This window comes from Halichoerus grypus, chromosome 4 (genome assembly GCF_964656455.1).
Source record: "Halichoerus grypus chromosome 4, mHalGry1.hap1.1, whole genome shotgun sequence".
Taxonomy (NCBI): Eukaryota; Metazoa; Chordata; class Mammalia; order Carnivora; family Phocidae; genus Halichoerus; species Halichoerus grypus.
Window position 1 is genome coordinate 188,685,350 of NC_135715.1, and position 1,153,433 is coordinate 189,838,782.

Here is a 1,153,433-nt window from a genome sequence, read left to right on the forward strand (position 1 = left end):
CTTAATCTGAACTGTAAAATGAGAAAGATAATCTGCACCTCCCAAAGTCGCAGGGTTGGTATGAGGTGTGTGAAGTACTCTTAGTCTTGAAAGCGCAATTTAAATATTACATATGATTACGAGAGCGGTGGACAGGAAGCTTTGCTGGCCCCACAGCCCGCCGACGGCCCGACCAGGATGGGGTATCAGAACAGAACAGAAATCTTGTTGGCCTAGCTCACAACTTTGAAGTTAGGCTGAGGGCGCCGGCCAATAATTGTAAGGAAAAGGGTTGTTTGCTCCGGTAATATTTCCGGCTATAGAAGCTGAAGGATGTGAGGGCCCCTCTGGGGACCCATGAGCCTGGAGGACTGAACAGGGAGGCAGCAGGAACAGAGGGAAGAAAATGGGGAAAGGGAAGGTGGAGAGGCACAGCACAGACGGGGGGGAGGGGCGGCTGGGGGGCTGAGGCTGTCACTGCCTGGGGGTCTGGGGGTCGGCGGGGTTGGCGGGCCCTGAGCCTGGCAGAGGCCCAGCCCCCACTCTCAACCCCTCCACGAGTGCCCGGGGTCAGCTTGCAGTCAGGTTTCTTTCTCGTAATGTACTAAGACTCCATGCCTCTCCAGATTTAGATCACAACCGGAGGGTCCCAGGTGAAAACTGAGAAGCCCAGCTGCCCTGGTTGCCGCCGAGGGAACACAGGGGTCAAACCACTCACTAGGGCCTCCAGATCCCAAGTCCCTAGCAGCTCCCTGACACAGAAGGCAGGGAACAGTGAGGATCAGGGACACCACTGGGTGGAGCCTTGAAGTCCTTGCAGAAACTGCTCTCAAGGACTCTTGAGAAGGACAGAAGGGAGAATATGAGGCCAGGGAACATTGGGGAGCAGGGTTGTGAGGGAGGGTCTCAGGAGATGGGGGAGCTGGGGAGTGGAGGAGCACTTTATCAGGAGTCCCTTTCCCTGACCACTTGCCCTCCAGCCCAAGCAGGCAGGCCCAATGGTCTCCTCCCGGCCTCCCAACCAAGAGGAGACCCTGCAGGAGGCACCATCTATAAAGCCCTTGGAGGAACATAATACTGGCCCTTCTGGCCTGCGGCCAATGCTCTGAAAACAACTCTGTGGGTGTTGAATTCCTTGAACTTTGAGTAGGAGAAATGACTCTTCTTAGTTTGAGAATGTTGCCCAAGGCCTGGAGTCGAGACTGTCATTTCAGAATAAAAGCTCCAATGGCATCTTTCAAAATTCATCTACTCACTTCTGCATATTCTTACCTTAAAAAGGAATAAAAACAAAAAACAAAAACCCAGTTTAAAAATGGGCAAATGTCTTGAGTCAACCTTTCTCCAAAGCACATGGAAAGATACTGAACATCCCCAACCTTTAGGGAAATGCAAATCAAAACCACAATGAGAAGCCACCTCATACCCATCAGGAAGGCCACTGTCAAAGACAAGCATAAAATAACACATATTGGCGAGGATGTGGAGACATTGGAATCCCTGTGCACTGTCAGTGGGAATGTAAAATGGTGCCACCACTGCCAAAAACGATATGATGTCTCCTTAAAGAATTAAAGAGAGAATTTCTATATGATCCAGCGACCCCACTTCTGGGCATTTGCCCAAAAGAATGGAAAGCGGAGTCTCCAAGAGATATTTGCACACCTGTGTTCACAACAGCACTATTCACAATAAGCAAAAGGTAGGAGCAACCCAAGCGTCCACTGACAATGAATGGATAATGTAGTATATGCATAGGATGGAATGTTATTCCATCTTAAAAAGGAAGGAAACCCCATCCCATGCTGGATGACCCTTGAAGACATTATGGAAAGTGAAATAAGCTTGTCACACAAAGACAAATTCTGTATGATGTCGCTATATGAGGGACCTAGAGGAGTGGCATTCAGAGAGGCAGGAAGTAGAGTAGTGGTTGCAGGGGCTGGAGGACAGGGAATGGAGCATTGTTGCTTAATGGGGATGGAGTTTCAGTTTGGAGGAGATGAAGTGTTCTGGAGATGTTGTGCAACACCGTGAATCTACTCAACACCTTTGAATTGGACACTTAAAAATGCTCAAGATGGTGCATTTAATGTTATGTATATTTTATTGTAATTACAATTCTTTAAATAATAATGAAAAAAAAGCCAAAGTCTAACCATCATATAAAGATAAAGGCACAGGGCGCCTGGGTGGCTCAGTCGGTTGAGCGACTGCCTTCGGCTCAGGTCATGATCCCGGAGTCCTGGGATCGAGCCCCACATCGGGCTCCCGGCTCGGCGGGGAGCCTGCTTCTCCCTCTGACCCTCCCCCCTCTCATGCTGTTTCTCTCTCGCTCGCTCTCTAATAAATAAATAAATAAAATCTTTAAAAAAAAAAAAAAAAGATAAAGGCACAATGATTTACAGTAAAAGAAAATACAGGTCATCAACACTGGTCCTATTTAATAAAGAAGGAAATGTAGAAACATGAAAGGCTAAGTGGTGCCTAATGATGAAGAAGAGAGGGAATAAATGTGAACCAAAGCAGGAAAAGAAGGGGGAGAAAAACAGACCACAGAGAGTTTCTTTGTTAGCTTTTGAAAGATCAAAATATTGTACGCTGGATAGTCGTTCCTACAAACGATGCAAGTGGTCACGCGCAACGTTGATGTTACCAACTACTCTGCGCTTTTGTGGTCCCCCATGCTTTTTCTGGTCACGTCTACCAAAGTAAATAAGATGATTCACATCTCTTTCCCCACTATGGTGTCATCGCATCCAAACAGGGGTCACCTCTGTTTCCCTCAGTGTGATATCCACAGATTGTCCAGCAATGAGAGGCAACTCAATAAATACTTTGTTGACTGACTGATTGATTATTTGATTGATTGAATGCATGCCTGCATGAATGAATACAGAAATTGCATTGACATGCCCTTCTCGGGAGTGTAAATCGGTGTTATGTTTTAGAAGTACAATTTAGCAAAATCTCTAAGCACTTCTAAAGCACATACCCTTTGACTCAGATATTCTCCTCTCAGAAATGTATCCTGTCGATAAAGCCCCACAAGTGTGGGAAGATGCCAACATGAATGTCTGCTGCAGCACTAATTGCAACTGAAAAAGTCTGAAAACCATGTGTTTAAGTAAATTAGTCACATGCATTCATCTGACGGGATACTATGTAGTAATTGTTTAAATATATCTTCATGTAACATATTCAAAATCTAGTTTCAATTTTAAAAGGTAGATTGTTAAAGAATATACCCAGGATAATCCTGATGGTGATCTTTTTATCCAGGCTTTTACTTAAAGAGAAGCTCTGTAAGGAAAACTGTCTCAGGAATAGAACTGTATTTAAGACAGAGAGAGTGACTTCTTTTCAAGATCTGCCCTTCGATGCTCTGATTTATTTTATACCATAAAAGGTATTAATTTTAAAATGTGAAAACTAATATAAAACCATCCTCTAGCCTAAACATTAAATCGTAGAGATATACCAACTGAAAGTCAGGATGCCGTACATCCTCTCAATATGCCATGCTCGCTCAAAGGTTCTCCGTAAGCAAGAAGCCACTTTAGTGTTGTCCGAATGCCAGGCTGGCCAGACAATGAAAACCAAGCCTTTTGATAGGGGCCGTCAGCCCTCCGAGGTCGCATCAATGACATGTTATAGGAAGGGTTTAAAGTCTTCGTTTTATTTTATTTTTTCTGTGTTGCTTTTATTCGATGAAAAGGCTAATTTCAAATCTACATTAAGCTAAGCAGAATCCAAAGTCTTAGCGAAGGAGGCCTGGTGGTCTTGTTCATAAAAACACGGCTACTGTCCTTTGGCCTTAAAACTTCGGGAAGGGCCCCTCAAACAGCTTCATGTTTGTGTTTCAGGGACAGAACAGAGGACTGGACCCTGGCGTCAGCTGTCAGATGTTCTTCGGCTACGGGAGTATCGAGTCCCCGTGGAAGGTCCTTCTTTGGTAAGGAGATGACTGGAACGAATTCTCCACCTCCTGGCTTTGGCTTAGGTCTCACATTGTCAGCAGCATCTCCATGCTTAGGTCCTGCCGCCCGCTATCTACATCACCTTCATAGCCGGTTTCCTCCTCAGGCTCCCAGAGAGCCTTCCTTACCATCACGGGGACCCCCAGGGACCTCCAGGAAGCAGCCTCCCTTCGGTGGTCAGAGCTGCTTCCCCAGAAGGATGCCACCTGCCGATGGTCCTGCTGCTGGTACGGTTCATGGTCTCCGAAGTTCTTATTCGACCAGTAGGATCCGTGCGAGCTGTGTCTTCAGGCTTGGCCCACCTTCCTTCTGAAATTACCTGCAGCCCTTTCCTGAACTGAGAGGAGAGTCTCGGTGTGGGCATGAAGGCTTTTTCTTCCTATCCTGTCTTTCACGTCTGGCCAGCAGCAACCTAAGAATTATCAGTAGATCGCCTCTGAAATAATAGACTGTTTGGCATTTCAAGGGTATCTGCTGGTTCTTGGTTTCTCATTTTCAAGCTAGTTAGTCTTTATCATCCTCAAGCAAAAAGTTCACACTCCTGGGCGGTGCACGACTTAGAATCCCCCTCTCGACACTTCCAGAATTCCTGTTCTAGAACCCGGAGGCTGTGTGTATGTGTGTGTAAATACTAAAAGTCGCTCCACGATTCTCCTCTGCTCCCTTTTCTGCTACCACCTCCTTGCCTTTTCTCAAGTCTTCATTTTATTGTAGATGATGTCTTGTTTGGGGGGAGGTCTTGGAGGTCAGAAATAGGATAACCCTTGAATTTTAAAGTACGTGAATTCCTCAGGATAGTCTCAGCTACGCTTCAGTAACAAATAAACCCTCAGTAAAGGTTGATTTCACCCAATGCAGGTTGGCTTCCTTCGGTGGCTTCCCAGGTGGTCACGGCTGGGGAAGAGACAGAAGTGGCAAATCTAGAGGGATGTTCTTAATGCCGGGCTTGCAGGTGGCTCCCGTAACTTTGGCCCACATCCCGCAAGCTGGAACCCAGCCCCAACCTAACTTCAAGGGAGACCGGCAAAGGCAGAGAAGAGGAATGTGGGGCAGTCACTGATAGTCACAGCCCGGGCACCTGAATGTGTACTGTGAAGGTCCCTGGGAAGAAAAAAGGGAAGGTCCCCTTTCCCCTTGTATGAGACAACGAGATGAGTGGCTTGTTCAGCATCACAGAGAAGCCAAAGGGCAGGGTGTGAGGGCTGATTAAGCATGTACCAGGCACCAAAGTGCTCTGTGCCAGGGACTCGACCTCTGTGACCTTGAGTCTCACAAGTGTTAGTGTTTCTCCCATTTGACAGGTGAGGAAGCACGCTCAGAAGTGGGCCGCTCCTCCAGATCAGAGGGTGCCCAGGAAAGAGCTGTCGGGAGAGCCCAGGTCTCCAGACCCTGGGTCTGAGTGCTATCTGCCACTCTGAGCGGCCAGCCCCCACCCCCGGTCACCTCGAGTCTTCCAGCTCCCTGCAGATCCTTCAGGTCTCTCTTCCTCTGCCATAACCCACCCTGGAAGCCACAGAAGTAACTGGCTGCCCAACCTGCAACCAGCTCAGCACCCCCACGCCCTCCATTTCTGACCCCGTCCCAGTAGGGACCCATGCAACTTCGGCCCTACCAGGGGAAGGGGGCGGCGCTGTTGTCACTCTCCCAGGAGACCTCTCCCCCACCCCTTCAGCACCCTGGTTTCCTCATCCAAACTCAAGTTCCCTGCTGGGTCTTGGGCCCGTGTCTGAGTCCCATCTGGTCTCAGGGCCTGAAAACCTATAAAGATTTGCTGATCTACTCCCCACCAGCCCCCTATGGCCAAGCCTTGGACTCCCTGGCCCCACACTCCAACCTCCGGCTCCAAGGGCGACATCTTACCTCCTCAGATGGCCTCACAGGAGAGCACGGTTCCCGATCCCTTGTGGGTGTGGTCTATGCCTCATAACCTTCTGAGCCCAGGGTTCCAGTAATCCAGCCCTAGGCACGTCCAGAAGCAGTCAATTGTCTCCCTTCTCCTCCTTCTGTCTTACTGACTAGGTATCCCACCCGACTCCTGACTCCGACATCAATCCACCATGGGAAATGCAGACCAACTTTGGATATTGTCAGCAGTTCTGAGGTCTCAATTCCCACTGTATCCCACCCCTAGCTAGAGCCCTGCACCCCCAGTGTCTCCATTGTATGTCTACTTTTCCAAGTGTTGCCTATAAAATAATCCTTATTGCAATGTAAGGATTTATAAATTGCTAGGGAAGCAAAGCACGTTTTTTAAGGACACAGAGCTGAGTGGGAAAAATAGCGATGTGGTTGCAGGAGGGGCTGGAGCCCTGAGCCCTGTCCCCTTCCTTCTGCTGGGACTACCCATCCCTACGTTGTCCATCTGCAGGGCCCCCTGCGAGCATCCAGGTTCAGAGATCATGACCCTGGGAGGCTGACCAGAGGCAGGCTAAAGAAGTCTGGGTGGGGAGGAAGACCCTGAGGACCCGGGAGTGCACTTCATTCCTGGTGTTAAAAAGGATGCTTTTAATCCAAAATTTACCAAGATTAAGTCTAACATATACCTGATTTGGAAGTGAGGCTTTCCACCTCAGCCTGTCACTCGTCTTTGAATGGAGTTGAGGCCAACATGGGAGCTCTTGGGGGCGCCATTTTGAACTCTCTTGAGTGGGATACAGAGATGGGCCTTCTGCAGCAGAGGAAAGCCTGATGCATAAACCAAGGGAAGGAGAAACCAGAGTCCTTGGGAGTGGTCTCCTAGAGGGCCCCGTCAAGCTCCAGGGCCTGATTCCCTTCCACCCTGAAACCAGCAGCCTCCAGGCCTTGGGTTCATAGAGGCCCCTATGCCTTTAAGTGAATGTCCTTTGTTGCTTAAGCAGCTCATGTGACTTTCTGGGTTCTGCAGCCAAAATTCCTCCGTAATACAAGGTATAATTGAGAAAGACCAGCATTGATCAATTAGCAATCAGAATTTCCCATCAATACTCTCAAGAACTTTTATAGAATGCATCTAAATTGTGAGCAAATTAATTTGGCAGCCAGGCAGCAGATCTTTATTTTCCTTGAAATTATTTACTATTCTGACCAAGCTTTCTCAGAATTAGCACATTATTAAATTAAATCTATTTTGTTTATTGTACACAAGCCACCATAGGCCGACTGCACAAGATAGGTGGCTATTTTTACGGTAATTGCCTTTAACTTCTTGGCATTCTGAATTTCTTGCAGAATGTGCCAGTCTTTCTTGGCCCCGGGTGGCCAAGGCTCCAGTTGCCTAAATTTCAAAACTGGTTTTTGTTTTGTTTGTTTTTTCAACCACAATAGGAACATGTATACCTGATCGCTTGTCCAAAATGTAACAGGAAGGAGGAAATTGGCTAAAAAGAAATTCAGTGAATTCTGCTTGTGTTTGTGTGGGCATGCGCAGTGCCCCTCCACACACATCTATCCCATCCCTGCTGTCTGCCAGGCCCTGTGCCAGCTGCCGGGTACTCAGAGACAAATGGGACAGTGTCTCAGCCCTCCAGGAGCCTCACAGGGTCATCAGGAAGACATACAGGTAGCCGGGAACCATGATCCAAAAAGAGCACAGTCTTCGGGCACTCAGAGAACAGAGTGAGGCAACATGCCAGGTTGATCCAGGAAAACCACAGAGAAGTGTGGGCGTGGAGGGGCAGGGCCCTGATGGTGGACTGGATGGCCTGCCACGCAGGAATGGGAAGAGCACTCCAGGAAGGAGAGAAAGACGAATGGAAGCATGGTGTTGAAAAGGCACTTGTAGGCCTTGAGAAACTGCTAGTAGGCCAGTTCCCTGAATGAACCAGACCCGATCCATGCCCTGTAAGTACAGGAAGTAGAAATACCCTTTGATCTTTATTTCTTCCTTACCTCTTCCTTTTTTGTTTTTGTTTTGTTTAATAACAGATATATATGTATATTTCACATGCCATACAATTCACCTATTCAGTGATTTTAAGTGCATGCACGATGTCGTGCAACCATCTCCACCATCTGATTTTAAAATATTCCATCACCCAAAAAAGACATTCTGTGCCCAGCAGTCCCTTCCCCTCCCCCAACCCCTGGAAGCATTAATCTGGTTCCTGTCTCTATAGCTTTACCTATATTGGACATTTCATGTAAATGGAATAACGCAACGGGGGATCTTCTGTGACTAACTTGTTTCACTGAGCATCACATTTTCCAAGGTTACCCAGGCAGCAGCACGGATCAGCACTTCATTCTCTTTTACCGCCAAATAACATTCCACATTTCGTGTAACCATTGATGGACACTTAGTTTATTTTCACTTTTTGGCTACTATGAATTCAACTTCTGTGAACATTCACATACAAGTTGTGTGTGGACGTATGTTTTTATTTCTCTTGAGTACCTACGGAGGAGTGGAATTGCTGGGTCCCATGGTAACTCTTTAACGTTTTTTGTTTCTGTTTTTGTTTTTTTTAAGATTTTATTTATTTATTTGACAGAGAGAGACACAGCGAGAGAGGGAATACAAGCAGGGGGAGTGGGAGAGGGAGAAGCAGGCCTCCCGCGGAGCAGAGAGCCCGATGCGGGGCTCGATCCCAGGACCCCGGGATCATGACCCGAGCCGAAGGCAGACGCTTAACGACTGAGCCACCAGAACCCCCAGACTACTTTCCAAGGTAGATGCACTATTTCACATTCCTACCAGCAGTGTATGCAGGTTCTAATCTCTCTGTATATTTGCTAACACTTATTATTTTTTATGTTTTTGATCAAAGCCATCCTAGTAGGTGTGACATCTTACCACATTGTGGTTTTGGTTTTTGTATTTCCCTAATGACTAAAGATAGTGAATATCTTTTCATGTACTCTTTCTTTCTTTTTTAAACTTCTTTCTTAAAGCTCAATAAATGCCTGACTTCTTGGCTTAAGAAGTGATGTGAAGGAGCCAAGGGACATCACTTTGGATCGGGTAGGTAAAGGGTTGCTGGACCCAGAAAGAGCACAGATATCGGTCACCACTACCAAGCTGGGTAAAGACCCACTGCACAGTGTGAAGGGGGGAAGCTCTGAGAACCCATTAATCTATTTAATTCCTGGTATCAAAGAGGCTGTTTTCATCTGAGATTTACCATGATTAAATATAGTTGAATCTGTACAATGTGTTGGAAGGCTCTTTAATATACGAAGAAAAAAAAAAAACAGAGAAATCAGACAAACCTAAGTTTTATTCCCTATTGTGTGGCTTTGGGCAATTTACATAATCTCTGTAAGGCTCAACTTCCTCGTCTCTAATATGGGAAAACAAATACCTAATTCATAGGCTTATTGTGAAACCTAAAAAATATACTAAGAGAAACCTATCACTCGATGGTCAATGAATTTCGGGTTCTTTCTCTTCCTTCTAATACTTGACTGGGGACGGCTTTGCGATAGCACATTGTCATGAATTTCATGTTAATGTTTCACAACAACAATAAAATGCCCCTGGATATAGGAAAGGACTTTCCCACTGCACTGGATTGGTTGTTCCGCAAAGGCCGAGACCTAGGGCCTGACGCAATCAGTAAACACGGCTGTGCCCCCACCAGCCCCCCAGCCTGGTTCTCCACAGCTGAGCAAGCTCAGAGAAGGATCTGATTATATCCTCCCCTCACCTTAAAGACCTCAAAATCTTAGCGTGGTTTGGATGGACTTGACAAGGTGGTTTGGATGGTACGGGGAATACGTGCTGTGTGCTTCATCAACAGATTCCTGGAAGGCTGAGTTTTCTGGGAAGGTCGTGGAGAAGCTGTTCCTGGAGCCAAGGGTGGGAAAAGGAGGAAGAACTGGATGGTTAAAGAGGAGGCCTCTTCTTTCCCTCCAAAGGAAACTGATACGTGAGCCAGGCCTAGGCTGGCAAAGTCTCTGGGGGTTGGGAGGAAGTGAGCAAAACTTTGGTTGAGCAGAATTCACATGGAATGAAGCAGGAAATCTGGCAGTGAGAAATAGCCTCTCCGAATTCCTACTCTTCTACCATATATGGCTCTGGTTGTTTAAGTGTGATTGTCAGAGCTCTCCCACATGGCTATCTCACAGTTTGTGTGACTGTTCTCATCCATAGTCAACTCATGGACAAATGGAAAGAACATTGTCTTGCCGGGACCATCGCCCCCCCTCCCAGATCCCCACGGAGCTGGTCGTGGAGACAGTGCCTGCCAATTCCCATTACCAGGCCAGGGGAGGCTCCCTGCTGGGATCTGTCCCTTCCGTTCCACTCAGCTCCTCTCTGGCAGCCCCCTGGGTTGGGTATTCCTGACTTTTCTGGCCACTGGCTTTCAAGGCAACAGTCTAATGATGTCTATCTTTTGAGGAAATATGTGTATGCAAGTCTATATATTTATACTATATATACACAAAATATATGTTATGGACTGAATGTTTGTGTCCCCCTCCCGAATTCATATACTGAAGCCCTACCCTCTAGTGGGATGGTGTTTGGAGAAGGCGTCTGTAGGAGGCCAGAAGGGTAGGGGAGCCCCCATGATGCAATGACAGAACCAGAGTTCTGGATCTCTCCCCACTTCTACATAGGGAAGAGGTCTCATGAACACACAGTGAGATGGCAGCTACCCAGAATCTAAGAGAAGAGCCTTCGGATTGAAACCCACCTTGCCAGCAACTTGACCTTGGACTTCTAGCCTCCAGAACCAAAAGAAGTAAATTTCTCTTGTCTTAAGCTGCCCTGTCTGTGGTATTCCATTATGGCGGCCCAGGGTAAGACAACATATATACAAATACGTCTACTTCTGGGCAAAGCTCTTGAAGTACCCCATTGCAGTTGTGCAAAAGCACCTGTTTCTCTCTTTATAGTTTATGGGCTTTTAAAGCAACAGCTCATTTTCTTCAGGTGTTTTCTAAGAACCCCATGTACCTCACAGTAAAGACATCTCCTGAGACCATGGCACTCAGTGAGGGGATTTCACATGATCAGGACAGCTCCCTGCTTCTGGAACCCTCGAGATCTCCTAAGTTACTAAAGAACACAGATGCCTTATAACATTTTTTGAAGCTCATACTCTGGGAAGCCTTGTGCTTGTCCTTATTCCCGTGTAAGAATACATCGACATTTAATATATTTCGTCTTACCGTTTTTCAACTTCAGACTAACATCCAAAACACTATGTTGATTTTATAGTTTGGGACATGAATTTTTCCAAATAGCATACTTTTGGTGAGTGTCTTTAAAAAAAAAAAAAAATGTTTCCCTGGTGAGTCTGTTTGCAGCCCAGCAGGTCTGAGGAATGTGGAGCTGGAGACCAGCTTAGCTCACCCCTTGTGGAGAAAATTGGAACATCAGGTGGGAGAGAGGCATGGTGGAACCAGGTGTCCTCTGAGAAGCTATATATTGATGCAAAATATTTTCCCACAGGCATTGCATATCATTTGAGTGTGAATGATATTATTTGCCCACATTGAACATATCTTCTCTTTGGCTCCATTTTAATAACAAGCTACTTCATCGGGCCACTGTCGAGTTTACGTGTTGTTTTTCCGAGGCACAGTTGCTTTGGGGACGCGTGCTTATATGTGAGAAATGCCTTGTCGAACCTCAGCAGAAACGTCTTTGGCCTAATTGCTCACACCTTAGGAGATTTTCGTAAGTGTCCTCACTAACTATGTTGTGGGAGAACTGGAAAAATTGTATAATTAACCGCGCTGATGGCTTGAGAGGTTGAGAATGCCGAGGGGCAGGTCAAACCTTCATTTGCACCTATGCGCTGTGCCCAGACAATTCCAGCAGCGCCCACCTGACCTGAGCCACGGCCGAGCCTCTGCCAACTCTGCGGAGCCCCGGAAACCTATGCCTTCTTCCTCGCTGTTCTGCCTTGGAAGCAGAGAAGACTGGAAATCACAGACTCAAAGTGCCTGCCAGGAAAGGGACCTCCGGGGTCACTCATCCAACCCTTTTATGGATGAGGATATTGAATCGCAGAGATGTGAAAGGACCTGTCAAGGTCATTCACCAAGTCAGAGGCTGAACGCAGGCTGCCTCCTATTCTCTCCATGTCCAGGCCCTTCCCGCACCTCAGGTGGCCTCGTGGTGGCCTGCCTTGCCCCTTTCGCGAGTGCACAGAAGAGGGCACGAAGCTCCATTGAGCCTGTGCTCTTAGTCACCTAATAAAATGGGAAGACTCAGCCACCACCATGGCCCTTCCTTATTTCCATGCATCCTGTTCCTGGTGGTGATTTAACACCTCCTCCCTCCCCCTGCTCTACCCAACACCCACACCCACCTCTCCAGCAAGGCATTGTTGTACAAATTTGAGCTGTTTTCCCAATACGAAGGCAAGTTTCAGAATAAGAGGTGCAGCTATATTTAAAAAAAAAAAAAAAAAAGAGTGGTTTCAGTGCACCCAGAAGAGTGGGAGCTAACACAGACTCGTGATTCTTGTGGACGATCGTGGTGTCGGTCTTGAGGGAGATTTCGAAAGAGAACAATCCAGTGTGAGACAAAAGGACATTTCACCTTGACCTTCCCGTTCTATTGAACAACTACTCAGGTAGCACCTGCCGCGTGCAGCTCCCTGGTGGGGTCGGGAAACAAGAGATAAAGAGGTAAAATCTCTGGCCTCAGAGAGCATATAGTTTTGAGCAGGAAGAAAGCATGTACCCAAATACAACGTGTTTGTTAATGGGCGGCAGGAAGTATTCTCCTACAAGACCAGCAGCAGAGCCTGTGTTCTGTCTGCAGGGTGGAAAGCAGGACGAGGCCCCGAGGCCCCAAACACACAGAATCCACAGGCCCAGGCCTGCCTGCGTGCCGCGCCCCCCACCCAACACTCCGTGGCTGTTGTTTGGGTATAACTTGGGACTCTCCTTTGGGGTCAGATTCAGGGACTCTGGGATGTCCTGAAGCCTTTACATAGGAAGCTCTAAATTCCATGAAGGGGGGCTCTGAAGGAGGATCTGGAGCTTACGTTAGATCACCTGCATTAGGTTCAGATGCTCCAAGTCTAAATAAACAGCAGGAGGAGATGGGCACCTCACAGAGGCCTGGGTGGGATGCTTGAAGGAGGAAGGGAGCTCTGAGCAGAGGAGGAGTCCGAGAGGCTCTTCCTGTCCTGCTCCTGAGGGGCAGGAGGCCAGAAGGGAGCCCAGAGGCCCACCAGCTCACCTGGCTCACAGCGCTCTTTCCAGCCATCCAGTCTGTCCCCACCCGAGGCATCCAGGCCACATTGAGACAGGCCTCCAGTGCCCTCCTTCTGTTCACAGATTCCATCCTGACTCACACATAAAACATGATTTATTATTACTTAGGACAATGCACTCTGATATTTTCTCTAACCTGTTTCATTGTATTAAAATGCAGATCACCCCAGGGTCCTGGGATGCAGCCTGCTCACTGGGGAGTCTGCTTCTCCGTCTCCCTCTCCCCCAGCTCATGCTCACTCTCTCTCTCTCTCAAATAAATAAATAAAATCTTAAAAAAAAAAAAAAAAAGATCTTAGATTGTGGCTGGGAAGGTGGTTGTGTGGATAATGCACTTACCAAATCCATCAAATTGTGCAGTAGAGAATAGACGCATTATACTGTACATAAATTGGGCTTAAAGTTGCTTTAAAAAAAATAGCTAAAATTAATCACTACACTCAGCTGAGGGTCACGTGGATTATGTCCTGATAAGAACATTTTAAGAAGAAAACGAAACTGCTGCCCCCCAAATAAGAATCTTGATAATCCACATGTACGCAGGCCTGGTAGAAATTTCTAACACCCTAGCAGCCAGGAGAATGAATCTCAGCACACGCTAGTAACACGTCAGCTTTAGTTGGTAAGCTGTGGAAACCTCATTAGTAAGAGCGTGCAGTCATAAATAAAATATGAGTCCTTGGATGTGGGTTCCTTAGCCCACGAGACACAAACAGTAACTTGCCTGTGGGGACCCAGCCGAGGTCCACCAGTTGGACCTGCTCAACATCAAGGTTCACAAAGCACATTTGAGAATCACTGCAGTACCCACACCTCCTGCCCATCAGGAACATGAGGATGGCGTTTCAGGCCACTCACACATCTGGCCGCGTCTGTCAGGCATGACAAACCTTGGTCTCTCCCTGTGCCTCACCTGTCTCCCACCCAGCAGAACGAGCAGACGGTTCACTGTGAGCTCTCTCCTTGCACCTCCAGTCCGTCCCGGGCCGTGATGCCCATTACCTGGCTGTGAGCTCCCCTGGGCAACCTGACAGGTACCCAACTTCTGTCTCGTGGAAGGCTGTCTGCTCTGCCCCACGTGCTCCATGGCCAAGGGACCAGCTCTCCAGCAGGACATTCTCTCCCCAGCAGGCTCCATCCTGCCATCACTCCCCGGACAGGTGCAGCCCGGCCATCAGACAACCACAGCAGGCCTCTGGCGCTGTCTTCTCTGTCTGCACATAACAACCCTGGGTCACTATGAAGGCTGGTGTGGGTTTCCCAAGTCCATAAAACCAGAGCATGTGGAGAACCAGGCATTTCTGTACCCAGAAATCCCCTTACCTTTGGGGACACTCAGCAGAAATGGAGGGCCACACCCCCCAAGTCTAAATCCTGGCAAGTTATACATTAAGCTGCATTTACAGTCTGGCCTCCTCCCTTGCCCCCCAGAACCTTCAGCTTACTCCCCCAGAATCAGTCTTGTGAGCTAGAAGCTAACCCAGCCCTAAGTCAGAGCATGGATCAGCTGCGCCAAGCCCAGGACTCCCAGGTGTTGACTGGCCTGGTCAGCTCCCTCAGGACCCCTCATGGCAGGTGCCTCCTCTAGCATCTCTGGGTTTCCTGGCAGTTGGGGGAGGGGAGAACACAGCTGTCAGGGAGCCCAGCCTGCCTAGACTCCATTTTAGGGGGTAGGGGGGAGTCAGTTTGGAACAAAAGCAGCTCCACTTCCTCTGTCTGGTGCCAAGGGCAGGATGTGTAGAGGGGAGAAGCTGTCAGGGCTGGAGAAGGCGGCTACCGCACCGGAAGTCTCCTGCAAAAGCAGAGAAGATGGACCTTCCCTGGTGACTCTGATGCTCAGAAGGAAGCGCTCACCCCAGAGGGTAGGAGGGAAACAGGGCAACAGGAGGATGCTTGCAGATGCCACAAGGCTGAGGGCTCTGTCCTTCGTGGTGGGGGCCGGCTTACCTGCGGGGCAAGTACATCTGGTCAGCGTCGCGGGACTGGAGCAAGATCAGGAGGCCAGCTGAGGTTGGTCCACGGGAATGTGCAGAGCTAATGTGAGTCACCTTCCTCCAGCTCTGTGTAACCTCCCAGATGCAGGAGGTGAAGCAGACAGGATGAGGATCAGCCCACAGTTGGATTCTGCCTCCGGGACCATGCACCTGACTCACACCAACTTGTTTGATTAGGTGAATTTCACCTGTGTGTGGTTCCTGTCTCACCATTGAAGGTGTGTGCTCCCTGAGCAAGGGCACCATGTCTTATACTTCTTTATCAATCCGAAAGTAATTTTCACAAGGACATAAATAAAGCAATGGTTTCTATTGTTGTTGTTGTTGTCATTGTTAGGTAGGTTCTATGTGTTGCTTTCAATATTGGCATGAACCAACCTCTCCCTCTGCCCAAGGCAGGGCTTGAACTCACAACCCCCAGATCAAGACCTGAGCTGAGATCAAGAGTCGGACGCTTAACCAACTAAGCCACCCAGGCACCCCTGAACTAACTCTCTTAAAAAGAAAAAACACATAGCTCTGAAAGACTTCAATGGAAATTATGATTTTGATGCACTTGAAAGCAAAGCATTTGATTTTTTCTAAATTATATTTATTTATTTTAGAGAAACCAGGGGAGGGGCAGAGCAAGAAGGAGAAAGAATCTCAAGTAGACTCTGTGCTGAGAGCAGAGCCCAACACGAGGCTTGATCCCAGAACACTGAGATCACGACCTGAGCCGAAATCCAGAGTCGGCCACAGAACGGACAGCACCACCCAGTCCCCCAAAAGCAATGCATTTTAAAACAGTGAATGCAGAGAGGGTGACCAATCATGTGTCGCTCCCTGATGCAGGGACCCCATCTGTTCCGGGTAAGAAAGTAGACCCTGGGCAGAAAGGGAAGACAGAATGGGCACGTGCCCAGCTGGACCTCGCCGGAGTGGCCACGTCCTGGCCAGAGCAGAAGCAGACACGCGGGTGGCTAGCCATGGGAGAGGAGACGGCTTAGCATGCAGAGAGAAAAGCCATTCCAAGAGTTTGCCTAAAGGAAAGCAGTAAGAAGCCTCCAGGACACATGTGGCACGTGACATCAGGGGGATGTCAAGGGGCGACAAGTGCCCAGGGTCTCAGGTGGGATGCTTCAAAGCCAGGGGTGTGCTCCCACGACCAAGTGGGACTGAGCAGGAAGGAGAATTTCCCCTGATTCTGGAATCTAAAAACACCCAGCCTCTAGTTCAAATGGTGCCTGGACAACAGCCCTCAGTCTCCATGAAGATGGAGAATATGGAAACTCAGAGCGACTTCCAAATGACAATATGAGCTATTGCAGGGATCTGGGAAGAGTTGGCACTAGTCATCAGGCAAGTGAAAGAGATTAGGAAGAGCATCCCCAGGCTCCAGCTGAACAGGCCCCGCTTTGCTCATGAGATACAGACTGGCCCTAGTTTCCACCCCCAGGCTCAGATTTAGGTGTTTCAACCAGAGAACTGGCCGGCTTCCCCTCCACCCATTAGGTATAATGTCCTGGGAAAGACAAAGAACTGATTCCACTGGGCCACATCCTGCCAGAGCAGGTGACCAATAAATCTATGAAAATACTCTCAACCCCTGTAGTAATCACACCGATTCAAATGGAATGAATAATGAGGTCATCTTTTGCCTATTAAACTTGTAAATCCTTTAGAATAATACTACTTACTGTTAGGAAGGGTGCCAAGAAATAGACACTCATGACTATTTCTAAGAATGCAAATTGATTCACCATTCTGAAATCATTGAAGTACTGAAAAATTAAAAATAAGGACATATGTTTATCTGTCAAGCATGTCCTCTTCTGGGCAACCATTTCTCCTCTGGGGAATTTCTGCGTGGCGTCAAGTCAAGGAGCCATTTGTCCTCACTCCCAAGGATAGTACGAGACGCAAGCCAGTAAGCAAAGCCTCCCTTGGGATTTTTCCCAGGGCTCTCAGGAAACACACGACGCATACACAGCCTCAGGGCACACACAAGACTAAATACTCTCCAGACATGGGAAGGGAGGAGTAGGAACTGTGAACATCAGCGAGAGAAAAGCTCAACATGCAATGCTGAATGAAAATTAAGAAATGCAAGTTTTAAAGCACACAAGGTAATATATGTTTCCCCAAATTACATAAATGTGTAAAGAAAGGTCTAGAAAATAGATCAGAAGGACACACACACATAAATTACTCAAAAGTAGGATCTGTGAAGGAGCGGTGGAATGAAATTTGGGATGGGATGAAGAAGGAAATAAAATAACACAAAATTTTTCTAATGGATTAGTGAAGACAGAGTGCCCTGAGCTGGAGACCAGGAGCAATCCAATTCTGTGCACCTAAGATGTAAAACAAGCAAGAAAATGATGAGCATACACAGCCAGAAATAGCTTTGAGAGACTAGAAGCTACTTACTTATTCAGGAATTAAGACCTATCAAATAAATTATGGTACATCCATATGATAAAATGATATGCAGCCATTAAAAAGTACACAGCTCTGTGATATTATGATATCTAAGAGGTATGTGCTTGGTCTACATCCAGCTCCTGGCACAAAACACCTAAAACCCTTGAAATTTCCTCTTAGGAGAGCAGTAAAAATGTCTTTTATTATGTTAATGAGGTGGCTTTGGCGAGCACCTAGGATGGGGGCTGGTTGCCAGGGGAACCAACCTTGTGATTAGAGGCTTGGAACATTTAATACCCCCCTCCCCACTCCTGGGAGGAAAGAGGGCTTGAGATTGAGTTCAATCACCAAGAGCCAATGATTTAATCAATCAATCGTGCCTGCGTAATGAAGCCTCCCCAGAACCGTAAAGGACTGGGTTAGGAGAGCTTCCAGGTCGGGGAACTCACAGAGATACAGGGAGAATGGTGCACTCAGAGAGCATAGAGACTCCTGTTCACCTTGCCCTGGGCATCTCTTCCATCTGGCTGTTCCCGAGTTATATCCTTTTATAATAAACCAGTAAGCTAGTAAGTGAGATGCTTCCCTGAGTTCTGTGAGCTGCTCTAGCAAATTCATTTCTCCCTGTAGCCAGTCCATCAGAAGCACAAGTAACAACTTGGACTCATGACTGGCATCTGAAGAGGGGTGGGGAGGCGGGCAGTCTTATGGGACCGAGCCATTAACCTGTGAGATCTGAGATCTGAAGCTATCTCCAGGTGAATAGTGTCGGAATTGAGTTAAACTGAAGGACACCCAGCTGGTGTCAGAGAGTTGCTTGGGTATGTGGAGGAAAAAAATCCACACACTGGAATTGGAATCAGTATCGTAGTTGCAGAAATAAGTTAATTGATAAAGAAGGTTATTCATTATGCATTGATTAGTAAAAAAGCAGATTATAAAATAGTACATATGATTGATTCATATATACATAAAATAGAGAACATTCCAGAAGAATGCATAGCAAATAGGAACACCTGGGTGGCTCAGTCAGTTAAGCGGCCAACTCTTGATTTTGGGGGCAGGTCATGACCTCAGGCTTGTGAGATCGAGCCCCACAGCAGTCTCCACGCTGAGCATTCTCTCCCTCTCCCTCCACCCCGCCCCCTGCTCGTGTGCACTCCCTCTCTCTAAAATAAATGAATAAATCTTTTAAAAAAATGTATAGTGAATCATTAAATGTTGTTACCATTGAGATAACAAGTACTTTTCCCACTTTTTTTCCTGGTTTATGTGTGTCTTCTGATAGTTCAGCCGTGAACATATATTTCTCATACGATAAAGAAATACAAAATTTCCAAAAGGAGCTTTTATTCAGTAGGAAATGATGTGCTAACGTGCCAACTCTCAAATGTGACTCCTCTACACCCCTTTAGCATATTTTAGTGATTGCAAGTGTCAGACTATTTATATGCCGTTATAGCATATCAACTCCTAGATGTGTTGATTTCTGGAGGAAAAAGAGATCAGCACCTTGAGATAGAGCGTGAATGACCTGCAGGTGTTTCCCCCGATGAAGGAAGAGCCTAAATATAGAAAATTCAACTGTGAGAATGAATTCGCACTGTTCCGTGATGTGAACGTAAGCAGGTTTTCTTCCTGTGCTGTTCTTCAAGCCCTCTGCCTGTGCGGTGGAGCTGTTTGGGTGGATGTCAGGACATAAGGTAGTTTTCCATTCTGTACGCCACTCGCCGCCTGCTTCTGGGTCATTTGTCACCCGTATGCCCACACCATCCTGTTGGAAGGGGCCCAAGGCAAAGACCACGGTGGTTAAGGGCACAAAAGCTGAACTTCGCCAAGAACAACACTCACGCCACTCCGACTTCACAGGATGGGACTCCATCCAAGGAGGCGGGCTCTCTCCCAAGGAAGCAGCCTCTCTCCCCTGGTAGAGAAAGCAACTGGGAAAAGTTGAACTTGCCCAGGACCCGCTAAGACTTTCCTGGAGCTTATAAAAATAACTTCCAAAGTTAGAAGGGACATTACTTCAACTGTATGTCCTACTCCCAACTGAAAATCAAACCACAACCCAGAACATAATTTCCACCATGACTTTGAAGTGCTTCCTTGTACATTCATGACCTTTTTGCAGGTTTCAATGTTTATAGGGGAAATAATTGTGTAATTGTAAAAAAAAAAAAAAAAGGCTTCAGTTTACCCCTAAATAGTCCACCGTCATTTAATTAAGAATTCTCATTTTCCAACACAAGGGGAGCTGTTCTAAACTTGCTTTAAACCCTGTTGGCTAAGTTAGGCAGGATTTGGAGGCCCCAGGTGTCCCTATAAAGAATTGGGAGCTAATCTGGGGAAGGGAAGAGGGAGAGAGAAGATTGTACACCTGGCACTAACATGCTAAATGGCAGGGAGTGTGGCCTTTCAGAGGATGGGTATGATTCCATCCTACACCGAAGTCATCCAACATCAAAAATAGGTCACAAAAAACACATGTGGCATGAAATATATATGAAGGAGTGTGGTGTACACTGGATGTCTCATTTGGCTAAAAGCAGAGCCTCTGAAAATGCAATTTTAACGACAAGTTCACTGCTAAGAAGGTAGCTAAGCTGTAGGAAGAACTGACATGCTAATTATAGGCTAAGCAACAAAGAAGAGCTAATGAGTGGCCATACTGGAACCTGGGAAACAGGCCATCTTGATGTTCATGATCGCCAAGAAGGGGGCTTTGTGCAAAGCCAGGTCCGTGGCTAATCTCAGCTCAAGAGCTGTGATAAGGACAAGGTCCCTAAAAGAGGAATACATCCCTGCAAATAAGTGAGGGGCTTCAGAGTTTTTCTTAATGTTGACCAGGACATCTCCAGGTGAGCGAACAACTCCTTCCTCTCCTCCTTTGCATCTCTGCTCAATGTCACCTCCCAGTGCAGCTTCTTCTGACCACCCCAAACCTCGCACCCTCCCGACCTGGCACTCCTGTCCCTACTTTACTTTTCTCCATGACACCTGTTGCCTGACATACCCATGTCTTACTTATTTGTTTTCTGTCTCCCCAGCAGAGTGTTCGTTCCATGAGGGCAGGGACTGACATTTCCCCAGTGCCTCCATTTGAGTGCACATGGTGGGCACTCAATAAATAGTTACTTAATTGTTAGATTAGTTAATTGATGAATTAATCCTATTCATATTATTCTGCTTTTTAGTGGAGCCATTTGTCACGTCCTTCATCTCTAGATTAGATCTTCCTTTTTTTTTCCTAGATTATAGCTTCTTAAGGGCAGAGACCCTAAGGGAAACATTTGGATTCCCTAACTACTTAGCAAATTGATGAATGAATGAATGAAAGAAAGAAGAAAGAAAGAAAGAAAGAAAGAAAGAAAGAAAGAAAGAAAGAAAGAAAGAAAGAAGAAAGAAAGAAAGAAAGAAAGAAGAAAGAAAGAAAGAAAGAAAGAAACCAACAAAGGAACAAACCATCTGGGGCCCAAAGGGCAAATGACACATTAGAAGAAGAGGGGGAACCATTAGGAAGCCTACGAATGGAGGCTTGGAATTTCTTCTTGTGGCAGAACTCAATAAACTTGTGTTTATACTACTTGTAAGGGCATTGGCCCAGGTAGAAATTTATTTTTTTATTCAATACAATTCAGAGTTTTTCAAACCGAATGGGAATTTTTTTTTTTAAGATTTTATTTATTTAGGGACGCCTGGGTGGCTCAGTCGGTTAAGCGTCTGCCTTCGGCTCAGGTCGTGATCCCAGGGTGCTGGGATCGAGTCCCACATCGGGCTCCCTGCTCCGCAGGGAGCCTGCTTCTCCCTCTGCCTCTGTCTCTCTCTCTCTCTCTCTCTGTCTCTCATGAATAAATAAATAAAATCTTTAAAAAAAAAAAAAAAGATTTTATTTATTTATTTGACAGAGAAAGACAGAGAGAGGGAACACAAGCAGGGGGAGTGAGAGGGGGAGAAGCAGGCTTCCCACGGAGCAGGGAGCCCAATGTGGGGCTCGATCCCAGGACCCCAGGATCATGACCTGAGCCAAAAGCAGATGCTTAACGACTGAGCCACCCAGGAGCCCCCGATTGGGAATTTTTAAAGAAAATTCTTCCTAGAGTCGAATAAGTTTGGAAAATTCTTCATGTAATAATGTTAAACAAACTTCTTTATGGCAAAACTTATATGTAGATGCTTTTAAAATGCTACTATTTGTTCTGAATGAATCACCAATAGTCACAATTTTTTCCCCAGTTTGTTGTTGTTGTCTTACTACTGGGCACTCTGCCCATGGAATAGCCATGAATACCCCCCAGTGTTCCACGAAACAGTGTTTGGGAAATGTCATTTCAGTGTGAAGGTCAGAAATGAGCACCAGCATCTCTTTTCCCCACGGCCTTATTGATGGGAAACCCCAATGTCAACTCTTCTGTTTGCAGAAGAACTGATGTGCAAAAGTAAAGACAGAAAGACCCAGAAGAGCTGAGCGTGACCTCTGAGTTGGCCAGGTGGTCAGGAAGGATCCAGCACTATTTTTAAATAGTAATAATAGTACACTTTTTAAAAGTCTATAGGTGTCAAGGTAAGGAAAAATGAGGAGGGTAGAGAAAGCTTGGGCCCCGGGAGGGAGAAAGAAACCTCTGTTTCCTTTGAGGGCAGAGCATGTGTCATGTGTTGGGGAATCCCACTCTCTCTCCCCCTCTCGCTCGCTCTTTTTCAGGCTCAAGCCACAGCTAAGGTGGAGAACAAGCTCCGTGCCCAGCGGACCCGGGCCACGCTTCACGCCTCGTGGTGCCAGCCCTCGGAGCCCCCCCAAATCACCTCCAACACTGTGGCTTCCGGGGCGTGGCTGGCCGAGCCCTGAGTTACAAAATGGTGGCAAAAGGGCAAAAAGAAGGTCTTTCCTTCCAACTTGTCATTAAACAAGCAAACACGAAGGTTCAACGTCATGGGCGCCTTTTCTAATTTCCATGAAGGAAGTTTGTTTGCAGAAAGCTACTGAGCTGCCGGCACATGGGATGAGGCTGGAGCTGCCACCGGCCTCTTCCCTGAAGGGTTTGAAACATCAGAGTCTGTCACTTCTATTCCTGTTGGCAAAGGAGACTTGGCTGGGTTGTTCTATCAAAAGCTTTCATCAAAATAGCACATTCACATTACATAAGCACATGTATGTTATATTTGAGAGAGAGAGACGTTGAAGTTTGGGGGGAAATGTAAAGCACAACGCTTGCTGTATCCTGGTGACAAGTCTAAACCCCCGCAGGTGGGGAGGGCTGCTCACAGGCATCCCCCCACCCAGACGCCAAAGCCCTCTGCGGGGTCAGAGAGTGTTTCTCGGTGTTGCTGTTTCTATCCGCAGTGATAGGCTTTCTGGGGGAGGTGAGCTCAGAGGGAGTCTCTCCTCTGTCCTGGCCTTTTCCCAGTGAGGACTGCAGATTCCTTAGTTGTACTTTTGAGCCCAGGTTGGGGAGGCCTGTGCTGGGTTGTCCTCTTTCATCCTCAAACTCTGGCAGGCCTTGGGTCCCTGGGTCCCTAGGGGTGCAGCCTTCTGCGTGATCTGGCCTATTTTCTCCCTGAGATTTCTTTTTCTTTTTTTAAAAGATTTTATTTATTTGTTTGCCAGAGAGAGAGACAGAGAGAACACAAGCAGGGGGAGTGGCAGGCAGAGGGAGAAACAGGCTCCCCGCTGAGCAGGGAGCCCAATGTGAGGCTCCATCCCAGGACCCTGAGATCGTGACCTGAGCCAAAGGCAGAGGCTCAACCAACTGAGCCACCCCGCCCCACCCAGAGATTTCTTCTGTTCTGAGTCCAGGAGGGCTTCTTGACCCTCTTCCCAGACGTCGAGGGCTTTCTTCTCCTGTTCCCTTCCTCCAGATACAGTGGGTCTTGAATTGTGCCCCGGGGAGCAACAAGGTTTGCTACCCCTACCCAAGCAGCCTGAGGCTCCTGTTTCCCGAGTGAGCAGGTCCTGGGTGGGCCTCTGGGTGCTCCTGTAGAGGAAGCTGCTGCTCTCCCAGGCCCAGCCGTCAGGAAGGTTTTGCCCTACCCCTCCCCACCCGTCTTTCCTGTGCGCCATGCATCGCTGAGGTCCATGGAGCAGAGCCAGGAGTGGGTGCCAACGCCCCTGGTGTCTGCCGCTCCCCGGGGTTCTGTGCTCTCAGAAGTGCCCACATTCAGCCTCGGCAGTTAGTTACTCGGGTGGAATCTTCTGGCTGCTTCTGTGCTGGCCCCATCTGTCTCACGCGCTGTGCCCCAGATAAGCTGGGGCCACCAGAGTCCCCCCCAGATTTCAGGCCAGTGGCTGTCTCTCTTGCTCTTAGGGTGCAGCGCTGTTCTCTCCACCTTCCTGCATCCTAAGCAGAATCGGGAGTCCCCCCACCTTCGTCTGCAAAGAATAAAAGTGGTTTATAGGATTAAGTTTATTTTGAGTTTATTTTGTTTTGGTTTGGTTTTGATAAATGTAACAACATTCAGGGGTTGAGTGGTTTATTCTGTATGATACTTTTACGTACATCAAACAAAACCCAGGACTTTCCGAGCTGTGTTTTACAATTTACAATAGGCATTCTTTTGGGTGCATGACCTAATGATCGTCACAGTAACCCGAGACTCGCGCGTGGTCCCTGGACCCACACGCCTGTGAGCAGCGGAGCTAAGGCGTTAACCCAGCTCTCGGGGCCAAATCTATGATTATTTTCTCTATGACATGCTTATCCTTGTAACAGTCTTGAGTTATACAAAGCCAGATGCTATTGTTCTTATGTCATTTTAATTAAAAAGAAGCTTAGGTTTTCAAGAAATTAGGGTCCTTGCTCAAAGAACAGAACTGAGCCTTTCAGCGCAAGGCTGGCTCTTGAACCCCACTCTTCAATCAATAATGATGTGCTGTGTGCCCTGCGTCAGGTGTCCTATCAGATTCAGGACTAGTAGTCACGAGACCCAGCCTTGGATCAGGCACAGGCTGCACTCTTTCATTGCCATCCCATTTAATTCTTAAGACATGCCATGAGATAGAGACCATTATATCCATTTAAAACATAATTTGGGGGGGACCTGGGTGGCTCAGTCGGTTATATTGGCTCAGCCAACTCTTGGTTTTCAGCTCAGGTCATGATCTCAGGGTCATGGGATCAAACCCTGCATCGGGCTCTGTGCTTGGCGTGGAGTCTGCTTGGGATTAAAAACAAATAAAATATATTTTTTAAAAATCATAATTTTGTAGTTTTTTAAATTTCTAAAGTAGTACTCATGGTTTTGTTTCTTAGAATCAAACTTTTTTTTTTAAGATTTTATTTATTTATTTGAGGGAGAACAAGAGAGCACCAGCAGGAAGAGGTGCAACAGGACAGGGAGAAGCAGACTCCCTGCTGAGTGGGGAGCCTGTCACTGGGCTCGATCCCAGGATCCTGAGATCCTGACCTGAGCCGAAGGCCAACGCTTAACCGACTGACCCATCTAGGCACCCCATAAAATCAAACTTTACAGAAGTATATGAAGTGAAAAATAAGGCTTCCATCCTCCATCCCAACACTTATGCTCCATAAGTAACCACAAGTAGGCTGTGTGTCTCATACAGGTTTCTTACCCATCCTTGTAGTTAATGCCTGTTCATACAGAAGCAGACCCCTACATGATACATTTATAATATATACTTTTTTCTATCTATGTGGGCTGACACTATTTGCCACTTGATTTTTTGCACCAAATACATGTATGTACTATGTATTTATATATAGTATACACATCTATAGAGAGAGAGATATATATCTGTATCTATAGATATATACATGTATCTTAAACATCTTTCCTTATCAGTAGATAAATAAGCATCTATGTTAATATTCCAAGCAACTGTTCAGTATTGCATTGAATGGCTATTCTAAAATTTATTTAGCCAGTTCCCTAATTGTTAGCTATGCAAGTTATGTCTCGATGTTGTGATTATATGCAGTGCTGCAATAAATTAGCTTTGTGTTTTGCAGCCAAGATAATTAATCTCTATCTCAATATTCTCATCTGTATAATGGAAATAAAAATAGTACCTCCCAACAGGCTGTGTGAGAATAAAATGAGATCATAATATAAAGCACTGAGAAGAGCATCTGGCATGTTGCAAATGCTCAGCAATTGTTGAATATTATTATTATTATAAATTTCTGTGTTCTTTTGCAAGAATAAACAATACATCTCTGTAAGTAAAATTCATGTGTAAAAGAGCACAGACATTTAGAGTTTTGAGAAACATAGCCAAAATACCTTCCTACAATTTACTCTAAACGTGTTCAACCTCACTCATAAATAATTGCAAGTCAAAGCAACAATGCAGTTCCATTTCTTACCCACCTAATTACCAAAGACTGAATAGTTGGAAGGTAACCGGCGCTGGTGAGCATTTGGGGGAAGGTATTCTCAGACTGACTGGAATCATATTGAAGAGGCTTTCTTGCTAATTTTGTCAGGCACTCTTGGAATATCTGCAGTTGTTTTTTTTGTTTTTGTTTTTTAATAATTATACAAAGTCTAGTTTGGCCTTCAATGACCCAGAAGCTGAGGGCTTATGGGTAGTGTCCCTCTGGTGAGAAAGCCCCTCCAGGTGCCACGAGTCTACTTCTGGTCCCAGGTGGTTCCCAGTAAGAGGCTCTTGCTGTATATCAGCTCCTTTAAGTCATGGGGTTAGTTCTCCAGCTGCTCGTAGGTCCATGTGCAGCAACCCAAAGGGATAGAACAAATGACACAGCAGGAGGATGGGGACCCTTCATTTAGAGTCTCTGGGGTCAGTGGTCAAGAGACTAAGCAGACTCCTGCCTCCACCACCTACCATCGTATGAGCTGAAGAAAGTTACTTGACCTCTCTCAACCTCTCTCTCCTCAATAAAGAATGCCAATATCAGCTCCTATCTCCAGGGCTGGTATTTCCATGGCCACTGGCATAAGGAAGGCCATAAAATGCTGAACCGCTCCTGTTCCAGTGGGTGAATAGCCACTGTCCTCATCAATTTGCCTGAACTCTGCATGTCAGCTCTTCCTGCCCATCCCCCCAGGCTCTCCCCCATTCTCCCACAACTAAGGGGTTCATGCCTGGCACATCAGTGGCCCTCCCTGCTTTATCACTGCAGCTGAGTCCATTTTTGATCGACCATCGCTCGTGCCCTCACAAAGTTGAATAATTTCAACGGCACTCTTGCCCATCTCCTGGAGTCACTGGGGATGTTTGGGGTGATGCACAGGAATCACCTGGCACCCAGTACACGCTAACCATCAGTAATAACTTATGATTGTAATTGACACTAAGCTATCAGTGTAGAATGGAGATAAGCAATCCTACAGCAGGGTCACCCTCAGTCTTCTCCCTGTCTCTAGCTTCTGTGGGGAAGGGATTTTTATTTGCGGTGCCTTGCAGAGAAGAACAAAGGAAGCCAAAGAGTAGAAGGTGGTCCCCATAACGTGGGACTAGCAAAGAGAGAGAGATGGGAGACAGAGGCAGAAAAGCCTTGCTGGCCAAAAGTCTGGGAGGGGCTGGTTTGGGAATGAGAGTGGAATGTGGGAGAAAGCCATAGTTTTACTTGAGGGGGCCAGCCAGAGGCTGACTCAGCTGAAGCCCATGAGCCTACGCTTTGGGGTCATTGGTTTGCAGGGCTCCTTCCAAGACCCTGGGAGGGGCCAAGTGATATGTTGACATGGTCATATGTTTTTTGAAAACTTTGCAAAAGCAAGATGTTTTAACCACAGTTACTTATGATCTCTCTCTGTCTCTTTCTCTCCTTCCCCTCTGTCACCTTCTCCTCCTGTCAGTGGTGTTAGAGCGAAAGTGCCTTTGATAATTTAGTTGGGGTTTAGTGGATATATTTATCTGGTTTGTGGTTACTTTTGTGCAGAATTATGGTAATTCTAGCCATCCCAGCATGGGAATGGCTGCCAGGAATAATCCTATCATCCTCTCTGTGACTCCCCTGTTGTACCACCCTGGTGGCCACTTCTCTACGTGAAGGTAATCCTTTGGTTCCCAGCATCACAAGGATGTATATAAAGGAGCAACACTACGTTTAAAATAAGAAGCAAGAGCTAGACTGAAATCTCCTTCCAACATTATGTATATAAAATTATAAGCTGAGAATTCAGTTCTCATGGATGCCTTGCTAACATGGGAGCCCTCTCCCTCCCATCAGGGGTATATCTACCCAGATATATATTTTATGAACCCCAACTCCTGGATCCTGTTTTCGTGTATCTGATGTATCATGTCCTTAGAAAGTCTGATGGTTTTAGGTGAAATGGCAATGCAGAGTTGCTGCCCACACAGCAAAATGCCCTAAGTAAACAAGGTTCTCACTGAAAGCAGTACTTTTCTATAAGTTAGCATTTGTGGGACAAGAGCAGCTCAATTACAAAATTATGTGCAATCAAAAATCAATTGCACTTTCTTTACTCTTTATAAACACTCATTTTTGTGCCTAATTTTATATTCATAATTTTGTATTCTTCTTCTTAATGAGGCCCTCCAAAATCGTATAAGCTGCAGGCTCCACAAAATCTGGATCTGCCCCTGCCTGAACTCATGGGGAGAGAAAATGTTTTCCTTTTGGATGCATTGAGTTCATTTCAGATGTAAAATAAAGTTGTGAAAGTAGGATACCCTGCTTCCAGCTCCTGTTAACACAACCATAGTTGAATCAAGAACAGGAAATGAACCAAACTGTATACCTTAGGAGAATCTCACTGATTTTTCCTCTAATACCTCTTTTCTGGTCCAAGGTCCCATCTGGGATTCCACACTGCATTTAGCTGTTGGTTCCAGCTGGTCTCTCCAGTCTATTAATTATGACACTTCCCTTGATCATTTTGGTTAAGTTGGTGTCTGTTGGGTTTCTCCATCATAAATTTAGTAACTTCCCTTTCTTGGTAGTGGATAAGAATCTTGTGGGAGATGCTTTGAGACTCTGCAGACCCTACTTCTCAAACTTTCTCCCTCTAACCTTAGTGTCAGGGATCTTGTCTGCAAAAATTATTACTGAGGTGTTTGCTTAATGGTTATTCTTTATTTCCTTCTTTTTTGTCTTTATTTAGCAATTGAAATTCTATTTTGAGGAAAAGCTGTCTCTTCTCCCCCATTTACTTACTTATTATTCAATTATTTATGTATACCAGTATGAGAAAATGGTGGCTTTTTATTTTATTCTATATGTTAAAATTCAATACTATCATCACTTATTTTGTTGCTCAAACATTTCAGCTTTGGCCCCTCAGGGTTCCTGTAGGTCGACTCCTATGTTCTTTTGACAGGCTCTCATCTTTTCTTGAGTATTTCCTTACTTTTTGGCACCACAAGATGTTCTAGGCTCACCTTGTATTTTCCTTCCCCGGCACTGGGATCAACCACTTCCTTCTGGTTCCTTTTATTGGAGACCAAGATATGGGCAGCAGTTGTGCCCATTGTTACTGGGGTGTCACTGCTTCCAGGCTCTCTCAGAGGACAGAGCTAAGGAATATATGAAAAGACAGCCTCCTGAATGAGAGAAGATATTTGCAAAGGACATATTGGATAAGGGGTTAGTATCCAGCATATATAAAGAACTGATACAACTCAACATCCAAAAACTAAATAATCCAACTAAAAAATGGGCCAGAAGACATGAACAGACTTTCTCTAAAGAAGACATCCAGATGGCCAACAGACACATGAACAGATGCTCATCATCACTTATCATCAGGGAAATGCAAATCAAAACTATAGTCAGCTATCACCTCACACCTGTCAGAATGGCTAAAATCAAAAACACAAGAAACAACAGGTGTTCACAAGGATGCAGAGACAGGGGACCCCTCGTGCATTGTTGGTAGGAATACAAACCAGTGCAGCCACTGTGGAAAACAGTGTTCACTCAAAAAGTGAAAAATAGAACTACTCTATGATTCAGCAATCACACTACTGGGTATTTACCCAAAGAATAAAAGGGATACATGCAGCCCAATGTATACAGCAGAATTATTTATAATAGCCAAGATATGGAAGCAGCCAAACGTCCATTGATTGATGAATGGATAAAGAAGATGTGGTACACACACACACACACAATGGAATATTACTCAGCCATAAAAAGAATGAAATTTTGCCATTTGCAATGACATGGATGGAGCTGGAAGAATATAATGCTAAGCAAAATAAGTCAGTCAGAGAAAGACAAATATCATATGATTTCACTCATATGTGGAATTTAAGAAACAGAACAAACAAGCAAAGGGAAAAAATAAGAGAGAGAGAGAGACAAATCAAGAAACAGACTCTTAACTATAGAGAAAAAACTGATGGTTACCAGAGGGGAGAGGGGAGAGGGGTGGGGGGAAGGGGGGAAACAGGTGATGGGGATGAAGGAGGGCACCTGTTGTGATGAGCACCGGGTGTTGTATGGGAGTGTTGAATCACTATATCGTACACCTGAAACTAATATAACACTATATGTTAACTAACTGGAATTAAAATAAAAACTTTTTAAAAATTTATGTAAATATAGTAACACATGTGTATATCCATATCTGTATTTCTCTATCTCTGTCTACCTATCTCTAGAAAATAATTAGCTTCTACTAATACCTCTGATCCCAAGGTAAATACATGGGAGAGGCAAACCAGTGTCCCAAAAATGACAGCAAAACCAATCCTCTGGAAACCCCCAGTCCATCCTCTAGCCGTGGGGTCTCATAGATACTTCTCAGGGGTACACACTATTTGAGGTCCCCCCCATAGTGCCATAATTTAAAGCAGATATAAGGGTTCACCTTCCAATGGGAATAGGTAAATCACCTTTGTCCTTCATAAAACCGAGGACACAAAATAAAATTAAAATGACTTAATTCCTATTGTCAGTTCTCCAAATGTTATGACTGGCAAACATTCAGATAAATTAAGATGCTTGTATTCTGCTGATTTTATCTTTAAAATTATGCTTTGTTGACATTGGAGCTCTACCAGTCCTCAGCAAGTCATTGCATTTCAGGTAAAAGAGCTGCATGTAATCTGAGGTAACACTTCAGTAAGGGGTGACTGACATCGCAGGGTTCCGGGGCTCACGTGGCGTGATGCCCGCCATATCATGCAAGCTGCCGCCAGACTCATCGGCGAGGACCCCAACGTAGTGCTGATACTCCCAAAGGCAGTCAAGTCCTCCTCATGAATAATCTAATAGGAATAGCATGTAGGAGCTTGTCCCTTGCTGCACTGGTTTCCACAAGAGGAATTTCCCCTAAACACTCTGGTTCCTTGTCCTGCCTCCTACTTTTCCCAAGGGAGCTGGGGTCCGAGAGCAGATCGGGAGGTCAGGAAAAGAGAATAGGCATGCACAGCCGGCCCATCCTACTCCTGACAGCAAAGAGGAGATGCACCGGTCTGCTCCTCCCAGCCCCAAGGACTCCAAGGCCACAGTCACGTATGTGGAGGGTTATGGCTCCTCGTCTCTGCCTGTGGTTGAGCAGGGAGGTCTCTCAGCCTGGTGCTGTTCCGCAGCCTAAGCCATGATCTGGTCCAGGAGTACCTTTTGGATTGCAAGAGACGCAGGTCAGTTGAGGCTGTAGTGAGGACAGGCCTTGCAGATTTTGAATATTAACAGTTTTGAGCATCCCAGGGAGATTTGATCTTAGTGAGTCACTGCAGCTTTGGGCAGTTCTGTTTTTCAAAAGGAAGGACGGCAGGCCCTGACCTTGACCAAGCACAAGCTACCCACACCTTAGCAAATGCTCCCAGCCTTAGCCAACTCAGGTGGGTGGTAGGAGGTCACAGAGCCCAGGCCTCAGCAAAGGCAGGTGCGTCTGGGACTGAGTAGGTGCATTAGCCAAACATGAGCTGTGTGGGCGGCTCTGGGGTGTCAGCTGCTACAGCTTGACCTTGAGCTATGCGGACGCAGCTGACATTTACACATGCATGCCAATATCACAGGTGAGGCGAAGGCTTGACCTTGACCTTGACTTTGGCAGGCAGAACATTTTCTTCTTTTAAACTGGGAGGCAGCTGAGTTCTGCAGGGAGTTAGATCTAGCTTTTATGCGGGTGACAAGCCGGGGGAGATGGGCAGCAAGAGACTGGCCACCCGATTCCATCCTGTAAGCACGGCTGAGGAGGCAGCTGGAGGGACGAAGCTTTAATCATGTGGTTCCCCACAGGGCCCCATGTTGGCTCTAGACATGTTCACTACAAAAGCCCCACTCCTGGCTTTAGACTTCAAGGACCCGAGCAGACTCACCTGCATGAGGTGGTGGATTTTTAGTAAAAACAAATAAAAAGAAATAGGAGTCTCTCATGAAACAGAAGCTGTCATTTTGGGTTAAGGTAGAGAAGCCTGTCAGGGAAACTGTTGCAAACCCAAAAGCTAGAAACGCCAGCGCCTCAAAGAATCACATTTGCTCGGAAAATCAAGGAGAAATCAGAGTGACATTAAAAAAGAAAAAAAAGCTTTAGGCTTATAGTCAGAACAGTAGCCCTGGAAAAATAAAAATAAAATAAGGCAGCCTGGGAGGATTAAACCGGAGAGAGAGCTTTCTTTAAGAGGCAGGAGAAAGAGCAGGATTTTAGCAGACATCCAAAGCTGTATTGAAGGAATAAGTATTGAGATCTAAGGCCAGGAGAGACAGATATAAACAGGAAAGATCTAACTGCTCTCACAAGGAAATAGTGATCTTGGTTGCTCACAGATCAGAAACAGTGATGGAGTCCAGTGAAATCTGGCAGATCTGCCCTCTCGGGAGCTATGCCAGGCCGGCCTCCTGGAGGAGGTAAGGAAGAAGATACTTAGAGCATCAGAGTCAATGGTAAAAGCAACTGGGAAACCAGCATGAGTGGTCAGACAGACATTCCAGGTGGTTAGAGAAAATCTGAACAGATCCGAGAGACGGTCACTCAGACCAGTGTGGAACCCTCAAGGCGGCCTCCTCGGGTGCATTTCAGGGTGACATGGTTAATGGGGTCCCAGTGTGTCTTACCCTGTGAAGACAAGGTTCAGGAACAAGGACGCCAAGATGCCCTGAGCCAGGAGGACAGCGAAGGTCGAGTCCAGGCCTGGCTGAGATACTTGTCTGATGGCAGAATGATCTGGCTCAGGAAGGGAGTTGTAAGGAGACGGGCAGTGGGGGTTTGCCACAGACCTACAACAATTTGTTTTCTTTTGTCCTTTTTCTTACTCTGACAGCCTCATAAGTCTGTATGGAGGAATACTTCTGAAAAACAAAAGCCACAAGGAAAGAGAAGAAGAAAAGGCACTCAGACTAGGCAACAGTCCTAACCCAGCACCTGTGAGCCAAGGAGAGGGAGCCATTTGGCAAGTGGTTGAAGCTGCTGGAAACTCAAGGGGCCTCCGAAGAGTGGGACAGCAGAGGGACACCCAGGCCACCCGGCGCTTCACCATCAGGTCCTGGAAAGGGAGCACTCCCAGTGGAGAAACTCAGAGCATGAGCTCAAGCTACCAACCCAGAGGTTTCCTCATGCGGAATGGGGTAAGCATCCAACAAGACTGGGACTGGGTCGCAGACTACAAAGGTCGAAGCTCTACAAGAAGGCATGTGTGCAGGTGGATTCTCCCCAGATGAGATGAACACAGCACTTATGTAACAATAATGTCTCGATGGCATATTTCTTCCGAGTTTAAAACTCAGAGGTCAAGGACTGAGCCAATCGACACAGCCTGATGGGCACCTGTTGGGGGGGCGGTGAAAGCAAGATTGCTTCCATCCACAACATTTGTTCACATGCTTGGGTCTCAGCAAGGCTGGGCAGTGGGTGTGACATGGGTGTTCCGTTATTCCTGTCCTCTTAGCTCTTGGATTATTTAAAAGAGGCACACATGAGAGACCCGGGCAACCTCCTGCCTGTTGGAATCACCTGAGCAGCCCCGAGAAAGCACTGAGGCCTGGATCTCACGACCCAGAGGTGCTGAATGACCACGTGTGGGAGCTGTACATACTCTCCGGGTTATAGTGAGACACCCAGAATACAGAATATCACCTTATTTGGAAATTGGGTTTTTGTAGATGTCATTAGTTAAAAATCATCAGGTGTGCCCTAAATCCAATGACAGTGTCCTTCTAAGAGACGGAGTTGGACACACAGAGCCCAGAGAAGTTGATGTGAAGGCAGAGGCAGGGATGAGATGCAAAGGCGGGTCTACAAGTCAACGAACGCCAAGGATTTCCAGCAACCACCAGGAACTAGGAGGGGCGTGGGAAGGTTTCTCCCTCAAAATTTTCAGAAGGAACCAACCCTGAAGACATCTTGATTTTGAACATCTAGCGTCAAACACCGTGAGAGAATAGATTTCTGTAGTTTCAAGTCCCTCGATTTGTGGCACTCTGTTACGGTAGCCCCAGGAAGATAATGCACCAGTTAGTTGACTGTCTCACGTCCCCACGTGGCCATGTTGGCAACCCCTGCCCTTTCCAATAGAAGAGAGCCCAATTGCATGAAGAACCCTCCGTCCGCTGCACATCCCATCAAGAATGTGTCTGGCTGGGCCAGAGAGGAATTAGAAACGGGAGCTTGATTTCTGGTCTTTAACTTCTTTGACTTGTAACTCACAAGGGAAAAAAAAAAAAAAGTAATTTCAAATTTTATTCCTTCGGATTCCCACCTCTTTGAAGTTTCACTTGCAAGAGGACCTAATCTTCTCATTTTATTTTATCCCCAGAAACTTCTTAACGAAGACAAGGTTGTACTCACATATGAGGAATCTTATTACTGCCTCAATTTTTGGAGAATCTTTAGGATGTCACTTGGTCATATAGCAGAAGCTCTGACAGGCGACATCAAACAGCATGGCTGGGTATGATGCGAAAGGGAACCGGAAGACGGAGTGAGTGTGCGGCCTTGGGGAGAACAGAGACCTCGAGCTGGTTTAACTCATGCAGCGTTCCCACTGATTTCTGAGCTATTTGGGAGCAGAGCATACTGCGCTCCGAGTTCCTAAGACAATCCATTAAAGAGCAGAGCCTGGTTGCAGGGAGCAGGATGCAGGCCTGCCCTGATACACTGCTGGTCTCCTCCTCAGAGATATGGGGCCTGGATGACCACTGTCCCAGCAGATAAGTCCTGTGGGTAATAAAGATATAAGCTGGGAGGACGGAAGCCACCTCTCTGGCCCTTCAAGAAGGGGTTTCCCCAGAACACTCCAGGCTTCCTGCCCCACCCCCTCGCCAGTACAGCCAGCTTTCTGTGGCCTTCATTGCTGGGTCTGTGCCCCTGAGAGTCTGTCTTTCCTTCTCTCTCCCTACCCAGACCTGTGCAAAGTGTATCGACTAGGCATGGGCTTGCTCTCTCCCTCTGCAGCCTGTGCCGAGTCTCACCTGCAGGCAGGACACTAGCAGGCCATATCTTGAACCTGGCCTTGTCATAATAAAGGTGACATTAAGGTCTCTGCCCGCTGATTGTCTTAGTTTACCATTAGTCAGAAATCAGAAGGGTGGGGACTGCCATTTGCTGACCCTGAAAGCAAAGGCCACTGGCCCTTACCGAGGCCTGGCCCCATGCCGGGCTCTATGCTGAACCCTACAGGAATATTACAACATTGCCGTATGGAGTTTTCACTACTGCTCTCAAAGGAAGGCAATCTATCATCCCATTTCATAGATGAGTACACTGAAGCACAGATAGGCTGGGTATGATTGCACAGACCAGGAGTGGAAGAGCTGAGATCTGAAGCCAAGCAGTCTGATCCCCAAACCCTAAAGTTAATGATAGAAAAGCAAACCTGGATAGTACCAAAACCTTTTCTGGCAATATATATCATATATTATATATTATATGGTACATGTATATAAAATACACATGGGTGTATAAATAATACATATGGATATAATAATTTGGGTATGATACTTATGAACATATATATACACACACTCACATATGAGCTTGTGAGTATATATATGAGCATATGCAGGAATACATACTTTTTTGATACTTATATATAGTAAATATGCGTATCCAGCAATTTCTCTTACAAGAATTTATTCTAAGAAAGAGTCAAAGAGCTGTATAAACATATATGTATAAAGCAGCTTCTCTGTAATGACAAAATGGAAACAATTTGAATATCCAAAATAAAAGTTGATTAATTAAATATATTATAATAGAGTCATGCAGGGGCACCTGGTAACCCAGTCAATTAAGTGTCTGACTCTTGATTTTGGCTCAGGTCATGATCTCGGGGTTGTGAGACCGGGCTCCCAGCACAGTGCAGTCTGCTTGAGATTCTCTCCCTCTGCCTCTGCCCCTTCCCCTGCTCATGCTTGTGCTCTCTCTCTCTCTCTCTAAAAAAATAAATAAATAAAATCTTTTAAAAAATAGAGTCATGCAACACTGGAAGGATATTTGAAAGGCATACAAATAGCACAAACGGAAGTCTCAGCAATAGCAGTAAGATTTGGAACGGGGGAAGAAGACCAAAGAGTGACCAGGACCTAGCAGGGCTGATACCTGAAGCAGGCAGTGCGAGCTGAGAACCAAGAAGCAGAGTCCCCAGAAGGTCTAGGAGCTGGGGCACCAAGTACATCCAGTAGTGGGGTGGGTGGGCGTGGTATAGAGCTACACCAAGGAGATGAATGCCCCTTCCCCTGCAAGGCCTGGAAGTGGACCCTCCCCAGGGACTGAGGCAGATGGCCTCTAGACTGGCCACCCCAGGCTTCCTCGGGGGCAGGGCCACCTCAGAAGACAGGAAGGCTAAGGTGCTTGCGTTCTGGATGCTGACACCCTGGGCCCCCTCCTCTAACAGCTCCCGGGCATGGGCTACCGGACCTCGACTTCAGGCAGGATGCTAGCAGCATCTCCTCTGGAAAAGGCCTAAAGATTTCAAAATCAACAATTTCCCATGAAACATCCAATCTTTGGAAGAGTTTGGCCAGGTGGGAAGATTGTGATCCAGTTGTGCAAATGGAGCAAAGAGGTGACCCTGGAGGGCAAGCCCGTAGCCTGTGTGTGTCCCTCTTGGGTGGCCACCAGGATTGGCCAGCTTGAGGTTCCCAAACTGAACACACTGAGAGCCAGATGGAAGAGGCAGGACCGACAGAATGTTCCATAAACACGGGTGGAAATTACACCCTATCTGGGGACACAGCCCAGAGTCATGCTGCCAGGGAACAAAGATAAGAGCAAAGCCGTTGGTCTGTTAGCGTAGGAAACAGCATGGGTTTTGGTGACAAAACCCCAGAATGACAGTGACCAGAATTCAGAACAAACGTGGCAAGGATGTGCGTTCACAGGGAAATTCATTTCAGATCTCAGAAGGAGCCAAATACACCCACGGTCCCAGTACTGTCATTCAATTAGCCCAAAGACCAGTGGTTAGAAAGAATTGGCAATTTGTGGATAAGAAGTGAAAATAGATCTTACTAGTTCCATTACCAACTGTGGCCTTCTGCATTTGTTCTTCATGTGTCAGTTTGGGGTTTTTGTGACCAAACAAAGAATACTCATTACAACTATCAGTCTGCCATTAGAGGACCAGAACGCTCTTCAAGAGCGCTGGGGATGATGTAGTTATGCACGGGCTAGCTGGGTATGACCAGGAAAGCTGGATGAGCCACACCTAGCACCAGAGATCGTCCTCATTGTGCCCACAGTAAATATTCAGAGAGTGGAAGCCAGGGTTAAAGGGTGCTGAGGGTTGGATTATGGCCGCCCCCCACCACCACCACAAAAGATAGGTTGAAGTCCTCACCCTTGGGTACCTGTGAATGTGACTTTATTTGGAAATAGGGTCTTCACAGATATAATTAAGATGTAAGTTAGGTTGAGGTCAGACTGGAGTAGGGTAGATCCTTTATCCAGTATGACTGGTGTCCTTACAAGAAGAGGACAAGAGGCACAGAGACGTACACAGGGAGAAGGTCGTGTGTGTATAGAGGCAGGGAGGGGAGGGATACATCCACAAACCAAGCAACACCAAGAATTGTTGGCAGAGCTAGAGAGGGGCATGGAAGCTTTGACCTTTGAGCCTCCAGGAGGGAACAACCCCGCTGACACCTTTGATTTGGGACTTCTGGCCTCCCTACTGTGAGAGAAAGAATTTCAATTGTCTTACGCCACCCAGTTTGTGGTGCTTCATCTCAGCAGCCCAAGAAAACCAACACAAAAGGGCTCAGAGGTGCACCCTGGACTAGGATCGGAACCCACATCTCCTGCTGCTCTTCCCCACACCTGCCTCTACTCATTTGGGAGCTCATTATCAGTACTCCTCAGGGGGCATGAGGAAGACAAAACAACTGTTCCCCCGGAGAGAGGGGATGCTGAAACATACAAATGTGGAAATGGAGCCAGGCTCAGGCGGTCCAGCACGGACAAAGTGAGCAGTCCGCCTCCCGTTATAGATTTGTATTCCTGGTAGTTCAATACAAGCCTAAAAGCCCTCCAACCTGATTTTCAAAATTCAATACTGGCAGAGAGGAAAATAAGCCTTTGTTTTTCGTTTGTGAGGACAATGTCTCTGTTCGCAAGCAAGAGAGGAAAACGAACACGGAATGTGAAACCAGATGATACCTCTTTCCCGAAGCCCTTTTTTCTGCCTCTCAACTGTGCTCCACAGTTTTTCAATAAAGGACAATTAGATCCATGATGGCTGCATGGTCCCTGCATAGCCACAGGTCTGTGGAATTTGTGCGCGGTGGAGAGCAAATTGGTCTTCTTTAAATTCTTACTAATTAGATACCTCTTATCTGAATGCAGCATCATTTCTGCCTGTTCCCACGGGGAGGCCCTATAGTGGCAGCAAGCTCGGCGGCGGGTCTGCCGCTTGCACCTGTACTCCGAGCTTGGCGCCCACGCAGCTGCACCTGCCAGCCAGGTAGGGCTCCTGCCGGGGGGAGCTGGGGCGCACAGCGTGAAGTCAGCTTCGGCCAGAGAGGGTACAGGCCTGTCCAACGGCACCCAAACCCAAAAGAACGGCACAGTGGATTGTAGTACCTGCCAACTTTTTAAATTTCTCTTTTTGCTCCCCTAACTGTTGTCCTTGTACTTTTGTTCTATAGGATCTGGAGGAGCTCTGAGAAGAGAGCTAGGACACGTTAAAAGGAAGAGAGGGAGAAGGGAAGGGAAATCAGGGAAGATCCCAAAGCAGTGGAAGGAGGTGTTCACATGCCATCATAAATGATTTGTTTCTTCTCTGTTGTCTTAGAATTTCAGGGAAGGTCCCATTCCTGAGGGCAATTGTAACCTCAGGTTCTAAGGTAGACCTTCAAGACATAGGCCCATGGGACTTATCCTGAGTTGACCACGTAGGCTCTGCTCCTCAAACCCGATACCATGAGCAGGCTCTCCAGTCAAAGACTAGAGTGTATTGGAGGTAATTGTGGGAATAGAGAACAGTCGAACTGTGGGGGTGGGGGAGTGCTAACCCCCAACCTCAAAAAGCTCCAAGAGAATCTTCCTTACAGTGCTGCTGCCTGTGTCTTTCTCCCACCTGGATGGGGTCTGAGCTGCAGAAACTCATGGCCATCCTGCTGCCCTGGGCTGGAGTTTAGATGGCTGGGCTTGGGAGAACTGTAACCTGCTCCCCACGGGAGGTCCCTGATGTGGGGTGCTGACTGGAATACCTATAATGACAGGTCTAGGAGAGAGGCTACCATACAGTTGCACAGACCCCCAACATTTGGGGTTGTACAAATCCATCAGTTTGCTCTGGGCCAAGTGGATGCTGAAAAGGTAACCTGATAGCTTGGGAACCCACCCAAGAAGGTAGGCTTTGAGGTCATGGGGACCTCAGCAGTAAGAGGCTATGGGGTGGACCCCTGGGCAGGAAGTCACCCAGAGCACAGGCCCTCGAAAGAGCTGATGCCTTGGGTGCAACAAGAGAGCCAGCATTCAGACACTTGGTCATGACCAAGAGCTTTGGCAGAGGCTCAAGATGGGTGAGGAATGACTGCTGTTGGGGTGGGAGGGCCCACAGATGTAGAGCTGACAATGCGGAAGCTAACCCTCCACCCATCACCATTTGCCTTGAGCTGGCTTCCCATGAAAACTTGGGACTATCTGTGTATGCACTTGCGTGTACCTATGCACACGCACTCTAGTTCTTAAAATGGCACATCAATCCTTTAACTCTTTTGCTATGTTCTCCACCATCACTGTTAGTGTAGCTTTTAGATGTTAAATATTAAGGTGAAAAAAGATGGAAATGGGATATAAAAGTGTGGGAAATACCAAGGAATCAATTGCCATCTGCTGTGCTAAGGCTGGGGAATAGACGCTTCTGCTGAGTGATCCTACTGCTCTGAGATACGGTAATGAGAGAAGCTCTCCGAAAGTTCTTTGCAGATATAGAAGTTCAGCATAATCAGTGAAGCCAAGCAGAGTGTCCAAAAATAGACTCCATTGCCCACAGGAATCCAGCATAATGGTGACATTTCAAATCAAGGGGAAAAGGTAGGTTCAGTAGATGATATTGGGACAACTGGTTGGCCATTTAGGGGGTATTAACACCAAAGTAAAATCAAGATATATGGTTTGTAAGACAGAAGCCACTAGCCATGTGTGGCTATTTAAATCTAAATTAAAATTAGGGGTGCCTGGGTGGCTCAGTAGGTTAAGCGTCTGACTCTTGATTTTGGCTCAGGTCATGATCTCAGGGTCCTGGGATCAGGCCCCGTGTCGGGCTCGGGGCTCAGCGGGGCATCTGCTTGAGATTCTCTCCTTCTCCCTCTGCACCTTCCCCTGCCCGCAAGCGCTCGCGCGTGCGCTCTCTCTCTAAAATAAATAAATAAACAAATATTTTTAAAAATTGAATAAAATAGGCCTCATTTATTCAATCACATTAGCCACATTTCAAGTGGTGAAGAACCACATGTGGCAAGTGACCACCGGACTGGACAGCACAGTATTTGTCATCGCAGAAAGTTCTGTTGAACAAAGCTGTCTAGATGGTTCAAATGTTTAAATGTTATGTCTTACCTTATTAAAGCACTAGAAGAAAAATAAATATAAATTTTAAAATATTGGAATGAAGGAGGGTCTCAAAATGGTTCAAAAACATGGACACCAGATAAAAATGGTTCAACTCAGTAAGTAAAGATTTAACATTTTCTCTGTGTGAAAAATAACCTAAGTTTCACACAGTGAAAAACCAGGGGAAGATTTATAACCCATAAGCAGATAAAGAGCTAATATCCTTAATAAAATCATAAGAAAAATGCCAACAAAAAAACGTGCCAGGGGCCGGGCATGTCACAGAACCAAAGATATAAATGGCCAAAGAATATATGAAAAGATGCTTAACCTCACTCATGGTTAAGGAAATGCAAATTAAATAATGATGATACCATCTGTTGTTAAATAATGGAAGAGTCCACTTTATAACTATCATTGATAAAAAATGTAAAAGTTTGCAAAACCATAAGATAACACCTCCCACCTGTTGGAATGGCTAAAATAAAAACACAAGAAATAACAGGTGTTGGCGAGGATGTGGAGGAAAAGGAACCTTAGTGCACTGTTGGGGAGAATGCACACTGGTGTAGCCACTCTGGAAAACAGTATGGAGGATCCTCAAAAAATTAAAAACAGAACTACACTACAATCCAGCAATTCCACTTCTGAGACTATCCCCAAGGAAACGGAAACACTACCTTGGAAAGATAGCTGCACCCCCGTGTTCCTTGCAGAATTATTTACAATAGCCAAGATGACAAAACAACCTAAGTGTCCCCTGATGGATGAGTGGGTAAAGAAGCTATGATGTTATTCAGCCATGAAAAACAAGGAAATCCAGCCATTTGTGACAACACGGATGGACCTCGAGGGCAGTGTGCTAAATGAGATAAGTCAGACAGAGAAAGACAAATATTGTATGATCTCACTCATATGTGGAATCTGAAACAACAATAACAACCAGACTCATGGAAAAAGAGGTCATATTTGTGGTTACCGGGGTCGGGGAGGGAAGAAGGGAGCAACTGAAAGAAGGTGGTCCAAAGAGGCAAACTTCCAGATACAAGATAAAGGAGCACTAGGGATGTAATGCGCACCACGATGATATCGGCCAGAGATGCTGTACCATAGACAGGACAGCTGCGGAGAGAGTAGGTCCTCAGAGCTCTCATCACAAAGAGAACCTTTTTTCTTTCCTTCTTTTTGTTTTCTTTCTTTTTATGGTTATCTTTATGAGATGAGGCATGGTAACTAAACGTACTGGGGCAATCATTTCACAATATATGTAATTCAAACCACTATGCTGTGCACATTAGACTTTATACAGCAATGTGCATTAATTACATCTCAGTAGAAATAAAAAAATATTTTTTTAAAGTTTGCATGTAACATGAGCTAGACTGTGGAATTTCTGGTGGGTTCATACATGGTCCGTAGAAGAATAAACTAGAACAACCTCTTGGGAGGCAGTTTGTCAGCAGAAATCTAAATTTCAAATGCGCGCTACCTTTGGACCAGTATTTCCATCATTAAGAATTTACCCTGCAAATAAACTTGGAAATGTGTACAAAGGTATGTTCATAAGACGGTCACTCGCAGTGCTTTTTGTTACAGCAAAACAAAATCTGAATGTCTATTAAATGGTCTATTTCAATAAATCATGCTACAGTCGTATAGCGAGATAGCATGCACCCATTAAAAATATATGTGCTGATAAGTTAAGATCCCCGAGATAATAATTAAGTGAAAAATGTAAGCCAAGAACAGTGCATGGTGTGATCCTAACTTGGTTTTGTTCTGTTTTCAGATATACAAAATATACATACAGATTCTGCATACACGCAAATACACGTGGACACAAGGGGACCCAAGAGCCTGCTCATAAATGCTCCCAAAGACTAGGGGCGCCTGGGTGGCTCAGTCGTTAAGCGTCTGCCTTCGGCTCAGGTCGTGATCCCAGGACCCTGGGATCGAGCCCCGCATCGGGCTCCCTGCTCGGCGGGAGGCCTGCTTCTCCCTCTCCCTCTCCCCCTGCTTGTGTTCCCTCTCTCGCTGTGTCTCTCTCTGCCAAATAAATAAATAAAATCTTTAAAAAAAAAAAAAGTGCTCCCAAAGACTAGAACTGGGGTGGGGGAGGGGCATAGCTTTATTTTTATTTTTTTCTCTTTAGACCTTTTTGTGCTTTGGAGTTTTTTACCTTATGCATTCATTTGTTTATATTAGAAAGGATTTAGTTTCAAAAAATGCTAAAGGCACTGCATACATGGAAAACAGCCATCACTTCTTACCTAAATTTAATTCCCAAAGGGTGGTATCCCCCCAGGTAATGTAGACAAAGGGACCCAGGCGAGTTTGGAGACGCTGAGCTCAAACTGCCGCGCATGCGCCGTACGTGGGAGCTGCAGCTGTCAGTCACCACGGAAGCAGAAGGACGCGGTTCCCGATGTCTCCGTGCCAGCATGCCAGGCCAGGTGTCACCTAACTCCAGCTACCGGATACCCGGTGAGAGGATCCAGCTCTGACTCAGAGAAGGATCTGGTTCCAGGGAATTTTGTCTTCAAGAGCAAGTCATGTGACAACCCAGTAAGAGACCCCGCCGGCCCGTGGAAAGCCGTGGGAAATGGAAGTTGGTCCTGGCTCCCGGCTTCGCGGAGGATTTTCTATGCACCAGAGGTGAACCCGGGGGCCAGGTTATTGCAAAGGCGCAGAGCAGGCTGTTGGGGACGGCTGTGACAGCTCACACTGCCGCGGTGGAGGACGCGGTTCGGGGACAAGCGGGTGTTCTCTATCATCCCACAGCGCCCCTGGGACTGAAGCTCGGGAGGCCTCGCGTGGGTCTGGAAACGCAGCCTGGACGGGACAGGCTGGCGGCAGGCACTGCTGGGGACGTCGGCTGACAAGTAGAAGCCTTGTTTTGTTCTCTGGAGAAACAATGGAGCTTCCATGACGCGGGGCAGTGTTTAAATGTCTCACATTCTCTAACATCCCACCACCCTGGGTTCACGCCTTTTATTTGGACATATTCTCTTCCTATCTTCCTTCCCTTGGATACATATTTTTCACATTTCTAATTAACACATACCCCCCAAAAATAACATTTTGCCATTTTATTTTATTTTTTAAAGATTTTATTTATTTATTTGAGAGAGAGGGAGAGCGAGCGAGAGAGAGCACGAGCAGGGGGAGGGGCAGAAGGAGAGGGACAAGCAGACTCCCCACAGAGCAGAAAGCCCAACACCGGGCTCCATCCCAGGACCCAGGACCCATGAGATCATGACCTGAGCTGTAGGCAGACGCTTAACTGACTGAGCCACCCAGACGCCCCACATTTTGCCACTTTAAACCATGTAATATTAAATGCATAGCACTCCTACTTACAGTTTCAATGGACTATAAGTCCATTATTTCACCAAGCTGACACCCTGTTCCTGTTCCTGTTTTGGGTGGTTGCACGTTGCCGGATACTTCTTATTTGGTAATCTGAAAGATGGTACTCCAGTGAGCATCTTCACCGTATCCAGTGTTTTCCTCCTATCAAATTACTTCCTAAATATACTCAGGACTGAAATCACAAGACAAAAGACATAAACATTTTTGCAACGTGTCGTCACATTGCTTTCCAGATGGGTTATAATGGTATTAGGTGATGGGACAAGGATGGAACCACAAAGCCAGGAAGGCCTTAGCGATCCTAGTCAGCCAGGCTGCTATAACAAAATACCGCAGGTGGGTGGCTAACGAAAATGGAAATTGATTTCTGCCAGTTCTGGAGGCTGGAAGTCTGAGATCAGGGTGGCAGCGTGGTTGAGTTCCGGTGAGAGCTGTCTTGTTGGCTCATAGACGGCCACCTTCTTGCTGTGTCCTCACCTGGCGAAGAGAGAGAAAGAGAAATCTCCCTCTTCTTATTAGGTCACCAGTCCTATTGCAGGAGGACCTCATCCTTATGAACTCATTTAACCTTAATTACCTTCTAAAAACCCGAACTCCAAATACAGTCACCCTGGAGGTTAGGGCTTCAACATACGAATTTAGGGGGAACCCAACTCTATCCACAGGAGTAGCTTTACCACTAGGGAAGCTGCTGGACCATCTGAGCCCAGCTCCAACCAGAGATACATGATCACACCAGCCGCTTTTCTCTGGAGAAACGCTAGAGTGTGGTGTGTGGAAGGGGAATGTGAGCCCTGACCTTACGAGAGTCTGGGGTAAAGTCAACAAAACAGGGGAGTGGGGAAGGCTTTCCAATATTCATATTGAAACCTGGAAAGTCATTCCATCTGGTTTGTTTATAATCTATGATAATCATTGACTATGAGCTCAGCTTTGGTGAATTAGGAATGAGGCTATTACATTCTGGACCTGAACCAGCCGGCAACCACCTGCTCTCAGGTTCTTCCACTGCCAATCTTTGGGGACCCTACTTTGACCGGATACCACCACCAGGACCTTCCCAGCTTCCCTGGCATCCTGGGGTAGCTTCATGAAGACAGGTTTATTTGCTTTAGAGGATCTCTAAAAACATTTGTGGACTCCGGACATCTCCAGTGCCTCGGAAACAGGTGGTGCATGAGCTCAGGCTGAGGTCAAAAAGTAAGCATCACGAAGATGAATCCACACTGCATTGGCTTCCCCAAGCCCGTCCCCATCCTCTCCCAACATCCCACACAGGAGGGCCTGTTCCTTTCAAGGTAAAGTAGAGAAGCTTGCCTGCAAATGTGCCATTTGCCATATCTTGTCCTCTGCTGGACCTTTGATACACCCTGGGCAGTCAGCACTGGACAGCCCCATGTGGATCAACGCTTTGGCCATAAGGATTTTTCTGGAAAGGACATGTGCCTCCAAGACCAGAACTGGTGGCTGAGGCTACAGAGCAGACATGGCAGGACTAGGCACCCCTACTCTTACCCTACCACACCCCATGCCTGGGGGAGAACCCTCAAGTGTTGCCACCCACTTCCCCACCCAGACTCATCGCTCCTTCCATCCAAAATAAAAACTCCATATCTGGGTCCAACACACGTGCAAGTAATGTAGATTTTACTGATTTTCCATGGAAAGAAAAGAATGCCATATCTTTTTTTAAAAAAATCACGTCATATAATACAATTTAACGAGACTTCCCTATTAGTCCCGTTGTTTCTCTCTTTAGGTTTTTGACCAGAGTGTCCATCACTGGACCTCTCCCCATCTCCCCATCTCTTCCCACAGAACCTCAAAAAATTACCTTCTATCGTCTGAGGCTTTTCAACTCCATTCTCGTGCAAACATTTACTCTCTCTCTTCAAAACAAACAACCCTATCATTTGCCAGAACTCGACCAGATTCTGCTCCTCAAGCCAGTCCCTGCGGCTTCAGCTCATTTTGGCCATTAAGGCCAAGGTCAAAGGCCGGTTCAGGTGCTACAGCGTAATAAGGTAATGAAGCTGGGAGAAAGGAAAAGGGAAATCTGGCCCAACCTTGGGTCCAGAGACACTGAAGCTGATGCAAAGTGTAAGGTACCTCAAGTCCACTAGAGCAGACACTTGAAATGAGTGAGGTAGCCACGACACAGCATTTACTTACCTTTGACCACCCGGACAGCTCTGGGAAGGAAGTGACTATTTTGTTTATTACAGTGTCCCAAATCCTTGGCCCACTGCCTCCCACAGAGTGGGTGCTCAATAAACATTTGTTGACTGGCTGATTGGCCCCATTTGTGCTACCCCAACCGAGCCTATGAATGTGTATATCCCAAAAAATAAAATAAAATTGCAGAGGGCATATTTAACCTAGGCTCAGTTAGACACACGTTGAGTTTGAGAATATAATTGTTGTTAATTACACATGTGTACATTAAATTAGTAACTGCTGTTTCTAATAAGATTGTGGGTAAAGTCAGTTCCCGGGACACCTATGTGGCTCAGATGGTTTAAGCGTCTGCCTTTGGCACAGGTCATGATCTCAGGGTCCTGGGATAGAGCCCTACCTCGGGCTCCCAGCTCAGCAGGGGAGTCTGCTTGTCCCTCTGCCTCTGCCCCTCCCCCTACTTGTGCTCTCTCTTTCTCTCTTATGAATAAATAAAATCTTTTTTAAAAATGTCAGTTCCCAGAAACAGTATGCTAATATCATATGTGGTAGGTATTTTAGTTGCTCCATTTTGCAGATGAGGGAACCAAGTCCTGAAGATGACGGTGAGTTCACCCGAGTCACACAGCAAAGAGCGGCAGAGCCAGAACTTGAACAAAGGACTGACCTATGCAAGCTTCTGGTTGTGGTTGCTTTCGTGGTTCTCCAGGGAGCACGCTGGACCAGACATTTTGTCCTACGGCTGCCTCTGCCATTGACCTTTGGGTGACTGGAGGCTAGCTTTAAGCCACTGTTTCCTCATCCATAAATAAGAACCATCTGGAGGTGCTGTGCCCAGGTCTGTCCTGCTGAAATCACGAGCACGAGACTGGTGGTGCTGATTACCACTTCCAGGAAAGGCAGTTTGGCCGAAAGCGAGCCAGGCTGGCATCCGGTCTGCTAGTGAGGTGGAGGCGGGTGACCGGCCCTGGGCCCGCATTGCTGCCAGAAGTCAAGGACCATAAAGTTCTACCCCAGCTCTGGTGGGGGTGGGGGAGGGGGAGGGGGGAGAATTGGCTAGAATGCCCACCTCATCCCAATTAGGACATTTTACCCTATAAACCTGGGAATGAGTTGGTGCTTTTAATAACCAGGCTGGTGGCTGAGGATATTGACCCAAGCAGGACCTCTGGAGTCCCAGAGAAATGTCCTCTGAGGAAATTCATTTCTAAGAATCTTCTAGAAGCTGCTTTGGTTTTCAAAAATACCATGACTTTCCTAAAACAGAGCTGTGGTCTAAAATATTTTAGAGAGACATTTAATGGCGAGGATTAGAACAGCAACAACAAAAATGTTCCCACTAACAGCCATGTGCGTTGTAAAGCACCCCCCACCCCATCCCCACACCATGCTGGTTAACCAGAGATTTTTGGTGAACAGGTGCACTACAGCCCAGTAATTCCACATGAGATGGGCAGACAAGCCCAGTGGCTTCCCCTGGAATCTGTGGAAAGTGAAGTATCTCATGCCTTTCCCGAGCCTACTAAATCAGAACCTGGGATTTTAGGCTCCAGGTGATCTGTGAGCACGTGAAAGTCTGTGAAGCGCTGGCCTTCAGGTCCTCTGGTCCATCCCAGGTTTTTCAAGTTGGCAAACAGAAGCGCAGGTGAGGAAGTCATTTACTCTGGTGACAGGAAGTTGGTGGCTCTGTTCGGGGAGCCCCCCACCCCTCACTCCTGGTTGAGGCAGGATCGCTGTTGCTTCCTGTGCCCCAGCACCTCCTCCCCGGTTGTGAGACTGTCTTCCCCTTCCTGGAGCCCCAGAGATGGATGGAGGTGGGACCAACGGAGTGCCTCCTAGAGTAGCAGACTGAAAGGGACCAAAACATCCCTGCTAACGAACCAAGGTGGGGATTCCCAGAATCCTCACCCAGTGTGTGAAGAGGGGTGTGGAGAACATGGTGGTGCCTTTCCCTTCGCCCTAGGTTCACTGCCCAAACACACAGAAGGATCTTCCCTGTGGGAACCCAAGGGATTTCTGTGATCCCAGGAGTGTGTTAGTTTGAAATGTCAGGTAACTGAGGCTCCAGAAAATAGTCCTTAATCAGTGGATTGGTGAACAGGTATCCCAGCTTCCTCACCCTTTGGGGTGACCCCTATGCAGTCTCCTCGAGGATCCTGGGGTACTGAACCCCAGTTGCCTATCACAACATCCTTCGTAGGAGCACACTCTACCCTGGCTTCCTCCCGTTCCCCATCTCACTTCCTAGCACCCCCTCCGGGGCTTCCTGGGATCACCTCTCAGATCAACTCCTTGCACTCAAATCCTCATCTCAAGGTCTGCTCCTAAAGGAGTCCAACTGGACTGCAGTGAGAAGCCCAAGGACAGTCGGACAGTTGCCACACTGCTTTCTATGGAGGGTGATTTCCAGGGCCTTCCAGAGCTGAATTTTTTGCTGAATAAGTGATGCAGGTTTGGGGCAGAGCTGAACAGCCGTGGAGAATGGAAACAGGGCTGGCTCACGATATCCCCATGGCACCTTTTTCTTTATCCTCCTGAGTAGCCCAGCTTTGCATCTACATACATTAACTATTTAGTGAATGTTGGTTTGGATGGATGCCAAGGCCACCCATCAAGCTCCATCTAGCTTTTCGTGATGCTCTTGGTCATAACTGCCTCAAAGACCTGGTTGATACAACATAACTAGTGAAATTTAGAAATGAGCTGCCGAAATTTGCTGTATACTGTTAGCATATTCATGAAACTCCTATGTGCTCAATCCCACAGCATCAAGAGGAAAACTCTGCACTTACCTTGCTACCCCTTCCTTATGTATCCATAGGTCTCCCCACGGGGATAGCTAAAACTCCAAGGGAGTGCAGATTAATGACTCCCTGACTTCCATTCCAGACCCTTCCTGTGATTTCCTGTGCTATGTTACCTTTAGAGGTTTACTTTAAGGCAACATCTTCTGGAGACCCCTCTAAAACCAGGCAGAACCCTCCAAAAGTAACGTAGGGTTCAACAAACCCTTTCTGCAGAGGGCTTGAGAGTAAATAGTTTAGGCTTTTCGGGCCGTATGGTCTCTGCCATAGCTACTCAACCCTGGAGTGTGAAAGCAGCCATAGAGACCATGCGAATGAATGGATATGGATGTGTTCTAATAAAACTTTATTCAGACACTGAAATTTAAATTTATATAACTTCTGCATATTACGAAATTGTCTTCTTTTGACTTTTTAAAAACCATTAACACGTAACCATGATTCTTATCTTATAGGCCCTATAGAAACAGGCCGTGGCTGGGGTCTTGTCTGCAGGCTATAGTTTGCAGACCCACAGCCTAGTGCTCTGTCAGCCCCTCTCTGCTGTCGGTGGGGGGAATGGTGGAAGGAGAGTAGAATCTGAGGGTGCTGTCAAAAAGAAAAGCAAAGGGGAGTGTTCTTCACCAATTCCATTCTGCCCATGTTATCCCTTTGCTCTCTCCTTCCATGATGAGCAAAGCAAAAATGCCCCAAGCAGATAACGCCCACAGATGATAATGAAGAAGTGTCACCAGCCTAGAAAATATTTAAATACTTAGAAAGCATTTTGATGCCCTGTGATGGTGCTTCTTAAACTTTCCCCAAAAGTAAATCTGGTGGAGAACCTCATATATTAAAATAAAGTGGAGCTTTTATGTAGAGGGAACCAGAATTGGGGAGGAGGGGAGGTGGAATAACCCAGCGTACTCAGACCTCTGCCTGTGGGCTTCCTTGGAGGTTCCAAGGAACCCAGTTTGACAACTGCTGTTCTCTGAAAAGGCGGAAGGGAGTTCAAACAAATGTCTGCTGTTCTTTTCCAAAGGCAGTCCTATGATCTTGGGAGATATGTGGAAAGTTCGCTGGCGTGCTGCACCCCAGGTATGCCCTGGATCCCAGCCAGGCACGTGCCGTCGCCCCCCCTTGCAGTGCACGCTCATACTCTGGGCAACGTGACAGAGGGCACACAGTGACACAGCAGGAAGGAATCCTTGCAGCCAGCGTGCTGAGCTGGGTGGGTCGCAGCTTAGCAAAGCAGCAGCTCCCACTCCCCAACATGCCCAGTGAGATGAGAGAGCAAGGTTAGGGCAAGAAAATGCCCTTTGATTTCACAGGAAGCAGCACAATAACCGTGCCCCTCGATCCAGAGAGGTTTTGTAATGGGCTCGTCTTCCCTACTGCAGAAAATGTCTCTGTGATCATGCTGATGGAAACTCTGCTGTGTTTTTTTTAATCAGGAGAGACGCTGTGGTTAGGAAGGAAGGCGCACGTGCTCACACTCAGAAAACAGAAAATCGGTCTTTAATTCTGGGTGAGTCACCATCCCCCGACCCAGCCCACAAGGTCTGAGAAGGTTAAATGAGATAACATCCAAAGGTGCCAAGTACTTAGTGGCGATTCGATAAATATTTAAAGGGAACCTATATTTGGAAACCAAGGGAAAATCGAAGAACAGAAAAGCAATCCTTTTTTGGTCGATGTCGTTTTACTTGCATTCAGAGGGTACGCCGAGAGGAACGGATTACCCAATGTATGAGATCCTCAAGTTTAACAAAAGCCCCAAAGACATTGTAGCAGGTAATCTATCAAACAAAAAGCATGAAAATGCTTTCAAAAACTTTACACGAGGAGTGTGATGAGACAGATACAATTGGTAAACATTATAGAAACCGTCCTTTTAGCTGCCTCAGTAGATCCATTCTAAATCATTACATGGTTTTCACATGATCGGGGAGACGATTATATAATTTCAAAAGTGCCTGTAAACTACTCATTTGCATCTGATTTCTCAGTGTCTCATTTGTTCATCAGCCAAAGCCATGTGTATAAAACCGGCTATTTAATCTGTGCACAGAATGTGTACAAGCAAATTAATCTTCCGTTTTATGAGAGAAAAATTCATACACTCAGAATTATCATGCGTTCTGCACTTGATACACCGAGGAGATGCTTTACACAGTTGTGTGAGCGTGTGTCTCCATAAATACCCACTTTAAAAACCGATGCAAATCTAAAGTCAGGGTGCAAAGGATAGATGCATTTTCACACCCCCAGTAGCTGACATGAACACAGACCAGTGTTTTCGTGGCACGAGGAAGATGGCTTGAGGGCGTTGCTAGGAGAATAAGGCATCTTTGCCTTTTACATTCCTTTGGGAAAAGGAAAGAAATCACAGCAGCTGGGGCCATGGAACCCGTCCAGGACAACTGTCGTGTGGCTGTATGGCCATCAGGGAAGGGGCAGGGGCATTTCTACTGAGCAGTGGATTTCTGCCCTGAGGCTGGCACCCCTCTCTGCTCCAGGCTCTCTGATGCCATAAGCCTGCTGTATCTGCAGCCTTGTTGATCCCCACCCCTGTGTGGGGCTAGGACCTGGGGGCTTTCCCAGGCTCACTGCTGCTCCTGGGTCTGCTTCTAACAAGCAGTGCAGGTTGGGGAAGCGACTTCACCCATGGGGCCTTTCTCATGTGTGCGTGAAAGGGACTCTGAGGTCCCTGCACAGCTTGATTATGTGACACTCTCAGCCTGCAGCCTTCCAATTATTTCTCTCGCGACCACTGGAAAGCAGGCTCGAGTTTTGATTCGACATGCTGTTACAAGGACTTGGCTTGTCCAGCAATCCCACTTCTGGATTAATACACCCAAAGGAAATGAAGGCGGTGGTCTCCGGGAGATGTTCGTGCACCCATATTTGTAGCATCATTATTCGCAACAATCAAAGGATGGAAGCAAGCCAAGTGTCCGCCAAGGGATGAATGGATAAACAAATGTGATCTAAACAGGCATTTTATATATATATGTATATATATATATATGCATGCATACAAAACGGAATGTTCCTTAGCCTTACAAAGGAAGGAAATTCTGCCACGCGCTGCCACATGGGTAGACTTGGAGGACATCATGCTCGGTGAAATTAGCCAGACACAGAAAGGCATATACTGCATGATCCCACTTAGAGGAGTCAAATTCGTACAGACGGAAAGTAGAGCAGTGGTCGCCGGGGGCTGGGGGAGGGGAATGGGCAGTGTTGTTTAGTGGGTATGTTATTGCAGTTTGCAAGATGAGAAAGTTCTGCAGATTGGATGCACAACTATGTGATTAGACTTAACATCACTGAACTATACACAGAAATGGTTAAGACTGTAAGTTTTTTGTTACTTTTTTCTTTTTGCCACAATTTAAAAACAATAAAATAAAGGGGTGCCTGGGTGGCTCAGTCGGTTAAGCGATCAACTCTTGATTTCAGCTCGGGTCATGATCTCAGGGTCGCCCTGTGTCAGGCTCCACATTGAGCATGGAGCCTGTTTGGGAATCTCTCTGTCTCTCTCCCTCTGTCCCTCCCCACCCACCCAGTCTCAAAAAATAAAATAAAGTAAAGTAAAATAAAATAAAATAAAGTAAAATAAAGTAAGGAAAATAAAGTAAAATAAAATCAAACAAAGTAAAGTAAAATAAAATAAAGTAAATAAAATAAAAACAATGAAATAAAGGACTTGCCTGAGAAGACTTAACCCTCTGCCAAGGCTGGACACCCTGGCTTGCCTGCTCTGCCCTGTCCTGAAAACAGGAGGAGGGGAGTTCCGTGAACTTGGATAGGAAAGCACCAACATCCCTAATTTCACTAAGCTCTAAGTGAAATGTCCTATCACCTTCTGTCATGAACGTAAACAAAAAATCACAGAAGAATTAGCAGTATCTGAGACTTTGCCGCCAAGGGGAATCAGATATTTTCTATCACATTCAAATAATACAAATATCTTAAAATATTGTTTAGGTTTATCAGTAATCCAAAGTTACAGTAGTTGGTAGACTGGCTGCTTTATCTTGTTAATTAATATGTTTATAAAGAAGCACATATGTTCCTATAAACTTAAATATCTTGATAACTGTATGTCAATATATCTGGTTCTTTCATAAGTTTATGTATGTTACTGAAAGAATTTAAAAACATCAAATTAAATTTTAGATGAACGTGAAGAAAGCCGACAATGCTTGAGTTTTCCCCAGAGAGGTTGGCTTTTTATTGGTCTGTCACTATTTATGTGTTGATGTTGATACATCCTAGGAACATCCCATGATTATCTCAGTGAAATATGCAAAGCCGTGTCTGTTTCCACGAATTTTCAGCTAAGAGGTCAGCAGAAAAAAGACCCCAGAGATGTCCGTGTCCCAATGCCTGGCGCCTGTGAAAACTGTGTCAGGTGACAGAAGGGATTTTGCAGGTGTGACTAAATTAAGGATCCTGAGCTGGGGAGATTATCCTGGATCACCCCAGTGGGCCAAATGTAACCACACAGTCCTTAGAAGAGGGATGAAGGAGAGTCAGAGGGAGGTTAGAAGATGCTCCACAGTGCTGGCTTTGAAGAGGGAGGAAGGGGCCATGAGCCAAGGAAGGCAGGAGGCCTCTTGCAACTGGAAAAGGCAAAGAAACAGATTCTCCCCTGGAGCATCCAGAGGGAACACAGCCCTGCCGACACCTGGATTTTAGCCAGTGATGCCTATTACAGAGTACTGTCTTTCGGAACTGTAAGATGATAAATGGGTGCTGTTTTACACCACCAAGCTTGCGATAATTTCTTACAGCAGCTATGGGAAGCTGATACAACACGGGGACTCCAGGATAGTTATACTTAGCAAAGACACCCAGGTGGAAGGCAGGGTGGGCATTTTGCTTACATGCTTGTCCTCTGAGAAATGCTACTTATTCTCTGCCTTTACTCAATAACAAAAGTTCACAGAATAATCATTACCCTGAAAGAGTACTCACCCCCACTACCTGTGATACACCAACATTCTGTTCTATCTTATTCTTCTTTGATAGAATTGATTTCTCAACCTATTGAAGAATCATGACCCATAGAAATCATCTCTGAGTGACAATTACTCCTTAATTTAGGAAGATATAGTGATGGACTTTTTTGGCCCCCTTGGTCTTTATCCAAAGAGGTAAAGCGAGTACCATAAAGTATCATGGCAGGGAGCAAATTCCTTTCTGGCAATTCAAGATGGCTGAGGAGAGGAGCAATGGCCCCCAAGACAAGGGAGGGTCCTGAGGAAAAGGTCAAGGGTGAGGGTCTCCCAATGGCTGTGACCAAGGAACTTTTGAGAAAAGTAATGTCCAGCATGCAATTTTAATTTGCCCCATCACCTTGAACTCTGATTTACTCCTGCCCCATGTCTGTTATCCCTAAAGGTTTCTAAGAGCCCTTAACAACCATACCCTTATTTTAGTGACACAGGAGGGATAAAACTTGGATTTCAAGTAGGAACTATTTGCATTTTCAGTGGGATCTTGAAAATCTAGATAAAATCCATGTATCATTCATTAAATTAATTTTAAGGCTATCCATTACATGTGAAAATCTTTTTTAAATGACCTTAAGTGAAGTAATACTGCTGCTCATTCTATTTACTTTTCATAAGAGGAAGATACTCTTCTAAAGCTCTTCTTTAAAAATAATTTCATGTGGTGCCTATGTGGCTCAGTGGTTAAGCATCTGCCTTTGGCTCAGGTCATGATCCCAGACTCCTGGGATCGAGCCCGGCATCGGGCTCCCTGCTCGGTGAGCCTGCTTCTCCCTCTCTGCTGCTCCCCTGCCGCTCCCCCTGCTTGTGCTCCCTCTCTCTCTCTCTGTCAAATAAATGAATAAAAAATCTTTTAAAAAATAAAAATAATTTCATTTATTTATTAAGTAGGCTCCATGCCCAGAGTGGGGCTCAAACTCATGATCCCAAGATAAAGAGTCGCGTGCTCTACTGACTGAGCCAGCCAGGAGCCCCAAAGAAGATATTCTTCTAACCCTATGAATAACCACTCACTGACCTAAATGTGTCAGTGTAAGAGAAATAAAGGCATGAGTCTTTAAAAGCAATGTTCATCTGGGGGCACCTGGATGGCTCAGTCAGTTGGGTGTCCAACTCTTCAGCTCAGGTCATGATCTCAGAGTAGTGGGATCAAGCCCTGCATTGGGCTCTGTACTTAGTGGGGAGTCAGCTGGAGTTTCTCTCTCCCTCTCCCTCTGCCCCCTCAATCTCTCTCTTTCTCTCTCTAAGATAAATAAATACATCTTAAAAAAAACAAAAGTCGTGTTCATCTATTTTGTTTTCCATCACCTTGGCTTGGGAGCTATGAGGTCCTGTGGTAGGATTCTGAATGTGTTAGTGGCAGGTGACTTACCACGTTACACAAATCTCATGAGTTCCCAAAAGATACCTGGCACTGAGTGGTGTGGGTGGGTGCAAGGCTGATTCTAACAACCCAGGATTTCTTTTGAAAGCTCTTCTGGTTACTCATAGGTGTAGGTTCAAATGCAACTGCTATTACACAGTGATAATGCCAAATATTAAACATTAGATATTGCATATCTGTGGCAGAGTTTATTAATGTGTTATAGGCAGAATAATGAACCCCCTCACCAAAGATGTCCATGTCCTAATGCCAGGACCCTGTGGGTATGTTACCTAATATGTGAGAGAGGTATGAAGACTGCAGGTGGAATTAAGGTTACAAATAAGATGACCTTGAAATGGGGAAATCATCCTGGATTATCCAAGTGGGATCAATAGAATCACAAGTGTTCCAAAAAGCAAGAGAAAGCAGCAAAGGAGGGGGTCAGGGTGATGTGATGAGAGAAAAATTCAGCTCACCGTTGCTGGCTGTGAAGCAGATGGAGGAAGGGGCCACAAGCCAGGGAGTGCAGGCAGCCTAGAGAGGCTGGAAAGGCAAGGAAACAATCCCACACAGATCCTATGGACATGAACGCAGCCACTGACGCCTTGGTTTTAGTCTGGTGAGACCCATGGCAGGCTTTGGACCTACAGAACAGGAAGATAGCACATTTGTGTTGTTTAAGCTCCTAAGTTGCGGAGCAATAGAAAGCTAATAATGCTGCTTTGGAGGATGAGTCATGGCCATTGGATAAGGGCTGCCTGGAGCGGATAAGCAGAACCAGTGGGGGAACTGGACTCTCCCTCAAGGGGTCCTTTGTTCAGGGCAAAGGCTCAATGAATGATGAGCCAAGAAACAAAAATGTCTTTTACATGTACTCTCACATACATGCCACGATTCTCAGACACTTTCATAGGCCACAGGGATTGTCTCTCTATCAGTATCTATTACTACAGTACAAATTACTCCAAAATGTAGTGTCTTGAAATGGCAATCATCATTTATTATCTTTCCGAGTTTCTGTGAGTCAGGGATTCAGACAAGGCACAGAGGGGACAGGTTTTCTCACTGAACCATATCTGGGGAAGGAAGCTGGGGAGGAAGGAAGACTTGAAGGGGGGAGCCAGAATCATTTGAAGGATCTTTTATTCACATGTGGCCTCTCCATGTGGCTTAGGCTTCCTCCCAACATGGTGGCCAAGGGCAAGTGGAAGGAATGGGAAGAGGGCTGAAGAGGAAGAAAAGACAAGCAGAAGTGGTCTTGCTTTATATGACACACCCTCAGACATCCTGCTTCACTAATTTTGCTGTTTCGAGGGTTGGGAAGTTGCACATAGAGAAAACGGGGATGCCGTCCATCTATGCTTCCCTTAGAGAACTGGAGTAAAACAGATTTGGATTCCATCACTTATAATAGCTATGTGAACTTTGGGAAAGTTGTGTTTTAGGTGTTATAATCTATTTTCTACAGATAAGGAAACCAAGGCTTAAAGATATCCTTCCTCCATTGACAAAGCATCTGACACACATCTCATTTCATGGTAATGACCACCTGTGACATGTTACTGCTTTCTTCCTGGGGCCAAAGACTGAACAACGAACACTATCTCAGCAGAATGGCTTGGTTGCTTGACCAAGGATGGCATGATAGACTAGAGTAGGAATTGCGAGTGGGCAGCACTCCCTTCCCCTTACTCTGGGCTCAGTTTTGTGACTTCCTTTGACCACAAGGATGTCCGCAGGTGTGGAGTGCAGATGCTTGAAATACACTTGCCCACTGGGGCTAGTTCTCTTGAGCTTCCACCATCACTGAGAGATGTACTTGCCTGGTCTAGCCCACAGTGCCAGGTGGAGAATGAGAGCTACGTGGGGTAAAGGTGAACGGCCATGGAGAGCCCAGCCAAGATCAGCCAAGGGCCCATACTGCAAACACTGTGGGTATGTTCTGGTCTGCATCCCAGAGTCATTTCCAGAGGGGAAAATCTACCCAGGGACAAAAGTAAGATGAGGAAATTTAATCTTGGCACTTTCCGAATTCCCCTCCTTCTGGTCCCCACTCTCTCTCCTACCCCTATGTGACTCTTCCCCACCTCCACCAGGAACCCAAAGCCTTTAGGAGACACTGATTCTCCAAAACTACCTACTGCCCTCTGCAGATGACCCCATGAAATGAACTGACTTCTGTCATATTACAGGCTATGCACATGTCAAACAAAAATCTCAGAGCTCTTTCACCATGTATGTAATCTAATGAAATCAAATCAAGCTCAGGCAAATGGATAGAGCACACAAAAAATCCAAAGACACATAATGCTTCATGAATTTTCTTTTTTTTTTTTAAGATTTATTTATTTGAGAGAATGAGAGAGAGAGAGAGAGAGAGGAAGCATGTGAACAGGAGCAGAGGGAGAGGGAGATAAGCAGACTCCCCACTGAGTGGGGAGCCTGACGCAGGGCTCAATCCCACGACCCTGAGATGATGACCTGAGCTGAAACCAAAAGTCTGATGCTTAACTGACTGAGCCACCCAGGCGCCCTTGTTTCATGAATTTTCTACAACACTTCTTCGAGATAATTTAGGTAAAATAGCTATGTAGCTATGTATAAGGGCAATTCTGTAGGTTTGGGAGGTGGGGAGCATTTTGATGTTTAAGGTTATGACTATAAAATTATTCCTACAGACCACATAATTCACACTGCCATGCTTTGGGAGAACATGTATATCTACGTCTAGTCACTAGCAGAACTGCCCCTAATTCACATTTTAATTAAACATTATCAGAATTATTCACCCAACTCTAACTCAGCCACTGAATATGTTTGTGTGTGAACGCTGTGTCTGTGTATGTGTATGTGGGGGGGTGGTCTTCATGGCTGCCTTCATCCATAGCTAGCCTCACTTACTCTCTGTTCATGATCTCAGACTTGGATTCAGATATTGAACCCTAAAAGCAGTGCCTCTTCTACAGATAGTCCCCTGGAATGAAAGCTCATGAAAGGCAGGTATCATCTTTTTCATCTTTGTGTTCCGAGAACGTAGCACCCTGCCCAGGATATAGTAGGTAAACAAAAAAAGATTTGTTGAATGAATAAATGAGAGAATGAATGAATGAATGAATGAATAGGACGGTCTTTAGACCTTTCCTTGATACTTCTGGTCACAAGAGAAATTCACTATTTTGAGGGCCAGCTTGCTCTCACTGAAATCCTTGGAAGGACTATCATATCAAAAATGGCCTGAATTTCTGGCTATATTCACGTAAGATGAATCTAAAGTAACCTTCTGGGGAGTGCCACTGGGTCTCATGTTGCTAGAAAAACTAACTTTCATTTCAATGCAGCTAACATTTATTGAATACCTACTATGTGCATGGTGTGGCAAGAAAAAAGTCTTACCATTTGAGAGATGTTTGTTCATTTATTAATTTATTGAATATTTATTGCCCCTGCAATGACCAAGCACCATAGAGAAGAAAGATGGTCCTGTTTTCATGGAAATTATAATTTAATTGGGAAGCCATTCATTTGACAAGCATTTATTGGTTATCTACTGTGTCAGGAACTTCTTATAGGTGCTGCGGGTAGAATAGGGAACAAAACAGACAAAAATCCTGGCCTTTGTGGAGTTTATATTCTAGCGGGGGACACAGACGATACCAAGATAAACAAGTAAAGTATGTATTGTCTTAGAGAGAAATGCTAAAAAAAAAAACAAAACAAAGCAAGTGTATTATTTTCCTATTGCTGCTAGAACAAATTAGCAGGAACTTAAGTGGTATAAACACAAATTTATTATCTTATAGTTCTGGAGGTTACAAGTCAGAAATAGGTCAATAAGGCTGTGTTCTTTCTGGAACCCCTAGAAGAAGATCCATTTTCTTGGTCTTTCTAGCTTCTAGAGGCCACCTACATTCCTTGGCTCATGGCTCTTTCCTCCATCTTCAAAGCCAGCAGTGCATCGCAATTTCCGACTTCTCTCTCTCTCTCTGTCTGACCCCCCATCTGTCCTCCCATCTCCTTCTCTGACACTGACCCCCTTGCCTCCTTCTTATGAGGACACTTGTGATTACACTGGACGCACACAGATGGCGCAGGAACATTTCCTCATCTGACTATCCTTAAGTTGATTACATCACGAAAGCCCTTTGTCATGTAAGGGAACATATTTACAGATTTTAGGGGTTAGGATGTGGGCACCTTCATCTTGTGCCACAACAAGGAAGTGAGACATGAGATATTGGTGAAGAGGGATGCCATTTTATTATTATTATTATTATTATTTTTTTTTTTTTTTAGAGAGAGAGAGAGAGGGAGAGCACACATGCACACGCAGGAGCAGGGGCTGGGGGGGAGGGGCAGAGGGAGAGGGAGAGAGAGAATCTTAAGCAGGCTCCACACCCAGTGCAGAGCCCACTTGGGGCTCGATCTCATGACCCTGAGATCATGACCTGAGCCAAAATCAAGAGTCAAATGCTTAACTGACTGAGCCACCCAGGCACCCCAGAGGGGTGACATCTTAGTTAGGGTATGCGCATGGTTGCTGGGGAAGCACATTCCTGACAGAGGAAGCACCAAGTGGAACACCGGGGGCGGGGGGGTGGTGGTGTGTGCCTGGCGTATTTAAGTGACATCATGGGGGCCCACAGGGTGGCTAAAGAGGAGAAACCATCTTTCATTTGTCTCTCATCCTGCACATCTGTGGGCAGAGACATGGACTGTCTTTGCTCTGAACCATCTTTTTTTTTTAAGATTTATTTATTTATTTTAGAGAGAGAGCAAGATTGTCCAAGCTCAGGCCCGTGAGTGGGGGGAGGGGCAGAGGGAGAAGGAGAGAGAGAATCCCCAGGAGACTCCCCACCGAGCGTGGAGCCTGACATGGGACCCGATCCCGATCCCAGGACCCCGAGATCACGACCTGAGCCGAAATCAAGAGCCAGTCACCTAACCGATTGAGCCATGCAGGTGCCCCACTCTGAACCCTCTCTTTAAGACCCTTTGGAGGGCAAACATCCTAGGGAGATGGAGATAGTGTTTCCTGTTCACAGTTAAGGGCAGATATGCTTACTGTCCATGATAATTACGACAGGGTTTCCTTCCTGAGAGAACCCTTCCCATATAAAAGGTTGGGGTTCTCTAAGCTCAGGGTTCCTCTCCTGTTAGGAAACTCACTATGTGTGCACCCGGACTTCATGGCCCTGTGGGAACGGGGGCTCGGTGAACTGGTGCATGAAAATGCTGATACTCTACCTACTGCTATTGCTGTGAATAATACAGTCCTTTGTTTCTGACCCAGGAGTCTCATGTCTTCTGGCAGCATCCATGAACCTGCAGCAGACTAGCTTGTTAGCTTACAGGTAGGGGGAATGCTCAGACCCTGAACTGGTGCCTCTGCGGCTTCAGAGGCCAGAGTAGGGAGCTAGATTTTACTCTGAGTGGGATGTGAGTCCCAGGAGGGTTTTGAGCAGGGGTGTCACATGACTTAACTTAGGTTTTATAAAGGTTCACCAAAGCTGCCTTATTGAGAATAGACTATAAGGGCACAAGGTAAGAAGCAAGGAGATCAATGGCTAGGTCAATCACCTAGCAATAACCCAGAGGCAAGATGATCAGGACTCTGTAGTGGTGGCAGAGTGGTGGTGAGTAGTGGGATTCTGGATCTTTTGGAGGGGGAGATGACACTATTCGGTGTATGAGATGAGAGGCATCAAGTTGTTAGCCTGAACAGACAGAAGCCAGAAGTTGCCCATAACTGGGATGGAGATGATCCAGGGGGAGCAGGGGGAGGGGATAGCAAGAGTTCAGCTTGAGATGTTGGATTTAAATTGCCAGGGGGCATCCAACAGATGTTGAGGCAGTTGGATATACATTCATTATTCAGGGGTGAGGTCTGGGTTGGAGATACAAATTTGAGGTTCATTAACCTGTATATGATATTCAAAGCCTAAAGACAGAGATCACTGCATATAGAAAAGAGAAGAGAGGAGGCCCAAGAATGCACACACCCCACCCCCGGCCTTCCACATTTAAGAGTTTAGGGAAGTAAGCAGGAATCACAAAAGGGACTGAGAAGCCAGGAAGATAGTAGGAAAGCCTGATGAGCACGTTATCCCAGCATCCAGGAGAAGAAGGGGTTTCCAGGAGAGGGAGTGACCAATGCCTGCTGATAGGTTAAGTAAAATGAGGTCACAGGCCAGCATCTCAGTTATTATAGTTACTTACAATAAGTGTAAAGCAAGAGGCATATCACAGATGGAGCAATGAACTCTAAGTGTGTCAAGAACCCTGCTGGGACTTAGGGATGGGGAGGGGGGGCATGAGCAAAGGCTCAGAATGCTGAAGATGGTCGGCCCATTCGTCTGGGGGGAATTGTGAGCCCAGAGAGGGTAATTCAGCAAGGCTGGATATCAGGGTGCGATATGCAGGCTGCAGGTGAACCCGGTGAAGACTCGGCTGGCTTTGCTCAGGCATGCCTAGGCGCGGACTTCTGTTTCCAAAAGACCACTCGGATGTGTGGGGGCAGGGACTCGGCCAGCGCGCGCAAACCAGGCCCTGTGGGGCCGCCGATTGGCCCTGGTGTACCGAACATCTGCAACAATCCCTTTGCTTCGAACCTGCGGAGAGAGCCCTCTGCGCGCTGAGGCCGCTGCTGCAGTGCGGTCCAGCTCCGCGGGGCCCGGGGGCTGAGCTGACGCTGGGGGTTGACAGGCAAGGGGCTGGGAACACACTCGGAGCTGGCGGCGTATGACCCGTATGATCCATACCTCAACCTTTTTATTTTAAAGGGAAAGGGTGCCTAGGAAGCCTCCGTGGTATTTCAACGCCCCTCGTATCCCCGTCTAAACTTCAGTTCACTCGTGGAGTGTGAACTCCACGCCCCCAAAGACTAAGGAGGCTTTTCCCCTTCGCGAAGAAATTTCATTTACGAGGAAGCACTCATGTCACTTTCGGAAGAGGCGAAAAGTTAAAAAATGCGGGTTAGGGGAAGCCGACCAAGTACGGTCGTGGGACACTGGCGAGTCGCAGAGCCTCCTGGAGCCAGCCGCTTGGAAACAAACAAAAACGCGGGGGGAGGGTCGCTCCCCGCCTCCCGGTCCCGAGGCGTGGGGGTACCGGGGCAGCGCAGGGGCCCGCGGGGAGGGCTGCGCGGGATGCGAGATCGTCCCGCGCCCTCGGCCCCCCCGCCCCAGCCGTGCGCCCCCTCCCCGCGGTCTCGGCGGGGCGGGACGCGACGCGGCGCGGACTACAAGTCCCAGGAAGCCCAGAGGCGGGCGCGGGGCGGAGCCTGGCGCAATTCCCCGGGATCCGGCGCGCTGGGAAGCGCCGCGGAGGACGCAGCGGCGGCGGCCGGAGGGCGGCGAGCGCGCGGGCGGGAGGGGCGCGGGCGGAGGCGGGGCCGACGTGGGCCGGAGCCCTGCGTGCCAGGGAGGGGGCCGGCCGGGCAGGCGGCGGGCGGCGCTCGGAGCGGGCTCCGCGGCTTGTGCGGCGCCTGCGGCTCGGTCCCGGCTCGGCGGGCGGCGCACGGCAGGCGCGGCGCGGGGGCCCCGGCGCGCCGGGCGGCGCAGCACGCAGCGCGCGGACCCACGCCGCGGCCGGGCGCTCGGAGCGGCGCGGCCACTGCCCGAGGGCCGGCCCTCGGCCCCGGCGCTCGGAGCGCGGCGGCTGCCTGGCTTTAATGGCTGCTCAGCGGGGCAGCGCCTAGGGGTGGAAGGCGGCTGAGGCGCAGGAAGGCGCCCGAGCGAGCCTCCTCCGGGGCCGGCCGCGCCCGCCGCGGCGCGCTCCATGGGGGCCCGCTGACCCGGGGCGCCGGGGCCCGCTCGCTCGCCGGCCGCGCGTCCCGGCCATGAACTGAGTCCGCGGGCCGGCCCCGCGCCTGCTCCGCCCGCTCCTTTCTTCTCGCGCCTCCTCCGCCCGCCGCCGGCGGGCCCGGCTCCCCGGGGGTTGCGGCGCCCCGGGCTCGGCGGCCCGCGGGCCCCGGGGCGCGGGGCGGCGGCGGCGGCGGGGGGCGCGCGGCTCCGGGCGCGGCGCCTGCACCATGAACTACCAGCAGCAGCTGGCCAACTCGGCTGCCATCCGGGCCGAGATCCAGCGCTTCGAGTCGGTCCACCCCAACATCTACTCCATCTACGAGCTGCTGGAGCGCGTGGAGGAGCCGGTGCTGCAGAACCAGATCCGGGAGCACGTCATCGCCATCGAAGGTGAGGGCCGGGCCGCCGCGGGGCTTCTGGAAAGCGCGGGGGAGCGGGCGCCCCCGGCGCGGCGGGGCACGCGCGCGTGTGTGCGTGCGTGTGTACACACGCGCCGGGCCGTGGCACGCGGCTGCCCCGCGGAGGGAGCTTTGCGGTGCTTCATGTCCTGCAAGGCCGGGCGACGGCGGAGGGGGAGGCCGAGGGTGCCGCAAGCTCTGCCGGGGAAGATGGGCCGGCAGCGTTAATTTGATAATGGGCAGTGGAGTCTCTCCTGTGTGAAGGTGGCTCGATGCTGCCGCGTTCCGGGCCGTCCTAGTGACCCGGCCCAGCCGATGCCCGGGGGCAGCTGGAGGGGTTGGTGCCACCGGACCCGTGACAGGTTACCAGGCCAGGCGTCTTGCTAGATGTTGACAGACGTTTTGGGAAGTGCAGCTGCTGGGCTGGGGGCTCAGGCCAGCGTGTTTAGGCGGGGCAGGGCCGCCCCCTTCGTGTCTTTGCCCAATTCAGGGGGCCCGGTGGAGGCAGCTTCATTGAGCCCATGCAGACAGCCAGCCCGGGCTGCAGGCTGTGTCGTGTCCTCGTGCCTGTCCACCTGCCTCTGTGCAAAGGCTAGTAGTCTCCGTAGGGTGTTTTCTACCAAAAGTCTTGGGCCAAATTAGAAGCAGAGCCGGGAGGACAGGGGATTCCTCAGCCTCAGGGTCTCACTTTCACAGGCCCAGAGGCCCCCTGCCCTTTCAGCTTGTCCAGCGAGGCTGTGAGCCTGCAGGAGAGGTGCTGCAGAGTTCTGCCTCTCTCGGGCCTGTGGTCCCTTGGGATTATGAGTGGCTCTTATTTCTCTGCTAGTGGGTTTCTGGATTGTCTCCTTGGTCTGTCCCTTTGGCCCCACCAAGATCTGGGGGACAAGGTGGGATGTCAGTGTGGAGTGTGGAGTTCTACCCCTGCCACACTCAAATCAGCAGTTTTTCCTCTCTGTTGCCAGAGGTGGTACAAGGCCTGCAGGGTGGGCCATGGTACAGACTGTCCTAACCAAAGCCACTGGGGCCGCTGTTGAGGAACACTGAGAATGTTCCAAGGCCTGGCAGGAGTTTGTCCAAAAGCCTGGGTACAGGCAGTCACCCAGCTCCCCTCCATCTGTGACGGCATCGGCCACAGGAAGGCTTTGCTTTGGCACCACGCAGTCTGAACTACTAACCCCAAAGCGTCTTGGTTTGACACTTGGCCAGTTAGATGGGGAAGGTGGATGTTGTGGTGCTGATCCTCTTGGCATTTGTCAGTCCCATGGACTTGAACCACGTCCCGGCCAGGCTGCCGATTGGCCACCTGCATCCATAGGGGACTTGCTGATTCCCTGGGAGGGTCTGAGCAGTGCTCCAGCCTGTGTGGGACCTGGCTGTCAGAGCACCTGGCCACCTTGTTGGCAATTTAAGATGCTTCCAGATTCCTTGAGAGCTAGAGTCCCCGTGTACTTCCGACAGGACTTGTGGGAGGCCATGGGACCTGCGCGCATCTGCTGATGGCTGGGTGACGTTGCATGAAGGTTCCTCCAGAGCCTGAGCGCTGGCTTTGTTGTGGTCAACGTGAAAGGGGCACTGTGCCTGTTTCCCTTGTCTCTTTGCTGTTCTCTGGCTGTATCCACAGAAGTCTGATGAAACACTTTGAAAGCTAGTGGCAAGTATTGAATGCACCTGGCCAAGAGCACCTCTAGCTGAGTATGATTCATGACGCCTCGTTTTCATTTCTCATTCGGGAAGCCCAGCTCTGGGGTCTCGAGCACTTCAGCAAAGCAATCTGACTTTCTAGCAAGAGGATGTGGTTACATTTTTTTTTTCTTTTTTTTTTCTCTCTTAAAAAAAATATTATGTGGTTCCTAGATGATGGTTTTTGGTAGCTTGATGTCTGCCTTTACCATGTGACAAGTTAAGCCCTTTCTTGGCTGGAATCCTTGTCATTTTTAATAAGACTCAGAATCAGTGAATGAATCCTATTTGGGGCTTTGATGATGCTATTATTTTTCTGTTAGAAAAAGGAATGTCTGTGTTGTGTTTGGCTGTTAATGAACCATTCAGATACGTTTCTGTTCTTTGCTCTACTGTGGCAATGATACCACCTTTCATTTGTATAGAACTTTAGCAGAAATACTCTTGTGTTCATCATGTCATTGTGTGGCTGTACCAACCCCGTGAGAATGTGGGCCAGCTTCATTATCTTCCTTTTGTAAAGGATGGCAGTTCAGGGAGGGATAATGACCTCCTGAACATTTGACTGAGGTCATGCAGAGTCTGGTCTGAACCAGAGGATTGTTTGAATGGAAAGCCTAGGTCTGTACCTCCCAAAGCACCTTACACTGCCCCTTCTAATGAAAGGTAAATTCATTTGTGATAATGAAATGTCTTCTCCCTCTGTGCCAACTTTAAGATATTGGCTGGGATTTATGTCTATACTGTTGATGTTTTGGAAATTGAGAGGATTGCTCAGTTGTGTCAGGGTGACATTTTTGCTATGAAAAGAACACTGTGCAGAAACAATTTTGTGTAACTGTGCCGCATGTGGGTTATTCACTCATATGGAAACCAAGAGCGTGGCCGTGGGGTACAGAGACTGCAGTCGTTGTTCGGAGCTGTAAGTGAGCACGTGCCCGGAGCATTATAGTAACTCAGACATACACAGGTCTGCCCCGCTCGAGCACCTTGCAGGTCAGGATGACACAGCAGCCAAATATAAGTCTGAATTTTAAAATAGAACCATTTCCAATCAGGAAAGCCTGTGCACATCATAGCAGATAGTTTAAAAATCATTTGTCCCACCAAACAGAGAACAGTTTGCATTTCAGAGGCTATCCAGCTAGGCCTCCCCCTGCTTCTGTGGGTACATATATAAAGTTGGATTCATATTTACAAAGTTTGTTGATTAGCATATTGTCAGCACTTTTCAATGTTACAAAAAATTTTGGAGATACAATTTCTTATGTTGGCATAATAACCCAGAACTTGGCTGTGCTATAATTTATTTAAAATTTTCCTATTTTTTTGGTGTTTTCAAGAATTTTTACTGTTGGCATGAGGAGTGGCCTTGTCAAAGGATGTTTGGCTTACATCCTTTCAAAGCTCATTTCAGAGTGATTCTAAGTGGGTCTGGATTGGAAAATCTCTTAGTGATGGGCTGAACTGTGTATAAGAGTGGGTATGTGGACCCTGTTTGCAGGCCTGGGAAGTGTGATTTTCTTTTTGTTTTAAAATATTAACTCATAAAAAGTATTTTTTTCAAATTTTTATTTCAGACTTTGAGAGATTTATTTTTTCTCCTAAGTCTCTGGATTTTAAGGAAGCGTTGCTGGTGGTTTTCAGATTTACCTGGTTAGATTTCTGGGGTATCCCACAGGGGTGTGGCATGCTCTGAAACGTAGCTGTGTAGCATGGATGTTCTCCATACCCAGACACGAGTCTGGGATCCGCTGCTTCCAGTGTGGACAACTTGTCTGGGTTTCCCCCTTTGGTTCTCTTTTAAAAAGTCTGTCTGGGGTTGATGGGTCTGAGGTAAATGAGTCAGCTGCCTTTCTTGTTAAATAAAGCTTGTTTTTCTCTTAGGGATAATGCCTCTGTTTGCAAATTGCACGTTGTAATTCAGCTTGCTGGCAGCAGAACTGGTGGTGGGAATAACAGGGCAGTGGGTTCATTCGCTGGGGCAGTGGTTGAGCCCCCAGCCAGCTTTCATGCCTCCACCCTCACCAGGTGGCAGATTAGGGGAACCAGGCTCCCCACTGGCCCCACTGGTGGTTTGTGTGGCTTCCTCTGGAGAGGCACGAGAGCCCTTTCCTTAGCCGGAAGGGTCTGCCTGGCGCCTCTGGAAAGGGCACTTTGACAGGGGATTCTAGGGCTGGGCCCCTGCAGTGGGGGACCTGGAAGGTGGGGTAAGGGGCCACCTGGTCCCATGATCCAGCTGCATTGCTGAGCATCTGTGTACAGCAGAGTGCTAAGTGCTTTCCCTGCGTTGTCTCAGTTCATCCTGCAGTGATCCCATGACATAGACGTCACCTCTGAGGTCCCGAAAGTGTAGGAGACTTGCCCAAGAGAGTTGACCTGGGTTGGCCTGACCTCAGCGCTGGCTCTGTAGCTCCTAGTGAGACAGAGTGGAGCTCCTGGTTATTCATGGCTTCCACAGGCTGTATGTGCCACCACCCCAAGCATGGGTTGCCTTTACCCAAGATGAGAAGGGTTTGAGAATGATGCAGGTAACTGGGAGTATTATGTTCTCTCTGAAGTTGCTTACCATGGCAAAACTTGTAAGAGTTGGTTTTCATACAGGAAATTATTGAATCTGGTTGTTGCATGTGTACCTGTCTAGGGAACAAATACCTTCTTCCTGCCATGGAGGAGCATAATTTTTCTTTGCCATTAGCGACTGAATTCCTAATATTTAAGGTTTAGTCAAAGGGTGCAGGTATGGGGCCTTTTAGTTATTGATATAAATGTTGCAGTTTCTTCCTTAAAAATAATTCCCAGTTGACTGTTCCTTGCTTCCAGGTTAAATTTCATACCTTCCCAGCCTCCAGCTCCCCCACAATCCAGATGTCCCATCCGGCCCGGCTGATGGCACTGTCTTCCCCTACCTCTCCCAGGCAGAATTATGGCCTGCCTGCTCTGTGTCCTTCAGCTCATCTCTAGCCTGAAGGACTGAGAGCTTTCTGAGGGCAGAAATAAGGTCCTGTCCATTTTTTTTGTCCTCAGGGACTCAGTGTTACGTCTGGCCCTTGGAGGATGCCCAGGAATTGTTTGTTGACTGGCTCACTTGACAGAGGGGCTAACATTTTCTCTAGAGTTTGAGTCTTCTTGCTCCTCATTGGTAATATAAATAGTGTTTATCCTCTGGCAGAAGCTGAGGGCATTTTGAAACTTGTCACAAGAGTGCAGATGTTAGGGCTGGGCACCTTTTGGATCTGATGGGTTTTAGCTCGGGTAGATACTAAACACCATGTGATGTTTGGGGTGGAAATGAAATTTCTTTAGCTTGTGTAGGGGAAGGGGAGGAGGATCTGCTTGCTGAATCCTAGAACCTTTTGCAGCCAGGCTGTCTGCAAAATGAGGGCGTTTCTTTGTGACGGGTGTGAGTGAATTTCTGATGTAGGTGACTGACGTGATGTATCTTCAATGTAGCATTGAGATCTGTGGTTCTCAGAGTTAACGTGCAATCAGATTACATGGAGGAAAGCAGACTGCTGGTCCCCAGCCCCCGAGTTTCTAGTTCTTTAGGTCTGGAGTGGGGCCCAAGAATGTGCTTTTTGAACGAGTTTCCAGAGGCTGCCAATGCTGCTGGTCCAGGGACCGCACTTTGAGAAGGGTTGCTGTGGGTGGAGGAGCTCCATCGGGAAGGGCATCTTTGGGCCCGCTCTCGGGCTCGCATTCTTCCACGCAGGTGACAGGTAAGGGCTGGCTGCCGGGGGGTTGCTTCGGGCCACACAGCTTAAACATTGTGGAGGAGGGATTTAAATCCAGGTTCGAATGGGTTCACATCTGTGTTCACTTTACGTCCACAATGCCGAGTGCCCCGTGAGGGAAGTGGTCAGATGAGGGGTGGACATGATCAAAGGGATCCTGTAGGGAGTTAAGACCAGCTTTAAGTCCCAGTCTGTTGTTCTGTGCACTTTCCTTCCAGTCTTTTGGAGATTGTTGATATTTCATGGAGTCTCCCGTGTCTTTAGAAGGGGTTCTTCAGTATTCACTTGATATGATCATTTGTCAGATGATAATGTTTTGTTATCACTGGCGTGGAGCTAAAAAAGCATTTGAGTGAAGGAGGCGAACTGTGTGTTATTAGCAGCCTGGGAGGGCTGACAGGGAGCCTGAAGTAAGTGACTCAGAAGGGAGAAGCAGCTCGAGCAGCTGCAGGAACCTTCACAACAAAACCTGTGGCCCTGTTACTACCACCTCTGTGTTTGTTTTGTTTTTTTTTTTTTTTGGTCCAAACCAGACTTTTTATTTGGTTAAGACTAAAATCCCTTAGTTTGCATCCTTTCTTTTTTCCTGTGTACCCTGCAGGTGTTTATAGTTTGTGAGTCTCGCTCTGGCTCGTTTTAACTACTGATTTGGTCTTGTCTCATGTTTCTTAACATTCAAACAAACCTGTGCGCCCCCGCACCCCCTCTTCTCAACACTGCAGATCCTTTGAGTCCTTTGCTTAAGTGATTGAGTTTGGCAAAGCGGATCAGACTTAGTTATTTTTAAAATCCAGGGTTCGGGGTTCTGATCTGGTGCTTAACTACATAATTCCTTCCCTTTGTTAAGTACCTCTCTCTGAGGAGCAGAATGCACTCTACAGATGTTAATCTGCAGTCTCTGCAGCATCTGTTATTTCTGTTCAGGGGATGAGGGCCAGGCTTTGTATGTGCCGCCGTGGGCCCCCTTCTTCCAGGAGTTCTGTGCTTCTGAGGGGCTGAGAGGGATTTTGGGTTCTTGCCTTATGGTGTGGGAAGCCCGCACGCAGGGCTGCGAGTGGAGTTACTTTCTCAAGATGCAGTGATGACCCATCCAGGGGCAGGGTAGTTTGGGTCCAATCCATCCAACCTCCCTGTGCTCCTGCTCACAACTGCCCAACGCCTGAAAGGGGGTGTCTTGGTTGCCTCTGGGGGTTGTGAGGGAAGGAGAGCAGTACCACTCCCGCCAGAAGAGGTTGTTAATGGACCCTTTGAGTAACCAGCCAAATAGTTTTATCTGTGTGCGAGGCCGGAACATTTTCCATAAAGGGCAGGCTAAATATAAGCTGGAGGGTGGGGACCCGGGCCCAGGAGGGGGCTGTCATCCCTCAGATATTGTTTCTTCCACTGGTAATCAGAACTTGCCACCGGCCCGGAACAGGTGGCCACCCTGAGCTGCCTGGGAACAGATTGGTGTTTTTGTTTAACCAGGGCCTCATTTGCAAATTTCACACTTCTCCCGCTGTTTGGTGGGGATTGTCTTTTTTTGGGCTGCAGTGTTGGAGTATTTGTACAGTGTTTCTACACAAGCAACTGTCTCATCTTTAAAGCTGCTCATGCCGTCTGCTTGTCATTAGCATCGTGGTTTAGAAGCAGCTTTTTATTTTTTATTTTTTAAGGGTGGGAAACACTTTTCGTGGTTCTGGGAGAAGAATTCAAATAATTACCGGCCATGTTCACAAACGATTTATGTTTGGTCTTAGAAATGTCAACATTCGACAGGCTCTCGCAAACAGAACCATGTTGATTTCCAGCTCACCGAAGCTACGGTTACCATGTTCCCAGATAATAGTCTTCAGGGGAGATGAGCATCTTTAGGAAGTCAGTTTAGTTTAAGTTCGAAGAGTTTTGGTTGACAGGGGACAACAGTATCGAGGAAAAGAAGAAGTTAGAATTTTTTTTTTTAATCAACACCTTCGACAAAACAAGACCCACCTTAGGTTCCTGGCAGAGTTTTTACTTCTTAAGTACGAGGCCAGAAGCGTGCTCTCTGCATGAGGGCGGGTGGTGGCCTTCAGCAAGATTTGGTATTGCAGGTGAGCTAATTACTTGCTGGTTTCGGTAATGAAAATTGATTTGGAGAGAGCTGATGGCCCTGAGATTCAGCTGTTTGTGTTTCCAATTGTCATTTTCTGTGAGGGGAGAGTTGGCATATTTTCCAGGGAGGGCACTTTCCCGAAGCCTGCCTACCCACCCTTTGTGGTTGTTTTTAAGGATCTGGGGTGCTGCTGTGAGCCGCGATTCCCTCTCTGTTCTAACACGGCTGCTGGTAGTGCGGGCTGGTGAACCTGATTTCAGACAAACAAGAGCATTGTTTCAATTTTGGGTCAACAATCACGTCTGGGTCTCTGATTGTCCATGGGTTATTATTTCGAGTTTGGGATTGCTGGGATTGCGACCACTTCAAACTCCCGAATTTTTTTTGAGCTCTTTTTTCACCTAGAGCATAAATACAGAAAGATGCCGAAGTCATTAGGGAGGAGGTTTTCACAGACCGAGGACCTGTGTGTAACCAGCATTCAGATCAAGAAACAAGGTGATTGGCACAGCCAGGACCTGTCTGGGGTCTGGGTTGTGTGTAGTTAGAGGATGTTGCCTCTGTTTATTTGTGTGTTCTACCATTGATGGGCGTTTGCATGGTTTCCTGTTTTCGGCCGCTACGAACAGCGCCGCTGAGCACATTCTCATACCTGTCTTTTGGTTCCTGTCAGGTGCCTGGGCGTGGAGAGCTGTGTGGTGTTACCTGTGTGGATACAACCAATCATGAAACCAGTCTATCTGGTGGGTGGGCAGCCCCTATCTGGAGAGACCTTTCATTGCTGTTCAAGGTTCAGTTCATGTGGCTTAGGGACTGCCTTCCTCCTTTGATTTTAATTCTCTGCATTGTTTGTTCATAAATATTTAAGTGGCTAATTTCTGGCACTGTCTTAGACTTAAGGATTTTTCGGTGGACTGTTAAATCCTTGTTAGTTGAATAATTACAGCTCTGTAAAGGGAGCTGTGTGAGTGAAATCCTTCACCGGGAAGTACTTCTCTTTAAAACGTGGATGGCACAGTTCCCCTGAGGCTGGAACGGGCCCCTTTGGGCTCTTCCTGGCTCTTGGCAAATCAGTAATCAGTTGGGGTACTCTTTCCAGAGGATCCCAGCCCGGTCCAGAATCCATCTCACCACCCCCATCCTGGGTGTTAGATAACCTTTGGATCTGTGTTGGCATTTGAAAGGAAACTCATTTTCCACTCTGGGCCTAAGCTGTTCTGTGGTCTTATAGTTACATATTAGCACTTCTCAGTTTCTGTTGTCTGTAGCAATTATGTGCAGGACAGGAAAGAAAAAAAAGCTAAGTGTTGCCAACTCTGTTACTCTCAAGGGGTTATTCTCTTTGTTCCTTCTCTTGTGTCCTGGAGCTGCCCATCCTCCTCCACAAAGGCCACCCTGACTGAGGCCAAACCTGGGAGATCATAAGGATGGAAGGGTGTGTGCGTGTGTGAGATCTTCTCCAGTGGCTTCACACAAGCAAATGTTTATTTTGAGGGATGGGGGTGGGAGGGCTGTGTTTATCTTCCCTGCTTAGCATGGGAAGTGGCTAGTGTGAGAATCAATAGGCAAGGTTTTATTGAGCACCTACAATGGGGGTGAAAGGCAGTTTTTAAATCTGGGGTGGGGGAGGGTAGGCAGATGTGTGGGACCTGAGTCCTTCTCCCAGCACACTTCAGATCTAGCTCAGGAGGCCACAGGAATACAAACTGAGATAACCCGCCACAGTAGTTCGAGGCCATGTGGGAGAGCGATGGCTGCCTTGCAGGGAGTGGGATTAACCCCACTTGGAAGCTCGGTAGGAATCAGGCAGTGGAGGGCTTTCCGGCTGGTGGGTAACGGGACTGACACACCTGGACTGAATCCTCAGCCTACAGAGAACCAAGGAGTCCTGGGTGATGGAAAAGAGCCTTGCAGGCCCCAGAGAGCAGGTCAGGAGCACCTTTATTGGGGAGTGGGAGACTATTGAGTATGGATTTCTGTTTGGGGAGGGGAGCACCGTGATGCTCAGCTGTGGCCCTGCGAGCTAGAGGGAGTGTTGGTGGCTGCAGTAGTGGGGACGGGCAGGGAGGGCTCAAAACTGGGAACCACATCCAGGCTGTTATGGGGGAAGGTGGGAACACAGAGACAGGCCCCACGGGATGGTCAGGGAGGTGCAGGCCTGCAGTGGCCTGGGAGCCTTAGGTTGGAGGGAGGGGGTTGAGAGACTGAGGTTTGATCCTCGGAACACAAGAGTGGGGCCTTGTTGAAGGGATTCCATCTATAGATGTCCTGAGGTGGGGCGGGGGGGGGGGGGGGTTGCTTGGCCATGCATGACAGTTCCCTGGGATTTGTGGAAGAGGGCCCCGTCCCTGTGGGGTTGGTTTGCATATGTCTGTGGAACAGGCCCAGAGGCAGGCATCTGGAACGTATTGTGGCCTCTTCCTCCCCTGCAGACTTTCAGTGGGTGTCTGCGGTGTCCAGACACGAGTCTCTCGGGAGTATGGCTGGTGTGCATCTCTGTCCACAGGGGAGCTTACGTGGCTGAGCTGTTGCTCACAGACCCTGGCCTGTGGTGGCCCCTGAGGTCCTGCTTGGCTAACCAGGGAGTCTCCTGGCCAGCTGTGCCTTTTTCAGAGCAGTGTAGAGTGCATACTCTATGATACTTGATTGATGTGTCCATCTATAGGTACATCTGAGTTTATATCTTTACATCCGTATCTCTACCCAAGCCTGTGGCTGTGTCTGTCTGTTAGATGTGTATAATTTCCACCCAATGGCTTGAATCTACAGATTTGTAGAGCCAGGTGCCAGGAGTACAGAGGTGAATGGGCCATTTGCCATGTGTAAACAGGACAGGTGTGTGCTGTGGGCCAGGGAGGTAGTGAGGGTGCTGTGAAGAGGCCCGGGGGCTCCTGGAGGATGCCTTGTTTGAGCCCCAGAAGGCGGGAAGCTAATGACATGGGGGGGGCTGTTGTTGACAGGGCACCCTCATCTTCTATCAGGAGGCCTTGGAAAACTCTCATTTTGGCCCAAAGAAATCTCACCATTTTCACGCAAAAAAGTCAGCTTCCATTTTTTCATTTAGAAAATTTCAGTTTTATTGAGGTTTCTCAATCTGTTTGCCTTTCTGGTCATTTCATGCTGGGGAATAAAGTTACTTATCTCTTTTTGTCCACAGTCTAAATCTACAGGCTTTTTTTTTTTTTTTCTTCCCCTGCTTCAGAGTCCCCAAACCCTATGCTCTTTCCCTAAATTCCCAGCTGGCCAGGAGAATCTTGAGTGGAGCTAAAATCATGGGCAGGTGGTGTGGTTTGTGCTTCTCTCTCCAAGGCCCCGAGGCCCCGAGGCCCCGAGGCCCCAAGGCCCTGCCTGGACGCCGAGGGATGCCTGGAGGTGCTCGGTGGGCGGCTTTTCCTGAAGGTGCTTCAGAATTCCAGAGTTCCACATAAGAGCCTGTGTTCTTCTAGAATTCCACCTCATTCTGATGGGATGCAGGTTGCTGTGCACTCAGATTGCCTGCTTAGAGATGAAAGAATCAGAGAGTGGTAGAGTCTTACTCGTCTGCAGAGATCGGGCACCCCTCCTCTTGCTGGTATTAACATTGGGGTGCTTTGTGTTGAGCAGAGTGTGGTAAGAGGCAACTGCTCATCCGAGTGGACAGAGCCCTCACCCACCTGCGGGGTCTCAGGCACCCCCCATCCTGGGTCTGCTTAGGGAGGGGGGATATGCCACTAGTCTAGGGCCTGGGATTCATACGAACAAGGCATTTTGTGGGTAACTGACGAAATCTGCACATTAACTGCAACTTGCGGAGGCTTTCTTTTCCTCAGCATCTTGTGATGAAAATTTTCAAACACACAGAAGAGTTGAAAGAATGTTTAGAGGGAACTGTTCTGTTCCCTTTGCCTTGCTTCTCTAACTTGTTAGTGCTGTGTATCTCCCTATCCAGCCAGAGGATTGTTATCTAGCTTTTTCTCTAGATAGCAGTTTTCCAAGGCTCGTCCAATTTTGGCTTGGAATCCAAAGGATTTCTGGAAACGGTGCCAGTCAGGGTGTTAGGGTGTCAGGTTCGAGGTGCGGCGCCAGCGGGGGGAGGGGGGCGAGGTGCTGACTGTGGGTCGAATGTGAGGGAATCTCATTTTGCTCGGGAGTTGGTTTAATTTGGGCTTTGGAAGGACAGCTTTTTGTTGTGTTAATGTTGATTCAGTTCAGATGTGAACCCAAAAGGAAACTTTGACTTGAACTCTGACTTGAATTCCCCATTTCAGTGTGTGTGTTTGGGAGGGCAACCCCTCTTTGGGCCTCAGTGGTTTTGGGGGTGGGGTGGCACAGAGGACTTTGGTTTTAGGAGTAGCCAATGTGTTGATATGGAAGACAGGCATTTTCTTGTTTAATAAGTTACTTGTGATCACTTCATGGAAGGAGAATGATGTCATGGAGGATCACAGCCGCGGTGACTCTGTGGCCTATAGAGGACAGACACCTCTTGCCTGGGGATCCAAGACAGGCTCCTGCCTCAGTGACTTGGCATGGAATTCTTGGGACACACATGTCCCTTTGGGCCTTCAGTTTAGAATCTGTGGGATTGAACTTTGATCTCAAGACTCCTCCTGTCTCTGAAGTGACTGTTATTGCCCCATCCATTGCTCCTCATTCCCCAAAATGACCAAGTCTGGTGGAGGGGGAGGTGGGGATGGAAGCGTGGGGAGGAGATGGTCAGATGAGGCCAGACTGCCCTAGGGCCTTGTGTTGAATTGTTTCCTCCCCCAACAAACTCAGTGAAATCTCGCTCAGTAGAGCGATATCCAGTAAAGGGAAGGAAACATATTGTGTGTGTGTAACCCATGTGGTACGTAGAAAAACTAGCACTGACGCAGGTACATCTGCTGAAGGCTTCCTTCTAACACCTGAGCGTGGGCAGGGGCGTGCGGAAGAACCTGGTCGACGATAATCCCCACGCTCTGCAGTACTCTGGTCCCCAGACTTAGAACCTGGTGGACGATAATCCCCACGCTCTGCAGTACTCTGGTCCCCAGACTTAGAACCTGGTGGACGATAATCCCAGCGCTCTGCAGTACTCTGGTCCCCAGACTTAGAACCTGGTGGACGATAATCCCAGCGCTCTGCAGTACTCTGGTCCCCAGACTTAGAACCTGGTGGACGATAATCCCCACGCTCTGCAGTACTCTGGTCCCCAGACTTAGAACCTGGTGGACGATAATCCCCACGCTCTGCAGTACTCTGGTCCCCAGACTTAGAACCTGGTGGACGATAATCCCCACGCTCTGCAGTACTCTGGTCCCCAGACTTAGAACCTGGTCGACGATAATCCCCACGCTCTGCAGTACTCTGGTCCCCAGACTTAGAACCTGGTCGACGATAATCCCCACGCTCTGCAGTACTCTGATCCCCAGACTTAGAACCTGGTGGACGATAATCCCCACGCTCTGCAGTACTCTGGTCCCCAGACTTAGAACCTGGTCGACGATAATCCCCACGCTCTGCAGTACTCTGGTCCCCAGACTTAGAACCTGGTCGACGATAATCCCCACGCTCTGCAGTACTCTGGTCCCCAGACTTAGAACCTGGTGGACGATAATCCCCACGCTCTGCAGTACTCTGGTCCCCAGACTTAGAACCTGGTGGACGATAATCCCAGCGCTCTGCAGTACTCTGGTCCCCAGACTTAGAACCTGGTGGACGATAATCCCAGCGCTCTGCAGTACTCTGGTCCCCAGACTTAGAACCTGGTGGACGATAATCCCAGCGCTCTGCAGTACTCTGGTCCCCAGACTTAGAACCTGGTGGACGATAATCCCAGCGCTCTGCAGTACTCTGGTCCCCAGACTTAGAACCTGGTCGACGATAATCCCAGCGCTCTGCAGTACTCTGGTCCCCAGACTTAGAACCTGGTCGACGATAATCCCAGCGCTCTGCAGTACTCTGGTCCCCAGACTTAGAACCTGGTCGACGATAATCCCAGCGCTCTGCAGTACTCTGGTCCCCAGACTTAGAACCTGGTCGACGATAATCCCCGCGCTCTGCAGTACTCTGGTCCCCAGACTTAGAACCTGGTGGACGATAATCCCCGCGCTCTGCAGTACTCTGGTCCCCAGACTTAGAACCTGGTGGACGATAATCCCCGCGCTCTGCAGTACTCTGGTCCCCAGACTTAGAACCTGGTGGACGATAATCCCCGCGCTCTGCAGCACTCTGGTCCCCAGACTTAGAACCTGGTGGACGATAATCCCCGCGCTCTGCAGCACTCTGGTCCCCAGACTTAGAACCTGGTGGACGATAATCCCCGCGCTCTGCAGCACTCTGGTCCCCAGACTTAGAACCTGGTGGACGATAATCCCCGCGCTCTGCAGCACTCTGGTCCCCAGACTTAGAACCTGGTGGACGATAATCCCCACGCTCTGCAGCACTCTGGTCCCCAGACTTAGAACCTGGTGGACGATAATCCCAGCGCTCTGCAGTACTCTGGTCCCCAGACTTAGAACCTGGTGGACGATAATCCCAACGCTCTGCAGTACTCTGGTCCCCAGACTTAGAACCTGGTGGACGATAATCCCCACGCTCTGCAGCACTCTGGTCCCCAGACTTAGAACCTGGTGGACGATAATCCCCACGCTCTGCAGCACTCTGGTCCCCAGACTTAGAACCTGGTGGACGATAATCCCCACGCTCTGCAGCACTCTGGTCCCCAGACTTAGAACCTGGTGGACGATAATCCCCACGCTCTGCAGCACTCTGGTCCCCAGACTTAGAACCTGGTGGACGATAATCCCAGCGCTCTGCAGTACTCTGGTCCCCAGACTTAGAACCTGGTGGACGATAATCCCCACGCTCTGCAGTACTCTGGTCCCCAGACTTAGAACCTGGTGGACGATAATCCCCACGCTCTGCAGCACTCTGGTCCCCAGACTTAGAACCTGGTGGACGATAATCCCCACGCTCTGCAGTACTCTGGTCCCCAGACTTAGAACCTGGTGGACGATAATCCCCACGCTCTGCAGCACTCTGGTCCCCAGACAGAGACAGTAAGAAGCAGGTGTGCCACTGTCTGACCTGGTGATGGTGTGTCATTGTCACCGTGATGGGCATGTGTTAAAAGCTGCTGGTGTGATGAACACGCCTGTTATGTGTATGACTTATACGGCTGGTTTTAAGGCAGATCCTAGAAGTCTAATTAAGCTCTCAATCACCTCCCTGGCTCATGAGTTTGAGGGAGCTGCCTCCAGAATTGGAGTCATCCTGACCCTGAATGGGGGAGCTGAATTATAGTGTGATTCCTGTCTCTGCAGTGTTAATTGCAGTGTTAATTATAGAACCTGATTAGCCCCAAATTCCTGTTCTCCAGACTGGGCCCAAATGGGGCATGTCTTCTGGGTTGTTCTTGAGCCAGCAGTGACCTTACAGTGGGCCGGTGGAGTCCCCAGCCTCCTCCTCATCTGCCCCCTGTAGTGCTCTCCACATCCTGCCTGGAGCTGGCCCTCCGACCAGGCGGCCTGGGGTGGGTGGATACTGAGTCAGCAGATTCCTTCCCGGATCCTCTCTCGAAGTCTTCACCACGCAGAGTCAGCTCCGGGTGGGCCTTGCTTCTGCCGGCCAGTCGGACTCTCCTCTCCCATTCCCGTGACTTCCAGCATCTTCGCTCATGGTCCTGCCTTTGTTTCTATGCCAGATTTCGGTTTCAATGGGCCTGTGTGTCCAAAATCTCTAGCCAGAGCTCGGGCTTTAATTTCCCTTTTGTCACAGTCCTGTCTTCAGCACGAGCAGGCTTTGAGCTAGGGGGAATTTATGGCAGAATGTGTCTCGGTTGTCACCTCTTTGTCACTCAGCGAGGGGTTGAGTTTCTGAAGAAAAGGTTGGTGGCTCAAGTGCCCCTCCCTTTCTCCCCACTCCTTCCTTTCTCACAGTGTGGGAAAGCTTAGCTTTTGAACATGTCATCTGCGGTGGGACAGGGGTACTTTGGTTCTTCCAGCTCAGTTTATGATCTCCAGCCTCGTTCATGTGTTATCATGGTGGAAGGCATTTCCAGAAGACTTGCCGGTACATTTCATCTGGTCATTTCCATAACAGGCATCCCAAATTCTCCTTCCAGCTTGGCACCCTCCGAGTATTGCAAGACCTCTTGTTTCTGAGGCCTTATCTTAAATGCCACTGCTCAGGGATCCAGGGCCGTCTGCCTCGCTGGACTCCCCATCCATCCTTCCCTCTCCTCCCTCTGTCTCTGGTGTGTGTGTCCGTGGATGCATGAGGGTGTTTATCCCCTGTTTTATCCTGACAGCAGCCCGGCAGCCTTGGCAGTGGCTTGTTCACAGGAAGGGTGGGTGGTGGGGACACGCGTGGACCGTCTGCATGGGGGTCTACACCTTCTCACGCCGGAGAACAGTTCCTCACCCTGCTGCAACCACCTGTTGATTCTGAAAACAGTCCCTGCCTAAGAATTCTGTAGGAAGATACCATGTAAGAGCTAATTGCAGAGAACTTTTCCAGAATCTTGTGTTTGGAAGATCCATTTTCCATGGTTACTGTTACCTTGGCTCTTGTTACATAACTCCTGTTAGATACTGGGGGGTTTTTGGAGCTTGGGTTCTAATATTTGAAAAACATGACTTAAACTACGGTGACTATGATATTGTCTTTTTGGGGCTTTCTGGACATAAAAACAGGACTTGTAATCAGAAACCTGAGTTTATTTGACCACGAGTTTCTTTGTTGGTTTGAAAATATGCCTCTGGGGACACTCCTGATGAGCTGTCAGAGGCTGTGTCCACAGGAGCAGGGCCGCCGAGCCTTGGGGCCACTAACGCAAGCCTAGCGCTTATGTCTGTTTTCCCTGAGCCAAGTCTGTGCTGGTCATTCTCCCTGCACACTCCGCGGAGATGGGGAGGAAGGGCTGGTGGGCGAGGGGCTGAAGGGACAGCACGTTAGACCAAGACCCCAGCCATCTGCTTATGGAGTTGACTAGAGTACGTCTTCCTGATGGTTTCTCTATGAGCATTGTGATCCCAGGCGAGACTCTAGCCTCCCCCCGAGCTTGAGGGAAGCTGGAGCTGGAACAGCCACTTGCTGCTTCTTTCTCTCTAAAGCCCCAGGCTCCCAGGTCACTTGGGCTGGGCCAATGCCTAGCTGAGCCCTTCCTGCTCTTTCTCTGGGAAATTAGTTGGCGATCACTGTGGCCTTTTTCCATGCTGAACTTCTGTACCTGGAAAGCCCCAGATGGAGCAGCTGCTGGGAATCTGTCCGGCTGGTTGGGAGCACCCCTGCGTGCTGGGCCCAGCACCGCTGCCCACTGGCCGGAGCCCCCGCGCCCTACCCCCAAGCTGCTCCACCCAGACCTTAGCTAGGAGCTTGTTTTGAGGAAGAGAAGACAGAAAGAGCTACCTGAGGTCGCTATGCGCTGTGCAGGCCTCCGGGAAGAGGCTGGTGCAGGGGTGTCCCCACGGGCCTGGGGAGCAGCTCTGCTCCAGCAGTCGGGCAGGCCCCGGGTTTGCCTTGTAAATGACACCATTCGTTGCCTGGAGGCGCCTCTGACAGCTGCGCCTGCTCCGGATTCCAGAAATTTCTATGAGACATTTCATGAACACCCTCCCCCCCAGTTTCTTCCCCTCTCTTCACCTGGTACAACCCATGACAGCCCAGCTGTTCACTGAGTGTGTGCCTGCATTTGTGCCCCTTTATCAGGTTCCCCCCAGGACAGAGATGGTAGAACCCTCATTTTACAGGTCAGGAGCTGGAGTTTAAAGCCTTCCCTGAATCTCCCTGCACCCTGGAGCTGGCTAAGGTAGCATTCAGACTCAGGAGTCACGGTCATGAGGTTTGAATAAAACAGAAAGGAAGCCTCTCAGATCAGACCAAGGTCTGCAGAGGCACTGGGGCCTCCCCCCTTGTCTGCACCCCTCCTGCAGGTTCCAGTTTGTGATTGGAAGCTCATACGCCCAGTGTTTTATTTATCACTGAAGTTATAAACAAAATAAAAGCTGCTGGATCACGTTGACTCCGTTGCTGAGGTGTGGTGATGCTGGGATGCTGAGTGGCGGTTTGGGTTGCACGAGGAGGAGACACGGCAGGCTGGCTGCTTGCAGTGACAGGTTCGTGGTCTGGGACAGGGACAACTTCCAGATGGCGTGCCATTGAAAATTCACCCAAGTCCAGGGGCGCCTGGGTGGCTCATTCGGTGAAGCGTCTGCCTTTGGCTCAGGTCATGATCTTGGGGTCATGGGATCAAGCCCCGCATCAGGCTCTCTGTGGCGAGTCTGCTTCTCGCTCTCCGTTTGTGATCTCTCTCACTTTGGTGTTTCTCAAATAAATAAAATATTAAAAAAAAAAAAAAATTCACCCAAGTCCAGAAAATCTGCAGCACCTTTGGTTGGAAGTATAGCTCTTAATTTGAAGCCACACGAATTATGTGACATTTTAATAATGGAGATGCTAGCAAGCAGTTAATTTTTAACACGTATAAATAGAAGTTACTTTTCCTTGGGGCTATAATTAGCATAATAGGGAGAAATTGATACCCTGGGAATCAAAGGAATTCGCCCGGGGTCACACAAAGTGAGGTGGCTGAGCCGGCATGTTGGAATCCAGGGCACTGTCCTGGTGCTGCGTTAATGGGAGAGCGTGGCCAGTTTTCCATTTGGGAAGCTCGGCACAGGGTTTGCTTTTCACCACAGGTGTGGGTCGGATGGGTCTGCTGGCACCATCCCTCTTTCCCACTGGGGCCTGGGCTGGAGAACGGCGCTGACTCACCCGGGTTGAGCAGTGGTTGACTTTCCAGGATGGGGTTCTCTGATTCCCGTCCAGGGCTCTGTCCACAGCATTCCTGCCATGGGCATTCGGTGATGGTCTGGATTCTTACTCTGTTCTGGGCCTGACTCTCGTCCTGTGCAGGGAGCTGACCACAGGGAGCTGACCACAGCACCCTGCCTGGGGCTGCAGGCTCAGTGAGGGGTGATTGGGAAGGCTATGCCCCCCCTTTCCTCCCTGGCATTGTCTCGGTGGGGGGATTTGGGCAGCACTGCTTCCTGAGAGTTCCCACCCACACGGTCCTCACGGGCTTAGCAAGACCCGTACCCTCATGTGATGGAGCGTTGTGGGCAGTTACTGGAAAATTGCCAGAAAATTGCTGGTGGGGCACCTGGGTGGCTCAGTCAGTTAAGTATCCCACTCTTGACTTCGGCTCAAGTCATGATCTCAGGGTTGTGAGATCGAGCCCCGAACCAGGCTCTCTGCTCAGCAGGGAGTCAGTCTGCTCCTGTTTCTCTCTCCCTCTGCCCCTCCCCCTGTGCACGTGCGTGCGTGCGCGTGTGTTCTCTGTCTGTGTCTTACTTTCTCATATAAATCTTTTTAAAAAATTGCTGGTGAACTTTACAGTAGAGCCCTTTCTGTACACATTTGACTCATCAGTTTCAGAGTTAAGATTTATGTAAGAGACACTGCACATATCGAAAGTTTACAATTTGATGAGTTTTGACAGAGACACCCACAAAACCACAATCGAGATATTGAACATGCCTATCTCCCCACATATTTCCCTGTGCCCCTTCATGACCCAGCCCTCCTGCCCCCATCTGCTTGCACTGATGTGCTTTCTGTCACTGTGGGTTAGTTTGTGTTTTCAATTTAATAGAAATGAAATCGCGTAGCAACAGACCCCTTCTTTGTCTAGCTTCATCCACTCACTGTGGTGATTTTGAGGTTCGTTCAGCTTATCGGGTGTATCGGTAGCGTGTTCTTTTTCATTGCCAACTAGTATCCTATTATGTGGATTTACCACAGTTTATCCTGTTGATGGATACTGATCGCCTTGTTCACGGGTTTGGTTTTTACAAATAAAGCCGCTGTGAACATCCGGGTGTGGTTCTTCATATGGCCACATGCTCTCAGTGTCTCTTGGCAAATACCTAGGAGTGAAGTGCCCGGGAGATGTGGTGGGTATTTATCTCACTTTTAAAGAACTGCGCAACTTTTCCAAATCAGTCGTTTGATTTTTTGCTCCTGTCAGCGGTGTGAGAGTCTCCACTTCGGGCTCAGGCTCAGCAGGCTCCTGGTGGTGACTGCTTGGGGTGGCACTTGTCCTTCAGAAAGAGGACGTGGGGGCGCCTGGGTGGCTCAGTCGGTTAAGCGTCTGCCTTCGGCTCAGGTCATGATCCCAGGGTCCTGGGATCGAGTCCTGCATTGGGCTCCCTGCTCAGCGGGGAGTCGGCTTCTCCCTGTGCCCCTCCCCCCGCTTGTGCTCTCTCTCTCTCTGTCTCTCTCTCTCGCGCGTGCTCTCTCTCAAATAAATAAATCTTTTAAAAAAGAGGATGTGGTCTGTGTCTCATGGGCTGTGAGGTGTCTTGTACTAATGGGGGGTGTGGGGGGAGGCCGAGGTAGGGGTAGAGGTGGAGCGGGAACCAGGTGAATACGCCCAAGGGAGAGGAGCTGTGATCACACGCATCCGTGTTTGTAAAAATCAGACCCATTTGGGTGCTGTTACGAGATTAAAAACTAAAACTGTCTGGGTAAGGTCCACGAGGTGCCTCTCAGGTGCCTCCGCAGCAGGCACGAGGGGCAGGCATTGAAATGCGGCGGGCAGAAGGGGTCAGGTCTCCGTCCTCTGCATCGCTTCGTTAACCCCCTGGCCTCAGTTTCTCTGCCTGTAACTCCAAGTGTTTGGCCCAGATCAGTGGTTTTTAATGGGGGGAGGGGGCAGTTTTGCAGTGTTTGGGGAAATTTTTAATTGTCACAGCTTTGGCCTCTCGTGGGTGGTGACGGGGGATGCTGCCCAGCATCCCCGCCCGCTACACCTCTGCGGTTCTTCCCAGCTTCTGATCTGCATGCAGAGCCCTGTGCTGACCAAGGCTTACCCGGCACATGCCTTTTTCAGGTGGCAGCCGCAGGTTTGTGTACCTATGTGCTCACCGGGATCTCACCGGGATCGATGACTTCTCCATGAGGAAAGCTGACAGGGGAGGGGGAGGTAAGGGGCTGCCTGAGCCTCTCTTGGCTCCTTCTCCCCAGAGTTTTCTAGGAAACCGACTCCCCGTGGGGATGTGACTTTCTCTCCCATCCCGCCTCCAACTGCTGGAGTAGGCAGATTCCTCCCCGCTTTTTATGACTAACTGCCTGGCAGCCTGAGCTCAGGACAGTCTTAACGAACCTCTTTGATTATTAACCTTTGCTTGGCTCAGGGAAATTGCTCACTTGTTCTCTGGCCAAGAGTAAACCTGGAAACTTTTATTTGTAATTCTTTTTGACAACTCTACATTCTGGAGAGTTTAGTTCCTTTACTTACAGGATGGGGAGAAGACCCTGTGTAATTTCGTCAAAGCGTGGATTTTGCTCCTACGGAGTTTTATGGAAGTGCTCATGGTGGGGTTCAGTGTGTGTGTGGGGGGATGATGGCGTGTCCACATCACTTCCTGTCCTGATGCCACATCAACAAAATGCTGGAGAGCCAGCTTTTATCTTGGTTGGGAGTTTGGGGTGTCCGTTTTTTTAGCTCATACCAAGGATGAGAAGTGGTTTCCTTGACATAGCAATAAGAAAATAATCCATGCATGTCTTTCCGCGTTCCTGCCTTGCTTTCCCCAGTAAGACATGCCGTGGTGCACGCTGCAGGACAGATGTATACTGCAGGACTGGACACATACGCTGGCCTCACTGAGGTCCTGTCATGCTCAGCGGCTCCCATGTCCCCTGAGAGCTGCAAACTTCCGTGCCAGCCAGAGAGCCTGCCCTTTGCCTCCCTTGCCAGGAAATGAACATACGTGAGTGAAAACGTTAGGAAATGGTTTTGGATGTTCTAAGAAAAACGTGCTGTCCTGTTAGTAGGAGTGAGGGGTCCTGGCTGGTATGGGTCCTTCTGCTGAGCTGTGAAACGCTTGTTGGCAGCGGTGGAGTTGGGCACTCCTGGTCCTGCTCGGGGATGTTCACGTCGGCTTTCGTCACTTCTCTTCAAATCTAGTTTGCAGTTTATTGGGCCTGTCGATGCTTTTCCAGTTCCGATGTGGCTTCACTACTAGCATTTTCTCGACACCAGACAGAGCTCATGCAGTTTGCGAGTACGTGGGCTGCAGTTTTCTCCCTCCCCGTGTTCACGTCATTGCGTCCAAGGGGGGGACCGCTGTGCCGCCCCGTGCTGGCCCGTAAGCCCCCGCCTTGCCATCTCCACCCGCACACACGTGCCTCCGGGGGTCCGGGGGCAGTCGTCAGGCCTTTCTTAGTGAAAAAGCCGAAAGGTCCCATAGCATACAGCCCCGCACGTTCAACCTTCTAGAGAACAGTGAGCTCTTCCAACTAAATAATGATCTTACAGCCTTTCCAGGTTTAGTGGTGTGATCACCCCTAGGATCCTATCGAGATGTTTTATGCTCAGTCCGACGGGTTGTGCACTTCCCCTGCATCGTGGATGTGTGTGCGTGTGTGTGATAGGCGTGTGTCTATATTTTCGTGATTAAGCACAGGCCCTCCCATCAAGTCTCCCCTCGGTGCGTGCCAGCTTGCCTGTGCATATGTGCTCGGACGTCCGAGGATGTTGATGTGGTAATTCGCGTTTGACAGCCTGGCTCACCCGTAAGTGGATTCCAGAACAAACCTGGCCAGGCCTTGCCCTGCTTAAAAGCCTCTAATGGCTCAGCAGGCTTTCGAAGGAAGTCGAAATTCCTTGACCTCACCCATAACCCTGCTGGGAACAAATCATGGGGTAAATCAAGAGAAAGGAGTTACTTTGTTTAGCACCCAGGGCCCTTTGCCACGGGCCTGCCTGATCTTGCCCCTCAGCAGTTCCCTGGGGGCCATCTCGTCCACCTCACACTCCTGGCGGTCCACGTCCTGCCTCCAGGCATGCTGCTCTTCTAACCCGACTGATCCCTGCACCCCTCAGGTCAAGTGCCACTGCTCCCCCGAGGTCATTCAGAAGCCCCTGACACCCGTGCCCGGCGAGTAGCCTGTGCACTTTGTCTGATTGTGGGATCTCCTTCCCCAGCGTGGGCTCAGAGAGCTCTGGGACTGTGGTCATTGGGACTGGACCTGTGGTCACCCAGGGTCTGCTGGGTGGTGGGAGCTCCATGGAGCCTGACCGCCTGCCAGCAGAAGGACCTCAAAGGCCTTGTCCCTTGGCCGAGTCCATGGGTAGCAACAGGTGCATGCCCCATGTGTGATGCACGTATTCCAGTACCCAGACATCCCAGAGAAGAGGCCCACCATCGTAGTAATGAGTGGGTGAGGCGGTGCTTCCTGGAATTTGAGGTCGCCATGGCTGCCATTTTGAGAATTGCCTTCAGAATTTAGGGCACTAAAAAAAAAAGTTCTTAAATTTAGGCAGTCTTTGCCCTAAGCAGATAGTCTTTGCTTTTTAGAACAGAATTTGCTTACTCTTTAAGCTGGGGAGCATGATAAGTTGGTCCGTTTGGGTCCTTGGTTGAAAACATCAGAATCCCATTCTAGGTCATGCAGGCAGATGTGGAATTTACCAGAAGGATGTGGGGGCGAGTCACCGTGGGAGGCCAGCCCGAGAGCCAGCCCTGGGGCTGGACTGAGCCAGGTCCACTGGTGAGGTGCAGGAAGCAGGCACAAGTCCCGTGTCTTTGAGACCCCGCATTTTTCTCCTCGGCCACCCCCTGGGCCTCCTGCTCCCGGAGAGCGTCAGCCACCTCTTGGCCGCCTTGACTGACGGCCCCTCCGGAATGGTAGTAGAGAGGAGGGGCAGGCCCACGACGGCCCGTGCAGAAGCCGTCTCCAAAAGCTGGGAGAGTGGGCCCGGGCTGTCCTGTCCGCCGTGAGATACGAGTCCCGAGCCTGTTCGTGCCTCTGCTGCAGGCTGCCACTTCCTTGTCATTCTGTTGAGCTGTACACTGTGGTTTTAAAAGAGAATGTGATGGGTTCATTGGTAACTTTTGACACAGATACTAGTCTTGAAGAGGTATAAACCTCACAGGCAAACTTACCAGCGGCTTCAGACATTTTGAGTGGCTCCTTGCACACATAAAGGACAGACGCTAAACCTGCAGGGAACTGGGAGGAAACGCGGTGGACCGCGCCGCCTGGTAAGCCTCAGTGGACATGAGGTGCTTTTTAGAGTGGACACGGCGTCCCTAGGGCCTGCTGGATGTGGGGAGACGTTGCTGGGCTGCGTGTGGGCTCCGTGGACCAGGGGTCCTGTGGCCTGTGACAGGTGGTGGGGCAGACCGTGTGGTCCCCACGGGTGCACACTTGGCCGCGCCTCCCTCCTCTCCTCCTCCCTGCTTCGCTGTTGTGGCCTCCTGTCTTCCCGTGCCACGGGGGCACCCCATTTCTGTGCATGCCGGGCAGTCCCGAATGCCCTGTGGAAGGAAGGCCTTTCCTGAGTGCTGGTCTCTGCTCCCTGAACAAAACAGAGGCTGTGCCCTTTCCAGCTGTCAAACTCAGAAGTCTTTTGTTTGAACCTTCCTTACGGCATTTTCTGCTTCCCTGTCTTCTGACTCCCGCTGGAGAAGCAGTATGTCGAAGGGGGAGTCTCTGAGGGAAGTCTGATGCGGCTGCTTTCTCACTGTGCGCCTTGGGGAGGCCTTCTCATTTCTGAGCCTCTGTCTTCCTGCTGTCCTCAGAGGATGTGAGTGTAAGTGCTTGGCACCCAAGGCATGTGGTCCCTGCTGCGGCTCTTCCTGACTGGCCCTCATCCACCTGGCCTCCGGTCGCACCTGGAGACACTCGGGCAGATGTCTGTCTAGTGGACGTGCATTTGTTTGGCTCCCCCAAGAGACGTAAGGTCATCTCCACATTACGGGGGTCCGCAGTGTGGATGCTCAGCTTGAGGGAGGACGCTGAGTAGGGCTGTCCACCAGCTGGGTCCCTGTGGTGGGATTCACCCTCTGTAGCGTGACTGACCCCAAGTCAGCCGTGCGAATGCTGTTGGTGGTACTTGCAGGCAGACACATCCAGGATCCTGCAGGGCAAGATCTGATTGGCTGGGGATGCTGTGGGGTATGGCACGGGCTTGGTGTCTGGATCAGCCTGCGGGGCTGTCCTGTTATACAGATGGGCAGGCTTGAGCAACAGACATCGATTGTCTCAGTTCTGGAGGCTGGAAGTCTGAGATCAAGGTGGCAGCTGGTTTGGTTTCTCCTGAGGTCTCTCTCCTTGGCTTGTGGATGGACACCTTCTCCCTGTGTCCTCATGTGGCCTTTCCTGTGTGTGTACATCCCTGGTGATTGCTCTTAGGAGGACACTAGTCCTATTGGATGAGAGCCCCACACTTAACGACCCTTATGACCTTGTTTAACCTTGGTTGCCTTCTTGAAGGCCCTTCTAGCAGGTACAGCCCATTGTTGGTTTGGGCTTCAACACAGGAATTGGGGGGGGTGGGGGGGATGGTTAGTCCATAACAGTGTCCTTCCCTGCCCCTGCCTTCCCTGGGTCACATGGTGACACAGCCTGACCGGTGCTTCATTATTCATGCGGATCGGGGCTGGGACTGCAGGCTGTGTCCGATCCTGCCCGCGTGACTGGGTCGTTCGGACATGGACTTCCAAAGTGAATGGAACCAGGGAACAGCGATTTCTGGACCCAAACCAAACTATTTACTTTCCATCTTTACTGTAATTTCTTCTTATGATATCTTTATTTCTTTTGTAATGTCTTTATTAATTGTATTTATCTGACGTCCGTATTTTCCCATATTTATTATAATCTTATTTTAATTGAAGTTGTAGAGATTTCATTTTTACTGGGAAAACGTAAGAGCCATTAGGGTATTATGTTATGAAAATTTGAAAGAATGTGTGTTTAGATCAGAGCAGTGTTTTAAAAATATAAGACAGATTGTGAAAAAATTATGAAATTTGGTTAAAATTTGGCTTAAAAATGGAGGCCTCTGGGGCGAGGCCTCATGTCAGGGTGCCTCTCACTACTGTCACAGGACCGGAACTGCCCCCTCTGGGCGGGGAGCCGCCGTGGGCTCAGCCAGGCCTCAGCTCCGGTGCCGAGTGCTGATCTGACCCTGTGGCCCTGGACCTCCCGTCTGGCCCAGAAACAGTATCCAGACGCAGAGGGAAGGGTTGACCATCTTCCTCTCGCCTAGAGACCACTGCCCTGACACATTGTTTCCCACGTTCAGTTTCTTCTGTGGCTGTGTTATGTAATCCAGGCAGGAACGGTGGAAAGGTTTGCGCCGGTTATCAGTTGATTGAATGAATCCAATCTCGCGTCTCCACAGCTTTGTGCAGACGGCGTTGACTCTTCATCTGCTGACGGTGATCTTTGAATGCTTTTACAAAAGGGCTTTTGATCATGAACTTTAAAGATGACAGAAATAAAATCGGCTATCAGCCCAAATCCCATACCCCTTCAGTTACGTTCTGAAGACCCCTTGTGAGTCTGCCCTGCCCCCACTGGCTCCCTGGAATTGACTTTGATCTCCGAGTCCTGACACTGAAGCAAGGGTGGTAGGTGCCGGTCAGCCTGTGTCCGCCGTCCCCACGGTTGACCTTTGGGAGGGACGCCGAGCTTCTAGAACGTCTCAGGCTGGTGTTTTCTGCTGTTGTGCAAAGACAAGAAGAGCACATAAGGTTTTGAGTGTTGAGTAGGAAAACAACCTTCAGCCCACACCAAACCAAGAAAAAAGATGTGATTATTCAGTTTTTAAATCCTCAAAATAATAATACTTCAGTCCTGACGGGTAATGGCAAAGCCAGCGGTAACCATAACCCTTAGGTTAATTTTGTTTCCGAGCCGGTGACTGTGACAGCCCTTCGTTGTGCATGCTGCTCCTGCAGCTGACGGGTCCTCTGCCCTGGGCCTTGTCCGGGCCGTGGCAACACGGGGCCCCACCTTGTTCAAGGCGGCGGGATTGTGAGAGCCAAAAACCTTGACATGTTTGAAACCGGCACTGTTAATGAGTGCAATTTGCAGATTATGTGACATGAATCATGTTAATCAGCTTATATTTATTAATTGGTTTAATCCTCACAGCAACTCGAAGACAGATATAATTGCCAATTTATAGATGTGGAACCTTGAGACCAAGGGTATTGAATGATAATTCACCCCCCATCCCGAAGGTATAAGGATATGCATAGAAAATATAGAATTATGTGTATATATATGTGTGTATGTGTTGTGTGTGTGAGTGAGGGTAGAAGAAAGTCTAAGTTGAACTTTCTGAGGTTTTATTTATTTATTCACTTATTTATTTATTTTAAGTAAACTCCATGCTGGGGCTTGACTCATGACCCTGAGATCAAGACCTGAGCTGAAATCAAGAGTCGGACGCTTAACCGACTGAGCTACTCAGGTACTTAGGAAAAAATTCAAACACATGAAGAATGTGTAGAATACTATAATGACCTCCCAGATACCATCAGTGAGCTTCAGTAATTATCAGCCCACGGCTGGTGTTATCTCTGTGTACTCTGCCACCGATTAATGTTATTTTCAAGCAAGTCCAAGACACCATGTCATTTCACCCGTAAATATTTCAGTACCTGTCTCTAAAGATGAGAACTTAAAACACACACACACACACAAACACGTGCGCGCCCGTGTGCATATATGACCACATTACCATTATCACACTTAACAAAGTAACAGTTCCTGGGGCGCCTGGGTGGCTCAGTCGGGTAAGCATCCGACTCTTGGTTTCTGCTCAGGTCATGATCTCAGGGTCCTGGGATTGAGCCCCGCATCGGGCTCTGTGCTCAGTGGGGAGTCTGCTTGTCTCCCTCTTCCCCCCCACCAAATAAATAAATAAATCTACAAAAAAAATTTAATAGTTCCTTAATATCACCAAATACTGCATTCATGTCCAGTTGGAAATTGGAGTACCATAATTTTTGTCCTTCACCTTGTTTGAATCAGGATCCATTAAATGTCTAGACAGTGCAACTGGGCTGATCCTTCTAGGTCTCTTAATGCGTCGGTCCCGCGGCCGTCTTTCCTTTCTTCCCGTGTGATATGTTTGCAAAGCTGGATTGTGTGTCTTGTGGTGTTTCCTTAGTCTGAATTTTTTTTTTTTTAACTGCATCCCCTTGGAGTTACTTACATGCTCCCTTGCTTTCTCTGTTTCCCCATAAATTGGTGGTTTTGGGGGCTTGTTTTGGTTCCTCTTCTGGTTTGCTTGGTAGACTATTTCCTGGATGGTGGCTGGGCTTCATCAGGAGGGACAGACCTTGATGGTAGCAGCCGCTGGTGGTCACGGCCTGGATCCAGTTATGCTTAGAGGTTGCAGAATGGTGAGTTTGTGATTCTGTCATTCATTGTTTGCTTGTTGGGAAGCTCTGAGGAAGAAAACCTTTCTTCACGCTGGTCTAGTCTTTGCCCACCTCTGGGGCATTTCAAGTGAAGGGAGCAGTTTCCTCTAAGCTGGATGTATCAGTGCTGAGGACAAGACCCTGTGGTGGATGCACCTTGCTGGAGCCGGGCCTGGGAGAGGTGGCCCAGGTCCCACTCAAGGATGGGAGCTGTCTGCTGAGCTCCCCTCCCCCATCTCTAGTCCTCCTGTGAAGCCAGTTTTGAGAAGTGTTTCGTGCCATCCATGGACATCACAGCAAGTGTTTATCTAGTTGCAGAGCCGGCTGGGCTGGGTGTCCGCAGGGAAGGAGCTACCGTGCGTGTAGACGCGGGGACGTGGTTTGCATGCCCTGCTGGCCACTGCGTCACCTCAGCAAATTGTGGGATCGGGTTCTGCTTCCCTATCTGTCCAGCGGGGGTGATGCCCCCCGTTTGCTCTGCGTTGTGTGGTGAGTGTTGAGGGGTGAAAAGCGCTGCCAGGGGTACCACCTCCGAGCACAGGGCTTGGCACAGCACACACGCCGTGTCATCTGTGCTTCTGCTTAGCGTTGTTACCGCGGTCGTCCTGGGGGCACCCTTGTCACGTGACATCTGGCTGAACTTGGGTCCCTGCAGTGCGTGCGGCAGACCCTGTGAGCGGTGCCCACAGACACTGGTCTGAATACAGGTTCTGCCTGGAACCAGTGGGCCCTGGGGTGGGGTGGGGGCTGGCCCGGGCCCCAGACGTCCTGCCTGGCTGTCGGGTTCGACAGTGTGTGAGGAGGCTGCGATGGTGTGTGTTGTGGGCGTGAAGTACACATTCGGAGGAGGCTCCGGCCCGGTGGAAAGTTTTGAGCCTTCTGGCTGAGAATCTAGACAGGAGGATGTGGGTGGACAGTTTCTCAAAACCTCTTCTAGAAGCCAGTGCCACTGTGGTTCTAACCAGGTCCCAGGGAACGTGTCCTCCCCTTGCCCCCCTCCGTTCCCAGAGGCCCCTCCCAAGGGCCTGGTTGGCAGCACACACCTCACTTTCCCGTAAATGTTCTCGGCACACAAAGTAGGAAAACAGAAGGTTGTAACTGGAGAGGCTCCTAACAGGTCCTCCTCCCTGAGCACAGGAGGCGACGTGCATCAGAGGGAACAGGACAGCGGGCTGCACGTTGCCCTTCCCTTTACTAGGACCCCACACAATGGGAGGGAGGCATTCTGTAAGGATCAGGCGTCCTCTGGGTCCATTCCTGGATACTGCTGCTAACGAGGTATTAAATTCTAGATAAACTGATGCTGCGTACAGATTCTAGGTATAGTGTCTCTGTTGCAAAGTAGGATTTTTCATTAAAAAATAAAAGCTTTAAAATGCGTCTTGCATTTCTCCTGAGTCTGCAGAATGTGAATATCACCTTAAAATGTCAGGGTTAAATTTCTTAAGGTGAGTAGATGGGGTGGGCTTGAAATTGAGCAGAGAAAAATTGAGATTGATCCCTTACATTTACTTTCCCCTCTTTTTGGTAGGTAATTGTTTCATGTTAAATTTGTATTTTATGTCCGTGCCTCCTTTGAAGCTTGAGATATTGATGTGATCCTAAGCAGACGTCTCCATAACAAGATGGAGAGGACTGGGTTATGAAGTGAGTAGACTGAGAACTGATATCCAGATGGCTATTTTTCAAAGGCAGGGCCACTCAGCCAGATGAATCCAGACACATTTGGGTTCTTGTGGTTGATGCAAACCTGGGGACCAGCTATGATGAGCGTCCCCAGATGAGCCCTATGGGAAGGTGTTTGGTATAGCACAGATGCCCTGGCTTGCCCCCTGCTAGGGCAGGCTTGGGCATGGTTGTTGCCTTTGCTGATAATCCATCTCTGTTTACTTGGAGACAGTGAATTAGATTTTTATTTTTTCAGCAAGAAAATCATTTGAAAATACAGAACATTCCTCTTGTAATCCTGTTACACAAAATGGTTTACATCTAAAAAAGCCTCTTGTGGATAAGTGAGGGTAACAAGGAATGAATTATTGGAAAGAAAAAAAACCCTAAAAATAAAATAAAAAAAAAAACAAGCAGTAGGACCTTTTTGAGATTGTTGTGCATAAATTAAAATTAGAAGCAGGTGCAGATGTGGGTGTGGACAGTAGGAATGATGTGGGAAAGGCCATCACCATCCTGAGGTTGGAAATTTGAGGCACATGTTGCTTCTCTGGGTTGAGAATAGTTTTGATGCGTAATGAGCCTAAAACTTAAAAGAACACTGTTTTTTCCTCTCAAATAGTAGGTGAAAGTGGGTGAGTTCTTGTAGTGTTTGTCCAAAAAATTATGCAGGCAGACTTCTGTTGATGGGATGAGACAGTGGCGGTGCCACGGTGGCCGGCTCCTTTTGGGGGGCATCTCTCTGCAGACTTTTGGGGTGGGGGTGGTCTACTCTTGTTTTCTTCCCAGATTGGAAGTACCGTCAAACTTGGAGTCTTCCTGAGACTGTACCCGGTGAAAGTGAAACAGTGTTTGTTCCGTGTCAACTTTGTATTTTGTTCAGCATGCCACAGTGATGGGTAGGAATGGGCCGCGGCTGAAAGGGTGCACTGTCCCTGTGAAGCGGGACTTGGGGGGCAGCGTGTGGCCACAGCAGGAGGACTCGGCTGGCCTAGCAGGCCACTGGCCAGGCAGCAGTCCCAGCGTGGACGTGCGGTTTGTGTGTCCAAGTGGACCTCAGTGAAGACATTATTAAGTGGGAAAATGCCTGAAAAATAGCCATCCTGTTATTTTTAAACAGACTATTACTTTAAACATTTATGATTTGTGTTCATTGTAGGATTATTCAAAGTAGAAACAGAAAAAAAAAAAAGCCCCAAATCTAGCATTTCAAGATGCAGCGTATAGGTTTTGCGTTTGTCGTTTTGGGTGTAGTTTGCTTGCTTCCAGTCACATCTTCGGACTGAGGCTCTTAGGATGTTTTCAGGCGTGGCGGTCCTTCTGGAGCATCTTCACCAAATTGCTTCTGTCATCCTTTCAAGCACGTGGATATTTCATAGTTGGCCACTTTGTTGCACGTTTAAGTTCCTTCTGGCATTCCACTATCCTGAACAATACATTATAGGATGTTTTCATAATAATTGCATTGAGTACTTCTTTGTGATGTCCTAGATGGGTAATTGTTCTGCCAAAATTTTCTTCCATAAAAATAATGTTGCATTGACTCCAGAAAGTTTGTACCAGTTTACCCTCCAGTGAGGAGGATGCCCTCCCCGCTCCGCCCACCAGGCACTGGGTTGAGAGGGAGGTGGTGGCTGCTGGGGGAGTTAGTCCTTCCATCCGCCACCGCACACTCAGGTTCCCTTCTCCTGCCTCTTCCTCCCCCTCCCACCCGAGCCTTCAGTTTCTTAGGTTTCATAAGAATATTGATTATGAGGGGCTCCTGGGTGGTTCAGTTGGTTAGGTGTCCGACTCTTGGTTTCTGCTCAGGCCATGATCTCATGGTCGTGGGATGGAGCCCCGGTGTTAGGCTCTGTGCCCAGCGTGGAGTCTGCTTCAGATTCTCTCTCCTTCCTCCTCCCCCTGCTCATGCTCGTACGTGTGCGCACGCTCTCTCTCAAATAAATAAATGAATAAAATCTTAAAAAAAAGAATATTGATTATGGACTTGTGGCTGATTTCAGGTTTGGCATTTGAGAGTGAGGTAGGGCCGTGCCCAAAGCTCTGGGGCAAGTAGAACCAGGTGTGTGGGGTTGCAGAGGAGAGGTGGCCGAGATGGTCAGCGGAAGAAGGTGGGCTTCTCCACAGATTCGGTCTAGCCGGCTTCCTTCATGCGGGAGTTTTGGAAGAATGAGCGTCTCCACCCTTTTCTGGTGACCTTGGGTGTGTGCAGCATCCTTGGCTGTGATTAGTGCTTCCCATCTGTTTGGCTGTTGGTTACTTGATTGTCCTACTGTATTTTTCTCTTTCCTTCCTTGTCTGCAGGGCAGATTTTTGCTGAGGGCTGCGAAACACCTAGTTCTCTTGCCCAGGAGTCTTAACTCTGTGTGGGGAGCGGCTGCAAGCCACCCCTCTGCCTCCTGGTAAGCTTTCTAGCTGCACTGCCAGGAAGCCCCTGTGTCGCCTTGTCATAGTTAGGACACTGATGCTCTATATTGTGGGAAGTGCTTGTTTTAAGTCCTCTCCAGGGAGCTGGTATTTCTGTAGTGCGCACCAGAGGTTACTCTGTGCTGATGGTTATAGTAGCTGCAATTAGTGGGCATCTCCTGGGTGCCAGGAGTTCCGGATGTTGGCCACCTCTTCTAATAATCCACACAACCTATGTTATCATGTCATTGTAGGGATTAAGAAACTCAGAGACTATGAACCTCATGTGGGGTCCTCCAGGTGGGGGATGGAGAAACCAGGTTTGGTGTCCAGGCTGCCTGACCCCAGAGCCCGTGGGTGGAGACTGAACTGGCAAGAGCTGCAGATGGTCTGTGTCAGGTGTCCTTGGGGCGAGGGGGAAAGGTGCACAGCCAGCCTTCGACCGGACAGCTCCAGGGAGTTCGTACAGAAGCCAGAGGGCTCGGGCCGGAGGAGTTCAGCGCCCTTCCTGCAGAGCCTGAGACCGGGGGCGAATAGCGGGCATCTGCATCCAGCGTGTTTTCATTCCTGTGTTCATCTGTCCCCAACTGGGTGGATCCCCTAAGCACGTTGTAAGGTGCCCACGTGTGCACGAGAGCCTTTGGGACCATCATGTGTTTCAGCCCCGCAGCCTGACCTGTGAGTGAGGGCTGTTGGCAGCATGAGGAGCAGGAGGTGGAGCCGTGGAGGAGAGAAGGAAGCAGGGCAGGCGGCGCTCCGCCCGGGCCTGCCCGCCCTCCTGAGCCCTTGGGGCAGGGCTCGCGCGGCGTCTGGGCAGAGGCTGTGTGCGCCTCCCTGGGTGATGGGGCCAGGTCGAGGATACTTGTCTTCCAGGGCTTGGAGAGTTGAGGTGAGGCGTATTAGGTCCTTGCTGAGTCTGAAGTCTCAGTGTGGCTTTGGGATCCTAGGGCTGGGGAGGCAAGCATCGGCACCCAAGCTTGGAGAAGGTCCGGGGCAGCCCCCACCGCCCCGCCTGTCCTGTGTGTGCAGACATGGGTCACGGAAGCTGACAGAGCTGGAAATCTGAAGTTTCTGTTGAAGAAAGGGCGCTAAATGGATGTATTATAAAGTACCCGTGACCACGGTGCCGCATGGGGCCCACAAGAGGCAGTTCCATAAAATTCGGGCCCAATTATTGCCAGGTTACTGAACCGAGTGAATGCTGCCAGTCCCTGGTCTTGGCATGTCAGCGTCCCTTAGTGAGGGTGTCCGTGCACTGTTGGCTTGGCTCCTGCCAAATGAAATATGCCGTTAGGTTGTGCTTTTACTTCCTGTAGCGAGTAATTACATGGGCGTGCACAGGGTCCCTGTGACCTTGGTATCAGTTCCCTGTTGCTGCTGTACCAAATCACCCCCAGCCTGGTGGCACACATTTATTCTCTTACAGTTCTGGAGGACACGTGTCCTAAAGTTAAGGTGTTGGCAGGGCTGTGCTCCTTCTGGAGGCGCCACGGGAGAGCCCCCCGCCCACTGCCTTTCCCTGCCTTCTCGGGCACGTGGCCCGTCCTCCGGCCTCGAGGGCAGCAGGGTGGCTTCTTCCAGTCTCTCTGTGACCTCTGCTTCCATCCACACGTCACCTCTCTCCCCTGCTTCCCTCATGGTTACCTTGGGCCCATCTGGACACTCTAGAACAAGATCCTTAAATTAATCTGCGGGGCTCCCTTTGTCATGTAACAGTCAGGGCACCTGGGGATTTGGATGTGCACATCTTTGGGTGGGGGGGCATTTTTCTGCCGGTCACAACAGTCCCCTTACTCTGTTTCTGAAGTTCCTGCGGGCGATTCTTCCACCTGCAGAGTCGGGGGCATACCTGTTGTTACTGGGGCTCAGCTGTCCACTCAGGCTGGGGCGGGGGGCCCTGCTGAGTATCGGGCTATTTGGCGCCTTCTGCTAACTTACACTATGGTTTAGAGACTAAAAATTGGAAAATGAGGAGCGGGGTCATGATTTGGAGCATTTGGCGTAGGCTGGCCACGGGCAGCACCCAGCACCGCAGATCCAGACGTGTGGGGACGCTGAGTTTGGAATGCCAGCTTATTCTCCTGGTCCAGACTGATGCCTGCGGGCATCCTTCACGGCCGGGCTCCCCTGCCCCTGTGCAGCCAGCCTCGCCCCTGCTCCCCGCCACTGAGGAGGCTTGCTTGCTCTCCCCTGTGCAGCGCTCCCAGCTGCCAACTGCTCTTGTCCCCTCCTGCTCGCTGCTGGGGACACAACTTGCCTTTTGGCCCTGGTGCCGCCTGTCCTTACCCCCCGCCCACTCTTCGTGAATCCCATGACTTGTGACTGACCCTCTCCCATGTGACCTTTCACTGTCTGCCTGGAAATGCTGTAATGACTTGTGCCTTGTTCATGTAGTGCCCCTCGAGGGACGAGGGGATTGGGAGACTGTGGTTCTCTGTCCAGCTCTGCCCCTACACTGCAAGCAGGAGCCCCAGCCCTGCGGGGTGGGTGCCCCCACTGGCCTGGACACCTGCCAGATGCCTGTTTAGGCTTTAGACTTTTAAACAGGACAAAGAGAAGACAGGAGAAAAAGAGTTGACCCCAAAAAGTTAGAGTTTGTAGGGAATAAATTCTACTCTTGTTCTGGGTACTAACCTATTACCTGCTTAATATAGAAAATGTGGAACTCTGTGAAGAAGGGGAAAAATCACCTGTAATTATTCTGTCTGCAGGCAACCATGGTTACTTGTTGGGGGGGGTCTGTTTTTCCCACCTTTCTGTTCTGTGAGGGTTCACGTGTGTCACATGCTCAATGGTGTGTCCATTTTTTTGCTACTTCATCTTTGTCACAGTGACGTTTTCTCATGCTCACCTTTTCATCCAGGTTGTTTCTTATAGCTGTGTGTGATATTTAATCATGGTTGGATTGGAATGGCTCATCCCAAACTAAATTTCTTTTTAGAACTTTTTGAGTGCTTCAAATAAAAACAAATTGAGAGAAATTAATGTTTTAAAACAGGTAAGAAGAAAACCAAATACCCCTACCTCAGTGGACCTCTGGTGTCTTATCCTGTGCGGTGTGGCCTGCGTGCTGTGCCCCCCCCCCCCCCGGGTGCGGGTAAGCGGTAGCTGTGGGCTCCTTCCACTCGGCAGCTCTTGTAAGTTGGCAAACACATGGTTTGCTCTCTTTAGTTTGTGTCCTCAGTGCTTCTGACTGGGCATGATGGTGTTTGAAGCAAACAAAAACATGATTTGCTTTGCTGCTGATCTTAGAAAGGGAAAAATCTCCCCAAAACCATGTGTGGTGCCAGTCTGGTAAGAGTGAAGGGCTGCAAAGCAAACCACAACCAGGTTCATGAGCATTAGCGATATATAGGATTATGGGCTCTGCTGTAGAGGTTTTGTTCCAAAAAAGTTTTTTTTTCCGTCTACTGGTAGTCCATTAAAAAATCAAAAATGGTCAAGTTCATTAAAAACCACAGTCAGCCATCTTGTGATGAAAGAGGTTTTGACTTTTTTCTTTTTTAGAATTAATGAAGATCCAGATGTTTGTGGTAGGCAGGAAATCAAGTGGATTTTATAGGAAATTATGTAAGGAAGCTTAATGACTAATTTTTTCTGGATTAGACAAGTGTAGAATGGTCTTAGGGAAATGTGTACATCCATTACTTGTTAGTTTACTATATGATAATTAAAATTGCATAGAAGCATGTCAGATAATTAGAAACTGGGTGGCATTTAGTGCTAAGGATCAAAACAAAGATTTTGCTTGGAATGTTGAGCAAAATTACACTCTGGCTCAGATTAAACACATGGCAAGCATCCTATTCCAATTTTTAAAATCATCAGCCAAGCTTTATTATATTTTTTGGGTCTTTGTTCTTTTGTCCTTTGCTCTAATGAAAAGGAATGCTGGGAAAATGGCATTGGGAGGCCAGTGCAAAATCTGTTGGGGTTTTTCTTCTGGGTGGGAACTCTCAGAGTTCCCATCTGCTCCTTCCCCCCTCGGCCACTCCTCTGCTCCTGGTTGGGCTGATGTTTTTGTCTCCATAACCCAAGTTTACCTTTTTGGATAAATGTTTGAAACTTAATCAAATCAGAAGTTTATTTATACACATACATCCATGTATGAATTGTTACTCAGGTTCATCGTAATATATGCGCACTACAGAGTGCTTCCTTCTATCTCAGCGACACTCCGTGCCTGTTTCCTGGTCCAGTGACACTGGGACAGTGGTCGTGCCTCCTGAGAGCTGTGTTGGGAAGTATCAGCACGGTAATCCCTGGAAAACCTTCATAGATAAATGCCCGGAAAGGGTGGCAGCTCTCTCTCATTGTTGGGGCATTTGCTTTCAACCTCATTCTGCCCTGTTTAGGGTTCCTTGGTTGAGTTATCAATCACTACAAAATAGTGCAGAGAAACCCAGGCAAGTAACAGTGGGAAGCAAACGCCAGCCTTAAGGGAGGAACCCAGGGATGCTTTTTTCCTGCAAATGCCTTCCATCTGATTCCCCAACCTCCTCCCCTGGAATTCTGCTGGTGTGTCTGCAGATGGAGAAGGACCCACCACCTGGTGAACACCCCCACCTCCCGGAGCTGAGCCTCCTGCTGCCATGCCTGGGTCCCTGCAGGAGCACCCCACGGAGGGGGTGGGCGGCGGTGACCCCGGTGCTGCTCCCTGTCGCCAGAGCATGCTTGCCAACTTTCAGGGAGAAGTGCAGTCAGGAAGAGGCGGGACCATGTGTGAGTGGAGGTCCCAGGCCCCTGGCCCCCTCTAGGCAGTCACTGCAAGTGCATTCAGAGCTCCACAGCCTTCCGTGTGTGGCCCAGCCGCAGAGCAGCCTTGGGGACGGCCCGTGCAAAGGCTGCCCCCTCTGAGGCTTGAATGTCTGCAGCCTTCAGCAAAACTTGGTCTGCCTGATTAGTGTAGATTGTGTGCATCCTGAGCTCTGAGCTCTGACGGTCCAAGTGTGAGGCCAGCATGGTGGGATGATGTTGCCCTTGCATGCTCCCGCAGGCCGTGGTCCGCTTTCCAGAACTTTCTGAGTGGGGGTACTTGTGTTTGGAGCTCAGGGCCCTGTCTGTCTGTTTGGCTGGCCTTCAGAGCCCTCCAGGGTCTGGCCACAGAGGCCTTTCTGGCTTGTTGTGTAGGACTTAGGCCTTTGCTTCTAACCCTGTTACTTGCTTGTCCCTGAAAGTGGTTCATCTTTTAGAGCTTATATTGCTAAATTGCATTGCATTTCCCCTTGCTCCTAATGGTTTTTTTCATCAAGAACAAAAAATTTCCATTTCCATTAGTGGAAGTCCTAATAATCTTTGAAGGACAGATCAATGGATCTAAATGTACGATTTTCCATGAAAAATGTCTCCCTTTAGCTTCCCGTGGGGGTTGGTATCTGCCTTCTTTGTGGCCCTCTCTCATTACAGCACGATCACATGGAGCTCTGTGTGTGCGCGCGCACGCTCGTGCAGGTGCAGTGTATGTTCAGGTATGGGCATGTTTGTGCATAGGTGTGTGTGTGAATGTGCACGCATGTGGGCATGTTTGTGCATAGGCGTGTGCATGTGTGAATGTGCACACACACGGGCATGGGTGTGTGGGTGCGTTTCCTGCAGGTCCTGGCGCTGTGTGTGGTCCTCTTTGTGCCCCTGCACTGTGTAGCTTGGTGCTTAAGCTCGGCACCCATGAACAGTGTGGGCAGCGCTCCATCTGGGAGGAGAGCCTCACCCGGGTTTCACGCATAAATATTTTTTTTTAAGATTGGTTTATTTATTTTAGAGCATGCGCACGAGGTGGAGGAGTGGCAGAGAGAAAGGGAGGAAGAATCCCAAGCAGACTCCCCGCTGAACACGGAACCTGATGCAGGGCTCCATCTCCCTGAGATCATGACCTGAGCCGAAATCAAGAGAGTCCAACACTTAACCAACTGCGCCACCCAGGTGCCCCCACACAGACATATTTTTAACTGTGTGCCTGGTTTAGACAGTGTGTCAGCTTTTCTTAGGTTTTAGTGACTTTGTTTTCCTCCCTTGTTGCCCTTCCCCCCAACCTCCAAATAGCGCCTTGCTTCTCTGACAGGTGGGCAGGTGTGGGAGTCCGAATAGTTCCTTTGTGTTTTCATTTATTCACTCACTCCCTCACAGTTTAGCAGGTCCCTGCTGCCAGGCACTGGGGGTTCAGCCATGAAGGGGACAGGTACAAACTGGCATTCCTGGAGCCAGTCCCGTTTGGCGAGGCGAAGAGATAGACGAAAGACTGAACTGAGTACAGTATATGGTATAATTTACCGGATAAGGAATGGAACACAGTGGGGAATAGTGGAGGAGTGTATGTGTGCAGGTGGGAGGCGTGAGGATGCAGTGGAGTCCCGGAAGGAGGCATGGCTGAGAGAGCACGTGTGACCATGGACCTGGAAGAAGGGAGCGAGGAAGGATGGAGACCTCCGGCGGGGGTGGTGGGAGCTCTGGGCAGAGCCCTGAGGAGGAGGGGCCTTGAGGCATTTTAGGACCATTGTAGGAGCCAGGGAGGGAGCTGTACATGTTCTGAGGAGCAGTGTGTGTGGATCAAGAGGCCCCTGTAGGGCGAGTGAGCAGCAGGCAGCGGGCGGGTGGCCTTCCGTGGCGCTTGGGTGGCTGCAGGTGTGGCAGTGCAGTTACAGCCACGGCCCCTTGCTGGTTCCGCACCCCCCCCCCCCCACGACCGACAGGAGCAGTCTTAGGGACTTGCAGCTCTCTGAATGAAAACCGTCACTTTGATTCTAATGATCACTTTTAAGATGACTGTTGCTGAACTTGTAGGAGCGTTCAAGTTCAGGTGATTGAATTCTGAATCCTGTCCAGTCGTTATCTCAGCAGTCGGGATACCTTGGCTGCGGGTCATGGATGTTTTAAGGCCCGAGTCACTGAGTGATCTGGGGGGGCTCTCCTGCCCTCCTGTTTTTTTGGCACAGCATCAAGTCAGCCACATTTTAAACTTTGTCCCTCTGTCATCAGTAAAGCTGTCATGCTTTTTCCTAAAGACCAGGCTTGAAGCCTTTCTTCTAATGTTTTATACCAGCCGCACTAAGTGGCTTCATGTCAGCTCTCCATTCATATTTTCTGCAGCAGCTAATGGGCCTGGTGTGCTCATAATTGTTGCACATTCAAAATGCATGCTCAGTCTCCGCTTATGCCTTGCTTTTCAGCAAATTCAGAGAACAAGTGTAAGGTGTAATCCATATTGTCACGTTGTTGGAAAGAAAATAGGGTTAGAGGCTTATTTGGAGGCTTGGAGCGTTTTTGGTGGTGCAGATGGGTGTTACTGACATACAAAGTAAAATCTCGAGTTCCCGAGGCAGGGGCAAGATCAGTTTTCGGCTGAGGTGTACTGCTTCAGTGGTGATATTGTTGAAGAAAAAGGTGCATCTTATATGGTTAGCATTATTTGGTCCCAGAGTCCGTTGGATTATATTCCGATTGTTGAGGATGTGCTCCCCCCCCCCCCCCAGGAGGACGCCTCAGCCATTGTGTGTGTGAGCGCTTACACGCACCGTGTGCAGAGGATGGGGGTGCTCCTGAGCCCAGGGGCTGTGTTCTCTGGAACCTTCTCTGTGCACAGGTTTCATATGCCTTGTTGCCTCCTTGTCGGATGCATGGAGCAGGTTATCTATCACTGGAGGCTCCTCCACGGCAGGGGCCATCCCCACCTTTGGGTCCACCCTGAGCCATCTCAGGGCCTTCGTCCTCCTCTTAGGGCTCCCCTTCCCACCTTCTCCTCAGAGTTCCCTCCTCAAGAGTTCCCTCCTCGGATGCCTTTTCCTTTTTGTGAGGACATTTTTGAAGTGTGTCCTCCAGCGTAGGATTTAGTATTCTGGAGGAGGGCCTGCCTGGAATACGTGGGGAAGAATTGGATTACCCCAGGAAAAAAATAAGAGGGAAGATGTATTTTAAATTTATTTATTAATTTAATTAATTGCTTTTAAAATTTTATTTGAGAGAGAGAGAATGCGTGTGCGCAAGAACGAGGTGGGGAGGGGCAGAGGGAGAGGAAGAAGCAGACTCCCCAGTGAGCACAGAGCCCAACGTCGGGCTCAATCCCAGGACCCTGAGATCCTGACCTGAGCTGAAATCAAGAGTCAGACGCTTAACCGACTGAGCCACCCAGGCGCCCCTTTTAAATTTATTATTAGTTGGTTATAGCATTTTAAGGCCACTAAAATAAGTGGAAAACTATTACTATTACTTTATTATAGCACTTTAAACCATTTTTTTCCTGGTGGAAGGCAGAAAGAAAACCTTGTGTTGTCTCATCGTCCACTTTTTGAAGTGCAAGTTTTAAATCGTTTATTTTTTGTTCGTAGCAAAGCATCATCTGTGTTTTTACATACAAAGTTCCGGACGCTGTAAGAGAGCGCAGCAAACCGGTGCGTGCACCTGCTTTCCGTGATCGACAGTGGTGATCTCCGTGGGTCTGGAAGGACGCCTGCAGCATTGCAGCCCTTGGTGTGCACCCATCCGACTGCATCTAGGAGCTTACTCTGTGTGCACCTTCTCCTGGGATCAGGAGTGTTCCCTTCTGTGGCTGAAATTGATGATGCATTGAATTGTCAATGTGTAGGAGATGACATGAGGGGCACAGAGCAGGAACAGTGCTTTGGAAGCTTCTTTAGCTGTGCCAGGAGCTGATTTTAAGGGATTTTTACATTTAACCCCATGCTAACTCTTGAGATGTGGGGATGGGAGATGGATTTTGTCCCTCCCTGGGGCTACTTGTCGAGGGGCTCCTGGCCCAATTAGAATAAAAGACGCTGGTCTCTCCTGCCTCCCGTTCTTGGTCCTTTTTAGGGTGCCATGCTGCCATGAGTAGTTATTCTCATGTTACACCTACTTTTGTAGGTTTTCTCTCTACCCTCCTTCCCACGTTTTCCCCTGTCTCGTGGGAGGGAGGAGACCTGGATGTGAGGTGGCAAGGGTCGCTGCGGCAGCCCCCAGGGGCCCGCGCTGGGGGGCAGAGGCGGTGGAGATAGGTCTCATCTTCACTTCTCCCTGAAGACACTCCTCATTCGTTTCTGAGGAGAGAAACTTAAAAGATGCTAGAGTGAGAGATTGCGTGGGGCCTTTGCGGGCAAATGTGTTAGTTTGGGGGCCCGTGTTGGGGCAAGGAGAGATGGTGGATGTGGAAGGAGAATGAAGAGCCACTAGGGGAACGTAGATTTCCTTTCACCAGGGTTTTGGGCGTCGGGAACTTAGCCCCTTTTCAGTCTGGGGCAAGGAAGCAGCTAGTGCCTACATCTGGGGATCCGCCTCGGATCTCCTGGGTCTCCATTCAGGCTGACAGGCCCCGGGGTGGGTCCTGCTTCCTCCCACAGCATCCTCGGGAGCCGGGTGGGCAGGGCGACTGGCACCTGCGGTGGGGGGGGGGGGGCACTCTGGTTCTCGTTGTAGTTCTTCTCTACATCTGTGTTGAGGAGGAAGTGTTATTTTTATTAAATAAGATCAAAAAGAAAAGAGCCTGGTTATCAGGAAAGCAAATGATGTGTTTAAAGACACCAGAAAGCCTCTGTTTACTCTCCTGGGTGCACTCGCTTTGGAGGGGAAGAGGAGACGGGAGAAAATCTCTACAAAATCTTCTTACAGTGTCTAAGAGAGTAGACAATGAGCAAATCTGCGATGAATTAAAATGGGATGCAGAGACCATTATAAATGGATTAAAAATACAAGAGGAATTGGAGCTGCCCATAGAGACAGGGCATTTATATCCTCCTCGTCCCAGGACTGGGACAACAAGTGAGGAGACGACTCCTGGTGGCCGCATAAACCTCATGGAGAAGTACAAGACTTCTGATATTTCGGGGGCATGGAATAAAAAAGTTGCAGACCTAGAGGGATGTTTGCAGCCTTTTTTTTTTTTTTTTAAACCCAGCATGATTCTTTATGTGATCATTCTTTATGTGATCATTTAACCCAGCATGATTCTTGAACAAAGTCTAGATGGACGCAGGTTTGAAGAAACATTTATTTAAGTAAAAGTAATTTATGCTGATGGGTTTTTGTTGTTTTTTGTTTTTAAGGAGTATAAATACCAAAAGTAATTATAGTTAATTTTCTTTGGGGTATTCTGGAAATTTTTTCATCCTATGTAAGCATGTATCTCTAACTCCAACAGCTGAGCACAGTTGTTGTAGCAGTGACTGTGGGACAGGGTCCTGCATTGGGTTAGTCTAGACTGACCTCATGCAAACATGAATGAACACAAAGTATGTCCGCTTGAGGGCTGATAACATGGACGCCTGCAGTCCCATCCAATTGAAGAAACACACAGCCCCTTCTCCATTGACTGATCGTCCTCCCTCCTCCCCCAGTAACTGCTGCCCTCAGTATTCTCTTCATTGTTTCCTCTCATTCATTATAGTGTTACCATTTAATAGATATGTCCTAAAATAGCACATTACTTGGTGTTGCCTGTTCTTGTAGGCTTTCCATAAATGTGATTTATGTGTGTGTGATGCCCTGACTTGCTTTTTTTTTGGCTAACCATTATGTTTGTTCCCGAGTCGCGGTAGGACGGGCTGCTGTGGTTCCTTCAATCCGGCTCGGTCGTATAGTAGTCCATTTTGTGCATTAAACAGCATGACCGCCGCCGTGGCTCGTTCTTACTCTCTAATGGATGCACCGTTTTTTTTTCCTGCTGACGCGGGATGCTCTGCGGCATTTTAAATGGATAAAGGACCCAGATTGTGAACGATCATTCTGTCCCGGGGAGGGGTTCACTGTTCTCTGTGTAGCAGGGTGACTGCTCTTCAGGCTTCAACTGTTGGCGAGCTCTGCGTCTTTCACATTCATACATAACGAGTCTGCAGAGCAGGACCCGGGGAGTGGAGTGCAGTTCAAACAGTGGGGCCCTGTGGGCTGCTTGTCAGGGATCCTGAGGTCAGCTGTTTGAAGCCAGAGCGAGGGGACCCATCCTGAGCACAAGGGCCAGTGCCAGGCCTGGGTCGCGGCCTTGGCCTTCAGGGAGCCTTCCTTGTGTGGACACGTGGAGCAGAAGTGAGTCCGTAGATGAAAAGGAAGCAATCCATTGCAGCTCATTTCCTCCTGCGGTTTCAGGCAGCTTCTCTGTCAGATCAGAAGAGACTATCAGTCCCCAGCCTCCACCACTGAAAAGTAAAATCTCGTCCTGTTTCACTGTTGAAAACAATCATACAACGCCAGGAAAGACCCAGATCCTTAAATCCCCCTCCCCTACCTGATACTAACACATGAGTTCAATGTGTCCTTGCAAATTGTTAGAAATGATTATAAAAACATGTATGTTTTACATGAGATGATCTTAAAAAGAAAGTTGATTTTCTTTCAGGCTTTTAAAAATAACAGTTTGATGTATTTGCCTTATCTGCCTATGTCTGTAAATATGTATTTGATTTGTTTTACTGAACCATTGGAGGAGGCTTTGGGACACTTCAGCACCAGATACTGCCACCTGTGTGTCCTGAAAAATGAGGAAATAATTCTCCGTAACTGCTGGCCAGGGAACATTAAGCCGGTACCACCCTCTACTTTGCTGGCTGTATTTACAGCTCCCACTTGTCCCACGAATGGCCCTAGTGGCCTTTTTGAAAGTCTCTGAATTTTATTTTTACCTCTGGGAGCTGGACCACCAGAATAGGGGGCACCAAATTGCAGTTGGGATTTTGTCCTTCAGTTTTGGGATTTGGAGCTGTTCGCCTCTTGGCTGAGGGCTGGCTTTTCTTTGGGACCTGATGGGTAAGTGGAGGCACTGTCATTCTCTGAGCATTGTCTGGCCCCTTCCCACGTGGAGTAAGCCAGTGGCAGGTCCTGGGGACAGTCTGGGCCCTGAGGAGGAGGGCTGGCTGTCACCACAGCTGAAGGGGCTCAGTGTCGCCCGCAGGTTCTGAGTGGGGAGGTGACTGAGCCGGGGTAATTACAGTGTAGCCATTCTGTAGGATATAAGGTATCTGCTTCATTGCTATTAAGTTTCCACTCTTGCAGAGCATGCTCAGTAGGAGATTGTTTAATCAGCCGGGCATTTTGGCCCACATTCCCTGTCCCTTTGCATCCCTTTGAATCTTAACCAGGGAATGAAGGGCCCTCAGAGTGTCTATGTGAGAAGCTGGAGGAAGATTGTTGGACTGAGCTTCAGGACAGGGGCTGTGGCTGCCTGGGGTCGTTTTCGGGGCCTCACCCAGGCCTGGAGCTGTGCCCTGGGGTCTGACAGCTTGAAGGCAAGAGCAGCTCTGTCCCTCAGGGATCTTTGTGCCTGATGGAGGTGAAGCCACACCCTGTCAGCGGGAAGCTTCTCCAGGGCTGGCCTGGCCCTGGGCTGCCTTCCTGTTGGTTTCCCTTTAAAGTTTACCCTTTGTTCTGTCCTTCAAGTCTGAAGTGCCTCCCTGGCTTTGCCTCCCCTGGGAGGCTTCCTGGAGCATCCCTGCTTGGAAAGTCATTTTTCCTGCTTTAGAAACCAAGTATCTCTCTTAACTACCAGCCAGCTCCAGAGGGTGCAGACCATGTTACAACCGAAGGCCCGGAACATGGCCACCCTGGGGGAAGGCAGGGCCAGTCTCTGCTCCAGGACGGGTCTGGGTGCATCCCCACTCCTGACGCACCTCCTCCCTTGGATATTCCCTCCCCCACCCCCTCGCCCCCAGGGACGTGGCTTCCTCATGGGTAGGGTCCCTTGGTACAATTTGACATCTTGTTTCCAAACAGATTGAGCAAGAGAAGATAGGGACTCCTTTTTCTGTATCTTTTTTCTAGGAGTTTCTTGAGCGCTTTTCAGTGGGATGGATGCTCCTGGGAAGAGAAAGAACTCTCCTGTGAAGGCAGAAAGTATTTTTCTGATGAGATCCTATTAGGCTCCTCTGGTTCCTTTTCCAGGTCCTGTTAATTCATTTTCCTGCTCGACACCCCTGGCAGAGTAATCGCAGATGTGACCTCGGCCGGGAGCACCTGCAGTGAGCTCAGGCTTTCCCTCCTTTGTGGGAGCAGCGGGGGGACCTGGGTGGTGCGGGGGAGGAGCCGCTCTGAGCCCTCATCTGTGCTAGCAGGTGCACTTTGGGATAGCCAGTGGTGGTGTGTGCCCTCCGAGCAACACGGGCTCAGGAAGAACATCACAGGATGGATGTAAGATGACATCCACCCAGGGCTTGGCATCTACTGTTGCCTGCCGCCAGGGATGCGACAGTTGGTACATCTGCCTTCTGGCTCTGGTTATGGCCCGCCCTTGTGTGCTGGCTGTCCTGTTGCTTCCCTTCCCCCGTTCAAGGAAGAGTGAATGCAAACTGACTGGGGGTGTCTTTTTATGAGGCTTCCCCTTGAGTGTGCTCAGTGCTTCCTGAACATTTGACCTTGAATGGCCATCTGCATGAGTGATGACTGATTGCTCAGATGTGGGTTCTGCTGGTTCCAGGAACGTGATGGGAGTGAGGGGCAGACGTCTGCAGGTCAGCTGTCCGTGCGGTGGCCCATCAGGCACGGTAGCAGGACGGAGTGAGGCCGGCAGAGGGACATAGGAAGCTGCAGTTCGCTTTTGTGAAGAATGGAACCCGAGGGAGGTTTGTGCTACCCAGCAGTGCTTACCAGGTCCTGGGTTCTACAGGAACTGTTTCCCCTCTAGGTGGATCTGTGTGTAGTTTGTATTATGGAAGCTTAGAAGGAACGGCTGCTCTTTGGGGCTTGACCAGCCTGCAGGGGAGAGAAATAGGATCCTTCCCAGAGTCATTGTGGCTGGAACTAGGCTTTTGTTCACTGGAAGTCAAGCTCTCAAAGCGTGAAGGCAGAACACGTGAGCCCTTTCCCTGTGAGTTATGTCCTGTTGGCCACCAGGGTGGGACGGTGTGTGCCTGGCCCGGTGAAGGTGGGGGGCCCGCTGAACCCCACCCCCATTAAGATGCCTAGAGCTCCTTATCACATGAAGCCCTCGCGTGCCGTAACTGTCAAACTTGAATTTCCAGTTGATTAAACGGGAAAATCTGTCTTCCTATTGGAAGGTCGACTTTAGAAACCTTCCGTGTCAGGTTTCAGAATTGCTCTGTTTCCTGTGGGTGAGACTGGTCCAGCCAGGATCACGTTACCTTTTTCTCGCCCTATATTCTGTGGATGGAAGTTCTTCATAGTTTAGTTTTTAAATTTTGGCTTGAGTTAAACTGTATTCTAATGAGACAAGCAGTCATTTCAACATACGGACGTATCTTTTGCATCCTATGGAGTCGAATCAGACCATTTCCTCTCTTCCCTGGGTCGTTGCCATTTTGTTGTGTAGATCACAGTCTGTTAGGGGGATTAGGATTCTGTGCTCTCAGCAATGTGGGCACTCCCAAAGCTGACCCCAGTGACCCACCGGGTTCTAAGGGCTCATTGATAACAGTGCTGTTGGTTAAGGTCATTTTGACTCTCTCTTCCTTCCCATGTCGAGAATAGTGTACGTGTTCAAGAACGGCATCAGTGAACACAGCTTCATTCAACCACACAGCGAGTCTGAGCGTTTTGCTTTTGTGAGGAAGGGACGATGGTCGCAAGGCCGTGAGGTTCAGGAGAAACACTGCCTCCGTCCTGGTGACAGTGCTGCAGGGCCAGCGCAGGAAATCTGAGTGAGAGGTTTATTTAGAGGAAACTGGAGACAGAGTTGAAACCTGTCTGGGTCTCTTGCAATGCAGATAATGAAGCAGGGGCAATAGGAGATGGGGTTTTCTGCTCTCGGCACCTGGTCAGATTTAGTCAGACCCAGGCACTGTGTCCTGAAGCCAATTACTGCTGGAGACGGTGGGGTGTTGGGCTGTCGCGAGGGTGCGTCACCGTCGGTAGCTGCAGTTCGTCCCCTCCAACTGTCCTTGCGGATTCTGCTTGGGGAAAGCTCCAGGCCCGCCTGGGATGCTGGCCCTGATGGCTCCTGCAGTAATTCGCTCTTCTGCTGGCCCTGCTGGACGTAGCTCTAGGATGGACAGAGCTGAGCTGTTCCTGCTCTGCTGGTGTTGAAAGCGCTGTGGCCGGGGACGAACCCCGTTACCTGCCAAAGCACCGAGCATTGGTTGGCACTTGCCGCCTCCTTGTTGGACACAGAGCATGGGAGAGGTAGGGCTTCTGCTGCAGGTGGGGCAGGCAGGGCCCGGGAGACACCTCCTGACCCTGGAGGACAGGGTGGGCTACAGACGGCAGGTGTCCACCTGTCGGCAGAGCAGGTCCCCTGCTTGAAGCTGCTGGTAACCCCTTTATACCGGGCCTTCTCAGTGGGGGTGCGCATCCGTTCTTGAGAGGGAAAAATCCCACTGCTGCAAGGGTTTGTGGCCCTCAGAGGCCACAGGACACCAACAGGTGTGCAGTGTATCTCTGCTGCCAAAGTTTCACAGGGGAGATGATCAGAGGAATTCTGAAAAGGCTTTTTAGGTTGGGTAATTATGAGAAACAGGTTTAGAAACACTGCTTTATACTAAGTGGGGTTCTTACCTCCAGGCCTTTGTTCCTGGGGTCCTGTCTGCCTGGATGTCCATCCCCCACCCCAGGGTCTTGGCCGGACCCGCCTCATTCTTGAAGATTCAGCACAGGCTTCAGTTTCTCTAGGTGGTGATTTCCACACTGGGCTGTAACAGTCTGTCTGTGACAGAGGGGTCAGAGGGCAGAAATCCGGGGATGTGAGGACAGCTGTTTCCCATACCTCAGTTGACTTCTTGCCATCTTGTGTGAGTGTTGCTCTGAGCCAAGCTTGGGGCTGCAGGGAACGCTGAGGCTGAGTGCCCAGCAGGCCCCATGCCCAGCCTGATGAGAGCCATCCTGCTTCTTTGGGCCTCGATTATCCTGTGAAATGGAAATGAGAAGCTTAAAAATCTTTTTTTAGGGTCAGAGGGGACAAGCAAAGTGGAGGCTGCAGTCTGGAAGTAGCCTCGTTTTCAGTTAGCCAGGTCAAACTCCTGGTGATGCCTGGCATCCTATCAGGAGAAGGAATAATGGTTCCAGAAGCATGCCTGGGATCTGCGCATCTGTCCCCGATCTCTGTCGGGAAACAGGGCTGGGGTCCTTCCAAGATGACTTTGGTTTCTGTCCAAGACTCGGGTTATTTAGCAGCTGATGGCGATGATGGGGTGGGAGTTTATGGGGAGATTGGAGGGCGATCCTTGGGGGGGAGGTGGGTGGTGGTGACAGTGACGGTTTGTCCTCCCCCCACCGGTCCCTGGCCCCCACCCCGCGAGAGGGCCCTCATGGGGACCCGAACGGCACCCTGCTGGCTGGAGACCTCTTCAGTGTGCTCCCCCTTGCCCAGAAGCTGGCTTCACCGGGTGCTCTTCAGCATCTTTGACAGAATGAGAAGGTTTTATTCAGATGCTGCTGTGAATCTTGAAACAGATTAAAGAAGGTTATGGAAAATCCTGCCAGTAGAAGGAAACCAAGCAGTTTTCGGAAGCAGAGTGGGAAGGTGGGCCCTCTGGACTCGTCAGCTCGTGGTCCACATGCCGCTGCCACGTTAGCCGGGAGGCTGTGTGGAGGCGAACCCCTGAAGGAAAAAGGACACCTCATCTCTAGGAGCCTTTCGCTGTCTCACAGAAACCATCCATTTTTGGGATTGTGGTGTAAGATGACACCATGGAGGGGTGTTCTCTACCCTCTGGCGGAGAACAGAGAAGTGAGAGAAGCAACAGGCTTGGGAGTCAGACCCTACGTTGTCAGCCCCAGGGAGCTAGCTTAGCCATTTGGTTCCCGCTGCCAAAGTTCCGTACTTCCGCTTGTGATTCTAGAAGACTTTAGAACTCTGAGCAAATCTTTGCCACATATCTGTTTTTTTCCTTCCCCAGTACTTGAATAAAACTCCAGAGAGTTAAATGCTGCTTTTATTGACTTCTTGAATGTTTTCCCAAACTCTTGGAAGCTCAAGAGAATGAGCTTGGACTCACTGTGAGCCTCCTAGTCCTGGTTCTGTGAATGTGGCTTTGCTGCTGGGAGCATGTATAACACAGGAAGAGAAAAGAGTCCCTTTCTTCCAGCATTTTCCGTCAGCCACCCTAGGAAAACTAAATACAGATGAGTGAGACCACAGACTTATGAGGCCAGATTATCAGCCTGGCACAAGCAGAATCCGTGGGTGCTGTGAAATCCATTAACACAAGATTAGCGAACCCCAGGAGCACATCCGATTGAAGGTGAGTGGGCTTTCGGTGTTCTTGTCTGCTGGGGTTCCCTTTGTCTGCGTTAGTATGATTTCTGGGTCCTGCCCCGCCCCCACCCCCCTTTGCTGGCTGTGTCTAGTGTGCCTGAGATTCAACACGGGGCTCGTTTGAAGCGATGCCATGGAGAATGTGTATCTTCCGTGTTCCATTTGGACAGGAGTCTGTTTCTCCTAGGAAATATTCAAAACCCTTTGATGCCAACCTCCCAGATAACCTCAGCTTGTGTGAGTCCTTTCAACCGTGGGAATGGACTTGTTTCACATGGTTCCTGTGAGAAGCTGAATTTGGTGGGTGTGGGGGTAAGCTTGGGAGTGGAGGCAACAGGCAGGCAGATGCTGTGTCCGTGCATCAAAAAGAAAAGACCCAGTAAAATTCTCCGCTGATCTGTAACAGCCTGTTCTTGAAACTGATATGGGAATGCATACACACCAGCAACAGGTATGATGAATACCTGTTAGCCAGGCCTTGGGGGAAGTTACCTCTTGTTGCCATTTTTGTCCAAATGTCATGAGAAATAGTTCTGTCCATTTCAGTGCAAGACAGAGTGATTGCTATAAGGTTCCTGCTAATTCTGGAGCAGAGAGCGAGGCCCAGTGCTCTGGGCACCGATGCGGTACTCAAGACAACCGACTTCTGTTTCCCTGGTAATCGTGGTGGCCTTGCCCTGGGTCTGGAGGTGCTCACCTGCTCCACATCCATGTTCCAGTCATGAGATTCCGGTGGTGAAACCCTGCAAGGTGGTGCTTAGTGGGCTCGTCTCCTCGACTTGATTTCTCTCCCCTCTCCCGCAACTTACTTCCAGAAACACTGGGGTCTACGGAAGTGCAGAAGCTCCTCGGTTTGTAGCAAAGCCTGGTTTGTTCAGCTGGGAGGCTGGTTCTGGGCTTTATGCATATGAAAGTACACATATTTCACTCCCAGATTTTCCATGTGTTTGATTAGGGGTGCTCCACACCTGGGGTCAGCAAACTCCCTTAGGCCAAATCCAGCCCACCGCCCCTGTTTTTGTAAATACAGGTTTATGGAAACAGCCACACCCTTGTGTTTGTGCATTGCTTCTGGCAGCCTTTGCATCTGGCCCCCCTGCAGAAGTGCCTTGACCCCTGCCCTAGAGAGAAACTGTGGAGCTTGCAGTTCAGCTGTGACGCACTGCCTTCCGGGGCTTGGGCAGAAAGAGAGAACAGCCTCTAGGCATGTGGCTCTCACTCAGGTGACTGAGTATTGCACGGCTTCCCTGTTCCTCTGGCATTGTGTACCTCACGGTTCTTGGAGGAAGGGATGCTAAAGAAATGAAGTTCTCCAGACCTTTTGTATTTAAGGAATGGGGTCTGGCATTGGCTCCTGTAGGCAGTCAAGTGGGGAGGGCTGGAGAAGACCAAGACAGTTGGGAAAAATCAGTGAGTGCAGCCCGTCGGGAGGTCCATTTGCCACCCACCTCCGTCTGGAAGGACAGTGTCCAGGTTTGCAGACTGCACAAACCTCAGGCTCGAGAACAGCCCTCGCTCCAGCCACTTGTTTGGAGAGCTGCTGTAGAGGTTTAGAGGAGATGCAGGGTATTCACCAGCCTGCACGAAATGCTCCGCATTCAGCCTCTATTTTTAGCTCTGCCAGCCTGTCTAGCTTTCCCCATACAAGTTGAGTTTGTCTGTTAATTTTCTGCATTCCTTGTGGGCAGCTTTTGTTGTCTTTAAATTATTATTTTTTTAAAGCCCTTTTCCACCATCTAATTTTTAAAAAAGAGCCTAATACTCTTTACGTTCTAGCATCTGGTGAATCATATCAACAGTATTGATATTTCTTTTTTTTTTAAGATTTTATTTATTTGACAGAGAGACAGCGAGAGAGGGAACACAAGCAGGGGGCGTGGTAGAGGGAGAAGCAGGCTTCCCGCCGAGCAGGGAGCCCGATGTGGGGCTCGGTCCCAGGGCCCTGGGACCATGACCTGAGCCAAAGACAGACGCTTAACGACTGAGCCACCCAGGCGCCCCAACAGTATTGATATTTCTGAGCACTCCTGTGAATCTATTTTATGAGTGCCCCGAGCAGTTCGTTCTATACAGAAGCCTCATTTAAGCCACTCAGAATTGTTAAATTTCAGAAACAAGGTAGCAAATATGGACAGCACCCTAGTAGCAGCTCACCGTGTGATTGGAAGACCCCCATCCCCTGGGAGCCTGTTGGGCAAGCAGGATGTGTGCCCGAGTTGTAAGTGCCTTTGGATCCCCATGTGACTGATGGACACATTAGGGTTGAGAAGCTCCGGGCTGCCCCATCAATCCCTCCTCCTCCTGCTTTGTACATGGTTCCCCCTGAGTGGAGGGAGTCAGGAAATGAAGCGGTAGCGGCTCCATCCTCGCTGGTCCCTGGTGCGGCACCACCTGTGCTAGAAGGCAAGCGTTCCAGGCTGGCTCTGTGAGACGGGGGACCTTTGTGGGCCTGGGAACAGCAGCTCATTCTCTGCTTGCGGCCGAGACCTGCCCTTCTGCTGAGCTGCCTCAGCAGAGGGATTCCTGACCGCCTCCTGGGCTGCCACCAGCTCCAGGGGGGAGCGCCACCCACCCAGGAAAGCCTCTTGTCGAGCCTGGACGTGTGCTCGGGCCACTTCTTGGAGCCTCTGCAGAGAGTGCTCTGTCCATACCTTTATGGTACATTTGTAGCAAGCTTAGTCCTCAGAGTCACCTGGGTGTGGTGGCACTTGCCACTTGTTACCTCTTGTTAGCCAGCTTCTGGGCTCTTGTACTGTAGGCAGTGCTTGCTTGGGGTTTCCCTGTGCCGGGCTGGGCTCTGACAGTCCCCTAGCCCCCACTTGCCACGTCAGAGGGAGGGGTCCAGACAGCTGGAGTGAACGGGAAGGCCAGCGTTGCCTGGTGCAGGGCGACGAGAGGCTGTGGGTTTCTCAGGTGACCAGAGCTGACCCGTTCGGGCCTCCATGATGCAGGAGGATTGGTCCTCGGCTGTTGTGGACCCTCGTGGACTCAGCTCCCTCTTTCACGATCTGCTGTGTGTGAAATGACGAATGTCCTGTATGTGTCCTCATGGCATCGGTGAATTTTTAGGGGCATCTGGTGGGCTTGGTGCTTTAGTGACCTAGTACATGACCACAGCTGAGTAGATGTGGGAACAGAACTATGGATTTTCGGGAGTGCTGGCTGGGAGTGGGCAGGCAGGGCCTGGGCAGGGAGGGCCAGCATCGCACCCGCAGGCCCGCACGCTTCCAGCCCGGGCCTGTGGCCGGCCTTGCGAGTGGATGGTTGGCCCAAGGCTCTTAGTCCTCACAGTGTTCCAGACAGCCCTGCTCAGTCAAGCCTTCTTGTTCTGCGTTCCTGCCTGAAGCCAGAGTCTCCTATGTGGTTCTCTCCCTGCTTTTCCCTTTGAGCCCTTTGTAAAACTGAAATCCTTTGCTGCCGGCGGCTTCTCACCAGTCATTCATCCTGCAGAGGTCAGCGGAGAGGGCGAAGGGGCTTCTCAGTTCATGATCGGGCTCTGCCTCTTGATCCCAGATGCCACTGACTGGGAGCTGCTGGGAATGCTGGTCTCCCCCCCCCACCCGGCTCGGGAAGCCAGCTTGCTGAGTGCTGCAGGCTCCCGTGTGAGAGCTGAGGATGGGCATGTTGGCCTCGGTGGTGCTGAGGGCTTGGCAGGACTCCTACCATCTTCTGTCCTGCCCCTGAGAGGTGGGAGCTGTACACAGGATGCTGGAATGGGAGGGAGATCCTCGATCCTTCTTGTGGATCTAAAGAGTGAGCTCTTCGAGTCTGCTGATAAAACAGCTTTTCCTAAAACTGAGTGTATGTCAGAGGAAAGTGGCAGGCTTGGTGGGACCAGACACGGCCGCTGGTGCTCCAACCACGGGGCAGGCACCATTGCGCCCCAGCGGCCACCCTCAGTGCAGGTGAGACCATCTGGGAAAGATCGGGCCCTGTGCTCGCCACTCTCTCTCAGGAGCCCTGTTTGCTTCTTTTCCTACCTCCTTCTGGGAATGAAATTTCCAGGCCTCCCATCTCCCCAGTTGATTCGGAGCAGGTGAAGGGAGAGGAGCTAGAAAGCTTCTCAGGCCTCTTTGTGAGGCTGATTTTCTTGCCTAGGCACAGTCTTGGCATTTGCCAAGGATTTCTGAGTGGGGCACCTCTATAGAAAGGACAAACCCTGAGAGTTTTCTCGGGTTTGGGGGGGGCGCCTCACGTCTGCTCTTCCCTTGACCAGTAGGTCCTGGAGGGAACAGGGAGGGTCCTCTGAGCAGGACTTGCAGAGGTATCGTGCACCCCAGCACTTGGGGTAACGCAGAAAGCGGGGTGGCTGCCACCCTTCCTCCAGCCGTGGGTGCGTGCTTTGGGGAGGGAGGAGGAGCTCTCGTGCGCGGTTTCTCTTGGTTTATTCTACCGGCTTCTAAAAAGGTACAGGAAGTCTGCAAAGCTTCTTGGAGAATGTAGTATGGAGGTATGGCATAAATGGTTTAAATCTGGCCCCTGATACCCACTTGAGCAGGACTTTGGAGACGTGTGGCAGGGATGAGTTTGAGTACCGTCTGCGTGGCTGTTAACCTACCCTCTGGCCACATGGATCTGGAAGGCTCCGCTTAGATCACTTTAAGTTCTGCATGCTGCTGGCACTGAGAAACAGTTACTGCGGGGAGAAGAGAGAAGCTGGAGCCAAGAAATTTATCAAGGGACATTTTATAACTGGAAATAGTTTAGGAAACCAGGCTTGGAACGCTTCCCTGGTGTACTTATAATGCAAATGGGATTTCATTGTGTGTTTAATGCTTGCTGTTGTCGGAGGCCCTAAGACCAACGGAGTCGCCTGGTCAAGTAGAGCCATTGGTTCTTTGGAGACGGTGCAGAACCCTGGGGAATGGACTTTCCGGAAAGTGTGGAATGCTTCCATCGCTCCTCCATTCAGTTAGTCCTTCACTGTCCAGAGATGGCAGAGGAGCGGCCCGCATTTCCCGGGCAGTGGGGATGTGGGGTGGGAGCGCTCCTGCGTCTGCAGGGATCACCTGCCGGAGGTCTGGAGACAGGTGTGGCTGAGGTAGGCAGAGCTGCTGTGGATGCAGAGAGGCTCGGGCCCTGAGACGGGGGCAGAGGAGACAGGAGGGTTCGTGGAGGTGGGGGCAGTGGAGAGAGCAGTGTCTGCAGCCCAGGAAGCGGAGCTGCAGGAGCACGGCTGTAGAATGCGGTGCCTGAAGTGATAGGCCATGAGCCAGCTTCTGGCTCTGCCGGGCAAGGAGGGCCTTTCTGTGGATCAGGGAGTACAGAGTGGCAGGGCCCACTTTGGTCCTGAGTGTGCACATGCACACACACAGTTTATATGGGTGTGAGTGTGACATCCCCCCAGACGTGTCGTTTCTCTGAGCCTCAGTTACATTCTGTCAGCAGGTAGCATTAATACTTGTCTCACAGCGTTGCTAGGATTAGTTAGGAAGAACAGGTTCTAGAACGCTGGTACACGGTTAAGTACTTCATAGAGGATTCATAGATCTACTTCATAGATGATTACGGCTGTTGCAGTCACCACCACCGCCATCGTTGTTGTCGTCATCTTCGGTTTTAAAAGGACTGGCTGAGCCTTGGTGTGTGAGCACATCTCCCTGCTCTGTTTGGCGGGACGGGTGGCAGTGGGATCTGTGTGTGAAATGGAGCCTGGTCCCTAGAGATGCCGGCTAACGGTTTATGTCTGGAACCACAGTAGAACTCACCTCCCAGGGCTTTGGATTTGGAGTCCCCAAAGGGCAAGACCCCCAGCAGGTGTGCGTGGGGACTGCAGGTGGAGGAGCCATCCAGGGCACCTGTAAGCGTGTTTGATGTTCCTACGGGGATCTCCCTGTGCTCTGCAGTAGAAGCACCCTGAAACTGTCTCACCTGAGGTCACTTGATGTGAGAAGGAAGCTCAGCTTAGGGATCAGAGAGCTACCATCCATCCCGTAGTGTAACCCCACTTGCCCTGGGGGCCTGTTACTGGGTGGACAAAAAGGCTTTTTTTCTCTTGAGTCACCTCTGGCCAGGAATTCAGGGAAGCTTATTGGTAGTGAACATTCAGTCCAGTCCAGTCCTGCAGGAGACCTGCAGAGGGGCTCCAGGGAAAGTGATTTAAAAAAGTAGAAAGGTATATTAGAAGGTAGGCTTTGGGGAGGAGGAGGAGGGAGCCCATAAGACACTACATTAATCTGGCAGGTAATTAGGAACCCTGATCTTGAGCATCTCGTTTTAATTAGCATGGGTCTGCTTGTGTGTTTATGCCAAAGCAGAGTGTGGCCTGCTTAGAGGCTCCTCATGATTTGTTTGGGTTTCTTATGTGGGAAGTCTGCTTGCGACTGGGGCTCTTGATTACATCCCCTGGGGTGGGAGAGGGGCACTGTTTCGGGGGTGCCCAGAGAGCGCGTGGACCTTCCTGGTAAGAGAAGCAAACCAGGAGGACCAGGCTGCCCTGTCATAGCCCGATAACCAGAAGCTAACCTGGGCCTCCACTCCCCGTGCCTCTCAGGAGACCACCGGGGAGGCCTCCAGCTTCGGGGAGGGAGGAAAGAACGTTCTGTTGACACGCCTGTGGTTGGAGGTTCCCAGGGCCTCATAAAAGTCTCGATGCCATTTGGAACCATTTTTGGAGTTTGCCAAACAAACTTTCTTTCCAGCCAATAAAATTGTAGGGAGGCCCGGGGAGGTGGTTTCCCATGGTGTGAGCACTTGGTTTCTTAGCATTTTGGAACCTTGGGGCAGCCCTGGGAGAGCCCTGGGCCCTGGTGCCCCTAGACAGAGCTTCCAGGGCTGTGTGATTCTTTTCTCAGATGGATCATTTCCTTAGGAATCTGGGTTAATGAGGAAAGTATGTTTCCTTAAAGGAGCCGGGGGCTTGCCTGCTCTGTAATGTCACTCTTCCGTCTGTCCCGTCCCTCTCTGATGCATACTGCCTGCCGTCCTGCTCCGTGGGCCTCCCCACAGGCGTGTTGGGTCTGCTCAGCCGAGAATCATCGGTGACACAGCCCCGAGGATTCGGCTTGCTGTCCACTTGTGCCCATCAGTCTGCATTTCCAGTCTCTGAGTAAAAGCAGTCCCCACTTGAGTGTCTGAAGCCTGGCCACACGCTTGGGGAGATGCTCGTGGTGTCCTGGGTCCGCCCAGCGGGTGTGCGCCTGTCAGGGCCGGACGGGGGCTGGAGGGCTTGCCTCTGCAAGCGAGGGAGGTTCATGCAGCGTGCCCGCCGTCCCCTGCACCCGCAGCTAGACCGAAGGTGGGATAGTCGTGTTCAGAGGCCGGGCTATGCACAAGCAGGTCTGTCCTGGGGTCTTTTCATCAGATTGCTTTTGGCAAGATAGGAGGAAGCGACCCAAATGTGTGAACTTCTGCTTCGATCTTGGCAGCCTCGCTCCTGAGTGCAGCCACAGTTGGCTGAAGTGCTGGGGGAAGAGAACTGGGGGTCCCCAGCTATCTGAGTATCTGAGGTTAAAAGCCACTTGGCAGGTGGCACGGCGGTTGTCTGAGGCTGTGGCCAGGGGCCGACGCCACTGCAGTTTCGGTCAGGACACCGGATTGGTCGGATGATTGCTGGCCGTTGAGTATTTGGGCACTACCCTGTGGATGTACCACATGGGTGAGGCCACGGAGACTGAAAAGCAGACCTCCCAGGCCTGCCTGCCTCTGTTCTCCAGTTTGGTTGTGGGCAAAGTGGGAGCTGCTGCTGGGAGAGGGAGAGGGAGGAGCTGTGAGGGAGAGTGCGTGAGGGCCTGCAGCTTCGCCCCGAGAGGAGAGACGGGACTGAGACTGCGGTGTGCATGGTGAGGGGAGCCCGCCCCGGGGCCGCACCTGTCCCCTGCTGTTGGCTGGCAGAGGTGCTGCCCGTTCCTCAGAGCCGCCGACTGTGAGGTTGGTGTCGCGAGGAGCTCCTGTGATGTCCACGGTCCCTTTGTCCTTTGCCTTCTGCATTTGAGGACTCAGCTGTTGCTCCAGGGGCCCCAGATGAGATGGGAGGGGTGCTGCCGCCACAGCCCAAGCCAGGCGGGGCCCAGCCACTCACACCTGGGCCTTGCGGGATGGGCCGTGGCTCAGGTGGCAACCCCAGGCCCTCCTGTGGATGGGTGCATGGGAGTCTGGGGTGACATAACTCCAGGAAGGGCTTTAGTAGAGAGGCCACGACGCCAAAACCTGCGCCTTTTCCCTGCGCAGACTGCCCCTGGGTGCCTGGGCCCTGAGTGACCCCTGCCTGGGGAGGGAGGAGTGTAGAGCCTTCTCCACAGTTCAGTGGGAGGGGGCTTTGTTTTTAATGCTGCTGTGTCCCCTCCCTCCATGTGTGCAGATGTATGTTTAAATAAACTAATACATATAAATTAATACGACCAAAGTACACTAATTGACCCAACTGCCTTAGAAAGTGCAGTAAGCTGAATATTATCATTTTCTCTGCCAGGCCACAAGACCATGACTCTAGAAACCGATTTTGGTCGTGCCATTGAGCCGTGGCTAGGCCTAGAAGTGAAAGTGAGACCGGCCTCACTGTGTACTTGCCCCGTGCGGATGTGCGCTTACCCCCGTGTGAGTGTGTTTCCGGAAGTTTGTTTTAGCTAAATTCCTGATACAAGCTTGTGTGGTTCTCTGCTTTCCCACTGGGAATGTAGAAGTCAGATTTGAACCGAGGTGTGTATTAGTTTGGGTCCGATGACCCTGAGCAGTCAGCAGGCTCTGCATGGCCGCCGGCTTTCTGGAGAAGAGACGTGGAGGCATGAAGGGGGCGGTCCTGGGTTTCCCAGCTGCCAGGGCCCTGGTGGGAAGGACGCCCTGCCAGCCGGTCTGCTTCCTGCTGGCTTTCAGCGCGGAGCCCATCGGGCGCGGTGCCCAGGGGTGCCTGGCCGGGAGTGGGGCCTGTGAGAGGCCCGTGGTACCTGAGCCGCCTGCCACGGGGCCCCCCAGGCCCCCCAGGCCCCCCAGGCCCCGACTCCTTCCTTGCGGTTCACAAACGCCTTTTCCTCTGGGAAGTGTCCTTCAACGTGGTGATTTTCTTGTAGGGCTGCAAAGCCTCCTGCGGCGAGGCCCGTGATGGAGCTGCTAGAGCTCCTTTGATTCGGTGAAAGGAATGGAATCTGATCTCATTCCAGAGACTCTGGCTTTGGAGAACTAATGAAAGTGAGAACCAACAAGTGATGGAGATGGTGGTGGGGTCCGTGAACCCTTGTCGGCCTTTTCTCCGTGCCGGGAGCGCTAGGGGCTCCACCTGAAGGGGCCCACGACTCCCCCACGCCGGAATGTTCCCTGCTGTCCAGAGGAAGAAACCGAGGCGCAGAGGCTTCTCAGACTCACCCAGGACCACAGTTCAGTTAGGGAGGCTGCAGGGCACAGTGCCAGCCGGTCCCCAGAGCAGCTCCGAGGCCTGCGCTGGCCTGAGTGCGCCACCGTGTGCGTGCGTGTTGGGGCTGGGGTGTGGACCTGCTCGCTTCTGCTCCGTCTCAGAGCGCTTGTGGGTTGCAGTTAACCGTCGATGCCGTGGTGAGATTTGAGGTCTGCATCAGGGCTTCCGTGGGCTCTCCCTCGTGTGAGTGAGCTTTCAGTTGTGAGCAGGTGAGCTCACCTGTCCGTAAGGTGATGGACGGGGCTCTGCTGTGGAGGCTGACCTGCCGGGCCGAGTCCCCACATCACCCGTCTGTCTGTCCGTGGGCTCAGTGCTCATGAGCCTGTAAGTGGGAGGAGAACGGGGCACAGCAGCTGCCTGGTGGAGGGACGGGGCCTTCCCTGCACACATAGGGTGTGGCTCTGTCTGTGGAGGGCATGCAGGAAATGTGCACAGTTGTGGTTGGTTATTCAGGTCCCTGGAGGCCATGGGGCCTGTGTCTGTGTCTGTGTGTGTGTGTGAGCCTGTGTGTGCGTGTGAGTCTGTGTGTGTGAGCCTGTGTGTGCGCGTGCGTCTGTGTGTGAGCCTGTGTGTGCGCGTGAGTCTGTGTGTGTGAGTCTGTGTGTGAGCCTGTGTGTGCGCGTGAGTCTGTGTGCGCGTGAGTCTGTGTGTGTGAGCCTGTGTGCGCGAGTCTGTGAGTCTGTGTGTGAACCTGTGTGTGCGCGTGAGTCTGTGTGTGTGAGCCTGTGTGTGTGCGTGAGCCTGTGTGTGAGCCTGTGTGTGCACGTGAGTCTGTGTGTGTGAGCCTGTGTGTGTATGTGTCTGTGTGTGTGCGTGAGTCTGTGTGTGTGAGCCTTTGTGTGCGCGTGAGTCTGTGTGTGAGCCTGTGTGTGCGCGTGAGTCTGTGTGTGTGAGCCTGTGTGTGTGTGAGAGCGCCTGTATGAGCGTGAACCTGTGTGTGTGTGTGAGAGCCCGGGTGTGCGTGTGGAGCGATGCCCCCAGGAGGTGAACACCCCCCCCCCCCCCCGCTGTCACCTCCTCTCAGTGGGAAGCACAGCACTTTTGTACAGGGGCTCTTTCAGACACACGTTGCCTTATTCCCCCATTTCATGACTTCTTTCTGATTTAATTCTGTGTTGTCTTCATTGCATATCTGTATCGAATGACTTCAGCCACTACTTTTCTCCTTATTTTAAACCACTTTTTCTCCCGGGAAATCCTTTCTATTACCTCTTCCTTGTTAACCACGAAAGCATGTCTGCCGTTTGTCTCTGACAGGTTTTTGTTCTCTGTGGGCCTCTGTGTGTCTCTGCCTCAGTTTCCCTCTCCTGGTACTTCCAATGCATGTGACGGATTCTAGGAATGAAGTATGCCCCGGAAAATCATACGTGTTGAAATCCAGCCTCTCAAGCCTTTGAAACTACTTGGAGCCTTCTAGAATGTTCTCATGTCTCCATCAACTTCCTTTCTCTTTCTGCTCTAACCCAGCTACCCTTCAGCCTTTGCCTCGAGGAGAAATAAGAGCACCCCGGAGATTCCAGCCCACTTTCCCTCACACTGAGTTCCAGGAAGTCTCAGCTGGTTTTCCCACAGGAACAATGTGATGAAGGGATCAGGGCTGCATTCCTCATAGAGGACACAGCCTTGGAAGGTTTGATTGGAAAGATGCAACAACTTTGAACCGCTGTAATTTATAATAATACAGTTACACTCTCGGCCATAAATACACTGTTACAAATTGATTTCTTGAGGAGCCCCAAGGTGCTGTGGGTAGAAGTCGAGCGTGTATACAGATGGGCTCCGGGAAATCATTACCGTAGCCTCAGATGGGTCTGTTTGTAATTAGAAAAAAGTTTATTACACATTTCATTGAGGTTTCTCATAATTATTTGCCAGCTTAGAATTCGCGAGAATATGATTATGGGGGTGTTGTGAGTGTCCTAAGACCATCTGAAAGGTGTCCAGGGAAGGTGAGCACTAGTGTCTTATTTTGCATCTTGATGTGCTTCTCTGAGGCCAGCAAATGCGGGCCTTGCAGTGAGCCTGACCTTGGACCACTGTGCGCGTGCTTGCCTTGTGCTGGGGGCTTGCTGAGGATGGTGGGAGTGCCTCTCATTCTAAGTACTACCCTCTGAGAAGATTTTAAATCAGGTTTTCATTATAAGAGTAATGTGGACTCACTGCAGAGAAAACTAGGTAACAGAAGATGGAACAGTGAAGGATAGCCCTCATCTCGACCCCCAGAGAGAACCAATGTGATGTTTCTTGAAGATTGTTCCACAAATTTTCTGTGCCCATGGAATTCAATATATAATTTTTTTAAAATAACAGTTTTATTGAAATATAATTTGCATACCGTAAAATTGGGCCCTTTAAAGTGTACACTTCAGCAGTTGTTAGTATATTCATAAGGTTGTGTATATTCACAGAGAGTTTCAACACCACTATCTAATTCCAGATCATTTTGTCACCCCAAAGAGAGCTCTGTACCCATTAGGAGACACTCTCAATTTCTCCCTCCTCCCAGGCCCTGGCAACCTTTAATTTAATTTCTGTCTCTGTGGATTTGCTTATTCTGGACATTTTGTATAAATAGAATAATAGAACATGTGGTCTTTTGTGGCTGGCTTCTTTCACTTAGCAACATGCTTTCAAGGTTCATCCATGGTAGAGCATGTGTTAGTCCCTTTTTAAGACCGAATTCACGTACAGAGAGAGAGAGTGGGGGAGAAGGGTGGGGGGAGTTCACATTTGTTAAAACATTCATTCATGGGTGGACGCTGGGTTGTTTCCACATTTTGACTGTTGTGAATCCGTTCTCACGTAGAAGGGTTCACATTTCTCTACATCCTTGCTAATACTTGTTTTTTATCTGTCTTTTTGATTATAGCTGTCTTAGTAGGGGTGAAGTGGTATCTCATTGTGGGTTTGATTTTCATTTCCCTAATGCTGAGTGGTGTTGAGCATTTTTTATGTATTTAGTGGCCATTTGCCTGTTCAGATCTTTTGCCCATATTTTAATTGGGCTATTTGTCTTTTTATTGAGTTGTAAGTTCTTTGTATATTCTGGATTACAAGACCCTTAGAAGACAATATGATTTGCAAATATATTCTCCCATTCCAGGCTTTTCTTCTCATCATGGTGTACAAAAGTGTTTAAGGAAGTCCAGTTTACCAATTTTTTATTTGGTTGTGCGGGCTTTGGTGTCCTGTTTAAGAAATCACTGCCCAATCTAAGGTCATGAAGATTTACTCTTATGTTTTCTTGTAAGCCTCTCCTGGTTACACTTAGGTCTTCAATCTGTTTGAGTTAGTTTTTGTGTATGGTGTGAGATGTAGGGGTAATTCTTCACGTTTTCTCTTCCCAGTGTGTTTGGACGTCCCTCCACATCGGTGTGTTCAGATCTCTTTCTTTCTCGAGGGACCTGTGTCGTTCCCTGTGTGGCTGTGCCGTCCCTTGTTTACCTAGACTTCTGTTCAGTGCTGCTCCGCTAGGCATCCTCCCCGTTTTCCCCAGTTGTAAGCAGTGCTATAGGGACCGTCCTTGAGCATAGGTTGAAATGCATTTTTATTTCTTTATTATTTTTTTAAAAAGATTTATTCATTAGAGCACAGTGGGGAGGGGCAGGGGGAGAGGGAGAGAGAGAATCCCAAGCAGATTCCCAACTGAGCTTGGAGACCCATGTGGGGCTTGATCCCACGACCCCAAGATTACGACCCGAGCCAAAACCAAGAGTCGGACGCTTAACCGACTGCGCCACCCAGGCGCCCCTGAAATGCATTTTTAAACATAAGGGTTCATCGACCTCACTTTTCACTATTGTGGTAGGCAAAATAATGACCTCCAAAGATGTCCATGCCCTAATCCCCAGAACCTGGGATTATGTTACATCATATGGCACAAGGGACTTTGTAGGTGTGATTATGGTTAAGAACCTTGAGTTGGGGGGTTATCCTGGATTATCTCGTGGGTCCAGTATCATCACAAGGGTCCTTAAATGTAGAAGAGGAGAATCTGAGAGAGAGAGACATAACTTCGGAAGAACGACCACGGATGTGATGCTGCTGGCTTTGATGCTGAAGAAGGGGCTACGAGCCAAAGAGTACGTGTGGCCTCTAAAAGCTGTTGGAAAAGGCAAGGAGTGGATTGTCCCCTGGAGCCTTCAGAAGGGAATGCAGCCCCTCCACACCCACGTCGGACTTCTGACCTCCAGAACCGTAAGATCGTAAGTTGTTGTTTAAGCCACTGAGTTTAGGAGCATTTGGAAATGAACACACCTGGCTTTTCAGGTGCTTTAGACTTCAGGTGTTACATTCTCTACGAGAGCAGGCGATGCTCCTGGGAGTGTCAGGTCGCTGCTAGGCACTCTGCCCTCTGTCCAAATCCTCGTGTTCTGTTGAGAGGTCATTACAAACGGCTGACCACACTGTCCGTGCAGACCGGGGCTTGAGTGTCCATGGAAGTGCACGTGCTGCTGCCTTGACGTCTGGGCCACATGGAGGAGGCCTGCGGGAGGGAAGGTGGCGCGCTGGTTAAGAGCGTGCTGAGACCGGAGCCGCAGTCCGCCTGCGTCTGTGTTTAGAGCCATCGCCTTGTGGTGGATTTGTTGGTCTTGCCGTGGGGCCGCCTCCGCGAGTCTGTTTTCTTTGCGTGAGCGTAGAATTTCAGCCTCATCGTGGGCCACAGGGGCCTCAGTGGGCTGGCCGTGGACCCAGCCACTGTGTCCAGTGCTGTGTGTCCTGAATTCTAAACCACCAATAAACGAGTAACCTTTAGAAACCGTGCAGTTGGAGGGCTGCCCGGGTTCGTGGGGGAGGACGGGGAGGGTTTACAGAGCCCTTCTGCTGCTTTGGGGGCCGGGGGGGGGGGGCGGTGGCACCTAGAGAGTTTCCCTAACATGTTGGAATTTTCCTGAGTCCCTCCCAGTTGGTTCAGGTGTGTAACCAGGGGCCTCCTTTACCTGTGCTTCCTCTGGCTGCTAACCTGGGGTGGGGGGTAATGCTGGGGGCCTGCCCGGCCCCACTCTGGTGATGGGCCGACCTCGTCATGGCCCCAGGCCAGTCTTCTTGAGGCCCCAGCCATCTGCCTCTGTGGTGGGGATGTTGAGAGGATTAAGTAGCTAATTCAGTATTTGGAAAAAATATCTGAGTTTAAATAGAGGCTCATTAGATACCTTTTTCGGATTAGAACCGTAATTGACTTAGTGTTTAAGGCAGAAACGAAGGCCTTTGATTTAAAAACTGTTGACAGATTTGAGCCTAAGCTGCTTCTGTTTGCAGAGGAAAGCCACCGACTTCCAGTCAGGTTGAAACATAACTTCCTTTATGCCCTCCTGAGTTTGACTTTGGTCGTGTTTTGTAAAACACAGCTTTTAATTTTAGCTCACGTTTATGGCTCTTCCACGGGCTAGCTTGAGGGGTTTTCTTTCCCAAACTAGCTAATACCGGGACATTGTAGAAATGGGTGGACACACAGAACTCTCACCGAAAGATGAGAAATATTTAGGCTTAGAGATGGCGTGTGTGTGGTATTACGTTTTTGCACGTAAAAGAGGATCTCGAGTGACCTTGAGGGGAATGGGTGGCTGACTTTTAAGGCCGTTCCCCATGAGTGAAAGTGATTCCTTTATTCATCTGTTACATTAGGCATCATTGGAACAATTCTTTTATTTTCTCCTACCATAATAAGCAAGCAGTGTAGTCAGATCATAACACATTATGGCCTATAATCGAGTGATTATAGTGTACGAGGGTATTTTTTGCTGCTGTGGGGTTGAGAAATGAAGAAGAGATGCTAGGGCTTTTGTTATACTGCTTATCACTAATGGGTGTGGGGGGGATGGGTTGAGGCTGCCTCTTTTTGTGCATTCTGGAGCAGAGCGTGTTGTTCCTGCTGCGCCCCCCCATTTCCTCATCTGGGCTTCCAGCCATACCCCACCCTTAAACCCCGAAGTCCACCCTGCAGCTCCCAGCAATCTGCCTTCCCTCCATGCGCCTGGAGCTTTCCAGAGGCCTTCTCATTGTCAGACCCAGGGGCTTTCAGTCCCTTTTTCCTTAAAATCCTCCTCCCCTTAGCTTCGGTTGTGAAAATCCTCAGTCCTTAACTAAGAGCAAGGCCTCTGGAGCCAGACTGCTTGGATTCTCATCCTGGCTCTGCTTCTTTGCAGCCAGCTGACCTTGGGCAAGTCAGGATACACTGCGTCCCCATCTGTAAAATGGGCACGGCAGCAGTGCGTGCACTTCCCTCCTGGGGTTGCCGTGGAGATACATAAGTGCATGCGGGTGAGGGCCCGGCACACATCTCCAGTGTACTTGCGAGCTTTGCAGGCCGAGGGGCCTCCTACCAGCCCTCTGCTACGTGCCCTTGGCTGCCAGGCCTTGCCCAGCTCTAGAGCCACTCGTCCCAGTACCGCAGGATGGCCATGTTCTGTCCCTTTCCTTCCGTGTCCGGGCGTGTTGCCACTCCTGACATACTCTCGTGAATCTGCCTTGGTGCCCGCAGCGTTGGGGCTGTGGCTTCGGCCCACACTTGCCTTAACTCCCACCCCGGCGACTGCAGTGCCCCCCGCCCCCACGCCCAGCTTCCTGAGCCCTGCTAATCAGCCCCGATCTCTTCTGCATGGCCGCAAACTAAGATGCACCGGCTCCTTCTGTGGAGGAAATTGGTACATTAATTGGATCCAGGGTCTTCGACAAACACTGCTCTATTTTTACAATTGGACAGGAAGTTGTAGTTTTAGGACTGTCTGTATACGTTAGAACCCTGGGGACTTGGAGTGTTATAGTAAAATTATCCTATTCTTGGTACGGTGGTTTTTTTTTTTTTTCTTCCTGGGTAAATTCTAGGAATTTGTCATATTCTCTTCATTCTAATTAACTTTGCCGTGGGCTGGGAAGGGGCCCTGCACGAGAGAGAGAAGGAAGCTAGCGTTGAATGAGCTTCTGCTATGTGTTCGGCACGGTGCCAGCTGCTGCAACATGTCCTTTGACTTACTCCCTATTACAGCCCCTGGGGAAGAGGCGGTGGTGTCCCTCCACAGGTCAGGAAACTGAGGCTGCGGCCGGTTGGGAAGCTTAGGTCCCGTGGCCAGAAAGAAGCTGGGGGATCGGTAGGAGTCTCTGGTTTCCAAACCTACGCCTCTTCACGAGAGAGAATGTGTGTTGCTGCTGGTCTCTGGGGAATGGGGTGGATGATGGGGTCGGAAATGATCTCCGGAGAAGTCACTAGGTCTTCCTCTTGGCAATTACCTTTCATCCTGCATGCTTTTTTCAGCCCACACAACCTTTTAAAATCTATTTATGATCTTGACCCTGGCCTGTATTCATTGAATCTCAAAGTGGTCCAGCTGCTAATGACCAAGATGTGACATCATATGATGCTTTCCTTGGACGGGTGAATCGGGTTTCAGTTACGGCCTTGAGCCTTGCTTTTGAGCAGTCATACTCTGGGGGATGCTGTTACTATTACTGAGCATTATTTTCCACAGAAATTGATCTTGTCTGACGTACAGTAGGCCAGGGAGGCCTCCTGGTGCCTCCGGTGGGGGGAGGATTTTAATCCATTTGCTCAGGCCCAGTACCTGAGACCAGCTTTCTGCAAATTCTGGGGAAGTGTTGGTACTTTTGAGAATGCCTTCAAGTGCCACTCCTAAACTTCAGGTTCTTGCATTGTTCACGCATGTAACATGTTGAGGGCCTGCTTGCTGTGAGCAGCCTCAAGAGCAGGTGTCCGCCCGGGTCCTCACCCTGAGCCCGGCATCAGCCCCCTGCCAGCATTTTAAACCCGGGTGGAGGAGCCCTGCTGAGCTTTGTGGGGTTTGGTTGAAGGGAATTAAGGGGATCCTTTTAAAAGGTTCCTGTGTTTATCCCTCTTCCACGGTGTTGTGTGTGCAGCCACAGAGCTCCTGCGTGCCCAGTACTCGGGGGTGTGCCCGCGGAAGGCGGTTCTTCGAAGGAACTAACCAGGCAGTCGTGTATTTGAATATTATTACGAAGGCACACTTTTCTTAGTTATTTCTGATGAAAATGTTCTTAAAAGGCCATTGGGAGCTATAAATACCAAAGCTTTTCATGTTACTGCTATTTATAAACTTTCAAAGGATGTTCTATGACTGAACTATTTAATGCAGTGTTTTTTTATTAAAATTTTCAAACACGGAGAAATGGAAGGGATTTTACAGCGAGTGCTTGTCTACCTACTACGTGGATTCTGCAGCGAACCCCTACTGTGCTGGCTTTCACACTGTGTGTGTGTCGTGCCCTCCCCCCAACCCTCCAGTGTCGTTTCATTTTTTTGGATGCATTTCAGAGCCATTCGTAGACTTCAGTGCAGATCCCTCAAGCACGGTGGCGAGCATATCATCTGTTACGAACCTGAGCTCAGTACTGGTTGCCAGTGTTTTCTTTTGAGAGAAGCCATTTGTAAATGATGAAATGCAGAGATGGTGCGTGTGCCATTCGGCGAGTGTTGACAACCTTTTTATTGCAGGAAATAGAGGGCGGGGTTGTCAGTCGTGGCGCTGGGCACCTCATCCCCACGTCTCATGTTGAGGTTGTTGCCCGGCTGGCAGCCTCGCTCTGCACCTGAGTCGTGTGTCTGCAGGGTGGGGGTCTTCGGCCAGCAGACACCCTGGGGCCTGTCGAGACCAGGTTTGCAAAGATGCTGCCCACCACCTGCTTGCCAGCCAGTACCGTAGTGTGGGACTGTTAAACTATCTAAACTCTCACCCGGAGACCCAGGGGAGGGTGGGGAGGAGGGAGCCACAGGCCAGAGCTGAGAAATTTCTGGAAGGTACTTCGGTGCCCGTGTACTCGCTGGTATTCAGGGGGTAGATGCCCTCTGGGAGCTCGTCCCGAGCTCTTTTGGGGGATGGGGTGGATGACCTCGCCGGTGCCGTTCCTTCTCTGGTGCTCGGACCTCATGGTGATGGCTCGTCCTGAGAAGGTCGCCTGCAGGCCCCACGTTGTCCGGTTGAGGCCCGTGTGGCGTTCGTCCTGAGTGGGGCTTTGTCGAGTGCGAGGGCAGGGTGGTGGCGACAGATCCACGGGCAGCCCACGTTTCTGGAATCCGAGCTGGCGTGCTGGTGCCGTGCTGAGCACTCACCCCATTCTCCCGGTCAGTGGACACAAGAACCCACTGGGGAGGCGCTCTCCCTGTTGAGAAGGAGGCCGAGGCTCGCTGGCAAGGTTAAGGGGTGTCCCAAAGCCACTAGCACTTGGCAGGTGATGGGCGCCAGTGAGCATGTGCTGGGTGAGTGTTGATCCAGAGCTGTGGTTCAGACGCAGGAAAGAGACTTCCCGTGTGCGTGTCTGGGGGGAGGATGTGGGTCATCCCCGTCACTGAGGAGACCGTGGGAGGAAGACCCTTGTGCGTGCATTTCCTATGGCTGCTGTAACTGGTCATGGCGCACGGTGACTTAAAACCACGCACGTTTATTCTTTAGGAGTCTTGAGGTCAGAAGTCCTTAAATGTGTCCTCAAGGCTGCATTCCTTCTAGAGGGGGTTGCAACCTCCTCTAAGGGGGTTGCTGTTTCCTTGTCTTTTCCAGGAAGCTCCAGGTCCCCTTCCTCCATTTTCAGAGCCAGCTGTGTCGCATCTTCTAGTCTGTCTTTGTGCCTCTGCCCCATGGTCACCCTGCCCTTTCTTTGACCCGGACTCTCCTGCTCCTCTTGAGTAGGGACCCTGGTGATAACTTTGGGCCCACCTGGATAACCCAGATTGAGTTGAAGATACTTAATCATACCTGCAAAGTCCCTTTGCCATGGGAGGCGACATACCCACGGGTTCCGGGGACTCGGAGGTGGATATCTCTGGGGCCTCTTATTCAGTGCACCTCGCACTGTGAGAAAGGCCCTCAGAGCACTAGACACGACCACTTTTGGATGACCTGGGGCCAGGCAGCTCTTTATGTAAGCTACACAGTGGCCTTCCAAAGTAGGCTTGTTATTCAGCTTTACGGGTAGGGAAACTGAGGCTCGACTATTGGGGCCCACATGCAGTAAGGACAAAATGGAAAGAGAACCTGGTGTCTCAGGCTTCCGGACCCAGGGTTCTGCCTCCCCCTCCCCCCCCCCCATAAGAACAGTCTGGGAGCAAGCCTTGTGCACAGACTCAGGTGATTCAGAGAAGGGAGGGCACGGGAGGGTTGGACCTGTGTAGCAAGTGTGTGCTGTGCCCACCCTCCCACCTGGCCGAGGCTCTGCCCAGGTAGTTGGTCACAGAAGATGCTGGTCTTCTCTTGGAGCTGGTTCAGAGACTGATTCGTGCACAGCATATACTACTTGGGCTGCCTATGTCTGGAATTCCCATTGCTAATCAGTACCCCCAAATGGACACTATCATCTTTTAGACTGGTGCCTCCTTAATCAAATAAGTATAAATTTAAGGTACTTATAGAATTAAATATTAAAACCAGAACTGTGTAACTCGGAAAAATGGTGTGCCTGGCCCACGATTAAAGATATGTAGAGAACCGGTCCTCTTTCCTTTCTCCTCTTTCAGTCCTTTGTCCCTGTCCTTCCTTGTCTCCATGTCTTTGAAATGTTTGCTTTTTGAAGAGAAAGCCGATGGGGAACTACTTTTCATTTTGTCCAGAACGAGTCTGCAGACTTCCTTCCATTGAGCCTTTGCTTTATTGCTGGGCTGAGCCTGAGTAGAAAGGTTTGTGGTATTTGTGTTCTTCCTGGAGCTGTTTCTTCCAGTGTTCGTCCTGGGGGGGGTTATTGGTGCTGTTCGTCCAGTGCTCGTCCTTGGTGGGGGGGGGGGGTGATCAGTGCTGTTTGTCCAGTGTTCGTCCTTGGGGGGTGATCAGTGCTGTTTGTCCAGTGTTCGTCCTGGGGGGATGATCGGTGCTGTGCGTCCAGTGTTCGTCCTTGGGGGGGTGATCGGTGCTGTTTGTCCAGTGTTCGTCCTTGGGGGGGTGATCGGTGCTGTTTGTCCAGTGTTCGTCCTGGGGGGGTGATCGGTGCTGTGCGTCCAGTGTTTGTCCTTGGGGGGGTGATCGGTGCTGTTTGTCCAGTGTTCGTCCTGGGGGGGTGATCGGTGCTGTGCGTCCAGTGTTCGTCCTTGGGGGGGGGGGTGATCGGTGCTGTTTGTCCAGTGTTCGTCCTTGGGGGGGTGATCGGTGCTGTTTGTCCAGTGTTCGTCCTGGGGGGGTGATCGGTGCTGTGTGTCCAGTGTTCGTCCTTGGGGGGGTGATCGGTGCTGTTTGTCCAGTGTTCGTCCTGGGGGGGTGATCGGTGCTGTGCGTCCAGTGTGCGTCCTGGGGGAGTGATCGGTGCTGTTCGTACATTGTTTGTCCTGGGGGAGTGATCGGTGCTGTTCGTCCTGGTGGAGAAGGTGCATTGGTCTCCCAACAGGCAGCTGTCCTGCGTATCAGCCCTGTCCCCATTTGAAAGCCATCTGTGTGTGGGGCCTGGGTGGGGATGGGACGTTTCTTCCAAGGCAGAGGAGCTTCATAAAGGCTGGTCTTCCTCTTCCTGGCCAAGAGGAATGTCAAAGTCAGACCTTCCTCTTAAGAGTGTCTGAGAAAGCCCCTTCCTAAGAAGGATGAAGTCTTACACACAAACTTAGGGGTCCTTTTTGTGTAAGAAGCACATTGTATGTCAGCATACCCTATCATTCCTACTTTGCAAAGATTTAGAGAAAGAAGTGACTCACTAACTGAAAATTCTTTTGATTATTTTCTAGGTGAGTTTGGTGGTGGTTTTATGGCCCTTGATTATCAAGTGCTGATCTTGGTCATTATTTTAGACACTAGTTTTCAAAGCTAATTTTGTTAGGGTATCCCGTGATTCTTTTAAGTTCAGAGATTGTTTAGATTCCAGCTTCACGGAACCTCGGATTCTTCTTCTGTAAAGTGGGGATAAGGGCAACACTCTGATAACATTTTTATCAGGATTAAGTGTGATGATGCATGTAGATGATTAGGATAGTACCTGGCAAAGCAGCATTACTCAGGAAATCTTATGTGTCTTACTATTTACGGTAAAATATTTTAAAATATGTCTCTATATTAACTAGCCCTGCATGCTCCAGTGTGGTAGCCACTAGCCACATGGAACTATCTAAATATGAATTAAATGAGAAATTCAGTTCCTCAGTGGCACTGGCCACATTTTTACTGTCCCATGGCCAAGTGTTGCTGGTGGCTACCATGTTGGACCGTGCGGATAAGGAACACAGCCACATTGCAGTGCTCTGCTGACCAGTGTTAGTCTGAGGTTAAAGTATTAGCCACCTGAACTTTCTTTGTTTATAAGGCAATTTCCTGGGCTCTTATCCAGTATTTATTTTACTTGGAAAACTCTTTTTATGTCACAGGGAAGTTGTGAATTTTTGTTCTAAAGAGCTTTTTTAGAAGATAGAAGGATGGATTGGCTTCAAGAGGCCAACAGGGCCGTAGGGTGGTGTCAGCATTTGGTAAAGGAAAAGTGACCTCCCCTCGAGGCCTGATGGCCCAGAGGTCCATGGTCTACTCTCTGATCTAACACTGGTGTGGGCTCAGCCTGTTTGCATTTGAACTTCACTGCACTTTGTTCGACAGCTGCAGTGAGAAGGCATTAACCACATAGCATCCCTGAGAACCGCTGGGGTCAGGAGTGGGGGGAGGTCGCCCTTGGATGCTTCTCCGCTTTCCCTGTGGGTCCAGGTTCTGCCTTCTCCTCCTGGTGTCACCTGGCCCTTCTTCACAGCTGCCGCAGCCGAGTATATGCTGTATGACTCAGCTTCTCATAGTCACATAATTCTGGGAGCAGCATTTGGAACATCATCTATACATTGCTTTGGCTTAGCATCACCAGGTGTGTGACCCCTGACAGTACTGTCCTGCAGCACCCGTGGGGATGGTGACCCGGAGGCCTCCCCTGCAGGTGTCTGGGTCTCCATCCACCTGTGTGGCCGTGTGAACCCAGGACCTGGGTCCTGCTTGCTGCAAGCAGGCTGGGGTAGTTCTCCAGGAGACTGGGGCAATGCCCGTCAGCTAGGTTCTCCTGCACACCCCTTCCTGCCCTCCGGACATCCCTCCCTGCTTTGCACCGTTCGCCCCGCAGTCCCCAACACCCCAGCACGCGCTGCTGCGTTCTGTCCCATGGGTGCCTCCTGCCCTCTTCTCTGCACCTCACCACAGCCCGGATCTCATCTCTCGGGGGGGAATAGCGACCTCCTTCCCCACCCCCTTAGCCAGAGGTCACCTCTCAGCGTTTGAAATGCTATGTGGCTTCCTCTCCAGAGCCAGACCGTCGTCACGTGTATCAGGTCCTTGGCGTCAGCCATGCTAACAAGGACCTACTGTGTGCTGAATATGTGCTAGAGGCCAGGGCCTCAGGAATGCACAAGACCAAGGCCTGGCCCTGCAGGGGCTCCCAGACTGGGTGTTGAGAGCTGTGAGCAGACGTTCTGCCTGACCTCCTTTTGGAACAGGAACAGATACGTGCGAATAAATAAGAAACCACGTGCTGGCGGCTGTTAGACTTTGCCTTCCCCTCCTCCCGTCCTGAAGGTTGTCTTGCGCATACTTACTTATTAAACCTTTCTTTTTCTTTTTTTAAAAGTAATTTGTCTTCATCAAGTCTTCCTAAAACATTCAACTTAATTTTCATAGGAAAAAACTTTCTTACTTAAATTCTTACTAAATCAATCTGTGTAATGTTTAATCAAATGATGTAATTATACTTCCTCTTATTAAAACTTGCATTGAATCGATGTGCATAATATTTAATTAAGTGATGTAATTACAGTTACAAGTACAGTGGGGATAAGGAGGTTTGGAAACAACAGTGAGGCTCTTGAGGACCACAGTCTCCACTGGTGGGTGCGGAAGGGTGTGGGCAGCCCAGCCACCAGTCCTTGGCGTGGGTGGACTTGGCAGGGGTTTTAGGAGGAAAGGGCCCCAGTGAATCTGGAGAGTCAGGTTGGCATGGTTGGTCAAGATCGCTGTTGACACATGGAATGTGAATTTCTGAGAGCCAGTTCTCCCCATGCCTCATTGCTGGGATGGGCCAGTTCAGAGGCTGGAGGCTGGGCTCCAGACAGGGTCATCTGGCCGGTAGGCACTCTGTTCAGCTTCCTCCCGCTAATGGCACAGCCTCTCCTTTTAGCTCGACCCTTCCTGTGTTGGCCAGGAGCCTCTAGCTTCACCAAGCCCCAGCTGTTTGTTGGCTCCTCATGAAGACAGGGCCCGAGTATCTTGGGGTCCTGCGCACTGATTTGCATGTGGCGCTGGGCCTGGCCTCAGAGGTCTGCCGTCTGCAGGGACGTCACTTACAAGTTGCAGTCTGCTTAGTGGCACTCAGTCCCAGTTGGGTTCAGTATTCGCATGAATGCACTCTCAGACCTAAAGAATTCAGGGCTGGTTGGACTCTTTCCGGTTCTTCTTAAACATGACTGCTGAGTCTACTGTTCGGGTAGTCATTCTCAAAACACCTCTTTAATCTCCACCCCCTGCCGTGGGCATTACAATCTTCTAAACAGAAAGGCCAAACCTGTTCCTTTACCTTAATGGAATGACATAAATGGACAGATTTAATTGTATGTGTTGTGCAGTTTTGTTTTGTTTTTTGCTTTGCTAAACACATTAAACTGTTTCACAAAATGTAATTAAGTTAAGATGCATTATCTGATAGAAATTACAGCCACCTATAAAGAATCGTTTATGACAGTGTAGTTTCTTGCTCATAGTTGAAATCAGATTATACCTTCAGATCTCTTTAGACACTTCCCACCACTGAAGACTTTGGTTTTCTGGATTTGAAAGTTCTCATCAGACTCTTCAGAAAGTGAAGAATTCTCCTTTTAGGTCTGTTTTGGCATGACAGTTGCCACATAGCCCGTGCACGTGGCTTGAGTAGGGGAAGGTCTTCTGCTTTCTGAAGAGATGTGTCCAAGCAGTGGAGAGCCAAGTCAACCAGGAGGGAAGGATCAACAAGAAGGAATGAAGTGAAATCAAACAAGATCAGATGACTCATTTTGAATGTTTTCTGAGATCTTTGGTTTAGGATCTGAACCTCTGATAAGTGCTACCGTAGAGAATGAAGAGCTGGTTGGATTCAGTGCTTTTTCGCCTGCTCAGGAGTTGAATAAAATGTAGCTTGGTGTAATTGTTCCCTAAACTGGTGTGACATGCAGTGCTCGCTGGTGATTTGTGTTTGTGTTTTAATGCATATTAGAAAGAAATCAAAAGCTTAAGTTCATGAGTGATTAGTACTTAGGATAGATCTCAGGTGTGAAAGATTTAAAGTTCCTGAAAGAGTAAGTGCATAACAGATGGAACTTGATGGTGGCAAGAACCACGAAGGTGGGAGATGATGCTTGAGGTTTGGGAGGCAGATCCAAGGAAGCATAGTCAAGGCTGAGCCTTTTAAGGACCAACTTGATGATAAATGATTCAAGTCCACCTCATTGTCCCTGTCACCTCTCTGGTTTGGCAATTGGAATTTCCAAGGTTTTCTTGGAAGTGTTGAGTTGATGGTGTCTTTGTTGGGTTCGTGAAGCACCCCCTCCCTGTAGGATGGGCTGCTTGTCAGGAGAACCGACTATGACAGGAGGGTTGGAACTTGCAGTCCCCTCCACCCCCACCTCTTGAGAGGAGGGAGGGACTTGGAGGTTGGGTCAGTCGCCAGTGGCCAGTGATTTAATCAGTCATGCTTAGGTAATGAACCCTCCATAACATCCCAATAGTGCGGCGGTTCAGAGAGCTTCTAGGCTTGTGAATATATATACACACTAACAGGGTGACGCACTCCCCCCTCAACTCCACTGGGACAGAAGCTCCTATGCTCCAGACCCTCCAGGACCTTGCCTTGTGTGTCTGTCGTCTGGCTGTTATGTGTATCCTTTGTCACATCCTTTGATAAACTGGTGAACATAAGTGTTTCTCTCAGTTCTGTGAGCCACTCTAGCAAATTAATCAAACCTGAGGAGGGGGTGGTGGGAACCTCTGATCTATAGCTGGTTGGTCAGAAGCACAGGTGACAGCATGGGCTCACTGCTGGTGTCTTGAATGTGTGTGGTGTGTGTGTGTGTGTGATTGTGCGTGCATGCATGGTTGTATGTGTGCATCTGCGTGTGGTGTGTGTGTGTGTGATTGGTGTGTGCATGGTTGTGTGTGTGTGATTGTGCATGCATGCATGGTTGTGTGTATGTGTGCATCTGTGTGTGGTGTGTGTGTGTGATTGTGGTGTGTGCATGGTTATGTGTGATTGTGCATGCATGGTTGTATGTGTGCATCTGTGTGGTATGTGTGTGATTGTGTGGTGTGTGCATGGTTTGTGTGTGATTGTGCGTGCATGGTTGTGTGTGTGCATCTGCGTGTGGGGTGTGTGTGTGATTGGTGTGTGCATGGTTGTGTGTGATTGTGCATGCATGGTTGTATGTGTGCATCTGTGTGTGGTATGTGTGTGATTGTGTGGTGTGTGCATGGTTTGTGTGTGATTGTGCGTGCATGGTTGTGTGTGTGCATCTGTGTGTGGGGTGTGTGTGTGATTGGTGTGTGCATGGTTGTGTGTGATTGTGCATGCATGGTTGTATGTGTGCATCTGCGTGTGGTGTGTGTGTGATTGGTGTGTGCATGGTTGTGTGTGTGTGATTGTGCGTGCATGCATGGTTGTGTGTATGCGTGCATCTGTGTGTGGGGTGTGTGTGTGATTGTGTGGTGTGTGCCTGGTTGTGTGTGTGTGATGGTGCATGCATGGTTGTATGTGTGCATCTGCGTGTGGTGTGTGTGTGTGATTGTGGTGTGTGCATGGTTGTGTGTGATTGTGCATGCATGGTTGTGTGTGGGCATCTGCGTGTGGGGTGTGTGTGTGATTGTGTGGTGTGTGCATGGTTTTGTGTGTGTGCACCGCACACACACAGTCAGGCAGGCTTGGGGGGACTGAGCCCTTAACTTGGGATCTGATACTGTCTCCAGGGTAGATATGTCAGAATTGAGTTAAACTGTAGATACCCAGCTGGTGTCACAGAGAATTGCTTGGTGTGGGGAAAAACCTCCACGTTTGGTGACCAGAAGTGTCAGAATTGAAGTGTCCTCCTCTGTGAAGCTAAAGGAGACACACAGGGAATAAAGGCATAGTAGGGAAAATCTGCGTTATTTCCTACACAGGAGGGGAAAAAAATTCCTTTAGAGGACACCCACATAAGTGACCCTTCTGTCCCACCCTCCGCCGCACATACACACCACTCAGGCCCGAAGGTCCCGCTGTCTCGGCCCGTCCTGGGGGATCCCCACTGGCACATGCGCTCCAGGTGTCCCCGTGGGGCTGGGCTGTCCCTCAGCCTCTCCCTCTGGTTGGTCCTGCTTCCTGCCCTCCTTCCACCAGCCCCCATCTCCCATCCCTGGCCTGAATGCCGGCCTCCACTTCCACATCTCCCCCAAGGAAAGAATATATTATTGTCAAATTTGGGACTTTCTTGAGGTCACTTAACACAGCTGTCCAGTGGAAATAGAATGTGAGCCACATGAGCCCTTTAAAATTCTCCAGTAGCCACATAAAAATGTAAAAGAAACTGGTGAAGTTAATTTTATCAATACATTCTGTTTCATCCCACATACCTGTGGTGTGTGTTACCCTGTTGCTCTGAGATTATATGGAATTCAGTAAGGACGTGTTGAGCTTCTGGAACACGGGGTGTATGGCTTGCTCACCGCACCTCCGTCCCGGTTTGGACCAGCCAGCTGCAGATGCTCGGAAGCCGCCTGTGGCCGGTGGCCTCCGTGTTGAACAGCGTGGCCTTGGCGTTTTGATTGAGGGCTAGTTCTCGTGACGCTCTGCCCAGAGCCTTTGTCGGAGGACACGCTGCCCGTAGCTGAGCGTCAGCAGACTCCTGGGCTAGTGGGGACGTCAGTAGCTCCCACATCGCTTGCTGGGCTCAGTGGTGGCCCTGAGTCCTTGCCGCCCAGAGCGTGGCTGCAGGGCTGGTGGGCAGGCAGGCAGTTTGCCACCCCCTTGCCCCCACCCCCAGTGGTTTTTGCGTGGCCCGTTAACTTGGCGCATTCTGAACATTCACCGAGCAGGGAGTCTGTGCCGCCACGCTGTGATGGCTCGGCTGACTGGGCCAGGAACAAAAAGCGCATTCAGCACAGACTTGTCGGCTGCCTCCTCCAGGAGGGAGAGTAGGTTGGCTATTCCTGAAATGTAATCCCTCTTTCAGCCCTGCACAAAAGCCTCATGTCTGCGGGCTTGGGACCTGATAGATTGCCTTTGTACTGATTGAAAAAACCCCAACCCAGGCCTGGTGTGAATAGGGCTGTTTAGGGGGGGCTCCTGTGGCAGAGGAGGGGGCAGGTAGCATCTGCAGGGGCACCTGGCGTGCACCTGAGGCCGTCCCAGCTGCTGCCGTCGTGGGGGCTTCAGGCTGGTCCTCCCTGTTGTCTGGACTGGAGCTCCAGGAGCGCCAGCACGAGGACGCCTGGGTCCTGGGACCCACCTCCGTCTGCATCCCGTAACCCGCAGACGCTGGGGCCTCCTGGTGTCCTTGTGAGAAGCCACTGATGGGACTGAGACCTTTAAAAGGACAGTGAGCACACAACACGTGAAGGTACTTAATGCCACTGATCTGTACACTTAGAAATGGTTAGAATGGTAAACTTCATGTCGTGTATATTTTTGCCTCAGTTTAAAAGAGGATAGTCCTGTATTTTTAAAAGTATTTGTGTTAAGGCGCAGTTGGTTTTCAGCGTTTAGCGTCAGAATTACACGTCAGTCGTATATTTGTGTCTGTGTCTCTAACGGTATTTCTGCGGTGCCTCCATATGCAGGTACCGACGTGTAATTTATTTGTTTCCTTTGATAGTCAAAGTATTAGAAGGGTTTTATTATTCCTGGCCGAAGTTAAAAGGTATTCAGTTTAAAAATGTTGGAAAGAAAATCAGGAAGCAAAATTACCACCACGAAACAGCTTTCCTCCTTTCTGTCGCAGTGATGTGCTTCTGTTCCCTGCTTGTTCACTGTAATGAAGCTTCAGTGTGGGGGAATGCTGTGTCAGTGTGCCCAGTGAGGACCTCAGAAATGAAGGGTGTCCTCTGTTACCAGCAGCTGGCTAAGGGTGAGCCGGCCTCTGGTTTCTCCATGCGAGAAGCATCTGAAGGTCTTACTGTGAGGTCACACAAGGAGCATTTTGGGGCAGTCAGGCCACGGTCCTGAAGCAGCCATTGTCCGTACTTGGAGGTTTGCTTCTGGGCTGGTGCTTCCTGGTGAGCTGACCTTTCACCCCAGCGCCCCGTGGCCGCAGACCTCTTCCTGTGAAAAGCCATCTTCGGGCACAGCGCTCCTGGGACTCGGTCCGGCTCAGGGCAGCCTCCCAGCAGGTGGACTGGCCCTTCTGTTGTCGCTATTTTGTAAATGAAGGCGGGATGGAGGCAGAATTCACATAACATAAAATTTGCCTTTTTAAAGTGAGTGCTTCAGGGGCAGTTTGTACGTCCGGAGTGCTGTGCACCCACCACCTCTGTCTCGTTCCAGAGCAACTCTAGCTCCCCCCCGCCCAAAAAAAAAACCTCTGCACCTGTTAGCCATTAGCTGTCACCCCACCCCCTCCCCCAGCCCCTGGCAACCGCCGGTCCGCGCTCTGTCTCTGTGGCTTTTTCTGGACGTTTCGTAGGAACGGCATCCTACAGCACGTGGACGTTTGGGTCTGTCTTCTTTCAGTCAGCGTGATGTTTCTGAGGTTCCTCCACGTCGTAGCGTGGGTCGGGACTCTGTTCCTTTGTATGGCTGAATACTAACGCCATCCTATGCCCGCACGTGCTCTGTCCCCGATCTGCTGCTGGACGTCTGCGTTGTTTCCGCCTTTGGCTATTCGGAATCGTGTTGCTGTGAACGTGCACGTGTGTATGTACTCGCGTTACATGTTTTCATCTCTTTTGGGTGTATACGTAAGAGCTGAGTCATTGGCCCTATGTAAGTCTACGTTTAACTCTTTGAGGAGCCACCAAACTTTTCCCCATTTTTTTTTTTTTTTTTAAACAATAGACTATAGAAATCCGGGCCACTTGCCTGCTGTAGGGTTGAGCTGTTTCCTTATTTTGTTTTGTCTCTGTGTTGGTGCCCCCGGAGATGACAGATGTACTTTCTCACTCTCCGGGTGTCGTCTGGAAGCAGGTGAACCCAGGGGTCATGGGGTGATGTATGGAAGTGTCAGATCACTATCTTGAACACCTGAAACCAGTGTAACACTTATGTGAACTGTGCTGCAACTGAAATGGAAAAAACTGAACCCCAGGGTCCTTCACTCTTAGAATACGTGACATTTGTTTTGTAAAGAGCAGGACTTGTGTGGCCAAGTGTCCGGGCGTCCTCGAGTATGAGCATCATTGGGTGGGTCGTTCATCGAGGATTGCTTTGTTAATTGATAGCTTCCTTTTCTCTTTGGCTTCTCTGGCCTCTACTGTTCTGCCAGTGGTCCTTCAGTAAGTGCCATCAGTGCTAGTAGTGAATAAAACCAAACAGCTCACCTGTGGGGGACAAGGAAAAAAATCAGGAGAGAACCTTTGACTCAGCCTCCGTGGGCGAGGTGATGTCTCTCTTTCTGAGCAGTGGGTCCTTTGCTCTGGGTGGGAGAACATAGCCCCACGTGGTTCCAGCGAACAACCCTACCAACTGTTGTGTTCACACATGTGCCTTTCCGGGTCACACAGCACTTTTGCATATATGTGACTTTATCTGATCCTGACAGTAACCCTGTGAGGTATGGAATGAGGTTTTATCATCAAGAAACTAGTGCTTAGTGAGATTGGGACTCTGAGTGCACACAGGTGCTGAGATGTAAAGCTTATGCTTTGACCGCAGATTTACACGGAATTTGATCACAAAGTAGGGAGATTGTCCATGTTTTTAATGGATTGAGTGTGAATTTCAGTTCACATTATTCAGAAATACATTAATGGTCATAGGTACGTTTGGAGGAGGGACCTAAGAAGATCCCACAGAAATGGGAGTCCATTTTTACTAAATATGTATTTTCTTTTCTAGAAACTCGACGTTAAAAGCAATGGCTGTGTTCAGGTCTGTCACACACTGTCTGAATTTCTGCTTGTGGGGTCAGCTCACCATTTTGTGTGTACCCCCAAAACAAAGCCGATGCCCCACTTTGTTTGCTTGGAGAGCGCCTCGAGATTGCAGGCTGCAGCCCCGTGCACACCGAGGGTGGTCGACACCAGAACTGTTTGGAAGAGTCTGTTAAATCCTGAGCTCATCAGATTGCAGCTCGCGCTGGGGGTATATTCGGACAGGTTCTGAGGACAGATTAGATGTGGGGCTGGAGCGAGGGGAGGCTTGCGATCTTAGCTAATCTAACCTGCTAGTCACACACCTGTCGGGCAAGTGGTGGCTGAAGAGAAACACCTGGAAAACAGTAAATGTAAGCATTTTAGCAGGCGCTGGGCTCAGTATGAGTCAGCGTATGGTGTGGGTGTGCTCCTGCAGACATCCCGCAAGTTGGGGCGGGGTGAGCCCTCAGGCCACCTTTACTACGGGCATGTTACGTGGAGGAGAGACAGACGTTCACTGCACTCAGCACTGACCAGGCCACCAGCACGCTGACCTCTGCAAACTCGCGTCAAGAAGGGTGCAAGCAGGCCCCAGATGTCAGGTTTAGCCGAGGGGCCCCGTGGGTGTGGTCCCGGCAGGGAGAGGAGATGGTGAGCCTGGAGCAGAGGCTGTGCTGGGGGACAGGGACCGCCCCAAGCATGAGGAGCGTCCTGTGGGGGAGGCGGGGGAGGGTCGCCGCTGTGTGGCTCCGGGTTGGGAGCCGCCAGGAGGCGTGCACATGATGTGCAGAGGCCGGTGCCAGGGCTGGACCCAGAGGGTGCTGCGCACAGGCCCACAGCCCCTTCAGGCCAAGGCCTCTTGGTGCGAATCCGAGTGCCATCCGTCCCGGCTTCACTGCCGTTAGGATTTGTGTTGTTAGTGTGAGGACTCTCGTGCTTTGAAGATTTCGGTTTTGATATGTGAACAAAACAGACCATGAGGAGATGAGATCGGCTTGTCCTGTCCTCCCCATCCCCAGTAGGAGGTGGTGGGGGGCGCTTGGCCAGAGGCACAGGCGTCCGGTGGCTTCCTGGGCACGTGCTCCGTTGGCGTGTAGTTCACGTACGGCGCACGGTGTCACCGCGTGCGGCTTGGAGAACTCCCACAAAGGAGCTCACGAATGTCTTACTTGTGATCAGATCAAGATGAGAACGACCAGGGCGGCGGGGCGGGGGGACAGGCCTGGGTAAACAGACACACTTAACTCGGTTGAGCTCCGTCATTAGTTAATTATCATGCGGTTTAATGAGCAAATGCTCACCAAATTCTTTGGTGAATGGATGGATGAGTCAGTGGCTTGAATTGAATAATTTCTGAGCAGTTTGTAGGGAGAAGGTTCTACCCAAATAGAAACCTGGCGGTAATAATAGAATCACGTTTTTTGCTTGTTAAGTGGGCAGACACCTCTTACCTCCTCGTTATGTGCAGAGTGATCTACGAGGCACCAGCAGGTGGAAAAGGAGGGAAGTGTTTCCAGTCAAAGGAGGAGCGAGTCTTGCCCCTTGAGGCGGATGCAGCCAGCAGCAGCCGGAGGGGGAGAAAGTGACGACGGCAGCTTTCTTTCCGTGCTGCGTCTTTCTTGGAATGGTCCGAGGTGTAAACACCGTTGAGGTTCTGAGCTCACCACTGCCCGGCATTCTTCAAAGGACTGGAAGGGTGTCGTTTCCTTTTCTGGCAGCACTGACTCGCCCAAGAGGGTGTCACCGCAGAGGAGAGGGGGCTGGAGGCTGCAGGTGGGGAGGGAACCCGCCCGAGGCCTCTGTGGCCAGAGGGGAGCCGGCCATCCACACCAGCTCCTCCTGCCCCCCCCCCTGCAGTTGCCCAGCATCCGGAGCCCAGCCTCCTGCTTGGGGGATTTTATTCGGCCCTGCTGAATGAAAATTATTATGCGGGGTGGGGGGTAGTGCTCAGAATTCATTGTGGATGAAATACGGAATGAAGGGAAGACCTAGGATTTCCTTCCCTGCTAGCACTTCGTACAGTTGAGGCCCCTGCACCCCACCCTTGATGTAAGGCAGTCCCACCACCCTTCACCCCGCTTCTTCCCCATCCCTGATGCTGACAAGCAGGAACCTCCGCCCCAGGAGAACCCGTGGCTCACCGCTGCCGACGCTCCTGCTCATGCCCGGCCTCCGACACTCGACCCCTCCGGGGAGTGAAAACCCAGTAAAAATAGTCATTGGCTTTGAGTAGAGCTGCTAACAGTCCTGCAGCGGCCAGGTCATTAAGTTGTACCCTGTTCATTCAAACACCTGAATTCCTTCTTGGGAAAATTTCCGGATTTCCTTAAATTCACAGAGTGACATAAGGTGTTATTTTTCTGTTTCTTTCTTAATCCACATTTCCTCGGAGATTATTAGTGTAAATTATAGATTAAGCACACCGTGTCATTACTAAGTAGAGTTTATTGACAGGCTCTGTGAATGTAGCTGGGCTCCCTGTACAGAGCACACTGGGGATTGTTATTACTAATGGGACCCTCGAAAGAATCTTCCAGCAGGAGGGTCCTACGTGGCCTGTTTTCCTAGCTTATTTCAGAATTTTAGCTAGCCCCTAGGTAATCAGCAGTTTGGATTTCTTGCTGTTCTTCATTGAAATTGGCTGTGTTTTCTTTACCTTGAATGTATTTGTCTCAGTTTGTTAGGTTTGCTGTAACAAAAATACCATACTGGGCGGCTCACGGTTCTGGAGGCTGAGAGGAAGGCCCTGGCAGGCGTGGGGTCTGGTGAGGGTCTGCTTCCTGGCTCACGACGACTGCTTTCTCGAAGTGCCCTCACATGGCAGAAGGGCCGGGAGCTATCTGGGGTGTCTGATCCGTTCACTAGGGCTCCCCACGTGGGACCTGATCGTCCCCATGCAGGCCCCACCTCCTAACAGCATTGCCTTGGGGGTTTGGTTTCAACGTAGGAGTTTTGTGGGGACACATTCAGTCCACAGTAATATCTCTGCCAGATTTTCCAAGGGCCCCTTTCTGCAAGAGGCCTGGGAAATGCCCTTTACCAGCCCCTCTTGAGTCCAGCCCTCAAGGCCTCTGAGAGGCTGGTGGACATGCTGAAACTTGGAGAGACATCTTTCTTTAAATGGCTGAGTTTCGAATTTTCACTCCAGCTGAAGTTTTCAGATATAACTCCTGGCTCTTCACAGGGAAGAGGACCAGGCCAGCTGACAGTGTCATGTTCCCTTTGGGAAAACTGTCTTTATATTTCGTATTTTTCTGGAGTGAAGATGATGGGAGGAAGGGATGGTCGTCTTGGCGTTTGTGCTGCCCCATATGGCCAGGAAGCAGAGCTTGGCACGCTCCCGACGAGCGGACACTGAATTCTGGGGAGTCCAGGCGAAGAAAGAGGTGTGGCCTTAGGGAGATGGTGGGGGGTGGGGATTAGGAAGTGTCTTTTCTTTCTTTCTCTCTAACGTGCCATCCTCTCCCAAGTTTTTAAGGTTTGAATTTTTAAAACTAGTTATTTTAATTTTTCTTACTATAAAAACATAAATAGAAAGCAACCATAATCTCTCTGCACAGAGAGCTATATTATTAACCCTCTGGTGTTCATCCTTTACACTTTGTTGAATGCGGCATCTCCTAGGGTCTGGCACTTCCTGAGCATTTGCATGTCCTAGCCATGAGGAAGGAGCCCCAAGTCCCTGGTGGGCGGGTTGGGTGCTGAAGCCGGTGATGAAGGACCGTGGGAAAGACGGGCAGGAGGCTGCTGGTGGAAAGACAAGACTGGTGAGCAAGGAGAGGAGCGTTAGCAAAGCTGAGCCTGGCCAGGAAGCCAAAAGTGAATTTGGAAAACACATTTTATCTGTTGTTTGGGTATGAGATGCAAAGGGGGCAGACCCCCCTGCACGGGCCCTCAAGGGCGATGGAGGCAGCAGAGCCTCCCCGCCCAAGGGCTGTCGTGTCCGCTTGGGCCCACTGGGAGGCTGTGTTGGAGAGGCGACAGGGCCTGAGGGAGGCTTCCCCAGAGGTCACCGTCACCAGCCACGCTCCTCTTCCATCCCCAGCCACAGCCTGTCCAGGGGACTCCTTTCTGGTAGGATCAGACATTTTTTCTACAATTCCGCAAACAGAGATTGAAAGAATTGATTCCGTGATGGAGCTGAGTAGGAAATAGCATGTCATCCTGGCTGTGGACATGTCCTAAAGGCTGCCGGGTCTGGGCTCAGAGAGTCCGTCTTTTTCTTAGTAGATGTGGTTCCAGAGGAGCAGTACGCCCCATGGCCACGGCCACGGATGTGGCAGCAAGGCGGAGGTGGGAGTAAATGGAACATCTCTAGTCCCGAGGAGCCCACACCAGGTCGGACAGGGAGCTGTGTCCAGGGAGGGTTGTTGAGGTGGCCGGGAGCTGTGCGTGTTTTCCTGCCCTGCAGCAAAGGAGCAAACCTTCAGCCTGCACAGCTCTGACCGCTGGGATGTGGCATTTAATCTGCACACGGCACTCCTGAAGATAAGGACATAAACCGTAGCTTCTAGAATGAGCACGATGGTAGAGGGGCCTTGAAACCACTTCACGAAGTGTAGGGACCTTTGCTTTGGAGAAGACCCTGTCTTCCAGTGGTTTTGGAGGGCTGGGCTCCAGAAGAGGCTGGTTCTAGGCTGATAGTTTCAGAATATGGACCGTGGTGTGTTCATGGCTGGTGGCGCAGGGCTCTCCAGAAGGAATCCATGCAAGGCCCTCCCCCCTGTTGGGTGCGAGTGAGTCCCAGCAGGCTTGTAGTTTACAGGTGTTTCATATGCCCGGGAGGGATGCTGAACACTGGTCGTCACTGCAGAGCTGAGTCAAGGGCATGTGAGCCCTTGGCACCTTTCCGGGGTCCGTCGAGAAGGCTGAATTTGGCTGAGGTTGTTCAGGGAGGTAGTGGCTAGAAAGCCATGGCCTCTCAGGGCTGAAGGTACTGGGTGGGCTGTTTTCCTGGACAAGAGGAGACCAGCTGGGAAATAGAAGGGGGTATAACTCCTGCATGCTCCCGGGGTTACTGGGATCCCAGGAAGGCACGTGGTGACTCGGTATAAGGAGAGGCAGGCTGTGCATGCCAGTCAGTGATGATCAGATGAACATGTCTGGGGACTGGGAGGGTGGCCGGGAGGGTGGTCTCCAGGGCCACTGAGCTTCTAGAACGAGCTTCAGGCGCATCTTTACCGGGCCAGGTGTGTGATGGCCGGGAGGCAGTGGGGTGCAAGTTGTGGGTCTGTAGTTCTGTGCTGATGGCAGCCACCCTCAACCCGTGGGTGACCTGGGGTTACCTGTGGCTCCCGAGCACCATCCAGGCCAGCTGTGCTCATAGAGCCTTCCAGAAGACTCTTTTGTGCAGCTGATGGAAGCAATGGGTGGGTGAACGTGGGCTTCCTTGTACAGGGATGGATGGTGTTCCCTATAAGTTCCTCCAAAGACAGAGGCCCTGATACGAGACTGTCCACCCTGAGAGAAACAGCTAGATTTCAAAATCTGTTTCAGTTTTAGAATGAAGTAGAGTAAGATTATTAAACTTCCCTGGGGGCAGGGGGAGAAGTTAGGTTTGTTTTTGATCACATTTTTCCTTCTTGGTTTACATTTTAAATGTTTCTTATGAACTTTGCTAAGAAATATTTTGGAGATTTGTACTGTCTAAGCAAACAGTGTCTCACAAATTTATTTATAACATTTTTCTGTACATATAGACATATGCTTAAATATATATACCCGACGTTTTGGCTTTGAGGTTTTCAAAATAGACGAACGCTACAGTTATGTAAGGAGAAGCGTGAGCCACTATCTAGGTCAATTTATATCATAGATACATGTGTTATGTTAATTATAATTTTATTTTAATTGTAGGTTCACGTGCAGTAAGAAATATTTTTAGGCAATATACAGGAAGTGGAGATTTGGAGATTGAGATACTTAAATGCAATCTGGTATATTTTTAGTTCTCAAATGGGCTTTTAATATCTGAGCTTCCTACTGGAGAGACAGGATAGCAAACATTTCCATAGTCTTTAAGATGCTGCCCCCGTCTGGTGATTAAACTTACTCTGATACTTGGCTGTTCTCAGAAAAATTGCATTCCGATTTTTTTCCTATTTAAATGTTATTTTTATGATTAAACCTGAAAGAAAAAACTGGAATCAGCCATGGTCTCTCTTCCTCTGTCCCTCTTCTGCAATATGAGACCCAGGAATAACTTTTTGGTCTTTCTACTGTCCCGACTTCTAAAATGATTATATTTTCCTATCTAGTGTGCATACTTCTTCCTTTAGCTGACACATGGAGCACCTCTATGGGCCAGCACCATCATCGGCATCTCATGAGATACAGCACTTTTGTTTTTGTAAAGAATTGGGAATCTGGCGTGTAGTTTTCCCGATCATTATTTTTTATGATATAAACACAATTATAAGAGCATTAAAATAATTTTAATTTTTTTTTTAAGATTTATTCATTTGAGAGAGAGAGAGAGAGACAGAGCACACAAGCAGGGGAAGAGGGAGAAGGAGAAGCAGGCTCCCTGCTGAGCCGGCCCGGGGCGACGTGAGGCTCGATCCCAGGACCTGGAGATCATGACCTGAGCCGAAGGCAGACGCCCAACCATCTGAGCTACCCAGGTGCCCCCATTAAAATAATTTCAAAGAAATTTTGTCTCTATCCAGAGGAGGTGGCAGGAAGCAGGACCCTGGCTTTTGAGCACTGAGGAGGAGGAAGAGGCACATCTTTTGCCTGAGGCTCCTGGGGAGTGGGGACGGCCCCCATGAAATGGGTGTGGAGTCCAGAGAAGCCCACTCGGATTTTCCCAGAAAAGGAGTCTCAGAGAGTGAGGGGCAGCCTTGAAGAAGTGCCTGGAAGAGGGGCAAAAGGGCAGCCCAGCACCCAGGGGAAGTGGGAAGTGGATGGGAAACCAGGGATTTCTGCGGCGATGGGGTGGGGGGGGTGGTCGGCTAGCATGGTGATATTAACCCGTGGCGCCCAGTGTCCAATGCGAATGCCAAAGTACATTCTCAGAACATATTATCAAAGTCTAGAATTCATCTTGCTCTTACACACGGGACCACTGTTGCCTTAATTTGCCTGCTCATATGGTTTCAGTTTTGTTATATAAGTATAGCACTCCAAACTGTGCTGTCATTTATAACTAAGTAAAGCAATGCTATGTGGATTTGTCAGTGCTGATTGTTTTAAAACTTAAGCCTGGACTTTTTTGGGACTCATTTTCAGAAGCCACCAGTAGATGGAGGGAGTGAGACATGTAAACAGGAGAGAGCCCGTCCTGCTTGGGAACAGTGTAAATCCTTCGCTGAATGGTGCTCTGTTGTGGATATCGGATATTGTAGAGAGAGATTTGTAGCTGATGATTTATGTGAAATTAACAAAAACTAGCCGTTGACAGCAACGTGAGGTGGCAAAGTCTATTTTGGAAGGTTTCTGGTGTTTTTTTGAAAATTAAGAAAAATCTGTACCTTTATTTGCTTTGCTAAGAACCATTTAAGAGTAAATCAACATAAGCTAGGGCAGGTTATTAAAATATTATGCAGAAGCACAAGGTCAAAATGTTTTCTTTTCAGAAGGAAGCAATGGCATGCTGCTTTGCATACATTGTACACTGGGGTCAGGCATTTCTCAGGCTTATGAGGTTGTGTTCTGGGAAGTGGTTGTGTGAGTGCAGTGGTTTGCCCGGATGGGCGCTGTGCTCTCGACAGGGGAGTGATGCCACGCTTCCTTGGAAATTACCGACAAGCACAGCCTTTACTCTCATCTCAAATCAAGTATGAGTAGCACACAGCTATGCATGAACCCTGTAAGCGCCTCCACTCTATAGGGGATTGAACAGGAAGTCAGAGCTCAGGATAGGTGCTCAAATGAGAGGCAGCCTTGGGGAGGGGGTTCAGATGGCTGTGGGGCTTTGGAATCTTGAAGTAGACCCTTTTGTGAGTCCCAGGAGAGGGTCTGTGTCTCTGGAAGCCAGGGACCTAGGAAGGGGCATATCAGGGTATACTGCTATTTTAGATGGGATTGTATAAGTAGATGTTAATTGTTAAGTTGATATTTGGAATCACAGTATTTTAGATCTCGGGGGAACCTTGGGGACCGGCTCCACCTCTTCTCTCCCCATCCCAGTCCTAGAGAGAGGAAAACCAGTGTTGTCTGCTCAGGTTAGTGCTGTGCACTGAATTGGATCCCCCAGATTCGTATGTCGGAGCCCTAACCCCCACCACAATGTCATTAGGTCATGAGGTTGGAGCCCATGTGATGGGAGCGGTGCCCAGCTAAGAAGAGGTTATCAGAGGCCTTGCTCTGTCCCTGTCCCTCTCTCCTCCACACGAAGACCCAGCAGGAGGGTGCCGTCTGCAAGCCACAAAGCAGCTCCCCCCAGGGACAGAAGGGGCAGCACCTTGGTCTTGGCCTCCCAGCCTCCAGAACCGTGAGACATGAATTTCTGTTGTCGAGGCCACCCCATCTGTGGGATTTTGTCACAGTGGTTCGAGCTGAGTAGCACATCAGATGGAGGGAACCAGGAGGGAAAAGAATCAGGGTTGTAGACTCCAGGGCCAGAGGTCTTCCATTTGGAATGATGCTCCTCCCGATACCAGGCCTCAAGGCCAAGGCCCACCGCCAGCCCAGCAGTGGGGTGTAGCATGGCTGTGTATCCTAGGACTGCCTACCCTCCTGGAACGCACGCGGCTCCCAGAGATGAGGGTGAGGCTCACTTCCTCCGTGGGCCTGTGGGGCACTTTGTCCAGGGTGGTGACCCCGGCACCACCCCGTGAAGAGTCCACACGCAAGGAAGCCTCCCGCCATGCACCCTGACCACCCAGCAGGCCCTCCTTGGATGACTGCTCTTCTGGCCTTCCCTCCTTTCCTCCTTGTGGGGTGATGACTCTGTCTCCTGGGACGAGAGCCCCAGACCCCAGAATAGTCGGTTTTGAGCACTGCTTCAGCACTGCACCAAGTAAGGAAAACTTGCCAAGGAAAGGTTCCCGTGCTGCTTGCCCCACCATGGGCTGGTACTGTTGTGTTATGGTTACCTAATGCAGTGTGCAAAATGAGATCTTACCTTCTTACACTCATCACTCTTGGATAATCCAACTACAAATTCAGAATGACTAAACTAAACATAATAACCAAAGGAACCACTTTAATTTAAATGTGACAGATGATGTGCTTTTGCTGCAACTAAGCCAGCCTCTGGGTGTGACATGCAGTAGTCAGTGGGGGGCCCGGGCTCTGTGTGTGGGGTGTCTTAGTTCCCCAGATGCCTCTACTGCACTCACAACACAGTTTTTAGTTCTTTAAGATATTTTTTTTTTAAATATTTTATTTATTTATTTGACAGAGAGAGACACAGCGAGAGAGAGAAAACACAACAGGGGAGTGGGAGAGGGAGAAGCAGGCTTCCCGCTGAGCAGGGAGCCTGATGCGGGGCTCGATCGCAGGACCCTGGGACCATGACCTGAGCCAAAGGCAGACGCTTAACGACTGAGCCACCTGGGCACCCCAGTTCTTTAAGATATTTAATGCAAATGAAAATGCACATAACCCCTGAAGGTGTCTAAAGCTGAGTCTGCTGCGGGCCTTTAAGGCCACCCCGTTCAGGTGCTTCTCAGGGAGTATCGATCAGTCTTCACTTCCCATGCGTTGCCCATTAAGATCAAGGCACCATGTTTAAAAAAAGTAGAGTTGTACGAAACTCAGATTGGGCAGGGACCTTGCTTTTGAGCAGAGAGAACCTCATACAGGTGAATCCATCAACCAAAGATATCAGAGGCATGCCCCTGGTAATTCAGTCAGAGGCCCAGGCAGATAGTGGGGGCTTTGGGAGGGTGTCACCATTGCAGACATGAGATCGGGAGCCCTCTGCCTCCCCCAGAATTATGTGATACTTAAGGCAGGTGGGTCTGGTGGTCCAGGGTGGATGGGAGAGACTTATCAGAGGACCCTCAGTGTCCCTAGAGAGTTATTCCTCACTTGTGAGCCCCAAATGCCTGGGGAGAGATGAGTGATTTGGTTATTTCTCATTTGTGAGCAGAGGGATGAACCAGGGCCCCATTCTCTTCTCACTTGCTGTGGGCACCAGATTAAGTGCCTTTATTTTAAAAGCACGTGAAAAATGAATTCTTGGTTCACTGATCCAAATATTTGGGGCTGTGGATGGGCTCAGCTGCTTTATTGGCTGGTGCAGTGAGCCGGGAGTCTGTCTTCCTTTTGTTGATAGTTCCCCGTGTGGTAGTATACACAGATGAGCTCATTGTTTTCCTCTCAGCAGGTAAAAATGCATTTACTTAGATGCCTCTGGATACTTGTCCTAAATCCATTTAAAATTCTTCCTCTGTTTTTATTTGTGGAAAACTTACTTGAAGCCAAAACGGAAACTTCTAGCTGCTTCTAGAAGACATCCTGGTTTACTGCAGCTGATCCCTTCCTCATATGCTGACAGAGCCTGTGCAGGTGTATATTTTTAGCCACCAAGGGTGTGTGGGCTGGAGTAAGTTACTCTGAGTGGTGTGTGTGTCTGGTGTGTGTGTGTGTGTGTGTGTGTGTGTGTGTGTTTCTTCCTGTCCCAATTTTGTAGTTGGTGCAGCCACTATGGAAACCAGTGTGGAGGTTCCTCAAAAAATTAAAAAACAGAACTACCATATGATCCAGCAATCCCACTTCTGGGTGTATACCTAAAGGAAATGAAAACAGGATCCCTATGTTCACTTCAGCATTATTCATAGTATTCAACATACGGAAACAACCTGAATGTCCATGGACAGATGAATGGATAAAGGAAATGGGGCATATATATACACACAATGGAATATTATTCAGCCATAAAAAAATAAGGAAGTTCTGCCTTATGTGAAAATTATGGATGGACTTTGAGAGCATTGTGCTAAGTGAAATAAGTCAGAGAGAGACAAATACTGATCTCACTTATGTGTGGAATCAAAAACCGGACTTGTAGTAAAAGAAAAGAAAGTGGTGGTTGCTGGTGTTTGGGGGGCGGGGATGGGGAGATGTGGATCAAAGGATACAGGCATTCAGTTATTAGATGAGTAAGTTCTGGGGATCTAATGTGCAGCATGGTGACTATAATTAACAGCACTCTATTGTATACTTGAAAGTTGCTAAGAGTGTAGATCTGAAATGTTCTCAGCACAAAAAAGGTAATCGTGAGGGAGTGAAGGTGTTAACTAAGCCCATGATGGGAGTCATTTCTCAGTGTATATGTGTGTCCGATCATCAGGTTGTAAACCGTAAACTTTTGTTACGTGTCAGTTATATCTCAGTGAAGCTGGAATAAAGGGAGAAACCTGAGGGTTACTTGTGGACCTCACTCCTACATTGCTCCCTTTAATGACCCCACTGTTCGGCTTGGGCCAGAACGCATAGGAGCTCTTCCTCTGCGTGGAAAGGGACCAATCTTGAGGATATTCCCGAGAGAGAGCACCTGGCCGGTGACTGGCAGAGCCTGTCCACTCACACCTGCTTGGGCTCAGGCTGGGAAGATGCATGGGGATCGAGGGCAAGGCAGTGCCCGTACCCAGGACATGGAGGCTGCGGAGGCCACGGTGGGCTGTGACAGGACGGTCATTCTGTGTAGCTGACTCAAGGAGGCTTCCGTGTCCAGGCGGAGGTTAAACTGTCCTTTGAAAATAGGACAGTTTTCTTTAAGGACTAATAGGGATTAGGTGCAAATTGCAGCTGCAATAAACCCTTGTAACCCAAATATAAACAGCCTTCAGGGAGCTCCTCGACCCTTTGTAGTTATTCATTCACCAAATGTGGAGTCAAGTCCCTGTCCCACGTGCAAAAAGTGGTGAGAATGGGACTGTTCTGTAGCTCATTTGGCAGCAGAGCCAGCCCAGAGGACCTAATACGATGGCTGGTTTGTGGTTTCCCTGTATCCCCTCTGAGGTGAACATCGCCATGCTTCCCTGTGCAACCAGCAATGTGCCTGACTCCAGGGGCTGCACTGAGTCACCTTTCTCCAGTCTTAATGCGGCTCAGCTTGTGGTGGTCAGCAGAGGCATCAGCTGAGTGTGCCCCGGCCTGAACCCCGAGGCCCATGCCTCCTGCCTCACGAGCCCCACCTGCCCTACCTGCCCCACCTGCCCTGCCACACCTGCCCCGGCCCCGCCCCTCCTGCCCCGGCCCCGCCCCTCCTGCCCGGCCCCGCCTCTCCCTGACTCAGCCCCGCCCCACCTGCCCCGTCTCAGCCTTTCCCATCTCAGCTGGCAATCACTGCATTTTTCCAGTTAGGCCCCAAACCTAACACCCAGTCATCCTTAGAGAAAATTGGCTGTTTCTCCAGTGTGCCGACCTCAGGGCTTTTGCTCCAGCTGTGACCTCTGCCTGGAGTGCCCTTCCTCTGTGGTTTTCACTTCCTTCCAGCGCTTACTTGGCCCAGCCACCTGGTTCAGCATTGTGACGAGTCTTCCTCCCCCACCACCTTTTCTTCTCTCCTTTCCCAAGCAGTAATCAACATTGAACATGCTTCATTATTACGTTTGTTTTTGAGCTGTCCTCTGCTGCAGGACTGTACGCTCCTGAGGACGGGGGTCTTTGTCTCTCTGGGCCCCTAGGTGTACCAAGCCCTGCTTCATGGGGCTCAGTGTGAATGTGCTGGATAACTCACCGTGTAAATATCAAGCACTTCGGGTGCTTGGGTTGGTATATGAGTCATAGATCGAATGCTTCCGAACTGTCTTCGTGGTATACACCGGTTTTTCTCAGATACCGCCTCTCGTGTATGAAAAACACGTTCGATTCTTTAAGTATGAAACTTTAAGTGTTTTCTTTTAAAGAAGTAAAGAAGTATCTTTTCCTCCCCACAGCGTCTCTGCATGCGTGTGAAGTATTTTCCCCGTATCTGCAAAGTCCTGCTTATAGATGCTGTGGCCGTGAAGGATTTCACGGGGGATTTGAGCACTAGGATTCTTGCTAGGTAGTGAATCAGTTTAGTTTAATCCCATTTTGTTACAAAGAGACACGTTGGGCTGGTTTCCCATCCCCTAGTGAGATGCGGTAGTTTGGCACCCCTGTGTGCCGGGGGGGCGTGTGCACGCAGGTGTGTGCGTGCACACACACACATCCATCCGTGGGAAGACTTACTCTGGTTTCTTCAGGCATTCATGAAATCAAGGCCCCCTTCCAATGCTTGTTCCCCATCTTGATTTTTCCGTTGCTTTTGGAAAGTTTACTATTAGTAGATCCCTCATCTAAAAATTTAGATTACAAAACTTGTGTGGCAGGTGGGTCTTGTTAAAAGCTCTATAGCCATGCATTTCATTTGCTCACTTTTTTTCTCTTAAGATACGTAGAATCATTACCCTCAGAATTGAGGCGATCTCCAACGGTATAATTTGGCATCTGTAATAGAATTAAAAAATATTTTTGTTCAGATTTGCCATTCCTTCCCTAGTTGTATGTATAAAAGGAATATTGCTTGTGACTTTATTCTTTATGCCATTTTTTTTGGTGTCAGGCTGCACATTTGTATTTCCTCTGGCAAATAATATTTAAAACTATGGTAACAAACTTAACAGGCAGGGCTAACATCGAGTGCTTTCCGTGTTCTATGCTATGCCTACGTCTTATCGGGGGCGTCTGGGTGGCTCAGCCCGTTGAGCTTCTGCCTTCAGGTCATGATCCCAGGGTCCTGGGATCCAGCCCCAAGTCGGGCTCCCTGCTCAGTGGGGAGTTCGCTTCTCCCTCTGCCCCTCCCCCTGCTCGTGCGCTCTCCCTCTCTCTTTCTGTCAAATAAATAAATGAAATCTTTTTAAACATCTCAGTGTTATCACCACCCCCGTTTTACAGGTGCGGATGGCCAGGCTCTGGGGCTCTGCACCTGTGCCCGGGCTGGACAGTTCGTACGCGATGGCACTGACTTTCTCCACACGTGGTCTTATCCTAGAATCTGCTCTTAACCTTTTTAGATGCATCATGTAGCACTACATCGTTTAGCGTCCTATCATTTTTATCAGTATCAGCTATTTTCTCCTTGCCGTGTTGTGAAACATGGACACCTAAGAAGTAAAACAGGACACCCCAGGGGAGAACGTAAGGGAAGCCGCCTTTAAGAAATGGAAGCACATTTACAGAAATTTCAAAATTTTAGTCTCTATATCAGAAATTGGGTCTCTGAAGACATTGCTTTCCAAAAATGGCCAGCTCTGCCTGGTCGGCACATTTTTGTTGTGCAACATTCCTTCCCAACCAGCAATTAGTTGATGACTCTAGAATTTCTGCCATGGATCGGAAGAGTGTAACAGAAGCAGTGCACACCCTCTGTGTCCCGAGTTGCCATGGTAACGGGCACGCACGTCTTCCTCCTGCAGCTCCGGCTCCGGGTTGGCCCATTGGGAGCTCCGGTTGCTTGAACACTGCAGACACAAAGATGGGTTCACCTCCTCCAATTAGATTTTTTTTCTTCTACTTTTGAGAATTTTCTAGACATTAATAAGCATGTGTTTTATGATGAAAACAAAACAAGCAAATATGTTTATATGTCTGCAGAGACTTCTTTGGACGCTAGTAAATATTGATGAGTGATCATAAAGATCAACTGGGGCCAGTTGCTTACGTGCTGTCTGTCAGGCTTGGCGTTACTGTCCACATGTGTTTACCGCTGCTCTGCCCGTGGCTTTTTTCAGCCTCTTGGTGAGTCTGGTGCTGGAGGCAAGAGAGAGCAGGCTGCCGTTTTCCACCACGGCCCAGGCGGGAGGCTAAGAACTTGGTATTGTGTCAGTTTTCAATGAAAGCAAAATTGGTCTGCCCAAATGAACACGATTCACCCCTGTCCATCCTCTTCGGGATTTGGGGAGTGACTCTCAATACACAGTTCAGACACCAGGACCTGGTTTGATTAAGCCATCAGTGGGGTTCAGCTTCCCAATGCCTAGTGTTGCATCCAGAGTGAGCTGTTTAAAAAAAGAAAAGGTAATGGGGCGTCACTGTGACCCCTGCGTATCACCAAAGGAGCCGCGCAAACAGTCTTCAGGGAAAAATGGCAGAAGCAGTCGTCAGTGCCATGGAGCTTGAACGTGAGGAGCAGCACTTCTGACCATAGGTGATCACTGTTTACAGATCTGTTTCACACACATGATCTCATTTGCCCACTGAGGCTGGGAGGAAGGAAGAGTGGGTATGAAATCCTGTTTACATCCTGTGGATGAGAAAATGGGTCAGGTGGGTGAGGGGCTTTCCCAGGTCCCCAAGTCGCAGAGTTGGCACCAGGTGAGCTCCCATGGCTCCAAGCCCAGAACCATCTCTCCCCGGCCCCCGGGCTGTCCCCAAACCATGCAGGGGAGGGTCCTAGGTGGGGGACATGGGAGACTTTATGGAAGACCAGTGTGTGATGAAGCTGGTCGACACTTGGCTTCCGGTTATTCCTGCAGATCCCAGACGCTGTGCTTCATCAGCTCCCGCTCACTCACGCCGTGCGGCAATTGCACCAAGGTTGTGTGCGGTCTCCCTTCAGCGCTCCCGCAGGAATAATACACAGCGCCCAGGGCAGGAGGAGGGCCTGCTGGGCATTGGGGGACTTGCTGGGAGCCCACAGGCCAGGGAGGATGAGGATGACTCAGGGCCCCTCTCAGCCTTTACTCCCCCTGCCACCCGAAGGGCTGGACTCGGGGGCCTCCTTCAGCCAGCACACCGTTGGCGGTCGATTTGGGCCCCCCCCGAACTCTGAAGATCCAGCTCCAGGGCGTCTTCCTGGAGATGGGGAGCAGCAGGGAGAGGAGACGGCTGTGCTGCTGGAGGTTTGGGGCCTCTGTGCTGGGAACATTCTTTGAGGTTTTATTAGCATTTGAAGAGTTTTAATATCTGGATGTCGTGTCCCACCAAGATAATTACTGATCTTTTGAAAATATATTCGACCAAAAGCACACCCACATCTTCTCAGCCTGACGTAGAAATGTGTTGTGTGAATGCCTGCAGGGGAGCTGAGAAGAGCTGGCTGGGCCTGTACTCTGAGGGACGCCCTGGCCTACAGGGTGGGCGGCTGGGGTCGGGGCTGGACTCCTGCACCTGGACTGTGTAGCTCTTAGTTTGCTCGCTTGTACTTTTTTTTTTTTAAGATTTATTTATTTTAGAGAGTGTGAGCATGGGGGGAGGGGGAGGGAGATGGAGAGAGAATCCCAAGCAGACTCCTAGCTGAGTGTGGAGCCTGACTCAGGGCTTGATCTCAGGACCCTGAGATCATGACCTGAGCTGAAATCAAGAGTCGGCCACTTAACCGACTGCGCCACCCAAGTACCCCTGCTCGCTTGTACTTTTGACGTCACAGCTGCCTTCTCTGGAACATCCCCTTGTTGAGCCCCAGTGATGCTCTTCTGCCTGGCGCACCTCTGGGTTCCTTCTCATTGTCGTAGGGGAGCCGTGCTGGAGACCTTCGGCATTAGAGCTGGCTGGCAGTATTCTGTAAAATTCCATGGTGTGTGTTTTTTCCCCTTGTTAATCTGGCTCTGGAAACAGAGCTGCTGCTAATCAGAGTTCCCAGCTGAGAGGGCCTGGCAAGGCTTGCGCTGGGTGTGGTCCTCAGAAGGTGGAGCTGTCCCAGGCCGGGGCCCCAGGGATGCTCAGGGAGGAGGTGGCCAGGCCCTGGGTCCGCAAGCGTAAGTAGCTGCCGCCGCAGCAGGCTCTCCCGACCCGCCCAGTGCGGCTGGGCCTCCCGCTGCCCTCCCCCAGGGTGGCCTGCCCTGCCCTCTGATCAGTGGGAAGGACGTGGGGGGCCACCATGCTCAGAGAGGTTACATGGTTAGATGGCTCCTCCAAGGTCACAGACCAAGAGCAATTTTCCATGAGCTATAAATGACAGGACACCTTGAAGTCAGTCTGTTGGAGGTCTGGAGGAAGCCAGGGACATGATTGAAGGTGACGCTAGGATGTAAGGGAAGGTTTGATCTGGCAGAACCTGCTCTGGGGCATCCAGCCTCTTGGCTTTCTCTTTACTTTCCAGGTAACTTCGGCTAGTCACGTAGTGTACTAGTAGTAGTAGTAATATAATAGTAGTAGTAGTAATAGTAGTAATATAATGGTAGAAATAGAAGAATAGCTTCAGGAGGCCCCAGAGACAGGAAGTAGTGCTTACACTGGGCACAGAAGTAATCCTGCACAGAGCTTGGTCGTTTTGAAGGATGCTTATTACAGAAGGCTTGATGGTTTCTTGTCCTTCTTTCTTGTCTTATTTTTGTTGGTTTTCTTTCTTGATGTGGGGGTGTCGGTGGGGGATTTGAAGCCAAGACTTACCACGCCTGTGTGCATGACTGGGGTGCGTAGGCTTGGAATATGGATCAGGTGTAATCAGAGAATCCCTGTGTTCTCTGAATGGGGGTCCAAGGCTCATTGGGTCGCCTCACTGATGAGCAGGGGATTGAGCCCGTGGTAAAGAGCAGCCGTATAGACATTACACCGAGACTAAAAGATACAATCTTGAGTTCCTGCTAAAATCGTGATTGGTGTGAAGGTTTTCATTTTTTATGTATTTGAGAAAGAGAGCATGAGCACGAGAGGGAGAAGTAGACTCCCTGCTGAGCGGGGAGCGCGACTCGGGGCTTAATCCCAGGACCCTGAGATCATGACCTGAGCCGAAGGCAGACGCCTAACCAACTGAGCCACCCTGGCGCCCCTGTCTTTGTTTCCTTAAAGAGCATTCATCAGGGGCGCCTGGTGGCTCAGTCAGCTGTCTGCCTTCGGCTCAGGTCATGATCCTGGGGTCCTGGGATCGAGCCGCATGTTGGGCTCCCTGCTCAGGGTGGAGTTTGCTTCTCCCTCTCCTGCTCCCCCTGCTTGTGCTCTCTGTCAAATAAATAACATCTTTAAAAAAAAATAAAGAGCACTCATCAATTATAAATGTGATTTGAATTTCATACCTTTATAGGAGTTTTCACATAAATACGTGTACATAGTAGACAAAGAAATGCTTCCCTCTTCTGTCCCAGCTTTTGAACACGCTGTCGCTGTTCTGTAACATGTTGGTGTGTTTGTGGGTACGTCATTCAGGGGCTGGGACCGCATCTTAGGCCCGCTGGTCAGAAACCCCAGCATGGGGGGGCTCCCTTGCCCTCGTCAGTGTTGATGTTGATAATTATGTAAAATTATTCTGGTCTGCAGCCTGCCGACTCACTGGAGAACCATCAGACATGCTTGACTTTCTAATTATAATCATAATCCGAAGGTAATTTCAGGATTTTGTTTCCCAAATTGCTTATTGTTTCCTACTTCCCCTTGGCATAGCGAAGCCCCTCGTGGGCTGCTGGAGTGTGGGCGTTGGGCGGGTGTGCTGTGCTGGGAGGGAGGGTCGGGAGAATTTAATCCCAGCACTCGCTTCTCATCTCCGTGGGACTTCAGCATGCTTGTTAATTGTTTGCACCTTTCTCTGCTCTCGGAGCTGGTGCCTCTGGATGGTAGCCTGTTTAAAGTGGGGCCCAGATGCACCTTCTCACATGCAACGCATGTGCATAATCAAAGGGCCAGGGCCGCAGTAAATAATTCATGTCAGCTGGGGCTCTTGCCTCTAGTAATGAGATCTCAGGGGCAATGCCTTGAGTGCCCAGACCCCTCCAGATGATCTATGAATTGGTCTTTGCCTTTGTGCTTATTCAAACTGACAAATACACACTTAATAGCTAATCACATTCAGGTGCTAAGGGAAAAGAGCATGACTCTGTGTGGGCTTCCCTCTGACTCTTGAGAACCTGCTAAGCGGTGGAACTCGTGTAGGAAGAGTTGTGGGCTCCAGTGGACAGAATTTGGGAGTTCTCAGCGGCCGTATCCAGGGGCACTTGGCAGTGTGGCGGGCTGGCCGGGGGGGCCCCGTCACTCTCCCTGGATGCACACCCAACAGTGCATAGCCACTGCTTCCTTAAGCTCGTCCTGCCAGTCAGCTCTGTGCTCCTGTGGACGTATAAACCCATGTCTCTGGATTCCAATTTCTGCCTCCTTGCGAGACTGTTAGCTCAGGGCTCCGTGTGTCTTTCATCTTCCCAATGTTCCGCTTCTCTCTGTGTGGCTAGGGGTGGTGTTCTTGTTGGGTGGTTCTGTGGAGCTGACCCTGTTTCCCAAGGTGAGGTGAGCAAATAAACGAAGTTGTATTGAAATAGCTTAATGTTTACTCTTTATGTGAGAGTGTGAGGCAGACAGCCTCAGGAATACAAGGGCCCTAGTAATTTGGCAACTTAAAATGGGTCCTGCCTTGTAGTCTAAACTTGTTTCCATTCAATGCGAATGTTGGAAGTCCTGTCCCCCAAACCTTTCTGCTTCCTTTAAGGAGAAGTGTTACATCTATTTGACTAGAAACTGGGGATTCAGAAACTAACATCACCATGTTCCTCTGAAGGAGAAAAAAGGCTAGGGAAAGAATTTTTAGCTAAACCTTAAAGCGTTCTTGCCCATGGATGTTCCCTTTTCTCCTGCTCTCCCTTAAAAACCGCTAGACTAAGGAAAAGGAAAAATGAATACATCATAGGTGAAGGGAGCCGCTTTATTGCTTCTTACTGCAGGTGATCTCCCGATAAATTAAAAGAAGTATTTAAAATAAACTGGCAATCATTTAAAAATATTCCTTTGTGAATGTGCCTAATTGGCACAGCCCTCCCCATAGGACGGGCGCTCCTCGGGCAGTGGTGAGAGAGGCTGTAATTAACCGCGAATTAGCATATCGCAGCGCTGTGTGGCGGCGGGGGTCCTTGCCCATCTGCTGTGTCGGGGAGCTGAGGTGACAACTGGCCAGCAGTGGGCTGCAAGAGCTCTTTGTCATTTAGGACGTATGGATGAATCAAAATCTGTGTTACGATTCTCTTCCTATGTTAAAAAAAATTTACGTGTAGATATATACCCAAGCATATACATATGTGTGTTCTGGCCAGATGATTGTGAAAGCCCCTGAATTTTCTTTGTTGATGTCTGTGCGTTTATTAGCTCATCAGATGTTTATCGCACCCCTGCAGATGTACTAGTGGGCACCCTGTGGGTGCTGGGGAGCAAGCAGACGAGGTCTTGGGCCTTGGGGTCCTTGGAGTCTAGAAGGGAAGGCAGCGTTGGCCACAGTCACCCCAGTAACTATAAAATTAACAGTGTGGTCAGTGTTGCTCAGATGGAAGGTGTCTAGTGTGGGGTTTGTGTGCCAGAAGTGGGATCAGGATGGGCTTCTGCAGAGAAGGGAGACCTTAGTGAGCAGCTGCTCTTCTCTGAGGTCCTAGTGGGAGGAGGAGTGTGTGTCATCCCAAAGGGGGCAGTGTGTGCAAAGGCCCTGTGGTTGGGGGGGCGGGGTGTGTTTGAGACCATGGAAGGAGGTGGTTGCATCTGCCCTGGGGATAGAGAATACAAGAAGCATGGAGTGTGGGGGTTAGGGACTTTGTTCCTTATAAAGCCTGTGAGCAGGGAGAAGTCATTGATACCGAAGGCTTTCTGGTGTAAGGTCTTCCATCAGCTTCCCCTTGGGAGCGCTGAGGGTCCCTGTAGGAGCCTGGGCCTCCCCACCCAACCCCTGTGCAACCTGGCATAGGATTTGGGACGTGCCAGGCACAGGGGCAGACTCAAGCATCCACGTGGTCGGGGAGGAGGCTGGATCTGCTGCCTTAGTACTCACCACGAGTTCTTTTGTGCAAAATACAACAAAACATTGGGTACCATGAGGTGCTATCTTTTTTCCATTTTCTCTGCCTCTTAGGAATAAATTTGATTTTGTGGCTGTTCATTGTTTAGCTGAGATGTTTTCTCTACTTAGACTAGCACATGCCACATGTGATATTCTTACAACACATTCAGTTCCCTCGGCCTCTGTAATCCTAGGGCCAGCTTCCAAACACCCAAGGCCAAGTCAGTGTCTGCCTGTGGGTGGTGTGCGCAAATAAAGAATTCTGTGCGAGATGAGTGGTTTTCTGTGGGTTGTTTGTCTAGTAAAATGCAAATGATCGTAGCGTCTTGTATGAAGGTGATGAGAAGGTGACACGGAGCTTCTGCTGCTCCGTTTGGTCAGCGGCAGGTGTGGTCCCTCCACAGTGCGGCCGTGGGGAGTGGCGTCCGGGCTTAGTTTGTGCAGGGCCATGTGACTGGGAGAGAACCGGTCTCCACAGGGCATTGGACGACAGCATCCGCTCTCTTTCCACTCTGCCTTGTACTGTCTTTTAGCCGACCCCACTGAGGAGCCTGCCAGGATTGTTAAAATTGGAATGATCTAAAATGACCTAAAATTGGAGGGATCCCATTCTTTACTCACAGCCCGAGATATTTTTTCAAAGGATTATCTCTCTAGTGTTTCTAGGCAGAGAATTTATTACATTTTTCCTAAATTTATCCATAAACATGGATCAGATGTACATTTGGCATGACTCTCTTCCCTGAGCCATTGTGGCCCTATTTTTTATGCCAAGAGAAAGTATTTTAGGACAGCAGGGTCAGCTGTGCTGTGGTCTCCTGACTTCACAGAGGAACTATGCATTCTGCCTCTCTGGGGGAGCCAGGTTATTGTGAAACTAGGTCAAATTATTGTTTTTCTCTTTTTGCCTATTGTTATTCCAAAGACAGAATCCTTTCCTCAAAAACAAATCTTGAAAGTCCGATATTCTTGGGATGGCCATCAAAGGCAGAAAATAAAAGTAGTTTGCCTTGACAGCATCTGAGCAACTGAATGACCTCTGAACACGACGGACACTTTAACCAAAATTAAAAGGCAAATAAGAAACAAAATATTTACAACATATGGCAAAGGATTGTTTTTTGTATGTAAAGAGTTCTTATAAAGCAATAAGAAAAAGAAATTCTCCAATGAAAGGAATGGGCACAGATTCATCAAAAGAAATAAAGGGGCAAATAGTATGTAAGTATACTTAGCTCTACTAAGGAACATTTAAAATGATGAGGTGATTTTTTTTTTTTTTTAAACCTAGTGCAGTAGAATATTAAAACAGGGAAAGACCCTGTGTTGGCAAAGGCATGTGGACATGGGTCCCTGTCTGGACTGGTTCAGTTGCGATGACCAACACCACAGGCTGGGTGGTTTGAAAACAACGGAAATTCAAATCTCATGGTTGTGGAGACTGGAAGCTGAGATCATGGTACCAGTGTGGTCCGGTGAAGGCCGTCTCCCAGGTAGCGGACTTCTCGCTGTGTCTCACATGGCAGAAGGAGGTTAAGGGGGTGCTCTTTGACCTGTCTTAGAAGGGTATTCATCCTGTTCATCGTCTCCGAAAGGCCCCACCTCCTAAGAACACAATTTTGGGGACACCCATTCAGGCTATAGCATTCCCCTTTCTCATTAGTGGAAGGAATGTAAATTGGGATAGTCCCTTTTATATGACATTTGACACAGTGTAATAAAAGTCTTAAAAATGTATGTAGCCTTTGACCTAGCAGGTTCCACTTTTGCCTGCCACCCCTTAACCCTGGATTAATTCAACCCATTAAGTAAAACACATGTGTTCAGTGTATCCCGGACCGCATCAGCTTAGGGCCTCCAGCCTCACGTGGGGTCTCATCCTGCCCAGCTGTGGTCAGTGTGACATCACTCTGTGCCCAGCATGGAGACCTTTAATAAATGTGTTTGCTCCGAACAGATTTGTAAGATTAACAGTAAAGAAAAAGAAGATTTTTTTAATATACCGTTTAAAAAAACCACTTTGCAATTTAACAAAAGCTTGGGAAAGATGCCCTTTTTGTTGCATCTTTGAAGTGAGGGGGGATATATTGTGTAATTTTTAAATGCCATTAACCTCCCTAGAGATGCTTGTAAAATGAACAAATGTGAATGTTTAATTTTTTTTTTTTAACTTCGAATGAATTAAAAAGTCAAAGTCACACAAGTTCTCCAGGGATTGGGCAGGGCTCACATTTTATGAATTTGCAGTGCAGAAGGGAAACCCTGGCTTTCATTTTTTGGCATGCTGAAGTGGCCTTACCAGGGGATTATGAGTTTAATTTTAAGGATTAATTATAATGTGGGGAAAAAAATATTCCTAAAACCCAGAACAGATATATGTGAATAAATGAGCAAGGGCAATCAAATAGTGATTTTTATAAACGAGGTTCACATGTCCAGAGAATTAGATTTTGTTCTGTGCAAAGCACAGAGAGTTACTCTTTGTACGATTTTGAGACGCTGGAGTCTCAGAGGAGGGTAGGATGGTGGTTGAAATAATGAATTCCGAATCTGCGGCGCTCTGCTTGCTGCTGCTCCAGTCATGATCTCCGGTCTGTGACGTGGCTAAAGGTTTTGGCTGGAAACACATTTTACCTTCAGGGGGTTTGCTTATTTTTTAAACTCTCCCAAATCAGATTTCTTTTATTATCTAAGTGAAGACAGCGGCTGCTTTTAGGATATGCATGAACTTCCTTTCGGATTGAAGCCTCAGTCTCTGGAGGGGGTGTGGGCTGGGGGTGGGGGGAGGGAGTCCGGGTCCCTGGGTTAAGTAGCATTTCATGGAGCGTCAACCGCATGGGACTTGTCTAATTTTGAGAAAACCAGCATTCGGAGGGCTCACATTTTTGATTGCACATAAGCATTTTGACGGGTTGTATAAATTCAGTCTTCAGGATGCCTGCAATTTTTGACCCCCCCCTTTTTTTTTTTTTTGCTGTGACTGCAGTTTTGATTTGTAAACCCATTCTATGTATTAGTAACTGTGGCTTTTGACTGTGTTCTGGTTGGGACCCAGAACTCCAAATTCATGGGATGCTGATGATTTCTTTGTCATCATGACTGAACCACAGGGGCTGAAAATTTTCAGTAGGTTTTTGTGGGTGATTTTCCAGAGCAGTGGCTTTTGTGCCCCGCTCCCCCGCCCCCATACTGTGCGGAGCCAATACATTGTTATTGGGCACCTGGTCTGTTCTTATAATTTATGCCCTGATCTGTCCAGTTTAATTGGCTTCCTGAAGCTCCTTTCCTTTTTTAACTTTGAATTTCCTATAGATCCATTTTACATTGCTGCAAAAATTTTGGGGCACGATTCAGACACAAATTAACAAGCTTCAAGGTAAGGATTTGTGGAGTAAAAGGGCTTCAATTATTTTTTTCTTTGTTTTCATTAATAAGATCCATCATTAAACTTGTATTTAGACAATGTACCATAAATGTTTAAAATTGGAAGACTTAATTTTAATAGTGTCTTTTTTTTTTTAAAGATTTATTTATTTATTTATTTGACAGAGAGAGACACAGCGTGAGAGGGAACACAAGCAGGGGGAGTGGGAGAGGGAGAAGCAGGCTTCCCGCCGAGCAGGGAGCCCGATGCGGGGCTCGATCCCAGGACCCTGGGACCATGACCTGAGCCGAAGGCAGGCGCTTAATGACTGAGGCACCCAGGCGCCCAATAGTGTCTATTAATTGCTATTAAGCTCTAGATGGTAATATGTAAATTTTATCGAACTATGGTTAAATGGCATGTATAATCTCATTTAATATTCACCAAAACAAAAACAAAAAACAAAACCTGGGGGAGTAAATATGGTAGAAAAATGGCCCCCAAGGATATCCACATCCTAATCCTGAATCCTGCGAATATGTGACCTTACATGGTAAAAAGGACTTTGCAGGTGTGATTAAATTAAGGCCCTTTGGATAGGAGATTAGCCTGGGTTAGCCAGGTGGGCCCAGTGTCATCACAAGGGTCTTTGTAAGATGGAGGCCTGAGCGTCAGAATCTCAGGAGGAGACGTGGGGCAGAAGCTGGGCTCAGTGGTGGAGCCAGGACCCAAGGAGCAGGGCTTCTTCCCTAGAAGCTGGAAAAGACAAGGAAACGGCTTCTCCCCCGAACTCCAGAAAGAACACAGTCCTGCGGATACCTTGATTTTAGGCACAACTGATTTTGGATGTGAGATAGGAAATCTATGTTGTTGTAAGCTACTAGCTGGTGGTGACATGTTACAGCAGGGACGGGAGAGTGATGCCGTCTGCACAGGGACTTGTCCCCAGGCATCCTGCTCAGTGTCCCCTTAGCCCATGTCGGTGGTCAGTGTTCAGACGCGGGCGAGTCCCCCTACTCTACCACACCCTGTGCGGCTGTCCAGGATGTGTGCCCTGAGTGCTGGCTTCGGTTTTCCTGAGCCTGGGTGCCTGCTGGGCCCCTCTGATACGGCCTGGCTGCCTTTGGTGACACATGTCCAGGAGAACCATGTTGTGCTTGCCCTCCCTGGGGGTGCTGTCTTCTTGCGCCTCTGCAGCACCTGCCCGTGGCTGCCTGGAGACCTCCTTCATCCCATCTGAAGCCCTGCCATGCCTCATGCCCAGATCCCTCACCTTCTGGGAACCCACTCTCGGAGTCCTGGCCCTGGGCAGCAGCGTTGTCCCCGTGGGTCATTGCTACAGTCTTCTGGCCACTGATCTGCCCTCCCTGACATTTGGCTTCACACAGCAGCTGGGGGGGCCTCAGAACCCAAGTCGGGGTGTGATTGCCCCTGAACAGAACCTCCTCCTGGCTTCAAGGCGCCCACACAGCCCTCTGGCTCCCTGCCCCCACCCCAGCCCTCTGGCTCTCTTCCCCCCAGCCCCTCTGGCTCCCCTGCCCCCCACCCCCAGCCCCTCTGGCTCCCCTGCCTCCCACCCCCACCCCCTCTGGCTCCCCTGCCCTCCCCGCCACCCCCAGCCCCTCTGGCTCCCCTGCCCTCCCCGCCACCCCCAGCCCCTCTGACTCCCCTGCCCCCCCAGTCCCTCTGGCTCCCCTGCCCCCCCCCACCCCCAGTCCCTCTGGCTCCCCTGCCCCCCACCCCCAGTCCCTCTGGCTCCCCTGCACCCCCCCAACCCCAGCCCCTCTGGCTCTCCTGCGCCCCCCACCCCCAGCCCCTCTGGCTCCCCTGCCCCCCACCCCCAGTCCCTCTGGCTCCCCTGCACCCCCCCAACCCCAGCCCCTCTGGCTCCCCTGCACCCCCCCACCCCCAGCCCCTCTGGCTCCCCTGCCCCCCACCCCACCTGCTGGTCTTGGCCTTGCTGGTGATCTTGCTGTTTCTTCAACATGCCAGAGTCACTCTTCTGCCCCTTAGTGTTGTGTGCTGTTACTTCTTCCTGGACAACCTCCACCCAATATCCTCAGGATTTAGCCCCCCCCCCCCACCTTTTTCAGCCTTCATTCAGGTGTCACTCATGGCCAGCCATCCCCGCCACAGCCCATCCCCCTCACCTGGCTCATGTCTCCATGGAGCTTAGCATCAGACGCATGCTGCTTCTTGCCCTCTCTGCCCACTGCATGGAGTCTGAGATCCGCCAGGGCTGCCCAGTGCTGCGGCCCCACCCCCGGGTGAGGGGCCAGCCCCTAGCAGGTGTTTCATCCATGTTTGTTAGGTGTGCAGGTGAACGAATCTTGCATTTGCTCCACTTTCGTCTCAGTGGTGGTAGATGATTCTTGAACCGTAGCTCTTTGACCTTCACTGATGACAAGTTGTTGGTACCCCCTCCTCACTGATGGAGAGGTGATGAGGTCTGGGGGTCATTGTGAGTTCTGGAGCCTAGGGGCCCCATTTGAATCTCAGCTGTATTCCCTGATTGGCTGAATGACTTTGGAAAGTTGCTTAATTTCTTTGTGCCTCAGTTTGTTCCTCTGTCAATAAAACAGGCAGTTCTAGTCCTTCCTTCTCGGATGGGGTGGGGGGTTCAGTGTCACGACCACAACATAGAGCAGTACCAGGTACGCAGTGAGGGAAGACCATTATTGCAGTCTTTCTTGTTATCCTTACTTTGGGTGCCCCAGATTCTTACATCTGCATCCGGGGATCCCATCCAACTCCTTAGGGATCCATCATGTCTCTGGTGTGGTTTCCCTGGAAACCAGGGAAGGCCCCCTGCCCTTTGTGCCTTTCAAGGCTTCTCTGACTTCATGCCTGTGACCCCTCTGGTCTCTCTGATGGGAGGACGGGTCATTCCCTGTGTCCGTGTTTGGAATTGGCGTGTTTGCTCTTTGCCATGGGCTTGTATCCCAAGTGTTTGAAGATGGGAGCTGTTCCTTTTGAGATGCTCCCCAGTGTAGTAGGAGGGAGCACGGTTGTGACCCCCAGGGACAGTGGGCTTCACGTGGGTGTAGAGGGTGCTGCGCAGCAGCCCTAGGAATGGTGGTCTGCTCTGTGGACTTCCTGGTGCCTCTTACAGACTCTGCCCCTTTTCTTGCAGCAGATGAAGCAGAATTTAAACTACACATCCTGGGGATGCCTGGGTGGCTCAGTTGGTTAAGTGTCTGCCTTCGGCTCAGGTCATGATCCCAGGGTCCTGGGATCGAGCCCCGCATCGGGCTCCCTGCTCAGCGGGGAGTCTTCTTCTCCCTCTCCCACTCCCCCTGCTCGTGTGCACTCTCTCTCTCTCTCTTTTGCTCTCACTCTCTCTCAAATAAATAAAATCTTAAAAAAATAAACTACACCTCCTGTCGAGTGTTCAGCCTACTGCTGTCCAACGTTAAATCCTCTTTACCGCTGTAGAATGCCTTCACCTTCCCCTGGTGTGTGGTGAATACGTCACACAGAGACAGCCGTCCAAAATGTTTAGACAATCTTGGTTGTTTTTTTTTTTTTTTTTTTGCTGCACAAAATAAGATTTAGTAAAAGATCTCAGGTTAATAGCTGATGTTTCTCTTCCTGCTCTTCCCAGCCTTGAGAAAGGAACTTTCTGGAATGGTCGGTGTCTGCCGGCCACCCTGGCTCTCCTGCTGGCTTTCTGGAGAGTCGGCTGTGGTTTAGACTGCCAGCAGGTTCTGGCGTGAGCTAATAGAGGATCTCTTGTACTTCCGGCCAGTCAGTGGCCCCAGCATCCTCCTCCTCCAGGGCCCTCTTAGCTCCGTGAGACGGGCACTCTCCTCACATCTGTGGGCCCACACGCGCCGTGTTCCTGGACTCGTGCCACAAAGCCCGGTGAGCGTGATCTAAAGACAGTTGTTGGAGAGGACAGTGTTGGTCCTTGCTCTGCTTTCTATGACTGAATCTGGTAGTCTAGTCACTCCGATTCATGGACTTGCCAAAGTCCACTTTGATCCCTTGGTCGATGTCACTGGGAGCCCCTGGCCAGGACAGAAGCAAGCCACTCACATAGGTCTTATGAGTCATTTGGACCATAATGTTTATTGAGCACTTACATGTGCCAGCCTCTGTTCTTAGCATGCCATCCTTTACCCCAGCCCCTGCTGTATGGTGAGCTTTCAGGAAATGCACATATCTCTTGCACATACACACGCTGGTCAGTCCTTACAGTAAGTAAACTGTGATGCTTCTAGTCTGTTCTGCCGGTCAGGGGATATAGGACCTGGGAGGGCATAGGTCTTGGTTGCCTGGGACCCATGCTCCGGCTCCCCCCCCACCCCGACCTGCACCCTGGAGGGACGTGAGGGGGGAATAGGGAGTGAACAGTGATGCTCTCGGTTATGTGAGTGTATTCTAGGGTTGCGCTCATTTTCCTGTTGATTGCCTTGCGCTCTCCAGGCCTCCACAGCTCTGATGTTTTTACGTCCGTGGGCCTCTCCTCTCCTTTGGAACTTCCAATAGAGCTGCAGAAACAGTGTGTCCAAACTGACGGACTGCTCGGGATGGATGCACGTTCTGTGGGCTGCGCACAACCTAGAAATCTATGGGTGGCAGCCTCTGGAGCAAGATTTGCTTTGCCTCGTGCCAACTTATGTAAACATTAGCAAAACATGTTTTGGGGACAGAAAATGAGCTAATTTGGAAATGGTGGATTATTAGACTCCATTTGTTCTGCACATGGCGACATTGAAAGTTGCTGTTTCAGGGTTTCAGGGTGTGGTGAGCTGTCCTGGGTCAAGACCTTTGTCTTAGCCCCTTGCTCAGTGCCCTTTGTGCTCCCATCCATGTGCTGCCGGCTTCCACACCGGTGTGTGCGGGCTCCCTGCGAACGGAAGGCTAGGATGTGGTGTGGTAGGACTATGAACTTGCACTTCTGGATGCCTCCCAACGACACATTGGGGATGTATTTTTTGACTTTGGCTCTTTCCCCCGCCACCCCAACACCTTAAGACATTTTATCTGAATGAATGACACATTTCTGCTTTCTGACACCCTAGGTCATTCTTTCCTGTGCCAGATTTTCTTTCTTTTTTTTTTTTTTTTTGAATATTGTAGTGTTTCTCAATATTTATGGAACACTTAGTATTTGTAATATGACAAAAGGTCATATTTAATAAGATATAGTACCCAAGAGGAAAATTTTGTTTCCGTTTTAAAGATGATTCCAGTGCAAGCTGTCTCATGGATAAGTTAGATCACACCAAGTGTGTCCATAGCGGGGCCTCGGGGGGACTCTCTCACCACTGATTAGTAACAGAAGAGCACCGAAATATGGCCAGCCCCCCTCTGCACTAGTCGCCAAGCGTCAGCTCTGCGCCTGTGTCCCAAGTGACACTTCGCCGAAAGGAAACTTTTTAACTGTTGAGAGAGCCTTATGTTGTAGTTTTGGAAAGTGTTAAATGAGGGGTGCTTGGGTGGCTTAGTGGGTTAACTGTCTGCCTTCGGCTCAGGTCATGATCCCAGGGTCCTGGGATCGAGCCCCACCTGGGGCTCCCTGCTCTGCGGGGAGGCTGCTTCTCCCTCTCCCTCTGCTGTTGTTCCCCCTGCTTGTGCTCTCTCTCTCTCTGTTAAGTAAATAAATAAAATCTTAAAAAAAAAAAAAAGAAACCTCCCTTTAAAAAAGTTAACACAATTTTATTTTACATATTTAAAAACACTTCCTTGCTGTGTATGTGTGTGCTGTGAAGTGTGTGTGCGTGCACCTGTTAGACTTGTAAGTGCTTGTGTGGGTGTGTTGAGAGTTGCCGAGGGGGACCCACATGCTGCCCAGGGAATCAGGCTGTAGCCCCCCAGACCGTTGTGGGTGTATTTGATGGGAGGGCTCTGAGAGTTGCCCCAGGCGTTGGGTTGAGAGTTGGGGTGCCGCTCTCTTCCTCCATCACCTTGAGATCTCTGAGTCTAGCAGGAAACCACGCAGACCTGGGCTGCCTGTCAGGATACCATCCAGACAACTCAGACCTCAGGCTCTGGGACGGATGTCTGTCTTGCATCAGGGAGCACACAGTGTGATGACCTGTGTGCCGTGGTGGTGGAGAGCCGGGCCGGGGCAGCTGGAGGAAAATCGCAGGGGTCCCGTGCGCCTGGGGTCAGGGCTGCCTCTGCGTTTCTGGGAGAAAGCTGCATTCTTACCTGTGGGGGGATTGGTAGGCCCGATTGTCCAAAAAGAGAGACAAAACTGTGCTTTGAAAAGGCACTGTTATTAACCCAATAGCATAGCAATATTTTTGCAATTCCAAGTCACAAGATTTTAATTCATTAAAAATGTCAACTGGTAAGGGAATTATGAATTGACAACATAAATCAGGGCAAGTGAGTGTTCAGACCGCCTTCACACAACTTTCCAAACACACCGTTGGCTGTGATGTATTATTCCAGAAAGTGTGATCCGAAAGATGGAACGGTCATGTTTAGTTTCAGCTGGGACTTTCCGTTGTGATCATGGTTTAATCTGGTGTATAATGAAGATGAAAATAAAATAACTTAGGACACCGTCACACTGTTGGTAGGCGTAGGCATCGGCCGGTCTGTCTGGAAGGCCCTGTGACAGCCTGTGACCAGTGTTTCAGAAATGTTCACACATTTGATCCAGAAACTCTGCGTGGAGAAAGGTGCTAAAGCAAAGTAGAATATTAGCCGAGATAGTTGTCAGCAGAATGCATAGGTGTCTGTTGCTGCGTATTATAAGAGTGAAAATTTGGGAGAATGCGTGTGGCCAGGTTTCTTCCTTCGTTGTGCGGTGGGCGGAGATCACGGAGTACACCGTGCGCACGCTCCCTTGTAGGTTTGTTTGGCGGCTCAGTGGGGAGGCCCGGGTTGGGCCTGTGGAGTTGTGCCTGGCACTTGGTGAGTGCATGACATGGGGTTGATGCCATCATTTTTTTTTTTTAATTTCATTTATTTTATTTGAGAGAGACAGCGAGCGTGTGTGCTCGGGGAGGGACAGAGGGAGAGGAAGAGAGAATCTCAAGCAGACTCCCCGCTGAGCACAGAACCTGATGTGGGGCTGATCTCACAACCCTGAGACCATGACCTGAGCTGAAACCAAGAGTCGGACACCGACTGAGCCACCCAGGTGCCCCAATGCCATCATTTTTTAAAAGCACGTTGTATATATAGAAATCCAGAAGGACATACACCAGAATGTGAGTGGTAGTGATGGTAGGTTTTATGGGTCTTTTTTTCCTTTTTGATTTTTTTTAATCAAATACATATTCTTTTCCTCAATAAGCACATATTATTTATATAAATGAAGTTACTTAAAAAGTAATTTGAGGGGCGCCTGCCTGGCTCATTTGGTGGAGCATGCAACTCTTGATCTGAGGGTCATGAGTTCGAGCCCCATGTGAGGCGTAGAGTTTACTCAAAAGAAGTAGCTTGAGTGATACAATTTCCTTTCAAGGGGGCAAAGGATGGTTGAGGCAGCAAGTTCCAGTGTAGCGGTCCACGAGCACTGGACAGGACCGGATGGTGACTGTTTCAGGCTTCTCGGCTCTGTCCCGTCCCATGTAGCCTCTTAGCTGCTGTCATAGCACCAAATATGTAGACACATGGGTGTGACTGTGTCTCAGTGAAGCTTTATTTACAAAAACACTTGGGGGCTGGGATTTGGCCCGGGGGCCCGAGTTTTTGACCTGTGTTCTAATGTGTTCTAATAGATTTAATATTTGAACTCCGGCAAGGCTGGGTCAAACCACTCTGTAGATGTATTGGGCTTATTTTCATTGTTCTCATAAAGCTAAACTTCAGACTGTGTACGTTGAAAAGGAATAATGTGCGCTGTTATTTAATTTAACACTGTAGAACCCTTTTTGAGGAAAGTACCCTTTCTTCTAAGGGGAACAGTCTTTCTTGTGATGTGTGTGCAGTGGCCACGGGGCTGTGTGGGGTTCGTAGGCTGGGTGTGCCGATCTCGGTGGTCTTGGTTGCTCAACATCATGGGACAGAGTCCAGTTCTGCTGGTCATTGGGGGCGGCAGCAGCACCCTCTGATAATTCCGGGATGGTCACAGTGGGATGCTCTCTCTCTGATTGAGGCTTGTGTGAGATGACCCCATATTGGGGCTCACGTTTATTGCTGAGCATGGATTTTATTTTATTTTTGCAATTTTTCTCAGTGGTTTGAATGGTTTTTTTTTATTGTTTTTTTTTAAATTCTGGCCAAAGGGAGATGAGGATGAGGTCAGAACTAGAAACATATACCTTGGAATCTCCTGAAGTGGAGGAGGAAGAGGGTCACTGGTAGTGAACTTGGAAAAGGGATGGCATGCTTGCTGGAGAAGGAGGAGGAGGTGAGCCAGGTAGGTACCTCATGTCCTTGACTGGCTCAGGACAGTGGCCCAGTGCCCCACTCACTTTCGGGTGAGTCCCCTCCCAGGTGGGGCTGGGTCTCCTGGGAGGGGAGGGGAGCGCAAGACCCTTGTGAGTGAGTAAGGACCCGGACTGTGCTGAGTGAGTTCTTTGGGGCAGATGGAGGAAAACACCCCGGGAGGAACACTGGACATGTATTCATGTATTCAGGGGCCTGGGCAGCAGCCCCAGGGGCCGGGGGGGGGGTGAGGCACAGAAAGAAGGAGTGCTATGCATGGACTCCTGGATGGGCCTGCAGGTGGACGGGCCCAGCAGCTTTCAAGGGCAGGGCATCCGAGGGAAGAAGGGAAGGAGGTGCAGGAGGATGGGCTCAAGTGAGGTGCAGTATGACCTGACTTGGGGTGCTAGGAGGACAAGGCCAGTTCGGATGCTGTGGCCACGGCCAGACTGTCTAGACCAGGAGGAGGAGGATGGGACAGGCACGCAGGAGGAGTGTCTCCAGGCATGGGGACCAAGTGTCCAGCGAGGTGACCGTTACTGATAATGGACATGAGGAACTTTCTGGAAGGCAGAGAATGACCATCCCTTGGAGGATTGTAACGACACTCCGTTGATCAAGGTATCATCTTCTGAAGCAGATGTTCGCCATTTCATCACTTTGTATGGAATATTTCATTGCATTTTTTTGCCCCATGAGGGTCTTAATATATTAATGTAAAACTTTAAAATAGAGAACTGTAGAAGGGTTTTGTGCCAAATAAAACATACTGAAAGAAAAATTATTTTTTTGAAAACTCAGTCCTGTCATACATCCTTGTTAATATTTTGGTGAAATTTCTCCTAGACATTTTTCTCTACATTATTATTATTTTTTTTTAGAGGTGTTTGAGAGAGGGTTCTGGAGCCCGACAGCATGTCTTTTGCACGTCACGGTGCCATCCAGCAAACCCATCCTCTCCGTAGTCTGTCTGTGATAGAGAATGCGTGGGATGCACTGTACTTCAGTCTCCAGTCACTGTTGGCGAGGCTTCAGGCTCTCCAGCGGCATGGGGGGGCACGTTTGTCCTTCATCCCCACGCGACCACCTTCCCTGGCCGCCGCCATGGCAACGCTCTGCCCCGCCGCCTCCATCGCCTTCCTCCTCCTGATGATTTGAACCGCGGCCCGGGTGCCGCCCCAGCTCGGAGCCGGGTCTGCATAATGTATGAACCCGAGTGACAGCCAGCGCACAGCCTGATCAAAACAAAGAGCCCGCCTCTGAGAGATGGGCAGATTGTGGAAACATATTGTGAACACATTCTCTGCTAACTGAGAATCGTGTCATAAAACGCGTCTCTGGCCTGTCAAAAAATATTTCGACAGGGCCTCCAGTCTCGCTCCTTCATATGCAAATGTGCCGGCGGTGCCTGGCTGGGGGGCCACGCGGGAGGAGCAAGCCACAGAAGGGGCGACCCACGTCGCCAGGGTTCATCGCTCCTGCAGACAAACACGCTGAAACCCTCTGAGTGTTTTCCCTCTCATGTGTAAACCGCTAACTTGATTCCAATGCTGTCAGATCCCCGGGCTACAAAGGGATTCCCTGGAGGTTTGAAGGGAAAGGCCACGCATGGAGCCTGGCATGAGGAGGGATGGTGGATCGGCCAGGCTGTGGGAAATAATCAAAACTGACGCTGGGTGAAGGGGGAGCCGGGGTGGGGGGCTGCCCCCCCTCCCGGGGAACTGTTGGTCAAGAGGGGGCCTGTGCCCCCCAGGAGCAAGTCATGGGTCCTGGTTGTTCCTGCTGTGGCTGGCGTGCCCTGCCTGCCGAAGGCCCGTAGGCTCACGGAGCACCCTTCCTGGGGGGACGAGTCTCCCCCATGCCTCTTCCCAGGAGGGCCAGTAGTCCCTGGGCTTACCATAAACCCTCCAGGGCCAGCCTCCCTGGGCTGGCGTCTGCAGGAGCCTGGCGAGGTGGCTCAACCTCTCTCCCTTGGTGTCCTCCGCTGGAGAAGGGGGGAGCGATATCTATGAAACACGGTCATCATGCAAACTCAGGGGCGCATGGGCAGCTTAGACATGCAGGTGGCAGACGGGAAATGCTGATGAGGCGCAGGTTGTTGTCCGGACCGGTCCTCAGCTGGGTTGTCCAGAATAAGCCTCTTGCTGGTAGGCTTTTCCCACAATCGCATATCTCTTGAATTTCTTCTTTCGGTTCTGGTAATACTTAATCCGTGCCTGACTTTGCATGGGCGCATTGCGCCATGCCAGCCCCGTGCACGGACAGGGTCACCATTGCTGTAGGATTCCACTTCACCTCCGCCTCCTTAGGAGTTTTAACCACAGCAGCAGTAATTATAGACCCCGGGTGTGGTTCTGCGGAAAACAATAGAGAGCCCAGCCTTGGGAAGGCCCCCAGGGCATCCGTCTGCAGGGTCTCTGTCCCACCAGCAGCAGCGCCTTCCCGGCTTCTCACGGGAACCGGAGCCCAGACATGGGCCATCAGAAAGTTCGGTCTTGTGTCAAAACTGAGTGTCTCAGGCTGTGAACTCGTCCCATCCCTAAGCAGTCCCGCCACCTTGTGCTGTGGCCAGCTGTGTCCGAGACACGGCGGGTCGTCAGAGGAAGGCTGAACCTTCCGGGGGGTGCGGGGCATCTTTCTGGTATGTTTGCAAATGTCGGCAAGCCCTTCCTCAGTGCTCCCATTCAGAGTGAGGCTTTCCTCTCCAATTTCCGCACACTCCCAGTTTTAGTTGTGCAACTGAAACCAAGAATGCTGGTTTTTATGTGCGTCAAAATAGTATCTTCTCGTAGTGTTGGCATTGTCTGAATTGTCAGTGGTGGTGGTCCAGCTGTATGATCTCAGACCCGTGTGGATTTTCTGTGGCGCTTCCTCAGCTCGGGGACCAACTCACCCTCAGAAGTGTGAACGTTTCTTCTCTGACAGGGAACCTTGTGCGACCTTCTGCCCCAGGACCTGATGGTCAAGAGGCACCTGAGGTGTAAGTAACAGGTGTCCTGAGTTTGAGGCTTGACCTTGTAGCCCGACTGTATGGCGGGAGGTGAGTTGTTAAACTTTTCTGAGCCTCTGCCTCCTTGTCTGTAAAAGGAACGACAATACCTACCCAAATACCTACCCAAAGTGATTTCAGGAAAGAAGTGATACACTTCTGTGAACACACTGTGCTCACCAGCAAGCTGCCTGAAAATGCAGATAGTATTCCTTCCATTTCTCCTTTTCTCTGCCTCGTGGGATTTGCCTTTCGTCATGTTTGGTTATAGACCCGCCTGGAAAAACAGGTTGCCCTGAGTATTTGATAGTCCTCAGGGATGTAAGGTGGATTAATTCTTCCATCCATCATTCAGAAAATTCCAGTTTCTGAGATTATTTAAAATGATTTGGCAACAGTGGGTTAAGGCTCTGAGAAACAAGAAGATTTAAGAAGGGATGCATTTTGATTTTAGTTTTGGAAAGAATCAACTAGATCAGTGGCTTTTTTAGTCTAAGTGACAGCGTTGTCTGTGGGTGGGGCCTTCTCCAGAACTCCGCTGGAACTGGAGCCACCACCGGGGGATGTGGACTTGTGTGACGCGGGGACAGTTGAAGAACGTCCTCCTGGGTAGGACAGTTTTTTTCCTTTCTGTGCTTTAAAATCTCTTACAGAGAACAGGATTCTGAAGAGTAAGATTGGTCCTGAAATTTCCATCCACCTCAGCTATGGTTTTCTTTCCTTCAGTGAATGAACCTTCTGGGCGTCTTTCTAGGACTTCGGCCTCATGCAGAGAACAGGGTGCCCTGTGCTTTTGGCAGTGACTACTAAAAGCTAAACACACCCCTCACCGAGTTGCTGTGGGACCGCTGGACTCAGAGAAGGAAGAGGAAGGGAAAGCTCCTTGATTGTGGACGTGGTCATGGCTGTGGGAAGGGCAGTGGACGTCCTGTCGTGAGCCCTCTGGGTAAATGTCAGGGACATAAGAGGACTTGTCCAGAATCAAGAGGCGTGTTCAAATCTTCCCCTTCTGGAGGCCCAGGCACCCACTCCTCTAGCCTCCGGGACCCTCCATGTCAGAATCCCAGCACTCTGCTGGCTTAGCGGTGAGTCAGCCTCCCCGAATCCCTGTAGCACTCCTTGCTGTGGGCTGAGTTGTGTCCCTGCAGAATCCGTATGTTGAAGTCCTGACCCCACTGCCTCAAAATGTGATCTTATTTGGAAGAGGCTTCGTTGCAGATGTTGTTAGTTAAGATGAGGTCATACTGGAGTAGGGTGGGTCCTAATCCAGTATGACTGGAGTTCTTACAAAAAGGGGAGATTTGGAGACAGGCATGCCCACAGGGAGAACACCATGTGAAGATGAAGGAGAGGAACCCCAGAGATGGCCAGCAGGCCACCAGAGTCTCCCTCACAGCCTCAGAAGGAACCGACCCTGCCCACACCTTGGTCTGGGACTTCCGGGCTCCAGGACTCCTAGCCCGTAAATTTCTATTGCTTAGGCTCCCAGTCTGGGGCTTACACACAGCCGCCCCGGGGAACTAAAGCACCACCTGACTTACTGTGTGGTTCAGCTTGTGTTATATGGCCGTCGTCCTTGATCTCCGTTTCTTTATCTGTACACTGAGGGTTAGACCTGCCTGATAGGGTTGTACGGTTCCCAGCACCTCCTGGTGTCTCAGAATGTAATTACTTTTATTTGAACGAGGTGCTCTGGGCCGGAAGGCAGCATTTCCAGACCTTCCCAGACGGGAAGGTGAAGTAGGACTGTGTCCTAGAGGTGTGGCCAGGAAGGTTGTGTGGCCAGGAAGGTTGTGTCACACCCTGGCCATGTGGCCTGGCTGTGTCCCTCTTGTTTCCCTGGGCCGGGTGTCCTTGGCTATAGAATAGGAAGTTAGGCTAGATGACCATATTTAGCCCCAAGATGTTACGACCTTGGCAGGTGAGTTTGACACTGTCATGGTTGTAGCTCTGGGAGTGGGAGCCCCTGGAGGTGCCTGTCTTAGTCTGATCTGGTGCCCGGCACATGGTACGTGTTCCATAAACATTGGCTCAAACCGTGAAGAAAATTGGAGTGTGCTTCCAGAAAAAATAGTGAAGAACCTCAAGATAAACATCAGAATGATGTGGGAAAATGCTAATGTCACTTCATTAAATTGAAAACAAGTTACAAAATAGTAGGTTAATTATTATCTCAATTTGGTTACAAAAATTAAATTAAAAATAATTGTGCATACACAGATAAAAGATTGAAAAGAAAAACAGCACAGTGTTAATAGTAGCTATCAGTGAGTGGGGAGATCGCAAGTCATTGGCTTTGCTTTCCAGGATTGGGGGAAGAATAACCTTGTGATCATCTGTGTCTTGGAGTTGTTTATCCTGGCTCCCCTGCAGAGTGCAGGCTGGGGGCAAGGAGAGACCGGAAAGGGGCGACCAGCCAGGAAGCTCGTAATATTCCAAGAGAGGGATGACACTGGCCTAAAATGGGGTTTCTTCAACTTTGGCACGGTAGACATTTTGAGCTGGACAGTTCTTTGTTGGAGGGGTCTGTCCTGTGTCTCATGGGATGTGTAACAGCATCCCTGTCCTCTGGACTTGTTAGATGCCAGGAGGAAGCCCTCCTCAGTGGTGACAACCAAAAACGTCTCTAGGCCGTCCAGTCCAGTGTCCCCTATGGGGCAGAATGGCTTGTTAGGAAACTATTGTCCTAAGAACAACGGTGGAGATGAAGGAAGGGGGCCAATTCGGAGTGATTCGAGAGGGAGGTTCGAGGAACAGTACCTTCCCTCCTGGCCTGGGGCCATAGTGGTTGGTGGGATTTGGCATCGTAGGAGCTGCAGGCCTGGAGGGAGTGAGGCTCGGGGCTGGATGGATGACCGCGGGTGGCTCTTAGGTGTGGGAGGGTCCGGGTTGTGTTCTGCTTTGGCCATGCCATTGTTGAGTGTGAAGTGCCTGTGGGGGTGGCTGAGTGGGGTTGTTCTTGACGGCTGTTTGGCCAGGGGCCCTCCAAAGCTCAGATCCGAGCAGGAGCATTCTGAGGTTATCTAGGGATGGAGAGCAAGCCTTGGGGGTGGGTGAACGCATCCAGGAGGATTGTGTAGCATGAGAAGTGGGCCTGTGATCGAGCCCCGGGGAATCCCAGTGTTTCCAGGGTGGGCGGGGGAGGAGGAGGCTGAGGAGGGAATTTGTTTCCACGGCTGGCCCTGTTGCTCAGCGACCCAGTGGCGGTGAGGGTGAGGCCCCAGGGCAGATGTGGAGGCGTGGTGGGATGACCTTCTGTGCGGCCGGATGTTCCCTTCCCCCTCTCACCGTCCACTCAGTGCTCCCCGGCCTTCAGTGCTTAAGCTGTGTGTTTGTCTGGGCAGCTGGGAGGTGTGTTTCGTTTGAGGAGGATTCACAGAGAATCTCTCTCACTTTCAGAGAATGGCAGAGCTTGGCCTTTTGTACAGCCGTGTTTGTCAAACCAAAAATAGTGTGTTCTGCCCCATGTTGCTGCGCCATTTGTTGCTGCTGCTCAGCTGTGGAAAAAAGATAACAAACATTTTAGGCACAGGTTAAACTGTTCTAGAACTTTCTTTTTGGATTATTTGTCAGGTGTTGAAATATTCAGGACCTGGTAATGTTGTCAGAAATAGACCGTTTCCCTTTTGGGAAATCGGCATCTTTGTAGCTATGATTGGTCCCTTACGAGGTTCAGGGACCTAAGTTTGCTCAAAAAGCACTTACGGTTTTCCTTGACGTGAGGGTCTCCTCGGGTTTTTGGTGTCCCCGTGGGAGGTGGCTATCAGCCTCCAGGGCCACCTACTTCCAGTTCCCCATTCATAGGCACTTCACCTCTTCCCTCCTGAGGTGCTCCAGCACCATCACTCACCGGTGCCGTCAGCCCCTGCCCGAGGTGGCCGATTGTGGACAGCCATGCCGCTCAGGGATCGGCTGTTCTCTGCTGGATTCCCAGGTGACACATGGATGCTGTGCTGTGTGAGCCCGAGATGACTGTCACATTTCCTGCCCTCTGTTTGGTTCAAGCTGGCCCATCTCCCAGGCTTCTGACTGGTTTACTGTGCCGTTAAGAGAGAAAAATGGTGGTTAATGGGCATTATGGCCCCAGGCCAGAAGGGAAGGTGGTGTTCCTCCCTCAGAAGTTCAAGGGTCAAGAGAGGCTGGTCCTACACAGGCAGAAGGATTATCTTCCAGAAAAGGAATGCACCATGTGCGTTACCTTCCAGATCACGAGTCTCCATCTCAGAACCGAAAAGCAAAGAAATCCTAAAACTCCAAAGTACCATATTCCCCACCGGTGGACTGGCAGGCCCAGCCTAATTAGAGGCCAGTAAGGAGTCGCGCTTCCAGGTCGTCTGCTGGCTGTTCCAGTCCGTAAACAGTGCGGGTCTGTAATTAAGCTGTCTAACTGGGGAGGACTGCAGAGGAAGCGGGGAGCCGGCAGGCGCTCGTACCTGCCACTCACTGTCTCTGTCCCCCGTCACCTTTGGAGAATGGCTTGGGGGCAGATTCTAAAGACCTTGGCAGGCAAGCCCTTTGAACTTCCCTTTGGGCAGCTTGCCTGAGAGGGTGAGGCAGGAGGCAGATTCCTTCCTTTCCGCTGGAAGGAGAACTGGCGGGAAGTTTGGCGCATTGGGAGACGGGAGAGAGGAGTCCTGGTCTATTCGGCTGGGGGTCGAGGCAGGTGGTGAAGCTGCGCTGTCTGCTTCTGCGTGTTCTCGGGTCTAATCACACGGTCTCGAGCCTGGCATTTGTGTAATGACCAGGCTGATGCTTGCGCCCACAATAGTGCTTTTTTCCCTCTGGGAGTTTAATTCGGGTTATGATTGGAGGGCATTTCCCATAAATCACCCAAAGCACATGTCCTTGCCCACCAGCCAATTACAGAAATGCAGTCGGGCAGACCTACACATTACCTGAAACAATGTATAATGGCACTTTTGAACTTTAAAAAAATACTCTCTAATCTTACCGTCAAACGCAGACAAATCAAACTACACACAAGTATGTGTATGTCCCCAAAATGTGGATTTTTTTTTTTGATGTGTCCTGGTTGTATTTTAGGGAAACTTATAATTAGAAAAGAAGCACTGTGTGTGTGCGTGCGTGTGCGTGTGTGTGCGTGCGTGTGCGTGCACAGAATGCCTTCCTTTTCATTCCAGGGCAGCAGTGCAAGCAGCACTGGGGTGAATGTCAGAAAGCTGGAGGTGCTGAGCTGCCCATGTCAGTGTGTCTCTGGGTGCGTCGTGGGGCTCCTCTCCCCCCACAGGGCTGCCTGCCGGGGAGCGTCCCTCAGAGAACTGCTTGTCCTCTGTCTGTCCAGAGGCTTCACTTTTCTCTCTCAGCCTTTGAGTGACCTTGTCTTCTATGTGTAAGAAATACACATTTTATTTCACAGACAGTGTTACTGCTACAATGTTACCACAGTGTAGGAAGTAATCAGTAAAGAAGACCCCCCCCCCCCAGTCTGAGTTCACCAGTCTCACAGTTTACCTGTGTTCCTTTTTTCCTTTCCCCACGTCCTACTCTGACCTTGATCTGGGTGCAGAGATGACCTCACGTAACGCTGTTCAGAAACGGTGGCTGGCACGTTCCGTAGGGTCACTTAGCCCTCAGGCCCAGCATGTCCGTGGTGGCCCAGGGTCCTCTCAGCCATGCTTCTGCCTCTCAGAGCATCCTGTCCGCTGTGCGCATCTCCCCGCCCAGCTCAGCCGCCCCAGCACCGGGCCTCCCGTTCCAGGATCTGCTGGCCGCTTGCTGCAGTGGGGTCTCTCTCAACTGTGCATCTCTTTCTTCACTGAGGTTCGGGGCATTTGGTGGGGAGGATTTACAACGAAACGTGGCTGGGGCCTTTCCGCACGCACCCTCCTGGGGCTGTGACCATTGGCATCGAGTGGAAGAGACTTCTCCTGACCAGGGAGGGAAAGCCTGGCTTCGAGATCGTGAGGGCCTTCTGCGTTTATCTGGAGGGACCGTCCCCGGGGTTCTCCAGGAGAGCCTTCGCACACAGCAGAGGCATCCATGTGGGGATTCGGGCCTTGGTTTTTCCAGGACTGCGGTGCACGGTCGTGCTTGAACTTGCCCTCCCCACCCTCCCTGTGTCCCAGCAGCTGTCGGCAAAGGCATCCACAGGGACCAGCTGTCCCACCGGTGAGGGCAGGAGCACCCTGGCCTCTGCTCGGCTGATTCACTGGGAGGTGAATCATTGCTGCTCCAGCAGCCAAGGTCCTTTTGCTTCAGAAATCACACAGCGGTGGAGGGCTGTGTTTATGAGGAAGCACAGACGTAATTCTTGCTTTTAGAAGGAAGAAAATGTGAGTCGAGGATCAGTTTGGCTTTGCAGCAGATTCCCTCAGGAGGGCTAGGGAATGATCTTAGTAACCATCTTCTTCCTGTGCCTTCCAGCTGCAGGGGGGTGGAACTGAGGCCCAGGGAGAGGGTACCTGTGAATACATGGGTTCTTGGAAAGTATAGAGGACCTTCACGATTTTCTCTGAATTGTCTTTTAATTCAGGAAGAGTGATCATAGTGACATGGAAGAAACGGAAGAAACTAACTCTCTGTGTGACATAAGGGAAATTTACCTGTTTGGTGTTACTGAGTAAGACCCAAAACATCTTCACTGGGGAAGCACTGGGAATTGACCTCCTCCATCTGCAGGGGCCCTGGGAGATCAGATTATCTTGCGGATCTGTCTGAGAGCAATCCTATTTCCCTGACTTTGGATAGGAAGCCAGAAACTGAGAAGCACACCGTTGAAGCATATCTTAGACATAGACTTTGGCAAACACGGCTTCTCTTCCCCATTATACTGTCTCTTCAGTAAGGTCCCCCCGGATCCAAGCCAGCATGCTCATTTTGCTCTTCTGCACCCTGTGATCATCCCCTGAGGGAGAGCCAGTCATCTAATCAAAGTGAGCAGATGACAGAGCCCCGGGTGTCCCAGGGTGCTCTGCCCTGGTTTTGTGCCTGAGTTAGAGGAGGTTTGGAAAGGGCAGGGAGGCGGCTCCCCCCGGCCACGACGTGGGGGTGCTGGGCTGCAGAGCAGGGTTCACGTTCTGGAAATGGGGAGCTTGTTAAGCCTTGCAGAGTCAGCCTTGCAGGTGTCATGGGGCTCTTTGAGCTGCTTCCACTGCAGGTGGTTGGGGAGTACTGGATGGAATCCTCAGAGGCAAGATGAGAGGCTGGGAGAAGAAATCCTGGAGCACAGTTAGATTTCTTCCAGATGAGATAATACCGAGGAGGAGTGGAAGGAGGATACAGCACGCAGCCAGTGCGTTCTCTTTCCCTCTTCACAGTCATGTGGCATGTTCACTGACACGCGTGTGTCCCTGGGGACTTCTCCTGCTCATTCGTTGTCCATGTTTGTCTCTCGGACATGCTGATGCTTACACAGGCGTTTCCAAGGAGTCTACACCCTGCAGCCACGGAGGAGCGTCCCCGTTTATCGGAGAGTAGCTCATGATCATTCTCAGCTCGGGAATAAACGGTCCACTCGCAGAGCCTGAATCCCCGGAGCTGGAGATCAACTGTAGTCTTTCCACTGGGAGGGAATCATTCAGTCGTCTGTGTTGAGTAAGCACGAGGCAAAGCTGAGTCAGACACCCAGTGCACAAGGCGATCTTGGAGAAGAGGCTGGCTGAAGGGGCTCTGGGATTTGACCCATGACCTGAAATGCAGCACGGCGGACTGTGGTGGCGAGGACCTGCCACGAGGTGTTGAATCCATCGGTACACCGGGACCCGTCGATTGAGATTTCTGATTGATTGACTTACATGGAGATGTTTTTTTGATAGTGTGTCCTCATTCTGTCTTTGCAGGGGGACTTTTGCAGTGCACACTGACGTGTAGTGGGGCACCGCTGATCGGGGGCCAGGGCTCCCAATATTAGACGTGTGCACTGCCACGAGGCCCACACGATAGCATTAAGGGCGAAATACCGTGAGCTGTGCATAAAATAAGAGCTGGGCTCACAAAACTGTGCCGAGGTGCTCACCGAGATGGGTTCAGCCAACATAAGAGCAGGTGAGGGGAGCAAGTTTGTCCTGTCCTGGGAAGTCAGCCCGGCTTTGGTGTCCAGACGGTGAAAGTCACCCAGCAGCACAAAGGGTGGTGGCTTGTTTGCGTTTTGAGGCGCCAGCTAATGGTTTGGTCACAACTGCATGCAAATGAATTCTGTAATTATCATCTTGACAACCCATCGCGGTCGGCCTGCCATTCAAGTATTTAAGTGACTTGCTGAGCAGGGAGAAGATACTACCTGAGGGTACCTGAGTGACGGGAATGTCTCTGCTCTGATGGGAGGCCTCTGAACCTGCTTTATGGAGCTTTTCAGTTGAGGAATCACATTGTAGTGGTCTACAGAAGAAATCCTCGTGTTAACAGAGTGGAATCTTACATCTGGAATGAAGTCCTGCCATGGTTTCGTCTGATCTCATCACTGTTTTATGGTCCAGGACCTGGCAGCATGGTGCTGGGCTGCTGACATCCCTCCCCTACCCCCATCATGGACCACACAGCCACACAGTCCCCCCATCCCCCTCAGTCTGGATGAGAGCAGATTGTTGCTGTTTCAGAAGAACTAAATCCCCCCCATGTGATCAAAAAAGGTCAGGGGTACCAGGGTGACCGAGATTGACACAGATAACCTCTTATCTTGAGGACAACCCCTCCCATGTCGTTCTTCGAAAGCCCCACACAGACGTGGGCCAGTATCGGGAAGGCTTTGGCTGTGTGTCCATGGTATCTGCCACTTCCATCTATTTCTGTCTTCGTGCAACTTCTGGGACCCCCCAGCCACCCGGCCCTCCGCCTTCTCTGCTGGCCCCATCCCAGGGTGGTGATCTTCAGATTCTTTTCTTTCCTTTTGCCCTGTTTTTGTTTAGGGTGGGTCCTGAAACTGTGCTGGTGTGTCCCCCATCCCCGCATCAGGGCCAGGGATGGGCTGTCGGGGGGCCGGCCCAAGTCCCCTTCACAGGCAGGGCCCGGGAAGAGTCTGTGGAGGACGGTTTCAAACCTGCCTGAATTGAAGTGCCATCAGTGAGACTCTGAAAGCTTGTTCCTCCCTAGGAAAGAGGGTTTTCTGTTTGCATTGTGAGCTCAGCCACAGCCTGAGAAACGCACCCTTCCCTCACCCCAGGCTGCAGCTGAAGTCAGGGAGGGACGCGCTGGCCTGTGCCCGCAGCCCTCCTCAGAACACCCTCCCCTCCTCCTTCATGTTTTCCATCTCTTCCATCAGGAGCCGGGGTTTTGGAGTCGGTCTGACCTGAGCTCAGATTTCTGTCCCCTCCCCTCCCGCTCTGCTGTGTGACTTGAGTGACTCCTTCCAAGCCTCTAGCCTGTTGTCTGAAGAAGTTGGGGGTGGTGCTACCTGCTCTAGAAGTTGCCGGGGACCAAGTGCTGGTGGTGTAACAGGCACCCGGCCTGTGCCCGTGGTGCCCCGAGCACCTGAGCTGTGTCGGCTTTCTGGGCACTACTGTCGGTCCCCACCGTAGACCAGGCCAGTACAGTAGCTCCTCTGATGGGATCTTGGAGGACACAGGACAGGGTGACTTTTGTGGGAGTCCTGAAAGGGGGTAGTGAGACATTTTAAGAAGGTTTATTTAAAATCTCTGTGTTAGATGTGTATTGGAATTTAGTTGTTTTGTTGTTTAGGGAGATGGGCGGAGGGCTCCCTGGAGGAGGTGGCCCCCTACCCCCGGAGGAGGTAAGTGTGGTCACTGGGCAGCGAGCTCATGGAGGACTTGGTGGGGCAGAGGGGAACGTCAGTTTTTCCTAAACCAGAGAGTGAATCTAGCAGAGAGGTTTTGTTTTTCTATGACAAACTAAGTCTCTGTGACCTTTTGGGTGCAGTTCTGTCTCTGCTTCCAAAGATTTTAATTTTTCCATTATTCCATCCTTGACTTTGTAACATTTTAAAAGCCTCTCACACTTTTATATGTCTTTTTAAAATGTGTTACTTTAACGATCCTTTCAATGTGTACCATTCTTCCAAAAATGAGGGAAATGAGGGAGGGTGGGGAAAAAGAACATTTGGCTTTTTACTAAATCAGTCATTTTAAAACATTTGAGTCAGTTGTTTATCTAAAATGTAATCTGTTACATCTGAAATGTCAGAAAAGATATCAACACTCTGTGCCCTAGAGTGGTGCTTTGCACACTTGTGTAGAGATGTGTAAGAGGTATCTGGAGGCTTCTTGAAGCAGATTCCTGGGTCCTGCCCTCAGAGATTCTGATTCAGGGAGTCTGCGATGGGGCCTGAGACTCTGTGTTTCTTTTTTTAAAAATTTTTAAATTATTTTTTAAAGATTTATTTATTTGAGAAAAAGAGCACCTGTGCACAAGAGTGGGGGGAGGGGCAGAGGGAGAAAATCTTCAAGCAGACTCCTTGCTGAGCTCAGAGTCCGTTGCGGGGCTCGATCTTAAGGACCCTGAGATCATGACCTGAGCCAAAACCAACAGCCAGACACTCAACTGACTGAGCCATCCAGGTGCCCCGAGACTCTGCATTTCTAACACCCATTCCATGTACTCTGCAGATGCTACCTGTCCGGGGACCACATGCCAAGGAACACTGCCTAGAAGTTCCATGATTTCAAAGGGTACTACGTAATGCATCATGTGTCACTCATTTAGGGATCTGGGATGTGCCTAAGCATCATGGGTTGATGAAAAGGAAATCAATTAGAAATACTTCAGCTCTTCCATTAGATCATGGGCTAGCTTCTCTTATTTATTCTGGAGTGCCTCTTATATCAAAGTAGTGGCTTTTTAATTTCGAGCTTGGGTTAATTTATGGAGTTTCTGAAGCAACAGAATTCAGTAAATCAAGTTGGATGACCATGGTGGTAGGCAATCAGAAAAATGTCTTTTTGATTGGAGCATCATCTTTGGCTGAAGAAGATGAAAATATGCATGGATCAGACCTTGGGGGAATGAAGACATTGGGAGGGAGTCCCTTGCTGCTCGGGGAGCTGGGTGGGTTTGTGGGTTCACTCATTCACTCATCCCCCCTCCCTCCCCTACTCCTCCTCTTTCCCCATGTCCCATTGCCCCACCTGTCCATCCGTCTCTTCATCCATCCATCATCCATCCATCCATCCATCCATCATATGTTAGTTCTCCGTGGCAGCTCTAGGCACTGGGGGTACGGCAGAGGAGGAAGAACATAAACTCTGCATGCTCATGCTGAGGCATGCAGCGGTGCCTTCTGAGGTCCTGGGGGTTCTTGCACATGCACTCGCCCTCTACCCTCCCACCCTGCTGCTCTGAGGAACACCTGGCAAATAGCACACAGAAAACTCCATGTGAGAACAAGTGCCAATTTTTAAAGTAGAAGAAAGTGTGGTTTCTGCAAATTACAAATCTGTGATCTTAGCTTCAGCTGCATCTAAAAGTCTAGAAACACTTTATTCTAGCATGTGCCCCAGCCAACACAAGATGGAAACCACTGGATGGGTAATGCCAACGGGAGAGAGATTTGCTGCTTCTGAGAAACTGTGACCCGGATCTTCACATCAGCAATATTCTTAAAATTCTTTATTTTTGATGGACTCTGATCCCCATTTTGAACAAGTTAAGGAAAACATATTTGCAGTGAATGTTACAAATGGAATGGACAAAAACCCAGCTACTCTGAGATGTCATTATTTGAGCAAACAAGTGAACATTAAAGCCACTGATGACAGTGACATGGAAACACCCATTTCTCTGGCCTGATTGTGGGGGTGGGGTGGGCTGTTACCGGAAGAAGCTGGTGGGCTGGTGGGCAGGGATGCAGGGGTGGAGTGGGCTGTTACCAGAAGAAGCTTGTGTGCTGGTGGGCAGGGATGCAGGGGTGGGGTGGGCTGTTACCAGAAGAAGCTTGTGTGCTGGTGGGCAGGGATGCAGGGGTGGGGTGGGCTGTTACCAGAAGAAGCTTGTGTGCTGGTGGGCAGGGATGCAGGGGTGGGCAGGGATGCAGGGGTGGGCAGCATTGAAACCCTCCCCCCCAATAATGGAGTTGAAATCATTTACCCTTCCTAGAAAGCAGTTTGGAAATGTTGAATCGATGAAAGTTTCCTACACTGTGACCTGGGAATTATGCTTCTAGGAATCTAAGCTAAAGAAATAGAGATTTTCACAGTGACTGATGGGTCGGTTTATATTTTTACCCTGTCTTGTTCCAGAAAGGATATAAAACAGTCTACAGGAACGGGCGGGTATTTAAAGGCAAGACACCATCTCTGAAAATGTCTTCTTTTGATGAAAATTAGTCTTATATCACACTAAGTGTCTTCTAGTATGAAATGCTTAAGGTTTAGGGCACCCTGTTTGTTTTTTGAACTTGATTTTTTTAATGGTTATTTAATTGGGAAAGAACTACAGAATGATGCTAACCTAGTACACCATACTAAAGGGGGTTGGCTGATCTTCAATTTACAACATGCCTTGACTGGGTAAGAGACTCGCTGACCCGTTTTCCAGATAGCAGAGGAAAGGGTCTTGGTGAGTTCCCTGATTGACATGCTTCAAGCTCGCTCCCCTGGGAGCAGCCCACCTGACCCCTGTGGCTGGGCCCTGCTTCCATGTTTATCAAGGACACCAGCCGGGTCATCTGGTCACTCTCCAGCCTCTGTCTACCACAGGCTGAGGTTCTGCCCTCCCAGCCTGAGGCCCTCCCCTGAGTCCCTGAGACTCCCTGTCTCCTACACTCACCCAACCTCAAGGAACTGTCCTAAGTAAGTGAGCTGGGCATGTGTCTGTGGGTTGACAACACCCATCACACCTGAAGAGAACAGCGCTCTAGTGGGGGTTAACGGGGGGTGCGCATGGCAATGCCAGAGATCCCCAGTGTCATTTCATAGACCTCACTGAATGTCAGGGAACGAGTAAGAGCAGGAAAGATCCCAGTTCCTCCACCCATGACAAGTGTGGGATGGCAGCAGAGCCCCGAGAAGGAACAGAGCCTGGCTTTGGAGGCGGCTCACCTGGCTGCACATCCCTCACTGTCCACTTACTAGCTCTCTGGCCCTGGGCAAGTCCTTGACCTCTCAACACCCTTTCCTCCTCTGCAAAAAGGAAATTGGACCCGGCTGCTGTGTGGGTCACCTCTTGCTTTGTTACTTAAGGAAAAGGGGTGTAGATTCACTGGTTTCTTCTACATGATCTGTTCCAACTTTACATGTTGTTGGATGGATTCAGTAGTAAAGGGGAAACTCCAAGAAGGATTTTAAAGGTGGTCATGGTGAGCAGACCACAGAGAGAGCTTTTTAAATCGTTTATATTGTGTTCAGAGCATAAACAGAATTGTTGAAAGGCCAGCCTAGATCCAAGTTTAAAAATTAAAAATAACCTTTCTTTTAAAAAACAATGCAAGTCAACTTTCTTTTTTTAATTTTTATTGTGGAGCCTGGTGCAGGGCTTGAACTCACAACCCCTGAGATCAAGACCTGAGCTGAGACCAAGAGTCGGACGCTTAACTGACTTAGCCACCCTGGTGCCCCAACAATACAAGTCAAATTTAGAAAATACAGAGAAAGAACCAGAAGAAAAGTCTTAACAGTTCCTGGGAGGAGATTAGAATCCATATTCTCTAGCTGCATATTTCAATCTGGACTGCGAGGAGGGCTTTTATTCACAACGTATATTTAATGTCATGTGGGTCTTCTTCTACTTCCTCTTCCTTCTCCTCTCCCCCTCCTCCCCCTTCCCTCCTCCCTCCCCCTCCCCCTCCTTCTTCTTCCCTGAGCCTCTGTGTGTAGCATGTGAAATGGTTGACAGGAGCCCCAATTGATTCTTCTCTGCCCAATAATGTGTTCATTGCGGTGGCATTTCCTGGACAGCTGGGGTTGATAACTGTGTAGCTACAATGGTTTAAGATGAAGGAAACAGATTTTCCAATTGAATATTTTAATACATGACGGATTGAAAAGGGACACCATAAGCCACATCACGTACATTGCTGATGGTGTGATGAGAAGAAAGATTTTAATAGGTACGTCACTGTCCCACTGTGGAGACCGGAGTAAAAAGTGGTTCAGCCAACTGAAGGTCATCCTCAGACCTCCATGTGTGGGTTTAGCAGAGAGGCAGTGATCTCAGGACAGTGACACATGACAAGTGACATGAGCTGGATATTGGTAGCCAGTTGTGCCCCCGGGCCAGTCCTGAAGGTGATGTGCTCTCGTCTTAACCCCCAGAGCTTTCTGAGGACCTTCCCTTCTCTTTCCTTCCCACAGGACAGTGCTTGATGGTAATTGCCTCTGAAAAGTCTCCATCATGGGTCTCTGCTGTATTTTCATGGAGGCAAATGGTCTCAAGAAAATTAGAATAAAAATATTCAACATATTCTATCAGAATCTCTGAGCTGCTTCTCATGGCTATATCGGGAGCAAGTTTAAACATTTATAAGGAGTAAGCAGTGCATTTTTCAGTCCTTATGTTGTGTCTTTGTCACTGTGATTTGCATTTATATAGGAAGCCCAGCAAACTTGGAAAGAAAATGACTTTCTGATTGAATCATATAATTTCAAACAAAGCTATTTCATGAATAAGGAATATTAATTACTGTACCCAGAGTGATCCCCAGTTTTTTGGTTTTTTGGTTTTTTTTAGTTCTGTGTTAGCAGAAACATTTGTGCATTCCATACAAGGTCAGCATAGATTTAAAAGCAGACATACGCTTTGAAAATTTATTCATGCTGGAATCTCGAACATGGAATTAATTAAGTATACAGAAGCTGGAAGATAGAAGGGTCACTGCCTCCATTTTTGTTCTGTACAGCACTTTATTCCACTGGGAGGTCATACTTGGCTGTCATGTGTGGTATATGCTTTCTTCATGGTGTGTGTTAATAACCTGAGTAGGTGGAGGCCACGACGGATATAAAACCGGAAAGTGACGTGTCCTGAATTTGTTTCTAGGAATGGTAATCCTAACGATGCCCAGGGATCTCTTCAGGAGTCTTGGCATTGTATCTCCTCCCAGCCTTGATGGCCTCACTTCTCTGTTATATTTGTCCTTATCCCTTTATTTCACCACTATTATACTCCCCACCCCCAGTTTCTAAAGTGAAAGCTGATGGAGATAATGGAACAGTCCTGAGTGCTTTTATCTGATCAACTAGTAACAACTAAAATGTTTCTCAGGCGGGGGTGGGGTGTGTGTGTGTGTGTTATGAGTCTGGCCCCCAGCGGAGCAGCTACATTTGAGAATCACAGAGCAGGTGGTTCTTGGGTTGCTTTCCTGGTCTCCTTGGAGCAGGATTCCTTACTTTGTGGGGAAGTAATCTACAGTATCGTGTGTGTGTGTGTGTGTGTGTGTGTGTGTATACACATGTGGATATACATATGTTTGTGAGTATGTGATACATCTCAAAAAGTATGGTTTATTCATCCTTGAGTTTGTTCAGTGGAGATTTCCAAGCTCCTTTTTTTCTACCCCAGTGAGGCTCAGCCCTGCCTGCTGTGGAGGGGCCAGGGCTGGAGGGGGGGACAGTGACACTCTGTTGGGAAAAGATCCTGGTCTTTGATCTGGAGATTTAAGGAAGAAGGTGGGGCCCATGCAGAGTGAGGCTAGGTGGTTGGTGCTTAGATACTTCCACTAAGTGGCCCGCAGGGCTGCACAAACTTAGCTGGGCAAGTGAAGAAAGCATCCCGTCCCAGGAAGGCGGGTGCCTGGCATGTCTTTTCCTTCCCTGCCAGGGTGTAGGAGTCGTTCTTTAAGACCCCAGCATGACCCCAGCAGTCCCTGTTCCCACTGGCCTCGGGGGGTGCTCCTGATGATGATTGTTAATGAGGATACCACGCAGGAGGGAATATTGCTTTCATTTATCTTGGTGTCTTATTACTACCATGGAAACGGATATTCAGGCCTGAAGAAGATACGCTTTCTTTGTGGGGCAGTTATCATATCCTCGTTTCTAGAGCTACATTAAAAAAAAAAAACACCAAAAACCAACTGTTTCAAGCCTGAAATCTTGATTTATATATGTTAATAATGCGGTTTAACATAAGGGCACAAAGGAAACAGGAGCATTGGGTTCAGCTTTGTGCTAGGGCGCTTTAGTTGACATGCTGGCCACACATATGGATGATGGTTTAATAGTCGAGCAAGACACACCTGGTTTTAGGTGAATCCGGTAAAGTATTCCAGTGAAAGGGAGAAACCCAAACTAATCCCAGCTCACACGTGTGCGGTTAATTCCTGGTTTCTGCGAGAGGGTGGTAGGGAGACAAGCCGAGGGGTCCCTGCTTCTTTCAGTCGGAGGGGGCCGTACTTTGTCATCATCATCCTTGAGGGAGAGCTGGTCTCCCAGTCCTGAGCTTCTCACCGACTGGTAACTGTTCTTCCGGTTGGGGCGCTGGGGAGCCCGGGAGCTGAGCTGCACTTGCAAGGCCTGTTGATGATGGGGTTGCTTTGAGATTTTACTGGAAAAAAATGCCTTTTGTAAATCCACATGTGACTGACCAAATGCTCCCCTTACTTTAAGAATTGCTATTTGCTAATCACGATGGTGCTGTCATGAGGTGAATGGTGTTCTCTCAGAATTCATATGCCGGAGCCCTAATCCCCTCCCCCGCAGTATGTCAGAATATGACTTTTTGGAGACAGGGTCTTTAAAGAAGTCATTAAGTTTAAATGAAGTCACTAGGACAGACCCTAATCTAGTGTGACTGGTGTCCTTATAAGAGGACATTAGGACACAGGCATGGAGGCACCACCATGTGAAGACACAGGGGGGAGACACCATCTACAAGCCAGAGAGAGAGGCCTCAGAAGAAATCAGCTCTGCTGACACCTTGATTCCAGACTTCTATCCCCTAGAACTTTGAGAAAATAAATTCCTGTTGCTTAAACCCCTCCAGTCTGTGAGACTTTGTTACGGAGCCAGAGCAGACTATGAACTTTGAAATGTTTGTCTTGATAGTCAAGGTCATTAAAACCTTGGTGGCCAATGAAATATTTATGGAAACTTTTCCTTTACACTTCTACCCCCTTTTGTAAACCATTCTTGCTTGTTTGTGCACACCTTGTCTATTAGCAGAACGTCTTTTGGTACTAGAAAGGACAAGGTTTTGCTTTAGAAATAATGCTGCTGAGGCTACATGTGGAGGTACTGAGTTGACAAACCTCGGAAGGTCTGCATGTCTTCTGAGAAATGCTCAGTTTTCCAAGCGCCCAGGCCTTTGGACTGATCTAATTATATCCAGAATGTGTCTGATGGTAAGAATTTATGGCTTATTTATAAGTGAGTATTTCCTCTTTAGGGAAGAGAGGTAGACAATTGGCAGACTTCCCTGCAATCTTCCAGGGTCAGGGTCAAGGGCAGGAAGGGGAGGGGTGAGAGGGCACTGGGGGCACTGGGGGCACTGGGTGGGGAGCCCGGAGAAGGCTTGCAGGCAGAGATGGGCCCAGCAGATGGATGGGCAGTGGGTGTAGCGATTTTGGGCCACGCTGGTGTTCCTGCCAGCCAGGGCTGCCCTGGAGTCTCGGCAGGGGGAGCAGAAGCCAGCTTAAAGCTGGGGGTGGGGGTTGAGGGGTTAGCTGAGGGTCTAACTCATCTTTCCAGGAACTCTGGAAGGACAGCAGATGGTAGGATTTGGGGATAATAATAACCTCAGGACTGGTACCTGTCCTTGAGATCCAAATAAAAAAGGAGCCTGTTTTACCCCGGTGTGCCTTGATCTTTCAGTGCCCTGTCCCTCATAAGTAGGGCGAGGGGCGCGTGTGTGTGTGTGTGTGTGTGTGTGTGTGTGTGTGTGTGTGTATTTTAACCACCATTTCTGCCTGCCTGTTCCCAAAGCGTTTTACACTTTGCTCTCCTTTCCCTTCCCCTCTTCTCTCCCTCCCTCTCCACCCCCACCTCTCAAGCTGAGCGGAAGGAGGGAAGGACTTGCTCCACTTTCCCAGCAAAGCTCTTTGACAGTTTTATACGTGGCCCTCTGCCTTTGTGGCCTCCCTCTGCATATCCGGAGACCTGGCTGGGCTCTCCTTAGAGGCAGGCCCCCTGTGGGTGCTGCAGCCTGGGGGGGGGGGGAGCTGGTGGAGTTGGTGCTTTTCTGAGAGTCTCTGGGCAGTGCTGGGCTCCCATCTAGCTCCACCCCTTACCCTGAGATCCAGGGCCCTTTTCTACCGGTCTGTGACGAAAACTTCCTATATCTATAAAAGAGGTATAAGGATAATACCTATCTCATAGGAGCATGGGAGGAATAAACTGAATTAACCGAATTAGTATCTCTGAAGTGCCTCCAGCTGAGCCTGGCCTAGGCCAGGGTTGGAAAGGGGAGCTGAGGGTTGGTCTGGCTGGGGCTTGAGGCCCATTGAGGGGGGGCCTGGGCTGCAGAGGGAGGGTCAGGGTGAGTAGGCTCCTGGGGAGTCTAGGCAGAAGTGCTAGAAGGTCTGGGTTCATGGTGGGGCTGCTGATGGCCTGGTGCCTTTTAAGCCCAGGCCAACCCTACACAGTATGCGGTAGCCCCACACAGCTTGGCTTTTTCGGGGCCTGCGAATCCTCAGTCAGTGTAAAATACTTCTTTTCTATCTCGCCCGTAAGCCAGTAGGTGAGCTTGAAGGTGTGCTGCGTGCCCGCTTGCGAAGCGTGGCCACTGCTGTACGTGGTTTCCCAGGAGTGAGGCTGCCTCTGGCCAGGCTGGCCAAGTGCGGGCCCAGGCGACCCGCGTGGTGCAGGATGTGTGAACAGCCGGAGGCAGGCCCCAGGTTTAGCCCCTTGCCTTGGCATTCAGTGGCATCCTGTGAATGCTGGAACGTTCTAGAGCAGTGGTGTGCGGCGGTGGGGAGTCTCGATAGCTTGCTTGGGTAAATGGTCATCTCAGGTGTTACATTTCCTTGCATACGAACTCCTGATTTCCTGGAGCATACTTCTGGAGAAAAAGTCCTTTTGTGCCAACATCCTGTTGCCCAGTGCCACTTTCTCCTGCCCAGAAACGTCCAGTACCAGCTATCGCTTGTCTGGAAATTCTCCAGGAGTCGGTACCGTGGGGTGGCATTTGCGCACACAAATGCAGTCGTCCTTGCAGGTGGCTTCCCAGAGTGCATGCCCTGCGCAGGGTCGCACCGCGGCTCCTCATAGCTTCCCTGAACCTGCCATGTGAAGCATGAAAGCCAGGGTTTTGAGAACTTCTAAAAGTTTGAGCTGCCAAGGGCCAGGCCATTAGATCTTTGCATTAACTCTGGGTTAGGCCCATTATTGTCCTTCTTTTAAATAGTTTTAGGTTATTTCAAGTGTTCTGGTTCTTTTTTTTTCTTTTAAAGGTTTTTATTTATTTATGTGAGAGAGAGAGAGGGAGCTCACATGAAGGGGGAGGGACAGAGGGAGAGGGACAGGCAGACTCCTCGCGGAGCCAGGAGCCCGATGTGGGCTCGATCCCAGGACCCCGGGATCATGACCTGGGCCGAAGGCAGACTTAACCGCTTAACTGACTGAGCCGCCCAGGCGCCCCTCAAGTGTTCTGGTTCTTAATGAGTATCTCAGCACCTGGATCAATGGCATGCATTTCCTTCTGGGTTGGTAAAGGCCCAGTGCCCTGCAGGTAGCCCTTGCCAGCTGAATCTTGGCCAGCCCGCTGACCACCCCCGTCCTGGGATGGCTGCAGCTTCTGCATAGTCCGCTCATCCCAGGCTAGAGGGGTGGGCAGGGACAGAGCCCTCCTTGGAGGGCTTCCTCGAGGCTCCAGACCCCTCCCTTCTGACCAACCACTGCTTCCCTAGGCAGTCACACTCGGCAAACTCCCCACCCCCAAACGTGGCTTCAAGTCCACCGAAGGAGGGGGCACTCTCTCGCAGAGGCGGCCCCCCAAGATCAGCTGCAGTGGAGGATTTTTGTGGCCAGGGGGAGAAGTGAATCACCCTCCTCTCCAAGCCTTTCCCTAACCGCTGGAGACTTCGGAGATAAACCTCTGGGGCGGTGGGTGCTGCTGTGTGGCGTAGCAGTGTAAACAGGGGCGTCAGCTGACCTCTGCTGTTACTTGCAACACGAGCGAGGAGAATTAATCCTGAATCAGCTGCCTGGGTTGGTAAAGTTCGCCACCAGGCAGCATTTATTAAGCAGAACACTGATGATAAGGCCTGGGGTTGAGGGGTAAAGATGCTGGTCCTCTGTCAAGGATCCTGGTCTTCTGGGGGAGCTGGTTATATAAAGGGCAGATGCCAGGTCAGAGCAGGGGGACGGATACTGAGAAGGGGTGGCCCAGGCCCCAACCATGAGTAGGACTTTACTGATCCTGCCAGCCCCAGCAGGAGGCACCAGGGTATGGTGCCGTCAGGACTGGACAGGAGTTGGCTGTGTTGGAGCGAAGGATTGTGGGAGGCAGTAGGCGGCACACATTGTCCTAAGCACTGGGACACATGCTTCCTATACATCATCACATTTGATTGTCACGTCTACCCTCTCATCACCGCCTTGCTGCCAGGTGAAACTGGCTGAGACTCAAGGTCACTTTCCCCAAGTCACACAGGGTTCGCATCATTCTGGCCTCAGAGCGCAGCTCCTTAGCTCCTCTGCACCGCATGGGTGGCTAGGGGCCGTCCGGGGCCTGGTGCGCCAGTTAAGGAGTGGGCATTCTGTTCTGTGGGTGACAGGGAGTCTCTGAGCCGAATTGTGGCCTACAGCTTCCATCATGGCAGAGAGGCTGGCTGGCCGCTAGCTCTGGGAATCCAGTGAAGGATGAAGAGGATGGAATATAAAGGGAGGAAGGAGAGTGCACTCTTCAGGAGGCGGCAGAGGGCACACAGGGAGGAGAGGCTTTTGTTTCTGTTTTTTATTAAGTGGGAGATAATTGAGTATTTTCCATGCTGGCTGAAGGACAGCAGATGATTGTGATTGATGGTCCAGGGTCCATTTGCCAGCTCTGAGTGGGAGAGGCGAGTATGGCCGGGAGGCCCAGAGTGCAGCAGCTCTGGGGGGTGGTGCCCCCATGTCTTCAGGGCAGGCTGCAGGCTTGGAGGGTTGGGATGGGAGTGTGGGGGACCAGCGCTGCAGGGAGGGCCTGTGGGGTGCCAGCCCCAGCCCCCAGCTGTGTGAGCATCTGCAGTGGGGCCTCGGCATGTAGACTCAGTGCTCCCACACTTGAACACCGGTCCAGTGGGCTGGAGTTTGGATGGAGCCACCTTTGGGGCAGGCCCAGGTGGGGGTCTCAGAAGCATCAGGGGCCAGCAGAGCAGTAGGCGGCGTAGACACGGGGTGTGCCTTGGCCTTTGCTGGAGAGAGAAGGGCCTGCAGATTGGAAAGGACGGGATGTGTTAAGCGAGCCTCCTGACAGCAGGAGTGGACGTTCTAGAAAGAGGACAGCTGTTGTGGAGGGTTGCGGCCTAGGAGGGGACAGTTAGAGGCTAAGATGGTGGGGTGTCACGGTCCGGGGTAATTCAAGGGCGTGACCTTGGGAGGAGGCCCCAGGAACTAGTGAAGGGAAAGACCACCTGCATGCAGGAGACAGTGTGGCCTGGCTCTCCACATGGATGCTGCACCCCTAGGCACCTCCTTCGGGGTGTCTGTGAGGCAGTGACAGGAAGAAAGGGGCCCCGGGGCGTGGCACGTACATCCCCATTCTGTGCATCCACGCACTGCCAAGCCATTTGGCCGTGTCTTAGATGGCTCTAGGACTTTGTAGTTTGGAGTCTTGGGGCTGCCTTTGATCCACTGACCCTCGTGTCTGTAGCTGGGTGATCAGGGGCCACGAACCTCCTTTTCCGGATTTGATGAGTTTTGTGTTGCTACCTACCCGGCCGCATCGCCGTCTTCAGCAACGCTCCTAGGAACAGAGATGATGCTGGGGCCCTACACATTGTTTGACCGTGGGCAGTGTTATTTCTCATCCCTCCCCGTTCCCTTGTGGAAGATTCTGGAGCAGGTGGTGATGTTTTCAAGGCGGGGCGCCTAGCACAACGTGCATCCTGGCGCGGGGAGGCGGCTCGGGAGCTGCCCTGGCTCTCTGGCCCCCACCCCGGTGTCTTCTGGCCGCAGGGCCGCTCACCCCTGCTCCCTGCAGGCAGGTTGCTGATGAGCCGTGCGTGGCAAGCAGGTGAGAAGACACGGACGTTTTATTTCATCTTATTGTGTCAGAACCGGTCCCCGTGACCCACTTCTCATCTTTCTCAGGAGCTCTTATGCAAATTGTAACTAGCAAAGGGGCGGCTGCGGTTACCAGCCGCCTGTGGTGTGTTTATCCTCCGCCTGGGGACTGCGGAGCTGGTGACACGTTGGCTAATAAAGGCAGGAGGGTGGTCACGTGGCTCCCACCGCTGACTGGGGGGAGTGTGTCTGGGCTTTGAACAGGCATCTTAGTCATGTTGTTTTCCACCTTTAGAGAGAGAGAGATTATCAAAGCTTCAGGTCCCCTGGGCACAGAGGAAAGATTTCCAGATATCTCAGCAGCCAGATCCCAAATGGGATGCAAGAGTGAAACTCTGCCAAAATAGGCTTTTTCTTGAGCTTTCTAATGGTATGGACAGAAATTCTCAGGGCATTATTATTTGTGGCCGGGATTTTTTATTTTTGTAGAAGTCCTGGGCTTCACAAATCTTTGGAGGGGGGTGTCCGTGCATCTAAAGACAAACTTGGTAAACATCCGGAAATTGTCAGACGTGCTGAGGTGGCTGTTCTGTGACGGCTCCTGGTATTTGTTTCTACTCTAGGAGGCTATTCTGGGCGGAGTCCGTATCAGATGGTTCTCTGTGTTTTGGTTGTAAGGTTGTAACCTCATCTGGAACTATTTGGTTGTAAGATTTGGATGCTCGTGCAGATGTTGTCATTAGAAGAATCTCTTCCGGGGAAGGAGAGATTTTCCTGCAGAGGAAAACGCTCCCAGACAGGCCTGGTCCTGTGTGCCCTCCAAGACTGGGAAGATTAGGTAATCGGCCGGAATGTCTTGGTTTTTCTCCACACAAATTCCAGAGCTTCTTTGCAGCTGTCCAAGGGACAGGTGCACAGTTGTGTGTTACCCTTGATTAAATCCTTCTGATTCCTCAGCTGCGTCTCCCCAGAGCACTGAAGGCTGCAGAGGAAAGTGGAGCATCTCCAGGGGAGCTCTGGCCTCGGCCAGCGCCCAGCACCTCAAGAGTGACCATCGGTGGCCGAGGCTGTGTTGTCCCACAGACCACAAAGTGTGGTGCTTGCATTTGTTTCTACAAAGTGACACTTAATACATCTGGTTTTCATTTTACTTGAAGTCATCTTTGCCTGGCATTTAGCAAGAAAGACCACCAAGAAATGTCTGACCTTTTCCTTTGGTTGGGAGTGAGAAGCTATTCACAAGGGACTCTTATTGGCATGTTTTTAAAAATCAAGATTTTTTCTCCTTGGCCTATATAAGTGGACATGAGTTTTCAGCTTGGTTTTACATGCTCCCTGTTGGCTCACGGTACCAGAGTGTGTGGAGGAATCTCTCCCCTGTTCCCCATGGAGTAGACATCGTTATCTGAAAAATGGGTTGGATTAAGGTTTCTTCGAGGCCTGGTTGTGGTAATATAACCGAGTTCCCATTCTCCGAAGATGCAGTCTGTGTGGAACACCAGGCTGACCTAGTGCAGAGGGAACAAGGGAGGGGACAGTGTCTTAAGGCAGCTCCAGCCCTGCACACACGTCCCGGCAGGGGCTCCTGGTGGGCGCTCCCCGGAGGGCCAGCCAGTGAGCTCACCTGAGATCACAAGTGCTCAGGTGCTCTGTGGAGACCCGATCAGTGCTGGCCTGTCTCCCCTGCACCGGCCTCACGGCCCAAAGTCTTCAACCACCATGCTTAGGATATTTGATGATGAAAACCAACACAGCATTGTTTTGGATTTTAAATACTTAACATTGGCAAAACTGAGTTTTTTTTTTTCCCTTTCCGGCATTTTATTTTATTTTTATTTATTTTAAAGATTTTATTTATTTATTTGACAGAGACACAGCAAGAGAGGGAACACAAGCAGGGGGAGTGGGAGAGGGAGAAGCAGGCTTCCCGTGGAGCAGGGAGCCCAATGCGGGGCTCGATCCCAGGACCCTGGGACCATGACCTGAGCCGAAGGCAGACGCTTAACGACTAAGCCACCCAGGCGCCCCCCCCCCCACCTTTCCAGCATTTTAATCATGTCCATGATACTTACTTATTTAAACTAATTGTAACTGATGACTTGTCTTTCACAGAATGAGGACTGGTAGTGGCCTCATCTGGAACTATTGTTCTTCTCCCAATTTTGGGAAGGATTACTGGAAATAATCGCTTCTTTTTTTATAGAGGCACCATATAGAGCTTTTTAATATTATATGCAGAGGCAGGAGAGGATGGTTGCATCAATAAAATAATAAAATGAGAAGTTGCAAGGACGTAGGAGCCACTCCTTTTTTCATGTGAGCCTGCCTTGCCTGGTTCTCTGCCCGTGACATTTTGCTCCCCAGGAGACATGTGGCAATATTTGCACACATTTTTGGTGGGGTATTCTGTCACCAGTAGGGAAAGGCCAGGGATGCTGCTCAACATCCTCTAATATGCAGGGCGGACGGACCCTCAGCAAAGGAGGACCCAGCCCAGAGTGTCCGTGGTGCTGAGCTTGGCCACCCTGCCGGGACGAATGCCAGAGACCACCTCCTTCTTGGAGCCTTTAAAAAAAATCTTTCAGCTAGAAATAATCATTTTCTGCCTTCTTACCTGCCTCCTTCCTCTCCCATGTAACACTTTCTGCTGGATGGTGGTTATTTAGGACACTTGTCAGGCCCCTCACCTCCCAGCTCCCCCATCCCTGAGCAGAGCGCTCTGGGTAGAGTCAGGGTGCGCCGCACTGCTGTCTACCTGCTGGAGAGCAGAAAATGGACGAGCAGGTGGGCGTCTTGGTGTCCTCTTGGAGGCCGCCAGCTGCCAGGGCCCCCGCTTCTGATGTGCCTCACATCGTGCTCGGCAGGCATTCGTGCTGCAGCCCCACGCAGGTGTGCTCGCAAGCGTCCACATCTTGTCCTGCTCCGCTGTCATCCAGAATCGGCGAGGGCTGCCCAGAGAAGCCCTTTGTTTGCGGGACACTGAGCTGGACTTGGGGCACCGTGGGCCAGGAGTGGGGGCGCGTTCTCTCACGCCGCCTCCACCCCCCAACCCCCCGCCACTTCCCACAGAGGTGCCCGGCTCTTGGCCTCCTTGTGCAAAACTGCCTGATTCTCTGATCGACAGATGCCTTCAGATGGGACATGGACTGAAAAAACCCTTTCCTTCATGTAAAGTCTCACCAAATTTGGTTTTGATAAGTAGTTGCTGACCTCTTCTTCTGGCTCCTTCTGTCTGGGGCCCGCTGATGTTGCCCATTGAGAGGACACTGTGGGGCATCCTGTTAAAATTGAAGAGGATGGAGCCCAGGTGCTGCCGTAGGATGTCCGTGTGCTCATACACGGGGGACCGTGAAAGGTTCTGTTGGCAGTGGTGGCATTACTGTTGGTCCTTGAGGAAAAATGTAGGTAGAACCGACCTCAGGTGCTCAGAGGACCTCCTTCTTCCTGCTGGGTCAGAAATGCCCTGGCCTTAGGGACCCAGTGCACTGGTCCCTCTGTGACTCGTCAAGTCCTTCTCTCTTTCCTGGCTCCTCTTTTAACTTTCAGCTTATAAAATGAGGGAAATGGGGCCCCTAATGAGTTCAGCCCAGGCAGGGCTGATCGCAGAGTCGTCGGTCTGCAGAAGCTGAGCATTGTAGTAGGTCTTAGATCAGAAAGCATTCCTCCCGTGGTGATCGGACTGGAGTCTCATGCCAAAAGAAAGGTACAACAGGAAAGTGTTGGTTTAGCACAAATGCCTTTCTTCTTGCTTCTTTCTGTATCTTTCAGTCAACCTGCTGCCAGAAAATAGTCTTTAAAGTGCCCCATGAACTGGGGGAGGTGCTTTGTTGCCCCTGGGGTGGGCGTGCAGAGCCTGGGCAGGGTCAGTGGTTGGTCCGCTGCAGTGGCCCACACACGCGGTTCTGCTAAGATACTGTAAATGTGATCACTGGCCGGCAAGTTCTGTTACTTGAAAAGTCAGCTTGCGTAGCAGATGGCTCTGCTGACTATCAGAGATGTCCTTTAAATAAGGCTTATCAGTTCTAGTAACACTGGAGAAATAATATTCTCATGGAGGATGTTTAATTTATAGATGGCTAGGAATGGCCCAGGACAGGGAAGTCTTGGGAGGGTGGCCAGATGATCCCCTAAACCCAGAATGGGTGAGGAAAGCCAGCTGCAGGAGGCAATGGAATGGGGGGGCATAGGTAGGGCTGGCCCCCATTCCTGGATCCCTTTGCAGTCCTTCCCTGTCGGGCGCTGGAGCCCCTGCAGTGTTGAGCCTTTGCCTGCCTCCCTGCTACTTGGTTTTGATGGAGCAGTGAGATCAACCACAGGCTTTTTTTTTTTTAATAAGCCAAAATGGTGATATATTTGAAGGCACAGAAAAATTTAAGAAATGATTGTGTAGAGGAGTCAGTTTCAAAAGCAGCAGAAAAAGCATAGTGCCACCTGAACATATATAGTATGATTGCTTCTATTTTTAAAAGGCAGGTCTAGCTGCATAAAGGGGATTTAGATTTTGGAGGGACAAGATCTGTCTAAGCCTCTGATTCTTTGCATTGGAAGAGCCCATGTATCCAGGGCAGTGGGGAGAGGTGACTCTCCCTGTCTTTCAGCCTAGACTGTCAGGCCTGGCGTGGAATCATTGTGATTGGTGTGGAAAAGAAATGCGTTCCTGGGAGGGGAAAGCACTGAGGGGTAGTGAACCTCTCTGCTGTGGCTGGAAGAGGTTCCCTCATTCAACACAGGCTGAGATTCGGAGTCATCTAAGGTGGATCAAATGGAATCTTCTACTCTGCAGACTGCATCCTCCCACAGCCAAGTGCAAACCCTGGGCTGGATTCTAGACAACCCAACCGGCGGGAGTGGGAACAGGCCTGCAGTTCAAGATTGGAGCCCTGAAGGAATGCAATGTTACTTTTTACCTTTGGCTCATATAACAAGCAAGATCTATGTCTTAATTGTGGGCTAACTAATTTCATAGTAAAAGTCATCTCAATATTTGAAGGTTGCCTTGGTCTTAAAAAGTGAGAGTGGATCCCAGGCTAAGCTACGAACCCTGGGTTCTGATCCCACCATGGCCCGAAGCAGAGAGGTCCCTGCCACTCCTCGTGGCCGAGTTCCATTGTCTGCACTTAAAGCCAGCTTGACTTTTCTGTCCACACAGCTGCAGCGATGAAACCGTAGATCCCACCCAGTGCTACTGGGGCTCACCCTGTAGACAGACAGACAGACAGACAGACGACAGGGCGCTGCTCTGTCTCCCATCCTCTCAACCTCCCTCCTGGTCTTTATGTAAAATCTCATGGCCTTGAAAACACCATTGTTTCACAACTTTGTGAGTTCTTTGAGGACAGAGACTCTGCCTTCTCACCGAGTCCTGTGCAGTAGGTGTCCAAAATATATTTGAAGAATAAATGAACAAATAGAAAAGTGAATGAGTAAATGGAAACTTGCTAGATGTTGTTATCATTAACATTTGATTAGTGCCAGGCTCAATAGTATTCACACACGTCTCTCTCTTCACGGTCATCAAAGCAAATGCTGATGCTTACGAAGACAAAAAACGCCACTGTGGCATGGGGATGGGCACAGGTAATGTGACCCCAGGCTCAGCTCTCAGCACTGAGCTGTGTAGCCTTGGGGAAAGCACCCACCCTCTCTGAGCCCTTGGCATCCACATAAACTGATGGGCTCTAGGAACCTCATTCTGATAGCTGATGACTGTCCGTCTCCCACTCTGGAAGTTGCTGGTTCTTGGGTCTTATCCAAGAGGGCTTTTTATCCAAACTGAAGGTAAGACTGATCTGTCCTGGGGTTCCCTAACTTTCCACTTGAGGACATGTTAGAGACACTGCTCTGGAACCCTTGAGTGCCAGGAGTAGGTGGACAGAGCTTCGATGGCCCTGTGATTGAGGCAGTCACGTCCAGGCGCAGCCACTGGGGGTCGTCAAATGCGTTTTAAACTTTTTTTTTTTAAATGGACTTTATTTTTTAGAGCAGTTGTAGGTGAACAGCAATATTGAGCAGAAGGTGTGGAGGGTTCTGCTCTGCCTCCTGCCCCTACACACGCGTGGCCTCTTCCACTACCCACATTCCCTCCGGAGTGGTACCTTTGTTGTGATCGATGAGCTGATGCGGGCATATTGTTATCACCCAGCGTCCATAGTTCCCCTTAGGGTTCACTCTTGGTGTTGTGCATTCTTTGTGTTTGGGCAAACGTATAATGACACATGTCCACCATTATGGTGCCATATAGAATGTTTTCCCTGCTCTAAAAATCCTCTGCTCTAAAGTATCTTCTTAAAAAGAAATGGAATCACCTAGCAAGCTTTCTGATCTATCTCATTAAACCTGAATATTTAATTTCCCTCCAAAGTAAAATCCAGATTTCCTAAGCCACAACCTCCTTCATAAGAGACCACGCCATTCATCTTTGTATCCCCTTCTGTGCCGTGAACATGATATTTGGTGAAAGGAGGGGAAAGCAGGACTTGGAAACAGTCATGGAATCCCAGAATGATGCTTTGCTGTCAGCACCTTCCCTCAGAACAGCTTCTCACGCATCTTTGGCAGTTCCAGGCCTAGAGAAGCCTGTGTAAGCATCCAGCTTGATCAGTGGACACTTTATGACATTTTCCTATGGAAACTTGTAAGCCAGCAAACGGAAACCCCTATGTTCAGTACATCATCAAGAACTAATAGATTGATCATAAAAAATAGATCAACTACGTGAGAATATTGTGCTGCATCAGGTCATATCAAGAACCAGGATCTAGACATCCAAGAGAGGCAGCAGGTGGGGGAAATTTGATGGAAGAGAAACTCAGCATGCAATATTTAGCACTTACACAGAATGCTTGGCACATGGTGTCTTAGCTATTTCAGTTCTCTGCTCAGAGTTTGGGTCCGATTTTCTCCATCCCTACCTTCCAGGTGTAAAATCTAAGATGGAAATGGAAGGCTTGGACAGGCAAGTCTTCTTTCCTCCTGCTCTGAACCGCTGTGTTCTCCTGCCTGTTACTGTCAGGGGCCTTTTCCTACACCTAGGGAAAATACTCCCCAAATGGTATTTTAGGAGTGAAACTGCATGGTACCTTTGCCGAAGGGCAGTGGTGTGAGCAGCACATCACAGGGAAGCTACCACCCTCGCCTCTCCCTTGCTGTCTCCATCTTGGTGTGCACTTTTTCCTCCCAAGTGTAGTAACAAGTACACTTGTGAGGGGGTAACAAGTACCTGAGATACCTTGCTTTCTAAAGAAGTCATTGTTTGAGTTGCATCCTCTTCAGAGCTCCAAATAAACAGGTGAGAGATGGCCCATATTTGGTTTTGCAGGCCAGGCCCCGGAGTGTAGGGGTAGTGTAGGAGTAGGGTTCAGGCGAGCTGCCAGGCCGGCCCCCCCGGAGGCTCCGGTCCGCGCGGCGGCGATCCAGCCCGGCACTTCTGCCTGCCCACCGGGCCGCGCTCCCGCCGCCTCCGCCGCGCTCCCGGGACTCGGCCGCCGGGCTGGGCGCGCGGCCTGCGGTCGCTGCACGTCGGCCCCCTCCCGCCCCGCCCCGGCGCGCATTTCCATTTTAAACCGCCGCCCGCCCGCCCCTCGGCCGCTGCCGGCGCGGCTGCCCGCGAGTCCCAGCTCAGGGAGTGGCGGAGGCTGCGGAGCTGCCGAACTGTGCAGAAAAGGCCTGAAGATGCGAGCCGGCCCCGCGCCGTAGACAATGAAGCCGCGGGCGCCTCCGCCCGCCCCGGGCCCCGCGCGCTGCGGCCGCACCTGCCGGCGAGACCGTCCCCGCGCCTGACCGCCGGCTCGCCCGCCGCTCCGCCCACCCGCCCCGCCGGCCCATGGCTCGGCGCCCCGGGCCCGGACCCCCGCATTCGGGCCGCGCGGCGCACGGGCCGGCGGGCACCAGGGGTGTCGTCCCCGCAGCCTGAGCTCAGCCTTCCCGGCCACCGGGGGGCGTGGGCCCACTCCGGGCGTGCTCGTTCTCCCGTCTCGCCCCGCGACCGCGCGTCCCGGCCCGCGGCGCGCTGGATGCAGCGGGGCCCCGGCGGACGGCGCGGCGGCGGCGGCCGTGGCCCCGGGCGACATGTACCTGCTGGACGGCAGCAGCGAGCCCGCGTCTCCGCCCGCGGACGCGATGCCGCGCGGGACGCCCCCCAGGAAGACGGTCTACCGCATCTCCGTAACCATGGTCAGGAAGGACCAGCTGGCCGCGCCGGGCCCCGACCCACGCCCGGCTCTGAGGCCGCGGCCCGCGCGCTCCCCTGATGCGCCCGGGCGGCTGGTGGAGGAGGCCGAGGAGGAGGCGGCCGGCGCTGAGGACCCCGAGGGCCGCCGGCCGCGCGCCTGGGACTTCCGCACCTTCCGCACCCGCAGCACCGGGCAGCTGGAGCTCGGGCGGCTCCGGCCTTGCGCACGCGGCCTCGAGCCCGCGGACTTGGCCGGCAGCGCCCCGGCCGTGGAGGAGGGGCCCGGCTCGCCCGCGCCCGGCAGCCCCGACGTGGAGGGGGTCCGGGCCGCGCCCCTGCGGCGGAGCCTCAGTTTCAGGCACTGGAGCGGGCCCGAGGCATCGCGGAGTCGGACCCTGGGCCGCGGGAGACGCCACAGCAGCTCCGGGAGCCTGGCCTGGGCGCCGGGTGGCGAGGCCTCGGCGGACTCCGGGACCGCGGTGGAGCCCGCGGCGCCAGCGCAGCCCGCCTCGGAGAAGCGCAACACCCTGGATGTGGGCGAGGTGCTCAGCAAGAACGAAGCGCTCTCGGACCTGGAGCGCTGGGAGCGCAGCAAGAGCAAGAACCGCACGCTGGACAACAGCGACCTGCAGCGGCTGGAGCGCGCGCGGGCGGCGGCCGCGGGCCCCGGCGCCGCTTCGGAGCACCGGCTGCTGCGCTTCTTCAGCGGCATCTTCGCGCGCAGGGATGGCGCGCCCGGCGGCGGTCCCTCTCCCCGGAGCGGCGGCGCCTCGCGGCCCCGCGGCTACTTCAGCAGCCTGCGGCGGGCCCCCGCGGACGCGCACTCGTCCAGCGCGGAGAGCATCGACGGGTCCCCGCGCAGAGGTGGGCAGCGCGGCCAGGGAGGTGAGGGCAGTGGTGGGAGCTGGCCTGGTTCCGCAGCGGCCTGCTTGGCAGAGTACGCTGGGATTGGGGAGTAATCAAGGGACCTGCGTTCCCCGAGCCACCAGCCGGCAGGTGGTCACGCCGGGTGTGAACTCGCGTACTGCGGGTTTTCCCCAGTAACACCGCTGCGGTCGGGAAGTGTGTGGCTGCCCCTGCCTCCAGTGTGTCTGGTGGTGCCATTCGGAATCTGCTCAGCCGCTGTGAGCCTGTCTGGGGAGAGAGCACCTTGCCGAGCGGCGCCGCCTTCTTCTCCAGCAGAGCCGTGCGCTCGCCGCCCCGCTGTGCGCTCGCACACTGGGATGCCTGTGGGCTGCCTGGGACCTGGCCCTGAAGCTGGCGCACGGGTGGTGCTGCCTGGCCAGGAGCAGCAGCGTTCATCTTGCTTAATTGCTTCCTCCGCCTCCCAAGCCTGGCCTCCCTGTAGGTGCTGCCATGTGTGAGCGCTGTGGTGTGGCGTCCCTGATTTAGCCCCTCTCACCTATTGCGTTCCTGCTAAAGATGCTTCATCCCAGTGGTCAGGGAGACAGGCCTCTCCCCACGGCCTCTGGAATCTTAGCAGGAGAGCAAGTCTGGGAGGGCATTCTGTTTGCTAGTGATGTATTCTCCCGTACGGGAAGGAAAATCACAACCCCGCAGCCTGTTCTGAAACTTCACTTCCCTGTTGTCTTGCGCCCTCCAACAGGGACCTCACAGGGAAGGTTTTGGAGGCAGATGTGACAATATTGTCTTGCAAGAACTAGGTAATCTGGTGGTGTTTGGAGGTCAGACTCCTCCAGAAGTTGCAAAACACAGATCCCCTTCTTTCCCCATGTGGGGTCATCACCCTAAAGGGAAGGGGGGTGGGTGAGCGGAGGGGCTGGATTGTTACACCCTGCTCGTGTTGGGGGTGGAGGGGATGGATAAAGATTCTGTCCCCATGCACTTCACCACCGAGAAATCATTAGTAACATCCCTTGTTCTGATTCCCAAACCCTGCTGCTGGTAGAGATGAGGGTAGTTGAGGCCCTGCAGTGTGGGCTTTTAATTAGAGATTGTCAACTGGTAACTTACCCCCCTCCCCCCCCCCCAGAGTACCCAGAATATTCCTCCCTAGTGGACTTCCCAGGTCAGCTGACTGCCTAGGGTGTCTATGCAAACAGCCAGGGCAAAGACATCACCGTGCTCGCCTAAGTATTTTTTTTTTTAAAGCAATTTTTTTTTTTTTTAAGATTTTATTTATTTGCGAGAGAGAGAATGAGAGAGAGCATGAGAGGGAGGAGGGTCAGAGGGAGAAGCAGACTCCCTGCCGAGCAGGGAGCCCGATGCGGGACTCGATCCCGGGACTCCAGGATCATGACCTGAGCCGAAGGCAGTCGCTTAACCAACTGAGCCACCCAGGCGCCCTCACCTAAGTATTTTTTTTTTTTTTTTTTTTTTTAAGATTTTATTTATTTATTTGACAGAGAGAGAGATAGCGAGAGCAGGAACACAAGCAGGGGGAGTGGGAGAGGGAGAAGCAGGCTTCCCGCCGAGCAGGGAGCCCGATGTGGGACTCGATCCCAGGACCCTGGGATCATGACCTGAGCCGAAGGCAGACGCTTAACGACTGAGCCACTCAGGCGCCCCCTCACCTAAGTATTTTTAAGGGAAACTGAAGATCAGTGATGTCATGTCGTAACATGCTTCTAATGATCCTCAGAATGTGGTAGAGAATATTTGAAGTTAAGCACTTGAATATGCGGTAAAGATCGGAATTTTCTTTTTATCGGTGAGGTTGTGATACAAAGTTACCTGTTGCCAGCCTTGTGTTAGTTGAACTTGCACATCTCGTGGCTAACCTGACCCGGAATGTTCTAGAAGGGACTGTGATTGACTCCAGCCATTATCCCATCCCTTCCTGCACGCTCTTAAGGTACTAAAAAATGATGTGAGTTATTTTGTTCAAGTTGGTTGGTGTAAAGTTGCTCTTGTCCTTACTTGCGTTCAGTGGAGGTTCAAATCCGCAGGGTTCAGTTCTACCAATAATAGCAGGCTTGACTCTTTGTTCTCCTGGATTTGCTGAAAATAGTGATTAGCCGCCTGGGTTCCAGACAAGTACCCATGGTTGGCGGGGAGGGGAGTAGAAATGCACACACACGATTTAGAATGAACGCGTTTCATCGTGGTCTCTATCGATACAAGTTCAAAGTATTGGGGTTTGGGTATTGGTGATCCGGTCAGATGGATTGATGCATTTGGAAAGCAGAGGTGTAAAGCGTGTTGGAATTTTTCCCTCTAGGATAGTGTAAGATTATAACAATAATAATTACAGTAACGCTTGGTTTGTTTGTTTCTCAGGGTGGAATTACTTTGGTCTGAGATGTAACACTAGCTAGCATTGTGGGTTGTGTGGAAGAACGGAGTATGAATGAGCTAGGTTACAGCACACACAGCCCGAATTCCAGGATCTCACTTGACTCTGAAGTTCGAGGTAATCACAGAAAAAGCCACAGTCCTCACCTGCCTTTGGCTAAAAGGCCTGGAGCAGTGTCTCTGTTCTCTAGGTTTGGTAAGGTCAGTAGCTCTTCTGGTCATGGTGCAGCCCCTTTATTATGCTGTTCTACTTTCTACATGTTTGCTTCCTCTGATGTAAATTGCTCAGAGTTAGGTGCTACTTAAATGAAGTTTTGAGTTTAAGGTAAAATGCTCTGATGTAACATTCCGATGCAGTGGAACCCAGGCTCCGTTTCCCTGTAAGTGTCCGTAGCGCGCAGGTCCACAAAGCCTTGCCCAAACCATGGGGCCAGGGAGGTCTGCAAGACTTAGAAAATTTGGATTTTAGGAAGGTAAAATGCTGTGTATTACAGGACACTGTATAGTGGGGGCAGCGTCCTGCATTCAGACACCGATAATGTGCAGCGGAGCCTGAGATAGTCCCATTCAGTGTGATAAGTATGTTTTGCCATTTAGAGTCTGCTAAGCATTTGTGAATAAAGCTTCCATCTTCAGTCCTTTATGGATTTCAGAACTACGGACAAATGCAGTATACATCATGAACAGCATCTCTAGCTTTCTTTAAATCTTGGGCCACAATGTATTAAAATTCGAAGTTCTTTCAAGTATAAAGGAAATTAGAGGACCCTTGTCATCGGGGCAGGTTTTCCTTTCATTAGACTCTTTCAGCTATTAAGTTGTCAGTTGGCTCTGGGAAAATAACTTTAAAAGACAAAGTAAGTATTATATTAGGTCATTTACTTAGCTTCTTAGGATTACATGCTTGGTCTTAGACAAGGTACCTAGACTAGGGAAGGAAGATGGTTAGTCTTTTGAAGTACACACAGGCTCACACATCACGTGCGTATGGTTTTCTTGTCTTAAAGCATTAGGATGAAAGGATCGGAGCACCTCCTTTTGTGGGATGGTTCTCTTGTGCTTTTTAATCCCTATTAGGCTTTTTCTCTTCCTCCGACTGTTACACCCTTGCCTCCCAGAGACCCATGGCCGATTTCTCTCTCTTAGGTTCATAACCATCAGGAGCCCCAGAAGGTTTCAGAGCGGCCCTGTGTCAGATCAAGGGCAGGTTCCTATGACTTGATATCCCTACCCCCCGACCCCCCACCAGGGCAGAGTCTGTTGACACAAGTATAATTTAATGCAAAAAAAGATCGAATAACAAGTGATGAGTTGCATTGCAGGGCGTCCCTTCCTGGCGCATGCTCTCTGTGTCCCCCGCTGCTGCCGGCCAGCCCTCCCTGGAGCCAGCTGCAGGCAGTGCTCACGCAGGGCTGCAGGTGTCTTTGGGGTGTTCTCTTGCTGTCCGTGAGGATTGATGACAGCAGTAAAGTGATTCATGGATAGCCCTGACTTAGCTTAGCTCTTCAGATTAGTAATTTACAACTGATTTTTGACAGCACGTTTTTTGAGTGGCTTTGTTCTTTAATTTCTGATTTCCTTGATTTGTATCACTCCACTTGTGCAGCTAGATAGACTGTTTTATAGTTAAAAAAAAAAACAAAAATCTTCAGTGGAGAAAGAGAGGAAGCGGTAATTAAATGAAATAAAATTACTGAAATAACTTGGTACATTTTTTTTTTTAACTTGATTTGTTGCTGAAAAGGACATACATGGTTTTAAAGAAACAGTATAATTCAGAGTTTCTCATTTGAAACGTTTTAAACTAATTATGTACTCCATATTTGGGAAATCACATGGCTTTTTATAAATGACTCTAGATAGTAATTTAGGAGAACCTTCATTGTTTTTGTTATAAGGTCGAATTGCTTTCCTGGAGAACAGAGCAGCCCACTCTGATCCAGGCAGGGCTGCCCCCACGAAGGTCAGCCAGGGACGCTCTAGGCAGGCGCTGGAGGCTTGGACGGTGTCTTGCTGCATTAACTTTCTCAACGTGGAGCCCCGTGTGTCAGCATACCCACCTGTGAGCACCGGAATATCACGCTGCCAAAGGAACATTCAAAAGTACATCTGCCAAAGAGGTTTAACAGTTCAACTCAGTTGGCCCATTGCAGCAAAATCTGGTTGGTTATACAGTTAACACATACCTTTTGTTTGGAAGCGTAAGACTCAACTATAAAGCACTGGTAGTACTTAACCCTTTTTTTAGTTGTCTTGTTTTTCTGTAGCATGGACAGATATTTATTGAGTTTCTGTGGTGTGTTCTGAGCAGGAGCTAGAGCGAAGCAAGGCATCGTTCCTGTCTTTGGAGGCCCAGTAGTCTTTTGGGGGATGGAGAAGTTCTATGGAATCACAGCTTCATGGGATACTTAGGGGAAGCAGGACTGTATTTCTCTGCACAACATACCTCCGTTAGAGCACTGCTAATCCCAGTGTGTAATAATAACCTCGTTTACATACTTGCCACTTCTCCCTCCTGGGCATGAAGCCTGTGTTATTCCTCTTCATACTACAGAGTTTAGAGTACTGTGCTTGGCTCTTGCACTTTTAATAAATGTTTGTGGGAGGAATTAATGAGAGGACTGGGGGACACAAAAAAGGGAGCAAATGTCCTTGAGCAGGAGAAGGAGTTAATGAGGGCCTCACAGAGGGATAAAATGATTTGGGTCTTGCAGGATCACTAGGAGTTTAACAACAGGAAAAGAGAAGATTCTCCACCAGAAGGTTGGTTGGGATTTCTGTAGTTAACATCTGAGAAGTCATCCTGTTCCTCAAATCTGTATGATTAGCACCAACATCAAGCCTAAGAAAGGATATTACAGCTTCCACAATGAGTTGTTTTGTTTTGTTTTTAGTATAAATTTGTTTTTGATAGGAAATCTCCTTTAGGCTGTTATTTTTCTCTGCAATGATTCAAACAATCATTAATTTAAAATGATGTCACAGTGAGTAAAATAATGAAGAAAAGTAAAGGTTTTATTTATTAAGGACAGTGATTGAGAGAAAGTATGTAGAGCTACAGTTCTGTCCCCAGGTGATGAACAGAATTGGGATTAAGGTCAACAGATTAGCAAAAAGAAGGGAGATTATTGTCTTTGTATCATTTCGAGCAAAGGACCATCTGCCCGCCATAGTTTTGCTCTGGGTTTTGTTCAGCTCAAATCTGAGTCAGCTGTGGTGTGGATGTTTACGTGTTTGTGGGTGACGGCCCTCGAAATTCTGTTTCTCGTTAGGTTTTTCAGTTGACAGAGGCATTCACATCTGTTCTCTTTTCTCCCGTTAAGTAAGAATTAATGTAGATGCCTCTATAATTAAATATGTTAGTCCCTGTCCATTCATTTGGTTGGTGTTCTCGTAATCTCTTGTTATTTCCATTTTCATAGTTGCTTTTCCATCCTAACATCACCAGTGGATCGAAAGACTCAGAGCTTATGGAGAAATCAGCTTTCCTGGGTTGGAAAGTGGACACTGTTGCTCACTCATTCTGTACCAGGCCGCCCCAGTGGGAGGCTTGTGAAGGGATCCTTTGGCTTGTCCTTATCTAACAAATGCAGATAATTTTAAGAGGTGCATTTCAGTTGGCAGGAGTGAAAGGGAAAGTGAGGGTCACTTTCCTACACAGTCCTTTGTTGGGGATTGTACGGAGTGCTGAATCTATTTCTGGTGTGATAGTAGGTCCAAGACTTTGCATGACGCAGTGAGCCAGGCGTTTCCGGGAGCACGCAGGACTGCTCCCTTTATTCAGTGGATTGTCTTTGAGTGGGACCAGCGGGACACACATTCACTTGAGTGGATGCCCACTTGTTTGAGGTGGTCGTCAAAGGGAGTCTTGTGCTCTCTCTGTGCCTGTCATTGCCCGGGCTGCTTTCAGAGGTCCTGCTGACCCACTCCAGAGAGGGGAGTCCATGGACAATGCCGCCAGCCTTGCTGGGGCAGCTCGCATTCTCTCCAGTTCCTACCCCCATCAGAATCGCTCAGACGCCACTTCTTCAGTTGATGGGGGTGGGGAACGGCGGGTATTTATCCAGTTTGTACCTTCCTGCTCACTTAGCAAGGGCTTTAAAACAACCCAGCACCAGTCGGTCTGTGAAGTATGTGAAACAGGATTCTGGACTTAGGGATGCTTACCTGTGACTTGCTTTCCTGCAGCTTACATCCCGCTACCTTAGAAACGGGCACAGTTCCTGTGGTGTGGGAGTCCCAGAGCAAGGCTGCTTCTGTCTCCTTCCACACCATGCAGCCAGCTCTTCGATAGCTCCCAGGTACTTGGAGCCTATTCTTCTGATTCGTTTAGTTCCCAAACTAGAATCCCCACCTTGTGAGAGTCTGATCTCTCTTGCATTCAAGAGTGGGTGCCAAATCGGCTTTCTTGATCTGGTTCATGGAAGATTCTGGGAGCCAAGTTCATTGAAGACACCGGAGATTTTTAGTTTGAAAGAGAAGCCCGGGAGTGTGGAGACTTGTCTGCCAGTATTTGAGAAGCAGACATAAGAAGGGCCCAGCAGTTAGCACCGATGAGGGAAACTCCCAGGGAAAGGGATTTTGCCTCAAAAGTAGGCAGTCACTTCTCAGAAGCCCACACACTGTGGAACAGGCTGCCTTCTTATGTGGAAAGTTCCCATCACTGGAGGTGTCCAAACCCAGGCCAGTCAGGGAATGTTGGAAGGGGTGCTGTGTTTGTTGTCTGGGGGCTTAGAATTGATGGTCTTAAAGCCTCCTCTCAGTTTTTGTTTTTTTTTTTTTTAAAGATTTTATTTATTTGACAGAGAGAGAGATAGCGAGAGCAGGAACACAAGCAGGGGGAGTGGGAGAGGGAGAAGCAGGCTTCCCGCCGAGCAGGGAGCCCGATGTGGAACTCGATCCTGGGACCCTGGGATCATGACCTGAGCCGAAGGCAGACGCTTAACGACTGAGCCACCCAGGCGCCCCAGCCTCCTCCCAGTTTTAAGGTCAAGAGTTCCCTTCAGGATCTAGGATTTTGATGATTTTGTACCTGGTGTTCTCTCAGAAAGTGGCTTTCTCCCAAACTCAAAGGGAGATTTGTCTGTATTTTCTTTGTCCTCTTGCCTGGCCCCCACCTGGCCCCCAATGTGGCTCCCGCTTTGTTCTGCTGGCTCATCAAGTCAGGGTAGGAGTTCTGCCTGCCAGCCAGAAATAGTCGGCTCCCCCCCTACTCCACTGTCTCCCCAACAGCTGCCCCCACACCCCTCTCCAGCTAGTGCTCCCCGGGCTTGTGTTTTTCGGCCCACTGGGTCCCTGAGGTACGGATGCCATTTGTCCCCTTGGCTCCAGGGTGGTGGGGGATGCCTGAGCATGACGTCACGGCGTTTCCTTCTTGCTCGCTTCCTCTTGGTGACCTGACTCAGGTGTGTGAGTGATACCATGATGGGTGGCAGGAAGGAATGTTCTACGTACCGTGGGAGATTTTAAGTTGCCGTGTGGAGAAGGCAGTGTTGAGTCGGTGGGGTAGGTTTCATCTTGGCGGCAACACTCAGGCTCGCCCGTGCCCCGACACGGCACGTAACTGCCCTGAGCTCTGTCTGCCTCATGCGTTTAAGTAAGGGGTTCACTACCCACCTGGCTGGTTCTCAGGAAGGCCAGAGGTGAGTGGGAAAGCACGCACTAAGCCATGCAGCTCAACGGCGTTGGCCTTGCTTTAGTTATTGTCTCTGAGAAGTTCTGCAGAAGATCCAGGGATAGAGAATACCAAATACGTGGATATGCTTGGATTTATGTGTGCTGTGAGATGTGCATTTGCCCAGGTGGGGTGAATTCCCTCCCCACGCTATGGCAAGTATAAGTCAACCTTGTGGTTTGTTTTCAGCATGTCACCCTGTATTTCTCACAATCTGCAGTTTTAACTGCTGCTTTTTAAATTACTGACCATTGTACCTTCAAATTATAAGCCGGGAGAGCAGTCCTCTTTTGTCTTTGGCATCATCTCCTCCCGCCCCTCGCCCCCTTCTTTATTCATGTCACTAGAAGATTAGCTGTTCTTTGCAGCATATGAATTCATGTCATTCCTGATCCACGCCAAGATGTGTTGATTTCAGAAAGCTGTTCCTAGCAGTGCCTTCCCTTATCCTGCTCCTGCTTCCTCCTGGAGGGCCGGCAGCTGGAGAGCATCAGCTGCAGAGCAGAGGACCCCGCGTCCCTGAAGGAAGAAACCCCCTTCCCACGTTAGTGACTGATCGTTCTCTTGGCGGTGACTTGCAGCCTTCACAGTAGTAAGCACTGGTATGAAGTATTTATCAAGTGTGTTCGGTGAAGTATTTTGTAATAAAGATCATTTGGAGCATTCCACATTATCCTATAATGTTTATGTTTTCTAATATAGTGACCCAGGTGGTGTCATTGGACCCGTCTTACTCTCAAGCCAACGTTCTGACTCTCTTTTTATGGATAGATCGTCCCTGGGCTTAATGATGGGGCAAGGTGCTGATAAAGCCATTGTAAGTTGGGAACATCCTAAGTCGAAAATGCAGTTGATAGACTAACTTACTGAGCATTACGGCTTAGCCTAGCCCACCTTCAGTGTGCTCAGAACACTTCCATTAGGCTGCAGTGGGCAGAATTATCTGACACAAAGTCCGATTTGTGATAAAGTGCAGTCTCCTGCAATGTGTTGAACACCGTACTGAGAGTAACAGACACAATGTCTGTGGACACAGAACGGTTGTGTGTATCTTGACCCCGTGATCGCTGGCTGCCTGGGAGCCGCCGCTGGCCTGCATCCGAAAGGGCCTTGGACCACACGTTGACAGCAAGCACCGTCTCTACTGAACGCATTCGTTTTCGCAGCCTCGTGCATCGGGGACCGTCCGTTCGGCGCTACTGCTTTGGATAAAAGTGCCAAGCTTGACCGTTCGCTCTAATATAAAACACGCTTATCACTAGTGCCCACGAGAAACCCTAGTGAGAGGCCCTTTGGGTTGAAACATAAGAGATGAGAGCATAGGGAGCGGACTCCGTGGCTGGGCTTCCTTGTAGGGACCCCCACCCTTTAAGACTGAGGAGTGGTAAAGAGATACATGCATAAGATTGAGAACATCTGTGTTGTCAGTGGCCCGGGGCTCAAGTTTTAAGAAACTGGGCAGCTTTGGGCAAGAGTTAGGGCTTTGATGTGGCTGTGGGGGAAGCGTCGGGCCTGAGCCCGGGTGGTGGTGGGATGGAGCGGGGGTCTGAGTGTGAATGCCAGTGTGCAGAAGCATCAAGGGTCCGGGACCGCTCTGGAAGCTGCATCTTAGGAGGTGCTCTTGGGCCTGTTCATGGGGACCAGTCTTGGGTAATGATGGATGCCCCCATGCCTGTTTACTGGCCTCAATGGGCCGGGGCAAGGGGACCCAGGTGGCCTTTTCACGTCCTCGGAGAGGCACTGAGGACACAAGTCTGGCCTCCCTGAGGACTTGTCTTTATGTGGCAGCAGGTGGCCATGCATTCGGACTGGTTCTGATGCTCGCAGTGTGGCTTCTGATAGCAGGCTGGCACTTCTTGTCCTCACCTCATCAGGAGTGTTTGTTCTGACGGTTCTTCTGCGGAGGGTCCTCTTAAGGTGTCGCCAGGAAAAGCATGGGCCAGTGGGAAGAGAGTCTGCGGGCCCCCAGAGGCTCCTTCTCCATCACCCTGGGCACACTGCCCATCTGCACGCTGGGCTGGCTCGGGGCCATGGCGCCAGGTGAGGTGACCAGCGCCCTTGGCTGCGGTTCGGGACTCGGTGGCCACACACTTACCCTTACCTTCTCCTCTCAGCTGCTCGGTCCGCTGCCTGCCTGAGAGTTTCTGCTCCTTTCACACTCAGCACAACCGTTGCACGGTTCTCCCTGCAGGTGGAGAGCACACACTGGAAGGGAGCTTTTTCCAATCCAGTGCTGTGGTCCTGAGCTCCTTTCTGCCACATTGCAGTTGACTGCCTCGTCCGCCCCCTTCCCCCGGGACAGCCAGACACACGGACACACAGACACAGCCACTCGGGAAGGCGTTCGTCTTTTTACAGGCCCGTTCAAGTTTGAAGGCTTCGCCTACCCATTCTTAAACTAGGATCTCAGAGTTTATGACACGAGTGAGCGTCAAGGGGCGCCTGGGTGGCTCAGTCGGTGAGCGTCCGACTCGGTGTCGGCTCAGGTCGTGACCTCAGGGTCATGAGATCGAGCCCGTGTCGGCCTCTGTGCTCAGCACGGAGTCTGCTTGAGACTCTCCCTCCCTCTGACCCTTCCTGCCACACACCCCCCAAAATAAATAAATCTTTTTTTTTTTTTTAAGTGGGCGTCAAATGCAACAGAACCTAAAAACCTGAGGCAGTTAAGCTAATGTCGTATGTGCCGCCAGCTGTGAGCAGAGCTTACGGAACGCCGCGCCCGGCACTGCTGGGTTGTTGAGTTTTGAGAGCAGAGGATCAGCAGAGGAGCAGGTCCAGAACGAGAGGACTGGGGAGTTTCCTCTTCTCTGCACACACGTGAGTCGAGGCCTGCAGAGAGTCTGACTTGGTTTGTGCGTGTTAACACTGCAGTAGTGTGACGCACGGAGGTTTCGAGTCTGCCGTGCTGCCCCTTTGGGAAGAGCACTTATACCTAAGTGTTTTACGGTATTTTATTTACAGTGTTTTACAGTATTTACGGTATTTACAGTGCTCACTTGGGGGGGGTGGTTTCGACACAAGTACTTGCAAATTCTGGGTCACAGGAAGGCATTTTGAATAACCGTGTTCCTGTTTACACCCTCACCCCCACCCCTGGGCTCCACGAGATCCTGATGGATCCCGAAGGCCTCGTAACTTCACGCTCGTCCCCTTGACGTGCAGGTCAGAGGCCAGGCAAGCACGGCTGACAGGATCCCCTGTCCAGAGCCTGCAGGAGCCCTCGCTCTGCAGTGAGCCTGATTCTCAGCGGAAGAACCTGTTTGCTGTCAACCCGCATTCCCAAGGCAGTTAATGTTCCACATTGCAGGAGATTTTTGTGGCATTTCCTTTTCCTTCAAGTCTTTTTTTTTTTTTTTAAGATTTTATTTATTTATCTGACAGAGAGAGACACAGCGAGAGAGGGAACACAAGCAGGGGGAGAGGGAGAGGGAGAAGCAGGCTTCCCACGGAGCAGGGAGCCCGATGCGGGGCTCGATCCCAGGACCCTGGGATCATGACTTGAGCCGAAGGCAGACACTTAAAGACTGAGCCACCCAGGCGCCCCTTTTCCTTCAAGTCTTAAGGTAGATACTGATCCTGCGGCAGGAGATGAAATCCTGTTTCCATCAGGCAGCAGTTCGGCTTAGCATTCCTGGGTGGTGTCCGTAACGGGTACCTTTCGTGCTCCGGACCTGCATCCCTGTAACTCCCTCCCTGTGCCGGGCTTGAAGCCCGACCCTCGTTTGGAGTATGTGTACCTCGGGGTGACAGTGTGACTTGGGTCGAGAATGCCACGTAAATCCCAGAAGGGTCATTCTTCTTGGACCCTTAGGCTCTGTAGGCGGTCGAGCTGCCTGCGTGTTAGGTGTCCGTTCCTGGGCGTGTCCCTTGGAGTCTGGGGTCCTGCGTGTGTGTTTGTGAAGCATGTTCCTGTCCTGGGAGTCAGCGAGGGTCCCATCAGCTCAGCCCCTCAGCTTCAGACACACTTCTGGAACTTTCTGCCTCCCCCGGGTCTTCAGTGTGCGCTGCAGGCCAGGCTGCTTTCAGGAACCTCTCATCCTGCCTGGTCAGACCCCAGGCGCCCCGGGCTCCATTGTCGAGCTCCAGTGTCAGGTGGGGCCGGGGGACGGACATTCTCCCCTTTGTGGACGTGTGTGTCGTGTCCGTGTGCCGGCTTGTGCCCCCGTGACTAGCACAGGGCGGTGCTGTCACTGAAAGGCAAACTGTCCTTTATCCAGGGTGCCAGGCAGCGTGTCGCGGTGTTGGGCGGTGCGGGGGATGACCTCCGGATTGCTGCGCCGACAGCTCGGGGGGCAGAGCCTGGACGCGGCGGGGCCTCGGTCCTGTCCCTGCCCTGCGGTCTGGCGCACCGTAGCCACACCCTCTGCGGGCTGGGTGCGGTTGTCCTTGAGTCCAGCAACCACCCTGCAAGTGGCGTATTGTCCCACAGGTCAGGAGGGCGAGTCGGTTGTCTGTAGAGCGGTGAACAGATCAGCCCCCTGCTCAGCCTTCAGATGCCAGCCCTGCTGACCCCCCGCCCCCCACACTCCTCTTCATTCCCTGTCACCCCCCGTGGCCCTGGGGCCAGAGTGACGCTCGGAAAGAGTGAGCCACCGTGCGCTGAGTGCACACCCGTCAGGCGGCACCACGCGAACTTGCCGCCCTGCGTGGGCTCTCCGCGTCTCTGACACGGTATCGACGCCTCGGCTCCTGTGCGGAAACGAGCAGACTGCGGTGTGTCTCCAGGACCTCTGCGTTCGGGACCTCAGAGAGGGGCAGGCACAGAGGCCGTGCGGGAAATGGGGGTGTGTTTGTAAGCCACGGGGGGTCCGGCGTGGGGGCGCTGGCCTTGTCCTGTGCGGGTTCCGGAGCGCTCAGGGCTGTTTCGCCGCTGCCCTCCCCACCTTCGATCGTCGTTTCAGGCCAGTAATTTCTGATGTTGGCAGGCCGCGATAGGGGACCTCCCCAACACGCCCCCTCCATCTCAAACCCAGTGAAAGATTGGCCACATTTCCACGGTCCCGCGATTTGTGCTCTTCAGAGCAGTCCTGGGCGAGCGTGGGCTGGCGGTAGGTTCTCCCACGTGGCGGCAGGCTGGGCCCCGCTGTCCGAGCCGGTGGGCTGTGGGCTCGCGCATCGCCCTCCCTGCCGGGCCGTCATCAGAGCTGAGACGTCAGGCTGGATACTTGCTTTCTGGACTGTTATTGAGCACTTAAGGACATGAAGTGGTACTTACGATGTTTTGGTTTTTAAAAATTTTTATTAAAGTAGGGTTGACACACAGTGTCGTGTTAGTTTCAGGCGTACAGCATAGTGGTTGGAGAAGTCTCTACGTTACTCCGAACTCACCACGACGAGGGTCGTTACCGTGTCACCGTAGGACATTCTCACACCATCACTGAGCATACTGTGTATGCTGTACTTTCCATCCCGGTGGCTTACTTTGTACCTAGAAGTTTGTACTTCTTAATCCCCTTCACTTGGTCCACCCCACTACCTCCCTCCCCTCTGGCAACCACCAGTTCTCTGTACTGGGGAGTCTGTTTTTGTTTTTTGTTTGTTTTTTAAAGATTTTATTTGAGGAAGCAAGCGAGCGTGTGCACATGGGTGGGGAGGAGCAGAAGGAGAGGGAGAGAGAGAATCGCAGCGCGGAGCCCAACACAGGGCTGGATCTCATGACCCTGAGATCATTTCCTGAGCCGAAATCAAGAGTCGGACACTCAACCGACTGAGCCACCAGGCATCCGTTTGTTTTGTGTTTTTTTTTTAGATTCCACACGTAAGTGAAGTCATATGGTATTTGTCTTTCTATGATTTGTTTAACATAATAGTTCCTGGGTCCATCCATATTGTGGCAGATAGCAGCATCTCATTCTTTTTTATGGTTGGGTAATATTCGTGTGTGTGTGTGTGTGTGTGTGTGTGTGTGAGAGAGAGAGAGTATACGTACATCACATATGTATGGACTCGGGTTGCATCCATGTCTTGGCTATTGTAAACATAGGGGTGCATGTGCCCTTTTAAATTAGTGTTTTCATTTTCTTTGGGGAAATAAATACCCAGTAGTGGAATTACTGGATCATACGGTATTTCTGTTTTTAATTTTTTAGGACCTTCACATTGTTTCCACAGTGGCTGCACCAATTTGCATTCCCATCAGTGCATGAAGGTTGCTTTTTCTCCACATGCTCGCCAACACTTGTTGTTTCTTGTGTTGTTGATTCTAGCTATTCTGACAGTTGTGAGATGATACTTCATTGTGGCTTTGATTTGCATTTCGGGATGAGTGATGTCAAGCATCTTTTCATGTGTCGGTCATTTCTGTATGTCTTCTTTGTAGAAATACTTATTCAGGTCCTCTGCCCATTTTTAATCAGATTATTTGTTTTTCTGGTGTTGAGTAGTATAAGTTCTTTGTATATTCTGGATACTAACCCCTTATTGGATATGTTATTTGCAAATACCTTCTCCCTTTCAGTAGGTTGCCTTTTTGTTATGTTGATGGTTTCCTTCCCTGTGCAAAGCTTTCTACGTTCGTGTAGTCCCAATAGTTTATTTTTGCTTTTGTTTCCCTTGCCTGAGGAGACATATCCATAAATACCTTGCTAAGGTCAATGTCCAAGAGATTACTGCCTGTGTTTTCTTTTAAGATTTTTATGGTTTCAGGTCTCGCATTTAGGTCTTTAATCCATTTTGAGTTTATTTTTGTGTGTGGTGTAAGAAAGTGGTCTGGTTTCGTTCTTTTGCATGTAGCTGTCCAGTTTTCCCAGCTCCATTTATTGAAGAGACTGTCTTTTCTTCACTGTATAATCATGTCTTTGTGTCGTATATTAATTGACTATGTAAGCTAGGGTTTATTTCTGGGCTTTTCTGTTTTGTTCCATTGATCTGTGTGTCTACTTTTGTGCCAGTACATACCGTTTTGATTATTGTAGCTTTGTAGTACACCTTGGACTTGAGGATTGTGATATCTCTAGCTTTGTTCTTCTTTCTCAAGATTGCTTTGGCTATTCGGGATGTTTTGCTGTTCCATATAAATTTTAGAGTTATTGTTCTATTTCTGTGAAAAATACTATTGGTATTTTGATAGGATTGCATTAAATCTATAGATTGCTTTGGTGGTATGGACATTTTAACAATATTGATTTCTTCCAATCCATGAGCATGGAATATCTTTTCATTTACTTGTTTCGTCTTCAGTTTCTTTCATCAGTGTCTTACAGATTTCAGAGTACAGATCTTTCATCTCCTTGGTGAATTTATTTTTAGGTAGTTGGTGTACAGTGTTTCTCAAAATGCTTCTTCTGCTTGTTTTCCTTGGACTAATTTTATGTGACGGTGGATGGATCTCATGCCTGCATGTGTTTGCTGGGTATGATGTGACTGTCTGTGTGGGTGACTGGAGACCCCTCGATCTCCCTCCTCACTGGCTTCGGGCAGTACTGACACCATGTGTTTGCTGGGTATGATGTGACTGTCCGTGTGTGGGTGACTGGAGACCCCTCGGTCTCCCTCCTCACTGGCTTCGGGCAGTACTGACACACGTGCATTCTCCCGTTACTCATGGGCCTCTAGGTGCTTCTGTTACCTCGTCCTTGGCTGAGGAGGCATCTTGCTGCCTGACCCACACCTGGGGCCAACGCAGTGGCTTCACTTTTCATGCTCAGGGACTTCAATACATATTTCTAAAACAAACAGCTTGGAAAGTTAAAGCTAGAAGGGACCTTGACCCTCCCACTTCCCAGTCTTAATCCCTACCCTTTTGAAGGTAAAAGCAGCACCTGGCTTTTTAAAGGCCCCGTCCAGGTGGGCTCCTGAGGCTGCAGGCAGGTGCAGGAGGGGGCCTGTCCCGCATGCCCTCACGTCCTTCCCTCTCGGCCTGCAGGCTTGTTTTGTTCCAGAGGCAGAGCCCAAAGCATTTGATATTACACTCTTGGGACATTTAGGCGCAGACTTAGTGGAAAATAAAAGTGATAACCAAGAAGCAAAGTGTGGTGTATTCTTAGCCCCAGACTGAAGCCCTTCCCTTCAGTCCAGTAGTGAGATTGGTTTTGAGAAGTCCAAAACGATGGCTTTATTTTGAGAGTTCTAAATTCAGCCACGTAAACACTTCTGAGTCTGAGCCCGAGGGTTTGGCATGGAGTCTCGGCTGCTACTTTAAATATGCCAGAAGCCTTCCTGGAAATCACTTGCTGCTGGTTTTCCTCTGATTAGGCTGTGAGCTTGGGATCTCAGAGGGCTCAGATTCGAGAGCTAGAGCACTGGGGTGGAAGGTGTTTACTAGAAGATTCTCTCCCCCTGGGTCCTATTCCTCAGGCCAGGCAGGGTCCAGGCAAGTGCTCCCCTTTCTGGGGGGGCCCAAGCTGTGGGGTGCTCTGCTGCCCTGGGGGAAAGTCCAGTGTCTGGGCAGCTGGGTGTTGCTGCTGCTCATCCTGGGAGGGGACGGGTGGGCCTTTTCAAAGGCTGCGCTGGCCCGTGACAGACTCCTAGGCAGGGATTTCCACCCATTTCCATTGTAGGAAACAAAAGTAAATTGAACACATCTTGAAAATCTGCTTATGACCTCAAGTTAAAGATCATCATTAGAGATGTGTGAGCATCCTGTTGAGGCATCGAGGAGTCTGTGGCCAGCTTTGGTTCACCTCTCTGTCCTCCCTCCCCACCACAGAGCAACACTGGGTCTAAAATGGCCAGATCACCACGGTCAGTTGTGGGCAGGTGCTACATGGTGGATGCCCAGGGAAGACTCAGGAACAGTTACCTGTTGCTTTGGGTTCCCCTGTGCAGAGGTCCCTTCCTTCCCCTTCTCTGAGTGGCCTCCATGGGGCCTCTTCCCCGCCCTGCCCCTCATTCACCCATGGGGATGAAGCACTCACCAAGTTTGGGGACAGTGGCTGATGACCTCCAGGAGGCTTGAGGCAAGGTGAGGATGCAAAAATAAATTTCCTCATACAAACAAGCCTGCAGCGTATCGGGAAACTTCTCAGAGACTTGAACGCCATCCTGATAGCTAGTTGCAAGATAAACCAAATTACCCAAAACCATAAAGCTTTGTTCAGAGGATGTAAATCAGTTAAACAGAATGAGTTCAGACACCAAATGTGCATATTGGGTTTGATTTTGCATATCTATCCAAGGGGCTTCGTATTCTAAGCCAAAAACTGAGGGGGCCTCCTTGGCAGGCTGCATGGGAAGCAGCCCGTGCATGGCCAGTGACCATCGTGGGTAGGTGTAGACACCCCAGGTAGGTTCCCCTCACCCCCAGCCCTGTGCCTCTAACCTCTCCCCGTATCAGAGCTTGGTGTCCACCTTCCCTCTGCTCCATCAGCTGGACACCTGGCCTTGTCTTGCATCTGGTCCCTCAGTGCACCCCACCCCTTGGTTCTGGGAGAGCTGATCTCCTCCTACCCCTTCCCCTCCCCTGCCCCCCACTCTCTCCCCCTCCACTCCTCTCCCCTCTGCTTTCCTCCTTCCATGCTTCCACCGCCTGCGTCCGCAGGAGCAGCCCGCCCTCTACAGCCAGGTCTCGCACATCAACCGGAATGTGTGGCTTACGTCATCGTCCCGCCTTAGAGCCACCAGCTGACTTCCACTGTCACCATGACAAAACTTAAACTCTACTCCAACAACGTAATGTCCAGCCACGCTTCCTCCTGTTCCCCTCCACTCCCCTCCTCACCGCCCTCCTCCCTGTGCCAGCCTGCAGATGCCCAGCACCTTGGAAAAGCCTTTCCGCCTAGCCCTCCCCTGGCCAACCTCTCCCGAGTAGCCTTTACCAAGGTCTCTTGTGTTCCTGCCTAGCATCCTCATGGTCTGTCCTTACAGATCTCTTTGTGGGCTTGTTGGTCATCTAGTCTAGACTGATGCTCCCCGAGGGTGGCATCAGGTTGGAGCTGGTCTTGGGTATCTCACTAATTCTTGTCATGGGGCCTGGCTGCGGAATCCCGGGTGAATGAATGAGTCAGTAAGTGGGTAGTACGTGCCGCGGGTGGCTCCCTCAGGAAGTCGGCAGGGTGCTGTGAACCGGGGAGGCGCAGTTACCTGTGTCAGACTCAGAGCCTCCCCTTGTGGTGTGAGAACCACCCCGGTGGGAGCTATGTGTATATCCTGCAGCATTTCCCACCGGGTGTAGCCCTCGTGCGAGGTCAGCTCCTCCGGAGGCAAGCTCTGGAAGGGGAGCGGCATGCAGGACATTGCCTGAGGCCTGCTCTCGGGAGGAGGGTGGCGGGTGCAGCCACCAGAGGGGTTCAGGCACCTTGAGGAGGTGGGCAGAGTGGGACTCTCGACTGGGACCGTTCTCAGAGTTGTCCTGTGTTAGGTAAGGGCACTGGGCCTTTATACCCATGACCAATCTGTGTGCCCTTCAGGGGTCATGTCCTTGGGCTACACCACTCTCTTCACTCCTGGGCAGTCACTGGAGGGGTCTCAGCGTGGAGTGGTCAGCCGCCAGCATTCCACAGCCAGGCGCTGAGGGCAGGAGGGAAGGACAGGGCTGCGCCCATGTGGTCATGTGAGATATTGCTGAAAACTCCTTGAAAGCTCATTAGAAGTAGTACTTGCTGTCCTGCCGAGCTGATGATCAATTTTAGTTAGCTTTTTTTTTTTTTTTTTTAAGATTTTTATTTATTTGAGAGTGAGCAAGAGACGGAACATGAACGGGGGGGTAGGGGCAGAGGGAGAAGCAGAGTCCCCGCTGAGCAGGGAGCCTGACGTGGGGCCCGACCCCAGGACCCTGAGATCATGACCTGAGCTGAAGGCAGACACTTAAGCGACTGAGCCACCCAGGCGCCCCTTAATTAGCTTTTCTACTCACATGTAGAAAATCATCTGTTTACCAGAAATATTCTTCGTTCCTCTACAGTAAGAGCAGGTCCTGTGAGTTGCTCCCTAGCAGGTGGTAATTAATGGCTTTTCCATTTGGAAAACATGAGAGTGTGGATGTCCACTAATTTTGTAAAAACATTTCATGAACATTTCATAAAAGGTAAAAGAGATCAGATCGCTGTCTGATACTGGAGTATAGGTAACTGTCCATTGAGCTTTAGGGTTAGTAGTGTAAAGAATAAGGAATACAAAGATTAGGAAGCCCGTTTCTTTGCACCTGCTTGGTTCCTGGTTTGATTAGATAGCAGACACACGTCAGACGTAGGGTACGTTACTAGGAGTGAGTCGGCACCAGGAAGTGTGGGGACTCAGGTTCCTTCTTCCCAATTCAACCTGGTTTCACCTGCATGGTGTTAATGGATGCCCAGCAGAGCCTCCTGATGCAGTGTTTCCTGAAGCAGCAGTGAGCTGTGCCAGGTGGACAGAGAGCATTGATGGTGGGGGAGGGCGAAGCAGCGCCCTGAGGGTTGGGGAATAGATATATTAAAAGAGCTCATGTCTATTATTTTACTATTAAATGGACCTTGTAACTTAATAACCAGGTAAGAATCTCTGACATTCATAGTCTGAGGACTAAGAATCACAGAAACAACAGGGACCTTCTCGTTGTGTTTCCTTCTTAATTATGCTTTGTGATGCCTGGACACCGAGGCTGACCTTTAAAGCCTCCACGGTTTGCCTCCTTGATCACCACGAGGATGAGGCATCTGACACTGTAGTTCTCAGACGCATACAAAGGAGCTACTCCAGAGAAAGTATTACTGCCTTTTCTTATTACAGAAATAATACGTGCCCTCAGCAGAGAATTAAAATAAGTGTGTGAACTCATTGAGAGAGATAAAGACAACCCCCCCCCCCGACATCCTGCCCCTCAGAGAAGCCCCCACTGTAAGATCAGTTGGGTATGACTCCAGACAGCCTTGTTTGCAGTTGTTTGTATGCCGTCGAGCTCGTTAAGGACCTGGTGTACTTCCATGGGCTCAGGTGACGTGTTCTGCAACCCAGTTTTTATGCTCAGTGTGTTATACTTAATCTATCGTGGAACTTTTCCATGCACAGCCGGGTTTGGTCCCGGGCATAGTAGTTACTGGGGGCCTCCGTGCCATCAGAGCAGTGACCGGTGAGCTGAGCAGGGCACCGGGTCGGGTGCACTGGGGGCACCGTGCTGGGGGACAGAGCTAAGAGATGGGCCGTGAGTCGAGCAGGTGGCATAGGACCATGTGAGAACCAAACCCAGGGAACAAAGCAGATGAGCAGGATAGCCACTGTCCTTCCCAGGGGGCTTCCTGAGGAGACTCGTAGATGCCACGTGGCATTGTCAGGCCGAGATGCTGCTGCTGCCTGTGACCATCGCCAGCCCCTCCGTGTGGACCTCGTGCTCCTGTCGCTTTCTGCTGAGAACAGGAGGGTTGAGAAGGAGCATGCCCGGGGCCGAGGACTGGCAGTGCGGTGGTGGGCACTCCCCTGACGGTGGGTAGGGAGTTGGCACACTTATTTTGTTTTCCAGTTTGTAGTTCTGGCCCACAGCCCATAATGACCCTGAACATCAGTGGCAGAGGGGGACCCAGGAGTCCCACGGGGTCGGGGAGTGCCCAGTGGGCATTAAGCATGACGAGGGAGGTGACCCTCCAGCTTCCGTGCTCTGCGGCTGCCAGCGTAGTCCTGGAGGAGAGGCCGGGACCGAGCCTGCGGAGAGGAGAGATGGACCCATGTTTGAGGGCCGGCCGGCCCAGCCCCCCGCTGCCGGGACCCTGGTGCCACTGGCCGGGGCGGTACCTGCATCCTGTACCGCAGCCACAGAGTGAGCTGTGGCACCGGGACCTCACTGCCCGTTCCGTGTACGTGGGCTGCAGATGGATTCTGCGTGGGGGGAGGAGTCGTTCAAGCTAACCCTCGAGATGAGCCCTGTCCCCACCCTACAAGGAGATAACCCCCCCCCTTTTTTTTCAGTTTGTTTTGACTTGGTTTTATCGACATTAAGTCGAGGGTTATTTTAGCTGAAGGCCATAATGAGGCCACGTGAAAGATGGGGTCTCTGAAGCCTCCCTGGGGGTCCGCGTGGGCCCATGTCGGTGAGAGGAGTTGGGGACTGGCCCCAAGAGCTCATGGCTGTGCGTCTGCGTGGAAGGCTGTTCCTGGAAGAGAAGACTCCAGGATGTGACAGCCAGAAGGGCCCTCGACGACGGGACTGAAGCCAAGGAACCGAAATGACTTGCTGAAATTGCCCTGCTGTTGGGTGCAGAGCATCCCCTCCAGCTCAGCTGTCCGTGTGTCAGGGAGGCCGTCCCTACGGAGCTCCTGCAGAAGTGATAGATACTTGAAGTGGGATGTATTTTTTTTTTCCTGAAAGTTTTGTGACCCCTTTGAATTCCCACTGGTTAAATGGGATCCCCAAACACTTGGTTGGGGACTCCTCGCATCCCCAGAGGGAGTGACGTTTCTCTGCAGGCGATGGTGACAGACAGAGCGGCCTCTTTGTGCCTTTCTCCCTGCACTGGGGCACGGGGAACCCCGGCCCCCCGCTATGCTGCCGCCAGTCCCCTGGCCGGTGACGTCTGATGGCTTGTCCTCTATCATCCTCTGGATTCATTGTCCTCCATCATCAAGCCATCCCTTATCATAAATATCATTTGCACCATGAATTTAAAAATGTTACTGTGTACAATTCTTTATAGAATTCAGACTACGTGGCCGGCTTATCTCCAGCCCAGGCCTGACAGATTCTGCATACGAATTGTGAATCTTGGGGTCTATCCTCCTGTTTTCTTCAGCATTTGATTTAACCAGGAGAAGCTTTGCTTATTTCAGCTCTGTCTTAACTTCCACCAACACATGGTTGTTGCTGACCTCCAGCATCTAAGCTGCGCAGTGGAAATTCTCCTTTAATACTTGGGTCCATGCAAACCTCCGTAAGGCAAACAGCTGTAAACTATCTCAGAAAACGGCTGTGAATTTAACTTACCAATTCTGGTTTCTCTCGTAATTTCTGACTCCTACTACCTTTTCATAAAATGTCCTTATTTCAACATCTTCCCTTTCAAGGACCCAGCAGTTTCATTTTAGGTGTTAAAATGTTTTAAAGAATCCTTAAAAGGTCTGTTCACAGTTTTAAGTCTTGTAAAATCTGAGATCCTGACTGGTCTGAGAGACAAGGTTCTGCTGCTTCTTAGAAGTGCCAGGAGCCCCTGCAGGAGACCGTGTGTCCTTGGCCACGCCGACTGGTGTGTTTGCGGTGGCCTGGGTGTCTCTAGGGTCACTGTGTCAGGGACGCTTCATGCTGCAACCCTGTGCAGTGGGCATCATTACTCTTTCTGAACTCTCAATCACACCAGCCATACACCTAAAGTTGTTAACCTTTCCACATTACAGAAGCTGTTCCCTGAGGCCCACCCAGGCACCAGTCCTCCTGAAGTCCAGTTTGGAGCCTCCTCTGTGCTGAGACCCTGGGGCGGCAGGGCCCTGGCCGTAGAGAGGAGTTGGAGGGAGGCCTGTCCCTGCGGCTGGTCTGGGGGCTTTGCGGTGGGTGTTGGCAGCCTGGACCCCTGTGGGCATCCGACAGGCTCTGACCGCCGGCTTGTGCGGGAACAAAAGGAGGAAAGAGGTCTGGTTAGGCAGTGTGTCCCAGAGAGCCCCACACTCAGACTGGAGCTCTCCTTGCCCCACAGTTTTACTGCCTGGGATGGGGACAGGCTGAGTCCAGCTGGTTGGGGGCCTAGGGCGAGGGAGACCGCCTGTAGACTTGGGTAGTGTCTTTGGTTTGGGGTTGTCTAGGTGTAGAAAGCCTGAAATAGAAGATAAGGTTTTGGGTGGCAGCAGCTGGTTTAGCTGGGGAGATTGGGGCTGGCTTTCCATAACATTTCGGCTTGCCACCCTGATAGATACTTGAAGTTGGATGTGTATTTTTTTTTTTCCTGAAAGTTTTGTGACCCCTTTGAATTCCCACTGGTTAAATGGGATCCCCAAACCTTTGATTGAGTCTTTCCCTCTCTCTAAAACCCCTGGAGCATTTCATGGCCAGAATTTACTCTTTACAGCTGTGAAATATGCTCTGAAAGGTGAACAACCACGTCCAGATTGCATTCTGCTGCCATAAGGGTTAGCATAATTCAAAACCCAACTCTGGAAGCAGTTGCTGCTTTCTGGATGGTGCTTTGACCACCTGGAGGGAATGCCCTTCTTTCTCCACAGACAGGGCAGTGGACAAGGCCTCATGAGGACTGCTTGTCCTGTAAGCATCTCGCTCCCAGCGGTGGTGTCTAAACTTGCCCCCATGCCCTGTCGGGGTTTGGGAGTTAAAACTGGACGTAAGACCCTGGTGAAGTAAGCAAACACAGGGGGTGATGTTTTTCCAGAAGAGGCAAGAGAGCAGCCGCAAGTATTTCGGGGGCCTGCGCCCAGGCGGTTCTTCTGGGGACCCCAGTGTTGAGACAAGGCTTGGGGACAGACCTGTTCTGTGTATGTGGCAATCTTGTGTTCTGTGTCTCAGGTTAACAAGACCTCAGGGCCCAAAGCTGCCCCAGAAAGATATCTGTTCTGGTTCATAAATAAACTGTCGGAAGCGGCATCAGCAGGGAAATGCGTGTCCTTCTGAAGGAAGCACAGGTCTTCAAAGGCCCAGACCTGCACCAGAGAGCCCTTCCCAGCTGGCTCTCCTGTTTTCCTTGAGGCTCTAGGTGGGCATCTCTTCTTATTTGAAGAAGGAGAGGAGACTTCTTCCTCTCCTTTCTCGTCCCCAGATCCTCACACCCTCTCCTTTTCTTACCCTCGGACACCAGTCTTCCGAGCTGGTGTTTACACTCTGGCCAGCGCAGTGGTGTTCTCAGGGTTTGGGAACAAGGTACGCTGTCAAGCTCTCAGGAACACTGTTGAGGACAGTGTAGGGAAGGGAGTCATCATTCTCTGGAGTTAAAACCTTGGAAATTCCCCAGAGTTCATCTGGGCAGGCAGCATTTTGCCTTGGGGGCTCCTTAGGGGAGAGAAGAAAGGGTCCAACTCACCGCGAATAGCACCGCGAAGGGTTCTGGGTCACATCGGGGCTCATCAGGGGGACATGCTGGGGGTTGCATTGCTGGTGTGAGTCTGGTGGTGGGATTAGGGCATCTTGGTGGCCCTGCTTGTCACCCCTCATTGGGAGGGGCTTCTGAATGGGGACTGTGGGGGATGGGGTGGAACTGTTTTGTGTGTGGATCTTTGAGGCCACTGAAAAGCAACCTGAACTTCCAGGGAACCCTGACATGAATCTGGTATCCCAATGATTTATGCTTTATTCCATTTACTATAGAGATCCAAAGATTTCCAAATGAGAAATGAAATCATGCTATGGCGGATGGTGCCAGTGAGCTTCTCTTAAGTCCTCCTTTTTCGAGTCATCAACGTATTAACCAGTTTTCAGTGTGGCTCTTTCCTGCTGCGTTGAAATGGATTTCTTTATTTTATTAAGGACGTGCATTTCCCTTCTCGGCACAGAAATGAGGCCACAGTGGGAACCAGGGTCCTCACCAGTGCTCCTGTTCCGTGTGGATGTGCTTGCTTTTTTCCCATTGTTTCAGTTTATGTTTTGGGATTATGCATGCTTTAAAGGAAAAATAAATGCTCCTTCACTTTTCTCTTGCTAAAAAGAATAGTTTTTATTTTTTTAATAAAATCTTTGTGAAATATAAGGTTTTTTAAATAAGCATCTCAGTCCCTGAGATAATGCATTGTTTTAAAATTTTCACCTGCAATTTCAGATTCCTTTTTTTTTTTTTTTTACTCTTGTGTATAATTTCACGAGTTTTGCTTGGAACCTATATTGGTGGTCACTGGAGCCAAATGGGATCGCAGAGGGGAGAAGAGACCATAAAGTCGTTCTAATTGTGGCCGCATGCTGTGCTTCTGGTTGGTAATTTGGAGGAAGAAATCAGAGTCCATAGCTCTGCTGGGGATTGAGCCCACCAGCCAAAGGATGGCGAGTTTAATGTAGTGAGAGATGAGGGAGTGAGATGCTGCTGCCTAATGAGATCGCTGATGAGCCTCTAGCTGCCGGCTCTGAGCCCCAAGGAAGGACTCAGGGCCAGAGAGGAATTGGAGCCTCAGTGGAAGCTGGTCTGGCCTCCTGGGTCCTTGGGTAGCCAGATTCTCATGGGCTGGGGAGGTGGGGATCTGGGAGGTGGGGCTTTGCTGCGGTTCAAGTCCCTTGGAAGAGCTCTTCTTGCTCTCTTCCTTTGACTGGAGGTATTTTCAGGATTTTAGAATTCTGCAGCATTCCTGACCTATGTTAGTAATCATGCCATGTGGCTATGATTTTTGCCTTTGCATTCTCATGTGCTATAGGTTGAACCATAGGAAATTGCCATTTTTCAACCACCTTTGACCTACAAAACAGTGGTTACACCTGGTTCAACATAATATAAGTTGGGCTGGGATTGAAACCAACCAACGGTACCATTTAGCTGGTTTTACTCACTTGAGACTTAGGGGTTGCTCTACGGTGTGAGCTGTGGGGTGATTGCCTGGCTGGTGCTTCTTTTGTAACCGGCTCATGCCGCTTCAGGCTCCCTGTGGCTCACCGTCACAGGTAGCGTGTGTCCACCCCAGAAATGGGGCGTCTGAAGCCGTGTCCTTTATCACACCCCCAGAAGCCGCTGGGGGGCTTCTGCTGTAGGTATAGTCAGGCAGAGGCTCCATCAGGGCTTCAGGTCCTTGTGGACCCCATAGGAGGGAACTACTCCATTTTACCGGTGAGGACACCGAGGGTCGGACTCAGAAAGTCACCCAAGGTCGAGGCCACCGCCAACCAGGACTCCTGGCTCCGAGGCCCTGGCAGAGTTCCCTCTGCCGCGGGGCCCTGCACATCAGGGCGGCAGGCCAGGTGGGGGAAGCGGGGCCCCCCTCCCCCAGAGTTGGAATTCTGCTGACAACACCTGCTGAGCAAATTCTGAAAAGCTGGAGAACTAGAGTAACTGGGTGTAAAGAGCTCCTGTGGGGAGCTTGTTGGAAGTGCAGATTCTGAAGTGCTTTCTAAACGGACGTGTATTGGTGCCATGCAATGTTACGTTACCTTCAGGTGACGTTGGACAGACAAACGCCTGGACGGCTGTGCACCTTGCTCGGCACTTCCAGGATCGGTGTGGCCCCGCTCTCTCCCCAGACAGCGTTATTACAGTGCCGTTGACTGTTCCCTCAGCTGTACTTTCCATCCCCGTGACGTGTGTACTTTATTCCTGGAAGTCTGTACGGCTTCACCCCCTTCACCTGTCCCACCCTCCCCCCACTGCCATCCCCTCTGCCGTCCACCGGTCTCTTCTCTCTATTTATGATTCTTGTTTCTGTTTTTTGTTTTTGATTTTTTTTTTTTAGAGTCCACATATAAGTGAAATAATACGATATTTGTCTTTCTGACTTACTTGGTTTAGCATAATATTTTCCAGGTCCATCCATGTTGTTGCAAATGGCAATATCTATCTCATTCTTTTCTATGGTTATTAATATTCCATTGTGTATGCACCACATCTTCTTTATCCATTCACCTGTCTGCGGACACTTGGGTTGCGTCCCTGTCTTGGCCCTTGTAAATAATGCCACAGTAACCATGGGGATGCATGTGTCCTTTTGAATTAGTGTTTTCGTTTTCTTTGCGGAAATAATCCAGTAGTGGAATTACTGGATCATATGGTATTTTTATTTTTAATTTTTCGAGGAACCTTCATAGTGTTTTCCAGAGTGGCTGCATCAGTTTGCATTCCTACGAGCGGTGCACAAAGGTTTCCCTTTCTCCACATCCTCGCCAACTTGTATTTCTTGATCCTGAAGTTCTTGTTAGGATGAGTCTGGGCTGAGGGGTCTGAGGCAAAGTGGGGTGGGGAGTAGACTTTGAGGAACTCAGAAAGTAAAGAGGGAGGGATTTAAAATCTGCCACTGTGGATGTGACCTCTGCACCCTAAGGCCCGGAGCCGTGAGAACCTAGCCACCGACTGCTGTGGTGTTTACGGAGCCCGGGGCTTGGTGCGCGCTCTGGAGATCGCCTTCAGTGTTATGCGTTCAATCACAAAACACGAGTGCAACCCTCTCTTTTGTCTTCCCTGTGTGCTTCATTCAGTACGTATGTACAGGGTGGTTATTACTCGTTAAATAGACAGTGCTAAAGTCACATGTACTCTGGGCAGTTTTCTTTCTTTCTTTTTTTTTTAAAATTACTGAACTCATTTGTCTCCAAACCAAATTAGTTGTGATGGAAAAATTGCATTGTTTGCCTGCATGGCAAAGAAATTTAATTGCATTGTGTAAAGAAGACATGTGCTTGTACTCATAATTTCTGTGCTCCTGAGAAGTCATTCCCACTGGTGTTCGGGGCAGGAGGATATCTGTGTCAGTGGGAGGGGTGGGGGGGGGGGCAGGAGGACCAGGAGAAAATAAAACACATCTCTTTTTAACTTTAACCTCCCCCACCAGATATGCTAATAAGATTATCCTTACTTATTTTAATTGAGATTTACTGTTCTGCCAGTAGATTCCCATGTTTATTCTTACAGAGTGCTCATTTTTAGCATGAAGGAAGTCACTCTCCAGCTTGATGCTTTTTTGATGTCAAAGTGTAACTGCTTGGTGTAGGTGCGGCAGAAATGGGACATAACGAAGAGGTCCTCTCACTGGTCGATCTTACCCCAGCGTTGCTGGTTGTTGCTGGAACCAAGAGGTTAATGGGGTCTGTGGCCATCTTCACTCATGCCCTGCATTTATATTAACTCGGAGGTGTCGGAGGAAAATGCTGTGAAGGACAAGGTGTATTTTCAGCTAGTTTGCAAAATTCTGTCAGTTTCAAGACTTGAATTTCTGCCTTTGATACATCAAGTCAAGAGTGTGGAAGAGTCGGTGCTGGAATGGTACAGAATACAACAGCAGAAAGGCAGAAACGGGTTTTCTGACGTCTAATAAGGAATTCCTGTGCTTCTGTGTGTTTGCTGGGCCTGTCTTCACGTGCGATCCTACCACTAGGAGGTAGATGATCGGTGTGCCCCCACCTACCCGTCTGTGCCCCATCATGCCTCTGCTTCTGCTCTTTGGCGCAAGGGGGGGGCGGGGGGGGGAGGTTGGTTCCAAAGAGGAACATTTCTGACCTTTCAGGCTGGAGCATATATTTTGTATGTCATATAATGAGGGCCTTATTTCCTGGTTACATTTGTGGTTTGCATATGAATATTTTTGAGGGCAAACCTAGAGCCAAGTTCCTCAATTAGTGTTAGTAGCAAGCGGAGAATGAAGGGAATTAGGAGTCAGGATGAATTTCAAGACAATCCGGGCAAGGGAAACAGTACCATTCTTCTTGGAGTAAAAATAAAATTAAACAAATTGATAGCTTTGTTTTTGGTTTTTGTTTTTTTCTTGTTTCTTCCTGTGCTTCCTGACCCTGATGCTCTTAGGTCCGTTTTCCTACCTGTCAGCATCAGTGGGTATTTGCATTCCTTGGGGTCCAGAGTCTTGCCTCAGTGTGTGACTGGAGGTGGCCCTGGAAGGGAAGGTTCTGGAAAGACAGCCTCCCTGCCCCTTTGCTTTCCTCTAGTGCTTTTCTTAGAAAAGCAGCTTGTACTCTGGGGAGAGGAGCTTTTCTCTGAAGTTGAGTTTTCTGTAGCTGTGTCTCCTTTAAAAGATTTGAGATGCTGGGGGGGAAGGGAGGGGTGGGCAAGCGCTGAAGATGCTTTCCTGAGACCCGCCGAGGGTTCCGAGGGTTCCGGTCTGCGTGCGTCCTCTGGAGAGGGTCCGTCCTGTCTGTTTCAGAGCCGAGTGGGATGCGTGCCGTCGTGCTATAATACAGGGGTGCAGTCAGGGACATCAAAGCAGGCTGGTATTGGGGCCAGAAGAGCGGGACAGCTCAGAATGGGAGGCTCCTTTCTCTGCCGTGTGGATGGAGGCTCTTATTTACATTTCCACGTTGTCTGAGCTGGACTTGGACTCAGCCTGCAGATCAGCAGACCGGCAGGCCGGCCCTGCACCTCAGCAGGAGGAAGCCAGATTGACACAGGTCCAGGGGCACCTCTGGCCTCTGCGCGTGTCCCTTAAAGGAGGGGGGCCTCCCTGGAGGAGGGGGAGGCAGGGGGCTTTCTCCTCGGTGTTTGTGTAATCCCCACATTCCTCCGCACCGACAGCAGAGCAGGTTCAGAGCTGGGAAGTCCGGAGTCCCACTCGCCCGTCAGAAGGACGAGTAGGAGTTCAGGGGGTGCTGAGTCGAGCTGACTGCAGCACCACGGGCACCGGGCCCCCCGACCCCCACGAGGGCGCGACCAGATCGCAGGCACCCGGGCAGCGCCGGGACCGGCAGTCTCTGTGCTCCAGCCTTGAAGCCACTGTCCACGGACGTGCGACGTGTGTGGACGTGCTGACCGTTCAGTGACCCCTTTACTCAGGAGTGCGGGAGACCAAACGGGAGTAAAACACGGTAGTATCCATATGCCCATGTCTCAAGCCGCCTCCCCCAACTTGGGAAAACAGTCTGGACACAGACCCACTTACTTTTTATTTCATTGCCTGTTTAAAGAAGACTATTAAAACTGATGACAGTTGATTTTAAAAAATATAGGTTAGGGGCGCCTGGGTGGCTCAGTCGGTTAAGCGTCTGCCTTCGGTTCAGGTCATGATCCCAGGGTCCTGGGATTGAGCCCCAGGTCGGGCTTCCTGCCCAGCGGGGAGCCTGCTTCTCCCTCTCCCTCTGCCTGCCACTCCCCCTGCTTGTGCTCACTCGCTCTCTCTCTGACAAGTAAATAAATAAAATCTTTAAAAAAAAATACAGGTAGGCCAAAACCCAGAAAACCTGCTAAAGACACCCCTAAATTGACCACCCAGATATTTTGAATTTTTCTTGTGGGTGCTAATTCCCTGCGCCTCGGGGACTGCGCCTGCGGAGTGTGGCTGTGGGAACTCTCCACGAGGCATCGGGATCGCCATGTGTACACCTGTGCGTACAGAGCATGTTCACATCCTCTGGGTTGTTGGACTTTCCCGATGCAGGGTTAAGTTCGGGAGGAACCCTGCTGGCATCCACATTTCGTTATTTAGAACTTTCTTGAGCGCTAAAACTGTGGACCCATAGCACTTTTTGGGGATTTGCTGTGTTTTCCTTCAACTTCACATATTGTGGTTATCCATTCGGAATAATGAGGGCCGAGAATTTCTGTTTAATTGATACATTGTTTCCCCCGGTGTTCAGTAACTTTGGTTTTCTGCCTCTTCATGTAACTACGCCCGGCCTCCTCAGGGCCCCACCCCTGTGAATCTGCTTTAACCTCCCCGATAGGGCTGCATCTTCTAACTGCCTTCAGAGTTCTGTCCCAGAGAAGCTGATAGTTTGGGTTTTTCACTCCTGATGAAAGTTCCTTATTACTTCATGGTCCCTCAATCTTGGAGTTCTTGGGAGATTTTCTTCCTAATACCATGATTTAAATTTAAGTAATGTAATTGGAACTGGTACCTTGTTAATGGTAAGAAATGATTACATGTCTTCTTTTTCTCAGCTGTGTTGGGATTACCCATGGCACCACGCGGCCGGGGCCTTGCTGCCCCACGGTGACCACAGCCGAGGGAGCCTCATTGTTGCTGACAGGCTAAGAGCAGTCAGTCGGTGGTGACCACTGTTTGAGTTTAAAACCAAATTCCATAGCATTTAAGCCAGTGCATGAGAATGCGTTTTCTTTTCTTTTTTTTTTTAAAGATTTATTTATTGGGGGGGGGAGCAGAGGGGCAAAGAGAAAGGGAGAGAGAAAACCTCAAGCAGACTCCACGCTGAGCTGGGAGCCCGATGTGGGGCTCAGTCCCAGAACCCTGAGATCATGACCTGAGCTGAAAACCAAGAGTTAGACGCTTAACTGACTGAGCCACCCAGGCACTGTGAGAAGGCTTTTTTTTTTTTTTTTTAATTTTTAAAAGAATTTTTTGTTTATTTTGAAAGAGAGCACAAGCAGGGGTAGGGTCAGAGGGAGAGGGAGAAGCAGACTCCCCGCTGAGCAGGGAGCGTGATATGGGGGCTTGATCCAGGACCCCAGGTTCATGACCTGAGCATTTTCTTAATAATATTCTATCTAAGGGGGGGAATTGAGTGGGGCACAGAATGGTCTCTTCTGAAAATGAGACACATCTTGTGACTTTTGGTGCTAGCTGGTTTGAGAACACATATCCACATGTGCACGCACGTGCACAGACACACACATTCCCAGGTGTGTGCCCCCGAAGTACGTTCATCCTTCCAGTGGAGCTGCCCTGGGAACTTAAAGGAAATAGGGCAGCTGGCCTGGCCTTGGGCTGCTCGCCCTGAGATGGACCGGCTCCCCCAGGTAGAGGCGGCAGCCTCCAGTCCTCAGGAAGTTCTCAACAGAGGAGAAGGATCTAGGCGCATGCTGGGATGTCCATCTCTGCAAATCTGTGGTTATTTTTCATTGATCCTTGTCTTAGGCAGCATTATGTTCTGACCAGTGATGCAAGTTTTTAAAATAAATGTTTCTTTTTATGGAAGATGATTTTTTTTGATCAGTGAAGCATTTATTCATTTAATCTCATTGCCACAAACACAAACATGCCGTTGGAGTGAGGATGTATTTGCAAGTAAAGAGGTGCCACACGCGTGTTCCAGTGTTTATATATAGCCATGTATCTTTGTTTAATGGGCCCTGCTTAATTTCTAAAGAATATTTAATATTAGTTGTGAGAAACATAATTGTCGGTGGTGGGTGTTTAAGAATCAGTGCGTTCATGAATTGAGCTCATTTTAATTCTTTACTCTCTGTTTTATTGTTATGGTTCATATTAAAAACTGTATTATGTGATTTTTTTTTTTAAATATTTTATTTATTTGGCAGAGAGAGACACAGTGAGAGAGGGAACACAAGCAGGGGGAGTGGGAGAGGGAGAAGCAGGCTTCCCACCGAGCAGGGAGCCCGATGTGGGGCTCGATCCCAGGACCCTGGGATCATGACCTGAGCCGAAGGCAGACGCTTAACGACTGAGCCACCCAGGCGCCCCTGTATTATGTGATTTTTTACATCCCAGATGGAGTAAAGTTTAGAAGGTTCCAAGAGGTAACAAGGGAAGGAGAGTCACCTCATTGCTCTTGTCCCTAAGCCACCTGGTTCCCAAGCCTTAAGTCAGGAACTCGACTGGAAACCTGCTCAGCCTGGAGAGGCCCGTATGTGTATTTTGTCCCTGCAGGGCCCCCTACACACACGTGCCCCACTGACCAGAGCTTGGGGACGTTGTGTTTCCGTGTGTTGAGGCTTCAGGTGATTTTTCGGCTGCTTGGTATTCCATCACGTGGATCTGTCTAAATCTAGCAAACCCACGTCGGGTTGGTTACGCACACAGCCACAGGGTGACTTCTGGGACATTCTGGAGTGTCCAGTTCATGGTGGGAGCGTCATGGTGACTGGCTTTCCTGGATCACTGGGGTCACCCTGCAGATTCTATAAGGCCACATTCCCATTTTTTTCAGGAGAGCCGTTGGTGACAGAAAATCAGTGTTTTGCAACTTAACTAGCAGTGCTGTTCACTCAGAAGGGTGTTCGTTACCGTTTGCGCCGTGCCTCCCGGGGGTCCGGCTCTGTGCTCATAGTGTCCTTGTCTGTCTGTCTGCAGGAGATGCCTTGTCTGGGGCACACTAGGCTGCTTGGCTCACCGAAGAGTGGGTGCACCCTGATAGCCCCCAGGGTGCTTGCGTCAGTGGGGGGTAGAAGCTGCCCTTGGTCTTTGCTTTCACGAACGTCTTCCTTCCTGAGTTCCTGCTGACACCCCTCTGCCCGCCCACTCTGCCTGTTGGCCAGCCCTTCCCCCCCAGAGCCCAGCGTCTCTGACGTTCAACACCAGTCCCTTTTCTAGCTAAGGTTTCGAGGTGACCGGACGTGTCTGTATCGGCTTGTGTCTACCCAGCCGCTAACGGCCTGCTGTCTTCTCCCAGCCCCCTGACCCGTCCTTTGCTGAGCACCAGAATCCTCTGTGATGGGCTGTCCCACCTCCCGCGCACCTCTGCAGGGCCCCGGAGTCTGGTTTGTTCGCTGGCCGCCTACCTCATTTTTGTGTCTCCGTGGATCGTGTTCGCCTTGCTTCCTTCAGACACGTTTCTTGTCCTTCTGTGCGATAGCCCCAGTGGAACTGCACGGTTACGCCCTTTGCTTCCATTCCTGCACCCATGGTATTAGAATATCATGTATGTATTTGAAAATGATGGGTGTTCCTTGACTTTTAGGTATTTTGTGAATCACTTTACTTCTTCTTGGACGTAACGTGGAGTGATGAAATTTCGGAATTTGTGGAAAATAGAAAGGGAATCCCATTTGGAATGAAAGGGGTTTGCCCTTGGCTGGTTGTGGTGGGAACAGGCTGCCACCTTTTTGTGAGCTCAACTCCGTCTGTTCATAAGTGCGCACAGTACGGGTGGTGTTGTGGGGTCTCCCTGATAAGGGGTGAGTGGGAGGTGTGGGGAATCAGGCCGTTGGGTCATCTGTATTGGGTGGGCCCACCTGACCCACACACATGAGGTGAGGGGCAGAGACGACCAGCCGGTGGGGGGGGGGGGGCACCATGAGCTTGCTGGCCGGGGGGGCTGGGCTCTGCAGAGGGCCTCACAGTGGCTGGGCATCCCCTCCCCCTCCCCCGGCCTTTTTGACAGGCCTTACAGTTCTGACTGCATCTTCAGTGTAGCATATGTTTGTGAGCATCAGAACTCCACAATATCTCCTAAACCATAAATGGCTGTTGTATTGTGAACATTTGGATTTTCAAAATTCAGTCATTCTCTCCATGACTTTGTTGGTGGGATTTCAGATGAGACTCTCTTTATGACAAACTAAAAGACCAGAAGTTGACTGATGGCTACAGGGGTCAGTTCCCGGGAAGCCAGGGGCCTCCTTGATCTTCCCGCCTGCGAGTGTGTGTGATTACAAGGGTCTTAACTCACCCCCTGGACAGTGTGGGCCTGTGGGGTTCAGATGGGGACGTTTGAGGTGGAGAAGAGCTAAGTTCCGGAGGCCCCTTGGGGTTGTTGAAGCGTACATCCTAGTTTAGGAGACAGACACAGACTTGGGATAGGAATGGGGGGGGAGGAGCGTGAGTCTTCGTGAGGTGGGTCTTCACCATCCTTGGTGTTTCTCTCGTTTGGGAAGTGTCACGCTGGGGGCATTTTGACTGCACTGAAGTGGATTGTGGCATCTAACCTTGCTTTATGTCCTGTTTTACAGATGCCTTTGTGAATAGCCAGGAATGGACGTTAAGTCGATCTGTCCCAGAGCTCAAAGTGGTGAGTGGTTCTTCTGGCCTCTGTGGTTGTGGTTCCTCACCTGCAGGAAGTGGGCCTCTGTAAGGGGCGGGAGGTGGCCTGCGAGCGCGCCCAGGCCTGCATCCGATGGGGCTGGCTGTCTCTGGGGCCCCGACGAGGGGCACACTTCCAGGCCTGCATCCGATGGGGCTGGCTGTCTCTGGGGCCCCAATGAGGGGCACACTTCCAGGCCTGCATCCGATGGGGCTGGCTGTCTCTGGGGCCCCGACGAGGGGCACACACCCAGGCCTGCATCCGATGGGGCCTGGCTGTCTCTGGGGCCCTGACGAGGGACACACTTCTGGGTGTGTCCCTGGGAAGGACCAGGCGTAGCTGGCAGTTGGAGACTGGAGTCCTGAGTGTGCCTGGGCAGCCACATCAGCCAGCCTGCCGGAGTGGCCCTTTGCATGCCGGGCAGGGTCCATCCGCCATTGTCTCTCTCGTGTCCGTGTGTGTGTGTGAGAGAGAGACGGAGTCACACACACGTGCACAGATGTGGCTTGGTTTATCCTTTGCCAGGATGTCATGGAAGGTTTCTGTGATGAGCTGTCAAGCTTTGGAATTCATCATTTAAAAAATGTGACTGGTGACTTACCGTGGTACAAAGTAATAACATAAAAGAAGATTTTGTTTTAATTAAAAAGTCTAAATATTCTTCCAGTGAGATTATTTAAAGCTTCAAATTGCCTTATATAAAAAACGACTTGGGTCTATTGCAACCACACCCTTGAACACCTCTCCACTGCAAGTTCTCTGCCTTAGGGTAGAAGGAAGGGACCAGTATGACTTTTAAATAATCATGTTCTTTGTCATGATATAAGTGGCATTTGGGAGAAGCGTGTGTGTATTTACATGCATATGTATGTATACATATACATATGCATGTGTATATGTGTATATTTGCGTGATGTGTGTACTTACATGTATATGTGTACATCTGTGTATGCGTGTTCGGTGTGTATATATGTGGACATGTATATATTTATATGCAAAAATGTATATTTGTGTGAGATGTGTATGTTTACATGTATACGAGTGTGTATATATTTATATGCGTATTTGTGGTGTGTGCATATATGTACATGTATGTGTGTGTACATTTATATGCATAAGTGGGTGTATATTTGTGGTGTGTGTATTTACATATGTATGTATATATATGCATGTGTATATGTGTGTGTGCATATGTGTATGTACGGCGTGTGTATTTGTATGTGTATGGCATATGTACATATATGTATACCTGTGTATTTGTGCGTGCTGTGTGTGTATGCATGTGTGTACGTATATATGTTTGTGTGTACTTGTGCTTGTGTATACATATATACATTTGTGTGTGTATGCTTGTGCGATGTGTGCGTACATGTGTGTGCTTGCGTGTACATATGTGTCTACGTGTGTATACTTGTGGCATGTGTATACATGCATGTGCGCATGTGTGGTGTGTGCACGTGTGTATACATGTGTGTGATGTGCACGTACGTGTGTGTGCTTGCGTGTACATATGTGTCTACACGTGTATACTTGTGGCATGTGTATACGTGCATGTGCGCGTGTGGTGTGTGCACGTGTGTGTATGCTTGTGTGTGATGTGCGCGTACGTGTGTGTGCGTGTACATACGTGTCTACACTTGTATACTTGTGACATGTGTATACATGCGTGTGCGTGTGTGTGGTGTGCGCACATGTGTGTATCTTGTGTGTGATGTGTGCATACGTGTGTGCGCTTGCGTGTACATACGTGTCTACACGTGTATACTTGTGGCGTGTGTATACATGCATGTGCGCGTGTGTGGTGTGTGCACGTGTGATGTGTGTACATGTGTGTGCTTGCATGTACATACGTGTCTACACGTGTATACTTGTGGCGTGTGTATACATGCATATGCGCGCGTGTGGTGTGTGCACATGTATGTATACATGTTTGTACACGTGTGCTATGTGTGTACATACGCGTGTGCATATGTGTGTATGCTTGTGTGTGGCGTGTGTGTGTGTTTTGAACTGCTCCAGTGGTGAGCCCTGACTGTAGGATGCAGGCAGGCCATCCTGGTTTTGTGCCCCCAGTGCCATGTGGCTTGGACACGGGCCTGCTCTGGTCTCCCCCAGCCCCTCGTGTATACCTGTGCATATATGGCCTTTCCCCTGCGTGTGGCCTTTCTTCCGAGGTCCGTGTTGCTGTTAGCCGCTCCAGCCTGTCTGCCAGTAGCCCCCCCCACCCCAGGGCCCTTGGACACCCCCTGGCCCCAGCAGCAGTGGGGCTTTGTGGGTGACCCAGGGCAGGGGCAGGACCCTTCAGATTTCTTGCCTCTGAGGTGAGGAGATGGAGCTACAAGGAACGTCCAGACGTTGAAGAGAATGTATGTGACTTTGGTTACCAGAAAAACATGTTTTAAACCTAAGAAATAAAGGATGACGTGGGAAGGGACACTGGGATCTGCAGGTGTGGTCCTCAGGCCCTCCTGTCCCGTCTGACATGCCCGTCCCGCCGGCCATCGCCGGCCGTCCTCGTCGGGGCCCATCCTTCCCGTTTCTCCTCGCCCTTCCCGCCAGAGCCGTGACCTTTCTCTGCGGCATTGCCGCAGGGTTCTCTCCTCGTGGGAGGACGGGGTCTGTCCGTCCCGCGGCCCTTCCCGAAGCCGGGGTCTGCACGACTGGCCTCGAGACAGCTGCCTGTTTCTCGGGTTTTGTGACCGCCGTGCCTGGCTCAGGATTGATCCTGCCGGGCGGGCGCCTTCAGGAAATGCCTGTCGAATGAATGCTGCAGAGTTGGCAACTCTGTTACTAGGAGCTTTTCGGGAAGATTTACCAGTTGCAGACATGGCCTCAAGCTCATGAAACCGCCAAAGCGCCTTCTCTCTGCGGTCGGAGCCCAGCAGCGGGAGCGCTATTGTGATGAGGCTGCGGGCCACGGCCTCTGTGCAGGGCAGGGTGTGAGTGCGTCACCCAGGAACCTCACTTCTGCCTGCCCGCCGCCCATGAGCCACGTCCTGTTGTTGCCCCGTTTCAAGAGGAGGACGCGCCCTCAGCGTCCTGGGGACTCCCCCGCGAGCGGCGGTCAGCCCGCGGAGCCGGGATTTGAACCTGGGCTGGGCGCTCCCGCGTCAGCACTGCCCGCTGAGCTTCCTGCCTGGGGGCCCTCCTGTGTCTTGCTGCCCAGGCCGCTAGCTGCTGGCCCCACGTGGCCGCCGCCGAGCGCTTGGAGGGTGGCCAGTGCGACCGAGGAGCCAAATTTAAATTTTCATTTAAGTTTAATGAACTGAACTTGAACAAGCCCCAGGAGGCCACGGGTCCCCTTTTGACGGTATTACAGTCTGACTGTGATGGTTGAGTATCCGATCCTCTGATTTAGACCTGATTTTGGTAGTTTGTTAGGGGTTCTGCTAGAGCCCACACGTTCATACCAGCCCATGATTGGGATGCTCACTACTAAAAACTGGTTTTATGCTGCTATTTCAAAAGCGTGTAATTTCCTGGAGTGAATGCTCAGAGGTGTGCGAAGGAGGTGATTCCATTAATAGGCAGCATGGATTTGTGTTCCCAAAACGTAACTGTCTTGAGGTTTGTGCACATGTGCTGAAGGGTCGGCCCCATCCCATGGATGAGGAAACGTGGTTCTGCAGTCGAGCGGAGGAAGTTCTGTATGTCCCGCCCCTGACCTGCATGTGGGACGGCCGGCTCTGCTTGGCTCTGGTCAGGGCGCTCCCTCCTCCTCCCCCCCGCCCCGCCGCGTGGGAGGGCAGGCGGCTCATCCTCCCTGGCCACCCCAGCGGGTTCCCCTTCTGCACCGAGGACTTCTCAGTCTCTGCAGAAAGTGCTCCTTTGTTCAGAGCAGCCTCTGTGCTCTCATTGTTTGACACACCACCCCCGAGACAGGTGGCCCCTTAGGTCAGCGCCTTCGGAACCCCTGACTGGCACGATGCAGCAAGTACATGACATAATCGCAAGCCTCAAGTGGACTCTTTATGTGATATTTTGCAACAAATCTTCTGGAATCTGTCAGAGGAGAAATTTCAGCGTTTGCTTTCTTTCACGAGTGGTGGTGCCATGCCTTAGGTTTTCCGAAGTTGTGGCGAGACAATCAGTGACCAGTGGCTCTTGGATCGGGACGCTGCTCACGGGCAGCAGGCGTGCAGGGCTGGTATGTGGGCAGACAGAGGAGACCCCCCCTCTACATCCTGCCCGTAGGGGGAGCCTCTGGTCACAGCCCATCTGGGGGTTTTCCCTGAATTCGCAACTGGGATTTTTCCTGACAGCCTTGACTTCCTTTTCAGCAGACGGCACGTTTCGCAGGTAAGTGGTGAGGTGTGGACAACAGAGAAATCTGTCTAAAAGGAGAGGGCACTCTTTTCCCCCGTGTGACCAGAGGACATGAGCAGGGGCCCTGAGGGTTCGCGGCCCACCCAGAGGACGGGGCCCGCCCATGGTGTCAGTGACTGCCTCTGGCCACCAGACGTAGGCGGGCCTGTGTGCGATTTTCCGGACCCACTCCTGTGTGTCTCTCCACGAAGCCTGTAGACGGTGATCGGGCTGGGTCCATGCTCTCCTTTTTACACCCAGTAGCTCTCATGGATTCCAGTGGAGCTTTATGGCCTCAGGAGCGTTTCCGTCCCTCATTTTATTCCTCCTTATAGCGGGCTGTTAGTTCCTGCCAGTGTTGCAGATTAGCATAAGGTCCATGGGGCGTGACTATACGAAGGTCTGTGAAATGGCCATTTAAACCGTAGCACATGCCTCCCCCCACCGCCCCCAAGACTGACTGATTTTCTCCTCCCGAAGGGTCAGCTCATTCTTTGCAGAGCACCGGTGTGTAAGGAAGGAATGACTGCCACACACAGAAGGCGCAGACTGAGCAGTGTTTGATTCTGAGCATTTTCCTCCTCAGGAAAGAGAAACTCTAATCTTAATTAAAAATTTAATTCTGTGGCATACTGGTTTGGATTTTCTCAGCATGAAGCTGACAAACAGCAGGTACCCTTGAGCAAAAGAATAATTAATAGGTAGAAATTCTCAGATTATGGAGGCCCCGGGTAAAAAGAAGACATGAGTCACATCGGGAGGGGAAACATCTTTATTGAGGATCTGCCCACATCACCTGGCTTTGTGCCCCTGTTTGTACTCGTGCTGGATCATTCACTCGTTGGCTCGTTTATGGGGCCAGTACTGGTGGGAGGCTGCCCAGGCTGGGGTGACGCTGGGACCCAGAAACAAGGTGACCCAGACCCTGCCCTTTGGGAATCGTCAGCATCGCCAATCAGACCCGTATAGCGATGCTGGTAAAATAAAGGTCATGGGACAACGTCATGAGGAGGGCATGGAGGGGGCTTTGAGGAGAGGTGCCCAGTTGAGGCTGTGCATCAGGAAGGCTTCTCAGAGGAGGTGACATCTGAACTGCTTGCTGACCAGGGAGCAGGAATAGTATTTCAGGAAGTGATTGATGAGGAAAGGTCCAGGTGTCTGGAGAGAGACAGCAAGGCCTATCAGGATGAGGCAGTTTCCAGGAATCTCTCTGGTACTCTAGGGGTGAAGAGGGAGCCCGTAGGCAGAGAGACCAGCTAACATCTGCCCCGTGATCCAGTGGACAGCAGGCCTGCCCCAGCGTGACGGGGAAGGTGCTCCTGAGTGCAGGGGCTCCATGACTGGGAAGGGTGAGAATCTGAGATGGCTTCCACGTTTCTGGTTTGAGAGGCCGGGTGGAGTGTGGCCATAGAGATGGATGAACAAACTGGGGAGAGTGGTGAGGTCTGGGGGTGCTGGGGTTTGAGTACCAGCATGGATGGTGTGGGGTGCCTGCAGAGAACTTATATAGTTCTCCTGGTGGGGGGTTGGAGAATGAGATTTGGGATCAGTAGCTTACTGGGGGTTGGAGGGATGTGGCCAGGCACACCGGGGGCATGGGAGTCGAGGATCTAGAAGAAACTAGGAGATCTGGAAGGAGCCCATGTGGGCTGAGAGGAAGTTGGAGGAGGAAGCCCAGGGCGGAAAGTTTGAAGAAAACGCGGCTCATCTACAGCTTCTGGTGATGGGCTGGGTCAGGAGCAAGAGAAAGGCTAGTGCTTTGAGAAATGTAGTCCTTGCTGACCTCAGGGGCAGCGTCCTTGTAGCTCTTGGACCAAATCTTGAGATTGTAAGGGTGGAGCGCGGGACCAGGAGAGCGAGCATGGCCGAGAGCCTGGCTCTGGTAGGAGGGGACCTGCGTCCTGAGGCAGAGCTCTTGTTTTGTTTTTCTTAAAGAATTGATGTGGGCATTCTTAAATGCAGAGAGGAGAGTTCTGGTGGGGAAGGGAAAGGTAAAAATATGGGGGGGGGGTCCTTGATGGGCAAGCTGCAAGAGGTCTCAGGAAGAAGGCCACTGTCGGTGTGTGCTCAGACGGCGTTCACGCTCTCGGAGCCCGCGAGACCGATAAGAACGGGAGGTGGAAAGTGAGAGCTTAGGAGCTCCTTTGACTTCAGGAGGAGAATTTAACAAGCCAGGTTTGGGCCTTCCAGCCGATGCTTGGGTATGATCATGCTTCGCCTTACCGTACAAGTTAACCTCTCTGTTTGCAGGTTGACGAGTAGAGTGATGTAATGATAATGAACAGTCGTCCGATTGTGTGTTTCAGGGGATCGTGGGTAACTTGGCCAGCGGCAAGTCGGCCCTGGTGCATCGGTACCTGACCGGCACGTACGTCCAGGAGGAGTCTCCCGAAGGTATGCGGGCTGGCAGGCGGTCTCAAGCTCGAGAGCATTTAGTTTATTAAGTTTTTCTGTAGCATATTCTAAATCATGATGATGATGCATCACATTTCAAGAAAGTAAAATACCAAGCAGTAAAAATCCTTAGGTATGTCATTTCTTCCATAGTATTTTTAGCTAACTGATCATATTTACTTTGGCATTTAGAACAGTAGAGTAGAGCCTTGGAATGCTGTTGAATTTATTTCTTATGTAGTAGTCCTGGCGTTTCAAATGTCAATCCAGTGTCACCCCCTTTAAATATTACTCGGACATTTCTCTGATCTGGATATCGAGTTTATCCATAACTTGTATGTACTGTTACCTGGTCACGGATCGGAGCCTCTCAGATGACCACCACCACATGTTTTGAGTATGTTTCCCCGTATATTCTATTATAAACACATAAGAATCATTTTGCATGAGAGTAAGAGATTTCTTTTGCCATTAGGCTTTTGCTTCAGTTAACATATTCATATTTTATTTTTTGCTTTAAGTGAAATTACGGTAACAGCAGGAAGCCATGCAATCCCTGTGTCTTTAATCAATGTAGAGTTCACAGGCGGCTTTCTGAATGATATTTTCTCTCCGTATAACCTTTTAAAATCCAATTCTGAGACACTGAATTTCTGGTTCCTTCTTTCTCTTACTGGCTGTTCCATTCTTTGCAGATATGGATGCAGGTAACTATACGTTTTCTTCATGGCAGCGCTTGTCTTGTTTGAAGAGAGAGGACAGGCTCAACTTCGCACTGTAGTGTTCCCTTCCTCCTTGTTCCGTGTGCCATCGATTCTGTTTCATTTTATCCTTTTATTTAAGTTACACATTTCACCCTGTTCTGTCCCTTAGCTGTGTCCTTAGCAGTAGTCCTGAGTAGCTTCTCATGTTCCCTGTAACACCTGTTCTAGTATTTAACTCTTGTCCTGGAGACTGTGTAACCATTCAGAAGGGTACGGAAGGCTGGCGTTCTGGGGCTCTCTGGGGGCTCTGCCATCATTCTGCAGAGTTTTGCAACCCTGTCATCAAAACCTCGTGGTGGTCACCTCAGGGAAAGGCCCGCTTCTTCGTTATCCACGTGGAGCTGAGGGCGTAGGGAGATCAGACTCGGAGGCTCCTAGCTGGGAATCGAAGAGAAGCCCACAGCTGTCCAATGGAGAATGAACACAGATGCTGGGAAGGGCACGATCTGGAGAGGGGTGGGGGGAGAGCAGGTTCTGGGTCTTTCTGACTTCCTCCCTGGGATCTGTGCCTGGGCTGTGCTGCTGTTGCGTTTGTTCCTTGGTGTCTGAGCGTGGATTTTAGCCATAGGCGTTTTGATTCCACTGAGGGAGCCGGGCCTGGAGCTTTTTTCTTGGCCTTTCTGCATCTTTGTTGGGGTTAGGTATCGTTGATGACACCAGATGCTGAGGGGTGGGCTAACCTGACTTGACACGATCACCTCTTCGAGTGAATCTGCCCACACTCTCCCTACATGCCCCGATTCCGTCCAGGGGTCGCCAGTGATAACGGTCTGGGCCCCTGGTTTTGCTGCCAGTGCTCCGGCTTCTCCCGAGTTTGGTTCAGTGTCCAGTGCGGTCAGTGCGAGAGCCCCTGAGTCATGGACACCTGTCCCTTCCCCATGTAGTGCTGTTTTGTCATTACTGGGGCTTTTGCTGTTTTCCCATGTCCTATTTTTGGTCTATTCCATCACATTTGGGGTTTCTTTGCAAGGGACCCTTATATTTTGATGAGCATGAAGGCATTTTTCTCTAATGTTCATATTTCAGGTAAAAATTATACTCAGTGGGGTGACTTAAACTGTGGTCTCTAATGAACCCCCTTCTTTGATTGTTTAACACATTTTACTCTACTGAAATTTCATGGCATTGCATACAGTTTTAAAAATACCCTATAGGGTAGAAGCATGCATGAGTACACCAAAGGACATCCCTTTCCTCATCTGCAAAGTCTCATCCCGCACAGTGGGGCTTGTGCCCAAGGTGTCCTGGATCAGGGGAAAGACTCCATGATCTTTTCTCTCGACTTCCAGGGACTCAGGCCGCCCACCTGTCCTCTCACGTGTGACTCAGGTCAAGGGTGGAGCCCCCAGGTGCTCCTGAGTGGACGTGCTTCAGGGCCTCTGGCTGCAGAATGAACCGTGGGCAGGTGCTGCCGCATGCCTGGAAACCCCATAGCCCCCCTGAATCTTTGTTTCCCAGGGGCTGTCTGCTTGTGCCTTTCTGGAACCAGGCAGGTGGCCACATCCTTGCCTCATAGGGAGGCCGGGGAACTGACTGCCACTTCCTGTCCCCTGGCCTGGGCGAGTCTCATAGCAGCAGGAGAATCAGGTTGTTTCAGCAAGGCCATGATTGAGGAAAGCCTCGATTTCTCACTGTCCACACTGGAGTTCTTTCTGGAACTGGAATTCTGCCAGGGAGCCTGTAGCTGGAAAGTGATCTTGGTTGTTGTCGAACGTGTTAATAACGTCGACTGATTACATGTGCTTACTTCATTGAGAAGCTTTCCATTCAGGCTGTTCTGGAGTTGGAATGTACCGAAACATTGCCCAGGTTTGCGGAGAGCGTCGGAGCCATGGAATCCCGTCCCATGCGTGCAGGCGGCCGATGAAGCCGATCATAGCTCAGCCCCACCCGCGACTACTCGCAGAGACGGAGGGTCAGGTTAGGGGGCAGCGAGCTGATGACGGGCGTCTGCAGCGCCGTGCTGGGGGAGTGCACATCCAGTGAGCTGTGGGGCTCTCCGCTTGTAACTCGTCCTCCTTTCCTCCTACACCTGCTGGAGAGACCGGCTGCCCCCAGCTGCACGTGGCAGTGACTTCAGGCTCCAGCTTGCTGCTGCTGGTGGCCGTGAGATCGGCCAGTGCACACGGTTTGCTGGAGCTCTCCTGCCCTCACAGAGTTGTTCCTTGATTTCCTTAACGTGTAAATGTCCCTTAGCGCCACTCTGACCTGCTGCGGGATCTTCATGTTGCTGGCCGTTTACGGTGGGGAAGGCCTTCTGTTTTCAGGAGAGTTCTCTCTGTCGGAAACTGGCGCGGGATGATCCGGACTTTTGCCGGAATGTACTTTTCATCAGATGGATTGTAGCTGGGTCTCCGAGGAGAACAGCTGTGGTGTTTGAACCGGGTGATACGTTCTCACGGATTTTCTTATAGCACAGAGAGTTGACAAACACGATTTCAGTAGTTTTAAAGATGCAGTTTAAATGAGGGATTGATTTCAATATTATGTGTGTTTTTTAATGAATAAATTAGCAATGCAAAAGTGGGTAACTCAGCGGGGAACCAGTGATCCCATCAAAGTCATCCAGGGAGTGAAATTTTTGTGCAGGCAAATATCCATTTCGTCGTGTGCATGCATGTGTGCGTGTCTGAGTCCTAGGGTCATCATAACAAATGGCCGCAAACTGCGTGGCTTCACTCCCCAGAGCCTTACTGTCCCCGTGCTGGAGACCCGAAGTCCGAGATGACGGTGTTGACGGGTTGGTTCTTCCTGGAGGCTCTGAGCACGGGTCTGTCCCGAGCCTCTGTCCCCATGCAGTGTTCTTCCAGGGGCTTCGTTTCCGTGTCCAGATCGCACTCTTCTCAGGGGGATGGCAGGCCCTGGACTTAGGGCCCACCCTGCTCTTGTCTGGCCTCATGTTCGTCACGTCTGCGAAGACCCTTTGTCCACATGAGGTCACGTCACGGGTATTAGGGGCTGGGACTCAAACATCTGTGTCACGGGAGGGAACCCCCCCACCAGCGACCCTCCGTGTGTTTCGCACACGTGGTGTTCCAGTGGGAGCTGCACGGAGCACGGTTGTCCTGTTCGCTGTGGGGGCAGGAGGGGCATGAGCTGCCCCCGCTCTCCCTGGAGGTGCTCACTGCTGGTGTCCGGGAGCTTCACACAGAGGAGCTTGTCTGTGACTTTCACACCTCTGATGGGGATTTCATAGCTGTCACTCACTCCGCGTAAAGAGAAGCAGGTGAAAATGATTCCTTTGTGATCTGTACCCTGTTGATGGCGCTAACTAGAATTGTGAATGGTATTTCAGGCATGTAATCTGAGCGTCCACCTCATGTGCGTGCTTAATATCCACTGTGCACCGCACCTTCCCCACCACAGACCCCACGGGACTGCCACTCGGGTTTTCACTCTCTCCCCTCAAAATTAAGAAAAAGAGAAAGGAAAGGAGACTCGGCTGTTTAGTGTCCGTGGGAACTTGACGGACACCTGCCCCGAGCCGCTGTACCCCTCGAGGACTGGGAGGTTGTGGATTGTGGTGTCCTCGAGGGACTTTGAGCTTTAGAAACGGGGCCATTGCTCTGACACCTTGTCTCTGTGACATCCCCGCGTTATTCCTCTTCTCTCTTCTGCCGTGGGCCCAGCTGAACTGTGCGGACAGTTCGTGCGGAAGGATCTGGAGCCTGCAGAAGCTCCCACCCAGGAGCTGCCATGTTGGTGGTGCAGGACACGGGCTCTCCAAGACGAGACTCAGCTGTCCTGTGGATCGAGTGGAAGATTTTAAGGTCGGTAGAGACAAGCTTAAGAATGTCCATGGACCCTCCCTCCTGTGATTATAAAATTAACTGCTCTTAGCTACTTTTTCATGGAACCGTGGGAACCAAAACAGGGTGGAAGGTGCCAGGGTGCCCAGGTCCCGGCTGCCACTGCCCCGTGTGGCTGGAGAGTTCTGTGGCCGCTGCTCCTGGCAGGAGCGGTGCCCGCTGTCCCCCCCGCCCCCCCAGCCCGTTCTTGCCCTCAGCGCTCTGCCAGCAGCCGTTTCCCAGCAGATGTGTCTGTCTCAGGGCAGGAGATACGTTCTCAGGAGCACAGGGATCTGAAATATTTTTTTAATGAATGTTTGCTTAGTTGCTTAGAAACAAACCATGTGGTAAACACTTAGCCATATTTTCTGGGACACATGAAATGCATTTAAGCTGTCAGCCCCTGAAACCCTTTCCAAATCAAATAAACTTAAAAAAATTTTTGTAAGCTACCACTGCTCAACAGATGTTTGGGCTTATTTCTAAACACGTCCTCTTGTGTTGTTTAAAGTCCCAATGAAAAAAATCTGTAAACTCTAATAAAAATTGAGTAGTTTTGAAATCCAGCCATTTAAATGTTTTAACATAATTTTGCCATGTTACTTGTAACTGAGTGATTATGAGTACATGATAATTTTTTAATGAGGATTATCTGTAAACCTTGAGATTACGAGCAGCCTGCTGGTAGGTTGGTTTAATAGATCAGGCACAAGGCAGGTCTTTTTCACATTCTCGAATCATTCCAAACCCGCCTCTGGCCATGGAAATACCACTGACCTCTCGCTTTCTTCCACCTGCTCTTAACTCTGTCCCCTCACACGGAAGCCATGCTGAGGGCCAGGTGATGTTGTCCAGAATAGAAGAGGGATCCTGAAATTATCCCTAGAGCCACAAAGAAACCATAAAAGAGAAGCACGTTCTGCTTTGTTTTGAACAAGAAGAAGAAGGCTGTAAAATGAGAATGAGGAGGTCGTCATGTTTTTGGCACTGACCGCGCTGGCAGGACAGAATGTGTTTTCGAGCTGGTCGTTTGGAACTCAGAACACATCTTCCCATGTTGTTACAATTAAGTCGACAAGAAGTGGAGTGCATCCTGAGAGTCGGGCACCTTCCAGAGAGGAGAAGAGCCTTCTGTTGAGATAACTCTAATGCAAGGCATTGCACCTGGCTGAAGGAGACTCTGTGAGCACTCAGGAGGGCCTGATGGCTTCTGCTGGGAAGAGCTCCAGCTTCCCCCTGCAGCCCACGAGTGCTCACTTAGGCCACGTGATGCGGAGCCCCCAGATAGCACGGTGCACGCTGTTGACACAGCTGGTGCTTTCCCGAGACCTCTCAGGACATCACATGTTGCTACAAAACCATTTCTTTACTAGGAAAAAGGAGATGAGCATCCAGAAAGTTTCACCTTTGCAATTACAGATCATTTTTTCCTAGTGAAATCTTAATACCAAAGGTGTTTTTTAGAGCTTTAAATGCATGACCTCTGTATTGCAGATGAAAAAGTAGTCATTGGATCCCTCAAAGCTGAGCCCCCCCTGGGGTGAAAGCTCCCACCCTGGTCCGTTGCTACGTCTGTCCCTGCCTCTGGCCTTGATTCTGCCATCTTGCTGGCAGCTGGCTCCCTTCCCAGGCAGTCTGAATGGCAGCAGAACTGTCCACCACTGGCCCAGGCAGCGGCGTGCTCTGATCTGGAAACCACAGGGTGCGCAGTCATTGTATCAGCCTAGACCCTACATGGTCACCTTTAAGGAGCTTGCATAGAAGAGCAGGGATTTATTAACTCGTGTACTGGGAGCAGCTAAGGGGACGGATTTCGCTCTAGAAAACCCTACTGATCCATGTAAGGTCATGAGGAATGGTCTGTCCCACTTCTTGCCCCGGTGGGCTTCGTGCTCAGCTAGATCTCCCCAGTTGGTGGCAGGCATTTCATTGGTGGCCTCATGACCGTGTGATCCTTAGTGTTCCCAGGAGATGGGGAGGAGAGTTGGCTGTTTGTCTCAGTAGCTCCAGCAGAAGATCTGACACCCCTCTGGTTGCCTGGCTGGAGTCCCATGCTCTTCTGTATGGTCACCAACGGGGGCTCATAATGCAGAGCTCTTCTCTGACTCACAGATCTGCTGTCCGGCTTTGCGCCATGAGGACCTGCCCTGGCAGGTGCCCTGGGCACTGTTTGAACTCACCTCGTGCTACCGCTGCCAAATCTGACTTCTCCGGGCCCACTTTGGCCGTGGACCTCAGGCTTTTCAGGCATTTTCTCCTGCTTGATTTTCAAGGGCAGCAAACTTTGGAGTGTTTACGCATTTGTTTGGATCTTAAGGTATCAGCCCACAAAGCTGTTTTTCTGCATCCCCCTCCCCACTGTTGTCTTAACTCGGCACCCCTCCCTCCCCCTCAGTCTGTTTTACTGGTCCTAGGAAGTGGGAGACATCAGATGCTTGTGACCATGCCTTCGCTGAGGTGGTCTGACCACCGGGTTGAGAGGTTTTCTGTGGAAGGGAGCACAGAAAAGGAGAAATACTGAGCTGAGGCCAGCCTTGGGGTGAAGGGAGGGTGAGGGGCACGCTATGTCTGGTGCAGAGAGGAGGCTGCGGGGGTTAGGAGAAGCTCCCTGTGTGGCTGTGGGTCAGGGTGGAGAGACTGACAGTCCAGAGGAGGCTGGGTATTAGTTTGAATGGATGGAGCTCACATTTCAGTTATGGCTGATGAGAGATGGAGCGGTCGACATTGTCTGAAGAAAATGTTACATCCCGTGAGACCATGCTCGCTTGACCTTAGAACTCCCAAGTGCGAGCTCCCCTTTAGGGTCATGGCCAGCTCCAAGGACCAGGACATGGTGACGAGGGAGGTAAAAGTTAGCGGCAGTGAAGTAGGCCAAGTGCCAAACTACGTGGGAGAATCTGGGTAAAGTGAGAGTGTCCTTGCACGCCCCTCCAGGTCTTGTGACCATGCAGGAGTCTGGTGCCTTCAGCCGGAGGGCAGGGCATCTGCAGGAATCAGCCACACACGGTGAGGAGGATGGCCCGATTGTGTGTGCACGCATGTAGCGCTACCAGTGATCTACTGCAGGTGACAGTTTCATATGGTCCAAATGAATTCTTTGATGACTGAGCCAGGCCAGAAGTGGAAACCAGAGTCAGCTTCAGTGTCATGTTTTGTACATCCTGGGCGGCTTCCTGGAGGCAGCGTGTTGGGAGACTCTGAGGCAGGATCTAGTGCCGGCGTGATGAGTGGGCAGCAGCTGCCCTGGGTCTGAAGGCGGCTTACGTTCTGTTCACGCAAACCCCGAGGAGCAGTGTGCGTGGCTGGCATTTGTTACCCTTTCCCGAGCCCCATTTTTTCAAAACTGTTTTGCTTATTTTAAAAAATATCATCAGAGACAAAAGAAGAAAACAGCACTTGCTCTTTGAGGGCCACTCCAGTAGTAGATGGAGTGGAGCTGGGGACTTGGTGCACAGACCGTCCTGCAGTACTCTTGCCTCTGTGCTCCAGGGGGCGGGGAGCGGGTTCAGGCCGAGTGAAGAGAGGAGGCTTGGCGCCTGGACCAGCGTGGGGGTTTGGGGAAGAACTGTCCAGACCCAAGTGCCTGGTAACCGCATAGCCTGGCAGGGGGTCAGGCCGGTTGCTCTGTGCGTCTTCCCTTGCAGCCCAGGGAAGAAAGAGGCCCCCCTGGGCAGGGAGGATGGCTAATGTAGACACGTAATGGGAGTCGGCGGTCTGGCCTCTGACAGGCCATTACGGGAGCCTGGCTTTGGAGAGGGATGTGGGGACAAGGGGGAGGAGTCCTCGGACAACCTCTGGAGGTTGGAACGGATTCCATCCCGATGGAAGGAACTGCAGGAACCTGTTGACCTCTGAGCCCTCTGCAGCCCCGTCAGGAGTGCTGGCTGCGCGTCAGTTCTGAGAAGCACCGGCCGCAGGGTGTGTTTGTGCTGTCCGGGCCCTGTGCCCTGGTGTGCTGTCCAGCTTGGGCAGGCACCCGCTGTGCGCCAGGGACCAATGTGAGCTGATCTTATTCCAGAATGTTCCAGATGCAGGAGCTTCCTGGGCCTTGTGCAGGGCCAGGTTCAGCTGGAGAGGCAGTGACCGCCCCCGCCGCAAGGACACCCCAGTGCTTGGCAGGTTCAGTGCTCTCCAGCTCACACTCCGCACTAGCCTCAGGTGTTCTCACAGACCAGAGCTCCCGCCAGGATGGGGACACAGGCCTGGAGACAAAACCTGGATCCCTTCCATTAAAACAAATACACTGTTTCCATAAGACTGGAACAGTTACAGCGAGTCTCCAGAGAGAAGGTGGAAAACAGCCATCTGAACCGAGCGTGCAGGCATCCGCATGAGAAATGTCGAAGGGGAGACAGGCTCCGGCCACGCTCGCCCCGCCTGGGCTGGGACTGCCCATGAGCCGGAAGGGGCACTGCATTTTTAAACGTTTGTAAAAATAAATAAACCAACAAACAGCAACCCAGCAGAAGAGAATATGGCCCACAATGCCTAAACTATTTATTATCTGGCCCTTTAGTGACAATTTGCAGACCTCTATGCTCAGTGTTGTAGAAACATCAGCTTGTTAAAATATGTAGGATTTCTCGGTTTCTCCGTAGGGTTGGATCTAACTAACAGTGAGCAGCCTTTTTTAATTTCTCGAAGCATATACCTGCTTATATTCAGGGAATAGTGAGTGGGTAGTTATTTTATTATTTTATTATTATTATTTTTTTGAGAGTGTGAGTGAGAGTGAGTTGGGGCAGAGAAGCAGAGGGAGAGAGAGAATCTCAAGCACACTCCATGCTCAGCGTGGAGCCCGACGTGGGGCTCGATCCCATGACCCCGAGATCGTGACCTAGGCTCAACTCAAGAGTTGGATGCTTAACCCAACTGAGCTACCCAGGTGCCCCGTGAGTGAGCAATGGTGAAAGCCGTTACTTTTCCATATTTGATTCTAGGATTGTGTATTTAAAAATAGAGTTTATGCGACAGGTTATTTTTTTAATGGAAAGTTATTTTCATATGGATCACACTAGTGGAGAACTAAGAGACCATTTGCCAGCGTGCTAGTAGCCGAATAACCCAGCATCCAGCTTCCGTTTGGTGCTTGCTGACGCACTCTTGCTCCCCCCTGCTCTGACGCTCTGGCCCTCAACACCAGTGCTAGGCCACACGGAGTGTCAATGGTCAAGGAAGCCTTGTTTCAATATTCTGGGTGAGGAGCTAGGTTCTTGCGCCCCAATTTGCAAAACTCTTTGTAAGTTTACCTTTTCTTTGATGCTTAAAATAAATGTGCAGAATATTAAAAATAAAACAACTATAAGTATATTTCCCCCCAAAGAAACAAATGTCTAAGACTAAATGCATTAAGTTCACCACACAAGCTATTTCAGGGACGTCAGTAGATGCTGGAATGTTCAAGTACAACCACAGTGGTGGGCTTTGGAACATTTTCAATAAACAGTTTACTATTCGGTCATAAATCAGATTTTACTGAGCGGGGGCCATCATTATGTAGGACTGTTTTCTGTAGAATGCACATTCAGGACCGCACTCCCCCAACCCCCCGCCCCACCTACTCAGTGGGTTCTGGGGGCAGGGTCTGCACCTGCTCATGGACCCCCCGGGGCAAGACTCACACCCAGCAACACTCTTGCCTGTTGCTGTAAGAACCGAACAGTGTCACTGGAGTGCAGATCAGATCCATTCTGTCCCTTTGCTCGTGTGGAGCTTAGGAACAACGTCAGGCTTACGCAAGCATGGAGAAGCTGGTAGCGGAGACTTGGAGAATCTATTCTGTGGAGCAGTTTAAGAAGCACTGTTGAAGACTTGCTATTTCATGAGCTGTTTTGACTTGTTCTCCTGGATCTTCCAGAATGTGTGGAATTAGGACCAAGTATTAGGCAAAGTCCTGCTGTCCGGTTGTGTCCTGGGTGCACTCCTGTGTCACTGCGTTTGCAGGTTGAGACTCGCCAAGTGTGAGTTTGCATTTGGAAATCGCTAAGTCGTCATTGTGACGTCGGAACTACTAGCTGATTTCTGCCAGGCGCTTGTGACGTGTAAGGACTCGACGGGGAGCTGACGTGGGCTGGCCTCCTGTCCCCTCACCTTGCCCACTTGAGTCAGGTGCTCTGATTACCTGAGTTTTCACATGAGGAAATGAAGGCACCAGGAGGAACGGGCACCACTCGAGGTGTGAGCCCAGGGTTGACCTTGGCAGGTGTGAGCCTGGGGTTGACCTTGGCGGGCGGCGTCGTGTCTCTTCCCCTTCGCTGCTGCCTGGAAGTACCACCACCCAGCATCACAACTTGACAGACCATCAGCTGGGCTCCGGGCACTTGGAAGGACCTTGGGCCACCATGCAGCCTCAGGGCTGGGCTCTGCCGTCCACTGCAGGGGGCTTGACCCCTGGAACAGCTGCCAAGTTATTGGGGAAAATACTGAGTTCTGTGGAGGAGTGTAAGTGAGCTTTGGGGCTTTGGGTTCTAGCTTCCCAAAACAGCATTGCAGGAAGATCCCGAGCGTGTGGAACCAGGGCAGACCCAGCAGGTCTGGGGGCTGGAGGAAGCTTTGGCTCATGATCCCAGAGGTGGGCCTCCCTGTGAGAGGCCTGGGTGGTCAGCATGACACCTGCAGCGTGAGGCGAGGGCAGGCAGGTGGGAAGCCGTTCGCAAGCAGAGGTCTCTTTCCAGACGGCGTTCCCCTTATTTCAGGGTGGAGCCCTGGACACCTTTGGGCTCTACGGCCTCCCAGCCTGCCTTCTGGAGTTGATGATAATGCAGAGCATATGTTATTCTTTGCGGTAGCTGAGCTTCTACAGCTCTAATTACAGACAACTTTTGGGGGGATAATAGTATTTGACAGCAATTTTAGATAGTGTTTTTTTGGGGGGTGGGGGAAACTCATAAAACTTAATGAGAGTGATATTGGGTCTGTCACTGATGTTGAAAATTGGAGATTGGCCTTGATAAACCAAACTACACACCTGCACAGAGTTGCTGTGTTTATTTTAGTCTTAAAAAGAGATGATTTGGAGGAGAGAACTCTCAATAGGTTTTATGTATTAAACTACTGGTTTGCATATTCCTCAAAGCTCTTGGAAGCTAAGATGTGAAGAAATAGTCACTGTTGAGCAACAAACCACTTCCTCCGACGTTTCGTTTTCCAGCTTCTGTCTGAGCAGCAATACCGTCCGGCCATCACGGTGCTCTCCACAGGTCATACTTGCTGCTCCGGACAGGAGGCCGTGAAGCCCTTCTTGGGGACACAAAGGGCCTGAGGCTCTCGGGTTCCAGTGGTATGGCCACCTTTCCGTCCACCTGGTTTGGGTTTTGTTGGCTTGATGTCAAGAAAGCCTGAGCTGCACGAGTGACCCTTTAAAAAAAATATGTATCAACCTGTTTGCTATTTCAAGGTACCCGGCCACTAAATAGATCCACAAGTATGGACGTAAAAAGAAAGGCTGGACTTTCATAATGCCTGTGTTAAATTAATGAAAGCAGCTGCTCTCCTCCCGTGGAATTGTTCAGATAGGGCCCCCCGAGTCATGGTAAGCACTAAACGCACCATGACACATCCCCGAGTCAGTGGGGGAACTAGTTACTGCTCCACTGACTGACATCACACAGAAAGCTGTCGCCACACGCGTGCCCGGCTTGTCGGCCGTGAGAATATGGGACACGTCCCATAGCAAGGTGCTTGTCTGGATAGATTTCAGGTGCAGACACTTGCAGGACAAGGATTTTAAAAGGCCAGGTTCAAAGCTGCCACTCTGATAACATTCCAGAAGGTGGGTTTCTGCGTTTATGTAGGAGTTTACCCGACACGGCCAAATCCACGCGTTCTTGGTCTCATTCGGTGCATCACGTACTCGGTTCATTGTTAACTATGACTCGCTTCCAAAACCAGTTACCCGTATTTTAAAATGCTTAAATCAACCATTTTTAAAAATTTTTAAAAAATTAACGTATAATGTATTATTTGTTTCAGGGGTACAGGTCTGTGATTCATCAGTCTTACACAAAAATCAACCATTTTTAAAAGTCTTGAAGCCTCTCTGGAGAAAAGTTCTTTCGAGTAGCTTCGAAACCCTGCTGCTTGATAAGAAACCCCACCTTTGCTGGCAGGAGCAGTTTCCACCAGCGCCTCTGTTTTCTCTTCTTTAAAGTGATGTTAAGAATCTGTGTCATTTTTCCTGGAACATCGTGTGGTCTTTTGATCTGCAGATCTCTCTTTATTTCTGGAAAATTCCTTTGTATTTTATCTCTCAAGAGTCTTGTAGTTCTTTTGGGGGAGTTTGTTGTCAGCGACCCCATTTACCCTTCTGTCAGGTTGGTCTGTCATCCTGTCCGATAACTTCTGCCTCGGGTTTATCTCCATCTTTCTAATCTCACCAGCTGTTTATTTCAAGCTGTCCCTCTGTGTCAGACTCTCAGCTTGGAGCACTGTCTCTTCTGTACCTTGTTTTACAAATTTTACTCATTTGTTCCAAAATGTCGCTTTGGTTCTCCTTTCTAGGGGTTTCCACTTCATCTCCTATTTGAGATTCTCATCCCTGGCATTCTTGTTGTTTGGAGAGCCTGTTCTTAAATTGCGTTAGAAAGGGAAGCGATTGTAAGGGATTTCCGTGCTTTTTGAGTTTTGTTTTCTTCTCTGTTGGCTCCTGTGTTTTGCATGCTCCTTTCCTCCTTCCTGTCTCCCTCCCTGCCTCCTCCTGTAGCTTCGGTGCATGGTGTCCTTACCATTTCTCCATACCGTACCTCCTCTTTGGGCATCTACCCACACCTTGTCTCTGCCGAGACTGGGGCTGTCCTGACTCTGCTCTGGGGTCCCTGCAGGGTCAGCCACCAACATTGGCTGGGGCCACCGAGAACGCTCCTCTCGCTCGTCCCAAGTCAGGTACGGGGTGTGGAGCACCCCCTGCCATCTGGTTTCCTGTGGTAGGTGATAACCCCAGTCTTGAGTATCCTGGAGCAGAGGGCTGGACCGCTCTGCTTGCATTGCCGTTCTCCAGACCTCAGTCATGCATGCAGATCCCCTGCGGGGAAGTGCTTGGGCCACAGGACCTGAGGCTGGATGTTATTTTCCTGGAGACTTACAATATAAATGCATCATCATGCCCTACCCATCCCTCTCCTCCGCCCTCTGAGGGAACCGCCCCCAAACCACAGGGATCTGCTCTTTGTCACAGGCTGGGCTCTGCTTTTCCTGTGACTTTACAAATGTCCAAGTATGGGGTTCCCTTCACTTATGGGGGGTTGGAATACATATTGTCATTCCCCAGCCCCCCCCCGACCCCCACATTCTGGCATTTTCTTTGCCTCCAGAGGGTCGAGGATAAGTCCTGCCTCTCTACCATTTTCCATTTTTCCCTCTGCCCTTTGGGGGCTGTTAACCCCAGGGGTGGGGGGTGCGATTAGGGGCCCTGCCCAGTCTTGGGTCTTCTTCTTATCCAAAGGCCACTGTTTTTGAGGTTTTAGTCTGTGAAGCTTCACCCCTTTTCTCAGCGGACGATGAATTTTCTTTCTCCTGCTGTTTACTTCCCCCCTTTGTTTTATTAGGAATAAAGGAAAGGAAATTCAATTATAGTGAAGTTCAAATCTGCCATCTTAACCTGGAACTTTGACTTCTCTCTCTATCTTCCTTTGTTATTTTACTTAGATCTGGGTGAAGTGAACTCATTAGGGACCACAGGCTGCCCGAGGAAATAACATATTGAACCTTCATCTTACCCGAGTCGTAAGCCTGAGTGCTTCACCTGTGGAAGCACTTAGTGGTCACTGCACATTAATCCTCACTGCTGGTACATTTTTATAGTCGTTACTGTTTTGGTTTTTTTTTTTTTTTAAACAATGTAAGTTTAAAAAAAAAAATTGGCAGAGGAAATGAAATCTGACTCTGTTAAGTTTTGTAAACTAATACATTACCGATGAGACTTTTTTCCCAGTGAAAAAATAATATGTGGTCCAAAATTCCTTTTAAATGTCACAATACAAAACTTCTCCAAAACCTCCTTATTAATAAGTTACTGACTTCGGTATTTTCGTCAGATTTAAAAGGGCAAAATTCAAAAGTTTCTGCCACATTCACGATTAATTTTTTTATATTTTCCTAGGGAGAAATGAATTCATAGTCTTTTTCAGTGTATCCCTCTCATTCCACTTGTCTTAAATAATTAGGAAACAACATTTACAGATATTCTGTTTTATCTTGGGGCTGTATGGAGAAGAACATTTTAGGCAAATGTTAAAAAGGTCTTCATGGCCAAGAATGTCTGCGTAGGGAGTGTAGGAGACCCAGTCCCTGATGTACGTCGTCGCTGAGCCACGGCTCTTGATCGCTGACGGGTCCCGAGGCCAGCTTGCCCCCACGGGAAGCAATGAGCCCAGCCACAGCTTCATCAGATGCTAGGACGATGCCCCTCCCCTCTTATGGAAAAGGGAAATAATATGCTGTACAAATGCAAATTGAAACTCACAAATAATTTTCATCCTTTGCCAAAGCATGAAAAAGTAAAGATGAAAATCCACAGTTTAAAAAAAAAAAAAAAAAAGGAAACGTGATAAGCAGGTTTCTTTTCTTTTTAGTGATGATTTTGGAGCTGTGAGCAGAGCAAGGAAGAGGCCGGCCCCCTGTGTTCTCGATCGGCCCCATGGGTGCTGGGAACTTCCATGAAGGCTGCGAGGCTCATTTGTGGATAGGGCGGTGTCATTTGGCCCTGTCCCAGCAGAATCCCGTGCCAGAGAGAGGAGGACAGGGTTCTGTGGGCACATCTGGGTTTGGGTCTCCTTCCTGCGGCGTGCTGGCATGGGGAGTCTCGGTCAGCATCTGACCTTCCTTTCCTCCCCAGGAGATGGGGATGTCGGTAACGATGTTCGCTTCACCAGGTGTCCTGAGCAACAGCAGAGAGCATGTGGGAAGGAAAACGCTTTGTGGACTCTCGAGTGTTCTAGGTCTCTGTTACTAGCATCACTTTCTCTTGCTCAGAGAACTGTTAACGATACATTAATAGCTTTCGGTCCAATTAGCCGAAGTGATAGAAACAGAAATGTCAAACATCTGTTCCTCCCAGTGTTCACTCCCAAGAAAGCTTTTTTTTTTTTTTTTTTTTTTTTTAAGATTTTATTTATTTGCGAGAGAGAGAATGAGAGACAGAGAGCATGAGAGGAAGGAGGGTCAGAGGGAGAAGCAGACTCCCCGCCGAGCAGGGAGCCCGATGTGGGACTCGATCCCGGGACTCCAGGATCATGACCTGAGCCGAAGGCAGTCGCTTAACCAACTGAGCCACCCAGGCGCCCAAGAAAGCTTTTTTTAATAGGAAAATGCACTGTGCTCTTTTTTCCCCCTTAAAGCAGAATGACAACACAGATGAGCGCTTACACCTCTGTGTGGGGCTCGCCCTCCACGGAGGAGCGAGCCCACTGACTGTGAGCTAAATATGAGAAGGAACCCAGTTGTTTTACTTACCCCAGCATCCCAAATTTAAACTGGTTCCCAGGAATGAGGCCAGGACTCAGGAGAGTAACCTCGAAACCTTTAGAGTGTTTTATTACGGTTGGATGGTAAGAGATGTTCTCAAGTCTTTCTGAAAGATGTTTGGAAACCAGAAGCCCGTGTCCCTCCTGGTGTGCTGTTCCAGCACCTGCACGGCAGCGTCCCTGTTCTCGGTGGGAGCATCCAGGTTCGCCTCTCACCCGTTTTTGGGAGAAACGAAGACCTTGACTCCCTTCAGAATGAAAGTTCAAGGGCACACAAAGGTCAACAGGGAAGTTTTCTGGGAAGCCTGAAAACTTGCCTTTGGGTGAACCAGAAATTGCACGTGAGGCTGAGTTTAGGCAAGTGGGGCAGCCCATCTGTCTGTTCTCTGAATGCTGGGTGTGGTGCTCTTTCCCTCTGCTGGCCTCACCGCATCTTTGGAAGGAATCGACGTAAGGAAAGAGGGACATCTGTTTTCCGTTCCCACAGGGATGTCATCCCAGGTTCGGGGCCCTGGTGCTGGGGTCGAGCCAGCGGGCCAGCAGCCACGTGTGGGCTCCGTGGCCCCAGGGTCTGCACACCCCTGCTTGCCGTGCCCACCGCACACTTGTACACAGGTGTGTTGGGCCAACCCATGCGGACTGTTTCCAAGATGAGGTCAGGTTTGGGGACACTCTAGAAGTAAAATCATCCCAGAAGTAATTTAATATTATGTAATAATATTTGGCTGAGAATGTTGAACGCCATTCACGTAACAGGTTTACAGTGTTGGCCATGGGGAAGGCTGGGCATTGCGTGTTAGGAACACAAAGCTGGGCAGAATAGAGCTGCAGGAAAATAATTGGAAATTGGATTATAAAATCGGCATCAAAAAACCCTACATGAAAAGTGCAGTTGGATGCAGAGTTTGGTGGTGTCCTCTTAAATTTAAGGTAGGCAAAGATCTAATGCTTGGGATGGGCCAGGGTGTTTGCATTGAAGTAACAAGAGCTATGGCCCCCACTGAAGCCAGAGCAGCTCAGTTCCTCACAGGCTTTCCTCCCGAGGCTCTCCCCTTTGTGTTTCTCAACTGTAGAAAACGAGTTTTAAAGTCTTATTTTATTTCCGTGCCAGACCACGTTTCTCCCAGTACCCGGTGGCCACATTCCAGGGGAGCCTGACAGCGGTCAGTAGGAGTTTATTTATATATAACATTTATTAATCATGTTCTTTCTTCTCACACCCTGGGTACTTCAGCACCTGGCTGAATTTTATCTAATTATTAAATATTTGGGCTCACGGCAAATGCATAAGAGTATTTAATTTTTTTCCTGATGTATGTATAGTACCGGAAAAATCACGTAAGCCAATTACAGGTGTCCAGTATTTGTAATTTTAAGATATTGAAAAGACATGCTAATTATATACCTTCAGGGGAAACGTAAAGTGATTTTAGAATTGGGAGGGACCTTTAGAGGTGGAAGAAAGGATCACCCCTCCTTTTAGAGGTGATGTAAATTAGGTGAGTCCTTTGCTGAGGTTACAAAGCTGGAGATTGTAAAGGAACAAAAAGAGAGGTCCTTGCAAACCTTTCTTGACTTGAATACTGTGATTGAACTATCTGCAAGCATAACTTGATAACAAGACTCCACAAACACACTTGAAAAGAAGAAAATGAAAGAAGGGATGTGAAATTCATCCAGCAAGGTCTGTGGGTAGGACATGCAAGGAGGAGGTGCTCAGCTCCAAGCCATTCCGTTCCTGGAGAGCTGGGTACTGACCCCTGCCCACCAGGCTCTTGCTCCCCAGGGAGGGAGAAGTCGGGGAGGGATGCTGGTAGTTTGGGAACTCAGGTGGCCCCAGGGACAGGTTCCGCTGCTCACGTCCTGCTTGGAGGCCACCCAGACTGGTGACAGGTGTGTGTGGCCGTTGTGCCCTCAGATGCTAGTGCATCAGGGAGCTGCTGGGGGTGCAAGGCCAGGCAGTGGGGAGGCAGGGTCCCGGGGCGACGAAGAAGAGCGTGGGCTCAGGGTAGGAACTGTGGTGTGGTGTGGATCCTGCAGATTGTGGACTGCTGTGGGGGCAGGCCTGCGGCCGAGGGCAAGTGTGAGGCAGGCAGGAAACTCCTGGATGATTTCAACAAGTACAGACAGTCGGGATGGAGAGAATAAAGGGGGTTTTGAAATGTTCTAGGGATAACCTAGGTGGGGGGGGAGAGAGAGAGAGAGAGAGAGAGAGAGACTGTGTGTGTGTGTGTGTGTGTGTGTGTGTGTGTGTGTGTGTGTGTGTGAGCGAGCTCACTCTAGGAGGATCATGAGAACAGAAACTAGGTACCAAAGGTTGTTAGTTTGCTCCGGCCACCAACTGGGGGCGCTCCAAACAACCCAGATTGATTCTCCCACCATTCTGGAGGCCAGAAGTCCAAGGTCTTCAAGGTGTCGGTAGGGTTGATACCCCTGAACCTGTGAGGGAGGATCTGTTCCAGGCCTGTCTCTGGGCTTCTTGTGGTTTGGGGGCATCTTTGGTGTTTCTTGGCTTATAAAGCTCCTGCATTCATCTTCACCAAAATTTCCCTAAGGACTCCAGTCACTGGGTAAGGGGCCCGTCCTACCCTAGTATGAGCTCATGTTAACTAATCACATCTGCAATGAATTTATTTGCACATAAGATCCTATTCTGATGTACTGGGTGTTAGGATATGAATTTGGGGTGGGGGGACACAGCTCCACCCATAACAGAGGTAATGGTGGGACACTGCATGAAATTAACGTTGCTCTTTTAGGATGTGATAATTAGCAACCTAACAGATTGAGGGACGCTTAGTGATTATTGGGGTTTTTAAAATACCTGCTGGAACAGCAAGGCTTCCGTGCCCTCTTGAAGGCCCCAGAGCTCAGCCCTTACCTCAGTTTCTCCTGAGCACAGGCAGGACTGTGTTACTGAAAGGACATCTGCGAGGTGCTGCCTAGACCAGTCCCTGCCACCGGAGGGCCCAGCTGATGTGACACATGAACTGCCTTGAAATCCTTTCACTTGGAGCACAAGTATTTTCCTGTGATGTGAGAGCTTTAAATTCTGCATCAGATCTGCTCCCGACAGACTTGATCTGAAGTGCTCTGCTCCCTTGGGCTGCTCTGTAGTGGCCGTCATCCTCGTTCAGGTGCCAAGATCAACCCACCAGGAATCAGAGGGAAGATTTGTGAGCTTGTACGCAAATTCCTGTGGCTTTTCCCTTGTCCCCCTCAGTGTGACCCGTCAGATCTCTACAAACAAGATGTGAAGGAAAAGGTTTTTCCCAAAGTATAGATTTCCCATCTAACATTGTTATTTCATGAAAGGTTGAATTCGATTCTTTCTCACCAAGAGATAGCAGGTTCCCAGCACCTCTTCTTTTTTTAAAGGTTTTAAAAAATACAGAAATGATCCTGATTACTCTTGCAACTGTTGTACATTTTTTCTTTTGTAAGTTAGGTTTATTAAATGTTAAGTGTATCTTTTATAAAAGCAAGTGATAACTCTTGGCAGAAATTTTGAATAACACTAATAATCCTTGCCAGTGGTGCTGCCCTTCAGGTGGAATGGGGGCCAAATTTTACAGCTGGGGACACTGAGGTAGAGAGGGGTGAATAAGGACGGCGATGTCCCAGCGGTGGCGTGTGGTGGCCCCGGGATCCGCACAGAGAGCCGGCCCGGCGGCGTCGGCGTCTTGTGGCTGCGTCCCACTGGGGGCGCGGGGGCTCTGCTGGTGCCCGGGGTTTCCAGCTCATTTTATAATCACGGCAGCCCAGCGGGAAAAGGATGCTGTGCTTTTCTACCTACACGGAGTCTGTGGTTCGGGGACCAGGAGTCATCTGCCAGTCTTTCTACAAGCGCAGGAAGTGGGCCCAGCTTGTCTGGATCCAGCGAGCAAACACGCCGTCACCTTCCCCCATCTGACCATCCTCTGTGCTCTGCCCACGGTCTTCGGGGCTGGCCGTGCAGGGGAGCAGAATGAGCGTTTATCTGTTTGTTTGAATGTTGGAAAGTTGTCTTCAGTTTTTGTTATTGAGCAGACTTAACGTGTGTTTTGCGGGCCCAGGAAGGAGAGGAGAGCGTGTGTGCAGACGCGGGCCCGCTTTGAAAGGTTAGTCCGCCGGCTGGCCAGCCGCAGGGCACCTGGCAGCCGCCCATCCGGAGGGGACAGGGTGGCCCCGGGAGGCAGAGGGCGCACATGCAGCCTCTGGGGCCAGCGTGGTTCTCCAGGGCGCGGTCATCCGGGGTTTAGGGAGTGTTTCTGGAAGGCGTCTGTGCCGAGGACTGAGAATGAGAGCAGGTGCTGATGCGTTCTTCTCTCAAAAACAATTCAGAATCCTGGTGAGGGTTAGCTGGAGTGGACTCAGAGCCCAGAATCTCGAAGGGTGCTTTGTCTTTGGAGATGCGGAGGGACGCGGAAGCGGACGTCCTTCCTGTGTCTGGGAGAGGCCTGGCAGTGTGGTCCGGGGCGCCACGAGGAGACGCACGGGACAGTTGCGTGTCCCTCCCCAGCTGGGCGTGTGCGGGGCTGAGATGAGAAGGGCCAGATCCCCCTTCCGACAAATGCACGCGCGCGCGCACGGCGCCCCGGCAGGGTCCCTGGTGGTTTCTCGCTAACACAGCGTGCTCTCTAACCCCGTCGCCAGCCAGCTGCCCTGCTCTGTCTCGACCTGTGCGGAGAAGCCATCCCGTAGTTCTGTCTAACACGTGTGTGGTAGTTCAGCATCCCCCCGTACTCGTGCCCCGCGAATACGGAGACACCATTCCCATGATGTTCTGTGTTTTCCTTTCAAAAACTGGGTTTCTCTTGAGGAGAATACAGGTTCTCAGCTCTTGAATTTATCAAAATGTTGTAGACTCGGCACCTGTGGAACATGAAAAATTCGTTTCAGTTTTGCGAACCCAACAAGAGAATGATCATTTCAGTGCTGTGTTTCTGAACTCTGCCTCAACGTGTTCCCAGTGAGAGAGAATTCCTGAATTTACAAACAAAGCCTACGTTAAAATTCTTCCATTCTCAGCCATGGGTGACCCTGGCATTGCCTGGGAGGCTGTGGACTCTAACCAGAAGTGAACACGGGTCCTTAAAGACAAATACTTAAAATCTGAGTTCAGTACTTTTAAAATCCAGTGGTTGCTGGTCCTAAATATTGAGAGTTGCCTCCAGGGCGACAGCCGAGGGTGTATTTTTCCACAAGCGAAGCCCACGTCTGTTTGCCCTCGTTACACCCCGTCTTTCCTCCGTAACAGGATGTTTTGTGTGTGGCAGGTGGCCGATTCAAGAAAGAGATTGTTGTTGATGGACAGAGCTACCTGCTGCTGATTAGAGATGAAGGGGGCCCCCCAGAGGCGCAGGTGAGTACTACAAGCAAAAAACGGTAAGCAGCCTCTCACCTTGGCTCCCTTGTTCAAGTTCTGGTTCAACAGGTGGCTCTAGAAATCAGTCAGGTGTGTGCAAGAAAGGTGACTAGAGGCCCCACGAACATGTTTTCTCTAATAAACTAATTCTGTTGCTCCTTCACATAAAATCCAAGGGGGAAGTTAGGTCTCCGTGGCTGGTTTTCACGTTTTTAAGATGGAAAGAACAACAGAACTTGCGCTGGTTTGTCGACTGTTGATGTGACATCTGGAAATGTCCACAGTCCTCTCCCGTTCCCTGTAAGCAGTTTATTCCCTAGAGCAGTGGGATGATTTAGAAAGTTGCTGGTCTGAAGTCTGGAAATCTGATGGGGGCCACCATGCCGGGCTTCGTGGCGTGGTCAACCCCTACTGAAAACCAATGTGTGGCATAGTGTGGTTTCTTTGGAAGTTCCCTGAAGGCTGGGCATCCTGGAAATAAAAAAGCTTAGGTGTGGAAAATCTTTCTTTAGTTTACTTAATCTCCAGTTTATTATTTTACTTATGTCATAATTTACTAGCCAAGCACATATTACGTGGGTGAACACCTGCCCTGTGAGAGTCCGCTCATGTCATCCTCCAGAAGACCCTGGGGAGGATGCTCTTAGGAGTCCTGTCTTCACGGAGGACACTGATGCCATGACATCTTGCCCAAGGTTGGACGTGGTGGAGGGGCACAGACCCAGGTGCTTTGCCTGCCGATGGCACCAACCCGGGGATAGAACCAGGGCCCCCTCAGAGATCTCTGTCTTGGCCTCTGGCCGAGAGAACGTGTTTACTCAGTTCACTGAGGACCAGTCCTTTATTCTAGCTGTACTTTGTTCAGGAGCCTTACTTAGCCCAGAAGCGTACCCTAGTTAAAGATTTCTTCTGTGGGCGGGGATATCAGCACGGAGCCTTTCAAAATTATGGACAGGATTTTGTACAAAATTAGGCAGAGCATGCTTGAATATTCATGGGGGGGAACCTTGTTTTCAAGTTACCCTTCTCAGGCATGTGGAAGCCTGGTCTTTTCATTGTTCCAGAATATTTCATGTTACTCACCTAAGATAATAGCTTCACGAACAAGATCGTAAGACTTCTTTGTGGCTACTATGTCCTCTTAGCTTTGTGTAAAAAGTGCCAATTAACTGGCTTTTTTGTGTGTGGCCGTTGGTGGGAGCAGCCATTGGGATGGGTAGGGCTGCTTACTGAGCGCTCACCACCTGCTAGGTGCTGGGGCAGCCAGAACCCACCCATGGGAGAGTGGGGTGCGGCTTGCTTTTCCTCTGCATGGGGGTTCACACAGCCTTCCTCCGGTCCCGGAGGACCACGATCGCTCTCCGGGTGCTCATGCGCATGGGCAAGCTTCACCGCACTTCTTGGAAGAGAACGGGAAAACAGACCTCAAGGTAGAGAAAGGGGAAAGGAGATGCCGCTGTCGGCCTGGGTCCTGAGCCCTTTGCAGGGGCATCAGGCCTGTCCGGGGATTCATTCTTAACAAGATCTTGATCTCATTTAATTCTACTGTTATCCTTGGGACTTCACGTTTATTTAAATTTTATCACGTAGAATTTTCACTTACAACTGAATCACTTTTCCGTCACATGTGAAGTCAGAGCTTAACCTACAAAAAATTCCCCCAAATATATCTGAGCTGATGCCTAGGCTGGTAAAAACTTACCTAGGAACAGTGGCTTCTCGCAGAAAGTAAACAGGATTATTATTATTTTTCATTTTCATGTGGAAAGAGGAGGGTCTTTGGTGACGGATTGACCTGCTCTCGATTCTGCTGCCACAACCACGTGTGAGTCTGGGAGGCTGCTGAGCTTCCGGGGCCTTCTGTTCACTAGGCTCCAACCTTACAAGTGGTTATAAGTATTGAATGAGATAGTACGTGCCTGGCAATAGTAACTTGCCCCAAAGTAGATATGATGGAGGGTTCACCTGGATGCAGGTAAAACAAGAATAAAATGGCAAGAGTCAGGTTGTTGTGGGATTTTAATGTTTTTCCCTGATTTTTGCTCATTTTCTTAATTAGCTTTGTGTATTTCTCTAACCATAAGTAATCCTACCTCAGAGGGGGCTTTAAGAATTCACTGGCAGGGGCGCCTGGCTGGCTCACTTGTTGGAACACATGACTCTTCACACAGCCTTCCTCCGGTCCCGGAGGACCACGATCGCTCTCCGGGTGCTCATGCGCATGGGCAAGCTTCACCGCACTTCTTGGAAGTGAGTTCGAGCCCCACGTTGGGTGTAGAGATTACTTAAAAAAAAAAAAAAAAATTCAGTGGCAGCTGATCTTTCCGGTAGAAAGACCTCTTCTTGTGAGAAGGAGTGGGCCACAGCCTGGGTGGAGGATTTCTGAGAGACCGCAGGAGCCCAGAGAGGAGTCGCCCTATCTCAGAGGAGTCCAGCCAGGCTCCTGGGGGTACTGTGGAAGGGAGTTAGTGTGAAACAGAAAGCTCCAGGGTCACTGTCAGCACCTGTCTTCCGATTTGGGGAGGCTCCTCTGCGAGGCTGGGTTTGCTTTGTGTTTGTACGACTGTGGCTGGCTGGATCGGGGCAGAGGGCAGACGTTCCCATGGGAAAGCATGTGTGGATTGTGCTCCTAGGAGCCTGGGGTGGCCTGAGTGGGAAGGGGGTGAAGGTCCCATTCCAGGTATGTTACGAGGAGGATATGCTGCAGCCACGTGTTATGGCCGAAGTCAGGCACCCATCGGACTTGGCCTGAGCAAGGGGTCACGCGTCCTGTGCTCACGAAGACGCTGTCCCCACCCTTCCTCCCAACAGACAGCCTTGTCACTCAGCTCCTTCTTCTCTCTGCCCTCTTTTCTCCCTAGTTTGCCATGTGGGTGGACGCTGTGATATTTGTCTTCAGCTTAGAGGATGAGATAAGCTTCCAGACCGTTTACCACTACTACAGTCGGATGGCCAACTATCGGAACACGAGCGAGATCCCTCTGGTTCTGGTGGGGACCCAGGGTGAGTGCCGTCCCCGTGCAGCTTGGGTGTGAAGGACCCCACGGTTGAGCAGTAAGTGGACTCAGGGCCCATAGTTGTGGCCTGGAGGAATTTGAAAACGGTGTAAAGAAGAAATAATTTCTTCCTGAAGGCTTTTTCCAGTGAGAATCCAGGAAACTGAATTTGTCCCATTTCCTGATTTGATTCTGTGGAGAAATCACTCGGTCAGCACCCTCAGAAGAAAACCCTCCCCAAGTGCTCTCGAGAAAAATTCTATTTTCTTTTCCGGTAGTAGGATCTCTTAATTCTTTCGGTTATGTCAAATAGTTTATAAGCAATTTAAGAGGTTGTCGATTTTAACTTTTAGTACATCTTTAAAATCCTGCTGATTTCTTATACACAGCAGAGTTTTGTTTTATTTTGCTCTGTTATGTGTTACGATCTCTGTGTAATTTTTACCTAGCAGGTACCTCAGAGTCTGGAATTACCCTGTAAGAGCGCATTTCTTGTTTTTTGCTAGGCCACTTAAAACTTGGCCTCTTGCAAAGTGACATCCCTGATGTGTCCTTGTTCTCCGTCAGATCCACGGATGCGCTGGAGTCCACCATCTGGGTGTTAAGGCCATGTAGAATGTTTTCAAAAACCAGATGCAGGTTAACTTTAAAACTGCCTTGTCAGCAGTATGGGTAACTTAATAATCATGTCAGGAAAAACTGGATTATGCCTTCCTTTTGTTGTTGTTCGTACGCCGTATTTGTTAATTCCTTGAGAACGTCCACATCTGGTCTGCCTTTCCGTGCCCTGATGGGAGACTTTTCTCAACGAGAAACTGGCTGTGTTGAGGCAGGAACGGTCAGCTGTGCGCGTGGTCCCGGGTCCAGTGCGCGGAGAGTGCGCGCAGGCGGAGAAGCGCTGCCCTGCATGGGGCGGGTGGGTCTCGTGAGAGCAGAGGTAGCATGGGATCAACTGGAAGCATCATCTCCGTGTGCTGGATATAAAATGTTAGAGTCGGGTTCTCGTGCGGAGCACCCCCACCCTCTTTTAGGGAACGTGTAATGGCCGGTGGTCTCAGAACTGAAGCCTGGAGAGCGGCAGGTGAATTCCACCTACAACTCCATGGGAAAGAGGTTCTTTATGCCCAGGGCGCCCTCTAGTGGCCGCCGGGAAACAAGGGCGCGCCAGCGTGAAGCCCTTGGTTCTTGTTCTAATACACAGAACTGGCATGTTTCTGTTGGCATCCTGAAAATTCTGTGTTTTCTGGTGGGTGGCAGGATCTACAGCAGATCTGCCTAGAGCTGCCCTGAAGCTGGAGCGAGTCCTTTCCAGCAAGCACCTCTCCCTGCGGGCCAGCCCAGGGCATTTCTGAGCAAAGTCAGAGACTGAGTGCGGGCGTCCCCTCGCACGCTCTGTGGGTTCAGGGCTTTGTATTTCAGGCTCAGAACGCCTTTCCTCTGTGGACTCACTGCTAGGACGCAGGGACTTCTCAGTCTAGGCCAGAAGGCTCTGTGTGATCCACTGGTGTCGTCTTACACAGCCGTGGTTTGGGTAGTAGAGAGTGGGGTGTCTGGTCCCGGTGTTGGGGCTGCGCAGGCCCAGCATCAGGGCATCCTGGCCCGTGACCTGGACTGCCACCTCCCCGGGCTCTGGCCGGGGTTCCCTGGAGGAGCACCGTGGGCACGTAAATGTAACCTCAGCGGTTGCTTCTGTTATATTGGCTGTATCTCGACACACAGCTTTACTGAGGGCCTGGTTGGGGTGCAGAAGCGCGCCTCTCTGTTCCCTCCTTGGTGATGAGCGTGGCTGTCCGTGTCCCACCGCGGCTGCAAGAAGGCAGAGCCGAGCCTCTCCCAGGTTGGCTCACGTGTCTGTAGAGGACGCCTGTGGAAGGCTCCGTAGAGACTCCGGGGAAGCCCTGATGTGGTCCCCGAGTGGAAGAACTTGCCCTTTTTAATCCTGCTGGTCTTCTGAGCATTTTTCTGGAGAGCCCACAGGCGAGGGAGCACCTGAGCCAGGGAGCCCGGGTGGAGGACAGATGCCCGCAGTGTCCTCACGTTCGTTTGTGGGACTTTGTCCATCGTCAGCACAGCCCCATCCCAAATGAACAGGGCCTGACTGTTACCAAGCAGGGACGTTCCTCACCTGAGGGGTCCTCTTGGTCCTTAATCAGACCTCTCATTTCCAGAGTGCCCTAGAAGCCCCTGTGGCAGGAGGGTAGAGTGAGTGTGGGCTTCTGGAAGGTTCCACTCCTAGGTACTTGTTCGCTGCTTGCAGCCTTGCTCTGTGAAGCCTGTGTGTTGTGCTTTTGCACGGGCTTCGTGGGGTGTTGGGGGTAAGAGGTGGGTCAGGTTACAGATGAGGGACTCTGAGCTTTCCCCTACCCCAGGTGTTTGGGGTCGGTGGCCTCATCCAAGGGTGGGAGGAGTGTCTCTGCGAGAATGCGTGTTCTCTCCGGGTGTAGTCAGGGAGCTGTGCGAGGGTCCGTAAGTGGACAGGACACTTCTGAATGAGGTAGTTACATAATGTTCGTTAAGCTGGTTCTGTTTTAAAGGCTTGCAGATGACATCGATTTGAGGGAGGGGCACAAGCTGTGAACAGGTGCAGAGTTACAGGTGGAATGAGAGACCAGGCTGGTGTAGCCCCAACTGACGCGTGGTGCAGGTACAACGTGGCCAGAGCGGAGACGCGTCGCTGCACCTGGGAAGTCAGGATGGGACAGCATGGGGTGGGCCTCCCGCTGAGGAAGGGGGCCTGTGGGACTTTTGGGGACCCCAGGTCAGGTTAAGCTGGATTGACACTACGGCATGTGTTTACACCAGAGCATTGAAAAATTACAGATTTCAACCTTTTTTCCTACCGTTTTCTTAAAAGATGTTTGCACCTTTAAAAAATACTTCTTTTCCTTAAGTGTTGTGAAATCCAAGTCAAATTTTTAGTCTGGAAGACAAGAAGACAGGACAAGATGTTCTTTGAAGAAACCCCTCTAAGGGGCCTTCCCAGGGAATGTTCTAGAACATCTGTTGAGGTGGCACAAGCCATTGTCGGAGAAAGAGGCCTGAATCGGAGTTAATCTTGATTTCTTTATGGGAAACTGCCAGGTCAGGCTTGTTCCATGAGCTAAAAATAAAACAGGAAGCAAGAGAAAGAGGGGGTAAAAATGAATAAATTATTCCCTCAAGATGCCACTTTTTTATACTTACAAAATTAAATGTCACGTGCACTTCCTGAGCCCCAGAATAAGCACAGTTTGAAAGGTTGTTGCTATCTCTGGGATTTCTGTTGTTCTGGTGCTCTTCCTTTGACTAGTGGGGAAAACCCTCTCGGTGGGTTTTTGTTTCAAGAGCAGTTGGCGTTTTCCGTGGCACAGGAGCCTCAAGCCCGCGGAGAAAACTTCCGTGTAGAAAAAAGTCCCCAAAAAGTGCCTGTTGTCTCACACCTCGCTCCTAACATCTTGGCCTTTCTCTGTTGGCATGTGCGGGACACGGGAACGCATGGTGGGGTGGGGTAGAGGCATGTTGGACACTGAGCCAAAGAAGGCTGGTTTTTCTTTGTTCAGGGGACTGGTGGCAGGTGCCCCACATCTGTTTTGTTGCTCAAACGTCCTCATCTGTATACAGACCCTGCGGGAAGTGGGTGCGCCCAGGACTGGTTCCGTTAAGACCTAAGGTGGTTCGCACCCCAGCCTGCCTCAGTCTACCGTAAACACACCAGGTGCTTGGCTGCCCCCCTGCCCCAGGTGCTCTCCCCCCAGGTAGTGGCTGGTTGGCCTTTCCCTCCTTCCTGCGGGTGGGGCTGCCCTGAGAATCCACACTGAGCACACGGACCGTCGAACATCCTGCCCTGCCTGACGTGGTCTCGTGGCCACACAACGTTCATCGCTGTTCCACGTCTCTGTCTTGTTCTCCGCCTCCCTCCCCGGCCACCCTCATAGCCCCTCCATGAGGGAGCCAAGTTTTGTCTGTTTTGTCCACTGGGGCAACCCTGTGCCCGGAACAGGACCAGACACCTGAGGGCAGCTCTGTGGACACGGACTGAACAGGTGTATGGCTGCACCTGGGGAGTAATGCTGCTAGAACGCAGTGAGCAGAGTGCTTTGTGCACCAGACGTCACCTGCACACAGTGAGCATGGCTGTTTTTTTCTCCTTTTTAAAGTGTTCTCTTCTGGAGCCACATTTAACTCTTAACCCCTTTCTGGGCATCCTTTATTTCCGTTTCAGAAGCAGCATCCTGTGAAACACATTTTTACAAATGGAGACTGTCCTAAATGACTGAGATTATTACTTGGAGGGTAAACTAGGTTTTAAAAACTCCAGGTTCTTAAACACATGACATGCCCGGGAGCAGGGCGCAGGTTTTGAGCTACTTGGAGGCTTGAAGTGGCGGGACGTCAGCAGGGCTGCTTATGGTCACCGTGTGCTGTCTGTTCCAGATGCCATAAGTTCCACTAACCCACGGGTCATCGACGACGCCAGGGCGCGGAAGCTCTCCAGCGACCTGAAGCGGTGTACCTACTACGAGACGTGCGCCACCTACGGGCTGAACGTGGAGCGGGTCTTTCAGGACGGTAAGCGCTCCCCGCCGCGCATCCACGTGCCCTTCCGCGGCGCAGGGCCCGCCCGGCGTGAATCCGAGTGCCCCCCTCATGCAGGGGGGCGCTCAGCTGCGTGCGTGTTCAGAAGACTCAGCAGTCCGCTGGGAATCCTGTGTGGTGTGCCTGTGACGTGACCCGTGCACACGGTGTGGCACTGCCCAGCTTAGCTTCTGCACGTGCGGGGTCCCACCTACACATCTCTTCTCCACCGTAGCTGCTCATTCTTAATTCAAGCCCGTCTCTAAAAACAGCCTCAATATTCGCTCTTAGGCTTTGGAGAGAATAAACCAAAAGAGGAAAGAGAGTCAAGTTTGGGCCCCCCCGAAAAAAAAAAAAAAACCCAATCCCACATTAAGACTTATGGCTGAGAGCCAACACCACGACTTAAGAATTGTTTCTTTGTTGCTGAATTCATTAGTGATCACCCGCCCCTGGAACAGCCGGAACAGCCATGCACCAGACAGGAAACCCTCCTGGAGAAGCGCAGGGCTCCACGGGGCAGAGACAGTCACGTCCGTGATCGTGATGCCAAGAGTCGGGCTGGGAAGCGGGAGGGGGATGGGCGAAGGCGTGGGGGAGGTGGTGGGAGGGAGGGGTGGTCTTGGGTCCGGAGGGGTCAGGAAAGTCTGGGAGAAAGCGACTCCCCTAGCCTGAAGGGCATTGCTCCCCGCGGAGGGTCCCAATGTCCGCGGGGAGTTGTGGGGAGTAACTCCCAGGCCGCCCCCCACCTGGCTGACCTCCGCGGCGGCAGAGCAGACCGCCTGAGCCGCCCGTCATCCCGGCCTTGCTGGGCCCCAACCCTGACGAAGACGTGTTCCTACCAGTGCAAGTAGTAATTGCTCACCTGCGTTTGGGACCTCCCCACACCGGACAGTGTATGCTCTTCTTAAATGTCCAGATGAATTTTCAGATGGAATTGGAAGAATTCCACACTTTGACTATTTTTATGACATTTCATAGATTGGGTCCCTTTCCAAACTTCGCATTTTCTTCCCTTTTCTGTACGAGCCGGTTCCATTCTCAGCTTGCGGCCTCCTTCCCTGCCCTTCCTGCTTCTCAGCCCGTGTGTCCTGCAGAGGCCTTTGTGCTCTGGGTCCTCACCGCCTCCCCGGTGCCTGTTCTGACGCAGAGGCATCCTGCTGAGGGACAGCTCGGGGGCCCTTCTTCCCGCCCCTGCCCCCCCGCCCCGGCCATCCCCATCCCTGCTGGAGCCCATCATGGCCTGTGTACGCCCGTGCTTACGGCACCTCGAATGTTTGCCTGTGAAGAGCTGCGCACGGAGGCGCGTGGGGCTCCTGGAGGGCGCCCAGCGGGGCAGGCAGCCCAGACCCTGTGGGGCTGTTACAGATGAAGGTCCCCAGGCTTGGGTGCACGGGCCATGTCTGGCCAACCACCTGTTCCTGTGTTTTCTCGGGCGCACGGGCGGGCTGCTCTTGTTACCACCACAGAGTTCAGTGGTTGATGTGGAAACGTGATGGCCCCGCCAGGCCTGAAACAGCCCCTCCCTGGCCCTTTGCGGCGGCTTTGCCGGCCCCTGGTGGAGATTTTCGGAATTTCATCCTGTGGATGAGCTTATCCTCCACAATTGCTTTACATGTGCATTTATCGAAAATGTGAACTTTCCATAAATGAGCTCATACATAATCGTAAGAGTTGGTTGACACTAGGGGAAGCCCAGATACTGTGCTTCCCTGCCCTGCATCCAGAGCGCACGGCGGTCAGCGCTGGCTCCGGCGCTGGAAGCACTTTGTTGTCTGCAGGCCGGAGCGCTAGCAAGGGGAGGACCGGAAGGGCTTTTCCAAACAGCGTTACTTTATGCTCTTAGAGGGTTTCCATTGCTGTGATTTAACAAAACACATGACGCTCGTACCGTGAGTTTTCACAGGTTTAGGAGATTTCCAATACATGTTGTTACTTCTTATTTTAGAAATAATGCATTGCCATTAAATATTTGAATTGTACAAAGTCAGAAAAGGAAATAATACCCACGATACTACAGTTTTTGTGACTATTGTGATTTTGTCCTTGAAATATTTCTATTTATATGAAGATAAGATTTAAAAATAAGATGAGGGTTTACTCTGCATATTTGGTAGGAGGATTATAGGGTATGTCTTTTTGTTAAGTCGTGAACTCTGTAATTGTTAGTGTTAAAAATAGTTGCTGACCGAGTGGGGACTGTGCTCAGTATTTAGAAATTGTGAACAGTCACGATCCATTTTAATCCTTAAGGGGAAAAAAAAACCCTCACAAGGTTTAGCGTTAAAGAAATCAAGGCTCAGAAAAATTAAGCTTGACCAGAGGTATCTGGATGGGATGCCTGTCCTGGGACGAGGAGCCCAGAGCTTTAACCATTCTGTCATTAAAGCCACAGTGATGTGGGTCCTGCCCGGTCCCCTGGGGGAGGCTGGATGGAGGGCGCACTCGGCAGGCTCTCCACCCACTCACAGACTCACGTCATTCAGATTTCTCTTTCAACTTTCTGGCTTCCTTTACGCCTTAGGACTTGCCTTTATTTATGTGCTTTTCATATCTTTGCATTGTAGAAAGAGAAAGAGCGGGTAGTTTCTATGTAACATTTAACATACCCCTGAAAGAAGGAAACAGGCCTGGTTCTCACACCAGCCAGACCTCCCTAGCACCTGTCTCTGCCCCCCAGGCTTTCTGGTCGACTGGCTCCCCGGTTGATTTTTTAAGATACCAGGGACTGTAGTCTTTGCTTCTTTAACTTGGAGTTCTTAGTATCCTGAAACTGAAGACAGATTGCAGAATTAATGGAGAAATAGAATGTCTGTCTACTTTTCTCTCCAGGGTGTAGTTCTCACATGGCTCTTGGAAAGTAATCCAGGATGGAGGGTCTCCGTCAGCATCAGGGGTGTCCCCCGAGGCAGGGAGGCAGTGGATGCCCTCATCTGAGAAGCAGCGTTGCTCATGCCAAGCCTCTGGTTCGGGGTCGAGAAGAGGGGCTAGTACGGGGAGGGCCCCCGTCTTGGCGAGGTGGAGGGCCAGCGCCCAGAGACGGAAGCTTGCACCTTCCCCGAGGGTGGAGGACAGGTGTGAAGGACCAGGCTGCCTTCTGTCACCTGCTCGCAGTGGTCCGGGATCATCGTTGATCCTGCTCCTGATGAGTTTGTGTGGCTTGTGGAGCAGAATGTCTGGCCTCCACGAAGGGGGTCAGTAAATAAGATTCACCTTCTAAGAAATCACATACTCCCTGGTTCTACTGCATCTGGGCTGCCGGGACTGACATGGGCATGGTTACCTGTCTGTCTGTCTGGATTCCCAGAAGAGCCCTGCAGGGAGCTCAGGGCCCCACAGGCTGGACCAGGGGATTGAGGCAGCCCGGGCTGCGCATGGCCCACCACCCCGTGTCTCTCCGTCTGTCCAGTTCTGTGCAGCTCTGGTCGCCGCCAGCCATGTCTGCGAGATTAACTTCGGGCTTTTGTAGTTTTAATGTTATAACGGTAATGTCTGTGTTTGGCATGAAATTTTTCAAAAGTCCCTGGTCATTTGTTCTCTCGGCCTGGATTCATGAAGATACAGGATTACAGAAAAATAAAGTTCACTCTCTGCAGACACTGTTTCTCTGGTGCTGTGATTTCTATTCAAGAGAAGTTTCTCTCACTCTGTAAAGGAACCAACTGCGTGGAAGAAGTCCTTGCATTGAGCACATCTTTCCTGACATTTTCGTTGAGTCTCTGTGTAGGGAAAGGAGGGTAGTGTTGGTGATGGGATTTTTTTGACCTAGATATTCAGGGACAACCTAAAAGGATTATAACTTAGTGACAGAATTAAATCCCTCTCCTAGAAGACGAAGCCGTGCTGAAAGGTAGTGAACAGCCGTGTGTGTAAGTGGTTGAAGGACCCCTTGGACCGTTCTTGTGCGCCATCTTGGGACTCTGCCTCCTCATGTTCATGAGGGAGCATTTGGGATTTTAGTTCCCTGAAGCTGGATTTTGGAAATGATGAATTCTCCCTTTCCAATCATTTTTAGATTTCTAACTCTACATTGAATGTCCTTGCTTACAGCTTGTTTTGTTTGGATGACAGGGATTGTATAATGGATGTATGATGAGCATAGCGATTTGCGTCAGAGTGTAGTTCTCTTTTTCAAACTAAGCATGATGTAGAATCAGTTTTTTGTTTGTTTTGACATTTTGTGAAGTAGAGCCAATAGATCCCCTAAGTTTTTTGGGGGTATATTTTGTAATTTTTAGATTATGGTATCTGACTGGTGTGTGATATTTTAAAGATCTCTGATATATAAAGAGAAGTGGTTTCCCTTTCATATGGAATGAGTAAAACCTGATGGTGGTACAAGATATTTAATTTTCCCTTATCCAGGCTACTTTATGCCCTTTTCCTTTCTCCTTCCCTCCCTCTCCTAAAATGAGCTGATAGAGATTTGTCTGTGTTGTAGAACAGTGTTGTTTTGTATATGGGTCGTTCCTGTTACGCATCCTGATGCCACCTGTTTTGTATACAGAATTTTTTTTTTTTTTTTTTTTAGATTTTATTTATTTATTTGACAGAGAGAGACACAGCGAGAGAGGGAACACAAGCAGGGGGAATGGGAGAGGGAGAAGCAGGCTTCCTGCCGAGCAGGGAGCCCGATGTGGGGCTCGATCCCAGGACCCTGGGACCATGACCTGAGCCGAAGGCAGGCGCTTAACGACTGAGCCACCCAGGCGCCCCTTGTATACAGAATTTAATATTCTTGCACATATCTTCTAAACTGTAGTCACTTGTTAAATCCCAACTGAAAGCATCCTATTAGACATTAATGCATACTTCCCTGTGAAGCTTTAACCTCCTACCTTCTTAAGCTTGTCTTCGTAGGACAGTAGGAAAACCCATATGCACAACATTTTGCTCTGACAATAACTGTTTAGACCTGGTCAAGATCCCTATAAGCCAAGATCTAGGTAATTACAAATTACCATCTGTCTGCTTGACCCTCCCCAAGACTGCTGGGTTTTGTCACTGTGTTGTCGCCCAGAGTAACTGGATAGTCCAGTGATCTCACACAGAAGACCGCTCACTCTAGGATAGATGTTCTACGTTACTTATGTGAGAAAGAGACCATTCAGTTTGAGGTGCATGTGCCCTTTGGACGGCAGCCTCAGAAGGGTTCTGGGCGCTGGGGGCTGGCGCTCGGGCTTCCTGTGATCACACACTTCATGCAGTGTCCTGTGGACGGGCGTCCCTCTGACGGCATGGGCCCGTCGGCCTCCCGGCACAGTCACGCCAGCTCTTTACATGCGTGCTGTGTAGTTCACATTCTGGAAAGCACCTGCATAGAAGCTGTCCCCTAGTTGTCCCCCCACCCCCTGCCTGCGGATGGCTCACCCGCGAGTGGACGCCCTGTACGTCAGGGCTGAGCCAGGAGAGGCTGCTTGACTGGCCCAGGGGTTTGCGGTAAGTCGGGGAGCCTCGGTTTGCCTTCTGTCCTCTGCTTCCAAAGACTGATATCCTGATGTACAAAGAATCCCATTTCACATTAAATTCTGCAGCTGCTTGGTCCTAATTACGGGAGTGTCCAGCACAAGAGTAGCTGTATTAATGAGCCCGGTTTGTATGACCTAATTGCATGTGTTAGAGCATCAGTAAGTGGGAGCAGGCCAGGGGTTTTGTTCCTGAGTGCTGCATCATCCTGTGCCGTTTTGTTTTGCTCACACCGCCGTCTTTTGTTTGTGCTGTTAAAGGATGTGTCAGGCCTCTTCCATTACCTTCTTGGAACCCGCTTAATTTTCATTGTTGGGGTGGCCTATTTTATTATTTGTTTTGTTGTTGCTCTTTTTATTGTGTCAGGGGGTAGACTGGAGTCCCTTTCTTTTTGTGTTAATTCTTTTTCCAAAGGAGTTCTTTCAAAAATGATATCTTCCGGGCGCCTGGGTGGCTCAGTTGGTTAAGCGACTGCCTTCGGCTCAGGTCATGATCCTGGAGTCCCTGGATCGAGTCCCGCATCGGGCTCCCCGCTCAGTGGGGAGTCTGCTTCTCCCTATGACCCTCACCCCTCTCATGTGCTCTCTCTCTCTCATTCTCTCTGTCTCAAATAAAAAAAAAAAAAAAAAAATGATATCTTCCATGATGAAAAGCAAGCCATATATATGTGTACATTGGGCGTTTCGTGTGTGTGTGTGTGTGTGTGTGTGTGTATAGAGAGAGAGGGAGAGAGAGAGAAAAGGCCAACGGAGTCATGCAGTGTTTGCTAATTTCTATTTTTTTATCGTTTGTAGTAACTAATATTTATGTCACAGTTTAAGGGTTTCTAATGTAAGATAGTGGAACTGAATAGGCCCTCTTTACAGCTGGTGTCCGGCCCGCGTGTCCTTTCTGCCCGTGGTTTTCTCGGGGCATCTGTGCCCGTGTCCCCACGCCCCTGCCCTTGGCGCACTCTCACTGCCCCCTCCTCATTGCATTGAAACGTTGTACATTCAAGGTTTCATGGGACAGAGGGGTAGTTTATGTTATGACGGGGCAAATGGAAACTTTACTGTGCTTAAGTTATACTTTATTCAGGGGGGTTAATATTTTATTTTTTTAATTTTATTTATTTATTTCACAGAGAGAGAGACACAGTGAGAGAGGGAACACAAGCAGGGGGAGTGGGAGAGGGAGAAGCAGGCTTCCCGCGGAGCAGAGAACCCCATGCGGGACTTGATCCCCGGGATCAGGACCTGAGCCGAAGGCAGACACCTAACGACTGAGCCACCCAGGCGCCCCGGGGGTTAATATTTTAAAACCTTCTAAGAATAAGGATGACATGAGCCAGTTGCCAGGAGGAGCAAGACAGAGGGCAGAAGGAGGAGAAAGACAGAGAGAAGGAGAAGGAGGGGCAGAAGGAGGAGAAAGACAGAGAAGGAAAACACCCTTCACGCTCCGAGGGTAGTGGGTTGAGTCCTGTAACACGGGCGTGGCCCCGGTTTGGCGGCCGTCTGCTGTCCTCGTTAAACACCAGCGTTCAGGGGCTGTCGCTGCTTGGCAGCTTCTAACGTGGTCGAGTCCCATGGAAATTAGAATCCGCACGTTGCCTCCAAAAGGACCACGCCTCTCATTAAATTGAAAAGCTACCTATCAGGTGTTGACATTAAGTAGACTTAGGGTCGAGCCTGTGGGTGGGGAGGGAGTGTGTACAGTGAGCAAGAAGGCCTGGGTCTGGGCGGGTTTCCTGTGTGCTGTAGGCTGGTTTGTGTGTGGATGGGAAAGTGCATGAATGATGGACATCGTTTATTTTTATAAAACATGATATTGTCCGTACCCTTTGTATGTGCATCTTTAAATTCAGCTTATTTCTTAACCAGAGAAACTTTCTCTGTGAACAGGGTTAAATCACAAAATGAAATAATGAATTAATACCAAAGTTACAGTATCATTGCCCGTACGGCACAGACAAGTATGAACACAACTGGCGGTAATAAGACCTATTTTCAGAGGCCAAAAAAACAAAACCAAAACGAAAAGAAAAAAAAAAACAACTTTTGAAATTAGTATTTTTAGAAAAAAAGTTTGAGTTACAAGCGTCTTATAGACGAGCCAGACCTCTGGCAGCTGACCTGCAGCCGAGTGTCTTCACGCACATTTGACAAATGGGGAGCGTGTTACGGTGGGACTAACGGCCAGGCTGTAAGTGAACATTGTCAGGATTCATTTGAGAATTTGTTGAAAGTGATGACCCTGGAATAATCCGAGTGTTTTAAGGTATTATTATGAATTGGACACAAGTATGAAATCAGCTTGTTTCTTGTTTGAAGTCTCTTTGTCTAGAAATTTCCCCTTTTGAGAGTTTCTCTCTCATCCATTGAGCTGTTCAGTGGACCCAGAGGCTGGACGTTTATAGAGGGACTAACTCTTTTGGATATCATTTGATTTGCTTACAGTCCCCTGTCCAGCGTGAAAGCGTTGAGGTAGGGGGAGTATCTCCATGGTGGGTGTGGTTCACACTGCAGCTCCAGGCCGTAACAACTCGGAATCAAGTGTGAGACTCGGTAATTCTTACACTAGTTTCTGGTGGGGTAGAGAGGACCGTGACGTTTTTCACTCTTTCCAGAGTAACATCCGAAGAAATCATCTTAAAATCTTGATACCAAGGTGCTGTTATTACAAACAACAGGAGACCGTGAATAGTCTTCTGTTTCATGGTTCTGTAGACTGTTGTCAGTAGGGGCTGTGATTGTCTCTGGCAGTTTCTTACCCCAAGTCGGGAATGTTTCCTGCTGCGTTTCCCTTAGGGCCGCCTTGGGCGGGCACCACGGCTCATGTGTGCCCATAGATGCTGCTTTAACCCCCGCCCTGCCAACGCGAGATCAGTAAACACACTGTTAGTAAGTGTGCTCTATTCTGATGTTCGTGTTAAGACTCCGATCTGCTCACAGAATTAATTTTATCAATGACACAGGAGACGGTTGTGTTCATACTTGTCCGTGCTGTGGCCTCGTACATCGTAGCTGGGGCCTGCCCCAGGATCCTGTTAATGACTTGAGCCAGCTTGAATTAGCTTGATGTATCATTAATGCATACAAATGGCTTTTATTTTTGTTCATAATCTATTCATAATGCCACGCCATTCTGCTCTCCCTAATGTTTTTAAAATGATTAAACGATGATGTACTTTTTGACCTACTTAACCCTCCGCAGCCTCTGATCAACACAATATGAAGATATCACTTAAATAGGAAAGTCAGAAATGTTACACTTCATGGCTGGTGTTTCCAACTTACTTTGAAGTCTTTTGTTTATAACATTTTCCCCTTGGAGAATACAGACATAGCAGATTCTTAGTGGCCTCCCTTCACCGAGGAACTGTCCGCCAATGATGGGGGTTAGCAGCACCAGTAAGTTCGGTTCATGAAAGAGAAGGAAGAGTAATCCTCCAAGGAGGGAAGTTGTGAAGGTTCTTGACACCAGAAAGCATAGCTTTACCCTGTGGATGCTGATGTTTGTGCACGCTACTCAGCAGTGGGGGGCTGACCAGGAGTGTATGGGGGTCCAGGCCGGAGCAGACGCTGGGCTTCCCCGAAGGCAGGCTCTGGGATCCCACGTCGGCTTGTGGGTAGTTAGTGCAGAGTCACCGGAAATTCTGTGAAGAGAAAATGACACCCAAACAGCTGGGCAGATCTTCCCTGATTTAGGGAGAAAGCAGCTATGAAGGGTGGATTGCACACTTGTTTGTCTAAAGAAAAAGAGACTGTAGAAACTTTGATGACTAAATTGGATTGTGTGAGATTTGCTAAAGAAATTTTTTTTAAAGATTTATTTATTTGAGAGAGAGAGTGTGCGTGGGGTTGGGAAGGGCAGAGAGAGAGGGAGAGAGAATCCCAAGCAGAGTCCCCGCTGAGTGGAACTGATGCAGGGCTCAGTCTCATGTCCCTGAGATCACAACCTGAGCCGAAACCAGGAGTCGGACACTTAACCGACTGAGCCACCCAGGCGCCCCTAAGGAGATGATTTTTGAAGGATGTGAAATATGGAGATAAAAACCACCCATCACACCACCCCCAGTGGCTGTTACCGTTAAGGTGTGGGGGGTGTGGCTGTCTGCATGCCCGTGTGTTTGGAAAAAGCAGATTTTCGGGCCTTATGACATGGTAAAATCTGCTTTTTTCACATCAATACTTTCTCTACAATGTATTTTCTCATTTTTGCATTGCATTCCATTGAGTGACTAGAAATACTTTTTTGGCCCAATCCACTATTAGACATTGAGGGGTCCCCCCAGTTATGTGCTTTAGGATCAGTGCCTGAGTGGATGGCTCTTTACCTGAATCTTTGTCTCCATCCTTCATCATTTATTTAGGATTAACTTTCATCACGTAGAAGTAGAAAATAATCATAATTTTTAAATTTGTCTCAAATATTACTATCGATATGTTAATGTGAAAATAAGCTCACCTTCGCAGTCAGGCGTTTTGTTAGGAGATGGCGGTCGGTCCCTTGGGCGGGCAAAGGTCTGGCGTGTTGGTGACACACGGGAGCCGGTGGGCCCTGCTGCTCTTGCCGATGTGGCCTCGGTGTTTCTGGTAGGTTCTCTACACCTGGAGTACCCCAGCTCCCCAGAGGGCAGATGGCCCAGGGAGACTGTCCCCAGTTCCGTGTGTAGCCGTGACCTCAGAGTGGGGTTTCCTCGCACTTCATCCGTCCCTTCTGTGACGCGCGGTGCTACCAGCTCGCTCCTTGTGTCGCCTTAGAGACGGGCACCTGGAGTGGGTGGGAAGCGGCTCCTGGCGTTTGGACCTCCCTGAGCTTTATGTCGTGTCAGTGCTCCGGAAATGTTGAAAGCCACGGATTTCATTTTAAAACCCGGTAATGAGTGAAAATGCTCCTTTAAGTTGGAATTATTTTCAGTAAAATTAAGCTACGTCACCCACCACCGAGGGGCTTGGGGTTAAACGTGACCCTATTTGGCGTGTGAATTATTTCCAATGAGCTGTGTGCTAAACGCTCACCTGCGCACATGTCTTCTGCACCTGGCGGAATATGTGGGTATTAGAACGTTGGCTCTCTGACCGGGTGTCTGAGATTCGGCGGAAATACCGAGGAAAGGAAACGTTTGCTTTCAAGCGCTTGATTTTGTAATTTAGCGAGAAGCCACTAGGGGGCATCACAGGAGCGCGCGAGGAGGATTCTGGCCGGCATATTTTCTTCCTTTTGCTCACTACGGAGAATACAGACATAATAAAACTAACACAGTGGTTTAAGAGATCATTTAGACCTGTAATAAGATACACTCCATAAAGCGTGTGAAGTGACTGGATCAGCAGTACAAGAACACAGAAGCAAAGTTTCATTCTTTGGGATGGGGAGGAGGACAAAATAAAGATGAAATGATATATTCTGTGGTTAAAGGGACTTAGGTCCCTTCTTGCTTTTTGCTTTGTGTGTATCTTTAGAGACGATTCAAAGAAAAATTGACAAAAGATACGCTTTTTTTAAACTACTGTATAGTAATAAACAGACTTATTATTTAGTCCATCATACGCTTTTCATAGAACTCACCAAGAGTTTTGCTGGCCTAATGGCAGCCCGGGTGTCTCGCCTTAGGGTGTGCATCCGTGGTCCGACGCGGGGCTGAGCAGGTGGCCATGCAGGGCTGGGGTGGGGCCTTTGCCATCAGCCTCTTTGCCCGGCTCTCACCTCTCCCTGCGGGGGCACTGCGGGTTCTTCATGCAGCCTGGTATTGATGAGGAGGTCAGTGGCAGAACCAGGCTGATACTCCCGGGCAGAGGGAAGGGAGTCGATCAGTTTTGGGAACTGTAGTATTCTTCTTACAGAGGCGAGCCTTGGTTCTGGAAGTGCTGAGCTGTGGAGTGGTGTGATCCCTGAAGGAGTGGAGGCCCCTTCAGAGGGCTTGCACCTGCTGCCTCTCTGGGCGCCCAGCAGTGGGCTGGGGACACAGAGAAAGAAGAGTCTTGTTGTTTGAGTTTTGGGGTTTTTCCGCCCTCCTCCATTCTCCTCAGGTTGTGGCTTTTCCTGCTGTTTTCCATTTACTTTTTTGCTTTTACCCTTTATTTTCTCCCACTGCATAAATTCCAGTAGAAATTATAGCATCTCAGATCATGGCTTTTTTTTAAAAGATTTTAAGTAATTTCTACACCCAACGCGGGTCTCACACTTAAAGCCCCGAGATCGAGAGTCGCATGGTCCACGGACTGAGCCTCCGATCATGACATTTTCAGTTTCTTGATGTGGACAGCGGGACTTACTACACTTGTGGTGCCTCAGATGAGAAACCTATCAAATCACAATCTTCTCTACAGGTAGTATCTTTCATCAGGTTCCTTACAAACGGAGTGTTCAGAGTCTACAAGGAAGTAACGTCTAATCTGGAGAGCGGTACACTTTTCAGCCCCCAGAATAGTGTCAACATGGCCAGGACACTGTGAGCAACAGAAGTGAGGGACGCGGGGCGGTTTCCTCAGTGAAGGGCAGCGTCCGCTGTGGGGGCGGCTGTCGCAGACTAGTCTGTGAGCGCCAAGGAAGGGTGTTTGACCAGCCCCTGAGGATGAGAACGTTGGGGGGGCACGTAGGTGGAGCACTGGCCCGGGGTCTGGATGCTTCAGCTGCGCTCGGTGAAGTCTGCATTCAGCCATCTGCCGGGCACTGCGGGGCTGCTCAGGACCCGCGGGAAGGGAGCACAGCTCCGAAGCGAGGCACTTGCCCACCGCTCCGGAGGACCCTGATTCACCAGAGCTGCGGGGTGGATTTTTTTTTTTTTTTTTTTTTTTTTTTTTTTACAGAACAAGGAAAGCCTGCAGCTGCCGTCCGGTTTGAAAACCATTGAACTCCTCAATATGTCCCCGATCATAGACCTCAGCAGATACCCTCACGAATCCAGTCATTCAGAAGTGTGAGGGGAAATGCCCGGGAAATCCGAACTTGCTGGCGCTGGGTCTGTTGCTGGGCGTTCCTGTCCCCCAGGCTCCTTGGGCCGCTTTGGCTGGTGCCTTAGGGTTGCCGTTAGGGGGATAGTGGCGGGCTCCACGCCTTTGTTTGTGCTCTTTCTCCTGGACAGGCTCTGTCCCGAAACGGTGATTAAAGAAATGCAGGCAGGTAGTTCTTCCAGCTCACGTGACTGTATAGCATGAAAACAGTGAGGAAGCCCTTGTAATCAAGTGATACGCAAAGGAAATCTTTCAGCGTAATACACAAGGAACGGAACTGCTGTAAAATCCGATGGCTCACGTAAGGAGGGACAGTTGAAAACCCCAATCAAATCAGTATGGACAGCTCCATGTGCCACTGCTCCCCTGGTCAGGTAACAGTGTGGAAGCCCAAGCAGAAGGTCCTTGGTGGCTTCCCGAACTGGTCAGGGACCGAGGCGGGGAGGTAGCTTCGTTCCTGCTTGGTGAGTCGGCCCTGGGAGGCAGGAGGGCATTGCCCTCAGCCGCTGAAAGAGCATCACATCCTTTGCATGGATTTTGCTTTTCAGAGTTATGTTTCATGTCTATTTCTGTTAAAATACACATTGATGTGTATTTTGTATGTTATCTGTTTACGTGTACTTAAAGGTGTTCAGTTTTTCTCATGAGAATAACACTTGTTTATAAAAATACAGAAAACTAGGGGCGCCTGGGTGGCACAGTGGGTTAAGCATCTGACTCTTGATTTCGGCTCAGGTCGTGATCTCAGGGTCCTGAGATGGAGCCCCGCATCGGGCTCTGGGCGCTCAGTGGGGAGTCTGCTCGGGATTCTCTCTCCCTCTGCCCAACCTCCACGCGCACACACACGCGCGTGCTCTCTTTTTTCTTTAAAATAAATAAATAAAATCTTTAAAAAAAAAATACAGAAAACTATAAAGGAGTCAATTAAAATCAACTGTGATCCCGCCGCCTAGTAATAAACGTTTTATTGAATGCCTGTTGAGTCGACTTTTAATACTTTCAAAACAAAATTGGGACTTTATTCTATGTCCTTTTAAATAGCCTGCTAAAAAAGATCTAAGAATAGTTACTGTGTTATTTCATTTCTTCTAAAGCCTGCGTTTTTATGACCTCACAGCATTCCTTTCAGAAACTTGCACATACCAGCATGGATTTACCAATCCCGGAGTCAGAAGGCTGGTCTTGAGACTCACCTTCCCCAGATCCGTTCCGTACATAATTCGTGAGTGCCTACTGAGTTGCGGCACAGATGCCCACTTCCTGCATAGAACATTTTAGATTCGTACCTTTTAGGTTGGGTGTGGTCACCTGTTACCTTCTCGGGCCCGCCCAGAGCCCCTGGTGCACTGGGACGCACGCCTGGGCGTCCGCCGCTCCCCGCTGTGTGCACGGGCCACCTCTGCTGCGTCCGTGGTCACCATGAACTTGGGGCTACAAGCTGGCTCCAGGTAGACTTTGCCACCAGGAGTCACTGGCCTGAAGACCTTGGGGGTCTGCGTCGTTGGTGAAGATTTCTCATGGGAAATAAAGAATTGGTATCATTAAATATGTATATTAGACAAAAATTACAAAGGACCAAAAATTACAAACCGCCCCCACCCCCTTTTCTGGCAAATGAACAAAACTAGGCCAGATTCTATAAAGATCCATTTCTAAATTTCATGTGTTCATTTGATCAAATATAAAGTCCTCTGAAATACCAGATTTAAATATAAAATTGAGGCTTAAATTGAAGGGCAAGTCTTAATCATTTCAGAATTTTATGAAAACTACTTAGAAAAGGTAGATGCGGTTTAAAAAAAAAAGAAAAGAATGGCTTTGGTGGGTCAGTGAGTGCAAGGATATTAGTGTTTAAGTAACAGATTCCAAAGCTCGGGAGTGTCCGAGCCGAGGCTTGAGGTGGTGTTTTGGGCTGACCTGGCTCCCAGAAACCGGGTGAGGCAAGCACTAGATTCTCCCCTCGAGCGTCTGGAGCGAGCACAGCCCTGCCAGCACCTCAGTTTCGGCCAGCGATACGGATCTGGGCTCGGCCCCCAGACCCGGGCGAGAAGGTCTCCTGCAGCCCGTGGGACCTTGCTCGAGCAGCCCCCAGAAGCTACTACAGATGGAAAGAGGCAGGTGACTTGGGAAGGAAGGGATGAAAGCTCGGGGGGAGAAACGCATCTCAGCCGTCCCCGAGGTGTGGCTGCAGAAGCCGATCGATGGGCCTGAGGAGCCACGTGGCTGCCCTGGGCTTGGGAGCTGACCCCCACTGCACCTGTGCACACTTGGAGCAGGGCCATCGCCAGGAGCCCACGGGCTGGCCACGTGACTGCAGCCCACGTGTCTGCAGTCTCAGGACCAAACGAGCAGCTTTCCAGGGCGGGATGAGGGAGAAGCTGCTCTCTACCTGGGGGAGCGGATGGCTGTGTGCTCACTGACAGCAGGGAGGTGGGGGAGAGCCCGCATCCCCTCCCAGCCCGGGGAGCTCAGGCCAGGGACACGGGCGGCCCAGCCGCTGGCTGTTTTCCGCAGTCGTGGTATCATCTGGGTCCGTCACCCCTCGTGCGACCAGGGGTCTCCGTGGCTCCTGCCTCCCACTCCTCACCCCACCCCACCCTCCCATCTTGCCATCCTCATCAGTGACCTCTCTCCCTGAATTCGGTCCCTGTGCTACTTTCCCCTGGTGGCCTGGACTCACAGGCACCCTTTCATCCTGACTTCTGACCCCCCACGCTTGTTTTTGTTTCATAACTCAGGGTGCCTTCTGTTCCTGGGTTTCTACCGTGTGCAGCCTTTCAGTGATGCCCTTCACTGAGACCTGGTCCAGGCCTACATGTGGCCTTCTGCAGTGTCTCCAGACGGGATCCAGATCCATGGCAGTGACGCGGGAGATGCAGTTCAGGGGCAAGAAACCGCGAGGTTTCTGTCATGCAGTGGTGAGAAATGGGGGGTTAGGCTGAGCCCCGCAGCAGGTGTTTGCTGAGCGCTGTGTGTCCATCAGCCTGCTTGCCACGTGATACTGGACTCCTGTCCAGTGCCCGGGTCTACAGGGCACTGACCCTCACTGACCCGCGGGAGTGGAGACCGGCCCTGCGCTGCCCATCCGCCTCGCCAGCGCCTAGCAGCTGGGCCTCTGCACCCGCTAGCCTTTTCAGAACAGAAAAAGCATGTTCAGAGTAGCGCGGCTGGTGTGGTATGCTTTGTGGGCCATTAGGAAAATATTCGCGTATGAGTCCAGGAGTCAGAACACGTTCTCATTTTAGCTTTACTGTATTTTGTATTTTATCATCTGGCCTTTCTTGTTTCAAAATCGGCACTGTGGAAGACGAAACCCGTATCCAAGGTGTCCAAGACAAACCACGAAGCTCAGGTGGAATTAACTGTGCTGTTGAGGAGGTAGTTGGAGTAAATGAACATCCCAAGGCCCAGATGTTTCTTGTAACTTTGCTAACGACAAGATGAGCTAAGTCGTCGCTAATGACGTGACTCACTGAGAAGCTTCCATTTCTCTTGACGAGCCTCCTATTTGATTCTGTAAAGACCGCTGTTACGGAGTAGCTGCCTGCCCGTGGGCACATGAAGTCAGCGGACGTGGGATCGAAATCTCGTGTCTTGCTGAGTTGGTTGCTGAGAAAGCATCGCTCCTGGGTGTCTGTGGATAAAGGCGGGGGCAGCCGGCAGAGCTGGGCTCCATCATTATCTTCGAGTGTGACGGGTCAGCAGCTCACTTCCTCAGTTTGCCCACCAGTGAAATGGGTACACTTCCTTCTAGGGATGCCCTTAATAACCAAAATACAGCTGTCCCTTGCTTCAAGGACTTGGAAAGAAAATACCTGCCTGTTATAAAGTACGGGAAAGCTTGGGAAGGTGGCGTGATTCTGAGCAGAAGTGTGTCCATCAGAAGATTCATGCACTCGGCATAGACTGAGGGAAGAGTCGAGAGCAGACGGGCAGAGGCCGTCCTCGGTCAGCTCCGCACCTGTCCAGATGTAGGACAAACCAACTTTTCCCCCTGTGTTCCGGAAGCAGGTTAACTCGGTATCTACTCTAACCTGACTCATTCAGAAGGGTTCCCCAGGACCTGTGAAGTGGATGGTGAATCGCATTCCCCCCAGTACCGTTCACTGAGATGGCCGGGTACTAATTGAATACTGACGTTGGTGTCCTTTCTTGTATCTGCCCCTAAAAAAAAAAAAAAAAAAGTCTGGAAAATATTACCAAAATTCATCAGAGGTTTTTTTCCCCTGCTTGAAGATAAATACTTATCTCACCTGCTGGTCAGTTCCACCAAGCTTTTTCTGGGGCCCTTAGCAAAAATAAGCAGCATCGACAGACTAATTAGTTACTAGTTAGTACTCGAGCAAAAGCTGAATTCCTTAGTCTGGCTCACGCTGATAGACGACCTTGCAATTAAATATCCAGGTCTGTGAACTCATTGTATTAAATCTTGAGGAGAAAATTCAAATAATAGCTTTTCTCTGGATACTATGCACATTCCCCTGACCCCCCAGAATATGGCATATGTCTAATAAGGAACCCACATCTGGTAAATCCACAGAACGGAAAGGCAGCCATTCTGAGAGTCTGTGGTGTATCCCGTCCCCCCCGGAGGAGAGCACAGGGGTGCTTACGGAGATGGGGCCGGTTCGGTCCAGTGTGAGTGGTGCCACGGACAGGGGGCAGCGTGTGCAGGCTGGGCGCCCCCCCGTCACTCCAGTGCCCCCGCCTGGTCCGCGCAGACGTGGGCACGACAAGTAGGCCAGTGGGAACATACAAACCAAAACCCAGAGCCTTCCAGTGCCTGAGAATCGCTGGTGGTAAAGCGATCAAGGATTGAGAAATGAAGCATTTAAAATGGAAATAATGCCAGTACTCTGAAGTCGAGCCCGCTTTAAATGCAGTAATTAAAATAGTTGCTAGGCTGCTTCCCATTACCTCCACTACAGCAGGCCGCCTTTATCTTTATGGCGGAGCTTTGATTCCAGTCAGAGCTTTCGAATGAACTTACGTTGGTGTTCTCAGTGAAGTTGCACCGTAGAAAACAGATGTAGTTCGAAAATAATTACAACCGTTTTTCATCCTGTGCAAGAGAATCAAGATGCATGAGATGTGTGCACCGCGGGAGGGAAATCCGGGGGGTGACGGAGCGGTGGGACATTCCTGACGCGTCCCTTCCTCAGGTCTCCCGGCCGGTCCCTGGGCCCCAGGAGGGAGGCCGCCAGCGCCCCGAGGAGGCCGCGGTTCATGGGCCACAGCGTCAGTCTGGGAAGATTCAGAGCTTCCGAGAGCCAGATTGGTTTTTTCATGGAAAGGATTCCTTTTGTTAAAATTCTCGGAAAGATGGAGGGGAGGTTCGGGTAGTTTTATTGAGAGAAGAATAAAGACTGTTCTCTAGAAGCCGTGGGTGTAATGACGTTCTTTCCATTGGAAGAAGAAAAGCAGCATCTTCAGGACGAGCTGAGTCCTCACAGGAATTCGGGAGGGCTGCGCCACCACCTGGGTTTCTCGACTCTCCGAGAGGCAGGCGCTTCCGAGGTCCCGAGCAGCGGGGCTTCCTCACCCTCCTCCCCGAGAGCAAGAGTTCAGTGCAGCCGCTTCGGCTGGATCTCGAACCCACTGGCTGCACGTGACGCGTCCGGTTTTCCCTGGGGACCTGGGACTATGGACGAGCCATGGTACACTCGTGTGATCGATCAAGAAATTAGTCTCCTGGAAGTATCTCAAAGATAGAAAAATGTTGGAAATGAATTTTAGGAACTTGGGACGTAATTTTTTTCAAGGAGATGCCGTCTGTCCTTAGTGTCATGCAGACATACAGCTCCCTTTGAAGACAGCGTATTGATTCTTAGGCATTTAAGTTTCCCGGTGCCTGGATTGCTGCGTGTGTCTGCCAGCTCTGGTCCGTAAAAGCTTCTCCTACAGTGTTTTCTAAGTTTCTTGGAAAAGTATGAACATGGGGCGTTGGACCCCTCAGGAGACTGGGTTTCATTTTGTTTTGTTTTGAGGACACTAGACTCGAGATCCTCTTTAGAGCTGATTGTACTTTAATGAGCTCTACCAGCGCGGGAGGTGGATCTGTTTCAAAGTCTTGGTCACACCGTCTGGCACACGGTGACTTCTCCATAAATACGGTTCGGTGAAGAAGAGGAATAACAGGGGGGCTGGTTTGTAAACCCGGTGGCGGCGGTGGTCTTGCCTCCGGCCCCCCTTCTGAATCCAGGCAGGCGATCCTACTCCCAGTCTCTCTGTGGCCCAGATTAGAGCTCAGATAATGACTCCTGCTCAGGGGCCTTGGCGACTTCCTGGCGCCTCCCGCAGTGGTCTCCACGCTCGGTTGGGCCTGTGAGCCGCTCTCCAGGAGGGTTTCCTAAGTCGAAGGCTGGTACGCAGGGTTGATGGCACTGAGGGCCGGGGTTCCCGACTGCAGCAGCTTGCACCCCCGAGAGCTTCGTGCACTTGCCTCGCGGCTCCGTATGGACCGTGGAGCACCCCACCCCCAGAGACAGTCCAGTGGGAGCAAGGCTGGGGGCCCTTCCTGTCCCGTCCCTCGTCTGCACAGCTGTGCTCCTGGCACACTGAGCCGCCTTCTAGGTAAGCTCCCGGAGCGTGCCTTACTCTGAGTTCTCACGCCCTTTGTCATACGCGCGCCCGCGCTCTGGGGAGGAGAGCCTGCACCCTGCAGAGAAACGAGCAAGTAAAGACAGATTTCCTGAGCTGCTCATACTGGAGAGGGCAGATGGGGAACACACCGGAAAAACAGTTGTGAGAGCTCTGCCCACGGTTGAGCCCTCACCCCCCTCCTCCTCCTCAGCAGATACCCTTGCTCCCATCCTTGGGGACACACAGAAGCCGCTGTTCCAGGCGGGAAGCTCCCCCGTCTCCCCCTCCAGCTCCACTGTGCCCTGTGCTGGTGGTGCCCCAGACGCCGGCTCAGAACCGACCGAACCGTGGCTGTTCCACCAAGGGTCACCTCGCGTGCCCGAGCTGCTCCCGAGCGCAGGTGCGGACACGCAGACCCTTCCCGAGGGTTGCCAACAGCATAGCGGCCGTGTAGACACACGTCCTTATGTTGAGAAGGTACATGTTGGAATATTTAGGGCCGACAGAAATGACGTCTGTGACTTAGTTTGTTCAGTTAACAAATATGGCAAAATATTTGCGTTTGTCGGATGGCGATGGTGGGCTTGTAGCTTAGCTGTTCATTTGTATTATTACATTTCACCGTATGCTTGAAAGTGTTCCTCACATGATGGGGGCTTGGGGGTGGGGCTTTCCGTGACCCCTCTTGGCTCTGTCCTGGGCTTCTGTCCTCTTCCCCCTCTGACCCAGCCAGCATCGCGTGGGTGTGTAACTGGGGCTTCGGGTCTGTGTCAGCTGAGCTTGAGACCGACTCATCCCCTGTCTACTTGGCGTCTCATGGACGTCTTGGAGGCACTTCTGGCTCAGCACGTGCCCCTTCCCTCTTGGGGTCCCTGTGCATCTACCCCGATACTCAGACAGCTGGGACACGTTCTGACTCTCCTCTCTGCCTTCCTCCCCGTGTCCACTGGTCATCAGGGTGTGTTGGCTTAACTGCATGGCCATCTGGTCACATGGCTCGTATGGCCGCCGCCGGTTCCCTGGCCCCATCCACCCCCCCCACCAGGGTTCCTGCCACTTTGTACACTTTGCAGGTGTCCCTCCCCCAGTCCTCCCAGTGTGGCCAGAGGGGTTTTTTAAATTCGTGTGTAATCAGAGGCGCCTCCTCATGTCTTTTCGGATTCCCCGCTGTGCTGGGCGTGGAGACCCCAGTCTGAGTGGAGTCTGCATCTGGGCTCCTCTTCTCCCCTGGGGCCCTTGCTTTCCCTCAGCTCCAGTGCCACCTTTTCAGGAAATGTCTCTTTCCTCCCGTGTTCAGTTTTTAGCTGGGAACCCCGAACACAGGCTGGCCTGCCCACTGCCCACCTTGCTGCCTTGGACCGGGGTGAGGTGCAGTGTCCTCAGTAAACGCAGGTGACAGCAGGGCACCTGCTGTGAATTAGTTACGGCACAACACCTCGAGCAGATCCTGACAACAGAATTAGGGGCTCAGCAGGCTTAGTGATGATCATGATCTGAGTGGCGTCCCCACGGGAGCGGGGACCGTGTCCAGACTCGAATCCATGTCCCCAGCCCCACACCGTCTCCCGTGGCACCATGGTCCTTCTCATGTGGCATATACAGATAAGGAAACTGAGTCATGGGATGGCTTGGTCTGTCTCCAGCGGTCCAGGTCACCAGTTGCAGAGCTGAGATGAGGACCGAGGTTCTGGACACCCATGTCCCTCACTGTCGCACTCACCACCTTTGTTAGGGGATCAGTAAATTCAAGAATCCGAATGGAGTCATTAGCAAAGAGTCCTCAGGAACTTGGTAAATTGTCGCAGGAAAACTTGGGAGAGGAAATCCTTACAGAAACATTGAGGAACCGGGTTTTTTAAATAACGGCTTTACTGAAGTGTGATTCACCTGCCGGTAGAGTTACCTGTCAGAGTTGGGTTTTTGTTTTTGGCTTGGCTTTTTGCCACAGCTTCTCTGGGGGTGTTTGTAATCTGAAAACAGTTTGTGATTAATACAGTTTACTTTTTGTGCTACATGAGGTAAATATCTCTCGTCCTAGCTTGTTCCCCTGAAGCTCTTTAAATAGCATTATCGGCTGCCCTGGACCGTGTCAAAACTCTCCCAGGCTGCTCGCGGGGCCGCTAGATGGCAGCAGCGGCCCGGCCAGAGCGCCCACCGGGGGCTTCTTTCAGGGGAGGTAATCAACCTAGCAGCCTTGCAGGCTGAAGGTGGGGAGTTAATGTGCCACATCAATTTTAATTTGAAAGATACAATTAATTAGATAAGGCATAAAGTGGATGTGATAGGAAGCTGGAAGCTCAGGGCAGACGCGTGGTCAGCTACCAGAGTGCTGACCTCTCGCTCTGCTTTGCATCCCGGGCAAACCCCTCACCAAGTCTGCTCTGAATGTACAGTTCATAAAGTTTCCACCTTTATAGAGAAATATTTACGTAGTCCGTATTTCATTAAAGGATTGGACTACGCAGTCTCATTAGGGAAAACTTGCTAAGACTGTTCCCATGAGGCTCAGAATAAAGGTGTTGAAAGAAGGTAGCAGGTGCTTCTGGGGTGACGCCCCTCCCAACCCCCACGCCTGCCGTCTCATGATACAGTTGTGCTCGATTTTACTTCAAGAAGATAGTTTGTTTTTTTTTAAACAGCTTTCAAAGTAAGTTGAAGAATTTAGGTCTACAAAAATTAATAGCTACAGGTAACCGCAAAAGATGTTATTGGCAGATGCAGCAAAAAATACATTTCCACAGAAAATTGGATTTTGCACATAAAACTTAGTAATACTAATAGAGATAGGTTATTACCAGTTTTAAGCCAAATAAGCAAACTCAAAGAGATCCGCTGTCAGTGTGAATCTCAGTGGTTTTTTTTATGTTTTTGGGAAGTGTAAATCAGCTTTAGTGTAGCAGGACCATGGATTTGCTCAAATCATCCCTACCCCTTCTGACGGTGGGTAGAGTTGCTCGCGCCGAATAATTTACAGTCCTGTGGTAAGGTATGTTTATGTTTAAGCTGTGCAATGGGGTAGCTAATGAGAAAGATAAGAAATTTATAGTCCTTGGTGATTGATAGGATTCCTGTCTCGGCATTAATTGAAATCTGAGGGATCACAGCTGTGGGCTTTTAAGTTAGGGGGAAAAATTACTTCAAGTAAAGGAGAACTTTTAGATGTGCTTCCGAACATTTTAAAGATAATGTTCCTGCTGACAGTATGGTTGGTGGTAGAAACAGTTGCTTCTTGCCAGGGCGTGGGTAATTACACAGAGAAAATTACGGCATTTCCTTTGTGACCTCCCTATGGTAGGTGGTTATAAGTGTGGAAAAAAAAAATTAAATACTGTGGAGTTTTTTAAATGGCTTTAAAATTTTACATGTATAATAATAAAATTCTCTATGGCTAACTCTTTGCTAGATATTCTCTGAAACATTTAAGATGGTAGGGAAAAAAAAAAAAGCCCATACTAATAATGGTAGAGGCAAGTCTGTGCTATTAGTCATTGCCTTAAAATTTCTTCTGATTGTATTAAATCTGGGGATGTCCAAAGTAATCTCATAGAGCTTTCCCTGCCTGCCACTTTTAAATGCACCATTCTTGTTTAAGCTCAGTCTTGTGAAAATGTCTAAATTTTCCCATTAAGTGCTTAAAAAGTAATAAAACTAAAGTCATTAGCCTTCACTCATCAGAGCTGTATCAGGAGAAATATTCTTTGGTGCAATAAATCTGACCAAGGGTTCGACATTCATATCCCTTGGATTCATTCCCTGGAAATGGCCGTTTGAAGGTAAATTGCTTAAGTAGGGCAGTTTAAATTTTTAATACAATCTTATTGTAACTGTTAGCAAATGATTAAAGTGCAAAGGGGCCTTATATGTTCTGTAAGATTTATAATAAACGCTCTATGATGCCTTTTCTGGGCTGAGTTATAGATGTTATGACAGCTAAATGCTTATAAAGGCCAGAAAGTCTCAAATGCAGAGTTGAGTTTTTATAGGAGACTAAATCATGCTTTCCGAATGCAGACATCTTCCCAGTGGACACTTGTTAGTCCCTGCGTTAATGGTTTTCAGGCACCTACCAGCTCTCTTAGGACAGGTAGCACCCAGAGCTCCTTGGGACCCCCCGCATAGCCAACGGCAGCAGCTTCGGAAAATACAAAACCAGCAAATTACTGTTCCCATCACCAGGTTGCTCGTGGGATGTAAAATAATCTTCTCATCAGACATCTCTTTCTCTGATGGAATGCCTTTAATTTATGACGCATTCTGGCCTTCCTTTTGTACGATCAGGGAGGCCCCAAGGTACCTGTTGTGAATCATGGCCACGGCCATGTTCTCCTTACTTTTTAGACCCAGGGATACAATGAGATTTGATGTTTGAAGGCACGAGACTGGACAGCAGGACTGGCTCTTCCCCGAGGGCCCAGCCGCCGCCCAGGAGAGCCCCGGGGTGGTGGGCAGACACCAGGTCAAGGTGCAGAGTGGTGAGAGCGTCCTCTTCTGTTTCATAAGCGCTTGAATCAAAGCCGCTGTTGGGTGCATCTGTATTTGAAGGACAGCTTTAGCTCCCGTACACTCTGTTTTCCCTCCTCTTTTTGGTGTGTTTTTGCACGTCAAAAGAGAAATCTGTTTTAAAGACAAAGACAAATACTAATATCTTTTCTCATTTACATTCTACCTTTTTGGGAGAAAGATACTAAATACCCAGATTTTCATGTGTTATTTAACGTATTAAATTTCCTGGGCTGAAATTTGTCTTTTACTTAGATGTCTCATTCACAGGTGTGTTTTGAGTGTCTGCGGTGAAGAGAGAACATTCCCTTTAAATTAATTTCCTTAATTCCTGAGATAGATGTTAATGATTTGAGTTATTAACTAGCACACATTTGAGTTCTTTTTATCTATCCATGTTGATAAACATGGTTTTCTTCCCCTTAAAATGAATTCCCGAAAGCTTCACTCGAAAAGCTTGCCTGTAAACATATTTCTTGTTATTAGATAAAAATGCCTTGTGTAGCAGGATCAGTGGAAGAACTTCAGACCCCAGGGAGAGAATCTACCTTCTTTAATAAAAGTCACAGTCACTTCCTTTCTCTTTAAATGGTGTGGAAGCCGCAGTATTGCAGATTTAACTTTCATAGTTTTTCGACCCTAAGATAAAGCTGGTGATAGGCTGGGGCTCAGGCGTGTCTTTCACGTGCGGCCTTCAGAGTGGGATCTGTACCTCCCGCAGCAGCAGAACAGGGTCGGGTGGGAGCTGACCGTCTGTGAGCCGGGAGTGCCGTCGCTCGTGTGAGCTGTTAGCCTCTTAAACTGTTGGGATACAGATGATAACTTTTTGTGACCTGCTGGTGGCTGTCTGAGAACTCAGTCTGTGATTCTCTGACTTGTCTTCCAACGTGTCCAACGTGTCCAACGTGGGTTTTTCTGACGCCATTTTCCTTGGTGAGTTTGAACCATGATGTCATCCAGGACAGCACTCCTGAGCTGTTAGTGAAAGATGATGGGTTCTGAGGGTGGGCTAACACTGTACTTTTGAGTAAAGGAAAATAAAGGGGTGTTGAAGTTATGATCCAAAGGGTCATTTTATAACCTTTTATCTACAGCATATACCCCAGGTCAAACAAATTTAGAAATAGATTTGCTTTTCTAAAAATATGGGTGCTTAGTCCCTTTCTCATCCCTGGCAGGACCAGAGAAGTTGACTGATAATTAGGTGTCATGTTCACCATCACCCATCTTCTCTAGGAACCTGTGAGGAAGCCAGTGTTTCACTGGGATGAGAAAAAGACGTGGTAATGCCCCTCCCCTAGGACTCTAGTATCATGGTGTGCCAGTGATGAAGTTAGTTTGCAAACTTGTGATTGTGGACGTATCTACAAGACATGACTCTGAGTGAAGAGCCACCAAGTGGAGGATTCCATTTACGTCAAGTTCTGTAAAAGGCAAAACTAACTGATGACCAAAAAACCCAGAAGGGTGGATTTGGGGAAGAGTGAAGGACTGTTTGAGGTGGGGGGCACAAGGGAACTCCCCTGGGGGCTGGAGACTTCTGAATCTTCATGCTGATATGCGTTCCGTGACTTGTCAAAACTCCCAGTGGAACGGTACAGCTAAGATTTTTGCATTTTATGGTATGTACATTTAATCTCAAAAAGAACCTTGAACAGTTAATGAGTTAATTATGCGCATGCTGAAATGCATCGGGTGAAGGGAACTGATGTCTGCAGCGGATTAGAAATGCATCAAAAAATAAGACGGATGGGTCAACGGATGGGTATGTGATAAAGCGGTTCTCACAGCAACATGCTACAGTTAGGGAACCTAGGTGGTGTGTCAGTGGGCACTCATTCTTGCAATTTTTTGTGCAGGTTTAAAAATTTTCATTATAAAAATTTAGAAGGAAAAATCAAAACAGTTGTTCCATTTAAAATATTATTGTAGGTATTTTAAATTAAAATGGGTCCAGAGCAACTAAATCTCACGTGAACTGCTTTCCCACTCCCAGGTGGAGGGGTGCACTATTATTGTGAGCTCTAATTTTTTTTTAAGATGAGGGTTTCTGGAATTAAAATGCATGCACAATTCTTTTAGGAATTTCCATAATTCATAGAAACTGGCGGTAACAGATCGGGAGAGCTTGACTTCCCCACCGTCAGTAAATCACAGCAGATTACAAATTCAAAATCAATCCGTATTCTCCGCTGGACTCTAATTAACACTTAAACATTATTAGTCACAAACGTGAAATCTTGATCGGCGATGACCTCCGGTATTCTAAATGTAAATAAAATTAGATTTAGATTCTTTTTAATTACCTGAGGTGCGGTGAGTAATTACAATGGCAATTGATAAACTTAATTTCTTGTTAAAGAAAAAAAAAACTTACCGAAAGTTTCTCTACATGATATACTTAACTCTTCAGTAACCATAGTCTATGGAAAAGAATTCTTCAGAGTTCTGTGTTAATGAAATAGAATTATTACATCGTTTCTTTACTCGGGCCCTCAAGTGCATGTAACTGCAATGCCTCACATCGCCCTAATAATCACAAAAAGCAAGACTTGCCCAGAGGAATCTTGCATGTTTGAAAGGGTGGGTTTCTGGGTGGTGGTGCGGGTTATATAATAATAATTGATGGGCGGCGGGGAGAGCGTTACAATGACTTAATGCACGGAGCCCCGTTGAAGACCGAGTGGAAATCTGTTTTGTCATGTCATCCTTCTTCCTAATTGCATCACACTACATTGTATAATTCAGCCTGTGTGTCACTGTCACTTGCTGGAAGGCCTCTCACGCTGGGGCCACCACCGCTGGCTCATTACTAACGGAGCCGGGGGACAGGAATAATTTTCTCCGGTTCCAACCAAGACATCTTCTCTCCCACTTTAAGAGGGAAATGTCTTTTTTATGGAGATTGTTGTAAGGATAATTATTTCTGGAAATAGGAAAACAGCTTCAGTTGTGATAGATAAGTCCATTTTTCTCGAAAGTTACAGGATCTCTGAAGGAGAATGTGCTTGTGGCAAATGGGGAGATTAGACACATTTCTAAGCTCCTTTTTTCCTTAAACGTGTATCTTCAAATAGGAAGCAAATTAGGCCCGATGAATTGGGCTAAACCAATATTAATCAAAGTCTGTTAACTTTTAAAAACAAGGAAACCCAGTGATGGCACCTCACTGTATCCATGCCCGGTGCCCTGGTTTTAGGACCTGACAGCTCACCCATCTTCTTATTTTGGGCCCTTTCTGTCTGTTCCTCGCTGATCCTCATCTCATCCTGCTTTAAATTTTTGTGCAATTTCTTTGGCCTGAATAACTTAGCATAATCAGTTTTGTGCGTCTGTCATTTTTTTTGAGGTACCTTCCCCATTTGCATGTTTGAAGATCATTCCGTCAGTTCTGTTTGTGGGATTGTGTGTCCTGTGGGGTCCTCGCGCTCTGCACACTTGCCCCGAGCGTGTCTGTCTGCCCCCCCCCCCCCCCCCCCCGCCCATGAGCTGGGTTCATACGTTCCATGGCCCAGGATTTCACCTTCTAAGCAAGAACGGACGTACACGGTGAGTCCGCAGGCAAGGCAGGAAGGGCGCAGAGCCTCGTCAGGCACAGGGAAGAATCCCAGGATGAGCTTTCACCTTCAGGGGGTGTCAGAGACATTTCTGCTCTGGAATCATCAACTTTCTCCGCAAGACAGCTTGATGAATTGAGAAGAAGTGACAGGCTCATTTTTCCCTTCTTTGTTTAAGCCATTTATCTTTCAGATCCTGCCTGCCATCTAAGTTGTATTGCCAATTTATTGGGATATTCACGTGCCTCATCTTGAAAGACACTGATTTGCATCCAACTTGAGAATAAGTGAGGGAGAAAGTTAATCATCTCTTGGCCTTTTGAACGGATGTGCACGGGGTTTAATTGTAGCATTTGGAACGTTCGCTACTCAGGGTCTGTGTTCAGCTCCATGTTAACCTGGGTCTTGGTGGGAGTATCCTAGTGACCCAGTCCGGAAAGTGTCCCTCTTTGCAAGGTCTTTAATTTACGCTTTCTGCACATCTTTCTCCATTTCAGATTAACCTAACCCACATTAGCTACTTTCTAGCTCTGCCGACTTAATGATTATTTATTCAATTAAGTGAAATAATCACACTGGATGCTACATGGACACTGAGTGAAATGCTGCCTGGTCTTGTCATCATACGGCAGCCTATTAAGACGAGAGCGGAGCGCTCTGATTTCTGAGCTGGCAAGCTCCTGAAGGAGACGTCCTCTATACGTAGGTCCAGGGGACCAGCCGGCATCCCAGCCCCTGTCCAGGTCTCCACACCGGCCAAAGGGACCAGCTCCTATCACCTAGCATATCACTCCCCCCGGCTTGCCTGTGCTCAGAGCTGAGCGCAGGCCCCACGCCGGACTCGAGTTCCTTGGAAGGTGTGTGCGTGTGCTGCTCACTGCCCACCCCACGGGCATGACACTTCTCGTGTTTTATGTATCCCTGGACATCTTTTCCAAGTGCTTCCTGCTTTTACGGATTCTTCAGTGTTCCCGCGAGATTTGTAATTTTTCAGTATTTCCCTTTTGAGAATTATCCCGACTTTGTTTCCACCATAAACATATGGCTTCCTTTAAAATAAACACGTGCCTTCCTTTAAAGCTATTCACGCTCCCACAGCTGGTCACGGACCTGCCACACCGGTACCCAGAACATCTTGCTGGATTCTGTGACGAGGAGTGAGGGGCTCGGGGGTTCTAGGCCAGTGAGCACTGCTTCCTGACCCCCTAGTCAAACGTCATGGGAAGTTGCCTGAATTGTCTCCTCCATGGGATGCCCTGACAGAGGGCAGAAGCTGTGCTGGGACAGCAGCTTCTCGCGATCTCCCCCTGCCCAGCGGCTTGCCTGGCGCACACCAGCCACTCCATGACATCAGGAAAGAATAAGCAGGGAGTGAGCAGGGATGCCATGAAGCTGGTGAGGACACCTTCCCAACACACAGAAGGTAAAAGCGGCCAACCCCACATAGTGGACACAGAATGAGCAGCGCTCAGGCATGACCAGGAGTGTTCGGGGCCCTTGGTGTCCATGCCGCACCCTCTCGTGGGTTTTATCCCAGCCTCACCTGTGTGGGGGGGCAGAGCTGGGATGCCTCCTTCCTCCCCTCTGTTCCCTCCGGAGAGGCCCCACTCAGGTCCTTGGTGCCCATTCCTGTTTGGAGAGCCAGGGGGCCCTTAAGCAGCACGGCAGGCACAAGTATACTGTGGGTGGTTGGAGCTTTCAGGAGCCCGAGCCTGGCCCAGCCTGGTGCCCTGCTCTTCTCCGGGCATGCACCGAGCTTCACATTTCCACCAGAGGCTGGGTGTGCTGGTGTGTGCTCTAGACCTCCTGTCCTGGACAGCCAGCCAGAGACAGAAGAGGTCCTTCCAGCTGGAGAGGGACTTGGATGAATACACCTCATGTCCCCGAGCATAGTGCAGACCTGGAGGAGATTTAAACTGGGGAAGTGCGCAGAGGGGAGGACCAGCCAGGAGCCTGCACAGTAAGGAGGGATGACATGGTGAAGGTCTCGGACAGGGTGCTGGTGGGGCCTGTCAGCTGCAGAGAACATGGCTGTGAGTGTGGAGCTGGGGGAAGACCAGACGGCACGTGGCGAGGAGAGGGCAGAGCGGCTGGAGGATCCCCCAGAAGGTCTAGGACTGACCATCCTGTCCTCTTGGCGCATGGGGCAGACCAGAGCCTGAGATGCAGTCCTGCGGGGGACGCCAGGCCGTGCCATTTGCAATGCCTTCCTTTCCTCCTAGGGGAGAGATGCTGGTTGAAGCAGATTTGAGCCCCAGCAGCCCTGTGCTCAGACTGGCTGTGGGCAGCACCAGCTGAAGGACACTTGACAGTATGGTGTTGGGATATGTAGACCCTTACTTTTCAGAGACGTGAATGTTTGCCATTCTGTGGACCTGGGGACCTTGTGTCCTCCGGAGCCTAGAACCCAGCAAGCGGTCAGCATTGTGGTTCCCGCCACCCACTAGCCCAGTGTCCTCTGCGACTGTGGGACCCACATTCTCATTGGCGGCTGCTCTTGGGACTCGACTTTAGGGGGCAACTGTGTTGTGACGAGACGCCTGAAAGAAAGGTGTGCTTTTCCTGTGGGAGGATTTGACAGCCCCCCTTGGCCACAGATAATAACTTTATGTGAAAATTAGGTGTGTGTATAAAAAACATCAAATTGACCATATTTATTTCAGCGTGGGTTTCTCTAAATTTTATGTTCTTTCACTTTATGTGAAATGGGAAACCCAGCTGCTTTGGACATGGTAGAAACTTCCCCTCATTCTGAAATTAATGTCAGCAGCCATGACTTTGCTCCGTCCTGAAGGTAACTGTTTATTACAGTCGGCATTTAAATCCCCCGATTAATAGGAGCAATTAAACAATAGCTTCATTTCCAGCAAATTAACAACCCTAATAGGTAATTGCGACATAAATGAAGATAAATTTGTTTTAATACAACGAGATAAAAAGAATACAGACAAGAACTGAGCTCAGATTAAGAATTCAGACTTCATTAGTTCATGGAAAACTTGAGAGCGTCCCCAGAAGAGACGAAAGTGAGCTTGGGTTTTTAACCAGGACCTGTTTTGGATTTGAGGTGTGGTTTGTTTGTTTTTTTTAAAATATAATAGAAATATTGTCATGGTTTGTGCTTAGGTACATGTAAGGTAAGTCATCAAAGGATCTCCCCGCGCCCCCCACCCCCAACCCGCTCTCCTGAGGACTCACTTGATTCTTGTCCAAAGCCTGTCAGGTTTTCACTGACGAAACAGAAAGCAGATGCATAGAACATTGCCTTTGTACCCACCTCTAAGTTATCTTTATGACTTGTTCAGTTACAGTGCAGCCATCCTTTTTTTTTATTAATATTTGTCATAATTAGGAAACTGTTCTGGTGGTTTATGGTTTATGGTGGTTTATGGAAACGAGCAGGCCTGTTTATAGAACGATAAATGTAGCGTTGGTGTGAACAGTGGGATTGGGATGGGACACGTCCACTTTGGAGAGCAATGGGGTGAGGTCACAGCTGGTGGCAGAGAAGGTGAGAGCCTCACTAGATCCGGGATCAGGAGCTTCTCCTTGTGGGTCACGCATGCTGCCGGGAAGACTAAGGTAGCTGGAGAACAGGAACAGGGTCCAGGCTGTCTTTCTCAAGAGGATCAACATACTCAGGTTTTGGGAACCGCACTTGAACACTTGACTAGTTCAAGTGTCCACATTTGCTTGGAACGTTTTTAAACTGTGGAGGTTTATCTAAATCCCCTCACTCAGGTTCAGTCACTTTAGAAGAATGCCTTCTGGTCACTTTGAATCGGACAGTGATGCATGGTCAGCCTAGAATTCTACCCTGTGGAATATTCGTCAGGTACGAAGGCAGGGCAGCAGCAGTTCTAGAGATGAGTCTCAGAAGGTCATGCGCTTCTCCAAGCCGTGAGCCAGGCCACGGGGGCTCTCGTACAGCCCCCGCCACGCTCTCTCCCCGTCCAGAGGGAGAGGACCTGCAGCTCTCATGCCACACCAGGTGTCCTTCCGAAGCCTGGGTCTTGTCACACCAGTCCCTGAGTAGTTTTGCTGGCCCCTATTGCCTCAAGGATCAAGCCCACGCTGGCCACCCCTCTTTGCATACGAGATCCTTAAAAATGTGTTTCCAGTTGCCCTTTTAAGCTGCCTCTCCCACTGCCTTGTCTCATAACCTCCCCCGTCCGCACTGCAGATTCATCTGGTCACTCGTGTGCCCAGCTGGCCAGGACTTGCTGAGTGTCAGGCCCACGTCGGTCCCAGGAAGGTAAATAAAGCTTGGTATCTAGCATTTCCAGAATGGCTTGGAGCTCCCTGGAATTGACCCATCATCTTAGAAGATGAGCAAACTGTATTTTCCAGTCGGCAGGGTCCCCACAGGTGTGTGGGACATGGTAGACCCTCTGGTTCACTAACGCCATCAAGCGCCAGACGACCCGAGAGACCTTTCTGAGCGCACCTCTCCTCACTGCCCTCCTCTCTCTCCCTCTCTCTTTTTTATTTTACTTGTTTTTCTGGCATAGCTCCCTCTCTACTCAAAACTGAGATAATATGAGAACAAATCTAAGAGGTGGGGTAGGGGTTCCAGCAGTGCCGAATGCGCCTCCATTCACACCAGCTCACCGAGCTGCTCACCGTGAGGAGAGTGCCACCTCGGATTTCTTTTCATTCCTCACGAAGTCACAAATTCAGAACTACATAGATAATTTGGTAATTAATTTCTTCTTAATTAATAAGATAGTTTAATGATCACTGAACTGTAATTTAAAACTGAGTTGAGACGTTAGAAGATCTTTTATTTGTTACTGGAAGATTTACAACCCCTGGTGGCTTCCGTTATTTATGGGATTTCTCCCCGTAGTTGCAGTGGAAGGGCCGTCCTGTGAGAGGCGCCCGGCCGGTACCTTCGGGGGCAGCCAGAGACAGGTGACCGGGCCACGGCCTCCTCCTCAGTCCGTGCTTTTAAGATACTTCCGTGGAGTAAAATTAGAGGCTCATGCTAGTTGGTTTTTACAAGTGGGTCTGCTGTAAACATGTTCAGTACTATTTTATTAGATTTATTCATACTTAAATTCCCGTCTCTCTCGCTTACTCAGACTGGGCTTTCCATCCTTTCATCTCCCTCCCCCCTGCCCCGTTATCGGCCTCAGCCTGCTGCATACAGCTTCCCGCAGCAGCTAAAGAATCATCTTCCTCAAATTTGGCTCCGTTTACACCAAACGTCCACTTGGCATCTAATTGCGGCTCTTCAGTGTCAGATCAGTGTGCTTTCAGAGCGCCGTCCTTGGCTTCTCCCCGCTCCCTGCCAGTCCTCTGCCCCCCAGCGCAGCCTGAGTGTGCAGGGCTCAGCCCAGAGCCCCACTGACTCCAGAAGAGGCTGTGCTGAGGTAGAGGAAGTTGACCGTGAAAAGGACGTAATAACGTGGAATATTGAATAGCAAAACATGGCAGAATCCGTCGGCTAGTTACCTCTCTTGCACTGTGCGGTGAGTTGGGGTGAGGGGAGCTGAAGGGCCAGGCCACCTCGGAGCCTGGTCACCCAGGACCCGTCAGGGCGTCTGAGCTAATCGGGAGTGAAGGAGGGACTGGGGAGGAGGGCGGCCCAGGGAGCAGTTGAGCAGTTCCATCGGTGGCCCAGCGATCTCCGGTGGAAACATTGGAGCCCCTGGTGTGGGGTGAAGAGGATCCCGCTGCTGGGGTGGGAGCTCGGTGACCAGGTCCTCCTCCCCTCCTCTTCCCCTGCTTCTGTCCCTGTCTTTGCTGCCTCCCAGATGCCACATCTGAAGTTCTTGTTAATTGATTAATTCAAGCAGATCATTTAAACCAGAGAAGATACTTCACTGATTAAATTTACTAACATTTATTGGACTCTGCCAAAAATGTCATCATCCTTAATGAAACACAAAAGCTTAATTTTGGATGTTGCAGAAGCCGGGTGGTGCCGTGTAAACAGAACTCAAAGGCAGCCGCTGGCCCCCGGCGTCTTTGTGCAGGAGAGCGGGAGGCCAGGCCCGCTGGGGCTGGGGGTACTTGTTACATGGTTGCCCACTGAGTGATTCCAGTTCGCCAGGTGCTGGGGATCCAGAGCCGCAGCCCTTCACCACGGCCCCGACGCGTGCGTGTGCGTGCGTGTGCCCCTGCATGCGCAGCGGTGTCCCGGCCCGGCGTGGGGAGACTCCGAGGTAGCCGCACCGGCACCTGAGGGTCTGGGGGTGCGGGGCCTCCGCTGAGGATCTGGACTGTGAGGGGAGGTGGTATCCGGGTGTGGCTTCTGAGAAGGGATGGGAGGAGGAGGGGGCGTGCTCTGGACGGCGGTGACAGCGCGCTCCGGGCTTCCGGGCGACAGCGCCTCCTGACGTCTGTGGCGAGCTGTGTGTGGCCTGGCCGTGGGCCTGGGGAGGCAGCAGCGTTGGGTTTGGAAGGGATCCTTGTCCTCCCTGGGGATCTGAACCGACTAAGAAATAAGACGAGACGCTTGGGCCCCTGGAAGATCAAATTACTGCTTTCTGTTGGTAAAGCTGTACTGGAAAATAAAGCTTATCTGGGCTTCCTTCTGGGGAAACCAGAGTCAGAGGGGCTTGCCACCAGGTTCCAGGCAGCGCAGGAGTCCCCCACTCCTCCCCTGAGCTCCGAGCACACTGGCCCCCAGATTGCAGGGTTGAGAAGGGACAGCCTGTTGCCGGATGGAAGTCCCTTCTCCCTGTGGGGTCCCCAGTGGGGTCTGGCACCTTTGCAGGGGGGGCTTGTAAAGAGGCAGGAGTGTTCGGGCAGTGGGAGTCTCTCTTTGTGGAAGGAAATAATAGGAGTGGACGGTCCATGTCGCTACGGAATTTCAGGTGCATTGTCTGCCGGCAGCTGCTGAGCTGTAAGCAGAACAGAGCCATGGTAAGATTGGCCTGCAGTGGACTGGGTTTTGGGGGCTGCGGTGAACGGGATTGCTTTGAAGCTGTTTCAGTAACCAGCCATGGAAGAATGAGGTCTTGGACCAAGGCAGTGGCCGTGCAGAAGAATTTGAGATTCTGGTGGTAGGGTCAGTCATCTGTCATGTCCCCTCTGGCCATCCCTGGTGGGGGTCCAGTCATGGAATTCGGTGGCAGAAGGGTAAGGCTCAGCTTGGGCCACGTGGACTCTGAAGTACTTCCCAGGGGAGATACGTGGTTCTAGAATGAAAGAGTCTTCAGAGCAAGGCTGCACTAGAGATCTGGGAGCCATTGGCATTGGGGAGGAGGAGACTGCCCAGGTGGAGGGCATGGAGGTAAAGGGAAGCTGAGGAGGGCCATCTGGAAGCACCCACACGTAAAGAGCCAGTGAAGGAGGCTGAGGACCAGACGTTCCAACCAGAGGAGGCAAATCAGAAGTCGGTGTCATGGACGGATGGATGAGTTAGGAAAGGAAGGAACCATCAGCGATGCCAGATGCTGCCCAGAGGTCAAGTTAGATGGTGGCCTGGGCAGTGGCAGCTTCCGCCCGGGGCTGGCGATGGAGCCAGGTTGCAGTGGTCAGGAGAATGGAGGAACAGTCCAGAGAGTCCCTCCTGGGACCCACTGGAAACGGAGGTTGGCCAACAGCTTGACCGAAGCAGCATTGGCCGAGCATCTCCTGGGTGCCGGTCACCACCCTGGCTCTCTTAACCTGTTACCCAAAGAGAACATGAAGATAGTGGAGAGAGTGAGGGTACAAAGCAAAAGGATACATGGTCCCTGTTCTGGAAGAGGTAGAAGCTTGTGGGGAGGCTGGTGGGGAGATCTGTTCCATTGCCACGTGGTGTGGCTATCCCCATGGCAGAGCTATGCCGACGGCGCCTGAATCCCAGTCCCGTCTGCTCTGTTGACCTCGTCCGTGGCACCGGGAGCTGTGCGGGTGAAGTGAGTTACCAGATGGGACTGCGTGGCCCGTGGTCCAGGTGTAGCCGCAACAAGGAGGGTACGGACGGGGGGAGGGGCAGGCCTGACTCCCACTGTCACCAGACGTTGTTCTTCTCCTTGTTCAGCGCGAATGATTTAAAAAATTGAGCAGAAATTGGGCATCATGCCAGGGTTTAATGAAGTCTTATTTGGGAACAATCAGAGAATCTTATTTTTATCACTAATTAAAGGGGGCCATTTACAATAGGAAATCTTAAATTCGTGGAGAAAGGAAATGTGCAACTCACTTTTCTTGTTGCTGAAGTTCTTGAATAAACTTCTTTTTAGTGGAAGGATGGAAATACGTATATGAAAATATAATTAAGACTGGTTTAAAAAATGATCCCAAAGTCATCACTCACATCAAGTAGGGGCCACCACCAGCCGCCAGAAGCCCCTTATGCCCTGATTGTAGATAGATCTTTTATCTGTTATCCAAATAAAATTTCCCATTTTGTGGAGGAAGTGACTTTTAAAACAACATGGAGCATTAGTACAAAATATCTGGATGCTAATGAAATTGGTTAGCAGTGTTGGGTGAAAGAGCAAACGTTTCACTGTATGGTGGTGACACCATTTAGGACTTAGGTGTAGCTCATGTCACCAAAATTGGTAGTGTATGTCACCAAAAGTGAGAAAACAGCACCTCCCAGTGATAACGATTCCAGATTCTCAGCTCAAGTGATTGTGTGTTATTCATTTATTTACATCCATGTATTTATTTAAAACATGTAAGATATTTTACTTGTTGAATGAGCAAATGTAGACAAGAACTCGATAGTTAAAAATTGCCCAACCACTATAATCTGGGGTAATATTCATGTTTTAAATCTTGTTAACATTTCAGTGTTGTAAACATCATGAGTAGTTAATGATTTTAGTTCAGGAGAGCAGAGCCTCCCTCTGACACCCCACTGCCTGCAAGGTGTTGTGGGGGAGGGAGGCTCATCCCTCCGTCCCTCCATCTGTCCCTCCCTCCCTCCCTCCATCCCTCCCTCCCTCCTTCCGTCCATTCCTCCCTCCCTCCCTCCATCCCTCCCTCCCTCCATCCATCCATCCATCCATCGATCCCTCCCTCCATCCATCCCTCCCTCCCTCCCTCCCTCCCTCCGTCCCTCCATCCATCCCTCCCTCCCTCTATCCCTCCCTCCCTCCATCATTCCCTCCCTCCATCCCTCCCTCCCTCCCTCCCTCCATCCCTCCCTCCCTCCATCATTCCCTCCCTCCCTCCCTCCCTTCATCCATCCATCCCTCCCTCCATCCATCCGTCCATCCCTCCCTCCATCCCTCCCTCCCTCCATCCATCCATCGATCCCTCCCTTCATCCATCCATCCATCCATCCATCCCTCCATCCATCCGTCCATCCCTCCCTCCATCCATCCATCCATCCCTCCATCCATCGATCCCTCCCTCCCTCCATCCCTCCCTCCCTCCATCCATCCATCCATCCCTCCATCCATCCGTCCATCCCTCCCTCCATCCCTCCCTCCCTCCATCCATCCATCGATCCCTCCCTTCATCCATCCATCTCTCCATCCATCCCTCCCTCCCTCCCTCCATCCATCCATCCCTTCCTCCATCCCTCCATCCCTGTATCCATCCATCCATCCATCCTAGCTACCCTGGGGGCTGGCTCCTTTGAATTCACCCTGGCTTTAACAGGGTCATCCGAGGGATGGACCATGGCAGCATCTTAGCAGGCAGTGGTCATTGTAGCCTTTGCACACCTGAACGATTCATCTTGGAAGGTGTTGAAGTGAGGCACACAGAGATGCCAGCCCTCAGGTCACATCCTTGGGGCATTCAGCAAGTAACAACAGCAGCAGTTAACTGGAGGGGAGACACTGTTTTTCACTCTGGTGGGGAGGATGGCCACACCTTATAAGACAGTCACTTCGTCTTCCCTTTCCCCTCTTGCTGTTCTTATTCTTGAGTCACATGCTTTCATTGCTCATCATTAAGTTTTCCCCTACTTTTATGGGTTATCCTATGGTTCTAAAGCAGTCTATGTTTTGTTTTGTTTTTAAGATTTATTTATTTATTTATTTTATTTGAGAGAGAGAACGCGAGTGGGGTGAGTGGCAGAGGGGGAGGGAGAGACTCTTAAGCAGACTCCATGCCCAGCGCAGAGCCCAGCAGTCTACGTATTTTAGAACAAAATATTTGTAAATTGTTTCCTTTTGCCAATTGTTGATCGAGTCAGGAAGACAAAAATTATGGGGGAGATGGGAAAATGGAACAAACGTGAATAAAAGTTCTAATAGAGTAAAAGCAAGATGCTACAGTTCTTAGAAATTGTCACTTCGGTTTATGTAATTAATGTGGTAGAACAATTAGAATTTTAGTACTTAATGTGCAGCTCATGCTTCATACAGCTGTTTGTCGCTCAGGGAGAAGCCTCACTGTAAAAACATTCTCTTTGGCCATGAGCTCACTCCCTCCAGCCTCCGACCAGGAGAGGTGGAATGCTCATTTGCACTTGGAATTTCATAAAATGAGGATTTTATAACACATTTGACTTGTCCTAGAAAGTTTCTCAAGTCTCCCCTTCGTGTAGAAAACATCTATAGATGTTTCTGCAGAACTCTCCGAACAGCCTGGCCGTGTTCCATTCTGGCTCTCAGTGCTCTCTGCAAGCTTGAGGACTCTAGCGAGCCTGGTCATCCAGCGGAGTAGCAGCTCTGAGGCTGGGAGTAAAACAAAAATGCCTCTGCGTTGATCATCAGAAACCCCATTTCGCTCCCTCCCCTCAATAAAAAGAAGAAGTACATTGGCAGTCACCCCCACAGTCGTGACTTTCGGTCTTCGGATTTCACTTCGCCTGCATGGCCCATGTTTTGCAGCTGTTGGAATCTGAGCTTAGATTTTATTTCTGAGTTCACATAATGATTTTTAAAATGTTCTAATATACATCTTCAAAGACCCCAGATCGATACACCAATGGTTTTGAAATGACAGAATGCTGCGATATTCCTCTGTAATTTAAACATGATTAGCTGATGAAGCTTGTGATCAATACACTGCAGGAAGATAAATTAATTGATATCATCCTTTCGGGATCAGAGGCCCATTGGAGGCGGGATGTAACTAATGAAGCTGCCGCTTCATCTCTGAGAGCCATTTTTTACATCCTGCATTTTCGCTTCATCATATTTACACGATCATTCATTTATAGGAAAGCTATAAGCTGTGGACAGACCGGTTCCCTATTAAAATTTTGTTCATTTGGAAAAGAAAACTGCGGACACCGTGTGCACTGCTCAGTGTTAGGGCCTGTCACCGGGGACAACGGTGTGTTCCTTTGCACGACGTCTTTAAAATAGCGGCTCTTGGGACCAAGACAAGGATTGAATACTGTTGAACTTCATTACAGCTGGTCCCCAGAGACACACATCTCTTCAGACAAAAGCTGCAGTCCTTCTGCAGTGACACCTATTGGTGTGGGAAGAGTTTTCTTATTGTGGACTTCCTTTCCAATTAAATCCAGCGTGCTTTATCAGTGAGCCCATTTGCCAAGAGAAGTTATGGCTGGTTGAATTTAGATTTGTATTGATTAAGATAAACTTCCAATGTGTGTAGTAATATATTTAAATAAAGTCTTTGATATAATTACATGTCCTTGGCTATAATTCTATGCAGCAGCTTATAAAGTTAAGAGTAATTCTTTAGGCTGTGCAAAAGATAGATTTTTGATTTTCAAGGGGGAGGGGGTTGGGTAAATTACCCTATCTCATTTCGGATTATTTTTGCTGCAAGTAACTGGAAAAAATCATAACGTTAGAATAATTTGGACAGGACATGTGTGTATTTTTGTTTTGTTTGATGGTCAAGGCTTCTGAGGTGGTCTGGGCAGGGCTGCGGAGGCCGTTGGTGGAGCCGGAGGGCCGCTCCTTCCTGCGTGTGCCCCGCCCCGTGTGGCTTCTGTCCCCAGCACAGCTGCAGAGGCGCGGCTCACACCTGTGCCTTTCCAGCCCCAGGAAAGGAAAAGGTGCAAGGAAGAAATGGGCCAAGGGCCCTCTCCAGGGAGATTCCTGGAGCCTGCCACGTGAGCCCTCGACTGGCATCCCCCCGGCCGGCGCTCGCCTGCATGGCCGCCCTTAGCCGGGGGGCAGGAGAACAAGGTGGAGGCGGCTCTGGGAAATGCCATGTTTATTCTGGTGGTCCTGTGCCCAGCCCAGAGTCAGGAGCTCTGTTACTGTGGAGGAAGGGAGTAGTGGACTGCGGGGACAGCCAGCAGTCTCTGCCACATTCCCTGTATTTGGAACCAGCCTCACATGGATCCCTTTTGTCTCCCGTCCACTAGTTGCCCAGAAGATTGTGGCCACAAGGAAGAAGCAGCAGCTGTCCATCGGGCCCTGCAAGTCGCTGCCCAACTCCCCCAGCCACTCGTCTGTGTGTTCTGCACAGGTGTCCGCCGTTCACATAAGCCAGGTATGTGGGGTGGAACGGCACGGCAGATCTGGGGCGGGCCGCTCCCTAGGGTACCCTCAGCCAGTTCTAAGCTGGATCTCTTTTTTTTTTTCTTTTCAACTTTATAAATAACAGCATGTTGGTAATTGACTTCACATTTCCTTGAGAAACTGCTGTAGCCAAGTGGATTTTATGGGAATCATTCTTCAGTGTTTCCGTCTTCATGCTGCCTGTGTTATGAGGCATGCTGGTTTGGGCAGAGGCTCGAGGTGTGCACTACTGTCTTTGCTGTTGATTTATATTACCCTGCGTCGGTCCTGGTTCGGGTCTGCTCAGGGGTTGAATGGTTGTGGGTAAACCTCAGTGGCTAATCCCACTGTATGCTTAAATTTGGTAGCAGCCCTCAAGTATAATTACCATCTCCCTTAGGTTACATCTTTCCAGAGTAACAGGCTGGCAAATTATTTACTTGGAAGCAAACAAAATAATTGTCACTTTAAAGAACCAAACCCACAGCCTGCTAAGGAAACCATTGACTTGGTTTGCCTGCGTGTGTATTTTTAATTAACATTTCTCAGGCAGGCGTTATATTGGACTTTTTAAAAGGCTACAGCAAGAAAGTTTGGTATGGCGCTTCCATTTTCCGTGGGGAGGTCAGTAAGTGATGGCATTTCCAGTAGGGGCCTGTGAAGGTAGACGCAAGGATGTGGATGTCTCCACTGTAGGCATCTCATTTTCTGTGAACCTTTAAATGTCTTCAAAAGTATTCAGATTTTCAGAGTGTGCATTAGGTTCTGTTGAGACAAACAGCACTCTTTCCGCGTCCAATCTAGAGCCGTGAAGGAGCCTTAGAGCCCATTTAGTTCAGCCAACCCCTGCATCTTTCAGAAGAAATAGAACATAATTACATTTTAACTCCCTCCCCCCAATTTGTAAATCAAATGAGAGACCTCTCTTTCTCAAGTCAACTTTACAAGATGATTGGTATGTTCTAGAATGAGGCCATGTTCTGCTCGAGCTAATCAACTAGCCAAGTCAGAGAAGCTACCCGACCTGTCCTGCAGGCCTCTTTTCAGTGTGACTTGCTAACTTGTCACTTATGACCCCGCAGAGGTGGTGGCATCAGGTTCCTGGGGTGTATCGTTAATAAAACCTTGGTTTTCCGTCGTTTCAGACCAGTAACGGAGGCGGGAGCTTAAGCGACTACTCCTCCTCCGTCCCGTCGACGCCAAGCACCAGCCAGAAGGAGCTGCGAATCGACGTCCCTCCTACTGCCAACACGCCGACACCTGTCCGGAAGCAGTCCAAGCGCCGCTCCAACCTTTTCACCGTGAGTGTCTTCCCCGGAAGAAATCTGAGTGATTCCGGAGAATTTCAGGCACTGTCCATCTACTCGTTGCCAGATGGTTTAGTGTTACTTGTAGAATCCAGACTCAGTTAACGAGAATAGCCCTGACTTCTGTGGAAGTCTAACAAAACTCTGAGAAGCAAAGGTGTGGGCACTGAGGAAAACGTGAATTTCTCCGTGCGCAGGGAGTCCAGATACATGTGTCAGAATGAAGAGTGAGGGCCTTACGAAGGTATTTATTATCTCGTGATTGTCCCGGTCTCTAGCGACAGTCTTGTTACTCTGGGTACAAGATTACAAAACTGTGCCAGAATTCCCAGACGTGTGCCCCTAACCCTCCCCATGGGAGGCATCAGCCGCTTCGGTGCACAGACCCCCCTCTTCTCGGGCTGGGGCGCCTGAGGATTTATCACGGGGAGGGGGGAGGGTGGGCTTGGCACCAGGAGCCTTCAGTGTTTCTCAGACGCTCCTCGACACGGGGCTCTCCACTGGACTTTTCTTCAGAGTCGTTTATGGAGCATTTTAAACCTGTAGGTCCTCTCCCTGGGCTTAGGTTTATGAACTCAGAATCTATACATGGGCCCCAGGCATGTGCAGTTTTTAAAAGCTCCCTGGGCAATTGGGGATGCAGAGAACCCCTAAACTAGTGAGGAGGCAAAAGTGCTCCGACCGCATCCGTTCCTGTGCACCCAGCAGACATGACTAATCAACCACGAGACGCTCTGCAGCTGAGCCCAGAGCTGCAGGCAGGACTGCTGGCCTGTGACTGGAGTCGGTTGACCTCAGAAGAACGTTTTCCCTCCCGGGACCAGGCCTGTGCATTACAAGTATATGCTTTTCAACCAGTGCTTTTGCTCCCTGGGGACGCCTGGCAGTTTTTGGAGAAATTCTGAGTTGTTACAGCTGGGAGCCAGGTTGAGTCATGGGTAGCAGCTGGGGTTGCCCCTAAATACCCTACAAGTTCAGGTCAGCAGTCAGCACAGTCATGTCGTGCCCTGTTCTAAACCACTGGACTCCCACTTTTGAGTGATTACCGCTGCTTCAGATGCAGACGAGTCCAGGATTTCCTGTGTTGAGCTAAGGGAGGGCTCTGCAGGGGTGACTGGGAGCCTCAGCTGACCTGCTGCCTTATTTGGAGATGGCATCCCTGAGGTGGTGTGCGGCTGCCAAGCGCAGTAGAGCCCCACGCCGTTCCTACCATGTTCGAGGCAGTTTTGCCATTGGAGAGCCGTAATTGCCAAGATCTGCTGCCTGCGGACCCTCCCTTCCTTTGCTGACTGCCCTCTGCCACGTCGGGTCAGACGGACACTGCTGCTGGGGGTGCAGAGCGAGGACCAGACAGACCAGACCCACACCCCAGCCTCCAAGTTGCTTAGCCTCTCTGGGCCGGAAACGGCAGCATTCTCCGTGTGGTGCTGCTGGAAGAATCCCCCGTGGGGGCGAAGGGTCTTTGTGGCATGGATTTCAATTTCGTATCACCACCGTTGCAACCATGGAAAGGATTTCTGACCGTGCTAATAAGCAAAAGCAGTTGTAGGACCGTGTGACCCACTGGGAGGGAGGTGTTCAGCTTTCTACAGAACGCAGGGGAGTGCGTGATGTGGTTATAAACTGGTACCTGATGTAAGAGGCTTTCTTGTGAAATGATTCACACACCAAGAGTAGCAGCAGCTCCCAGCTCGCCCAACACTGGCCGCACTTGTGTGCACCCAGGCCGGGCCTTGCGGCTGGGCGGGTGTCACCCGCAGAACGGGCTGCAAGCTCACTCGTGACTCGCCGACCTGGGGAACTGACTCCCGGGGGCGCGGAGATGGTTGGCGGTGAGCAGGACGCCAGCGTACTGGGGAGGAGGGAGGGCTCCCGACATGGACCAGGAGCCTTCTTTATGTTTGCCACACCTGTTAGGGCCTGGCGGGGAGAAAGAACATGCAGGCTCACCACCCCTGCCAGGGGCCGCATGTACATGGTCATCAGCTTTGGTTTCTATTCTGAGGAAGAGGTGAGAAGCCAGGAAGTCTCTTTAAAAATAGGGCTGTTTGGAAAGAGCTGCAGCACATACCCATTCCTACTCTTTATAAAGTGGCTCTGGAATTGGAATGTGCCAGAAAACATTATCCTGGACCCTGCCCACTGGGTAGCCATGACAACCCAGGTTGCATACAAAGGAGAAACTTTAAGGCAAGAAGAATCAAAGATAATAGTAACTCTGTTAATAAATATCTCCCCACTGCTGTCCGTGGAGACGTTTTCTTGTTTGTCAGGAGTAGTTCTTACCAGAGTCAACCCATATTCAAGACAAAGTGTTTTGGAGAAGAAGGAGGGGCAAGAGGATGGAAGTGAGACATAAGGGCCCCCCGCCCCCGGCTTCTCCAGGCCGAGCATGGGCGTGTGTGGCGTGCAGGCATCCCAGAAGAGCCCGGGACCCCCAGCAGCCCGGGCCAGGCGGGGTAGGTGCAGAGCCAATAAAAACTCATCCTTACGGTTACTGAAAATCCCCATTAATTATGTGATTAATGTGTCTAATAATGCAAAAACCTCCCCGTGAACCTGTGCATTCTCACTGCTTACTCTCTTTCTCTTTCAATGTTGGAAAACAGCTTGAGAGTAAAGCATTTTAGAATTGAGTCCAGCCGTGCAGCTGTTCTTAAAGGGAATAGAAATTTGGGGCTATGAAAGAAGCAAACACTACAGTGGGTTTGCATCATGGCATTTAAGGAAAAAGGCTAAAATCCCGGGGCGGGACCCAAATGGGGGTCACTACTGGGCTTGACGTTGAACAAAACAGTGGTGGTGATGTTGATGGTGACGTGTGGGTATTTTTAAGTTCAAGATCTTAGAAATAGGAGCTCCACTAGATGTCAGTGTCATCCAAGGAATGAGAAGAGGCAAATTAGTTTTGAAATTGTAGCAATTAAGAAACTAAATTCTCATTATTTCCAGTTTGCACCTATTCTTAAATATGTAAAATTCGTCGACTCTTCATCCCTGGCAATTGTTGGTAATTATTGGCTTAAATTGGGGAAACGTGTATTTATTCAAAAGCGTCTAGTAGGAGGACAGATGTGCTCTAGGCCGAACAATCTTAGTAAAAAATCCATGCAGACTGGACTGTAACACCCAGATGAAGGAGCACTATCCACCTTATTTATTAGACCGTCATAGAGGCCAGAGTTAATTAAGTAGTACACACATCATTTTTCAAATACTGCACTTATAAATTTTATAAAATAGACCTGTAATATACCATTCTGGGCTCACGTTTTGCAGTCCCAGATGTTTATTTGCATATATGCACATTTTTAGACAAAAATCACATGCAGTCTTCACAAATTAGAATAAACTTCAAATAGCTCCCGTAGTAGCAAATTATGTTCTATTTGCAGTAGGAATTAATCAAAATCTAAATTCTATCTTATTTTGCTCATTTCTTTGAAAAAAATCATTGTTTTGAGAAAAGAAGTATTAAAAAGCTACATCCTTTTTGGTTTTGTAGTGTGGGTTCTTAGGATAGTTAATTTAGTGTAGTTGTCCTAATGTACACGTGGTTAAAATGGTTTTATTAGAAAACATTTTCATGAAGAGACAGGAATAAAAAACACAGGCACGTACTTACATGGGGCTCAGCAAACGCACGCATTTTGCCGCAGCTACTGCTGCTGCTAAGAAATAACACCTCTTGGGTAAAAGTCGAAGCCCTCCAGGTGTGCCTCCTAAACATATGCACCCCCCTCCCCTGCCCGGCTCCCTGCCTGAGGATCAGTATCACCTTGAATTTGGTGTTTGTCATCCATCTGCCCATCTTAAGCTTACTCTAGTCACTGGGCACCGCCTTCTTTTCAGACTTTAAAAAAGCAGTGTCATTTACGTGATCCTTTGAGAAGCTCCCCCCCCCGTCATGCCCGCCAATCCCAGTAAACAGAGCCAAGCATACCCAGTAAGCACACTGTGCAAAGAGCCCTAGAAGCCCACCGTAAAAACAAGGCAACAAAGCTGATGGTACGCACCACACCGTCTGTGTTTTGTCTGTTGTGGAGGAGAGCGCGGGTCCTGCCACAGGGTGTCCGAGTCGAAGGCTCGCCGTGGGTTGAAGGGGGAAGGCAGGCTTCTGTGTGATAGTGCGGGCTCCTGGCAGCGTGGCTTCCTGCCCCCGTATGCAGGTAGTTGACGATGTGTCCCTCCGTGGCTTCTTGTGTCACGTGGGAGAAGGTAAACATTTGTGCAAAGGAGGAGGTGATAACGAGGCTGACTTTAACCGTTCTGTCTTCCGTATCCGGGGCTGGCGAGGGTCGCCGTCTCTCCCTGGGCTCGCCGCTGACCCCTGCGCTGAGCGTGGTCCACCCTTGGTAGCTTCCAGTCGCGCGCGTCTGGCTGGTCCCCGCGCACCGTCACTCGTGCCCCGCGCAGCTGCCGCCCAGCGCCGCTTCATGCGGGGGGATTCCACGGAGCGGTTTCAGCAGAGCGGTGGCATGTGCCGTGGGCGATGCGGTCTCCGGGCTGCCGGAAGACTCGGGAGACCCCACTGCAGACTCCTGCGTGCCGCGGCGTTTCCTGTCCAGGGGTTTGTCTCGGTGCGGTTGTTGGGCACCGCAGCCCGGGGCGCGGGGAGAAGTAATCGAGGGGCGGGGGTGTGGCGGGCCTCTGCCCAGCAGCTGGCCAGAACCTTAGAGTCGTCAGGGAGTTTCTGTGCCACTTCGGGGGTGAAGTCTTCCTAACTTTCAGGCAGCGTGTGTGGTCAGACAGAGGTGGGCTCTCGGCAGCCTGCTCCCCTGGAATCTGGGAGTCCTGCTCAGAGAACAGAGGGACTGGGGACAGATGTGCTGCCTTGAGGAAGATGTTCATTTTTTTATGTTTGTTTTGTTAATTATTCTGGTTAACAGAGCATAATGAAGGTGGATTTTCAAATTTGGGAAATTTGGAATTCATCAAATTCCCAGAGTCCTATTAATGATCTGTGTTGATTAAAAAAAATTTTTTTTTTATATTATTGGGAGGTTTGAATCTTCTTTTACAAAAGGAAACCTCAGGTGCCCATTTGCAGTAAGATATGGCAAAAAGAGAATTGAGGGCTATTGCGTAGCTCTGACTGAACATTATTAATTAAAGAATTAATTAAAGAGAAAAGTGAGCCCCGACCCTGTAGCTGAAATTCATGACAAGGAATCAGTGCCTCCCATTTCCTCCCAGCCCAGACGGACAAACTCTGCCTTATATTTTTCTGCAACTTTCGGTTTGTTGCTTTTTCATTTCCCATTACCTCGTTTCAGTCTTTTCTGCCACCCTAAAGAAAAAAAGTGCACAGTGCCTGACACATAGTAGGTGTTCAGTAAATGTTGGCTCTCACACTCATCAAAGGGGCCTGTTGCCCGATGAGCATACGTGCTCCTTGAAGTGCCACATCTGAGTTTACATCATGGGGACTTTTCTCTCTCACACCCGGTGACGCTGCCCCTTTTAATATTAAAAAAAAAAGAAAAACCGGCTGCTCCATCTCACACCCCTTTGAAACTGGATTTCATTAGCTCTTCACTGCAGCACCGGACACCACGAAGTCTGTGCATTTCATATATCATCTCAGATTTGAAAAGCACATGAAAATATTTCTCCATTTTCAATATTGCGTGAGTAATGTTCCCATTGAAAAGTAATGGAGTGAAGTTGTCACTTGTCAGCACAGTTATTAAGGAGGACGAGTTTCAGATCTTTCTCTCATAATAAAATAAATCTGTCAGAAAATCATTGTGCTCACACTTCCTCATGCCATCCAGAGATGGAGACTGAGCTGGGGTGCTCCTTCCGCTTCCTGAAGTCGCCGTGCGCTCTGGGTCGTGGCTTCCCTGGGCGGCACGTGTCCGCCCCCGGGCGGGTCACACAATGTCAACAACACCGCCTAGAAGACTGTTCTGCGAACTTGGCAGACGGAGCTGCTCATTTTCCCCCAAGTACTGATGTGTTGTCAAAAAAGAGATTTTTCAACTTTTTTCCCCTTTGTTATTTTTTTGTGGTGTGGTTAACACTAGTTTGACTCTAACCATCCAGAAGCACTTAAAAAAAGAAAAACAATGTTCACAGCACCTTGATACGAATGAAGGGTGCACGGTTAAATTGCTCCTCTCCATCGTCATAGAATTTAAAAATCCTTTAGACGTTAACTCAACATACACCTTTACGGGGTAGGTTTCCCCAACAAGCCGCAAAGAGGCCTTTTCTCCTCGGCTGGATTAGCTGAAGCCTGAGAATGCGCTTTCCTGTTGGGCGTTACTTTCCTATACGGTCCATTGGTTTCTAGTGATTGAATTTTGAGCTCTGTAAAAAAAGAATTAAAAGGTAATTTTGCAGAGGAAAAGTAGGGGGAAAAGTTTAGAGAATTCTCCGTAAAACGATGGGTCAGTGGAACGAAGTACTCGACAGCTCGCTTCTCGGGTGTGTGCATGCGCACGCGCCTGCATCGTCCATGGCTTCTGGGTAGGGATTCGCAGACACTGTCCGGATGAGGGCAGGCCTGCGGATCCATGAGCCACAGCCCTTACCCAGATGCTAACTTTATTTTTGCTTTGCAGTCTCGGAAAGGGAGTGACCCAGACAAAGAGAAGAAAGGCCTGGAGAGCCGCGCGGACAGCATCGGGAGCGGTCGAGCCATCCCAATTAAACAGGTACGCTGCTTTCCCCTTTTTTCCCTTCCTGGAGCTGGAGACACACCTCAGGTCTCTCCTTGCTATGATGCTGGCTCGTGCGCCAAGGTTTGTTTGATGTGCTCTGTTGATGAATGTAGAAGTCACTCACTTGACATCAATTAGAAGAGGTTCCTGTGTGTATTAAAATAGGATCATTAGAATAAGAAGAGGGAAAAATGTGACAACAGATCTAATGAAGTGCAGTCTGCCCGCTGCATATGGAGTGTGTTTCGGGCTGAGCTGGCTTCAAAGGCTGCCTTTGTAGCTCGGCTTTGATTGGCCGCCGCCGCCAGTCGACAGGGTAAATCAGATCACCGTACAAGAGCCCCTTGTGATCACAGGAATAGCCCGATGTGGCCCTAATTTGCTCTCGCAGACGGACATCTGAACACTGTTTCAGGCTGGTTTGTAACAACGAGGCAATTAGTTGTGATAATCATAGCCGGTGTGTCAGCTGCGCGCTCTTGTTTGTAATTTGCTAATGAAGGAATTGTAACTTTGATTAGGTTCGGTTTCATTTAGACCTTATTATATAAAGGAACATTTACAGCTGTAATGTGGGGCCTTAATTAAACTTCCTCATTACACAACAGGACTTGAATTCAAGCATTTGTTTTGGCCTATGTTGCTAGCCTGGAATAGGTTTTCATTAGCCCAGAAACCGGGTACCAAATTACTTTATGTCTCAAGTAAAACGGGAATTCACATGACAGATTTTGCTATTATAGTTCCGAGGAAAATAAAAATAAAGACTTCGACCCAGCACTGTGGCTCCTGGAAATAGCATCTTTTACTTTGTGAAAGAAGTCCAATTGATTTAGAGTGCATTCTGCTTGAGAAAGGGGGAAAAAAAAATCTGCGGGCAGGAGAATAGCTCTGCCTCTTAAGAACAGGGCTGTGACCAGTTTGTCCCTCTGGGTGATTGCTCTCTGCCACCCTCTTCTGCAGGCAGGCACCCAGTTGCCCGTGCCCTTCCGCAACTCCGGTTGGCACCAGCCGCCCTTACAGAGGCTGGAGCCGGTGCTCAAATACAACTTCACCCATCTGGAACCGGCAGGAATGCGGCGTTAGCCAGGGCTGGGCAGTTTCAGCATGGACGGACGGGAACAGGTTGGACAGGGCCCGAGCAGGGGCTCCAGAAACATTCAGATCCCAGGCCACCAACTTGCGGACTGGCTCCTGGTGCCATTGAGAAAAATCCTCTTCCCTCCTCTTTGCTGGGGGGTGATGTCTTTGCCCTAAAATGGTTTTGTTACTGTCGAGGTCCACACACGTCGTTGCTTATTCTTTTCTTTGTGTGCCTTTATTTATACACCGAGCTGTCTACAGGAGGTGATTTTAATGTGTGATTTTTCTATTGATTCTGTTTCAACTAGAAAGAATTATGAAAATGATTTAACTCCTTTTCTCTCATTTAAAAAATTGGTCCTGGGACATTTCCTTTTGGGAATATTAAAACTTAGTTCTCGACCATTTCCTTGATTCATGCCTATTGTCGATTGGGGGTGCTGCCCTACACACGGGCTGGGTAGGCCCCTGGCATAATTGGAACCTTCACTCAATTTGTACCCTGCTCATCTGCAGCGGGGGCCTGCCATACAGACTAGGTTTTCAATATGTGTGTCGATTGGAGTTGACCATCAAGCGTAAAATGAGTATTATCCAGTCTTTGGAAGCCTTTCGATTGTGAATGTTCAAAATAATCTCGATGAAATCTAAATCATGGTCTGGTTTCCCGATGAGTCGTGGTTCAGGAGCGTGCTCAGATCCTCGTCCCTCGTGGCTGCCCCCCACGTGCAGCCAGGGGCAGACTCCTTCCAAGAAGTGCACACCTGTCGGATCAGAGTCCCCCATGGCAGAACCTTCAGGCCTCAGATTCCCCATCTGTGAAATGGGCCCTGGATGATAATCAGAGTCCCTTGAAACACCCGGATGTGGAGATTCCAGAGAGAATTTTTTTTAAATTCCAGCAAAACTGGATTTTCCAATTAGTCATGCTCAGGGCACCTTTGTTGGAGCCTTTCTGTGGGTTGCAGGGATTGATGTGAGTTTATAGACGGTCCTACAGATTTATATCACATGCCCGTGTGTGCCGTATTTGTAAAGGATCTGAGATCATTAGAGACAGTCTGAATTCCAACCCTCCCCACGCCGTGACTTCAGCCAGCAGAAATGAGGAGCAGGACTGCAGAGGAAGGAGCCCATGTTCTTTCTAGACACTCGCTAGACCTGTTGTCGAGGAAATGAACAGTTAGATGAGTGCTTAATCTTGGTTAAGAGCTTTCATATAGCGTCCCCTCGAGCCCCCCACACTGCCACAGGTGAGGTGGCTGTGGCTTCCTTGCTTTAAATGAAACCCGGCAGGGTGAGCACTGCAGACCAGGCCGCTTAGGGAAGCGATGGGGCCGAGATCCGGACGCCAGCCCCTCGCCCCAGCGCCTGTGCTCTCAGGTGGGGAAAAGCCTTCAGAAAGCTTAGAAAGCGAAGTTACGTGTTTTAAAGTAAACAAGTGAGCCCTGACCTCAGACAGATACCTTCCGCGTATGTAGAAGAAACTTCCAAGACAACCAGCCGCGACACGTTTCTCCGGGGACCACGCCACTGTGCTCACCTCCTCCAGGCGTGGGAGGGCTCGCTTCAACCCGCCACGGTTTCGTTTGCTACCCCGCCCTTCTCCCCAGCACTGGCCCTTGGCCTTCTCGCACAGCCACGTTAAAGACTTGGTCTGCATGTGGGAGCCCCATACCCCAGCTCCTGGGCCCATCCCCCCATGGCAGAGAGACCCTCCTGGAACCTCGGCAACCTCCCTGGGGCTGGTGATGGTGACGGGTTTGGGACCAGCCAGTGTTTTTGATCATCGCAGACTCTTTCTTCCCCCTCCTCACAGGAATCTTGTGGCAGCTGGTTTAGGACACAAACAAGGTGGTCTTCACCACGCTCTGCCACCAGATTCATGTTGGTCCAGTTTGAATGTGTTCCAGCGGATTATTTTAACCATGCTTTGCTCACGTTCTGCAGCTTGTTCATTTTGAGAACAGAGACCTCTTCCCCCAGTGTGGGAACTAGCTGGAGCATGCTGGACGAGGATTTCTCTCTTCCCCTTTGCCCCAGTTAAAGATTCCTCATCGAGAATGAGCCTGATTTTCTGCAAAATAACTTCATTTTTTGAGGACATGGGCCCACCTCTCCTTTTTTGTCCTTTTTGGGGCCTTAGAGGAGAATTAGTTCAGACAGTTCTATTTTTCCTTCTTCTTTTTTTTTTTTTTAACTAGTAAGATAAGGTCTGTTCGAATAAAAATTAAAAAGCAAAGCAAGAAAAATAAAAAAAGCCAGAGGCCCAGCTCAGCGGCGAGTGGGCTTGTCACGTATTAATTTTTCATTGCTGTGGAGAGTTGTACATACATAATCACTTGATTGCAGTGGGAGTTAGGGAGCTCCTGTGGTGTCATTTGCATAAATCTTGTTAAGTCAATGGCAGTTAATGAAGTACAAATGAGCCCGGAGAAGGTGACATGCAAATCGTGGGTGGCAGATGGGAGGTCTGTTTGGGGGACGGCAGCTGTGTGCTCTCCTTTCTTTCTTTCCCTTTGGCATTTTTTAATCTCTATATTACAGTACAGATACACAGCCTCAGCCCTGGCCTCTCCCCTTCCCGGCAGACTCCCGGCCAGAGCCCGGCCTCCTCCCGCCCCCGCCGCGCTTGCAGAAACAGCCCCGATGGCCTCACCTCGCCTCCCGCTTCCTAACAAGCACTAGGATGTATTTGAATCTTTAAAGTCTTGGTCAGCTTGTCTTGTCATGCTTCCACAACTGAGAGTACATATTTCACTTGGTGGGACAAACACGCGAGCTCCTCACTAAATACTTGGAGAGAGTATGTTGTCTCCTGCAAGACTTCGAAGAATGAAAACGAGTAAGAAATGCTGTCCTGGTCTCATTATGCTTCCGTGTGGGAGTCTGGTCTTCCCCCTTGAGACAGGCCAGCAGTGTTTAAACCCCCTTTGCACGTGTGCCGTGGGCCTGAGCGGGCAGGCCTCCCAGGGTTGGTCGGGAATGAGAGGTTCTGGAAGCGGACGGGTGCTCTCGGAGTCAGACTGTGGCAGAGACCCCCGCCCGTCAGTGCGGACCCCTCAGGCGGGCCCCCTCAGGCCATCTCAGTCATCACTAGGGGTCCCTTGCCTGCTGGTTTGTGTTTTAAAGCTCCAACTGCCAACAGGCCTCCTTGTGAACTTTTAGAGATTTATGGGCAAAACATGTACTTCCTGCTTTCAGAAGTTTTTTTTTTTTTTTTATCTGTTTCATCAACTGGATGATATTTTGAGAGAAACGAGTCTCCGTGGACTTTGAAGAGAGGCAGGCCGAGGGGCATGTGTGGGCAGCCTGTCCTTGGTGGCCACTGTGGTGGTCACTCAGGAGTCCCCGGGCCGTTGGTTCTCACGGTGAGGGTCCAGCTGAGCACTTTCCCGGTGTGCGGGCCTGTGAGGTCGCACTGCAGGCCGAGGTCAGCACACAGTTTTGGGATGGATGCCCCAGGGATACAGCAAAGGCGTGAAATGTCCTCAGAACACCTGTCTTGAAGTCTTACTTTTGACCTTGAACCTGGATGTCATGGTCCCCTCTGGAGGAGAGCACTTTCCAACAGCCACCTGAAGCTACCAGAAAACCATCCCCAAGCCCTCAGCCGAAGGGCTGACCTGCGTGGAACTTTCCGGTAGCACTCCGCCACTGGGCTTGGGATCCATTTGAAGCAGTGCGCGGTTTTGATTCTCAGCTGAGTAGAAAGAAGCAATTGTCAATTAAGCGAAAGGCACCTCTGGAGTTAATCCCCTCGGCCAGCCTGCTGCAGGCCACTGACCCGTGTTGTCCCGTACCTGGGATCGGCCCAGGCGGGGGGGGTGGATTGTGTGGCGCGGGCAGAATAAAAGCCACCTAATGATGCTCACTTTAACATCTCCAACGTGGACACCCGTCAACTGCCAGCCAGCACTTCCGCAGAGGAAACAAAATTGAAGAGCGGGCTGAAACTTTTGGGGGGCCTGGGAGGGGGGGGGCGTGCTCTTCCTCCCAGGAGCTCAGCAGGAGCTACGTCCTGGGGTCCGTCTCATGCTCTGCGAGGTGTCAGCACCGCGGCTCCTGTCTGTCAGGCCTGACCACAGAGGAACCAAGGTGAGCGAGAGGCGCCCTGAGAATATGCTGTTCACCCATGTGGCAAATCAGCTCTGCCCGGGCATCGGGGGCCCATTTAGTTCCCCAGAAGCAGATAATTTACTGACGTGGACCCCAGTGCCCTGAAAGCTAATTTACCTCACTTGGGTGAACAACTCCCTGAGAGTATTGCATCTGGCCTGGTTCACGACAGACTTAGCCAATTACGATTATTAATTTAATGGGTCAGGTGGGTGCATCACATGCTTTTAATTTGACTCCTCAAATATCAGACTGTCATTGGAAAAACCATTCAGACTATCTGGATGCCTGGCTAGGAATTGACAGTCGTCCGTCTTGGACTAAAGAGGACACACCCCCCCACCACCCCCAGACCCCTTTGGCAGCATGGGTGGACGACAGGATGGTCTAAACAAAATGCCTGAAGAAATTACATTAACCAAGATATAGAATCCATCATTTAAATATAAATCTGCGAAGCAATTTAAAATGTGACTCCCCTTAGTCCTGCGGGCTGTAGGAGGGGGACACAGAGCTGTGTGCACTCAGGTGCTTTGTACACTGTAAACTGCCATGCAGACATGATGTTCTTCCCAGTAAGACTCAGTGTGTCCTCTGTGGATCCATAATCCAGGAGCTGGGATAATATCTGACTAAGTGATTCATTTCAGCAAAATGTTTATTTTCTTTAAAAGTTCAGCAGTGATGGTGAAGCCCAATTCCCCACGAGCTCAGTAACACAAGCTCACGCACAAATAGAGGAAAGTTCCCCAAAGCCAACGCTGGTGTGAATAACCAGAGTTTATTTTTGTCCGGATGAATCAGTAAGGTATTTGTTCCAGGCGTTATTTCTTATCAGACACAGTCAGCTTGGAACAGTCACATGCCCATCCTGTGCAGACTTGCTCTGGGTACCCTCCTCAGGACTCAGGGCAACAGAAGAGTCTATGAGCCAGCCTGGGCTCAGACCCCACCCCGTGCCCTCCAGGACTGGCAGATGAGTGTCGGGATGGAGCTGTGTGGTAGGGACCCTGGGAGCCCCAGGAGCTGAGGAACGATGGATTCCCCTGAGCTGGAAAGGTGTGGGGGTGAGGAGGGAGAGGGAAGTGGAGGTGGGAGAGAGGCGGAGGCTGCAGCCAGAGGCAGGAGGAGGGCAGAATGAGCAGAGTGGCAGGAAGGATGGGTGCCGGGAGAGGGTGTGAGGAGGGCAACCCCATGGCAAAAGGCTCTGGCCAGCCTTGAGGGGATGCTGGGAGGGGTGTTGGTTTCCCCATGTCAGCCGGGGGGGCGCCATGCCATGTCTCCATGACACGGCAATGTGGGGTTGTGAGACTGAGGACAGTATAGAGCTCAGGGCCCCGGGACCCCCCCCCCAAGGCTCCAGGACCCCCTCAGGGGACAGCGCCTGCAGGGTAGTGTCACCGAGAGACCCTCGGCCAGTGTTCTCCCTAATCCGAGGGTTTCTTCCCTCCTGCTACTTTATCCCGTAGGGTTTATGATGATGGGTAATTATGATCCGTCAGAGTATCAGCAGTCGCCAACACTTACTATTTCTGAGTGCCAGAGACTGTCTCCATTTGGCAGATGAGGAAGGAAGGTTCAAGGAAAAAGTAACTTGCCCAGCATCACACGGTGCATCCGTCTGCAAGGGCTGCCCTAACAAAGAACCGTAGACGAGGGGCTTCAGCAACAGTGATTTCTAGAGACTGGAAGTCCAGGGTCAAGAGGCTAGCAGGATCAGTTTCCGGTGAGGACTCTCCCTGGCTTGCGTGTGGCTGCCTCCCCACTCTGTCCTCACATGGCCTCTCCCCTGTGCAGGGAGTCCTGGTGTCTGTTCCTCTCCTCCTGGCCACCAGTCATCCTGGAGGAGGGCCCCGCCCTTCTGACCTCAGTTAACCTTAATTACCTCTCTGAGGGCCCTATCTCCAAGTATGTTCACACTGGGAGTTAGAGCTCCAGCATCTGGATTTGGGGGGTGCATAATTCAGCCCGTAACATGGGGCTGATTAATAACAGGAGCCCAGGTGTGTGTGACCACAAGGGACACCTGCAGCCATCTCTCCTATAATAGTCTTCTGCCTTAGGACTTCCTAATGTTACAAGGTAAGGCCACTGTGTTCCTGTCCATACTTTTGGGAATCAAAAAAACCTACTTTGTGAGGCTCCATATACTGGATAATAAACATACAGTAGTCAAAATATTCTGATTTGAAGGTTTTAACATAAATCCTCCTAAGTTGCAGTAAAGTGAGAATTTGAAATAAGCCTGGTGGGAACACATCCTTTCACGAAGCATGAAGCTCCCTCTCTGTGCAGTACGTTTTATAATCGTTGAGGCAGTGGAGACCCTTCAGGTCGGTTTTAAAAGGAAAAGCTGCAATAATCAGTGGTTTCAGTGGGTCCTTTCCCAAGGTGGCTCCTCAGGACCGTGGGCACGTGTCAGGCCTGTAGCTGGGAATGGCCAGCGAAAGCGTGTTGATTCAGCAAGTGCTTGCCGTCCTGGGGTTCATCTTACACATGGCTCCCCTTCCAAAAAAACAAAAAAAATCCATCGTGTCCACAAGTTACCTAACCTGTCACTGTGGTAAAGGCACAGTGCGGTGTGTTTTATCAGTTTATCGCAGGTCGAGAAAATGCCCAGAGGACACATCATTATTGAGGGGAAGGTGAGGCGGGAGCACGGGGGCCTCACTGTGAAGGTGACGAGGGCTGTAAGCCCTCAACCATGGCCCGCACGTCTGCAGATACCACCTGCAGACCCATGTCTGCCAAGACGCCTGAGAAAATCACAGCATCGCAGTCTCATTTCAGTTCCGCTTCGTTGAGCCGTTCCTGGTGGAGGGCTCCATTTCTCCACATGTAAGAACACAGAACATGGACTAGGAGTTCTCCCAAGCTGGCTTTTGTCCTGTGTGAATAAAAGTTTAGAAAACAAGTGAATGCCTCTCCTCCTGGCAGGGAGAATCACACCGGCCGTCAGAAATCCATGTTTCATATAAAAACAGCAGTGGAACTCTGTGGGGCGTTTGGCTGCTGGACCCGACACTTGGCCAAAAAAGGAGATGGGCCCCCAGCTTTACCAGCCGGTGCCCCAGGCATTCCCCGGGGGCTCCATGGACCCTGTGTGTGCTCCCTGCCCGAGGCGGGCTCCTACTTTCTGCTTGCTCCAGAGCCTTTCGCCCGAAGTTCTAGAGAAGGTGACCTTGTGAGTCTTCCCAGTCCCTATCTCAGGAAAGAATCAGACCATGATGCTTTTTTTTGTTTTTAGATTTTATTTGAGAGAGAGAGAGAGAGAGAGAGAGAGAGCACAAGCAGGGGGAGGGGCAGAGGGAGAAGCAGACTCCCCGCTGAGCACAGAGCCGGACATGGGCTGAATCCTGGACGCTGGATCATGACCTGAGCCAAAGTCAGACGCTCAACTGATTGAGCCACCCAGGCGTCCCCAGACAGTGATGCTTTTATCAGAGTTTTGAGTAGCGAAAACACCCTTTCCTTTCTTGTGTCTCACAAGGGGACTTATTTCCTACTGACTTACCAATGGCCAGGTCTTCAAACCCTTGGTATGAAAGCTGGTAGTGTAATTAAACATGTAGATATTTGGTGAAATAGTGTAAGATGGGCATGGGAAGTACATTCATAGTTAGACACTTTTATAAAGTACCTAATATCATAATTATGTTTGTAGACTGGCAAAAGAGACACATTAAAAAAAATACTACTAATACCTCAGGGCCTTCCCAAACCTTGTTTTCCCCAATTCAGGGAGACCTATACCCCACTGTATTTACTTGCTCACATTTCCACCTGCTTAAAAAGTCCACACGATGAACCAGATGATTGTGTTAGATGTATCATAGCAATGCTGGCCCCCCTTCCTCAACTGATGCCTGTTGTGAATCAGTTACTATTAGATGCTTCGATCCTACGACCTTTAATTCTCTGTCAAGCTAGGGCACAGCTTTTGCCAACAGCAGATGGGAAATCCAAGGCTCAGGGGGTTAAGTCCTACAGCAGATGAGGTTCCCGCACCAATCAGTGTCAGAGCTGGGATTCAAATCCAAGAGTCTTGGAGAATATGTTTCTAGGAAAGTCTTCCATGCCCCATCCCCCCTGGTTTAATCCGTGCTTAAAGGACCATCTTTTCTAAACCAGATCAAAAATCAAGTACATGGTATCTTCTCTTCATAGGGTTCCATGTGTCACGTGGGGCCATCCTCAAAAGCGTGTGCTGTCTGGCACCAGTGACCGACGTGGCACCCACGTGGCAGCATGCCTCATGGCCCGGAGGTTGACCTCTGAGGTCAGGGCTGGCTTGTGAGAGATGTTGACCTGACTAGGCACATGGGCATGCGTGGCTCCTAGCTTTGGCTGGCACTGGTCCCTTTAACCTGTGCTTGTCACAGTCTTCCTGTCTTTGGGGCCGAAGTCGAATGCCTTCTGTTCCAGAAAAACTTACCTTGTCCTCAAGGAGATGTGGCATCTTTCCCCCTCCTCCCTCCCAGGACACTTCCTCAGGTCTTGGGATCCTGCTGCCATCTTGTCTGATGCTCATCAGCATGTGCATCCTTCGTGCGTCCGCTCCCCCCGTGTGCTCTCACGCTTCAGGAGGGGTGCTCCCTGGCAGAGCTCCTGCCTGGCCGTGTCGAGCAGGGAAGCAAGCAGTGGTTGTAGACGGAGTAGCTCACTAGTGTGTAATTTCATGTTTGTTGTAAAGAGTGTGTTCCATTGGAGAAGTTGCACCCAACGTGCAACTTTTAAAAAATGGAATACATTTTAATTCAATGTTCTTTACACTTAATTCTGTTTCAGGTACATAGAATACTACATTTAGGTAAAAGACAAAATGTACATTTTTTAACCATCAAAGAATCAAACCATTGTCAGTGACCAAAATCATTTGTGAAAACTGGTTTCTTCTAAAACTTCTCTGCTACTTTTCAGTATTCATACAGAAGAAATTTCATCTAAGTAAATACCTTCGTTATGTATTTTTCTTTATAAGAATTGTTTTATGTCAAACCTGCAAAGTTTAGTAACAGTGGACTGTTTTTATAATTGCCGGATTTTTACCCCATTCTTCATTCTGCATCAACCAGAGCCTTCGTGATTGTAATTAGCGCTAAAAACAAGAATATGGTTATCCTCACAAAGTTATTCTGTAGAAAAATAATTCATATTATTTTTAATATACATTAAATTTTATGAAAATATACTACTGGGGCTATAAGTAACTTGCAAGAGATGATTTGGAAATGAAAAACCACAGGAAGCAAATAAACATGGATGGATATTTGGCCTTTCTTTGTGGGTTTCTAAAGTATTGGAAACTTAAAACAATGAGAGATCATTTTATACTTAGGTTTATAACTAACAAAGCATGATAAAGTCCTTTTAGTAAAAGTTAGTTTAAAAAGAAAGTTCTAGAAATGGATTGCTATGTCACTAAAAGTTGGCCTGGTCTTCTTGGAGGTATAAAAAATGTTATTCACTTTTTCCCATTAACCTCTCTGCTAGAAATTTATCCCCAAGGAATAATTCACCAAGAGAAAGGGAAAAAAATCTTAAGTGTACAAAAATGTTCATAACAGAATTATTTAGAATATCCAAATCCTGGGAGCTACTGATGTCCAGCGAGCAAGGAATTAAATAGTGATGGTCACTGAATCGTGCTGGGATCGGCAGCCTCTAGAACTTTCATTTTGGAGACGGTTTCGAGGTGTGAGAAGTGTTTATAAAGTAATAAGTGAAAGTGTAAAACTTTATAATAATCAGAACATGAAAATAATCATGTATTTGGTTTACAGTTGGATGAATAGGAACACAAGACATGGGGTGAGGATTGAAGGAGAGCTTTACTGTTTTTAACTCTCTGTTGTGAAATAACCTTGCGCACGCTGCAGCACCAGTGCAGGGCTCCAGTGCGCCCGCCCCCGCCCTGACACCAGCCGTCCGGAGAGCACAGCACAGTGCTCGTAGCCGGGACACCGAGCGCCGCCGCAGACCTCACTCCGACTCCGTCTCCCGGGGCAGCCCAGGGTCCCTGCATGCGTGGGCTCACTTCGGCCCTTGGCCACCTCCACCCTGAGGCTGCTCTGCGGTCTGTCTTACCTTCCCAGACCTTGATGCTGTTTGAGGGGTGCTGCAGGAAGACTGTGGCATGCCCCTCCGTGTGCACGCCTGCTGTTTGTGCCCGGGTTGAGGTGATGCATTGGGGCTGGAGGACCACAGGGCTGTTCTGTCCTTGGCGCCCTCACGGTAGCCGCGTGTGTATCTTACCGTTGGTAGCATTAACCGTGGCCATTTGGTTCAAGTGGGGTCTGCCAGGCTTCTCTGTCGGAAGTGATTATTTTTCCCTTTGATGACAATGAATTGATGAATATCTTCGGAAATACTTAAAGACTATGCTGATAGTCTGTAAAAATATTTTTAATGATATAAATTGTATTCAGTAAGTAGGTTTTAAATGAAGACAATTTCCTTCTGATAAATGTGCATTATCTTGAATAAAATGCCCTGGGTGCTGTGTGGGTGTGTGTGTGTGTGGAAAGCTAAATTTCCCCTCCTTTATACTGAGTTAGAAGTCTAAATACCACGAAATGCCTCTTCTAATCAAGGAAATTTCAAGAGCAGTAGTTATATGTACACTTGGTACTTTTAACTTATTGGCCTTTTAGTAATATCTACAATGCAAAAATATTTCACAGCCTGAAAGGACCACTAATATTGTCCCAATGTTCTTTTTTCTTTCTTAATTTTTTTTTTAATTTTTGTTTAAATTGAGTTTAGTTAACATATAGTGTATTACTAGTTTCAGAGGTAGAATTCCATGATTCATCAGTTGCATACAACACCCAGTGCTCATTCCATCACCCAGTCACCCCATCCCTCCGCCCCCCTCCCCTCCAGCAATTTTCTTTCTTTTTTTGATCTTCCATTGATATGCCATCTAAGAACAAGTAAGTACTTCTTTCCTCCTTCCTGTGTTGGAGGGAAGGGGCAAGTGAGGATAAATTTGAAACTTGCTGGGCCTTTGAGGAGGAGCCTAAAGGTGGGGTGGGGGAGGTGAGGCAGAGTCTGAAGTGGGGTTGAGGAGGCCGGGGTGGGGGGAGGAGGTGAGGTGGAGTCTGAAGGGGGGTGGAGGAGGAGCCTGGGGGGGTGGAGGTGAGGTGGAGTCTGAAGGGGGGGTGGAGGAGGTGAGGAGTCTGAAGGGGGTGTGGAGGAGGTGAGGAGTCTGAAGGGGGGGTGGAGGAGGTGAGGAGCCTGGGGGGGGTGGAGGAGGTGAGGTGGAGTATGAAGAGGGGGTGGGGAGGAGCCCTGAGGCAGGGGTGGGGGATGTGAGGAGGAGCCCGGGAGGGGGGGAGCCCTGAGAGGTGTACAGGGGGTTGGAGGTGAGGTGGAGTCTTGAAGGTGGGGGCTGTGAGGAGGAGCCCCAGGGATGAGGAGGAGCCAGAGCATGGGGAGTGTGAGTGGACCTGGTGAGAATGGAGAGGCAGTTTGCAAACTCAAGGGGAACCAGAGGCTGTGGGCCTTGAAGGGTGGGCACAAGGTAGGTTCTTGGCAGATCTAAGAGCAATGAATGCTCAGAGCACCGCTGTGGCCCCGGTGCTGTGTCAGGTTGATGTAAAGCGGGAAGGAAGCTTCACAGAGGTTCTGCAAACTAAGGTCTCTTGGGTTTGGTCTCAGATTTTTTCTTTTTTTTTTGCATGAAAATTGAAGTCTACTTGAGATTTCACCTATTTTTCTTAACTAATTTATTTTAGAGAATGGAGAATATACATGGGTACACGTGTATGTATGTATTTATACACGTGTATGTGTATGTGATGTATTAATATATACAAAATCCATGTATTGACCATAAGAGGGTTTTGTTTGGTTTGGTTTGGTTTTCCCTCTGAGCATCCCATTTTTGCCCAGACAACTGCATGCTCTGCTAGTGCTTGGACTGGACTTACGGCAGCCCTAGCAGAGCAAACGTGCTGTTTCTAAAGCTGGAGGAGGTCCCCATTTTGTACGTGGGGAAATGGAATCCCGGGAAGGTGACGTGACTTGCCCAGGGTTGCACCTCATGTGATGGGATCCAGGTCCCATCTTCTCTGATGCTCACTCCAGTGCTCCTTCCACTATTAATACCAACATTCTGGGCATTTTTTTCTCCCTTGCGCGTAAAAAATACATAGAAATAAATAATGTGTGCACCTATCTTGACTGTATCGTGACTGGCCATTTTTTTTTTTTTTTCTAAGTGGAACCCTTAAGCTCCCTACTGTTTGATCCAGCTGTTGTAAAAATGAGGAAGAGAATAAAGAAAAATTACTGCATTTGGAAGGATCTGGTTCCTAAGGGTGGATGAATCCCTTTGGGGGGCATTTCCTTGTCCTGTGGCCTCACTGAGGCCCCAGCAGCCCCCTGAGACTCTGTGGGCTCTCCTTTACATCTTACAGATGAGAGAGCTGAGGCTCAGGTGCCCGATTTCATAAAGCCGGGGAGAGGCAAAGACAGGATTCAAACCCATGTCTGCCTCTTTCCAAAACACAGTCTTGGCATTTAATGGCCTCATCTGCCGCCGAGCCTCCAGAGTGACTTCCGCGGTTATAGTAAAAATTCAGGCACAGGGCAACACCCGGAGGCTGCTGCAGACCCTGCTACAAAGGACGCCCGCGCCGAGGGGTCTTCGGTTGGTGGCACCCGTGCTCCACGGCACAGCCAGGCCTCCCGTCAGAGCTCCTTCCCCCATTTCAGAAACCCGCTAAGTGTATTCCACAGCAGTTGCTTGTAATTGGAGTATCTGGAATTCACTGTGGTTTTAATTAGTTGATTACTAGTTCTTTAAAATGTACTGTACTCACTGTGGGTCTTGCAAATTGGTAACTGGTAGCTACCAGTATAATTAAATATTTCAGAGCACTTGGCTACAGTAGCATTGAACTGTGAAGAAATAATGTTGTACAGCCAATCAAAAAGAGATCCTTGTAAACTCATTTACAGCGGCATGCGTGTTAGGACCATCATAGAGATGCTTATTGCAGGAGAAATTAAAGATACAATTTTGTGCTAAGAGGCAATATAGAAATTAGTTCCTGAATTACTTGTTAATTGATTTGGTAATTCCCTTGGGTCTGCATGCTCTTTTTTTCCCAAACCCTTTTTGTTGTTGCATTCATTTAACAGTGACTGTTCGCAGAGCAATGAAAATATTTTTCACACTTAGATTAGATACGTCCTTGCATCAGACTGCTCACATTCATATTTGCAGAACCAAAAAATATCTGCCTTAACTACACCCAGCATATTGTTGTTTCATGTGTACTCATCAAGGTAACCGGTGCGTGCATTCGTGGGACTGGTAATTTCAGCAAAAAGGAAGTGTGTTTTTATGTCTTGTGTTTGAGGAGGTTTCTCTGATTTTTTCCCCCCTAATGGAAGCCCTCATTTTATTATCAGCAGTGGAGGAGATTTGGCAGGCTTGATTTATGGAAGTCTTATTGTTTGCAATTCAGCAAGAATAACCATACAAAAGACCATTTGTAGAAAAGTGCAGATTGCTCCTAGAAATGATATTGGAAGAGAATGAGACCTGTTTCTCCTGTGGAGATTGAGTGTGGGTCAGACAGGAGCACTGTGAACCCCAGGCTGGCAGGGGGAGCCTCTGGGGCCCGCTCCCTGCGTGGGGGCGGCCCCTCCCCGCCTGCTGGCTGACGGACGGGAAATGACATTGGGATCCACGCACATATTTCTGCTGCTTCTGTGCAGGAGGCAGAAACTGTTGTCCTTTTGGATTTTTGAGAGAAGAAACTGACTCCCCTTTGGACAGCTGCCAGCATGCTGGCCCCATCTTCAGTGTGAAGCACACATTTCTCATCTTTGGGATGTGCCTGTGGCCCAAAAGGGAACCTCGAAGACTTTTTGGAAAATATCATTATCCAGTTTTAGGCCAGTCTGTTATATTTTCTGTTGCCCTCCCCCACCATCCCCAACCTGTATAAGTATTATTACACTTTTGCTAAGTTCAAGGCAGTCGATGTTCATTTCAGTGTCTGCTCTTAAAAATGTACGGTAATGATTTATATTCATTTAGGAAAAGTGGAAAATGTTTGCATTTAGCCTTGTCTCTATTAAAAAGTACAAAGTTGTGCCAGTAAAAAGTCATGTTTATCCTGAAATACGAAAGCCATCCCAAATTTAGCTTCACCTGGGAACCAAAGACGCAGGCTGTATCGGGCCCCGGTCAAGCATGCCCTTTGATGAAAGAGCTGCCTGGCTAGTTGTTGGCTTCAGTGGACAGAGAAGGAATACTCTGTGTGCTCTGTGCTCTAGACACATTCCTTTTCGCTGCCCTTAAATGGGGTGGCTGGCGTTTTCCTCATTCTCATGGTTTATTCGGGGCCCCTGAGACGCAGCTCAGTCTCTGCCGGGAGATGCTGCTTGGGCAGACATGGTACCTGACCACGGCTAACAGGTGCATTTCCAGCCTCATCATCATACACTGCGATTTTATTTCCGATTCCATACCCATTGCTTCACTCTCCTCTACCTTATTTTAAAGGTTTTCTCATAGAACTAGCTATCTTGAAAGTTACTTCATGAAGGCTCCTGGAGAGGTATCTATCTGTGTCACTTTCATCCACCGATTATTTCAAAATGACCCAAATTTAGCTTAACAATCCCAGAAGCAATGGTTTTATAACCCTCCTCACCCAACGCCACCAGCCTTGATGGAGTTAGACCAACCTGCTTTCAGTTTCCAGGTGGCATGGATGATTGGTTCCCTTCTTAGAGAATCCAGCACCAGATCCCATCACTGACCCTAAAGTGGGCCTTTGGGGGATTTCACAACCCTGGGCAGCTTTGTGGTCTTGAATTGTGCTTCTCCCCAAACTGCAGAGGAGAGGAAATGCCTCCCCTTGAGAGGTTGGAAGGACACAGCTTTAAACATTTTATTTTGTATATATGTGACTTTTGTCTTCTGCTTCATAAGCATACCTTATGCTGGAATGTGTTTTCTGTTGTTAGTTCAATTGCTGAGTGTCTCCAAATATTTGAGCCAAGTTGGTGTTCCACTGAAGCTCGCCTTGCTTGTTTACCAGGACCCTGACCCGAGCACCCCAGATGTAGACCGTAGGCTGCATCTCCTGCCGTGCAGGACTGAGAGATTGGGAGCAGGAAGTGAGGGCTGGCCGTGAAGCGCCAAGGTGATGCATATTTCTCCATATTTCTGCACTTTAGTGACTATTTCTACTAATACTTGTACTAATAATTTTTAATGGTTCACACTGAGTAGGTGACATTTTGATACATTAATGAGCCTTATCAATGACTTTTAAAAGTTCTCTACTCTGCCACAGCCCCCCAAAGGAAGGGTGAGAATGGAGTGTCCAGAGTTGTGACCCCCCATCTCTGCTGTCTGTGAGCTGTGAGTAGTGGGTATCACACCAGCTACCAGCTTTGAGAATAAGTCCATCACTACACCCTGTCAGAGGCGTTGAGTTACACTTCCAAGGTTTGTCATGGAGGAGCTCCCTTAAAAGTCATTCTCCTGTACTAAAAGATCTGTCCAAATCCTCTAGAAGCGTAAGCCTCAGGAATGGTTGGGCGGTGTTCAGCAGTGGCCGTGTCCCGCGCCGGGAGGCAGAGGGCCAGCTAGGGAATTGCTGGTGTGTATGGAAGGAGGGGCCATAAGGAGAAGCTCCAGGAGTTGAAAATGCTGGCGGTTTGGAGCAGGTAGGCTCAGTGAGATTCCTGCTGGGGGCAGGAGGCCTCCCCGGGACTGATGCTGGCCTGGGCCACTGTGGGGCCTGATGACGGGGTGGGGCCGTTTTGGCAGCATTATGACAAGTATCCCAAAGAAAGGTCAGTGCGGATAACCATCCTGAATTTTGACTTTTGGGGGACAGGTGTTTTCTGGTTTGTTCTTGGGTTCCTTGGAAGTAATGGGCAAAACTCAGGTACCTTCTTGGGCACAAGATTTGCCAGAAGTGGAAACACTTTGAGGATGATGAAATCAGAGCCTACCGGTGCTGTTCCCCATGCCAGGCCCTGGGGCTTACCCGCCAATGGGTTAGCCCACTGGAACATCAACATCACACGGTCAGGAATTTTTTTTGTTGTTTTTAATCTTTTCGGCAACTGGTGTATCCCAAGCCTCTAGACCAGTAGGCGCTTAGTAAATATTTATTGAATGGAAAAAAATCTCAGTTCTTACAACCACCTTATGTGGATGATAGTGTATTTCCCATTTTACAAACAGAACGAGTGCTCGGAGAAATTAAGCCATTTACTCAATGTCACACAGCTTGGAAATGGTATTGCTGGGGCTGAGGCATTATGTGACTTCTCAAGAGTCACATTTGTTCTGGAAGGACCCAGGGAGGCTCAGTGGAATGTGTGCCTTAGCTGATACATGTCTGGAGCTGGAGGGTTGGGATAGTCCAAGGTAGGATTCGGGCACGAGTTTCCTTTGGCACGTGTTGCCCTAAGAGTGGTGGAAGGTCAAGGAGAGGATTCTGGGAGCTTCTGCTCACCTAAGCACGTTTCCCAAAGGGCATCCCAGGACTGTCGAGTCCACGTGTGACGCAGGTGTCACCGGGTGACAAACCGCTGAGTGGGGCTGGGCCAGGCCAGGATAACAGGTACCTTTTTTCAGGACTCCTGACACCTTTGCTGTTCTTCCTGGCACTGGAGCCTCCGAGAAAGGGCGGAGCGTGTGTCCTCATTTGCAAGACCATCTCTTGGGACTCCATTACTCCAAGGCCCCGGTCCTCAGTTTTGGAGATGAGGTGTCAGTGTTTCCAGAGGCGGTTTCCTGGGCTGGTGTGAAGAGGCCAGTGTGAGGCAGTCTTTCTTTGGTTCCCATAGTGTTTCAACATCTGGGACAGGGGGTGGGCAGCGGGGCTGCCGTCAGGACGTTCTCTGCAGCCTGGGTTTTCACAGGGGTTCATTGTGCCTCGGAGCTTGCCCCCCAGAGCCTGGCCGTCCTTGGCCAGTATTGTGTGTAGGGCCCGCGATGACTGCCTTCTGCCACCCCCGTTCCTAGCTTGGCTCTTACTGATGGTGCATTTTATTTCCTGAAGAGGGGGAGCTGGGCCACTCGTGACCTTCGTCAGAATTCCATTTTATTGGTCAAGGATTAATTTTCTTCATGTCCTTTATATCACAGAGGCAGCCTGGGCTGTCTGTCACCTTGATTTCCAAAGGCAGAGGTCTTTTTAGGACGGAGATACTGTGCTGTGTTAACCAAGTTCTAACTTGAATAAGAACTCTGAGCAAGAAAGGGGCCACGATTGGACATCTGAGTTAATGTTGGCCCAACAGGTACTTGATTGCCCCCAGAGAATTCATTGACGTTCCGTGTGGGGCCAGTTTGGTGGTTTTCCTACCCTTCCACGAAGATGAATCATGACATTAGCTTTTTATGTATTGTAAAGAGATTTTTTTTTCAATGTTGATGATAAATGCTTTTTAATTTTTTAGACCCTATATGTAATTTCTGCATCCTTTTCTTTGGGGGAAATCAGCCACATGAGGGTTTGGTGTTGGAGCATGACGACGACTTTTGTCCTTGCCTTGCTGGGTAGCGGCTTTGTGCTGGGCTCCGTGGCAGATGTAGGCTGGGCAGGAGGCTCCCTCGGGCCCGGAGAGTTTACAGTGTGGTGGGTAGGAAGACCTGTGTGTGGGGGACATGGGACAGAGGGACCCGCTCTGCCAGGAGGGGAGAGGCGGGAGGGGCAGCGTGAACAGCGTGCCGTGGAGCGGGGCTGTGTGCTGGGGGAGGAGGAAGGGGCTGCAGGAAATGACAAGTTTATGGTGACAGACTGCTACCTGGACACTCTGGAAGCAGCAGGAAGGGCTCGGAGTGGGTAATGCGGAGCCTGAACAGCAGGAGCGCGCCATTGCTGAAGACAGGCAGGGAGCTGGGGCAGGAGTTTCCAAAGAAAGGACGTGATGCAGGAGAGCAGGGAGATCCCAGTGGGGAGGCCCATGGAAGACGCGGGCGGGAGAGACTTCGGCTCTGGAGCTTTCCGTGATGACGTCAGGCGGGTGGGACTGGACTGGGCCATTTTGGTGGGCAGGGCAGATTGGTTTGCTCAGTAAATGAGTTGTATTGAACCAGGCCACTTAGTTCTGTAGTGGGTTGACTTTTTCTCTGCACGTTAGTGATCCCTGCGAGGAACCGTGTGCCGCCAGGCCCCGTCGGAGCAAGCCGGGGAGTCCTCTGGCTGGAGGGGCACTGGGGCAGCAGACACGCTCATTGTTTTCCTCTTGAAGGATTCCTTTCACTGAAGGTCCCATAATTCGGAAAGCCCCTGATAAAGAGTCTCCTCGCCTCAGGGTGGCGCAGACCGGGGAAGCTGACCGTTCAGAAAGATGGATGTTCTTCCCCAGATGCTTTGGAGGTCAGGGGGACTCGGGCTTCCTTCTGGGGGGCTGTTCTGGGCCGGGGTCAGGTCCCAGGTAAGCCTGAGGGTGTGCTGGTGTAGGTGGGTGTCACCCCCGCGTTCACACGCTGCGCCTCACCACGCACCTCGCAGCAGGTCAGCAGCGTGCCTACAGATCATTTCTTCCTGGGGAGTTTTCATCCAGTGCCTTCCGTCGGATGCCGGTAACAGTCCCCTGCTTGTCACACACACCCCTCAGTGTCACTGTCCACAACCACATAGGGCTGGGGACTCGAGATGTCAGTGGGGCGTGATGTCGTCCCCAGGTGTCCGCGGTAGGTGAGTCCCGACGCGTTTGTGCGCGGCTGGTGTAGTGTCCATTCACAGGATGTCTCGAGGCCCGGGAGCCCGCCGCAGGACCCCCGGGGGTGCTGGCACCTCTTGGACGCTCCTCGTCGTGGTTAGAGCTGGTGGGGGCTCACAGCCCGGCTTTAACTTGATTGGTCCTGAGCATGTCACTCTCCTCCTCCTCCTCCTCCTCGTCATCCTCACCAATAGATCTTCGCTCTTAGGACAGTTTTAGAGTCACAGCAGAATCAAGCAGGAAGGACAGGAAGTTCCGCCGGGCCCTCCCCGAGCTCGCACAGCCTCCTCCAGCACACAAGCCCCAGCGGTGCAGCCTGCCCTGGCCCTTCGTCACCACCCGAGTTCCCAGCTTCTGTTCGGGTCTCTCTCGGTGTGCGCGTTCTGTGGGTTTGGACAAATGTACAGTGACGTGCATCCGTCGTTACGGGGTCCTGCCGAATGCTCTCACTGCCCTGAAGATCCTCTGTGCTCTGCCTGCTCGTCCCTCCTTCCTTCCCCACCGCTGGAAACCACTGACCTTTTTATTGTGACTGTACTTTTGCCTTTTCCAGAACTATGTGTCATATAGTTGGAATCATAAAGCATGTTGCTTTTCAAAGTTGCTTCTTTCAGTTAGTAATACCCATTTAAGGTTCCTCCATGTCTTTTTATGGCTTGATAGCTCATTTCTTTTTAGTGCCGAAAAGTATTGCATTGCCTGGACGTGACACAGTCTGTTGATCCATTCACCTGTTGAAGGACGTCTTGTTTGCTTCCAAGTTTTGTCACCTTCAGTAAAGCTGCTTTGATGAGCATTTGTGTGCAGACTTGGGTGTGGATGTAAGTTGTCACTCATTTGTGCAAATACCAGGGTGTGGTTGCTAGATTGCATGGTAAGAATATTTTTAGTTTAGTCAGAAACTGCCAGCCGGTCTTCCCATGTGTCCACACCATGCTGCATCCCCACCAGCAGTCAGTGAAGGTTCCTGTTGTTCCACATCCTCGCCAGCATTTGGTGTTGTCAGCGTTTCAGACTTTGGCCGTTCTAGGAGGTATGGAGCAGTGTCCCATGGTTTTAATTTGCAATTCCTTAGTGACCTGTGATGCTGGGCACCCTTTTTTATGCTTGTTTGCTGTCTGTGTATCATTCTTGGTGAGGTTTCTGTTCAGATCTGCTCACTTTTCATTCGGGTGGTTCTCTTATTGTTGATTTTAGGAATTCTTTGTACATTTTGGATGACGTTCCTTTACCACACGTGTCTGCCACAGGTACTTTCTCCCAGCCTGTGGCTTGCCTTCTCATTCTCTCGATCGCTTCTGCTCTCCCTTCTAATAACTACCCTGTAGTGTTCCTGGCCCTCAGTGTGGATGTGCCCCTTTCACTGAGATGTTGGGCTTGTTTGGTCTGCCTGTAATGTTTTGTTAGTCTTTTCTTTAGAGGTTAGAATTCTTGCATACATTTCAGCCAGTATACACTGTATGTAAATGCATCCTCAAAATCATCAACTCTTGATTACATAATTGCTCAGAAGCATGTGTAATTCTTAAAAGTACTTTATTATGTTACGTTTACAATAGGTAAAACATTTTATAAGTTATGTATTGTAGGCATTCTAAACTTAATTCTAATTAATAAGCATTCAGGAATGTGTAAAAGTTCTTCTGAGTAATAATTCTCCCTGTCTTGTGTTACTGTCAACATCTGTAATAGCTGGGGGAGTAACCGGTTGCCTCTTTGCTTCTGTGCTCATTGTCTAGAGTAACCATGTGCAGACCAAGCCTATCTGAGCCTTGGGGGGAGCTGGCTCTCCCCACTTTTTCATGCGCGTAGTGTGGGAAATTGCCCCTCCCCAAAAGACAGGATCTTCTTTGGCTGAGACGATGTTCCATCTGATTCTTGAGGCATGGACATGGTCACAAGGTAGTGAGGCTAGGGGTGCCAGTGGGCTAGGGAACTGAGTGGAAGGGAACCAGAAGACTAAGAGCAGGGGTCTTTGGAGAGGGGAGGAAGGATTGCTGCGTTCAGCAGTCAGGCCGCTGGGTGCGGGGAGTCTCAGCTGGGGCAGCGCTGCAGACGGACCCTTGGCCTGCAGCCAGGGTGGGGTGTCAGCAGGAGCACCATGTGAGCCTCAAAGACTGAGGGAGGCCAGGAAGTGTGGGGGGCTGCAGGGCAGGACTCGGAGCCACAAGGAGGACCTGATGCCTGGGGAGGGGTCGAAGAAGAGGCTCTCCTCAGCATGGGGAGGAGCCACAGATGGCCAGGATGGGGTGCTTTGGGAGGGGCTGGATGGAATTGTTTGGCAGACTACAAAAAAACCCAAAGGTAGTACATGCTCATTGTATCAAAATTAGAAAACGTACATGGACAAAAAGAAAAAATATAAAGTCACCCATGATACTAACTCTTGAGCTGACAGTGGTTATCACATTATTTCAGACTCCTGTTCTAGTTCACAGTCTCTGGAACCTTTCTCTTTCCCGTCCACCCCCAATCCCCAAAGCTCCCCTTGTTCCCCATCCCCTGTGCTTGTGCGACTCCCTCCTGTCACCCCGGCCCGCACAGAACACCTCTGTCACCCTGCTTGGTGCCATCTGCTCTGGGCCCCATCGGGGAAGGAATCTTGATTCTTGATTATGGTTAATACCATAATAGATGCTCAATAAACGTTTCTTGAATGAATGGTTGGAATAGTAACTGGTGTGTCTAAGTATATTTATAAAATGAGAGCACGCTGTGTAGGCCATTTGGAACCTGCTTCTGGTTTCCAGCCTTTGAGCCTCGGGGCATCTTTGAGGCACACTCTCCATAGATCCATTCGCACCCCTGGTTCCTGGTACGGGGTGCAGGGACATCGGCAGCCAGGTCACGTTCATGCTCACTCTCCCCGTCTTCCCTAGCATAAGTCTCCAACCACAGTCTCGCTTAGTCAAAGGGCATAGGAATTTTAAGTCTTTAGATACATTTCCAAATTGTTCTTCAGAAGAAAAAAAAATTCACTCTTTTACAAGTGATATTTTTACATACTTTCATCTACATTTGGGTATTTTATGTATGTGTTTTTTAATCTTAATGAGCTTTATGCAATTTTTTAGAATTACATTTTCCTGTTCAAAAAATACACACTTCCTTTATTATCAATTTAAAAATTATTTTTATCGGCTGCCTGTATTTTGTGTGTGTGAAGTACCTGTTGAATTGTTAGCTAATTTTTCTACTGGTGTTCTCATCATTGGCCTGTTAACTCACTATTCAGTGGGCATATTGGCCATTCGCTTTTATATACATTACACATTTTCCTCATTTACCTTTTGGCTTCAATTTGCAGTAATTTTTGGCATGGACAAGTTTTTCCAAAATTTTGGAGTCACACCCTCTTAATCTTATGTTTTCCCCTTTATTAATTATGCTTTAAAGGTCTTCTCTTCTCCCAAGTTCTAGAACTACATCCTTTTACTCTTGAGCGGTGTGATGCTTTCAGCTAGTTAGGCTTTCATCGATTGAGAAGTTCAGCCATTTTCTGCTGATCCGAATGCCACCTTTTTTGTGTTCTGTAAACTTTTAGCATCTTGGGAACTTTGTCTTCTGTTCTGTCGGTGGGATCTGTGCCATACTCCCTCAGGTTACTTCTGCAGGTTTTGAACTAAAGCTTCAAAATCTGGCAGGAGAAGGACTCTTATAGGGGAGTGGGGAGGAATGGTTTGTGGGTGACCTTGGAGAAGCCGTGCTGCCCCACCCCTTCCTTCTGTCCCCAAGGAATGGGAGGTGCCGGTGATCAGGAAGGCAGTCAGCTTCCAAGGGGTAAAATGAGGAGAACGTGAGACAGCTAGAGGTCACACTTCTCACTAGCACTTGTGGAGAACTCGCTGTAGGCCAGACGCTAGCACCACTGTACTTCTGTTGTGTGGTCTTGCAGCACCCTGAGGCGCCCATACGAGGCAATGTCCCTTGCCCGAGGTCCCCCGGCTCATAAGCGCCAGCTCAGGCACCTGGGGGCCAGCACTGTGAGCTCATGCTGTGGGAAATGGCCAAGATAACGGGGCTGTGTGAAGCTGGGGTCTTCTGGGCCCCTCTTGGGGTCATGGTCCAGACACAGTCCCTGTGGCCTTGGTCTTCCAGAGTCTCTCCACACCTTGGCTGAAATGATCCTTGGGCAGAGGCCGCAGAAACCTGGTCTCTAGGAGTCTGGAGGCTGAATGAACGCTAGGGGCTGTCTAGCAGAGGGGACAGTGGCCTTGCATAGGGAGGTGACTGCCTGTGCCCCATGGTCCCATGAAGCCCTCGTCTGGGGGCCAGGCAGAAAGGCCACAGCCCTGAGGGCCAAGCACCGCGGGGCGCCGGGGCTGACTAATGGCCAGGTTTCCTGGGGAGGCAGGTGCTAGAGGAGCTATGCGGGGGGTGGGCCTCCTGGTACCACATCCCTTTGCCTTTTCAAATGAGTTCCACACTGATTCAGAGCGAATCAGTGACTTGATTCTCGCGTCGCATTTTTGTGTGCATTCAGCATTCCAGAATATAATTAGAGCAGATAACTGTATAAGCTCATTTGGGCCATGTTCCTATGTTGTGATAGTTACAGAAGTCACCACAAAGCTAGCCCTCTGTTTACCCGATGTTTCAGACTTCAGTGGCCACAACGCCCACTAAGAAATAGATCTTCCGTGTGACCGTACCAGGATATATATGCATACACGTATGTATAATTGAAAGTTCTGTGAAGTAATAGTTATTAGGTGCATTGTACTCCAGTCTGTTCCCTTCTGTCCTGCTTTATAAAAAGGGCTGGTTGCAGCTCACGACGGTGGTTTCATGGCCCGCTGTTCGCATAACTCACATTTTTTGCAAACACTGTCCTAATGGCCTGGGTAAGCGTGGTGAGGTCCTTCCGTGTTGGATCCACACTCGACGTTGACTTCTGATTTCACCTCATTGGAACAGCTGCAGGCTGGTCGCAGGGCTGGTTGACCTAGCTGAGCGGCACCGAGTCAGTGAGCACCATGTGGGGGCGGGCGGAGTTCCCACATTTCTCCTAGGCCACCATCACAACAACTCTTAATTGTGCACCTGCCTTATCTGGAGCATCAGTTTTGGGGGGCACTGTCTGCTGGAGTTGGAGCTCATTTTCACCAATTACATGTTGTAAAGGAGATCTCCGCGAGAGGATAGGAAAACACCATTTAAAGAAAAGGTCACCTGAGAAGGAAAAGCTCCGAAATCAGACAGGCACTGGTGGGGCGAGCAGGCTGGTGAGGGAGGCTTCGTTCTTGGGGCCTTGGCAGGAGCTGAGGTTCTGCCGCGGGACAGGGTACAGTGTCTCCATCAGGGGCCCCGTGGAAATCACTTGAAGCAAGCAGAACAGACTCTGAGTCATGGCATAATCGCACGAGAGCCTTTGATTCATTCATTGTGGCCAAACTCTGAGAAGCTCCGTGGAGAAGATCAGTTCAGATCTTGGTGTCACCGTGGCCCCACACCCCCGCCCCAGCCAGCCGTGACCATTCTTCACACCTCAACAGGGAATGCCTCACACGGCCTCCCCACCTTCTCCCCATTCGCTCTGCTATACCCTCCCAGCTTGCAGGACAGACTTCCTGGGGGGATAGCCTGCCCCCATGTCCCCCCTGCCCCAGAGTCCCACACTGAGGTCAAAGCTTGCTTTCAAAAAATGCCAATTTGATCCCATCACCACTTAGCTTAGAATCTTCTGTGGCTCCTCCCTGCCTGCCCCAAGGTGTCCAGAGCCCCCCTCCACCACCCAGCCCTGATGTTTCAGACGGGCCTCCACACCTTCCATGGAGAGGGTCTTGAGCTCCTTCAGCCTTATCCATCGCCTGAACTTCGCATCTGTAAGATGCCGTCCGTAAAGCCCCTCTCCTTTGAAACCTTCCATATTTATCCAAGGCATGGATACCCCCACCCACCCCCACCCCGTTCCTCTTAGCACTTTGTTCCTTTATTAAATTACCTGACACATTGGATCAACTTTCTCTTGGAGAGACCGTGGGGAGTGCATGTCGGGCTCTCCCGACGGACCGGGAGTTCCCAGAGGACTGTGGGTCCTTGGCTTCTGCAGCTGCTGGTATGTCGAAAATGCAGAAAGTTTACACCACACACAACGTTCCTGTGGTTTACTCATCAGTGCGTGTAGACGATCAAGGTAGAAAGGGATGACTGAGCCACCATGTCTCAGGGAGACAAAGGAAGAGTGGCTGAGAAGAGCCAGCCAGTGACTGGAGAGGCCCTGGCTGTCACTGCGATTATTAATACATTGTAAAGACATTTTGGGGATTCCGCCATATTTTGTATGGTTGCCAACAAAATGTTGACAGTTGTATTGTGGTTAATAAATTCATTTAGATTTATAAGCATTGTTTACAGAACCTGTTCGCCTGCTGAAACTCTAACAGCATCTGTTCCTTCTTACTAATTAACTGCTAATTACGAATGAGCTTTGTGTGTTTGTCAGTATAACTGGCTCATGCATTTTGTAAGGAACATTAACAAATTGATTTACATAGTGGCAAAGCAATCAAAAGAGTAAACTGAACAGCAAGCATCTAAAGCCCTTCAGCCGCTCTCTGAACGAAGCAAACTTTTGACGCTACAAATTTTGTTGTAAATTTCCTGTTCCCTTAATTCTTTGGTAAAGGGACAGTGATCAAAAGCGATACTCCTTGAGTCATCGGCACATTGGGGCCCCGCATCAGGGGGCCCCAAGGGATGGTGACCCAGGGGAACCTGGTGGGGATGCCACGGGGGAGAAGTCCCACGGAAGCGGGCCCACGGGAAGTGCGTTCCAGTCCCTCAGAAAACTCACATCAGAACTGATAATACTTCATGTCAAAGTAGCAGAGTAGACGCTTAGTCCACCATGCAGCAAGGTGCCCGGCCAGAAATGTGAAATCTGTTGTCCATCACATTTTTTCCCTTCTCTTGGATTCTCCCAGTTCCAGACTCCATGGATGCACAGCATGTTTTTAAAAGCAGGCATTTAAAACTAACCAGTTTAGATGGCTGATTCCGGCAGTTCAGGGCTCATCGACTTTGCAGGGAGAGGATGAAGGCAGCCCCCTGCCTCGCTGGTGCAGTGGGCCTTTTTGCATCCCAACAGCTCCAGAAGAATCTAGCCCCTTGGGGTTTTCTCTACAGTTGCCTCCTTGGTTAGAGCTGAGGGACAGAAAAATAGAACGAAGGCAAGAGAGATGTGAACAGAAAAAGAAGGGGAGAAATGTGTTGCACTGGTGACCATTTATTTTCACGGTTACCTCTCCAAATATTTCAGAATGCTGGTATAAAGCCGGAGGTCATGAGCCAGGCAGGCGGATGGATAGTGGGTTCAAGGGTTTTGAGAATAGCTCAGGTTAAATATAACAGCATTACATGAAAGAAGAAGTAGCAGCTCTAGTAAGTATTTACGGAGATCGAAATGCACCATGCTAGCGTGAGCCTTGACACTCACTTAGGGGGTGCCACAATCCAGGCTTGCAGGGAGACCCCGCAGCCCCGCTGTGCACCTCGGGCAAATGCCCCCCACCATCTCTGAACCTGACGCAACTCCTCTGTAGAATGGGGGTGAGAGGACACCCCCCTTGCAGGGTTGTTGGGTGCGTTAGAAGGAGAATAGGTAAGCTCTCTACGGCAGGTGGCCCAGAGTGATCTGGAAAGAGCAGTTACCATCCCCCTCATCTCTCCATTCATATGAAAGTGCATACGTGTAAACACCATATACTCAACCTTATTAGATCGTAGTAGTTACCTGTGGTAGGAGAGTCTTCTTTCTCATCGATAAATTTATTACTTTTAATTTCAGATAAATGAAAAAAAGTTTAAGCAAGCATAAACACGGAAACTGGGGAGTACAAGCTTCAGGGGAGTGGTAGGATGGAGGGGCAAAGTTATTTTACAAAGCTGAAAATGTGTTCAGTGGACAGCCGAAGCATCTGACGAGTGTCTTTAAATGGCACCACTGACAAAGAATAGGCCGCCACTGGTCACAATTGCGCCTTCAAAATAATTTTGTTAAAAGTGAAAAAGAGATTATTTGCTGCAACGTTTCATATATTAGGAAAGCTGCGCTTTCTGAAGTATTCATTCTTGCATTTTTTCCCATGGAGAAGTTAAGTTTAGAAAACTTAATTAATTCAAAATAGTTGGCTCCAAAATATTATGAAATGCTTACGTTAGCTACAGATAATTTCAGGCGGCATTTGCTGGCTGTGCGTGTATTAGCTACCATCACCAGTTACCAAGAAAGGGACTCGAATGAGAGACATAGTCCAGGAAGTGACAACCTAGCAGGGCAGGCAGCCTGTCCTGGTCACTGCGGTACGTATCGGACTCTCCCAGCTACTGTACCAGAAGCACCGGGGAACCCAGAAGGGAGCATTCACTCTGGTTCTGCATTTTATACGCACTGTCCTTAGCTTTCGAGTGTTTACTGCAGATGACAGTTCATGAACAGAAAGCCTTTTCTCTCCAAACTTAATTGATTAAAGACTTGGTTTTTAAAGCATAAACTAGAAATAGGTACTGTTTTTGGATTTATAGTAGAAATCTAGTTTCTGAGACTTTCTGGGTAAATTTTGCCACGCAGGCATGTAAGTTTGACATATAAAGTCACCTTTAAGCTACCTCTAGTGAACGTGGGATTTGTTCAGGAGGCATGTTGTTGACGGTTCAGTACTGAACAAATTCCCAGGGCCGGGTATTTAATGTGATACCGGTCTAGATGCCAGAAGATGTGCCCGTGGGTATTTCTCTCTCTCCCAGGGACCTTAATCTACACTTAGCATGAAGCAATCTTACGTAGAAAAAGCTTACAGACAATAGGATGAGTTTGGAGTTAAGTGTTTGAGAACACAAGGTAGTTCTTTTCCATTTAAATATTGCACAAGGGACTCGGAAAAGCCCTTGGACCGGTTGTTTTCGATCTTGGGGACATATCTGTGTGCACATACACGCGGTATACTCCCATCGGCGAGATGGTGGAGGGGCCAGAGCCTGGGCTTTGTGAGGGGGCTCGTGGGGAGGGAGGTTCGTTGCTAATCAGTTTTCACAGCCGTCCTACCCCATTAAGAACCACCGCTTTGGGGAAACCTAAAGGCTGCTTGGTGCCTTCTGTCTGGGATTCCTAGAGAAAGGGGTATTCGTGCTTTCACACATGAAATCGTTCCTTATTTGCAGATTATCATCATTTGAAAGATATTTTTGTAGCTTGATTTCCACTCAGAAATAGATGTCACCAACACAGGATGAGAGAAACTTAGAAAGAATTATGAACTTCTTTTTAAAATGAGAAAGTCAATGAAGGGAGGCAGCATAACCAGAAAAGGGGAAAATTAAAATCTGAAATAATTTATGAGCAAAATAATTTTCCAGCTAAGAGTATATTAGCTGTTTACTCAAAACATTTGAAAGGAATGTTTGGAATCAGACCACATTGTGATCTTCGGGGAGTTCATGATCACCCTGCAGCCCACGGTGTCAGTCTTTCTCCTTGTGGACTTCCAGTTAGGGGAGCATCACGCAGACTTCCCAGGGTGACTCACCTGTTGATGGCCAGTCTTTTATGACGATACGCCGCTGTCCACAGGCTTCAACCATTGTGCATCCATTTAAGAAAAGAAATGGCTTAGAGATGTAAGCACAGTGACATTTACCCAGGGAGAGAGAAAACAATGCTGGTCCTCCACCCTCCTTTTCCCTTGGCCCAGAAAGAGCTGGAAACCTCCCTTTTTCTTCTGGCCTCCCTCTCAGCTCCTTTTCTAACTCCTCCCTTTGGAAGCCTTGCAAACGATGGGTCAGAATTCAACATTCATCGGCCCGGGTTTCACTGGCTGGTACTCCAGCCTGATGTACTTTAGCGACGTCCTTCTGGCTGCAGCATGGAGGCTGATCGGGGAGCAGGAGCGCAGGTAGACGCAGGCGGGGCAATGATGTAGGTGAGTCTGGTGGCGCCTGGAGAGGGCTCGTAAAGGCCATGGCTGCAGGAGTGGAGGGAAGGGGACGAATCTGGGAGATTTTATGGCAGCCGCTGATAGGTGTGCAGGATGAGGGAAGAAGAGGGAGGAGGATGGTGTTGAGATTTCTGGCTCAGTCAGCGTCACAGAAGATGGTCCATTCACCAGATGAGAGATGGCAGGAGGGATGGGACCCCAGAAGAAGCAGTGAGTGTCACGTGGTTTAGACATCTTGCATCTGAGGGGCCCGTGGAACAGCCCAGCAAGCCATCTGGTGGATGTTTTTTACAGCCAGGGGAATCCCGGGCTGAAGGTACACATTCGGGGACTGTTAGTGTAGACGTGGCAACTGTAGAGGGGAGAGGATACGATTTGGAGGGATTGCACAGAGCGAGAGCAGAGGGCTGGGGTGGTGGGGTCTGAGGAACACGAGGGTGGTAAGAACGGGCACGTGAGGGAGACCCAAACTGGGAAACAGGAGCAGAGAAGTGGGAGGGAGTCTAAGAGGGAGAACGGAGCTTGGCTTGGCTTCTGCAGACAGGGAGAAGACAGGGAGGGGACGGAGAGCTGTCTGTTGGGGGGGTGCCGGGGCCATCGGTGCTGTCAGTGACGCTAGTGTGCAGAGGGGGAGATGCGGGGCAGCGATTGTAGACAACACTTACAAGCAGCCTGACCGGTGAAGAAGAGAAAAATAAGTCTAGAAGCTCTCGATGAACACGTGACGCGAAACTGTCGTGAGTTTCTGCTCAGAAGAGTTACCAGCGGCTTCCTTCCGAATCTCTTGAATAGACATCCATGTATTTTGAAATAGTTACTTGCTTACCACCTAGCAGTTGATGAATAATTACCAGTGTTGATGAAGCACGCACCTTGGGCGAGTCGTCGTGATACGGCGGACCAGACTCTCCCCGACAGCTGCGAGTTTCTGTCAACTTCTGTCGTTGCTGGAAGAATCAGTGATTTCAGGCATGTGCCCCCTTCCCACAGCCTCACCCTGGTCGTTCCTCGCCCCTCGATGAGTCCCGTCCCCACCCGCATACCCGCCGCCCTCTCCCTTCCCCCCAGGCGCCCTTACTAGTGGTCTCACCTGCACGCCTGTCAGTGAGGTGAAGAACGCCGAGCCCTGCATTAGGAAGCATCTACATACTTAAAAGAAATCTTGTGGTCCCCATTCCATGATGATGGCAGATAAGACGTACCTACTTCTACAAGGTGCCACTCGTGGGGAGGGGGCCCCTCTCTCTGGAAGCGGGAGCCCACCCAATGGTTGGGCCTCCTCCATGTTCTCCTGGTTTTGGCTTCCCTTCTGTTTTTGTTTTTTTAAGATTTTATTTATTTATTTATTTATTTATTTATTATTTACTTATTTATTTAGAGAGCATGCACACAGGCGGGGGAAGGGGCAGAGGGAGAGAGAGACTCAAGCAGTCTCTGTGCTGAGCGCGGACCCGGACATGAGCCCCGAACCCATGACCCCAAGATCATGACCTGAGCAGAAGAGTCAGATGTTTAGCCTGAGCCACCCAGGCAGCCCTTCCCTTCTGTTCTTTGTGTCAGAGTTCAGGAGCAAAGACTACCCGTAGGAGAGCAAGGAAGTCCTGGCGCCTTGCTGGCCGCTGCAGCTCGAAAGTGCTTGGCATGATTGCTTAGTTGCAGAGGACACGCTAGGTGCCCAGGCGCCAGAGTTCTTAACGCGCGCTCTGCAGAGAATTCAGGGACCTGAGAATGTGGGACGGGGCGGGGGGCTCATCGTTCCGTCTGCCAGCCTCTAAGGAATTAGCATTTCCTCCACGTGTCAGCAGCGACCCACAGTAGCGATAATAGAGCCTGTGACTTTGTTCCCCACGGACGTGGAGAACATTTCACCTCACGTGTCGTTGTCATAGATTGTTTGATTGGGTCCCTTGTACTCTCGGTGTTTGGAAGAATGGCAGGTCTGCCACTGGCTCCTAAAGTGTAAATGAAGGAGCATGTTGTTTACTTACCACAGGTATATTTTTTATATTTGGATTACTGTGTTTCAATTTAGTTGGGTCTTTTATATTCTAGTGAATTTAAAGATGCTCTTCGTAGAAGAGGTCCTTTGGGAAGAACCTACAAAGACTCAGCCATCTGGGAGCAAACCTCCTGGTGGATCAGTGTTTTCCGTCAATTCAGTAATCTGAAAATGTTTTCATCTTACATATAAAGCTTCATGTAAAATTAGGGTTATGGGTGTTCAAAGCTAAATGCAGATGTTTGTTGTTCTGTTCTGCCCCTTCTCACTTTTCCCCGTGGAGCCCTTCCAAGCCAAAGGGGTGGGTCCTGCCCCTTGGCCCCGGCACCTGCCCACCCCTCCCAGCCTGTCCCTGCCCAGTATCTCCCATCCCTCCCCAGACTGTCTCTCCTGACTCTCCTCGTGGGTGTTTCAGAATTGCTGCTCACGCCCCACTCTCCCACGTGGGAGTGTTCTTGCTGCGGCAGTGGGTGACCGTCCCATCTCCAGAAAAGGATGCTCCTCCTTCCTTCTGAGGCCCGACCTCTCCAGCATGTGACGGCGGCATCGGATCTCCTCCCCACGTGGCGTTGCTACCCCTCCTCCTCCACGTCCCTCCCAGAGCCTGTGCTGCCCATCTCTGGGGCAGCCTTCCCCTGCCCTGTCTTACCCAGTACACCGCATCGTCGCTGGGCTCCCAGCCCTTGGCGCCTCTCTGCCCTAAATCAGGGACCTCTGTTTTAAGCCTGCCCATTCCAGGATCCATAGCCTTTCAAGAGCTTCCTGATCCCATAAGTCCTGTTTCCTGCACAACTTTTCCACTTGACCCCAGGATGTCAGTGGACAGCTTGGACTTGGGTTGTCTGTGGCCCAATGAATAAAAATATCCAACGCAGGAGTTGTGGACACAATGCACTGTAGGGCCAGGCAGATGCACTTTGGACGAGTGCGTTCTGGGGGTGGGGTTTAAGGGTTTGGTTCACGGGGAGGGCGGCTCCTACTACGAAGGCAGCAGTCACTCCCACACCCCCTATTTTGTGACCCGTGTTTCCAGATGGCCCTAGTGTTTAAGGGACGCCAAGAATCTGGGTTGGCATATCAAATCTTGTCCTTTTTAAATGTTGGCAACTGATTCCAAAAAATGGCAAGCCCTCGTAGGGGTTAATGGAGGCACTACTGTAGAGTGGAAACAGCCCCCAGGCTGCCAGGACTGGATCTCAGCGGCAGGTCCTCGCGCCTTCCCGAGGATCTCGTGCCTCTCACACAGCATGAGGCCGGCTTGCCCTGTCTCTGCCCTCCCGCTCCGGCTCCGTTGCAGCCGCCACCCGCATCCCAGTCTCTCTGCTGCCTCACCGCTGACCGCCGCTCCTCCACCTGGCCTGCCTCTCCATGGCCCAAGGAGATGCCCTTTTTTGTGCCCCATCCCTTAATTCCCTCAGTGGCCCTCTGCACACAAACACCATAGCACTTGTCACACAGCGTGATGACAACTCATGGTCTTTCCTGCCTCCCCCACCAGACTGTGATTCTTGTTTGGGCACCAATTACAGCGTACCGTCTGGGGTGTCCCCCGGACCTAGTGAGGACCTGGCCTGGCAGCTGGGCTCCGTTGTTGAACAATCAACAAGGAGCTTTCAAGCCATGGGCCCTGCTTTATGCCAAGCAGGTTACCTGACCAGGAACAGAAGCGTGCACCAAGCTGAAGCTTCATCCCAAGAACCAGGCATGTTGGGGGGCCTTGGGGGCAGTGAAGAGCGAGGCAGTCCCAGGATCTCAGGAAGAGGGCCAGCAGGGAGCACAGGGTAACCCCCAGACCCCAGCCGTGTCCTGAGTCAGACCAGGCCATGAGGCTATTTCTGTAGTCAGTGCAGCTCAGACCACATGTAGGATGTGTTCACCTGAAGCCAAAACAGGCTTGGCGCCCACCTCTGAATGCAGTGTTTACAGACACGGACGCAGAATCAGGCTATGCACCTCTCTGGATGCAGTGTTCACAGACACGGACGCAGAATCAGGCTATGCACCTCTCTGGATGCAGTGTTCACAGACACGGACGCAGAATCAGGCTATGCACCTCTCTGGATGCAGTGTTCACAGACATGGACGCAGAATCAGGCTATGCACCTCTCTGAATGCAGTGTTCACAGACACGGACGCAGAATCAGGCTATGCACCTCTCTGGATGCATGTTCACAGACACGGACGCAGAATCAGGCTATGCACCTCTCTGGATGCATGTTCACAGACACGGACGCAGAATCAGGCTATGCACCTCTCTGGATGCATGTTCACAGACACGGACGCAGAATCAGGCTATGCACCTCTCTGGATGCAGTGTTCACAGACACGGACGCAGAATCAGGCTATGCACCTCTCTGGATGCAGTGTTCACAGACACGGACGCAGAATCAGGCTATGCACCTCTCTGGATGCAGTGTTCACAGACACGGACGCAGAATCAGGCTATGCACCTCTCTGGATGCAGTGTTCACAGACACGGACGCAGAATCAGGCTATGCACCTCTCTGGATGCAGTGTTCACAGACACGGAAGCAGAATCAGGCTATGCACCTCTCTGAATGCAGTGTTCACAGACACGGACGCAGAATCAGGCTATGCACCTCTCTGAATGCATGTTCACAGACACGGACGCAGAATCAGGCTATGCACCTCTCTGAATGCATGTTCACAGACACGGACGCAGAATCAGGCTATGCACCTCTCTGGATGCATGTTCACAGACACGGACGCAGAATCAGGCTATGCACCTCTCTGAATGCAGTGTTCACAGACACGGACGCAGAATCAGGCTATGCACCTCTCTGGATGCATGTGTTCACAGACACGGACGCAGAATCAGGCTATGCACCTCTCTGGATGCAGTGTTCACAGACACGGACGCAGAATCAGGCTATGCACCTCTCTGGATGCAGTGTTCACAGACACGGACGCAGAATCAGGCTATGCACCTCTCTGGATGCAGTGTTCACGGACACGGACGCCGAATCAGGCTATGCACCTCTCTGGATGCAGTGTTCACAGACACGGACGCAGAATCAGGCTATGCACCTCTCTGGATGCAGTGTTCACAGACACGGACGCAGAATCAGGCTATGCACCTCTCTGGATGCAGTGTTCACAGACACGGACGCAGAATCAGGCTATGCACCTCTCTGGATGCAGTGTTCACAGACACGGACGCAGAATCAGGCTATGCACCTCTCTGGATGCATGTTCACAGACACGGACGCAGAATCAGGCTGTGCACCTCTCTGGATGCAGTGTTCACAGACACGGACGCAGAATCAGGCTGTGCACCTCTCTGGATGCAGTGTTCACAGACACGGACGCAGAATCAGGCTATGCACCTCTCTGGATGCAGTGTTCACAGACACGGACGCAGAATCAGGCTATGCACCTCTCTGGATGCAGTGTTCACAGACACGGACGCAGAATCAGGCTATGCTTGACACTCCTGAACAGGAAGATGGCACGGGGGAGAAGCTCGGGGAGCCGGCAAACCCTCGGCCTGGGCTTGCCAAGGATGCCCTGTTCCTAGCCATGGGTCACCTCTGGCCCTGCTGATCTACCATGACCTTCCCTTCTCATGCCTCTCTTCCTGAGCCTGCTTGTCTTTGCATCTTCCCTATCGGTGACATCCATGGAGTCGCCCAGGTCAGGAACTAGGGTCTTCTTGGTTTTTCGTATTGTCCTTCCCCCCTCATTCCTGGACATTGACCATGTCCGGCCCACTTTTTGACCGGACTGCTGTCCCTAGGAAAGCCTGCTTGGGAGGTGGCCCTTGGCTGGTGTCTGGGAGCTTTGGGAGCTTCCCAGCATCCCCAGGACTGAGGAGAGTGGCACGGTGTGCACACAGCATGGTTGAGGCTGGAATTCGGGTGCGTGCCAGGCAGAGGGTTTCTATCTGAGTTTAAAGAGGCATCCTGTTAAACACTTTACTGGATGGTTGGAGATTTGGGTCTAGGACTCAGAGGAAAAAGGTTTTGAAAGTGGCCATTTGTAGGTTCCTAGCCTGAAGTGCACAGACCCCCTGAAGCCCAGATGGAACATAGGAGTTGGCGTGTCTTTTCTCAGAAGGAATCCCACTGCTTCCCAGCGGGCTGTGCCCTCCCCAGAACCCGAGAACCACAGACCGGCTGGCATTCCCCAGGCTGACCACGTGCAGCCAAATGAGAGGGAGGCTGTTGTGCTGGCAGCAGACCCCTCCGGGCCGACCGGCGCCCCAGAACTCAGCAGCATCGTGAGTCTCGGGTTGGAATAAGGAGCAGCTCGGGAGACCAGGTGCCCAGAAGGGTGGTGGTTCTGTTCACAGAATCGGAAACCAAGGAAGAAAAGAGAGTTCAGATAGTCTCTCGGCCTTTTGGATTGGACTGAGATCAAGTGAAAAGAGGATTCCATTCAGAAAAAAAATAACTGCTTTTGAAAGGAAGCTGGAACCAAAAAACATATGATCATCTTTTGTTTGCTCTCAGGAGTGCCCTTCTGGTTCTTCACACAATCCCAAAAATTCAGAGCCCTCTTTCTATTCACACAACTCAGGCTTTCAGTTTTGTCCGGAAGGACAATGAGTCATAGTGGAGATGGTGGTGTCGCACTGTGTGCGTTCCTGTATTAAGCTCATGCGTAGCACGAACCTCTTCATACATTAGCTTGAAGTTCACTCTCCGTAGCACATTGCATCTGTGAAAAGATATGGCAGCGTTAAAATGAATCAGATTTACCGTAAAACTGTTCTAACCATAGCAATTTAATTTGTCATTTTCTCAAACAAGAAACATTCTCAATGTTTTTGAATACTCCTAACTGAGGTAGCGCAGCTAGCCCTTTAAAGGGATCAGTTCTACCATGCAGTCTGTTTCCAGATCCTGAGATGTGCCCTTCTGGGTTTGTTTTCCAAGAAAGTGACCTTTTTTTTTTTTTTTTTTAAGATTTTATTTATTTGACAGAGACACAGCGAAAGAGGGAACACAAGCAGGGCGAGTGGGAGAGGGAGAAGCAGGCTTCCCATTGAGCTTCCCACTGAGCCACCCAGGTGCCCCTAGACAGTGACCTTTGAACACTACACCTGACCTGTGGCATCTCATCTCAGGGGTAGCCTGAGCATGCCTCCCTGGGGCTCTTCCTTTTTGTTTTTTCTACCAGGTAGAGCAAAATCCCGCAAGGTCACTTTTTCCCAGCGTACATTTTACGTGGTCAGTATGAGAAGTTGGACCTCACCAGGAGCCTTTAAAGCTAATTCCCATCCCAGGATAGTAAGGTCTCAAAGTTTCACAGTATGGTCAGTGCAATGGGGAGGGAGTGTTAAAACCTTTGACCTAAAACAATTTCTGGTCAATCCTGTAAGATCTGCACTGTGTGCTCACCTCTCAGAGTGGCTGGCGCCATATGTCCACCCCCTCTCCCCAGCAGACCACCTGGGACAGAGTCTGCACTTGGTGATGATTGGTGGGCGAAGCCCTACTCATAGGCACATAGTTGCATTCTTATCCTGGAGCTGGTACCCTGTCTATGCCGTATCAGAACGTGGTTAAGAAAAGGAGGAAAGTAATCATTGTTTCAACCAAGATTTGGATTTAGCAAAAGGGAAAAATCATTCATAGTGAACATAATAGTCCATTGATTGTGATGACCACGATGAGATCGTTGCTCATGAGTGTGATACTGATAATGTAGTCCACTTGTGAGGTGCTCTTCTCAAAGCTCTTACACCCACCCCCCCAACTGTGCGTATAGACGCGCAATCACACGCTGAGAGCAGATAAAGTTGTACCAGTCTTCTAACAAACAGAGTGGGAACTCACGGTCGCATCTTGGTAATTCATTGAACTTTTTGCCCCTTCTTGTAAGTATTTGGAGACGTTTCTCTCCTAATGCTTTTCCAGTTTTGGAGAGGGTTTTGAGTTGTGTACATGGCTGATTTCTCCTCACCCCCGCCTGCCCCTCGGCTTGGGGTCTTCAGTGGACCAAACCCCCCCTTCATGTGTATGGTTTAGGGGTACCCTGACCATGTTGTTCCTTGAAGCTCTAAGTAAAAATGACTTTGTTCCATGGCGCTATGTTAAATTGGCTGGTTAATTCTGGTGTTATTTACCCTGTAATTCATTAGTTTCACCCCACCATTGGCAGCTGACAGGCTGTAATTTCACGCCTTGCAGTAAAAGATGTCTCATAATCTGCTTCATTTAGCAGCAAGAGAATTTAATGAAATTAACTGCAGTCCTAATTATGCCAGTGAATACTAAAGACTGCCATCAAGTTTTCTCAGAAAAAGGACGAGGTCTACCTCGTGAAGGATTTAGAATATAATTTCCTGGGAAAAGTTGCAAATGTCTTCCTTCTATTGGCCAACAAGGGCCAATTATGACCACACATATGACTATAATTAACTGGTTTTTTTCTGAATGTCCCTCCAAGTATTCATCGTTTCCAATCAGATTTAAAAGTGATTCCTCTGTTGGAGTGGCGTCGATGATGTAAACAAGCTGACATGACGTTTTGCATTCGCGGGCTTTCCTCCTGTGGCGTCACCCGTGGGTGGCAGGTTTTCAGCGCCGGACGGCGGAAGCTTCCCTGAATACACTGAAACAAGGCCCTCCTTTGCCCCGTCTGTTCCAGGCTCGGGGGGAACTGACCGCTGCCGCTTGTTACCTGTCAGGCTTAGAGCTTCCGCCCCCACCTGATCTCTCGCCCCGCCCTCCTCCAGGACACGTGGTCCTTCCTGCCTCTCGTTCCAGCCCACTCCCAGCCCCTGGGGTTGAGGGAGAAGATGTGTTCTTGGCACCCAGTGTACCCAGTCACCTGCTCGTGCGCACCTTTCCTGCCCTGCCTTCACTTCTCCCTTCGGTCCTCTTCAGTAGAGGACTCGGAGGAGAAAGGAAGACGAGCTGACACTCTGAGAACACCCAGGCTTCCGTGCCACCCCAGCCCCGGCCCGCAGGGACACCCATCCCCACTCCTGGGCTGCTGCCATTGGGCGCAGGGAACACAAGCCAGATGGGAGTGGGTACGGGTGACCACGGAGAGGACCCAGGTGGCTGCACGTGAGCCAGAGGAGTGGAGACTCAACAAACGAGCCGCCCCTTCTCACCTGCGCAGAAAGCAGTCGGATACGGACGTGAGAAATTCTGTGTTTTATTTAAGTACGATACAAACATCAACAACCACGAGTTATTCACTGCTGCCTGTCTTGTAATCACACTTCCAGATGGGTGACATTTCTCACATTCTAAAAGTAATCACCTGCCTGGGGGCGGTGACCTGCTTCCGTGGGCCCCCAGCACCTGTGTGTCATGGCTCCGCGCACAACTCCCCACGTCACACATCACGCTAGCAGGGGACCCATTCCAGGCAGCCTTCCTGCCAGAGACCGCATTTGAAAAATGATGCTGAGGTTTTCCTTTGCTGGAGGCTGCGGGCGGGGAGGGCTTTGCAAAGAAGCACTTCGGGGCCACTCGGGACAGCCGCCGTGTATTCGTGACAACGTGGCTGAGTACGCCTGTCCGTGACCACCCTTGCCTTCTCGCTCTCCCTGCAGAGTCGGGCCCTCCCTGGCCACTCCTGTCAAGCCCATTCCTGAGGATCCGTGGGCTTGCAGGTCTGCGCCCACATGGGGGCCGTGGCCTGACCTGCCCAGGGGTGTTTAGCAGCTCACTGGCAGTGCTGGGCCCTGACCCAGGGTCTTCTGCCCCCACAGCCTCCTTCATTGGGCACTGTGTCCGTCTTCTCCCCGACACAACCTTGGCCAAGGGGCTCCTGGGCAGCGTTGGCCGGATCAGCCCTGGTTCTCCGTGCGTGGGGCTCTGAACCCGGACGGTCCGCGGCCATGCCCATGCCAGGAGCCACCTGGGAGGCCGCCCAGGGAAGTGCAAGTGCAGGAGCGAGTGACCAGAGGAAGGAAGGGGGTGGGAGGCGCTTCCTGAGCGCACCATAAAAATAATGGCGCTGAGATGCAAGCTGGGGGTCCCGGCGGCCTCCCGGTGGGACGAGGAAGAAGCCTGGGTGTTCGGATGCGCACCCAGCACGTCTCGCCGGCAGTATGCCAGAGGCGGTTTTGGCGACAAGCAGTAAGGAGACCTGGAGTATTTCTCTCCCAGACCCTCCCAGCTTATTAAAAGAACTTATAGACATGAAAATACATTAAAGGGGCAAAGCGGAGAGGGCGAGAGAGATTAACAGCCTTTGCTGAATAGAGCCTATTGATGAGACAGGCCTGTGGGCTGCCGCCGGCTCTGAGACAAGGTGCTCGGAGCTGAAAAAGGAGGTCAGGCCTGTCCAGAATTTCGAGGGGAAATGGAAATTTGTATTTAAAAATATTACCTGCCCGCGTGCTCCTTCCTCCCTCCTCCTGATCAGGAGCCGTCGTCAGGAAGAGGAGAGCTCCCCTGCAGCCTGCCACCCGCTGGTGGCACCCACACGGAAAGATCCGCTCAAAACGCCGCGGGGCCGGAGGAGCCGCGCTGAGGGGCACGCGCGTCCTGGCCGCTGTGTCGTGTCCGGGTGTCCGGACGCCGCTGCGTCCTGCCGGGGTGCAGTGCGCGCAGGGGAGCGCCCCCCGCCTCCGGGGGTGCTGGTAGGGAGGGGGGTGCCGGGGTGCGAGCCTGCCGGGCGCGGGTGCGTCCGTGCGCAAAGCGAAAGTTAGCCGTCAGTCAAGTTTTCTCTCTTAATGAGTAGAGACTGCTGAAGTAAGGGTTAGGTAATTGAGTTTATAATTAATTAGCCATAACCCTCATCAGATAAAGCAGTTGCGAAGAATTTTTTTTTTTTTTATCTCCTTTCTCTCCCCAGGGCCTGCCCTTCTTTGTCCTTGCGCTGACAGCCAGCACTTATCTCAGGCCGTGGCCGCCCGTGCTGCCCGCCCTCCCCTGGCCGGGGCCGCGGGTGGGCAGCGGGCCGCATTGTGCTGGCGGGCCGCAATCAGCCCAGCTGTCCCGGCCGTGATGAATGAGCAGGGGGAGTCCCACAGAGGTGGACTCCAGATCGGCCGATAGCTCGCAGGCTGCTGCTGTTCGGCCGACTTCGGCACATCTCTGATAGACCTTTGACACCTCCCAACAAAGAGGTTAAAGAAGGTAGAGCTGCAAGAATAGAGTGCTCGCCAGAAAGTTGGGCGACTTACAAAAGACCCCTTAATTTCTATGGCCCGGCAATTCACGCCACAAAGGAAGGAAATCAATGAGAATTTGCCCTCTTTCTTTGAGGAGCCCTTTTTTTTTAATCGCATTTATTGGAGCTTTGCGCGTTTGGGGTACGAGCAGCGGTAAACACGGAAGGCATTAAACTCGGGACTGTGTAAGGGGGTCTGTCTTCACTGCATTTGACAGACTGCGCGGGGAAGGATACCTCTCTGCCTTCTCTGTTTGAAGATTAGAAATCTTGTGTTTGGACAAGTTAAGTGAGGAATTTTTCACAGAACAAGCCCGTGACCCCCTTACTGCTGATGATACTGAGTCGGAGAAGCTTGGGGCTTACAATGCCAACTTCCTTGTGATTTTAGTTGTTTCTTTCTGATTAATCCCCAGGCAGGTCCAGATAAGTCCCTCGACACCCCGGGGTGTGGCAGGTGAGAGGGTGTGACCCTTCTTTTCCTGTCCCTTGTAGACAGTTCAGGAGACAGCCCTGTGTTTCCCTGTTAGCAGAACTAGGGATCACTTCTTGAGACCCTGTGGCAATTATTTGGGGACTGAGAAGCCAGAATGTTTTACCAGACAATATGACTGAGTAATGATTTTGAATGTTAATGAAAATTTAATCAGACTGAATATATTATTCAACCTCATTTAGGGAGTAAAGTATGATAAGTGCATTTACAAGTGCTGAAATTTATAGAACAAACGAGTTCCCTTTTGTGGGGAGGAAGATGAGAAACCTGCAGACTGATCCACGGTTAATTCAACGGGGAGAGGGCGGTAGGTGGTTCATGTTGGGTTTGGTTAGAAATGCAGACTCTCTTCATCAGCTGCCAGTATAGAGATGCTGGAAGCTATCCTTGAGCCACACCTCATGACTCCAGTTTTTAAGTGAAGCAGATACAGTGAATCTGCCAGTTCTGTGGAAGAAGGAGAAAGTGTTAGATGCGTAGGCTTGTGGAGTGATTGACAGCAAGATGTGGAATCCAAATTACTCAGCTGGAGAAAGTGGCACTGCCCTATTGACCAGACTTCTTGGGGCCCCCTCCAGGACACCCAGTGGGAAAACCAGGGATCCAGCCCTGTCAGCTGCTGTCCTAGCTGGGACAGTGTAGACCCAGTTCCTTGTTCCAGTCCAAAAGATCAAGAGCACTGCGTACAGGAGCCCATCCGTGGTCCTTCTTGTGGCCCCATGCACACCACATGGTGCAAAGCAGAGAGCTCCCCCACGTCCTGCCCCGCTCTCATCCCCTCATGGCACGTGAGGCCTGTTCTCAGTGGAGTCAGCTGGGCCGCCCTGGGAATGTCCCCTCCCAGCTGGCTGCTCTGCCCTTCCTCACAGAGACGTGCCGACCGTCAGACTCCTTGTTCTGCCTTCAACTGCTGTAGTCGATGCAAGGTGACCAGCTGATTGGGATGCAGCAGGGCCTAGAGACCAGCGGGAACAAGGGCTTTGAACCCGCCAGCCTGACGCCCAGTCCTGCCACTTCCACATATTAGCCATGATTTAGGGAAGTCCCATCCCCTGTCCGAGCTTCACCTGCATCCTCCATCGACCTGGTGGAATGATGGACAGTCTCGTGGTGGGGTCTCAAAAATGGCTGAATTCCCCCCTGCTTTACTTTTTCCCCCTTTCCCATCTAAAGTTAATGAAACAAATGACAAGAAACAATTCTTTAGACATCCTTATTTTTGGAGCCAGTATTCTGTGAAGCCTCCCTGAGAGTGTAGGTCACTTCCACGGCCAGAGCCCCCGTGGTCAGCTCTCCCCTTGGGATGTGCTCAGCGGGATTGGGTGGCTCAGAGGAGGCCCTGCCTTTCAATCTTGCTTTCCATGGTCGTCACTTCCAAAATCTCAACCTTCCTTATTTTGAGCTAGGGTGGCTAATGGACCCTTTCCAACCATGTGAAGGAAAAGCAGAAAAGGTTTAAAGGAAGAAAAGGTGAAGGTAGCCCTTTGTGGTGTTCTCAGACCGGCCATCTGGAAGGTTGATGTTGCTTGAAGCTCATGTTGCTGTTCGTTGGCACTGCACCAGGGTGGGGTGATGGGTTCTGGCCTGCTCGTGGACAGGTTGCAGAAGGTCTACCTGCAAAACGGTGGCTTGGATGTGTCAAGAATTAATGGTAGTGTGGCAGGCATTCAAATTCAGTCATTAATATGTTCGATTCAAAAGCAGATGTCACCTGAAATTCTAAATTCTCTTTACTACTCTTTATTTAAATAGCATCAATATGTTTTAGACGTAGTTATTAAATCAGTTACAGATTTATCACTTTTGAAACCTACTTCTAAGCTTATTTTATCTTAGATATATTTTTGAAGCCTTTGAGTTATACTAAATTAAAAATAGAGTGATTCCAGGTTTAGATATAAATAAAGTCTGTCTTCTTTTCCTTTAGATTCATTGCCCTGAACTGTGGGTTTCTGCATTGTGAGTACATGTCTACTCGTACCCCATTCTCTTGCCTCCATAACGCTGGGGCCACTGGGAGAGCTGAGCCTCCTCTCTCAATTCAGGTCTGAGGTTGCCCAGTTGAAGTGGAGACGTGGGGTTGTAAATGGACGATCATGCATCTGGTATGGAGGAGACTTCCTTGACCATCATGCCGTAGAGACATGGGGTTCTTTACTCTTTGGGGGTCTCTTGATGGTTAGAGGATGCTGCATTTCCAGGAAGTCATCCTTGTCTCAGAAGTACCAACGACATTGAGAATTTTCATCTTAATTTAGTATTCCTGAGGCTGTAGCTCCTTCTCTTCGGTTTGTTCGGATCCCCATTGGCTCACGCAGCATTATCAGGGTTGTGTGTGTAAGAAAATGCAGCTTACCTGGTGTCAGCAAGGAAGGGGCTTATTGACTCAATGAAGTGGAAGGGCCACCCCAAATAATGGCAACAGGAGGCACCTCTCGGCTCTGATCTTGTGGGGTTTGGGCCCTGCACATTCTCCGTGTGTGAAACCCGGGCACTTGTGGTTCTATACTCGTTCCACATCTAAGCCAGCAGTAGACCCAAGCAGAAGTCCCAGAAATGACTCTCTAGTTGTGAGCAGCCCCACGTGGGCCACCTTGCGGCCTAACGCTGACCCAGTCCCTGTGACTTTGGGGATGAAATATGCAGTGGCAAGGCGATGACTTTGATGTAAGACCTCGTGTTGGCCCAGAGTACACAGGCCAAGATGGGAAAGGGTTAACTTTCCACGTAAAGTTGGATACCTACAGCCATGTGAATTCGGGGTAGGGTGCAGGACAGCCACCAAAAAATGTCCCTTGCCCAGAGTTACCATCAAAACATCAAAACATAAGGTAGTGCTGCCTGCCTGAGGCTGAACCCTGAAGACCGTTTGCTAAGGGTCAGCTCATGCCATGAGCTTTGGCATCTGAGAATCTGCTTGGTCTCTGCAGTCTAGCTGGGCATCATCAGTGCCTGAGAAGACATGGCTGTAGGTAAGCAGAGAAATACACAAGCTCAGTCGTACCTTATTTAATGGGCCCAGATTTATGTGGGAGCCAGGCATTCCTAGTGGCGTGCCGTCGTTGGGAGCCCCCCAGATTCTGACTCAGTGGTCAGTAGCTCACTGGAGAGGCAGTGTGTTCACGGGAATCTGCTCTTTGGAGCCTTCCCGAGCATCACAAGGAGACCTCAAGACACGGTGTCCTTCCCCCCCCGTCCTCCACCCTCCTGGGTTGCCCAGAGCACATCCTTTGAGGAGCATGCACCCTTCTTACAGACATTTCTTTTCAAACAGAAACAACAACAGACCTTGTGTTTCTCCACGCATGCACCCTGCACGAAGGACACCAAAGAGCGCCATGTCGGTTTGCCAGCTAGCTTTCAGGTAGCAGCAAACACAAGGTCGGTTAGTGATAAAGAAAGACGAATAGACAAGCATTTTCTATGTATGTCTGTAACTGATTTCCAGGAACTCAGCACGGAAGTCATTTGGGAATCAATTGAGTATAAAGACAGGTTTTTCCAGTTAAAAGCACTGAAGAACCCAGAAGTCTGCTGAAGTTCCTCCTGAAATACGCCTTTTGATCTGTGCCCCTGTGCATGTTTTTGTTAGACCGTTTGAATGCGTTAGGCGAGTGTAGGTGCGGCCAGTCCCCACTGCTGCCTGGGTGACCTCGGGTTTTCACTGACGCGGTGCATGGCTGTCCAGGCATTGCCTTTGCCATTTGGGGCAAGTGTGTCTCTTCATGGCTAAGACCTATAACTTTGTATAAGTTCAAACTGAATATAACTCAGGTTCTATAGCAATCATTAACGAATTCTGTCATCAACATGACTACGGAAAGGAAACTTTTAGTAGGGCAGAAAAGATCATAATTCACTTACTCTTTCTTCAGCTGGTAAGCACATAACTAACTGTTCGTTGGCTCCGATGCACGTTATCCAGCATTTTGGTAGCAGTTCAAAAATGGAAAGATACTGCTATAGAATATGAACATAGCATTTTTGGAGAAACCTATTTATCTAACTTTATAGCTGCAAAGTTCTAGAGGGCTTTTCACCAACAAAAAGCGTTTTTCCTTATAAAACATAAGGCTTGTTATTTCTTTTTCAAAAGACATCAAGCCCTCAAGTTGGAAGATTGACACTCAGAATATATCCATCTACTTGATTTTATTTAAGATAGAGTAATTTAGAAGGGAATTATTTTAAAACTATACAAAATTTAGAAAGCAGACCTTTCGAGGAGTTCTTAAGACTCCTACCCCAGAGATGCTACAAAGTAATGAATTGGAATTATTTCACAATGAATTATATTTTGTGTTCACAATTATATGTGCTCATTACGTGATGTGTACTTCCCCTTTGTCAAACGTTATAACATATCCATCTACCATGAAAGGTCCATATAACATGAAAGGTGGTTTCCTTCCATGCCTATGAAATTGATGAGCTGATGAACCGGGAGAGACTTAACTCATATTTTAATGCCAACAGTAACAGTCCTCACACCCAGAGAACAGGGGCATCAAAGTTGGTGGTAGCAAGGAGTATTTGCTGCTGTAATTGACAAATAATACCCCTCATAAATACTGCCAGTCTTTTCAATTAGTTTTCATCTAAAATTCGGGCTACAAAATGATGGCCTGTCAACTGACAATGAATGGCAAAAATTAATAAATTGTCTTCTAAATAGAATGGACACTTAAGAAAAATTGGGCAGCCAATTTAGCACAGCATGAAGCGAGGGGAACCTTTTGTACTGATGCAGGGCACTAATGTCGTCTCCATCTTTATTAATGGTGCTCGGCGGTGGCTGACAGTTTTGTTGCTACTGGCAACTTTCTTCATTAAAATTAAAGCCAGCACCAAATTCCATTAGCCGTGCTCTGGGCACCTCGCATTTTCTTATACATATTGTTTCTTTTATTAACTCCCTGTCCACCCGTGAGAAGTTTTAAAAGAAGTTAAACGGGAGGAGTTACTTGCCAAGGCCAGGGAACCATTCTGTGTCCCCAGGAGAGAACGGTTGTTTTATTAGAGCCTGCATCCTGAGATCTACAACCCCCTGTTTTTTGTTCCCCCTTCTTTTAAAATGGGAGCACATTACCTCTAAACACAAACTTCTTGGGGTCTGCCAAGCTTTCAGATAGGAACAGCCTATTCTAGTTTCTGACTTTTCTCCCCCCCGGCAGGTTTTTTTTTTTTTTTCCGTAAGTTCTGGCTTCCCGTTCCCACTATATTTCCGTAGCTGACTGTCCATTGACACAGTAGTAGGTTGATGCTTGGAGAGACTCGCATTTGTCACAAATGCCTTAGAGTTATTTTCCCCAAAGGCATTACTTTTATCTGTAGAACAAATTTCAACCTTTGAAGGAAAAAAAAACCAAGCTTTGCTGAACAAGTTCTCAACTATTGTCTGAAAAGCTGTTGCCTGCCCTTCACAGCGCTGCAAGCAGTTCAAAAGCCTGAAATGCCTCCGCCCCGGAGCGTCGCCTCTTCGGGCAGCAAGAAGTCACAAACAGCTCGGGTTCTAGGACAGCGCGGGTCTTGCCTGCGCACTGACGCCGTCCACCACCACCGAGCAGAGGTCGTGTGGCTGCTGTGGACGGCTCTCGGGAAGGCACTGGGCTGGGATCACCAACCACACAGGTCAACTTCCCCTCTCCAACCAGCGTCCTAATTGCTTTCTCAGGCCCTGAGTCATGCTAAGCTGAGGGGCTCAGCCTGCCTCTGCATTGTTCTCCTCCTCCTCCTCCTCCTTTCAACTTGTACCTTACACTGAAAGAAACCCCAGATACTCCTTAAAACAATAGAGAGTTAAGTGCCAGGCAACAAAGGAAAAGGCATTATGCTAGAAACCCTGCACTCAGAAAAACAACTGATCTCTGAGCATCCTGGCACAGGAGGCAAAAAGGAAGCCATAGTTTGAGCTCTGCTGGAAGTCATTGCCCACGTAGAGCTTTCTGCGTTCCCTCAGCTGCGTCTTAACTGACTTGAAACCATGGATTGCAATTACTTTTTTCCCCCCTACCTCAAGGAGAAATATATAAGAGTTAGCATTTTCTGATTCACAGGTGTCCAGTCACCACTGTCTCCTTGTACCCTCTCCTCTCCCATCATAGACAAATATTAGCAATATCTAGGGTAGTGTTAAATAAATGAGAATCCCAGCAGGCGAAGCATCCTGTCTTATTCTCAATTTTGGATTTTCTTTATTAATGTAAGAAGTGACTGAGACTCCAGACAGTTTATAATTAAAGACTGGATGCATTTTTGCTTTGCAGAGAGGTGGTGGTTGTTGCAATCTGTTTTTTTCTAGTAAATATTTCTGACATTTTAATAGTGAAGTGAATCAATCAGGTAATTAATTGTAGGAAGGCTCCACTAGCCAGTCTTTCTGAAAAATCTTAAAAATTTAAAGGAAGAGCAACATGTCAGATAATGTTTCAATTAGTTGCATTTAAAAAAAAAAAGTATTCACTAAAGATTGTATTGTTTGCTAAAATGTAGATGTGCGATGATTTAATATTGTTGATGGGCCTGTGAAAGGAACAGTGCCAAATCTCTGTATATGTGTACAGCCATCTGCAACTCCAAGGGCTATTCTCCCACTGCAGACCCCCTCCCCAATATCTGAACCCCGCAAGGAAACAATTGTTACTTGATGACTGAACCCACTAATATGTTACAGTAAATGGGGCATGAAATACAACACTTTATATATAGTATATACTAAGTGATTCTTATATTGAAACAACAAGGCCATTTTTAACTTGCTGACACAATGTTTGCAGTGTTTCATCATTAAATTGTCCTGATTAACAATCAACTTCTATAGTGGGACCAATAGAGTAATTTTTTTTAATGTGATGAATCAGATTTGTTGAACAGGACTTTATCCTCTTTTATATTTTAAATTTTTTTTTTTTTTTTTTAGATTTTATTTCTTTATTTGACAGAGAGAGAGCACAAGCAAGGGGAGAGGCAGAGGCAGAGGGAGAAGCAGACTCCCCGCTGAGCAGGGAGCCCGACATGGGGCTCGATCCCAGGACCCTGGAATCATGACCTGAGCCGAAGGCAGCCGCTTAACCGACTGAGCCACCCAGGCGCCCCTATATTTTAAATTTTGACATTTGAGGACTTGGGAGTGAAATAAGGTTTCGTTTGTTTTATGTGGACATTTCCATAGCTGCGTTTTTGACCACTGCTGAGAAATTTTATCCAGACTCTTTATATTGATAAGCTGTCCTAAGCACCATTCGATTTTATTCCTTAATTTGAGAATGCGTTCCTTGTTGATGGCAAAACAGTCCCATCTTTCTCAAGGCCTCTAAGTTGGAGCAGAGAAGACAATCGTGGAGGATGTTTGGTAGACAAGAACTTCATCCAAGTTCTCCCACATTCAACATCACGTCTGTCACCCACATACACTGCGTATAATCGGCAGGGTAGCCTCTGCCTGTGCTTGGGGTGTACATGCTGACGGCTGTCTTCCCTTTCCTTGGTTCCAGATATCACACACGCCAGCTAGTTGTTGTCTGTAAAAAGACCCACTGGTGTCCCCTGTGGGCAGCTGGGGGCCTGGTAGGAACACCGGTTCTTACTCACCAAGGGAATGCTTCTACGAATGACCCTTTACCTTCTTTATGCATATCTGTATTCATGAGCATGTATATCCATATCCATTTTATTACAGTTTCCAGCAACCTGACGTTTCCTCAAATGAAAATGGTTGGGAAGACTTTGGAATCATAGAATAATTCTACCTGACATCTTTGCCATAACACAACTTAAAATGGGCCTTTTGGGGGGAAGAGGACCATTTTGAACCCTGCCCTGTTCTTTGCTTGAACTCAGGCAAAAGACCAAGAGCATGGTGCCCCCTTCAGCTCAGACTATGGGGCGCCTGGGTGGCTCAGTCAGTTTAAGCATCCAACTCTTGATTTCGGCTCAGGTCGTGATCTCAGGGCCCTGGGATTGAGCCCCGCGTTGGGCTCTTCTCTCAGCAGGGAGTCAGCTTGAGATTCTCCCTCTCCCTCTGCCCCTCCCCAACGCTTGCACACACTCTCTCTCTCTCAAAAAGAATAAAATCTTTAAAAAGAGAGAAAATAAAGGAAACGACCACTGTAGTGTCTTCAGACCACCAGGGACCCTGCTGTCCTGCGTGTTCGCTGATAGTTCCACGCACACACAACCCCAGAACAGGACACTGACTAGATCCGCTTTGTTTTTCCAGAAGCACAGTCTCATTTTTTTTTTAAATGAGTGTGTGATGGTATTCAGTTTCCAAGAAATTAAGTAGCAGTGATGGTGGTGGTCATCGTTGTTGTTCTTGGGTCAGTAGTCGCAGCGGAAGGAAGGATCTGTGCTGCTCAGATGCCCGTGGGCTATTTCTGCAGACCAGGGACCGCCATGGGTCTCATCTTCTGTCCGGCTCTCACGTGTAGTAGAGGCTGGCTGGCGGGCTGTGCTAAGACAGCTTCGAGGCTCTTACGGCCAGTGCTGTCGGCTGTCAGTTCAGGGGAGGGAAGAGGGAGCCCATCTGCCAAGTGTTTGCCATGCCTGTTTAAGTACTGGCCTAAAATTGAAACTTGGCTGTTTGCACCAACCTTTCTCTTATCCTAACCAGGGAGAGGGTGAGTAATCGTTCTTTCCTTGGATTTCTCCAGGAGAAACTATTCCAGGCTTGAACTGCCTTCCTCTGCCCACACCTTCATTTCCGTAACAGATCTGAGGACCAGGTCCCGGATAGCGTTTCTCTGTGTATGTCCCCCCATATCCAGAGTCACGGTTTACATTTACAATATGTGCAGTAAGACTGTTTGTGTTGATTTGGGCTCTGCTGAGATCTCTGACTGAACATCATTCAAATCAGTTTTTCCACGTAGCACGAGGCATATGCATGTGGTTACAATAATAGGACTGGAGCCCTCCAGATGACACAGATCAGATTTGGGTTTCACTCCTCACTGGTCTTGTTGCCCTGCTCAGTCACTAACTTTTGGAAGCTTGTATCATTCATGGCAGTGGTTATAACCACTCCGCTGTTGCGTTCATTCATTCAACAGGCGTTTTTGGATCATTTGTTCTTTGCCAAGTTATAGGAAACAGAAATGGGCAAGATAAGAATGGTCTCTGCCATTGATCAGCCGGTGAAGCAGAAGCTAGGGAGCCAGACGGGGCAGGAGTGGGCATGGCCTGCATGGCATCATCAGACAAACAGAACGGGATCCACCGGTCCAGTTTCAACTCTTAGTTTTCTTCTGGTAGCCACATTAAGAAAGGGAGGGAAAAATAAGTGAAATGAATTTTAATTTGTTATTTCAGCAAGTATATCTAAAAATGTGTTCGTATCAACATGTAATCCACATAAAAAGTTCTCTTCTCTTCCTGAGCTTTTGGAAGTGTTTACATTTGGAGCAGCACATCTGAGAACTGACCCCGGGTGGAATCTGCAGTTGTCACGTGGGGCGCGAGGGGGCACCCCCCCAGAGCAAGGGGGCACGGAAGTGGGCGGGGCGGCACCAGCTGAGGAAGTGGGGAGGCAGAGTGAGGCAGGTGGTCTGGGCTCAGGGGGCACTCAGGCACACGAGCGAGCACGCTGGCGGGGAGCTCTGGTCTCAAGTGTCAGCGGGTTGAGATTGCTCTACCTGTGGGGCAGCAGCTAGTGCTGTCCGCGGTGTGGTAAGATTTTACAGGGCAAGAGTGTAACTGGTAGAGAAACGAGCTCCGAGGGTGGCAGCCTTACAGAGTCAAGCAGGCGAGCAAGGGGCAGGAACACAGGAGAGAAACTTGGAGCAAGAACAGGAGCATTCCCAAGGAGAACGTATTTCCAGGTGTCGGTGGGGGGAGAAAAGACAGGTCTCCCAGGCAGAAGACTCCCAAATAGCTTCTGTAGACGTGAAATCTTCTCCACAGCTTACCTGAGCGTTGGACTCTTACTCGATCCAACTTCAGCACACAAGCCTGGCACTCCGAGGCACGTTAATGAACAGTTGCCGGGGGCCCGTGTGGCGTTTTCGGTGACAATGGGCTCAGGGATCGTTTACCTGAACAGAGAAGCAGCTGCAGGTTTCTTATTATTGCTTATACAGGGGTTCCTCTCTGCCGCGTCCCTGAGTCACTGTGCAGGGGCACGGACCCGGTTTTGTGCAATGCCCGTCCACCCTGGCAGGAAGTGATGGGGCCCCTACGACCCCAGCCTCACTCTGACCACCTGGACACCTGGACGCGCTGGCTCCCTGGGCAGGCGATTGAGTTCAGGTTCATTTCGTGTTGCTAGAGGAGAACCCTCCCAGCTGCACGGAGCCCTTTGCAGATGGTGGTGTGCCAGCCCCCAGGGCTGGCCGGGGCCAGGGGGGGAGGTCGCCACCAAGGAGGAGCCCCGAGGAGCCCCGCATCCCGGTCCGTGTCGGGGGGCCTCCTACAGGGGTGTCACCCCGCAGACGTTAAGTACAGATATTGTCAGCCCTGCTGCTGAACACCCGGTGACAGAAGGGGCAGGATGAAAGGCAAGAAAAACGAGGTGATCAAGAGATAATATTAACTGGAAAAATCAAGAAGGGATCTGTCAGTCTGGGTGGAAAAACATTTCTTTCTTGGCATCCTCTGCTTGTCTTTGGCCGAAGGAAGTGTTTCTCTGTAAGTGGCCCAACATGGAGCAGCTTCGGTGGGTTTTTCTGCACGCGTGTTTAGAATTCATTCAGTTCTCGTTGGGACTTAATGATTCCAGGCCGACCCAACGGGAAGCAGAAATCTCCGTGGCCTTCCTGCCTGCCCACACGGTGCCGGAAGGGGTGAGAAACCCAACAAACTTTTCTCCCTTCGCCATCATTGTTCTCGGGCTTGTTACTCAGTGGACACGGTATTAAATCGGATTCTGTGTCCATCATTATTAAAATGTGAAGTGTGTCGGTCACAAAGCATACATTTCGGGGCAGTTAGCTGAATAATTCCTTTCTTTATTATCCCAAATTACTGCTGAGCTCTGGAGAGGGGACCGGTTTAGCCAATTATTGCCATTTGAGCTGGATTTGTGGGTGATTAGCTCCTGGTCGAATCCAGTCCCGGCCGGCGCTTTGAAGCCCGCGCCGTGTGATTTTCTCAGCAGTGAGGTAGGAATAGACGCGGCTAATGACAGCAAGGTCGCGCGGGTGAGCTGACCTGTGTGTGGCGCAGGTTTGGGTTTCGCAAATAGGGCATCCACAATAGCAAGTGTGGCACTAACCCTGCCGTGCATAATCGGGGCTTTCTAGGATTGTCGGAGATGCTGACAGCTCAATTAAAGTGTAACCCTTTGTACCCTACGGCCTGGCAGAATAACAGAAATATTACTAACCAGAGAGGGGAGGGGGCCACGAGGGAGCCGGGGAAAGATCCAGAATCGGCTCCTCGGCCCCCTCCCCCACTCCCTCCCGGCACAGAACAAGCTGGGAGAAAAGCCTCCATTTGTGGTATAATAGATCCTCTGGAGGAGGGAGAGGGAGACAAATATTACTTAAAAAAAAAAAAAAGAATTCAGTTAAGCTGGGGGCCGGGGGGTGGGGGGGGCTCCCTGTTGTTTCTATGAAAACACTTTAAACTGGGAAGAAAGTTAAGACGGTATAATTGCGGCCGAGCTCACATGTGCTGAGCTCAAATTGGTCCGGCCTCTTCTGCCAAAGCTTACATCCAAGCATCACGTTGGTGAATTTGCCGCAAGTTTTCCATTTGAGGAGGAGCTGGGGAAACCAGTTAATTGGGATTATTATTTCCTCGCACACAGTGAATGATTATGTTATTGATTTACTGCTTACACTTAAGAGCGTTTTTTACACCTTGAACGACAAGCCGTTCTGACCCACGGTGTGTCTGTAGTCTTGGTCATTTTTGTCACACTTGGTTTTTTTTTCTCTTAAACCCTGTAACGTGGGATTCGCTCATCCAGATTTGACTCGATGGCATTTTAATTGAGTGGCAAGATGCTACTCCTTCCCCATGGTTTTTGTTTTTTGGGTTGTTTTTTTTTTATTTCATTTATTTCTTTGATAGAGCACAAGTAGGGGGAGCGGCAGGCTGAGGGAGAGGGAGAAGCAGGCTCCCCACCGAGCGGGGAGCCCGATATGGGACTTGATCCCAGGACCCGGGATCATGACCTGAGCCAAAGGCAGACGTTTAACAACTGAGCCACCCAGGTGCCCCTCCTTCCCCATGTTTTAATTTTTGGTTTTAGGTTTTTGATGGAGCACTTGCATATTTGGAGATATTTTAGAACGAGGAATGGCTCTACATTAGGGTAATTATTATCGGGACTAACCATGCACCAGGTACTGATAAGGGAATTTGGGAGCCCAAGCCAGCCTGGACAGCCCAGCCCCACCCCCACAGAATTCCCAGTCCCGGTTGGAGATGACCCATGCGTCCCCTTGGGGACTGGGTGTTCGAGGTGCCTGATAGACCCTCAGGGAAGGACATCCAGTTGGGACTGAAAAGTGAGACTCCCTGGGTAGGGAAGTGACCGCTGCAAGGACAGGTGTGACCAGGGGCCTGCGGGGCACTGTGCCCTCTGCTGTGGGGGGTGCTGGCGGGGAAGAGAGCTTCTCAGCCCTGCAGCAGCTCCCAGCCTAGGCGCACGCTCACACACCACCGTGTTCATCCGCTGGGGCTGCCAAGACAAGGTGCCGAGGACCGGGTGCCTCCGACAACGACTTTATTTCCTCACAGTTCTGGAGACCAGAATCCGAGATCAAGGTGTCCTCAGGGTGGTTTTCCTCAGAGGCCTGTCTCCTTGGCGTGGGGATGGTGCCTTCTCTTTGTCTCCCCGTGGCCTTGTCTCTGTGCCTGTCTGTGTCCTCACTCCCTCTTCTCACAAGGACACCAGTCAGATTGGAAGAGGGTCCGTCTCACGGCCCCATTTAACCTTACTCACCTCTTTATAAAGACCTGTCTGCACATGCAGTCCTATCGTGAAGCATGGGGGACAGGATTTCCACATTCAAATTTGAGGAGGACATAATTCCACCCCCAACAGCCAGTATCTAAAGGTCTGGATGATGCTTGTTTCAGGAGAGGTTATGGAAGCCTGGAGCCCACGGCCCTGCTGCTCAGGGCTGAAGGGTAGGGGTGCTCACCGGGATGGCAGGGAGGAAGGGGACGATTTGAGCAGGGCATTCCAGGGAGACAGAATAGAATTTGCACTTTTAAATAAAATTGATTGCTGCTGGCTGCTTTTGCACAGTTTCCTCTCCTGGAGCTGGGCTCCACACCCACTTTCTAAAGGGCCCCGTAGCAAGTACTTTGGGCTTCCCTGCAACTCCTGAGCTCAGCCAGTGCAGGGTGAAGGCGGCAATGCTTATGAGTGAGAGTAGCTGCGTTCCCAGTAGACCTTATTTACAAGAGGCAGAAGGTTTGATTTGGCCCCTAGGCCAGGCTTGGCCAGCCCCAGTCCTGTGGGATTCCCCGCACCAACGGTCCATATTCAAGTGCACTGGACGGGACATCGTGTGTCAGCGATGGGGGGCCGTGGGGGCGAGGCCTGTGCAGACTTGACCCCCACAAGAAGTGTTGCAGTGTGTCCCTTGCCACTCACGCGAGTCCAGGTGCGCTCCTGGGAAGTGTGCATTTGTTGTTCGCAAGGGAGAGCTTAGCGTGAGGGGAGAGCTGGGGCAGGACGGGTAGTTTTCGTTCTGGAAGAGCAGGACATTGGGAGGGACAACAGGGAGCCTGTGACATGGGAAAAGATTGTCCCTGCTCCTGGTACCACCCCTTCGCATTCCCCAATTTCTAATGATGAGCTGTCACCTTCCACCCACATAAACATGCTTTTCTAGGTGCTTTTTTGTTTTTTTTGGGGGGGGGTTTGTTGTTGTTTTGTTTTGTTTTTGTCAGTGAGCTTCACACCCAACGTGGGGCTCAATCTCACGACCCCAAGATCAAGAGTTGCGTGCTCTACCAACTGAGCCAGCCAGGCGCCGCTCTAGGTGGGTTTTGTTTTGTTTTTTTTTAAAGTAAACCACAAGTTTCAATACATGTCACAGGAAAGATCTTGATTAGAATAAAAGTAATAAACACAAATGTGAAGACTGATCGGAGTTCATACTCTTTGGATCTCTGTTAAAGATGCCACCATTTCTCCGCAATGTTTTAGAAATACCTGGATACTTTAACTGCTGTAATGAGAATCTGTTCCAAACTGTGAAGACTGTGAATCATAAAACACGGAGGAACCGTAACAGGTGTTTATTACAGAACCAAAGAAGTACTCAAACATCGCTTTTTTTTTAGAAGTATAGAGACACTGAGCCTCACTGAGCTTGTGTGGATGTGTTTAAGCCATGGAAAAACTTGTTTTTAAACTTGGTAATGAGGAAGCTGTTGGCACCACCTCCAGGGCGGCGGGGACGTTCAGTCCCGTGCGCGCAGGGCCTCCGGCCGCTGTCCGAGCCGGTGAGAGATGCTCCCTCAGGAGCAAAGGTGGTCTGATCTTCACGTGGAGCAGCCTGCCGCCGCTGGCTGGTACCCCCTCGCTACGGAGGACCGTGGCCATTAAATGTCCCCCTGGGTCGCGGTGAACTCCGTGCTGGCAGACAACACCGCCGCTCGGTCCCTCAAACTCAAAACAAAGACTGATTGGCCTGGTTAAGACCCCCAGTCTCTAATGCAGTCAGTAAATCTTTGTTGGTAAATAATTGCTATCGAGCAGAGTTTTAATATAAATTTATGAGTGGTGTTTTATCACAGCTTGGGGCTGCAGCAAGCACTGAGTGATGAATTTCAGATAGCACTTACATTCGTTACATTAACTTTGTGAGTTATTTAAAGCTTGTACACTTAACATTGCTTTTGGCTTTCCGTGACCTCTTGGGACTCAGCAGAGAATACACACGACTAATAAAGAGATTGCAGCTAAAAGACAATTCTCCCCTGTGCTCCACCACAGGAAAAGTTCCTTGAGCAAAAAAAGCAGGAAGTGCCTGCTTGAAATCCTGTTCTTCTGGTTGTAGGTCATTAAAATCGCAGTCTTTCTGATGCACCAGTAAATTAACTAGGTGGTAGCAATTAGATCAACATGTGCCATTTCCAAGTAAGATCAGAGGAACATAGGAGAGGTCACAAAGCCCTTCTGTTTCTTACTATGCAAACAAGTAAAAGATATCAAAGCTTTAAAATCGGTCTGGAGGGCAAAGTGATTCACGGGCATAGACCCGTCAGCCCTGGCTCGTCCTGCTGCGCTGGTTACCTGTTGCTGGTAATTACCCCCAGTCACAGTGATTTAAAACCATCCCATTTTATTTCTCAGGAGTCCGAGGGTCAGGCATTTCGGCCAGGCACCATGGAGACCTCTCTGCCCCACAGAAGCCTTCCAGGGCTGGCGCAGCCAGGGTCCCTCCTTCAGTCCTGCCTTCGGCGCCTTGACAGACGTGGCCCAGACTCCTGCGTGTCGAGCCAGCAGCTCAGCGGCCATCCCGTAGCTGGCACCGGGGCTGTCCTCCACGTAGCCTTGGGGTCTCCCTCTTCACAATCTCCCCAGCAGGAGAGTCAGAATCCTCATGAGGCCACTGAGGGCTCCCAGGGGCAGAAAAACAGGAGCTGTCGGACTTTTACCTCAGCTAGAGCGGGCCCAGCCTCGTCTCCACCACATTCTGTGGGTTAAATGGGTTCAGAAGGCCCCCAGGGACCACATAGGAGCAGATTTTTTTTGAGGGTAATCTTTGGAGACTAGCTACTTCCGTCTGCCCTCGCACATGCAAAGCACCCTCCCCCTGCCCTCGGATTCTCAAAGTGTCATCCCATGGTGGCATCCAGCTCAGGCTTTGGAAGCCCGGGATTGTCATCTGCATCAGGTGCATGTGGATGAGCCTCCTTGGATGTGATCCTTGCCATCTGAAGACCAGGGGACTCCAGAGACGAGTCACCTGACACACACACATGCGCACACACGGGACAGAGCCCTTCAGCCGGAAAGGGGGTTGCGCAGCCTTTAGCAGTTACTAGTCCATAGCAGCTCCAAACCCAGCCAGGCACATGTTGCTAATCACCCTGCTCAGGGCACGGGGCGGGGAGGGCGTGTTCTCTCCCCAGGACACCCTCCTGGGCCCGGGGCTCTGCTGTCTCAGCCGACCTTCCTTTTCCCTAAGAAACGGCCTGGTTTTGCAGCTGTGTGGCTCTCTCAGCCTGCTTCCTGCTGGTCTTAGTTTGAGGGTCAGAGGCCTCTTTCCATTTTAGACTTGTGCTGCGCCTTTTAGTCCAACAGAATACAATTCCTTTAAAACCCTTGTGGGTGTCCTTTGTATCAAATTGTAATTTATTCCATTAGACAAAAGCCAACCCACAGGTCCTTGTCTCTGGTCCACACATGCTCTCTAATTGGAAGGGTCCGTGAGGCCCTGCCTTAAATCTTTGAGTTCTCAAGACGAGGGTCCAACTGCTGCAACCTGGCTGGGTCCTCATTCTGAGATCACATCTCCTGGCATCCCCTGGATTGGATCTTTGTTCTGAGGCCGGTTCTTACCCTGAGTTTTCTGCTGGCAGGAGAAGCTGGGAATGAGAAACGATTTTTCTTATGTTGGTGTTTAAATTGGGAATATTTTCTCTAATTCTGCTGAAAAGCTGAACATCCCTGATTCCCCCCCATCCCCCACCCCTTAAGAGCCAGTAGCACGGTGAGCGTTCTGCTCGGAAATCTCCTCTCCAGGTCCCGGGCTCCCCGGGCCAGCCGGCTGTGCCTCTCGTTCCCGCAGACAGCAGGTCGGCTGATGGCTCTGCCCCTGCCCCGCTGGGGCGCCCTTTGTCCAAACCCAGGTAGCGTCTTCCTCCCTGTCCTTCTTGCCTCCGTCAGCAGCTGTTCAGTTCCTGCAGCCTCAGCCAGCTGCCTGGTGCCAGGCCAGTGGCACGTGTTTGTGGGTTTTATTACTGCAGCATAGGGTGCTAATTCTGAGTTTCTCATCTATCGTTGCCTGAGAATCTACCCCGAAACTTAGTGATTTCAGAAAACAGTCACTATTTCTCGTAATTCGGTGGCTCAGACCACAGACAGCACAGCATGGCTTCTCGCTCAGACCTGCCCAAAGCACAGAAGCTGCCAAATCTAACATTTAAACCCCATGTAGATAGCATCCCTTCCACTGCTTCTGTCGGTTCAAGTGAGCCAGAGACATCTCCAAGTCCGCGTACGATGATGTCCACGGGGGCACGAATCCCTAGAGGCGGGGTGCACGGGGAGCCATCCCTGGGGACCAGCTGCCGTGCTGGCTGTGTGGGGGAAGTTACGTAAACTCTCGGTGCCTCAGTGGCCTCATCTGTAAAATGGGGATAATCATAGTAGCTGCTTACGTTGGGTTGTGAGCTCTCTGTGGGTTAATAGTTGTGAGGCTCTTAGAGCAGTGAGCCCAATACTGTTTTGAAACGGAAAATTTTTAAAAAATAGATGCATAAGCCACTTACAAGTTAAATAAAACACTAACCGCAGTGATGTCCACACTGTGGTAGCTGGCCAGTGAGAAGCGGTCTGAAGCGAGAGATTGTTTTCGTGTGTACAGAAGTGGTATCTGAAAGATAGACCCAGTATGCGTTGTGACATCCGCCCTCACAGTTTTGCCCTGGGTAACACAGAATCAAAGAGACTTAGGATCATAAGGCCCATTTGCACCCGCTGACGGGAACTGCCTGCCCATGTGTGTCTCTGGCAGGGAGCCTTCCAGCCTCTCACATCCTCTGGCAAGTGGGACCATGACTTCATGGCCTTTAAAAGTTGAAAATGAACTGTTTTCAGATTTTCCATTTTCTTGGTCCTTAAGTAGACAATGTGTAAGTCCGGGATGGCAGAAGCATCGTAGATGAAGTCCGAGGGGCTCAGCCTGATGCAGCGAGGGGCTGCCAGGACACTAGGCTTCTCGTGGCACTGGTAGAAGTCTGTCCCAAAGTGGACAGTGGGTTTGCTCTCCTCCTTGAGCATGTTGGGGGACTCTGTTCAGAGGGGGGCCCCACCGTGGCAGAGCAATTGGGACCTTGTACTTCTGGAAGAGTCTGGGACTAAGAAGGGGCTCCTGATATGTAACCACATGGTGGGATCTCTCACTGGGGCTTTGTGGTAGCTCCTCGGTTCCTCCCAATGAGGGCACATTAGAGGGGGCCTCCTCTCTCCGTGTGGCTCCAGAATTACGACCCAGGCTCATCCTCACCCCTCGGGCAGCAGACCACTGCTCCCGCAGCAGCTCCAGTTGTCCAGACCCAAGGGCTCCCTGGCACATGGCTGCCCAGGCAGGACTAGGTGACTCTGGGCACGAATCCTAAGATTCGTGAAAAAATACTAGTCTAGCAGAGTCAGGACTGAGTGGTTTAAGCTCTGGGGTCTTTTTATTTTTTTTTTTTAAGATTTTATTTATTTATTCATGGAGACAGAGAGAGAGGCAGAAGCAGACACCCACTGAGCAGGGAGCTGGACACGGGACTCGATCCCAGGACCCTGGGGTCACGACCTGAGCTGAAGGCAGATGCTTAACCGACTGAGCCACCCAGGCATCCCCTGGGTTCTTTTTAGACTCTCAAACCCCCTGGTTCTCACTTGGTACAAACACTCTGAAAAAAAATCAGTGTTTGGAATGAACTTCAGCAAAAAAAGAAAAAGAAAGAAACTAAAAGAGAACACATTTTTAATCTGCAGAAGCTGTTTGCTTAGTCTTGTCATTTGTCATCTGATTGAGCTTCTGATTACAGAACTTCACCTTGTGGCTGCTTCGGCTTCTCATTGGGGCTCATGCGTCTCTTCACGACGCCTCTCAGGATATGGGCTCTTTTATCAGTCACGGAGCGGCGGGTGCAGCTGGCGGGCCCTAACTTGGGTGCTGCGCCAAGGCGGGGAGCAGGGCAGCCGAGCGGCTCCATCGGCACAGAAATCTTGGGTGGTTGGGTAATGAACCCAGCGGGGACCCGGGCCAGAGAGCAGAGGCATGGCTCCTGGGACGCCGGGGTGTTCTTCAGCCCTGCTGACTTGTACAGCATTTGAATCATAATCAGAGATTATCCTGCAAGGTGAACCATAGACTTTATTTAAGATTGTCAAGATGTGGACATTCAGTTTTCCCAGCACCAAGATAAGTCAGCCTATTTTAGTTCCCCGACAATGTCATCTCCTCTCGTTACCTCCTGGTTGGACTGTTTCCCTCTATCTCCTTAGCAGTGAGTCCTGACAGCCCCCACTGGGGAGAGGATAATTGTGCATATGGGATTTGCTCGTGAAAGTACCCACAGTCTAGCCAGGAGCTGTGTAGGGCCATCTGCATGGAGCCCTGAGGCTGGGTGAGGGTGCAGCCTGCATTTTTGTCTGAGTGCAGACGGACAAAGCTTTCTGAAGCCTGGAGCAGCTCTCAGTTACTGGTCACACCGAGGTGACCCCTGGCCCCCTGGTATTGTTGGAATTGCATCTGAAATGGATGGTGGAAAATGAGCCCACAGGAGAACATCTGTGAAGTTTTGTTAAGCTAAGTTTAAAACTTAGAAATCTGCCAGAGAGGGAAATGTAATGATTTTAAGTGATCACTTATTTACTGTTGAATCACCAGCAGTGACGGCCCCTCTCCCTAGTTCTTACTCTGCAGGGGGACCTCAAATCACCTGGGTTTGTAACCAGCATTTTCCTCTGGGCCTGCCTGTCTCTGTTGGTCTCCGGGCCATATTTGGTTTAGATGGTTTTTTCTTAGGTTCTAAGAAATCAAGGTATGTTGAGTGATGGCCATGTGTTTTCTTCATGTAATAAGAACATGCAAAGGGATGACCTTCCAAAGGTTCACTTGTGAGTTTCTTCAACCTTAGAAATATTTTCCCCCAGAAACGTTTCAGGGGTTGAGTCAGGCTTCCCAGCTGGCTCGTCATCTGTTATATTCGTGAAAATTTGTGTAGAAAGCAATATTGTCATGGTATTTGGAACTTGAACCTAATTATCCCATAAAAGTGCTTCCTTTCTCTTACCTCGTGTTGTGGTTCCTGGGGGACAGCAGAATTAGGAGTTCGGACGAAGCTGGTACAAGTTCACGAGGACACACACGGGCACCTCTGCTTCTGTAACACTCTTTCTCACACTCAGAACTTAGCTCGGCCTTGGCCCGGGTGCACTAACTAGCATGCATTCTTCTTGTGCCTTCTCAGTCATCCTTACCATCCTGTGAGTTTCTAAACGGGCAGTGAGAGGAAGAACAAGAACAAGCCAGGAGACGCTTTGCTTTCCCTTGTTTCCTGAGGGCGTGGAGCCTCCCCCCCCCCCCCAGGGAAGGAAAACCCCAAGTCAGGGCTGAGCTCAGTGCTGGCCATGGGTTTCCACCCCAGGAAAGCCTGGAGGCGATGTGGGAGGTTTGCTGGGAATGAGTAGTTCAAGCAGGAGTAAGCTCCCATCAGTCGTCAAGGGAGGCCTGGGTCCAACATGCTCAAGCATGCTGGCTTCAAATGCTGAATGGTTTTCAAGAAGCCCTAATACGGTTCCATTAAAGATGGATTACATTATCCACGATTTGTCTATTAGATGCTGTTACTAAATTTACAAATGGAATTTCATGTTTAATAAATTAAAAATCCGGAATGAAAACCGTAAAGCAAAATGCTCTTATTTGTAAATACCAGGAGTTTCAGAATTCAGTTAATGAGTGGTTTTTAGAAAAGGAAATTTGGGTTTCCTTTATGAAAGCATCATGCCTTTAGTTCCAGGTGCTTGCTCAGTTAAAGGAAAGGTACGTGGCGCGTCACCGAGGCTGGCGTACTGCATTTGTCGAACCAACAGCACATCGTTCAGTCTAAACACACACACACGGAAATTGGTTGAACATACATGTTACGCATAAAATAGAAGAGAAAAGCCGAATTACCAAGCTAAAAATAAGTGTGATTTCCATTTTACAATGACAAGAGAAAAATGAATGTTTAAAATTTCTTGAATTACCTATGTGCCTACTTTTTAAGAAAACTTACAGCAGGCTTTATAATTTGTATTTATGAATGAATATGTGGCTCCTTTTCCCTCCTAGGGCATGCTGCTGAAGCGGAGCGGCAAATCACTGAACAAGGAGTGGAAAAAGAAATACGTCACCCTGTGTGACAACGGCGTGCTGACGTACCACCCAAGTTTACATGTGAGTGTGGCCCCTTGCACAGGTGACAGGCCCGGAGCTCAGCTCCCACGCTGTGTGTGGCGGGGGTGGGGGTCCTAACAGCATCAGGCCTCTCGTCTCTGAAGTTAAAGTAGTCTTGGGTCTCCTCCATCACGAGATAAATCATATGCCCCTCACTCTCCGTCAGACCACGTGTCTCTCCCTTCCCCTCCCTGACACCCATTTCTGGTTCTTTAATTCTGCAAGGACTTACAATAAAGGGAACAGATGAAGTAAAATTTTCAATGAAAGTAAAAGACAAGAGCAGGTAGCAAAAGAAAAAGAAAGTGAGCATATACCTGAGAATCTAGAACAAAATCTGAGCAATTACATCAGAACCCAGGACTCCGCTCTGAGCAGCTGAGAAAAACAGGAAAGTTAAAAGCAGTTGGTGACTCAGCTTTTATTGTCAGATAAGAACACAAATCGGTTGTAAGGTAAGAGAAGCTTCTCTACGTGTGTTAATAAAATGAGATATATTGGTGATTTATAGAAGGTAGATTTAAGAGCGGAATTAATTTTATTTTGGGGGAAAATGCAGACATTGTACCCATCGTGAGTTGTCTTAGGAAGTAAAATCTGAAAATGGGGTGTTAATGACAGTTCTCTAACAACACATTCCATGAATCTTGCTTGATATTTATTGGTCTTGATGTACATAAATGTATAGATTAGAATATATAGTGTTAGCTGCTCATCTGATTGTATCACTGTGGTTAGCTTTTAATTTAAAGATGTTTAAGTACTGTAAAAATTACAGTTATGAACAAGAAGTTACACATAAGGATATTGAAGAAAATTAAAATCATTCCCAAAGTACCACCTGTGGAACAGGACTGATAGCATTTTGGGCTGTGTGCTCCCAGCCATTTCTGAGCGTCGGTGCTTTTTCCTCCCACGAGCATGGGGTCAGCCCGTGCTCGCTGTCTGTGCCCACTTCCCTAGATGATGACAGGTCACGTGCACCTGCCCATGCCCGAGAATACGCTTGTGTGCCGCCATTGTTAATGGTTATGTAACACTCATCGTGCAGATATGCCCTGATTGGTGTAACAGTGTCTCCAAAATGGACGTTTCTCAAATAAATTTACTTTGAATTATTTTTAATGTTTTAAGTAACTAATCAGTGTCCTCTGTTGACATCCCTGTGCCCTCATCCATTTCCCTGGGACTGATTCCTAGCAGTCGCTTCCAGAGTTGAAGAGTGCTTGTGCGCTCATGGCTTTGGATATATTTGCCGGATTCCTGAAAAGAGTGTATCAGTTTTTATCCACCGGCAACATGCCAGAGGGCTTACACCTTCATTCCCATGAGCATTCACCTTCAGAATAACGTATCTATCATTTTCCAATATAATAGGTAACAAGTGGTATCGTTACTGTTTCATTTGCTTCCTGGGGCGAATTGCCCTTCTTCTCTGCGTCCTGCAGCGATGGCCTTCCCCTCCAGAACCGTGTTACGACACAGGTGTTTCGTTAGGCATCCCTGACTTGTTTCTGATGTTGATGGGAATGCCTCCCATGCTTCACCAGGAAGTAGACTTCTGAGATGTCAGTTCTACAGTGTACTGAGAAAACTTGTCTGTGCTTGGTTTATTTTGGCTGACTTGGGAGTAGAGTCAGGTTGCTTCTCCAGGAGGCCTGCCTGTGGATGTCCCCACGTCATGTGCAGCCGCTGACAGCCTCCGTCAGGACGCCGAAGCAGTGCTGGCTCTCCGCTGGGTTCTCCCCCAGCCCTGCCCCATCAGCTGCCCTCTTGCTGGCTCACATCCTCTTAAAACCACGTCAGGGAACACGGGTCGGATTATTGACCCCATTGCTTTGTGTTGTTTAGAGAGAGGTTGTTTAGAGAGAGAAGTGTAATCAAAATACTCTTCTTGCTAGGACTCACTGACCAGGAAAAAATGGGGTCCAGCTGATGAGCATTTCGGGCCACCTTACACTCGCCTGGTAAGCCCAGGCTTGATCGGAGAGACGTCTGCTGCTTCTTGCCACGGGGAAAAGGTGTGACATCAGTATGTCCCAGAAAGTTCCCGTAGGAGGGATAATGCCTACTTACTTCCCATCCCAGCCCCTCAATTAATAGAATCACAGTCAGTTCTTCGAAAATTCTCCCACATGGGCTTCTTCTTGTGATGCCCCTCAGTGCTTGCTCGTTCCTTTACACACACACACGCACGTATGCATGGGTATTGTTTGAGTACACAGAAGGAGCACAGCAGGGCTTTGCTATGTAATTATATAGCAGGCAAGAGCCAGTATCATTTTAAAGTGCTATTCAGTGAATGACAGTCTCTTACTGATGCAGGTAATCCCTCCCTAAAGGAGTGGTGTCATGTAGGCATGGATTTTAATGACTAGAGCACGGAGAGATGGCATGGCCTTCACTGTAATCCTCCTTTGACTTTATTTCCACAACCAAGCTTTGGATGGAAGTTTGGAGAAGAAGTGAGTTCCAGGTATGTGTTCTCTTCCAAGTTGATAGAGAGCTACAGATCCCTAACCTCGGAGTTAGTCTGGCATCCTTTGGCTCAAAATGGGAAGACACGTCAAAGGGATGCCCATGGGCAGAGTCCAGACTTATCTTAGTACAAATTCGGGAGCATACAAATGTGTTGTAAATTCAAGCCTTAAAATTCTATACCATGAAGAATGTTCCAGTTATTTTAGTCCAGGAAATTTCAAAAGATGGTAGAACCCAATGATATCAGTTAGACTGACTGCCCTGTGACGCCCACTTTCTTGATGGTCTCCAGGCTGTGTTATGGCTGGAAGCCCACGAGGGTGTGTTTGTTGTGAGTGCTTAAATATTGGGGAAATCTGCCCAGATTGGTGGCTTTGGGTTTCATTACTGTTGGTCATCACTGTTAATGGCCATCTGCGCTGATCTGAAATAGCATAGCCTACAGCTCATGTCTCTCCAGGGAGCGAGGGGAAAGAGTCTGGCTAAATAATCTGATATTTGTGGATAGAGTGTTCCACAAAGACTAAGTGTCTCTCAGTAGTGGAGTAACTGGGCCAGCTCTGGGGCCTCCCACTAACTTCCGATGACTGGGTGATGTATTTACCAAAAAGGAACCTGGCGTGCTTTTCTGAGGATGGGAGTCTAACAACAATGCTTCTATAACGGGGTGAGTGGTGGGGGACTGAGAGCGCCGGGCCTGAGAAGGCATGAACCTTGTAGGATTGGAACAGACACTAGGCAGAGCCATGCGGCGGCCCCTTTCCAAACCAGCATGTTGCTCTTTGGACCTTGTCATGAGCGCAAACGTGAATTTCTTGCGCACGTGTGTGCTGCTCACAGTCCCGCTGAGGCTGGGCCCAGACTCCACCACCAGCCACCTTCAGCTTGGGGATCGTGCTGAACCCAGGGAGCTGGGCCCAGTTCTTGCACACAGGGCAGAGTAAGAGATCGAATCAAGTTCAGAGGGAACTAGGCTGGCATGGCGAGGGCCCTTAGTCATTTCGTTCAAAGTTGAGATTGCCTGGGAGTATCGGCCACTGGAGTGTGGCCAGTATTGGAGGGCATGGTTCGTGGGGCTGATCCAGATGCCTCCAGTGTTCATTAGCCGAATTAGATTTCCCGGCTGAGCGCCCCAGCCAGTGCTCCTGGACAGACCGACGGGCCAGGCCAAGAGTGTATCGGGACAGGTAGAGAGCGTGCTGCCCCCGCAAGCCTCTCCCTTTCCCACTCCTGCCAGATCGATGCCTTGGCTCCTGCAGCCCCCGGGCACCGCACATCTCCTGAGACCTTTGCTTGGAAAAGATGCTGGAGCAGCAACAGACTCCGGCTTTAGCTTACTTTGGACACTGTGGAAGCAGGAGATGGACCGTTTCCTAAATTTGCCACTAAAAAAAAAAAAATCTTGGAAGTTTTTAAATGTCTCCATTGGATATGTTTAAAGTAAAGAAGATCTCCCAGAAGAGTTGAGTTGTGATCCTTGAGAAACCAGTACGGTTTCCTTATTACACAGGTGTCCATGGACATGTTTATGTAAACAGTCATCCTTCAGACACGAACCCCAAGTTTCAAGCCCTAGCATAAGCTTTGTGCACTTTGCTGTGGCGGAAAGCAGCCTCTTGACAACCCAGACCATCGGTGTGTGGCCCCAGCTGCAGGCCGGGCTCCCGGGCTCCCAGCGGAGGGCCACGCACTTTGAAACGGCGGCTTCGGAAGCAGGCTGCCAGGCATGAGCTGGGGGAGCCGGCTCTGCAGCACGCGATGGAGTTGGCGTGAGGCTGGCAAGCTCGCCGTGTGCTTGGGATGGGTCGGCTGCCAGGGATGCTCCCCGAAGTTGGTCTCCGAGGACAGCCCGCCTGTCTCAGAAGTCAGTTCTACAGGCCAGGGAGCTCTGCTGGGTGGTAGCCCCAGGATGTCACTTCCCACTGGGCTCCTTGCTTCCGGTCCCTCTTCCTTCCTTCCCACCCTTTCCCAGCCCCATCTTCTTCCAAGGCTTCATTCTTCCCAGTTTGGTGGCCTCATCCCCAGCAGGGTCTGTGGTTCCTCCTGAGCCCCAAGCGCACGCACAGGTGAATTACACCAGCCGTCCTTGGTCGCTGTGACACTCAGCCTGGCCTCGCTCCGTCGTCTGTGGAGTGCAGGCTTTCCCCGCGCCAGAGAGAAGTTGTGGAAGGAAGCCTCTCACCCCAGCCATGTTTCCTGCTGTTGGAAACCTTACACATTTTTCTCACGGAGGAGAGAACGTCTGTCTGTAAGCCTGGGATGGAGTCGCCCGTGCGTGACCAGATCACAGGAAGTGATGGTCTCTCTGGGAACCAGGAGGAAAGAGGGAAAAGACTGACCACCGTAACCCAGACTGAGGAAGTTTCCTGAACGTTGGTGGTGGTGCCTCCCGACCCCGGATGTGCTCACTGTGCGCAACTCGTCCGCTTCAGCTGGTCCCCGGGGGCTCAGGGGCCGCCAGCAGGGCCGGCCTCCGGCGGACGGGTCCCCACCTCTCCCGCACTGTGGGGGGAGCAGGAGGAAGCGGAGGTGACGGTCTCAGCCCTGGCTGTTGCTCAGGATGGGTGGTCGCCACACTGGCCATCGCCGGTGCGGTGGGGGCAGCAGGGTAGCCGAGGAGAGGCCCTGGCCCGTTGGGGGGCAGCCGAGAGGGTGCACAGCCCCACCCTGGGCCTGGGGGCTGTCCTGCCTTTTAAACACAAGCTGGAGCCCGTGCTTTGGGGCACACATCCGTAGTCTGCAGCGTTCCTTCGGGGGGGGGAGGGCATCTCACAGTGGACACCGAGCAACTGGCTGGATGGCGTCCACTCTGGAAATCTGGAAGAAGAGTCCTTTGGGTGGGAAGTCTGAGGATCGTGTGTTCACTTCAGAGGCTTAGCCGGCACCTCCAAAGCGGAGGCTGACACTAGTGAGGAGAAGCCCACCCCGGGGCTGGGGCCGCTGGGCGGGACCCTTTAGTCACACGGGAAGGTGAGGCCCACTGTGTGCCTCGCGGTCTGGGGAAACCCAGGTCACTTGATGCCTCTTTCTCAAGATGCTGTTTTTGAGTAAGTTGAACGATAGCCCACTTTGGGTAGCAGGTGGCTCAGCCGACCTAAGGAAGCTGCTTGGGGTTTGGGGCCGGTCGGGCGGCTGGCCACACTGCTTAGCCCAGGACGCAGGACTGACGGTGCCAACACTGGGGGAGGCCGAGGCCTCCTGGGATGAGCTGGTCACCCACACTCCGGGGCTCCATCTCCACTTGGCGTTCTGCAAACACAACCCTAAACGAGCAAGATTAAAGTATTCGAGCGGACCTCTGAGGCTGCTCTGTGGTCTGGGTTTCTGTTTCTCGGGGAATTTGTACGTCTGGAAGACCTTTAAAAAGCCCTCCCTGCGTCCCGTTCTTGGGGGAGATAGGTCTGAGTGTCTCATTGATGACACCTCGCTGGATCACAGTCAGGGTGGGCGAAGGGCAGCCTGTTCTGTGGACTTAACTACGAGCCGCAGGGAGCACCTTGATGGAAAAATGGAGGGGATAATGAGAAAGAACTCAGACCTGGGGGCTTCACAGTCCAGCGTCCCCACCTATTCATCTTCCGTGTCGGGAGGGCGCTGTCGAAGGCACAGCTGACAGAGGTGTGTGCACTGAGCTTTCAGAGCGGGAGCTCGTGGCCTGGCGGTCGGGCCAGCGGCTTCATGGGGCCCTGGCCAGGACGGCTGTCCCAGCGTCCTCACGAGGACGTGGGGCACCCGGGCAGAGCCCAGCTGCCTGGCACAGGCTCGAATTGCTCACACTGTTGAAGACCTCCTTCTTGGATGTCTCTCCCGTTCTGCACGTGGCCCGAGTTGGAAACAGCCGTGGTTCTGTCCTTTCTCCCTGACCTGCAGAGCTGGACTTCTCCTTCCCACGGCGCCTCCGGCCTGGGCGGAGGAGATGCTCCCGCTGCACGGCATCTCTGCTTCTAGATGCTGCTGACGTTTGCTTGTTTTTTCCCATGTCCTAGAGTCAAACTTGGACTCTCTGAATTGTCCTATCAGAATGCTGATTTCAGTTAATTTTCGGGTTCAAAATCAGACAGAAAATCCACCCCTTTACTGATGCAAAAATGATGAAAAGATCTGGGATGATTCCCTGAGTGGGTATTTATCTCAAAAGAAATAACATCAGGGAAAAAAAGGGAGCTACTTCTCTTGTGAGAACAACTCTTGCCCGCACCCACTGTTGGTAATCATCATTTAAGATACACGCAATCTTCACATAAGATCAGGACATTTTACTTGATGATTCGCTGTGAATCTGTGATCAATCCCTTCAGCGAGCTTTGCATACCTGCTAAGACAGACCTCAGATTTCTTCAGATAGTGATCACTGAGTTATACCCAGAGAAGCTCTTCATTGGTTTCCCCAAAACATTGCAGAAGTCAGACTAGCTTGAGTCTAGATGGCTCGGCAGGTAACTTCGAAGCCCAGATTTCTAGATGTAGAACGTTTGAGTCCTGGGCTGACTGATGACCTTGAGATTTCAGCCCCCCTCCCCGCTCTTCTACCGAGCAGAACGACGTCAGACGTGTGTCTGAGACTCTACTGCAGGAAGCGTAGTCAGTTTCATGATGAGCAGTTACTGGACCTTGCTTCCCCTTTATAAGCCGCAGCGCTGCAGGCTCTCCTCTGGTCTGTACGTTCTTTTCCAGCCGGGCTGCTTGTACTTCCAGTCTGCTGTCCGTCCTGCGGGTAGACCTTCATGCCCTCCTCCACGAGAAGTCCTCCCTGATTGCGTGGCACACCAGCCCTTCTCTGGTACCCCCAGCCTCTCTGTGCCACCCGTCTAGCAAGGGCCATGCCCTGTTCCCCAGTTGGCCCAGGGCTGGTGTAGGCGAGGCACCCAGGCCAACACCTGTGGGTCACATGCAGTCAAGTCACGTGGTTCCTGCAGTGTCTTTGCTCCTGCCCTGCCCGGGCTGGCGTCCTCATGGGGGACGATCCTGGCTCTACTTTGAGAATTCCAGTGACACTGGGGTGGAGGAGATGAACCCCGTTGCACATCTAGACCTCCCTGGGTACAGATCCACTTACGTCGGGTAGGGGAGAACATACACACGCGGTGTTACACAAAGGCCATAAAGTCTTAAACCACTGCTGAAATCCCCAAATAATCCATTTTAAAGTGGATTAGGAAAATACGTCAATACTGAGGAGCAGAAATCTGGAACTCTGGCTACAAGTGAACCTTTCTGTTCTGGTCTGACCGCCTGTTTCAGGCAGATGGGACTGAGTTTGAAAACAGTGTGGGAGTTTCTAGAGTGGCCGGCGTCAGCCCTGGGGCAGCAGAAAAACCCCGAGTTTGTTGTGATGGGGACTGTGTAGGGGGATATGGTGGGGCTTTGGGAAGTTTGGGGTAGAAGCCTTGTCCCCGAGTCGGCGCGTGTTCTCGGCCTGCCCCAGGAATAACCGCTGTCCAGTTGTCCCACCAGAGTGGTTTCCCGGGCCCACGGGGGGAGCAGCCCCTCCAGGAGCTCCGTGTCCAGATCTCGTTTGCTTCCAATCGCACTTGATGCTCTGCCTCTTCCCAAGAGAGGCGTTCAGGCATCTTGTAACAGCGGACGTGAGAGTGAATTAAAAACACACCTCTGTGTAGTCACGTGAGAACCTAGGCCATCCGTGTACACGCCCAGAACTCCATCTACTTTGTCTTATGTAGAGAAGGAAGTCACACTGTGGATCTCTGTGGCCTCCAGCACATCCTCACCTCCGTCCATCTAAAAACTCGTTCCTTCCTTCATGTCTGACGGGTTCCATCAGCGTCCTGTGCTGATTCTTTCTGATGCTCAGGGGGGACCCCGCACTCGTGACTTCCGGGCCTGGCAGGGCCCTTCCACACCGCGGTGGCCGGGATGGAGCCCAGTGGCGCGTCGGGATTTGGCAGCCCACTGTGGGGATCACTAAGCGCCTTCGAGGTCCGTGACTCCGGGTGCTCTGTGGGCTGCTTCTCTTCCTCTGCTGTAGCGATGGTCTCCGCCTTCCGTCCTCCATGGGAACTCATCCAGGAGGACCTCAGAAGTCCCGCTGACACAGGTGATTTCCCAGCACCCCCTTCCCTGACCTCAGGCCTGCTTGTCTGCTCCGTTCAGCGAGCGTGGCGCCCTGCCCACCAGGTTTTCCAAAACTCAGCAGTTGTCCGCTGTGCAGAGAAGGGCAGTTCTTCCTGTGATTCTTTTCCCTTCTCCATATACTTTTCATCCTACTGTTACTTACTTCTCTCCACTTGATTCTTTTAAATGTGTCGATGATGGAGAAGATCCCTACTGTGCGCAGGATGGAGCCCTCACCCCTTCACGGGACCCGCCAGGTCTCGCCGGCTGCCGCCCTGCGCACTGCCTCTGACCCACCATGTCCCTCCTCGGCTGGACTTTCCTTCTAGCTGCTCGCACCTGCCATGTTCTCCGGTCTCCGGGCCCTAACACTTGGTGGCTTCTTCCACCAAGAATGCCCTCTCCTGTTCCTCCTCCTTGCCAGACTGACTCTGCTCGTCCTTCCCCCAAAGTCTTGAAAAGGGCATGTTTCTGTGGGGTTTTCTCCACCAGGCCTGTTGGGGTGCACCTGCCGTGCGTGCCCTCCCCTCCCCTTGCTGTGTCCATCATTTCTCTGTTCTCTTGGCGTATCCTATGGCCCGAGTCACCCACGAGACCAGGAGTCCCTTGGAGCAGACACCTCCAGGGATCCTGTCAGCTGCATGTCCTTCGCATTGGCGAGATCTTGCTGAACAAAGAATGAGGCACGATTTGGCCACGTGCTCAGGCTGTCCTCACACCTGCAGGCCTGCAGTTCCCAAAATCATAGGAGGAGGAAGGCTCCTCCTGCTGCTTTGACACTGAACTATGTCACAGCCATATCCAGGCTCGCTCTAAGAAGAGATCGAGGGAAAGGTCTCCAAGGTGGGAGAGGAATTCAAGGTTTTGGTTTTGTCTTTTTGATTGTGGTAAAACACACACAACATAAAATTGACCATCTTAACCATTTTTAAGTGTACAGTTCAGTGGTGTGAAGTGTATTCTTATCCAAACCTTCTCATCTTGCAAAACTAAGATTGGCCCCTTGAAACACTAAGTCTCCACCCCCTTCCCCACAGCCACTGGGGAGCACTGTCTGTGCATCTGTCCGCTCTAAGTTCCTCAGGTGTGTGGAATCATAGTATTTGTCTTTTTTTTACTGACTTATTTCACTCAGCATAATGTCCTTGAGGTCCTGCCATGTTGTAGCACAGGATGGGGTTTCCTTCCTTTTGAAAGCTGAATCATATTCTATTCCGTGTCTACACCACATTTTGTTTATCCATTCATCTATGGGTGGACATTTGGATCGCTTCCTGCTCTTGGCTGTTGTGAATCATGCTGCTGCGAACATGGGTGTGCAGATGCCCCTTAGAAGCTTGGGGTTTTATCGTCCAAACTACAACTATAGAGAACTATAGAGAATAACTGAATTTTAAAGATGCCCAATCTTCACCAGGACCCACTGGGGAATTTGCTGGGCGCAGTCCTGAGCAGAGCAAATTAGGGAGGAGCCCATGTGGTATGAGAGAGGTCACCCGGCCCTGTTTCCATAGACTGCCCCGGGTTTGTCAGGAGCCCTCCGAGCGTTGGGGAGGCTGTCCCGTCTGTGCTTCGGGCGACCTGGGAGCTCTCTCTGGCATTCACCCAGTTTCAGACAGTGTGATGAATATTAGTGCTGTCAAGTCCATGGAATGATCCCAGCAAGGTAGTGTAAATATTTTCAGGGAATTATATACAACTTTTGTTAGAAAGAATGACTACTAACTCATATCTTTTGCACATACACAAAAAAACTTAGATTCTTTATCAAAGTCTTATTTCTGCCTAAGGAGATTCTTGTTTATTTTATAGAACCTCAGGGTTTGTAAAGTGTTTAGATTTTCAAATAAAATGGCCAGAATGCCAGCTCACTGTGGTACAAGTTGTCTCCACGTTGATCACACGGTGTGTGTGTAAGTAGGGCGTGACCAGACCAAAAAAAGTCTTCATGTTTCTATAAAAACTAAACCATCAAATACCCTAGATCCTACCTAACCTATTTTTTTCTACATTGAAAAAATCCCTCTGCCTTCTTTTCTAAAAAAAAAAAAAATAGTATAGTGTATTCGTGTGTTTCTGTAAATATGCAGATTTAACCATGTAGCTTGCGGATTTGAGTCTTAAAGCTTCTAGTAGAGTCGATGGGACATTGTCTTATCAGGACACAGCATGATAGTTCGTCCCTTGACCCAATCTGTATCATTTTGTTTTCCATTTTTGGTCTTTTTAGTTTTCCTAACTGTAGCCAGAGTTCTTGCAAAAAGGTAAATAAATCAAACCCATTGGTTTTCTTCCCAGACAGTAAGTCACTACTGAGAACTCTCTGCGGGAGAGGATGGATGTGGGGGGTTGCAAGGAAATCTTCTTTCACTTCTACCAAGAGATTGAATTCCATTATTATATTTTATAAATATTTTCCTCTGTGGCTCATAACCCAATTGCTGGCTTGTCGCGAAGGTCTTGCTAGGAAGAGAGAGGTGGAGGTGGAGGGTCTGCCTCTTCTCAGGTGTGCCTGTGGCCCCAAATGGAAACCAATCAAGGTGCGATTTATGTTCATTAAGTGCTTGTCAAAACTGAAAAATTTTCTAATCAACAGCAATCTAGCGGCGGCCCCCCCGATGGCTGGGAGTGCCACCTCGGCCGCGTCGGCTCTCTGCCTCTTACAACTCTAGGCGAAAATCCGCTGATGATTACATTAGGCTAAGCTGCGGAGTAAATGAACCGTGTCTTATTTAGGTACCACTAGCTTCAGTGTAGTCCTGCCCCGCAGGGCACTTGATGGCGTTTTACGGCTTTAAAATTAGTGTAGCTTCCCGTTTGCTGCAGGGAACTGCGTGTTATGCCTTTGAACTCAATAAGCAAAGGGAAGGGCGCCTTTTGTTTTTCCCCCGTATTTTTCTCCCTTGCATTTTAGCAATTTTGTTTTGCATCTTTTCCAGACGGCATTTTGCAATAAAAATGTCTGACTACCATATACATGCCTCCCCCACCAAAAAAAAAGAAGAAAAGAAAAAAGAAAGGAAGGAAAGAGGAGGGGGAAAAAAATAAAAAGTAGAACATATCAGACGTCTGCGGAGACACAATTTTTTTTTCCTGTGCTGGGAAGTGAAAGGTCGCTTGGCAGGTCACCCCTCACGCCCACATCAAGTCAGAGGGCAAAGACTGGACAGCAGTAGGAAGAGCTGTCGTTTGGGGAGGGCTCTGGCACTCTTGTAAACAGTTGGCATATGGTCTCCGTCCATCCTCAGAACCATCCCACAAGGCGGGAGCTGTTCATCTCCCTGTCTTTAAAGATGTGGAAGCGGGGACCAGGAATGATTAAGTAGCATGTGCCGAGCCCACATCTCCTGAAACCCTGAGGTTGGGTCCTGGGCATGGTCCCCGAGGCCGTCCTCTGGCCCGAAGGAAGCTGACTTGGTCCTCTGCATACTTCTTAGGTTGAGGAAATCAGAACGTTAGCTGACTGCTCTTCGTTGAACGTGAAGCTGATCAAACCACTTGGCAGCAGTAGCATCAGGGAGACAGTTACTCCTGGAAAAGCAGTGCCTCAGGAAAAAAACCAAACAGGTGTGGTGAGCGTTCAGCATGAGGAGAAATCCTTCAGCACTGGTGGGCAACAATGGATAAGGGAGGCTTCTGTCCTGCATGGGTCAAATGGCAGAGAAAAAGGCGTAGTGATCATCAGTGCCCCCCAAGGACAGACTGTGTGTGCTCTTCTGGCTTAAAAACCTGCTTCTTCAAGAGCTGTGTATTCTAGCGAATTCACCCCAAGGAGTCTGAAGTTTTAAAGAGCTTCAGGTCTCTAATATCGCTATGCCAAACATTCCTATCTCACTCAAAACTTCCCAGGTCTAACTGCTGGTCCAGTTGTTTCAAGCCATAATTAATTATGAAAGTACTCATGGCCAGGGAACAGTGCCGGCTCCTTGAAGTTCATCGCAGTGAAATTTCACTCATGCTTGCCTTTGGAAGGGGCCTGCAGTGACTGGGAAGACAGGAAGCCATTTTCATACCCGACACATTCATTTTGTACGGGCTGGGTTTGAGCACGAATGGGTTACAACTGGGTAATACTCAATTTGAACCTAAAATGAGGAAAATCTTTCTTGCAGTGTAAAGCTCAATATCCTAGGTCAGTCAAGACAGATACAATCAGGAAGCAAAAGGTATATTCATAATTCAATTTGGAGTTTTCTGCTGTTTTGATTTATATTATAATAACCTATCCCCCAGGGCTGATGTTGGACTTCAGCCCACACGTGTTGGATGCTCCCCGGCAGAGGGGCCTCAAGAGGTTGGCCCTGGCTCTGCGTGGGAGCTGTCCATGGTGCGTGAAGCGCGCCCCGCCCCCCACCCCGGCCCCCGTGCTGCTTCCCCGGCCTTCCCATCTACCTGGTCTTCCGTGATCACTGGGCCCAGTAAAGCCTTTCTTCACTAACGAGTCTGCTGTCGTAACTGTTGCGTTTATCCCAGGCAGTGGGTACCTTCTTCCTGGGGCGACCGCCGTGCGTCACGTGGGCATGCGCGTACAAGCGTTGGTCGAGTGGTCCTGACAAAGGCAGCCCCGAAAGTGAAACCCTGGAATTCTGTTGGCTGTCTGGGGAAACAAAAATCATCTCTCCTAGGGTTTTCCACTTTGAAGCTGCCTCCTGCCTTGCTATTGTGACTGGTCCTTTGCAGAGAAGGAGAAATTGTCTTCTTTGAGTTATGTGATCTGAAAGGACGTGGCCAGAAGATTTCTCCTAGTTTTACGATATTTTCATAGTATTTTTAGGGTGTCAGTTTCATCCACGCCTGGGACTGTATATGAGGCTATTGTTTATTATTCAGAAATGTTGGACGGGCACATTTGCTTAGGTCTCTTTGAATGGACGGTATTATGTGTGTCTTTATAGATTAGTTTCCTTTGAAAATAGTATTAAATGGAGTTGGGAATAGCAGTGCATCTAACAATGGCTTCTCTTACATACTTTTTTTTTTTTCCCAAGCCCAGAAGTAAGGATTTTTTAAAAATAGAACTTACACAAACTACTGTTCCTCTTTGAACCTGGACATTCATGAAGTACAGTGAAAATCGGGAGAATGAGTCAATCCTTTCCTCCAGGAAAAGACAAACAAATCTGAAGAACATTTCTGATATCTCTGCAGAAGCCCGGCTCTCATTCCCTTCCCCCAGTTGTGTGCGTGAAGCTGTCGCGTGCTCATGGCCCTTGGCCATCTTGTGAATACTGAACTGGGCAAGTGGTTCTTGAGCCTTTTGGCCTCAAGACTCCTTTACTTAAAAATAACTGAGGAATCCTAAAGGACTTTTGTTTCTGGGGGTTATATCTTTTCTTTTTTAAGTTTTATTTATTTAAGTCTTCTCTACACCCAGAGTGGGGCTCGAACTCACGACCATGAGATCAAGAGTCGCATGCTCTTCCGACTGAACCAGCCAGGCGCCCCATCTGTGGGTTATATCTAATTGATACTTAACACGTTAGAAATCAAAACTAAGAAAACTTTGAAATATTCACGTAATTTATTTAAAAGAATAATACACCGCCCTATGTGGTATTATTTCATAAATAACCTTTTTATGAAAAACACATTTTCCACAATGAAAGGAAATCTTGAGAACAGTAGGATTGTCTTACTGTTTCCAAAGCTCGTTGATACCTGGCTTAATAAAAGAGAGCTAGCTTGTCATACTTGCCATCTGCCTTCAGTCTTCTGCGATACATTGTTTTGATTGAAGTGTATCAAGAACCTCACCTTATATAGGTATTTAGCTGGAAGCGGGAGGAGAATTCTAATTCTAATTCTAAGTATTCTAATTCTAATGTTCTAATAACCATTCAAATCATCATGGATGTTCCTTTTGGGTATTCTATCGAAATGCAACATGTGACAATTGATTATAGCTTAGGAATGCAGCATGGAATCTGAAAGAGTATCACTCACTGTTTCCTTCTCTGCTCAGTGAAGATCCATTGTACTGTCTTGCTTGTTGAATGACCTTTCATCCTTCCATGTGACACCATGCATGTGTCATTTCAAAAACATTGCTTAGGGGTGCCTGGGTGGCTCATTCGGTGAAACATCCAACTCTTGATTTCAACTCAGGTCTTGATCTCAGGATTGTGAGATCCAGAATCCTGCGTTGGGCTCCGTGCTCGGCATGGAGTCAGCTTGAGATTCTCTCCCTTTCCCTCTCTCTCTCTCCCTCCACCTCCCCCTGTGTGTGTGTGTATGTGCATGCTCGCTCTCTCTCAAATAAATAAATAAATAATTGAAAAAAATTTGTTTAACTGAGGTATGCAGCTTTCCTAATGGTGACACTTTTCATCATATAATATCCAGAAACTGTTTTCATTTATATCACCGCCCATCTTGTCAGGAAAGAACATCAGTATTTGGAAAGTGTCAAGCTCATGGTGAGAGATACAAGTTGCCAAGGTTCTCATCCTCACTAGAAGCTCAGAGTATACACTAGCCACAGATACTGTCCACTGGTTTCCCTGCAGTGCTCACGTTGGCCATTTTCAAGAAAATACCTGCCGAGGGCCCAAAACAGAATAGTCATAGTTAATGTCTGACGTGGTCATTCTTTCAAGTAAAAATGGGTCCCACCAAAAAAGCACTAGTTCAACTTGCAACTCAGACAACTGCAGAAGTGTGTTTCTGTGGGACACCCATCCCCTTCCGTGTGTGGCACCAACGCTCACGCGTGCTTGCCGTGTCATTACCCGGAAAATTAAGAAGACATGTATGTACTCAGGGTTGAAATGTTTAAGAATTAATAACTGCTTTTTTTAAAGATTTTATTTATTTATTTGACAGAGAGACAGAGCAGAAGCAGGGGGAGCGGCAGAAGGAGAGGGAGAAGCAGGCTTCCCGCTGAGCAGGGAGCCCGACCTGGGGCTCGATCCCAGGACCCTGGGATCATGACCTGAGCCGAAGGCAGATGCTTAACCGACTGAGCCACCCAGGAGCCCCAAAAACATTCTTAAATGAAACTTTGTTTTTATTTAGAGAGCATGGCAATGAATACTGACAATAGGGACTAGTACAATTTGGTTCCACTGCCTGGGTATATGCTCTGGAACTAGCAGTTTTAGTCACCATAAAAACAAATTTCAACTCTGGAAAAGGCAAACCAGTGTCTTGGGATGTTTTGAAAATAGCCCTGAACCTGTGAACCCCTGGATAGGGTATCAGGGACCACACCTTGAGGACTGCCAAGCTAGGTCATGCAAAGAGGAAAAATCCAATATATTGGCCATGGCAAGTATCAGTTTGTGCTAATGATTATCTAACCTAGACAAAATGTATTATGTGTTGATATATTACATTTCTAAGCACTTATGTACAATTAGAAACCAGGACTTAACTGGAACAAAACCTAATTGGAACAAAAATTTCTGTGATTTTTTTTCCATCATTTAATTATGAAATGAAGAGTCTTCATACTGTTTAAAAAGTCTGTGTAAAATCACAGCGGTGTTGATTGCATTATCTATACTTAGAAGAAAGTAGAGTCGCAAAGCCGTGTGTTTTATTCAGATGCTCTCCTTCCGAGATGCCAGTCATACCATTTCTGCATTTGGGGTTGGCTTTAAGATCTTGTTAACTGCTTTTGGTACCCCCGTGAACACATCAAGCAAACCCATCTTTCAGCAGACAGCCAAAGGTAACGCCGGGATGGGAGGCAGTGAGAATCAATATAGTAAGAGTATTTTTAGGGACTATTGATGGATTGCTGTATTTTGAGCTTAAGTCCAAGCGCCAGATGCCCCAGAGCTGACTAAGATGAACTCACCATTTACTGAGAACCGTATAGGCCATCACGCACGGAGAGGGCTCTGGGGTGGCCAAGCCAAGACCTCCACACCCTTCCTTCTGCAGTTTTGGGGAGAACTGGGTTGCTCCAGTAGCCTCATGTGGTGTTTGGGTGAGGGCTTACTCTCCCTGCCCAAGCACCGTGTTAGCCAGTCGATGGCCTCTAGGTCCTGGTAACGCAGGACCGTGAGATTCGAGGACAAGATTGTACAGGCGCAAATCAATTAATTCTCCGTATCCGGAGAGATCCCGTACACCACGGCGCTAATGACTCCACGGCCCTCTCTGAAGGCAGCCCCCCAGAAGGTGGGAGCCGCGTTAAGCTGTGCTGCTGTCAGCAAGCTGGAAGCTGCTGTGGGTCTCTGACACGGCTCTCAATTGCTAGCAGGTTTCTCTCATTGCACCTCATTTGCATCTGGGACATCAATTAGCATGTTTGTTGAGGCTAATTGAATGAAACTCAATCATAGCTCTTAATTGCTTGACTATGTGAAAAGAAATCACATTAATGCAGCTAATTAAGTGTACGGCAATAGATGCAACATAATTAGGAGCGAGAGGTAAAAAACAAGGGATGGCAAAGGTGCAGGAGTGGGTTTGCAGGGGGACGCCGTGCACCGTGCCCGAGCCATCGGCACGTTCAGCAGCGGGTCCCTCTGCTCCAGCACCTGCTTGGAAAAAATAATCCGCACGACGAGCATGGACAACTTGAGAAGAAAAATGCAAATAGGTTTGCAATTACTACTTTTTCAAGCTGTTGAGGGGCAGGAGATGACACCTCTGGGGGGCCTGGCTCTTGAGTGGGCCCCAGGGACTTGTTAAGTGCTGTTTAAAAGTACTTGGCTTTGAATTACCCTCATGCCTTGTTAAAGGGTTTTTTCCCCTTTTATCATCGATCAGCATTTTCTACAAGGAACAGGAGAAGGGTACTGTCTGTAACATTTGCATATCAAAATCAACTTGCTGTCTTTACTTCCCCCAGCGAGGTCCCTACCTCAGACCCGTCGGGTGGCGCGTCCCACTTCTGAGGAGGCGACATTGGTTAGTGGTCCTAGCTTTAATTCCTCAAGTACCAAGCTGGGGAGAGATGAAAAGGCTGGGTTCTTTCAAAAACAGAAAACTCAGCGTCGTTTCTCTTGGGGGAAACTCGAAGCTGCATACGTGCGCCTTTGCATTCCACCTGTTTCTGAAGCACCACGTTGAAGGGCTTTTATGGATTAGGAAATGCATTTTGTAAGGTTTATAAAAATGTTAGTGGCTTGCACTGTAAGAATTGCCAAGTTTATATCCTGGTTCTTTTTAGATCTAGTTCCTCTGAAGTTTCGGCGCCTAACTCAAGCGAGAAAACAGATTCCCTGGCCCATGCTGAGCCAAAGATAAATGTGTTCCCTTGCCGCATTCAAATCCAAAGAGCAGACACTTGGTACAATTTCTACAATAATTTTGAATAAAATATCCTGGTTATTGTATGTTAAAACATGCCTATTAAAAGAGCCCATGCTGAGGCTTTAGTCACTATCTGATTAGCCTCATTTTAGAGCCCATAAGCAATAAATGCTCAATTACACTCCTGTTATTGTATTTTAATTTGTTAAGAATTGGCATTAAAGAAGAAAGTTATAGCAAGTTGATATTTTTGAAAGAGTTACTATGCGAGAATGAATTCATTATTTACAAGCCTTAACTTCGGTGACGAAGCTTAGGTTGGCCTATTTTCGGGGGATATTAATGGGAGTAAGTTAAATATGTTTAAGAACAACCTTTTTTTTTTTTCTGTAAATGACCTTGACCCTCAGCCCTACTAACCAAGGATCACTTCCCTTGTGCTTTTCGTTCACCATCCTCAACACCCCAAGCTCATTCATGAGGTTCCCTGTAATTTTTCCAGTCTGTCTTATCCTTCAGTCTAATTTAATGGTAATAACTTTCTGTCTTTGGTCCACATCCTTTCAAAACTGTAGCTCTTTCACGGTCGATTATATTTTGGGGAGCTTCCCAAGCACCTTGACTTCCATGTGGAGTCTTGGGTCTGTCAAGATGGCAGAGACGAATGCCAGCTAGCCTGTCCTGTGGGGTCAGGGTGCATCGGGGCCTCTGCTCCTGGCTGCCATGGCTGACAGCAGATTTGTGGACCCCACTACATCTCTCTGGATGGTTTATCAACTGCTGACAGTGGCCTCCCCACTCCCAGTGAAGAGCTGATCTGTATCTGCCCACCCTTAGGTGCAGCCCCAGATCCTTTCTCCAGTGGTCTTCGGTCCTATGTTCCTCCTGGCTCCAGCCTTGCATGGCCGTTTGAGCGTTCATTCTGCACCAAGAATTGGCCATTTGAGTTCTCTCCTTAGGAAGTCACTAGAGACCCTGTAGCGTCTTTTCCTCCTGGGCTGGTGATTTTCGAATCTTCTATAGTTGTGTGTTTCTCCATCAGAACATCTCCCCCACCGTGGCCACTCACATTCTGGAGTTTCTCTTTTTGCCCTCCTCCTCTGCTGAGAATTCCTGCACCCTCTTTCCTGAGTCTGGGTTGGATCCCATGTGACCCCCCCCCCCCCCGCCAAGTGCTTATGTAGCGGGGTAAAGTCTCTGCTTTTGATGGCAGAGAGAAGACACCTCTTCTTACACTCTCCGTCCTGAGGTCCCACATTTGGGTTCCTTCCCCTGTGCTGGAATCTTGTGCTTCTGCTTCCTTTTTGTATCGTTGCTTCTGTCAGCAGTCATCCTGCTGTTTGATGAACCCGAAATTGATTCCCAACCCCTTCACCTGCTGGAACGTGAACATTCTCCCACAATTAAAAGATCCTCAGCCTACTTCCCAGAAGCCACTGGGATCCTCATCTCAGCTTCCCTGCCACTCTCTTGGCCCCCTCAGGCTTCCTTGATACACTAAGGCTGACTTTCCTCATCCCACAGGCTGGGGCTTCTGTCCCTTACACTTTGCTTCTAGAACTTTCTCTGGCTCTCTCTGCATCTCTTGAATGTTGGTTAGCATTTACAAGCAAACAGCTCACTTTTCCAGCCTCCCTGGGTCCCTTGCAGCCCACAGGCTGGTTCATTTGGCAGTTCTGAAATTACATGGACTAAGAACTTAATTGTTTATACTAACCACACATTTATTGGCTTTTTTCCTTTGTGTTCTAAAAGGAATCTACCAATATTCTGCCAAGGAAGGAATGTGTTTATTTCATTTCATGCTTAGTCTTAAAACACTTGAGATGTTACTTACCCAAGAGTGTTTTCGAATACATCCTTTCTTAATGTGTGAGGTCCATTTAATATGTCTACAGAGGCAAGAGGGCACCTTGCCCAAAAATTGCATTTGGAGGTCCAGTAATTCCTAATTCACCAGTAGGCCCCTTACCCTGGCTGTCATTTGCCTCCTCCATTCCCCCACCCGGCGACCAATCCTTGGGGGTTGTTTTACTCCACGCTTAAATGTTGTCAGGTGACCTCCACCGAGACTATCACTGTCTTAGCTTCCCCATGGTTCCCTGTTAGCTGCTGGTCATTCACCTCCAGCATGAAGAGAACAGCAAGATACTTTTTCTGGGTACAGTGAACCACTTGGAGAAACACAATGCTCAAGTACGAGACTTACTCAATGTTCTTTCTTTTTCACACACCCAGCTATTACACATCCATCCGTGAGCTCCGTGTTTTCTCAACACCATACCACCAACCTCTCGGACATTTTCCTGGTCCTTAGTGAAATGCTTGACCTTTTACTTAGTTTCCACCTGAGCTCCCACCGACAGCTTCATTCTTGTCTAGGTGCTTAGTGCTACTGGCATCTGAGACACAACAGTTGTTACAAAATAGTTTCCTATTGCATGGAATTTTACCTGAAACTTAGAGGAAGATCCTGGGGTCCTAGTGTGCCATGTAATAAGCAGCAGTTTAAAAAAATATGATTTCATATGGATACTTATTTTCTCCAGCTGGTGTGTCATCCACCCGATGGAAGCATTTCCTGTGTCTCCTTGTATTTCCAGGGTCTGGGCTAGTTCAGGACACAGAGGCTGTGATTTCAGTATATTGGTGATGCCACCATCCTTGACAGATCAAAACCTCATTATTTTTAAAGTGCTTGCCACAGTGGAAGGGTCATAGGATTGCAGCTTGTGGTGTCTGATAGAACCTTGTGTCCTAGATTGTACAAGGTCTTCTTTTTAATCTCTCTTGGATGTTTAACATTTTGAACAGGATTACATGCAGAACGTTCATGGTAAAGAGATTGATCTTCTGAGAACCACTGTGAAAGTCCCAGGGAAGAGGCCACCCCGAGCCACGTCGGCCTGCGCGCCCATCTCCAGCCCTAAAACTAACGGCCTGTCCAAGGACATGAGCAGTTTACACATCTCACCAAATTCAGGTAAGCTTACGGCAGACGCGCGCAAGAATCCATTGTGACGGCAGCAGTAGATGCGGCTGGTTGCAGGACGGTGTGGAGCCTCGGAGGTGAAGTGAGGTTGGAACCATTAACATTGTACATTAAGGTTTAGAAACCTCTTCTCTTCTGTGGGTGGTCGTTTCCCCTCTGCCTGTGGTTCTGGGACCGCCTGGTAGCATGTGGCGCCATCTTGAGTCACGGTCTCAAACCAACCACGAGGTCTTCCCAGAGCTGTGTAGTTGGAAGTAGAGTTTTGCATATGATTGAGGATTTAAGGGCCATCTAAAGTATGTAAATGAGTTGTGAGAGTATCACGGGCTGGTGTGTATCTGTAGTGACCAAGTGGTGGATGAAAGTGGAACAGCTATTTGGAGCAAGATTGAAAGGAAACCGTCGGATCTCAACTTTAAATTCTCTTGGTTTTATATTGTAACTTTTATGTCATTCTTTGACAGAACTTTAGTTTTCTTTATTCTCTTTTGAAAGGAGAATTTGCTCTTTAATTCAGGATCAGAGAAAAGTGTTTTCTCAAATCTAGATGTGTTTAGAAATTTCTGGCCATTGGTGTGCAATTGCAGGCCATTCAAAACGCCATGGTTCATTTTTGTGAAAGAATCTTTGCAAATGGTTGCCCTCCGGCTTTGACCTTCGAGTGATTACTTATCAGAGAAAAGGCCTGAGTCCTCCTTCTAACACACTTCCACACACGGATTTGTTTTCTCCAGCAAAAAGTCCCTTTCTTCTCTCTGACATACATCCACTCTTCTCAAAATAAATTACTGTCCTTTGGTACTTTCTGGGGTAGGTCTTTGCTGCATTTTTCCCCTTCTGAGGTGTCAGGTGCTTTCAAAGGGGGATGGTGCTGACCCCACGGCTCTGTGCCATACACAGCATTGGTTGGTGAAAGCAGGGTAGTAGAAAGGGGCCAGAATTGGGGTCCACTGGGGCTCTACTGCATGATACCAAGTGGCGTTGGACCACTAACTCGGTCAGTTAGGCCGATCTTGCCTGACCTGCCTACCTCACAGAGATGTGATGACAGGTAAGATAACACATATGAAAGTTTTGGGAAGCTCATAAAGTATAATATAAACATCAGCTGTTATTAAAAATCCAAAGAAAACTGGGCTTTCTGCTAAGGGAGACATCAGTTCATTCCAGAATGGTGATAAGGTCTCCTACGACCTGCTGACCTTCCTTCCAAGACATACATCAAATTTCCCTTTTCAGGATGGTTGTGCTAAATAGGAAGAGAGAAAAGAAGTGCCCAGGGTAGGTCGGGGGGGGGGGGGGGGGGCGGGGAGTTCTGTATTGAATGAAAAGCTGATGTCTTCATTACTTTCTATTTATTAATTTATTCAAAAAATATTTAGTGAGCACCTGTCCTGTGCTAGGAACTGTGTATGCTGTGGATGTGGAGACCCTGATCTCCAGAACTTATACACAAGGCCATCACCTTAAATCCAGCTAGTTTTCCACTTCTCCTTCTAACCCACCATGCCAAATCCATCCATTTATTTATTCACGTCAATAAACATTTATGGCATTTCTGATGTATGCCCATGGTCCTGGACACAGAAGATTAAGACATCATCTCTACTCTCGAGAATCTCACCCTCTGGTGGGGAAGAAAGACCAGCAGACAGGTAAAGGCAGGGCTTTGCAGCAGGTCGTGGTACGAATACATAAGGGGGCCTGAAGGCCCAGGGGTGATGAGTCCAGTCTCCCCTAGGAGGTGGGGCAAGGCTCAGGGCTTGGGGGGTGCCTGTGCTGGGTGTAAAGAAACGATGGGAGTCTGCCAGGGACGAGAATGAGGGAAGAGCCTCAGTGATTTGAAGGAGTTTTGCATATGTAATGTTTGGAGTTTGAGTTTTTTAATCTTGAGACTTGTGTTCTTTGGTGCTGAACTGCCCCTTGTTTTCCTCAGGAAAATGTAACGTTTGGTAAACAGAAAATACAAAATGCCACGTAACCTTATCATATGCGTGGAGTAGCTCATGTCCTGGGCCTCAGCTAAAGGAACATTCCTTTAGTGCCCATTTCTTTCTCTTGAATGCCCTCGCATTGGGTGGGTGGGAGGGTTTGGGGCAGTGCCGAATCCCTTTCCCTGCTCCCACGCTCAGCTGATTACGGCACGTTCCTCCAACCCTCAGCCAAGTTAATTCCTCTTAAAGGGAGCCTGCTGGATTTTTCATCTTCTTTAGATCACAAGTAGGGAAACGGAGGTATGACCACAGGAGCACAGTGCCACTTTGGGGAAAGAAAGTGCCTCGTGGTCGTGGCGGTGCTCAGGGACATGGCATCCTCGTCTCTGCGTGCAGGTGACGTCATGGGATGGTGACCCCCCGTCCACTTGTTCGTAGGTGCTCACTCACATGAAGAATTCCAACGCAGCAAATTTAACCTGAAGTACGTTGATATTATTTTAAGTGGTGGACTTTGACCTAAAACTAGGTATTATTTTAGCTATTTTAGAGCTGTTTGCCAAATGCTACTTAACTGTATTCTTCTTTCTCAGCTCATTTGAATTCTGCTGTTTTGTTCTGGAGGTCTAAGTTAACATGGAGATGTTTCTTTTTATGCTCTTCCTTTTTATTTGTTTTCTTATCTCAGTTACTGGACTAGATCAGTGTTTTGTGCCTTCCCGTCTAGTAACTTTTTCATTTACATAGACATGATAACGTGCATGTACCTAAATCCTTGTGTATTACACTTATTACTGTCTTAGAATAAATGTCTGTAAGTGAAGTGACTCAGTCAGTGGATATAAACGTTTATAAGATTCTTGGTACACATTCCCAAATTAATTCCTAGAGGGGTTTTGTTATACAAATACCCTTCCATCTCTGAAGTGAGTACCCACTTCACCCACACACACTTGCTAGCATTGCTGTTATTGTTTTTGGAATCTATACTAAAAATACCTCATGCTTTGTTTATTTGGATTTTTTCAGTTAATGCTAAAGTTGACCATCTCATGCTTGTTGATCACAGGTATTTCTCACATTGCAATTGTTTAGATGTATCTTTTCCCATTTTTGTACTGGGGTGTTTATCTTTTTCTTATTGGTATATAAGAACTCTTTATATGTTAAGGATATTAACACTTTATAATATGTTCTGCAGGTATTTTCCCAGTTTATTATTTGCTTTTTAAATTTTATGGTCTTATTTACATATAGAGGTTTTTCCCTTTTTAATATGTAATCAAGAATATATACATATAATCAAATCATAAGTCTTCTGCAGTTTCTACTTTAGATATTTAGAAGGCCTTTAATAATCCTGAAAACAGATCACAATTCATATATATGTATTTCTGAGTTTTACAGTTTTATTATTGTTTCTTTCTTAAGAATATTTAGCCTTTAATCTACCTTTAATTTGTTTGGGTCAATTATGCACAATAGGAAATCTAATTAAACTCCTTTTTCAAATAGATTACTAATTCTCCTTTCTCTGTTGAACTGTTTACTTATGACTGTGTGTGTCACCTTTATTATACACCGAACTCATTTAATCGAAATCACTGTGTTTCTGGGCTTGAGAATCTATTCAGTTGACCTACTGTCTCCACATTGTGTTACCATATATGGATTTACCACAGTGTCTTAGATTTATGATTCAGTTTATATCTGGTAGTAATATTACTCTCTTTTTCTTGTTGTTCTTGGCTATTGCCACTCATTTATTTTTTCCAATAAACTTCAGAGTAATTTGAAACCTCCTTCCCCCCAAAAATAATCACATTGTGACTAATTGGCAATGCTTTTAATCTATCAGTTAATTGTGGAGGAACTAACATCTTTACTATATTGAGTTTCTTGTCATGGAACACAAGTCTTGCCCAATTTATTCAAACCTAATATATATATTCCTCAGTAAAATTTTAACACTTTTCTTCATTTAGATGTATTGTGCCAATCCATTCTGTTAGTTTATAATTTTTGATGAAATGTGAGGCTAATCTTTTTTGGGAGAGGGGCGGGGGAGAAGGGAGCTGTTTATTATCTCATCTACTTCGCAAGAAATAAGAAAGCTCGTGATTTTTATATTTTTTATATCCAGTCATCGTACTGAACTCTTGTTAGTGGGAATATTTATTCAGATGTTTCTCTTGATTTTCTAGTATATGCTCATAATGCATCTCACATTTCAAATATGACAATACCTAATTGTATGTCAGTGTTGACTTTTGGATACCTTACTGCTTTGCTTCTTGTACTGCTCATGAAACCATCATTACTGGGTCGGCTGTATGTATGTCCAGCCCCGATTAGTGCTCTGGAGTTTTGGGAGGGGGGTACGAGGTCCTCCCTTCAGGGGCCTTGCTTCACCAGTCTTGGAATGTTGACTACATTTCATACATTGAAATGCTAGAAATGTGATGATCTACATGTCAGGTTTTGCCCTGGGCTTGGGGAAGAGGAGGAAAAACACGTTGTCCAAGTAGCTGCCTTGTGTACTGATAACTGAGCCCGGGTCTCCCTTTGGGGCCCACAAGTTATGCAGAGCAGAAGAGCCGCAGTGAAGGTGGGGCGGCCCCATGCTCCATCGGGCAGCTGTGACAGGCAGGCACGGTGAGCTGAGGGACGCGTTCAGGAGGAGCCGGCCATTGGTGTCCCTGCCTCCAATCCCATGTGGATGCTGATGCTTGAAAGAGAAGGGAGCAGCTTGGGGAGCTCAGACCTCCACACAGAGAGACAGAAAGAAATGGCAAGGAAAGGCAGTTCTGACCGTGAGGGACATCACTGAAGTGCACCAGCCTGCCCACGAGCTCTGCACTGTTGACGTAAACCAAACCTCCCCATCAGCATGGACCACGCGCCTTCCAAAGGCTGCAGGGCCAGCCCCTGCCTCTGCCTGATGGACCTGCAGGCACTCGTTCACAAATACGCAGCCAAGACGTTTGTGGAAACCAACAGTAAAAATGAGAGGAACAAAGATAAACAACACTGATCCTATAAGAAAGAGTGCGAGGTGGGGAAGGAGGAAGACTTAAGAGGCTAATTATTGTGTTCATAAAATGAAACGAAGGTTACATGAAAAACCTGGGGAGAAAGAGTCCTTGAAAATTAAAGAAAAATTGTTAAAAAAAAAAAAGAAAAAATTTAAAAATTTTTTAATTCAGTAGCTAGGTTCAGTGCTATAAAGAACACGGCCAAGGATACTGTTGGTGATCGTACCTGTGACAAAGGAAAGCACGCTGGAGGTGATGAAGGACATGCTGATGTCTTCCCATCTGAAGAGCTCAGGGTCAAGTTCAGGGGAGAGGAGGCTCTGGAAACACAGACAGAATCCCGGAAAGCATCCCAGGAAAGAGGAGAGCATGCTTACCTACCGAGAGGGAACTCTTCCGGCCTGTGGACTTCAGAGCAAACACCACATGCTAAAAGACAGTGGAAGAATGCCTTTCTAAGGACAAATCATTTTGAACCCAGAAGTCTATGCAGGGCCAAACTACTATCAATCAAGTATGAAGATAGGAAAAAAAAAAAATTTTTTTTAGGTGATGTACAAGGATGCAGAAACAAACAACTTTTTGAAAAATTTACTTAAGCATCTACTCCAGCAAGAAAGAGGAGGAAGAAGAAGAATCCGGGGGATATTTATTCAGGCCTGGTTCAGTTCCTGCTTCTTCCAAGGTCACTCACTCAGGATGTCCATGGAGGTATCTGCCGCGTATCTGCCGCTCCCCCTGCTTTGGCTTGGAACCTACATCGCCATTCTAATCAGAAGCCACATTTTAGGGGCGCCTGGGTGGCTCAGTTGTCAAGCGTCTGCCTTCGGCTCAGGTTCAGGATCCCAGCATCCTAGGATCGAGCCCCGCATCAGGCTCCTTGCTCAGCGGGAAGCCTGCTTCTCCCTCTCCCACTCCCCCTGCTTGTGTTCCCTCTCTCACTGTCTCTCTCTGTCAAATAAATAAATAATCTTTTTAAAAAAATATATTTAAAAAAAAGGCAACATTTTAGAGAATCCACCCGGTTGTTATTTCAGGCATAGTTGCGGAGAAGACAGTCAGATGTCCCACAGTATTTTCTGACATGAGTTGTCAGCCAGGCTGGTTTAGAATTGTATCCACCCATGATGGAATGTGGAGTTGTGTCAGGTCTGAACGTTATGCTGACATTTAAGTAACAGGAAAACGTATTGGTCCACAGAAGGGCCTTGAGAGGCAGAAACCCTAAATTGAATCCCACCTTCCCCATCTTAGGACCTTGTGTGGATGAACATCCGCATCCTCCTTGCTACGGTGGCCCAATGTACCTACCTCGCTCTGTGAGCGCACCTTTGCAAAGCCCGGCGGCCCAGGGCAAGTCTCTGGATTCTATTGGGAATCCATCGTTTTAGTTGTGCTTGTCACTGGTGAAGAAAAGGAAGCAAGAGGGGACAGAAATTTTGCATGAATTGTTTTCATGCCAGGCACTGTTGTTCCTGTCGCCTGTGTGCGGCCCTCGTGGGTCAGACACAGTAAACCCCCCACAGCATTCCCCCTGCAGTGGTGGGAGCGGCAGGCAGAGAGGCGTTCTGCAGGACCAACCGGGGTCTCCGTGGGCACCGGGCTCCCGGTCCGTGTCCCCCCGACTCTTTATTCCCCGACTGCCCCATTTTGTTCTGAGATGCCAGATACCTCCCTGTCCCGAAAGTGTGTCTTTGTTGGGTATTTGGAACGGTGACTGTGTTTTTATCCTCAGCAGAGCCATACGTAGGCCTTTGTAGCGGGAAACCTTGCCCCCTCCTCTCCCTCCCTCCCTGCGCTTCGGGCCCCCAGGGGTTTCAAAATATTAAAGCCGCCGGGAGGGTTGAGGCTGATTTTCCGGGGGTGGGGGCGGGGATCTCGATGTGTTTTGAGTATTGAACTGCCGTTGACATCTAAAGTCTCAACCATGCTGTTTTCCTCCACACTTCAGTAATCAGGACATCCAGCAAACCCATAAAAAACCAAACTAATAGCATGAATATTCAGTGACCTAGAATACTAATTATTGTCATGAATATTAATGTGATCGGACTTGCTTTTTCCTCTCCTCTTTCTCTCCCGTCCTCTTTCTCCCTCTCTCCCTCTCTCTTTTTTTCCACTTAGCCGGCTCTAAAGATGGGTCATAATGAGAGCATTTAAGAGGGAGCGCGCTCTCCGCCGTGACAGGGACTGGGGTAATAAGGAGAGCTTGATTAACGCGGTGCACTTGGGGGAGAGATGAGAGGCTTCACGTGGGCCTGTTCGGGGGGGGCAATGAGACACCAGCGGCTCTGTTGCTCGTCCCGGAGATTAATGAGGCCTAAGAGTGCATTAGGAACAGTGACAAAGGTTTGATCTAATGGGCTCAGCCATTTTTCCTTTGAGTGACAGACGCACAGAAGTAATTGGCTGTGCAGAATGGCAGCTCATTGGCGGTACTTAAGGATACATTATCCCCGTTGTGTGGCCCGCAGAGGCTGTTTATCAAAACTGCTCACACTGCAGACGCCGAGCCGCTAAGCTGCTGTTACAGTGGTAATAGCTATTAAAAAATAAATAAATAAGTAACGCGACATCAAAACTGGATCCGTTGTTGTCTCCTAGAAACAAAGTTTTTCTTTGTTTAGTTTCAAACGGTCTAGAAAACACTTTAATAACTCCGGAGTCTGTTCTGGGCACGGAATGAGACGCATGGCTCACGTGCGCCTCCGGGGTTGTGGGCCGCTGGGCAGGGGACCCCCGCACCCCGGGCCTTGTTTCTCACTGCGTTTCTGCCTCGGTCACCCCTTCCTGTCGCACACTTGGCACACTTTGGACTTTGTTTGCCACGTTAATCGTCTGCTTCATAGATTGGGTGCTCCTGCTAAACACCCTTCTAGCCACTTGGTAGAACGCTTGCAAATTCTCTGGCTGAGAATTATTTTGCTAAAAAAGGATCAAAAATCAGTATCCCGTGATAATCTGCTTCCACGAACCAGGGTCTACTTGGAGTAGTTTTGATGGCTGTTTAATAACTTACTATTTTTAGGGAAAGGAAGAAACATTTTGGGGGGTTTCTTTCAGACCCAAAACATCAGGAAGTTCGCTACATCTGAAACTAAAAGACACTAAAGTTACTATTCTTTAGAAGAATTGCGACGTCTTCAGCTTTTGTGAGAAACGCATTCTGATTGCTTTGCTGTTTCTGTGTTTCTGTGTTTCTCCCACTGAGGTTTAGGCAGATTTCTGTTGTTTCCATCCTGAAACTGTGAGCTCTTTGAGGTGGAGACCATTACTTCCCTTTCTTTGTTACCCTCTCCTAGTTTTGTGACCTCACAATTATTTTATCGTTAAGTCAGTGCTACTGAGCATCACCCCCCAAGTGAAATTCTAAGGGATGACCGTTGAGGGTAAGCACGGTTTGCTTTCCTCCGACCAGCACTCCATGGGCAGGACCATTGGGGAAGAGTTCAGGGATAAATCAGAAGCCTGCTTTCCAGTTTAAGGAAACCTTCAACTGTTTGAACCCTAAGTGGGGTGTTCTTTTCTGTAAAGACTGACAAAAGCACCTTGATCTTGATGATTTCCATTTAAAACACTAAGTACACTGAGCTGTCTGTCACTGTGGGGACAGATATCCAGGTTAAGTAAATAAAAGTTGCTTTAGAAACTTTGTTCCCCCTTTCAGAAACATACTTGGTGAAGAGTAGTGTCTCAGCTGTTCACGTGATGCTTTCAGGACCAACAACTGGTCAGCATGGGAAGAGCTAGAGGAGAGAGAGGGGCCCTGAGGAGGACCTCGGCCTTCAGGAGAACGGCTGAGTGCCGTCACGGGCCTCAGGAAAGAGCCATTCTGTGAAGAGCCAAGCCCACGATTGGCCTCCTTGCTGCGTTCCCGCTCCCACACTGGCAGAGGAGAATTTTCAGAGTAGGCATGGCGTTCACCATGTCCAAACCTTGTGGCCCGGTGTTTGGTAGTCACCACGTGTATAGAGAACATTTGTCTTTCTGGAATATTCCGGGGAGTGGTAAAAGGCAAGGCCATCCTGACCACAGTCAGGCAGCCCACCTCCACACCACGGCTGCAGTTTCTCTGTAAGAGCTGACCTCGTAGGACCTGCAGGGAGAGAAAGAAGTGAGCACTTCCGAGCGTAGGCCCACGTGACCACCGCGGTCTCCTCCCTGAAGGGGATAATGAAGGTACTGCTCTCAAAATGGATTTTGGGCAAAACACCTATTTTGTGTATCATATAAAGGAGAAAGAACCTTTTAAAGCTGGAACTGTCGTCTAAAGCAAAGGAAGAAACTCAGCATTCATTGGATGTAGTTGTTGCGAGTATAGGACCAAATTACGAAACTAGAGGATAAGATTTGGATGCCTCGGGCTTTATGTTTTACAGAACATTACTATGTGAACACTGTAATCATATTTTGTTGCTTAAAAGAAAATCCTTTTTTTTTTTAAGATTTTAGTTATCTGTCAGAGAGAAGGAGAGAGAGAGCAGGGGGAGCGGCAAGGAGAGGGAGAGGGAGAAGCAGGCTCCCCGCTGAGCAGGGAGCCCAACACGGGACTCGATCCCAGGACCCTGGGGTCATGACCTGAGCCAAAGGCAGACGCTTAACCGACTGAGCCACCCAGGCATCCCTTAAAAGAAAATCCTTAGTTTTATTTTCCTTTTGTGTAATGTTGCCATGCCTCGTTACCACTGCATTCCGTATAAACTGGTTCGCGTAGCCCGTACAAGTAACAGGTGGTAGGCAGGTGAGCCCGATGTACGCACTGTGTGCGTAAGCACGTCAGAGTCCGTAGGAGCAGGTGTCCTGACTCAGGTAAAAGTGGGCAAGATGCAAAGAGCGGGCATGGTTTTCACAGTGATGAGTGTTGCACTGGATAACTGGGAAAACACAGACTTTTGTCTTTGGAATAAATATTTGGACTGATTTCTAAATATAATCGCTTAAGTGAGAGCCTACCTTCTGATGTGCTTAATATTTTCATCTTGAATTGTCCTGAACACCAGATTATATCCATGTCCAGGATGCAGCAGCAGCCTGGCAGCGGGGCATGAGCAGGCCCACGGCTTCTCCGGCTCCCCTTTCTTTCTTCGCCATCTGGTTGCGCCATGTCTCAAGACCACGTTTTCATTTCTTTCTTTCCCGTTATTAAATTGTGCCTCTCACAGCTTGGTCGGAACTGGTCGTAATACTTTGGAATTTTGCAAGACCTGGAGAGGTAGGGGTGTCATCACATTGTCCCAGTGCTAAGCACTGTCCAGGTCCGTATGGTAGGTGCTCAGGATACCTTCGAGAACGTGCATGTAGGCTCACGCATTGCGAGGACCTCTACAATAGCTAAGCGCAGATGTGAGCAGGTGACCACACGAGGAAACCCCAGCATGAGAAAAACATAAGGGTGACATTCAGACCCTTTAGATTTTAAAGACAAACAAAATTAGCATTATCGCCATTTTAAGCTTTTATTAAAAAATAAACTAGAGAGAAAAGGTAAACTCAGCATTGGTGAAATTAATAGCAGCTAATATCCACAGAGGCTTTGTGGTTTACAAAGTGCTTTATGCAATTTGATGTTTATACCAATCAGCCACATGGGGCATATTATTGTCATCATCATTAGTGTTACATCCATTTTACAAATCACGAACTGAATTGTTTTCAAGATGCCCGGTTTCATCTTCTTTTGGCCAATGGCCTCAGAAAATCAGCAACATACGTCACAAGTCAGAAAGACGTTAATGCTGTTTGAGTAATGACTCTCCTGGGATTTTATCCTAAGGAAGAGTCTAAATAGAAGATGTCCTTTGCAGTATTGTTTACTCTAATGAGAAATTGGAAACAAAACTATCCAAAAGTAGGAAAATAGCAGTATGAATTGTCTGCATTGAATCAGCAAGATGTCACGTATCTAAAATTATTATAAAGATTATGGAACAACATGTGAAGAGGGTTAGGAAGTCATAAGAAAGAAGTGTAATATAAAATTACATCATTTCTGTGGCCATCACTAGGAAGAATTGATGCTCATGTTCAATAATGAGTTGATCTGTTACATGAGATTTTGGAAGTCTTCTAATTGATGTCATTTGTGCAAGGTAAGTTTTAAAGACGTTTGTACAACAAGAACGATTCATTGTTTTTTTACTTGGACATCATAATCAGAGCAGGGAGAAATCTGAACAAAATGAGCTATTTCTGCATTTTAGGAAATAAGTGGGAACTGATCGCAGGACTGTAGTTCTGAGCGCGGCCACGCTGTTGTATGTAGTGGTGATCACATCCGCTTTTACCGCCGGGTCTGGACTCCGTACATTCTCTCCTGTCTGGATAGCACGGGTGGAAATACATCCCAACGAAGAGATGCACCACGATGCCTATCTCCATAGTAGATGTGTTGAACGCACTCTTAACAGAACAAGTGTCATTTTGTAACAATGCAGGATCCTGGACGCCTACGTCTTTAAGATACTGTGTCCTTGGAAAAAATCCTCTTAGCCTCAAGTCCTGATTGCCAAAAAGGAGGGCAGATTTCCAATGCAAATAGTGCCTGAACGGCCCTGCTCATAGGTACTTAAATCATCCGTATCTCACTTTTTATGGTAGTGTTGTGAATTATATTCTTTTTGGGTTTATAATTAGAGGACGAACAGATGGCGAAGGCCTATTTGGAAGTGGTGTGGCCGTTAGAGTAGCCTCGGTCGCCTTGCTCTGATTCCAGAAAACTGGTCTTCCTGCGCGCGCTCAGCGGGGTCTGTGCTCCTGGAGGTTTGCAAGGCAGCCTTGCACCCCAGACTTCTCTAACATCGGAGGCCAGGTAGGACTGAGAACCGACCCCCAAAAGCAATCTCTGTGTGTTTCTCAGGGAGAGGTCTCTGAGGGGAAGGGGGAGCTCCTGTCAATCCTCTGCTGTAATTACGATTTGTTTTTAGAAAGGTATAAAATTCCACAGTGGAAACCAACATCCGCGTTGTACTGGGGCACTCGTAGACCCTCTCTGGTTGCGCCCCCCTCGCGCAAGGCCCTGGAAACTTAGGGGCCTGTCACCTATTGCCAGGCACTGCTCCTCTTCTGCAGGCTACTTCACCAATAATTCAAATGCCAAATATTCCTTTTCTACTTTAGGCCTTTGAGAAGGCCAAGCTATGTTTGTAAAGATGAACCAACGCGGAAAGTGCAGTGAGCAAAATTTTGTATTTTAAAAGAAATGATTGTTGATGAATCTTTATTTGAATGCTATGAAAAGCCTTATTTCAGAGTATATTTTTAAAAATCAGAGCAAGCTATTTTTTATGTAATAAGCCTGTAGCTTAAAAGAAGAATTCTGTCTTTGATGTCATTTGGTGGATGAAAACATTCGCGTTCAATAGAAAACCAGCATCTTTTTTATGCTCGTTTGAGATCAGTTCAGGCAACATACTGATATTCATTCAGATATAAATGCCAGAGTCGCTTTGAAATGCAAATTGTTTTAAGAAAAATAGCATATGGTGGAGGTAAGTACCTTTTCAAATCAACTCTTACACTTTAGGGATATAAGTAAAGCTAAAATTATTCTTTGGGAAGAATCTGGCGCTTTTGACACATGGAAGCTTGCGCTAATCAGGGCGGCCCGTAAGCACACACATATCCATATCAAGGAGATGGCGCTGAGACTCGGTGGATTAGCATGGTAATATAGCCGCCCCCTGCTAATCAAGGCCAGGGGCCCAGCTGATCCAGAGATGTGGTATTTGAGGAAACCCTCCTTCTGAGTTCAGAACAGGCCAGGTAGTCGACCGTGTTTTTCCTGATAATATTTGGGGAAAACATACTGAGACAAATAAACAGGTCTTTTCATGACCCCTTGTGATGGAAGCAGTACTTCCTACTGTGACGGGCGGGGCCCCTCTTTGAGACGCAGTGCTGGTGCCCCCGTCTCCTCGCCCCCCCCTCAGCTCTGTCCCTCACACTTGCTGACCTGACCTCTGTATCCACAGACTCTTCAGATGACCCATTTTTAGCTTTTTTGGGGGGTGAGATAAGTTGTATCAACAGAACACGCACAAAGAAGGTGCAAAATCCCGATAGCCAAGCGTGCAGGTGGCCCGGCCTCAGATTGGGAAGCAGCAGGTGGCCACCAGCCCCCACCTGTCCCCACTGTCCGTACACACACACACACACACACACACACACACACACACACGCCTGAGGGTGGTCGCCGTCCGATCGCTCACTCCCAGGACCTGTGGGTGGTGAACGGTTGGGTGGGGTCGCGGCCGTTGGTGCTTGGCTTGGTCTTCTCCGCACATCCTGTCTGTGAAGTTCGTCCTGCCCTGGCCGCGTCAGCATCTGTCCGTCCTTCCCGGTGTGTGGCATTCCACCGTAGGGACATGCCACGGGGCGCCCGTGGTGGGGAGACATCCGCCATTTCTGGTTCGGGGCTCTCCCGAGGAATGCCGCTGCGAGCGTTCTCGTCCAGGCCTTCTGGCACCACTGTCGGGCACGTCTGTGTGACTTCCAACTGGACTGATGTGGAAGGAAGACGGGAATCTGGAGAGAGAGGCTCGTATCGGACTGTTCAGTGAACGCTTCACAGCAGGTGAGTCAGTCAGAAGAGAGTTTGGGTTGTCCTGGGATAGCGTGAGACTTTCCATACTATTCTGGAGAGAGGGGCATCCATTTCCGAAATCTAAAATAAATCTGCAGTGTTCTGTGAAGCGTCTCCTGAACCTTCCAGGGGCTGTTCTTCCTGCCCCTCAGACCTCCTTACGGCTCTTGTGTTCTGGCCGCATGTGGGCTTGTCCGATACCTTCTGCTGGACGAGATGGGAGCTCCCCTAAGGGCACAGACTGTTGCCTTCACTCTGCCCAGCGCACAGCGTGCTGTGGGTTCAGTGTCGGGAGACGGGGAGGGGCAGGAGGTCTGTGTTCGAGGAGATGGTGGGCCCGTGGAGGGCCCGCTTCCACTTTGCTAGCAAGCTGACAAGCCAGCCTGCCAGGTCCTAGATGATGAGAGCTTGGTGTCGGGACAAATGGCAGGTCATTACTCACAGCTGTACGGGTGCCAGAGTATGAGCCTGGTCGTGCACCCATTCCCCCAAGGCCAGGGGACACCAGCACACACACTGGGCTGCATTACAGAAGAGGAACCCCAAGTTTAGGAGACCCCGTCTTCCCTAATGGGATGCACACAAGCCTGCCCGATCTGTGCCATGGAAGGCAATGTTGTTATCCCAGACGGTACACAGATCTGCCCTTCTCCGGAGGAGGACCTTTCTCTCTCATCCAAGCCTATTCACCATACAGACAGTCCAGAAAAGGCCATCCAGAACAAAAGGATGCCAGTGCGTGTGCCGCACGACACGAACAAGCACGAGACCCATGCGGCAGTCCACCGGCAGTGGTGGCATGGGCATTCTGGTGGGGCACGGGGAATGGAAGGCAGGGCTGAAGAGGAGGAAGAGCAGGAAGAATAGAAGGTACCCCTCTTCCCACCCTCTGGGAGGTCACAGCCCTGGGGGGCACAGGTGTCCCATTGGCTTCCTTTTAAGGCCTCTTGTCTGTGGACCCTGGCTTAGAGCTTAGTGAGTTAGACTAAGTGTTGGATCTTCCTCCTCGTCCCCGAGAGCGAGGACGTTCCAATCCAGCTTGTAGAAGCTCTTCTCTCTAGGGAGAGACAGGCATGCCTACAAAGAAAGTGGTTTCCAGCCGCGTGCCAATTTCTTTCTTCCCCAGTCGGATAGACCTCCGTGCCGTATCGTGGTTCTCAGCCACACGAATGAAATTCTGCAGCAAGACGGACATGCGTTCAGGGTGGGCACCTGCTGGAGCCGTTCGCCCGACTGCCAGGAGTGGAGGCCCCTCTGCCTGGGCTCAGCCACGTTGAGAATAGTGTTCAGGCCCCCCGTGTTATCTCCGTGGTCTTGGCCTTCCAGTGCTTGGCTGCCAGGAAATCAGATCAGTCGTGGCTCCTTTTACAGATGAGAACCCCAGATCCTCAACCTTAATTAATAACTTGTTAACGTGAAATACAGTACCATTCATTGGAAGATGTAGGCCTAGAGAACGTTGAGAGAAAATAAAGTGAGTTTAAGCTCAGCACCTCCCTTAACCTGCTTTAGAGGTATTTTCAGAAGTGGTGAGAACAACTCGCAGCGTGTCACAGGTAGGGCAGACAGGGCTGGGTGCGTCCACGTACAGTCTAGGAGCAGGGGCCGGTGTTGCTTGACCGGTGACAATTCGTGACTTTATTCAGAAATAGAAATGAAATTATGCATTAGCGTTTGTTGGATGGTGTGTGCGTCTATGTGTGTGAAAATAAGCATCAGAAATTGACAAATACTGTAATTAGATCTGTATAGTTATTTAAGATATTCATGAAACATTTGGGCGTAGTTGGTTTCTTTGACTAATGGATTCACTCTGAGCAAGTCGAAATGCCTCAGAGTGTGACCACTGGCCCAGGACTGCTCCCCTGTGGAGCGAGATGCTCCGCGGGCCACAACAAGCCACTGAGACTGCTTTCACGGGGCCGCAGCCGCATCTGTGGACCACTGGTTTGCCTCAAAGTTAAAACCTGTGTCTTCATGTGTTTACATTTAAAGGCAAGTGCCTGTCTTTGTGGATCCCCAAGCTATATATTTAGGGCAAAAACAGGATTTTTTGTCCTCCATAATTTTTTTGTTCTGTCGCAGTTAGTTGATCTTTTATTGTTTGGCATTTGGAAAAATTTGACATTAAAATAAAGTGAGTATATATGAAAGGGAGGTTTGCTCTCTTGAGAGTAAATCAGAAACATTTTACTTCTGAAGCGAGATTCTTCTTAAGCATATTTTTGAAAGATTTTGTGACTCGCAGTTAGCAAAGATGAGGACCGGGCAGGCGTGCAGGTGAGTGAAGTGGGCCGGGCAGGCAGGTGTGGGCTCTGGCCGAACCACTGTCCATTCGGAGAGTCACAGACGCAAGCCCACTGCTGCCGGATACTCTTATTTTTCAAATAATGCCAGAAACCACAGACTTTTAGGAGATCTCTCCCAGATTCTACCTTAAAAAAGAAGTCATTGTCTACTCAGGAAAAATGCATCTGTGAGCTCAACCCAGACTCCAGGCCTCGAGTCTTTTGTGACTGTGTGTCCATATACCCACATTCACGTGGCCAGAGCTCAGTCACGTAGTGTATCTTGAGTCCACGGTGGGGGGTTGGGTGTGGTTGTGAGAAGGAGACCCTCATGCTGCGGGGCCCTGAGGTTCGGCTTTCTGAAGAATTCTTCGTACTGGTTTTGGGTCTTGCACTGATTCGGCAGTCACACACCAAGGCACACAGTCTTGCCAGAAGGTTCTTCACTCCACAGGTCCCAGTGGGGTTCCTTGGGGATCCCCTCAGGAGCCCAACCCCAGAGCTCCTCCCCCAGCAGCTTTATACATGGAACTCGCTGTGCTTAAATTTTCATTTGACAAAGAGCTAGGAGTTTGAGAACCAGTGGACCAGCAGCAGACACGTGACCAGCTCCATCACGTGGATTTACTTCAGTGTGTACATTTGAAGGAACCTACTCTCCTCCTTCCACAGTGGCTGGTCGGCCTGGAGATGAAGAGTTTTCAACCTAAGACGAGCTCTTGGTCCGATACCTCTATTAGAACATTTCACGTATTCCTGTCCCAAGTTCGTAGTGATTTCTGGGTATCTGAGCTTTAGCAGGTGCACTTGGAATTTCCCGTGTGCCCACGTTACCTGAGGAGCTTCTGAGAAAGCAGGTGCTAGGGTGGGGCCTGGGAGTCTGCATTCCTAATGAGCTCCTGGGCCGTGCTGCTGTTGGTCTGAGAACCACACTCAGGAGGATCTGTGTCCTTCCACACTTCAGCTCCTGAGATGGCACTTTTGGCTTTTTTCTGGAATTGGGTAGAGCTGCCTGGGAAGAGTTTTCCCTTATGACCTTCAAAGTGTGCCCAGTTCGGATAACAGCATAAAATCGGTATCATTTTTTAAGGTAGAAATATATTTTCTGAAGCAAAATCTCTCATGTCTGTGGACCACTTGTTTGTTGCGTGGCTCACGTACGTGTTTCAGGAGATGATCTTGGGCCTGCCCCATGCTTGTGGGATCAGGGTCAGGTCGGTTGTTGGTAGCAGAGCCCCGGTTCCTACCTCTGATGGGCTCACCGGGACCACTGGAGTGCTGTGGGAAAAGTGCATTCTCTCAAGCCCCAGCCCCAGGCTTTCAGAATCAAAATACAAATATTTTGAAGCCTCTATTTTTAAAAAGCTCCATGGGTGATTCTGGTAATTGGCCAGATTTGGTCAATTTGGCCGGATCAGGTCTGTGCACTTAAAATCTTGTGCTATGAACACCTTCTGTTAAAACAATTTGAACTTAATTGGTTCTAAACCAAAATAACTAGAAGAAAGTTTAAAACAAAACAAACCTGATCTCTCTGAAGATCTGCATCCAACAAACGAATTCACTCACAGAAGTTGGATGGGCTGTGCTTTAGAGAAAGGCACTGAATCATGATTTTGAGTCTAAAATTGGTATGACCAGGAAATCATTAATTCTGATGTTGAGCAGCTGATCCGTATCATCCGGTACACGATGGGACTGTTCCATTGCGGCCCCGTGTCCTGTGCAGTGGCGAAGGCCACCCTTCCTCTGTTGGGCCTCTTCAGGGGTTGGCATGCCCTCCGATGTCTCGTCTAGAAGCTTTGGTTTGTGTTGATCGTAGAGCTTCACCGTGACGGTTGGCTGCCATTTGTGGTCGTTTTCCCTTCCGGGGATACGTTACAAGCAGTGGCTCCCGTAGGGTCCATCTTGCTGGGACTGAGGCTTTTCCCAAAAGTGGGTCTTCCGTCTTCACCTCTGCCCCACCTAGAGACGGTGTCGCGTCGGCGTCTGTTTAGCGTTGTGTTGCGTGGCTCCCTAGGATCTGCTCCACCCTCGTTTCCTCTTGCGTGTTGTTTCGTAGGGTGCTTCCGTCTTCCGCGTAGCAGGGCACCAGCTAGCTGCTCTCGGTGATGAGGGCCACCGCGCGCAAGCACGTGGGCGTCTAGACTAACTCATGCTGGCTTCTGGGGTCCGCAGTCCGAGGTGGTGTTCACCTGACTTGTTTATTCCTAGGGAATGTCACTAGTGCGTCTGGGTCTCAGATGGCCAGCGGCATCAGCCTGGGCTCCTTCGGCAGCCGGCAGGACGGCATGCAGCAGCGCTCCTACTCTGTCTCCAGTGCCGACCAGTGGAGTGAGGCTACGGTCATTGCAAACTCGGCCATCAGCAGTGGTAAGAGAGGGCGCAGCCCCCCGGACCCGTGGCCCCCTCGCGGTCCTCGGTGTGAGCCAGGGCCCGGATGCGGCGCCCTCACTGGGCTCGCTCTGCGTGCCAGCCCCGTGGCGCGGCCGCGTGAGCAGGGCGCGTGTCACCTTTCATCTGCGGAGCGTTTGGTCCTTGACAGAGGTTTCACTCGCATCCTCCCATGTGGCCCTGCCGGTCAGGGAGGAGCAGGTTGCCTGCCAGGTGTGGGAAGCGAGGCTGCACACCCATGGTCCCGTGACAGGGAGGCGGGAAACAATGCAGAGCCCGTGTCCCGGTCACGCTTCCCTGGGGGCCACGCCCACACTTCCACCAGCGGCGCACATGTTACCTCGTCTCGGGGTGTGTGTCTTTGCTTTTTCCATCCAAGGAAAACACAGTTCATTCTCCTTATCAGTTTTCCAAAATTCCCGATGCACCTTCTAAATTTGGAGAGTTCCCCTGTCACCCCTTTTCGGTGAGCATGGGCAGCCTTTGGGGAGACGCGTGCGGACGTCGGAAGCCGCCTGGGTGTTTGTGTGGAGTCGTGAACGACATGCTCTCGAGGCGGCACGCTGTGCCTGTGGCGTTCTGTCTGCGGCCTGTTCACCGGTATTTAATGGAATTCCCACTGTTGTATGTCATCTATCAGACAGGGTTTTAGAGTAATTTCAGCATAATTTGTTCTAATTAAAAGATTGAGCATCAGGTCTTCCCTGTAGACCCACCAGCTGCTGCAGCAGGACGTTTGCTGTGGGTAAACATAATCCTTATTTCTAGTTGCTCCCATCCCTCTGGCAGACCCTGCCAAGTGAGGGCTTTCATAAGGACGGCTCCAGACTGGGGGCGGAGGAGAAATGGAGTCCGTCCAGGCGGCACCCTGGGGCGCCACGGCAGTGCGGGTCTGCAGGCACGTGGCACGGCATGCATGGACAGAGCACGGCCCCCGTGCCCGGCACGTGCCCACCTCTGGGGCCCCTTCCCCACCCAGAGGAGGATGCTTGGCAGCCGGTGTCCCCCTCCAACTCTTCTGGGCTTTACGCCCATTGTCTGAGGTCCTGGGGATGCCCTGAGAACCCCAGCGAAGCGGGTTCTCGCTCCCTGACACGAAGCACCCAGAGTGTGGTCCCTTGGAAGGTGACGTCTGAGTGTTCACAGCTGTCGTCTGGCCTGGAAGGGCCTGTGCTCAGTCAGCACCTGCAGCCCCAGCCCGGTGGCCTGAGGCATGGGTGTGCTTGCTTCCCTCCTTGTGTGGTTTGAGTGTGAGCACGGGACCTGCTCCGGGGAGGCCTCTGTAGCTGTTGTCGTTTTAGGAGGAACGAGCAGTTCACGTAATTACCACATCGAGGTGCTTCTTCAGTCAGTACCACTAGCCAGCCGGGCTTATCCTGTGGCCGCCTTTCTGCGGAGGTGTTTCCAGAGTCTGTTGTGCACACGGCCTTGGCCCCCCCTTGTCAAGCAGGGACCTTCTAGAACTTTCCTCCTCCCAGTGCATCATGGAGCCACCAGCCTGAGGAGGCCGACAGGGTTGGAGTTCTGCTCCTTTTGTGCTGTGGGAGTTTTATTTGGGGAGAAGGGGGATATAAAAGGAAGTTTCTGAGAGAGACCATCACCCCCAATCTTTGCCTCCCCTCTACTCAGAATATTTTATGGGAGTACATGGGTGTCTCATCGCTTAAGCGTCTAACTCCTGATCTCAGCTCACGTCTTGATCTCAGACTCATGAGTGCAAGCCCCGCGTTGGGCTCCACGCTGGGGGGGGGGAGCCTACTTTAAAAAAAAAAATAGAATATTTTATAGAAAAGGCATGGGAAGTGGCATATTCATCTAAATCCGTTCTGTGCAAACCTTCCTTCTGCACACTTACCTCTTTGATAAAGACTCGCTAGGCAACCATGCCTCCACCCCACGTCACAGCTCTGTGTCCAGCTAGGCATGTGTGCGATGGGGACTCCACAGCACCAAAGCTTGGGACTCCATTACTTCCAGACCCATGGTTTGGTTGGAAGTGGCATTCCACAGAAGATGTTTGCATTGGTCTTTACACACACATTTATAAAGTTCCTATAAGAGACCCGCTTGTCTACATACGAATGCTGTTTTTATATTTACCCAGTGATTTCTCATCTGTTCACACCCTTGAGTGTCCATTCTTCATTCATATAGCACGCTCGGTAGAAACTAGTTAGGCTCCCTGACGCCACAGAGCCTGAGCCCCGAACACGGGAGGTGAGGAGCTCCATTCTGGCCCCATGTCAGCCCCATGCCGTGGGACAAGGACCGAGAACTTGTGGGGAAGCCCGGGCTGAGATGGTGCAGGTAGTTGAGGGACGGACAGTCCATCAAGGAAAACTTCCCAAAGAGAATCAAATTTGAGCAATGCTTACAGACCCGGATAGATTTTTTTTTTTTTTTTGGTGCCAAACCACAAGAGGAAGTTATTATAACCATTGAGGCAATTTGGACAAGGGCTCGGGGAGGAAGGAAAGGGGAAATGCAACAGTCAGGGAGTGGAGGTGACATGAAGGGGCCGATGGGAGTGTGCGTGGCAGAACGGGTGCAGACAGGACGGGGAGAGTGCAGAATGGCAACATGAATTAGCATCTTAATTTTAAGGCTTAGAGCTGGCCTTGCTTAAATAGCAAAGATCTGGAAAGACAGCAGAGCGCTGCACAGGAGGAGGATTCCTATAGTTTGCCATGATCCTTCTTTGTTCCTCTCTTTTCTGAGGGTTGATGGTACGTCACAACCAAGGTATGGTTGAAAAGGGAAACAACAGCGGTAATAATAATGGGAGCTAATATTTACGGAGGGCTTCACGTGGATGATCTCATTTGATCTTCAGGGAGTAGATAACTGATGTTAGCTTGACGGGGTGGGGAGACGCGGGTACATATCGCTTGTCCAAAGTCACCCTCCGGGAGGGGCTGGAATGCAAACCTGAGAACACGTCAGTGCTTCTCGAGATGTGCTTCCCAGACCAGCAGGAGCCGCCGCCGCCGGGAGCTGGTTACAGGTGCACATTCCTAGTCTCATCCCAGACCCACTGACCCTGAAACTCAGGGCTGGGCCCCAGCAACCTGTGTGTGAACAAGCCCTCCGTGCGACGATGTTGCATGCTGACGTTTGGGAAGCGCGGCTCTGGCATCTGGCAGCCCCTGGGACTTGGCTAGAAATGCAGCCACCCAGGCTGTGCCAAGACGTGCTCGGTGGGAGCCGCATGTTCCCGGGACCCCCCGGTACTCTGGTCCACCTGGGCATTGAGAAGCCTTGTCCCCACCTACAGTGAGGGTAACATCCTGGCTTCTGCTGCTTAGCACCATCCCTGCCTTCCGTGATCCATCAAGTCGCCAGACCAGAGCAATTTTTAATGAACATCAGGGCATCGGATCTGACAGGCGACTTCAAGAAAACGCGTTTATGAATGGATTTCCGGACCTCAACTTGGGCATCAACATTCCCTGCTGTGCTGGAAAATAATCACAAAAGAAACAAACATGATTAAGAGCTTTCTGTCATGCTTTTTTTTCTTTTCAAGTTGCAGTTGATACAAATCCCACCCTCTTTTTTTTTAATCATTTTATCCCCACCCCCCACCCCCCCGCAAGTATCTGGTTTGGATGTCGGAATCATAAAAGCTTACACTGTGCTAGCAGCAGGGACAGGGAGAAGCTAAGCCGCTTTTGAATCCAGATGTCCCTGAATTGGTGAATTTGCCTTCCCATTGTCATACACTTTTATTAGAAAAGATAATAATAACAACATTGGGACTCAATTTTTTCTCTGCCCCTTCGTCCACACTAAAGACTTTTGAGAGAGGCTCCAGAGAACTTTTGAAAGGCTTCCCCTCTCTACGCACAGGTACTCTGGGGGGGGGGGGGGTTATCTCTTTAAAGCAGCTGTGGGCAACTTCTAATTAGATAGATTACCTTGTAGTGTGAAAAACTACAAAACAGGAGGTTCTGGTTAAATTAAGGAGGGGAGGAGAAGAAGAATCCATTCTGTGAAATGGAATGCCCCACTGCTTTATGACTATTACTGTTGTAAGGTTTTACATTAAGTACCTGAGGTTTAAAATTAAATGTCTAATATAATTTGGCGTTGCTAACATGAGACCCGCATCTGCCCTTAGAGGAAATCCAGACAGCTCAGTTCGGGGTTTCAAATTGCTGTCTGCTGGCTCTCGAGCAGCACGGAGGGTTGGGTCCCTCTTCGGCTAAGCACCACATGCTGCTCGGCATAATTTTTTAAATGCAGAAACATATTCATCTTCGGCTTCTGCATTGGAATAGGCTGTTCCCGTAGTACATGAAAAATTAATTTTTTTACATTTTTCCTCACTCTCCTAAGTGTTTGACAGAAGTAATTTTTGCAGCAAGAGGGAATAAAAACTGGTGGCTGTAAATTCCTGTCCTGCAACCTCTTGTGTAGATTCTTTATGGACCCAGAATTGATCTACACGTCAGACCCTGTTGTGGTTTAAACTGTTTATCACCATAATGGCAGCTGTGAGCCTGTGAACATCAACTTATAATCCCGGGTGAAAGAAATTGTTGTTTGCAGTCAATGAAGGGGCAGCTTAGCTTTATTGACAGATTCAGAACAATTATCTCTGCAACAACTATTGGCTGAGAGTTTTCGTGAGTCTTATTGGGAGCCTGTAATTTTTTTTTTGTTTGATTAATCATTTTCTCTATAGGTAATTTTCTCTAGAAGCGTTAGCCAAGAGTTCGCATTACTGTGGGTATAGCAGGGGACCCCAGGGGGCCGTTTGTAGATACTTGGTTGTCCTATCTTGCTCCAAGGCAAAATGCGTTTTTAGATGCAGCACACACGTGCCAAGGGTGAGAGCCGATGCCGTGGACCCTGTGTGTCTGTCCAGGCACGCTCCTGAGCATCTCAGCGAGCCAGGCAGGCCTGCCACCCCGTCTCCCGCCCGTGCCAGCCTCAACTGGTTGGTTGTTGCCGCAGCAGCCCTGCTCCCCCCACACCCCACCCCCGCCTCGCTGTCAGGTTGTCCTGATGGCCCCACTCCCACAGTTCATCCTTGCTGCCCTGGCTGGCCATCACCGTGAATACTGCATTGCTTCAAATGACTCAAGCATTTCTCTTCAACCCTCCCTCAGCCTGCCTCCACCCCTGGCCAGCGGATAGCCTTGTGGCTGCCAAGTGCACACACCGCGCTCAGCTTTCTCCATGAAGGTGCATGTGCGTGGGCATCTCCCAGTTTCATCCTGCGTTTTCCCGCTGGAATCTACCAGAGTCTGTTATTGGACCATTGATGCTGAATCTGAAGCCTTTGAGCTTTTTAAACTTTTAAATAGTTTTTCTCACTCTGAACATTTTTTTTTTTTTTGCATGGCTGTGTTAATGATAAAGGCTGGACACACACGTTTCAGCCCTGCTGGTTGTGTGCCCCGCACTTCCTCTGTTTTTCCTGTCCTGGGTGCGGGAGGGGGCCGGCCCGGGGATGGTCAGAGAGGGTGCTGGGACCTGGTGCGGGGAGGTTTACAAGTCTGAGCTCTTTTTTTCTCTCCTTGGATATTATGCTGACAATTTTGGCGTGTCGCCGGCAGGTGGTGGTAGTGTGACACAGACCAGGAGGCTTAATTGTAGGAGGGTTTTTGTGAGGGAGGAAAGAAGGTCAAGGAGGGGACTGCCTTTGTTGTCAGCGGCCTCTCTGTGTCGGGAGCTTGACATCTAATGTTCATTTTCTGAGAATCACTGTCGCTATTTGATAACTGAGGTTCAAAAAGGCTGAGAAACCCAAGACTCTTAATAATTAGCCAAAATTCAAACCCAGGTCTTTCTGATGCCAAAGCTTATACTTTCCCTCTCTGCCATTTTTTTAAAGAGGACATGAATGCTTAATGTTAAAACATTGTATCATAAAAGTTGTTTATCTTTATAAAGCTTGCTTTTAAAGGAAATAACGTTTTCCCTTCTCTGGTTTCTCCTGAACTTTTCCCTTTATCATCAGTTCCTCCCCGATCCTGGCTGGCATTCAAAAACCATTCCCTGGGGTTTGTCATCAACCTTCAGCTTAGCGCAGTGTTAAAGGGCCCGTGGGCTCTCATCTCTCAAAGCTGGACACCCTGTCTCAGCGGCTGAGGTCTGCTCCCCTCACTGGACCGGTCGGCCTAATTAAAGGGATGACCCCGGTTCCCTCTGTGCTCAGAGCCTGCTTTCCTTTCTCTGCATGTGGCCAAGGAGAAAGCAGAAGCTTCCTAGGGTAACTGGCCACAGGGGGGAAAAGGTGTATTTTTTTTTCCCCTCTCAATCAAAACGTTGTTACTTTGTACTTTATCTCCTTAGTTCCTTCCTGCAAGCTATTTCTAGCAGCAGGTGCTGACCAGAGAAAACACTGCCCCCAATATCAGAACAGGGAGCCGTGGATTTCATGCTTGAAGGCCAGCAGCTCTCATTTTGCCCAGCAGAAGTCTAGAAATCACTGTGAACGGATGGCAGAGAGGGATACTGTGGCCAGTTGCTGTAGAGGCTCTCAGCCCTCTCGGGCCCTCAGTATCTTCTTCTGGATCGCTGGTTCTCAACCAGGGGTAGTTTTGTCCCCTCTCCCCACACCCCGGGAACATTTGGCCATGTCTGGAGACATTGGGGTTGTCACAGCTAAGGGGCAGAGGGGTGTGCTGCTGATTTCTAGGAACAGAGAGGCTGCTAAATTCAACCCCACAGGACAGCCTCCCCCCCAAAAAAGTGATCCCACCCAAAATGTCAGTAGTGCCAAGGTTGACAAACTCTGATCTAGGCAGTGACAAGTTCAGGTCTCTGGTCCCTTCTGGCAGCCACTGGGGCTGCACTCCCTCATGAGTTAAATAATCCTTCCCAGAGAGAAGGAAGCCTGCCCGTTTCCTTCCTGGAGGGAATTCCTGCCACCAGCCCCAGGCAGTGTCTCCTCCCTGTGAGACTTTGAGCTTCCGCTCAGACCTGCTCCCCCCCCCCCCCGCCCCCGCAGAAGCCGGAGGCTAGTCACTTCCACTCTGTCTTGCTGCCCTCACCAGCTCTGATGTTCCCTGGCATCCGGCAAACACTCGCCGCTTGCCGGGCACAAGGGCCCCACAAGACGGGGACCTAGAATGATCCCCACCCAGCTGGCCAGGGCTGGACTACGTCTCAGGCCCTGAGAGCACTGTGCGAGGGAGGGAAGGCCCCAGCAAGCCCGGGATGGCCTTGGCTGTTGGCAGGCGTCATGTTGGTACCCTCCAGATTGAGAGACCACAGAGTGAAACAGCTGATCGCCCGAATTCAGGGGTGCAGGGGGGTATCCAGCCTTAGTGGGGCTGACCCAGATGGTGCTCGTCGACGTAGCTGTGTCCTGAGGGAACGGGAGGCCTCGGACCACCTCCTGTGCTCACCTCTCCCCAAACTTCACTGGACCTGCTGGGTGCTGTTGTGGGGCCACCTTTGGGAGGTGTCCAGAGCTGTGGATGGGGGTGTAGAGAGGAGTCTGAAACCCACATCAGATAGAGAGGGACTGAGGAACTGGGAGGGCAGGAACCTCACAAACCTGGCTGCACATCTTAGGCTTGAGGATGCTTTTTAGAAATCCCAGTTCTTGGGACCGAGGGCTGGCGATGTGCTTCCTCTGGCCAGGGGTGGACCTGAGCACCAGAACGTTCCCCAGGGGTTTCTGACGTGCATCCGAAGTTGAGATCCACTCTGCAATGGGGGTGTGAACAGGTGTGCATGAACCACGGCCGCCATGAGAGATGGGAGCCTTACTCTGTGGAGGAGCCTGTTGAACTAGGGGCAGTAACTCCGTGTTGCGGGAAGGATCGTTGTGACAGTTTTGACACAAAGTAGCATAACATGACACAGCGTAATACTTCAAAATGATTGTTTCCAACTTTTTCTTCTCGCCTCTTTTACTTGCTTACTCACCTGATGACCCTGTTTTCCCTTTACCAGGGAAATAGGGGAAGGCGCTCGGTCACTGCCCATGCCCAGACCCACCCCAGCTGCACCTGCGGCTGCCGAGACTGCTCTGCTTCCTGCTTGCACGAGGGACGAGGTGCCCCTGCCCTTGGCCGGTGTCCTCCCTTCCACCTCTGGACCCATCAGTTCTCCACGTCCAGAGGACTCTGCTCCTGTGTTCCTCCTGTCTCCTTCTTATGCCCCTAGGCCGTCCCCAGTTGTCAGATCCTGCCTGGGAGCATGCACACCTGCCCTGACATCTCTCCTCCTGGCCCCAGCCACGGCCCTCAGCAGCTCCCGCCTTGGTCCGCTCTCCTTCTGAGCGCACCTGCCCAGGACAGCTGTCTATACTCCCCATGCCCAGTTACTCCCAGCCACGTTCTCTCTGACCCGTCCTAGTCGTCCTCCATCCCAGCCCTTCTGGAACACTGCTCTCATCCGTGGCCAGACCCTTCCCCTGCCAACCCCGGGGCGCTCCTTGGTCCCCTTCATAATCTCCTTGCTGGAAACTCTTCTCTTGGCTTCTCCCATGACACGGTCTCTGCGTTTTCCTGCTGTTTTCTTGGCTATGTCTCAGAATCATCGTCTTCTACTTCAGACCTCAGATCCTTGATGTTGCTCTGGACACAGTCTTCTCTCCTCACTGCATGCCCCCGTCCCCCCAAGTGGGCCTAGCCATCTATCTAGACACGGAGGACGCCCAAGTTCATATGCCCCGCTGGACCACTCTCTCCTCCATTGAACACGTGTAACCAGCCACCTGCTCGAAGGGCTGGTGACCAGCTCACCCTTAGCAATTCCAAAGGGGACTCCAGATTTCAGTCTGCCACCCACCATCTCATCCTCCCCGGGGGCTCAGGCTACACACACAGTTTCTCGTACCCTCACTTTGCTGAATCCGCTCATACGGCTAGTTCTCTGCACCCTCTTCCTGAGTGCACACCAGGCTGCCCACTGACCTGCCCCTCCTCTGCCCACAGCTCCCACTGGGGCTCGGCCTTGTCCGCCCTGTTTCGTCTCCCGCCGTCTCCCGCCGTGTGTCTTTGCTTCCCTGAGGTTGGCCAGACTCATCTTCTAAAGAAAACAAACATGAATCAGATTGCCACGCCCCCCACATGACACTGCCGTGGCCTCCTCCCTGCACACGGGCTGTGTTCCTGATGTTTTATTTCTGGCTGACAAGGCCCCAGCTGGTCTGGCCCCTGATGTGTCTTTATCCCATGTCCCCCCTGCCCCTCCCGTCTCCCTGTCCTTGGCTCCAGCCCGCGGCTCTGCTCAGAGCTGGGTGAGCCCTGCATGTCCACATCCCCCCAACGGCTCCTGTTTCCCTTTCAAGCCCCTGCCCAGACTTCCTTCTCCTCTTGGCTTTCTTGGGACCTAGCTCACAGCGTGCACTTGCTTGTTTGTCTCCCTGCCCCTGCCACTTTCTAGCCAGTCACCATGTGGGATTGTGTGAAGTCATCCTGTCTTGTTTTCTTGTTTGACTTCTCTTGCAAGAAAGTTAACTCCACAAGGAGAGAGTCTTCAGAGTCTTACTGTCTCCATCCTCGGGTGCCAGGGGCCACGCCCTGCACGCTGTCCCAGTGTTTGCTCCCCAAACTGCTGGTCTTGCTCATGATCCTTGAATGAGCACACATGGACGGGCACCAGAACACCCCAGAGTAGAACGGGCCCCACGTGACGGGGCAGCATGGTGGGCTTGCAGGAGCTCCAAGGCCTCTGCCCATCCCCTGTGATAAGATTAGTTGAGTTTTTAAGATTTCTCTTCTTAAAAAAATGCTTGGCATGGTGCTCCAGAAACTGTTGGCTAACAGAGCTGATGCCCCTCACCTAGGACAGGGTATGTTGCCAAGATGTATCCAGGCGCTAGCAGGGAACATTCACGGTGGACCGTCAGAAGCATGTGCATGTTTGTACAGTGATCAGTTAGAGTTTACAACTGAGTTTCCTGCCTTCAGTTATCTCAACCCATTTGGGAATCACAAGCAAAGTCAGTGCTGAATTGAGGGATAATCTAGATTAGGTGTACTTCACAGCAATTATTTCATTTTCTATTTAACCTCATATATTTCACAAATATTTATTGACCACTTACTTTGTACCAGCCCTGGTGGGAGAGCAGGGATCCACACACAATTCCTGGTCTGTGGAGGGGAAGGGAAAAGAGGCAGGTAATCATTGAGTGAACACATTGAAATATGCTTCATCAAGTGGTGAGAAGTAGATTGAGGGTAAGGGGCGGCTAAGACATGCATGTTTGGGTTCTGAAATCAGGTCTGGCGTTAAATGTGTAAATTACTAAGTATTTTTCCAACGGAAACTATGAAAGCAGATTATGCATTCGTTCATTCACTCATTTAGCAAATACACGATAAGCACTTTACCATGTGGGGGGTCAGTGCCCCCACATGTATTTGGAAGTGACCCCAAGGAAGACAGATTCATTCATTAGACCTTAAATGCTAATGAGAACCAGGAGGCTAGAGGGTGTGTGTGCATTGGTGCGGAAGCAAGAGTGTGTGCAAAGTCCGAGGAGGTACAAGGCATCAGGGAGCGCTGTGGGATGACAAAGAGGAAGAGCGGGGGGTGAGGCATCGAGGTTGGAAGGAGAGTTCAAGTTCAGTCATGAAGGATAAGAGCAAGGATCCTACAAGGCTTGGGACTGACCCTGGGCCGTTGGGCGCCCCTGTGGTTTTCAGGAGGAGAGGGACGTGATTTTACGAGCTGCCTCTCAGGCCAGCAGGGGTCCTCACCTCACTCGTGGGGAAGTAGGGCAGAGCTGTGCTAGGAGAGGGACACCCAAGTCCAGGCAGGTCACGATTCTCCAGGAAGTCTAGAAGTCTTCTCTGGAAGTGACACTGAGACGTGCGTTTCTCATCCCCTGGGTATTTTTAGTAACATCATTTCACATTGGCCTCAACACAACAAACTGTTGTTAAAATTTTAAAGCTTCCTAAAATATAGAAGTCTAAAATTTTGTGAAATTATTTAGTGTTTTATTATTTTTGTTTATTAGTCCCTGTAGTTTTATTTGTGAACTCTTAATTCTAGGGTATTCTTTAAAAAAAAAAAAAGCAGCATTTACTACCCCAGCATCCAATCATATATAAAAATAGAGCAGTATAAAAAGATTTGTCAAAAAGATATGCTGTTACTCCAACTAGAAAGATAACTTTCAGTGATTTTTTTTTTTGCCACATTAAAACATCTGATTTTCTAACATTGTATATTTTTAAGCAGTCTAGGGCTATTTCTCATGGTTTTATATCACCCTTGAGCCAGGAAAATATTCATTTTGTATTTCTGTGTTTTGCTCAGGTTCTCAGCCCATGAATCAAGTAGCTTAAAAAACTTCAGTGATACTGTCTTCTTGGTGACTTTGTTCATTATCAGAATAAAACTTGGTCAAATCTGTTTCAGTGTCTTCCATGCTCCCTACTATAGGATTTATAAGTACATGCAAAAACAGAAAGTCCTAAAAGGCTTAAAACATTTTAGGTGCCAAGAAGAAAGAAAGGAGTGGAAGTAAGAGTGGGGAAGGAGTGGTTATAAAATATAAGTAATTGTGAGTTGGTTAGAAGGAGATGGATCAGGTAGATAGAGTGGATGGATGGATGGATGGACGGACGGACAGACAGACGGGCTGGTGGGCAGATGGGTGGGTGGATAGATGAGATAGGTAGGTAGGTAGATTGATAGATGATAGATGATAGATAGATAGATAGATAGATAAAGATAAATAGAGTGGTTGGGTGGAAGGATGAGTGAGTAGGGTGATAGATGGTAGGTAGATAGGTAGACCGATGATAGATCCAGTTGACAGCTGTGTAGGGGTTGATCAGTGCCATCCTCAAACCCTCTGTATTTCCTCCTTTAGCTTTTGTATATTGCTTTGGTTTTGCATTCTTAAACTTCTTTCAATGAATATATCTTTTGTTATATCTTTGCTTTATTATCTGACAGAAAAGATTATTAACAGAAAGTGATATTAATTATACAATGATACTAAAAATTTTATATCATGAGGAAACAGATGGTTATTTTAAATGACTTAAAATTTTATTCTTTTATACGAAGAAACATTTTAAACAAATGTAGTTATAAATGCTATTTTAATTGCTACATTATTTCTGCAGTGGGGTTTTTAAAATCTTACTATAGTTGCGGGGGGGGAAAGTTTCTATGTATATTGCAGTTTCTTAAAATGTATACTTATTTACAGGAAAATCATTGTAATTGCATTTGAGATCCAGTGTGGGGGCAGGCATTGTCGATGAACGTGGTATGCGGTTCCCCCGCCCGGCTTGCCATCTGGTGAGGTTCGGGAGTTCTGCTCTCGCCGACTAGCTGGTCTGCAGCCTGTGGTTGAGCTCACAGCCTTGCCAGTTTTCAGATGGGCACTGTCTTCCTCACAGTGTTTGTAAATAAGTAGGCCCCAGCTGGACTCGAATCGTAACTGAGATAAGCATTACTACTTTAGAAATGTTTTCTGTCTGTAGTGTAATGAGAATCAGAACTACCTAATGTATTTCAAAACATCGAGCTCATTTTTCCAAGATCAGAAACTCAGTTTTCAACCAGCTGTTGACTCTCATTTCATATCCAGCTTTTCATTAGTGCGAAAAGTCAAATAAACATCTCTGCTCCCCAAAACACAGGACCTCAGAAATCTTGTGACTGCTTTCCTTTGACATCAAAATGTCTGGGAAAGCCTGTGTCCAGAAACACTACTGCAGCATCCACACGAGGTGCCTTTATGGTGGGGATACAGAGGAGATTGGAGTCTCGGGGCACGTCAGCCCCTATCGATCAGAAGGCGGTGGCAGCGCCCGCCAGACATGCGGGTCAGGCCCCCAGATGAGATTTGTACTTCAGCGGCATCCATCCAGAGCACGCATTCTAGAAAGATTATCATCACATGATATCATCTAAAGCAGTCAAGGTGTGGGTTATTACCTGAGCCAGCACCTGGTTTTTATACACGACTTTCTGGGGGCACCGGCAAACTGTAAACCACAGTGTTAGCAACCAGGTCACATTAATACCAGTTCCTGGACAAGTCATTGTTTCAAAAAAGAAATTATTTCATACAATATTCCTTTTTTTCCTTAAAATTGTGTTACCGATAGTCTGTTTCTCATTTAAAAGATTCTTTGATTTCTAGACATGTGGATAATAGATGCCCTAGTATAAAAGTGCTACCAGTAAGTGGATGTGCTGTCTGTCCTGCGGCTAGAACGCGGTATCACAGTGGTGTTGGTCATGCGCCTGTCACCCCATTCTGGCAAGCCTGTGGCCTTCCCTCTGGCACGTGGCTAACTACCATGTCCCTTCATTCTGGCAAGTGGCTAACTACCATTTCCATGTGTTAATTTTTGCAATAATAACTTTGCATTTTTCCCTAATTACAAAACATCGTAATTTAGAAAAATTGAAAATGCAGAGAAGCTTTTTGCTTTAAAAACAAACTCCCTACTCTAAGTTTTCAGTTTGGGGGGTATACACCCTTCCAGTTGTATCTGTATTCTTATTTATTTCCAAAGTTGGATTATATCGTAACTGACTTTAACTATAAATATGTTAACTCTCCACTCTATCTAAAAACAGTTCGGAAATTGGAAACAGCCTCTATGACCAGCAGTAGGGGACTAGTTAAATAAATCATGGTAAACCCCTGCAAGGAGATACTATGCAGCCATGAAAATGTCTCTCTCTCTGGACAGACGTTCCTAGGTGTCCTTGTCCTGTGGAGGGGCTTGAGCCTTGCTCTCCTGTAGCCCGCCCCAGCCATGCCCCTACCACTCCAGCGCCTTTTCACCTGCTGGGCTGAGAGACCTCCCCCCTTGTGCATGTGGCCTCCCCACCCTTGTGTCCCAGCAGAGACCGCCTTACCCATGAGGCCCTGGTGACCCCCACCTAAAAGTGCCCCCACCCCTCTTCCCTGACTTACTTCCTCTGTACCCCTAATCACCTTTGTGATTTCCTCCTTCACTGTTTAATTTGTCATCTTCCACCACCAGAATGTGAGGGGCAAGACTCCGCCAAGTTTCCCAGGCCTAGAGCAGGGTCTGCTGCCTCGGTCAGTATCCGCCCAGTTCAGTCAGGTTCTGTGTAATGGGATGAACAGCTGAAGGTTGTTACCTGCCACGTCGTCGCCCTGGATTGGGTGCTTTCTTTATATTGCTTATTAAATTTACTGTACAGCTCTGTGAAGTGGTACTGTTATCCTCATTTTTAAATGAGAAAACGGAGTCTTAGAGAGTTTGAATACTTTGCCCAGGGTCACATAGCTGGCAAGGGTCATGTGTGAGGCAGGTGTGACCCACAGGTGGAAACCCGGGGCTGTGGGCGGGGCCGGGGCTGTGGGCGGGGCCGGGGCTGTGGGCGGGGCCACCTTGTGCCTGTGTGTAAAAACCGCCTGAATGGAAAGAGTACAGACTTCTCCAAGATCGGAAGTGTTTTTCCCTGTTCTCTTTTCATCTTTCAGCAATAAATACTTACTATTTATGGGAAAATGTGTTAAAGTTAGTTCAAATAGGAATTCTGTAGTTAGAAAACACAAAGTAAGAGGTAAACATTTGCAGATTTCCACTGGTCAGTAGATATATTCAATTCGAAACCTTAATTTATCCCAAAACCAAGAGCAGTGAGTCTTTCTTTGTGGTAATAGAAAGTGGTCCTTGCCTGGCTATGGAAGGGAGAAGAGCCAGAGGTGGGCGTTTGGGGCCCTGGGGGGCAGCCGTGGGAGAGCCGGGACACCTGCGTCCCCGCCCCCATTCTGCCGCTTGCCACACAGTGAGGAAAATTAGAGATACGGAAAGACCTAACCGAAGACAGAGCAACTGGGTCAAATCGTGGGGACGCTGTGCAGAGCCTGCCCCATCTCCTAGCGGGCAGACATCATTCCAGCAGTAAGCAGAATTGTTTGCAAACATCAAGTGGCTATAGTAGGGTGCGTCTCAGCTTAGAGTTTAATTATATTGAGCAAATTACAGGGTTTCATAGTCCGTGAATATCGTCTGCCCGGACAGGGAGCAAGGCTCTGAATCCTGCTCTTGCCGGCCCCATCCTCTCTCGGCCACGAAGCACATGTTGAACCAAGTAGGCCTTTTTCTGAGAAGTACCAGACATGAAGTCAGATATAAACAGACCCCTACTTCCGTGTGTGATCTCGTTTTTAATTTCTTCCTGCAGATGTGTATTGAGGTTGGATTCGTAAGAATCGTGACTGTAACACTTGACAAGAGGGCGGTGCTTTCCCAGAGGAACTAGAAAATACTGTGAAAGTCCTAATTACGCCTCATCTCAGCCTGTTCTGTGCGCTGTCTCCATGTCATCATTTTGTTCTCTTTCTTCACAATTGAGCAGATCCACTTAAATCCCCCACGTAGCCAAGGCTATCTAGATCTGTTACTTTGAGCATGCCTAGTGAATTCCATTTTTGTGCCCATTTTGCATGATGCTTGTACGTGCACGCTCTCTTCACTAATACCAGCATCTCCTTTTCTCTTTTTCCCACTCAGCCTCATAAAATAAGAGCAAAATCTCTGTAGTCACCCTAGCTGCACGCACAGCACGCGTGCAGAGCCGAGCTGCCCCGGCCAGGCTGCCCCTCCCGGCCCTTGGGGTGTCCTCGTCCCTCCGACAGCCGCACCTCCGAAGGTCAGGGTCTCAGGTTGAGCCGAATGAAAAGGTGTGCTCAAAAGAGGGAGACAGCTTCCCCTGTGAAGAAGTGCCCCTGGGCCTAGAATGAGAAAACGAACTTGAATTTCACAGAAGAAAATACATAGATCCATTTCTTCCTTTTCTGTGGCCAGAGCCAGGGAGTCCGAGAGGACACCGGAAGTAGCAGTGGGGGCCGCTCCTGAGAGCCCTGGGCCGCCGGGAGTGGAGAGGGAGGTGTTTACTGGTGAAAGCCAGTTGGGGCCGGAGTTTGAGACCGTGGAAGTGGGGTTAATGCCGGGGTCTGCATACAAGTGGAGTAAGAGACCCTTTCCGTCTCACACCCAGATGACCTGGAAGGCCTCACTTCCTGGGGTCCGCTCAGAGTTACGTGTAGCCTGTGAGCCATAGAATCCCAAGGACCAGAGACAGCCGCTCCCGGCCACTAGCTGGACGGTGGGCCATCCCAGGGTGTGTGGGCAGGGATGACTGGCAAGAGTGTATTCAGGAGAAAACTGTGGATTCGTCAGGAACCTTCTGCCGAAGTGGGGGGAGAAGAGGAAAAGAAATCTATTTCTGAGGAAAGGGGCGGGCAGAGGCACGGAGGAGGCCCACATCCTGGTTGGGGAGGCTGGTGGGCAGTTGCTTCTTTTAACCTCACCCCAGGGGATAAAAGACAGCAGTAGGGAAGAATGGGAATGAGCGATTCTTTGATGAATAGCAAGCGGCAGATTCCACTTCTCGCGCTGGGCTGCTGCACCCTGCACTGACCCTGCCGTCAGCCACAGGGGGCTGGGCTTCTGCTTAAGGAAAAAGAGAAAAATGTCAGTTATTATGTTTGGGAACACAATCTTATCTTTCATTTTATTTTACAGCAATTTCCCCAAAGATCAACCGTAGTGTCTGATTGAACCATATTGACAAAATTTTTGAGCCATGTTAAAGAAAATGCTTTAAACTCAAAGCAGATCCCACTCAGACTCTCCAAACACTTTATTTTATCGTGTTGCATTTTATTTTATTTTTGCCAGGACAAAGCCCAAGTTCTAAGACAGTGCTGGAAGTGATAGGATGAAACTGTTGTAGTAGCAGTGAAGTCTGTTCTTCTCTTTAAAAGAATGTTCTAGAATTAATGCTGAATTATTAACTGCTTTTTGTCAGAAGCAAGTTGAATCTGAGTTTTTACACACCATCATTAATTTTAGAGATGACAGCGATTTGTCATTTTTGTGGCGAAGACAAACTAAGAACCACTCACTTGACCAATTCTGTTGAAAAAGTCTGTACTTTCAACTGCGTTTCAGAAATGAAATGATTTCTGGGCCGCAGTTCTGAACAAAGATATTACTCGTATCTTTATCCATGGGGTTATTGGTGAAGACAGTTATCCCGAGTATAAAATTTGACAGATTTTCAGTCAGGTTAAAATTATCTGTCATGCTACAAACTTTTCCTGCACTTAGCAGTCGGGATTCTTGATTTGAGATTGACACAAGGTTGTCATGAGACCCAGCTGCACAGAACACAGAAATCGAGGGCAGGGTTTCAGAGGGGCTCTCCCATTTTCACTAAACCTCTTACATGCCCAAATCTTAATAGTCGTAATCATTAGATTTCCTTTGAGCTTTGTTCTTTGGAAAGAATCGCAGAGTGGGATTAAGATGGGGGTGCCCATGGGCAGCTCAGGTCACGATCTCAGGGTCATAGGATTGAGCCCCACATTGGGCTCCAGACTAAGCACAGAGTCTGCTTGACGCTCTTTCCCCTCCTTCCCCCTCTGCTCCTCCCCCTGCTCGTGTGTGCTCGAGCTCTCTCTCTCTCTCCCTCTCAAATAAATAAAATCTTAAAAGGAAAAAAAAAGATTGAGGTGCCCATGTGTTAATACTTACGGTGGGAAACAGGCATAAACTGGGATTGTCCCAGGCAAAGCAGGATGAACGTCACCCTGGTTAAGCGTGGGGGCAGCCTTAGTTTCTCACGGAGAGTACCCATGGGAATCACTCATTTTATCCATCACAAAATCCACAGTGTCCTCTTATGTCACACGATCAGAATCTTGGCCTTGAGATGCATCACACCACGCCAGCCCACCAGCCCCTTCGTGGACTGGGCTGTGTTTGCACCCCTAGAACTTAGAGCTTGCCAAATGTAGGAAATCGTTAGGCTTCCTTCGCAACAAGGAGGAATCTTCACTACAGATCTCGGAGGGGAACCAAACAGCCCACCCTGAGCTACTCATTTGCCATGTAGACCTGCTACCTATTTGTGACCTGGTAAATATTTTAAATACAGTGTTTTAATAGTGTGTCAAAAGTAAGAAGTCATTAACCTCATCTTCTTATTAATGTCACACCAGATTGATTCCAGTGCTCACTGAACAGATGACCTTACTGTCTCAACTTCCTTATTCAAATGAGGGTGCTGCCGCCGCTCACCTGCCACTAGTTAGAGACATGAGTGGGTTGATAATATCTAGTTTGCAGGCAGAAGAGTTAGAGGTCAACCCCAGCCTTGGAATCTACATAAAATATGTAGCACAGTCATTAGTCATTAGCAGCAGATTAGCAAAATTCTGAAACAGCAGGAAAGAGAAATACTGTCTTTTCAGTTGCCGTTAAAGGAGTCATTTCACGCTTTTCAAAAAAAAAAAATTCATTGGACAAATCTTAAAATGGGGGGGGCGTGTTTCTATATTTTTCCCAAAGATGTTTATTTTGTTAAAAGGTTATTCAGATACAGAACAGGTACCCAAGGCAGCTCGTGATGCAGATTTAGGCTCACGTATTTTGGTAGCTTCAGCATCTGCACAAATCAGTCTATAGCCATGTGGATTTACAGTTGGATTAGTCTGTTCGGGTGTTGCACTATTAGCCGTTTCTATGTCTTAAACCCATCATATCTTTCTGTTTTCTTCACTGCTCTTTCCCCAGGGCCTAGAACAGTACACCCCGCGAAGCGGGCACTGGGTAGTTATTTGTTGAAGCAGTAAATATCTGGTGTCTGCACACACACATGCACATATAGTCAAGGTCATGCTCCTCTGAGTGCTGAGTTTCATCACCTGTGGTCCTGAGTGGTTGCAGGTTGCCCTCCATCAGCTCCAGGCTTCCTGTGGATGGATTACCCATGGAACCCAACTGTTCAGAGTTCCCTCACGGGCCGAGTGGCTCAGGGAGCGGGGGAGTCCCACTTAGTAACCTCAAGCCCACTGACTGGGGCTATTGTTAGGGCCCAGGTGTGGCGGAAGGGAATGGAGTTTCAGAGGCCAGTGGGGCCTCTCTTTGAAGTGGCCGGGCCTTCCGTTTGAAGCACCTGACGCCACGGTGCTCTCGCTCCCCTGACGGGGGCATACCACCCACCAGCAGTAAGGGCTTGGGAAACTCAAAGGTCCCTTTTCATAATCAAGCTGAGTGTCCCACGGCTTGGGAGAGAGTCGTGAAATCATATGGAACAAGTTTTTCAAGTATTATTTTTAAGGACAAGACATTATTTCTCTGACTTTTCAAATTAGCATTTGATTTCATTCAAAACGAAAATAACCACCATTGACTTGAAACATAACAAAATGTTACATGGGATGCCTGGGGGAAATTGAGATCTTTTTAAAAAGATATAATTTATCATCTTCATGTGGTAATAATTTATTCTACAAAGTGCTCAAAACTGTGAGGAAATTTAATACAGATTTTCAGCTGGCGTTTAAATAATATTTAAACTCTCCGGGTCTTAAATGTACAATTCTAGATACACTGGATTTTGTTTCCTCTGGCGTTCAAAAAAAAATCTTAGTTTATGTTCTTTGTGCTGCCAGTTAAGTCTTGGGAGAAAGACCTTTTTACTGAGCACCTATTTTTGCTGGTGGGTGCCTACTGGAGGGACACTGCCACGTAAGGGAAACACCCCAGAAGAAATCACAGCACTGGGAAGGAAGATGGTGATAGGAGCCCTGTGTTGAGAGGGAGCGTGAAGAGGGGCCCAGATGTCACGGTGAAGTCGTGTGGTGCTCGCGCTCCCACCGCTGAGGATCCCTTGAGCAGCCTGTCAGCAGCACTGTGGTTTGTCTAGCCGTAGTCGTGGCTTATCTCAAAGTAAATCTCCCAGCACCCTTTCCAATAGTTACCAGACTCCCCCGATGTTTCTAATGTTTTGGTATCAGTCGTGTGGTTTTCTGTGTTGAGAGTCCTCAGTTTCGACTTACTGGATGATTATTGTTTTAGAAAACCTGACTACCCTTTGTGGCCGTGTGTGCATGGTGTTCAGGATCCACACTCCGCCCTATGTGCTTCATGTCTGTCCACAGCACGCACCATCCTTCCTCGGATGCTGCGAATGTTCTGTGTGTGTCTGTTGTTAATATTTTTGCACTAGAATGGAAGCCAGTTAGGACAGGAGCCGTGTTTTGTGTACTTGCATTGTCCCAACTCTGGAAGAGAGCTGGATGCTGGTGAGCCATTCTGCCTCTCTGTCCGTTTGTCTGGCATCTCTGTGTCCTCGCAGATGGGGGTAGCATGTGAGAGGAAGGGGGGAGTCAGGATGGCCCAGGGCCTCTGGCCTGAGCAGCAGGAGGGCGCAGTTGCTATTGACCGAGATGGAGAAGGAGCATGTTGGGGTATGGCGGGCCAAGGGCAGATGTTCAGGATGGCTGTTTTGCCCAGTTTAGCTGTGAAGAAATTGAGGCTGACAGACATGAATTCCCCCAAGTCATACAGCCAATTGGCCAGGCTAGGATTTTGAACTGCCTTTCTGATTCTACAGCTGTGCTGGTTCCTCTTCATGGCACACATCATGGTTCTCTCCCTGCCCTCGATACACTTCCATCTTATGCTACGTGCCGAAGGCCATTCCGAGGACAACGGGCTGCTTCATGGAGGTGGGCAGGGGAGGAGCTGAAGTGCAAATTGGCCAGTGGCCAGCATGCAGGCTTCAGGGACTTGGTGGCTTGGATGGCCTCACACCCTGCTGGTGAGACAGGCACAGAGTTTCCAGAAGCGGCTGAGCAGCATGGATCCAGAACCCCACAAATACTTATTTTCTTGTACCCACACCTCAAAAACTGCCTTAATGCCATAATTCCAGGTATTAAAAATATATGCAGAAGTGTTGGTTTTGGTCAAAATTTTGAAATCCATCCTAAGCAGGAGAGAAATAATTAAGCAAAGTGAGAGACATATTCTGTTTTTTTCTGAGGTTTGTTTGTTTGTTTGTTTGAAACCTGTAATTGACCCTGGAGCGGTGGGATGTGTCACAACCAAATTACCTCTTTTTTCAGTCCGGTGTCTGTGTATCAGGTTTTCTTAAAGCTGAGGACACCAGCACTCTACTTCTTCAAACCACATGATGTCAGCAGGTTAAGAACAGGGATGTGTCATGAAGAAGCAGGTTATTTTGGTGTGTTTCCGTGCCTTGAACAGAATGCCCTGAGTGACTGTGTCCAGGACCCTGGACAGAGCCCTCCGTGGCCCCGCCTGCCTAACGAGCCAGATTGTCCTGCCTCAGACCTGACGCTTTCTTGTGCAGCAGATGGTAATTTGACTCCATGTGACTTTTGATAGAAACAGCTAAATTCCTAAAGATGGGAAGTTTACATTATCAAAGAGGGAGCGTACATTTAATTAACTTCTGTAATTGAGTTTTTTCTAGACATGCTCAGTCCTTCCCCAGCCTGCTCCGCCGCGGAGCCTCCCACATGAACCAGGATCTCTTTGTCAGCTGCTAGTCATAAGCACCAAACTTGAGAAACGGTTGTGGCTGATTATGTAAAAAGAGAGAAGGCTGGAAAGAAACAGACATCTCTTGAAGTGATTTCACTTCTACCTAACGGCCCTGCTCTGAGCGCCTTTGCATTTTTCGGAGTATGCTGGACTAATTCAGCTAAAAATCAACTAGAGAACAATTTGATTTTTGACCCTCAGGTGTAAAATCCTGACGTGCATTCCCTAATATGTACCTTCCCAGCATGTTCCCACATTGCCTTCCTCAGGCTCTCGGCCTCACTCAACCACAACACGTTCTACCTTTCATCCCCTGAGATCAGATCACGGTCGTCAATGCAAGCTGGCCATCCGGCCTGAAAGAAAACTAGAGAGACTTGAGAGGAACAAGGCCATTCTGGCTGCAGCCATATGCTGTGCTCTGCAGGAGGAGGGGAGACTGGGACGGCTCCCTCAGAGGAGGGTGGAACATTCCGGGGTCTGCCATTCACCCAAAGCATAGAGCCAGGTCCTAGCAGGTGGCTGGAGGCCCAGACCGTCAGTGCCATGGATCCCCCACCCTGCGCTCAGCAGCTTCAGCTGAACTTTGTGACTGTACCCAGGCCCCTTTCTGACCCTCACTCTGATACCATCCCTGCATCTTGTTAGACTGTGACGTTGACTTGGTCTTCCTTATTTGATTGCTTCGTAGCATTTAACACAATGACCATCCCCCCTTTTTTCTTTCTTTTTTTTTTTTTTAACAGCTTCATTGAGATAAAATTCACATAGCAGTATGTCTCACTCACTCAAAGTATACAATTCAGGAGTTTTAGCGGATTCACAGAGATGTGCAGCCATCACCACAGTCCTTTTTAGAACGTTTCCATCACCTCAAAAAAAAAATCCTGCACCCTGATTCGTGATCAGCATTTGTGCCTCTATTTTTAAGGCTATCACAGACACGTTTCAGTAAGTAAGGGCTTCACGTAAATGAAGATCAATCCCAATACTTGAGTTTTATTTACAGAGACATCTTGGTGCGACTAAACGCGGCCCAGGTAGGAGATGGTTCTCCCCCACATTTTCTCTCCATTCTGGCCCCTCCTATTGTCTTCCTTTCCTCCCCACTTTGTAACTCAGTCTAACACTGTGGTGTCTCTTCCTTCCCCCAACACCTGTCATCTTCCTCGAACCCCCATCGTGCCCCTGCTGCCCCTTCTTCTGACACCGTGTACCTCTGTGTGAGCACCGCGAGCGGCAAAGGGAACCGGACAATGTACCAGGCTCTGAAACATCTTCAGAGATTGGGATTTAAGTAAACCTCCTCCTGTTGAAAGCTCCCGTCAAAAGGACTGTGAGAAGGGGCGAGGTTTTGAACTTCACTTCACACTCACCTTTTAACAGAGGCCGGGATGTTGTGATTTCCTTGGATGGCAGAGGTGGCCTGTTCTTTATTTACCAGCCCGCACATCTCTCTGAGCTTCAGAAAGAACAGAGCCCTTCTTAAAGATCCAAATGAGCTTTATATGGTTGGCCTTGTCTCGAAGGAAATGTGTTTTAATTCACTGGCTCCTACGTGACCTCATCTTGGGTTTTTAGAAGGTCTTAGCCCTCGACTGATGCCCCCTGCCCCCAACCCAGCAACGACAAATAGCCCTGTCTTTGATCATTTTGTATTTTTTTAATACCCCCCCCCAAAAAAAAGGATTTTTAGGAATATATGCTACCTTATACTGCCAAATGAGTAAGTTAGGGAGTATGTGAAAGCAGGAGAAGGGGAGGGCTGGTATGCACACACCTGTCCTCCTTTTTCCTGCTTCCTTTGTTTTTATATAGATGTGTGCTTCCTATGAACATACATTTGAAGGTTTTCATATTGGTCTTCGACACATCGGACATTAACAGCCAGCCAGCCCTGGGGACCATTAGCAGCTCCTCGGGTCATGTGGGTGGCTCCCCACAGCAACTTCTTGATGTCCCCTCTCTCAAACCCAGCCCATGAGCAAGACTGGTGGGAGGTGCTCCCTCCAGAGTCTGGGCCGGGGGCCGGGGATGTGCGCTGGGACAGCCAGCCCGGCCGCTGCAGGAAGAACAGTAGCTGTTGTTGGCATACGGTGGGGAGTGGGGGTGCACCACCCCTTCCCAGCGCGGGGCCGAAGGACGCCTTCCCCGGCAGACGCATTTCCAGACCTTTGGGAGCAGCAGGGCCTTGAGAGTCACATGCATAGAGCCCTGCGGATTTGAATATCAGCCGGGATATCAAAAACCTATCTACACACCTGGCAGTGACAGCGCTCACCGAGGCAAGCTCCCTGCAACAGTTCATCAGAAATGGGCCAGCTAATGATCGGCTGGGCAGATAATCGGAGGAGAGTTAATTGTAAGGTTCGATATGGCATCTTGTCAGCAGAGATAAGTTGTCACGTTTTCCACTTGAGCTGAAACTAAATGATTGTAAAATAAGTTATGAGTGTCCTTGGGCCTGTCTGCCGGAATGATAGCTAAGAATACATTCCTGGCCATCCGTCTCAAGCAGGCTGCTTGATATTTATGCGAACGGAATGTTATTTTATTCCCCTCTGGTCATGCTTGTCAGCTCTCCGAGTGAAAAGTGAGGCGCGTCTTTGACTCATACTTCACGTACCGGAGCCTGGAGAGACTGCAGATTGTTATCATTATTGCTCATATTATATATTTTTTGGGGTGTGCGTTGAACATTGATGCCCGATTGGGAAGAACTAATGGCTGACATTGAGCGCACGGGATGGCAGCAGACCGGCCCATCCCGGCTCGGCGCCACGCGTCCGGGGGCCTCCGAGTCCCTCCATCAAAGCCGGTTTCGATGTGGAGTAATGAGGCGCTTGCTTTTTTAATTTGGCATGCCTCTCTTCTCTTCGCGTCCACCCTCCTGTACTTAGCCCTGTCGACGGTCGTCGGCTGTCCCGGCTCCCCGTAATTGATACAAAATAAAATGCATTATTTGTATTCAGCCAGGAGGAGCGGATTGCGTTCCGTGGGCTGTGGCTGGAGCTCATTTACAGCGTCTGAGGCCGGGCTTTCCGGGCCTCTTCACTTTGAGGGATACCTTGTCAGGCAAGAGGAGTCGTCGGAAATGGAAAAGCACAGCATGGAAGCCTAGTACATTTTGATTGCTCATATTTTAAACCAGAGGAATTTAAACAACTCCTCTTAAAAGGGAGTTCTCAAGATCTGGAAGCCAGGGGCGTTCATACGGCAGCTCAGGACCCAGCTAACTCGAAACGTAGCTTTCTCTGCATGACCCACCCCTGGCCTCCGGAGCAGTCCAACCTGCCGGAGTCCTGTCTCCTGCCAGGGCCCCCCTGACCCACCACCCACCCCCCAACCAAAGGTCCTGCCCTTCCTTGCCCTCTGTCCCCATTGCCTTCTCTGTGCCGAGCAGTGGGGGCCCCTCTGCTGCAGCAGGCCCTTCCCACAGCCAGGCCGCCTGGTCCCCGCACCCACAGCCTCCTCGCCCGGCCATGCACTCCGGAGCTCTCCCTGCTCCCACTGACCCCAGCCCGGGGCATCTGGTTTTTCTAGATACTTGTGTCACCGTCCTGGGGCCCCCACCCCCGACAATCCCCCGACCCTAGACACCCAGCCTCTAGGTGGCCGCAGTGCTGCTACCTGGGGAAGTAAATTCCTAGGGCTGGGGCCAGGGGGTGTGGGGACATGGGTGCGAGCGGGGAGAAGACACGAGAGATGGGGCTCCACCTTCACCTGCAGGCGACCTGGAGAGTCACTGCCCCAGCTCGTCACCTCTAAACTCCAGCAAGGATGGTTCTGTCGGTGGGACCTGGGCCCTACGCGCAGCGCGTCGGGCAGTGGGTGGGAAGTGACTCGTGGATTCCAAAGTGCTTTGTGCCCATCGGTTACTAATTCATCTTCCTCCATATCTGAAATAGAATTTACGGGGCTTACAAATGCTGATCCTGCTTTTCTGTTTTCATTATGACAACCCTGTGTCATCTTAAAAGCTCGTCTCCATCCCTCCCTCCAGTGGCCGGTTAGGGCTCGTGTGTTCTGTTTCTCCCCCCCCACCCCCACCCCAGGGCCTTCTCCTGACTCAGTGGTACTTTGTCTCCCTGTCACTCTCACACTCGCATTCTGAGTCCTTGTGGCCCAACCAGTGGTCCCAAGTCACATTTCTGTTTCTCAGGGGGCCATGGGCTGGCCGGCCGGCCTGCTCGACGCAGGAAGGTGGCATAGGGGCGGCGCCTTGCCTTAGCTCCTTCTGTGTGCGGGGCGCTTGCCCTGACCATTGAGTCACATGCGCTCAGCTGATGTGCTCGCTGTACACATGACGCCCCCTTCCTTCTCTGTTCAGGTAACATGGCTCCAGAAAAACAGTCTTTCCTGAAGGCATCGAGCAAGAAAGTAGATAGGCGTTCCTTCACTCCTAGAAAGTGGCTCCATGGGGCGGGGGTTTTGCCCTTCTCTCTGTGATGAAGCCCCGGTGCCTAGGAGAGCTGGCTCGTGGAGGACTCCGCGCTCACGCACTGTGTGTGGCGTACTTAAGGCTTCTTTAAGGGGAAGACTCTCAGCATAAACAGACTCACTCACGGAGTTAGATGTTCACCTTAAAGCAGGTTCTGGACCGCTGGAAACTCACGTGCTCGTGGTTTTACGATGAGCTCACCAAGTGCTTCTCTGTTAGGCAGCAGAAAGCTGCGCCATCCACCTGTGGGAGCGCCTCTCGACGGGAGCTCAGCTCTTTATAAAACTTAATGCCACAAATATGCGCGCAACTCCCATTTTCATTCCAGCTGTGTTCCAGGCTGTGTCCTGGTGAAGAGGCTGAAGCAAGTCCCTGCCTCCGTAAGGATCACATCTCGCCAGGAGGGCGTTCGTCGTCAGCAGGGACACAAACACACGGGGGGCGGGGCGTCACATGTGGGGAGCGCTGCCTGCCCCGCGAGGCAGTGGGACTGGATGCCAGGCAGCCATGGGCAGCGGCCAGAGTGGGGAAAGCCTCTCTGGGGGCCTCTCCTTTGGCTTCTTAGACCCACACCCTCCTAGTTTCCCTGTGATCTGACGAGCGTCGAGCTCACTCTGGCTTCCCCACAAAGGAGGAGGCTGTGAGCTGTGTGGGGTGCTGCGCAGTCCCGCCGGGGCTTGTCCACTGATGGGGCTGGTGGCAGTGCTGGCGGCCACCGCGAGGGCATGGCAGTGGCTGGTGGGGCGACCTTGACTGGAGCAGGGTCAGCTGTGACCAGACACAAGCAGCAAAGAGGGGAGAGGCTCAGGGGGCTCTGCTTTAAAGAGGATCAGAAATCAGGTGGTGGCTGGGCAAGGGCATGGGGTCACGGAGGGTTTTGTTAGAAACGGGAGACAGTGTAATAACAGCACGTTTGATGCACGCTAGAGAGGGTATGAAAGGCGGGGGGCAAAGTCGCTCTGGGGGCAAAAGGGGGCAGGGTCCAGCTCCCAGGACAAGGAGGCCCCGGGTCCATGGGAACCAGGGACAGGAAGGAGGATGCTGTCTTCTAATTGCTGCTTTTGGGGTTTTTTTTTATCTTCAGCAAAATGAAAAATGATGTCTTTGTGGGGGAGGGAGTGAGGTGTGGGGCATTTGAGGAGAACGGAGGAGGTGTGATACAGCCTGTTGGAGAGCGGGGAGCAGCTTTACTCTGGGAACGTAGTGCATGGAAGGGCAGGCCAGAGGTCCAGCCCCGGTGGGCATGAGGCTCTGTTCCTCCAGCAGGACCTGAGTACAGGTGGAAGTCAAGTTGGACGAATGATCAGGAAAGGTAGAGGGAGAAGAGCGCCACTAGATTAACCCTCAGAGTGTGGGTCCTGGTGTAAGTGAGCCGAGAGACAAAAATAAGACTCAGAGGAGCTGGTTCCCCACAGCGGGCCTGGGTCAGGACCATGAAGGCTAGAGAGAAGGAAGGAGCTTAGCGAGGCGGAGGCATGAGAGGCCAGGAGGCTGAAGTGAGCACGTAGGAGGAACCGGACGTCATCACTCCTGAGTGAGGACGGGGTGAGCTGCTGCTGAAACAGTCAGTGAGCGAAGAAGGGGCAGACGCCAGGGGTCTGTGGGTGTGAGTGGGCTTACGGGGGGCATCACTTCAAGGGGATAGGGCTGGAGGGCAGGGGGAGTGGTCTGCAAGCAGCAGAGAGGGCAGGAAGGACACCTGCCCCCACCTGTGTGCTCCCTGGGGGTGGGACCCCAGTGCCGTCACCTGGGAGGTATGTGTCCCCCCCCCCCCCCGGGGAGAGCCAGGTCATAGCGGGTGAAGGGAATATTCTGAGAGGTTTGCTCTCGTGAGGGCGTTTGCACAGATGGACCAGGAGGAGACTGAGCAGGTGACGAGGAGTGGAGCAATTCAGATCCTGCAGGTCTCCCTGTTGCCATTTTAGACCCGTTGGTTTTCTGTGGTGGGAGCTGTCCTGTGTGTTGTGGGATATTTCTCAGCATCTCTGGCTTCTGCCTACTTGATGCCAGTACACCTCCACCTGTCTCAGTCTGATAACCAGAAGTATCTGTGGACGTTATCAGGTGTCCCTGGGCAGGGGTTTCCAGCTGAGAGCCAGTGGCTTAGTGGGACTCGGGAGCCACAGGTGGATGGGTGTCCTGGTGTGGAAGGGTGCCCACGGAAAGGAAGGCTGGAGAGGCTGCTGATGGGCCGTCGGGGGAAGGCAGGTGTCACTGCTACCTCAAGGCTGCTGCTCAGCCATTTGCTTCAAGTGAATCAGAGATTTCTCCCTGAATTACAAATATTCCAAGGGATCCAGAAAACTTGGGAATGAAATCGCCCGAGTCCCTGTTAATGACTTTAGGAACAGTTTTCTGCATCTGGAATGGAGGGAGATCCCTGGACACAAAACATGTCGTTTTGTTCCCCAGGAAGGTGAATTATGACTAGTATTCCAGGGAGTGTAAGGTCATTCCCAAGTCAGATCCTATATCAGGATGTTAGAGAAGTGCTGTGGGTGAATACAGAAAAGGAAACAGTGAACTGACTAAACAGGATAGCTCATTAAGGAGAGAAAACATGAAGTGGGTTTCCCTTTATTGTTTAAAAATTGCCAAAAATGTGTGTCAGTGGGGCGGCCGTGTCGCCCTTCAGCAAAGCATTTGACGAGAGTGTGCGGCAGTTTCTCCGTAGGCGAGGCCGCGGATCTGGAGTGGGACGCGCGGATGTCTTGTTGCGGGGTCGCTCACCGGCGCTTTCAGCTGCGCACCGCTGCGTCTGCAGGTTGGAGGCTGTTTTGACTCCTCCCGGTTTAATGTCTTTTCTGGTGTCTTGGGTGGATATACCAAGTTGTGTGCTCAGAATGAATAGCCAAGGCAATGGGGAAGGATCTACAACGTCGGGGGGCGTGCCCTGCTGTGTGACGCACCAGGACGCCTTAGCCATCGCATTCAAGGCCATGTGCTGTTACAGGACAGACAGACGGAAGGAGTCCCAGAAGGGAATAGAGAGCACAGACATAGAGCCACCCCACATGGATGGCAGCTGTGACATGACCATCCGTAACTCAAGGGTATATTCTTAACATCTTGCAAAGGACGTTGGTGTGTGCCTTCAAAAGGAAGTACTGGATGATGGGAGGGACCTGGGGTGCTTATGTGGTAACGGTGCCGCCACTCTGTGCTCAGCATCGTACGGGGGAAGTGGGCATCTGCAGCTGCCCTGGGGAGCAGGCATGCCGGTTAGATCCAGATGACTGACAGCCAGCCCAGTGCGGAGAGGAGAAATGTTCTTTCGGGAGAGAGCATTACAGCAGTGGAGTGGCCTAAGGATTAGGACACACAGTTGGGAATGAAAATGGTGCGTTGAATTGAGTGGATGCCCACGGGACAGACTGAAAGAGCAAAAGGCCAGCCTGCTGTCTCAGAGGCCAGTCGTCCTTGCCCGTTCTCCTCACCCTCCTCCATGGTGAGGCTTCAGCTCCTCGGGGTGGGGACGGGGGGCGGTCATTGTGACATTGTGATGGTCCCGTCATCTGTCAACCATGCCTGACACAGGGTAAGTCCCGAATAGTCAGAGAAGATGGGTCAGAGAGTGAATGAAGGCTTACAACCTGGGCAGAAAATATCTGAAACGAACAAAAAATAATCCCTTCTGAAGTGTGAGCGTTGAGTAATGCTCTAAAAGGGTTGCTTCGGGACCAGCTAACGCTCTCGGATCCCAAGGTCCCTTAGCAACACCAGGCGGCCTCTGAGCCCTCAGAAATGATGTGCACCTGTTCATTAGATTAGCCTTTTTTTTTCTGGGACATTTACAGTTTTCATCTGCTATCCAGTGGGATCTAGTATTTTTAAAATATGTATGAGAATTGCTACTTTTAGAAGAAGATTAGACCCCGCTGAGCAGTCTCCAGGGTCTGGTGCCGTCCAGTGCCGCTGGGTTATCCTGCAGGCACTTTGGGGTGGTCGGGCCCCCACGCCGTCCTACTCGTTTTCCTGACACTTTACCACCTTCTACTGCATCTGGGCTGTGGCCGCTCGGAGGGAATCTTTATCTGCTTTTCTCAGGGATGGAGCCCAAGCACCTAGAAAAGTGGCCCACAGTAGGCGCTCAAAAAATACTCGTTGAACGAATGGAGTGCATCGCAAAGCACTTGGTGTCGTCTGAGTTTACAGAGAGGCCGACTCGTGAAATAAAGAATTCTTCAGGCCCTGCAGGCAGTCGGATGGTGCCTCTCCTTCTCATTTTGGGAAGACTCTCTCTGGTTGAAGTCCATGTTTGTTCCCTGCTCTTTTAAGCACGACTCTCGTGTTCTCTTGGATAAAGAGAAAGATGGACGTACTAAATTGAGTTTCACTTACAGTGAATTCACACATGTGTGTGCAACGGTCTTAAAATTTTATAAATAGCTTCAGTGAATCAGTAATTGGCAGGTCTGCTATGGACAGAGACACGGCGGGCCATGTTTCACTAGTAATAAACCGGTGCCGCGGTCGTATGTGATGCTGAGGGTGGAAGTAAGCAAACCAGGACGCCCTCTTTCCTGTGCACACGCACAGAAGCAGAGCTGCCGCCAGACGCCTTCATATGTGTTCTCAGCCTCTGATTTCGCTCCTAATGTATCAGGGTAACTATGGGAAGAGAAAAATAAACTAGTAAAAAGCATGGACTCCTCACTTTGCTTTTCTAGAACACCGATCATGCGAAGTAGAGAATTTTAAATGCTCCACAGCCTACAGATGATCCAAAAATAAAGTCTTTTTTTTTTTTTTTTTTAATGGCAGGTGGTACATTAGAGGAAACGGCCCCGTGAACTTTTAATACTGGATGCTCTGGGGCCTCCAATCCAGGGATCTCAGCTTAATATAGCACTTGTGGGGCCTGGTAGGGTATTGGAGGAGCATTGCTTTCGTATTTCTGCAAAGTCGACTTTGTAAGTGTTAACTTTTGCGTTCTTTTGCCTTTTCCGGTCCATGGCAGACACGGGGCTGGGCGACTCCGTGTGCTCCAGCCCAAGTATCTCCAGCACCACGAGCCCCAAGCTCGACCCGCCCCCCTCCCCTCACGCCAACAGAAAGAAGCACCGAAGGAAGAAGAGTACCAGCAACTTCAAAGCCGACGGGCTCTCCGGCACCGCTGAAGGTAAGGTTTCCCCGGGGAGTTCAGGGTGAGAGTCTGAGTCCTGCGTTTCAAGCTGGGGAAGTCCCATACCCTTAGGACCACACATGCACCACAGTGCAGGTCACCGCAGGTGCTTTCTGTGTACAGGGCGACACTAGAGAGGCCTTGGAGCTGCCTCATCACTGACTGATTCTCAGGATCATTCCACCAGATCAGCTCTCGTCCCTTCTGGCAGTCGTCATCTGGTAGAAGGTGAATCCGGTTTCCCTGTCACCCGCCTGGGCAGGTTCTGGGTCTTGCCCTCCCTCCGCACCCTGGGTCAACAGTGTCCACTCCAGCTGGGGGGCGCCATAGTATTTTATTCTAATAAAGACGGTTGCCTCTCCTCCTCGAGGAATCTTTTCTGGTATCGGCTGGTCTTAATTCTTACAAGACAGCTACCCCAATCCTGGCTTTCAGCAACACATTATGATAAATGCTCCTTCTGTGAGTGTCATTCCGCTCTTTTTGTTTTGTGGGCTCTATTAATATTCCAGTTGTCACAGTTTGTCACAGTTTGTCTTGGTTCTCCTTTGACTTGTTGAGCCCCTAGTTTTTATTCTCGGTGATGGCCAGATGTGATCTTTCTGAAGTCGCTCCTTCAGATGGATTTACATTTTTTTATTTCACAGATGCAAAGTGGAGATGCGCGCGCACATACACACACACACGCACACATTATGAGAGGCAAAATTAATGCAGTTGTAATAAACAAGCTGAAGAAAATATGTCAAAGGAAAATAAAAATTTCGCAGCATCGTTGTTTAACATTAATTGTTATTTGTGACACCATCAATAGTAAAAGAGTCTGTTTTCAACACGCGTTCCACACACACGCCAGAAATACTTTTATAACTTATACCCTTTCTCTTTCTCTGTTTCTGCCATGCTTTTCCTGAATCCTCTACTTGGTTGTTCAGAACTACAATTTGCAGTGTTGGAGAGTGGCTTTTTCCCTCCTAGTATCCAGCCATGAGCCTGTAAGCCCACAGTGCATGCATTAGCAAGGAAGGAACAGAGCTGATGGTGTGCTGTGCACCGGCAGCCACGCCCCACCTGAACGGGAGGTTGGGGAAGAAACCAGGAAGAAGCCTGGCGCCTCACCAGGGTGGGTGACATGCGCCACACGTACCCCAGGGGAGGGGAAGATTTGCTGTAGGGAAAGGCCTCCTGTCCGTGTCACAGATAAACATCTTACTGGGTATGTCGTGTTTCTGACAACTTTTTTCAGAAGCACCACTTGGTAGAAACTGATTATCGGGTCCACCTGTAAGTACATTACACATATTTTACACTTTCTAATTATATCCTACCCACCTCCTGACAGAGTGAAAACTGTGTGAGTAAGATACAGCCTTCAGGTAAATCAGTGGTTGCATATTTAATTGAACCGCGGCTTCAGACCAGCGTCCCTGAGCCAGTGGGGACTTGAACGAGGTTTGAGAGGTGTCCGTGAGCTTGTTGGACACCCGAGAAGCTCCCAGCCCGTGTCCTGAGTTCCTGGGACCGTATCCTGTGCTCTGAGCAGTAGCGTATAATAAGGCCGAGACAGATCCTCCAGGCAAAAACAACCTTGGACCCTTTCATTAAAAGGCCTTAGTGCACGGTGGTGACACAGACAGACAGACAGACTCCCAGGCACCATAGAAACACCCAAATTAGGAATTGCCACAGTATCTCAAGCATGGATGATGAGTAATGGTTGACGTGTGTTCAGAAATTCAACACCAGTGATCAGAAGGGAAGCTGCCCCTCACTTCCTGGTTAACGGGTTATTGTGTCTGTAATACCGGCCATGACATCCTTCCAGTTCAAAATAAGGGAACAGATTCTCTATAAAAAGAAAATGATTCATTTTTCCCTAGGAAAGGTTACATACAAAACAGTAAATGAGTCATTTTTGTGAAGCGCACTATAGTTCATTATTTCTAAGGCACTCATTTTTTTTTTTTTCATATTTTAACATCTCTGAAGCCATAAGGCAACCTACAATTGAGGTCATTTTAGATTTAGTGATACACAGTATTTTGTAAAGTCTTAACGGCTGTTCGCTTCTTTACATAAATGGCGTAAACCATCTAAATTTAAACATCTGTTCTTGAAATTAAAGCTAGTTGTATATGTTTTATTTTTAGAGGATATTGTTTAGTTTTAATTATAAGAAAATATTTCTGTTTCACTTTCCTGCAAGGCACTATGACTGGTTGCTTCCACTATATTCTGTGTTAGACTGACCTCATTGTGAAAAATTGGAATTGTAGATATAAAAAGTTCTCTAGAAGATGTTTGAAAAGTAGTTAAGTTATATGGTTTTTTACATAACCCATTGGAACAAATGACAAATTCAGACTTCTTCAGAGTATAAGAAAGATAAAGTATCACTGAAAGTTAGCTACTTCAGTCAGGGTCCTGGGGGAAAACATGGCACCCTCAAGCTGGGTCATTGAGGGAAGTTTACCATGGGACTGTCTACAGAGGTGTGGGAAGAGCTATGGGGTGGTGCAGAATCCCAGGAGTGTAATGGGCAGCAGAGGGGCCAGTTATCAGGACCCAGAGAGAGAGCTGTTTGGGCAAGGCCTCCAGTCAGGAGCTATGGCCTTCAGCAGAGGGACCTATCTAGCCTATGGTAACCCAGAGGGTGAGGGACCCGGGGGACCGCCCGAACTTCATTGCCCTTCCCGCCTCTGATCTCCTGCCTGCCCCCCTCTTTGACTAAACCCAAGCAGAAGCCAAAGGGCACCAGCCACACGGGTCTGCCTCTAAGGCAGAGACAGAGAGAAGGTAGAGATGAAGCAACAGAAGCAAGGTGGTGCTCATGCCTTTGGCAGTTCCTCTGAGAAATCCCTGGGGAAGTCTGTGCCCTGACCTCGGTAAGTGCGGTAGACCAGAAGCCTCTCGAGAGGGCGGGGCTGTGTGCTACCCACCGTTGTCTCCTGGGGGCCTGGCCTGAGCCCAGCTGCGGGGTGGTCAGAGCTTCCTGAATGCCCCTCTGTACCATTCCCCAGCCGAGCCCACCACACAGGAGCCCTAGACGCTCAGCCAAGTGCAAAGATTCTCTTGCCAGCTATTTCTTACCTTGGCAGCGTGCTTGTCCAGGAAGGACGAGCCAACAGGATAACATCCTCAGTGTCTGTGCTGCCTCAGAAGCCAGAAACGCTCTGTCCACATGGGGGCTCTTGGTGCACCTGATGGAAATAAGGCCGCCCTGTCCAGCCAGTTTCTCGCGGTACCGGCATTCGTGATCGTTGTCCTAGTTCTCTTATGCTGAAAAACGATTAAACTCTATACCCGATGGCAGAAGATGCTATAACCTAAGTTGAACAGTCATTTGCTTATATGTATAACTTAAAATGAATGGAGTGAATCTAGTAAATTATAGAAGCAGAAACTGTGATCTTTATAAATATAAACATAAAAGAACTCCTTATCTTCATAACTATTTTGGGTTCTAACGTCATAACTTGATTAGGAATGTATGTATATGTGTGAGCGCTAGAGAATTTGTTTGGGTATTCAAGCCAGTCACTGGGCTTATCTAAAACGATTAGTATCATTTAAAGAGTCAAAAATTAGGGGCGCCTGGATGGCTCAGTCAGTTAAGCAGCCCACTCTTGATTTTAGCTCAGGTCATGATCTCAGGGTCCTGGGATTGAGCCCCAGGTTGGCTCCACGCTCAGTGGGAAGTCTGCTTCAGGATTCTCTCTCTCCCTCCACCCCTCTCTCTGCTCATATGCATTCTCTCTCTCTTTCTCTAAAATAAATGAAAGGACCTTTAGAAAAAAAAAAAAGTCAGAAATTAAAAAATAACCCAGCCCCTCCTTGTGCTGTGGAGGAAGTGTGGGGTATAAGCTGGGGCAGTGAACTCTGACTTTGTGAGAGGGACCTCATATGTCATCGAAAGCAGAGTGCCTCAGAAAGGTGATGGATGCCTCGTTGCTCCCAGGGCTGATATCTGAGGCTAACTTTAGGCAGGAATAGGACACTTTCCCAGTGAGTTTAACTTTGAGAACAACGAGCCTCATAGAAGCCAACATCCTCTGGCTGTACCATAAAAAAGGTGCAGGTGGTCGTTACGTTTAAAAAATAAATAAAAATTCACGTATCCCATTTCTACTTGTACTCCTATTTAATAGACCCTTCAGAACATTGGATATTAAAATATTGGTGATTTGATTTTAAACTGGGTTTGATTTGCTCAGAATTAATTACATTGTATGTTCACATCTGGGCTCTGTACTCTACGATGATGACAGACCAATGAAGGTGAATTCGGATGTGGGCAAGACGCATGGATGTGGGGACTGAAGCCCATGATGTGGAGGGAATCTTTGAAGTATCTAGAAGAGCTGTAGGGAAGGACAGGAGCCTGGGGGCATGTGAACTCACATCCTGGGTGGCCCAGGTGGGCTTCTTTGGGACCGGTGGATGGACGCTTCAAGGAGATGGATTTTGGTTCAGATATTAGAAGGCAAACTTTGTAAGAAGCAGGGCATCTTGTCCCCTGTGGTGGCCACAGCTCTGGCTGGAGGGGAGTTCAACCCTGGAAAGGTGCTAGCACCCAGGGCCCTGTATTTGTCACCAGAACCAAGTTGAAGGGCATGTGCCCAGAAACCCCTGGGCAGTAGAAAGGATACAGATCTTTAATGACTTGCTGTGTTTTGGCATTGTCTCTGAATCTCGATGCTCTCTGGGCATCTTCTTATCCAGGGTCCAGTAGTGAGCTTACCGTTGCAGAATTGAAATAGAGTCCTGCATTCTCTGTGGTCCCAAATCTGGTGGTTCTCGTTAGTTTTATAACATTCATGCAAGTTTGCATCAAGTGTTAATTTCCCTGTTCCCCCAGTGAAAAGGTGGAAGTAGAGAGAGGTTAAGTGGCTTTCTTGTCCAGGGTCAGGTTGCTGGTAGGTGACAGAACTTTCTCTTGATTCTCTGCCTCAAACTCTTTCCACCAGGCAAAAAGCAAGTCTTTGAGGTATGTGGAGCGGCTTTTGAATCTAGGAGTGGGGCAGACAGAGTAGCTTCCTTGATATTTCTCAGATTCCATGTAAAGATACTGACTTTTATATGAATCATAACATCTAGAAGTTGTGTAGCAAAGACCTTTCTTTAAAAATGCAGAGCCAGTCGGGATTTACCCAATCTTATTATATAAGAGGATAGACAGAAATCCTGTTGTGTTACCCCCTCCCCCTTGGGTTCACAGTGCTTTGTTCCAAAGGTCTCAGAAGGGAATTTATTTTATCCTTCTCATCCTGATCCCTTGGTTGTTCATTCTGGGTCTTTATAGAACCGTTGTATGGTTGATCCTGGATGGATACTGAAATATTATCTTGTGGAGGAAAAGTCACAAATGGCCTCTCTCCGTTAGGATTAAAAAAAAAGAAGAAAAAAGAAAAGAATTGCCCATCCCAGCTGCACTCAGTAGGCAATCAGAGGCAAGGCCTGAGCCTGAAATTTGTTTACAAATTTCATTAAGTCCAAGTTGCAAAGGTCAGCCCGGATGGAGTTTTCCTTCCTTCCTGCACCGAAGAACCTGACATGGCGAAGCATTTTATCCTCTCGTCGAGTATCAAGCATCCAGCACATGGGAAGCACTGTGTGTTTGGCTCCGTGGGAGACACGAGAAGTAAGACTCAGCTCCTCTCTCCTCCCAGAGGCCCTTAGAGCCTTAACCTGGAACTAAGACATACACAAGAGACCACCTACCTTTTCAGCCCATGTTTAAATGAGGCGTGCGGGGGGTAGTTGTGAACAGGATGGAAGAGCGTTGAGTTACGAAAGGGGAAGGGAACATGCCACAGAGCTTCATTTTATCTTCTGCAGACTGAGTACATACGGTTATTTAATAAAACGCTGCAGAAGGCATCGCGTTTTCGTTATACGTCCTGCGTTTACAACTTAAAACACCAGCAGTGGTGCTTAATTTGGCGCAAAACGGAGTTTCGTCTTCACCTTCACTTAGCTCCTACTAAGGAAACAGCTGTTGCTGTGCCTGATCAGTTAGTTCACCTTTTAGCTCCGGAAAACAGTGTTTTACTCATGTGGCAGGGTTTTGGAAGGCAGTCTGGAGAGGAAATACCATGCACGCACATCATCTGGTCTTGTTCCTGCGCGCTTAGGGTTACAAGAAGGCAAGACCCGGGGCACTGAAGCTCCGTTCATCGGTGACCATTGGGTTGTGTTGACTCTCGTGCAGTCTGGGGCATCACTGGGTCATTTGGGGACTTTGCACATGATGATTCAGTGGTAGAGAGGGCAGTTTGTTACGAAGTGTTGCATCACCGTGATGTTCTTGTCCTTCCTCCTTGGCCACAGCCGACAAGCCAGGTACTCCGCGTTGCCCGTGATGGTGCACGCAGCCAGCCTGGGGGAGGGCCAAGGAGCTGCCTTCACGGTTGGTTCCTGTCTGTGCAGTTTTCTCATTTGATTTCGTATTATTTGGAGGTGGCTGGGGGGGGGGGGTGTGAAACCCGTGCAGGCATCACTAGCACACATCACCTTGGATTCCCTCCTTTTAATTTTCAAGGACCTTCCAGCAGCACCCCTCGCGTCTGCTCCTTGTTCTAATTTTGGCAGCTGCCTTGAGTCAAAAGAGAGGGAACGAGAAGCGTCCATAATCGACTCCACAAAAACTCCATAATCACCAGCCATGTTTTAGAACAGTAAGGACTTCATAATTGAACTCCCTCATTATTAAACTAGTTAGTGCATCTGAATTACTGAGTCGAGCAATTAATCAGCATGAATGTGAAAAACCAGGAATTTGAACTTCTTCCTCGAAGATATTCCTCGAGTACAGCCACTCGGAGAAGGGAGCCAGGGTGGCTGGGTTTCTTCGCCCTTGAGCTGAAAGTCAGAGGAGACACCACATTTTCGGAGGGACCTGCTACTCCCCACAAACCAGGTCGTTCTTCCAAAGCGAGCTCTCAGTTTGTAACCCCAGCTCCCCCGAGAACGGACTTGCTGGATTTGAGTAGCTCTGGGTTTACTCTAGACGTCGACAGGATAGATGGCGCACTGTGGACTCCAAAGCCATCCTGCAGGGTCCCGTCCTCCCGACACACACGAGCTGGAGGCGCCCGCGGCTCCTTTGTGGAAGTCGGCGGGTCGGACATAAACAAAGCTGAGTCGGCCACAGCAGGAAGACCCAGAACAGAGGATCCCCATCATGATGAGCCGACAACAACAGAAGCGGTTTTGATATTATTTTTTTTCAAGTACACACAAACTAAAGAGTTAGATTGAGTTCCCTGGAAGTGCATTGGTCACCTGCTGGCTGTGACAGAGGCGACCCCTGCCTTCAGGATGCCCGCTGTCAGGTGGAGCGCGCACGTCCGTAAACAGGCCGCGTCCACCGAGCAGAGCAGCCTGTGCAGGGACCCCAAGGCATCCCGGCACCTTGGGGTCCCCGGGGGAGGCCCTGCAGAGGAGGCGAGCCATTTGTAGAGGAGGAGATCTCTGCTGCTCCAGAAAAGGAGGGGGAGTACAGAAAGGGAATGGTGATAAATAGGGGTCCCAGGGTCTTCTGCTGTCCACAAGCAGGGATGGGCTCACCTGTGAAAAATGCAGACTCCTTTCAAGGTGCCTGTCCCAGAGGACAGGGATGTGACAGACCTCAATGGCTCTTCTTTTCCCTCGACTTAGGGGTGCTGTTCTGCAGGGGCCTCGGTCGGCATGAGCTGCCCACGTTCTCCAGGGTCCAGGGGCAGACCGCGAGACAGCACGTTTCCTTCTGGGTGCCCTGGGAATGGAATGCTGCCTAGTCTGGGACACCGAGTCACCTGCAGGTTATCCCTCAGAGTCCTTTTCTTGATGTTCTCAGAACATCAGAGCTGTCAGGACCTTTGGTTATCGCTTATCTGTGCGACGACACGGAGACCCCGCTGTGCTGTGCTGTGCTTGACCGGGGCCCCCGAGCCAGGAGGGGCAGGGCCAGCGCGGTTCCAGCAGGGCCTTCCTGGCCATTCCGGTTGCGTGGGCACTTTTTATACTTCTGCTTTGCTACATGTATCTTGTCGCAAAAGTACCGGAGGCAAACTGACACTGTAATGCTCAGAAGGAAGATGTGATGACGTGTCTGAGTCAGCGTCGGCCTCCTGGGGGCCTCAGACACTTCTTTCCGGGGGACCCCAGGACGGACTGGCCCTTGGGAGGTTCCAGCTGAGGACGCCGCGTCTTCCCTCGCAGTGCTGGCAGTAATGAGACGCACACGTTGGGGGGGCTTCATTCCTAAGGATGTAAAGCAAAACGGAATAAAGACGGTGACTGAATGCAGAACTAGGTCTGTGTAGAAACAACTTGGTTAACGGGAAGGACAAATAAAATTCACATACACCATGTGTCTCCGTCGGCCGGGGCCGTGACAGACCCACAGATGGGCAGCTTAGACGGTGGAAATTCATTTCTCCCAGTTCCGGGGGCTGCGAGTCCAAGAGCAGGGCGAGGCCCGTCTGGCTCTCGGCGAGCACCTGATTCCCAGCTTGCAGAGGCCACCCTCCCACTGTGTGCTCGTGGCCCTTCCTCCATGTGCACACTCGCTCTTCCTCTTCTTGTGAGGCCACTAAGTGCGTCCCGGGGGCCCAGCCCTCTCTGCACCAGCCCTGGTCTCCTCCCGCCGTCTCCATCTCCAGCACCGCAGGCTGCAACAGATGAATTTGGAAGGACATAAACATTCAGGCCACACAACCTTGTGACTTCCTGTTCCTGTCCGTGGGCTGGGATGTGCCCTCTTGTGCCGCTGTAGGAAGATACTCCAGGGACTCGACCGCGCAGCCCACACCTCCCTCCCCGCGCCCTGGGTGCCTCGTTCGGATACGTCATCGAGTGTGAGGGAGGGAAGCCAGGACTGATTGAGCGCCCGCTCTTGAACGTGTGACTCATCGCAGCCTCCAGACGCCCCGGTGGTGTCGGGTGGCACGGTTGTCTCCGTTTTCACAGGGGAAGGACAGGGTTCAGTGAAGTACTGCAGGTGATGTGAATTCGGGGTCTGCCTCCAGCCTCGAGGACTCATGCTGGCCACCTGGCAAGGACTGCAGGGGCTCGGGCATGAGGAGGAGCGCTGGGCAGGGCCACGCCTGCCATGCCCCACCATGGCCTTAAGAACCCAGAAGCAGCGAGGCGCCTGGTGGCTCAGTTGGTTAAGCCTCTGACTCTTGGTTTCAGCTCAGGTCGAGATCTCGGGGTCCTGGGATCCAGCCCAGCTTCAGGCTCCCTGCTCGGTGGGGGGTCTGCTCCCCCCTCACCGCTCCCCCCACTCGTGCGTATACGCTCTCTAAAATAAAAAATAAATCTTTAAAAAAGGAATTCGGAAGCAGCAATCCCTTTGCCACTTTTGACCTCAGCATCTTTCCTCAGGACCCCTGTGGTGGCACAGCTTCTTGGCAGTCTCTCTCCCGTGTATGCGCACACACTCTGGTACATTCCAGGGAAATTCGGGAGTCACTGCTTCAGCCCCTCTGCAGGCAGTTGGAACATGCAGGACTGGAGGACAGGCTGTCTCCTGTCTGTGACAAGGGGACGTCACTCTTGCAATTTTTTAAAACTTAGGGATGTTTAACTCCCTATCACGGATGCAACAAATCCATGTTTTTATGTTCATTCTGAGGATGATACCCTTTTTAGGGGGGATGAGGGGAGTGATGCACTTTGAAGATGGAGGGTAGAGGGAAGCCGTGGACGAAGCCCCCCACCATTTGCTTGAACCCCCCCCCCCCGCTGGATTCAAGGATTAATCAAATGTGTGCCTCGCGGGCTTGCGGGGTCTGATCGTGGCGTGCTCCCATGTTGTTGCAACATGTTAGTGGGGCTCTGGAGCAGGTGTGGTCTGAGGTAAACTGTTTGCTTAGTAATCTTCACTAATGCCCTCATGCTTTCAAGTGTATCCCTTTCCGTCGGAGCTGTGCGGTCGGCGCCAGGCCCGAGCCCGGGGTGTCATCACTGATGAAAGAGGGAGGCCCCTGAGCCCCACAGCAGGCCTTGCCTCTCACACACACACAACTTATCAAGGGCTTCTTTTGTACTCGGGACATGGAGAAAATTGGCCATTTGTCTGTGGGGTAATGGGCTCGGCTGCAATATGAAAATCTCTCAAATGGTTAAATTCAATGACATTATATCCGAGTTCATGAAGAGCGACAACTGCACACAGTTTAATTCTATTTAATTTTTTTAAGGGGGAAAAAGCAGAAGGGAAAATGTTTTAGTTTCTCTTAAGCTGATTTCTCTCTGCTTTTTCTTTAAAAGTGCCTTTCTAGTTGCCACACAGTGATGTGATCATTATCTGCCACCTCGTCGCCTTGCTGCCTCTGCATGCAGTAAAATACAAAAAAAAAGAGAGAGAGAGAGACCAGGGGAGCTTGTGAAGTATGACTTCCTATCCCAAGACTCATTGCCTGCGATTCGTAGCGCTTGACAGTAATGATCTTATTACAGTACTCTGGACCTTGAAGAGATTTCATGAGGAGAGAGAAAGGACAAGCCTCCATGTAATCAAGTGGTGCTGAATATTCCACGCGTTTTTGATCACACACTGATTGGGCACAGTTTTAGCCCATCTTCTAGTCAATTATGCATGGCCCCTGTGCTCTCGGATAGTCAGAAACATTGATGGCTGTTGTCTGGGTTTTGGCAGGCAGCCAGGGGTTTGAAGTGCCTTGCACACCATCATCCCAGGATAAGTGCTTTTTAGTTGGAATTGATTACCTTTCTTTGGGTTTTGCTTAATAGCAAAACTGCATTTGGAGAGGGCTTCAGGTGAAAAATGGACGGATTAGCCATTTAGAGCATCTGAACTCCCAGTCAATCCGTAGGCTTCCCTTGTTTCTTGTCTAATTTCTGTTTAATGATACGACATTTGATCATAGTTAAGATAGTCCACGTCCTCTGCCACCAAGCACACATGTTGAGCATGGAGGGCGGGTTGGAGCACGTGGCCACCGCGTGCGAGTTCCCAGGACAGTCCGGGTGCGGCTCCAGGCTCCGAGGGGGTCTCCGTCAGTGAGCGTCCGTCCTAGCCTGAAGGCATTAATTACTAGAGAGCTTTGTGTCTGCAGGAAAATAGGTGGTGGATTCGTCCTACAGTTGACTGGCTCGTCGCAGGTAATTGTGGGGCACGCGTGGCCGCGGCCGGGCTGGGTGCGTTCTGCTCCGATGCCCAAGAGGGCTATTAGCTCGGGGTTTATGCAGTTGTGTACTTCCCGTTATCGATCTCGAAGCCTAGTGATATTTGAAAGGATGGGATTTTTCCTACCAGAATGATCACTTGATATTGGCCATTATGAAGTTAACACAGTTAAACAAATGATAATATGCCTAAGAGAACACGGTTATGAACCAGGATTTTTGCTTCCCTGTGTTACCCTCTGAATTCAGGTTCTTGGCATGTAGATGGTCTCAGAATCATCAGATAGGAACACTTCAAAGTTCTTTTTGACATGTTGTGTACAAGACTGAGGAGTTGGACATGCCAAGGTGGGGGGTCAGTAGATGTTTCTAGAAATCTGTCCTGAGTCCGCCTCCAGCCATTGAGGTGACAGACACCGGAAATGGGAACTGTGCCATTTCGCCATGGGATACCTCAGTAACCTGACTTTACTCTTCTTAATTGAGTAAATAGGTAGCTTTGTTCTTTTACTTGGTTTTCATTTAGAGCTTTCTTGCTTTCTGCAGGTGGGAATAATTTTCCTCTTCAGTGGCTCTCTGCAGAAGCCATGAGTCTGTAGGCAAGGTTACTAAACAGCCCTAGGAGAACTTACCAGAATCCCTAACTCCATGTTCTGTGTGCACGTGCGCACATGCACACAGAGGGGTTTTTCCTTTCTCAGTTTGGTGAAAATAACATATTTTCTCTCAACGTAGATTGAGTGATGATTCTTGAAAAGAAAAAACCGCAAAGCAGAAAATCAAAGTTGACCATCAATTACAGCCAGAATTGCAGCCGAGTGTTGCCTCGTGCATGGTGTGGGCAATTCAGCCTGTTTGCAGCCTGTCAGCCCCCGTGGGGACCTGTGCATCTCAGTCACATCCTCACTCCAAACCTTGGCTTATCTAGGACTTTTCCTAAGGCATAAATGCATATAAAATAAAGGATTTTATAATAGGCTATCTATCAAAGGATATTCCTTGATTTTAATAAGTTACTATTCAAGCTGTGAAAGACTTTTGTCATCTTACCCATGGCTACGTTTCAACAGGTGAGAAAAAAGTATTTTTACAACAACTGGAAAATATAAAATCCACAGCTAGCAAATAATGCAAGTTTTAAAGGCCATAACTTTAGAAGAGCGTGGCATACAGTGTGATCTCCTTTCAACCTGGTAATTTTACCTGAACAGGTGGACCTGGTGTTCACATTTAAAGAGAAAGAGTCAATAAACTGGTACAGTTTCATCTGTGGATGCAGAATAGCTCTTATAATTAACGTGTAATTTACCCTGAACAGGCCAATCAATTGGTGTAAACAATTTAAGACCAATTGCTTTCTTAAACTCCTCCCCGCCCTCTCTGTAAACATTGGTTCCTCACACGGTTGGGAGAACAGTGTCTTAAAGCTAGGACGCAAGAGGGAGGGAGGGAAGGATTCACCTTGTGGTTGGTGGTTTGGGACCATTTTCTTGAACAACTCACAACAGTGAATGTAACCCATATTATCATTGGCTCTCGGGGAGTGCTAAAGACAGGGATTGGTGGCACCCGCCCCCCCAGTCCTGCCAGCAGGGGTGGGAAGGGACATAGACATGGTTTGGCCGTTTTGTTTTGAGCAGCATAGAAACGCCCCCACCATGAGCACTCACGGAGGGCAGGGAACGAAGCCAGCCCTCGGCCACCGTCTCCTCCAAACCGTGCATGGTCCCAAAATGGTGGTAAAGAGCCGTTGGTCTTCTTAACGTTTTGAACGTTTGAAGATGAATAGGTTGCTGGCGTCAATAACTTCAATACCTTCTACTTCTGGTCACAACTGATCAGATTAGTTCACCCAAGAGGCTTCTTTGTCCCAAGTTCCTTTGCTTAAAGAACTCTAAGACATGATTTGAAGCCATTCATTTATAGGCCCAATCTAGTTCTTGGTGTAACTTTTTTTCCAAACCCCATTGTGTTCCGAACCCCCCCCTCCACAGTGTCCAGATCAATGAGTACATTGTGTGACTGGGATGGAACATTCCATAAGCGCTTGAGGTCTGCGTCTAGGAAGGGTGCTCAGCACTGCAAGGCCATTTGCAGGCGGTCTCCAGGGAAGGAAGCTGGGAGAGGAAGCGTGCCTTAGGGGAGACTCGGGGCTCCAGGGATGCTGGGGCCGCATGGGGGTGCGACCTAGGGGCCACAGGGGGGAAGCTGGACCCGTAGCTGAGGTGCTGTCGGGGGACCAGGGCTGGGAGGGGCTCCATCTGGGCAGGGCTACTCCGTGGGCGAGTGGCATTAGGCTCCATCCTTCGCTTCCAGCTTCTCTTCCCATTTTCCCTCATTCTTGCTTCTCTTCTTATTTCACTCTTTATCTTTCTTTCTCAAGCTTCCTTTATCTGGGACTTTTCTTGCTTTTTTCTCATTTTCTCTTTCCCTCTTTTCCTATGTACACCTTAATCGACTTCTTTTTCTCCCTTACTTTCTTACTCTCTTTCCTTGTGTTTTGTTAATTTTTTAACTTTCTGTTTATCATGAGAAAATACATAACATAAAATTTGCTGTCTTTAAGCTTACAGTTCATGGACATCGGTCACATTCACAGTGTTGTCCAACCATCACCACTGCTGATTTCCAAACTTTTTTGTTGCCCCAAAAGATCCATAGCCAGCCCCCTCCCCCAGCCAGGGGTGACCTCTAGCCTACTTTCCGGCTCTGCGGATCTGCCCGTGGTGGACATGTTCTATAAATGAGATCATTTAGTGTCTGTCCCTCGTGTGGGCTCCTTACACTCCGCCTGTCTTCAGGGCTCACCCATGCACACGCGTGTCAGTGCTCATTCCCTTTTTAAGGCCGATGTGTGCATTTCAGTGTGAGCACAGACCACATTTGGCTTACATGTTCACATGCTGATGGACACTTGAACTGTTTCCACTTTGGGCTGTTGTGTAATGTCGCAGTGAACGTTGGCATAAAATATCTGAGTCCCTCTTTCCTTAACATGGCTCTCTGCCTTTCCTTTTTTTCCTCATCTGTACTATGGACTTGAAGGACCTCCCACAGTTGAGTGAATCAACTTTTGTCTCCCTCTTAATCACAAACCTAAATATATGACTTGATTGTGTGTTTGAGTCTTTTCTATTTTCCTTTCTAGAAAGCTCTAAATGTTTTAGTTCAAAGCTCCTTGCACTGGTACGCGAGTGTTGATGGACTCCCCACGCCCGCCGCATGGCTGGGTCACACCGCCCAGCGTCCTGCGCCCACGTGGGGGCCCCTCCCGACCACCCGGACTCGAAGCTGCGGGCCGGTGTCCCCAGAGGGTGCACTCCCATGTCCACACACCGGGCCCTCCGTCTGGGCACAAGCCTGGCTCACGGTCGTTGCTCATTTGCAGAGGCCAGCTTCCTCCCTTGTCTCCGAAACACCGGCGTGCCCTCTGTAACTTCCATAGTGAGTGGCCCGGGGGGTCCCTGAAACCCGAAAGACAAGAGATCACCAGTCCTTAACTTCTGCCGACTCCTCTTTGGCCAAGATGGGCTTTTCCACTTCCCTTCCGAATTAGTGACCACGGCCGTTTGCCTTTGTCTGCGTGCCTCGTTGGGTGTCCCGGCCGCCACCTTCCCTGTCCTCCTCACAGCACTTCCCAGGACTCGAGTTCTGGTCCCTGGTAGCCGTCACTTAATTTTTGAGACGACTCGGGGCTGGGCGCTGGCGCCCTCCTAGTTCCTGTGCGTCTTCGCCTGCGCGTCGTCACAAACTTCAGTCCAGGTTGACCAAGGAATGCGTCCGGCTGCTGTGAGCTCCGTGGTTGCATGTTTCTCTCCGTGAAAGCTCAAATATTATCTGTTCTGTGAATCAAAGTTACTATTAGAGTAGAAGCCGCAGTTTTCAGGACAAGTCACAGCCCTTGAAAAGGCCTCGTCCCTCCCTCTCTGCTCCGCCCGCCCCTGCTTCTGGCCACCCAGGCCAGCAGGTGCGGTATCGGCCCTCAGAGCTGCCTCTGTGGCTCGGGCATTAGGACGGAGACCCGCTAGGATGGCTCGTCTCTGCTCCACGCCTCACCTGGACGACTGAGTCCAGAGGCTGGAAACCTCTGGAATGTTTGTCAGTTACTTGTTGGTGCCTGTGAGGACCTTTGTGGGGCTGTCAGCCGGAACACCTGCACGTGACCTCTGCACACGGCCAGGGCTTCCTCCCGGTGCGGTGGCCAAGCACCGTGGGAGAGCCGCATAGCCGGGGGGAAGCCGCGTTCCCTCTGTGCCCGAGCCTCAGGGGACACGCAGTGTCACTTCTCCCGTAAACTGTCGAGTCCCGCCTCAGTGCCAGGCAGGGAAATAGACTCTGTCTCCTGCTTAGAGTGTGGCACCGTTCTAGAAGAGCGTGTGAACCTCAAACATCGCTGTTCCCATTATGGAAGAATTGCCACAGGTAGTAAATAAATATGTGATATGTCAGGTTGTGATCGATGCAGTGGAACGAGATGACGCGGAGCAGGAGGACTCAGGACCCCAGGGAAGGGCAAGGTTATTTTCTGAGGTGGGCAAAGGGGCCAGGAAGGCTCCCTGAGGAGACCTTGGGGCAGAGATGCAGCGGAGGTGAGGCTGGGAGCAGGTGGTCCTGGGGTTGGCATGTTCCTGGCAGACGGATCATGTTCTCACTGGAGCTACGGGGGCCTCATTAAACTCAGCACTTGTCCCTAGTCAGTATGCTGACCTCTCTGCATGTTTACGTTCTAGTGCATTGCTGACTTTTACCTTCATTTCAGTGTTGTAATTATTCAGTGGCAAAATAACAGGAGAAAGAATTTCATTTTATTTTTAAAGAATTGTTACACATTTATTTCTCCATTCTTTAATAGAAGAGTCAATATAAAAATATTTCAGTATCTTCTAGCCTCTTCCCCACATACAGTTGTATTCCAGTATGATGGGATGTATCCTTTCCAGGTGGCACCGGAACATGTGCCGTTTTCAAAGGTGATCCAGAGACCCACCAGATACAAAGGATGCTCAAGAAAAATGATCGTTTTTCTGCATACCACTTAAACCGCTTAAAATAAAGAAGATGAAATACAGAAAAAAATTTTTAGTATTTTATTTTGCATAGAATTATTTTCAGAGTTGGGAGAATGGCATTAGGAGTTTTCCAACAGCAGGAGAAAGACATGAGCACTTAATAGTGGGTATTCTCCTTTCTAGTGCTCTTAAAACAAAGGCAATCACATAAGGTTATCTTGCTTCATGGGTAATTAAGGCATTTCACTCTGCAATCCCTTATTCTAATGAAGAAGAAATTTCTCTTTTGCTGAATTCTTGTAAGGGCGTTATTTCTACTCATTGCTCCGACTTTGGAAAATGTTCCTTTTACTTGTGATTGTCTCCTTAATGTCTTATTGGATTGTGAGTCAGAGGGAAAAAAAAAGTGAAGATTCTCCATAGAATCAAACTTTTAAAAAACGCTTAGAATCTCACTGCCCATGAAGGCAAAACGCAGCATGGCAGGTATCCAGATTCCTCTCTTCGCCCTTGGGTGCTGGCAACATTCTGCTCACCTGTGGCGTTTGCTTTCTTGGCAAAGGGCGTGGTGAATCCAGACAGGCAGGTGGCCGTGCGTGAAGAGAGGCTGGGATGGTGGAAGTCATGTGACCAGGCAGATAGGAGCGGTTAGGAATTCGGGCTCAGGAGCCATGCGTGCTGGGTTTGAATCCGGCTCTACCTCTTACTGGCAGGATGGCCTGAGCAGGCTCCTCAGCCCTCCCGCGGCAGTGCTGTTAGCTGTAAAAGGAGATGACTGCTGGCCACCTGCTGTCAGGAGTCACCGAGCTCCTACGTTCTGGGTACACAGGACAGAACCCGCCCCTCATTCCTTCCTCGGGATTCGGTTCATACATACCACAGTGTACTCTTGGGAGCCAGACTACTCGCCGTGTATTTGGAGATGATGCGGACTCACCCGAGAAAGGCCCAGGGGCCCTGTTATGTTCTGACTTAAGAGGTCACTTGCTAAATTGTGTTTTTTCCAATGTCGTGGGCAGGAACCATCAGCGATTATCCACGAAATAGCATTGACCAAAGTTTTCAAGCTGCTTCTTCAACACCCAGAGCACCTGCCTGTGGTGGGCAGTGGCAGAGAGCGGCCCCTCCCACGGCCCTGTGAGGGGGACAGAAACGGTTCCCACATGGAAACCCCACTCCACAGACTCCTCTCAGCCTCTGCGGTTGCTCTCCAGATGACAGCCGTGGGCACGGCCGCCTCCAGGGAGCCTGTCCAGCCACAGAGGTGAACTGGAGACTCTGCACTGTCGTGACTGCCATTAACGCTGGACAGCCCCCCCCCCCCGAAAAAAAAAAAACCACAAACACAAAAACAAATTGAAAAAAAAAAACATTGGAAATTCCCTAATTAAAATAGTGGCAAAAGTGCATTAAAGGCAAAGAAAAACAACTGAATGTTCAGGCTGGATCTTTACATGCACAGCCTATCAGTGACTTTAACAGACTCTGTGCCTTCAAGACTCGAGTGGAGTTATTTTCCTCAGCATGGGCGGCGGGAGGCCTGGAACCCCCCAGGTCACAGCCGTCCCGCTGAGAAGGCTAACCCTTTGCAGGGCGGGCAGGAGAACGCACTGATTTTTCCTCATGTTTCTACACTGCTGGGTCGACAGTTACTTCCCGCCTGGGGCCCCTTGTCCTGTGTCTGTGACCCATTTGTTGGAAGCATTCCACACGGGGGAGAAGTTTGGAGAGCGTCACATCGTCTGTTTCCGTGTTGGGAGTTTTAGCACATTGAAGGCTCTTGGAAGCCCTCCACTTAAAAGAAGGAAAACGAAATCCTCATTTAACTTATTTAAACTGATACCAAGCGTGTGTGGCCATACCCATCTAAATTCTAGTTCAGTCCTCAGGACCATTATTCTGTTCTGGAACACATTTTGGGAAGTGTTTAAACCAAAGAGTACAGTTATTGTTTTTGTTTTTTTTAAGGTTTTTTAATTTTTTTAAATAATCTCTGCACCCACCGTGGGGCTCGAACTCACAACCCCGAGATCAAGAGTCTCATGCTCCACCAACTGAGCCAGCCAGGCACCTTGGGAGTACAGTGTTTTAATTGCTTATCCAACAGCGTGTGGGAAGTCCTAAAACCTCCTCACTGCTAATTTGGGAAAGAGTGAGTGAGCACGTGGGATTTCACCCATGTGAAAACCCAGAACATTCCTAGAGGCACGGAGGTCTTGGGTGTTTGTTCAGCTCTGGAAAGCTGCAGTCCCGGGACTGCTCTGGGGCAGACATCTGCCCCGTGGCCCCCGACCCCCAATTCCCACAGAGCTCCAGGCCGGAATTACAGCTCACATTATAGATCACCTGAAATTAGACAACACACTTTCCTTATGTGTCCTTTTTAATAACCGTGTACTTTCATTTTCTCATTTCAAGTAATCGTAGAGAATGCTTATCCCTGCTTGAATCCCTTGCATTTAGCATCTTTTCCACACATGTGTTTTTATGTATTCCTGCAAGCTAATTACACTTAGGAACGTTCCCCGACTTTTTCATTGCGGTGTGATAGTGGATGGAGAGAACGTGTCTTTCAGTGCTGGTGCTTTTGTACATCTTGAATTTACCGATGGACATAAGAATATAATAAATGGAGGCTTGCTTCTTTCTGTTTTGAAAGTTGAGAAATGAATCATCATCTTCCTTATATTTAATATTTATTATTTACTCTCTGCCAAACTGTACACTAATTGCACTCTGTGCATTATCTTCTTTAACCTGGACTTTCCCCCCGACCTGATGAGACAGGCATTAAGCAGGAGTAGAGGCCTCAAAACGCCAAGTTGTGTTGGTTTCCGTGTTACGTGAATTTCTCGGGGAGAGAGAGTGTATTGAATGGATTTGATTTTAATCAGAACTAAGGGATACTTGGAATCAGAATGATTTTCAGCATATGGTGCCATAGAAATGAATGTGTTATTTTCAGTGTTGTTTCTAAGTAAAATCTTTAGTTTACTTAAAGCCACACTACCTACCACCCAGGGGGGCGGGGTTGGGGGACAAAGAGAGAAGATCTGCTGCAAGAAGCAGCACGCTCTGTGCATCGTGGATGGGAGGCAGCCCCGCGCCATCGGAGGACACACAGCCTCGATAGGGCACTTGGATGCTGCAGATCAGACGTCACCACTGAGAAAATCTGTAAGCTGCCCAGAGCCAGTGGGAAGCCCTCTGCTCTCCTCCCGTCGATGCCGTGGCTCTGTGTCGGGACCATGCTCTCTCCGCGCGGCTTATCCATGTTTGTTCTTGTTGTGCTTCGTTCTTTCTCTCCCTGATCTCTTCTCTCCCTTGCCCATCGCCCAAAAACTCCATTGTGCAAATTGACTCGGAGATGGGGCTTGATAAAACACTGCTGTGTCGCCCTCCCAGCCTCCGCTCAGCGGTGTTATTAGCTCTTGCTGATTATCTGGCTGCGCGAGCCGAAGCTGCCACCGCGTCGGGCTTGCAGGGGTGCGGAGATTAACTGGGGGCTTTCCAGCCGTTTGTCACGCAAATAGCGGTGCCAGTAAACTGAAAAACGATAAATCATTTTTCTCAAGATTGAAACCTTTTATCAGTTGTTTCAGTTTCATTATTCAATCAACGATTAGCAGCCAGCTGTCGTCACTCAGTCAACCCACCGAACGGCTCCCGGTCCCCGGCCCCTGACGTGCGGGCCCCTTCCTCCTGCCTGTCCTCTTGCTGGTCACCGCCACCGGACAGATGACAGATAGCGAGGTGTCTGACGGGCATCTCCTAATTTCCGAAAGTTAAGCTTTGACATGCAGTTGCTTTCTACTGCGGCTGTGAGATCGGTAAACGGGTGGGCATTTTTCTTTTGCCTCCCAGGGGGTGTTTTATTTAAAATCTTTGTGCCTCTTCATTTAAATGTCAACCGTCTTGATTAGAGAAGTGAGGTGGTGGTGTTCTTGCTCACACCTGAGTCCCTGATGTCAGTGTGAGCGTGTGATAGAGCCCTTTGGCTGCCCGGTCCAGAGCCCAGTTCATCTGGAGGGAGGACGGAGGGTGGGGCCTGCGGTCCGCGTGTGTGCCCGCCCAGACAGAAGTCAGTGTATGCTGATACTGCGGTTCGTGGGAAGCAAAGGCGTTCTAGAATGTTGACAAATCATGGTCATCAGAAGGGGCCTGCAAATATTTTAGAACCCGGGGGCTACTAAGAGAGAAAGATCTTTGCCCACTTTTTTTTCGCTTTTTCATTCAAGTCTAGTCTATCAGAAAATATAATTCTACCACTAGCTAAATGTAGAAGAGGGAAAAAACCACTTAGTGTATTTATGTGTCATCGAGACCCTACCTGATTATTCTGTTGGAGCTCTACTTGGCCAGGAGTGGAGGGGTGTGTGTGTGTGCACGCACATATGTGTGAAGACTTTAGGGAAGACTTTTTTTTAGAGAGAAAAAGAGAGAGCATGATTGGGGAAGGGGCAGAGGGAAAGAGAGAGCCCTAAGCAGGCTCCACACCCAGTGCAGAGCCCAGTACTGGGCTCGATCCCACGACCCTGTGATCAAGACCTGAGCCGAAATCAAGAGTTGGATGCTGAACCAGCTGAGCCACCCAGGTGCCCATAGTGAACTTTTTTTTTTTAATTTATTTATTTATGTTAGAGAGCACAAGTGGGAAGGGCAGAGGGGGAGAGAATCTCAGGCAGACTCCGCGCTGAGCACGGAGCCCAACATGGGGCTCAGTCTCACAACCCTGAGATCACGACCTGAGCTGAAACCAAGAGTTGGACGCTCAACCAACTGAGCCACCCAAGTGCCCCAAGACTTTTTAAAATACTATAATTTTAGAAATAATTCTGAATTATATTTCTACTACTTTCAAAAATATTTCCATACCATCTTAAGACTAATCTGTATTTTTTTCCTTGGTAGTACATTTTTGTGGGGGCTGTGACTGTATTCTGTGCCTTCAGTTCCCGTAGCATCAACAGTCAAGACAACTGCATACAATATGTGACTAGTGGTTTGTCACATGTTGATAACTGTTAAGTTGTCCAACTTACTGTTTAAGAAGAAGTAATTTGGAGAACTTCTCCAGCTTCCCCAGTGTAGTCGGTCTCCAGGATAACCAGTAAAAACCTCCCATACTTGCTAACTGGAACACTCACGGCCCACTCAGTCAGAAGCTTCTGGTCTCCCCTGTGGATTGTACCAGTCCAGTCCCATCTGTTGAGATCCCTCTCCTCCGCCCTTCCTTACCATCTTCCTCACACGCGTGTGTGAGACACTGTGTTTGCACACCCACCCCCACCCCTACGAGGGAGTTCCTGGCTCTTGTTGAAAAAGAGTTTCATTTTCTCTTCATCAGAGGTTCTTGGCCTTTGAGGGTGGAACTCCTTGCATTCTCCTGTCCTTCGTGGATGAGTGGCTAACTGGAAGAAAGCAGTGGAGGCTCTGAGAACTAATACAGAAGGTCACTAGGAAATTATTCAGATAGCACTTCAACCAGCATCTCCCTCATTCGTGCCTCTCATGCTGTTTGAGCTTTTCTTTCTGTGGATCCGCATACTTTGCTCGGTCTCGATCTTGTGCACGCAGGAAGGGGAGGACGGTGGCACGCACTGAGGCCGACTTCGTGCCCCTCTTGGTGCTGTGTCCCCTTCACCCCTCGTGGCAGCCCTGGGATGGGGGAGGAAGGGGACCGTGGCACTCTGCCCCGAGTCACCCCCTGGCCACCCTGTGCCTCTGCCAGACGGGGTGGCCTGGGTTCCTGAGCACCAGCTTTCCCGCCTCACCCCTTTTCTCTGTTGTCTGTTACGTTACCTTGCACCCACACCCCTGGGGGGGGCGGATTCGCCATGCCAGTTGGTTGGGCCACTGACCCACTGAAACCCACCACACCCTGTGACCACATCTCCTCGATGAAGGGAACAGTCTGTTGCCATCCTGATACTTTTTTCTTGGCAGTTTGCATGTCCTGCATACTCTACAAAATATCACTTTTTTCCCAAAAAAATTTAGAAAAAAAAATAATAAAAGAAAACCCCAAAAAAATTCATATATGGTATAGATTCCTATGTCTCATATTCGTTTATGAAACTGGTTGAAAACCATAAGGCCGTGAACTCAGTACTTCTGTGAAATGAGCCACTTTAGTATTCCTTTTTCTTGCTGTTGGTTTGGGGTTTTTATATATGAAATGGGCTTCTGTGAGAATAGCTGACTGCACCTCATATCTTGTGCCCAAGTAAAACATATCTATTTGGGACAATATTTTGTAGACGTACTTGTGATTACATATTTGTTTTTCCTACATAACTCTATCAGTATTCCTGTGTGTAAGAAAAGGTGCTGATTTTGTCTCCTGACACTTGGGAATCTGCGTTCAGAGCCTCCCAGAGCAGGTAACTTCCCATAGCTGTGCCTCCCTGAATTTCACGAGACCAGCTTAGCATGACTCTGGTCTTTAATTTTATTAAACTCTTCCACTTTTAGTTAAAAAGGTGAGTTTCTTGTGCTGATTACAAGCAAAGATCTAAATTTAGCATGGGGGCAAACATTTTTTCTCAATGGATCAAACTCATTTGCTGATTCTTACAATTCTGAAAATTCACTGGAGGATTGTTCAAACATGGTACACTTTTGTTACATATAGGTTGTAATTCACTAAAGGGGAAAAAACATAATTTCAGGTCAGCAATTCCAAATGAAATACAAGGAGACAGCGTAGTATCCATAAGAGCTGGCCCTGGTGAATTGCTGCCTCTAGAGAGCATTAGTTCACAAACTTACCCCGAAACTCATGTTCACAATCAGAAATTAAACAGCACATCTCAGCACAACCACCAGGTGGAGCAGGCTTTCAAGTTGGTAAGGGTTTCCAGAGCTGGGGCTCCTGGGTGGCTCAGTCTGTGAAGCATCTGCTGTGTGCTCAGGTCATGATCCCAGGGTCCTGGGATTGAGCCCCGCATCAGGCTCCCTGCTCTGCAGGGGAGTCTGCTTCTCCCTCTCCCACTCCCCCTGCTTGTGCTCTCTCTCTCTCTGTCAAATAAATAAAATCTTAAAAAAGTATTTCCAGAGCACGTGTGACACATACTGTTCATGCCACACAAAGATTTCAAATTGTCTTTAATTTATAAAAGTTGATTTAGTGAGAATAAGTCATATATTACAATGAGATAATAGTTTCCTCTGTACATATTCCAAGCTACAGAATAATCCCTTCCCTTGGTAATGTTACTCTTCGCATTTCATTCTGAGGAAACAATTAAAATGACCGGGAGCAAAATATTCATATTCCTGCCCACAGATGCTTATTATAGTATTACAGTATTTTAATAGACTTTATTTTCTAGAAAAGTTTTAGTTTCTAGAGAGACTTCTAGAAAAAATGAAGAGCTATTGCAGGTAATTCCCAAATGACCTCCGCACAAACACACGTGCACACACAATTTCCCTTATTATTTACATCTTTAATTAGTATGGTGTATTGATGAGCCAACATTGATACGTTATCATTAACTTAAGTCTGTACTTTTTTTGGATTTCCTTCGTTTTTACCTGCTGCTATCTCTGCTCCAGGATGCCATTCAGAATACCACACGACACGTAGCTGTCGTGTCTCCTTAAGCTCCGCCTGGAGCTGGGACGTTTCCTCAGACTTTTCTTGTTGATGACCTTGACAGTTTTGAGGAGTGCTGGTCAGGTATACTGCAGGATCCCCTGCTGTTGGAATTCATCTGATGTTTTTCTTAGGATTAGTCTGGGGCTGTGGCTTTGGGGAGGAAGACCACAGAGGTAATGTACCATTTTTGGGGGGCGCCTGGGTGATTCAGTTGGTTAAGCATCCCACTCTTGATTTCAGCTCAGGTCGTGATCTCCAGTCATGAGATCGAGCCCTGCATCGGGCTCTGTACTTGGCACAGAGTCTGCTTGTCCCTCTCCCACCCCCTCTGCTCCTCCTCCTCTCTCTCTCTAAAAATAAGTAAATAAAACCTTTTTTTTTTAAGTGCTGTTTTTATCACACCCCTCTCAAGGGCCCCTGTTCCTGCCGCCGTTTATGACCACTAGTGCTGACCTTGATCACTGGGTTGAGGTTGTGTTTGTAGGGTGCTCCTCTGTGAAGTTACCCCTGCCACCCTCCCACCCCCAACCACCCTGTCCTCATGGGGAGGAAGCCTCTTGGTCAGCCGTCACTGAGGAGTGGGGAGTTACCCTCCTCTTCCTCTAGGGTCGGGTATTGACATAAATTATTTGGGGTTCTTCCGCATGGAAGCTTTGTCTCTTCTTCCCATTTATTTATTCACTTATTTCTTTACATCTGCACAGACTCTTGGATATTTCTTTTTTGCTTATTTCCATGCTCAGATTGTTCCAGCTTCGGCCACTGGAAGTCCTTCCCATTGGCTCCTGTGCCTTTTGTCACCTGCCCCACGCCCCCAGCAATGTAGGATGGGTTTGCTTGTTTGTTTTAGCGCTTCCTTACTTCCTAGGACCACACAATGCCCCAGGCTCATCTTGTGCATTTCCTGCCCCAGGCCTAGAATGAGCCACTTCGAGGAGCCCTGGTTCTTTTCGTTGGAGAATGGTATTGGAAACTGAGATCTGTGAGCTAGATTTGCTTGTTATGACTGGTTGTCATTTCTCCTTGGCTCTGTCCGCAGACACAGTAGAGAAGAGAGATGTACGTGGGTATCCTAACGTGTCTGTACCCATATCTGTAAATACTTCTATATGTGACCGTCTGTATCTATATTAAGTCAACAGAAGATAGTATTTTTAGTAGCATGAAACTGGAAATAACTAAATGCTTAACAATAAGGATCAGTTACAACTACAATATGCTATAACTCCATGATGCAACTGTTAAAAAGGATAATTTTGAAAACTATGGTAACTTAACACCTTGCATTCAGAAGTAATACAGGTCTCTGCAGAAGCCATACCTGTAAGTGGGGTAATTATGCACGTATAGGATAAGAACTTTAAGAGGACAATGGGAAGGATAGTCAGATGGCTCTTGGTTTATTCTTATTATTAAACTACCATGAAATTAACTTCGCTTCTGAAATAATATTGAAGCAGTGTTCCAGTACGTTCTTGCTTGAGGCTGAATAAAGTGGGTGTATTTAAATTACTCTTACAGAAAGAAATGAGACCTCTGTTGTTACTCTGCTGTGTAAGTACAGCCTTCTCCCAGGCCCTCCTGAGATAATCATGACCTTGTTTGTTCACTCAGAGGAGCCAAGGGGCAAGCTGCAAAGTTGGAGAGTTCTGGTCAGAGCAGTTTTATGGAAAGCAGTGTGTTAGTGTTTCAAGGCAGGCGTGTCCACAACAGCAAGAAGAATCAAAAGTTTAGAATTCTGTTTTCTGCTCTGATCTTTGTACCCCATTGCCTAAACAAATACCCACGTATCTCACAGCTTCCGTGGTTTCCAAAGCCACAGATCAGAATTCTGTTGGGAATTTCCGGGGAAGTTCTCCTGAAATGCCAAGGGTTACAAATGTTTCCTAGAAGATATTTTCACTAGTCTTCTCTGATTCAGATGGCCACATCTAAGGGGACTGTGACGGACAGAATAACCCTGAAGTGTCCTGTTTCACTCAGGCAGGTGTAGGAAGTCAACTACAAAGATGGTAGATCAAATGCGGCGTCTGCCATTGTGGAGGCTGGTGGTCCAGTGATCACAGCCCCTCAATTACAGCCCTGTGAGGGAGCGCGAGCAGCTATCATTAAATAATTATGCCTTTGATTAGTTGCTTTAACTGGTCATCGTCTTTGAAATATGATAGCACAATTTAAAGTTTTATTAAAAAACTATTTTTTCTGGAATTGTTGAGAAAGAATTTATGTAAAAAAATAAAAAATCCAAAGAAAAGCCTGCAATACATTCTCTTGGAGGAGATTGAGAAGAAAAAAAGAAGAAAAAAGGAAAGCAGGGGTGGGGGGCGGATGAATGTTTCCCATTATCACTCCTTCCGTGGTAAGAAGCTCAGGCAACCCGCTGCCCAGCCTCCCCCTCCCTCCCAGGGTGGTGGCCCCTCGCCTGCTCCCGGCTTCCCCGAGCCCTGAGCTGGTCCTCCAGGGCTGGCCCTCGGAGAGGGGCCAGGAGATGCAGCCGGGGCAGAACCCTTGCCCCATCGCGCTTGCCCGTGTGAACACAGTTGAACCCATCTCACAAAAGGTGTATTTCGCACACACATCAAGCAGCTTGGCAAAACTCATTTGAACCTCATTTTGTCTTAAGTGAGAATTTGGTTTGCTTCTTGTTCCTGTTTGGAATGCCAAGTATCCAATCCTGTAATACGAAGCGCCGTTTACAGAGTAACTAGACCTAGAAAAATCTGGGGACCAAGCAGTGGGCATCATGCCCGTTGTCTGTTCTCGTAGCCCAATCATGAAGCCACGGGGCCCCATTGTCAATAAGATCCTAACAAGTCACCCCCCCCCCCGCCCTCCCTCCCAAAAAAGCCTTTCCTTCTCAAAATGAACAGCTGCTCCATGAAGACAGGGAAAGAAGTTAACATTATGCATTGACGTGTTTCCAGTCTCCATCTGAGAATGTGCCAAACCCAAGATCTACACACAGATTTATCATGAAGGTGTGCTCAACTTCAGCTCTTATTTTATTCTAGTCCCTGTTAAAAGTCATCCTCTCGGCATCATACTGAAATACCCAATTAATTTTGGGTGCACTTGAACCCTGGCTCTGCAACACAGTGTGTTTCTAGGCCACGAGGAAAGCCAGCTCTCTACCTAATTGGAACTTCTGGTTTTATGGCGTATCCCGGAGCTTTCGCTTAGTTTTTATTTTTGCTGTTTTCTGGGGTTAATGGTATTTTCTGTGCGCATCTGCATTAACCACTATGCAGAGGCCCTCGGCAGCTTGCATCTCCTAGCAGTGTTAAAGAAGCCACCACTATGGAAATGTATTTGCTATCAAGAAAGCCATTATGAGTTATTGGAAATTGAGTTAAAATTTTATAATTAAGGGTCAGTGACTTAATTTCAGGGTTTCCTTTAGTTGGGTATTTTATCTTCTGCGTTCTGGAGCTCCCAATTACGAGAAGAACGCCAGTCTTGCTAGAAACTGGTAACGATGAAGTTCTTTTGCTTTCTGAACATACGTCCTATATTTGCCTGGCCTCCGGTTTTGTTTAATCCTCTCAAAGGCCCTTTTAATGGACATTTCAACATGACTACTTCTCTGTGTGGCAGCGTCTAGGAAGCAACCATTATGTCAAGCCCCTTCACAGCTCAAGGAGTGAGTTCCCATCGCGTAGGAATCTTCGGGGTTGCATCTTATAAAAAAAAAAAAAAAAACCCACTACCTTTTTATAAGAGAACAGAACATTTACACAGTCTTGTTGAGCAAATGAACGTTTAAATGGCCAGCACAAAAGAAATCTCCAATCTCTAACCTCACAATGAAATCGCCACCAACAAAAGATCACGGGGTGCCGGGCGCACGAAACTGGAAGTGACACAGAACCCCGGCCAGACCCACGGCCGCCTGCTGGGGCTCCTGGGGGATGCTCTTTATCCGGCGTCCGGTCCTGAAGGCTCTGAGGAGCGCCCCCTCCCCTCCCCGCGTACAAGTGGCATTCATACCGATGGCATCTTGAAAAATAAATAAATACACGTCTGGTGTGGACGGGGAGCGGTGCTATCTGACAAGGTTATCATTTGACTTCTCTAAGAGGTACAAGTTTACAGCCCCTCGTATGAATGGAGGGGGTTATTTGTTTCGTTCGGAGACAAGACATTCTTAGGAATGAGTGACACACCTTCTCCGACCCAGCCCTTCCTCCGTGTAGGTAAAAAGATCCTATTAGTTCTCATAATTGATTCTGAGGGCTACAGCGTGCCTCATTTAGCCGGCCCTGTTCGGTTCATGCCAGGGATGTAATTCATGCGCACTTGAACATCCAACATGGCTGACAAGGCTTGGACGTACAACCTCACGGCTGCATCATTTTTTAATCAGCTATCTGAGGAATATTTATCTAATCAACAAAGAGCGCTGTCAGAAGGAGACCAGAGGTGACATTAATATAAGTCTGTGGTCTCCTGGTACAATGATGGAGGAAGAGTTTAGGATAAAGCCCTGCTCGTTTGAGCATGCCAACAGACTAAGGAGTATTTTTATTCCACTTGTAAAAAGCTAGTCAGAAGATGCTCCTGTTGGAAATCTGCGTGTGATCAGTTCTCAGGCATTCGCTCACAAGCTGTAGTTAAAAAATATATATATATATACACAAGAATTCTTTTTTTTTTGCTTAGAGAAACAAAATAACAAATTTTCCTTTAAAATAAAATTTCTAAGTCCCTCATGATCGTGTGAACTCCTATGAAAAGGTATAGCTTACAAAAATGAGATGTGTCATAATTGGGAGTTGTTAACTCTAAATGATTCCATCTACTCTAATTTAGTAGAAAGCCATAATTTGCACATTTTCCCCCTCGTTCACTCTCCTTTGAAAAGATCGTGACTGTCTGTTAATAATTACGAGTTGAGTGTTTTGTGCCATACTGCATTTTGGACACCCGGACACAGAATTCATCATTTATAACTATCAGACCTTACCTTAAAGAAATATCCTGTGAATTGAAGTTTATGCCAGCCTCCCTTCCTTAGATGTATGACTCAGGATAAGCAGCATTCGAGAGCCGGGTGGGCTGGGTCACAGCCACCCCACCTGCCAATGTGGTCACCCACTACCGAAGAAAATCAGTCACCTCCGAATGTGCATCTCCGTGGGGCAGCTTTCAGGAAGGGCGTGTCACTCGCCCTCCGGAGCGCATATGCTCCTACACTTGTCATCGTTAGGATTTGGGTACCAGAGACCGCAGTCACCTCTCTTTGCCTTTTTTGTAATTCGAAGATTACCTTATAAATTCACTTGCTAATGTGAATCAGTGCTTCTTCAGTGCTCCGATACCAGAGGGCTCGTTGTTAATTTTAGGGGGGAGTCCACAATGCCACTGTTATTAAAAGGCAGTAAACTTTGTGTCATATAGTTCAGAGGATGAGTCCCTACTCTCTTACCCTGTCTTTTTAAAAATTTTGATCATTTTCATCCTTAGGAAGTACATTCCAACCGGTATAGTGATGAGTTCCATGACCTTCTCTGTTGTAATTCTCAACCATCAGTGCGTGTCCCTCATACCGCCTCTTGCTGTGGTGTTCACGTAACAGTCTCGTATTCGCCGTGAGCTCACGGTTCACGTTTTGATGCCATTATGGGGAGAATGCTGTCCTGCCGTCGGCTTCCTTTCCCCAGGCCCCGCCGACTCTCCTTCTGACCCAGATTGGGGTTCAGAATGTCCCATTTAATTTGCAGGCTAAACTGAGAAGAGGTCAGTCTCACCATCTGCATTCGGGCTGACCGTTAGTTTGCATTACTTCTTTTTTTTTTTTTTTTTTTTAAAGATTTTATTTATTTATTTGACACAGAGAGAGAGAGAGGAATCACAAGCAGGCAGAGTGGCAGGGAGCGGCAGAGGGAGAAGCAGGCTTCCCGCGGAGCAGGGAGCCCGATGTGGGACTCGATCCCAGGACTCTGGGATCGTGACCTGAGCCGAAGGCAGACACTTAACGACTGAGCCACCCAGGCGCCCCTAGTTTGCATTACTTCTGAAATTACATGTTGTAGGGTTGTATGTCCTTTGAGATTTGCATTTGTGTTCCCAACATTTAAGACCGTGCGGAGACATCATGCCATTTAAACAGCCGCATGAGGCACTAAAAACCCTTTAGAGAAGAGACTTGTGTATCCAGTGAGCACACCAGCAGAATGGAAATCATCGATGGTGGCCCACACCCTGCCGCCTTTCTGTCCAGTAATGTGAAACCCTGATATTAAAACAGTAGTTTTGTGAGAAGGAACACTAGTGACAAAATCAAAATAAGTTAGCCTGTGTTTAAATGGAAGAAACTATATCCCTGAAAAATTAAAAAAGAAAAAAAAGTAAATTTTCTCATTAAAATAAAGATAACCCAGAACACTTAGAGGTCTGAACTAGTCCACGGGAAGCCCTTGAGCATCACCAGAAGGAGTGGTCGTGGCACAGGGGGGCGCGGAGCGGGGCCTGGCCAGCGGTGGCAGGCGGACTGCAGTGCTCCCGCATGGGCTCCGTGCAGTGTCTCCGTTTCCCTTAGAAGGGAGCCCGGGCAGCAGCGCTGCAAGTACCCGGAGATTTTGTCGATGATAGTGCGATTGTATTTTCTCTTTGAGAAGCTTCTAAACAAGTGGACACAGAGCAGTCAATGCCCCAGGAGACAAATGCCCATATCAGGACCTTGGTATCCTCCAGAAAAAGTCCATTTGTTTAAGGGGAAGAAAAAGGCATGACATTTTACACATAAAATTGATTATTTCATCAATAGGGTAATAGAAAACCCGACTGCGAGCTCACTTCCTGCTTATACATCCATACGATAATGGGAGATCGGAGCATGAAAAATGCAAGGTCCAAAGCAGCCGAGGGAAGAGGTTTGCACAGGAGCGCCCCTCCTCTCCAGAGGGGTGCCCAGCCTAGACTCTGCCTATTTATATGTAAATGTTTGAGAAAGAGGTAAGTTTTATGCTGAGCAGTGGAACCTCTTTTGCAGCTACTACTTTGGGAACTTGTGAAACACGGGCCAAGCCACCAGGGCTTCGTCTGTTGAAATAATTAAACACACAGTTAATTCTACGAAAGCACCCACTCTACCTGAGGAAGCTGATAAATATTCACCGAACATTTCTAAAGTAAACGTTTGAAAACGGTGACTGTTTGGTTTCCTTTGTCTCGAGGTCCGGCATTTGTGCTGCTGGGCGCCTGCAGCGAGGTTTCTCTGGGGAGCGTGCTGTCACCTGGGACAGACCTGGGCGTGTAGAGGGCAGGGGAGCTTCTGCAGGCAGGCAGGGTTAAGTCCAGACCCATCTACTGCGGAGGGGCCTGAGTCCCCAACCTTAAATGCCCACGACTGTAGAGGTGACATTTCTTGTTAAATTATTTGTTGGTTTTCAAGCTACAAAGTCATTCCTAGGTGTTTAGTTGTGGCTGGCTCTTTTCTCGTTTTAAATCAGATGACAACTAAGTTACCGCTCGGTTTTTGCTTTCATCGTTAACATAAAGTTTGCATCCTGAATATACTGTGTGTGTTTCAGAGTTGCGCTTGCTTCCTTAAACGACCCTATTTCTCACACGTAGCTCACATCGTCCCTCCAAATAAACCAATACGCACGGAGGGGCTTGAGATTCAACTCCGGAGCGCAGCTCCTGGTGAGGACCTGGTCGTCACCGTGGGTCACGTGCTGGCCGCCAGAACTGGGCGCACCCTTTGGGATGGAGCACTTGGGCTCTGACATGACGTTGGGCAAGAACAGCCCGCCCGTCGTAAGTCAGGAATGCGCTGGGGTGCGAGGGACCACCTGCCAGCCTCGGTGTACCTTGTCTCTGGCTCAGTCCGTGAGCCACAGGGTCGGCCTGGTTTCCACAGTGAGCTTCAGACACACCTGCGGCAGTGCAAACACCTGCCTTCCCCAGGTGAGCGAGCGCCTCTTCCCTCCCACATTGAGCAGTTATCCAAAGGCCTGCTGGCAGGTCGGGCCCCTTTCTTTTCTTGGCTGTGGCGGTGGAGAGAGAGGGCTGGTCCGGCATGCCCCTTCCTCGGGAACGCCTCGCCGTTTGTGAAATGTCTCCTCTGAAGGGCTGGCGGGAACCAGCGTCTCTACCACAGCTGTCTGCCATCCTGGGGGTTTGGGGGGCGGGGGGCAGGTGAGCTGAGAACGTGTCCCTGGAGAAGAGTGTCTGAGAAGGCTGGGGACCCCCCCCACCCACCCGTAGTCACTGCACACAGGGTTAAATTCCTTCTGCATTTCACTTCCAAACCCAGGGTTCTTCTGTGTGTAACTCGCTGTTTGTCTTTTTTTTTTTCCTTGGGCGAGCTGAAAACTTGAGGCGCGTGCTCTTTGGGTTCCTCGGAGCTCCATTCAGAGCCTCCGACAGCCCCCATAGGAGAAGGGACTCCACCCTTTGACGACAGCAAGATGCTCGCGGTTTTGCTGGTGCGGGCTACTGTCCAGATCAAAACAGGTCTGGGGAGAAACCGCTTCACTGTTGGCAGCTCTAGGTGTTCTCGACCCACTGGCTGCACCATACGCGTGACCTGCTCACCACCGGGGTCTCTTGATTTCACATGCTCCCTGTGTTTGGCCAAATCAAAGGGCTTATGGCTGCTGGTATCATAGCTCCTTCAAAAGGCACTGCCCGTCGCCAAGGAGAAGGCCGGCTGGCGCCGTCTGGAGGAGCCACGTGTCCAGCCCGGCAGGGCGAAAAGGATGCATGGACTTCCTCGCCTGGTGGTTTGATTTTGTGCAAACCTAATGACACTGGCTGGGGCTCCCCCACCCCCTCCTGAGCTCCGCGGGGGAGGGGGGACAGCGAGGGTGGGTGGGGGGGCCCCGAGGCCCCGAGGCCCGACGCCCACCTGCCTCCCGGGACGCGCCAGCTCGGGGCTGACGTCACAAGCTGCTTTGACATTTCTTTTCTCCCCTTTTCATTTGTTTTCTTTTCCTTTTTGTTTTCTCTCTTTCCCCCCGCTCCCTCCCCCTGCTCTCGGGATGCAGCCAAACGCAAGGCTTGGAAACTAAACCGTGTTGGTAGCCTGCGAAATATTTACAGCAGCGGCAGCACCAACACTGAAGGTAACGCCGCGCGCCGCCCGGAGCCGCATGCCCCCTCGTTGTGTCCGCGGACTCATCCCCGCCGTCTCGCCATCTCCCGTCCGTGTGCTTGGTCTTGCCATTCATGTTCCTTTCAGCTTACTTAAATTCTGACCTTTCGCTTCAGTCCTAGAGTAGCGATGTTTAAATTACTTCAGAAACCTATTTTCTCCTCTTTTTTCTTTCCCTTTATACATGCGGGCACTCAGTGTAATATTTCCCAAGTTATTACAGTTTTTAAAAGTGTGAGTATCAGGTGTAATGATCTGTAGCCAAATACAATAGTGTGCCGTGACATTTAAGTAACAGTCTTAATTTGTTTTGTGGACGCATACTCCATAATGCTCCGTGCAGCTCTAATCCAGAGGCAGCCAGGCCCGGGTCATTTGCATGGGCTGCTATTGTTGTAAATTCAGTATATTGTTGTGTTTCTAAAGGTCGTCTGGTGCCAAAGTTCACAAATTGACTTGCGTTGCTTTTTCCACTGGAGACAGCCGCCACTGCTTTTGTATAATAGCAGATTGAATTTTTCCCACCTTCATTTGAACAACACAATTATAAATTGCCTTTTTTTTTTTTATGATTACAAATGTCAAGGGTCAGAATTATTTTGATGCCAGGCAGAGGAAAACCACCATCAGCCCAAGCGCTTGTAAGGGAGGCTGGTGCACAATGCGTACGATGCAAAATAGGTCACAATCCAGCGATCTTGGTATAATAGGGGGACATTTTTTTTCACTTAAGTGCAAGCCAAATGGGTCAAGTAATCGCAAGCTCGTGCCCTAACACTAATTGACTTATTTGGGGATGATTATAACTGTAATATTTTTCTTAATGTCACTGTTTTCTGGGCTGTTGATTTTAGCGATTGCCAAGCAGCGGCATTAAATCTCTTGTAAATTTTAAATTGCACACTATTTCTGTAAACAAGTCCCTCTCTTCACATCCCGATCATTAACCTTTGCTGATTTATATCACCATCCTCTTTTTCTTCCTTCCACAATTACTCCTGTCTTGCCGCTGAAAGCCCTGCTCTCAGCCAGGAAAAAAAAAAATGAATCTGGAAAACAAAACTACATTTTCACGATGGCTTGTTAAAGACCTGTTTTTTAATAATGATTTTTTTTTCATTCCTCAAGGGGAAATTGTCGTCTGTTAAGGTACCAGTGGAGCTTGACCCCCCCTTGGTATCTTCTTTCAAAGCATTCAGTCAAGAAAGACAAAACGAGAGGGAAAAATAATAGAATTTGAGGAACAGTCACACGCGATATCATTTTTTGTCGTATTTTTAAGGGTGTTAAATATATTCGTTCACTATTTAGTGTTAGTTTTTCGACTTAGGCTGCATATCATTTCTTTTCCCCGTGTCCTTTTCAAATATGTTTTTCTTTTGTGTGTGTGTATGCATTTGTCACAACAAATTTGTTGATTGACTTCCGGCCTTTAAGAAAAAAAAAAAGGTGACGTCTGGTTTTCCATGTGGTCGTATACAAAGTTGGGGGACAGTGAGGAAACAGTTCCCTGGGACTTGCTGACAGCCCTTCCTGGAGACAGTGGTGGGCTGTAGCCCACGACAGCTGTGACGATGTGCAGAAGTGGGAGCTTCTCACCTTGACCAAGCAGGTAATCTGCGGCGTCTGCCCTGCCCAGCTCCCCTGGCTGGGGACCGACAGGGGTGTGTGCTCCTCCCTGGGGTCCGTAAATACAGATAAGGCTGCATCTCAGGGCCCCTCAGTCGACTGCCAACAGCTACTGAAGGCAGTCCCAGGGATACTGGAGCAAATAATGACCACAGAGCCAATCCTCCCTCCCATTTTCTCTCATTTCCATTCAGCGTTGAGTTACATTTGTGAATCTTCAATTAAGTGACATGATCATTCTTCATTTACTTTGGGTTTAAGATAATTCTGTATGCACGCAATCTCATTTCATACCACTTTTAGTCGAGTATTCCTGAATCCGTATAATTACATAAACTATCAAAATGCCTTTCTGACCTCGTCTTTTGCTATGTGATCTCATCACATGTCCTCTGTCTATAAAATGATCCTCTATGAAAATTCACACCCTGAACATTCCAAGGTTCGTGTCACCTGAGGCCTTGAGTGTTCTGCTAAACATGCCCATCCCCAGGCGGAGTATTTTTTTAAAGCGGTCCATTTGTGTAATGTATTCATAGGTGCCTCCAAAACACCAAAAGTACAGTTGACTCCCGAGATCCCTGGGGAGAGAGTTGGAACTTGAGTTTCAGGCGTTAGGGGAGGGCACACACCGTGAGCCAGGCGCCGTGCGAGGAGTGTGTTTACTCCTCTGAGCAGTCCTCAGCATGACCCAGGACAGGGGCACCCACACCTCCCTTTCCAGATCCAGGGAGTGCAGCTCAGGTGTTACGGGGTGTTGCCTGGAGGCTCAGGTTGGCAGGAGACAGGCAGGATCAGGATTTGGACCTGGTGATCTCACTCCAAAGCCCTTTTTCTCCTGTGTCTACTCTTTCCCGATCCCTGGCCTGCATTATTTCAGCAAATCCACACAGTACCCTGCTGGTAGGTATCCTGTTGGAGATGGGAAATTGGCGTTCGGGAGGCGGAACGCATGCCCAGATAGCTCAACTCCAGGACCTGCTCCTGGATCCTCATGGAAAGGGTCAATGGATAGTTGTTGGGAGCGGATAAGACAAATTATCCAGAACTAATGACGGAAACACACAAGATTAGAAAACAACAAAAATATGCTCACTTCCACTTTTTTCAGTCCATCAGGGTTAGTTATCTCGGAAACCCAAGATGGAAACCTGATTTTTATGTATATGTCTGATATTGGACTATTTTTTATATCGCTGTTACTTTATAAAAATTCTACTCTTTGCCAAGGTTGGTGAAATTTAAGTTTCTTCAACAAGAACGAACTTTCATTCTGCCGTCTCAGAGGTTTGTGAAATGGGACGGAAGATCTGTTGATGATGGGATTCTCCAGTCCGTCGCTGCCTCCGAGCCCAAGGGAGAACGACCTCCACGTCAGGCGGCTGAGGCCAGACTTGGAAATGTTCAGGTCCATGGTCAGCGTCTTTCCAAGGAAGAACAGAGAGGGCTGAGCAGAAGGTGGACGCTGTGTCAAGATGCGGAAGGAGGGAAGGAGGGCCTGTCGGATCGTGTGTAAGCAGCAACACCCCAGAGCGGGGCCGCACAGCATCCCTGCGCTGTCTCCCCGCACACCCAGAGACAGGTGGGATTATCATCCCCTGCGAGACGGGGGAACAGAGGGACTCTTCCAGGACATGTGATAAAGCATAAATGGGTAAAGGAGAGATGTGTTGGAGAACAAGGGGTGTTTCTTGGGGTGCCAGGCCCACCCACATTTTGTGAGCTGAATAAGCCACTTTGTACTATAGGTGATGCTCACGCCCAGGACCCAGCCAGGTTCAGTATCAGCCTGAGTCCCCGTTCAGCCCTGTCTCAAGTTGCAGTTCTGTGGATCTGGGACTTGCCCCAGAGACGGGCCTGTGAAACCTGTTTGCATGGCCTCTCTGCACCACAGTGGGCCAAACGGAGGCACCCAGAGGTCCCCGGCACTGTGGTCACAAACAGGCTCCACGTAGAGAAACACAAGCCTTTTGGAGAGTACCAGCCAGCTCGCCTGCTTGCCTTGGACCTCCATCTGTGTCCCTCCTGCACTGGATGAGCGGGACAGTCCCTGTCCACCACCCGGTGCTCCCGGTTGTGGTGCTGAGACATCCATCTCCTTCAGGTCGAGGCAAACAGATGACAAGCGCATGCTTACGCACTCACACCTGACACAGTGACGAGCTTGCCGGGTCTCGGGTCCCTGCCCTGCATGGGTCTGGGGCAGAGGGAGAGGGGATGGGCTTGCAGTCAGTCCAGGGATGTTGGACAAAGACCCTGGCACAGAGTGAGGGAAGATTCGTTCCAGAGGAGGCCCGGGGTGCCCTGCAAGATAGTGGAGAGCAAAGCTCCATGCGGTGGAGGGGGTCGGGAAAGGCTTCGTGGTCTCCGGGACTCAACAGGAGCCACAACGGACTGCAGCGCTGAACATTTTGCTGGCATCCTGCATCCCAGCAACCCTGGGGCGGGGGGGGGGGGGGGCGTATCCTCCACATTTTACAAAAGGAGAAACTGAGGCATGGGGAAGGGCAGTCCCGTGCCCCCAGAAAGCACCCTGACAGGTGGACCCTGCACTGGGCCTGAACCCTGGACGGGGGCTCCGTAACAAGCATGGGGCACACAGAGGCTCGAGCAGAGAGGTGTAGACATGTAGACGCCCTGCTCGGGCCGCGACCTCCGTGGACAGCCCTCACCACAGGGAGGGAAACGAGGCTGCTGTGCCGTAGCTGGTGTGATCTGTTGTGTTCTTCTGTGATCTCTGGGTCCAGCCCCAACCCCCGGCCGCCATCGTCTGAGGCTGCCTTCGACACTCAGACACAGGGCTCTCCGCTCTAAGTCACTTCGGATACTTGCGGTCCCACGGTGATTCTCGATGAGAAAGTCTGCAGACCCTGTGTTTGTGAGCGGCAGTGTGGACAGTGCTTCTGAGCCCCAACTCGTGAGCCAGATGGTCTGGGTCCAGTTCCGGAGTCTCCACGGCACCTCGGCCCCCTGTCTGCAGGCCGGGGAGACGGTGCGTTAACATACCCAGAGGCAGGTCGCTCAGCATCCACACCCGCCGCTGCCAGTCCCTGCCTCGTGTCAGGAGCGCCACGGATCCTGTCATCAAGGAAAACTCAGGGCTTGAGAAACACGGACGTGGCGAGGAGCAGAGGTTCAGCAAGAGATGTTTCCCTGAAAGTGCAAGAGGGGATTTGAAATCAAGCCTCCTTTTTTCCAGACTTTGAAAGCTACCCCTCCCCACTCTGTTCACTGTCATCCTCAAAGGAGTCACCAAATATAGACATTTGGCTCTGGGAATAGACACGCCTGAGCCGATCCCAGTTCTGCCAGTTCCCAGCTGTGTGGGTTCCGATGCCCTGCTGGGTCTCTCCTGCCCCTGCCTCGTTTTCTTCCCCCAGAATGAAGACAATGAAACCTACCTCGAAGGATGATGGGAGAAAAAGTGAACTGACACGCACAAAGCCCTGACCTCAGAGCGGGGCCCATGGTCGGGGTGACCACAGGGCTCACTGTGAAATTGTTAGAAAGACTTATTTAATAGGAAAATAACTCCAAGAACAGTCTGCGGAGAGTGTCCCTGGCACCATTTTTCCAGCCGGGTGAGTTAGTTGAGGGCAGGACCAGCCAAGGCAGGCACTGGTCGGTGATGAGTGGCGCAGATCAGGAACTTGTGCAGATAAATTAAGATTGGAGAGACCCTTTCAAGGGAAGTAACTCCAGAATTGACTTTCTGGGGAGAGAAGCGAGGTTGCTTGTCTTTCCAGCCCTCGACTTTTCAAAGGGTGACCGAGACACTGTCGACCAGCCCCGTGAGGAGCAGTAGCTGGGGGCATCCCCGGGGGCAGCGCAGGGCCCGCCCGGCACGGCAGAGCCCGCACACTCTGTCCACCAGATCGGGGACCCTGGAAAGTGATGAACACAAGTTAGAATGAGTAACAAATGGTAAACGCGCAGAGCACTGCTCAGGAACCAGATGAATCACAACGGATGCCTCTGGGTTTCCTTTCTCTTTCTAAACCACGAGCTTGGGCCTCAGGCTTTCCTGGGTGCCTGGGCCGTGAGCAGGTGCCAGGAAGATGCTCGCACATCCGTCTTCTCCATCCTCAAGTGTTTGCAGTTTGGGATCTGACCATTTATTTTTTCAGGAGCTTTGTCTTAGGTACTCTCCCTAATTTAAGAAATGCCTGGCACCCCATGGCTCTGGAAGCCAAAGCTAATAGAATGGGGTTTCGTGGTGCCCGGCTCTCTCTAATGTAATCTTCCCGTGGCAGTAGCGGTAAACATGCCTAACTTTGTGACCTCCCTCTGGGGACTCGCTTCTTCACAGAATTAATTCTGCTCGTGTCCTAAACTAAGCCACAGAACAATACCTCTATTGGACTCTGGGCTAAACAAAGATATTTACCGAATTCAGAGCTTGCAAAAATATTTACCTGAGAACCACAAACTGCATGTGTTCATAATGACCAGAAATAATGGTGGGGTTTTTTTTTTTTTGTTCTGTTTTTTTTCCTTTCTGCTTAAAATTAACTTCTGGAGCAGGAGGGAGTGTTTTTATATGTATTATTTAGTGGCCACGGGTCTTGGTTCTGCACAAGCCTGGACCATATTCTTCAGGCTTTCCTTCACATTTATTGTGTCCTACAAAAATGGGAGAAATATTGAAGATAAATAAAAACTGACTTTTTATATTATGGTGGGTTTGGCTGAAACCTTAAACGTGTGGTTTTCGTAATGGAGTAAAATATCTAGATCACATGCCTATGTAATACATGCTTTGGAAGCAGAAATATCTTAGTATTTTACAAAATGCATGGCTCAAAAAATTAGCATAAAAGCCTGGGGCTGCACACAACATAACCTCGAGTAATCTCACAGTGCGCAGATTATGGTAGACCCGGAGACGGGCAGAAAGGCAAATGCATCCCCTCCCGGTTTCCAACTTTGGCCAACTGACAGTGGCTGTGTGGAGAGTTGCGTTAGGAAGGATTCTGAGGCTGCGTCGGGCTCTTCGGGATCCGTTATGGATGTCTTTCCTGGCAAAAGAAAGGGAGGGACAGCACGCCTCTGTCATCCTGGTCCAGCCTCGTGCCTCCCTCACACTTGAAGCTGAGATCAAAGGGTGGGATGGGCAGCTGGTAGCTCCCAGTCGGCAGGTGGCAGAGCAGGAAGGGCAGGAGAGGGAAGCGCATTCCCAAAGAGGACCCCAAAATCGGAAGGACGTGAAGAAAAGACGATGTGGCATTTCGGGCAAAAACTGGGAGAAACCCACTGCTACACTCACTTGGTAATGAAGAAAAAAATGACTGGGCCAAATGTTGAAGTCACTATTAACCTGTTAATCCGGGTACTGTGGTATATCCTGAAACGAAAGCCCTAATTCTTTACCAGCGGAGGTCTGGAGTGGAGAAGACAGCTGCTTCCCTGCCAAGTCGTGGCTTTTTCACTGTCGGAACACTCTTAAACGGTGAGCACCTGGGAACCCTCGGGCCCCGTGGATCCTGGACTCCTCCCTCGGCCGCCGCTTCAAGGGGACATGTCTCCCTTCCGTGCAGAACGTCTCACCGCTGCACAGCTGAGAGGACACATTCTCATCCCGTGTTTGTCGTGAACTATGCCCGGAAGGACGCTCAGCCTCATGGATAGCCCTGAGCATGGGGGGCCTGGGTTCCAGGTTAGTGGAGGCCCCCAGGAGAACGGACTCCCGATTCCCCATCCTGCCAGCAAAGACAGCTACAGACACGCTGAGTCCTTCCAAACCCAGAAGAGGTGTCCTTGCTCGTGTCACCCCTGCATCTCACAGTTTCGAGCCATCGTGCATCCCCTGGGCACAGGGGTCCGGATCGCCTGGGCCTTGGCAAGAACACAGTGCGGTTGCTCTGTTCCCCGGATCCAGCCCTGGAGACATGCACGCATCTGTCCTGGCTCTTTTCCCCTTCCACCTGCTTGCCCAAAATGCACCCCTGGTCCAAGCCGTCTCCTGTTGCAAACAGCTTCCAAATGTAGAACAGTTGCAGCCGCTTTGAGTCCGTTAACCCTTTGTCTGCTAAGACCCCGCAAAAATAATTGATGACTGATTGGCCCATTAACCTTTAAAAAAAAAAAAAGTTTGACAGCCCAGACTTGTGTAATGAGGAGGGATTCCTCGTGAAATCAGTCTGATGGCTGAGTTGCTTGCCCCTAAGGAGGCAAAATTAGCCCCATGGGGCCTCGTCTGCATAGAAACTGGACGCAATTAGTGTAATATCCGGTGTTATTAATGTCATTTGGAATAATTGGGCAGGTTGATTTCGACAGGTTCATGGCGCTAAAATACTATTATAGTGGACCTCTCCGCAGCTAACTGTTAAACACGGAAAACTGTTCAAATCCCTGCGAGCCCAATCACAAAACTTTATTCAACAGCTCAGCCCTGGAATGTCACGCCGTGCGACAACACAGTTCTTCATCCCGAGCTGCGGGTGCGTGGCGCCTCTGATTTCCCAGCCCAGGGGCCACAGACCGAAGGCTGCTGGTGACGTGTGCGTCCGACACGAAGGAGCCCACTCGTGACGTCCATGCCAGCAGGCCTTCTGACAACCTGAGTTCTATTTCTACAGGATGAATTAAATATAAGCCACTGTAATTGTCGCGAAGAGTCGGTTTGTATTAGTGAAAGGAAGCCACTTGAAAGGAAAAAGAGCAAGTGTACGTTCATGGGGTCCATGTGCCCGCTCTTCACATTTTAAATGAGGGTGGCAGTGAAGAGTAATGTTCGGTCTCTTTCTGACTGATTGGCCTCCCACTGCCAATTATTGTTTTTGTCATTTTTTATCTAGTTGCCTGTAACTAAAATATCACCGTGCCCCTTCATTATGGGATGGAATCCTGCTGGTCCATTGGTGATTTGAATAAGGCCATATCGTTGGATCCAAATTCATTTCAGGCCATGAGGAGGAACGTATTCGTGGACGTCCATACAGAAGAAGGGGAAATATTTGGGTCCAGAAATCTAGAAAGCTATTTATTTAATGGGTGTAAACGGTCACTGCTATAAGCAAGGATTAAGTCTAGAGATTTACTAGGTGTTGACCCTAGTAGGATGGCCAGTTAGCGGATTGGTGTCTTCCACCAGAGCGAGGTCTTTTGTCCCCAGGATGAGTCAGGACTGGGTTTGGAAACAGGTGGCTACAGCTGGCTAGAGGGACCCCTGCACCCAGGAACCTGGAGGGCATCAGGCACCCGTCCTACTCCGCCTCCATCCCCAGCTTTTCCTCGGTGTGGTGGGGGCAAGGTGCCCGCACCTGTGGGACACATCTAGACAGGTCCCCAGTAAGAGAGGAAGGAGCTCTGCGGCCCCTGCCCGGGTATGAAAACCAGAGAAGGAAACTTGACACGCGTGCCCCCCCCCCACTAGAACAGAGCACAACAGCCAAGACTGTCACATGCTCCGATGGTCCTGGTATATGTGGGACTGTCCTTCCTCCCGGCGCTGACCCATCACTGAAGATGGCAGCTGGACCGTCCCTGGCCTGTGACTGCCACATCCAGGGCATCCTGTCACAGGAGCTTTGACAACAGCAGGGCAGATGCATGTCGTCCCGTCCCCTGGCATTCTCCAGACGTGACCAGCTTAAAAGAATGGACCCTAGTGACAAACTGGGTAGAGATTTCTGGGAAATTCCTTTTAAAAGACCCCCCGCCTTGCTCGTCTGACACAGGTAGCAAGGAAAAGTAGCAGAAGGGGTGCTAGGAAGAGGGGAGACCCTTCCAGCTCCCACTGGACACCCCCCGAGAGAGTTCCTTTCCTTTAAAAGTTTGTTTTCAAGAAACAAAGAAAGAGCACTTCCGGCCACTTTAAAGAGAGAAGAATAACTAAAGGTAATGAGATGATGCCCATAGGGTCTCAGTGTCTGTCCTGACACAGAAGCAGAGCCTGGCCGCACTGCATTTTATATTTATTACTCCATGCAGTAGATTCTTTGCAAAGAAACAAAGTATCCCTTCATGGAAATTACACGGCCCATGACTAAAAATGCAATTGCTCTGTAATCCTTGTTCTTACTTTGTTTTAATCTTGGGAGGCAGAGAAAAGTCATATGGCAGATATAATTCAGTTCTGAAATTCTGTGTCTCTGAGTGTTAAAGTATTACCCCCCCCCTTCAAAAAATAAAGCCACGTAAAGACAGTATTATCTGGGGAAGCACGTGAGGCTGTAAGCATCAGCTGGACCCCCTGTGAAGACCGCAAGTAGACCCCGTGCACGGGTCTCAACCCCTGATTCGGGGAGCGAGGCATCCCAGCTGCCCAGCTCCTTATAAAGACGACTGGGGTCCCAAATCCAAAAGAAGGCTCGGAATGGCACCCCCAGTGGAGGTGCCTCTTTTCTGGGACAGCACGGGAGTTCCGTCTGCCTTCTCCACGTGAGCCGGACCCCTCTCCTCCACATAGCCCAGAGGTTTATGTTCACTGCTCAGCAAGGAGCCCCATCAGTGTGGCCCACCTGGCAGACGCCAGCCCAGCGCCAAAGGCACCATCATCTCCATTTGGAGGCCATTCTGGAGCCTGTGTGGGCAAGACTAGAGGGCCCATCTCTGCCACATCTAGGCCCAGCGGTTGAGCTAAAAGAGAAAACTTGCCCAAAGAAGTCTTTGTCAGTGTTTGATTGCATTTCGAGCTATGGCTCGGAGTGAGTCACGTCGGGGACCAGTCCTGGGGCTCCCACCTGCCCTGTGACTGCCGGGCCTTCTGTCCGTGCTTCCAGACACTTCAGAAACAGCACGCCCACAGATGTCACAGTGACCACACTTACTGTGACACCACACTTCGTCCTCATTTGTGGCTTCATTATTTCTGTAATTGTGTGCCTTCCCGGGTTGGCAGTCACCCCACCGGCCTTCCCGTGGACAAAGCACAGTATCTCCGATGAATCGGAGTTTTGAGTGTTGGCACCGTTGGTTCTTCATTGGGTCATGAAACTTACTTGTGCTTTCCAGGGTTGTTGGGGCTACCCCTCGACCTCACCTTGCCAGTCCCACACCTCTGCTCGAGAGCCCGTGTCCACCAGGCTGGGTCACAGGATGTCTTGCATCCATTTGCTCTTTGCTTTGCTGAATCTTATTGGTGTTTCATTACAATTAGCACACCCAGCCAGGGTCTCAGCTTCCAGGAGAGAGGCCTGAAGCCCTGTGTGGCCGCTTGCACACTCTGGTTCATCCATCACCTCGAAACGCAGGGTAGGGTCTGCTCTTTAACACCTGTTATGAGTGACTACAGATTCCAGTGATCCTTTATATTGTTACTTTAACAATGAAGGTAACTGGGCTTATTCATGGTTCTTTGTATCCTTCCCTATCTCACAGATGGAAAGAAATATATTTGTAAACAGATATATTTATATGATTTGTTTTATTCTAGTGTACAGAAATGCAACTAACATTTCTTTATATTGGTCTTATATACTGTCTGTTTACTAATTGTTCTTATTTCTCATAAATCTAAATTACTTGTGGTTTCCTATGTAAACAGTCCTGCAATCCATAAAATTTTTTCTTTCCAGAGTTTAGATCTTCTATTTTTCTGTTTCATCTTATTGCATTGGCCAGCAGGGTTGAACAAAGGTTGTTACAGTGAGCATCTTTGCCTTGAGCACCCTTTAACTGATATGAAGTGATTGCTTCTAACAGTTCATCATTAAGAATAGTGATGCTATGGGGTTCGATGGTACTCTTTGTCCAATGTAAGGGGGTTCCCTTCTAGTTTGATAAAAGATTTCAGTCATATTTTTCTTTTTTTATTTTTATTTTATTTTTTAATAATTTTTTTAATTTTAATAATTTTTTATTATGTTAGTCACCATACAGTATTTATTTTTCTTATTTAGTTGTTTCCCCCTTCTGATTTGGAAGGTGCACCTTCTACTTCTTTTCTTGTAGAGATTGACCCTGATACTCTATCATGTGTGCCTAATGTTCGTCCTCCACCCCCTTGCAGAGGAGTACGCCACCTGAGAACACATTGGTTCCAATGTCCTCACCCCACCAGCCTGTCTCTGGTACTTTCAAATGAGACTTTATTCTCAGAAGTAGTATTTGACATAATTTTTGCTTAGATGCATCTACATCTCTATCTGTTCACCTGTTCACCAATCCTTCCCTAGCTCTGACCTTGTTTTCTGGATGCTTTTGAAGCATATTTGTTAGTAACTCCTTTAGCAAGGGTCTATTGGTAATAGACTCTTCCCATTGTTGTGTTTTTTTTTTTTCTACATAAAATGTATTCCACTCTTTCTTCAAAGAAGGTTTTCCTGGGTTCCACATCTAGACTGACTTTATTTTCTCCCAAGACTCGAGGATATTATCCTTCTGTCTTGCAGTTTTGATTGTTGCTCTTGAGATATCCGTCATCCATATGGCTGCCATTTTTTTTAAGAGCAATCTGCCTTTTCTTGCTTTGTGTTATTAAGGGCCTTTTCTTGTTTTTGGTTTTCCACAGTTTTATAAGCTTCTGGTGTGGTTTTCATGGCTGTGATCCATCCTGGTAGGTGCTGTTTCCTGTGTCTAGAGCCCTGTATCATTCACAGTCCTGTGAGGCTCCCACCATTTGCCCGGTGGTCAGGCGTGCGTCACACCTTCCACATACCCCGTCATCTCTGTTCCACAATGTCCTCACTCCTTCCTCTGTTCAGTCTCTCCAGGTCTGTCCTCTGGCTCTTCACTCCCCCACCCCATCCCCTCACAGCTCCTCCTTCACCCTGGCGGGGGGTGGGGGCAGGGCTTGTTTTGTTAACCGCTATCATTTGAATTTCCCAAAGAGCTACCCTTTTTTCTGATCTGCCTGATCAATTTTCATGGTTTCCTTTTGCTTGAAAATTTAGGATTCCATTTTTTGTGTTTCTTTATACATTTCACGCATAGTCACTTTAAATTCTGTATCCGTAATCCTTTGGATCTAAATTTACTGTCCTGTTTTCTGTGTGTTTAGTGTCTTGGTTTTGAGTTCACACGTGGTTGATCTTTGTGGAAAGCTTTCCTTGGGAGGAGATGCCAGGAGCCAAGGAGGCTATGCAAACCTGGGGCCCGTATCCCCTTCCGGTCCTGATTGCTGGGTGGAGGTCTCTCAAGTTTCTCTCTCCCACCTCATTATGACCTTATTTATCGTGCCACCAAAGGTTTTTCCCCCCTAGGGTGGCGTTCACTTGTAGGCATTTAGCACTCAGTGCTTTCTGTTCTGGCATCTTAATTGCGGACTCGGGGAGGGAGGAGAGAGGGTAGGCTAGGGGCTGGGAGATTAGGCCATCAGTGCGATGACAAGTACGTTTTGTGGAGAAGCCCTGCACACGTCTGTCCCCCATATTGCAGGGCAGTATGGTTGGAAGAGGCCATGGAAGCCACACCCAGGCCTGTGCTCCCCTAGGAGGAGCGTGGCACAGAGTTGTTACACAGAGAACTCTGAGGGACCCTGCCGGCTGAGCCAGAGCCAGGGACACAGTTAACTGAGGGCTGATCTGGGTGATTTTGAAGGTTTATGACTAGAAATAGCATTGTAACCATTAAGAGAAATAGCGAAAACCAAAGAGGAGCATTTGGAGATTATAGCAGATCTATCTCATGCATATTAATTTGATGCGAGGACAAAATATTTAAAGAATATCTGTGGGCATTTTTTAAATCCCCCAAATGATTGGATCTGGGGGGTCAGAGCTAAAGATCTGAGAATTGTCCACATATATCAGAAGTGACTGTCTACGCTTTGGAAGGAAATGAACTCTCAGAAGCGGTGAGGGGGTGGGGAGGCCATGAACTAAACCGGGGATATATATTCACCGGTGGTCGGCAAAGGAGGGCCAGGAAGGAGAAGCAGCAGCTGTGATGTACAAGCTAGAAAGAGAACTCTGGCTGAGCATGGCAAAGCGATGGCAGGTGTGCCGAGCGCACCCCGGGTTCCCCTAGGGCAGATACTGCTAGCTGAGTGGAGCACTCGTTCTCCAAGAGCCTGCAGCCAGCCCTGGGACCCTTCACACCGATGCCGGGCAGCTGCTCAAAGCTCTCTTGTTACAAAACGTTGAGAACTGTCCTGCTTCCCTCCCATAGCATCTCAGAGTAGGAAGGGCCTACGGGTCATCTCTGAGAAGCTGAATTTCCTCCAGGCTCCCTCTGAAGAGGACGCACTACGGGGGATTCACTTCTCAAGGGTGTGGCGTCCCAGAGTTGGCTGTTGCATCCGCAGATAGTGCGCAAATACAGGAATGTTGGGTGGCATAGAAGATGCTAGAAAAGGAAACTTGCGTCCAGTCTAAGTAGAGGGAGAAGACAAGTGGTGGGATTGACTTTGAAAGTGATGGAGAAGCCACAGAGGAGATGCTGTAGGGAGAGTCCCATTTGGAGATTTGCAAGAAATGAAGTCTGACGTTCCTGTCAACAGTTAACTGTATTTACTCCCATGAGTCGATTTTGCATACCTAGGTAAGTCCTGTTTACGTAATTAATAGGACGAAGCCAACTCTGCTCTCGCAGTTGAATTCGAAAGTCTGGTCTTTGCAGGAGCTCTTGCGAGTGTTTCAGTGGAGAACGCTCCATAACAGCTACCGCATTGGAATGAAGCAAAAAATATCGGTGCCCCTGGGCCACAGACCCCCATCAGTATTCTCACTGCTTTGTGCCGAATCATCTGAGGGCATGTGTGCGCCGGTCCCCCCCAGACGATGTCTCCCGAGTGCTGGAACCCTTGCCCCCCCCTCCCCCCCCCGTTTGGGGCCTGGTAGCCGCGTGCCTGAGCCATCATCATTGGAAGGCAAGCTCAGTTCTTTCCCTTAGTTCCAGGGCATGTAGCTTGTGATTCTGGCTGGAAAGCTTTGTGGCAGACCAGTTGTGCAGAAATTTAACTGGGAAGCTACTGATTATAAATTTTTTTTTCACTGAGAGGTTCAAAAATTCTTGATCAGAAGGAGCTTTTGTTGTGCATTTGAATTTCACAGATTAAGACAAGTGTGAGCCTGTTTGGTAGATGTAATCAACAGTTGTCACGTTGCACCCATGAATTAGCAAGTTTTCCCGATGGCCTGACTGTGACTTATGTCCTTCTTTCTTATCTCGCCTACCAGTTCACTGGGGTGGTTTTGCATAAAATACATGAAGTCAGGGTACTGTCTTACAAAATTCAGTGTAGAAGAGATTTGTAATTTATAGTGTTAGGACATTAAACCCCATGGATCGAGAAGCTAGGCCTTTAAAAATCCACAGATGTAGTGTCTCAGCCAATAATTGCAAGGTGTAATTGTGGGTCAGTCATGGGGAGACCTATTTGAAAGTCACAGCAAGGTTTTAAGGGTCTTTTTTTTTTTTTAAGATTTTTTTTTTAATGTTTTATTTATTTATTCATGAGAGTCAGAGAGAGAGAGAGGCAGAGGGAGAAAGAAGCAGGCTTCCCGCCTAGCAGGGAATCCGATGCGGGACTCGATCCTAGAACCCTGGGATCATGACCTGAGCCGAAGGCAGACGCTTAACCATCTGAGCCACCCAGGCGCCCCATTTTTTAAGATTTTACTTATTCATTTAGAAAGAGGGAGAGGCAGAGAGAGAATCCCAAGCAGACTCCACATTGAGCCAGGAATCCGATGTGGGGCTCGATCCCAGGACCCCGAGATCATGACCCCCGCCCAGATCGAGAGTCGGACACTCAGCCAACTGAGCCACCCAGGCACCCACTCAGTTTTTAAGTTGAAAATCCCAGCAAGGCCGTGGGTGTCCAAGGGCATCCCGGGATGGGGGGGCAGACACCCCCCGGCCTTCCCCCCGCCTGCCCCGTTCCACAGCAGGTGCACTGCTCTGCTTCGTGTAAACACATGGGTCATTTGTCCTCCTGCTCAAGAGCACAATAGATTGGGGTAGAATTTCCGATGCCCTCTCACGTCTGAACTCTTATCACCATCTCTCCAGAACTCAAGCCAAAGAGAGTCAGGGAGCGTGGAATGCGCACATACGTACCCTGCAAGCAAGCAGGAGACACCCCCCCCCCCCCGCCAGCTGAGGCTCCCGTGTCTCTCGATGCCTTCCAGGGACCCTGCCCTTGCTCTTCATGGGGCATCTCCTTCAGCCCCTTCCCCGAGCTCTGCTGGGTCTTCTCCACATGAAGCCCAGCTTGGCCCCTTTTGGGGTTCAGCCAGGGCCAGGCCTGACCCGCACTCGGCAGCTGCACCCCACAGTGCGCCCACATCACAGGAGATTTTAACAACTCCAGGATTGTCATAGACCTTTGAGAAGCCGATGGAAGCGCTGGACCCTCTTGTCAGACAAACGTCATTCACATTCCCTGAGACCGGGTGCATTAACAGAAGGCCTTCAGCAGTGGTTTGGCCAATGGACGTACCCACCTTCCCTCCCTCGGGTACTGTTCACAGCTCCCCAGGGGACTAAGTTCTAAAATAGTGATTTTATGTGGAGCACAATACCATTATCATCAGAATGCGTAAAGATTTTACGTAAAAGTAGCGTGGCCCTGTTTCTAAGGCAGTTGGTGCTCATTTAGGGAAGTGGTTCCCCAGAGCTGGCTGTGCATTAAGAAACTTCCCGTTCCTGGGATCAGGTGGGAGGGGTCCGTCAGCCACAGTGGCCGAGGCTGCTCCTCTCCTGAGACAGAGGGAAGCAGGGAAGGACATGACACGCAGAACAGCCTCCTTGTGTCGGGGCTGAGGGGCTCCAGGGGGGCAGGGCTCTGAGCGAGCAGCCTCAAGAAGGGCGGGGCTGACCTGGGCAGCAGGGAGCTGGGCGAAGGGCAGGGGCTGGAGGGCAGGGGCTGGGAGGGATGCTCGGGAGCCGAGAGTGTGGAAGATCGGGGCTTGGTGCGGTAGATGTGACCACATGCAGGTGACAGAGTGGTCACCTAGGCAGGGGTCCACTCGCAGGTCATAGGTGGTTAATAGCTGCTCACGGGGCGATCGTAATGCAGCTGCGTCATGGCCCAGTGACTGGAAACTACGGCTCAAATGAGATGTGCCTAAAACTCCAGCTTGAGATTTCTCCGCAGTTATTGGTAACTGGTCATGCTGTTTATATATGGCGCCCCGTCCCTTTCATCTCCGTGGCAGGAGTGGGGCTAGAGGAGAGCAGAGCGTCTCCCGTGGCCCAGGCCGTGTCAGCCTGAGCGGCACACATCACTGAGCCAGTGGATAACACTGTGGAGTAGGTGGCCTTTTCCCCCATGTTAAGGGTAAGGAAGTGCGCCTCGGAGGAGTCAAGTCCGTCCAACGACCCCACAGTGGCAAGTGGTACAGCAGGATTTGATTGCAGGTCCCACTCTTCCCTGTGCAGACGGTCGCCCCATGTCGCCTCAGATCACCTGGAGTCACTCACTCTCCAGGTGGAAGACGATGGAATGAAAGATGAAAGCCTTCCTCACGGGAACGGGTCTTCTCCTGTTAAAGAACAGAAACCCCCAGGCATCCCTGTTTGCGGTTGGTGTATCTATGGATCTACATGCAGGTGCCTGAAAGAAATCAAGACTACTCTGAGATTAGTGCTATTAACTGAATTTTCACCCCCACAGATATCTCCATGGTGCAGTGAGTGACAGTGTTATTTTCCTGAGTGGCTTCCTCTGTGCCCAACACAGAGACACGGACATCACACACTGATTTTCATTTTTCCTCATCCCCCGAGCATTGATTGAAACCCAGCTAAACCATGCTGGCTTTAGGAACCAAATCTTGCGTGTTTGGAGGTCTGCGGATTCAGATCTCCGCTGTGTAGTCGGCCGGTCCTGTGTGTGCCGCCAGCCCCATGCAGGCGCGATTGAACCCAAAGGCACTTTTATGACCGAGGACGGGCAGAGGGGCTGCGGTCTCATGAAAGCTAAACTCTTCATCCCCACCACTCTGTGTTTCAGAACAAGAAGAAAACTTTGAGTTTATCATTGTGTCCCTCACTGGCCAGACGTGGCACTTTGAAGCCACCACATATGAAGAGCGAGATGCGTGGGTCCAAGCCATCGAGAGCCAGATCCTAGCCAGCTTACAGTCGTGTGAGAGCAGCAAGAATAAGGTAAGACCCTTAGCAGGCTGCCCCCCGAAATCAAGAGCCACTGATCGTTAAAGGGAAGTGGAGGCCCAGAGGAATGCCCAAGGGAGGGGAAGCATCATATGATGTGTGTGATTGACAAGACCCAGTTATTCTTCCTGAGCGAAAAGCTAAATAATTGAAAAGAATAAAAAACACTTTGTGTCGATATGTATCAAGTATGAGTATCCTAGCCTAACCATGTTCCTATGGCAGAACATCCCGTTTTAAATCTTGACTCTCTCAACTAATCCCAAATAGAAAGCATTGACCTTTTTATGGTGGATGATGGGATCTTTTAGACTCTTGTGGTGTATGCGTTGACATTTACTTTGTTTTACGCAGCATACACTCAGGAGAGGAGAGGGAGACTTAAAAGATGCACTGTTCTCTTCTCACAAGTGCACAAAATTCAAACCCATGTCAAGTTACAACACTGAGTCTTGTTGTGGATGTAAAGGAAAAGCAGAGGCTCAAAGATGAGCATGCAGGGCGTTTGGGGAGGAGACCGTGTCCATTCTCTAAACTCTGCTGATAAAGCCTGCTCGGTGTTTTATTCAGTAATCGGAGGTGATTCTTTGCAATTGTTCAGCCAGAAAAACAAAACAAACTCTAAGCCACATTTTCTAGACCACTGCCGGTGATATTCCCATTATGGCTTTTTCCTCATTCATTACTTAGTAGCTTGGATGTTCTCAACCCCTTCTCTGGGACATTGTAAAGTCTCAGAGCATGTCGATTTTTCAAGCTATGATCAACTAGAAAAGGAGAGAAAGGGCATTGCCCACTGACCTGCACCCTCATTTGTGACCTTTTGAAGAAAGCTCTGCCAATGATTTATGCTCAGCTTTGGCATTAAGAAGGGAGTCTATCTTTCAGAAGGATGGAGTGTCTTACTTTATTATCCTCTTTAACCAGGGTAAACCAGACCACAGCCATTATTATTATAATGTAATTTGCTTCTTTTCTTTAAAGGTGTTTTATACCAAGGTGGGGAGAATCAGTGCCTCTCCCTTCTGAGAACCTTGGCTTTACTGACTCATGTCCACAGACAGGGCTCCTGAAGCAAAGGCAAGGAAGCTTCTGGATCTCCTCATGGACGGGGATTGACCACATATATCACACACAAAGCATGGGAATCTAGGTCCAGAACAGGAGTGGGGAGAGCACGTGGCCGAACAGACAGACATATTCTCCAGATTTTGTACACAATCACAGTATTTCACATCACACCTGAATCCATGCCACATCCTTGGGATTCAGGAAGATCTAAATCTCCTGTCTCTTGTTTCCATTTCATGCCCTTGCCGGACTCAGCATCACTTCTGGGCCTGACACAAACACCGGCCTACAATGCTGTCCCTTTCACTAGCCACATGTGCTCGGGGTGGGGGGCGCTCTCCCTCGGAGGACTCATGAGCACCAGGGAAGACAGACGCGCACCTGTTCACCTTGGGTGTTTGCTGAATAGGTGTCAGAGTGCACAGTATGGAAGTCCCATCCAAGGAATAGCTGAAGGGACAATACAGACTCAATTGAGAATGAGCTCTAAGAAATTTTGGCTGCCTGTGAGTAATTCAGGCAGGGGCATACGTATATGTACATATGCTGTGAAAGTCAGGTAGACAGACAGACAGACACATCCCTCTGAGCACACATACACACATACTCCAGATGCCAACATAAATTGTTAAATACACTTTGAATCCTGGGATATCCGACCAAAGGGAATAAAATCTTCATAATGCATTATGCTAATGAGAGAATAGAAGCAAACAAATTATAATTTATATTATTAGGTAGTAAGCAATCAGTCATCCCCATCAGACAATTTGACATGAGATGATTCAATTTATAAATTCTGACATAAAAATGAAGCTTGTTTTAAGTGTCCTCTGAAATTTGTTTGGGTGTATGCATCGGCAGCCTTTAGGAACAGTATGTATCCTGGGGCGCCTGGCTGGCTCAGTTTGGTAGTGTATGCAACTTTTGTTTGATCTTGGGGTCATGAGTTTGAGACCCACATTGAGCATGGAGTTTACTTAAAAAAAAAAAAGCTTAAAAACAGTACGTACCCTTGTACCTGGCACCTCTGCTTCCAAAAATTTGTCATCAGTAAGTAATGACAAATGCAGGCGAAGTTTTAGCAATAAGTGAGTTCTTTACAGCACTATTTACAATGGTGAAAAATTGGAAACCGCCTAGATGTTCATCAAAGAAAACTTCAGAAAGAAGTTCTTGTAAGCGGCAGAGTGTGCAGCCACTCAAAATGATGACGTGGGAGAATATGGGGTGCATTGAGAAGTGACCCTGTGTCATTGGGCTAAAAGTGCACGTTCCAGAGCAATACAGGCTGGCTTTTTTTTTAAGTACACATATGTGTACAGGTATGCTTTTAAAAACAGGCTGGAAGAATAGATATCATACTGTCAATAAAACTTAAGTATGGATGATCACATCATAGCTTATAAATTCTTCCGTTGTTCTTTTCCCCCTTAGGTATTTCTTTAACTTGTAGAGAGAAGAGGGTTAAGTATCAGTTGTCCCTCCCTGCCCTCCACCCACCTTAGTGACTTCGTTGCCATAGCAACTGAGATACTCTTAATGTGAAAAGTGCATCTCTAAGGCATGAAGCGTGGTGTGGACGTGGCTTCCTGGCGAGGAATCATGAGCTGTGTCTCGTGGTGCCGATTAAGCCCTGACCCGTGGCTCATAAGCAGATTATTTCCCATTCTTCCATCTTCAGAGCAAGCCGACACAACAGGGCACGTTAACCACTTCCATTCTCCGGGTGGCAGTTGGTCTGTGTTCACTCGCGAATGATCCAGAACTACCTCTGTCCTCACTCCAGGTCGAGGCCTCTCATCTGACAGGTCTTAACACGGGGCTCGAAGCATTCTCGGGCAGTCATGCTTTTTCCCCAAAGACCTCAGAAGAGGAGTGGCTGCTTCAAACGGTCCTCATCCTGTATCTGCTGACAAATGATTGATTTTTGCCCCGACGTTACTCGGGGATGCGTCAGTGTCTCCCGGGGTTCTTACCTCTTGCCTTTGTCTTCCTATGCCCAGTCCCGACTGACGAGCCAGAGTGAGGCCATGGCCTTGCAGTCGATACGAAACATCCGTGGGAACTCCCACTGCGTGGACTGCGAGACCCAGAGTAAGTGTGGGCCGGGGAAGGGGGCCGGGCCCGGGACACGGGAGGTGGGGTGGTCTGGTGACGCCCAGAGTGCAGTGGACCCACTTTGGTCATGCAGCACGTAAGGTTTATGATGTGACGTGACAACTTTTAAAGAATTGAAATACTCGTGTTTGGATTTTATCCTAACACGGTACCCTGCACACGAAAGCGTAGGTTTGCCTTCTGCCTCCGGCCCCCGGATAAGCAGCCGTCACACCAGGGGGGCGGGCGCGCGCCCAGATTCCGTGCCGTACCCAGGAATTAACCTTTTGCTTCATCAGTGATCATATGCTTGTTTGCTTTCTCATGAAAATACAGCACAATTGTTAATTCCTGCCCCGAGATTTCTGGGGTTGGTATTTTTCATTGCAAAATCATATGTTCTGGATTTTGGCATCAAAAGGTCTTTCTCTTTTTTTTAATGTGAAATTCGCTGTCCACTAAAGCCTTTGATTGAACTGATAGACTTCATCATAACTGCTTCGTGCCTTCGAGTGACCCAGTTTTACTTGGTGCTTCCCGCCATGCAATGCGGAATACTCTGTTCCCTCTGAGAAAGTCATCTTGTTGTCATCCTTGAGGTTAAAGACTGACTTTTAGTTCTCTATATCCCAGCCCTTAGCCCAATGCTGGGGGCATTCAGTAAACTTTTTCCAGTCGTATTTTTTGTTGTTGTTACTAAAAAACAAAGTTTTGACATGGGGCACCTGGGGGGCTCAGTTGGTTAAGCTCCTGCCTTCGACTCAGGTCATGATCCCAGGGTGCTGGGATCGAGCCCCACATCCCACTGCCTGCTCAGCAGAGAGTCTGCTTCTCCCTCTCCTTCTGCCCTTCCTGCTGCTTGTGCACGCTCTCTTCTCTCTCTCAAATAAATCAATAAAAATCTTCAAAGAACAAACAAAGCCCACAAAGTTTTGATGAGAGGGAGATCCAGTTGAGACCAGGTGAAAGTCACTGGCCCCAGGCTCGGTGTCACCTGGGAATCACAGGCATGTGATATGGTCCTGGCCGTCCTGGAGCCCGAGCCCGGTGGGCAAGGTGGGACCCAGAGACCATGGAACCTGCCACATGGCGAAGGGCTGTCACATTGCACATGGCAACTCAAGCAGACTTTGTGCAGAAGTTGGTGTTTAGAGGGGCTGAAGGAGCCATGGCGTCAGGGGACTAGCAGGACATGCACCTGCTGCTCAGGTTGGAGGCTGGTCGGAGCTGAGAGAGGTGAGAATGCTCAGTGGGGGAAGGTGAGGATGCTCAGTGAGGGGGAGGCAAGGATGCTCAGTGCGGGGGCGGGGGTGAGGATGCTAAGTGGAGGTGAGGATGCTAAGTGGAGAACATTAGAGCCTTTCTCTTCATCTGTAAACAGTGGGAACTCCTTTGAGTTTCAGAGCAGGAGTGAGATGGATTCTGAGCTATGCTTGGGAAGATGGGCCTGGCCCTACCATCTCCTGTAGATTGGAACAGGACAGTGGAGGGAGGAGGAGGCAGCCGTGGGGGATGGTAAACAGGAGGAGGTAGGCACTAACTCAGGTTGTTAGAGTAAAGGGCAGGGGGGAGCCTCCCCTGAGCAGCCACTGTGCTGCAGGGCAGGATCGGGGAAGGTCACCAGGCCAGTGTCTGTGGCCCCCAGGGGAGAGAAAGGGTCTCTTCTTCAGGTGTCTTGATGAACTTCTCTAAAGTATCTTCTTTTGTGTGAAGTTTTAAATTTTACTTTCAAAATGTGTCATGAAAGGAAGTTAGAAGAGAGTACTTATTAAGTGTGCGTTTTTACCAAAAAGTTGTTAAAGTAAGAATTTTTAAAGCTATCAGAGCCTCCATTAGGAGAAGTGCCTACGATAATTTCCACCATACAGCTGGAGCCCCTTAAGAGGGACGATTCCATGGCTCGCAGGCTTCATGGTACGAGGCACATGGTATGAGGAGGTCAGGAGTCCTTTCTGTGAGCAGGTGGGTCGCTCGAGTGCCAAGGTGTGGGGTTGGGGGTGCGGAGCTGTGGGGAAGGGAGGCCCCTGAGCAGATACGCAGGGACGAAGGGAGCGGGGAGAGGCCGAGTGTGACAATTCCGGAGAAAAAAGAGATCGCAAGCTCCCATTCCTTAAACACTTTGTCTCCGTCAGGCCTGTGCCAAACCCACCAGGGCACTGTTTTTTTTAGTTCTTGTGACTGAATGTTGGTGCTGCGGTCGGCCCCACGGCCCCACTTACAGGGGAGGAAATGCGGAGTCTGAGGGGGGAGTTATATTTCGAGTTGTATGTCCCGGGTCACAGAAATAGCAAGCGGAGCTCCTTGCCTCTCTGCTGTATTACAGAGATCGAGGACACCAGGACACGTTGGCAAAGGCTTTTTGTTTTTTAAAGTCAAAATACTTAATTTTGGTGCAAATGCTGGGAAGGGCACCACCCCCACACTGATGATGACCTGTAAAACCTCCCCGAGCAGTTTGGCAGTGTACATAAAAAGCCTCGGGCAAGTGGATGCCCTACCCTCCAGCTGGGTCCTCCGGGAACCAAGCCCATGGGAATGAGCAAAGGGGCCCAGAGACGTAGCTTCAAAGGTGTGCATCACAGCGCTGTTTACAGAGCAAAAAATCAGAACATCCCAAATGTGCGAAACTGGAAGAACCATTAATAGTGATGTCTTCTCAGTGCAATAATGTGCAACCTTAAAAAGTGATGTTAAAAATTTTAAAAGTAAGTTATGTAAAAAAATATATTAATTGAGATGGAGAAACTTTATAATGCATTGGAAATGAGAAAGTATTGAGGCAGTGAGTCAAGGAGATCGTAGTGAATCACTTTAGGAATTTAGGCAGAAAAGGTCTGTAAGGATGCATTCCAGAACGTTGACCCCACCTATTTCTGAAATTGGTTGGGTCTCTGGTGATCCGGGTCATCTAATTGTATAGTGAGCACCTGTGTCTTGGGAAATTGGATATTGAGTGGCCTGTATTTCGGTGTATGCAAGTACATGCAGTAGTCAATCATTAAATGTAAGGAGAGGCTCTGGTTTCTGGTCAAGAAGAGGTTGCCGCGTTCTGTGGGGCCGGAAGAGCCTGATTTCACCGGGGGACCTGGTCCTGCCTGCACCTTCCCGGGGGTCCCCAGCACCAGAGCTGGGGGGTCATCGCTCATGCTTCCGGAGGGTTCTGGCAGGAGGAGGTGGCCAGGCCACAAACGTGTGGGATGCTTGCTTGGGCCCCAGCAGGATCGGGGCTTCCCTACTCTGCTGCTGAAGCCGAAACGCAGGGAGGTGCATCCTGCCCTCTGCCTCGGGGCCTGGGAACCGGGCCTCTAGCTGGTGTGTAGCCTAGGCGGGTTTTTGTCCTTTTTACTGATTAAAGGACTTCCTCTTTTAATTTGTTTTCTGGTTTGTTTATTTGGCTTTTTTGGGGTTTTTTTGTTTTGTTTTGTTTGAGAAAGCAGAAATTGAGAATAAGAAAATGACGTTTTTGGGTCCCAGATAGCTTGGTGTGTTCTCTGCGGAGACGGGATCAAGTTAGGGGACAGTGGCCGCTCTCTCGGCCGTGGTGGACAACACAGAAGCAGGAACAAAGCACGTGCCCCTGTCCTCCGAAGCGTTGTCAGGGACAAAGGTGGCGGTCGGCTCCTTCCTTCAGTGAAGGAATTAGCCGATAAATGAAGTGTTCCAACACTAAGGATTATTTTTAATAGAAAGTGCGTATGTAGACTGTTCAGTGAACAGAAGCAAGAGAAAGTCTTGTGTGTGGTGCATTTCTTCCACGTAAATATGCACAGATAAAAAATAAGTTGACTGTGATTAAAGTGGGTGGTAGTTCCAAAGATTTTCTGTCCTTGTTCTTTGGAACACCTTTCCTGACTCCTTAAACCTATCTTTAAATGAGCCCATTCCTTTTATCATTATAAAGGGATCTTAAGAGAGGATTGAGGGGGACTTGAAGATGTGGGCCCTTCCATTGGCTTTCTGTCCCCCTGAGAGCTGGGCCCTTCGCTTCGAGGTCCTGTGTCCGGTGGTCACGTGGGAGGAACCTCAGGCTCCGGATACCACAGACCCCTCTCCGGATGATTCCTACTGGCTTGTAAACTCTGCCGCTCCCACCATTCAGCTGTGTCTCATGGGGGCGGGGGGAGTGGGACTTGGGCATTTCCATGACGCATGGGATTTGGAGCAGTAGGAACCCCCACCCACCCATCGTTCTTCCTAAGAATGTGCCAGACTGCCGGGAGCCACCTGTCTACACCTGGTAGACCCCAGAACGGGCTCTGAGCTTCCTTAGCTCGGGGGTGCCCATCTGTAGTGAGCTTGGAGAACCTCAGCGTCTGCCCCTTGAGGAGTCGCAGCCTTCAGACATCTTGCTTCTGGGAAATCCTGCCGTAAAGATAACTAACATGTTCGGGAAAGTCCATCCTCCAGAGCCCTTGAGAGCCCAAGAGCTTGGAGCCCTGGCGTGGTTGTCGCCGGTAAGCCTACCCTGCATGAACAGACCCGGAGAGGCAATGCAGCCTTTCCACAGCTCCAAGACCCCTCGTCCACGAGACCCTCCCACTCGCCTGGGCAGAGCCGACCCCTCCCTCCTGACTGGTGCCTGACGCCCTGGATGGAAATCCCGGGCGTGAACTCCTCCCACCAGGTCGTATTAATGTTGGAAGCAGCTTTTCCATTGTACCACTGGATGTCTGGGACCCTCTCTTACGTATCTTTGTGTACCCCAGACCTGCATAGGAGGGGACTCCACTCCCCTCTCCCTTCCCCAGTCTCTCGATGTCCCAGCAAAACCTATAGCAGGAGCACATTCAGCCTCTCTCTTCTGCTACTTGCTTTTTCCCACAGGCATAAAAAGAAACCACAAATTATATAACTATATACTTTTAAATTACAAACAAATGATATAACTATATCTATAAAGACATCCTTGGGTCTTTGCCCACGTGTCCCCTCAAAGAAGCCTTCCCCGACCACCACGGGGTTGAAATGACACACGCGGGTCCGTCTCCCTCTTCTCCCTAGCCGGGTTTTCTCAGAGCACACACTTACCCGACACGTGGTGTGTTTATCTCGTTTGTTCCCCGTTGGTCTGCCCCGTGGAATCGAAGCCCTACGCTTAACCCTCAGGACAGCCCCACGGGGATGGACATCAGTAGCCTCATGTCGCACGCGAGGCCTGCAGAGCAGAAGACGCTTGCGGGGTGGGGGGGCAGCCAGGCAGCAGAGCGTGTGCTGACAGGCCGGTGGTGGTCTGTGCACTGGGACGGGGGCTCCTGAAGCTAGACGGGACACTGGAGACAATCCAGAGCTTTAAGGCCAGAGCTGGACTCACCTGTCGGCCTGAGGGCGCAGCCCAGGGCCGCGACGCCCCAGTGCATCCTAAAGGGAACAACGTGTGCGACGCGGGCAGGGACCCTGGCAACGCGTGCATGCTCGCACCTGCCAACAAGTTGTTCCCATCTGTTGGGGCAGAGGCAAGGCCATCCCTCCCGCGGCCCCAGTTCCTCGGTATTTCTGATTTCCACGGAGATCTGCATGCAGTCACTAGAATGTGTCCTGTGTAGGCTGGTCTCTGAAGCTTGGAGGGGGAGGGGGTGGGGCGGCGGGACATCGAGTCCCAAACCAGGGGTCAGGGTCGTCGGGGTCCCTCAGGACGGGTCCTCTGCTCTAGTGGGGCCATTCCTTCCTTTGCCTGAAAGTGCTCACTGAGGCGGGCTCTGGGGTGTCGCGAACGAGAAGAGGTCGGTGCCCCTGGCCCTGCCCGACACGGGGAGGGTTTTGCGAAGTGATGCACGTGTGTGTGACGGTCTCCCAGGGGCAGCTGGGAGCTGCTGAGAGGAAGCGAGCTGCGTGCTGAGGCCAGCAGGAAGAGCCACTGGCCACGCAGAGGGGCACAGTACCGGGGGGTCAGGGAACCGAAGGGCTCCTGAGAGACATGTGCACAAAGACGGGCTCGCTTCCGATCCTGCTGGTCAGGATTGTGGGTCAGATCCGAAGGGCACATGGCAGCCATGGAGGGGTTTTGAGAAGGGGCAGGACGCGGTCAGATTCGCCTAGGAGACCACGTTTCCATGCGGAACGCAGGCTGCGGGCATTAGAAGGCGAGGCCGCAGATGGGAGGCTGCTCCGTCCTGGTGGTGACCGTGGCATGGACCAGGGCGGGAGTGGCGGGGCAAGAAGGCAACGAATACCTAGACGTGGTGATGGGCTGGGGGTGGTGGAAGGATCAGGGTCGATTCGCAGAATCCCGGCTTGAATAACTGGGTGAATCAGTGCCATTCGCTGGCAGGGAGCTGTCCCTGGCAAGAGACGATGTTCAAGGGCAAAATGTGGACAGGGAGGTACCTGCAGGATTTCCAAGCGCAGACGTACAGTGGTCATTACAGGTGCTGCTTGGAGAGGGGGGGTCTCTCTGTGTTCGCCCCTGAGGCGGGCGGTGTCTGTGGGTGGTTGTGAGCAGCTGGGTCGTAATGGGACCCATGGCTTGGGTGGAGTTTGCTCATCAGAAGATGAGTCTGCAGAATCCCCTGAGGTAAGGGGTGGGTTCAGGAGGAAGAATTGGGAAGGAAATCTAGTTGGGGAGCCAGACAAGTGCTAGAAAAATCCAGGGAGGGTATTGACCAAAAGGCTACGTGAAGGCAGTGTTGTAAGAAGAAGTATCCAGAGGTCAAGTAAAATGATGCCTAAACACGGCCCTGACCTTGCGCGGCCCCATGACGTTGGCTGCCCTGCTCCAAGGGGGCAGGTGGGGGTAGAGGCCAGGTGGGATTGAGAGGTGCAGACTCAGAGGCGGCCAGTGTAGGAGCTGGGCTGTGAGGGGGTGCGGCGGGGCTGTTCCGCAGACTGTTCACCACCCCACCGTCTCTTCTGATCACCCCACCCCACAGGGCCCAGGCCGGCCCTCCTGCACCTGCTATGGCTGGCCTCTTCCTTCCCACGCTGTCCGTGCATTTCTCCCTTTGACTCTACCCTTCCGCATGTAGTCTGCATTTCTTCGTTCTATTTATATTTATTGTTATCATTTGGGACGTATGTTTCGTCTTCCCACCCAGAACATCTCCGAGTCACAGACCTCTCTTCTCCTGTTCCCCCCATGGTATCCATCCCCACCTCCCAGAGTCTGTGTTAGATATGAACGAAATGGCTGGCTGATTTCTGATGGATTAGCACAAGGCCATTCCTGGGTTTTTGTTGACTCTTCAAGTGCCCCTGGAGTAAATGTTGATTATCCCTGGATCATTTAAGCCTTCCTTGCGTCTGTTGGTGGTTAAAGCCATTGACTGTCCAGGTGAACCCCGTCTTTGCAGATCAGCTGTGGATTCTGGCACGAAGCCAACCTTGGGCCTGAGTCCTCTGTCTTCCGGTGCCACCAGCCACTTTCACACAGGGAATGACCCAGCTCAAGGGTTCCAGCCGGGTTCTCTAAACTCACTTGTTGTCCTTGGTGCGTTATCACAGCCTAAAGCATCGCCATTCATTCTGCAGGTCAGGGTTGATCCAGCCGGGTCAGAACCTAACCGGTAGACCCTGCCCTCCATCTTGCCAGCAGTGATGGTGGGAGCCGCTCCAGTGGTGCCCTTAATGTAGGATCACCGAAAACCATGTCTTCATCGTAGCGTGCCTGCCTTTGTCTTTGAAATTTGCAAACATGTCGGTCGTATGTCTAATGAAAACTCAGATGTGCCTAGAGTTGCAGAGATGGCTGGTTATAAGGGACACTGTAGCTTTGGAAATACTCTGGAGCGCTCCCTCACTTTCCCTCTGTCAGCAGCCATCCACTGTGGATGCCAGGTCACATACGGTTCTTTTCCACGTGCATCTGCGCTCTCAAGGGTGCTGCGATTGAGGTATTAGAACGTGCATTTCTGTGTCCAACCCAGTGCCTGCACCTGTTTATTGTGTGGGAAATTCCTAAGCTTTGGCTAAAGCCAGATTTTTAAAAGGCATCCCCAACATGCCAAACCTTTTGAGATGCGTAAATCAGCATGCAGGACTGGCCAGAGGGCATTTGCAGGCCCTGTGAGTCTAGGGAGGGACAGCCGGATGTGAAGTCCAGTAACTGGCCTTTTTGTTCCTGAGATCCTGAGGGCATTTGGCATGAGTGATGATGGTCTGATGTCTCTCTTCCCACAGATCCGAACTGGGCCAGTTTGAACTTGGGAGCCCTCATGTGCATCGAATGCTCAGGGATCCACCGGAACCTTGGCACCCACCTTTCTCGAGTCCGTTCTCTCGACCTCGACGACTGGCCCATAGAGCTTATCAAGGTGATGTCATCCATTGGGAACGAGCTGGCCAACAGCGTCTGGGAAGAGAGCAGCCAGGGGCGGACGAAGCCCTCACTGGACTCCACAAGGTAGGGACGTGGGCAGGCGTGTGGCTCTGGGGCCTTCTGCCAGCATGGGAAGTGACCTTAATGACGGCCTCCCCCGGAGCTGCCCTGGCGACCTGTAGGAATGCCGAGGGGCCCGGCATGGAAACGTCTGTTTTTTTAAAATTGGTTTTCAGCAGGCGTGGATAATTCAGACTCCCTGATTTTTTATGTTTGTTTTTACACCTTGGGGACTCCTCTCCCCCTCTTAGAAATGTATTAAGCTTCCAACCTTATGAATATATCACTTTAATTAATACATTTCTAATAGGAGTAAGATGTGCAGCGAACACTAATTATGAATTTTTGAGTCTTTAATTTTGTGATTCTTCTATCTTTGAAAAGCATCTACTCAGTTGGTTTCCCTCCCCACCCCCACAGACCTACAGTAAGCCAGTTTATAGTAACACAATATATTTTATTTTGTAAAATGTATTTCCAACACATTTAAGCAGCTGAGTTCGGAGTAACGTATGGTGACTCCTCATTAATGTTAATTGTTACCCCGTGTAAAAAACGCATTTATTTTGAGCCCATTTATTTTCTCATTTTTCATTTACAGCTATTATAAACCGTTTTTGAGTACACATACATATTTAATGTACCTAAGAGGTGATAAAATGGCATGTCTTCCGAGAAAGCCTGCTTCATAGAGACTGAGTGGGCCATCGGGTCCCTGCGGCTGCCTCCAGAGGAGGGGCCAGGGGACTCCCTTTCCGCTTTTGCTTCTCGGGTGTGTGATGTGAAGGGAGAGGAGGGGTCTCCCATCATTAGCACTTTTTTAAATTCCTCTGGCCTGTTTTGCTGGCAATGAGACCTCTGGTCTGTGGGCGGGCCCCATGTGAGCCGTAAGAAGTTGGTTTCTGCCGCTAAGCCACGATCCTGTGCGAGCAGTTGGTGGATTTTGTTACATGAACGCTGAAAAATGAATTTGTGGTGCCACCTTCGGTTCACTTTAGAGAATGAAGCTGGCGTGTTATTAACCTGCTCTTCGTGTTCGGCATCCTGCGGGGAGGGGGCGAGGGGAGGAAGAGGCGCCCAGAGCCTTGTCTGTCTGGCATCACCTCCTTTTGCCGGGTGAGCTCGACCACGCAGTACCCAGGTGGGCAGACTTCCTGCAAACGGGAGGAATGATACTCTGCTTTAAATTCTTTATCTTGATCTGTTTAACACAAGCATAGAAAGTAGCAGACCATCAGCGAGGAGCATTCTTAAAAGACGAATTTGCGTATTAGTATCGATTTTTTTCATAGATGTCGTTTCCTTGGAGGACCTGTAGGCCTAACAATGAAATATGATTGGAAATTGGATCAAGTTTCATGTAGGAGTGCAGAGAACATTGAAATAAGTTACGGAAAAAAATTATTCCTGCATTTTACTGTTTATGTGTAAGAGGAGTGTATATATTATTTTTAGTATCCTGAGTTGGAAAAAAGTTTTTCCATTTGTCATAATTAGCCACCGTTTAGAACGTTTAGGTAACGAAGATAGGGGTTGATATTTTTAACCGGTAAATATTTTATATGCATTTCATCTTCATTCCTAAGTGAGAGTTGCCTGCGTCCAGGCACTTGATTGTTCTAACTTGTGTATTTGATTTAAGCTCTTGAGTGCGTAACTTTCTCTTCTCTCCAGCATTAAGTGCATCACATCTTTATATTTTAGAGATGTGTCAGTCTTCCTGTCTCACAAATGGGGTGACCGCAGCGCAGTCCCAGCTCTTAATGGGTCACATTTGTTGTCCTAAGGGGCCGTGCTGAGTTGCAGCCCCCCCCCAAGGGTGACGGTGATGCTGGGTCACAGCAGTTCCAAAGAACATGAACGCCTTTTGAGGATTGAATGTTTCCTTGTGCCTTTAGTCATTCTCTCTGGGAGTTTTGCTTTTAATTAATATTCAACAAATACTCACTGACTACTTCCTCATAGAGAAGAAGTGGTACGTGGTGATTATCCCTCACAGCGATCGGTGAATGTTCTCGGGGCCACAGCTGAGTGTGCCAGGACTCCGGAGAATTTTCACGCCTGGCGGGGGGGGTGGTTCTCACAACCAGTGCGCTCCAGGGAAGTGTCACTGGAGAAACAGCATCTGAGCTGGACTTTAAAATGCAGGGCGGAGTCCAGGCCTGCGGGGTAGGGAGTGTGGGTGGGCATGGCCTAGGCCAAGCCCGGCCCTCGGGGAGAGTGCAGAAACTGGGAGTTGCCAGCCATGGGGCAGGACCTTCAGTTGAATGAGGAGGGGTAGGGCCAAAGGAGAGCAAAGGCCTGGGTGAGCCTTTGAGCCAGGGGTGTATTATAACAGCAGCTCTGGGGCTTATGCATTCACGTGTGATCTGCCTGTTCCCAAGGGGACTAGAGGCAGCCGGCTGCATGGTTGGAAGGGATGGAGACGAGGCAGGGAAGCCAGTTGCCAGGCTGTGGTCCTGGTGGATCCTAGGAAAGCCAAAAATGCAGTGTCAAAAATACAAGGAATTGGGGCGCCTGGGTGGCTCAGTCGTTAAGCATCTGCCTTCGGCTCAGGTCATGATCCCAGGGTCCTGGGATCGAGCCCTACATCGGGCTCCCTGCTCAGCAGGAAGCCTGCTTCTCCCTCTCCCACTCCCCGTGCTTGTGTTCCCTCTCTCGCTGTGTCTCTGTCTGTCAAATAAATAAATAAAATCTTTAAAAAAAAAAAAAAATACAAGGAAACGACTCAGCCTAATAGCACAACGATAACTCAGACACCCACCATCTTCACTGCCTTATGTGGTCTCCTCGAACAGAAATGAGAAACCCAAAATTTGGGCTCGAATTTCCATGTGGAATTCAGTCTGCGACGTGAGAATGGGTAGGCAGCCTGGATCCTGCCTCTCCAAGACAAGGAAAGACCCCCCCCGCAACCCACCCCCTCTGGTCTCTCCGCAGAACCTATGATTGTTAATACAAACAGCTGGAGGGGTCTTTTAATGTGGCCCTAAGGTAATACTAAAAAGAAATATTTTAATAAATTTTTATTCCTATCCAAGGAAGGGCCAAGTGCAATATATCCAGGCTAATTCTTTGGAAGAGGGCCCAGCTGCTTTCCCGAGAAGCTCGGTCCATTCCATCTTGTTCAGAAGATTCATTCTGACAGTGGAATGTAATTAGAAATGTGCCGTTCCTCCCCCAAACACACACACACACACACACACACATGCACACACGCACATTTAGGACCACAGGGAAGTGGGACACAGCAGATCTTTCTCCAAAGAAACAACCAGTCCCCTGAAACCACCTCGAATTGGTGTCACCCAGGCCCGCAGGTGAGTTAGGAAAACAGGCGCCTTTGACCAGCTGGCTGGCCTTCTGCTGGTTGTCCCTGCACCCTGATTAGGGCAGCTTCGGACGGCTCATAATTGGTTCCAGTGATTCTCAGCTGCCCTGAGAACTGCCGTTCAAACTTGAGCAGCATTGTGATCAATCGAAGCTGACGGCAGTGAAGCAGTATTGACTTCCCATTCCTAAACTGGGGAATCATTAGTCAAGAAAAGCATCTTTTAATTACTCCCAGGAAGAAAAAAAAAAATCTTTTTGGATGGATTCTGCAACAACTGCCATTTTTTCCCAGTGCATTCGATATTAAATTTATTGTCACAGGAGGGGAGAGGACACCCTTCATCCCCCTCAGTAATGGAGGTTTAATTCAGAGAAAGGAGCCCGGTACAGGATATCGATGTTACAACAATTAACTACATCTGGGGTGGACTCCGAATTCCCCTCTCTAATTGCTATTGATATCATTTAAGCACACACTTAAAATATTGATTATAAATGGGGATGCTGAAGCAGGAGAGCTGTGGTGACAGTGGATGGGACTTGCTAGATGGTAGGGCTAATGCAGGGACAGTGGGCTGTGTGGGGGGCAAGGACTTCATGACCCGTAGCATGGGAGCGTGCGGATCGGCCCATGCAGTGTGTTGTGTGCAGTTGGACGTGGGCCCTGGCTCCAGTGTTAGGACACACGTGACTGGAGGGCCAGGTCATGGAGCTCTCTGGTGCCCCTTCCACAGCAAGGATAGCAGGCTCGGAGGCAGAGAAAGCAAAACTGCGAAGACCATGCTTCTTGAGTGAATGAACGAAGGAGTGAGCAGATGGGGGGAAGCGGGAATGGGGCTGTGTGGAACCCATGTGCCAGGTACTGCTGCTGCCTCGGGGCCTGGGGATTGCTCACATGTTCAGGGATGAAATCAGGGGCTCTCACGTTTGCAGCACACGGCGAGGCCGTCTGGACAAACCTCGGACCTCTTCCCCTCCTGGGCCCCACAGGGGTGTTTGGGGGGCTCCTCTCTGTGTCACTGTGGAGCATTGTTCTTCTCCATTCCTGTCGCCAGTTCACTTTGGAAGCTTTCGGGATTGCCTGCGGTGACCATTATTTCCTACCAGGACTGAGAGGAGCCCTCCGGTCCATGTTCCTCTTGGCAGAAGCCAGACTCCGCTCGGCTGCCTGCTTCGTCTTCCCTTCTCCCACCTTTGGGTCTCCGCGTCGAGGCATCAGGCCCGCGAGGGTCTGTAGGGACCCCTCGCGGCTGGCATTTCGGGGCAGGTATCCTATTTACACGGCGATCTGGGAGCCAGCCGATTTGGTCTCGGAAATCAAAGGAGCCTGGACGTGTGTTTTCCATTCTGTCAAAGAGCCCTTGGGAGAAGCTCTAAGCCCAACCGAAATCCCCCTTCCTTCTGATCCCACTTGGAAGGGAGCCGAGTTGCTGATTTAGGATACACTCTCCTGCCTCTTTGAGCATTCTTTTTCTTTCTGTCATTGTCACCTGCACGTCCAAACTCCCCTCTTGTCTTTAACCTATAAAAAGATGCCACCTTCGGGAGGAAGATTTGGGGCCGGACGTCAGAAATCTGTGTGGGAGAGACTGGCCGTGCACTTCCAGATGGAGCAAGTCTGCCCAGTGACACGAGTTCCGGTCCTTTTTGATTTGGGATCGCCACTTTCATCTTATTTATGCACATGGAGATATTGATAAAGGGGAAATGTATCCAAACTGAAAATAATTGGATCCCTACCGTTAACTCTGAGATATTAAAAGCAGTACCACTTGGCCACGTCTTTGTCTCGTTAGGTTTGATCATAAGATCACAATATAGTAATCTCGGGCTCAAATTTCTGGCATAAAGATGCACTGTTCCAAATGTGGCCTCAGGGAACATGAGTACCCACGCAGCCCCAGGATTATCTCATCTTATTATTTTTCAACAGTTCTTGGCCCGCTGAGGTCAGTGTTTTGTCTCTTTTGAGTGTTCCTCTATGCTTGACACCTTTTCCTATTTTCTTTCTTTAAAAAAAAAAAAATGGGCAGGGGGAGGAATGGGGGGGAAAAAAAGGACTTTGCAGTGATGACCAGAACCCATCTGCAGTTGGGTGGCATCTGCTCCCCACATGTCACTTCCCTCATTAACAAGCAATTGAATTAATTAAATGCTACTCAGAACACGCATAACAAGCTACCGGCAGTGTCCAAATTAGCACTGATAATCAAGGATGATTTCCTTTATTATCCTGCTAAGTGGTGTGCAGACTCTGATCTCCCTGTCTGCCCTCATCTATTTACATACCCCCAGCTTCTGCCTTTGGAAGCGGAGGTTATCTTACCTAGTTAATTTGCCACGATCACCAAGCATGGCGGATTGATGCCCTGCCCCCGCCGCCGCTGCCACTGCGCGGCCCCCTCCCCACCTGCCCTCCCCCAACCCCAGCCTTTGTATCTCAAGCTCACTGATAAATTAAAGGCCACCCCTGTGGTCTCTCAAGTGAGTAATAGAGGCAGAAATTTCATTTTGCAACTGGCTGATTTAATGATCCAAAGGGTAATTAATGGCCTGATTATCTTAATGTTAAATATGTCCGGCAGCAATTACAGTGACCTCCCGCTTGTCAAGGTCCGGGCTGTGCTCTTCTTTCAATTAAGTTCTCTGGGGCTTAATGGTATGAATAAACTCCTCTGATTCTATCATCCCGGACGGACGCAGAGGGTTCAGGGAGCTGGGGGCTCGTTTGGAGTTTTAATCAGCCTGTCTCCTACTCTGGCGATCAGAGTTAACAATTATAACAAGGACAGCTTAACTTTCTTCTTCCCCGTGCGGAGCTCCCCCACCCCCCACTCACTCGCACTTTTTTGTTGTTTTATTTTATTTATTTTCTCTCACGTATTTCAGCGCTCTGAGGGAGAATTCAGTGTGTGGAGGAAGCCGCTGGTCTCTTCCAATATAAATTATCATGTGAGCGCTGTGGTTTTTCTGTTTGACAGGCTTAATTAATTGGCAGGAGCCCCCGAAAATGACAGTACCACTAATTGCAACTCAGAGTGAATTTCTGTCATGGCGGAGTGCCTGTGGGCGGGCACGCCCCGGCCGTGGCCAGCAGAGTGGCCTGCCCTCCCCGGCCAGGCGGGCACAGGCAGACCCGGAGGAGCTGCGGGCTTACAGCGTGCCGTCTGCATGCAGGACTGACGCTTACTGCCAATAAAGTATATATGGCCACGGCTCTGCAAACCCAACAGCTGCTTGGGGATCTCGGATTTTACTTAAGACATTTTAGCAACTTCTCGCAGGCCGGCTTGGAACCAGACTGCGAGGACCATAACTCATGGAGCGCCCCCTCCATGACTGGCTGGTCCTCATTAGCACATGGCTAAATATGCTTGAGTTTACTGGGGCTCTTCCCGGATCAGAAATATTCCACTATAAATATTAAGCCAATCAGGAAAGTGTACAAATGAGAAGTGCATTAACACTGCCTCAAAAATAATGCCTATAGATTACGGTTGACAACAGATACGGCGGTTCATCTGGTAAACCGCGGTCGGGGAGCTTGGCGGGAATTTATGCTCAGCTATAGTGGTCTCCGATTAAGCTCTCGTTAACAGACTCGCTCCAATTGTAAGAAAAGCGAATTTAAGAAGATTCTCTCCTTACGGTTAAGTAAAATGGGATCTGCTTTTTACAAGAGAACTGTACCTTCCATTTGCCTTTGAACCAGATGGACAATGTAGTGCTCTTGGTGTATTGTGGCCGCCTGCTGCACACGAACCCCAGGATTCCTTTGATCCTGCAGGAAACCAGATGTGTCCTGGGAGCCAGTGTGGCTACCAAGGAGCTGTCTTAAGTTGAAAATCCCTCTCGTTTACTCTCTGAAATGGAGCAATGGAGACAATTAAGGAGTTTTTTTATTTCTAAGAATTTTTATTACCACTGGTAGATGAAAATGCAAGCCAGTGGCCAGTGCTGACTGCCTCTGGGTGTCCTGGGCACGCCTGGGCCTCTGTCCGTTTGTGAGTGTATATAAGGGAACGTCATGCTAAGATTAACCTCGTGGGGCTTCAAGTTCCTATCGTGGAAGACATTCTAAACAATGGGCCTATGAATTCTTTCTAAAACAACTGCCTCTGTTTTGATTCCTTTGATGGTAGAACATTTTCCAAAGGGTCTTTTCTTTCGGTGTTGTTTAATTCTTTTGCACCAGAAACTTTCTTCTGGGGAACCTTTCTGCTTGGTGCTGTGAGCTTTTCCTTAGCACGGAGCCGTCCTGTGACACAGGACGATCCCCATTTTCCAAGCAAAAAGAATGTAGAGTTAAGGTCCTGCGTTATTTGTCCAGGGTCACACACAGGACTATGGGTCAGATCATGTGAATTCAGGACCGGACCCCTGGAACCTACTCTTGGTCCTTCTGCTGCTCCTGTCCTTGCTCTGCTCAGCCTCACATGGCCAAATCCGGCGGTTACTTGTGGCATCTAGAGATACCAGTGTCCCCTTCCTCTCCTCCCCGAGGCCCCAGCTCACACTCTTGGTAGCACTGTGTCTCTGCGTGTATATATTACTCGTGTGAAGTGGTAATATAGGATCATGTAGCCACCATATCTCTCCATTCATGAAATTCAGTGGCCTTGCTCATAGTAACTTAGCTATAATAAAGTGTCATTCATTTTAGTTTGCACTCATGGGGTAAACCTGATCTTTTAAGTCATGCAGTCATGTTTGTAAAGTCTTAATTCTCTGCAGTTGGTGCTAATCCTAAGAGCTCTAAGTATCTGGATCAGCCATCACAGATGTGTGGTTCGAGCCCCAACATTTCATGTAACTATGTCCCTCTCCTGCCTGAGGCTCCCTCTGTCCATGTCCCTGACCTAGCATTGCCTGTTGAAAACATTCAGCTTCTATTTCCAAAAAGCCTCACAATCACATTTATTATCTGCATGATGAAATGCAGAGGCAAGCCAGAAAATTTCTAGTTTGGGTTTCATGACCAGCATTTTCTGAGGTTTTTGATTTAAAACAAAAAATAGGGTATGTTCTCCTTTGTAAGATGAAACTAGCTATTATTTCTACCCACTTGATTGTGTAGATTTAATGCTAAAAGAAAATAATTTATGAAGTCTCCTGGGTTCTTTTTTTTTAAGATTGATTGATTTATTAGAGAGAGCAGGGGGTGGGACGGGCAGAGGGAGAGGGTAAAAGAGAATCTCAAGCAGATGCCCCACTGAGCACAGAGCCCAACACAGGGCTCGATCTCAGGACCCTGAGATCATGACCTGAGCCGAAATCAAGAGCCAGATGCTCAACCAACTGAGCCACCCCAGGCGCCCCTCCTGGGCTCCTTTTTATCTGGAAGACACCATCAGCTGTGTACCTGGGTCCTGCAGGCTGATGGTGAGAGAGACAACTGGCCCATGCCATCTCAGGTGCTGGCAAGGGTCTGCTGATGTAGACAATGTGGTTTTGTTTATTTCACTTTATATCTGTAGAGTGGCTTATTGCAGCATCAACATCACCTAGAGGTGCATGTTTTCGGGCCCTACCCCACACCTACCCAGTCAGCATTCCTAGGGTGGGGCCCAGCAATGTGCTTTAACCCTCTAGGTGATTCTTACGCACATTAGAATTTGAGAAGCACTGGTCTACACCAAGCAGAATAAGCAAGTGTCCACAGCCCTTCCTGGAGTCCGCTCTCTATCTTAGCCCAAGTCCCGGGACTTCATTCCTCATTTCTTGAGACGCTGGTGTCTGTCCTCTTTGTTTATCAGACGCTTGTCTGGCCTGGCATATCCAGTATGCCAACCCAGCAGGTGTTACTATGCACAGAGGACATCTCTGTGTCTTGCCCCAGTACAGGAGGATTATACACTATGATCAAATGTCATTGTCTCCAGGAATGCAAGGTTGGTTCAACACCAAAATATCAATCCATGTAAAACACTACCTTAATAGAATGAAGGACACAAAGTACACAATCATCTCAAGAAATGCAGAAAATAAATCTGACAAAATTCAGTACCCTTTCATGATATAAACGCTCAGCAAACTGGGAATAAAAGGATACTTAGCCTGCATCTGTGAAAAGCCCACAGCTAACACCCTGCTGAATGGTAACGTCTACTGAAGGCTTTCCCTCTAAGATCAGGAACAAAACAAGGATGTCTTCTGTCACCACTTCTGTTCAACATTGTACTGGAAGTTCAAGCCAAGGAATTAGGCCAGAAAAAGAAACCAAAGTCATCCAGATTAGAAAGGAAGAAGTTAAACTATCTCTCTTGGCAGATGACATGATATTTATATCAAAAATCTGCAGGAATCCACAATGAATTATTAGAGCTAATAAATGAGTTTAGCAAAATTGAAGGGTACAGAATAACATACAAAACTCAATTGTATTTCTATATACTTGCAATGAACAATCCAAAATAAAATAAAGAACAAAATTCCATTTAGTATAGCATCAAAAAGAATAATATACTTAGAAATACACTAACCTGTGTACTGACGATTACAGAACATCATTGGAAGAGATTAAAGAAGACCTAAATAATTGACAAGACATCCCATGTTCATGGACTGGAAGACTTAATATTGTAAAGATATCGGTACTCCTCAAATTGACGCATAGATTCAACACAAAATCACTCTTTCAAAATCTCAGCTGCTTTTTTTCTTGTTTTGCAGAAATGGACAAGCAGATCTTTTAGCGTTTATGGAAATGTAAGAGACCCCCAGACAGGCAAAACAATCTTGAAAAAGAATAGCAAAGTTGGAGGACCCACATGCAAAACTTACTACAAAAGTATAATAATCTAAGGCTCTGTGATATTGGCATAAGAATAGACATATAGACCAACAGAACAGAGCTGAGAGTTCTATAATAACCCATGCATCTGTGGTCAATTGATTTTCAACAATGATGCCAAGACAATTCAGTGGGGGCGGGGGGACAGTCTTTTCATCAGGGGGTGCATGGACAACTGGATATCCACATGCAAAAGAATGAAGTTGGGCTCCTATCTGTATGTGCCAGATACAAAAATTAGCTCCAAATGAATCAAAGACTTAAGTATAAAGGTTGAAACTTTATGATAATACTTATAGAAGAAAACATGGGAAAATCTTTGTGACCTTGGATTTGGCAATGGTTTCAACCTAGATACGACACCAAGAGCACAAGCAACAAAAGGAAAAATAGATTGGACTTCATGGAAATTAAAAATCTCAGTGCTTCAAAGGATAGTACCAAGCAGGTGAAAAGACAACACACAGGGGACGCCTGGGTGGCTCAGTTGGTTAAGTATCTGCCTTCGGCTCAGGTCATGATCCCAGGATCCTGGGATCAAGTCCCACATGAGCAAGGAGACTGCTTCTCCCTCTGCCTGCCACTCCCCCTGCTTGTGTGCAATACCCGCCCCCCCCGACAAACAAATAAATAAAATCTTTTTTTAAAAAACTTAAAAAAAAAAAGACAACACACAGAATGGGTGATAATATCTAAAAACCGTATCTTTAATAAGGCTCTAGTATCCAGATCATCTAAACAGTGTTCGCAGCTCAACAATAAGAAGACAAATAACCCAGATTTGAAATGTGCAAAGACTCTGAAGAGACATTTTTCTAAGCAAGATGTACAGATAGCCAGAAAACATGCCAAAAGATGCCAAGCATCATTACTTACTAGGGAAATGGAAATCAAACCCATATTGAGAGACTACTTTACACCCGCTAGCATGGCTGTAATCAAGAAGATGGACAGTGGTGGGTTTTGGCAAGGATGTGGAGAAATTAGAACACTTCTACACTGTTGGTGGGAATAGTAAATGACAGAGTGCCTTGGAAAACAGCCTGGCAGGTTCTCAAAAAGTGAAACATAGAGTTACCATATGACCAAGCAATTCTCCTCCTAGATATATACCTAAGAGAAATGAAAACACATTTCCGTACAAAAATTTGCACGTGCAGTGTTCATAGAAGCACTATTCATAATTGCCAAAAAGTGAAAACACTAAAGGTCCATCAACTGGTGAATCGATAAACAAAATAGGATCTATCCATACAATGGAATGTTATTCAGACATAAGGAATGAAGTACCATGAATGCTACAACTTGGGTGAAAACAAAATGCTGAGTGAAGGAAGCCAGACACAAGAGGCCACAAGTTGTAGAATTTAAAGGATGAATTTTATGGCATATAAATTATGTCAATTAAAAAAAAAAAAAACACCAGCGGGAATTTCCAAGGAGAAAGATGGGGCAGGACATTCCACAAAGAGAGAACATTCTGGGCAAAGGCGCAGAGGCACATGTGGTGGGGAAAGGCTGCCCTGGCCAGCACGTCTGCCCCTCGTCCGGCGTGGGTAGACAGTGGAGGAGTTTATCCAGTGTGATGCTTCGAGCAGTGGTTGCACTTTAGCCGGAACTCCCTGCACAGAGGAGGGTGAGACCAGGAAGAAGGTCATGGCTCACGTCCGGGCGAATGATCGAGTCTGAATCAGTGCTCATCCCTGCCAGGGCCTTCGGGGAACCTGTGCGAGACCAGGCACAGCCCAGCCATTGTGTCACGGAATCCACACGACGAACCGATGTCATTCAGAGTGTTCTTCTCTGGGCCGTTGGACGATGGCTGGGGCCGTTAAGTGATGAGCAGAACAAACAAGGTAACAAGTCACTTGACCCTGAAGGATCGATTGCATGTTAGTAAAGGTAAAAGCTGCACAGGAAGCTGACGAGGTGGTGACGCAGCCTGCCCAGCATGGCGTGGCCCGGCCGTGGCCATCCTGTCATGGCTTCGGAGCAGGAGCTTTGGACCATACCCTCCAAAACCAGCAGGCAGAGCGAGCCTCCCCCACTGCAGAGCCCTGATCTCTCCGAGAAACTGGTTGTGGTCCCAGAAAGTAGCAACAGCAGCGGCAGTGCCATTAAAGCTTCAAATAATTAAATGTCATTTGTAACCCATACAAAATGTCATCAACCTGGGTCCAGAAGCCGAACATTACCTGGAGTACACATCACTCAATGCTAGGGACTCATGCATATGAAAGGCATCTCTAATGTGCATGATCTAATACAAATGACCCTCGGGGACAAATACATAATCATGATAACTTACCCGTGACTTTCTCCTCAAGGACCCCCAAGTGCCGCCCTGTGTGTTTTCACACGGGTCCTCATGATCTCAATGAGCTTGGGAGGTATCTGTTTGAAATCAGAGAAGGGGACCCCCAGGCAGGCAAAATGCCTCGCCTGTAATTTAACCCAGACTTGGAGCGGGGTTAGCTCATGGACTTACCATCCAGGGACCCCTAAGAAAAGTCGGCCGCATGGTTTGCAGGCGTGGAATTCTGTCGACAAACGACCACAGCCTCGAGCCATGCCTTCCCACCGCTCCAGTGGCTTTCAGCCAGGAGACATTTGGAATGGGCCATGGGGCAGGTTGTAGGACTGGGGGCCTGGGATGCTAACGCCCGGACAGGAGGAGTCGCTTTGCCCAGAGTGACTGTAACACCCCTGCGGAGGAACACGGTAGAGCCAACCACGAAGTAAACCGGAGCTGCTCGGACGGAGTGGAATCAGCCCTCCCCTGCGAGCTGCCCGCACCCCCCCACAGACTCTAGCAGAGGCCTCTGGAAAGCCAGGACCTCTCCCGGGAAATTGCTTCTTGGCGTGTGCAGTGGATGAACTCAGAAAGATGAACACATTTTCATTCTAGAATGCCAAAGTGTACCTTTCTAAATGCATTAGATGAAGTGAGGATAATCATATACTCCATGAAGTTCCAGAGGAACCACAGTAGATGCTCAATAAATATTTGAGAGACTGCGTTACTTTTTACTTTTTTTCTCCCAAAATTAAAGTTAGGGCTATGACACATGATCAATGAAAAAGAAGTGGAAGTAAGTGGCCGGCCAAAGGCCCCAGGGAGTATCCGTCCAATGGAAGATTCCATATGCAAAATAGTGTGAATGCCAGCCCTTGGAGAAGGTGACGAGGCAGCGTTGTGTGCCCCAGCGCTTAGAGCTGTGTAGAACACAAACTCACTTAAAAGCTCAGAAGACCGTGTAGAGAGGTGGAAGGCATAGGGGTGTCTTGAGACTTGTGGATGAAGCAGTGTTTCCGGGACCGTGGGAGGTAAAAACGGGATCCAGGTCCCATCCAGGGGGCTCTAATCTAGTGGGAACAGCAGACCCCATGGGGCTACGGTAGCACAAGGCTGAGGGGTACTACATCGTGAATACAGATGAACGGTAAAACTGCTTAAATGCGTAATCAAAAGTAGACTTTGCATCAGGAAGAAAGGTGGGCTGTTATGTCATTTTCTGTCATTAGTAACCACGTAGTTCAAAAAAATTACTCGTGATTTAAAAGTTCTCATTCCCTTGTTACATTCCTGTCCAAGATAGTCTCGTTCTTTAACAGTCATGTTTCATCTTGACAAAGCATGTGTGAGCTTTTTTTTAATCCGCTGGGATCAACCCTGTTTTCCAAAGTGCGACGGAAGCCAGTGGCTGGGCCACGTCGTGAGGCGGCATCTGAGGATGGATGACGTCACCAACCGTCGTGGTAGAGGTGACAGCTGCACCCAAACGAAGGGAGGACGCCTCTCCCTAGACTCAGTCGGGACAAAGCAGAGCACCCTTTCTGGGTGACGTCGATGCCAAGGGGACACGCGTCTCTGCCACCGGGAAGGGAGCAGTAAGGGAGTGAAATGTGATCGTGGTTACACCGGGAAAACGATTTCCAAGCCGGCGAGGCACCAAGAGCTAAGAAGCAGTGGGGAGAAACGGCACAAGTCAGGAAGGGCCGGAATGTTCCGTGAAGCCATATGCTGTCCTGCAGTTGGAAGAAGATGTAAAATGCCCCCCGTCGGCCCACATGTTTGGTGATGACCACAGATGTGCGGTGATTCATGAAGGCCACGGCTTCTTCCGTGGTCACTGGGCTTATGTGAGGTCTTCCCGACGGAAGATCCCGTGGCCCACAGCAAGGTGACTTCGAGGGTGGGCTTGATCCCCCCACACACACACATCTTGGCCTCTGGCACCTCACCTCTCATGTCCAGCACCCCGAAGACATCAACGCCAGAAATAAGCTGAACAGGTCCCAAGGGCCTGGGGCCGCCAGGGGCACTTGCCGAAGTCGGTAGACAAGGCGGGCACTCCCTCTACGACCTGCAGCCTCCGGGCGCAGGGAGATCCACTGATGCTACAAAGTCCACACGTACCCCCAGCCTGCACACTTCGGGGGCCCCTCCCACCCGCCCCGTGCCAGCAGTCAGCACCTGGCCCGCCCTGCGGGAGGGATGCGCCGACTGCGTCTGGCACAGGCCTGCCGCTCAGGTCTCCAACAACTCTTTGAAGAGGTGCAGGCTCTGTCCCCGTGTTACAGCCGAGGACCCGAAGGTCACACAGCAGGTACTTGGTGGCATGGAGTCCGTGGCCGGGAACCCACAGCCCGTGCTCTGCGCCTCGGGGCTCTGCTGCCGGGCTGGTGACTGAAGGTTGCTGCGGGTGACGCTGGGCGGCCGTGAGACGTGGCGCAGCGGCCGCCAGGGGCTGCAGGACGTGGGACGTCAGAGGGTCGGTGTGTCAGCGCCTGTGCCCGTCGTCCCACCCGTACGGAGCAGGCCGCTTGGGGCAGGGGGCCCCGCTTCCCACGCCCGCCCCTGCCACGTGGCACGTCCTCTTCTTTCCCGTGCTTGGCGAACGCACGGCCAGAAACACAGTAGCCGACACTTTTATTTCATTTCTCAGGCGTAGCAAACACTGAGACGCAACCAGTTCATCTTGAAAGTTGGCATCTCAGTCGCTGGGTTCTGATTTCCCCCGAGGCCTGGTGGGTCGTACCCGCCTTCCTCGGGCCGAAGAACCACAGGTCGGCTTTTGGAAGCTTACAGCCTGCCTGTTGCTTGGATGCCCATGTCTGCTTTGGGAAAGGGGGTACGGGTCCCTTGAGCACTTGGTATGAGGAAGGAGCAGAAGAGAGGAGCGTTTTGTGATGCTTATTGGAAATAGTGATTTTGCTCCCAATCACTATTTTGTGAATTGCTCCGAATTCACTATTTTGCTCCGAATCATGAAAGCCGCCTGGAGGGCTGGAGTCGAGGGAAGGCCGGAGGCGCTTCTGGAAGGGGATACGTCGACTCCCAGGGCCCAGACGGTATTGCTGCTGTGACTTAAGGAACACCGATTCCCGACAGGGAAGTCTCTCGACGTATCTTGATCAGGAAAGGTGCTTTCTGAATTTTATTTTAAAGTTAAAACCAAGATAACAAGCATGATGGCTTTCCTCCTCTGTTGTGAAAGCTTTAAACAGCAGCTTGGAAGAGGACAGAGGCGGTCCGTAGCTTTGGGAGAAGCCCAGACTGGCTTCTGGTTCGCAAGCTGCCCCGAGCTGGCAGGTGCACGGACCAGGCCCACGCCTCAGGCTTGGCATCTGTAGCTGGGAACGTCAGCGCAGCTTTCCGGGGCGGGAGGATGCCGGCAAAGCACACAGAGGTGCTGACCCATCTTCCGTGCTGATGTGGAGCCGTGGGTCAGAGGACCCATGGAATCAGAGCGGTGGTTCTCAACAGGGGCGGTCCGAGGTGGGAGGCGTCAGGCAGCGTCCGGAGATGTTCACGGTTCTCACCGCTGGAGCGGGGGAGATGGGCTTCTGGCATCTAGCAATAGAGGCCAGAGATGCTCCCAACGTCCTACAAACACGCAGGAGGGGCCCCAGCACAGAGTGATCTGGCCCCAAATGTCAGTCGTGCCAAGGCCACCAAGCCCTGAGGCGGGAATAGAAGCAGGCAGCATGTGGAAGGCTGGGAAGAGGCGTGCACCTCGGCTGGCCCTCGGAGCCTGGAGAGTCTCTGCCTTACAGCTTGCTGTGGACTCAAGGCTGCCCGCCCGTCCTGTGATCAGGGCTCCTGCCAGGACATGTGAGCAGGATCAGGACCGGCACTGGGCTCAGCAGGAGAGAGATCAAGGCAGGATGAGGGATGGATCAGGCGCCTTTGAACATCCTTCCAGCCCAGTCTCTCTACCTGCCTAGCTCCAGCCCCTAGCGTCTGGCTTGGTTAGTTGAAGGATGGAAGTCACCTCCTGCTTTTCTCCTGGGGGTCAGTCTAGGCCATCCGACCATCCCTTGGGCCCCGTCTCCCAAAATACTGAGCAGCCTGATGACTTTGAGTGGGTAGGACTCGGGGTCTGTCGGCCCCTCCCAGCGGACCTGCCGTTCTGGGATGGGCATGGGGCCCTGCGGGGGCTGAAGGGTGGCCCAGCAGGGCCAGGAGGGTGGAAGCCGCCCCCAGGTCATGGGCCAAGTCCCAGGGGAGGGGCTGCGGCTCTGGTTATGGATAGGGTGAATGGAAAAGGGTTGTTTCCAAGCAAAGGGAAAACCAAGCTTTGCTCCAGAGTCATTTCCCGCCCTCCTTAAACAGTCCCTTTTAACCCAGCTATGTTGCTGAATGAACCATGTTTGCTAAGAGGTGGGGAGTCTCGATTAACTCCCACTTTTTCCCCTGGATTCTCCAGGGAGGCAGGGGGCGCACTGCTCTCCTTGCTCACTCCGCGGCCAGGTGCCCCGGGAAAGGTGAGCTTGGCCCTGCAGAGCCCTGACGGCAACTGCTGGTGGGGGCTGCTGGGCCGCTTTTCCCGGCTCTCCCCTGGCCCTGGGGCAGCTCATGTGGGTGAAGGGGTGCGCTGTGCAGCCACAGAACGGGACAGCTGGACCCCAGTCCTGGGCCCTGCCTGCCCTCGTCTCTGAATGCCAATTACACCTGTTCCTAAAACTCCCAACGTCCCTCGGACACTTACCCTCACCTAAAACCCACTGGGCAGGTCCCCCGTGGGGAGGGCCTCAGAGCCAGCCAAGTGCCGACCCCCATGCGTCCCTCGGGGTGGCCAGGGAACTCACTCAACACCGGAAACAGACCGTGGGCACAGAGAGCGTCGGCCACCCCGGTCCAAGGGGGGGCAGGAACACCAGCCCTCGTCCCGAGGCCCCCAGGTAAACCCAGAAGCGCCTTGCCATGCCTCAGTGGCACCCTTTGCAGACCCACAGTCAGGCGGTCCATCTCATTGAGGTGGATAACATTCGGGGGAGACAGACGCGAACATTCCGACTTAATCACAGGCTTCCCGAAAAGCCCCTGGCTTCGGCAGTGTTGAAAAGGCTCTGTCCCTGATGTTTGCACGTGTGGTTTGGAAATCGTCCAACCAGGTGAGGCTGAATCACTTACTCGAGCGCGGGGAGGCCACGCGTCGGCTTTGAGTTAGGAGTGTCGGCACGGGTCCTCCGGCACCGGCCACCCTATGGTTGCGCCTGCTTGTTACTCTGCTGTCCACTGGCTGCACTTTATTTCTGAAATGCACTCCCCTCGTGGCTGGTTTTCATCTGGCTGTGAAGCAGCCATCAAAGGAAGCTACCCTAAATGTTCTGTTCGCCGACAGCCTGGAAACCTTTGCTGACATGTTGCTAACGCTCGGGCAGGCTCTCAAGAATGGGAATGGTGTCTGGCCAGCCCATGGGCAATTGGGTGGTGATGGAAGGGAGGCCCACGGGGGCTGCAGAGCGAGTAGAAAGGAACCCTTTTAACGTCCATATTGACCGTGAAGTCCTGTTTCCCAGGGCAGGGGAGTGGGTCCAGTTGTTGCTGGAACGGTTCATCTCACTAATGCTTTTAGAAGGGGGGGATCTTTGACGGTTGCCTCGGGTTGAGTTTGAGAGCCCTGCCATGAGCAGCTGGGCTGCCTGTTCAGGGAGAGCCCTGGGGCCCCTGTCCCAGCAGTGGGGTTAGCATGGCCCACCAAAGCCTGGAGACTGTCCCTCAAACTCCTCATTAGCGGCGATACTCCTTTTGCCCTTAAATAGCAACTCTCAAGTCGCTGGGGCTTTTCCGCGTGTCTCTTCTGCTGAGATCCTGTGGAATGGCTGTCCTGTGGTTGGTGTGCGTCCAGCAACGTCGGTGTCGTCTTCAGCACTGCGGGGGGGGAATATGCTCCTGAGCGTGGCTTGGCTGTGCGTCCTGAAAAACCCCACTCCCCTTGCTTGTTTCCCTGGTCCAAGGAAGGTCTTGAGGTCTCAGGGTTGCATTCTTCCCTGGGGAAAGGGGTCTCCTCTGCCTTCTGCATCGTCATCGTACGGCCATCCTCCCAAGCTCAGGGAGGCCACCCGCGTTGCAGATCCATTTACTAAAGCAGGGACTACGAGAAGCTTTGATGTGCGGGCTGATGCAAGTGTCCAAAGGCCAGAAATATGAGTGCCTTATTCTAAAGGTCCAAGTAGAATCCAGAGACTCCCCCCGCAAAGACTCCTTTGGAGGTTGTTGAGGTGAATCATGGAATTGTTAGATTATTTAGTAAGGCAGGGGAGGGGAAATTTTTAAAAAATTTATTTTGAGGTAAACCTTGCACACAGTGAATTGCACACATCTTGGGTATGTGATCGGTCCCACTGGATTTTTTTCATTTTTTAAATTTAAATTCCAGTTAGTTAGCATACAGTGTTAGATTAGTTTCAGGTGTACAATATAGTGATTCAGCACTTCCATACATCACCTGGTGCTCATCACGACAGGTGCACTCCTTCATCCCCATCACCTGTTTCCCATCCCCTCTGGTAACCATCAGAGTGTTCTCTAGAGTTGAGTCTGCTTCTTGGTTCGCCTCTCTCTCTCTCTTTCTTCCCTATGCTTGTTTGTTTTGTTTCTTAAATTCCACATGAGTGAAATCACATGGTATGTGTCTTTCTCTGATTTATTTCACTTAGCATAATATAGTCTAGCTCCATCCGTGTTATTGCAAATGGCAAGATTTTATTCTTTTTCATGGCTGAATACTATTCAGCCGTGTGTGTGTGTGTGTGTGTGTGTGTGTCTGTGTGTGTACCACATCTTTTTTATTTGTTCATCTATCAGTGGACACTTGGTCTGCTTTCATACCTTGGCTATTGTAAATAATGCTTCAGTAAACATAGGGGTGCCTGTAGCCCTTTGAATTAGTGTTTTCTGATTTTTTTTTTTTAAAGATTTTATTTATTTATTTGAGACAGAGAGAATGAGAGAGAGAGAGAGAGCACATGAGAGGGGGGAGGGTCAGAGGGAGAAGCAGGCTCCCCGCCGAGCAGGGAGCCCGATGTGGGACTCGATCCAGGGACTCCAGGATCATGACCTGAGCCGAAGGCAGTCGCTTAACCAACTGAGCCACCCAGGCGCCCAGTGTTTTCTGATTTTTGTGGTAAATACCCAATAATGCCATTACTGGATCATAGGGTAGCTCTAATTCTAACTTTTTGAGGACGCTGGAGGGTCCTTTTCCACAGGGGCTGCACCAGTTTGCATTCCCACCAACAGTGCACAAAGGCTCTTTTTGCTCCACATCTTTGCCAACACTTCTTTTTTGTGTTGAGGATTTTAGCCATGCTGACGGGTGTGAGATGATATCTCATCGTGGTTTTGATTTGCATTTCCCTGGTGAGCATCTTTTCACGTGTCTGTTGGTCATCTGGATGTCTTCTTTAGAGAAATGTCTGTTCATTCTTAATTAGGTTATTTGGTTTTGTTGTGTTGTTCATTTTTAATTGGGTTATTTGGTTGGTTTTGTTGTGTCGTGTAAGTTCTTTATATATTTTGGATACTAACTGTTTAATCCGATAAGTCTTTGCAGATATCTTCTCCCATTCAGTAGGTTGCCTTTTAGTTGTGTTGATTATTTCCTTTGCTGTGCAGAAGCCTTTTATTTTGATGAAGTCCCAATAGTTTGTTTTTGCTTTTGTTTCCCTAGAAAAAATGTGGCTACAGCCAGTGTCAGAGACATTTCTGCCTTGCTCTCTTCTAGAATTTTTATGGTTTCAGGTCTCACATTTAGATCTAATCCATTTTGAGTTTATTTTTGTATATGGTGAAAGGAAGTGGTCTGGTTTCATTCTTCTGCGTGTAGCTGTCCAGTTTTCCCAACACCACTCATTGAAGAGAATTTTTCCCCTTGGATATTCTTCCCTGCTTTGTCGAAGATAATTGACCATATAATTGTGAGTTTATTTCTGGGTTTTCTGTTCTGTTGCATTGATCTGTGTCTATTTTTTGCCAGTACCATACTGTCTTGATCACTACAGCTTTGTAGTATTGCTTGAAGTCCAGAATCATGACACCTCCAGCTTTGCTTTTCTTTTTCAAGATTGCTTTGGCTATCAGAAAAGATGAATACCCAACTTTTACATCAACATGGATGGGACTGGAGGAGATTATGCTAAGTGAAATAAGTCAAGCAGAGAAAGTCAATTATCATATGGTTTCACTTACTTGTGGAACATAAGGAATAACATGGAGGACATTAGGAGAAGGAAGGGAAAAATGGGGGGGGGGGAATTGGAGGGAGAGATGAACCATGAGAGACTATGGACCTGAGAAACAAACAGGGTTCTAGAGGGGAGGGGGGAGGGGGGATTGGTTAGCCCGGTGATGGGTATTAAGGAGGGCACATACTGCATGGAGCACTGGGTGTTATACGAAAGCAATGGATCGTGGATCACTACATCAAAAACTAATGATGTATTGTATGGTGACTAACATAATATAATAAAAAACTACAAAAAAAAAAAAATCAGCATTTGGGCACATAAAAAAAAAAGATTCCTTTGGCTATTTGGGATCTTTTGTGGTTCCATAAAAATTTTAGGATTGTTTGTTCTCGTTCTGTGAAAAATGCTGTTAGTGTTTTGATAGGGATTGCATTAAATCTGTAGATTGCTTTGGGTAGTATAGACATTTTAACAATATTTGTTCTTCCAACCCGTGAGCATGGAATGTCTTTCCATTTCTTTGCATCATCTTGAATTTCTTTCATCACTGTTTTATAGTTTTCAGAGTACAGATCTTTCACTTCTTTGGTTAAGCTGATTCCTAGATATTTTTGTTTCTGATGCAATTATAGATGGGATTGTTTTCTTAATTTCTGCTGCTTTGTTATTAGTGTATAGGAATGCAACAGATTTCTGCATATTGATTTTTGCATTCTGCAGCTTTACTGAATTCACTTAACAGTTCTAGTAGTTTTTTGGTAGAGTCTTCATGGTTTTCTATATATAATATCACATCATCTGCAAACAGAACTTTACTTCTTCCTTACCAGTTTGGATGCCTTTTTTTTCTTCTTCTTGTCTGATTGCTGTGGCTAGGACTTCCAGTACTGTGTTGAATAGAAGTGGTGAGAGTGGATTCCTTGTCTTTTTCCTGACCTTAGAGGGAAAAGCTCTCAGTTTTTCCCCATTAAGTATGATGGTCACTGTAGGTTTTTCACATATGATCTTTAGTATGTTGAGGTATATTCCCTCTAAACCTATTTTGTTACCAACAAATTGGGACAACCTAGAAGAAATGGATAAATTCCTAGACACGTAAAAACTACCACAACTGGGGCGCCTGGGTGGCTCAGTCGTTAAGCGTCTGCCTTCACCTCGGGTCATGATCCCAGGGTCCTGGGATTGAGCCCCGCATCAGGCTCCTGGCTCAGCGGGAAGCCTGCTTCTCTCTCTCCCACTCCCCCTGCTTGTGTTCCCTCTCTCGCTATGTCTCTCTCTGTCAAATAAATAAATTGTTTAAAAAAACAAACTACCAAAACTGAAGCAGGAAGAAAAAGAAAATTTGAACAGACGCAAACCAGCAAGGAGATTGAATCAGTCATCAAAAAACTCCCAATAAACAAAAGTCCAGGACCAGACAGCTTCACAGGCAAATTCTACCAAACATTTAAAGAAGAATTCATACCTGTTCTTCTCAAAATATTCCAAAAAATAGAAGAGGAAGGAAAGCTTCCAAATTCATTCCATGAGACCAATATCACCCTGATACCAAAACTAGATAAAGACACCACAGGAAGAGAAGGAAGAGGACAGGCCAATATCTGTGCTGAACATAGATGCAGTCCCACGTACATCTGTGTAACTCACACTTCTGTCGGTATCCCTCTGTCACCCCAGAAGTTCACTCTCATACCCCTTCCAGCCAATCTCTCTGTTAAGCAGCCATGGATTTGATCTCTATCAGGACAGATCAGTTTTGCCTCTTCTAGAAATTTACGTAAATAGTATTATATGATATGTAGTTTTTATGACTGACTTCTGTCCCTCAAAAAATATTGAAAAGTGTTATGGTTCTATCACTGGTATATTTTTTTGCATCCCTTATTCTTTAAAAAAAATATATCTAGAATATAGTTTCTCATCAACCATTGTTTTTCCCATTTTATAAGTTTTTAGTCACTAGGACCTAAGAGCTTAGTATATGTCAGGTACACTCTAGGTGGATCTGGTTCTGAAGCTGAGGTTCAAGTTCAGACTCAGGTTCAACTCTTAGTTTATACTGACTTGTCTTGTATCCTGGGCTGTTTGTGCCTCAGTCACCCCATCTGCAAAGTAGGGATAATTACAGTACCTGCCCCATAGGAAGATTTTGAGAAGTAAATGAGAAATATATATAATGCAGGCCTGAATACCAAATCTTCTAAAAAAGAATCAGAATTCTAGGTAAACGTCACCTATTAGCTCTTGTTAGGAAAGGGGAAAAAATTCTAAGAGTTCAGATACTTTGGGTTCTGGTTCAACAAGCTCATTTAAAAATGATAGTATACACACATCTATTTGCTACAGTGTCCTGAACCAAGTCATAAGCACATTTCATCAGCATCTATCATAATACCCAGTACTGTGCCAAGCCCTTTGAGACAGACAAGAAGAATATTTCTGAAAAGACAATTCAGTTATTATGACATAATGTAAAATAGTCTGTGTTACTGTGTGCTCAGTTCTGTGGCTAAGACTACATGTGGCCACATATCTGAATAAGAGAATAAAGTGATATTTCATCTCCGGTTCTGGAGAGGCAGCCTTGTCCCTTGGAGAGACATCCTCCTCATCCTTTGCAGCCTGCATTTCCGAACCTATGAGATAAGACTCAGGAACCACGAGAGATGTTCCCCTGTGGTCACAGAAGCCGGAGAGCAGGGACCACCCCCGGGGCGTGGGTGTTCCAGATCACAGCCACTGGTCGGAGGCTGCCTGGGCCAGCAAAAGGAAGGGCAGGTTGCATGTGGTCCTCTAAGATGGGGTGGCTCTTACTGAAATCAAATAATTAGCTTCAAATCAATGTGACAACTTACGGGTAAAAAAAAAAAAAAATACTTATGCTTTTTAAAATAATAATGCTTAGTGTTATCCAGGGTTTCATGGAAATGTGCCCATGCCCCCCCCCTTCCCCACTGGTGGCAGTAAAAATTGGCAAAATTGCCAAAATCTTCCTGGAAGGAACTTGGCAATATGTATAAACAGCCTTCATGCTTCTGGACTGAGCAGTACCTCTAGCATTTGTTCTAAAGGATGAGGCTGTCAGGAGCGATTTCATTCAAAGGTATTCATTGCATTGTTGTTGCAAAGTTAAAAATTTTAAATAAAGCAGGATTCCAAAATAGGTGATTACATACGTTATTTGTTTTGTATACACATAAGGTATCTGTTTACGTAACGTAAAGTGCGTTTACGATTGTAGTACACGGAATACACAGTGAAGCATCTGGAAGCCTTTAAAAATGATGTCACTAAAAACACAGTAACACAGAGGGGCAGTCACAGTATGTTAAATTAACAGCATCTTATAAATTAGAATGTACCCCAAATTGCTAATTTTGACTTTCTTGTAAAAGGTTTGTGAGATTGAAGCCTTATTAGAAGGACTAGCGTTGTATTATTAGCATGAGCATCATGAAGATGACCGTGCTTCTCAGGTGGTGTGAGATTGGTACCCCAAGGGCACACTTTCCTGGTGTGTCCAGAGGCCCGTAGCTGGTGTATTAAATTAAGAATATGCAGATTAAGGCTTGCTGAGTGAGGAGGATGAGACCCTCACACAGGGTCAGCAGTAGCCCCCTCAGCATCCGAGCTCCCATTTTGGGGAAGTGAAAACCTTAGGTCATTTTGATTGAAGGCACAGTTCCAGTGCACCCCAACAAGGGAAGGAGAGCATAAGATGTATTGTTACTTACAGATCCCAGGAATTGGGGGGGGGGTGGCGGTGAGCCAGGGGAAGGGCAGTTTTCCATCCGAGGTCCCAAGGCAGCAGAAAATAGACAGCAGGGTAGCAAGCACCTGGTACATAAGTTGTTTGGGCTGAGGTCACTAATTTTCCTCATGGTCAACTCTAAGTGGTTATTTTAAAAGGTGCCAGGGCAGAGCCAAGCGGGAACTCGGGACAGGCATCCTAAGCTCAGGTCCTTCTCTAAATGTCCAGGCTCTGGGTGTGAGCAGGGGTGTCATGCTGTCAGCTGTCTAGGCAGCCCCTCAGATAGCTGTCTCCCCCACACCTGGGGCCCCGGCATCCCTTGGGTGGTACGCCTGGTGCTAGGAGCAGTGAAGCTGGGGGGCCGCGGTACTCGGACTTGAGCCACACAGCCGTGAAGCATCCCCTCCCCAGGTCTCCGTTTCCTTTCTTGTAGGAGAACCTGGCTGTTCTTTTTGTTCCCATGAGCTGGATTGGGGGGGCAGGGTGGGTGGTGAGGGGTGGCATCCAGACGGCCACGTCCACCCACCTATGTGATTAATCATGAGAATGAGCCGTATTTAAATAGACTGATTCTGAAGGATCGTTGGCAGCTGAGGAGCGTCTATAACATTACGAGTTCCTCAAAAGGTTCAGTGTAAACACAGCTCCCGCAGGACCCAGGATTTCCACTCCTAGGCATATGCACAAGAGAAATGAAAACATACGTCCACAGAAAAACTTGTTCGCCGGTGTTCACAGCAGCGTTGTTCACAGTGGTCAAAAAGTGGACACAAACCAAACATCCATCAGCCGAGGAACCATGTGGTCGTCCATACGATGGACTGTTTCTCAGCCCTAAAAAGAGCGATGTACTGACTCGCGCTGCAATATGAATGACCTTGAAAACACTGTGCTAAGTCAAAGGAGCCAGTCACAAAAGACCCCATATTGTCGGCTTCTGTTTGTATGGAACACCCAGAATAGGACAGTTCCTGTAGACACAGACAGTAGGCTGCTGGGGGCCAGGGCCAGGGCCAGGGGGACGCAGACGGAGATGGGCAGTTCTGCTGACGGGAGCGTGATTACTTTTTGGGGTGATGACAATGGGCCAAACTTGATTGTGCTGATGGTCGCACAACTGTGAAAATGTGAAAACCATTCAATTGTGCACTTTTAATGAGTGAATCGTATGATATGTGGATTGCATCTCAATAAAGCTGAGATTTAAAAAAAAAAAATACGCCACCCATTTTAAGTGACAAGAGAAAGAACGGGCAGCAGGCTCTGAAGTTTTAAGTGAAGCTGAAAAAATCACGTTTCCACGGTAAATAGTAAGCGTTCGCGGAGTGCAAGGCGTTGCCCGCACAGAGGACCAGGCAAGGTCGCCCAGCCAGCCGTCCGGCTCTGGAGGCGGCACGGCTTCCTCCTTTGACCTCAGTGGCCTTATCCCTGCAGAATGTGTCCGGAAGATCAGAGAGTCACTCAAGGTCAACATGCGGGATTTCTCAGGTGTCCCCCCCAGGGTTTGGCTTGGGACCGCAGGAGGGCCCTGTGCTTCCCCGCACAGCCATGCCCAAGTCAGAACCCAAACATGCGTCCATGCGGCTTCCCGCGGAGCACCCCCCACCCTGGCCTCTGCAGGAGGGACTGTCCCCGCACAAGGACAGGCTGATGCCCGCAGGAGTTTGCCAGTCCAGCCGTGGGCAAGGCCAGGATGGATATTTCCATCCCAGAGCGCTGGTTCAGCAGTGGCCTCCCCGACCCGCACCGGAGCCGTGTGATCTGAACCCCAGCGTGTGTCCTGTGTGCATGGGGGACAGCAGCTCGGCAAACGGGCGGCTCTGCCGTGGGCCAGGGAGCTTGTGAGCCAGTGTGGGGGGACGGGACGCGCCTACCTTGCCTGCCGCTCACTTCTAACCTAGTGAGGCCACGCGGGCTTGCTAGTCTGCAAGAGATCAGTTAAAGGTGAGAGTGTTAGTAACAAAACTAGAAAGAGAAACGGACAAGGGATGGGGGGCGTGTTTCCGAACGACCCGGCGGGGCTTCTCTGCTGCTGGCCCTGCTGGGTCCCCTGCAGGCTCTGGGCAGAGCAGGTGGATGGAGGGTCACAGCCCTGGGGCTGGCACGCAGCCGGAGTCCTTCTCAGCTTGAAACACCAAGCCAGATTTTGGAATTCTCCACCGTTGTCAAGAACCGAGAATTGTCCCTAAATGTCGGTGCTCGTGGCCATGATGATTCTCTTTCAAATGGGTGTCCTGGCCATCTCTAGGAGGGAATGAATACCGACCCACAAGAGGAAAAAAAAAAATCTATAACCTGTCGTTTTCCATTGCTCAAAAACTGGTTTCTTCTCTCCAAGAAACATCTTACATTTTCCCCTCAAATTTCTCACCCATCATCACCACAGTCTCCACCAACACGATCCAGACGTACAACGTGAGCTCCATCGCACTTGAGATTTCCTAGCAGCTGTACCCGCTCTCTCTGGATAAATCGATGGGAGCGGTGCCGTCAGGGCAGGGTTAGCCAGAATTCTGCCCCTGCCGAGTGCCTGGTCGGAATGCTGCCTCCCGCGCGCAGTAGCTGTGTCCCTTTGGGCAAGTCCGTCGGCCGCTCGCAACCTTGTGTCCTTGTCTGTACTCCAGGGAGGAGGAGGTCTGCTTCGCAGGGCTGCTCAAAACTTCAGAAGTCTGTGAAACCCTTTCATAATACCTGGGTCAATAAGCGGCGTGCATGTATGTCAACACGGCAGCCTCTTCCAAGACCTTCTGTGTCAATGCCACCTACCCGCACGCAAAGCCCTCTGTGACCGCAGCTCTCCTGGGCCGGCAGAGCCTCCGCCCTCAGTCTGTTTGCCCCTGACGACCACCACCGTCAAACCCCAGCCCCTTCCCCAAACACACACCTGGCCCCGTGGCCCCAGTACTGACCAGGTGTTGCACGTACCTGCTGATTCATTTCCAGGAAAATCACAGCCACCAGCTTCCTGGAGTAACTCAGGGCCGTGCTCGAGGAAAGCAGAGGGAGATTGTGGAGAAGGTTATAGACTTCCCCGGGAACAGATAGCCCATGATTTTTTACTTCAGACAGTCCTTTAGAATAGACGACCCTCCTTCTCATTAAAGATCCAGTGACAGTTTTCATTAGAGGTTTGCCCAGACGTCCTTGATAGTAAGTCCTTCCAAACTAGTACTCCCGTACCAGCTGATGAGAGAGAGCAACTGGACATGTGGAAACCCCAGATTTCTGGTGAGAATCTCCAGATTCTTGGCCCGCTTGGGCACAAATCAGTGCAGGTCAGTTCACCCTGTGTCACTCTGCAAAGGGAGGTGTTGAGCAGAAGACCACCAAGGAGCCCCTTTAGCTTGGAAAATCTGTGAACCTGTCTTCTCTCCCTCTGCATTTGTAATCAGCTACAGAAGGCTTAGACATTTCTTTGGTGTTAGACAGTGTAGACTAAGATGCCATATAGGAACGACTTTCCAATTCTCCATGGACTCCACTAACCCTTCAGAATGGGGCAGCTGCTTCATGGGGTTCACATGTAAAGACTCTGAGATGTTCATTCACATCCTGCACTCTGGAACGTTCACAATTAGTTTTTTTTCTGGGACCACACAGGCTGTTCCTAATTTTCAAAAGCTTAAACTTGGAGATTTCATTTTAAATATCAAAAGAGTCCATTTGCTCTTACTAAACAACAATCACACCAGACCTAACCCCTAAATACAGTAGGTGTTTGTGAACCATACTGAGCCAAAGGACACCTGTAGGAAGTTTATGAAACATAAATTAGTTGAACCGTAACCACAAATGACTTCGATGCAACACATTTTCTCGGATGTGTTTTTCATTTGCAATTCCTGTTTTTATTTACTTAACTGTCCTGTATGGAATGAACATAAAGAAGAGTCCTCAGTGGAAGGAGCCAGACAGAAAAGACCGACCTAGCCCATGATTCCATTTCTGTGAGATGCCCGGAAGAGGCAGGTCTGCAGAGACCGAGGGCGGATGAGAGGTGGCTGGGGTCCCGGGTGTGGGACCGAGGACTGGCTGCAGGTGCACGTGATGCAACTTCTGGGGGCGACAGAGATGTTCTCAAACCGAAGAGCAGGGATAGTCTCACAGCTCTCTGGGTTTACTAAAAATCGTTGAATTGTATCCTTAAAACAGGTGAATTTTATGGTATGTAAACTATACCTCAATAAAGCTGTGAGGGAAACAAAAGACTTAGTGCCCTCCCCCACCCCGGGGGGGCTCCCGGCTTATTAAGAAAACTGAAGAAAACACAAGACAAAGAGGCAGCATCAATGAGGGTGAGGCCACAAAGGGGTCCCCTGCTGCAGCCATAACAGTGACCGGTATTCCCCCCGCCTGCGAGGAGGAGGCAGGACCTCTCTTCCCTGGTTTTCAAAGCCTTTCGGGCAAATGTGGAACCTGCTGGGGGCCTCTTCAGGCCTGGGAATGGCCTAAGGTCCCTCCGTGGGCCCCCACTAGGAACTCCCGTCCTCAGGCCCTGCGGCAGGCCTGTCGCACGCTCTCCTCAGCCTCGCAGGCACATCTCCATCTCCTCGGCCCCCAGGAGCAGCCGTGCAAATGTCCGGCGCGTCATGAAGATGCCACCGCGGGCTCTAGGTTTAAAAGCTCGTGTCGGGGTGAGTGGTTCAGAATCTGCAACGTATCGGGGCACCTGGCTGGTGCCGTCAAGGCACACGCGACCTCGATCTCGGGGCTGTGAGCGCGAGCCCCATGTTGGGTGTAGAGATTATAAAAAAATAAATGAACTTAAAAAGAAGAATCTGACATGTATTTGGAGAAGAAAAGCATTCCTAGGGAGCCTCAACGAGAAGAGCAGAGCCGAGGCCCTGGGGCAGGCGGGGTCACGTTAACCACGTGGTGGTGTCCTAACTTCTACACCCAGGCCTTGGGACACTGCGGGCAGCTCTGCTCTTCACCAAGACCCACCCTCGCATGCACGTCTCAGGAAGCTCTAGAAAGTGGGAATAAGATTCTTTTCACAATCAGGAGAATATTATGTGGTTTGGGTTTTTTGTTTGTTTTTTAAGACTTGAGAATATCTATTTCCTGAATGTTTCAAACATGGTCCATAAATTGTCCAGACCTTCCCAGCAAGGAACCAGGGTGCCAAGTCAAAGCCCTGATTTCCAGAATGTATGCCTGTGAATGTTAATTCCAGCAAATGATAACAGATGTTCCTGGAAGAGGAGTTGTTTGAAAACTGAAGTAAACAAACTTTGAGGGACTTCTTTCTGACGTGTGCAACTTCGCAAACCAGGGAGGGGTGAAGCTCGGCGCCGGGACATCCCAGCCAAGCGCAGTGTCTCTCAGACTCGACAACAGAACACTTCCAGAAGAGATACCTATTAAAGGTCAAGGGCCATGTTTTGGGAAGTGACTGTATTCTGTGAAGAGTTGAAAATACAGACACACAGCACATCTGTGATTCCATCCCCAGTCAGGGTTTAGGTATTACATATAGTCTTTCTGTGTAAATTTTTTTTAAAGAATGCTTCAAAAAACTTTTCTTTTTTTATTTAAGATTTTATTTGTTTGAGAGAGAGAGCAAGAGAGCACGAGCAGTAGGGAGAGGGAGAAGCAGACCCCCTGCTGAGCAGAGAGCCCCATGTAGGGATCGACCCCAGGATCCTGGGATCATGACCTGAGCCGAAGGCAAATGCCCCTCAAAAATATTTTAAAGCAGGGGCACCTGGGTGGTTCAGTGGGTTGAGCGTCTGACTCTTGGTTTCAGCTCACTCTCTCTAAATAGATAAATAAAATCTTAAAAAAAAAAAATTTTTTTTTAAAGCCCTTTTCAGGCTAGCATTAAATCGTGAACCGCCTTCCGTGTCATGTATTTCTTTTAAAGCACTCTTTAATGGTGTCACGCTAATCCTTCCGATGGCTGAGCCGTCCTTTAGTCATTCGGCTTTGGCCATGGGAGTCGTCCTCCCGCGGGACTGAAGCAGCTGGGGGCGCAGCCTGTGTGTGCGTCTCAGGGGCTTACGACTGGTCCTCTCCTGTGGCTTCCCAGGAGGCCGGCTCCATCAAGGGCTGTGCGCCTGTTGGGGGACAGAACGGCATCACTGCTTCGCCCTCCAGGAAGGGGGTGCCCGGGCGCCACGCACCCATCCTTACCCGTTCCCCGATGCACCTCATCCTGGGAAGCTGGTCCGCGTATCGCCTCCAGGCTCATGATTCTACAGCAGCGCTTCGGCCAGGCCGCTTGTCCGCTCACTGACCTGCTCTGTCTGTCAGGCTTCTCCAGAGACACGGAGCGCACAGCACACATGCGTGTACGTGTGTGCACACATGCACGTGCAGAGATTTCTTTTACGGAATTAGCTTACACGGTTATAAGCGCTGGCAAAGCCGTAGGGCAGGCCGACAGGCTGGCAATGGGCACACGTTAATGCCACAGGCTTGGGGCACAGTCCTCTCTCCTGGAAACCGCAGGTGTTTGCTCCCAAGCCTGAGGCCTGGTAGATGGGGCCCCACCCACGTTGTTGAGGATGATCTCCGCTACTTAACAGCAACTGATTAGAGATGATGGGGACCATTCAGGGCAACTCGTAGGCAGGTGTTTGATGAAATCACGGGTGCCACAGCGCAGACACCTTGACACATGAAATTGACCGTGAGACCTGCCATGGCTCCAACTGCCCAGATGATTCCATCCCAGCAGAAGCCACACGCTATCTGTCCTGGGGCCGTGCATTTTATTGGGCCCTTTCGCCTTTTCAAGGATAATCTCCCTGGAGAAGTGTGACTGCTAAATGACACCTTGAACAACTTAATGGCATCACCTGATACCAGACAGGTGTCATACGTTTCTGGCTCCTGTGAGTTGGTGCTTTTATGGACTGGATGCAGTCAGCCCGCCAGCCCCCTTCTCACTGTGGAACCCTGCACTTAGGCTCTGCAGAGGTTCTGGCCCTGTCTCCTGCCATTGGCCCAGTTATGTCCTTCTCTCCACCTGGGGCACCCCTCATCCTGTGTGCTCAAACGAGTGACCACATCCCCCGCCCTTCCTTCTTCACCCCACGCCTTGCCCTTCTTTCTAGCGGGAGGTCTGGCTACATTTGGTGACCCTAAGGGCTTGAGCAGTGAGTCCTGTCCTCATGAGGGGATGACACAGGGCAGGAGCCTGATCCATAGCCCCCCCGCCCAGGCACACCATGCCTGCCCTCCAGAGTCTCACAGCCCGGAAGGGAGACAGACACTCAAAATTGTTTGATGAGGGGCGCCTGGGTGGTTCAGTCGGTTGAGCATCCGACTCTTGATTTCGGCTCAGGTCATGATCTCAGGGTCATGAGATCGAGCCCAGAGTGGGGCTCTGTGCTGGATGTGGAGCTTACTTAAGATTCTGTCTCGCCCTCTCCCTCTACATCCCCCCCTTAAAAAGAAATTGTTTGAGGATGTGACGTGTGGAAACACTGAAGCAGGCAGAGGGGAACGGAGAAGTCCAGGGAAGCTTCACCGAGGAGAGCAGGGAACGGCAGACAGGAAGCTGATGAGACGGAGCGGCCCGTGCAGAGGTGTGGAAGAGGGGCCCAACAGGACACACGGACATGGGTTTCACGGTTGCTGAAGACTGGCATTGTGGGCAGGGAGTAGCTGGGAGAGAGAGTGCCTTGGGTCTGAAATTGTCCTGACTACAGCGAGTCCGCTCCATAGAGCCAGTCGAACACATGCAACTCCTGCGTCTGAGACAAAGGAAAGCTTATGGCTCAGAGCAGAATCTGTAGCCTGAGTATCAGCACCTGTGTGGCTCCCCAGCCCTCTCTGCCCGGTCCCCGTAGGGTGATGAGACGAGGCGGGGGACATCTGGGCGTGCCGGTGAGCTGCACCGCAGGAGTGGGGCCCTGAGCTCGGAGAAGCCAGTGAGGGACAGAAAGCACATTGGCCTCGGCTCCAAGGGACATGCTCTGTGGTGCAAGGAGCTTCCTCTGCAAACACTCCTGGAAGGAGAATTGGAAACGGAGACGGTTGAGCCTCTGCTGGGAAGATGAGTGGAGATGCGAGCCACCTCTGAAGACTGGTTTCCCAACAAGAGGCAGGGAGACAGGGTCAGACCACCTCTCTCATCACGTCTCCAGTCTAGATTCTGTGAGGGTCCAGAACCCTCCTTAGGGGCAGCAGGGGGCAAGTGAGGGCAGCTTGTGGCTGGACAGGGTTGGGGTTCTGTGGAAGCCCCAGGTCAAAGGCAGAGGGTTCCATGAGGCCTCCTGCTGCCCAACGTCAGGTCCAGTGGGCCGCACTCCCAGCGAGCTCCTCGAGGCCAGCTAGCCTGCACTCTCCACATGGTTCATCCACACTTTCTCTTCCTGATAGTGTGCGAATTGGGTGCCCACCACCGCTGAGACAAATTCCCACGAGTTCAGTGGCTTGAAGTAACAGTTTTATGATCGTGCAAGTCTGGAAGCCAGAAGCCCATGGGTTGACATGACTGTGTCCCTTGTAGAGGCTCCCAGGGAGTCCATTTGCTTGTGGAGGCCACCCACTCCCCCTGCCTCATGGCCCTGATCCCCCTGTTCTCTGACTCTGATCCTCCCACCTCCCAGTGGGATCGCCATGTGGGCTAGTATATTCCTGGGAATGAGGACATGGACGTCTTTGGGGAGACTTTGTCTCCCACATTCTCCGGTCCTCTCTAGATGCTGTGGCCCACATTGTCAAGCCCCCACCACAGACACGGCCCTGTCTGCATGTTTCTCTCCACCCAGATGTGGCGCTTGTGGACATAGTCTGGGGTACAGAGGGGACCGTCTGCTGCAGGGAAGACCATGTACAATCAGGACAGGGAGCATCCTAGGCTAGAACGGGCATCAGGCAGGAGAGCTGGCTCAGACTCTTCCATACTGTTGACTACCTTAACTTTCTTATTTAAGGAAAAAAAATGAGGGACACCTGGGTGGCTCAGTCGGTTAAGGGTCTGACTCCTGATTTCAGCTCAGTTCACGATCTCAGGGTTGTAAGATCCAGCCCTGCACCGGGCTCCTCGCTAGGTGTGGAGCCTGCTTAAGATTCTCTCTCTCCCTCTGCCCCACCACCGCTCGTGTATGTGTGGTCTCTCTCTCTCTTAAAAAAAAAAAGAAGAAGAACCCTACTTGCCCTGTCTACTTACTAGATGGTTGTAAAGCTCAAATGAAAAATGCCCAGAGATGGATCTCTGAACTATACTGCATTTAAAATGTTGCCACTCGCTCTGTTCTCTCCATTTAACTGCGAGCTTTTGGGTGTCTAAAGTGGGATAAAATGTTGACCAGTTGCCAGGCAGATGCCACAGCTCTTGGTCAAAAGCCACCAAATCATTAGTCAAAGCTTCTTTAGTAGAGATGCATGCTTTCCACCTTGGAATAACTTACTTGAAAATATATGATTGGTAGAAAATGTAATGTTTCCACCTACCTGAAGTTCTGCAGGTTTTTGCCAGTCAATTATTTGTATAAAATACTTTTTTTTTTCCAAGTAGAATCCTATTGCTAATGAAACCATATTTTGAACATGAAATTGTTACAAAGAAGAAAAAAATATCATTATCCAGAAAAGCAGCAATAGCTCCCGCATTTGGTGGTCTACATAGAATATTCCTCTTCTGGGGGAGATGAAAGTGGTCCCCTGTATCAGCCTATGAAATTATTGTAGAATTGAGTTTTAACCCCTGGAACCAGGAAGGGAAATGGAACCCTAACCTAGGTTCCACACATGGGAAGTCAAATCTGAAACGTAGAGATGTGACGTATAGGGTAGCACGCCTCGTCACTAATCCAAAAGAGATATGAAAAAAAGTGGGTTGTTTTCATGATGGAAAGAGTCAGCTTGAAAGGTAAGGCTTCCTTCCTGCGGTTTCCGCTGTTGCCCTTTTCCCCTGATCACATTTGCTAGATGTCCATTTCTGTAAGTTTTCCCTCTAGAACAAACCTATCATTTCTCGCCACAGGATATTTACAGCTTCAATCAGTGCCAAATTCAATTGGCTTCTGATCTCATCGCTGGAAGTTATAGATGCAGATATTATTTGCACTGCGGTTAATTATGGAGCAATCAAACTTTGGCTTTTCCACTGTAATTTCCTCTGCCAGCTAATTTAATTAATCACCCCCAGCTCAGCTCTTCCAGCTGCGACCAGCAGGGTCATTAATTAGGCATGTGGCGGTAGCTCACCGACCAGGTCCCGCTTCCAGGCTGCTGCCCGTGTGATCTCTCCGGGAGGAAGAGCTCTTCCTGAGCACCCAGGCAAGATTAGGGGTGGGGAAAACATTGCTCCAGCCCCTCCAGAAAGGAAGACCGCTCCTGAAGGACCCGTTGGGGCAGATAGCTGGCCCACAGTGGTGATTGGCTTCAAAGCTCGTGCAGTGAAAGAAGAAAAGGCCTCCCCTTCTGGTTAGACTGGCCTGGGCACCAGGCGAGGAAAGCGGCAGCTGATGATCACCTTTGGTCTCAGGTTTTTCAACCAGGCTACGTGCTGCCAATAATGCAGACGTCACCGTGAAGAGCTAAGTTTGCGACGCGGAAGTGTCGGTTTCCTTACGAGCTCACGATACCAATACTGTGACTTCGGAGGCCGACTTCTGCCCCGGAGGGAAGATGAAAGGGTTGTTTTGGTTACAACATAAGGAAGTGACTTTCTGGTCTGTACCCATCGAAATGGATGCCTCAGTGATTCAGGTGATTCTCCCATTGCTTTGGAGAGCTGTTCATTTTCAGGCAGTTTCCAGCTTCCCTTTCCTACGTAGAGAATACCCATTACTAAGAAATCATCACTGGAATTCCACATAATCGTGTGTGTGTGTGTGTGTGTGTGTGTGTGCACGTACATACATAGAGAAATAATCCCCCAAATATGGGAGGCTTTCTTATGATGATTCTTAAATAGACTTTATTTTCCTATAATTATGTGAGTTTTTTTTAACTTAATATATTACATAGGAAGATCTTTTTTTAAGGAACTGGTTAATAAGTCTGAGTTTTGTACAAAAGGATAAATTGATGAACAGGTGTTTTCCAGAGCTGTAATAAATCATCCTAGAACGAGCAGTGCCTCTTCTGAGATCCTATCCAGTGCCCTGCCCTCAATTAAATGAATCAAAGAGACAAATGTGAATGCGTGCACGCACACACACACAGCACACACAAAGGTTCTAGTCGAGAGGGAGCAGGGCGGTCCAGCTCAGTAATTAAAGGGATAATAAGGACGCATTGTGTGCCAGGTGGGAGAAAATGTGCAGGAGAACTCACAAAGTCTGTAGGGTTGGACCTGTCTGTTCAGCCGGACAGGAAGCACCCCCATCATAAAACCCCCGTGGCCTGTAAACACCAGATTTCCCTCCTGCCAGGGACTGGGGCTGGGGAGGCCCCAGCGAGTAATGGCTGTGATGGTGGCTGGCTTCCGGCGTGCCTTCCTGAGTAGGCGGGGTCCTCGCGGTCCTTAAACAAGTGTATTCAGTCCTGACGGCCAGCCCCGTGACCCACTGGCATATTAAAATTTAAATGCACAGTACATGCATTCATTTCACGCTGTAAAGATTGTTCTGGAATGAATTACAAGTGGAGGTTCCTGCCTAACGTTCCCGCTCTGCTATTGGGAGCATGGGAGATTCTTGGGAATTGCAAAACAGCCATAATGCAAAGGTCTTCTGCAGATTTCCCTTCTCAAAAAAAAAAAAAAAAAAAAAAAGTTTTTCAGTCGTTTTCTTCTAGAGAAACCTCTTTGGATTCAAGGAATTACAAACCCTGGAACAAATCTGTCTTCCTAGCGGTAACTCGGGTATCCGTTGTTAAGAATTTTTGCCCGATTCCACTACTGCCTGAACCAGCCCTAGAAACGGAAGGGATGCCGAAAACACCTGATTCTGTCCCTTCGGAACACTGGAGTACAAATCAGAAAATCCTTGTATTCCTCTAGGACCCCCAGCCCTCCCACCGCCGCCTCCAAGCTGGTAGATGAATCTCTTTGCAGAAGAACACTCTACAAGGTTGCTTTCGTTCTGGCTTCAGTGTCTGCAGTGCTAACCTCGGGCCTCAGTTTCCCCACACATGGAACAACAGACCCCATCCCCCGTGGAGGAACCAGCTCTTGCAGATCCCAGAGGCCTGGAAGGCTTTACATTGACTGTTTCCTTCTTACCTCTTAGGGCCTCATCCCCTGGCAGCCTTTACTGCCCCTAAAAAGAAAGGCCCCCCTAAAAAGAGCCAAGGGGAGGCTGCTAAAGGAGGGCCAGGCAGGCCCAGGGCATGACCAGGCCCCTGCGGTGGCCCCTGAGGGCACCCTGTGGTTCTCCAGGCCTGGGGAGCTGCACTGCTCCTTGGGCCACCACAGGATGTGGCCCAGCCGCCTTCCTTTGTGAGGGCCTACCAGCCCTCAAGGAGGGCTCCCAGCGGGGACAATGGCTGTCCGTCAGGGGTAACAAATCCCGTGTCCTGGCCCCGGGGTTCACTGGGCCCGGTGGGGTGGGGTGATGGCAAAAACCCTGATCACTGTTGTCATTTCTCCGTTCTCCTGCCTTGGAGCAGGAGAGGGTCCATTCCATTCGCTGAGTCTTGAAAACCTGCCCTAATCTTCCCCTTTTTCCCTCCTGCTTAGAAACAGGCTCTGACAGTCTGAACGTTGGAAATAATTGGATTCTAAATTCTAATTCATCTGTAAAGTATTCGGTGATTAAATTAGCCTAATAGATATTATTTCTTAACGTGGCTGCATAATTCTACCCTGCTCAGATCTCTGAGGCCCTAAAGTCTGCCCCCCACCCCGCCCCCGTTTGCTATTGACGTGAAATTCTCAGAAGGCAAGACATAACTCTGCCTTCTTCAGTCTGTTTTCCCAGGTTAAGAGTTAAACTGATTTATGCTTGAAGGGTATTGCCTTATTGCTCAGGTGTGGGTGCACGGTGTATGTTATTCTTTAAGAAGAGCTGGAGAGGAAAAATATTATTTTATGTAATTTTGGATCATCTTTTTCTATCCAGAGTATTACAGACCCTTTAAGCATATTGGCCGGTGCATCTCTTGTAAGTTGCATGGGGTTTTCCAAATAGTTGGAAACCTCTCAGCTCCTTCCATAGACCTTATAAGTGTGAAGACAGTCCAAAAAATCTTAGAGATGCCGAAGACACATTTTAGCTGGGGCGTCTTTAAGGATTTTCTGTAGAACTGGTTAAATTCTTGGCCAGAAAGAGGGGACTGCGGGAAGGGCCAGACCCCGGACTGGCTCCAGGGAGGGCATCTGGGCTGCTCACCCTTCTGCCCCATTTCTGTATTTCTTCACCTGAATTTAATTTCTTCAAGTACGTGCCTCTCCCCTCCCCCGCCCCCCACCCTGCCTCCCTGCAAACATCTGCAAATAAAATCCGCAGCTCCCTCCCTGGTTCAGTAGCTGGAAACAGCTGGTGGGTTTTGTGCAGCATGGGAGCAGTGGGGGGACACCGTTTTGGCAAACACTCGGAAACCGGGACGGAGGGGGCCCCGGGTAAAGTCAGGAAACTGTTTTCATGAGTAAATGAAGGAAAACAAAGGCCGCTCAGCAGGAACAGGAGGGACACACACTCCCTCTGAATAGCTCCCTAAAAGCAGAGCTGAAAAGGAAGAAGGCCCGTTTGCTTCTGGGGATCCAATAAATTGTTTCAGGAAGTGAAAGTCTGTCCAGGCTAATGGAGCTGTGATTGACAGCACTTCTCATTATGGAGCCCATCAGGGGGCGGGGCATTCAGTGCTGTTGAGGGGCCGAGGTGGGAGCCTGGGAGCTAGAGCCCCAGGTGGGGGGTCGTCCTGTGTGCACTGAAAGAGGCCTGTACCCCCACTACCCCCCCCAAGAAAAGACCACAAGAAACGAGAACCTCATCTTTCAGGAGCACGTCCCTTTTCTATCACAGCACATCCTGCTTGCCACCCGTCACGAATCTACCAGAATCTTCCCTAGCGTCTTCCCGAGAGAGCCTGCTGAAGCGGCGGGTTGCAGTACCAGGCAGGACCGCAGAGCATGCTTCTCCAGCACTGGCCGCCTTATGGCTCGTACCCACCTGGGCCAGTTTGATGTTCAGGACCAGGATCCTCCTGGAGGTTGAAAACATGATCGTGGGCATTTTAAAAAGCTTTTTTCTGTGTGTGTGTGGTGCTGTGGCTAGTTTGTGAAGGCCAATTACAGGGGCAAATCTGTTAGAAAACCAGAGACGGTCGTTTTCTTTGTCCACGTCGGACCTCACTGAGGGCAAGTTGGCTTCAGTTATATGAGACGGATTAATCATTTTCCAGGACTCTAGAACGGGCCCTGGGAGGTGATAGGCCAGCCACCTCTGCTGGGAGGGGCGTGACAACCGTTTTCTGTGCTTGAGACCTCCACCTGCTCAGAGGTGTGAGGAGACCTTGAGCTGGTCAGCATTCCCACAGGGAAGGTGACCGGACATGGCCAGTCGGATTCAACATCAGCACAGGCCAGGGTGAGGGAAGGCAGAAAAGACGTGCCCGGTGTCCCCTGGCCTGAGGGACGGGTCCCAAAGGCCTGGTTGTCCAGTTTGTTGATGTGCTGGGCTGACAAGACTCCCTTCTGGGGCAGGAGAGACTCCGTGATCGTCATTTCCAGAAAGCTGGGGAGTGTTGCTACTGTCCTTTCATTTTGAACCTCACCCCTATTGGTCACCCCTGGACCTCCAGCGATGCTCCCTCTCCTGGGTCCCAGTCCCAGCCTTGCCAGGTCTCAGAGCCACTCCACTAAGCAGAGGGACCGAGAGTGGGGGGTGGGAGGGGACTTTTCCACCCTCCTAGGTCCAGTGGCTGGGGTTGGTGGGCTGGGGGGGGGGGTTGCTGTGAATTAGATTTACAACAATAAACAGGAGAAAAGGTGTACAAGTTTACTGTTGTTTTTTTTTTTTTTTTGAGAGAGAGGGAGAGAGCTCAGGGAGGAGGGGCAAAGGGAGGGGGGAGGGGCAGAGGGAGAGGGAGACGATCCCAAGCAGACCCCACGCCCATTGACCAGTGCAGAGCCCAATTTGGGGCTTAACCTCAGGACCCTGAGATCACCACCTGAGCTGAAATCAAGAGTCAGACGCTCAACCGACCAAGCCATCCAGGCGCCCCACAAGTTTATTGATTTCTAATTTTACCTGCACGGTTGGGGGGTGGGGGGCGGGCATGAGAGAGTGAAACGAATACCAAAGGGATGGGGAGGTTTGAGAGCTTATATGCTATCTTCACAGGGGAAGGGAAGGGGAGAAAGGCCACTCCTGGGAGAGCAGCTGATGTTTAGAAAGGATCAAGGGGCCCTTAGGAAAATAGTGGGAGACCTGATACCTTGGGACAGAGTTTGGGTATGGTGCTGACCTCTGGCCTCTCCGGTGCTAAGGGTTCACCTTCCCTGGTGGATGCGCCTCTTGGGACAGAGATTTCCCACACCTGAGTTCTTTGAATGGAAGACCTGTTTGAAGGCAGCTAAGAGTGGTCCAGAGAAGTCCTGCATTTGTTGGTTCTCAGAATGATCCTCATGCCTGTGTTGCTCATCTTGATTCCTACACAGGGCATCACTTGTCCTTGGATGGTGGTGTCCTTTGTTAACCATGTTGAGGGTCCATAAGCACATTCCCTTGGAATTAGAAAAGGAGGAGTTTTCTCATGCTGTGCTTTGAAGGAGTTTCCGTGCGCCCTGAAGAAGAGGCTTCATGACTCCAGGTCTGCTGGAAAATGGAAGGGCCCACATGTGGGGTTCGGTCTGTGCCGCCCCTCTGTGACCAGCATCTTGAAACATGAGACACGTGTCAGTTGGCTGGCATTTCCAAAAGGCTGCCTGTGCTATTAAGTTAGCGGATGGTGGGTGTATCTTGAGGTTGATGCCTCTGTGAAGTTAAATATTTGTTTTAGTCATTCTGTCTTTCAAATGGTAGATACGCTAACACTGGTGCATTATGTGGTTTTGTTTTTTTTTTTTAAGATTTTATTTTTAAGTAATGTCTACACCCAAGCTGGGGCTCAAACGGCCCCGAAATCAGGAGTCGCACACTCCACCGACTGAGCCAGCCAGGCGCCCCCCTTATGTGTTCTTAATCTGCAGGAAATAGTACGCTTTTCTCACCTGGATGGCTACACTTGAAATTTCGTAAACTAGATCCAGGGCTGTCTATGTAATAAAAACCCAGAGGAGAAGGAATCTCTCTTACTCAGTTTGTTTTGTTCCTGTGAAATTAATAGCAGCGGCTACGGCAAGTACAGCTCTCTCCCCATCGTGCTGTATTTATTTCTCCATCGGCCTCTGTTCGCCCTATAGCCCAGAACCTAACTCGGTACGGTGCCTAATTCCTGGTGAGTGCTCAATTGATATTTCTTGAAAGAATGAATGCTTAATAGGGCATTGGATGATGGTGGTAATCAAATCAAATTCAAAGAACTCCAACTAAGAGAAAAGAATTCTATGTTTCAAAGTCCAGAGGTGGAAGGGATGGACGTCCATCAGTTGCAGAAATGGAATGCAAAGTGGGGAGATGGGGACTGCACTTGGGGTGTTGTGCGGAGCTGGAAATGCCCAGGAGGGAAGGGTGGAAGGCAGACCACTCACACGGGTGGTTAACACCCGAGTCCACATTGCCCATTTCTTCGCAGTTGACTTCTTCTTAAAGATCATGCACTTCTTTTGTGATTTTTTTTTTCCACCAAAGAAAACATACAAAATTAAAGTTCCTCTAGTCAGTTGCTTCAATGCACAGAGCAAACGTCCACACTTTTTCCTTGGACAGATCCGTGTGTTTCCTCCCTATTCCAGAAAGGGAGATACTACCTCTCTGTGCCTGTGGGTCTCGCCGTTGTCAGGATGCCGGCTCCGCTCAGGCCGAGGTGCTTTCCACCGGCTCTGTGACGGAGATGAGCACGTCCAGGGCCTCGGGACCTGGCAGGGGACGACGTGGTGCCTCACTGAAGGTGAGCCATACCTGTAAACCAGAAGGCTCCCTGCCGGCCGGTGCCTGACGAGGAAACCCAAAATGTGGAGTGAATCTTGTTCTGTATAGATCTCGTGGTCATCTCCGGTCCCTGTTTACCCCTCGAGAACAAAGAGAAGTTTGCACAGAAGAGGGAGGTGGCTTAACCAGAAAGGCTCTCTGGAAATTACAGATTCCTGTAGTCAGCATTAATATGCTGCTTTTCAAACATATAAATGGGGGATTGAATTGCAAGAATGTCAGCAATAAAGAGTGCATTTGTGGAATGATGACCTGATTGGCATCCCTGCCTTTTGAATGGCTGACGAGGTCTAATTGGCATAGAACGCCCTATAAATTTATTAGCGGGCCTCGCCTGTCATTGGTGGACTTTCTACTGTTAACCACCAAGAAATTACCAATTTTCAGGAGTTAGTCACTCAAGTCGCACTATAACTAGGTTTAAAAAAAAAAAGTGCACGCCGCTCATGTTATAAATCAGGCTTATGCCTCGTACTGCACAGCCCTCCGGCTGCAAATTATCACTGGGATAGGGAAGTTTGGGACTGGTGGAGTTGCAGGGAAGAGCCCATGTTCACAAGGAAGCCCCCTGCCTCTCTGCACCCCTGCTCGCACTCCCCTTGAGCTCTCCACAAAGACCGCTGGCTGGCGTTGTCTTGCTGACCCGTTTTCCAGCACCCCCCCCCCCCCCACCGGCCTCCAGCTACTCAGGCCACCGATGAGCTGGCTGGAAATTGCAGTTTTGTGGTTGTTCACATCCAGGGCTTTGATGTTCTTATTGATACATTCAACCCTCGGGCACATCACGCAAAGAGGACACATCTACCCTCTTATTTCAGGCACATAATAGAAATATTCAGGAGCAGGCATAATTATTTCAATTACTTCTCTCTGGTGTTTGAGACACACTCAAGAGTCACAAATTAGAAAATAATATTCACATGTGTCTTCTAATTGGTAACAGATTAGAGGCATTTTATCTTTTTAAATAATTTCCAAATGTGCCCCGAAGAGACTGGGAAGGAACGGAAGAAAGGTGTAGAAAAGCAAACACAGCTTTGCCAGGCTGGCGCGAGGCCTCTGTTTTGGCCAAGACCTCAGGGCAGTGAGGTGTGGGAGGCCCTTCTGTTTTCAATCGTCCAGATTTTTGTGTTCATCACTTTTTTCCCCATCAAAATCTAGCAGCGACAGGGCTTCCCACGTGTGTGCTGGCCCGACTTGGAAATGCAGTCCTCACGTGTAAGTACGTGATGAACACGTTTCCGGCCCCTGTACCCCGTGTCTTTAGCCACGCCTTCCACACACACACGTCTGCCTACCTGCACTCGGGTTTAGGTCTCATCCACTTGCAGAAAGAAAACTGGAGTCGTCTGTGGCTCTGTGTCCAGGAATTTTGGAGGAATGAGGACCGAGGTTGCAGTGGCCCCAGGTCACCCAGCATGCCATGCTCTTGTTCCCGCGCAGCCGATGCCACGTTCCTCTCAATCATAAGGGCTCTCTCCGTTCCTTTCTCATGATGGAATTTAGTTTTGTCAAATAACGTTTTTAAAAACTCGTAGCTCCTACTCTGGAAAAGTTTGGCAGCTTCTTATAAAACTAAGCACGCAAGTCCCCAACCCAGCAACTGCACTCTTGGGCATTCATCCCAGAGAAATAAAAACTTAAGTTCACACAAAAACCTTTTTTACTAATGCTCGCGGCAGCTTTATTTGTAATGGCACAGGTGTTGTCCCTCAGCGGGATGGTGAAACACGCTGTGGTCCGTCCGTACCACGGAACGCGGCGCAGCAACGGAAAGGTGTGGGCCATTGATGCACAGAGGAGCCTGGAGCGGCCTCCAGAGTCATGCTGAGTGAAAACAGCACATCCCCAAAGATTACATGCCGTATGATTCCATTTATGGCGCATTCTGGAAATGACAGAATTACAGAGAGAGAGAACAGATTTAGTGGTTGCCAGGGGTGAGGGATGGAGGGAATGGGGGGTGTGTGGTTATAGAAGGGTGAACGAGAGGAACCCCTGTAGGGGGAGCGTTCGCTACCTTGACTGTGAGGGGGGATACTGCAGCGTGACCCAGGAATCGGGTAAGATTGCGTGGAACTAAGCGATGCACACACACATACAGAAGACTACACATAAAAGTGGGGAGATCTGAACGAGATGGCTGGACTGTATCGCCGTCAGGATACATCCTGTTGTTAGACCGGACGGTAGTTTCTCAAGATGGCACCATTGGGGGGAAGCTAGCTAAGGGGTGCCTGGGATCTCCCCACATGATGTCCTTAAACTACGTATGAATCTCAAAATGCAAGTAAAATAAATAAAGGAAAAGAAAGGGCGGCTTCCGTAACAAGATGAGGACTCCTTAGGGAAATGGCTCATCCCGGATGTGGGGGAGTACGAGGTCAGCCTGGGACGCGCTGCTGTGCCGGGAGGCATGACGCTGTCGGGGACCGAGGGGGCTTGTTGTACAGAACAGGGGCAGCTCCGGGAGGCGCCCCGTGGCCAGCCCTGGAGCAGCGAAAGCCTCAGAAAGAATAATGGCCGTCGTAGATTCGAGGACACAGGGACTTTTTCAAAGCCTGTGGGTCTGTGATGGTACTCCCAAAAGGAGGTATGGGGCGGGAGTGGCTCTTCTTTATAGAAAATGCCAACTAATAATCAGGGAAGGACTGACAGAACTGGGAAGTCTCTGTCTTGTCTCCAAGGACCTAACAGCTGACTCTGTAGGCATCGTCAGGCCATGCGCTTTGGGGAAACGTCTTGAGGAACCGGAGGTGCAGCGTCTCAAGGGATCAGCCCCAGGTCACTCGTTAGTTATAAAGGGGAGAAGGTTCTGGACAGAGGACAGGTCTGGGGGCCACTGTTTCACCTGTGCTCAGACTCGGTAATGGGAGCACCCCCCAGTTTGTACCTCCCGATGTGATGGGGGAGGGGGGAGCAGTGGGCGCGTGTCTAGTGTCCTCACCAAAAGTAAGTGACCTGAATTGAATCAGACAAAACGAGATTGGGGGACAGTGTGTAATCTGAACTGCTCAGACTCCTCAAAAGTCCCCATGTAATTCAAGACCAGAAAGGGGAGGGATTTGGGAGGACCGTCAGAGTAAAGGAGATGGAGGTGCGGAGCGATCAGATGCGGCATGGCCTCCGGGAACGACTTCTGGCTGGAAGAAATATTCGGCTCTCCGGGTCGGGGGTCGCTTGGGGAAAACGGAGTATGGACCGCATATCGTCGGTAACAATGTTCTATTGATGTGAAGTTACTTGGGTCTAATAGTAGGGCCCATCATGAGATGGCACAGAACCTGAGTCTCACACAGTGGTGTCTGGACGTGGGGGGCAACAAGACAGCACTCCGGTTCTGGAGTAGTTTTTAATTGTGACAAAATAGACATAAAATTTAGCATTTTAATCAATTTTAGGTGTACAGTTCTGTGGCATTAAATATGTCTACATTGTTGTGCAACCATCACCCCCATCTTCTCCAGAACTTTCGCACCTTCCCAAACTGAGACTCTGACCCCATTAAACATGAACTCCCCATCCCCCTCCCCCCGCCCCTGGCGCCCACCCGTCCACCTCTTGTCTCTGAGTTTGACTCTTCTGGGTACCTCGCAGAAGAGGACTCATGCAATACTTGTCTTTCTGTGACTGGCTTATTTTGCTCAGTATAATGTCCTCAGTGTTCATCAGTGCTGTAGCGTGGGACCCCATTCCCTTTTATGACTGAATAATATTCCCTTGTATGGATAGACCACTTCGTGCTTACCCATTCATCTGCTGATGGACACTCAGGTTGCTTCCATGTTTTGTCTATTGTGAGTAATGCTGTTGGTTGTGAACATGGGTGTGCAAATATCTCTTCAGTGTCCAGCTTTCAGTTTTTCTGCCTATATACCCAGAAGTGGCATTGCTGGGTCATGGAGTAATACTATGTTTAATCTTTTGAGGAACTGCCTACTGTTTTCCCAGATTCTAGATTTTTGATTCATTTAAATAGTGAATGTTGGATAGAAACCCTTTTTTCTAGAGGCCTCAGACATCCTACTGCGTGAGGACAAAGAGAGAAGGGCATGCTCGTGGGAGCAGAGGGCTCCCCTGTTCTCTGCAGAGAGGGGCTGGGTGGACCAGGGCTTCCCAGTTAAGATGGAGGGTAGCTGGTTCCTACCTTTGTCATATTAAGGACACATAATAAATTGTTTGTGGTCACCATCATTTCATAAAAGGACGTTAGCATCTAGAAGATAGGAAGGATACAACCTCAGAAAAGGAAGTGCCCTACAAATGTGTAACTTTAGCTTTATGAAAACTCCATTACGTGGTTCATGTTTTGCCATTTTTCAGTGGACCAGAGATAGCTTTGCCACCAACTGATACTTTATTTTTTTTAAGGTTTTATTTCTTTAGTTGAGATAACGAGAGAGCGCACGTGCAGGGGGAGGGGCAGAGGGAGAGGGAGAAACAGACTTCCCGCTGAGCAGAGAGCCCGAGATCATGACCTGAGCCAAAGGCAGACGCTTAACCAACTGAGCCACGCAGGCGCCCCACCAACTGATACTTTAAAGCAACTGGACTATCCAGGGGGCCCCTAGGTGGCTCAGTCGGTTAAGCATCCAACTCTTGGTTTCTGCTCAGGTCATGACCTCATGGTCGTGGGATTGAGTCCATGTCCAGCACTGCTCAGTGTGTAGTCTGCTTCAGATTCTCTCTCCTTGTCCCCCCGCCCCGCTCACACACTCTCTTTCTCTAAAATCAATCAATCAATGTAAAGCAACTAGACTACCCAGGACCAACCAGAGAATTTGTGGGGCCTTTGTTCAGGAACCATCAGGAATTTCAAAACAGTGGAACATTACACCAAGCATGGGCCCCTTTTGGGACAAGGGCCTGTGCAGAGTTTACACCCCATGAAGCCAGCCTGGGCTAGTGAACCCCTGACATCTTCTCTGTACCACTATTCTAGGATTCCCTCTCCAGGAAAAAGCTGGGCAGAATTGTCACATTGCATTATCAAAGACAATGACATTGAGCAAGTTAAATGCTGTGTCAATTGTGGAAAATAAAATATCTGACCAGTTTCTGCCTCCTGATCCAGTTAGTTAGATAGATGTTTGGTGATTTTCATGAAAGAATTAACTTTAGCTTGTTAAAGAATCATGCTTTCCTTACCCTAGAGAATTCACATATACGCTGCGGTGAATCATTCCCGAGATCACCTCTACACGCACACATGACCAAACTTAGAAACAAAAAGTACCTTGTGGGGGTGGAGATTGGGTCTGATATTTTCAATATTTAAGATCAGTTGAGAAAGAAAAAATAGCCATTATTCATCTGTTGGGGTTTCTCTAAGAGGGACATCTAGTCTTTAATAGATTTTCAGTTGCCGTTACGTTGGAATGGAGTCCATGTTGGCTGGCATGAAGGGTCGCTGGCAGACCAGCCCCACCGTCCTGAGTGTGTCAGTCAAGCCGATGGCTGATCTGGTTAGGATCTTTCAGCACGTTTTTATGTTTTCATATTTTGAAAAAAATTAACATGCAAACTCATCTTAAATGCCTTTTCCGTTTGCATACCCTCTGGAATGCATTTCCCCTTGTAAAATCTGTTTTGTTTGTGTGGCCGTTGAGAAACCACATGACTATTCCAATCCCCACCTTCCCCCCAAAATTAAAAGGAAAACTACATTAAGAAGACTCTTTACTGTCAAAATCATTAGTCTTAGGTCTTTAAAAACATCATATCGCTAAAGGGTGCAGTTCTTAAAGCCAGTTGGCTGTTTCTTCCTAGAAACCTCCTCGGAGCTCTGCAAGTGTGTCCCCAGTCTGGACCCTGCAGCCTTCCCTGTCTCTCTCCGTGTTTAACGACCACTTAGCGGACGGGTCTTTGAGAAGCCACCGGGTCATGCTTGGCCCTCTGCAGTCACTCCGTCCTGTCCCTCGGTTTTGCGTTTATGAACAGCCCCGGAGTGTCTGCTCCCTGGTGTTTAAAGACCACTGCAGCAGACACAGCAGAGGCTTCTATCCATTCTGCAGGATTCCGAGCGGAGGAAAAGGGCCATTTCTCTTCCCTTATCTGTTTATGATGCGATATGTTCCAAAGCGGATCCCATCAGCCAGTGTTACGGTGAACTTAATTCGCTGTGATGGGGTCCTACCACCAGGGCTGCCGCGAGGGCTGCCGAGGCGCGTCCCGTTTCATGCCACATTACGCGGGATTGAGGACCGCCTCACCTGACTAGTGCAGGCTCCCTGTCGCTTGGCACAGATTTATCGGGATTTATGCTCTAAAACAGTTGTTGACATTTTTTCTAATGTTGAAGTACGGAAACATCCAGTGTGTGCGTGGCTGCCGTAGCTGAGCCACGCTTACAATGTGAAAACACTCACTCAGTGTGCAGATTAAGTCACAAACTGAATTTGCCAAACGAGCTTTGCACGGAATAATAAAGGTGTCTGCTAAAATTCCAACAAGATTATATGTCTGGGAGTGGAACAGGACACGGGAGCACAGAGACGAAAAGAGTTTGCAAGTTGAGGTGGTTGTAACTACAGTGGTTTTTCCTTTAACTTCCCACGTTTTGCTGGGTTGTTTTATAATAGATGAGAAAATGGGGGGAAATCCTGAAAATAAAAACACTGTGGCTGCTTCTGGAAGAGTCTGGGCCTTTCGCCTTTCTCCATAGTACCCCAAGTTTTCAGAAGGATGTTCATGGAAGTCAGACGTGCTCTGAGCTGCCGTCAGTGCCCCCCACTTGCCCCGCTACCTGCCCCCATGCCTGTTCTCCCCTGTCCAGGGCTCTGGGAGGACGGGCCCCGCCTCCCCTTCCAGCCACACCCACCCTCTCTAACTGGTCGCCTCCCAAGTGGGCACTTAAAGGTTGGAGAGGGATGGGCCCTGAGGGTCCATGCAGTAATTCCAGGGACCAGAAAGTAAACATGAGCAGATTCTCCCATTGTGGGATTAATTTCCCATGAATGGGGCCTGAGAAGGCAGTTCAGGTGACTCTCGGAGGGCCGCAGGCTGGGCCGGTGATCCACCTTCACCGGCCACAGTGCTGGTGGCAGCAGTATGGTGTCTGCAGGTCACGCGGGAGTGGACCTGGACAGGCCCCAGGCGGGCGGCTGTATACGGCAGTGAGAGTGTGCTGGGCCCCACATGGATGGTCCAGAGCTCCGAGGGAGTGGCCGTGTGTTGCGCAGCCGTATTTGTCCAAATGGGAAGCTAGGCTGAGGCCCTCCTTCCAGGGGACCCAGTGAGACAAATGCCCGCCGCTGTCCCATCACTGACAACAACCTCTCGAGCCGATGTTACCGCGGGACCTTAAACTTCAGAGTCAGTAGGCATTTAAATCCCCCAGCCTCTCCAGAGGGGAAACGGAGGCCCAGGAGGGGTGGATGCCTGGCGAAGGGCTCCAGGGCCAGCCGTGGCCCTCCCAGAGACGCCCGGGTCCGTTCTTTGTGACTGCCTGGCCCATCGTAGACAACCAACAGGTTGTGAGGATTGAGCTGGGTCAGGTCTGTAATTAGCCAAATGTTTCCCCCTTCCCAGGCCAACTTGAGCTTGTGACCTGGCCTCACATCTCCTTTATGCCTACGCTGAGATTTCCAAGGAGAATCCCTGCAGGTTGTCCCAAAACTTGAGAGGGATGATGTTGTATCTGCCCTGTTGCTTGTAGCCCAGAGTATATTTCTGCTCAGCCTGGCCGGGTTCCGAACAGACGGGTGTTGGCAGGTGCCCAGTGCTAATGAAAGCAAAGCCACAGGGGCTGCAGGACTCAGCCTGAACCCCGGACTGAGGTGTGGGGGTGAGACCCTGCTCTGCCCATGGGGACCAGCACTCTCATCCACTGGCCTCTGGGTCGAAGCGGGCCTGAGCCAGCGTGCACCGGGCATGCAGAGCACCTTAGCGCGTGCTCCCGCCTCCTGGGCTGCCCGGGGTGGCACCTGCCCACAGAGCCGCCCACCCCCAACACCTGCAGCTGGGCACCCTTACCTGTGACTCAAAGAAGTAATAAGCCTAATACAGTTGACTTTATTTAATTAATAATGATTCTGTTCTGTTCCTCCGAGCTCATAAAACACCCTGCAGGTTGGCAAAAACACTCATAATATTGATCAGAAGTCAGGCGGGATATTTATTTTGTCTTTGCCCCGTGAGCATAAATCCTCGTCCGTTGCCTCCTGCTCTCTGCATGCGGGATTTACAGTGGCCAGTTTCTTAAAAGCTTTCGGTAATTAAGGAATAAATATCCATCGGTCTTTGTTGGCCGTCCTCCCTTAGCAACGCGGCCGGGGGAGAAGGCATGCATGCCAGGGGCAGCCAAGTGCTCAGTGCTCGGCCAGCAGCAGGCCGGGGTCTTCCCCTGCAGAGAGAGGAAGCCCCCTGTTTTCCTAACATATTGTTCCAGCCCCCCTTCTGTGCCTCCCTCCCAGTTCCTGCTTTGCTTGAGGCAGAAAGACACTTTGGAAATTCCTTGCTGCTAGCGAGCCCTGTCTTCCCTCTCCCATCACTGTCACCGGCCCCGTGGAAGCCGAGCGCGTCTCCTCACCACTAAGGCTAGCCCTTCACTCCCATATACTCTGCTCCAGAATCTCCTTTAAAATCAGTGTTGACAAATCCTCTCCCAGCCCATGAAGGCGGAAGAGAGATGTTTCCGAAAAGAACAATGTGACAAGTGACAGGCCCCCCAAAAAAGTTCTTGGCCTTTTAACACTTGGGGGGAGGGGTTCCCATAAAAATGAACACATTAGACTTGACGCAGAGGGGGCTTTCAGGAAAGGCCGTTGCTGGTCCGCGTCGTGTGGAGGCAGCCAGCGAAAGTCTCGGTGCGGAGTGGAAGGCTGGGCCCAGATCCTCCAAGGCTCACGGGTCCTCGAGGACCCGACGGGGCATCTGGTCACCGCATCGGTGCCTGTGCCCCGCATGACTCACCTCCTGGGCTTCCGCAGAACAGTGCCGAGAGCCGATCAGAAGCTTTGCGGTGATTTGGTACAAACTGCCCTTTCTGGGAATCCAACCCATTAACCTCGCTCCCCCTTGGCAGCCTGCTGAGCCCTCATTGCCAGACTTAAAATGCAGCCAATCTCAGTTACGTGTGCTGCATCCTCCAGCTCTCCGACGCGTGGGGAGTGGAGACGGGGCACCGCGTCAAGATGACACTTCTCTGAGGACGGGGGCTAGCCTGGCTCTTCCTCGCTCTCCGGGTCCCCCCCACGGGCCCGGGAGACTTGCCCTGCACTCGGCTCCTCGCTGACAGTGACCAAGGGCCCCTCTGGGACACAGCTGTTGGGGGGCCCTGGCGCCCCGGGCCCCTCACCTCACCACACTCCTGTCGCGGGTCCTGGTATCTGTGATGCTTGCACTCACTTTTCTCACCTCTGTGTGGTTTCCTTTCTGTTCATTCTGTATTTGTAATGGCAAATAGTTTTGGTAAGGAGAAAAATGGGAGGGAAGAAAGTACAGATCGTCTGGAAGGGCGCTGTCCCGTGCGGGCCGCAGTGGGAATGTTCTAGACCACGTGCACCATCCCAGACGGCCGCCGCCAGCTGCGTGTGGCTGCTACATACCTGGCCCGGGTGCGGGGCGTCTAGGGGAGCTGAGCAGAGAACTCCTGTTTCACCCCGATGACACTTCCATGCCAGCGCGTGGCTCACGCTGTCCCGTTGGGTAACACGACTCACCCTTCCCCGCGGAGAGGGAGCAGCTGTTGAGATGGCCAAAGAGAGACTCAGGTGGAGCAGTGCCGCAGGCCCGGCCGGAACCCGCTGCCCAGGTGCTCACCTGGCGTCAGGTCTCCTCGTCTGGGAGGCAGCGGAGCCTGGAGGAGCTCGGGCGGTGACCCCTGGGGTCAGCAGCTTGGCCCTCACTGGCGGGGGACCCAGAGCAGCTGCCTTCACCTCTCTGGGGCTCACCTTCTTCCCTTCAGAAACAGGGTAAGACCCACATACGTCACCAGGTGTCGTCAGAACCAGATAATGTATGAAAAGCTCAGCCCAGTGGCTGACACATCAGAGGTCCTTACCAAACAGTAGCTGTGACATGAGTGGTCGCGCTCCTAGTCTGGGTGACGGAGGCAAGCCATTTGAGTAGTGACTCTTGCCCTGTGTATAAACAGGTGCGCACAGGCCGATCCCCGAAAGCCCCCGCGTGGCTCACGCAGACTTGTAAACGGTGGCGGAGAAAGGATGAGGTGCTCAAGACTTGGTGCACAGCTGCAAAGGTGGAGGGCGGTGGTCTAGCGGATTCACGCGGGATGCCTCCCGCGGCAGCCTTTCTGCTCACGGGGCTGGAAAGGCGCCAGCCCGGTATCGGGCAGCTCCAGGTGCTGGGACGCCCAGCCCTTCCCAGGACACCCTTCTGTTGCCGAGGGCAGGTGACCCTCACAGCTGAGGTCTTTGCCATCATAGTCACTGGCACCGTCTGCGTCTTGCCCTGGCAGCATTCTTCGACTCCGGACACTTCTATCCCAGTCTCCTCTGGCTCATCAGCGACCCGCATGTCTCCCCGGAGCTGAGCACCGCCTGCCAGCACCAGGCAGAGTGGCCCTCACTCCACGACTGGACCCCGTAACCTAAGACGGAGCCTAGTGCAGCGCACACACGCTGAGTGGCCCCAGCCCTGGGTCATGGCCCCAGACCCCGTGGTAAAGCCCTACGTCCCACAACCCCCACCCGACCATGCACATTTTCCTTTGCAAGCCTCAGTGCTCATTTCTGTCCCTGCCCCGCCTCCTTCTTGATCCTTTTCTTGACTCTAGCCTGGATTGTGTCATCCGCCAAGTTAGCTGCCCCCGCCGCCCCCCGTGCATCACCTGGCTTATAGTCCTAGGCCCTGGGAGTGACTGGTGCCACAGCGGGCGCTCGCTCACGGGCCATGCTGGAAAGGGCTGGAAAGCCCTGCCCGCTCCACCCGGTCCCCGTATGGGCAGAGGGAGCAGGGCTGTGGCCCAACCAAGGTCCAGGCCACAGCAGGTCCCTCAAGCCCGTCTGGAAGGCCGGGGTTGCTGCGGGAGCCTCGCTCTGGCCCAGCCTCGCGCTGGCAGCGTCCTCCTTCCGTGGCCCGTCCTGCCTGGACAACTCCGGGCTCCCCGGGTCTTCGCAGCCCAGCCGCCCTACCTGAAAACAGGAGGAGCCGTCCATCGCAGACTGTCCACCCTTTGACCTCTTCTGAAACTTGGGACAAAACTGACCCATCTCTTTTTACCCCTGAAGCTTTTTAGGAAATGGCCTTTCCTTTTTGTCATTTCTCAAAATACAGCCATGACTCTGCCATCACACGTGCCTTCTGCTCAGGGTTTGATAATGTAGCTCCTTTGTGAAAACATGTAACATGCGCCCAGTGTGACCGGGAATGCTCAAGAAAGCCAGTGTCCATCATCATCATCATCATCTTCACCCTCAGCATCGCCGCCGCCAGTGCTCCCGGGCCTCGGCAGCCGCCCCGCAGCCTTACTGGTCTTACTGGTGCGGGGGGTTGTTTCCGTCTAGCAGGTACTACGTAGGCAGGCTGCAGGTGGGACGTGTCCCGGGGTCGTCTTTGGGGGACATGTGGAGCCTTGGCCTTGTCAAGGTCAAGTGTGGCAACGCCTTGTCTGTCAGGCTGCAGGACCAGAGCACATTGTAGCCCGGCAGACCCCGTAAGACGCGTGGTCACACGGCTCCAGGGACCGGGCCTCTCCCTGTCCTCTGATCCCCAAGTCCTGTGCTCAGTACCTGGCCGGCCCACGGCTCGGCTCACGCACGGGGCAGTTTCCTGGGCCCCTGGGCGGGAGGAGGGGGCGGGCCCCCTCACAAAGGGGTTTCATTTCAGGCAGCAAGAGAAGAAAATGTTTACTACTGCACCTTCAATTGTATCTTTTCTTTCTATTTTTGGGGATTGGGTCAGTGTCTTTCTTCTGATTAGTTGCCCGTTCTCTCATTTTCTCTTGCTCCCGTGCGGTTGATTTATTTAAAGGTGTGTCAGCACGGGGCTCAAATGAGGAGCTGGGCCTCCTTCTTTCTGCTGACGGCCGGCCATGCCAATAAGTCATTTTTTAGCTCATTAGCTAACAGAGGCTGTGAGCAGCGGGCCTCCAGGGGATTGGGATGAGGTGAAGTGATCTGTTGCTGGCCACGCTGCTCTTGAACTGGCCTTCCTTGGGGAAAATGAAAGGCTCGGCCAAGACAAGCGGGGGATCCCAGAAGTGAGGCTGGGACATCAGAGTAACAATTAGCGTATTTGTGCTTTGGCATCCTGGTTTCTGGGGGCAAATGGTTTAGAATATTCTCGTAGCAAAGAAGTCATTACCAGAGTGTCTGTCTTTCGTGTATTAACTGTGGGCACGGAAGCCAGATGACAGTGATGGAGACCGTGGTCGTCGAGGATGTTAGTCGGACTGGGCTGCCCGAACGGAGGACCACAGAGCAGGTGGCTGTAATGACGGAGAGGTATTTTCTCACAGCTCTGGGGGCCGCAAGGTCAAGGTCAAGGTGCCAGGGTCGGTTTCCGGTGAGAGCTCTTCCTGGCTTGCAGAGGGTGCCCTCACAGGGACGGAGATCCCTGTGTCTCTTCCTCGTCTCGTAAGGACACCGGTCCCAGTGGAGCAGGGCCCCACTTTTATGATTTCACTGAACCTCAGTGACCTCCTTAGAGTCCTGGTCTCCAAATGCAGACACATCAGGGTTAGGGCTTCGGCATATGAATTTGGGGGGACACAGTTCAGTCCGTAGCACCCAGGAAGACATCAGACATCTCAAGGCTGTGGACGGGGGCTAACCATGCTTGGCCCCAGACACCCTGACAGCCACGGGGTCCTTCACACCAGCCGGGCACCCCTGGCCCAGTGTCCCAAGCCCCTCTACCCCGTGGTAGGTTGTGGAGGAATCACAGGGCGCCGATTGGTTTGTCAGGGCCCGTGGCCAAGGGCCCCCACCTCACCCTGCCCAGCACATTGACAGCCCGCGTGCCATCGGCCCCCCTTTGTCCCACGTGTCACCCCCACGGGTGAGCTCCCAGATGCTCGATAGCGGCTGTGCATCATTAGAGACTCTGTACGGCTCCATCGTGATGGCGCCAACAGCCCCGACTTCTGGCCAGCGCACCCTCCAAACAGGCAGCCTCGGCCCTGCGCCCGCCCTGCTGCTGTCGTCACTTACCCGCTTTACAGACGAGGCAACAGGGCCCAGGGGGTCCCCGAAGGTGTGGAAGTCCACACTGCAAGGGGGAGGAACAGGGCAGGCACATAGACGCCACGTCTCCATTGCCGAAAACCAGGGCCCTGCAGTCCTGGCGGTTCTCTTGTCCCACCCTTGGCCACTGTGGAAAGCGCCCAGGGCGAAGGTTACCCCCTCGGTTGCCAGGGTGCGCGGTGACCAGGGGACCTGGGTTCTAGATAACGGCTTCCTGAATTAGCAAGACCCACATGCCCTTGTCGGAGCTCCCCGCTCCTACCAGCTGCTGTGCGCCTGGGGCAGGCACGAAGCCCTTAGCCTTCTGGCCCCTCTTGGTCTCAGAAAAACACTGGCGCCCTGCAGTCCTGCGGGGCCCAGGAGCCAGCGTGGGAAGCTTCTGTTTTTGAACGGCAAAGAAGTCTTGGTGAAGAGCCCTGGTTCCACCACACGACAAAAGCCACACGTTAAAACAGCTCTGGGGGGACCAGGTGGAGTGGGGCTGGAAGAGGCGGTCCCCATCAGGTCCTTGCAGTGCTCCTTCGGGGATGGCCCCCCATAGCAAGCCTGTTCCCTGTATTTGAGTTGGTGGAGGTTCTGAAACCCTATTGGTAATAGTCACCTCGCTGCAGCTCTGGGGGTCGCAGGTGGACCAGCCGTGAAGAGTTCAAGCCTTGGGCCTTCCCTTGCAGGAGCGCTCTCCAAAAGCCTGTTCCTAATTTCACACGCATAACATTAGAGTCTTTCTCCTGAAGAAGCTCCCAAGATAGTATTCAGCTCCCTAAAATCTGGATCTGTCCTTGTGACGTATTGTAAACAGCACCAACTTTGAAAAGCAAGGAACAGTTTAATAAACAGGACAATCATTGAGACGCGTGTCGATTTCCATGAAGCCAGGTGAGCTTGTTTGTGGGGTGACCCGACCCCAGTCCAGAAAGTCACCCTCACTTCCCTGGGAGAACACGCCGGCCGCCGGACGGGGCTCAGAAGCTGCGGGCTGTCCTGTCTTAGGCTGGAGCATCCGAATATTAAAAAGAGAATTGGATAATTACAGTGAGGATGATAGTTACCGTGTTCGGTTCTCTGTTTTATCCCTGGGTGATTTGGCAATGCGCATTAAAATCCAGCAGAGCAGAATAAAACAGTTCTGATTTTAATGCCTACCCCCAAAAACGAGAGTTAGCAAACTGGAACTTGAAAATCTGGACGCATCCTTCCCCACTGTCCCTTTTCATTGCATTCACGTTTTGCTCCTTCTCTTTGGTGATTTATGAAATGCATCAACGTATGTTAAATACATTTTAAATAAGGTTTTTTTTAATACCATGAGAAACACGATTTGTTTGGAGCATTCTTTCTCCTGCCCGTTGCTTTTGTGCTTGTATTTTGTCCCAAGTAGGGACAGGGACAGGGTGCGGGCTGCCTCCCGCCACAGAGTCCCCAGTGGGGTGTGGGGTGTGGGGTGGGTTCTCAGCTGTAGCCGAGTGTTTGTCCTGGAAATCTCCCCATGAAAAGGGTCGGGGGTCACTGTGGGGTCGCTCGCATGTACCAGGAAGTGAAGCAAAACTAATCCAGATTTACTCCTGGAAGAATTTGTTTGCCTAAGTATTTAAAAACAGATTAGGGCTAACCCGACACTAGATCACTAGGAGCAATGTAAACACGGGTAAAAGGTGTAAACAAGGCCTTTCTTCTGTACTTCGGAAGGAAAAATGTCACGGTTAATGAGTTTTCTTTCTAGAGTATCGAGGAGGCCCTAAGTGATTCTGTGTGGTGTGTAGCTATGTACCCTGATTCTTCTCCCGGGGGCGGGGAGGGGGGAGATGCTGGATTTTAGGAGGGGGCAGTGGTGAAGCAGTGTGTTATTTAAGTCTCAGTAATGACAGTCACTCTGCTCTGCAGGGCTGTCCTTTCATCTCTCATCGTCCTCATCAAAAAGCATCTGTCCGGCTAGCGGCGCCCCACCCGCCCCCACCCCGGCGCGCTCGCCTCCCCAGACTCGCTAGCCTCCAGAGCTGCTCGTGAAGTCCCCTCCGGGCTCCTGCCCTTCCTCTCCGCCCCAGGCGAGCTGCAGAGCTGCGAGGATTCCTGAGGCATTTCCAGTGTTTCTCGCACCCTGTTTTGAGAAACCAAAACCCACGAACACACCTTGCAGTTGGTTTCTTCCTCTCTCTCTCTACCTTCTCTTCCCATTCTGCCCCCTCCTCTTTATGCCCAGCCCTCCTTCCAGATGTCATAGGCAGCATCCTGTCCCGCTTGGACCCCCCTTCCCCCAGTTCAGGAGGCATGTTCCCAGCAGGCCGCAGCTCCTGGGGGAGGGGCCCCCGCTGCAGCTCGTTGCCGTCTGTGTCCCCAGGCCCTTGCCCTGTCCTCCCTGGTGTCATCCCCTCCTGCACCCTTAGCTCAGCTCTGGCCCCAGGCCCCCTGCCTTGTCTCCTGGGCTGGACCCCCAAACACCTTGACGCTCTCCACTTCAGCCTTCCTCAGGTCTCCAGAGAGATTTCAAAACCCAGTCATAACTGAGTTAGTTTGCTTGTCTTTGCCAGACCTCCCCATTGGGGTCTCTGTGGTTTCAAACGTGGGTCTGTAACAAGATGTTCCTTAACTGAAGCATTGGGGGACCCCAGGGAGTTTACACACTCCCTGCCCGGATGAGGAGTTGAGAGCTAAGAGTTCCAGGTCACACCCAGGTGGGGGGAGCCCACTGGCCATCTAGTCCCCTGGCCCTGAACTCCAGCAGGGTCCTCTAATCCCAACCAAAAGCTGTCATTGCTTACAGTAGAGCGGGCCTCTGGGCCGTCTTGCCTTGTGTCGGACCTCGGGCAGGAAGGGGGTTCCTCTGGCCACGGCTTCTGCACGAAAACCGAAAGAAATCACATGAGAACTCAAGGCCATGGGCCTCTGTGCACACCTTCAGGCGTCAGAAACCCCCTTCCCCGAGAGGTTCTGATTCAGGAGGTCAGGGGCAGAGCCTGGGGATCTGCATTTCTAACAAGTTTCCAGGTGGTGCTGAAGCTGCTGGGCCGGGACCCCAATCTGGGAAACATGTCCCTCAGGGGGCTTCCTTGTGCTCTGTGAGGACACTCCTCTCCCACTATTGCATTTCTGCCCTGAGGCCTCCGGACCACCAAGGTTCTGGAGCAGAAGGGGATTTCGGCCCCGGTTGTCCTTCCTGCCGGTGATCGCGCCCGTGTGGTGGCTCTTGCAGGGAAGAGAAGGAGCGGTGGATCCGGGCCAAGTACGAGCAGAAGCTCTTCCTGGCACCGCTGCCCTGCACAGAGCTGTCCCTGGGCCAGCACCTGCTGCGGGCCACCGCCGACGAGGACCTGCGGGCCGTCATCCTGCTGCTGGCGCATGGCTCCCGGGAGGAGGTGAACGAGACCTGCGGAGAGGGGGACGGCCGCACGGCGCTGCACCTGGCCTGCCGGAAGGGGAACGTGGTCCTGGCGCAGCTCCTGATCTGGGTAGGTCACCCAGGGGCCGCGCACCGTGCTGAGATGCCGGGGGGCGCCTTGTTCTGCTCTGCGGGCATCTTTCCTGTGGAGGGTCACAGGTCTGAAGGTGGGAAGCGATGCGGGCAGGGCATGGGGGATTTCGGTGTGGAGGCCCCCGGCTCTCAGGCTCCCCTGCCTGAGGACCCCCCTGAGGACTGAGTAAAGGGAGGGAGGAGGTGAGCAGGACACGCTCTGCCCGCCAGGGGCCAAGGTGTCTGCAGAGTTCGTGTTTCTCATGACCCCTCTGGCTCAAGCGTGGCTGGAGGTGTCCCTCTTGTTCCTTTTACAACAGACTCCCAGCATCTTTGTTTTGGAGTGGGATGGAAAGCGAGGACACAGCTAGTTTATGTGGTTTTGCCTTGGCCAGACACAAAAATACTGGACCCAGAGTTCGATGTTTGATATGGTAGGACTTTACCAAAGGGCTTCTTCTAGACTGTTCTGGTTAACTTCTTCTAGGGAAAATAATTTCTTAAATTTCTATGGAAGCATTTGTCATAAAGCCTGAATGGGGACAGGGAAGGGAGAGTGTGCAGAGCAGGGCACAGCCTGGGCCACGGGGGGCAGCCTGCACACCTCTGGGGCTCGGCCACTGCGGGTCCCCATGGAAGGTGGCAGAGAGCTGGTGCTGCGAGGTGCCTGGCGGGCGCGGAGGGAAGCACTTGCCAGCGGTCGGACCAAATCTCATGGTAGTAGCTGACTTTCCTGTGCTCTTAGTGTTACGTGTGTATTTCCTACAAGGGAAAGGAATCACCTCCGAGATCAAGAAGTGATTATTTTTTGGTTTTATAATTGGAAAGTCAGAATAGAAATAGCAACATGAGAATTATCTTTGGTCTGCTGCAGAAAGGAGGGGCTTTTACTTGTAAAGAGCACATTATTTTTTTTAAAGGTTTTATTTATTAGACAGAGAGCGAGCATGAGCAGGAGGGTAGGGGCAGAGGGAGAGGGAGAAGCAGGCTCCTGCTGAGCAGGGAGCCCGATGCGGGGCTCGATCCCAGGACCCCGGGATCATGACCTGAGCCGAAGGCAGACGCTTGACCGACTGAGCCACCCGGACACCCCAAAAAGCACATTCTTTCAAAGAGCACGCCGTGGGGCGGGTTGTGCACCCGGCCATCTGCCTCCCCTCCGGCTCCTCTGTAGCCCGTCCCCGGGGCTCCGTGTCCCTGCACGAGCTGTGCCGCCCCCCACCGGGGTCCTAACGGCCCTCTGTTGCCTCCGCAGTACGGGGTGGACGTCATGGCCCGGGACGCCCATGGGAACACGGCGCTGGCCTACGCGCGGCAGGCCTCCAGCCAGGAGTGCACCGACGTCCTGCTGCAGTACGGCTGCCCCGACGAGCGCTTCGTGCTCATGGCCACCCCCAACCTGTCCCGGAAGAACAATAACCGCAACAACAGCAGCGGGAGGGTGCCCACCATCATCTGAGGGCTGCGCGCCCACCCGCCCGCTGCACCCGGGCGCCCTCGCTCACGGAAGTCACGACACGTGAGTCCCGTCCGTCCCCACCCTCTTCCTGGTGGTCACCCGCCCTCCCCCCACGCGAAGTCACAAAACCTGACTGTCCTCGTGGGGCGAAGAGGAGGCCAGGAGGCTGCCCAGCAGATTCCTTTTCATAAACTCCCCTAACGACGAGCAGGAGCTCCCAGTGGGCCTTGGTTTGCTGACGATAGCACACGGCGAGGGACCCCCTGCCCCCGTCCGTCCGCAGCCTGGAGACACGGAGCGCGGCGCAAGGGACAGGGACGAGAGGGGGAGGGGAGGCGAGGAGCAAGGAGAAGGGTAACTCTCCTTAACTGGCAGTTAAGCACATCAGTACATTTCACCTCTACCAAACGGAACACTCGATTTCATCTCCTCTCCGAGGAGCTTGACGGCATAAATCAGAGGCAAGCAGAGTTTGTCAGGTTTGAAGCCCCTATGATGGTATGTGTCAAATCAGTTGTAGCTAATCTGTCCACGGAGAATACCGGCTTCATTACACTTGTATAGTTGAGTTCTTCCAGCATTACCGCTGTTTAATAGAACATGATTAGTCATCACCGAGAAGAAAGCATATTAGCCGAGGAGGTAGTTACGCAGCACGCTCTGATGATTGCCACGATGTGATTGCAATACTTCTTAGAAGCATCATATTATCCCAGACATGTTCTTTCGAGCCCTTGGAGCCCTCCTTTCTAAATTCACTGTCATAATTTAGTATCTGTTTAATTTTTCAGTCCAAAGAGAGGAAATCAGTTGCTGAGTATCATTTGACTGGAGTCTCCTTGGTGCAAAAACAAAATGGAAAAAATAAATAAGAGTAAGTCAGAAATTCAAAAGGAAATCACGAATTCAAGCTAATAACATTTCGAGGCCATGTAGTAAACTCAGTAAAGGCATAAAAGGCTATTCCCCATCCCCCCAACCTAAGAGATATTTTACTTCCTTTTGCCAAGGTGGATGTCTTGGGTCTCGGTCACTGCCAGGCCACACCGGAGTGTCCCCCAGGCTTCTGTGTCATGTCTTTAGCTAAGATTGTGAAAATCTATTTGAATAAAAGAAGTTCATAAATATGCATTGATTTTTGTACAGACAAATGGCACCTCTGTTAATTTATAAATTGAACTGGATGTGAACTAATAACGTGCAACTAGTTGAGATAAGAGGGTTACAGATCATTGTACATGGAAAGCGCTCCCAGCAGCAAACACTTCCATTACTGTGATCGACAGCTTTGAAAAAGGAACCTACCCGAAGAAGATGGTGGTACAGTTTGCTTATTAAAATCGAGAAAGAAAAAGAAGACACTTAGATCCTATGAGAGAAGAGGGGGTGGGGAGGAGGCATATGATTTCGCATTATTTAGATCTGATGCCGCTTCTGCCAGCCTGGAGGAAGGGGCCGTGGGGAAGCCGGGGATGAGTTTCTGAGTCCCGGCCCCGGGTGCTGGGCAGAGGCAGGCCATGACCGGCCGCCCACAGCTCGGGGGCACCGGCTGGCCCGCGGGCATCGCTAACACTTCCCTGGGCGGCCAGGCCCTCCATCTCCTTTACTTGGTCACCTGACCTGCCGTCCCCGAGGTGTGGGGCAGCTTCAGACTTCCGCCACCTTCAGCGTGGTGGCCAAACGCAGTAAAAACCAGATCGAGACACCTTAGGTTAAAAAGGAAGGGGTGGGCCGTGCCTGGAGCCCTTTAACAAGTCCGAGCGAGAAGAGGGTTGTCCCCCTGGCAGGCGACCCTGGCCCTGGAGCCGCACAGGAACAGGGCCACATCCGCCCGGCCACGTCTGCCCGGCAGCCTCCAGGCAGGTCCCTTACTCTCCTACATTAAACCTTCTATTTTGTAAGTTTTTCCTCTTCTTTCACTTTTTAAGAAAAAAAAAAATTTAAGTAGGTGGGGAAAAAATAAAGCTTTACACAGAATTTATATGTGGGTCAGTGTTTCATGGACATTTGTAACCTTGATTCCGCTGCGTGGAAGCCAGGAGGCTCCGGGAACAGCAGGTGCAGAAGCCGCGAGGCTGAGAGCCTTGACAACAGGTCCCTAATCCTCCTTCCCCACCCCCACCCCCGCAATTTTTAATTCTGTGTTTCATCACTGTGTAGTTATTTTAAATGTGAATAGAAAAAAAATGTCTGCCTATTTTTGAAGAACGCGTTACTGTTCTAATCCAGCTATCCACATTCGCCTCCGCACAGCCTTTAGCATAGACTTTATGTAGTGAACGCAGATATAGTATAAATGAAATTCTTAAATTATTTCACTGTAGTTAATTCCCACTATAGGAATGCTCTATCATATAGCGAAGCCTTGTTTTGAAAAGAAAACGGAATTCCTTGTAAGGCTTCTCTTTGAGATGTATATGAGTGTGTACATATTATTATATGTGTTTATAATATAATATTTTCCCAAATGACTTCTTTTTTCACTTAGCCTTTCACGATCTGAATGCCAGATTGGTTTGGGGGGGGTTTTTTGTTTTTGTTTTTGTTTTTTCTCCCTTCACTCTCTCCGGCACGGGGACTTCATTGATTCCTTCTCAGAAAACTTGACCCCTCTTCTGCTATTTTTAGCAATGTTGATCTGCGCCAGGAGGCGGCCAGCCTTCCTGAGCCTGAGTTTGGGCAGCAGGGCAGGGGCGGTGGTGGGTGTCAAGGGTTTTCCTCAAAAATAAAGGTGGCTGGTGGCCGATCTGCCTGTATTTCAGCGTCACACCAGAAGGCCTTTCTTCACCGGCAGAATGCTCTCATTCCCATCTTAAAGCCTTGCTAACGCTCAGGCGGGGAAGCAAAGAGCCACAAGGGCTGGTGTTAGAAGTGAGCAGCTCAGGAAGGCGGCCCACTTGTCGCTCTCTGCTCCCACGGAAGACACCACTGCCTCATCCTCGTAGCCTTTTCTCTTCGGAAGTAAGTGCCCCTGAACATGACCCCACCTGCTGGGGTAGGGTAGGCAGAGGTGCACGTGGGCACCGGGGAGGGTAGCTTCCCCATCTGGCCGGATTCCTTCTGTTGGCCGCAGAAGCCCTGCAGAGGAAGGAGCCTCGATTCTGATCCTGTGAGAGCAGACTCCCAGGCCTGGTAAGAAGATGGCTCACCAAGCCCAGAGCCCCAGTCATGGGGCCCCGGCCCCTTCTGTCTCCTGTCATCCCAGGAGATGAGCAGCTCGAGGGTGAGTGAGTGACATGTTCATGAGTCTTGGGCCCCATGAGCAGGCGCGGTTCCATGTCTCCCTGTAAGAGCGCGCTGTGTGACTATCCCAGAGAGCAGGGGAAGGCAGTGGGGTGCTTGCTGATCCCAGGGCTGTCGAGGGCTCTTGTTGGATTACTCTTGACCAGAATCCTAAAAGGAGCCCATTCTCTGCCCGTGAGCCCGGGCACCGAGGCAGGGCCTTGCTGTTCCACCTGTCTTTTGAAGTTTTGTCTAGCCTGATGAGGTCGGCTTACACCCAGCCTCTGCCATCTGGCCTCAGGACCAGTCTTCCCAGTTTCGTAACATCTGCACCCTCCCAGGGTCATTCTCTCCATCTGTGAAGGAGCGGTCACTGACTTGATGAGGGGAGAACAGGATCCAGTGATGAGAAGGACGGCCCTGGGACTGAGCAGACCCGGCCTCGGCTTTGCGGCCCCTCCTGGGTGGCCCTGGCCAGGTACCCAGCTTTGGGGCGCTCTTTCCTCAGCTGTGAAACTGCGGGGGGTGGCCTTGCAGCATCCGATGACCGGTTGGTTTCCGACCGGTGTGATCGCTGCCAGCCAGACACCCCGCCAGGGCTGGATGCTCAGGAAATGGGAGTGTTCATTAAGAACAGAAATGCTGACGGCCCCAAAGCCAGAGCGCCGGTCTGGAGAGCTTGCTTCCTCAAGCCGGCGCCCTGGGGAGCCCGGGACAACAGGCTCGCCAGCCCCCCGCCCCTCTGCTGAGCCAGCAGGGCCCTCCCCGACCCCTGCGGGCGGGAAGCAGTGTCAGAGGAGGGGTGAGGCTCTCTGTGAGCCCCGACGCCCACAGAGCCCCGCTCCCAAGGGGTGAGCCACACTGCCCACTTCCTGGCGTTTATCCCCGATTTTTGTAGTCTGAGTTTGCTTTCCCGGAGGCAAAGGCAAGGTTGAGTCTTACCCTCATGCGTTCACTAAGGTCACTTGAGGCCCAAGATGACCCCTTCTGTCCGACACCCTGTTGGGTTGTTGGCTCAGACAGGCCTCCCGCTCTTCAGAAGCCACCAGGAAGCTGCTGTCCACACTGGGTGCTGAGCTTGCTGAAGAGCACGCTTTACTGGCAGAGCTCTGGGCCCTGCGGCCTCTTGCTTGGCGTGGACGGTTGCACAGTGAGCAAGCACCGCGCTGAGCTACTCTCCCTTCTGAGGCTGGCGCTCGGCTTGTCTTGCGCCTGCGCTTGGTGGACACATCCTCCCCTCTCAACGGCGGCCATTGGGTCCTGCCCGGCTCCCAGCCCGAGCTGTGCTCCAGGGTGACACGGGTCACCGTGGCTCCAGCTCTGCCATCCCTTCCTCCTCGCATTTAGAACGTTCTGGAAATAAGAAATCCACATTGCCACCTAGGGAGGTTCAGAAGCCTTGCACCAATGTAGAGCTTCTACAAGTAAGTGTGATCTAGGCTCCAAAACTTCTCAAAAGGCAAAGATAATTGGCAAGCAAATCCATTACCCCTCCATGGGCTGTTTCCCCCTCCCCCACCTGCTCTATTTCCATCTCTCACGCGCCCCACAAGGTCGGCATGACTTTCTAGAACTCCCCTGGATTGTATTTATGTCCTTCAAGCAAACAAATTGAAAAGCAGTCAGGAAGGAATTCAAATAGAAATGTGCTGAAGATACACATCTTTCTTTCCCAGGAAATATAATTTATTTCTAACTGCCTCCTCAAACATGGGCTTCACACATTGTGAAGTACTGTCTTCAAGTGATTTTCACCCTCATCCTTCACCAAAAAGCTAAATAAGGGCCTTTAGCATCCAGACTTGGATTTTTTCACTTTGGGCCGTTATCGAAACGTTGCTTTTTTGAAATCCTAAGCGGCTTTCTTCTGGAAGGCCTGTGGTCAGTGAGTCTTTGGTGTGGGCCCCGCCCCTGCTGTGGCCCGGCCAGGCCCCCCAGGTGTGTGGCTCACGGGGGCAGGGGTCTGGCTTCTCCACCTGGCCCCCTGAGGGGTGGGGTGGGCTCCCTGCCCTGCTCTGTGCCCTGCACCCTGATGGGTCCTTCGTGGTTCAAGCATCTCAATCAGGTCGCCTTTCAGTCAAAACGTTGAATTGCTTCGTTACGCAGAAGAGAGAAGGAGTGGGTCAGTCCCTCGAGCAGACAGGAACAGCGTCAGGCTTTTATTTCCACCGCGGCCCAGAGTGATCCCTGGAAGCCAGAACGGCCAGGCGGCTGGGGAGGAGAGAGCATCCGTGCGGCTCAGGGTCAGCAGGCCCCCGCCGGGCCCTCCCCTCCCCCCTCTCCAGGAAGAAGGGACAAGTGACAGCTTAGAACTCGTATTTCAAAAACACAGATGTTCTTCCCCTTAGAGGAGAAAGGCTGTCCTTACAGAGTTTTTTTAAAGCAGTATTAATGGATTCCCCATTTCATTTCCGATGTCTGCTGCTTTTTGAGCAAAGAGTGACGCTTCGTCCCAGTTCCAGTGTTTCGGTGTGGGCCAGAGTGGGAGGTAGGGACATTTCATCAGCACGGGATTCCGTGAGACCACAAAGTCTGGGTTTTAGTCCGTGATTTTTAAAATGCCCAAGTTCTAGAAGTAATTCAGTTTCATCGGTGTGGGAAACACCCTCCCAAAGTAAGGATTCAGGACCGCAGATTTGAAAGCCTCTCCTTTCCGCATTTCATTTGGGGCCGGGGGCTGGTTTTGCTCTCAGAGGATGGCATTTGTTTCTGGGGCTCACACCTGGTTGGTAAAAACGCCCTTGTCCGAGGCCCTCATCCCATGCAAAGGGCCTGCGGTGCCCGGAGGCGGGCAGGGTGAGGCAGGCGTGCCCAGCAGTGACCCGCCGTGAGCCGCTCCTGCCAAGCGGACAGACAAGCTCGGGGTCTAGCCAGGTGGCACCCGGCACCCGGCGGCTGCGGGGCCCGTGCGGGGCAAGCCGCCTTCATCGGGGTGCGACAGGTCCGCTCGGGGCTTGTGTTTCATGGGCCAGGTGTGGCTTCTGCAGAGAACGCCCCCCGGGGGTCATGATGGCGCCGTAGGATAGAGACTCGCCTGTCAAAGCCAAGCAAGGTCTAGTCTAGAATTCAGTCAGTGGGAATTCCGCGTCCTTCATCTTGAGACGCAGGTGAAAGATAGGAACCATCCTAGATGTAAGAGCTTTGGGGGATCTTCCAAACGGAGCATGGGAGCAGCCGCCCCCAAATCAGAGTGTGCCCTGATCTCCCCGTGCCAGATGGTGTCCACAATGGCCCCGGAAGCGAATATCTGAGTTGGCCCAAACTCAAGTAACAGGACGTGGCAGCCACCCCTAGAAGCTCACGTAGTTGGTGATGCCCCGGGTAAGCTGGTGAGTGTCCAGGCTTGACGAAGGACGTCGAAGGGCTTTCCACCCCTTGTCTAGCGCCCGGATGTAGAGAGCCTGAGTGACCGGCCTCTTTCAAAGACCCTGGGGGCAGCCCAGCTGATGACCAGTGCACCTAGCTCTGCACCTGACATTCCACTGAGTGGCCTTGGGGAAAGGGTCATCCTGCCTGGGCTCTTCGAGGGTCAGAGGACAGAGGGGCCCGAGGGTGCATGAGCTGGAGGCAGAGCGGGGAGTTAGCCCTCACTGACCGCCCCCATGAGCACATCGCGCCCTGCCCGTCCCGCCCCAGGGCGCACGGGCAGACCTGAGTGAGGATCGGGCTGTTGACGGCGCACAGGCAACGGGTGTGTTTAGAAACTGTTCTTTGGCACATCACACGTCTCGAGGTTAGAAATAATGCCTTCTCCAAACCCTGAAAAACCTCAGCGGTTTCCTCCTCCAACTGGGCTTTTGTCTAAAATACATCAAACTCTTGAGGCCGCAACCGCTGTCCTGGTCTGAGCACCCGTGTGCTCGGGGGGAGGCCGTGTGGCCTTGACCAAGGGCACTGCACAAAGCCTTGGGAGCCACGAGCTGGCTGCCCTGGGAAGGGCTGGAGGAGTTGGCCGCTCCAGCCCCAGGCACGGCCACACGGGTTCCGAGAGCGCTTCCTGCCCCCAGACAGCCCGCCACTCTCCCGCCCGTGACCTTGAACGGGGTGCTCGGGGGCCATGGGTGTGTTTCTGAACGGGAGCCCGAGCAGGTCAAAGGTGACCACCGAGAGGCGTTTCTCGGAGGGAACAGGGAAGGCCGAGTCTCTGCCCACCCCTCAGCACATTTTTCTGTTTCTGTAAATAACAATGTATAGAAGATGGAAGAGTAGCTCGGGGTTTATCCAGAGATGGGTTTGGTTTCTTTGGGGGTTTTTTTGGTCGTTTTTATATTACCTCATTCAGCAAGTTTGTTTCACAATGACTCAATGATGCTTTATTTATATTGTTTGTACTGTAATTAAAACCATTGACAGACATTTCACTTTGCTTATTATTTCATATGATTTTGTTTTGATTAAATATGCCAGTTTGTATTTTCCTGCATTGGGATTTTTTTTTGTGTCAGCTGTACAGTATTCTAAGGGGGAAAAAAGAGAAAAAGAAAAATGTGTAAAGTAAAGGAGAGAGGTGGCTATAGGGTAGAGGCCTCTTTCTAATAAAGAAATGAAAATACGTCTACACTGCTTCCGTGGAGGTTTTGTGGGGGGGCTTGGGGGCGGGGCCTGTTGGTCATTGGTCACGACTAATTGGATGTGTGCGCTCCGGCAAGGTGAATCAGAGAGGAGCGGTGCTTACAGAAGGGAGGCGCTAGGCCCAGGCCACCTCTCTCGAGAGGAAATCGGTGCACACACGGCTGTAGTCACGGTGTCAGGATGATAAGGAGCATCTCTTCCCACTTGTTCACCTCCAAGCCACTCCGAGGGGCCATGGCTCCCCAGCCAGGGATTGGCTGGGCCTGGAAGTTCCCGATGCTTGTGAAGTGTCTTTTCGCTGGGCCACACTGCCCCAGATGTGTGATAAGGACTCCCAGGTGGCTAGGAAAGAAAACCGTTCCAGAATGCCTTTATCAATACTCGCAGTGTGAGAAAAATCACATTTTTCTCACATAAAATACATTGTATCTTTACCACCGAACTCAGAAAATTAAAACACCCAACTGCCGCCACCCAGACATCACCAATTTGGTGAGCACCTTCCAGATGCTTCTCTCTGCAGACAGGCAGGTGTCCTCCCCCTCACCCACGCTCACAGGGCAATAAACATAAAGCTCTATGATCCCACGGCATGTCCGTTCTGATACTTGCTGCGGAGATTTTCTCACGGCATGGGGGGGCCACAGCATCCCACCCGGCCACACGAGGTCCCACGGCCCCCGGCAACACGGCCCCACAACAGCCAGCAGGCCACATGCACAATGTGACGAAGGCCCCTTGTCTTACAGGGGAATCAAAGCAAAAGGACAAAAAAGTGCTCGAGGAGGAATCTGTTGCACTTACACGCATGTTGGTTCTCTTGGATCTTGTAACCAGTGGCTTAAATGAAGTAAGGGACTGGGCAGCAAGCCAGGGCGGGCACGGGCACCCAAAGGCCCTCCGGGCCCAGCCTCCTCCCGGCCATCTGGTCAACCGTGGTCCGTGGATGCGTGTTCCCTCTGGGCACCCGCATAAGGCTCTTGCATTCCACACGGGAAGGAGAGAAAAGGCAAGGGGAGAGGCAGCGGCCGGGCCTCTCCTACCCAGTGTTCCCCAAAGCCCCACTCGTGGCTCCATTGCCCCCCCCATTCCTTGGCCACACTGGGTGAGGTCACTCGGGGCTGTGAAGGAGGCCGGGGGACGTGGCGGCTCAGGGGGGCAGGGTCCGGTGGTAAGGAGGGGGGAGAGCGGGTGTTACACAGGAAGCACACGGTCTCCGCCCGTCCACCCTATGGTTCCCCAAAACGCCCTCCATCACTAGCCAGAACAGTGGCTCCCCCAGAGACGTGCCCAGTGGGCTACCTGCCCCGGTCTTGCTGCTGCTCGGCAGCTCCTCATGTGCCGGTCAGCGCCACCCAAGACCATCCCCACCTTCTGTCCAGCGCTCCTGAGTCGACCTCAGAGGGTCCGTCCAGGCCCTGGAGCGCTTTGTCAGACTGGCCAGGGAACACATGCAAGACCGAAGCTCTAGATTTTACAGCCGAGGTTCTTCTAAAGCGATCGTCAGCGCTGGCCTGACTCGGGTGGGACTGACACGAACACGCCGTTGCGGGAAACGAAGTCGAACAGCATTTCTGCAAAGCCGTATGGAATCGTGTAAAAGGCCCTGAAAACCTTCCCTCGGGCCCAGGAGCCCAGGGCCTACACAACACCTCCACCCCGTAAACATGTGTTGATTACGTGAATGGATTTGATGCCTCGGAATGTGCCCGAGGAGTAACGTGGCTACTTCAACATTTGCATGAGAGATGTTCGTGACTACGGTATTTGTAATAAAATATGGGGAACAAGCCCAAAGTCTAACAGGAGGGGGATAGTGAAATAAATCAGTGTACAACCATAAATGGAAAGATGAGTCATTTCAAATGTATTTATCGCATGGGGAAATGATACCATGTAAATTAAAAATTAGGATACAGAATATACTCTATTAGTAATGTATATAAGGTGTCTTAAAGATATTTTTATATCCTTATTTCATATTGAGAAAAAAAAATCCAAAATGTTTGCAGTGCCATCTCTCTGGGGAGTTACTGTCCACCTTTTCTCCGTAAGTATTTTTAAAAAGTTATTTTGAGGTACATTTTAAAGCTCAAAGTTTGCCATTGACTTTGAAGAAAGTGGTTGGGTTTTTTATTAATACATTTTTCACTCATACTAAAATCGGAGAAATGGTTGGTTAATTGATTAATAAATGCCTGAAACAAATTGATTAAAAATTAGGAAGCATTCGGGCTAGGAGCAAACCATTCACAGAATCCGGAGGAACAAAGTTCAAAGAGACCTCTCACTGCTGACTCGGCACATAGAACCTTCTGGAAGGCCTAGCCACCCCAAGCCCCCTGGCCTCCTCCCCTCCCCTCGCAGGTGCTATCCCTCTGCTCTCAGCCTACCCAGCCCTGCCCCCAGGGGGCCACAGCTGCTCCCCCTGCCTGCTCTTGTCCGCCCCTCAACAATCCTGGGGATCTGATCTCGCTGCTACCTGCATGAGATCCCTTCACAGCTCCCCGCTGCTTTGCTTTGCTTTTTTTTTTTTCAAGATTTATTTATTTTAGAAAGCAGGGGGCGAGGGAGAGGGACAAGCAGACGCCCCACTGGGCACGGAGCCTTACCCTCGGCTGGATCCCACAACCTTGAGATCATGACCCGAGTCAAAGTCAAGAGCCCGATGCTTAACCAACTGAGCCTCCCAAGTGCCCCCCAACTCCCCACTTCTGACAGCAAGTCCGCAGTCCTAAAGGTGGTCCCCGCCGTCTGCTTGCTCTGCCCTCCTGTCCCCCCTCACCTGCTTCCTCGGGCCCCTCTGCCCTTCGAGGTCAGCTCCAGCCATGCCCCAGTGTCCTGGTCTCTCCTGCTCTGGACCTTGGCCCACCTTTCCCTCCCCCGGGAAGATCTGACTGTTTGTGGCTAGCTTCTTCTCATCTTTGGGGTCTCAGGTGAAACGCCCCTCTGAGAGACGTCCCCCACCCTAACCCCGGCTCCGTCAGGCCTCCCTGCACTTGCCCTTGGCACCCTCCCTGACCTTCCCTGTGCATTTCTCTGTGGGACAAGTCAGCCCCCTCCTGCGCCTCCCGTGGTTCTAGGGCCCTGGGTCTGTCTGGGTCTGGGATACTGGCCCCGCCAAATATCCCCTGACCCAAGGCGAGCATGAAGAAAGGAACAAACTCTGGCCGCCCACGGCCTGCCCCGCCCGGGCACCAGGGCGCCCAGGGTCCACTTGCACCGACCATGTTCTTCGGGTCGGTCTGCTTTTCAGGAAACAGCCTCGTCGTCACCGTGGAAGGTCTGAGGAGTGCCCCCTGCTGGACGCTCGGGGCCTGTCGGGACCACTCCCCACCAGGCCTGTCCCACAGCCTCCCCCGAGCCATCCCAAGGCACCAGGTGGGACCTCGATCGTGGTGGGTGGGCCAGGGCCCCCATCCGGGGCTGGATGTGCGGAGCTCGCTCGGGCCTCCCTCACACGAGGCCCCCCGCCCGGCCCCAGAGATGCCCCTGGTCTCGGGCCTCCCTCACACGAGGCCCCCCGCCCGCCCCCAGAGATGCCCCTGGTGGGTCCCGGCCTGCCCTCTGCCGCGGCCCGCACTGGGACAAAAGCCTCGCTCGCCCACCGGGCAAGCCAGTGGTGAGCACGGAGCTCCAGTGGCCCCACGTCCCCGGCACGTTCCCAGAAGCCGCGGAGCCGCCATTTATCACCGCGCCAGTCCAGTAAGGCGCCTAATTGGCCCATAAATGTGGCCCAATAACCGCACCTGACACCCAGAGACACTGCAGGCAATTAGCACTTATTTATTTGCATGTGGTGTTGACCAATCTCTAGCTCCTCTCACGTTCAGGGTCTGCTTATTTGCAAAGCTGGAGGGACACGAACCTCATTTACCGCACTGGGCAGAGCCCACAACACACACCCGTCCACCACACACCCGACACACACCCACAGCCGGACGGACACACACCCCACACACACAACACAGACACACACAGACAAACAGACACACACACACACCCCAGACACACACACACAACACAGACACACACAGACACACACACACACACACACCACACACCCCAGACACACACCCCCCATAGCCGGACACACACCACACACACACACACAACACAGACACACACACACACACAACACACACCCCAGACACACACCCCCCACAGCCAGACGGACACACACACACACACAGACCACACACCCCAGACACACACACACCCCACAGCCGGACGGACACACACCACACACACACACACACACACACAGACACACCACACACCCCAGACACACACACAACACAGACACACTCCCCGACACACAGACACACACACCCCCCACAGCCGGACGGACACACAACACACACAACACACACACACACACTCCCCGACACACACATACACAGACCACACACCCCAGACACACACACCCCACAGCCAGACACACACACACCCCGCACACACACACAAACACAGACACACACAGACACACATACTCCCTGACACACACAGACACACCACACACCCCAGACACACACACCCCCCACAGCCGGACAGGCACACACCACACACACACACACACACACCGCACACACCCCAGACACACACACCCCACAGCCAGATAGACACACCACACACACCCCACACACATCACACACATACATACACACCACACACACATCACACAGACCACACACACTCCACACACATCATAGACGCGCACACACATACACACCAGACACACACATCACAGACCCACACACACACATCACACACACCACACACAGCACACACTACACTCACACCACATCCACGTTCACACATATACACCACAGACCCACATACAAACAGAGCACACAGACATTCACACACACACACACACACACACACACACGCGCGCGCGCGCAGGGATGATGGGAACTTGGCACTGCTGCTGGCTGAGGAATTCAGTGATTAACGTGTGTGCAGGGCCCTCTCCCGTGAAATACTCAACGGATCGGGCACCAGAGCGGCTGCCGGCTCGGGGCAGTCTGTCCAGGTGACTCTGCACCGGGCAGGCTGGGGAGAGTGGCCCGGGACCTGTGCCCTGGTTGTGCGGACTTTCAAAATGCACAGAGATTTGGTCACTTCCATTCTGTTCCATTCATCTTGGTTTTGCCAAACCTCACTCAGGAAAACGACTTCCTGAAAACAAGCGATGGCCTGGTTGCCGAGTTCCCCAGAGAGCTGGGGCTGCAGCTCGTCCCAGCCCCTGAGCTATTGGGTATGGAAAAGACACTACCTTCGAAAGGGGGAATGCCATGCTCATTGCCAAAGCCACGTACTGGGCTGGTGAAGGCGGGGGCTGTGCACCCAGACAACCTGGGCTTCCGAGGCCCTCTGAGCACTCATCTGTAAAATGGGTGTGATTTGTGAAGACAATGAGTTAATAATACATGGAAAGAACTAAGAACCGTGCTTGGTCCTTCAGGAGCTCACAGTAAGTATTAAAACTCATCATCATCATTATTGTCACAGAAAATTAGGAACATCCAAATAAGGAACATCATATATAACATTAAAATTCTCCCTAATCCAGGGGCGCCTGGGTGGCTCAGTTGTTAAGCGTCTGGCTTCGGCTCAGGTCGTGATCCCAGGGTCCTGGGATCAAGCCCTTCAGCGGGAAGCCTGCCTCTCTCTCTCCCACTCCCCCTGCTTGTGTTCCCTCTCTCGCTGTGTCTCTCTCTGTCAAATAAATAAATAAAGTCTTAAAAAAAATTAAAATAAAATTCTCCCTAATCCATATGCAAGCAAAAAAAAGTTATCCGAGATGGAAAAATGTTTATAAAGCAGAAGGAGAATGCGCAAAAACAAGTTATCAGCATGGATAGTGTGAGTCCTTTCTTAGCAGGGAAATATGTAGAATTACATACATGTAAATGTCTATATACTTAGAGACCCTCCAGAAGAACATGCAGCAGGTGTTAATAGGAGTTCTCATGGAGATTAATCTTGATTTTAATTTGTTCTCTACCTGTTTGAATTTTCTGATTCATCTGAACATTGATGACTTCCATAACTATTTTTAAAATAAAGAAAATGAAATGAACAATTACCACCCCCCCGACCCCGGAGAGCCACTCCCCACTTGAATGTGTGTCTTTCAGCCTTCTAAATTCATATATATATGTACTTTTATTTAAAACATAAAATAGGGGCGCCTGAGTGGCTCAGTCAGTTAAGTGTCTGCCTCCGGCTCAGGTCATGATCTCAGGGTCCTGGGATGGAGCCCTATCTCTCCCTCTCCTCCCCGCTCATGCTCACTCATGCTCGCTCATCTTACTCATGCTCTCTGTTGCTATCTTTGTCTCTCTCTCAAATAAATAAATAAAATCTTTAATAAAAAAGAAAATGAAATGAACAATTACCAATCCCCCCCGATAGTCACCCCCACTTGAATGTGTGTCTTTCAGCCTTCTAAATTCATATATATGTGTACTTTTATTTAAAACATAAAATAGAGGGGCACCTGGGTGGCGAAGTCAGTTGAGCATCCAACTCTTGATTTCGGCTCAGCATGATCTCAGGGTTGTGAGATCGAGCCCCGTGTTGGTCGCCACACTCAGCGCAGAGTCTGCTTAAGATTCTCTCACTCTCCCTCCCTCTGTCTCTCCCCACCTCTCTCAAACCAAATAAAATAACATTCTTCAAACTATTTTGTAGCCGACTCTTCCCTTCAAATATTGGTTTTGAAGGTTTTCAAGCCAACAGAAAAGTTGAAGAATGGAATATTTCAGCGAACACTCAGAGAAACCTCCTCTGCATTCACCAATTATTCACATTTTCACATCTTGGTGATGTACAGATAGATGATACACAGTACAGAGACGATACCTAGATGACAATGAGTGCACACACTTGCTGAGCCATTTGAAAGTAAATTACCAACATCATGATTTTTCACCCTTAAATAAATAAGCACAAGGACTTTCTCTGTCGTAACTACAAGACCATTATCACTCCCCAGATAGTTACCATTGATATGATATAATATGCAGTCCATATTCAAATCTCCTCAATTGTCCCAATAATGTCTTTTATAGCTGATTTTCCTCTCATCCAAGATCCAATCAATAATCACACAGAGCCCTTAATTGTCACGATAACCTACTTCTTTAAACTTAAATGAGCATGAACAACTTTTCATGTCAAAAAAAAATAGCTAATATGATTTAAACACTCACCAGCCAGGAAGGAGGCTGCCTGGTTCCCGGCACTTGACCAGCACCAGCACTAACATTTTATTTAAGTTTTTCCAATTTTAAAGGCAAAAATTAGGATCTCTTGGTTTTTCTGCATTTCAACACTGCTGGGTTGCGATTTTTTATGTTTAATAACACCTGGCATTTTGTCATTGTTCCCCCTGCATCTTCTCTGCTCACTTTTCTTTTGGAGCATTTTTCTCTTAATGATGTTTGAACTTGGAGGGCGTTACCCCCTCATATGTCACATGTTATAAAATGTTTCTCATGGTTTTATTTCCCTTTTAAACTTTGCAAATTTTTAATGTGCAGAATTTTGACACTTGTGACCTCAACTCAGCGTTTACTTTTATGATTCTTGGCCTTAGCGCTACAGTTAGAAAGTCCTTCCTCACCTCCATTTCTCTTCTAGTACATTCCTGTTGTTTTCTGGTACTTCGTTACAGTTAAACTTTTCAGCCCTCTTCCGTTTGTGAAAATTGTATGTTTCTCCAAATGGTTAGCTAATCATACCAATTCCATTCATTTTTCTTTTACCAATTCCATTTATAAACAACAGGAGGGAAGTCCTTATTAAATGAATGACACATAAATTATGGAATTTCCATGTAATGGACTAATAATTGGCCGTTAAAAAGAATAAGGTAGACAGATAGGTCTTACAAGGGAAAAACAAAAATGCAAGCTGCAGAGCAGTGCACATACACGTAGCATGTGACCCCCAAAGCAAAGGTGTATTTGTGTGTACACACATACACGCACAAAACACGCTCTCTTGTCCATCCTGCCCTCCTTTGCTGACTGTTCCTCCTCCTCTTTCGCCTTCCAAATATTTGGAGTCCCAGGACTCAGGCCTTGAGCTATTCTGTACCTTCAGGATCTCCGAAATGACCTCATCTAGGCCCATGGCTTTCAATATTTGCCCCTAACTTCCAAATTTATCTCTAGCCTTCCCTCTCTCCTGAGTTATAGACTCTTCTATCCACTGCTAAGTAGATATTTGGATAGTGTATGGTTAGGAATGCTTTTGGCTACACATAATAGAATACTCAAGTAAACAGAGGCTTAAACATTACAGAGATTGAATTGTACCACATAAAATATTTTGAGGCAGAGAGTTCAGGGCTGGTGCTGTGGCTCAGCAGTGTTATTTAAAAAAAAAAAATCAGGTTCATTCATGCTGTTATTGTTAGCAAGATGGCTGCCACAGCTCCAGACATTGCATTCACATCCATGGGATAAATGGATGGCAAAAGCCACATCTATGCTTTTTATCAGGAAAGCAAAGACGTTCCCAGATTTTCCACCATCCTCCAGCAAATTCTCCCTATATGACAGTCTCATTGGGCAGAACTTGGTCATGTAGCCATACGCAGAGACATTGTAAGAGAAAATATGGGAGCTCTCCTTTCCAGCCTCTGTTCTGTGGGTGGGAAAATAGAGGCTGGGAATAGGTGTTGGGTTGGCCAATAATAGTGCCTCTGATAACTGTCATCTCAAGTGCAGTTTCCAAAACAAAAATCCAGTATTCCTTCCCAACACAACCCTCCCACATATGCCTCATCTTAGTAAGTAGCACCTCATTCTCACCAGCACCTCTTGCCCAAATGCACAGGAACCATCAGGGACTTCTCTCCTTCTTTATCAGCCTGTTCTGTCTTCTCCAAAGATACAACCTAGCGCTGACTGCATCTCATTCTCTCCAGCTCGGCACCCATATCGAAGTGCCAGGTTACTCCCATAGCTTCTGCTGACCTCTTTGTTGAATCTCCATCTGGAAGCCAGAATAACCCTTTTAGTTTTTTAAATTTTTTTATTAACATATAATGTATTATTTCTTTCAGGGGTACAGGTCTGTGATTCATCAGTCTTACACAATTCACAGCACTCATCATAGTACTTACCCTCCCCAATGTCCATCACCCAGCGCCCCCATCACTCCCACCCCCCCTCCACTCCAGCAACCCTCAGTTTGTTTCCTGAGATTAAAAGTCTCTTATGGTTTGTCTCCCTCTCTGGTTTCGTCTTGTTTCATTTTTCCCTCCCTTCCCCTATGATCCTCTGTCTTGTTTCTCAAATTCCTCATATCAGTGAGATCATATGATACTTGTCTTTCTCTGATTGACTTATTTCGCTTAGCCTAATACCCTCTAGTTCCATCCACGTCGTTGCAAATGGCAAGATCTCATTTTTTTGATGGCTGTGTAATATTCCATTGTATATATACACCACATCTTCTTTATCCATTCATCTGTTGATGGACATCTAGGCTCTTTCCATAGTTTGGCTATTGTGGACACTGCTGCTATAAACATTGGGGTGCTGGTGCCCCTTCGGATCCCTACATTTGTATCTTTGGGGTAAATACCCAGTAGTGCAATTGCTGGGTCATACGGTAGCTCTAGTTTCAACTTTTTGAGGAACCTCCATACTGTTTTCCAGAGTGGTTGCACCAGCTTGCATTCCCACCAACAGTGTAGGAGGGTTTCCCCTTTCTCCGCATCCTCACCAACATCTGTCATTTCCTGACTTGTTAATTTTAGCCACAGAATAACCCTTTTAAAATGTAAGTCAGCTCCTCAAACACTTGTGTTCTCAATGCTGATGGCTTCTAGCATCCCTAGAATAAAATCCAGTTGCTTACCTTGTCCTGCAAAAGTCCCAGGCAATCTTGCCCCTCTCCTCCCCTGACCTCTCCTCCACAAGCTGCCCTCCTGCAGGTGCCCTGGTCTTGCTCTTTCTCAAATGTGTCATTTGATGGCCTTCCCATCTTCGCACATGCTGTCCCCTCTCCCATTCTGTTCCTTGTCCTGTAACAAAGAGATCAAAGTTTTATCTATGTTCCAGGAAATGGACCAGAGACATGGAAATTTAGAATATGATAAAAGTAGCACTTCACATCAGTGGAAAATACCAACCATTTAATAAATGAGGAGGGACAACTGGCTATGCATTTAAGGTCAAGTATACTTCAGCTCTTACCCCACCATATGCAAAAATAAATTCCAGATAGATTGAAGCAAAACATAAAAACAGAAGGTACAAAAATACTAGAAGTGTATAGAATATTTTTATAATCCTGGAGAAGCCTTGTCTCATTGAGATATAAAAACCAAAAGCTTAGAAAAATGGACAGAGTTTGACTACATAAAAATGAAAAGTTCTTATACAATAAAATGCATTGTTTTTCTTTTCTTAGAGCCATCCCATACCCCCAAGGACTTTAATTACCTATAGAAACACAGAGGACAGAGAAAGAAACACTATTTGGACAATTCTAGTCAGGAAGGCATTCTGTAAGAATATTCGCCTAAAGCCTTCAAACAGTCAATGTCAGGGTCCCCTGGGTGACTCAGTCAGTTAAGCATCTGACTCTTGATTTTGGCTCAGGTTGTGATCTCAGTGTCGTGAGATCAAGCCCCACATTGGGCTCTGTGCTCATGTGGAGCCTGCTTGAAATTCTCTCTCCTTCTCCCTCTGCCCCTCATGCTTGTGCTCTCTCTCTAAAATAAACAAATAAATCTTAAAAAAAAAAAAAGTCATTGTCAGGTGTGTAAATCTGGAGTAAGAGAGACTAAAATTTATAATAACCAAGTGCAATTTATGAACCTTGATTGGATGCTGGTCTTTCATGAAGCTATCAAATGTGAGATGTGGGGGAGGCGCCTGGGTGGCTCAGTTGATTGGGTGTCTGCCTTTGGCTCAGGTCATGATCTCAGGGTCCTAGTGCTCGCTCTCTCTCTCTCAAATAAATAAATACATAAAATCTTAAAAAAAGAAGTGAGATGGTTGAGGAAATCCAAACACAGGCTGGGCATTGGAGAATTCCTGTTAGTCTTCTTAGGCCGGTGATTGTTCAAGTAATGTGGGCCCATGTCTTTATTCTCAGAAGATGCATGAAGGTTTAGAGTGATTCAACAGCCATAAATAATAAAAATAAGTTGTTGACAAATGGAGAATGTAAGCAAACGGTATACAGATGTTCACATGTTGTTCTTTTAACTTTTCTATCTGTTTGTAACTTTTCAAAATAAAAATTGGGAAACATTTGTAATTAGATGAGGTGTGATAACGGAATGGAGTAGATGTAATCAGCTATGAAAATGAATAATAAAGTAACCCACCATCCCAGTGCCTCCATTGGAGATAAACACTACCTTGAATTTTGTGCTCATCTTTTCCTTGCTTTAAAAAAATACTTTAGTCATATAGCATGTTGCTTTTGTTTGTTTCTGAGCTTTATAAGTCTGAAATCCTATTTTTTTTCCACTTAACTGATTTTCTAAGCTTTATCTATGCTGTGTGTCACTGAAGTTCATCCATTTGTACTGTTCCAGAAAGTGAATGGACCACAGTTTATTTATTCATTCTCCTCCTGATTTGAGGTTCCAGTTTTTGCCATCACCATGCAGGCTGCCAAGAATATTCTCATACACTTTTCCAGCGCAGGTTTTTGAGAGTTCCTGCTACCTGGTGTAATGCATCTAAGACTGGGCTTGGTGGAGGGAAAGTGGAAGAGGGTGCCTTCGTGAAAGCAGAATGGGTAGAAAGGAGGACATTTGGAAATTTGATTAAATAGGTTTCCTTAAAATCATCAGTTTCTCATTACTCCTTGGAAAGTCTTTGTATGCACCACTGTTCTAGAATAAATACCTAAAAGTAAAATTGCCACGTGGCTGTGTGCATGTTTGACTTCACAATACAAGAGACAAGTCATTTTCCAACATGGTTGTATGAATTTACATTCCCACCACCATCTGTATGTGAGGGTTCCAGGTCTCCACACCTTTGCTACCACTTGGTATCATCAGGCTTTTAAATTTTTGCCAATCAGATAGATGTAAAATGATATTTCATAGTGGCCTTAATTAAATTTCTCTGGTTACAAATTAGATTGAGCATATACTCATAAGTTTGCTTGTCAATCATGTTTCTCATCTATGAAATATGTACTTTTCTTATTTCTTCCTGACTAATCTGTTCCTTTTTTACTAGTAGCAGCTCTTTTATTGTTTTTTATACCAATTCCTTACAAAGATTTTCTTGTAGTTTGTGACTTCTAAAAAATGCTCCCATTTCATGAGCAGTACATTTTGTAAACTGTTGAAGAAATCTTTTAGAAAACAATATTCTTCTCTTTTTGCTTCTAATTTTTTTTTAACATGGGGCTTGAACTCATGACCCTGAGATCAAGACCTGAGCTGAGATCAAGAGTCAGACACTTAACTGACTGAGCCAGCCAGGTGCCCCTGCTTCTAATTTCTTTTAGATTTTGTCTTTTACATCAATATCTTTAATCTATTTGTAGTTTGTGTGTGTGGTGTATGAGGGAAGCATCAGTTTCATTTTTTTCTGGAGAGATAATCAATTGCTTTAGCACTATTTATTTAAAATGCTGTGATAAACCAAATTTCCATATATACATGGGGTATTATATGCACTGGGCCTTCAATTCTGTTGCACTGTTCAATTTGTCTACTCCCGTGACAATACTACATTTCCTTAATTACCAGAACTTTATAAGACTTGATATCTTATAGGATATACCCCTCCACTCCACCTATTTTCTTCTTCAGGTGTATCATGGTTATTCTTAACCCAAGTTCTTCAAAAATCCTCCTAGGGTTTTGATAGGAATGGCTTTGAATCTTAAAACCAGTTTGGGAATAATTGACACATTTATGACACTGAATCTTTCCATCCACAATCATGGTGTCTCTCTCCATTTATTTTTATAGTCTCTAATGTCTCTCAAGAAAAAGTTGTAGTTTTCCCCAATTACCTTATATCTTTATTGTTTTTACATGTATGCTTTCATTTCCCCCTCTTCATCCTTACACCTTTTAATTTTTCTTATCTTACTGCTTTGGTTAGGACCTCTAGTTACAATCCTGACTAAAAGTACTAATGGTGGTTTTCTTATTCTTTTTTTTTTTAAGATTTTATTTATTTATTTGACAGAGAGAGACACAGGGAAAGAGGGAACACAAGTGAGGGAGTGGGAGAAGGAGAAGCAGGCTTCCTGCGGAGCAGGCAGCCCAACACGGGGCTCGATCCCAGGACTCCCGGGATCATGACCTGAGCCGAAGGCAGACAGACGCCTAACGACTGAGCCACCAGGTGCCCCTTCTTATTCGTTTTTTGATAGTAAAGTTTATTGCTTAACAAATTTAAAATAGACTGAGAGAAAAATTTGCCCTACCTCTTGAGCCTGGATCCCTTGTCTCTCTTGCCCACAACCACCTCTCTGACTCCTTGAGGTCTGGCTTATGGTGGCTGCTCAATCATTATTTATTGAATGGATGTGCTTCCTCCAGCCATGAATGAGTGGCACCTCACTGTCCTGTATCAGTGTCTGGTCTTACAAACTTTTTATATTGTAAATTCTTCTATTATTTTTATATTATAAACTTTGTTAAAGGATTAAAGTGTTATTTCATTTTGGTCTTAATTTATATCTCTTTGAGTTTGACCTATTTTATCTTATTTTTTTTTAATTTAAAGATTTTATTTATTTATTTATTTATTTATTTGAAAGAGAGAGAGCACAAGCTAGAGGAGGAGAGGCAGAGGGAGAGGAGGAAGCAGACTCCCTGCTGAGCAGGGAGCCCAATGTAGGGCTTGATCCCAGGACTCTGGGATCATGACCTGAGCCAAAGGCCGACACTTCACTGACTGAGCCACCCAGGCACCCCTGAGTTTGACCAATTTTATATGTTTATTAGCAAGTAAAGAAAAAGTATGCATTCCTCTGCCCAAACCCCTCCAGTGGCTTCCTGTATCACTTGAAATAAAATCCAAACTTCTTTCCAGAGCCCCCATAGCCTTCCACGATCAGATGCTTGGTTACTACCTCTGTGACCCCAGTGTCCCACCCACCACTCTCCTCTTCGCCAGTTTGCTCCAGGCACAGTAGTCTCATTGCTGGTCCCTCTGCCTGGATTGTTTTTCCCCCAGATCTGTACATTTATTGCTCCCTTCTTTCAGGGAGCTACCCACTGTCACCTTATCAACAAGGTTGCCCCTGACTTTCTTATCTAAAATAGCACCTCCCACCCCCTACCTCTTTACCTAGCCTTGTTTTCCTTCCTATCATCTACTTGTCTGCATAACACCTGGTATTATATGACATTCACTTATTGGTTTGTTTAATGTCACTCTCACCCCCTGGAATGCCAGCTACATCCCAAGACCAGAACAGTGTCTGACAAGTAATGTGTCCCCATAAATATTTGTGGGATCAATGAGTTTGCTTTTCACCTTCCATGAAAGGTCCATCCATGCCCCTTCCCAGCTTCCTTTCCCTTTTATTCTAGTCATTGATGTGGAAACATGTTTCTGACAAAGTATTTTTCCCAGTTGCTCCTGATATTTTTAATTGTTTTGTCTTTTTAATGAAAAGGAGGTTCCGTTTTTATATGTAGACAGCTTTGCTATTCTTTCCTTGTGTCCTCCCCACTCAGCAGATAATTATTTAGCTAATCCTCTTTTCTAGGTTTTGAAGGTTTCCTTTTATACATTGAATTCTGTAATCCATCTGTAATTGATCCATGATAAGGTGGGAGGTGAAGATCTTCTCTTTTTTCCCAATTAGCCAGTTTTAGCAAATACCATATATGTAATAATTTTTCATTTTCCACAGATTTGTGGAACTTTCTTTATCATAGATTCAATCTTCATATATTCTAGAGTCTATTTCTGAGTATCTAGTCTGTCAATTATATAATGTAATCTCATGAACCCTAACCCTACAGCCCATCTGTCTGGATATATATTCTGAATCTACCAGTTGCTAGCTGTGTGAACTTGGGACCATTGCTTAACCTCTCTGTGCCATGGTTTTGCCATCTGCAAAATGTGGGTGACAATAATACAAAATTGCCACTTTGTAAGTTCAAAATGCTAGCAAATACCAACCATTTCATATGGTTAAACATAGTACCTACCTCATCGGGTTGTTGTGAGGATTCAAGTAATTAATGAATGTCAAGTGCTCAGAGGAGGGCCCATCACCCATGGATATCAGTTGTTTGCTCTTATTAGAGCAAGTGCCCCTCCTCATTATGCTTGCCTTTAAAAATTCCCCAGTCTTGGGGCACATGGGTGGCTCAGCGGTTAAGCATCTGCCTTCAGCTCAGGTCCTGATCCCAGGGGCCTGGGGATTGAGCCCTGAGTCAGGCTCCCTGCTCAGCAGAGAGTCTGCTTCTCCCTTTCTTTCTCCCTCTGCCTCTGTCCCTGCTCATGCTCGTGCACTCTCTCTCTCTCTCAAATAAATAAATAAATCTTTTTAAAAAATAAAATAAATAAAATAAAATAAAAATTCCCCAGCCACATTCATCTTTTTGTTTTTTCCAGATGTACATTGGAATCATTTGCTCACTTTCACATAAGTCTTCTGCGACTCTGGTCGGGACTGCATGGAGGTAATCAGTTCATTTGGGGAGCCCTGGCGGCCTTAGGATTCCTGTGCTCTCCCCAGCCACGGGCTGGTCTCTCTCCAGCTGACTCCAGTCTCCTCCCATGTTTCTGCACAGAGCTGAGGGAGGAATAGGGTGAAGCACTGGGAACTCTCCCACCTGGAGGGGGAGTCCGGGGGTGGGGCGTGGATCTGACCTAAGGGCTGGGGGGGCACAGGGGGTCATCTTACTAAATCATTATTTCAAGACCAAGGCAACCCTGTCAAGGAGAAATCACGTCAATGAGAAAATTTCCTGAAAGCATCACCGAATTCCTCCCGCTGAGGCCGGTGGAGGCGCAGGGATGCTGGCCGGCTACAAGCCTCATGTGCTGAATTGCTCGGAATCCGCGGGCTCTGACCTCACCAAGGACTTCGCTAAATGTCTCCAAATTAGGCTGTAAACCCCTCCATTTACTTGGTTGCCAGGTGGCGGGAGCAGGGTAATGCGGGGTGGAAGGACCATTATCACTAGTAGTAGTACTGTTATTAGGAGCAGGTGGGGAGTGGGGCCAGCACAGCCCCCAAGAGCTCAGGGCTGCCCGGGACAGACCACCACGGAGGCCCTCATGTCCCCAAGACACACTGATGGCATGGCTGTCCTAAGTCCCAGGAAGTGGGATGCTGAACCAAGTAAGTGTGTCTCAACCTTTGGGAGCGGGAGTTGTCTCTGAAGAGAGAGAGACTGCCCCTGAGGTTGGGTTCGTTGTCAGCTCAAAGCCCAGGTGCCCTGAGAGCTGTGTTTCCACAGGAGCTAGTCCAGCTGCTCAGCTCAAATGGGAGACGTTACTCCTATGGCTTCCGAAGCAGGATGCGGCTTATCCAGAGCAGGAACACTGGAGCCAAGGGGGCGTCTGGGGGCCTCTGCGTGGAAGAATTGGGTGACCCCTGAGAGCACCGAGCTCTCGGCAGTGAGTCTGGGAGAGGCTTGGACACAAGCCCTGCTCTGTGGATTCCACAGGAGGCCTGGAGCTGCCCTGCACAGACTCACTGCCCAGCACCCCGACAGTCCTGTCGGGCCCCCCCATGCCTAGCACAGCGCCAACAGAAGTATTCCCCTCTCCTTGAGGGCACTTTTGGCTGTCACATGATGGGTCACACCTCTGGCGTTCTTGGGACACTCCCACACCACCGCGAGCAAAGACTGTTGTGCCGCCAATGTCCAGGGGGAGGCGCTCTGCATACAGGTGACGCCAGGGTAGGCAGAGTGCAGCCTCCGGGGCTCCCTCAGGAAGCCGGGACACTACTAGGTCCCCTCATCTCATCCCCGCGCCGCCTCCACTCCTTCTGGAGGGAGAGAGGAATTGGGGGAAGAATGGAAATCTCCTGACTTTACAAATGTGACTTTGCAAAATGAGGCAGGAAGACAAATCTGTCTTGACTATTATTCATTAAGGAAAGTCCTTTATAAATCCCAAATTAACAATTTCTCATTTAAAGATGGGCGATTATCATTCTTTTCTGGCAATTTATAGCTTTCAAAATGCCGAAATATGAAAATTATTGGTGAGAAAATTCCAGCCATGGTCATGGAAAATAGGAATCCACTTCGAAACTATTGATAAACATTTAAAAAATGACCCACCCTCTAAAGTCTAAAAGCAAAAATCACATGCCTACATGTGAAAGGACTGCTTTAGTATATTCCAGATGACCCCATGAAGGTCGACACTCTGGACGACCCCATGAAGGTCGACACTCTGGACGGCACAGAGCCCCAGCCAGGTTCCTGGAAAACGAGTCTAGCCAGATGGTACACAACCCGGAGATTCACTGACCAAGGATCGTGACACCACGGCGTTTGCATTCTGAGTTTTTCAATGCTCAGGCTCCTATCAGCTTTCTAAATAATCCCTCCAGACACCTCTGGAGGGAGATGGGTGTCTATGCAAAGGAGTAACTGCAAATATTAGAGATGATGAAGGCCTTTCTGAAATGAGACTTCACGTCATTAGTCATGATTTACACATCCACCGAGACCTCCCCTGCCGGTGTCCTGCTGAAGACTAAGAACAAGCCAGAGCAGGACTCCCGTGGACAGCCATGCCCTTCTCCCCTGGGGGCTCCTGACTCTGGGGGGGGCCTAAGGTATCCCTGCACATGCTGAGATGGTCTCCGTGGGTTAACAGAAGAGGCAGCCTGCTGAGGTCCGAGACTTCGTTGGCCAAGGATGGGAGCCCAGGTGGTCTGAGTTTGAGGCTGTGTACCTGGCCCTCCATGGGCTGCTACCGTGGCAGGATGTTACCATTCACCTCATCTGAGTTACATCATTAACCTCCGCAGAAACCAAGACATCTTGAAGGTTCCACCCTTGTGCCAGGTCATCAGGTGAAGAGACAACGGTTCAGATGGGTGAACTGGTTTGATCCAGTCTAGCTAAGGGGAGTGTCTACAAGGATCTGCCCCCCCCCCCCCCCCCCCGCCTTCCTGTGCCCTTTGCGCTGTTCTGTGCTCCATCTCCCCCAAGATCTAGCCAATCCCAAGGAAAGATGCTGGACTCTGTGAAGAGAAGGGGAAACTTGAAACAGGACCAAAGTGCCCCCAGCACCCACCCCACCATCCCAGATCCACCAGCAAGAATGCTGTCTGGAAGCCCTTTCCTTCCACCAGCCTCCTCTGTCTGCCACCTCTTCCCCAGCAGGCCCATGGCTCTGCCTCCGCCCCTGACTGGGGGGCCGACGGCCTTGTCCTCAGCGCCCAAGTCTTGTGCAGAGACAGAAATCAGGTTTTGCAGTGATCCCAGGACAGACCCCACTGCAAGCACCACCCAGCTGGAGGCGCCTTTCTAGTGGCCTAGCTACTACCTCTGCAGACAGGGGGCCTCACCCCTGCCTCCCCCAGCGGCTGTGAGATCTGAGTGGGCAGGGAAAGCGCTGAGTACAGGGTGGTGTCATTCCTGATTCTATTTGCACTCTAGGCCCCAGCTACCCTGGCTGGAGCCCTGGGAGAGGTGTCCTGGAAGCTAAGAGGCTGAACCACCCAGCTTGGGTTCAGACAGGCTGGACTGGACTGACCCTGCCTGCAGGGAGACCAGTCCAAGCCCTGGTGGGGTCACCCCCGCCCCCCACCACCGCTGGTTTCCTTCCGCCGCCGTGTGGCAGGGCTCGGTTTTTGTCATTCAAAGCCAGGGCCGGCGCTCCCACCCTGGGGTCAAGCGGCCACTTCCAAACCCCCAAGGCGCTCAGCTCCCTGCGGGGTCGCCACACCAGGGGCTTGGGCAGAAGTCGGGCTGGGGGCGGGGAGAGAGGGAACAGGCAGGGGATCTGAGTCCGCCGGAGCCCGGGCCCTCCGGCGGGGTTGGGGAGGCGAGGGTGGGGGAGGGAGGCTTAATGGGATCAGGTTGGTGTAATCCCATTTCAGTCTTTGTCGTTCAGGCGGCTGCGGAGACAGAGCTGGGGGGCCGGGCCCTTTAAGACGACGTGCGGCCACACCAGAGACAGACCAGCACGACAAAGGCCCCGAGGGATCCAGTGGCGGGAAATCAGGAGAGGAAGGCGGGTGGAGGAGGGAGGGTGGGCGCCCAGCGTGACGTCCGCCTCCGAGGCTGGGCTCTGCCGCAGGCGTTAGCCTGGACACCCGGCCGCTCTCTCTAGCCTTGGGCGCGCCTTTGGGCAGGGCCCGCAGTATTGGGCGCAGGGCCCAGGAGAGTTACCCCAGCAAGGTCGGTTAGGGTCGAGAACGAGAAGCGCACGCGGGATGGGCGGCCGCGCCCACGGACCGCCTCCCGGCCTCCATCGAGCTCTGAGCTGCGGGGGCCCCGGTGCGACCAGATCTGCTCCTCTCTCCTTTAGGGACCATGGGGCGCACGATGGATGGTTCGGGAAGAACAGGCTCTCCTCGTGGTCTGACGACCCCTCCCTGAGCTGCCCAGGCCTTGGCTTTCCCCTCCTTAGCCCAGCGCATCGCGCAGCTCCAGGGTGGACACGTGGAGTCGTTGGGATCTGTTCCAGGAAGAGCACGGTGGGAAGGAGTAGGCCAGGGTCCGCGCACTGGTGCAGGTGGGGGTGTTGGTGGTGGGCTGCCAGGTTGGGAAGGAGGGATAGCCCAGAGGCCACACTCGGGGATAGCTCAAAGGCCAGAGGGGGTGTGACGGAGCAGGACATGGACCTCAGAGGCGGTCATCCCAGAGACTAGAAGGCGGGGTGGTGCCTGCACCGTGGCGGTCAGGGGTGTGTGGGGAGATCGCAGAGGCCAAATGCAGTGAGGGGACACGGACTCCGGGGTAGGGGGGCCAGAGACCAGACTCTGGGCCTCCATGCAGCAGGAAAGAAATAGGGTGGCGCACAGAGGCGCAGGCCCCTCCAGTGGGCTTATGGCGGTGGAAGGTATGGTCCACGAGTCGGAGGAGCCCCGAGGCCAGACTCGAGCGCACAGTGGGCGCTCAACTTCGATGGGCGCCTCTGAACGGCGTTTTTGGTTCCTCCAGTGGGGTGGTTCTCTTGGCCGTTGGGGATCCAGGAAAACGGAGAAACACGGCAAGGTGGGTAGAGACGTAGCAGGGAATTGCACAACTCCACGCGCTCACACCCCCACCCATACGCACTCACACCTGCGCTCGCCACAGAGCCCACTCCGTGGGGAGGGAGCGCTCGCAGGGACCGTTGGGTCCGAGCTAGAAATCCGACCGGCCTCAGGGCAGCTAAAGCAGCACGCGCGGCGGGGCGGGGCGGGGCGGGTGGGGGGGGTCCTGGGACCCAGACGGGGCGGTGAGCCGCTGCAGCCCCAGCGCCCGTAGCGCCTCTCGCCCCACCGGCACCGCGCCTTGCAGGGTGTCCATGGTCGCGGGCCTGTCCCCCCCTCCCGGGGCCCCCGCAGCTCCCCGGGGCGCGGAGCTGGAGTGTGCGCCCTGCGTCGAGTGCGCTTCCCGCCCCCCGCGCCACCAGGCCGGTCCGCAGCTCCCGCAGGAGACTCCAGGCCCAGTCACCGGGTCCGCGCCCGTCAGGGGGACATGCGCTCCCTGACCTCAAACCAAAGCCACGGAGGGCGGAAGTCAGCTGAGGTCTCTCACTTCTGAACTATTCAAATAGGCAATCAATTTTTATGATGTAATTTATAATTTATGCAGGTTGTCTTCATACATATGGTGTTGCTTTTGTGTGTCGGGGTTTCAGGTGCTTTATTACTCTGACGCTGTGATTTGCATTCATGTTAGGTTACCAAGATCATATTTCTCCTGTTTACACCATAAGGGCCCAAAATGAAGATTAATGCCTCCTCCCTTCGCCCAGGGCCGCTCCCTTAGACCCCAGACCGCAGCTTCCCCCCTCGACCCCAGAGCCTGGCTCCCCGAGAGCCCCGGTGGGTGCCAAGCTTCCGGAGAAAGAGGCCCTGGCCTCAGGGTCTTCCAGGAAGCCGTGCCCTGCAGAGGGTCCAAGCAGGCCACCTGCTCAGGCTGTGCACGCTGGAGCAGAGGCCTGGGGTCTCCGGGGACAGAAAACAGGGGCACGCATACAGAAGCCTCCTTCCCAGGGAGGCCACAGCTGGGCGTGGGCAGGTCACTTGGCTGCATGGTCACTCCAGTATCCCGCAGGCAGGCGAGAGGAGAGCCAGTCGAGGTGGACTCTACTGCTGGGCAGCCGGAGGGCCCCCCCCACCCGGGGCCGCAGATGGCAGATGAGATCTGGGAAGGCTCAGGATCAGGGAAGGTGGTGACCAGATCCTGAGGTTCACCAGAGTGACCCTCCTGACTTCCAGTGCATGCAGACGCCCCTGCTAAGGGGGGGGGGACAGCGGACAACTCCACTTGGGACAGACCCAGGCAGAGGGAGCCGCCGCAGGGGCCCTCTGCTAGGCTTGCCCAACACAACTGAAATGGTTAAGCCAATTAAGCTCAAACAAACAGACGCTAGGCTAAGCGGGCTTTGACCCCGAGAGAAACCGCAGTCTTGGAATGCAGGTGCTCGGGCCAGCCATAGGCCGAGAGGGAACTGCTGAGGCTCAGGCAGCCATAGGCTCAGGATGATCTTGGGAGGCACACCAGACCTGGAGGGCCCCACCCCACCCCAGTCCACCCCAGTTAGCTGAAAAGCTCCTGTGAAAGAACAATCCAGGGGGCTGAAGACTAGGAGGCAAAAGCTGGATGTAGAAGCGTGTGCTAAATCTCAAAAATTCCCCTTGGACTGGGGTTGGGGGAGGATCCAAGCACTGGTGGCCCAGGCTGCCCCAAGGATATCCCCAGCCCCTGCAGAGAGGGTGGGAGAGGTTGCTTGGGGGCCCAAGACCAGTCTCAAGAGGGCTCTGCTCAAGGAAGTGATGTGTTTTCAAAGTACCCTTGGTTCTCCAAAGGGTGGTGGTGTGTGTGTGGGGGGGTTGTCACCCAACTCCCTGGGGAGCTAGGGCAGAGGGTCCCTGGTAGGGTGGCTGTTCCTTCACACCCCCCCCCCCCGCTACATACCCCTGTCCAGGTTGGTGGACAAGGGGTGCCGGCAGCCCCGAGGGGCTCTAGTGGATGGCTGGGGGCACAGGGCCGGGAGCTCCCAAGCGTAATTATTTGATCTGCAGATGTAAGTGGAATTTATTGTAACAACAAATATAGTGATGTCAAAACCCAACCTTGGATTAAAGCCGGCAGCCAAAGGGGAAGTGTATTAATTTCCAACAGCATCTCAGGCCAGAGCCTATTAGAACAAGCTATTCTTCAGGCCCCCCCATCAGAATTAATCATTGGGAGTTAATTTGAAGCTCAGACAAGTTGCTGTTAATTTAGTGCAGGGAGGACGGGATGGAATAAAAAGCTGAGGTGCTGGCCGAGCCTCGTGGGTCTCATTAATCAGCCAGCTGAGACGGCCTGGCTTGATTACAATTTGCAAAAAAATTCATTAGGGCCCAGGCGATTGACAATTTTTCTCTCTGCCTGTGATGTGACTCATTAGGCAGCCAAATGAAAGCCATGATGACGGCCATGATGACAGCGGCCATCAAGGGCTGCTTGTTTATCTTCCTCCCCTCGGCCTGTCTCTCGGGCCTCGGCCTCCGCACCGGGCTCTCGGGGGCGCCCCGGCATTCAGGGGTTGGGGGGGGGCAGCTTCCCGAGAGCGCAGAGAGGCTCCGCATCCTGTCCGCAGGCTGGGGGAGCCCTGGCCCTCTCCTTATGCTTCCAAAGGGCGGGAGGGCCGGGCAACTTGGTCCCCCCACACCCACCAGCGGGGTGGGGATTCCTGAAGGTGGCCCCCAGTTTCTAGGGAGCTTCATTTTCCCGCGGGGTCCGTGTAGCCAAGGCTCTGGGTCCCTCTGTGCCTTCTATCCCTACCTTGGGCTTCTGGAGAAGATGAGTAGGAGTTACACCTGTTATGGTGTCAAGGTGCACGGGAAGTGGGGACACTCCAGGATCTGCCGCGGGTACAGGGCTCTCCATACCCAGGGTGCTTCCCGCAGGCCCAGAGTGCCGAGTGGGGGCGCCCCCGCCCGGGACTCCGCACCACCAGCCACAGTTCCGCCGGGGGCGCCTATCCATCCCGCCCCGGGACCGGCCGGCTCGGGGTGTGGGGTGGGGGTGGGGGAACGGGACGTGGTGGGGGCGGCGTCTCCACTAGCCTCGAATGCGCGGTAGCGGCGTGTGGCCGGGGAAACCTGCCTCGAGCGCAGGACGCCAACGCGCGATCCGGGTGCGCTCGCCGGCGGGCCACTGGCGGGATCCCGGCGCCGGGGCAGCAAAAGGCCCCGGCGCAGCCCCCAACCGCAGGCCCCAGGGCCCTGGGGGGAGGGACCGCAAGGAGCCCCCAAGCTCTGCGCGCCCCGCAGAGCCGGCTGAGGCCTTCGGAGGACTGGCCACTCCGTCTTACTGTGCTCGAAAACCAAGTCTGGGCCATTTTCCGCCCCTGGAAATCTCGGGAACACGGCGGGAAACGCTGCCTCGGTCGCCTCGGTCCCTCACCTTGTGCGTGAAGTGCCGGCGGAGGCCTCAGGCCCCATGGCCCTCCGGCGCGGGGAGGCGACGGGCTGTAAGCCGTGTAAATTAAGTCAATACCAGTATTGACCAAGGGCGACGTGTCTCCCCTTCCAGGGCTGAGATCCGTGGTGGGCACCGCGCGCGGCTGCTCCGGAACCTGCTCCCCACGCGGAAGGCCGAGGTTGGCGAAGCCTCTGGCTTCTTTCTCTTCGCCCTTCAGGCTGCAGGTGAGCGGGCCGCGCTCACGCTCGCTCGCTCGCTCCGCGCCCCGGGAGCGCCCCGGGCCCGTCCACGACAATCTCCAGTGGGCCTGGCCCTGCGCTTCGGGGTCGGGAAAGGAGCGGGCGTTCTGGGCTGGGCTCGGGGGCGCGGTGCCCGGGGGTGAGGGCAGTGGGACTTGGGGGGCCGGGGCCCTTCCCGCGCCCGGTGGGCCGCCCCGCCACGGCGGGGAGCTGCCCAGCTCTCGGGCACCCCTGCGGACCGGGCCGCCACCCCGGCTGCGTTCCTCTCCCCTACCCTCTTTGTGCGGCCGACTGCCCCAGAGCCCTTGGGGTGGGGCGGTGGTCGGGGCCCGCCCCTCCGACCCCGCCGGGAGAGGGAGGTGCCCGGCCCGCCTGCGCTCGCTGCCCGCCTCTTCCCTCGAGCTGAGCGCGGCCGGCAAGTCCAGCTCGGTTGGGTGGGTTTCTGCTCCCGTCTCAAGATAAGGCCCGGAGCCTGATTTATGGGCGTTTGGCCCAGCTTGGGGAGCGAGCACAGCTCCTTTTCCGACCGGGGATGTTGGTAAGAAAACGCGTTTCCTCCCTGGCAGTGGTCGGTTTAGAACATCAGGAGTTTGTGAAAAGCCGCCAATACCCGCACTCGCTTTCCCTCCTCCCGGCGCCCGCCTCCTCCTCTGGCCAAAGTTTGCCAGCCTCCTAGGTATTGATTAGACCATGCAAAAGGGGAAATGTCAGCTTTCTAAGATGAAAATTAGACTTCCTTAAATTTATAACCCAACTAGAGCTCTTGCTCTCCACTTAAAAACCTGGTAAGGTGCAGGGTGGCTCGTGTCCAGCCAGCCTGCAGAGACCAGGTCAGCGGACCTTTATCCAGTAGTGGCCCCAGACCAGCCGCCTGGCCATACCCTAGTAGTACCCTCTAAACAGTCAAATCTGGACACACTTATGCGACCCAGAGATTGGTCCTTTTTTTCCCTTCTCTCTCTCTCTCTCCTTTTTATTATTCACAAGACTGCGATTGTTTAAATGTCATAAGTTATAAGAAAATAAGCTACATTGAAATAAATTAAACACAACGGAGACGTGCTTCAAACATGGCTCAGATAGGATGTGCAACCCCAGGAAAGAAAGCCAGGCAGAACCAAAGCAAAGCAAATTTCCAGGCTGCCCAAAAACATCTGCTTTTCAGTCAACTAAAAAAAAACCACAAACCAAGATAGAAACAAAAATGAGCGTAAACCCCATGGTTTGTTCTTGAGTGTCATGTTTACCTTTGGAAAAGTATGGAAAGGAGGCTGCTATGCGTGGCGGATTACAGCAGAGGTTTTGTTTTCTTCTGGAATGTGAGTGGAGAATATTACTGGGTAGTTTGGTCCTGTAACTTTCAAAATACTGCAGCTGAGATCCAGTTTATATAGATATCTATGTACAAAGTAGGATAGTATAATAAATATTTAGTGTGTCTTCAGGTGTAGCTGTAGCCCCTTCAAAAGCAGTCTTTTAAGCCTTTTTTAATGAATATACTCTCAGTGTGCTTGGGATGTCCAAAGTTGGGGGGGGTGACTTTGAGTTTTGCTTCAAACATGGCAGAGGCCACCGTGGTTCCCTCCAGAGCTATGGCTTCTCCACGGTGGTCCAGGCCCTGGCTCTCCCTGGGCCCTCAGGGCCGGGCCTGCTCCAGCTGCTGATGCTGACTTCTGATAGCGAACCTGCTGACGTGGACGGGGATGGGGACGACGATCTTGGGGTTCCTGGAGGGCTCCCCTGTCTTGGAATTGGCATTGCCAGCCTTCACGCGTTTCCACTTGGCCCGGCGGTTCTGGAACCAGATTTTCACTTGCACCTCGCTGAGTTTGAGGGCGTGGGCGATCTGCGAGCGCTCGGTCAGTGAGAGGTACTTTTTGCAGTGGAACTCCTTCTCCAGCTCGAGCAGCTGCTCACTGGTGAAGGCAGTCCGCCGCCGCCGGTTCTTGCCCGTGGACGTGGTGCTGCCCGCGGCCCCGCCGCTCGGCGGGGTCTCCTCCAGCGCATGGCCGGGGTCTTCCTCCTTGTGAGCCGCCTGGCCAGTCAGATTGTCATCCGAGCTGTAGTCCAGATCACTCTCCAGCGAGAAACTCTCCTCCTTGCCCTTCGGGTCGTCTTCCACCTTTGACTCGTCTTTCCCTTGCCCTCTGACAGCCCCGACTGAAAGCAAAACCAAACGGCGTTTTATTACATTTCGCACACTGGCCTTCCTTTCCCCTTCCCACCCTCACTTGGGCCTTTTCCCCCCTTAGCGGATTGTCTTTCTATGACATTAACACATTGTGATTTCCTGGCCTTTGAGGGGCAGAGAAGGGGGGGGCGTGAGAAAGCTCAAAGGAGGAAAGAAGACAGTACAGGCGACGGCCCTTTGCCCAGAACCATCACTCAAGGGGCCGCCAGGCCACGTCTGCACCCTCCCAGCCTCCGGCAGCTTAAGGCATAAGTAACAGGAGGCGTGAGGCCCAAGAGAGCGTCCTCTTTGTCCCCAGGGTGGGGGCTGGGTGAGGACGGAGGGGGAAATTCATGATCCATCTTGCCCCCCCAATGAAAATTTAGTGAACCTCAATTTACATCGCAGTCAAAGTGGACACACAGGGAGGTACAGATCCCAGACCGTCTCTCTTTTTTTTTTTTTTTGAGACAGATAATGTTTGTAAAAGGGAAGTTTTGTAGCCTTAGGAGAAGTTCCCACCAGACACCCCAACACACAGGCAGACGCACAACCTCCCAGGAATCCGCTTCTCTCGGGCAAGCCCAGTGAAGGGGTTTAATAGGTCTGGGCGCCCCCTGAGCACACGCACTGCTGAGACGCACAGCCCAACCCGCCACCCCTAAGGGCTGAAACCTACCCGGGATCCCAGGTCAAGGCGCGCGGGAGGGGGCATAGACTCATCCAAATTCGCCGCGAGACAGATCAGCCGCCCCGCGCAGCAGCTGGCCCCGGGGGCTAAATGCCACCCCACCCCCTAGCTTGTTGCTCGGCTCTAAATGCCCCCCGGAGGCCTCGCGGCACAGCTCCGCCGCGTCCTCCTGCTGCTTGGGAGGGGGGAAGCCGGGGCGGGGGTCGGGAGGGGCTCGGCCTCGCCCCCTCGGCCCCAGCGGGAACCTGGAGCTGGCTCGCCCCCGCCCCCGCCCCCTCCCGCCCCCGCGCCCGGGTCGCGCGCGCCGCCGACTCACCGAGCGACGCTTGCACAGCCTCGGCCGCGGAGAAGGCAAGCAACGAGCCCTCCTTGGCCAGGAAGCCTTTGCCGTCCTCGGTGTCGGCTTGCAGCGCCTCCGCCTTGTCGAAGTTGCCGCCGCCCGGCAGCGGCTGCGGCGCGAACTTGCGGGCGGCCGCCGCCTCCTGGTGCTGGGGAGACGCGGAGAAGCCTCCGGGCAGCGTAGCCATGAGCGTGGAGGTGAGCGCCATGCCCTGCGCCAGGCTGGAGCAGAAGCCGGTGGGCAGGCTGGGGATCTGGTGGTGAGGGTGCGCGGGCGGCAGCGCGGGCTGCAGCGCGGCCTGGGGCAGCGCGGGTGGCGGCGGCGGCGGCGGCGGCAGCACCACCGGCCGGTAGGGCATAAACATGGGGTAGCCGGTGTAGACGAAATGGCCAGGGCTGGGCTGCGGCGGGCTGCCGATCAGCGAGTCTATGCTGAAGGCGGTACTACTCCCCAGCGGGCGCTGCATCATCATCAGCGACGGCGGGAACGCTGCGCTCATAGACGCGCTCGGGAGAGGCCAGCGAGAGGCGAAAAGTCCCCGCGCCGCGCCGCCGCCAGGAAGCCCGCCGGGCGCCGGGAGCACAGCCGGGTGCGCCGGGCAGGGGCCGGCCGGGACCCTGAAAGCAGGCGCCGCCGCCCCTCAGTCCTGGGCGGGTTGCATGCCCGGCGGGAGCGCGTGTGGGCGGTGCGCGGGGGGAGGCCGTGCGCCCGGGAGTGGAGAGGGCACCCGGGCCCCGCGGGCACGCTGAAGCCTCTGCCCGCCGCCTGCCCGTCGGAGCCCGCGCGCGTCTCGTCTGCCACCCTCGGCCCCGGCTCGGAGCCGTCGGTGCGTCCGTCTGTCGGATCCGCAGTCCGTCGCCTCCCGCGGGCCGCTGGGGAGCGCGCGAAGCTGGCGCACTTGTCTTCGGCGGGCGCCGCCAGCACCTTTAAATCGCGCTCCTCTTTCTCATTCACATTTTGCCTGCTGCCCGGCCGGGCTTACCTCACGTGGGGCCGGGCGCCACCGCCTATTGGCTGAGCCAGGAGGGGGCGGGGGCGAAATCGGGACTCCGCCCCTTCCACCAGGGCTGGCGTTGAGCCGGCTGCGGGCGCCACCGGCGGAGCGCGCGGGCCCGAGAGCCGGAACCTGCGCGCCGGGCCCGCGCCGCGCAAACTTGAAAGGGGGCTGTTGGCTCCAAAGCTCCACGGCTCGAACCCCGCGGCCCGACAGCCTTGTCGAGGCCTCCTCCCAGGGCAGCTTCCGGGGTTAGGACCTACCGCCGCTGGGCCGAGGGCGTTTTATTTCTTCCTCAAATGCCCTGGAACAAACCTGCCCGCGGCTCACCCTAGCGTTGGGTGCTGCTGCTGCGCCCGTGGTCCAGAAGAGGTTCCCGGAGTTGGCAACAAGGTCCTGCCCCTTCACATCCGCCCCTAGGGCCCTGGTCGGGAGCTGGAAGGCCCCAGCCACCGGCGGGAGCCGGCCGGGTTGCTCGCTGCGCCCCCCGCGCTCCCGGGCGGGGCGGGGAGGCTGCTGGTTCCCCCATCCCGACCTGGGCCCTCCTGTGAGCGATCCCTTCTCATTTTTCATGACATTCTTAATCATCGCACCTATTTACACACTTTGCCTGCGCGCACCAAAATAACAGCCACGATAATTATGATAATAAAGCCAGTCCTTTATCTGCTCCATCCTCGGGGAGGAAGGGGGAGTTGCTGTGCCTCCAGACTGTATAACGTGAGATTATCCTGATGAAAGCTTTATGATGTTTGCTCAAATAAAAGCTGCGTTTTGTAAATAGGCGCTAATTAAGCACGTTGAGAACGGAGGGAGCGCTCACCCCGGCGCCGCCACCCGGTTTCCTGAATGAGGACTCGAGGGCGCGCGGTTCCCCTTTGCCTACTGCAGGATGGAGCCGATTCCCTCAAGATGTTTCCCCTGTCTCAACAATGGTAAAACCCCAGAATTTGGGAGTAAGGGGACTGGCGGGGAGGGAGTGGGAGCTAGGGAGGTGCTTATCCCCTTCTCTATGGACAAAAACAAAAACTTCCAGTGCTTGAATTTCTCTTTAAAAATGGAATCGTTCGTGGCAAGGGCAGCCCGCGCAATGCGCGCCAGCGCGCGCGGGCCTTCCACGCGCCTCCAGGGCCCGGGCTCCAACCTCCCGGGTCTAGACGTTCGCCCGGAACCGCTGACAAGCACCTGGCTCGCGAGGAGAGGAGAGAAGGGCATTGTTAGATCAGTCATTAAAAATCAGCTCACGCCGAGGAGCTAGTGGTTGGGGAGTTGGCCCGTGTTGGACGTGTGTTATGTATCACTTACAAGCACATTTAATTGGGAGATAAAGATAAATCGATCTTTATGAATTTATCGACCCTATTCTTTGAAGCTCTTCTTTCTCGCTCTTCTTTCTCCCGCTCTAACCCCAAGGCCCCCAGGGGGACGTCTTAATTCCAGAGCACCTACCTCTTCAGCCAGGAACCCACTGCCCACCCAAAGGGCCCCTGAGGAAAGAGAGGAGGGTGCATCCCCGGCGCCCCCGAGGGCTGGGAAAACTCGCCGGCCCCGCCGCCAGCCGCCCTCCTCCTGCTCGCCTCCTCCCCCCCGCGCCACCGCCACCCGGACAAAGACGTCTCGAGCGCGTTTCCCCACTCCAGGCCGCAGTAATAGATGGCTCCGGCGGCAGGCGGTTTGAAAGGAATTCATTAGGACGCCGCTAACTGCGCCGCCTGCGTTCCCTTCACGCCCAGAGCCCGAGGTGGCTTAGGCGGCGTGAGGGGGGATCGTTGGAATCCGCGGGGCAGGAGGTGTCTGTGGGGTCTCTAAGCTCTAGCCCTCTTTCTCCACTCCTACAAAAGAAGAAAAAGAAGAAAAGGAAAAGGAAAAAAAAAAAAATCGAAGCCCAGGGCAAAAGGCTGGTTTCTTTATGAGCATAATAAATACTCCATCTCATTATGAGATAGTTAACAGGCACAGAGTCTCTGGTATGGTTACCTTGTTTTTTGAATACTAAGAAAAAATGTTCGACTCCTTGCTTGATTTACGTTGCTACAGCCGGGTCTTTTCGCCGCTTGACGCTGGGCCTGTGTAAGCTGTTACTCATTTTACCTAGGCAGATTTGCCATCCACTTTGCTATTTCGCCGGAAAAATATTGTTCTAGGGACTTCCGTCGCCTGATTACCCTCCGAGAGAGACAGGCATTCCTTTGATTATTTTGGTGATAATTCTACATTTAAAGTTCAGCAAGAAGATTTAGGTCCGTTGAATTATAGCTACACTTGAAATAATTTGATGGCATATTATTTGCATCCATAAATTGCTGTGGAAAGTATTGACTGCGGGGGTTATAATACTAATCTTCTTTTATTAGTGAGTTCAGAGAATTCTCATCAATATGAATTTTATTTACTAGTGTGCTTTTTCTCGAATGCAATGCAGTAATATTTTCTCATCTAATGCTTAACTGCTCAGAAAACGACTGTTGGCGTCATAAAAGGATTCTTGTGTTTCGCCGTGATTAACAAGATTCATTCGGGGCACCTCAGCTACCTGCAAAGCGTTCAGAGCGTGGGGACTGCGGATAATAAAAGCCCCTAGAGTTCTTCCTCGTCTCCTCAGAGAGATTTATGGGTAGCGAGCGACAGGTACATGGTTTATCCATCCTTCGGATTCCTACCTGCTTACCTCGGAACTGCCTCAAACTGCAGAGGCCTTGGGGTGACTCGGCTCAGCCCAGGCTGCGCAGGAAGACCACCTGGCGCAGATCTTTGCAACTTTGCCTTAAGAGGTCCCCCACCCCCAGCTCCCTGGGATTAGGAAAAAGGAAGGACGCAACCTCAGGCACATCTGGGTCCTCCAACTCTAGTTAACTTTCCGCGAACTTCTCCCCCCGCACCCCCCTCCCCAGGAAGGCTCCCGCGGGGATGAAGGTGGCCCACCCCCTGGGCACTTTCCTTGGCCGGTGCCAAGCTGGTGTCAAGATAGTATTGAGCCACTTAAAACCTCAGACGTCAGTAAAAGTGAGGGTAATTAAGTTGTCTCCACGCTTCGGGGCTGTCCCAGTCAATGTTTGCATGCAGGTGTATGGAGGTTGAGTATAAAATGCTAAATGCACAAGTAAATGAATATTCATGTGGCAAACTTGCGTTGGCCCGCCGAGTCCAGCCCCGAGGAGGAAGCACCGCGAACCGCGCCTTTTCACGCTGCCGCCAGGGTGGAGGTCGCAGGCGGTCATGGAGAAGGGGCAGCGTGGGCGCCCCAGGTCTCCGTGGGTGCGGAGACACCCGCAGACCTAGCGGGCCGGGTGCTCCCGCCCGCCGCCCAGTCCCAGGAGACAAGCTGGTTTCTCTGGCAACCGTGTTGTTTTTATTTATAGAGACTTTGAGTGGCCTGATCATTCGGTCATTGCAGCAGCTCTTGCTCCTGGCAATCGTTGGGAAATAGCTTGGGATGGGTTTTATTTATGGAAGGGCAATTGGGATTCACACCCAGCAAACCCACAACAGTCCCTCCCAAGCCCAAGACGCACTTACAAAGGGGTGCTTGTGTAAAATTCCCCATCAGACACACCAATTTGCAAGTAGCAGAAAGCATTGAAGCCTCATCTTTTTTAACTATTTTATTCAGCCTTTTTTTTTTTTTTAATCTGAAAGCCCAAAATAGACTCCATGTGGTTCTAAGTGAAGTCAGCCCTTGGCTGGCTTTGAAATAGCTCCTGCAATTATGTAAAAGAGCCATTCACTAACAGGACGGAATTAAAAGGGATCTCGCCCGCTTCCCTTTCATTGCCAACTTCTCCTGTTTGGCTTTTCAAAGCACTTCCAACACGATGTCTTTCTCCAGGACAAAAGGCAGAACAAAAAAAGTCCCCAAACTTGTAAATTGAACGTCAAGGGAACTTTAAACAATTTAAAGCCCATAAATAATGATAAAGGGGACTGGCAAAAAAGGCAAACCCATTCAATTAATAGAGTTTCCCAAGCAAAGATCAAGTGGTTTATAAAATGAAAGTCTTTGGTTTCATTATCCTCCTCCTTGACCATGCAGAAAGCAGGACAGGGGGGTTTTCTAAAGCGCCCTGAAGAAGAAACACTTTAAGGGACTGTGTGTGCTGCGACATTCTTATGTAGAAAGTTTTGCTTTTTGTCCCCCACCCTTAAAGTAGCAGAAACAAAACCGCAAACCAGAAACGTGAAGGGGAGGAGACTTTTTTTTTTTTTTTTTTCCCCTGGTGCATTTTCTTGGGGAAGTTGGAAAATGTTCCCGGCAGGCCTGAAGGCCGGGAAACCTGACCCTTAACACCTGCGCCGCCCTCCCCACCCCAGTGCGGAGCAACACGCGGAGCCACGGCCCCCTGGCCTGCGAGCGGTGCCCTCGTGGGATTTAGGGGCCGGGGTGAGGGGGTTCCTGCACCGCCCGGGAGCCTGGGGGCTGCGGGCGTGGACTGGCCGACCTGGCACCCTATCCTGGGCTCGGCTGCGGACCCCGGGCCTAGGCGTTCGAGGGTCCCTTTTGGGAATAGCCGTACAGGTTGGAGTGGGGAGTGCGTGACCACTGGGGGTACTGGATGGCCCGGGAAGCCCCGCGCCCGCGCTCAACCAGAGAAGGGGGATCCTCTGCAGGGACTGAGCCCGGCCGCCCCGGGGTTCCCAGCATGGGAAGAGGGCGCGTCAGGCGGAGGCCGGGCGCGAGCCGGGGCCCCAGGGCTGCAGTTGGGGGACGGAGGCTGAGGCGCAGACGACAAGGGACGGCGAGGGCGAGGGCTGGGCTGCACAGGAGGAGCGTCCACTTGGGTCCGGCCCGGGGCTGGCTGCTCGCGGGGTCCGGGAGGCCGTGCGGTCTGCGAAACCCCGGCCCTGGGGCGCTGGGGGAGGGAGGCGCAGGCCGCGGGGCGTTTCTCACCTGGCTCTATCTCCTCGCATCTGCCCTCTCGGATTCCCGCGGCCCCACCTTTCAGGGACTTCAAACGACCCCCTGCCACCCGGCGCCCGACTTTCATCTCCCCGCACAGCGGGCATTGTTTGCGGGACTTCACAGATATGCTAATCCGGGGGCCGCGAAAGCGGGCAGAGGGCACGGAGGGGTGAGGAGGGGCGCAGCCCGGACTGGGGCCTAGGGGACCGCCTGTCGAGCAGGCCTCCTGGGATGCCGGGGTCCACTACCGTCCCCGCGGCCCGTCGGCCCGCCTTCTCCTGGAAGGCCCCGGGCTGGACACGGCCGGCGTCCGATGGATGCTGAAGTCGGAAGCGTCGGGCTCAGCCGTGCGCCCCGCGAGCTTCCAGCTCCCAAGATGAGACCGTGGGTCGGGGGAGAGGCCGGCCAAGTACTCGCGCGCGTCTCCCCGATGGCTGGGAGTCGGGAGACCCCCCGCCCCCCCCGCCCCGGCCCTCGCCAAGCAGGGCCCCTGCCGCCGCCCCTCGATAGCCCAGACCCCTGTAGGCGGGTTGTCTTTTAAAAAAGACGCGGTTTACCGCGACTTCATCCCTTTAACCCTTTCGAGCCCACCCTGGAGGGAGCAAGAGAGTGTTTGGGTCAACAGCTACCCGCATCTGGGGCGGCGCTCCCACTTCAACTTCTGCGGGGACCGAACAAAAAGCAGCCATGGCTTTTAGACGGAACTCCGCTTCCCCTTCTTCCAGAAATACTTGCAAAGCGGAGCCCGCGCTTGCATTGGTTACCGCCCCTTCCGACTGGAAAACAGAACCTAGAGAAGAGGTCTCCAGACTGGGGCGAGCCATTGGGTGTAAACACAGGGGAGAGAAGTTGGCTGACTGGGGAGGGAGCATGAGAATGGCCTGTGTGCCTCCTGTGGATTTCCGGGGGAAAGGTCTTTGTAAAAGTGCACTTAGCAGTAAGCTCATCTAGAAAAACTCCAGGTGGGTATGTGTGTACCTGACCAACCTAGCTCCGCTGAGAGTTCCCAGAAGGACACTTGTGACTAGTAGGGACAGCAACTCAAGGAGGGCCACCTTAAATGTCAGGCTTTCCCAAGGAGAGGGTGGAAGGGATGTGTGCCGAGGAGGGCTGGGGAGAGCCCTTCTATTAGCCCACAATTGGAGGAAGCTAACAATAGATACCAACCCCGCCTCAAAAGGCAGGCGGGGACACTTGGCTTACAATAGAGCACCCAGCTTACAGAACCGGGGAAAAGAAATGTGCTTGCTCCAAAGCCCCTGGGATGGATGCATTCCACATTGGAGGGAGATCCCAGGGTAGATCTCTGACTCTTGTTTGAGGGGCTAAAAAGACTTTGAGCAGCACAGTCAGTGACGAGGGCAGTGAGTAGAGACTGGCCACAGGACTTAGCGCTCCTCTCCACCCTCCTTGCCTCACCCATCCCCTTTGCTAACCGATCTGAGGCTAGCTGTAGGCCATTGGCCATAAGGGAGTGAGCCAGTTTCCTTCAGTGAGGTTTGAGAAGTGAAAATCTAAGTAGCCACCTGCATTTGCCAGGCGGGGACAATCTAAAAACCATTCCCTAGTTACATCATACACACTCACCGTCTTTATTGCTCTCTGCTACTGCATGAGAAGCTTGCAGTGGTACAGGAAGGAGACCGTCCTTGTTTTTAGGCCTTTTAATTCCCTGTTGTCTCAGGTTCCCTAAATATACAGCCCCTCGTTGGTGAGGTGATTGCAGAAATAATTGGATATGCTGACCTGCCAGGCCTTGGAAACAGAAGAATCTTGGTATTTCCCCCCGCTTGTCATCTGAAAAAATGCAGGGGAACTGAATTTGCCTGACTTTGCTGCCGACAGTGATCTCCCTTATGGGAGAGTTCTGGAACTTTAGGGAAAGAAGGAACCAAGAGCAAGGATGGAGAGCAAACTCTGACATCCCAAAGTATCTTCAGCTAGGGGCCAACCTGCTAGAGCACCTGTGGGTCACACAGGAGAAAGGGGGAATGAGGAGAGAGGAGATCTTTGAGGCCCAGCAGGAAAAAATCCAGAAAACTTGAATGCTGTCCCCATACTGTCCTAGGGGACACTTCTGGGTTTTGTAGGAAATGAAAACATTTTTTTTTTTTTTTTTTTGGTGGGACATGTTGTCCTTGTGTGTGTGTGTGTGTGTGTGTGTGTTGAGAGTGCCTGCTTTTCCTCCCCCCTCCCTCCTTCCTTTCTTCCCTCTCCCTCCTTCCTTCCCTCTCCCTCCTCCCTCCTTCCTTCCTTCCTTCCCTCTTTCCTTCTGTCCTTCCCTCCCTCTTTTCCTCCTTCAGTCCCTCCCACCTTCTTCCTTCCTTCCTTCCTTCCTTCCAACAGAGAGTTAAAGAAAGCCTGCTGTTCATACCTTACTATCTAGTGTTTATTCTTCTTTTTTTAAAAGATTTTATTTATTCATAAGAGACAGAGAGAGAGAGAGAGGCAGAGGGAGAAGCAGGCTCCCCACTGAGCAGGGAGCCCGGTGCGGGACTCGATCCCAGGAGTCTGGGATCATGACCTGAGCCGAAGGCAGATGCTTAACCATCTGAGTCACCCAGGCACCCTATCTAGTGTTTATTCTGCACAGTGACTTTGAAACACCCTTCGAAGTGAAGTTATTCACGTGGGTGTCCACACTGAGGGTGACGGCTGCCTTCAGGGACATTGCCACAGACACCAGGAGAGGGGTTCGGAGGCTGCTTCTGGGGGCCCCTGTGGGTATCCGATGCCTGTTCAAACCAGCCCACAGCAGAGCAGCGGTCCAGCGCGGTGACAGACCTGAGGATGGGGCAGGGGCAGGGCTGGTGGAGAGGGCCTCTTGCAGGCCTCTGCCTCAGGCTCCCCCCCCCCCCCCCCCCCCCGGGCAAGTGTGAAAAACTAGGTTCTGCTGGGAAATGAGCCAAAGCCAGAAGCCATCCTGCTCGTCTCCACCCGGACAAACCTTCTGTTCTCTGAAGTCTGGGACAATAATGAATGGGAAGCTTCAGAACTAGCAGAAATTGATCATGATGGCTCAGAGAGTGCGGGTGATTGACATCATGTGACCAATTTGATGCATTCACTGAGTTCAGGGACTTCCCCTCCCCCCTTGCTCACCATGTCCTCTCCTTCTAGTCATTAATTTTGTTTTTGAGAAGATGAGTATTTTAGAATCTGTTTGTTATTGTGCTGTGATAGTCCTAGCTTATCTTTTGCTTGTTATAATTTCCCCCTGTTCTAAGTTTCTCTCAGACCCACTTAAATTGCAACAAACACCCACCACCACCATCACCACCACAACAAAACCCAAGAAAACCTCAGGACACTTAAGAAATGAGAGACTTTTAAAAGTTCAACTTCATTCTACCCCAAAAAACATTCAAATTCAGTTCATTCCATATTACTGAATGTTATTTGGAAATTAATACTTTAAAATGTAATGAACTGAATACGTCCTTGTATTTTGCAACACAAATTTCACATTGCACATTTTCAATTTAATGATGTAACAAGTCTATTTCCTATCTGTAAACAGAACTCAAATGTGTATTATGTATTTTAATAAATTAATGAGGGAATGACAGGAAACATTTTTATTTGAGGCTTCACAATTTCCAAAGGATTAACAGCCTGAAAAGACGTGGGTGTGCAGAGCGCTCAGGGATCCGCATCGCCCCCTATAGGCCATGGAAGTAATGGCATCTGCTATAGAGCCTGTTTGGGCTCCGCGGTTCCAGGGGAGTAGACGGATCCCCGGCTCCCCTTCTCAGAGATAAGAAGGCCTGAGACGTCTATTTTTTTCATGTCTACAATTGCATAAGAAAAAGATTCCCAATTTCTTTTCATTATAAACGTCCAGGGCACAAGAGAAGCCTTTGTGACAAACGAGGGGGGAAAATCAGACACACAAAGTACTAGGAAATATGATCCGATTTTGGATGTGATAATAGAAACCCCACCTCGGGCTCTCTTTAAAACCCAAATTTTCCTGACTCTGACTCATCCTGAGCAGCCTCATCCAGGAAGTGGATGGATAAGAAACCCTCTAACATCTGGGCCTGACCGGCATGGGCGCACCGCCGAGCTCACCGCGGCCTCAGTTGCCCCATCTGCGTAATGGGCGGGAACCCCGGCTCTCTCCCACCAGCGGCCAGACTGCGTTTCTAAAACGGGGGTAATTAATATAGCGCTTCTGCCACGGGTTGTCGCGGAACCGAATTAGATCACGTAGCACTCCTTGGCAGGGGCCCCGGCCCAGAGTGGCTGCTCAGTAGGGTGGCTGCACCGGGCGCCGACCGCCAGCCCGGGGCGTCGCAGAGTGCTGGATGGATGTGGGGCAGCCAGGGCCGCAAGCCTGTGCGCTCAGAGGGAGGGTGTCAGTTTGAGGGCAGCCTCTGATCACAAGACTCTCGAGCATTTAAAGACAAACCACAGGCCACCAATGGAACAGGATACTGTGTAGTATTTAACACACACGACTACTGGGGGTGGGGGGTGGGGGTTGCAGGTCCCAGAGCACCGCCCCCGGGTCGGCTCAGTGTCAGCCCCTCCGCACGCACTGAGACCGGTGCAGAGGCAGTTCCCGCCCTGGGAGCTTCCTCTGCAGTGGGCTCTCATCACCAAATTGAGCACCAGAAGGGCATAAAGCACTGTCTTCCTAGGGAGATGGCCTCTATGTCATTTTAGATTATTTTATTTTAAATAAAAGCTCTGTAAATTCTGTTAACGTGCTAAACAAACAAACAAACAGACCCTAAATCCTCAACTCTTTGGGGAGGGAATAGGCAACCCGTGCACTTTACCCTCTTGCTCCCCCCCAAACTCCATGTCCTCAGGGCTCCCATCGCGATCTCACCGTCGGAGTTTTGAACGTGGCTGGGGTACTGGGGTGGACGAGGCTGGGGGGCCGGACGCGGGTGCGCGACCAGGACCAAGGGCTGACCGCTCCTTTCCTCTCTTGGGCTCCGTTTTCGCGGCAGGACCCTGGCTCGAGGGCGCCCCCTGCGGGCCGCGGTCGGGATCGGTCCCTCGGAGCGGGGGAGCCCGGCTGTGGCTATCCCGACGGGAGGGGCGCCCCGCCAAGGTCCCGGCAGGCTGGAGTCCCCCGCACTCCCGCACTTCTGGTCTCTGAGCAGCAGGGGCCTCGAGTCCTCGTTTCGGGTGTGTGTGCTGGGGGCGCTTTTACCGACCCCCTCCCCCGGGTGGTTTTTTTTTTTTTTTTTGGAAAGGAGCAAACATCTCCAGTTTTAATGTGGCCCAATTATCTCGTTTAAACGACTTAAAATGTTTCTCTTTAACTCATTTCAATCTAGTAAATATGCTTCAGCAAGTAGCTAATTTCTCAGGGATGGCTTCGCCTCGCCATTTGCATATAAAGCGCGTCGGGGGCCGGCCCCCTCTTGGGGTGCCCAGGTCGCAGGCAGCTGGGCCATCTCCTCCGGGGCGGGGGGGGGGGGGGGGGGGGGAGGGAACGCCTGGGTTTGGCCCGGGAAGGCGGAGGCCGCGGTCGGCGATTGGGCCCGGGGACCAGAGCAGCAGCGGGGGCGGGGCATCCAGGCCCCCGGGAGGGGGCAACCCCTCCTCCGAGCGCCCCCCTCCGCGCCTGCGGCCACCGCATCAACCCCCGGGCCCCCGCCCGCTCCCGTCCCAGGGAGGGGCAGCCCCTTGGATGCCACTAGGGCGCGAGGGGCAGGGGCGCATTTATCCCCAAGTGCGTTTATTAAATCGCGTCTGGAGATAGATGGACGTGGATACAGGAGAGGAAATCGCAGCGCTCAGTTGAGCAATCTTCTGGCTTTAAATTCCGAATAAAAGTCTCAAATATTCCCGGGTCAGGGGGGCACTGTCTCATTAAAACCACTCTCGTCCTGAAACTGCAATGCAGACATTAAAGTGCAGTATTTTTCAATTAGAGCTGACGAATTCAATCAAAATTCCATAGATTAGGATGAAATGAGGCATGGGTCATTTACAGGGGAATTTAATTGCCGAGCCATTAGACAAATAGTATATTTGCCATTCCCGCGTTATCCATCATTTTCGACATCAATACCGGGGCCGCATCTCCCCGTCCGCAGCCGCCCGGCGTCGGCTGTAAACACTCCCTTCCCTGTATCTTCTGATTATATCTGATTTCATTTAGGGCCATGGGGGATTATAAATGTTCACGCAATCAAGTTCATTAGGACTTCAAATCGCATTTCTGATTGGGATCGCTCTGCCGCTGTCCTCGGTGCGCCTTTCAAACCCCAGGACGAGGCTTTCAAAAACATCTTTTTGAATTTAAAGCTGCACATCCTTTTGTCTTCCGACGTCCCCTCCCGCCTCCCCCTCCCCCGGGGCGACCCCCACGCCCCTCTGTCCTCCTTCACGGGGGAGCAGTCCCGAACCCCATCGCCCCGCGGGCGGGACCCCCGCGCCCCCCCAGACCCGCCTTCGAGACCCCCAAGGCTGGGCGACAAACCCCCCGCGCGGCCGCGGGGCTCTCAGGACCCCCGAAGCATGAGCAGGGCGCGGGGGGGTCGGACCCCAAGCGCTGGCGGATCGTGGGTGGGTACCCGGCCCTGCTGCTCGTGCCCGGGTTGGTCGCCGCGGGGAGCGAGTGGGGCGCCGGGCACCTTGGAGTCTCGGGGCCGCAGGCCTCTTGGCGGCCATTGGGCCCGACCCTGGGGACCAACACATGGGATCCCTTTCCTGGCAGACCCCTTTGACTCCAGAAAGGAGGGCGGGGGCGGGCCCCAGCAATTCTCTCTTCCTATTAGCACACCCAAGAAACAAAGGAGCAGACTCTTCTGGGGAGAGCTCGGCAAGGAAGGCTCGAGACATCCCTTCCAGCACAGTTGAAAAATAACAGCTTAATATTAACTGCTTCTCATAAAAATATACTTTCACAGTGATACAGTTACAAGAAGAAACCCTCATTTTACCCCCGTACTTTGTGCTCATCGCTGTTAGCTGCCTCAGTAATTTAATTGGAATGAAACTTGAGAAATGTGTCATTTTTGAAGAATTTATGCATCACTTCCTAGAAATCTCATTGTGTTAACTAGGAGCCTACTGCGTTCTGTTTAGAACCCATAATCACATTTTTATGTGTCTGTATTACGAGTTAATGTGACCTCCTGTCTTTAGCAGATAAAAAAATATTCTTTTTCCATAACATCTACATCCAACTCCGGTTTGCATAAAGTACCTGGAAACCCTGTTTCCCCAATGTTCTGCAAACTTATCAACTTTCTCTAGAGCAGGGCGAAGACATGTGAATGGAAAAAGTACCTACTAAATGAATAATTACACACCAAATTAAAACCCTGCATTAAACATAGTCGACAGCAAATACTGCATTCTCAATCATGTTTATTGCTTACAAATTGCATTACAAAGAAATCTACTCTTTTTATTGGCGTGATTAAGCGGAGTGTTAGGACTGCAGAAATACCATTCTGTTAGATTAGATGGAGGCTGAAGCCGGGCTCGTTCCATTGCCATGGTGAATGTATAATTTTGTTAAAGAACACGTTTAACACACAAATGAGGATTAGCTGTCATTATGGCATCATAAAAGAGTCCTCTTAAAGTTATATTTATTTATAAAACATTGCCTATAAAACGTGCATATTTAATACAAAAGAAGTAGGCAATTCCATAATCAATATTTTAATTACTGAGTTTTTTATTATAGCAGCACAATTCTATATGATACGTTACAATTCTGTAGCTTTTCTATATTCTCCTCCCCTTTTTCCTGTGAGCTAAAACCTTGTTTTCTTCTCTTCAGTTCTGGGGGGAGTGGGTTGGTGGTCGTGGGGAAGACCGTTTGCTTATGGCGCCACCTGCAGGATTCTATGGAAATGAGTTTCAATCCTTGCACTCCTCCGTGGGGCTCTAGGAATGTCACCTCAGGCTTGTTGCAGCAATTCAGTGAAATTAGTTTTTGTTTTAAAATAGAACGATGTTGGCAGTTTCAAGACAAAATCCTGGGGTTTGAAAAGTATACTTACATCCACAAGTAAGATGCGGTATTGATCACAGTTGATACTTTGGGGTTTCTGAATATCCCAAGGGCACATCGAAAATTTGAGTAAGGAATGGTTTATTCTTGAAATAATGGGATAAAAGGTGCAATATTCCTGGTTTATCACTCGGTCCTTGGGCAGCCCTTAAGAGATGAAAAGCACTTGGCAAGCTAATAACATCTGCGATTGCAGTGATTAAGCCTCCCCTCAGTTGCCCCGCATCAGGACCGGTCACTGGAGCAGACCAGCTCATTCTCCAAGCCTATATTTTATACCATTTTTGTAGAGGGTTAAGTGTTCTTTGCAAAAGTTCAACAGCCTGCCCCATCAATGTGTGTCTAAAGGGTTATTTCAGAGATTGGAAAATGTGACAATTGTATATAGTAACTGGGATTAGCAAATGCTTCCGAAGGAGTCAGTGGTTTTGATTTTCTTCAAAACAGGCTGCATAGGGGCACCTGGGTGGCTCAGTCATTAAGCGTCTGCCTTCGGCTCAGGTCATGATCCCAGGGTCCTGGGATCGAGCCCTGCATCAGGCTCCCTGCTCAGCAGAGAGTCTGCTTCTCCCTCTCCCTCTGCCTGCCACTCCCACTGCTTGTTCTCTCTCTCTATCAAATAAATAAATAAAATCTTTAAAAAAACAAAAACAAAAAACCATGCTGCATTGATGATTATCATGTAACTTAAAATTAAACAGACACAAAGACACTAAAAGACCGCCCCAATGCTGTGTTCAGAATTTTAGACATGACACGTCCCAGGGTGCCATGTCCACGTACTGGCCGCCTGTGGACTGTGGATTGTGTCTGGCCATCCCGCTGTGGACGCTTCAGCCTGTGTGGGGCACAGCCAGGACGCATGGAGGAGGACCTCCTCAGGACCACTGCTGGTGGAGACCCTCACTTGTGTATTTTTGAACTCTCAGGGGTCGGATGACAAGTAGTATCGTCAAAGACACTCAATAAAAGCGGAAGGAAACTATTCCTCTGTTATCTTTTTTTAGTGGAAACAGCATTTACTCTTTTGTTACCTTCTGATTCTTGAGCCATGTGAATCCATCATTAAAAACTAAATATGAAGGGGCGCCTGGGTGGCTCAGTCGTTAAGCGTCTGCCTTCGGCTCAGGTCATGATCCCAGGGTCCTGGGATCGAGCCCCGCATCGGGCTCCCTGCTCTGCAGGAGGCCTGCTTCTCCTTCTCCCACTCCCCCTGCTTGTGTTCCCTCTCTCGCTGTGTCTCTCTCTGTCAAATAAATAAAATCTTTAAAAAAAAAAAACAAAACAAAAAACAAAAAAAAAAAAACTAAATATGAAGTTGAAAAAAACAGTTTAGGTCTTATGGAATTGAGCTTATGTAATATACTCAAAGGGAAAAGTAATGATGTCATCGGAACAGCTTAAGAATGGAAAACATTTTTAGATCCTTTAATAAAAATATACCAGGGTACATTTTGTTCACTGGAAGAGAAGTCAGCCAGGATAATTCTAGCTTTAAAGTAGAATGTCTTGGGGCGCCTGGCTGGCTCAGTCGGAGGAGCATGCGACTCTTGATCTCAGGGCTGTGCATTGGAGCCCCATGTTGGGTGTAGAGATACTTAAAAAATAAAAAAAGTAAAGTAGAATGTCTTTTTGGATAATTTATTTCACCTAGCTTACTTCTCTCCCTCCCTCCTTCCTCTTAGTCCTGTCCTCCCCCTCCCCCTATTTCTCTTTCTTATCTATGTAGACTTTCCCAGTCCCCTTGATATGAGAATTTCCTAATACCTGTAGCGCATGCTAGACACAATCATCAAAACAAGTTTTTTTTAAAATACAGATTTTATTTATTTGTCAGAGAGAGAGAGCATAAGCAGGGGGAGCGGCAGAGGGAGAGGGAGAAGCAGACTCCCCTGCTGAGCAGGGAGCCCCATGCAGGACTCGATCCCAGGACCCGAGCCGAAGGCAGACGCTTGACCCACTGAGCCACCCAGGCGTCCCAAAACAAGTTTTTTGACAGGTATTTTATTTTTGGCCGAACAAAGCAAATTGCTAGCAGTAATTGCATTCTGAAAAACTATGAATGACTTCCATGGGATTTGATGATTGAGATAGCCCCAAACAACCCCACGAGGCATTTTTGTCCCATACAGTCATGACCATCATTCGGGAGCAAATGGATGGCCATGGATGGCCACTAGAACCCAGGGGATTTGAATGAATCTCTAGTGCCGGTGTATTTTCTGCCTTTTCTCGTGAAGCTGCGGTGTCATGTTCCCGATGAGCGTTGCTAGGTTCCTGTCGTGCCGTGGTGCAGGCTGACCAAGAGTGTGGGACTGGCTGGTGGAGTGGGGTGAGGGTGCTTCTCAAGGAAGTTTCCCGATGGTGTGTGGGACACCGTGGGGAGAGCGAGGGGTGGGGAGGTGCCTGAGCTTCCACCTGTCCTGCGACTAAATAAGCATCTCTCATTTGGTGCAGAGCCGAAGCCAGAGAGAGAGTGGCCCAGAAGGGGACCCTTCCTCTCCACAGCCCACCCCACCATGTGCCAGGTCTGTCCAGCAGTCTGGCTGACAAGTGGGTCTTCTTTGCTTGGCTGGGAGCTGCCCAAGGAGGAGGAGCCCGTGAGCCTGTCTTGATGACGGGCCCTCAGCCCCAAGACGAGCAGGCTCAGTCATGGTGGGTTAAAGCAATGAGCAAAGGACTGAATCAGTGAGTGAATGATTAAACCTGAGGATTTTTTTTTTTTAAGATTTTATTTATTTATTTGAGAGAGAGAGCACACAAGCGGGGGAGCGGCAGGCAGAGGGAGAGGGAGAAGCAGACTCCCTGCTGAGCAGGGAGCCCCATGCGGGACTCCATCCCAGGACCCCGGGATCATGACCTGAGAGCTGAAGGCAGCCGCTTAACTGACTGAGCCACCCAGGTGCCCCACCCCCCAGAAAAATTAAACCTGAGGAACTTTAGGGATTAGCTCTTCTGGGAACATCTACATGTTCTAAGAAAGTTCTTGGAGGTGAAAACAATGAAAAAGGATGAATTTCCTCCAGGCTGCTATAGGAAGCCATCCAGGCTTCCCGGTGATAATCCTGTCATCATTTAAGCTGTTATTTGGGGGGAAAACATGTTTTGGGAAACCCAATAATTGATCATCATTTATCAGAATTTTAGAAATATAAAGTCAGTATGTTTTAAGGGAGTTCTGCTTTGTTCCAGGATAAAACCTCTGTAAATGTTAGTGCATTTCAGAAATACAACCGAACTGTTTTCTACGGTGGGTGGGCTGGGGAGGGTGGCTGGAGAAGCCATCCTGTAAGGACAGCATGTTTGCTCAGCTTCTCATTTGCAAAATCCAGTGGGGACAGGGCTCCCTGGGGGCTGCTGTAGCTGTGTTTCTTACCCTGGACTCTTGTCCTTCCTGTTTGTTCTTATAAATAACATGACTTCGCTTTTCCACTTTTTATCCCTTTCTTGGGCCGTTTTCTTCTAATAATAATGCAATCATATAACAGAAGGAACCATTTATTGAGTTTCTACTCTGGGCCGGCTCTGGATCTGGGGCTTTGCGGTCTCTGTACTCAGTGGGGCAGCCCACCAGGAGCAGGGGTGTCACCCACGCTTGTGACCCACACAACCTGCCCCCCCGCCCCCCCCGTACCTCCAGAGTCAGAATCTGCAATTCAGCAAGATCATTTTAGAGTTGGAGAAGCCCTGCCTTCCCTCAGTTCTCTCATGGAATTCTGACCCAACAAGAGGGGTGCAGATACTTGCACCTTCCAGCTGAGCAAATCACATCCGATTTCCGTTAGTAACTGTTCTTGCTCCATGGGGCAGCCCCATCTCTGGGGGGTCACTGTGGGCTCCCACCTGTCCTGCAGTGTGCTGCATGCCTTTCCAGGACAAAGCCATCTCCCCAGAGTCCCACTGTGACCACATCTACTCACCTGCTCTGTGGATCCTCATGGCTTCTCCAGTGAAGTTCAGAATCCCTAGTCTGGAAGCCAAGGCCCTCCTAGTCGGCCCCCATGCTGTCCAGCCCTTTCTTCTTCTAGTTGCCGAAGCGTGGGGACCTTCCCTTCCAGGAGGACGAATCTCTCTTCCTCCATCATGTCCTGTACCTTCTGGCACACTGCCATCTCCTTGGGAGGAGGGGTGTGAGGAATCCTGAAGCCATGTGCACACAGGCCTTTTCTAGGTCAGGTGAGTTGTCTGTCTTAGGGATGTGTGTGGGGGGGGTGCGCCTGGGTGGCTCAGTCAGTTAAGCGTCCGACTCTTGGTTTCAGCTCAGGTCATGATCTCAGGGTCATGAGATCAAGCCCTGCATCGGGCTCCATGCTCAACAGGGAGTCTGCTTGGGATTCTCTCTCTCCCTCTGCCCGAACTCCACTGTCTCTCTCAAATAAAAATAAATACAATCTTTAATAAAAAGGGTGGGATGTGGGTGGGTCAGCTGCGGGTGCTGGGGGATGTGGTCCTATCACCCCCTTGGCCCACTGTGTTGAAATCAAGGCTCAGCCTGGCTACCCGCTTTGGGATGTCTGCCCGCACTGGGTAGGCCCTGTCCGGCCCCCTTTCCAGCTCTGCTGTAGGCTTCGTCATGGTGCATACACCGTCCCACCTGTGGGGCAGGTGTTCGCGAGGCTGTCCGCTCCTTTCCAGATTGCAGCAGTGGGACGCACGCCCTGCCCCACTAGGTGTGTCTCAGCAGCACCTGGCACAGGCTCAAAGAGGAAAAAATGGACTCACTGCTTATCCACAGAGGATGATCATAAAGAGCTCTCATTTTAGGGGCGCCTGGTTGGCTCAGTCAGCTAAGTGTCTGACTCTTAATTTAGACGCAGGTCATAATCTCAGGGTCATGAGATCGAGCCCCATGTTGCGCTGTGCACTGAAGGTGGGGCCTGCTTAAGGTTCTCTCTCTCCTTCTGCCCCTTCCCTGCTTGTGCTCTCTAAAAAAAATATGGCATATTAATAGAAAATTTGAGGTTTAGTAAGGCCAACAGATCAAGAGACAATTGCCATGGAAAAGATAGTTTATTACTCACCATTCCCAAGAGAAGGGGCATATCATACCACGGGGGGCCACATGGGGACGTACCAGGGTTGGTCAGGAGGTCGGGGGAGGGGATGGGGTCAGAAGCCTTTATTGTGGTTTTCATGGATGGAACAGGCCAGGCAGGATAGACAGGCTTAGGATCAGCTGGTCTGAATAATTTCAGCAGGCTCTGGGGTATAAAGGCTGTCCCTATCTCTCTGGCACCTCGCCCTGGGACAGTTAGGACTGGTGGAAGGTAGCCCAGAGTGTGACAGCCCAGTAAAGGTGGTGCTTAAGGGGGCGGTGTGTCCTCTGGACTGGTTGGTTTGCATTTGAAAAGCATGCTTGGGGGTGAGCTGTCTCTAGGAATTGGCTGACCCTGGGAGGTGCAGTCCCTCCAGGGTCAGCAAGGCCCCGGATGTCAAAGCACCAGAATACAGAATATAAAAGATAGGGTTTATACCTTGACCCTTAGAACGTCTCTCTGGTTATGTGATGCTCAGGCTGATGGCAACCTCCACCAACCCGTCCATCCTGGCATCTGTCTTCCTGGACTATTGCCCGCAGCTGAATCCGTTGGGGTTCGGTGAGGGTGTCAGATAGAAGACTCACATGGGATCACAATGTTGGGCTCGCCACCTCTCCCATGCCCTTTAGGGAGTTCTGGGCTGTAACGTGCTGAGAAGCACCAGTGGGCTCCAGAAGGGCACACTTGTACAGAAATAGGTGCCCTCTCAGTATGTTGTCACGTGTTGGGGACAGAGCCCTTCTAGGTGGCCAGGCTTCAGGAAGGGTGGGGCGCTCCTGTGAGGCAGTCTGAAGGCTGAGGGGCAACATGGATGCTGTTAACCCTTTGCAGGGAAAATATGTATACCTTTTAGTTCAACTTCTGTTGAAAAATACTTTCTGATCCAAATACTATGATATTTGCGGTGTTGATCCTCATAAGCAACCCAGAGAGGCAGAAAGGCCTTTTATTACCAGTTCCATTCCAAAGTGACAGTGAAGCTCAGTGAGGCCGCTGCGTCGGCCAGGGGACATGGGGGGTGCCATCCAGGTCTGCCCCTCTTCGCCCGCGGTGCTCTCCTCCACACACAGCCTCCACGGACGGCAGTGGTGAGAGCTAGAGCCTTAGTCCGAACGCTCTGGTTTTCAGTGCAAAACACCCTCTGGTTCCAAAAGGAGGTAATTTTGCAGGGACTTTGGCAAGGGTAACAGGGGTACGAGGTGAAAGCACTTTTTGCCAAATAATTTCCGAATGGCACAGCGGCAAAGATGCTGCAGACAGCGTGGGGTGTGGGCCAAGGCGAAGAAAGACTGGTAGAAGGCCTGGTGCATCTGGAAGGAAGGCAGATGGAACATAAACCCGAGCGCATGGACCCGACAGCCAGAAGACCCCACGTGTGCAGTGCCCTCCACCAAGAGGGTGTGTATATTTTTCGGAGGTGCAGTTCCTGTGGGGGTCTGAGGGAAGTCCGTTTTGGGTGGTAAGACAGATAACACAGGTTAATCTCCTCACATCCCTCTCTGCTCCCCCCCGCACAGTGCATTTGCTGTTGAGCCATGTGCACAGAACTCAAGTCAATGAGACATGAGGGGAAATCTTCTAGAGGCTTCTGGGAAAAAAATGCCCTCACTGTTTCTTAATCGACGGTGACTGTGGACTCTGTTGGGTACATATGTGGTGCCTGCCGCTGCGTCGGCCACATCTAAGCTCTCACGGGGAGGAGGCGGACACATAGGAGCAGAGCCTGTGGATTCAGGTGGCTCGGGCGGCGCCCACCCTTCTCTGGGGGGATGGGGTTACTCAAGCCCTGATGCTCCTCAAGCCGAGCCGGGTGGGTCAGGTTTCTGCTCCTTGCAGCCAATAGCATCCCAACTGTAATAACAGCTCTTGGCTGCATGATTCCTCCCGAGGAAAACCAGCGATGCTCAGCTACACTTCCACGCTTTCCCTTTCTCTGTCCTTCTTCAGATGCTCTACGGTTCCCTGGGGATAGTGCCTAGGCGCACACGGGGGTGAGCAGAAGGACAAGGCTCTTGTACTGAGGGCAAGGAAGGGCGGCTCCCTTACCTGAGATACTTCCTCAGGAATCACTTCCCTCCAGGACTCGGACACGCGGAGCTGAGGGTAGGCGTTGAACAGAGTCTCAATAACTGTGGGAGCCGGGGCACAGGTCTTCAGCACCTGGTTGGAAGTGGTGGGAGACCAAGCTCACGTTGACTGGGTTTTGGGTTCAGGTGGGGGAAGGGCCAGCAGATATGGCGGTGTGTTTGGGTCTCACTTCTGTCACTTCCTGGCCGTGGGACTGAGGACAGTGGGGCCATGGGAGTTAGTTCCCAAAAAGCACAAGGCAGCGCTCTGGGAGGGGGCCTGTCTTAGCACCATGATGGCTGCAGGTCCCAAGTCTGGGCTTAGGAATGGCTTGCTCATTCCTGTGCCCAGGAGCAGAGTGCCCAGAGCTCCACGGGCTCTCCTGGCCTCTGCATTGCTGCTCAGAGCAAAGGGGAAAGTTTGGTCCAAGGATGGTGTTTGTAATTTCTTATCTCAACTTTCTAATATGTCAGGACAATGAGGGAGAATTGCTTTGCTGTTGAATTTCCTCCTGGCTTGGCCTTTCTATTTTATTTTCCATCCCCACTGGCGAAGGATTCCTGTTTTCTTATTAGCAAGTTTTACAATTCAGCCTCATCAGTTTCATCATGAAGATGAGAACACTATTTGCTTTTTTTTAAAAATAAATTTCTTGTGATGGTGAATGTCAGTGAGCACAAAAGTAGACCCAATGGTATGATGACCTCCATGTACCCACCATCAACCCATGGCCAGTCCCGTGCCATCCACACCCCCGTCACCTCCCCCAGGATTATTTTAAAGCCAATGCAATGGGTCCTGTCATTTCATCTGTAAATATTTCAGTGGGACTCTTGTAGGACACTTCAGGAGAAACACAACATCATAATAAGACCTGAGAAATTAACAAGTTTCTTAGCATCTTCTAATGTATGGCCAGTGTTTAAATTCACAAATTTCTCTTAAATGCCATTATATGAAAAAAAAAATTGTTTGAATAAGAACCCAAGTAAAGGCCAACAGGGTTGAGATTGGTCAATGTATTATCAGAGCTCTCATTTTTGTGTCATGTTATTTATTTGTTGAAGAAACTGGGTTATTTGTCCAGCAGAGTTTCTCAGTGTTGGGATTTTGCTCCTGGTATTGCTGTAGGGTTTTGAAACATGATGCTCTTTGTCTACTTTTTATAAATTCATAGTTGGATTGGGAAGATTGATCAAATTCAGATTTGATTTTGGGGAGGGGCAGGGCAACTTTATAGTCTTCTGTTTTTGAGGTTTAAGATTTACCAAGTGTTGTAAAATTAGTATTTCTTCATTGAGAAAACTGAGTTAAGCAATTTTCTTAAGATCAGGCACCAAATATCTATAGCAGACAATTAACAGGCAGTCCCAACAGCTGAGCTCACTGGGGCTCTCTGAACAAAGTCAAATAGAAGACAGACCTAAATCACTCAGTATGGTTGCTCCATTCACAACTTGCTGAGTTCCCTTCAGATATGAAACCCTTTTTAAATATATTAAAACAAAACAGGAAATTAATATCTCTTTGTTTAGAGATAAGCACTATTAGCATTTTGTATATACTAATGTTTTATGCATTTAGACAAAAAATTAATATATACAGTAAAAGTGGACTAATACTTTGCCTATTATTTTGAAACCTGATTTTTGTCCACTCAAAATCGATTGTGAACAATTCAGAAATTACAAATGAGCATTTCAACATCATTTCAGGAGCCATATATTTTATGAATATATTATAATGTATTCAATGAAGTGACTATTGTAAATGGATGTTATAAACAATGAACACTCTTGAATATAATTCTATCTCTTTCTGCCTCCAACAATTCTTATTTAGATAACAAGATAAATCTGTCCCCTTCTGACACTGAATTCCTGGAAGTAGAAATGTAGGGTCAAGGATTATGTACATTTTAAAGGTTTTTAAAACATACTGTCAAATTGTAAGTTTGTAAATGATCACAACTTTTTGAAGAAATGAGTATGAGAGTGCCTCTTTCTCCTCTACCCAAATCATCTCATTAATTATTTAAATTTGATAGATACAATATGGAATATTTACATTTTTGTTGACCATTTGTCTTCCTTTATAAATTGCTAAATTATGTCTTTTGCTCAGTTTTTCTATAGTATGTTCATTTTCTTTAGTAATTTGTAAATACACTTTATTAAGGTTATTTTTTAGTCAGTCATATTTTTTTAGATTTTATTTATTTATTTGACGCTTAACAACTGAGCCACCCAGGCTCCCCACAGATAGTCATTTTTACAAATAACAGTATTTTCTCCTCTCAGTATAAATATTTCACATTTATTTTTCTTGTCTTATTACATTGACCAGAGCTTTAAAGTTCAATGTTAAAGATTTGTTTATTTACGAGAGAGAGAGACAGAGAGATATATCAAGCACATGTGTGTGCAGGGAGAGGGGCAGTGGGAGAGAATCTTTAAACAGACTCCCCACTGAGCTCAGAGCGCGGCCAGGGGCTCCATCTCACAACCCTGAGATCATGACCTGAGCCAAAACCAAGAGCCGGATGCTTAGCCAAATGAGCCACCCAGGCGCTCCTAAAGTTCAATGTTAAATAACAATACTGATAGCAGACATCATCATCTTATTCCTAATTTTTTAAAAAGATTTTATTTATTTATTTGACAGAAAGAGACACAGCGAGAGAGGGAACACAAGCAGGGGGAGTGGGAGAGGGAGAAGCAGGCTTCCCGCGGAGCAGGGAGCCCAATGCGGGGCTCGATCCCAGGACCCTGGGATCATGACCTGAGCTGAAGGCAGATGCTTAACAACTGAGCCACCCAGGTGCCCCAATTTGCTAAGATTTCTGTATTTAAGAACTAAATATGGTTTGTCATTTCACTTTTTTAACCTACTTTTGTCAGGTTTTAATGTGACTTTATGCCAACTTAGTCAATTTAGAAAATTTCTATCTTTTTAACACCCTGGAAGATTTTAAAAGTACATACTTATTGGAATTAAGAAGGCACAACAGATCTTGCATTTAACACTGTCTAAGCCTGGCCTTAAGCTGCAGGTAATATCAAGTTATTATCACTTTCTCTTCCATGGTTATTGGTATACTTTGTTTTGATTTTTTCTTTTTTGAAAAATATTTTATTTTTAAGTAATCTCTACACTCAACATGGGGCTTGAACTCACAACCCCAAGATCAAGAGTTGCATGCTGTACTGACTGAGCCAGCCAGGTGCCCCTTGATTTCTTCTTGAATCAATTTTGTTAATGTATATTTCCTGAAAAACAATCATTTTATTTTATTTATTTTTTAAAAAATTAATTCCAGTATAGTTAACATACAGTGTTATATTAGTTTCAGGTATACAGTATGGTGATTCAACAATTCTATACTCAGTGCTCATCATGATGAGTGCACCCTTAGTCCCCTTCACCTACTTCACCCATCCCCCCCCCCCATGGCCCCTCTGGTAACCACCAGTTTGTTCTCTATAGTTAAGAGTCTGGGTTTTTTTTTTTTTTTTGGTTTGGTTTGGTTTTGTTTTTTGTCTCTTTTCTTCTTTGTTCATTTGTCCTAGTTCTTAAATCCACATATGAGTTAGATCATATGGTATTTGTCTTTCTCTAACTGACTTATTTCACTTAGCATTATACTCTAGCTACACCCATGTTGTTGCAAATGGCAACAATCTTCATTTTAAAGAAATTTAGCATTGCATATGTATCCATCAGGGTTCCAATAGGAAATAGATGACACGTTGATATAGGATCCTTCTGGAAGGAATTTATTTTTTATTGATTTTTATTTTATTATTTTATTTTATTTTATTGATACAAGGGCTATTCAGCCAGGTGTGAGTACGGGGGAAGTCAAGGGACAGTGCACTAATGTGGAGCTGGTTTCACAGCTATTTCCACCTCTGGGCCTAAAGAGTGGAGAGTAAAGTGAGCTGTTTAGCAAGAGTAGTGATCTTGGGCTGGGGACATATAGCCAGCTTGAGGCAGAGAGAGGTCCAAGCGGAGACATCCTCTGACCTCACCCTCCTCTGGCTGTCTGCTGGGAGACTATACTGGTGAAACCCAGGCAGGCAGAGGGCCCAGAGCCTTGTCAATGTGTCCATGCAGGTGGAGAGCAAATCTGGATGGGAGATACCCCACTATATCTAGAAATAAGCACCCTTCTTCATTTGAACCAGTGTTCTTCCTTGTTTAATCTTGCTGGAATTTCACTAATTTGTTTTTTCAAGGAATCCCCTATTGGCTTTTGGCTGTTCTCTTTTAACATATTCTAACCCATTGATTATTGTGTTCATTGTTATTAATTCCTTTGTCTCTTTCTGACTCCTTGGATTGACTGCTCAGTTAATTTAGTAACCTTTTCAGGGCGCCTGGGTGGCTCATTCGTTAAGCGTCTGCCTACGGTTCAGGTCATGATCCCAGGGTCCTGGGATTGAGCCCCGCATTGGGCTCCCTGCTCAGCGGGAAGCCTGCTTCTCCCTCTCCCACTCCCCCTGCTTGTGTTCCCTCTCTCTCTGTGTCTCTGTCAAATAAATAAATAAAATCTCTTAAAAAAAATTTAGTAACCTTTTCTCCCCTTGAGTCATAATACAAGCAACTTCAAAAATGGTGTGGATTTTCCTTTGAACATAGGTATGGTCATAGCCCTAAGTTTTGAGGCACAGTGTTCTATCTTTCCTAAATATTCTGCGATTAATACCTATTGACGCAGTAATTATTTGGGTGTTTGCCATGCAATTTTCAAAAGATTGTTTTGTAAAAATTAGCTGTTTGCTATTAATTTTCTGGTGTATTGTATTACGGCTTTAAACGATGCCTGCTTTTGGAGTACCAAAAGTTGTATTCTGTTTGCAGGTTCAAAATTCAACATGCACTTGTCTCATTTACCATTTGAAGCTTCTACTTTGCCCACTTGATCTGTGAAAGACTGAGATATGAATGAAAAATCACCCAGAATTATTATTTTTTCTTAGTTTCTCCATTTTAACATAATGTTTCTTTGGCAGATAGGTTCCTAATGGTTACGTCTTCACCGTAGACTGTATTTTTTATCTCTGTCAGTGAATCTTCTCTTCCCTTCAGTCTGTGTATCTCCCAGGAATTCTTCTATGTTGCATATTAATATTGATCCATCATTTTATTTTTCATTTGTTTTTGCTACAATTACCTCTGCCTGCTCTTTAATTTTAACCTTTTTAAAATTTGTTTTGTTTTAAAGTGTTTGAGAGTCTCTGTATTGGTAATAGGGCAGTTTAAGAAATTTATAAGAAACTTATATTTATTGTTATAAATAGTCTATTTGGGTTTACTTTTGTTTAACTTTATTCTTTTTTAAAAAAATGTTTAAAAGATTTTATTTATTTATTTGAGAGAGAGAGAGCAAGAGAGAGAGCACAAGCTTGGGGAGAGGCAGAGGGAGAGGGAGAAGCAGACTGCCCACTGAGCAGGGAGCCCGACACGGGGCTCGATCTCAGGACCCCGGGATCATGACCTGAGCCGAAGGCAGACGTTCAACCGACTGAGCCACCCAGGCGCCCCTGTTGTCTGATTTATGTTACACAGATTTGTATCTTCCTTGTGTTTATTTTTATATTTTGGAAGTATGTATCCTATTTAAAATTCTACTAGTGCTTACCTTCAAAATAAAAAATGATGGCCTATATTTTCTAAACATCAAAACTGTATCTTTTGTGTTCTAGATGTGCCATTATCTCTACTCTCCCGTTCCTCTCATAATCAATTCTTCTCCTTCCTTAATAACATCTGGAGTTTTAGTCCTGGATTATGATTATTACAAGATCGTATTTTATGTTATGTATCTCCTCCAGAAATAATTTTTGGTATTAGCGTTTAGTTTTACAACCTGCCTTTCAATTACTGAAGCTGTTTCTATTTCTATCCCAAGCTCCTACTAGAAGCTGGGGATTGTGTTACGTCAGCGTGATACAGTGACAAGATCTGCCTTCACAGAATTTTACAGTCCCAAATAATAAAAGAATAAAAAAACAATAGAAAACAGGTGCCACAGTACTGTGGTGGGGGAATCACAAGGTACTAGAAATGGTACCTAAGTCAGACCTGGATTTGCAGTGGGTGGTGAGTTGGTTGGTCAGGGAAGATTTCTGGAGGAGGTGACATTGGAGCTAAGACCTGGCTAAGGAGGAGGAGTTACAAAAGTAAGGAGAGTTCTGAAGATAAGAGTGTTCCAGGTGAACCAACCTGGGAGGTGAGGAGGAGCTGAAAATGTTGGCCGGGTACGGAGCCTGACGTGGGAAGTGTGAGCCAGAGACTGGGGACGAAGGCAGGGCATGGGCAGGAGGAGCGCCAACCACTGTGATGAGGCTGGACATGACCTTGAGGACACAAGGGAGCCCTGGGGGATTGCAAGTCAGGGAGTGACAGGATCAGATTTTAATTTCAAAAGCATCACCATGGCTACAACGTTGAGAACAGTTTCCAGGGGCCATACTGGAGGCACAGAGTGCAGCTCAGGGGACATCTCCACAGGCTAGGAGAGATGGTGGCAGTCAGGATGGAAGGAGGAGGAAGATCCTGAAAGACAGTTAGGAGGTGGAGTTGAGGGAATCTGCAGACTTGAGTTTCCCATCCCTGAGATGGTCTTTCACCTCATCTTTTTGGCTGTTGGAGCATGTCCACCCCACGGGCCTTCAGCCCAGGGCACCCCAGACAAGTTGCCCTTGCTAAGAGCACCCATGGGCTGCTACATCCGGTGGTGAGTGCTCTGCCTTGCCTTGTGCTGCACTGGCCACATCTGACATGGTTAGTCAGGTCCTCCTCTACGATACGTTCTTCACTTGGTTTCCAGGAACCCGTGCTCTCATTCCACCTCCCTCACTGGCCCCTCCTGTTTCCTTGGCGGTCTTCTCATCACTCCTTCTTCTTGATGTTGGCACACCCCTGCATTCAGCCCTTGTTCCTCTTCGTTTTCTGTGTATTCTCACTTCCTGGTGATCCCATCCAGTCTCCTGGCTTTAAATACCATGTGTATGTAAAGAAGGTGTGGGACATACGCATGATGGAACGTTGCTCAGCCATAAAAAAGACTGAAGTCTTGCCATTGGCGACAACGTGGATGGAGCTAGAGAGTATAATGCTAAGTGAAATAAGTCAGTCAGAGCAAGACACATATCATATGATCTCACTTATATGTGGAATTTAAGAAATAAAACAAATGAGCAAAGAAGAAAAGAGACAAACAAAAAAACCCCCAGACTCTTAACTATAGAGAACAAACTGGTTGTTACCAGAGGGGACGTGAGGGGGGGATGGGTGAAGTAGGTGAAGGGGATGAAGAGTGCAGTCATCGTGCTGAGCACTGAGGAATGTACAGAATTGTGGAATCACTGTATCGTACACCTGAGACTAATATAACACTGGGTGTTGATTCTACTTGACTAAAAATAAATAAATACCACCCACATGCCCCTGGCACTCAAAAGTGTATCTCCAGGTCAGTCGAATCCTTCCCTCAAGCTCTGGACTGTAACAGCCTACTGCTTCCTTGGTATCAAAACAACCCCCCGAGTTCTGTTACTTACTCTACCCACAACCTTCCCACCTCAGCTGATGGCAAACCCATCTAACCAGCCTCTCAGGCTGAATGCCTTGGAGTCATCTTTGACCCCTCCCTTTCTCTCACATCGCACATCCAATTTGCCAAGATATCCTGGTGGTTCCACTTCCAAAATACATCCAAAATCAGAGCGCCTCCCTCATGCTTGCCACCAGCGCCCCTCACGTGGATTCTGGCAACAGCCCCCTAACTTGTCCCTCCACTTCTGCACTCCTCCTCCTGACATATTTCCTCAGCACAGAGGCCAGAGCGTCCCCATCAAATGTTAGTGGGTCGTGCCACTCTGCTCAAGTCCCTCCCATGGGCAAAGTCATGACAGTGCCCTATAAGACCCCATACCATCTGAGCCTCTCCTCCACCTCTGGTCTCATCTCCTACTATCACCAGCTCTCTCCACCATCAGCCACATTGGTCCCCTCATTCTGCACACAGGTCAGGCCCACTCTAGTCTCAGGTTGCATACTGGCTGCTGGTTGGCTGGTCCCTTCCCCCCTAGATATGTCCTCACCTCTCTCAAGTCTTGACTCAAAGTCACCCACCCTAGCTACTGCACTGACAACTGCAACTGCTCACCCTTCCCCCCACTTTCTCTCTCTCTAGCCCTTATCATTTTATTGGTCCATTTTTTATGCTCATGGTTTAAAGACTGTCTTCCCCTTAGACTGTAAGCCCCACGAAGGCAGGAATACTTTTTTCCCCCTTGAACTGTTCACTCATATATCCAAAGCACCTAGTATGTTGCTGACACATGGCTGGTACTCAATAAATATCTGTTGACTAAATAATCAAATAAATAGAAGTATTTTTTTGATGCATTAGGAAGGCATATCTTATGAGCCCCTGATATCTAAAAGTGTTTTACTTTTGCCATCAAAATGAAAACCAACCTGGATGAGTCTAAAATTCTAGCATCCAAACTTTTTCTTTAAAAATCTGAAGATGGTATTTCCTTATCTCATGATACTCTGGCAGCAGAGAAATCAGAGTCCAGCCTGAGTTTTATTCCTTTATGAATAACTGTTTTCTGCTCAGATACGTGCAAGATTTTTCTGTGCTTTTTTAGAACACTTTTGCTAGAATGTATATAGGAATGTGTCTCCCAGGACGCCTTGCTGGCTCTCCCGGTAGAGTGCGAGACTCTTCATCTCAGGGTTGTAAGTTCAAGCCCCATGTTGGGCATAGAAATTACTTAAAAATAAAATCCTAAAAAAAAAAAAGAAATAAAAAAAAAAGGAATGTGTCTCCCATCACTGATTTGCAGAGAATATCCATTCAACTTCTAGGAGTTAAGACTTCTGGTGCAGCTAAGTTTTCTTCTATTATGTCTTTAATTACTATTTCTGATCCATTTGCTCTAGGCTCTTCTTCAGTAACATCACTTTTCTGTAGGTTGGCTCTCTACCCTCTGCTTTTCATGACCACCACCTTTTCTTCTATTTATTCATTTTTTTTTTCTTTTGCACTTAGGAAGAGCTTTTAATATTAGTCCTCCTTGTAGTGAACACACTGTGGTTGACTTTCCAACACTCCAAAGGATTAGTATAATTCAGTCAGTGTAACTCCATTCTCCTTGTCATCTCTGGTTTGGGAAAGTGCATGTTTAAGTCAGCCTGGGCCAGTGAAACACAGGAGGGCCTCCTCAGGGCTTCCAGAGAAAAGCAATTGGATTTGAAGCTGGCTGGCCCAGTTGTTGCTGGAGGCCATCTTATGACCAAGAGATGAGCCATTCTGGGGATAAAGCTGACTCACTGAGGTTGGAAAAATCTGGTTCCTTGATGGCATCATGGGGACACAGAAACAACCAATCCTAAAGCCTGCCTTGCTTCTCCATTTCTTGTTATATGAGATACAGTGGAGGCTGGAACTAAGTCAGGAGCTGCCCAGCGGGGCTGTGACCATGAGGAGGAGCCGTCGGGGTGCCAGGGCCTTGGACATGCAGGTGCTGCTGGCAAAGCTACCAAGGCAGAGAAAGTGGAGAAACACCCTGGCTTCTTTTTCCTTCCACACCTAGTTTTCCATGGTGTCACCTTCTGCTGAAGCCGGCCAGAAGCCAGCTGGTATGGGACTTTGAGCTCAGCTTGAAAGGTCTAGCTGCGCTGCCCCCATCCCCTCAACATGCAGAGTAGACTGCGGGGACACCAGCGAGGGGATCTGAAGGCACACGTGCCAACAGCACAGCTCCCTCACTTACATCACTGGCTCTGTTCCCTTTATGAATCAGTTCTGCTTTTTGCTTCCTTTCATGTGCTCTCCACCCTCCCACTGTATAACCTTGCGTCCTCCATCTTCCTTTTCACGCCATTCTACTGCCTTGTCCCCATAACCGGCTCTGTTTTAGGGACTTAGAGGCTATGTCTTGCACTCTGTAGATGAGGCACCCATGGCACACAGTTTCCCAGACTTTCTTCTGGATCTTCTGATGGGAGGTATGGATCTCCTTTCTAGTCTCTGGATGCTGTCCCCGTTATTCATTTTTCTGGCCCCCTTTCCCTGTCACGGATCCATTTATTTATCTCCCTATTCATCTGTGATTAAGGCAAGATCAGACATGAGGTCTGTTAAAATGCAGGAGAAGTCCGTGGTGCCGTTCTCATTCCACTTGGGAGCCTGTGGAGGGGCCGCGTGGAGGAAGGCTCACGAGGACGATGCCCAGCCCCATTCCGCTTCCACATTCACCTGGTAACTGTGCCCCACCGGGAGGTCTCTTCTCCTACCCTCTTCCCAGCAGAGTTAGCAGGTTGCTATGCAACCTGAGTTCCTTGGTTTCCACCTCTGCACTTTGCTGCATCTCCTAGAATGCACTGCATCTCCAAAGGCATCCCCTACGGCCTGGTCGACTTTAAAAACATTTTTGTAATGTCTGCCTGATTGCCTGAAAACTTAGGGCAGCATGGCAGAGGAGCGGGGGCTCCCTGACTCAGACATGAGGTCATCGTGTTGGTGCTGCGGATTTGCTCTTTCTCCCCACTCCCTTCCTATCTCCCTTCCCTCTTCTTGCCTGTCTTTGCAGATGTGACAGTAGGAAGACAGGAACAGCTGCCCTTCAAAAGCTGGTACTCACATTACCACTGTAAGAATGATCACCACTGGGTCCCTCCCTACCCGAAATTTGTTTGTTTTTTTGTTTTTTGTCCCAATCCAGACGTAAGCGGGCTTTGGAGCAGGAGAGAGACGGAATGGCAGAGCGAGAGCCAGGCAGGCAAGCATCTTCCCACCCGAGCCTCGCCCAACCTTATCCTTTCACCACCGCACAGTGTGCCCCCGACGTGTGGATATTTCTGGCTTCCACGAGCCGCCACTAACATGCCATTTTCTGGAGCACAGCAGTCTCTGATTTCAGTTGTCCCCCTTGTGCGCTGGGAGGAAACCAGGCCATGAAGAGGAGCGGTTCACATTGGACCCCTCCAGATCTAGTCTCCTAAGCCATTCCTGCTTCTTCAGACCTTCCCCCGGCTACCCTCACCCGGCCAGTGACCCTGCCGTTGGCCCCCTCTCCTCTTTCTGCAAAAATGTTAAATGGTCCCCAAGGACTGCATGAGACAGGGAGGCCTCTCCCTCACTGTCCCCCCAGGAAGAGCTGCCCTCCCTTGGCAGATGCGCCCCCTCCTCCCTGGGCCCCTCCTCCCTGGGTCACAGACTGTGACCAAGTCTTATTGCCTGTCTCTGGGAATTCATTTCCTGTCTCTCCTCTGTTCCACCGCTCTGGGGCTCCGCGGCCCTCCCCAATCCCCCGGCACTGTGCCCCCTCATGTTTGCCAGGCAGCTGGCTGCTTTCATCATTTTTATGCCAACACAGTTTAAAAATCTCGGCTGCCTCCTTGCTGTCTGCAGAGATGCAGACCCTGACATCCTGGTGTCATTAGGGTCCACGCACACTCTCCTCAGCTAATGAGGCGGCAGAAAGAAAATTAAGGGGAAAAAATCACACAGGCACATTGCTCTATATGTAGATGGAGAAATAAAACAAGAGCAAGAAAAACAGAGGTGCGCCATTTATGAGGGCTCGCCTCCCTCCTCCCCCCTGGGGAGGGGTGCACACGCAGCTCGGGCGGAGACAGGAAATGGTGCCTGGTTTTTGACTACTGCAACCCCGGGATTCTCCCACTAAAAAGCTTGTGAAATTGGGGGTACCGTGAAGTCACTTTACCTACTTCTGTATGTAGGTAAAACGGAATCGCAAAAACTTGAGGTCCATCCTTCCAGCATGGTCAGTGCCCAGAAGGTGAGGAAAGACTAGAGCTCTGCAGATGTTTCTAGAACCTGTCATTCTCACCGCCAACCTTCATTTCCCCTTGTGGAAGCTATCTGCATGCCTCACCTAGATCGCCACAATGGTCTGTGCTTTTCCACCAGTCCCCTGCCCTGGCATGTTCTTTACACTTCAGCAGAAAAATCATCCCCGGTACTCATTTGATTATGTCACTTCTCCTGCTGCAAATGATGTAATACATTCCCATTGTTCTTAAGACAAAGCCTAAAACCCTTACCCCTGAAGGCCCTTCCTCTGGCCCCCTCTCACCAATTCCTCCCAGCTACTGGGGCATCTTCCAACTGCGCCCATTACAGTGCTCCTTCTGCCCCAGGACACTTGCCCGTGCTGTTCCTTCTGCCCACAAGGGTTCTTCCTTTCTTCACAGGGCTGAGTCTTCAGCCTTCAGGTCTGGGCTCACTCCACCTGTGCTTGGAGGAGCCTCTCACCCCGCCCTCTGCCCCAGCCAGCTCAGGCCCCCTGTTTGGCATTTTCCAGCTGCAGAGGGCCTTGTTTGAGCAGCTCTCTGACCATGGCAACTTCACACTGAGTGTGTGGTGGTCTGAGTCAAGGCTGGCCTCCACTCAGGTGGCAGGCAGCTCCACCAGGGCAGGACATATGCATGCTGCGGTCCAACACGAACTCCTACCCCGAGCACAGGAGTTCTGAGAAACGTCTGCCGAACGCGTAAGTAAGTGCGGGTGGGACACACAGCCCGTGGGTGTGGTTCGGGGCGAAGGCTCACCGCTGCTGCTGTCCCTGCACTTCACCCGCTCCTGGACCGGGTCCGAACCATTCAGACGGCCCAGGCCAGGGGCACAAGGAGCAAGAGACGTGAGCAAAACCCTTTATTCCAGACCAAGCATCCGACCCCCAATCAACTAGTGACAGTTGCAAAACAAATTCAGGTCCCCAGGTGTGTGTTTCCCTGCCCTCCTGCCCGCTCTCCTGCAGGCCGGGCCCCCGCGTATGCTGACAACTTCCAGGATTCAAACCCGGCTGCAGCCTGCCACTGCGCCTGCACCTGCCCTCGCGCCCCGACGTCTGACTCCGGTGTTAACTAGCGGGCAGCCGGGCAGAAAGGCCTGGCACTGTCAACATGCTCGCTTCCCAAGCCGTGACACCACTTTGATTTTCGGGGCAGAGCACTGCGCATGGCTCCGATGGATGCTTCGAGTCCGCCTGCCGCGGTGACGGTGCCTTTGTCTGGGCATGGGGGAGCTGTGATTTATGTCATAAGCTCGCTGTGAAACCTTTGCCTCAGTAATTCTGAGCTCCGTGGGTGTCTCTTTACATCTATTTAAAGCACGGCTGCTGCCCACGGACGGCGTGCTCTGTGACATTCCCCGGTGCCTCTGGGTACGCCCCGCCATGGCGCGGAGTCTTGCCTGCAGAGCATCTTTGTGGCTCGTCTGCGCTGGCTGCGCACTCCACGAGTCTGCTGAGCAGAGTCGGACCTGTCCCTTTGATGTCCTGCGTGGTGATTAGACCCGTTCCCTGGTGGACCACGTGCAGGGGCCTGGGGGGAGGGGCATGCTGCTGCCTGATTTCCAGAGTTTTCCCTGTTTGTCCTGGGGCACGGCTAGAACAAACACAGGCGCGTGTATCTTTGTTTACAGCATTCCCAGCGGGGTGGCAGATGCGTCCCCCTTTGCAACCTGCTCCAGACCGGAGCGCCAGGGGCTGGTGGCTGTGGACCCCGGCGGCACTCCTCCGTGGGGTGCCCCCTAGAGGTGTGGGGGACCTCGGCGTAAAGAAGTCAGATCCCCATTTGCAGAGATTTAACCTGCAGGCCACTGGGCCCTAGAGTTGCTGGAATCCCCTTCATTCATTCAGCAACACTGACTGAGGAATTGCAGGCGCAGGCACTGGGGGTGGGGGGTGGGTGACAAGGTGGCAACGCTTTTTTGTGAACGCTTCCTAGTATTAAGATTTCTCAAGGAAGCTCCAATCCCTTCCCAAATGGTGTGAAATTACTGAGAGATTCATTGTCACTTTTAGGAGCCAGGCGCTTCTCATGGCCTCTTGGTCCCTGCTGTATAACAAACGGCCTCCGAATTCAAACCTACCTGCAGCTTGCACCCCCAGTGACCATGCTCTAGTCTCGTGTGGCTGATGAAGTATGGGGGCATCCCAGGAGAGGGCCCTTGGAGGCCCAGACGGGAGACACTGTGCCTTCTCCTGCATCTCGAGGTGAAGGTAGGGTAATTCTTATAGCTCTGAAGACAGTTCAGGTGCTAGAGGTCCTGTCCCCAGGGATGATGTCCGTGGGGCTGCACCTAGGACTTGGAAACCTACAAAGATCACTCAGATCGAATGACTCCAAGGCTAACAGCAGATTATGACTAGTCACTACTGAAATATATTGACTTTTTTTTCTTTTCAAGGATTTGCCCCAAATATTTTTCACTTTTGGCCCATTGCGCAAAGCCATTTGTTTTGTGTGTTTCTTGTTCCTTCTGTACGCAGTTTCATGCCAGGAGGGGTGAAGTGGGTAATGCAAACATGGTGTGACCTGGAGGGGCAGCAGGGGTGTCCTGTTTCCACTGTATCAGCTGATGAACTAAGACTGCTAATATTGGGACACATTGCAATGTAAATGATGACTATAAAAGGTAATTTATATTATATTATATATAATATAAATGCTGGTGTTCCCTTTCCAGAATCTGCCATATTGAAATCCTGCAGTAGTAGAGTGTAATGGAGAACAATTCAAAGATACTGTGAGAGGTAGGGGAAGAACCTTGTCACAGGGTTTGTGAGGTAAGGACACACCCAGGGAGTTATGTGGTTGGATTTTCCCCCTTTCACCCATGTTTTAATAGACACAAGCATTACTCGGCACGCATCTACAAGGCAAAGTTGGCATTTGAGAGAGATGTGTGGATTTCACTATTTCAGACCACTTAGAGTGCTGTCCTTTTAAAGTAGAAGATTTTAGCTATTTGTTCAAAACTTACCCGGCCAAAGTATGTCTCCTGCATATGATCAGTGAGTCTGGGTATGATTTTTAAGTCGAGCACACTCAATTTATAACTAATGGAATGATTTCCCTTCAATGGAGTCTTTTTAGGAGGACGAGCCCTTATTCCAACCAATATTTGGGGGACTTTTCTTTTGGAAATATTTTCCATCTTCTAAGTACTTTCTCTGATGGGCAATCTTTACTCTTTATCTTTGTCATTTCAGGGTAGATCTGACACGTGGAAAAAGTGGCAGGCTGCTCAGAGTCAAGTCTGCAAAGTGGGGCTGAAGTCCCAACACAGCCCTGACCCTGAGCTGGGCATTTCACCTGGCTGAAACCCAGGTAGGAGAACCTCATGTGCCTGGGTCATGTGCCTGGTGTATTTCGCAGGAGTGTGGTTTGTACTGAATGACAGAGATCTGCACACGTGTCAAGTGCTTTCATTAATGTCATTAGTAAGGTAGGTGGTCAGATTGGGTATTTCGTTTCAGATCAAACACTGGACTGACTTTCATTGTTTACCAATTAGATAAGCTGCCAAAATATTTTGAGCCATGATGGCGTCATCCAACTAAGTGCCCGGGGTCCCCAGTGTAACTAATTTTCTTTAAAAAATTATTATTATTATTATTATTATTTTATGTTATGTTAATCACCATACATTACATCATTAGTTTTTGATGTAAAAAATTATTATTATTTAAGTCGGCTCCACACCCAACGTGGGGCTTGAACTCACTACCCTGGGATTAAGAGTCGCACGCTCCACCAGCCAGGCGCCCAGACAACTGCCTTTTCTAGCGACTCTGGCGAGGAGGCTTCGGGGCCCTGCCCTTGCAAGTGTGGTCCAGCAGCCTCGGCCTCACCTGGGAGCCCCCACCTCCTGCACCTGGGAATCGGGAGCGGCATTTTGCCTGGTCCCCAGGGGGGGCTGCGGGGCCCCTTAAAGTTTAGGAAGCGCATGGAGCCTCGGCTGCGGGCCCGTCCCCGCGGCCCTCTACTCACCTTGGGGAAGGCGTCGGGCCACACGGTGGGGGAGCCGTGGTTGAGCAGCGCCTGCACCGTGCGCTGCGGCGCGGCGTCGGGCGCGCAGGCGGCCGTCTGCAGGGCGCGGGCCAGCGGCGAGGCCCCGCCGTAGTCGAGCGCGCCCGCGTCGGCGCCGTGCCGCAGCAGGAGGCGCGCCAGCTCCGGGCACGCGCGGCCGCAGGCCTTGTGCAGCGGGCTGCGCTCGTCCTCGTCGCGCGCGTCCGCCGCCGCCCCGCGCCGCAGCAGGAGCGCGCACAGGCGCAGGCAGCGCGCGTGCTCGTCGGGCCGGCGCGCCGCGCCGCACGCTGTGCTCAGGGGCGTCTCGCCGCGGCCGTTCCTCGCGTCCACGCGCGCGCCGCAGCCCAGGTAGAGGCGCGCGTGCTCGTCCAGGCCGCGCTGCGCCGCCACGTGCAGCGGCGTGTCCCGGCCCGCGCCGCCCGCGCCGTGCACCGAAGCGCCGTGCTCCAGCAGCGCCTGCGCGCACCTGCGGGGAGGCCAAGGCGGTCACCGGGGGGCGGGGCGCGACCTCCGGACAGCCCCACCCGCCGCCCGCGCCCGCCGCTCCCCTCCACCCCTCGGGGCGACTTGGCTCCCTGGAAAGCAGGGGCGGCTCTCAGTTCAGCTTTTCCGTGCCCAGCCTGGGGGAGTTCGGACTGAGCGGGGGAGAAAATGAGACTGTGGCCCGCCCTGGGGGCTACGAATGGTGGAAGTAGCTGGGACCGTGTCCTAAGAATCCCCGAGCCGAGTAGGGCCTTAGGAGGACTTTGTAACGGCTTGGTGCTACTTTGCAAGGTCATGTGCAAATGGCAGTGCTCGAAGCACTAACTGCCTGGGCTCTTTGTCGTAGCTGGCAGTCACAGAGGGCCTGCGAGTCCTGGTTCTGAAGAGGGGCCCTTGGACCGGCGGGCTCTTTCTAATCCCGTAGGTGTCTCTGCTGTAAACTGTTTGGCTTTGCTGATGGTGTGAGGCAAGGCTTGCCTTGCTCCCGCAGAGGGACTCTAGCTCTTAAGGCGCTGACGCGGATTGGCACTGGGGTGTCCTCAGACGGGACTGGAAGAAGGGGGTGGAGCACACAACCGTGCCTAATTGTGGGGCTACCTTTGTTTCAGTCGGACTTCCCTTGGAGACTGTGAATCTTCGCTGGGCCCATCTGGGTACAGACCCCAGTGGTCTCCTGGGGGGGGGGGGCTCCCAGACTCCCATGGGACCCTGTGGTCTCCCCCAGAGGTGGGAGTCTTCTGCTGCCTCCAGGTCCACCAGCTGGATCCCACAGCCCAGTGCCTCTCTCAGGAGAGCGGCTTCCGCAGAGCCTCCCGACACCTGGGAGAACACCCACACACCTACCCAAGCGCACATGGCAGGCTGCTGACCAGGCCAGGCTCACGCTGGGCCTTGGGCCTCGGACCCCAGTGGGAAACTCTAGGCTGAAAGCAGGAGGCCAGCCGCACAGATCCTCCGCCATGGGGCCAGCCCTTGCCCTCCGTGAGCACTACCAAAACACCAGCCCCCTTCAGAGCCGCGCTCCCGGGTCACCGTCTGGACAAGCCATGAGTGTGCTTGCCTTACCTGTGGAGCCCCGGGCCCCTCTAGCTCGTCCACACCTGTTGGTCCCCTTCTCATCTCCGCCCTGTTGGGACTTGAGTCGTAGGCCCCTCATCTCTCAGCCCTCCCTGGCATCCTTCCTTCCCGGGTGGCACTGTGGTCACTCTTAGCATCGCGGCCCCTGGAACTGAGGGGACGTGGCCGTCGCCCACGCCAGATGGCCACGTCTTCCATGGGGAGCCCAGTGGTCATCTACCTGCTCTTCCCCACTTGGCTGCTGAGTGCCCTTGGAGGAAACGGGGGTCTTGGACACTGGCCTCCAGCCTCCCTGGGCCCCGGAGAACTCGCGTTTGCCCGGCAGTCCACTGTTGAAGGCCAGTTCCTCCCTCCTTGCCCTTTGATAGCGACTCCAAATGTGGGTCATTAGCCTCCGCTCCCTCTGTATTTCTCCTGTCCACTCCGTCCGCCCTCTCGTCCTGCTTCCTTCAGAGCTGGGGCTCTCTCAGGAGCGGCCACCGGTCCTGCCTTCTGCCCACGAGTCCACCCTGACACCCACTAGGATCTGTTTCTGCAGCGAGCATTCTGTCCTTGCCCCATATGTCTGGGGAAGTGGGTCCCGTCTCCATCAGCTGCCCCCAGATTCAATCCTTTTCTGCCTCCCTGGGGGTCTTGTTCTGTGAGTTACTTGTTCTTTGCCTTTTCCTTGTCACCCAGCTGCCTCGTATTTCAACTGATCACTCGGCCCCGGGGACTCCACCTCGGCAGTGGTCACTGGAAATGCCTCCTCCCTCCACTCCCACTGTCACTGCCCTTTGCGGAGGCCCACGTCATTTCTAGCCTGAGCCTTAGCCACGGACCCGTACTCTGCGCCCTGCTCTAATCTAACGAGCTCCATACTACCCAGAAAGAGCCTTTCCAGTGTGACTCAGACATGCGCCAGCTGAAAACCCGAGGGCTCCTCCTGACCACTGCACAAAGCCCGTGCTCCCCCCCCCCCCCGCCCCACGGGACGCGGCCTGACCCAGCTCCCGTGGGCCTCCCCGGCTTTATTTCCTGGAGCTCCACCTTGTGCTTCAGCCCTGCCTGGCCAGGTTCTTAGAATACACCTGCTGTGTCGTGCCCTCACACCTCCTCCTCCTCTGCGTCGCCTTCCCTGTGTCACACCCCTGTGTTGTCTTATACCGCGTACATGAAGTGCCCGGGCATCGCATTTATCACACCACATTTGAGACGTTCACTAGCACGTCTGACTCCTCTCAAGACCAGTGGCTGCTTGAGGGTAGAAGCAGGGGTTTTAATGGTCTCTGCGCATCCGTGCCCGTGGCAAGCTAGCCCGCTGTGGGTAGTTCCCGAAAGCACGTCGCACCAAGGCATCTGGTTAATGAACATCTTTCAGCTCTCCTTCCTGCGGCTGCTGTTTTTCCTGTTATTTACCTGGCTGGGGCTCCGAACGAGATCCCCCATCGAGGGTGTCCAGGCAGGAAGTGGTTGCTGCCCTTCGATCCGTTCATGTCTCCACCCCGGGTCTCTCAGTATTTTTAATTCTGTCTCTCTATTTCTCTAGCCTCCCTATAGCAGTATCTGGAGAAGTGGTCTGTCTTGGGGGAAAAATCTTTACAAACAAGTACAGTTTGATGTGAAATGTCCTTTGGGACAATAACCAGCTAAGAGAGGATGCAAATTTCACAATCAGAGTGCTTCACATTTGCTTCCTCCTTGCCTCTCTGGGAGGCATTTTGAACAGTGCAGCAGGAGGTGAGAAATCAAGGGTTCTGTCTCCTTTTGCCGCTGAGCCTGTGTGTGCTCACAAACAATCACAAAACATTTTCTTCTACTATTTTTTTTTAAAAAGCGCCCAGCCTCTCCAAATAAGTCCGCTGGGAAATACAGCTGGGCCTCTTTTCCCCATCCAGAGCCTAACTGGCGGATGGCCAGGTTGCTGTTTGCAACAAGGATACCCTTCAGAAGAACGAGGGCACCGGCCCAACCTCCGGAGGGCTGCAGGTGCCCTTTTTTGTTTTTAATGAAGAGCCTCTAATTGGTTAAACCTTGGCACTTCCTTCGAGCAGGTAATGATGTAAGTTGCAGACCACAGGCATGAGAGAAACAACACAAACAATTCAAGGAGGCAGATCTCTGCTGGTGCACACTGGGCAGTCATCAAAAATGAAGGTGTGGGAGCCTGTTTAATGACATGGAAAGCTATTTGCAGTGGTTATGTGAAAAGATTAGGTACAAAATAGCACTGAACAGTCTTGTTTAAAAAAAAAAGAAAAGGCAGAGACGTATAGGCATCGAGAGCAAGCAAGCCCAGAAGTCGAGAGGCCGATGTGTGTTTACCTATGGCTGATGGGGTGAGGGGTGCTTTGATTTCCTTTTTGCTTGCCTGTATTTTCAAAATTTCCATAATGAATCAGAGTTACAGTTTGAGAGGGAGCAAGAGAGGTTGATAATAACAAACCCATCCCCCGCCGGCTGTTGCGACAATTCCTGGATTCTAAGAATGTCAGCTGAGTTTTCCAGGTTCCCAGAATGAGCTCAAAGTTTCCACTGCTCTGTCCAGGTCCAAGCCGTGCTCTCAGAAAGTATGTATGGCAGTACCCCCGAGAAGGTGAGCCTGAAGGCGGGCAGGGGTTGTGAGAAGCAGAGTGATAAAGTGATAACAGTCTTGGGGACCTCCTAGACCTGACCTTGTAGGTGTCAGGGTCTCCAGTGGAAGAGGAAACGGCCCAGCAAGGAAAGCCCCACCCAAGCTTTTGCAGGAGGCTGTGGGCAACTCAGCTTTGGCTGAGTCCTTTCCTTGGGGGCAGGTTTTGTGACCAGGTTTCCTGCTATCCTGATAGACGGGCAAGTCAGGAAGGCCTGGGGCTACTGTCCGATGGCCACTGTCAGGACCCGAGGGTACATTCCCATCTTAGCATGTCAGAACCGACTTGTCTCTGTTTTACAGGAATTCAGGAGACACTGTGCGGTCTGAACAGCCCCTGATCCAAAGCAGCTGGGGCGAGCACTAACACCCCCCATTCCTCATCTCTGTCTTTGATAATGATCGTGGTGACAGGCTGTTACAGGGGCCCAGGGTTCACAGTACACGGAAAAAGTAGCTTGAGCCAAAAGGCAGGAGTTAATAGAGATGAGCCCATCAAGGGCTGTTGAATCAGTGTCATCTTAACTTATTTCTAAGTGGGGAAGTGGGACTCTGAGCCCACATCCCACACACCGCTCCCATCTACCTTCCAACGTCTTCCTGGGGCACTGCCTAGTTACCTCCCAGGTGCAGAAGTCCACACCAGTCCTTCACCTGGGCTTTTCTGCTGTTTCCTCGCTCCCGCACCGTTTGACACCACCCGCCAAGCCTCCCTGCCTCCCATGAGGCAATCCCTACTCCGGGCTTTCCTTCTTCCATCCTCCCTCCTCCTCATTACTCGGTTTACACAAAGCCCTCAACAGTGGGATTTCACAGCCTCTGGACCTGAGCTGAGAGGTTCCCAGTACTTGATTTCTAAATTTATTTTTAAAAAATGTTATCTGCGGTTTTTGCAACAAATCTGCATTGTGGGTGGAATTTGCAGGTGGGAAAATTGAGGCTTAAAAAGGCCAGTGACTTGCATAAGGACATACAGCCAAGGTTTTCCTCCTCTGGCTCCAAAGCTCTCAGCCATGCCACCCACCTGCTGCCTCTTCCCATCGATATGGTCTGTTAAGCACTCTCTCTGAGCAAGGCACTGTGCGAGGCATTTTCCATAAGTTATTTCTGGACTTTTCTGCCAGTGCTTCATGCATTCGCTCACTCATTCAGTAAGTGGGGGACACTGTCCGTGCTGTGTTCCGTACTGCCCTCAAGGCAGGGAGAAATGTGTCTTGTCTGAGCACTTCCTAAGAATTTCTGGACAGACTTGCGGTAGGACCCAGAAGGCAGGACAAGGCAGGGGAGGTCACCAGCCTTGGGGACTTGGTGCTGAGGCCACAGCAGCCTGCTTCTCACCCAGTTATGCCAGCAACTCTGCACGCGAGATCTCATTCCTCCCAGCTGCACTCAGTTTTTGAGGTTTGGGCAATGATCTCAAGGGTAGGGACGTGGGAGATGAAGGTGAGCCCACCGCCAGCACATCTTGCTTGGGATGGGAACCCCAGCTATCACTGGGTAATAGCATGACTCAGCAACCACCAAGAACCAGCACTGAAAGAGCAATGTAGCGAACAGTGAGAAGGAACTATTCAAAATCACATGAAATTCAAGATTCAGAAACCTCGCTTCATCTTTTTCGTGGGGAAAGAGACATGGCTCCTAAGCACTTTGTTCGCGTGTTAAGCATCTGCCTCCTGAGCAGCGTTTCCTATGGCCGGGGGTCGCCAGTGTCCTTGGACAACCCCAACTGCCCTTCACCATTCTCCTTACACGACTGCTGCCCAGTCCCTCTGACAGGCAGAAGGGGTTTCATGCTCGATGATGTGCACAGTGAGTGTTATCAACCCGTCTCCTTGGATCATCATTGCTACTCTGTTTCCTCCTCAGAGCTGACATGCAGGCTGATGGGCTGGAGACAGGTCCCCGGGGCAGGGTGGCTGGAGCCCCAAGGCTGCGGTGGAAGCCACCGTCTGAGCCCTGGGCAAGAGCCAGCCTGTGGGGGGCAGGGGACATGGGGGAGAGACTGAGGAGGAAAATACAGCCCTGTTTTCTAATGAAGCCATTGCAAGAAGTTTCCCTCCTGTGGTTAGACTCCCCAGCTGGCTCCGAATGAGGGACGGGGAAGCCACTGCCCCAAGATTTTGATGGAGGAGCAGTTCCACTTTATTTCCCTGGACCTTCTGCTGAGGTTCTCCTTTGGGGACCTGCCACCTGCCCTTTTCTGTTCTATCTTTCTTCTCTTTCTCTTTCTTCAAGGATGCTAAGCTGTGAGACTAAACAAGCATACGTGTTTACAGTTGAAATGGCTGATGTGAATGGACAAATCCTTCAGGGTAGGGGGAAGATTGAGAGAGAAATCGGCTGGCCATTTCCATCTGTATGGTTTCTCTCGGAGCAATGGCCATCACTTATATTTTTTTCTGAAGTGAATGATGGCTGTGGCTGGTGATGATATCTTGGGCAAATTCTCCCCAAATTGCAAGTGAAACCCTGCATTTTGGTGAACTGAGAAATGATTTAAGGAACAAACTGTGAATTCTGCTTGCTTGCCCCTGAAGTAGAATCTGACTTTTTAGAAGCTTCACTAGTGTCCCTTCCTCAACAAGAAACAGACAACCTCTCTCTCCTCCCAATATACTGGATGAAGAGGAAGACCCAGAAGCATCAGAATGATAAGCAAAATGAAGAATGAGCAAAAGAAGAAGGAAAGACTCGACTCCTTCTTTAAGCAGGTGTAGGGATAAGGGGCTTGTTGTAGGGGGGGCTTTGAATTGGATGAGAGAAAAGTTTTATGTATGTATGCATGTGTGAATGCATGTATGTATGGATTTTAAAGTGAGGGAAACTTTGCAGACAGAGGAATGCACAGGACTTAAGACTAGAGTTGTATAAATTTTGACAAAGGAATACACCTGTGTAAGTAACATCCCAGTCAAGATGTGGAATGTTTCTGTTTCTCCAAGAAGTTCCCTTGTATTTGCTACCAGTCAGTCATCACCCCCATAGGCAACCACTGTTCTGATTTCTCTCATGATTTAATTTTGTCTTTCCTAGAATTTTCTCCTTTTTGGTGTCTGACGTCTTTTGCTCAGCATAATGTCTGTGACGTTCATCCATATTGTTGCATGCATGAGTAACATTCATTTTTATTTCGGAGTCGTATTTAATTGTATGGATATGCCACAATTTTCAAATTCCCTCTTCTATTGAGATTGACGGACATTTGGGCATTTCTGTTTTTTTTGGCTATTATGAATAAAGCTGCTATGAACATCGTTTTAAAAAAAATATTTTATTTATTTGAGAGAGAGCACAAGCAGGGGGAGGAGCAGAGGGAGAGGGAGAAGCAGACTCCCCACTGAGCAGGGAGCCCGATGTGGGACTTGATTCCAGGACCCTGGAATCATGACTGGGGCCTAAGGCAGATGCTTAACCTACTGAGCCACCCAGGTGCCCTGCTATGAACATCTTTGTGTAAATCTTCTTGAGGACATATTTTCTGATTTCTCTTGGGTAAATATCTAGAAGTAGAATTGCTGGCAGGTATATATTTAACTCTAAAAGAAACTGCCAAACATTTTTTGAAGTGGTTATATTATTATACACTCCCAACAACAGTGTACATGAGTTCTGGTTGTTCGGCATTCTTGCTGATGTTCAGTATTTGTCAGGGGTTTTGACTTTAGCCATTCCAATGGGTGTGAAACAGTGAATTTTTCCTTGTGGTTTTAATTTGCATTTCCCCGATGACTAATGATGTTGAGCACCTTTTCATTTGCTTATTGGCCATTTGTATATCTTTCTTGGAGTGTCTGATCAGAGGTTTTGCCCTGAGGGTAAAGGTTTGATTTGGCCTGCCTTACCTCTTTTCATTCCTGACAATGAGTTGTAGATGTTCAAATAGGACTTGGCAAGTGACCGGAAAGCTGACACATCTGCCTGAGAGGCCGTCCAGGGTCGGGGGGAGGGGAGTACACCTGTGATAGTACATGTCTGAAAGGTGGTGGCTAGATAACAGAGTTTTTGAAAAGAACTTAGGTGGGGATGCCTGGGTGGCTCAGTCGTTAAGCGTCTGCCTTAGGCTCAAGGGAGAGGTGATCTTTCAGCGTTGGTCTCTCTTACAACACTTGGCTTTTGACAATTTCCACTGTGTGCCACCTTACTAGCAAATCATAGGCCTTCGATGAGCCTCAGTTTCCTGATCTGAAGACTGGGGATAACAATGCCTTGCCGGTCTGCTGGAGGACTGTAGGAAGTAAGAAATTGCAAGTGCTCAGGAAGTGTGATGTTCTGCAAATAATCAAATCACCCGATGAGGACGGCCCCTCTCTGACACCTTGCTCTTTAATATCCTTCTGATGCCTCCAACTCCTGTTGGATCAGGCCATGTTTTCTCCCCTCAATATATCACTCACTCATCTAGGGTATGGAAAGTGTGGACAGTTTTCTGGATTACGTATCAATGCCCGAGAGCCTGGTAACTCTTATGCAGGTAACTCTTCCTGTTATTTGGTGGAGACTTTTGGGGTTGGTGTGGGGACTTTGAACAGTTATCCATGCTTGAACCTGACCAGAGTGTGCCTTTCTTGCCTCAGGAAACGTACTACGCTCTTTCTCTCTGCTCAGATTTCAGCCTGCCTGGTCTGAACTAGAAAAGCATTGTCCAGTGATTTTCTGCAATGATTTTAAAGGTAATTAGCTGCTTTCCCAAGTCCAATGCTGGCTTATGAATTATTTTTTATTAAGTTAAATTAATCCAGCTGGGACAAAAAAAGTAAACATGCATGCTTTTTACTCATATGTTCGTGAAGGAAGCGAGTCCTTCTTCCTTCCATTTAAGTCAAGATAACTTTACATGAAAAAAAGAATCAGGACTCTACTAATTCTTTTCTCATTTTAATTATTTCAGAATTTAAAAAAGGGTCACGAGAGGAGTCTGATAATAAATAGGGCGAGGCTGACATACAGGCTACTAACGTGAAGAGAGTAACTTTACTGGAACTTTTCTTTTTGGGAAAATCTCTTCAAAAGGCTCCTAGATTAAAGCTTCGATATCCCTTTTTGTGTGTTGAATTCTGAATTCTGAAGCTTGCTGGTTGGAAGGAAGCACAGATAATTTTTCTTTTTTAATCCCAGGAACTCAGAGACTCAAAGGTTTTAAAGTCCTGCACCCATGGTGAATTGCTGACTAAAAGGGGTTGGAGCAGAAGTGGGTCCCTAGGTGTGGAGACCATTGTCATCAAGAGTAAGAAAATGAAATGGCTCTGTATGTAGGTCAACGACCCCCTCTCTACTGTAAGGTAAAAAAATTAAGGATGACCTAAAATCTACTATGTATAAAAAGATTCTGGAGAAAGTAGCTCTTTCTTGTCAAAGTGATAATATGTTTATACTACCTGAAGCCAGACCTCCTCGGAGTCTAACTTTAGGGGGACTCTTTAGAGCTGAAAAGCTGTGGTCGAAACCCCAAGCCCTTTCTGACATCTATTACCTTTTTATCCTTCAAGGTAGTTGGCTATGTTATTGTAGAGGTGTTCAATGGAATCCACCAGCATTTCCCATTATAATCATTGATATCGAAGGGATTCTCAGTCAGCTGTTGCATAGTTCAGCGTGAACTTCTGGTATATTCATCACTTATTTCAAACTTTCCCCCACTAACCAGGATTTAAATAAGTCAAGACTGTCAAATGAAAGCACCAGGGAGAAATAGTCACATAGAGAGATACGTAGAGGCAGAAGAGAAATGAGAAGAAGAGGAGGAGAAAGAGGAAGACAAAAGAAAAGAGATTTAAAAAGCTCCACGTGAATACAGAGGCATCTTAAAAGTCCTTATTAAACCATCTTCTGGACCTGTATGGTTTCTGAAAAACCAACTCAAGCCAGGAAATTAGTTCCTATCACACAGTGTATAAGCTGCAGCTCTAGTGGTCTGCGTACATCTCAGCTCTTTATGATACCCAAATGTGAGCTTGGTGGCTTGTTGGAAGAGCTATTGATGGGATTCACAATAATTTGTACTCTGAGTAGGTGTTTCTATCTCATTTCTTAGTAAAAAGCAATACTTTCCTAATATTGTAAAATGGGAGGTTGGAGCCTATGGTGTAAAGCCAACTTGGTTTTAAAAACTCTTCTTATTTTAAAATTATTTTAGATTTATAGGAGAGTTGCAAAGGTGGCACAGAGAATTTCCAAATGCCTCTTACCCAGCTTCCCCTAAAGTTAAGCTAGAAAGTGGAGAATGCCTGCAGCTGAGGGCAGAAATGGATCACGGGGTTTGAACTTACCAACATAATGGGCAAACACTGAACTGCTTGGCCTCTCAAAGGACCTCTGGGCTCCCAGACTGGGGCTCAGTGAAGGGGTCCTAGACAGAGCCCAGTGGACTCAGAATTGAGGAGCTGGATCTAGGAGTCTGGCGAAGCCAAGGCAGGTGGCGTTTGCAAGGCAAAGTACCAGGCAGGGGTGTCTTCACAGAGAAAGAACTTTGCAGAGGGTCTCCCTGAGTATGCATTTGAGTACTGATTAGTGTACGTGTGTGAGGGAACTGCTCAAGACTGGGGAAATAGCCCCCCAAAAGGGTCAGAGGGAATTGTGCTCATAGCACGTACGGGTTCAGAAATAGTGCCTGCTCTCAACAACCAGAGTGTAAAACCTCAGAAATAATGGGGCACGGATTAGAGTACTAAGAAGGGTGTTGTCTCAGTAGTGGGGGAAAAATCAACCGTAGACTAAATACTGCTCTGATCAAGACCCAAAAAGATTGTAAAGTATTTCCAAATAACTTTACATTCCAGGGCAGAGATCAAGAATATTGATAGGGATACAAAAATATCCAGCACCCAGTGAAATAAACAAAGGAAAAAAAAACAAAACTCAGTCCCTTAAAACTGACCTAGATGATAGAATTAGTAGATAGGTAAAACAGTCACTACAATTATTTCCATATATTTGAGGAGCTAGAGGAAAGACAGAACACATTAAGTAAATGTGTGGAAGATATAAGAGACTTAACATTGGACTTCTAAAGTTGGAAACCATGACTGAGATGAAAAATACACTGGATGGGAATAATGGTAGATTAGGTATTTTAGAAAAAAAGATAAACTAAGTACATAAGAAAAAAATGAACAGAGCATCAGTGAGCTGTGCAACAACTTTGAATGGTGTCACATACATGTAATTGGAGTCCCCGAAAGGGAGGAGGGGATGGTACAGAAAACATGTGAAGAAATAATTGCCAAAATTTTTCCAAATTTGATCAAAAGTATAAGCCCACAGATGCAAGAAACTCACTGAATCTCAAGGACAAGAAACATGAACATCGAAACACATTATTATCAAATTGCTTATAATCAGTGATAAGGAGAAAAGAGTTAAGCTAGGAAAAGGACATTATTACAAAAGAACAAACATAAAAAAGACAGATTTCTCATTTAAAAATGGAAGTTAAAAGATAGTGGAGCTGTGTCTAAAACACTGAAGGAAAAAAACTCTGCCAACCCAGAATTCTCTACCTAAAAAAGCACCTTTCAAACACTCAGGGGAAATAAAGACCTTTTCAAACATACAGACACTGAAAGGATTCACCACCAGCATATTTTCCCTATAAGAAATATTAAAGATAGCCCTTCAAGCAGAAAAAAATGATACTAGATGAAATCTTTGATCTATACAAAAGGATGAAGGAAACTGGAAATAGGAACTCCCTGGGTAAGCATAAAAACTTTTTCTTTATTATTTCAATATATTTAAAAAAGTATTGACTAGTCGAACAAAAACAGTAACAAGTTATTGTGGGACTTATACGTAGAAGTAAAATATGTGATACCAACAGCACAAAGGCTCGGAGAAGAGAAATGGAAGTACACTGTTGTCCTATATGTGAAGTAGTATGGCATTACTTGAGTGCAGACTGATAAGGTAAAGATGTATACTATAAACCAAAGCAACTACTAAAATAACACAACAAAATGTTGTATAGGATAAGCCAAAACAGGAGATATAATGGAATCGCAAAGCATCCTCAATTTTTAAAAAAGATTTTATTTATTTATTTGAGAGAGAGAGAGAGAGAGCATGAGCAGGAGAGAGGGACAGAGGCGAGGGAGAAGCAGACTCCCCGCTGAGCAGGGAGTCTGATGTGGGGCTTGGTCCCAGGACTCCAGGATCATGACCTGAGCTGAAGACAGAGCTTAACCAACTGAGCCACTCAGGTGCCCCCCAAAATCCTCAATTAATACAGAAGAAGGTAAAAAAAAGAAGATAAAGGGAACAAAGAATGGATAGAAAAAAAAAAAAGCAAGATGTTTGATTTGAACCTAGCCATGTCAAATCACATTAGATGTAAATACTTTAAGCATCCCATTAAAAGGCAGAAACTATCAGACTGGATTTAAAGAAAGATCCAGTTATAAGCTGCCTACAAGAAATCCACTTTAAAAATAAAGACACAAACTGAGGTTGGCCTTCAGTCAATTGTCAGCAAGAAACTGAGACCTTCAGGGGTGCCCGGGTGGCACAGTCGGTCAAGCACCGGACTCTTGGTTTCGGCTCAGGTTGTGATCTTGGGGTTGTGGGATGGAGCCCTGTGTTGGGCTTCTCACTCAATGCAGAGTCCACTTAAGTGTCTCTCTCCCTCTCCTTCTGCCCTCACCGAGCACTCTATCTCTCTAAAATAAATAAATAAAGCTTAAAAAAGACCCCTGAGACCTTCAGTCCACAGTCCCTGAGGAACTGAATCCTGCTGATGACCCTATGAGTTTGGCAGCAGATTCTTTTCCAATTGATTCTTCAGATGAAACCCCAGGCCTTGATGACATCTTGATTGCAGTCTTGTGCGTGACTCTGAAGTAGAGAACCCAGCTAAGCCATTCCCAGACTTTTCACCCACAGAAACTTTGAGGTGATAAACTCAAGTCTCTAAGTTTGTGGTGATTTTTTTTTTTTTAAAAGTAGGCTCCAAGTCCAACATGGGGCTTGAACTCATGACCCTGAGATTAAGACCTGAGCTGAAATCAAGAGTTGGGGGCTTAAATGATTGAGCCACCTTGGCGCCCCGTGGTGATGTTATGCAGCAATAGAGAACTAATATAGATGGAAAAAGACATACTAATGATAACACTGTTCAGAAGCAATTTATATTAACATCAGACTAGATATATTAATATGAGACTAAGTAGTTTTTATTTTATTTTATTTATTTTATTATTTTTAAAGATTTTATGTATTTGACAGAGAGAGACACAGTGAGAGAGGGAACACAAGCAGGGGGAATGGGAGAGGGAGAAGCAGGCCTCCCGTGGAGTAGGGAGCACAATGTGGGGCTCGATCCCAGGACCCCAGGTTCATGACCTGAGCTGAAGGCAGACGCTTAATGACTGAGCCACCCAGGCACCTGAGACTAAGTAGTTTTAAAAAAATTAATTTATTTTATTTTTAAAAGATTATTTATTTGAGAGAGAGAGAGCAAGAGAGCGCAGGGTGGGGAGGGGCAGAGGGAGAGGGAGAAAGAATCTCAAGCAGACTCCACACCAAGCATGGAGCTGACATGGGCCTCGATCTCATGATCCTGAGATCACGACCTGAGCAGAGTTGGACGCCTAACTGACTGAGCCACCCAGGCGCCCCAAGACTAAGTAGATTTTAGAGCAAAGAATATTACCGGGTGTCATATGCAACTGATGAATCACTAAATACTACCCCTGAAACTAATCATACACTATATATTAACTAACTTGAATTTAAATAAAATCTAAAAAAAATGATGGAGGCCAGTTCTTCAAGAGGACATAACCGCTAAACATCCATGTACCTAATAACAAAGCTTCAAAATATTTGAAGCAAAAACTGATAGAACTGTAGAGAGAAACAGACAAATCCACGATTGTAGTTAGAGATTTCAACACCGCTCTTTCAATAACTTGTAAAATAAGTGGGCAGAAAATCAGTAAGGATATAGAAGACTTAACACTAGGCAACTTGACTCAGTTGACATTTATAGACTACTTCTCCAACAACAATTCCTTTCTGGTGTACATGGAACATTTGCTAAGACTGAATATATTTTGTATAATAAAAGAAGACTCACATTTAAAAGGAGCAAAGTGATACAAAGTAAGTTCTCTAATCACATGGAATTAAATTAGAAATCAATACTAGATATCTGGAAAATACCCAAATATTTGAAAACTAAATAACACACTTCTACATAATTATGGTTCAAAGAAAAAAAACAAAAAGAGAAATTAGAAAGAATTTAAAACTAATTGAAAGTGGAAAAGTATGACATTAAAATTTGTGGGATTTCGCTAAAGTAACACATAGGGGGACATGTATTGCACCAAAAGCATATATTAGAAAATTTTAAAAAAATCATTGAATCAATGACATTAGTTTCTATCTTCAGAAATTAGAAAAAGGAGAGCAAATGAAATTCAAGATAATCAAAGAATGGAGGGTAATAAAGGCCACCGGGGAAGTTAGTGAAATAGAAAACAGTAAAACCAACCAACCAACCAATGAAATCAAAAGCAAGACTGATCAGGGAAGAAAATAAAAGAAACAATATAATGAATTCTAATATCATGAATGGGAGTGGTGATATTACTATAGATTCTACAGATTAAAAGGATAATAAGAACAATTTATGCCAATAAATTCAACAATGTAGATGAAAGAACTAAATCTTTTCAAAGATACAAGCTATCAAAGCTCACTCAAAAAGAAAGAAATATTTTGAGTAGCACTATAGCTATTAAAGAAATTGAATTAGTAGTTAAAAAACCTCACAAAGAAAACTCCAGGCCCAGATAGCTTCACTGATGGATTCTACTAAACATTTGAGAAAGAAATAACAATTTTATACTAGCTCTTCAAGAAAATAGGTAAGGAAGAGACACTTTCCAACTCATTTTTGAGACCAGCATTACTCTGACACCAAGACCAGATAAAGACATTACAAGAAAAGAAAATTACGGACAAATATCTTCCATGAGCATAGATACAGTTTAAATTTTTTTCCATCTAATCAAACCCAAGAATTTATTAAAAAGGATAATACTCATGATAGACTGTAGTTTATCTCAAGAAGGCAAGGTTGGTTTAACATTTGAAAAACAATCACTGTAAATCATCATCATATTAACAGACTAAAAAAACACACATCTCTAAATGTGCAGAAAAGGCATTTGAGAAAATTCAATATCCAAATATCCAAACTCTCAGGAAGCTAGGAATAGAAGGGAGCTCTCTCAATCTGAAAAAGTTCAGCTATAAAATCCAACCTCTAATAACATACTTAATGGGGGAAGACGTAAGGCTTTCCTCTAAGATCAGGAATAAGAAAAGTTTTCTGCTCTTTACTACTTCTATTCATCATCGCAATGGAGGCTGTAGCCAATGCTATAAAGCCAGAAAAGGGATAAAATGCATCAATAGAAAAAGAAGTAAAACTGTTTATCCAAAGATCACATGGCTGCCTACATAGAAATCTTATGGAATTTACAGTGAGTTATGAGAACAATTAGTGAGTTTAACAAGGTTGCAAGATATGAGATCAATATGCAAAAAATAAATTATTATTTTATATAATAGCTACATATGATTAAAAATTTAAATTAAAAAATACCATTTACAAAGCACAAAAAAAATAAAAAAAATATTTAGGGATAAATCTGACAAATATGCGCTAGCCCCATACACTGAAAACTAAGAAACAGCAGAGAGAAATTAAAGACCTAAAGAAATGGAGAGCTTTATTGTGTCTGTTATATCAATTCTCCCCAAATCTATAGATTGATCCACAGATTCATAGCAATCCCAGTGAAAACCCTGCAGCCTTTTTTGTAGAAGCTGACAAACTGGTTTTAAAATTTATATGGAAATGCAAAGAGCTAGGATAGCCAAAAACAACTTTGACAATGAACAGTGCCTGAGAACTTCTACTACCTGACTTTGAGATTTCTTCTAGAGCTATAGTATGCAATACATTGACAAAGAGATCAATGAAATAGAATACAAATTCTGCCATGGAGCCCCGGCAACCTTGTATGTATCCACATAGGCCATGCAAGCGAAAGTCTTGACCCACTGCTGATCTAAGTCTTGGCAGGACACTCTGTGATCTTTATGGATGGGAAGGTTGTAAGGTGCTGCTGTAAGGCCATTGTCCACTTGCCTCCCTATCATGAGAGTTTTTCATCATCTTTTGGGTTCTGATGAGGCTTGAGACTTCCTGCCTTGCCTCCTCAGAGTGGAGCTGCAGACTATAGAACCATTCAGCTCAAGTCTATAGTTGGCTGCTCAGCAACTGGATATCCTACAACTCACACTGCTAATCATCTGGCCCCTTTCATTTCAGTGTTGTCCTTCCTGATGTGTGGGAAGAAGAGTTGGCACCTTTGGCTATTCTTCTCTTCACTGCTTCTGTAGGTGATAAATGGTCTGAATTTAAGGGTGGCTCTTTGGGTCTTTACCAACTGAAACAGTCAGACCTTGTCCTGTCCTGTGTGTACATGACAAGAGAGTCCAGAAAGAAACCAACACATATAGTCAGTTGATTTTAGACAAAAGTACAAAGGCAATTCAGTGGAGAAAGGAAAGGCTTTTTGACAAATGGGGCTGGAACAATCGGACATCCACGTGCAGAGAAAAAAGCTTCAATCCATACCTCACACCATATCCAGAAATTAACTAAAAATGGGTCACAGACTTAAATGTAAAATATACAGTTATTAAATTTATAGAGGAAAATGCAGGAGGGAATGTTTGTGACCCTGGGTTAGGCAAAGATTTTTTTTTAAACGTATAATAACCCAAGATAATCCCTAAAAGAAAAAATTGATAAGCTGGATTCCACCAACATTAAGAATTGCTGTTCTTCAAAACACACTTTTAAGAGAAGAAAATATAACCCACACATCAGAAGATAATATTAACAAATTACATGTCTGATGAGGGACTTGCAGCCAGAATATATAAAGAAATCTCGAAATTTAAGAAGAAAACAGCCCAATTTAAAAACATGGACACAAGGTTTAAACAGATATTTCATTAAAGCAAATATATGGATGTCAGATAGGTATATGAAAAGAGGCTCAACGTCACTTGTCATTAGGGAATTTCAAATCAAAGCTACAATAGTGTACTTCTACACACCTATTAAAATGTCCACAATTAAAGAGTGACCATACCAAGGACCACTGAGGATGTGAAGGAACCAGAACACCATTGGTGGGAATGTAACATGACCCAGCCACTTTGGAAATCAGTTTGGCAGTTTCTTAAAAGGTGACCTTTTAATCATATCATAGGACTCAGACATTCCAATCCTAAGTCTACATCCAGAAGAAAGGAAAGCATACACCCGTACAAAGGCTAGTACACAAATGTTCATAGCAGCTGTATTTGTTATGGCCTCAGACTGGAAACAATCAAATGTCTTTCAACGTGTGAATGGATAAACACATTGTGGTATTCCCAGATCACGGAAGACCACTGAGCAATGAAAAGGAGTGAATTGTGGATCCGTGAAACAACATGATCTTGAAGTAATTATGTTGCATGAAAGAGACCAGACAAAATATAAAAGTCTCGCAAACTCAGACTAAATTAGAGTGACAAAAAGCAGATCAGTGGGATAATGGAAGAGATAACAGTGGGGCAGGGAACCTTCTGATGGGGATGGGTGTGTGCACTATCTGGATTGTGGGGATGGTTTCATGAATGCATATATATGTCCACATTTATCAAATCCCACACTTAAAACGTGCAGTTTACTGTATGCCAATCACACCTGAGTAAAGTTACTTAAAAAAATACACTGTTAGAATATTGTTTCCTTCAGTAGCTCTGAAGACCTGGGGGTCCTCGAACCTTTCTGAGTTCCTGTTCTCCTCTAAAGTGATAATGGTAGGTGGTGCCCCTCCTTGGGTCACCGAGAGCCCAATAGCCCTCCCTGTCTGCTTTTACAGTGGTGATTTTATTTAATCCTCACCCCAGTGACAGAAGAAATGATAACCCCAAGAGCAGGGACCGGAACATTTTGACTAAAGAAGTGTCAAGATGACAAAATGCAAGCTGAGAAACCCAAGCATAATTATGTCCTGTGCTACGACGCGTGGCCCCCCGCCGCCTCTCCCGGGCCCTCGTGGGCCCCGTGGGGACCGACACCCTGCAAGGTCAGCCGCGGGGCTGGACAGGCAGCTGCAGACCTTGCAGAACCCCGGCGCCTGGGCAGGCTGTGGGCTCGGTGGGCTGCGGTGCCCCCGCAAATGCCGGGGACAGCTCGGCTTCCTGTGGGACTCCGAAGCCCCGCCCGAGGAGCTAACCATTTATGTCACACTGTGACAATTATTCTGCATAAAATTATCATTAAAAACCCTAATTTTTCAGCCTCCAACCCCGCCAGTGGCCTTTTAGCATTCTTCAGCGCCGGCGTCTGCAGGCCTGTGATCACCGCGCTCATTACCTCGGTGTGGCGCCTCCCGCCTCGCGCTCGCAATCAAGCGCTAATTATACCCGCCCGGGGGCCGGGGGCCGGGAGGTCTGGGTCCGGGGTCCGGGGTCCCGGGCCTTGGGCCGGGAGGAGGATCAGTACTGTCCCGGGGCGTGGCGGGGTCTGGGTCTGGGGTCTTAGGAGTTCGGGGTAGGGGCTCAGGTCGGTCCGGGGTCCGGGGTCAAGGATCAGGGGTTCAGGGTCTGGGTGGGGTGGTGGGGGCCGGGGTAGGGACCAAGGGCGGGTCGCGGTCCGCGGTCAGGGCGGGTGACCCGGTGGAGCGGGCCATGTGGCCGCTGCGGGGTCCCGCGTCTGGGCGGGGTCAGGGCGCAGGAGGTGTCTGAGGTCCGCGGCCAGGGCGCGGGACCAGCTGGGTTCTGCTGCGCTGTGGGGGCCACAGGGTCTGGGGGCGGAGCCTGGAGGTGGGGTGGGGCTGGCTGGGTCCCGGAACGGCGACAGCGGCCCGGGTCCGGATTCGGGGTAGGGTGAGGACGCGGGGTGTGCCCGTATCCTGGGGCATGGGCCGAGGCTGGGTGCAGGGCCCAGGGATGGGGCGGGGACCCGTTGGGTCCTGAGGCGGGACCTGCGAGGCCTGGGGGCGGAGCCAGGAGGCGGAGCCAGGGGCGGATGGGCGTGGCCTGCTTCTGGAGCAATGGCCCAAGTCCGGTCCGGGTCTGGTGCCGGGCCGGGCCGCGTGTCCTTACCCGAGCGAGGCGGCCGTGCGGCAGAGGTGCAGGGGCGCCAGGCCCTCGGCGCTGAGCAGGTCGGGGTCGGCGCCGTGCTGCAGCAGCAGCTGGGCGCAGGCCGTGTGGCCCCCCAGGCAGGCCTCGTGCAGGGCTCCCTGGCCGCCCGGGCTGGCGTCGGGGTCCGCGCCGCGGCTGAGCAGGTGGCGCACGCAGGCCGTGTGGCCACGGGCCGCAGCGATGCACAGGGGGGTGGTGAGCTCGCGCTTGTACTCTAGGGTCCAGAGGCCTGGGGGAGAGGAGAAGTAAAGTGAGTGGGGGTACCGGTGGGGGGCGGTGTCCATTAAGGCCGAAATAGGGTGAAACCATCTCTTAGAAGTAGCTACCAGGTGGGCATGTAGATACATAAAGATACACATAGACCATATAGAGGTATATAAAGATGCGGAGGGTTGGGACCAAGAAACCCAGTGAAACCCAGTGAGTTCCACAAATGAGGGAGGGGGGTGGATATCTTCTACCCTAGGGAGATGGAGGTGGGAAGACAAAGGCAGAGAGAGGCAGAGAGAGATCTTGAGGGAAAACGGGGAATGAAGTTGGAAGAAGGAGAGTCAGGAGGCCCAGGAGAGGCACACTGAGGAGGGAGGTGGAGATGCAAGGGGGAGAAAAGGAATAAAAAAGAGATTGATAGGGCCACAACTGAGCCAGAAGGAATGGAGGGTATTGAGAAGCAAGAGGGTCTTGCCAAATATGGGGGTGACTGGGGACTTGGCTAGGATTTGAGGAGTGAAGGGCTGACCCAGCGGGTGGATGGTGGGAGAATGTAAGGCAAGGATTCACATTTTCCATGCTCTGAATTAGGGACAGCTTGAGGCAGGGAAGTGAGCTGTGGATTTTTCTGGAATCCAGCTCTCTCTCATTGAACCCCAAACTTATCCCTTTATCATTAACAGGAGAAGACAGCAGACAGAATAAACTGACCCGCCGAGCCAAGGTTGCTCAAGGAAAGGCCTTAGAAAGTTTAGTCCTCTTGGAAGCGCTGGGTTTCAGAGGCTCTCTTTGATGTGGTGTCCACATTCAGCACAATTCTGGTTTGTTTCTTTGCGCTTTTTAGGGTTGTGTGTGTGTGTGTGTGTGTATAGGTTGCTCTTTCTTGGTGGATGAATGAAGCAGGTGCTATACATTGTACTTGTCTGAAAACTTTGGGCTTTCAAAAGGCCCGTGGAAGGTTGTTAGCGGCCAGGAGCGCTCGTGGAAATGGGGAAGCAGTCCCCGGTGAATACACTTCAAGGGACAGGATTTCACATGGCAGGAATGCCTTCTGATAATGATGGAAGAATCGATACCATGGCTGTAATGAGCTGCAGAGGAGACCCTTTTCACAGGCCACCTCCTTCCTGGGACCCATGCTGAGCAGGTTTTGAAAGACCACTCATAATTACCTACCTGCATGTGGTGCGGAGTTCCAGCCTGCCCTGTGTCCCCAAGGCCCAGCCTGTGGGCTGTTGCACACTCGGTGGGGGATGTGGGGCCTATTGTCCTGGTAGTGGATGATGGTGGCCAGAGGCCCTGGGGATGTGGGCCTGCATGGGTTTGGTCTCCCCTTCCTGGGGAAGCCCGGGGCTGATTTGGAGGGGGATGGATGCATATAGTTCTTGGTGATAGCAGTGGTCTACATTCCTAGAGGGGCCAGCTCCTGGTTTTGATTGTACTCATTTTCCTGAGCTAGGAAGTCTACTTACTGGGTGGGTGGGGGGCTAGGAAGGAGGTGCTCCATTCTCCAGGGCACATCAAGTTCCCAGCCCAACTCTGCCCATGTCAGCAGCCCTGTTCACCCAGCCTGGATTCCTGAGACTTCCCGTGGACTGATGGAAGGGGTCTCGGGTGGAGCTTTAGCTCAGCCACTGTGTAGGGCCAGCACCCCTGTCCAGGTCCTGGGAGACGGTGATAAGCTTCCACAAGGCCTTCAGGAAAACCTGACTTCTGAGGCAGCTGTCTGGATCAGATAGCTTGAATCTGCTGCCTATAATCCCCACTCCCCAGTCTAGGTTCTGCCACCAGGAGGAACAGGGACATAGGATTCTCCCCATGTGGTACATCCTTCTAGACATCAGCTGCTCATGCCAACGCTTTCCTTGGACTGCCAGCTGGATGAGGCCAGCATCCCATCCTGGATGTACTGAGGTACTGGGGGGCTGCTAGTGTTACCCCCTTGCCCACGGCCCCCTTCAGGGGGAGCTGTAACTGGCCACCAGCAAGTTCTCGTATGAGAGAGGGCGCTGTTCCCAAGCCGAGTTTGGTCATTTCTGCGACTTAGGTGAGCTGCTGGGGAAGCGGAGTGGCTGAGCAGAAAAGAGCAGGGAATGCAGCAGTCCCCAGCACCACCCACCTTCTCTTCCCAGTCCCCACGGAGGCCACAGGTCAGCACTGGCTCTCAGGGCTGCCCCTTCCGTGGCAACAGCTTATCGCCTTGGTGGGCAGCATGTCCTAACTTCTGTGGTTCAGGTGTGCCGTAGAAAATCAGCAGAACTCAGGAGTGGAAAGAGTAAGGCGGAAGAAAGGAAGGAGCCTTTGGATTCAGACCATGCGTTAACATTAATACCTATTTGAAATGGCAACATTGGAGCATGGTGAGTGTGTCCAGGCCTGGGAGGCATGTGATTAAAAAAAATTGACATTGATCGAGCATTTGAGCTGTTGGCTTTCTTGGTCGAACTACCACCCAGCTCCTTGGAGGAATGTGTGCCCCTGTCTGGGACAGATGAAGGAGGGGAGGCCCAGAAAGGCTCCGGGACCCCCTGAGTTGGGGGTGGTGTGGCCCAGACCACAACTGCACTTGCCTTCCCTGAGCCCCCACTGCCTCACCGGTTGCTCTGAGCTACTTAGCCCTTTGACAGTTTTGGGTTTATTTCCTTCTCCCCGCGGGGGGTATAAAAGGGATGATGTCCATTCTTTGGAAGCTGACCTTCCATTCTTTGCCTGTCCGAACCCACAAGGCAGGTACGTGGGACACGGGACATTGGCCGTTGGCCCACTGACCACAGGGTCTCAAATCCTTTTGGTCTGGCAGAGCTGCAGTGGATTCCAACACATGAGCCCTCTTGGTAAATGTCTTGCATCTGGACACCCCAGGGAAAGCGTGCCCAATGCAGAGTGCCAGTGGAGAAAGCCCTGGCTGCAGCCTGGTGGTCAGCAAGTCTCTTTATCCCAGGTTGGGGGGGGGGGGTTAGGGGAGTGTCTCTCTCCTTGGCGGGCTCTCTTGCCAGCCCAGCACGTAGTGGTGTTCAGGCTGCAAGAGTGCACTCAGACATATGACTTAGGGACCTCTGATTTCTTCCCCTCCCTCCCCCCCTCTCAGGCTCCCCTAGGTTCCTGGAGGAGCACCAGCTGAGTGCTCTCCCTCTGTTAATGCCAGCTGTGCCCCAGCCACCCTGCTGTAGCTGTGGTGTTCGCAGGTTCATAGAAGGACCTCGAGCAGAGCTGCGTGCCAGGGGACCTGCCTCCCTGGCTGCCAGACACAGGCCCTAGCAGATCAATACCCAAACCAGTGTTCTCTTTTAAAGACCAGAAGAACCTTCCAGCCTCAGGTGGCCCCTTCTCACCCACATTTTGGCCTTTCTAATTTGATTTCTCGCATCTCATCATCTAAAACATTGTGCGGACCAAATTTCATTTATAGATGTCCCTCGCTCGCGTATGCTAAATGCGGCGCCTATGTGAGCAGTCTGCACACCCGAGTTACACATCCAGAGGAGTGTTAGTAGCTCCTTAAATGTAAATAGCTGAGCTTTAAAGGAAAAAGGGTACCTGACAGTCCAAATGTGGCTGGGGATTTCACCCGCCACTCCATCTCATCCTTCTTGATCTCAAACACCACGTTGGCATCCTGGAAGAACCGGTTCATGAGCTGCTCCAGACGGCTCAGATCTCCCATGACCAAGGCAGCATGGTACTCGAGCACTGGGGACCCAGCTCTAGCTTGAGGCTCTTTTTCCATCTTCTGAAAGATTTGAAGTTCTCCTCTAACTGGCTCTGGCCATCTCTCCATTGTAATGCTGTTGGTTTCAGAAAAGTTCTCCAGGAAGGGGAAAGATGGTCTTATGGAGTGTGAGCTATTTCTATTGTCATTACTCAATTGTCATCCAGTTGGGGCTCGGTGGTGGTGTATTTATAACTCCTGCGGGCTCTGATGTGATCATGGTTACTTGATATGACCAGCATCGTGTGACCACTGACATGCCAGAGTGCTCAGCCACCCCCTTGTGATTATATAGATTCAACTTCCAGAGACAGACACACCTGTTTATCTCCAACACAGCTCTCCACACGAGGGCAGACACCCGAAAATGGGTGGGGCTTCTTTTCCTGCTCTGTAGGGTGTCTTCTTGTAGTTGGCCTATTGCCTTCTTTGCTGCTGTGAACAAGGGTGGGTGGACGTGTGTTCTGAGGGCTGTTTCAGCCCTGAGCATGTATAAGGGAGCCCCAGCTGGATGCTGCAAATGACCAGGCTCTCCGCAAGTGTCCCTGCGTGGGAGGCTCCATAGGGCAGACCAGGGATTCCCAAAGGCATCATCTGGGGCCCCTGGTGGCCTGTGAGTTCCTTCCAGTTGTTGAGAACTCATCCCCAAAAGTGCATCCCTTGCTGAAGATGGGAAATGCCACAATTTCTGTTTCCTAAATGAATGGTAACAGCTTTTTATTAGCAACTTACTAGTTATTTGTTACAGTTTAGTGCAGGGCTTTATTTTATTGTCTAAAAATTAATAAAATCATCTTTTTCTCATAATATAGGTAATACACAATTCTTACACCTTTTTTCCCAATTCTTGTTTTTCTCCTACCAGGAAGTTGGGATGGGCCACTGTGGTTGGGCGATCGCATCCTTTGCCATGTCTGGTGTCAGTGATGATAAAACGTGTGACCAGAGGCTAGAGGGAGGACGGAGGCTCAGGGAGGGTGTTGCCTGGATAGGCCAAAGGGGACATGCTGGAACACATGCCTGGGACAGTTACGCACAGAGCTGCTGAGAGAGGGTAAGAACAGGAGCCACCACCCACAGGGTACCAGCGTTGGACATGCACCTGTGGGATCCTGTCGCTATATGGTGTTGCAATCAAAGGAATGACAGAGACGACAGGAAGAAAGACTTGAAGTCAAGGAATAGGGGTCACGGGGGAAGCACATCCTTCACAGCCACACTTCTTAAGCACCCTCTTCCCCCATGTTCCTGTTTCTTGATCTCCTCTGTACCTCAAAGTGCCCCTTGACTCGCTCTGTTCTTCTAAGCACGCCCCCCATCCCCCAGCCTGAGCATGCTCTCCGTATTGGCTCTTTGTTTTGAACAGTAATTTGGCCTCTGGAGGGCCCCTTTCACCAAGACTTTGCACAACAATAGGGGGCCCAGCAGAGTACCCTCAATCTTCCTTAGAAGAGGTAAAAGGTGGAGGCAAAATCGTCTGCATTTATCATTTAATAAAGATATGTTTCTACCCTGGTTATATATGCCTACCCTGCAGGCATAAATGTACATGCATGGACTGATCCAAGGCCTGGAGTTTCCCTCACATGGTAGAACTCACATCTCCTCTGCAGAAGAGGGCTGCGGGGTTCCTGGGAAGAGGGAGATGTGCTCATCTGTCTGGTCACTATGATGCCTTCATGCAGGCAGATAAGCAGTGTTGACTGTGTCCCCAAAGTTGAAGGGCTCTCATTGGTGACAGACAGCGTGGGGATTGGAGGGAAATGGTCACTGCCTGAGCTGGCTGCCATGGGGACTGGGTTTATTATCCTCACTGTGGTTGTCTGACGCCTGGGCCCAGGCTCAGTACAGAGGGTGCAGAAAGGCCCGTTGAGTTCAGCTCTTAGGGCCTGGGGTGAGCTGCAGGAGGAGGCTCCTTCTACCCAAACATCCCCAGCAAGTGGCTCTCTGTCCAGGGGCCCCATAGGTGGGCAGCCTTGGTGCCATATGAAGAAGAGGAAACTGGGACTCCGAGATTCAGGTGACTTGCTCAAGGTTTCTTGATCCTGAGATGCTCAGCACCCAAACACCTCACTGTGAGCACAAAGACTTCCTACCTCGCCCTCACTGCTGCCGTTGGCCATGACACATTTTAGCACAGGGATCGGTAGTCCCCTGATGGTGTGTGGTGTCTCAGGCCTCCAGGTGTATGCACTTACTCTGCCCTGTGCCTGGCATTCTGGTGTTCCCCTTGTCACCTGTCTGGTGCCACCCATTCTTCAAAGCTCAGCTTAGATTCCCTTCACCTCTATGGCTAGTCCTGATGTCTGTCCTGGCACTTTGTCCATGTTACCTGGCTCACTGTTGGTTACTGCTCTCGTCTGTGCCCCTACTTGACCATGAGCTTCTGCTTCTTAGTACCTAGCACAGTGTTGTCACTGTGGTCCTCGTCTGGGCCTCAGTGCAGATGGTGAAAGAATGAATGGATTGATCTCTTTGAAATTTGCTCAAGTGCATTGAAATTCCTCTTGTTCCTGGCCATCTGCTACCTTTATCCCTTAGGGAATTTAGATGGTAACCGGGCCCCTTGGCTGGCCAAGGACAGGGACTCAGATGCTGGGGCTGAGGTTCTACCTCAGATCTGTGACCCCTACTGTACACCGTACCCTTCCCCACATGTCAAGATGCCTTACCGAATTTCATAGGACTGTCTATTGAATGCTTCATGGGGGCTCTTTATTTTTTTATTCCAGTATAATTAACACATGGCATTATATTAGTTTCCAGTGTACAATACAATGATTCAATAATTCTATACATTTCTCAGTGCTCATCACGGTAAGTGCACTCTTAATCCCCTTTATCTATTTCACCCATCCCCCCACCCACCTTCCCTCTGGCAACTACCAGTTTGTTTTCTGTATTTAAGAGTCTTTTTTTTGGGGGGTGGGAGGATGGGTTAGCCTGGTGATGGGTATTAAAGAGGGCACGTTCTGCATGGAGCACTGGGTGTTATGCACAAACAATGAATCATGGAACAGTACATCTAAAACTAATGATGTAATGTATGGGGATTAACAATAAAACAATACTGAAAATGAAAAAAAAAGAGTCTTTTTTTTGGTCTCTTTTTTCTTTGTTTGTTTTGTTTCTTAAATTCCACATATGAGTGAAATCATGTGGTATTTATCTTCCTCTAACTGACTTATTTCACTTAGCATTATACTGTCTGGGTCCACCTGTGTCGTTGTAAATGGCAAGATTTCCATCTTTTTTATAGCTAATATCCCATTGTATATATATACCTCATCTTCTTTATACATTCATCCATCAATGGATACCTGGGTTGCTTCCATATCTTTTGTACATAATGCTGCAATAAACATAAGGTTGTATATATCTTCTTGAATCAATGTTTTTGTTTTCTTTGGGTAAATATCCAGTAGTGGAATTACTGGATCAAATGGTAAATCTATTTTTAATTTTTTGAGGAAACTCCATACTATTTTCCACAGTGGTTGCACCCATTTGTATTCCCACCAACAGTGTATGATGGTGCTTTTTCTTTACATCCTTGCCAATACTTGTTATTTTTTGTGTTTTTGATTTTAGCCATTCTGACAAGTGTAAAGTGATATTACTTTGTGGTTTTAATTTGCATTTCCTAATGATTAGTGATGTTGAGCATCTTTTTGTGTGTTTGTTGGTCATCTGTATGTCTTTGAAAAAATGTCTATTCAGGTCCTCTGCTCATTTTTAATTGGATTATTATTATTTTTTTGGTGTTGAGTTGTGTAAGTTCTTTATATATTTTGGATTTTAACCCCTTATAGGATATATCATTTGCAAATATCTTCTCCCATTCAGTAGGTTGCCCTTTTGTTTATTGATGGTTTCCTTTGCTGTGCAGAAGCTTTTTATTTTGGTGTAATCCCAGTAGTTTAATTTTGCTTTTATTTCCCTTGCCAAAGAAGACGTATCTAGAAAAATGTTTCTATGATTGATATCAAAGAAATTACTGCCTATGTTTTCTTCTAGGAATTTTATGGTTTCAGGTCTCACATTTAGGTCTTTAATCCATTTTGAGTTTATTTTTGTGTATGGTGTAAGAAAGTCGCCCAGTTTCATTCTTTTGCATGTTTCTGTCCAGTTTTCCCAGCACCATTTGGTGGAGACTGTCTCTTTCCCACTGGATATTCTTGCCTTCTTTGTCATAGATTAATTAACCATATAAGCATGGGTTTATTTCTGGACTCTCTATTCCGTTCCATTGATCTATGTGTCTATTTTTGTGCCACTACCATACTGTTTTGATTACTACAGTTTTCTAATGTATCTTGAAATCTGGGATTGTGATACCTCCACTTCAGCTTTGTTCTTCTTTTTCAAGACTTCTTTGGTTATTTATTTATTTATTTTTTGCAGTTCTCTTTATATTTTAGGATTATTTGTTCTAGTTCTGTAAAAAATGTTGTTGGTATTGGGATTGCATTAAATCTGTAGATTGCTTTGGATGGTATGGACATTTTAACAATATTGGTTCTCCCAACCCATGAGAATGGATCCATGAGGGCTCTTTAAAACCTCATTTCACATGTTTTAAATTTTACCTCCCTTGTCTCCAACAGCAGGGGCAAAGACAGAATCAGTTTCATCAATGGAACAGCTGAGATTTTTTTCAAGGCCCCCCTGTGTGCCTAAAACACTGCTGGGTGCTATGGACAATGCAGTGGTAAAGAATATAACCACGTTTGCAAGGAACGCACATCCTCCATCAGACATAAGAGGCTTGTGCATACAGAAAATGACGAAAGGCAACACTACGGAATCCATATCCTATATCAGTTGTACACTAAAATAAAGCCAACCACTCTCCCCACTTCATTCATATACTATGCAGTTACTCTATTAGTTCTTCAGATTTTTCATCTCTATAAGCTTAGCCATTTTGCCATGTTATTTTTCTCAGATTGATTGTGATTAGATTCATTTCTGAAGGACTTATTCATACACAACTATAATACACACAACTATAGAATGATCCAACTTGGACTTCACTTTAAACCAGAGAATTCCTTTGTTCCTGATATATTTTGTCATGGGTTATTTTTAAAAGGGGTGGGAAAATTGGAGGTAAGTCCAGGGATAAGAGCCATTCTGGCCTGTGTTCTGTGGTAAATTTAGCTTTCCATGCATTATATTTGTCAATAGCGCCCTAAATATCCAAGCTTGATTTCGGTGGGTAGGGAGTAGTAGTCCAGAAACAGACACGGTTCTTTGTGAGAGCTTTAAAAATAGCTCATGGGAGACAGCGTTGATTTTACAAGTAGGACATGTAAATTACTTCAGGAGCATGACAGAGGTGTCTTGTTTTTGTTTTTTTAAAGAGCAATAATAACCATATGTGTGATTATTACATTAAAAAAAAAAAATAAAACCCAAAAGACCCTACAAACACTTATAAACCAATCCGTTCATTCATCTATTCATTCCATAAGCATTCATGGAATATTATGCTCTAGGGTGTGTGGTTAGGTTTTTGGGGATACAGAGACAAAAAATACAATAATCCTGCCCCCAAGGATCACACAGGAAAGAGCAGTGACCACAGGACCCTAACACATAGGAGTTTTTTAGTCCTCCTTCCCACCAGCTGAATGATGTCCTTAAGTGACAGGTGAACGGCACTGTTTCCTGATCCAGCACTGGGCTCCTTCTTGCCCATTGTACAACAGTTCTCTCCATCCATACCTTGCTTAGGTCGGGCCATTTTAATTTCATTTTCATTGTCCTCACCCTTCTCAGCTTAGTCAGAGCCAATGCATAAGCTTCAAGATATGACTCGAACCTTATCTTCTCTGCCTATTTCAGTCCTTATGAAAACTCAACTTCTTCCAAGAGTGAATTTGTATATGATGTTGCTGAACAATTACCAAAATCCTTGAGGAATTGTGATATAACAGAAGGACCAGAAAGACTAGAGTTTTAGTTTTCAGATAAGTAAAGAATTTGCTTCCTCAAAGCCTGAATTGACGTCAATGCTGGGCAAGATCCCTAAAAAGGATGAAAAAGATGGTCTGGGAACATTTAGAAAAGGGAGTGGGGGTCCTTGGAGCTTTCTGGGTCACTAGGAACAAGTCACCGTGGATAAAAGAATTTTCCTTTGTGACATGGAATTATTCATTAATATGTAGAGGGGATGTAGGCATGGGGTATAGTTTTACCTGCAGTGGAAAGTTTCCTGGAAACCTTTTAGAGAAGGTGGAAAAAAATATGGGTCTTCTTTTAGGAAAGTCTTGCTAAAAACTCCAACTTGAGAAATAATACACATGGTATGTGCAGAGCGATGGTTCAAATCTTGGCTGTAAAGTGGAACCATCTGGGGAGCATTAAAAAGATAAGGATGTCTGGATCCCAACCTGAGAGGACCTGGTGTCACGGGTTGGGGAGTGCAGCCCGGCCATCAGGTCTGTTAGATACCCTCCCCCGCCCCACAGGTGCTTCTAATGTGCAGACAAGGTTTTCATTCTCATCCCGTAGGATATATGCTTATGGATGATTTAAGTGAACATATAGAATATAGATGCCCCAAGGTGACATTAAAACCCCAGTCATATAGGATCCCATTGTCCTCTGGGTCAGGTGGCTGAGACCTTTGCACGATGCTGGGGGCTCCTGTTTATGATACTAGACTTTTCTTCTTGATTTTAGGGTCAGAGGTTAGTGGTGCTATTGTTGATATTTATACCCAAATTCAGGTGACATAAATGCAGCAAATTATTTGACGGTATTTTAAGCCGTTCAGAGAGCATATCGGTACAGAGTAACTTGTGTCAGTCAGGTGTCAGTTTGAGTTCCCTTCCTCCCTGGGACCCTGACGCACCTGTACTTTGCCTCCTTGTGTTTTTCTTTGACCTCCCTGTCCGCTCAGGCTGTGTATGCTCTGCCCTGCCCCCATGCTGGGGCACAAAATTAGCTCCTTAGTTTTTTGGTTTGGTTTGTTTGCTTTTAAGCCCACTACCAACATTATGTAGGGAGTTTGGTGACCATCCTGAAGATATGAAGGGCCTGGCAGCATGTGCACAGTCTTACCCCTCCTCTCTCCTCCATGGGCACTTCCTCTGTCTCTGGCGCAACCACTAAAGTCCGCCCCCCTCCCTCCTTCCCCTTCACTGTGGTTGCACGCATTCTCAGAACCTGCCAGTTTCAGCTTCTCCTCCAGGGACCTGGTCCAGGGAAATTCTTCTGAGCAAGTACAGCACCCTTCTTGAAAGAGAGGGATTCTGATGAAAATAATCTTCTCCAAATCAGTATGCTTATTGGTTTTAGTTCTTCAGAAGAACTATCAAACGGTACCTATTTGATGGAGGAACTTCACTTGTATCTGTGGACCACTTTAGAGTACTAAACAAACTTGATTGGTGGCCTTTTATTGCATATGGTGGAGTAATCTTGGGAAAAGGACAAAAATCCAAATAGGGGTCGATATGGTGGAGTAATCTTGGGAAAAGAAGGACAAAAATCCAAATAGGGGTCGATACCCAGTTGTCCAGATATCGACCCAGGGGTCGATATCTGGACAACTCAGTGAATGGACTAAATATCTCTAATAACTACCCAGGTAGTCAACTGGATTTAAATATAATTTTGCAAAGAATATTTTTGGGACTTAAATGATAAACATAATGTTTTATCCATAGGAGACACAAAAACTGAAGGGTAGGTAACTAATGAGGGGGGGTTCTGGCCTCGGGGTCAAATGAGATGAAAAAGTAAAATCCACCTTAAAATTATAATGAGATATACAAATGGTAAGTGTTTGAATGAATTATAGTTATTATTCTCAAGTGATGTCAGGAACTTTGTATCCTGCCATTGAACTGATGAATGATTTTCTTTTGCTCAGAAGTATCTGAGGATGAGCTCTGCTGGTAGTTGGTGGAAGAACCTAGTTGAGCTTGAAATGTGGGTTTTATTACAGGCTCGGGCTGTTGTTTCTCCAGGACAGAGACTTTCCATGTGTTCAGGCCACGAGGTAGAGTTTCCAGGCCGCAAGATGCTCTGCCATTTCTTTGTGTTCTTGGAGAGAGCCAAACATATGGATTCTTTCCCGGGCCATTGGGCAAATGTCTGCTTCCTTCTGGGATCAAGTGTCCAAGTAAATGGACAAGCTAGGACAGCAAGTCATTCCCCAGGTGGACATTGTGAGATTCTGAGCACTTTCTCAAATATGCGAATGTGTATTGTTAGCCTGGTCAATTCATACTTCCTACATGGATCATTTCTATAAATGGCCATGTATGAAATCCGATCAGACCCTAGGATACTCACATTACTACTGCTTGGCCAATAGCTAAGGTCTTACAGTGAACTACTTTCACTGTAAATCATTTTTTCTTGTTTTAGTCCCCACTCTCCCATTTAATTTCTAAAACCCACTCCTCCTTCATCCCCACTCCCTGTAGCTTTTTCAAATTAAAAAAAAAAAAGTTTTTAGAATAATAAGCTAGGCGGGTGTGTAAGGCTCTGCTTTTAAGAGCTCCAGGATACAGTCACCCATCTACCAGAGTTAGTCACACAGACATTAATATAAAAAATGTTAAAATATCTCAACCTTTTCTCTGAATAACAATGTTAGCACAGCACACCTCATTTAACAAAACATTAAAACATTTTACTTCCTCAGATCAAGTATATCTATTAATAATGACTTAAATTGTCTGTACTGATTTCACATTATTAAGAAATCTCATTCCCATCAAGTGGAAGAACACAATATGGCGGGGGGGTGGTGTAGCGGACACACCTTGCTAACCTATTTTCCGGACATTGCTACCCAGCCCAACGAGGATCACGCCAAACAACAGAGTCACTTCTCCTTATGAATGTGGTCTTATCCAAAGGTCAAGTGCTGCTTTCATCCATAGCCCAGGAGGGCTTTTCTGGAAGCTCAGAAACAAAGGTGCCCTTGAGTGCCGCGTAGCCACCATGGTGGAGTGTGAGACGGAGCAGCCAGATCGTCAGCATGCATAGCCACGAGTAAATAGCCCTGGAAGGACATTTATAGACTCTGGGGACATTGCTGGAAAGCATATTATCGAAGCTTCCCCTGATAAAGGTGACAAAGTTTCTTTACGACTGTCATGGGGATTTAATTACATGATAAAATTGCAGCTCCTGCCCTCTTGAGACAAATTGCATGTTAAGACTGATCGTTTTTTTATGAATCTCACACAGGGAGCAAAATACTTCTCTCTTGAAGTTGCTTTGATCTGATCATTATATCCTGTCACCCTTCATATCCCTTCTAGAAATGAGACCTTGGCTGATCCTGCAGTTGAAGAGGGAGGGCTCCTGGTGGGCTTGCTTGGTTGCTTTGCAACTCTGCATGGAGCAGAGTGGGGCCAGTTTTTACCCCATGGGTTTAAAGTCGACTTCACTTATTCTTCCGTTGGTAAAAGATGAGAACTTCGGGCTTCCAACAGAAAGATAGGAAAAAGACATTCTAAGACATGTAAATGATTATTAAAGACATACACAATATATAATTTTACTAATTTCAAATGCAAGTTAAAAATAACAAGATTTTTTAAAAGTCAAATTTTGGAAAACTTTGCTGAAACTGATGCTTCTTAGTTTGCAGGTGGAAGGGTAAATTTCTGTGCAATTTGGAAGTATTCTATGTTGAGCTTATACGTACAGGGGATTTTTTCAGGTGCCAGCAGCCTAGCAGCCTACAGAAGCAAAGAGTAGAAGTCCTTGCCTGTAGGAAGTGTTGCACTTCGTGGGCGAGACAGAGAGGCAACCAGTAACTAGTGAGCGGGATGAGATCCCTGCCAACAAGAGGCACAGGTCCGATGGGGAGAATGCATCAAGCAGAGCATTATAGTGACGGGGAGTAGGGGTGGGACAGGCTTTCTCCACAGGTGACATCTGAGCAAAGTACAGAGGGGGTTGAGGGACAAGGCTGGCTCATGTCCCCTGGAGGGTGTCTGTTTCCTTTCCTTGGCCTGTGGTGGGGGTGAGGAACTGTATCCTATTATTTTTGGCTGAGCAAGAGGCAAGGTGTAGCCTCAGTGCCGCATCACATGGGGCCACGGGTGCCGTCTGGAAGGGGGGTCAGGCAGAGGGGGGGATGTGGGTAGGAAAGAAGCAGCGGCCAGTGGGCCCAGGGGGTCAGAGCCGAGGTAAGTGGCAGGGACTAGACCTTTAGCGGACATGGAGATGGGCCGTCCAGACCCCACTGTTAGGGAAGACTTGTCGCCCCAGATGGTAACTCCTTCGGGGTTTGCCTCAGCTGCAGAGAGCCTCCTCACTCCAGAATACACTGTGACAGGGGTCTCAGCTCCAGAGCTCCCCCAGGGCTGGCCACGCATGGCACTGTGGGGCCCGTGTCACAGATCAACTTCTCCTCTGCCAGTCTGATTTTCTCCCTCTCTTCATAGGTGTTCATGCCCTGCAAATATCCTGTGAGGCAAACTCCACTCAGCTTCAGACTGTGAGCCCCTGAGGCTCCTGGGCCCCCTGGAAGGATGCGGAAGGGGGTGTGTTGTTAGAGCAGATGAAGACAGGAGAGCAGAGAGATGGCCTGCCCAAGAGCCAAGAAGGGTGTAAGGGATTGATGGTGTCATTCGGGTATGGTTTTGACCACAGTTTCTAACCACTGGTAAAGGACCTGGGACTTTTTTTTTTTTTTGGTCTCAATTTGCCATGGGCTGATTCTTTTTTTAATATACAATTAAACTTAATTACAAGAAAAAATATAATAGAAAAAAGTCCAGTAATCACACACTGTTGTACTGTCAAGTTGCTGTCAATATTTTTAAAAGCTTACTATCAATTTCCATGGCAAACACTTGACAGAGCATCATCTGCCTCCCGCTGTGCTCTGACTAGTGCTGTTATCCATCACTCACTGGGGTACAGGGTGGGTGAAAGGGTGCTGGCAGAAGTTGTGGGGTAAGTTAGCTCCTGGCACATCTTTCAGGCCCTTGAACACTTGCTATAAAATTTCAATGGGAAGCTGTTGGACAGGGGTCACCAGGCTTTTTCTGTAAAGTGCCAGATAGCAAATATTGTTGGTTTTGTAGGTCATATGGTCCCTGTGGCAACTATTCAGCTCTGCCACGATAGCATGAAAGTAGTCATTGACAAAATGTAAATGAATGAGCATGGCCAATCAAACTTTACTTGTAAAAACAGGCAGCCAGCCCTCAGTCTATAGTTTGCTGACCTTTGCTGTAGACAGTAGGGAGCTACTGCAGGTTTGTGGGAAGGGGAGAGACATGTACCTCCAAACAGGAAACTGTCGTTGCACCCTTCTCTCTGTGTGCCTTTCCCACCCCTCACTCCAGTGAACCTGCTCTCTATTCTCAAGGCAAACTCGACTCAACAACAGTCAGCAGAGCATACAGGTACCCTGGCACACATTTCGCCTATTGCCCTCACCTATATCCGGTTCCGGTTTGCTGAACTTCTTGAATCTGTAAATTTATGTCTTTCATCAAATTTGGGAAATGTTTGGTATCTATTTCTTTAAATATTTTTTCTGCTCCATTATCTTCCTTCTCTCTTTCTTGGACTCCAGTTGGATATGTTAGATCTTCTCAATTGTCCCACAGTCTCTGTTCATTTTATTTTCTATCATTTTACTTGCTGTTCATCAGGTTGGATAGTTTCTGTTGATCTATTTTCAAATTCACAGACCTTCCTCTGTTAAGCCCGTTGTTGACTAGAACAAGGCCGAACAAGGCCAACTCTAGCTTCGAGGGCGGTGGGTGCATTGTATTGCCTCAGGGACTCAACTAGTAAAGAAGGAGGCACCTTCTTGCCACCAGTCTCTCCACTGCCATCCTTCCTATGTAAAAAAAGTTTTTGTTTTTTCCAAATTAGATGGTCTCATTCCACTGCTGAATGGATCCTCACTGCCTTTCCAGGTAAGTGTAAACACCTGTCTAGAATTTGTAGTCTCACGAAGTACTGTCCCAACTTACTTGCCTTGACTTTTCTCCCTCTGCTCTGATTTACACAGCCTCATTTCCGGGCAGGTCCCTCTTCCTTGCATAGGGTGGTATGCCCCTGTGTGCTCCACGTTTGCTCCCTCTGCTCCCTCTATTTGGATTCCCTTCCTTTCGATCATAGCCTGTTAAGAACATGTCCATCTATCAAGAGCCAACCCAAGAGAATTTAGTGTCCCCCATATGCTTTTTTGGTCTAATTAATATTTATTATGTACCTACTGTGTGCCAGGATTTGGTGACTAGGACAAACCCAGTCCCTGTTCATATCCAGTTGCTGACTTTGGTATTGGAAATTAATGGGCGACGGGACGGAGAAGTAGAGCCAGGTAGTGAATTTGCCACTTCCAATTAGTGCCTTAGGAATGTTTTTCCTGAGCAGAGCACACCGTTGCAGGAACCATAATCCTCCTGGGAAGGAGAAAAGCCTCTTTGCTATCATCCTCATTTCTTTTTGTTCTTTCAAAACTCTCTAGTGTGCTTGGGAGTGATGCTAATAGAAGTATGTCATCAGCATACATTATTTCTTTATTAGGCTGTTTCTCAATTTTGATTCTGAAAATATCCTGATTTAGTCTAATTGCAATTTCACTGTGTTCCACAGGCAGTGACAATTCATACTGGGGGGAGCTGAGACGTGACCCTGTAGGATTTTTCTTCCTGCCCCATATGCTCTGAAGCTGGACCATTAGCTCTAAGACATGCATCTCATCTCATCACAGTGATTCAACCTGCTTCTGGGAAAGAAAAGAGCCTAGGGTGTGTATCTGGTTGAAAGCAAAGAAATATCTTTATTCTAGGTGGTGGGAGATATTTTTCTGTATCTAAAGCAAAAGCTGGAGCCATTTTATTCCTAAATAATTTAACTATATTCAAAGATAATCTGATGTTATTGTAGGAAAGTGTATTTCTAATAAATTCCACTTGATCTGGGTGAATCAATTCAGGCAGCGCATAATTGAGTCTGTTAGCAAGGACTTTAGCAAGAATTTTGCAATCAGTGTTAATTAAGAAGATGGGACAATAATTTGTGCATAATTCCGGATCTTTTCCTGGCTTGTGAATCAAAGTAATAAGAGCAATGCTCCGGCTGGTGGTGGGATAGTGTCATTAGGTGCTGATTTATAAGTACTTAGAAAGGTTTAATTTCATTTTGCTTCGAGCAGGGTCTCCCTGCCCCCACACTGTCGGCTCAGGGTGTGCAGCCGAGATGGCAGAGTGTTTCCCTCTCTATCCTTCCCTGTCGCCGCTGACCTCCTGCTTTCCATTTCTGTTTTATTTGGCAGCCAAAGACCCCACTTATTCATCTATGTTTTTTTCTTAATACTCTTATTTGAATTATTTGAAATCAGAGACTCCATGCTATTGATGTGTGTGGGTATGAGTATATGTGTGTGTAAGGTAAAGTAAAAGGGTTGTATGCAGCTTCAGTGGGGAAATTTGTTCATGGATCTTCCTGCAAAATGTGTCTGGGTGGGTATCAAGAGCCCTTGACAAAAACTCGGGAAACATACCTTGTTAACACACTGCTGCTAACTGGCTATTGACCAGTGGAGGAACAAATGTGAGCCTCAGTGTCCCCACCTGTAAAATGCAGCTGTAAGACGGACGAACTACAGGCATCATGGAATGCTGGGAAGAGCATTGGGTCGATACTTTCTACAGCTTTGGGACCTCGGGCGTGCAACGTCACCTCTTAGAGCCTTGTTTTCCTCAGCTGGGTAAGTGGGAAAGACAAAAGCCCTCGGGAAATGCATACTTCATGAAGGTCCTTGCTAACTGTGATTCCTCTCTCTTTGCCTCCACTTAGAGCTGGTTCCAGTTCTAGCATGTTCTGGTTTGGAGACATAGTCTCCCTAACAATTAGAACGGGCTGGCCCTGTGCCAAGCTGCTGCTTATTTGGTGCATTCAAGTTCACAAACCAGTCTCCCACCAGCCCTCCAGGAGATACCTTCCTTCCCTCACTGGTGTGGAATCAGCCATCTCTTTGGCCTCTGTTAGGATGCACCGCACTTCCGAAGGCAATGGGGTTTTGTCAATGTCCTCCACAAACACAAGTCATTGGTCTCAAAACCTTAGCGCAATTTGTAAAGACCCTGAGAGATGACCCGACCAATAACATTTTTTTAAAGGGAGGATATTAAGGTTCAGAGAGATGGACTGACAAGTTCAAGACCACAGAGGCAGTGGTGGAGCCAAGGCAAGAACCAGGGTCATCTCACTGTTAGTCTCTTGCCGTTCCCAATACACCCTGTCTCAGAGCCACCAGCAGCATGCATGCTTCTGTCATTAGTTCAAATATGACTCCTACAAGGGAGGGGCTGTGCTCATTTAACTGACATTTGACTGTTGGGTTTGTCCTGGGTGATATTCTCCTCCATGCGTGGGGAAGGGGTGGCGGATGTGGCCTTAATGTGATGGTGGACTCAGTGTTAAGCCTGCAGGGGTGCTGGTTGGATGAGAAGTTGAATTCCACAAATAGACCCCATCTTGACGTGTATGCACATGCCTATCACACGTTCCCCACACTCATTCCCCACCTATATACATGCTGCTGGATGCGATCTCTTAATAAAAACCCAATTAGTATTTCTTTAACTTGCCTCCAGATGCTTAAATACCATTACCCCAAACACAACATAATGTCTCTAGTTTTCTGTTTCAATCAAGAATTCAAGTAGCATCTTGACTTGTATATAATATATCAGCAGCAAAATCATGGAATGCTGACATCCTTAATAATAGCAATTAGTAATCAGTTGTTTCTTAAGTAGTTTGATTACGCCAGTTACCAAATTGTACAGTTGATGCATTTGGGGGCAAGAAGGGTCTCGCCACCCCTCCCCCAGCCATCCTTTCTCCCTTCCCATGTCTTAGTGGTTAGTGAGCTGATAGGCATTGAAGAGAGGCAAGGACAAATGATACAAATGTCACTAATATTAAACAGCAGAGACTAGGTTTTAGCCAAAAGTAGAATTAAATATTTCTTTGCAGAAAGACTAACCCCAGTAGTATCTATGGGAAAGCAATCTGTCCCCACCCACCTAATGTCAGCAAAGGAGCTTAGCCTGTCCGTGCCAGGCAGGATGTACAGATTTTGAGCTCCTTCTCAGGGCAGAGACCCTGTGCTAGGCTCTGGATACCAATAAGCATTCGGCAAGGATCTCACCTTCAAGGAGTTGTTTTTAAGTTTTAAATATCTGGTGGGTATAACAGTTAGCTCAGCAAGGCCATGTGTTTCAGTAACTAATGGAGACTGAGGGCATTATGTCCTCGTGGAGGGAGGAGAGTCTCCAGCAGAGGCCATCGACCAAGCAGGGTCTGGAAGAAAGGGGTGGCCTAAGCAGAGGAGGTCCTCACGTGCCTCAGAATTTGGGTGCAGCCCTGGTGGGAAGGTTCTTATTGGAATGGGGTGGATGGCATAAATGGGGGAGCTGATTATGCGGGATCTGTGTGCTCAGCCCTGTTCAGCTTATCTCTCTCACACACACACACACACACACACACACACAGAGCATGCCCCACTCCCAGTCCATCCCAGTCCATCCTTGCAGGGGCAGGTGGCTCTTTAGGGGACATGTGAATTGTGTCTTTAGTGAAATCCCAGTCGATGACCATCCCTCTGACTCTCTACCAACCGTGTAGGGAGGATCCATGCTGTACTTTGCCCCGTGATCTGCTAGGGCTTAAAATTTCAAGTTCCTCTGACCTCTGCCCTCATCAAGGGGGGACATGTACACATGGGGAGGCTTCTCCAGAAAAAGCCATTCCCACCGTTTTCTCAGCTGGTGCCTCTTTTTCTCTATGCTTTTATTGTGACACTGACATGGATGCGTCAGAATAAATTATTAGTATTTTTTGTGTTCCCTTTGGTGGAATAATAAGTTCACAGTGCAATGAACATGGGGATTTCACTGACAGATAAAAGGTCCTTGTGTGTTCATAGTGACAGGAACACAGGAGAGAATGGTTACTTTTCTTTGTCTTATTTCTGCAAATCGTCATCTTTGAACAATACTCAGAAACCTGTCAACCAGGGTTGTCCTTGGGATGGAAACTTTCCTCCTCTCCCCTAAATGCACTTGCCAGCATGCTGCTTGGCTCCTCCCTCTCCCGGTCCGAGTGGGCATTCCCAGTGTTGGTCCTCGCTGCCCAGCCCCGATCCCCATCAGTTCTTCACAGTATCCATTCCCGGTATGGGCTGCATTTCAAGGTATTGCCATAAGTTCTGACCACTCTTCAAGCATTCTAAAGACCCCACATGTATATTTAAATCCAAACAGTTCTTGTTCCTGCCAAGCATGGTCCCCAAGGACTCACAGTGGCCTTGAGAAAGAGCTCATTTGCTCCCACACTCAGCAAAAAGGAACCCATGCTGCATTGCAGGCTGTGACAATGAGTGTTTGGGGTCATAGCCTCAGAGAAGCACAGAGATGGACGGGACCTCAACAGTGAATCAAGTCAGCGTTTCCCAAAAAGCATCTACAAACTACCAATTCCCCTGGTGGCAAAACCACAACGAGCCTTTATTATACGATTGTGTCAAACTCCAAGCGTGTGATTCAGCAGGAAGCATCTTCCAAGCTCATTCCACCATGGACCTCTGTTTGGGAAGCCCTAATTGAATTTCATGTCACTGGCCCAGAAAGGGGAAGTGACTTTCCTAAGGTCACACAGCTCATTGGTGGCAGAGCCCAAGTTTCCTTCTGGAACATCCCATTCCACAAAGGGAGCTTCTCCAGGCCCCTGATAACCGCCCGGTACTGATGTTGCCTGGACTGCGAGCCTGGGAGGCATCATGCGTGTTACTCCTGTTTGCATTCTCCACTCTCCATGCTGCAAGTCACACAGCACAGGCTCAGCACACTGTCACCATCAGGTCCCTCTGTTTTCGGTCTCCGTTGGTGGCACCAGCCTCTACTTGTTACCGAGACCTTCCCATGGATCCACCCATGCAGTTCTCATCTTTGTCACTGATCTTTGTGTTTATCCTGCTCTCTTGGTTGAGACCCTTGTCATCTCTCACCTGGAAACTGCCTTCAGTCACCTTCTAAATAGGCTCTCCTCCCATCTCTCGTTTCCTTCAAATCCTGCTTTCACATTGTGCCCAGAGCAGCATACCCAGAACACAAGACGGAGCATACTGCACTCTCTGCCTCAGGTTCAAGGCCAGCCTGCTTTCCCTATAATAGAGTCACTGGTAACAAGATGTGCCTTAATCATTCAGGGTATGATCGCCCTGAAATGGAAACAACCCTGAACTAATCCAAGCCCTTAAAACATGTCACCAGCAACGAACTTTTCTTGCCCTTCTGAATGGTGCAGTTCGGCGGGGAGAAGTATATACATATGTGATTTAGAATGTAATGGGTTCATCGTGGGAAGGAATGAAACTCTCTTAACACAAATGTCATTTCTTTCAAGTATTCAGCAAAGTTGTGGTGTGGGGACAGTAAAGATGGTGCAGGGCAATTAGTCATGTGAAAAGAATGATATTTTAAATTGGGGATTTCAAATACACAGATCCCCAACCAGCTTTGATGGCTTTGTAAAGGGGGATGTGGAGAGAGGGGACTTGCTTTTAAGCATCGCAGAAAACAGAGGGCTTAACCACGGGGTGTAACAAAGGTAGGTGCGGTTCAGGGAAGCCAACTAGGGGTGGCACAGCCGAAGTGGGCACCCTCATCCCTGTGTCTGAAGGGGCAGGCAGGGAGGTGAGAACTCTGAGCCAGGAGCTGAGCCTTTGGCACAAGGATGAAGTCAAATCGCAGCAGAGATCCAGCAGGGAGGGGTCCCTGGAGCAAATACCCACTTTCCCTGCTCCTCTTAGCACCTTCCCTTAGCTGCCTCCAACACGAGTCAGAGCGCTGCTGCAGGTGATACGGTTCATAAGGTCAGCTTCACAGGTGGGCACGGGGCAGGCAGTGTGCGGTGGGGAGGGTGGCAAATGCAAGACATAGAGCTCAATGCTCCTGGCGAAACTGCAGTTTATGATGACAATCTCCCTCCTCACAGCCCAGGGCAATCTCCTGCACCGGGGAGCGTACCGGGCGCTGGCTTGGCGAGACTGCAGTGCCTGTCTGCGTAAAGCTAAGGTCGGAACAAAGGCGTGTTGTTCTTTGGGCTCGTGGCTCCTGGGCCCTCACCCTGATCATGGCCACAGATATTAGGAAAACCAAGGAAAAGAAGAAGCAGGAGACGGTTGCTCCCTAAAGCCTAATGCAACTTGCTTAAGTCCCCAGTGAAAGGCAGCTGAGGGGGTACACACACGCCATGAGGGAGCAGGATTGTCACCCCCTTGCGGGACTGATCTGGATCTCCCTCTTCATCACAAGGAAGCCCCGCTGGCTAGCACCAATGCCCCATGCACACTCCCTTTTGATATACTTTCTGCACGGGGAGCATGTGTGTGTTTGTGTGTGTGTGTATGCAGGTGTACATGTGTGTGCACGCACACATGTATGTCAGGAGGGACTCAGTCTAGTGGGTGGGGAAGAGCCCTCTACACCTTGTAGGGGCCAAGCACACCTGACAAGCTAGAACACAGCACTCATATGTGGAACATAAGGAATAGCACGGAGGTCATTAGGAGAAGGAAGGGAAAACTGAAGGGGGGGAAATCGGAGGGAGAGACGAACCCTGAGAGACTATGGACTCTGAGAAACAAACTGAGGGTTTCAGAGGGGGTGGGGGTGGGGGGATGGGTTAGCCCCGTGATGGGTATTAAGGAGGGTACGTATTGCAATGAGCACTGGCTGTTACACGCTAACAATGAATCATGGAACACGGCATCAAAAACTAATGAAGAGTACTTCATTACAGTAGTATGGTGACTAACATAACATAATAAAAAAAAAATAAAGTAAATCTTGCACCAGGGCAAATAGTTCCATTTGTTATACAAAGAAGTTCTGCAAAATTTTTGACAAAAAAAAAAAAATAGAAATGGGGAGAGATTGCCCATCTGAATAGACAGGTCCCATGTGAAGAGGTCTACAAAGAAAAACAAAGCCTTGTGGCTAAGACCTTGTCCCGAGCAGCAGAGGAAGGACAGGTGGGCAGGCGGTGGACAAGGACCAGCGCACACTTTTTCAGTTGGTGGCTCAAGGATAAATACTCCTCACCAGCAATGTTCAGGGTGTGGTGAGACACACACACTCACTGTCAGAGGAAATAGAAACCCTTTCAGAAAACAGTTGGGCAACTTTTCTGTCCTTGTTTTTTTGTCCTTGGAATTCTGCTCTTAGGAATTTATTTTAAGGATATAACCTGAATAGGAAAAAAAAAGCCATACGAATGCTAATAAAGATGCTAATTATGGCATTATTGATAGTGGTAAAAATGTAAACAAATATTCCTCTCTTGTAGGCATTTGGTTTAAGTATTTTGTGATTAATCACCTCAATAGGTGATTGAAATTAAGAAGACTATGTAGCATCATGGAAAATACTTTAGATATATTAACTCAACAGAGCAGAACACAAAATTACATCGAAGGCATGGCTGTGGGGGGGGGATTTACACATGCATTAGGAGTGGAGAAATGCAAACAGGGCCCGTGGGAGGATGGTGGCGCCACAGAGTGCTTTCCCCTGTTTGAGCTGTTTGCAGCGCGGGCCAGGGGCTCCATAGAGACACAGTATATGCAGCATGTGTGTACGGATATAAACAAGAACCAGACAGGCAAGCACCCGGCAGGTGCCTTTTTCACCCATTCACCCTTCCACCTCCAGGAATGGCCCGCCCCGGACGCACGCTCATGATGGGGAATGCCGCGACCGACCGTTCTGGCTACCTACGAGCACGCCGGCGGGCAGCTGAGCCGCGGGGTCCTTCATCCAGTCGTCACTGGCCAGTTCTATCACGGCGTCCACGTGCCCCACTTCGGTGCAGGTCAAGCGGCTCACTGTCTCGTCATCCCTGGCGTCCAGGGCAGACTTTAATCTCCTCACTAAATCTGAGTGGAGCGGGTAATCCGGAAGGCGGTCAGAGCTGGACATTGTGATGTTTGTGCATTGACCACACTTCTCTTCTCAATGGAGTCCAAAGGTAGCAGCTGCGCCGCGCAGGGCACTGTGGGCGTTGCTATAAATAGGACAAACCTGGCTCGCGTTTCAGGGGCTGGGGAGGGCCACTGGCTGGAGGCCTTTTTCTTCACAGGGCCATGGGAATTCGTCTTCCTGAAGGTCTCGGTTAAGGATTATTCTAGACATGGGGCAGTAGACATGTTGGTAAGCGGGGGAAGAAGAAAAGGGGACAGCATTTTAAAAAGAGAACTCTCACAGGTACTGTTGAACAATGACTTCTTTTAGCTAAGGTGAGATTCCGTCCTGAAACGGATTGAAAGGACAAGTAGTAGCTGGGGGTCCCCTTTCCTTCTTTCCTTGAACATGGACGTGATGTGTGGAGGTGTGGCAGCCATCTTATAGCCATGAGGTAACAGTCAAGAGTGAAGGATTAACATACTGAGGAGAATGGAATAGAAGGAGGGGAAGAGATGGCTTCTCAGTGACATTTCTGGACCTTTGCTTCAGCTCTGGGCCGCCAACTACCAGACTTCCCGTCTTTATTCCTTGAGCACGGTTCATGAGTTTTCAAGGAGTTGCAGCTCAAAGTGTTCCCGGTTGATGTAGGTAGTGTATTCAGTCTACCTTTAAAGTCATGGGAATGTCCTGCTTTAGTCTACAGAGATGTAGCAGAAGTGGCTCAGCCTGTCATAAAGAATGTGGACGATCTCCCCAAGCCTTCTGGTCTTTGGCAATTGAACTCTTGCCTTCCTTAGATAAAATTCCACTGTATCTTGCTTGGACAGCAGCCAACCTCAAAGTCCTTGAAGGAGGAGCAGTGGCAAGGTGGGTTTGCTCATCAATGAGCAAGCAGCCAAGGCCACTTAATGGACTGCCTTCCAGGGTCACAGGAACTGAAAATGGACCTTGCTGGAGACATTCTGGGAATCCTGGGCAATGTGTTTTTGAGATCTTAACTCAGTGGATCAGTCTTCAGTTCAGATGTCTGACCAACTTGTAGAGAGGGTGCTTGGCCTCTGATTCTTCCTTCCACCAAAGAATTATGTTTTGAGAGAGATTTTTGAACCTGAATTTCTACGCACAAATGCTTGGCACTATCAAATGCCTTATGTTTAGAAAGAAATATAACAACACCAGCACCATTTGTGTAAATACAAAGAGAGGGAGGGTAGTGGCCATAGGAAAATTATCGGAATTTGGGTAAGGTAATTTAAAGAAAAAACCCAAGAATTACTGAGATTGCTATCAAACTTCAAATCAGAAGGGAGGTAAAGATGAAGCACTTGTTAGGCAGATAATAAGATGACAAAGCCTCAAAATATGGCACTCACTGATCTTAATTACCAAGCTATCTGCTGGGTGTTTAATCAGTAGCACATATACTATGCTAATTATTCTGGCTAATTTTGTTATAATGTAATTCTTTATCAACCCTGCTATGTATAAATTAGGAATTGAAATGTAACTAACACAAATTATATTTAAGGCAACATGAATTTTTTTATTTCAGTGTGAAATCTTCTAATCTTTATTTCTTTATCTTTCCTTTTTTTTGATTAGCCCATGTGAACCGCCCCCTCCACTGCCCACCCTGCTTCAGTGCCCAACAACCTGACTATTATTTGAGGAGAAAGGAGCCCAGCACCAATATCCTCCCCCTAAATTCTTGGAAATCTTATATATGACTATCTCCTTCAGTGATTGTCCTTGAAAGGTGCAGAATGTATTTAAGCAATCAGTGGTAGACAGACACTGGCTTTCTCTGAATCAGATAAAGGTTGCTTCATTGTTCTACCTTAATGTTTAAATAATCACCAGAGGGTACCATAATTCACGTATTTTCAGTGATATATTGTATGTGACTTATGTCAATTTGTTTACAAATGTGTTTAGTTGAGAACTAATAACACAGATCCTCACAGAAAAGCACAAACATTATCTAGAGGTTTTTTTTTTTTTTTTTAATGTCATTTGAGCTTGCATCCAAATGAGATCAGGCTGGTACAGAAATTGGTGGAGCTGTGCAGAGCCCACTGGCATGCCTTCAGAGACTGCCAGCCATAGAGCTTTTTAAAAAAATCAGTATTTTTGGTTTTGAATTATTTTGCAGCAAAATAACAAGCTTATTGAATAAATGGGTACAGTGTGGGTCTAATTTAGTCTCAACACCATCAGTGAGAGTCAGTTGCCAATGGAGGATCGTGGTCTGGGAGAAATGGCCAGTCCCAAATACTCATACTCCATTGTGACCTCAGGGTAAGGGACAAGCACTGGGCATATTTGGATTAACTCAAAGTGACCATGAAGAGGATCTATTTCTGAGACTGATTTTCTTCTTTGACCCTGAAATGCCCCTGCTATTTCCTGAGATTCCAGAGAGCTGCTCCTTTGACATATAGGTTCCCCACTATTGGCCCCCAAGTGCTCTTAGCTCAGACCTCACCTTTAAATCCAGCTGCAGAGGCTTCCAGCTTGGGGCTGCCCTGGGGCTCCCTTCCCAGGCCGTGCTCCTATCTCTCATGATTCTTTCCTCTCTCTGGTTCCTGCAGCTTGATTCCAGAGTCTCCCACTTCCCTGCTCCAGCAACATAGATGCTTCTCCCTGTGGTCAGAAGCTTTTTAATTTGGCTGAAGTTTCCTCTAAATCCCTTTTTAATGGGTCTCTGATAGCTTTTCAGGCCTGATGGTTTCAACCAGAACATTTGTGTGAATGTATTTACCGTTGTGTGGCTGGACTGGCTTGCCCATCAACCTACTAGGCCACGGGGAGCCACTTTGTGAAGTGGCATTGTTATGTGGTCTTTATGGGCAGCTCTTTGTGCAAGAAGGAAACAGAAGCCCCTTTCATTCCCTTTGTATTTTCGAAGGCTTGAAACAACACAATGGGATGTGGGCACAAACGAGATGTGATGAAAGCCATTTACAACTTTTGCAAGGTTGTTTTTTTTTTTTTCCTATTGGGGCATGATTTATGATGGCACAAGGATGGAGTTGTACAATTGGAGATGCAGACATTTCCGTTAATGAAACCCTCAAAGACAAAGTAACAAATGAGTTTCATTCAATAAACACTTTTGGAGCCCTAGCATATGCCAGGAGTATAAGATACTGTATATTACATACTGATTATATGGTTCCTGACACACCCCAGGCACTCTTCTAGAGGTGTCGCGTATATAAACTCATCTTCTCGCAACAGGCTTGTGAGGTAGCACTATCATTGCCACTTGACAGGGGGAGAAGCTGAGTGGGGAGACAATATGCTTGCAGTCACACGGCTGCTAAGTGGCAAAGCTAAGATGCAAATATGTGCAGTCTAAGTGTGCTCCTTAAAACTCCGGGTCGAGCTTCTCGGCTGTCTGACCCCTCCCTGCGGTTCCCATTCTGCTCTCTTGTAATCTGTTTCTTCCTCATCCTTCCTTTCTGTTCTTTTGCCTTTTTTGAGATGGAGTCTTGTGAGAAAAGATGAGGAAACAGTGGGAGGAAGGAGAAAGGCACAAGGGCAAGGTATGGACTGGGAGTATTTGGGGGAACTTTGGGAGAAAAAGGACTAGGAGCAACTTTCATGTATGCAGGAAGTGGACAAAGAAAGAAGGAATCTTTGGTTGCTGGATGGTGTTCCCTTAAGCCAGACATTGTGTTGAGACTGGACCACCAGGGCATGGCTTTTTAAGAGTCTTAACAGCTAATTATGGGTATCAGTGCCATTGACTGGGAGACAGACAGTGAAGCATCCATCAAGCGCAATGATGGGAGGTGAGAAGTTTGCCTTCTGAGGAGTGAACGTGAAAATCAACAGATAATGCAGTCTTTGGGGATGCAGAAGAACTGTTTGAGGGCAGTAATCTGCTTTCAAATTTTAACTCTTCCCATTTCAGATAATATTAGCAACAAAGGAAAAGGAAAAAAATGGAGAAAATCTATGTCAGTGGTTGAACTTAGGGCAGAGGGCATCACCATGACAAAAATGCTGAGCAATTTCTGTGAGAAATAGCGCGGGCAAGATTGAGAAAGGGCTGACCGGCTCATCGTGGGCGTGAGTGGAAGGAAATGCAGAGAGGAGCCCTGGGGTGAGTATGGGGCTGATCTTGCCTCATCAACAGGTTCAGAGAGGGGCCCCGAGAACCACAGTGCTTCCAGAACACCAGCATCTCATGTCACATTCCATTCCTGTGCCCGGCACACACAGGCAGAGGCAGGTGGTTTCTCGGGGGGATAGTCATGCATGTTTCAGAAAGGGGCCCCGTATCAGCCATTTCAAACTAGGAACAATCCAAATGTCATCAACAGTAGAATGGATAGATAAAATGTGGTATATTTCTGCAGGGGAAAAGATAGAGTAACGAGGAGGAATATACCACAGTTACTTGCAACAAGTGCTTGACTCTTACAAATATAATGTTGAATAAATGAAAGTTGCCAGACACAAAAGAATAAATGCTGTAGGACACCATTTACATAAAATTTTAAAACAGGCAAAGGTAAACTATAGGGATAGAAGTCAAGACAGTGATGACTTTTTCCAGAGAAAGTGGGGGTAGTGAGTGGGAAGGGACATGGAGGAATTTCAGGCAGTGTTTTCCTTCTTGAACTGCTTGATGGTTACAGGGGTGTTTGTGATAATTCATTGGACTGTTACGTCGTCTGTGTGTGTGTGAACTTTTCCATATGCATCTTGTACCTCATAATATAAAAAAGATAGACATAGACTGTTTCAAAGAACAAAGCAGCTGACATAAATACAAGACAGAAATAGTCTGAAGCGCTTTTGTTGAGAGTTTCTTCATACTTTAAAACCAAAAAATGATGGGCTAGGAGAGGTGGAGTATGGATGACAGTATTCCCCCCTCCCCACCCCATGACAGATGAAGACCTGGACTTTCCATTATGAATACCAGGAAGCTCCATGGGGACCGATTCAGGGCTGAAGGGTCCCTTAGCTCATCTTCTAGACCCAGTGTTTCAGAGGTCAACCTGTCAACCAATCAACATCTGGTTTGGATGATATTTGTTGTTTCCAAGATTGTCCAGTTTTTTCTTCTCCCTCTCATTGACTTGTCACTTGTAGGAAACTCACTCTTAGTGGTCTGAATGCTCAGAATCCTACTGAAAAGGGAGCCCCTGCAAATCAATTAGAAAAAGGTAAGCAGCCTAGTGGAAAAGTGGACAAGAGACTTGTGGTGGAATTGTGGTATGAAGATAAACACTTCTGATCCAAGATGAGACTGGACGGTAATCAGTAGGAAACTGCCCAATGTCCTGGGTGGTCCACTATTATATGATAGATAGATGTAGAAGATACATATTGTACTTTGCAGTATGTAAATCGACAACACATAGTCTTTTCAAATGTCTTTGTAATGTGTGTTGATGCACAGACATTTGTTCTTATCCAAAGCCATACAAAAAGTATTAATAAATTTCCAGAGAAACATATTTATATTATCTGACTACAAGTGTATAAATTGAAAATATAACAATATCTTTAGGACAAGCAAAGATCATCAAAGCACTTGGGTATTAAAAACAAACAAAAACATTTTTTTTAAAGATTTTATTTATTTATTTGACAGAGACACACAGCGAGAGAGGGAACACAAGCAGGGGAGTGGGAGAGGGAGAAGCAGGTTTCCTGCGGAGCAGGGAGCCTGATGCCGGGCTCGATCCGAGGACGCTGGGATCATGACCTGAGCTGAAGGCAGATGCTTAATGACTGAGCCACCCAGGCGCCCCGAACAAAAACATTTTTTAATAAGGAGCTCAGAGGTTATAAGATAAATCAGTGATAAGAAATTGTTTCAGATGAATGACAATGAGGGCAAAGTATAACAAAATTTACTGGAGATGGCCAAAGCCATCCTCAGAAGAAAATTCATAGCCTTCAATGTTTTTATTATGAAACAAGAAGGAAGGGAAATAGAAGGACAAGCATTCACCTCAACAGCAATATAAAGGTAAAACCAAGAAGGCAAGAATGTAGGACTAATAGATTTAGAAAAGAATGACACAGAATAAATAGAAAAATAATCAAGATAATTTAAAAAGGCAATATTTTGAAAAGAAAATATTAAAAAAGCTTCTAGCAAGATCAATAAAATAATAAGAGAACAAGCACAAATACTTAATCTTAGGGAAAAAGAGCTCTCTCTAGATAAAGAACATAGTTTCAAATCTTCAAGAAAAATATATTTTAACTCATCTGAAAGTCTTAATGAAATGAGTAATTTTTCAGGAAAATGAAAAGAAATAAAAATGAAATAAAGAAAGGGCAGAAAACCAAAGTACATCAGTTTTGTTGATGAAACTAAAAAATTCTGTCAAAGAAATAGTCACAAAAGGCCCAGGTAAAACACAACAAAGATAGACCAACATCGATTACAAATACAATTATAAAAATGCTATGTAAAATATCGACAAATCAAATCCACCAATGTATTGAAAGAATAATACATGTGACCAAGCAGTGTTTATTGTGGGATTGCAAAATTTAACTTTAAAAAATCTACTAATATGTTTTATCTCATAATATGTCAAAGGAGAAACAATATGGTTATCTCAATAGATGCTAAAATAACATTTAATGGCATCTAACACCCATTTCTTTTTTAAAAAACCTTTTATTTATTTATTTTAAGTAATCTCTACACTCAGTGCGGGGCTTGAACTCAGGACCCTGAGATCAAGAGTCACATGCTCTATCGACTGAGTCAGCCAGGCACCACCTAACAGACATTTCTTATTAAAACTCCTAGTGAGCTAGAATTAAAGGATGTTCTCCTACATGATAGAGGTTATCTTTCTAAAAGTAACAACTAACCTCATATTTAATGCTGAAACAGAGATATTTTTACTATGATCAAGAGCAGAACAGGCAAGCTCACTATCATCACTTCTTCCTTGTCTCATTTGGAATCAATTGAGTGGAGGCATCAAACAGATGCAGCTCAAAAGGTCAGCTTCATTATGATGAAGCCAACTGAAGGAGGTGGCTTCAGATCTGAAGCCAGAGAAGCTGGCTAGCAATCCCTGAATTAGGCAAGATGCATAGTCACCGGCAGCTCTGACCTTCCTTTCCCCACCCACACCCGACTAGGACTGACCCTTTCCAGGTAGCAGAGAGATCAGAGAGTACCTTCTCAGATGGGCAGACCCATAGAGAATCCAGAAGGGGTTGAGCCATGGGAGCTAATTCTTTTTTCCCAAAGATACCAATAAAATGTTCCCAAGGGAAAAGATAGGAGATGAGAGGGAGGCCAGGAGCTCTATAAAAGTTCAAGTTTTACATATGGCAGCATGAGGCCAAGGGGACCTCTGACAGTATTCTATGCTCCTCGAGAAGTTTTAGCCAGTGTGATAAGCAGAAAAAGAAATAAGAACAATAAATATCTTTAAATAAATCAGAATGACCAATTATTATCTGCAGATGATGCAGCTCTTTGGAAAACCCAAGTGAATTAACTGAAAAAAATATTCATTTGAACTTCCAAAAATGTTCGGTAAGCTGGCCTATTGTCCTCCCAAAATGAAAAAATTAATAACTTATTTATATATTACAGCAGAGTTAGAAAACTGGGCAAGGTGTGGGGGAGGGAATCCTGGAAAAATAAATTCATTCCAATGTCCAAGAAGCTACAGGAATTTGTAAAGTGTGGTTGTGGCAGAAGAATCTAAGGAAGATCAATGGAAGAGAATAGAAAGTTCAGAAACAGAACCAATAAGGTTTCGAATATGAAATCAGACATTTAAGTCATCAGGAAAGGAAAGATTTCAATAAATAGAGCTGAGATAATTGGAAAAATAAAATGTCAAATTTGTCATATTATACACCAAAAGAAATCCCAGATGATTTAAAAATTTATTTATTTATTTATTTAAAAGAAAGATTTTATTTATTTATTTATTTGAGAGAGAGAGAGAGAGAGCATGAGCAGGGAGGAGAGGGAGAAGCAGACTCCCGGATGAGCAGGGAGCCCGATGTGGGGCTCAATCCCAGGCCCCCGGGATCGTGACCCGAGCCAAAGGCAGACGCCTAACTGATTGGGCCACCCAGTTGCCCCTAAAAATTTAAATAAGGAAAATAAAACCATGTAACCATTAAAGGAGAATATAGATGCATGCTTTCATTACTTTGGGATGAAAAAGATCTCTCTAAATATTAAAATAAAGGCAGAATCTGAAAGAAGACAGATTTGCCCAAACAAATAAGTTTAAACTTTTAAATATCAATAGCCCTAAAAGCAAATGGGAAGAGCACTTGTGAGAAATAGGAAAGATGATCAAAGCTTCATATGTAAAGGACTTCTTAATAGTCAATAAGCACAACTCCAAATCTCCAATGGCAAAAAAAAGGCCAAGAATATTTATGGATGTTTCACAAAAAATAAGTTAACATGCCAATAAATTGCTTTAAGTAATGTTAAACTTCACAAACATTCAGAACAATGCATATTAAAACAAGATATTAAACTGACAAGGTTTCAAAAACACGTTTATTTGTGTGTTGAAGTGACTGTAAGAAAAGGGGCATTTACAAACACTTCTGGTGGGTATAAAATCTCTGGAGGTCAGAATGTATAGTGTGATTTTATTTTTGGTACGGTATGTGTGATAGTATGCTTAGAGAAAGATTGGAAAGACAGATTTCAAATACTAACAGTGGTTATCTCTAAATGAGTATTTTAGATTTTTATCTGTATTTTCTGTTTTCCACAATGAAATGATTACTTTTGTAATCATGCTGAAAACGCTAATTTTTTTAAAGAAAAGAATACATATGTGTGCTAGTTTAGGAAACTTTGAGGAACGAGTGAAAGACGAGAGCTTCCCCTGATGGCACACAGGGACGGTGATTAGAAGTGTGGTGCAGTGTGGGAATTAACAGACCAACGGAGCGGGGGAGATGGTGGAGAAATAGTCCTCAGTGGATATTAGATCTTAAAATTGTTGAAGCTGAAATATTGTCACTGGGACGATTGCAAGCCATTTCTGTGGTGGGATTTTTCTCTGGGAGGGTCCACTTGGTGAACCTCTGCAAATTGGAAACAACCCAAATATCCAACGATAGGGATTTGGCTAAATAAATTATGGTACATTGATTCAGTGGAGTTGTACAAAGCTATAAAAATGCTGCAATGGTAGAATATTTAATGGCATGGAAATTTGTTTACAGTTTATTGTTAGTGAAAATCTTGTTTCAAAACAATGCATATTGTGAACCAATATTTATAAAAACACGCATTTATTTAAAGACTTGAAGAACATATTTTATTCTGCTCACTTAATTGAGTTTTTTTTTTTTTTTTGGTATAATGAGCATCTATTTCTTTCAGAAGAGAACACACAGTAGATAGAGTTTATATAAAAATGTAAAAAGGGAGAATTATTCTCCGGTCAGCAAGAATCAGCTCTAAAATGACTGGATGAATAAATACATCCAAGAAGGCATCAGTTAGAAGAGGGTTGATCAGCAGAAGACAAGAGGAAAATGCTAATGCCAAGTCCTGCTCAAGGGAGAAGACCTCTGGCCTCTGGACCCCAAATAGTAAAGACCCACAGGTCATTCCATCTACTTTTCAAGATGGAAGTTTGAGGGCACCCTAGTCTGGTGCTGTGACACATTCCAATCACCCCTTTAGTTTTCTAGATTTGGTGCAGGTAATTGACTCGCATGATTATGGAGACTGAAAAGCCCCACAGTCTGTGGTTTGCAGACTGGAGATCCAGGAAGGCTGATGGTGTGTTTCCAGTCTGTTTGAAGTCCTGAGAACCAGGAGGACCACTGGGGCAAATTCCAGACTGATGGCGGGGGCAAGACCAACATCCCAGCTCAACCACTCCAATGGGCCCAATCAAGTCGACACATAAAATTAACCTTCACGAGGATGAACTTGTAATTGTGAGATGCAGAGATCTGAGCATTTTATATTCTAGGAGGTAAAACCTTATATAGAGAGAAATATTGAAAATTCTCTGGAAAGGGGAAGAAAGTGATGGAATTAAGGCTGGTGACTGAACAGTGGGGCTGGTGAGGGGCCTGAGTTGGGGCCGGTGATGAGCACAAGGGCTGGTGACACGAGTGAATGTAAGGCTCAGGCTGCAGAGGAGCAGGAACATCCCTGATGCTGAGGGAGGGAGGATGGGACAGGTGTCCCAAAGACAAGGTAAGTTTGTCCCGAGAGTCCAGATTCTTGTGGGAGGAGGTCTAATGGTGTCTTGTCTTCCGTGAAATAAGAGTGAGAGTCTGTGGCTGAGAGGGGGAAGAGGGGATTGGGAAGGGAGTGTGAACACAGCAGTGGAAATTAGAAATATATGTTGTGGCTAATGGAAGAGGTTGGTCAGGAGCAAAGAGAAAATTGGTGGATGGCACTGCAAGCCGGTGAGTTTTAGTGGCACCTACAGTGGAGGAAGCATCCTGCTCTGAGCTCATCATGTCTTACTCTTCTTTCATCTGTCAGGAAGGGTTAAGGAGGGACATGGTCTCTCTCTCAGTAATCTTTAATCCAAAAGCATCGGCTCAGGGAACTCCGATTTTAGGCTACAGAAAGGCTTGTAGAGCAAGGCTCCTGGTTCTGGGGCCAGCTAGACAGAATGCATACCATGGAACTTGATCAGCCCAACCAGTAATGGTGGGGAGATGACTTCTTCTTGTAATCGTCAGAGAATTTACGGGCAGGTGGCATTTGAATGGATTCTTATGGAACAGGGAAGCTTTTGATAGATAGCAAGGTTCCCTCCCAGATGGAGGAAGAGAATGAGCAAAGGGATGTGGAGGGACCACTTGGTGTGTAGACCAGGCCAGCAGGGGTGGAAGGTGTGTGTGGGCATGGTGTCACGGGAAGGGGGCGTGGGTCAGCATGCGGGGTCCTAAGTGCCAGGGATGGGCTGTTATGAGCAGTTCTTCAATTACTTAGAGGATGTTTGCAAAATGACCAGAGTGATGCTTTCGGCAGATTAATTTGGCATAGTTTATAGGAAGGAGAGGAAGGCGAGCCTCGGAATAGGGGCCAGGCCTCGGTGTCGCGACATCTAAAAAGAGTGGCTAATGAGTGGCAAAACAATGAGATTAAACAATCCATGTGATTATGCATTTAAACTTCTAATTTTAAATCCAGCACCCTAATTAAGCATAAATTATTTTGCCATTCAAATGTATTCTGGCTTGAAGCCCCCTCTCTGTTGGTGGCAAGAGGGGAGGAGGGCGGAGGGGAAGTGAGCACAAGCCAACAATCAGAATTATTTGTACTTTCTACCATTGAGCCCCGAAGGCATGCAGCCGTTCCCCAGGTATCTTATCTTTTAAATTGGGCTCGCCCTTTGCCATCCTGGCTGATTTCGACCTTCTTTGAGAGGTTGCCATTCCAGGATATGGACTGCGTTCTTAGCGGCACTCCCTCCGCTCCCCCCACGTCTGCAGGCAGAAGGGCACAGGAGGAGAGCATGGCAGGGTCCAGCCGGAGTGTGGTACGGAAGGGTTCTGGGGTCTCCATGTCTGGAGGAAATCAGAAGCCCAGGATCACCAAGAAGTATTTCCAGGCACCAACCAGGGTCATCTAGGACATCTTTCCATCAGGGAGGGGACGTCCACACCCAGCTGGGGGTGGGGGGGGATGAGCAGCACCATTGAACTTCTATGGGTGCTTCAGACTCTCTGAAGGGAAAGTTGGGTAGAATCAGAGAGGGAACACAGCAAGGAGGGGACACTGGTTTCATATAAATGTGCAAGAGCCTCCCGTGCATGCGAGAACTTGTGGTTCTGCCCATTTGCTGCTTCCCTGCAGACTGATGGGCCAGGGGGCTAATCTGTCATGCAGTGGGAATCCTGTGGCCTCACCTGTTCTACCCCTGCAGGGAGAAGTGTGTGCCGGGAAAGAAGAGGGGGCTCTTTCTCTTGGTGTCCTGCCAGATGGTCTGGGGTTGCAACAATCCAGGCCACTTGTTGCCAAGGTTAGCCCTCCCTGAGTGGGAGTCCAACACTTTGGAGTTTGGGACCACCCATGTGTGGAGGTCAGGGCAAAAGAGTTACCACCTTTCATGAGTCTGCGCTCAATGCCTTCTCTGTTCCTGACCCTGTAAGAGGGTGGAGACAGTAACCACACAGTCTCTCCTCCCTAGGTTTTATGACCCATCGACAAGACAGCTAGACAACTAGTCATAAATCTAGGGAATGTTTTTAATGGACTACGTCAAAGGGAAAGGTGGAAGAGATGATGTGTAAGTGAAGGAGTTCATAGGAAGAAAGATTAATGTGATTTTGGGATTTATTCTGAGGACTTCCTGGAGGAGGTGAGAGTGAACCTGGCCTTAGAGCAGAGCATGGTTTGGAGAGACAGGGGAGGGCTTCCTGGTCGGGACACCGCGGCAGAAGCAGGGCCAGGGTGGAGGGCAAAGGAGTGACCAGGACTGACTGATCAATTTATGAACTCCACCAGTGATCCTCTGGTCCAGCCCCGGGGGTGGGGGCACAGCCGTGAACCAAAGCAGCAAGGTCCCCACCCTCCGTGAGTGTCCACCGCGTGGGAGACAGAGGGTGCAGGGTGCCCCGGAGGAAAATAACAGGGTGGGAAGCGCAGGTGTCCAGGATGGTTTCTGTTTGCTGTGGGTGATTAGGAGAGCTCCTTTGATGAGGTGACATTGAGCAGCGCGGAGGGAGGGTGGGGGGAGAGAGAGCCTTGCAGACGACGGAGGGAAGAGCGTCCCAGGCTAGCGGAACAGCAGGTGCGAAGGTCCCTGAGCAAGGAACACGCTAGGTGTGTGCGAGAAGCAGCCAGGACGCCGCGGGCTGCAGTGCCGCGAGAGAGTGAACAGGGCCTGAGTCCTGGAGGGGCTTGGTGGTCATTGTATGGATGCCGGCTGCTCTGCGGGGAGCGATGGGATGTGGCTGGAGGGTCTGGAGCAGAGTGGTGACTCACTGCCTTGGTTGCTGAGCTCAGGGCAGGCTGCAGGGACCAGGGTAGAACCAGGGAACAAGTAGGAACTTACTGCAGCAATCCAGGGGAGAGTCGATGGCGTGGACTGGGGCATTGGCAATGGAGGGCATGGCAGGAACTGGGGATCTGGATATAGGTGGAAGACGGAGGAGACGTGAGGTGGAAACTCTTCCCCAGGATGAACGAGAGCTCCCGTCCAGGGCTCCCTGAGAGGGGCAGACCTCAGTGGGGGGCTGGGGAGGATGTCTTCAGGGTGCTCTGAAATCTGCTCGCAGCTCCTTCACCCATTCCCTGGCAGGCCTCGGGTCAACAGTGGGGACAGATGACTGCCCCATCCCTGGCCACACGCAGACCTGCCTCCAGCCGCTCACTCCTGCTGTGGGTCCCGCGGTCGTGGCTGCTGAGCCCAGGCCGCCCAGCAGGGGGCAGCAGCGGCCAGCCGTCAGTCCTCGGCTGTTCCGGCGATCGCCTGGCTCACGCCCAGGCTCAGAAGGCTCAGCACAAAGGCCTGGTAGGAGAGGGACGGGGTACACTCAGCAGGATACTGTCTGTCCGTCTGAAGGAGGAGTGGGATTAGCTGTGGGAGTTAGAACCACAAGGACCTGGGATTTAAATCAGTCAACTTGAGATGGGGCAGAACCCCCTTGCCATCTTAGTTAGTCTTTGGAGCCAGTCCAGGCTCACAGTTTACCAGCCAGATGCCTTGGGCAGTTAACTGATTTTTCTGTGCCTTCGTTGTCTCATCCATAAAATGGGAGGAATGTAGTGCTTTCTTGTTCTGATACACGAACAGTGCTGGCCCATGACAAGGACTCAGTGAATGTTCCTTTATGGTTCTGTGAACGTTGTTCAGTGAGGCATGAACGCGCACCCTCTGTGTACAGTGGGCATAGGAGGACCTTTGGGGCACAGGAGCCTCTCCCCTTCCTTGCAGGGGACAGTGGATCTATTCAGCTCATAGCTCGTGTGCACGACAGTGCTCCGTACTTACCCCCGGGCGGCCCCAGGTAAGAAGTCCAGGCCCTGTCCTCCCAGGGTTCTTGGACTGTGGTGACAACCTCACCAGGGCAGGGGGGGGACGGTGTAACAAACAGCACAAAATATCCAAGGCTGGCTGCAGGACACGGGGTGGTGGCCCGGGTCTGTCCCTTCCTGCTGGGATGTGTGGTCTGCTTCCCCAGGCGGGCTTGGATGAAATGATCTCTAGGGTTCATTTTAGTTCAGAAGCCCTTGATGTCTGAACAAGTTCGTACTTCGCATCCCTCGAGGCAGGTAGGGTGAAGATAAAAAAATCAGCGAACATCTCCTCTGCCAACAGGACCTGAATTTCCGTTAAATCCCTGCTCCAAAGCCAGCTTTTCCTGCTGCTCCGAAGGCCAGAGGAGTGTTGCCAGGTGGACCTAACTTGCCAAGCTGGACCCAACTGCTGGCAAATAGAACAAGCTTCGCTTTGTAAGGTAATGAGAAGTGGTTGCCAGGTTGTTATACTCTTTCCTGGAGGTTTGGGGAATGGACACAAAGCTGTAACCAAGAAGAGCAGATCAAAGTGTGTTTGAAAGGAAATAGCCCATTTAAAAAAATTACAGTAAAATATACATAATATAAAATTTGCCATTTTAACTAATTTGAAGTGTATGGTTCAGTGGCTTTCAGTATATTCTCACTGTTAATGCAACCATCCCCACCACCCCTCTCAGACTGAAACTTCCCAGACTGAAACTCTGTACGCAGTAAACTCTAGCTCCCTCTTGCCCCTCCCCAGCCCCTGGTGACCACCTTTCTACTTTCTATGTGACCTTGACTATGCTAGGATCTCATATGAGTGGAATCATATTTGCCTGTTTGTGATTGGCTTATTTCTATTTCATTTAGTATAAGGTCTCCAAGGCCCATCCATATTGTAGCATGGGACAGAATTTCCTTCCTTTGTAAGGCTGAATACTATTCCATTGTATGGATAGACCGCATTTTGTTTATCCACTCATCTGTTGATGGGCACTTGGATTACTTCTACCTCTCAGCTCTCATGAATATCGCTGTTGTAAACATGGGTGTGGACATGCCTGGAGCCCGTCTTGCTCCTTCCTTTCACCGTGGGCCCTTACCCCTGCTCAGAGGGGCTGCAAAAGTTCCTATCCCCAGAGCTGGGGCTTCTCGCAAACAAAGTGATTCCAATCTGTTTACTTTCTCAAACACCCAGGTGTCTTCCAAAATGCTGCAACATAGAACAGAGAAGAAATGAGTGTGGTCTGGAAAATTGTAAGCCAAGAATTCCTTAATGTCCATTTCTACCAAAATAGAGTCTTAATTTGCTGCTGATAGCACCGTGTGTTAGAGTCGGCACTGGGTATTAGGATTAGGACCACATCCTAATGGAGCCTCCAGGACACATTAGCCACGTTATGAACACACCCACCCCCCTTCAAGTAAGTACAGACATTAATCTGTTGAAGAGCATTGTACAGAAATATTCTTCCAGAGCCTTCAGAGATCTGGCAGAAATAACTGCGGTTTTGGCTTGTGTGTTTGGATGCTCTTCTTGACAATAGTTGTCCAGTAAGTGCAGCTTATTCTAAAGGCTGTTTTTGCAGGTCTTTCTGTGAATGTTTGAGGATGCACATCTCCCGATTTTTTTTTTTTTTCCTGGCAGGGATGCATGCTTTCTATTCCTCTAAAAACAGCACTGAGTTTTTTAGTTAATTAAATTTAGTTAAAAGGAGGGAAAGTGGGCAAAAGATGCGAACAGACATTTCCCTGAAGAGGAGATGCAGATGGCAAATAAGCCCACAAAAAGAGGTTCAACATCATTAGCCATCAGGGAAACGCAAATTATAATGACAACGAGATATCGCTGCACACGTAATCCGGAGGGCTAAAGCAAGAAATAGTGACAACCCCAAATGCTGGCGAGGCTGCAGAGAGGCTGGATCCTTCAGCCATCACTGCTGAGAATTTAAAACGATGCAGCCACTCTGGGAAACAGCATGACAATTTCCTGTAGAACTAAACATGACATTTTCACAGACCCAGAGATTTCATTCCTGGGGCGTTTATCCCAGAGAAATGAAAACTTGTGTTCACACAAAAACCTGTGCACAAATATTCACAGCAGCTTTTTTTTTGGGGGGGGGTGGTAATAACCTCAAATAGAATAACCTAAATGTCCTTCAACAGGTAGGTGGTAAGCAAGCTATAGCACATCCACACCACGGAGCCCTACTTGGCAATAAAAGGGAATGAACTGTAGACACAGGTAGCGTAATTTTTGATTCATTGTTGCCAGGGGTTAGGTATGGAGGAGGCAGTGGGGAGGGGGCTGGGGTGACTTGAGGGATGGTCGTGATGGAAATGTGCTGGGTCCTGAGCGTGGTGGTGGACGCAGCAACGTGAATGTAAAAAATTGCATAGAACTACACACACATACACACACACACACACACACGACTACAAGTGAAGCTGGAGAAATCTGAATAGGAGCAGTGGGGTGTGTTTTGTCAGTGTTCTTGCTGTGACATGGTACGTTGTGCTATAATTTTGCAAGATGTTACCACTGGGGGAGACCCGGTGGAGGGTGCACATGATCTGTCTGTATTAGTTATTACAACTGCACGTGAATTTACAATTATCTCAAAGTAGAAAGGTTAATTAAAAAAAAAGGAGAGGGCTGAGCTGTCAGACTTCGTTTACCACCTTTAAGATGGACGTTTGCTCCACCCGAGGGTGGCCCCCGCCCATTCCGATGCTTACGGTGCCCGTAAGGTCACCAAGGAATTGGGACAAGCCTGGTCAGCATCAGCAATTGACTTAGTAGACAAGGAAACACTTATGGGCAAGTTGCACCAATGGGTAAAACTTCCAGGAACCAGGTCTTTTCTCTCTGGGATTTGCAGATGTTTCGGGAGAAAAGGAAAAACACAACTATCTGCAAGCATGGTGTGTAGGGTCTTGAACATATTTTAATTTTGCAAGTGGAGCCATGCGATTGTATTTGCAGTCAAAGCTCTAACATGTATCTGGTTACCTGAGCAAAAGAAGATTGCAGAAGGAGGACACTTAAGGATAGAGAATACATTAGAGAAAGAATATGAGACAGTAATGTGGGTGTTGTCTTTACTGTTGTTCTATGCAAAACAGTGAAACTGTCCATAAACGGACTTGTAGCAAAAGCAGAGGTTTATGAGGGCTGTGTTTATCACTTCTGCAGGGGCTGGAGCCCTTTTGTCCACTTACTTAGCCTTTTGACGACCTCAATTAATGCAGAGGAAGATCTTGGAGAACCTTGGGGATCGTTTCATGTTCTTGGTGAAGTTGTTTATAATACTCTATCAATGGGGTTGGCCATAGACTGCCAGTCTGTGTCCCCCCAGAATTCCTGTGTTGAGATCTACCCCCCAATGTGATGGTATTGGGAGGTGGGGTCTTTGGGAGGTGATTAGTTCCTAAGGGTGTTGTTTATAAGCCACTGAATCTGTGATACCTTTATTGTAACAGCCCAGATGGATGAGTACAGGGTTAAAAGAAAAATATGGCAAATAGCAAGCTCAAAACAATGACAACAACAAATCACACACACACACACACACACACACACACACACACACACACACACAATCCTAGTGTAGGTAAGAGTACGGAGCACCCGAAACTCAGATACTTTGCTGGTCAAGTGTAAATTGCAATAACCACCTTGGAAAACTGTTTGGCGAATATCTACTAACACTGAAAACATAGAGTAAAGCATACACCCAGCAATTCTACTCCTGGGTGTATGTCCATCTTATATACATACACTCTTTAACCGAAAGTCTTCTACAAGAATGCTCCTCGTGACATGAAGAAGGAGCTGGAAATCACACAGACACATACCACCAGTAGCATAGTTAAATAAACATGTTCCCATAATGGATAGTCTGTGGCAGTGGGAATGAACAATCTGCAGCTACTTGCACAGAATGGATGAGCCCTGCAGAGGGTTTGAGTAGAAGAAGCCAGAACCAAGAGTACACAGAGTGTGATTTTATATAAGGTTCAAAACAAAGCAAAAGTAAGTGGCGGTGTTAGAAATCATGACAGCGGTTATGCTTGGAAGGGGGGGTAACTGGAGAGGGGAACAAGCGGCTTCTGGATGCTGCTTACACAGGGAGCTTCGGTTGGTGAAAACTCTTTGACTTGTCCGTTCATCACATGGCTCCTTTCTCGTTATGTGTTATATGCCGATTCAAAATAGATATAGAAAATAGATATAGGGATATCGTGGCATTCTTTCATTCACAAACAGCTTTACTGAGATATGTTTATTAGTATAAATAGATAAATGATAGTATAACATCATGAAAAAATTGGGGAGAAAAGCCACCACAATATAAGAGTGATTACCTTCCACGGTGCCTCGTTACTTCTTGTTTAATATAATGTTCTAATTGGTGGTATTATGGAAGTCTAGCCTTTTTCTGACACTTTTCTTTACTTCTTTGGTGAGGACAGGGGAAGGGGGAAGAGCAGACGTTTCTGCTGTAGCTAACAGCGCCTGTTCCGTCCAGTCCTATGAAATCGGTTTCATAGGTCAAAGTGGTTGAGGATAGCCCATCGAATAGGGTTCAACCTAATAAGTTTTTAATTGCACAATTTCCAGATATAACCATTCCTTGAACTTCACAGTATCCTCTTTGAGTGAAGTGTATAAAAAGAGATTTATAACTTAGGCTTATTTCCAGTAAGTTTTCCATAGTTTTTCATGTCACCTAGAGACAATTAGCCACATGGAAGTTAAGATTGTATACTTGTTTTGAATCATAAAAAATGTGTTGCTCATTATCAAGATTCAACAAGGAGCCTATAGATTGTTTTCAAACCTTTGACCTCATGTATTTCCAGCTGGGAGGAAGACAGGGGAAGAACACATGCCACGAGGTATATTGTGCGTGGGAGTGGAGACAGGTGGCCTTACGCCGGCAGCCCAGGGCTCAGGGGACAGGGCATTTTGCCAGCCCTGCAGCTTTTGTGCCAGGGTGGAGGCCAAGCAGAACTTATACCTTCATGAGGTATAAGTGACATATAACATTCTATTAATTTCAGGTGCGTAGCATAATGACTTGGTGTTTGCAAAATGATCACCACAGTAAGACTAGTAAACATTGGTCATCATACATAGTTAGAAAGTTTTTTTCTTCTGATGGTAACTTTTAAGATCTACTTTCTTAGCAACTTTCAAATACACAATACAGTAGTATTATTAACTAGCATCACCATGCTATGCACTGATCCCCAAGATGTATTATTTATACCTGGGAGTTTGTACCTTTTGAGCCCCTTCACCCATTTCCCCCATTTCTTTTGCACATTCTGTAACATTCCTTAATCATGAAAGTAATCATCAGCTCTGAGCTCCACGAGGCAGAATCACCGAGTCTCCTTTAAGCCGTTGGTCATCGCGGCCACACAGGCCAGTGGCCCCTGGCACCTTGTCACCTGTCACAGCCTGCCACACTGCCCCACCTGTTTTATTCCCCACAGTGGTGATCTTTGGGAAGATCTGGGCACTCCGGGGGTTGTCTCTGGAAGTCAGAATCTTTCTGAGTAGAACGTCAGTTTCCGGCAGGCCCTGCCACCCGGGAAACCCGTCTTCAATGTCAGGTGGTGCCCAGCTTGGCAGAACCCACTTCCTCTTGGCCGCTGATCCATCTCCATTGGGTGCCAGTTACTGTCTTCACTCTGGCAAATGCCTGAGCACCCATGACTTGGTCCCTCTGAAAAAGCAAACTATGGGACCATATGGACCATTATCGTGACATTTCTTCTGTCAGGGAGTGAGTCCATCATCCTGAAGACGCTGCTGTGCAGATGGCTGTCTAACTGGACATGGGTAGGCAGGGCACCTGGTTATGTACTTTGTCTCAGGTGCTCCTGGGTGTGGCCCACTCATGTGGTCATTTGGCTATTTATCTAATGGCAATAATGCCCACAATGATCTCTGGTTTGCCCCCTTTCTGATTCCCAGTGCATAAGTGGTGCCTAGAACAGCACTCCTGAAACTTTATGTGTATTTGAGTCACCTGGGGTGTAATAAACTGCAGATTCTGATTTAGTAGGTCTGGCGTGGAGCCCAAGATGATGTATTTCTAATAACTTTTTTGGGGACCAGCTGCATCAGTATCATCTGAGAGCTTGTCATAGATGCAGAATCTTGGGCTCCAATTCTGACCTGCAGATAAAGAACCTGCATATTAACAAGATTCATAGGAGATTCAAGTGCACAAACCAGCATGAAGAGGCGCTGCTCGGGGATGCAGCAGTGCAGGTCACTGTAAGAGGCCCGGTCTGCAGGTGACCCTATACACACAGCAGCTGCATTGGGTTATGCTGGGAGCCCTCTCATGCTGTGCAAGTCCCTTAAGACCAATCTGGATCATTCCTCCTTTACCTTTCAGGTGACTTTGATGACCCACCACCCCTCCCTACTCTTCCCATCCCTGGTGGTATGTTTCCTATTGCATAAACACTTTCCAAATCTGCCATGGTCCACTATGAACTCTTCCTACTTAATAGGCATCTGTTTTGTGCAGTGGGCCTTCTCCCCACCTTGCTATCTGTGTTCCCTAAAATTCCAGAGACCCCAGGCAGAGATGGGGTCTGGTGGGTAGGATCTGAGGACATTTTGTTAACCTGTGGCCACCCTAAGGCACCCTGAGGGCAGCCACATGCCACCAGCATCTAGTTTCAGCTGCCCTTCACAGAAGTCAGGCCCTGGGCTCTGGGGATGATGTGCAGGAAGAAATCTTAGGAGAGTTTATTGACCTAATAATGCCAGCATGACACCTAGGTGAAAGCACTGTGGGGTCCCCTTGTGTCTCCAAGTAGCCAACTTTCAAGAAGATTTTATTGGCCCCAATATACTAATATCCCCTCCACTCTCCTGGTTTGGCTTCCTTCTTATCACCAAGACAACCTCCATTTCATAGGGATTCATCAAGGCAACCAGGAGGAAGGCTTTGACAAATGTTTCCTATGACAGGGGCCTAAGCTCATCCCTCCACACTTGATGGAAGTCATTAGGATTTAGCACTTCCAAATTATGTATGTCAGCTGAGATGTGTGTGCATGTGTACGCAGGTGCACGTGCATCTACATTTGGCAATGATGGTGGTATGATAAGGTAAATGCAGCGGCGTCTTCCAATATAATGGCCAAGACAAAAAGAAGATCATGGGCAAACACAGTTATTTGGCTCTGGAGAAGTCCCATCCAGTCCTAGTTCTGATAAGGAGAGAAGGAGGAAAGCAGATGTCAAGTTTTCTATTCTTCGGCATTTCTTCTAACTCTGAATATTAAGCCTGTCCAGTTAATATTCATCTCTTGAAATATCGGGTCTTTGCAGCCTTAACTTGCTACTATTACTCTGTGTATAAATTATCATAGACGTTAAAATAGGTAATATCCCCTTCCTCACAGCATAACCCCCTCTCATCCCACACCCCATTCTCTCCACCATTATGACACATGCCCCTGTAATAAAGTGGGGTATCTTTATGAAGATGGGGGACTGAGCTTGCAATGGAATCTTCACTTGACCATCAGAAGTGTTTGTTTTCAGAGCTGAGTCTTGTCCTCCTTCAGCCTTGTGCATGCGGTACTGCCTACATGAAGCATCTGGTCCCTTAGGGTGTTCAGGACTCAAGGGGAGACATTAAGATGGATTCATCCATTCCTGGATTCTTGGTGCTAAGGATTTGCCCCTTAAGCATCTAGCACAAGAAGAGCCCCTTTAGAGCATCCATCTCCAGCATCCTCTCTCTGTCCTATGGTGCACCAGTCGTAACTGCAGGTGGGAAGGTAGAGCACCATCCAGAGAGTGGGGAGGGGTAAAGGTGGAGGCTGGTTAGTGCAGGCCTCTGCCCCTTGAGCTATGGCAGTGCTTACAAATCTCCACTTGAGGGCACTGTGATCCCAGTATTGTTTTGGTGTCCCCTTCACCTGGGCCCTTGGGCTGGTGGCCAACTGGTCTACCTCTTCATCAAACTCTCAATGTGCTGGTTGAGAAATGAGAGCATTTTCCATTTTCCTCAAGGATGGAGGCCTTGAGGCAGGTGACTGGCATGCCCGGTATCTCTGCACAGAGACAACATTGGATGTCCTTGGCCATTGGGGAGCCGTGTGAGTGAGAAGAGTTGGTCCAATCTCTGCAGGGGTGGTAGTTCTCTGGTGCTGCCAATGCAGGGGTGGCTACCCCAGGTGATCTCTGATTGGTGGGGGAGGGGCTGGGTCTACCTTGCTCCCAGGGCCGAGTGCCCGGGTGGAGTGTCCAGCCTCGGAAGCCAGGCCTGAAGTAGCAGCAGAATCCTGTCATCCTGGGGTCATCTCAGTTTCAGTTGAGCTCAGGAAGACCTATCATTCCTTCCCTTCCTGGAGAGAGGAGAAAAACTAGGAATAGGCCTCACCAAGGCCAAATGTAGTCCAAATTCAGGTTTTGAACATTTGGAAGATGGCACAGGCCAGCCTCTGTAGGAGCAACGTGCTCCCCGGCAGTCCTGAAGTTCTCCGCCCACTGGACATGGCACCACCACGCTCCAGGGACAAACACAAAACCCTAGTCATTCCATTTTCCATCAGCTCATTTCCATAAGCATTATTTAATCCAATGGCACAATAATCCTTCCCTTGTGTATGTGTGCGTATGTATTATGCAAGATCCAAAGTCACCTGATGCCATGAGGAAAATAAAAACTCTGCATAGGGCAGAAATAATTTGCAAGGCCGACTTGGGTAAGAGTGTTCTCAAATGAACTCCAGTGGACCCACAGCTTTCAGAGGTCCACACAGGCCCCCGTTTGAAGAGCTGCATAACAAAAGGCCCTGGCTGGGTACATTATAATTTGCTCCAACTAGTTCCAAAGTACTCATATTTTCGATGATGCGAAGAGAAATACTAATGTCACAGGACGTGGGCATTGTGCTTAGAATAAATACACACACAAAAGCTAAATGTGGGTATTTTGGATGTCTTGTTGGGGAGGATGTAATTGCATTTACCTTAGAGAATGCTTTGAAGTAGGAGGCTAACTGTTTTATATAAAGGTAACGTTCCTCATCAGCTGATCTGCCAGTCGCAGAATTCACACAGGATCAATTAATTTCCATGGGGAGTAAAATCTACCTTTCAAGAGGGAGGATGTCATCCTTTCTCTGGCTGTTTGATCAAGCACCAACTCACCTGTGGGGATGAGGTACTGTGTTCAGAGGGCCCTGGGAGCCCCCAAGACTCCTGTGGGTCTGGGCTGCTGAGCACAGACCCCCCCCCCCCCCGCCATGTGTGCTAGGGAGACCTGGGTGTTGGGCTGGTATCAGCTTATGCGCAGGCCTGGTGCTGCTGGAGCGCAGCGTACTGAGAGCTCCCCACCCTCTGAGCCTCATGAACACTGGAGCCTGGCTGGTGGGGTGAAGCGCCACATCTCACGGAGGATGGGTTGAAAGTGGTCCATGCTACTTCATACCTAGGGTGAAGTGTTGCTCCCCAGTTTCTCCCTGTCCCAGGTCAGAGGGCTCAGAGTGGGGCCTTGCACCTGCTTCCCGGCTGGCCCTCCCTCCTAGCCTTCTTGTCAAGGACGAGCTTGTCCTCCATCTTCCCCACATCATTCACATTTCTCCAGACCAGAGCTGAACTGACTACTTGGATCCAATATTCCCACTTTCCTAGGGGTCCCCAAGGCCCAAGGGCTGCGGTGACAGGTGACAGTGGTCACAGTTTAGCAGATATGAGGCTACTGGACTCAGAGTCAAGATAGCACAGAGAACAAAAGGAATGAGGAAGACCAGAGGGACTGTGAGGTTGGCAGATGGGTAGGGATGTGTGTGTGGGGATGGTAACTGGGGCTCCCCTTTGGCTCCCTGGGTCTCTTCTTTGAGGCCAACTCATGCTTGGATGACCAACCACAGGCCTTGGAGTGCGACACAATGCCAAGCCAGGCCCAGAGGGGGCAGTGACTGTTACCTGGGGATGCAGGTGGGGGTTACCAGTAAACTGTGTAGCCCCCCTGTGTCTATTTCTTCTCCTCCAGGATTTCTACTCTTCGGATATTGTAAGGTGCTTCTGCCCCCTTACTTCCTGGGCCTCCATTTAGCTGAGTAAAGCATGCTTGTTTCCCATGAATTTTTTCATTGTCAATTGATTCCTTAAAACTTACATTTTTTCATTGTTCAATGTGACCTGATTTTTATTTATTTTAAAAGATTTATTTCTTTATTTTAGAGTGAGAGAGAGTGCGGGGAGGAGGGGCAGAGGGAGAGTGAGAGAGAGAATGCCCAAGCAGACTCCCTGCTGAGCACGGAGACCTGTGTGGGGCTTGATGTGGGGCTTGATCCCAAGATCCTGAGATCAGATCTGAGCAGAAACCAAGAGCTGATACTGAGCCATCCGTACCACCCAGCTGTCCCTGTTACCTGCTCTTAAAAAACATACCATAGGATTCCAGATGAGCTCCCTAAGGACATATACAGAGAGAAGGCTTTTGGCACAAAAATTGTAATCAAAATTGACAACAGGGCAGAGATGCTACAGAATGTACTATACTAAATCTTTTATTTATTTATTTTTTTTCTATACTAAATCTTTTAAATTTATGGCATTTTAGAGCTATTTTCTTTCTAGCCTGCTTTCATACAGAGCAGGATAGAGGCCCGAGCCTCCATTTTTAGACTTTGATCTCATAGTCAATTGATTCCTTAAAATCCAAGTTTTAAAAAAAATATTTTATTCTAATTGCAAATGCATTAGTTAATTAACTGCAAATGCATTTGTTAATTAACTGTGGTATGCAGTAAATGAGAAAAGTCTGGGAAAAACTGCAAATGACAAGGAAAATAAACATTCTTGTACCCCACTTCCTAGAGGTGCCTGCTCTTCTCATTCTATGTATATGTGTGTGCACCCTAAAATGCATCATCCTGATCATATTTCATCCTTGGAGCTGTTTTGTTAAACATGGCAAATACCAAGGGAGATTTTCAGAGGGAAATTTGTAGCTCTAACAGTGTATATTTAAAAGAAAAAAGGCTAAAATCAATGAGATAATTGTCCTCAAAAAGTTAGAAAAAGAATAGCAAATTAACCCCTAAGAAGTGTGGAAAGGAAGAAGTGGTAAAGATAAGCTCAGAAATTAATACAATTTAAACATTACAAAAGCGACTCCTTGAAAATGATGAAGGCCTGAAGAGACGTGCCAAGGAAATGGAGAAAATGCATCAATAACCGACATTAGGGATTCTACTTCACGTCCTACAGATTTAAGGATTGTTAGAGGGTACTGGGAACAATTTTATGCCAATAAATGTGAACATTTAGATAAATTAAATGAATTCCTTAAAATATACAACTTACCAAACTGACACAAGAAGAAATAGATTCTGAAGTGCTTTATAATACTTTAAGAAGTTAAATTGGAAACTGAAATCCTTTCCACAAAGAAAACTCAATTTGCCTGTAATGCTACCAAAAATTTAAAGAAGATGTAATGCTAATCTTGCACAAATTCTGACAGATAGAAAAAGAAAGAATTCTTTCCTACTGATTTAATGAGGTGTTGATATGAAAAGCCAACAAGAGCATTGTGAGAGAAGAAAATTATAGAGCAATTTTATTTAAGAACATAGCTGGAAATATTCTATGCAAAATATTAACAAAGATAATACAATTATTATAAAAAGCACACTTCAAATGCAACCTTTTATTTGAAAATGCAAGGCTGGTTTAATACTCAAAACATCAGTTACTACACATGAGTCAGAACAAGTAAATTATAGCATGGTGGCAATAGGACATAAATGGGACAGAAAGACTGTAGCAAAGGACGCAAAGAATCAACTAGCTGTTACATAGGATGCAAAGAATCAACTAGCTGTTACATAGGACGCAAAGAATCAACTAGCTGTTACATAGGACGCAAAGAATCAACTAACTGTTACATAGGACACAAAAAGGTGTAACCACAAAGAAAAAATTGATAAGCTTAGTTACATTCACATTAAGAACTGTTCATCAAGATGCCATGAAGGCAGTGAAAGGGTAAGCTGGAGAGTGGGAGACAGTATTTGCAGTCTATGTACCTGCAAACAGCTTCTCTCTAGAACATCTAGAAAGAACTCTAAGGCTGGTTAAGGAAAAGATAGACAACCCGGCAGAGAAACAGGCAATAGGCTTATCAGGCATTGTACAAAAGAGTAGATCCAAATGGGTCCCTAAGCATATGAAAAGGTGAGCAACCTCAGCAGTCAGCAGGGAGAAGGAAGTTAAAGCCACTGTTTGGTGCCACGACACCCACTCCAGAGTGGTGAACACCCAAAGGGCCGGCCACACCATGTTTGGGAAGGTTGTGGAGTGGCATGGGGAAATTGGGACTGCCTCCTACCCTTGAGGATGCTCTGGGGTGAGCAGCTCTGAGCTCTAGCTGTTCACCTTATTTGTAAGCACAGGGTCTTGCATCTCTTAGGATAAAAACCTTGGCACTCGGGTGCCATTTGCTGTGGATATGCTGAACGTTCGGTGGTGTTCCAAGGACATTGTGCTGTGTCTTCTCAAGGATGCATCTGGAGCCCAGTTGTTTGGGAGACGTGGTGAACCTCGCCATGGTCCTTTTATCACAACTGTCCCTGATGACTGTCACAGGTTAAGGGTTTACAAATCACTATCTGTGGAATGCTTCTGTCCTAAGGGCAGTAGGAACGTAGAGCTAGAAGGATCTTTCTCTTTTATGGAGTTCACCCCAGGTCTTTTTTGGATGAGGAAACGCACATGGCACCCCAGGGGCCCACAGGAGGGGTCCCAGATCACCCCGTGTTCAGTCACCATCCTACTTCTCTGAGTCACGTGTATGGTCTTGTGGTATTGGGGAGCAGCTCTGTGACTTTGGGAAGATCATTAACCTCTCTGAGCCCTGCTTGTAAAGTGGGGATAACGGTTTTGGTTTTCAGTGGAGATGCACTTCCGGCAGGTGACCGTCCACGGTGAACTCCTGGCCTGCAGCAGTGGGTCCTTCCTGCCCTTCCCTGCTCCAGGTGCTGCTGAGTGGGAGCCCTGGGGACATCTGCTCAGCCTTTCCTGTTGTGAGGAGCAGGAAGCGGATGTTTTCATGGCAGACTCACTCGGTGTAAGCTCACCACCCCCGCCCTCTGGGGTCAGGAGCACCTGCGAAGCCTGAGGCTCAAGGGTATGTGGTGCTATCAGCCCTGCTGAGGAAATGCGGACTTGTGGGAGGTGTGTGTATATGTATGTGCGTGTGTGTGTTTGTGTTGATATGTGTGGGATGTGTGTATACATGTATGTATGTGTGTTTACATGTCTAATATGTGTCATGAGCTGCGTGTGTGTTTGTGTGTCATGTGTGTTTGTGTGTAGTGTGTACATGTGTTGTATATTTGTATGTATGTGTGTGGCTAGACTGGCCCAAGGTCACTCAGCTGGTTTGTGAGTTTGGACCCAGCCCAGCCCAGCCTGCACGGCGTCCCAGGAAGCCACGCGCATTCCCAGGCAAGCTGGGGGAGGTCTGAGGAAGAGTTGGAGCACGGCTAGCCAGGGACTCTAGAGATGGAGTCGGGGATCCAAGAGGCAATGCATGGAGGTCTACCAGACCCCCAAACTGGCCCCCAACAAGGGAAACAGAGTTGAGTGAAACGATTGGAGATGGAGGGTGGTGGTGGGACCCTGCAGAGAGTCCCAGGCTTCTCACAGGACCCTTCCTTTCACCCTGGCCCTGAGAAGGAGGGAGCTTCCCAACCCGCCCCCCCCAGCCCTCCTCTGTCACAGCACAGCACTATTATCTCACACATGTGGACACGTCCACTACGGCGCCTGCTCTGCTGGGCAGGATCTACCTTGGGCATCAGAAGTCACTGAACAGCAAGCGATGCTCACGGAGAACATAGGTGGGGCTAGGCACCGTGGCAGGTGCATCGGGCATGGCTGGTTGCCTCTCCCAGCGGCCCAGTGAGGCAGAAACTAAACGCATGCCCCCTGGGAACTCGGACTGTGCACAGCCTGTGACAGCGAGAGCTGGGATGAGACTCGGCCCTGGGGTCTGCCGGGGCCTTTGCTCTAAACCACTAGAATTGACTGCAGGGATTTAATTTCTAAGATCGTAATCCCTAGGCCAAAAGAAAGAGTGAGGCACTGCGCCTGGTTGCCATGTGGAGGAACTGGGCTAGTTGCTTCAGGCAAAAAGACAGTGATCTGACAACAAATCAGTGTGGGGGAGGCCAGAATGCCCCCCTCCGACTCCTGGGCTCCCATTTCCCTCCCCAAAGCCCACTGGGAGAAGTGTACTCCTGAACAGCTACGAGGCAGCAAACCCTACTGAGGGCATCCTCATTCGGTGCCAGGGCCCCAAAACATACTGTCTTAGGTAATTATATAGGCACAAGGAGCAGCCCTTGGGAAAAGCTAAAGCATCAGACAAACGTGCCACTTCTGCCTGGAGTCTCAGATTCTCCATCCGAGAGGGGTCCCTGCAGGGACGAAGCCAGGCAGCAGCAAGCCTGATCCCGGAGATGAGCTCGGGTTCTCGGTTACACACCCCCATTGTGCAATCTGGCCTTGCACATTCATTGCACAACCATTTTATTCATGTTTCCTCCCCTGCTCGACTGCGAAGCAGCTCGCTGCCTTGTGTCCCGGTGCCGCACATAGAAGGCGCTCAGTACAAGACTTGCAAGATGAGAAAAGAATGCTGCTTTGCTGGGGCTGTGAATTCTAATGAGATGGAATTGTTCCAGGACCGTGCATTCACGGACGATTCTAAGAGAGGGATTTCAGGGGCTGGGAGCCACTGCTTTGGGCCAAGGTCCTTTTGGTTTTCCAAATCTAGCTGCCTCAGTGGTTGCTCCCTTGGTTCCAAGTCCACTGTCTCTTACTTCCTCTGTTGTCGTTAGCATCACCCCATGTGTCTCTTCTAGTCTGGACTTTCAAGGACATCGGAAGCCACTTCTCTCAGAGGTTTGGGTCCCCTAGTGTCATTAGTGGCTGAAAATAGTGTCACTCTTGTGAAATAGCCCTGTGACAACTTCCTCAATGACTGCCTTTGTGTTACATGTGGACGTGGGCTTAGGAAGAGCCTCTGAATAGCATGAGAGCGTTCTAAACTTGCTAGTTCTAAATGGAGGTGTTTGTGTAAGCCCCAATGGTCTCGGGGACACCTTATAGGAAACGCTGTGTTATTAGGCTTCTGAACCTGAAACCTGCTGATTCCTCAGGGCAGGCCGAGTGCAGAGCCACCAAGAGCTTTAATCCCACTTTAATCAGTTTCCATTCCATAGAACACTCCCTTAATGAGGGTTAATGACATTAATTACTGTCCCCTTCACTTAAGAACATGCTCAAGAGGAGCTAAATGTCACATAATGGCCCAGGAATAGCTCAGGCCCCAGCAGAACTCCCCAGAAGAGCCTGTTACTTTTCTCTCTTCCAGCCCCACTGCCCTCCACCCCACACACCTCCGATTTCCCTTTCCTCCCGTCATTTCTCCCACATCTCTGTCTGTTAGAAATGGAAGGTTGCACATTGTTGCATCACCTTTCCTGGGGACTGGGGATTTTTTGCACTGACCACTGACAGGATCATAGTTTGGTAACCTGCCCACCAGTGGATGATAACATAATGGGCATTCTCCTGCAGGACAGGTGTGCTAGTTGGGCACCCCTTTCCTTTTCTTCCTTCCTTCCTTCCTTTCTTTCTCTTTCTTTCTTTCTTTCTTTCTTTCTTTCTTTCTTTCTTTCTTTCTTTCTTTCTTTCTTTCTTTTTCTTTCTTTCTTTCTTTCTTTCTTTCTTTCTTTCTTTCTTCTTTCTTTCTTTCTTTCTTTCTTTCTTTCTTTCTTTCTTTCTTTCTTTCTTTTTCTTCTTTCTTTCTTTCTTTCCTTTCTTTCTTTCTTCCTTCCTTCCTTCCTTCCTTTCTTCTTCCTTTTCCTTCCTTCCTTCTCTCCCTCCATTCCTTCTTAAGATTTTATTTATTTATTTGAGAGAGAGAGAGAGAGCAAGCATGAGCAGGGGGGAGGGACAGAGGCAGAGGGAGAAGCAGGCCCCTGCTGATCAGGGAGCCCAACATAGGGCTTGATCATGACCTGAACTGAAGGCAGACGCTTAACAACTGAGCCACCCAGGCCCCTGGGCACCTCTTCTGAGGGCAACCTGGTGAGAGCTACTCAGATTTAAATGCACAGGTAATTTGATCTGGTAACATCTCTTCTAAAAATTTATCCCACAGATTTTTTTCCCCCATACCTACCGAGAAAAAAGAATGTATAAAAATATCCATTGGGCACTGATGGAACAGCAAAAGGGTGGACATAATTTAAATGTCTCTCAGAGACTGGTTATGCTGTATAAATAAATAATTATGCTATATTTGATCTATCTATCTTCTATCTATCCATCCATCCATCCATCCATCTAAATTATGCTATATCCATAAAGTGGGGCATTATGTAGCTGACATAAAATGAGGCAAATCTGCATGTGCTGATATAAAACAATACCCAAGGTATATTATTAAGTGAAAAGAGCAAGGGGGTAAAGCAATATATCTATGATATATAATCCTGTGTGTAAAAACAGTGGAGTATACGTATGTGTGAGCATACGTGCATACGTACACATCTCCTGCCACACATCCAAAGCAGGAGCCGTGGTGTGAATACCACTTGTGCTGGGCCACAGCGTGCCAGGCTCCTGTGGGATTGGCAGTGACATACGGGGGGTCCACTTGTGCAGAGCAGAGGGCTCCTGTGAGCAGGGCAAAACTCGCTGGGGTGGGAGGCAACATCGTCGTTCTCGGGGACCAGGAGGTGGAGCGGGGTGGGTCAAGCCGTGGGGAACTCAAGCGAAAATCTAGCGCTGTGAGGGGCAGGAGGCCATAGTTTGGGAGGAGACCGTGTGACCAGGAACAATCCTGTCTCAGTGGGGGGGTGCCATGAGGAAGAGCAGGGGACAGTGGGATGATAGTTATTAGGCTAACCTTACCAATTACTCTGAAGCCGGACTATCCAATATGTAATCACCCTAGCCACATGAGGCTGTTTAAATTAGCATTAGATTAAAAAACCAGTTCCTCAGTTGGACCGGCCACACTTCGAGTGCTTAGTAGCTGCGTGTGACTGTTGGCTATTGCCGTGGGAGAGCACAGACCTGGACCACCATTTTGGTCATTGTGGGTAGTCCTCCTGGATGGGGCTGCTGGAACACATGTGTATCCGTTATACTCCTGCCATTTAATTATTGTTTATTAAGCTTTACCAACACAAATTTGTATGAGTTCTGACCAAGGGTGCTTGTCGTTAAACCAAGACCAAGTTGCATGATCTTGTCTACTTGTAACATGTTAACACCGTTTATTTCTTTACGGTTCTCATGATTTTCATTTCTTGACAATGCAGATCCTACTCTTTTGTAATGAGCATCAAATGCTAGAGCCTTCAAGTCTGTTCTTGGGTCATAATCAACGGTCTGGTTCCCATGCTATGTGACAGGAAGGGTCTCGGGGTGACTGTCCAGAACACATGAAAGTTGAACTGCTCTCTGAAGTTGGGGTAGGGAGTCTGCCCATCTGTCAAGCCACTTTGGGCCTTGGCCAGACGCAGTCTGAAGCAGGTAGTGGGGGGCAGGCCCACCATCTGTGGAAACCGGGGTTCCTTTGGGAAGAGGAGGCAAGTCTGCAGGAGGCCAGTTAGAAAGCTGAGGTCATTTATGAATGCAGATTTGGGATACTGCCTTCTGGTGTGTGCAGAGCATGTCCCCAGCACACGGGCCTATGGCTGTCTCTGTCCTAATCTGTGTCTGTCTCCCACGCAGACACCAGCTGAGGGGGGGACGTGCTGGGGACCAGAAGACACCCGGAAAGCAGGGGTCATTGAAGAGCTAACCTACCAGGAATCCTGGAAAACCCAGAGAGCTAGCTTGGTCTACAGAGAGGGAGATTCTACAACCTTCTCTGGTGTGACCAAAACTGTCAGATAGGGTATTCCTAAATTTCAGATGGAATTCAGTTTAAGTCTGGGGCACCTAGGTGGTGTAGTTGGTTGAGCCTCCGACTCTTGGTTTCAGCTCAGGTCATGATCATAGGGTCACGGGATCAAGCCCCATGTTGGACTCTGTGCTCAGTGGGGAGTCTGCTTGAGATTCTCCCTCTCCCTCTGCACTCCCCCTGCTTGTGCATGCTTTCTCTCTCTCTCTAAAATGAATAAATAAGGAATAGCATGGAGGACATTAGGAGAAGGAAGGGAAAAATAGGGGGAGGAATTGGAGGGAGAGATGAACCATGAGAGACTATGGACTCTGAGAAACAAACAGGGTTTTAGAGGGGAGGGGGGAGGGGGGATTGGTTAGCCCGGTGATGGGTATTAAGGAGGGCACGTACTGCATGGAGCACTGGGTGTTATACGAAAACAATGGATCGTGGATCACCACATCAAAAACCAATGATGTATTGTATGGTGACTAACATAACATAATCAAATTAAAAAAAAAATGAATAAATAAATCTTTAAATAAATAAATTAATTAAATTTCAAATAAATTCAGTCTGCTTCCTCTGATGGCATTCTCACCACAACTTAGAAGCAAGTTATTTACCATCCTCCACCAAACAAACTTTCATATTCATACAAAATTTAAATTTATCTTTGACCATTATTTTTCTATTCTTTAGTCTTGTTCTCATTTAGCATTTCTTGCTTCTTCATTCAGGCTTCCTCTTTTCCACATTTACCCTATGTTTATGTAGTACTTTTCATCTAGCCCTCAGCCTGCTCATATTCCCATGCTTCTCAAGAGCAGCAGGCTGGGAGGGAGGATGATTTCAGTCCCTCTGTCCCAGATGTCCACTGTGTGATCCTGGGCTTAGGTTCCTCCATCTTCAAAATCAGAAGATTAAACTCGTTAATTTTTTTTTTTTTTAAGTAGGCTCACACCCAGCATGGAGCCCAACATGAGGCTTGAACTCACAACCCTGAGATCAAAACCTGAGCTGAGATCAAGAGTCAGATGCTCAACTGATGGAGCCACCCTTGCGCCCCCAAGCTTGCTAATTTTAAACATCTTTTTTGGCTCCAGCAACCAAATTACTGAGTCATTCAAAGACAACAGTTTTTATTCCATTATATAAACTAGATTAATAGAGCAAAGAATTATTGTATTAAAATATGTGCAAGATAATATACAGTATATATGGATTAATAAAAAGCCAGAGTGCTGGTTACAGACTCAAATTACTTACTAATTGTCAAATTAGAGTATTTTCTAACTATCATATTGTAAATTTGGTGACTAGTACTGATGAGATGGAAAGATTGTGTGTGGAGTGGATTTCCATTACACACAAACTTTACACAGACTGAGAAACAATTATGAGCTCTAGAAACAATTGTGATGGACATTGAACTTGGTGTGCAGCCTACTAAAGATCTGAGTGAATGCAGGGGCGGATGAGCTCAGGGCGTCGGCCGGGGTCTTCTTCAGATAGGCAATGGTGAGCCTTCTCCCCAGCAGGTCAGGATCAGCTCCATCCCTGAGACACTCAAGGATGGTTCCTCAGAAGGGCATTACTTTTTCTTCTCCTTTTTCCCCTTCTTTTCCTTCTTTTTCCCTTTATCCTTTTCTTTTTCAGTGTCCCCTCCTGTTAGCGCCAAGGCTCGCCTTTTACCCATGGGGGTTTTGGCATACCAGTTCTGAAATAAAACAGATGTTTAGGAAAATATCAAAATGGCACGAATCACTGGAATATTCTTAAAAATAAAGAAAAGCTTGCTAAGGAAGGAAGGGACAAGCAGCCATTAAACTTTGGACATTTAATGTATATTTAATACAAATTCTTTTTCAGGGGATTTTCCAACCTGTATTTTGACACAACTTGAAATTTCCACCTCAAGGAGTTAACAGTTTCAGAGAATCACAGACCAAATCTAACCAGCAGCTCTTCCCATCAACTAGTCACCTATCTTTTTGGGGATCTTACTCTATTCTGAGGGTGTGGGCTTTCTTGGTAATGTGAATGATCCTCTGTGGTTCACACATGGCCACCAGAAGCTGGACCGGTGGCCATGTGGGAGCCATGGTGGCCACACAAACACTGGGAGGGGGACTTTTGAAGACATGACAGAAATCCTGGAGCCAACATACCAACCAAGCACCTCGTGGTTCCAGCTGGCCCTGTGAATGCATTTTTCTCAACCTTCACTTTTCATTTGAAAGCTGAGAAACATTTTCATTTATAAACTTTATAGTGGTAATAATATTTCACTGAATGACTACACTACAAGTTGTTTATCAATTCTCCTATTAATGGACATATGGGCCATTTCCAACTTGTCATTAGGAATTTGTACATATCTCCTTGTACACTTATGAGAAAACTTCTCTAAGGCATAGACATAGAAATAGAATTCCTGGGGGGTAGGTAGGGCATGAGCATCTTCAATTTTACTGGATATTTCTAAATTGCTCTGAGTGAGAGGCTAGCTCAGTCTTTTTAAGTCTTAAATGTCTTTATTGTTTCCTGTCTCTTGGGTAGTAATTTAGTTGGGGATAAATGTAGGTACACAGTTACGGTTCCTCAGCACTTTGCGGAAATGATCACACTGTCTTCTGGAATAGATTGCTATCAACGAGCTGCCGGACCTCCCCATTGTTTTTTCTTTGTAGGCAATCTGGCATCTTTGAAGACTAGTTTGTTATCTTAGTCCTAGGCTCACAATAATGTATGTGTGTGTGGATTTTTTTAATTTGTTCTGCTGATCACTTGGAGGTCATTTTTAATCTAAGAACTCATGTCTTTAATTCAAGAATATTTTCAGCAAATCTTTCTTCAAATAATTGTTCCTCTAATATTTCTTCTATTCTTTTCTTTTAGAACCTCTATAAGTTATGTGTCAATGTCTTCAAAGGTTCTTAATTGCAGTTTATAGATTTTACCTTTTTGGTTTTCTGTGCTGCTTCCGGAGGGAGTATCCTCCAGTCCATAAATTTGCTCTTTGACCATGTCTAGTCTAGAGTTCACACCTCTTTTATTTTTGCCATTTCAAATTATTGTATTTTTAATTTCCAAGCTTTCTTTTTGTGCCTTTTCCCATAATTATCTCTTCTTATTCCATTTCTGCCTGTCTTTGTTTCAAAACTTAGTGTACATCTCTATTGGAAATGATGCCTTCATTTATTTTTTTGAACATCTGAATTATATTAATTTAAACATCTTTGTAAGGTTGTACTTAGCGCTAGATTTCCTAAAATGTCTTGGAATTTTTATTTTCAGGTTCATTCTGAGTAGGAGGCTCTGTTGTGGTCTCCATCTCTCTCATTATTTCTCCCTCCCCCACAGTACTGCTTCTACACAATCCTTGGAAGCCAGATGCAGAAACACATCTTGTAGTGGTGCTTTGAAGTCAATGCTCCTTGGTGATGTCGACACACCACAGATCTGGTCACAGAAGCAGCAGGTATTGCCACTTTATCCTCCATGGCCCTGGTTTCTTTTTTGTTTCCTAGCCTTGATTTTTCTCTATGCTATATGCCAAGCACATGGTTGTCCCTGTTTGAGATTTATCTTTGTTTCTAGCACTTGGGGATTATTCTCATCTTTCTTTTTGCTTTGGCTCTGTTTTAAATGTAAGGTGATGAACTCCTAATTTATTGAGACATGGTATAGAATATGGGTAATAAAATTGTCTTTGGACTATGGTTTGAATTTCAGCTCTGCTCCTTTTTAGCTGTGTGACTAGGAGCAAGTCACTTGCCTCTTTTTTTTTTTTTTCCTGTTGCAACAAATTACCACAAACTTGGTGATATAAAACAGAACATTTATTATCTTTCGGTCCTGAAGGTCAAAAGTCCAAAATGGATCTCACTGGGCTAAAATCTAGGTGTCTGCAGGATGTAATCCTTTCTGGAACTCCAGGGGAGAATCTATTCCCTCATCTTTTGCACTTTCCTGAGACTACCTGCTCTCCTGGCTTGTGGCCCCTCCTTCATCTTCAAGCTAGCAACACGGGGCTACTTGGAGTACCAATGGATCCTTCCCACGCTGCTAACTTTCTGGTTCTCTCTTCTGATTCCCTTTTCTACTTTTTATGATTATGTTGGACTCACCAGTATAAGTAAGGATTATCTGTTTTAGGTTCAGTGGATTAACAACCTTACTCCATCTGCAACCTTAACTCCTCTTGCCATGTGACCTACCATATTTATAGGTTCTAGGGACTGGGATGTAGACATCGTTGGAGGGCCATTATTCTGCCTACCATACCTGTCTATGACTCAATTTCCATTTGTAAAATAGGGAAATTATGAGGTCTAAATGAGTTGTAACAGCACCTGGCACATAGGTAGTCAATAAGTATCAACTAACATTATTATGATTATTACCATCTTTATCCTTAAATATTTTCTCCATCACGTCCACAGAGCAAGATATGATGTGTTTGGAGACTCTGCAAGATCCTAGTCTGATACACTGTCAGAAGCACGGTTAGGTCCAATTTCTCAGGGCAGAAATGATTGGCATGATCCCAGGCAACTACAGCGACAATATCACATTATTCACCGGTGTGAAGTGGCAGCCCACCTATCCATCTGCTCAATAAATTTGCCACTAAAAATGTTTATTGAACATCTAGTTGGGGCTGAGTGCTGAGCCAAGCTCTTGAGCTATGATAAGAAGCAGAAATTGATGGGCAAGGGGGCTAGTAGTGATGGTGGAAAAATGATTTAGTTTGCTCAAAAAAAAAAAAAAAAGAATAAAATGATCAAATATGCCAAGAATGGAAGTGAGAAGCATATGTGTTCTTACTCAGGTTATACAATGGTAAGATTTCCTTCTCTTGAATAGTGTGATCAGTTGTAGTTATTGGACCTCCAGTACCTATAACAGAAAAACTTCTACAAATCACTTCGGAAAGTTAAAAACCCAGCTAAGAGAAAGCATAGATTTTAATACCCTAAACCTAGCTCCTCAGAATAAGAAGGAAAATGGTTATTTTACAAAGGAAAAAAAAAAACTGGGAATTTCAGAAGAGAATAGGATCTATCACATGAAGAGGATAAATATTTGCAATTAATTCTAACAAGGTTTAAACAGTTAACAAGAACATTAATTCAAATCCTTGACAAAAACTCCAGCTTGGAGTTGGAAATATTTCTTTGCAGTTTTGCTAGACCCCTGTCATCAAATCTATAGCTGATGGTCCAAATCTGGCTTGCTGACTGTTTTTGCACTAAAGTTTTATTAGAACACAGCCATGCCCATTCATTTACATACTGCGTATGAATGTTTTTGTACTATGACACAAGATTGAATGGTTGTGACAGAGACTGCGGAACTCTCAAAGGTTAAAATATTTGCTCTCCGGCCATTTATGGAAAAGTTTGCCAATCCCTATGCTAATTTTGGGGAGGAATCAGTATTGTGACTCTTTTCCACCTTGTACTGAAACAGTAGCAAAGCAGGAGGGAAATATGGTTTTTAGAGTTGGTGGAAAAGTGATACATTGCAGAGGGAAATTTTCCTAATCTTAAGCAGGCTTCCAGACACACAAGGCTTAGACGAGAATTCTGATTCTTTTTCTGATGATTGCATGGCCAATGTTGTGGTGGGTATAATTGCATGGATATAATTTTTCTCCCTTGTTTTCCCAGTTGGCCAAGGAAACTGCCTCCAGGTCTAGAAAGTGAACACAACCGTATTCATTTTGATTAAAAGGAGTGTGAGACATGCCTGCTGGCCTGGGCATCTAGGCTTTCATATTGATTTGCTTGGATAAGACACATAGCTTTCTGCAACTTCTTTTCCTCCTATAAGAGAGGGATTTGGAAGAGCTGGTTCTCAGTTTCCTCTAGATCTAAAAAATTCCAAGAACATCACAGAATATAACACAAAATTAGAAAATTACACTTTGGTGAGTTCTCGTGATTTCCTATTGCAAATGCACTGAAAAATGAAGCACGCCACAGCGAATCTGGGACAAAACTAGCACGGGCTTGAAATGCACTATTTAGTTTTCCTTATGCACGCAGGGCTTGTTCCATTACATGAACTATGAAGTAAAAACCAGTGAGAACCAAGGGGAAGGCACGTGTGCATGTACATATTGTGTGTATGTGTATGCATGTGTGTGTGTGTGTGTGTGTGTTTGGATCCAGTGGTTTCAAAGCTTCTATTTAATTCTGCAATTTGGCTGTTAATTTATAAGGTCACAGACCACAATTTTTCCTAAATTTTGGAAGGCACATGCTTTACTGGCAAGGCTGGAACGAATTTGTGATCTAAAAATTTCAAGTTTCCAAATTTCATTGTATATAACAAATTCATGAAACTCAGGAACCAGAGGGAGGAGGTCATGTGACAAGTGTTTGCGACTAAGACCCAGCCACATAGGCGTTCCGTTTACCTTAAAGCTCTCTTCTTCCTCCTGGTACACCGGACTCATGCTGGTTAACATTGCAATAAACTCCGCAGCTGTGAGCGGTTTGTAATTTTGCTGCCGTATTCTGCGGTCTGTGAGCACACCTTGAACCACCTCGACTATGTGTCCCTGGGTGAAGCCATCGGTGACCTTTGCCAGGCAACTTATATTCAAGGCATTGGTAATGATGCCTCCATTGCGTTGAATGATCTGTTTCCACAAAACTGTTGTATCCAAGATGGTGGAAAAGACACAGAGAACAAAGGTCACCACAGAGAAAGCAATATTATCTAGTCTTGGTACAAAGTTGCATGTCATCAAGAAAGGAATGTACAGGGAGGAACACTCCATCTTAATTGTAATTCAAATGAGCAGGAAGCCATGTAACTAAATACTTCTTTTCCTCTGAGTGATTTGCAACCATAAGACATACATATCAATGGCCCTGAGGTCCTAGACCCACAAAACAAGAAAAAATGAACATGTTCAGTATAGTTTCAGTGTGGTATCTTCAAAGATGTTCAAAATCTTTCAAAATTGGAAATTCAGATAAGGTACATATAAGATCTCTGCTCATCAGAATATTATATTTTCCAAAGTGTTTGTATGAGTAGGAGTTTGACTTTTTTTTAATTATAAAGTTTTCGTGCATTATTTTTATATGTGGAATTGGAATGCAGATTCCAATTTCCATTCATCACCAGCGGGCTCAGTTCCCTTTGGGTGCAGTTTGACCCTTATTCTCCATCCCCAACAATTGTAAACAGGCAGAGGTTGACTGAAATCCCCTGGGTGGATCCCTGGTGGTTCTTCGGGTGACTGGGACCTGGGGTAACAGAGAGATTTCTCTTAGAACACAGGGATGTCGTGAAAATGAATTATGGAATTACTGAACTTAAGAGATAGAATGGACTCCCACACAGCATTTGAAATAATATTACCCTCAAGGAATTACATCCATTCCACAAAGAGAGGGAAGTACATGAGATTCACCATGGCTTGTTTTGTTGAATCCAAACAGTGAGAAAGGTGAGACTTTGCCAAGGCCACCTGTCTCTGAGCCATTCTCAGCGCTGGAGTGCTGGGAGGATCTAGTCAAATGTCTCCCAACCATTTTGACCTTCTTCAAGGAATATTTGAAACAGTTTTTTTTTTTTAAATGACCATTATTATATAATATGAACACTGTCAGGTCTGTTAAATGACTAGCTCATCCAAATACATTGATCCGCAAATACTTGATAAAATGAAAAGGTCTAATTATTGTCCAGGAATAGAATGACCTGCCGTATATCTATCAGCCACATCATAGAGTGGGATTTTGGGTCATGAGTCATTTTAACAATCCACCTCCACCATCGACTTTGGTGGTGATGGGGGGGGTTGGTCCTTGGCCTTGTGGTGAGCGGAGTTGCTGGGAGGGGTGCATATTACCCTGGGGCCATACTGTGTCTCCCAGCTGTGTAAGGTTGGGTATCAAGGGCCACGTGGGCCACCAAACTGACCTAAAGCAACATCTAATCCCCTAGATCTACTCGGCTACTTCCTTGGTGGCACTGTTTGAGCTCGAATTCATCTTAGGCTTACTTATAAAATGCAAGTAGAAAGATTTACTTCTGTGTGAGAAGGCTGCTGTGAGAAATAAATACAAGAATGTAGAGGAAGTGCTTGGAAGAGCGCTGATGTAGCTTATGGTGTGCAGTTTATTTTCTTGTAGTGGTGTTACTGTTGTTCTTGTAATTATCATTAGTCATTCTATTTTGTATCGAAGTTTCCTAATGCTCATTAAAGCATAAATACAAAATACGCCAAAGAATATTTCTGTAAAACAGATTACCCTTACCTGGGTATAACTGGGGAAGACTTAGAAATCAGAAAATATAACCCACGGGAAAAATAAGAACAATGACCAGGCAGCATCATCCCTTGGGATCTAGCGTGCCCCTGCCCAGATTTATAACATCGAAAAAAAGCCTGAACAGATCTGGATGGTGACTCTGGAAGCTGTGAAGGGAGAATGCTTTATGCTGAAGCACAGGGCACAGTTCCTCCAGCTGAGGACCCAGTAGATATCCAGGCTGGAAACTCAGGCAGCTTCAGCCTTGTGCTTCCCAGGCACACTTCTTACCCGCGGCATGGAGTGGACCAGTGGGTAAGCAAACGGGGAGGGCCAGGGCTCCCATCCCTGCCTCCCTGCTAAGCTATGACAGTCATGGCCGTCCAGCCTCCCAACACGAGAGGTCTCTCTATAAGTAAAGATTCTTTAGAAACAGAGCAAAAAACTATAATTACTCTGGTCTAGCAAGTACCTGGGAACACACTATTGACACTTTAAAATGTATGGTACTTAATACTTACGTAGAGTTTTGGCCAAAGGTCCTCAAAATACACACATCATTGATTTTCCCCCAAAGCTCACCATTTGTTAATGGAGGCACCGTAAGGGAAACGGTGAAGGCAGTCACAGCTACAGTGGGACTTTGCCACTTGCCCACAGCCTTCTCAAGGTCCAGAATGGGAAAGAGAATCACTTTGACTTCTCATATTGATGAACTAGACTTGCCTTTAAAAGAATAGCTTCTACTGCTTCTGCAAAGCCACCTGTGGTGGGGCTAGGAAGGGTGTCAGGTGCAGAGTGAGTCACAGCCTGGAGGGCTCATGGAGGTGGGAACCCCACAGTGAGCTCTGGAGCTACGGCCTCCGAGTCTTTGGCCCAGCAGCGCAGGTGGAGAGGACGAGAGCACAAGAGACGTAAGGGCTGGCTGTGGGTGTGTGGGGAGGACCGGATCAGCGAATGGAACATGGTGAAGGCAGCTGAGGTGCTCTCCAGACTGAGTGCTGTGTTTTACCTTCCTTCTCTTGGATGCAAAGGCTCCTCACTTCTTCGGCCTACTCTGCCTTCTCTTTCCCTTCTTTAGACTGAAAAGAATCTGGCCTTTGGATCTCCTTCTCTGCTTTTGACGTTCCAAATGGATTCTGTCCTGGCTTCCAACTGTGTTCTGGAGATGACGTAGTCTCTTAAAATTCATTTGTTGTTTGTGATTTTACAAAAGCCCAGGAAGTGATAATATGATTTGGATGAGCTTCTGGCCTCTGAAGACTAGAATTCCAGAAGAATCGGAAGACGTGGACTGAACTCATCCGACCAGACACTGGGTCTGGGGTGGGGGCCTATGATGAATTGGGCTATTAGCGAAACAGACCCCTGGGAAGAGAGGCGAGAGCAGGAAGCATTAGGAATGTGGGAAGAGGAGGCCCAGAGGGATTTCTGGGGACTAGATGAGGCATTAATCAACCTTGCGGGTGGATTTTTTTTGCAGACATTTTGAAGGAAACAGCTTGATTTGGGGAAAGAAGGTAGATACTGAATTCTATATGGTAAATCTTAAGGATCATGCTTCCTCGGGCTGACCCACCCTCCCCTTCTCAGTGCTGTTACTCCCCCACCCTGCCTGGAGGGAGTTGAGAAGCCTGATGGTGAATGTTCCCCAACACCTTCCACGCTCCGCGGCTGGTAGATAGATGGCCAAGCAGAGGCCCAGGTTATGGATTTGCAGCCCATGCTTTATGGGCTGGAAGAGACTATTTTTGATCACTGCAAAGACAGGAACAGTCTTTTTTTAAGATAGATGTCTCAGCCACTGTGCCTATGAAAACTTCAAGGTCACTGGAGGAAATGCTGGACAGCATTTATGATGTCAGCGGGAATGGCGACCTAAACAAATCACCCACCATGGAAGAAATATGTGAGAAGCGTGAGGTTTAGTGGACAGTGCCCTGGCCCAAGAGAACTCCTGCATGCAGGTTTATCATCTGCCCACAGGTGAGGGGATGCTTTCTCCTTCCTCCCCTATGATACCGCCATGGGGAGACTCAGGTTGGAACCTGTAATGTGATCTGTGTCCTTAGAGATGCCTGGCATTTTATCAAAACAACACAACTGTCCTTGTTATACATCAATAACTTCATTTTTAAAGGGCTTATGGTTTTGTCAAACAACAGAAACTATTCAATCCAAAGTCAAGAATAATGCTCTGGTCCCTGAAAATTAATAACACCCTACCTTATTCCATTAAGATAGCTTAAAATACATATCTACAACAAAAAAACCCAAACCAAACCAAACCCTGGGATTGTGAGAAGAAATCTGACTAACAGAAATGAGGGCAGGAAAGCCAGGAGTGGGGATGCTCTGTGTGGACTCCCAGTGGGCGCAGACTGCTGGCACCCACCCAGCTCCGTGCCAAACCTTTCCTTGGTGGGACTGCACAGCCCTACCCCCTTGAACTTCAGTGAGGCCGTGGGAGTCATTCTGGCCAATGCAACATGAATGAGACAACAGCCGGCCCTTCTGGGTCTTATCCCTAAAATCTCCTGTGAGATACTCTCTACTGTCGTCTCTCTTTTCCTTTGATGCTTGCTGAATGCAAAGGACCCAGTGGAGGGCCTGGAGGCTCCAGGAGATGGAGAAGCCACTAGAACGATGGAGAAATAATCGAACCAACGTCCTCCTGTACTTCGTGTATGACTTGGATTTGTGAAGCCACAAAGATCACAGTTTATCAAGACAGAAATGAGCTCGCACTGCTAATGGAGTGGCTGGTTGTTCTCTAGCAGATAACATGGGCCAGAAACTTAAAACCAACCAGAAAGGGTCACAGAGTCACTCTGTTTTGGGGGTGCTATTGTGACTGGAGAAGGATGCATAGAAACCACGTCTGACCTGGCCATGCTCATTCCTCTTATTAATGTTAACTGCTACCATAGGCTGTCTCACCTCTAGCCCTGCTCCACTGGGAGCACCTTCCTGTCCAGACCACCCTGCACCACGGCCACCATCACCACCACCGCTGCCACCACCCCGCCCAGGTGACCCCCTTCCTCTTCCCTAGCACCAGGCGGCCACCGCCATCACGGCCATTTGCAACACTGACACCACCATCCCCATCTATACCAAATCTGTGACTACCACTACCATCATCACCACCACCACAAGAAGTAAAGACGACCCCTCACTGAGCCACGCTATAGTATTCAGACCCTTGTGTAGTCCACCTCCCTTGAATCTGGGCTGGCCTGGGAGTTGCTCTTGACCCGTAGAGTCTGATGAAAGGGACTTTGTGCGACTTCTGAGGCTGGGTCACGAGAATCTTCCCAGCTTCTGCCTGAACCTCCTGAAACGTTTGCTCTCAGGATGCTCTCTCGTGGGACCCATGGCAAGGCCAGGTGTAGGCTGTCTGGCTGGCAGCCTCAGCTGAGCTCCCAGCGTCAACTCCAGTCACGGGAGTGAATGACCACATATGTCCAGCTCTGTCGAGTCTTCAGATGAAGCCCAAACGGACACCTGACTGCAACATCCAGAGATACTTGCTGGCTGAGCCCGTGAACCCTCTGCATCATGAGATGGAATAATTTCTTGTTTTAAGCTACTGGGGTGGTTTGTTCCATGGCAGCAGGTAACAGAAACCACCACCGCACCACCATGGCCACTCACTGCCGGGTCACGTACTCCTTTTCCGTAACTGTGGCCACCATCTTGGCTTCCTCCCTGCCCAGCACCACCCGGGCTCTCCCAGGGGCTGGTATGGTGCTGGGTGTTCTGCTGCCCACCTCACATAAGGGTCAGCGACAGCCCTGCGGACTAAACAGTCCTCTTTACCGAGGAAACAGTAGAGGACTCAGGAGGTCCACTGAGCTGTCAAGGTCGTCCAGCCATCCCATGGCAGAACTGGGATTCAGAACCACGTCTCCTCAGGGCTAGTATCTCATGGCTCTTTACAGTTTCATTGCACTGCCTCCAGAATCACATTTTTAGTGTTAGTCCCACTTAAAAATATGTTTCAAAAGAAGGAGATTTTGAATTTGTCTGGTCAAGAGGAAAAAACTAAAAAAAGAGCTCTTGTTATCTTTCATGGTTATTTTAAGTAAGTCAACATGCTCCTGGACTAATACTTTGAGACTGGAAAACTAAAAAAAAATCAACCTGTGGAAAGAATGATGTTCTCTGAGAGAGGCACCGTCACTGTGGGTCCAAGACAACTCATCCTAATCCACCTGTCGGAAGAAAAATTAGCACCCGCAACGACTTTGGTCACCTTCAGGGCCCAAAATAATAATCCCTGTCCAGTTTCCTTTGGTCCCGGGTACACGAACGAGGTTAACAACAGAACACACAGGCATGTTTTGCTCTTACAACCTGGTCGTTTGTATTTACGGCCCAGGCTCTGCCCACGTCTGGTGCCTCCTCCAGTGCATGGGCTCTACCTCCACCACCTTCTGGTGGGGTCCCCGCCCCAGCGCCTCATGCCTGCAAGCCGACGCCACCCGGCCCACCCTCCGTCACCACACACGGGAAGGGGCCAGGGGTACTTGCCCAATCTGGAAGCATAGTCTGGTCTGGGAACCAAAATAATTTTTTGGTAAACTCTGCAAAAAGATTGAAGTTCAGCATCGAAAGGGCGCTGTGTTGTTCCCACAATCAGAATCCTGTCGTCCGGTTTCAGGAGTCTCAGGATTTTGGGAAGCTGTTTTTTGAGGCGTTTAGGCTCAATCTGGGAGAAAGAGGGAGAGGGGGAAAATGAGCCCATGAACAGAAAAAAGAATTATGGATGGAAGAATACTTCTTAGAAGGCACCATGGCATGCATGTATTAGAGTGAACCTCAAAGCTCAGATAAACACAATTCTCAGAGTTCATCCTGGTTTGGGTGGTTTGAATTGCATGCTCTTCCTTTCCTCTACCTCTGGCATTCGGATTTGGAAAGGGGGAAGGAAGGAAGGAAGGATGCACCTGACTGATCTTTCTAACACCTCAACCCTCAGAATGGGAAGCAGGGCGGGCTTCCAAGCAGAAGGAAGCTGGCTGGAATGGGGCCTCGCCGGTGGTGATCCCAATTCCTCTGAACTGTTCTGAGGATGAACCCAAGACTGCCTTCGCCGACAGCCCTGACAGCGAGCCTCCGAGGGTCTGGTTCTCATGTCTGAAAAGCACCTGGTTACAAAAGAGCGTGATGCTTCTCTCTCTGAAGCAGTTTGGAAAGAGTTTGAACCTGTATTATTTGAGGAAGATGAGCAATGAGGGAGAGGAGCAAGATGCGGGGTACCCCAGGGAAGATGACTTCCGGCCCATGGGGGTCAGATTTGGCCACATTGCCATGGCAACGCACCAGCTTTCAATTAGTCTCCACTGGCACAGCCTCATGAGGAGGAAGTGTGGGGAGGAGGATGGTTGGGGTGATGGAGAGAGCCTCCGCAGAGGAGCCCCGAGGGTCTCGGCTGCTTTTGCTCCCACTTGGCTCAGGGGTGATTGAGCCAATTAGAATCTGAATGTTGAGCAGGACTGAAAGAAGCCAGTGCATGGCTTTCCTGGAGCAGAGCGGGCCTGAGCTCGCTGGAACATCCTGCAGAGACCGGCCTCTGTTGCCCGGCCCTGGTGTCCCCATGGGTCCCTGCACAGCCCAGCCCAGCCCAGAGACACCCTGCAGGCAGGCAGGGCCCGTTACACCTGGGGGAGCGCAGGTGTTTCATAAACCCAACGCTCAGGAATAACAGTGAGCGGCAGGGGATTGGAGCCACAGCTGGTGGGTGGGGTGACAGTGCTGGGGACGGTTTGCAGGGCCCCTGGGACAGGGATACTCATGCGCTATGATACCCTGTTCCGCAGAAGGCCCTTAGTGGGCCCAGCAGAGCTGGGAGTCAGAGCTGGGCGTACCAACTTCTCTGCACAGTGGAGGGGGAGTCAGGTATGATCGAGCACCCTGGAGGGCAGGGGCGCCCCGGGGGAGCTGCACAGCCCAGGGGTGACCACTCTGCACTGTGAGGCTGTTGGCTGTGCATGTCCGCAGCAGCGGTTGGCATTCTTTTTCCTTTCTTTTGACCAGCGAGGAGGCCCGGTTCCACGTCTGCATTGACAAGGTGCAGGAGGGAGGCTGGGTAGGAAAGGGCAGGCGCCCGGAGGCCGCACGGCTGTTAGGAGGAAAGAGTGATGGCAAGCTGCAGAAACATGGGGAGCTCTGGACCCAACAAGGCACGAGGCCAGGGGCTTCCGTTGCTATCCAAGGATAAGGCAGGAAGCTGGTCCTCTCCAACGTCGACCCTGCACTTGCCACTTCTTTTGTCCAGGCTGGTTATGCATCTTCCAGCCGAATAATCCTAGTAAGTAGCAGCTGGTGGGGGCTTACTGGGTTCCAGGTACTTCTCTCTCCATGACATGGACTCCCCCACTGAGTCCTCAGAACCTCCCTGGGAGGGGACAGTCCTCCCCTCACTCAGAGATGAGAACCTGGGGCCCAGAGAGGTTGAGTGATGTCCCGAGTCCCAGAGTTGATGAGCATGACCCGGACTCCCAGACTTGTGCTCCTCCCTCTGCTCTGCTGGGGTCCCCCCTTCCTAGAGGGAATGTGCCGGGGGCTTGCGTGCCCCCCCCAGCCCCCTTCCTGGGTAAGGGCCTATCTCACTTGAGGGCTGCAAAGGAGACTTAAAATATATATTTTTTATTATTATATTGTGTTATGTCATATTTTATTATTAGATATATATTATTATGATGTATCCATATCAGCTTTATTGAGGTAGAATTCACATACTATACAATTCATCTATTTAAACTGTATAATTGAGTGGCTTTTAGTATATTCACACAGTTGTGCAAACATTGCCATAGTCTATTTTAGAACATTTTCATCACCCCCAAAAGACTGCCCAGTAGCAGTCACTGAAAGTTTCCACCCTAACCCTTTCCTCCAGACTTAGGCAACCAGTTATCCACTTTCTATCTCCGCAGATTTGTATATTCTGGATATTCCATAGAAATAGGATCATCCAGTATGTGGCATGCATGTGAGCCTGTGTGTGTTGGTGGCTTCTTTCATTTCGCGGAACATTTTCGGGGTTCACCCATGTTGTGCATTCATACTTCACTTTACTTGCTGCGTGATAGCCATTGTCCAGATAGGCCACATTTTTGGCATCCAGTCATCAGTTGATGGGTATCTGTGTTGTTTCTACTTTTTGGCTATTGTGAATAGTGCCGCCATGAACATTTCTCTTGGGCACACACACAAGAATTGAGTCGCTATGGATCAAAGAGTTACTTTATGTTTAACCTTTTGAGGAAATGTCAGACTTCTTTCCAAAGTGGCTGAGGTTCACGTCTCCCTACCTCCTGTGAACACTTGTTATTATGTGTTTTTCTGTTCTTTCTTTTCCCTTTTTTTAAAAAAAAAAAATTTAACTACCTTAGTGGATGTGAAGGGGTATCTCATTGGGGTTTTGATTTGTGTCGTTCTGATGGCTCATGATGTTCAGCATGTTTTCATGTGTTTATCGGCCATTTGTTAACTTCTTTGGAAAAATGCATATTCAGATCCTTTGCCCACTTTTTAAATTGGGTCATTTTTCTTTTTATTATTGAGTTGTAGGAGTTCTTTATATGTTCTAGACACAAGTCCCTTATTGAATCTATGATTTGCAAGTATTTTCTTCCATGCTGTGGGTCATCTTTCCACTTTCTTGATGATGCCCTTTACAGCAAAAAGTCTTTAGTTTTGATGAGGTGCAACTTATTTTTTCTTTTGTTTTATGCTTTTGGTGTCATATCTAAGGCATCATTGCTTTATTTAAGGTCACAATGATTTATGCTTCTACCTTCTTCTAAGGGTTTTAGAGTTTTAGCTCTTTCTTGTAGGTCTTTGATGCATTGGGGGTTGATTTTTGAATACTGTGTGAGTTAAGGGTCCAAATTTATTCTTTTGCAGGTGGCTATCCAATTGTTCCAGCGCCATTTTTTGAAAATACTATACTTCCTCCATTGAATTGTCTTGGCACCTTTGTCAAAAAGTCAGTTGATTGAAAACGTAAGGGAGGGTTTATTTCTGGACTCTCAATTCTATCCCATTGATCTATATGTCTCTTCTTATGCCAGCCCCACACTGTCCTGATTGCAGCAGCTTTGTGGTAAGTTTTGACACTGGGGACTGTAAGTACTCTAACTCTGTTCTTCTTTTTCAGGATTGATCTGGCTATTGAAGGTCCCTTGAATTTCCATATGGATTTTAGGATCAGCTTGTCAATGTCTGCCAGTACGTCAGATAGCATTTTGATGGGAGTTTCACTGAATCTGCAGGTCAGTTTGGGAATTCTTGCCATCTTAACAATAATTAAGTTTTTAAATCCATGAACTTGATGTATCTTTCCATTTATCTAGGTCTTCTTTAACCTTTTTCAATGTTTTTGTAGCTTTCAGAGTCGAAATCTTATACTTCCTTTGTTAAATTTATTCCTAAATATTTTATTTTTTGACGTTATTATAAATGGTTGTTCCTTAATTTTAATTTTTGATCTTTCATTGCAAGTGTATAGAAGTAAGTTGCTTTTTGTGTACTGATCTTGTATCTTGCAACCTTGCTGAACTTGTTTATTAGTTCTAATGCTTTTTTAGTGGATTCTGTAGGATTTTCTATATATAAGATCATGCCATCTGCAAATAGAGATAGTTTTACCTTTTTTTTCCCAATGTGGATGCCTTTTATTTCATTTTTTCCCCTAATTGCTCAGGTGAGACCCTCCAATATAATACTGGGGAGAAGAGGTGATGTTAAGGGAAAAGCATACAGTCTTTTGTTGTTTGTTAGCTGTGGATTTTTTGTAGTTGCCCTTTATCAGGTGGAGGAAGTTCCTTTCTCTTCCTATGTTGTTGAGTCTTTTATTATGAAGGGGTGCTGGATTTTTGTCAAATGCTTTTTCTGTATGCATTGAGATGAGATGGTTTTTGTCTTTTCTTCTAATGACATAGTAGTATATTACATTAATTGATTTTTGGATGTTAAACCCAGGGTAAATCCCACTTGGTCATGGTGTATAATCCTTTTTCTATGTTGTTGGATTCAGTTTAGAGGAAACTTTTTATAATGTAATTCACAGCAGAGAAAGAGATGGAATTTTTACAGCAAAATAAATCCCGGAGGCTGGGCCTGAGGCCAGACCACCAGGCATCTTCCTATCATTTCCGCCTGCACCCACAGGAATCCAGAGCCTGCTTCAGCTCCACCAGGAGGAAGCAATGGCCCTGTATGACTCCACCCAGGAGAACAGAGGAGCTTAAAAGAGGGGAAAGCACAGGAGAGGGATGATGGAATGAGACTTCCTGGAATCCTAGAAATGGACAGCTCTGACAATAAGGATGAAGACTTGCTCATGAAAAGGCTGTTCCTTAATCCCCACCCCAGGTCTTTGCAGAAACCTGCCATCTCTCAGACTCAGCCTCTGGGCTGTCCTGGGACAGGGAGCGGTGTTTGTTGGGCCTTTGCTTTGATGCTGAACTTAACCTGGGGGCCAGGCTATGTGCAAACTCCCTCCCCTCCCCACAAAAAAAAAAAAAAAAAAAAAAAAATCCAGGGAAGAAACTCCATAATAATAGGCAGATGGTATGGCAAATAGTTAAATGCATAGATTTTGATTCAGACATATTTGATCGCAGTCTTGGCTCTGCTCTTAACAGCTGTGTGACCTTGAGCAGATTGCTCAATTTCTCTGAGCCTTAGTCCCTACATCTGAGAAATGGGGATAATTATAGAGCCTAGCTGACAGGGATGCTGTGAGGATTGCATGGCATAATGTGTCCGTCTGACAAAGTGCTTATTAAGGGATAATCGGTGTCTTATTCTGCAATATAAGTGCTGGTAGGAAACAATGCCAGGTCTGCTCTACTGAAGAGCAAGGTTTTTAAGAGACAGAAAAGCTGGGGGCTTTGCTATTTGGAGGAAACTAGCAATTTGCCAACAGAGCTCAAAATGACTGTCTAAAAATCTCCCATCGGTTTCCATTATGGTAAATGATAATTCTTCATCTACTTAGCTCTGAGAAACTGCCTTTGGGCTCCATGCCGCTGAAGAAAGCCCTCTGCTGAGATTCTGGAAGAAGAGACCTCATAGGAATATCTATACCTATGCCAGGAAATATCCTACTGCACTTGGATGAGGCTTAGAGAGTTTGGTGATATTCAGGGTTCATTTTACCAGAGTGAATCCAAAGCCCTCTTATGAAGAGTGGTTATTTTAAATAAAACCAACCTTTTGCAAATGCAGGAGCAGCGGCAGTTTGGGTGGTGGGTAGTGAGGGAGGAGAGTTTGGGCAGGATTTGCAGCACTGTACGGGAGGTTCCCCAAGGATGTAGGCACCTGAGCCTCGGGGGAGAGCCCTGGGCTGGGGATGGGGTGGGGCAGTCATTGGTTTGGGTGTGATTTTTCAAGCCATGAGATGGTGCCCAAGGAGGGCAAGGGGAGAGAAAGGGGCCGCAGGCCTGGGATGGAAACTCAAGGAGACACAGAAGACACAGAAAAAAGTGTTGGTGGGGTATGAGGAGGCCAGGGCTACGGAAGCTAAGGGAAGGGAGAATTTTACGAAATAGTGGAATTTAACCATCTTGAACATGGCATAAAGGGAGAGCAAGTGAACCAAAGTGTTTGTTGGCAAAATGGATGTCAAAGAAAAACTCCTTGAGAGCAGTTTCTAAGGAGTTTGGAAGGCAGCAAACAGATGGTGGTGGGTTGAGGAGTGAGCGGGGATGGTGACAACGGACTGGTCTTTTAAGAAGCTTGATGGAGAACAAAGCAGACGTCAGGGGTGACTGGGAGGTGCGGGGCGCATGTGGGAGCTGCCCAAAGGCTGGTGGAAGCAGGACTGATCCCAGGGCCCCAGTGACGCTGGAGACTGCCACTCTGTGTGGTGAGAGACATGCTTGTGTGGTCTGAGCCCATCCCCGGCAGCCTAGTTGCCATGGTGATGGTGGGGCCGTCTGCATGTTCTGAGGCAGATGATATTGCTACCTGCACGTCCTGAAATGGCAGGGACACCTGAACTTAATTAGCCTGTTTGGATAACAAATGTTGATCCTGGGCCGCATCTAGGGTGACATCCTTGCTGATGGTGAGGCGTAGTCTCATTAGGAGGGGGTGAGAATGAAAGGCGAGTCTGTTCAATCAGCACTCCCCGGCACCCGGGCCACCCCTGTCCCAGTTCAGAGGCCTGTCCATTATGCACGAGACCCTGGCGCCCATCCATCACACCAGCCAACATCCCCACAGTCACCCGGCGACCTCCACAGCCACTGCCTCTATGGCCGGTCCTGCCAGTCCCCGCAGGGGGCAGTCTCAAATTAGGGCTTAGCATCCACACAGCAATTTCTGTTTGCTGTTCCGCAGTCAGCCTCCACAAAACCCTACTGCAGCCAGCTCCAGCAAAGCAGGAGCGTCCCTCATGGAGGCCTGTTGCGACGTCGGGAAGGCTCCTGCTCGATGGAGTGACGAAGGGTAATGGTGCAGAAAATGCCGCCGCAGGCTGTCTGGTCTCATTCTTTACTACCTTCGCCTCGTCCACAGACACCTGCCCGGCTGAGTGTGAGCCACAGATGGTGGAGAGGATGCTCCCAGGAGGAGGATAAAGGAAGTGGGCTGCGTCCAGGTGTCTGTCTGGGCGGCTGTTCCTGAGAGTGGCCGGGGTGGGGCCTGCTGGGAGCTTGGACATTGCTGAAATTCTAGAGGTGAAGAACTTTTCGGGGTGTGGAGGACAATGGAAGAGGATGAGGGTGTGGGTAGGAGTGCAGGAACTCTGGAGCAGGGCACCTCATCTCTAGGACCAGAGGGCCCCACAGGCAGTTTTCAGGATGTGGTCTGGAGTGGCCCGGGGGTTGAGGAGGTGTGGGGGGCAGATATGGGTGTCCACGTTGTGGGTGGAAGCACACAGGAAGGTAGAATGCCTGGCACTCAGGGGCATCCCAGCTGGGAGCGCCGTCCAAATGGGGAGAAGGGCTTGGCCTCTGCATTCAGACAAACCTGTTTCTGGGTCCCAGCACTATCCCCAACACACTGTGGCTCCCTTGGAACCTCTGTCCTCTTGTGCAAAACAGGGGAAGACGGCTTCCTTCCCAGAGTTGCTGGAAGCTTCCTTGACATAGGAGTTGATAGGAGTTGTACCCCTGGGAACCTCTTCCTTTTCACAGCTGTCCTAGGTGTTGGTCCTGGGGTCCCTGCACCAGGGAGCTCAGCTTCCCAGGGCAGAGCCAAGCTCAGTAGCCATCGCGGCCAGCCTGGACTTCTTTCTTGCTTTGCTGCTGATGACTGGGTGATGCTCATACATTTCACCACCTTGGGAGCCTTAACCTAAAGGTTGAGGCATCAAGCAGGGAGTAAGTCACTGTGAGTGAGACTTTTTTTCCAAAGGGAGATTCTGGAATCCCTCCAATGCAGGCGGCAGCCACTGGGGGGCGGGGGGGTCTGTGTTGTAGCTGTGGGTGGTGGGCTTGGCAGCCTCCTAGTTTCTTTGCAGATGGACCTTCTTCTCTGTGCCTCAGTGCCTTTGGGATCGTGGAACCTTTGGGACAGAGGCTGGACCATGGTAGAAGGAAGGCTGTTGGCTTTCCCAGGGGTGGCCGAGTGAGCAATGAGAAGCTGGTTGTGATGCCTCCGGCTCTCCTGTCACCTGTGCATGCAGGTGCTGCCCTTGGCTTTTGGTGGCCACCTTCAGAAGGCAGGTGGACAATGCTCCAGACAGCTCCAGCCTTGGTGGCTGAGGGACTTGGTAAGAGCCCAAGTCAGAGGCTGGGTGTGGGGAAGGAGACCGGAGGTGGTCCAGCCCTGACCCCGGAATTCCAGGAAGGCAGCAGGGGCAGCCTGAGGGGCAGGACTTGGGGGGGGGTGAGCGGGGACACCTCTTCCCATGTACTGCTGGAGGAGGCACTCAGTGACCACCCCCCCCCCCCCCCGCAGCTCTGTCTCTGTGGGATGGCTCAGGACGTTTGGGAACCCAAGGAGCTCTTCTGTTTGCTGACCCTCAGGTGTTCGGGGAATTATCCAGGGAAGTGATTCATGCTCTTCAGCACCGTTAATTTCCCTGACAGATGACAGACTCTTCTAATGCGGAGCTGGACAGAACAAAGGTCCGATTTGTCCACTGCAAAGACTCTGCCACCAAAGGCCTTCATTTCTTACCGGAATAACGCTAGCCCATGGCTATGTTTGTGGGAATCGGAGCTTGGGCTGAGTCTCTTGGGATCAGCAACAGTAGGGCCGGGCCAGGCGGGAGGCCTTTGCCAGCCGCCTGCCTTGCACAAGGCCTCCCTTTGTGGGAGGTGTCTGCCGAGCCCGTATTTCATTCCCCACCATCAGCCCTGCCCCCAGGGCTCCTCTGGCTCTCTTACAAATGAGCATTTCCCGTTCGCCGTGTTCCCCACAGACCCTGGGGTGCAGACGCTGTAACTGCTGATAGCAAAGCCACAGCCTGAGGGGGTCGTGGCAGAGAATGCTAGGGGCGCCCCAGGAGCTGGAGGCTGTGCTCTCTGGAACCCTTTAGTTAAGTTGTTAAGGAAGTGGGTGCTCAGAGAGGTTGAGTTACTTGCTCGCAGACACACAGCCTGCTCAGGTGAATGGCAGAGTGAGCCCGGAACCCACGTCCCCTGCTCCCCAGGCTGATGACCAGTGGGGGCGTGAGGAGCGCTTGCCCATTAAGACAAGGTTTCTGATGACGTCAGGCGTGTGACACCTTGGATTACGCACGCCCCGCACGCCTCTTTAGATTTCTGATCTGGCTCATAGCAACGCCTGCCTTCACGTGTTCATACGTGGGGACTTTCGTCAATGTAGCAACTTGGCCAGCAGAGGGAGCGAACTCCCAGATTCCCGGATTTAATAATGAATGAGTCCTCTTAAGAGTTCCTGAAATGACAGGGCAATCAAGGCTCATTTGGGGAAGAAAAGATGGAGCTTTCATTCTTTATCCAAATCATCTCTACCTGCTAAAAATGATGTATAATACATAAGGATCGAGAGTGATTAAAATCCTTATGAATTTAATCAGAAATTCACAGTTAACCACTATTTGCTTTGGTGCAAATTGATGTGGAATAACAATCATGTGTATCTGCAAATTTTTTTTTAACTTGTGGGAAATTTGCTGGTGATTTGTGGGGGGAAGTTCGGGGGAGGGGGGCCTTCTAAAGGAGAGAAACGAAGGAAGGAAGCAGTTGAGAGTGGGCTCCCCAGGGGCCCCAAATGCAGGCACTTAGCAGTTCTGTCGAAGGTCTTTGTTCATAAATTTCAGGCCTTTTCTATTTATTATTATGAACAATAGGAAATCCTAATAATAACTCCTATGTGTGCCATTTGCTTTAACCAGGGAAAATTCTCTGAATTGTTTCTTACCTCTGAGTCACATGTTTGGGTCCAAAGCTCCTCCTCCCCCTTCCTTCCATAATTTCCTTCATTTTTTTCCCTTAAATTATTCCTCATAAAATCAGACCACTGAAGTTTTTCAAATACAGACATGTATAGGGCAGAGAGAGACGGCTGCCCCTTCATTCCCTTCCTCCCTTAAAGAAGACGTTTTTGAAAAGTGAAGACAGTCCCCGGTAAGAGTCCCCTCGGAGGGGGACAGAAAAGGCCAAATGGAGAAAGATCTAGAAGCCCTCACCATCCTTTCTGCACTGGGGACTTTCTTGTAGAAGGTTTTTTCTGTGTCTCCGATCCATACCACGGAGGGCTGGAGCTCCCGGGCCACCTGCAAGGAGAAGGAGAGACTTGGCTATAAATGCATTTCTCTCTTGGTCCCCAACAGACAGCAGGACTTGGTGGCTCCCCGAGACGGCTCCGGGGGGTCGGGGGGGCCTGGAGGGGCTCCAGGGCATGACCGCACCCCTCCTGCACAGCAGGGCAGGGGCACCACCCTGTCTCCTCTCCCACCTTCGGGGTGGGACACACACCCGCACTGCCCATTCTGCCCTCGGACCCGGAGCCTCAAATTAGTTTGGCTTGAAACAAGCCAGTCGTGTTCTGCTGCAAACAACTGGGCATTTGGGCCTTGAGTTTTAATTACAGCCTACTTGCTGCTCCCAGGTTCATTCAGACTCGCTCATCACGAGAAAAGCTGTTTCAGTACAAGGGGCCCCCGTGACGCTATTTGTTCGCCGATGTGCGGCTGAGCCTTTGTGGCCGAGGTTTTGCCTGGAAGGTGGCTCTGAGCCCCTCCACGGCGGGCAGGGCTTCGTGCCAGCGCTGGGCCTTACTGTGGGCCTGTGAATAATTGCCACTCACCGAACAATCTCTTCAAAGCGCCCCCACGATAGCAAAGTTCGGGTATTTTTGCAACAATTTGTGCTTTGTGCAAAATTGTGACAGATAAAAGCCGTCTCCGGCCACAGCAAATATAGCGTTATGTACTCCTATTTTTGTATTTCTTAAACCAGCATTAAGTCAGCAGGCGTGAGTTTTAACCAAGCCAGGCATTTAATAAATGACGGAAAAATCACTAGGTGCACCATGGCCATGTCCGTTCCTGCAGCATTAGGTGCCGGGGGAAGCGGATTACGCACGCTTGAAGACAGGAGTGCGTGGAACTTGATCCTGGTGCCAGTCTGACCCCTGGGCCGTGTGCCTTCACGGCCCCACGCTCACCAGCACGTTCAGAGAGGAAGCAGGACTAGCCGGCCGCTGTCTGGCAGGCCTTAATTTTTAGACACAGAGCCAGAGAGTTTAAGAATCCAGGATCGCAAATTGTAATCCCGGTTCCTAGGTGGCGTGGAGGGGTGTGATCATCACGGCGAGTCAGCGAGCGGCCGTGTGCTGGCCGGGGCCACACGCGTCACACCGTCAGGGCCAACGCTGACGCAGCATGGAACCAGCACGCCCTCCACCTGATGACAACTCGTTCACGCTACGGCCCTGGGCGGCAGGTGCCACTCTGCTCAACCAGGTTTTAAAGATGGTGAAACTTAGCAGGAAGACGTGAAGGGACCTGGTCCAAGTTCACACAGCTGGAGAGTGAGTGGCAGAAGCAGGACGCAAGACCAGGCTGCCGGCTGCAGAGTCCGCTGGAAGCACGGCCATGCCCACAGGTTCCCTCCTGTACGCAGGCCAGACCCTGGGGCCCCCTCCGCAGCTGTCCGTTCTCTGGGCTCCTTGCCGTCGGCCCCCCGACTTTACAATGTGGCCGGCCTGCTGCAGAGGGCGGGCTCCACGGAAGCATTGTTCTGCTAAAAGCTATTTTAAGTCCAAAGCTTCCCTACTTCCAGCCCCCAAAGAAAATAAGAAAATGAGATGCTGGGTTTTAAGCTTCTTAGAAAAGAGACACTTTATAATGACAAAGGCAAAATCTTATTCTTTTCACGCCCTCTGAAAAATCGTAGCTTCGGAACAGAAAGCAGCAGTTTTCACATAAACCGTTGTCTACGGTCTTTGGCTAATCGTGTGCTCGCCGGGGCAGCGGGCCTCCCCCCTCCCGTGTCCACTTGGCAAGCTGCAGGTTTCCACAGCCTGCTTTTCTTAATGGGAATTGCACATGTGAGCACCAAGAAATTCCGTGTGACTTTTCTCCTTCTGCTTCTAACCAAGTAAGCCACACCGAGGGTCCTGAATGCAGGAGTCTCCTTAGCTTGGGATAATTTCAACACCAGCCGTCTTACTTCCAGCACCTGATTTAAAATTGTTTTGGTCACAGTGTTGCAGCTAACAATTGTCCCGTGAACTTGTCTGCGCCGTCGGAGCTCGTTGGGAAATTACGCACTTTCTGTAAGTTTGCACCTGCACCTGTTAAGGAATGGCTTTGACAGGACCGTCCACCTACTTTGGGGCCCATGGGGCTGTGTGGAGGACCTTGGTGGGGACGTGGTTTGGAAGGGCTCAGTTCTTATCAAATGAAGCAGAAGACGTTTCCCCAGCGAGTGCTTTGACGATAACAATACAAGGAATAATCGTGTGCCAAGTGCCTGGATCTCCACGCCATCATTGCTATCCTCACTTGTCGTGTGCCCCATCCCGTGCCAAGCACGTCCCAGCATCTCCCCCTTTATATACGAGGTCACTGCTGGGGGGGTCACATGTGCACCAGCACTGGAGAAATGTTGGAACCCGGAGTCAGACGTGGGTCTGCCTGACCCCCCCCCGGACCTTCTATTAACCTGGAGTCACACGGCCGTGTCCCCATGGTAGACAAGATGCCCGGTCAAAAGCATCTCATTCCCCTTAACCCATTTCCTTCTCTGTCCCCTGTCATTCCAGCAGGAAGAACTCTAAAACCATTACTGTCTTGTCCTCCTGAGCACGCATTTTCCATTTTCCTGAGCTTCCGCAGTCATGAGCTAGCCGGAGGACACCTGGCAGCCCTGCTCAGCTCCGGGGAGAGAAGAGAGGCACGGAAACTGGGCACCCCCATGCGGACAGCCTCTCCCACTGGGAACCATCTAAGGGATGAGACTTTTCCTTGGAGAAAAGAAGACTCAAGGGGGAAACGAGCTGTTTTCAAATAGTCAAAAGGCTGTCGTGGGAGACAAAGATTGGCTTTACTGTTTTGAGCCCAGAATGAGAGCTGTTCTCACATGTCTCCCTTCATTAGTGCTTGCGGAGGAGCTCTGACGTGCCAGGTGCTGTGCTCAGTGCTGGGCTCCCTGCCCTCTAGGCCCTGCCCGTGGGCAGGGAGGGCAGCTTGTGAGGGGGGCCAAGGAAAATGGGGTGTCAGCAAGGATCACTAATGACAGAAAGAAGGAGATGTGGGTCAGGCCGGCGACCAGGAATGGAGATCACAGATAAAGGTTAGAGCAGAGCTTCTAGTGGTCTCTAGAAGATCACAGAGCCTAAAGAAGGGGACGAACTGGCCATGCTGGGGACAGGAGCCAGGACACAGGGCTAAGTGTGCCCTCATGGGGCTGCTCAGGGTCACAGAGACATCACCAAGGCTGTCACCATGCTGTGGAGCTTGCTTTTATCCTGGAAGCTGTGGAGAGTCTGTAAGGACTTGAATGAAGAACTTTGATCCTAGTCGTGTTCTAGAAAAATCCCTCCGGTGGGTGTGTGAGGCATGACGGGCTGGGCAGCTGTTCCCGGGGACCTGGGAACATTGTTGGTGGGCATGTGGGAATGGATGGTGGGGGCTCACAAGTGACGGAGGAGAGTGGATGAGCCCGGCACGGGCTGTGGGGTAGGGCCAGGGGTGAATTCAGGCACCTATTCAGCAGGAAGGCTCAGGCTGAGAGGGAAGAGCAGTGCCAGAGAGAACAAAGGGCACAGAAGAGAGAGCCGTCCCCTGAGCCCAGGGAGGTCAGAGGCGCAGGAAGGCAGTGGGCAACAGTGGCCAGTGTTGGCCCGAGGGTTTGGCATTCTGGAGGCCATTGGTGGCCTTGGCAGGGCATGGAGGGGACAGAAGCCAGGTGACAGGGGGCTGAAGTGTGAATGGCCAGAGACTGAGACAGAGAGCGTTCTTTCAGAAGGATGGGGAGCATGGAGACCTGAGGTGGTGCGGGATGGGAGGGGAGTCAGGAGAGGACGACCCTGGAGGGAGCAGGGCTGTCCCCCTTCCCTGGGGAGAGGCGGGGACGGATGGCTGCTGGCTCAGGCTGCACGTCTCTGAGACTAGGGATATTTGCAGATACTAGGGGCAGACAGATCAAACTTTGAAAACATGGAAATTCGTGGAAATTTGGTCCTTTCTTATTGTTACTGCAAAAGCAGTATTCATTAGCAAAATTTTCAGAATACATATTCAGACACATAGACAACACTTTGCCTCCTCCGTTCAAGTGAATCGTCAAGCATCTCCTGTCTTTACAGACCATCTTCGACGCGCATATTTGCCAAAATGAGATTGTGCCTCAAACACTGCATTACATTCTGGGTCACCCAATATGAAATTTATTTCTCCAACATGATTTTAACATGAAGTCCCATAATTTACTGAGTGAACCTCCTGTTTCTGAACCTTTGGGAGGTTTCTGCCTTCTTACAAAATTAAACAGTTTTGGGGGCACATGACGGGTCATTCCCTTAGAACGAGGCCACACCCGCAGCTGCTGGGTCTCAAGGCTTGTGTTGTTCACGTTTTCGCCCACATTGTCAACCTGCCCTCCTGGAAATTCTCTGCTTACACTCTCTCCAGCCCGTAGGTAAGTGGATCTGTTTTTCTACATGCCTCTCCTGAACAAGTATTAACAATAAAAAACTCTTTGCCAATTTGTTAATGAAAAATGGTATCCTTTGCTCTTTTAATTTTCATTTAGCAATGAAAAGCCTTCATTTAAATTACCCACAGATAGTTTGAGGTCATGGGCAATTAGATGTAATTAATTCATAATTGAACTTTTCAGAAGTTACACAGAACAGTTCACTCCAGCTGCCGGTAGAGGGCTCTTCAGCCCTGTCAAATATAACTGCAGGGCTTCGGTTAGTGTCAGTTCAGGCATGAAGGCGAATTTCCAGCAATGAGTGTTTTTTTCCAAATTCTGGGGAGCTCTATTAAACAATTAAAGACTTCTCCTTCCATGTGAGTTTGATGGCTTTGATCTTTTGTAATCTCTAAAGAAACGCTGTCAGACATTCACCATCAGAATTAGATTCTCCTGGGTTACAATATGATGGCTCCTCGATGAAAACTGTGTCCAGCATGCTTGGATTACTAATATGATTTGCCCAAATGACTCCTGGAAGCTTTGGAAGTTCTCTCTGAAAATGTCCTATTTTGCTTGCCTTAGAGAACCTGATGAAAAATCAGCTATTTTTCCCCCCTAATGGTTGAGTCTCAGTTTTCCAAACAGAAAAGAACCACCCACTCATGCATCCAACCATCCATCCATCCACCCACCATCCATATACCCACCCACCCATTCTCCCATTCATCCACCCACCCACCATCCATCCAACCATCCATCCATCCATCCACCCACCATTCATATACCCACCCACCCATTCTCCCATTCATCCACACATCCACCCACCATCCATCCATCCATCCATCCATCCATCCATCCATCCACCTACCATCCATCCATCCATGCACCCATCATCTATCTATCCAGCTACCTACCCATCCACCTTTCCTTCTTTCCTTCTATCTTCCCATCCATCTACCCACCCATCATTCCATCTATTTACCCTTCCTTCCTTTGTCTATCCATCCATCAATCCAGCCCTGTACCATCCACTCATCTACCCACCCACCCACTCACCCATCCTTCCTTTCATCCATCCATCCATCCATCCATCCTTCCAACCATTTGCTGTGGTGTGATCAAGCTGTGATGTATCAAGCTCAGTGGTAGGAGACAGGAGGGTCTGGGGACTGAGAAACAAGGTCCCTGCCTGCATAGAGTGTGTAGTTTCTGTGTCTGAATGGGAATTGCTGGGCACAGACAGACAGCTACCAGTGAGTTGCTGCCATGCTGGGGAGGAGTTGGAGAGGTGTGGGTTACTCGGGGAGAGGGGAGGCTCATGTTCCCAGACTGGACTCAGTTGGATTCTGTTTAAGTACTTAAAACATGAACACATTTTGTTCTGTATTTCCACTATTTAAAAATATTTAAAATTTCAATTTCCTTGCATTACCTTTTATGAGATTGCAGAAATTACTTCAAGTCCTCACTGGGTATTAGCTGGGAAAAACCATAAATGATACTCAAAAGAATTGTAGAGGTGTACTAAAGGGTCAGGAGCCCGGCTGGGCTGACCCTGTATGGAAAGGAAGGTAAACTGAGGCAGAGGAGAGGACCAGGAAGGAGCCAAGATACAGGTCCAGTTGATAGACTGTGGCAGATGCCGTGAGGGGAGTTGGGTCAGCGCTAGCCATAGGAACACATTGATGTTATTGCTGATTATCGGGCTGTATTCAAGGGGAAGGTGTCTGAATGCTGGTAGGCATTAGGCTTACAAGTCACCTGGACTTCCCTTTGGAACTCCTTCTCCTCCCCGGCTCACTCCCAGCCACACCAGGGCTAATGGCTTCATGCCAAACTGCACTGACTGAGCTGACCTTGAGCAGCATAGCCCATGTGCATGGCTCTCCTCAACTTCCCATGGCACATTCTGGCTGCATCCAAGGCCTTCCCTGCTTTAGGTGTTTCCAAATTGGTTAATAATCCTTTAATACCTGTGGATTGACCCTGATCCTAGCCCATCCCCATGAGCCTTCCACGGAACAAGAGCAGATGGACACGGTGATTCACAGTGCACAGAATGCCTGCACATCCTTAGTGACAGACAATGCTCGGGGCATCCACGGTCTGGGGCCCTCCCTCCCTGCAGAGTCCACTCAACCCTCCGTGGGGATGTGGAGACACTCTGTCGCTTCAGCTCAGTTTTGCTGTGAACCTAAAACTGTTTTAAAATATAAAGTCCACGCTAAAAAAAAAAAAGGTTCTGATGTGCATGTGCACTCCCTTCCTCAACCCGAAACCATCTCCATGCTGCAGTGAAAGGTGACCTGGCCTCTGATGGCAGACCCATTCAGGACTTAGGGTCACCGGCCCCTTCCTTCTGTTATTTTCATCCCTGGTGCTGCACCAGAGCTCCTAAATTCTGTTTCTGTCCTCTCCCCTCTCCCCTCCCCTCTCTCCCTCTTCCCCTTCTTTCAAGGGAGTATCTCTGTGTTTTGGGGTCAGGTGTAGTAGGTGTTTGCTTTATCCTGATTGAATTCCACCTTGTGAAGGTGATTCCCATAGTTATTACATTTATTACATATCTGTATGTTTGAAAAAAAACCATCCACAAACAGCAACAATGTCTTTGTTTGGGTTATTAATGTTTGAAAAAAAACCATCCACAAACAGCAACAATGTCTTTGTTTGGGTTATTAACCAGGAGTGTAAGTTTCCATGAGCTATAGAAACATAATTGGTTGGGCTCTCCATCACCTGACTCCTGGACCAGCTGTTTATACCAGCACATCTGGGCAAGATCCCTTGGCATGCGGCCACAGGCTATTGGCTGTGAGCCCAACGAGGAGCCCCTGGTGGGTGGTGCTAAGGCATGAACAGCATCCTGGCTTCTTTTTGTCCAGACATGCAGGTCAGTATGGGCCACGTGGCCTGGATCCGCCACTGCCGGGTGTTGGGGGGCAGCCTCCCTCCAAGTCTGGCCCTCACTGGAGGAGAGGGAGGGCTCAAGGACCACAGGGAGGAGAAAACATCTCTCCCAAGACCCGGAGCACGAGACAAGGAATTCTCTGCCTGATCTGCCTCCCTGGCTCTGCTGGCCTCCCCTCGGCCTTCTCCTGGGAGGACTGGAGGCTCAGGAGAAGGGGGTGCTGGACAAGGGGGAATTGGAAGTCGTGGAAACCCGCCGGGGTGCCAACAGCATGTGGGAGCTTCCAGTTCCTCACCTTCTCACGCTGAAGTGTCCCCAGCTGACACTTTGACCCAGAAATGCCCTTGCCCTTGGGTCACCGTGAGGGCATGGCAGCCACAGGCTGGGCACGACGGAGGCTTCTCTCCCTCAGCGGCCCGTCGGGAGCCATGTTCTAATGTAGTTTTAGTCAGATTAGGCACTCTGAGCCTCACTTTTCTTGTCTGCAAAATGGAGACTTTAATTCTTGCCTCACCAGGGATTGGTGCAGTTAAAAAGGAAAGTGTGTGTAAAACCCCTTCGCATGTGCCAGACTCCAGGCCAGAGGAGAGTCCTTCCTGCTTTTCCATCCCGATTTACCATTATGAAGACCCGAGGAGGCTGGTGCCTTGCCTTGATAGGTTCTTCATCTTCTTCTTCTTTTTTTTTTTTAAGATTTATTTATTTATTTTAGAGAGAGACCAAGTCTGCGGGGGGGTGGGGGGCAGAGGGAGAGTGAGAGTGAATCTTAAGCAGAGTCTGTCCTGAGCGTGGAACCCAATGTGGGGCTCGATCTCACGACCCTGAGATCATGACCTGAGCTGAAACCAAGAGTCGGAGGCTTAATGGACGGTGCCACCCAGGCGCCTAGATAACTTCTTTCGTCTGCACAATATGTATTAAATAGTAATCATTTATCACATTTCTTAATTCTTAGATATATTTCTAATATTTCCCCACTAAATAGATGTGTATTCTTTTCCACATATAGCTTTAGCATAAGAGGGAATTTTAGATAACAGTAAACTCATTTCTTCAAGGAACTCCCTTATCCAAGCTGTTAATGTATTAGCATTATTGTGTGTAAAACAAAGGAACCCACCAAAAATAATGATCACAAAATGGACTGGAATTTGTGCCCATGAAAACAAATCGGAGGCGTGTTTCCCCACTGTTTTCCCGCATGCAGAGTGGGCTGGGTGAAGCTCTGAGTGCCACCAACCAGAAGCGTGCTTAGGAGCGGTTTCCTAAGAGTTGCATTCTTGATTTCCCAGAGATTAGTTCAGGGACAGGAACTGTTTACAAGGAAACGTGATGAGTAACAGGCCCTTCTGTTATAGTTCACCTTCTCCCGCAAATGCCGAAGATCCATATTCTGTCGCGTGCCTGCCACAACCCATTCCATGGCTCACGTAACACAGGAATGCACCATGGCTTCCTGCCCTTGATTTTCTGGCCCAGGCATAATTTCCCACTTTTCTTTGGTTAATTAAAAGCAAATACCTCTTTGCAGGGCAGATAACTGCTCTATCAATCATGCCAGGACACAGTGGCCTCACTGAACGTGATTTCTAATTGAACAACGCCCACTCCTGAGACCTTTGCGTCTTTCATTCATCCGTTATATACATGGTAAAGGTGACGCTTAATGAGGTGTGTGTCAGGCTCTCTGACATGGAGTGGCCTCGTTGGATAAACACACTCTTCCACGTTTCGAAAATGTGACGTTCGGCATTTTGGGGCCTACGTGATGTTAGAATGCAATGATTCTAATAAATGCAAAGATAGCTCACTTGATATCAAGATAACCTCTCTGCAGCAGAAACAATAACTTCTTGAGAGAGAGCACATCAGGATCATGCCATTGGCTCTGTCCTAGGGTCATACCAGGAGCAAGGGAGCCATTTGGTAGGAGGGAGAAGAGGCTCACTTTAGCCCTACTTCAGTTAGAGGCAGAATAATGCAGTGATTACACCTGGCGGCTCAGGACTCAGACTGTGTGGGCTCACATTGCAGCAATGCTGGCCAGGGAAATTACTTTAAATGCTTTGTGCCTCAGTTTTCTCATCAGTAAAACGGGGATAATGACAGTGCTTCCCTCATACGGTTGTTGTTGAATGAGTTAATACATAGAGAAGTGCTAGAACAGGATCTGGTATATATGGATGCTTATGAAATGCCAATAGTTTAATATTTATGTGCTCCTGTCTGTTACTTGACAATGTCAACAAAATTAGGTATTTAGAATGAATGCATTTAGGGTTTTATTTCGGGGTGGGGGGAGGAGGCAAGAGGATAGGTTTCTTTTACTTTTCCTCTGAAGCACTTAGTCCTTAGAGCCTGGTGGGTAAGCACATGAGGCCACAAGCCAGGCTGCTGGGCTTTAAATTCCAACTTGGGTTCAAATCCTTGGCTAGCCTCAGAAATGTGCTTGCATGCTGGAAGATTCTGAGAAGCTCAGTGGAGAGCAACAGTTGGAAAATCAGAAGAACTAAGCACACACCTTAGTCTTCGCAATCAGAAGAACTAAGCACACACCTTAGTCTTAGGCATTTAAAAATAAATCAGATGAAAGCTAAAGTTAAAGGTGCTTGTTAAATACCTCAGGCTTTCCATTTAAGGTTCATTAAAGTGAAGATGATGTTCTAGGCCTAAGAGACTTAGACTAAAGGCACCTTAGACTAAGGGCAAAATCAAAATAGACCCACAATAACAAAATGGAAAACAAAACCTTTGCAAGCTCAAGCTGATCAGCCAGTAATTTAACTGCGTGTCAGAACAAAGCCCAGCATGCCCAGAGTATCAACAACATATCATCCACAATGTCCAATATGCAAATAGCAATTATTAATGATATGAAGAAACAGGAAAATTGACACACGGTCAAGGATGGAATTCAAATAGAAACCAACTCCAAGATGACCCAATGTTGGAATTGCAGACAAGAACGGTAAAGCCTCTTAAGTTTACTTAAAGGAAAAGATAGTCATATTGAATGGACAGATGGAGAATTGCAAGACAGAAATAAAAATCAATAAAAATAAGCAAAGTTAAATTCTATAACTGAAAAACAAAATGTCAGAAATACCAAAAAAAAAAAAAAAATCCACAAGATAAGCTTAATAGCAGATTGGCAATGGTAGAAGAAAAGGTAGGTAAACTTGAGTACAGACTAATAGTAACTATCCAGTGTGGAAACTAGAGAGAACAAGACCTGAGTGACTCATGGAATAATATCAAGCAGTCAAATATACATGTGATTAGAGCATCCGAAGGAGAGGAGAGAGCACGGGGCAGAAAGAATATTTGAGGAAACAGTGGCCAAAATTTCCAAAATTTGGTATGAAACATGTATTTATGGATTCAATGATCACAGTGAGCCACAAGTAGGTTAAGTCCAAAGAAAAAACAAAAAGAGCCAGCACATCATAGTCAAGCTATAGTCAACCAAAATAAAGAAAAATACTTACAAGCATTCAGAGAATAATAACACACAATATACAAGATCAACAGTTTGAATTTCTGATAACTTTTTATCAGAAATTTGGAGGTAAGAAGATGATGGAAGTACATCTTTAAAGTGCTGAAAGGAAAATGTAACCCAGAATTCTATATCCAGCGAAATATGCCTTCAAAAATGGAGGTGCTATAAAGGCATTTAAAAATAAATCAGATGAAAGCTAAAAAAAATTTGTTGCCACCAGACCTGCACTGAAAAAAATGCTGAAGAAGTCCTTCAGCTAAAAGGGAAATGACACCAGGTGGGAACTTGGATTGGTGGAAGGGAATGGAGATCACTGAAAAGAATAAATATGTGAATGAGTGCAAAATGCTAAATCCCCCCGACGTAATTTCTTTAAAAGACACATGACTATTTAATATAAATAATGTAAAAATAATACCACTCAATTGTGGTGTTTATAACATATCTAGATGTAAAATGTATGATAAAAACATAAAGGACACAGGATAACAAATGGATTATATTGTTCCCACATTTTATGTAAAATCCTACAATATGAACTCTGCATACACTGTGCTAAGTCAAAAATGACTGTTGTAATCCATAGAGCAATCACTGCAAAATAAGAAAGAGGCACTGCTAAAAAGACAATAAAAGAATCCAAATAAAGTAATAAAAAGTACTGAGTTAACCCAAAAGAAGATAGGAAAGGATAAACAGAAGAATAAAAGAAGAGATGGGACAATGGAGAACCAACAGCAAAATGGTGGACCTAACACAACCAGATGAATAACTGCATTTAGTGTAAACTAAAGGCTCCACATATGTTTTCAGGGTGAATAAGAAAGCAAGATTCAACTACGCGCTGTCCACAAGAAATGCACTTTAACTCTAAAGACACTGAAAATAAAAGAGTTACCGAGAAAGCTGACGTGGCCCTGTTAGTATCAGGTTAGGTAGACCTCAGGACAAGGAGTATTGCCAGAGACAAAAAGGGACATATCATAATGATAAAATAACCAAACAGGAGGTCACACCAATCCAAAATGTGGACACATCTCCTAACAGCGCTTCAACATCTGTGAAGCACAAGCCGACAGAACGAAAGGCAGAAATACAGAATTCCACGATCATGGTGGGAGGTTTCAACACCCTATGGCAGTGATAGGACAAGTAAATGACTGAAAAATTAGAAAATGAACAAGCAAGTCACAGAACGAGAGACAATATTTGCAATATGTATGTCTGGCAAAGAACTTGCATCCAGAACATACGAAGAACTCTTGCAAATCACAAGGCCAACCATGCAGTGAAAAGTAGGCAAATGACTTGAACAGGTATTTCAAAGAAGAAGTTATACGAGGACCAAAAGACCCATGAAAATGGCGACAACACAATTGTGGACATTTTTCAAAGCTTGAACTTAAAATGTATCCTTAAGATCTGTGCATTTCACCATATATAATTTTTACCTTAATAAAAATAGTGCAGGAGGGCAAAGAAGAGAAGGACCTAGGTTTGAACCCCAGCTCAACCACGTGATCTCGGTGGCCTTGGACAAGTTACTGAACCTTTCAGAGCCCCAGTGTCTTTATCTGTAAATGGGATGAGGATGGACTCTTCACGGGGCCACTGAGAAGATTCAATATAACACCACAAAGAGGTGACACGGCCGGTCCATAGGAGGAGAGGCGCCCTATTAAACACCTTAGTGGTCTTTACTCCCCACTCACCCTCCTCCCCTCCCACCTCCCAGCTCTTCAAAATTCTATTTCCACGGATTCTTGCAGGACAAGCAGTGGAGGAAAGGAGAGTGGGAAATGTCCCAACCCACCACAGTGGTGGAGACCATGTGGCCAAGAGAACAAAATCCCATTGCCATCATGTCCTCACTCTGGCTGTCAACATGATGTGGAAAAGGAACCATTCCTACGGGCAACTGCTCACATATAACCATGACTCAGAGCCCCCGAGAACTGACACCTTGCCCCAGGTGTGGGGGACTCCTTGCTAGGTGGGCATCTTCATGCAGTGAAAGCTGGCTTATCTGGCATTCTAGTAACTAAAAGTGAATTGAACAGCATAAAGACAACCTTGAGGTACTCAATGAAATAAAAATTAAATCCTGTCAAGTTTTAATATTAAATATGAATATTCTGTAATAAAATGCTTGAAAACTTGCTAATCCGTTTGTGTATATATGCATATTGTGTCCCTATCTATCATCTACCTATCTACCTTCAACACCTGTCTATTACCATCATCACCCATATCTAAATGATATCAGAGAATCATTTCTTTTAGGGCTGACAGTATCATTTGGTCTGACTGTTTCATTTTAGTGGCATAAGACAGAGACGCAGGGAGGTGAAGAACTTGTCTAAGATCCCGGGGCTCGGTAGTGTATGGATCTTTTAGGATTTCCTATCCTCCAGCCCAGATATCATGGAGCATTTACTCCCCTGTGGTCAGTTTAGCTTCCCGCAGGCTTTTGGTATCACGTGTGTGAGGCACAAATGTGCCCAAGGAACCATACCTTGGTAACTCACGCCATGTGTGAAAGAGTACCCAAAATGCAAGAGGCTGATGCCTTATTGAAGGAAGGTGGGCTGGAGATAGAAATTGTGGTTTTCGATTTCAGTGACACGTGGGGACATTTCAGGAAGGATTCCTGCGGTGGGAGGAGGTTGATTTGGATGGGACAGTAAGGGTTGTTTATGCAAAGGAAAGAGCTGTTTCTATCTGTTGGATGCTCGGCTAGATGCAAGGATGAAGTGATTTATAGCAGGATGCGATGGGTGCATCAGCCTAAGGAAATCATCTGCTAGGGTCCGTGTTCGTGGGAAACTAACGGCAGGATGTGAACATGTAATTTGAACAAGGGAGGGGTACTGGGAACCAGGAAAGGCAACAAGTACCTTGACGACCACATGCAGCATCATTTGCAAGCCATTTTTGCCCGGGTACTTCCCCGCAATGTTAGCTGCCGACAAGTTGAAGAGGTTGGCTCCCGTTTCGGTGCAGATGGCGTGGACCAGCATCTTCTTCCCTACCCCCGATGGCCCTGCCAGCAGCAGGGACTTCACCAAAGGAGCCTTCTCGTGCACCGTTGCAGAACCTACAAAAGGCAGAGGCAAAGGCTCTAAAATCCTGCAGAGAAGCTCAGCGACTCTGAGACGAGGATCCCTCAAGGCTGTTCCTCCAGTGTCTGGCCCCAGTTTTCTGCAACAGTGATAAATGCGTCCAAAGCATTTCTAACCGGAGGCACATCCCCCGTCTGAGCTGGCCTGTGACACCTTTGATTTGTATGTCAGGGCTCAAGGTGGGGGCCCCCAGGATCTCCTTGCTTATTCTGTACGTGCCTTTCCCTGCTACCCCTCACCCTAGAATTTCCCCCACACTCATAATTCTAAAGAACATTCCTGCAATAACTTACCTCTGGCATTTTTTCTAGGGTGGGGGGTGGGTTTCTCTGCTTGTTGGCAGTGGCCTTATATTCTTTGAAAGCTTCGGAAAAGGAATGTGGACATGCAGCCGCAGCCCGTAAGGGGGCTGGGAATGTTCGTTAGTGGTTCTCAGGAGGGAAAGGGGAGAAGTAAGAGCCAGGTGTAAGTAGCCGGACTTCCTCGGTCTGCCCCGGGTTCCAACCCGTTGGTGAAGTGCCTTGAGTTACTACGCAGGCACTCGGAGGCCGGCCACACTGCCCATCTCCTCCGGGCCAGAGCGGGACTCGGGCTCGAGCATCTTCTGTTGTCCTGAACGCACGCGGAACGCACGTTGGCACGAAGTAATTATGAAATGAAATCCTGGAAAGTGCTGTGATCAAAGCATCTACTATCATGTGACTTTGCTTGGGGCAGCGGCTAGGCACTTTTTGATCAGCTGTGAATACATCCATAATATGATTATTATTGTGCCTTTCTCTCTTTTTTTTCTTGTGTAACTGAAAAGATATAGGGAATTTACCAAATAATCAGGAACAATTTTTATAGTTACCCAACATAAACTTGGAAGCCGGTTTTGAGCGAGTTCTGTTTAAAATGCAGTGACATAGGCGTGCTTTATTTGTGGTCAGTGAGGGGTACGGTAACGTAATATGATAAAGGAGATTCTGTTGCTCACGATCGGAGACAGACGCCATTCACCGGGTGGTCCGTTCAGCCCCTGGTATTGGGGGCTGCTCAGTTCATGGCCCTGGCTGGGGGCTGGTGGGAAAGAGTCAGAGTTTATGGCCAGGACGGGAGCTGAACCTGAGTGGACGTGACCAGAACGGGAGGCAAATAGTGCTGAGCTCCGTGCGAGCCACAGAGGGTTCAGAAAAGGGCGGGGGTTAGTGGGGGAGCTCAGGTCCGACTTCCGGGAGAGGGTGGAACCTGAGCTACCCCTGGAGGAGCAGAACTGGGACGTGTAGAGACAGGACCCTTGAGGGTGGCACAATGACTGCGGGCCTGCAGTGGGAAGTCAGGCAGGTGCCGGGGAGTGGCAGATAATTCTCGCTAGCCATGTAACAAGGGACAGCAAGGGGCTGGGGAGGGAGACTGATGCCAGCCGTAGGGGTCCCTGGGAGGTGGGGAGGGTTGCAGATGTGCCAAAGGTCTGGCCGAGCGCCCTCCTCCCTTCCTTTTCTCCCTCCATATTCTGGGGGGCAGTCATATTTCTGGGAGGGTGAATGGGTGAGCACTGACCAGATGTGTCCTGGGTGCTCTCATACCTGCCCAGGGGGCTTGGAAAGCTCACACCTCGTCCTGGGAGCCCTGGCTGAGGCTCTTGGGGCTCTGGAGGCCAGCGGGTGCTTGTGTTTCCTGGCCACGGTGCAGAGTGGCCTCACGGCGTGTCCTCAGGGCCCTCTGCAGAGTGGCCGGGTTGGCTAGTCCTGGCAGTGGTGACTTGAACACAGGGCCAGCAAACACATTCCGTGTTGCCACTGGATACGATTTTAGATCTATGAAATTTAAAGGAAGCACCCGAAGGCAGATCTGTGAATGTTCTCATCTGTCTGGCCGGTTTGTGCCTTGCAAACACACACACCAGTCCCCAGAAGAAATCCCTGCTGGCTCTGGGACCTGGGGAGGTCAGCAGCCCGTAGGGACTTCGGGTTCCTCATTGACACAAGGAGGATTCAGGTGGGATGCTTCCTGAGCATCCTTCTTCTGATGCTTTTAAGGCCACTTGGAAACAATATCCATCGTTTTGTATCCTTGAGCCAAGGATCAAACATACTGCCCCCTTTAATGATGTCTTAGGAGTTCCGTTAACAACATGCTGGGTCTTGGTGCTCTCTGCTCTACCGTTTTCCATCTCACTGTGATGAGGGTTGAGGGCTAATTATTTTATTTGCATGGACATCATAAATATTGCATATCTATTTGGTTGACCCCAGAAGTATCATATAGTTATTTATGATATATACTTTGTATATATAAAATTTATGTTGAGCCCCAATTCCACTTACTACTTCTGACATTAAATTAAAAGAGGAATGAACCATTTCTTGCCAATAGGTCTAAGTCAAAGGGGAACAATATTATAAGTGCCCAAACTATTCCCATATTATTTTAAAGCCAGTTAAACAAATAAAACACGATTTCTATTCCGGAATTGTCATCAGAGCCAAGCCTGGCTGCCCCAGATGACTCAGGTCATACACATAAAAAGGTTATTAAAATGATAAGCGTGAAGGAGAGCATCAGAGAGCCGCCCTTCCTGCACCTCAGAACTCTGGTCCACTGGTCTGAACAATCATGATGGAATCTTATTTAGCAGTTAGAGTGGACGTCAGTGAAAACCGGTAGAGCCTTGATCCTTTAGATTCATGAAATACACTTCCACTGATTCATGAAAGGCCGGCTTTGTTAAGGACCCAGTAACAGAAGCCTGTGTATAAAAGGCAAGCCTAACATTAGCCCTTTGTCTAATTTGATTAATTTTAATTGCAGGTGCTTGCTTTGGTTATTATCTCTCCAGATGATTGCCGACAGGACTTTCAGCCCAGAATGTTAAGCAGGCACTCAGAAGCGGTGCAGACGTGCTCCCCGGGTAGCACCTTCCTGTGCTCTCCGGGATGCACGGTTGCAATAGAACTACCCTCACTCAAAATGATCAGCACAAAGAATTCAACCAGGAAGATGCTGCCAAAGGCACCAAGCAGTGCACTCCTGCTTCTAGGAAATGTGCAACAGGGTGTGGAGACTTTACCTAGTGGCAAGATCCCATACAGGGCGATGAGCTGTCTCACATCCAGGAGGGAAGGCATGGGTTCTATGGATACCTGGCGAAGCGTGGTCCCCAGGTAACTGTACTCTCCTGGAGGAACAGAAACAGAGGATAAGTAAATGGGAGACTGTGTTGGTCTGAGCTGCATGATCTTGGCACCTGCAAAACTAACACAGAATACATAGTCAACATTTCTGAGCACATAGAATGGTGTTGCAGGGAGTCATGGAGAACACATCTTCTCTCAGATAAAGGCTTGAGAAAACCCGTCCAGTCATGAAAGCGCCGCTATCCCCCTATAGTAACGGGGCGTTCTGTTGAGTAGGACGCTAACCTCCTAGGATTTCTAAAAATAACCTTTGACTATCGAATGACTGAAGTGGAACTAAGTTCTATAATGAAGGACGTACAAAGTAGACTAAAACATGGTAGGCTTTATTTAATTTATCCTTATATTCCAAGCAATGATGCCTAACACTGGCATAAACTTTAAAAATAAATTATTTAAGATCAATGTGGAATTTGTATTGGAGCAGTGTAAATCTGAACCTAAAATGCAATCATCTGAAAGGAAGGATATGAGTCTAATTTAGGATAAATAGAAACACCTCCTTTTGCGGGTAATATTCATTTACATTTTTATCATTTTCAAAGGATTACCAAAGGAATAATACAGAAATAAATCTTTACAGGTTTAATTAGAAGGCATCAAAGGTCTTAATTGTAACTAGTCATAAATCTGAAGTGTTATTTTCTAACTAATTTAGATAAGGTCACCAAGAAAATTAGTTTGCCTGTCTCCATTTGTCATGAGGAGGGACCTTTATATGCTCATACAGTTCTCTCTTGATTTGTACCTGAATCTGAAGGAAAAATATTCAATGCATGAGTCACAGTGTCTTGATCATTTTTTTTTTCTGGCTTTTTCTTTCTATAAGAAATATGGATCTTGCAGAGCTTTTGATGTTCTATATGTATGTCCAATAGAATGTGCTTACATGTATGTGAATTAAGAAAAGCTTTAAAGCATTTTCGAATGCTAAGAAAATTAGAATTAAAGACTAGATAATGCTGGCTGTTTTGTTGTGGAGGGCAGGCTTTCAAAGCTCCCACATGAAAAAAAAAAGTCCTTGGCAAGGACAATGGGTATTGGTGGGGAGAATGAGTGATAGTGAAAACTTCCATTGCAGCTTCCGATCCCCGAGCTTTTTAATGAGCAGGTAATAAATAGGAGAGTGGTTAATTTCGCCTTCACTAAAGCAGGAAGAGATCCTGTAGCCTCCATTCAATCCAGTGCTTATTGCTGTAAACATGACATTAGAGGTGATCTGAAAGTGACCCCAATTTTCCTGCTTAAATAAATCCATATTAATACCCAGATGCACCATATTTTCTAGGACCTAACAGATTTCGTTTAGACACATCATATTAAGTTGAATTAGTGGGTGGTGGTTCTGATGGAGCGAAGGACACCACCAGCCCCCGCTGCTTGCCAAGCGTTGAGACTCATCCTGAAAGCGTGTGGCTGTGTTTCGCCATAAACCCTTCCCTTCCACTCAGGCAGATGTTAGAAACTTCAGGATTCCCGGGCGCCTGGGTGGCTCAGATGGTTAAGCGTCTGCCTTCGGCTCAGGTCATGATCCCAGGGTCCTGGGATCGAGTCCTGCACCGGGCTCCCTGCTAGGCGGGGAGCCTGCTTCTCTCTCTGCCTCTGCCTCTCTGTCTCTCTGACTCTCATGAATAAATAAATAAAACATTTAAAAAAAAAAAAAAAAGAAACTTCAGGATTCCCTGCACAGATCCCAGGTCTTCTGCCAGAGAGGGAAGAAGGAAATGGTGGCTGAAAAGGCATTTTAAGTACAAGGCATGAACAAGGGCAAGAAAGCCTACAACAGTGGACGGAAAAGAAACAAGGAAAGTGTTACGAGTGGGTCTGACTGTGTTTCCTTACAATTCCTATGTTGAAATCCAGATCCCCGATATCGCAGAATGTGACCTCATTTGGAAATAGGGCCGTTGCAGATACATCTAGTGAAGGTGAGGTGATAGGGTGGGTCCCAGTGCAATATGACCGTGTCCTTTATAAAAAGGGGCCATGAGCACACAGGTGTGAAGCTGGACGCAGGGACGGGGAGATGCAGCAGAACCCCAGAGGCTACAGCAAACCTCCAGGGGACAAGGCGAGGGATGAAATGATGAGGTCATAGGAGCGCAGGGACATCGGGGCAGCCAGGCAGGAGGGCTGGCAGTCGGGGCAAGAGAGACGTGGGCTGGGGGGTGCATGTAGCTCCTAAGCTACAGCAAAGCAACAGCTTCTCCCTCAGCCCTCAGAAGGAACCGGCCTTGCCGACACCCTGATCTTGGACTTCTGGCCTCCAGACTGTGAGGGAACGCTTGTGACCCCGATTACAGCAGCCCTAGCAGTCTGGTACAGAGGGAATCAAGTAATGGAAGAGAATGGGGACATCAAAGCAGGAAAAAAATAATGAGAAATAAAAAAAAGTATTTGAGAAATAAGGGTGGGATCAGCCTCTAGTGTTCCGTTCTACCCCACACAGCATCACAAAGAGTATGAAGAAGAGAGCAATTTGTAACAAGTCCTAGCTTCCCAAATATGCTCCTCGGGGACCAGGGGCAGAGGCCCAAGAGCAGATGCTGCTGGTCGGTGTTTGCCGCCCCCCCGCCACCCCCACTCCACCAGGGCTGCACACGAACCGTCTCCCAGCGACGAGGACGGGCACGCGTGTTACACGGTCATGGGTCAGGAGTATGGACTTGTTCATAAGCTGTGTGTGCTGGACCCAGGCGGCCCGGCTTCCGGGATGAGATCAGCAGAGAGACGGCTCCAGGTGTCCGGGGTTGTGACAGCTTTGCTGAGATTGTGCAGGACCTGCTGGGGTGTCGCCGACTCCGAAGCTCTGCGGGGGTTTCATGTGTGTGAATATGTAAGTCATACCATCTAAGATGCTGAGTTTTCTCCTCTGTAGGGCAGGCTCTGAACACCAAGGAGAGTATGAGAAATACTAACTCTGGCCTCGGGTCAATGTTCCCCCAAAGGCACAGGGACTGAACCATGGGTGGGGCTGGATAATTTAGGGGAATATTAATTTGTGTTTGCTCTCCTTGTATTTTGGCCTCAGGCAGTGGCCTTGCACTCACTGCTTCTGTGATGTGGCCTGGTGGGGGGACACCCATAGAGACACCATGAAGTCACAAGCCCTCCGATTGGCAGCCCCCCGAGTCTGCCAAAGACTGGGCAAGAATGTCACCACCAGCAACAGCAGGACAATAACTAGCTCGGCGCCAAGCCAAGCATGCCCCCTGAATGCCCCATCTCTTAACTCACTATCCACAGTGATTTAACGAGGCAGGAGCTGTGACTGTTCCCCTAATTGTGGAAACTGAGGCACAGAAGGATCACACAAAGGGCAAGCATCCTTCAGAAGCCGAGGGGTGAGGGAGGGGACATTCTGTCTTTCACGTTTTATTTCTCTCAAAGCATTATTTATTCATTCTTGGATTCATTATAATTTATTTTCTAAAATGATTTTTCTCTTTATTTCTAATATTCCTTGGGTTTTGTTAGCTCATTTCTGAGGTTTTCTAATTCCATTCTATGTATTCTTACAGTTCTTCTGTAATTTTCGTATTGTATGTTAGGTTGCTTGAGAGAGTGGGCTCCATTTATGTGTCTTTTTGTGATGTTAATTTACTCCTCATTCTTCTTTTTGATAGAAACGTTGCATGGGCTTTGATCTTGGAGGTTTCCATTGCTTAATTTTATGTGAGATAGTATTTTTTCTACTTTTAGAAGAAAGTTTGGTGTGGGATAGCTTTTTAAATGTCATAGAGCCCCCGCTTCTGTTGTTTCCAGAAAAATTAAAAGCACGGTGGTGTGCTTTTTTGAGGTGGCCAAGCCCCTCCCAGTTCCGGCTGTAGCTGCTGCCTTGGTCCGCTGGACCTCCCTGTGAATGCCTGCTGGTTATTTTGGCGTTCTTCTGCTCTGTGTCCCCAGCTCCTTGTACTTGGGGTTTGAGGGGACACCTTGTCATTTGGTTTTGGTGTAAATGTTGTCCTCAGGTTTCTGCTTTTGCTATCTGGTTGCTCTGCCTATTTTTACGTGGGGGTTTGGGATGATCTACTGCCATCTTTCAAGCTAAGGATCTTAACTAGGAAAAAATAAGGAAAACATGGAAAAGCCCTCATGGCAGTTTGATTGATTTTGTTTTAGACTGGGTCATTTTCTTTTTCTTTCAATTTTTTAATTAAAATTCCAGTTACTTAACATGCAGTGCAATATTGGTTTCTGGAGTAGAATACAGTGATTCCTCACTTACATACAACACCTAGTGCTCATTACATCAAATGCCCTCCTTAATCCCCATCATCCCTTCTATATTTAGTAGGTGCCATTTTTCTAGAAAGAAATGTCCTATATGAGGACATATACTGGAATATTTTCTTTTTCTTTCAATTTTTAATTAAAATTCCAGTTAGTTAACATGCAGTGCAATATTGGTTTCTGGAGTAGAATACAGTGATTCCTCACTTACATACAACACCTAGTGCTCATTACATCAAATGCCCTCCTTAATCCCCATCATCCCTTCTCTGACTGACTTATTTTGGTTAGCATAATACTCTCTAGCTCCATCCACCTCGTTGCAAATGGCAAGATTTCATTCTTTTTGATGGCTGAATAATATTCCACTGTATATATATATACCACATCTTTGTCCATTCATCAGTCAATGGAACTTGGGCTCTTTCCATAATTTGGCTAATGTTGATAATGCTGCTATAAACGTCAGGGTGCATGTGCCCCTTTGAATCTGTATTTTTGTAGCCTTTGTGTAAATGCCTGGTAGTGCAATTGCTGGGTCGTAGGGTAGTTCTATTTTTAACTTTTAGAGGAGACTCCATACTGTTTTCCAGAGTGGCTGCATTCCCACCAATAGTGCAAAAGGGTTTCCTTTTCTCCACATCCTCATCAACATCTGTTGTTTCTTGTGTTGTTAATTTTAACCATTCTGACAGGTGTGCGGTGGTATCTCATCATGGTTGTGATTTGCATTTCCCCAATGATGAGTGATGTTGAACATCTTTTCATGTGTCTGTTGGCCATCTAGATGTCTTCTTTGGAGAAATGTCTATTCATTAGACCGGGTCATTTTCATTTGAGGTCTGAATGCATTCACTTTGGCCTTATGTGTCATAAAGATGCTGCCCGGAGACTGAGAGATCATTGCAAAGTCCACGATGGGTAAGAAATCAAACAGAAGATGAGAAATATGTTCATAATTTGTTTTTGGAGACTCCACCTTGTGCCAGGCACTGCCCAAACACTAGAGATTCAGTGATGAACAAAAATACACAATGTCAAAGGAAAGACAGACAAGGAGAAGTCAGAGATCCCAACCGCAAGAAAAGGGACAGTGTTCTGTTAACAATGTCATGGTTTCATATGAACAGAATTAACAGAGCAAAATCAAGGGAATCCAGGAGAAAACCCTTTGGTAGTTGAACAAGAAACACATAAAATAAATAGAAACCCAATATATATTCCAGTATATGTCCTCATAAAATTCTTATACTGTTAGGAAATATGAACGCTCCCCCCAGGCCCTCAAGAAGAACTGTGGCTTTATTTCAAAGGCATTGAAGTAATCATTTTTTTTTTTTAAGATTTTATTTATTTATTTGAGAGAGAGAATGAGACAGAGAGAGAGAGCATGAGATGGGGGAGGATCAGAGGGAGAAGCAGACTCCCTGCTGAGCAGGGAGCCCGATGCGGGACTCGATCTCGGGACTCCAGGATCGTGACCTGAGCCGAAGGCAGTCGCTTAACCAACTGAGCCACCCAGGCGCCCCGAAGTAATCATTTTTTGATCAGAGGGAAATGTTAACCTTCTTGTTCCTACAGGCCAAAATTAGGTCAATGTGTAATATAATACAATGAAAAAAGAGAGATTTCATGTTTCTACACTGATATCACAACAATTTAAAAAGAGGGTGGGAAGGACATTTCTTTCTAGAAAAATGGCACCTACTAAATATAGAAGGGATGATAGAAATAGAACACCCCCATTTTACAATTACCCTAGCAGTAATCAAAGCAGGCAAAAATCATCAGTGGAGGATAAAACCTTTAAGCCAGCTGGGAACAGAATCTCCAGAGCCTCAAAGAATCCCGCCCCCAGCCCCCCACCCCAGGTTATTCATTAATTAGGAAGGGGAAAGTGAAGCTCGACAGTGGAGAAATCTGGGGAACAGCACTTTGGCCAGCGATGATACTTAACATCCCCAGTGATGGGACACACGTGTCCCCAACGTGAAACACTGAGAAGGACATAATATCAGTTACGTAGTCTGCCTGCCTCCCCCACCCCCCCGAAACGTTTAACCTGAATCAAGTCATGAGGAAAGCATCAAACTACTTCTGTTGAAGGACAGTTTGTGCAACAGCTCAGACTCTGACAATGTCAGTGGTGTGAAAGACATCGGGTTGGAAGTCGTTCTAGATTAAAGGCATGAAAGGCGACTAAAGAGATATGAACCCCACAGCCATGGGCCTTGATTGGATTTTGGATTCAGAAAGACAAAAATGTATAAAGGACATTATTAGGACAATTGGGGGAGTTGATTGCGTAGGTATTAAGTAATGGCATTGCAGTAATGCCAAGATGTTCCAGTGTGATTATCCTTTTGTGGCTATTTGGGAGAATGCCCCGGTTCAGGGCAGATGCGAGAAAGTGAACATTATACCTGCACTAGGGTGCTGGGATTATGAAGAATTTTAAGCTTTACGTGTGCTTTCAGGTCATCATGTTGTTTTTAAAAATTAAGAGAAAATATTTGGTAGAGATGGTGATAGCAAATGTCTCTCCTCCTTCCTTCCAGCTACTTCTGGGGTGGCCCCCTCTGGAAGGAATTCCTTCCGTAAGAACTGTGTGTTGTTCAAGTTCCAGGTGCTGCTCCCCTGGGGCATTTTGTTTAAACCCGAAAGTATGAACAAGTTTTCATTTCCTCAGTTTAGCTTATGCCAGACAGAATGCCCCAAGGAATCTTGCTGGTAGGCTCAAAAACCTGCCTCTACCACATTCGGGGAGATAGCAGGACCTGTTGAGTTCACAGTGCAGAATGAATTCAAATCAATTCAGTCCAAAAAAATCTACTATGAGCCACTATGGGCCAGGTTTTGCTTTGGACAAAAATGCAAATGAAACATATTTCCAGCTGTTGGGACCTAAGAACCCAAGGGGCAACATATGAGGCACATATATGTGTTGATTTTGGTGTACCTTACCGATGTAATCAGAGAGGTTAACTTTCAGAGCCTGGATCAGCAACCCTTCTTCCACCAGTTCCTTATACAGAGACTCAATGGTCCTGGTGATAAAGCAGACCAGCTATTCCATGAGCAGACACATAAAACCAGCATTTCTGTTAATCACCACATATGCAGAGAACTTTCACCAGATCTATTTCTAAGCACATTTGTATCTATGCAAATAAGTTGATTTTTGGAAGCGTTTCTACAATTTGGGGATATACGAGGCTTTAAAAAACAATACTTTTGCTCATCCACGTGTACGTCTGACATTTCCCATTAATAAGAATTACATCCATGGGCATCTGAGACCAGCTATACCTCCTGCAGGCTGCCCTTTCATTAGTCCTTGTGATGGCACAGATAGGAATTAGAAATTGCCCAATAATAGTAGCGCAACGGGCCCACAATTATATATTCAGTTAGCATCTGCAACCCGTAGTAGATCATTAATCCTTTGTGAAATTGATGTTTCCTTTTAACCCAACAGCATAATAGTTTAGAAGAAATATCTATAAAGAACAAAGGCTTATAGGGGAACTAATTCTACTACGAAAGACAAAATGTCTAACGCGGTGAGTGTGATGATTTTTTTAGGAGGATGTTATACTTTTCCATAGTGTTTACAGATGTCAAAACCACTTCCCTAAGGGGGCCTTGGGCATACAGCCAGCACACTGGTAATTTATACTAATTGAGGAAAAAATCAAGACAGTATCCCACTTAATGAATGAAACTCCCAGTGAAATTAACTGGGGCTTGGCTTGTAGGAATTTAGATAGGTCAAGCTCAAGTATTGAGTTTAATCCTTTGAGATGTTTTATCTATTCCCTTTTCATTTCTAGGGGCCATATGTTTTAGTTCTACCCTAGTCTTTCTTTAGAATGAAGGATTGTAAATATAACTATATTTAACCAGTTCTTTGTTCTATGATCCAGGTTAGTATGAGCAAGGATATCAGTTATATTTAAGCCAAATACCATTGGGATAAATGTTAATTCAATGACCCCAGTCCTTGATTGACTGGAATTTTATCCTTTCATATATATTTAAAATAGGGTTTAAATTAAAATAACGTTTAAAATTCTGCTGCGAAATAAGAAGGTTTTAATTGTAATGGGATTTGGGATAACAGTATCTGACCTGCAAGGAAGTACCAACTGTAGGTTTTTAGTTAGAATACCGATTTAATATAAACATAGAATATATGCATAAAATATTAACGTAAAATTGAAGAAGATTCTCTAAAACAATCAAAACAAAATACATTAAGAAGCCTGGAACACAAACCTATACTTGGGTCTTTCCAGTGAAACGAGCTTCTGTTAAGGAATAAAACATTTCAACTTTAAAACTACCTTCATATGATAAAAGTACTGGTTTCTCTCGATGAGAGAAAAGGAAGTTGTCTTACAGCGACTTGGTGGAATTAGCCCTAGTCTAGAGACCTAGGGTCTCCAAAATTGAAATGAAAAGTCTTCCAGGAATGAGGTAACCAGCTGTTTCTGTACATTTGGGCATAAAAGTGAATAAAATAACCCTGGTCTCTCTTCCTTTCGCTAGAGCAGGGCTTGCGGCTCATTTACAACAGTTCATCTGTACAGAGAGGCACATGCGAGAACATATTCAAAGTCTAATGGGTGTTGTTCACCAGCCACGTGTGTGTGTGATCTGTACCGTTAAAGCTGCGTTTTATTTGGTAATCCCATCTTTACATGCATGAGAATGTGAATGGATAATTTTAATTTAGTGATCGGGTCATATTGGTAGATTTGATTTTAGCTCTGGTTTGTGTCTGGATAAGGCACTTCGCATAATCTTCTTCACCTGCAAGACTGTTCTTGGTTTTGGGACTAATGTAAGAGCAAAGGAGAAAAGTAGGTTTTACAAGCTACTAGAAGACACCTGTGGCCTGTGGCACTGTGTGCATGCATGGGCTGGACCCCCATCTAGGGAAGGGCCTGTGCTGCCCCTTGGGTCCCCAGGAGGCATCAGTGTTGGTGCTCGGAGGGATTGGTGACCCAGGAACTGGGCAACTGACTCTCAGGATGCTGACCAAGCCCCTCTTAGGCAGCAGTCAGCCACAGCATCTTGACCCTGAACCTGTCCCCAAACGATGGAGAATCAAGTGAAGAAACCTGCCTTTACAGGAACACTGTAGGAGCCTTTTCTCCACGAGCCAAAGCCCACATGCCCTTCTGGCTGTCTTTCCAGAGGCTTCCTGTCAGGGCTCCAGGCATGTGCACTAGCCCTGGAGCACTCTTGTCTCCTATTTCCTTCTGGATGGTTCTAAGCTGGCTTCCTTTCTCATGGATCTGCTCTCAAGCAGAGTTTGGAATGTATCCCTGGTAGCCAGGGGATGACTAGGAAATACTCCCAAACAGGCGAGCAATACGTGGTATCCATTAACAAAACCCATGGGAAGAAAGATATACCTTCAGAATGATTTCTGACATTCACTTATTAGGGATTGTATTTTATTTTATTTTTATTTGCTTATTTAATTGAAGTATAATTGACACACAATGTCCTATTAGTTTCAGATGTGTATCATAGCGATTCAATATTTTTATACATTACAAACTGATCCCCATGATAAGTCTAGTCCCCGTCTGTCACAATACAGTTATTACAATATTAGTGACTATATTCCCTATGCTGTCTATTACATCCCCATGACTTATTTATTTTATAAGAAGTTTATACCTCTTGATCCCCTTCCCCTATTTCACCTGTCCCACAGGCCTCCCCCAGCTGGTGACCACTGGCTTGTTTCCTGCACCTGTTTTATTTTGTTCATTTTTGTTTTTTAGATTCCACTACATTTCTTGAAAATACCTGAAAACCTAAGACCTATTTATTTCCAGCGTTAAAGAACTGAAGGGACATTTCAGTTTAAAAAATGAGTATTTAAAATGATTCATGAGTATCAAAGTTTGGCCAGTGGAGCTCAAGGCAATGGAAATACTCCTCAATGAGGTGAAACCCCATCCTTCTCTTCAATGACCACTTGTGAAGTGCCTCACTGGGCTGGACCCAGGACGGGGCAGAAAATGGGAACAGTCTGCCCTCCAAGAGTGTCAGTACTCCCTCAAAAGTTGGATCAGGATGCTGTTTCTTGAACAATTTCTTAAGAACCCCCCAAATTTTGGGGTGCCTGGGTGGCACAGTCAGTTAAACATCCAACTCTTGATTTTGGCTCAGGTCATGATCTCGGGGTCATGGGATCAAGCCCTGCATCAGGCTCCACACTTGGCAGGGAGTCTGCTTGGGATTCTCTCTCTCTCCCTATGCCCCTCCCTGTGCTTTTGCACTCTCTCTCTTTCTCTCAAATAAATAAATAAAATCTTAAAAAAAAGAACCTTACAAATTTTAAAACTTAAAAAAGTTGCATGATCTCAGAGGTGATGCTGGTGTCCATCCTTTGGCATACACCTTGCAGGCTAGGAGACCACTCTTCACGCAGGACTGAAAAGCAACCCCAGCATTTCCAGGGTGGAGGAGGTGTGGTGGGCAGAGAGGGGTGCCTTTCTCAGGCTGGGGCCGTGGATTTTGGTTGTGACCTATACTCTGCTCTGGGCGGGGCGGGGGCGGGGGATGGTTGGTGCTCAACGTGCAGAACAATGCTAGAGCACACCTCACCTGTCTGCTGTCAGATCTTTGTCCTTCTTCCCTCTTTTCCCTTTTTTGCCTTTCTTCCCTTTCTTTTTCTGGAAAAAATGGAAATAACCAATAATTTAGTAAACACAAGTGAGCAAATTAGCTCTAGAACTTAGGTAGGGCAGCAGTTTTTGGTCGTGGTGGCAGGGAATGGGATGGAAGTTCCGCTGTGGCACATCGGACGTGCGGTTGCCACATTTTCCTGGACGGAGGGCTTGGCCTGGGAAACTGCAGGTTGCTTATGTGGGCATGTCCCTGGGTGGGTAGACAGTGAGGTCACCCCTGTGAAGCCTGCAAAGGGCCCGATTGCCAACAGGCTCCGAGCATTCTGGCTCTCTTCTTGTGGGCTCTCATCTACAAAGGATGAGAGCGCTGCATGCTCGGGTCATCAAGTTGTGCCAGTCTTTGACACCTAATCTCATGCCCTGTTAGCATCCGGCCCCAGATCTGGTTCCCAGAGGGTTCTGCATTCTGATTACTGTGACAGCTGGAGGGACGTGCTTGGAAAATGATCTTTCAAAACAGTGCTGCTGATCGCTTCACTACTCTGTTTAAAGCATCCATTGGTACCTCCCCATTGCACCCAGGATGAAGTTAAAGTTCACCAGCATGGTGGATGGAGTTCTTCCAGCCTGGCGCTCGTCCTCTCCTGGCTCCTAGCTCCTGCTGCTAAGTTCTTTCTCAGACCTCCTCGGGCCACCCCTGCTCCCCATCACGCAGGCTATCAAGCACTTTCTTACTGTCTCAGCATCTTTCATTCCTCCACATCTATGTCCTCACTCACTATGAATTTTATTGCAGTATTATTTATGCAGAGTGAGTATACCCATGTCCAGGCAGATTGCCTTAAACACTGCCAGGTTCAACATCTAGAACATCTCCTCATCACCCCTGATCTGTCTCTCATTCTGCTTTCCAGTCTGTGTGTGGCTGTTCTTCTGACCTCACTGTAGGGTCACACCGCCTGCTGTTGTACACGGAGTTGTACACTGTAAACTCCCTATGTCTGACCTCCTTCAGCCGTTATTATAATTGCAAGATTCACTGATGTGATTGCACATAGCGATACTTCATGATTTTCAGGTTTTTACACATTAACATGTTTATTTTGAGAAAATGGTAGATTCACATAAAGTTGTAAGAAATAATGCAGAGATCCTGAGCAACTTTTACCAGGTTTCTCTCAATGGTAACATCTTGCAGAACTATCTTACAAGGTCACAACCAAGACCCTGGTATTGACACTGGAACAGTCAAGATACAGAACATTTCTGTCTCCACCAGGACCCCTCAGGTGGCCCTTTCCCGACCCACTCACTTCCCTCACACAGGCACCCCATCTTTAACCCCCAGAAACCATGAATCTCTCTTCCATTTCTGTAATTTTGTCCTTTTGAGAATGTTGTATCAACAAAATCACAGAGTATGTATTTTTTTGCTTTTCACTCATTATAATTCTCAGGAAATTGGGAGAGGTCATTTTATGTATCAGTGGTTGTTCTTTTTTTATTGTTGTTTTCAGTTTTGAGTTATTATGAATTAAGGTATGTGTGTGCGTGAGTGTGTGTGTGCGCACGTGCATGTGAGTCTTTGTTTCTCTGGGATAAATGCCCATGAGTGCAATTGTTGGGGTGTATAGTAGTTGCATATTTGGTTTGCAAAGAAAGTGCCTAATTGCTTTTCAGAGTGCCAATACCATTTCACATTCCTACCAGTAACGTATGAATGATCTAGTTTCTTCCCATTCTCTCCAGCAATTGGTGTTGCTACCCTCACGAGTGTGTGGTAATTTCTCATTGTGATTCTAATGTGCATTTACGGCTAGTGGCATCTTTTCCTGTGCTCATTTGCCCTCTGTACAGCCACACCAGTGAAATGCCTCCTTGTGTCTTTTGCCCATTTTCTAATCGGTTGTTTTTTAACTGCTGAGTTTTGAGAGTTCTTTGTATGCTCTGTGTTACTAGCTCTTCCTCAGATATGTGGTTTGCAAATATTTTCTCCTAGTCTGTAGTTTGTCTTCTCATGCTCTCAATAGAATCTTTCACGGAGGAGAAGTTTCTAACTTTGATCAAGTCCAAATTTTCCTTTTATGAATTCTGCTTTTGGTGTTTATACTAAGAACTCTGCCTAGCCTTAGATCCCAAAGATGTTCTCCTATATTTTAATAACAGTTTTAAAGTTGCACATTTTCCATTTAAGTGCATCCAGTTTGAGTTAATTTTTGTAAATTTTGTAAAATGTATGAGACGTAGGTAAAGGTTCATTTTTCTGTCTGTGGATATCTAATTGTTCCAGCACCATGTACTGTAAAGGTTATTCTTCCTTACATTTTGTACCTTCGTCAAAAATCAGTCAGGAATATTAGTGTTGGCCTACTTCTGGGTTGTGCGTTCTGTTCTTTTGATCTATGCGTCTATCCCTCTACCAAAATTTAAGTTTAATTCTATCATCTTCATATTTGTTTTCTAATTGTGCAATCTGTTCTTTTTTCTTTTCCTTTTCTGTATTCTTTCTAATCAATCAAGTACTTTTTACTTTCTCACTTTTTGTTCACTATTACTTATTAAATGTAGTATCATTTAAAGAATTACAAAATAAATTACTAACATTACAAATTACCTTAGGCTAGCATTTTATGGTGTCCTGAACAACACAATAACCTTACAAGTCCGTTTCCCCCTACCTATCTTATTGGTTACTGTTGTCATATATTTTATTTCTACATGTTATAAATACATAAGACTTTGTTGCTATTCTTGCCTTAAAAAATAGAATATTCTAAAAGTAGTCTTTTATATTTTTAACAGCTGATCATTCCTTCTTACACTTCTTTGTTTCTATTTGGGATCAATTTCCTTTAGTCTGAAAAATATCTTTTTAGTATTTTCATATTGTGGATCTGCTGCTGCTAAGTTCCCTAAGATTTTGTCTGTCTGGGAACATCTCTATTTCATTCCATTTTTGAAGGATATTTTCACTGGGTCCAGAGTTCTAGGTTGGCAGTTAATTCTTTCCAATCTCTAAAGATGCCATTCATTGTCTTCTGGCTTCATAGTTTCTGTTGAGAAAGTCAGCAGTAATTCTTACTCTTATTTTTGTTTCCTTGAAGGAAATGTGTCTTTAAAAAAAAACAAAACAAAGCTATTTTGACTATGATGTGTTGAGATGTGGTTTTCTTTGTGTTCATCCTTGGACCTCACTAAGGCTCCTGAATTTGTGGCTTCACGTCTTTCATCTGATTGGGAAACTTCACGGACATTACTTTTTCGTATATTGCTTCTTTCCCATTCTCCTTCTTTTGTGGGGATTCCAATTACACATATAGTGCAACTATTGACCATGTCTCAAATGTCTCTTATTCTCCATTCTGTTCTTTATAGTCTTCTTCTTCTTCTGCTTCAGTTTAGTTTTCCTATTGGCTGGTCTCTAAGCTCAACCTGTCTTCTGCTATGTCCATGCTGTTGTTAAACCAGTTCAAGGAGTTCTTAATCTCTGCTACTGCAATTTTCAGTTGTAGAATGTTCATTTGTTTCTCTTAAAATTAGATTCTCAATTTATTTTTAAATATGGCATTCCTTCCTTTCCTACTTATATATGCTAGCTGTCTGGGAAATGCAAAAAAGAGAGTCAGGCAAGAATTTTACCCTCAAGGAGCTTCTTAGCTTCTCCAGGAACTCCTATATCCTTAAAATTTCTGTGATTACAACAGGAGAGGGACTTAGGAAACAGACGGCCCCTGAGAGGTAGGACCTCACCCAGTGATGTCATCATGGGGATGACAGCACATCCAGAGCAATCCAGTCCTGCTTGCTTTTGTCAGTACAGAAGCTTTGTCTGTCTTGTTCTCTTCTGTACTCTGAATGCCTTGAAATATACCTGGCATATAGTGCTCAATAAATTCTTATTGAATGAAAAAAATTAATAAAGATAGTCTGTTCCCCAAGCCTAATTTTGGATCTACAAATTACAGGAGAATGTGGGATAGACGGTAATGTAAGTTGATGATTTTAAAATGAGACACACAATTGTTAAGAGAATCAGACCCTGTAGACTTCCATCTTACAGAAAAATCAACATGAAACTATAATAACTCATTGGAAGTTTGCTTGGTGAATATGGAATCAGCAAGGGAGGTGGCTGGATGCTGTGAATTGCTGCTGATGCTATACTGTGACGTCTTGAGGCACATATTTAGCTTATAGGAATCAATCTGCATGGGATCCAGATTTGACTAATTTATTTGATAATATGTATTGAGGACTTGCCTTGTGCCGGAAAGGGTTACAATGGTGAACAAGCAAAAAAGACAATCATACAGTTCCTGCACTTATAGTCCTTGAGTAGATTTGGGAAGGAAGATACCAACAAAATGGTCTCACTAGTAAATATAACATTAAAGCTCTGATAAAGCACCAGGAAGACCTAGTAGACAGTGCCAAGTGTATGCAGAGAAAGCAGACCTACTATGGATAGCTCAGAAGGCTTCCCTGAGGAAGAAAGGCTTGGACTGAGACCTAAGGGATGAGTAGGAGTTAACAAGGCTAGGGACTGGGGGCATGGGAGTAAAGATAGTTCTTGGGCAAGAACAGCATGTGCAAAGGCCCTGTGGTGGGAAGGAGCACAGTGTGTTTGGGGGACAAAGAGGAAGGTCAGGGTGCTGAGGTGCAGCTTGGGGAAAAGGGCACTGGCCAGGTCAGACATGGCCTTGTAAGCCTGGCTGAACATTGTCATCTTTATCTTAGAGGATTCAAATGCCATTGAACAAGTTCAGTATGGAGTGATAAGATCAGATTTGTATTTTGAAAGGAAGATTCAGGCTGCTGTATAATCTCTGATCAAGTCACTTTCTCTAGATGATGATGTAATACTGCCTAACTCTATTCCTCTGAGTCCTTTTTCTCCTTTTCTATGTACGAGGTTGACTATTCCCCTTCTGCTAATGGTCTTCCTGAGGATGGGATTTGGTATAGTTGATTAAGTTTCAGCTAACGAAATTAAAACCAGATCCAACGTATGTCTCCGAAGTTTACACCTAAGTCATTGGATTGGAATTTGGGGCACTCAAAACTCCATAGTTACACAATTACCATCAACCTATTGGGATACCCTGAGCACCCCCATTGCATGATAAACCAGCTTAATTCCAAGAGGGAAATTCACAGCAACCCCTCCCTGTGACATATCATGAGTCATGACACAGAAATGGCAGACACCAGGCTGTAAGGAATGAGAGGGGCCAGTAGTGTGAGAGGGTGAGGAAGCCCAGTCTGATGTTGGGCCTGCACAATGATACTTGTTGGGTAAAAGGAGAAAGGCTATTTTCAGCCAGAGGGGTACAGCCACTTCCTGCCTTCATTTCCCATTTTGTTTGGCTTGAATTCCATGTTCAATCATCAAAACACCACGTTTTCATGCAGATATGCAAGACATCAATTGGATCAGTGGTGTCATCAATAAGTGCCCTCACCTACTAGTGAGAGAATAACCTATAGATGACCCTCACTAGGCTTCAGGGGTGTATCCTCAAGGAGGGCTATGAAGGACATTCAGGTGTCGACTGAAAAGTCAGAGTTAAGCTGTGAAACTGTAAACTCAACACAAAATGGATCGGGATAGCGTCATCCTAAAGGGACTGGCTGAACTAGACACTCACGGAGCTGGATGTATGAAAAGCTCTAAGAGTACGTGAATTGCAAGAAGGGTTGATCAGCCACAGAACCCTGAGAAAGCCATCAAAGGGGCAAAGGTTGCCCCCTGCTGACACTGCCAAGGAGGGCAAGTCTGGCCTCTCCCTGGAGGATTCTGGCCCCAGGGGCAGGGCTGGCTGTGGACTGAAAGTGGAAGTAGGGGCCTAGGTTAGGAAAAAGCCAGTTCTTTCCTCCTGCATGTCTCCTTTGCTCCCACATGACTACCACATCCACAACACTTCTGACACCAGATGTGCGTGTGTGGGTTTCCCGCACCAAGCAATGCTGGGTGTCCTACAATTTGACTCCATTCTGATACTCTCTACTTAGGAATAGCATCAGATCCCACAGGCCGAGGGCTCCGTCCCACCCACCACGTCAGATGCCGATCGCAAGTCCATGTCGTCACCTGTGCTTCTGACCTACTGGTTATAAACCTGAGGTTCCCACGACCCCTTCCCTGAGTCCAATTACTTTGTTACAGTGGCTCACAGAACTGAGGGAAACACTTCACGTTCACCAGTTTACTAGAGGATGTGATAAAGGGTACAGACCAACAGCCAGACAAAGTGGTACTTAGGGTGAGTTCTGGGAGGGTCCCGAGTGCAGGAGCTTCTGTCCCTGTGGAGTCGGGGCGGTCACTCTCCTGGTTTGTGCGTGTGTTCACCCTCCTGACATTATCGGGATTTCATGGAGGCTTCCTCACGCAGGCACAACCATTGAGCTGTCTCATTAGAACAAATATGCTCCAAGTACTCTCATGACTTAAGGATTTACAAGGGTTTCAGGAGCTCTGTGCCAGGAACTGGAGGCAAAGACCTATATATATTTTCTATTATCTCACAGGGCCCAGTAAATGAACTTTGCATATTGGGATCTAACTGGCTACTCCCAAACGCTGTGAGATGGATTGGTGGCAATTTAAAATTCAATTCATCTGATCCCTTATTCACAAAGAACTTGCTCATTGCCACTGGTCTCCCCTACAGATCTCCCTACAGGGAGAGAGGGGCGGATATTCCGGGCACATCACTGGCTTCCCCGATGGTCCTCATCCTATCTGTGGGGCTTGGGTAATGCGAGTCTGCAGTGAGGAGGGGTGGGGCGGGTTACACTCAGACTGCTGGATGTATCCCATTTATGAGCCCATATCCCTGAGGACTACCTGGTGGAACAAGGCACATCCCCCCAAGGGAGACATTTCCCTGTGCCAGGTATCACACTAGACTCAGCACTGGGCGCCTGGGCAGCTCTCCTGCTCGTGATTCGAGTCTGCATCTGCCTCATCCCTCCCATGCTCGCTTGCTACTCACCTTTTTACCTCCTTTCTTCTTTGCTGCTTTGACCGGAGGCTCCTTTTCTCTGTCCACAGCCAGTTTCAAGTTTTTTAGTTCCTGTCTCATTAGCTCATCCACCTAGGTGAGAACAAAACACACCGCTTTTGAGTGACTTTGTGAGCCTTGTGTTTTCTTTGTGAAGTTTAAAAATAGCGTAAAATCTGGGTTGGCCATGGATGGGAAATTGTGAAGAAGCCCAATGGCGGCCGCTGATGACTTGTTTTCGTGCAATGTAAGTGCGGTGTTACCTGCACTCTGATCTCCGACTCCAGTTCCTTCCGTTTCTCCTGTTTGATCAGTTCCGGGTCATAGTCCTGGGGGAAATTCCATGACTCGTCTTTATTCTTCCACAGGTCTGGGGTCCGGAAGGATCAAGGAAAGGAAAATGAATTTTTTTTCAACATGAAGATGAACGAAAACAGTTATTGCAATATAAAACACAAGTCTAATTTTCTATTCTATTGCATGGAATACAAGTTTGAATAAAATAATCAAGAAATTATTGATGGCAGAGTGATGAGACTCATGTGCTTTTTTTCCCCCCAACTTCCCAAATGGGAAAAATGTGCTTGTATAATATCTTTTTTTAGAGATATATATATATAATAATATATAATATATAATATTATATTATTATAGATGAAGAAGAAAACTACTAATGTGAAAACATAAAATAAAAAGTAGGATACAAGTAATATTCTTCTAATGATTATAACCATGTAAAAAACAATACATTAATTGTGGGATTATATAATTAGACAAATGTGGGATGACTATTTTTGTAATATGTTTTATATTACTTTCATTATTCCAATGATTCACTAAAATGTGAAAGATTTTATTGCTAGCTGAACCCATCTGTGATTGACCCCAGCCCCTTGTTAAAAGACAGCACTGAACATACAAGTACCCATGACTTCCCCGTGACAGTTATATTTTTGAATTACTTTTTGGATGTGTTTGAAATCATACATGTTTTACATTTCCCTTTTGCCTTTCCCTTTTGCCTGGCCCTGGCAGTGAAGAGGATAGTTAGAGAAACGTGACCTTAGAGGAAATAAGGATAATTTTGTATCACTGGAAAAAATTGAACTAAAGCTCATTTCTCAGAGGGGGAATTCCAAATGTGGGCCAAGGTACAGATTAGCGGGATCCTGGCACTGGGATGTGGGGTGGTGTCCTACGGAAAATGAGACTTGTCAGTCTGGGAAATGAGATCTTTTCCCAGAATCTGTGCTCAGAATGTGATGGAAACTTGCCAGAACTCAACCTGCAACCCCTACGCAACTTGGCTACTTCACTGGGAGCTCATCCTTAGGACAGTGATGCCCTTCAACTTGGGGAGGCAACGGAGGGCCACGGGGACCAGGCAGAGGCTCCCCCACCCCTGTCCAATGTTGGCTACCACTTGGGAAGAAGGGGGGACTGTGCGGAGCTGGTTGGCAGTGAGCATGTGAATGAATGGGCAGAGGTTTCTCAACCATGGCCTCCCTTATGGGCACAGCAGGGGGATCCTGAGACTGGCCAGGAGTGTGTCCCCCTGACGCAGCTGACTGAGAAGGGAGGGACAGTCACAGACACAGACAGAAACATACGTCTGGGTGCTGTCGAGAGCAAGGGGTGTCAATCATGAGGACTGAAAGTGGAGAAGGTGTCTGGAGAGACCCCTGGGCAAACAAATGAGAGGGAAGGGTCAAATCTGCAAATCAATCACAGGGGTCTGGGGTCAGCAAAAGAGACGAAGACAAAAGAAGGGACAAGATGTGGTGTGACCCAGGAAAAGCTGCAGATCCAGGAGAGATGGACAGCATAGCAAGGAGATTCTGATGCACAACTCAAACCTGGCCAATGGGCAAAAAATTGCCCCAAGGGTTTTGGCCATCTGATGTCTGCCCAGGGGATGCAGCCCACGGTTGGGGTCAGGTGGACCCCCATCCTACTGTTTCTCAGCTGTTGGTCTTATGGTTTTCATCCTCCTGATTGACAATTCCTACTTCCTGAGGGGGAGGAGGACTCTGCAGGACAGCTGTGCCCAGAGCAGACACCTGTCAGCAAAGTGGAAGTGACGGATGGGTGCCTGAGGGCCGGTGAATGTGTCGTCTCAAGGTGATCGGTCAGGACCCTGTGGACAGGAAAACTACAGGAAGATGGGACGTGGAAATGCAGCTCCAGTTCTCCGAAAGTGTGGGAGCCCCAGGCAGAAGACCTGACAATGCTCCCAGTGGTTGGCATGGAAATTTCCAGAAGTGGAAATGGTGACCAGAAGGTGTTGCCCCACACAAGTCAGGCAGGCCCACCTCACTCCCGGTGCATACTGTGGGACTGGGTGTTGGCCAGAACAGAGCCCCTCTGGAATCCGGGTCCAGCGAGGGCTCTCAGGCTCCCCCCGCTTCCCATCAGAGGACTGAGGTGGGCGTGGCCAGGTAGGGCTCTGCCAGTCGCTGTGCTAGCCAGGGTCTCTGCCATGGTCACAGCCTATGGTGGTGCAAACCTGGGGGGACAGATTTTGGAAACCGAGGATGATGAAAGGACCCCAGTTTCTTCTGGGGTGGCTACTGTAGACTTACAAGAAATAGAAAGGAACTAAGTCACAAACACGGTACAGTTTTCATAGAGCCAATTCACCCATGTATCTTTCCCCATCGGGGTGGCCACATGACAGGTGGCCCTGCCTCTGGGGCAGAGAAGGGATGATGGGGCCAGGAGTGGGTTTGGCACCTGTCTCCTGGATGCCTGCCTGTCTGTGGATGACCCCAGAGGATATCATCACCTGGCGGGGCAGGTCACCAGCCTGGAATGGAGTTCACATCTCCATGAAGACCAAGAGGGAGAAGACCCAAAAAAGACGGGATGGAGGCCACCCCTACAGGAGTGGGCACACAGGAAATTGCTAGAAAGCTAAGAGCTGAATTTCTATTATTTTAAATAATCAGTTCTGTGACTGAGTACCAGCCAGAGAGGCCTATCCTGTGTTTTACAGTCAGGGAATGAGAAATATTGCATGGCATAAATTGCCTATATCAGCCCGTTGATGTAAAACACGTTTTAAGTCATTAATTGAATTTATTCTTGGCCCCGAATCCCCCTAGCAGGTAGATTTTGCGGTTGGTGCATATTCACCCAAGGTGCATATTCACCCAAGGAAGAGTCAGTTTACACTTCCCTCATTTGAAGGTAACTGTCCTTTCTCAGTGCATTTTCTGAAATGCACATGAACTTAAATCGTGGAAAACTTTAAAATGTATGAAAACTACAACACTTTTTCTTACATGTTTGAAATTGTAAGCTCTCCTCCTTGAAAATACTATGAAGGGTTTAAACGTGTTAAAAAGTGCTATTTACCAGTAACTCTTGTTTAACAGATGTCCCCCTTACACGACCGTTAAATCTCCAACAGCGAAGCTCACCTGTTTTTATTAAGATATTTTAAAGCAAAATAGCTTTGCGGTGGCGAGGAAGCTACTTTGCTTTCTCACTAGACAGACTTGCCAAAATCTGGAAGCCGTGCATTTCCTAAAGAAGGGGACGCAGAATATTGAACAGGAAGGAACACGAGGCGATTATTTATGTAAAAGCACCTCGTAACAAATTCTCATTCTGGAGTTGTAACTGTGTCTCACAAATAAAGCGGTGCTTAGTGGCCTTTGCTGATTTCACCTCGACCGCCCTTTGAATGGTCCTGGTTTTGCGCGGAAATTTTGCTTTTCTCATGACACTTCTGCACAGGGCACCTCTCAATCCCTTCAAGAATTTCATGGACATTTACAAATGCAGGAAGCTTTTCAGGGCCCTCAAAGCACTAACAACTGCCCCAGGAGCTTTCATCCCCAGAGTGTGAAAAGCTGGCCGGGGCAGTTTCTCACGTAGGGGGGTGATTAAAATGCTAATGTGTTTTTTGAAAAGGAAAACCTTTGATTTTTGAGAAAAGAATTCTAGGATGAAGACATTTAATTTCTTTAAATGACCAGAGACCTGGCAGATAACACAGGAAACGCCACAAACCCAGCTAGGAAAATGGTCCTTCACGCTTCCTGCTCCCAAGTGACCACTGCTTGGGTTCTTTTTTTTTTTTTTTAGCCTTAATGGAAACAGATATTCTACAAACAGCGTAATGGAAACATATTACACAAACGGTGTGGAAAGCCTCAAGAGCTTTCCTGAGTGGGTCAGCAGGTCACCAGCCTTGGCTTCCCACGAGAACATCAGATTTCCCCAAGTTAATTTTTGTTTTTATCAAAATAATACACGCACATTGTTTTAGACCAAGTCGGAGAATATGGAAAGGATTATAACAAAATACTAATTCTGCCTTCCAGAGAAATTGTCCAATGACATTCATTCCTGTATTCATTCATTCATTCATTCATTTAAAATTGCGTGGAATAGTTTCAGATTTATCTGCAAATCTGATTTATTCATAAGTTTAAATCATGAGTTGATGGAGCCTGACTGTGGGCCAGGCACTGCTCTCAGAGTGGGCAGACAGCGGGGGGCCCTGACATCTGGGACCTGGCGCCCCCCACGATGGGGAAGCAGGGATACCCACATCCCCGTCAGCTGGAGGTAAGTAAAGCCAGGTGGGCACAGGGTGAGGCTGGAGACTGTTACCCCACAAAGGTCTCGGGGAAGGCCTGCAGGGACCAGCACTGCAGGCAAGGGGAATGGACAGCACCAGGTCCCTGAGGTGGGAGTGACTGGCTTGCTGGCGGAAGAGCACAGAGCCCACGAGAGGCGGGTGTGAGGTGGGAGTGAGGCGGGTGTGAGGTGGGAGTGAGGCAGGAGTGAGGCGGGTGTGAGGCGGGTGTGAGGCGGTCTAGCTTCCTGAGAGCTCTTGGATCTGTGTCTCTGTTGTCATACGCTTGTCATGTGGTCACACTGCTACTTCTTGATTTATGAGTTCGAGACAGGAGCCCCTGACTCCCTGTTATGGCAGAGGAGGGCTTGGCTGTCTCTCACCGACCTGTCTTTCCCCTTATTCTCTCCTGATAGTTATTTCCCCTGTCCCCTACCCCCTCGTTCAGCATCGTGTGCAGGGTGGGACCCTCACCACTAGTGAAAAGTGAAAGAAGTTCAGGTGGTGTACGGACGTTTTTATTTCATACAACGAGCATCTCAAACCTGAAATGTCGTTGATATTGCTGCTGAGGATGAGGCTCAATTTATTGGGGATAAAAACCACGAGTCTGTGAAAAAATATGTTAAGTAATTAATAGTACCAGTGCTGTCCAGATAAGACCAGAATTAGGGAGAAAGCACATGCATGACTGATGTTTGGAAATATTCTACTTCACATCCTTGTTGCAGTTTTTAGGAATTACCGAAAAGCACCAATGAGCGGGGTCATCGTGGCAGGTCATCCTGTGTTGGGATTCATCCCGAGGGTGGAGTGGAGCCAAAGGAGCTGGATAATTGTTCCAGTAAATTGTAATAGGAATGTGAGAAAGACCAATTCCTACACTTGCAGCTCCCCTCAGATTCTAGCTACTATGCTAATTATGCTGAACAATGGACAAAAGAATTATGTGTCGGTCTGCGGGCACCTGTCTTGGTATTACAGGATTAAAACATTTTATTGTACATCTGGTATTGATTTTATTAATTTAAACAATCCAGGACAATCCCTTTCATTCCCAGCAAGAGAATGCTCAGGTGAAGTCCTACGGGTTCGAAAACAGAATGGAGTTTTGATTGTGTTCTCGTACTATTCATACCTGGCTCTTTTTACCGATCCTTTAGGCAACTCAAAGGAATTTTAAAATAGAGACGGACAGGAAGTCTGGGCTATGAGCTGCATGTTTTCAGCCTCTCCCGACTGAGCGCCTAATTCTTCCCCACACAGGCTGGGTGCTAGGGCCAGGGGTCATGCTGGGCGGACCGGGTAACTCCCAGTTGCCCCGCATATTCTCCTAAACCAACCTTTGTACACGTTATTTCCTTCCTCCATCATAGAAAGGAAGACACTTGGTGACATTTTCCAGCCCTCATCTTCTTCCTGTTAAAGAAGAATGATACTTCTGTTAATTACAGGGCTACTTTGTCCGGACTAGACAGTACAAGGCACACACATCCTGATGATTGGACTAAGGTAAGGCACACAGGCTCTTTCTTGGTTTATAAGCGAAGGTCCGACCCCTTGCCCACCCACCTGGGCAGTTTCTCTGCTGGCCAGTCTGAGCAGGGCATGTTGCGTCCACCAACCAGGGCATGGATGGTTCTAGAAACTTAGCTCCGCCTGCAGGCTCACTGAGGTGCCCCTGTTTCAGTCACCTCTCCCGGGGTACCCCACGCCCTGAGTTTGGTCCTGTTGTCTGATGTTCTGGTTCCTTCTTTGCTCTGAAAGTTGATTCCCAGCCTGAGTCTTCCCACCTTCCTCCAGCCGCTTATAGGGACATCAAGCTGGCTGCAAAGTAAGGAAAGGCTGGAGAGGAGGCGGAGGTGCCCATCTTGTTTCTCATCAGAATTCCATTTTCCCATCTTCTTTTGTGGAAATTTGCTCTTTGGTCTGAGGTGAGTATGTCCTTTTCTGTGAAGCTGTTCTGGATTCTTCCAGATGAAAAAGACTCTCTCCGTACTGCATAGGATTTGCTTATAGTTCCTGGCACCCGCTTCTGGAGTGGGGTGGGGAAGGGAGTGTGACGTAATAGGAGGGGGTCCCAAAGGCTGGTCAGTGAGAGTCCGAGAATCCCAGCGCAGGACAACCGGGGATCCTTCACATGAACGGGCACGTGGCAAAGTGCAAATAGGACCACCTCTGTTACATTTTTAAAGTGCGGGCATTTGGCAAATACCTCTGAACATATAGGTTCAAGTGTCAGATTGGTCATTCAGTGGCTTTCAGATAATCTGATTGTTCCCTTAGGGTCTGTGTCCTCCAGGTTGGGGGTGGGGTTACTGTGATTTGAAAGAGGCTGATTATTTTCCATTCAACTAGGAGTGAAATTATACTCCAATTCTAGATCTAGAAGTGAAAATCAACCCAGGAGCTCTCATTACTATTAACCACATTTTTAAAAAAAATGCACCAAAATAATGTGATAGCTCATTGCAAAAAAAAATTAAGCATCCTCTAACTATTTTCAAACTTGCATTTAGAATGTCACTTTACTTTTCTGCCCACACTTTTCTCTCAGTTCCATTGAGATTAAGAATCAAAGTTATTCATGCCTTTTCGGGATTTAGACCACTGTTCCTTTCTGGAAGCAGTGGTTTTTGAGTAGTTGAGGTAGAAGGAAACGTGAAGAAAACTCACACACCTTCTTAGAGGAATGCATTTTCATGTAAACATTTACATACAATTTCAGGGAGTCTATCCTTGGGGTCTCTGTTCCTTGAGGTTAAGGACGCCTGTCTCCTCTGGAGCTCGGCAGCTTCTCACTTCCTCTTATCTTCCTCTCTCGCTGCCCTTCAATGAACACAGAATATGCTCAATACGGGCGTTTCCAAGATGACATCCTTATTCCTGATAACAGCCTCCGGGAATTCACAACACTCACATCTCCATCTTTGTGAAGTAGTACAGAATTTCGTTTGAAATCCTCTAAAATAATATGAGAACGTGGTTGGCTCAATGGTTCAGTATGGAGCACCTCCTTGCGCCAGGTGGTTGGAGAAGGGGCGCTGGGGTCACAGAAAGGCTGGGTGGCCCCACAGACAAACAGAAGCTTTTAAAGCTAATGATGCTGTATGTGGGTGCCAGGCTCTTCCCAGGATTTAGCACAAAGTTTGGTGAATATAGAGAAGACTCTTAAGTATTCACATGATCGTGTGTTCCGGACAGGTAAAATCCATTTAAAATAGTTCCAAATGGTTTAACATATGGATTGAAAAATAACAAAGAGGAAAGAGTTGTAAGGATGGATTTCTAGCGCTCCTTTTCTGGCTCCTAAAGCCAACGTGACATCCACACAGCCGACCTGTCAGGTAAATGGTGTAATTTTGATACTGAAAGCATATTTGCAAAGATGGCTATTGGTTTTCAGGGATGTCCTCCTGACATTAGCATTCCCCTCTATCACTTATTCTTAACAGGGATCTCCTTACTGCCAATCCTTAACACTTTTAGAGATGGTTTGCAAACCAAAGATCCAAAAGAAAGAATTTTTTTACTGTTGAATTTTGAGAATTCTTTATATATTCTAGATGCACTTCCTTAGCTAGATCTATAGCTTGCAAACATTTTCTTGTCTTTTCATCCTCTTCCCAGAGTAAAAATTTTTTACTGTGATGAAGTCCAATTTATCAATCTTTCCTTTTATGGATACTTTTGGTGTCAAGTCTAAGAACTGTGTGCAGAGCCCTAGATCCTGAAGATTTTTCCCCCTCTTTTTACCTAAAGGTTTTACAGTTTTACATGTGAGTCCATGATCCACGTTAAGTTAATTTTTGTATAAGGTACAAGATAGACGTTCCTTTTCTTGTCTAGGGGATGAAAAGATTAATTCTTGAAAGCCCATCTTTGAAGCTGTTTATGGGCTTTTATGTTTTCCCTTTACTAGCTCTGGTAAAGGTGAAAACCCCTAGACCAATCTCTTTGCTTCTGTTCTTCAGCATCTCAGTATAGGGGATCTCTGGATGGGTCCAGATACAAAACTGAAAAATTTCATGCTTAAAACGTTAAATTGTTTGCAAAGTTTTTTTGATGAAATGATCAAATGAATGTAAGATTACCAGCCACAGTTATTTTATTTTATTTTAATTTTTTTTAGAGAGAGAGCACACACATTCAAGTGGGGTGGGAGGAAGGGGGACAGAGGGAGAGGGAGAGAGAGGAACTTAAGCAGACTTCCTGCTGAGTGCAGAGCCCGACGTGGGGCTCGATCTTACGACCTTGAGATCATGACCTGAGCTGAAATCAAGAGTCAGATGCCCAACTGACTGAGCCACCCAGGTGCCCCCACAGTTATTTTACTTTACAATGTTGCTGTGCACAATTACAGAGACCCTCTCTTTTCTCATGCCACCCGCCCCACAGTAAATTGGAAATCCAAGCAGGGACACTGAAACCTATAAGTTCTCACTCTTAAACTTCCTTCCATTCACCTCCAGGTTCAAAAGTCTTAAGACTCTACAAAAAAAAAAAAAAAAAAAAGACTCTACAGGGACACTCATTAATCCTCAGAGTCCAGAATAACAGAGTGTCTAAGGGGAGCCCTCTCCTGTGGCACTAGGGTCAGGGGAGAGATGTTTTGGGCACGTCACTCTGAGACACATTTATGCAGATGGAGGTGACCCCAGGAAGGGGTTGAGGTGGGAAGGGAAGCAGTCATAAAAAGGTGACTGTGGGTCTTTGTGAGCTTGGGAAGGGTGTTACTGTACTGCTGATTATGAGCCCAGATCTTCATACCACCAGCTGGACGTACCTTCCCTTCTTCGTTATTTTCAGAAAAAAATCAACCAGGTAAACGGAACTCACTTGCTCTGATCTTGACCCTGTGAATGACGTTTGGCTTTAAATGCATCCTCCCAGGTGCATGGATGCAAACTTCTGAGAGGCTCTGACTCCTGGCCCACACTTGTCCTTGGGTGGGACCTGGGCTTGCACTGACCCCTCTTCCCATCTCGTGGTGCTCCCAGCCTGGACCGAAGTATCTCCCTGTCTCAGTCACTTCCTCACCCAAAGGCCATCCCAACCACGGCCACAAACCACAAACCACAAACCTTAGATTACAACTCACACAGCTCAGGTCTGCTCAAGTCACTACCCCCAGGATGACTCTCGTCTTCTCCAGAAGGTTCTGCCCCATGCATGGCTGCTCCAAGCTTTCCCAGCCTCACATCAGACACCCTCCCTGGTGTCTGTTGTCCCTGCTCTGAAGTTGTTCTCTGGTTCTCGGGCTTAGCGATTGCCTGGAATCCTGCCTGGAGTCCCTGGTCCCCATCCAGTCTTCTGATCCACGCACCACCAAACCCCTGTCAACAGCCCCTCTGTGGCCACTTATGCTCATCTGTAGCCATCTTGTGGACTGATGAAGCTTGTACTCCTGTGATATTTTGACAAGAGTCTATTTTCCATTTATGGAGGTGAGTGGAAATATTCAGATTATCCTCAGTTTTTTGTTTTTAATATGAGGTCTTTCCCAAGTGTTCTGACTATATATGGACTAGCAATCGAGAAATGACCAAGTTTATAAAAATACCTGAAGGATCATCCCAGAGCTGTGCCATTGTGAAACAACGTTAGGGGTGAGTCAGTTAGGCAAGCTAAACAAAACTAGTTTCTTCTCTCCCCTGCCGTACCCTTTAACCAGGATGAATAATAGATGCCTTTTTCTACAGGTCAAAATACCAATTCTCATACAAAGATTTGATAGCTTGTCTCAGGAATGCTTCTAGAAGCCTTGGGATTGATTCTAGAATAAGACTTTTAAAAAGGTAATCTGACCTCAAAGATGAGTAGCAATATAATATAAATATATCAATTTCAATAGAGAGTATCATTTATGATCATGTTGTCACTGTATAGACCTGTACTTTTCATGAAAAAATTCAGTTCTAATAACTCTGAAGGATTTTGCCCTTTCTTTGCAACTACTTCATAAGTACTGATATACTCAAACTTTCTTTTTGTCCCAAACTGTTCATCATTAAATGACTCTTTAATAGCTAGTTAATAAAATACCTTCACTCAATAAAGACCAGATTGTATAGCTGATAATTTAAGATTTTTTATGGAACAAGCTTCATTAACAGTGAATTTTTAATTTGCAAGTGTCAAACTCCCTAATGCATATTTAGAGGAAGAGAATGCTTAGAATAAAATTGAAATTCTTCCAATTGTCCTTATTCTTAGGCACGGCTTCAAAATTATCTTGCAGAATGAGAGGAGGTCTTTAAAAATTAACTACCAAGTAAGCTCTCTTCTTATTTTTTTCAGCAACAAGTTAGAAGTTTTGGGGCGCAAGCAGAGCAGTAGGGCAACCGGTGGCCTTGTGGGTTGGGTTCCCTGGAAACATTTAGATGGAGGCCGTGCAGGTGGTTTACTGGGAACACCACCCACAGGGATGGAGGGAGAGAAGCAGCACTGGACAGAGAAGCTAATGTAACTGAGCTGTGATGCAATTGGATGTGAGCTGTCAGCTGACCCCACAGAGAGCCCAGGAGCTAGGAGAACCCTTCAGAAATGTCCCAGTGAGGGGGCTGGGTCTTTGTACCTGAACATGGCTCTCCCTGAATGCAGCTGCCCGGGGTGGGTGGTGGGACTTTGCATGGAGCAGCTCCTTTAGACCCAGAATAATTCCAAGGCGGGAATTAGGTGAGGGGTCAACACAACATACCGGGTAGCTGGGGACTGAGCTGGGGACTACAGTGGAATGGGTTGTGCCCAGAGTGAGCAGGAAGAGATTTCTCTTCTTTTGTTCACAGCAATGAAACATGGTTAAGGAGAAGGACAAAGACAGATGGGGGGAGTGCAGTTGGAAGATTTCTGCTGATCATTGTGTGGGAGATGAGCCTTGAAGAAGGGGCAATTGCCTCCAGCTGGGTGGCTGCAATCATGCAAGGGATTTTTAATAAAATGTTGGCTTTCATCACAGAATGTCGGCTTTCATAAATACAAAATGTTGCATTTATGTGGAGTTTGGGTATTTTTTAAAATTTAAATTCAATTAGCCAACCTATAGTATATCATGTTTCAGATATAGAGTTCAACAGTTCATCACTTGCATATAACACCCACTGCTCATCACATCACATGCCCTCCTTAATGTCCATCACCCAGTGACCCCATCCCCCCACCCACCTCCCCTCCAGCAACCCTGAGTTTGTTTCCTAGAGTTAAGAGTCTCTCATGGTTTTTCTCCTTCTCTGTTGATTTCCCATTCAGTTTTCCCTCCCTTCCTCTATGATCCTCTGTGCTGTTTCTTATTTTCCACATATAAGTGAAACCATATGATAATTGTCTTTCTCTGATTGACTTATTTCGCTTAGCATAATACCCTCTAGTTCCATCCACATCGATGTAAATGGTAAGTATTCATCCTTTCTGATGGCTGAGTCCATTGTATATATATACCACATCTTCTTTATCCATTCATCTATCGATGGACAAGAGACTCATTTTAGACCCAAAGACACCTCCAGATTGAAAGTGAGGGGGTGGAGAACCATTTATCATGTTAATGGACATCAAAAGAAAGCTGGGGTAACAACCCTTATATCAGAAAATTAGATTTTAAACCAAAGACTTTATTAAGGGATGAAGAGGGACACTATATCATACTTAAAGGGTCTATCCAACAAGATCTAACAATTATAAATATTTATGCTCCAAACTTGGGAGCAGCCAAATATATAAACCAATTAATAACAAAATTAAAGAAACATATTGATAATAATACAATAATAATAGGGGACTTTAACACCTCACTCACAGCAATGGATAGATCATCTAAGCAAAAGATCAACAAGAAAACAAGGGCTTTGAATGACACACTGGACCAGATGGAATTCACAGATACATACGGGGGCATTCCATCCTAAAGCAACAGAATACACATTCTTCTCGAGTGCTCATGGAACATTGTCCAGAATAGATCACATACTGGGTCACAAATTAGGTCTCAACCAGTATCAAAAGATTGGGATTATTCCCTGCATATTTTTAGACCACAATGCCTTGAAACTTGAACTCAATCACAAGGGGAAATTTGGAAGGAACTCAAATACTTGGAAGATAAAGAGCATCCTACTAAAGAATGAATGGATCAACCAGGAAATTAAAGAAGAATTAAAAAATTCTTGGAAACAAATGAAAATGAAAACACAACTGTTCAAAACCGTTGGGATGCAGCAAAGGTGGCCCTAAGAGGGAAGTACATAGCAATACAAGCCTTTCTCAAAAAATTAGAAAAAAATCTCAAATACACAGCTAACCTTACACCTAAAGGAGCTGGAGAAAGAACAGCAAATAAAGCCTAAACTGAGCAGAAGAAGAGAAATAATAAGGATTAGAGCAGAAATCAATGAAATAGAAACCTAAAGAACAGTAGAAGAGTAGAACAGATCAATGAAACTAGAAGCTGGTTCTTTGAAAGAATTAACAAGATCAATAAACCTCCAGCCAGACTTACCAAAAACAAAAGAGAAAGGACCCAAATTAATAAAATCATGAATGAAAGAGGAGAAATCACGACCAACACCAAGCAAATACAAACAATTTTAAGAACATATTATGAGCAACTATATGCCAACAAATTAGGCAATCTAGAAGAAATGGATGCATTCCTAGAAACTTGTAAACTACCAAAACTGAAAGAGGAAAAAATAGAAAACCTGAACAGACCCATAACCAGCAAGGAAATTGAAGCAGTAATCAACAAACAAGAAGAGTCCAGGGCCGGATGGCTTCCCAGGGGAATTCTACCAAACATTTAAAGAAGAACTGATACCTATTCTTCTGAAGCTATTTCAAAAAGTAGAAATGGAAGGAAAACTTCCAAACTAGTTCTATGAGGCCTGCATTACCTTGATCCCAAAACCAGACAAAGACCCCACCAAAAAGGAGAATTACAGACCAATATCCCTGATAAACATGGATGCCAAAATTCTCACCAAGATACTGGCCAACAGGATCCAACAGTACATTAGAAGGATTATTCACCATGACCAAGTGGGATTTATTCCTGGGCTACAAGGAGGGTTCAACATTCACAGACCAATCAATGTGATACATCCCATTAATAAAAGAAAGGACAAGAACAATATGATCCTCTCAATGCAGAAAAAAGCATTTGACAAAATACAGCATCCTTTCTTGATTAAAACTCTTCACAGTGTAGGGATAGAGGGTACATACCTCAATGTCATAAAAGCCATCTATAAAAAGCCCACAGCAAATATCATTCTCAAGGGGGAAAAATTGAGAGTTTTGGAGAGAGTTCTGGAGTTTGGGTACTGTCATTGTATATCCACCATCCTCCTTTCTCCCCTGCTCACAATTTCTGACTCCTTGGTCCAATCACTTGTCCTTGATGATGCAGCATGTCCCATTTCTCTCCCGAACCCACCTCCCGGAACATGAGGAATGTGACCACTGCTGCCTGAGCAAGAGCTGGGTCTCTGCCTCTGGACAGAGTCACAGATGGATCATAACCCTTAAGGATCCATTCTCCTGAGTCAATTCAGATCAGAGTTTTGGTCAGCTGTGAAGGAGGATCTGTCTGTGCAGACATGCTTCTTTAAACATAATCATGCTTTAGGATGATTCCAGCTTCCAGCCCGAGCTCCATCTCCCATAGATGGAGTTTCTGCTGAGAGAATGCTGTCCTGGGAGTGCACCTCTCCACATGCTCGAGGGTGAAGACCCCTCCAGTTACAGCCCTAGGATAGCCGCCCCTCCTCCCCCACTGCACAAGGGGAGGCCTGGCCCAAAGTGACACTATTTGAATTCGGATTTCCTTTGGGTAGTAAGAAACAAAAACTTCCAATAAAATATATCCAATATGTCAACGTGAAGTGAAAAATTTGAACAAACTCACTTTGGTTAAAGTAGTTATTATTTTGACTTTGCAGTGGTCACCTGGTCTCTACCTTGAGGAAAGACGAGGGGGATCATTTATTTTGAGGAATAAAAAGTCAAAGCTATCACATATGTGAATAACACATAAAGTATCGAAGTCATTAAAACCACCTTTATCCTAATAGGTCTTTATTATAAATCATAGAGAGGATGATGACCGGTGATCGAGCAACATAAAAAATTATTGAAAAACAGCTGGTAGAACGGTTTCCTAGGAAACGAATGAGTGCGATCTCAGGAGAGTTGAGATCATGCCACTGATTCAAAGCAAAGAAGCCATTTAAAAGAAAATTTCTTTTAAAATTCCAAATTCCTTACCTTGTTTTTTTCTTTTGTGCCTTTCTTTTCCTTTTCTTTTTTAGGTTTCTTGGGTTTCGTGGCCTTCTTCTTATTCTTCTTTTTGTTTTTCTCCTCTTCTTCTTGGTTTGCAATAATATCCTCAGTAACCTGGCGAGAAACACAAAATAAGCATCGCGCTTTCATGGAGCCCGATCAAGATGAGGACTGTTTTTCCTGTCTGGAGGAAGTATTTGTGCTGATCAGTGCCCGCTCCCTCCTTGTCCTGCTCTGGGTCTGAGGTCGACCCTCGTGGGGACACCACCGGCTGCCACCTGCCCCTGGTTGGATTCATCGGTGAGGCAGCAGTCGGACCTCAGGGGGCAGATGAGAGGGAGGCTGGACATTTCTGAACTCAGTCCCCCCCCTCCCAGTTCAGAGCTGCTCTGGCCCCAAGGCCTGCCATGAACATGAGGGAGGTCATGGCTTCCTCAGTGTCTCTGCCACAGCCAGGGTGCCAGGCCCGCCCGCACCTCTTCAGTAAAAAAACCCCATATAATCTGTTCTATACAACAGGTATTTGCTGAGCTCCCACTTGCTGTGGCAGAGAGAGACTTCTGGGAGATATGAAGCTGTAGACCCTAGGTCACATCACTGGTCATGTGACCGAGGTAAGTGGCATAACAGCTCTGGGACCTAGTTTCCTAGTTTCATTTTCTAAAATCAAGTCAGTATTTCCATCCATTGGACTTATGATAAGCCAAGCATGGTTCTAAGAGCTGCACAAAGATGAACTCATTTACTGCTAAATGCAGCCTAGGGATGCGAGCTGTTACCAGCCCGTTTTATTGATAAGAGAACAGGGCACAAAGAGTTCAGTCTCGGGGCCAAGGACACACAGCTGGTGAGTGCTGAGCTGGGATTCAAACAGGCACTAACCAGGATGAATTTCACAACATAGAAAGAAAAGAGGCAAGATGTGGAACAACATATGTAAATTTATTCTATTGTACAAAATGCATATGGTTAAATAAAAAAATAACACTCTACAGTTTCAGGATATATACATATGTAGTCAAAGGACACAGAAATATGAGGGAATGACAAACACCAAATTCAGTACAGTGGTCACCTCTGGAGAGCACGGTATGCAGTTAAACCAAAGGGCTAGTATCATTGCACGTCTACTATGTTCTACCAAACCATCCTCCTGGGATCCAGTCTACTTGTTTATGCCTTATTAGTGATTTACTACAGTGCTGAAGTTTATTTTCTAGTATTATATTTTGATATTTCTACCTATGTTGTTCTTAGGAGTTTAGTTCACACTTTTAAAAGTGTAACAGACAGCTTTACTGTGAACAAAGTAGGATATTCTGGTCTCATCTGGACTTAAAAAAAACACCACCACTATAGTCATTAGTCACGTGCCCTCTTCCCACTCTCCGCAGGCCAACCCATCCCCTAGGCTCCCGTGAAGCTCTCGGTGTGATGAGGCTCAGGAAGAGGGTGCTGGCGAGAGTAAGAGGTGACGTATGTGTTGTGCACATTATTTGGTAATAAAAAACGTGTCTCTAGATGGAATTAAAAGTCCCTTGTCCAAGTGGCAATGTTTTCCTTGGGGATCAGGTTCACTTCAACTCATAGAGCTAAATCGTGGTTCCTCAGGATTTTATGTTTGAAGCACTTAGTAAACATGAGCATTTTTTTTTTGGTCCTTGGAAGTTTGGAAGCTTTCAGAAATGTACCGACAATTTTTAAAAAATGACCTGATGTATAAACTGTGAGCAGCTACAAAAAGGAGGAATCCTTATTTGTGGAACATACAGTTCAGTGTATCTTGTAAATCCTTCTCCATTGTACTATTTATTTCCTCTATATCCTTACTTAGTTTATTTATTTAATACTTTGATAAATACGTTCATGAGGCCTACAATTCAAAACTTACAAAAGTTCAAGTCGTGAAATGTTCCGTTCCTATGCTGTGAGCCAGCCAGCAAGATCCGCTTTCTAAAGCAGCCCCAATACCTTGGAGGTGCTTCCAGAGACATTTTATATAGCTATATGCAAATACACCTGCGTACACACACACACACACACACACACACACACACACACACACACATCGCTGTGTTATGTTCGCCAACCACACGCTTGAAAATGGTGTGTGATTGGGAGTTTGTCTCTTTTTTAAGCCAATGTTGAATTTGCTTTGCTCTTGATTTTCAACTCTAGCAAAATCTTTCAAAGTACACTAATATGTACACATGTGTACACACAGATACACAATGTAAACATAGATGGGCCATTTTATTCCAATGTCAGTGTCTCGTACACACTGCCCTTGTTGTGCATTTTCCTCCTACTAATGTCCCTGGCTTTCTTAGCAGTACATAAAGAGCTTCCCTGTTCTGTTTGTATGGGTGTACTGTGGATGATCTGGCCATTCTCCGACCAATGGAATTAGGTTGTTTCCAATTGTCTGCTGTTACTAATAATGCTGCACACATAAATGCCCACAAATATAATTTTGCAAGTGTATGAGCATATTTGCAAGATAAATTCCTAAAAGTAGAAATGCTGGATCAAGGGTATGTAGGTACATTTTTAATACTGTCAAACTGCCTCCATTGGGCTGTGCCAATTCACCCCTCTGCCAGCCATGCGGGCGACCGCTGGTTTCCCCATATGCTCTGACACAGTGTGACACGGTGTCTAATGTTTGCCAACTGAACAGCTGAAGAAATGATCTGTCGTTGTAGTTCTTTTGGGTTTTTTTAGATGCCAGTGCTGAATTTATTTTGCTCACGCGCTTCAGCTATAACAAAACCTCCCAAAGTGAGGAGTGCCCTCGATTGCCCTGTTAAGTCAGCCACCATATTTTTAGTAAACTGTGGGGTCTGAAGGCCAAATCTGGCCTACCACCTGTTTTCTTTTATAAGAATATAATATATTATAATTTTATTGAGACATATTTTACATAGTATACATCCATCCATTCCAAGGGTACGATTCAATCATTTTAAGTATGTCTACCAAGTCCGGCAACCATCACCATGAGCCAGTTTTGGAACATTTCCATCACCCCAGTGTGACCCCTCATGTCCACTGTCAGTCTTTCCTTTTCCTTCATTCCTTGCCAGGTCTCTTCTAATCGCCTCCCTGCCTCTATTCACTTTGTCTGGATGTTTCCTGTAAATGGAATCACATAATATGTGGTCTCTTAGGTCTGGTTCCTTTCCCTTTGCATCATGGTTTTGAGTCTCCCCATGTTGTAGCGTATCCCAATTGGTGTTTCATTTTTTATAGGAAATCCAAATAATATTCCATCACCGATGCACTACATTTGCCTATCCAGTCACCAGTTGATGGATATTTAAGCTGTTCCAAATTTTTGACTATTATGAGTAATGCCCCTATATTCATGTACAAACTTCTTTGTGTGGACACATTCTCATTTCTCTTGGATAGAGTACCAACAGTGGGCTGCTGGCTCATTTGGTACATTTATGTTTAGCTTTTTTTTTTAAATTTTTGTATTATGTTAATCATCATACATTACATCATTAGCTTTAGATGTAGTGTTCCATGATTCATTGTTTGTGCATAACACCCAGTGCTCCATGCAGAACGTGCCCTCTTTAATACCCATCACCAGGCTAACCCATCCTCCCACGCCCCTCCCCTCTAGAATCCTCAGTTTGTTTTTCAGAGTCCATCGTCTCTCATGGTTCGTCTCCCCCTCTGATTTCCCCCCCTTCATTCTTCCCCTCCTGCTATCTTCTTCTTCTTTTTTTTTTTTTCTTAACATATATTGCATTATTTGTTTCAGAGGTACAGATCTGAGATTCAACAGTCTTGCACAATTCACAGCACTTACCAGAGCACATACCCTCCCCAGTGTCTATCACCCAGTCACCCCATCCCTCCCACCCCACCCCCCACTCCAGCAACCCTCAGTTTGTTTCCTGAGATTAAGAATTCCTCATATCAGTGAGGTCATATGATACATGTCTTTCTCTGTTTGACTTATTTCGCTCAGCATAATACCCTCCAGTTCCATCCACGTCGTTGCAAATGGCAAGATCTCATTCCTTTTGATGGCTGCATAATATTCCATTGTATATATATATACCACATCTTCTTTATCCACTCATCTGTCGATGTACATCTTGGCTCTTTCCACAGTTTGGCTATTGTGGACATTGCTGCTATAAACATCGGGGTGCACGTACCCCTTCGGATCCCTACGTTTGTATCTTTGGGGTAAATACCCAGTAGTGCAATTGCTGGATCGTATGGTAGCTCTATTTTCAACTTTTTGAGGGACCTCCATACTGTTTTCCAGAGTGGCTGCACCAGCTTGCATTCCCACCAACAGTGTGGGAGGGTTCCCCTTTCTCCGCATCCCCGCCAACATCTGTCATTTCCTGACTTGTTAATTTTAGCCATTCTGACTGGTGTGAGGTGGTATCTCATTGAGGTTTTGATTTGGATTTCCCTGATGTCAAGTGATGTTGAGCACTTTTTCATGTGTCTGTTGGCCATTTGGATGTCTTCTTTGGAAAAATGTCTGTTCATGTCTTCTGCCCATTTCTTGATTGGATCATTTGTTCTTTGGGTGTTGAGTTTGATAAGTTCTTTATAGATTTTGGATACTAGCCCTTTATCTGATATGTCATTTGCAGATATCTTCTCCCATTCTGTCGCTTGTCTTTTGGTTTTGTTGACTGTTTCTTTTGCTGTGCAAAAGCTTTTTATCTTGATGAAGTCCCAATAGTTCATTTTTGCCCTTGCTTCCCTTGCCTTTGGCAATGTTTCTAGGTAGAAGTTGTTGTGGCTGAGGTCGAAGAGGTTGCTGCCTGTGTTCTCCTTTAGGATTTTGTTGGACTCCTGTCTCACATTTAGGTCTTTCAACCATTTGGAGTCTATTTTTGTGTGTGGTGTAAGGAAATGGTCCAGTTTCATTCTTCTGCATGTGGCTGTCCAATTTTCCCAACACCATTTGTTGAAGAGACTGTCTTTTTTCCATTGGACATTCTTTCCTGCTTTGTCAAAGATTAGTTGACCATAGAGGTGAGGGTCCATTTCTGGGCTCTCTATTCTGTTCCATTGATCTATGTGTCTGTTTTTGTGCCAGTACCATACTGTCTTGATGATGACAGCTTTGTAATACAGCTGGAAGTCCGGAATTGTGATGCCACCAGCTTTGCTTTTTTTTTTCAACATTCTTCTGGCTATTCGGGGTCTTTTCTTGTAAGGCTGGTTTTGTGTTTGCAAATTCCTTTAGTTTTTGTTTGTCCTGGAAGCTTTTTATCTCTCCTTCTATTTTCAATGACAGCCTAGCTGGATATAGTATTCTTGGCTGCATATTTTTCTCATTTAGTGCTCTGAATATATCCTGCCAGTTCTTTCTGGCCTGCCAGGTCTCTGTGGATAGGTCTGTTGCCAATCTAATGTTTCTACCATTGTAGGTTACATATCTCTTCTCCCGAGCTGCTTTCAGGATTTTCTCTTTGTCTCTGAGACTCGTAAGTTTTACTATTAGATGTTGGGGTGTTGACCTATTTTTATTGATTTTGAGAGGGGTTCTCTGTGCTTCCTGGATTTTGATGCCTGTTTCCTTCCCCAAATTAGGGAAGTTTTCTGCTATAATTTGCTCCAATATACCTCCTGCCCCTCTCTCTCTTTCTTCTTCTTCTGGGATCCCAATTATTCTAATGTTGTTTCGTCTTATGGTATCGCTTATCTCTTGAATTCTGCCCTCGTGATCCAGTAGTTGTGTATCTCTCTTTTTCTCAGCTTCTTTATTTTCCATCATTTGGTCTTCTATCTCACTGATTCTTTCTTCTGCCTCATTTATCCTAGCAGTTAGCGCCCCCATATTTGATTGCACCTCATTAATAGCCTTTTTGATTTTGACTTGGTTAGATTTTAGTTCTTTTATTTCTCCAGAAAGGGTTTCTCTAATAACTTCCATGCTTTTTTCAAGCCCAGCTAGTATCTTTAAAGTGATGATTCTGAACTCTAGATCTGACATCGTACTAATGTCTGTATTGAGTAGGTCCCTGGCAGTTGGTACTACCTCTTGTTCTTTTTGTTGAGGTGATTTTTTCCGTTCTGTCATTTTGTCCAGAAGAGAATAGATGAATGAGAGAACAAAATGCTAACAGGGTAACAACGTCCCCAGAAAAATACTCTCAACAAATCAGAAAAGACCTGAAGCAGGGGGAAAAGAAAGGGAAAGAGAGAAAAAAGAAAAAGAAAAAAAAAAGTAAAAGTAAAAGATAAAGATAAAAACAAACAAAAACAGAACAAAACAAAAAAAAACCAGAATATGATCAAATATGATCAGGCTGGTACATAGATCAGTGCCACACACTAGATTTTGGGTGTATTTTGGTCTGTTAGAAGAAAGTGCCTCCCAAAATTTTAAAGAAAGAAAAACTTATATATGTACAAAAATAAGGGTTGATATGATGAAGGGATGGAATATGACTGTAAAGGTGAAAATTATAAAAAATTTTATAAAAGGAATTGATAAGAAGTTGTTTGAAAAAAGAAAGAAGAGGATTAAAAAAAAAGAAAAAAAAAGGGGAAAGAATGTGATCAGGCAGGGGAGTAGAAAAAAACCATACACTAGAGATTTAGGGTATATTTTGATCTGTTAGAAGAAACTATCTCAAAATTTTAAAGAGAGAACAACTTATATATATATGCCAAAAATACGGGTAACTACTATGAAGGGATAGAATATGACTCTAAAAATGAAAAATAAAAATGTTTTTTAAAAAAGGGATTGATAAGATGTTGGTTGAAAAAGGGAAAAAGAAAAATTCAAAAAAAAAAAGTTAAAAAAAAAATTAACTTTGAAAGACTACAGAATCATGGTAAAAAAGCCATGGATTCTATGTGCAGTATTCCCCTAGCGCTGGAGTTCTGCCGTTCTCATTGATCGGTAAACTTGGTCTTGGCTGGCTGTTCTCGCCGATCTTCTGGGGGAGGGGCCTGTTGCCGTGGTTCCCAAATGTCTCTGCCGGAGGCGGAATTGCCCCGCCCTTGCCGGTCCGGGCTAAGTAATCTGCTCGGGTTTGCTCTCCGGAGCTTTTGTTCCCTGCAAGCTTTCCGTACAGCTTTGGAGGCGGAGAGTGAAAATGGCGGCCTCCCAGTCTCCGCCCCGGAGGAGCCGAGAACTCGGGGTCCCGCTCCTCAGTGCGCCCCCAGAGAAAAGCCGTCAGTCACTCCCGTGTCCCCGGTCTCCGGCCGCACTCCGTGCTCACCCGGCCTGTGACCGCGCATTTCTATCTCTGGCACCCGACCCCGGGTGGAGTCTCCAAGCCCAGCAGATCCCCGCGGTGCGCTCCCGCACCTCTCCTCCCTGGGGAGGAAGGGGAGTGTCCCCGGATCTGCCGCTTGTTGGGTCCCTGCTGGAGGAGCAGTGGCCCGACTGTGCCGCGGATCACGGTGTATGACAACCCCGAGCTGAGAGCCCGCGCCTGGGCTCCGTCTCTGCAGCCGGCTTCCCCGCTCCGATCCCTGGGAGCTCTGCCGCACTCAGGCACCCCCGGTCTTTCTGTGACCCCGAGGGTCCTGAGACCACACTGTCCCGCGAGGGTTCCACCCCCCACTTCGCCACCAGAGTGAGGTCCCTCAGCGGAGCAGACTTCTAAAAGTCCCGATTTTGTGCTCCGCGGCTCTATCACTTGCCAGAAGCGGCCGACGGAGGCCCCTCCCCCGCCGTCTATCCTCCGAATATCACCTCGGATTCACTTCTCCGCACGTCCTACCTTCCAGAAAGTGGTCGCTTTTCTGTTCAGAGAGTTGTTGCTCTTCTTTTCTTCGATCTCCTGTTGAGTTTGTAGGTGTTCAGAATGGTTTGATCCCTATCCAGCTGAATTCCTGGGACCAGACGAAATCCAGGTCTCCTACTCCTCCGCCATCTTGCTCCGCCCCCCCTCCGTTTGTGTTTAACTTTTAAGAAAGGGACAAGCGTTTCCCAAAACGGCTGTGCCATTTTGCATTCCTACCAGCACCACAGGAGGGTTCCTTTTCCTCTACGCCCTCTACATTTATTACTGTCTGTCTTCTTGATTATGGCCATCCTAGTGGGAATGAAATGGTCTCACTGTAGTTTTATGTTTTATCTCCCTAAAGACTAAGGATGCCAAGCATCTTTTCATGTGCTAATTAGCTACTCATTTATGATCCTTTGTGAATTGTCTATTCAAGTCTTTTTTTTTTAAAGATTTTATTTATTTGAAAGAGAAGGAGAGAGAGAGCACACAAGCAGAGGCAGAGAGAGAGGGAGAAGCAGACTCCCCACCAAGCAGGGACCCCGATGTGGGACTCGATCCCAGGACCCTGGGATCATGACCTGAGCCGAAGGCAGATGCTTAATGACTGAGCCACCCAGGCGCCCCATCTATTCAAGTCTTTTGCCCATTTTTTGATTGAATTGTCTTCTTATTGAGACACAAGAATTCTTTGTTTATCCTGGATACAAACCCCTTATCAGGTATTCGTTTTCAAATATCTTCCCCCAGTATGTTTTTGTCTTTGTATTTTCTTGATGGCATCTTTTGAAGTGCAAAAGTTTTGAATTTTGATGAGGTTCAATTTATCAATTTTGTCTGTCAGTGTAGTTTTAATTTGCATTTCTGTTATATGTATGGGGTTGATCATCTTTTTATATGTTGAACATCTTTTATTATGTTTCAAACCCATTTACATTTTCTTTTCCAAGAAACGTCTGTTCATATCCTTTGGCTTTTTAAAATATTGGGTTATTGATCTTTATTTTTATAGAGCTGTAGGAGCTCTTTATATATGAGAAAAATGATCTGTGTGGGGTGCTCATTACAAGTAATTATCCTACTGAGTCATCTGTCATTTGACTTCACTTGGGGTCTGTTTTGCCATGCAGGTTAGAAATTTTTTGTGTGTATCATTTAAAATTTCATTTTTTTTCTTCTACGACCCCTGGGTTGTGCAACGGAGGTAGAAACGTCTTTCCCACTCTGAGGTTATAACATTTCTTCCTTGGCCTCTTCTAGATCTTTTCTGTTTTTGTTTTGTTTGGCACTTAAATCTTTGACTCATCTGGAATCATTCTGGGGTGAGGTATAAAGAAATAGAGATTTAATTTTCTTCTTTCTTTCAGATGACAACCTGGTTACTCTAATCCCATTTATTAAATTTTCCCCCTTACCTAAGAAAGGCGCCATGCCATCTTTATTATGTACTAAATTGGCATATGTATTTGGGTATATTTCTTGATTTTCTATTCTTTTCCACTGATGAGTCTTTCTAGTTATTTATCTGTGCCGATGGGTTCTTAATAGCATGGCTCAATACTGCACAGCTACTTCCTTCTCATTACATTGTGTAATTACATTCGGAATTTTACTGGTTTTTCTTGGCTATTTACTTTCACCTAAAGTTTAGAATCAGGCTGGTCACCTTTTGAGTGGCCTGCCCCACCTCCAACATAACGCCATCTGTATTTTTGTATAGATCACATCACACGTGCAAATGATGTTTGGGAGAAGTGATGTATTTACAATGTGGAGTATCCCTACCTAAGAACACGGTGTGATTTTCCCTCTTTCCATTTGTATCCCTCACACTTTTTAAAAACTTTTCTTCACACAAAATACACATTTATTATTAAGTGTGTTCCTGGATGCTTTATCTTTGTATTGTTGGTGCTGTTGTAAATGGACTGTTTTGTTGTATTTTCTATCTGGCCTCTGTTTGTACACACCAATGCTTTTGCTCTCTGTAACTCCCCATCTTCCTTCTTACACTGTTTAGTTTTCAATTTATTCTCTTTGCTTTTCTAAGTGTAGAGCATACCTGCAAAAAGTGATCATTTTGCTTCTCCGTTCCATATATCTCTACGTTCTTTCTCGTATCCAACAGAGTCCATAGATCCTAGGGGACAGCGGTGACAATGGCCATCCTTGTATTTTTCATGACATTGGTGGAATTGTTTCTAGTGAATTTCATTAAGTATAATATTAGATCTTGAACTAAGAAATACTTTGTCATGTTGAAGAAGTGTCCCTATATTCTAATTTTTTTTGTTTTATTTTTAAAAATCAAGAATGGATGTTGAATTTGTGAAAGACCCCATCAGCATCCACAGAGATGCACTTATGGTTTTCCCTTTTGGAACTCTTTATAGGATGCAGTGTATCCACAGACACCCTCAACCGCAGCCATTCTTGCATTCTGGAATAAATGCCGCTTGATTGTGGTGTTTTGCTTGTTTAATGTGCTGCCGGTTTTGGCATGCTAATATTTCAGTTTGAATTTTTGCATTAATACTTGTAAGGAAGACTAATCTGTGATTCTCTTTGTATTTGGTCTTCTCTGGGAGTGTTGGTATCAACGTGATTATGCTCACTTTGTAGAAAGTGTTTGTATTGCTTGTTTTTTAACAAATATAAAGCTGACTCTTTAAGTACACATTATAATGGTTATGCTTGGTCTGTCTCTTCATCCTCCTCCTCCCCTTAGTGACAATTATCACGATGTCCTGCGAGATTTCCACGTGTACTGCTGCAGGTACGCTACACGAGTCACCTCATGTAATCGTTACATCGGCGCAGGGAGGGAGGCGCGTAGGGAAGGAGCCCCTTGAGGCTGCGGACCTGGCAGGTGGGGGGACAGTGTTTCATCACCTCTACCCTGTTGAGACTCTTCCATCACCTGTCTTTACAAGTCATGCTGCTTTGTGGCCTTCTTTGTCTTATTTTAATGTATTAGCCAGACATCTTCATCTTCTTTTGTTTTTAGCCAACATTAACCCTACTCTTGAATGTTCCTTGTGTACACAATGTAGTCATTGCACCAACATGCTTAATCCTGTAATTATTACCTTTCTAAACTAACATGAAACACATTTGGTCCCTGGCCATGGGCTTTCACGACACAGCTTGGTCCTGACAATTTAGCTGCAGCGACAAGACCTCACAGGGTAACAAAGGGAAATAACACCAGGTCGAAAGGACAGTCACGCAAGGCAGGGCTTGATGAACTGCCACACTGTAGGGTGGATAGTATGTGTTCACTGAGTTCTGAGGAGGACAGGAGTCTTCCAGAGGCTGGAGCGAGGGCTGAGGAGCTGTGTCAGCTTCTGACAGGGAGGTGAGGAAGAGCACGTCCCTCTGACCCTGACGGCTCACTCGGGGGAGCACGGGGGGACGGGAGGCTGACCGTGGGGTCAGGAGTGCGGAGGTGGAGAAACCCTGATTTGTAGCAGAGCTTTCACTGTTGTGTAGTGCTTCATGCTCCCTAACTGGTTCCCTCCTCATGAACCGTAGCCTGCTCTCTTTGTCAGTGCTATAAACGGGGTGGCCCCCAACAGCTGTTTCAGTCATCTATGGCAGGGGTTGGCAAATCATATGCATGGGCCAAATCTGGGCTGCTGCCCAGTTTGTAAATAAAACTTTATTGAAACACAGCCATGCCCATTCATTACCTACGGTCTGTGTCCACTTTCATGCTAGAATAGAAGAGTTGGGTAGTTGTGGCAGAGGATCTGTGTTCCATAGCCTCAAATATTTATTATTTGGTCCCTTATGACAAAAGTTTGTTGTCTCTGGTCTATGGCAACTTGTCTAATTATTTGTTTCATGTAAACTCCTTAAATAGCATTTATGGGTCAAAGAGTATACGCATTAAACATCTGATGTTTACTTGGTCCATGTCCCTCAAAAAGGTCATGCCAATTTATGTATTTATGCATCCAGTTACAATATGTGGGAGTGACTTTTCTCCACATGCTCACCAACTCCAGCGATGATTATGATTTAAAATTTTTACCAATCCTCTAGGTGAAAAGAGATATAGTAACATTATTTTATATTTGAGTTTCTTTGCTAGTGAGTTTTAAAGTTTTAAAAATTAAGTTAACATTTTTGCCTTCTTTTCTACTGAGGTGTTTAGATTTTTATTATTTCCTAAGAACCCTTTATGTATGAAAGGTAGCTATTATCACCTATGTTGCAAATATTTTCTCCAGTTTATCATATGATTTTACTTCCAATTATGATATTTTTTGCCATTTGAGTTTTATGTGGTCCAGTATATCAGCTTGAGTATATGAGTGTGAGTTTCACTTTTAATAGCAATGCTTCTAGTGCTCTACTGTTGAGCATGATGCTAATTTTCTCTTGGTTTCTATGATTAATACTCTGAGGTTAAGAACAGTTTTCCTATTTCTAGTTTATTGAGACATCTCTAAAAACAGCCTTAGAAGTCAATTTCATCAGATGCCACTGGAGCATCTACAGAGATGTTTCTCTGGAAGAACATCAGTGTGGCAAAGAGCTGACTCTCGACAGGTGAGCAGGAATGAAGCAGGGGACAAGGGGTAGAAGGTCAGCCTGGGATAAGAGGAGAGCATGACGTGCAGAAAGACACTGAAGGTACAGTGACATGGGGCATGAGGAGGGCAGGCGGGTGGACTGCTGGGGCTCATGGAAGGAAGATGGGGGACGAGGGGACAGCAGATGACACTGAGAGGCAAGCAGGGACCAGAACATAAAGGACCCTTGAAATCAAGCTGCTCAGAATTTACCAAGAAAGTAAGCCCCATGTGTTGTCACGTCTCTTTCAAAGGTAAGACAGGAAGAAGAACGAATTCATTTTGAAATAAATTTAAAAGTACATAATCATGGAACACTACATCAAAAACTAATGATGTAATGTATGGTGATTAACATAACAATCAAAAATTTTTTAAAAAGTACATAATTGATGAAACATCGAAATATTTCCACGTAAATATTTGCAGGAGAATAACCCAAAACTAATGACACTATGAACCCATTCAGGTTACAGTTTAAAGAAATGGGATTACAATAGATTTGTGTTTTATTTCTCAAGCATCTCCGTACCTGTTGTGGGGTCTTGTTGGAAAAGATAATGGCAGACCCTCCTTCTTCCACGTTAGGGTATTCAGGAAATGTGCCGGTTAAGTTCCTGAGGAAGAAAGAGAGGGAAATCAAGTAGGAATGATCTCCGTTGACTCTGTTATACTTCCCACTGGCTGGCTCTGCCCATTGTAACTGAAATGGGGGAGGGCTCTTAGGGTGGAAGCTTCCTGCCCCTCGCGGCTGGACACAGTGCCTCGAAGGAGCAGCAGGACCCGGCCATGTTCCTAGAGGTTTGCTTCCTCCAGGTAATTGTTACTCCAAGATGGACACACCTCTCTTTAGAACAGATTGTACTCTTCTCCCTCTTTTTTTTTTTTTAATTATTGAGGTACTCCGTGCTTGAGTTAGGAATGAAGACAGAAGCACAAATCACTTCTTCCTGTTTAAAACTTAGGATAAACACAGGATTTTGAAACTAAACAGAAGGATGGAGTTGTTCGGATGACAAATTTAGTAATAGTGCATGAAATACGTGGGCAAGTTTTGGTTTCCGTAAGGCTAAGGCTCCATTTTGAATGGGTTCCAAATAGTAATTTTTTTGTGTCACCATATAATTTCTACATTTTAAAAAGCAGACTTTGCAACTTAATATTGAGGAATTTCAGGAGGCATGTGTAGTTACTATTTCTAAGTTCCACGAATCCACCAACATGGAGAATCTAAGGATTAGAGGAGACAACCGTGCTTAAGATGAGTCCACAGCAGTGGTTCTCAAACTTTTGACTTTGGAGCCCTTTATACTCTTGATAATTTTTTAATATCTCAAGGAGCTTTTGTTTATATGAGTTATAGCTGTTGATATTTACTGTAATAAATATTAAAACCGGGAAATTTCTAAAATACACATTTTAAATTCACTTAAAAATAACAATGATAAACTCATTATATGTTCACATAAATAACATTTTTACTATATTTTCCAAAACAAAACAAAACAAAATAGTGAGAAGAGCGTTCCTGTTCTGCATCTTTGAAATCTTTTTAATGTCTGGTTTGATGGAAGGTAGCCGCGTGCTCATATGTGCTTCCGTATTCATTCTGCCGCAGTGTGCTGTTTCGGTTGAGGTTTGGGAAGAAATTCTGTCCTCACATTTAACACATTCCATCATATCAAAATCACATTCATCAATAACTACACTAGTCTCCAAACTGAAACTCTAAGTAATGGGGAAGCTCTCAGGCTCACAGAGGTGATTACGAGACTGCCAAAATTTTAATTTTTGCTAGGTCAGAGCTTTTCTTTCAGGCCCATTTGGTTCACTTTTGAGAAAATGTCTCTCAAAAGCCAAAGTTTGTCAGTCATTTTCTCGAAACGTTCCATGGAAAGTGGCTGGTTCAGCTGCAGGCAGACGACCTCACAGGTTTGCTTCCTCACGGCCACCTTATTTCCACGAGCAGCCCAAGGCTGCACTCCCAATTTTGTCACATAGAATATTAAAAAGCTGTGTAGTCAAGGGTCAAGTCTTAATACAATTATTTTTTACTGTGTCCTCAAGGATATTGTTAAATGAAACTTTTTTTTTAGGCAGATGCGTGATGGTGAGGACCACGACGATTCTGAGCTGGGGCCACCGCCTGGTTCATGCTGAGGAGCCAGCACGGCCTGCCTGCTGTGACCCCATTGTTTCCGTGGGATTACTCTGAAAACACTTAAAAATAGTCACATCATTGTCTGGACAAAATATCTCAGGTCTCTTGAACCTTTCCTGTGGGCTCATTCAGTAGGAACATGACTCAGCTCCTCAGCTTTGCTTTGAAAGGAACTGAATACAATGGGGCATGTGTGGACAAATGCAGGGACAAAGACGACGGAGATCACAAACTAAGTACGCCATTCTGTCAATGGAGCTGCCATCATTGTAGCTACTTTGGGGGCCTCACGCACTCATTTATCCATCCACCTGTCTGCCCATCCATCCAACCATCTGTCCGTCCATCCAACCATCCATCCTTCCATCCATCCATCCATCCATCCATCCATCCATCCATCCATCCATCTACCAATCCATCCATCCATCCATCCATCCATCCATATAGTCAATCAACAAACACCTGATTAGTACCAACTAGATTCTGGGTGCAGTGATGGGAGAGAGTGATCTGAAGATTAAAATGTCAGCTCTTATCTCAATGCCCTCACCTTCCACAATCACATGGTTGGTACATAATAGTTGACCTCAGACATTGCTTGTCCACAAGACTCAAATCTCAGTGATTATTAAACTGCCTGACCACAGTCTGTCTTGTTCTGTGCATCACTTGGCCTGCGAATACATTTGGACTAAAAGCTCGAGCACTCTCTTCTGTGCACCCACTTACCCATTCCCCCGGCGGCCACCTTTACAGGCAGCTCTGCTGTCTAATTTTATTTCCACACTTCAAAGCTTGAGTGTTTGTGAGGACACAGAACAAACCTAGAAACTTATATAAACTAAAACCCAAAAGGATTTACATGTGCCATTTCTAAAGTAGAATTCTTAATTTTATCACACATGCATTGTCATAGTAAGATTTAAAAATATTACATTGTTCATAGTACTTTTTTTAGCAAAATAGTATTAACTATATTTATTTTTAACAGATAAAAGAACATATTTTTTAGTGACATTAGTTTGAATAATTCATGATAATCTGAAATTGGATGTCTTGACCTTAAAAAACGTAAAAACTGTTGTAAGGTACACATTTAAAAGATGTATTTTAAAATTCATATCTAGAAATGACAGTGTAGCTGGATAGTTTTGTCTCACCTCCCACACACATGCACACACATGCACACACGTGTATACATGCACACATGCACACGCATGCACACACACACATACACACACTTCCCTGTGCTCACACCACCCCATGTTCTCCCTCCCTCATCAAGGAGTCCTCCGTCCCCACGGCATTTGCTTCCCTGCTTTGGGATATTCCAAGTGCGCCCTGGGTTTGCACTGATTGGGCTTCTCTCCTTAGCCTTGTCCCTGTGACTTAGTCACCTAGAGCATGCTGAGAGAACACACGTTTTGAATTTTATTTTATGTTTCCTTGGCTGCTGGTGGTCACCCTCACATTTTCAGTTGTGCGTGGTGGCAGAGATGGGGATGTGGCCTTCCCTCTCCCGAGTCAGGGTGCTCAGAGCTGGACGTGATCTCTCCTGCTGCTCATCGTCAGGAAGCTGCGAGGTGAGGAGTGTTTCGGCGCTCTGGACTCAGCGCCCCATGAGCTGTAAACCCTGCAGCGGACAGACGGCTTCAACTTGGGGATGAGTGAAGAGAATATTAGTTTGGTTCCCACCGTGTTTCTGGCAGAAACCGCTGGGGGCTGACAGCATCGGCTGCAGGTGACAGCCCATCTGGGGACTGCTGGGGGAGTAACTGAGGCTCTCCAATGACATGGTGTCAGGAAAGATTACAAGTGGAAACAACGTATCTGGTTTCTGTTGGACTCCACTGCCCCCTCGGGTGTGTCATTCCTGTCTTTGCCTTCTCCGTAGTCCCCGCATCACCAGGGGCGGAGGTGGTCCTTTCCCTTGGGCACAGACTGGTGTATGCTCACCACCCACAGAGTCTGGACACCACTGGTGCCCATCCAGGCCCCTGTCCGGAAAACCCACCGCTGTGTTTAGGGCTGACACATGGTGGGAACATTGACATTATTCAAACAACCGGAATTGCAAAATGATGGGCTCTTGGCCTGGAAAGTTCTCCTACCCACCCCTCCCCAGGACTCTGTCACCGGTTGTCTGAATGTGTCCTGGGGGAGGAGAGTGGGGAGCTGTCATCAGGCAGAGACGGCTGGCCCCCTCTCTTCACTGGGGGATGGGACCACTGCTCTCCAGGATGGGCCAGCCTGGTCCTGACCCCCAGGACCTCAGAATGTGCCCTTATTTGGAAATAGGGCCATTGCAGATAGCATTAGTTGAGAGGAGGTCATACTGGGTGGAGTAGGGTGGGCTCAAATCCAGTATGACTAGTGTCTTTATAAAAAGGGGAAATTCAGACCCCAGGACAGACATGCACAGAGCAAGGACCGTGTGAGGACATAGGGAGAAGCTGGCTGTCCACATACCAATAAGAGAGGCTTGGAACAGCTTTCCCACACAGCCTGTGCAGGGACCAACCCAGCCGACACCATGGAGGTCTTGGACTTGGAGCCCCAGACTGTGAGGGAGTGAATTCCAGCTTTTTCAGCTGCCCAGGTCGTGGTACTTGTTATGGTCACCCTAGGAAGCTAATCCATGAGCTTGGCGATGAGTTTGCTGCTTCTGACTTCTGAGGATGATTTACAACTCCATTCCATTCTCTCTGGATCTCTTAGATGGCCGAGTCCTTTTTTTCTGGAAGGTTCTCTTTCTTGGCTTCCTTCTGCCTCTCTCATCCCTCCTCTGACCTTTTAGGCCCCCCTCCTCTTCCTCACACAGAAGGAGCTCAGATTACATGGCCTATAATCGGTATTTGAGCTCTCCACTGTCCCTTCCTTCTGAAATGAAGTGCTAACTGGGTTCCCTCCATGCTCTCCTGCCCCTGCTGACCACCTGCTTAGCCTTCTGGGCCAGGGTCTCGTCTCCCCACCTGTAGGTGCTGGGGGACCCAGGGCTCCATCCTTAGGCTCTCTTCTGTGCACACCCATCAGGCTCTCATCTGGTTTCATGGCTTCAAACAGCACCGTGGGCTTCACCTCTCCCAACGCCCAGTCTCCTACTCGTCTGTCCCTTGGGCTGCAGACCTACATTCAACTGCCTGCCCAGCATCCCCCTCCAAAGTGCAATGAGTTCTTCAAGCTCAGATGGCCCAGACTCAACCCTTGTTCTCACCTTGTCCCCCCAACCTCCTCCTCCTCCTCTTGCATTTCCCCATTTCAGAATATGGGAACTCTTCTAGTCGCCCCAGGGGCAAAAATCTAGAATCCTGCTCGTGTGTTCTCCTCTTTCATATCTCTGTTCAATCCATCCACCACCCCGGCAGTCTGACCACCTCTCACTGCTTGCGCTGGTCCCAGCCACCACCATCTCTCCATGCCTTCCTACAAGGAACTGGATCCTTGCTGCCCCCTCTGCTCCTATTCCCACTACACTCCTCACAGCAGCCAGAGTGAACCTTTTAAAACAGAAGCCATATCGTGCCCTTTCTCTGCTCCAAAGTCTGCCAACTGTCTCACTCAAAGTGAAACCAGTGTCCCCATAATTAACTTATGTCCCTGCTTACGGGCCTCGTTCATATGCAATTAATAATGCACCCCCTTTCATTCTTAAGTGTCCTGGTTTGCACATTAAATGACGTGGTCTCTCCACTTGCAATGGCCTTTGTAACACTCCCCTGCCACCTCTCTGGCTGGACCTCCACCACCTTCCTCCTGCTCACTGACCCAGCTACTCCTCCGTCTACCTGGATTCTCCCTCCTCAGAGACATGCTCATCCGCAGAGATAACACACGCTGAAATGTCATCGTATCAGAGGTCTTCCCTGACTATCTTGCATAAATTAAAATTTTCGGCCAAGTAAAATATGTGTCCCCCTATCTCACAGCCGAAGGCCTTGCTGAGGTAGGTATATCTGGGGTGGAGAAGAACGGGGATGTTTTTGGATAATTACTTTGGTTTCTCTTTGCAGTTTGGAAAACCCTTTAATGGATGCGGGGATCTTCTCTACTTAAATTTTAACACAACAATCTCTGCAAAATGATTATGTTAAACACGCTGCCTCTGTGCATAAGTACTGAAATCACAGCTTTCCCTCAATTATACTTTGAATCTTGATTCCAAAGACATTTGATTATCTCTGACATTTCATCGTTTTGCTGATTTGCCAAGTTAACGCGCAGCTTGCGCTGCGAGGTCGTTCCCGGACGCCCCACCCCCACCCCAACTTCCATTTGTCCTCCAAGGGCTGCAACAGGCAAGGCCAAAGCAGGCCAGCACCCGACCACCTAATGGAGCAGGCGAGGCAGAAAATGGAACTCGGCACATGGCTGCATGAAAGATCCCCTGGACCATGCGTGGCACGGCTCCCTCATCTCACCAAGTCTACAGAACAGGACGGAAAAGGAGAAGCAAGAAAGGGGAAAACGGTCTGAGAACACAAAGCCTGAGAAGCGGATATGGAGCTTGAAATGACTGGATTCATCAGATATTTCAGAGTCTTAGCATTGAGTCACTGGCCCACCAGATGCCGGCACAACCCATGGGGGTCACATTTATTTTAAAGCAAGAATTCAGCTTTTTGGAACAAAATTAAATTTGTATTAAAGTAAGCCCAATTTCCAAAAGATAGGCTTTATTTGAGGTGATTCATTGAATCCTTTCCCTAAGTATATTTAGAGAGATTTGAATCTGAACACTGGATGTAGAATATATTATATATTAAACTCTAGAGACTGTTTAATATTTTTCAAAAATTAATGACATTTCCATATCACTCAGTCTGGAGTGCTCCTGGAATAGTACAAAAGAAGGAAGCCGAGGAGCCACAGGTCCCTGTCCCTGCCAGAGAATGAATCTTCTAGGGGATGATATGTTCTAGTTGTTCCAGGGTTGGACAACTGTGGTGGTCTTTCCTTCCAGCTGCTTCTGTCAGTCCTGTTCTTGACTCCACATTGCACGATCAGAGTTATTTAGGGTAAAGGCCTCCAACCTCTTAGCTCCTAAGCGAGATCTGCACCCATCACACCTGCTGTCCCCTAACTGAGCTTCTGTGTGGGTTTCACAGGTGGGAAGGGATCCCACTGTGTGGTCTTAATCTGTTCTCACTTGGTTCTCCCGCACCCCCACCCAAATCCTTGGTCCATGATCCCGCTTCCAAACCCTGTCTTGGCCCTACAGATACGGCGTTTGTTCTGAGCTTCTCTTAGCCCAAGAGAGAAGCTCCATCCTGAGGCACATGGAACCCAAGCTGCCATTCTGCCTGGAGGCCAGTGGCCCCTCCTGCCCACTCTCCATCTCCACAGGGGGAAGTGGGAAGTATCCCTTATTTTATTTTGTACAAAGAATGTTTGCCTGGTTATCTGGGTGGCTCAGGCAATGGTGTTGCCATTTCCTTATTGTGCCTGAAATTTGTTTCTTACCAGGGCTCCACAGTCTGGAGGCAGGGGCCAGAACTGGGGAAGAGAAACTGCCTTTTAGATGCCAAGGTGCCGACCTGGCTTGTCTAAATCTGCCGTGCACTTGACCCAACCCAGTGCAGGTCACCTGAGTTCACACTTCACGGGCATCTCCTGCTAACTACACCAACCTGTTCGGGAAAATCAGAGGTGATTGTCCGGGGGAGGCAGGGTAATGGTGGTACACTGGGAAAAGCCCCCTGGTCACTTCCCAAAAGAAGAGAATTCACACCCAAGCACACCATGCGGCTCTGTCTTCCCGCACCAGGAAATGGAAAAAGCTCTTTTGTCAGCCCGGAGCCAAGTGTGTTGAGAAAATGTGATCAATGAGTTATTGTCTCAGCTCCCATTCCAGGACATTTGGGTGGTTCCACGGGATGTGTACTGACAGATCTTATAAATATTCTTTTAAAAATTTCCTCATTCTAAATTTTATCAGTGAGATTACTCCAGGGCATGGGGCGTGCTCCCCTCCTGGATGTATGTTTTTTCTCTGGTAGATCTCCTGAGACCTGCTGCTGACAGAAAATCCTGGGTGAAGAGCTGAGAAAGGAGACCCGAGCCTGACTTGGTTGCTTCTCCTGCGGTGGGGGGGGGGCGGGGGGGGGTGCCCGGCTTCTCTGGCGATCCGCTCACCTGTTGCACCAATAGGTTAGCTCTCTCCTTCCTCTGATGCCTCCATCATATTGTAAAATGGAAGCCAGATGTGAATTTGAGTTTCTTTGGCTGCTAGTAAGGTTGACACTTTGTTATGTACCCCGTGCATATCTGTGTCTCCTGGTTTCTTGGGTCCACTCTTGTAGCAGAACTTCTAACATCTCATATGCTTGTTGCACGAACATTTACAACGCATTTTCACACATGCCTTTTGCAAAATAGTTTCTCATTTCATCCTTACAGAAGTTCTGCGAGATGAGCATTTCTCTCCATTTTGCAAAGGTGGACATTTGGAAACTCAGGAGTTTAAGCAACTTATCCTAAGGCAAATGGTTCCTTATGTGAAGAGCCTGGATTCTGGCTTAGACTTCTACCTGGATGCCCAGGGCGCCCCCGCTCATCACAGCCACTTGCTGTGTTTGCATGAGCCCTTAGACCATGGATTCCCAATACTTTTGCTGTCATGTGTGCTCTAAACACCTTCCACAATGTTTGCCCCAACAATTCTACTGTTATGACTCCTCACAGAAATGAAAGCAGAGGTACTCTGTGATGTGCTGTTTGTACTAGCAAAAACTGTAAATAATAAAAACTGTAATAAAATCCCGCAAATAATCGCCCACTGGGGAATGGTTCTACAATTATGGTAAAGCCTCGCGGTGGGACTCAGCTTCTGGACCTGACTTCATCTCTTCTTCTTTACCTGTTCACTGCGGGCACTTCGTAAGCACTCGTACGGATGAATAAATTCAGCTCTCACAAAGACATAACTGCTCTATACGAATAGCGGGGATGTTAATAGTAGAATATCAAGGAGAAAGAACAGGCTGGGAAGTGATGTGCGTTATAGAGGGAAGAGGGAGGAAGAGAGCCTCATGGGTGTGTATTTCTGTCTACAGGTGCGTGGAGACCAGTGAACAGTGACACAGTGTGGTGCAGCTGGGGTCACGCACAGCTATGTGGATGGACAGAGGAAGGCCAACAAGCTCTTCCCTGTACGTTTTAGTATTGTTCTCCTTGCTATAGCATATGGGAATTATGTTGATAATTAAATAAAACGATAAGCTAAAATAAATTACAATAAAAACAAATGTCATATTTGGTTGGTTTCCTTTTATGTCTTATTTTAGAGTTTGACTATTATACAGACTTTGTAAATTTTACAGTAGAATCAGTCCAATTTTCTTTGACAATATTTTTGTTTCTTTAAGTTAGAAAATTGTGACCTGTCTCTAGGAGGGCTAAATTCTCCATTCTGCTTTCTACTCCTTGTTGACCTTAATAATTAAACCGATCTAGTTATTGCAACTATGTTGTTTGTATTCTTATGACTTTTTTTACTTAATTTATCATACACTTTATTTCCATCTGTTTGTCAGTGCCTGGGCTCTCTACTTGGCTCCATTGATCTATGTTTTTATGCTTTCATATCAGTATAATGCATTTACCTTATTTTTCTTTATAATATACTTGAAAACACAATGCCATTTTTCCTTCCTGTTGTTCTTCTCTTCTTGTTTTAATCCTAATGGCTTTAATAATTATGTTTTCAAGTTCAATAAATAATCCTGTTGAGATTTTAATTGGAATAGCACTCTCTCTATAAATTACCTAGAGCAGATGTGTCCTCTTTCCATTTAACCAGGAACGTGGCCTATCTGGCCATTTATTCAAGTCCTTTTAACATTTGTGGACTTCTTAAATTTTCACATATTTTTCTTTCATCTTTAGTCTATCATTGATTTAAAAATACATTTTGCCACTTCCTTTAAAATATTTATTCTCATTTCTTTCTCATATCATCCTACTGAAAACAATTTCTATTATGGCACAGATTATTATTAGGGGCAAAAGCCATCCACCCATATGGTCCTTTCCTTTCATGGGAAGGCCTACAGTGTTTCTTCATTAAGTGCAGAGCTTTCTTTTGTTTTAAAAAATACTGGATATTTCATTCATTCATTACTCATTCATTCACCAATTCAGAGCTTATTTATTGAGTATCTACTATGTGCTAGAGACTGAGCACTGGGAAAAAGCAGTAAACAGAAGATATAAAGGTCTTTGTTTTTATTCATCTTACACTTTATTATGCCAAGAATTAATCCTGGTCTTTCTGTTTTTAAATTTTAAAATAAGAAGTGGGTATTTGATGCTATGAAATGGTTTTTCTTGTGAACTGAGATGATCATATTGCTTTTATTAGTATACATAACATTGAATTTTCCTACCACTTAACTGTTTATGTTTGTGGGAATAAACACTTGAGGTCTGATTTCGAGCCCCTTGGAAATCTAAAAGTACTCTCTGAAATAACAACTGAGCCAGAGACAAAAGTCAAAATACAAACAGGTTGGAGATGGACAACAACAAGAAAATCACGATGTGTAATTTTTAAAAAATCCTATAGAATAAGTTTCCAGCACCATAATCGCATGCCTCTAACTTCCCTTCTCCCAGCCCCTGCTGGGACACGTCTGGGAGTGAGAATTCCTGGGGAGGGGGTCCTGCGGAATCCTCACAGCACCTGCTCTGGGGAGGGAGGTGTTCATGGGCTGATCTGGATGTCTGGGAGCAGCAGGTCGGGGCCAATGCCGCAGGACAGTGAGGCCAGGAGTGCAAAGGAAGCCGGTGCAGGGTCATGACCCGCCTGAGGGTTTTAAAGGATGTTTCTTCCTCTCTGTGGTGGATAGACTGTACGCGGTCCCTGTGTTCGTGCCACTGTGTGTTTCCTTCCTCTTGAGTGTGGGTGGGACTGGTGGCTGGCTTGTAACCAACAGAATACAGCAAGCATGGCGAGCAGATGTCACTTCTCTGATTGTTCTATGTGGTTCTAATTCCCACCTTGCTCCCAGACTCTCTCCCTTGCTGGCCTTGATGGGGCCCGCTGCCAGACTGGGAGGCCCACTTAGCCAGGAGCTGGGGGTGACTCCAGCCAACAGCCGGCAAGCACCAAGGCTCTTGGTGTGGCAGCCCACAAGGAACTGCGTGCTGCCTGCCGCCGCAGAGCTTGAAAACCAACGAGACTTTGTCTGCAGCCTTTTGGGACCCTGAACAGAGGATCCAGCTAAGTCCAGACTCCTGATCCACCGCAGTGGTGAGACTCTCAATGGGTTTCCGGCCTCTAAGTTTTAAGCCAGAGTGATACGTTAGCAGCAGTAGATAGTGAATACTGTCAGCATGCTGAAACAGATCTGGGGGGGCCGGGGGGGAGGGCTAGAATGAGTGCAGGGCTGTGTTAGGAGGCCACACAGTCTAGGTTGGGGCTGATGTGGCTCAGACCAGACCCAGTGGCAGCGAAGACAGAGGCCTGAGAAGTGGGTGGATTTGGGGCATATTCTGAAGCTAAAGCCAATGGCATTTCTGATGGACTAGAAGTTGGGCTGAGAGGAGAGGTGTCAGGGTTGTGGCTAAGAGACTGGCAGGGTGGGTTCTCCATCTGCTGGGATGGGAAAGGCTGTGTGTGGGCAGCTCGGAGGGAATGAGGGTTTGGACATGTGGAGCCTAGGAGGTCCCCCGGACATCTGAGTGATTCCGAGTGGACCGCCAGATCTCCACGTCTCTCGAGCCTGGATGGGATGGAAAGCCATGTGCCCGGATGAGACGGCCAGGGAGACAGAGAAGGGCCGGGAACGCAGGCCTGGGCCCTGGGCCTCTGGTTGTCGGAGGTGGGATAGAACAGCATGTTTGGGTAGCTTTTTTTTGTTTTTTTCAAGATTTTATTTATTCATTTGAGAGAGAGAGTGAGCGAGAGAGAGAGCACAAGCGGGGGAGAGTGGAAGAGGCAGAGGGAGAAGCAGGTTCCCTGCTGAGCAGGGAGCCCGATGTGGGGCTTGATCCCAGAATCCTGGGATCATGACCCAAGCCGAAGGCATACGCTTAACTGACTGAGCCACTCAGGAGCCCCTGTTTGGGTAGCTTCTAACAGCTCTTCTGGTCCAGGGCTTTTCCCCTCTCTTTTCAGATGATTGCACTGCCATCTGCATGATGTAACCAAAGTCAGCCTCAAAATAGGGCATTTGTTGGACAAAGCTGATGATTTCGTGGAACCAGGGAAGACTATTCAAGTCAGATGTCCTTTCCAGCTGAAAAGGACGATGTCCTCGGCCCCCAGCCAACAGGTCCATTCCCTACGTCAGCTGCTGCTAATCTAGCTAATCTGCTAATATTGCCTGTACCCTGAATGTCTTCAACGTGACGGCCTACGGTCATTGAAAATGCAGCGTAATTTCTGGATAACCTGACCTAGTCAATGTATTGAAAGGAATTGCAAAGAACCTTCCATAGTAGTGTATTCATTATTAACACTTATGTGCTCAGAACTCGATGCCATCGTCCTATGTACTGCTTCCAACTGTCCTACAAGGTAGGTACTCCTATTGTTGTCAGTGGAATTCAGAGAAAACCAAAGCTTGGCAGGTTTCAGTGACTTGCCCACGCAGACCCTAACCTGGAGCAGCTCCAGAACCTTCGGGACCCACGCGGACTGAGCCGATGGTGATGGGAAGCAACGGTTGGTCGAGGTTCCAGTAATAAAAATGCAAAATAAAGCTCTAGACACAATAAAGAAGCATCTGATGGCTAGATGCATCGTGAAGATAGTCGTTTCCTGGAAATGAAGAAAGCTGGGCTGTTGCGCTAGTTAGCTGTGTGGCCAAGCAAAGCGCTCTGTCATGGGGTTTTGGGGGGGGTACCTATTTCGCTTTCCTCTGCCACATGGTGTAGTTGAGCTAGGTTTATGCCTTCAGTTTGTTAAAAATAAGTATGGTGTTCCTATTAGACCATTTCTAAAGTTCCTTTCAGCTCTAGAACCTATGATTTATATGTGACAGAAGTTGGTGGGGAAAGGCAATGTTAGTTTCTTACAGAATCTACTCCATGATTAATGTTACTTTCTTATAAAAATATATTTGACATAGCCATCTGACTGGATACGCTTTTATTGAGGAAGCTTGAGGAGAAAAACACCCGTGCCTTATTATATCTTTCAGTTAGCGAGCATGAGGTACAGAACGCTTGGTAAAGTGAGGGCCTATTAAAAATTTATGCGTATTGTCAAAAAGTCTTGCACAAACGTGAAAATGACCAGCTCTAGAGTTTGCAGTGATTTAGAAAGCAGAACTACTAAAATGATAAATATTTCCCTTGAGGTCTGACACTGTGCTTCAATGGGTCCCACCATTTCAGACTCCCAGGACAGAGATTTATCTGTGTTTCATCAAGTATGAAAAATATATGGATGGAGGGGCTTCCGGCCGATCCCCACCCCCACTCGTCCAGCCACCTCCATTAATGTCAGCAGGCTCATAAATTTCCCCCGTGTTCTAAAGAAAGCAGCCTGTGCCACCGCACAGAAGCCTCCAGAAGTGTCACTTGCTGCCTATAAATTTACTTACACTCAATAAAGGCAATTGGCTGCACATGGACTTAATTACCATGGCCCTCCTTGGGAAACTGAGGGGCTCACCATTTCTCAAAGGAGAGGAGGAAAAAGTAGTGTGCAAAGCAAGGCGGTCTCATAGTGGCACATTGCAGAATCTGATTTATTCATTGATGTTTCTACTTATTAGTGGGATATTATAAGCGGTTATCACTCCAGATGGAAGATTCCTTCTTGATTCGGAAGTAATAATTTTGCTCATGCTTCAGTCCTGTGGGAACCTCCCTGCCTTACCCTCTGCCCATTCTTATTTTATTAAAAGAAACAATATGTTAGTGATCATGTAATTTACTATTTTGATTTTGGTTACTCTTCAGTTGAGAAAATGACACACACAGCTTACTTTCACCTTTCTGTCTTAAATATTTATTTGTAAAGAAAAATGGATACCTAGGCAAGAGCAAATCACTCTAAGAAGGAATGCAGAAACTTTCCATTCAAATAGGCTGTGGTCAGTTTCTGTCCACACACTCCTACTTCAAAACCCCAGCGTTGTTCACCCGTCAACCCTTCCTCATTTAAGGAGTAAGGCATTCATTCCCTTGTCTATCTCAAGACTCCAGGGAGCCTTGGAAGGTAGTCATAAGAGCAAAAGTGTAAGTTAGCAAAAGTGTAAGTAAGTCAGATGTGTTATGTTTTCAACTCTTTTCTTAGGTGCCACTTTTAAAAATAATCATTTATAGACAGCCACAGAACAAATTACAGAAAAGGGCAGCTTTAGGGCATAAAGCTTAATTCTGAAGATTCTCTGACCTTACTTGGTTAAGTGGCAAATACAGATTTGTGAAGAACAAAGTCAGGATAACTTCTGTCCGAAGCAACTCATACATGTTGCCATATGTCACCATAGGACACAGAAATTAAGAGCTAGCTAAAACAAACCAAAGGGTCCTATCCAAAGAACACTCAGTCTGTCCTTGGTCATGGTGTATTAAGCACTAGAAAGTGGACGGCTCCAAAGTCATCTGGTTTTCCCAGTTAGTGACCTCAGTCAATAGATTCCTGGGATTTCACATTCCCAGGATAATATTGGTTTGAATTTTTTCAGTAGTGCTCTGCCACTCCTTCGGGTGATTCCTTACACAGTCCCCTTCCCTAGACATGGTGCAAGCATGGCAGTAACTTTGGCCCAGGGCTACTCAAAGTTTACAGTCCCAGGAACAGGGGCATCAGCATGACTCTGGAGCTTGTTAGAAACTCAAAGTATACATCAAAAATGCAGGCAACAAAAGCAAAACTAGACAAGTGGGATGACATTAAACAAAAAAGCTTTTGTACAGCAAAGGAAACAACAAAATGAACAGGCAACCTATAAAATGGGAGAAAATGTTTGCGAGCCATATATCCAACAAAGGGTTAACATCTAAACTATATGAAGAACTCCTAAAACTCAATATAAAAAAAAAAAAAGTAACCTGATTAAAAAATGGGCAAAGGAACTGAATAGACATTTCTCAAACAAAGACATACAAAGGGCCAATAGGTATATGAAAAGATTCCCAACATCACTCATCATCGGGCAAATGCAAATCAAAACCACAATGAGCTATCACCTCACACCTGTCAGCATGCCTAGTATCAGAGATGAAAAATAATGAGAAAAGGGAACCCCTGTGTGCTGTTGGTGGGAATGTAAATTGGTGCAGCCATTATGAAAACACTTTCTCACTTTTGGGTATATTCCCAAAGGAAATGAACTGAGGACCTCAGAGTTGGAGGCACACTGAAATAATAGAAAAAATATATATATTGGTCTCTGCCCTTGGTTCCTGGCACAGACTCCTAAAACCCTTGTCATTTCCTAAGTGATCAGAGCACTAGGAGCATCCTTTGTTCTAGCAATTGTCCTTTGACCCCACTTGCTCACACAGAGGCTCATAAATCCCTGGGTGATAGGAGTGTCTTTTGTTCCCCTGAAATGATGTCTGGTGGGCGGCTAAATGGGGGCTCGCCCCGAGAAAGACGGAGCCATGCGAAGCTTGAAACTTTCAGTCCCACTCTTTTCCCCAGAAAGCAGAGAAGGGATGGAAACTGAGTTAATGATCAATCATGCCTACATATGATGAAGCCTCCATAAGCATCCCCAAATCACGGGGTTTGGAGATATTCCAGGTTGGTGAACACGCACCAGGGGCGGGGGGCGCCGGGAGGGTGGTGCCCCCTCCCCCACACCTGGCCCTCCGCATCGCTTCTATCTGGGTGTTCCTCTGTCTCCTTTCATAATAGACATAATAGACACCTGTTTCCCTGAGTTCTGTGAGCCGTTTTAGCAAATTACAGAACCCAAGGGGAGAGTCGTGGGTACCCCAATTTTTAGCTGATCAGTCGGAAGTACAGGGGACAGCCCGAGACTCATGACTGACATCCGCAGCAGGAGCAGTCTTGTAGGACCCGACCCTCTGTCTTTGGGGTCCAGCGCGGTCTCTGGGTCGCATCCGAGCTGTGCTGAATTATGGGGCACCGGGCTGGTGGTGAGGAAAAGTGCCCGATGTGTGGAAAATGCACACAGCTGATATCACAGGTGAAGTGAACTATTGTGAGTGTTGAATGGTGGTTGTCGGGGGAGGGGGGTAGGGAGGAACGAGGTGGCTATCAGTCAAAGGGTGCAAAGTTTGGTTGTACCGACGACCGCCTCCTAGAGATCTAGTTGTATGCTTAAGGTCAACAATGCCACATTGTATACTTAAACATTTGCTAAGAGGGTAGGCCCTATCTTAAGTGTTTTTATCACACACACACAAAGTAATAAAGTAAAAAGAGTGGGAGGTGATTAAAACTTAAAAAAAAAAATGCAGACTCTCAGTTCTCACCCAAGACCTTCTGGGCATGGGGCCCAGCAACCTGTGTTCTAAGAGGCTTTCCAGCTAATTCTGACGCAGGTTCTGGTATGAGAGGCACTGCAGTCTGGCCCAATATTAATGACAATATTTAGTTGGACCTTTGGGTATTCACTACCCATGAGCTCAGCTCGACTCATGTATTCCGTCTGCTGAATCCCAGGCCCTGTGCTTGGTCGGGAAAGGACCAGAGGAAGACATCACTATCCCGCCCCCCCCCAAAAGCTTGTGGTCTAGCAGGACAGACACAGAAGCACGGCAGACTGGAGGGCACAGTGGGAGCTGGGGGTAGAAGCCGGAGTGGTCCCCGGCCCATGGAAAGGGCGTATGTCCGCTGCCTTCACGAAAGAGCCTCAGGGCCTGTCTTTCAACATGACTTGGCACCTGGATAGACCGCGAGAGGCCCCGGCGGCTGGGTGCTCTTAATTTGATTTAGCGTGACGGCTGGTACAATACATGTGATTTCACGCGGCGGGTGCACCTGTCCCTGAGGCCTTGGTGGGTAATGCCGGGCACTTAATTTCTCATCCCACCTCTTCTTATGTCCCGTGTTCAACCTGATATATTTTCCACCAGAACAGATGGCAGAAAAGTTATTCGCCCCTGGTTTGAGTAACATACACATCTCCATGCTCACATCTCCTCTCCAGACCACAGCTGCCCTCGAGGATTGACTAACGGTAGATTCAAAATAAAGAGCCCCTCACTCACCTCACTGTGTGTGACCAACCCTTTCCCTGTCCTCCAGAAACTCCTTTTTCCATTCTGAAAGTTATTCCTGCTCCAGGCAGAAAACTCCGTGGAGGGGTATAAAGGAAAGAACCAGCTGTGGGCCCTACTACCCAGACGATATCTGCCAGGTACATTCTAGTGATTTCTTTTTGATGTCTTGAAAAGTCCTCAGAGGCCCCAATTCTGAACCCTGCCCTGAAACCAGTTCTATTTTATAAGACGTTCACGTTTCTACAAGTCTTCACGCAGCCGGGTTTCAGTTCTGCCAGTAAATACCTAGGTTTTAGCCAACTTCTCGCTTCTCAGAGCCCACTCTGAAATCTATAAAATAACTGGGGCACGCCAGGTCTCCGGAATCCCACGGTGCCTCTCTCTCCTTCTCCCTACATAGAACCATCACCATGCTCATTGTGCAGATGTTTAGGAGGAGGGGAAAGAGAAGGAATCAGAGGGAAGGAAAGCCCTGGGTTTCCAGGTGGTATCTAATGAGCCCCATGGCCTCAGATAACCGTCATCTTTTCCTGCAAGATGACATTACACACGGGACAAGGTTTCTGCTTTTGGAATGCTCAGAGCAAGGAGACACGCTGGGTGGTGTGGGAGCATCGTGGCTTTTGGAATCCAGAGACCTGAGTATGAATTCCAGCCCTGCCTCTCATGAGCCCCAGGCCCCGGGAGAGCCACTGGTTCAGACTTCCTAAGCTCTGGGATCCCAGGAGAGCGCCCGCGGGAAGCTCCTGGTGCAGTTTCTCTTGTAGGAGAGCAGAGAGCCACAGAGGCTGAGACGAACGGACCCGCTTCTGAAGAAGTGAGTCGTGGTGGAAGCTGGTGTGGGCCCGAGGGCTCAGGACATCCAGGCGGGGACAACTGGAGGACAGAGTGGGGTGAAACCCGGACAGCCCCCCACTCTCCCACACCAACGGGGAGCTGGCATTCTCCCTCCATCCAAACCACTCACCCTCAGCAGATTTCTGCTCATGTCCCTAATCTAGTTGTCCCCGGGGCTCTGCTGGGCAGTGAGTATAGTCACCCCAGTTCTAGAATCCCCTCCAGTGTGAGTTCCTGGAGCCCAGATTGGCATAACCGGGGGGGGAGGGAGCAAGAGAAGAGTCTCCCTGGGTCCAAACCTTAAAGTGACAAAGCTTAACTCACAGAACGGTGCACTAAAGGGCGAATTTTACTGCATTTCAACGATATCTTAATTTTAAAAATGAAACAAGCAAACAAACAAAGCCCCTCCTAAACAAAGCATTCCAATACCTCTTCTAGAAAGAATGCACACTTGCTGGTGATCTGTAGACATGTCACTGCTCCGCCCTGGTGATCTGAAGCACATTCCATGCTGTCTAATTTTTGTTTGCCTGCCCTGTTATTATCCCCTCAGCTTTGTCCCCACCCCCAGCCCTGGCAGCCCTACCTCTCCCTGATCTGCCACCAGCCAGTTTCTCTTTCTGGAGATTCCCAATGCTGCGTTTTGAAAAGATGCTTACAGCTGGGATTATCAAGGCCCCACAGCCAGGAATGAAAACTGCAAATTTTGTGTCTGGAAAATGATGGCTTTCCTCTATGCTTGAAATAATTATGGATGGTGTAACACGCACCACTCATTGCTCCGAGGGTTTTATATGAATTAATCGATGTTGTCCTACCTCTGAGTTAGATGCTATTAATAGCCTCATTTTAGGGGATGCCTGGGTGGCTCAGTCGTTAAGCGTCCGCCTTCGGCTCAGGTCATGATCCCGGGGTCCTGGGATTGAGCCCCGCATCAGGCTCCCTGCTCAGCGGGAAGCCTGCTTCTCCCTCTCCTACTCCCTCTGCTTGTGTTCCCTCTCTCACTGTCTCTCTCTGTCAAATAAATAAATAAAATCTTAAAAAAAAAATCCTCATTTTAAGATGAGGAAATGGGAGGCCCAGAGAGGTTAAGTAACTGGCTCAAGGTCACACAGCCTGTAAGGCCTAGAGCTGGGATTTGAACCCATGTTGCCTGGTTCTATAAACTCTACTCCCGTGTATATGTGTGACTTATAATGTACGTGTTCATCATGAATAAGATCACATAATAAGATTAGAGACAGTGGCTCTGTCTACTACATTCCCAGCCAGGCCCACCCTGCTGAGGACCAAGGTCGCCCCAAGCCCCCAGAGCCTTTCTTCTTGACCAACCCTTCTGAATGACAGTGTGTTGACTTGAAAAATGGAATAAGGCTACCTAATGCACATCTCTTCAAGATTCCTTAAGAGGACATGGGTTAAAAGGAGTCTGTTAAAATCCGAGAAGTGCCATGGGGCCGCTCCTAGAGCTATCCCTCCATCTGGGGCTGTTACTCTCTGGACTAAAGTTTGAGCGGCAAGTCCGGCATAGTTTCCACACACTGAGTAACAAAACGTAGGTGGGGAGGAAGTGCCAACGCTCCATAACAGGACAATTGGCAAGACCCGAAGGCCTGGGGTCAGCCCTGGTTTTTAGGTGGCTGATGCCCCATGCGGGCAGTGAGGCAGAGAGCCGCATCTTTGGTGACAGGAGCCCACAGTCCCCCTCAAGGGCTGGCTGTGGGCAGGCAGCCTCCCCAGGCTTCAGGGTTCTCACAACCCTCGTCCACGAGGACACTTCCAAGACCCCTTGATGATACTTTAAAATAAAGCTTATTGATAGATTTTGAAATGTGAGTCACAGTTTATGACAGGTCCCAAGCCAAGAGACATATCAACTGTAGCAAGATATTTTCTGAAGACAAGTGTCTCCATGATAGCGCTGTCCAACATGGTAGCCACTCGTGACATGTGGCTATCTCAACTTAAATCCAAATGAATTAGAATAAAATAAAGTTAAAAATTCAGATCCTCCCTAATCACCTTGGAGGTGCTCAATAGCCACACGGGGCTTGGGCTACGCCCCTGGACAGTGCAGACAGGCTAACGGGACAGCACGGGTCTAGGGTAAAGCATTGTTCTTACAGCAAACCTGTGTAGTTCTGTCCTTCATCCTGAACGCTACCATAGGATGAAAAGGAGAAGAGTGCTTATCTCAGAGCTATTGAGGATTGTGGTTAGCCGAATAAAGGCCCCCAAAGATACTGGGTCCCCATCCCTGGAGCCTGTAAATGTTATCTTATATGGAGATAAGGTCTTTGTAAATGTGGGTCAGTTAAGGATCTTGAGGCAGGGAGATTATCCTGGATTATCTGGGTGGGCCCTAAATGCAATCATAGGTGTCCTCTGGAGAGAGGAGCACAGGGAGATTAGGGACATGCCGAAGAGGAGGAGGCCGTGTGGCCACACGGCAGAGACTGAAGGGATGCAGCCATCAGCCAAGGGACGCCGGCTGCCTCCAGAAGCTGCGGAGAAGTCTGCGAGAAGCAGACTCTCCTTAAGAGCTTCTGGGGGGGTGGGGTAGGGTGGGGGGAGGGCACAGCCTTGACGACACCTTTGATTTCACACTTCCAACTTCCAAAACTGGGAGAAAATACATTTCTATTGGTTTAAGCCACCAAGTTTGTGGTAATTTGTTCTAGCAGCAATAGCAAATTAATGCACAGGTTAAATTAACGTGTAAAGGCACTTGGAATTCCTGGCACTGAATAAAAACACTCAATAAGTCTTAGTCTCTGTTATTATTATTATTTTAGATTAATACGCACACAATACATCCAGTCAGCAAATGGTTCTAATTACAACGGAGGCCAGTGGTGAGCTAAGGTAATGAGCGCCCACATTTGAGCGGGGTTCCGGGGGACCGAAGGTTGGGTAGAGGGAGCTGGTGCTTCCTTGATGAACAACGGAAGCACCCACCAACTGAAATCATGTTTCCAAGATTGCAATATTTGACAAAAACAGCTATTCCGAATAGTTCAGCCTCTACAAAGGGCCCAATAAACACAACCGCCTCACTATCCAGAAGATTCTCGACACCTGGAGCCTAAGTGTGAAGCCAAGGGAAACACACCACGAGAGGGAGTGTCAAGGTGAATGGAGTGGAGAGCCTGGAGCCTCCCGGGAGGAAAGGAGCCGGAAGAGTAACTACAGGGACAGGGAGAGAGTATCAGCCACATTTTTACCATGACTGCATGTTCAAGAAAATCCAAGAGAATCAACTAAAGACTACTAGAAATAACCTGAGAGTTCACTTAGCTGATGGTGCAAATATATATATAAAATATAAAATTAAAAATATATATAAAATATACAACTCACAGCCTGGAGAACACAGTAATATTGTAATAACGTTGGGTGGGGACAGATGGGGACTACACTTGTGGTGAGTGCCACATAATATACAGACTTATTGAGTCACTCTGTTGCAAACCTGAAACTAATATGACATTTTATGTCAACTATACCTCAATAATAAAAAATATATATATAAGTAAGTAAAATATACAACTAAAATATATATAAGTAAGTAAAATATACAACTAATAATAATAGAAAATGATATTTGGAGAAAATCTCATTTAAAGTAGGACAATACCTATAAAATTCATAACCTCAGTGAGAAACTTCTGGGGCCCAGGTGTTTCATCTGCACCGTCTCATTAGCCACCCACAACAACCACAGGCGGAGGTGTGGGCCAGGTGGCCAGGGTGGGGCTCAGAGGCACCCAGGGCACGGAAAGTGGGCAATGGGTTCTTAATGGCTGTGTGATTTCTCTCCTTCTGTGTCTTTCTTCCTCTCTCTTTCTAGCTTTCTTAGAGGCCAGCTAAAAAAAATCAAAGGCAAATGATAACTGAGAAGTCATTATTGTAATAATGTATCCAAAACAGCTTTAGTATCAGTAACATAGACAACTCCAATTTAGAAATCACTTAAAAAGATGACATCACAGAGCGAAACATTCAGGACAGTGAGGTTCACAGAAGAGATACTACTGACAAAACCCAAAAGAGTTTCACACTCCCCACAACCTCCCCCCGCCTCATTAATAAGACGGGTGCAAATGGAAAGATTACCAAGAACATTTTTCTTTTATCAATTTGACAAAAGATTAAAAAGATAGTAATCAATTCATTCACTAGTAACACCCATGCCGTAGAACGCTAAGCAATCATTAAAAACATCTTCTGGAAGATATTTTAAGGCCATGGGAAAACCCAATGTTAACTTCTAAAAAATTAAAAAAAGATTCATAAAACTGAAATGAAATACACATGTGAGAGAAAAAAGACAGAAGGAAATTTACCAAGAACTTTTACAGTAGCGACCTTGGCATGCCGAGATCAGGAATGATTTTAATTTTCCTCCTTTTTTTTTTTTTGCGAGAGAGAGAATGAGAGACAGAGAGCATGAGAGGGAGGAGGGTCAGAGGGAGAAGCAGACTCCCCGCCGAGCAGGGAGCCCGATGTGGGACTCGATCCCAGGACTCCAGGATCATGACCCGAGCCGAAGGCACTCGCTTAACCAACTGAGCCACCCACGCGCCCCAGCTCTCTACACTCTTCCCTGTCTTGTGCATTTTCTACAGGAGCATGTGCTACTTTTAACATTGGCAAAACAGGATTCCTTTAAAGTAATTTAAAAATTGACTTAAAAAACAAATCCGAGTATAATTTGGCAGCTATAAGTATTGATTAAATGAGCTCAGCATACCTATTTTAAATTGCGGAAGCATACATTAATTGTTACTTCTGGTAACTTTTCCAAGTTGTCATTGTGTGTCCTATTGGAATTTAGCCCGAGGACTGATCATGTTTCATGTTTCAAAAGACAATATTTGCTTTTTATTTGTCTTTGATTTAAAAAAGCAAGGAAAAGGATTTTTATCAAAGTCCATCAGATACATGTAATCCAATTAAGAAAATAAATTTTCCCTTGACCTTACATTATTTAAAAAAAAGAGGAATCCTTCTGTTTTTGCAAATGATGCCCAGCACACCCGTGGGAGCTGCTTTTTTTTTATTATGTTATGTTAATCACCATACAGTACATCATTAGTTTTTGATGTAGTGTTCCATGATTCATTGTTTGCATATAACACCCAGTGCTCCATGCAGAACATGCCCTCTTTAATACCCATCACCAGGCTAACCCATCCCCCCACCCCCCTTCCCTCTAAAACCCTCAGTTTGTTTTTCAGAGTCCATCGTCTCTCATGGTTTGTCTCCCCCTCTGATTTCCCCCCCTTCATTCTTACCCTCCTGCTATCTTCTTCTTCTTCTTCTTTTTTTTTTTTTTTAACATATAATGTATTATTTGTTTCAGGGATACAGGTCTGTGATTCAACAGTCTTGCACAATTCACAGTGCTCACCATAGCACATACCCTCCCCAATGTCTATCACCCAGCCACCCCATCCCTCCCACCCCCCACCACTCCAGCAACCCTCAGTTTGTTTCCTGAGATTAAGAATTCCTCATATCAGTGAGGTCATATGATATATGTCTTTCTCTGATTGACTTATTTCGCTCAGCATAATACCCTCCAGTTCCATCCACGTCATTGCAAATGGCAAGATTTCATTCTTTTTGATGGCTGCATAATATTCCTTTGTGTATATATACCACATCTTCTTTATCCATTCATCTGTCGATGGACATCTTGGCTCTTTCCACAGTTTGGCTATTGTGGACATTGCTGCTATAAACATCGGGGTGCACGTACCCCTTTGGATCCTTACATTTGTATCCTTGGGGTAAATACCCAGTAGTGCAATTGCTGGATCGTATGGTAGCTCTATTTTCAACTTTTTGAGGAATCTCCATACTGTTTTCCAGAGTGGCTGCACCAGCTTGCATTCCCACCAACAGTGTAGGAGGGTTCTCCTTTCTCCGCATCCCCGCCAACATCTGTCGTTTCCTGACTTGTTAATTTTAGCCATTCTGACTGGTGTGAGGTGGTATCTCATTGAGGATTTTGATTTGGATTTCCATGGGAGCTGCTTTAACTCGGCCTCCAAATGGTCAGGCCAGTGACATCAGGATGAAGTATTCTCAAGGGACTGGCTAGCGAGGGCTGGGTCTCCTGAGGAGCCCACAACCCCTGGCACAACGGAAGGGGCCCTTCCTAGGATGACACCAGGGCTCGCCAAGTTCTCCCGTGAACCTTCCAGAAGAGAACTCACATTTACCGCCAGCCTCATGTCTCCCAATTCTTTTATCAGAGGATGATTTCCAAGAGTATTATGCAGCCATTGCATTAACCTACTTTCTGAAAATTAGGGTTTTCAAATTTTAAATATTTATTTTGGATTATCCCAAATTGCTCTCTTTCTTTGCTTTCTAATATATTTTTCATGTCGCTTTTTATTGTAAAAATATTACTTGTTAAAAAACACATCCAATAGCACAGAATATAAAATAAAAAGTAACATTACCACACTAGACCTCAGACGTAGACATGCTAACAGTTTCCCGGGTTATCGTTCCAGAAATTTTCCATGCATATACAAACATATATTTAATAAGATAAATATGTATATGAATATAGGTGTGTATGTAGGTATATTTTATAGATTTCAGCTTATTCTGGGTTATAACTGTACACAGTTGCTTTCAACTTGGTTTTGTCACCTAGCTGTAAATTGGACTTTAAAATGTATAGCATCATTTCATTTATCGTAAACATATTTGTGGGAAACCTATTCTCCGCAGTCCTGAGAGAAGGGGAGAGAAGGTCCTGATAACTGAGGGTAGGGAACACAGGGCGTATCCTTCTCACTCTAAAAATGAATTTTATCATACATCTGTGTGATTTCATTGGAAGACTCCATTCTTTTGAAACTATGCCTTTCTACCTAAATGTCCACGATTGCACGAAATCACCCCAAGTATATTTCCTCTGGACACGACTGGGTAATTGGATAAGGGTGGAGTGCTGCGGGATCGTGGCTTGCACGATCCACTGCTTAATCGTGGAATTCATACACCTCCCTTCTCCATGCCAGGCTGGGCCGCTGGGCTTGTCGTGTGACTAGGGGAGGGGCACTCAGTGAGCAGGTGGCTACAGCACTGTAGAAACAGGAACTGGCCTGGCATACATGTCTAAGTGCCCTGCATTTCTTAGCAACCCCATGGATAGGTGTGAGTCTTGTCCTCATAGCACAGGGTGGGGGGGAACTGACCCACAGGGAAGCCACATGACCCGCCCACAGCTACACAGCAATCTCCAGCCTGTGTTCTTAATCATTATGTGAACTTCCAGGGGCAGGAATGGTGGGCACGGGGCCAGTCAGATCAAGCAGGAGACAGGGAGGAATTCTGGAGGGAGACTCCTTAGGGAGGGTTTCCTAAAGAGTCTCGACTTGAACAAGAAGTTAGTGAGGCAGAAGGTGGTGGGAGGAAGCGAGAGAAGGTGGGTGAGTGGGGACACAGCCTGAGTCCTTGAGCCTCACTCTCTAGGGGTCTTGATGAAGGAAGGGGTGAGTGCTGAGATCCCAGCTGAACTTCCAAAGTGGCTGAAGAGAATCTAGGAACATCTGGGTCATGCTTGTCTTCCTGCGTGTGCAGCTTGTTGGACGGGGATGGAGGGAGTCAGATGGTGGTGAGGAGGAGGGGACTTGGTGGATGAGGGTCTGAAGGAGCCTGCCCATGCCCTGAAGCTGTGCTCCTGGGGGATGTGGGGTTCCTGAGGGAACCGGCATCCCAGCGAAGGTGTGCTCAGAAACAAGAGACCAGGATTGCAGGTGCCCAGTGATTGGGGCATGTGATGGAAATCACAGGCTGCAGAAGGAAGCCTCCCAAGGACCAAGTGGGCTGGCCACTCTGCGTTGGACCACATAACTCCACTGAACGCCTGCAGGACCCGGCCAGGGCACGGTCAACAGTGTGCACCCAGACCTTGTTCACGCTTGGTCCAGCCCACAAGGATCGGTGTGAGGGTTTAACTTCCCTTTGTCATCAGATGTCATAAGGGGAAGAAGAGTGGTATAACATTCTTGATAGGCATTTGAATTGACTCCAAATATACTCAAAATAGACAGTTCATCTGAAAGAGCCTATTTCAAAACAGAAGACCCTGAGTTACCTGCAATGGGCAAAGCTAAGTTTTTCTTAGATTGTGAACAGGAGAGCGGGCAGTCCGAGGACAAGTTTAGTGAGGGGGAAGACTGGGTTTTGATATTTGGATAACAGAAAAACATGCTATTTTTAAGAGCTAAAAACACTGATATCTTTGCTGATATAATGCCATTACATTTTTTTTAAAAGATATTTTAAATTTATTTATTTGACAGAGAGAGAGAGAGCGAGAGAGGGAACACAAGCCGGGGGAGTGGGAGAGGGAGAAGCAGGCTTCCCGCGGAGCAGGGAGCCCGATGCGGGCCTCGATCCCAGGACCCCGGGATCATGACCTGAGCCGAAGGCAGACGCTTAACGACTGAGCCACCCAGGCGCCCAATGCCATTACATTTTTAACAGCTTTATTGATGTATAATTGATATATATATAGAGACACATAAAGTGTAGAGTTTGATAAGTTCTGACTCTATACCCAGGAAACCACCACCAGAATGGGGAGTGGAAGGAACGTGATGGAGAAGGGAGGATGTATGTGCACATATATGCCTCCCTCTCTGCTAATAGCTTTATTCACCTGTTTATGATCATTACTGGCACAGAATTAATACAATCTCTAACTTTTCACTTTAAATATCTTTTCACTGGAAGTGTCCTGTTTTGCTATAACATATCCTTGACAAATAAGATATCAGAAGAAAAGCTCACAAATTTAATGAATTATGAATTTTTAAATATCATCAGTATTTTAAAATTGTATTTGTATAATAAAGGACAGAACTCCTCAATCAAAAGCAATTAATTGCTCTATCAAACATTCATAAAGTTTGTTATAAAACTTAAGTGTTATTGAGGAAACAGTGTATTAGAATCCCATACAAAGTTACCACAAGAGGATTTATGATGGCTGAAATGTCTCTAAATCATTGTAAAAGTAACTGATACATATTTGATATCTATTGCTGCATTACATGTTACATCAGAACTTAGTGACAGAAACAACGAACGTTTATGTGGTCACTGTTTCTGTGGGGAGGGACCAGATGTGGCTGTGCTGGGGGCCCCTGCCTCAAGGTCTCCCAACAGGCTGCAAACCAAGCACCAGCCAGGGCTGTAGTCTCATCTGAAGGTTCCCCTGGGGGGACAATCCACATCCAGTGTCATCACATGGCTGTGACCAGAAGTTAGCTCTTCCCAGGCTGCTGGAGCGAGGCCCTCAGTTCCTTCCCTCATGGGCCTCTCCCCTGGACAGCTCACAACACGGCAGCTGACTTTTCTCTGAGCAGCGAGGCACAGAGCAAGAGAGACGGCAAGAGAGGCAGGCAAGAAGGCCGTGACCCCATCACTTCTGCCACTGTTTTTCCTTCAGAAGGGAAGTTTTAGGTCTAGATCACACTCAAGGGGAGGACATTACGAAGAACAAAAGGTGAGGTCACTGGAGGTCATCTCAGAGGTTGCTTGCCATGGGCATGAATATCGTTTAATGTCATTTGTTGAGATGAAGTTTGATTTTCTGTTGCTGACAGTTAAAATCTCCGGTTCTGATGAGCTAACTTAAGTGGGTGTCTGAGCATCTCTGAACCCAATGGGATGTGGCACAGTGCCCATGAAAGGAAACAGAGGCTGAGTCTGGCCTCCACGGCTCCTGGGACTGATCTCTACAATCTGCCTTCCTTTTCTCCCCTTCTTGAAATAAAATAGATTTTAAAACTGCTCTAAGTAGGTTTTCTACAAAGTGTTTGTTCCCCTGTGTGGAAACTTCTGTGGTCCACAAGTGTCTGTGCTACTCTGTGTGCTTCTCTAAAAACGAATACCTTTCCACAACGCTCTTTTGGGAGCAAGCTTTAGATCACTACATTTCACTCAGAAGCATTAAAGAAGACACTTCATGCAGGAAGCCCTGGGGCCTTGTCCCCAGAACTGCTACCCCCCCATCACTTCAAGGAGGCCCAGGGCCTCCGTATCAGGTCACAGGGTAAGCAGCGGTCTCAGAGAATTCTGACAGAGCAGAGCTGTGATTGAGAATCTCGAGGCTCATGCACGTGGAGAGGCAGGCCAGACCCCAGCGGGGAGGGCAGCAGGACCTGCTTGTGCCTGGACCCCTTGGCTTCCAGACAGATCTGGCCCATGAAACCCACCCGTGACGTTCAATTCCATGTGAACACAGGAGCATTATATGGACCTTATTTATTTATTTATTTAAAAGTATATTTTCAATGTTATATACTTATTATTTTATTTTTTTAGGAAGAGAGAGAGCCTGCAAGTGGGGTTGGGAGGGGCAGAGGGAGAGGAAGAGAGGGAATCTTAAGCAGGCTCCATGCCCAGGGCAAAGCCCGACATGGAGCTCGATCCCACAACCCCAAGATCATGACCTGAGCTGAAATCAAGAGTCAGATGCTTAACTGACTGAGCCACCCAGGCGCCCCATTATATGGACCTTATTTTAAAAAAGCAAACACCAGCACAAAAAGCAATCTCATTTAAAAAAAATTAGTTCCTGAATTCTTAGCCTTGACATTTCACTCTTCTAAAGCGAAGCCCAAATCCCTATGAATCTATATGGATGTGCTTCTGTGCTTGAAAACATACAAGAGCCTCAACCCCTACAGAAGGGACTGTCAGGATATATCTTGGTGCGGCTCACATTTACCTGCATTCGATGAACCAATGCCGGATCTGGTCTTGAAGGTTCTCCTTGATGTCTGGACCTTCTATTAATTTCAGGTCATTCTTGATTGTAACCAAGGCTTCTTTGTAGTTCTCCTCATGCTTTATCTGGACCTCATTCCTTAGGGAGCTCACCTTTTCAGCCTGGATTACTGTAGCACTGACTTCATTAAACAGAGGAGGTGGCTTCTGAAAACACAAGCAAAAAGGTTTGAGATCATAAACGTTATCGTACTGGTGAAGGGCATCAGACGCTAATGAAGTACGTCAATATCTTTGATGCGGTCTTATCAAGGCCTACAACAAATACATACAGAACGAAGAACCAGATCTGGCAGGAAAATCTGAAGAAATGATTCACCACTATGGAGAGGAAGATGGGGAACACTTTATACCATTTCCCAGAATCTGGGGGGCGGGAGTTAGCTTGAAAAATGCAGAGTCAAGAAACATTAAAAAAATAGAGTTCAAACTCCAGAAAGTGTTTCTGAATCTTCTTGGTTAATGGGAGAACAAAGAATACAGAGGGAGAAAGTACTTGAAGAAAGACTGATGAAAAGGTTGGGTGCTCTGATTTTAAGAAAAACTACCCCAAAATCAACTCTGCAAACATCTGTTCTATTGTTAAAGGCCTCCCAAGTAGGAATTCTCAGCTGACTCCAGACATTCACCCTGATTTTACATCTTTTTGTTAGAATGTTCTACTTCAAAATCTGCTGATTAGCAAGTCAACAGAAGTCTGGCTATTAAGCACCAATCAAATGCTCAGCACTGGTCTCTGTCATCTAACGTCTATGGGGGTTGCGGTAAGAGAAAATACAAAATCACTTTGAAGGGCGCCTGGGGGGCTAAGTCGGTCTAGCACACGACTCCTGATCTCAAGGTCATGAGTTCAAGCCCCAAGTTGGGTGGAGAGTCTACTTAAAAAAAAGCCAAAAAACAACAAAACAAAACAAAACAACCCAAATCATTTTGAGACATAATTCCTGTTCTCCAGAATCTTTAAAGAAATGGAGTTGGCAAGAGAAGAGTAACGTACGACGTAGTAGCAAACGGTGTCAGATAACCTAGACCTTACAACATGGGTTTGGATGGAGATTTTGAACTAAAAGGGACTTGGAGAAGGAAAACATGTACGGGGCGGAGGTGCCCGGAATCCCACCTCTGCAAGCTGAAGGACTGTCTCCCTCACAAAGGATCCGAGCTCTACGCATTTCAAAGTCAGCCTCGGCCATTCAGCAAATAAAGGGCATATTCACTGGTGTGCTGGAGCCAGCCCATAATAGCTCATGAGAGCCAACTGACACATTTTCTAGAATTTTACAAGCGGTTGTTAAATATAGCCATTCTAAAATGCTAAACTGTAGAAACTTAGGGAGCAAATTATATTACAAAGTTCTCAAATCTCAAAACTCATCACTTCCTAATTATTTTGCTGGGTATTACTATATCATCTATGTTCTTGACATTATTGATGTCTGTTGTATCTCTATGGTGAAAATACTATATAATGGTATGCCAGAAGGCATATCTTCCCAACTGTGTTATTCTGCTTAGTAGCTTGACTGGGCGACAATGGGTATATTTACGTCATGGAAATTAGCAAATGCTATTTAAATTTAACCCTAAGTTGTTCTGATTTCTCTGTTTACTCTTCGTCTTTCTTGTGTTCAGTTTTCATTTTGCTGAAGCATGCACATGAGAGTAATCTTCAGAGTGCATACGTGCAACTGTGAACCTTCCAAGTACTTGCCTTTCCGAGGTGTTTCCTTGGGCCCCTCCCACCTGAATGGGAGTGTGGCAGCTTCCCTGGAGGAGACTTCTAGTATGCAGAGACCCCAGTGACCGGCTTGTTGGACACTGTTGTTCCTTGTGGATAAGCTGTTCTCCCTCCTGCTTTACACTCGGAGCTCTGAATGTTTATTGAAATGCGTCTAGGTGTGGGCAGGTCCTCACTCACCATATTCTCCCTTTGGTGGGTCCATTCAATATACAAAATTATGTCTTCAACTCTGAAAATTTCCCTTCTGTTATTTCCTTTTCCCCCATTTCTCTCTCTGCAACAAATATTAGATAAAACGCCAGGCCACCACATTAATCTTCTGCAACTCACTTTTCTCTTGTATGTTCCATCTCTCCTTGATCTATTTGTACTATGTTATAGGAGGTTCTTGAACTTTATCTTCCAGAACTCATTTGGTTTTCAGTTATGTCCATTTATTATTTGCATTTATTTAACATTTTAGGGGGGGTTATTGTTTTGCCTTTGGGGGCATGCTTTTTATTTCCCCAGAATTCTTTCTTATTTTATTTTTGTTCCCTTCTTGTTTTTAGTAGTCATCTTGTTTGGGGAAATTTTTATAGAGGCAACATATCCTCAAATACACTGATGAGTAATTTTTTCCAAGTTTTCTTTTTTTTTTTCCTCTCAAAATTCTGGAGAGCTTAAAAAAACAGATTCCCAGTTTCATCCTGGGGGTGAGGAAACAGGAAGAAACTAGTAGTTTTTGAAAATCTTCAGGTGATTCTGATAATTATCCAGGTTTAGGGTTTGGTAACCTGTAGCCCACAAGTCAAACTTGACCCACGTGCATGTTTTTGTAAGTAAAGTTATACTGGATCATGGCCAAGCGCATTCATTTACATACTGTCTGTGGCTTTCACACTCCAAGGACAATGTGGAAAAGTTGTGGCAGAGACTGACAAAGAAGGAGAAGGGAGAGAGGGAGGAGGGGAGAGGAAAGGAGAGAGGGAGAGGGAGAGCGGGGAGGAGGAGGAGCTGTTTAATAGAAGACTCAAGAAGAAGATGCAGGTATCACTCTCGGCGTGAGTGCACGCTCACTCTACGGAAGTAATCCCTCAACCCTTACAGTAATCCGGCCAGGCTGGCGTTTGTAGAATATAAAGAAATGAACCGGAGAGGCTAATTAGCTTTCCCAAATTCACATAGCTGGCAAATGGCAGAGGCAGGAAACAACCCCTGGTTTATCTGATCTAAAGCCACGCTCTGGGGTTTGGGACAGAAGCCTGTGTGCGAGTTGAGGCTCAGCCACCCGCTGCCTCTGTGATTTTGTAAAAGGATTGAGACTGGTGTGGCTCAGTTTCCTCCTCTATGTGAGGCCCTGCTCCAGAGCCTGGCACTGAGTGACGCTTCCGTGCATTTACTGCGGTTGTTATGGTGACTGTCACCATAACGTCAGGTGCACCAAAGTCTGAGCCCATGAACCCAGGAGTGCTAGGAGTTACCGTACAAGGAAAATTTCAGGGATAAGAGAAAAACATCAAAGTTCATCTCAAAAGCTTTGAAACAAATACAGGACAAAATTCAAGTATAGGACATACATTTACAAAGGACATTAACAAAATTATACATTTCAATCAATTAACTGGAAAAAAAGATATTCTTAAAGACTCAATTGATGCCATATATTAAAATAGATTCAAAATGGCTGAAATAGGTAATTGTAACAAGTATGCATGCACACACACACACCCACACACCCACCCACACACACAATCTCCAAGAGATACCTATGACCGTCAACTAGAAACCACAATCGAGATGCCATTAGAATACAGCACCCACTTAACAACACAAAGTCCGTGAAAAAGATGAAAAAAATTACACATATAATACTTTGTTTGAGTTTAGTATAATGGAAATGTACAACTTTTATGGTAGAAAAAATGCTAAAACTGCTTTAAAAGTGAAACTAGAATGAAGATTATAGGATCACTTTAAAGAACAACGTTCACAACAAATGATCTAAATTCCCTCTCTATGCAGGCGCTCAAGGCATGACTATATTATGTATCTTGTGCCAAAATAAAGAGATAGAAATTTCCTTTATTTAATCATTTTAAAAAGTATCCAATTCTTATATCTTTCAGGTGATATTTTTTATTCCTAGTGTTTACATTTTAAACATATGAAGTGGGAGTTTATAATTTACAGAACAAGTTTTATTTGATCTCTGCAATGACTATTTTAAAGTTCATTGCTTTCATGAAGATGTTAAAATGGCTCGTTATTACAAATGACCCAAATTTCTTTGTCTGTAATGAATGTGCAAAATTGTTTTGAAGTTTTGCATTAATGTTCTGATTCACTACTCTATCAACTAATCATATGGTATTGCTTCACCCCCAATTACTTTGTTCTTATGGTAATACACAGCAGATTTCTTTCACAGATGTACATGTATAAACTATATTGTAGCTGGTTTTTCCCCCTTTCATCCCTTAAAAATGAAGCAGTGAGTGGATGACTCTGATTTGGGTCTTGGCAATTGTTCAACACTACAGAGTGTTCCGCAAACTTCCTAGCGTTTCCATGATCTTTGAGTGGAGCAGAGAAATCTCTCAGCTCTCACTAGATTTTTGTAACAAGCCCAGTGGCCCGTGCTCTGTCCTCTGCGTTCTTCCTCTACGTTTCCTTACTGATGTTCACATCCATTTTGGAGGTAGAAATGAGGACGTGACTATCCCATTGAACAGATGAGGACACTGAGGATCATGCCTAAGTGGCTCTCCCAAGTCATTCTACGTTAATGAAGAAGCTAGCAATAAGGTTTCCCGATTCCTTCCGTTCTGTGTTTCTCCTATTACACCATGCTGTGCCGTTAATATGTGTGTATTCATGCATGTTTCTTGATATAGACTTTCTCTGACAAAAATACATTTGGGGTCATTTGTAGCTTCTTTCTCTAGTTGCTTTTGAATGTAAAGGTTATAATATATTTAGGTCCTATGTTAATGAGCAGCTTTTCCTTTGGGCTAAAACATCTTTTCCTCGTTAGCAACTTTGGTCATATGGAATTCAAATTTGTTAACTCACCGCATAAACAGCAACTCATTTAAAAATAAATTACGAATATTAAAGGGAAATAGAGAACATGATAATATACTATATATTGAAATACATCAGCTGTAGAATAATGCATCTTAATGAAGGCTTCCCATGTGAATAAACCATTATATTTACAAGCTTTCCACAGTTAATGACCTGGAACGGGATAGCGAAACCTACGTTTATAGCAAGGTCCTCTGTCAGCAAAAATATACATATTAATAATTGATGTTGCTGTAAAAATAGGACATCTGATGATGCTTCCCGGGTTTGTGGGGAAATAGGACTCCACGGTCCATTAACTTAAAATGCTTATCTAATGTTTGATGGGCTTTGTCTTTAAAAATCCTTGTTCAAATTAGTCAGATAAAATGGACATTTGTCCACATGAAAATCTGTTCAATTTATCAGTCACAAATACACTTGCTGATGAGTGATTTAATGCTGGCAGCGTTCTCTAGAAGCTCATTGTCTTGAGGGGGTTTTGCTTCCTCATGGTGCTTTGTTGTCACTGAAGGCAAAGTTGGAGCAGGGAGGGTAAGGAAAAGCATCTATTCCAAGCAAATGGCCGTCCTGTGAAGTCTCTGGCTGTCGTCAATGCAGAGATTAATTAGCCCCAGCGCCTCCCGAACACAGCGTGCACTGGTGTTCATTAGGAAGCATTTAGAGGCAGGCTCAGCCGGCTCCCCACTCCCCAAGAAGCCACAGGCTTCTTGCTCTAATTTTGCACATGGAGTGAATGTTTCATGCTGCGGAGAGGGGGCTGCTCTTCAGCTGATCCATTTCAAGATGGTGGGTGTGGTGTTCCTTAGTTTATGAAAATAAGCCATTTTGTTCCATCATTTCATTTAGAGTAACACATCTATATTTATATGTCTGCGTTTACACAAATATACCTACTTATAAAGATGAACCCGGCAGAAGAAGTGGGAAAAACTGTCTGCAGAGCCACAGGCAATGGTTTGCTTGGGCCCTCTGGTTATGGTAGGTCCTTATTTTAGGATGCCACCATTTTAGTGGGTGCAAAACTATTAAATAATAAAAATTTTTTTAGCCCGCAAGCCTAACTTCTGAAAATTGTTTAGTAATTTTAAGATTTGCTAAATTAGGAGCGGGGCCAAGAATGGTCAAGTTGAGTTTACAATTGATTAGTGATAGAAGCTTCATCAGCTACTTTTGTGTTTTACTCTCTTGGAATATTTTTTTAAAATAAACACTTGGATGATGGTACTTCTAGGTCATAAGGCACGATTTTAAGGGATTCACAAATTTTAACTAATTTCTTCCTCCTAATACCCTATGAGTAGGTGGCCCTACTATCTTCATTTTATAGGGGAGGAAGCTGAAGTACCGGAGGGTCAAGGCACTCGCCCAGTGTTGCACAGCCATGCCCGGGCGGACTGGGGCTTCGGCCCGTGGGGTCTATTTCTGGCATCTCTGCTCTGACCTTCTGTGGCTGGCTGGGTCTCTCCACTGGTAAGTTTCTTCTGGCTTAACCCATTTTGTCTGAAAGTGGTTTTTTTTTTTTAAGATTTTATTTATTTATTTGACAACAGAGAGAGAGAGAGCACACAAGCAGGGGGGAGCAGCAGAAGGAGAGGGAGAAGCAGGCTCTCCACTGATGTGGGGCTCAATCCCAGGACCCTGAGGTCATGACCTGAGCCAAAGGCAGACGCTCAACGACTGAGCCACCCAGGCGCCCCTGAAAATGGTGTGTTTTTTTACACGTACTATAGATCATACGTTTTAGAAACCGTGCATTTGTAATTTGATAGATATTGCTGATCTGCCCCGCAAAGATGTTACAGGATTTACTTACTCTCCCCCCAACAGTATAGGACAGAGCCTGTCTTTCCATCCTTTGCCAACATGGTGACATTGACCTTTTTGGTCTTAGCTAACTTAAATACGTAAAAAAAAAACCCTGGCAATTAGTAAGCATTTTTGAATCATGAATGATGTGAACATCTAAACCCATGATATTAAACCATTTGAAGAAAAGTAACAGCTAACGCTCACCTCGTGCTCACTGTGTGCAATGTGTCAGATGCTACTTTAAATGCTTTACAGACAGCAATTTCTTTAGGAATTAACACAAATCTATGCGAGAGGTGCTACGACCATTTCCATTTCGCCTATGTGGAAAACGCGGCACGCAGAAGTCAAGTCACCACCCAAATTCCCCCAGCTAGGAAACGATAGGACCAGGATCTGAACGCGGACAAGCTGGCTCCAGCGATCATGGCCTTAACCACTCTACTTGCTACATTAACTGACTGTGTAATGGACCCTAATCTAAGACAGATAAGGACGAACGTCCTGCCCTAGGATGTAGGTAAAGAAATCCTGGGATCAGGCGACAAAGGGAGGGTAAGGAAGATAATTCTTTTTGTCATGTAATTTCCGATGATCTGGGGACTTGGGACGAGAGTAAAGCAGAATCACAAGAGTAACAACTTAACATCAAACTGAAAGTTCCCAAGTAACTAGACTGTAAAATCCCATTTAATAGAAAACAGTGTCCTCCCTCAAGCTCGGATCTCCCTGCTCAGCCTAAGAGCCTTTCATGCACCCGTGTACCAAAGTCACTGCCTTTCCTGGTTTGTGAACTTTTTTCTGGTGCAACACACATACTGTGGGTGGTGGGTGGGCAGCACCTCCTGCCTTCGGGATCTTCAGAACTCCCCCCCACCCGCAGCTATCTGAGGTGACTTTGGATTAGACTCAGACCACGTGAGCTGCTCCAGCTCCCCTGCTTTTGGAGATCCTACTTTTAACAGACTAATTTCAAGTTCATAAATCTGAGCAGCAAATAACGAAGGCCAAGAGAGTTCCATATTTGGAAATTGGTGGCATGTGTATTTTATGCAACAACTTATTTTGGAATATATTGTGTTTCGTTACACAGAAAAGTTATCACACTTCTTCACGATTCAGTTATTGTGATGGTGTACTGTAATTTTCCAAGAAGATCAATGTTGGCCATGATTCCTTGAAGGCATATCCTACCCTAAGCTCCGGGATAGGCCCTTTACCTGTAATCTCTCTTGAAGCTCTTCTAATAGCTCTGCAAAATAGGTAGCATCATCCTGCTCTTGCAGAAGAAGAAACTGAGGCTCAGAGGGGGGATAAGTATGTTGCTCTAAGGACCTCCACTGACCCCCTCCATGGTAGAGCTGGGTGCACATTCCCAGCTGGCCACCCCACATGCCTGGTTCTTCATCAACATGGCGGAGCAAACCCTTCAAAGTTGGTCCCTGAAGACATGCCCTCATTTCTAAGATGCTGCCTCCCCCAGAGACACTTAGGGAACAACTCTTTTGCCTTTAAAAAGTAAAATAAAACTGAAACAAAGCAAAACAGAACCCCACATGTAATGGCAAATCCGTGTTTTTGAGAATAAATTTATTTCTAGAAACAAACGTCATTTGAAGCCAACTATAATGAATAATACACACGACCACGCTGGATGACATGGGTTTTGGTTGGAACTAAAGTGTGACCATAAGGAGCACTTCATTTTGATTCTTCACTCATTTTGGCTTTGACAGCAGTTGCCAAAGAAGAGCCCATGACTAGGGAGGACACTGGAAGAACCACCTTCCCCAGGGGAGCCTTTGAGGGACCTGCCTTTTGGGAGCTCACTGGGTGCCCAAGCTCCAAAATAAGAAAGACCAAATTGACCAGCAAATGATGATAATATAGCTTGTCTGATGTTAGAATCTGAAGGTGAGCAGGGTTTTATGGTGCTTTGAGGACTTTGTTGACTCATTTCAAAGTGATGGTTCTTCCTCTTTAATAAGTGTCCCCCAGTGTTCTTTATTATAATGAAAACATTGCTAGCTCCAGGGTAACATAAAATATATGATGGGCATGACTGTAGGACAAATTATTTCAAAGAGATCCACAGAAGGAAATGTATTACATTCATTAAGTTTCCTTCCACTCGATCCACTCCATTGGCTCTGCCAATTAAAATAACTGCACATGAATTTTTAGAGTGCTATTTATTTTCCTTTGTAGATTTTAGAATATAAATATTTAAAATGGCAATATCAAAAAAATAATTTGTATGACAATGGTAAAGGAAACATTTGGTCAGGGATGGGAGGCATAATGATGTCTCTTGCTCTTATTCTGGTTTCAGTTATTAAATACCTGGAAACACACCAAGCTTCCCCAAACATACAAATACTGTTTTGATCAGATAAGTCAATGGTTTATTCATTGGCATGATGTAATGAAATGAAATAATGGAAAAGTAAAATTTTAAAATGAGTGGACAATATCTTCATTAGTGACGTAGTGGGAAGTAGATTCAATTGAAAACATTTCTTGGATTTGGGATAATGGATTTTTATGGTTATCAGCCAGAGAACAGAAGATACCATTCTTTTAAGAACTGAATCCATATATTTCTCAATGGTGTAAAATTTCAATAGAACACACACTAGTAGGACAAGACGTACTTGGAAAAAAAAAGGCAAACCGAAGAAAGTTACGTTTAACACAAAACAGGTAAGTTGGTCTCTTTATAGTATCCAAACTCTGTACTGCTGAAAAATTAATACAGACTTCTTTGATTTGAGCTGAGTAGATACAAACTCCAAAGTAAAACAGAAAAATTACAGTAATAAACATGTAATTCTATCTTTGTGTGCTATCAGTGTAAATAATTAAGACTTCAGGATGAAGAAGAGCGCTGGGCCATTCCCAGGTTTCTGGAATGCTACATGTAGTAGATGTTCAGTAAATGTATGCTGAATTAAATGAAAAGGAAATAGTTGAATCAAACTATTAACATAAAATTTCGTGTCAAACTTAGATGATCTTAGATTGAATCTTTTGACTGCTAGTTTAGTCTTGAAACTACAAAGTGGAGTAAACCATTGTGTTTATCATGACATCTTGCATCTATTTGCCTCTGATGGGTGGGACAGAGAAACAAATTTGTGTCATTGTCTATCTCCCCATCCGAAGGCACTAAATGGTGTGGAGATTTCAGGAGAAAAAAACTGATATGATTCTACAGCCATTTGCTTTCATTTTAAATGTGTACTTTCTTCCAGTTATTGCAGTAAAATTTAAGCATATTGGAAAATACACATACAGACAGAAAAAAATCTTCTGAAGTCCCCACATTAAAAAAAGAGTGCTATTTGAATGTGGTATCTTTTCTTTCTTTAGCATGTGCATAGATGTGTAAATATATTTAGTTGAAATCATATTCTATGTATAATGCTACACCTTGAATTTTCACTTCGAGCATTTTCATGTCATCAAAAATTAGTCATGAACATGCTTTTCCATGGTGGTACACTACGGCATTAATGTAGGTCCACCAGGACTTATGGAACTACGTCCCTACTCTGATGGGTTTTATCCCCAATTTTTCATTATTAAAAAGAACACTGTAGGAAACTCCCATGCACATAAATCTCTATTTCTGATGATTTCCTTAAGACAGAAATAGAGCGTGGGGGGCGAAGAGATTTAAATATGTTAACGAACTTGGGGCACCTTGCTCACGGTCTTTTAGAAAGGCCGAGTTGATGTAACTCATGTAGGAGAAACAGCATCTCCTCTCACTCTTGTCAATAATCACAACTTGAAAAAACTTTTTTTGTTTGCTTATAAGATAGAAAGAACTTACCCTATTCTCACCAATTCTAAGATGCATAGTTTTCTTAGTTTAATGTATCTGAAAATAGGGATGGATGTGTCTTACAATCAAGGTTGTGTTTTGGCTTATTTGACAGTATCTTCTTGTAAAAATCATGATGCATCTTACAATCGATGACATCAGGATTCAAGGAAACACAGTATCTCCTCTAATTTTTAATTTGTATTTTTTGACCACTAGCGAATATTCATGATTCTTATAGAACCACTTCAGTATACATTTCAATGTCCTGGTGAATTAAAAAATATATATATAATCGTGGTAAAAAAGCCATAACAAAATTTATCACCTTGGTCATTTTTGAAGATACAGTTCTGTAGTGTTAAGGATATTCACATTGTTGTGAAACAGATCTATAGAACTTTTTAATTTTGTAAAACCGAAACTCCATGCCCACTGGGCAACATCTGCCCTCTCCCCCTCCCTCAGCCCCTGGCAGCCACTGTTCTATTCTGTTTCTCTGAGTTTGACGACTCTGGGTGCCTCAGATAAGTGCAATCACATGGTAGTTATCTTTTCGTGACTGCTTATTTTACTTAACATAATGTCCTCAGGTTTGCCCATGCTATAGCATGCAACAGGATTTCCTTCTTCTTTTTTTTAAAGATTTTACTTATTTGGCAGAGAGAGAGAGAGAGAGCAGAAGCAGGAGGAGGAGCAGAGGGAGAGGGAGAAGCAGACTCCCCGTTGAGCAGGGAGCCTGATGTGGGGCTCGATCTCAGGACCCCAGAATCATGACCTGAGCCGAAGGTAGACTCTTAACTGATGGAGCCACCCAGGTGCCCCAGGATTTCCTTCTTTTTATGACTAAATAATATGCCACCCAGCAAATGTGTTAAATCATAAAAATCTCCCGGGCGCCTGGTGGCTCAGTTGGTTAAGTGTCTGACTCTTAATTTCAGCTCAGGTCTTGATCTCAGGGTCATGAGTTCCAGCCCTGCCTTAGGCTCTGCACTGGGCTTGGAGCCTACTTAATATATAGATATATTTATAATCTGCGATAGCTGGAAGAGACCACTTGCCCACGTGGCTCTCACAGCGTGCCCCAACAACGGCACGGTACAGGACGGGCTGCAGTCCGTAAGGGTCTCAATCCCAAAAATAAATGTTGACTTATCTTTTATTGAAGATCAAAGGGAAATCAAGAATGTAGGTGATCAAGATCAAGGTGTTTCTTAAACCATATAGGCATACTCAGGTATGATTTACCATATTTTTGTGACCAATAAAGGTGGGCCGTCACAACTGAGACTTTATAAACACATGCAGCGGTCCCATGCCCCTTCACCGGGAGACTATGCTCTTCCAAGTGTCTGGAACATGGAGCTGAATTCCTTTCTCAAGCAAAATAAGTCACATTTTAAATTCTGTGCTGACAACAGAGGTAGTGCCCCGAGGTCACAGCTGTGGGCGGAGTGGTCCAGGATGCGGGGCCGAAGGGAGATACAAGACATTCCAAGACCAGGTGTATTCGCCACACCATTTGTTATTCAGAATGTGCCATCATCAAATTGATGAAAGTGACATGAATGTGGGACTGAACTACATTTTTTCTATATTTAACAATATCACCGATAAGATCCTTTAATGTTTTTAAATCCTAAAATCTCAGAAAAGAACATCTAATATTTTTATACAAGAAGACCTGATGGGAAACCACAGTTTCAAGGGACATGTTTATGACTGATCACAGAACGACGGAGCTGACTGCCTCCCTGCTCTTGGATCAACCACACACTGGAGACCACTTGATTTCTCTAAAAGTGAGAAGATGAAGTGCAGTATTAGCAAATATAACTTACATAAAGAAAGAGCAGAGTAATATAATGAAACCCACATCCTTACACTGGTTAAAAAAGTATAAATTACATTACTTTTTTTCACTTCTTACAGTATTCTCTGAGCGTATTAACTGTTACAAATAGAAAGAAAGGAAAAATCTTAAACCCTGATTTTTGTCCTATTGAGATACACATTTGATAAGAAGTACACAGAATTGGGAAAAGGTATTTTGAATTGATATTATTTAATTTTAAAGTTTCTTTTTGTATTAGTTTCAGGGGGAGAATTTAGTGATTCATCAGTTGCATGTAACACCCAGTGCTCATTCCATCAAGTGCCCTCCTTAATACCCATCACACAGTGACCCCATCTTCCCACCCACCTCCCCTCCAGCAACCCTCAATTTGTTTCCTAGAGCTCAGCGTCTCTTACATGAAGTTTCAGTTAAAAAAGCTACAAATTGTTTAAACCATGATTCCTATCTTTTTCCCCTCTGATAAAATTTTGAACATGTATTTTATTTAATTTTTTAGACATAAAATACACGTTGATTATAGAAAAATGCAAGAATAAGTAAAAGTATAAAAATAGGATCACATGTTCATACTTTACATTTTGCACCATACAGAGAAACTCTAAACATCACTTCTGAAGATATACAATGGGGTGTTTTAACTGTATGAACTGTTTCTGGGCATCAATCTACAATTATAAAACTACCCTGATATGAATATTTATATATTATAAATTTTGTTCACTTCCTTCTTTTTTTTTCAGCAAAGAAGTTGCAAAGGGTTGGGATTTCTGAGCAAACAGGCATAAGGGGTTTAATGTGTGTGATGAGACGAACTCTCCTCAGGCGGGTGGGCGCTCACTTAAACTCCCGCGAGCGGTCCCCGCGCTACCCTGGTCCCTGGGTCCTTGCCCAGACTGGGCATCCCCATTCCTGGTTCTCTTTTATCAGCATAGATTTGTAAAGATGGTGTCGGCCTCTGTTTTGGAAGTGTGCTATCGTGCTGGCTCTTCCTTCCCCATCCCTCTGCCTCGCCCCTGCCTCATCACCCCTGCCTCCCGGCGGAGCTCCCGGGCCTCTCTGTCCCTCCTTCCCTTCCTCCCAGTAAATGACCTGCGTGTCCAACTCCATCCTGGCCCCCACCTCTCACAGGACCCAAACGAACCCCGGCGCTCGGAAAACATTTCCAGCAATCGCTGCAGTGATTGGTTTATTGAGGTATTTTACCTCTTAGGTCTGCTTTGATATTCAGACTTCCCTAGATAATCTCTGTTCAGTATTTTCTAATTTGTGACCTTAGTCACTCATGATACTATCTAGTAGGTTTTTTTTTTTTTTTTTTTTAACGTATTGGTGTCTGTGGTTATATACAACATATATGTGTTTTCTTTTCTTCTTTTAGCCTCACCAGAGTTTGGTTCCTGATCAGCATTTTCAAAGACTCGGTCACTGTGTCTATCAACGTTATCGTGCGATGTTTTTATCCTGGCGTTAAACATGGAGCCCTGAATGATGTAGATCATTCCAACGCACCAATCAATGTGGTAACAGGCTTGCTTTTCCTTTAAATTGTAATGTCTTTTTAGAGAAAGTGAGCTGGTCAGGAAGCAAGGCTCCCCAGAATGGTCACCATCGGTGGTGGTAATTGGCTCTGAGAAGAGTTGGCATAGGGGGCTCGAGAGCTGCCTTCAAACCCTTGGAGGCTCGTCAGGCGACGGGGAAGCAGACACATTCTGAGTTGCCACGGGGGACAGAACCACAGCCAGGCTGCGGGACCTACAGGTGGGCAGGCTTCGCGTAAATGAAAGGAAGAAGCCTCTAAAATGGAACAGAATGGGCAGCCCTGGGAAGCAGGGGCTCTACGTTCAGGAGGCGCTCAGGCAGGGGACAAGCCAGACCTCCTCAGAGGCCTTTGGCTTGATGCTGCAGACAATGCAGAAAACTCCCTGAACAGATGGAGACTCTAAGATGGTTCCCACAGATCCCCACCTCCTGGTGTGCACCATGCTTGCTTCTAACCGATCTGAACAGGGCAAGGGTGACACACTCCACTTCAGTGGTCACTGCATGAGGTTGTAGGCATCCCCCCTCTCCCTCGCCAGCTCTGATGAAGCAAGTGGCCACATGGAAAGGCCCACCCGATGCGGAGCTGGGGGCCGCCTCCAGCAAACAACTGGCAAAATAAAACAGGCTTTCGGTCTGCAGCCCACGAGGAACTAAGTCCTGCCAACAAGCACACGAGCCTGGAAGTGGATTTTACCCCCTCTGGGCCTCCGATGACACCCGGCCCTCGGCCTTGCGAGATCCCGAGAGCAGATGACTCAGCTAAGCCCAGACCGCTGACCCACAGGGACACGTGATGAGTGTGTGTGCAAGCTGCTAAATGTGGTAATGTTGTCACACGGCAACGGACCACTAATACGTACCCTTTCAACTCTGATTCAGTGCTCACTGTGGAGATCACCCGAAAACAGCCAGCTATCTTGGGGCAAACCCATTCTCTTGACCACAAACGCTACCAGAGGGCAGAGCAGACATCACGAGGGAACGGCATACTGTGAGCAACTCATAGCTTGTTTCCACTTCTGGGGCGGTCCACGTACTCTAACAGAGATGTGTAAATGGACACGCGCCCGCTCTGTGTGGCCCTCCCACCCCGGGGCACACTTCTGTACAGGACAGGCAATTCCATTCTCTTAAGTCACTGGTCATTTATTTTTCTCTCCTCTCTTTGCACAAAAACTCTCTAAGGGAGACACGAGTCTTAAGAAACCCACATGCATATCCTGTCTGCAAGAGGACTTACCATACCCAGGAATATCATCTCCTCCTCTCTCTGTTTCTCGGTTTTCTTACATTGATGGAAACCTCGCCAGACCTAAAAGCAAAGAAATGGTTACTTGTCTCATACATTAAAAAATTAAAGAGAACACCACCCTACCCTTTCTCCCATTTCAAACAGTATAATGACTACACAGTCAAGGCTGTGCATGCATGTGCGTTAATGGAGTATTTTTTCTTCTGTGATCACAGGCAAAAATTTTAAAGAAAGAACAAGTCACAGAAATGGCCTATTCACTGTTTGAGGACCCAACCATGGAGCCTTGTTCCAGCGCCGCCCTTCTGGACAAGTGGCGCCTGAGGCAGTCCCGTTCACCCACACTCGCCCAAGATCTAGAAGCAAATCGGCTAACCACACAGCCCACTGCTGGCCCAACGACAGTCTCTCCCCTGTCAGAATGGCTCTCATCCACAGGACAAGAGACAACAGGTGTTGGAGAGGATGCGGAGGAAGGGGAACCCTCGTGCACCGATGGGAATGCAAGCCGGCACAGCCACTGTGGAAACAGCATGGACGTTCCTCAGAAAGTTAAAAACAGAACTACCCTATGACCGAGCAATCCCACTTCTGGATACATATCTGAAGGAAATGATATCACTGTCTTGAAGAGATATCTACACCCTCATGTTCATCCCAGCATTATTGACAATAGATAAGACATGGCAACAACCCGTCAGTTGATGGATGAATGGATAAAAAAATGTGGTATATACACATAACGGAATATTATTCAGCCAAAAAAAGAAGGAAATCCTGACATTTGTAACAACATGCATGAATTTTGAGGGCAGCATGCTAAGTGAAAAAGGTCGTAGATAAAGACAACTACTATATCATCTCACTTAGATGTGGAATCTAAAATACCTCTAGAAACAGAGTAGATTTGGGATTGTCAGGAGCTGGGAGGTGAGGAAAATGGGTGAAAGTGGCCAAAAGGTACAAACTTCCAGTTTTCAGATGAATGAGTTCTGGGGGGTCTACGCACAGCGTGGTGACTATAGCCAATGCCATGTTGTGTCCTTGAAAGCTGCTAAGAGAGTTGATCTAAAGTGCTCTCACTATAAAAACTGGTAATTACGTGATGCCATGGATGTTTTAATTACGCTTACGGTGATAATTACTTTGCAATATATATGTCTATCTAATCATGACGTCATACATCTCAAATGTGCACAATGTTTTATGTCCATAAAGGTAGGTGGGGCCGGGAGAGAAGAAATGGTTATAAGTCTCATTAGCGAGAGTCCCCTACCTGGGTGTCTTCAAGAGAAACTTCCAGAGTTCAGGAGTGTGGGGCTAGATCTAAGGGTGGTGCTTCATAGTTTTAAGAGAAAAATTGTCATTAAAATGTGGGGAAATAGAACATGGTCACGTCCAAGACTGGTACAACTCAGCTCTGAACTCAGATGCTTGTTTACAACTTCCTATCTTCACAGAAAGTTGAAAGGAAACAGTCTGTTATGGGTGCCTCCACTGCCCCCCCTCTCCATCCCCATTCAGAGCCCAGCAGGGATGGGGTCCTGACTCTCTGGCTGGGGTCTGTGTCCCGGTGCCTTCCTTCCCTCCCTTCTCATTCTCATTTGTCCCACAAGCCAGCTTCCGCATTTTCCTGCAAGCAACCTTAGCCTCCATTTGGGAACAGATGGGTGCAAACCCACAGTGCTCATCTGGGGAGGAAACCTCAGGCCCACTTCTAAAGGGAACACCGATGTCCTGGTGCTTAGTGACGGTCACTGGTATTGTGAACAGCACACACCTGCGCAAGCCAGCAGGTGTGGACCCTTGCTCCCTTTCTGTGGTTACGTGTGTGTGTGAATACACACTGAGGATATAAATCCTCAATGAATTTTGAGCCACATTCTTTCCAACAATTATCAATGACCTTTAAAAATATCTGAACCAAATGCCCTGCATTTATACCTATTTATAATAAAATCTTAAAAAACACGACCAAGCTTAGTTAACGGTTTCTCCAGGGTAAGATAAAAAATCTCTCTGGAATTTAAAATCCAGCTCTATTCAAGGTAGGATTTTGGGATTTCGGGTTTCAGAGCTCACCCCTGGCCCTGGGGTGCATCTCTAGCTGTGTTAAGACACCTGTCCCCAGCTCCACGAACACCACACGCGCACCTTCTGAATCTGCAGCGCGGCGGCTCCCACGTCGGCGACTTTCTCGCCAAGTATCTTGGCTTGCTTTGCTCTGTATTCTTGGAGGAAGATTTGCTTCATGAACATCGCTCTTAGGCGACCTTGCCGTGCTCTCTCAGCGATCTGGATTAGTTTAACAGCCTCTTCTAGGGGGATACCCTTTACGGTGTATTTCTGTGAAAACTTTCAAGTTAAATCAATGTTTAAACATGTTAACTCTATCAGTTGATCCCATATACATCATGTGCTTACTTCTAACACAACCTTGCTAGGAGTTCCCAAACTGTTGATAAAGAGTCTGATGGTGGTTTAATACTAACCATCTCACTCATTAATTATGTGAATTTTGATAACATGCCGTGGCTCTTGCTCTGGTCCCTGATTTAAGAAACCCCATAAGTTTTCCTCTACCATTCCGAACAAAATACCAATTAGTTCCACAATATTTTAGGTTGGCAGCAAATTATACCAGGAATGCCAATAAAATGGATTCAATAAAACTCAAAATTGCTATTCATGTTTTATTAACTTAATAGTAGAAACATATAAATTAAAAGCACATCTTTAATATGAGAACTTAAAATGTAAAATACACATGAGGTAAAATGCTGACTTCAAAATCCATTACAGGATTATCTAGTAAATATGAGTAATGTTAAAATCATTTTAAGAGTATTCAGTTTATATGTGAAATGTCTTCTAGTACTTACAAATTTGCATTTCAAAACATCCAAATGGGATGGGTAATTTATGACTAGAGAAACACCAGGGCTCATGCGGTAAAATGCTGCCTTTGGGGACCTCAGATGGGCTAGGGGAGGCAAAGCCAGGTGCGGGGCTGTGACATTTCCTGAGGAGGGTCAAGAGCAAGGTTGTTGGGGCATCCGGAGCCCTGTGAGAGCTCTGAGTGGGCTCAGGGGTGAGGCTCTCTGTGGTCCTTGGGGCTCGGGAGAAGCTGGGGATGTGGCCTGGCTTGGGTGGAGCCTCATGCAGGGACAGAGGCAGAAAGGAGAGGCCTTCTGAATCAGAAAACACCCACTCATGGGCTGAATCCTTGCCAAGGTCTCAGAGGGCAGCATGGCCACCTTATCAGAACATGGTGCCAGACCCTGAGGTCCCAAGTGTGGGGTGTTCCGATTCATCACCAGGGCCCCTGTTTCCCATGATGATGTCTTCTCTGTAATGGCCCCGGGGTGGGGGTGGGGGTGGGAGTGGGGGAGACAGTGCCCAGGAAGGAGCAGGGAAAGGAAAGGGGCATTTACTGAGACCCTACAGAAGCCAGAGGCTTTTCATAGAGAATCTCGGCAAATTCACAAAGCAACCCCCAAGGTGGGTATTTTTGTGACCAGTCAAGAGTTAAGACCGAGGCTGACAGAAGAAATAGAATTGCCACGAGCTCCCGGGGTTACTAAGGGGTAGAGCCAATTTGAACCAAGACTGACCCTCTTCCTCTGCTCCCCAGTGTGGTGCCCTGGCTCCCTTTGAGGGGCTCTTTCATGTCACAATTCCTCAGAGTCTGGTTTTCAGTGAGATCTCATCACCTCAAATTTTCAGTGAGCGCACATTTCCAATAATGCACTCAGCAGGTTAGAGTAGAATGAATATCATGTCGGCATTGAACCGCACAAGGTATGTACCAGAGCTTAAGCAGATAGTAGGTGTCCTGCAAATATTAGTTATTATTGTATTATTATTTCCTTTAGATTCCATATTGTCATTCTGAAAATCATTATAGCCCTTATTGAAGACTTCTGAGGGTTTGAGTGGTCTACTCATTTTTGAACATTTACAGAGGGCCCAAGAGTAAATACTAAGCATTAAAGATGTAGGACTGGACGGCAATATTTGCCTCTCAAAATTCTTTTTGGGATATATATTGCATATATCTTCAAGAAATAAGCAGCTTGAGGTGAAACTGGGGTCTCGTGAGGCACTGAAGGGCGTGAGAAAGTCACACAGATGCCAAGGGCTGTTGCCCAGAGCCCGGCGTGTTGCTGACGTTGGGCCCATCAGAAGTTGGGGCTGGGATGGAGATGGACAGCTCTACCTAGTGGAGCCAGCTAGGGCTTGCTGCTGAGAGAGAAAGCTCCCTGCGGCTGACCCTGCACCAGCAAAGAGGGACAGCAGAAAGGGGAAACAGCAAAGAGGAATTTTTAGGGTTTGACCATAGTGTGTACAACGTCATCGCCCTCCTCCATTTCCCCTATAAAATCCTCTGTGAATTCTGCACTGCTTGTCAATGTTTCATGCCAGGAGATACCTTGGGGGAGCTGGGTGAAGCGCTGAGTGCTTCCTTCTGAATGATGCATGGACTGAAGGCACCAACATGTGCAAGGATGGTGATGACCCCTACTTGAAACAGCCCCGGGACGGATTTCCAGGGATGCAATGCAGAGGGAGGATCAGTCAGTTAGGGGAGAGGCGAAGGAAGGAGAGACGGTCCTGAGTTAGTTGGGTCAGGTTTCTGGAGGGATGTTGCATCAAGTCGGGCTCTGATGAATGAGTACCATCTCGACAGGCTGGGCTGTAGGGAGAAGAGTGAGCCCTCTATGCAGCATGAAGCATGTCCACGGCTGAGAGGGAGCACAGAGCACCCCAAGCACTTCCTGCGGCAGGCAGACAGGGCACGTCCTGCTCCCACCCCACTGTCATTCTGGTTGCGCTTGGAATCTTCCTTGGCACCAGGACCCAGGCTGACAACACCCAACGGGGCCTGTCTGTAGGAAGCCCACACGTGCTGGCTTCCCCTGGGCACTGGGGCCGCACCTGTCTCCCGGCATAGTTACTGACAGCCCCTTTCACTTGGAATCGTCCCAGCTGGGATGGGCAACTGCCACTTCCCTGCATGGGCCATGACCAGCCAGGGCCGTGAGGCACTGATGCGCGGGAGGCAGCGAGGGCCACTGAAATGCACAAGCAGACTTGCCAGAAGGTGGATGCGGCAGTGCCGTGCGGAAAAGTCTGGAAGGGAAAGACCGACCAGTAGGTTAGCTTAACACTTAATTATTTCATATGAAAGTATTCCGCTTCTGACTTTAGGTTAAGGGTCTGCGACGAAAAATCAAACCGAGCTGATAAATCTGCTCAGTCTCAGAGATACTGACTTAACCAACAAAGCATTATGTTTTGATCTCTATTTCTAAGTTCTTGAAAAATAATGGTCACGAATCATCAAAAATACGTCCCCAAGGTAAGCAACTTTTTACATATACCGAATAGCACGAGGGGCGGGTGCTGCTTTCTTCCCACTGGAAATAATCTGTCTCTCACACAATCAGGAGCCACGGAAAAAGGTTTTATAGATTATGGAATGATATTTATTAAAATAATATACGAACCTTTTCAGGTATATCTAGTCCAGTGTTGGCTAATATCTGAGCAAGGATTTTCTCTCTTCCTTTGATGACTTCCAGCTTCTCCTTCAAAAAATACTTGGGAATGGGAATATCTAATTGTTGCTAGAGAAGAGAAAGAATGAGCCAAAGGGCACAATTTTGTCACAATTGGTCAAAACTGCCACTTTTGTCACAATTCCAGGACTCAAATCCATCTAAGCTATACAGTAAGGACTGCACATCAAAGAGACGCGCTTTACCTCCCATCCTGATTTAAGAGGTGATGAGGTCGGTGGCGTGAAGAGAATTCATTACCGTTGAGGAGACACAAAGTCACAAGAAAAAACCATCACCACGGCCCTCGTTTTAATCATTACAGTAAAACTTGAGAACCCGCATCAATTTATCCTCAATTAACTAATGATAACTTAATGAAGGTCTTTAAAGAAACATAATATCATCTCAGCCTACCTAAAATAATAATGCAGACTAAGATAGCAAAGCATGGTGATGTAGAGATCTTTGAATTCAATCTCGTAAGTTATCATCAGTATCATTATTTGCATGTAAATGATCACATTTTTCCCCTAATAATTTGTTCTTATTTTTACCTAAATTACCCCAAATTACAAAAATTATTGGTAAAGTTCATTTGCTTTATTAGGAAACTTGTTTTTTATGCAATAAATATCAACTTCTGTTTTTTCATTTATGCATATTACCAAATATTTCAGTTAGTGGAGGTCACACGAAGGTTTACCAGCCCAAGTTCAACAATCAGGAGTGTAGAAGTGTTATTTGGGGGTATGGGGTGGGCCCTTGGGCACCCCCATTGAGAAACACTGTCCTAGACTCTCAGACACTCCTGCTTGCCTCTGGTAGACCAGTTGGCCTGGCAAAGCTAAGGTTCTAGTCCTCAGGGTCATCTCCCCTTCTTCCCATTCTGGCGTGACTCCCCACACCCTCTCCCCCATCCAGGGGATTTTGAACAGGCCTTCCCTTAAAGAAGCATTATCACATAAAGGGGTGTCTTTTTTAGGACTTGGTGAGACGATATCAGTACCAGGTGGCAACTGTTTTTGAAAACCAAATTTTCTTAGACTAATGGAGTTTCCATCCTCTACAGGGTGGAATCAAGGACACTTCTTATGGCAGAGAAACTCCCTCTCTACATCAGGGACCTATTAGGAAGGCTCCTTACATGGCAGGCTGCAGAAACACTCTTCCGGTTAGTTTAGCCGTAGGGGACACTGATGGATGGACTTAAGACTTTGTGGACCTAGGGCAGGAACACAGTGGAGAGTTCCTCATAAGCAGGGATGTGTCCAGGGATGAAGATGCTTTCAGGACTCTGCCATTTACTTCTGCTCCTCTTGGTGAGTCTGTTTTGTTCTCTCTCTCTCTCTCGTTCTCTCTCTCTTTCACTCTCAAGAGCAGCTTTCTTCGTTCTTCTGAGCATCTCAGAACAAAGGCTCCAACTACTCACAAATTTGGGAGCCCGAAGTTCAGACTCCGAGACAGGAACTGGTGTCTCTGTCTCAGTTTCAGAATCTCTGAGGGAAGGATTGCCTGGTGCAGCCACCAGTACCCATCCCCGAACTGACCAGCTGTGGTCGGACTGTGGGTCATGTTGTACGGAGAGCTGTGCGCTGTGCAGGTGGCAGCCACGGAGGCCCTGACAGTGGTGCAGAACTGAGCCACGTAGGAGCTCCCAGAGATGGCACACATGTGTCTCCCTGGCCCGGCACTGCTCCCGGGGTCCGTGCTGCTGCTGTTGGACGTGCCCCAGTGTCATCACGTGGCTCACCGTGCACCCTTCGGAAATAGTGGAAAACACAGTTGAGAGTCTCCCACCAGGAAGGGTTCCTGGACAATGTCCCTCATTCCTCACCCCTTTCAGTGCTCATGGCCTTTGAGAAGATGAACCAGGTGAACCAGAAAATCTGAAGGAGCCCACCACATAAATTTCATAAATTTCTTATTCTTCAGCTTTGAGAATATTATTTAATAGTCTTGGCATTAAATTAACACATTTTATATTGCTTTATTAATTCAATTTAGGGATATGACTTAATGATTTGATTTCATGTTTATCCTCAGGTGTTCCTGATAGACTCACATGGGTGAGTTAAGTACACCTAATCGAAAAAATCTGGTGCTTTAATCCACACTCTTATAAACGAACGCAATAAACACAAAAGTTTTGGAGTGATCTTCACGTTCCAATCATTTTAGGTATTCCTTAGAGTCCATTCTAACGAAGTGCAGTAATAATGTTAGGAAAGTCTATTCCAGAAAGAAACATAAACTTGATAGAATCTCAAATATTTTCAAAAGGAAGAGGCATTAAACACCAGGTAGAAAATTGAACACTGTCTCCTTTTAATTTTATTTTCGGGAAATGTTCCTTTCAAAATGAAGACTGAGCTCCCAGGACCGTGACACTGAAGTGAGCTGTCTGTCCACTGGCGTTGGCAGACTCAGCCAGACAGAGCGTCAGAAGAGACCCTGGGTGTTTGGCAGTGAAGGTCGGGAGGGCAGCAGTGGGGCAGAATGCTCACAGCTCCAGGGCATCAGAGAGGGAGGATGCCCTTCCTTCTTGTCTGAGGCTCAAAGGCCTATTGCCAAAAATCCCCGAGTCACCAAAGACCCAAAGCAGAGGAGGAGACACATCCATCTGGGAAGAAAGAACTGGTAACCAATAGGCTGCTCATCCTGAAGAAGATGATGGGAAGCAGAGGCCAGAGGGAGATCTCCTTTGGAAACAGAAGTAGGGGCACTTCGACTGGAAATCGGGAGGGTTTGTGTCCCAGGATATTTATCAAAGAGATGGCCTACTCCAGCCAACAGATCTGGGCAGACACCATGGTGACAAGGAAGAAAACAACTTCAGTGTCCGATGGACCCAAAGGCTGTGTGAAGATTTGTCTGTGCCCAAAACTACAGGGACCCAATCCTTGTCCAGGGTGGTATGGCCCAGCTGAAGGGCAACGCTTCAACTTTTCATACAACAACCAGCAAAGATGTCTAGAAAGTCTGTAGAAAATTGGTTAGAGACCTACATAGCTTATTTAAAATAACAAGAAACGGATAAGAGAAGAAGCTGAGTACTTACAGGAGCCAACTTTAGATCCTGTAGGATGTCATCAAAATAATGAAACTCCGTTAATTCCAATTCCACCATTTCATTCTTCAGTTCCAGGACGCGACCCATCACTCCGTCCAGTATTTTTCGGATCAATATTCGCTTCTGCGGGTGGACGATCTGGTCATAGACATCCTCCAGGTTTCTGAAGATCTGCACGTATTTTATGTAGAAGGTGGCCAACATTTGGAAGATGAAAGCTTGATTGCTTTGTGATTCCATCATGTTCTGAGACTCTTTATCAAGCAAAGAATTGAGGGCTTCTTGGGTCTGATGCCACATCTTATTATACATTCTGGGGAAAGACAGAGAATAAGTGAAAATTCCTTTGTGAGCCATACCAAATGGGCATCTGGAATAACAAATGGTGACACGGCACCAAATGTGAACCAGGCACACGGTGTATAGTTCCCTTTAGACCATTTATGTCTTCTTCTGAGGTGCATGCGATTTTCGGACATGACCGCTGGTATCATTATCACCTACGTAGCTTAAAAATCCTTTCACCTCAATGATAAGAGTGATTCCTCACCGTACCTGTAAATCCAGCATGATTACACCCATTTCAGAGATGAAGAAGCTGTGAGCCAGTTTTCCACTGACTTGTCCATACACACAGCTGGTGGGCTATGAGTTGGAACAACCACGTTGGAAAGTAATTCTGCACCACCTTGTAAAGTCAAACACGGGCAGACCCTATGAATGAACAATCATTCCCCAGAGAAACTCTTGTAAATCTGTATCACAATGAACATAAAAGCGTTTCTTTATAATAGCCCGAACAAGGAGATAACCAATTGTATATGAATAAGAGAATGAATAAATAAACTGCAGTGTATTCCCAGCGGACTAGTCCCTGCAGTGGAGAGTGAATGACTTACAGCTCTAAGCAATAACTGTGAACCTGAGAACCATAATGTGGGACGTAAGAAGCAAGGCATGGCTGGCGTGGGAGGCCGGCCCCTAGGTCCGTGGAGCAGACAGGGAGCTGGAGGGCAGAGGAGAGTGAGATGCAGGTCTGTCCTCTCCCACTGCCTCCCTGGTGGCTCAGCACACGGTTGGGAGCCTCCTTCTACCAAAGGCTCAGGGTGGTAGCCGCTCTGCATTGCTTGCCCCATGACCCTTGTCGGTTCCTTGAGACTCTGTCCCCATCTCTTCTGCCAGTCCCTTTTTTAACCATCCTGCTGAGGGTGCCATCTTTTTCCTGCCTGGACTCTGACCAACACATCCAAGGCAGAATTTTGGTTGACATTTTGGGTGACTTTGGCTCTCTTTATGTCCCAGAATCAGATGAAAGGCTAATGGAAAGATCAGTGTGTCTGGGAAGAGGCTTATTAACTCTCCCGGGGGTGAGAGGGTGGGCAGGATCCTGGCCCTTTCCCTGGGATGAGGGGGAAACTCACAACCCATTAGGTCTTTCTTGTGCTGGCCGGGGGGGCTCAATCTCTGCCTGAATGGAGCCAGTGGGTCAAGGGGAGTGAAGGCTCTCCCTTCCTCTCGCCATCAGCCTGGCCTCCCAACCCCATTCTCACCTGTGTGTGGCACCCCCAGGTCCAGGCTGCCTGCACGAGCCTCTTCTGTCAGCACGGGGGCGGCTGGGCACCTGCTCTCTGGGGTCAAAATGCCCCTTAGGCAGACCTACCACCTTTAGCCCCACCTCAGAAGGACCAGACCTTGCCTCCTCTCTTGCCAGGGTTCTGCCAGAAGGTGGGCTTTTCTTCCCTCCCCCTCTGCTGGCGCTCAGGTCCCATGTGCCTGCCTCTTCCCCCCTCATCTCATCTGCATTCCTTCCTTCTATGTTCTCGTGATAGCTCCTGGCAAATGCTCTAACGTTCCCTTGGCCCTCGTGTGTTTATAGCCTTTGACATCCCCTATTGCCATTTTGGAGGTGATTCAGGAAGAGCAGGAAATAAAATTGCTCATAAAATCCACCTTGTTTTACTGGGAATCCCTCATCGACCTTCCCAAGGTCATTAGCGGGCATCCCCTCTTGGTGCTCGGCTCTGGTCCCATTACCTGCCCTTCCTCACTCATTCTCCACACTTCCCTCTGAGAAATTGCCAGCATCACTTCCTGGAATTGACCGCACGCTGTGACCTGTGCTAGGTGTGACCCTGGCCACGCTCCATGAACAAGGCTCCTGTTACTCCCGCTGAGGTGGGAGGAGGTGGCCTGCTCCTCAGAGGTGAGGTCAGTGTCCGAGCCCCGTCTTGGGCTTGGAACAATTATTCTACACTGTACTGCCGCCTCTACCTTGACCAAAAATAAAAGAACCACCACTATCACCAGAAAATACATAATCATAACTCTTGCCAAGATCATGGGTGAGAAATTTAATCTCAACATTCTAATGTCCATTCACCTGGTTGCAAATGAGATTGAATATCCATCCACCTGCATATGGGTTGTTTGCAAGTTCTCTTCCTCAGATCGTTTATCCATTTGTTTTGCTTGTTTTTACATTGGATTGTTTTTCTATTAGTTTATGGGGGTTCTTTATATATACTGAGTGCCTATGAGTTCCTTAGCTTGCCTTCCAGCTGAGAAGCTGGTGTCTTACTACAGCCCAGGGCAGGCTGTAGGCACGTGCCCTCCACCTCCGTCCTGCTGGGAAGGGCGATCCCACCCGGTTTCATGCGGGTCCAGCTGCAGTCCTCCAGGCTGGTTTGGAGCCAGGCCCCGCTGGGGCAGCAATCCCAGAGCACAGTGCCCGTCCCTGTGCCAGGGCCTGGCCAGGCCTCCTGCTTGCGTCTGCTCGCTGCTGTGCACTCCCACGCTGCTCCTGGTGCAGAGAGTTTCAACTTGCATTAAAAAAATTCCAATTCTTTCGTTTTTCAATTTAAGATATTTTCATTTTATTTTAAAATGTACTCTTCCACTATTCAGTATAATAAATACATATTAGTATGTTACCAAGTAATACAAACTTAAAAGAACAATTAAAAACTTTTTTTAAGATTTATTCATTTATTTCAGAGAGAGAGGGAGATTTATTTATTTCAGAGAGTGTGTGCGTGCCAGCAGGGGGAGGGGCAGTGGGAGACGGAGACAAGCAGACTCCCCACTGACTGAGCTCAGAGCCCCACGCGGGGCTCCATCCCAGGACCCTGAGATCATGACCTGAGCCAAAATCCAGAGTCGGATGCGTAACCTACTGAGCCACCCAGGTGCCCCTAAAAATAAAATTTTTAAATAAAACATTAAAAAAACATTTTTTTTAAATCTCTTATTTTTATGTTCCTGGAACAGAGATGAGAGACTTTCATCTTCTTGGCCAAAAGTCAGAAGTTCTCTTGGTGGGTGAAGAGCCTTTCAGGTTCAGATGATGATGATGATGATGAGGATGAGGATGGAAGCAGCTCAAAAGTACATAATGCTGGTCACCGTCCTAAGCGCTTTACAGGTATCAGCTCTCATGAACCTAACAGCCCTCTCAAGCAGGTGCTACCATCCCTGCAGTTCACAGAGGAGCAAACAGAGGCACAGCAGAGCTGACCCGCGTCCAGGCAGTCTGGCTCCAGGGCTCATAGTCTGAGCCCCTTTGCGGCCCCCATTCTTCAGGGTGAAAGCAAATGAGGGTGACGAATCAGGTGGCGTAGCTGTGATGGGCCAAGATTTACAGTTGAATATACACCTCTCCCCGCAGTCCTCCACTGAGTGTGGATGCTGAATACTGCCTTGGGCACGCCTCCTGGGGGGTGCGAGTGTCAGATGTCTCCAAACTTGGACATACTTAAAAAATATCGCTAATGAAAGAACATCCTGCCAGATGGCTCTATGAAGAGAGAACGTTTACAGGGGGCAGTTAGATTCTATTTAGCACAGGACTTGCCACTCCTTGCAGAAGAAATGACTATTTATTAGAAACGACCCCATCCCAGAACAGTAACGGCAACACCTTCCGGGCCCAACGGGTCCCAGCATCAGGTGGCGCACGTATGGTGGCGATTCTGCCTTCTGTGCCTTAAAAAACCAGGCAAACAGGAGGGGGGAGGGGAAGACAGAAACAATGAACGCTGGCTTATCAAGCATCTGCCCCGGGGGAGGTGAAGCTGGGAAGGGTGCCCAGAAGCTGAGCCTGTTCCTAGTTCACCAAAGCCCAGACTCCGAGCATCTGAGGGGGGCAGCACACGCAGGCCTCCCCTGACCTGATGGGTGACACCAGCTGTCCAACCAATGTTCACATAAAACAGAAAGCCATGTGGTTTGTTTTGTGGCCTAAACCTGTCAGGACAGCATTACAGAAGAAAATTACAGGCTAATTTTGTTTAGAACTCGGATCTGAAATCCCACTTAGCAAACAGGACTCAGCCCCAGATCAAAAGAATGGTTCCCTCTGACCGGGGAGGGGTCATCCCAGGAATCTGCGAGCGTTCAGCATAAAGACTAGCTGAGCTAAATACAGCAACAGAATGGTACAAACTGAAGATTATTTCCACAGATGACAAGAAAATGCTCAATAAATTTAATTTATGGCATATGCCTGATGAAGAATACTGCCCGCATACCCCAAAGAACAGATGCTTTCAGCCCTTCAAAACGCTGAACACCAGAGACCAAAAATATTTTCAGGAGACACACTAGAAATCTAAAAGACAGGAGTGAAAGAACATCAAGCAGACAGAAAAGGGATTCATACAAAAGATTTAAGAAACTGCTTGTAAATGACACAGTGGCAAAATCCAAGGAAATCGGTAACAAAATATAAGAAGTCAACTGTGCAGCAAAGTTGCAAGACATCAGTAAAAGCCACAAACACTGAACACAGAGAAAAATACGAAAAATGAAACCCCTTTCCCACTACTGATTAAACATCTAAGAATGAATATGGTGGGAGCCACACAAGATGTAACTGAAGAAAATTCTAGAATGCTAGCTGCGGAGGATCAGAACAGGCAGAGGGCTGGAGAGACAAGATAAAAAGAAAGCAGACTCTTTTTTAAAAAATTTTTTTTTTAAGGTTTTTATTTATTTGACAGAGAGAGAGCCCAAGTAGGCAGAGTGGCAGTCAGAGGGAGAGAGAGAAGCAGGCTTCCCGCTGAGCAGGGAGCCCGACGTGGGGCTCGATCCCAGGACCCTGGGATCATGACCTGAGCTGAAGGCAGCTGCTTAACCAACTGAGCCACCCAGGCGCCCCAAGAAAGCAGACTCTTGAGACTGACAGGCAGATTTAACATTACCGAGAATCTGGGAATGATATACTGGAGTCTGTATAAATTAATCTAGTCATAATTTCTAAATGTGGGGCTGGGGTCAGTAATGAAAAGTAAGGGGCATTTATCAGACTTCAAAGCACTGAACATGCCAGTAAGCACTAAGGTTGTGCAAGACCCCACGGAGGCTGCCTTGTGGGGTGCAGGTGGGGTGACCTGAATCCCACACAGACCCATGCCCATCGTGATCAAGGGATGTTGGGTAGAGGATGCTTCCACCAGGGGCAACCACACCCACACTGGTGGACGGAACGCACCCAGAATTTAGGAATGCCTGGACTCCGCTTTGGGACAGACCCAGCCCAGGGAAGACTTGCTGCCCTAGCTCAGTGTACTCATTGGCTTCCGCCCAGGGTCAAAGAGGCAGGAACCCCTCCAGGGCCATGGCTGAGCTGACCCCTCACTGGAACTCTGGGCTGAGGATTCTCCTGGTGGCTTGAGCTTTCCAAGTCCTGCCTTTGGGCGGCAGCCTCTTCCTTCCTCACCTGCTGCTTTTCTGGAGCGACCAGGCACGGGTCAGTGGGTGATGGGAAATATCAGGCAGCCATGTGAGCCAGCCCACCCCGCATCATCACCCTTTCCTCTGGACACTGACCTCGGCGTCCTTGCCTTCCAGGTTCCCTGCTGTCCTGACGCTCCTCCTTGTGCGCCCACTGGCCACAACCACACTGGTCTCTGCACTGCCAGGGCCTGGCCACTGTGTCTCAGCCTGGCCAGCCTGGGGAGCCCCCACTGCCCCTGCATGCAGTCCCCGCCTGGTTTGAGCCCCGCCCCGCCTCGCTGCCCCTCGGTCCCTGCATTCTTCTGCTGAGCCTGTGCCCGGGAACGTTACGTGAGACCTGGGATGTCACAGGACAATTTTTTTTAAAAATAAGAACATCATTGAGATATAATCCACGTTCCATAATTTTATCCTTTAAACCCACCAATCAGTGGGTTTTAGTATATTCACCACCACCACCTCTATCTAACTCGAGAACATTTTCATCTCCCCAAGAGGAGCCCCTGTCCCCCCTCCTCCCAGCCCCTGGCCACCACTAATCTAATTTCTGTATCTGTCTGCCTACTGTGGGCATCTCACATAAATGGGCCCACACAGTAGGTGGCCCTTGTGGTCTGGCTCCTTTCCCTCAGCACAATGTTTCCAAAGCGCACACGTGCGGAGGCATGCATCAGGACCTCGCTTCTTCTTGCTGCCAAATAGGGTCCAGGCACGCATACACCCCAGTCTCTGGCCCGCGCTGCAGTGATGGGCATGGGGAGACCTCATGCTGTCTCCTGAGGTAGTGGGTCTCAGACTCGCCACAGCCTCCTTGTGCCTTCACCTCCTCAAGTGGCAAATCTGGATAAGGACACCTCTCTGGACACCCCAAGGGATTACTGTGGGATGGGATAACAGCTGTGAAAGTGTTCGTGAAATTTTAAATGCACCTTGCAAAGAGAAGGTGGTATTTTATCCATGAGACTACTTAGAATTTTTTTTTTTTTTAAGTACATGATTGGTTTCAGACTTGAGCATATGACCAAGAAATGTTGCAGGTTTTGAAGTCAGGAGGATTGTGGGTAGAGAAGACGGAATATGACAGTTGAAAACGGCCAGACTGTTATTTCTATAGCTTGGCAGATTTTCTGTAGCCAGGTGGGTGGGGGAAGGGAAGGCTGGACTATTCAGACATACCACGTGCTTCGACGAAAAATCTAAATCTTGCAAAATGAGAATTCTTCCCAAGATATTTTATATAGGGTAAATCTTCAAATTCTTCCAATACTATGTAGCTGTTTGTCCTCTTTCCAGAATATTCCCTTGGCCTTCTTGCTTCAGGGAGGCCCGCTGTCCTTCCCTGCAGCCCTCACAAGAGAGGCTCCCTTTTCGCCAGACTCCTCCAACTGCTGTCGGGGCGTGGGGTCAACGTCCTTGCTCCTCACCGCCACTTCCAGATCATTCTCCCTGCCCCATCCCCTAGCTTTGCAACTCATTTCATCAGGTGGCATCACCACTGCCCCTCACTGTCCCCATTGTCTACTCCCTACACCATCTTTCCAGGACCCCACAAGGTGTCTACCGAAGAATAGCATTTACCGACAGACTCTACCCTCCTCAATTCCCTCAAAGCCAAGACCTCGAGCCACCTGCTGGAGCTCATGTTCCCACTAGCAACATCACCCCACTACTCCCTCATCCTCCTCACCATCCCCTTTCCTTTAGCAAAGAAACATGCCATTGCTTCCTATCTTCAAAAAAAATCTGTCTCCTGGCCCCATTTCCCTGCACCAGCTATAACAAAACTTTAAAAAGTTGGCCATGCTCACTGTCTCTCCTCCTGTTCCCTCCCACTCTCAGCAACCTTCCTACTCCATCCCCCACGAGGGTCAAGGGCACCAGCGGACCCCGCCTTGCTAAATGGATGGCCCACTTCGGTTCTCTTCTGACTTGTCTCAGCAGTGTTTGAGTCTGTCACTCCCTCCTCCCAGAAACATTGCTTCCTGTTCACCCGGCTTCCAGAACACCGCAGTTTTGCTTCCTCCTCACGGATCACACCTTTGATCCCTTTGCTGGTGTCTGTTCCCCAGTCTCTTACCACCTGATGACCCCTTCTCTCTGTCTACACTCATGCCGTGTCAGTAAAGTCCATCTGCATACCAACACCTGTCGAGTTTATATTTCATACACAGACCTCTCTCCTGAACTCAAGGCTCGAATATTCAACTGCCTACTTGATCTCCAGTAGGCCCTTCAAACTCAGCATGCCCCAAACTGAGCTCCCACCTTCCCCACCTGCAGCATCTCAGCAAGCCCTTGATCTCTCTGCTCTCATTTCCTCACCTACCAATAGGGTTAGTAAGAGCGTGCCTGCAGGCTGGAATGGCACGGCCTGCTTGCTCGGTATGAACCACTTAGCCTCTCCGTGCCCGATTCCTCAGCTGTAAGATGGGAGTAACAGTATTAACAGGCCCTGCATTATGGGGTGTTGTGAAGATCACACGCGCTGCCCTATTTCACACACGCAGCACGGCGCCCGCAGAACCAGCACCACAACACGTCCTAAGTGGTCCTGGTGAAGACCAAACGAAACAAGTGCTGGGCGAAGAGCGCAGCGCTAGGCAAACACTCTTTCCGGTACGCCCACCGCACCACTGCGGTTCCTTGGGAAAAGCAGAGTGGTGCCATGAAGCTTCCTCAAGCTCCTTCCTTAACGCGGGACCTGGGTGTTTCCACAAAGCAATCCACGTATAACTGAGAAAGACGAACAAAAAAAGCAGGCGATGTGCCGAATGCCCCGAAGGTGCTGCTGTTTCGATAAGACAGCAGCAAGGGCATAAGCCACGGGCTCACGGGGGCTCATCTCCACGGGGGGAGAGGCAGTGCGACCGGGAGGAGGGAGACCTAGGCGCATGCCATTCCTTGTCCACAAGAACCTGATACTCTATCCTGGGCCTGCCTTCATTTGCTAAAATGAAGGAGGGGAGGGGAGAGAACAAAAAGGAAAAGCAGCAGAGCAAGCCCTCTTTCCGTCCGGAGACGCCCACCCGGGTCTATAAGCCCGCAGCCCATCACTTACGCGTTCGACATGGCTGGCTACTTTCTCTCTTTCCCTCGCCCGCCTGGAAGCTCTTCCGTCTCGCTCCGAAGGGCGGCCGGCTGCAGGCGTCGCGACACCACCGGGGGCGTCCACGGAGAGGTCCTTCAGGAGGAGGGGGACGGCGATCGGGGCTATCCTCTCGCTCTGGGCAGGAAAAGGCGATAGCGCGCAGGCACAGAGAGGTGAACTCGAACGTTCCCTCGGCCACCGGAGGCTCGGGAACCTTACAGTAGCCACGCAGCGGGACGCGAGGCGGAACCTAGCAACCGAGACGCTACGCCTGCGCAGTGCTGGCTTACCCCCCCTCCCCCGGCCGGGCGCGTCCCCGGCGGCGCGTCCCCGCCCCCCCCCCCCCCCCGAGCTCCACGCGCCTGCGCTGCTGCCTGGTTTCCGTGGCAACCGCGCCCTGGCGCGGCGGGATGCTGGTTGGCGGGAGGGAGCTGCCGCCTGCTTGGGACCAGGGTGAGGGGCTGACCTCCCGGCGGACCCACCAGCCCAGGTCCCTTCCGCTGGCTCGTCGTCCTCCACGCCGTCTTCCCTCTTCCCTGTTTGCCCCCTTTTGGACAAGGGCCTTGATTATAGCCTCAGTCTTCCCACCTGTAAAATGGGATAACAGTCACTCATTTGTTCAGAACTTGACTGGGCTTCTCCTCCGGGCCAAGCGCAGACTTGGGTTCTGGGGATACAGGGCAGAAGCAGTCCTGCCCTTCTGGGCGAAATGAAAGTGAGATAAGGAGCTAGTGTGTTGTAAATGGAAAATGCCACGTGGATGTTAGTTATGAGCAGGTCGCTATGAGTGTCTGCTTTCACTGCCCTTCTTTCTTCATCTTTAGTAAATTTGCAATTTTATAACCTGCAATTCCCACAGAAATATATATTCAGAACCAATGCAGTTGAAAGAGCATGGAGAAGGCATCTACATAAAAATGACAGCGTGATTCTGGATCACAGAACCTCTCTTCCACGATTACTAATGAAAGGAACAAAAGAAGAGCAAAAATCAGGAAAAACAACAACAAAAGAAAAGAGCAACTAAACAAAAAATTAAGTAAAACTTTGTGCCATAAACTTCAAAAAATTGTGCTCAGTGAAATAAAAGTCTGCAGTGGAGAATGGCATCTGAATCTCATCCCCGTTCCCCAAAGATCCCCACTAGGGAAGGAAACCAAGTAGACAAAATACCAAGATTTCTCACTAATGCTTTTTTGATTCAAGGAAGACATGAATCTGCAAAGTGAGATGAGAAGCAAGCTACCTGGGGAAATCCAGGTGAGACAAAACTATCACGAGTAGAAAACAGCCCTTACTGCCCACAGGACCTGACCAGAGCTGGGAAAAATCACTAGGGCTTGCCACTTTCTAGGACTTTGCACTGTATAGAGGCAAAGATTCAAAATCCAAGGACAGTTTGTCACAGAAACAGGGTGGGCTCCTAACAAGGGTGGGGGATGGTGGCAGAAGTTTAACAGAATCTCAGGAGGAAGCAGAGCCCAGGACTTGCACACATCCAGTGGATCAGCCCTAATCCTCAGTGTGTATACAGGTCATAGAAAAGTAGATAAAAATGCAATCTTCCAGCTCTCAAACTCATTCAGATATAGTGAGAAAGCAGTCAAGGAGAATTTGCTCACATTATATTTGAACAGAAGATTTACAAAGAGCAATCCGTGTTAGATTTAAATAAGATATAAGCAACAAATCTACTATCCAAATGTATGACGTTAGTAACAGGGGAAGGGAAAAAAAACAAACAAAAACAGAAACAAAAGAGGGGCGCCTGGGTGGCTCAGTCAGTTAAGCATCTGCCTTCGGTCTGGGTCATGATCTCAGGGTCCTGGGACTGAGGCTCCCTGCTCAGCGGGGAGTCTGCTTCTCCCTCTGCCTCTGCCCCTCCCCACCCCCACTCATGCACGGGCTCTCTCTCTCTCTCAAATAAAATAAAATCTTAAAAAAAACCAGAATTATGACATGGGTGAAACAGATGAAGAACCTAGTCTGGAAGAAAATGTAACCAAATAGAAGAAAATTCTTCATATGTGTCCCATGTTATAGAATAAATTAATAATAACACTAACTTAATAGAATAAGGTTTGGGAGAAAAAATAAAGCAGCACAATGAGAAGAGAGAGATGATATAGCTAAGGCAACCAAATCAAAATCAGAAATATTCAATAGAGAAACCAAAATTAAAAAGACCAAAAAGCAGACTGGGCACAATTCATCTGAATTACCGACTTACAGGAAAAGCTTGGATCAACTACAGTGAATGTACAGGAAAAAGACTGCGTCATTTGAGCGATTAGAAAGGGGTTAGTTGCTATTCCTTAAAAAAAGAGTCCTCCAATATTAATTTTTTTTTCCAAAGAAACGAAGAAAGAAAGAAAGAAGAGAACTAAATCTGCAGATCAAAAGTTCTCACTGTATTCCAGGAAAAACTGGTATAGAACAACCAACACCAAAGATCTGGATGTGTGATTGAACTTCAGGGAGAAGTGGTAGGGGCATCTGGCGGCTTCAGATGTCCCCATGGTGGCTTTCAATGTCAGATGAAAAGGTAGCAACATTTACAAAGGTTTTGGGGAGAAATGTGACCCAAGATATTTCTCCTCACTGAAGTTAATATTCCCAAATATGAAAGCCCTCAGGAAATATAGCACTTGTGCATGAATTGGCATGTTTTCAAACATAAGTAATAGAAAATCCAATGCCTGATGGCTTGAACAATAAGGATTTATAGTCTCCCTTCCAAGAATAGAGGCGAGACAGTTTTGGAGCTGGTTATTTCAGGGGGTCAGTGACATCATCCTTCTTTGAAGGTCTTTCCATCTTTTGGAGTTGTCATCCGTTAGATGTTGGATGACTTCCCTCATGGTCATAAAATGTCTGCAGCGACTCCAGACATTACAACCTTACTCTGTGACATCTCGAGATAGCACAAGGACCAGCTGGGAAACGTGATCACCATTATCGTCTTAGAGAAATCAGGGTTTACGGGCATTATGAAAGAGAACAGTAGATAAAAGAACCAAATCTGGGCTCTGCCATCCTGGGAGCAGGCAGAATGGGCCGTTGCGTAGGTGACATTCAGGAAGAACCATAACTCGGGCTCTTCTAGAAAATAAATCACTTGAGGATGAAATCCAGCAATCAAAAGATGTAAGTCATGTTCAAAGGACAAACAAGTACTCGGTGTGGGAAGACAGTGGAACAAGGTCTCCCAGAGTCTGCATAGCAGGAGAATAAACAGAGTTTTCTCCGATTATATTTCATGAGCTTTGCAGCTGCTCAGCTGATCCACTTATTGGCCACTTACTCTTTGCCAGGGACTCTGTGGGACCTGACATATATTCACTCACAAAATCTTCCCATTAACATTATGAGGCGGGTAATATTTCCATCCCCATCTGACACATGTGGAAGCTGAGACCGAGGGAGGTTAAGTATGTCCAAGGCCACAGTCCAGGAGATGGTGGAGTTGGCATTCAAACCACCTGATAATCTCACTTCAAAGACTATACCCCCGACTATTATCATTTTGTTGGGAGCAACAACTATCTTAATATCTGTTAAAAAAAATTGTTTTCTGTGAGACAAATGTGATTAAAAACAGTGGTTCTCAAATCATTTATCCTTTAAGGAAAAAAAAATCAATGCTGCCTAACTAGGGAGATAGAAGGTGACTTTGTCCTCAGTATTCAATAATTTATGCAGCTTCATAATCAGACTGCCAGGTGTCCGGGAAAATGTATCTTCTCCCATATGCAATCATTTGGGCAAATATTTGCTAATGCTCGTTCTGAGAAAAGCAGAAGTGTTCCCACAGTGCTGTCAAGAAAGGTGACGTATCTGGCTGCCTTCTGCCTGCAAGGAATAGAGGGGATAACCATGCAGAAGGGCTCAGGCTTCCTTATCACAGGCTCATTTCCTGGAGGAATGGCAGGTCGCCAAGAGCCCTCAGACACTGTCCACTCGACTGTGTCCCAATGCTTCAGGCCCCAGGACACTCCCATCCCTTGAGTGCACCTTTGCTGCCCACACACTGGCAAGGAGAGGGACTGCCCGCCCCTCTCAAAAGTCCACTCTGGTTCTGTAGAGTTCACTGTTATCCTTTTACTCAAGGCTCCAGGCCAAGCAGAACAACCCTCCTCTAGCAGAGCGGACTCATAAACGTTTAAGCCCCCACGCCCCTGCCCCAGTCTTTCTGATTACAGGACGAGCACCCTCAAGTTCCGTGCCATGGCAAAATATTAGGCTCCCCTGCGATCATGCTCATTGTCACGCTGTCCTCAAGTCAGTGTCCTTCAGACTTAAGCTGGTGAGACAGAACCTCCCAGGTGGGGGCTGGTAGGCCCTTCATCAACATCACACTGTTGATTCAGGCGGTGTTCACAGTCCACCAAACTCTACTTCTTCCTCCGCTGTCTCCTGCTGAACCACGTGAGCCATCCAGTTCCCAGACGGAATGTTCTCTACGAGAAAGCCAGGGAGACTGGGCACAGCACTGGAAGTGTGTCTGAATTTCCATCAGCTGACAAGTTGTAAACCTGCCCCGCCACCCTATCATCTGGCTCGTATTTCTCAGCAATTCCGTGAGATAAGGAGTTGGTCAAGGGCGTTGCTGACCTACAGCGTCGTCCTCAGGTACTAGGCTAGTGACTGTGGGAATTTAAGACTAGGCTCGTCTGCTCTGCCTTGTTTTTTAAAAGAGAACCCAGAATGATAACACTTGTCTCTGCTTCCCTTTCTGAGAACTCACAAATGATTTTAATGGTCTGTTCCGGATCCACGTGAGGTTTGCTGGAGAAGCTCCTGACCTTCTCTTTTCAGAGTCACCGGCCACTCTGAGCCTCTCCGCTGAATTTGGCTGCGGGGTTTGGCTCCTCACTCCCACCTGAGTCTCCCTGAAGGCCAGACCTGACGTACAACGCCCAGAGCAGCTCCTCTGTCTAGACCTCTGCCTGACAACCCAGGCTGTAAGCGTGAGCCCTGCCTTTTCACATGAGGAGGGGGAGTGCAGGCTGCTACCCCATCAAAATGGGGTACCGCTCAACGCCTCCAGAACCACCTTCTCGAGTACCCAGACTTCTTGCCCTCCTCCTTCTTCCCAGCGAGAGCAAGACTAAAACACAAGATAGGCGTACCCTCTATCCGAAGACCACGCTGTCCACACCAAACACAGCTGGACCAAGCACCCTGCCCAGGGAAGGCTCTAAGCCCCCAGCTGGGCGGCCCTGGCAGGGGCAGACCAAATGTGGCCACACTGCCTGGTGCTCTGTCCTGCCCAGTCCCATCCAGGGTCCCATCCTGCCATGCCTCAGTGGTCTTAGATTCTCTTCCCCATGAAAATACTACCTTCATTTTGTTTAGTGACCATATTCTGTGCTTTGCTAGACATCTGAGGCCCAAATCATTATTCAAACTCATCCTCTAAACTGATCAATATCTTTTTCATAGTTACTGTGTTTTGTCCTAGTAATTGATGTTTTATTCCATTTTAGATGTAAATGTCTTTTTACACAGTCTCATCATCCGACTGCCGGGTCTCTGGGGAAGTCCGTCTTCCCACCAGTCTTGATATATATGAAGTCATTTAGGCAGATGCTTATTGATGCGGGTTCTATACAAAGCCCAGCACTTGACACTGTGCAATAGAAAAAGATGACTCTGATATGAATTCTGCTTTCAAAGAGTAGAGCAGAGGAGATCAAGGTCAAAGTTTAGAACCGAGAGGGACACGTGGCCCTTGGGCAAGTGGAATGTATTACACAACAGGTGCGATCTGAGCTGGCCATGCCGAGGTTGAGCGGGGCTGTGGCCTGAGGAAACAGAAGGAGAACGTTTCAGGCAAAGGAAACAACATGGGGAGAGGCGTGAGAGCAGAGTGTGGGGAGACATTCATTCGAGAATTGATGTTTCTGTTTGACCTGGGAACAGGTTTGGCATCACAGACTGGGGCCAGGGGTATGTGGCCCCCCCAGAACTGCTGAGGTTTAGCTGAGCAGGAGAACGGACATGACCACGGGGCACAGAGACTCTAAAAGACAGGGAGTACAGAGGAGTGGATGGGACTGGGCAGGACAGAATGCGGAGTGAACATACTGTGGAATAACGCTCTGCCATGCGAAGGAATGCCGACACCTGCTACAACATGGAAGACACTAGAAAGGCCTTAGGCTGAGTGAAGTAGACCATATACCAAAGAACAAACACTGTGCGGTGTCACTTAGCATGAACTATCTCTTCAGGCAAATTTATAGACACAGAAGCAGATTCGAGGTTACCAAGGCTGGGGGAAGGAGGGTATGGGGTATTATTGCCAAATGGGTGTGGAGTTTCTGGTTGGGGTGATGAAAAATTTTGGAAATAGTGCTGAATGGTCACACAACATTGTGAATATAATTAATGCCACCAAACTACATGCTTAAAATGGCATATATATGTATATGTTTTATGTGTGTATGTATATATGTATGACATACATAAATATGTCATATATATATATGACAAAAAACTTGCCATATACATATTTGGCCGTGTGTATGTGTATATATATGTATAAATGTGTAAGTGTGCATGTAGATACTGCACGTGTGTGTATATATATGTGGGTGTATATGTATGTATGTACATATTGCCAGTATTTATATATATCTGGACCTGGACTTTTTGCGCAGGAGGCCGAGAGTCAAGGAGAAGCCGTGAGGCACCGAGGAAGATAATTCCCAGGGCGCGCGGTGCGGCTCTGAGAGCTGATGCTGCCGGCTCGGTGCCGGGCGTCGGGAGGGGGGCCAGGGCCGCCCGCGGAGCTCTGGGCGCTGAGACGCGATGAGCTGGAGCTGCTGCGCTGACGGCTGGTAATGCCCAGTGAGGAAGAGGAGACAGGAGAGCTGCCGGCAAGGGAAAACCAGGACACAGAAGCTGCCGTGAGCAGGGAGGCGCGAGCTCATTTTTAGGGTACACGGAAAGAAAGAACTGGAAGTTGTATTCCTCAGCCAAACGCATTTGATCTTTAAACCCTGGTCTAGAAGCGGCTCTCCCCACCCCCCTACACACACACACACACAATGTGCATGGACAGCCCTTCACACCCCGCACTTTGCTTTCTCTCCCGGGTCCCAGGCCTCTCCCTCTGCTCTCACGGCACACGGGACCCTGCCTGGGGCTCAGGGTGGTGGCATTTGGCCTTTACCAGAGCGGGTGGAGTCGGCACAGAGCACAGTCTTGGTAAGTCTTGGCAAGTGTCCCAGGGAAGATGGCACATCCGTGGCTTCCTGCCCAGCACACGTGTGTTCCTCCAGCAGGGACCCACCCAGGGTCACTGGTGTCTCTTCCCGCCTTCGCCCATTTACAGGATCATGCTTATCAACCCGCCCCCCCCACCCCGTCCCAACCCCATCACTCAGAGCGTACGGTGTGGCTCCTGGAATGGTATTAAATTGCTATGTGCTAGAAACCTGGGTGGTATGTCACCGCGTACTGAGCATTGGGGAGATTCAGTTCATGAAACGTTTTTCTGGAAAAACTCAGTACTTGAGCACTGTTGGCATTTCTCTCTTCCCCTCCCATGCTGGTAGAGGAGTCGAGTCCTCCAAAGACGAGTTTACCTGGCTTGTGAAGAGGCTGCCAATGAGGCTGTCCGGTGTGAGTGCTGGGCTCTAGGAGTCCCGTTGAGTCCGCCGCCGCTCGATGGGACTTCACGGCTCCGGGACAGGAAGCACCGGACTCTGACTCCGCTCCCATAGGTGTCCGGGTCTGCAGAACATGAAGGCAGGGCGGATAAAAGGGGACAGGTATCACGTTCAAATCGAATTCGAAGGCCTTCTCCTCTCACCTTCCATGTAAGAAACATTTTCTGTGCTTCTAAGTATAAAATGGCATCTGCATAAGAGGTGTATTTTAAAATGTCAGATATTACATCCTCTGCTGTGACACGCCACCTTTTATGTCTGAACGAAAGCAAATCGGTGACATGCTAAGCTTGTTACATTCGCATGCGTAACTGGAAGTGAATAGAGCATTCATTTCATCCGTTCATGTTATGAAAGTAAATGCTGGCAGACCCCTGGTGTCCCAAGACCCAACGTTCACACTCTTGACTCCTCCTGACCAACCTCCGATGTTCGTGACGTGTTATAATCTATAACAGGGACAGTTCTACTTACCTCAGAGGATGGTTATAAGAATTAAATGAATAATAGATGTCGGGCACTTGGCACAAATTATAACCCACCTGCTGTTATGTGGCAGCTAATCCCTTAAACCCCTGGGGTTGCCAAGGTGTCTGCTCAAAATCCACATCTCAATTAGCAGTATTCCTAATTTGGGGGTTTTTCAGTGATCTTGGGAGAAATCCCAGATGCCAAAGATCTGTTCCATATAGGTTGCTCAGTGGAGAGCTCATAGCATAGATATTGGCTTAATAACGGTATTGGTTATAAACTCGGCTCCGACAGCTGAAGTCTGCATGCGCAAACAGCAAAACGGTGAGTTGTGAATCTTGGCTTCTCTCCAGTCTATTACAATAACATAGCAAAGGATATTGGGCTGGAAATGAGTCTTATTTGATAGATTTTGTCGAGCCCATGCTAGTAAACAGATTTAAAATGGGTATTAGTAATCTGAACATTATATTCTGGATGGAATTCCAAAGATAACAGACGATACAAAGAGCAAAGCTGTTTTACGTCAAATAAACATCACTTCCGCTCGGAAATGAGTGTGTGTGTGTGTGTGTGTTTCTTATAAGCTGCTTTATTATCTATAAATAAGACTGTCCAGTGTGAGAAAAAAATAAAAAGGAACTAGCCAAAGGCAGGATGTTTTTTTAAATATTATTATTATTATCCTGTTGTTGTTTTTTTTTTTTCCACAAACATTGAGGCAGCTTTTGTAACCAGGTGCAAAGGAGGTCACTTCTCATTGTTTGAACACCTGCTTTTAAAACGAACATGATTTCCACAAGCCATTGATAAATTCAGTCTTCAAAATGCCTCAGAAACGACTGTCTCCCTGTATTTTGATAATCCTTCTGAATAACTAGCACGTGTCTGTCCAATTTGTTTTGTTTTGTTTCTGTTTGACTCTCAAACCATTTCCCTCCTCTTGTGCGATTTTCACAATGCTTATAATAAAACAATAGTTCTTGCTGCCCGGGGTAGAAAGCTGATTGCAAATAACAGCTGCATTGTTCCTAAAACAAAGTGATACATTAATGAGAGGTATTTAGAGACTTGAACTGCCTTTGGCCCTGACTGCGTCAGTAAGATGCAGTTTAACAGCAGAGAAAATATATAGTCAATCTCTTCGTTTATCGCAGTTCACTGCTAGACTTAATAGAAATAACATCTCCGTTTAAAAAAAATCAGGCAGAAGGCTAGTAAGATTTTCACACGCACATTTCATCCTCCGTCAGTCTTCTGGCCATTTCTCGGCTTGTCCTTGTCTGTTTCTCCCTTCTCTCTAGAAGTGCAGTACTTCTGAGAAGTGGTGTTGCCCCATACCAGGGCAGGGCACAAGGATGGTGTCATCTGGCAGACCCCCCTGCCACGAGGCATCCTACTGGTTCAGATACCCAGTGCAGCCTGCTGATGCTGTGTGCTGAGCTGAAGCATTAAAGCCATCCAGGGAGCTGTTATCTTCTGCTTTTCTATGCTAAGGGCATTGTTTCAGACTTCTTAGTTGTCCTAACACGTGAAATTGCAGATAGAAATAGTAAGAGCTACAACCTTTAAAATACTTTTTATTGGGGCGCCTGGGTGGCTCAGTTGGTTAAGTGTCTGCCTTCGGCTCAGGTCATGATCCCAGGGTCCTGGGATCCAGCCCCACATCGGGCTCTCTGCTCAGCAGGAAGCCTGCTTTTCCCTCTCCCACTCCCCCTACTTGTGTTCCCTCTCTCGCTGTGTCTCTCTCTGTCAAATAAATAAATAAAATCTTTAAAAAAAAAAATACTTTTTATTATAGCAAGTGTGGAAGAGGGTGCAACTCTTAAGCACACAGCTCAGTGAATTTTCTCCATCTGCAAACACTCATATAATGAGTACATAGATCAAGACACAGAGGAGCTTGGGGCGCCTGGGTGGCTCAGTCGGTTAAGCGTCTGCCTTCGGCTCAGGTAGTGATCCCAGGGTCCTGGGATCGAGTCCCGCATCGGGCTCCCTGCTCAGCAGGGAGCCTGCTTCTCCCTCTCTCTCTCCCTCTGTGCTCTCTCTCTCTCAAATAAATAAATAAAATCTTAAAAAAAAAAAAGACACAGAGGAGCAGACTCCTGGGAGCTCCTCTGTGCCCTTCCTAATCCCATTCTGTGTCTTTCTGCCAACCTCTGCCTGACTGACTCCAAAGATAAATTTTTCCCTTATAAAGGAAGACTTCCTATATACATTTTATGTGAGTGGAGTTATCTGACGTGTATTCTTTTGGGTCAGGCATGGGCCTACTTGGGAGTGTGAGATGCATCCACATCGCTGCATGTAGATGCAGGTTGTTTTCACTGCTGTTGTGGTATTCCATTGTATGATCAGGCTACAGTTTATCTATCCATTCTACTGCTGATGGACAGTTGGGTTGTTCCCAGGCTGAGCTTATCATGAATGATTCTTTTAAAAAAGATGTTATTTATTTATTTGAGAGAGAGAGAGAAAGCGACAAGGGGGAGGAACAGAGGGCGAGGGACAAGCAGACTCTGCGCTGAGTGCAGAGCCACATGTAGGGCTCAGTGCCACGACTGTGACATCATGACCTGAGCTGAAACCAAGAGTTGGATGCTTAACCGACAGAGCCACCCAGGCTCCCCAGGTATAATTCTTGCACATGTGTTCTAGTGCACACACACGCCCCTCGCTGGATCGCAGGGTGTGTGCATGGTCAACTTCAGCGGGTACCGCCCAGACAGCTCCCAAGTGTGTTTGCACCAATATTTTTTTCAGCTTTTCTTATTGCTCCCCATGCTTACCAATACTTGGAATTTTCTGTCTTTTTCTTTTTCTTTGAAATTGTGGTATTATCATCTCACTGTGGTTTTGATTTGGCATTTCCCTGATGAGTAACAGTACCGAGAATCTTTTCATGTGCCTCTTTGGCCATTTGGATATCTTTTTTTGCTTTGTTTTTTTTGTGAAACAACAGTGGAAATCATTGGCCAACTTTTATTAGAATTTCTGTCTTTTCCTTATTAATTTTTAGAAGACGTTTATGTATTCTGACACAAGTCCACGCTTAATATATTTATTGAGAATAACTCCTCCCACCCCATGGTTTGCCTTTTCTCTCTCTTAATGATGTCTTCTGATGAAAAGAATTTCCTAGTTTTAATAAAGCCTAATATATCCATGTGTTTCTTTATGATTAGTGCTTTTTCCGGTCCTATTTAAGAATTTTTTTGCCTACTTCAAGGTGATGAAATATTCTTCTACCTTCTCTTCCAGAAGCTGTATTGTTTTATCTTTTCACATTTAAATCTAGAATTTATCCAGAATTAGTTTTTCTCTGAAGTATGATATAGACATTAAATCTTGTTTTTCTCTGTATGAACATCCAAATCTACTCGCACTGTTCATGAGAAGACCACCTTTTCTCCTTGCTGTGCTTCGACACCTTTCTCATGAATCCAGTGTCTGTGTAAGTGTGGGTGTCTTTCCGAGTAGGTGTTGAACTTCGCTGGGTGTTTTTTGAATCTTTGGGATGATCATATGATTTCCCCCTTTCTTCTGTTAATGTAGGGAAGTACATTGTTTGATTTTTGAGCGCATACCATGGTTGACCCTCACTTGATGGATTATCCTTATTATACACTGCAACATTATATATAGAAGATATTGTTGAGGATTTTTACATCTACATTCATGAAGGATATCAGTCTTTATTTTCTTTTGATATCTGTGTGAAGTTTTTGCTCTCATGGTTATGTTAGCCTCCTAAAATACGTTGGGAAATGTACCTTTTTTTCTGTACTTTTTAAAGAATTTGTGTAAGGTAGTTATTATTTCTTTCTGAAATGCTTACTAGAAGTGATCTGGACCTGAAATTTTCTTTGTGGGAAGTTTTTTTTTTTTTAAAGAATTCAATGTCTCTAATAGATATAGTGTTATTTGGATTTTCCAATTCTTAGTTTTGGTAAGTTGTGTGTTTCAGGCCACTTGATCATTTCATGCAACTTGTGGAATTTATGATATTAAATTGGTTGTAATATTTCTATACTGTCCTTTTAATATCTGTGTGATCAGTAATGATATTCCTTTAGTCATTCCTAATATTTGTGATTTGTGTTTTCTCCCTTTTTTTCCCTTCATTAGTCTTGCTAGGGCTTTATCATTGTTATTAATATAGTCAAAGAGGCAACTTTTGGTTTTATTAATTATCTTTATTGTTTGTCTTCTGTATTAGCTATCTGTTAATGCATAACAAATTATCCCAAAACTCAGTGACTTAAAACAATACACATTTATTTATTTATTTTTATTAAAGATTTTATTTATTTACTTGACAGAGAGAGACGCAGCAAGAGAGAGAACACAAGCAGGGGGAGTGGGAGAGGGAGAAGCAGGCTTCCCGAGGAGCAGGGAGCCCAATGCGGGGCTCGACTCGATCCCAGGGCCCTGGGATCATGACCTGAGCCGAAGGCAGACGCCTAATGGCTGAGCCACCCAGGGACCCCAACAATACACATTTATTGTCTCAGCATCTGTATGGGTCTGAAATCTGTGCACAGCACAGCAGGGCCTCTGCTCACAGGCTCCTCACAGGCTGCATTCATGGGGTCATCCGTGCCGTGGTTTCATCCAATGGCTTGGTCACGGGGTTGAAGGGTTGTTGGCAGGAGGACTAAGTTCATCGTGAGCTGTTGGATTGGGGAATTCTGCTCTGGGTAGGCTGTTGTCTGGAGGCTTCCCTCGGTCCTTTCCCATATGGCCCTCTCCATTGGGCGGCTCACAGATCGGAAGCTGGACTCTGCCAGAGTGAGCAAGCGAGAGAGGGTGGCAAGACAGCAGCCCAAGTCTGTCTGTAACCTACTCCTGCAAATGATTGCATTACTTCTGCTTTGTCTTCTCTTGGGTCCTGCACCACCTATTGTTTGGAAACGCATGAAAATCAGTAAATACACAACTTTTATCCAATTGTTGTTTACGGCAGGAGGGCTGGCACTGTCCTAGTTAATTCATCGGGGCTGGACAGAACTGTGATTATTTTGATTTTAATAAATAATTGCCTTTAACTTCTAGGCTCGCTCTTCCACAGCACTGATAGATTATTTCTTTGACAGATATTCTTCCTTTATAGTGTTTGCTTCAGGACTATTTTCTTAACATCTGTTCTTTTCATGCCTTACCTGCATCTAGATTTAATGACATAGGCCAATAATAGTAACATAAAATTAATAAGAAACTGCAACGTCTACATTCAAAGTACTGATAACCTTCCTGTGACCATAACGCATGGATTAGGAAATCATTTCAGAATAGTGGAGGGTCATGCATGAGGTATTATGCTATGAAATCATTATAATCTAGGGTTTAAATGAATGATGTATAGTCAAAATTGTTTTCAGGTCTTTCTATTTTTTAAAGATTATTTATTTATTCTTTGAGAGAGAGAGAGGGAGATTGAGAGAACAAGTGGGAGGAGGGGCAGAGGGAGAAGCAGACTCCCTGTGGAGCAGGGAGCCCGACGTGGGACTCGATCCCCAGGACCCTGGGATCATGACCTGAGCTGAAGGCAGACACTTCATCGACTGAGCCACCCAGGGGCCCAAAATTATTTTCAGTTATTTCATTCAACTTTTTTAATGTATTCCTCCATTTATTACTATTACTGGTCGTGACTACTCCTTCCAATTCTCCACTTCAGATTGAGAAATCACTGGAAACGTGTCTATTTCTAGTTCCCTTGTGCAGAAAGGCTTGGCATCAGAATGTCATCTGATTATCCATATCCCCTGCAGAGACCTGAGAATGGATGAGAAGGAATGAAAATGTCCTGCAAGCTTGAAGATACAGCTCGGAGGACAGGAGGTGAGCCAGGAGAGGCTCCTTTCTCCGTGCTGCTGAAATGAATTGAGAGACCAGCATTCTCCTGCTGGGGGTTGGATGCTGGATGTCTTCGGGCTCTGAAAGAGGTCCTGGCTTCCTCATGGTCAGAGGCTAGCACAAAGGCCTTGTCCCTGCTCTCTCACACTGGCCAGTGTGCTAGTTTGGGACGATCACGTGCCAGATCAAATCCTGTATGTTTACCTGCTGAAGAATGAGTGGGATAACCTTTATTTCTGCTTGTTTCAAGGCCTGGATGAATTAGCAAGAAGCTGAACTAACACCCTCTTTCCCCTTTTTGGGACTTGGGGGCTGTATTACCACTAAATAATATAATGGGTGCAGAATTCAGGCAGAGGTGAGTGGAGAAAATAAACTGTCAAAGGTGAAGACAAGGCAAAAAAAAGGAGAATTAGGTAAAAACCATAGAAAATGAGTCTGTTTTAGTTTTCTCTTGTTTTACAACTCATTATCATAAACTCAGGGGCTTAGAACAGAACCCTTTCAGGGTCTGGAAGTTTCTGTTGGTCAGAAATCCCAGCGCGGCTCAGCTGGGCTCTCTGCTCAGGGTCTCCCAAAGCTGAAATTGAGTGCTGGCTAGGCTGCATTCCCTTTGGGAGCTCTGCTTCCTCTTGCAAGCTCTTTCAGGTTGCTGACAGAATTTAGTTTCCTGTGGTGTGGAACCGAGCCCCCCGGGACTCAGATCCTAGAAGCAGCGCTGAGGTCCCAGCTCTTTCCCTGCACACGGCAGCTCACCTCTGCAAGGACAGCCAGAGAACTTGCTTGTGGGCCACCATGGATGAGCTTATAGGTTGTACCCCGATCAAGGGAGCTGCTAACTCATTTCAGCTGTGCATCCATCCACACTCAAGGGGAGGGGATGATGCAGGCATATCGACCAAGGTTGTGGGCATCTTCGGGTCCTTTTTATAGAATTCTACCTGCCACAGGTTATTAAATCAGGTGGTTAGAAAAAAAAACCACTTTGGCTAATAGAAAAAATTAGTAGACATTATTTGAGAGGTAGATCTCTTAATGTCCAGCTTCAAAACATGGAGATACGATACGAAAATCTGTGTAAGAGAATGAGTGTGTGAACATGTGCGTGCGTGCAGGAAAATATCCTATATCAGATGCCTCCCTCTTTTGCATTCAGAGGTGAACCCATCCCTTTTCCAGCCCCTACTGTGCCTATGCTTCTTTTATGAAGTGAACACGTTCCCACTTGTCTCGTAATGTCTTTTGCACCTTATTGCAGCTCCTGGCCAATTTAGAAACTTTCTAACTAGCCAGTTTGCCCTATACCGAGGCTGCTGCGTGCAGTCTTCATGCAGCAGGGCGGGCTGCAGCTGTCTGGGAGGCCCTTCTCAGCAGATGCGGCCAAATTCCTTTATGAAGCATTTACTGAGTGCCCAGGGTCAAGCAGGAACAATGTCAGCAAAGTGAAGCTGCACTCCAGGATTTCTGCCTTCCCAGAGACACTTCCGTGTTAAAACAAAACAAAACAAAACAAATGTACTCTGAGTCTCGGCATGGGAGGTTTTCATAATAGCACAAAATACCATTTTGCACTACGCATGGGAGGTTTTCATAATAGCACAAAATACCATTTTGCACTACGTGGGCTGTACGGTAAGAAAGGAAAAAAGATACCGGCAGCAGACATCCTTTCAAAGTTCACGGTAGTAACCAGTTAGGGTGACGTGCATGAGTCCTGAGCTGCTCACTTCACTGCTGTAGGGAAGCCTGGCTTGCAGGAAAATCTAGGGGTACGATGGTCTTTGGCAGAGGCAAGTGCTGTGGGGTTCAGGTACCATCGGCCGAGCAAAGGCTGCTTGCACCGGCTCGGGGAGATGGCAGGAAGGCTCATTGCTCACAGCATCCAATAAACACCATAAATCAGGAGATGAAGGAATTATTAGAGGCACATTGACCTGCTATGAACTCGTAACAGGTTAAGAGGCATTATTGATAGCTTTTCTCATTCTCCGGGCTCAGAGAGGGTTACCTTTTACTTAAATGTAAACACACTAGGAACACTTTTAGTAACAATGGCCAGCCATGGCTCAGCTGAGACTAAAAATTCCCGCTTGGTTAGGTTTTCTGATGCTATGATTCAGACTAAATTTGCACCCTGAATTCTTGTAGTATGGAGTCCTTGGAATTTCAGGCTGTTCATCAGACTGGGGATTTTTCTAATCTCCTCAGTAAAAGATGAGCCAAAACATGCACCAGAACTACCACGTCTTCTTTCTCAATACTGAAGCCTTCTTCTTAGAAAACAAAAAAAAAAATTTTTTTTAAGTAGGCTCCATGCCCAGCATGGAGCCCTAGGTGGGGCTCAAACCCACGATCCTGAGATCAAGAGCCGAGCTGAGATCAATAAGAGTCGGATGCTTAACCCACTGAAGCATCCTGGCACCCCTAGGAAACGAAATTTTAATTCTGGTTCTTCTTCACCAAACTACTTTTTCCTAAGTGACACATGCCTGACTAGGGTCATAAATGACCTCTTGTGGTTGATCTTTTTATTTTTTAAAAGTTTTAATTGAAGTATGGTTGGCATGTAATATTATATTAGTTTCAGGTGCACAACACAGTGATTGGACAGTCTGTGCATGACTTGGCGCTCGCCACACTGAGTGTAGACCATCTGTCCCCATTCCACGATATTACATTATTGACTTTATTCCCTCAGCTGTACTTTTCGTCCTCGTGACTTATGTTATAACTGCAAGTCTGCATCTCTTTTGCAGCTAAGGGCTGGGGCCCCTCTGCCCGCTCTCACCTCATTCGTAGGGGACCCCATGAACCCCACAGTTGCCACAAACCTCTCCTACCAGCTCAGTCACTCGATCTTTCCCCCCTCTGAACTCCTGCAGTGCTGTTGTTTATTTTGTTTAGCTTGTAAATGGCAGAAAACCAACTCCAATTGGCTTAGCGAAAAGGGATGTTTATTGACTTGCAAACCTGAAGAGGTTGGGGTGCATGGTGCCTTCACACAAAGCCGGTTCGGGTTTGTCCTCTTGTTGCCACACGCTGGTGTCTCAGCCCCTTTGTGGTGGCCCAGGGCAGGACTCTCCCCCGACGTGTCTCATCAGCTGCGTTTCTGTCTGAATCAAATAATTTAGAGGGTTCTAGGATCCATAATATTTCCCTTTGGATCACTTTCTTCTTCTTTTTTAAGATTTTATTTATTTATTTGAGATAGAGAGTGAGAGAGAGAGCACAAGCCTGGGGACAGAAGGAGAGGGAGAAACAGGCTCCCCGCTGAGCAGGGAACCCAATGTGGGACTCGATCCCAGGACCCTGGGATCATGACCTGAGCCGAAGGCAGACAGACGCTTAACCAGCTGAGCCACCCAGGCGCCCCTGGATCACTCTTCTTACTATTTATCTGTGTCTGTGTGTGAAGAAACACCTCTTGCCCTCCGTGTGCTTAGAAGGTCTGAGTACTAGAGTATCCTTCCTGTTCCTCTGGGCCCGGGGAAGTCCACTAATGATTTATGTTACTGCTGACTGAAAGCAATACTTATTTATTTTAGTACCTGTGACCAATGCAAATGCCTTCTTTTAAAGTTATTGTTGCATTTCTCTGAGAGGCTCCAGTCTCACTGAGCTGACTTAGTGCAACTGGAGTGTGCTTCGCGCATCTTCCCGGACCAGCATTTGCAGTGTTCACACACACAGTGTTGTTTGTTAAGTGCCCTTAACAAATGTGAGCATTGACGACCGCACCCCAACAAACGGGGAAAAAGCACCAACATTCTGCAATGCACAATCACAAGCTGTGTTAACGTTTTAAAATCCCAAGTGTTGGGTTCATTCAAAACCCAAGAAGCGTGGTATTTTCATGTATTTGCATTATAGCACCTGATCTGTGGCGATAATTGCCTGTCTTTTCCCAGTTTACAAGGAAGAAATAATTCACTTTGTTGAATTTTTATGAATATTTAGTTTGATGAAATGAGTTCAGAGCATTTGCCAAAAAACATTTTTTCCCCGTGCAACCAGAAAAATAGAACTGACAGCCACAGTTCGAATAATTAAAACCATTCTTTTTACTAAAGTGAAAAATATCTCTTTTAGCTTTATCAAATAGACTTAGTTTGGGTGGCAAAGAGCTAAATGTTGGTGTTCTGTGTTTTCTTGGAGTCCTGAAAATCTGGGGGTGCGTCAACCCTTCCTGGTCTTCCCTTCTTGAGATGATGGGGTTTCTTCACAGGGCACCTCTGTATTGGAGCCTATTCTGCTCTTGGTCTGTAGACCTCTCCAAGAAGAGAAGGGGGACAGAGACAAGGTGGAGAAAATAAGAAACACAGAACAAAATGGCAGACTCCAACCCGACCATATTGATAATTGCACTAAACACAAATGGTCTAAACTCCCTGGCCTGGAATATGCTAGAAGTGCCTTGAAATTCCTTGAATCTCCTGGAAGAGTCTGATGAGGAAATCTGGGGCCATGCGACAACCTACTGTTTTATTTGTGTTTTCTCCAGAAAGCAAAAGCTCCCAATTCCTTCAGACATGCTCATTGTATACATTGCCCTTCTGATCCCACCAGTGGACCTGCCCACGCTTCAGTGGACCAAGCTCTGAGCTAGGACTGCTCTCTGTGCTCCCCTGCTCCACGCCACTCAGGTCCTCATCAGAAAACAGCTGAGGCACTGCCTGCCTTGCTCTGGGGGCACAGAGAGAGCTCTCGGGTGGAGGGACAGGTGCCCGCGGTGGGACACCCCAGGCTACTTGGAGGTGCTCCCAGCTCTGGGTGCCTTCCTGGTCACCAGTGTGGGTCTCAGGTGAAAGACGAAGGTACAGACCACACCGGAAGGGCAGAGGGCAAAGGGCCAAGATGAGCACATCTTGGAAGAAATGCAAATTAAAATGATTGTTATTGTTTTCAGAAATACTGTCAACTCCAAAGTCTCAGTAATTGGAAAGAACACAACACTCAGGAACTGGTGAGGCTTCTCGAGAACCAGCTCAGTTATGCAACGCTGGTCAGAGCATAAATCAGTATGAAGTTTGAAAGGCACTTGGGCAGTACGGACTTACGAGTGATTCTCTTTAACAAAGGCAATAGCGGCATAGCTTTCCTTGTCTGATGTGAATAGTCTGAGGTAGCGAAGATATTTAGAACTGTTTTGCTCTGTTCTTCAGTAGAGTTACAGAGCCATTAAAAATGAATCGGGAACAGACAATCCTCCTCTATTCCCAGCTACCTTCCCTAACTCATTTTTTACCATCATCATCCACTGAAATGATGTCATAGTTGGATTTCAACCTGTTTAGTGTCTACTTCCATATGATGATGTAAGCTTCATGATGGCAGGGTCTGTCTTGTGTGTGAGCACCTGAACTGTGCCCAGCTGGAGCTCAGAGAAAGCAGGTTGCATCAGGGAGTGGTGGTATGAATGGATGGATGAGCTCATCTTTGCTGACCGGGCACTGACCCATTCGGCCGGTCTAGTAGGGTTCTTGGCAGGATGTCTTGGTCAGACCCCTGGTGCCACCTGCTGTACTTATCACTGATCAGACCACCACGCTGTGAGCTCCTGGGGTGGTCCTGGGGTGGGGCTGAGAAGCAGTGCTTCTGCCCCCCAGAGCTGCGTTAGCCATGACTGAGGAAAGCCCAGGCTCAGCGGGGGCATTCTGGGGGGAGGCGAGGCTGACGGTGGCGTCTCTGGCAGTCAGGAATGGGATCCCAGTGTTGGAATCCAGGCCCTTTGGAGGGCAGTCTTCTAAGTCCCGATCACAGTGGCTTTTAGGAAAGCAGGTTTTGCATACTGGCCAGGGGGGCTCCCCTAGCTGGGCCATGGGAAGGAGGTGGGCACAGAACAGCGAGGAGCAGTGTGGGGAGATGGGGACTGACATGGGGAAGAAGGGCAGGGTTATAGAAGGTACTTCCTCACGCTGGCCTCCGCTGCGGGCTGTGGGATTCCATTCACCTTCCAGTCTTTGTGCATGGGCGACAGGCAGGTGTCAGAGATGCAAGGCAGCCTTGGGGCCGTGGAAGCAAAGTGCTGAGAGCTGGCACCTGCAGCGAGCTGGCTGTGCCTCAGTGCAGCAGGAGAAGGTCCGCGAGGAGGATGTGAGGTGGGGCTCAAGGAGGGGCCTCTGATGGGCTCCAGGGCCCGATCCCACGCCGGGCCTTTGGTGTCAGGGCTGAGCGGCCTCCTGGGCTGTTGGGAAGCTCGTTGGTGCCATGTGGGTGGCTTGTGCCTTGTATCTAGGGTAGCTTGGTGACCTTCCGTCCTGGGTTTCTGCCCGGTGCACTGGTTCTGGAACCATGCACCAGGCTTGGGAGTGAAGAAAAGCAGCCCTCTGAACCTGAGACGCTAGTGTTCTCACCTGTAAAATGGGAGCAGTCGTTTTGACTTTTCCTACCTCATGGGGATTGTAAGAAACCAGTAAATGACCCATAGTGAGTTTCCGGCGGAGATGCTTTGCATTTTGCAAATCACTGTCTAAGTGTGAAGTGACACTCCTAGTAACACTTGTCCAACACTTGACACTTTTATATATATAGTGTCATCCAGTCTTCACTGGGGCCCCTGAGGTGGGTACTACCATCACCCCCGTTTACAGACGAGGCTGCAGAAGCTCTTGGAGACCAGGGCCTTGCACAGTCGGGCTCTCCTCACTCCTTCTCTGTCTCCTGCCCCAAATCTCTCACCACGAGGTGTCAGCCGGCCGTGTGACACCGTGGCAAGTGTCCTAGGATTCATGGTCAGACTAGAAACAACAAGGGCTGTGCCTGGGCTGCTGTGTGTGGGGGGGATAGAGGAGGAGGGGTCTGGAGTCCGCAGTCGGGCTCAGCTGCAAGCTCAAGAGGCCAGAGGGGTCAGTCGGTGGGGCGGGGGGGGGATGAGGGGTGGGAAAGACGTTGGTGGTGCTTAGTGCAAGGACTGCTGATCTGGGCTCCAGGAGGAAATGTGGGGGCAGTGTCTGAAACCCTTGCAGGGGTCTGGAAGGCTGGGTGCACACGGGTGTATGTGCACTTTCCAAGAAGCGGGTTCCTGATTTGTATGAGGATCTTAATGATCCATGACCCAAACGTCTTAAAGCCTCTTCAGCCGGGCCATCCCAGTGTAACTTCCAAAGGTGTGGGGGGCCCCCCAGAGCACCCCCGGACATGGCGAGGCCCATCCGACTCATCCTTTGCAACAGCTTAAAGTCCGCATTTTGCTTCTTTAATGCATCCCACCTTCAAATTTCACATTTTTATCTTTTGACTGCTATTATTTATGAGCCAGGGTTAGAGATTGTTCGCAGAGAAGAGCAGGGAGGGAAAGTGCATATTAATTTTATGTTCAAAGTGTTCCCTTCCACCACCTTATTATTTTTTGCGCTTTCCCCAAAAGGTATAATTTTCTTGTCAAATTTCGTTTCTCTCACTGATATATATTCATGTTCTTTCAAGCAAGTGACTGTTCTTCTTTCAGGGAATCAACTCTTGCAAATTACACCCTATTTTAGTTGCCAGACTAGGAAAAAGAAAAAAAAAAAAAAACCCTATTAAGAAAGTGTTTATGTTCAAAGTAGGCATTCTAAAAAAAAAACGGTTCTTTAAAAAATAATTCCCCAAACAACTCTTAACAGGTTTTCCTTCAAAGGGTTCTCTTTGTTACTAGCGTGAAAGGCAGCATAAACAGATCAGACCTCCCTTGCTTGCGGGATGCAGTTAATATTGGGGCTGTCACCCCTGTTCTTTGACTTCTTGGGAACTGGCTAAAAGTCTGTGTGCTGTAATCCCCTCTTTGATTAACTGTGATTGAGCGTGTTCTGTGAAGTAACAGGAGCTTTAGACATCTCTGGAAAAGAAAAGCAGAACAGACACATAAAACAGCACACAGTAATGACACATTGTCACATTTCGCAATAATGAAAAAGTGGTCAAAGGGATCCATTCAAGCCAGAGATTGGGCTCTGCCCCCATAGGGGAAGCTCTGTGTCCTCCCTGGGTGCTGGCCTCCCCACCTGAGCCTTGAGACCACTGCAAGGCTTGCACCCCTGCAACCTTTTGAGAAATCAAGGGCAAAGCTGGCGTAGCAGGGACAGGGGGCCTGCGTGCTGGAAGGGGTCTGGGGCACCCGCATTTTCTCTCCCCTTCTCTGAGAAGTGACTGGGGCCTAGACCAGGCCTGCGGACCTCTCGGCCCTTAGAAAGGTCACAGGAAACCACAGTGTGGACTTGCCAGATAAAACAGGATGTCTAGTTCATTTTTTAAAAAGATTTTATTTATTTATTTGACAGAGAGAGACAGAGCGAGAGAGGGAACACAAGCAAGGGGAGTGGGAGAGGGAGAAGCAGGCTTCCCCGCCGAGCAGGGAGCCCGATGCGGGACTCGATCGCAGGACCCTGGGATCATGACCTGAGCGGAAGGCAGACGCCTAACGACTGAGCCACCCAGGCGCCCCAGGATATCTGGTTGATTTTGATTTGCAGATGAACAATGAGTAATTTTTTAGTGTAAGTACGTCCAATATGTGTCTGTGCCCTGGATGTCCCAAATAGTGCATGGGACATACTTACGCTAAAAAATTATTTGTGGTTAATCTGAAGCTGAAACATGACTAAGTGTCCTGTATTTTTATTTGCTCAACCTGGCAACCGTAGCTCAGGGCAAAGGAGGCCCAGACAGGCTGTGCCAGCTTTCTTCACTGATCCAGTCTATAGGAATCTTTAGTAAGCTCTCAGGTCCTAGAACTTCACATAGAGGAAATCAGGCCATATGTCTTCTTTTATTATGTCTTCTCTCAGAGAGTAAGACCTTTGAGTTATTTCCAATTCTTGTCGATTATGAATAAAGCTGCTGCTATGAGTTTTGATGTGCATAATTCTTTTTGGACATACATATTTTCATTTCTTGTGGGTTAAAAACCCTAAGAGTGGAATGGCTGGGTCTTATGATAAGAGTGGATGCTTAACTTTATAAGAAAACGCCAAATGGTTTTCGAAAATGGTGGTACCACATTATACTCTTACCAGCTGCCTTGGTCTGTTCTAGCTACTGTAACCATCTTCCACAGACTGGGTGGCTTATCAACAACATAACTTTTTTTCTCCTCACAGTTCTGGAAGCTAGAAGGCCAAGATCAAGGCACCAGCATCGTTGCATTCTGGTGAGCGTTCTCTTAGTGGTTCATAGGTGGCTCTTACTCAGTGTCCTCAACTAATGGAAAGTGTCAGGGAACTCTGCGGAGTCTCTTTTATATGAGTGTTAATCAGAAGGCCTAGTCCTCAGGACCTGCTCACCTCCCGAGGCCCCCCTCCCAACACCATACGGGTCAACACCTTACAAGTCTCGGGGTAGATGCAAACACTCAGACCGCAGAACACCACCTGTTCACATCCTGGCCAACACTTGGAACTGCCTTTTTAAAACTTCAGTTATTCTAGTAGTTGCCAAATGGAATTTTATCATGGCTCTGATTTGCTGTCCTCTGATGATAATTTGGGTGTGCTTAATGATCATTCCTGTCTCTAAAAGATTGTCCAATTCTTTTGCCCATTTCCATTAGGTTGTTTGTCTTCTTATGGAGTTATTCATTGTTTATACGTCTGGATACTCGTCCTTGTCACATACTAGCTCCTGGTCTAGGGCTTGCCTTTTCATTTCCTTAATGATGGAAAAGCAGGAGACTCTACTGTCAATTAAGTCCAATTTTTGCCAACTATTTTCATTTATGGTGCTTCTAATGTTCTAAGAAATCTTTGCCTACTTCAGAGTCACATAATTTTCCTCCTATTTTCTTGTAAAAGTTGTATAGTTTGATCTCTGATATTTAGGCCTGTGCTCTGTTTTGAATTAATTTTTGTGTATGGTGTAAAGTAAGGGGGGGAGCTTCCTTCTGTCCCCAGTGCTTGACTGAAAAGGCTTTCTTTTCCCCAGTCTTGGTTGAAAATTAATGGAGCATGTGTGTGTTTCTAGCAGGTTCTGCTCTTTTGCTTCCTGGGTCTATCTTTACAGCAATGCCACACTGTCCTGATTACTGGGGCTTTACGGGAAGTCCAGAGATCGCCGGGGCCCGAGTACCGACGATCACAGATGACTCTGCCTTCTGGGGGAAGCCGAGGCGGGTCAACGGGAGGAAACCTGGCGCGGTTCTTTATTGGTGCCAACCTATGGGTTCGTCTACACCTCTATGGAAACCCGCATCTTGTCCTGCACGTATCTCGGGCTGCTAGGTAACAAGCATTGAGTCTGGCCATCTTTAGGAGGGTCACTCCAGAACGCTTGCTTCTTTATCTTTCCTCCCTGCAAGAAATGGTTTTCTCTTTACATGATATAAAAATAAACGTTGTTGAAAGTCCTTGCCAGTAAAATCCACATGGCATTTTTAACTTCCTACCTTCCAGGCTTCTCTCGCTTTTGCCACAAAAACATCACGACAGACAGATGCCGGTGTCCGTCCCCGCCGGCTTCAGCCTCTGCTGTCCCAGAGCACAAGCACGTGGCCAGTGGCGGGGGTGATGTCCCGTGTGTGACACCCTGCCATAGTCCTGTTGGCCTTCCGAGCACTCCTCTGCCGCCTTTAGGGGCTCACCCTGGTTTCTCATGCTTGGAAATGTGCATCTGAATGAAAACAACGGATTTGCCTTATGATAGGGAAAAGCTCCATTTAGTTTTCTATGGTCAACACTTGAAAATCTTGATACTTTACTGTGAGTAAGAGATTGCTTGGGCCTCAGCCCCCCGGGAAGATCTGCAGCTCTGTCTTTCGTGAGACTCAGTACGGGACCAGGTACACACCGAGGACGCAGGTGAGTGAGAGGCCAGCCCTCGGCACCTCTTGGTGATGAGGACTGAGGGCCCAGCCAGTGTTGTGCAGCCGGCTCACAGCCCTCGTCCTCCTGTCTTTCCAGTTCGCTGTCCGCGACATCGTGTTGGCAGCTTGCGAGCAGCAGTGATGCACGCATCTACACCAGGGAAACCGGCAAGGGCTACAAATGAGGACTTTCCCCCCAAAGCTGGCAAACACTTACCAGCGCATCCCTGGGGTCCACCTTCCTGCTGGTCGGGAGACAAGGCAGCGAGTGAGTTTTCACACGGGCTGCTGTGCGCAGATGGCTGTCTCGGGGACAGATGTGTTACGGCCGGGGCCAGAGTCGCCCGAGCACACTGGATTAATAGTGCACTGCGTTCACGCGTGGAGCAGCTGGGACGGCATCTAGCCCCAGCGCAAGCTTGGAGCCAGTCCGCAGCGGGGCTCCCCGGGGACAGCGTCTAACCAGTGGGCGTGACCAGCCTGCCACCCTCGGGCTGTGCGTCCTCAGCCTCCCCGCCTTCCCGCCGCTCCTTAACTCCAGCAATTGCAAAAGATAAGGACCCCCTGCCTGCAAAATCGCTAGGCCTGCTTATGCTGAGGCACACTGTCAAAAAAAGTGCTGGGAGACCTCCCCAACCAGCTGTAGCTCAGTAATTACCTTATGGCGTTGGGACCATCTCTTGGGTCTCCCACACCATCGAAGCAAATTGACGGGAAGAAACTTATAATCCTGTTTACACGAGTTTTGGGTTAGGAAGGAGTGGCGCAGATTTCGTGCCGAGCAGCATTGTGGCGTTTCAAGCGAGGTCCCGTTTCAGTCAGAGTTTACATGTAAATGAGAAAGTACGTGACAGTTCTCAGACACGGCGCAAACCCGAAAGGCAAGCAGTACTGATCTGGGACCGCACTTGTGCATGAGTGACCGGCGTGGAATCCCCCCCCACGTTCTGAGAGAGTCCTGTAAAAACTCAGAGCAGGCCCTGCCTCTTCGCGCTCCTGGCCATGGCTTCTGTTCCCTAGCGGGAACTACTTGTCTAATACCCCGTGAAGACCAGTGCAGCTACAAAGAAGTTGGTTTGTGGCCTCCAGGAGTACAAGTCTTTTGTAGGAGAGAGAGAAAGAAAACAGTTACAGTCTAGTGTGATCCAGGCTTTACCAAAGCAACAAAGAAATCAGGAAATCTTTCTGGATGACGTGCTGTTTGGAGTACAAAATGATGAGTGGGATTATCCTAGTGCATGGGAAAGGGAGGTTGCTCCGGGAGAGGGGAGAGAAAGTGCACAGGAAGGACTTAGAGCCTTAGGGGATCTCACTGGGGTTCAGCATGGGGAACAGTGGCAGGTGCCCACCGAGGAGGACAGGGCTCACGCGGTATGAACCCTCGGAGATGGATGGAACCACTTTGTTTCAGTTTCAACTGTGACCCCAAGATGGGTGCCATATTTCGAAAGGGGGATTTGCAGCCATGGTGCGGGAGCTGGTGAAGACGAAAGCTGTCATACTTACCTCTTCAGCCACACTGAAGCTACAGAAAAGGGGTTGGAGATGAAAAGAAGACATTGGGGTTATTAATGTGCTGTGTATCCTAACCCCATGTGAGTAAATACACACAGTGTAGAAAGAGAGTGAAGCCCCCAGCCTCCTAAGTAGATGTCCAGCCAGGAGTAGGCAGAGCCTGGCAAGGAAGAGTAACTTTAAATGAAATCCCACGTTTTTAAAAGGATTTTATTTATTTATTGGAGAGAGAGAGAGTGCAAGCAGAAGGAGTGGCAGAGGTACATGTAGAAGCAGGCTCCTGGCTGAGCAGGGAGCCCGATGTGGGGCTCGATCCCAGGACCCTGGGGTCATGACCTGAGCTGAAGGCAGATGCTTAACCGACTGAGCCACCCAGGTGCCCCTGAAATCCCACATTTTGATTAAATCACCACACCAGACATTTTAATTACTGACGGGTATGGGTACTTTTATTGGTTGGATGTGACCAGAGTAGTGATGGTCCTAAATTTTTGTGACCTAAATTCCATCCAAGGGCAGGGAAAGAATCAGCCTCCCAGAGTAAATTTAAAGGAACAGTGGCACAAAAATAAAATAAATAAAATTGGTGTATTATTCTATCCACGAGTTGTGCTTGTTAACGTCATGGTTACAGATCTTTATGATTATGTATGATTTTTGTCCTGGGAGAGGGGTCTGTAGCGTCATAGAGACACACAGGGGCCCAGGATGCAGAGAGGTTTTCACCACCGCTGTAGTTATTGGAGGCCACTCAGCTGTGTTATGGGTCATCACAGGAGAGCTTTGTCATTTCCACAGCTTCCTTTGTGGGCAGGGTGGCTGTCCCATGGTTGGCCCCAAGCCTGGAGGACTTGCCCTTGGGAGTGTAGAGCTGAGGGCAGATAAGAGAGACATAAGGAAGGCCAGATGGATAGGAAGAGGGCCTGCGCAGATGGTGAATGTGAAGGGGACAGGGTGAAGGTGACCCCCAGTGTGTGGGTTGTGCACCTGGATGGATTATGGGCTTATGACTGAGCTGGGGGAACAGGAGAGGAGGAGCAGATTTTAGGGGGAAGATTTTGGCTCAACCAAAAATTTCAAGTATAGCAAGAAAGGGGTACATGCGGGTTTGATGCTCAGGGAAAAGACCTGGGCTGCCTTTGGAAGAAAGTAGAGATGCGGAGTTTAGGCAATTATTTTAAGGAACTTAGAAATTATGGCAGAAATCTACAAGACACAATGTGGATTTTGTTTTATTTTAATTGGAGACATTTGGACATATTTATAGGGGAATGGGGCCACTGGTTTTCACCCTGAAGAAGAGGAATCTGGTCTACAGATGGTACAAGCCGCCGGAGCAGGAAGGGGGCAGACACAGGACCTCCAGGAAGCCTAGCACCTCAGGGGCTGGTGTTCCTTGTTCCCTGCAGTCCCTCAGGACACTAGTCGTTGCTCCCTTGGAATTCCATGGGACGCTCAGGGTCTTTTCTATACATTATTCATGGATGGGAGCTTAAGTGAGGCTTAGAGCACCTCTGTTTCTTGCAACTGAAGGACCTAAGAGAAACTCTCCGACCTTCAGGGGCACTGCCGCCCTCATAAACTAGGGGCTTCATGTGTAGTATCATTCACAACTCCAGAATGCCCACCATGCTGGGTGTTCACAGCCTCCCCCTTGGTCACCCTACCCAGAAACACAATCGCCATGTTTTCCACTTTACGCGCCATTTCAAGGTTGTATCCATACTCAGTGTCTCTATGTGATCTCTTTTACATGTTGCGCCTGTTTGTAGGTCCATCAGCGTTATAGTTAAAGAGGAAGATGCTACTTCATACATCTGACACTCCACAATCATGAAGCCAGGGTGCCGTAGCCATATAATAAATATTTTGATAATGACGTTCAAGATACGGTAGTCAGGATGGACAAAATATTAGGAATCCATGCAAATTGTCCATAAGAGAAATCGGTAGCAAGCCGAAACAAAACATTTCTCTTCTGAGCGTGGTTCAAACCAATAAAGGCCAGGAAGTTCAGTGGGGCCTGAGGTTCTACTTCTCCTTCTCCCATCGACACTTGCATTCACCAGCGCACAGGGGATGGGGGAATTCCGGATGGACTCTGGTCTCAGGACAGCCACTTTCGAATGCTCTCAAACAGGCAGATTTTATGGCATGTCACATGGGATCTCCTCTCTCTGGGGCTGGAAACCAAAACCCCTGGGAATATATTTTATAACTCCTCTGGGGGCAACTTCATTGTGTTCTCCAAGCCAAATACTCATAGATTACTAGAAAGAGAAGTCATGTTTATTTATGAAATGATTTGCATGGTGTAGTTGATCACTGGTGAATTTCACATGCCTCAAGCTCACGGTGTGATGAGAACTGCAAAGCCCCGAGTTTATAGCATGTGAGAAAGGAAATGAAGCTCGGGGGCAGCTGTTCTCTGGGTTATTTTTCAGCACGACTACAAAGGAGAGAGCTGTACTTTGACCACAAGAGTTTTGCTTCCTTTTCAGAGACGCACTGCGTGTGTGGCTGGAGAAAATGCATGGCAGCCCTTTGTGAACTGTGAAGCACCACGCAGCAGACACGTTTCATTGTCACACCAGAACTTGTGTTGGTCTCACGAGAAACTGGGTACCTGGTTAACTGTGTGGAACTTGTGAGATGAAGACCGTTTCTTACTGAGTCACTGGTTCAAGCGGGTCCTTTGATGAGTGGCGTGCCCACACAGGGAATCGGCCTGGGTCAGGGATCATTCTGGAAGGATGGCTCCTTGACTTCAGGGGCCAGTGATCTCCTCTCTGTCTCTCAGTCTCCACGTACACAGGTGGGGCTCTTTCACGTGTTATTTTAACACACAGTTACTTTTCCACTACAAATTTAATAAAACACATCGGTTCTGGGTGGTCACAGTGAGAACTTGGATTTAGGGGAGCAAGGAGCAAGGGTGTTCTCCGAGATCTAAGCTGCAAAGTGCAAGGCTGGGCAGACGCCACTCACCCTGGGGAGGGCGTCCAGGTCCACCAGTGTGGCCACCCTCCTGAGTGAGGGTGATGCACTCAGGGAAGAGGAGATGTTTGTCAGCCCAGGGGAACGTGGGAAGCTGGGGGTTGGTGAGGACATGTTGCTCCACCTCTCTTAGGGAGAACCCCTCTTCCCTGGCCACAAACATGCACACTTTCATGGACAACATGGGGTGTCTCCTTTCATCATTTCAGACCTCAGCAATGTTGATTCTAGAAAAATGGAAAAACTATTAAAATATAAGTAAAGAAATAAAAAATTTCCAGAGCATCTCCACACCAAGATAATGACAGTTTAAAAATATTATACTTTTTTTTCTTTTTAACATATTTCAAATCATACTATAAAAATATAAACACCGTTACTAAAGTTCTGGCCCTAAATGAGAGACACTCTGAAGGGAGAATTTGTCTCTGTGTTTATCTCGAAAAGAATATATATTCCTTATCCAAAAAAGGATAAGCTCCACAAAGACACAATCAGAATTTGAGTAGTTTACCCACAAGTTTTTTATTTGCTTTGCTCATCCTTTCTTCTTATATATAAGATCTTTTTTTTTTTCTGGGATAATTTTATTTCTTCCTTTAAGGAAGGTTTGTTGGTAAAAATCTCAATTTTTGATAGCCCCACAGATATTTTTTGACAATATGTATATGTGATATGTTATCATAAAAATGCTCTTTGGAAAATGAGTACTTGCACCTAATTTTTAAAATTAAATGCATCTTTTGGGATGATGGAAATGTTCCAAAATTGGATTTTGGTGGTGGTTTCAAAGCTTTATAAATATATTAGAGATCACTGAACTGTACACTTAAACAGATGAACTGAATGCAACTGCAACAAGTTTTATTTTGCACTCATTCTATTTTTTTTTAAGATTTTATTTATTTATTTGAAAGAGAGAGTGCAGAGAGAGAGAGAGAGAGTGAGCACGAGCAGGGGGGCAGGGTGGAGGGGCAGAGGGAGAGGGAGAAGCAGACTCCCTGCTGAGCAGGGAGCCCGATGTGGGGCTTGATCCCAGGACCCTGGATCATGACCTGGGCCGAAGGCAGACGCTTAACGACTGAGCCACCCAGGTGCCCTATTTTGCACTCATTCTTTTTTTTTTTTTTTTAAAGATTTTATTTATTTATTTGAGAGAGAGAGAGAATCAGAGAGAGAGAGCACATGAGAGGGAGAGGATCAGAGGGAGAAGCAGACTCCCCGCCGAGCAGGGAACCCGATGTGGGACTCGATCCAGGGACTCCAGGATCATGACCTGAGCTGAAGGCAGTCGCTTAACCAACTGAGCCACCCAGGCACCCCTTTTGCACTCATTCTTAATAGATAATTATCCTGGGTTGACAATTCCAGATTAACAGCTACAGTCTTTCATCTTGTTAAAGATATTATTCCCCTGACTTCTGGCTTCTGTTCTTCTGTTGTCTGAAAAGTCAGATTTCAGCCTGACTGCCATTTCTTTGTGCTAGTCTGTCTTTTCTCTGGGGCTGCTCTGATGATCTTCACTTTTGACTTTGCTCTGAAACTTCTTGGTAATGTATCCGAGTGTGGAGTGTTTCGTGTGTGTTCTGCTTGAGAGTCCTTGTGCTTCCTGACCCTGTGGATTTGTGTCTTTCATCAGTTCTAGAAAATTCAGAACCATTTCCCCCAATTACTGTGTCATCCTCTTTCTCTTCTGTCTGTCCTGGATCTTCCATTAGACGCGTGACTGGCACTTTCACTGGCCCTCCATATCTTTTCATCTGTTATTCCCATTTTCCATGTCTATGGTTTTCCATATTCCTCTTTTCTAATCTGTATCCACTAAGTCCAGTATCTGTGTCTTTGCAGGTTTGGATCTGCCATTTGTCATGTCTGCTGACTCAGTGATCATGGTACGTTGTTTCCTCATGAGCTTTGTGATTTTTCTAAGTTTATTTTATTTTTATTTTTTAAATTTTATTTTAAATTTTATTATTTATTTATTTGAGAGAGAGAGAGTGAGAAAGAGAGAGAGAGGATGAGCAGGGTGAGGGCAGAGGGAGAAGTAGACTCCCCACTGAGTTTGGAGCCTGACTTGGGGCTTGATCCCAGGATTCTGGGACCATGACGTGAGCCGAAGTCAGACACTTAACCAACTGAACCACTCAGATGCCCCTCTAGGTTTATTACGCTTGTGAACTCAAGACCAGTGTTCTTCATCTCAGGGAACTCTGAGGCCTGGCTTGAGAGTGCGTTCTTCCAGGGAGCATTTGTGTTTGCTTTAGTCTGCCTGCTGCAGGAAGGTCTACTTCATACCAAATTCTCAGCCGAGATATTTTTGGACCACAAAGGTGGGAGAAATTAGGCCATAAACCTGCATAAGTTCTGGTCTGTTATTATGAATTGTCAGGGAATATTTTTTATCCCTTTCTCCCTATCCAGGACTGAGGTTCTTCACTATCATTTTTTTTTTTTTTTAAGAGAGCCAGAATGCACTTGTGCACATGAGCATGGGTGGGAAGGGCAGAGGGAAAGGGAGCGAGAGAATCTTAAGGAGGCTCCACACCCAGGAAGCCCGACACGGGGCTCGATCTCATGACTCTGAGATCATGACCTGAGCTGAAATCAAGAGTCAGACGCTTAACCAGAGGCCACCCAGGTGCCCCTCTTCACCGTCTTTCTTAATCATCCCACAGAGGGTGTGGCATTTGTGTGTGGAGGACTCTGATCTAAACTCTCAGCTCTGTCCCTTGTCCCATCTTTCATGAGCAAACTAATCCAGCTAGAGTGGATATTGCCAACCTCTGGACAGGAGCAATTGCTCAGCTTGGGAAGGGAGCCCCATGCAACTGAATGGGAAGATCAGGGAGTATTGTTGAGGAGAATCACAGATGTCAACTTTTTCTGACATAACAGCCAATAAAAACTCACATCAGCATGGTTCAGTATTTATTTAACTGTAATTTATACTTACTGGATGAGTTTCTTGCCAAGTAGCTTATTAAAAGCTCATTTACATGTATCTAAAGAGGACATATTATCATCCTGGAATATATTTCCTAAACAAACAACAAGGGCACACACATTTATGCTATTCTTAAAACTTTAACTTAAGCAGCTTTTGTTTAAAAATTAGAATTGTTTAATTAAATATAGAACCTTAGTTATCTTCGTTCAACTTTGGGAGAATTTGAGACTGTTTTAGTGAGTTAACTAAGAACCCATGACAAACTGATAAATTTTGTTTATCTAAAATGAGGGGCCCCTGAGTGGCTCAGTCAGTTAAGCATCTGCCTTCAGCTCAGGTCACAATCCCAGGGTCCTTGGATTGAGCCCCGTGTCAGACTCCCTGCTCAGCCAGTAGTCTGCTTCTCCCTCTGCCTCTGCCCCTCTGCTTGTGCTCTCTCTCTCATTCTATCTCAAATAAATAAATAACATTAAAAAAAATGAAATGAGGTAAGCTCTTCTCTTTTCCAATAAGATTGAGTTGAGATGTTTTCAAAGGCTGAAACATTTCTGCCCCTGCTCTCTCCCTGTCTGACGGGGCTTTGTCTGAGCCCACAATTGCCATGGAGCAAGCTTCTCCTGCGAGTCTAGCTCTGCTGGGTTCAGGCTCTTCTCTCACCCCTTGCTCTTACTCTTCAGGCCCAAGGGGGTTGCACAAAGGGGATGCTTCCAGCTTTGCTGGCCCCAGACTGCTTTGCAGTCCCTGGTGGGTCTCTATAAGTCTGCCCATAATTCTTTATGGATCTCCACTCAGCCACCCTTCTGAGTGTGCCATCTGTCCCCTGCACCTGCCAGGAGGGTGACTCCTGGTACCCTGTGTTCCTCCTCAATGAGAAGGCTCTCATCCTCGGTGCCCCCCCCCCACACACACAGCGCACTGGCCTGTCCATCTCTCCCAAGGACTTTTCTCCATGGGGTGCCTTGACCTACTGTTGGATCTGGATCACTGGGACGCATGTTACCAGTAGGTTTGCAGGTGACTTAATGTTTAGCTAAATTATAATGGATTAAAGATGTTCTTCAGGGTAGCATCCTCCCCTTGGCTGCATTTCTGGATGTAAGAATAAGAACAGGGTCACGGCTAGGGCTGGGAGATTGGTGCATGGTTCATGGTCAGCCGATGCATGCTGCAGGTGCAAGGGAGCTAGCCACTCTGATGTGCCCTCATGTAATGGCAGGTACAAATGATTGTAGTGCCCACTACTTCCCTGCAGGGTGCTTTTTGAAGGTGGACATGATGTCTTGTGTTTGGTAGAAGAAAATGGGCTATGAACCATGTTTCAATCCACTTATTTCTGGAGGATCAATGGGTAAATGGTGTTTGCAAATCACCGATTTCTCTAAAGTGACTGAGAAGCTTCCACCCGTCTAGGCTTCCTGATGTAATCTTGCACGGGGTGATGATGCTGGCAAGGACTGTCTTTGACAGATCAAGTGCCATCTGCCAGGGATGCCCCCTCTGAGAAGTGCTCCTTGAAAGTGGCTAATCAGGGGTTCCAGCTCTGCAGCAGGCAGCCAGCCAGACCACAGCAGTGTGGACTCCTTCTTTATACCCCGTTTTTTCCCATCCCCGTGGTCACGGGAGGGGCTGGTTTTCCCAGACCAGTCTGTGCAGTGTTAGTGGGTGTGGGGAGAAATCAATCACATCATCCTCGTGCCCCTGTATGGGCACGAGTGCGCCTGGCATGTCAGAGCAGGTCTTGGCCCGATGAGGTCCTAGCAGGAGACGTGGAGGAGGGGTGGGCACCTGCTGCTTCTGCACCTGCTATCTGGCCGATCCAGGTTAAAGACAATGTCTCAGTGTCCAGCCAAGAGTCAACATTCTCCGCATTATGGGGCAGTGAAATCTGTGCTGATTGATGGCGTTACGTTTTCAGGGAATCCACGCCGGTGTGACTGCTTTGTTTTGTTTTATTTATTTATTTATTTATTTATTTATTTATTTAAATTTTTATTAAAGATTTTACTTATTTATTTGACAGAGAGAGACACAGCAAGAGAGGGAACACAAGCAGGGGGAGTGGGAGAGGGAGAAGCAGGCTTCCCGCAGAGCAGAGAGTCCGATGTGGGGCTCGATCCCAGGACCCTGGGATCATGACCTGAGCGGAAGGCAGACGCTTAACGACTGAGCCACCCAGGCGTCCCTGCTTTGCTTTATTTTAGGCAAGTGCGGCTTTCTAAGGGTAAGGCTGAGGGTGAACCTGAAGCTGGCCAGCTCCGGACAAGGTCAGGAGCCTCCCTCACCAGGCTGGGGACTGAATGACTCTAATAGTTGTGCACGGCTTTGGGCAAGGCACAGCCCCTCTCTGAGCCTCAGGTTCCTCATCTGTAAAATGGGTGTATTAATACTCTCTGCAGGTTCAAAGATAAATGCAGGCCCCTGTCAAAGAATAAATACTCGATATTTACTTATTGTTGCTGTCATTAAGTTACGTTTATTGCTAATAAAACCGTTTGACGTGTCATGTACATCCCTACTTGGCTATCCCAGTGAGTGGCCGCAATGATCTCTACCTGCCTACTCCCATGGCTGGAAGGCCCGAGCCCTGTGCTGCTGATGTCTTATTGCTAAGCCTTACCAGGGGCTTCAGTCCTGTTTCAGAGGCTGTGTCTTCGCTGCCACGGGAGTTCCCGCCCTAGTCTCCCCCGTCTCCCTTGGCACCCTAGATGCACCTGCCCTTCGGGTCTCTTGCCACGACGGGGGGTCACCCACTGCTGCATTTCACATCCCACCTGACAGCTGGTCTCAGAGGAGCCTGGGTAAGCCAATGCGGAGCTGCATGACCAGCTCCCTGCTTCTCCTTCATCCTCGCAGCATTTAGGGCTCCCCCTAGGGCCCCAGTCAAGACGCTGACCCCTCATGCTCCAGAGCCCTAGTGCCCTTCCTGCCTGGCCAGGTGAAGTCCCTTGCTGCGGTGTCTGGCGACCCCACCGGGGACATTGAGTTGAAGGTGGCTGCGGGATGGGAAGTGTGCTTTTGCTCCACCCCCCCAGGAGGGACTCAGAAAGCATTTCCCCATGAAACTCTGAGGCCCACAGAAGCTGGTACACTGTTGTGAGCTGACATTCAGGGGCTGTCGTGGGAGGTTACCTCCCAAAGCGCCCTGTCTCTGTGGGAGAGTGGGATCCAGGCATTGATTTAACTGACCCCCAAAATGAGAACATGTTGAGTTGGGACTGTTCACTTGCTCTCCCTCCCCAACCTTAACCCACAGAATGATGGCTTCTAAAAGGCAAATGGAATATTTGCAAACTTCTTAGAAAATGAGCCTTAGGCTGTTTGCCTTCATTTTCAGCATCTACCAGCACTGGTTTATATTTGAGTACAGAACTCCAAGATCTCTGTCTGCCTGCATTCTGGGCCCCAGGTCCTCTGATTCTTGCAGCTGAGGCCAGGAGGGAGGTCGGTCCCCACCCTGCCTCTGCGCCAGCCTGCCCTGTCCTGGGCTGTGGGTTGGAGGCCGTGGGTCCCATCTGCCTTGGAACTCAGGTACCAGTATTTGGACTCTGGCCTTGATTCTTATTATCAAACTCTTCTTTCTATCCCCATGTTAGTAATTGAAATGGGTCTCTTCCCTGTTGGGACTTTCTGCTGGGTTTCCTGTCCAATACCCTGATTTGGAGTATTTACATTTTTGTAGGGGAGTCCAGGGGGATTTCCCAGAGCAAGTAGTGATTATCTTCTAAGACCTAAATCTGCTTAGTGAAACCCCGAGAGGAGGTGTGAAGACCTAGGGAGGGCTTCCTGGCAGGTGACTCTGACCTTGTCCTCGGGTGTGCATGGAGATGGCGGCAAGGGACAGAGGCAGGAAGAGGCAGGAGCTCTTCCCACCTACCTGTCATCGATTTTGTTCATTCACATTGTTTCTATTTCACATGGTGAACGATTGAGGAAATTAGTAAAATCAGAAGTAAGTGAATGTCAACAATGGCCCCCACCACCCCAAGAAAACCACCGTGAGAGTTTTGGTGTGTTTTCCCACGCTTTTCCTCCTCTGCTTTATTCTTTGACAGTAGTGATCGCTACGGGTTGCAGTGACCCAAAGCAACCTCTGTTTTGGTGCCGGAGGGGTCATTTTATTTGGAAAAATTTGTAAATGTCTGCTCTTGTCAAAAAATTAGATAAGAGACCCTTAACTCTTAAAACTGAGGGTTGCTGGGGGGGGATGGGGAAACTGGGTGATGGGCATTAAGGAGGGCACATGATGGAATGAGCACTGGGTGTTATATGAAACTGATGAATCACTGGATTCTACCCCTAAAACTAATAATGTGTGTGCACATGACACTGTCAGGGACACCTCATGCCAGCCTCTTCAGGCCCCTTCCCGGGCCCCAGGAGAGGACAGGCTGTCATGGTTGCTCACATTATCCCATCTTTTGGAACATTTGTAGAAGTAACACATTTTAATGGCCATTCGGTAAACACATTCTGATTACAAGTTCCCTTTGGCACAATTCCCTCCCCCCACCGCCCACTTGGGAGTTGGCAGTGGCCCAGGTGTTTTGTATTCATAATTTTGCATTCTTTTTCTGAAAGGGGACCGCCCAAGTTGTGTGAGCCCCACAGCACCTGGATCTACCGTTACGGAGGAGACAGAGTTGGGTGGAGTTGGTGGCTCTGCGAGACACCGTGGGGTGAGGGTAGAGAGCAGGGTGACATTCCCCTGCTATCTGCTGCCTGGTCCCACCAGAAGCCAGAGCTCCCCGGAGCCCATGGATGCATCCACCGGCTCAGCCTCCTGGGTGGGGAGCAGGTGGAGGAGGGCGGGGCATGGATCTAAAGGGCAAATGAAGCTCGTTGACACCCCATATATCCCCCCATGTAAAGATAGCCCCCATGTAAAGAGAGTGACATTTGGGCATATTTATGCTTGCGATCCTTTAAAGAGAGCTCTGCTAGAGGTGGAAAAGTCCAAGATCTGGAGAAGCCAATGAAGAAGAGCAAGAACAGAGAAGACAGGTTCCAGACAAGAACAACACTGGTTGAGCTGGAATATGGCCCGGTTGCTCTGAACAGAATCGTAGGGTCAGTAAACTAAGGCACAGATAGAGAAGTTCCTGGTGAAAAATCTGAGATGGATAAGGAAACTCCTCGTCCGTGGACATGGTTGAGAGTACTTATGTGGGCAGCCCCTGAGACACCGATGGTCGGAGGCCTGAGGGACAGGCTGGCTGTGCACCACAGGGGCCCCGGGAGGCCTGTGTTCAGAGCAGTTTTGAATGAGCCAGTGCTGGGCTTGTGGAGTGAAGTGGTTTGGTTTGTAAGCATCTGTAACAGTAAAGGGAGTGGAAAAGTTCTCAAAAAACTATGACCTTCAGAAAAAGAAAGTGTTCTCTTTGGTGATATTTTAATTATTTCATTTCAACTTGTTGCAGTCACTGTGGGAGATTTGTCCTGCATTGTTATTCCATTTGTGTAGGTCTTTGTTCTGAAAATTCTTGCACCCCTGCTCTCTGCACCATTGCTAGATAGGGTCCAGGACAGAGGCTCACAAGCTGATTTTGTTTCTGAGGGGCAGGACACAGTGTCCTAAGGAGCAACTCCGAGACACACCTGGGAGTCTGAGCTGGACTCACCTTCAGTGGGACTTACTCTAGTTTGGAAAAGCTTCCAGGTGATTCTGATACCTGCCCTTTCTCCAGTTCTGGGAAAATAAGTGATTAAGACACATTCCCTTACCCTTGAGGGGTTATTAATCCTTTGTACATTTTACATTAATAATATGAGTTATGTGATTAAGGCCTGTGCCCACAGATCTATATGAAAGGTCCCTGGATCCATGAGGGGGTGATATACTCTGAATGGGAGGGAGAGGAAAAGCATCATGAGGAACAAGCCAGGTGCATCCATGAGGATCTAAACAGGAGAGAGTAACCTGAACAGGAAAGGTTTAATGTAGAGCATTATTAACTATAACAGAGGATTAGAGTAAGGAGAGAATGGCCGGCAAGAAGTAGAGAGAACTCTAAGGAAGATAGGATTGGCAGATATAAGAGCAGCCATCACCCCAGGGCTGAGACCCAGACCTCACAACACAGGGCAAGGCTGGGGCTTCCTGGACGCCAGAGATGTTACTATGGTGACTCACTGTCAGGACTTATCAAAACTCTGTCCTCTAGGGCACTGGGGAAAGCTGTTCTTGTGGAAATGTCTCATGACAGGCAACCCAGATTTTGTACAGAAAAAAACCACCCAAGTTTCTGCTACAAGACCATGTTGGGTGCTGGGGGAAGCTGCTGGCTGCCATGCACATTGGGAACTCCATAACCCGCACACCCAAACTAGGAAGCCACGCCCCTCTGCCCCCCGCCCCCCCACAAAACTGTACATCATGCCAACTGGCACAGTAAAAATTTTTAAGGGACTCATACCCATTACAGAACAGTACAAAGGGTGAATTTTCAGCTGAGGGGCAGTAAGTCAGTAAGCGTACAGCAAGGTTTCACTGAATGTCAAGTTTGGAAGGGACGCTCGAAGCCCTATTGTGTCCCAATCCTCACATCCCCATTGAGTGGTTGTCAGGCTTGTGAGACGTCCACAGCAAGGCGCCTACCACCACCTGGGATGGTCAGACAGCCCCTCCTCACCCTGAGCCCCCTTCTGTCTTCAGTTCTGGCTCTGATTTACCTTATGTCTGCCACCTGATATAAGATAAGCTCTTCAGATATATGAACCCAGTCCTTCTGCTTTGCTTCTTCCCCAAAGCTTCTGTCTCTTGTAAACTACACATCTTATGACCTCTCTGACAATTCAGAGCCTTTTCGCTCTACCAAGCATGGGGATGAATGCACTTCCATGTGTCTGGGTCTCTTTTCAAGACTTGGTCATATCTCCCCCAAAACCTGTTCCAATGTGCTCTGATTGGACAAAATGGAGCACTTGTAACTGATCTGTCTTGTTGGCCACAGTGACTGATCTAAGGAGTGACTCCCGATCTATGTCAGAAATGGCACGTTTCAAAATGGCAGTAGGAAAGAGAAGTCTCTTTTCACACCGGATGATGGGCACAGATCTTATGAACCCAAAAAGCTGCCTCCAGGCCTGACTCCAGCCAAAGAGAATGCATCCAAGTTGAGAGGGACGAAGGGATGGCAGACAGAGAGAAAGCTCCCGATGCCACTGGAGTCCCCTCTGCCCACCATCCCTGAGGCCAGTCCCAGTACCTCTTTGACTTGGTTTGGTTATAGGAGCCAATAAATTCCTTTTTTTTTTTTTTTTTTGCTTAAACTAGTTCAAGTTGGGTTTCTGGCAATCACCAAAAAAGAATACCAATCCACCTTTCCTAACATTAAAAGAAGAAAAAAAAAAAGGCAAGAGTGTCATTGTCTCACTTCTTTGATACAGGGTTTCTGTAGAAGCTAATATAATTTTAAGTAGTAACTCTGGGAATTTGTTGTTAATGATTTTTAGAAAAAGTGTATCTAGAAAATAAGATCTGACTCCTCCCTATCTCTTCCTTTTTCTTCCTGAGCAATTCAGTCCTAAAGCAATTAAGTCCTTCCCACAGTGGGAAGCCATGGAGACTCAGGGTGGGTCATAAGCAGGGCACTCTCACAGGTCAGTCCTATGGTGGGTGTAGGGGCCCAGAGAGAGTGAGGAGGACATTCACAGAAGGGGAAGAGGGATGACAAGGTCTCCCAAAGATGTCCACATCTTTGATCCCCAAACACATTTTTTGTTCCTCTAAACCTATGAATGTTACCTCTATGGCAAGTTGTGATTGAGCTAAGGTCTTGAGATGGGGAGATTATTTGGATTATCCAAGTAGGTCCAATGTCATCATGGGGTCCTTATACAAGGGGGGTTGGAGATCAGAGTCATGAGTAGGAGACATGAGGACAGAACACGAGGTTGGAGTGATGTGGGGAAGGGGCCAAGTCAAGACCTGCAGGTGGCCTCTAGAAGCTGGAAAAAGCAGCAACGTGTCTCCCCTGAAGCCTTCAGAAGGGAAGACTCTCCACTGGAACAATGCTTTTAGGCTTATGATGTCCAAAAATGTAAGAAAAGGTGATTTGTTACAGCAGCAACAGGAAAGTAATACAAGTAATACAATATAATGATCAAATGAATTACCATAATAAGGATAATGGAAGCCAGGATTGTCACTGAGGAGAAGGAAATTGCAATACACGTTCGATGTAAGCACATTTTGCACCCAGATCTTGGCTTCTAAAAACCACTGTCTACTAAGGCTCTTTGGAAGGCTGATTCCAAACTGGGTTAGAGAGAGTGCAAGATGAGCCTGGATCATCTTCTTGTGTCAGAAAACAATGGAAGTTTCAAAAAATGATGGAGGTATATTAAAAGGACACAGATGCCAGTTCCCACTGGCCAAATTAGGGAAAAATTTGAGCTGCAAAATAAATACTAACAGTAATGGATTATAACTCGCTAAGACAGGAAACCACAAGTTTGTACAGATACAAATAAAAAAAATGAATAAATGGAAAGTTTGAGGAAGAATGACATATTTGCCCAGATTCAAGCTATCTACTCTCAAAATTACATAGGAGAAAAGAGTAAGTACAGTGGAAAAGCCTGACAGACAGTTCTGGATCAAGAGATCAGAGTGAACACTATTGGTAATGGAACAAATTCATGTTGTTCACCATTTGATGGGTTGTAGTAAGAACACAACCTCACTTCTGTGAAATTCTCACCAAAACATATAACCTGAGCCTAATCAAAAGGAACAATCAGACAAACTCAGATGGAAGGAAAATCTATAAAATAATCAGCTTGTTACTTTCAAACAGTTCCATGTTATAATTGTCAAGGAAAGTCTGAGAAAGTGTGCTGGACTGAACGAAATGGAAGAGAGGTAGCAGCTCAATGCAACACATGATTCAGAGGATCCTTTCTCTGCAAAAGGTATTATTGGCATAATTGGCAAAACTTGAATGGGATCTGTGCACTTGGAGGTAGGAATGTATCAGTGTTAACTTCCTGATTTTGATGGTTGCATTCAGATAACGAAAGAGGATATCCCTGTTTGTGAGAAATGCACACTTAAGTATTTAGGGGGTGATAGGGCATCATGTCAACAACTTACTCTCAGATGATTCAGAGGAAAAAGAGTTTTTGCTCTTTGCTTGAATATTTTCTGCAAGTTTCCAATTATTTAAAAATAAAAATAGGGGTGCCTGGGTGGCTCATTTTGTTAAGCATCTGACTCTTGATTTCGGCTCAGGTCATGATCTCAGGGCCGTGGGATTGAACCCCATGTGGGGCTCCACGCTCAGTGGAGAGTCTGCTTGAGATTCTGTCTCTCCCTCTCCCTCTGCCCCTCCCCCCGTGCTTGCTCTCTTTCTCTCTCTATAAAATAAATAAATAAATAAATCATTAAAAAATAAAAAATAAAAACAGGAAAGGAAGGAAAGAAAGAAGACAGGAAATAAGTCTCCCTTGTTAATTTGACATCCTATGGTATTAAGGTCTTTAGAGGTATTTTCAAACATAGGTGGAAATGAAAATGTGTAACTCTATTAGCATATATGAAATTTGTAATCTCAAAACTCAAATCAGCTGAAATAATTTTATTAGTTATATTCAGATATTTCTCCTTTATCTTCAGGTCAGATATTTTTGGGCTGAATCATTTTTAGGCTTTGAAGCTAAAAATCTGTATATTGAAGTTTGAGGAGTGTGAAATCACAGTACTTTAGAATGTTGCCAAAGTTTCAGAAAAATGAGACTTCGGTTTGACCCGACATGCTTGGTATCTCGTTAGGCCCTCCATGCTTTGATATACTCTCATGGCAGAAGTTTCCTGGACTCACTCAGAGATCAGAAAACATTCTTCTCTGTGTCAAACTTCACAACGAAGTGGAGAGAAAGCAAGGCTTCACTCAGAACTTTCAAGTTTTTTTCCCCTTTTCTTAAAATTTAAAAGCAAAACTGAAAAATTTCAAACACAGAGAACAGCAAGTAATATAAAGTATACTCGTGGGCTCAACCAATAAGATCTAACAAATGTGAATATTTTGCCTAAAGAAATAAAAATACTGTAGAGGCTGTAGATACTCCTGTGTATCCCACTCCATCCTCTTTTTCTTTCTCCCTCCTCAGAGGTAACCATTGTCTTCAAGTTGGTATATAGCCTTTCTTACCTCTAGGTAGGCTTTTTGCATAGTTCCATAAATAATATGTACTTTTCTGTGACTGCCTTAAAACTTTAAATAAAAAGGGGCGCCTGGGTGGCTCAGTCGGTTAAGTGTCTGCCTTCAGCTCAGGTCATGATCCCAGGGTCCTGGGATCGAGCCCCGCATCGGGCTCCCTGCTCCGCAGGAAGCCTGCTTCTCCCTCTCCCACTCCCCCTGCTTGTGTTCCCTCTCTCACTGTGTCTTTGTCAAATAAATAAATAAATAAAATCTTTAAAAAGAAAAAACTTTAAATAAATGGTGTTACTTTATGTTTACATTGTGTAACGTTTTTTAAAAATTGGGGTAAATTTTAATGCAAAGCACAGATCTTAAGTGTACAGGTGATGAGATATGATAAATATAAACACCCAATGTAACCACCGACCCAGTCAATATATAGAACATTGCCCTCACCCCAGAAAATTCCCTTCCAGTTAATCTCTACCCCTATAACAACAATTATTTTATTCTACTATGATATAGTAATATAATCGTTCTTAAATTTTGCTAATTGCTATGGTGCCTTTGTTGAATATCAATTGCCTGTGCATGTCAGTCTATTTTTGGACTCTCTATTTTGTTCCCTTGCTCTATTTGCCTATATTGCTGATACCACAGTCAATTGTTTGCCATGGCTTTATAGTAAGCCATGAAATCACAAAGTGAGTCCTCCAACATTCTTCCATTATGGGACAGTTTTAGCTATTTTGAAGTCTTTTGGATTTCCATAAATATTAAAAAATCAACTTTCCAATTTCTACAAAAGAATCTTCTGGGATTTAGATTAGAATGACATTGACTCGATAGACCAGTTCGAGGAGAATTGGCATATTAACAGTATTGAATCCCCCAATCCATGAACATGGTATATCTCTCCATTTATTTTGCTCTTCTTTCTCTCAGGGCTGTTGTTGTAGAGGTCTCATGTGTTTTTTGTTAAATTTATTCCTAGATATTTTATGGGTTTAAGTGCTATTATAAAGGAATTTTACAATTTTATTTTCTAATTGTTTGCTGCTGATATATAGAAATGCAACTGACCTTTGTATACTGACTTGGTATTCTGAGGCCTTTCTAAATTTACCACTTAGTTCTTGAAGTTGTTTTGTAGATTTGTCAGGATTTTCTATGTAAATAACCATGTCAACTGCTAATAAAGGCGATTTTACACCTTTCTTTCTAATGCATATGTCTTTATTTTTTTTAAATCTTCCTTATTGGCAATAGCTAGGATCACTAGTATAATGCTGAAAGGAAGTGGTGAAAATGGATATCTTCCTTTTTTTTTTTTTTTTTAGTTTTAGAAGTGTTCAATTTTTCACCATTAAGTATGATGTGAATTTTAAGTATTCATACATGCTTTATATCAAATTCATAATGTCCCTTATCAAATTGAAGAATTAAATCAAAATCATTCTACTTTTAGATTGCTGAAGGTTGTTATCACAAATAGATTTTGAATTTTTCAAATGCTTTATTTTGTTAACTTAGTGAATTATATTGATTTTTAAATGTTAAACCAGTTTTGCATTTCCAGGATGAGCCCCACTTAGTCATGGTATATATTGTATTTGATTTGCTTTTTTTGAAGGATTTTTATCTCTACATTCATGAAGGATATTCATTTATTATATTCTTTTCTGCCATGTTGGTTTATTTCTGGTTTGGGGAGTTCTTATAAATAGTCCTACTGTAAACATTCTTGTGTATTTCATTTGGTGCAATGTATACACCTTTAAGTTTTACCTTGCAATGAAATTGCTAGGTCATATGCATGTATACGTTCAACTTTAGTAAATACTGCCGAAATTATTGTGCCAGTTTACACCTCCACCATTGGGATACAGCCCAGTGTCGCTTGAATTGTGGGCTGGGAGCTATTTGCTACTATTCTGCAAAGAAGTAGGGTTAGAAGTTGAGAGTGAGAAACCATTCAGGAAGGTTTAAAAAAATGTGACATCCCTGTGACATACAAAAACCTGGTCAGCAGCCTGGTGTGACAGGCTGCTGCATAGACAATTCATATGTTGCACTCGCGTGATGAAACACAGTGGCAGAAGCTCCTTCCTAGTCATGCTCAGTGGGACCATGTCTTGGTGTGCATTGCACTGGAAATCTAAACAAACAAACAAACAAAAAACAAAAAGAAAAACAACAACCCCCCCCCAAAAAAAACCCCAAAAAGAACACTGTCCTTCACCACGTAGTCTGAGAAGCACCAGTGTGGGAGCATACTGGTGTTCCCACATCTTGCTAACATTCTCTAATTTTCATGTTAGTCTTTCTGGGGGTGTGCAGTTGTAACGGCACTGTGTTTTAATTTGTATTTTTCCAATGACTAAGGAAGTTGCACACTTTTCATATTTTTAGGGGTCACAACTTGGTGTGAAGTACCTATTCATATTTTTCCCCACTTTCAACATATATATTTTAAGTCTTTCTAAAACATTTTTGGGGGATCTTTCCTAACTGACCCCTGAACCATTTCTATGAGGCAGAAGGTGAGTGAAATATGGGGAGGGCAAGAACCTGATTCAGAAGTGAGATTCTTTTGAGTTTATTCATTCAGTTAATATTTATGAGCCCCTACCGTGTGCCAAGCACCCTGTGTGACAACAGGGATATAACAGTGAACAACATAGCAACATTCTTACCCTCAAGGAATTTATACTCTGGTGGGGAGAAGACAAATACTAAACTGGAAACTTTGGTTGGCAGTAAGTTCTGTGGAGAATGTAGGATAATGACAGAGTAACTAGAATGGACCGGAGCAGTGAAAGAAGGTTTTTCTAAAAATAAATATTTAAGTCGACATTAGAACAACAGGAAGGACATAACCATACAACGATCAGAGCTTTCCAGGAAGAGAAAATGTCAGGTACAAAGGTCCTGAGGTAGAAACAAGTTGGTCTGAGTGTTAATTAGTGAGTATTCTCTTATTTGGGTCAAAATTGACATAAGAGGTGCCACTGATGCCTAGTACAGTGGGTACGGGTGGTGGCATGCTCCCAGATCCTTTCGGCCTCCTTGTGTGTCTGTGTGTCCACTTAATGTGGGTTTACTGCCCAGGCCTGTGACTGGGACGTATCTTTGAGAGACTGACCTCAGGTTACTGGAGTTGCTTTGTCCACACAGGGTGGGAACAGGAAGAAGGGTGAGGCTATGTTCCCCACCTTTCCACCCGGCAGCCCCGATCCAGGCTTTGAAGGGTGTACGAATATGAAAGCCAGCATCCTTGCCTGCAGTTGGAGTGAAGTCAGGGTGGACTGCCGGCTTCGGAGGCTCATGAAGGGGGTCAGACTGCCGCTAGACTTGGCCAGGATCATAGCTTTGGGTGGGTTTTTTCTTCCCTTGCTAGTTTATTCTTGAGCACTTCTTTAATGTATGGGTTGCTCTGAATTCTTATCCACGGTTCTGCTTTTAGGAAGCCCAACTTAACCTGATCTGTATTTTGCAATGCCTTTTCCTCTTTTCTTTCAAGAATTTGTCTTCCGTGGCACCAGATGACAGCCTGTGCTGTGAAGTCAGACAAACCTGGGTTTGAATCCCCTCCATTCACTAGCTTGGGCAGGTTATCCACTCTTTCTGGGCCTTACCTTCCTCACTTACACAAGTGGGACAAAAGTTGTGCCAATATTGGGTCACCGTAAAGATTAAATGAACGAAGGTAAGCAAAACACTTAGATCAGCAAAGAGCTAAACGCTCTTATTATGAAACCTGTCCAGACGTTACCAAAGGGTTCATAAAATGTTGCAAGCCTTGGGTTATATATCTGTTTTATTCCTTAAAAAACCACGCTGTGTCACTGGAGTTTGCCTCAGCCTGGGGCAGGGGGAGGAGGAGAAGTAGCTGCTCTGGGACGGGTGAGGTGTCTCTCATAGGCATCCTTTCGTTTAATCCTGAGAAGCACCTGGCAGGAAGAGAAGGTTTTATTATAATTATTATTTTTAAAAAAGATTTTATTTATTTATTTATTTGAGAGAGAGCGGGGTGGGGGGGGGCTGAGGGAGAGAGAGAACCTTAAGCTGACTTTGCATTGAGCATGGAGCCCAGTGTGAGGCTCCATCCCACGACCCTGAGATCATGACCTAAGTCGAAATCAAGAGTCAGAGGCTTAACCAACTGAGCCACTCAGTCTCCCCTATTATAATTATTTTAAAGATAGGAACTTCATTTTCAAAAAGGCTAAGCTGCCTAAGGAGACATGGTATGTAAGTTGGAGCTCCAAGTCAGACCCGTCTGGAGGGAGCCCAGGCTGGGGACCCTATCTCCTTGGGGGGTGGGGCTCTGTGTTTACTTCCAGGTCCTTCCCCCAGAGAAGGGGCCTGTGTCTGCTGTTCAGGGGGAATGTCCAGCGCTAGCTGAGACGATACCCACCAGGCTGAGGTACTAGATGATGCAGCTTCTTCCAGGGCCATGACTCTGGGAGTCTGGAATGTGATACTCGTGAAGTTGGACTGAAGACCCAAGGTTGTACAAAATCAGCCTTCCGTCTTCAGGCCGATGGTGCCCTTGAGAGTGTCCGGGGCCACGTTGCAGCCGCCAGAATCCATGCTGACTCCATTCTGATGGTGCTCCCTAGGAGCCCAGACCCAGCCTAGCAAGGATAAGGGCGCTTTTACAGTGAGGTGGGGTTTCGGCAGCAGGCCGATCCGGCTGCCACAGCCCAGCAAGAATAGGGGCTTCTATTGTAACGATTTTGTCTGCAGGCAAATCAGGTCAGAGGGGGAGAGTCTGCTCTGTGGAGTCTAAAATGCCCGGTGCAGATTATACACGGGGAAGGAGCGTTGAGCTCGGCTGAAAACCCCTCCACCGCGCGCTCCACCAAGTACTCAGGGCTAGAAAGCGCAGCAAGAGCTCAGTCCTGAGTCAGCTGGGACAGCTCTAGCGACACCTGCCCAATCCTGCCTTCTCGGACTTTCCTAGCGGGGGTGACCAAACTCATTCCTACCAAGCTAACCACTATGTGTGATGCCTCCCTTACAAACGCGATCCTTCCACAAAGCTGGGGCAGACCCGCAAAGGTTCCAAGAGACATTTTAGGGCCCGGGGCGCTGGAATCCAGCCCCCTGACAAAGCGGTGCTCGCTTGGCCTCTCATTCTCCCCAGGGCTGGGTTGTGGCTCCCGGTCGGGGGCGGGGCGCACGCAGCCGAGCAGGGGCGGGGTCCCGGGTGCTCCGCAAACCCGGTGGGGAGGGCGGGCCTCACCGCCTAACCCGGGGTGTTGCTGTTGGTGGTGGTGGTGTTGTTTTTAACGACTACGTTGGGCTTTCCTTCCTCCACTTCAGCGACTGCATCCTGCAGCACGTTTCTCGTCCATGCGTGTTTTCTTTTAGAGACAGTTCAGAGCGGATTCCAGCCCGGCCCGGGGCTGCGCTCTTGCGTCCGAGCTTGCCAAAGGAGAAACGCGTTTTCCGAAGAAGAGACTGTCAAGTTCATGGAAATAGAAAGCGAAGCGTGTGCGCCAGTGTCACGGAGGCGACCTCTGCTCGCTGGCCATGTGTCCATTTCCATCAGGCTCAGACACAGGGTCACGCACAAGAAGAAACCGGGACCAAAAAGTTGTGAAAAAGCCTTCTTGCGGTCGGCCCTAAATCCTGGGCGTGCGCACACAGCTGCCCGCAGTTTTTCTTTAGCGCAGCTTTCTCGCCAGGCGCCTGGAGGTGGAGTTCGGGTGCCCAGGCGACAGGGGGACCCGTGCGGGGCGGGGCAGCGTAGCCCCGGGGGAGCAGGTGTGCGCTTGGCGCTCGCATTCGGTGTTCTGGCTGAGGGAGAAAAATGGGAAGCTTTGATCTCAACAGAGTATTTCTTTTGTTAAGGGCTTTCTCCACACCAGGGCCTTCTAGCCGCGGGAGAGTTTGACCTCCCAGTCCCTCCAGGCTCTGCATTTGGCTGTCTGCTGTTATTTTTAGCTAGAAGTATAAAAAGAATCTCAAAAAGTTTTAGCTGGGGAGAAAGTGGGAACATGCGGGTGCCTCCACGCATTTGTGCCCTTGGGGAACCCCACGAGAAGCAGAAAGCAAGCCAAAAACCAAAGCGTTGCACGTTACTCTAGGGGAAAAAGCTCAGTGAGCACGGGTTTTAAAAGTGAAAGTTTAGGTCGCCGTTTTATGGTCGATTTTTCTAGATAGGGCGTTGGAGGTGACTATGGTATGGAACACATTCTTAGGCTGAATTGTCCCACGGACAGAACTTTAGCTATACACTTCTTGGTAAGAATGTAGATTTCAGTAATAATAGTACTTAATCATAATAAAGCATTTGCTAAACCCACCTCAAAAAAAGACTATCAAAAGACATTTATTATACCCCTAATGTGTGCCTGGCACTGGGTAGGCATTTCAGAACACCATCTTGTTTAGATTTTCAAGGACTTTGGACCCGAAATCCTTTACAAATAAAAGTATTCAAATAAAATCTTAAAATCTATTTCTAAAGCCCTTTCCCCCACTCTTGGGGTATTTAAAATGGTGCCGATTAACTGCTCATACCAAAACTGTTACTTCTGTTCTGGAGGAATTAACAAAGAAAACCCAGGCCAAATAAATCAACACCGAAGTTCAGAAGGTCAGAGCAATTTGTCTTGGGAACGAAGTCTTCCCTTTGAGCTAAGAGGCATTCAAAGGAACTCTTGGTGGTAATGGGATTATTAAAGATATACCTGAGACCAGATAAATATTTGATGATTTCGCAAAGCACTAGGGTTTCTCTGCAGTTTTTCTTCTGCTGACACATGTTCCCCCATGGGGTCCGGACCTTGTGGCTTCATTAGACTTTGCAAGTCAAGGGCGGCTGGGGTTTCCCGAGAGTGCGTTGTGGGGTGCAGGGCTGCGCGGGAAAAGGCAGGCCCGGGTTTACGAGAGGGGTGTGCGCGTGTGTGTGCGTGTGTGTGTGTGTGTGTGTGCGCCTGCACGTGTGTGGGGGGGGCGCGGGCCGGGAGGGAGGGAGATGCGGGTTACAGAGCTGCCACCTAGAGGCGCCTTCCTGCAGTGTATATAACGCAGGTCCGCCGCCGGAGAGCTCAGTCCTGCAAACTGCTCAGCCCCGAGGCGGTGAGCGCTGCCAAAGCCGCGCAGGAAGCCCTGAGCCCGAGCCCAGCCCGGAGGTAAGGAAACTGCTCTCCGCAGCCCTGCCTGGGAAAGAAGGGGAGGACGGCGGGCAGGGTTTCTGTTCTTCAGCTAAGCGGTCTTTTTCAAAGGACTCTTTCTGAATCGCTGGGATGGTTGCTGAGAGTCTACAGGTCTGGTTTCTGAAAAGCACGGGCTGCATGCTGCATGGCTGCCTTGCAAAAAGCCTGTCCGCTAACTTGGGGGCTCACCTTTCTGCTGCAGAAAGTAAAAAGGGCAGGTTTCCTTGAGTCACTCGTGGAAGGGACGCTCCGTGTGTGTGTTGGCTTTAGGAATCTGGTGTTTATTTGTTGCTGTGGGCGTTTAGGCTCGGGTAAGTGGAGAACTTAGCAAGAATGCAGGCTGGCCATTCTGCTTGCTCAGAGTTGGCATAGGGAACAGCCTGGCAACACTGCTAACCCTTTTGACTGGTAGATCAGTCGGGAAGTAGAGGGACTTGCCAGTAAATATGTAACTGCAGAAGATGTGCCCTTTATTAAGGGGCATCCTTAAGTGAGGCACTAAACTGCCCTGTGAATCTTTGTGATTCCAGAATGTATTTGAATTCGGGGCTTTGGGGGATTACCAGCTCCTGTAAGCCCAGAAGCTGTAAGAATGAATGTTAAATCAGCTCAGTCTCCATGACTTTGATTGCATCCTTGCTAATCTAATTTGGGTATTTATTGTGCTCTTAGAAGGTAAGTCCAACTTCAGTTAGAAAAAAAAGGCACACACACAAGTCTAGGATTTTGTAATTTAAATATACCCTTCAGGTAAAGTATGACTTTTGTTCAGTATCGTTAGCATGCATGAAGATTGAAGGGCTGACTGACAGAGCTTTGGAGTGAGGTCAGGGGTGGGTGGTTAGCCAAGACTTGTAACTTCCAGGGAGAATGAGAAGTTGTAAAAGTCAGACTAGCTGTCTCCCTCCCTCCCTCCCTCCCTCCTTCTTTTCTGTCTCTCTTTTTTCCTTTCTCTCTTCTCTTCTCTCTCTCTTTCTCTCCATTCACTTGCTCACAACAGGATCATTAGGTTTTCCAAAAGTGGAAGAGGGCCCCCTGACATGGTTTACAGCTCTTTGAAGGTATTTGGTGCTCTGACATCCCCTGAAACTTCATTCTGCAAAGTTTCAATGTGGTAACTTTTTCTTTTCTTTTTAAGCTCAGATGCTGCCTTTGTGTCCTTTTATTTATTCCAGGAAAATGTGGAGATCAAATAGGCTTGCCTAGAAAAGAAAGTGGAGGCTGCTGGGGTCTGTGCTTAATTTTTTATAGATTTTAAATGGATAAACTGCCTGTCCTTCTTCCATCAGCTCAGGAGCTTCCCCAGATGCAAAGCCTTTCTTTAAAGCAAAGTTGCGCAGGGGAGCTCTAGCTTGGAAACAATTTGCTCTTTTTCCCCAGGTCTCTGCCATAAACACTTGAATGTGTGCACAACAGCCTCCCGGGGATGGGGGGTGGGGGTAGGGGGTGCCGGGGGGGGGGGTGCGGAAGAGCAAAAGAAAATTGAGAAATGCCTGTATTTTGCTGCCTGTCCAGTTTTTAAAAGGGGTCATGCATTGCAATCATAGTTTTAAAAAAGTTCCAGAGAGTATAGTCGAGGCAGGCTGCCGGGCCTTAACTGAGTCAGGATTTGGGAGGTGAGTTTTTCCCTTATTAACAGCAAGTCCTGGGAGAATTGAGAAGGTATTATGGTTTCTAATCAGACCCAGAACAGGCAGAGTATAGGCTTTCTGGATGAAAAAAAAAAATCCAAACAAAAAAACCTACTTAATCAGGAACAGTGGCTTTTTGTGCGATCATCTAGGCAGAGGGGCTCCTGTTTTCAGGGAGGCGTTGAGGGAGTGGCTGAAGTTACTCAGACCTGAGATTGGCCGACCGTCACTCTAGAAACCCTAAGAGTAAACCGAGGAGGAGAAAAACCTTCAAGATCAGGACTTTAGATTTTTCTCAGTGGTTTTTGCCGGGCACAAATGGAATTTGGAACGAAAAAGTACAGGGTTTGAACTTCGTTTTACTTTTAGGAACAAGAACGGTGTTAGAACGCCTTTCTAGTTGAGTTCCACGCACTCAGGTAGAGTTTAGAAAGAAACCCAAGGCTGGCTCATGTCAAGTGTTTTTCAAGTCCAGAACATTATAGCCCTAGGACACACATTTCCTATTAAAGTAAAAACAAACAAGCAAGAAAAAAAAAAGAAGAAAGAGAGAGGGAGAGAAAAAAAGAAAAGGGAAAAAAGGGGGATTATCTGATTTTGAATACTTGATGGTTTTCTGCAGGGAATATTTGATGTTTTTTTAACCTAAGGATCTACTAATTTAGAATTGAAAAAAAAAAAAGTAGGTACTTTCCTTGTTAAAGTAATGAGGGGATTGCATATTTTTATGGTGAACATTTTGCTGAGCCACAGGTAGGTCTGGGAGCTGACTCTGTTTTGTTCTAAGCGCTCGAAGAGTGGAGGGACTGAGTGACTCAGGTGACTTCGGACCGTTGTTGGCTAAGGGACAGCGAAAGGACTGTGTGTCCGGATAGCCCGCGTCTTCGAATTTTCTTGTGGTAACAGATACCTTTGCGGGGATCATCACTGAGTTTTATGAGAAGAGGCCAAGATGGAGTCGCCTTCTCCTGAGAACCCTATTGTGTCTGGCCCAGAGCCTGGCTGACCTCCCACTGCCTCATCCAGGTCCTGAGCTGGGTGGGAACAAGGGCTCTGGTTACACCCGGCCAACCCAGCCGGCAGCCTTTGTGACGTGGGTCTCTGGATCTGCCTTTCTGGGCACAACCCTGCTTCCCCATGGGCAGCTGAGCACAATAGACCAGATCGGGTTTCTGGATGTGGGGTTCGTTTTCTCCCCCAAATACCCAAAAGTGGGCGAGGATGCCCCACCCCGTGCGTTAACAGGAAGTCTTTTGAGGACCCCAGCAATAGGTGGCCTCTGTCTGAATCAGGATAGGGAGTTTTTTTTTTCTCTTTGACTCTCTTTATTATTTTTTTGAGTTTTCTAATGATTTAGACCAGTTCCTTACTTGTGTGAAATAAGTTGTAGTCAAGACAGCATTGTTTCTGTTTGCTTGGCACTGGGGGACAGACCATTCCCCAATCTGCTGTCAGCCCTAGCAGATGGCCGCAGGGAGTCTGCCGGGGCTGAAGCTTTTCTGGACCTCCCCGTAGATTTAATGCAGCATCGGTAAAAACAAAAACAAAAACAAACAGCAAAAACAAAAAAATCCCCAAAAAACAAAAAACGCTGACCCCAATGATGTGCAATTGCCTGACGATTTTTTAGAGGTGGTGTGGGTTCTCCTCACCTGAACCGCATGCCAGCTAGCGTCGAAGGGGTGGGACTCTGGCAAGGAGGCCAGAGCGTGGCTCCCCCTGGGTGAAGCCTCTGGAGAAGTTGGGGAAGTGCAGAGAGCTACTGTGAGCCACAGATAAGCGGGTCTCTTCTCCTGGCCTGGCCTGGGTCCGCAGGTGCACGGAAGTGAGAGGCCGAACGAGGTGATCCAGTCTGAATAGCACAGAATTGCTCTGTGAAATTTCCTGCTGGGAGGACCCAGATCCCAAATTGCAGAAAGCTGATAAAAAATGTCACCTGGAGGCAGAGGTCCTAAAGAGCCCGAGGGCCAGAGGGCCCCTCACTGTCCCAGCTGGTGCCCAGCCCCGGCCTGGCCGGGGTAATCTTACCTGCACCACCGGGGACTGGGCGGGAGCACCTTCCTCCAGCCTGTTTGCACCCTGTCCCCAGAGCACCCCACTGCCGGCCTTCGACGTGGCTTGTGTCACCTGCGCCCCCAAGAACCATCTGCTGCAAGCCGCACCCTTGCTCAAAATCTCTGTGGCTCCTGCATGGGCAGGCCCAGCCCGACTCCCCCACTGCCCGCACCCTTGCTCCTGACCCTGGTCGCCAGCCAGCTTTCCTTCATGGGGAGCTTGGGCTCAGCTAGATTCAGTGACCCTCCTCATGCCATATCATTGATCATCTCACCCCTACATTTTTCCTAAACCACTGGCTTGGGAATCCCTCACCTTCCAGCTCTGGGGGCCACCCACCACCACCCTGCTGCCTTCTTGCCCTTCTTGTTTGGCGGGCGAGTTCTTGGGGGACGGGGCATGGTGATTCCGGTCTGTTAGGCCCAGAGCAGTGCCCTTTCACAGAGGAGGCTCCACAAACGTTTGGGGGCTTGAAACGGCTGATGTTTGTCTCCACTTGATGAGGGGTTCAGAAAAGCCTCTTGTGGACTCCTGTTCCCAGGGATGGCCTCAGACCCCTGGTCTTGGTGAGCCTGATTTATCACTACTGACTTCTGACCGTGGGCGCACCGAAAACCCGCCTCGTGCTGGGTGTGGTATCCGAGGCTGCGGGGCTTGGGCGGGAAGAACGTGGAGTGACACAGCATACAGCTGTGTGGCCTGGGTGGGGGACGAGGCGGGAGAAACAGACGGTCAACTGGGATAGGAGCGGCTAAGGGGTTGGTCAGGAAGAATCTTCCCGGTCTGCAGTGGGGATTTGCCAACACGCTGAAGGCCGTTGCGGGGAACAGCAACCAGGAGCCCGAACACGTGGCAGGCTCCGCCGCGGAGGGACTGACTTTGGGCCAGAGAGAGGGCCTGTTTTCTGCAGGCCGACTGCCACCCCGTGCAGACCACCCTTGGGGACGTCTAATTCTGGCTTGACCGCCAGCTCCCTGGGTGAGCTCAGGCCACCATTTGGAGGCAGCAACATGCCCTGGGCCACTTGCCATAGTTCACCTGTTGCGGGGGATACTAGGTTGATGAATAAGGAGCCTGAGAAGTGGGAGGCACATCTCCTAGGAAAGTCCTCACATTGACCAGGAGGAACCTTCTGCCACTGGGGCTGGGGGTGGTGGATGAGTCCCTTTGCAGACCCCAGGCCGGTGGGGAGGATGGGCCAGATGCTGGGTCCTCTGCAGGCCATAGGAAACTTCCCTTCCTGTCCCGGCGGAAGGGGGATGCTCCCTGCGCGCGGGTGTGGGACAAGGTCAAGAGCACGTGGCCGCTGTAGAGAGGAGAGTCAGAGAAAGCACAGGGAGCGCGAGGTAGAAGGGAGCGGACGGGGGCAAGCCCAGCTCTCTGCCCTCAGTCGGGTCTCTGGGCTCTAGGACAATGGAACTTGAACCGCTAATGTTCTGTGAAACATCCCTCCATCGGAATCTACCTAATTCTTGATGTCTTCACATTTCAAATCGTACAGAAGTTTATGGAGTAAAATCTACAAAGCCCCCTTTGTGCCCCCACCCTACCCTGGCCGCCCAAAGCTTTATCCTTCCCGCTGGTCTTTTTTCTCTGCCTTCGTGCGCGTGTGTTTACACATAAAGCTGCGTGCACTTTCTGCTCTGGTTTTTACGTCCGTGTATTCAGCTGCGCTGTAACTTCCGTGCTCCACAAAAGCAGACCCCCTGTGTCTCCTCACAGCTCCATTGTATTTCAGGTGGTGGATACGCGCTACTTTATCAAACCATTCCTCTCCCGATGGACGTCTGGGTTGTCTCCAGCTTTTTGCTAATGAAGAGTGCTTTAGTACACGCATGTACAGCTGGGGACACGTGAGTCTTTCGAGAGGAAAAACGTGTGAACTTGTAAAATCAAAAAGCTGTAGAAAATTCAAAGCCCTGTTTTTTTTTTTTTTCCTTTTGTCAGGACCCTTTACGCACATGCCTTACCACTTGGTTGTGAGTGGGTCTCATCCTCCCGCCTGCCCTGGGGGAGGCTCCGAGCCCTCAGGGAGGCAGGCAGTGTTCAGGGGTGACTCTGGAAGTTTTTCCCAAGCTCTGGCCCCGGGCTGGCGGCAATGGAGTTGCCGGTTTATCCCTGGAGAGAGTGGCTGGTCCCAGTGGGAAGGGTGGTCTCCTGCAGGCCCGGGTCAGACCACTGCTGCTTCCCAGCATGCACAGACCAGCACACTGGCCCAGAGGCCTGACCGCTTAGACAGGAGCGTGGATCCTTCCCGAAGGACGCAGAATGCCGTCGGCTCTCTGTGTACCAGCTGAGGCGATCTGCTCTTGCAGGAAGGCAGCTGGGATTCTGGTGCGGGACACTCAGGGAGTTAAAGTGGCCCCTGTGGTCCATTAGGCGGCCCCCTCCCTCCACCGGGACAGGAAGGGAGGTTTCCTATGGCCTGCTAGGAGCTTTGTCGCCAGGCCTTTGGAATCCAGGGGCCTGGGTAGACACTCCATAGTTCTCCATATTGGTGACTCTGAGGGTGTCACTTGAGGAAGATTCCGCTCTCCTGTGGTGGCCACACACCGTCGCTGGGAAGGCATCGAGTGGACGTCCCTGCCCCAGCCCCCCTGGACACTCGCTCGGGCAGACGGGCCTTTGCTGCAGACCACATGGGACGTACGGTGCAGATTGTCTTTGTCAAATCATATTCTTTTCTGGAAGTGGCCCTGGATTGCTTCCAAAACCAAATGCATGTAAAATACCGAAAGGACAGGGCTGAGCTGTTGTGAGTCGTAGTTCCCTCCTTAGTCCCCCGTTTGGATTTGCAGGGAGTTTGAGGACTACAATTTGTTTCATTTCCTCTCTGTGCCTCCTTCCTTCTCTTGATCACTAAGGCCGTCCGCCCTGGGAGGGGGTCACTGGGGGTCCCCCTGGGGGAGGGGGTGGTCAGGGCACGGACCTCGGGCTTCAGCTCCTGGGCTGATGGGTGGTGGGAGATCAGTGACGGGGGGCCAGCTGGCTTTCACGCTCGAGCTAGGAGCCTCGAAGCCTCCGTTCTCCCCTTCAGCCCGGCTGGCAGAGTCTCACTGTGCCCCCCGAAGGCAAGGGAGAGGACAGCTGAGGGGAGCCGTGGCCCGCGAACAGGTAACGCTTCTGGCTCAGAGGACCGGTGATCGCTAAATCAGGTCCTCATTGCCCAGAGGGCAGAGGGGAAAACCAACGATGGGGCCCGAGCCCTCCCCCACCATGGCTGGAGCTCTGGGATTAGCGATGGTTGGCAGCCCCAGAGGGTGGATCCGGACACCTTGACCTGGTAATTTCCAGAAGGGCAGGGTGTGAGAGGCAGGTGACTTCTCATAGACCCCCGTGCCTGCGTGGGTCTGGCTGTCCACGCTGAACAGTGCCCAGCGCCTGTCCGCTGAATCGTACTGGAGGCCCGAGCTCGCTCACTGACTCCTTGTGGTGAGCAAAGAGCTGGGGGTGCTTAGACCCAGTCAGGCTAACCAGGGCTGGGGCTCATTCCTTCCTTTTCGGCCTGTGGACGGTCCCGTGGACGGTCCCGTGGACGGCCCGGACCCCGGGCTCTGTGGCTGTGTGTGCCGAGGCCTTGCAGGGCTGCACCGGTGCGGACTGAGGAGGGAGCCCCGCCTGGCCCAGGCCCACCTCTGCCCAGCTGTGGGGCTGCGGCCTGCCCTCCAGCGAGCTCCTCCGCTCTGCAGGGCCTCCGGGGTCAGGTGAGGTCATGAGGCGAAAGCACTTCATAAACTAGGCCACGCTGCAGGTGTGCTTCATTTTAAGGAAATGGGAGAAAAAAGGGGTCACCACATTAGAACCGTGAAATCCCTGCTTTGTTCTCTTCTGGAATTGGGGGCTTCGAGGGATGGGAAGGGGAGGGTCAGCCCTGGGCAGGTTAGTGGCCAGGGGGAGGTGGAAATCGTAGCTTCAAAGCACGCCACCCCGAGGCCAGTCCAGTGGGTCAGGGAGCCCTGGCTCCTCCAAGTGTCCTCTGCTGCCCCTTGTGCCCACGTCCTTTGGGGGTCCTTAAGCTGCCTCTTAGGACGGGGCGGTCCAAAGTCTCATAATGTGAGGAGTTTCTTTGTCCTAAACGTGATCGTGGTGAGTCTCCCCGGGTGCTTCCTGTGCTTGTGTGTCTGTCTGGTCTGGCCCAAGTTGGTGGTCACAGGGCGTGGGGATCCTCCTGGTGGGGTGCTCCGAGGACCACCGGCTTCCCGGCTCTGGGCCCTGCAGCTGGGAGGCCTGGGCTTCTCCCCTCAGCAGCGGGGACACAGGGACCTGCTTAGGTCACCGGGACAGGGACCGATGGCCACTTCAAACACATAGAGAAGAACTGCCCAGAAGCCTGCAGGTGGTCTCCATTAACTAAGATTTAGGATTAGGTCACCTGCTGTGAGTTTTGAGGCTAGGGAGCCAGTTCTGGGAGGCAGCAGAATGTCTCACTCGTCAGGGATTCTGTTCTGAAGGTAAACCTATCAAACTGCCCGTCCCTGCTCTCCCCTGCATCTCCCTCCAGGCAGGGACGTGTATTACTTAGGCAGTTAAGAGGTCATTTCAAATGTGGAGCAAGAATTAAGGGGGGCTGTGCTTTTTGCCAAAGGGATGGGAGGGTGGGGGTGGAGATTTACAGAGCATCTGCTATGGGCTAGATTCTGGATTGGGCCCTTTGGTTCTTGGGTGCCTCTGTAAGATGGTGCTGGTGTCCTGAGAATGCAGCTGAAGACAGGTTAGCGAGTCAAGTTAAACAGCAGTGAGGAAAGAATCAGGATTCCCACCCAGGAAGGTCTGGTCTCGGGATGGGTGCTCTTCCCAGCTATGTGTCCTCATACTGTTAGCGTAGGTGGAGCAGGGTTGCCCATCCTCCTATGTGACCTGGGGTCCACTTTGGATGAACCTGGCACAGAAGCTTGACTTGGGATCAGTCATTACCTATGACCCGTGAGAAGGAAGGAAAACCACCTTTGCATATGAGATCACTCCTAGCGGGGCGCCCTTGTTCCCAGGGTCACCCAGTGGGCTGCCGACCCAGGGCCGTGTCCTGCAGGGACTTCAGGGCCCTCGAGTGGATGGGGCCCCAGTAGAAGACAGCTCTCCTAGCTGGGGCGTTTGGGGAGAAATGATCATTCCTTGGCACAGTGGTACTTTGGAGCTGAATTCTCTCTGGATATTGGTGACAGTTCAGAGTGTTGGCCTCATGTTAGGTCAGCAGGAAAGACAGTTGAGACGATTGCCACCCCCTCCCCCAGAAGTGCAGCAGGTGGTGACTTCTGTGCTTGGCACAAGTTGTAAGAAGGGGAACCTAGGCAGTGGCCCACAGCTCCAGACAGCTGGGTGGCTGCCCTTCGTTGAAAACCCCACGGCAAACCCAGGGTCTGCAGGTTTGGGGTGCAATCAAGCTGCAGGGCATTGCACACCTCTGGTCTTCATGAATGAGAACTGAAGGTGGCCCAAGACCCAGGTTTCCACACACATTTGGCAGGAAGGTAAAGTGCACTGAGTCCCATTTTTGGTGCACACGTGGGAGGGGATCTCAAGCACTCTCATTAAGACACCAGGGCAGGATACTTATCATACAGCAGTGCCAGGAACAGATGGACTCTGCCGTTCTTTGGGACATGGGGAAAATGGCTCCACTGTCCTCTGCTAGGATCGAGCGAGCCGTCAGCGTCGCTGTGGCTGTCAGACGTTTCTTGGGCCCCCGGACCACGCCGCTCTCACACCGTGGGCACAGCCAGGCTGGTGATGTCTGGAGAACACAGCAGTCCCTGTTTCTCGATTAGGCACCATGCGAACCTGGATGCCGGGCCCGTTTTATGTCGTTGTGTGGAGCTCTGCTACGCTTTTCCTTTTCTCCTTTCTTTGGGAAGACACCGCCGAGCGTGTGGAGCGCCGGAAAAGCGTCTTGACCGGCACTCCGGTGTTTCCTAACGAAGCCACTTTTCCATTGCATCCTTTCTGTTTGATTTTTGCGCAGGCCGTCAGCTCGCTGCCCGCAGCGCCATGGATCTGCACCTCTTCGACTACTCGGAACCAGGGAACTTCTCCGACATCAGCTGGCCATGCAACGGCAGCGACTGCCTCGTCGTCGACACGGTGCTGTGTCCCAACATGCCCAACAAGAGCGTGCTCCTGTACACGCTGTCCTTCATTTACATCTTCATCTTTGTGACCGGCATGATCGCCAACTCCGTGGTGGTCTGGGTGAACGTCCAGGCCAAGACCACCGGCTACGACACGCACTGCTACATCCTCAACCTGGCCATCGCCGACCTGTGGGTGGTGGTCACCATCCCCGTCTGGGTGGTCAGCCTCGTGCAGCATAACCAGTGGCCCATGGGAGAGCTCACGTGCAAGATCACCCACCTCATCTTCTCCATCAACCTGTTCGGCAGCATCTTCTTCCTCACGTGCATGAGCGTGGACCGCTACCTCTCCATCGCCTACTTCGCCGGCACCTCGAGCCGCAGGAAGAAGGTGGTCCGCCGCGCCGTCTGCGCGCTGGTGTGGCTGCTGGCCTTCTGCGTGTCCCTGCCCGACACCTACTACCTGAAGACTGTCACGTCGGCGTCCAACAACGAGACCTACTGCCGCTCCTTCTACCCCGAGCACAGCGTCAAGGAGTGGCTCATCAGCATGGAGCTGATCTCTGTGGTCTTGGGCTTCGCCATCCCCTTTTGCATCATCGCCGTCTTTTACTGCCTGCTGGCCCGAGCCATCGCCGCATCCAGCGACCAGGAGAAGCAGAGCAGTCGCAAAATCATCTTCTCCTATGTGGTGGTCTTCCTTGTGTGCTGGCTCCCCTACCATGTGGTGGTGCTCCTGGACATCTTCTCCATCCTCCACTACATCCCCTTCACCTGCCAGCTGGAGAACTTCCTCTTCACGGCTCTGCACGTCACGCAGTGCCTGTCGCTGGTGCACTGTTGTGTCAACCCCGTGCTCTACAGCTTCATCAGTCGTAACTACAGGTACGAGCTGATGAAGGCCTTCATCTTTAAGTACTCGGCCAAGACAGGTCTCACCAAGCTCATCGATGCTTCCAGGGTGTCGGAAACAGAGTACTCCGCCTTGGAGCAGAACACCAAGTGACGCGCCTCGCGGGGTCTCCGGGACAAGTCTGCTTGCTTTCTCCACGGCACTGGCTTGCGTCGTTCCCAAGAGTAAAGCAAGGTGGCTTCGGGGTTTGAGGCCGGAGTAGCGTGGAGAGGGGAGCGGGGGCCGCCGAGCACCCTTCCCCTCTTTCTCGGGCCGTGGTGGTGGGTCTTGTGCGAGGCTGTGCGTCCCGATGCGTCCACAGCCCATCGTGTGTCCAAGCCCGCTGCGGGGCAGGCTAGCCTGCGCTTCTGTACAATAGGACGTTCTGTGTTCCCTGGAGGTTTTATATGGTGATTTGTATTTAAATCTTAAGACTTTTATTTTCTCATTATCGGTGTACCTTATAAATGTATTTGAAAGTTTAAATATATTTTAAATATTGTATGGGAGCTAAGACGCTGACATATATTCAGAGTGTTGTAGTTTTAAAGCTAGTTTGGTTTCAGTTTTGACTAAGGATGACATTAATTGTTAGCTGTTTTGAAATTATATATATATATATATATATAAATCTATAAATCTATAAATCTATGCCAGGCCTGGCTGAAGTGTTTTATTTACGATAGTTTTGTATCTGTGTGGTGCTCTGTACCGGCATGGGATATGGAACAGGAATAACTCTGTAAAGCAGTTTGTGATATTCATAGTTTTGTAAAGTGACATTAAAAAGAAGCAAAATGGAGCAAAACTGTTCCAGGCTGCAATGCTGTGCACAGAATGAACAGTCTCGTTTCGGAGAGTTCTCTCAATTTTGTAAGTTATTATTTTTTTTTTTAAATAAAGATTTGTTTTTCCTGAAAAGGCATCCGAGTGTCCATGTTAGAAAGTATGTTTGGCATTCAGGTGGCGTGCATGATAATAACAGTACAAATCTATCCCGCATGTCAGTTTGACCTAATATGCTTAAGGAAAGAGCGCTACCATAAAGGCAAAACCCAAGGGGTTAACTTGGATGCAATGACATAAAAGGAAAAACATTCGAGCGTATTGAGCGTTTTGGTTTTTTAAGAAAATGTCATGCAACGTATTTGCGGAAGAAGAGATGGCTGGTAGGTGTGGCTTTCAAGGCCACGCTGGTGCTAGAAGGTTCTTGGCTGCTGTTGGCCCAGAGCTGTTCAGGACCCAGGACTCACATCATTATGTGTACCCCCATGTGCCCCCAGGGCCGCACGTCACAGCCCCTTGACACTTCTCTGCTAAGGTTCTGTGGTTTAAGTCCTGTTTCTCTTCCTGTGTACAGGACAAACTCTTCATTTAAAAAATAACACCAATCAGTGACCGTCTTCTTGAGGCCAAGCAATGAGCGAATCGTCAGCTTGTGCATTACCAAATAAATCCACCTGACGAGTGGCTTCAAAGAGCACGGTCAGAATGGCCAGTTCTGCTGTGCCCTCACCAATGCTCTGTGGGTCCACAAGAAAGAATGGTGGAGGCCTTAGCAGGCAGATGCATCTGGGCGGGCAGGGGGGAAGGACCAGCTCCCCAAAGCTGCCCTTACCGCCTCCACCTTTGATGGGACTGATTTGCACAGGGAGCTATTTGCCAACACAAGGATGGACCCCGGCCAGGAGCTCCGCTCTCACCTATGAGCTTGGGGGCTGCTACCATATTGGAAAGTCGTCATGCACCTCGCCCCCCGGCCCCGACAGCCCCCCAGGGCCCATAGACTGAGCCTGCTGCAGGATGACTCCTTATGGCTGAGAGTTTTCCAACCAGGGTTATAAATTACTCTAAATATCTACTTGATACACACACATGTTCTCAGGTGCATATGTGCCTTGCCTTGTTCCAAACAGGGTTCTGGTTGGATAACGACAGTGTAGCTAGTGGGACAATAGCTTAACTACAGGCAAAGATCCCAAGAGCCAGGGCAAGTAAGAGCAGACAGCACAGAGAAGCCCTTGATTCGTGCCCCAGACAAGTGTTCCTGACAATAGGAAAGGACTGCAGTTTGCTCCGAGCTTCTAGTGGTCTAAGTCCAGACAAATAAGCTCTACCAAATAGTAGATTCAAGGTGGGGGCATAAGCCGTAAGCTCAGCTGTGCGGTAGGTGTAGTATAAGAAGTAACTCCACCGAATCTCTATTTCGAGGTCTCCTGTCCGTCAATTCAGAGATGCTCCCCGCCCCTGCCCAGTTACCCTGGGATTTTGGGCAAGCTCTGTAGGCAGTGACGTAGGGAAGTGGGGGTGGTCCTCACTGTCTGTTCCTGCCAGGAACTTCAGAAATGCCCACCATCGCCTGCCTGGTGCTTATGCAGGTCTCCTCTGTGTCCTCTTATTGCAGGGTCTCTTTCTGTTGCTCCCCAACCCCATGTTGGGTCATGGGGATGGGACTTGGTGGCCTGCCCTGGCCCTTTTCTGGTTTCTGACCACCCTTCGCCCACAACAATCACCCAGCTGCCCTCTCCTGCACTGAGGGGTGGAGGGCGGGTGCGCAGACGCTGAACTGATTCTAGACAAACCATGCAGCCCTTTTTGCTTTGTGGGATTCCCATCTCCACCCGGACCCCAGGACACGGTGCCCTCAGACCACTGTGGGGTCTCTGGTGTGCAAGCTCCGTCTCAGGGATGCTGCGGTGACGAAGCTCTCTCTGCTCCTAGAAATCCCCTTCTTTGCCCTGCCTGAGGCTTGAAGACTTGCTCTGATTCATCCCGGTTACCCAGGCTCCAAAGCCCTTCCTTTGATCTCTGGCTGTAACAGCCCTCCCGGGACCTCTGGCTCTGGACTTCGGCATCGCAGGTGGAGTGTGGAGACATGGGTCAAGGGGTAAAGAACTCTGAGGGGGGCGGATAATGAGTTAATATTAAAGAAATTCCATCCTACCCATGTGGATGTGGATGTGGAGTTGGGAGAAGGAGCCATGTGCCAGGTTTTAGATAGGAGGTGGGCTCTAGGGGGAAGAAGTTTAGTGCAGAAGCCCCCAGCTCTCCTCAAATTCATTGTCCAGAGAGCCCGACGCTGACATTTCTCCCTTTTGAGATTCATTCGCTTGGCATCCCTTCTGATGGAAAGATCTTTGAAAATGCTAGCCTCGCGAGATGGTAGCGAAGCTGTGAGTGATTTTGTGCACGATGGCATTTGGACCCCAGGAGGGGTGGCTGGAACTCCAGCAGAGGGTGGGGTGTGGGATGGAGAGAGAAGCGGCCTGGAGCCCCCACCCCACTGGAGAGAGGGGGAGGCTTTCCTGCTCTCCCACCTCCCTCTGACCCTGCTCCAAAGGCAGAGGTAGGCCAGCACCAGTGGTTCTGATCTGATGGCAGCTTGCATCAGGGAGTCACTCGTGAATGCTTTCCATGTGCGCCAACGTATACACAGCTTCCTGGGTCCCTGCGAGTGAAGAAGAAAAGTATCGCAGCCGAAAACACCAGATGTAAAATCCTGTGGGCATCAAGGACTAAATCTGTCCCCTGGATGATGGACTTCAGCCCTCCCAGTAGGCTCAGGGCAACCTGGCATGAGACCCCGCAGACGCTTGTGTCCGGATCTCTTACTGGGTAACAAGAAATTTAAAGTCGACAGGCTGGCTGTTTCTGGAGGTCTGAGAGAGCAACTCGAGAATGTGGCCTATTTATGAGGCACCTGGAAATTCTGCATCACTGGGCTTCTTCTCCCTGGGTCCAGGTGACTCCCTATCCACGCTAAGCCCAGTATCTCAGAACCTGGGGACCCATAGGGAGCTGTGGATGTGCACCGGATGGGGTCGAGTGCAAGGGATGATAAGTGCAGGGAGGTCCCTGCAATCCCCTCCTGGAGGTTTGGGCTTCGCTCCTAAACCTCAGGCATGTCTCTGGGTGGATGCATGCCCCTGACGTTTCAGTCCTCCCAGGGTGATGGTTTCCAGGGGGTTAAATGCTTGAGAAGATCTGCCAGTATTAGAAGGCACTTCCCACCCCATGTCTTAGTCCCAGAATTCCCAGGGAAAGCCCCTTACATCCTGGGTGGTGCACAGATATGCAGTTCCTGTGAGCAGCCCCAAATCTTGACACCAATAGCCCTTGATATGGAATGGTTGTAGTTTGGCTAAGGCGTTATAGGAAATTGACTTACTTATTGTAGGCAGTTTGCATTTGCAACGATTCTTCAGTTTCTTGGGATGTAACCCCATCCTAAGCTGGGAAGACCTGTGTATCCAACCTCTGGTGCACTCACATTATTTTCCAGGCTTGTTTGATGGGTATGAGTGGGTTTCTGTTCACCTGTGTATGGCTGCATGTCACGGTACCCGTGGCCTCTGTCTAGATTCCCCAGGGCCAGGCTTCTCAAGGACTGAGATAAATGGCCACGGGCGAGGATTCTCACTGAAGGAGGGGATGGTCATCTGTATGGGATGGGAAGAGTGATGGGCAATTTTGGCATTTTTCTTATTTTTCAAAAGCTTCATTTTTGTTGGCTTTTCATATGCTTATTCCCTCAACCTTTCCGTGTGGGATTCAGAATGGCTGCCAATCATATGTCATTTCTCCCGACGTGTTGGGGGACACGCGGTGATCATCGGCCGTTTGTCACAAGACAATGTGCCGAAAGCTACAGAATGGAAAGATCTGAATTTCCATAGTTATTTCCGGAACTAAACTGATTAAAAGCATTTCCTAGGTAGGTCGGAATCTTCCCTTTAACAAGTTTTAGAAGAAACAGCAAAGAGAGCGTCATTGTGGCAATGGCATTAAATCTGCTTGGGTGACTCAGAATGTATGTTGGCACGGCAACATATCATGGGGCGAGCCGCAAACACGACGTGTCGGTGGCCGCCGCACGTCTGAAAGGGCCCCGGGCTCTGCTATACCATGCTGGATTTGCTTCCTTTTAGCCTTTCACATGAAAGTGTTTGAAGCTAATCTTTTCATTCCCTTTTGCAGCGCTGTAATCAATAGGAAGAACGCATTAAAGGTTTTCCCGCCGCTGCATTTCTCAGGGTCCTTGTTGAAAGTGCGGATTGTGTTTTATGCGGTCCTGTAATGAGAATTTGAATTTCGTGTGGAGCCTGAAGTGTAAATGAAAAGTCGTCAGTGGCCCAGCTGGGCAACCGATGGATGTCTTTCTCTGCAATTTATTCCACGCTTGTTTCCGTTAATGTATTCATCCATCCATGCGCTTGTTCATTCAATCACGGGTCCCACGAGCTTTGTGCAGGGCCACGGTGTGCCAGGCACTGTGCTTGTCTTTAAAACGTCAGAGACGGCCGGGGCTTTGTTCTTCCTTTTGATAGGCTCCCAGCCTGGAAGGGGAGATGGACAATGAGACTTAGAGAAATCGTTACAGGGCAGTGTGGTGAGAAGGATGCTGGTGGCCCTTTTCTGGAAATAGAGCTGACGGGAGGGAGTGAGCCTTTACAGAAGGAATCAGGGAAGGCTTACAAAGCAGGGGTGCTCCTATCCCAGCCTGAGGACGGCCGGACTCCAGTAGGCAGGCCCAGGGGACACGGGGTGGGACGGCAGGCTTCGGGAGAGTCGCTGGGATGCTGTCACTGTTAAAAGTAAATGTGTTACGGAAAGGGGAAGGCATCGAGAGGTGGCCAGAAGTTAACGAATACTGACATCATTCATCACTGTGTGATAGGAGCTGATGTCTAAGTGGGAATTAAAGGTCTTAATGGCCACCCCCGCACCCACCCCCACGGAAAATGAGGCTTTAGCACAAGAATGTCCGGGGAGTGGTGAGAGAGGCTTTGGTGGGAATCTGCACTCTGTTCTCACCAGCTCTGGAAGGTACCTTTGGAGCCCTGGTTCCAAAAGGAATGAGCAGGTCTCTGCAAGCTGAACTCTGGTGGCACCTGCTACGGGGTGACGGTGGGTCACGGGCTCCTGCCAGGTCTTTGCTGCGGCTTGTGGAGGGGACGGAGACCACGTTGTAAGTGCTGGCCTCTCTCCATGTCCCCAGGCCCCATGAAATTCAGTGTTTTCATTGCCTTCTCTCCTCCCAGCTCACACAGCGTCTTTAGGCTGAGAGTTTGGTCAGCTGCTATGTGCGAGGCATACTCGGGGCACTGCCAGAGGTGACAGGAAGGGGGTGTGTGTCCCGTGCGCCCAGCTGCCCCTGCCTTTCTTACCTGGTCTGTGCACTTGACCTGCACCCTCAAGCTGCTGTCCTGGGCCCTGGGGCTCCGGGTCTGTGACGAAGCCGGGAAATGTCACGTGGCCGGTGCCTGGGACTGTGGGAGCATCAGGCCCCAGCCCCGCTGTCTCGGGCAGGACAAACGCCGGATGAGTTGTTACCCTGGGTCTCCTCCCATTGGCTTCACCTCCATCGGCTTCTGCCCTTCTTCCTGCTGCTTCCCCACCCCCTCCCTGGGCCATCGGGGCTTAGTGCGGGGAGCTGCCGTGACAAAGTACCACGGACTGGTGCTGGCCAGGAAGGCTTCATCCGCGGGCTTCTCTTGGTCTGTGGGTAGCTGCCATCTCGCTGCGTGCTCACGTGACCTCTCCTTTGTGCACATGGCGGGGGGCAAGCTCTTGGCATCTCTTCTTATCAGGACGCTAATCCCATCGGACTCCATCCTTATGACTTCATTTAATTAATTATTTCCTTAGAGTCCCATCTTCCAATACAGCCACTCGGGGTGGGGGGAGGGGGCGGTTAGGGCTTCAACATATGGATTTTGTGGGGGGAGGGGGCACCCACACCCAGTCCATAACAGACGGGGTGTAATGAATGAAACAGGAGCATTTACTGAGCACTTACGGGGGGCCTGGCCCCTCGTGGGCATTCTCAAAGTTCAGCTGCAGAAATGGGAAGACACATCCACGTGCTGTTACGCCCCGTCCTGCCAGCCGGGGACTGGGGGCTGAAGGGGCTGGTGGGGGCTCCCCCAGCCTGCCTGTCCAGCCGCGGATCTGGAAGCTGAATGTCTGCGGTCCTGGGCAAGGACCACTTGCGCACTCGGCTTCCTGCGGGATGATGGGAAGGCTGTATTCTGGGGCTGCTGGAGCACAGCGCCACAAACCGGGGGCATTACGACCACGGAGACACATTGCCTCACACTTCTGGAGGCCTGAAGTCGCAAATCCAGGCGTTGGCAGGGTTGCTCCTCCCGATGGATGCCCTTCCAGCGTCTGGGGGCTCCCCCAGGCCTTCACTGGCTTGGGGCTGCAGGACTCCCATTGGGGCCCCTGGCTTCATGTGGCTTTCTTTCTCTGCATCTCTGTGTCTCCCCCTGTTCTCACAAGGACCCCTGTCATTGGATTGAGGACCCTTAATTATATCCACAAAAGTCGTTCTCAAATCAGCCCCCATTCACCTGCTGGGTGGACACGTTGTGTAGGGGACACCAGTCAGCCCCCTGCAGGGATGTTCCTGCCCACACCCCAGGTGGGCAGACAGGTATGCCCCCTGATCCCAGCCCAGTCCTGCATGCATGAGGCTTGTGTCCACCAGGCTCCAGCCTCACCTTTCTCCTCCTGTTTTCCTGTTTGCTGGTTTTGGATTCTGTCTTTCCCATCGGGGTTTTTCTCAAACAGCTACTGACCTTTGGCGATCTACTCAAGGTTCACAGCGGGATGCTGAAAGCCCGACTGGAAGCTTGGAAGCGCTGTGTAGTGAGGAGGGTCCTGGCAGGGAACCTCTCAAGAGGACTACCTGACCGAGCCGAGAACCTGAGCTTCCGTGCCTGCAGGGCTCTCTTCCCAGGCTGGCCTCTTTCCCCAAATCCTTCTTTCTGGGTGTAGTCCTGATGTGGGGCATTCCGGAAGGGGATAGGGAAGCGGGTGGTGGGAGTGTCCCAGCCACGTGACTTTTGCTTAATTGTCCCAATTCTAGGCTTTGCCTCTCACCACTGGCTGCCCTGCCTGAGGCCCCAGAACCCAGATTCTGATTCAGTTTCTCCAAGGGAGGCACCTAGTTTAGGGTGGACAGGGGAGGGGGGTCTCCCGACTGTGGAGTAAGGATGGAGCGTGAGGGTCTAAGACTATAGTGTTTTCAGAGCCACCCAGGGGTGTCTTGGATAAATGTTCAACAACTGGCTCTTTGGAGGAAAGAAAAAGTCCTGATTTCTAGTATCTGTTGATTCCCCTGGGGTAAATATTCCCACTGTGGCCGATTTCCCACTCCCCGTGTGATGTCCCCAAAGGCAGAGTGGAGGCAAGGGGGTCCGTGTCACACCTTCGGTGGCCCTTCCAGTGGGGAGATGCAATCCTGTCGGTCACCCCAAGAGCACAGAGAGGAGCGAGATGGAACAGAAGAATCGGGAAGTGATGTGTTCTGAGTATTGATCACCTTTGTTTTTCATACAGGGCATTTATTACGAAGTTCAGATAATGTAGTTTTAATAATGGCTGTGCTTAGTACCTGACTCACAGAGTTCTGGAAGTGTGAGTCTGCAAGCTGGTACTCTGGGGTTTGAGGCATAAATAAATGTGTTTTTTTTATTGGTTTCTCTCTCTGCAGGACTTCGGATTTTATTCCAGGTTCGGAAGATAGAGAGTAAAAGATGATATACGTGCCTATGTGTTTGTTTATGTTTATTTGAATTTTCTCCACGACCACTGTGGTGAGGGTTTTGGAAGATATGCCAGGGATTCCTTGCTATTGTCTATGACCCTTTCTATTAAACTTTCTCTGTTCCCATTTCCTCTCCTGATGGACTGACTGATCCGGAGCGGTGAGGGTAAGTTGGTGCCTGCAAGTGTCTGATGGGTTTGCCGTCCCCCCACGGTCGGCAGCCCCCCGTCACCCTCCCACGACGGCTCCCGGCTCAGTCTCATGTGTTGGTTGACCCTCAACCTTGTCTCCGTCCACTGACTCATCCTTCACATGAGTGTCAGACTTGTTCTCTCCGGTGCCCTGCACTCTGGGGACCCCCAGTCGCTGGCTTCCGGCCGCCCTGGGCCGGTGGGGCCAGGAGGGAGACGCCAGGGCATTCTCTCCTCCCTCCCTGCTTTGGGAAGCCTCTCTGTAGGGGCCGCATCCTCTGTGGTCCTCGTGTGCACCCGTCATGCCTGACCATGGAGCATCTCTTGCCAGGTGGCCTTGACCTTTTGGCTCGGGTAACCCACCTCCTCCAGGGTCCCTCGGGCCCTACTGATGCTGAAGGCTGGGTTGTCTCATCGTCCTCAAATGGCTTCTCAGGGCTGTCAGCACCTTTTACGAAGGCCCCTGAACTACATTCTTTCTCTCGGTGGCTGGCGTGCTCTCCTTGTTCCCGGCTGAATCTGATGAGTTAGTGAGTCCTTCCCCGAACCTGACTAAGTCTCCTGCCAAGGGCAGTGCGGGCATGGGAGCATCCTTGATTCTCACTCACCATTCCCTCTCCCTTTGCACTCAATATTTTCCTTGTCTGTTTTCTTCAGAGTCAATTCTAATACTTGTCACGCCATGGGTCAAACTTTACATTATTTCTAATGCTGTCCATGTAGACTCCTGTGACCCCAAATGCCTCCTAATTAGCACTCAGGGGGTCACATCTGCCTGATGGTGACCAAAGGCTAACAGAAGGCATCCAGCGGTCTGGGGCAGCCGCATGACACACGTGCTGGAGAAAGAAGCACACTCCAGCGGCCTGAGCCGGGATGCGGAATTCAAGCAGAGAGGCCCCGAGTGGCCAGTGAGTAATTAGGTGTGGTCACTGGTGGCCTGCCTCGCGGCTGCCTCAATCCATTCATCATCTCTGGGCTGCTCGGTCTCCGCTGACTGCGCCAGGTCCTTGTCCGGCTTCAGAACCAGATTTGAATGTTCAGGCTGGATGCTCACAGGTGACAGACTCTGCCTTCTCAGATGTGAGCCCGTGGGGTTCAGGCAGCTCTGTCTTATGGGGAAGAAACAGACCCAGTGAGTGCAAGGGTCCTGGCTGAGTCAGCCAGCAGGATCGTTGGGATGGTTCTAGGGAAACACATTTCAGCCGAGTTCAGCTCTGAGCAGCTTGGGCTCCAAGGGCACAAATACTAACCTGAGGATGACGAATGAAAGGGATGCCTGCTCCTTTGTGCCCAGCCCTGCCAGAGTCCCGGAGCATTCTTTGAGAAAGAGCTTTCTGTGGTCAGACAGGTTTAAGACGTGCTGTCTTGCATTTGTAGGAACCTCACCGGTACCTGGGCAAACCCGATGCTTGAGATGTCCCGGAGTAAAGAAACCTTCTCAGCTCTGTTGGCTGTGTGGAGCCCAGTCCTTACAGAACTTGTATTTCTGGCCCGCAGAGCTGGGTTAGCGAACCTGGCAGGGTTTCCAAGCCTGGCAACAGGGCTACCCACTGGGAAGGTTTTGAAACAAAAGTGATTCCTGGGGTCAGCCCATGGCTGTTTTGGTTTGGGAGCTCCAGGGTGAACCCTACAACCCACAATCTTTAAAATTTTTCCAGGTGATGCTGATCATCATTCAGGTTAGAATTTGGACTCACGTGCCCATGGAAGCATTTTCGGGGCCGCAGAGCCCAACAGTTGAGTTGTTTCTTTGTTTTGATTTAAGTCTGAGCATCCCAGGAGAGGGAAGAAGTCAGTGGTGGCTCACACCCGTCCTCAGACTCATCTTGTGGGTGAGCATCCCGGAAAACGCAGGACAGACCTTGATAGAGCAGTCATGCCTTTCAAGGGCTGGGCATGATTGCTGTGGGGGAGGTAACTTTACCCCGGGGGGCTTGCCCTGATGTTGAGTGGCAGGAAAAGGTCTCCCCCAGAGGCACTGCCCTGGACTGTTAAATTAGCAGCTCTCCCTTTGGGAAGCCGCAGGAGGAAATGGTCTCCTCGGTGAATGTTTATTCATCCCTGGCTTCCCCAGCATCCAGGCAAATGCTTATAGCACATTTCCACTCAGCCTGGGAAATGTGTTCTGTGCTCAACATAACATGGAAAAATCAAGCCATAAGAGACATCTGAGAAGTGTGTGGACCCATTTAAAACTACTTTAGGAAGAGCCCAAGGCCATGGATTAGAACTGACCCACAGGTAACTCTTAGTAACCGGGAGGGCAATTAGGCCCTGCAAACCCCTTGCAGAGGGGAGCTTGAGCGGTGGGCCTGGCCGCCAAATCAAATGTCATGGGTGTGGCGTCCGCGTAGGACAGAGCGACCTGCAAAAGTCGGGGCTCTCCCACTCTCATGGAACGGAGCTCCACTCAGTGGTGATTCCAGTAGAACCAGAAGGTCCTGGGACAAGCACCCTGCCCTGTGGACCCCGCGGTGAGCTGGAGCCAGGCTGGGAACCTCCGTGCCACTCTTACAAACCTCGTGTGGTTAAGCTTGGCTGCACAAAAGAATCTGAAAATCAGTTGAATAAGTTATGTTTAATAAGTGACCATATCTCATCCTCAAATTAAGTTTCAGGGTTGTTTAAGGCACCCAATCATGCTTTGCTCACCAAGTACTTCCCTATACAGAAAACTCAGGAGTTTATTAATAATCCTTTACATATATGGATTTTTTTTTTTTTTTTTGCTTCCTACCCTCCACTATCAAGGTGCCTCAGGGGTTTTGAATAGCAGACAACGCAGAGAAAGTTGTGGCTGGCAACTCAAAGGTCATAGGCAAACAAACAGCATGTACGAGAATTGTCACAAACTCCAACTTTGTTCTCGTCGATCTGGGTTGTACTCCCTACTTACCTCTGTGTGACTTTGGGAAAGTTACATAAGCTTTCAGAGCTTCAGTTTCCTTGACTATACTATGGGGATCCTGGAGGGATCTTCTTCATGGGCTCGTTTTGAGGTTTAAATCAGAGGAAGTGTATAAACTGCAGGGCACCATGCCTGATAAATGTATGCCCTCACGATAGGGCAGGTGCAGTCAGCAGATGTTATTTGTCCCCTGGGCTTCCCACGAACTTTGTCCTGCCCGCCTTCACTTCCTGTCTCCCCAAGGAGACGCGGGGGCCTGGACCGGGAAATTGTCTCTGCTCAGCCAGCGCCCGGCACTGAGCCTGGCTCTTCGCTGCTTGGTCAGTGTGGAGCTGTTGAACAGACAAATGGATGACCAGCACCCTGAGCTTCCCTCCATTATATTGCCTGCAGGGGGAACGCAGTGATAACACAGTGAAAGCAGGACCAGGATCGGTGTTAGTGGATTAAGGGGTGGTCTCATGCACGTTCGTCTGTGGCTACCTTCAGAAGTGAGAGTGGATAGGGCATCCGAGTCCACAGATGTTCATCTGAGCAGGAGGTGGCCTTGGACTTGGCCTTCCCACAATGTCAAGTGGTTTCCTGCCCAGAGACCTGGAAACTGAGATACTAAGCTGTATATGGATTTTCTTTTCTCCATGCAAAGGCACAAGAAGTATCTCCATGTGTTTTGACTGACACAGTAGTATGAGGCCCACACAACTGAAAAAAAACAAAAACAAAAAACCTACAGTTTTCTTAGTGTATAAAAGCAGGAGTTCCTAGAAGTTTTGCTCAAGCTTTGGGTGTTTCGGTGGCTCCGGCTGTGAATGCCACGGGAGCAACCACTGGAGACAATGGAGTGGGCGCAGCCCAATTCAGAGCCCTTGGCAGCAGGTGGAAGGAGGAAACTCCAGTGTAGATGCTCAGCGCTGGGCTGAGCCTGTCTCTTGATCTCCATCTGGGCTTTGGAGGGAGGTGCTATTATCAGCCCTGTTTCATGCATAGAGGTGTTGGCACCAGGAGGGTAAATGGATGAGGCTGAAGTCTGAACCTAAGACGGGCGGGTTCTGAGGCTGCTCCCCTAAGCTGCCCCAGAAGGACTTGGTCTCAGCGGACTGTATCAGGGACCCAGTGGGGGTTCTGAGCCAGCCAGCCCAGCTGCCCAGAGCAAACCCCAGCACTGCCAGAGACCCAAACCCAATTTACAAAAGAATTTTCTTTTTCCTCCCGTCCCTCCGAGCTATGGATTTGAGCATAAGTCCTTGATTCTTCATTTCCAAGAGCAGATACTCTGATAAAATACACGTGTATTTTATAGAATTTGCCAAAGTCAGAGGTTATCCAAAGGCCAAACAAGATTGCCTTCCAGGAGTAGTATTTGAAAATAGTTAATTGGACCTTTGGGGTTCTACTCAAAAGGAAGGACAGATGAAGAAGTAGGTTTAAACCTAAGCAAAGTTCATCCATTTATACTTGGGGGTTCATTTCCCTTCCTTTCTCTCTGATAGCTAGATTTGGTCTTCTGAGGTTACTCTGAGCTTGTTAAACTGGCAATTCATTCTTTTTCCTGACAATGTAGAAAAGTAATATTGATCGCCATATGGATAGAAAGCTTATTCTTAGAAGCTGGATCGCTGCCACAAAGATATGGTAGGTGATGAAGGCGGAAACCCCAAACCACGTGGCTTATTTTTTTGGTGTAAACTCCTGAAATGTCTGAAACTTGATATTGTTTTTAGGGGGAGCCAATCAGAGGCTGCACTACTCGGTTAAGATCCTTTATGGGGGGGGGCAGGCTTTTTGCTGCATTTCTGATCATAAAGCAGGGTTTTGCTTCAACAGTCATCTCTGTAATGAGCTATTCACTCATGTGCAGTGCCTACTTTTGGTTACTTGATCCAGAAAACACCCCTGCATTCGAATGGTCAGCAAGCAGAGTGTTTGCATGTTTCTCTGTGCTTAGCAGCATCTCTTCAATCATATTCCAAGAGCCGGCCTTGCTGGGGGGACGGCTACCGCACCTCCATGGCTCTGGGGTCTCACACTGTGCCTGGATGCATAGCCAGCCTCCCAGAGGCTCACTGACTCCATAAATAATTGAGTGACTGCTCTTTTTGGCAACACTTCCTTCAGTTAGGGAATATGCAGAACGAGTGGACCCATTTGAATTTTAACTCAGCTCTAAGAAATTGGTCAAGACCGAAGAGATGATGACTATGGGGGTCAGGTCTGGCTTTGGGCCAGATGAAGTGTGCTTCACTCCACTTTGGGTTATGTTTCTCCAAATGTCCCTGGCTTTAGGGCGGGCCAGATGACACCAGGGGACCAGTCCTCAGGGGATTCCTCCAGCTTGAGTCTTTGAAGCCAGGAGCTCAATGAGTCAGACGTCCATTTCAGATTTCCGTGGGATGGACCACCAAACTCACAGCTGGGCTCTGGAAGCAAGTACTGCCCATGCCCCAAAGCTGGCTTCCTCTGCCCGCCAACTGCTTGTTGCTTTCTTTCCAGCATGTTCTGGTTCAGAGATGGCATTAGAGCTTAGGAATCAGACCCATCTAGATTCAAATTCTTGCTCTGGACAAGCGACTCAGCTCCTCTGAGCCTTGACTCTCTCCTCTAGAATACGGACTCCACTCTGGTGTATTTCTCAAAGTGTGTGGTGAGAGGTGATCTAGACTGTTCTGTGACAGTCCAGCACCCCGAACTTGTCCGTCAGTGCCCCCTCCCCATCCCCTCGCCTGTCTGCCTCTTCTTCCTCTCTTGCTGAAGTGTGTGACATTCTCGTCAAGGGACAGTTGGAAGGATGTGTGAGGAAGCCTGTGACAGGCCAGCCTGGACACTGCTGGGGACGCCTGTGCCTGCAGGCGGGGCTCGGAGGTTATCACACGAATCTGGGCATTAGCTCTGTTCCCCCATCAGGACGCTTGGCAGGTTTAACTTCGTCCGGACGTGGCTGATCGCCGTGCCCTCTTCTTGGTCCCCTCGAAGAAGAATTCTTTCCCTTTATCACTCTCTTTATACATATTTACTAGAGGTTGTTTGTTCTAACATTTCAAATGTTAAGTTCTTTTCCCGTTTTAATAGCCCCTTGCGATTAGTTTCTGAAACCCCACCCTGTGGTTACGTGCATAATATTTGAGGAATTCACATATTTCCAAAAATTGCTAACAGTGGGGAAAATAAAAAACAAATTCTTGACCCCACCTACGATGACTCAATTCATGTTACCCTCGGTCTTAGCTAGGGCCGGAGCACGTGGTGGTCAGCAGGCTGCTTTCCCTGAGGTCAGCTGATTCAGTTTGTGGCACACCACCAGCCAGGCAAAGGGATGGGGCTCCAGCTTGCCCTACAGGCCCTCAAGGGCTTCCTGGAGGAGGTGGAAGTCCTTGAGGGACCTTCATCAGAATCTACTCCACATGCTTCTTCGAGGCAGCTGTCCACTCTGTTCGTCCCTGAGCACCCAGCGCCTTCAACACTCCCTCTCGATGCAAGCTCAGGTATGGCACAGAAGGGACAGCAAAGATCAGTCACCACAGCCACCTGGGAGCACCTGACGCAGACCCACCTGGGAGCACCTGACGCAGACCCACCTGGGATCACCTGACGCAGACCCACCTGGGAGCACCTGACAGAGACCCACCTGGGAGCACCTGACGCAGACCCACCTGGGAGCACCTGACGCAGGCCCACCTGGGAGACCCTGACAGAGACCCACCAGGGAGCACCTGACGCAGACCACCTGGGAGCACCTGACAGAGACCCACCTGGGAGCACCTGACGCAGACCCACCTGGGAGCACCTGACGCAGACCTACCTGGGATCACCTGACGCAGACCCACCTGGGAGCACCTGACAGAGACCCACCTGGGAGCACCTGACGCAGACCCACCTGGGAGCACCTGACGCAGACCCACCTGGGAGACCCTGACAGAGACCCACCAGGGAGCACCTGACGCAGACCCACCTGGGAGCACCTGACAGAGACCCACCTGGGAGCACCTGACGCAGACCCACCTGGGAGCACCTGACGCAGACCCACCTGGGGGCACCTGACAGAGACCCACCTGGGAGCACCTGACGCAGACCCACCTGGGAGCACCTGACGCAGGCCCACCTGGGAGACCCTGACAGGGACCCACCTGGGAGCACCTGACGCAAACCCACCTGGGAGCACCTGACGCAGACCCACCTGGGAGCACCTGACAGAGACCCACCTGGGAGCACCTGACGCAGACCCACCTGGGAGCACCTGACGCAGACCCACCTGGGAGCACCTGACACAGAAGAGAAGAGAAGACACAGAAGGGCCTGGGTTTTGTTTCACTTGCGGGTTCTCCATCTCCTGCTATAGTTTTCACCCAAAAGGCACTGGGAGGAGGGCAGCAGAACCTTTGTACAGGGGACTGTCCCGCTCATCTTGATGTCTTCAGGGTCCTCAAATGTGCCCAGCACGCAGAGGAGCCCTGAGTACCTGCTGGGATAAGGAATGAATGAATGAGACCCGTGCCCTTTGAGAGAACAAAGACTCACTCATTCAGACCCAGCTGACTGATTTATGCACTTTCACGAAGCTCTCAGAAATTTGGCCAAGACTTACCACATCTAGCCTCAGGGCAGCCTGCGTTTTTTGAAAGCAACTATCTGCAGGTTCCCTAATGAAAACCAAACAACGTAAATCGTGCCAGCACTCACCAGCGACAGCCCCGGGGAAGCAGGCTCCTCTCTAATTACTGGCAGTGTGTCTGTGGGGAGCAGCCTCGGCGGGTGGTGGGGCCGAGCATCAGACGGACCCGCAAATAATACCAGTCATCACAACAGACCCCGAGCTGTCAATGCTGTGCCTTCCTGAGTCCTGGGAATGTGGCGTGACGGGGACGATGCTCCAGACGGATGATGGGGAAGCCTCCGAACCGACCTCAGGCTGCTTCCCACGCCCACCTCCACCGCAGCACCCGGCAGGTTACTTTCAGAAGAAGAGACACACAAAATACTATTTTGAATGGTTCCGTTTTCCTACTGAGAACAAAACTCACAAGTCAGAGTGAGTTACTTTTGTTTAGCTCTGTGGCTCACGGAAGACGTTAGCAGTACTACCGAATTCTCTTACCTAGAATGACTCCATTAATCACTAAACCCTGCTGTCCATCCTGGCGCTAAAATTGATTTTTACCAGCAGGAGCCAAAGGTGAGCTTTGGGTGTTACTTTAGTAAGAGAAACCTCATGTGCTGTTTGGCTAAAGAGAAATATTGCCATTTTGGTCACCTGTGTACGGGTGGACCAGGCCGTACCCTCTGAAAACATCGCCTGGGGATACTCATTTTACTGAGATAACACCCAGCCTTTTAAGAGGTGAGGCCAACTTCATAGATTTTTTGGGGAAAAAAAAAGGTTGTTTTTCAAAAGTCCTCAAATGACATCATAACCACTACGTTAGAATAAAAACCACCAGATTTTTTTGGTCAATTATGTTTGAATAAACGGGAAAAAGCAAAAATAGAGCACTGAGGGGTTAGGTATGAAAAATCCACAGACCGGATGAGTAGCTGCCCACAAAGGGGTCCCTTTCCCGGAGCCGCAGCTATGGGGGCTGGGCCGTGGGGTCGCAGGGGGTGGGGGGGCATGGGGGGCACGGGGGCATGGGGGGCGCACAGCAGTGGGGCTCTGAGACCAGCACCCCAGGGTCGGCACTAACGGAGACCACAGCTGGACTCAACAAAGGGTAGCAGGTATCTTTTGTCAATGGAGGAAAAATATTGTATAAGGTGAGTTTTCATTTATCTTGTGAATTTTATCATTGGAAACACCTGGCCACTTCCCACCCCCCGCCCGGGGTTTTACACTTGGAGATTTATGATGACCAGTCACTGGCGTCTGGGGCACAGAGCACTGTCCCCCAGGGCTGTGTGAGCCACGGTGCGCGGCCCTGTGGCCACGTTTCCTACTCTCTTAAAGGGACAGTTTATCAGTCGTTCTCAAATGTATCAGTGGGCACATCTTTCCATTATGCACACAAGTTTAGATTTCCCAACATTTATTTTTCTTCTGTACTTAGAATTCTTTCGTATGGCTGTTTATAAGACAGTTCTTTTTTTCCTCATGTGTCTGAGCAAATACCATGGTGGAAATTTTATGGAACTTTGAGAAGAAGGGTGAAGTGGAAGATATTTTTGCTTTGCTCTGGGTCAGTGGTGCTTAGGAGGTGACATTACATAGCAGAAGAGGTTTGAATTGAGAGTTTGGAGGTCTGGGTTGGGCACTTTCTGCCCAGATGACCTGTCCCAGCTTGCTTTTCTGGAATAAGCCTGGGCAGCATGGCTCCCCTATTTAAGGATCCAAGAATTTATTGGGGGGTGAGCAGAGGGGAACTGCCAAGTTTCTAAAAATGCATTTTGTCCTCAAGAACACCAGTGAGAAATTTAGCAGATGATTCAGGGTGGTTAAATATTTTTCTCCAGACATTATAGTTCCTTTAGGGGCTCCTTTATGGAATATCTGTAGCTTAATAAGGCCCAGGAGAGGGCAAATAACTTATTGCACGGTTTAATTAATCAACAGGCATCTTATCCCCTCTAAGGGATTTCTTTAAAACATTGGGGGAAGCATCCAATGGTACAATGAAGCACCATGGAAATACCATACCATGTGTCTCTAGGACACATCTCCTCGGCACATCTGGGAAGCTTTTAAACATTTCAGAAAGCCGCTCACATGTAAGAGAAGCCCAGGATACTTGGAGGACACAGTGGCCTGTGTCAACTGAGAAAAAAATATGGTGTTAGATAATAATTATAATTTCTAGGATTCACGCCTCAATACAGCTGTCACCCCTAAACATGTCCAAGGCGTTGTCCACCAACTTCTAGACCATCACCAATTTCCTCCTTGAGAAGTTTAATAAGGAAAGAATCTAATGATTCCAGACTGTTCTTTTGCCTGGATGAGCCTCCAACTGGGCCTCCAACCTTGTGGTCCCAGCTTCCTGAGTGCACTCCTTGGCGCAAACCAGCCTTGCCTTCCCTCACCTGCTGTACTGCATGCCGGATCCAATATGGTAGCCGAGAGCTACCTGTGCTTATTTCCATTTACGTTAATGAAAATAAATTCAGTCGGTCAGTTGTACCAGCCTGTATTAAAGCATTTAGTTGCCATGTGTGGTTATCGGCTCTCTCACCGGACAGTGCAGATTTCTCAGCCATTTAAAAAAAAAAAAAAGAAATCTTGCCATTTGCAACGACGTGGATGGAACTGGAGGGTACTATGCTACGTGAAATAAGTCAATCAGAGAAAGACAATTATCATATGATTTCACTCATGTGGAATTTCAGAAACACAACAGGAGCATAGGGGAAGGGAGGGAAAAATAAAAAAGACAAAATCAGAGAGAGAGACAAACCATAAGAGACTCTTAATTATAGGAAATAAACTGAGGGTTGCTGGAGGGGAGGGCGATAGGGATGAGAGGTATGGGGTGACTGGGTGATGGGCATTAAGGAGGGCATGTGATGTAATGAGCACTGGGTGTTATACGCTGAATTACTGAATGAATGAATTACTGAACTCTACCTCTGAAATGAATAATACACTGTATGTTAATTAATTGAATTTAGATAAAATTAAAAAAAATAAAGAACATTTGCTTCATCATAGAAAGTCCTACTGGGTCTTGCTGCTCCCTGAGTCCACACTGCACATCCCCAGCCCGGGGTTGATAAACACATCCCCATCCTGTCCCATCCCAGGATAGTTGCTGCTGGAGAAAAATCCCAAGACCGTGTAGACTGGTGCCAATCATATGGATGCCTTTTAGTGCAGGTGGATTCCCCAGACCCTTCAATTATGTCCTTCTTCAGAAACCTCCCTCTCCCTTCCTACTCCTACTCCAGCCCCCGCCCCTGTGTCCGGGCAGATGACCTTGCCTGTCACACCCTGGAGAAGGAAGGGCTTGCCCTTAATCCCCTTTGGAATGTCCACCCCCCACACACCGCCCTGCCCTTCCTTCTTCCCAGGAGGCTCACTTACTGCCTCTACTCCTGACCCTGCAGTGCAGTCAAGGGCTTTGCTTATGATTGTTTCCCAAATGTGCCCATTGGTCCGTGCAGCCCCCCCGTAGCAGTGTCCTGGGGCTGGCCTAACCAAGTACCACAAACTGCCACTTGAAAGCAACAGGCATTTGTTCCAAAGTCCTGGAGGCTAGAAGTCCAGAGTCAAGGTGCCAACAGGGCTGTGAGCTCTCTGGAGACTCTAGGGGAGAATCTGCCCCTGCCTTTCTCTCTGCTTCAATCCTTGGCAGCCATCCCTGGCATTCTGGGCTTGTGGATGCATCCTTCTAATCCTCTGTCTCCACACAGTGTTCTCCCTGTGTTTCTGGCTCCACACAGCTGTCTTGTCCTGAGGACATCAGTCCTGCTGGACTAGGGCCCACCTGCTCTAGTGTGACCTCGTTTTAACTAAGAACATCTGCAGTGAGCCTATTTCTAGAGAAGGTTACGGTTTGAGGGACTGGGGGATAGGACTTCAAAGTACTTTTTTTGAGAAGACACAATCTACCCATCACATCCCCCAGATTCATGATCCCATTGCCCTGTGCCCCAGGGCGTGACCCCAATAGCCTGGCTCCTTGGCTGTGCATTCTTGCCCTCGGTCTTTGGATGGGTTTCTGTACAGGAGCCTCCAGGAGATAGGAGGCGAAAGGAGGCAGACATCAGGTCTTTCTTTCTGTCCCTCCCTGGGTCAATGCTGTAGTTCTGAGAAAAACACCATGTCCTCTAATGCATGACTTCTTTTTTTTTTTTTTAAAGATTTTATTTATTGATTTGACACAGAGAATGAGAGAGAGAGAGAGTGAGTGCACAAACAGGGGGAGTGGCAGAGAGAGAGGGAAAAGCAGGTTCCCCGCTGAGTGGGGATCCCAACGCAGGGCTCAATTCCAGGACTCTGGGATCACGACCTGAGCTGAAGGCAGATGCCCAACCAACTGAACCACCCAGGCACCCCTTCTTTTCTTATTTTTAAGATTTATTTATTTCTTTTAGAGAGAGTGGAGTGGGGGGAGGGGAAGAGGGAGAGAGAGAGAGACAGTCCCAAGCAGACCCCCTGCTAAGCTTGGAGCCTGACACAGGGCTCGATCTCACAACCTTGAGATCATGACCTGAGCCAAAAGCAAGAGTCGGGGGTTTGATGGACTGAGCCACCCAGGCGCCCCTCTAATGCAGGACACCTTCCCTTCCACGGTTCCCATTCTTGCCTGATGGGGGCATCACTGCTTCTTGCTCCCTTGTGTTTGGGTCTGAGTGTTTAATGACTGCCCTTGGGTGTCTCAGCATCCCTTTTAGTTCCTTTAATGCTGCCCACCGTTCTCTCAGTATTAAATTCTGTCCACAGTCCCAGCTGAGTGCCATATGTTTTCTGTTGGATCCTGTAGGATGCATCATATCCCAGCCATACACTGCTTCTTCTTCCACAAAAGCAGTCTTGAGTTTCTCACATGGTAAACACGCTCCTTACCAGGAACAAAAGGAAAACGAAATTGTCAAATCTTCCCCGGACGCCTGGCGTCCTGAGCCTGCTGCCGCATCTGGTCTGCCCTTCACCCCAAGCCTCTTGAAGGGTCGTTCCTCTTGCTGTGTCCACAGCTGGCCCTTCCCCGACTGCATTCAGTCTGGGCCCTGGCTTTGTCCCTCCTGTTCACAGAAGCACCCTTTCCTTTGGGCAGGTAAATGGCCTCCCCCGGGAGTGTCTGCTGGAGTAGGTGCCCCATGGAAGCTACTCACTGCTCCTTTGCTTCTTCACAGGGGTCCTCAACCACAGATGGGGCTGGAATGACAGTTCTGGAGGCGGCAAGTCCGAGATCAGGGTGCTGCGGGGGTTGGTTTCTGCGGAGATGGTTCTCCTCGGCAGGCGGCGTGTGGATGTCTGTCTTCTCGCGGAGTCCTCACCTGGTGTTTCCTCTGTGCGTGCGCATCCCTGCTGTCCTTCGGGGTGTCTACAGTTCTTCTTGTAAGGCCACCAGCCAGACTGGAGCAGAGCCTTCTCTGACGGCTTCGTTTTAAGTTATGTGCCTCCTTAAAGGCCCTATCTCCAAATGTGGCTACCTTCTGAGATACAGGGGCGAGGGCTTCCATAAACAGATTGGGGTGCAGGTACCATTCACCTACAACAGCTCTTCTCATATGTTGGTTCCAAATTCCTTCTGTGAGTCAATGGACTCCTTGCTCTGCGTGTCCAGTCCCGACCTGCCGTCTGAGACCCAGATCTGTGTTCCTACCCATTCTCTGGACACTTCATGGTGTCTTCTCAGGAACTCAAGCAAAGCAGCCTGCCCACACCAACCTTCTTTTCTTCCACCTGCCCAAGCCCGAGGAGTTGAGATGCTCCTTCTGGCACTGGCCGGAAGAGGAGGGACAACAGCTCGGATACCAAAGGCACTTTTTGGGGCCTGACTGTCCAGGGAGGCTGTTAGGGCTCCAGTTCTCCCCCTGACCCTGGGTCCCTTCTGAGATTGCTCCTGACCTAGCAGGGCTGGCCAGGTTCCCACGGCATTGCTAAGTAACGCCCAGATCTCCAGCTCACCCTTCCCCAGGGCAGGAGTGGGGCCCGTTGCCTTGCAGCCTGGCTGGGCATGTCCTTCAGTGGACTTTGCCCCAGACAGGGAGCGCCATGGCTTTACACAGGCCCCAGGGCAGGAACCTACACAGAGCAGTGACCGCACAGCCCCGTCCCGTCCTGTGGCCCTCACGCCTCCACTCCGGTCTGCTCTCCTTCCGAAAAGACCCCTGCCCTGCTTCCTAGACTCCTTCCCTTGGCCCTCTAAGGCCTTCACCTCCTAGTCAGCTTGGGCTGCCATAGCCAAACCCTCAGACAAGGGGGCTCAAACAGTAGTAATTTCACCATTCTGGAAGCCAGGAGTCTAAGATCAAGGTGGGGGCAAACATGTTTTGTGGTGAAAGCCCACTGCCTGGCTTATAGACGGCCACTTTCCCTCTGTGCCCACGCATGGCCCTTCTTTTGTGCACATGTGGTGGGAGAAGAAGAGACGGTTCATCTCTGGTGCCTCTCCCTCTGCGTGGAAGGCCACAGCCCTACCTGTTGAGGGCCCCACTTGTGACCTCATTTAACTTAAATGACCTCCCTAAAAGCATTGCCTCCAAATACAGTCCCATCTGGGGTTAGGTTTGCAATGTGTGAGTTTTGGGGAACCCAGTTCAGCTTACAGCAGAAGCACTTGGGGCTCAGAGGTTGTGGAGGGGTTACTCAGGGTGGTGCATTGAGCCAGGAGACTGGGCAGCAGTGTTCTAGAACCAACTCTGCCCCTTCTCACCTGGGTGACCTCAGCCACGTCCATCCACCTGTCTGACCTGCCGAGAGGTGCCCTGCCCATGCCTCGGGCCTGGGGTACCACGAACGGAGGCTGGCTCACAGTGGGGGAAGGTGCCCCACCCACACGAAGCGTTGTTACATATCCCACATCATTTCTGACAGTGAGGTTTGGTGACAACAACATGGAAATGGTGAAATCACCAGGAAGACAGACGTGTTGCCGTAGTAACACTTCTTTCAAGAAAACCTTGTCCCTAGAGCTAGAGCCTGGTTGCTGACATTCAAATACCTTCACATTTCCAATGAATACAGTTCTTTTTTCCATTTGACTAGGAGCTTAATAATATTACCACTTAATGAATACCAGATGAGAGATCTGAAGTACCAGGACCGCGAGCCTGTCCTAGCTGTGTGTCGGGCTGGCTGGGTCTCATGTGGTGCATGTCCTGACATTTCTGCGATCTAAACAGGAGATAACTTAGGTTTTGACCATTAAAAACAAAATCATAGTCTCCGGTAATAGACGTCACTGACATTTTTGGGTCTTGACATTATTTAGCAAGTCTAGCAGAAATGAAAGACCTCTGAGAATCCAAGGGTCGTGCTTGTCCTTAGACTTGTTTGTTTTGCAATGAGTTTTCTGAAATAATCTAAAATGATCTAATATCTCCACTTTCCATCAAGTCCTATGAGAAAAATGCCAGGGCTGCTTGCATTGTGTGATTTCTGCTGTTATAATTCAAGCTTGTATCTTGTGATAACAAAAGTACCTGATGACCCAGACATATGATGAAGGCCCCAGGTAGGACAATGTGACTGATGCCGATTTCAGAAGCTCAGGTGTGTGGTGGCCACCCGATGTTTCAGCAAGGATCCCAGGTTAAGGGTACAGAATTGGGCCCTGGGATTTGCTCAGGCAGCTCTGGGACTTTAAGCAGGTCCCATGGAGGCCAGCCTCAGTTTCTTTATGTATAAACAAGGCAGATTGGACTAGCTTGATGGTATTGAAACATTTTTGAGATACATGACCTTTTGTTCAGGTGAAATGAAATACAGAGAAAAATAGAAAAATCACAGCTGCTCTGGTTAAGGTGTGAGTCAGGAGAAGGAGGCTTCCCTCTTCCCCGCCTCCCCCCAGCGAAGCCCAGGGCCCTGGCATAGAACATGGTGCAGAGACCACAGGAACAGGCTAAGACTCAGTCAAGCTACCATTCTTGTTTGTGCCTGTTACCCTTCACCCAACTGGAGGCTACCTTCTGCTTATACTCCTTCATGAAAAATCACCCGGGGACTCCTCATGAATTTTATTTTGAAATACAGATGAATAATAAACAATTATTTCCATAACACTTATTTGAACTGGTTCCTTAATTGATAATACTACAGGTGATGGTAAAAGAGTCCATAGTACCGTGACAGATCGCATTTCCCAAAGATTTGCAATAATGTCTTCTGATGCATGCTCTTTCGCCGTGTGACTTGGTCATGCCTCCAAAGGCAAGTGGGGTCCTTGTCCCATCAGCGACATACCTATGGGAAGTCCTTGTTATTTATTACCCGTGGCAACACCGACATTATTTTCCAGTTCAGCTACCGAATTTCTGTCCTATTTTCAAAGACAATTCAACGGGAATGCTTAAGAGTGGAGGGGAATGAAGTTCATGGGCTCCAGCTGCCATCTCCACATGTAAGACTCAGAGTCAAGTTATAATTAATCCCAGCCACCTTCTTAGCTCACCTGACTTCTTTCCTTTCTCACTTTTGTTTGGTATTTAAAAAAAACCAAGTTACTGTCTATATTTGTGACTTACTTTGGATTTGTTGTAGAAAGAAATGGAAGGGGCACCTGGGTGGCTCAGTCGGTTAAGCATCTGCCTTTGGCTCAGGTCATGATCTCAGGGTTTGGGATCGAGCCCCGCGTTGGGCTCTCTGCTCAGCGGGGAGCCTGCATCTCCTTCTCACTCTCCGTCTGTGCGCTCCCTCTTTCTCTCTCAAATAAATAAATAAATAAAATCTTTTTTTTTTTTTAAAGAAAGAAATGGAAAAATGAGAAAAACAATGCAAAGCAAAGCCATCATGGCCCCCCATTTGTTTATGTAATGTTGATTTTCAAAATAAAATGAAGGTTTTAGATGACAGCTCCTTAATGAGGTATCACTAAACAAGAACTGTGCCCCAACTGCAGGTGGAAAGATCCGTGCTCCAGGCATAAAGATATAGGAGAAGGTGGTGTTCCTTTGTGCCACCAGGTCCCCGAGGACGACAGCCCTAACTCATGGGGTGCCCGTGGTGTGACGAGGGCTTGTCAGTCATTGTCCCTCAGGCTCTCGGCCACTCTGCAGGAGGGCACACCTCTGATGTCTCCCTCCAGCATGCCTGGGGAGATGCTGTTAGCATTGGAGCATGGGGCTGCTTAATGCCAAGACCTTCTTTTCTTTTTCTTTCTTTTTTTTTAAAGATTTTATTTATTTATTTGACAGAGAGAGACACAGCGAGAGAGGGAACACAAGCAGGGGGAGTGGGAGAGGGAGAAGCAGGCTTCCTGCTGAGCAGGGAGCCTGATGCGGGGCTCGATCCAGGACCCCGGGATCACGACCTGAGCCGAAGGCAGATGCTTAATGACTGAGCCACCCAGGTGCCCCAAGACCTTCTTTTCTTTAGGGGACAGTGGGATGGGTTTTCTTTTTGATGTGACTTGGGATGAATTAGAAAGGGGTGGTTTGTGACTGGCTGGTGAAGGTGAGGACTTACAGGGCACTCACTCATGCCAAGCACTCTTCCAGGTGCCTTATGGATTAATACACGTGACGTCACGCAAGAGCGGAGCCAGCTACCCCTGTGGTGGCCCCACTTGTGTTAGCCCATGACGCATGAGAACATGGGGTGGTGGGGGATGCCCGTCCAGGGCTGTTCAAGAAGTTGGGAGTTAGCCCTATAACGTACACACTTATTCTGGAAATTAGTGCCCCGGGCCAGATGTCATGTTCTTACAAACAGAACACACCCAGAAGGTACTCGAGTGGAACGCACGGACCAGCTGTGGTCTTCAAGGGGCAGATTTAGGAAGACCAAGTCCAGGGGCTTTCTTCCGGTCGCCGTGATAAAAGCTTTTGGCCACCACAGCAGTATATGCAAAGCAAAGCTCCGTAGACACGTCAGTCTTGACAGGAAAGAGACAAGGAGGAGAGCCAGGCTTTGGGCACAGAGTAGCAAGGCCAGCTGCAACCAGAGAGCCTCACTGCTCACTGGGGGGACAGTGGGGGAAACCGGCCAGTGGGAAGTGTACCCCCAGACACAGGTGTTCTCAGTCCTGGACTCAGCGTTGGGGTTTCTCAATAAAGCAATCCTCTGGCGCTGTGGTCCCACAAAGGTTTTATCAAAGCAACGTCAAGTTGATCGCGAGCCTTTGGTACTGGACTCAGTTCAAACACAGGTGAGAGCCATGGAAGTCCAGCGATACCTACTAGCCCTTTGAAAGGAATCCGTCCTGATGCTTCAGTCTTGTGATGTCAGCTCAGCGGAGTTCCAGTTCAACCGCTCAACGTCATATACGAATTACTTTCAGTGTCAGTAACAAGTATGCATCAGCACAAACCTCCTAGCCTGTTTCTTGGTGGTGGATGGCTTGAGGGGACTCATTATGTCCAAAGCGAATGGCCCAACTCCTAAAAAGAGCTCCCCTAACTGGAGCAGTGACCTTGAGCGCGGGGCAGCCTTCTCCACCCCTCCCGACTCACCGCTGGGTCTGAGCGCACAAGAGGAGGCCTGCCTGGCCCCGGGGTACAGCTTGCCTGAGACTGTTAGCAGAATACATTTGGAGGGCTTGAAATCCTTCTAACACAGCATTCACAGACGCTCTGCCAATCAGCTGGGCTTGGCCCTGAAGGAGAAACTTGTCAGCCACCTTGTTCGAGGCGTCCGGCACTAAAGAAGCCTGAAATTGGGGGGTTCTCCCATTGGGTCGTGTGGGGGCGGGGACTGGGGGCCAGACAGCTTCGCCTGCTGATCATGTTAAAGTCTGCTCTTCGAAGCACATGGGGTTGAGCTCACTGCTACTTAACAGAGGGTCTGACCGTGACAGCCACCCGCTGTGATTCTCCTTCTGCGTTAGACTGCGTAATCCCCGAGGGCACGCTTGAACCCCATTCACCTCTCCACTGGCCCCAGCACCTGCACGTGGTGTGGGGTTCTCAGGACATGCACGTTGAGTGGATGGACTGGAACAGGAGGCCCAGTAGAGATGAGGTGACCAGTTTACGCAAAGGAAAGCCGAAAATGATCTCTCTTTACTAAAGTTCCAGTTTTCTTTTATATTTTTGGAAGGACAGTTTGGGGGTCACGATGGGCACAGAAGCTAAGGGACTGCTCCCCTGTCACCTCTGCAAATTGCCGGGCCCACAACACGGTCCTTAGATGTTCCTGTCCTTCTCCGGAGTGGCCTTGGGTTGGTGTGATCAGGGGCGGGACCAGCCCCGTCACAGGGCGTGTGCTCAGAAGGGCCCACGCTTTCTGCCCTCGCCACCTGGAAATCCTATTTTATCTTTGGATCTGTGTTTTGTCAGCGAAGTCTGATGGGACGATGGAGGGTGCACCCCCTGCGCCTCCCTGAGCCCCCATTTCCCAGCCACCCTGCTCAGGCGCCTCCGTAGTATTCCAGCCCCGGCGGAGGCCTGGGTGGGTGCGCGGTGGGGCCCGACACCCGTGCAGGCCTGCAGTCACCTGGCACGTATCCCTGTGCCCAAGCGAGAGTGACATCAATAGCAGATAAACCCACTGTGATAGGTCGAGAGAGACGGAGGAGGCAAAGAGAACGCTTCTGAACAAAAGAACGTGCGCGCTGGTTTTGCGCTGGGCTCTGCAGATTGTGTGTCTGCTCTGGGTCAGCTCCCCGCTCCCGAGGGTGTGAGTGCCGGGCCCACGAGCGGAGGATTTGTGTGACCGTTCCCCGCCTTCACTATCTAAGGAGGGAAGGAAGGAGGGAGGAAGGAAGGATGGCAGGGCCGTCCCCGAGGGCTGCAACAACAGTGTGCCACAGGCGGGCAGCTTAACACAGTAAAATGTGTTGTCCCGCAGTCTGGAGGCCAGATGTCTGAAGCAAGGTGTCGTGGGGCCCGCGGCCTCTGAAACCTGCAGGGGCGAGGCCTGCCGTGCCTCCTCCAGCTTCTGGGGGCTGCCGGCCACCCTCGGAGCTCGTGGGCTTGGAGATGCCGGCCTCCCTTGTGCACGGCAGCCTCCCCTCCCGCCCTGCCCTGGGTGTCTGTGTGTCTGCTCTCTCCCTGTGAGGACACCAGAGGTCTTCGTTCACTCAGCTAGAACTAAGGACCACAGACTGGCGGGCTTATAAACATCACACATCAATTTCCGACAATTCTGGCCTAGCTCGCCGGCCATCTCTCATGAGGGCGCTGATCCCATTCCCGGGGGCTCCACCTTCATGACCTGATCACCTCCCAGAGGCCCCACCTCCGCATACCATCGCATTGGGATGAGGGTTCTGGCATTTGAATTTTAACGGGGGACGCAATCATTCAGTCCATAAGGCCAATTCTACCATATTGGATTTAGAGCCCACGCTTAACCAGCGTGGCCCCAGCTTAACTGGGTTACAACTGCAAAGACTCTTCTTGTAAACAAGAACACATCTCCAGGTTCTGGGTGGGTCTGAATTTTTGAGGGACACTGTCCGACCCAGTACAGACAGACCTGGTGATTCCTGAATGAGACTGGGTGAGACAATGCCTCGAAATGTCTCCCTCGGTACTGGGCACACGGCGGGGCTCAAAAATCCCCCTTTGCTTCCTGCACCACCAAGAGCTTTGCCGGGGCGGAACAGGGGAAGACATGTTTGTCAACGGGCCATGGCGTCGAGGGGTGGCCGGTAATGACCTGGAAATGCAGATGTGTGGAGGCTTGCAAACGCACAACGGTGAGCTGGGTCCCGCCCGGGGGTGAGCATGGGCTGCAGGAAGTCCCACATCTGTCATATGTTGCATGAGTTTCATTTGTTCTTGTCTCTGTTCAGCAAATAGGTTCTGAACGCCTGCTGTAGTCCAGGCACCGTAGCAGGTGCTAGGGGCAAAATGAGGATGAGGGAGAGAGGAATGTTCTGACGATGGAGAGCAACAGACTTGGCCCGGGAGGATGCTCGGCGGGCTCAGCAGAGGCCTCCCCGGAGCTCAGTGTGCAGGTGGGGACGCAGGTCTGGTGGGTGACCAACAGGCATTCCAGTGGGCCACTGCGGGGCCGCGTCAGGTGCGGGGGGGAGCCTCCGCGTGTCCACGGCATGGCGGGTGGGGCTCCACCAACCTCAGCCCACGACAGCAGGGCCTGGCCGGCTCACAAGACTTCAGGGAGGTGTCGTCAGTAACAGAAAATAGTTGGAAACGGCCACATCGTTTGTCATGAAAGGGGTGACAGGGCAAGCGGAGGTGTGTTCCCACCGCCCAGCGCTCTGCTGCCCTAAAAGTGAAGTCTGCATTCACAGACGGACAGGAAGGGGCCTGCAGCCTGCCCTGTGGACTGGACGAAGAGCCTCGCCGGACGAGGCAGAACCCGTGAGTGTCTGCGTGCCAAGACAAACTCGGGCCACATGTGTCCCTAGTAGGGTCATGTGCGTACCTGCCCAGGAGAGGGTCTGCACGGATGACCCACAGGTTGTGTCAGGATGGCCCCGTGGGACTTAGCCGACTTCTCACACGGAGGCTGGTCTCTTCCCTTCATTCCTGGGCTGTGACCGGCCTGTGAGCAATGAGCCGCACGGACCCACAGCACGAGGGGGGTTTCGCTGGGGGGCTGGAGGGATCTCGGGGGCCCCCTTCTGGATCGCCAGCCTAATGATATATTTTGACTGCCCCCTTTCCATCCTCCCACACTTAGCTTCCTAGTTGTACTATCCTTTGCGTCTGATGAACGGCAGGCCTCTAATTACCGGTATCTGTTTTCTGTTGGCGGGGTAGTGTGTGCTCCCGAGACCGATAAGAAAGCTTCACCAATCTTTGTGGGAGGCCAGTGGCCTGATGAGCATGCTCTTTGCCTCCGCGTGTCTTCTGCGGAATCCCTGTGGGAGGGTTTTGCCTGGTACCCTAATGCTCCTGGAATGCATGCACGGGAGGGCTGATAGCTGGGCCTCCAGATGATGAAGCTCAGGGATGTGTGAACTGCTTCTTGCTTGGGGAGAAGCCCGCTCTGCTTGATGGCACAGCCGATGAACTGGTGGTAGGCGTCCGATGGCGGGGCCTTGGAGTGTGCATCTGGTGGCCCTCAGCAGGGCAGGCCTGGGGGGCAGGAGATGTCATCACCGAGGTTTCTACTTTGACCAAAACTAGAACTATTTTTCTGATGACACACACACAGCTGAGAAGTCTATGGGCGTGTTGGATGACACAGTCAGGGAGAAATACTACATCACATCTAAAAAGATGGAGTTTCATAAGCAAATCTGACTTGGCCGCAAAAAAACAAGTATGTAGGAACAAGGAGGATGTGTTTGATGGTAGCAGGTATGTTAGAGGCTGGGGTTCCGGGGGGATGAGGGAACGGATTCAGGGGTGAGTGATTCAGTTGCGGCCACATTCACAGAAGTGTGGCGTGTGGAACGAAGACTCAGGAACAGACCCGGCAATGTGGCCTTCATCCCTGGGCAGCTCGCTTCTCAGAACTCCTTGGAAGAAGTGATTTCCAAAGAGTTATATTCTAGTCAAAGAAAGAACTTTCTAACAGCAAGATTGGTGCTAGGATAAAATGGGCTTCGCTGTATGGGAGTGAGCTCCCTGTCACTGGATGTGTGCAAGCAGCCTTGTAGCCAGGAGACAACTCGACAAGACCAGGCACCAGGCCTGACTCAGACATGATCCATGATAACTGCCCAAGTAGTGAACTGATGTGTATTACAAATGAGGAGAAAGATCAGGGGGCCCAGGGGCCCTCCCAGGCCTGCAGACCATGGAGCCGTGAAAGCCCCACCCGAGGGAAGAGGCATGCATTAGTTTTCTATGGCTGCCGTAACAAATTACTGCACGCTTAGTGGTTAAAACCATACACACTTGAAGTTCTGGAGGTCCGAAATCTGAAATCAGTTTCATTAGGCTAAAATCAAGGCGCTGGCCATGTGGCCCCTCCTGGAGGCTTGGGGGAGATTCTGTTTCCTTGCCTTTCCAGTTTCTACAGGCCCGTGCTCCTTGGCTCATGGTCCCTCCTTCATCCGCAAAGGGCATCCCTCCCACCTCTGCCTCTGCCGTCACCGTGACCCCTCTCTTCTGGGGCCAAACCTCCCTTCTGGCTCCTTCTGGAAGGAGTATTACGATGACATTTAAGGCCCACCCAGACAATCCGGGAGAATCCCTCCATCTCCAGGGACAGTCACAGATTACAGGGATTAGGGCATGGCTGATTTCCTGGGGGGTCGTGGTGGTATGTTATTAACTTGCTGCCGGAGAGAGTAAAGCTGGGAATGCATTATCGGAGGCACCGTGTGTTTGGAGAAGTTGAGCTAGTGGGGGAGGCAGAGGAAAGAACCAATGAAATCCGAGGGTCCTTGACCACGTGGTGACCGGCGGTCCTGGGCCGGGGTGGGTGTCGGAAGGGGAAGGAGGTGGCTGGGCTGGAGAAAGCTCAGGGTTTGGCCTGACTTTTCCACTGGGGTACCCTCTGTGCCTCAGACTGTGGGTACACCGCCTGGCGCCAAGTAGGTACTCAAGTATTTTTTGACAGAAGGAATAAATGAAAAGGTTCCTTCTTCCGACAGAAGGCGCTGTGCGGGTGCTCCTGGGTCCGTGTCGTCCCCACGCCGGGCTCTGTGGATCCCCGTGGGAATCTGGGACAGGGGCTGGGCATGACCTGTGCCAGAAACGGCAACTGGGCCCCAACAGGGGCCGGCCCCTCCACCTGCTCTGTTTCAGAGGCTTGGGGCCGCCTTCGGAGTGTGAGCTTTGTGCAAGGTTGCATTGAACCCAGAGAAAAGGTGAAGCCCATGGAGCGAATACTGATGGGGATTTGGCAGGCAGAGGGGAGAACGCGGTGAGGTTGAAGGCTTTGGGTTTTGTCCCACTTTGTGAAGGAGAAGACGAGAGACTGAGCCCTGAGCATTCGTTTCTGTAAACCAAGGAACGGATTCCATGCCAGCAAGCCGACTCTTTATTATTCAGAAACCATTCCCCCTCTTGGAGTCTTTCCTGCTTCTGAGACAGACCCAGAATGTCCCTGCGTTCCGGCTCTAACCCAAGACTTGGGGCGGACGGAAGGGCCGACCCGGGGCCTTGCAGGGCCAGCACTGTCTTTCCTGCTCGCTCCGCTCCGTCCAGCAGACTGTTTACTCGCTGGAGCTGCTGGAGCCCTTCACATTTAATTATGTTTGCTTGCAAAATAAACGTGGAGTAAAACGTCCAGCCAGAGCCGATGCCGAGGCGGGCCGAGATGAATGGCAGTGCTGCCCCTGCAGAAGGCTTCGGGGGCTTCGGGGCTTGCACGGACCCACGGATGCTGTGAACCCCAGGGCTCCTTAAAATTCCTCTGCTGGGCCAGTAACGTGCACGTGTCGGCCCCCCATTAGGGACTTTGATATTGGATTTCTTAGGATTCTGAGCAAGTTATTTATTTTTCAGCCCCTGCAAGTTAGTGCAAAGTAAGCCCTCTGTAAGACTCTGTTTACTCTTTAGTAGGAGAGACCCCAGGCTGTAGGGCTGTTCATTGAATCCATCATTCATTCGTTGATCCAGCACCTAGGGGTGTCCACCGTGTGCTGGGCACTGTGAATACAAAGAGGAAACGGGCCCGGCCTCTGTCGGCAGGAGCTGCTGGGTGATGAGCATGCAAACTGCTTCCCTCCGGCTCCGTGCGGGAGATGAGGTCTGCATAAAGCGGCCAGTAACGTCGGGGCTGGCTGGGGCGGTGAGCCACTGAGGACGGGCAGGGGAGTGGCGGGACAGGCTGCAGATGGGCAGCGAGATGACCAAGTGAGGCCGGTGGGAGCACTCCCCTTTTCCAAAGGAAGAAAAGGGAGCAGCAAGAGCTCGGAAGGAAGAAGGGGCTCCAAGGTGTTTGCCCCGGCCGCGTGAAACTGGCCTCTGCTTGTCCTGCAGGGACGTGAGGATGCTCAGCTCTGTGGCCCCCCACCTCTGGCCACCCTGTCCTCTCTTCTACCCGACAGGGAGGCCGACGTCTATCTTGAATCCCTTCCCTTCTCTTCTGACTGTCATATCTTCATTCTGATAGCCCTATGGCCTTTATCCTTCGGTGCTGGATTTTGTGACCGTCGCCCTTCTCTACATCCTCGCAGCTCCTCCTGGGGACCCGGCGCCTCCCGCCCTCTCACTGCCGGCGCTCGGAGGCCTGGGCGAGGACAAGCCCGAGGAGACCGCAACCATTGCTGGTCAGGAAGGGCGGGGAAGGGTCATGCATTTTCCTGGGCATCTGGCTGAGCTCTTTCCTCCAGGGCATCAGCGGTCACCCCAGGAGGGCACACTCTGCAGGGATGGGGGTGCCACTTCTCTGGAAGCAGCCTGTTGTAGGTTTCCAGTCGTAATGATGCATGTTACCTCCTGAGTCTAGCCCGAGAAGACTCGTGGCAGGGAGTTCACGGATGGATCTCGCTCTGCAGCAGGGGGAAGAGAGGGCACCCCAACCACAGATGGGGAGTGGGGTTCAGAAGGGCTAGTGGTGTTGCCTGGGAGCACATGGGGAGGGGGCCGAAGAGGACATGCTGCTTTGAGAATCCAAATCCAAAATGCATGCTCTTTCCGCCTTGTTGTGCAGCCACGTACGATTCTGATTGTCAGCACCCAGCAGGTGCGCCGACACATGGACGAGGCCGGGAGACGTGGTTCGGTGTGAGGGCAGATCAGGCCGCAGGGGCCGCCGGCAGCATGCTGGCTGGAGGCTTTCACGAGGACTGACGGATGTCCGTGAGCTCACAGGCGGAGACCAGGTGAAACCAAGTGGCCGAGGATCGGAGACGGGAAGTGCCTGTGCCCTGGCAGGACCCATGCGCTCTCACGGAGCTGAGTCACGACGGGTCTGGAAGGGCCGTTCAGTGTCATGGGGATCCCCACTGGAGGGATGGAGGCTTTATCCTGGGAGGAGGGGGATGGAAGGCTGTCCAGGCGCCAAGCGTGGAGACTCTCCTCACCTGGCTTCTCGCTTACCTTATTTGTAAACTAGGACTAAAAATAAAAGTAAGTAGGAAATAATACTCAGAGAAACAAGAAACATAAACTAGAAAGGAAAACTGTGATTGAGGCAGTGGAAGCCAGGAAGAAAGGACGGAAACGGATGCCTCCAATAATCTAGGCTCGAATGCATTTTCTGACATGGTCTGAGGGGTCTTCCGGGGCCCTGACGCCTCCGCCTGGTGGGGTGCAGGGCCAGCCCGGAGCTTGTGCGCTCAGCGGCGGCCAGTTCCGCGTGTGGCACGGGCGCCTGGGCCTCCCCTCCTGGCCCCTCTAGGCGCCTCTCTGTCCCTGGTTGCTTGCCCTCCGCGGGGGCCGGATTTGTGCTTGGCCAAGGAGATGCCGGTCAGTGGGAGGCTGTTCCAGCTGGGGCGCAAAGTCCGCATCTTCTGGTCCAAGTCACGCGTGCAGTGCCCTCCGACACCGCCCCATTCCCGTCTGCTCAACCCTCCTGCCAGTGTCACGGGGTGCAAACTCCAGCAACCGCCTGCGTACACTCTCACATGACACGGACTGTGCCGGACATTCAGTTTGCTGGAAGCATCTCTGGGTCCAGAAAGACCCGCTGGGCTGGATCACGCAGTGCTCTGAACGTGCTGAAATGTGGTCTCGATGGGGCTGCCTCTGCGTCCCAGTGTGAGCACCAGACGGCTTCTCCTCCCCTTGTCTGATTAGGAGAAACGCCAACCTGAAGAACCCCACTGTGACCAATTTTCCCCATTATGTTACCTAATGGTGCTCACATAAGTAAACATGTGACTCGGACTTCTCTCTGCACTCCTGCCACGAAAAAGTTGGTCTTGACTCAAGGCTCACGATGCCTCCTTTCAGCTGCCACTGGAAACCTGTCATGCTTCCCTTTTTGCATTGTCTTCTAGGAAGCTCTGTGCAAAAGCTTGTGCTAAATGTAATAAGCATCTCATTTCTAGGAATGGAAGGAATTGGCTGTGCCTTTCTTTTATATACGTGCAGCTTCTCCACTTTGCCCGCATGTGTCTTCATTATAAGACACTCAGATATCTTGAGAGATAGACAGCAGTGGTTATTTCGAAGCCTTACACTAAGATACAGAAAAGCCCAACTGGGAAAGGACAGTTGAGAGAGCTGGTTTCACAACCGTTCATCTGAAAATGACGTGAGGGGCATTGGGCTGTAAATATAGAGCGAGTCAGGACAGCAGGGTGGCTGCTCAAATATCTCTGGGCCTCAAGATGGAAATAGCCCATCACGTCAAGGCGTGGGCTCCCCAGAGCTGTGCGCTGCTCAGATCACATTTGCAGCGTGGCCCTGGGTCCCAGGCCTGATGTGAAGAGCGGAGGGGACAGGCCAAGTGTGCCAAGCTGATGGGCAGCACTGGTCAGGGAATGAGAGGGCTGCCTGGAGATGGTGCGTGTGTACATGGGTTCAACTCATTCTATGTGCCCCCAGGTGAGGGGCTCCAGGGCGAGGAGCCAGAAGCTGGCTCAGTGTAGAGATGTCCTGGGTCATCAGTGCCTAATGTGAATTAGTGGTGATGAGGTCTCAGTCAAAAGAGGCATCCAAGAGAAGGTGTTCACCCACTTATCTTGGACAGTGTAGAGATGTGCATGAAATGGGGTTGAGCTTCCAGCCTCGAGAGTCGGTCACTCCACATCCTCAGGACCTGGGAAACCTGAGCACGTCAGCCTGGCTGCTTCGATTCTCTGTGTCTAGCACACCGCCGTGTTCGCCTTTGTTCGGGAATCCACATTTTGCCCAGCAGCCTGCTGTTCGTCTGCTTGGTGTGGATTGGGGAGCAGGTTCTGGAGGAGGAGTGGGAGGCTGAGGACTTGGAAACCATCCCGGGGCACGTTCAGGGGAGGAGGAGACATGCAAGGGATGGGGAGCTGGTTGGCTCCTCGTCTCTAAAGTTGAGCCTTTCTTGACCCGTGGCAATTCTGTCTGCTGGAAATGGGAAACTCGGGCGTGCTCTCCAGCTTTATCCTAAACTTCCTCTGGATGGCTTCGGCCTCAGAAAGGTTCCTATTTTAACAATTTTTGGCCTGTTCAGTTTGGTGACTTTGCTTACTAGTGAGTGTATTTAGGGGGTGAGGAGGGAGCGGGTGGATTTGTGGATGCCAAGCTCAGGACTGGGAGTCTAGGTCTTGAGATGGACCCGGGGTGTCGTTGGGATATCCCACAGCTCACTGTCACAGATGCTGATGGAGCTCGTAAGGTGCGGAGCAAAGGCAACCACAGCCCTCTGTCCTCAGGGAGACCCCCAAGGCCTCAGGGGAGGCAGCCTGGGGCTGGCGGCTCTTAGCAGAAGTGAGGAGGAGTTTCACAATGGAAATGTTAGGAGCCGGGGGTCCAAGGCGAGCCCTGCTGTGCTCCCACCGGGTGCCAAGCACAGGTAGGTATTGGGGTACAGGATGAATAAGATGGGATTCCTGTGCTTAAGGGGCCCAGGTGGAGGGGTTGGGACATCGTGGGGAGGCAAACGCAGACCCGGGTAACTGTAAGGTGCTACCTATTCACCGCACGATATGAAAGGTGCCCTGGAAGCACGCCATGTGGAAGGCCCAGCGGCTGGGTTTGGGGGTGTGTGGCACGAAGAGTTGGGGACAAAATGAGGGCCGTGAGCCTGGGCGAGTGGGGTCACAGAGAGGAGGTGACACCTGATTCCATCAGGGGAAACAAGGCCATCCAGGCAGCTGGGGGCCTGGGCACGAGTGTCCACTGTGCTGGCAGAGACACGGACGCCTCGCTTTGCTTTCTGCCTCCCTAAGGCCGGGGCTGTCGACGGCGCTGTCGACGGCAGCCTCCGCATTTGCTCATAGCCGGAAACCGGTGCAAACGGGACCGGGCTTCCTGACGCTGATTTCCCTTGAACGATTTCCAGCTTTTTAATCCAATTCATCAGCCATTCTGAAGTGAGCACTTCATGCAAGCCCAGAAAGGAGCTGGTAGTAATAATACAACTCGGAGGAAGGGAGGCGGAGCAGGTGAGAGAAGCCAGCCTGAGGGTTTAGGCTTACATAAACCCTCAGGTGAGCAGAGGCAGGTGGGGCGAGCCCTCAGGGAGGGTGGGCTTCTTCCTGGTGGTGGGCACGTGTGGAGAGACGGAGGGGGGCAGGGGAGCTCTCGGGTGCCTCCCCCATCTCAAACCCCATATTTCAGTGATTTACTCCACGGCTCAGCCCCCAGCGAACGCAGAATCAAAGGCTTCCTGCGAGTCCCGAGGGAACCTGCGGCCCACTGCTCAGAAAGCAGCCCCGCTTACCTCGTTGCCCCTTGTCTGGCTCTGTCGCCACGGCAGAAAGATGAAGGGTGTGTGAATAGAGGCTGGGGGAGATGGCCTGGGCAGCCCCCTTTCTCAGGACCCTGTTAATGTGGCGTGGCCTGGGTGCTCACCATTATGGACGTCTGAGCCTTCCAGACAGAGGGCCATTTGTCACCATCATCGGTTTCCAGGAAAGCAGCCTGGAGGTGGCCCCCTTCCCTCATGGGGTGCCAGTATCTCAGCTCCTTAATACACCAGGTGTCTCTTCATCACTGTGCACAACGCCCCCTCACATCCCAACGATCCCTCACGAGCTCTCCAGCAGCCCGACAAATCCGTGACACGTCTCTCCCGCATGGCCCTGTTCTCTCTACTTCTCTGTGTCCTTTTCTGGGGCAAATTGCTATGTGACTCTGCCTTAGTTCCTGGGCACGGAGGCGCCGGGCCCGGTGTCCCTATGCAAGGCCTGCCTCGCCGCTCGTTGTTTTGGGGGATCTCAATCTCTTTGCCTTTCTGCGTGTTGTTTCCCCTGACAGGCATTTGTCTTCACTACAATAAATTATGCCTTTCCCATCATTTTACATCATTTTTGGGGTAAGTGTTATCATTATCACTAAGGAAAGGATTTTTTCTTTTTATAATTTGACCAGGGTAAGCTTCTATTTTTATTATTTTTTAAAGATTTTATTTATTTGTCAGAGAGAGAGAGAGAGCACAAGCAGGGGGAGCGGGAGAAGGAGAAGCAGGCTCCCTGCTGAGCAGGGAGCCCGATGCAGGACTCGATCCCAGGACCCTGGGATCATGACCTGAGCCGAAGGCAGACGCTTAACCGTCTGAGCCACCCAGGTGCCCCTGACCAGGGTTATTTTAAAAGCAAAGGCGGGATGGAGGGCTGAGCTCCGTGGTTTTATTTTCTCCCCTTTTCTTGTCGGTTCCAATCCGCCTCCTCTTGTGGTCCTTCCTCTGACAGCAAACTGCACGGGCAACCTCACCGAAGTGGGCATCCTTCACCTCGGGGTAGTTTTACCACTTACCTTGTATTTTCTAGCAGCAGAAAAAGAGACATTTGCTTCAAAACGCATTGTTATGATATCTTTTTGGAACTCAGGATACGTGGGAAAGATAGAAAGTTAACATTTTTTTTTTTTTTAATGGGCTGTTTCTGGTGCCTTCGGGTGGGGAGAAAACGTGAGGCCCTTTTGTGGGTGTGGAAGAATGACAGCAATGAAATCGGTTTGGGAAAGGATTTAAACAACACACACTGTTGGCTTCCCTCTATCTTTAAAAAATTAGGGGATAATGAGCATCGCACTCCGTGCCAGACAAGGCTCTTGGCTCTTCAAACACGCTGTCTTATGTAATCCTGACAACCTTACGAAGTGGTATCTTTATCTGCAGATTTATGGGGAAGGAGGCTTTGCAGTCGATGGGCTTTCTCAAAGTCCCGCTTCAGATCCCCGTGTATCTGGCACCAGAGTCTACACCGTCTCTCCGGGATGCTGAGCCCGGAGACAGCCTCCTGCCTCCATCCCTTGGGTTAGCCCCTGAGGAGCCGCGGGGCCCTGGATCTGCAGGGATCGTCTGAGACCCCTGCCTGCACGGGGCCCAGGGCCCAGGGTTCAGTGGGCGCGGCGGTCAGCAGGCAGGACGTCATATCTGAGGATGACCGTTGGTGTTGTGACAAAGCCCCCTCTGGAGGGACGCCGGTTTCCCAGTGGGCACGTCGGCCTGGGGGAGAGCAGGCCAACGAGGCAGAATCTGGGGTGTCTGAGGGGTGGAAGGGGCGCAGCGTGGCTTCCCGCGGTGAGGAGGGTGGAGCAGAGGCAGGGCCACGCCAAGCAGAATCTTCCAGACCCGAGTGCGGACTCTGGGTTTCTTCCCAAGGGCAGAGGGGAGCACGGGGTGGTTTTAGGTGGGGAGTGGCTTTCAGTGAGTCACTCCTGAAATAGCCACGTGTCTTCGGGCCGCAGACTGGTGGGGCCGCAGACTGGTGGGGCCGGGGCAGGAGGTGGCCGGGTGGTCTTCACCCTGAGCCCGAAGTACAGATCCTCCGTGGCCACAGAACAAGGGTCCAGGCTCACTGTGGACGTTGTGTCCACGCTATCTACTTCTGCCTGGGGGGGTGGGGTGGTATTTTAAAGAGGGCCGTCAGATGTTTGTACACATCTATCCTCAGTCTGGGTTTGTCTGTTGTTCTCCTGGTTTGACCAGGGTTGTGGGGTTTGGAGGGAGCCCACAGAGCTGAAGTGCCCTTCTTGTCACATCATGTCTAAGGTCGATGCTGTCCCTGAGGCGGGGCGGGGGGACAGTGACCTACACCTGTGCCAGGCAGAGCAGTGGGCTCTGGGATCTGGAAAGGCACGAGACAGGTGTCTCTCGAGGAGCTCCCAGTCACAGTATGGAAGGGATGGAGGCATGCAGACAACTATGGGGTGGAGGGCAAGGTAGGTGATGGGCAGGGGACAGGTGCAAGGGCCTGAGAAGGGGAGGGGCATGGAGGGGAGAGAGGGGCGGGAATGGACTGACCCCATGGGGTGGAAGCTGTCAGAGGAGGCTTTATGGACACCTTGTCGGAAAGGGTTTTTAAAGGATGGCCAGGCGGGCAGTGGGGAGAAGTGCAGCACAGGGGGCTCAGCACATGAGTGGGCACTGGGCCGGAACTGGGGTGGCTTTGTGTTTCTAGGGCATCGTGTTGATGCGGTGGTGGGGACTTGGGACTGTGGAAGGCCTGTGGGTCACGCCAGGACTTGGGCCTCCTTGTGTAGGCTCAGAGGCTGTGGAGGGTGCTCAGGGAGCCAGGTGGCCAGCCCTCATGGAAGCAGGTGCGAGAGGGCAGTTAGGAGCTGACCGCCCCGGGCTCCATGAGACTCAGGGGAGGACTTCAGCCAGGACGGGGCAATTGGGAGAAAAGGATCAAATAAGTTAAGATGTTAGTAAGGGAAGACAAACAGGGGATTAAGTGGAGACCCGGCCAGCCTGAGAAAGCAGTCCTAGCTGGTATGGATTACAGTCATGGGGGCATCTCGGCAGCTCACAAAACGGGAAGCCCATTTTTCTGGCATGATGGGCTGAGTCGGGTCGGGAGCCCGGACCTCCACATGGCCTCCCAATTTCTCTGGTCTCGGGTTCGCATGTCCAGGGGACGGCTTCTACATGCTCTTGGCTTTAGGGACAGCTCTCCTTTGTTCCTGCACCATTCTCTTCTCAGCTCTGAAATGCAGGTGACGGATTATCCATTTGGCAGGTTAATTAACTTTCCATATTGTCCTCTCCCTCCTGCCTCCCTCTTCCTCGAAATCAGTGGCAAGCGTAAGCTGATGCAGTGTCCTTCCCCAGCCACGTTTTCTGCTGTCATTCCTTCAGTCTTGGATCAGTGGTCTGGAATCTCAGATGTCTCTTCCTAGATTTCTGTAATTTTTCCAGAGGATGGTTCAGGCGCCTTCTCTCCAAGCATCAGGCTCAACTCACTAGGGGAGGAAAGCGAAGCCCCTGGGTGCTTGTGACAGCTGACATATTCCCCACAAGCTGAGGAATGATTACCATTAAATCAGGATTTATGATCAATCCTCATAAATTAAGGCTGCCTCGTGAGTCCCAGGTGAGACCCTTGCCAGTGAGTCTTTGTTAATTAGCACGGGAAGCGTCCTTGTTCACTCAGGGAGAAAAGCCAGTGAGTGTGTTTGTTGAAAAATGTGTCCTTCTGTTTCGCGGTGGTTGTCTCAGGTGCCACCAGGACAGACCCAGGGCGGGCGGGCGGCTACCTGCTGTAGGCCACACTATGGCTGGGTGGCCTGCATTCTAGGGATAGACTGTCTGCCTGAGCGCCCCGGCTCTAGAAGGCTCGACACCAATGCCATTTCCGGGTACTCAGTTTTGCTTTGGGATATAATCAGAAATTAAAGACATCTCTCTCTTTCTCCAGAACTCACACACACGCTCATACTCACACACACCACCACACTGTGCTCTGTGCTTCTTGCCAGTCATGTGCCCGTATCAGCTACTGAGGTTTTCCTCTTACGTCTTCATCTCCAAAATAGGGGTATTGGTCATCCTCCCCCGCAGTTGGTTGGTTAGTGTCTCTCCCCCACCCACCAAAAAATATGTCCATAGCCAAACCCTTGGTGCCCATGAATGTGGCCTTATTTGAAATTAGGTTCTTTACAGATGCAATTAGTTCAGCATCTTGAGAAGAGAGTGGGCCCTAAACCCAAGGACTGGTGTCTTTATGGGAAGAGGAGAGGACAAACAGATGTGCAGAGAAGAAGACCATGTGGAGAGGTAGGAGTGAGGCGGCCACAAGTTGGGGAATGCCTGGAGCCTCCACATGCTGGGAAGACACATGAAGGATTCTCCCTGAGAGCCTTAAGAGAGCATGACCCTGCCAACACCTAGATTTTGGACTTCTGACCTCCAGAACTGTGTGAGGAAAAAACCATCTCTGTTGTGTGAATGCACACAGTTTGTTCACCCAGGTTGTGGTGCTTTGTTACAGCGGCTGCCAGAAACTCATACACACTGTCCTATCCCTCACTGAGATGATTGGGAAGACGAAGTGAGACAGTACCTCTGGCTCAGGGCCTCCACCTACTGGCTCTTACTATGTTCAATCTTGCCTCCCTCTGCTCCCAAGCAAGTGCTTTGCCCCCTGCCCGGGGCTTTATGGAGCCACTGGGGACCCTCTTCTTGTTTTCACTTCCCAATATTGCTCCCTCAGAATCTCTACCAGCAGCAGACCTGAGCCAGGAAGGAGAAAATTATTTTCAATAATTTTCAATTATTTCACTATTTTATTGTAAAAAATTCGAGGATGTTTGACAAGTCATGTCAACTCTTTTGTGGGATGAACTTGGGTGTGTGTAGACTGTGGCCCACACGGGCACCTCAACGTCAGCTCTGCCTGCTAATGTGATAGAAGGAAGTGCTGAGGCCCCAGGGAAGGCCAGCAGTGACGGCTGGGGTCACAAAGACTTCTCTTGGGCACCTTTTTTCAGAGTATGACCTGGCTGGACAAATGGGGCATTTTTTAAAATTGTGGTCTCCCGAGTCCCGCCAGACTAACTGAGTCAGAACCTTCTGGATTTCACATGTTTGCTGGGAGTCTTTGAGAGCTACTGGGGTAGCCTAGGTGAAGTTGACCATCTGTGCTCAGGTCACAGGAGCTCTCTAGAACCAGAGACCGGAGTCCAGGGTCTGCTCCACTGGAGATGATGGTTCAGCGGGAGCTCCGGAGGGGGATTGGAGCTGCCTCCCCTTCGGCAGGGCAAACACTGATGGGACGTAAGAACAGAGAGAAAGGAGCTGCAAGGCTGCTGGTCCTTCCAACCACCCGTCACTCCTGAGCCCACAGGGCAGGCAGGAAACCTCCATTTTGGAAAGTTCTTTGGCAGATTTGAGCCTTGTAGAAACCTTCAGATAAAGAATGCATTTAAATGGGGGATCTGATCAAAGCTTCAGATCAAAGTCTAACCAATTTGTTCAAGTAGTAAATGAGGCTTTAAATACAGAATGATTTTGGCTCAGATGGCCTGGAATCCTGGAGCCTAGAAGAGTAAGAATCCAGTCCAGAGCAGCAGAATCCACTGCTGGGGCTAAGCGATGATTAGCTAGAAGGTCATGGCTCGCATGTGTGTGTGCGTGTGATGGCTACATTATCCATATCATAAAGCCGCGTACACTTCTCATTCTCATGTGATGGCTCATTTTTTTCCTCAACAGATCCTTTGCCAGATGCAGAAAATCCTGCATCTACAAAAGGCCTCCAGAAAGCATTTTCTGTGCGTGTGGTGGGCAAGATGCTCAGGCCCATGCAGAACGCTATCTGTAAGAGGCTTCTCTGTTGCCGTGAGCCACTTGGCAGAACAGCTCTCTGTTCTGGAGCGTCCTCCACAGCCTGAGTCAGGAGCACAAGTTTGCCTCAGGAACATAAACTCTGGGCAAGGTGAGCAGAATGAAGGGGACGAGCGTGTGGGGAGTGCGGCATTGCCCCTGGCTCGGGGCCCATGTTTGACAGGTAAGGGCCTCATCCTTTTCACTGAGGAAGGAGTAGGCAAGCTCTTTCTCTAAGAGGAGTCGTAGTGTATTTGGGTAGCACGTGGGATGAGATCTGGTCTTAGCACAGGGGGCAGCGTTCAGCCTAGACCAGGCCCGCCTTTCTGGATGACCACCTTCAGGGCCTTCCCTCCCCCCACTTCTCCACCTCTCCTCATTGTCTGGGTACGTTCCTTCTCCTGTTCTCAGTTCCTTTGTGGACCGTCCTCCCCTCTCCATCCCCCGCGGGTCTGTCCTGAGCTCTCTTCCCACGCTCCCCGTCACAGCTTCTGTGCTCCAGGCAGGCCGAACCCCACTGTTTCTGTGCAGGCTCTCCTTGCACCCTGAGCTCCAGACCCACGAGTGCCTTAGGATGTCTCCACGGCATGGGCATCTCAGCATTTCCAAAAAGGGCTTCCTATTGTGAAGCCAGAAGCCCTGGGAGTGACCAAGACTGTGTCCTCTCCCTTGGCATCTTGTTCCCTCCTCCCCGGACCCAGCATCTCTGCCACGTCCAGTGGGGCTGTTCTCAGACACACCTTCTGAAAGCTTTTGCTGGATCTCCTTCTCAGCATGGCACACAAGGCCTTTTTGGCTTGTCCTTTCTGACCTCTTCCACCATCATGCATTATGTTCTACCTTCATTCCTGAACCCCATTCTCCAATGCGCCCTCTCCAGAGGTCCATCTGGCCTCCTGGTGGACTTCTAATCATCCTTAAAGACCCTGCTCAAATGTGCCTGCTTTGGAAAGCTTTCCTGAGTCCCCAGCAGAACCTATTGCTCCCTCCACTCTGAGCTCTGCTTCTGTCTTAGGAACATCTCCCGGTTCTGGGCTCCTCCCTCCCCCTCTCTCTCTCTTCCTGAAGGTTGTGCATCTCAGGGCGTGGACACTGTTCTGCTTATCTGCTTGTCCCTTGTCTGTCCCCACTGCCCCACTCTAGCAGTCAGGCCGGTCCGTCAGCCCTGGCTTGGTGGTCATCTGGTGAAAGCTGCTGAATGCAAAGGATGCAAGGCAAGGCTTGGGGCCAGGCAGAGGGGCCAGGATGTTCACGTTCTGCTCAGATGTTCCCCACTTCCAAGAGATGACGGCCTCTCTGGTTACTCTTGCCACACCATCAAGCCTTCTTTTCTCTCTTTCTTCAATTTTATTGTTTCCTCCCTCTCCATCTGAGTCCCAGGCAAGAGGGGAAAATGTCATGGCCAGTTTGGAGTTTGAGCAATAACTTGGAAAGGAGCAGAACTGGTGCTTCTCTTGTCTCCTTATCCTGTTAAAAAAAAATCCAGATACAATTCACATGCTAGAAAACGTACCCTTTCCAATTGTACAAATCAGTTGTGTGTTTTTTTTAATATTCACAAAGCTGTGCAAATATCACCACTCTGATTCCAGAACATTCTCATCACCCCCAAAAGAAAGCCATTAGCAGTCAGTTGTCACTCATCCCTCTCCCATCCTATTAACTTCTCACCATAGCATTGTACACGTCTTTTTTTCCCTTGAGATAGCATAAAATTAAAAACAAATTTTACTTCTAGAAAATTCTAAATGACACGTAGAATCCCATCTTCACAGACTTAATTCTACGGGTCATGCCTCTGTACATAGGAGTTACTATTTGCTGCATTCAGAACTGTGCCAGGCACATGCTAAGGGCTATAAATGTGTTTGCTAAGCACCTAGCTGAGTGGCAGTGTTATTGGGAGAGGTAGGATTTCAGGACTGATTACAGACACACGGATTCCAAGTTTTCTCTGAAAGATCTAATGGAAAATCCCATCTGTTCAATTGAGGAAAAACACCGGATTCAAAACACAGGGATGTCCTTAAGAAGGAGATGATTCCTTCTTAAATATTGGAAAATATTCCTAACTTCCCTCCAGAGACAAGTCATGGAAAAAGACCAATTTCAAGAAAAATGCAGTCCAATGAAAGTGGAATTACAACATTTTGCTATAATTTCAAATAAGTGGATTCTTTCCATTTGATATTAATTGTATTCCCACTGGATGCCTCAGTATTGATATTACCTGCTGGCATCCGTATTCATGAGGAACTCTGGGCCCGCTGGGCAGTCCTGCAGTGCAGGGATGCCCCACTCTTTCCTCTGCAGGATGGTGCACTTTTAACAATGTGGGCATATGATACAAAGTTTTGAGAATGAACTTAAAAGTAATAATAAGCCATAATTTAGCTTTTGACATTAATTTCTTGATTGCTGACATGATGCATTTTTATAAGAAGAGCTCATTTCATGACCTTTAAGGACATTATGTATCTAAAGACAAAACTGCAGGTGCTGTTGAGAACAGCAGAGGCATCTGGAGGCTCTGGGAGGAATTCCATCTGGAAGAAAACATGACGTGTCCAGAGGGCAGGGGGTCTGGTGGAGTCGATGCTGGCGAGGGTGTGTGTACAATAACAAGGCTCTGGACCAGGGTGGGAATCCGGGCCAGCAGATGGAGAGGCTGAGGCTTCCTGGGAGTCCATCAGCCGGCAGGAGTAAGGTCCACGTGGGTGCCTTGGGCAGAGGGCCAGGGAAGCAGAATGCAGACCTACATGGGGACCCAGACTCCAGAGGTGGGTAAAGGTGGTGACTTGGCCCCAGGAGCTGGAGCTAGTGCTGGAGCTGGCCAGAGCCTGGGGCCAGGTGGGAGCTCCGTGATATAAGCGTTGGCAGGGGGAGGCTGCAGGGGGCTCAGCTGGCTGTGGTTCTGAGGAGAGGTGAGTCTGAAAGAGCACCTGATTGGTTTTTGCAGTGATGGGATTGTGAGCGCTCACACCATGTGGCCACTCTTCTCCGGCTATGTTCCCTGGCTATGTTCCCACTTGGTCTCTAAGTACAGTCCACAGGACTAGATGTGGTGCGCTGGCCATGGCCAGACCGGTGAGAAGCCATTTGATGTGGGCTTCAGCATGTGGCCTCTGGAATAAGGCAGGTGTGGGCTCAAATCCCAGCTTTACCACTTGCCAATGTCATGGCCTTGGGGTTGTTATCGACCCCTCTGGGACAGGGCTAAGTAAAAGCACTGTTACAAGGATGCATGAGATAATGTAGGCAAAGAGCACCCATGGTTATAACAGATGAAGCCCAGGAAGGTCATTCTCCCTGATTGCATTGGCTTAACTATAGTGAATGCAATGACCACAGCCATCTGCTCCGCCATTAGTTTCTTGGCCCCCACATCTGTGTTTCTTAACTTTTAAAATGTTTTGAGTCACAAACTCCTTTCAAAACCTGATGAAAACTCTGCCTACTCCCCCCGCAGAAATCCACGCACACATTTTGCAAGGGATTTCAGAGGGCTCGCGGATACCCAAATTGAGAATCCCAGCTCTTGAGGACAAGGCTGCTTTTGTTAAGTGTCATGTTACCTGTCACTGTGCCATATGTGTGTGCAATCCTACACAAATGCTTTAACATTCTGATTTGCAGAATTGACTTTGTATCTCATACACAGTGCACCCTATGCATTGACTAATCTGCTGAGTAGGACTGTGTCTCTGGCATAGCCCATGAAACCCTTCTACTCATTGCTAGTGGCTGTCTGGACAGCTTCTGAGCCTGCAAAAAACCCTTGCTGCTTGGACATTATGGGACCCCTTCTCCTTTTTGTCCTGCTGAAACCATCTTTCCCAAGGGAGGCCATGCTGTGTTGAATTCTATCACAGGTAGACATCAAGTTACCATCTGAACCTGACCTGCCTTTATTTCTGGTCTCCCTTCTAACCTCCCCTTTCCACAACCTCATCAAGCCCCATGTTCTCCTTCCCAGTTGATGTTTGGTGGGAATTCTGCATGAGGGAGGCAATGAAATGGGAAGGCTTGACAAGCAACAGAATAACGTTCATCAGTAAGATAAATAACGGGGAAGATCTTTAAGAGTTGATATGATAAGATTTCCAGGTTAGGTGAGGATATATCTTTAAGGGTGAAAAAGACTGTCAGAAAGGAGGAATAAGAATAGATGATTATATTTGCATAATTGTGCAAAAGGAGACACAGAAATGATAAAGTAGAAGTTAGTCAAAGTGGTGACCTTTGGGGGTTGGGTAAGAATTGGGTAGAAAGAAGGGATGGAAGATAGATTGTTTGAGTATAACTTTGTATAGAATTGTGATTTTTGCACTATATATATTCTAATTTTCAAAAATAGAGTTGTTGTTTTGTTTTGTTTTGTTTTTTTAGAGAGGGAGGGGGAGGGGCAGAGGCAGAGAGAGAATCTTAAGCAGGCTCCATGCCCAGCACAGAGCCTGACACTGGGCTCGATCTCACGACCCTGAGATCATGACCTGAACTGAAATCAAGAGTCAGATGCTTAACTGACTGAGCCACCCAGGCACCCCTCATAAATAGAGTTTAATACAAAATGGTAAAAAGAAAACAAACTTATAGTATTAAAAACATAAACTAATTTAGCTGTGTGTCAAATTGATAATTCTAACTGTACAAGAGAAAATTTAATTCAAATAACTTTGAACTTGGCTAATTAGATTTGTTATTGATAATGGCATGACTGCTGCAATTATGTAATCTTTAAATTACTTTGTAAGTATTGTAGGATAGATAAAATACATGAATCTGCCATGTTGGGGTCCAGGGCTCTCAGTGTAGAAGAGGGAGACACAAATATGGGATGGGGAAGATGAGAGGAGCCTGTGGTGTTGGGTTGAGTTCGAAGTATCAGAGTAGAATGTGTATTTATTTGTTACCTGGCATCAACAGCGCCGAGGTGCAGTGACATTCCAGATATGATGGGCACACCTACCACCCAGACATTGGTTTCTAAATACCGTTCTCTGCTAAAGGGAACCAAGGCTCTTGGAGAGATGGCGGCTGCCTGCAGGGAGGCATACCGAAATTAGGAACATCTAACTTCAGAAGCAAGGGAGGGGGGTGCTCCTGGGCTGGTAGGAACATGCGAGATGACATAGGGGCGAGCAAGGAGGGGCTCCCAGTAGACAGATCATCTATCAAAACAATAATTATGTGTGGCAACAACACCTGTGTGGCATTCTCCAAACTGTTAATAAAGGGGAAATGATCAGGCAAATCCAGAATGCCAGACATTCTGCAAGACAACCAGCCTAGACTCTCTGTTCAATGTCATGAAAAACAAACACACCAGAGGGTGGTAGATGGAGAACTGTTCTAAAATAAAAGAAAGTAAGAAAAAAAATAAAAACAATAAAATATGGTGAAAGAAGCTTAATTGGATCCTGGGGGCAAAAAGGAGGCATGCCTGGACAACTGGGGAGGGTGAATGTAGCCTCAGAGAGGAGGGGGCCCTTCCGTTCTGGTTTCTATTTGTGGGTGCACTCACGGCGTGTGGTCGCCTTCGGAACAGTGCTCCCAGGACTGAGCCTCCAGCCTGCTGGAGTCCTGGGGCTCCCTCCATCCCCATCAGCCGGGAGGGTCCCATCGGCTGGCAGGAGCCTGCCAGCCCTCTGCAGGTCAAGCTCTTGTCCTGTAATCCTGCCTCCTCGAGGGCACCAGGTCATTCCCCAGCTCCTGCTCTGGCTCCAGTGGGGGAATGAATCTGCTTTATCCAATTGTCCCATAACCTGCCCCCTGGATCCCTGGAATCTTTGGAAGAAGATTTTATTGGTGTATCCACATCCTCCTGGCCAGGCCACAACTATTTCTCAATGGGTGGGTTTCTGCCTCATAAAATGCCTTCACGTGTAAGCTGCTTGTGCTTTTCTCTTTTCCAAACAGCCTTGTTTCCTTGCTTCCTCCGTGGGGGTTGGATCAATGTGCCAGGATGAGTCAGGGATTCTGAATTCTCAGACATCGTGGGGTTGATTCTCCCCTAAAGGGCCGTCCACGGGCATGTGAAAGGAGTCAGTACTTGGGGAGTTAGGGATCAGGGTCTTTGTGAGCTCAATGTGTATCCTTGGGCTCCGTGTCCTGGATGGTCACCTCGGGTCAGTGGACTCAGTGCTTCTTAGTGGCTCCGTGGCAAGCACTGGAGTCACCTGTGGAACATGAACACAAAAGAAAAATCAAAACCACCAAACACATGGCCGGCTCCCACTCCTGGGGGTTCTTCTTCGGCAGGTCTGGGTGGGGCCAGCAGGCATGTACTTTTTAGAAAGTTCATGGGGTCTTCTGACACATGTGTCTCTTGGAGAACCACCAGACCAGAATGACGTCCAACAGAGCTCTTTCCAGGGGAGGGGCGGGTGAGTGGTTTCCAAAACGTCTCTGAGGTTCAGAAAAACAACGCCGAAGGAGTGACTCAGTGCTTGGGTCATGCACGTTCTTCCCGAGTGAGGCTGAGTCACCCCAGAGTCCCTGCTCTGTGCTCACATCTGCTGTTCCCCTAGACGCGCGGCACCCCTCCACTCCGGGAGGGATGTTTTCACGTTCGTGGCCAGCCCCGGGCCTTCTGAAGGGTCATTTGAGCCCAAGTGGTGCTGTGAAGGAAAAATAGCCGATGGGATGACAAATGGGCTTGATTTCAAAGAAGTGTGTTTGCAGACAGGGCAGGGAGGTCTTCCTGGGCCTACTTTGCCTCGGAGTGCTGAGTCACGACCGCTGGCTCAGCATTATTTCACAATCGGCCTTGGGGTTCACTTGAATCATGCCCTTTCCAAGAAAAAGCCAGAGCCTGGCCTAGCAACGTGCTTTTTTGTGTGTTAAACACAAAGATGAATTGTTCAAAATATGAGAGAAAAACAGTCTGAGCAGTGTTATGGGCTGGTTTCCTAAGAATTCCTTGGATTTTGGACCTCATTTTTTTCTGTGGTTCTATTAGTTTAAAATACTCTAGTCCAAGTAGTAAGCTGCCCCAGAACACATTTATTAAGCTCCTCGTTGCTCCCTGCCTGGCATCTCAGGCAAACACCTAATATCTCCTGTCTGGGCCCTTCTCTGAGAAGCCCAGGGGAAGGTCACTGACGGTCAACAGGGAGGGACTGGAGACCCTCTGGGGTCCTGTGTCCTGATGCTCCCATGGTCTCTGCAGCCACTTGGTCTCCTGAATGACACCTCCTGGCCCACTTGGGCCTCACCTTTCGAGATTCAGTCCCTCTGAACAGGAGCCTGTAGCTTATGTTGACATCCGTGAGACAGCAGAGCAGAAGGTTTCATTAAAACATGGACTACACAGGTGTACGGGTTGGATGGTGACCTCACACCCTGACCACAAGTATCTGGGAATGTTACTTTAATAAAAAAAGTAATAAGTAATATACACAAAATTTAAGGAGAGTCTTTGAGGTGAAGAGATCATCCTAGTTTATCTGGTAGGTCCCAAATCCAGTGACAAGTGTGCTTGTAGAGACACCTAGAAGGCAGACTGGAGCGATGTGACCACACGCCAAGTGGCGCCTGGGACCACCAGAAGCTGGAAGAGGCAGGAAGGGCCCTCACCCAGAGCCTGTGAATGTGGCCCGGCAGTCACCTTCACCTCCCACTCTGGCCTCCAGAACTGTGAGAGTTTCTGTTGTTTGAAGACACCGAGTTCGTGGTAACCTGTTATGGCAGCCCCAGAAAATGAAAACAAGGCACGCGCAAACACACACACACACACACACACACACCCTGGTGAGCAGGCTACACACACAAGGCCTGGACTCCTGTTGGGAGCCAGAGGGCAGCTAGGATGGAGGGCACAGTAGACACCAGGATCACACCCCCAGGGGCCTGTACCTCCCTTCCATCCAGGCCCTGCGATCCGCCCAGCAGATGCCCACTATTCAGCCTCAGTCTCCAGGTCGCTATCCTGGAACATCCTACCCTCAGTTCTGTGCCTTGGCTCACCCCCATGGCTGGAGGGGCTCAGCTGACTGGTCTGAAGTCCATCGCCCTGACCCCTGGGCCGCCCCTAGCAGGGGCCACTGTCTTGTGGTTCCAGGGCCTTTCTCCTTCTGGAACCAGCTCAGCTGGCCTGTTGTGTCTGCCCCTGAGGCCCCCAGGCTGCCCCGAGTGGCCCCAGCTCCACGGCACGCCTGATGTCTCATCGACTACAGTCCCTGTCACACAGCTGTCCTCTGAGACTTTTTATTTTTTCTCCTTGAAATATGTTCTGTGACTCCTTCCTTATCATTTGGATTTTATTTTTTTTATTTTTTATTTATTTTTATTTTTTTTTAAAGATTTTATTTATTTGACAGAGAGAGAGACAGTGAGAGAGGGAACACAAGCAGGCGGAGTGGGAGAGGGAGAAGCAGGCTTCCTGCTGAGCGGGGAACCCGATGTGGGGCTCGATCCCAGGACCCCGGGATCATGACCTGAGCCGAAGGCAGCCGCTTAAACGACTGAGCCACCCAGGTGCCCTCATTTGGATTTTAAAGATGATTTGAGGCATTTTGGATTTTGATGAAGAGTCTTGATGATTTTTCTTATCCACCTTGAGGTGTGTGTGTTGACTTTTGAGATATTGACTGTTTTACAGCACAGGGGATGCCAATGACATAAAGGTTTTCAGCACGTTAATACAACTCATAATATATTCTGAATGTTGTTCTGAGGGCAAAAAACCCTAAATTTACCATGACTATTTGTGTGATCTAAAATACAGATACAATATCTAGAGATCATGCATTTTGTCACTATTTTATTTCTCAGCCTTTAGAGTTTGACATTCTCTGAAATGGTATTTTCTTTTAATATGGCTTTTGATAAGACAGTCCTAGATAGAGCAAATACTTCTCTTTTTTTTAATTTTATTTCCTTAAATTTATTTGATAGAGAGAGAGTGAGAGAGAGAGAGAGAGAGCACGAGTTGGGGAGACAGGCAGAAGGAGAGGGAGCAACAGACTTCCCGCTGAGCAGGGAGCCCGATGCGGGGCTCGATCCCAGGACCCCGAGATCACGACCTGAGCCAAAGTCAGACGCTTAACTGACTGAGCCACCCAGGTGCCCCTAGAACAAATATTTCTAAAGAAATCTAGAGAGGTAAGTGAGTCATGACTTCACAAGGGGCCAGATGGGCCATAACTACTTCTATTCTGTCTTCACATGACCATTAATCAAGAAAAGGATCCTGGAGTTCTGATTTTCTCTGCTCCTTTGTGAGGGTGTAGGAAGTCATGTTTCAGGCAGCATCAATCACTGTTAGCCTCACTATGGCCCTACTGTCCTGAGAGCAATGGGGATTCTTTTCATTCCAGTCTGAAATTTATCTTCTGATTTTCTGCATGCACTAAACGCATCCCCTTCATCTCCTTCCCCATCCATCATGGTGGAATGCTCCAGTCATGTGATCTGATGAGAAAGGTCAGCTGGGACACCTGTTGGACATACTGCCTTTGTCAAATAATAACCAGAAAGAAAATAATTGAAAGAAGACAGACAAGAATTCATTACTAATTATAGAGCAAGACCATCTTGGCTTCAGATGCAGCATTCAAGCTAAGTATATTTACGAAGTAAGTAGTATTAAAAAAGTTTATGTTTACGTGTTGGACATAGTTCATATGTTCTGTGAGACTTCAGAATTATAAGCCGTGAAGGAGATGTTACAAGAGACCAAAAATAATTTTACTTTTCATCATGGGTAGCTTCATTCTCAAAATAAAGTCTTCCCAGCTGTGATGTCATTTAATTACTAATAAAAGCAATTATATTCCCATCTTGCAATGTTCTCAAATAGTTATTCTTAGAGTCCTAAAGCCGACAGAATTCACTGGATTACTTTGGGCTGACTGCAGAGTCCTGAAATCGACCACCAAACTTGTCCTTTGAAATGAACAGACATCAACTAACCACAGGTCCCCCTGGGGCTGCTGTTGGAGACGGGCTGATGGGCACATCCAGAAGAGCAGATACCATTTCTGCTCCAGACCCTTCCCCCATTTTGTGACTTGCTGCTGCCCATGGCCAGGGCGTTTTGCTAATGAGTAGTTTGTGGTTTGTTTATTCTGTCTTCCACTCTAGCTTTTAGGAAACTCAGAGGCAAGTTTAGAGTTCACGGGCGGTGAGTATTTCACACCGACATCCTCTGCTCCTTGAGGATGGTCTCTCTTCTGCTTTGATCTTTCATTTTATGTAGTTCTGCAAGAGTGTGGGGACACCTGGGTCCAGCTAGGAACTGGCCTTCATGCTCTGAGAAGGGTGAAGCAGGCCAAGCAGGGACAGGGAGCTTTGGCAGACTGGGCTACTGTGGAAAGTTCTAGAACTGGGGGTAGTTGTGCAGTGAGCATTATTGGCCAAGTCTCCCCCAAAGTGCCTCTGGTTCTTCCAACATGCCTTCCCCACTCCCACAGCACCCCCATGACCCTCGCCCCAGCCTCCCACCCCCCACCTCAACCCCTCTGCTGCCAGGATTACACACGGAGACAGCTATTACCCTTCCTGCAGAGGGGCCGTCTTGTCTCTCTGATGAACCCTGGCTGGCCTGGACTGGGACTGAAACAGAAAATAATGTGTGGTTTTATTACCAAATTCTTGAACAGTTTTATATGTATTCATAATGGGAGATAAGGTGAGTAAAATAACCCCGTGCCCATAATTCTTCTGAAACATCTGTTTTCAAAATATTGTTTTACCCAGAGGGTGCCACCTTCAAATAGTTAAAACAACTTCTAAAAGGGCCAGGCTGTCAAGCTTGAGTTTAATGTATGAATTGTAGTTGAACCCTGCAAACAAGATTCACTCAATTGCCATTCTTTGCTTCATGTCTGTATTTCTGAAATAGCTTTTCCCAAGTGAGGTCCAGAACCACTTGCTTTAGAATCATCTAGAAATCTAGATGGTTGGGTTTGCTCCAAACCTCCTCAGTTGGAAATTTTCTAGATAGAACTTGAGTTTAACAGGCGCCCAAAAGATACTAGGTCAATATAAAGTTTGAGACCCCCTATATTAGGAGTTGGCAAACATTTTCTTTAAAGGGATAAATAGTAAATGTTTTAGGTTTTGTGGGCCATAGGTCTCTGTGACAACTAAACTTTGCCATAGCAATACACAGATAGGTGGACACGACTGTGTTCCAATAAAACTTTATTTACAAAAATAAGGGGTGGGCTGGATTTGGCCCCTGGGCTATAGTTTGCCAACTCGTACATTAGACAGTGGGTTTAGAGAGTGGAGACCATATCTATTTTGTTTGCCACTGCACAGAATCCAGCCAAGTCTGCATCATAAAATAGTCACTTGGTAAACACTGAGTGCATAAATTAGTGGATACTTACAATGGACCTTGACTTCTTAAGGTTATTTAAAAATTTACATAGAGTAAAATTCACTTTTTCTGGTGGCAATTCTATGTGTTTTGGCAAATGCATCGTCATGGAACCACCAGTGCAATCAGGATAAAGAGCAGCTTCACCCCTACCCCAAGTCCCCCAGCTGCTCTTCATAGTCACATTGATCTGTTCTCTGTCCTTATAGTTAGTTAGGTTTTTGCCAAAAGATCAAATACATAGAATAATGCTGTAGGTAGTTTTTTGAGTCTGGCTTCTTTCACTTAGTATAGAACATTTGCAATTCATTCATGTTGCTGCATGTATCCATAGCCTGGTCCTTTCATTGAGGAGCAATATTCCGTTGTACGGATGTATCACGGTTTGTTCACTCATTTGCCCACTGAGGGAATCTTTGGTTGTTTTCAGCTTTTGCCAATTAGAAGTAAAGTTGTTATAAACACTCCAGTACAGGGTTTTTGTGGGTTTTTTTTGTTTTGTTTTGGTTTTTTTGTGGACATATGTTTTCATTTCTTTTGGGTAAGAACTTCAGAGTGGATAGTTGAGTTATATGGCAAGAGTATGTTTAACTTTATTGGAAACTGCCAAATTGCTTTGAAAAGCTGTCTGATTTTGATTCCCGCAAGCAATGTGTGAGAATTCCAGTTGTTCTGCATCCGTGCAAGCACTTGGTATTGTCCGTTCAAAAAAAAAAATTTGTAATCATTCTGTTAAGCATGTAATGGTAGCTCATTGTGGTTTCAATATGTATTTTCTTAAGGAGGAACGATGTTGAGCATCTTTTCATGTGCTTATTTTCCACCTGTGCATCTTCATTGGTGAAGTGTCTGTTTAAATTTTGTCCATTTAAAAAATTGTTTTGGTTGAATTTTGAGAGTTGTTTATATATTCTTTTTTTTTTTTTTTTTTTTAAAGATTTTATTTATTTATTCATGAGAGACAGAGAGAGAGAGAGAGAGGCAGAGGGAGAAGCAGGCTCCCAAGGAGCAGGGAGCCCGATGCGGGACTCGATCCCGGGTCTCTGGGATCATGACCTGAGCCGAAGGCAGACGCTCAACCATCTGAGCCACCCAGGTGCCCGTTTATATATTCTTGATAGAGGTTCATGGTCAGTTACGTGACTTACAAATATTTCCTCTCAGTAAGTGGCTTGTCTTCTCTTTCATAGGACAAATGTTTTGAAATTTTGATGATGTCCAGTTTTTCTCCTTTTTAAAAAAATATTTTATTTATTTATTTGTCAGAGAGAATAAGAGAGTGAGAGAGGCAGGCAGAGGGAGAAGCAGGCTCCCCGCTGAGCAAGGAACCCAATATGGGACTTGATCCCAAGATCCTGGATCATGACCTGAGCTGAAGGCAGACACTTAACTGACGGAGCCACCCAGGCATCCCTCCCTTTTCTTTTTTATAGATTGTGCTTTCATTATCTTATTGAAGACCTCTTTGCCTAACACATGGTCACAGATTTGTTTCCTGTGTTTTTTTCTTTTTTTTCTTTAAAGATTTTATGTATTCATTTGAGAGGAGAGAAAGAGACAAAGAGAGCACAAGCAGGGGGAGAGGCAGAGGGAGAAGGAGAAACAGACTCCTTGCTGAGCAGGGCGCCCCATGCAGGGCTCAATCCCTGGACCTGGAGATCATGACCCGAGCCAAAGGCAGATGTTCAACTGACTGAGCCACCCAGGTGCCCCCTCCTGTGATTTTTTTTCTATCCGCTTTACAGTTTTACATGTTACGTTTAGGTCTATGACCCACTGACTTAAGTTTTATATGAGGTGGCAGATGGATCAAGGCTTATTTTTTGCATATGGACATCAAGTTTTTCCAGCACCATTTGTTGAAAACTATGCTTTTTTCCTTGAATTTCCTTTGCACATTTATTGAAAATCAATTGACCATATTCTTGGAGTTCTATTTCTGAGCTCTCTCTTTTGTTCCATAGATCTACATGTTTGTTTATTTTTACCCCTCTTTCATTCTTGGTATTAATAATTTGTGTCTTCTCTCTTTTTTCTTGATTAGCATGGCTAGAGGTTTTATTAATTTCCTGGTCTTTCCAAAGAACCAGCTTTTGGCTTCTTGTTTTTGTCTACTATTTTTCTATTGTAAATTTCATTGATTTCTGTTCTCATTTTTATTATTTCCTTCCTCTACTTGCATTTAGGTTTAATTTGTTCTTCTTTCTTTATTTTACCAAAGTGAAAGTTTAGATTATTGGTTTTAAATATATTTCTCTAAAATATGCATGTAATGCTATAAATTTTCCTCTAAGCATTGATTTCACGCATCAAACAAATTTTTGTTTTATTTTCATTTTCTCCTAGTTCAAAATATTTTTTTTCTGACTTCTTTCTTGACTCATTAGTTACTTACAAGAGTATTGTATAATTTCCAAATATTTGGGGATTTTCCAGTATTCTATCTGTTACTGATTTCCAGCTTAATTTTGTTATGGTCTGAGAATATATTTTGTGTGAGTTCTAACTTTTAAAATTTGTTAAGGCATGTTCTATGCCCCAGAATGTAGTCTACCTTAGTGAATGTTCTATGTGTTCTTGAAATGAATGTATACTCTAATGTTGTTGGATGTCAATTAGGTCAGGTTGATTGGTAGTGCTGTTCAGGTCATTTACTTCCTTCCTTTTTTCTATCTGCTTTGTCTATCAATTACTGAGAGAGGGATGTTGAAGTCTCCAGCTATGATTGTGAATTTATCGATCTCTCCTTTCAGTTCTATAAGGTTTTGCTTTTTGTATTTTGTAGTTTGCCATCCTATTATTATGCACATACATGTTTAGGGTTGCTGTCTTCCATAAGAATTGATCACTTATCATTATATAATGTCTCTCTTTGCTCCTGATAATCTTCCTTGTTCTGAATTCTGCTTTGTCTGAGGCTAATGTGGCTCCTCTAGCATTTTTTAGATTATACCTATGGTATATCTTTCTTCATTTTTAATACCCAATGTATTTGAGTCTTTTTTTTTAAAAAAGGATTTATTTATTTATTTGAGAGAATGAGAGAGAGAGAATGCACGCATGCCTGCATGAGTGAGGGGAAGGGCAGAGAGAGAGGGAGAAAGAGAATCACAAGAGGACTCCCTGCTGAGGGCAGAGCCTGACCTGGGGCTCAGTCCCATGACCCTGAGTTCATGACCCGAGCCAAAATCAAGAGTTGGTCACTTAATAGACTGAGCCACCCAGGCGCCCCTGTATTTGAGTCTTTATATTTAAAATGTGTTTCTTATGGATAGCATATATCTGAGTCCTTTTATTTCCCTTTAATCTACTTTGACAGTCTCTGTCTTTTATCTGTTGTGTTTGGTCCATTTGCATTTAAAGTGATTGTTCAGGGGTACCTGAGGCCTACTTAAAAAATTAAATAAAAAAAATAAAGTGATTGTTCATATACAGGTAACCTTGCTTTGTATAGTTGTGTAGGGCTCTAGAAATGACCATGGAAGATGAAACCACATGGAGTGATCTCAATAATCAATGTGAAAAATATGATGGTTCCATGAACTTTAAAAATATTTTGTCAAAACATTAAAAACTCTCATGCCATTGGTTACCAATGTATAGGAAAATGAAAAAAATAGTAAAACTAATATTTACTTAGAGTACCATAATGTAAAACATTAGAAACATTAAGAATTAGTGTTTCATTCTTTGTAAAAAACTATCAAGTTTTTTATCAAGCTGGTGTCACTGAACTCAATTGTTCTTGTCTCCCTTTGTGCTTCTCCTCAGAGTCTGTCTCTGACAGTGTGTGAACAGTGCTTGCCTTCTTCTCACATAGAACTTCTGTAGGTCCTGAGATCTTCTCTGTGCTTCGGTAAGTTGCCATTTTGATCAGCCTCCAACATTTTCTCCTTTGCTTTTATAACGTCATGAAATATCTCTGGGCATTCCTTTAGTGTGAAATTGGTCCAACACCATGGCACTGGGAAATCCTCATAATTTTTGTAAGAACCACTGTCCTCAGGTGTGTTGAGCAGTGTGCCTCTCTAAGGTCCTGGTTCACAGGTGGGGCCTCTTCATGGCAGCGGTGCCAGCATTGCTGTGGTCATCTGCTTCTTCTATAAATCCATTCTTGTTCCATTAGAATTTTTCCCGAACAAACCACTTTCATTTATTCCATGCACTCTCATGTATGTTGGCCAATTTCCTCTTTTGATTATCCATTCTTGGGTGCTTGGGTGTATCAGTTGGTTAAGTGTCTGCCTTTGGCTCAGGTCATGATCCCAGGGTGCTGGGATCAAGCCCCATATTGGGCTCTCTGCTCAGTGGGGAATCTGCTTCTCCCTCACCATCTGCCTCTCCCCCCACTCATGCTCTCTCCCCCCTCAACCCCCCTCTCTCAAATAAGTAAATAAAATCTTAAAACAATGATTATCCATTCTTTGTAAATACTGCATGGTTTTATCACTGGGACACAGGAGGCAACAGAAATAGACACTTTGCTGTCCATGAAGCACTGGGTAAGAGAGTGACCATCCACCATAGACCCTGGAAGAAGTGATGGGATTCAGGGCTGATGTGATGCATGTCATTATTTATGTCATGGTCCGTGGACTGGAGAGTCAGTGGTGAAGCCTGTGCTTTATGCAATTCCTCAGTTAATGTGCCGTGATAGCTGAACGTAGAACAGTGTTGTTGGGGGGCTGGCATCACTGAACTCAATTGTTCTTGTCTCCCTTTGTGCTTCTCCTCAGAGTCTGTCTCTGACAGTAATTCAGCTATTGTCCACTAGTATTATGGTTGGAGGCCTAAGCAGGTGGTTTAGGGAATGGGGACGGGGTTGAATCACACACTGGATGGGGTGTCACTGCTGCTATTTGGAAATGTCCTTCCCAGGATGAAGGCTTTGTTCCCTAAGGAGGAAGTTTTTGGTTGGATTACACACTCCTTCCTTCCTTCCTCCTATCAGGACCATGAGAAGTACCGGGGGTATTCCTTTTGCATTCACCCAGTCCTCTCCATGAGAGTTTGTTGGAGTTCCTGGAGGAAAAACCTGAAGAAATGTGGGGCCTTCTCTAAAACTATGGCCCCCAGAAGCTTCTCACTCAGTATACCACACTCAGAGTCAAGCAATTCCTCAAAATTCTTACCTTAATGTTCCTATTGGCTTATGGCATCTGGTGATTTCTGCTCCAGGTTAGTCAATATAAGGTCCTCCATCTCCTCAGGGCACCTATTTCTTCAGATGTCAGGGTGGTGGTTTGCCCCGAGACCTCAGTTCTCTGAAGGGTCCAAGAAAAGTTGTTTATTCAGTTCATCCAGCTTTTCTTATTTCAAGGATGGAACGCTGACTTCCAAGTTCTTTACATGTCCAGCTAACACCAGAAGTCCATCAAAGTCATGTTGGAGTTTCCTTCTCAACTTTCTGGTTGTGAGGCTCACAGAGAGAGGGAGGTCACATGTGGAAAGCCATTAACTATGGAACAACCTGGTTCTAGTCAGATCCAAAGGGTTCAAGAAGGGCTGGAGTCATTCCCTGTCATAGACAAGATCTTAGGAATATTTTCCCAAGAAGGCTGGGGGCATCTACAGGACACTCAAGCCAAAGAAGAGAGTCCTGGGGGACAGAGCAGACCCATTCTCCAAGGCTGGGCACTGTTTGGGAGTCAGATGCTGTGCTATGTCCTCTACATGGATGGGGCAGTTCCCCAAATCCAAGTTCACATGCCTTGTTAAACACCTACAATGATTGCACATCTATCTTTCCCATTGTGTGCCCTGAAATGCTGTTTTGGGGAGATGTTAATCAGTGTCATGGGATGTTGGGACAGACAAGGGTGATATAGGGAAACTAGTTTGGGAAACTGGGTTGCACCTTGTGGAAACTCTGATCCCAGGGTTCTAATCCTTGTACAGAGCTGGATTCTGGAACTGAGGGAGAAAGGTGGCAGGTTTCATTAGGGCAAGTTTCCTCCGAGCCATTAACAGGGATCTGATTGTGTCATAGATGAATCCAAGGATTCTAAAGACACGGATTGATATGACCAAGTTAAATACCTATGTAAAAACTCTTGAGGAAAAAAGGATCCAAATATGTACTAGATTAACTGAAGCAGATAAAACAATCGATGCCCTTAAAGATCACACAAGAGGTCATTACCCTGAGAAAGCTTTACCACAGTTAGAAAATCAGTCTGAAGGAGGAGGTTGTGTCCTCTTGAACTGCATCATGGAAAAGAAAGAATGTTCACCAGTTATCTGATTTACCTGTCAAGGTAAAGGAGAGTCTTCCAAAGCACATGATAGGAGCAGTCACACACGTGAAGGTGTCGCATATGACACCTATAAAATACAAGCCAAAGTTCTTTTGGAAAAATTTGAAGGGTTCACTGGCTATTAACCAAGGCAGCTTATTTTCCAAGAGAAAAAGCTCAGGAAAATGCGTTTGGTGGAGAGACCCCCACACAACTTAAAAAATGCTTATTTGAGTGCTTGAGACCAAAAATATTGGGGAAGAATTTTAAAGGTTTCTCAAGTATCCATCTGTCCCTGCTGTTGCTGATGGGGCATTTGGCAGACCTGAGAAAGCAGGAGCACTGAGGCTGTGGCCGGTGGGGGTCCAGGGTTCAAGACCCTGGGGCAAGGACCTCCACTAGGTCAGTCCCATCCCCACATGACAAACGTTCACTGAACATGAGAAGGAGGGTCTGGCTTTGATCCAACCTTGCCAGAGTATGGGGTGCGGCTGGACTGAGCTCCATCATTATTTGTCAGATGGCACGGGTTCCAGGAGCCCTGGGGTGGGGGGCAGCTTCTGGGAGGAGGACTTTGTCCTTCCCCAGATTCTAGAACAGGAGGAAAAAACTGCCCAGGGAGTCTTCCCCACCCATGGGGCCACCTTGCCCAGTACATCTTCTCCTGAATTACAGAGAAATATGTCTACACCAAGCACTGTCCACAAAGCCTGAAAGCAGAAATGAATTGCTTCTGAGTTGCCCCCACCTTCAGTGAGGCTGCTTCTGAAGATCCAGAACCACAGCAAGGCACTTTTCTCTCTACCAAAATAATTTTTGTTTTTTTCTTTTTAGTTTTACTGCTGTTAGTTTTTATTGGCCCAAATGGAAAATTGATAGGATTTTATTATTTTTAGATAATGTTTTATAACTGCAGATTATTTAAATGTGACTCATAAATTACTTGATTCCATTTTATTTTATTTGTAGATAGTGCAATTATAGTATCTTTACTGTTGTTAACAAGTCCACTAAAATCATCCAAAAACATGGCAAGAATTTTATTTTGTCTTTCTTCTAGAATAATTTTGAAATTTGTTTTAATTTGTTTTTACTGTTGTTAAGTAACTATATAACATCTCAAATGGAGACTTGATTCATAATTTTTTGGATGGTGTTTTATAAATATATATTATACAAATGTGAATTTTATTAGTCAGTTGTTTCCATCCTATCTTATTTGTAGATGGTACAACAGTATTTTTCTTACTGTTATTTAACAATATTTTCTATTGATCCAGAAACAGTAAAGTTTTGTCTCTCTTCGAAAGTAATACTGAATTTGTCTTATTTGATTTTGATGCTATAGTTAAGTGATTATACAAATACTCAAATGGAAGCTCAGTAGAATTATAATTCTTAGGATAATGTTCTATTTTTTGAAGATTTATTTATTTATTTTAGAGAAAGAGAGAGAGAGAGAGAAGGGGGGATGGGGAGAAGGAAGGGAGAGAGAATCCCAAGCAGACTCTGTGCTAAGCACAGAACCCAATGAATGGCTTGATCTCATGACCCTGAGATCATGATCTGAGCTAACCAAGAGTCAGTTGCTTAACTGACTGAGCCCAGGCGCCCCTAGGATAATGTTTTACAAATGTAGCTTATTTAAAAGTGAATTTCCTGGGTGCACTGTCTCTTTTCCTCTGACTGGTGTAAGGGTAATACTTCAGTTGCTGTTCAACAAAGCTCATAGCAGTAGTGTAGTGAGAATTTCACTTGAGCTATCTCATGTTTGGAGGTATTTGTAACTCAAAGTTGATTTCTGTTTACCAAGGGAAGAATTTACTTTAGTTACAAGATTAACTAAATAAATTTTTATTTTAAAAGATAGTTTTGGAAACTTTGAATATGGCCAAAGATCCCTACTTCAGTATTCATTATGAGTGTTAGGATGTATGTGAAGAGGGGTGTGGGCAGGGTTATGGGGGATCCTACAAAGCGTTTGGACTTTCTTGCCCAGTTTCACCCTTAGAACTGAGGAAGAATGACCTGAAAGAGGTCCCAGTGCCCAAAGCTCGAACAATTTTGGCAACAAAATAGATAATGTAATATTGGATTATAACATACAGCATAAAGTAATCACACATGACTCCACACTGGTGTAAATAAAGAATTGAATAAAGAAATGGGAGAGAAGAAACAAGTCTTCCTTTCAGAAGAATTCCAAATCAGAGAGATAGAATTCCCTTTCCCAGAAGTGGAGCTGAAAATCCTCTACCGTTAAGTGGGCAGATGTAAAGACTGGCTTCCAAAAAACAAAGTATGGAAAGGAATAATCCTAATACTGCAATGGAGAAGCCTCACAGATGCCACCTTAACCAAGTGATCAAGGTTAGGATTTCTTGTGATAAGTCACACTGATATCGTGTCCCTTGTGATATGATAAGATCACTGCATCTCCATGGATTCTTCCCCCAAATCCATGACCCCAGTCTAATCATGAGAAAATATCAGACAAACCCAAATTAAGGGGCCTTGCAAAGTCCCTGACCAGTACTCCTCAAGTCTATGAGATCACAGAAAGGAAAGATGTACTGATAGAGGATCACAGATTAGAGTAGATGGAGGACACATGATTGACTAAATGCATTTAGGAAAAGGGTATTCTTGGTAATATTGGTGAAATCCAATAAAATCTGGAATTTAACTGAGAGTAATGCACCAACGTTAATTTCTTAGTTTGGACACATGTGCCCTAGTTATGTAAGATGTTAACATTAGGGGAAATTGGGTGATGGATATACAGGGACTCTGTACTGTCCTTGCAACTTTTCTATAGATCTAAAATTATTCCAAAATAAAAGTTTGTTAGACTTCTGAGCCTGGAAAGGATGGTGTAGACTCATCTCTCTGCTGCTCCTGCTAAGTACAATAAAACCCTGGACAGAGGCAATAGACAATCAATCCTAAAATGACTCTGAATGTCAAAAAGATTGGCTAGTGGGGCATCTGGGTGGTACAGTCAGTTAAGCGTCTGTCTCTTGGTTTTTTGGCTCAGGTCATAATCTCAGGGTTGTGAGATCCAGTCCCATATCAGGCTCCTTGCTCCCTCTGCACCTCCCCCCACTCACACTAACACTTTCTCTAAAATAAATAAATAAATAAATAAATAAATAAATAAATTCTTTAAAAAAAGATACAGAACAATTCCATCACAAGAATCTCTTGTTCTATCCTAAAAAAAAAAAAAAAAAAGGGCAGGCTATGACCCTCAGGGCTTGAGGAATAACAGCATAGTGATACATTCTCTGGCTTTTTAAAAAATTTTTTATTTATCAACTAATCTTTGACAAAGCAGGAAAGAATGTCCAATGGAAAAAAGACAGTCTCTTCAACAAATGGTGTTGGGAAAATTGGACAGCCACATGCAGAAGAATGAAACTGGACCATTTCCTTACACCACACACAAAAATAGACTCCAAATGATTGAAAGACCTCAATGTGAGACAGGAGTCCATCAAAATCCTAAAGGAGAACACAGGCAGCAACCTCTTCGACCTCAGCTGCAGCAACTTCTTCCTAGAAACATCGCCAAAGGCAAGGGAAGCAAGGGCAAAAATGAACTATTGGGACTTCATCAAGATAAAAAGCTTTTGCAAAGCAAAGGAAACAGTCAACAAAACCAAAAGACAACTGACAGAATGGGAGAAGATATTTGCAAATGACATATCAGATAAAGGGCTAGTATCCAAAATCTATAAAGAACACATCAAACTCAACACCAAAAGAACAAAGAATCCAATCAAGAAATGGGCAGAAGACATGAACAGACATTTTTCCAAAGAAGACATCCAAACGGCCAACAGACACATGAAAAAGTGTTCAATATCGCTCGGCATCAGGGAAATCCAAATCAAAACCTCAGTGAGATACCACCTCACACCAGTCAGAATGGCTAAAATTAACAAGTCAGGAAATGACAGATGTTGGCAGGGATGCAGAGAAAGGGGAACCCTCCTACACTGTTGGTGGGAATGCAAGCTGGTGCAGCCACTCTGGAAAACAGTATGGAGGTTCCTCAAAAAGTTGAAAATAGAGCTACCATATGATCCAGCAATTGCACTCCTGGGTATTTACCCCAAAGATACAAAAGTAGGGACCCGAAAGGGTACGTGCACCCCGATGTTTATAGCAGCAATGTCCACAATAGCCAAACTGTGGAAAGAGCCAAGATGTCCATCGACAGATGAATGGATAAAGAAGAGGTGGTATATATATACAATGGAATATTATGCAGCCATCAAAAGGAATGAGATCTTGCCATTTGCAACGACGTGGATGGAACTGGAGGGTATTATGCTGAGCGAAATAAGTCAAACAGAGAAAGACATGTATCATATGACCTCACTGATATGAGGAATTCTTAATCTCAGGAAACAAACTGAGGGTTGCTGGAGTGGGGGGTGGGGTGGGAGGGATGGGGTGACTGGGTGATGGACACTGGGGAGGGTATGTGTTCTGGTAAGCGCTGTGAATTGTGCAAGACTGTTGAATCTCAGATCTGTACCTCTGAAACAAATAATGCAATATATGTTAAGAAAGAAAAAAAAAAAAAGAAGAAGAAGAATGTAGCAGGAGGAGAAGAATGAAGGGAGGGAAATCAGAGGGGGAGAAGAACCATGAGAGACGATGGACTCTGAAAAACAAACTGAGGGTTCTAGAGGGGAGGGGGGTGGGAGGATGGGTTAGCCTGGTGATGGGTATTGAGGAGGGCACGTTCTGCATGGAGCACTGGGTGTTATGCACAAACAATGAATCAGGGAACACTATATCTAAAACTAATGATGTAATGTATGGGGATTAACATAACAATAAAAAAATTTTAAAAAAAATTTTTATTTAAAAACGATTTTTTTTATGTCCCATATATCCCAGACTGCATGCTAGGGTAACCTGAAACCCAGAACTGCCAAGAGGAGTAGACAACAAAAACACCAAGACAGTCTTGCTCTTTTTGGCCAAAAGACAAGGACACAGACATCCCAGTAGGACAGGAAGTTTTTTGGCAACATCCCTGTGCCCCAACCCAATAGCATGGATGCCCCCCACCTCCCATCCCAAGGTGGTATCTGCAGAGCTTGAGAGGGGAGTACAGATACCCATCCCTGTCCCCCATTCTGGGTAGCCACTGAGGACCTGGAGAGGCACTCCCTTTCCTCACTATTTTAGTGTCAATGAAAACAAACAGGAGACTCTAGGCTTCCTCTCTCATGGCAGCTGGTGCCCCTACTCCTCCCAACTTAGAGACTAAAAGGAGAATTTCAGATGGGAGGGAGCTGAAGAAAGGGATTTTTCAAACCTGCATAAGAAGTCCTGGGCATACATCTAACTGGTCAAATATGAAATGACCTTAATAAATATACCAGAAAGTTTGAGAACTGGACATGGCCTCTGAGCAGTGTACAAAGTAGACCAGAATAGCACTGCAAGGGTTCCAATCCAAACTGTCACTGAACCTATAGCCCACACATACAGGCCAAGACCCGTGCACTAAATATAGACTGAGTGACTGCTGTTAAAATAGGAGATGCAGATTGCCTAATATACTACCCAGATGTCCAACGTAGAGCAGAAAATCACTCATCATAACAAGGTGTTCACTGGAATGTGCACTATATAGACTTGCATGATCACACAGGTAGCCGGGGGATAGGACTCCTCCTTGTACATCAATGTTCTAAAGTTTCAAATGTCTCTAAAGAGAGTGCCCTTGGGCACCTGCTTTGGGAAGGTGAGGAATAGAGACCTTCATGGCTACTTGTGGGGTGTGGGAGGTAGAGAACTGAGAAGGGTGAAGGAGAGTCAGGCGGCAAGGAGGTTTGGATTAAGGAGCACACACCATCACTTTCCAACAACATTGAAACAAAATCCTTTCCTCGGGTTCATTACACGATTGACCATTTTCCATTGAGAATGCTCTTGATTTGTGCTCATGGCCAAAGCAATAAATAGACACTTGATCATTACTTGGATGTCTCTTCTGAATTGATGGAAGGATGAATGGTTCGTTATTCCTAAAGAACTAAATTCATAGAGCTCCATATTAAATTTCACGACAGAATGACGCCGCCCCACTTTCATGTCTGCTGTAAAACCTACAGCTCACGTTCTTTTGATTTGCAGACCCCCTCTGTACACGTGCCTCAGCTTTGCTTAAGAAATGGGATATTTGGGAGACAGATCTTGCCTATTCTTTTTTTTTTTTTTTTAGAATGAGCAAACTCGCCAAACACTTTTAGTTCATTAAGAAACAAAATACCTTGACCACATGACCTCAATTATCCCCCACAGAAATGTTTCCATTCAGTTATGAGAACAGAGGGGCAATACAAACAACAGGGAAATGGAATACAGCTTTCAGTTTAGACTACCTAAGATTGGTTAATGCCCTTTGCAGTTTACAAAGCACTTTCATGTACAAGAGTGTCTTGTTTGAGCCATGTATTAGTCCATGTTGTGCCCCGTGGACTTGCAGAGAGGTTCATTATCACACCAGTCATGATGAATGGGTTTCCCATCATTAGACAAAGGTTGAGTTAAATCCTTGGGCTTAGCATTAGGAGCTTTCTCCAGATGTATTTTCATGGCACCTTTTGTTTTAAAAAATGCCAATTATGCCCAAAGTGTTCTACTTTCGACTGGCTTTTAGGGAACTTACAGCTCAATTTAATGTTAACTTGTTATAATAAACTCATATCAGGATATTGGGACACCCACCCCTTCTGCTTCTTTAAGATGGTTTCTAATTGTACTACTTTTCATTACGTTCCATCATGCTTTTAGACATGAAAGGGGTTTTGGATGTTATCCAAATGGCTGTAGGAAACCATAAAAGGGTTTTGGCAGGGAGATGACCTGATTGTATAAGGATTTAAACGGATCATTCTGGCTGTCACATGGGGAATGGAGTGCAGTGGGCAAGCATGGGGGGAGGGACACCGAGCATGAGACCAGTGCAGAGGCCTGGAGCAGGTGGCCGCAGAGGAGATGGGCAAAGGAGGACAGACTCAAGGCAATTTTGGAAGTAGAATTGATAGGAAACAATGGTGGTGCGGGAATGGGGATGAGGCCACAGAGACTATCTGTTGGATGGCCAGTTAGGAGGGAATGGAATGCAGGAGGGAGTTTGGGGATAGAGGGGGACGAGCAACCATGGGCGTCACACTTTATGGTAATATACTAGACTTCTGTTATCTGTGAAATTGCAGGAAGAGGAAGACAATGAATTAGAATGGGAAGGGAGTTTGCATTTCTCAAGGATGTCAGGGACACACGCACAGACTAGTGCTGCTTGTCAAGTTGCTCGGGTTACCAGTGTGTGTCCCTTGGTAAGCGAGAGTGTTTCCTCTCTGGTGAGTTGTGGCTAGGGATTATCTCACTTGTGACCCAGAAAGAAAACCCCTTGGTGGTGGTGGGAGGGTGGGGAGCAGGTGTTGCCCTCTGAGGTCTATCTTGCTTATCAGTCCCCACTCCCTTCCTTTTCCCTCCCAGGGTGAGAAGATAAGGGGGCCCACTAACTCAGTGTTTTGAACGTTGTGTCCTCTGGCTTATTCCATTTTCCCAGCTTAGGGATCCTCCCTTGTGACTTGCTCCTCTTCTAATTGTGTAGGAGAAAGTGGCATTTTGGTTGGAGTTATGGATTGACCGCCATGTTGCTCTGATATCAGGGTGGCTGCTTCTGTTTTCCCTGTGACTTTGCTGTCTCTGCCAGGTTCTTTCTGTGAGAGACTCCAGTCTGTCTTTTGCCTGGTGTAAGTCCAAGGCTGCAAAAGAGGTGTGAGGAACAGGGCAGCAGGCAGGCATGACCTATGGCCACGTTTGGCTGGTCCCAGGCCAGTGCAATCGTCTGCCATTGAATAGAAACCTCTGAGTTATAATTAGGCTAGAGAGTAAGAGGATGTTCCAGACTCAAGCATCTCACGGCCAGGGCCACATGGCACTCACCCAACAGCATTAGTTGGATAAACATCTGTTTCTATAAGATTCTGTCTACGGTTTCACTTAGAGAGCTTTTCTAACCTAATTATGTGTGTCAACTCCATGGCTGTAATCAGTGCTCTTGGGTTAACCTTCATAAACAGTCAAATTTAGATGGCTTTATGGGCTGTCTCAAGGAGTCCTTGGGTTACACTAGACATGACGGATTACTGCACGGTGGAACTGAACTATGCAGCCCGCTGACCTTTCATATGCACATTAATGGTGATTGAGTCTTGGCACCACCTTGCCGTCTTGGCTCTTGTGTTGCCTTTGTACATTAAAGTATGGATAATAGCGGACATGTCTAGCAAATTAGAGTGACCTGAACTGGTTCCAAGTTATGAGTGCTCGGTGAGTTTGCTTAAGAAGGAGCCCAGCAATTAGCTCTGAAGTCATTCTCACCTCCCATTGCCCACCCCTCACCTACCCCCTGCCCCAGCCCTGGGTTAAGTAAGGGATTACAAATTAACCCAGTTAGAATGGCCATCAAGATAAAATCGTGCACATTGTCTCCTCGGAAATCCTGAAGAATGAATGGCCATTGTTTTTCTCCTCAACACTTTCCAGCTGTTTGTCATTTGGAATAAACATGAAGGCGCAACACGAGTGAGAAGGGGGCTTCAGGTGGCTTTGGATGTTTATATGAAGTTTTCTGAGGTGTTATAATAAAGTTCTCTCCCTAAACTTTCTAGGTTATCACTGCACTTCTCTTATGTTTATAAAGCCGTTTCTCTTCCTGATGGTTGGTCCTGGAGTCCCCATGTGCTCAGACTCTCTCTTTGCCCTGGGGAGTGATAGCAGAGTGTACCTTGCAAACTTGTGGTCATCATTTCATCAGAAGTGGTCAGTTATTTTTAAATAAGGAAGCAATGACCCCAACCTTGCAAATCAATCTATGCAGCTACTAAAGAGAAATCTAAAATTCTAAAATCATTTGATGAAGGCGGGTAAAATAGAGTCAGTTGTTTTTGGAGACACTATCAATATTCAACCATCATAAAAAATTACTGGGTAAAAGCAATTCTGATATATAATAAAGATTAGCCTCATTTTATGAGGCAGTCTACTCCCTAGTTGAGAAGAGTTGAAGAAACATAAATCACCTTTCCCTCTTCTGGGAGATAAAAATCTGGCCGTGTTTGATGTTGGGTATAGTGTGTGTTCTTTAGGGCTCGTGGTTGAGAGCATTAAAGTTTCTTGCCCTCTTTTGCAGCTACTATGTCTCTTATAAAAAAAAAAAGCAAACTAAGATTTGTTGAAACTCCCCTTTGTCTTTTCCAGAGCCAGAGTGTCTGGTTCTCTTGCCAAAAAATGTTTTTAATTCTTCAGCATTTATGAGACAAGAGTAAATAAGGCACATTGGAGAGCTAAGTGAGGTGGTATTGCAGAGGAGAAAGAGTCCCAGACTCAATGGCATGCCCAAGGTGGCTCACACGGGCTTGTAAGAGCTGAATGTTAAATTATCAGCCATTGGGAGAGCTAGCTGACTTCACATGGGTAGCCGGAAATGGGCCATGGTGGGATTATTCATTTGGCAAGAGCGGCAGATCAGGGCTCTTCACACCAAGCACCCATGAGGTTGTTAGCATATGCCTCTACACCACTGCTTCTTCTAGAATAGACCACAACCCGGGTGCAGAGCCCTTCTTCACCACTAGTAACTCTGATGGCAAAACGGGTCATTTCTCAGGTGCTTGGGAATACACTGAGGCTCTGGTGGGTGGCAGGAGGTAGGTCTGGGACTGGGGTTCTGGGTTGTTTTATCAGTAGCCTTCATAGCTGGGATTCTCTCACTCACACCCTGATTCTGCTGAGTTCTGGGAACAGAGAAGCTTCTTGCTGTCTGTGCTCAGACATACTGAACATTTAAAACAGAGACAAGTGAGCTCCTGGGACAGCAGGTAGTCCCAAGGAGCAGCAGGTGGGGAAGCCAGTCCTGACATTCAGTCTTGATTCCCTCACCTGTGTGGCTATCATGGACAACGTCCAGGTATATCTGTTTTAGGAATAAGAACAGTGTAGGAACTTCTTTAAAAGCACTCATTTCAATCCTAGCCACCAATCTTACCCCTATTGAAGAAGCCAAGCTAAAAAGATGTTTTTGAGAAGACTCAGGCAGGCAGTGAGGGGAAGGAATCATGTCCTTGGCTTTATATCCCATGTTCAGGGCTCTGATAATGAAATTCCACGACACAGGAGACATGGGAGGCATGGACGTTCTTCCCTTGGATTTTCTAGTTCTCTGGCAACCAGAATCAGATGCTCTGAAATCTTGGGTCAGGCTCCCCCGGGGCATCCTTAAACCAGTCAGCAATTCTGGTCTTCCTACAGCCAGCAGCAGAGAGGCGTCTGAAGGCTGGCTCTCAACTTTTAAAAACCGTCCCTTGCTTTAGCTAGCCATTTGTCTGAAGAGGTCTAAGCACCAGTCACCCCATTTCATGTAAATGTTGGCTCTTTCAGTTCCTCCCCCTTCCTGTGGCTGGAATGACTGGAAACCATTGTCTCCAGGTGGAAAGAACATTTTTGTGAAGTTCATTTACGAAGCTGTCTGCTGTGAGTGCTCTCGGCCCCAAAGGAAATCCCAAAGGAGCCCTGTTTCTGTGGCCTCCCCTCTGCCCAGCTCAGCACCCTCCTGCTCCTACATGGGAATGGGACGTGTTTATACTTTCATCTTCACCATCATAATCCTTGTACTACTCCTCGAGGACGTTCAAAATACCAAGTTTTTTTGTTCTTATTGTTGCTGTCCTGGTTAAATTAGTCTTATGCTCTTAGTAGTTTCACAGTCTGAACAGAGCAGATAATCCAGGAAAAGGTAGGAACTTCATGGAATCATTAAGGTTAGGACCTTGCAGGTGGAAGGATCCTAATCAATATTCTGCCCCAGTGGTTCTCAACCAGGTGACTTTGTCTCCCGAGGGACATTAACAATGTCTGCAGATATGGTTGGTCATTGCTGGGAGGAAGCGTTACTGGCAATCTGGTGCGTAGAGGTCAGGGAGGCTGCTACACATCTTACAGTGCACAGGGCACCGCCCCCCCAATAAAGAATGATCCAGCGCAGAACATCCATAGTGCCGAGGTTGAGACACCCTAGTGTCTACCTAGTGAATGAATCTCTTCCAGCCTCAGGTTGGACAGCTCCAGGGACAGAGCAGCTGAAGAAACTCTGCACAGGAGAAGCGCCTCCCACCCCAGACCCACCCCCATCTTAAGGAGCAGGTGCCCAGCTGTGAGAGTAGGAAGGGCCAGGAGACCCCAGGGAGCTCACCTGCGTGCAGGGAAGCCCCGGCAGTGTGGTGGCTAGTTCTGTGCACAGAAGGGCATACACACATTTACTAAAAGAGATGGGACTCAGTCTGTGATTGCAGAGGCAGGTATAGGACAGGGAAGCTGTGGCGAGGTCGGATTTGGCTCTGAGGACCACCTGCTAGCTGTCCCCGAGGGGAGGTTCATGCAAGCCCTGCCGTTGGCTCTGCCTCCATTCACAGTTAAGAAAATCCTGAGGTTTCCTTCGTGTGCTTTCTTTACTTCTGTTCTAGCTCCCACTTCATCCCGTTCCTGTGCAATTGATTTTCTGGCCCCAGCAAGGTTCACGCTGGGCCAGGAGACAAGTGGGGACAGTGAGGGTTGAAATTCCAGGAGCAGACCTGCGGGACACTTCAAGGCCATGAGCACAGTCTCCCTGGCTCCCCTCCTGCTGGAACGGCCTCGGCGTCCTGTCAATGGGACCGGCTATTGTGGCCAAACCTGCACAGCTCGCCTGCAAGGGGAGAAGAAAAGGCAAACCATTACTGCAAAGTTTAGGACACAAGTGGGGAATGAGTGTGCGTGCATGGCTTATAGGATATCACTTGCTCTCCCAGAAATTCTGGATCGCCCTGCAATAAAAACACGGAGCATCCTGCTCGGGGCTGAGAAGGGCTTTGAGTGTCTCCTGGGGGCGTCTTTGAAAGGCTGCCCAAACTGCAGCCCTAATCACCGAGGCACGTGGCTCACAGTTTAGCAAGCCTGCCTGGACTCCTCGCTCTCGCAGAACAGAGACTTGGGAATACTGTCCCTTCGGAGAGCTGCCCCGATCGGGCAGGTGTCCCCTCATCCGGGGAGGATGTTTGTTCACACAGCAGCCTCCAGCGGCCAGATACCAAGGGCGTCGCTCAGTACTCTTTTCTGAAGGGTGGGACTCGGGAATTTTGGCATAATGGCATGTGTTGCCGTAACAATAATGTTTTACATTAATAATGCTGCTTTCATCCAGATGGGTTTTAAGCCTTCTACAGGCTTTATGAAGTAATTAGAACAAGTTATAACCATTTAATTTATCTATCATTGAGCGTAGTTTCTGGGTGAGTCACGGGGTTTTTTGACCACACACAGCAACAGGATATTGATCAGGGATGGCGTAGAACCAGGAGTTTCAGCTGAGCTTTAAAGAAGCCAGGCCTTGGTGTGAGCTGGAAAAGCACAGAGGCCGACGGTCCTCTGTTGTTCACAGATTAAGTGAGGACCAAGATGAGCGGATGGGTCCAGGGCCTGAGATTATAAGAGAGGATCCAGAGAGGTTATGTGAGTGGTCTGGGGTCACACAGCCAGGAGCTGAAGCAAGCCTGAGCTCTCTGTCACCTGTCGCAACGCCGGTCTCAGAAAAGACAACTTCTTCAGGGCTGGAAGACAGGCCTCAGGTGGTTTTCTAAGGAAGGCCACTCTTCTCTTCCTTTAAGCTAAGAGATGGGTCATGAGCAGTGGGGTGGGGAGTGGTTTGTGCCTCTGCGGGATGGAAGTGGGGTGAGCAAGCCCCAGGTGGGAAGACGAGAGTGCAGACTCGAATTGCTCTCACGTGGCCTCGGTGGAAAGCCAGCCCACCCCGATGGCCACCGTGCACCCAGGACCGGGGACGGCGAGGCGCACACATGCCCCATCTCTTCCTCCTCGCCACACCCCTGTCAGGTGGCCATTCTCAACTCCGTTTTGCTGCTGAGTACATGAAATTTTAAGGAAGTGAAATGATTTGCCCAGACACAGCGCCCTGAAAGCTGTGCCTTTTGCACCTGCCCTCCACCAGCCACAGGGGGAGCACCATGTGGACAGTAGCCCGCGGTTTCCCCGCTGGCCCTCACATTCTCTCAGGGCGCCCGCGCCCCCCTTCTCTTCTTACCCTGAGCCCCCGTCACAGCACCTAACACGTGGTGAGCACTTGGCGCCCTCGAATGGCACCGACCGCATCCTGTGTGCCCTTGAAGACTGACCTTGGCTGCCCTGGTCTGACGTAAGCTGTGATCGCAACTGCTCAGGGGGGAGCGTCACCAGAAGGAAAATCCCACAAGCAGGACTTCCGTGTCATCTCATCACTTCCTGGGGATGTGCCCGAGGTGGATGTGAAAATGCCACCCCCAGGGACGTCCCTGTCCTCATCCCTGGAACTGGTGAAAGTGTTGTGTTACTTGGCAAAGGGGAATTAAGGTTGCTAATTAGTTGATGTGAAAGTAGGGAGATCATCGGGGTGGCTCCAATGTAATCACAAGGGTCTTCAAAAGGGAAAAGGAAGGTGGAAAGGTGAGCCAGAGTCAGGTGTGAGGACCAGACCAATTCTGGTCACTGTCACTGCTGACCCCAAGGATGGGCTGTGATGGAGGGAGGACCCTTGTCACCCGGGGAGGACCCTTGTGGCCTGGGGAGCTGGGCACTGCCACCTGTGTGTTTCAACTAACACCTGCAGATTTGGTGTATATTATTGTGAGCGAATGGCTCAGAAAACTAAGAAGAAGCTGAGCTAAGGGGTTAGTCCAAGTGCCTGACTCAAAGGCTCAGTTTGTTTCTCGATGTGAGCATTCATTCATTTAATCATTCATTCAGCAAGGATCACTGACCTCCCCAGGACCCGACATGATTCTAGGTGCTGAAGCTGGGATTCAGGTGCACGGCTGCCTTCCTGCGTCTTCATAGCACACACCCTCTCTCCGGGGGCCACAACCTTCCATGTCTCGGGGCCAGGTGGGTAACAGGCAGGGGTAGGTGGTGTGGATGAGGATGATGTGGGCACCAGGCTGCCCGGCAGGGGTGTAGGCCCAGTCAGTTTGGATCACTTGGATTTTCAGAGGAAGCCAGATAGCTGGAATTTCGAAATCGTGAACTAGTTTATAAATATTTAAAATTAAGTTGACGTTTAAAATACTGACAGCCAACTTGATTTTAAAAAATACCGGAGACAAACAGAACACTTTGGGGGGGTGGGGGCTGGATTCAGCCCATTAGCTGCTGATTTTGAGCACTGGTCAGAGCTGGTTTTGCTCGAACTGGAGCAAACTGCAGATGTGGCCCGGGGAGGTAGGAGCGAGGGTCATTGGAACGTGCTGAGGCCCTCGGCGCCTGGTCTTGATTGAATCTGCAGCTACGTGCTGCAGGGGTAACCACACACGGACCTGACCGCGTGCCTACTGCATGCCTGGGAGTCATGCTTCCACAAGCATTTTTCACATTTACCGATAGACTTGGGCTGCTCTTCTCAGTAGAAAGAACAAAAAGGAACAGTTCAAAATGAAGGAAATCTTTCTCTGGTTCTTCATCTCGGGACTTCGCCTTAGGAAATCCAAGATGAATCCTTTTCTCTTGAGTTGAAGTCAGGTTGCCATTGTGAATGGCTTTCGGGTCTTGAGGTCTTGAGTAGATCTGCTTCTCCAGGACTCAGGCAGTGGGTTTTTTGGTTCTGGCTCAGCCAGCCGCACAGCTGGACTGTGTTCAATGTCCCTGTGTTCTTGGTGGAACCCAAGCTCTGCGCCCCTGGGGCACCTGCCTCCACTTTCAGATGGAGACAGTGGTTGGAGGGGAGGCATGAGGTTGGCTTTACCTTGTCTGTCTATAGGGACAGGGCCCAGAGGAGCTGGGTGGGGATGGTTTATCACTAGTGTAACCTGGTCTATCCTGACAGACGACGTGGACTGGCTCTGTTGTCCACTGCCCCCAGCTCTCAATGATCGGGGGCCCCTATGACGATGGCAAGATCTCCCTGGAGCTCTTGTCCCCAGAGCCACAGGCTCAGGCCACCCAGGTGGCCTCTTAACAACCAAATCACAAGAAATTCACCCTTTGTCCACCCACCGCATTCTGGTGGTCCTGGTGACACAAGATCCAAGACCATCCTGGTGGTCACTCATATGGAACTGGTGGTCTCCCTGAGCCTGGGCTCATTGCCTCTTCAGGTTCTGTCTGAACATCTCGAGTCTGACTGCTCACCCCCCTGAGCACCTGGCCTTTCCCCAGTCCATACTGGAAGTCCACAGCACCTTCTATGAATTACTCCAAGTATAGCAAAGATGGCGCTGTCATGGCCCACACAACTTGACTGAAGGCCAGGCCAGCAGGGAGATTATGAGGCAGGAAAGTCAACGTGGTGGGGACTTCTGGCTATCTCTTTCCATCTGCCCTTGGCTCTCCCTCATTGCTGTGTTTTAGGGGTGCCTCCTACCTCCTGGACCATGCCGTCCCTTCCTGGAGTCCACACTCCCAAGCACTTTGAGGGACAGCTTCCTCCCCACCCCCACGGTCCCCCTGGGGCCCCTGTCACCACGTCTTCCCTGTTACAAATGTGCCAACAACAAAAGCAGCTTCTGCCATTCTTCCCACACACAGCAGTCTGGCTCCTGGTTGTCTCCAACACTCCCTCCCTGGAAGGATTCTGGCTTTCCCTTGCACAGTGATTATGAGAGTGTTTTATCACTATTTTTCCCCAAACAGAGTAGCAATCTGTCTTCAAAGATGAAGCCAAATGACCAGCTGGAGAGACAGGCATGTTCCGACACTATACGGCATCCCTCCCTTTCCAGCCTGTAAGGGCTCTGAAGCTGGGTACTCAGCCTGACTCTGAGCAGCACGCTCCTTGCTCTTGTGCTGGCCATCTCCTTGCCTGGGTCACACATCTGAGCCTGGGGCCCCCATCCACGAGTCATGTCAGTGCTCCCTCATCGGTGGGCAGCAGGCTGGGGTCCCCTGACCAGCCAGGCTGCTGTCACGTCAGGCAGATGCTGATGGTTTCGTAGCACCGCTCCCTGTCCCTCACACCAGCCAACGACCCACTGGAGGGCCTGGATTTTCACAACACAGGACACCACTGGGCTGGAAGAAGAATGTCCAGTTTCACTCCCTGTTCTCTTCAGCACATTCTACTCTGCAGCCTGAGGACGAACGTCCTGCCCCTGGGCCAGCGGTGCGGGTGCTCCAACACCAGCACACAGACCTCCCGGATCTCCTCGCACAGGAGCCTGGGTCGTGGGAAGACCCGGCCCCTCTGCCGCCCTGGCTCCTCCCCGGATTGGAGGTGGGGCTCCTGACCAGGCACGAGGCATCTGCTGTGCCCGGCGCCCCGTGGTCACCTGGTGGCTTTTGCAGCCTCTCGAGAACTGAAAGGAATGTTTGTGTAGCTCTGACATCTGCTTGCCGTGTGGGGCAGAGGCTGGGGCCCCCGCATCTAGCGCAGTGGTAACCGTGGTGGAGCCCCACCAAATAACACTTGGACAACAGCACAAGGACGGGCTCCCTGAGGAACTTCTGCCCCCAGCGCATGCGCTGTTCTCAGGTCTCTTCTTCTGTGTATCAGTTCATATCACAACCCATGCACATCGACCTTGAGTGTCCTTCACCACCTTTTAACGGCTTGTAATTTACCCCTATTTGACTAGTCATTACATTTGGACATTGGGATGGGTTAGGTTGTGTCTCCCCGATTCATATGTTGGCATCACAACCCCCAGAATGTGACTTATTTGGAGACACGGTCTTAACTGAGGTAATCGAGTGAAAATGAGGTTATTCAGGTGGGTCTTAAACCTAATGGCTGGTGTCCTTATATCAGGGGAAATTTGGACACAGAGACAGACACTGAGGGGGGACCATGTGAAGACACCGGCAGAAGGTTCTCGTCCACATGCCAAGGAGAGAGGTCCTGGACAGCTTCTCCCTCACAGGCTCAGAGGGAACCAGCCTGGCCGACACCATGACCCTGGACTTCTGGCCTCCAGAGTTGAGAGACAATGAGGTTCTGTTGTTTTAAGGGCTCTAGTCTGTGGGACTTTGTTACAGCCGTCCTAGCAAAGGAATGCAGACCTTGTCATGTGTGTTCATTATTATAAACAATCCAATGAGAGCATCTCCACGTCTGTGGGAGCAGGGTGTGCACCTTTGCTCCTTCACCAGGACCCATTCACCACCCCTGCTCCCCATGGCCCCTCCTGACCCCTCGGTGGGCGCCGTGTGCCCCCGCCTCCCTCCGCCAGAGCACCCATCCCAGGCAGCGGTCAGCACAGAAGTGCACATCTGTGGGTCCCCTTCTTCTTGCACCCCTCATCCTGAGCCAGCATGGTGGACGCCAGATGGGTCTCTGGTGCAGAAAGGTGGGGGCGGCGGCAGGGAGGACACCTCTGGGCAGTGGCCACACTTGGAGGCTGGTGGGGACAGTTTTGGGTTCTGGCTGGTCTTTCCGTGGGAGCCCCCACGTTGTGCCCGGGCGGGATGGAGGTTCTGATGCCCATGCTGGCTGATGTGGAGGGACCGAGGGTGGCGACCGCGCGGTGGGGGACCCCGGCAGTGAGCGCAGCCCCGGCCTGCCAGTGGTGGCCAGCAGGAGACGGGAGAAGCCATCATCACGGACAGGACGTGTGGCATGTGCGAGACAGCCCATCTCGGGATGTGTCTTGCTGTTTGACTCGGAGTAAGTTGAGGGCGTGTTTGTGTCAGTACGGTGGAGGTCATTTCATTGTGGACACGCCAAAATTCCGCTGCCTCAAAGTTTGTAATGCAGGTTTGAAATCGAAATGTCAGTCTTCCATAGATAATAAAAGTACAAGATGCTTACTATGCTGCCAAGTTTTATCTCATAGGAAAAAAAAGGAGGTTCATTGAACATCAGGGAGCTCGAACCTCCTCCAAGTGACTGGGACTCGAGGAAGGTTCCAGACGCAGCTGAATTTCTGTAAACCAAGGCTGAGGTCCAGGCCCGGGGCTTGAACAATGGTGGTTGAGAACTCTGTGTGTGTGTGTGTGTGTGTGTGTGTGTGTGTATGTGTGCGTATGAGTGCAGGTACATGCAGGCGCGTGCACTCTGCTGGGCGGGGACCCAGGGCTTGCGATCTGAGGGCTCAGTCAGGGTCAGGGTCTGCCGCAGCAAGTGATGCCAGGCCTGCCCGCCAGTGGCCTGCCCGCTGGCTGAGGGACAGAGTGGACGATTTTTTGCCCAATAAACCCTTATGTTGTCGACAAAGAGCATCCACAAAGAAGCTCCTCTGTGACCTGAGGGTTCCGCAGGCTCGGGTAGCGATGCCCCCGGTACAGGGATTTGGGCAGTGACCCCGGGCTATCGGCCTGCGGTGTTAGAGGCTGCGTGTGCGTGTGTGGGTGAGTTTGTGTTTGCACGCATGTCTCTGAGGATGAGTGTGTGTACTCCTTGCCTGAGTGTGCACGTGTGTGAGTACATGCCAGTGTGGGTGTGTACATATGTTGATTGTGTGCACGAGCGCGTGAGCATTTGGGCGTGCACACCGTGTATCTGTACGTGTGAGTGTCTGAGTGTGTACACGTGTGTACGTGATGGTGCACGTGGGTGTGCATGTGCGCTCGTGTGAATGCGGGAGGTTGTTGGCTGTAACTCTTGTCACCTCTCCCCACCGTGCCGCAAGAAGGGCAAACATTCCCGATTTTATTCTCTCACATTCCTCCAAAGTTCAGACGAGGGCTAGAAATCGCCAGGCCTTGGCTTTGAGACGAGTCAGCTCTGACCTTTCTGCACACGGATGTGGAAAAGGGGGTGAGTGGTATTTACGCTAAGATTAGCCCACCGCTGTGGCGACTGGAACAATGAGGTGAATGTTCTACATTTCCTCCGGTGGCCTGGGGAAATCGGCAGGACAGGATGCTCTCGGGAAACCGTCGTTCCCACCGGGAAATGAAGCCAATAACCATTTCCCCCTCCTATTTGAGAGCTATTATTGCTTATTGCATCAGTGCGAAGTGCCATGAAGGGACGGGGGTTGATAATTTAATGGTAAACTTTGGTGGGTACGATGAGCTGGAGTAGACAGGACTCCCAGATGGTTCTGCAGCTGCTGCCTGGCGCGAATCCGGGAAGCTCGATGCAATGATGCACGATATTCAGGTTGGGGATGGGACCACCGAGGGCGTGGGAATCTGCATCTTTTGCAAGAGAAGTAGGCAACACGCACCCATGGCTCCTTAGGGCCCGGTGCTGAGTGCCTTGGTGTGTGATCTCGTTCAGTCCTCACGGCGAGCCTGTGTTTAATGAGCGGCTGGGCTGGGCTCCGGGTCCAGCACCTCAGGGGCCAGCAGAGCTGGGTGTGGCTCCCGACCTGCAGTGGAGCCCGGGCAGGGCCGGGGCATAGCGAGGCCCCTCTTCCTCATCAGGCCCCGGGGTGGGACTCAGACGTCTTTCACCTCCTCTCCGGCAGGAGGGTAATGCCTGCTCACTGCAGCGTTCTCCTCCTGGTGAGCCAGGCACATCCCAAACTCCAGCATCTGTGTCTGTTTTCTCTTGGAGGTGGAGCGAGTCTGCAGACTTCAGCCAGCCGGCTTTGCCGAGCCTGGCAGCGAGGCCCACGCTCAGACCCCAGGCAGAGTTCAGACCCACGGTGTCCCGTCCACTCTCCCGGGGCTCGGGCATGGGTGGGGGGAGGCAGCTCAGAAAGCCGGATGCAGTGTGGGGCTGGTTGCATGTGTGGCTCCAATTCCCGTAGTTTGCTGAAGGCCATGTTGGTGGGCGTTTATTTTCCATCTTAAGATGAGTTAGAGCATTCAGATGGTCTTCTCATTTGCTGAAAGCATGTGTTCAAGGTGGAAACCCTGAATGTGCTGCTTTGTGGGTTCATCTCTTGGACCTGGTATTTTCCCCCACGTATCCACCCAGAACCCATGCGACTCATATTTTCAATCTAGAGGTCTTTCACCAGCCACCCCAGCAACCCATCGTGGGGGAATGCCATCCCCTGCTAAGCGTATCTGGAAACATACCTCCGAGTATGTATGCGAATGCAAGAATTAAACTACATGCTGAATTGAAACTCGGGGACACACAGGCTCTTGGGTCTGCTGCGGAAGGTGCCCAACAGCGTCGAATGGACATTAAGTCATTTTCTTTTCCCGTGAGCAGGTGACGGAAGGACACTTAGACATCGGGTTTGATTAAAGAATGTTGTTCCCACACTTTTATTCTCAGGTATGAGTGAGGGTTTGAACATCAGTCTGGGGCTGTTTCCTCCTGGCATGTATCCTTCAGCCGCATCCTCACTAGGAACGCCGTTGAGAGAAGAGGAGTCGTTGGATCTGCACTGTCATTTTACAGCTAAGGACAGGGTGGTGCCAGGAGGGATTGACTTTCCCACACAATTAGTTCATGACAGAGGTGAGGTCAGACTGCAGAAGTCCCAACTCCAAGATCGGTCGGGGTTTTCTGTGCACCCCGCTATCTCCCCTGATTGATCTCCTGACAGTGACTGAATACCCCGCTTCTGAATAATGGTGATTGCCTCATGTTGTGTCTTTATAAAGACGCCAAAATCATAATGCACGCTTTGAGGCAATGCAAAAGGTTTGAATTTGCAATTCTGACCCTCCTTCCAACTCACAGAAAATCATGATTTCTTTGGAAGATGTTAGATGTTAAAATATATCTAATTTGATTGTACACATAACTTTCTCTGATCAACTCAAGAGAACATAGTTATTACCATGCAAAGGCAGTTTCGTGCTGCTGTAACTTTTGCTGTGGGAACTTAAGAAAGGGGATCTTGGTTTTTATCCATCCTCGTCAATCAACGTGGGGGTTGATTTTGTGATATTTAAACCAATTTACATTCATTCACATTAATTGTAGGAAAATGCAAACAGGCTTATGGAACTTGTATTTTTATTTTGTACTTCTGCTTTCCTCTATACTGCAGTGATTTAAGGGATAGAACAAGTAAATGAATGGTATGGAAATTCAGCTAAACAGTTGGCTCAAAATAATAGAACCCTTTCATGTTCACTGCAGAGTTCCCTATTCATGCATCATGATGCCAAGTTTTGGCAAATACGCCAAGTTTGGATTAAGTTACAGCCAAGTATGTTGGCTTTGCCCATTCAATTTATTCTTGGCAAACTTCAAGGAGTATTTATAATAAAGTCCCATTTCGAACATTCTATTGCCCCAATGGAGTTCTAATAACACAGGGTATTTATTTAATGTCTAACTTGAGGCATTCAAAGCACTTTATAGGCATTCTTTGACTGATCTTAATATCCCTGCAAGATTTTATAGATTGGAAAAGTCAACTGAGGCATGGAAACTTGCTTGAGATCACCCAGGAAGACCTCGGAATACTCCAAATTAATCACACACCTCCTGACATTTAAAAGTTCCTGTACCTCAGATGGTGATGCATTCCCAACCTCTTATCTCAATGTTGTTGAATAGAAAACTATTTGTTTATTTCTCCATGGAGATCTTTAATTAAGGAAAGTAAAAACCCCACAACACTTATGTTTGTATGTCATAGCATTAATTTGGCAAAGTATCTTTTAAGTACTTGGATTCTCTTGCAATGAAGTTAGCATTTTGGTAGCTAGAGAATAAACAGTTTGGGAGGTGTCTCATTTGGATAAAGACATCGTGGTGGTTTTTTCCATGGCTTCCAGAGTAAATTCGCATTTGGCCTTGGGTGTGTGTGTGTGTGTGTGTGTGTGTGTGTGTAGTGGGGAATCACAGGGCTGCGGGGTGGATGCTATCAGAGAGATCGCTGTGACATCACCAACTAGTAAAAGCATCGACCTGAATGTTATTACCATCCAGGCATCTGCTATTCTCAGGCACTGGCTGGAAGATGGTTAGTTAGCATTTTCTTTGCACTTCTTACGTTTGCCAAGTTATACTTCTGTTAAACTTTATGTTGTGCCTGAGATGGAGAACATGCCGTGTCGAACCGGTTGAAGATGATTAAAAGAAGTGGCAACTTTCTGGTCCAAGTGCTCGCTCATGGGTTTGTGCGCAGGCCAAGAGGTCATCATGTTCCACGTGCAGCAAAGCCGCAGTTTGTCTGCAGATGCTTCTCCGAAGCATGGTGTGGAAGGGCCATTTCACGCACTTGCCCTGATGACCACAGAGGTGGCGTCTGCTCGACCAGTCCCGGCACAGAGCTGGGGGAGCCCTTCCAGGGACGCCCCTGTCCCTGCGATCTGTTTATCTCACAGCTGATGCAAGGTCCAAGGGTCCGCTCTGAGACTGCTGGTAGGGGCCAGAATTTAAGCTTGCACGACTGTCCCTCGTGTTTTCCCTTCTCTGTCACCTGGGGAAAAACATGCTGGAGTATAGCAGCTGGGGCCAGTTCCACACATGGATGGGAAGGCACAAAGGGGGCGCTAAGATGCAGACTCAGCTGGACTGAGTTTGACCGTTGGCGCCATTCAGCCCTGTATGGTTGGGGAGCAGTCACTCTGATTCTGTAATCTGGGAATCCTAATTAGGTGGGTTGGTATATGCTGGGTGCTCAAGACTGTTCTTGGCACGCAATGAGGGCCTCATTCGTGTCCTAGCTGTTATTCCTATACACGTCACGGGGGTAAGACCAACCCTGCAGCTTTTGTCTCTCTCCTTGGAACTGAAGACCAAGATGGACAGTAGGACAAAACTAGGGAGGCAAACGCCACCAGCGCTGGGAGTCATGGAGGTGGAAGGCTCCGTGGCCGCGAATGTTGAGGGCTTTCTGCTGGGTGTGGTGTAGGCGAGAAGTCCCAGGAGGCAGCTCCTCTTTCCCCAGGAGTCAGTGAGGGCCATGGGTCCTCAGGGAAGGTGGTCTTTCAGGGAAGCTCACCACAACCTGGGCCTTGGGACACAGGGCTTAAGGTGACACTGGGTCCAGGTGGAGTCACCTCTTGTGTTCCCTTTGCCCTGCCCGCAGTGACCCTCAGGGAGGCCGAATGGAAAGCCAGTTGATGTGGAACTTGTCTCCAAGTGGCTCCTCCGGACCCCAGGAGGATCGTCTGATTTCATGGGGCACATTTGTGATCCGCAGTCTCACTCGAGGTAAGAGGTAGTGATCCTCCAATTCGGCAGATAAAAAGCCAGCCAAAGCCACCCTGGGTGCTGGAGAGCTGGCTGGCTGGACACCTGGGTCTCCAAGGGAGGGTTTCATCAGTGAGAGAAGACGTTAGGCAGAGACCAAGGGACCGAGCAGGGCCACACTAGCCGTCAGCCCCAGAGAGCCAGCATCTTCCCTGTAAATCTGTAGGGGCCTGTTCGCCAGCTGAAGATTGGGGTGGGTGACGTGCCCGGAGGGAGGAGGGGCCCAGAGAGTGACTCCCAGAGATGCCGTTCTGGTCAGACAGCATCCCTTGATGGACGGCCCAGACCTGCATCCTTACCCATGGGAAGACGGCCACGTCACAGAAGGAGGCAAACTCATGTTGCAACTGACGGGTAGCAAACACATTTAGAAGAATTTATTACAGGAAACAGGAGGGAAATGTAGACATCAGCTTCTTTCCCCTTTTACATACTCTGCCCAGTCTGAGGGGAATTAGGACACAGCCAGGCAGACATGAATAAGGAAATGGCAGATTTAAGAAGAAGCGGTTAGAGAAAAAGAAAAATGGTAACAGAATTTGAAATAGGTTAGAAGAGGTAAAAGTCAGCCAGAATTCCAAAAGCTGAGTTAGGTCATATTTAGGATCTGTTTTTAGGACCGGGTAAAAACATGGCAGAGTAATGTTAGAAAAAATATAATCGCTATGGCTGAGACACAGCGATGTTTCTGGTTGCTGATGACTTCTGTTCCTCAAGAAAGATTTGGAACCCTTGGAAGGATGTACTTCATGCAGATGACAGAAGTCACCTGCCTTGGACCTTGCTGGAAATAAACAGCAGCAGGAGACCATTTGTTGCATTTTAAGAGATCACGTAAGAAGGGACACCTGGGTGCTCAGTTGGTTAAGTGCCTTCGGCTCAGGTCATGATCTCAGGGTCCTGGGATCGAGTTTCACATTGGGCTCCCTGCTCAGTGGGGAACCTGCTTCTCCCTCTTCCTCTCCTGAAGTTGTGCTCTCTCTCTCTCTGACAAATAAATAAATAAATAAATAAATCTTTAAAAAAAAAAAGAGATCGAGAAAAAAAGGTGAGAATTTGAATACTATAATTAATAACTTTGAATTGAGAGCTAAGAGTCAAGGGGTGTGCTCTCCAAAGGGAGAATCCATTGGATATTTTTTCCTGCTTTGTCAAAGATTAGTTGACCATAGAGTTGAGGGTCCATATCTGGGCTCTCTATTCTGTTCCATTGATCTATGTGTCTGTTTTTGTGCCAGTACCATACTGTCTTGATGATGACAGCTTTGTAATAGAGCTTGAGATCGGGCAACGTGATGCCCCCAGCTTTGTTTTTCTTTTTCAACATTTCCTTGGCAATTCGGGGTCTTTTCTGGTTCCATACAAATTTTAGGATTGTTTGTTCCAGCACTTTGAAAAATGTCATTGGTATTTTGATCGGGATGGCGTTGAAAGCATAAATTGCTCTGGGCAGCATCGACATTTTAACAATGTTTATTCTTCCGATCCGTGAGCATGGAATGTTTTTCCATCTTTTTGTGTCTTCTTCAATTTCTTTCGTAAGTGTTCTGTAGTTTCTAGAGTATAGATCCTTCACCTCTTTGGTTAGGTTTATTCCAAGGTATCTTTTTTTTTTTTTTTAAAAGATTTTATTTATTTATTTGACAGAGAGAGACACAGCGAGAGAGGGAACACAAGCAGGGGGAGTGGGAGAGGGAGAAGCAGGCTCCCCGCGGAGCAGGGAGCCCGATGCGGGGCTCGATCCCAGGACCCGGGATCATGACCTGAGCCAAAGGCAGACGCTTAACGACTGAGCCACCCAGGCGCCACCTATTCCAAGGTATCTTAACGGTTTTGCTATTGTAAATGGAATCAATTCCCTAAATTCTCTTTCTACAGTTACATTGTTAATGTGTAGGAAAGCAACTGATTTCTGAACATTGATTCTGTATCCTGCCACATTACTGAATTGCTGTATGAGTTCTAGTAATTTAGGGGTGGAGTCTTTTGGGTTTTCCACATAAAGTATCATGTCATCTGCGAAGAGAGAGATTTTGCCTTCTTCTTCAAAGACAGTCTCTTCAATAAACAGTGCTGGGAAAATTGGACAGCTATATACAGAAGAATGACACTCGACCATTCGCTTACACCATACACAAAGATAAACTCTAAATGAATGAAATACCTCAATGTGAGACAGGACTCCATCAAAGTCCTAGAGGAGAACATAGGCAGTAACCTCTTCAACATTGGCCACAGTAACTTCTTTCAAGACACGTCTCCAAAGGCAAGGGAAACAAAAGCAAAAATGAACTTTTGAGACTTCATCAAGATAAAAAGCTTCTGCACAGCAAAAGAAACAGTCAACAAAACAAAGAGGCAACCCACGGGATGGGAGAAGATATTTGCAAATGACACTACAGATAAAGGGCTGATATCCAAGATCTGTAAAGAACTTCTCAAACTCAACACCCAAAAAAACAAATAATCAAGTCAAAAAGTGGGCAGAAGATATGAAAAGACACTTCTCCAAAGAAGACATACAAATGGCTAACAGACACATGAAGAAATGTTCATCATCATTAGCCATCAGGGAAATTCAAATCAAAACCACAGTGAGATACCACCTTACACCAGTTAGAATGACAAAAATTGACAAGGCAAGAAACAACAAATGTTGGAGAGGTTGTGGAGAAAGGGGAACCCTCTTACACTGTTGGTGGGAATGCAAGGTGGTACAGCCACTTTGGAAAAGAGTGTGGAGGTTCCTCAAAAAGTTAAAAATAGAGCTGCCCTATGACCCAGCATTTTCACTCTGGGTATTTATCCCAAAGATACCCATGTAGTGTAAAGAAGGGCCATATGCACCCCAATGTTCATAGCAGCAATGTCCACAATAGCTAAACTGTGGAAAGAGCTGAAATGCCCTTCAACAGATGGATGGATAAAGAAGATGTGGTCCATATATACAATGGAATATTACTCAGTCATCGAAAGGATGAATACCCAACTTTTACATCAACATGGATGGGACTGGAGGAGATTATGCTAAGTGAAATAAGTCAAGCAGAGAAAGTCAATTATCATATGGTTTCACTTATTTGTGGAACATAAGGAATAGCATGGAGGACATTAAGAGAAGGAAGGGAAAAATGAAGGGGGGGAATCAGAGGGGGAGATGAACCATGAGAGACTATGGACTCCGGGAAACAAACTGAGGGTTTCAGAGGGGAGGGGGGTGGGAGGATGGGTTAGCCCAGCAATGGGTATTAAGGAGGGCATGTATTGCAATGAGCACTGGGTGTTATACGCAAACAATGAATCATGGATCATGACATCAAAAACTAATGATGTACTGTATGGTGACTAACATAATACAAAAAATAATGAAAAAATAAAGATAAACAAGGGGGGCCTGAGTGCCCCCTCAAAAAACAAAGGGAGAATCCATCACCTTCTAACTGACCCTAGGGGGACCTTTGTAAAAACTGACTTAATGTTTAACTATTAAAAAAAAACCTCAATAAATTTCAAAGAGCAGAAATAGTACTATCCACTTTCTTTGACCACAATCCAGTAAAACTTGAGAGAAATGAGGAATATAAACAGGACACTGCAGACCCTAGAAAATTAAAACAAAGCAAGACAAAATAAAACATTCCTACAGGACTGATGGGTCAAAGATAAAATCAAAACCACAGTTACAAACTATTAAAATATTTGATGTTTTACAAAAATTCAGCATTAGTGATGAATGATGCTTTGACAGCATTGATTACTACAGTGAAAAATGGCATATCCAGAATCTCTAACAATGAGGGGGTGGTTAAAGGCATTATGGCTCACCCTACCATGAAATGCCGCGTGGCTGCGAAAACATCTTTACTGGCATGGAAAAATGCCCACGTTTTATGTGAGAAAGCCAAGACTATAGAATCATCTCACTTTTTAAAACTGCGGTTATGTTTTATCTGTGGGCGGTAGGATAATGCACACACTTTTTTCTTTCTGCTTATGGCGATTTTCCACTTTGTCTTGATGGGTATGTATTAATTAGGTATCAAAATAGACAAACATATATAGGTGCTAGGGGGGACAAATGGGAGCATTTGACATATAACAGCCGAGGGAAACATCCAGTGACTTCTTGTGGGTCCAGGACGGTTCACTGTGTGGATTTGGCCGGTGTAAGATCTTCAGAGAATTTGTACTTAGAACACACTCATTTAGATACATTTTCATGAGCAACTTTAGGGATTTCTGAACAAGTCCCACTTGATGATTTCCACTATTTGCATGATAACCGGGAGCTACTTACTAATCCTGAAACCAGTTTGTAATGTTGAACTTTATTTCCAGAAATGCAGTGGCCTGTGTAGACAAGACAAGTTGGTCTGAGCCATGTTCCGAATGATGGCGTCAGGGTACAATCATCCAAGACACCCCAACATACGTGTTGGTCCAGAATCTAACTGCCAGAGATTCTGACGGATAGATTAGGTGATTCGGATAGATTTGGAAGCTATCCGCCTCCTCCAACCTTGTTTTAATAATCCTTGTATTGCCCTAGACCGTATCTAAGATTACGGCTGTCAACACATCAGTGTATTCACCTGTCATACGTCTAGGCTGGTGGGGATTCTGTTACACACAACCAAGAACTTAACAGCCAGGCCAAATATTTCCTGCTGGAAATTTAACAAACTCCGTTTTCATGTTGAGAAACGCTAAGCAAAGAGCAACAGCTTTAACACGTCAGTGACACTTCCAGCCCTGTTCAAGTTGCTTCTCAAAAATATAACAACATGCAAACCTTATGGACAAACTGGAAAAAAAATTCCACATTGCTATAAAGCAAAAAAACCAAAGAATACTAGGATAGATCCATGGGTTTATACAATTCAATGATTATTTGCAGGACCTGGTCATAAGGAAGAGTTAAAAAAGCATTTCTGGAAAGTGGGCTCATGAAGCACAAAGGTTGAGAACGAAAGCATCTAGTTTGGAACCATAATATGTACGAGGCAGTAATTCATACTGAGAAAGGATCGCCCGTTCCTAAAAGGAGCGATAAGGTGGCAGGATCGGGCTAAAGGAGGTTACTCAATGTGTAATTGTCAGGGCCCCCACGTAGGGTCATGAGAGACATTTGATTTTTAGATAAACATTGACTCATTTTTTTTTTTTTTTTTAGTGTAAGCATGTCCTAAATACTGCATGAGGTGTGCTAAAAAAATTCATTAATGATCCATTAATCATTTAATCCTTTAATGATTCATTAAATTTAAATTTAATCCTCTATTTTATCTGGCAACCCCCTCGCTTCCACCAAGAATGGCTTGATTGGTTTACAGAAACAATATTCATGGAATTGCTGTTGGCTCTCACTTAAGACATTCTTGACCTGCATAAGTCTGTTTCATGTAATCCCTTTCCATCCAGTGTCCTTGGCAATGTGCTTTCTGTCAAGAGAATTGCAATACTGTTCATGCAGTGTGACTTGGCATCACAGATGATGGCTGTATGTTGAAGGCAAAGCACCTGTAATCCAGTTTCTGAATGTTTGGTATCGTCCGTAAATCTCCTTTGGAAGCAGGGTACATGAGCATCTTGAGAGGGTGAGTAAGCCAAATGGAAACCTTGCTAAATACTCTCCCATCCCCAAACCAAGTTTATAAAAACCTCGAATATAAGACCCCCCTGAAGGTTATTTATTGAATTTACATAACACCATCTAAGCCATTTTCAGTTTCTTTGTTGGTGTTTGGTCCCACGCAGTGGGGACCTGCCACCTTAGTAACCCGGCTCCTTCCTGACCTGTTGCAGGGAGGTGAGTAGGGCTAGCACATTCTTTTCCTACAAGACTTGGCTCCCACACCATCTAAGCACTAGGAAATCACAGTGGGGCTATGGTTCTAGGATTATTTTATGCAAAGACATCGTTGTGCCTTTCTGCTCCTTATTTTCTTGACAGTGTCCGAGCTGGCTGGAGGACTGAGACGCCAGCCAGGTCTCCGGCGCTGGGGGGCAAGGCTGATGCCATGGGACACGCAGCTGAGCAGCCCCGCCAGGATCAGAAACCCATCTCCCGAGGCCGGAAGACAGGTTCGGAGGGAGAAGGAGGCAGAACTTCATGGCAGCAGCTCTGGCTTTTCTTTCTCTTCCTTTTCAGGTCAGCCGAAGGCTCAAGCTTTCCCAACAGCCCCTTGTGGGCAGAGCAGCCTGGTGCTAAGGAACGTTGTAACTTCCACGGATGACGCTGCTCAGAGAGGTCAGGCTTGACGACTTCCAGCTCTGTTGCCAGAACCCTGCCTCTGAGCTACTCAGAATTCTGGGACTCTCAGGTGAGTGGTTTTGGAACTACTTGGTTCTCATCATGGCCTACCAATTAATTGGGAACTTTATTGTGGTTTTCCCGTGCAGTTTGTAGCTAAGGAAATACGAGGTCTCGGGGCTATCACTCCCAGGCCCTCTGTCCTCCATGAGCAGTTACGAGGAGGGAGCTCACTCGTGGGACACCTGGTCCTGCCACCATCCTGGTCCTCGAGCCAGCCCCACCGGCAGCCTCTCTGCCTGATTTTGCAGATAAGGACAAGGATGAGATAGGCCAAGGGCTAATCAAGGTTGCCGCTGTTAGCGAGAAGGCTGGAGTCCGGGTCCTTGTGGCTCTCCATCCTGAGACTGTTGTCCTTCCCGGCAGGGTTTCTGCAGTAGGAAAATTCTGTGAACAAACTTCTAGAAAACATCAGTGAGGGACATAACCAGACAAAGAGTACTTCCAGGCCATGACACTTCTCAAGCCCCTCAGACGCTGGTATTTTGGGGCGTATTATTATTATTCGGTTTTGATTTACTGGAATTGACGAAGAAGAAAGTGGGTGTGGGTCCTTTTTAAAGGGGGATTTTATTCTTGTCTCCATGGACTTGAGGAAAAAAAAAAAGTGAATACAGAGACACCTTGATCTGCCCGTTTCTGGGAAGCTAGTGCCTATAAAATGAAGTTGGCCTTGCTTCAAAAAGAAAACAAAACAACTTCATAAATCCTGGCCCTTGGCCTGGGCCTGTCATGGAAGGACCGAGCTGCTCCCCAGCAGCCGCGGGATGTACTAGGATCTTCTGCTCAGTGCAGGCAGGAGGCGGCGGCAGGGGGCGGGGGCGGGTAGTTATCTTACAACGAGCAACACCCCCTCCATCTTGCGCTGAGCAAACTTGGCCAGAGCGGTGAGGCCACCTGCCTGACGTCATGCTTGCCGTGAACGGCAGGTGGGAGTCAGCTATCAGAGCGTCTGTCTCCAAAAAATGTTCTTTGCTTACAATTAGAGGCACAAAGGTGAGCCAATGTATGTTTATTCTGCGTCTAAATCTCTCCCTAATTATGAATCCTGCCCACCCAAGCGCCCGCAGCCTGCTCTCCCCAACCCTTTCTCCCCTGAGAATAGAATTAGGGTTCTCCTGCTGCCACTTCTCATGTCATGGACCCTTCTTGCTTGGTGGTGGAGAATGTGGGATCTGGGGAGTCATGGTGAAGAGCGTGGGATATGGGGAAGTGTTTGAGCCCCATCCCTCCCCTTCAGAAGAGGGTGTCTAAACCCTCTAGCTCCCTTTCCTCCTCCTCTGTAGAGGGGGGATCATGCTGGCTGAGCCTCGGGTTTTCTGTAGGGATGAAATGAGAAGACTCTGTGGGACCTTGACATGTGCCAGGTGCACAGAGACAGAATTCAATATTTAATAGAGATTAATGATAATACCACCAGTTTAACAACGTTCATGTATTTCGGCCATTATTTTGCCTCAACCAGACATGTGCATTTTGAACCTTTCTCCTCTACTGGGATTAAAAGACCTTCTGTGCATGACCTGTGGGCGCTAGCTACCACGTGTGAACAGAGGGACCCCAATATCACTCCATGAATAAGGCCAGTTCTGTGCTGCTAGTGGAACGATGCTTAGCCCCGTCACTGGCTTGGCATCGCCCCAGCGTAAGAGAAGCTGGATGGGAGGCTGTTCCGGCACGTTCCAGCTGGATAAGAAGCCTGCGCCAGCCCGGCCCTCTATGCCTCTTATAACATACCAGAAGCCTGCCTGCATTGGCCATAGGAAACCTAGTTCCAGAAACTTCTGAGGGTGGAAGATTTCTGAGTCTAAGTCAGAGCCCTACCTGGAATGCTCATGGCATAAGGAGAAGGTCCTTTCGTTCTGCCATCACTTGGTCTCTTCCCTGGGGATGCACCTGGCCAGCCTGGCCATCCTCCAGGGGCCCCGTGTGAGAGAACCTGGCCTCCACCTGCAGCGTCCCCCCTACGTCCAGAGTGCAGAAGAAGCCAGCCTCCTGTTAGCGCACCTCTTCCCGGCCTTGCTCATGCTCTGAGCTTATCCCAGACCGAGATCCTAGGCTTGGAATTCCCTGCATGTGGATGGTCTGGCATCTTCCTCCTCCTTCTTGCTCCGTGCAAGTCCCAGGACAGGGGCCGTTTGCTGTGGCTTCCTGCCCATGTTCCCCTGCCGGCTTCCCCAGCCCCCCGCCCACTCAGCTGCTCAGTTAGAGTCTCAAAACCTGTGACCTCTCTGTCCCTCCCACCCTGCCTCCCCTCCCAAATGCATCTAGCATGCTTCTGCCCTTCTACTTTTCTCCACGTGCTGGGGATCCTGGCGAGAAGCTGTGCTACCGCTCCCAAGCTGACCCATGATGTCCTGTCTCCACACAACAGCCAGGGTAATGCTTTATAAAAAATCCTATCCCCTCCGTCTTCAAAGCCCTGTAAAATGTTAACATTGCATTCAGAATAAAATAGAATAAATCCTAACTCCTCATCATGGTCAGTTCTGGCCCCATCTGGTCTCTCGCCTCTCATCGGAACACTGTTGGGTCCCTCTTCCCATACTTTCTGAGTTTCTTTTCATCACTACTCATGGCAAGCTCTTTCCTGCCCCAGGACCTTTGCACACGTGGCAGGTGCTCTGCCTGACTCTCCACTCCCCACTGCATGAGCAGGGCTCCCTCCTTCTCATCCCTCACCTCTGGGCTTCCGTGTCACCCCTCAGCTGTTGCTGATCAAACTATCCACTGGGTTTCCCTGCCTCTTCGGTGTTCTACCACGTTACTCCCGCCTGTGTACACAGCAAGTAGCAGATTTAGTCACAGCCTCTGAGGAGGGCGACCCTCCCTACTCAGCACCGCTGTGTCCCCTGGGGCCTGTCAGCAGGTGGGCGTGGGTGGGTCCTTGCACACACTGGGCTTTGCCACTGTTACCCTTCTCACCACAAAGCCCGTTCCCACGCCTCACCCCGAGCCTCTCTCAGTCCCAGTCCTCCTTCTATAATCGTCCAGAACTGCATGCCAAGTGTTCGCCCAGCTCAGGCGGAAACATACCGGGCCCGTGGAAGCCAGGCATCCACTTCCACGCCTGGCTTCCTGAGTGTGTGTGCGTTGCACGTGTGTGCGTGTGCATCACTCTGCCACTAGCTCCCCGAGCGATGTCCACGTTGAAATGACCTATGGCGAGCCAGAGCTTCTTGCATTGGACCCACAAAGCAGGCCCCGGGGCCAGAATGCTGGCGCCGTAGGGAAGGCTGACTCGTTGGTAGTGGTGGCCATGGGCTGAGATGGGAGTCTGCGTTCATCCGGTGAGCTCCCCCCGGCCCCAGGCCCCGGGCCCCGGGCCCACAGCAGCTCCTGCTCCAAGCGGGCCTTTTCTTAACCTGCAATGGAAGCTTCCTCACTCCCTCCAGGCACAGCTGTGATATCGTTTCCAGACAGAAAGTGGAGAAGGGGACGTCTCTGGGGTCACGCAGGCCCTTCTGGGTGTGTGGGGTTTTGCCCGCACTTGGACAGGGGCCCTGGCAGCTGGGGGGCCCTCATCAGGAACTGATGTCACCGGCTGCTGGCTGGAGCTGGACGTCGGGGTGGAGGGCGAATGGTGCAGAGCCCAGGCCAGAGCCAGGGCCCTCTCCACAGCGGTGGGTCACAGCGGGTCTCACCCGGACATGCGTGGAGAAGGAAGGGAGGAAGGCCGGCTTCAGATGTAGGGCCTCCGGGCTGAAGGCAGAGAGCACAGAGGACTCAGATGGAAGACTCTGCAACGGAGGGCTGGGTGTCAAGGGTCAGGGGACGTGTCGGGATCACTGGTGTGGGCATCACATCTTCTGCAGCCACTCCTCTAGGGGTCCGGAGAGCTGACCCTCTGGTGACAAGGACGCCTCCTGGTGGGGTCACCCACATACCTGGGAGCTTGTCCCAGAATAGGACGCCCTCCCTTTGGGGCTTTACGTTGCATGTGGAATAAATAAGAAATGGGGTGCGGAGGGGTTTTGTTTCTCATTGCCGCTATGCTGGGGAACCATGGGTGTATCTGAGACTCCGGGGCCCTCCCTCCTGCCCAGGGGCCGGTATCGGGCCTGAACCTCTGTCTGCTGCCTCCCACCCTCTCCTTATCTAGCCTGCTGTCCAGGACACAGGCCCAGGGGCCGTGGGTGTGTTCCCGTCCCTGGAGGGCCGTGCTTTGCCTTTGCACGGGCTCCCGGAAAGCCATCATCCGTTGAGGTGAAGCCGCTGGTGGTTCCTTCCCCAGAATGATCAATATGCCTCTCATTTGTTCTGAGAATTTGGGTTTTCACTCTTCGGGGTTTTTTTTTTTGAGAGAGCCGCCACTGCAATGCGGCTCATTATGGAGACTGCTGCAGAGGATGTGCTCGCTGGCTTCCAGCTCCTTCATCTGTAAAAAGAATCCCAAGGCCCCCACCTATCTCCACAGAGAGTTCCTGAATGCTGTGGGAATAGGATGATGTTTGGGGAATCATCCCGGTTTCCAGGGCAATGTTTGGGCTGGGAGGGGCCGTGAAGTGTGACCGGGGTAGGGTGCTGTAGGGAGGACCTGGAGGCGATCCAGTTTCTCAGGCGGGCCTCAGCTGTGACGTCATCAGGAGGAAGCAGCTGCACCTGATAAAGGGTCTTATTGCTTTTCTTCTGATGCCACAAGGTACCTCTCCGTCCCGAGGCTCGTAGGCTTGGGCACAGCTCCCTCCCCTCTGGCCAGGCTCCAGGGGATCTAGGAGACCTGGGGTGGACACCAGCCTGGAGACGGGGCCCTGCACTGCCCACGGAACTGTGGGTGCTAAGGACATGCCTCTAGGGGGCTCCCGGGCGGGGTCTGTGGGATCTGTGGGGGGAAGCAGGTCATGTTCCCAACTGAGGGAGCCCAGGAATGCTGATGTGGGGTTGAGCATGTTGAAGTGGTTTGAATCCAAATGAAGGCATATCCAAAGTATGACAGGCATTCTTCTTATAGAAACACACACGGGGGAAGCCAAGTAGCTCTGGGACCACCCGGCAGACGACGGACAATAGACAATAGACGCTCCGCTCACTTCCCAGATCACTACTCCAACCCTGGGAACTGGGGAGCTGTTGAGAATATTCTGCTTGAAAGTGAGTTATTCTTCATAAGCAGCAAGCAGCCACGTGGCCCTTTATAACCCACCCGTCGGGGCCCCGGCTACCAGTGGCCGTGCGCTCGCCCACCCTGGCTGGGCACCTGCAGGCTCCTCTCAGGGGCCGCTTCCGCTCCTGCCAGGTCAGACAGTCCCCATTTCCCTTGCTCTTCTGCACTTAGTTCAGAATCTGAGATCTTGCTGGGGCACCCGCTGCTTTGGCCAAAACTTGCAAGGTAACCTTTTTATGCCTGAACTCTAAGCAATTCCTAGGGGCTAAAGAGGGGCTTAGGGAGGTCTTGGAATCAGGGCATTTGGGGCGGGGACAGCTGTGGCACTGAGGAGCTCGAGCAGGTCCTGCCCCTCGTGTGGGGAACGGTTCCCCCACGGCTCGACCATCAGGCTGCAGTAGGGTCATTTCCCAGGCGGCTCTCAGGGGCAGAATGACCACAGCCTCTGAGGTCCCTGCTGCGGTGGGGGCACCGGCCATCATCCCTGGAAGCGGAGACACCCTCTGCCTCTCTGAAATGTGGCTCCAACTAAAGCAAGACGTTTCCCCGAGGTCAGGTGCGTGTAGGGGGTGCTTGCAGACAGCCTGACCATACATTCATTCCCTGGAGGTGGGGCCAAATTATAATTTGGAAGGTAGTTACCGAGTGGTTAATTATGTGAGTCTTGTGTGTGTTTTTTTTAAACTAACATTTATGGATGGTTGCTCCATGTTCAAAAATATCACATATATATAATATTTATATACATAAAATGAGACTTAGATAAAGTAGCAGGTCCAGGGCTATGGAACTCACAAACACCGGGGACACTGTGTTGAGCACAGGGCGAGTCTGAGCCCAGAGCCCTTGTCCATGACAATCCTGCTGTATTTAGGTCACTGGGTTGAGAGTTCCCAACAATCCATGCCCATGGTGGGTCCTGGGACTTGTCTTGTTCCTGAGAGGGACATGCTCTCCCTCGGCCATAACCCTCACTTTCCCTGGTGGCTCTCTGTCCCGCGTCCTGTGTCTCTGTGCTTTCTGTCCTCAGATGGAAGGACAGCGGGCTTTGCGGGCAAGGGAGCAGGGCCCCTCTCCCACAAAAAGAGTTCTGCACAACACTTAGGGGTGTCCTTTTATGTATAAATCGTACAGTCTAGCTCTTAGGAGACCATTTGTTTTTCTTTTCTTTTCCAAATTTTGGTGAAATGTTCAGCCTCCTTCATTGGCTGTGTGGTTGGAAAAGGTGGTCCTTACGTTTTCCTTCAAACTTTTGAGTCCACTCAGCTATGAACTGCTGTAAGATAGATCCTATAGGATTTTTGGGTAGAATAAGATTAATACTGCACTGAACTGTGGAGAATCTCAACTTTATATTTTTAGCTTTAGATTGCATTAAGGAAGCGTAGAGATTTCCTTTGGTCAGACTGCAAGCGTGCCGCCCATACATTCCTTTCTGCAGAGTCTCCCCCAGGAGAAGGAGCCGTGGGGCCGAAGCGCTCGCTGCTACCAGACGCAGTTAGCAGGGGATGGACTTCTCCGCTCTTAAGGCCTGGGTTTTGGAATGCCTCGCTCTGACATTTCTGCATTCCACACAGGAAGAGGGAACCTTGCAGAACCTGTCAGTCATGATGGTGATTGAAAAGGAAGAATGTTTTCTCTTATCTCGGATTTGAGCCAAGACACGGGAATCCAGCCGTGCCGACCGCCTCCACACGCGGCCTCCTGTGGGACTGGCCCTCCCCTCCGCCCGCATACCCCCAAGCCCGTGCATTCACGTGCGCAGTTAGAGTCCCAGAATGTCAGCAGGAAGGGACCTCAAACACTCTTCGCCAGATAGCCTCCGTTTCCAGAAAAGACAACGTGGCCCAGGAAGGACGGGAGGGGCAGTGGCAGGCAGTGGACCCCTACGCTGGGTCGAGCTCTCCCTCCTTCTCATAACCAGTGGAATTATTATTTGCATTCTGCAGATAAACAAACAAATACTGGTGAGCTGGAGTGACTTGCCCAAGTTGAAAGGTGGTTATTTTTGGCCTTGGATTCAAAAGCAGCTGTCAAGTGCACGCACGGTCCATGCGTGTGTGCGTTCATTCATTCACTTGTGTGTATACGTGAGGATATGCGGACAGTGAGGCTGGGGGCATTTCTTCTCCATGAAGACACAGACAGAGAGCTGTCCTCTTCTGCACCCCTCCGTATGAGGTTTCCTGCAGCTCGAAACTTCACCTATTTTTCCCTTCTTGCTCAACACCCTCTCTCCTGGGGGGGAAAGGTCATGTTCTCTGACGAATCGGCTCTCAGCACAGCACAAGATGATTTCTAAATCCCTATCTTCCTGCATGCGTGTCTGATACTCTACTAACTCCTGGGGTGTCCAGTAGGTGCCCCCCCAACTCCCAGGATGCCGAAGCTGAACTTGCTGGCTTCCCTCCACACTATCAGAAGCATTTGGTGCCAAGCATCAAGCATGCTCCTTCCTCTTTACCTTCCAGCTCTGCTCCGGGCTTACAGGCCAGATGGTGGCACAGTGCACCCGCCTCCCTCACCTGGGGTCAGGATTCACCCCATGTCCTTCAGCCTCTACAGTTAAGCCCCCTGATTCTCGATCAGAAACATCCCTGGCCAGCAGCTACCGCAGCCCATCTGCCCTCTGAGGGGAAGAGGACCTAGCCAGCCCGGACACCTGAGGCACGTCCCAGCCAGGCGAGGCCTCACGGCCAGGAGGATCGTTCTCCCTCCTCTCATCCTGGCCTTGCAAAAAACGGAGTTGTTCTCTTTTATTGCATTTGCACGTAGGGGAGTTCTGAGGACTTGGATCGGGGCCTCCTTCCCTGGAGTCCACCCTTCCGGGCCTCCAGGGAGGCCCCTGTTCTAATCAGATGGCCAAGAACGTGGTGTGTGACATGTCTACAGCAACCTTCCCGAGGTGGCCAGGGGGTGAGGTGACCCACTTGGTCAGAGAGAAAAGGTGGGCAACTGTCACTGTGACCGAGCCTCTGGCCCTACCCATGGAGATGGGCCCCTCCGGGTGCCTATAACCCCATCCCTGGGCACCCTTGTCACCCTGCAGGCCGGGGAGGGGCTAGCAGCATGGGAGACATGGCATAAAATCTCTTGCAGGTGTCAAAGTCCCTGCTGGGCAGGAAGGAGGCTGAGGAAAGGAACTTGCTAGAAGGAACCAGCATCCCTCACATGGACCGGGCTGTCCCACAGGGGCTCAGAGCAGGGCTCTGCGGTGGCTAGTTAGCTCTCACTTGTGGGCAGGCCGGCTCCGACATACTTGGTCACGTGCTCCGGACACCCAACAGTCTATAGTCTGGAGTGGCCAGTGGCTCAGGGCCGCCAGGGCTCACCCCTTCGTTGGCCCCAGTGTGGACTTTCCTGCCCACAAGTGTCGTGCTCCAGGTCCCTCTAGCGAGGTGTTTTTAGGTGGAGAAACTTGGTCCTCCTGACACGGGATTCTTGGCTGAGGCAAGGAAAGAGGAAGGGAAGTGTCTGAACGTCAAAATTGTCCTAGCAGAGTTTTTCTTGGGAGGCTCCAAGGAAATCCAGCTCCCTGGCATGGAAGCCCCGTGCAGCGCTCAGAGTCTAGGGGCTCAGAAGACCCAGAACTGCAGGGTCCGTGGAAAGGCCCCGGGAAGCAGGATTCAGTAGACACAGAGAGAAAGCTCGCCTCGTTCTGTCTGCTCTGACCAGCAGGAGCTCATCTGCTGCTTCCTCTCTGCGTCCTTCCTCTTTGAGTCTGTGCACCGTCCTGTTGTTCCTTAGCAGAGGACAGAGTGGACTTGAACCTGGATCCCACACACCGTGGCAATGAGATCTTGTGCAGTTTAGTTCTGTTTTGTTCATCTGTACAAAGACATGGCCAGTGTGAGAAACGCAGGAGATGAAGATGCAGATGGAAGTTGCAGGGCACTGGGGGGGAGGGGGTGCCCAATGCACCAATGCATGGTGGTCCCCGCTCTTGCAGCCCTCTCTTTACTCCCCTCCCTTGTGCTTCATGGCTATATGCCTCTTCTCATCCTCTAAACCAGGGGTCTTCAAACTATGGCTCGTGCGCCAAATCTAACCCTGGCCTGTTTTTGTTAATAAAGTTTTATTGGACCACAAACATTTGCTTATACATTGTCTGTGGCTGTTTTCCCCCTACAGTGACAGTGCTGAGTGGTTGTGACAGAGGTATACGGCGTTCAAGGCCTAAAATAAGTACTATATGACTCTTTACAGAAACAAATTTACTGATCCCTGCTCTAAACTCGTAACATTTGGGATACCTCCAAATTTGCCTTCCTGGCCTTTTTACATTCTTTCTCTATCCTCTCCCTTGGTGGTCTCTTTAGTATGATAACATTATTTTTCACCCTGTTAATTTGCTTCCAGATCTAAACTTCAGCCTTTCTCTCAAAGTCCAGACATACAAGGACTCATTGACTAAATTCAACATGTCTAAACTGAAACTCCTTATCATTTCCCCCAAATCTGCTTCTCTTCTAGATACCCTATTTTAGTTAATAGCAGTTCCAATCCACAGAGCTCAAACCCTGTGGTCAGTGGCCTTTGCTGAGTCTCTCATACTTTTTGTGTTTTATCTCTCTAATCTGGTAAAGTGCTTGTCACCTGAGGAGAGGAGAAATGTCCTCTTTACAGGGTTGGGAAGCAGGTACAGAATGGTTTAGTGCTTGTAAAACACTCAACACAAGGCCGACGCAGAGAAAAGGCTCCTAATCCGTCTGGATGGATGGATGGATGGTGGCTGGGTGGGAGGGAGGGTAGGTAGATGAGTGGATGGATGGGACAGGCTTCAGCAGCTACATGAAGTTAAATATGGGTTAAATATGATGGCATGAGAACTCTGCTTCAGGAAACCAATTTATGGCAACAGTGTACAAAATGGCATGGACGGAGGAGGGCTTGGAAGAGCATGTCCTCATCCCAGGTTACTAATGGTCTAGGCACTACCCAGGATGGCAAAAGTGGGTGAGAATGAGCCAGGAAGATGCTGCTGGAGGACTGGACAGTGACCAGGGCTACTCACGCAGAGGCGGGAGACAGAGCTGGGAGAATGTGAGGGACTCAGTAGAGGTGACCTCAGGGTTTGAGCTCTGGGGACTGGAGCGACTGTTAACCAAAATAGGGTAATCCAGAAGATAAGCAGATTTGGAGAAAATGGTAAGGAGTTTGAGTTCAGACATGCTGAATTTAGTAAACATGTTCTTGTAAAGGTATCACATGTTCTAGAAAGTGATTTAAGGCGGCTTATCAAAATACACGCTAAGCAAAGGAAGTTAGGAATCCAGGGCTATGGGAACAGGATGAAGCTTGGAAGTTTGCTCAAAGTGAGCCGAGGAGACTGAAGAGGGGACTGAAGAGGAGAGCCATCCACCTCCCAGGGCTTGTGGGAGGGGGCCCGAATGGGCTCATGTTTGCCGAACACTCAACCCTGGGTGGGCACAGAGAAAGGCTCCATGAATGCTCACGATTCCTGTTATCTTGATTTTATTCATTTATTTATTTTTATATGCTTTACCAGCCTGATAGAGTGTAAGATCCCTGAGGGTAGGAGCTGTGAGCTGTGTCATACTGCAATCTCCCTTCCCCTTCTCCCTACCCCCCCACCCCCAGCTCCTAATACACAAGCACTTTGGAGCAGTAGTCATCCAGTTAGGCTGAATGACTGAATGAGTGACCTGGACCCCCTTACGTTGGCTCCTACCTACACATCTGATCCTTCTGGTGTGTGAGCGCAGTTCCTGCCATGATGGGACCGCGGCAACAGTTCAGCCCCGGAGCAGGTCCAACCCCGTGTGCATGTGCAAGGCAGGCATGGGCTGCTGGAAACAGGACTGAATGGGCACTCTGGGGGCAGAGGAAAGGGTCTGTAAAGTTTGTTGAATGTTTTATTTAGTGTGAAATTATTTCTCACTTTATTTATTTGAGTTTTTTTCCTTAGCAGTAAGCATCCAGAACCATGCTTAATTTAATAATGTATTTGTTTATTACATGCTGTGATTTGCAATCATAAAATCTCCTAGAACTGTACTGAAAGTTGGCAGAGGTAAACACACCATATGTAATCCCTTCAAAACTGGGAATTTGGACGTCAAGTAATGGATTGTTACGTTAAATTTTATTATCATCACTTTTGTTTTCCACTTGGGCATTTTATAATTGAAAATTAGTATAATTTTTTATTTAAAAAAGATTTTTCAGGTCCTTAAAAATACACCCACTTCTATTTTTAGGTTACTTGAAAATTTGATTTTTGCGAAGTGAGTACCTACAATAATTCCTTCCACTTTTCCAAAATTTGGGGAGCAACTTTTGCTCAGGAGTCAGGGGAGATCTATTCAACCAGGTCTTCATTTGTGTGCCTAGACGGAGAGATTTATCTGCCACCATAGGAATGAGGCCTGCGTATTATTACTTGCTCTGTAACGTCCAATTTGGTCTTGATCTTTGGGCCATTGTTAATTTTATGGTTTACACAATTCCAAGTGTCAGACAACTGCGAAGTGTTTGCTCGGGAAAGAAAACCAGAACAGGACACCTCTGCTGCTAGCCGCCCTCTCTAACACGCAAGTCTAGGGAGACTCCAAGCAAATATTTGCATAGCAAATTGCATATTCTAAGGTTAGGTACTCAAGTGCAATTCTCTTTCCAAGGGCCCCAGAGACTCAGGCATCCTGCTACCTGCCTGGGAAGGTAGAGGTGGGTGATGGGTCCTCTTCGATTGTCCTTGAGTGCTCTGGACACACAAAGCAAACACACAAACGTGTCCTGCCTGCTGTGGGAAGCACGTGGATCTGTGTTCCTCATGGGACAATTTGGAGACACTCCCTAGGCTTCCTTGTATAGGATTGGTGGTGGGCAGCTCAGGGAGCAGTGCAGTGGAGACTTGATTTTGGACTGGGAATTATGGGGAAGAGGACGAACATTTGGTGAGTACCACTATGTACATCACTGAATTTAACTTCTCATTTAATTTCCACAGAAGTCTGTTAAGGGCTAGAGTTTCCCATTATGTGGCATAAAGGTGGGCACTCTGCCCAAGGTCACATGACTGGTAAGGAGCAGAGCTGTGAGCTGTATTCAGGAGTGTGTGGGTTCCAAGTCCCTGTGTTTTGCACAGTATCATGGTCTGGCTGTGACTTCCCCTGGTCATCAGATGAGTCCCTCACTCCAGGGGCAGGCTGCCTGGCCCTGCAGCTTGAGGATGGTTCCCATCGTGCCTAGTTCTCATCTCTCTCATAAGGGCAGGGGGCGGGATCCCACAGACACATGATCTGGACACTCATTCTTCACCAGAAAACAGAGGGGGTCATTGCAGCAAGCTGGCTACTCTGGGCTGACCCAGGGATGGATTTGGGAGCTCTACAGGAGTTCTAAAGACAAATCAAGGGTGGCCATTGATCTAGGCGGTCCTCGTACAACTCTCCTTGGGGTAACTCCTGCTGAGAGTGAAGTGAGTGATTTGGTCAGGGGTAGAAAAAGATATGGGGGTGCATTGCATAAAACTTTCATGCTTTTGATAAGACCATGAATCTGTGCTGAGGCTTCATGATCTGTGTTATAAGGCAGGTGCGGCCAGCAAGCAGGGCCACGGCCCATAGAATTTTATGGATCCATGAGGGAAAGGCATCCTTTAACGCCACAGAGTTAAGAACCACATGTGTTTTTCAGGCCTCCAGTTCCTCTGGTGGCCAGAATGGAACTCATGGGTATTTGGGGTTCGGGAGGCACAGAGGAGCATGGGGACCTGGAGGGGAGTGCAGCGTGCAGAGGAGGAGAGGACATGCAAGGACAGAGTGGGCATGCAGCCACGAAGGCCTGGGGCACTCCCCGGGGGCTCTTACACTGCTGGGCTGATGCAGTGAGTCTGGGGGGTTGTCCAAGGTAGAGCATCAGTAAAGTGCTTCAAGGCCAGGGGCATCCAGGCTCCCGCAGCTCAGCATCCAGGAAGACACAACCACACAACCAACCACACAACCACACAACCACCCGGCCACTGAGACTGTGTTCTCTTGCATAATAGCAAGGGGTTTGGATGTTCTTTGGGTCTATTTTAAGAACCTAGTCCTCTTTCTTTGGAACTCTGAAGAATCCACATTGTTACATGATGTTTCTTTAGGATATCAGTCTTCAGAGGGTAGATAATGGAATATAGTTTGAATTATCTGTTTTTTTCGGCTTTTTGGCTAATATCAGATGTGTATTTCTTACTTGAAGCTGAAAGGAGCATGGCTTTATATGGACATTTTTAACTGACATTTCACTGAACACCTTCAGGTGTCAAAATGAGCAGAATTAACCTTTCTGTCCTGTTCACACATTATAATTACTACCACATTCCAATATTTATATACACTGCTGGGTTGCCATTTCTAGAAGGTCTTAATCAAATGGTTGAAAAAATACATTCTGCCTCAGGTCTGTCAACTGGCCAGTATTTTCCTATTACGCACAGTAATGACACGTACCATTATTAAAGCAAACCTGACCTTTTAAAGGAAGGCCCAATCAAATGTCATATTCAGTATTCCAAAATGGCCTTGTAAAAACGCATGAAAGCAATCTTGGGAGAAGCCATTTTCCAAGAAAAGCCAAGTCAGGATCCTGTGAAACCTTGCTGGGTTTTAGTTTTCTCTATCAGATTACATCTTGGGTTTCCAAGGGGATTACAGATTACAAACCAGAAGGAAGGCCTTTTTTGAGTTGGAAGAAAAGCAAATAAAATATTCAAGATGTTTATATTTCCAACACCTCAAGTGTATATACACATACACACACACACACATCCCCACATGCCACTAAGAACATAAACTTTTTAACAAGTGCCTGCAGTCCTATCATTTTCTGTGCACGAGTCTTTAGCATAAAAATCAGATTGCATCTGGAACAGCTCAACAGTGGAGAGGGGCTAAAGGCCCCAAAATCTCTCTGCTTGTCTGAAACCTGTCCCAGCTCCTTGAAAGTGACCATGACCTCTTTCCGTGCCTGGCTACCCCACCTACTTAGGAGACCTCTCTGGCTCTCGCTCACTTACCTGCCCCAGGAATGCATTTCCCTCCTGGTGTTTATGCCACATGGATGCAGGTGAGTCTGTAGGAAAATGGAGCAAGCAGACACTTTCCAAAGTGATGACCTCTGCAATCCTCAAAAGACAACAGCACCCATGAACATTGCATCGCTCTTTCCGTTTCGCAGGGTAAGCTCAGGTGCCCCATTGTACTTCTCAGTCTTCGTTGAACTCTGAACTCTCAAGAATACTTGAGACTGGTTGTCCTCTGAGTTGGATGTTAAGGAAAATGTGACTTCCATGATTAAGACCAGGGCAGATGAGGATGAAGGACTTACCTATTTCATAAAAATACTTACCTATGGATTTGAGAGTTGCCTCCCATCCACCCACTGGCCGCCATCTTCCTCTGGGATTCCGGGCCACATTGCACTGCTGCCCACATGTCTCCTGAAAATGGTCTCCTTTTGTAGGGCTGACCCTCCCTCCTGCCCTCCCACCCCTATGCTTATTTTGTTCTGCTAATGTCCTTGCTATTTGAACCTATTTTGACTGGTTCTCCAGTCAAAACTGACCTTACCCAGATGAGGATTGCTATCCTACACCCCCTTCCCTCCCTGCCCTAACCACCCTGTCCTGGCAGAATACCCCACTCCCCCAGGGGACCTTCTACTTTGAGTCAAAAGAATATAGATGACTTGAATGCGCTTAAATGTTACCCACCCATCTTCCCAAATGAAACTGTGACCATCTTGAGGGCATTTAACTTTTTTAAATATTTTGTATCTTGCCTAGCATGTGATTGTAATACTTGCTTGATCGTTATTTGTTGAATAAATAAAGGAATGGATCAAGTATGCATGAATGTATGAATCCTGTTCCCAACTCTTAAAAACATAGGTCAATTTCCATTTTATCTGTCGTGGATGGAATAACACTCATCCCATAGATTCTTCTGATAATGGAATGAAATACCAGGGACACAGACTTGCATTAGGCACTCAGGAAACATCAGCTCCCTTTCCGGGCTGCTTTCAGCACCTTGGTGTCTTTATATACAGCATTTTACTATTGGCTAGGTAAGAGTCTGTATCTTACCCCCAGGAGAGGGAATATGTCCTATGTGTGTTGGCATCTCCTTTCTCCCCAGAGGGAGTTCCAAGCATAATTTCAGCAGCTTGAGGAAGCAGGTGTTTTTTTCTGAGCCAGCTCCACTCATTTCCTCAGGGGCAGTGAGGGCAGGGGTAAGGCTCTCCCCTTGTCACTCCCGAGACTCACCTTCCATGGTCCTGCATCATGGCCTTACCCAGGGCCTGGACCACGAGAGGACCCCCACCCAATCTGCCTGGAGGCTGAGCTTTGTCCACAGGTCTGACCCTCCCATCCCATGGGCTGAGCTGTGGCCATGACCGTGGCCAGAACCTACAGTGTTGATGTCCAGTAGGTCATTATCATCCCCCAGAAACTGGCTGCTGAGAGCACGAGTCCCCACAGGGGAGGAAAAGCACACAAAAAACCCTGATGCACACAAAATACGGACCTGCCAGACTCAGCATCTAAGCCATCGTGTGCTTGGAGGCAGGTTGGGATGGGATGGGGACTGGCAAGGTGCAGACCAGCAGGCCAGGAGGAGCAGGTCTGTCCTAGGCCATGATAAGAAACACAGTTTACATCTAGCACACACACACACACACACACACACACACACCCCTGAAGCAAGCATCTTATGAAAAGCACGTAAGATGTATTCTGATAGGGGCGCCTGGGTGGCTCAGTCGGTTAAGCGGCTGCCTTCGGCTCACGTCATGGTCCCAGGGTCCTGGGATCGAGCCCCGCATCGGGCTCCCTGCTCAGCAGGGAGCCTGCTTCTCCCTCTCGCTCCGCCTGCCTCTCTGCCTACTTGTTCTCTCTCTCTCTATCTCTCTGTCAAATAAATAAATAAAATCTTTAAAAAAAAAAAAAAAGATGTATTCTGATATTCTGTTATTTTTATTCCACTCCAGGCAAGTCTAGTCTATGTCAATTTTTTAAATGCTGGCCATGGCTCTCTACATTGATTTCACATCAATTTACATTAGTGGCTTGAGACCCTCCGTTGGTGAAACAATGTCTTAGGCAATTACCTGGAAGACCAGAGGGGGATTTTCAGCCCAGGTTTATGGGCATGAGGTGAGGGTATGCAGGGGTTTAGACTTCGTGCAGTTGTGGCCACAAGCAGGACCAGGACTAAGGTGAGGCAAGAAAGCCGTCTAATTTAAAGGCACAAAATTTAAGGAAGTGCTCAGTCTCCAGACCTGCAAATCTGAGGGTAGGTCCTTACATTTTGTACCCTACGCACCAAGCTTATTGCAACCAGCCCAGCCTTGGCCCCTACCTATAATCATTCTGTTTTACGGATGAGAACCGTGTCACTGAGGGGCCAAGCCGTGGCCTCGGCCGTGGTGGCGGAGGCAGGATTCGAGCCCGGATCTGGCTGACTTCCCAGGCCTTGTGAGCTTCCTGCCCAGCCCTGTGGGGGTCCTTGGGTGCAGCTACACTGACAGCAATGGAACAGTCTACCTGCGGGGACACTCAGCTTACGTGAAGCAGCAACCACATCCGGAACCAGGCAGTGGGGCCAAGTGAAGATGAATGGGTCAAGTTTCTGCAGACAGGGTTGGGCATCTTGGTTTGGCAGTTTCTTAAAACACACATCGTATTCCACAGCCTTGGGGCTGGACTGGCTTAGCCCTCCGTGCTTATCGATGAGTCATTTCCCACCCACCACGACCTGGAGTGTGGTTGACAGAGGAGAGAATCACAGGGACAGCTGAAGCAAATGCCCGGCAGGAGGCTCCCGAATGAGCAGGCCTGCGGCCCCAGGCTCAGCTGTCACACAATTTAGCGTGTCCTAGGTTAGAGGCCACAGGTGGTGTGGGAAGAGCACTGAGCCCGCCGTCGGCGTCTCTCGGGCAGGCGCCCCTGCTCCCCTGAGGTCTCCTCGCCGTCCACTCATCCTCTTACTCATCCCTCCTCCTTTCATCCTGCTTCCCTTCCTGCACGCTGCCCTTCCCACCAGCCGGGAAGCTGTGCCTCTTCTCAAGTCAAGGTGGAGCCTGTCTGCCTGGCATAGGCGGTTGGGGCCAGCTGCGGCTAAAATAGCCTGAGCTTGCATCTGACCTGTGGGCTGCCAGCCCCTGGCGAGCTCAGGCAGGAATCATGATTTAATGACGACCTCCAGACACTGCTCTCTGCATCTGGTCCAGCAGCCCCCCGGGCAAGGACTGGGAGCTGTGATGTGTACTGAACACCTTCTAAAACCCCCAGCCTCGCCGGGTGTCACAGGGAACGCAGGCTTGCAACAAATATTTGATGAAGGACTGAAGACCCCGCATAAGGACAAATCCAGTCAAGAGAATCCAGGCGGTAATTGAGGAAGTTGGTACTGAGTCCCGCAAAGGAGTGGAGGCTTCAGGTCAAGGGGAGAGGGTCTGTTTGCCTCTGCCTAGTGGCCGAAAGTTTCAGTGGGGATGGAACCTAGATCCAACTCCTGGTTATTTTACTGTAACTTGCTGACCTTTAGTTTCCTCATCTGTAAAATGGGACCAATATAGCCCTGACCTCCTTGGTGGGTTTTGAGGGTTTAGTGAGGTGGTGAGTGTAAGAGCCAACCATAACGACGAATATCAGCTGGTAGTTTTGCAGCTTGGGCTTAGCTGTGTCCTTGGCAGAAGGCAGCCGCTCTCTCCCACACCCCTTTACAGGTAGCTAGGAACAGAGCAGTTCAGGGCTCCCTGTTGGCAGCCTGCCCTTCCCTGCAGGGTGGCTCTCGGAGAACAGGCTGTGGGTTGGGGACCGATGCCCTCACCTGTGCCTGGCAGCCCCGTGTGAAGTCCGCCAGTGGCTGTGGCTGGACCTTTCACAACCTGAAGTCGAATTTTGTTTTCTCTGACACCAGAATTTTTAACACTTTCAAGTCTAAAGTAGTCTTCAAAGACTGGGAAGATATGCGCCTCCATATGATTTCTGTCCAGGGAACCATAAATGAAAGTCAGACAAACTCTCTTTTGATCACCAACGTCATACTTGCTTTGAAAATTTGGAAAATACAGAAAAGTGAATACATATATATATATATATATACACACACACACACACACACACACACACACCAGCCACAGTGTCGCTAACCAGAGGGGAGACATTGTTAATATTTTGTTTTACTGCAATCTGTCTTCTTGAATATGTTTTCTTTATGTAAATGAGGTCCCTATATAGGTAATTTTAAATCTTTTTTGGTTATTGTTGTCTAACATTATAATATAAACATTTCTTGGTCTTAAAGACACTTGGTAAACTGAAGTCTGCATTGCACAGCGTTGACTGTATGCGTCATGATCTATTCACCCTGCCCCGTAATGTTGGACACAGATTGTTCCAGAATTTTCTTTGTGATAAGTAGTGGTGTGATAGGCATTAGGAATGTATTTTATATCAAATTCTCCCTACACCTTCCCTGGAAAACATTTTACTTAGGTCTGATGCTGCTCATAAGGGAGATATGGGATGTTTACATTCTTCCCAGAGGAAATACGTGTTCACATGTCGGCCTTTGTCATCTGAGGGTGTGGGTGCCTTCCTGGGCTCTCCAGTGCCTGCAGTAGGTTTTCCATGCAGAGGGGAAATGTCGATGTTCTAAATCATGGGAAGTAGCACACTTATAACAACAACAATGACCAGGCACTGCAGGTCACCGCCTTCATCCTCACCATGGCCCCGTAAGGTGAGTGTGGTGATGGCTTTTACAGATGAGCAAATGGAAGGTCAGAGATGCTCAATAACTCACCCTGAGCCTTGGAGTTGGTGAGTGGAAGGTAAACTTGGAAAGAGCCATGCACACACTCCCTGGGGAAATCACATCCTAAGGAAGGAAAACAAAGCCAGTTGCATTGACCCAACAGCCTTGCCTGGGGAGGGGAGCTGAGTAGATAAAAGTGAGGATGTAACCATTTTTCATTTGTGAAGCCTGGTAATCAAGAATGCAAATTTTCCTAGCTTTCATGCATATACTTATTCTTCTGGTCAAGAACTCATTTAGCTATTAATCTGATGACAGATATTAATTGAGCCTCTACCAGGTGCCAGGCTGGGAATGTAGTGGTGAGCAAAGCAGGCTGTTCCTGGTGACTCGTGGGGAGGCAGATGCTGGATCATCTCACACACATGTGCACACGCACCCACACTTTAACTACAACTGTGATAACTGCCCTAAAAGACACAAGTTTTTCTGAGGAGTCAGGGAAGAGTTCCCTGGGCAAGGAATATTTACTGAGACCTAGGGAAGAACAAGAATTAGCCAGGCAAGAAGGGAGAGGCCACAGCAGCAGCAGCAGGAGCGTGCACCGGCCCCGAGTCAGAAGAGCAGGGTCGGCAGACTATGTCAGCTGGCGGACCAAATCTGGCCCACCACCTGTTTTGTCAATAAAGCTTTATTGGAATGCAGCCACACCCATATGCTTACGCATTGTCTGTGGCTGTTTGTGTGCTACAGCAGAGACCTTGTGGGCGACTGATCCTAAAATTTTTACTATCTGGCCCTTTATAGAAAAGGTCTGACAATCCCACCTCTGGAGAAATGGGACAGCGTCTGTGGGGCATGGTGAGTGAGGGGCCGCTAGCCCAGCAACAGAGGAAGGGTGAGCCAATAGGCCTTACAGGAGGCCATAGGCAGGAGTCTGATCCTTACCTGAGCAACAAGAGGGAGACATTGAAGGTTTTGAGCAGACCAGTGAGAGGATTAGATTTGTCATTTTGAAAGATTACACTTTTCACCTAATGGTCCCTAATGCTCAGCTTTTAGGCTTCCTTTCCTTGGTTTATAAATAATAAGTGGTCACTTAATAAATATTTGCTAAATACAAGAACAAATAATTGCAAAAGGTTTCAGTGGTAATCAGATTTAATAGGAATACAATAATTTAGTGAGATCTTTCATTATTTTATATGTGTATTTCATGCTATTTTCTTTTTTAGAAAGCACTCATCCTGTAAATAAATCTTAAGTCTTTTTATTAACGCTATTCACAATGCTGTCCTTCTTTGTGGTGATTCTGTATTTCAATATTTTAGCTCAAAGCAAATTAAGTCTACGGAGGGAAGAGAGCTATAATGACAGTTACAGCCCATACTTATGTTTTTTATTTTGACATGCCAGGTTTCTTTTGGCAAGAAGGCCGGTTACCTAGCTGAATTGGGTGTGAGTCAGAAAGGTAGATCTTTAGGAGGAAGTTTGGTCTAATGGGTCCACCTATCTAGTGGGAGTAAGGTAATATTTATAGGTCAGAACAAAAGTGTTAGTTACTTTCTTGAACCAGGTTGTCCTGCTAGATGTTTATGAACATCTCAGTCTGACCATCTGGGCAACCTGAAAATTAACTATTCTTGCCAGAGTGAGCCCCAGGGGCCAAGGAGCTGCTCCCTACATGTGCACATGCACACAAACACACACACACACGTGCACGCATGTTCTGACACACCAGATTGTATTGGGCAACGTGATAGTTAATTTTATGGGTCAACTTGACTGGGCCACCGGGTACCCAGACATTTGGTCAAACATTATTCTTGAAGTGTCTGTGAGTATTCCTGGATGAGACTGACATTTGAATAGGAGGCTGAGGAAAGCAGATTGCCCTCCACGGTGTGGATGGGCCTCAGCCAATCTGTTGAAGACCTGAAAGAAATGAATAGGCTAAGTCAGAGGTCACTCCTACTTCCTGACTGCCTTGAAACAAACATCAGTCTTTTCCTGATTTTCAACTCAAAGTGAAAACTCAGCTCCTCTTAGGTCTCAAGGCTGCTGGCTTTTGAACTGGAATTACCCAGCGGCCCTCCTGGGTCTCTGGCTTGTCCACTGAAGATCTTGGGACTTTTCAGCCTCTGTAATCATGTGAGCCAATTCCTTATAATAATCTCTTTATACTACGTCTCTCTGTGTGTACGTGTGTGCACATATGCAAATATATGTATCTACATGTGTATGTGTGTGTGTCTGTGTGTGTGTGTGTATGTATTCGGTTCCATTTCTCTGGAGAATCCTGGCTAATAAGTATTTTCTCCATTGCCACCTTCCTCAGCTTACCCTTTGCATTATTGTTTTCTTAATGTTTTCCTTTAAATTGACTTACTTATTTTTGTAGTAGGTTATAAAGGGAACTTGGTATCTGTACTTGAAACTGAAAAGCATGATCCCCATGAACAGAAGCCTAAGAATGTTGTGCCCTGTGGGTTGTCACTGTGGTCAGTGTAGGCTCAGCCTCGGAGGCCTGCTCTCTTTCTCTGCTAAGTAGGGAGATTAGCATGTGCTGGGTGTTAAAGACAGACTAGCAACAAAGAGAGATGCAACATCAGTAAAGTTCTCACCATGTGATTTACAATTTCATGCCTTATGCTTGTCCCCCATGGGCAGGAGCAGTGGCTGATCCCGGCCCCTGTGAGCTGACCTATAGCCTCGGCTTCCCTCAAAGGTGGAGGTCAGGAGAAGGTCAGGCAGTGGTTCTCTCTCTCTCTTTTTTTTTTTTAAGATTTATTTATTTATTTGAGAAAGAGAAAGAGAGAGCAAGGGGAAGGGAGAGGCAGCGGGAGCGGGAGAATCTCAAGCAAATTCCACACAGAGCTCAGAGCCCGACACAGGGCTCGATCTCATGACCCTGAGATCACGACCTGAGCCGAGATCAAGAGCCAGATGGTCAACCAACTGAGCCACCCAGGTGCCCTCAGACAGTGGTTCTTAAAACTCTTTTAATACAGATCACCAGAGGAGTTTATTAGAAATGCAGTTCCTGGGACTCCCATCGCCAGGGGTTCTGATTCGGGGGCAGGGTGGGAGCTGACCCAGTTCGCACGTGCCGGGGCGTTCTCGCGCATGTGGTGGAGCCTGCTCTGAGAAACACAGCTGAGGCCTGACCCGTGAAGGGCCTGGGACAAGCACAGTCCCGGGTGAAGGGCCTCCAAGCAAACAGCTGTAAGTAGCTCCCAACCAACCAGCGGGAATGTTCTGGCTTCATTCTTGGAAGGATGGTTTGGAAAAGTAATCTGTATGCTATAAATGTGCACATAATTCCACCTATTTCTAAGAGTGATTTTTGGCTTGAGACACTTTATTGCTGAATTCCTGGAATGAGAAATTGTTAGATCTTTACTTAAAGCAAATAAGAATTAAGCAAAATACAGAATGCATTAAGAATTACCTGAAGGTAAGGGGGCGTATGCTCTCTGATTTCTGGGATACCAAATCAACTCAGGCAATGAGAAATTAGCAGTTCTCTTCTCCTCAGGGATCCCAACCAGTGGTTCATATTCACTCCCTGTAATGGGCTTAATGGTGGCGCGAGAGGGTCTGTCCACGTCCTAATTCCTGGAACCTGCGAATATTACCATATATGGCAAAAGATGTGATTAAATCAAGGATCCTGAGAGGAGGAGCTTGTCCTAGACTATCCAGATGGGCCCTTAGTCCCAACCACTGGTGTCGTTAGGACAGTGAAGCAGAGGGAGACCACACAGACAGAAGAGGAGGGGGACCCAGGCACCCACAAGCCAACGGACACCTGGAACCACCAGAATCCGGAAGGGGCAAGGGAGGATTCTCTCCTGGGCTTCTTGGAGGAAGCACGACCCCGACGACACCTTGACTTTGGACTTCTGGCTTCCAGAACTATGAAGGAATAAATTTCCATTGTTTAAAGCCACCAAGTCTGTGGTAATTTATTGCAGTAGCCTCAGAAAACTAATACACAACCCAGAGAAGGATCTAGAAATGAGACTCAAGGGGCTGTTGATACGACTTTCTATAAACAAGGCAAAGCTCGTGGTTCCCTGGGAGGACAGCCAGACTGAATTACTTTGTTATCCATAGAATACACACACGCACGCACACACACACGCACACGGCTGTGTTACACAGATGTGGCTCTTCTATGCTCTTCCCTGGGCAGGTTTGGCTGACCTAGCAACCCTGCTCTCTGGCTTGGCCGTGGCCAGTCAGCCAAGCACCACTCTCCTCCACCCCGGAGGACGCACAAACCTGTGGGCAGCGTTCTTACCTGATGCTGAGAGGCACTGGGGACAGAAGATGGGCTCTCAGGGAAGGCGCAGAGCAGCCCAGCCCGATAGAAACACTTGTGCTTCTATTTAAGGTTTCTATATAAGGTTACACACGTAACCTTAAACTGTCTGGAATCTCTGTTTAAAATATTTTTTAGAAGGTGAAATTCACATTAATAATATATTTTATTTAACTCAGTATATCCCAAATATTATCATTTCAACATGTACTCTGTATAAAAATTACCAGTGAAATATTTTACATTCTTTCTTTTTTTCTGCTTTTAAGTCTTTGAATTCAGCATACATTTTGCACATAGAGCGCACCTCGAGTTGCACCTGACACATTGCAAGTGCTCGCTAACCACACGACGAGAGGCTTCGTGCTGGACGGTACAAGGTTAGGGCTCCCGCGGCTGCAGAACAGTGGACCCCGGGGGCTGCTTTGATCACTGGATCCCTCAACTCCGGTATTTGATCCACGTGGCCCTGACAGCGATCCCTTGGAAGTATTTCCAAGGAAGCCAGCTTGCGTGGTTGTGGTTTGGAGCTGGGGCCATGCAAAAGCACTTGAAGGAAGATGCTCTTGAGAGCAAAGCAGACACTAGACTGACAATGACAGCCGTGGTCCACAGATCCGCCAATCTTTCTACCAGTTCTGAACGAATTCCTGGGCTCTCCGGGATTCGATGTGCTTGAACAAATTCCTGGGCTCTGAGATTCGATGTGCTTGAGGGCCTGAGTTCTTAGATCGTGAGACCTTCTAGAGCAAAATTCCCTCACGTGGCATCAGTTTGTGAACGTGCTGGATGCACGAGACTTGAAGTGTCTTTAGAGAGAGGAGGGGAGGAGAAATTGGTTTACCTCACTTTGAAAGGAAAGTTAATTGCTTTTTGGAAAGTTGTTTTTCAGCCAGATGAGGACCACACAGGGAAAAAAGAAGCATTGCCCTCCAACGGGAGCTGAGCCAAGAGGGACAATAGCCGTAGGCCTTTCTGAGTGTGATGGACATTGAGGGCAACCCAAGGCGGGACCATTGTTCATACTGACAGCTTAACAGCAGGCTTGAGGAAGAAGAGGCCGTGACGGCAGTGGGGAGGCATAAACACTTAATCCGTCACAGAAACTTCGAGGGAATCAGGCGCCATGGAGGCCAGACCCAACCCTTAATTATTGGGTAATTCGCCATCTGGGGCTGCATGTCTGCACCCGTCCGATGCCCGCGCGGAAGCCAGGGCGGTGCACGGAGGGTGTGGTGGCATCCGTGCCCAGGAGACGTGGGAAGTGTGATGGACACCCACCTGTCCATGGCGCTCGTCTCCTTTATTCAAATTAACTGGTGCCCAGAGCTGGAAAAGGAACTGATCTGGACTCAGACAAAGATGAATTGCAGCAGAAATGGAAGCTACAAGCCAGAAAATGAACACCATCAGGCCGCTGGGATTTTATTAGCTAATCACAGCTGTGATCTTGGACTTCTGGAAATGTTGCCGTGGTTGAATGGGCACCTTGTACCCATACGGACTTGTCGGGATACGTGCTTAGTGATGCGGCAGGGAGCAACACAGACTGTAATGGGCGTGTCACACCCTTCTCATTTTCTGGCATGTTCCTTTTGTTGCTCCAGTACCATCGCGTGTTTTGCTGTTGATGATGATGCTTCAAGTCATAAGATTAGATCTAAGTGGCAAGCCGCCGCCCAAGACCAGGGGCCAGAGTTATTAAATCGCTCAGGGATGGCCAAGCATCTCATACCAGCTATGAGGTGCTGGTGCTCTTTGGATGCCCGCAGTGAGTGCCCAGCCTGGGAAAGGAACCAGCGTGGTCATGACCCTGGGGTGCTCTGGTGGCCGTCAGCACCTTTGCTTGTGCATGTTCTGGGGTCCTGGTATGTGACTTTTTTCCCTTGGCTACATCTTTAGCACCTTGACTCAGGGCATCCACTATAAGCTCTGATCATTTTATTCTCGACACCCCTGCAGTCTCAGAACCGATCCTAGCCCCTAGCCCCCCGGGGCCTTGACCCTGGCCTCCAAGCCTGCACTGTGCTACTCACATCCTCCTGGCCCCCTGTGTGACATCTGCCTGCAGGTGTCCTTACCTGACGGTCTCCAGCACACGGAGTGTCTTTCATGTCCTGCCTGAGGCTTCCCCAGCAGGCAGGCTTTGCCAGGATTGGCTGGTACTGTGGGATTCAGTGTCCCAGGCAGCGACTCTCAACCAGCAGGGGAAGGAGTCAGTGGATGAATCCTTTGCCTGAATCCCTGGAGGGACAATTCTTGAGACATTCCATACTCTTCTCAGAGGCTCCCATGCAGGATCCCCATGTTTCTTTTGGAGCGGACACCTTAGTAACACAGCTTATGCGGCTTATCTTCCCTGGCTTCACTCCAGCCCTGCCCACCGTGCCCATGATAGTCTTGCTGCTCAGGGGTACTTTTCTAGGGCCTCTGCTTTTTGGGGGATGGGGAGGATGGGGAGCACTCTGAGTCCCGGCTCCTACCAAGGGCTACCCCTCCTAGTGACTGCACATGCCCAGGGCACCGGGCACCGTGTGGAATGCTTTGGGATTGCTTCATTTGGTGGGGACTATTTTGATCCCCAATTTACAGATGAGGATGCTGAATCACAAGGTGAAAGAGCCTGCCCAGGCAAATTATACAGCTCGGGCTGGGATTTTAATCCAAGCAGTCGGGGTCTGGTTCTGTGACGCAAAATACTGCCTCCACAATTAATCAATTTTTAAAAATAAATGAATTTGCTTTGTGCTCTTTGAGCCTAGGAGTGTGCTTTGCTGAAAACTCTGAAACACAGAGTCTCAGCGACTCTGCAATCCAACTTCTGCCTGGAGTCAGTGAGAACAGAAAACAAGGAGACCGTGGTGGCTCTAAATTAATATGGAGGAAGGATCGGCCCGCTCGGTGCCCTTAGACTGGTAATTTTTTAGGATAATTAAAAATGGATTGAAACCCAGAGATCCCAGACTCCCTGCAGGATGTGTGCTTCCTCCGAAGGCAGCCTATTAAGGGCCCTCCTGGATTCTTTCTGTGCAATTTGATGATGCTGATAAAACCATTTATCATCCTGTGAGCTGCCCTGACTATCTTATTTGAGGATATGACTGGAGGCCCCAAATTTGGCTGATCCTGACATGCCTTCATTAGGGCATCCCAAATCTGGGCCCGGGCTTCTGCCCTGTGGGATGGGACTCCATGAGCACCTAACTTCCCCCCACCCTGCCTCCACCGTCCCCCAGATAAAGCATCAGAGCAATACAGAAAAAGGAGAAATCCTGTGTCTTCCTGGAAAACAAAAGGCTGCCATCAGCAGGCTGGAATGAGGATGAATTTCTGCAGGCTGGAGGCACTGAGATGTGTACAACTTCATGAAGCGGAATTCCTACCAGACGTCCCCTGGACCCTGGGACTACTGCCTTTACTTTCCAGGCTGTGTTGACAGGGTAGTGTTTCTCCAAGGGTAGCCTGAGGACCAGCATAATCACCTGATTATAATTGTGACGAATCTTGGGAGTATTGCATCGAATGCCAGACTCCTTGGGACAGGTGCGGGGGTGCCAGGCATCTTCATTTTCCTTAGGCTCCCAGGGATCCTCTGCACACACGGGACAGCCTAAGCAAAGTGGGTGCACGGATTTTCTGATCCCATGGTGATGGAAACCGTGGAGGATCGCGGCTGCAGGAAGCCAGGGCTGAGCATTTTGAGCTTCTCTATTTCCCCCAGCTAGCAGGGCGCTACGGTGACTTACAATGTTGCTGGGCTTCTCCTTGTGAGCTCATGTCTCCCCTGGTACTTCAGCCCCCAGGAATCAGCAGGGCCTGTGTAGCTGGGGTGCCCTGCGGCTGGCATTCACCGCTGGCAGCCTCTGTTGATTTTCAAGCCCCATACTGGTTTCCAAGCAGGCTGGGGCTGCGCGCGCCAGGTCGACGTCTGTGTCTGGTGCTGCTCAGCTGTGGAGCGGAGCTCGTACAAATATTCCCGGGAGGTAAAGGTTTCATTAAAACAGCTTTGCTTATTGGCATTAATAAGCAAAACTGCATGTGTTTCCAAAAGGAACTGTGCATTTTACCAGGCCCTCTTGTGCCCCAGTTCCCAACAAACCTGAACGTTTGAGCTTAATGTAGGAGGCGGATGTCTCACTTGATATAAAAGAGTCCCTCAGCGGGTCAGGGGCAGGTCAGAGTCAAGGCCATCAGGGCCCAATTTACAACCCACAAGGTAAAGGATGGGGAGCAGGAGGGGGAACCAGGGGCCAGGAATGTCCCTCAGGAAGTTGCAGGGCGCTGTGCAGTGGGGGAGGAATCCACCTGCTGCTCAGACCCCAGTGGAATGCTTTATCCCACCCCCCAAAAAGCTGTAATGCGCTGTGGCCTTCACCACGCACAGAGAGGAGGTTTATCCCCCAGAGATGATGCAACAGTCCTGTCCCTCGGTCACTAGCAGTTCCTAGATTATTCTCATTTTGGTAATTAAAAGATCTCAAGCAGTGTCCAGGCAAAACTCCCTTGATGAGCCTGCCCACCTGGGCGAGTGGCCTCCATGCGCCCCGTAGCGCTCACCCTATTGTGATTGCTGCCTCTCCCACACTGAACCATAGCAGATTTGCAGGCCCCTGCAGGGCACCCAATCGTAACAGGTACCCCCAAAATAGTGGTGGGGTGAAGGAATGGGTGAGACTCAAGATTCCGCATCCCTGAGCAGCCAGTACCAGGCAGACTAGCAGCTGTGCAGCCCTGTCCGTGGGCCTGTGTCTGGCGCACGTGCAGGAGTTTGCGGCCAGGGCTGGTGACTCGCAGATTTGTCTTCCCAAAAGTCAGCAAGCTCTTTGGAAAGGGCTTATGCCCTGTTAATCTTAACACAGACAGCCCTTGGGCTAGTGGCCTGGGGTCTCTAAGCATTCGCTGAAAGAATGGATGGATATTGGATGCAAAGATGGATGGATGATAGAAGTGTACATAGAAATCAGATTCGGAAACATTCAGCCTGTTTGTTGGTGTTAGAACTCAAGGTCTGCTTTGGGCAGAAGGTTATGTATTTTTTATGATGTTTTATGTGAGTTTCTTTTGTATTAACCCTCATTTCAAATATAAAGATGGACAAGATTTTTCTTAACCATTGATTCATGCCTTCATTCAGCCTTCATTCATGCCTTCATTCATTTGTTGAGATATACGTCTAGCGCTTCTATTATTTAACTGAGGAACCTGAGCACTAACCATTAAGCAAGCTTGGTCCTGGTTTAACTTTGTGTTAGGCTTTCTCTACAGCATAAAATTCAGGATAAGAGTGACTCATGGTGTCTTAGAGATTTTCAGTAAAGCAGTGCTTTTTGAAAGAAAGTGACTATCACCCTAATAGAATGAGGTAGATAATAGAACACATTTCACTGTTTTAATTTTTAGAAAGCATAATGCACCTGTCTCTTTGTAGTTTATTTTTCCTATTTGTTTGTATCTATCTATCTACCTACCTACCTACCTATCTGTCTGTCTGTCTATCCATCCATCCATCTGTCCAGACTATTGGTTCTCACATTTATAGACACATAAGTCTTATTCTTTCATATGCTGCATAAAATATTCAAACACATACATAATTGTTCTCTAAATATACAGTGATATTTAAATAAATAAAATGTATGTGTAAAGCATACCACATATGTACTTTGCATTTTTAAGAGTGAATACTGAACGTTATCAATGAACCAGTTCTGGCGACTTTAGATACACGTCTTCTGTTTGGGTGCTTTTACTCTGAGCTCACATTTAAGTTTTCAGGTGCATGGGAATGTGCTCTGGGCTCGCGTGAAGAGTCATCAGATGCCCCATCAGTTTGGGTCTGGTCCCAGAGCGGCAGAAAGCACCCCAGCCTGGCAGCCCCTCTGCTGTGACTCGTGATGATGTATGGCTGTGCCACGGTTTGTTATATCACGTCCGTTGATAACTCTGTATAATTAATTTGATGCCATCTGATGCAGCAGCAGGTTAGACATTTAAGAAATAAAAAGTTGTCCATGCCCCACAGAGCACATCTGTTTAATGGCATAATTCAAATTAATATCCAACAATTCTGTAAAAGCTCCTGGAGCCGTTCTGCATTTCTGCCTGGCGTCCTCCCAATTGCTGTGAATGAGGCTCCTGTCGAGCCCCTCAGCTTGGCAGTTCCTGAGTCTATTCACATGAAGCACATGTTTAAAACCTGTGTTTGTTTTTTAAAAATTTTAGAATGACAAAATGGTAAAAATAATACACAGAGTTCCTAAATGCTGTTCCCCACCTCCTCGATGTTAAGGCCTTACAAAATCATATTGCAGTTACCAAAATTAGGAACTTACTGTTGATACAACCCTATTAACTAATATGCAAAGCTTATTCAAATTTTACTAATTGTCACCTGAGATCCTTTCTCTGGTTCAGGATTTATTGCCGTGTTCCTTAGTCATTTCCAATCTGGGACATTTCTTTCAGTCTTCCTTTGTCTTTTGTGACATTTTTTATGACGATATTATTTCTAAGAGTATTGGCTTATTCTTTTGTTTTTTGTTGAGGGTTCCTCAATTTGAGTTTTTCTGTTTCCTCATTGTAGGATTGAGGTTATGCACTTTTGGCGAGAATACCGCAAGAATGCTAATGGTCCTTCTCAATGAATCAGAGCAGAAGGCACACGGTGGTGATATGTCTCATTACTGGTGTGGTTAATCAGGATCATTTAGCTAAGGTGGTATCTGCCAGGTTTCTCCACCATCAGGTTATTGGAGTGTGTGCATTTAGTAGGTATTTTGTGTGGGATAATTCAAGACTACTCAAAATCCTATTTCTCATTATCCTTTGGCCCACTAATATTCGTATCCATCAATGATTTGTGTGTGCAACAACTATTTCTGTGTTGTTGCAAAATGGTGATTTTCTGTTTTTATCTTCTATTCCTTCTGCATTCATTAATTCAAACTCTAGCATAAGGAAGAGCTGTTCTTCTCCCACTTACTTATTTATGCAATTATTTCTTTAAATCAGTATGAGATGACAGATATTGGTTTTATTCTGTGGGTTATTCGAGATTTGGCTATTGGCTATTGGAAGTGTCTTCAAGATGGCGGCCCTGTTTTCCTGTGTTTCTTTTTCAACGAAAGTCTATCATATTTTTTAGCACTTGTGTGAAGCATATTTTAAAATTCCAAGATCTGTGACTGGTGCTATTATAGGTTGAAAATAAATTAAGATGAGAGACGATACGGCATTTTGCTTAAGTTTAAACTAAGTTAGATAATGGTGTCTCCAAATAGAATGTCATTATACTTTCTTAGGTAATTACTTTTTCATAGCTGAGAGGATTTTCTGTTGTTGCCTCACTTTGAGTAAAATGGATTCTGGGCCAAAGGCTTTTATCCACATTACTTGTGTTCCCAGAATCCAGCGGAACATCTCACACGTGGTGGGCACTCAGTACCATGTACTGAGGGAGAAGGAATGACTGAGGGACTTGGGTGTGGATGAGTGTGTAGGAGACGGAGCCCAGTGTGGGGGTGGCTTAGAGGGTGGCTTCTGGAGTCTGATTCTTGGGGTAGCTTCTCCCTCTGCAGTGTGCACACAAATCACCTGGCATCTTATCAAAAAGCAGATCCCGATTCATTGGGTCTGGATGGGGCCCAAGACTCTGCATTTCCAACAAACTCCCATAAAACATGGGTTCTATTTGTTGAGGACTGGACTTGGAGAGGCAAAGTGCTCAAATATGACCACGTCTACTCCCTGCTACATAGGCAACCTCATGTGGGTCATTTGACCTCTTTTGACCTTGGTTTCATCATAAAGTGAGAATAACCATGATAGCACTTCCCTCAGAAGACCATGGCAAGAATTAAGAATGATGGAGAACGTGCCTGGCATTATAGTAAGAGATGATCGATAATCATATATTGATACCTTCTCGTAGTGACAATAAACAATAGTTATTCCTGTTATTGCTTACTTCTCTAAACAGCAGCTCTCATCAGCCTTTTCCCCCTTTCCTGCCTTCAGATTTTCTCCTGTCCCTGGAATCCGGGGGCTCACCACTGAGTCCTGGAAGCAACTGATGGGCAGAGAACTGGTTTGAGCACGAGGATCCTCGGCCCTGCCAGGTGAGCACGCTTGGAGCCATCTATCCATATCATCGGGCAGAGGTGACAGGCTGCAGAGGCGAGGCAGAGCCTGGACTCACGGGGGGGGACATGGGGCAGAAGTCAGCACAGAAAGCAAACACACTGGTCGTGTTTGCTTCCCCTCTTAGTGGCTTGAGGGACAGTCTGGAGATCCCGGACCTTGCAAAGCAGCCCGATTCTCTCTGCTCCTTTCCTAGGCACTGGGCACCTTGGCTGTGTGAGGGGGTGGTTCTCTCCGCTGGGGACTCCTCTCTGCTGGGGACTCAGCAGGGAAAGGGCAGTCACTTGACTGTCACTCTGCGTGGGCATTTGGACCCCTTTTCTTTTTCTAACAGAGCACAAGTTTGCTTACTCTGAAGACCAGAGAGCAAATGTGGTTGTGTGAAGACCTGCCCATACCTGGCTTTTCCGCAGATGCTTCACACATGGGGAGTGGATTAGGGTTGAGCGCGTCTGTCGTGGACACCTGGCCCTGGGTGGCATGATCTTCACCACACATTTCTGAGGGAGGAATTCTATCACCCACTCAGCAGAAGAGTGCGTTCCTGCTCTCAGAAGGCGAGGAGAGTGTCTGTGAGTGGCACCTCCCGTGAGTGGCAGAGTCAAGATACACCTGGTTTCATCGGGTCCCCGAAGCGAGCTCTTTCTGCCACACTAGTGGCCGTAGGAAGCGAGCCGGTCACACCGGTCCTTGTCCTGCGGATGCCAGGAGACAGCACGGTACAGACATGGGTCTGGCAGTTAGGGCCTAACCCCCCGGAGATGTTTCGTCCGCACGACCCACGGAAAACCCTGCCCTCAGGATGCCCACAAGCACTAACCTGAGCGTGGGTGTTTTGGAGACTGGGAACCACCCCATCCGGGCTGCCTGGCACACGTTGCCTGCACACAAGTGGGGCTTAATTACAAACACTCGTGTGCTGCTGATGGGGAGCTAAGGCATTGTTCTCGGCTAGGAGGAGATGCGTGTCTGCATGGGAGCAGCCTCTCCCTCCCTCTGATTCAATCTGACATGACCAGAAGCAGGGTTTCACTCACATCCTGGCACAGGTATTCACTGCCAGCTTGTCACTCCGCGTGTGCCCCCTTCCAAGGGCGAGAAAAACAGAGTGCCCGGAATGCTGGACCCAGACCCGCGTGGAGAGGGAGGCATGGCCTGAATTAGCGTTGCCTCAACTAGAGGGGCCCAAAGGCCGCCAGGAGTGGTGTCTATAGGGGTACCCCCAAAGCTTCACATATAGAGTGTATAGCGGGGGAGAGACCAACGTGACTCCCATTTGGGTTCCAGAGGTTTAACAATGAGCAAAACTGACCTCATGGAGTTTATGTTTTAGAATGGGTCGGGCGATTATTAAGTAGAGATACAGTTTTGATGAAGAGAATAATCAGGGTGACATGAAGGAGAAGAAGGCTGGCACCCAGGATGGCAGCCCTCAGGATGTGCCATTTAGACTTGCCAGCATGATGAGAGGCAGCTGACCATGCAGGGGCGCGGGAGAGGAGTTCCCACAGAGACGGAGTTCAAAGGCAGAAGAGCGTGCACCAGCATGGCGTATTTCCCGGGAGTCTAAAGTCCCACCTGCCGTCCATCCGATCTACTGACTGTCATGCAGGGGCGATGTGACACAGTGGAGAAGGTATGGGCTGTGGGTCACACGGATGGGCTTCACTTACTACGTCTATCACCAGCTTTTTGCGTGACCTTGGGCAAGCTAATTCTTAGAGTCTCATTGGTCTCATCTCTAAAATGGGAACAACATCCTCTTCCTTGCAGAGTGGGGAGGAATGTGAGACACATCATCGAGCCCCATGCCTCGTACATAAAATGTGCCAAATACATGAAGTTTGTCCACAGAACTGCATGATACCCATGTATGCTCGTTGTATATGCATTCATAGGGACTAGGCGTGCGCGTGTGCCTGAGTCTTCTGCGTAGATATGCTCACACATCCTTGCAGCTGACTCCCTCTTGAACCACAGATTCAACTAGGATTTATGAAGGAAACAAGGCAAAGGAAACAAACATTCATTAAAATCTGATCATTTCTTGTTTTCTGCTTAATGCTGTTTTCCTGAGCCATCTGGGAACAATTTATTGAAAACCATAATTGTGCATTAAATATTGCGATTTGTTCCAGACTCCGTGTATGGAGCAAACCATGCAGAGATTGATTGTGTAGTCAGCATGTCAGGCGGCCCTGCAGCTTTTGTTACTGAGACATGTTTCATGGTCTCCACGGTCCCCTCCCGTCTTTCAGGATCCCATCAGAAAAATAAATGCTGGTTTCAATAAACACTGTGCTGGAGAAAACAAACAGCTCCAGTGAGGGCATCTCTGTGTTCTGTGACAATGAAGGCAGCTCGGGATGAGGTCTGCTGAGAAAGGCATTTCCCCCTGATTCGGGTTGAGGGTCGCGGGGACCCCCAAGAATGCTGCAGCTCCTTCCTGGGGAGGGAGAAGCATTGTCTATATGGCACGGGCATTTAGCCCCGAATTGCAACCTGCCATGAGGACGGGCCCTACCTAGGATGGCTCGGCTTCTGCAGCGCTGGTGACTGTCCCGCCTGCTCTGAGCAGCCCCCCAGCAGGGGTCCACGGAAGAGAAGGTGGGATGGAGGCTGGCGGGGCTGTGGGAGTGTGGGTTTCTGGCCTGGGTGGAGGGACCGGATTGCTGTCGGCCACGTGGCCGGGGTTCAGCAGAAGAAAACTATTTTCTCAGCCCTGAACTAGGATTCAAGTATAAACAAAAATAAGTAGCTGCTGTTGAGAACCTGGATAAAAACGGGCCGGGGGGTGGGAAGTAGGTGAAACTCTGGGGAGATGCGAACACACGAAGGAAACGAATAGGAGCTGTGAATTATATCGTGATTTAATGCAACTTGAGAGAGTTTTGTAACCCCGTTTTCCACGCGGGGATGCCAGCGTCTTGAGGGTTTGAGGAACTTGCTCAGTTCCCACCGACAAGTCTCAGGGTGGGACTCAAGTCCGAGTGCCTGGTTCCGCGCTGGGGCATCTCAGACACCGCGGGGTGCACAGGGTCTCTGGGCCCCCTGCTCTCTCTTGCACCCCACCTGCCCTTCTGTGCTGCTGCCCCCTGTGTGAGGGGCTCCTGGCGATGTCACCAGAGCCTCCCTGAGGGCAGCTCAGCCCAGAGCCCTGGACACGGGCAGAGCGCGTGAGTGCGGAGCGCCCGGACCAGAGCCAACGGAGCAACGAGCCCAGCACCAGCAGCCCTTCCTGTGCTTCTGTCTTGCGTCACTCGGCCCAGGCAAGCCCTTCCCATGAAGCAGCTCTATCCCCCCAGAACGGCTGAGCATTTCCTTTCTTCTTTGTTTTCTTTCCTCCCCTCTCCCATCCCACCCCCACCCCCACCCTGTTTGTCGTGGGACCTACTCCCAGCGAGCGGGACCGCGGGAAGAGTAGGTGCAGAAGAACAGCCATGGGAATTGGCGCTTCTCCGGGTTCCTGTCCACCGCCTGCCACTGTGGTCAGCGTGACGTCCGGCCCACAAGCCCCAGGACAAGGCAAAGCAGCATTGCAGTGTCTGTGACCTTCCTATAGGGAGGACGGGAGCATCAGGGGACCGCGTGGGCAGCATGGTCGGCCCCGGCCTGTGCTTGGCAGGCGTTGGCGAGGGCAGCCAGAGGTGGCACCTGCTTCTCATTGTCAAGGTCCGAGAAGGCCTCAGCGATGAGGGAACACAGACCCTGGGGACAGAGGAAACCGGCCCAGAAAGGAGCTGCCAGCTGGCTGGGCGGGAGCGGACAGTGGGACGAGGAAGACGGGGTGGCAGCATTGTTCCTGCTGCACACGCTGGCCCAGGGCACCGACCATCCGGTGAGGGATCAGAGAGGGATCAGCCGTCTGGATGACCGAGGCAGGCCCAGGGCGATCACGGTCCCTGGGGCCCTGCCTGCCGGACGCGCCTCGGGGCTCGCGGGATTGCACGCGGGCCAGGTGGGCAGACGGATTTCTGCCCCACTGAACCTCAAACAGGTGGAAATACTGCTCCACGGCAGGACCTGGTCCGTCTCGGGCTCATGGAGCTGTGTGTTCCTAGAGGGATCTTCGGATTGCATACCAAAAAGTAAGAGTACGTGTCTCACTTTTGTTAAATACATATGTTTACCACGGATTTAACTATGTATATGGACACATATGGGCACAGAAGGCACTCCAGAATGTAATAAAAGTAATAAAGTAATAAACCACAAAGTTAAAAAATTATATTTGGTGGTAGTTTTTTCCCTTTATGTTTCAAACATTTTCTGTAATCATCCCAAGAAGCAAATGCCACAGTTAAAACAAACTATCAGGAACAGGATACTACATTGAAAAATATTGTAAGTGTGCCGAGACAACTTTTTGAGGGTGTAGCGTGCTGGTGAACCCCGTGAGTTTCAGGCCTGCCCCCCTCCCCCTGCTGACTGTGTCCACCTGTGCATGACCTTTAAATTACCCCATGCCTCAGTTTCCCCAACTGGAAAGTGGAAATCATAATAGCGTCTCCCTGACAAGGTTGCTGTAACACTGAAGAAGTCAGTTTTGATACCGATGAAATGTATTGTTAATGCTTTCAATCTACTCACTGGCATATTTATAATTCATTACATTTTAAACATCACATTTTTCAACCACATACCCAGCACGTTTAAATAATTAGGTCCACACTAATGGAGAAGAAGAAGGAGAGGTGGTAAGAGGGTTCGTGACACTTCTGTTACTCACAAACAGAGCACGTGGCCCAGCTGTGACACAGACGAGAACCTCGAAGTCAGAAGCTGCTGCTGGACGGTGGAGCTGGCCAGGGAATGGACCCTGCCCGTCTGGGGAGGGAAGCCGGTGGCACGGCAGGCCCGTGGGGGCTGCTGGGGTCATTCGAGGCTGCGAGCTTGGCTGGCTGGCCTGGCTCACATCCCCAGGCTGATGTCCCATGAAGTCACAGGGGCTGGAGGCTGAGCCCTGCCCTCCCAGGCTGACATTCCATCTCCTCCCCCATTTTTAGCCCAGCTAAATCCGTGGTGAGGCTCTGTGGGAGAGAGCAAGTCCCAGGGGTCATCAGGAGAAAGCTTTTCTGCAGCTTTGCTCAGGCTGATTGTGTGCTCCTTCCCAAGCCAAAGTATGGGCACTAGGATGGTTGATTTAGCAAATAAAAAAGAGGGTGCCCAGGTGAAATTGAATGTCAGATGCACAACAAATTCTTTCTTAGTCTAAGTACAGCACATGCAGTATGTGGGCTGTGTGTATCCTAAGATTATCGGTTGCTTCTCTGAAATTCAATTTTACCTGGGTGTCCTATATTTGAGCTGGCAGCCGTGGCATACCACAGGGCTATGGGGTTAGAAGGGGAAGGGAAAAAAATATCACTTAGAGAGATAATTGAAGGCAAGTGTCAGCAAATTATAGCCTGTGGGCCAAATCCAGCCCATCCCTTGTTTTTTATAAATAAAGTTTTATTGGGATGCAGCCACTCCCATTTGTTTACAAGTTGTCTATGGCCGCTTTCTCGCTGCAATGACAGCATTGATTAACTGCTTCCAGAAAGCCAAAAATATGTACCGTCTGCCTTCAACAGAAAATGTGTGCTGAACCCAGATTTAGGGCATCGGTGGGAGGAAGTGAGGACAGCCACAGAGAGCCAGGCCTGTTCCAGACACTGTGTCAGGCCTGCAATTATCCCACCCACTTCTCAACCTCATCCTTTCCAAAACAGAAGGACCAAGGCTCAGGTCAGTGTTCTAGGACTCAAGGTCTTTAGGACTCAAGACACAGGGCAATTTTAAAGGCAAAATCTCAGACACCTAGCTTCTGGATGCGTCCAGCTGAGGACATCAGAAGGCCCTCCCTCTGCCTCTGGACAGCATGACCTCAGGTCTCTGGTCACCACGAGACCAGGCTTTATTCTTCGAAGCTCCTTTCTGGATTGCTTGTGACCTCCCATGGCAGCCTCAGCCTGAGAGTAAGGACATTCAGGACCAGTGTGACATATTTCACCTCTCTGTCCTGTGCATTGACCCTGAGAGAGAAGGAGAATATAAAGCAGGCATCCAGGACTCACAGGCCAGGGGCCACGGGCAGGACAGCTGACGCCAGCAAGTGGGGTGGGTGCATTGGGCAGACTGGCTCACTGTCCAAGGCAATCATGTGGCCTGTGAGTGAGCAGGATTGTCTTCAGGGCCCAGATCCCAAGCATTTACCTCCTCCCCAAGGTGAGGGCCAAATAATGAACAGCCCCTGGAGTGAACATTGTGGGGAAGAAAGCTTAAGTGTAAGACAGGGTCTTGGCAATCTGGCCTCTGAATCCAGTTCTGGAGAAATAGCCACCAGTTATAGCAGACAGACCGCCTCCAAGTGCCCACGTCCCGGGAGGTTCCTCGAGGTTGGCGTGCAAGAGCCAGATTACTGAGACAAAGGGTGTCAGATGCATCGCCTGTCCAGAGACCTGTGTTCATTTAGGGCACCACCCCCAGCAAGGTCTGGGTCTGTTTCTCTTCACCCTAAGGGTCATGAATATTATCGTTCCTCCTTCTCTGACTGAAAGGCAATGTAAATATGACCTGGGGGAAGCAAAGTGGATCTGCGCCCATCTCGTATCCCCAGGAGGCCTTCTGTAGCTGGTTCTTCTGCCAAGGCTCACTGTCCATCTGGTGGAGGTGCTTTGGCCTCAAAGGGATGCATGGAGGTAAAGGGACAGATAGTTTAAAAAGGCAGAGAGAAGAGTAAGCAAATGACAACAAAAAGCAGGGGAGCCCATGAATGTAGATTCCCTGCCTTAAATACACGAAATCCCACCCACGACACCTTACTTGAGACAGAGTGACTAAAAATGGCCAGCCAGCTTCCTGTTTGTTACCTGTCCGTCCTTCCCTGCATGTCTGGTGTCCTAGCCAGCGGTCACCTGAGGGGATTTGTTAGCTCTGGGTGGCCACGGGCTGGTCCTACATGAGCCCAGAGACTCAGCCTCTGCCTCTTCTCTTCAGTTTAATGCTTCCACATCTGCCATTTATAACCTGTGGAGGGAGGGATTCACTCACTCACTCTCTCGTTCCTTCATTTCCTTTGATCATGTATGTAGTTCCTTACGATGTCTGATGTCTCATACTGTTGGATTTAGTCCATTTCTCTAGGACTAAATGGCTTTTAAAACCTTTTCAGAATCCCAGTACGTTGAACAGATAAGAGCTAGGTGATAACATTCAGGCAGAACCAACTTATGATTTATGCATTTATGTATGTATGTCCATCTTTGGGAATCTCTGTAGCTTCCAGAACTCTTGAACTCCTGGCAATCTGTGAAGGCACAGCTGGAAATCCCCCCACCTCCTACATCTCTCCCCTGATCCCCTATCCTCACCCCCTCTTAACTACTCTCTCAGGGTGGTGGGAGCGTGTCCTGATTATTTCAGGAGAATATCTAGACCTAAGCCTGGGGATACAGCCCCTAGGGACATTTGGTTGGTTTTAACAAAATTCAGCTGAATTTCCCAGCATCCACAGGTATAAAATGTGGACTGTTGGGTTATCAATCCCCACCCTCACCTTCATTTTCATTGATGAAAGACTTGAATAAATAGGAGACTTTGCTGTCTAGCTGAATTACACTCGCTCCTCCTGGACCCTGGGACCTTCAGACTGGCATCCACAGTAGTTCTCTGGGGGAGAGCCCAGCAGCGTGGGAGACTAGTACCAGGAGCCCCTATGGGCAAAGCTGGTAAACATCCCAGCTCCATAGATGTTTTATTCTTTCCTGAAACCAAGAATGGTGATAGGATCTTAGAGATGAAGGTCCTCTTTCTCACGAATCTCATGAGGGCTCACCCACCTTCCCCCTGAATGCTTGTTTATGTCAACAGCCCCAAATTGGGTTGTATTGAACCCATATCCACCTCCCTGTTACCACAGAGCCTAAATCTGTAGGTGTAGGAACTTAGCCCAAGTCTGCCCCACCTGTCTGCCCATCAAGTATTTGAAGATGGCTCTCTTGTTCTCCTGAAGTCTCTTTTCCCCCACATTTTCACCTGCTCTTTCTATTGTTTCTTATGAATCATGGGTTTGGGGCCTTTCCTGGATGCCCTTTGTATACCCTCCAGCCTGCCAGTGTCCTTCTTAAGGTTTGGTGTTCTTAGCTATTCCTGGCTCTTAGAATTTGCACTTTCTGGGGTGGAACTGGGGTGACCATGCCCTTTGACCTGGACGCTGTGCTCACGTCATGATGGAATTTTTAACAAGTACAATGTAGACCTAACTCAGGAACTTTGCAGTCAACCCAAATCACAGAAAAATCTAAGACTTTTCACATACATGTTTCTTCAAGTCATATCTTTCTTATTATATACATGTTTAGTTGTATTTCTGAACCTATAATTACTTTTAAATGATCACTATTAAATTTCTTCCTGTATATTTAGTCTTGCTCTAGTTATCATTTATTTATAGACCTTATCTTGGCCACAGCTGTGACTTGAATTATGTCCCCCCAAAACATATCTTCAAGTCCTAACCTCTTGTTTCAGTGAATGTGACTTTATTCAGAAATAGAATCTTTGGAGATATAATTAAATTAAGATGAGGTGGCATTGGAATATTGTAGGCTTCAATCTAATCACTGGTACTCTTCTAGGAAGAGGAAAACTTGACACAGAGACATAGACACAGGGAAATGCTATACATTGATGGAGGCAGAGATTGATGGGATATAATTGCAAGCCAAGGATAATGGCAACCACCAGAAGCTAAGCAGAGGCAAGGAAAGATCCTCCTCACAGTCTTCAGAATTAGTGTGGCCCTTCCAACAGCTTTGATTTTGGATTTTTGGCCTCCAGAACTGTGAGACAACACACTTCTGTTTTAAGGCCCCCAGTTCCCAGCACACTGTTACGGCAGCCCCAGGAGACTCTACGGCATCCAGCTCCCTCCTGGCTTTGTGCCTTCTACCAACTTCACAAAATTCCATGTTTCTTCACACGGACTTCTCTGGGTTGATCAACATGGAAGCTCTTCTTGACAGGCTGGAGCCCACTGGAGCTGGTCTGACACTGCCACACTGGCAGTTAGCATGGGGACCAGCAGCTTGGCCTTCTGTCCTCCACTAAGAAGAGTGAAGCTCCTCATGTGTGTTGACAGTTACTCATTCATGCCTTCCAGGTAATGACATGTGAAGGCCACAGCGGCCAGGTGATGGACGCACTGAGTTCAATGTCACCTTCCAATGTTCCAACTCTGTGAGTGGCCCTGTAGAGATCCCAGGGGCGGGAAGATTACTCTGAGATGCGTTGTGGAAAAGACCAAAAACAAAACCACGTTTCTTGACACAACAGGTATTCGAAACACAACAACAAAAGACAATACATCAGTACGAATCATGCCATGTGAGGTTTACAAACTCAGTGAAGCAGTACCCTCCAAATGATGGAATGATAGATAGGTATTCTCCAGTCATACTCTGGAGGCAGAGTGGAGGGGTGGGCTGAGCTACACACACAGGGAGTACCCGTCCTCTGTCCTTTCACTTAGAAAGTGTCATGAACTTGAACTATGTGTAGTTTCTGTGCACTGGTGTGTAACATGGAGTGAAGGTGTGCTCTGTGGAAACGGTCCCCCCCAGATGTGCCTTAAAATGCGGTTTCCGTGAGTTTGGGAAATATCACATATTATATTCTCCTCCTGGAGATTCATAATTCACACTGCGGCATTAAGAGCTACAAAAAATGCTGCAGTAAATAAACCTATTTAAACTGTGTTTAATCTGTGATTTATAAGCTTGTTTGCACACAGGGCTCTTTTGTTATTTAATACCTATTGCCGTCCTATAGAATTACCACTCTAATGGGTATTTCTTGGGAAATTCGGTGGCAGAATTTTCTCATGCATTAAGACCGTCTTCTTTGTTTCCAGAGTGCTCACTTTCTGGAGGGCAGCTAAGGTTGCAGGCGGCCTTGATCACTGTGGGACCATGTATGAGAGTGCCAGCCAACGTTCCTTTGTAATTTTGTTAGTACAAAGAGATTAATAGAACCAGAGATCAGTTATAAAACTATCATTAAAAAATTTATCAGCCTTAATGGTTTTTAAAGAAAGAAACATGAGTTTGAGTTGATATTAAAATCCCGGAAGTTTGAATTCCTTTCGCAAAATAATTCATTCAGCAATCTCTGCTGAATTTCTTCACGGCGGGCTACAGTGGAGTGCAGGATTCTGAGAGCGCCCACCTGCCCCACCGCCCTCTGCCACATGCTGACTTCGTGGGCAGATGGAGACGCTCACTACGCTTGTCTGTGGATACCTGTAACCTCTACTTCTCGTTCTTCCTGGATCTGCTCAGACCTCATCCTGGTATGGAGCTGTTGGTCATCGCCTGCTCAGAGGGAAACAGGTGCTGATTTTTCAGTATTGCTCGTTCTTTCTCCACTAGAGGGTGTGTATATGGCAGGGGGGCTGGCGTGGTCTGGTCTGATGGGGAGGCCCACCTTGCTGATTTATCAGGTACAGCTGTGTGTGTCTTTGTCTGTGCTCTCAGTGGGTCAGTCAAGGGAATGTCAGGGCTGCCCCAGGCTTGCATGCACAAAAGGGAGTTTCAAAAGCAGGAAGCCTTGAATTATGAACTGAGGTCCAAGGAAAGAAGAGAAAAGGAGGGGCTCCAGAAATGTGGGATGGTGAAACTGAGCAAAGTCTGGCAAGATCTTGAGATGGGAACCAATGCACAGTGGAAATCTGGTGGGCTGTCCCTCTCACCCAGCCACGCTGGAGACACAGGGAAGGCTGACGATGGTGGGAATGATGCCCACCTTAGAGTCTCAACCCACTTCTTCTTATATCCTGTGGGAGTCTCTCAACCTTAGTCATCCCTGACCTATCACTCAAGACATAGCTACGTATCAGACAATAACCCGTGTTGGTGAGGATGTGGGGAAACCAGCGCCTCCACATACAGGTGGTGGGAAGTAAAATGGTGCAGCCAGTTTGAAAACAGTCTGGCGGCTCCTCAAATGAGTAAACTCAGAGTTACCGTACAAAACCACCAATTCCACTCTTGAGTATTTACCCAAAGGACATGAAAACAAATGTCCATACAGATATTTGTGCATTTGTTCTATAGCAAGATTACCCATACTGGTCAAAAGGTAGAAAAAAACAAACGTCCATTACGTGATAACGCATAAACAAAATGTGGTCTATCTGTATAAGGGCATATTATTCATCCTTGAAAAGGAATGAAGTGTTGACACCCGTTAAGCTCAGATGAGCCCGGAAAACATGTGAATTGAAGTAGTCAATGACAAAACCCCACATATTACATGAGTCCATTTGTACGAAATGTCCAGAATAGGCAAATCTATCTAGAAAGAAAGTAAATTGGTGGTTGTTTAGGGCTGGGGGCAAAAGAGGATAGGGTATTGATAGCTGAAGGCTACACGATTTCTTTTTCAGGTGAAGGAATTGTTCTAAAATTAACTGTGGTGATGTTTGCACATACCTGTGTGACTATGCTAAAAAAAAAACCCCACTGAATTGTACACTTTAAATGGGTGGATCGTATGGTATGTGACTCTCAGTAAAGCTGTTTTCCTAAACAAACAAAAACACACCTGTCCACAGAATGCCCTGGAAGGGCCAGAATACGTCAGGCGCAGGGGCTGCAAGAGGAGGACTTCAAGACACCAGCCCTTAATGGAATCTAAGTCTGAGCTGTAGGGCAAATATCTTACCACATACTTTAATCACATTCCTTGACTCTGAAATAATAAAAAATGTCTGCATGAAAGTAGGTGAGGGTGTTATTTTGAACTCCAGTGTGTTCTTTTGGCAGGATGTAATGGTCACTTGGTGAAGGGTTGGAAAACAAGTGAAATCGAATCCCAGCAAATGCACACAAAGCCCAGGGCTCGGAGTGGACCCTGGACTCTGGCATGAGCAACAGGACCCCTGGTGCAGGGCAGCTCCTGGGACATCCCCAAGTCAGGGCTCAGCTTCATCAGACGGGGATGCAGTGGGCACCTCTGCTTTCATGCCCCTGGCCTTGAGGGTTGAATGTGTGGTGACATGGAGTTTTCTGGGGGGACAGTTCTCCAGGCTGCTGAGCCTGCTACTGTAGAAAAGGATGAGGCTGGCAGGGATGACACCCAGGCAGGGCTTGACCATCAGCCCCTTGGGGAGCCAGGCTTTCCTTTCTGAGGGGCCAAGTAGAGATTCCTCTCTTCTGTAATAGACCCAACACTGCCACCCCCAACCTTCCTGACATGTCAACTTCTCCACCCTTGATGTCTCTACCACACATTTGCACCCTTCCCCACCATCTTTTCATGCCAAATAACATGTTTTATCTCCTTCCAAGAAATGTAGACTCTTCAAGGGTATGGCTTTTACTTTTTTGGGGTTCCCCAGAGCATGCAGTATGGGATAGAGAGAAGAGCATGTGCTTGTAACTATCTATAATAAATATTTGCAGAGGATGCTAATGGCTTTTATTTGTCCTTTCAAACTACATTTTGTGTTTTTACTAATCTTTAATTAAAAAGAAATTCAGACATGGAATATATTTGAAGGCATGGCCAGTTCCCAAACTGTCTGTACTTGAAAATGTTACAATTCCTCTCTGCTTCCCCTGAACCAAATGTTAGCTCTTGTGTTTCTTGCCTGGTTGGATTTTATGTTTGTTTGTTTTTCTTTCCAGTTTTATGTCATCTTACATTCCACGTTATTGGTATAGCTAATGGAGTCATCGAATGCTGTTCTTTTGAGTACCAAAATGTCACCAGTAACTGACTGCCAGTAAAACATGCACTATGCGTGGTTTCTCTGACTGGAAGGATATATTTTACTAAGTCATCACTAAGTAAGGTTCCTCAGGTCAACAGGTGAGAGAAGGAATGGTTGAATGGATGGGCAGATGGGTGGGTGGATATTAGACGGATGGATGAGTGGATGGATGAACAGATACATGGACAGGTGGGTGGGTGGATGGATAGATGAATGGATGGGTATGGGGGTGGATGGATGGGTAGGTGGGTGGGTGGATGAATGGGCGGGTGGATAGATGAATTGGTAGATGGATGGGTGGGCAGAGGGAAAGTCTTACAGCTACAGGGGATATTAGCTTACATGCCTCTGTCCAAGGGAAATCATGTTATCTAGTAATAATTGTGTGGACTGTGGAGTATGACTGTCTTGGTTTAAACCCCAGCTTTGCTACAGCTTTGCTATGGCTCTTTGGTAAAGGACTTACTGTCTCTGAGAATTCATTTATCTTATCTGTAAGTTCGGCATAATAGCAGCATTTACCTCCTGTCCTTCCCACAGGAACCTCAGGAGGTAATCTGCACAGTGTCTGATACATTAGCAAGTGCTCAAACGTGATAGCTGTTACTGTTTCTATAATTGTTATTTGCAGTTGAGTGAGGATTTGTCCAAGGAAGTTTGAGGGGATTACCTGAGTCTCACACAGTCAGTGAGATCATGAGAAACGAGGTCTCTCTGATTCTCAGGCAGTGCCTTTCCATTCTAAAATGGTGGCTTTCCGGGCAAGAATATTCAATGGCCAAGAACCAAGGAAAAAAACCAGAGCTCCATGTGGCTAGCCAAGATGATGATAAGGATGCACCCATATATCTAAGGCCTATAATAATTGTCTTCATTTGTTTAACAAATATTTATCAAGTGTTACCATGTTCTAAGCATTGTTCCAGGTGTTAGGAATTCAACAGTGCAGAAAAAATGAAAATAAAACCATACAAAATCCCTTTCTTCATGGAGCTTATGTCCCAGTGGGGTTGGGGATATAAAATAAACAAAATAAGCAAGTAAGATATGTAAAGTGTTGAATCATGCTAAAAGCTAAGGAGAAAAACAGAGGTAAGAAGGAAGTGTGTGTGTGTGTGTGTGTGTGTGTGTGTGTGTGTGTGTGTGTGTGATTTTAGACATGGCGGCCATAGAAGAGGAAGTGATGGAGCGAGCCATGGGAAGATCTCTAGGAAGAGCATTTCAGGGAGAAGGAAGAGCAAATTCAAGTGCCTAGAAAGTGGGGTTGAGAGCAGAAATCAGTGTGGCTGGAGAAAAGTGGGAGGAGAGCAGTAGGAAAGGGTGAGGGGCTGACAGAGGAGTTGATGATTTCTGGAAAAAGTTTGGCTTTTTCTTGGAGTGAGGTGGGGAGCCATTGGAGGGATTTAGGTTTTAGCAGGAGATTTGACCTCTATTATTGTTACTATGAATTTAATCTTTTGTTGTGTGTTAGCATTCTTTCCTCTCTCCCTTCCTTTTGAAATCCCTTTGAGGTAAGGGAGTATTTGGAAACCGAAGACCATAAAAGGGACTTGATCCAAGTCACCCTGGTCTGTAGGAAAGATGTCAAATCCATTCAGTTTGATTGTGACAAGAATCAGCCTAGTGCTGGCTCCTGAGCCTGCCCACCCAGCCCCGCACCCCAGCCCAGCCCAGGCTGCTAAGCAGAGGGAGGTGTTACCCGAGGCCCTACTTCCCTCCCCATCAGGCCTGGGAGCTCCCCCTGAGGCGCTGTTCAGTGATCACCTGGACAGGTGGGTGAGGGGACAGAGGGGTGGACACAGCTGGGAGGACGGTTGGGCTGGGGTGACCCCAGGTAGTCTAACTGTCCAGAGCTTTCACTCTTCTCCTACAGAACGGTAATTCCATTTGCAAAGCTGCCCGCCGCTCAGTATAGAACGTGTGCCCACCGGCACAACCTCCGATGGGGTGAAGCTGCTGGAAGCTGGCCCCCTCGAGGTACCCCTCAAGCCTCTTGCCACCGAGAGGGGGCTTCACCCTCCACGTGATTTTATAGTGCATTTCTCTTGCCTTGCAGCTGTGCAGACAGAGGGTTGGGCTCACCCGCACCAGCTAGTGTTCGAACAGCTCTGGGCCGTGTCGTGAGCAAGGACGCTGCACGGCTGGTGTCCTCGGCCCGGACTGCACACTTCATCCGCATAAAATGGCCAAGCAGTGGCTCCCCTGTGTTGATATTGCCCCTCCTTTCCCTCTGCTTAAATGACTGATACATACTTTTGCTTTTCCCCTTTTCTGAGTCATCTTGTTTAATGAGTTTTGGAGGCAGCATTTGGTTGGATTTATTGTACAACCAAAAATATGTTCTCTGACCTCCTCCTACAAACACACTGGCTCTCTCAGAGGTGAGGGGAGCCTGAGCCGTGGAGGGCGGTTTATGGTCCCTCAATGCGTTGTTTTGTTTTTCGGCTAATGATATGTTTGCTTTTTTTCCTGCCCCGCCCCCGGCCCTGCCCTCCTAGGACCTTCAAACCTGGTTTTCTGGAATGTTCGTAGAGGACTGCATTTTCCTCCTGAATTTTCTTGAAAAAGACTTTGTGATTACACACTTACCTCTGAGACATTCCATAATCTGCTGAGGATGCCATCATTGTGATGCCGTTTGCCAATAGCAGTATTTTAAGGGTAAGGCGTTTCGGTGTCTTACAGAAGAATGTCAGTGTGTCTCCACAGACTGGTCTCATACTGCGGGCAAGGATCGGTCATTGCACCCAAGTAAGTGCTTTTGTCAGGAAGCCCCAAAAAAGCCCGCTCTTCCATCTGGATGTCTGCACCCCCCTGGGGTGCAAGGCACAACCAGCCTGGGGAGACACACAGGAGCAGCTGCTGGGGCGGAGCAGTCCGGGCCACTGACTCAGGACACTCTGGAAGCAAACGTGCACTCATGTTCTCCAGCATGAATTTAGCTCAAGGAATAAAAATGACCTTGGCGATGCTTTGGGGATCAGTGATGAAAAGGTGGACTGATAGGGCAGGAGGACCTGGGATCGGCAGAGCGGGCCTCTCTGGTGGGCAGAGGACAAATGTGCTCCAGGAAGAGGGGGTTCCTCCCCCTTATATGCCTCTTTCTCCCCACTGGGTACATGAATCTAAGTTACTGTTAATCTACTTTTTCTTTCTTTTTTCTTTTTTTTTTTTTAGACAGAGAGTACATGTGCAAGCAGGGACAGGGAGGGGCAGACAGAGAGAAAGAATCTCAAGCAGACTCCCTGTTGAGCGCAGAGCCCAACTCGGGGCTCGATCTCACGACCCTGAGATCATGGCCTGAGCCGAAACCAAGAGTCTGATGCTCAACTGACTGAGTCACCCACGCGCCCCTGTTAATGACTACTTTTAAAAACACAGTATCTATTTTTAAAAACAGATGGTCTGTGATGGAGGGTCTCTATCCCCCAAAGTTAACAACACAGCAAAATAAATTAGAAAGAGGAAGAAGAAAACACGTGCAGGAGAATGGGTAATACTTGTGGAATGAGCAATAAATTTGGTTCTGAGCGTTTCAGAAGATAGAGGAAAAAATGGGCGACAATTACGTCATGGTCTCCATTATCAGAAAATAGGAAGTATTTCAGTACCTTGGGATTGACCAAATGCTTTCTGGCAGTTAATTATTAAAATAAAATCGTGGACTTCAAGTGTGGGAGAATGTTTGTAACCGTGTTTTTACAAGAAACTCCAGGGCTGTTTTTTAATGACTATTTCATTTTTTAAATTATTATTCAGTTTTTTAAATTTTAATTCCAGTATAGTTAACATACAGTGTAATATTAGTTTCAGGCGTACAACATAGTGATTCAGCACTTGCATACATCACCTGGTGCTCATCACAACAGGTGCACTCCTTCAACCCCATCACCTGGTTCCCCCCTCCCCCCACCCCTCTCCCCTCTGGTAACCATCCGCATGTTCCCTATAGTTAAAAGTCTGTTTCTTGGTTTGCCTCACTTGCTCTCTCTTTTTTTTTCCTTTGCTCATTTGTTTTGTTTCTTAAATTCCACATATGAGTGAAATCATATGGTATTTGTCTTTCTCTGACTTATTTTGCTTAGCATTATACTCTCTAGTTCCATCCATGTCATTGCAAATAGCAAGATTTCATTCTTCTTTATGTTTGGATAATATTCCATTTTACGTTATGTATTACATATACCGTACCTTCTTTATTCATTCGTTAGTCGATGGACACTTGACTGCTCCCATAGCTTGGCTATTATAAATAATGTTGAAATAAATATTAGGGTGTGCATGTATACCTTTAAATTGGTGTTTAAATTGGTAAATACCCAGTAGTGCAGTTACTGGATCGTAGGGTAGTTCTATTTTTAACTTTCTGAGGACCCTCCATACTGTTTTCTACAGTGGCTGCACCAGCTTGCATTCCTACCAACAGTGCAAGAGGTTTCCTTTTTCTCCACGTCCTTACCAAGACTTGTTGTTTATGTGCTGTTGATTTTAGCCATTCTGACAGGTGTGAGGTGGTATCTCACTGTAGCTTTGTTTTGCATTTCCCTGATAATGAGGATGCTGAGCATCTTTTCATGTGTCTGTTGACCATCTGGATGTCTTCTTTGGAGAAATATTTGTTCATGTCTTCTGCCCATTTTTTAATTGGATTATTTGTTTTGTGGGTTCTTATGACTGTTTCTTACAGTAAACCTTGATAAAAGGACAAAGCATGGCCTTAAGGTATAACTGAGCAGTGAGGACTCTGGATGAAGTTAAACTCATGTCATTCAGGTATGTAGCCTGATATTCTGACACAAAGATTAAAGGTAAGAGGAGCAAGAGGAAGGAGGAGGCAGCCTACGTCTAAAAGGAGTCCTCAGTTCCCCCTGGTGGGGGCTTGTCTGTGCTCCCGAGAAGTGCCTGAGCTCTGCAATTAATTAATAATTAACTCCATGCAGCTGACAGAGAGGAAGCCCATGCACTTGGGAGTCCAGAGACTGGGGCAGCGGGACCAATTCTGCCTCTCAAGGTGGAGGAGGGGGAGGCTGCTGTCTTCAATGTGGGGAGGCCTTTGCAGAAAAAAATCTAAGGTTTTCCTTAGGAAGTATCTTTGGAACTGGTCTAACTTTAAATCTGGTCTTTAATGAGAGCCCAAGTTTCACACTATAGAGTCTGCCAGATAGTTTAGGCCTGAAGTGTCTTCACAGAAAGTCTTACCGCTTGCTGTCACTGGAGAGGTCCAAGAAGACATTGAAGAACCCTCCTTTTATGTGGTTGGAGCAGCTAAGGACCCCAAGGAACTCACCAGGATGGCTGAGCTTTACATGTTGACTTGTTCATGAACTTACTGAGCAACAACCCATTGAGTTTTGGAGAGTGTCTGCTAAGACAATGACTTCAGGTCTGGGGTAATTTGACTTGAGTCATTCTTCCTGGTTGTGGTTAAATCCTTCGAGGTCATTCTTGGTTCATGGCAGTAAAACTGTGTCATCAGCAGAAAGAAGGAGATTTATCTTCCTCTGTATTACGCTGGGGACACACATCCAGTTCTTTAGAAGCTATGTTAGACTAATAAGACACAAGTTCATGAGTGAGGATAAGAGGAGAAAACTGAACCTCAGCCTGGTCTCACACTGCTTGCAACACTGACCCTCTCTGTTGGGTCACCATTCCTGCTTTTTCTTATCTGTGTCATGGTTTTTAAAAAACAGAGTTTGCCAAAGCCCTCAGGACTGATGAATTCTATAATTGTTTTGTTGCACTTGTTAAACAATAAAATTTCAGCTGAGTAAACCTAAAGAACAAATTGGCTTTATTCAGTGACTTATGAATCAGGCAGCATCCCATCTTGCAGTAGAAGGGAACCCTGCCAAGCTGTAGGAAAGGAAAGGTTTTTAGAGGTAGAAAGGGGGAGGAAAAAGGAGATTTTTAGCAAAGAATGCGTTGTTTCAGGCAAGGTCACCCTACTGAAGGGAGCGGAAGGGCTTGCAGAGTCGATTACCTCACTGGTGCTGACCAGGTAATTCCAGGTCTACGGGTTAAAGGTCACATTCCTGGCAAAGCTGGAACTGCAGTTAGATTAGGTATTAAGTCTTGGTTGCTGACTTAGCACAAGTGACTCCATTTTGGACCTATTGTCTCCTTTTTAACAATTCCTCTTTTTTGATCAGACTCTAAGCTTAACTGAGAGATGTGATCAAAATTTAAGGCATTAGCACCACTCTCAGCCATGCCCTATAGTTCTCATAGGTTCTGTCCATCCTCTGCATGGCAACCACAGGTTCTGAGATGTTTTGCTTTATCTTTGTGATCTTCACAGACCACAACTTCAGGGTCACAGTTTTTAAGTGGGCCATCCTCTTTTTTCTTTTTCTGACGTTCCAGTCCTCAGGGAGATCATTGCTTAGTGGTTAGTGGGGTGAACACATATTTAAACCTTTTGAGAGAATACAACACACAAGGAGATGACTATGATTATTATGAGGAGGATAATTCCCAATGTTTGGAGTACACTTCAGAGCCATGGTTCCCAAGACCCAAACCAATCAAAATCAAATAAGTCAAAGAAAGACCTTGCTGGTGGAGTCACTTTTTTTTTTAACCAAGTGTCTTGGAGCAGCTAAAGTGCTCTTACGTCGCTGAGAGTCAACTTCCCCAGAAGTGTTAATCCAGGTACAGCGGGTAGTATTGGCCACAGACAGATACATCCTTGCTCAGCTAAAAGATAATTGAGGGCTATGCTATAGTTAAGAATAACTTTGGCTAGGGAGTCTAAGGATCTTTGTTGGGCAGCTATTGTCTTAGCAACAAATTTTGCAATATTTTCCAGACTTAAGAGACATATTTGATCACATTCTCATTTATATTTAGTCCTAACCAGAGGAGTATGGCCCTGCCAAAGGAAGTGAATCTGAGTCATGAATGACTCTTGGGGATTCCTTTTTAACTCGATGATGTAAATCCAGGGGAGTTGGCCAGCAAGGTGACTCAGATCATTTGTGCAAAGTTGGGGGCACAGGTAGAAAACTGAAGAACCAGCTATCCAGACATTCGTAGGCTCAAGGAGCAATGTAACCACCACGGACAGAGACAAATCCGATCAGGGCACTAGCCATCCCAGCTAAGGTACTGCCATTAAGGTCATTACCAGAAGTCAAGCCAGGGGTCAGATAGGTTTGCAGCACATAGGGGGAGAAAATCCCCAAGCTTGAAATAAAGAGTCATTCTAAATACCTCATGGAGATGGGGGCTTCTGGTGAGATCTTTCAGTGAAAAGGAGCTCATCCAAACTAGGTAATCAGGAGAATGTGAGGAGCAGAATGCAGAATGCTACAGTTTGCATAGGTGTTTGTGTCTGATTGGGCACATTCAGTTATAAGTGGAGAATGGTAAAAACAAGTCCCAGGGCATTCTGGTTCTAAGAGTTGAACTTGGTAAGAAACTTCCAAGGGGCGTCAATCATGGTGCACAGTGACATTGGGCATGGAAGAGAAATTGGTCCCAGGGAAAACCAGGGGTCTCCAGCATCATGGACAGATCAGAATCTTTGATGACAAATCCAGCAGTCGGAGACTTACTCCCCTTAGGGCCTGGGAGATGTGTATGAGGGTGTTATCTCTCCAAGCCAGTGCCAGAGGAAAGGAGAGGAAGAGGACAAAACAAAGTTTCATGTTCAGTTCAAGTATGAGGTCTTGAACCGCTGTCTTTGGTAGAAGCCGTGGACCTAGATGTCAGCTATTTCTCTTCCTTGTCAATTTGCCTCAAGGCCTCCAGGGTCTGCCCTGGGCCAGGAGTCAGGGGAAGCCTTCTTTGGCCATGAGATGTGTACCCAGGCTTCTCTGGTTCTGCAGCTGTGTCAGTGGTCCGGAGAACTTGGTAAGGTCCCTTCTACGAGAGCTGCTTTCCTCCGATGATGTTTCCAGAATACCCACTCACCACGCTCACCACACTTCTGATTGTGACCCAAAGGATCCTTTGATTGGGATCTGGGAGGCTTCTTTAGCCTGTGGATGACAGGCTTTAGCATAAGACATTACAGACTTAGAGCAGCGGGTCATCCTAGTGTGAGACAACAGGGATCCACAGAAGGTTGTATAACAATGCCAGTGGTCTGCCTGTGACTATCTAGTGTGGAGTGAGTTTGTTTCCCAAAGGGGGTACTGTGAATATTTCTGCAAGGTCAGAGATGATGTGTTAGGCCAGGGAGTTCAGAGTCTGGTAGCTTCTGCAAGTTTAGAGATTTTAAGTTAAAGGATTCCATCAGTTCTCTTAACCTTGCCTGATGATGGAGGGTGAAGGGGACAGTGATAATTCAAAGAAGTTTGCAAGGTTTTTGTTAAGGCTTGTGTGATTTGCCCAGGTGAGTGGGTGCCTCAATGGCTGGAGATTGAGGAAGGCATACCATGTGTGGGGAATGCACTTTCTAACCATTTATTTGCTGCTGTGAGGACACCAGCCTCATGGCAGAGAAGGTTTCAACTCCTCCAGAAAACACTCCTACAGTAACAAGAGCTACTGATAATCCACAGGAGGTGCAACTGAATGAGCTACAGTTGCAGGGGCTCAAAGGGTCCAGAGGGAGGAGGACTGAGGCCTCTGGGGACAAAAATAGTTTTTACAGGATGATGGACCTGACAGGTCAGACATTGATGGTAAACTGTTTTTTTTTTTTTTGCAATTTTATAGAAGTCTCCCCACCAATGTTTATTTATAGTCTGAGTTGTCTTCAATGCACCATGCTGGGTGAAGGAATGCAGAAACCGAAAAGCGGGGTTTGCCAGGGAACCAGAAAGAACCAAGCAGCTGTCTTGGATTTTCCCATAACCCCGACTGTTCCCTGAATTGGCAACCCTTGTGTGCCTATTGTGACTCCTCTGACTTGGGAGCAGATTGTTGACATGTTGCAAGGACAGCAGGACGGCAACAGTCTGGTGATGAGAGACCATTTTTGCAGAAGCAGAGTTGACTTCGTCCACTTGTGCCACAACCTTCAGAGTCTGTCACCGCTGCCTCTGCATGAACATCAGCTGGGGCGTTTCCCTGATGCTCAGGTTCAGTCTTTTTAGCGTGAGCCTCATTTTATGATATCAATTTCAGAAAGTAAAAGAATGGCAGTAATAATGGTTCTTTACTTGACATACATTTTTGATTGGGATCCCAGTGGACAGAGGAAATCCCTTTGTTTCCATAACATTGCCGAATTATGGACAGCCCCAAAGGCATACCAATAGTCAGCATAAATACTAACAATTCCTTCTTCTGATCACTGGCACCCTCTGGGAAGGGCACAGAACTTGCTTGTTGGGTTGATTCAGCCTGTGGGAGACTTCCTCTCTCAAGCAGCTCATACTGGGTGGTAACAGCATAACCAGCTTGGAAATTCCCTTTCTTATTTTGTACAATAAAACCCCTCAACAAACCAAATGAGATCAGGATTAGTCAAAGGAGTGTCTGGTAACTCAGGCTCTGGTGTCACGAAACAGGAGGTCATTAGCTCATAATCATGGGGCTCGCCTTCATCAGGCAAGGGTAGTAATGGGCAAGATTTAGAACGTTGCACCATATAGAGTGCAGATTATGTGGTGAGAGCAGAAGGATTTCCTAGGGGGTTAGTCTCCTGGTAGAGATGTGCTGAGTCAGTTCAGAATTAGGAAGCCTTTGAACTGTGTGAGGACTTTGTGAATAAAGTCATTTCCTGAGGTTAAATCCACCAAGGTGTCTACCACCTTTGCGGCTGTGACGTAGCCCTAAGGCAGTTGGGATAGGCGTGCGCAACTGAGTCCAGTTGTGTGCTGTAATAGGCAATAGGCCTGTGTTCACTGCCACATTCTTGTGTGGACATCCCCAAGACAAGGTTCTCTCTTTCACGCACAAATAAGTTAAAGGGTTTGAAGAGTTAGGTAGCCCTAAGGCAGACTGCTCCTGCAGCACTCCCTGAGTCTTAAAAGGGCTGCTCCTGTTTGTCTGCCCATGGAAGGGGTTCTGGGACTGGAATTTTAGTCAGTTCATAGGGTGAGGAAGCTCATAGAGGAAAATCAGGAGCCCATAGTCTACAATAGCCAGCCAGGTCTAGAAATTCTTGAAGCTGCCACTTAGTCGTGGGCCTAGGACATTCTTGGATTAGCTTAATCCTTTCTGGGGACAGCTGGATTCCTTCAGCACTTAGATTATGACCTAGGTAATGAGCAGTGTCTAGAGATCATTGCAATTTCTCTTTAGAGACTTAATGTCCCCTTTTAGTTGAATGTTGCAGCAAGTACATGAAATCCTTCATGGACGTGTCTTCGGGAACTGAGCATAGCAGGAGGCTGTCCCCATACTGTAGAGGGTTGACTTCCCGGGAACAGGAGGTACTTCACTCTCGGTGGGACACTCAGGAGAAATAAGAAGGGGCCTCATGGAACCCCCGAGGCATGACTGTCCAGGTATAGAGTTGATTGTTCCAAGTCAAGGCAAACAGATATTGGCTGTTAGGGTCTATGGGGAGGCTGAAAAAGGCTGAACAAAGGTCCACTATGGTGAACCATTCTGAGTCTAGTGGAACTGGTGACAGAAGGATGTCTGGGTTTGGGAAAACTGGGAAATGGGGAATAAGTCTCCTGTCAGTGGCTCTCAAGTCCTGGACAAATGGCCACGCCGCCCATTAGGTTTCCTGGCTGGCAAAATCGGTGTGTTGCAGAGGCTGATACAGGGAGTGGTCACCCTGGGCTTCTGCTGTTGGTGTGAGGGCTGGTGTGGCCTCAGGCTGTAATGGATATTGAAGCAATTTTGCAAGAGGGGTAGTCATATCTACTGGAATCTTTATAGTCTCTGAACTTGCTATTCTACCAGTGTCAATATTAGAATCAGCCCACATAGTTTTGATTAAATCAGGGGATTTTTTTGTTGGAATCCTTTTCCTTCTATATCATGGACAGATTGTAAAGAACGTAAAAGGTCAGAGTCAGGTTGGCCAGGGAATTCTAAGGCGAGTTCTCCATTGCAAGCAAAGTGTATTAGCTCTTTTAGTTTAGAAAGGCAGTCTCTGTCCAATAGATTGAGGGGGGCTACATCACACAGCACAAGAGGATGCTGCTCAGTGCAAGGTCCCAGAGTCATTTGTACTGGTTGAGGCATAAACTCCCTCTGAACTTTACTGGATCCTTCCACTATGGAAAGCTTTTCTTCACTCCCAGAGATTTGTTGTCCTATGAGAGTGGGATTTAAAGTAGCTCCAGTATCTAGCAGAATTTGGCAAGTTTTTCCATTAACTTTAATTGTAGTTTCCCCTTGGCTGTGTAAGGGTATTTCTGATAGCAGTTTACCATAAGGTGCCTCAGAGCCCCATCAATTTTAGGAGGAGCCTATCTGGGGGCTCTCACTTAGGGACACTGAGGAATTGGCATAGGATCTTTGAGGACAATCTTTTCTCCAGTGTCCCAGTTGATTATAAAGGGGCATTGGCCCCTGGGATAGACTTTTGATGATGGGCCCCTAAAGGGTGTGATGTGGGAGGTCCAGGTGTTACTTTGATCTATGGCCTGAACTGCTGTAGCTGTGTGGCCATTAATTTGGCAGGCCTCTGTTTATAATCTTGGTCCAGAGTCCTTTCAAAGTGTTCAGCTATGGTCACGAGTTCAGTCAGGCCTATGGCCTCCCATCCTCTTTTCTGTCTTTTTACTAACCTGCGAATCTTGGGAGATAATTCATTTACAAATAGGGCAGCTAGAGCTGGTGGGGTGGCCTCATTTGTTGTATAGAATTCAGAATGCCCTAGGAAAAGCACTTCCAAAAGGGCTGTCTGTGTGCCATGGGTTCATCTTTCTCCGATTTGCATGTTGAATAATAAGCTATTCAATGTGGGCAGGGAAGGCTCCAGGAATGGCTTTTATTTTTTTAAGAATCTGTTGCTATATTGCTAGCTTTTTCTGGTCCCAAAGAGGACTATGTTGGAAAGTGAGGATCTTGACTATCATCCCTGGGATTAAGCCATTCTGCTTCCAGCATCCATTTTTGGGCTTCAGCAGGTCCTACTCAAGTGCACAAGTGGATGAAGATCTGGCAGCTCAGGGTCATAAGCCCTGATAAGGATTCTAAACCCTCTTCAAAAAATGGTTGGGGCTTCTCCCTGGTTTGGGAAATTCTTTAACTTTGGCCTTCAGTTCAGTTGTGACCAAGGAGTGAAAGTATATGAGGAGGATCACTTGCAACTTTGGGCAGTTTTATTTCAGGAGGTAACTCTTTAATCATCTAGAGTGGAAAGGCAGGTCAGATGGAGAGCTAGCAGGCCAGGAGGACTCAGATAAAGGAGGGCGGGGGCAGCAGCAGGGATCACATCAGTCCTGTCATCTTTTGTTTTAAGTTCCTCTTGTATCTTTCATGTTTCACTAGCCTTTTCCAGTGAATCTTTCAATGAAACTATTTTTGAATCTTAAAGACTTTTGGACACTTTTGTGTGCCAATTAAAGTAGGTATCACATCTTGTTCCTTTAATCAGGAACTTTTACTTTCAACTGCATTTCTTAAAAGACTGATCTTGTCGAAATGGAACATTCCCCAAAGAGTCATTGTAATTCTAGGTTGTTTTTAGTAAGATTTTGCCATTTTTGTAGATATTTATAACTTTGAGGACCATAGTTGTTAGACATAAAATAAGCAGGTGTGTCAGAAGGTGGTGCCTTAACTCTTTAGGGTTTAAGGATTCCATTGGCTAATCCTTTGAGTTTCTCAGAGCCAATCAAATACCTAAGAGAGATGTGCCCCTGGGTTGGAGATTGTGTAGTGTTTCATAGTGTGCCTCACTGCATGGAAATTTTGTTGAGGTTGTTGGGTGACCTAGTGTCAATCTAACCAGTTCTGTGACCAATTTATCCTATCACAGGAGTCTTCTTGAGGTGGAGAGTACTCTAACAGGTTGTGAGTGCTCAACCTGTACCCACCAATTTTTGCAGGTTTCTGGCTTTTGAGATCCCCATTGGAAATAGCCTTTATCTACACAAAATAAGAAAAACAAATATTTGCACCTTAACATACTAACAATAACCAAGAGATGTTACTGGGGACTGGCTGAGAGAAGATGGTACACACCACCAGCAATTCCCAGTGTGGCTCAAACCAGCAGACTCCAGTATACAGATTGGAACTGGGAAGGGATTCCAAACAACTGAACCAAGGGCTAGGGACGTGGATTCCAGATGGAACATATGGCCAGCTCAAGCTGACCTTCTAAGCTCTGGACTGGAAAGTAATTAGATTATGAGATCAGTGTAAAGAGTGCATAACTCAACAGAGAGTAACTTACCCACAGTCCAGGGAAGTGGAGAGAAAGACAGTGAACTCAAAAAGGAGTTTGCCTGTGTTTCCTGTTGTCCTCGAATGCCATCAGAATTTCACTTCTGATCCTGCCTTTGCCACCAAATCTGTTAAACAACAAAAATCCAACTGAGTAAATTTAGGATCAAATTGGCTTTATTCAACAATTTATGAATCAGGCAGCATCCTATGTAGCCAAGCTGTAGAAAAGGAAAGGTCCTTAAAGGCAGAAAGGGGTCAGAAAAAGGAAATCATTAAAAAGGAATGCATTGTTTCAGGCAAGGTCACCCTCCTAAAGGGGGTGGAAGGGCCTGTGGGATGGATTACCTCACTAGCGCTAACCAGGTAATTCCAGGTTGATGGGTTAAAGGTTAAATGCCTGAAGAGATGGAAACTGCAATTAGGTTAGGTAATAAGTCTTGGTTTGCCCCCATGGGGCTTAGCACTAGTGACTCCATTTTGAGCATGTTGTCTCCTTTTTTAAAACACTCTACAACTTTGGTTTTTAATTAGCTTTTGATTAGTAAATTACAACCCCTTGACTTCCTCAGCTGTGTGAAAGAATATCATGCTACTGAATTGACTCCCAGGGCCGTCCCAAAGAACACCTATGGAAAATAATTGGAATGCATTTCAAAAAGGCAAAAATGCTTCAGAAAAATCACCAATACATCCCATTCACAAATGTTTCTGTGTGTCAGCTACACTTCATTAGCTACAGATATTTCTTAAGCGCTTCATTTTGACCACAAGTATGAAGTTGCTGACCATCAACTGTTCTCTCAGAGAGAATTGCTGTGCACACATGCTTGAGTCAGCACATAGGCCCTCAGAACAGACCCCTTGGCCGGGAGACAAAAGAGAGCAGCCACATGCATTTATCAGGGCTTTAATGAGGCCTGCAGATTCTTATTTCTCTGCCAAAAATACTAGAACAAAACACAACATGGTCAAAGACGCGAAAGTGGGGGAAATCCCTTCATTCAGAAAAAAATAGTGTGATAGTTGAAAGAGATACAGAGAGATGCAGTTTGCTGAGTTTTTCTGAGGTTATTTGCCTTAAATATATTCCTCTGGTGTTTGACCCAGATTCCTACTTGTCACTGAACTTTGGCTAATTGCCTTGAAGAATAAGAATGAATGGAGCATTCACACAAGCTGGGGGCTGGGGCAGCCACTTGATGCCATTGCCAAGGGTTCTTGTGTGCACAAGACCTCTCCCCTCCCCACCCTCAGGTACCCACACTTCTCAAGGAGGATGTTCCTTACTGAGTGCCGAGCTTCTGGAATGGAATTTAGCCTCGAACCACAATTGTTATTTTTCCTCTAGCTAAAACCTTGTATTCATCAAGCTGGGTGGTCTATTACAATGTAATAGCTGTAAGAATGTGAGTGATTTACAGAATTCATAGACCTTATCACCAAAGGGGCAAACCAACATGTGCTTCAATTCAGGGCATAGATGTTTGTTGTTAAAAGATTATCCTTAAGTACCATTCTTAGGTGGCCAGATAACATCTTCAAAAGTTGTAGATAATTCAAGGAAATATATTAAAGCAGATTTCTGTTCTATCAGCAACTTCTGACTTTCCCCCTTCTTGTCCCTAGGACTGCTTTATCAAACTTCCTGAGTTGTCCTCCCAAGAAGGAGCTCTGGATAATAGATCCACATGCCTATGCTAACGTACCACTGTAGTCATTGATCGGAAGCGCTAACCCAGTGATTGCTGGCCATTGGGGATTGCCTAGATTAGCATTAGTAAATTTTCGGAGAGGTACATCTCTTCTTCTAGAATGGCAACGTGACTTAAAAAAACAAGCAAAGGGTTAGAATTTCTTGACATTTGGTGGGTGTCTAAGGTATCCTCGTGGGGTTAACTAACAAGGAAGTGCCAAGTGCGGACTAACAAGAAAAGCTACTTGCAGAGAAAGTGATGTCAAAGAGACCCTGCGAAGGAGGGGCAAGGGTCCCTGAGGCTGTGGGATGGCATTCCTGCTCAGGATAAAATGTTACTGGGATGCTGAACAGTTGGAAGCTGACTGTTGGAAAGACAGAATCCAAGGTTACTTTATTTTAGATCTAAAAATGAAGTGCAAAGTTCACAAAATTTATATCAGGTGTTTGTGCCTTCTAATTTAATTATTTTTGGTAAGTCCTCCAAACCCACATCACTGGAAAGGATTGTGCACAGTGGGTGGCATCTCTGCATATCGTAAGACAAGGATATGTAGGTCCATAACCCCCTGCCCGCAAGCTCTCAACGGAAAAGCCGAAAGATTTATTTTTCTAACCGTGATCTGCATTGCTTCTTCGGTTTGCCCCAGTACGTATCTGTCTGATGAGTGAGCTGCACAAGATTTCAGGTAAGGAGGGCTGGAGCATGGTTCACAATGCATGAGTGGCCTGACTCACACACAGAGCTCTGAAATACAGGCAGGTCCCGGCTCGCACGGGCTCTGCCTCATACTTGATGATAGTTCTCACCATCAAGATTGAGTGCTGCATGCTGGATCCTGCCAGCTCCCCAGGCCTGCGTGGGGGGTGGCCGTGCCTGGAGGATCTCTGGACCAGCATGTCTGCTCCTTTGCTGGAGCTGACTGATGTTTGGCGTTTGTTTGGAATATTGTTTCCATGATTCTTTTATTAAAATCAGCTGTGTGGGGCTCCCCTAAATTATTCTCTGTTCAACAAACCGAAGAATGTCAAATAGTGAAAGTATAATTTGAGTTATAAAATGGAGAGGCAGGTCCCAAGGTCATTTCTTGTGAAGACATAACGATGGGACCAGACAGAAACCTGTCTCTCTAAAGATACAATGGAAAAAGAAAATCAGGTTAGAAGACAGAGGAAGGGCTTCAACCAGAACTGATAGAGCAGTCCAGGAGGAGGGATGTGCTGGGGGAATGGGCCAGCATCCGTTTGAGGATTTGGAGTCGGAAGGAGGTCCTGGGTTTTCCAGATGAGGAAGAGTGAAGGGAAGGGATGGGGCCACCTTCCCTTACTGACAGAGCTGATTCTAGAATCCCTAGATCTGGATCTTAGTCTATAGATTCTTGCACCAAAACATGGGGTTTCCCAGTGAAGTAAAAATTGAGCTGAAACAGGGAAGACCCAACTATTTACACACATCTCCCCTATTCTGAGAAATGCACTGTCTCCATGTGGTCCAGTTGTCATTGCAGTAGATGACATCTCTGTCTGCTGAAAGGCTGAAGCAGCTGTTTCCCTCTGGGGTGGATGGTTGTCATTGCAAATCCAGCTTGACTGTTGTGTGTCTTCATCAGTGGTGCTCTAATTTTATCCGATATAGGATGTACTTGTGTGTGACCAGCTGAAACGTGGCACGCTAACTTTGTCACGCCAGGGCCTCGGTGCCTCCAGACCTTGGATGGAATGTGCTGGATACAACATCAAAAGTCCTAAATAATTGGCAAAGGGTCCAAAATTAGATTCAGATGCTCCTTGCTTGGAGTCCTCGAAACTTATTATTTCCATGGAATTCACAAAAGCAACTGGTGTCCCAAGGGAAACTCCAGGTTGCTATTGACCGCTCAGGGCCTTTTGCATTCACCTTGAAGCTGGGACCTTGTTACCTGCAGACACCCGTTGCCAGGCTGGTGACGCGCCAGCCCCAGGCTGCCCCGCGAACTCACCCTTTCCTCGGTACTGGCCTGTCAGAGCTCGAGCTGGGTTGTGCTTTTCTTGCTGCTGTTTACTGTTTTTTTTGGGTTTTTTTTTTGCCTTTTCAGGCTCATCTCTTCTTTGGGTGTCAACATTATTACAGTCCAATGCTAAAATTCCCTTTTAGTTTCTTCAAATCTAAAAAAAAACAAAAACAAAAAACTATGTGTTCCAAAAATGAAAAATCACAGATTGTTTCTCTCTTACTGTTTTGCCCTCTTGAACTCAAGTCTGCTGACACGTTTCTAAGATCAAACCATGAAGCACCAACCACTGCACCGGGAGGTGAGGGTATTCGTTCCTCTTTATTTCTTTCTGTGAATGGGATTCGTGCTTTCCTGTTGCCTCATCTTGCCTGATTGGGGGACGCTCTGTGCTTTCCACAGGTAGGGTCAGAGTCCCGGACCTCACTGATTCTTCGGAGCACCTGGGTGCCAGCCAGGCCTGGCTTCACTACTTTCCTTCCCGAGGGAGGTGGCATGGCGAGGTCACACCATTGGGTACTGGTGGAGCTGGACATTAGGGCGCCTCGCACTTCTCATAACTTAGAGCACCCCGGGGCCTGCACGGGGGGGACGGTCACGAGGAATGAAGGAACGCTGGTGAATCACGCCTTCCTCCTCCTGGCAGGACCTCCAGGGAGAGCCCACCACGTAGGCAGTGGGGCCGGATGGGGGCTGGGATGTGGGCTGGGCTGCAAAAGCACAGTTCCTGGATTCTCAGGCCACTCTACCTCAATGTAATCATTTCTCTGAAATTTAGAATGTAACTCATTTATGTGGAATTCTTTCCTTGTTTTTCCTATTTTTAAAAAGTATTTGCCCACTGTGAATTGTGTAAGACTGTTGAATCATGGATCTGTACCTCTGAAGCAAATAATACATTATATGTTAAAAAAAAAAAGAAGAAGAAGAAGAAGATAGCAGGAGGGGAAGAATGAAGGGGGGTAAATCAGAGGGGGAGATGAACCATGAGAGACGATGGACTCTGAAAAACAAACTGAGGGTTCTAGAGCGGAGGGGGGTGGGAGGATGGGTTAGCCTGGTGATGGGTATTAAAGAGGGCACATTCTGCATGGAGCACTGGGTGTTATACGCAAACAATGAATCATGGAACACTACATCAAAAACTAATGATGTAATGTATGGGGATTAACATAACATAATAATAATAAAAAAAAGTATTTGCCCAATTAGTTAATGGTCCGCACAAACCAGTCAAAGGGCACCATGGTATGGTAGGAAGCAATAAGAGGGTGGGATCTTTTTTTATTCTTCTAGTACATTTCTGCATTGACCCTGAGTGGGATTTACTTGGTCTAATACGTGGTCTCTTTATCTCTAAAAAGAAGAGGGTGGCTTGAGCGATTTTTCGGATCACTTTCTATTTAACAAACCAGTAAGTTGACATATAATTAAGTGTGGGTGCAGATGTGTGTGTCCAGGAGCCAAGTAAGTTGTGTGGAGGGCTGCTGGGGACAAGTGTCTGGGGGCGGCTGGGATTGGCCCTGGGCGACGGGAGGCCCCTCAGAGGGTCAGACAGGGGAGCGCGGGGAGCAAGTGAGGAGGGTCCTGAGAGCCCTGAGTGCTGGGAGAGGGAGGTGACAGAGGGAGTCTGAGCAGGGGGAATCTGGAAGGAATTTTCTACCCCGCAACATGTAAATAGAAATGTTGCTTTCCACACCCATGTTTTGTCATGACAAAGGCAAAAGACGGGATTTTCCTGTTTTTAAAAGAATATTCCTCTCAGAGCTTTTGATGTTATCCCCAAATAGTCTTTCATCTCTTCGGTTATGCCCCCAAGTGACCCTAAGTCCCCTTTGGCAAACAGAGCCACCGAGAAGTGGAGTTTGGGTCAAATTCCCCTGGCGAAAGGGGAGGACCCCGGCTTGGAAGGACTGGTGCTTGCTCGCCCCCTCCTCGGCCCCATGGTCTCTGCATGGAGGGACCCCTCCCTCTGCAGCTCGTCAGGGCTGACGCCTGTCCTGCTAACTGTCCCCAGGGAGTGGCTGGCACATCAACACTCAATCCCTTGACCTCTGGACTGACCTTCTAGGGCAGGGCTCAGGGCTCACCGGCACTGTGGTCTGGGTCCTGCACACTTGCCCACAGCTTGGGTCTCATCCCGGCTCCCAGCACTGTGGTGAGAGGTGCAGGTCACCCGGCTGGGGACAGACCACCTCTCTCCTGTCGCTGCTTCAGTGGCCCATGCTGATGGAGTTTGGGCAGGAATGTCCCCTTTACACTGTGCAGACGGGGTCACTAGCCTCCAGGGACGTCAGGGGAAAAGGCCTCAGATTCCCTCACTTTTTGGTTCCATCCAAGCAAGGGCTGCCTGGCTGGGATTAGAGGAATCATCCCTGCACTGGGGGGTTAGTCTCTAACACCTGAGATTTGCTTTTGGGTGTCTCCCCCCCCAACTCTAGAGATGGAGCTTGGTGGGGTCAGGCCCCAGAAGGGCTGTCCTGAGAGCCAGCCACCCCTGCCACCAAATCTACCCCACTGTTTTCCTTTTTTAATTCAGGACGATGCAATGGTTTTAGCCCAGGGGGCCGTTCGAAGAAGCAAAACGTCATGATTAGGAAATGCCGGCATTAAATAATTTCTCTGGGCTTCATTTCCTCTCAGAATGGAATCTCAGCAGGGGCTCGCAGCCCCCAAGCCTTTCCCCTTACTCGGCTGTTTTAGATCCAGTTCCAGGACCTTCCTTGATCCTGGTGGTGAGCATCCCCGCCCCCAAGCCCTCTTTGGAGTCCTGGCCATTGAGCTGAGATATTTTAAAATCACAGAAGCTTAAGGCTGGAAAGCATTTTGACAGGTCCCCCCTGGCCAAAGTTAAATGCCTTTTCTCCTATTTTGCTGAGGGGTTCCCCTCCAGCATGCTGGCTCTGGATGCAGCCCCCTCGCTGGGCAGCCCCTTCAGCAACAGCCCTGGGGCTCTGCCCTGTAGCTGCTCACCTAAAGCTGGCCCGCCACCGGATCCTTGGGGCCTCGGGGGACCTCTGGGAAGGTAAATAGGACCAGGCTTCTGGAAATGTCAGTGGAAATAGAGCAGCGCCTTGCAATAAACAGGAGGTGAATGGCATCACACCTCCAGAAGGTAGAGTATGTTCCAGCCTAACTATATTTCAAACAGCGCCTACAAAAGCATTTACTAGAATATTCTAGCTCTGACCTGGCTGGTGCTGGGGGCAGTGTGGCAGTGTTAGGCCTGGATGTTGCACTTCTTATACTGACTACATCGAGATCTGACTTTTTAGCCTGGGGTCCACAGAAGTCACCGATACTTTTCTGCACAACGCTCCTTTATTCGATATTTGCATTGATTGTTTTAATTTGTGGATATTTATGGATAGCACAGGTGGTTCAGTGGGGAACAGGCCGACGTGCTCCATGCCCACATGGATTTCACAGCCCTGCAGGGAGGCGAATGGTCCCAACCACAGGTTAGTGTTTGGGTACAATTGTGGGAAGTGGCTTGAGGGAAGGAAGGCATGCTTGGAAAGTCACAATGGGGCAGGAAAGGCTTTCTGAGAAAGGGATGTTCACATGGAGCCCTCCAGGGTTACTGCTGTCAGCCAGGAAGGAAAAGGGGTCCTAGGAGAGAGGAAAGCTGTGGAAGAGCCTGGCCTATAGGAGGAGCACAGGGGAGATGTGGTCCACCAGCAGGAGGGACCCGCCGTGCACAGCGGCTGGGAGCAGGTGCGTCTTTGCCCTGAAGCAGTGGGAACTCTCTCTAGGCTTTTAGCCTAGGCACACTCTTCATCGGATGGACCTTTCTCTAGGGTCACCTGGGATGCTGTGTAGACTGGAGTGGCCCCAAGTGGAAGGAAAGAGCCAACAGGAGGTTGAAGCCCTCATCCAGGTGAGCGAAGATGAGGCTTTAGTGGGAGGCTTCCGTGCTCATGGGAAATGTCCAGGTCAGAGACACCATGGGACACTTGTCAGTCTGCAGATGTGGCCTTGAGTGAGTAAGCTTTGGCTGAGATCTAGAGGGGAGCTTGCAAAGGGAGGAGAGAAAGGCCAGCCCAAGCTTCAAGTGGGGGCTCCAAGTTAGATGCTAATGGGGTCCATGCATAAGGATGCCAGGGCCCCCCTCCTTCTGTGTTCCTGTGTCCTGGCCCTGCTTTCTGTGATTCAAGAATCACCCCCCAGCTGTGTGAGGTAGCTCTGCCTCCACTCCCAATGTACATATAGAGAAACTGAGGCACAGGAGCATGAGGCCACCCAGCTCAGGCAGTCTGAGCTCTTCACCCTGCCCCTCTCCCATTTGGGCAAGCCCCCTTGGAGAGGCCGGTGTTCACTACTCAGCTCAGCCAGTTGTTGCCATGGGACGGATATGGGTCAATAAGACCTTTTGAGTTTTTGAGGTCTGGATTTTTATGTAGTTTCCTCTTTTTAAATATCACCAATCATCACTACATCAAAAACTAATGATGTATTTTATGGTGACTAACATAACATAGTAAAATAAAATTTAAAAAAATATCACTAATCCCTTCACCATTTTCAAAAGCACGTTGGAGTCAAAGAAATCGGGAGAGGATACTTCGGTTTTAAGTCTTTAAGTTAAAGGTCAGAAGGGGAGGAGGGACTGTCACAGGATTTGGAGAAATAGGGGTGGCCCAAGGGCCACGGTGTCCTGGGCTGCATGGGCTGAAAGCAAGGGGTACTTCTGCCCAAGGAAACTGCAATTTATGGTTGATTTTTCTCCTTGCATGATTCTACCCTCATCCTGGCGGGACATTCTCCCTTCTGTGGGCAGTCCTGAATGTCCTTCCTTTTTCCTTTATGAGGTCCTCCATTCATTCTGCATTCCCAGGCAGGAGGCACAGAGGACTTCAGTGATCTGGGTCTGGGATTGACACCTCTGGCCTGCGAGCCAAGGCTGAGTGAAGTAAGAAACTGGGACCTGTGTCTCAGGTGGATCAGGTGACCCCAGGACCCACCAAGCAGGGGCCGAAGACCGACCACCCATAGGCACAAACGGGCTCAGAGAGAGTTTGGTTGGGGCCACCCAGGTGGAAGGAGTTTTCAGTGTTTAACACTCACTGGATTTCACATGCAAATTTGAATTTGGGGTCTTTCCTGACAGGTGATGCTGGGGAGCATGGAGATCTTCCCACATGGCTACATGGAGCTCTCTCTCCAGTTAATCACAGCCCCTACCCCAGCCCCATGGTCTTCCACTTGGCTTACTTTACCAACTTCCCTACCTGCCTACACTCTCTGGGCAGATGAGTTTGAGGCCCTCCCAGAAAACTCAGTAAATCAACCACAGACCTCAGGGCAGGAGGTACCAGTGGAAGGAGCAAATGGGTGAATGGATTAATGAATGACCAAGCAGATCCCCTGTGACAGTCTGCCCTGCCCCATCCAATAGCCCTAGAATCACGACCTCTGTATCACGGGCAGAATTGGGATGTGATTTCCGGCTCCTTACTCTGCGCCAGGACCCCACATTGATTCTTGGGTCTGTGTCAGGTACCACCCACACAAACTTGGGGAGAAGAAATTTCTGGCAAAAATTAGTCATCCAAAAAGCAGTGGGTATGTCTCCCTCGCTTTCCTCCAAAACCCTAATTCTGAATCTACTGCATAATAAGAGTAATAAGTGCACCGGGGGCTCCCTGCTTCGGGGTGTCCCCAGCTCCCCGCAGTGCTTAATTCACATTCAGTCATTTCCCTTCAGTCCCAGGCTTGGGGTTGGGCATGAGATCCATCCCACAGCAGTGTTTGTGCTCAGACTGAATGGGGTCTGTGCCTACACGGTCCGCAGGGAAGGACATCCCTGAGCCAGCCCTCGTCCAGGGAGCCTGATTTTCTCTCTCCCTGCTCACCCCTCATGACTTCCCTTAGCTGCCTCCTGCAGGCCCAGAGAGAGGGGTCCTGGTCCCCGGGTTCTGCATTCCACTCTTCCTTTGGGAGCCTCCAGCTAAGACCGGGCCACCGATCAGACTTCAGAAGTATCCGTGCCGGCCCCTCTGTGCCACCTCCAAGCTGTGGGGTGGAGACCTGTTTATTTTGGGTTTGATGAGTAAATCATGTGGAACAGAATCAAAAGCTCTGCTGAAGTCAACACAGATGACATCTGTCACTTCCCCTAATCCCTCAGGCAGGGGAGAGGGGTTTGGATTAATTAGGCTCTTTAAAACATTTGCCAACAAATGACTCAATGCCCTCTTCTTTTAGTGCACTAGTGAGTGAAAATGCTGCTTTTTCGCCCTTGTTTTCACATTTGAAGGGTCAGGTTTTGAGGTCAAGTGTCCACTGTATCCTTTTCTCTTTGAAAATGCACAGGTAGTGTAACCACTACTATTGAGTATGCCCATGGTAGAAATCAAGCGTTCTTGTTTCTCATGAAACGTATCGGCCATGAATCCAATAAGGAGCATTGTCTGGCCTGAGCTTCCCCTGATTGACAAGGGAAGCATGTATTTCGGGTGAGAGTCTCTGGAAGCCAGGGATGAGTCCAGTGTAATTAAATGGTGCACTGTTCTCTGTTTATCCGCTGAAACATGGCTGTGCCTTGGAGGACACGCCGCATACTCTTGTCTTCAGAGGCACGTGTGCGACTCTTACCCTTACGCAGAGGACGGTTTGTCTCCCAGGTCTTGACTTTGGGAGAGACTCAGCACAGGGCAGATCCCGCACTTGCAAACCTGAGAGTGAGCGCACCCTAGCCTTCTTGCTGGTCCCATCTGGGCCTTGTCCCCCACCCAGGCCCTTTTCATTATCCCTTTGCTGTCCCTATGAAACAGTGTCCCCTCTACCCATTTGACCTGGGGGCCCTGGGTCCTTGTCTTATTTCATTTTCTTAGAACTGACTAATCCTCATCCAGTCTTCCCGACTGACTCTATGTGAAACCAACCTTCTGTATATTTCTGCCTTGTCTCCTCACTGGGGGGAAACTGAGGCAGGACAGAAAGAGCCTTGGGCTTGCATCCAAGAGATCTAGACTTGAGAACCAGCTCTCCACACACTACCTGTATGATCTGAGAGTCATCTGATGCTCCGAGCTTCTGTTTGCTCCAATTTAGAGTAAGCATAGTAGTATCTTTCTTATAGAGTTGTTGTCAGGATTAAGCTAATATAGAAAAAATGTGTGCAGCTCAATCGCTGCACATGGTGGTACTTAACAAATGTTAGGCAACAATCCATGTCCTGAAAGCTGTACAATTAAGCTATGGAAGGAAACATAAGGGCTTCCCTTCCGCAATAATAAGAAATTACTGTGTAAACCAAAACACTGTCATGGAATTGTAGAGGGTATCAAGCTAAGTGAAATAAGTCAGACCGAGAAAGACAAATACCATTTATAATTTCACTAATGTGTGGAATCTAAAAAACAAAGCAAACACACAAACAAAGCCAGAAACAGACTCATAAATACAGGGAACACAGTGGTGGTTGCTTGGGGGGGGGGGTGAAACAGGTGAAAGGAACAAAGAGGTACAAACTTCCAGTTATAAAATAAGTCACAGGGATGGAAAGCTCAGCATAGGAAGTCCAGTTTATGATGTCCTAGTCATGCCGTATGGGGACAGGGGACCACACTTGTCCTGGGAGCACTGAGCAATGTACAGACTTGCTCAAGCACTATGTTGTACACCTGAAACTAACCTAACACCGAATGTCAACTATTCTTCAATAATAACAGGTAAAAAAATTCTGGAAGGTCTAAGTCCCTGAAGGACGGTTCTTTTCTAGGTGATCAAAGGCCAGTTGCTGAGGTCAGGGACTGGCAAGCGGAAGAGCAATCCTGCTTGAGAAAGACAATCTTTCTCAGGTGAAGAGGAAGTGGGAAAATTGCGTCAGCCTAGTGGACTCCTGAGTCTGTAGGAAGTCTAACGTAAAGAAAACTCTCTCTGCCAAGCCATCTTCCATGTGGGAGTGACACCAAAGGACCCGGGGGTAACCCGGGGCTGAGGCCGCTGACTGACGTGATGGGCTGTTCCACCAGCCTCTCAGCCTTGAGATGTCCCAGCCTGAGGTCTTCCCGTGGTGAGGCTGTGCAGTTTTTAAGTCCCGGTTCTCTCCGGTGGGAGAGGTCTCAACTCTCCCTCAAACCTTTTGAAGGTAGAGGTGAACTAACCAAAGCTGCAACCAAATTTCCACCCAATTCAACTCCTGAATCTCTCTGATTTCTTCTTTTTCTGCCAGCCAGAGAGAAGACTCACGTGATTAGATTTAGGCTCTCCCAGATAATTCAGGATAATCTCCCTGTTTTAAGGTCAGCTGATTAGTAACCTTAACGACATCTGCAAAGTCCTTTTTTTGCCATGTTATTTGACATATTTATGAAGCAAAGGTCATGGGGCCCAAATTCTGTCTACTACACTTCCTGTTCCAGAACCAGTAATTAACGAACAAAATAAAATCCTCTTAAAATTACATACATCCTTCCAGTCTTAATTAGTCAAGTGAGGAGGATAAATAGGCACAATTTTCTTGATCCCTGTTCTCACGGTGCTTCCTTCCCCCCCCCCCCCCGACCACCGCCTAGCAAAGGTGGGAGAGGCCCTGAAGGACAAGGTCCTGGCTTGCATAGTCCAAGTAGAAGTAGAAGGCCTATGGCTATCTGACACTTATTTCCTTAGCTCTCGGTGATGCCGACAGCTACCAGCATTTATTACGTGTTTACTCTGTGCCAGGCATTGTGCGAAGTACTATAGGCACATCATTCCTTATTTCATCTTCCAACGACCCCATGAGAGTGGCATTATTAGAAGGAGGTTTAAAGGTCACCTGCTGTCACTGGAGTAGGTCTCTGCTGCACATCAGCCCTCATCCCAAGTGGTATATGAAGGTCACTTCCTTCCACATGTGGTTGATCTTGGAGCAAAGGGCAGCAAAATGTTTGCCTTCTCCCTGCACTTTGGAGATGCTCCAGTGCCCCTGGTGCCAGCTACTCTCTGCCCAGCTGACCCACTCGCGTGCATTCTATGAGTCAGCACCCTCCTCTCACTGACTACGTGGGACCAGGGGCTAGTCCAGACCCCTGGTCAGTGGTTTCCAAAGCATTTTAGGTTTGGACAGGTTTAGAAACGTTTCCAACCAAGACCCAGAAGCTTTGGTTGGGGGTGAGGGGGTAGGAGGGAGAAGCTGATCCCCACCTAACCCCTCCCCACCTCTTGCAGGAGCTTAGAGGGAACCCTTGGCCTGAAAGATGGTGCCCGAATAGAATGAAGAGATGACTCTAAGGGGCTGCTCTTCCCTTAAATCTTTCCCAAGGGCCCCTGGACCTGCTACAGGAAGGTCTAATTCTTGTTTTGATTATTAATTTGTAACACTAGACATTTTGCTTGAAAAGTGATATGAGGCAACTTACAATAACACATGTGGACTATGACAAGATAGAGGATAAATAGGGAAGTAGACATGAGCGGGAAGTAAGGTGAGCACCCAGCGTTCTGGGCACTTTCAGAGATGAGCTCAGACTGGGCTCAGAAGTTATAAAAACACAGGGGTTCTAGGGTCAAATATGTTTGGGAAACTGCTTACTTTATCCCAGCTTTGGGGACTTAACACGCACTTCAGAACTTTAAGGGATCTGGGTTTCCTTATGGTAAAGAATCCAATTAAATTTCTTTCTATCACACACACACACACACACACACACACACACACTGCTTGTTTTTCTGCTATGGCAATAATGGGATGAACTGAATACGCTGTTTCAAACCTACTCTCTCAATATTGTAGCGTAAACATTTTTCAGAGCTGTTAAATAATTTTTTTCTCAAACACATTCCTTAATAGTTGCATTAATAATCCATATCATGATTATACAATAATTTATGTCCCCAAATCCTATTGTAATATGTTTAGGTTGGGTCTCATTTTTTTAACCTATAAATAGCCCTGGATGTATAGCTTTAGAGCTAAATCTTTGCAGAGATCTGTGATTATATCCTCAGGATCTATCCTTTCCATTGGCATTTCTGGGTCAAAAGGTATATGGATTTTAAGGTTCTTGATACATACTGCTATTGTTGAATCTTTACAATAATTTAATATTATTCTTTAATTTTTGGTTTTGAAATAATTTTAAAGAAACAAACAAACAAAAAACTTGCAAGAATAGCCCAAGGAATTTTTCCCCGGAATCATTTGAGAGTCTGTCATAGCCATGTGCCTCAACACCCACAAGTGCTTTACTGTGTGTTTTGTGCAAACAAGGTAAATCTTCCACATGACCCCAGCATAGCTGTTGAAGTAAGGAAATTAATGTCCATACAGTGCTATTCTGATTCCTAGACTTCTTTCAGCAGTTGTCCTAATAATGTCCTTTGTAGCAAAATGATTCAAACCAGGTCATATGGTGCTTTTAGTTGTCCTGTCTCTTTCAGTCTTCTTCATTCTGGAACAATTTCTTAATCTTTCCTTGACTTTTATGACCTTAATGCTTTTGAAGATTACAAGCTAGTTATCACATGACACCCTTCAATTTTGGTTTATCTGATGCTTCCCCACAATTAGAGTCAGATCATTCATATTTGTCAAGAACATCACAGACACAATGCTGTACTCTACTCATTGCCTCCCATCAGGTGCCAGATGATTCTGTTTTAATCCTATAACTGGTGACACTGACACTGATCATTGGTTAAGGTGGTGTCTATACATGAGAGACGATGGACTCTGAAAAACAAACTGAGGGTTCTAGAGGGGAGGGGGTTGGGAGGATGGGTTAGCCTGGTGATGGGTATTGAGGAGGGCACGTTCTGCATGGAGCACTGGGTGTTATGCACAAACAATGAATCATGGAACACTACATCTAAAACTAATGATGTAATGTATGGTGATTAACATAACAATAAAAAATGAAAAAAAAGGTGGTGTCTCTACTGTAGGCATTCTCTACTGTGAGATTTCTTTCTTCATCTTTGTAATGAATAAATATTGTACAAGGAGATATGTGAATATCCTATTTCTTTTCACACTTTCAACCACTCATTTTAGCATCCATTGATTTTTGGGGGGAGGAACTATTACTATAGTACTTGCCAAAAGTGGTGATTTCCTAATTCCACTGTACCTTCTGTATTTATTAGTTGGCTTTCAACTCTAACGCCGAGCTTTCTCTTTTCCCTATTTCTTTGTGGAGTCCTGTTTCATTCCATGGATTATGGTGTATTGGCATCATTCCTTATTTTGATGCTCAGAATGTGCCATGTTTAACCAGTGGGAACCTGTCTCCCTGGCATCTGTGTCCTTTTGTCCTGTCTTCACTATAGTTTTGGCACCTCTTACCTTCTGTTACAGTAAGATGTTTCTACTTGAAATCAGCTATTTTTCCATGTGGCTTTAGTTCCTTTCACTGGAGAATGGTAATTAGACACCAACATCTGCATGTGAGGTGTGCTCATTGCTACTGTGGTGTTGCTGCTTTTTGTCTTCTCCAAGGATAGAGCTGGAATTTATATGTATATAAGTTCACAAGGATACTTTAAGTCCAATGTTACACTGTAGGAACCATCTTAACGTTGTTCCTATATTTGTAACTCTATCATCTTCTTATCATCAGTATATTTGCCTATTTTATTCCTCATATATAACCAATCTTTGTCCCTATGCCCAGCTGCCCCCATGTTCCATATGGACTATCTCCTCACCTGGCTCCACCTGTGATCCCAGGATGAGGATGCTGCCACCATGTTGGCCCCTTTTTCCTACACATATTACCCTTCCTCACCCTGCTGGGGCTGTGACCTCAGGCTGGGACAGCTGTCACTCTCTTTCCTTGTCATGAGCTTTTACTTGACTGGGCCCCAACTAATGGCAATTATAATGAATTATTCAGGGAGCAAGGATGGAAAGAAGAGTGGGTTATGATTATTCTTACTGAGGATAATCATGTCAATAAGGAAAGGGGGCAATGATCTTAATTGTTTTTGTACTGGTATTTAGAATATGCACTAATTATGAAATAGGAAAAAGTAACTAAATTTTGAAATATGATGAAGACACAAGTTAAGAGATGAAACTGTATGTGGGAGGTTGTGCACAGTAGGATTACAAGTTCAGTTCTGATAACCACACCTGAGAAAGGAGCCCAGAAAATAATTCTGACGTCTTACTTATGAAAGGACTGGAAACAGTAAGTAAAGTGTCAGTAAACAAATACAGAACACTCAGCAATAAAAAGGAACAAAATATAATTAATACATTCCAATTATAACACATTAAAAATTGTGGTTTTACCCTGAGAAGGTGCAGGTGATTCAACATCAATCTACTCCTATCATTCGTCAAGTTTAGAGACTAAGGAGAAAAGCCATGTGATGACCCTAGTTAATGGCAAAAAGGCTTTTGGTAAAGTCAAAAATAGAATTCTTTCTAAACTGTATAGTAAATTGTGAATAGACAAATACTCCTTAAGTAATAATATCTATCCAAAACCCATAGCCAGCACTAATGAGGATGCATATGGTATTTTGTCTCCAAAATCAGGAACACACCCACATGGCAGGTATTACAGAGGCTGCCCAATTTTGCATTGGAAAGTTGAGAAACTTTACTAAAAAGTGTGAAATAAATGAGATAAATATGGAAAGCAGGAGAACAGTTTATCTGTATGTCATAGCATCTAGTAGTGGTGCATTAACTCAATATGGTGACCACATACACAATATATCTATAAAATTTAACATCTCTACTGTACTTATAAAATATGAGAAAGAGCTCTATAGCAAGAAACAGCTATGATAACTTAGAAATCAGCTTCCAAATAACAAAGGCACGTTACAGGAAAACTAGAAATTTAACTGCAATGAGAACGATTATCATGGATAAGAAGAAAATAGTGGTTTCAACAGTGTCATCAATGTCCTTTAAAATTTTTCAGTCTAAATTTTTGTAGCTGTAGTTCTTTTTTGAGCATTAATCTTTTACTTGCTCAAAGCCCATGTATTTATGTGTTGGAGAATAGTCCTCATTATATCTTAAAATCAGGTTTGTCGTAGAATAATCTTGAGGTCAAAAAATCTACCTGTAGCCATGTAACTGCCACCACAAGCAACGTGCAGAATATGTGCATCCATGCTAAAAATGTCCCTGTGCTCCTTGGCAGCCAATCCTTCTTCCCATTCCCAGCCTCTGGCAACCACTGATTTGATTTCTGTCCCTGCAGGGTTGCCTTTTCCAGAATACCATGTACATCGAATCATGCGGTATGTAACCTTTTCAGTTTGCTGCTCTTACTCAGCATCATGCTTTTGGGATTCACCCATGTTTTGTACATATCAGCAGGTCATTCCTTTGTACTGCTGAGTAGCATTCCATCGTGTGGATGTAACCATGGTTTACCTGTTGCTCGGCTCAGGGACATTTGGGTTATTTCCAGTTTTTGACCACCCTGTAAAGCTGTTACAACATTTGTGTAGGTTTTTATGGGAACATGTGTTTTCATTTCTCCTGGGTGACTATTGAGCAGTGGGATTGCTTGGTTATATGATAAGTCTGTGTTTAACTTTATTAAAAATAGCATTTGTTTTCTTATTCTTGGCTCCATGTTATTTTCCTTAGCTTGATTAGCTCTTCATGGTGATTTTATTTACCCTTGTTGTCTTTTCACATTGGCCTCCTGACATTGAATAAAACCATCTCTCTCCATAGTTTTCAACTCTGGTTACTCATCAGAATCACATCTACAATGTAAAAACTATATTATGGTTGCCAGAGACATTTAGTTGATCTGAAGAGGAAAGGATCTTTTATTTGTACTGGAAAATGTTTCATGTGTCATTCATATTTTATTGGTCAAGGTTGAGAACTTATGTCTGAAGTATATCATTTAAAATTGTGGGTGAAAAGAGAAATATTAAAGATGGTAGAATAAAAGGAAATGTAGGAAGGACAGACAGATGAGGTGCACCTACACTGTCCCTTCACCTTTTGCAAAGGAGAATAAGTATGTGCTGCATGTGGGAGTGGGCTTGGAGACAATGTCTAAGTACGTTGTTTAATGTTGTAATGGCGGCTGTGGGAATAACCCAAACCAGAAGCTCTTACAGAAGTTGTCTATAAAATGTGGGATGAGGAGGAGGGGGATACAGGAAGAGATTTTTACTCTTCATTTAATATCTTTCTGTACTGTGTGAAATACTTTCTACCATGTCGATGTGTTATTTTTATAATAATAATTTAAGATATGAGTTTAATTAAAGGATCAATTGCTAGTGTGAAGTGGGTGTTGGAAGGTGTATTGTCAGTATGTGGGGGGCACTATTTGTAGGAATAGGTTCCTACCAGAAGTGCCAGGGAGGAAGGGCATCCAGAATCCAGAGAGGCCAACTTTACTGAGGTGGGAAGTCTCCACTGAGGAGGGAGGATGGATGTGTGTGTGTTGTGGGGGGGGCTGTGCTTTGTGTGGAAGGACAGGGAAAGGCTCTGAGTACTCTGTGGGGTGCGGTCCTCTCAGCTCTTTTCATTCACTGATGGGGGGGGGCATGGATTGATGACTTAAGGAGAAGAGGCTGGTTGTGGGTGGGGGGCAGCAAATGTCATGGAGTCAGTGAGTGAAGAGCGACAGCCCTGGACCATAGGAATAAGGTTGACCAGATGGCTGAATTCTGGGACTTCCAGGTCCTTAGCCTAATTATTTCAGAAGATGATGCTGAAGACAGTGAGACCCTGGAAGATGAGTCTTAAAGACCACTCCCCTCCCATCACTGTGTGAACCATACTGAAGTCCCTTGGAGCCCCCAGAGACCTGTGGGAAAAGCAATTGTGATTTTCTTAAAATAAGGGTTCAGGTATAGGATTGGGAGAGTAAGCCTTATTTGTCCCCTAAAGATCTCCCCTACGGTCTGGTTCTCAACTGGGTGTTGCCAAGTATCCCTGGCACCCTGGCATTTTACCTCTGCTTGGTGTTCATGTTGACACCATGTCCCTGGTTCCCTGGCAGTTGTATAGCACCTTGCAAGAACTCAGGAGTGATGCCTCCCTGACTTGTGCTCCTGAGTGCCTCACTCACTGCACCCAGGCCCTGGCCCTGGTTGCTATTGTGAGAAATGGTAACAGGAAACCCTATGGAAATGGCTGGTCAATTTCTTCTCAGGCTTCTAAACGGAACTATGGTTTCAATTCGGGAACGAGTGAATAAAGCCTTATTCAACATGAGGAAATTTTATTCTTTCACCTCCAGAGCACTTTTTTCCTGGTTTTCTATATATTTTGGATTGTCTGCAGTAAGTAGAATACTTGAAAACGTTGAGAAAAGTCATGAAAATAGTATAACTATCTGGGTGTTTTTAAAGAAAATCCAGCAGAGGAGTTTGCCCCTTCCAGATGCAGTCATGTGCACACACATGTGGGACAGAAATGGCATTCCCAAGTTCTTGGACACATTTTTAAGATAAAAGCCTTACTTTCACGGGAAGTAGGTAGTATAAAATTACTGTGTTTACCACAGAGTAAGAGAAATGAAAAGCAGCACGTGAATGAATCTCATTTGCTGGATATATTATGACAGCTGATCTTTTGTGCATCAAAAAATCTAAAACTCCATCAATTTTTCTAAATTTGCTTTTACAAATCAGTGAAGCTTAAGAGTAATGTGTTTGTTTCTATATAAATTACATATGTGTAATTTTAAGAATTTCTGAGTTTTAGTTATTTTACAAAGAGTTTTTTTTTTTTTTTTGGTCTTACTCTGCCTATCAGTCCTGTTGGGAAAATGAAGATCTCATCACTTGCCGGGCGAGATGACAGTGCAGACAGTCTGCACAAATTACTAAACTAACCGCGGCCCCAGAGCTTCTCATGTAATTGGAAAACATGTGTGCATGTTGCACCCTTTTTAGGAAATACGTACTTAGCTACGTGACCATCGGTGCTTCTCCATCAATTCCAGATGTGGGATTGTATCATCCATGCTGTCATGTACTGTGAATAACATGGGTGGACTCTGCGCAGGGCACGCATATGGTTCCCACCTGCAGCGTTCACCGTGTCAGGAGCATGAGGAGAGCAGACAGCACTTTGATATGGTTCTGGGCAAGTTTTTTCCTTAACCGCATAAGCATCCCATTTGCCTTCTCTGACCTGAAGCAGCAGATTTAGGGCACAGCAGGCTGTTACCTGGACCCGCCTTTCCCAGTACCATTTCTTTTCTTTTCTTTTTTTTTTTTTCAAATTTATTTATTTATTTTTTAGAGAGAGAGAGAGAGCAGGCGCACGCAAGTGAGCAAATTGGGGGAGAGGCAGAGAGAGAGAGGGAATCTCATGCAGACTCCCTGCTGAGCTCAGAGTCCGACACAGGGCTCGATCCCAGGACCCCGAGGTCATGACCTGAGCTGAAATGGAGTCGGATGCTTAATGGACTGAGCCACCCCGGCACCCCTCCCAGTACGATTTCAGTCTCCCCGGGTGTCAGATGGTCAGTGGCATGTGGTGACTGTCCTGCCCAAATCGGGAGCGTGGCGTTCATGGTTGTGATGGAGCCGCCGAGGAACCGAGGCTACGACGCGTCTACACATCCGAACGGCATGGTGGTGGTGGCTGGTGCAGGAGGTGGTTGGCATGGGTCAGATCGGCCCCCCTTTCCCACACAACCTTCCAAACTGTTCCAGACCCCGTGAGGTGTGCCTCTAGGTGCTCCCCACAGGTGCACTCCCAGCCAGGCTTTCGGCCTCCGCGTTCCTTCTCTGCTTCTCCAGTTCCCTCCACAACGAGGCTTCGAAGGGCACAAGAACATGCCTGTTCCCACTGCCAGGGTGGTGTTGCTTAGTGTCTCTGTTCCCGGAGTCACCTTGAGCAAATTCTGCATGGCATGGCCCACTGTTGCCCACCCCTTCCCACCCCGCCTGCCGCACCTTTGACCCCTTCCCACCCCGCCCCCCCGCCACGAAAGCTCCCAAGGCATGGAGGCTGGCTGCATCCTCTGCCCTTCAAATCCTGACGGAGGTCACCGGTAACAAGCAAGCTCATGCCCTGAGATGTCTCAAGGTGATGGGTTTATGTTTGCTCCTTATTCTCTCCTGCACTCTCTCTCAAAGCTTTCACGCATTCCTAAAATTGTCAGTCCCTGCTTTTTGTGTGTTGTTATTTTTAAAAGAAGAGATGAGAACTCAGGCTTCCTGGCCAGCATGGCCTGGGATGAGTTCCCTGCACCGGGACTAGGATCTAGATACCAGGCCCTATGAGGGTCAGCCAAGGGCTGACCCGATGTGGGGACCCTTCTCTGTCTCTGCAGCCTCCCAAAGGCACCCTGAAAGGGCCTCCTGCTGGACAAGTGTGCTTGTGGGCCGCTCATCTGTAGCTGCTGGCGTGTACTGGAAGCTGGAAGCTGAGAAAACCAGGTGGGAAAGACCCTCTCTCTACAGTTGTCTCTCCGGGACAGCACCCTCAGGTGTTGGGGAGCTGGCTGCCGGAAAACCAGCTTTATTGCCCGTGCAGTAACAGGCAATTGGTTGTATGTGCGGCTGCGGGCACTTAGAGGCCAAGGGGATGGCCCAGTTGGCACTAAATGTTTGCTCTTCCTGGCTTGGGAGGTGCAGACACTGTCGTCCGAGCCCTTTGCCACCGCTTTACTGCGCCGGCAAGTGCACAATTGCCGATTTTGTGAGTGTGACTGCAAATACCAGCGCTAGTCTCTGCTAAAGCACTTTACACTTCCCGAGGAGCCTTTCTTCTCCTAGGACCGGTGTCACTGGGTCCCGCCAGGCCCAGCTTTGCGCTCCTAATCCCTCTTGTTTACAGTGAGTTGAATCTCCGTCGTACTTAGCGTTTAGCCGGACAAATCCCCCCTCTCTGGGTTCTGCCGTGTGACCACATCGGTTAGGTCCATGACAAGGGTTTTAAATGTGTCTATTTCTTGAAAGAAAGGACCGTTTTCAAAGCTTTCAACCTTTCCCCATAAACAAGCTAGAAAGGGCATGAGAGGCTGGAGAGATAGGGGACCACCTGGGTACAGGACCAACCACGTTTTCAAATGGAAAGTGAGTCAGTTTCTCTATGCTTTGTGCGCCTATGAAGAGACCCAGACGAGTTTTATGATAGTTTTGTCTTTAAAAAAGCAAGAGAAATTAGATCCATACGACTCACAGATTAATATTTCGACTCCCCACTCTTGAGTACTCTGTCCCGGCTTGGGGACCCCTGGGTCTGTGAGTGTTTGAGGCCGCCTCGAGGGGCCGGGGGCCCCCCAGAGCGGGTAGTCCGCCAACACCATCGAGGAGCCTGGGGGGATGCCTGGCAGAAGACGAGGAACTCCTTTATTTTTATGTGTGTTGGTTCAAACACAAAGCTGTTTTTATATGGATGACTTGAGTCGAAATCAACCTATCAAGGCTTTTTAAAAATTATAGTAAAATATATGCGACAATTTACCATTGTCACCATTTTCAGAGTACAGTTCAGTGGTGTTAAGCACATTCCAGTGTCTCCAGGACACGTTCATTGTCCCCAGATGAAACTCTGCACCCATTGAACACTACCTACACCTCCCCTCGCCCCCCGCCCTGGCGCCTACCATTCCTTTCTCCGTCCCATGAACCTGACCGTTTTGGGGACCTCCTATAAGTGGAGTCACACGGTATGTGTCCTTTGCAACTGGCTTGTTTCACCCAACACGGTGTGTTCAAGATTCACCCATGTAACAGGGGTCAGAATTCCCCATCTTTTTATTTATTTATTTTTTTTAATTTATTTTTTTAAGATTTTATTTATTTGACAGTGAGAGACACAGCGGGAGAGGGAACACAAGCAGGGGGAGTGGGAAAGGGAGAAGCAGGCTTCCCGCCGAGCAGGGAGCCCGATGCGGGGCTCGATCCCAGGACCCTGGGATCATGACCCGAGCTGAAGGCAGATGCTCAACGACTGAGCCGCCCAGGCGCTCCACCCCATCTTTTTAAAGGCTGGATAATATTCCACCGTACGTATGCACCACCTTCCACTTATCCATTCATCTCCTGCTGGACGTTTGGATCGTTTCCACCTTTGGCTGTTGTGGACAATGCTGCCATGAACATGATGGGTGCGCAAATATCCGTTGGAGTCCTTGCTTTCATTTCTTTGTGGTTTACACCCCGAAGTGGAATGGCTGGATCGTACGGCAATTCTATGCTGAAATGTTGGAGGGACTGTATTAATTGGCTGCTGCTGTGTCAGTTTACATTCCTGCCAACGGTACGTAAGCGTTCCAGTTTCTGCCTCCACTTGTTAGTTCTCTTCTGTGTGTGTGTGGTTTTTAAAAATAACAGCTATCCTAATGGGTATGAAGTGGTAGCTCATTGTGGTTTTGATGTCTCGTTCCCTAATTAGCGATGCTGAGCATCTTTTTACGTGCTTGTTGGCCTTTGTGTATTTTGTGCGTGCGTGCATGTTAGTCCTCTGCCCGTTTCTGAATTGGGGTGCTGTCTGTGGTGGATGATTGTGGGGGGTCTTTGTGTATTCTGGGTGTCCATCCCTTATCAGATAGGTGATTTGCAAATGTTTCCTCTGGTTCTGTTGGTTGCTTTTCGCTCTGTTCCTCGTGCCCTTCCAGGATAACTCCTCAAGTGTTAGTTGGCATATTCAGCGCCCCCCGCTGGTCTCTGCGTGGAACACAAGAAAGTTATGGGACAGGATGTAACCGATCAGTGACCTGGCTCCCTGGCCATGGTGGGGTGGGAGGCAGACAGATTTCAGGATAAGATACTAGGCCTCTCAGGACATAAAGGGAAGCTGGTAGACAAATCCTGACATTATTTTTAATAATCACATGTTTGTGGGCTGCCCCCCCTCACTAGGCTGGGAGGCAGGACCCACCCTTGGCATCTTGGAAGCCCAGCGCCCACCACTGGGTGCCTCTCCCAGCTCTGTCCAGGGAACGAGCCCGTGGAACACAGTGTCACGTCTGCGGGCCTGTCGGTCTGCGACCTTGAATCTGTGCCTGAGCTAGCCATTAACCCCACGCCCTGGCTGCAGCCGGCCCTCTGAGGCTAGTCAATTCTCACGCAGAAATTAGAAACCATGAAGGTCACAGGTTACACATGAAAGAATCCCTATCTGCGGGGCAAACCTGAATCGTTTCATTAAGTAATGCCTTCCAGACATCTCCTGCCCTCCGTGGCTTCTTGCATTTTAGACCCCAACGCTTGAGGTTGACCCATGGGCCCACCCCATCCCAGCCTCTGGCCTGAATCGTCTGTGGCAGTGGACACAGAGTTGAGCTCTGGAGTCAAGTCTGCTGTCCCTGCAGATTCTGAACCATCCGCTCTGCAGCCCAGCTCTGGGATTCGGGGCACCTTCTTTCCTCTTTGGCTGGTGATCCCCGGACATGCTCAGAGCTGGCTCCAGGCTCTGAGATGAGCATTGGGAATCCAGAACGCCCCTCTCCTTCTTTGCCTCCTCCAGGGCTGGGGTCTGCCGGCAATACAGAAATGCTAAGATTCCACACTTGCCTGTTAACACAGAAGTCTTTCCCTCCGTGCTGCACCGTGTTATGGAAGAACCGGGCTTATCCCTCCCATGAAGGTTTCCTTCACGTTGCGGTCATTCACGGGGTGTGATTGTCACCCCATTCCCTGGAGCACCCTAGGCTTTGGAGATGACTCGTGCCTGCCTTTAGAGCTAAATGACCAGAGTTAGGCCACCAGCCCCCAGGAAGGGAGGGAGCCCAGCCCGCCGCCAGAGTATGTCTTCCCGGTGGAAGCCGAAGTCCCAGCTCTGCACTCAGGCCGTGCGGGCCGTCCCCCACGATCTTGTCAGCCCTCCCATCTGGATGGGGCCCTGGGCCTTCTCCCTGCACCACCCAAGGGCTTTCTCTGCAAAACACTGCCCACCCCCCCAAGAGTATTCTCCCACCACTCCGTAGCGTGAGAAATGATTGTGGTTTTATAGTCATGTTTGGTCCCAGATGAGCAGGTGCAAGCTATGCTGCAAAGGGAAGAGGCAGGGGTGCAGTTTCCTGGGCTCAGAGGACCAGGCAGGGCCTCGAGCGATGGGAAGGGGCTCCTGAGGGCGTGGTCAGCAAATGCTGTGTTCAGGGGGGCGGGGGGGAGGGGCTGCCTTGGGGGTCATGAGAGAACAAAGTGGGGGTACTAGGGAGGAGTCTGAAATCTAGAATTTGTCTTGTGGGTAAAGAAAAATTCTTGCAGGAGTGACTTGGGGGTGGGTGCTTGAATCATGAAATGCTTAGGGGCAGGAAATCAGAAAGAGGTGGCTGCTGGGAGCCCAGAAGTCCAGCCTGAGGGCTTAGGCAGTCAGGTAAGCATTTGTGTCTGTGTGACTTGACAGTGTCCTTTCCAGGGGTCCAGGGCACCATGAGGGTGGGGGTCCTACTTGTCCTGGTGGCGCCCACACCCAGCCCATGATAAGGGCCTAGACCCAGGTTGGGGTGGGATGACAGGGCAGGGTGCGGGGAGCAGTAGGGGAAGAATCTTTGGGCTGGTGGAGGAACACGGATGGCAGGAGGTGAGCCCAGGCAGATGGGCTCTGACCCCCTGGTGCTCACTCTTAGGAGAACTGAAAGTGGACAGGGAGCTACCAGAAGCTTTAAGATGGAGATTCCCTCAGGGGACATTCAGGGGTCACCCATGTCTAAAGTGGATGAATGATTGCCGTCAGATGTCTACCCTGTGCTAACTGGGAAATTCTCATGGGGCACAAAGCACATTCACTTTGGGCAGTTTCGGCCTTTAAGTAGGGATGAGGGGAAGTGGTCCTCCCCTTACTAGTTTGTGCTCTGGACCCGGGACAAGGAGGAGCTGAAAAGTCAGAGAAAGAGAGATGCCCCTTGGTTGGAGGATACAAACCCTGTGCTCCTGGGCCTTTGACCCCCAGGTATGGCCTGGGCATGCTGAGGTGGATCGGGTGTGACAGGATGAGTCTGCACTGGGACAGGTCTGTGCAAAGAGGAAGAATGTGGGGAATGCTTGCTGCACCTGGTTTGGAAAGAATTCCTGTCCTTGTCCGTAAGTGCCCTGCCTGGGCTGGGGTGGCCGCGGGCCTATGAGTAGGGGAAGCGGGCGCTCTCTGCTCCCCGCGGCGGGACGGCTTCCTGCTCCCCAGGTCGACCCTAACATGTGTGCTTCTGAGAACAACGTGAACGGAGCCCATAAAGATAGAGCACATGGAGGAGAGAAACAAGGAGGAGGACCATGCATTGATTTTCCTCCCCAGCAGCCAAGGTTCTCGACAAAGCCAGGGGAGAATCTTTCTTCTGCTTTAGGTCAGAAGCTTTATGTGTCTCTCCATCAGCATCCATACATTCTTAGGCTTTGCTCTGGGGGAACCAAACATCTTCCTGAAGAAGGGTGGGGAGCCTCTGACCCTTTGGACCTTGTTGCATCAAAGGGGATTTGCCCCTAATTCGTGGGTCGGGCCACTCAGACATCACTCTGGTCCCGTCCCGGTGTTATCATCCCCGAGCTGTTACCATCACTGTGACTTCTTAGACAGTGAAATGTGCACATGTATTTCCCAGACTGGAGGTTCGGCAAGCACGCTGCCGAGACACAGAGGCTGGTATGGCCACAATTCCTTATCTTTTGTCTTTTTCTCAGCAAAATCCCAGGCATGGGTGCACAGGCCTAGTACCATCTGGTCGGTTCTTGTGGAGCTCATGATCCCAGAGCTGCCCCCACATGCGGCTCTTTCAAGAGCGACTTGCTCTGGATGGCATTTCTGCTTAGATTTTGCCAGAATGGCCACCTCCCGTGCATCTTTAAGACTTCTTTCAGGTGGCTGTTCCTTCCTGGAGGCTCCATCCTGTGGCTGACATCGTCGATGTGTCTGCCCAGCACTGTCCCCTGCCTAATGACAATTTCTGCACAGCACCCTGTGGGCCTGGGCCACCTCCCAGGGCTGCTGTAACCAAGCACAGCAAAACATCAGAAAGTAGTCTTTACAGCTCTGCAGGCCGCAAGCCCAAAATCAAGGCCGAGGCAGGGCTGGGCTCCCTCTGAGGGCCCTGGGGGAGGAGCCTCCCTGCCCCGGCCATGCCCTGGTGGCTCCTGGCATCCGTGGGGGTGTGGCTGTGTCCCTCCAGCCTCTGTGTCATCTTCACTGAGGGTCCACCCTAGTCCAGGATGACCTCAGGTAATGAAGGTAACTTAATCACATCAGCAAAGGCTCTTATTCCAAATAAGGTCACATTCTGAGGCTCCAGGCGGTTCTATCTTTTGGGGACACAACTCAACCCACTGCGAGTCCTCTGTGGCTACTTCCCTTTTTACATCTCAACAAGCAGGGGGCTGGGGGTTTGAACACCTCTGAATGCTCTACCGGAGAAGGTGAACGAGGCCACTCGCAGCTCCTGCATGTTTATCTTACACGCTTTCCCCGCAGAAGAGGCACGGGATCCCTTAGATCCAAAGGAATGCTCCTGAGAAGTCCTCAGGCAGAGCCTGGGTTAGGTGCTGGGCCCTCGTGGATCAGCTGTGTCTGGGGGGCCGGCGCCCCCCCCCAGGACCCATGCAGGCAGAAGGGGTGGGGGACAAGGGTGTCACTGGTTGAGGAGGTGACTGGGGACCCCTGGAGGTGGCCGGCGCGGTGAGGGGTTGGCCAGAGTCCCTCTTCTGGGCCCAGAGAAGCCTTCCTGGCTCTCCAAGGCCAGGTCTGACAGGGGTCAGAAGGGGCCAGCTGCCCCCAGGGGAGAAAGTCAGAGGTAGGTCGGCCACCCCAGCAACAGCCTTTAGAAGGCACTTAGGAGACCCTGGTGCTTTCTGGAGCAGCTTTGATGATTTGGGAGTGGCTGCAGAGAAACAGGGTCAGGGCTGCCTGCACTTGGACTGGGGCCCGTTGAGTCGGCTCAGTCTTGTCGGCGCGGTACAATGGCAGGGTGTTTCCACCGAGGGGCTGAGAGGCACATGGGCGGGCACTGGGTCCCTGGTGTGGACAGATAGCCATGACTTTGCTTTCACCTCCAAAGAATTCCTCCCTGCGGCCGCACGCCATCGCCCATCTCCTCCACTCCACTCACTAGCTTGTCCCCTGAACAGACTTCTCCTTGTCACCGCAGCCTGTGGTCACAACACTTTGTGGCCATCCAGGAGAGGCCAGCCTAGTCTGTTTTTTCTCCATCTGGCTCCACGAGGGCCTCTGCGGACCACTAGGCTGCCCTGGCAGAGCCAAGACCATCCTTCTCGAGACAGCTGTGGCTGATGACATCCCGCTGGATGGAACTGTCCCCAAATTTAGACATTTCCTTCCCTGTTTACATCAAAATCCATGGCCACTCTTCATAAATCTGGAGTTTGGTGGTGAGGGAGCAGGAAGAGTTTGTTCTAATTTATGTTGTTGCAACTTAGGACGTGATAGATCTATGTTCTGTTGTATCCAACATTATTCTTACTACAGATGAGATAGATGCCTATTGAAGCTCTTTGGAAAATACAGAAAAGTGTAAATAAGCAAATTAAAATCAGTTGTGAAATCACCATCACTTGCTGACATTTTGATGCATTTTCTGCACGTTCTTACGCTTTCTGTGGTGGTTCAGAGCAGCGTTTGTTGCCGTGGAGGCTGTGTAGGAATTGCCCGGAGGTCTCTTGAGAATTCAGCTTCTGATCCTGAAGGCGCAGGGGGAGGCCGGGATCGCACCTGTCTGAGATTCAGGCTGTGCCGATGCTGCTGGTCGGGGAGCCCCGCCCCTGCGGACCAGGGTTGGAGCTCAGGCGGCCGTCCACAAGCTGCCTTCCCCCTTCGACAGCACCAGGGAGCAGATCCACTGCCCTCTCTGAGCCTCAGTGTCCTTATCTGTAAGAGGGGGATCGCACCCGCCGCGTAGAGATTGGGTAAAGAGTAAACGAGACGAAGTATGCCAAGGTTCAGCTGTTGTCTGGCACGGAGCAAGTGCTCAATACATTGTAACTAAATTAAAAATAAACGAATTATCTCCCAGAACTCTGTAGTTTGTACATGCGGCTTAATATCCTGCTTGCTTTCACTCGACATCATTTGGTGAACATTGTTCCAATATTAAAAATTCTCTGGAAACATCATTTTTAATAACTGTGTTTTAATGACTCCCACTGTGTTGATGGACCATAATTTATTTGAGCATTTAAGATGTGGAAATAATTGTTTACTTGTGTATTATTTTATAATCCAGTGAAATCCTATTAACATAGTAGCTATTTTATAGGAGAGGAGAGTCCTGGATTTTTTATAAAAAAAACAAAAACAAAAAATGTGTGTTTTGCTTTTCTCCCCTGGAAAACAAGGGTCATAAGGAATTTTGAGACAACAGTGGCAGCAATTTATAGACCTCGGGCAAGGATTTGTTTTGTTTTTAAGTTCTGAGGATTCTTTGCACCTATGGGCTCTTGACAACAATGATAGGAAAATAGTGATATTACCAGAAAAAAACCCCAAAACCCAAAACCAATCTTTATAGACCTAACTACAATAAATAAAATCAGGGATTTTCAGACAAAAAGGATATTTCATGTCTTTGCTTCTAGTGATGGAGAAAGTAACTATTAAGAAAAAAGTGAGTGAGCTTGGGAAAAATCTTGGGAAAAATTTTAAAGAAGAATTTCAAATATTTTAGGCTCCTTTTGCACTTGGAGGTGTTTTTGTTGTTGGTGGTGGTGGTGGTGAGTTTTTTGTCACTTTCATAGCCAATAATCCATTTTCAAAGACATTTCATGGGACATTTCATCAACCCTGGAGAATGATGTCTATTTGGAATCCATCTCGAGCATTTTATGGGGCTACCCTCTTTTTTTTTTTTTAAAGATTATTTATTTATTTATGAGAGAGAGAGAGAGAGAGCAAGCACGAGCAGGGGAGGAACAGAGAGAGAGGGAGAAGCAGGCTCCCCACTGCCCAGGGAGCCCGATGTGGGGCTCCATCCCAGGACCCCAATATCATGGCCTGAACCGAAGGCAGGTGCTTAACCAACTGAGCCGCCCAGGCGCCCCCTGGGTCTCCCCTCTTCATGGGCTCCCAGAAGCTGGCTTGGAGGGGAGTGTGCATGTGGTGTCTCTTGGAAGGGATACCGTCCAGCGGAAGTCCCAGGCAGGTCCACCTGCCAGAGCGGCTGCCGGGGAGACCGTATGGACCCTCACCTATGGTAGAATAGTTCTCGTACGACTCAGGAAACTTCCACTGTTGACAGCTTTTGCTTGTTTATAGCTGAGGATAAACATTGATTGTCTTAGTATCTTTAATGAGGATTTTGAAACCTTGTGACTTTTGTGGACTATGAGCCGGGGAGTGGGGAGGTGGTTTGTGGCCTCCATTCATTTTCCCTCTGGACAGTGAGGGACCCTTGACAATCGTCTTTCTGCTGAGACTCATGCCTGGCAGATGTGAATTATTCATTCAGAAAAGCCCTGTGGGGAGTAGCAGTCATCCCACCAAATTCCATTATTCTCTGGCTGTTAGTGCTCTCCTCATACAGGGGCACAAATTACACTTGAGCATGAACATCCATCCTTTGCTGTTCACTCCATCATCCAACATCCACAGGAATTTGTCGAGTGCTCTGAATCCCAGACCTGCCTGTTAAACCCTAAATCTACCTCGGTAGAACCACTCTGCTGGGTTGCCTTCTAGGGGAATTTGTCAAGGTCTGAGCCATGCTGCTGGTTGGTTTCCAACGTGTTTGGGGTCTACGCATGCTAGCGTGCATGTCCATCCAGTTTCCTGCAAGGACTAAAGACATATTTGACTCTTTTTCCTCTCTTACTGACATTCAGGAGAAGCTTGGGTTTCCCACTCAGATGGTCCTAGAAATAAGTTGTTTTTCAGCTTCTTAACTCCGATAGACCCTGTGACATCTTCATCTACCTGTTGCTATTTATTTTTTATCAGTGATCATGTTTATCCTGGGCAGCGTTGCCAGGAAAAATATTATTTCATTGATTTTAACATCTGTTCACATGAAATCTGATCTTGGAATTCACTGGGTCCTGTTCTCTGACTGCTCTGAATCCCAGTGTTCATGTGCCCCCGGGACAGTCACACCCATGTCTACAACCAGCAGAAGTTGTTTTGCACCTTTGTGGTATGTGTGCGTTGCTTTGTTGTTTTCTGAACTGATGCGTGCTTGCCTCAACACATTTACGTGATGCCAAAATACAGACACAAAGGAAGGTTCTCTGTTCTTGATCTCTGCACCTCCCCTCTGCAGGACCCGCTAGGGTGAGGTGTTCTGGAAGGGTTCCAGCTCTTCCCAGACATTGGCAGCTTGCCAGGATTGTGGAAACCTGACATCCCTGTTCTCTTAGAAGCAGAGCGTGTTTCTTTGGTGGACATAATAACAAACAAACCACAGTCGTGCTTTTCTACTTGGGAGGGGTGAACAGGCCAAGCCAGGGAAAGTTGGCTCAGGCACACGTCTACCCTGCTGCCGTTTGTCAGGCACCAAGGTCCCTCTCAGGGGCCCCCGGGCAGGTCCCTCTGCATGCGTGAGAGCACACCGCCCCCCCCAACAAAAGGGCCATTGGAGGGTGGGGCGAGTGGCAATGGTCATGTCACACAGGCCACCATGTGTCCTGGGCAAGGAGAGTGATTTATAGGCATTGTGACCTGGTCCTGTGACCTGGACAAGAATGGATCCTTGTTCCATTTCATTACTACTCAATGTCATGTGACCATCCTCAAATCCCGGCTCCATGAGAAAGGACGGCACTTGTCCTCATGGCCGGCCCTGAGACATCCATGGAGCAAGTCCCAGGTGGGAAGGAGCCGGTCACAAACAGGTCACAAACACGCAGGGGCATTTTGCTCTTGGGCTGTTGGCTGTTCCTGCGGTCACAGGAAGACCCATGCTTACCTCAGCCTGAGTCCGGAAACACGTATTTTTCCATGGAGTGGGGATGCTCTTGACCTGCTGAAGGTGGTTTTATAAGAGGCTTGGCTCAAGAGCATCATTAAAAATTATCAATGTGAGCCATGTCATACCTAAAGAAAATGTTGATCTTTGCCTCCCTTCATGGAAGATGGTCTGTGGCCTTATACGCCATCTTCCTTTTCAGGAAGTGTTGTCATGCAAATGAACCCCAAAGCTGCTGTCCCCTGAAAACGCCTCTCCAAATCTACCCAGAGCTCTATGTATGGAAAGGACACTAAAAGGCAAAAGGAAGAGCTGAAACCTTACCAGACATTTTTTAAAATTTTAAAAAATTTTCATTGTGGTAAAATACATATAACAAAATTTACCATATTAACTATTTTTAAGTGTACATTTCAGTGGTGTTAAGTACATTCAGATGGCTGTACAGCCATCCCCACCATCCTTCTCCAGAACTTTCTCATCTTCCCAAACTGAGACTCTGGACCCACTTAGAGACTCCCCATGTCCCATCCCCCCAGCCTTGGTGACACCATTCTCCTTTTTGTGAATGTGACCCCCTACATACTTCATGTCAGTGGAATCATGAACCGTGAGTCATCCTCTGGCTGGCTTATTTCACTTAGCATAATGACTTTAAGATTCATCCCTGTTGAGGTATATGTCAGAATCTCTTTCTTTTTAAAGGCTGAATCATATTCCATTGTATGGATGGACCACATTTTGCTCATCCATTCCTGTCAGTGGATACTCATGTTGCTTCCACTCTGGCTATTGTGAACAATGCTGCTATGAACATGGGTGTGCAAATACCTCTCAGAGACCCTGCTTTTAATTCTTTGGGGTACACACCCAGAAGTGCAATTGCTTGGATCATATGATAGTTCTATGTTTAATTTTTTAAGGAAACTCCATATAGTTTTCTAAAGTGGCTCTGCAACATTTTACACTCCCACCAACAATGCACAAGGGTTCCGATTTCTCCATGTCTTTTGCAATATTTGCTTTCTATTTTCTGATAGTAGCCATCCAAATGGGTGTAAGGTGATATCTCGCTGTGGTCTTAATTTGTATTTCTCTAATGATTAGTGATATTCAGCATCTTTTCATGTGCTTATTGGTCATTTATGTATCTTCTTTGGAGAAATGTCTACTCAAGTCTTTTGCCCGTTTATAATTAGGTTGCTTGTTTTTTGTCATTGTTGTTGTTGAGCTGTAGGAATTCTTTATATATTCTGTATGCTAACCCTTATCGGATGTACAATTTGCAAATATTGTCTCCCATTTTAAAAGTTGCCTTTTCACTGTGTTGATGGTATCCTTCGATCACAGAAGTTTTTAAAATTTTGATGTAGTCCAATTTATCTGTTTTTTTCCTTGGGTTGCCTATCATACAATTTTATAGAAAAACTTCTTTTGGTGAAAACATTGAAGGGCCAGACAGAAATGAGAAAGCACCTCATGACAACAGATTTCCTGTGACTTCTGGAGGTTGCCAAGGTAACTGAGAAATTGCTGTGTGGTGTATGAGCGGAAGCCCATGTCTGTCTGACTCTCCAAGGGATGAGCAGCCTTCAGCTAACATTCCCTCCGTACCACAAAATCCACAGGGCTCAGCAACCGTAACAGCCCTGAGCTCAGCTATGGAGACTTAAAGGAGCAAATGCTCTCTCATTTCAGAACCACAGACTCCTGGCCACCAGAGAACACAGCCCTGCTTGTTATGTGTCATTTCCATACATCTGTGCACACACACACCACACACACATACACACACATACACACATACCACACACATATACATACACACCCCCACACCCTGCAAACACCACAAACCACATATATATACCACACACACTACACACACATACATACACACATGGACAGCTGTAGATTATCTCCTAATTTTTCTTCTTCTGATGTAAACATGACCAGATATCTTTCGCTTTAATTATCATTAAATTTTTGAAAGTTATATGTTGTATGCTCTACATACTGTGTTTTCTATCAAAACAGAAATTCTATCTAAGACTGGGGCTCTAACTCCCAAATGCACTTTAGTAAGCATTCTGAGACTTAACTGTTTTTCTGTTCGCACCGTAGGAAAAGGATCCTCCCCAAAATACTGGAAGCGTTGCTTCGGTCTGGGCCCCCCTCTCACCCTCTCTCCTGGTACTGCCTCAACTGCATGTCACCACTCAGACCTGAAGCTTCATCTTGGACATCTCTGGAGCCGCACCCTGAATTTGAGGCCGGGAACCTGGCCGGTTCCTAGACCCCTCAGCTCAGCACGTCAGAACGAGAGCAGCGTCCCTGCGCATCCTGGGTGCTCTCCTGCAGTCAGTCGTGTTTTTGTGGGTCCACAGTCACTTCTGGGGACCTGACTCTTCTCCACTGTCCCCATCCACCATCCTAGAAGCTGTCATTTCTAGAAAGTCAGTGTCTTTCTAGAAAGTTCCCTGCTTCTCATCCCCTTTCATCAGCATTCGCACTGCCTTTAATCCAGGTCTGGTCTCTTCCCTAGCAGATGGACTGCTTGTTTCCCGCTTTTTCTGCCTCTTCCACTGTTACCACTGGCCACAGCTCCTTAAGGTCCCGCACACGGCCATCCCTTCCCAAGAAAGACACAACTCCTTCAGCCTGCAGTCTCTGCCCTCCTCCTCTGAAAGAAGGAGGCAATGAACCCTCTCATGCACCTGCAGGCTGGGATTAGATCTGCCAGGATGGAACATGAAGGAGTCAAGTCTGAATCAGATTGTGAAGCCCCCCTCCCCCACCCAGGGGCCAGCGCAGCATCCCGGCTCATCGCTCCACTGACTTCCCTTTGTGCCACACCACTCTTCAGCCAATGTTCCAGCAGATTGGAAAACAAATCTAAAGGCTGTGGGCAGGCGGGGGAAGTGGCCCCAGCTGGTCTCAGTGAGTTCAGGTGCAGAGAGTGTGGCAGAGGGAGGGGACACAGCAGGGTCCTAAGGTAACCAGCAAGTTCAGCGGCCAGAACCACAGCCGGAGAGCAGCCTGTGGGGTCACGGTCTCACTCTACCTTTGTCCTTTCAAATAACACTCCCCGAAACAGTGCACCGAGGAGTTACTCTCTGTAGAGCAGAGAGACCAGTTTTGTCTATTTTAGCAGAATAGGGCAGTAAGCCGAGCGGTGCTGGCTCATGGGTCTGAGAGGAAGAGATAGTTGCGTGCTTTCACCCCTTAACCCCATTTCTTACATTTGCTCTTTCCATTTGATCAGTTTGCACACGGACTGCATGAAAGCAAGTTGTAAGAAAGCTGAGCCATTCTCACGCTCACCAAGGACTGTTGCCTTTATTAGCTCTTGTGAGAAAGCAAACATGAAGTGCATGAGCTGCCGTCGAAATACTGAGTACAAGTAACTGTTTATGGGGCAATAACATTTCTCTCACTTCCCATGTCTCTTACATTCCTTATTTCATCATTTTCCAGGAGCTCCAAATAAATCCTTTTCTTGGAATCCACAGAGCATTAGGATTCTGGGTACAAATATACTTTATTTGATAAGGAATGAGCTCATGCAGCTCTCCACAGCCACTGATCAGGAGTTGAAATCACTGCCAGTAAGAACAAATCCCAAAAGAAGCAGAAAAACTATGCAAATGCCCTTTGTCTCTGATGTAATTGATTTTTAAAGTAATGCAATTAAAAAAAATACCGGTTTTGCAGCGATCCATGCCTTAAGCCGCATCGTTGATACCCATGAATCTTTGGCCTTAGGTATTGTTGACAAATCTCTTGACCCTGTCATTCTGAGACCCACACTGCCAGCGCCAGAGTTTCCACTGAGAAGTCTGGCCAGTGGGACCCAGATCTTCCAGATAATGTCTACTTCATCCATTCATCCATCCACACGTTCACTCAACAAATATATCCTGGACTCTTATTACAGACAAAGCACCAAAAATGTATTTTTTTTTTTATAGGAACATGCGGTAATTAAGTCAAATGTCAAAACAAAGGCAACTGCTAGGCAAAAATCATTGGCACTCTTGCTCTGAAGAAACAGACCATATGCTTGGGAATTGCAGGGGACGGGGGTGGAGGGGTGACAATCGCTGTGCACCCCCTGCAGAGAATGGCAGAGACTAGCTCTCACTCGAGGGCATTAACAATCCAACTCTCAACCTGGGGATTGTAGAATCTGGTTCTTTACAACTTGGAGTCAAAGGGGTCTGAGTCCCATTCGGAGTCTGCAGCTGCTTGTCCATCATCAGCGGTGAGGGTTTCCTGAAGGAGAACAGATGAAAAATGGACGCGGCAGCTCACGTTTTAATTCAGTGTTCGTTGGTTGAGTTTGACAAACTGGAGCCAGGATTCCTACTCTGAAGGCACGCAGAGTCCAAGGTGGACAAACAGTAACCGTGGGTGACACATCACCTGGAGACCTGCTGCCGAGAGATCTCGAGCAATTGGGAAACCAGTGTGAGTCAGATGCATCTGATCTCCCTGCTGCCTTCCGTGTGGTCTCCTTCGTGGAGCTGCCTGGGTCATTTTGTGCCTTTGTGGATAAGGAGGCCCTCCGGTGTGAGCACGCTGAGGTGCTGACTGCTCCCTGCTTTCTCTGCTGATAGCCACACACAGTGGGTACCCCGGGGCGGGGGGAGCTGTCTGGATAAAAGCCACCAATAACCCAAAGAATCTTCACATCGGATAGGGCTATAGGGAGTGTCTAGTCCCATACTTGAGGTCACACAGCCAATCAGGGGGGCAACAGCCCTTTAATCCAGCATCACAGCAGTTGGGGTGAGGAGCATGGACACCCCAGCAATGAGCACTTCCCCAGGGAAGCAAAAATTACAGAGGCCCCTTCTCCAATGCTCAGAATATTCCCTTGGTTCTTCTCTTTGGCTTGCCTCTCACTCCCCGGCCAATGGAGCAGTTCTGTTATCTCCATATGTAAAGCACACTCTGATCCAGCCACGCCTTCCCTAGTCCACCCATCCCATCTCTGTCTTTGCTGTTATAGCAGCTTCCTAATCTCCCTCTTAGGGGCCGCTCTGTCCCCTTTCAGTCATTATCCAACAGGGGGGTGGTGCAGTGCGGATTTCCACTGTAAAACAGATCATAGCACTTCTCCAAGCAGAATCTGGCTCAGGCATGAATTTCGCTCGGCTCTACGTGCCCTGGACCCACCCATCTCTCCCCCTTGCTCACTCTGCTTTCTCTTCTTGGAATACACCAAGATTATTTGTGCCTCTGGAATTTTGCACTTGCTGTTTCCTCTTTCTGGATGTTTTTCTGCTCCTCTCCCAGATGTTTATAAGGCTGACTGCTGCTTCTCATGAATCTTCCTCCAAGTGGCCTTCCCTGACCATCTAGCCTCAGATAGCCACCTCCAGCAGCCCCACAGTGGCTGAATCATATCACCTGGTATTACTGCCTTTGTAGCAATTATCACTGATGGATTTATTTTGTTCAGGTATTTGTTTGTTTGTTTGTTTTCCGCCCTTGTTTCTCTTATTCACTTCTCTATCTATCCCCCACGGCTCTGTCTTCCCATTGCATGGTGTGTGTTCCACCAATTCTTGCAAAATGTATTAGCTAGCTATTGCTGCTACAACAAATGACCACAAACTTAGTGGCTTACAGGAACACAGATTTATTCCCTTATAGTTCTGGAAGCCAAGGGTCCTAACATCAAGGGTCAGCAAGGTTCCTTTTTTTTTTCTGGGAGCTATTATTCCTTGCCTTTTGCCTACACTCCACAGCTTGTGGCCTCTTCCTCACATCACTTCTACCTCTGCTTCTGTCCACACATCTCTGACCCTCACACTCCTGCCTCCGCCTGATAAGAACCTTGGTGGTTCTACTGAGCCCATCTAAATAATCTCTATCTCAAGGTCCTTCACTTAATCACACCTGCAAATCTCTTTTGCCAAGTAAGGTCACGCATTTGTAGGTTTCAGGAAATAAGATGTGGACATCTTTGGAGTCCATTATTCTGTCTACCACACTAAGAAAAGAATATGATGCATGCATGTGCTGGTTTTAAAATTTGTCCACAAATTGATATTCCTCCCTATAAGAGATGGTGCTAACTTCCTTTCTCTTTGATTGTCGGCTAGACTTAGCAACTTCTTTCTAACAAATAGGAGATGGTGGAAGTGGGTTTGTGACTTCTTGGAGATTAGGTCTAAACTGTGAGACTCAGTCATAAAAAGCATTATGACCTCTCCCTTATTCACTCTCTCAGATCACCAGCTCTGGGGGAGGACAGCTGCCATGTTGTAGGGGTTCTCAAATGGCTCTGTGGAGAGGTCCATGTGGTAAGGAGCTGAGGCCTCCTGCCAACAGCCATGTGACAGGGCCATCTTGGCAGTGGATCCTCAGCCCCAGTTGAGCCCTTAGGTGACTGTAGCCCCAGATAACACCTTGATTATAAGCTCATGAGGACCCTGAGCCAAAAGCACCCAGCTGATCCACTTCCAAATTCCTGACCCAATGAAACTGTAACATAATACATATCCTTATTGTTTTAAGCCATAAAGTTTGGGGCAATTTACTATACAGCAAGATACCTAAAACAATAAGCAATGTCAGAATCCCCCAAACAAAAGAAACACATTATTTTGTACTTTGATAGTCTTTGGAACTCTCTTATCTAGTCAGGACCCCACACCACTCTGAGGGACAAGATGAATAGAGTCTGGTTCTATGACCACACTCTCAGGATGATGGTCTCTTCAGGGTCATCTTCAGAGTCTCCCTGGAGCTTCAGCACAGCACACATAAGTCGGTTGAGACTCTGACTCAGGACAATCCAGGCAGGTACATTTCCAGTTTAGTTCCATTTGTCAATTCAGTTCTTTCTTCTTGGTGTGATCACTGTCATACCTTCTTCCAGATTCCCTTTCTCCTGTCTTCTTTGGTTGCTGTTACTCACAAGTATTATCTGATGTTTCCTGGCTACCAACCAACCTGTCTTCCCTTCTACTGTTTCTTTTACATCCTTGTTTTAACAACAGCCACACACCTTATCTAATGGTCCTCTGGATCCCGCCAGTCTTTAAGATCCTCCTAGACGACATAGCTGACCACCCAAGAAGGCCACCTTGCCTGATTCCTGCCTGGGATCTCTCTGCTGTTTGTTAGATGTTTGCATCAGTCAGGATCAGATAAACTATGCTGCTGTAGCAAACAAGCCCAAAATATCAGTGGATTAAAGAGCGTTTCTGTTTGTCCCACTGTCCTCATTCATATACATGTTCATCACTGCTTGGCTGGGGACACAGGCTTATCTAGATCTCATGGATTCAGGCTGAGGGAGGTTCTGTCTCTATGTTCTCATGATTCGCAAGGCAGGAAAACGGGAATATATTGAAATAACACATTTGCTCTTAAATCTTCTCCTTGGACATGATATGTGCCCCTCTGGTCACATTTCATTTGCCAGAGTAAGTCACATGGCCACAGCTAACTTCAGAAAAGGTGGAGAAGTGCAATCTTAATATGAGCCTGGAAAATCAAGAACTGGGGATTTTTGGTGAATGTCGGGGATGTCTGCCACAATGCTTTGGTCCTTGGCCTGCCTGAGCTGTTTCTAAGCTCTCTAGCCCTGCAGACAATCAGATACGATTCTTTTAGTTGCAACGGACAGAACTATAACTCAAGTTGGCCTAAGAAGAAATGAGGTTATTGCCTTATATGGCTGAAAGTCCCAGTGGTTGCTAAATCAACCTTTAGGGGAAACCAGTTCCAGATACTCGGACAACGTTGACAGAAGTTGGTCTCCATCCCCTTGGTTCTGTTTTCATCTGCCCTGGTTTTATTCTCAGGCAGAGTCTCCCAAAGGTGGAAGCTCCAGGCTTGAAGCAGGCAGAGACACTCCCAGCAATCTCTGTGAAGCCCAGGGCCGGGGCTCAAGTCGGTTGGCTGGTTTGAATCATGTGCGGCACATCTCAAATTAATTAACTGGCTTAGCAGGTGTGACATCTCATTGGCCAGGCTTATTTTATGGCCTTTGTCCAAGTGCCAAGTGTGCGTCGGCTTTGTATGAACTACCTGGCCTAAGGGTAGGGTAGGGTGATTCCAGAAAAGAAGTCAGTGCCCTACAACCTAAAGAGGGGGACACTGGCATGGGGCAGATGGAAATATCAGACGTCCTCCACAGATATTGCTCATGCTTTTATTTTATTTCTCAGGCCACAAAGAACTCACGTGACTCTCACCTCTCCCACCAGCCCTTATTGCTGTGGCCTCCCTTCTACAAGGAGCCAGCTGTGATTTGCTCTGGGTTGCCCTTTGTGGCAGTCGCAGAAGCAAAGTGGTCCCAACTCATCGTGTCCTGGACAGCGGGGGGATGCCAAGAACCCTGATGGTGGTCTTTCCTTATTTAGGTGCAGACATTGCACCTTCTCAGGCCATCAGCAACCAGATTCAAATATAAGCCCGAGTCTTCTAGAACACCAAGTTCAAGAAGATTTTTTAGAAGTCACTATTGTGAAAAACTCATGTCCCCTCTCTTCCAGAATTGTAGATGGAGACAGGGTTCTACTTTGAGCCAAAGGTGTCCAGATAATCAGGGTGGAGAGGTAATGCTGGCCCAGTTTTAGCCAGCTACACTTATGTGGTGGTTATTTCTGTAAAGCTCATGGGCCCTGTGAAAAGTCTGACATAACATTTTCTGTAAAAAGAGGAAGATGAAGTATCTCCTCCAACCACAGACCTATGAGTTGGATCCGTGGCAAGAATTTAGAAATGACTTTCAAATACATGGTTTATAAGCCTCTGGAGAGGGAAGGTGATCATTTGAAGTCAGTGGGAGTTCAGTGAGGGCCAATCATGCAAGATTAGTTTCATTTCCTTGTTTTGACAAGGAAATTGGACTCACAGAGCTAAGGCCTTCTGTAGACATAATATATCTGGATCGAAACAGCACTTTTGGAAGTTTCTCATGACATCCTTTGGATGTATAAGCTGGGGGATCACACTGGATTGGTAAGGGATTAATGGCTATACCAAAATGGGGCTCCAATTAGTGGGCAGCCTTCAGCTTTCCACAGGGCTTTGCAATTTATCCTCTGTCATGAAATATCTCTGTCTATAATTTAGATGACTTTGATGGCACACTAGGTGTTATTATTAACAATATTAATATTTCTTATTAATGAAAACAGTGACAGTGGTAACAGAACTTCCACTAACAGTTACTGAGTGCTCACTGTGGTTCAGGCACAGTGCCCGAGGCATCACAAGGATTCTATTATTAATGCCCCAGAATCCAGTAAGGTAGCAACAATGACTTTCCCATCTTACTGAGGAAGCAAAGGCCGGCACTGGGAGGGAAATAATTTGGGAAAAGACAATTTAGCCTGTCTGACCCTAAGCAGTTTAGAGCCCAGTGCCCAAGATAGGATGGGGTGGAGGAAGGGGTGGGGAGGATGGTTGACTTTGTTTCATTTCCAAGGGGGTCTCATCCAAGCGAGGGGCTCAGCAGCTGGATTCTCACTACAGAAACCCTGCTCTCAGCAACCTTCCCTTGGGAGCCATCATCTTGATCCTGGGGAAAGCCTGCCTGGTTTTAGGAAGACCTCCAACCACTGGCTAAGGGGGAAGTGGCAAACCAGGACAGGGGAGGGGGGCTTGGCAAGTGATGAGCAGGTGTCAGGGCCTGTCCCAAAGGGCGAGCCTCAGGGCAGCAAGGGCATTGGTGCAGGCTGAGCATTCATGGGGGCAGCAGGAGAGAGCCCCAAACGGAGATTGGGCACCTGGGACCCCCATCACTGGAGGATACTGGAGGACGCTGGGTTTGGGCAGTCAGAGTAGTTCCTGACCCCAAGCCCTGATGGCAGGGTATGGTGCCATTTTTGTGTTTCAGTGTTTGATGTACAGGGTTGTCTTTAAGAAAGAGGAAACAATTACACGTACTAAATTAGGTAAATGAGTATTCGTTTGTGTTTGAAAAGAAATCACAACAAATCGCACATCTTGGAAAGCTGACATGAAATTCGGAAGTTACAAAATCAGAAAAATGATCTTGTTTTATGTCATGTAGAATTACAGCTAATATTCGTACCAACTGCCCAACCGCTGTCTATAGTACTTTTCCCTTCCATTTGGCTCCAAATCCTTTGATTGGGTCTGTATTCAACAATAATTTTGGATTATTACTTTCTGTAGAAAGACGAGACAATCAGCTTAGATCTTCCCTTGGCAGGGTCAGTCAAAATAGTTTTGTGTTTCTGATGGTCTAGAAATGTTTCCTTTGGTTTCACGACCCATCATGGGTCACAGATAATGTTGGGAGGCAAACACTGAAGACTCAGGTGAACTTTTAGGATTGTCGTCAAATTTGGAAAAGTGGCTGTCACAATTCTTCCCTGTATGATTTCAGGGTGTTTCTATGTCTGTAGTAGGGGACTGTCCCTCAGGACGCTCTGTGTCTGTGACACTGGTAGCCAGTTGGTCAAAGTTAATGTGTGAGCAGTCTGGATGGGCAGCCGCAGGGCATTAGGAGGAGTCCCAGAAGCTATTCCTCCACCAGGATGGTGAGCAATAACATAACTGTCCACAGAAATGGACACAAACCACAGAAAGATAGCCCGTGAACACAAATCATTTTCCCAACTCAACATCCCCCTAAATGGATTCTCCAGATGCCCCTGGCCTCTCCAACACCAGCAGCAATCCGGAGGAGAGGAAGGAGTGGAAAGAATGGTGGGTTTCCCCTGTGGTGCAAATACATCACTCTTCAAATTGTACAATACGAATGCCCATGGGAACACATTGCTAGGCCCCCAGGGCCCTGAAATGGACATTCCATCTTCATCACATCAATCCATCTTGCTGATGGGCCAGGGGAGCTGGTTGGTGCAGTGCTCAGGCAGGTTGCGCATCCAAGTGGCTGCACAGGGCTGGCGGAACCTGGGGCAGGTTGCAGGCAGGCGTGTGGTGGACAGGACCCTGAGTGGGCAGGATGGGCTTAGTTCACAGCTAGGTTCTCTGCCACCACCTAATGCACAAGATGTCATGCAAAACCCATTTGCTTGCCTCTGCTTGTCACACAGTACAAATAGAATCTAGTCCTCGATTGGTTAAGCTCTTTGAAACTTGGAAACCATTATTCATAGTATAATGATCTGTAGAGCAGCCAGAAAAGGATCAATATGAGATTTGGACACTGTTTTGTTCCCATAGACCCAAGAGGGCTTGGTCCAGCTCTGGGTGACCATGAAAGTCTTGGAGTCCCATTCATATGATAGTGACAGCTTTTCAAGAAGGCTCACTCTGAAGGAAATAGAGAGGAACAAAGGGTGGAAGGACATTGCTTATTTTTATTTTCTTACTCTGCTGCAGGGTCGAGCATGTTTGCCTGCTCTGAGCGAAGAGCGTGGGGAGAGAGGGAGCTTGAAGATGCAGGAGCGCCTGGAATACGAGAGGGAGCAGAGCCCCAGGCACAAGCCTTCTTGCTCAGAGGATGTCAGGCTGCCTTGTTTTGTTCTAATGCTGACGTTCAGAAGAACAAGATCTGTTGTCGGAACAATGCCTTATTTCTCAGGTTTACACATAGGAATGTATGTTTCACAGTGTAGCTGCAACCCCAATGAAAGATATTTTAACTCTGAGCCCGTTATTCATCGGTTTGATTGGTTGATTGATTGATTGATTGATTGATATACCTAGCTCTTTCCACAAATGATTTTAGGCGCTTTTCACAACATGGATGTGTGAACCAGGAAAAAATAATACGTTAGGACCGGGGGCACCACGCTTGGGAGAGGAGCTCAAGATGGCAGAAGTGTGGGAGCTGAAGAGGCAGAGTGTAGGAAGACAGACAACCGACACGGGACCCGTGCTATTCCCCACACCAAAGCTGACACACAAATTTGGCTCTCAAGGTCCTGATGGCCAGAGCAAAAACAGAAACATGAATCTGTTACCAGATTTCAGTGTTCACAAAGAGAAAACACATGAGTCCCTCCCTCAGGGAAGCAGATTTCTCCTGGTGTGTGTGTGTGTGTGTGTGTGAGTGCATGCATGTATGTGCATATGTGTGTGATGTGTGCATGTGCATGCATGCACGGGTCTGTGCATGTGTGACGTGTGCATGCATGGGTGTGCATGCACGGGTCTGTGCATGTGTGACATGTGTGTGCATGGGTGTGCAAGTGCATGTGTGCATGAGTGTGCATGCACGGGTCTGTGCATGTGTGACCTGTGCGTGCATGGGTGTGCAAGTGCATGTGTGCATGAGTGTGCATGCACGGGTCTGTGCATGTGTGACGTGTGCGTGCATGGGTGTGCAAGTACATGTGTGCATGAGTGTGCGTGCACGGGTCTGTGCATGTGTGACGTGTGCATGCATGTGTATGTGTGCATGCATGGGTGTGCGTGTGCATGTGAGATGTGTGTGTGTGTGTGATGTGGGCATGCACAGGTATGTGCGTATGTGTGACACCATCTTTCCCATGGGCTTTGTGAGTGATGTGGCGCACAATGTCCTCAGTCACTCAAGGCTCTTTCTTGGGTCATCACTACACGCATATGCAGAGTTTAGCAGCAAGGTGCCACTCTGACAGAGCAGGCAGCCAGGGAATACAGACTGTACTTCATGAGGAAAATTCTAGAACCCGTGGAGGACTGCATGGACTCCGTGTCTCTCAGACATTTCTCAGTGGAAGCTTGGGTAAGAGTTGCTCTGGAGATGGATGGTTGCCTTTGAAAAGTGCACTGAACTCCTTTGTGTTATTGGGCTGAGGTCAGACCCAATTACCTCATAGAGCTTATTAGATGGTCACATTGCACATAAGTTTTTGGAACTGAGGACCCAAACCTAAATTCCCCCCTACAAGTAAACTGAGGGGGATTAGGAACACATTAGGAACCAGTGGGTTTCCCAAAGTTTATCCCATACAGAACATTGGAGAAATTACTTTAGCTGGAAATTTTTTGAGGTAGACTCCTCATTATGACCAAGGGAAAAAAAATCTCAGTAATATTCTCATAGAACATCAGTTTTGATTCCATATGATTTCTCAATGAAACCAGCAAGAAGAAATTATTACAAATTGTAGCCTTAAAGAGCCCCATGTGATGACATTTTTTATAGAACATCTGCTGGAATGAGGATTTTAGTTTGAGACAAGTTGATATCACACTATAATCTCTGGCAATAATTAACTAGCAGGACTGGTTTCATGACTGAGATTATTCCCAGCTCTTGCCCTGAGTTTCCTGGGCAGGGGGGTGGGCAACCAGCCCTGCTAAAAAACCATTCCAATGGTAAAGGGGGGTGGGCACAACAGTCTTGTTTTATGCCATTGGAATTACAGTTTGATTTGCAGAGACTCGATGCAAACAGTGGTGTTTAGATGCAGCTCCCACATGAACATGAACCCCGAAATTCACACTGCTTACCCTGCAGCCTGGCTGGGGCCTCAGTCAGAGCCTGGGGCAGGTCGATGGGAGTGATAAGCATTGTTTCGTTGATTAAGAATTCTTCGGGGGCGCCTGGGCGGCTCAGTCAGTTAAACGTCTGTCTTCAGCTCTGGTCATGATCTCAGGGTCCCGGGATCGAACCCTGCATCGGGCTCCCTGTTCAATGGGGAGTCTGCTTTTCCTTCGCCCTCTGCCCCACCCCCTGCTCATGCTCTCTCTCTCTCTCTCAAATAAATAAATAAATAAAATCTTCAAAAAAAAAAAAAGAATTCTTCAAAAGGGGTTAAGGAGTACAGCCAGGCTCAGAACTGTGGGAACCTTGCTGAAAATCGTGCCATCTTGACCATCCGTCTTGATGTGAGCTTCGTCCTGGTGTCTTTTAGCTGAACGAGCTTGTAGCCCATCTGTGCTCAAAGAGCTCAATACCTTATGTAGCTTTCAACCCAGAGCAATTTTTAGTAGTTACATGCCTCATTCCTTCTTCTTCTCCCTTTCATATTGCCTTGAAAAACAATGAACAATCTCGTTCTTTTCAGAGAGGATAATTACCCATGATTTTGGAAGAAAGCAGGTTTTGTGCCATATTTAGCAGCTCACATGACTGCCTTGTGTAGGGCAGCTGCGTGTGCTACCAGGATTATGTGCGAGTTGGATTTGCATATCTAGCTGAGGGGACCCACTGTGATGCTGGCAGCTCACTTCGAAGAGTGTTCTTACCTGCTAAGGAGTTTGAGTCCTATCCAACCCCCTCAGCTACCTGAGGTTGGACCTTGGCAAAGAAGTCACAGTGTGCCACCCCCAGCAGGCCTGTCCTTGGAGCCTGGGCTGAGGTCACTAACGTGGGGAGCACAGAGCTCGCTCTCTCTGCGCACACCATCTCTCGTGCATGCCATGACCCTAGTGCTAGGTTACGAGTCAGTGACCCCTGGAAAGGATATGTCAGAGTCTTAACCCCAGGACCTCAGGATGTGACCTTATTTGGAAATTGGGTCTTTACATCGATTTCAAATGAGGTCATTAGGCTGGGCCCTGATCCAGTATGACTGGTGTCCCCATAAGAAGGGGACATTTGGACACAGAGGCAGGACTGTGTGAAGAGCCACAGGAAGAAAGCCATGTGGAGATTGTGGTGAGGCTGCCACAAGCCGGGAACATCTGGGGCCACCAGAAGCAGGAAGGATCTTTCCCTCCAGATTCCACAGGCAGCAAAGCCCTGCCGACTCCTTAATTTTGGGCCCCCCGCCCCCTGAACTGTGCGATGATAAATTTCTGTCATTCTGAGTCACACAGTTTGTGATATTTTGTTTTGGCAGCCATAGGAAACGGATACATTAAGCAATAATATTATCTTCATTTTGCGGAGGAAGAAACGGAGCGTAAGGACTTTCTCTAAGCGCACGTAGCCGGTGTTATGGAATGGGTTCAAGGATGACGTTATCGTTAGAATTTCTTGGTGCCTCCCGTCCCTGGACGGGGATGTTGCCTACTGATGACAGCTTCTAAGGGTACCAGCGGCCTTGCTTCAGGAGGGCGGAGGTGTAAACATTACAGTCCACATACCTTGCATTGCTGCACAAAATCTACTTTCTTCATGCTTCAGCATCTATTCTGTGCGCAGACTCGGACACTAGGAGCAGGCAGAATGGGCATGACTATAAATGATGAAAGCCCTTCCCGGAGATTTTGGCCCCCGATTTCAGCCAATATACAGAAAAAAAAAAAAAAAAAAAAGGATGCACTGAACATCCACCTTTGGATGATGTGGCAGGAGCCAGCAGGGGTGTCACTTAGAGATGAGAGGTAGAGTCCCCTTGCAGAACCAAGGGAATAATTCAGCCCGATGGGCTCAGGAATCAGAAGGTGGCATCTCGACAATCAGCTTCGAGTAAAAGATTGCAAGAGCACAGTAACTTTTCAGCATCTTTCCTGATTACAGCCCAGAAAAGTCTGAGTTCAGGTGCTCAGGGAAACGGATTCCAGGCAGTGGGCAGGACTCCTCGGAGGGGATCAGCGTTATATGAAACAGCGGAGCATACTCCTGCACTATTGTATTTCCAGCAGCTTCTTGATCACGGCAACCATCTGCATAATGCAGGCCCTCTTAATCCACATTTCAGTAATTGTAACCATAGATCACAGAAATTCATTCACATGGCACACAAGATAAGAGATGAAGAAACTGCGTTATGCATGCAAATCAAAACCGCTTGTATTCCTGAATATAATGATGAAAAAAAAAAGTGAGCTTCCAGATGTGCCAGAGAGAGATTTTCAAGACGTATCAGTCACTCCGTAACACATTCTGATGAATTTTTCAGAGATGAAATATGCCTTTGATTAGGGAAGGTTTTTTTCCCTTTTTGATAAGTCCTGTGTGCATTGGGGTACTCATTTAGTCACGATGTCCTATGCAAAATGAAAGGATAAAACCTTCACTTTGATTTATGATCATGGTTATTAATTTCTGATGCAGCTTTTTGGTTTGGATTATTTGGGGGTGGAGGGATTTGGCAACATATATGAGAAGCCTGGGAGATTTACTGGCATAAACATCACAGCAGAGGTCTACCCATAAATAACAGAACTTCTAAAAGAAGTATTAAATCCCACATTATTAGTAGGTACAGGAAGAAACTTTAAAATGTGAAAAATAAGTTGATATAGACTAAGCTTTCTGCACAGGTTACTTCCGAAGGGAACCTACGCACAGGGACTGGACATACTTTTCTTGTCTGTTTCTCGTAAGAACTGTGATTCCAAACCATTCAGTGGGATGGGGGGGGGGGGTCTCCCGGAACCTGGTGCAATCAGCAAACTAAGACCGTACCTGTGGCTCATTTTGCTAATGACCGGGGGTCACAGGATCTAACTTTGATAGGTTATGTTCCATGCCCTCATGCAAAAATGCACAGTAATGAGCTGGCTGTACCAAAATTCCAACTTTGGGTACATGCTGAATTCATATAATCTTGAGTCTGGATGGATCAGTGATGTCTTGTTCTCAACTTGGGCAAACGGCCTCAGGGGCTGGAGGTGAGGTTGTCAAGCCAGCCTGGCAGAGCCAGAGCCTGGGGAAGGAGGGGCGCTGGGAACCTGGTGTACCACGGGGAAGGACCCGCTGCCCCTCACAAGGCCTGCTCTTCTCAGGGTGATCTGGGTGCTGTCCGTGGCCATGGGAGGTGCTGGCCTGGCTCCAAGGAAGTTCCGTGATGGCTTGGAGAGCAGGTCTGGTCTCCAGGGGTGGGTTTGGCTGGCTGTAAATGGGGATCCAGGCAGGATCCAGAACCTTGAGTGAGGCCCAGGTGGACTTGGGGTGGACGTCAAGAAGCAAGCCGTCAGGCAGGGGGCAGAAAGCCACAGGTATGGTCTTAGTTTGCTGATTGCACCAGGTTCCGGGAGACCCCCCATCATAGTTCTTACGAGAAACAAACAAAAAAAGTATGTCCAGTCCCTGTGCGTAGGTTCCCTTCGTGAGTAACCTGTGCAGAAAGCTTAGTCTGTATTAACTTATTTTTCACATTAGTTAGGCAGGTGGTGCCGTGGGTCGGGGTGCGGGAGGTAAGGGAAGAAGCCCTCTGCCCGTCTCAGCATTTGAGATTTTCCTCCAAACACCAAGAGTTGAAGGACCTGGAGAACAAGAGGTACGGAGGCCAGTGTCCCCTCTCCCTTGGGCGTTTCTGGAAAAGCAGTAGCGCTTCCAGAGAAATGGCCCTCACTGCGGTGGAATTGTGCTGGGCCCCAGGAGCCTCTCGGCTGGCCTCTGCTCGGCCTCCTGAGGGCGCCGAGGTCCGTCCCCCTCCCTCCCCCCCGCCTCGCTCTTGGGCACTGACAGGATGAAAACTTTTGCCCCCCTGCTCAGCCAGACGGGAAAAGCATGCCTGCCTGGGATCACTTATCTGATATTTTCCAGAAAAGCAGCACGTTGGATTGTCTTTTATCAGCTATGAACCAGAACAGGGCCGGGGGGGAAGAGGGCATGAGGTGTAGAAGCCAGAGGAGCTCCTGAAAACCTGCCCAGGGTGCATCTCAGGAGGGAGGTCTGAGAACGCAGAGCTGCTTTGAATAGCTGAGAAAATGTGCAGAAAGACCTCAGGAGAAAGCAAAACCGGGAGGACTCCTCGTTTTACCTGCTGACCTCTTCTAAGGTTGTGGCAGGGAGGGAGGGGCCCATTTCTGTCTGCCTGCCTTTTTTTTTTTTTTAAGATTTTATTTATTTATTTGAGAGAGAGATAGCAAGAGAGGGAACACGAGCAGGGGGAGTGGGAGAGGGAGAAGCAGGCCTCCCGCGGAGCAGGGAGCCCGATGCGGGGCTCGATCCCAGGACCCTGGGATCATGACCTGAGCCGAAGGCAGGGGCTTAACGACTGAGCCATCCAGGCGCCCCTGTCAGCCCGCTTTTAAATTGCCACCCCGAAGCTGCGGCCACCCCGACTCTTGGCGGGTCGTCTGAGCGGGGAAGCTCGGGGTTGCTGCTCTCCCTGCAAAGCCGGCCGGCTCAGGCCGCTGCAAGTATTTCTGTCAAGCAGAGGAACAGACCTATTTCCTCTGAAATGCTAGTTAGGATTCGATCTTCAAGTGGGAAAGAAAAATCTAGGAGCGAGGAAATACACTTTTAACCATCTCAAGCAATTAATCATAAAATTACCCTTTATTCCCTCCCAAGTCCTACCGAAGTCTATTAAGTGTAATGAAACAACTGGTTCATGTTACAACTAAAATTTAAGCAAACCAGATCTTTGAAACGATTTTTTTTTTCCACTTGAGCAGACGAGTCATAGCAATCATCGTTCAGTCCAAATTGTTAGGCTGGAGCCGAACTTGGAAGCCCCGAGGCTGGTGCCTTTCAGTCGCCCCACACTGACGCGGGAGATAACACATATATTTAGAGGATTCTTCTGGGGGTGTGTGTGTGTGTGTGTGTGTTTTGTTTTTTGTTTTTTTGTTTTTTTTTTTAAGTGTGAGGCATATTCAGTTTGGAATTCTTTGCAGTAATTAAGATTTGGGGAAGGGTGAATTTTAGAAATAGGAGTCCTGCAAATAAGTTTTATTGGAAATAGGGGGAAAGGGCTTGCAGATAAGCGTGTGATGAAACAGAATTACGAGTTCCTCCAGGGGAGGCCACTCCTTCGAAAGCTGCTAATGCATAATTGTAAAGCCCTGGGGAGAGCCTTCTGGATTGTTCCTTAACCGCAAGCACACACAAGCCGGACAAGCCGTGTGTGCAGAAAGGTCGGGGGTGGGGCGGCCAGGGAATGGTCTCTAGACCAGCTGAGCTTCGAGGGCGGTGGCCCCAGCTCTGGCCTCATGTCCTCCTCCGCACGGTGCTTCCAGCCACCTGCCAACGGGCTGACGCTAGATTCTAGGGAGATTTCCGTTGTCTTAATCCCGACACCCGGGCTTCTCATCTCCATGTTCACAGGTAAGGAAGGGCACAAAGAGCAGCTTTCGGGTGGTCTGCCTTTCCCCTTTTCCTCGGATTCCATCCTGCCAGCGTCGTGAGGTGCTGAGTGCATCTCTGTGACAGAACCATCCACCCCATCTGTGCTTGGACAGACTCCCAGCATCTCTCTGAGCCTGGCCAGGCTTTACTGTCCCCCTGCTTTGTCTCCACGAACGCAAAGCCCTCCTGGTCCTCACCGTGGGATTGCCTCCCCCGAGGCTGGGGTCCTCAGGAAGCGGGCTTTGACGAAAGGTGCCTTGTTAGCAATTGTCAGAGGCGCGTGTGCGGAGCATCCGAGGCAGATTCAACTTGGCACGCAGGTGCTTTGTTCCTAAGGATGGTTTGGGTATACGGAGTTGGGGAAATTGTGCCAAAACCACAAAATGAATCGGCTCTCTCTGATGAAATACCTGATTTTCTTTCTCAGCACATGCCAGGCGGTGAGGGAAACAGCGGTGGCTTTTGAGACATCTGAGCTGACGACGGTGTGGCATCAGGCTGCGTGTCAAGGACACTTGGAGATGCCCTCTCCAAGAATAGCTACCTGGCTCTTTCCTTTTTCTATGATAGAAACACGACCTTCAAGTTATGACGGACCCCGCTGTATCTCAGGAACGTAAGGGACTATAATTAGAGTGTGCTGTCCGCACCGAGATGCGCATAAAGGAGGTAGAGCCAGAGATGAGTCAGAGGGGCAGGGAGGTGGGTGTGGCACCCGTGGGACTTGGGGGAGGGGAGGGGCCCGGTGCCCGCAGAGCCCTGAGGCAAAGGCCTGTCCTTTGGGTGGAGTGAGTGTCGAGGTGTGTGGACAAATCCCGAGATGGAGCCCTGTGGGAGCTCCGGTGTTCCAGATTGCCCACATCTGTCAGCTGGGCTGGGGCAGGTCCTGGGGCCGGTCCTGGGGCCAGAGGTGGACACAGCCCAGGGACGAACACAGCAAGAAAGCAGGGTCTGGCGTCCCCTCAGACGCCACAACCAACCTCTGGATCTGAGCCTGAGCGCTCGGTCAGGTCACAGGGCAGGAGGCCAGGGGTAGGGGCTGCGAGACCAGGTCGGAGAGACGTGGGCAAAGGAAGTAGCAGCCTTGGGCTCGAGGGGTGGAGACGTCTTCCGGGGTGAGAGCGTTTAATTCCACTTTATTTTGCATTTCTGACTCCCTTGTTCTGTCTTTTTGTAGAAAAGGACACACTGAGAGATTGTCAAGTGCTTTGATAAAAAAAATATAACTCCGTCCCATTCCTACTTTCTAGTCTACCGATTCTCTTCTTTTATTACTATTCTTTAGAGAAGTTGCTGCGATACAACGTCTTCTTTGCGGGCTGACAGCGTGCTGAGCCGCCCTCACACCCAGTCCTTGTGCACAGACATCCACTCCATCGTGCTCTCAATGCTCCCGTTCCCATGGGACAGGACAAAACGGAGATGTGGACTCCTACGCACAGAGAGATCGTGATTTCAAAAATCACACATCTAACACAAGTGGCAGGAAATGTGGAAGAAAGCCAACAGTTAGCCTTAGGTGCCAGACCTTTTAGGGAATTTCCTTTCCTTTTTTTTTTTTTTTCTTTTTGTTTGTTTATTGAAAATTTCCACAGATGACTTTGCTCTGCTTTTATAGTGACAACCGAATCAATATTAAAACCAAGCCAAACCAACCGAGGGATCATGAGCAGCACGAGGAGGTCAGGCCGTGGTCCTCCCTGGGCAGGTGGGTAAGTCAGAAGGAATTCCAGTTGCTGGAGGCTGGTAAGCACCAGGTTGTCCCTGTTCAGTCTCCTTGGAAGAACGGGTACCCCAACCCCATGAGGGTGTGTCCTTGCTTGAAAGTCTCCACTGTTGAGTGTTGCCTCTGACCCCTTCCCTTTCACACAGAGGCCAGGAAAAAGTGGTCAGACCAAAGGAACCTTCCTTCTGTGAGCAGCTGTTTTGTCCCATTCTCGCCTTATAAAACCATAGAAACTCATGAAGTCACGGAGTATGAGATCATCCGTTTCAACCACTTCATGTTACAAATGAAGCTTCAGAGGGATATGAAGCAGCGTCCTTCAGATTACGAGAAGGTTTGCACTGGGAAAACGCATTTACTTTTGTTTACAGTTGGCTTCTCCGCATCCATCACTTCTACACTCATTCATTTTGCCATTTTTGTGGGAGAGACGGTGAAATATCTCATCAGAAAATAGGACATATCCACTCATGTACAGTCATTAGGAATTAAACCGCAAATGCCATTCCCCAAATTAATTTGGTTTAGATTTAAATAGGGAAAGTGCCTGCCTGGGGCTTCATTTTTCACTGCAGAAGAGATCTCGCTCATTCCCTCTGCAGCCTGGGAGGCCTGGGGAGGGGTGGGGGGGCAAGGGCCAGGGAGGGGCCGCTGGCGAGACGCCAGGGTCGGGGTGCCCCAGCACGGGCCTGGGGATCCGATGGAGCACAAGCTGGGGTGAAGACGCCTTGTTAGGATTTGGGGCATTGGAGCTGAGCATGAATACGAACAGAGGAAGGGGGGCCTTTGGCAGGGGTGCATGGGGTGAAGGGACTGGGTCAGCAGAGCGCGGGGTGCAGGAACCAGTACTGGGGAAACACTTCAGGGACCCCTGCCTTCAGCTGTGCGCAGGTTTGTGTGATGGCTTTGCAGTGTGCTTACAACTCATCAAAATGAAGTTTAAACAAACCTTAGTACTTTTCTCCATTTGCCTCCGTGACCCAGCATCTTTGTTTCTTCTCCCCTCTTGTCTCATCCCTCTCCCGTCCTCTGGCCTTTCCCCTTCTCTCATCTCTTGGGCTCTCCAGGGACTCCTTCTCCCACAGGGTCAAGCCCAGCCCCTGGGATGCCCGGGCTCTGAGGCTTCTTCTCTGTCCAGCCTCTGGCCCCAACCCTGACGTGTCACCTCAGTCAGCGTGTCCCGAACCTGCTGATGAAGTAAGCAACAGAACACGTACCATTGTCAGAGATGGGGAGTTGGAAAGGGGGTGCAGGCCGAGGAGGACGTGGAAGAGGGGAGCCGGTCAGAGTCCCACAGTAAACAGATGCACTTAGTGGTAAGATGAGTCCCGGAGGGGTTCGTTTGCAAGAGGGAGCCGGGAATAACCAGAGCTAGTAGCCGCTGACCTGGTACCTTCACTGGTCCGAGGGGAGGAGGGACAGAGAGTAACCAGAACCTGGAGGGAGCACAGGTGTGGAGCCTCTGAAAGGTGCACCTCGGAGCTGGTTAGATGCCCACTCTGACTGGAAGGGCGAGAGCCAGTGTCCACACATCTCTCCAGGACCTCTCAGAGTGGAAGGTGCTTTGAGCAATCAGGGTGAAGACTCAGGTGTCTGGAGAGGGGTAGGGACCCTTGGTTGAGGGACGGGGATGGTTTGTGGGTGGCGACCTCCCTGGGGAGGAGGAGGGAGCCAAGCGGATAATGCCCAATCCCTCCCCCACTCCCTTCCTCTCTCCGATCTCCAGCTGCTCCTCATTGGCCGAACCCAACCAGAGCTCATGCGTGGGAGTCCAGCTGATGTGCATCCCAGGGCCCAGAGCGGGTGACAAAGCATGGAGGCAGGAACCACAAGGCAAGAGAACAGTTGGGCCCAGTCACAAAGCTCGAGATGGTCACCTCAGTGCAGCTGGTGTTTTCTTCTGTGAAAACCTGCGCTCCGTCCCAGCTCTGCTCCTGCTCCAGGGGCCAGCCTATTTGTGCCACCGCACCTTCCCTGGGCACTTTGTTTCCAGCTTCACCAAGGCCAGCACAGACCGCTCCCAGAGACCCTGCCCAGATCTGCAAGCCCAGACCTGGGAGCTGAAACGTCGGATTCGGAAGCTGAAGAGTTCCCACCTGCTGCAGAATCCTCCCAGAGCTCCGCCTCCAAGGGCACTAGGCTCCCGGGAGAAAGTTTCTATCCTTTTGTTCACACCCACTTGCTGTGGCCTTGCCGTGTGTGGGCGGCATCTCTGCATTCACCGGTAGAAATGCTGACCTTGAGAATGGGCCAGAGAATTCCCTGACAGACACAAAAGAGGCTGTCCCAGACCAGCACTCCTTACTGGTTGTTTACTGTGCACAAAGCACCAAGGGCCTAAGGGACGCCTGGGGGGTTCAGTCGGTTAAGTGTCTGCCTTCGGCTCAGGTCATGATCCCAGGGTCCTGGGATTGAGCCCCACATCGGGCTCCCTGCTCAGCGGGAAGCCTGCTTCTCCCTCTGCCTCTCCCCTGCTCGTGCTCCCTCTCTCTCTCATACTCTCTGTCTCTCTCTCAAAGAAATAAATAAAATCTTAAAAAAAAAAAACCACAAAGGGCCTATGACCTTCTAAGCAACCCTCCACACCTCCCCTCACCAAAAAAATTATGGTAATTTGGATAAAAGATATGTGGACTCTGAGACATGAAAGGAAAACTGAAAAACCAAGATTAATAAATTAATAATTTAATAAACTAATAAAATTCGTACCCTTTCAATTTTTTAAAATCCTATTTTCTGTCCTCTAAATATATGCCAGTTGGTGGTCTCAAGTCCCATTCCCCCTCCTGAAATTGCCTTTCTTTTTTTTTTTTTTTTTTTAAAGATTTTATTTATTTAATACAGAGAGAGACAGCGAGAGAGGGAACACAAGCAGGGGGAGTGGGAGAGGGAGAAGCAGGCTTCCTGCTGAGCAGGGAGCCCGATGCGGGGCTCGATCCCAGGACCCTGAGATCATGACCTGAGCCGAAGGCAGATGCTTAACAACGGAGCCACCCAGGCGCCCCCTGAAATTGCCTTTCTTATAGGTTCAGCCAAATTTGACTCCCTTTGTTTTCTTTAGATTCCTTAGAATTCAGTAAGTCTGTGTCTAAGGGTTCGACAACATGTTGTAAGCTGGCTGGTTGTCTGGGAAGCTGTGCTGGAGACGGAGTTAGGGATGAAGAGTTTGTTGGGGGTAATGGCTGTGACAGCTAAGGGGAGAGGGCAGGACTGAGCCGGTGGGGGTGGGGTGGGGGGGACATCAGGCCGTGGTGCAGACTAGACAGTCCCTGCTCCCCACCCAAGAGGGAGTGCTGGAGGAAAATGCCCAAGAGAGGAGCTCTGCGTTGGGTGGGAAAACCAAGCCCTTGCATGGCCTTGCTGGGTCATTGGCTGGGGCCACCTAAAGAGGACCGTGACCTTGTCTTAAAGCTGAGGTGGACCCTGAAGGAGCCCACAGCTGGAGGTGTCAGACAAATGTGCCCCCCACCCCCAGCCTGGCAGCGAGCCCCTTCTCCAAGTTTCACCCTCGTGGCACTTCTGCACGTCAGCAAGCACTTCCTTTGGACCTTGATGAAATCCTGTTTTGTTGGCTGCCGTGTTGATTGATGAAAAGCAGACGTTCACAGAAGGAGGAATCACATTCAGGAAGTTAAGACGCCCACATCTGGAACCAAACTCTGGCCAGGGGATCTCCTGACCCTACTTGCCACTTTTATTCTTGCTGAAGCTTCCTTGTGAGGAACTTTTCCATGCTGAACTTTCTGGAAAAAGCTGCAGATCTCTTTCTACTCGGGGACCAGATAAAGCCCGCGGGTTCTTCAAGAGAGGGTCTCATTTCCAGAAAGCAGTGGCCTCTGCAGGCAGGAGATGGTAGGGCACCACGGGGTGGGGTGCGGGGGGCTGGTGTTGTCCTCCAAGAGGCTGATGACAAGAACCCAGGCCTGCCAGGCGCACATATGTAGTTTAGATGGGTCCAGGCCAGGGTGACTGTCACAGAATGATTGGTATCCAGAACTATGCTCCCTGGGATTGGTGTTTATTCCATAATTTTCAACTCAGTGGATAGTCTTTAGTTCCCATAGTTGTGGAGAACTTTTCTGATTATGAATTATTATGAAGTGGTATTTTCAAAACTTCAGTCTAAAAATAATGGATTTGGAATGGTTCAGAGCAAGCTTCTAAATATTTCAACACTGCCTTGCATCTTTGTTTCAACTTTTGCCTACTCAGGCTGAAATTGCTTAAGATTTATGAATCTGGTAAAAGAATGCGCTGGTGTTAAAGTCTCTATAGAAAAAAAATAACTAAAAATAGCATTAATTTGCACAATTTGGTAATTATACCATGAAGCATTGCGGAAGACTACAATGATCTCATCAAGGCAATCAAAGGATTTCATGACTGGAAGGGCATCGATTTTCCACAGTGATTTCAGAAACACATGTCCTGATATGTCAAATCCCCTCTCTTTCCAGAACGGTCTCAACTGTTTAGGCTGGTGACCCATGGCCCATTGTGAAACTTACAACTTACGAGAAACTTAAAGCATATGAAGCAGGAAGGAAAACACAAGGTCTGCTTTCCCTAGTTTCTTAACCACCGCATGTGGGTTGTGTAGTTAAGAAAAAGGCTTTGTTTTGCTTTCTGACAAATGACCCCATTTTATCGCATTTTATCTCCTTTCAGTGCAGGGATTCTATGACTTGACCCTCCCAAGCTTGTCTTTGAATCTCAGTCCCGCTCAAAGACTGAGAGGCTGGATGGGAGGCCATGGCTCGTCACCGTAGCTGGTGTTATATTCTAACAGGCAGGGTGGGCGTCCGTGAGGGTCAGCGCAGCGCTGGTCCCCAGAAGGGCCACTGAGGTGTCGCTGCGGGTCTTCGGGGGCTCAGGCAGGAAAGCTGGAGTAAGAGGAACTTTTTCAGAGTTGGTGTTGGCCAAGGGCAAGCAAAAAAGCATATTCCTCTTTCCAGCATAAAAGGCAGTATATCAAATGAAAGTTATTTGTGTCAGAATCATTTCATTGAAGATTAACTGTGTAGTTCTATGCTCCTTTGGTCAGTGAAAAAGTGAGTATTTATGGCATGTTGTATTTCACAACCCCGGGCTTATGTTCTTCATTTATTATTGAGTGTGTATGAGTGTGTGAGTGTGTGCGGGTGAGTGTGTGAGTGTGTGCGTGTGAGTGTGTGAGTGTGTGTGTGTGTGTGTGTCTTCTTTTTTACCTATACCCATTGCCATCACTGGCTCTAAATTTTCCATGCTATAGGAAGGAATTGGCAGGAGCTAAAGTGTCTAGTTTCCTATGGTTGTGGTAACAAATGACCACAAACAGGTCACAAAAAGGGTGATATAAAATAAAATAAGTTTATTCTCTCACAGTTCTGGAAGCTGGAAGTCAGAAATCAAGGTGTTGAAAAGCCATGTCCCCTCTGAAGGCTCAGGGAAGCCTCCCTTGCTGTGTCTCCCAGCCTCGGGCTGTTGCTGGTGCTCCCTGGTGATCCCTGGTGATCCCTGATGATCTCTGGTGCTCCCTGGCGCTCCTCGGCTCACAGATGCCTCCCCACTGCCATGCCTGCCTCCATGTCCCTCAGCCACCTTCTCTGTGAGCGTCGCTCCTCTGTGGCTCTGTCCAAATTTTCCCTTCTCATCAGGACACCAGTCCCTAGGGCCCACCCTGATCCAAGATAACTTCATCTTAACTTGATTGTATCTGCAGAGACTCTATTTCCAAATAAGGTCACATTCACAGGTACCCAGAGGTTAGGACCTAAATAGACCTTTCTGGGGGATCCAGTTCAACCCACAGCAAAAGGACAATCATACAATTAAAAGGCGACAGACTGGGAGCCTCCATAACAGCTTCGGTTTTAGCTCATGGTCCTCCCTCATTCACTGAGGGGGCTCCTTTTCTCTCATGTGGGGTCACGAGCCACGCTCAGACTTGGTGGGAGACAGGTGTCCTGACTGATGAGCAATATCCAAATGTGCTGTGGACATAGGAGGGGGGATGGAAGCGCGTACACAGCTGACCTGCCAACCTGGTGCATTATTTCTTGGCTGAAATATTCGCTCCTGGGTGTTACATACCCGTATTCATGAAGCGAACCAATACCTCAATCCCCATATTCAAAACCAAGCTCTTCACTTAAATCTGATTTCACCCCAGCTCCCAACGAAGATTTGTCATGCTATACAAATGAGCACTCACTTAGCCAGTGTCCCTGGGATGTGTAGGGCCACATTCTGGTCACCCACCATTCAGATACATCCACAGAAAGTGCATTTTTCAAAACAAGATGTGGGCTTTCTGAAATTACATCATAAATCCTTGACTGGGATGCTAAGAAATTTAAAAGTTTCATGGAAGGGAAAACAGAATTGTGTTTCTTTTACTCTTATATATTACCTTATGTTCCATGGTTACTAAGAAATCCTAACAAAAGAGGACATGTTATGTCATTTATCCCCGAATTTTGTGAGTCTTATTCATAGATTTCACCTCCAATCATGCAAATAAAAGATGAAACTTATAGAATATCAGGCTCATTGTATTTGTCTGCTCAGCCTGTTGTCACGAGGTGCCACCGACTCTGGGGATTACACAACAGAAGTGTGTTTGTGGCACTTCTGGGGGCTGGAAGTGCGAGGTGAAGCCGGCAGGATGGATTTCTTCGGCTGCCTCTCCCCGTGGCGGTCTTCTTGCTGTGCGCTCACGGGCTCTGTGCTCTGTGTGCGTGTGTCCCCAGTGTCTCTTCCTCCTTAGAAAGGACCAGTCCCACTGCATCAGGACCCCAGCCTTGTGTCTTCATTTAATCTTAATTATCTCTGAAGGTCCTATCTCCACATAGCTGCACATTCTGAGGTCGTGAGCACTAGGGCTTCAACATGGGGTTTTGAGGCGGACACAATTCAGCCATTACAGCTTCAAGGGACCTTACAGACACATTTTTCTAGAAGAATGTGCATTCTGCGATTAGACGAGCTAAGCAAGTCTGTGGTAGCAGATTAAGAATTTCTGTCTCAGGGGCTTAAAATAGCGAGGGTTCTTTCTCCTCATGTCATCTGGTCAGGGAGGGTCCGACGGGGTCTCCAGAAACTGTGTCTGCACCTTCTGGAACGTGAGTCCCTGTGTGGCCGTGGCAAGGACAGCATGTAGAGAAGTCACTCTCACCTGCCCCTGGGAGTGACGCATGGCCTTTCTGGCCACTTGGTCCCCGGGGCTGGGAAACCAGCACTGAGCGCAGACCCTTGAGCTACGACTTGATAGAGCAGGCGAGTCGAAACCTTTGCTCTAGGTCATGACAAACCCATGTCATATTTTGCTCTCTACATTCTGTCTGTGGTGGGAGGGATCAAAAATGAACGGAACATAAGCACAAAAATATTTTTGTGTTAAAAACTCCCAAAGTGTTGTCACAGTGTGTTTTGTTCCCTAATGTGTTTTCCCAACAACACTGGATGAAAGGCTCCCTTGTTAGGTACCCAGGATATGACAAGATGCAATTCCAGATTTCAAGGAACTTTCAGTCTAGAGTCGAGAAAGCCAGTAGTGTGAGAAGAACTATGGAGATGAACGTAGAAGGGACGCTAAGCAGAGGGAAGCTGCTGATGGATTTCCGGGAAGACATTTGGGTAGATGCCTAATACTTGTGGGCAGACAAGGGAGTGTGCTCTCAGCAAAGACAATAGGTGTGTGTGTGTGTGTGAGCTGTGTGTGTGTCTACTGTCTCGTCTCCCAATTCCAGTGTGGAATGGGGGCCTCCCATGCTACCAAAAAGTTCTCTGACACCAGCTGGGTGTCCTATAATTCAACTCAATCTGACACTATTTACTCAGAGACAGCATCAGATCCCAGAGGACAGGGCTCAGTCCCACAAACTGCCATCTGCGTCAGATACCAATTTCAAGTCAGGTCACCTGGGCTCTCACCAGTCACCTGTGCTTCTGACCTACTAGCTACAGATCAGAAGTTCCTACAACCCTCTCCTTGGGTTCGATGAATTTGCTAGAGCAGCTCACAGGGGTCAAGAAGCTTGTTTATTCACTAGATTGTCAGTTTATTATAAAGAATATTAAAGGATACAGATCAACAGCCAGATGAAGAGATATACAGGGTGAGGCCCCAAACAAAGGACCTTGTGTCTCTGTGGAGTTTGGGGCCCAGCTCAGTGGTCTGGGGAAGCATACTGGTTCACCAACCTGGAAGCTCTCCCCATCTTGACCCTCTGGGATTTTATGGAGGCCTTATCACACAGGCCTGATTGAGTAAATCATTGGCCATTGGTCATTAATCGAACCTGCAGATCCTCACCCCTCCCGGGAAATCAGGGGGTGGGATGGAAAGTTCCAGCTCTCTATCCCTGGTTAGTTCTCCTGACAACCATTCCCCCCCATAGTCAGGGAATTTCCAAGAGTCACCTCATTAAAATAAATTCATTCTAGTGGAAAGGGGCTTGTCATGAATAATGAGACACCCATTCACCTTATGGCTCTGAAAGGATTTCAGGAACTGGGGACCCGAGACCAAATGTTATAACAATATATGCTCCCATTGCTCTCGTGGCTCAGGAAATTCCAAGGATTTGGGGGGTTGTGAGGCAGGAACCTGCAGGAAGACCAAGATATGTATTTATTATAAATCACAACAAGACAGTGTGTGTGGGAGTGAGGGTGAGTGTGTCTGCAAGTACTGGTGTGGGCCCGCTGTGCCAAGCCCCGAGGCACTGGACCCCTCCTTCTGCCCCTGCACGTCCACCCGCACCTGAGCGGCCATCCTGGGCTCCCGGGCCGTCTACAAAGGTGCAGGTGAGGTGGCAGGAAACCAGGGGGCGGGGTGGGGGGATCAGGATTCCGGACATGACTTCCGTAGAGTTACAACTGCTTGATTATTCCACTCTCTCTCTACCCCCCAGCTCCCTCTCTCTCCATCCAACTGGCTTGAAAACACTGTATTGAGGTAAATTGAAACAGAATTGTGGAATTGTTTTTTGGGTTCCTTCTGGAGTTGAGCTAGATGTAGTAGTTGTTGGTTTCATCTTCTTAAATTAAAAGAGCATCTGAGAAAATAGAATCGTTATATGAATCTGTCTTACCTCTTAGCGGCTACACAGAGAATAAACCCACTGTTGCTCCTTTGTTCCTTCTAGCTCTGAAAACTGAATTCCAGGTTTCAGAATAGCTAATATAATTATGTATGTAATGAGGTAAACACATACAAACACACAAAACACCAGCTGGCCCCAGGATTCCTCTTAAGGAGCTGCTTTCCTTGAAGGGTTACACGAGGATTATACGAATAGAGAACGTGGAACAATGGCCGTATGGCTAGTCTGTATTTGGTGTGGGCTGTTATTTGGGAAGTTTGCCCCGCGTGGCCAGAAGAGGAGGGGGGATGTGAGTAAGAGGGAGAGAACGAGTGAGCGGGGAAAGGCAGGCCTGGAAGGGAGGCAGCAGGACATCATGGGCTTGGGGTCACCGAGCAACGTTCTAGAAGACCAGTGTAAGCAGTTCATCTGGACTTCGGTGTGTTGAAATCATTAAATTCTGTCCTCTGTTCCTCATTTTCCACCCAACGGATGTGACTGTCGGTAAAAACCATGCTATTCCTCCAGATACTTTGGGTGAAAGGTTTTCTTGATTTGTGTCGCCTATTCGTTGAGGTAGGAATGGGTGTATGTATTCATAAGGGAAGAGCTGATTTCAGCTGTACGGTTTTGAGGAGTTTGAACTTCCACAGGTTGTCCATTTTTCCTGGATCTCAAAGCATCACATTTTGGTTACATTTGTATCCCCCGCATGAGTATGTTGCCTTGCGGACTTAGTAAATTCTCAAAACAGAGACAATGCACAATATATTTGAGACTTACCCAGAAGTCCTGAGGACTGTGGGGACGGCCCTCAGGAACGAGCAGGAGAAGAGGACTGGGATTGTGTGCTGACGTCGGATGGGGGCCCCCCCAGGCTCTGATTCCCCCCAGTTTTACTTCCCCCATCAAAGGCTGGCACTTCACATTAAGGTAAAACCCAGAAAAAAATAATAACAACTTTGAAATTAACCCAAGGCATCTTAGCTGACCACCACATTGCAGACTGCGATTGCAGGGCATTTCTTGTCAACCATATACAAAGTATTTTTATATTTTAAACATATGCCAATTGAAGAACAAAGGGAAAAGCAGTTTTCTTATGATACACTATTTTACTTATGATCAGGTTGCATGCATTCTCTCTCTCTCTTTTTTTTACTTTTGAAAACAATTAATCTTACTATAAAAATAATACAGGTTCATTGCAAGGGGGGGGGAATCAAAACATGGAGGTAAGCAAAGAGAAGACAGTAACACGTCTCTTTAAAGGCCTGTCCCTCATGGTATCTATTGCTTTTGTGTTTGTGAAGACATTTCCAGATAATTTTCTAGTCTTGCTTGTATTTCTTTACAACTGTTAGATTTCAATAGACATGCTGTTTGGTAATGGGCTGTAGTCACTGGGCAGTCACAGCTGGTAGAAAATCACCCGTGGTGGTTCCAGAGGAGTCCGTCACGAGGATGGACCACAATCAGCCATCGAATGCAGAGCTCTGACGTTCAGGTTGTGGCAACTGTTGTTCTATGTTGTTGCCAACCTGATTAAAATGATCTTGATAAGCAATACATTGATCTTGATAACTAATAACAAACACATCCTTAATCATATTCTTTAACAAGGAATGCCAAGGAACAAAAGGGCAAAAGACATGCACACTTTAAAACTCTGGATATTTATTGCTAAATTGTCTGTCATAAAAGATGTACCAATTTATATTTTCGTATTGGGGTGGGGGAGGGGCGGGGATCTTCCCACTGTGTAAATTCACACAGTTCCTTGCTTACCGGGAAGTTTACTTTTTTTCATGTCTTCATTATCCCTTTGTGCTTATTTTATAAGAATTTCCTCCTCAAGAGCTAAACAATTTTTCAATTAGTGTGTTCATATTTCTAACTTTCTAAAAATTCTGCATTTATTGTTCATACTCTATCCTAAAGAGGTTCTGACATGGCTTATTTTTTTTTAAAGATTGAAAAAATAAAAGTTAACTTCAAAAATAAAAATAAGACCTGGGCGCCTGGGTGGCTCAGTCAGTTAAGCGTCCAACTCTTGGTTTTGGCTCAGGTCATGATCTTAGGGTTGTGAGATCGAGCTCCTGTCAGGCTCCATGCTCAGGACAGAGTCTACTTGAGATTCTCTCTCTCTCCCTCTTCCTCTGCCTCTCCCCGCACTTGTGTGCTCGCTCTCTCTCTCTCTCTCTCAAATAAATGACTAAATAAAATCTTTAGAGAAAAATAAAAATAAGACCAAACATAACATAAAAGGAGAGAGAAACAAAAAAGCAAACATATATAATATACCCAATACATTGACTATCATGGAGTGTTTAGACCTGACCTTCCTGAGGGACAAAGCAGATAGGGATGAGCAACATTTTCCTCGGAAAAGAGTGCATTTCTTCAAAACAGACCAAGTGAATTATTCTATTAAAATTTAAAAAGATTTATCACAAGAACGTATTAAGAGGTTTTCAAGATCATTGCCGAAAATGCCTTCAGACAAGGGTATTAGACCCCTCATAGTTATAGTCAATTCCGTAGTTGTACATGTGAAAACAGTTACAAAAAGCATTGAGCCCATTACTTCCAGGAATTGGGGATCTGGAGACCATTTAAATACAACAAACAAAATAAAGGGGATTGGCAGCAATAAAGTCACCAACTTCTAATCTTCTCATACAAAGATGATCAATAAGATAAAAAATTAAATAGTCATCACTTACCATAATAGTAATTTCAATACTGAAAACATTTGATCACTCCTCCCCCATAAATTCGATTTGGAAACTGTTATTAGCATAAAGGAGAGACAGTTCCCAAACCAGCACATACAGATACTCTAGTCCCTAGTGTCTTCATTCAGCTATACATTCACAGCATCCTTTCTGTGGACTGCTACCAACGCACGCACCGGTGTTTGGGATACACTCTGACTCAGGAAGCCGAGGCTAAGAAAACAGGAATGTGTTCCCTGAGATTACCCAGCTAATGAATGGCAAAGCCGGAGTGAAATTCCAGACCCCTAACTTCGGGCCCTCAAAGCAGGAATCCCCAGATTGCGAGGGGAGATGCAAAGAATCAAAAGTATGAACTTTGATACGTAATTGCTGAAGAGGTGAGGAGGATGGGTTCCGTAGTCTGGGGTGGAGACCATGGAATGGCACCCAGGACGTGGGGAGCCTTGCATGTGTGGGGTGCAGTCCCAGGCAGCAGTAACTGATGGGTCGGGTCGTGGGAGGTGCCAGGAGCCTGTGCAGAAACTGGAGTTGGAGGGACAGCTGAAGAGCAGAACCGTGCAGGCCCAGGGAAGCTCCGAGGGTCTGCTCTGTTCCTCTCTGCAGTGACCCCTGAGCCCCGCAGCTTCCTGATGCCAAGGAGAGGGGAGTGTGGTCCTCACCTGTGTGCGGGCTGCTCCAGGAGCCCCCGAGAGAGACGACCCTGTGGTCTCCCACTCAGCAGTGCTTTGGCATGAGGGAGGGACACTCAGCCCCCCAGGTGGAGATGCTGCCCCCCAGAAAGGGACTGCCAACCCTGGGGTGGGGCTTGCTAACAGGGCCAGGATCACCCTCCCTCCTGCTCCCAGGATGGGGAGCAGCTGCCTGGGGGCGACACTTCCCTCTCCCCTGAAGCCTTGTCCCTTCTATTTGTTTTGAAAATCTATCCTACCACCTGCAGCACCAGGGTTACCCATCCTGCCCACTTCACCTGGAGATTTGGGGACTGGAGTTCACCGTAGCGGGTCAGGGGAGCCCTGAGCACTGGGAGGCACCCCTTCAGGGAACGGGAAATGCCACCCATGCTTTTGCCTTGAACCTGAGGTCCCGAAGTCAACCGCTTAGTTGGCCATTCTACCCCTTTATAACACTTTCCCTGGAAAGGATGTGTCTGCTTAGATATTCACTCAGGGTTTCAGGGAGGAGAAGAGACTTAACCCTTGGGGGGCGGCATCGCTGGTGGGGGTCACACTTGGATGCTGGCTGCAGGTGGACAGGCCTGGCTGGGTGACGGCACAGGCTCCGCGCGCGCGGGGCTGTGGAGGGTTGGGGAGGGTACCAGGATCACGGCACGGGCAGCCCACAAAGCTGCTGCCCAAAAGGAGAAACAGGGAAAATATGCTTTAGCCATTTAGAAAGAAATTATTAAAAAACAAAACAAAATAATGCACTTTTAGAATTCTCCCATCTGTTTGGTTTATTCATTCGAAATGACTGTGGCTTCATTCTTCAGAGGGGAAGCAGATGAAGAGAGGGCAATGCAGGCCTTGGGCCGGGGTCTCCCCAGTCCCGTGCAGGGGGGCTCAGCAGATAAAACCCCCGCAGGAACAGCTTATGGTGGCGACTGAGGCAGAGAGCCTGGGGCCTGGGAAAGACCCGTTATAGCATTTTAATACAGGAATGTTCCTGTTTCAAGTGCCGATACTAAATATAGCCCCAAATAAAAGTCCATGTCTAACAACACACAATGTAAGAATGATTTTTTTTCAAGCATAAAAGGACCTTGGAGGATGGTTACTTTCCTCATTAATTTTTCAGAAGACGCGGCTGGGCAGGGAAGCTCCCCAAGAGAATGTGAGTAAAGGCAGAATTTTTGGCATAGGAAGGGCTTTAAATGAGTGCCAACTCCCCTTGCCCTATTTCAAATCCTCTTCCAGGTCAGGGTTGAGCCAGGAGGACCTGGCTACTTGTCAGCATTCAGGAAGAGGTGGAATGATTTGCACTGAGCTTACGTGCGTGTAAGTGCTGCTTTCTCAGCCAGCAAGTTGGATTCGCTCTCCTGGAGCGCCCGCCGGGATCGGCATCCAGCCGATGTGCTCCATGAGAACTTTTCCTAAAAGTAGAGTTTAAATTAGCCTACACTCATCTGAATTATCTCTCTCCCGAAATGGTTACTACTAAATTAATAAAGATGTTTTTAACCTACTCACCCCACTTCTCAGAGCTGATCAATAATTAGCAGTCAGTGATTTGGGTCAGGAGGTGTTGTGAGTAAAGCACTTCACAGCCTCACTGTTTCCACGAGCCTTAGGCTGGAAACAACCTGGATGTCCAAGCTGGGACTCCCCTGGCTTATGTGGTATCCAGGAAGAAATGGGAAAAAGGTGTGCCCTCTGGGCAGCCAGTGCCCAGGCTCATGGCCTGCCAAGCACCCCTTCCTCCAAGAAGACACAGCCCCAGCCAGGATGCCTGGCTTGGCAAGTCCTGTGTAAGCTGACTTCCTCTCTCATGGGCCCCTCTACTGGGGACTCTTGTGCAGTGAACAACCTAACAGCCACACCTGGAAATGCTGTCCAACCACAGAGACACAAGTATTGGGGTAAATTCACTGGGTGGAATATTATACAGCTATGAAAAATCAGGTTGTAGGTGAATGTTTATTGAGAAAAGCAATGCTTTTAAGGTAACGCTGCAAAATAAAGCAGCAGACCACAGGGTAAAATGTAATTACAAACACTGGCACCTTGAAGAAAGACAGAAAAGGCATAAGCCAAAATTTTAACCATCCTCATCCCTAGGACACGAACTTTTTCTTGGCAATCTCATATTTTAAAGCTTCTGTGTGTATAAGTTTTGTAATTAAAACAAACGCCAGTCCGTTCTCATTGTTCACGGTAGCTATGTTCTGTAAAGCGCCACAAACACCGAATTCATGGATACGGAGCCAAAGCTCCCAGAGGAGACACAGGGCTGGGCTCCTGTGAGCCTCCGTCACGGCATTGGTAACAACTGATCAATACGTAACCTTGTTTTATGTGCGTTTCTGGATAAAGACACTTCAATTTATATTTCTTTTTTTTTTTTAAGATTTTATTTATTTATTTATTTGAGAGAGAGAATGAGAGAGAGTGAGCATGAAGGGGGGAGGGTCAGAGGGAGAAGCAGACTCCCTGCTGAGCAGGGAGCCCGATGTGGGACTCGATCCCGGGACTCCAGGATCATGACCTGAGCCGAAGGCAGTCGCTTAACCAACTGAGCCACCCAGGCGCCCCTTTAATTTATATTTTTTATCCATAATTGATTACATGCAGTATTTCTTTATAATAAAACACTGGCCGAGAGGGTTTAATGTCTTCAGGACCATGGGTAATAGGACCATAAATTTCTCTGGCTTGCCGCCTCACACAATGCTCCTGCTACTACATTTTCTCAACTCGATCAGCATCTCACGAATCCGCAAGTCTAGCTGCTCTTCCATCTTTTCTATAGCTTCCTCGGGCACCGACAGTGGACGTTCCCTTGGCACTTTCTGCAGCAGTTCATGTGCAGATGAGTGAGGTCCTCTGCGCGCGCTGAACTGTTCACTCTGAGCCCTGGACTCACAGCCAACGACTCTGCAACACACGCTGCTCACCGAACACACGCATCTTGTCCCAAACATATCACAGCTTCCTGGGGCCTGGGAACACGGATAGCACTTCTGGGCTACACTTGGGGGCCATTTTCAACAGTGAAATCACCAACAAGAGCACGAAAAAGCAAAAGACACGGCACTAAATGGACCGCGAGGGGGACACGTGCCCACGGCACGAGAGCTGGGACCTGGGGAGGAGCATCCCTGGTTCCTCCTCAACTGGGAACGGGGGCTCTGTGCATGTCCAGAAATGACCGCAAAACACCGCGGGTATTGATTTTGGAGTTACAAAGAAATTTTAGTGAGAAAGTGAATTTGCAAAGATGAAATCAGCAGATAAAGAGGTTCAGCAGTAATTAAAAACGAACAGCGCATGTTTTCAGTGCATGCGTATCAAGGAAAGTCATTCTGATGACATTTCAGGTCTTCTAGATAAATCACGCGCATCCAAATTCACTAAATTACCGTTTTTTGAACGTAGGGCTAGCATGCCGTCCATGAGGGAATCATAATCCATAAAAGTTAATGACATTTAATATGTTTTATGTTAGAGAGCAGTAATTTCCAATCAAAATCATTATGTCTAGGTTTTATTTTTCTGCGTGGAATTTTATGCATAAAGCAATGAATCGAAGCAAGATGTGCTGAAATCCATGTGCAGCCCTGGTGACAGAGGGGGCCTTTGGCAAGAAGGCCAGGGTTACTCTGGGGAGTTCCGCACTTGGGGGGGGATCGTATTTCACTTCCCTTGGCTTGAGCCCCACCCAGCACCTGGGAAAATAGACCCCCTCCACCCCACCAGGCAGCCCTGCCTGCCAGCACAGCTTCAGAAAGAGATTTAATTTAATTAACAGAAAACAGCATCAATAAACATTAGCTCAGCAAGGCTCTCATGGCGACTCCAGGACCGCAAGCTCAAGCTATTTTAGAACACACCCTCTGTCCTGGCAGAGCTCCCCGACTCGGTGCCTCTCTTGCGTGGCCCTCTGGAAACCTCCACCATCCCCTGAGAGGCAGACACCATGGATGCCTCCAGCCTGCCCTCTGTTCTGTCACATGCTGGAGTCACCACCTCCTTGCAAGGCAGAGCACTGCTCCCTGTGGCACCATCCCAGGCAGGCGCGGGGCTGGGGTGCGGGGAAGGGCGGGGGGACAGGTCAGCGAGCACAGCCTTCTCCTCTTCAGCCTTCCTCCCCCAGGGTGCTTGCATTGTCCGCATTTAGGAGGGGCTGACAAAATGGGGAGTCTTCAGCAACACCCCAGGTATAGAGAGGAAGGTATCAACATTTGTGAGCAGAATGGTTCTTGCAGATCCTGCATCACTATAATAAGACTGATGGCCACTGTAGCTTAGGGGGGTGGTGGTGATGAGAGAAAGGAGAGGTTTCACTAGGTTATCTGCTCCAGCGGGGACAACAGGGACCTGGCAGGGAGTCTGCCTGGGACCAGCTGAGGGAAGCGCAGGAACACTGTCCCTTATAAAAAGGTCGAGATAGAGTCTGCTGCGACCAAGCAAGAAAAGGTAAGAAGATGCTCTGAGAACAAAAGGGCATCGTGTTTGTGTGAGGCTCATTGTTGGCAAATAGGATTCTGTGCGGGGAAGCTGGGAGTGAGTCTTCCAGCCTCATTATTGCTTTTTAATAGTGATTGCAGTGTTATTCCCTTTAACAGTTGACATTGGCACACACGAACGATTGTAATATATAAGAAAAAACATTATAAGAAAAGCCACAAAAGAGATTTAGCAACTGCATTTCTGTGCCTATTTAAACAGCTTTAATGTGTGATTCCTTTGGCTCTCGTAGACACCAAAGTGTTTTGAAGGCAGTATTCGGGGTTGCCAGCAGGAAAATGGGTTCCAGGAATAACAAGGCAAATGAATGTGACACATCGATGCACGTTGGAAATGGAGCTTGGCAAGTTCATGGGTGAGAGGAGGTGGGCAGATGATCACCCTTCACTTTTCCTGGGAGCCAAGAAGATCCAAGTCTTCCTAAGCCACGCTAAGTAGGTTGCCCACGTGGTGGGACATTGCCAGGAGGACCAGCACGCCAGAGCCACTTCCCGATGAAAATGGCTGAGAGTTGGTTGGTGTAAAGGGGGCCTACCTGTTCTAGAAGGAGGTTCTATTCAATTCGAGAGCAGGGTTAACATGTCTACCTGCATGTCCCTCTCCTTTTAACTCAAAACTTTACCAAGACACCGAAACAACTTCCTGGTGACTGACTCACTAAGAAAGGGACTAAATATATATGTGTATACACATGTGTAATATATGTGTTGTGTACACTATATATACATATGCATGTACATATGCTTAGCCCTGTTCTCTCAGGCTGGGCTTTACATGGTTGTTCACTGTCTGTTGTCTGCTTCCACCTTCAGGATATAATTGCTATTTCTAGAAGAGACCTTGTATACTGTGTTCACTAATGAAGCTCCAGGGCACATGCTGTAAACTGGATGTTCGTGTCCCTCCAAAATTCACTCCTGGAAATCTGGTATTTGAAGTTGGGGCCTTCAGGAGGTGATTTGGTCAGGAGGTCAAAGCCCTCAAGAATGGGGCCAGCTCCCCTTATAAAGGAGGCCCCGGAGAGCTGCCTTGCCCTTCCCTCCATGTGAGGACACAGGGAGAAGGCAGCTTGCTGTGAACCAGGTGGCAGAACCTCACCAGACACCTGATCAGCTGGTGCCTTGATCTCAGACTTCCAGCCTCCAAAATGGTAAGAAATAAATTTCTATTGTCTATAAGCCACTGGCCTACGTTACTTTTGTTCCAGCAGCCCAAACAGACCAAGACAACATAGAACAATGCCTGGTGCACAGCAGATGACTGGTAATATTTGTTGAATAAATGAATGGACAGAGGAATGACAGTTCTGCAGTTGACGTGGGTCCCACCAGGACTATGATTACAAATGGGGCACTTCATGGAACACATTCCTCATCTTCCCTGCTCCTTGGACCCCTGCCAATGCAGGGAGAGTCTCCTGTCCCTGTAACGTTTGGGGACCTTCCCAGGATGGCCCCCAGACCTCCGCCAGGTCTGGATGGCTGCCTGACATGAACCCTCTCTGGGTCATGCTGCTGTCTCTTGGGTATGCCCGAGCCCCCCGGAGCTCGCTGGATTCTCCTGATGGTTGCAGTTCCCGCTAGGGCTGGCCTTCCCGGGCGAGCACTGCAAGCTCTCCTGGGCCTGGCACTTCGGGCTCCAGAGTGTCACCTGGACACTTCTGTTGATCCCACCCTCTCTTCCTGGAGCAGCCCACCTTTCCCAAGGCACTGGACAATGGTGTTTTCAACAAAGTGCAGGAGACACCCCTTCTAATGTGTTGTGTGAAGCAGTGCAAGGGTTGGGTGGCCCTTTCAGCTTTTGTCCCTCTCCTTGCCTCTCCATGGGTCTCCAACATGAGTCCCTGGGGCTCAGGCCGTAAGCTTCGGTGATACTGTAGTGGTGGGCTCAGGCCGCCATGTCAAAACACCGCAGACGGGGGCACTTAAACAACAGCTTCTATTTCTCACGGTCCTGGAGGCTGGAAGTCTGAGGTCAAGATGCTACCTATTCTGTTCCTGGTGAGAGCTCCTTCCTGGCTTAGAGATAGATCCCTGCCTTCTCCCTGAGTCCTCGTGTGGAGGAGAGAGTGCTCTGGTGTCTCCTCCTCTTCTTATTAGGGCCCTGGTCCTAGTGAATTAGGCCCCCACCCTCATTGTTTTCATTTTTCATCTGCCATGTCTGACAAAGCCTAGATGATAATGGCCTCTGCTATCCTCAGGCCTCCCCATGAGTGACTTTCCAGCATTTTCCACGGTGGAAACAACCAAGCAGCCTCTTCAGGACAGGCTCCCCAGCTTCATTTCCTCAATGGGCAGAAAGGCCTCCTAGGTCCCTGAAGACCACTGTTGTCTCCACTGTGCTGCCAGGGATGACGTGTGAGTGGGGACTTCTTCATCACATGGGAAGGGCTACAGAGGGGCGGGGCCACAGGTCACACAGCAGCTCCTGCCTGTTTGATCTGTGATCACAGAGCTTGGTAATGGGAACTCCTGAGGAGCCCCGAGCAAGACCCAAACGCTTTGTCCAGGCAGGAACCAAGTGTGGTAGTTCGGGTCCTGGTAGATGGGAGAGCAAAGTGCCCTGGTGACAGCTGAGCTCATCTCCTGATGGCAGCCTCCAGGTCATGCCTGGGGGTCACTAGCAGGACAGAGAAGTTTGCTTCCCAGATGCCCCTGAAAGGGCAACCATGCATCTTGGGAGGCTCCAGGCAGCGGCTCTCAGCTTTTAGTGGCCCCCTGCATCACTGGAGATGTGTTAAAGAGGGCAACAACTCTAATCCAGGAAAGCCTCTGGCTCCGAGGTGGCCCTGACTTGGGAAGGGGGGCAGAGGTGACAGACAGGGTCTCAGTGCCTCCCCAGGGGCGTGCACATGTGGGCGCAGTATTTAGTGGCATTGCTTTGACTGTGGGTGGAAAGCAGCTCTGGGGCATCCGTAGGTGATGGCTGGGTCTTCCGGCTCCAGGTCCTCCTCTGCCACTTCCCTCTCCTGCTGGCTCTTTCCATTCAATCAGCTGATAAGAGAGTGTCTGATCATAACATTTACAAAAAGGAAGTGGCAGTGGGAGGAAGACGGACACCACAAGTCAAATAAGTTGATACCCTTGACATCAATAAGGCAAGAAATGACTTTCAGTGAAAGTTGGCTCCCCCAAGAATGCCGGATTCCAGATGGAAGCAGAGGCAGACCCAAACCTAGTGCCTCCATCAGCCCAGAACCTAAAGCTCTTCCTGCCCTCTCCACTCTGGAGGGCAGTGTCCACTCACCCTCGGGGGAATGAAGGCTTGGGCAGCAGTAAGCAGGACTCATGCGCGGTGGGCGTCTGAGCGTCTGAGCCGTGTCCCCGCACCTGCCGATGCTCAGGGGACGTCATGCTTCTCCTGGGGCCCACATGCACAGAACTCATCAGGGTCAATGCCCAAAAGAAGACTTTTGGGAAAGGTGTGACCTAATTTAAATAACACATTAAGCTTAGAAATCATTGTAAG

At 48.7% G+C, this 1,153,433-nt stretch overlaps 5 protein-coding genes and 3 long non-coding RNA genes across 23 annotated transcripts; 5 read left to right on the plus strand and 3 right to left on the minus strand.

The window, feature by feature from the left end:
• Positions 1–62,697: 62,697 nt before the first annotated feature.
• Positions 62,698–587,415, plus strand: AGAP1 (ArfGAP with GTPase domain, ankyrin repeat and PH domain 1). 13 transcript variants are annotated; one of them, XM_078071496.1, is made up of 20 exons: positions 62,698–63,314; positions 242,930–242,988; positions 249,612–249,699; positions 250,395–250,406; positions 270,969–271,054; positions 273,919–274,060; positions 278,467–278,601; positions 317,844–317,971; positions 319,125–319,280; positions 325,856–325,948; positions 388,379–388,483; positions 409,058–409,226; positions 427,288–427,446; positions 458,162–458,323; positions 491,068–491,145; positions 508,648–508,802; positions 511,886–511,976; positions 520,092–520,314; positions 577,919–578,174; positions 579,432–580,760. In XM_078071496.1, the coding sequence occupies exons 1-20, from the start codon at positions 63,152–63,154 to the stop codon at positions 579,633–579,635; spliced, it is 2,664 nt and encodes an 887-aa protein (XP_077927622.1). In that variant the 5' UTR covers positions 62,698–63,151; the 3' UTR covers positions 579,636–580,760. The 13 variants fall into 13 exon arrangements, with proteins under 13 accessions (XP_077927622.1, XP_077927623.1, XP_077927624.1 ...); XM_078071488.1 differs by lacking the exon at positions 62,698–63,314 and adding an exon at positions 207,767–208,810 and having other exon boundaries at positions 579,432–587,415; XM_078071497.1 differs by lacking the exon at positions 250,395–250,406.
• LOC118535525 (uncharacterized) lies at positions 99,770–103,859 on the plus strand. Its single transcript, XR_013447433.1, has 3 exons — positions 99,770–99,801; positions 100,838–100,998; positions 103,398–103,859. It is a non-coding gene; the product is annotated as an uncharacterized LOC118535525 (long non-coding RNA).
• A 25,128-nt stretch (positions 587,416–612,543) lies between the features above and the next one.
• On the minus strand, positions 612,544–615,305 carry GBX2 (gastrulation brain homeobox 2). Its single transcript, XM_036091841.2, has 2 exons — positions 614,430–615,305; positions 612,544–613,412 (listed from the first exon to the last, which is right to left on the minus strand). Exons 1-2 carry the CDS (start codon positions 614,950–614,952, stop codon positions 612,889–612,891), a joined length of 1,047 nt encoding a protein of 348 aa, XP_035947734.1. The 5' UTR covers positions 614,953–615,305; the 3' UTR covers positions 612,544–612,888.
• An 18,055-nt stretch (positions 615,306–633,360) lies between these two features.
• Positions 633,361–694,619, minus strand: ASB18 (ankyrin repeat and SOCS box containing 18). The gene is made up of 6 exons (XM_078070012.1): positions 694,412–694,619; positions 674,451–674,570; positions 670,665–670,932; positions 651,272–651,776; positions 635,426–635,539; positions 633,361–634,689 (listed from the first exon to the last, which is right to left on the minus strand). The coding sequence occupies exons 1-6, from the start codon at positions 694,617–694,619 to the stop codon at positions 634,504–634,506; spliced, it is 1,401 nt and encodes a 466-aa protein (XP_077926138.1). The 3' UTR covers positions 633,361–634,503.
• A 13,483-nt stretch (positions 694,620–708,102) lies between these two features.
• On the plus strand, positions 708,103–799,614 carry LOC118535527 (uncharacterized). Its single transcript, XR_013446806.1, has 4 exons — positions 708,103–708,578; positions 708,890–709,028; positions 743,001–743,115; positions 799,490–799,614. It is a non-coding gene; the product is annotated as an uncharacterized LOC118535527 (long non-coding RNA).
• DRC11 (dynein regulatory complex subunit 11) lies at positions 728,138–873,505 on the minus strand. Its single transcript, XM_078070013.1, has 19 exons — positions 873,205–873,505; positions 864,402–864,726; positions 861,290–861,409; positions 857,934–858,125; positions 855,768–855,839; positions 840,618–840,823; positions 812,228–812,312; positions 799,365–799,493; positions 790,448–790,523; positions 784,780–784,886; positions 784,508–784,609; positions 777,490–777,551; positions 773,824–773,906; positions 766,500–766,607; positions 763,223–763,422; positions 749,454–749,540; positions 739,367–739,544; positions 732,979–733,217; positions 728,138–728,268 (listed from the first exon to the last, which is right to left on the minus strand). The coding sequence occupies exons 1-19, from the start codon at positions 873,213–873,215 to the stop codon at positions 728,143–728,145; spliced, it is 2,508 nt and encodes an 835-aa protein (XP_077926139.1). The 5' UTR covers positions 873,216–873,505; the 3' UTR covers positions 728,138–728,142.
• A 49,151-nt stretch (positions 873,506–922,656) lies between these two features.
• On the plus strand, positions 922,657–934,357 carry ACKR3 (atypical chemokine receptor 3). Of its 4 annotated transcripts, XM_036065461.2 has the most exons (3): positions 922,674–922,766; positions 928,215–928,329; positions 932,436–934,357. In XM_036065461.2, the coding sequence occupies exon 3, from the start codon at positions 932,462–932,464 to the stop codon at positions 933,548–933,550; it is 1,089 nt and encodes a 362-aa protein (XP_035921354.1). In that variant the 5' UTR covers positions 922,674–922,766; positions 928,215–928,329; positions 932,436–932,461; the 3' UTR covers positions 933,551–934,357. The 4 variants fall into 4 exon arrangements, with proteins under 4 accessions (XP_035921353.1, XP_035921354.1, XP_035921352.2 ...); XM_036065460.2 differs by lacking the exon at positions 928,215–928,329 and having other exon boundaries at positions 922,657–922,766; XM_036065459.2 differs by lacking the exons at positions 922,674–922,766; positions 928,215–928,329 and adding an exon at positions 923,307–923,465.
• Positions 934,358–1,130,735: 196,378 nt separating this feature from the next.
• Positions 1,130,736–1,133,349, plus strand: LOC118518572 (uncharacterized). Its single transcript, XR_013446807.1, has 5 exons — positions 1,130,736–1,131,226; positions 1,131,675–1,131,863; positions 1,132,533–1,132,766; positions 1,132,866–1,132,955; positions 1,133,120–1,133,349. It is a non-coding gene; the product is annotated as an uncharacterized LOC118518572 (long non-coding RNA).
• Positions 1,133,350–1,153,433: the final 20,084 nt, after the last annotated feature.

What these genes read in the sequence shown, in the direction of transcription:
- ASB18 (XM_078070012.1), bottom strand. Translation starts at nt 694,619, where the DNA reads ATGTCCAGCTCTGACCGCCTTCCGGATTACCCGCTCCACTCAGATTTA. An exon ending in CGCCGGCGTGCTCGTAGGTA is followed by an intron (nt 674,571 to 694,411) that starts GCCAGAACGGTC and finishes TGGTCATGGGAG; the next exon opens with ATCTGAGCCGTCTGGAGCAG. An exon ending in AGCCACATTTGGACTGTCAG is followed by an intron (nt 670,933 to 674,450) that starts GTACCCTTTTTC and finishes CCTCTCCCCCAG; the next exon opens with GCCTCTGGACCCTAGAGTAC.
- ACKR3 (XM_036065459.2), top strand. Translation starts at nt 923,387, where the DNA reads ATGTTAAATCAGCTCAGTCTCCATGACTTTGATTGCATCCTTGCTAAT. An exon ending in ATTTATTGTGCTCTTAGAAG is followed by an intron (nt 923,466 to 932,435) that starts GTAAGTCCAACT and finishes ATTTTTGCGCAG; the next exon opens with GCCGTCAGCTCGCTGCCCGC.
- AGAP1 (XM_078071488.1), top strand. Translation starts at nt 207,844, where the DNA reads ATGTACCTGCTGGACGGCAGCAGCGAGCCCGCGTCTCCGCCCGCGGAC. An exon ending in AAACTCGGCCATCAGCAGTG is followed by an intron (nt 427,447 to 458,161) that starts GTAAGAGAGGGC and finishes GGTCCATGGCAG; the next exon opens with ACACGGGGCTGGGCGACTCC. An exon ending in CGTGGACTGCGAGACCCAGA is followed by an intron (nt 511,977 to 520,091) that starts GTAAGTGTGGGC and finishes CTCTTCCCACAG; the next exon opens with ATCCGAACTGGGCCAGTTTG.
- GBX2 (XM_036091841.2), bottom strand. Translation starts at nt 614,952, where the DNA reads ATGAGCGCAGCGTTCCCGCCGTCGCTGATGATGATGCAGCGCCCGCTG. An exon ending in GGCTGTGCAAGCGTCGCTCG is followed by an intron (nt 613,413 to 614,429) that starts GTGAGTCGGCGG and finishes TTTTGCTTTCAG; the next exon opens with TCGGGGCTGTCAGAGGGCAA.
- DRC11 (XM_078070013.1), bottom strand. An exon ending in AGGAAATAACGTGTACAAAG is followed by an intron (nt 784,887 to 790,447) that starts GTTGGTTTAGGA and finishes TCCGGACCCCAG; the next exon opens with ACCTGTGGAAGAATAAAGAC. An exon ending in AGTCGGAGATCAGAGTGCAG is followed by an intron (nt 784,610 to 784,779) that starts GTAACACCGCAC and finishes GTTCTCACCTAG; the next exon opens with GTGGATGAGCTAATGAGACA.